At 40.4% G+C, this 1153433-nt stretch overlaps 5 protein-coding genes, 1 long non-coding RNA gene and 1 pseudogene across 31 annotated transcripts in view; 4 read left to right on the top strand and 3 right to left on the bottom strand.

Annotated features, from left to right (window-relative positions):
• The window catches only part of LOC310842413 (uncharacterized protein), a 32564-nt gene extending 13529 nt beyond the window's left edge, over positions 1 to 19035 (bottom strand). For 2 of the 8 annotated variants that reach the window (XM_083734352.1, XM_083734359.1), the window contains exons 1-3: positions 16259 to 19035; positions 2617 to 3339; positions 2162 to 2280 (exon numbers count right to left, since the gene is read on the bottom strand). In XM_083734352.1, coding sequence (XP_083590478.1) covers positions 2162 to 2280; positions 2617 to 3295 — 798 coding nt within the window. In that variant the 5' untranslated portion in view covers positions 3296 to 3339; positions 16259 to 19035. Of the gene's footprint in view, positions 1 to 2161; positions 2281 to 2616; positions 3340 to 6268; positions 6593 to 15770; positions 15928 to 16011; positions 16239 to 16258 lie in introns of those variants that run through there. The other 6 variants (XM_083734356.1, XM_083734353.1, XM_083734358.1 and 3 more) reach the window with 6 other exon arrangements.
• Positions 19036 to 21511: 2476 nt separating this feature from the next.
• Positions 21512 to 62167, bottom strand: GK (glycerol kinase). 13 transcript variants are annotated; one of them, XM_083734417.1, is made up of 21 exons: positions 61672 to 62163; positions 55402 to 55475; positions 54147 to 54253; positions 53440 to 53517; positions 52132 to 52211; positions 49823 to 49960; positions 48616 to 48725; positions 47235 to 47301; positions 45059 to 45076; positions 42824 to 42859; positions 40962 to 41029; positions 39809 to 39851; positions 39371 to 39451; positions 38415 to 38493; positions 37596 to 37692; positions 37249 to 37333; positions 35604 to 35724; positions 33753 to 33896; positions 33338 to 33418; positions 25852 to 25938; positions 21512 to 24239 (listed from the first exon to the last, which is right to left on the bottom strand). In XM_083734417.1, the coding sequence occupies exons 1-21, from the start codon at positions 61747 to 61749 to the stop codon at positions 24226 to 24228; spliced, it is 1686 nt and encodes a 561-aa protein (XP_083590543.1). In that variant the 5' UTR covers positions 61750 to 62163; the 3' UTR covers positions 21512 to 24225. The 13 variants fall into 13 exon arrangements, with proteins under 13 accessions (XP_083590543.1, XP_083590549.1, XP_083590540.1 ...); XM_083734423.1 differs by lacking the exon at positions 45059 to 45076 and having other exon boundaries at positions 60750 to 62167; XM_083734414.1 differs by lacking the exon at positions 25852 to 25938 and having other exon boundaries at positions 61672 to 62162.
• Positions 42867 to 47220, top strand: LOC310842544. The gene is made up of 3 exons (XR_014563187.1): positions 42867 to 45062; positions 45776 to 45858; positions 45965 to 47220. It is a non-coding gene; the product is annotated as an uncharacterized lncRNA (long non-coding RNA).
• A 9948-nt stretch (positions 62168 to 72115) lies between the features above and the next one.
• On the top strand, positions 72116 to 75063 carry TASL (TLR adaptor interacting with endolysosomal SLC15A4). The gene is made up of 2 exons (XM_083734863.1): positions 72116 to 72299; positions 74164 to 75063. The coding sequence occupies exon 2, from the start codon at positions 74173 to 74175 to the stop codon at positions 75043 to 75045; it is 873 nt and encodes a 290-aa protein (XP_083590989.1). The 5' UTR covers positions 72116 to 72299; positions 74164 to 74172; the 3' UTR covers positions 75046 to 75063.
• A 112635-nt stretch (positions 75064 to 187698) lies between these two features.
• On the top strand, positions 187699 to 192314 carry NR0B1 (nuclear receptor subfamily 0 group B member 1). The gene is made up of 2 exons (XM_083734540.1): positions 187699 to 189171; positions 191113 to 192314. The coding sequence occupies exons 1-2, from the start codon at positions 188421 to 188423 to the stop codon at positions 191355 to 191357; spliced, it is 996 nt and encodes a 331-aa protein (XP_083590666.1). The 5' UTR covers positions 187699 to 188420; the 3' UTR covers positions 191358 to 192314.
• Positions 192315 to 245368: 53054 nt separating this feature from the next.
• Positions 245369 to 488820, top strand: LOC310842422 (craniofacial development protein 2 pseudogene; annotated as a pseudogene). Its single transcript, XR_014568676.1, has 2 exons — positions 245369 to 245441; positions 485749 to 488820. The product of XR_014568676.1 is annotated as a craniofacial development protein 2 pseudogene (transcript).
• IL1RAPL1 (interleukin 1 receptor accessory protein like 1) lies at positions 283051 to 925837 on the bottom strand. 6 transcript variants are annotated; one of them, XM_083734322.1, is made up of 12 exons: positions 845946 to 845977; positions 830404 to 830479; positions 825043 to 825148; positions 606352 to 606631; positions 557356 to 557542; positions 553416 to 553569; positions 435148 to 435222; positions 316701 to 316833; positions 315296 to 315441; positions 301581 to 301724; positions 289894 to 290064; positions 283051 to 284923 (listed from the first exon to the last, which is right to left on the bottom strand). In XM_083734322.1, the coding sequence occupies exons 3-12, from the start codon at positions 825122 to 825124 to the stop codon at positions 284205 to 284207; spliced, it is 2091 nt and encodes a 696-aa protein (XP_083590448.1). In that variant the 5' UTR covers positions 825125 to 825148; positions 830404 to 830479; positions 845946 to 845977; the 3' UTR covers positions 283051 to 284204. The 6 variants fall into 6 exon arrangements, with proteins under 6 accessions (XP_083590448.1, XP_083590449.1, XP_083590445.1 ...); XM_083734323.1 differs by lacking the exon at positions 845946 to 845977 and adding an exon at positions 844707 to 844788; XM_083734319.1 differs by lacking the exons at positions 830404 to 830479; positions 845946 to 845977 and adding an exon at positions 924797 to 925834.
• Positions 925838 to 1153433: the final 227596 nt, after the last annotated feature.

Raw genomic sequence — 1153433 nt, 5'->3', positions numbered from 1 at the left:
ATGAATATTGAATATCTCAAATATATGAATGGTTAAAGCTTCTTATCGTATAAACAGCACAAAACTGAATAAGAATATACATTTAAACTTAGATGGTACCTTCACTGCTGAGAAAAAGTTTGTGATTTGACATGTTACTGTAAATGAAACACAAGTGGATTGTGGATTGTTAAAACCATAACAAAGGATACGCTTCTCACTTATATCCATATAAAGCTTGCTTTATACCCCTCAGTTTGCTGATATCCATATATATTAATCTTTTGAAGATAAAGAAACTGCAGTGGTTGTAGGGTTCAGTAAAAACTTAGTGAACATAATAAACAAATGCAACATAAAAGTATCATTGGGGAAAATTCAGAGTGCTACAATGTAAGTGTGCTCAAAATGAGAAAAAGAGCAGAGAAATGCAAAATCTTGAAAACACCAAACAGTTATATACATTCAGACAAAAATCCATGAAGTCTGCATTATACTAAGAGCTCCTAAATCTTGCATCGTTGAAACCAGCAAAAAATACTTTAGTTTCTTAAAAAAGAAAATGACGGTAGTGGCAGATAATCATGATTTGGAAGATTTGGATTCTTCACAAAAGCATGAGCATATATTTTGTGCTTCAGACATTGACTGAAATGTTTTATCACAGAGAAAGGGTTATTTTAAATATGGTGCTACCATGAAGCATTAGCTTTTGTTTAGTGCTTGATGACGGCTCTATTCATATTTTATAAAAAAAACCAAAACCTTAATTTAACAGCACTTTACCATTTTACCTTTGCAGTTTTGTCTGGTTGGCCGGCTTTCATGATTCCACATCCAGCATCCCCAACAATCCTTGTGTAATGTCACTGCCCTCTATTTACATCAGAAAAGAGCTTTTGTGTTGAGAATCTAACCATCATCAGGCCAGAAGGCAAGGCTATTGTCAAGAGGCACAGCTTGAGCAGCTGCTGCTGCAGCAGCCTAGTTTAGCGTGTCCAATGCAAAGAAAACAATGGAAAAAAGGAGGAAGAACTGGAGCTTGTAGAAAGATGTTCAAACACCTGGAATTTCTTCCTTCTCCCCGCTACCATCACCAGTGCTGCTTTTTGGAAGTTTTACATATACCATTCAGACTTCAAAAAAATCTTTTGTGACCCTTCCTGTCTGCATGTAATCAAAACTATCACATATAAACAATCATAGTAACATTTACAAATATTTTCCTCATTTTATGCCATATTTTATGGGTTTCCATGGATTTCTTTTTAAAGACTTGAACTATCTGCAGATACCTAGAAGGCGGGTATAAATCAACCATATCATGCAATAGCTGGGGCTGCTAATTACAGGCTGAATTGTCATTAACCAAAACATACTATCCTCACACATTGCTTATTGAACTGTGGTATATGAGATGTATTTGGGCCAGGCAAACTAGAAGCAAACCTATCATTTTCAAATAAAGTACTAGTTCACAATCGATCCTCCCAAACACACATCTTAAGAAAAGGAAGTATATTCTATTTTTTTAAATTTCACCTCTCTGGAGTTTTTTTTTTTTTTGGAGGGAGATATTTTTTGTTTTTTCATTTCATATGCCAGGAACTTTATGCCTTCTTTCCCGATTGCCGCTGTCGGTTTTTTTATTATGAATGTCTTGCACTACCAAGGTTACAAGGACGAGCCCTTTCCACGTATATATACGGTAGTTTGGATACTAATGATTAGTAAAGAAGCTGAACCACCATATCCAAACCTTCATGTTCCAAGTTTATCCCACGAAGGTGAATGTTGGAATATAACATAGTTAAACTGTCGAATTCACTCCCACAAGAGAGGTAATGATGGCCAACAACGTGAGTTGCTTTAAAAGGGAACAGATGAATGGGTGATAAGGCTGTCAAAGGCTACTTGCCATGATGGCTATGTTTCTTCCTCCACAATTGGAAGCAATCTGACTCTGAATACCAGTTGCTGGGAATCACCCATGGGGAGAGTGCTCTTGGGACATCTTTCCCATGGGCATCTGGTTCGCCATTATGAAAACTGGATGCTATGATGGATATTTGGCATGATTTGACAGGACTCTTACGTGCTTAGGAGTTAATACGCATAAAGTCCAGAAACATACGAAACATTTGAATTCATATGACACTAAAGAAAATATATTTTTTAATACCTTGTGATGATAAGAATTGCCTTCCCAACCATTTGACATGGCAATATTATGTAAGTTATTTGCTGATGCAGCAGCTGTCCAAAGCTGGTCAGTCAAACTTGAATCTTTTCTATCAGCTGCTGAAAAAGGACATGTGAAGAACATTACATGACTGACTGAATCATTCATTCATTCATTCATTCATTCATTCATTCAAAGAACCTAGTTAATTGTCCTAGTTACCTAAGTTATGAGCTGGCCTGCTTAAATGTTCTGGGAGCAGACCTGAGTGGAGACTATGGCAGCAAGGTCTGCTCCCTGTCCCCCCACCCAAGCCAATGCAGATTGGTTCAGAATTCAAATCTGGGTCTGGTGGGACCCCAGAATGCACCATGGCAGCTAGGTGGATGGGATGTGTGTGAAGGAGCCACCGTGCCAGGTCACAACCACCACACACCCATGATTGTCCTAGTTACCTGAGTTATGTGCTTGATTAACTTGCATTCCAACATCTGGAAACTTTTCTGTTCTTGGGTGCAGTATATGTTTGCACTGTGAGCTATCTGAAGTTTTCTTTGAGTAGTTTGCATCTTTAGGGCTGGGTGATCCATTGTGTATTATGGGAAAGGCTGTCCTGGAATCTGCAGTGTAAGCAGCACCTAAACTATGGTTGAGCATACGAGTACATACTTTGAAAGCAACTTCATCTCCAATTATATCATCCACAACATCTTGGTTATTGTCTGATGAATCTTTATGTCGTCCTCCTGTGTTTTCCAGAGTGGCATCAGAAAAATGTGCCAGTGTGCTCTCTGATTGACTAGATCTCAAAATTTTCCATTCAAGAGGTAGGAGAGAATGGGAAGAAGTTAAAGATAATATGCTATCAGCAGAGCCTCCTAACCTATACCGGGAGCGTCTCAATGATTCTTCCTCCTGGCTAGGTAAACCCCGTGGATCCCAATCTGTTATCAGCACAAGTGGCTCTTTCATTACTGGTTCTTTTTCAGTGTCAGTGTGAATGTTCTCCCTCGCAGTAGCTTCATCTTCAGCATCGCTGATAGTTCCCGGAGAAGCCAACCAATCATCTGTCTCTAGATGAGCTCCCTTCACAAGATCAGAGTTTTCTGTGGTTGCGTTTGATGTTGCCTCCATTGTAACCGTCAGATCCCATCAACTCTGATGGCTCTTTGCGAACCCTAACAAGAAAGAGTAAAAATGAACAAAACAAACCCACAGATATTAAAAGATACAAAACGTATTTCAGACATACTGCACATCTTGCAAAAGTGGGGTTATTGCTCTGCTTCTTGCTATTGCATTTTTATGCTTGTGTATTATTAAACAATATATGAAAAAATGTAAGGGAAATATATTTCACTCTTCCATTAACGTGCTGCTGTAGAGATTGTAAAACTCCTTCTCAAAATAGTTTTCTTCCTCTTTAGTCTTAGGAGGGTGCCTTTAATCTGTTAATCTCCCATTGGATATTTATGTCCTTCTCATGCTGATATATATATATATATATATATATATGCAGGTTTTGGTGTCCTCGGGTGTCTTCCCGTGTAAAAGTTGGGGTGTCTAGGTGACGTTTCGACGAGGTCTCACTCGTCATCTTCAGGCTGGTGCTTTCGGCTTCTTGTTACTGGAACAGAGCGGGATCTCAATGTTTGAGTTCCTATAAATACTGTAGAGGGGGTGTGGTGTCTAGCCTCCAATGTTCTGGGCAGAGAGGAAGTTCCCAGGCTAGTGAACTTCCTCTCTGCCCAGAACATTGGAGGCTAGACACCACACCCCCTCTACAGTATTTATAGGAACTCAAACATTGAGATCCCGCTCTGTTCCAGTAACAAGAAGCCGAAAGCACCAGCCTGAAGATGACGAGTGAGACCTCGTCGAAACGTCGCCTAGACACCCCAACTTTTACACGGGAAGACACCCGAGGACACCAAAACCTGCATTCCTGTACCCGTGAAAATCTACGAAAGCATATATATATATATATATATATATATATAATGTTGAATCCCAATTCTGCCTTCTGTGGCATTAGCTACTCCTCCCTGGTTGGAGTCATCTGTACATTTGATGAGCATCTCAATTCGTTTGTCCAAGTCATTTATAAAGATGTTGAACAATGATGGGCCCAGGAGAGAATCCCACAGCACCCCACTCATCACTTTCATTGGGTTTTCCCATTTCTATGCTTGATTATGTTTCATGTGAATAATTAAACCGTACATCATCACTGTAGCCATGGGACAGCATCTGCCCTGAAAGTATGGCAGAAGCTACTGAATCAGCTAGAAACTGCTATTTTTGCTATCTGCTGACAAAGGCTGGGGCATGAAGCCCCATGGAATGAATGCAGACACTAAGGACGCTGCTGCTGCTGCTGCCAGAGGTTAGCCCTTCCTTCAAAATGCAAGTAAATGTCACAAGCAGGGAACTGCTTACAAAGTGGCTTGGTGGGCAAGTGTTATTTTTAAGGTTATAATTAGGTACCAGTAGTATCTGAAAACACATTAGCTGTCATTAAATGTAGCTATCTCAACTTAATAAGACAGTGTAAATTAACTGAGAGTGGTAATATTAAAACATATTTAGTAAGACTTAACTGTTAATGATTTGTGTCTATGCAATTATTTCTTAATATACATTAAGAGCATTTTTTATGAACATGCAGTAACTGTTCATGCTCATTTTAAAGTGTGTTGGTGAATGTTACTGTAAATTAAAAGAGTTAATGAAGCTTAGTATTATGGACAGCAAAGACATATCCAGTTGGAGTGCATACTTTTCTGTGGTGAAATATTGAAGTTTAATATTTAATATCCCATAGAGTATTATTTCAGCATTAGAACACTTATTTCATGCTGTGTTTTCAACACAGAGGTTAACTGTGTGAAACAAAATAATAACTATTCATTTTTTAAATTGGAGGTTATAACTAGAACAAGGGCTATGCCAGAAAAGCTGTGACTTGCATGTTGTTGTTGTTGTTTAGCTGTTTAGTCGTGTCCGACTCTTCATGACCCCATGGACCAGAGCACGCCAGGCACTCCTGTCCTCCACTGCCTCCTGCAGTTTGGTCAAACTCATGTTAGTAGCTTCGAGAACACTGTCCAACCATCCAGTCCTCTTTTGTCCCCTTTTCCTTGCACCCTCAATCTTACCCAATCTTTCATAGGCAACTTTTAATGGCTGTTTAGGTTGGTTGTTATCACCCTACTACCTTACCCAATGTGGGATATTCACTTATGAATGGGAATAAATGTTGTTCATCTTGCATTTACCGCCTCAATTATTCAATCGGAATACTTATTATGGGTTCAGTACAGACCCATTGAAATTAATGAACATGACTAAGTTAGGTACATTAATTTCAAAGGGTCTGTTCTGTAACTGAACCCTACCCTATGAAATAAAAGCCCAACCTAAGAACTAGCTTCTAGTTTTATTTTGTGTAGAATAATATTTCTATATAGTGAATTAATTTAAGATGCAAAAGCATGAAAAATATTTCTTCTACATGTCATATATCTTTCGTACTGCGGATCTGCAGAATTGTGTTTTACAGCCCATTTCTAATTTTACACTGTCTCAATGCATTAAAATGCTTGCAGCAGTTATTGCCAATTTAAAAGTAGAGAGCACAGTGTTTCCCAATGGAATGAATGTTAGGGGAGAGGGGTTCTTACCCAGAGGATCAGGAAAGTTATACCAGTGTTCTAGCATCTGGGTTTCTAGTAGCAAAAATGACAGCTCAGAGATTTAATGGTGTATAGCAGCATGGGCTCTCCTCTCACAAGCAACAACCTATGTTATCAGATACAACAATGCTTGCGAGCTAGTTGACTTACCATTAATTATGGTGGGTTTGAGATTACAGGTACAAGAAGAGATATAGCCCAGGTGTGCAAGTATCAGTCCCCTCTCCCCACAACAATTTTGAGGACATACGTATACTAGTCATTCCCCTCTTTCCTGTGAACCATGGGACTTGTAGTTCTGTGAGGGCCTTTAAAAAGAATTATCAGCATCTCACCACAATTCCCTGTATGACTTGGCGGGGAAGTTGTGATTATTACATTTGTATTGACTGTCATAACAGTGGAGCCTTACACAGATCAGATAGCTTTGGAACTGAGTCAGGGCTGTATGGTCGCAGCAATAATCTTGGATGTGTTTCCCCCCCCCCCCTCAGCGCTCCTGATCTTTGCTTTTGACTCTTCCGCAGAGGAATGTACATATTGATGGCAAGCTGTTTATGAGAAATGAAACACTGCATATCTTTTTAAGACCGTTGCTCTCTGTGGATCACGTTGTGCTTGTAGGGTTTGTTTGTTTTTCTTGCATTTATATCCTGCCTTTCACAAGAACATAAGAAGAGGTCTTCTGGATTGGGCCGAAGGACCACCTAGCTCTGTATTCCCAGTGCATCCAACACATAGGAAGCCCACAAGTAGGACCTGACTGCAACGCCAGTCTCCCCACTTGTGATTTCTAGCAACTGATATTCAGAGGCTTAGTGCCTCCACAGTGGGAGGTGGAGATAGCTAGTAACCATTGATCAAAAAGAGGTAGAACACAGTCATCATAGCTAACAACCATTGCACATGAATGCCCATGATCCTCTTTCAAAGCCGACACTGTTAGTGGCCATGACTACATCTTGTGGAAGCAAATTCCATACTTTAACTATGTCCTGTGCGAAGAAGTCTCTCTCATGCACTGCTTGCCTTTTTCCTAAAGGAAAAAGCCCAAATTTTGTAACATTTTCTCAAAGGGTAGATGCTCCGATCCCTTGATCATTTCGGTTGCCCATTTCTGAAACCTTTCCATTTCTACATCTTTTTCTGTGACAAGGTGACCAGATGTGTACACAGTATTCCAAATGTAAGAGCAGTACAATATTGGCAGTTTTATTTTCAACCCCCTTCCTAAAGATCCCCAGCATGAAATTCACCTTTATCTGCAGTCCCGACCCAGCCCTGCTTAGCTCCAGCAAAGCAGTAACCTCAGGTGTCTTCAGATCATACCCTTCAAGCACACAAGCAAAACCTTGTGCAGACACCATTTGCATGTGAAAGTCATGGACTCCCTTGAGGTTCAAGAAAAGCCATAAACGGGAAGGTGTCGCAAAGCTTGTGGTAATCAAATTTATTACTTTCCTCAGCAGGGAAATTATACTGGATCCATGGTGATAGATGATTTTCCCTTTAAAGAGAGACTAAATACTTGTAGTGGGAAAACAGAAACCACTTGGGGCAGGCATCAAGCCTGTCTGGAATAATGTCAATCAGGACAAAGATGCTGATCTATCAGCCTTGTATTCCTAGTAATCTGTTATAGGGCAGTGGGGAAATGGATAATTTCCAGCTTTGGAGAAGTAGTAACTCAACAGTTTTTTTCTGTTTACAGTGCATTTCTTAGCAACATAAGGCTACCGATGCATTATCCTTGCCCCAACCAACTTCTGAAGCATTTTGACTCAAATAGGGACATCTATCTATATAGTTAGCTGTTTATATTCATATCCCAAGCCGGGGTAACAACAGGATTAAAACAACCAACAATAAAGGAAATATTTAAATCAGGCAGGCCTGAGAACAGGCATTCAAAATGAATGTGGTATACCAAAGAAAATGCACTCAAGACAGCCAATCCTACCTTAGAACAAATAAACAAAAACCCTGAGGTTGAGTATTTCATACAGTGGCCTCTTCATCAGCTACAGAAAATGTAGTCCAAATTACTCTCCAAAGGGAGATCATAATAAAGAAACAGGAGGCTGTCGTTAAAGACCAGTTTTGAAGTTTGCACGTACCAGTGGAAGAGGAATAGACTAAAATAGTTACATTTTAGAGGGCACCAAAGTTTATATTTGGGACTATGATTTGAAGTGGATATGAAGGGAAAGTTGAAGTATAATCTGAGTATGACTGGTAGAGGATTAACCCCACTGACTTGTCACTTGTAAGGCTCTTTGGGGTGTGTTGGTGTGGGTGGGTTTATATATACCGTATTGGCCTGAATATAAGCTGCACCTGAATATAAGCCACCTCCCTTCCTTGCTGCTTCTGGCTGCATACTGGGTGGGGGGCGCTGTGTTGCTGGGGGGCCTTTCCCCTTCCTCGCTCTCTCCCTTCCCTTGGGGGAGAGGACGGGGGACATGCTTATTTTCCTTCCTCAGTCTTTGAAACATAACATATGATTGCCACAGCTAGTGCACACAACATCAGTTGTACACACAGCAAATTAATCATGTAGAAAGATGTCATGGATAAATTGCGACACACAAAACCCTTTCACTATACTCTGAAGTATCACGTTTTCTGTATTTTCATAGAATTTACCAGAAATGCAGAGAGTCTTGAACCTCAGAGAATGGCCATTCAACACAGCTATTTAATCTTTATTGCAGTGAAATGTCTCAATTGCAGCAGATGTTGACGAGGCCATCTGGAAGTAGAAGTGACAGGACAAATAAGTAAAATGCAGTTCTTTTTTTTTTTTTACTGCTCCCCGAAGAGGCTTAACTAAAATGTTCTTTTAATTTAAAAGCATCTGGAGCTATTTATCACAAACAGTTTAACAATGCTACTGGCTGTTATGGGAAAATACAGAACAAAATTGACTACAGAAGGTTGCAGAGCCCACTGCGGGAAATGAAGAATGTATGTTAATTGTGGTTTCTGATTCTTTGTTATACTCATAAGCATGCTTTAAATTGAATGTCTAAGGAGCGGTTTCTCAAACAGGGCTACCAGTGCACTGTCCCACCAAACCCTGTCCCCCAAAATTCCCTATAAAGACCATAAATCTATACCTTGTAAGTGGCTATGCAGAGAGGTGATTGCCTAGCTCACTGCAAAGACAGAAACAATTCCAAGGGGAAATTGCCTTTCTGCGCAGCCAGTCACAAAGCACTGCTATGCAAGCAGGTCTCCACCTCTTGTCTCTGGGTTGGGGCACATTTTACCAGGGCTGCTAGATCCTCGGTTTGGCCAGATTTCTATCTTCCTCTTGGATGGCAGCACTACCCAATCAGGACACACAATTAGCATATCAAGACATGTCAGATTAACAAAGGTGTCAGGGTGGATCTACAGCAGCCCCCCAGAGCCAGTCACAAGAATTATGCTTTTGCTGTTCTGAGCCTGTGCACTGGTAATTGTTTCTTTGTAGGCTGCAGAAACATGTTTTGAGAGCCAACAAGGCAAGAATCTTTTCAGTGCTTACAATCTGTGAAATCTGTTATCCTGTGAACTGCCCTGAGACCTGTGGGTATAGGGCCGTATACAAATTAAATTTAATAATAATAATAATAACAACAACAACAACAACAACAACAATAACAATACAACCTGCAGTAGCAGCCCTATTATTATTTTTTTACTAATATGTGGTTACAATTTAGTTTGGCTGTTGAAAATGTAGTGCGCTTTTCATATTGACTTATAGAATGAAGCATTTTCATAGACTTTGAGGGCAGCAGACTCCAAAATTTCCATTCTTGGGTAAGGTATATGTTGAGTATCTGCTTCTCCCGCAGCTCTTAAAAGCGTAGGTGTATGTAGAAAAAGAGGGAGCAAGGTCTACTGTCTCTGATACTGTAAGCATAGATATCCATGTTATATAAATGTTGGATGATCATTAATATTATCATCAACCCAGAATTTACCAGATTCTTATTGTCAGAGGGAAACGAAATGCAGAAATGTAACTCTCCCCCCTCCCGCCTGCAACAAACAGGTACAGATAAATTTACTGAGCCTACTCAGAAGTAACCTCCATTGAGTTCAATAAGGCTTGCTACCCTCAGATAAGAGAGTAGAAGGCTGCAGTCTTTGTTCATTTTGTGAAATAGTGCATATGATTTCTGACTAATTTCTAAGGAAAGATATTACCATCTACTGTTGAGTAAAACTTCTACATGCTAGGATTATTCTTCAATAGAAATCACTAGGCCCAACAGAGACCAGCTGTCACTGATAAGTATAAACTACCACAGGAACTAATAAGCACCCACTGGGAAAAAACCTTCTGTACATATCAGGAAAGGGAAGTTTGCATGCTTGCACTTTGTGTACAAAAGTGACCACAATACCCACCCATGGTTTTCAACAGCTGTGGGAAAACTTTGGCCCATGGATCTAATTATACCCACCAGGGCTCAGTGTTTGTCCCACCAAGGCATTGTGGGCAAACTACACTCACTTTTCCTGGGCCCAGTGTCATATATAATGTCAGGTGAATGTAACTTCAAGCTGTGGCTAAAGGAAGAGAATCAGGAGGGCAGTCACAGTGTGCTTGCATTCTTCATTCTCAGCCAAAAGTCAGTGCTTTTTCCATTTTGTGCCTTTTTCTGCCCAAGAGAATGAAAAAGGCAATTTTCAACTTATACCTACTGCAAGGTTACTTATATTGCACATGTTTTAAATTCATTCCGGGCAGGTATCAAATCACACAATTCTAGATGAGCTAAAGGTTAACTATGGTTCTAGCCTACAGTTTGCAACTGTCATGCTAATTATTTTGTTAGTAGTTAGCTCTCTGTTAGCCAGCCACATTAGAAACTCTGCTTTCATACATTGGAGAGTATGATACTGGAGAGTCTGTTCCCTTTTTTGGATATTAAAGACTTATGTAAGGGTCTTCTCAGTTTTGGGGAATTAAAAATGTTCTGAATATTCAAGCTCATTGGTCCAAATTCTGCATAATTTAAAAAATAGTGTTTTTAAAAGCAATATTTAAATTTGAGGGCGGAGCTATGGTACACTGCAATTCTATATACAGTGGTACCTCTGGATGCGAACGGGATCTGTTCCGGAGCCCCATTCGCATCCTGAGCAGAACACAACCCACGTCTGCACGTGCGCGGGTCGCGATTCACCGCTTCTGCGCATGCGCGAGTGGTAAAACCCGGAAGCGACCCATTCCGTTACTTCTGGGTCGCCTTGGAACGCAACCTGAAAACACTCAACCTGAAGCGACTTTAACCCGAGGTATGACTGTATATGTAAGAAAGTCCCATTAAACTCCAAGGGACTTATCTGTGAGTAGAAGGCATCTATAGGATTCAACTGTATGCTTTCAGAACATGAATGAGAGAAGGAAAATTTAAAAGCTTCCTCAGATATAAATTAACACAGTGAAAGCCCTTAATGAGAGGTTTGTAAAGAAAGAACAATGATATAAAATGTGTTTTTTTTCTCCATGCAAAATGAAACTTTCTGGAGAATTGGGATCTTGTTATGACCAGGAGAAGGAATTTGGGTATATTTATTATTCACATCATCTAAAAGCAGCAGATATGCAATATACATATTGAGAATTAACCTTCTTACTGACAAAGACTTCTGTGTAATCTAAAAGGTTGCACCTGCAGAAGCTGGTTGTAACACAATGCTCATCTATCTGCAGTGATGTATGACACAAGAGAAGAATAAGGGAAAAAACCACATAAAATGAAGTCAGGAGGTGACAAAACTGTAACAGAACCAAAGGCCTGAGGGATAAATATGTTTTGAAGTGAAAAAAGGAAGTGAAGGTTAATTAAACAATATCTGACAGCTCAATTTCATATGCCGCACATATTGAACAATGCAATGGATCAGGTAATTCTCAGTATGCCCATAGGCTTGCCATATGTTCAGTAAATTATTCAAGTCATCAATTAATATTTACACACTGAAACCTTCTCCAACAAAGCAGCACACATATTGGAGAAGAATTCACCAAGAAAAAAGGTAAATCTGGATTTAGGGGCCTGGATTTTACTTTGGCATATATTTCAGAATTCTGAGGCAAACAAAGGCATTATCCCTAGTTACAGTACCTAAGGCAGCTGCCTACACATATTCATATTTCTTTTTATGCTTTATTCTGTGGAGATATGAATGCGAGTGGATTATAGATTTGCTTAATGAAAGTTTAAAAATAGAATTTATTTAACAGGATATGAAAAATGTACTGAGCTGGAAGATGTTCACTTTCCAGAAACCACTATATAGTGTACAGATATATCCACTCTGTACGTAAGAGGGAGAAATTACCGGTAGATGATTATTGCTAAGCAATTTGAAGCGCTTTTCCTTTAAACAGTGCACAGAATTTTCATTCCACTGGAATAGTTATACAGGAGGTTACCTGAATGTTTATTTTCTTCCTTTTGCTTTCATTTTCCCTAATATAAACATTTTTTAAAGCAATTTTTAGTTCTCCAATGAGCAGTTTGTGGTCCCTTTGCATAGAGCATTTGACCATCAACTGACAGCTATAGAATTATTTTGCTGTCTCTCCCATTATTGATTTAAAGCCTCCCAGCATTTAAAGCCTCTGAAACATTTATTACCTCTGAAACCTTTCTTAAAATCAAAATCTCATCTAGTTTTTCAAGTATATCCACATATTGCTTCAGATATTGAAGCAGATATTAGAATCTGAACATGCAATGCCTTAGATTGCAGGTGGGAGGCTGAAGCTTGCATGCAAGGATTTCCAAGCATTTTTGGTTGAACACACTTAGAAACCTCCCCGTGACTGGAATCCCTGATAAGGCAGAGCTCTGGCCATGAGTAGCTTTATAATAAAACAGACCTCTGCAGACATCTAAAAGAGAAGCATACCTAGGGAGGTTGGAGGTGCGGCTTGTGTGTGCAGCGCTGTCCAAAGTTTAAAAAGTCATATTGATTATTTAGTGACCTGGATTTCAGGCTGTTTATTTATATTATTGTAGCCGAAAAGGCTTCTAAATTAATGTGGTAGCAGTAATGTTTAATTATTCAAAACTGTGTAGGAGGTCTTTCTCAGACTTCTTAATAACAAGCAAACATCATCCCACAGAAATAAAATACTGGGGGACGGGGGGGCAGGTAAGCACCACCTTGCATAATCGACCACATGACACAGTGCATGCACACCATTTGAATGGCAATGCCTATCAAATTTGTGAGGCCCTGGCCTCCTCAAATATTTTTTTTGGGGGGGAGGGGCTGAAGGGACCTTGACCCCTGGGAGTTGGCACCTATGCACAGAAAGGAATGCTGAAAATCCCATTTACTGTAATATGCTTTGGCATCAACACCCATACAGAAGGTTTTACTGGAAGAGTTCAATTGGTGCTAGTGGATTATTACTGTGGGCTAATCAGGGCTAAGAATAGTAATAAGCTCATCAGAATTGTCTCTCACCAGTAGTTTGCCACATTATTTGGTACTGGCTTGGGACTGCTTTCCTTAATCACTTTTCGTAATTCCCATATTGAATTTTAAATTCACATCGCAATTTGACAGAAACTGATAAAGAAGCTTACTGTAAATCTAGTCAGAAGCCATACAAACTTGTTAAGACATCATAAATCATGGACAAATATGACATTCAATATATTTTGATATCCAGGGTGTGATGAAATCAGAATCAAGGCACATGTATTTTTGTGTTTTAATATTGTAAACCATCCTGTGATACTCAGATGGAGGGCAGTATAGAAATTAATTAATTAATTAACAAACAAAACTCACATTGATTATAATGGCACTGGATAGCAGAGGGCAATTAGGAAGGTATGGGTTATTTGTAGAATTCTTTAAGTATTTAAGAGAATAAAAATGGCTTTCTGAAATTTCCTTCCAAAATCTACTTTAGAGAATCAAAATAAGAGGGAAAAGACTATTTCTTAGCTTTATACACAAACACAAACACCCACACACCCAATAAATGTCAGCCAGCAATGTCATTCCCAAACTGTGAACAGATGTCTATATATACTTTTTTATGTTTCACTCTATTTTGTTCAGACAGAAGAAGAATCCAGTGGGATCAGACTAGATGCCCGTTCAGCCTAGCGTTGTCTTCCTAAAATGACCAACCAGACACCTATGAGAAGCCCACCAGCAGCACATACGTACAATAGCACTTGCCTGCTGGTGCTCCTCAGTAACTGGTATTTTAGAGGCATACTGCTTTTGATACCGGATGCAGTATATAGTCCACGAATTTGTCTAATCCCCTGTTAAAGTCATCCTAGTTGGTGGCATCGCTATGTCCATAGCTTAATTACGTGCTATGCAATGATGTACTTCCTTGGGTCTTGTCCTGAATCTTCCAGCATCTGGAACCATTGGATAATATCAGATTCTATAATTATGCGAATGGATTTCCAGATGGTGCCTGATTTTATGCATTGCTTTAATATTTTCTAATCTAAAAAGCCCAAACTTTGTAACCATTCTGCAAAGAGGAGCTGCTCTTTGCTCCATCCGGCCCCTTAATCATTTTAGTTACATGTTTGTGCAGAAGCATGGGGGAAAGGGTGTGCTGGCTCCATCAGCTGGTCAAAAAAGAAAAGAAAAAAAGAGCTGCCAACTCAAGCAATGATGCCTTCAAGGAAAGATCATCCTGGCCCCAATGGATATAAATGCCTGCTCATCTCTTTGTTTTGGCCTCAAAGAACTGATATATCTCCTCTACCTTTGCTTTTCACTTCTCTTGTGCTTCTTTGTAATGGCACTGCGCCTATCTGTTTTTTAATTGATGTGAGGTGTTTTAGGAGATAATTACATGAAAAACAGGGTAAAGGTAAAGTAAAACTGAGATTCCTCTCAATTTGCTTGACACCATATCCTTGAACTATAGAGTGACACCACTCCCTCCCCTATCCTTCTTGTAAAGCAGACATAGCAAATCTGCAACCCAGATCAGGCACACTAAGCCATTGCGATGGTTGGTCATCCTTGACCCCGTTTACTGGCAATCCTTGCAGCCACCCCCCCCCCACCGCTGGATAAAAGTCCCTCACCTCTCTAACCCAGTATACCCCCCCTTGCAAGAAGGGATAGTGCACACTGGGCAGGGAAGAAAGCCTTTTGAATGCCCCCCTCAGATCTCTCTGTCTGTGGTATCTGTGGTGAGTGCATATGCTGTTTGTGAGATGGGGGGGGTGGATGGGGTGGCAATGCCTGCTTTAACAACACCCACTTTTGCTTTGGCCATGCCCACCAGTGCCATGTGGCCCTCAGAGGGCTGGCATACAGTGAATGCGGCTTTCAAGCCGAAAAAAGTTAAGTCGCCACTGCTATATAGCATTTTTATCTAGAGATGACCATATCTCACCCTTCATTCTACCAGGTTTCCACAATGCCTGCTGTATTTATGTTCTCCTTTAACATCAAGCACTCCAATTACTTCATTTGGGCTCAGAACCATTCAGCAATAGCAGAGAAACATCCTTCTAAGCACCCTAAGTGCCACCCCAACAAGAGGGAAACCCAGCAGCCAAACCAAAATTTCAACATCCCTAAAAAAACATACACCCCCAACCCCACTTTATTTAAGAGCTACCATTTCTTTGCAGCACAAAGTTATTACGCTGGCAGGTGCATTTGAATACTGTGTTGTCAATCCTGCTGGCTACACGGTTTTTAACTTGCTAGGATGTTCGCACAACTTTTTTTTCTTTTTTTAAAGAGAGATACAAAATGCAAGGAGCCACCTTGTGGATAATGTGTTTAGGGGACCCGAAGAGGCTTTCATTATAATTACTGCATCAAATACAAAATACAATATAATTACTGCATCAAATACAACCTGGAATAGGAGTACTGTATAATAATACTAATACCCTCAATGCAACCAGGTATGAAGCTGTTAGACGCAGAGGAAATCACCGTGACCATTCTCGTTCGCTATTGCTGCCGCATTAAACCCTCCGCTCCGCTCCCACCCCATAACTCCCTGCGCCATCAATGCTTCGGCAAGGATCGCAGGGGAGTCGCCGATCCGCTTCGCCCCCTCCTCGCGGGAAGCTGCAGCTTTCGAGTGAGGGGAAGGGCTATTTCCTCTCGCTGGGCTGGTTTTCCTACCGCATCCAGTCCTGCCGCGTCTGAGAGCAACACGCGAATTAGCTAGCGAGGCAGAGCGCGGAATCCCGAGCCTGCAATCTCGTCTCCATTTACACGGGAGCAAAGCCCCTCCGAAAACGCCCCCTTCCTTCCTTCCCAGTAAACAAGCCGAGGATTGCTCTGTCGGTTTCCCCATTTCTCCGCCACCTTCTCCCTTCCCGCCTTTTTTTATTCTGGGAGGCTCCCGGCGGCGACCCTCTCTACTCACCCTCTGATTTTCCTCCAACTCTCCCCATTTTGATGCGCCTTTTGGCTGCGCACGCGGCCTGACGCCCGGGGAGGAGGAGGAAAGACTAGGGCCGGTGCCGAGCTGCTGCTATACCGAAGGACAAAAGCAGGTCGGCGCTTGCTTTTCTCGCCGCTCAGGCTGGCGGCTTTTTGAAAGCATCATGGCTTAGCCCCCAGTTCCCCTTGGCTGGAAGGAAAGGCCGAAGCGGCTTGTTCACCTGCTGTGGCGACGCAGCCTGCGCCTCCCTGCTCGCACGCGCTCCCTCGGGATGGCCGGCGGCCAAGCTAAAAATAATGCCCGCTTCGCCGGCTTTTCACAAAAGCTCCTCGCTGCTCTTCACAAAAACAGCTATTGCCCCAATGGCGGTGGTAGGCTTTTGTTTTTTTTGTTAGCTTTCTCTCACACGAGGAAACGCATCACCGGAGAGATGCTTCTGCAGAGGTTATTCGGAGGAAGAGTCTCTTTGCATAGTCTTAAGCGCCCTCATAAGGTTACCAAGCAAAAATTTAAAAAATACAACCCAACGTTAAGGAGAACCGTCACATCCTATGTGTAAAAATTGATTTCAGAAACCGTTTATTCAAATGCCTTCCTTCCACACATATGACCCAAGAATGGTTTAGTCCTGCAATTACTGAGATTATTTGTACATTAGGTGTTTTTATCCAGTCTTATTGTTTGAATTCTTGTCATGGCATCATTTCGTGATTGGCCAATATATTTGATTTGTTTTCTTCATTGACCAAGTTTCATTTTCCTTAGTAGCGTTATAGAAGCAGATTAGCAGATTTGGCTTGACTTTCCCCCTCCTCCAAAACACCACCTGAAATGAGGTCAGATGGGTAACTTTGAATGTATTTTTAGCAGTGAGGATATACAGTGCTGACTCATTTATTATTCTGCATCAGTAAGGACACACATAATCTGTAAATGAAAATGGAACCTGCCCAGGATGCCTGAACTGAAAGGCAGTCAATACACTTTGGCTCTGAAGCTTATTGGTCTCCATGATGTCTTCCTAAGAAAAGGCTCACTAGCACTGTCATTTATGCTCTGTCAAATGATTTGGTCCTGTTTTAAAGTCACAATCTTTTGTTCAGAGCTCATCAGTGACATAAATATGGTTTAGGACACCTTGAAATTTGCAGACGTTAATGTTGTATTAAATTGTGTTCCAAGTCCTTTGGAATTTGACAGACAATTTAACTGGCTTCTACGGCCACTCATGGTGGATAAACATCTTATGACTCAGCTGGCAGCATATGTGGTGACCTTCCATAAATGCAATAAAGCTAATAAATTTTCTAACGTGTAGACTGATTATATAGATCCATTTGCTTGAAAGTCAGAGCACTGGTTTACTATGGACCACCAGTTGTACCTTGCCTTCTTTCCTTCCTCTCCCTTGAATTTCACATCTCATACCCACATTTGTTTAATTCAGAAATGCAGAGGATTTGTCAAGTTTCAGTTCTCTACAATAATTCATTTCATCACATCTGTAAATAACTTGCAGTCAATGATATCACCATGTTCAAGTTTATTATTATTACAGTACAGCTGCTGCCTACTGCTGAGAGCACATTACCTTCATTTCTCTCAAAACAGGGGTAATATATTTTGTTAATCAGTTGCTCAGTATGAAGTGAATGAATAATAGCTATTCCTTCAGAAAGAAGCTTCAGTTGCAGCATTATTTTTCTTTATGCCACTCCTAAATAATGTTCCTTCTCCATCAACTAACTTTGCCAAGAAGGTGAGGCCAAGCTGTATTAAACAATTAATGCAAGTTAAACATTAGCATTTTCTATTACAATTACTCCATAGAGATTTAATTATAAGGTCCCACTTAATCCTTTATATTTTTATGCAGAGAAATGTATTTTAATTAAAACTCATGCAGCAGTACAATTACTTGGTAATTTGATAAATACATGCAATTAGAACTTTCTTCTGGTTTTGGGAGTCACATTTTTTGCAGTTCTGCAGTGTTTAAAATGATTCCTAAGAACAAATATAGAATCTGCTTAGAATAATAATGTTTTTTTCTGTTGAGATATAGAATCCAGCCATATCTGTGTCTCAAGAATAAACCTTTACATGTCCATATTTCTAAGAAACTATTTGTGAATGCACTTCAGCCAAAGTTAAGCATTCTTAATTAACTTGATCTCACTGTGAGATTCACCCCTTCCTGAGCTCTGTGTTAGTTAGCAGTGACAAAGGCCAGTAGTAATAGGTTTAGGATTATATTTCCGCCTGATGTGAGCTAGGGAAAAGAGGTTTCAGTCTGCAGCGACAATATGAGGTCAGGGCACAATGTGGGCTGAGAGTTTGAATCCTGGGCTACCACCTTAGGAGAAGCAAGAACCTATTGGAGTGTAATGCTTTGAACCCCTCAATCATAGGCTCAGATTGTATATATGTGTAAATAAACCATGTATCATAAAGACACCACTGTGCCTCATTTCCAAAGGAAACATGAACCATGGGTAAGCACCTGGATACCTGGAATTGTGCGCTGCTTGTGGTGGCATGTAACAATACCATTCCCAGAGAATTCAGGTGTGTGCAGAAGTTTTAGCAAGTAGAAAGCAGCATAGAATAAGGCATTATTACAAGCTTCCATCTAACCATGCTCCATTTTCTTTCTCCCTACTTCATTTTCATATTTCCTCTAGCTGCTTTTGAACGGATGCAGACCTGAATTTAATATGAGCAATTGTTTTTATGAAATAGCTTAGGGGTGGAGGGGGCGACAGGGGACAGGAAAGGGGGGGGGGAGAATAACCAGTTACTATTATGAATAGACGAAGGCTTGAGATCTAGGGTTCTCTAATACAGCAGAGTTGAAAAGATAAAAACTTGTTTTTAAAAGTACCAAACACTATTACTCCAACAGAAGCAGGTCTTCTTCTTTTTTTAAAAAAAGTAGAATCTTCCAGATGAAACACTGAAGAGCTATCTAACTCAGCTAAAGGTACTTGCTCCCATTATGCTGATTTTTGAGCATTTTTAAGAGTATATTTGTAATAAACTGGAACTGGCCACTAAGAGAAATTGAATCTTGGCATTTTATTCTTAATGTGTTTAAACAGTTGGCAATTGTATTTTATTCTTTTTGAGCCAAATGGTGATGTACCAATTTTTAATTATTTTATGAGACACCTGCCCCTTTTTAGCTAAAAACAAGCCTGGGTGTTGGAAGAGCAGTCAGGGGAATCACATTTCATACACTGCTTCTGAAGTATAGTGAGAGAGCTTCTGATGGCAAGGCATTTAATTAGGTTTTACATGGAAAATATAAATGTTTTTTTCATCTTAATTATAAACATCTGGTAATTTCCAGCTTACACAATGCTGCTTATAAAACTCAATTCTTTCATGCAGAAAATATAATGTGTTGGGTCTTTCAAAACAAAATTAAAAAAAGAACTTGCAGAGCAACCAAGGCTCATTATATTCTGGAATAGTTTGTGCACATGCTCATTTACATGAAAAGAGAAAGTTGCTTATGACATTTACTCAGGGCTAATTCAAGCAGTACTGGAAAATGCTATCAAGGAAGCAAAGCACAGTTGCAGCTACTAGAAATAAACATCTGTGCAAATGATTTTGTGCAAAACACAGTTTGTTCAAATAACAACATGTGCTATGTGAGCCTCAGAAGACTAATTCCACAGCTGATCAAATAGGAGTTTTAACAACAAAAGTATTTCCTTAATAGCTTGAAAGGTTTCGTGACAAATTTTCTAGTTCCCCACTCCCCACGCCACTCTGGAAAACTAAGTCATATATGCAGTTTTATTAAACCCTGTTTGGTACAGGCCAAGTAGGAAGAAAACTACCACCACCTCAACAAAGAGTCATAAATCAAAACAAAGAGAATCCATAGAGTCTTATCAGTAAATGCACCTGCTCACCACAGGCTTGTAGCACAAAAGCCAAAAAAACAAGCTAGCAGTCAAGACTGGGAATCTGTTTCCTATCTCCATAAAAGCTTGTGATGTTCAAGTTTTCTTATTATTTAAATACACTAGTCTTCAGGCAGGTTCTTACCCAGCTGTAAAACAGGAACAGTCAGACACTTTTGAAAAGACAAGGGGCATATAGCAGCTAAGTTATCCTTTGCCCATGAAACCATCTCCTACCATTTCACGAACCTTTCAGTTTTAACTGTTTTTTGCCGATTTCTTTGAAGTCTGTAATCCTCACTTTGAGGTGACGATACTATCCCTGTGGAGAATTTCAAGTGCAATTTCAAGAGAATTTCAAGAGTTGTGGTTTAGAAGCGAAACAAATAAAATATAGAGAAGAGCTTGCACACTTGCCAGTACTATAGTGGTTTACAGTTTAACAGCACAATCCCGCACATGTTTACTCAGAGGTGAGCTCCATGGGGTTTAACCAGACTTATAGGTTATATACTTGACCAACAAAAGACACTTAATATGGAGTAATTACCACTGGATACAATAAAACTTACACCCAAGAAAATAGACATTAAGATTGTACTTTAAATACCACCAGTCAGTAACTGACTGGAAGTGTTCCAATAACTTATTAAGATAGAAATGCAACAATTCAAGCAAATATATTTCTTATTTTAAAAATATGTTAATGGTGCTGCTATAATTCTTTGATTTATAACTTAAAAATATGTTAATGGTGCTGCTATAATTCTTTGATTTATAACTTATTGAACTAGATATGCAAGACATATCATATACCAGGGGGCGGGGAGTGAATGGCTACTACACTCTGATGTACATATCATATGCTGCCATCTTAGTTCTGGAAATGCTAGGTAAGAAAACAAACAAACAAAATTGATTTACAAGTTAACATGCCATGTTACTTTAAGGCAGGGGTCAGCAAACTTTTCTTAGCAGGGAGCCGGTCCACTGTTCCTCAGACCTTGTAGGGGGGGCCAGACTATATTTTGAAAAAAATAATGAACGAATTCCTATGCCCCACAAATAACCCAGAGATGCATTTTAAATAAAAGCACACATTCTACTCATGTAAAAACATGACATTCTGTGGGCCGGATTTAGAAGACGATTGGGCCAGATCCAGCCCATGGGCGTTAATTTGCTTACCCGTGCTTTAAGGCAAGAAAAACAGAATCCCAGGATGAGATTTTGTGAAGTAGAATTTGCTTGTTTCCCACCAACCAACCAACCAACCAACCAACAAACAAACAAACATTAAAGCATTTACACACTTGAATCAGATTTCATTTTAAATTTATTCGTGGCTTCCATTGCAAACATAATTGCAAACAAGATTTAGGTCATTTTAAGTCACATGTATTCTCAGCAGTGCAAAACCAGCCAGTGTTGCTGTTACATATTTCCATGTGCCCATTTAAATTTGAAGGTGTCACAATATATAGGGGGGAAAAAATCACAAGAATCCATTCACAAAAAGTGAAGTTAATTTAATTCTGTTTTGTAGAAAAAAAGAATTAAGTACATTTTATAAAATTGCTACTGTAATTATAATCTCACAAAAATAATTTAATGTCCTATATACCCCCCAGAAACTGTAGTTGAAACTGCCCATCACACATTGTCTAACAAAGCATCAGCCAAACACATATGAAGGCAGCTCAAGAAACAAGTGATTTCCAGGTTCTTTTATGGTTTGCTGTTTCATCATTTGTTTGGAAAAAGGGGTTAGTATTTGGCACTTAACTCTTTGAAACCCAATGTTATCACACACTTAACACCCTAGGTCTGTGTCCATTCCATTGGCTTCCTAGGAAAAATACAGTTTATTCAGCCTGCCAAACACCTGCCCCCTGCAAGCTCTCCCCTCCCACTTTCCTCTGAAAGCTAAGCTCATGGAAATAAGCAGAATACATTGTAAGAGAACAAGGCTGTCCCCTGTGCTAGCAGGGGAAAGCCTTGGTTTGCCAAATACGGTCCAAGCTACACTGTGCCTGTGCAAGTTATAAGGCTAAGACGTGGAGTTTTACATATCCTACTACCAAGTTCACATGTACAGAAGTTCTGACACAAACCAATATTCCAAATTGCTTTTGTCATTACATTTATCAACATGCTGAAACATTTAAAACCCAATCTACATTTAAGGGACAACGTTGTCAAGAGTATTCTAGAATTTACACCAAGTGCAGTATGTGCTGCAGCTTCAGAGACCATTGTTTTAGATTTTCATTGCACTTAATGAAAAGGCATTGATATTAAGTGTCCTATAAAGACCTAAAATCCTTTGAATTTCCAATGCTTAATGTTATTTCCCAAGTGATCAAACACAAATATTCTGTAAGAGTGAAGACAAAGTCACATGAGACACACATGGAAACCATTTGAGCATGCACATTCCCTTTGGCTCCTAAGTGCACATACTTAGAAATACACATCAAACTTTCAAATCAGGCAATTCCATGTTAAGATTACACCAAGCCCTCTTTATTTACCAAAAATAATCTTTTGCAGGAGATTTTATAGCAGGGAGTAAGCAATGTCATTTATCCACATAGGAGCTACTTTTTGCTGCCATTTTTGGGTACATTCCAGCAATCTGAGGCATCTCAAAGGACAAGGCAGACTGGATCCAACACGTTCTTATGTCCAATTCATTTCGGAGATGTGGAAATCAAAACTCCTTCCAGCTACAGGCAGCATTGGCAGCAGAAAAAAAAAGATAATGTGGGGGACATATCTGGGAGGACCAGAGTGACCTTTGATGAAACCCTGTTACATTCAAGATTTGAAGGGGTTATTTGTCCTTGCTTGCCTTTTCTAATATAGTTCCCACTCCATTATTCTGTTCCTTTACAGCATTCCAATTTCAGCAAAAGGGATACAGAGAAAAATCTGATGGTGGTGGCAATGATGGTAACGGCAGAAAAGGGAACCAGGTTGTGAGCTGACAGGTGTTTCTACTGATATATTTTTTTAAGAAAAGAAACAATTCCCTCCAAAGATTGTAGAATGGATCACTTGAAAATGTGTCAGTTTAGCTTTGACGTTTTTTGCTAGCACTAGTGCTTTTGCTTTCATGCCTAAAAACTTACACTTGCACCCAAGACGCAAAATTGCCACTGTCCAGAATGTGGCTATGCTAAGAGGTGACTTTTGGTCCTGAACTTTCCCATTCCTACACCACCAGCTCCAACACATCCAAACAATGGAAAGGTTCATTTGGACTGCACCTGCTGCCCAAAGAAAACATAACAAGTGCATCCAAAACTATTTAATCTGTATCTTTACACCTTAACGTAGTACTTTGCATGTGGAGCTTCTTTGCTGCTTAGGTCTCTGGCTTGCTAATGTGTAAGTGAAAGCACATACAGTATATTTAAATCTTAAATACACGTTTGGAAAAATAATCTTGTTAATTAACTTGTGGCACTTTCAGGATTTAGGGTCCTCATTACTGATGGACAATGCACATGAACAGAAGAGAATAAATCAGTTATTCAGGTTTTAGTGTAAGGAAAAAGCACCATTAACCACTTCAATATTGGAAGAGTCTAAACTGATGACGATACAGACAGGCGTTGCTCCATTGGTCACTAGAGAGATAGCACTGGCAGACACCATTATGGGCAATTTTCTAGGAAATGGAAAAAGCCATCATGACTTTACAGATGTGCATACTGTACCAAGTTTTTGAACCGTACAGTTGACAATAATACAACCCTTTTCTTTGTGGCAATTTCCCACGTCGAAATGTATAAAACAGGTGATTATGGTGGAGGAAGTTAACGAAAGGTTTGCATCCCAGTGTACATTTAAGTAGGGAACATGGGGCAGCAATGTTGTGTGTGTTCCTCATTCCACGTTCAAGTCCTCTCCTATATATTCATGTTATTTTGACAATTAAGCAAGTCAAAACAATCCCATGACATTGGAAGAGAGCACCAGATTCTCTTCGGATGCTGCAATCTCCTGGAAATCCATTAAGGAGCCTCATTTGCAATTACCTTAAATAGAAAACATATTGTCAGGTGTTTAATACTTCTTGCTGAAAAAAAATTGCAATGTTTATGATTACTTTTTGAGGAGAGGTTTAGCTAAAGGCAGTTCTCTCTTTCTCTTTTTTGGGGGTGTGTGTAGAGAAAGAAGAGGAAAGTCTTCATATGGGTATCACCTCTGTAGAGAGAGGCAAACACAATACAAAGAACAATTAGGGCTTAGTCCAGTCTCTGTCAAATCTTTTGGAACATAGCCTCAAGATTTGATTGTAGTAAAGAATACAAAAGATGGGTCTGATATTCAGAGGCAAAAATCCAGTGGCAACTTCTCCTGCACAAGTCTCATTGAAATGATTAAGTTAAGCTATAGTAGGTAAATTCTGGATAGGAAGCCCATTCATGCCCCACAAGTCAGCTAAAGGTGAACTGATAAAGGTATTAATATTCTGCAAATGTTTTTCTCTATATCATTGGAAGAACACTGCACATATCTACCACAAACCTACAAACCGCTGGTCGACTCTAAAGTGAATTACGGCTTCATAATATAAATTGCAATGGGCTCACTGTCTTGAAAAAATAAGACACCATCCATAGAATTTAGATTGTGCACTGAAACATACTGCACTAGTCCCATGCAGATGACACTCACCTGTCAGATCTACTGCAAGTACACAATCCATGAAATTCCCTCTGCTATTAGTAACATACTAAGGCATGTACACAAGCACAATTAACTTTATTCTCTACAGCATGGTACAGCCACTGTAGTGCCCTCCAGATTTTGTTGAACTTTAACTCCCATCAGCCCCAGCCATAAAGGTCAGACATCAGGGATTATGTGAATTGTAATCCATCAACATCTGGAAGGCACAATGTTGGCTATTCCTGCATGCTACATCACTCTAAAAAGGACTAGTACTTGGAGTGGTTTTGCTGCATGCGTATACTTTTTCCAGTAGTGATCTAGACTAATTAGCCCACCAAATATTCCCCACAAGCTGCAAATGAAATGGAAGTTTATATCAAAATATTGAACCACCATGATCTTTTCAAATGTGAGACCCTAATCTTATGACTAAGTTAGATCATCAATATAATTTGTTTGAGGGAAATTTAAAAATCAACTAGCCAACCAACCAACAAAATTGCACACTCTTTTAGGAGACAAAATCTTTAACAGTGTGCTTGAAATATCAGCAGGTCAGCTTTGTAGAGTTGAATTGGAACAACAGCCTGTTTGGCTCACCCTAAGCATTTATTTGCTGGCCCAGAAAGTTCTAAAGATTTGCTCGTAATATCTGCAAACGCTGATTTCTTAAAATAAATTATGTAGCTTTTGAGCTTTCAAAGGATAACTCGAATGCATAATTTTGTTGTAATAAGTAGAAAATCAGAACCTATAATCATGCTAAAAAAATAATCATGGCAGTGTGGCTGACAGCAGAAGTCCTACAGAAAATATTGGTTCCAGAGAATCTTAAATCAATGTCTTGAGAAGCTGTAGCTATTTGTGCCACTGTTTATTCAACACAGAACAAGAATACTGAAAACAAAAGGAAAACAAACTAGCAGTGATAACCTTGTAAAAATAAGCTAGTTCAAATAATAATAAACTAACCTGAGATGTACTTTGCTCCGATTAACATTAACAGGCTATTCATTATAAAAAAGCCCAAAGGCAGACTACAGAAGATACTAGTTTCACCTGATGTCATCCAGTAGGAGAGGTTCCAGTCAAGCAAATCAAAAGAGAGATACATGTAAATTGCAAGATTTAGGAATCACATAAATAAATAAAAATTACAAGAAAGCAGCAACATCTGCAAAATGCTACAGATAGTTTTAACACACTGTAATAATTAGGGCTGAGCCAAGCCTTTCTGCTAAGATATATTCCAACTTTGTATCCAGTGTCAATATTCAATATGATTTAGGCAAAGCCAATCAAATATTAATAAAGCAGACAATACAGAACTCCAAAACAAAGCTGATGTTAAGTATTTAAAAGATTCTTCTAGAGAGAATGCATGGGTGATGGAGGGGCACGTGCATGTGTGTCTCTGCCCACATATATATTCATAAACACACACATGCTAACGTGCAATTTAAGAGCTATAGACACAGGCCTGCATATGCAAGTCTCTCTTCAAAAGAGGAAGATTGCATGAACAAAGCCTAATGAATGTGCAGCGTCCCTTGGGTACCCCCTTCAAAGAATCTGTTCGCTCCATCATCATGCATACTACAACCTCAGTAAGCGGAATATGTATCTACCACTACCCAGACTGCAATCAAAAGCACAAAATAGCAGTATTTACCGGTATTTCACCCAATGATCCCTTACAGATGTGCTAAAACCACTGGCTTACAATATAGTGTTATCTAATCTAGACTGTTTTATACATGGATACTAGGCAACAATAAGGTCAAGAAGCAACTTGACTAGTTGAGCAGCATACATGCTGGGATAGCTCAGTCAGTAGAGCATTGGATTCCTAATCTCAAGGTCGTGGGTTCGAACCCCATGTTGGGTGAAAAAATTCTGCATGGCAGGGGGTTGGACTAGATGACCCTCATGCTCCATTCTAATGCTACAATTCTTTGTTTCTATGATTAAAGCTGCCTTCAGGAACAAAAACTTGCATCTAGTTCAATGGTTCTCAAGCATTTACATTCTAACCCACCTCACACCAATTTTGCTGATTAAGCAACAAGCTTTTCCTCTCTATATCAAAGATACCCTACTCAGCAGTGTGTCGCAACACACTCAAAATGCCACCCCTGACCTATTCAAACATTCTTGGACACAGCATGGAATACACAGCATGTATTCCATTATAGTCTTCTTGGTAAGTTATCAAAAGACTCAAGTAATAGCCTTCAAAACAATGAAGAGCTCGCCCAAAGTGCTCTGCAACCTCTTCCCTTGGTTTGTACACAAAGAAAGCACCTAAGGTTTAGATCAGGGGTAGTCAACCTTTTTATACCTACCACCCACTAATGCATCTTTCTTGATGGTAAAACTTCCTTACCGCCCACCAGTGCTGCAGTAGCTCAATTTTTTCAGCACAAGTAGAAAGGAGGGTTGTTGTTTTTTTAAAGTACTTAAATTTATCTTTTTATTTCTACTTTATGCATGTTTATAATGTTTTTAACTTTATGAAGTTCAATGTGAAAACAATAAAGTAAATTGAAATTACTTTTCTTTTATTTTATAAGATAACAAAACGTAACTTGCCAAAACATGAACCACTCTAAACACTATGCTTCTGCCTGTCCCAGTTTTCTCTCCTCCTCTATTTTTTCAATTTTTTTCTATTTTTCTCCCTTTTTTCTATTTTTTTCTTCCTTTCCCTTTTCATCTCCTTTTTTACTCTTTTCTTTTACCTTCCGTATGGCAATGCCCAGAAGTAAGGCTGAGTTAGTTAGCACACTTATTATTATTAGTCAACAACAATTATATCCTTCCCCTGCCTATAACTTTTCCTTTCCTTCTTTCTCCTATTTTACAAGTACTCTGCTCCGCTTCTGCCTGTCCCTGCCATCGTGCATCAGCTCCCACTCCTCCCCTTCTGTTGCAAACATATTATAACATCGCCCCACCAATCGCTCTCCTGCATTTAGATTATTCCCTTTTTTGGCGTATGTCACCACTTGGCAGAGCCAGTTACTTTCTTGATTACCTTATATCAAGCATGGCCAAACTTGGCTCTCCAGCTGTTTTGGGACTACAACTCCCATCATCCCTAGCTAACAGGACCAGCGGACAGGGATGATGGGAATTGTAGTCCCAAAACTGATGGAGGGCCGGAGTTTGGCCATGCCTGCCTTATACCAGGCCATACAAGATGGATACATTGACAGACCAAGCAAGGTGGATACATTCACAGGCAGAGCCACTGGATATTTTCTACTGCAGCCTATGCCTATGGATGTACCCACTTGGTGCCTCAGAAACATAAGCAAGACACAAATAGGGGGGGGGGGGGATTTCAAACTTGGCTACCACACTTCCTCTTCCCGCGTACTACACTCGCTTGCGCTTTCATGTGCGTTTGTGCACTTGTGCCCGCCCACACTTACTGCTAACCACCGAGTGCAAGAGAGATGAACAGAACGTTCATCTCTCTCAATGGAAGGATACAGCTTGTGCTGTAGAATCCCCTACCACCCACCTGGAATCCTGAAACGCCCACTAGTGAGCAGTAGGGACCAGTGGACAACCCATGGTTTAGATCAGGGGTCGGCAAGGCTTACCTTGCCTGGGCAGGTTCACTGCCATGGAGCCCCCTCCGTGGGTCAGATCGTGCCCCCACGTTTTCTGGCATCTGCGTAGACACGATTTCCGGCATCTGTGCCTGAGCAGACACAATTTCCAGTGCCACAGAAGCGAGTCCCCGCGCCGCGCTGGTTTAGCGCAGTGTGCAGGGACTTGCCGGACGCGGGTGGCGCTGTGGGTAAAAGCCTCAGCGCCTAGGGCTTGCCGATCGAAAGGTCGGCGGTTCGAATCCCCGCGGCGGGGTGCGCTCCCGTTGCTCGGTCCCAGCACCTGCCAACCTAGCAGTTCGAAAGCACCCCCGGGTGCAAGTAGATAAATAGGGACCGCTTACTAGCGGGAAGGTAAACGGCGTTTCTGTGTGCAGCTCTGGCTCGCCAGAGCAGCGATGTCACGCTGGCCACGTGACCCAGAAGTGTCTCCGGACAGCGCTGGCCCCTGGCCTCTTAAGTGAGATGGGCGCACAACCCCAGAGTCTGTCAAGACTGGCCCGTACGGGCAGGGGTACCTTTACCTTTACCTTGCAGCGACTTGCCAAGCAAACGGCTCGGGGGCCACTTGTGTCCCATGGGCCTTAGGTTGCCAACCCATGGTTTAGTTTATCAATGGTGCGTTTGATGCAGTTGCTCCAGGCCCTACAACACCCAGAGCTTCATACCTCTTTTAGACACACCTCTATCCACCTTGGTACCCACTCCACCTCTTACTTCACTGTAACCTTTGTGGCTGCATGACAGGTCACAGCAGCTCCACTGTGATCACAACGAATGCTTAGGGGGGCCATGTGTGAGAGTTAAAGAAACTACAGTATAAACAAAATAGTAGTAACCAGCAAGGCACTTTTTCTTGACCTTCATAAACTTCAGCTCTCACAGGAAAAAGAGAGGATATGGAAACAGATAGTTATGGGGAGGATTCCTGCTGGAGCTATGGGAGAAGGAAATTATTATCTTGAGGTGGGGGCACACCACAGAATGAGGAAGAGACTGGTCTTTTGTTGTTGCGAGGACTCACTCACCTAATACCATTCCAAAGTGTATGATGACTGCAGGGAGAGTTGTATAAATGTCTTCCCTAGATGAGGTGTGTGAGAGACACAGTATCTAAAGAGGGACTTTTATTTTTGTTTTTTTGGTGGGTATCTTTATTAAACTTCATAGTGTAGCCTTCACCACCTTGCCACATCAAATTACTTAAAAGTTTAAGCCTGCTTGGGACACAGACAACAAGAGAAACTAGGTGGCCTTTCCTTTGATTTTTATCTAGGAAAGGTTTATGTTTCCTATGATCGACCAAAACAGTGACAAGTCTCCCTATCCCCTCACAACAACCTTATGAGGTAGGCTGGGCTGATGGGCTGGGATACAGTGACTGGGCCCAAAGGTCACCAAGTGAGCTTTATGGCTGAGCAAGGATTTGAAACCAGACCTTCCCAATCAAACACTGCAATGACGATGCCTTTAGAATTACTTTGCAAAATAAGATAGCATGAGTTTGAAAGAAATGGGATCTCATAAAATGGCAGCCTTAGAGAAGACCTGAGTCGCTTGCTAGAACCTGAACAAAATACCAAAGCTCCATGAAGGACAAAAAGAGAAAAGTAAATATGTTCTTTGATAAAAATCAAGGTTTCATAATTCATTTTGACTAGGAAAAAAATAATATAATTACATAGCATTTTTTCTGAAACTTAAGCTATTAAAACAGATTAATTTTCAGACTTCTATCTAGATCTTTAAAGGTGACATTACTTCTGAGTACACATGTGCAGGATAGCACTATAAAACTAATTGACTATGATTTCACTGAAATACTAACTTTAGATATAGTTTCATGCTTTGCTTCTGGGCATTTCATTTGATTTAATTGTGAATAAAACACAACACCCTATAGAGCTGGTTTCTTCCTTGTTTTATTGTGCACATTCATGAGGAGAACCCTGATGCCCAAAACAGGAAACACAGATTTTGTTCTTCCTCAGTCTCAAATTCTTGTTCTATTGGTCTGGGTCTACGTTCATTGTGTGCTGCTATATTGATGGGATGAAAACATAAGACAGTGTCATTTTTCTAATCTCTGAATCAGCACAGAGGTTTCCATGTCTGCTAGCCATTGCTAAACTGCCTTTAAAGTGCACTGTCACTAAGGTGAGTTATAAATGCAGTATCTATGCAAGATAACTTAAGAGAATTAATATATACAGATACACACACACACACACACACACACACAAAATCAGAACACAGAAAGAGCCAGTGAAGATGAAAGCTTAAGAACAGTGTAAATGTCATTAGCATTGGATATCATTGGCTTGGTTCACACATACACACCATAGTTAATGTTCAAATACAGTAAAAACACCAAAGTCTCCGCTTTGTATTGGGGAGTCAAGAAACAAACTGGGCTACCACTCCAGGATTCTTTGGAGTGAAACAGACTATGAGCTTGTGTTCCTTCGTAATGAAAAACCAAGGGTTATGGTTTGTTGTGCTTTATGTAGAACAGCCAGGAGTGGGGATAGAAACAAAGCGGTGACCTTTAGCACCAGCATGCTGCCTATTCATGCTAAACTATAGTTAACTATTGCTAAATGCTTGATGTGAACCAAACCATTAAATACCAAGGCAAAAATAATAGTGTTCACCCTGGCACAGAACATCTAAGAAGGTGTGGTGGGCAAATATATACAGAGAGTGAATTCCATAGATAAGTGCAATCACAGAGAACACCGTCGCCAGAACACGGCCTCTGCCGCAGATCTAACCAGCACTGGCGATAGGTACCATTCCTTGTTCCATTTCTTCGGGGAGGGAACAACTAGAATAGAGACCTCACCTGTGTGCACAGTGAAGGAATAAATCTAGGCTCCTGCCCAGTTAAGAGTAGCACCAAATGATTATTTCCAACATTGGGGGAAAGGGTGTGTGTAAAAAGGTCAAGCTCACAGAGCTACTGCCCCCATATTATCTTGAATGCCACCACGTTTAGTAGAGCACACTTGAATGCAGCAGCTGTTTCTGTTGCAAGATGGAGCCACAGGCTGGATGTACAGGACAAATCAGAGGGAACATTGTCCAGTATTTCTCAAATCTTCTCTCTATTCTTGGGAATACTATACCCTCTCTCCTATTACTGTGTTGCCCTCAACTTTTACTGTTTAGTAAGAACATGGACCTTTAAAGTTGAGTTTCTTCTTTACATGCCTATTCTAATGAAGAAAGAACAACCAGAAAGTTTATTTACTTAACTAAAACTTCCCTCTGCAGCTGTTAAGGCTTTAAAGAAATAAAAAGCCATAGTATTCAGTAAGGGTCCAAGGACTCCTTCCACCCAGAAATCACGAAGTTTGAGAACCTTTGATCTAGTTTATGCAAATTCTTCCCGTTGGCTGAAGGAGCCAATATTTTATTATTTTCTTCAGATTTCATATTATAATGCATCTATAACAATCTAATGATAAAGAACAGAATTCTGTGCTTTATCATTGTATTTTGGGGGGAAAAGCTCAAATCAAATCATTACAGTTTAAGGCTATAATTCTAAGCATACCTACAAGGGGGAGGATCTAACTGAAAGAAATAGACTTGCATTCAAATTCGCATACTTAGGATCTCATTACAGGCCAGCTCTTTAGTGCTATTTTGTAAATGACAATGACCTGATTCTCACATCACATCACATTAAGCCATAGTTTAACAATTGGTTGTACCCAATGCTAGTCCAACTCAGAGAAGACCCATTGAAGTTAATAGGCATGGCTAACTTAGGCTCAATAATTTCACTAGGTCTACTCTTGAATTGAACTTAATTGGATACAAGCTTTGGTTTAATGTAAACAGAGTACTAACACATGCTGCTGAAAATTTCCTGTAGCACTCCTTCCCACCTACCCACTCCTTCAGCTGAGTCTGGACTCCAGAGTCTGGCTTGTTATATTGTCAGAATCTAGACTCATTGTTAGTTTCTCTTCAAGGATTGTTCTTGACTTACCACTGCCCATTCACCTTAAACCATAGTTTGTTTTGTTCTATGGATTAATGTAATGTGTGAATTGGGTCAATGAAATGCAGCCAAAGTTTAATATGTTCAACATGAGAGTTAGGATATATTATTCATGTGACTTCAATAGCAATCTATAAGTCTCAGAATCAGTAAATTTTGTTCAACACACACTTTTCTATTCTGGTTGTTATAAGCCAAATTATTTCAGTCAATGTGGGATTGCCAGTCCCTTCTTGCCTTTTGCTGACAAAAGGTAGATAGGACAGCTTCTCTTATTTAAAATCAATCCTACTGGATAGCATAGTATCCATAGATTGCTTGTACCCAATTTATTTACTATTCTCTACATGCGAGAATAAAGTCCCACAGAACCTCTATTTCACTGGTTTCAAATAATTTTTTTTAAAAAAGGATTGATGCAACTCTTATCTTTTTAGCATTTGTTCATATATAAACATGTTTCTGATTTGCTAAATGCATACATAATTATGCTTAGGAACCTTTAGACTGAGCTCCTGATGCTATATAAAATTATCATTAAAATGTTAACTCAGGCAGTCAAGAGGAAGCAGATAGCTATTATTTATATGTGCCATAGAGTTTTCTCTAGTTTCTATATACTTGGCTAAAACCTGTTACGGAAGTTACAACTGTTAAAAAAGCTGTGTACGTTCTTTGCTGCAGCCAGTTAAAAACTTTATCTTCAAACAAGATAGGTAAGAGCAGCCTCTGTTTACAAAAGCATTAATCACAAAAGGTGAATGACATTCTTCTAAAAAAAACGCAGCCTAACTTTCACAAGCTAGCAATAATTGTAATGGCTTACCGTCTACTTGTGGTTCTGTTGTTTCCCAGCCCATTGACTTCTGAACAGCTTTCTTCCACCTGGTATATCGATACTCGCTTTCTGAAACAGCAAGGAAATTTTTCATCCCAATTTCTAACCTCGCATACATATCCTGATGCAATGTTATCAAGTCATATGAGATCTGGACTGGTCTTATTAGTCACATCTAGATAAGAGTCTCCTGAACTCTTTATCAAGTGACAACAGCAGCCAAACAGAAGTGTAAAAAGAACCATACTTTTAGCCCAGAACACACCCACACTCACTCTACTGGTCTAATTATACCAATGGAACAAACTGCACTAGACCCTCTAAGTAATGTGAATTGGCCAAGGCCCAGCATGGGCTGATGAATGCCCAGATAATGGATAACGTATATTAGTTTCCTCCTTACCCTCAGGATTGATCTGTGGCTCAAAACGTTCACTGGTCACTGCCGTAAAGTCAGCAGGATTCAGACTCCAGACTCCCACTCCTTCTGCAGCTCCTGCTGCCATTGCTGCTCCCAGTGCAGTGGTTTCAGGCATGGATGGCTTTACTAACAAGCCAAAAATAATGAAGTAATCACATTTTAAGTGAAGTTAGAACACTAAGCAGCATGCTTGTTTTGTTTTCTCAGTTTTCATCTTTTGATCTACAAATGCCCATCCTTATTTCTAGTTCTTCTAACTGGCTTAATGCAGAAAAATAAATGAGAATCTGAGTTAAAACCATATATATATAGCTTATTAATTAAAAAAAATAGAGAGAGAACAGCACTGGTTCTTAAGAAACAAAGTAGAGGAAATTGGTAACAGCTGTAAAGATCTTAATATCCTGGATGTTATTGCAATTAATTAACCCCAGGGTTATTTTGCTTCCAGAGATTTTAATAAAAGATGAGTAAGGAGAAAGGGCAAGCTTGTGTCTTTTAAATATTATCTTCTTAAGTTTTAAATAGTGTGCGGGTCAAAGAATTCCCCCCCCAACACATGCCCAAATTTAGAGTAGTATTCAACCAAGTTTTACTCAAGAGTAAACCTGCTGAAAGTAACTGACCTCTCTTAGTGCTGTTCATTAATTTTAATGGGATTTTCTCTGACTAAAACTAAAGCTCATCCACACTTCCATTTGCCCTGCTGCTTCCCCCGTGAAAAATGCATGGTTTACAGATGAATCGGACCAAATAGCAATTGGGTTTTCTGTGGATTGCCGTTTGTTGTGATTCAGTGCTAAACACCATGTTTCCCCAGGGAAAGCTGTGGAGCAAACACAAAACTGTTCAGACCCATGCCTAGAAAGCATGAGACAAGCGAGAAACCTCTTGGACCAGTCAGTGCTTTCTAGGCAAAGGACAAGCAGAAAAGCATGGATGAGCCCTTAGTTGAAGGCCCCCTAGTGTCTGTTGCCTTGTATTACACACATCCAATTTAATGTTTACACCCAACTCATTAGAACTACCGGTATATAAAGGTCAACATATGCTGCTGGATTTTGAACTTTTACAGATGACCTCAAAAACAGAGTTGCATAGCGATATTTACTGAAACTGTCATGACACAAAGAGGACTTGGAAGACATACATAAAAAAGAACCCACATAAGCCAGCACACTATTGTGAATCTCTGTACATATATTGTTTGCAGGGGGAAACCCCATTCCATTAAAAAGCCCCTTTGCACGATTCATTTAACAGAGAGCTTGCTTCCTTTATCACAATTCTGTGTGTGTGGGAAGGCGGGTGAGGAGAGGAAATGGCCTTCCATAGCAACCGCTATAGCAGGAGGCAATGCTGTTACCATGAAAAACAAGGAGAGCAACCAGCCTCCTTCTCCTGAAGGAAATTTGACAGGATATGGCACACATATTTTAAAGGACATTCTTTCTGGGTAAGAACATTGTTCAAGTCATGGTTAAAGGACACATATGTGAAGGACTCGTTCTAACCGCATGGAGAGGAGCTGAAAGTAGTCATTCTCCACGGATCCAGAATAGCACAGGAAGATAAAATTAACTAGCAAAAACACGTATGCAGATGTAAGCTGCAGTTTTGTATTCAGAACGCCAACTTTCTATGACTCAGCCTACACAAGTAGTTCTGAGCATTCTGCTGCATCAGCTGCTCCAAGAAATACTTTCAATATAAATCTTTAATTGAAACCTTTCCAAGGGAGAGGAAGGCAAGTTATCTTGTCTATTCAAACCATCATACTTATTTGGCCTTGTAAGTAATAATACTAAAAGCACCAAGAGAATTATTGCTTACCTACTGGAATACAGAGAATGTCAGCTTGAAGCTGCATAAGGATCTTATTGTTGGTCATTCCTCCGTCGACTTGTAACTGTCTCAATGGTATCCCACAATCCTTATTCATTGCATCCAATATCTTAAAAGAGAACCATGTCAAACATTTCACACAAATCTCTTCAACAGGAAGAAAAACTCTTTGGGTTGTATCTAACGGCTCTGCAAGCAGAAGGCAGCTTGTGCAATGAATCTCTCTCTTTACTCTACCTGCCCCTGCACTCTGTGTCCTAAAAACCTTCTCCAGAGGGCCAGGGTCCCCCAATAGTGGAGGCTGTATCACAGAAGCCTGCAGTGGGTTGAAGGAATTGTTTGAAATCAGATTGTGTCCCAGATCCCTCAATTTCAAGTAACTCTCCCTCCAGCTGCAACATGTACCACACAGCCCCCACTATTCAAAGGGTTTGTGTGACTATCTGGAGAGGGTTTGGGAGGATACTGCAGGTAGAATAAATATAAGAAACAGCCCGGCTGCACAAACCTCTTTCTGCTTGGGCAATACTGTAGTGGGACACTTATCATTATGAAGGTGCTAGTATAACAGCAGGAATCTGACTGAAGTTCCTTTTAAATTTAAGAAGCACACACAAGGATGCCTTATTTCAGGCATGGCCAAACTCAGCCCTCCAGAAGTTTTGTGACTACAATTCCTATCATCCCTGACCTCTGGTCCTGTTAGCTAGGGATGATGGGAGTTGTAGCCCAAAACATCTGGAGGGCCAAGTTTGGCCATGCCTGCCTTATTTGAACATAGCTGTTTAAAGAAATAAAAGTTACAAGGCCAAACTAGGCATTCTAATTTATTTTGTAGAAACACCATGCCCTGAGGCATATGCTGAAATAAATCAAATCTTTAAGAAATTGCAGGGGGCGGGGATTGAAAGTGGAAAAAACTTGACAATTTCATCTGCATTTTGAGCATAAATCCCAGAAGATTAAATGTCCTACAACTCAAAGGCAGTCAGGTGTGGTGGCCCATGGAAATATATTCTGAAGTCAGAGACACCCGTGTGTGTGTGTGTGTGTGTGTGTGTGTGTGTGTGTGTAGTATTAGGGAAGAGAAAGATGTTCCACATGCTTTTAAAGTTAAAAAACAAAGCCCTTAAATTCATGCTCCAGCCTGTGACATTAATTCTTCTTAAGGTACACAAATTAGTCTCATGATACTAGCAGCTCCTGCTTAAGACATTATGCTGCCTGAGGCAGAACAGCAAATACTATGCTCTGCCCACAGCCAAGGTGAATAGTGTCCAAGGTTAGCCAAATTATTTTGGTACTCGAGGCAGACAATTCCATAACTGCCTCTCCCTGGAATTAAAAACACAGCAATAAATTAATAATTAAACTTCTAATGCTCTTTCATGGCACCCAAAATTAATTGCCTCACACTTTGCCTATTGAAAGAACCAGACCTGGTTACTAACATTAGTCTTTAAACCATACGGAACAACTTGAGACCTTTGGTTCTGCCAACCCTCCCCACAAACTTTTGAGGTTATACAATTTAAATCATCTGAATCATACAAAATAAAACTCATTATTATTTTTTAAAAAAGAAGTTTGTCACTGGCATCAAAGCAGCATTAATGGCACCCTTCATCCATACCTCTCGTGTTTGGAAGCAGACAGCCTCTAGTGCAGCAAAGGCAATGTGGTTTTTATTTGTAAACTGAGTAAGGCCACAGATAATTCTGTAGAAGGAAAAAGGAAAGCAAAATCTACCATCAAGACTAAAGAAACCTTCTTTTAAAGACTCACGTGGCTGCCACAGCACCCCCTATAACGCACGGTGGCTGCTGTGGCACATTGCCCTCTCAGCTGGCAAGAAGTGTATATTGGCAAGATGCACAACATCCCACTGTGTATCTGGCCTAATTACTTAAGAATGGATAACATTAAATATTGGCAGTTCCTGAAATTCTTGAAGATAAACAATAAGTCTGATATACCTACCCTCTTGCACTGGGTTCCCAGTATGGTGCATATAATCCTGAGAATGCTGGAACAAAGTAGCAGCCATACGAAGTGCCCACTTCAGCAGCAAGTTTCTCTAAAACCAATGCCAAAATTGAGTTTATCTTCACGCAGCAGGAGCAAATAACATTTATTGCTATTTATTACACTTGTCAGTTGCTTATTACTCAAATGTTACAATTAAAGGTCAGATGGCCTAGAAATGTTTTTTTTTAAATGAAATAAAAAATAAATTCCAAATTTATGAAATGTCGTCACCCAGATTACTCCAGTAAATAAATATTGGACAAAATAGGAGTCCCACTTCTAATTATTTACAATTGTGTATCAAAGAAGAATACCATTCCTGGGCATCTAGCAGCATGCCAAAAAGTGAAACTCTTGTCTTAAATAAAAGAGAAGTCTTGCACAGCAATCCTATATATGTCTACTCAGAGGCAAGTCCCACTGAGTTCAATGGGACATATGCCCAGGATAACAGCCTTAGTGAAAACTCTTGCTATTTATTTTCTTAAAAAAATCTGCTCCGACTAGCGGTATCCAAGTAAGATATTGTAACGTAGTGATTTCTATTTCCAAAAGCAATAAAAGGATGCAAGACTAGAAATCTACATGTATCCATTTAAACTCATACATCTCTTCCCAACATTTGGTTTTATAAATGTCACAGAATATTACCAGTTTTCTAATACCAAATGCATGCCACAGTTTGTGTCCTTAAAACTGACATATTCTAGGCAAGGGGACGATCAAGCAACTCTTCACCAAAATGAGCTACTCCAAGTTATTGATACTCACCAACTTCACTTGAAGACTTTGCAATGCCGAGGTTGTCTCTCAGCCAACGTACAACGGCACCAGCTATGGCAACAGAGCCCTACATGAAAAGGGCAAGTTAATGTGTTTTGTTATTTCACTCTCACTCTTAGAGCAAATCATGAAAGGCAACACACAAAACCATGGCAGGCCTTTTTCACAGTTTTGGAATTCTTAAAGGTGCTGGGCTCATAATTAAAGGAGTCCCAGACTTAAAAGAAGATGCTGAGGATGTAGTCCCAGAAACATACATCATTAGGGCATGCAGGCGACAAGAGTAGTCACAGATCTGCTTCACAGCCTGTAATTATTTAGTATCACCTCACCTTTAGTCCAAAACTTTTCAGTGCAGTAAATTCACACCATCAGCTGCCAGTCATCAAGCACAAAGCAACTCAGTTTAAATCAAGTAACAGATATGCATGTATGAACCAGCCTCTACCAAGTCAACTTTTTGTGGAGTCACAGAACATTGCCCTTTGAGATCAGAGACCCCCCCTACCCCTATGAGTAACTATATAACCTTTAGAAGACATCTCAAGGCAGCCCCATATAGGGAAGCTTTTTAATGTTTTATTATATCTTTATATAATATTTATTCATTTAATAATATAATATTATGGAATAATATAATATTAATATAATAATAATATATAATATAATAAAGATATTTATTATATATTTATAAGACACCTAGAGTAGCTGGTACAACCCAGTCAGATGGGCAGTGTACTACTACTACTAATAATAATATTGCCAAAAACTAAACTAAACAAACAAAAAACACCTAACTTGCATCAATTACTCAAGCACTTTGTAGTGGGTTTGCAGTCATCGATAGTATATATACACCATAGTACACCTCTTGGTATTACAAACCTAAGAAACAACTTGGCACCTTCAGAAGCCCATAGTATATGAAAAATAATTATACTTACTTCTAATGCATAATACACAGGTTTGTCTCTGCCCATTTTGTACGCCACTGTAGTCAGAAGGCCATGTTCAGAAATTGCAGGCTGGAAACAAAAATAAAAAATATGTAATTACTTGATCTAGAAAATATTAATTATTTCTATCATGTTAGTTTACCCTTTGCTGTTCTCTTGAACACTGCCCAACTGCCCATACCATTATAGCACAAGACATTTCTTCTTTGGGACCTTCATGTTAAACAAGGTATGCTTGTGAATATTTTAAGCTCAAGTGAGAATGTAAATTATACAGAACATAAGCACAGGGAAAAAAACACCTTTATTTTATTTGTAGGCCACAACAAAAAAAATTTTTAAGGGAGTTTTACACAACAAGAGCTATTTCTTTGGGGAAAGTAGCAATTTGCCGGGGTTTCAAGTTGTTTAATTCCCAGCACTAACCTTTTGACCTGTATTGCAGAGTAAGAAGCAGCCTGTTCCATACCTGAAGTGCAGACACCAAAAGTTATTATTTGCTACAAAATGAAGCATAAGAAATCAGACATATGCCATGCCATAAAATGACTAGGAATATCAAAACAGTAGTAACGTAACTGGAATGTTGGTATAATAGTACAACTCCTCTGCATAGAAATGGCTATAATCGGGTAACTAGTTTAGCAAAGACTGGCTGAATTGTGGCAAACCAGCTGACACTGGATTGGGGAAGCAATGGAGTCTTCCTTCTATCTCCACTTCCAGCCACCACCACTGCCCTTACTTCATTCAGGATTGGTGTATATATGTACCTATGTATATATGTCAAATTGGGAGGCCAAGCTTTCCTAATTCACACTGGAACATACTCCATAATCCTCTGTATGGAGCATTATGGGGCAAGCTTTAGTCTGCATATTTAGTTTGCTGTGTGTGCTAGCCAGGGAGAAATGTGGCCAGCCTGTTGGGTAGACTGTCACATGTGTACTTCCAATTTTAAAGTCCATTCAAAAAGCTACAGGAAATAAGGTTGGGGTTTGGGGATGGGTGGGGATATGGAGTGCTTTTCCAACCAAGGCACTGCAGAACTTCCTATTCCTGACTACGTTTAGCCCAGGACACTTATTTTATTAGAAACCCAGTTCTTCATCTGCTGGACCTGGCATGATCTGAAGTACAACTGACAGAAATAGACTGAAGGGGAAGGAGAATAGGTCATGTACTCTTACACAAGTGTGCAAGGTATTTCAAATGCATTTTAAATTATGTAGCAAGTTAATAAAAAAAACCATCAATCTGATTAATTATTATCAAGATTTGGAAACATGTAGCCCTCCAGATGTGGTTAGACTATAACTCCCATCAATCCTGACCCTTGTCTGTGGGCTGATAGCAGCTGGGGTCCAACATTTGGAAAGCCACAATGAAGGAGTTCTTGCAAGAGGTGAGATTCAAAGTAGGATCTTCCTGACTCACAGTTTCATCACATACCCATTGTGTTACACTGGCTATTCCACAGTGTGCATTCTTAAAAACGGCTGATCCTCTAACACTGCCCCCCTTTGTGTCAGCTCTATGGGTGCAATGATGTAGGTGTCAGTTCTCAGGTTAAACTTACGTATTTTTTGCTTGACCGTCGTTGAAGCACATTTGTCCCACTAAAGCAGCAGACTGATCACCTAAGCACTGGAAGTACATATAATTCATTAACTTCAGTCAAAGTATACCTGTATATTTAATTTTTAAAGTACGGTAGATCTATTTTGTTTACAATTTGGCTCAGCTAAAGTCCGGTTGTCTTGCTAATACTTTTTACAGAAAGAAACACACCAATGGCACTACAGATTGGAGAACTTTTATACTGTAAAGCACCTTATAATCCTTGGATGACGAGTCGTATATAAATTTAATATATAAATAAATGACAAACTTTTGTTCTGGATAGTTGAATATTTTTTTCCTGAAGGTTATCTTACCACAGGACCTCCTTCATTTTCAAATGAGCATGCTCAAAGCTCACATAACCAGTTTCAATAAACCTTTGGGGAAACTAGCTTTCTCTCAACTGGGGGAAAAAAATATTTGCCTCTTGCAGATCCAGAATGGTGGATAATCCTAGTTTTTCTGCACATCTAGAATAGTTTGGAAGCACCGATACAAATAAATACAAGCAAACAAAAATGCAGAGGAGGAAATGGACAGAATGCCCATTTCCAAAAGAATGAAATCAGATGTTTGCCTTTAAAATTCTGTTTACATCAAGGCCACAATGCTACACACGCTTACCTGGGAGCAAGTCCTATCAAACTCAGTGTGGCTTACTTCTAAGTTAACATGTATAGGAGTGTGCTGTAAATGCTGCTTTCAACAACAACCTAGTTTAAAAATGAAACTTGAATGTTATTATAAAACATTCTGCACTTATTTTTTAACTATACCCATCACTATAAAAATCCTGCCTCTCTCCTAAAAGGAAAAAAAGACTTGAAGACAAGCATTTGATACAATACATTTATTGTGTAAATAATAAATATTTATGATCCTCAAAGAAAACTTTGTTTTCATGGAAAAATACTGTTTTGCCAAGTAATCACTATCCTTACTTGTGGAAAATTCTGGGCAATTAGCCTTTTACATAAAAGCTAAAAGCTACAATTCCCTTCTGTGATTTTGTCAGATGCCTTTTGAATTAGTAGAGGGCCAAGCAAATCCATTTATTTCACAATTGCACCCCTTGTGTCTTAGCAGACATAACTCTGTAGTGCAAGAAATACGGGAACTTTATGACCAGACCTCTGTGCTCTTGTTTTTGCTTGTTTTAACTGTTGTTGCAACCAATTAAAATTTGTTGCTCTGGAAACTTGTGAATTATAGTATAGGAAACTTAAATCAGTCTTTTTTCTTGGTAATTTGGGCAATCTACACCAGGCAGCATAGCTCCTATGCAGATACGTTTCAGGCAGGATGGCAGGCAAGTACTTGCTCCCTTTCCTTCCTTCTTTCCTTCCTTCCTTCCTTCCTTCATCACAGAGGCTGGAGAGAGGTGAAAGGTTCAGTTTCTACATTGTATTCTGCTAACCTTTGTGTCCCATGATATTGGAACACCATTTAAAACCCCTAAAATGAAAGTTATTGGCACTTAGGTCTGGCTGGAAGCATCTATTTAATTCCACAGTAACTGGTTGTAGTTACACCATCTGCTCCAGGCTTGAGGCTGGGCACATTAAATGCTAGTTACTGCATAATCCTACATGAGTCTACTGAGAAACAAGTCCCACTGAGCTCAATAGGCTCCAAGGTAAGTGTATATAGGATCGCAGCTTAAACTTATTTTTACTAGCATATACAACTGATACTTTAGACATGTAGTTTCTACTGACTGCGCCCCCTTCATTTTTAAAAAGTATAACAAGGTCTATCAAATATTCCACTGTATTCAGAAATTGTACCAATAAATTACAACATGGTTAGGGAACTCACCCCAGAAATTGGTACACCAGTCAAAGCTCCAGAACTCTATAGCAAAACAAATACATTTTTAAACGGTTATTCAACATCACTATTATCATCTAGTAGGTTTTCCATTATTTAAAGAACAACCGAAGCAAAGTACAGCTAGAAAACATCAAAGCCGTAGTCAAGCAAGTCTATCAATGGTGTTAAAAACAGATCCTGAAGTATACTGAATACTGTTGAGCTGTATGCATATATTCTCACACACAGTCTTTCAAAAGTAAAATTAATCACCTACAGGCCATGAAAAACAGAAAGGCCACATAACATCTCTGTCAATTAATGGAGGGGGGACGGAATAGAAAAAGAAAATCTTTTGCCGTTTAATCTGTCCAGCAGAGTCCCTCTTGTACTAGAGCACCACAGAAACCCGCCTTTATTATATAGCTGGAATAATAATTTACTACTCAGTTATATATAATTTCCCACACAAGGCAAAGGGACAATTTTAATTTGTATTCAGTTTCTTCAAACTCCATAGCTTCTGAGAGGGGGAAAAAAACAGGTACCAAAGATAAAGGTTATGGAGAGTCTTTAAAAGCTACAGATCCTGAATATTATAAGAATTACAACATATTTTTCTTCCATAACAGAAACAGAAATAAGTATAACAGGGTACAAGTTAGCAATGGATCCACTGGGTATATGCAAACAGTACAATATGTCCAGATGACGGAAAACTACAATTAATGGCAGAATAGTGGATTTTAGTTACAAATGAAATATCAGACCATCTATATGTATATTTAGATTAAAAAACCACAAACATTCTAACATTGTTCATTATATGATTGAACTTTGGCTGAAACCAGGATGCGATAACTGGTTTTTAGCAGGAATTGCATTATATGACAGCCACAGCACGACTTTACTTCTATATGCCCATTGGTATCACTGTGAAATAGGCCACATGCAGAGCGAGCACATCTAAACTGGAAATGACTTGGGGAGAGGGGGAGAGAAGAAATAATCTAAGGGGCAGATAGTCCACAATCATAGTGTTACCATTAGGCACACTGAGGTGAGTACCTCAGATCTAGAGGTGGCAAATCCCACTTTAGTGCCTGCCTACTACTTACTCCACCCACTGCCGCCACTGCCAAAGAAGTGAGGAGAAGCGGTGGCGACGGTTCGGGTGAGCTCTCGCTACTGCCTCTCCTCACTTCTCTGGCGATGGGGGTGGGGTGGGAGGCACCTACGGTGGCACTGGGGCCTGCCACCAGAGAAGTGAGGAGAGGCAGCTCCTCTTTTCTCCTCAGGTGGCAAAATGGGATGGGCCGCCCCGAAACAGTGTACAATAACAACCAATTTATCAGGACTGCAAGGTACATGGGAGGCCTGTTCTTCATTCCCACATCCTTGCCCAGCCCTCCATTTTCTGCTCAGTCAAGGAATGCAAGTGTGGCAGTCTCTTTTCCACACCTAATGTTTGCTCTACCATTTATACACATATTAAAGCACAGCACAGAGTACGACTTGATTTTTGATAACACGTGGGGCTACAATAAGATGGTAAACAACATGCTTCAAAATGGGAGGTCAGTGCTTAACATACAGGTGTGACTGTGGCAGAGTATTAGCGGAAGAACACACAGGAGATCTCATTTTGTAAGATACCATCGAACAGTTTGTGATGTTTTCTTGAAAAGGAAAGAAGAAATACATGTTTGTGTGCTTGCAAACAGCCAGGCATGCCAACACCTAGTACCCACCAAGCCACCCACATCAAAACCAGCTTTTTTTTTTTGCAGGGTGCATTGTGTGTGTGTGTGTGTGTGTGTGTGTGTGTACGTACACTGAGCAGTAGCACTTCAGTGAAGCCATGCAGAGAGTACAGTCAGTGCATTTCCATTTGGGGATACCTTATTAAATAGCATTTTGAAGGTGAGATGAGATATATGCCATAAACTAGTATTCCTCCTCTTCAGTGTTTTTGCCCTCAATTCATACAATCTTTCACAAGGAAAGTTGGGAGTGAGAAATAGTAGTTTCCCATTTTAACTTTTTTTAAGCAGGTGGGGAGTGTAAACACCTCAACAGAACCACTAATAAAAGCTTCAGATTCAGTCGGTCTGATTTGAGGATGCCACCTGACACAATCCCTTTCAAAAAGCTACAGGATTCCCCCTAAAGAAATGCACTGCATCTAAGCAGAATGGATGGAGATGTGAGTAGGGGACATCCTAACAAAATCCTACTCACCAAGGTAAGGGAGATTTTCTATAGTCAGCGAGAAAAGTAGTGGGAAGGGAGGAGGGGAAGAGAGACAAACAAGTTCACAGTTTCAAAGCTTGGTAGTCTAGTAGTCAATTCTCCTCCTATAAATTGCTGTTTGGGGTAAAATGAGTATCAGACCTATACACTTTGAAGCAGACATTCAAAAGTTTTAGAACTCAAAGTAATGGACGTCACTCTTCTATTCTCAAATGACTCAAAGTATATAGCCCTAGTTACTTACTTAACAGTAATATCAGAGGCCAAACCTTTCAAAATTTGAGATCCTGTATTGTTTATAGTTGACAAGTAAGTGAAGGGAACAGGCAGCTTTTACTGTTCTTGTGATAAGCTGTACTGGCAACCATTTCTTCTCTTCTTCAATTATTAAAAAGGTACAAGACTCATAATATTGAAAGTTTAACCACCCTAATTTGGGTTAAAGTATTTTTGTACAGAAACACTTTCAGTTCAGTTGTAGTCTATTTGCCAAGCACTTTGTTTTTAAAAGTCTGCAACCTTCCCCTAAACATCCCACAATGAAATACAGGAATTCACAATGGCTTCTGTTGTATTCAAGACACTAACGTTATAGCTCTATTTTTTTTTTTATTATTGTAAACAATCCAAATGCTTTAAATTAATTTTAAAAGGCCACTACCGATACCAGTACTCTATTCACCAATAACACTCTTTCTCATACAGAGCAGAGAGGCTATTACTTGAGGGAAATGAAAGTACAAATTGTTTCATTTTAAGCAACAGATCAGCTGTATCAAGTAATTTTTGTGAGTATTTCTATTGCTTTCACAAACACTTTCCATTTAAAGGTAGTTCAGAAACTGTAGTCTAAAGCAAATGGCTTTTTTTCCTTTCTTTTTTTTTTAGCTGCAGAGGTCACAAAAGGAGATTTGGGCCACACTATTGAAAGCTGGAATACTTTTCTTGTGAAGAGCATTCATAAACTAATTTAAATTGGATAATTGCATATTATCATATAGTATTCGCTGATAAGATTTTATCTAATCTGGGAACGAGGGTCAAAGTTTCTTCTAGATAGTGACTCAATTGAGCTGCAGTACTTGTTTAAAAAGAGGGCTCCTGCCAAACTGTTCTACAAGCCAAGTCTGGGAATAGAGAATATTGTGTCTTGTCATTTTATACCCATTTTAACAATCACTTCTTTAATAAAGTTTAGACCATTTCCAGTTCATAATTGTACAGAACTTTAAAACCAACATTACGGTAGCTGATCTTCAGATGGAAAACATATCCAGAGTGTTTTATAGTGGACCAGACATGCTGAATCACTACTGAGCTATTTCCCACTGCCCAGACATGCATGGTGCTTCAGCCCCCATCAGTCTCCACCCCAAACTCTGCAAGGCCCAACATCAGCATACATAGCAGGAGTTCAGCCTGTGCACTGATTGCCAGTGGCTTCCTAGGGTGAGAAGGGGTGTGTCTTTGCAGGGAAAGGGTTCAAGACTCTTCCAATGCTCACAATGAGTCACTAACTAGGAACATAGTAAAGATATTTCAGACAGCAGCTTTCTACACTAACATTTAAGTTTGTAGAATATCAACTCCTTCGGTGCAACTGTAACATTAGAGAAGTTGACCTTAGATCCTAGTGGAAGTGTCTATAATAGCCTTCTACAACCTGCTGTCCTTCAGCTGTTTTAAATGTACACTCAGCCCTCAGAAACCTGACACACACCTCGTTTATAGCCGCCCACGTGCACAAATTCTGCAGGACTCTGCCCCAACTTACAGCCCAGCCCTAACCATGTCTTCTCAGAAGTAAGTCCTACTGAATTTAACGTAGGTTAGGATTGCAGCCTTAGTTAAGGAAGAGCACCGATACATATTTCTATGCCAGTTCAAAAATTCCATATGTAGTTTTCCGTAAAAAACAATAATTTCATAAGATATAAAATATTGGGAGATATAAACAAAATTGTACAGTAACATATCTTCTAAATGTAACTTTTCTCAAGAAGTATAGTTAACAGTCCAATTTAAAATCTATTCCTTCTCCTATTTTACAAAAATAACTTTTTCACAGAACTGAGTTATCCAGCTTATTCGATCAAGATTAAGCAGGCACAATTCACGCATATGTTGTTAACTAAAAGAATTTAAGGGAAAGTTGTATATATACCATCAATCCATAGATCTCTGAGGAACTCCGCACTTTGGGAAGTATTTCCATAGGAATTCCAAAAAATCTGGGGAGGAAACCCAACATTTTCCAAAAGTTAATACAAAATTATTTATGGTTGTTAATTAAAAAGTTGAACTGGGGGTGGATGGAGAATATATGGGGCCCATAATGTTTGCCTCAAAACAAGAAATGTCCACTTAAATGCTTCTTCTGATTGGTTAAAACTGGAATCTGGTTTACCACTGTTCCCAAAATAAACCTTTGTGTGGCCAACGGAGGTCCCACTAGAGTTTCTCCTTAGCTAATAAAGTTATCATATGTTTAAAAATTGTTGCAAAGGTTTGCAAGCCCTCATGATGTGTAGATGTAAATATTTCATGCATAACTCTCTTTTTTTACTTATTCTGGAGCTTGATTTGACCTGAGCTTATGTGTGCAAATGATCGGCTTCCCCATCGCTACAGGTGCCTCAAGAAGAGTTTACAAGCAGCCAGCAGTGACAATCTTATGTATCCTACTAATAAACGACAATACTACTTTCTCTTCTCAAAGGTTAAAACAGAATTATTTGCTAGCTGTGATGTAGAAAATGCCACCAAATATTTCACAATTAAATCCAAGTGTTCTCTCAGTTATGGAATGAACTGCTCCCATCAGGTTATCACAGAAAATCCATGAATGCATGTTTGGTTGTACCTAACCAATTGAAATTCCACTCTCTCAAATTAAATTTGATTAAAGTGTGTTAAACACAGTGAGAAATGAATTTTTAAAAGTGAGTTTTGTATAATTTGAGGAAGAAGTGAACATCAATTTTACTCAGTGGAGAGGAACCTGTGGCCCTGAAAATGTTGTTGGACTCCAACTTCCACCAGCCCCAACCAGTATGGTCAATGGCCAGGGATGATGGTAGATGTAATCCAATAACATTTTGAGGCCTACCAGTTTAGAGTCTAATGGTTAATTCAGACGAGATTTCATGCCCAATATTTTACAGCTATAGAATGATTTCTGCACAGAATTGTGATGCATCTTGTGACCACCCACCATTTGACAAGCTGGATTTGAACCTTTACCATACGCAATAATGGCTGCAAAATCTATTGTGTACTAATCTTTCAAACACATACAGCTGCACGTGGATCCCTATTACAAAGTCGGAATCAGATAAACTCATTGCTATTAAGCAACAACTTGTTCTTTAGTTTCAGAACACAGACCATTTAGAAATTTTTCACATTTGACCCTGGAAAAACAACTATTAGGACCAAGTGCCACTCAGCTAAACCTGCTTAGAAACCTGTACATCAGTATGGCTTTTTGAAGATGGTCAAAGCAAATCTAGGCACTGAAGAAGATGGACAGACAAGGTACTTACTTGCAGAGTTCAGTATCCCATTCTAACGAATGAATGTTGAACAGCATTGTTCTACTGGCATTGGTTACATCAGTGCAATGAACACCTCCATTTTTTCCACCTGTCAAACTCTTAAATTAAAAAAAAAGCAAAGACAGATCAGTAAAACTGCTTCCATAGAAATGGAAGTTGGAAATCTGGTAGATCACTGTTCACTATTACTATATTTAAAGAACTTGGTCAAGGATCCCCAATCTTTTCCTGCTCACAGGGCATTTTCAGAAATATAAGAAACAGTTATAATCACTATAGAACAAAAACTGGTGATGCTTACCCTCCCCCCCCAAAACCTCATTAAACTAAAATAAAATAGGGAGTGGCAGGTAGTACTGGTGGGCACCAAGGCTGTTTCTGAAGATGTCATGATCGTTTGAGGACCCCAGTATTTGGCTTTAATAGGAACAGTTATCTTAATGAATACTCCTGTTTCTAGGACATGTACTGGAATTTTACTCTTATGCAAGATCTTAGAGGTTTATGCACATGTTCACTATCCATGTGTTCAATGAATGCATGAGAGAGAAGCAGGATCACACCCACTGTCCATTCCTCATTCCCTGGCATGGCTACAAATTCAGCATTAATGTGAAAGAGTATGATTCATATGATCAAGAAGCCTAATTGACCAAAGTTCCCTTTTAAGCGCAGGAGCCTAAATACTTTAGTATCCTTTCATCCTTATGTCAGACATGCATCTGCTAGGTGTGTGTGGCTAGGCATGCACAATCCCACAATGCACAATGTGCATTGTATTCACATGCACAATGTATTCACTGAATGCATGGAGGGGTAGCAGCCATGATCCCTTGGATTATTCGTGTCTGACACACACTATTTATATTTATTTTTATTCAATTTATATACCGCCCTTCACCAAAAGATCTCAGGGCAGTTCACAAAATAAAACATTAGCGCCATGATACTTCATGAGACAAGCGAGGGGAAGGTGAGTACTTAAAACCTGTTGACCATAACTGATGTATGCCCATTTTATTCAAGTGTATTACATTCTGCTGCAAATAATGTTGGAGGCAGAATATATAGGCACATGTATGATTCTGATGAGGTGGCAGTGAAAACTGATTTCCTGTTTAGAAAACGTTCAATGTAAAATTGAGAAAGTGTAAAGCAAAAGAAGTTGATTGCTATATAGCCTATTGAGACATACCCATATTAGCCATGTGTCAATGGTACCAAACAGAGCTCGCCTCTCCTGAACTGCTTGCCTGACCTCCTTCACATTGTCCAAAAGCCAGCAAAGTTTCACAGCACTGAAATACGTGCTAAGTGGGAGGCCTGTCTTATTCTGCAAAAATGAAAGATTTTCAGAACATAAAGGAGAAACACCAGCAGTAAAAATGACAAAAGGTTCATCTGCAGCAGAAGCACAATAAAAGGGTCATTAGCATCAGTCACTCTCTAGTATTGTAAACCCTACGTGTACCAAAATCCAACATGATCAAAGATCAAAAGAACAGGTAGTTTGAAGACTTGCCACGTAGCAAAACAGACAGAAACATATTCTAAAGGTCATGTTTTATACAGGTTATCTGTCTGTGTTTGGAAAGCAAATAATGATGGAGGCAATCAGAAAGAAAGAACTCCTGCATTATACAGTGGAAGCTTTCAAAGCAAATAGGTTAAGAGGCTGTTTTACTCATGTTCCTAAATAATTTTATTCTGGCAATCTCTAGGAAATATGCTAACACTGAGGGGCAATTTCTGTGCAGCATGGAATAGATGAATTGACAGTGAAGTCGTTAAATAACCTCTTGCATCATAATCTATTTCTATGAAAATTTAGGTACTGTAGTTTCAAATTCTTAGTAAATAAGTCAAAACAAAAAAAATTCCTTCCAGTATCACCTTAAAGACCAACTAAGTTAGTTCTTGGTATGAGCTTTCATGTGCATGCACACTTCTTCAGATACACTGGATGGACTTCCATTTCATGCGGCTCAATGTGGTGCCTTCCATAGTTCCAGTTACAGATAGGTAGCCGTGTTGGTCTGCCATAGTCAAAACAAAAAAATTCCTTCCAGTAGCACCTTAAAGACCAACTTCTTCAGTGTATCTGAAGAAGTGTGCATGCACACGAAAGCTCATACCAAGAACTAACTTAGTTGGTCTTTAAGGTGCTACTGGAAGGAATTTTTTTTGTTTTGACTATGGCAGACCAACACGGCTACCTATCTGTAATTAGTAAATAAGGAATGCTTGCTACCCTACTTGTTCCCACCTTCACACATAGGAGGAATAATTTAACGCCTTGCAAGTGATAACACATATACTTCCTTCAACTTTTAAAAAAATGCTTTCTGCTCTCCTTTCTTAGTATTCTCAAGGAAAATTATTCTTACTCTTATTTACTGTATTACATTTGTATACTGCCCTTCATCTGTAGATCTCAGGGCAGTTCACAACATAAAAAACAAGACACTCCCCCCCGCCCCAGCACCATGTGCAAGCCAATAAACCTGCCTTGCACAAACACATTTAAAAGAGTATAGGATGTTAATCAGTCAAATGCCTGGTTGAAGAGGAGTGTTTTCATCTGGCAACTAAGGGTGTGTAATGAAGGTGTCAGCCGAACCTCCTTGGGAAGAGCATTCCACAAACAGGGAGCCACTGCAGAAAAGGCCCATTCTTGTGTTACCACCTTCTGGACCCATCCAGGAGGCATATGAAGAAGGGCCTCAGATGATGATCGCAGGATTGGAGTAGGTTCATATGGAGAGAGACAGTCCTTGACGTATTGTGGTCCTGAGTTGTTTAAGGCTTTGTAGGTCAAAACCAGCAATTTGAATGGGGCCCAGAAACTAATTGGCAGCCAGTACAGTTAGGCCAGGATTGGTGTAATATGCTCAAACCATCTTGGCCAGGTGAGCAACCCTGCTGCTGAATTCTGCACCTGCTGAAGTTTCTGAACCATCTTCAGAGCCAGATACAGTGGTGCCTCGCAAGACGAAATTAATCCGTTCCATGATTCTCTTCGTCTAGCGGTTTTTTCGTTTTGCGAAGCAAGCCCATTGACAGCTTAGCGGATTAGCGCTATTAGCGGTCTAGCGGCTTTTAGCAATCAGCTGAGAAGCGGCTTATCAGCGGAACAGCTGATAAGCGGCTTAGCGCTTAGGGAAAGGGCAGAAAAAAGTGAGAAAAAAATGTGGGAACTCGCAAGATTTTTTCGTCTTGCGAAGCAACCCCATAGAGAAATTCGTTTAGCGAAGCCCCTCCAAAAACGGAAAACCCTTTCGTCTAGCGGGTTTTTCGTCTTGCGAGGCGTTCGTCTTGCGGGGCACCACTGTAACACACTGCAGTAATCTAACCAAGAGGTTACCAGAGCATTGACAACAGTAGTTAGGTTATTCCTGTGCTACAATAACCTAAACTGTATTCACTACAAAGCAAGTACAATGTGTTAAAATCTCACATCAACACCTCACTTCCCTATATTGTTAAAAAAACAAGAGATCTTACCTTAAAAAAGGATTTATTGTGCCCTGGAATTTTTTTAAGCAGCCGCTCAACGGTAGACTGGGTTCTTAGGTCAAGCCACACTATAACACAAAGAGAAACATAAGTGATTGATTAGGGTTATGCTCCTGAAAATTTCAGTAATTCAGGCTTCCACCACAGAGAAGTTATTCTCCAAATAACTTCTACACACCGAGCAGAGCTTGTGTGTTCTGGCATTTCTCCCATGGAAGCAGAAATATGTTTTTAAAATTTTTTTGGGGGGTTGCTTCATTATGGACTGTGTTATCCTCTCCCTTTCATCAAGTAGTGTGGATGAGTAAGTACTGCTACATAAACAGAGTTTTGACCCCCTTGTCATAGCTTTTAAGGTTTTTAAAAATCTGCCTTTCATGAAAGGATTCATGAAAGTGCAATTATAATATAATTAGAATTAACCCAGGCTTGCAAATACGTGAGCAAAAGTCCTCACATATTAAGTGTTCAATGTTCTGGCACACACAGACCACTTGAACAATAAATAATAAAAGTATCCCTTCCTGGGGATAATTCTTGCTTGTTGCAGGCAACACGGTACTGTGAAGTGACTATTAACAAGCTGGAATCATCTTAAATCGAATAAGATATTTAAAATGTGTTTCCCTCTTATTATAGAGCTAATACAACTAAAAGCATGTGATATGCACCACAGTGATACAACATTCTACAAGAACCAAATACAGTTTAACAGGCTATTTGTTAGAAATATTTAGATCAATCAGATGAATGAATAACAGTTAACAAAAGGCTAATGCCATTCAGACTCCCTGGAAAAGACCCTGATGTTGGGAAAGATGGAGGGCACAAGGAGAAAGGGACGACAGAGGACAAGATGGCTGGATAGTGTTCTCGAAGCTACCAGCATGAGTTTGACCAAACTGTGGGAGGCAGTGGAAGACAGGGTTATGAGATGAAAAAGACATAGGGTTGTGTTCAGTGCTGCTGTTCTGCTGGAACAACAGACTTCCAGTTGCACAACAGAACCTCCAACCTCTCCCCTGAAGCCCCAATGTGGACTCTAAAAACCTGCTACAAAGGATTGGGGAACCCTCTGGAGCAAATTTTACGGGTGTACAGAGAGAGAAGAGGAAGGGGGAAGTCCTGTTGTGCAAGTAGATTACTGCTTGCGCCGTGTTGGATACAACTCACTCATAGGCTTGGATTCCAAGATAAATTAGCTTCAGGAAGTTCACTATACTCCATTATAAATAAATAAAATGATTAGCACATAGTCAAGTGGAAAACTACATCCCTATTAAAAAAAATACTTACCTAGAGCATTATAGAGAGGCTCTCCAGTTCGTTTGTCCCAAACCACAGTTGTCTCTCTCTGATTGCAGACCCCAACAGCTTAAAAACAGAACGTAATTTTAACATTTGATGGATTTGACATGGCATACTTCATACTTTAGAAATATTTCAATACTTTCCATAATTTCTATTGTATAAATGCTTTCCCTGTTAATTCCACCCCCCTTAATACAATTTACTCACATAATAAAGATACTGTTAGGATCCAGAGAAACCTATGTATTCACAAAGTGTTCCTGTTCACACATTTGGCAGAGGGGCAAGAGAATTTACCAGAACTTGCTTTCAGAAGCAGCCCTTTGCACCAAATAAAATGCTACACTGGGCAATCCCTTCATCTGGGGTGGGGGAGAAATAAAGAAGGCAGGCTGCTTTTTGGAAGGGATGGCTGAAATCCCTATGCAAGAGACCACACACTTCCCTTGGGTTTCCAGAACAGCATTGCACAAACTGCAACCTATTTATTGCCTCATTTCCAGCTTATCCTATCTTATGAAAGGAAACTCTGACAAAATAACAACACACCAATAAACTACACTCCAGAAACATCTTGCATTGGCTTTAATAGTTTAACATATCAGTTTTATTCTTAAATAAAAGTTCAGACATGTGCCCTTTCTGACCACTGCTTCAAAAAATGATTATTTTTATGAAAATGTGGGTGATACCTTTTATACTGGCAATGTCCACATTCAGTTGTTTCAGTTTCTCACATGTTTTTTCAACACATTCATAGACAGATTGTAGTATTTCCTTTGGATCTTGTTCTACCCACCTTGAACAGATAAGAGAAGCATAGAGAAAACCAAGGTTAGTATCAGAAATCTGTATTTTGCATCTGGCATTATGTACACAAATATCATGGAATCTCATCTGTTTCCACCAACACAGGGTTTTCCAAACGAGTCTCCAGCTGTTGTTGGATTACAACTCCCATCATCTCTAACCAGCAGGACCTGTGGTCAGAGATGGTGGGAACTGTAGTCCAAAAACAGCTGGAGACCCAAGTTTGGGAAACTCTTCTACCAATGCATTAGAAATGAATGACAATTTACTAACATCATTTCCAATTAGTATCAAGCAGTTTGTCACGAAGCAGAATCTAGTGGATTTTTAACATTACTGTAATTCCTCTTACCATAAAATTGTTAAGAAGCAGAAAAGAAGAGAGAGCTGAAGAGCCCTTTCGTCAAAGGCAAACGAGATTGGCTGCTACTTTTCCAACTTAAAAAAAATGTTGTGCAAGGCTAACAAACACCCAGTGCCACTTCTGTTCACCTGATCTCTGGTTGGTTATGGTGCTACTACTTACTGGGAGGTGTTGGGAGGGGGGAGTGAGATAGTAGAGCGGTTGGTGTGGTACAAATGCACCAGCGCCACCTACCCCATCCTCTTCTGCAGCAGCACAACCTCAGCCCAACACCCACTACTTGTTTTTATTGATTAAAAGCAAATACAGTAACAAAGACAAACAGAAAAGTATATTACATTATTGCAATTCCAAACATTGCCTCATATGCCTACAAACCATTTCACTGGCTTAAGTAGGAACATGTAGGCTTGGATCCATAGACTTGTGAATGAAACACCACCCAAGAATCAGGTCTTTCCCATCTCCTACTCCTCACTGCAGCCCCCTGTGGTCTCCAGCGTACTTCTGAAAGGCATGGAGTGGATGGCTGCAGTCACAGAGAACAATGGGCATAAATTCACAGGGGCAAAGCAAAGTGAAGAGTGGAAGTGACTTTCTGCTCATGTAGAGTTTAAAGTTTAACAATATCACACTATGGCTGCAGTCTTAACCCTAATTACCTGGGAGAAAGCTTTACTGAATTCAATAGCACTTACTTCCAAGTAGATATGGTTAGGATTGCAGCCTGAATGACAAGCGGTCAAGTATGCAAAGAAAAAAAAATACTCTACCCTTCTTTGGGGAATTTCTGTTGGATTTCTACTTGGTGGTAACTCAACAGCTCAGCTGTTTTTGCATTAAAGACCTGTAATGCATAAAAGAACACCAAACCAGTTTGTAAAAACATAATTACAGAGGGAGAGGCAGACAAAGAAGCTTGGCACCCGCCTCTCGAACAGTTACTTGGAAACATGTTTCAGGGATGACAGTAGCATTCAGAAGTTAACTCCCTTAACAATGAGTATATTATACATAACAGAAAATTGTCAAAGAGCAAAATGATGCAAGAAATACTTGCTTAACTCTAGAAGAGGCCACTAAACCACATGTTACAGGAACCTGAAGGGTTTTTTTATATATATATTTTTAAAAAAGCTAAGTTGGAAGCAGAGACTTCTGGACCATGAGTTATATTATGGCTTTTGCAACCATATGGCTCAATTTTGCAATGATAGGAAAGGTTAATCATCCATGGAGACAAAGGGAGCAGTAGTTTCTGGAGCCTCCCTTTGAAAGGATTACTGACAAAAAGATAGGTAGATTAAGGAAACCGCCCTAAAAGTCTGAGTCATCATTAAAAAGCAGGGTGAAGAGTCAAATTGCTTTTTTTAAAAAACCCGCTAAGGTACATATACAGGCAAATAATCTAATTATCTATTTACTATAGTGGTGCTGAACTTTATCACAATATAATAATCTCCATTTGTTCTAAGATTTTAGAGATCAGTCCAAATAATTTCTATATTTATACTGTTAAGTGACATTGAAGATAAAAATGTTGAAATCAACGGTTAGACATAATTTATTATTTCCCAAAGTACATATTTATTCATCTAAATAAACTACTAACCTATATAAATCACAAACTCACTCAAGTGTCCAAATAATTATGCTTTCTATGCAGTTTCTAACATGTTATGAAAATCCAAAAGACATCAAATCACTTCAAAACATCAAGAAGGTTGCATGTTCATGCCAATTCTGAAATTATGTTCCTTATCTTCTGCTTTTACGTAAGAAGAGGAGGAGTTTGGATTTGATATCCCGCTTTATCACTACCCGAAGGAGTCTCAAAGCGGCTAACATTCTCCTTTCCCTTCCTCCCCCACAACAAATACTTTATGAGGTGAGTGGGGCTGAGAGACTTCAGAGAAGTGTGACTAGCCCAAGGTCACCCAGCAGCTGCATGTGAAGGAGCGGAGACGCGAACCCGGTTCACCAGATTACGAATCTACCGTCTAACATCTGTGATGTTAATTTTATCCTGAAAAAAGCCTCTCTTTGAGATCTCTGCCTCCAACAGCAACTTTTGCTGAATTGTTAACTGAAACCCAGTTTACTGTAGCCCTAACCATTCAGGCTAACCTTACTTGCTTTACAGTATGAGGGCAAAAGTGCTTAATCCTTTTCAACTCACTCCAGATATCACCCCAGATAGCTGAGTAAAGAAGTTGATTAAGAGTAACATCAATCACAATAAAAATCCAAATCTGACAGAGGTATCTAGGACATACACATACATCTGTGAGCGCATACATCTCTTTGATTTCTAACTACAGGTATAAGAATTTTTTTCAATACAAATTAAATGGTAATCATAATTTGATTACAAATAATAAGAGAAAGGCGATGACAGCTATATAAAAATCACTGGCCATTACAGTAAGAGTAGAGGTACAGTAGAAATGTAATGCTGTCACTTAAAATGTTTGTCTAGACAAACATGTTGAAATCTTTCTTGTCTCAGAAACTACTGAGTAATTTCAAGTGAAAATTACACTGTGTTTCCCCCACATATTTACAAGCAGTATGACAAAATTTAAATGCTGATGAAAACAGTACAGCATGGAATATTGTTTGCCAATACTTCTAATGCTCTCTGTGATAAACATACAGTGGTACCTCTTGTTACGAACTTAATTCATTCCAGAGGTCCGTTCTTAACCTGAAACCGTTCTTAACCTGAGGTACCACTTTAGCTAATGGGGCCTCCCGCTGCTGCTGCCGCCGCCGCATGATTTCTGTTCTCATCCTGGGGCAAAGTTCTTATCCCGAGGTACTATTTTCGGGTTAGCGGAGTCTGTAACCCAAAGTGTTTGTAACCCGAAGTACCACTGTACTCCTGCAGCTACTTAAAATCCTCCAAACTTTATTGAGGAGGGTGAGACACCTAAAGGAAAAAGGGCACAATTGGAAACATTTGCAGCTAGAAACTATGCTTAATTCATCTGATCAAAACCAGTCCTTCTTTCATAAATGAAATTGGTAAACCGTTGCTGGTATGGTTGTTTCATATCAAATCAGGACACTATGGCTTGTGAAACACATATAGCTTCTGAATAGTTTAATAAGAATGGTGCTAGAAGTGGATCATTTAAAGCAGGCCATTATCTTTAGTGAACTCTGAATCACTGCAGGGCTAGGGCACCTAGGGCTGCAATTCTATACACCAGTGGTTTTCAACCAGTGTGCTATGGCACTCTGGTGTGCCTTGAATGATGGTCAGGGGTGCCGCAGACAACACTGTCACTCTTCCTTCCCTCCCTCCTCTGATGCCCTCCAAAGCCTTGCACCTGCCTTCCAAAGCCTTGCACAACTGCTTATTGCAGCAACCCTGGCTATAATCTCTGCAGGTGAATGCTGCCTCTGTGAGGCACCTCTCTTTTGGGGGGCAGCTCAGAGACCAGAGATGGTAGCAGCTGCTGACTGGAGGACTCCTAAGGAGAGGGGAGAGGAGACGAGGCCTCCACAAGGGAGGGTGAAAAAGGGGTGACATAACTGGGCTCCTGAACCCCACAGGGGTACCACAGAAAGAATGTTGTTGGTTAAGGCAGCCGTGGACTCAAAAAGGTTGAAAACTTCTGCTATACAGCAATGGTGGCTAATCTATAGTCCTCTATGTGTTGCTGGATTCCAGCCCCAACCATCCATGGCCATTGGCTGGACCAAGAACATCTGAAGAGTCACAGGTTAGCCACCTTTTCTACTCAGTGGACTGACCTCAATAATGCTTCCTTCTGAAATACAGAGAATAGCACAGGACGGCCTCAGGCAGCTCCTGCTATCAAAAGACTAAAGGAGTTCTTCTTGAAATTCAACTCCTGTTGGCCCATTAAAAGAAACATCCTGTACTTTTGTGTCATCTAGCAAATAGTCTCAAAGAAGTCGGGATGTATGGAGTATTTGTGTATGAACTATTTGTAAAAGATTTTCTGTTTCATTTAAATATTCTCTACCAAATCTTTTATTCTAAATTTTGATTTGCTTTTCAGTTAATGTAACTATGTAGTTCAAAGGTGAGGATCAACAGAGGCAAGTTTAGGAATGCTTCTAAGAGGGAGATGCTTCCAAAGTACTCAAACAGTTGTTAATCATTGCCTTGGGGTTTGCTGAACTTACTTTACTCTCATTCTAGACTATTAACTCTTTCATGTAAGAGAAGCGTGTGCTGCACCTGTTACTGTACCAAGACCATTACTTCTTTTTCAGGAAGATGTTTTATAACAATATACACACAGGAGTTGTATACATAAAAAACATAAAGATTCAATTCCAATATAAAACCAATGGATGAAGTTTAAAAACATATTTTTCTATACTTTATTTTGTTCAGAAGGATAGATAGATTAAGCCATGCTCCTTCTGGGGTAGTTTGTCTACCTTCCATCCCCATCCTGCACTCAGCTCTCACCTGTAGCTGCTAGAAACTGTCAGCATGTGACAGCAGTCACACCCTGGGCATGACTTCGACTTGCCAGCTAAACCAGGTGAAGGTAGGCAATGGGTCTCAAACCATTGGTGAGTTAGGGACTTTTCCTGCATGCAAATATAGACTTTGACAGATTGAGCAGACAAGACCAATAGTGGGTCTAATGGCCAAGAAGGCGACAAACATTCAGCTGCCTATCTCTTTCTGAGCCCAATTTAAACTACTGATTTTGGCCTTAAAACCCAAAATGGGTTGGGACTAGGTTATCTGGAGGACCACCTGCAGCTGTATGAGCTTGCTCAAGCTTTAAGATCAGCTTCTAAGAGCTGTCAGCTTGTGTACCAAGCACTTTTCTTTCCGCACTTGTGGAAATAACTATGGCCCTATCATTGTTTATTTTCAATAGAATTCTTCAAGTCATTTAATTTCAGTCTGTGTTCTATTAATAGCTGTGTTCTGATGAAGTATCACTGCTCACTGTAAATGGGGTATAATATGGATTTTAATTTGATGGTGCTGATTTTGTCTATCATGTTCTCTAGTTTTCTATACACTGCCTTAGAAGGGCACTAAATCCTGAAAGGCAGGTTGTAAATTTATTAATAAACAAACAAAGCATAAAACAGGTATCAAACCCATGGCTGGCTTGATGTTTCAGGACAAGCACATACTTGGTATAATCCCGATATGATATTGCAGGGTTGCATTTACCCCTCAGAATACAGCATATGCTTTCATAGTGTCTATGGAAACACATTCATGGAATTTTATATGCAATTCATAGAAATTTGCAGGTTCAGTGGTGTCTCAGAATGGGCTCTTAAAATGTGCTGTATATGTACCAAATCTGGCAGCCTGTTACTCTGATACAGGCAAGCAAAATGATGTTCAAAAGAACATAAAACAATGACAAATGCATTCTTGTACTTCATGCCAAACTGTAAGCAGAATGCATGAAAATCCTACCAAAGCAATTTAAAACTCTGGTGCAGAATTAGTACTGTACTTTTTTTTTGGTACATCTATGCACTGCAATTGTTTTAATGGTATGATACACATTCCCCTTATCTATGATGTGACTCCACTTCAGCAATAAACTCTTGACTTCAACTATGCCTGAAATCTATTTTAACCTTGTTTGTTTTCATAATATTTGTTAAAACAGATTCCTGGACTTTAGCCAGATCCTCTATGAATGTTTGCCCAGTTTAAAAAACAAAGAAAGAAAAGAAAAAAGTTGTAAAAGTTGGGTGAAGAGAATGCTTAAAGAACAAGAGAGGAAATTCAGACCAAGATTATTATTATTATTATTATTACTACTACTAAAAACAATGATTTAACCCTTAAATCTGGTGAAAACCTTATTATACAAAATTGCCTGAACTATACAAGTACAGTCTGCATGAAAAACACAAACAAGATTTTACCTTATATATAAAACAATATTTAGAATTGCTTGTGTTTCCAAATTCAGAGGGACATTCCCAAGTTTGCATAGCACTACAGTTGCAAAACTGGATTAAGCAGGAAACACACTGTGCATGAGTGAAGTATAAGATGACAGTTCTTGCCTGCCAGTCATTTTTTATTTCACTGTCCTCAGCTCTGAGGTTCACGGTAGGGTACCATAGTTCTGACAAATGCAACTACCTGTAGTGCATATTGATCTCTGGATGAAGCAGTGGCACCTGTTTTCCGAGGCTTCATTCACACTGGAATTGCCCAGAATCCAAGCTAAACTTTTTAGTACTGTACAACACTAATAATGCAAGAAACGGGAATAACAATGTTAGAAGTTGTTACCAGATTCTACTCATCTTTTTTCTTCCCTATATAAACTTTTCCATCCACCAACCTATGCGTTTACACACTACAGGTGATCTAGCGTAGACAGCAAATGGATGATGCACTGTGGCTTGTAGGATCAGAAACGCCAGCAGCGTAAAAGAAAACTCTCACGCCTGCTTCCATCCATCACACCCTAGATCAGAGGACTGAGTGGAAACTCCCTGTCTCTCATAGTGCCCAGCATGTCAAGGAAAAAGGCAGAACAGTTAAGGGGATAAAGTGAGAAAAGGGCTCTATGTCACACTGCTCTCTATTCCAGGAGAAGCCAATATCCCCTTCTCCACTTACCCCTGGGCACACACACAAACAAAAACCAAAGCCAACATCAACAGCCCTATATGTAAATACAGAGAGGTAGAAGAGGCATTGATCATTTGCTCTTAGATGTGTTTCATTAGTAACAAAATAATGGGTTTGTTTGCTTTTTAAGCCCTGGGGCTCGTACCGGTCTCGAAACGCAACCCTCTGACCCTGTAGCTTCCCCAGTGTGGGGGGCATCCTCTTTTAAGACGCTTTTAGCTGGCCAATGGCATTTCCCCGTATTCTCCCTCCGCGAGCCTGGGCAAGGGGAGACCTCGCTTGGCACCTGCCCAGCCCCTCTCAGCAGCCTCCGTCCTCCACGCTCCCACCAAGGGCAACCACGCTGCCGCCTCCTCCTCCTCCTCCTGTCACTCCATCATCCCCCTCCGTCCCCGGAGGCGGCCGCTCGCCGGCTTGCGCTTACCAGGAAGCGCGTGGAGCTGGTCCCTTGATCGATGGCCCCAACCAGCGGGCCCATCGCCCCACCCCGGGCCTCTGCCATGGGCAGGCTCCGTCCGCGCGCGCGACCCCGGCCCGTCTCCTAGGCGACCCTGTCACCCGCCACGGCGAGGGCGGGCGGGAGCGAGAGTGACAGAAGACTGACACTCCCGAGCCGGCGCCCTCCGCTCTTGAGAGCGGCGCGTGGCTTCCCGGATCAGAGGCTGGAGGCGGGGAAGGGGGCGCTGGCCCGACGCGCTGCCGCTCAGCCGCCAATCAGCGAGCCGGGAGGAGGAGGAGGGCAGGGCGGGCTTATTTCCCCCCCTCCCCACAGGAAGCGGCTCAATGCATCGGGAGTGGGGGCCGCTGAGCTAGCCGGTCACGTGCACCGGGCCTCTGACGTGAACTGGAGGCTCTTCGGCCTTGGGCTGCACTGGCTCGCTGCCTGCTGCTTGCTGTTGCGGCCGCCGCCGCTCCCTCCCCGGGCAGAGGCGGCGGTGGATTGTGACGGCGTCGGTGGTTCAAGAGCCTCTTGCCTTGCGCAAGCGCTTAGAACGCCGTGAACTGCCTGCTTCCGGCGCTCTCCTCCCCGCTTGTCGCCTGCCTCTGAAGTGCCAGGTGGCTGACGGAACCGGAGTCCCATCCGGGAAAGAGGAATCCCCCCCCCCCCCAGTCACCTGCGCGCAAGGTTTCCTCAGAAGTGCGCTAAGTCAGTGCGCACCTGCACAATCTCTCGCAGGAACAGGCCTGGGAAGTAGGCACCATCGACCTGGCACTTCATTTCAAGGCAGGCACACATAGAGTTCAGTGCCTGATTTACGTATAAGCTAAAGAAGCTATAGCTTAGGGCCCCACACCTCAAAATTTTTTAAACAACCACTGGATGTACATTTCCAAAATATAAGATAAAAAACAAATAAAATAAATCCTACATACAGCAACAGTGTTTTATTTGTTATATGCAAATGGCTTTAGATACTTATTAGGTCCATAAATTGCCATATAGCATATATTCAACACAAAAAACAGTGACAATTGGTTGTTGACAAAGGACAGCTGGACATATAAAGGGCCCCATTACTTTCAGTAGCTTCAAACCTAAATCTGGCCCTGGCTGCACTGTAATTGCAGGGGAGTCACTGTCACCCTGTTAGCAGGGCGGGGGGGGGGCGGGGGCGGGCAAAACCAGCTATATTGTGGCAGGGGGTGGTATGTCATGCCTTTGGCCTTGCGGGATAAAGCTATTTCTTCCTTACGAAGTGAAAAGCAGCAGCAAGACACATTAGGAGAAGATAATTTTTTTTTAACTTGCTGCCTAAAAGAGGAAATGGTGCTAAGTGCTATTTCTGAAGGGTGCTACTTACAGCCCGGGGCAGTCACAGAGAAGATCCTGTCCTCAGCCACACACACCACAGCTCATTTCTGAAGACGAGCACCCAAGCTTCCTAATCATATCACTATATCATGGACCCCCCAGCAACTTAGAAGCCATCACTGGCACATTAAAAGAGGGCAATCTACCAACTTTCTGTGGGGCTTGCTCCCAGCCCCAGAGAAGACGCCACTCAACTCAATGGGCTCGCTTCTGGATTTATTTCTGGATTTACTTGCTATAATTTATATTCAGCCTTTCTTCAATCATGGAACCCAAGGTGGTATGCATGTGGTCTAGGAGAACCTGATTAGTTGGGTAATCAAGTTGGTTGCATCATGTGCTTTCAAATCAAAACCCGCAACATGGATTGCACTAAAAGCAGTCTGGTAGGGTAGTTAAGAAATTAGTTCTGTTGCACCATTCCAGAGAGAATAAACGTCCCCATAGCAAGTCACTGCAGTTTACAGATTACTTTTAGTGCTAAGAAAATGAGTGTCAATGGCACATTCTTAATAGCCTGAAAGTTTTTCTTGAGGTTATTTTGCATAAGTACAGCAAAGCAGTCAAAACATTTAAGACACTGTGTTAATGAGACTCCACATTGCAAGAAGAGATTAACTAGAGTTAATTTTGGTTGGAATTAATATTGAAAACAAAGCTATCCATAGAAATAATAGGTGTGGCTTTCTACTCTGTTGCTTTGTTTAAAAAAGGGTTGTGATGAGGTCAGCTGTGTGGGTTAATGAACACAGACAATAGGCCTTTTTGTTCGTTTTCAAGGAACACAGAAGTGCAATCAAAAGCTGAGATGTTTAAACAAATAGTGTTCATGGCTGAACAGGTTTCCTCTACCTATTAATATTTTGGACTGCAGCAAAGAAGAATTTCTGGTAGTTAGACTGGGCAACACGCTGCTGGTGTTAGGATACTGCATGGTTTTCTGATGTCAATTTATTTTGTTTTCCTTCCAAAACAGGAAATATATGACTTAGAATTTAAGCTGCTGCTGCTGCTGCTTCTTCTTCTTCTTCTCCTCCTCCTCCTCCTCCTCCTCCTCCTCCAGCAGTGTGTTCACATCTCTGCACCTTTTATGATTTTTTAATTTAAAAAATGGCAATACTAGCAAAGGAATTTATTGTATTTTTATAGTTTATTTATTAATTAAATTTATATTCCCCCTTCCTCCCAAAGGAGCCCAGGGCTTTGCACTTGGACTTTAGAAAGAAAAAAGGTAGTCATTGTAAGAAAAGACTTATCTTTTATCTTAGTTTTCTATCTTCAGGGAACTCTTCTCTGTAATCCTGAAGAAGAATCTCAACACATATAGAAATGGAATGTCCTGGATACAGATGATTTCTGGAAAAATGGAGCTTTAACCCTCTCCTTTCCCTATACTTGGGCTTGAACTAATAAACTAATAAAGAAGCAACCAATAAACTAATAAAGAAGCAACATTTTATACATGTAAAAAATATTATGCAGGGCTAATGCTGGGTGTTGAGGATGCAGGCCTGTTACACAAATTTGCATTATGCTGGTTTATATGTACAGATATATCTGGGGAAATTAAGATGCAGGTGGTTTGGGTCTCATCAGCATTTTGCTTTGCAGTTTTATCATCTGTCCTGTGAGCAAAATAAAAAAGTAATAATGGGAGGACAAAAGTCATGAGATCCTGGACTCAACATGAAAGATCCAGGGCTTGGGCTCCCTGAACCAACCATAACAATGCCCCTGGTATCACAGTCCCCTCCAGTGAGAAGCATAAACCATTCTTTACATAACCATTTCTTCTGTGTAAAAAGCTCATGGAAAGACTTCCATCCAAAGTTAAGTTGCAGCCTCTCTCATTTATAAATTAAGTACACCAGAAAGAATTACACTGGCTACTAATTAAAGTTCCAGGCTATATTCAAGGTGCTGAGACAGGCATACAAAGCCCTATACAGGTTGAGATACATAAAAGATCATCTCATTCCTTATATGCCTAACTGATCACTCCGTAGGAGAGAGCCACCTGCAGATATCATCTTATCAAGAGGTCCATTCCGAATAATGTCACTGTTGGACCTTTAGTGTGGCCACATCGCTTCCTGAGGGGGGTGGCCCTGCCGCTGCTGCAGATGATTAGAAATGAACACAACAAAACTATGTACCTGCATAAACAACCAAACCAAATAGAATACTTAATTTCTCCTCAGAAATGTTTATATACTGTATATTCTTATTCTGCAGTAGAACACTGTTCGTTTGAAGCTACTACTCTTATGTACAAAGATTTGCAGAGCAATAAAAGGGAAAGCACTCTCTATTAAAATACTTTTCGACCAGGCATTTGGCCTGCCCACTTGTTAATTTTAATCTCTGTAATATGTTAAATAGGACATTAGGGTAAAGTGTGTACAATAAGTTGTAATAATAAATAAAATAATAAACAAACAATCAAAAGTGTTTTATTGCTGCCTCTCTCTTATTGTTGATTATTTTGTATTCTGTTGCTGTTGTAATACATTTATTAGACTGTAAAGACACCTTGTACAATTTGTAATGGAATGGCAAGATAACAATACTTTTTATAAACAAACCCACAAACTAGAAGTCAGTTAATGAACATTTGATTTTGACATTGAACCTCCAGTACAGTATTGGGTATGGGCACAGTGCATTGAGGTTTGGGAGAATTCACCAATACCTGGAACAGTTGCACTAAGTTTTCTTCTCTCTTTCATTAGTGCTGTGGATCTTTCACAAACTCAAGTGTATCTGAGCCCAATACAACGTTATGCAGGGCTCATGTGCTCTTGCATGTGTGCAATTTGTTATAATTGTGATGAATACAGGCAGTACAGTACAATTCCCAAGATCTAATGGAATTGTTCATACAGGAAGCCACCTAAGGTCTGTTCAGTTATGCTTGCATTTGTCTTAACTAAAGATAAGAGCTTGACAGCAGCTACAGATCGTCAGCAAAAAAATCCCATTTTTAGTCAATCACATCCTTGCATATTTCAACTCATTGTCAACCACATAAAATGTGGCAGTATGAAATAATTATTGGGGGAAACTGCATAGTTGTTATAACTAAAATGTGTCTTTTGGGGAGTATATGCAGAAACCTCATTAGTAAATGTGCTGTGATATATGAGAAGTCTTTACATTATGGAATGCTGAAAGAGACATATTTTCAAAATACTTTGGTTCATAACCAAGATGATGTTTCTTTGTAAATCTTTCTTGTCCTTTTGTTGGGTGAAATTACATAGCCTTTTACTGCTTTTAGCTGTGACTAAGATACCCCACTAAGAAAAATGGTTCTTATGTCCAGGAAGTGGGGAACTGGCTTGCCCTGGATGGAAGCTGCACTCCCCTGTAAGGAGCAGGTTCACAGCGGGGGTGCTCCTGGCTTCAGCACTCTCACTGGGCTCGGGTGGCCTCCTTCCCTACAGCCCCCCTCTGGTGCTGAGATTGGCAGAGCATGCCCCTTAAGTAGTTCCTCTATGGACTCAGGAGGTCACAGCATGGGAGAAGGCATTCTCTGTGGTGGCCCCTAAGTTGTGGAACTCCCTCCCCACTGATGTGCAGCTGGCACCTTCATTGTTTAGCTTCTGGTGAATACTAAACATGTACCTCTTTACCCTGGCTTTTGCTCCCTGAGGTGTATATTTTTAGGACCCACCTTTTTATGATAGTAAGTTGTTTTAAACAGTTTTTAATATTCTGTTTTAGTGTGGTAACCTGTCCAGAGACCTTAGGATGAAGAGCAGGTAAATAATAATAATAATAATAATAATAATAATAATAATAATAATAAATATAACAACAACAGTCATTAGCTCTGCTTAGAGAACCAAACAAGATTTCTTGTTTGTAGTGCAGAGGTTTGTGGAAAGGGATGAAATGCAATCCTCTTACCCAGTCAACCTTGCACTGGCCAATCACAGTGAGTCAGTTATGGATATGAATGAAATTATTGTGTATTAGAAGAGGGAAAACTTGGTTGAGTGCTCCATATTGGACATTTCGAACAAGTAACCCCCCTAGCCAGAAGTTCCCCAAATAGCAGCTTATAAATATGAATTATTGATCTTAAGACATATTCTTTTAGAGATATTTTTTAAATCTAACCTACTCACTAACCAACTATATTCCAGAATGCTAATTACTAGAAGCCTTTTTCTGTATCATAAACCAGCATTTGCATATAAAGTGGATGGCAGCTGGAGTTCCATTCTCATTTTTATGTTATTATTAAGCACAATTTCTCAATTTTATTGATACAGAATTTCTGGAAATCAACTCCATTCCCATGCCTGTTGTAAAAATTCTACAATTTGCAAATGTCATTTTTAAGAGAGTTCTTACTAATTCACTTCTGCTGCAATAAGCATTATGTTAAGGTCCATGTCTTAACTTGCATGCCCTGAAAATAGCAATAATGTTATTTTGTCTTACATGTTCTGCTCACTTATAACTTAGCACCCATGCACCCACACTTTTACTACTTCCATTCCCTTTCTTTGCATGCTGGGGACAACACTAAAATTACTGCATATACATGCTTTATAACAAATTAGTTACATTTTGAAAAGAATTGTGTAGAATACCCATGTGAAGGGATGGATGGAACAGAAATGCCATTTTGAAAATAAATTCTGTCTTTTGGGGTAGGGTGGGCAAGAGGGTGTGGAGTTATGAGGATAGTACTGGGAAGATTGACTGGAATTGTTGAAATAAGCAGAAGCTACATTTGCTTTTGAATGCTATTAAAATTGCAACAGAAAAAATGCAAGATATAAATCAAAATCATCTTGTGATAAGTTAATGAATGCAGTTCAGAACTTCAGTGCAACAAGCCCATCTATATGCACTTTCACCAAGCTGTTTGAACCTGATTTTTTTAAGGGTGTAGAGGGAGGTTGTGGCCCTCCATACACTGCTGAACCCTGCAACCCTTATCATTCCTGAGCATGGCCATGCTGGCAGGGACTGGTGGGAGTTGGAGCCCAACAACAACTGGAGGACCAGAGATTCCCTCTTCCTGCACCTTTTAAAAAAATGTTGCCTGGAATTATATCTTGAAATGCAAGAAACAGCAAGAGGATAGCCTGTGCCTGTATTTGGCTGTACTCAAACAAATTCTACCAAGCAAAGCAGGAATCTCAACTAAAGCATCCATGGCCACCCAAACTCCAGTGATAGCGTTAAAATGTTTATTCTTTCTTTCTTCAAAATATTTATATACTGAGTTTCAGCAAAGAGTTTTCTGTGTGGTTCACACACTACAAGATGGCTCACAAACAAGCTTCAATAAAGTTTATTACAGTATCGACAAAGGCAAGCTTTCACATGTTGTTCTTCCACCCTCAAGCAGAGGAACCGACTCCTTCACCTTCCACCTAATTGTGTGCAGAGGTTCTGACTGACTTGCAGAGCACCTGTCCCTGCTCCTCCAAAGGCCAAATTAAGGAGTAGATTAGATAATGCCCAGGACAGGTAGCCAGGGCTTCCCCTGTCACATTGTTCTTTTGCCAGACAGCTGACTTGGTGGCAACTGGAACCCTGACCGGATGGGACTTGAGAGAATTGCCCTCCTCCCTTGCCAATGCCACTCCCCCTGCTCCCATACACAAATCTATTGACTCTTCTAAAATATTAGGCTGCTCTGATCATGGGCAAGAAGTAAAACACTTGTACTAAAATTCCCTTTTCTATATTAATTCAAGTGACACTTTCTCTGCATTCAGTTTGTCGGACCTCTTCACATTTTAGACTGGTTGAACAAGATTCCTGAATTAGCAGTTTAACCGCTGCAATTTAGTTTTCACACACTGTGTTTGATGATGAATTACTTTGGTGGCAATAAATTTGATGACTAGCGGTTTAATCCTGTACATGTCTACACAAACTTGAATCGTATTGACTTCAGAGGGGCTTTGAAAAAGAAAGGAAGATTTAAGCTCCACCCTTCAATGGATTACTAGGTGGTCTAGGTCAATACATACACGATTGCAGCCTAAGGCAGTCGCTGCAGCAATCAGCTAAAGTAGCATATTATACTCAGGTGCAGGAGGAGTAATGCTTTAGAGTTACAAAATTGCTTCCATTGTTGCACATTAATCTTCTATCTAAGGTTTAATGAAATGCAGTTCTGCACAAGGTGAGGAAGCCTCTCTTCACATTACGTAAACATGAATCAGCTAGTATTAAAAAAATCAGCCAGCAATGTATGAATACATTACAGAAAGAATCTAGAATATGGGGTGTGTTTATTCCACCTGTTTGTGGGATGGTCTATTTCCATTGCTAGTAGCTGGAAAGTTCATGGATAGTTGTGATACAGTCACATTCACCTTTGGTCAGTGAGGTGAAAGTGTCCATGGATAGATCTGGCAGAAATGTGACCTTCCTACTTGTGGTTTCTGTTGGTTCAATTCTAATTGCTTCAGGGCCAGACCAAGACAAGGTCTGGACTCCAAGATGACAGACCCTCCAAGTGTCCCTGTTTTCCAAAGACAGTTCCAGATTTACAGAAGCCATCCCAGTTTCCAATGTGATCCCAGAATGTCTCGCTTTCCCTTAGGATGTCCCAATTTTCATTGGAGAAATGAAGCTATGTGACCCCTGAGCCAAGGAGATAAGTAACTATACAATTTTAAGAAGACATCTAAAGGTAGCCCTTTATAGAGAAGTTTTTAAATGTTTTAAAGTTTTACTGTGTTTTTATATACATTGGAAACTACCCAGAGTGGCTGGGGCAACCCAGTCAGATGGATGGGGTCTAAATGTTGTCACTGTTGAATAGGATGTCCCTATTTCCATCAGATAAACACTGTAGGGTATAAGATGAGGGACAACTGACTGGGGTGCCATGAAAGGGAAGCAAACTGTTGGCTATTTACCTTATTACCATTGCCATGTTGATGCTAGGGGGTGGGGGTGGGGGTAGAAGAGGCACTTGTGGTATTTTCAACCACAGATGTCTAAATAACTTGCCTTGCCATGACTACTGTTGCTGGAGAAGCTATTTCCTGTTGCACCTCAAGTAGTGAAATGTTGTAGTCTGATCCTGCTGATGGAGATCACTCACACAGGGGACTTTCCAGGGAATACTTTCCTGAGGTCCCCCAATCTCTCAGTCCTGGAGCTGGCCCTATGCCAAGGGCTGCTTGCTGGTGTGTGTCTGTTTTAGGCTGTTCAGAAGTGGGTCAAATGTTAAAAGTTTGTTTGGAAGATGAAAAGAAATGTGTTGCTTAAATGCTAAGGGACAAGCAACTTTAAATGATATAAATCCATATTAAGACTCCTATGCAAATGTACAGTAATCTGCAGTGGAAAGCACTGTTATTAATGTCTTGTTTTAATTATTTATCTGCTTTACCACATTTGCTGTTGCTATATTAAGCCAACTCCCATATATTATGTAAAAGACCCACTGCACTATTCTTTTAAAGCTGATATGCATTTATTTTCCAGGATTGTATCGGGTAAGAAGGGGCAGGGAATGGATGCTAGCAAAACTAAGCAGAACACAGCTGCACTTAAAGAGTAGTTCCACACATTTTATCCATCACTAGGGGGCTCCAGCTGCTTACGTCTTACAACATAGCTGATGTTATCAGGTATCAGAGTAGACCAATGTTCTTTTTTAAAAAGAGTATTCTTATACAAAACAACATAGCTCCAAACATACCAACCACAATGTTTTAGAAGATCAGATCACATTGCTGTAGTTTAGAGGCTAGACCAAGGTTGCTTCTACACTGTTTTAAATCTTATTTAATCACTCACTGTATGCCATTTTTAAACTAACTCTGAAGGCACTGGTCTGTGCATCATTATGCTTAGAGGATATCCTGGAGGAAATGCACTTTGCATTTTCAAATCTTAGGAGGGAAAGTAACCCTCTTTCTTGAGCCCATTTAGAAATTGGGGTTTGCCAACCTTTGAGGGCCTGTGAGCCAACTTTGCAATTCTAGAGTGTCATGCTGCTTCTTGCCCCCTCCCCTAGAACTGTCTCCCCCATCACCACTAGGCAGAATAAGAAAACGCACACATGCACACTTCATTTCCCCAAAGAATCTGAGTAAAAGTTAGATACGTACAGAATAATTAGAACAGCTCATATTGAATTCACATTGTGTTGCAAGGAGTCCTCACTCAAACCACCATCAGATTAAAGCTTTCAGTGGCAGACTGCACAGTAAAAATCACAGATCTCAGACACGTGTCCAAGAAAAAGATAGGAAGCCATTTTATACCAAATAAGACCAATGGCCTATCCAGCTGTGTATTGTCTACACTGACTGGCTGTGCCTCTCCAGGATCTCAGACAGAGTCTTTCCCAGCCCTAACCTGGAGATAGAGGGGGTTGAGCCCAGTACCTTTTGCATGTGCTTCACCACTGAGTGATGGTCTTTCCCCAAGACAAGCAAAGTTCCTACTTACAGATAAAAGACAGCAGTTGTACGTAAAAATGATCATCAGACAAAGATGGGAAATGATGGCTTATTAAGCATTCTACCACAAGTCTAAAAACAAAGGAGGAAATTTCAGTTTCTCCTGATCATAGCTCAGATTTCTGTTTGCTATTTCAAAAGTCTGAAATTATGGTTCTTATTGATAATTTTAGTGTGTGTGTGTGTGTGTGTGTGTGTGTGTGTGTGTAAACCACTTTGAGGGTTCTTAAATATATACTCAAGTGGTGCATACATTTTATGAAACAAATATAAATTATATATTAAAATATTTCTTTATGTCTGCATGCAATGCTACCCAACAGGCTTTACTTTATGATGAACAGCCTGTAAATAAAAATGTTTCTAGTTTCAGTGAAAGGAGTCTGGAAATATTGGCTGATAGGTGAACACAGATTAGGCAGCAACAAACTATTTTAACAACAGACAGTTTCACAAAAAGGCTTTGTGTGGGAACAAAAAGAGGAAGAAAGAATTAAAAGTTGTTTGACAGCAGAAGGTTATTTATAAAGCTCCTCCTATGCCCTGCACAGAGACTTCCGTTTAAGAACCTATTGTGACTTGAGACCCGTGGGGCGGTGTGTGTGGAAACCACTTGCCACCTACAAGGCTGTAAATGAAACTCTTTACCCATGAGCTACAGTAACGGAAAAGAAGTGTTACATAAGAAGCTTTTAAGGCAACCAAATGCCTGTGCAACATTTCTGCACCACATTGCAAGCTGCTGCACAGTCCTTGCCTTAAGGAGCAGCTTAGTTCTTCAAGGTAAGTGAGAACTAGACTATACCATATACAGACTATTTTTTCTTGTGTGTGCATTGGGTTATCTGCTGTGTGTCTCCGATGCACACACTTTATGATGCTGCCTGTATCATTTCAATGAGGTGCAATCTTGAATTGTAAGGATTTAGACCTACAGTCTAAACTGCAAATGAAACCAATTTAACTGAAGAACTTGGGTGGAAATTAAATGTGTCTTATCTTATTGAGTGAAACTTACCCAATGGCTTTCAATGGTTCTCAGAATGCTGATTATTTTACTGAAGTATGGCATCCATTTATAACCTCCTCAAATGAAAACAATGTCATCTTGCACCCACTGCATACACTTGGTTGGTTATGGAGCAATGCGCTTCATGGTTGAAGCCGTCTTGTCCTAACTGAGCGGGGAGGGGGTAATTTGTTATTGTTGAGTGCATTTAATTTTGTAGCATGCATTTATAAAACTGACAGATACTTTTGTAAGTGTCAAAAATATAACTGAAATTGAACTTAAACCATATACTAAGAGAAGGAAAGATCAAGGAACTATAATACGCTGCCTTCATAGATACTGTAATTGACCAAATCCACCCTTAATTTCATATAGATGTAATAGGTCACATACACAGCAATCGTTGACTAACTCTGTGCAGTAAGACATGCACCAAGATTTATGCTCTCCAATATTTTCCTGTTGTGCCTAAAAGCAGAGTAAAAGTAGATGGACAATACTATTGCATTTCTAGTCAGCTCCACACAAGCTATGCAGACAATGTTTTTGAATGTCCTCTCCTCTGTGCACTCTTCCTATGCAGAGATCCATTATCTCTAGGAAGAGTAGCTGTAGGCAATGGGTGTGAATAGCTGGGCAACATCCCTCTAACTGTAAAAAAGGGGGGATGTTATAAAGAAATAGTTTAAGAACCTGAAACCCCAAAATAAAAAGAGCAGAACTTCTCTGCTGTTATTCGGAAAGTTGCCAGGAACATTTTGTAATTCTCCTCCACCTCGCCTCTGCCACCAAAAAAACCCCCATTGCTGTTTGCTTCTGTGCCTTTCTTAAATAGAATAAATAACCTCTGTTCTGTTTCCCTGAAACCACTGCCTTTTCTCTCTTAACTAACAGCCTTCCAACTTATACTTGAAGCATAATGTTCAACTGTTTCCTAAGCCCTGTAAACATCTGTAGGATGAAAGAGACCAAACAATCCATTATGTATTCTCTGATGTCAAACTTTGCGGCACTTCTTGTTTCTTGCCATTTGTATGTTAACATAAGCTGTGATTAGAATGTGAAAGAAAAGTAAGTATGTGGCTAGGTCATCTCAGATGATATGCAGCCTACTCGCCTTCGACATTACTTTCTTCGGATTTTTCTACTTTCTGTTTTTTCTAGATCCATAGAACCTTTCAGGGCAAGGGCTGTAGTTCAGTGATAGAGCACATGCTTTGCCATGCTAAACTTCCATGATTTTCCTTTTTAAGGGGGCTGCAAATGCTCTCCCTCCCAGAATCAAATGAGCACTAAACTTGTGCTCCATTACATTCCATTAGTTTTCAAAAAGTGGCTTTTACATATTGTGAAAGCTCAAATTTAATGTGCAAAATAACAAGGAAATGTCAGGAAATCAGAATCAGCTGCAGTGTGAATGAAGGCAAAGCTTCACAAACCCCATCCCACTCTGGAATTAGCATGCATTTAATGACCTAGAATTTATCGCAATCTGGCTGATGTTTCTTATCTCCCTAGTAGCTGGTGATGGTTTCAGTTGTACTTTACACACTTATGTCACTTGCTGTTTGCTCCTGTTATACCATTCCCTTACCTGCCACATTGTGCTTCATGCTAGCTCTTTCTCTTTTCCAGTTCTAGAGGATGTTGTCAGAAGGGTACCTCTGTATAATTCCTTATCATGATCTTATGAATTACAACCTCGCTTGCAACCAAGGAGAAGAGACAGTACATGAGATGAGGTCTTTGAATGGCATCACCTATGAATCAACAGAGGAAACACAGGACAGAAATCTCTTTTGGAGATGTAAGTCTGTTGGCAAGTTCATCTTCTCTGTTTGTTCCAATGAAAACAGAAACAGTAGAAGGCAGATGGATACACAGACTCCAAATCCAGTATTGGAAAGGCAAATATCTCCAGCTGTGGAAATCTGTACAGGACCTGCTATCAACAGAGACACTTACCTAGTTCCACCTTCTTGTAAAAGCATTTGCAAGAATTACAATGACCTTCATATTGCTGGTGACCAGGTACTGCCTATGAGTTCAGTTAAAACAGATTTTACCTATGACAGTGGGATAGGTCCATTCCTGGAGTCATCAGAGATCCCACCGCCAATGGAATCCATATCAATGCCACCTGCTGAGGTCCCTCGCAAGCCAACCAATAGGTATTCTTCATGCTGGAGAGTGGCCAGCATCATGCAACACCAGCAACCCCTCTCAAATTCACTACTGAATAACTACTTGGAGGAGAAGGTGGTGGAGCTGTACAAGCAGTATATCATGGATGGCATGGGTAGTAGTGCATCCCCTACTCAGATCTTGGCATCAGAATTCATAATGACCAATGTAGATCAAATCAGCATGAAGCTATCACAAGAAAGGAACATGAAGACCACCCAAGCCAAGGATATGGTCATTAACTGCCTCTTGCGACTAGCCAGTGGGAAAATCTCCACTGAAATGAGCACTCCTAGTCTTCACATTTCCCAGTTTAGCACTGTGACTAAATAAATAGAGCCTGCCCCAAGACATTTCTGAGTCACCTTTGTTAAAAGTCAGTTTCGTTTCAGTAAGGTGAAGTCCCTGGGATATGGTCAGAGCACCAAATACTATTATATAGGCGAACTTCTGAAAGAAGGCTTGGTTTGTAAACCATACAGAACTTAGATGCCTTTTTTTTCAAATGTAAATGCTTCATGCTTCCTTCCAATAACCCTTCTTCCACATTTTATTAACCTAAATGTGGTTGTTGTCCCATTGCATTGCACTGTTTTGTATCCTAATGAGAAGGAACATTGGCCCTGTTGCCTTGGCAATGGGGACCATTTTGTGTCTACCTCCCTTCACCAAGCAGCAGCAAGTTGGAGGAATGGTGGCTTCAAACAGGCATGAAGAAGAGAGTTGTTTCCCCATTGGAAGATTTTGCAATTAAAAATTAAACCTCATGGGAATTCAGCACAGTACTAATTCTAAATATCCCTTTCAGTGTGTAATTATTTTCCTCCCTTCCCAATACCTTGAGCCTCTAAGTGCATTTCTACCCCCTTCTTGGTTTTAATGTATCTATGTGATGTTTTTTTCTGTCTGCTTGGGTGGCTTTGAGTCACTTTGGCTTGCCTTGGGCAATATAAAATGACTAACAAATTTAATAAACCAACAAACAAATAAATAAACCATTGTGTAGATGACTGTGTGTCTGCCCAGGTGGTATAGGACTGCATGACACCTTTATCCCAGTGCTTACTCTGTCCTTGCTTCTCGCATCACACTTTGGGAACTCCAGAAATCACCAGAGGGTCCTATAGAGCATCTGTGGACCCTGATTGCTTGAACTCCTGATTCTACCAGAGATAGCTTTTCCAAAAATGATGGCATTCCCTTGCCCACTCTTGTTTACATTCCTACTACTTGTATTCTCTCCCCCTGTTTCCCTGTGGAATTTCTGGTCCCTCGTGTTCCTTAGCCACTCTTCCTTACTGCAACTAAAGCCAACATATGTCTAATTGAAATGACCACATATTGTCCCCTTGCCTCCCTACTTCTACCGCCTTTTCTCTTCCATTTTAGACAATAAGCTCTCCCCACCTCATTGTGTCATATCTGATGATGAGGATTGGTGGTAACTGGTTTGACTTGACTTGAAACTTTGCATTGCACAAGGTATCAATTGTCATAGGTCTTTGCCACTTAAACAAAAAGAGAAACTTGATTAGTTTTCATTTTTTATTATGTCATCAACAAATAAATTCTTATCACTAGTGGTCCAGTGAATGGAATGAAAATGTGATTGCGGTGAAGATCAGTTAGTTATGACCAATAAAAATAAAGATGTTTCGTCTCAATATTTTTCTCAGTGAGTTCAGACAGTTGTTGGGCAGCCCTGCAACAATGGAAAACTATACGACAAGGAAATGATACTATGGCCAAGTATGTTAAAAGCAGACCTCCCCCCCACCCAATTTTGCAGTGATACTTTCAATTTCCTGTAATTTACTTTTTCTTCTCTACAGTTAGAAGTCTGTACCATAACACTCAACCCACACTTATTCCTACTCTCACAGATCTAATGCACAATTGCAGATTCTTTCTAAAGGGTTGCTATGGATCCAGCCATAATTCAGAAAGGGAGCCGAGGCTCTATTCTGAAGGTCTGGCAAACAGAACTGTCATATGTATGTATACACTAACTTGGCATTGTATCCTCAATTTTGTGCTTTGCATTTATAACGTAAAAATGAACACCTGCACACCCCACAGTTTCTGCCCCATTTGTGGCAGGGCTGAGGATGCCATTGTAGCCATTCAGCACCATGGAGCAGCAGGAGCCAGGGTTAGGATTGCCTCCTAAGCATATGAACATATTTGGTGGCAATTAATTTTGTCCTTAACCAGTTTTTGTTGTTTTCATTGAACTGAACAAATAACTGAAATGTAGCAGAATGTGAATTCCAAAGACAGCACTTCAAAGCTGGGGGAAACCCAGCACCTCTGCTTTATAAGCCATTTGCAGCAGTAACTAGTCAGGGTTACAAAGATCACAGCTTGCTCTCTGTTTCACTTTCACAACTTCAGAATTACCTTATTTCACTCTCTTTGCAAAGCTGCACTACAAGTATACAAATGTGTGAAGAGCTTCATTGCCTTGTATAGGGGAAGGAGTTATCCCCATGATATATATTTTAAAGTTCATATTTACTGGGTAATAGAACATTTTCTTTTTAACTTGTTACTTAGACTGAGCTGGCAAATTCCTGTGGGTAGAGAAGCTCTAATATACCCATTCGCTCCACTTTTTGTGGACTTTCTGCACGTGCCTGTTTTGCAGCTGTTGTTTCCTTATCTGTCAATGGGAGTGGGAAGAGAAAACTCTTTGCTGCTGAAAGCAACTGTGCAGTTGTTCCCCTCCATAGATATGCACACCCTTTGGAAGCAATGCAGATGAATAATGTTTGCATAGATCTCTCATATGCAAGGATAGTCCCCATTTAAGCGAAGAAAGTTGATCTGTGTGTGCACCCCTTTGTGAAGGTGGATTAAAGCAAATGAAGCAGCTCATATCATGGTTCCTTTATCGGATACTGCTCTTCTGTAAGACCAAACAATAGGTGGCAATGCTCTTTTCCCATTTATGCAAGGATTTACACTTGCACAGTGGAACTTTCCCCTCTCCATTTGGGTACCCAGATGAGAACCAGGATTTACAGATGTGGACACACAAATGTTTAAAGGTGAGTGTACATGCATTACCGTAATTACTTCACTATTTTGTACATTTGCTGTGGAAAACACTGGCAGGTAACAAATGTTCCCCATAGCAATCACCATGTGCAATAGCTAATGTTGCTCTGTGTTACTCTGGGTTGTAGGCAACTATTTTCTAAGAGTAGACCCACTGAAATCAATGATCCTAAGTTAGTCATGTTCTTTTATTTCTATGGGTCTACTCTGGGTAAAAATTAGTTGACTACTGAGGTTGTAGAAATTTAAGTGGCAGGCCATGTGTGCCTCTTTTGCACAAGTATGTAGCAAAAATGTGCACCCTTAGTGTTTTTTATATGTGGGGAGTCGTATTTCAAATATTTGTAAGTGGTGTACTTCAAAGCTTGTTGTCGGGTGTGGTATACTTTAAAGCTTAAAAAAAAGAATTCTGCGCGCAGGAATCTGGGAAGTTAAGTGTGGTTTCATCTCACAGAAATTGAAACTTGTCAAACACTTCAGTTTCCCAAGTATCTACATTCTTGGCTTAGGTATGTGAAGAGCAGGTGGTGTGTAGCTCATAGAAATAGCTTCATGCACACACTTTTGAAATAGCAAATAATGCTATATGCCCCCTATTCTGAAGTGAACACAGCTACCAGGGGAAAAAAATATTTCTACATTACAGATGTTCAGTGGTCTTAATTCAAGGAAATTCCAGATGGAACCCAGGACACACAGATTACTTATGAAGTGTTACTGAATCTTTGATAATCAATATATATTCTAGAAAACATGGTGAGATAAAAATGTGAAGTGATGTAATCATATTCATGAAAACCATTCAAGTTGAAACCATGAATATTTTGCATGTCTCTCTTTTTCAGTACATTATTTTTAAGGCAGGGCCAAATTATTTCCTAATGCTTTAATCTCTTGTCTCAAGTGTTTGTCTAACAGGCAATGAATTTGATGACAGCCTCTATTAAATACATTACAAGAGTCATTACACTACTGATACATGTAAAGGAACCCACAAGTGTTTAAAGACTAACAGAAATTGTTAGAAGATAAGACAGTTTTAGCTTCTGTTCCATTTACATTTCAATTGGCATGAGTTGTGGGGGGTTTTCATTGACCATGTGGCTGCATTCAAATGATAAAGATCAACTGCATACTAGAAAAGTCATTGATCTTTGTTCCATTTCAATGTATTCAGATAACCTCTGATCCTTGCCTTCTAGCTGTCTTTAAGATCAGGGACTACTGCAAAGCAGTTCTGCCAATTTTGGGTTTTAAAAAACAGAGTTGGCTCCAAGATTGAAGAAACCCTCAGTAAAGTGTCCTAAGTGCTCTTTCCTACACCAGTGGACCCACCTGGCCAAGGACTTACCTGGCTGTAGTGGCAGCTACCTGTTCCTATTTAAAATCTTCCACAATAGAACAGTGCTATGTCAGGTGCCCTGGAACATAATGGAAAATTTAAAATGGCATGCCCATATCCTGTTGAGGGGGTCTGACCCAGGGCAGGGATCAGCACTGATGGGTCCTTCCTGGGTGCAGGAGCCAAAGCAGCTTCTCCCAGGTGCCAGATGTTTAACCTGAGCCTCTTAAGAAACACACATTTGCAGTTCTATGCATGCTAAGTCCCACTGAATTCAATGGTGATTTGCAAGGGACAGAACAATCCAAACCAGGTCGGGTTTTTTGCATTGAGTGGAGGCATCCCTTTCTCCAGCTTTGCCAGCTATACAAGGCTTCTGCTGGCTGCTGAATGTGGGTAGCTCACTGATGAGATCAGCATCCATGGTAGCCAGTGAAAAGTCCCAAAACTGGGCAATGCAAGGTGGGGAGAGGATGAGTTGCCCCCAGGATCCATTGGGTCCTAGACTGGTTTCACTGCCATTGTGCAACAGCATTGGGCCCAATCTGGGCTGAATTCTTGCTCCAGATCTGATACCCCCCGCTCTTGTTTCACCCTGACCGCTGTGTGCTGCGGCGCTACAGATATAGCCCTGGTCCTGCTGCTCTGTAAAACCCTGCTGACAAGGGAAAGAGGAGATTTTGATTGTGCCCTTAGTGTACATAGTATTTCAGCCTAAAAATAAATCTCTCATTCATATAGATCCCAGTTCTGTTATCCCAGCACATCCCTTGCTCATGTTAAGTAGTGCTTTACTCTGCATGTTATATCTGGTTGTAACATTACATTCATGTACTCGTATCTCTATTCTCTGGCTCTGCAAATACCCCAAAAGGTACTTAGGAGATAATTATTCCTAGCTTGTTTGCTTCTATGGATAGGATAGCCAGTGAGAGTGAGAAAGTGTCACTTTTAAAGAGTAATTTAGCATAAGAACAGGAACAATCCTGGGCTAATAGAATTCCTGTGGTAAATAAATAACCTGTTGTTTACTCTGAGGGTGGATAAATGATACTTTTAAAAAGGGGAATTCTAACCTATTCAAATTATTTTCGGTTCAGTAGTTTAATTTGTTAGTGCCTGTTTTCTTCTAAAATAAAATGTGGAGTGATGAGGGGAATACCAACAAGGTCCAGTCTGTGGGTTTGGTACGTGCCAGCAGCCACCTGTGTATTTTGTCATAAACGATGAGGAGGTACTTCCTCAAGTGACCAGAAATGGAAGTGATAATTTTGACTGATAGGGAAGTAGAGCTTTAGCACAGAAACGATTCTCACTCAATCTGAAATTTCTCTAAGTGTCACTGTTAGGACCTATTTACTAATGACAATTGCACCTGGAACGAGGCACAGGTGCAGCTACTTTGATTATTCTGTCTCACTGCCCACAGACTTGAAGAAAGGAAGATAGAAGAGGCTTCTGACAAGCTAGTGAGTATTTCTGTTAGAGCAACTTGACTGCATTTATAGAGTTGTGGCTCTGTGGAATTTTATGCCCTCCAGATGTTGTTTCGCTCCACCTCCCCAACAGCCCCAATAGGCATGGCTTACAATGTACATTGGTACCTTGGGTTAAGTACTTAATTCATTCCGGAGGTCCATTCTTAACCTGAAACTGTGCTTAACCTGAAGCACCACTTTAGCTAATGGGGCCTCCTGCTGCCGCGATGCCGCCGAAGCATGATTTCTGTTCTTATCCTGAAACAAAGTTCTTAACCTGAAGCACTATTTCTGGGTTAGCGGACTCTGTAACCTGAAGCGTATGTAACCCGAGGTACCACTGTACATTTCTGGAGAAGGACAGGTCTTTCTACAGAACTTCCTTTCATTTAAAGCAGTATCATGCCACTTTAAATAGTCAAGGCTTCCACCAAAGGATCCTGGGAACTGAAGTTTGCTAAGGGTGCTGAGAGTTGTTAGAGAATCCCTATTCCCTTTACAGATATAGAATTACATGCCCATTTCTCTGGTAAAAATAGGGACATCCCATTCCATAATAATAATTTTACTATTTACACTGTGCAGTCAGAGTTGCTCCAGCCTCTCTGGGCAGCTTCCAACATATATAAAACATTAAACATTAAAAAAAAACTTCCCTATACAGGGCTGCCTTCAGATGGCTTGGGGGGTAGGATAACTCTATACCAGGGGTCTGCAACCTTTAAGACAAAAAGAGCCACTTGGACCCGTTTCCGAAGAAAAAACAACAACTGGGAGCCGCAAAACCATTGCGACATTTAAAACAAATATAACACTGCATACATTGTTTCTTAGCCCAATGTTATCCTCGTCGTTATAAAAATAACTTTTTTGACACTTTTTAATTATTTTTTGTTTGACCCCTCAGAATTACTCCTCCTCATAGAAATAAACGTTATATTAACAAGTTACCTTTTTTTGAGTGTGTGTTCTTCACTCCCCTTCAAAACAGTAGCTGCAAATTGCAAAGCAATAGCAGCAAATCAGCCAGCAACAAAGACATGCTATATACCGTATTTTTCGCTCCATAGGACGCACTTTTCCCCTCCAAAAATGAAGGGGAAATCTGTGTGCGTCCTATGGTGCGAATGCAGGCTTTCGCTGAAGCCTGGAGAGCGAGAGGCATAGGTGCGCACCGACCCCTCTCGCTCTCCAGGCTTCAGGAAGCTATCCGCAAGCCTTGCAAGCCCGGCGGGAGTTCCCACAGGCTCACAAGGCTTGCGGGCAGCAGCCTGCAGCCCCAGCGAGTGTCCGCAAGCCTTGCGTGCCTGGCGGGAGATCCCGCCAGGCGCGCGAGGCTTGGGGCGGCAGCCTGTTGCCCGAAGCACAGGGAGCCCTCCGGAGGGCTCCCCGTGCTTCGGGCGAGTGTCTGCAAGCCTTGCGCGCCCGGCAGGAGCTCCCGTCGGGCGCGCGAGGCTTGGGGCGGCAGCCTGTTGCCCGAAGCACAGGGAGCCCTCCGGAGGGCTCCCCGTGCTTCGGGCGAGTGTCTGCAAGCCTTGCGCACCCTGCAGGAGCTCCCGTCGGGCGCGCGAGGCTTGGGGCGGCAGCCTGCCGCCCGAAGCACGCGGAGCCCTCCGGAGGGCTCCCCGTACTTCGGGCGAGTGTCTGCAAGCCTTGCGTGCCTGGCAGGAGCTCCCGTCGGGCGCGCGAGGCTTGGGGCGGCAGCCTGCCGCCCGAAGCACAGGGAGCCCTCCGGAGGGCTCCCCGTGCTTCGGGCGAGTGTCTGCAAGCCTTGCACGCCCGGCAGGAGCTCCCGTCGGGCGCGCGAGGCTTGGGGCGGCAGCCTGCCGCCCGAAGCACAGGGAGCCCTCCGGAGGGCTCCCCGTGCTTCGGGCGAGTGTCTGCAAGCCTTGCGCGCCCGGCAGGAGCTCCCGTCGGGCGCGCGAGGCTTGGGGCGGCAGCCTGTTGCCCGAAGCACAGGGAGCCCTCCGGAGGGCTCCCTGTGCTTCGGGCGAGTGTCTGCAAGCCTTGCGCACCCTGCAGGAGCTCCCGCCGGGAGCTGCTGCTGCTGGGAGCCCCCACAACCCCCGAAAGAGGACTCGCTCCAGAGATCCTGGCGGCTCCCAACCCGGGGTCGCTTCACCGCGCGGGGCAACAATGAGTGAAAGGAGGCGCACTAAAAACAATGGCTCACGGGGAAGGCGGGCGCGTGCCGCTCGGCCCTTGGGGAGCCTTCCTGCTGCCGCTGCCCTGCGCCCAACTCACGAGGAGAGTGGCGCTGCCTTCTGCTCTCCGCCGCCGCCTCACAGATGACAGCGACTGCACGGGAACAAAGGAAAATGCGCCTCCTCCCCTCGCCTCCACCCCGGAGCCGCGGCAAAGGCGTTAAAGAGCCGCATGCGGCTCCGGAGCCGCAGGTTGCCGACCCCTGCTCTATACCCTCGCAACATTTCTCTGATGAAAATAGGGACATCCTACCATACCCTCCAACATTTCTCCAGTGAAAATAGGGACGTCCTAAGGGAAAGCAGGACATTCTGGGATCAAATTAGAAACTGGGACGGCTTCTGTAAATCTGGGACTGTCCCTGGAAAATAGGGACACTTGGAGGGTCTGGAATTACAGCTCAGAATTCCCTGGGAAGGCAAATTAAACCACTCTGGGAACCTTCTCAGATTAAACCACACTGAATAAAATTTTCATTTTGGCAGAAACTACTGGAACGTTTAACAGAAACAAAACAGCTGTTTTAGATGTTAATCATTTCCTTAGCTATTGTTTCCTCTGTCTCAGGAGTTAGATAAAATTCGTGCTGGTTGCATGAGCAGATCAATGAATATTCTAGTGAATGGAAAAGTACTGAAATTTCAGTCTCATGTGAGATTCCAAACTGAACGATCACAGAAGGAAAGTGATTATTTTTTGTCAAATCATTTGACTTTCTTGATGCCACAGTATGCTCGTCATGCACACACAGATGAGAAAGCTAAAAATAAAATAAAATAGGATTTTAAACACTGAGCTAATTCAAGCTGTTGGAGGAAGAGCTGAATCCGAAGGTGCTACCGAGATGCGTGTCTATTGTAGGATTCTTGCTCCTCATGCAGGCAGAGTTTTATATATAGGAGGGTCCACATGATGATCCCAAAGCCAGCCTGTATTCCCCCTCCCCCACAGCACTTACTATTTAATTCAGATTTACCCTTTCGGGAGAAAACCTTGCAAGTTTAAAAAAAACCAAACAAACCCCTGTTGGCAATGACCTGTTTGTGAGATCTGAATGACTCATTTACAGTATGAATCCCCTTGCCTGGAAGAAACCTGAAAGTCATATCACTGTACTGAGTTATGGACTATTATTCATTCATTCATTCATTCAGACTTTATTGGCATAATCTGTGGAGTAATATAACTTTGTAGAACTCTACCAATCTTTTCAATTCCTTTTGGAGAGGTGCGTGTATGAGTGCATAATCTTGCTTTCCTAAAACGAGGGCTGTCTTAAGCATACATGGTTCTGGGGTGCAAAGATCCACCCAGCGCACCCCCCAGATTCTTCAATCCCAAGCACACAGGAAGGCAGAGCTGGCTGGCTGCCTCAGCGTCTCGCTGACTTAGTCACCCCCGAACTCGTGGGTGTTATTGTGGGAGGAGAGAAAATGCAGTAAGTGGCCCCAGTCTCTGAGTAGCAACCAAGAGGGAGCGGAGTCTGACCTTCTTAGTTGCTATTAGAAACAGCCAAGGACACAGTTCAGAACATATTGTGCAGGCACATACCTGCCCATAAGGATATGAGCCTGTCCTTCATCTTGGTTGCTGCTTAGCTGTTCACTGTTTTGTGTCCTACCTCACAGGCAGACACTGTACTGTGTGACGTGACTGCTTCTGCTCCCTTGCCAGACACATTGGAAGGACAAGATTCACATGCAGAGGCTGATACTTTGTGGTTCCTTATCACGCAAGTGTCGCATGGGTGCCTTGTGGTGCTAGTGTGGGAAGTGATCGCTTTGCTGCCCTCTCATCCCGTGACCAGATTGCATCAAATGTTACTGGCAAACAGAATGTGAGCAGCCATGCTGCAGCTGCTGCTGTGCCAAGGAGAAGAAGATTTGGGCCTCAAATGTTCTTCAGGGCTGGCATGATAAAATGCTGCACTTCCACTGCTATGTAAATGCACTAGCAGTAGGGTGACAGACAGAACCGTCTAAGCTCATTTCCAGTATGCTGTTTTGTACAGTATATTAATCACATGTGGAAAACACAGCAAAATGTTGCAGTATGTGGAGAGCTACTCTTCAGCATTCTGCACACTCCATTGTGTTCCTCCATATACTCAGTTTCATTTCTCCCCAATGGCATAGGCGCCGACTCCATGGGGCCTGAGGGGGCCCGAGCCCCCTCAAAAATTCGTTTGGGGGGGCTCTGCCCCCCAATAATTTAAGAAAATTATTAGTTATATTATGCTTTGTAAAATCACAAAATTATGTTGGTATTTTTTATTTTCCTTGTTTGACGATAGTTACCTTTTAAAATACATTCAGTAATGAGTTAAAACAAAGCCACTCCCGATCTAGAGAGGGGGTGGGGTTGCGGGCTCTCGACCCATCAACAATCTCGCGGGGCTGGCGTCAGCCCCGCGAGAAGCGGGGATTCCCCCTAGCTCATTAATATTCACCGCCCACGGCGGCAGCCAATCGGCTGCCGCAAAGGGCGGGCCCTCACAGGTTCACTTAAGGTCGGGGCAGCCCGGGGCTCGCCCCTTTCGTTCCCCCAGCAGCAGCAGTTTGGAGGTCTTGCCCCCCCCCAATATTTTTTATAAGTCGGTATGGGCCCCTGCCCCCCCCAATATTTTTTATAAGTCGGCGCCCCTGCCAAATGGTCAATCAGCATTTCATGCCCACTGCTCAAGCTCAGCCTTGACTGGGCTTCTTTTGGGGTGTGTGTGTTCTCCTCAATATTTTTGTCTGGAGAATTTTTGTACTTCCACAAACCTTTGAATTTGACTGAGTCAGCTGACACCTTTCTTTGTGAGTGGGAGGTACCACTTTTTCTTCACCATACAGCTCTTGGATAATTGAGATCATTCATAGTATACCTCATTTCCCTAATTTCAACTCAAGTACTGCCGGTATTCTGTAAAAGAGCAGTATGGACTGAGGTGAAAAGGGATTTTGGGAGTTTTGAAATGATTTTGTAAATTCCCATTAAATAGCCCATTTCCCTTTTCTGTCCACCCAGCTTCTTGAACATTCTTCCTACTCTACCTGCCCTTGCTTCTTCTTTTGTAGATGGAGTAGAGCCAAAATCACCGTAAAGGGCTGGATAATCAAATATTTCATTATCTTGGAAGTACAAGGGAAAATATGGCCACAGTTCTTCAGATGTTGGTGGGAGGAGCTAAATAGGAATGACTGGATAGATAAATGGTAAGGAAATAGAATAAATATTTCAAATAATAATTTTGTTTCCTTCCATCCTGCTTTGGATGGCTTAAAAGGAAATGAGAAATTAGGGGCTACGTTAGTCAGGAGAGGCAACCGTTGGCTGCCTAAAGTGTAGTGTCAGCTGGAGTGCTTTACCAGAGATCCGGACTTCCGCTCTCACATATCTTTCTTTCTCCGAGGACATCTGAGCCATAATGGCTGAAATATTCTAGTTCAAATATTAGTACAAGACAGCCTATTGAGATGAAAGAACTCATCCTTTTCTTCCTTAGGACTCCACTTCTGGCAGCAGCTGTAGCAAATCAATTGTAAAGTATGAGCAAAGGGAGTCTGACATGCTGTTCATATATTTCATATGCTAAAATGCATTTAAAACCCACCATTACTTCTCAAAGGGATTTTTTCTTTACAAGGCTGATGGATTTGGAAGGCTTCCTGTATAGACACACAGCCAAACTGATGTGTGAAATGTTTAGAGCTTCCAGGGTGGGGAAGGGGGAGTGGGGAATTTAAATGACACCAACACACAATGCCCTAATTTAGGAGTACTTAATCTGATATACACCTGAATACAACAACTCAGACATTCAAGAGAAATTTAAACAGGACATCATTCAGGTGAATGTTTCATCTCATTGCCATAAAAGTCTGTTTATTTCAAAGATCATATTGTGCTTTACTGATTGAACCAGCTGAATCAGGAAGACCAACAACACACCCGGACCCAGATCTCAGTGCTGTCTCAGAGCTCTGCAACTGGGAATCCCAGAGACAACACTCCCTGATTCAGATTCCTCTGGGGAAGTTACCCTCTTTACACCAGGGGCCTAATACTCTACTGGACTTGCTCAGCCACTTAAAGCAAGAGTTGACTGAGAGATGAGAAAATGCTAGACCCATACCAAGGCAGAGGTGTCAAATTGAATAAAACATTGGGGGGGGGGGCAGGAAAGCCCTGTTCTGCATAAATGATCACATGATGTGGTGCAGCCCGCCCCCATCAACCTGAAGCAACCTGAACATGCTCTGGAGATTAAGATGAAGATCACAAGACTGGGTTGGGGAAAAGACTTCATCCCCAGCATTTGTGTTGGAATGAGGAAGAAAAGAGAGGAAAGGAGGTGAAATAATGAGAAGTGAAACAAAATGGAACGGGGAAAACCTATGAGGACATGTTCTACCCAGTTCTTGCTGCTGTGCTCTGAAGCCTTTAGCAATTTCATTCATACTCTCATCCATACAGTCTGTATGAGAATACTATCCCAGAGCCCTGAAGTCATGTTCATTCTTTTCAGCATTCATGTTATTGCATGCTCTGCAGAAGAGTACAGTCCTGCCATGTACCTATGTGCAGTCATAAACTATGGTCAGATCTATACACACAATATACATCATGGGTAGGCAAACTAAGACCGGGGCTGGATCTAGCCCAGTCGCCTTCTAAATCTGGCCCATGAGTGGTCCAGGAATCAGTGTGTTTTTACATGAGTAGAATGTGTGCTTTGCCCATCCTGGCTTATAAAAGCTAGCCGGGAAGGACTGGTTGATGGGCTTCGTGGGGTGGTGAATGCTTCCCTGCGTGAGGGAGCCTTCCCAGACCCGCTGAAAGAGGCGGTTATTAAACCGCTTCTTAAAAAACCATCTTTAGATGCGGCCACGATGGCCAGTTATCGCCCAGTCTCAAACCTTCCATTCTTGGGCAAGGTGATTGAGCGAGTGGTTGCTGAACAACTCCAGGCACGCCTGGAAGAAGCGGACCATTTGGATCCCTTCCAGTCGGGATTCAGGCCTCATCATGGGACTGAAACTGCCTTGGTCGCACTGGTTGATGATCTCCGGTGGGCTAGGGACAAAGGTGAGAGCTGTTTCCTAGTTCTGCTGGATCTCTCAGCGGCGTTTGATACCATCGACCACGACATCCTTCTGGACCGTCTTGAGGGGCTGGGAGCTGGGGGCACTGTCATACAGTGGTTCCGCTCCTTCCTCCTGGGCCGTGTCCAGAAAGTGGTGGTGGGGGATGAGTGTTCAGACCCCTGGGCTCTCACTTGTGGGGTGCCCCAGGGTTCTGTCCTCTCCCCCATGCTTTTCAACATTTACATGCAGCCTCTGGGAGAGATCATCAGGAGGTTTGGGCTGGGTGTTCATCAGTATGCAGATGATACCCAGCTCTACCTCTCTTTTAAATCAGAACCAGTGAAGGCGGTGAAGGTCCTGTGTGAGTGTCTGGAAGCAGTTGGAGGATGGATGGCGGCTAACAGATTGAGGTTGAATCCTGACAAGACAGAAGTACTGTTTTTGGGGGACAGGAGGCGGGCAGGTGTGGAGGATTCCCTGGTCCTGAATGGGGTAACTGTGCCCCTGAAGGACCAGGTGCGCAGCCTGGGAGTCATTTTGGACTCACAGCTGTCCATGGAGGCACAGGTCAAATCTGTATCCAGGGCAGCTGTTTACCAGCTCCATCTGGTACGTAGGCTAAGACCCTATCTGCCTGCAGACTGTCTCGCCAGAGTGGTACATGCTCTGGTTATCTCCCGCTTGGACTACTGCAATGCGCTCTACGTGGGGCTACCTTTGAAGGTGACCCGGAAACTACAACTAATCCAGAATGCGGCAGCTAGACTGGTGACTGGGAGCGGCCGCCGAGACCATATAACACCAGTCTTGAAAGACCTACATTGGCTCCCAGTACGTTTCCGAGCACAATTCAAAGTGTTGGTGCTGACCTTTAAAGCCCTAAATGGCCTTGGTCCAGTATATCTGAAGGAGCGTCTCCTCCCCCATCGTTCTGCCCGGACACTGAGGTCCAGCTCCGAGGGCCTTCTGGCGGTTCCCTCACTGCGAGAAGCCAAGTTACAGGGAACCAGGCAGAGGGCCTTCTCGGTAGTGGCGCCCGCCCTGTGGAATGCCCTCCCTTCAGATGTCAAAGCGATAATCAACTACCTGACATTCAGAAGACATCTGAAGGCAGCCCTGTTCAGGGAAGTTTTTAATATGTGACATTTTAGTGTATTTCTCATCTCTGTTGGAAGCCGCCCAGAGTGGCTGGGGAAACCCAGCCAGATGGGCGGGGTACAAATAAATTATTATTATTATTATTATTATTATTATTATTATTATTATTATTATTATTATTATTTAATATGCATCTCTGGGTTATTTGTGGGGCATAGGAATTCGTGGTTTTTTTTTTATAAAAAAAATAGTCCCCCCCCACAACGTCTGAGGGACAGTGGACTGGCCCCCTGCTGAAAAAGTTTGCTGACCCCTGGTATACATTGCTCTTGTGAATGGGTTTTGCTATCTGCAGGTTCTGTATGAGTCACTCAGCAGGTGGAAAGGTGTAATTTCCTGTGCCTAAATTTGATGCACACACTCTCCATATCCTGGTGGCTGTTAAGCAAGCTTCATGAATTTCTTCATGTGTGCTGCTTGCAGCAACCAATTTATGCATCATTAGATTTTGCAATAATTGGTTTGTATGGCTTTCTTTCCAACAAGAAAAGCAATTTTCCTAGCATCACATTTTATGTAAGTGTGCTATTAGTCATATGCCCCAGCCAGTATATTTGACTTGTTTGTTGTCTAATGTTTCAGGTGAAGACTATTTAAGATTTATTTTGTAATTTTCAGCATGCCAATGTAAAACATATAGGTTTTGCCTATCTTTTGCCATCAGGTTAGAATAAATTGCTTCTTGATGCAAAATGGATGTCAAGTGTTGAAACTTTCCCATGACTGATGAGCCAAGGGCCATATATACCACCTTCCTCCTCTTCTTTTTTGATGTCACTTTTCTGCCTAGGGTTTGCATTCCATATATTACTGTGGATTTTGCTTCCCAATTTGTCCTGCTTTCATGTCAGTATTGTGACATGGAGGAATGCACGAATAGTTATCAATTATATGAGAACATTATTTACTCTGTTTTCCCTCAAAACAAATAAATAAAAAAACAATAAATTCTTGTATTGCAGCAGGTTGGACTAGATGGCTCTCATGGTGCCCTCCATACATTATTGGACTACAGTTCTCATCATCCCTGACAGTTGATCATGCTGGTTGGAGCTGATGGGAAATGTAGTCCAGCACCACCACGAGGGCATCCCATTGGCTACCCCCAGGGCATTGGTTGTGGATGTACGTAGCTGCTATGGCCAACTGGCTGTTTCATAACTGGAAATTGACATGAGACACATGTCTTCCATAGTACTGACCAAAGGAAGAACAATATAGTGCTTGTATACCACATAAATCTGATACATGTATGTAATGCATTTATTTTGCTGGTCAATTTTGAAACATTCAGGGTTGTTGTTTTTTATCAGGAACCTAAAAACTGCCAACTCCACTGAGTGCAAAATACAGAATTAAAGGACCTTGAGCCAAGGATTATGTTTTGAGTGACAGAATAGAATGGTACCCACAGCCTTCCCACATAAAAAAATCTACTCCAAACTGGAACGTGTCCAGAGGAGGGCAACCAAAATGGTCAAAGGCCTGGAAACGATGCCTTATGAGGAACGGCTAAGGGAGCTGGGCATGTTTAGCCTGGAGAAGAGGAGGTTAAGGGGTGATATGATAGCCATGTTCAAATATATAAAAGGATGTCACATAGAGGAGGGAGAAAGGTTGTTTTCTGCTGCTCCAGAGAAGCGGACACAGAGCAATGGATCCAAACTACAAGAAAGAAGATTCCACCTAAACATTAGGAAGAACTTCCTGACAGTAAGAGCTGTTCGACAGTGGAATTTGCTGCCAAGGAGTGTGGTGGAGTCTCCTTCTTTGGAGGTCTTTAAGCAGAGGCTTGACAACCATATGTCAGGAGTGCTCTGATGGTGTTTCCTGCTTGGCAGGGGGTTGGACTCGATGGCCCTTGTGGTCTCTTCCAACTCTATGATTCTATACTCCAGATTAACTCGTGTTTTCACTTCAGCAGTGTAATTTTTTTGGCAAGGGAGTCATTTTGTTGTTTGAAAAACTGGAAATCAGTAATCCTAGTTCATCTACTGTCAATCACCCAGAGATCTACCAATAGTCTAATTCTACCTTCTATATCCTTTGGTCTAGGGCAGGCCGCAAGATGAAGCAAGGAGAATGTCATATCGGTCAATTGCCCTCAACTACCTTAACCTTACAGGGCTGTTGGGAGGATAAAAACAGGGCGAGGAAGAACCACACATGCTGCCCTGTGGTCTTCGAAGGAAGAGATTGGATAAAAATGAAATAAATAAATTGACAGCACAGTCCTATGTATGACTGCTCAGAGGTTCAATTGGACTTAATCCCGAGCAGATGTGTAAAGGATTGCAGACCAAGGTTCTATTGTCAGGTACTGGGAAGACTGATGAATATTATCTGTAGCAGAAAGGGCTACGGTTTCAGCAACAGTGAAATAAAATAGTTTATGCTTGCTTTTAAAACAAACCTCATTGTTTTATTTTCTTTTGTTCACCACGAGATGTCACTCTTCTACCAATATAGCATCACGCTGCAGGCCATTTTACAATCATTACCTTTTCTGGTATTTTTAATAGCTTTCTTTAGAGCATATGTATATGGATTATATAGGTTTAGTTGCAATAGAAATGGAGATGATGGCAAAACTGTCAAGGACCAAATCAAAAGGATGTCTTTGTGATATTCATAATAAGCCAGAGGAGACCGACAAGCTGTCTATTTTGATCTCTCTTTGTGTGAAGGCATACAGTACAATCATACCTAAGACATTTGGTTCTCTCACATTTCCATCCCTTTCGCTCTTTCTTCCTGGATTAAATATAGCACGAAGAAAGCCCTCTCTTTTCAGAAAAAAATGTCATTTGTGGGCACCATATTTATTGGCTTCTTCTCTTTCAGAAGACAATGGATATCTTGTCCTTTCTCCAACATCATGAATGACATTATGTTGTTATTATGGTGTACTTTCAAATGTGACAGTGCTGTGACCTTGAAGTTCCCATGTTGTTCACCTTGGCATTACCGAAATAGAGATATTGCAAAGAATGGATGGTGCACTTTTTATTAATCAGAGTTAAGGACAAGACAAAATGAACCACCATGCGAAGGCTTTGCATGACATAAACATCTACTAGTTGGATGCCATTCCTGTTTAGTTCAATGTCACTGAGTTCTTGTCCACAAACAGCCACAAATGATTATTTTCTATGGTGTGGGGTAAGTTTGAGCTGCTGTGCTCTCTTAACTGTAATTAGGGTGTGATGAATGTAAAGACCTGTGAGAGCATGCACCACTTACATGTTCAGTCTGCTGCTGAAAAAGTAAACCTATGTGCTGGGGCCATTGGTGAACTGGAATTTTCTTCAAATAAATAGTTTTATTATATTTACAGGGCTGGCCCTACCAAGAGGCAGAGTGAGGCAGTCACCTCAGATGGAAAATGCTGAGAAGTAGGGAATAGGCAGAGCTGTGTGTCACATGTCTGCTCTGTGCCTTTTAAAGTAGCCTGTTGTGCTCAGGTGCAGTGGAGGAAGTGGCAAAGAAAGATTCAGTTGCCCGCCTGATAAATCTTTGTATGTGATATGGGGTGTGGGGGCGTTACCATCTTATCCTTCATCTCAGGCAGGTAGAAAATGTCCTGGGTAAATAGGACCAGGTGTATAGGGACTTGGATCTCCTCATAAATACTGTTTTTTCTGTGTGTGCATCTCTAAGAGATTTTAGATTATTTTATCCCCTAGGAAAAAATAAGGAGGAAATGATCAGGAAGGAAATAACTCTGAGAGGATGGGAGGACAGGGTAACTTCAGGAGATGTTTGTTTGCTTATTTATTCCATTTAAACCAGGCTTTCCATAAATATTGCCTGAGGCATCTGCATAAAATGAGGTTGGTGACCATATCCAGATCCTGGACCACAGGTTGCTCTCATGTTCTCATTTTTATCTCTCAGAATTCTGGGGTTGAATCATAGTCAATGTTGGTTTTAAGCCCTGACTTAATCACCTGGACGCTTTGGAAATAGGCTGCCTAAAGGTCTGTTTTGAATCCCTCCAACAAGTATTCAGAGATACAAACAAAGAACATCATTCATAACCAACCTCAGAGACCCAGGGAGGCATAAGCCAAAAATAAAAACCAATCTCAGGTAACCAATCTGAACAGGTTCTACTATAAATGACGGAACTGTTTTTAACATGTGAAAATGAATCTTCATACCCTTGGAGGGGGGGACGACAGGAGAAATGAAGGAAGGAAAAAATTATTAATCAAGCCTGGAATTAGAACAAGTTATGGGGTACAGGATCAGAAGGACTAAGTGTGCATGCACTGATCTCCTATTTAAAGAAACCCATGATATCACTACAAATAACTGACAGTTGCTATGCGGAGTTGCTGCAGCACACAGCTATAGCAACCACCTTTGAAGAGGAAGAAAGTGCTTTTGAAGACAGAGATGCAGGCATACATCCACATCCATATTGCTCCTCTGTTCAAGAGAGTTTTGAAGAAGAACCACAAGGAAGGCAGACACTGATTGGAAGCATGCAGTGTCCTTCCACCATTAAGGCATTCCAGCGTGCTGTGTACTGAGGTGGCTGCTTCCTAAGGATCACCCCAGGAGTTACGTTGAGCAAAGCAGTTTTCATTGTGGCAGATTTTCAAAAGGGCAAATAAAAACTTCTCTGTTATCTGAAGTCTTTAAATACCATGTTTGTCCTTGAAAAGCTATTACTTAGCCCTCTAGCCATAACAGTGGCTTTTAGTGGTGAAGGATGGTGTGAAGCCGGGAAGAGTGTTGGGCAGATAAATTACATCAAAACTTCTGCAGTGCTGAAACATTGTAGTAATGGGCGGCGTTCATGAGAGATGGAGGATAGTGTGACTTGATGTCCATTATCACCTCAATACTGTACCACATTTGTCAGAGAAATATAGTATTCTTGTTTGACATTATGTGAAAGACAAATTCCTCACAAAGGGCAGAGAGTAAGCAGCAGAAACAAGATAGTTCCATGAGGCCTAGTGTCCTGCCTGAGCCACTAAATAATTCTTCACACACAATATTTTTGGGGTGGGACAGGGCAGGGAAAATGTTACAAATACTGACTAAGCAAGCCCGACCATCTTTTTTTTGTTAAAGAAATTACAGGTATATGGTCCAGGATGAGCAGCAGGTGTCATTTACCTGTCTGCCCTGTGGCCTTGAAAACCCTTCCTCATTAGGTTGACCCACTCTGGGCCAACCCAGGTACCACCCACTCCAAATTTGTTGGGGGTGGGACTACAGTTTAATAGGATGTGGGTTGTTGTTTTTTAGGAACCCTAATTAACCGTACAGGTGGTAGACGTGTGTGTGTGTGGAGAAGTTACATCTCTTTGGTTTCACTCCCTACCAAGAGCAGGGGCAGGTCAAGTGTGTACCACACAGGATCAATGACTCCGCTGAGTGAGCCATCAATCCTGCATGCTTTCAGGCATGGGCCTCAGGTAGGAATGAGAGTCAGGCAGCTCTTTCCTTATGGGAAGACACAGCTGGTGGTCAGGTGTTTTCCTACCTGATGTTTCTCTTTCCTCCCTGTTGCCTCTTCCCTGACAGCCACAGATAGCTCTTGGCAGTGCTATTTTTCTAGAAAAAAAAGATGCTACAACTCACCATGAATGGCTACCTTGTTCTCTTAGAATGCCAATAGTGCCCACCTGAGATGTGCTAGAATTGAGTTCTAGTGAGTTCTGGCTGAAAAAAAGCACGGGCTCTTGGTCATTCAACCCTGCCTTTAAGCAATGTGTGTGTATCTGTGACTAACACGTCCGATACCTGAATACTTTTGAATATGCCCAATTTGACTTGGGACTTGTCCAGATCTGGGGCACAGTCCTAGTATTTACCACTTCTCACTTCTGCAAAAAATATATTAATATTTTATCAACCAAACTGGTTCATTTAAATGATATATCCTTTCAGAAGCCCAGAGTGGTATTTTAGGCACACAGCAACTTCACTGAATTGACAAGGCCATTGTCATGGAAGCCTTAATGGGCAGTCTGTCCAGTAAGCAATGTATGGACATTTAGAGCTTTCCTCCCCCAAAACAGAACGGCCGTAGGCAACTCCTGTGCAGTTCCACTAATGATTAACCAATACACTGTAGTGACACTCTACACCATCATCCTGCACACTTCATAGCTGCATGTGGGAAACTGGGCATTATGGGATAGACAGAGAATGATGGTGGGGATTTGAAGCTGGCCATCCCACACTCAGACCCAATAACTTTGTCAGGGCATCACACTGGCTTTACTATTTGTAGCTACTATATTAGTTAACATTTTGATATCCTATGGAAGCTAGCCTATAGGGTAAGTCTACGCAGAATACAAGGATGGGAACAATTGTTTTACACGGTTTTCCCAAGGGAAAAAAGTCAAAGGGCTTCCCCATACATCAATCTATCTCATCTTTTTATTTGTATTGCTTCTAAAATGAAATTCTTCTGAAAGGATGAGTGCAATTGACATATTGACACTGTTAATATATGTGCTTCGAAGTAATGGGAGGCAATGTAATTAACTATGTTGAAGAGAAAATGTGAAATAACTGGAAAAAGAGCAAGCTTATTCTGTTTCTGAAAAGAAGGTGACATCCATACTCCTCTGGACAGGCTTTATAAAAACGGAGCAAACTTTTCTGTGCCGTACGTTTGATATCGGCTTCCTTCAGAGGCAGTTGTTTGTTTAATAAGTTACAAGTGGGGGCCCGGTAAAGACCAACTTAACTTTTGCCTTGGTCAGGGTCACAGCTACTTTTGAGTACATCTGATACTGGTTCTCTAAAGATGTGCATGAGTCACTTCAGCCCAAGTAGACTTTTGCACTATATTGTGTGGGTGGGTGTATACAAAGTACAAACACACACACACATATCCTGTATGACAGTTCATTCTTGTTGAAAGCAGAACTTGCAAGGAATATACTTTAGAATAATGAGGAAATTCTAAGTAACAAAATTCTTTGTACCACTAGTTCTTAAGAGAGATATTTGAAACTCTCTTTCTTAAAATCTGTATTTCATTCACTATATTATTCTGTATTATACACTGCCAACTGTGTTATTTCAGACTGATTAATATGTTTATTTTCTGCTTTCTAGAACAAATAAACAAATCTTAAGGTGATTTACAACACCAAAGCACAACACAATAAAATAATACTTTAAAACAAGTGTGGGGAACCTTTTTGGTCTTGTGGCCTAATCTTTATCTCACCCGTCCCAGTGGGCCAACTTTGACAGTTGGGTTTTCTTAACGTTTTAGTGTTTTTAATTGATTTTTGTTTGTATTTTATTCTGGAATACATTTTGGGGTCTAGTACAGATTGAAATGCAGGATAGAAGTAGAATAAAATAAAATAATTATTTAAACAATGTGCAAAATATTAGTAGACTATCTCTTAAGGAAATTCCCCTTGGGCCATTTCTATCTCACTTCATCTACAAAGGGAGCTTCCAAGATTTTGCTGAGCCATGACTGAGATGGTGTACCAACACAGTCACACACACACACACACACACACACACACAATGAATAATTGAGACTGAGTGAGAAAGCACCATGGTCACATAGTTCTCATTTGTATTCTTGGCACAGAAGTGGCCAACACCTCAAAACAACTTCTAACAAGTAACTAGGTGCTTCACGCCAGGAGTGAGTGGCAAGGTAGGCTGTTTTGCATTGGAAAATGATACATTTCCCACATCTTTCTGGCGTGCTCAAACCAACAAAGCCGGGAAGTATCTCTGAATGAGTGTGCAGTAAACTCTCATTTAGACTGCTTTGAACAGAAAATTATACAGATTTAAAAAATGAGAATCCCAGGAAAAACAACAATATAACCATACACAAAATCAAATTCTGCATCTTCCCAGAGTACTCAAACAGAAAAGCAAGAAGCACTTCAAGAGGCGTGAACAGTAGATGCTAGTAGGCACCTTCAGAGTGCTTTGAACAGAAAATGATATGGATGAAAAAAAGAGAAAAGGACAGGAGAAAGAAAAATGCACATACAAATTTGACAGTTTTTGAAAGCCAAATGAAAATTAGGCTTCTTCTGGACAAATACCGCCTTCCCTACCCCATCTCTTCCACAATCATACAAGGACCAAATGCCTCCACATATCTTGTCTCCAATTGTATTCCACACAAGGAGTATCTCGCTGGGCTAACACAGAGAATGATGAATAGCAACTTTTTTCAGGTTATGTATCTTGTCAGTTTGGGATTTCTAGGGTGTACCTAGGATATAAGTGGGGAGCAGTCGAGAGAGAATGATCTTAAGGCACATAATGCACTTCTAACAGTAAAACCTAAGCTGCTCAGGCAACATACACTGTCTATCTCAGAAGCCTTCTGCAATTTAGACAGGTTTTGTTTATTTTAAGGGAGCTTTCACACATTTCCTCATGACTTTGAGTATCAGTATAGTGTTGCCATATTTCAAGAAGTGAAAATCCAAACACAAACAAATTGTTGACATTTCTAAGAAAATTCCCAAGATTGTTGAGCTATTTGGGTGAAATAATCCAAGTTGTTGAGCTTTTTTTTGAGGGGGGGATGACGACACAAAAAGTCCCCATGGTTTTTTGGTTATGTTGCCGAAAATTCAGGATAAACAGCCACTTTGCAAAAATTCCCTCCCCCCTCCACATCAATTGAAATCCCAGTAATGGCAACCCTATATCAGTATTCACACGCAGGTGAAAAGAACTGGGCTGAAACAAACATCATATTGGCATACTTTTACTTTTGTTTATTTTTCTTCATTTTCTCCACCATTTTTCTTTCATCTTCAGCTGATGATACAAAATGGATCTGTTTATATGAATGTATGTTTATTATTATGGCTAAACAGCCAGAATAATTTGCTATATGATATTTATCCCTTCTACCATGATGCAATTCCCTCCCAAATCTTCTTGCCATGAGTACCACTATTATCTCTGTGTTCTGCCGTGTAATCAGACTCCCACTACATGCCTGCTTCCTTTCCCACAAATAGGCTTCCGTGTCCCTTATTCTCAAAAGCCAAACCCTGAACCAAACGTTTCCTTTCTATCCTTTATCCCTGAACTTCTTGTGTTCTGCTTCTTGCAGCTGCCTCAACTTTCCATCCATTAACTCCAGTCTTGACCCTCTCTAAGTTGGCTTTTGCCCTCAGCACTTAACCCAATATGCCTCTGCCAAAAGCACTGTTTGTCTTCAACTGTTAAGCTGAAAATTCTCAGCTCATCCTCATCCTCCTTGACCTCTCTGCTGCCTTTGATCCACCAGATCACCCTCTCTTACTTGACTCCTTTTATTCCCTAGGAGGTTTCATAATGCTGTCGTCAGCCAGTTCTTTCCCTACCTAATAGCTTTTTTGGTGTAGCAAGGTACTGGAACTCTCCTCACTCCGGGTTGTGGTAGGGACTGGGTTGGACTGGCTGCAAATACAGTGGTACCTCGGGTTACATATGCTTCAGGTTACATACGCTTCAGGTTACAGACTCCGCTAACCCAGAAATATTACCTCGGCTTAAGAACTTTGCTTCAGGATGAGAACAGAAATCGGGCTCTGGCGGTGCGGCGGCAGCAGGAGGCCCCATTAGCTAAAGTGGTGCTTCAGGTTAAGTTCAGTTTCAGGTTAAGAACAGACCTCCGGAACAAATTAAGTACTTAACCTGAGGTACCACTGTACTGGAATTCACTGGTGGTGTTATGCACAAGACTCTCCTTCCTTGGAGGTTTTTAAGCAGAGGTTGGATGGTCATCTGTCATGTGTGATCTACAATTATGATATGTACTGTGTACTCCCCAGTTGACCAGACAGCCAACTAGAGCATAGGTAGGCAAACTAAGGCCTGGGGGCCGGATCTGGCCCAATCACCTTCTACATCTGGCCTGCAGACGGTCTGGGAATCAGCTTGTTTTTACATGAGTGGAAAGTGTCCTTTTATTTAAAATGCATCTCTGGGTTATTTGTGGGGCATAGGAATTTGTTCACACACACCCCCGCCAAATATAGTCTGGCCCCCCACAAGTGGACTGGCCCCCTGCTGAAAAAGTTTGCTGACCCCTGATCTAGAGTAACAGTTGCAGCCAGCTGGGGATGGCCAGGCATAGCCCGGAAGTAACGCCCAAATGGTCCAAAGAGAAAGCCACAGGTGAGAGAGTGGAAAAAGCAGCCACAGAACGAAGATGAAAGAGAGAGGTGGATCCTGGAGAGGCAGGTGTGCAGCTTAAGACAAGCCTGGGGACTGGTCACTGCCAGGGAGTCCAAGGGACACTTGGGGCAGGGAATCCAAGACACTTGGGGCAGTGAAACAATAGCAGAAACCACCACCCCCATTGCAGCTTTCAGTGTAGGAGGCATTAGGTGACCTGAGGAGACCCTTCAGTCTGAGCAACTTATTACTCTGTACCAGCCTGCTGAATGAGGCCCATTCATCCCAGCACTCTGTTCTCACAGTGGCCAACCAGATGCCCATAGGAAGCCCACAAGCAGAACCTGAGCGCAGCATCACTCTCTCTTTCTCAGCCTCCTTCCTGCCTCCCTTTATCTGCTGCCTTGGAATCAAGGTAGCTGTTGGCCAATGGCTAGTGTGTTGTGCTAGTAGAACATGGAATCTTCAGTTTAATTAAATATGTTTTAATAGTGCAGCGACTGAATATACGATTACTGACTGCAGAAATATTATTTTTGCTGTTTTGATGTTTATCCTAAAGGAAGAAATAAAACAAAGTTCTAAATAACAATTCTAAATAAACTCTTCCTCACCTGCAAAAGTGTGGTGTAGTGGTTAAGTGCAGGAACCGGGTTCATGTCTCCGCTCCTCCACATGCAGCTGCTGGGTGACCTTGGGCCAGTCACACTTCTTTGAAGTCTCTCAGTCCCACTCACCTCACAAAGTGTTTGTTGTGGGGGATGAAGGGAAAGGAGAATGTTAGCCGCTTTGAGACTCCTTTGGGTAGTGATAAAGCGGGATATCAAATCCAAACTCTTCTTCTCTTCTTCAAAATGGATCTGCAGGAACAGAAATCACATAGCTACTGAGCTGATGAGAATGCTTCCATGAATCCCCCTTCACAAGGGGTGCCAGCTCCTGGAGGCCAAGCCCTTTTGGGCCCCCTGAATATATGGGCATGGGTGGGGACTGCCCGCCCAACGTCCAAAAAGTGTGGAGGCGAAGCACGGAGCTGAGCGGCGTGTGGCGCAGCCCCAGTGGCTGGCCCCTCCTCCTCCTGCCACAGAGGGGAAGGAGGGTTACAGCAGCCTTCCACAGGTGGCAGTGCCAGAAGGAGTTGGAGGAGGAGCTGCCGACCATTGAAAGTGCATGGCCACGTTGCTCCCCTCCCCCCCGCCATCGTCCTTGCAAGCTGGCACCTCAGCCTTTCACTATGGACTTTGTTCACACAGTTGGACCAGAAAGCATTCTTAGCAGACCTCTGTGATGATGACAGAGTGTAGGAAGAAAGAAATCTTTGGCACAAAACATTTTACAATTAGCAAATTGGTACTGCAATGGTATCCTGCTTTTATATTAGTTCAGAATTAATTCTGCATCTTCCTAGTGCCTGCAGACAATCACATTTGAGCTAAAAGAACTGTGTATTCATTTATCTTCACCTGACCTCACTTCTGTTTCTCATTCTCTGTGTGGGCCTTATATGGCAACATTTAATACCAAACCAAAAAAATTCCATTGTTTGGTGGTGGTGGTTGTTAAACATTACTTTCAGATAAAAATTGATCCTGGTACTCAGTAACATGATCTCTAATCAACAGTCAGTATTGCCCTCTCCTCATTCTCTCCCTTCCAATTCTACTGTGTGGAACCTATGTGAATTAGATCTAACTTTCACATTTTCTGGTCTAGTTGTAAGTGAGCAATGTGTTTCTCACCGATCTGTGCTTTTTAAATGGTTGTACCCCTACAGAGGGACGCAGGTGGTGCTGTGGGTTAAAGCCTCAGTGCCTAGGACTTGCCGATCGAAAGGTCGGCGGTTCGAATCCCTGCGGCAGGGTGCGCTCCCGCTGCTCGGTCCCAGCGCCTGCCAACCTAGCAGTTTGAAAGCACCTCCGGGTGCAAGTAGATAAATAGGGACCGCTTACCAGCGGGAAGGTAAACGGCGTTTCCGTGTGCGGCTCTGGCTCGCCAGAGCAGCGATGTCACGCTGGCCACGTGACCCGGAAGTGTCTCCGGACAGCGCTGGCCCCTGGCCTCTTGAGTGAGATCGGCGCACAACCCCAGAGTCTGTCAAGACTGGCCCGTACGGGCAGGGGTACCTTTACCTTTACCTTTTTACCCCTACAGAATCATAAAACCAGGGATTTGTATTTCTGTTTTCCTTAGCTTTAAACCACTAGTGACTAGTGTAATATTGTTAAATATTTAATTGCAAATCAGTGTTCACAAGACCAATGTTTTTGGTTGCACTTGTTAAAATCTACTACTGGCAGGCAGGCAATGCATGACTCATGCCTTTGAGACTTGAAGGTAATGTAATCTCCTTTTGAACTCTGCAAAAGCTTCCACGTAAAGATACTGAAGGTCACTATCACCTTTGCTAATGATTTCTCCAACTATCTCTCTGTTAATGAGTTCTTTTTAGTTCATTTAAAAGCCTACTGCTTTCCAGTTCCAAAATTGTGTTAACTCATTTGAAGACAGTGAGTGAGGTTTAGCAAGCTGTGGAGACTTCCCATGCATTATCAAGAGCAGATAATGGATTCACAGACAGCATTGTTTTTACTACACTGAGTATGTGTATGTGTGCATTCACACACATGCACATGAATGAGTGTGTATGACAGATAACTGCCTTATTTAGTAATAACCTTGTGTGTCTAGAGTCTAGACCATAGACAAGCCATCAGAGATCAAGGTCAAGGACCTGCTATTCTTGGATTCCAGGTGGAAAGTATATTTTTAAAAATGCTAACATCCTGTCAGTGTTGCATTAATGAGAAGCAAGGATTTGTCCTTACTTTTATCCTGTTACCCTTGTCTCTCCCTTTCCTTCATCCTCCACTCTCTATACCTATATTGTAACCCTGACTTGGTGTCTCTCTCTTTGGTCTCTCTCTCACAACTCATCATGGCAGTAGCCACTTCATTGAGCTACCCATTATCTATCTTCTGGTTGTTCTCCAGGGTCTATTAAACTTTGCCCATCATCTCAGTTGCCCATCATCTGAGTTCTTAAACTGCCTCAAAGGTTTTAACAACTAAAACAGAAACCCTTGCCCATCTTTAGCTAATTAAAGTCACCGTTAGCTCTGAAATTCGGTTTGAGGGCAAGCCTCTAAGATACATCTGTTGGCTGTACCCCTCCTTTCTGCATATTCATCAGAAGAGCTGAAATAAGTTTCCATATACATACAACTGCCTGTTTGTATGCACTTCCATGTGACTAGGAAATTTGATCATTTTATGCTCACATGGAACAGCCCAAGTGTAAATGCACAGAAGTCCCTCTCAGACCTTTTGGCAGGTTTCTTACCCGGGGGCAGCAACTTCATGCCTGCAGTTTTCAAACCAACTCTTCACAAAATGTTAGGGGAGATTATTAGGTGTTTATTTTTAATCCCTTCAAAACTGTAATTGCTATCCTTGCAGGAAAACCACTGCAGCTATTCTTCTGAAATGCAGCGGCATTCATGCTCTCAAAAGGGACATGATCTTACCTGCAAACATCACCCAATTCTGCCCTAACATAAAAAGGCATTTCATTTTTTAAAAAATAAATAAATTTAGAATACTCAGCAGTCAGTCAGCACAAAAGTCGCTGGACCTATTTTTCTGTAATAAAGTTTGCACTGTTGCTGTTATACTTCAGAATAACTTCATTATATGTTCTACTTTGAGTCATAAAAAATGAAACCTAGGTGTCACATTGTGATTTTTGAACAAGGGAAAAATTACAGTTTTAACTAAACTAATGAGTAATGAGTTGTAATCAGCTTAGGACCTTGTCCAATTTATTTCATTAGGGCCTATGTTCAACTAAGTCTGGATCTAGGCTTAAGTGAAAATGTTAGGTATGAATTGCTTTATATTTAAATCTTCCTCGAACTCTCTTCTCCTCTCCCCAGTCTGTTATAAATAGATACCAAATTCATTTTTTTACACATACAATTTCTGTTCCTATGTTTTGTGGTGAACTTCTCAAGGGAGTTTGTAAACTTCCCACTTTTGCTTGCTTCTAGATTCTCCTCCTGATGTGTGTCATAGCCATTTATGGTTCTTCCTCCATGACAGGTTTGTAAACGAGTTCTCTTTGGCCTTGGGGTATTGTGGATGGGATGTGAAGTGGCAGAGACTCTGGTCCCCATCACAATGATATTTTACAAGCCTTCATATGAAAGCCAGGATTTTATTTCTCTCCACCCCCACCCCCACCTTACAATAGCTGATACTCAGAGTTGTCCCTATTTCTTTCCAACTCTGAAATCCCTCTAATAAAATACTTACTTTGCCATCATTTTTTAAAAAATGTGTCCAGTCTTCTCAGTGCCCTGTGGCAAGCACGCTGCCTTGTCCTCCATCACACATCATAGATTAGAGATCAAGACCTTTGTTTATTTCCCTAGTCATAAATGGTGGGTTAGGATGTAATGAATGACAGGGTCTGAAACTGAAGGCTCTGCAGAAAAGTAACAATGCATTACTTTTTAAATCTGCCTCTATTATTACCTCTAGTTTACCTAAAAATGAAAACAGAACAAAATGTCTCATCCTTCTTTTATTTTGGACGTGATGAAAATTATAGACAGAATCCCAATAGTGACTTTTTCACAGTATCAATAGATCCTTAGTACTATGGAGAACTTCCAAATAAAACTAGCTGTACCAGTGTATTCGGGTTAGATAATAACTAAGCTTCTTTGTTGGTTTCTCTTTCCCCTTGCATCACCCCTGTTTCTCAAAAAAAATATATAGCTAATGACACATATTGGCAGCACATATTGGTGAAAAATATTACCCCACTTTCATGGTTCAGCTGGAGACCCTGCTGGACCTTAGTTCTCTCCACAAACAGAAGGAGCCTTCTGTTCACCAAGGGCTAGTCAAGATCCAAGTATTTGTGGCAGGCCAGCACCTATAAATCTTTCCTAATCTATTCCTGACATTTTAATATTTGCTTACTTAAAGACAGTGGTTTTCAAACATGTCCTAAAGGGAATGTTTCTCTTATCAGCTAGACTGCTGAGAAGCCCATGATTATATCTGCCACAGAGTTTGTGAATGTTGTAGCATATTCCAGAATCCAGTTCTGAAACAAATTAGTGTGAGGGTCAGAACAGGCAATACAGTGCATTCTGACACAGGGTAGGTCAAGTTGACCTTCAGAGAAGTTTAACTACCATTCTTTTTCTTTGCATTGAAGAAACCCTGGTAAGCTTCAAAGAAGCGTCCAGAACTCTCCAGAACACAGTTTGAGATCCATTGAGAGAAGAGTATAAATGGCTCCCCTGGTAAGATGTATTTCAGAACCTTGCTCTCTCTCTCTCTTTGCAAACAGCAGAATCATATTCGTTCTGTGAAAATAACACTTTTCACCCGTTTTATTTGTAATACTCATTTTTCCTGGGAGTATTTTATCTTGACACATTCTCTCAAGGAAATCTCACTTTGGGAGCTGAGTTTTCATATTAATTTTTAAGGGGGTATTCTCCCCCCACCCTTTTTAAAGTAGCCATGCTGTTATTCTGTTGTCGCATACATTTTGAATCATACTCCATTTCCCATACAGAAGTCCCCAAAAAGACACATTTGCCCACAGGAAACACAAAGTGCTGAAGTGATCAGCTTTAGTTTCTGCTGAACCCTTTCTTTCCTCTCCCCACATTCTTTAGTCCTAAGCTGACAAATACTGATTAGTGCCATTCCAGATGAGTACGGTACTCCCTTTCCAGAGCTTGGCAAAAGTCATTTCCCATTAAGGAAGGGAGCAGCCTTGACTGAACATTCCTTTTTTTCTGCTGATACTGAACAGCCAGTCTATTTCTGACATATGATGTAGATGATACTCCCTCACTCGCCTATCTGGAGCCTTCCAACACCCTTGTGAAATCAGTGGGAAAATTCCAGTGGGCTTTGGGATCACTGGGTCATGTCCCTCCCTGCTACCATTTATTTATGCCTTGCTATCACCATTTTTATACGGGTGAATAGACTAATGCTCTCCCTGTTAATCAGCAGGCTGGTGTGTTCTAGCATAGCAGCTACAGCAGTCTTATGTGTGCTTACTACTAGAGAATAAACTCCACTGAACTCTCTAGCATGCATTATGTATTGCATTTATATCCCACTTTTTTCTCAAAGGAGCCCAAGGGTTCTCACCCCTCCTCATTTAATCCCCAGTGAACAACCCTGTGAAATAGGTTAGGCTGAGAGGCAGTGACTCGGCCAAGGTCCACCAGTAAGCTTCCTAACTGAGTGGGGATTTGAACCTCGGCCTCCCAGGTCTTTGCCTGACACTCTAACCACTGCACCACATGGGCTCCCCAAACTACTTGTTGCATCCAATGAATGTTTGCCTGGACGCTGAAATAAACGTACAATAAGCATTTTTCAAAAACTGTGCATTGAATGTGACCATATTAGAAAAAATTAACTCATGAATCAAAGATGACAAGAAATGTGACTAGATACAATGACTTCTGTGTAATGTGACATCCTTTCACCTAATGTATGAATGGTGACTCCTGCATTCCTAAACAGAATAGGCAATACTGGGCCGGATGGGCAAATAATCTGCTAGAAGGAAGCTTTCTATGTTCTATGCTTCTCAATTATCTCACTGGCTTTGTAGCCATTGACCAGATCATTGGATGGCAGGAAAAATAAGCAACTGGAGATGCTATTGATTTCCTGCTTTCCTTTTATATATTACTTCGAGGGGGTGGGAATTAGGAAAGGAACACAGGCTGTTCTAACTTTAAATATGATGTCTGCTATAATGTTCCTATAATCAAATTGGGTTATCTGTTGGATTGTTGCAATATGTTTTGAAATGATTTAGTATTTGATCAAGTACTAAATGATTTCAAAACATTTTGTGACAATCTATTAATCAATTATTGTAATGATGTATTGATTTGCATTTTTGTTGCTCTGTTATAAACTACTTTGAGTATATTTAAAGAGAAAGTGGCATACAAATTTAACCAACCAACCAAACAAACAACATTCTTGAAGGGACTTGGCTTTGCTTTAATTACATGGTTTCCCTCTCATTTCTCAGTGTATAGTTTTGTTTTGTTTTAAAAATTATATCCCATCGTTGTTCCTAAAGGAGACCAGGGTGCCAAACAATGCGAATGCAAATAAAATAAGAACATATTTCAAACATTTAACTTTTTAAAAATCTAAAAACATGTAAAACAATCACATACATACACAGCCAATGACCTCAAGGTTGCCAGCAACAGTATCTTTCAGCAATAAAATGCACACATAAACAGAAATTCCTCCTGAAAGTTATTAATGAGGGAGACAGATGCACTTCATCAAAGAAGGCATTCCACAAATGGGAAACCACCTCCAAAAAGTCCTGTCATGGATCAATGCAAATTGGGCAGAGCCAATGGTGGAAACACCAGCATGCTTTGTCTGCTGAACATAGGGCCTGAGATGGTTGATACTAGTGAAGACACTCTTTGAGGTACTTGGATCCCAAGTCATTTAAGGCCTTGTACACTAATACAAACACCTGGAGTTGGGTCTGATGGCTCAACTTAACAAGTGATGAACAAAAATAGTAATCAGTATTACCTAAATTCAGTATCATCCAAAATTCAGGTAAATATCTTTTGGAATTAATATAATTCCTGTCAAAAAAAAAGCAGACTGATCATGTATCTACGCTCTGATTATGATTCTTCAACCAAACTGTGATCTCACATTAAAGATCTAACTGTTTCTTTACTGTGTTTATTTAATATATACAATGCAAATGTATCCATTGCTTTATTTCTACCAAAACTCACTTTCCTTACAAAATTCTTCCCCAACTTTCCCACATCCTGACATAATTCCCTATTCATTTGTTGGAAAACAATCAAATGCATAAAGTCATCTTAAAAGAGAATAAATCTCTTTCCTCCAGAATTCACTGCCATGTTTCTTCTTATCCTTTGGATAAGTGAGGAATTGTTTTTCTGCCCCACTGTCAGGAGTGTAATGTTAAGTGCTTCATTAATGAGGATTTGTGCTTTTAAAAAGTCTAGAACAATGAGATTTTGGCAAAGAGCAGAAGTTATTTATTTTCATTGTTTGCATTAAACTCCATAAAGGACATTTTAAGAGCAGTTTTGCTTCTATTTTGGGGTAATGCATGCAATAATTCACATGCGAGTGTCCCAGAGACACATTAATCTATGGAACAATAATAAGGGAAGCACTTTTTGACAATATATATTTGCATCTACAGAGAGCCAAGTGGACACATTTCACTGCCAAGAAATGATGATGTGATCGTGGTAGAGAAAAAGTTCTGGGTTCTTAAAAAAAACAATGAAAAAATTGCAAAGTAGAAAAGCTGTAATATTGTGAAATAAGCCAAGTAAGCAAGAAGGAGCCCTATACAGCTGAAGACTTTAGGGAGCACAGATGAACAGAGCACTTCTATATGCACATTACTCTGGGATCAGATGTAAATTGACTGGCTCCTGTATTTATGCATGTTCAGCTTGGGAGGGGAGAGGAAAACACTTAAGCTGAAAATACAAAAATGGGCTCTAAATGATAGGCATGCCCACAGCATCCCAGGAAGCATTGCAACAGCCCACCAATGAGGGACAGTCCTGGCAGTGGTGTCTATAAGATGCCCACACGTGGAGGTAGATAATGAGCTTGCAATGATGGAGACAGGCTCCAACACATTAACACTTTCACAAGATAGAAGGCAACAGCAGAGAACACCCACTCCATCAGTGGCCGTGATGCAGCCAGCAATTATCTTTCGACTGCCAGTTTCCAGGCATCCCTGATGGCAGGGCACCTGATCCACTTGTGCTCCTCACAAGCACTGTTTATGAGCACGGCACACAAAGGGGAGGGTGAAGACAACAAATAGCACAGCACTTCCATTCTTGGGCAAGGTGATTGAGCAAGTGGTTGCTGAACAATTTCAAGCACGCCTGGAGGATGCAGACCATTTGGATCCCTTCTAGTCGGGATTCAGGCCTCATCATGGGACTGAAACTGCCTTGGTTGCGCTGGTCGATGATCTCTAGCGGGCTAGGGACAAAGGTGAAAACTTTTTCCTAGTTCTGCTGGATCTCTCAGCGGCCTTTGTCACCATCAACCATAACATCCTTCTGGACCATCTAGAGGGGCTGAGAGCTGGGGGCACTGTTATGCAGTGGTTCTGCTCATTTCTCCTGGGCCCAGTCCAGAAAGTGGAGGTGGGGGATGAGTGTTCAGACCCCTGGGCCCTCACTTGTGGGGTGCCTCAGGGTTCCATTCTCTCCCCCATGCTTTTTAACATCTATATAAAGCCGCTGGGAGAGATCATCAGGAGGTTTGGGCTGGGTGTTCATCAGTATGCAGATGATACTCAGCTCTACCTCTCTTTCAAATCAGAACCAGTGAAGTTGATGAAGGTCCATGTGAGTGTCTGGAGGCGGCTGGAGGATGGATGGTGACTAACAGATTGAGGTTGAATCCCGACAAGACAGAAGTACTGTTTTGGGGGGCCAGGGGGCAGATGGGTGTGGGGGACTCCCTGGTCCTGAATGGGGCAACTGTATCCCTGAATGAGCAGGTCTGCAGCCTGGGAGTCATTTTGGACTCACAGCTGTCCATGGAGGCACAGGTCAAATCTGTGTCCAGGGCAGCTGTCTACCAGCTCCACCTGGTACACAGGCTAAGACCCTACCTGCCCGCGGACTGTCTCGCCAGAGTGGTGCATGCTCTAGTTATCTCCCGCTTGGACTACTGCAACGCGCTCTACGTAGGGCTACCTTTGAAGGTGACTCGGAAACTACAGTTAATCCAGAATGCAGCAGCTAGACTAGTGACTGGGAGCAGCTGCTGAGACCACATAACACTGGTCTTGAAAGACCTACATTGGCTCCCAGTATGTTTCCGAGCACAATTCAAAGTGTTGGTGTTGACCTTTAAAGTCCTAAACGGCCTCGGCCCAGTATACCTGAAGAAGCGTCTCCACCCCAAACGTTTGGCTTGGACACTGAGGTCCAGCACCGAGGGCCTTCTGGTGGTTCCCTCCCTGCGAGAAGTGAGGTTACAGGAACCAGGCAGAGGTACTTCTCAGTAGTGGCTCCTGCCCTGTGGAACGCCCTCCCATCAGATGTCAAAAGGGAAAAACAACTATCTGATGTTTAGAAGACATCTGAAGGGAGCCCTGTCTAGGGAAGTTTTTTTTTAATGACTGATGGTTTCATGTATTTTTAATCTCCTGTTGGAAGCCTCCCAGAGTGGCTGGGGAAATCCAGCCAGATGGGCGGGGCATAAGAAATAAATAAATAAATAAATAAATAAATAAATAAATAATTGTTAACACAGCTCCCTGGGGAGAGGGCCTGAAGAGCTCTTCTGGAACAAGGTTTCAAGACCCTTCCGTTTTGTTAAGTGGTAGAGTATGGTGTGGGAGTCAGAACACCCATCACAAAGAGCCATATGCCCCCATCAGCTTTTGCATGCATGCACTGGGGCAAAAGAGAGCAGTTCTGAGAGCTCAAACCCACACTGTGGACACCAGAAAGCACAGTTTCCTAACCACATGGCCACAGTAGCAAACATGTAGGCATCCCATTCAGGGGCAGACCCCAATGTTTACATTCTTCCACTGAAAGAACTGCCCATTTATTCCTACTTTCTGCTTCCTCTTTTTTAGGCTCCAATTGGTTATTGAGCCAAGACTTCCCTTTACAAAAGCTATGGTGATTATTTGTCTGCAAGACCTGTCCTGTTTTATCTTTAAAAGTGCTTTCCTCCAGTTTACCTGGAACAATTGTTAAGCCAACTGTAAATGCCTGAATTCTCCCCCATCTCTTTTTAAAGATTGGTGTTATATTGTCCACTATTGTCCACTATATTGAGCCCTCTGGTGTAGATGCCAAACTTAGGGACATACCTGCATTACATATTTCTGTTAGACGATCAGCAATTTTACATTTAAGAAACCTCAGATGAATCAGACTCAGTGATTTGTCTCGTCTCAATTTGTCTCTAGGTCTAGAACTTCCATAGGTTTTTAAAGCAGAGGTTGGATGGCCATCTGTCATGGATGTTTTAGCAGAGATTCCTGTGTTGTAGGGGGTTGAACTAGATGCCCCTCAGGGGTCCCTTCCAACTCCACAGTTCTATGATTCATAACTTGTACCTGTCCTACATCATCTATTAAAACAAACACAAGTTGGTTTTTCAGCAATCTCCTAATCCTCCTTTAGCACACCTTTCACTCCCTTGTCACCCAGTAGCTCAACCACCTCCCTACATGGAGGATGAAAAAGTATGTGCAGTGCCTGGAGAAATTTCAGGTGTGCATCAGGATTTCTACTGGAAATGGTATCTATGTGCAGACCTTTCCCTCTCTCTCCCATAACATATAAGACTTGATCAAGTAATGAATTTTGCTTCTCTCACCCTTTGGAGCTGATTGCCTTTTATACGAGGAGGGAGTTAACATGATGGTGTGATGTCACAGAGTCAACTTTGGTATACATTCTGCAGAGAAGATGAGAGAAAACTTGACCCAGGGGTGTTTGGGTAGTGCAGATGTAGCCAAAGAGGAATAGGAGAGGGAGAATAGTTATAAAGGAGGTAGAAGATACTGAAAAGTGTCTTTGGGTGAATAGGGTGTGTAACACCCTGGAAAGGGAATAAAGGGTAGGTCATAGGAATGGGCAAATATGCCAATTTCAGATACTCTCATTTTCCCTATCTTCAGTTTAGTTCTCCAAATTTCCATATCATTTTTGCTTTTATTATTATTAAAAAAAAGACTTTATGAAAATTTATCAGAATTTTAGTGCAGAATTCTTCTAATGTGCACATTTTGGTATGCAATTTGGTATACATTCTTGCAAAGCAATTTCCCCAATAATATAATTCATAATTATGTGTATTTTTATGCACACTTTATATCAGTAAATGCATTTTTGTACGTATTATTTGGCTGGAGAACTGCATTGCAAGATTTGCAGATGTCTGACTTTCAAAGGATGGATATGTTTCTATTCTCATATTGTTTTGGAAAAATCCAAATCAGATAAATTCAGCTTTAAAATGCGAATTGAATCAAATATCTCTCAGATCCCTAAGAGGCCATAACAGTAGGAACACTCTTTACAAGAAATAGAAATGCTTTTCTCTCATTCACTCATTCAATGGAAAAACCTTGAATCCTCACTACCATGGAATAATATTGAAACGAACAAAGTAAGGAATGTATTTGTGTTGCCACATAGAAGACAGGAAAAGCATTTTAAGGAAATACTCAAAAGAAAGCATTTCCACATTAGGACAGGCAGAAGAGGGAAAATATACATTCCTTAAAAAAACAACACCACACATTCCTGAAAAAAATCAAGTAAAAACAGTTGTCTTCAAGTGCATTACTATTTTGTCAAAAGGGCACATTGACCTCACATTCATCTGACTACACAGAACATGAGAAAACTGTTACTTAGTACATTCCAAGACAGTAAAAGCATCTTTAAGATTATGGGAGAGCTACTAGATACCATAGCAAGAAGGAAACAAAACAATGGTCCGATCCAGCTAATTTTATAGCATATATATTTGTTTGCTAGAGAAGCACCCTGTAATTTTTAATGAAGAGCCGTATAGAAGTGTTTTACATTTTTTTAAAAATCAATTAAAAATGACACAGGCTTTTCTTACTATTTCACACCCTATCATGCATGCAGCTATGACAACACAAGCACTTCTATAGAACAGATATGATTATGATTATGATTATTTAGTGCAGCTCATAGATGCAAGTGTTGTGCAGCACACACAATGTGGTCCTAATCAAAATGCTGTCTTACATTATTTTCCATTTAATCTGAATGCACAGTTACCAAGAAACATGCATGGAAACACTAAATCTGGATTAAATATGTGGTACTGGTGGAATGGGGACACGGGTGGCGCTGTGGGTTAAACCATAGAGCCTAGGACTTGCCGATCTGAAAGTTAGTGGTTCGAATCCCCGCAATGGGGTGAGCTCCCGTTGCTCGGCCCTGCTCCTGCCAACCTAGCAGTTTGAAAGCACTTCAAAGTGCAAGTAGATAAATAGGTACCGGTCCTGCGGGAAGGTAAACGGCGTTTCCATGCGCTGCTCTGGTTCGCCAGAAGCGGCTTAGTCATGCTGGCCACATGACCCGGAAGCTGTACACCAGCTCCCTTGGCCAATAAAGCGAGATGAGCACCGCAACCCCAGAGTCGGTCACAACTGGACCTAATGGTCAGGGGTCCCTTTACATTTCCTGGTGGAATGAAGATGATGTCATGTGAGCACTTGCAGACATGAGCATTGCAGAGTCCACAATAAAGTGATATGAACAATTCCTCCTATCTAAAAGTGTTGCTTTTTAAATACCTTTACATCCCAGGTCAGCATAATAGCTGACTGTGGGAATGGGTAACTATCCTATCATATAATAGCAAATGAAATAGAAAGCAGGGGTGGCCAGCTCCCAAGAGACTGCGATCTACACACAGAGTTAAAAACTGGCAGTGATCTACCCCCTTTTTGGGGGTTCAGGTCAATGCAGCTTTTTTTTAGGTGAGCCAAAGTTGTTGAGTTTCTTTGGGGGGAGCCAATGTTCTACTAGTGATCTACCACAGACGTCCAGTGATCTACCAGTAGATCGCAATCTACCTGTTGGACGTGCCTGCTTTATGGCATGACTGGGGAATCTGTAGCCCTCCAGATATAGCTGTACTTCCATTATCCCTTACCACTGGCTATGCTGTCTGAGGCTGATGGGACTTGAGAGTCCAGCAACATCTGTGGAGTCCCACATTGGCTACCCTGATGTAGCACACAGGGGCACTTGATCCTCTTTCTACAGTGCTGTAAGTCAGGTGCAGTGCCTATTCTGGGAAAGCAGTAGCCAGGGGCAGTCTGCTCTGCAACATCTGGGGAGCCATAGCCAGGGCCGGATTTAGATGAAGAAAGGCCCTAGGCTACTCCACTTGTGAGCCCCCCCCATCCCTCCCTGCACAACTAGAAGAAAATGGAAGAGTGTTATAAACAAAATTGAGTGAAGATAAGGATGATGGCAGGTTTTTAAAATTCTACAGTTCACAATTTCTCCTCTAAAGGACATAAGATATTATTGTTAAATACCATGGTGATTTTTAAAAATGCATAAAATTAACACTGATAAACTTTTGCAATAACTGAACTTTGTAAACCTTTTGTGGCCTGGGCAGGCCTGGAACTAATTCCCATGTCTTGCTCCCCTGTAAAGAATCAAGTTTAGCCTTCATGGCATCTAACCATGGCTCAGCATCCTCTGAGGTTAAACTTTGGACCTCTTGGAAGCTTGAAGGTTCCCAAACCTTCTCTGAGTTACTAACAACAGATGTATCTGCTATGATTGTTTTAGCAAAGACCTCAGCATACCTTTTGGGTGGTTTACCCTTTGTGGCCCTTTCAGATCTTTCATGCTAGGCTTCTCCTCTTTAGGAGAAGGGCAGGCGGGCAGGCCGGAGGCCTGGGCAGGCTGTGTTGTCCTCTTATATACGTGCTGAAATTGACAACGCATCTGACCCTCACCTTAATCTCATAGCTCTTCTGTAGCTGAACCAATTAATCAACTAGAAGGATTACTGTTAATAGAGACTCTATTAGAGAGCATCCCATGTCAAGAAGAAGGGCAAGTGGACACTCTTATCAAATGACAGGGCAGGAGTTACACGGAGTAGGGCCTTTGCACTGGTGGTGCCCATTTTATTTGCTGCTATTCTGTGCTTAATAGAGTTGGCCAAGATGCCAGAAGGGATACAATTTACAAGCTTTCTCCATCATCTGCACAGCAGGCGTTGTTTAACAGTGCAAAGGCTGAGCTGAAGCACTTCCTGCTGGTTACCTGTTTTCAGTAATAGGGGTCGCTGTTTGGTAGTACCCGATTGGTTAGCTGTCAGATTCTAGAGCTCCCTATTGGTGGTTCTTAGGTACAGTGGTACCTCAGGTTATATACGCTTCAGGTTACAGACTCCGCTAACCCAGAAATAGTGCTTCAGGTTAAGAACTTTGCTTCAGGATGAGAACAGAAATCGGGCTCCGGCAGCACAGCAACAGCAGCAGGAGGCCCCATTAGCTAAAGTGGTGCTTCAGGTTAAGAACAGTTTCAGGTTAAGTACAGACCTCCGGAACGAATTAAGTACTTAACCTGAGGTACCACTGTAATTCACAAAATACAGAGCCCATTCATAAAACACAGTGGCATAAATCTCCATTGCTACATATTGAGTGTATATTTCAGCAGTTGAACATACATGTTTATGGCCATGCTGTAGTATAGTGTAGACTGTGAATAAAAGGTGGCTGAGCTAATTGTCTCAGGGTTTTTGGGGGGGGGGGGAGAGGTGACAAAACTGATTTCCAATAAGTGCCTCCCCTTTATTTCCAAAACAGGTCCTTGAGTTTGTACTCTGAATGGTGACACCAGGGACCTAGAAGGTGCAGGGCTTGTCAGTCCTAACCCTGCACAGTCTCGTCAGGGCTGACCTTAAGGCAACTGGAGCAATTGGGCCAAATTGGGCCCCATGGGCTGCTCCTAAGGGGGCCCCTACACCAGGGCAATCTAGATGGATTTTATTTATATCTATAAGATTTTGTAGACTTTGGCTGTGAAGTGGGGCCCTACAAGAAAAAAAAAATCAAGTTGGTCCCCACTGCTTCCAATTAGGCCCCACTGACTAGCTCTGAGTCTAATAGTTGCTGGGCCTGAGTTGCCCTGCCGTTGCATGAAGTCTTGGATTTACAATTTTGTGAGAGGGGAGACTGCGGCACTGGGGAGTGGGCAGGCTGGTGAGGCCCCCCTAGATTAAGAGGCCCTAGGCTTCAGCCTACTTAGCCTATACATAAATCCAGGACTGGCCATAACCCTGTAATGCTTTGTTTGCAGTTTCAACCCCTAGTACTGCCGGCCCAAAGGATCAGGTAGCAGGTAATGTGAAAAACCTTTGCCTTAGACGCTGCAAAGCTGCTGTCATTTAAACAGTCTGCAATGATGAAAGGCAGCTTCCAGTGCTTAAAATAAGCCCTAGCCAAAGCAGCAGAATTCAACAGAAATGTTGTGAAGATGCTGGGAAACAAATATTTATCTTTGTTCACTGAACAAGACGGTATAAATAGGTGTGCCAGCTAACAATTAGATTCAGTCAAGGAAGCAAGCTCACCACCTACTCTCTGAAAAACATTATTTTGAGGAGCTCATTACCTGATTTGCATCACACTGATTTGTGTGGTTGTTGTTTTTTAAAGGGAAAATGAGTGCATGGGATTTTGCTATTTGCATTACAGCCTTTTAGAAGAGAGCAGGAGACTGAGTCTACAAGTCTTGGTTGACCATATATGGAGGTATTTCATTGGACAGATGAGTGTGGATGGAATTTTCCTTTAACTAGCCTCAAACTGCTGTGGGGGAAAAGTCAATGTATGTTCCTAGCTCTGTTGGTAAAAGATTGTTATGGTGACAGAAGCCTACAGATTCCTCTGCTATGAATAGGTGTATAGACACTAAACCTCCCCCCCCCAAAAAAAAACCCAAACTGAACTAGTATGCATTTTAACATGTTGCTGTTTCTTGAATGGTCTAAGTTGTTGATTGGTCCAAACCATCTGACTTCAGAAAACAAATTGGCAATGGCTTGGGGATCCCATTGTGGGTTTGAGGTACACCATGCTAAACTTTCAGACAGTTTGGAACAATGCCATTTTTGAAGACATATTTTGAGTCTTACAAAACATAAAGTTTGGAATTGATATCCCGCTTTATCACTACCCAAAGGAGTCTCAAAGCGGCTAACATTCTCATTTCCCTTCCTCCCCCACAACAAACACTCTGTGAGGTGAGTGGGGCTGAGAGACTTCAGAGAAGTGTGACTAGCCCAAGGTCACCCAGCAGCTGCATGTGGAGGAGCGGAGACGCGAACCCGGTTCCCCAGATTACGAGTCCACCGCTCTTAACCACTACACCACACTGGCTCTCTACACCACACTGACATAAATCATTCTGTTTTGTTTTGTTTGTTTTTGACCAGGAAATAGCAAAAATTTATTTGAGGTTGATGTGGGAGTGGGTTAAGCATTCACACATCTTCCATATATTTTATTCTATACACAGCTGCTGTATCTCAGATGCACATGTATTCAGAAGCAGAGAAACATGTACTTCCGTATGTACTCTTGCACGTATACAGGTACTCATGCCATTGGTCTGTTTAAATGCTTGTGCTCGGAGGTTTCAGGTATAGGAGGAAAAAGTATCTCTGGGCTCCCCTATATCCTTTCTATAAATGTTAAATAATTAGTGCTGTAGCTATAAAGCTTATATATTCCTTGTCAATGACACCTTCAAGGTCTCTGTGCTGCCTACTGCTTGACCTTGGTTTAAAAGCACACAGAATGGAAACCTTGAAACCAAGATGAACAAGATTCATTCTGACAGAAACCAGATGCAGCACAACAGAAACACACACACACACACACACACACACACACACACACTTTATTTCTCTCGCTCTTTTTCAATGCCCCCCCTCTTTTTTTACCAGTCTTTAGATTCCTGAGGTACAGGCTGACCTTTGCTGTACAATGCCAATTTCAATGCTCCAATTATAGTTTGCAAAGGAAGTAACCGTAGAAGCATTGTTCTATACCTTTCATATGGGAGGAAAACAAGATGTTCCCGTTTCAAACAGAAGCTGCTTAATGGAAAGAACCCATACTTTTTAAAACCCCAACAATGCCATGTGAAATTTGAACAAGCGATTGTTTACTGCTCCCACGATCAGTTCCCATGTGCACACCAAGGCAGACTCCCAGGGCTCCTCCAGGCAACCTGTTTATCATCATCGTCATCCTTTTTAATTTGTATACCATCTTTCTATCTTACGATACTCAAGGCGGTTTACAAGCTGAAGAAACAAAAAATGTACATCTTATAACAATCTAATGCAATACAAAAATGTGATAATAAAACATATCTTTAAAAGAGGCAACCTACATCAAAAAAGTAACATTCAACAACCATTAGAATAGTATTAAATAATAATAATAACATATAAAAGTTAAACAGAAATCCACCCAACAGTTACAATAAATAATTTCTAAACTATAATCAATAAAACAACGGCAAGCCACAGTACATAAAATAATACAATACAAATTGAGAAGCAGAGACTAGAGGGTGGGGCAAGGCAGGTGGAAGGGAGGCCTTGCCTGACAGAGTCTCTCCCCTCACAGTTCTTCCTCCAGGAACAGCTCCCTTATGAGGACTCCTAGGGCCAGAGGGTGAGGCAAGGCAGATGCCTGACGGAGTCTCTCCCCTTATTCGGCAGCCATCCTGAATTACTTGCACAAAGCCTATGTGGTGGTTAGATTACACCTGGTCTTTATTGTGATTTGTTTGGGTGGACGTTATACAACAATGAGCATTTGTTCCACATTCATCCTTCCATTTGCTTACAGGAGCTTCAATCCACTGCCAAATACCTGATCCACCAGCACTAGGATTTACATGTGCAACGGGATTTCCCCTGCTTTCCTCTTACCCCCCCACACAAGCTCACCTCAAAACTGCTCCAGAGGGTTAGGGGAGCCTCCAGAATAAATTTAGGAGAGGGTGTGGAGGATGTCCTGCTGCAATATATCCTTGTACCGACAGGACAGTTACTTAGCACTGCATTTGATGATGTCTTTCCATTAGCCATCAGTTCATCCCAGTTCATTCATTTCTTTTGCATTTCCCCTTCACTGTCCAACCTCAAAAAAACTAGTTTTGTTTAAGGTGGATTTGTTGAACTAGGGCAGGAGTGAGGCACCTCCAGCCCATGGGCCAAATGAGGCCCAGCGCAGGTCCCAATTTGGCCTGTGAGGTTTTTCCCCCCATACCCTAACCATGTGCCCCATGCCTGTCACTGTATGTGATGTCAGGTGTGTGGCAAGTAGAGATGAGGTTGGATCTTGAGGATCATGATCATGACATGGATTCCTGCAGAAAGCAGGGTTGAGGACGCCACCCACCAGCTGATGGGCAGTGACTTCAAGTTTGCTGGATCAACTGCATGGCTGAATTCCCAGTGGGGACCTTGACTATGCAGTCGAACCTTGCAGAAAGCAGCTTTTCAGCCCTGCATCGGGAAGCACTGAGCACAGGGCTTGTCAAGCTTCTAACGCTGCAGTTCCCAAGGACCTGATAACCAGCTGGCTGACAGACCCTTACGAACAACTGTGCAAGGGACTTTGACAGGTGGGCAGGATAACCCACCTGCCAATCAACTGTCATAATGATTTCAGGTGATTGACAGGTGGGGTGTCCCATCCACCTGTCAAAACTGGCCTGTGAGAGTGGGGACAGATAAGGATTTGGCCTACCAGGCTAAAAGATTCTCTATACCTGCACTAAGGCGATGGAACCCTTTCATCCACTTTAATCTTTCAAACTCCTGGGCCTAGCAGACAATTAGCTGGACAATGCTGATGGTATAAGAATATTTTAAAAACCTGCATTAAACAGAATTTCAACAGAAAATGGAACAGCTGTATGTCATCTTGGAGTGAATACTTTGAATAATTTCTTTTATGTAACTGACAGAAAATCTGAAGTCCTTTTCTCTCTTCTTTTTCTTTTCCCCTTCTATTGTTTCATTCTTTTTATATTATTTCTTCACATTCCCCTTTCTTTCGTTTTCTGTTGTGTCCTTGGCTCTGGGCTCTTATTGGGGTTCAAGGATTATCTTAACATGAAAGTGATGGATGCTTGATGAAGGACCCTGAGTGAGAGACAGTGAAGGGAAGATCTTGAGAGACTGGGAAAAGAAAGCAAAGCTCCCAGGTGAGATCTGGGAGGGTCCATCTCTGTATGAGACAAGGGTTAAGTTACCATTTGAGAGAGGACTCTGCATTCTCTTTTTCCTTTCTCTTTTTCCTTTTGTTTGGATTAGTTTCTTTTATTTTATTGCATTATGACAAAGTTTTAATAAAATTTTGTGGGGGTAAAATGGTAGCACAGTTGGTCCACTCATTTGGCATGGTAGCTGCACACCCTAAGCCACCTGTAGCTGCAGTGATGAAAACTGGTTATGGATTCATGTTGTGCTTATTGTTGTCAAAGGGGTTTTATAATTTATTTAGCATCCACAAGCAGCTGAGGGTACAAGATATTACAACAAGGTCAGTCGATTAGCTGCAGGACACTGGCAAACCTAGAGCAATGGGTGGCTTTTGCTGAGTGCCCGCTATGAAGTAAAAGCAGACAATTGCATCTAAGCTCTCAATTAGAGTAGCAATCAGTTTATTCTATATTTATACAATATCCACTCACTCCAGGCAGTGCCTTTTCAAATGACTGCATTGTTCTCTCTTCCTTCAACCTTGTGACTCATAATGCACCTTAGTCATGCTTAACCTTCAGAATTGCACTCCATCTCTTCTGATTGTTTAACACACAAAACTCAGGGAGACAACAGATAATCTTCTTCAGTAAAATGTTAAGGTAAAACATTATGGGGTTTTCTCTCTTTTTTTCCAAGCAAGGAAAGTTGTTGTTCAAAGATGGGCCAAGACATTTTGTTGCCTGAGGGAGAAAACTCCCATGATACTCTCTGTCAGTGGTAAAATATCAAAACATGACAATATTTGATCACAATAATTGTTTCTCTTTATTGGAGCCCCAAATCTGCTGTCTTAGGTGACCATTACCCTCTGCTTAAGACTAGGACTAGCTTTCTACTGCAAACTAGTTTGCTATACAATTTTTCACAAACATTGATCTTGATGCCCTAATTTTCAGTTTGTAGCTTATTCCATGCAAACAATGAACTTGTGGAGCTGCCCTCCCTTGCCGAAAACATGGTCAGTACATCCATTGTGGTTGAGTGCCAGAGAAGGGGGAATTGGACTCCTCCTCCAATAATGGGCACTGTTGAATCTGAGAGTGCTAGATCAGTTATGCAGGTACAAAGCAAGAGCACCACATGCAAGCCTTGAGGTCCTGATTACAGAGGATTTTTATACCCCCAGTAATCCATTGAGATGATCTACGTGCAGAAATCAATCTCTATGGACAGGCCCTTTTAACAGATTGGGACAAACATTTATAGTAAGAAAGGGCAATGATATTTGCCACTTGTTGTATGGATAAGATTGGATTAAGTTGATCTGGCTTCGAATATTGGCTTAGTATATTGTATACTAACAGTTCAATCCTATGAAAGTCTACTCAGAAGTAAGCTCCACTGAATTCAGTGGACTTACCACTGCCAGGTTGTGGTCTACTAAAACCCCTAGATCCTTTTCACATGTACTGCGGGCAAGCTATGTGTCCCCCATCTTATATTTGTGCAGCTGGTTCTTCCTGCCTAAGGGTAGAACCATACGTCTGCCCCCTATTGGAATTCTTTTTGTTAGTTTGGACCTATTTTTATGATTTGTTAAGGTCACATTGAATCCAGATTCTGTCTTCTGCAGCATTAGCTACCCCTTCCATTTTGGTGTCTTCTGAAAAATTTGATGAGCACCCCCTCAATTTCTTTGTCCAAGTCTTTTATAAAGACATTGAACAACAATGGGCCCAGGACAGAACCTTGTGGCACCCCACTTGTCACCTTTCTCCAGGATGATGAGGAACCATTGATGAGTCCTCTCTGGGTTTGGTCAGTGAACCAGCTACAAATCCACCTAACCGTTACCTCACCTAGCCCACATTTTATCGGCTTCTCCACAAGAATATCATGGGGGAGTTTGATCTTATTTGGAAAGAAAACATGCCATCACCTGTTGTTTGTGAGTTGATTTTACCAACGATATCACTAGAATTTCACTGTAAGATGAATTAGGAACACAGGAAGCTGCCTTATACCAAGTCAGATGAATCTAGCTCAGTACTGTCTGAACTGACTGGCAGCAGCTCTCCAGGGTTTCAGGCAGAAGCCCTACTTTGAGAAACCAGGGATTGAACCTGGGACATTGTGGATGGAAAGCAGATGCTCTACAACTGAGCAGCAGCCCTGGCCAACCAGGCACTGGGCAGTGAAATGGACACTTTTTAAATTGATTATTGCATATCATTCTGTTCCATTATATTCCTTTTTTATATTAAAAAAAGCACTACCAAATGCTTTTTAGAGTGTTGTGATTGCCTGCAAAAAGGCTGTTATAAATAAATAAATAAATAAATAAATTGCAACAAACAGAAAGTCAACCGTGCAATCCTATTCATGTTTACTTGGAAGGAAGTTTCACTGTGTTCGTTGTAGAGAATGGGAAACGACAGCTTTAAGCAAAGCACTCGCCTCAATTCCATTATATATATATATATTTTGAAGAGACATAATTGCAGCTTTGTGCTGTGGCATCTTTCAGATGTAGTCTTTTTCTAATGTTATCAGGGCTTCTATGAATGTCTGTAGGTGGAACCACATTGTGGTGGCAGGTGCTTCCCACCCACATTTATTAGAACTTGCAAATGAAGCAGCTGTGAGACATTTTGGCAGACACGATCGTTTCACTTCCAAGCAACTGCTGCATACCCCATCACATTTAAAGCTAATGTAGCACGCACAATCATTTTTGAAAACAATTGAGGAAATAGTGATTGGGAAAACATGCAAAACCCCAAAATACCAAAACCAAAAAACCCAAAGTTTCAAAGTTTCAAAACAATGCAACCACTCGGGGCCGTCTTACCCATATGCGCTAAGGGTGCGGGGCACCTGGGTGCTGGGTTCTCAGGCGCGCCAGGCCAAGAGTCCAGGGCCCGAGAGTTGAGTCTGGGGAAGAGGCCACCCATCAGTTGGAGCGCCATGGCGGGCTTTTCTGCTGCTCTGCGCCATGAGTTTGGGGGCGACCGAGCAAGCGAGACACTGAGGCAGCTGGCTGGCTCCGCCCTCCTGCATGCCTGGGACTGGGCAACCTGGGGGGGGGGGCAGGCGTATCTTTGCACCCTGGCGCCGCATATGCTTATGACAGCCCTGCAACCAATACTTCATAAGGGAGTTGCTCCATCCTCTTTATCATTATGTGGCCCTTTCTTGAACCTTTTTCCAACTCTAAAACATTCTTTTTGACTTCCGGAGGCGGCGCGAAACAGCAATGGCAGTCCTCTTCGCGCTGTGAAGAGGGGCTCCGCGAAAAAGGGTCGTCCGCTGCGGCAAAGCGGAGACCCATCAAGAAAAACCGCAGGCAGAGCGAGCCTGCGGCCGTGGGACTCGGCGGGCGCCTTGAGCCCCCCCAGAAGCGGAGAAGGAGCCTCGTAAGAGGCTCCGGAACGTGAAAGGGGGAGCGGCGCTGTGAGTTCATCGCTCTTTTCGTGGAAGCAAAGCCGCGCTGCTGCTGCTGATGAGCGCTGACCTTTCTTCTTGAAAATATCGGAATTGGAGCAACATACCCGTGAGTAAGGGGTTTAAATTCTTAATCTAAATTGAAGAAATTCGGCTGAAAACGGGAGGCGAGTAACAGGAAGTCCGCCTCCCGACTCTGCTAACTAGATCAAAGCAAGGGCTCTGAAGCGAGCTGAAGTATTTAAAAGGGACTGTAAAACTGGAAGAAAGAGTGCATTGATAGACTTTGCATTTTGAGGATAAAAGGGAAAGAATTGTGAAACTTATGGACTTTTACTTTTTGGAACTGTCCCCCTATCTTTGAGCTAAACGGAGTGGAAAGGGATAACCCCGTCATCAGGCTGCCAGTGTATAGAAGAGAACTGTCAAACTGCTGTCAAATTGATGACATTGTTGCAGAAATTTAAACTGTTGCATAGACTGAGACATTAATGTTTAACATTGTTGCTTGGACCTATCTTGACACCTTGTGGCTGGATTTTAAGAGACTGGAAGTTTTGGAAACCTTCCTTTTGTGTTTGGGAACTACAAAAATTTAACATGGGGAATATAGGAACTTCAATGGCGGAAAATAGTTCCTTTCTTCTTTGAAACTTTGAAATACTCCCCCTATAGGACTGTGGAAGTATAGTGGCCTGGGAATTGAACTTTATTGAAATTTTTTGTGGTTTAATTTGTTTATACTTTGGACTTGTCTTTCCCATGGGACAAAAGATCATTTGACCTTGAACAGAGGCAGGTGTGGAATGAGTGGCTCAGGGAGAACAAGAGCAGCTAAAGCTAAAGATAAAGAAAAAGAGAAAAAATCTGGGCAACTCTTGCAAACAACTTTAACTCATCACCGCAGATCATCCGTCCCAACTGTGCTGACAGCACAGGAGGTGGAACTTGCACAGCCTGCCGCAGAAGATATGGCAACTGGAGGATCTGAAACAGTTTTGAAACAAATTTTGGAACAACTGGCAGTTTTAAATAAAAAAGTGGACAATCAAACATCAAAAATTGACCAAGCTACATCCTCTATTGGCAAATTAACTGAACAGGTTTCGCAGCACACTCAGGCAATTGAGAAACTGCAAGGAGCTACGGCAGAAAACTACAAATTAGCTGTGGAAGCCAACCAAAAAGCAGAACAGGCGAATATAAAGGTTGATGAAATTAAAGGAGAAGTAAGGCCTCTGAAAAGACAGGTAGGGGGACAACAAGCCTACCTGTCATTGGTTGAACTGAAAAGTAAAGAAAGCAATCTCAGGATAAGGGCTATCCCGGAACTGGAGCAAGACAATTTAGAGGGATTTTTGACACTTTTGTTCTCCAAATTCTGGGGAATTGAGGAAGAAAAGGACTTTAAAATTGTGACAGCCTTTAGACTGGGAAAATCTGTAAAGAAAGACAAGTCCAGAGACTGCTTAGTTGTTCTGAGATCAAGAGAAGAGAGGGATAAGATATTAGGCCTACATTTCAAGAAATCTTTGGAGATAGAAGGCAAAAGGGCCGAAATTTACAGAGATATACCCAAATATCTCTTGGAACTTAGGACTACCTATATAGACCTGACTAAATTGTTGAGACACAACGGAATTCCTTATAGGTGGGAGTTTCCACAAGGACTTTCATTTACTTACAAAGGAAGGAAAATAAAAATTAAATCACCTGAAGACCAGCAGAAGTTCCTATACGACCACGAGGAGGACCTGCAAAAAGGAGCTGCAGCTTCTTGGCCTCCACCACCACCGGGACCACCTTCAAGAGTTATACCACCTGGATCTGGACCAGCATTACTTCCTCCGGGATCGGAGGGAAGCTTAGACACCCCATTGTAGAACCCGTCAATTGATTCAGGATGTCTCTGCAGCTTCTCAGTTGGAACATAAATGGCGGAAATTCCCCGGAAAAAAGAAGGAAAGTTTTTCACATTTTGAAAAAGGAACAATTGGACGTTATCTGCCTACAAGAAACACATGTGACAAGGCTCCATAGAAAAGTGTTAATTAATAAAAGACTAGGCCAAGAATTTATTTCTTCGGACAAAGTTAAGAAAAGAGGAGTGGTGATATATGCAAAGGAGAGCCTGTCACCGAAATTCTTATTTAAAGATGAACATGGCCGAATACTGGCGATTGAAATACAGACACAAGGAGAAAAATTTTTGATATTAGGAATATATGCTCCAAATGAGGGAAAGTCGGAATTTTTCAGGAAGCTGCATGAGACTATGCTGGATTACTTGGACTATAATAACATCATTATGTTGGGTGATATGAATGGGGTTGTGTCTGTAAATATGGATAAGTCACAAAGTGCCAACATATCGAAAGATGGCAGACTACCTAAAACTTTTTTTGAAATGACAGACAATATGGACTTAGTCGACATATGGAGGGTTAAGAACCTTCTAGGGAAAGAAGGGACTTTCTTTTCTGAAGCTCATCTGACATGGACACGAATCGACCAAATATGGACAACTAGAGGACTGGCACCTAAGACTAGAAAAGTGGAAATCTGCCCAAAAACCTGCTCCGACCATAATGCTTTGAAAGTGGAATTGAGACTTAATACAACCGGATCCTTTAGATGGAAAATGAATGACACTATATTAAGAGATCAGGAGATTGTGAAGAAGGCCCAAAAAACCTTAAAGGACTATTTTGAGATAAATTTGAATACCACCGTGGAAAAAAGAACAATCTGGGACGCAAGTAAGGCAGTTATGAGAGGGTTTCTAATACAACAAAACACGATTAAGAAAAGGCTCTGGAATGAAAAGAAGGAGAAGATATTGGAGAAAATAAGAGAAGGAGAGAAAAAATTAAGATCTAGGCCTAAGTCGAAGGATGTGCTAAGAGAAGTGAAATTTTTCCAGGCGCAATATTCAAAATTGATAAATCAAGAGGTGGAATGGAAAATTAAACAAATGAAACAAAGATCCTTCGAATCGGCGAATAAGTGTGGGAAACTGCTAGCCTGGCAGTTGAAAAAGAGACAAAAGCTTAATACAGTTACAAATCTAGAGATTGAAGGGAGAATGGTTCAGAAACCCGAGGAAATCAGAAAGTGTTTCCAGAGGTACTTCAAAGAACTCTACTCACAAGGGCCGCAAAAAGTTTCCGAGGTGGATCAATTTCTTAAAACTAATGGATTACAAAAAATACCCCTGGAAATGAGAACAAACCTGAACTGTAACATCACACAGCAAGAAATTGAAAGTGCCATTCAAAATCTTCAATTGGGCAAGTCTCCAGGCCCTGATGGCCTAACCTCCAAATATTATAAAGTTTTAAAGGACTATTTGATACAACCCTTGATGGAGGTTTGTAACCAGATTATGGAGGGAAGGAAGGCACCGGAAACGTGGAAAGAAGCTTTCATCACATTGATACCTAAACTAGAAACTGAAAAGACTCAACTTAAGAATTACCGCCCCATCTCACTCCTAAATGTGGATTACAAAATTTTTGCAGATATTTTGGCAAGTAGATTTAAAAAAGTATTAAATGAAGTGATCCATAAGGACCAGGCTGGCTTTCTCCCTGGTAGGCATTTGTTTGATAACACAAGAAACATTATTGACATTTTGGAACTTCTACAAACAAACCTTAATACTAGAGCGGCTTTAATTTTTATTGATGCAGAGAAGGCCTTTGATAATATTTCTTGGATGTTCATGAAGAAAAATTTGGAAGGGATGGGAGTGGGGCGGGGGTTTGAAAATGGTATAGAAGCAATCTACACAGAACAAAAAGCTAAACTGATAGTAAACAATGTGGTGACAGAGGAGTTTAAAATTGAAAAAGGGACACGTCAGGGGTGCCCCCTATCCCCCCTATTGTTCATTTCAGTTCTGGAGGTGTTGCTAAACATGATTAGAAAGGACCGGTTGGTTCAGGGAATTGAGGTCGGAGTGAAACAATATAAATTGAAAGCATTTGCAGATGACTTGGTATTAACACTTCAGGAACCAGTCTCTAGCACTAAAAGAGTGTTAGAATTAATTTCTGATTTTGGTCGGGTGGCGGGGTTTAAGTTAAATAAGCAAAAAACCAAGGTTTTGGCAAAAAACTTGACAGTTACAGAAACAGATGAGTTCTCTAAAGAAACGGAGTTGAATGTGGTTAAAAAAGTAAAATACCTAGGGGTGTATCTGACCTCCAAAAATTTGAATTTGTTTAAAGATAACTATGAGAATGTTGGTCAGAAATCAAAAGAGATTTGGAAACATGGTCAAGATTGAAACTTTCCTTGTTAGGCCGAATAGCTGCTGTAAAGATGAATGTATTGCCGAAAATGTTATTTTTGTTTCAGGCCCTACAGATCGTGGACAAGGTGGATTGTTTTGGAAAGTGGCAGAAGGATATTTCTAAGTTTGTTTGGCAGGGCAAAAAGCCCCGAATAAAGTTAAAAATATTAACTGATGCGAAAGAAAGAGGGGGATTTGCCCTGCCAGACTTGAGGTTATATTATGAATCTGCAGCCTTCTGCTGGTTGAAAGATTGGATTTTATTGGAGAACACTGACGTCCTAGATCTGGAAGGGTTTGACAATGCGTTTGGGTGGCACGCATATTTGTGGTATGACAAGGTCAAAGTGCACAAATTGTTTAAAAATCATATTGTCAGAAGAGCAATTCTGATGGTCTGGACAAAATATAAAGACTTATTGGAGAGTAAGACTCCGAGGTGGCTCTCACCGGTGGAGGCCAAGGCACGTAAGAGACTTAACATGGAGGCCCACTGGCCTAAATATTGGGAAATAATTGAAAAAATTGGAGACAATTGGAGGTTGCTGAGCTTGGAAAAACTGAAAACTAAGGTACGAGACTGGTTGCACTATGCGCAAATTCAGGAGGTCTTTAAAATAGATAAAAAGGTCGGATTCCAGGTGGAAAAATCGAAACTAGAGACTGAATTGTTAGAACCAAAAAGTAAACTACTTTCGAGAATGTATAACTTGCTGCTTAAGTGGAATACACAGGATGAGACAGTCAAATCCGCTATGATAAAATGGGCTCAGGACGTGGGGCATATGTTTGCAGACTGGGAAAGGTTATGGAACACCGGTTTGAAATTTACGGCATGCACTGCCTTGAAGGAAAATATTATGAAAATGGTATACCGGTGGTACATGACCCCAGTCAAGCTAGCTAAGATATACCATCTGTCTGACAATAAATGTTGGAAATGCGGAGAGGCGGAAGGGACATTCTTTCATCTCTGGTGGACCTGCCCGAAAGTGAAGGCCTTCTGGGAAATGATCCATAATGAACTAAAAAAGGTACTGAGGTTTACCTTACCTAAGAAACCAGAGGCCTTCCTCCTGGGCATGGTGGACCAGAGAGTGTTTAAGAAGGACAGAACTTTCTTCATGTACGCTACCACAGCAGCAAGGATCCTGATTGCAAAACACTGGAAGACACAAGATTTACCCACGCTGGAGGAATGGCACACGCAGTTGATGGACTATATGGAACTGGCTGAAATGACTGGCAGAATCCGAGACTTGGGAGAAGAAACAATTGAGGAGGACTGGAAAAAGTTTAAGGACTATTTGAAAAAACACTATAAGCTGTATGAATGTTAAAAAAAAAAAAATGCACCTTTCAGGAAACTCTAGCTTCAGCAAATGTAAGTTAACGAAATGAAAATTAAGACACAAGAATTTAGAGGTAAAATAATGAAATAACTTTATTGTGTTTAATACAAAGCATATAAGAATTGGGTTACAGTAAAATTGAAATTAGGGAACATGATAAAATGGAAGATACAATAAGTTTTGAAATAACTTAACAAATTGCTGATGTTTTATATGACAGGGAACGTAGGGTTTGGAGGATGTGGGGAAGTCCTTTAGATTGGATGAAAAAAGAACATGGAAATTTGTTATTCTTCTATTCTATTTTCTTATAACTATTCTTTATTCTTTTTTCTGTATTTCTTAAAATTAATAAAAAATATTTAAAAAAAATAAAATAAAACATTCTTTTTGAGGTGAGGAAACCAGAACTGTGCACAGTATTCCAAATATGGTTGCACCGTAGATTTGTATAATGGCATTATGATACTGGCAGTTTTATTTTCAATTCATTTCCTAATGATCTCTAGCATGGAGCTATCTATTATGATCCCAAGGTCTCACTCCTGGCCTGTCACCTTCAGTTCAGACCCTACAAGCGTGTACGTGAAATGATTATTTTTTGCTTCAACATGCATCACATTTCACTTGTTTGCATTGAATTGCATTTGTCATTTTATTGCCCATTCACTCAGTGTGAAGAAGTCCTTTTGGTGCTCTTTGTAATCTCATTTTACTTTAACAACCCTGAACAATTTAATGTTGGAAATTAAACTAACTGGTCTGTAATTTCCAGGATCCCCCTTTAAAAATGGACATTACATTAGCTACTTGCCAGTCCTCAGGTATGTAAATATTGTACAATTACTAGGCATCATGCACAACCATAACCTGTCCCTCTATCAAAACTAGGCAGCAAGGAAGGCATTTGTCATTACGCTTCACTTCAGAAATTAGTAGCATTTTTCTTTTCTATCCCAAGGAGTGATGTAGATTCACACACAGCCAGTATGACATTGTAACTGACATACTGGAGCAACTCTGGGCTCAAGGCTAAAAATAAAATTGTTGTTTCATCTGACATTCATTAAGATGTTAATTAACTAATTTAGCCCATTAAACAAAGAGCAGATCACATTTTACTCAAGGCTTCACCTTGAGCAAGGAACTCTCTCACATCAAAAAGGACTTGCTTGTATTGAAAAATGTATAATTATTAACGAGCAATTTTAAAGAACATTCACTCTTCTCTAGCTAGAAAGTGGGTTATTCGAAATAGGAAAGAAGGATCCTGTGGAAATTACTTTTGAAACCTAGGCAATTTAACAGAGAAGAGTATTTCCACAGAGTTTCAAAGCAAAGCTATTAATGCAAAACAATGTGTAGCAAAAAAGAACAAGGTTATACATACAAATTGACATGAAATTGTATAGCCCATGGACACTCGTTCAAGTAAGAAATGTTCAATACTTTCAAATATCTCTGTAATCCAAAGTTAGGTATCTAATTGCATAGCACACCACACCAGATTTAGAGGGGCACCATGAACCCCCAAACCATTGCATATTGGAATTTATGCTTGGTGGGAGGACACTTATTTGTTTAACAAAATTCATATTCCACTTGATTGTAAGAAAACCTGCAAGTGGTATATATATATGTGTGTGTGTGTGTATATATATATATATATATATATATATATATATGAAAACATTACTATTATTGATAAACCACATTTATCAATTCAAAAACATTCAGAAGAAGATTAAAATCAACAATAGATAAGAAGAGATAAAACACATGTAACATTCTACATGACCTGATAGGCTTCCCTAAAGAAAAATGTTTTAAGCAGGCACCAAAAACAATACAGCAAAGGTGCCTCCCTAATTTCAATAGGCAGGGAGTCCCAAAGTGTAGGTGTTGCCATACCAAAAGATGCATTTCTTACGAGTGCCGAAAAATGCTTCATGTGGTGCCTGTAACAGTGCCAGTATTGCAGGCTGAAGAAATTTAGTGGGCATATATGAAGGAAGGAAACTGGTCTCAAGCTGTTCATTTAGAAGCTATTAGTGAGTGATGAAGGGGTGAGTTATATTTTCAGGAAATGACCACTTGCCTGAAGATTGAGGTTTGAAATAGCCATGATAGGGATATAGGAAAAGGCATTTCTTAAGCTGCCCGTGGTAGAAAGGCTATTGTGGTTGCTGAAATGAGCATTTTCAATAGGCATTTTTGATGCTGCCTTTTCAAACCAGTTTTTGACTGATCATGTTTATGTACTGACTAAATTTTTAGCTAATTCAGTTCAGTTTAATCCAATAATGTTTGATCTACCATGTTAAACTTCTGCCAGCTGTCTGCAAGCGTGGATACTTTTATGGAAAGGTGGGGTAATGTTGGAAAATAAACAAGGAAATGTAAAATCAACTTTTAAAATGTTAATTCCTAATATACCTAGGACATAGCTACAGGAGGCAGGCCAGGCTCCTTCTGTGAACGTTTGAAGAACCTTCATTGAATTTTCATCGTTCATAAAATAAGGCATGCTTTTAGCACTTTCACTCACAAAAACATAAGAAAAAGTATGCCTGCAGTATTCTACCAAATAGCTCACTATGGTGTATTCTCAGCTCTCAGTTTTCTGGTCAGTGAATACAAAAGCACTGGAATGATTTACAAACATTTATTTTCAATGTTATTATAATCATTTTTTATTAACATTTTATTAAATTATTTTAAACGTATCAAGCTCTGTGTATGGGTTTGTGCTGTATTGTACCTCCCTGGTGTGCCACCTTAAATATCTGGCTACAAACCTGCACATGCCCCAAATAATAAGACCTCTAGTGCTGAAAGATTGAAAGGGCACTCTCTGGGATTTTTTAAAAATAAAGTTCTTAACTATTCCTTATGCTGAAACACCAGAAAATGCAGGCTGTTGTATTCTACTCCCTTCCCCCCTCAAAAAAACAGTACACATATACCCTATTAAAACATTCTTTGTTTCAGGTAACCAAAGAAGCCACAAACTTTAAAAAAAAATGCTCTCAGTGTGAATTCACCCTAGGATGGAAATTATTAAGGGAATTACTCTATGAACATGGAATAATATCAAAATTGCTACTTTTAAGACAATAACTGCAAACAATTCACACCACCTCATGCTGTGTTTAATAGCCCACCTGCAGCAACTCCATAGCTCATGCTACCAAAACATTTAAAGCTCTACCAAACAGTAAACATGTGAATACATTGGGAGTTAACATTAAAATGAATGGATTCCACACTTGATTCAAGAGCTATATATAATCTCGTGTTCTAACTCCAGATGTGCTAAAGCATGGGTAGGCATGGGTAGGATGCAGCCCAATCGCCTTCTCAATCCGGCCCGCGGACGATCCGGGAATCAGCGTGTTTTTACATGAGTAGAATGTGTCCTTTTATTTAAAACGCATCACTGGGTTATTTGTGGGGCATAGGAATTCGTTCATCCTCCCCACCAAAAAAATATAGTCCTGCCCCCCCCACAAGGTCTGAGGGACAGTGGACCGGCACCCTGCTGAAAAGTTTGCTGACCCCTGTGCTAAAGTGTGTTTTCAGGTTCCCCAGTGGGTCATTTCAGATGGTCATTTCTGACAAATAAGCAACCCTTAAGATTATGTAGTTCATTTATGTCACAAAGGACCAGATTGGACATACTTGTTCAGTTCAGAAATACTCCCAGACTATGAGTCTGTTCCTTCAGAGGGAGTGCACCCCCTTTCAAAAGGAGGTTGCCAACTAATTCCTGAATATGGAAACTGCCCACCCACAACACCTCAATCTTATCAGGATTCAGCCTCAGCCTATGGGGTCACACTGCCCCGTATCACTCCCCATAAAGGTAACCAGTCAGGGCGATAAAAAAGCTGTTTGGCACTAAAACTGGGCTTGAAGCCAAACTGAAATGGGTCTAGATAAACTGCTTACAACTGGCATATCTGCAACTGGATCACCTTGCCCAGGAACGGAATAATAGAGAATGATTGTGTTATAAAGCACTGAATCCCAATCCTTGAATTACTGATTTGTGAGAGGGCTATCCTCTTATCCCATGACTGCTAAGCTTATTCAGGATTCTTGGGTGAGGGGCTTTATTGAATGCTTTTTGAAAGTATAAATGCACAGTGTCAACTGGATCACCTTCATCTGTATTTCTGTTAACACTCTAATTTTTTTTTAAAACAAAGGTTAGTGAGGCAGGACTTGGCTTTCTAGAAATCATACAGGTTCTGCTTCAGCAAGGCCTATTTTTCTATATGCTTGGTAAATTGATCTTTAATCATGATTTCCATCCAATTCCCCAGATCAAACACCATTAAGCTAACTGTTTTGGTTGGTATTGGCTGTGACACAAACTTCCACTATCCTAGAAAGTTATGTCAGATGTCCCTGTAAAAGATTTTGCTACAACCATTTGTCATCTATAGCAACAGAAATCACCAAGAGGTGTGTAGAGTGTTTGTTCTCCTCCTGCCTTGGCCTTTTGATCAGGGCTTCTAACAAAGCTGCTATTTAAACATAAGCAGCTAACTTTCCACCTGGATCATTTTCAAACGAATTCTGGAAAAGTACCTCACGTCATCTGAAATGGTGTCCACTAAAGGAGTGCACATACCTGCTTGTTATCATTGTAAAAAGAAATTGGCTTATGTTACTGACCTTGTGCACATTGTTTTGCTTAAAGGTCCTTGAGTCTGGCTTTGGGCTTAACTAAAAAGCCCAAGAAATTAACCTGTTTCAAAGAACAAAGCTGAAAGTCCATTGACAAATATTGTAACTCTTTTATTCCCCCTCACTAAACTCTTCTGCTTCTTAGAATCTCTGATCTTACAGGGCCAGCGAGGTTATCAGACTTATATGCCTATTGTCTTGTTTTGACTTGCCAAATCAATGTTTTGCTCAGGGAGCAGAACAGAAAGGAGTAAAAGGGAAGGAAGAGAGAATGATGGGGAAGGGGGGAGGGGGAAATGAGAGTCATGAAACTGTCAAGGCCTCCACGGTGGTGATGGTGTGGCTGCAAACATTACCTGTGGTCAATATTAATCAGTGCCTTGAAACACAGGCTCTTGGTGGGTGACAAACATTGAATCAGAGCATAGGAGTTTAAGGCTCTTCAGAAAGAATCTAAGAGGAAGGCAATGAAAGAAATGAAAGACAAAGTGTCAGGTCAAGAAGGTAAAGAGGAAAGGGATGCAGCCACATGATTTATATTTGTGCATAACTGTGTCTTGAATTCAGACTAAAATACATTCACACTGGGTTTATCCACACTTACCTTTTGCCCCACGCTTTCTAAGAACAGGTCTGTGCTTTAAAGCTCCATGTCTGAGCTGAATTGGAACAAACGGCAACTTGGCTTTTTGTGGGGAAGGCGCCGGGACAGAAAACAGCACATTTGGACACAGTTTTAAAGCGCATACATGTGCCTAGAAACACAGCACAAAAGAAAGACTGTTGAGCTGATATATATATATATATATAAGCTTATGGGATTACTCAGGAGCAATTACGTGTGGAATGTAATTGTAAAACTTGTCTGTGAGCAGAACAACGAAAGAACACCAACAGTCAGTTCAAGGGACAGACAGTGGCACCCATGGATAAACCCTTTTGAACTGAGAGGTTCTGCTCAGTTTGTACAAGCTTGAAGTCTGGAAGCTTATCAGAATGAACTTTCTGAAACTTCTGCACTCGGAAAACGAGTCTCTGTTTGTTTGTGGCTCTCCACAAAGACAATTCTAAAGCTAGGGCTAGTGTATGGGAGAAATAAACATACCAGGAATTTACATAAACAAAGAAAAGGAATAAACTGGAGACTGTGAGGCAAAGAGCACAAAGGACAGATCAAGCGACCTTCCAAGTAAAAAATGCACTCCTGTTTTAATTATTATTCTTATTTCCATAGCTTAGGCAGCCTCCTCCCTATCTAAGTACAGTACTGCTAAACAGGAAGGGGAAAGACACAACCAAGGGAAAAAAGCATCAGCCAGTGTAAGGATTTCATACAGCAGCCAGGGCAACTCTTGGAGACTGTATGTGATGATTGTGCTAGAGTCCAATTTGCTGCAGTCCTCCTGTGGCATAATAACATTTTATCTCACCAACAACCTTGTGAGGTAGATAGGCAAAGGGGGTGCAGGGAGCTAGCTGTTCAAGCCCAATCAAAGAACTTCATGGCCGACCCATCTTAGCAGTTGGTCTAATGCTACTCCTTACACCAAATGGCTCACATGCAGCTCTACAAATATGTTTTCTCCATGATTTCAGCTACAACAGCCTGAAATATCATCTTTGATGGCAAGACTGCAATTTCATTTGTTTAGACTGCATATACCTGGGTTCTCAATTTGATAGGAATGTTCATCTACTGAGCTTTCGTATATCACTGGATCTCCGTGTCAGGAAAAGCTTTACCTGTTCTATTTCTGTCTTCCATGTAAAAGGTATAAAGCCACTGCAAGGAGGGTGGAGGCAACCTTCGATGGCAAAATCAGATATTGTTGGACCTCAACTCTCATAATCTTTGACCATTTGCTCTGCTGGCTGTGGCTGATAGGAGCAGGAGTCCAAAATATATATATTGGGGGGGGGCACAAGTCCTTTAGACATGTTCTAGCACACAATATTACCTCTTGAAGCTATTCTTTGAATGAAAAGGAGGAATTCAAGGTATAAAACAGACTCAGATAAATGCGTTTCACATAAATCCATAGTGTTTAGAATGTCAAAGACAAATGAAGGTTAGAAGAATGAATAAATCAACTATATTTCCTTTCAGCTTTTAGAACAGTTTCACTTCTTTTTGCCCTGTTTTCCGCCCTTCTTCTGTTTTCATTTTTGTTTAAAAAACAGCACCTTGACTTATTGGCTTTCTCCTCTCAATTTCCCTCCTGTATAAAAGCTTTGTAGTCTTTGAAGCACTCAGTTACGGTTTTTTGGGTCACCGTCAGTTCAGTATCTGGTAGAAAAGTAAGTGTGACCTTCATATTCTTTAAAGATAGAATATTTCTAGCATAACCAATATTGTTGCTTTCACATAAGATTCTGGGTTGACTGGAAACATGGACTTCAGTACATCTAATGGCAAATTGAACATTATTATTTGGAGAAAAGAATATGACACAAGTTATAACTACCTGTATTGCTATCTGTGGCATTGAACTGATTGTTTATTAAAACATGTAAGACGATACTTACTATGGAAAAAGGAGGATGAGTAAAACATTAGATTTGGTTTAATGGTTTGCTAATGTGGAGGCCACACTAAACCATTAATGGAAATAAACTAGGGAAATAATCACATCAATTCTGCTCAGCCCCTGATTTGATTTAAAGCCACATTATCTGTTTTTATGAATGTGAATTATGTTGATCTGCATCTTGATCTAAGAGGACTGGCTATATAAAGCTGAGTTGCATGGGTTTGTTGTTGTTTAGTCATTTAGTCGTGTCCGACTCTTCATGACCCCATGGACCAGAGCATGCCAGGCACTCCTGTCTTCCACTGCCTCCTGCAGTTTGGTCAAACTCATGTTGGTACCTTCGAGAACACTATCCAACCATTTCGTCCTCTGTCATCCCCTTCATCTTTCCCAACATCAGGGTCTTTTACAGGGAGTCTTCTCTTCTCATGAGGTGGCCAAAGTATTGGAGCCTCAGCTTCAGGATCTGTCCTTCCAGTGAGCACTCCGGGCTGATTTCCTTCAGAATGGATAGGTTTGATCTTCTTGCAGTCCATGGGACTCTCAAGAGTCTCCTCCAGCACCATAATTCAAAAGCATCAATTCTTCGACATGGGTAAGAGATGGTAAAAAGAAGAGATCCAGCAGGCTTAGGTATACAACTTGCCTCAGGGATTGGTAAGAACACTTGAAAACCAACTTTGTCATTTCAGGCTGATTCTTGGAGCACTATCATGGGTTGCCTAGATAACAATATATTAAGCTGGCCATGCAAACTGACCATTGGTGTCACAGTAGAGACAAAGGGAACTCTACACAACATTCTTAGTTGGAAATGCAAGAATGGGGAAGGGAAGACTGCATCAAGTCCATAGTCTTGGTCATACTTCTTAGCTGTAGGAAAAGTCCCAAAGGGCTGAAAATTCATATTTGCCACCTAGAAGGTGAACTTTGCTCACCCAAACCCTTCAGATAATATAAGTGTTCCTACGCGTAATTCATCTTCTTTTGGGCCTTCTTCCCATACAGCTCTTGTAACCTGATCTGGAAAGAAAGCGATTTAGAAATAGTTGTATGTACTTCTTCCAATCAATGCAGACACTTCCATTCACATTGTGGCAATAGCCCTTCATTAGTGTCTGTCCCCAATGCGAATGTTATTCAACGATATACTGTACTTCCTTTAACTTTCATAGCTAATAGCTGTTGATAGACCTGTGCTCTATGAATATGTAAGGCCCAGCAGATACAGTAGAAGTCTTCTCTAGCCTGATGTTAAAGGCCCTTATGTTTCAGCAATGACAAACAGGCAAGCACCTTCTCTCCAGTAATAAGGTGGCATGCTTTCATAATTTATTTGAGATATATTGCTCATAGATCACATTTGGCAAATCTTGCTGGCATGTCACAGTTTAAACCATTAACCTTCAGGTTTCTGCAGCAACAATTTGTGTCTTTTATTTGTAGCAAGCTTTTAATTTGAATTACAAATTCCTTTGTGCTTGACTTATTAGTAGTTTATTGTAGAGTGAGAGCTTGCAGGAGTGAATTACTTTCCAATTTGAACTCTTCAGTATCACCACATTATTGAAATTATATATATCATCTCCTATAGGCATATCAAGTACACTTTTAAACATTCTAGGAGACAAATTCACAGCCTCAGAGATTATTAAATTGTTGAGTTGTTTATTTGAAGTGTATGTGTATGCCAATGCTGCATAAAGGTGTTTGTAGTGTAATATTCTCATTTACTGTTTTTTGTGTAAGATATGAAATATTTTCATCAGCTTGACTTTGTTCAGACCATGAGTACTAGAAGTCTGTTGATCAAGGACACACAGTTGCTTTGAATTTTTGTTTCCAGATTTAAATATTTAAAAACCACATTTAATTCCCTTTGGATCACCTGCTGCTTGAAATTAAATCAAATTGTTTTAAAATACAAATGTACTTGTTCAGGTAGGAGAAAGAATTCATGCGAGAAATCCAGCCATTACTCTCTTTTCCCTCTCTTAGGACAGTGGCATATCATGGGTTGCTAGCACCTGAGGCAAGACAAGTATCACACCCCCTAACCTTCTCGCGAGCATCATGTAGGGCTGCGCCCTGGAGACAACAGGTGCACTCTGTGGCTGCTCCTCATGTAGGTTACCTGCCACCTGCTGGTTGCCTGATTTGCCTTCTTGTGAGATCCTGGCAGAGCAGCAGCTTCTGCTTCTTGGCAGGCTTGGCAGTGTCAATGAACCTTAGAACCCCAGATACAGCAGGCATAGGAGGAGGGTGGTGGGGAGCAGGCAAAGGCTGAGAAGCAAAGGGCACCTCAGAGCTGCTGCCTCCCGACTACAAGGTGAGGGATAGGAACCTTGCAAAAGGTCTTGGCGCCCACACTGTTACTCTGTGAGCTCCTTCGGGACAGCCTAAACAGCTTAGGCAGCCCATTGGTCCTCCTCTCGCTTGCAGGAGAGAGCATGGCTGGGCATGGGGCTTTATTTGAACAGTGGCGCAACAGGTAGAAGTTGGAAGGAAGGCAGGATGGTGGTAAACTTTACCTTTCCTTCAGCACTTTCCCTTGACACTGCATGGTCAGAACCGGCTTTCCTGTGTGGCCAAGTTTTGAATCAGGGTCTGTCGCGGCTCCCTCCAATTTTCTGGGTAGTTGCAGCTTGCATTTGATCAGAGTTTTTTAAAAATAATAATTTTTTGTCCTGGGCAACTGCCCCTGTGGCCCCCCCATGCTACGCCACTGTCTTAGCATTCCTATCTGTGATTTTCTCTAGTTCTGTGGTAGTTCTGTTCTGCATTAAGCACCTATTCTGTACTTTCTATAGCACTGCCCCTGGCAATTAGTTGGTGCATGCTGAGACCCCAATAGGATGGCCACGTACACATCAACCAAAAGAGGAAATTCACCACCCAAAAAGTGAACGAAAAGGATATACATAGTTTGCATATTATAATAGATATGTCTAGAGGCAAATTTTGAGGGAAATACTATAATGTAAACAGAAATGCAAGGCATCTCACCACAGTAGGAAGACTGTGACCGGGTAACCTGTATGTTTGCTCTGTCTGTTGACCAGATGCTAACTGTTGATGGACAACCTCAAAGTCCCTGCTCTCTCTTCTTATGGTTCATCTTTAAACTAGATTTGGATTGGCTAATCCTTTAAATGGAGGGCAACTTCAAACAGTTGAATTATCCACTGACAGTCTTCTAAAATTAGAACTGCTCTAAGTAGAGTAGGGTGCATGTTGACCCTAGGTCTCAAAGCCGTCAGGCACAGAATACAGTTTGGAGAACTTGGATTTGCTATACTTTGTATAAATGCCAGTCCTTCTAAATTTGTCTAGTGAACAGAGGAGTACTTTGCAGCTGACCTTCAGTCCCACATCCCTACAAATGAGCTCATGAACCTTGGTCTAAGCCTTAATTTGGCTCTGGTTGTCCTGGCCTCTATTGGACAACCTTCAGGCATATGTTCTGTTCCTTAATTTTTGGGAAGAAGAAAATCCTTAAGTGAATGGCTGAGCTAAAGGTAACCTGGCTATTAGAACTGATGTAAAGTGACAGAACGGGAGGCTGATGGATTGCCAATAGAGACGTGATGGTCAGACAGTGCAGCTACTGCTTGATTCTTCCTCTGCTTCCTGCTTTCCCTTTACAAGCTGTTGTTCCCCATTGCTTTGCTTCTAGTCAAGACCAGAAATAAGCCATGTCAAAAGAGGAAGGATTTCAAGCAAAAGGCACCTCCTCCTGTCTGCCCTTCTGTAATGGAAAACATACTCTCTCCCTGACACTGACTTTACATCTTTAATGTTTATTCATCCCCGAAACTTGGAAGTACATTTCATTTCCTCCCCCTTTTTTTGCCATTTAAGGGGGTTTCCTGCAGCTGTACAGCATTTTCCTTTTTGTATGACACTGGCCCACCCACCACCCCCGCTTCTTTGAAAAATAGGGTGTGATGTCAAAGCTTAACAATTTCTTTATCTGTACAAAATGAACCTGAGGCACTTCAACAAGTACTTTCGTGTGTAATCAGAAGGTCTGTTCTGCAACAAGTTAACAAGTCTGATGGATGTTCTGAATTGAGTTTTTGAACCAAACAAAAGGAAGCCTGGGAGTGAGGAAGATATAGACTTGCCTTTTAAATATATTTTATTTTCTGTTTTCTGAAATCTTCTTCGTTGAAGCACACTAAGTCAAAGGCCAGTGGATCTGTGTACATTCTGAAAGGTGTTGAAAACGCCTATGATGTCACTACATGAGGGAGATGCATTTTTCAGAGATAACATGCTGTGGGTCATGCCGCACTGTTATGGTCCCACAGACGTGTGTTCTTTTCTTTGTGATAGACAGTATATGTTTCTATCTCTTGTTCACTCTGATTAAAATGCAAGCAAGTAAAGGCAGGTGGGAGGCTAAGTGTACAGTTAAATAATAATGAAATGTATTTTCTGTTTTGCCTAATCCTCTATTGGTAATTAAGACTGTGCCCCACATTTTGAAAACAAATTTCTAATGCTTCTAAATACATGTCAGCAACAGATAGACACTGCCAAAATCTCAAAATGTTCAAAATTAAAAGCTTGATCATCATCAGCACCTGAATTTTTCTTTTGTTTACAGATAGCTTACTTGACAGTAAGTACTATAAAATAATTATAAAACCATCCACCCCAAAAAGAAAGCATAAACAAGAAAATAACAGTAATTTATATTGACCCACCTTTGTAACAGTATTGTATTCCTAATAGACTTACAAAGTAATATATAGATTGAACTATACTACAGTTAAATTAACTAAAATGGTTTTTAAAATATTGGATTTGGCTGGAGATGTAAGAAAGCTAAGAACACATTTACTGATGTATGATGGGATTGTTGTTTAATTACGGATTACTGGGAAGAAAATCCACAAAGTGTTAAAGATATAATTAGCTGCAAATCACAAGTGAACTTGACAATAATACTTTTAGGATATTTGCAACATTAGGTACAGAGAAACTCTTGTGTTCTTGTCATACATATGTCATATATACATTAGTGTAGATCAAACCTATCCATTCTTAACGAAATCAGCCTTGAGTGCTCACTGGAAGGACAGATCCTGAAGCTGAGGCTCCAATACTTCGGCCACCTCATGAGAAGAGAAGACTCCCTGGAAAAGACCCTGATGTTGGGAAAGATGGAGGGCACAAGGAGAAGGGGACGACAGAGGACGAGATGGTTGGACAGTGTTCTCGAAGCTACAAACATGAGTCTAACCAAACTGCGGGAGGCAGTGGAAGACAGGAGTGCCTGGCGTGCTCTGGTCCATCGAAGTCGGACACAACTAAATGACTAAACAACAACAATGGTTGTGGCCCTTCACTTTCTGCCTCTGTTCCTGATGGCCTGCCCGCACATGCTTGCCAGCCGTTGGAAAGGAATTCCCCTCGACCCGTGGGATCCTGGGGCAGTCTTCCCACCAATGGCAGCTCAAATCAGTGGTCCCCCCGGGAGGGCTCCAATAAAGTTCTGGCCATTTTTAATCCAGATCATTGTCTGCCTTCGTACTCTCTCACCTCACTATAGTATCAGGCCAAGGGGGTTGGGGAGGCACTGTGACTGGGACCACAATATCTGGAAGCTGTAAGTTAGCCACTTTTGTGCTCAGTGAGCCACTGGAGTTTGTTCAGTGCTCTGTCACTGGAGTGCACCTTCCGTCTAGCTCTATTTTAAAATGTAAGCAAAAATTGAAAGGCTGTGGCGTGGCTAATCCAATCCAATTCATATTGTGCACTTCTATTCTAATTAACCACAATTAACCACAGAACTATTAATATATGAGAGGAGAATAAATTAAGCATGAACCAAGAAAATAATTTCTAGGGAATTTCACAAACAGCTGGGTTAATTTCTTTGTTTATTGCTATTCTGTTTAGCATTTCATTATGGTGTGAGGTCAAATATGGAGGAAACATCGTTTCAAATAACATTTGAGACAATTTTGAAATAAATCTAAGGCTTTACAGTGGTACCTCGCAAGACGAATGCCTCGGAAGACGAAAAACTCACAAGACGAAAGAGTTTTTCGTTTTTTGAGTTGCTTCGCAAGACGATTTCCCCTATGGGCTTGCTTCGCAAGACGAAACGTATTGCGAGTTTGTTTCCTTTTTCTTAAAACCGATAATACCAGGGTGCATCCGTGCTTCACAAGACGAAATCCGCAAGACGAAGAAACTTGCAGAACGAATTAATTTTGTCTTGCGAGGTACCACTGTGCATTTGTATACATTTCCACCCTTAAAAATATCACAAAAACCATAATATGCATACAAACAAGATTTTCTGAAACACCTTAGGGTAAATGAGGTATAATTGGATGGGGGGGGGGGAGGGGAAACCATCTGCATTAAGATGGAATATGTTAGGCAGCAGTGCTTTAGGGTGAAAGAATCATATGTATTAAATGAAAATGAGCCAAGTCTTTCTCAAAGCAGAGGTTGGAGTCTCATAGGAAAATGATAAAGAAAGAGACATTATACAGAGCTGAAATCTGAAATGTAGAAGTAATCAAATAAATAACAACACCCTGGATAAATGTAATCTTTCTTGAAAGAAGACTTAGTTCTGAGGCTGTTAGTGTTTTCAATTGATTAAACACGGCCTTGACATATTTGGCAACATGCAAAACTAATGGGGCTGTTTTCCATAGTATCTAGGTGAGTAAGGTCAGACTTAAAGCCCGAAACAAGACAATTCCAAGTCTAGAGTAAATATAAATTGCGGGTTGCAGAGGGCAATCAGAATCATGTAGCAATTTCTCTATATTTTCGAATGTGTGACACAGTTCATTCAACCTAGCTTGCTTACATATTCAGCAACAAAGGAGAAGTTAGAGAGACTGAAGAGGCCTGGAAATTCAAAGCAACTTTTGCAGCTTGAAGTAATTTTAAATCTCTTCATTCAAAGGTGAATACCACTTGATGGAGAATTTACACATCCATGTTCATCATTCAAGGACTGTAACAACAAGGGATAACCTGCATTTATCCAACAGCCATCTGCAATCAACCACTGCACATCATTATTTGTGAGCTTTTCCATAACATTAAACACATCCCTAATGTAGGCAGTTTGCGATCCCCCCCAATTAAATAATAATAATAAAAATCATACCACATGCTTATTCTACATCTATAGATTTATGTTAACCTAAGGTTACCAGACGTCCCCGTTTCCTGGGGACAGTCCCCGGATTTACAAATCAGTCCCCATACAAAATCAATTACAGCTGAAAAGTGTTCCCGGATTCATTGAAAAATATCTGGTAACCGTATGTTAACCTGGACCTTGCAACCACCGTCTGAGGCCCTCCTTTGTGTGCCTCCTTCACGAGAAGTCCAGAGGGTAGCAACACAAGTACAGGCCTTTTCTGTGGTGGCTCCTCATTTATGGAATGCTCTCCCCAGGGAGGCTCACCTGGCACCTTCATTAAATATCTTTAGGCACCTGTCAAACATGTTTCTCTTTAACCAGGCTTTTGACTGATTAACACTCTATGTCATTAAAAAAGTGTATTGGGGGGATTATTTGGTTTGCTTATGTATTTTGTGCTATCATTTTGTATTTTTCTGTTGTGAACCACCCTGTGATCTTCCGATGAAGTGGGGTATAAAAGTGTAATACATAATAAACCATCATCATCAATAATAATAATAATAATAATAATAATAATAATAATAATAATAATAATAAATTATTTATACCCCACCCATCTGGCTAAACAGGGCTGCCTTCAGATGTCTTCTAAAAGTTTGGTAGTTATTTCTCTTTGACATCTGGTGGGAGGGCGTTCCACAGGGCGGGTGCCACTACCGAGAAGGCCATCTGCTTGGTTCCCTATAACTTGGCTTCTTGATGCGAGGGAACTGCCAGAAGGCCCTCGGCGCTGGACCTCAGTGTCCGGGCAGAACGATGGAGGTGGAGACACTCCTTTAGTTATACTGGACCAGGGCCGTTTAGGGCTTTAAAGGTCAACACCAACACTTTGAATTGTGCTTGGAAACGTACTGGGAGCCAGTGTAGTTCTTTCAAGACCGGTGTTATATGGTCTCTGCGGCCGCTCCCAGTCACCAGTCTAGCTGCCACATTCTGGATTAGTTGTAGTTTCCGGGTCACCTTCAAAGGTAGCCCCACATAGAGCACATTGCAGTAGTCTAAGTGGGAGATAAACAGAACATGCACCACTCTGGTGAGATAGTCTGCAGGCAGGTAGGGTCTCAGCCTGTGTACCAGATGGAGCTGATAAACAGCTGCCCTGGACACATCAAGTTATGCATATGTATATGTATATGTATATGTATATGTATATGTATATGTATATGCATATGCAGAAGCATAGGATTTCAGGATTAAACCATGTGCAGTGCATTCCCTCCCACTGAATTGCTAATCATCTTAAAGCTCTTCCATGGTCTGGAAGCTTTAAAACTTTAGGAACCCCTCCTACCTTATGCCCTTCCCCACTCTTTCAGACTGCTGGGACAGGTGGTATGCCATGTTCCATCCTTAATAAATATCAGAGCTGTAAGGGCTTGGAGCTACATCTTCTCCATGGTATTATCTGGTCTGTGGAATGCTCCAATGGCTGAAACATTTTGGCCCCAGCACTACTCACTTTGTACTGCTTTGTTAAGATACAGCCTAAAAAAGAGGGGAAAGATACAGCTGGGGTGGGGGGTGGGTAGGAGGCTTGCTGCAGATGCATCCACACGGTTCTGCCAACTCACTGACTTTTGTCCTAACATTTAGAAATATTTCTAAAGCATTTGTCACAAGTATTATCTTTTTTGTAGTCTAAATTTGTTACTTTGCATTTTCATCAAGAGTTCTCTTGTCCTTGATAGTGTGAGAGCTCACGTAGCCTTGGCTCCAGCTTTCATTATTTTATAACTTTTGTTATTTGGATGGGTTTCTCAGACAACAATCCAGTAGCCACTTACACGCGACTAAGTCATATTTAACTCAATGGAGCTTACCTCTGTGTAGATGTGCATTAGAATGTGCTGATAACATTGGATGCAATCCACATCTATTAGAATCAAAAGCAAATCTTCCTCTTAATTTCAGTGTCACTGTATTATATTCCTGGATTATGGGAAATGTGCAGGTCACTTAATTAGTATGGTACTGTTAGCTCCACAGCTATCACAGAAAAAAAAATATTGTATTTTATAACACAAAGCTATGATTTTGCAGATCTCTTGATTCACTTTAACAATGTTCCTCTTCATTCCTATGAGGAGAATTTCTGATGGGATGGCCAAATAACAAGACAGACACCAGGACTGGGTTGAACTAGAACCATTTCACTGTCAGGAGCAGGTGTCAGGAATAAATCACATGGCGTACGTGGCATTAATGCTTTATTAGAAGAAACATGGTCAGCTCAGGAGCATCAGGCCTAATGAGCACAGCAACTCTTATTGGTAGGTCTTACTCCTATGAGGAAGTTGTGGAGGTTGCAGGTCCCTGTCTTCCCAAAGTTTCCTAAATCTCCTCCTCCCCAGGCTCCTTCCCAAGCAATCTGAGACTACATCAATATATCTGTCTCTACTTCACCCTCTTCATACCTCTTCAGGTCCTGGGAGATCAGGGGGAGGGGAGCTTGTCACAGCAGAGGGGGAGACCCCCTGGCTTCTTCATCAGTCTGACTCATGTCTGCTTCTTGACCTCCCCCTGTCCTGCTTCCAATTCTGATTCTGATTCTGGACTTCTCTCTGCTGCAGATTCCCTGTGATGGCCTGGGATTCGGACTCGGATGCTGAACCTGAGGGATCCCAGCCAGCACAGGATTCCCCGCCTCCAGAACCAGCTGAGCCGGGGCTGGGGCATGAGCCTGAAGGGTCCTTACCTGTGCAGGATCCTCAGGTGCAGGCATCAGCTGAGTCTGCTCTGGCTCCTGAGGTGATGGAGGACCCATTGCCTGCAGGTGCTCCACTCTCAGCCCCGTCAGAGGAAGCTGAGGTTACCTCTGGGGCTCAGGGCAGAGAGACAAAGGGAACTAAGTTCCCGCAGGAGGAGTGCTCGCATCCAGGCCAGGAGAGGCAAGTCTCCAGAAGATTGGGGCCGCCCTATGCCTCAGGGGAGATAAAAGCCAGCCAGCCCCAGTCCCAAGTTGTGGGAGCAACATTGTTGGTTGCTAGTTCCTGCCTGAACCCTGTTCTGCTTTTCTGCCAGAGCTCCTGACCCGTCCTGGCTCTCGGCTTGCATGCCTGTTCCTGACTTCACCTGACTCCCTGCCCTGCACCCAGCTTCAGCTACTACGGACTGCCTCCACGTTGCACCTTTGACCACGGACTGGATTTGGACCTCGTTTCTTGGGTAATGCACGGGACCAGCACACTCCCCCTGCTCCCTCTCCCCTTCAGTTTCCAATACCGCCTTCTTCCAATCTTCTCCCTCTAATCACTCATCGTCATCCTATCACCAATCACTGAGCACTGAGCCTTCTTCCCTTGGGGGTTTCGCAGCTGGAGCTTCCCACCATTGCTCTGTGTCCAGCCAGTCCATGACATTTATTTAAGATTAAACTCATTAAACCCATGTAGAGGCGGAAGCCTATTGGTGTGGGAGCAAACCTCAGCCTGGATGAAACTTCAGACGTTAGGGCAACTAAACTGCTGCTACAAGCACTGGAAGAAAAGCCATCCAGCCTGCCTGCCACTCCCAGGGCACACAATTTAGAGCTCTTGCCAATCAGTGTAGACCAGAAGCAGCCAACTTGGTGCCTTCCAGATGCTGGTGGAATATAACCCCCATCACTGAACCCTGACCTTTTACCATATTGTCTTAGGATGGTGGGAGTTGTGGTCCAACAATGTCTGGAGGGCAACACACTGACCACCACTGTAGACAATACTTGTGCTTTACTGTTGCTACTCTCCCTGGGATCTTAGGGTGAAGGGGAAATAATAAATTGATGATGATGATGACGGTGATAATGATTATAATTGACAAACTTGTTATAAACTAGCTTTCTATGTTCTTCTTTGACACCCCAACAAGGCATCATCACAATGCTATATGTATATGAGATGTTGGTTATTCAAACTGATATGCCAATGCCTCAAAATGTTCCACATAACAACAGCATATTTTAAACATAACCAAGGATAGCAACAGCTGACTATCACTTGGAGAACCTAAACTGTTTTCAGCATTTCACTAGTACACACAAGGCCAGTTTCTATTAGTTACTAGGGTAACATGTATCGAAGTATTCAAATACCTTTCAAGGTTGAGAGTCTGCCTATTATCTCACTGTCATTGTCCTTCCAATCAAAAACTTGTCCCTGTACAAAAGGAAATAATTGCTTGGATAGCATTTGAAATATTTTTTCATCCCTTTTTAAATTTTATGTTTCTTTTTTATTAGATCAATCATTACTTCTACATAAAGATTCCCTTTGGTTCCAACAGGATCCATCACCCATCACTTAAGATTCTGCATATCATGTCTAATGTAGGTTCTGTAATGTGAATGGAAACAAAAATGTCAGATTTAGACCTCAGAGTCCATTTGCACAAATGGTAGATTCACAACAGACTATCTGTTTTTCGGCTCTTCATGATCACAGTTGACTAATGTGCCCATGATGAGAAAAAGCTACCCGTTTTCCAGCCATGTTGGTTGTTTCTGTCATGACCACACATTCACCGCAAGTAGGGAACTGGCATGAGCTGAATCAAAAAGTGTCAACCACAAACTGAACAACTGTAGGAAGGAGCCCTTACTATATTTTAACAAATGCCTTGCCTTACCTTGAGAAATGTCTACACCCACATCATAAGAAAATAAAAAGAGCCCTGCTGGATCTGGCCAGGACCCATCTAGTCCATCATCTCACAATGGCCAACCAGATGCCTGTGAGACACCCACAAGCAGGATATGTGATTTTCCAAGCAATTAGTCTGCAGAGGCATACTGCATCCAACAATTGAGAGAGAACACAGCCATTGTGGCTAGAGCCATTGAAAGCCTTCTCCTCCTTAAATATTCTAATCCTCTTATAAAAGTTCTTCACTGGGTATCTGTGTCATCAGAAATAAGTCGAGTGGTAACCAATGGTGATCAGCTATGGCAGCTCAGTTATGGAATGTCCTCTCCAAAGAATTATGCCTGCCTGGTACCTACTTCATTGTCCGTTTGGTGTCAGTTGAAAATCTTTCTATTCTCCCAGACTTTAACTGCTTTCCCCCCTTCATAATTTAAAGAAGGGCAGATTTGCTGTGTATTTTAACATACTGATTTAAAGCATTTTAGTGCCTTTTGTATTTGCATTTGTCTTACTGAATTTTGCTTTAATTTGAATTGTAAAACATTCTAGGATAGTATTATGAATGTTTGCATGAAATACTACTAAGGAATAGATGCCCCGGCCTGCCAAGTCTAGCAATACAATTCCTGGGGTGTGGGGGGTAGGTAGACTCTTTCTGATCCATAGCAGAGAAGTGCCCACTCACCTTACTTATTGAAGCAAGAATTCGCCTGCTATTTCCTGTGGAAACTTGCTGGGAATAACGTCCCTTACACAAATTCTGCCCATAGCTTCTAAGGAATGTTATTGGGGAATTGAGTATCTCTTTAATGTGGCATTCATTTCCCAGCAACAAAAACAAAGATGGAGCCCGAATCAGCTACTTCTGGGAGAAACAGTTGGTGCAGCGTAAACACCACTCTTAATATGAAAATAAACTGGCATTTACCACAATGCTAGGTCTCATTTTTCTAACAGTTAATCAAAATAAAATGAAAAATAAAATTATAGACTAGTATCTTATGCGTCTGCTGCCATGCGGGATATCTTCAGGGGGAGAAAAGTCTAAGGAGTAAACCCTACACAAATATAGGGTGGAGTCCCTAAGATGGTTGGATATACGTCTCCTTCCAGCAACTCCTGCAGCCAAGCTTGTGTCAAATGTATTGCTCTGCTTTCCTTTGGACCACATTGGCAAGGCCAAGAGGGATGGGTCTTATAATATGGGCAGCCCAGGACCTCCATATATACTGCCAGGCTTGCATCTCAGGAAGGTCACTTCAGTGCTGCTAACACAGTGGTTTGACTTCACCCCTGGAGGCACACTCCATTGCCCACAAATGCATTTGGAAATTTGCATCGGTATATATGAATATGTACATCAGTGGGTGAATAACTGTGTCTAGCCCCCCCCCCCCCCGATGAAGGCAGTGTTTAAGTGACCACTTACACTGAGGTGACACCAATGCAGTTAGTGACAAAATTGTTCCCTCTGGGGCTATGCATCATGTAGCAGAGAATGGTATTTAAATAGATATAAGATACAACTGAAAATCAGTGTAAAGGTGAATAGTGAGATGGCAGGAGGGAGAGGGCTTTTTGTTACCTTACTACTTTAACAAAAAGACACAATCAATAAGCAATTATTCCATAGTTCATAGATATCACTTATTGGCCACTCCTGATCATGAGAGGGAAAAGTACCCTTCAGTCTACACAAATTGCAATGACAATGACTGCTTTTGGGACATAGAGTGAAATTAACTTCTAGGTTATCCCCGTCAAGGGCCATTAAGTCTTGAACTATGAGGGACACTGTGAACAAGTCATATTTTAGCCTCCCCTGAGCACAAAGGAGGCAGGTTCTGCTCTGTCCCTCCAAACCCTGACCTTCACTGAAATTTATGTGGAAATGAAAAGGGGAAAAGAAGGCTGCAGCCCTGCCAAACTCTGATGATGTGACTCATTTTAATTATTGGTATTTGGAAATTAAATGGCCTAAGGCTTGTTTGGCAGTTTGTTTCAGGCAAAAGAATGATTTAAGCTGGCTCCAGCATTCTAGTACCTTTTTACAGCAGGTGTTGTGTGAGGCACTCATTTTTCTTTTTACAGAATGTCCTTGTAAGCATAATAACAATTAGGAAGGTAGGCCTTCGAATCAAGATCACCTCTTCTCTCTGACATTCCTCCTTGGGGCTACTTCATTACTTATAATTTTATCAACAAACTTCCCACCAGCCCATCTTTAAAAGTGGTTTTGAATAATAACACCATATGGCTCCTTTAAGAGCAGAGTGTCTAAGGGACTGCACCAATAATGCTGAATAATGAGCTAACTGAATTTCTTTTCCCATCAGCGCATTCTTCTCACCGCTCAGTATGCTCAGAATGTTCATTAGCAATGACAAAAAAGAGTGTTCACGTGATTAATCATAGAAGAAGAGTTGGCATTAAATGAGGTTAAATTAAATTATCTCATTGTATATCCATGTTGTTCTCCTGGCTAAAGGTCTGATCTAGATTTGGTTAAATTTCAGATTTTAATCCTACCCCTTTTCAAAGGCCCTGCTCCTCTCATTACTTTCTATCTTCATCAAACTATAGTGTACAGTTACATCCAAACTGTGGTTTAAGCAGTCCCTCCAAACTAGGACTGAAAAACGGTTTGATTCCTGGTTTGCAGTCTTCATTTTGAGGGAATCACCCTGCTGGTTCAGACGTAAGAACATACCATGGTTTTAGTATGGCAGAGGACTGTATTCAACCAGGGGGACTTCCGGGTTGGCACCATCGCCGAATGGCGGGCTCCCTCCGAGCTCCGGAGGGAGCCGGCTTGGCAGGGGCTGGGTCCTACCGCACCGGCGATGCGGGGACCCTTAAAAACCACGGCCAGATTGAGGCCGTGGACATGGAGACTCGGCTGGCACCGTTGGCGCTCTCCCGACTCGTGAAGGAGCCTTTTTAAAGGCTACGGATCGGGTGCCGGGGAGAAGCGTGGTGCTTTGAGTTCTCTGCTATCCCTGCCGAGCGCAGCCGCATGCCATCCGGCGGAGAGCGCTGACTTCTTCTATTGAAAATTCGGCTCTAAAGAAGAACCCGTGAGTAATTGGAATATGGACTAAAAAAAAAGGGGGGATAAATTTTTAAAAAATTCGGAGCGAACGGGGGAGGTGGAAAAAAGGAAGTCAGCCTACCCCTAAATTGTAGAAGAGCCAAAACAAAGGACTGGACAACTAAGATCGAGTGTAACCTTATCTTGCCGAATCAGCAACTTCGCGAGGGAAAATTATAAGATTGAGCTGGAGGAGAAAAGTGGAATTGTTTTTAAAAAAAGCAACCCCCCCGGAATCCCTGGAGCGATTCGTGAAACTGCCTGGAGAAAAGTGATGGAGGTTTTGACAGCTGTCAAAGAGCTGTCAAAAAGGAAGATTAAAATAGAGACTTTGTTATGAGGACTTTGCCGGTTATATTTGTTACAAATTGAATACAAACTGTTTTAAATATCGGTCAACAAGCTACTTGGTCTGGTGGATGTGATTCTGGAAGGGAACTTTGTTACTGCAATCCACCTAGAGGAGCCGAGGGACATTGCATGTGTTTTTCACAGGAAATGTGAACAGCTGAATGGAACTTTCAATCTCCTGGGAAACTGCAGGAATGGAACACTATTTTGTCTACAGAGGTCTACACACTACAGGAAACAATGGAACTATTTGTTGGAAAATGAAAGGAACATGATGTAATGCTTTGCTTCATGAATAACAAACCTCTGCAGAGACACTAGAAACTTTTGGAAAAAGAACATTTCTGTGGGAGAACAGAGAAATAAAAAGGAGGAGAATGATTGATAAGAACAAGGAAACAACAAGAACTGGACAGAACTGGGGGAACATTTGGGATATTCAGGTTTGACAAGCTTATGGACACAAAATTGGAGTTTTTACTCCTGGATATAAAAACCTGGATAGAAGAAATGGGCCCTTATTTGATAGACTCCTTCTATGATTGGACATCCGTAATTAAAGACTGGCAAAGAACCGGAGGGACATAGTGTAATGTGGGAACTCCAGGAAGATATTAGAAGTGGAGGGATAGGTGAAACGCAAAGGGGAAAGAGGGGAGGGAAAATTGGAATCCAAAGGCTGTAAAATTATTATTCATATTTATCTTATTTTCATCTGTACTATGTTTGAAAGGGGGAAACTCGTGGAAGGGTATAGATCGATCATAGGGGATGAGAATTTGGATAAATTGGGTTATTGACGAAGAGTGTAATTTGGGGATAAGAATTTGTTGAATTTAATTGCTTATTTGGAAGATTTGGAACACAAGAGGGGGTAGGGAGGGGAAGTCCTAGTTATTGGCAATAGATTGGATTTAATTTGTTTTGATTTGTTTTAATTTGGAAAACCTTAATAAAAATTATTATTAAAAAAAAAAAAAAGGACTGTATTCAACCAAACAGTTATGCTAGCGGAAGCCAACACGATTCCCACAAGTGCAATAGAAATCCCCTCTCTTTCCCCATGCCATCTCCAAATCTGCTCCAGAAGGTTGGCACAAGAGGCACTTTATCAGACTGATTGAATAAACTTTATATCAAATGGGTGGTTTACATTCACCACATTGTTTAAAAATGCTTCACTCATATATCAGACCCTACTATTTATTTGAGACTCGAACCCCTGACTGCAAGCTTTACAAATAATCTGGGGGTTTTGCTCTGCTCCCCCCCCCCATATGGATTCACTAAAGAATACTCTGTATTGCATTGCATTTCTTGCATTAAGATCTCTTATGTTGATTGGCTGAGCTTGTGTGATGACATGGAATGTTCATAAACGTTTCAGTTGTTTAGGACCATGTTGTCAGAATGTTTGCAGTCCAATATCTATGAGGGAGGGAAAACTTATCCATTTGACTGGGACTTAAGCTCTATACATGTCATAGATGAAGGAGGGTGTTTATGGGGAAGCCTGTGGACAAGGAAGCTATAATAGGGAGCAAGACCACTAGGAAGCCCATAGACACTTAAGAAAGGTACAGAATAGGCAATTGATTGAGAAATGGGAACCTGAGGGAAGGGTGGAATGATGGACTATTATTATTTAAAACATAGAAAATGTTAATTTATACTTTTATTTCTATTTATTTATAAGGAACTCTTCCAGAGTGGAATAGAGAGCAGTAGTGATGGGTGGAAAAGAGATGGATGAAGGGTATACCAGCCATCACTGAACAGAAACATCTTTGTGACACATTGCAAAACCCCTTTATTTGTACTATTTTTTGTGAGACTAGCAATTCAAATACCTTCTTGTCTGCCCCCTAGAAACTTGAGTGCCTAGAAATTAGAAATATTTAATAAACTCTGATATCTGGCACTTAAAATTCTGAAAGTACAGTAGCTTCTAAACAATTTATGCTGGTGATTAATAAATTCAAATATTTTCCCAGCTACCTCATAAGCTTTCAGAGCTTTTAGTAAACAGGTAATCTCTTAGAAATATATTGTTTTTTCTTATATTTACCTTAAATCTACTTCGTTTTCATGTTTGTTACTTACCACTAGTTAAATACACAAAATATTTTTTTTTCTCAGAAACTAACAGTGTAATCCAATACAGTGGTACCTCTGGTTACGAACTTAATTTGTTCCAGAGGTCCGTTCTTAAACTGAAACTGTTCTTATACTGAGGTGTGCTTTCGCTAATGTGGCCTCCGGTGTGTGATTTCTGTTTGCATCCTGGGGCAAAGTTCGCAACCAGGAGCAACTACTTCTGGGTTAGCAGAGTTCGTAACCTGAAGCGTTCGTAACCAGAGGTACCACTATACAGATATAATCAGAAATTATGTCCCATTGAGTTCAAGAGAAGTAAGTATACATGCAGCCTTGGATTAAACAAGGACTGTACATGAATCAGTCTCAGAATTTTTGAGCAGGAAGAAAATTGACCTGGCCTTGAAATGCTGAATTTATAATTTATAAACATATCTGAAGAGTTAGGTAATGTGGCCAAGTATTGTTGTGATCATTCTGAATTGCCACACTTTGGGTGAAAACAGATTTAACAAAGAAGGATAAATTCTGCAAAGTGGGAATTGTAAAAGCTAAGCTGCTATTGTTTGTCACAATTGAAAAGCAGTATAATAAGTCTTACATACCACAAGGAATTATCTGCAGATTCTTCAAGAGTTTTAACTCTCCTACAGAATACTAGAGTTCCGAAGAATTTTCTAGAGGCCTTTATGTTTCTCAAAATGCTACTTATACTCTGTCAGAAATGTTTGAGCATGGCAGAAGGCTAAATGTTCACTGCATTCATCAAATGGATCATGAATGCTATCAGCTCCAATGGTACTGATTGTTAGGTGAAGGAGAGATGTTGACTTATATTAAGCCAAGCACCAAGCACACATTGTTAGGGTATCCACTCATCTCTTGAACCTATAGCAGGTCAATTGGTCTCACACTGTTGAGGGTGGAGCAGGGTTCTCAGGCCACAGAGAAGAGCCCAGACACAAAGGTTGTAACCATTTTATCTCTCTCCTCTCGCTTTCCTTTTAAAAACAGCATATTGTGAAATTACTGAAGGCCGCATACAGCATACTATTAGAATGGGAGACGAAAGACGAAGAGGTAAAATCAGTTATGATTAAATGGGCACAAGATGTAGGTCACAATATTATGATGGAAGAATGGGAAACATTATGGAAAACTGATTTAAAATTTACAGATTGATCCCTATTGAAGGAGAATTACATGAAGATGATGTACAGATGGTACACGACACCAGTGCAGTTAGGGAAAATGTATAAAACTTGTTCAAATATATGTTGGAAGTGTAAGGGAAAGGAAGGGACATTTTATCATATGTGGTGGGATTGTAATGTAATTTTAAAAAATTGGGAAATGATATACAACGAATTGAAGAAAATATTCCATTTAACATTTGTTTAAAAACCTGAAGCATTTTTGTTAGGGATTGTAGGGAAAGATCTGCCAAAAAAGCTGAAAAACATCTTCATGTATGCGACAACGGTCACGAGAGTTCTAATAGCACAAGAATGGAAGACTGAAGAAAGCCCAACTAAAGAATCATGGCAAGAAAAATTGATGGACTATGCAGAACTGGCAAAACTGACATATAAGCTACGGGACAAGGATAACTGTGACTTTAAAGATGAATGGGAACCCTTTACAAAGTATTTGAAGACACAACAAAGTGAACTGGACTCCTTGGCTGGCTTTGAATAAACATTCACAAACTTTTTATTGATAATCAGCTAAATAGTTTGAGGATCTATACAACTTTGTAACAAACAGAAAACAGCATTCTCAGAGAAATCAAAGACTGGAACTGAGGGAAGCCAGGGGGTGGGGGTGGGTGGGTTTTGTGTGGGAGGGAGGAAAAATGGGGGGAAAATAAGGATGATATGTTTCTGGATAATATGTTTTGTTTTAATTTTGAATTAAAATAAAATAAAATAAAAACAGCATATCCAGCAAATCAAAGTAATATGCAAAGATTCTGTCATGATTCTATCAATGCTGATGGATAAGGTACAGGAAATGAAATTGGATTAATTAACGGAGTTGAGTTCAATTTCAACTGAAAAATTAAATGCACTTTCCAATGGCAAAAGCTCCATAAGCAAGGGGCAATATGACAGAATGGAAATTAGTCCTCCTTGCAATCATTTAGATACCAGCTTTCCTAGTCATTGCAGTTATAAAGCAATGAAGTGCTAGCTGGGACCTTTTCACTGCGAATACTGGATTCCTCACACTGGTGACACAATCTGAAGGAAAGATGTTTGCACACACACACTCCAACTATCCATGCTCAGGTCAAGGGAAGTAATAATACTGCTTTGTTTTATTTTGGTTCAATCACATCTGGAATACTGTGTCCAGTTTTTGGCACCACAATTTAAGAAGGATATTGATAAACTAGAACGGGTGCAGAGGAGGCTGGTCAAGATTATCAAGGGTCTGGAAGCCAAGTCTTATGAGGAATAGTTGAGGGAATTGGGTATGTTTAGCCTGGGAAAGTGGAGACTGAGAGGAGATATGATAGCCATCTTCAGATATCTAAAAAGCTGTCACATGAAATATGAAGCCAGCTTGTTTTCTCCTGCTCCAGAGGGTAGGGCATGTACTAATGGATTCAAGTTAAAAGAAATGAGATTCTGACTAAACATCAGGTAGAACTTTCTGACAGTAAGAGCTGTTCAACAGTGGAACAGACTTTCCTAGAAGGTGGTGGACTCTTTTCCTTGGAGGTTTTTAAGCAGAAGTTGGATGGCCATCGGCCCTGAATGCTTTACTTGAGATTTCTGCATTGCAGGGGGTTGGACTAGATGACCCTTGGAGTCCATTCCAATTCTACAATTCTGAATTTCTATGATTCTATCACACTGCTCCAAATAAAGACTCAGCTATACACTCCACACAACAGGATGTAACAAAAGTCAGATTGAGATTATTTTTTAGGAGAAACCAAAGGTGGAAACTACAGTGGAGAAGTGGGTGGGTGGAATCAGAAATGTTTAACCTTTTCTTAGCTGACTGCTTCTACATTCAACATTGCCCCTCCCTCCAAGCTGACTGCTTCTCACGTGTTTGGAAAAATATTGTGAAGCATGGCTGATGGGGAGGGTTATTTGTAACAGAGAAGCATGAAAAGGTTAAGCATCCCTCCTCATTCACTGCCTCTTCTCTGCTCCAAATCTTCCTCCTGAACTTGCTTTTTCCTAGGGCAAGCTGCAACTGGGTTTTTGTTACATGTTTTGGATCATGCTGCTGGTAGTATATACCCAGTGTACTTGCACAAAGTGCAGTTCTTGATAGCTGAATCCAAGGGGCACCTCCACAGTCTCGCATCCCCCATCTGTGCCACCAGGAAAAAGTGGAGAAGAGGTTGCAGTGGATTCTAGATTCCAGTAAGATCTCACAAGATCCCTTCAAAACCACCTGACAGCCTCCAGAGGCCCTGCACAATCTTGCCACAGCCTTACGACCCTAGTAAACAAAGTTTCAGTGGGGATGGCAAGGTGGGGTGGCGGCGGCGGCAATTGCGCAAGGTGGCACCTTCCAGTTTTACCTCAGGGGAGACACTGCTAGCTTTGACTCATTGTGCAGTGATTTGCAATAGGGTGGCATCTCAGCTATGGAATTCCCTTCCAGTTTTGGAGCTCGTCCCTATTTGCCTTGGACATTTTGACATTATGGTCAGTTGACACAAATTCAGAGGGGGAAAATGGGAGTGCATTCTAAGTGCGCTCCTAAATATTTCCTTTCCTCCTTTGTAGCCCAGATTGAACTCCATCTGGACTGCAAAGGTAGACTTCTGCCGAAAGCAGCAACCCCCACTCTGGGCAGGGATTGGCTGCATTACAATCATCTCAATGGGGAATTTAAACTGTTGATGCACTGGAACATTGTTCCTTTTCAGGTGCGGCTCAAGCTGTGCCTGCAAAGGGAGATCCTTTGTATCAAAGGAATTCTTTGATTGGAAGGAATAATCCAGAGTGCAATGTAAATGCATTCCTGGTTCTTCATTTGCACCAAAATACTAACGCCTTTTGAATTTGATGTATTCTTTTGATTGCTCTGCAGGAAAAGGTGGCTGTGATTTGCCCAAAGCAGCCTGGCAGGCCACCCTCTAAGGTCTACAGGGCAGAAGTTCCCTGAGAGGTACACCACGTGCCATTGTTTTCACCCGGAGTTTTGTTGGGTGGCTGATATGCTTTGAACAGTTGCTGCTGTATGTTCTGGTTTGATATTAATCTAGTTTTAATTGCTGTATTTTGTTTTTATCCGTTTTACTGTATAATCAGCTGTATTTGTTAGCTGCTGCCTAGTGGGACATCTTCAGGAGAATTAAAGGCCAAGGAACACACTCTACACAAATCTGGAGTGGAGTCCCTAAGGCAGTTGGATGGTGTCTTGTAGGTCTCATTCTGGCAACTCCCACAGCTAAGGTGGTGCCAAATGTATTCCTTTCCTTTGGACCACATTGGCAGGGCTGGGAGGGTGTGTATTGTCATCTGGGCAGCCCAGGACCTCCATGCACACTGCCGAGGCTTGTGCCCTGGAGAGGTCACTTAATGCAGCAAAAACAAAGCAGGAAGCAGCAGTTATGAGTTACTAGTCTCTACAACCATAACAGGCACAACGATTCTCGAGTGGGTTGACTTCTCCCCCCGAGGTGCACCCCATTGACTCTTGGGACAGATGGATGCCAGCAACAACAAAAGAGCTGTATTCGTAGTTCACCATGATATCACACATGACATGGTAGGAATCGTGTGTGTGTGTGTGTGTGTGTGTGTGTGTGTGTGTGTGTAGTGAGAATCCCCTCTGTAGCTCCTAAAATACCACCACCAGCTTTAGGGTGCAAGACGTTATTAAACAATTGTCAAGATCTCCCATTCATTTCATCACCCCACTTCTGGAACATATAACATACAAAGGAGGTTGCAAAGTGGTTGCTTGCCTCCTTCGCACTCCCTTGAGTCCTTCTGACACAACTGCTTCATCATTGTTGCTTATGCCCTTGCTCCGCCAGCAATTGGCGTTAATTTTGTTCTAAGTACAGTTCATCTTCTATCTCTACCTTCGAGCCTTATAGGCAATCTATTGTAATTGTAGCTTTTATATCATCTTGAGGATGCCCTTCACCTTGGTTTTACCCATATTTCTTTGTTCATCTTGTTTTCCCATGTGATACCAACTTAATATCTTTCCAGCATTGCTCTGCAGTTCAAAGCTTGTGCTCTTCCTTATCTTTCAAAAAGGAGAAGAAAAAAGGGAAAGGAAAAAGGACGCTTAATCTGTCTCCAGTACAAGATTGACACATTCAGGTCCAGAAGGCCTTCTTAAAACAAAGGACAGGAAATATATAACTATAGAAATATTGCCCCACTATGAACTACAGTATGAGTAGGCAACAGTTTACAGGCCACAAGCTGATTGCTTATTTAGAGTTTTCCTCGAAACTTCAGGTAACTTCCCAGGAAACTGTGGCCTTTGCTGCAGTTTACTTTCTAGCTGGCTATTTCAGTTTCTTACACTGGAAGGTAAAGGAAGGAAAACAGGGAGAAAATTGTGTGTGTGGCTGCTAGGAAACTGCAAGCATCTCCTGGTCTTCCCATCGTAGGCTGCAATTCAGTCAGTCAATGCGTGTTTCTTCAATGGTTCCATTTCAAAGGCATCCACTTCTGAAGGCAGAGAAAACTGCCTTATGCCAGGCCATACTATCTAGCACAGTACTGTCTACTTGGGCTGGTTACAGTTGAGGGCAGAGGAGGGAAATCAGGCAAATGTATTTCAAAGAATCTGCTACCTCATTCTTTTAACAAGAGGTACAGTATTTGGTACACCTTTGGTACACAAAACACACCTGTATCACTTACTTGTGGTCCTTCCTTCTCTTATGTGGTGCACATCAGTGGTGCAACTGGCTCTAGGAAAAAAGTTAAGGAACCCTTCCAATTTTTGCCTGCATTTTCTTTTTGCATGCATACAGCGTTTCACTAGAATATAGCCTGCAAGAAGACATAGAGACACACTTGTGCTATTGTGCAGAAGCAGCACACACAGTTCTCAGCATTTGCTCCAATCCAGTAAAAAGTTACTTATAGACAGTGCTTTTTTCTTAAAAAATGTTTACAGGTACTCTCATTTTCCTACTCATATTGAAATACTGCCTCTTAATGAGGCCAAGCTTAGATTCACAAAATGTTTAGGGGGTATGCGTGTGTCCCCCCCCCCCCCGAAAAAACAACAACACTGCTTATAGAAGCTGTGGCATCCAGGCCCTGCAATTCAAATTTGAACCCAGGACATCCATGTCCAAGTCCACTGTTCAACACACAGGACCAATTTAACTCCTTATCATTGCATTTAGTTCAAAGATTTACTCTTCCCATTGTTCACTTTGCCCCTCTCCCCCTCACTCCATATTACTTGTGAAGTCACAGTGTCAAGGAGGCCAGGGACAAAATCAAGGCCAGCTTATTTGCATTCACCAAATGTCACCACACAACCTTCCATTAAAAAGCAAGTGTTTTATATATAATAGTAGAACTTTGGTATAATATGAATACAGTCAACATCTTAACATGAGAAACAACAATTTATGTTTATGATAAAAGGAGCCTAAGATCAAAGAAATGCATAATAGTTACAAATGTAGGGAAAGTGTTATAGTTTTCACCTTTGGGAGAACCTATGGCTGGCTAAGCAAGTGCATTGTGTAGTTGAAATGCAGCTGAACACAGTTCACATTTTTATCATATTATAGATAAGACATAGGCTACAGCCTTGACCAGATTATTTACAAGGAATGTGACAGAGAAGATTGAAGGGCCTGTCATCCTTGCACTGTATACTGCACATTGTCCTTCCATCAAGCTGAGATCTCATGAATGAATTCGTATTATGCAGTCTAAAGAGAAAAATATATTTGATTAGAATCAGCCGGCTAAAATTAGCCACTGAATTAAACAAGTCTATATAACACATTTGCCTTCATGAATCGAAAAGCCAAGCAACACACTTATGGAGTATGTTGGTATCACTGACACATACAATGAGACTTCTTTAATATATTATTATATATTACATTTAACATATAACACACTATATGCATATATAATGTACATATATACCAATCCATGATATGGCATTAACAGGTCCCATTAGATCCCAGGGTTGGACTACCTGAATTGGTCCCCTGATCCATTGTATTCTGTTTCTTATATCATAGGTGGGAGAGACCTGGCAGCCTTTCGATGTTTCTAAAGTTCAGGATTGTATGTTAAACTTACGTAGATGTACCTGTCCATTCCAGGTACATAGTAAATGTGATAGACAGGCCATGTCAACACACACCTTTATTTCACAATTGCCAACACAGATGGAGAAGCTACATGCAATAATCAGCCTGTATCCAGAGATGAATAAGAATGTGAACTTTCATCTGAATACCTGCCCTGATTTTGTTATAGAAAGGCAGGGTATAAGTGCTAAAATTAATAATAAAGCACTGGGTGATCAGTCAATTCAGCATTGGATGATGGCACAGAATGATATGCATCTGGATGTGCTGCACACATTCGTGTCTGCAGGTTGGCCCAGCCATGCAGCTTGACATCTAGTACAAATTTATGAGCATGCAGGAATGTGGCTGCCCTTTTTTTCTTGGTAGCAACAGCAACATTCAAATGGTTTAAATATGTTCTTATTTTATACTTAATTGTATTGTTTTAGCACTTCCCTGTTTTCCGCTGCAATGGGAGGAAGGGCAGGATAGAAATGTGATACACACACACACACACACACAAATATGTGGCAAGCTTTTAAGTTACCCAGAATTCTTCATCCTGCAAGATGTTTCACAAGTTAGGGGTAATTTTTTAAAAAGAATGTATTTATACAAAAGCACTTTAAAAAAACCAACAGCAAAAGATTGGCAAATGTTAGCATGTGGAAGGAGAACAAATATTGGCAGTCACACCGACTGCTGCTGTTTCATGTAGGAAGGATATGCTGAGCCTCCCCGAAACTGATTACATGGTGAAACTGAACCAGCTTACTTAATTGCTTTGTTTCCTGTTCAGCTCAGTGATCTGCATGCTATGACAGAAGTTTAAAAGATACTCACCTCATTGCCTCACTAGATAGTTGGGCACAATGAATCAGATGCTTAATTACGTGGCCAGCCTGGACAAGGATAGTCTCAACACTATATTACCACACTACAGAAGTAATGTAATTTGGGCTTCATTAACATTTATTTAAAAGGATAAGCTATTCTATATATTAGTTCCATAGTCAGTTGGCACCTTTTTGAACCTTTTTCCTGTCTACTTCTTCAACAACAGAAAGGTTGCCCCCAAATAATAAAATTTGTACATTTAAACAATGACAGGAGATTTGCTTGAAGAGACATAGTCAGATTAATTTATGTGACTATCAGAGTTGATTAGGTTGCAGAAGCAATTAGAAGTGTATTAAGTGAAGGAGCTGTTTTTCTGGACTGAAGCCAAACAATGCTAGGGGTTTAGTTGCTTGATGATTATTTTATGAATATAAAGGTCAGAGCTCTGGGTGTATTAATAATCCATGTTATTGTTGATTTAGGGGAAAGTAATTTTCATAACAAATGTGCTCTGAATGCATTGCAACATTGCTATTGTAGAAAAGTAGACAGAAGTAGTGAACTTCAGCTGTTTACCATCTTGATTTTCAACACCACGCATACATTTGAAATTTACTCCCAACGTTATTGTATAAGACACAGTGTCAACGTCAGTAAATAAATGTTTGAGATAAGATGCTTGAGAGCAGCGTCAGTCTCCTTCTGCATTGCTGTGCTCCCTCCCAGCAGTGAAATGTTCCAGGGACAAAATGCTTACCCAGGTTGGGAGGATATCACTAGTGACTAATGGCATTTTGAAATATTTATTTACAAATATATAGGTTGAACATACGTAGAAATGAACCTTAAACACACAAAGACATAGTCAAAGACACAATCCCATGTCAGATCACCAAAGTAGTCAGCTCTCCTAGAAGACTTTTTTTTTGTCCTACTCAAAAAACTCCTAATTGCAGTCTCTCCCCCTTTGTTTCTTTTTAAAGACACACACTCAGAAGGATTGTGTGTCTGTTCCTTTGGTTCCTTCCCACAGATGCACACGTAGGGACTTAGACTGCATCATCCTTAACTGTGGACACCCTACAAAATTCTCTGTTCAGTTCTTACAATTCATTTCATTCCAGTGTGGTCATGTATAGGGGGGAAAAAATCCAACAATTAGCTGTCATGAAGACGCATCATCTCAGTGAATATCCTAGGCTGTTACCATTATTTGTGCAGTACAAGGCTCTGGCCATGTGTTGCCTTAAGGCTGGGATCTGCAATGTGGTGCCTAGGTGTCAAATCATCACCAGAGACACCTGCCATAGTGGCTACTAAGCTATCCCCCTGCCTCAGATGGTATATTTTTAAAATCCAACACAAACCCTCTCTGTGCTGTTCTTCTGGCCACTTGCTGTTAACTTGCTTGAGAGCAGGTGGGAAGAGGACACAAAAGAGGAGAGCCAGAGTCATGCAGGGAGGACAGGAAATGAGGTGGATGGTGCCTTAGAGAGGGACAGATGGGGCCATGGCCAGAGGGCAGAACTGGGGCAGGAAAAGCAAAAGCAAAAAAATAAAAATAAAAGTGCCATGAGGAGACTGAAATAAAAGAGGTTGAGGTGACGGGGGAGGAGAAGAGGTGGTGCTACATGAGGTGTGTGAGAGAGAGACGGGTGGGGTGGGGTGGGGGCAGGGACGTTGTTAAGGGAATCATCTTGAAATAAAGATGAGGGAGTTAATTTAGATGTGATTCATTGGAATTAACTGGCTTGCTTTCTCAGTATTCTGTTGGGGGAAAATTATGGTTTTGCACTGTTGGGTTCACACCCCAGCTGTGCCTTGCACTCAGTTTCTTGGGCACAATACTTGTCCTTTACGACTAGCCATGCCCCCTTGGAGGGATGCGGGTGGTGCTGTGGGTTAAATCACAGTCCTAGGACTTGCCGACCAGAAGGTCGGCGGTTCGAATCCCCGTGACGGGGTAAGCTCCGGTTGCTTGGTCCCTGCTCCTGCCAACCTAGCAGTTCGAAAGCATGTAAAAGTGCAAGTAGATAAATAGGTACCGCTCCGGCAGGAAGGTAAATGGCATTTCCGTGTGCTGCTCTGGTTTGCCAGAAGCGGCTTAGTCATGCTGGCCACATGACCCGGAAGCTGTACGCTGGCTCCCTCGGCCAATAAAGCGAGATGAGCGCCACAACCCCAGAGTCGGCCACGACTGGACCTAATGGTCAGGGGTCCCTTTACCTTTACCTTTATGCCCCCTTGGCAGCCATTTGGTGCCCACAAATTAAAATGTCTATACCAACCCAAAAAGGTCTGAGAGCCGCTGCTATGGGAGATGTTGTCATGGCATTAACAATAACATTCTGCATGTGGGAGGGCGGGAACTTTTATATACAGTGGTACCTCGCAAGACGAATGCCTCGCAAGACGAAAAACGTGCAAGACGAAAGAGTTTTCCGTTTTTTGAGTCGTTCCGCAAGACGAATTTCCCTATGGGCTTGCTTCGCAAGACGAAACGTATTGCGAGTTCTTGCGAGTTTGTTTCCTTTTTCTTAAAGCGCTAAGCCGTTAATAGCCGCTAAGCCGTTAATAGCCGCTAAGCCGCTAATAGCCGTGCTTCGCAAGACGAAAAAACCGCAAGACGAAGAGACTTGCGGAACGGATTAATTTCGTCTTGCGAGGCACCACTGTATTCCTAAAGCCACAGATTAGGTGTTCAAGACTCTCTAATTTAGACTTGCTGGAAAATATCCAGCAGCTACCTTCCTCATATTTATAATGTTCTGGTCTTTTTGTGGAACAGCCCATATGGCAAGGGGGCAAGGCAGGTTGGTTGCTGCAAACAAAAAGTTCCTGCAAGGTCTTTGAATGGAATTTTTTTAGCGGTTTGGAAAGAAACAACTAAGCTCTTGACAAATACGCACTTGCGCCAAAATAGTTTGGGCAGATTTAATAATAATAATCAATCCTTTCTAGCAACTTTGGAATACACTTCTTTTTGTTGTTTTTCACGTCATTGGATACTTCCTGTTTTTGGCGTGTTTCCCTCAGGGTTGGTTGCTGCAGCACCAAGGAGAGCTCCTAACAAGGATTGGTGAACCTTGTGCCTTTTGTGCGTTTGCTTCCTGTCACAGAACAACAGAGAGTTGGAAGGGACCCATAGGATGCCTGCAATGCATGAATATGCAGTTGGCCCATACAGGGATCAAACCCACAGCCTTGGCATTATCAGCACCACGCTCTAACCACCTCTCCTATTCTCCACCTGCCTTGTTGGAGAATTGAAGAAGTCTTCTCCAACCTGGTGCTCACCTCCAGACCTTTTGGACTGCAACTGTTACCATTCCTGATCATTGGCTATGCTTGCTGGGGGGAAACATGATTACTTTAATTCACCTTGTGCTCATTAAAGTTGCAAGAGATACATAAATATGGAAACAATTAAATGAATAATCTTATAAAACACAATACAGTGGTACCTCGGGCTACAAACTTAATTTGTTACGGAGGTCTGTTCTTAACCTGAAACCATTCTTAACCTGAGGTAGCACTTTAGCTAATGGGGCCCCCTGCTGCCACCGTGCGATTTCTCTTCTCATCCTGAGGTAAAATTCGTAACCTGGGGTACTACTTCCGGGTTAGCGGAGTCTATAACCCAAAGTGTTTGTAACCCAAGGTACAACTGTAGTTTGTGGGAATATCATTTCTGAGGACAGAATTTTGCAGACTTTCAGCTGCTGAATTAAATAGCACAGTTTCCTACAGTCTGATGATTCTGGATGCACTATTATTTCTCTGTTAGAGAAATTAAAATATATGAAATGAGAACATTAGAATACATAATGAAAGCCACATTCTCTGACCATTTTCCACATTTTCCACAGTGGTACTTCCAGTATCAAAATAAAAGATTGGGGAACTTTTATCATACAAACAACTGACTGCCTAAGACAAATGAATAGCAAAGTTACTGCACAGTTCTGAATATCACAACATTTTCTTGATTGTATTGTGGATAAAAATAATATAGCTCAGGTGAGGGATGGAATATCTGAATGTCTTCTTTCAAACCTATTTAACAGGGGAATTGCTAGCAGGTTTCCCGCAGGCATCTGGTTGGCCGCTATGAGAACAGGATACTGGAGTAGATGGGCTACTCGCCTGATCCAGCAGGATCTTCTTATGTAGGGTAAGGTCATCATGTGCATGGATGGCAGAATGATTATTTAATCTATCAAATTCTGGATTTTTGTGCAAGATCAGTTGGTGCCTGGAGGTGCTTAACAGTTTAAATAGGTTTATGCTATGACAGAAAAATACAAACCAAGGCAAGAAGAGATAAGAAAATTGTGGTAAGCTTTTTAATTAGTATTCCTTTAAAAAAACACACTACTATGCAGGGGTGTAGGAGTAGTTGAGAGACTACAGATTCAGCCACACAGACTGGATGACTCTGAACCCTCTGATAAAATTAGAAAAGATACTTTCATTTCCCAAGTCAACATCACATAGAAGTCAGAGAAAACCCAAAACCAATGGTGTAAACATATACGCTCAGTTTTCACTCCTAGCCAGAAAGGAAACTATAGAAAGCAATAAGTGCTTTGCATTCATTTTCCTTCGCAATCTGATTTTTGTTGTTGTTGTTTAGTCGTTTAGTCGTGTCCGACTCTTCGTGACCCCATGGACCAGAGAACGCCAGGCACCTCTGTCCTCCGCTGCCTCCCGCAGTTTGGTCAAACTCATGCTGGTAACCTCGAAAACACTATCCAACCATCTCGTCCTCTGCCGTCCCCTTCTCCTTGTGCCCTCCATCTTTCCCAACATCAGGGTCTTCTCCAGGGAGTCTTCTCTTCTCATGAGGTGGCCAAAGTACTGGAGCCTCAGCTTCACAATCTGTCCTTCCAGTGAGCACTCAGGGTTGATTTCCTTCAGTATGGAGAGGTTTGATCTTCTTGCAGTCCATGGGACTCTCAATAGTCTCCTCCAGCACCATAATTCAAAAGCATCAATTCTTCGGCGATCAGCCTTCTTTATGGTCCAGCTCTCACTTCCATACATCACTACTGGGAAAACCATAGCTTTAACTATACGAACCTTTGTTGGCAAGGTGATGTCTCTACTTCTCAAGATGCTGTCTAGGCCTGTCATTGCCCTTCTCCCAAGAAGCAGGCGTCTTTTAATTTCGTGGCTGCTGTCACCATCTGCAGTGATCATTGAGCCCAAGAAAGTAAAATCTCTCACTACCTCCATTTCTTCCCCTTCTATTTGCCAGGAGGTGATGGGACCAGTGGCCATGATCTTCGTTTTTTTGATGTTGAGCTTCAGACCATATTTTGCGCTCTCCTCTTTCACCCTCATTAAAAGGTTCTTTAATTCCTCCTCACTTTCTGCCATCAAGGTTGTGTCATCTGCATATCTGAGGTTGTTGATATTTCTTCCTGCAATCTTAATTCCGGCTAGGGATTCATCCAGCCCAGTCTTTCGCATGATGAATTCTGCATATAAGTTAAATAAGCAGGGAGACAAAATACAGCCTTGTCGTACTCCTTTCCCAATTTTGAACCAATCAGTTGTTCCATATCCAGTTCTAACTGTAGCTTCTTGTCCCACATAGAGATTTCTCAGGAGACAGATGAGGTGATCTGGCACTTCCATTTCTTTAAGAACTTGCCATAGTTTGCCGTGGTCGACACAGTCAAAGGCTTTTGCATAGTCAATGAAGCAGAAGTAGATGTCTTTCTGGAACTCTCTAGCTTTCTCCATAATCCAGCGCCTGTTTGCAATTTGGTCTCTGGTTCCTCTGCCTCTTCTAAATCCAGCTTGCACTTCTGGGAGTTCTCGGTCCACATACTGCTTGAGCCTTCCTTGTATTATATATATATTGTATTATATATATATATATTGTATAATATATATATATATATTGGAGATATGAAAGGAACATTGGAGATATGAAAGGAACATTGGAGATATGAAAGGAACATTTCGTACAAAGATTTCCATAATAAAGGACAAAAGTGGAAAGGACCTAACAGAAGCAGAAGACATCAAGAAGAGGTGGCAAGAATACACAGAGGAATTATACCAGAAAGAAATGGATGTCTCGTATACCCCAGGTAGTGTGGTTGCTGACCTTGAGCCAGACATCCTGGAGAGTGAAGTCAAATGGGACTTAGAAAGCACTGCAAATAACAAGGCCAGTGGAAGTGATGGTATTCCAGCTGAACTATTTAAAATTTTAAAAGATGATGCTGTTAAGGTGCTACACTCAATATGCCAGCAAGTTTGGAAAACTCAGCAGTGGCCAGAAGATTGGAGAAGATCAGTCTACATCCCAATCCCAAAGAAGGGCAGTGCCAAAGAATGCTCCAACTACCGCACAATTGCACTCATTTCACACGCTAGCAAGGTTATGCTTAAAATTCTACAAGGAAGGCTCGCAATCTGATTAGTAAACACAAAAATCTCATTTTTATCTTTTCCTTAATCCCACCGCAATGATAAGCAGGGCACTGCAATTAATTAAGAACTGTGGCAAAGCTTCAGTCAGGGAAAACGAGCCATGTATAATTTGTGTTGAAATCAAGGGAAGAAATTAATTGAAACAATTGTTGTGTAGCTTGTTGTAATCAGTGCTTTTTTCTGGGGATACTCAAGGGTATGCAGTACCGACATCTTTTTTTCTAGAAGAAAAGCACTGGTTAAAAGTATGACACTTATTGTAACAACTTCATGGTGAGTACTGGCACCTTTTTTCCACAAGAAAAACACTGGTTGTAATGAAAAGAAGATGCTGCAGGATTCTTAGAGTCTCCCTCCCCTCACAATAGATCCACTTTGATCTCTCAAATTATGTAATTACTTTTACTCTGATCCTATGCACTTTTACACTGGGCTTAAAGGTAAAGGACATCTGACAGTTAAGTCCAGTCATGAACGACTCTGGGGTTGCTCATTTTACTTTACTGGCCAAGGGAGCCGGCGTACAGCTTCTGGGTCATGTGGCCAGCATGACTAAGCCGCTTCTGGCGAAGCAGAGCAGTGCACAGAAACGCTGTTTACCTTCCCGCCGGAGCGGTACCTATTTATCTACTTGCATTTTGACGTGCTTTCGAACTGCTAGGTTGGCAGGAGCAGGGACCGAGCAACGGGAGCTCACCCCGTCGCAGGGATTCGAACCGCCGACCTTCTGATTGGCAAGTCCTAGGCTCAGGAGTTTAGACCACAGCGCCACCAGCTTAATGGGGTCTATTTCCTAGTAAGTAGGGCTGCAATATAAGAATGCTGAGCAACTCCTCTCCAGTGGTGATCACAAGGGAAACTGGTTCTACAGATTTATTAGAAAAACTGCTTGCATGCAGCACTGATGCAGCAACTGCCAGTTTGATCACACAGTCCTCTTTCCTTCATTGAACAGTTTTAATAACTTATTTTTTAAAAAAACTTTTTAAAAAATAAAATGGACCAAAGTATTTTTGATTGCTTAACTCTAAAAACAATGCTTAAAAAATGTAAAGGCAGATGAGCTGGCAAGCCAAAGAAGAAAACTGCTGCTTAACTCGTTTCAGAGGTGTGGTTGAAGGAAGACAGGCTCTGCCTGTGGTGCAGAATACTATTGCAACTCCTCTTTTGATCTGCTTTGTTCACTTGCACTCTTTGGGTCAAATTAGGTGTGATCCTCGTTGCACATTTATTTATTTATTTTTAATGTAAAGAGCTGCAGGTGTGCTAAAGCAGCAGTGGAACCGCAGGGGATGCGAGACTCTCATTCTCCCTGCTTCTGCTGAGGTGATGGCAAAAGATGTCCTCTGAAGCCACTATTCATAGCAGGAAGGAATCCCCCAGCTGATGCTTCAGGGAAGTGATTTTCATTAGAGCTACAGAGGAGGCAAAAGGGTGAAATTCTCCCTTTCCCATCTCCTACAGTCCTACTGCTACTTGGGCCGCTCTGTAGCTTTTTGGTTTTTTAAAACAGCATGTTCATAGCATTCCTGTCAACATGTGTTAAAATGCATTCATGCAATCAATGCCCCACCTAGTTTGGCCTTTAGTCTTTAGGTCCTTGAAGAGATGTTATTCACCATTTTTGCATGTCACGATAAACCATGGGTCTCAGGGTGGAATTCGACGTTGCAACATTACAAACTTGCCAGCTTGCCAGATAAATGGTCTCCCGTTCCGTCCCCCTGCATGGTGTTCTGGGGGTTCTCCCAACCTTCTGAGCCAATTTAGGGGGGCAGAGGAGGGAGGGGAGAAAACACCACTGCAAAAGCAAAAGGCCTAGTGCAGTGCTTCCGGAAACAGGGTATGTTATGTGAATCCCAGCCTCAATCTTGCATACTTCCTCTCGCCCACCCCTCATTTAATGCACCTCTTTGAGCACTTCAAGAGCTTTTATTTTCAGTTTCCCTTAAAGTTGGCTTGTGTTGTCCACCCCAGGAATCATAGCTCCTTTCTACTGTGCATGTCTTGTGAAACCACAGATTAGCATGATGTTCAAACAGAACTGCAGTGTTTCTCTTTCAATAGGCTTCTGAAAAGGCTGAATGGGGATTTCAACTCTGCTGTTTAAACCACGACTATGCTGCTAGTGCAGCTGTTACACGCACTCATCATTTTCCAATAGTGTTGAATGCTGTACTTGAAGAACTGAGCTACCGAGTGTATGAATCACAGTATCCTTAACCAACTTGCTATATGAAGCCAAGTAAGCTAAAGGAGTGCTGACTTTTCTCTACATCTTCACTGGTAAAACAAGTTTAACCCTTTCTCTCACCTGGGTCCTTATAGTAATTTGGATAAATAAATTATGGCACGCACTCTGACTCAATAGATAAGCCTTTCAAGTATGATACACTAGAAAAAGATAGTGAATCCATGTAACACTTATGTAGATGTGTAGTGATTAGACCAGCATTCCTCAACCTGGTGTTTTCCAGATGCTTTGGACTATAGCTCCCATCAGGCCAAGGGTGTCAGATAGGAATAGGGTTCAAATCCCTACACAATCATGAAGCTTATTTGTTGACTTAAGCCGCCCTCTCTCTCAGCCTAACCTATGATATTGACACAGATTTGTTTTGAGGATAAAAAGAAGAAACATGTACGGCTACCTAAGCTTTGTGGAGGAAGGGTATATAAAATGTAATAAATAACTAGAATAAATGAATCTATCTCAAGCTAATTTATGATATGTTGTCATCAAAGTTTTGTTCTTAGCATGCTAGGAAAACAGTTATATTATACATGTTCAAAGAAAATATTACACTGTTGCTGCCAGATAGTTTGCTTTAAAAAAAGAAAAGATTTTTTGTCATTTCCTTCTACACATGGGAAATAAAAAAAGAAATACTGAATTTAAGGTCACCAACAGCAGACACCACCTGATGTTACAGCCATACTAATTTACTATCAGACTGGAAGCATCAGCTTTGTATGACCTTCATCAAAAATACACCCTAGAGGGTTTATTGACATTATATATGTGAGTAACAGAATGGGGGACAGGTGACTCTTGAAGGAAATTTCTGCTGGCAGAGGTATTTTATCTAATAGTTTATGTGCAACTCATTGAACGATAAGAATATGCAGTTCACTGTGTGGCAGAATAAAACAGCTATTTTTGATTAGGAAGCAGACAAGCTAAAATTAGTTCATTATTTACTCATTGAAAGAAAATCAATTGCTAGAGCATAATCCTGTTAACAAAACCAGTCTGGCCTCAAGGCATATCAGCAGCATGAACTATTACAACACTAAATAAACAAGGGCACAGACCTTGAAATGATATAGGCACCAACCATTTCCTTGTTTCTGTGAAGGTTATAATCCGGCTGTGTAGAAAATGTATCTCAAGTTTAAACACCTTTGAGGATGCCTAGCATAAATGTGGACGTGTTCAAGAATGAGAATACAGAAGACAAAATGGCTGTTGGGACAGAACAGGGAATTTATCTGAACTTTTTGAAAACAGTATAGTTGGGTACTTCCCATTCACTTGTATGCATGTATATATGTGTGCACACGCACAAACACACACTTGAAACCCCTGGGTTTATTAATCTACATGTGTACAGATGTACCATTAGCAAGTGTGCCATTAGAAACCTCAAACCTTCACTTTCTGCTCTTCTTGAGCAGCAGAAGCACCCATACAAAACAACAACAACAACAGAGAGAGAAAATCCATTTTAATGAGGAGGAAGAGCAGACTAACAATCCCTACAAAGCACTGAAGAAAATAAAGGTCTCAAACATTTATTTAATAATTTAAACTGTTTTTATTCTACTCTTCCCTCAAAGAAATGCTTCTATAGCAGCTAATAAATGTCAGTGATAACACAACAAAAAAATTCCTTCCAGTAGCACCTTAAAGACCAACTAAGGTGCTACTGGAAGGAATTTTTTTGTTTTGACTATGGCAGACCAACACGGCTACCTATCTGTAAGTGATAACACAGTCCCTGTCCTCAGGTTTACAATCTAAAAGACACAACAAAAAAGGAAAAAGGATTGGGAAGGATGACAGGGCTGGAATGGCTGCTGTTCTAGCCCTACTTACCTGAGAGTAAGCCTCACTGAATTCAGTAAGACTTAGGTTTGAACAGAAATGGCACTGTTCCTTGTTTATGGGATTCTTGTAATAACCATCTGGAACTGAAAAAAGAGGAGGCAGCCCATCTTTCAGCAGATGTTTTTGTTGGTTTTGTTACCTATTGTGTAGTAGCAATACAGACATTAGATGTTAGAAAGCCCCAGTGAGCACAGTATGATCCTGAGTTTTCCCATAAGAAGAGTGATCTGTGTCTTTATAGACATACTGTTAAAACCCAATTACCTAAAATTGCATTTGTCCCAAATGAGGTCATGTCCCTCTTCAAATATATCAAGGATTTTAAATTCTCATTTCGCCTGCATTCCCATTACATTAGGATAATTGAAGTTTGTCTGTAATGCATTAAACTAATCAAAACCAATCTTTTTAAAACTACCGAAGACTTAAAGTCATGTACCAATGTTTACTTAGTGTATGCAGTCTCCAACTCCTCCGAAAATGCCAGCACCATCATGAAAACCCTTAAGCCATGATAGCTTCTTGCTTTCTCATGCAGAGTCCCAAATTCTTATCTTTGTTGAAGTACGCTAACCAGAAATGACTTCATGTTGGAAGAAGTGGGAGGAAGAGAGAACTGCCAGCTGAGAGTGACGTCTCATCCTCCTCTGCTTATTGTGCTGCTACTCCTAGGAATCAGAAAAGGCAGGGTGTGGGGAAAGAGAGAACAGTCTTGTGCTGGGTCCGAAGGAGGGAGCCAGGCCAGCTGGCTGGTAGAATAAAAGCAGCAGTAGCAGAAAGAGAAGAAGGAAGGAGGAGCCACCACAACCACCACTGTCCCCGCCATGGGTGGCTGTGACTCTCAAGCCTGGCAGGCTTCCACCCAGCCAGCCATGCCAAATAAAAACAAGTGGTGCTGTGCCAAAAAAAATTCTGCATTTTTTCAACTTCTGCCTATTAATTAATGAAAAAAAGAAATTGCATTCATAATGGCTCAAAGGTGAGAGGTAAAATTTAGAATAAATTGTGATGGGTGCTGTGCAGGTTTTTTTTGATGTGCATACCTTATTTCCAAGGCGCCTGAGGAGTGTTTGCAAGGATCCTTTCTTTTATTCTACTTGTCATCTCAATCAGCTCAAAGCCACACACAAATTGAAATTCTGAAGTAATTCTCAAGTGCCCTGAGAAGGAGCAGTAAAATGGAATCTTGTCTAAAAGAGGAATACAGGTTCAAGAACCTAGAGGGCAGATTTCGGCACAGCAATTATCAGCACAGTAACAATAACAGCATTAGTAAAGTGCAGCTCCAGAAGACAATAGGCTATCAGCGAGACAAAATCTAAAGCTCTCATAGGCCTTATTTCCACATGCATGTACAGTACTTGAATATCATATACTTGATGGCTTGCAGCTGAATTGGTATGACTCAGTTTTTGTGGACTGATGTCCAAAGGGGTGTAAGTCAAAATAGAAAACTTGCAGAATTATCTATCTCTTCAAGGTCTCAGAAAGAGGTCTTTCTCATCACATGCTACTTGATCTGAACTATCGTCCTTCCTTGTGGTTGGCTTGATCAAGCACACAAACACATCATTGCTTGATTTTGTAGGTAATGAACATGTATGTATGAAGTGTCACAGAAACCACAAAAAGAGTTTTACAACAGCTTTGAAGTAAAGGCATTGTGATACAAATTGGCCTTCATGGAGTTAAACAAGCAGAATGTTTGATTCATTTTAAAACCTAGCATTATTCTTCACCTTCTAAACAGCACAATGATTTTTTTAAAATAATTCAAGAACAAAATAGGTCAATGTCAAGAATTTTTCCTCGTATAACAGCAGAACAAATCATTTTTAATTCACTAGGAAAGGTAATCTTTGATTACCTAAATATTTCAGTAAAGCAAGCAAGTGCTGGGGACAACAGAGTAGGGTTTTGTTTTTTTGCTTTTTAAATGTATTCAGTTTTAACACTTTCTTAACATTTAACATTTTCTCACAGGTTTCTGAACTAAACAAACATCACCTATGGATCCAGAACAACAAGCTGCAAGAGATGATGTGCACATAAAATTACAAATAATCTTACATTAGTTTCTATATTATAGGATCCAAATCTCCTTTTGCAATGCTGTCAGGGAATCCTATTTGGATGTTTACAAGATGTGAGATATAAAGTCCCACCATGTTGCAAAAAATGTTCCAGGGTTTCCTTTCCTCCGGATATACAAGGTTTGCGGGGGTGGTGGTGGTGGTGGGTAAGTTCAGCAATTACTAACGTCCACATGTTTTTTATTCCACAGAGACAGCTGTAAGATTTTTAAAATGTTGTCCATTGTTGTGCTTTGGATATTCTGGCTGCTGCCAGCATCTTGGTCATCAGTTCTTCAGAGTGGAATTGAATCATAGCATCATCTCATACGTTCGACAACAGTATAGTTTTCTTGTTTGTCTCCTGAAGATTTTAAGCAGAGGCTGTTTATTATTTACTTTTTTTAACCAGATAAAGAGTACCAAAGTAATTAGTTCTTTCAGTCTGCCAAGTATAGTTCTGGGAACACTAGTTTTCCATGTCTAATAAAAAGAAAGACTGCCCCAAGAGAATTCACTGTAACATTATGTGGTTACTAATTTCTTACCTATTCTAAATGAGATCCAATGTAGTAAAAGTGGGTGTCCACTTAGGATATGGCACTTCTTGCTCTCTTTCCCCTCGCAACCTTCCGAGTGCCCTTCAAAATTTGCTCTGGGGGTTTGGGGGACCACCTGGAATAGATTTTGGGGCTGCATGGGGGCTAGACAGCAGAGCAGAGAAACTGTAATTTCTGTAATGTAGGCAGATTTCCTATGTGCAAGCAGGCAGATATCGCTGGATAACATCCTCTGCTATCAATCACACACACAAATATCAGTCCTGTTGAGAGAACCCCACAGGATTGCCCTTCTCTGAACTACTTCTGGGACCCTTTCTGCACTTTAATCTTCCTGCTCAATTCAAGTGAAGCCTGAGAGATGTGGGGTAGAAATTATTAGGGTGTGCTTTGGAGCCTCATGGCTGCACTGGATTGCTAAATTGATGTGAGAATGTATCCATTCTTAGAAATACATTTTTATGCTTTTTGCTTCTTTAATATCTCTGTGCCAGTTATGTATTAAAAACTATACTCCAGATAAATTGTTGGTTAATGTGCTGAAACAGTATCTTGTTCTCATAATTTAGAGCTATAAATGCACCTCTATTCACCTTTCCTGCCCCGATAGCTCACATGTGTGCCTCTCAGCATAAATACTTTATTGTCCAAGGACAATTATAAAAGCTGGCATGAGAGGGTGAACTCTTGGGAAAGGAGAGATTAAAAAGCTCCCTTACGGATCCTTATTAGAGCAACAATTGGAGCAGTGATGCAGAAGTTTACAAGCCTCAGCAAGGAGCAACACAAACTAATTAGAACAGAAATAAATGACATTATGCATGGCCCACTAAGTGTGTGTGGACATAAAACTAAACAGTGACCTAGGTGTAATAAGAGTTTATTTGCTACATTACATTCCTATTATTGCAGAGCTGATTCTTCCATGAGTGATCATTGTTTGGATGCTCTTGCTGCACATAAAGGTTAAAGAAGCAGCTATTATTTTCTAAAACTACAGGTAGTGCAATAACTTGGGCAGCTTAAGCATGCTCTTATGCAATCATATATAAATTTGATTTTTTTTAAAAAAAGAACTCTCTCAAAAAAAATACACACACAAATGGAAGTTCAACCTTTCATAATGCTGGTGTAACATTAAAGAGCAAATGTGTCTGAGCTATGTGTCTGAGCTGTAATCTTCTGTGTCCTTGGTTCAGTGATGAGTTCCAATCTGCTAGCCTCAGCTCCTGATCAGTATTCTGTGTATTATTATCTATACACGGTTAGGGCTCTTTTGTGAGACACTACTCACTGGTATAGAGTATTGATATAGAGTACTGGCACTGCTTGTTTTTGCTGCCCACGGCAGCCATTTTATGCTGGCACACACGGCACTTTATGCTGGCACACAGGAGAACTGGCACCTCATTTTTTTTACCTAGAAAGCACTGTTGCTCTGAGTGGTGTGAGATTCCAGGAGTTCCAGGCTCTTCCAGGGTTTGTGTTTCTTGTTAAATAACGCACAGCAGACACTGTGGTGTTTTTATGATACACGGTTTATTTACACATATATACAACCTGAGCGTATGATGGAGAGGTTCACAGCATTAACACCCCAAGAAGGTCCTGCTTCTCCCATAGACACAGCCTTGGATTCCAGTAGAAATCAGGCCCGGCTCTCTGCCTTTCCAGCCCAGCATATTATAGTATAGTATCAAAAAATAAATATATTTGCAAAGTATGGGTAGATATCTTTTCAAAATGCTGTGTTCTATGTTACAAATCAAGCACTGCTAGGAATTGTTTCTTTTTTGTTTTCCAGTGTATTTCTTATCAATAAAAAATTGGTGTGGCATAAGCCAATTTTTATTCAGAAAGTGTGGATCAGAGAAAAAAGTTTGAGAACCACAGTTGCTCATTCATTGTTGGTTCAAATCAAATAAAAAAGCAAGGACATGTTTTTAAATATTATCTGTTTTTAAATATATTAAAACTAGTATGGAAGAACCAATGACATAAGTTACAGTATATCTAGTGTAAATTAACAGTGCAATTCTGTATCTATTTACTCAGAATTAAACCTTATTCAGTTCAACTGGACTTACTCTCAGATGTATATAGAATTGCAGCCTAAATTTATTTCCTGGAATTATGATTTCAGTTCTGCGGGTGGCTTTGAACAGCATATAGCAAGGCTTTGAATGTTATGGGAAATAACCATTTACACTTGGCAATGACAAAACATTTAAGGAAAAACCAATAATCTCTCTCTTTCTCTTAACAGAGTTTTATGCAATTCTAAGCAGACAAAAGACAGGTCAAACCTTTTGTTCTACTAAAATACATGAAAAGTTGGGTTCCCTCAAATGCCAAAAAATAGACACCTGAGCACTACTTTATCATCATGGAACAACCTGGCCATGTTTGATCCAGTTTAGTATTTGAACTTCCCTATGTTGAAATTTACCTTTTGCTAGTTTCTTGAGACTACAAAAGCATGTTTTATAAGCAAAGGCAAGAAATCTGAAGTATTTTTAACCTAAATTAGATAAGAATGTCTAATCTACTGTAGACTTTGTAAATGGCCTTGGTGATTTTAATGAAGGTTCTCTTGGGAGAAGGAAAAGGAAATCCCTAATAAATTGTGCTGTGCATAATGAAGATAGCAGATAGTACTGAGACACTAGTCAGCTGTTACATGTCAAAATGTACTGCCCTTCTGTTTATTATAAAACTGCTGTCACTGACCACTTTAGTACTTTCTCACACATTTAATGGAAGCAGGGGCTGTTTAAGAAAGTTGCTAGATTGTTGGTCAGTTGCATTTGAGTGATGACAGAATTTCTTCCTATGAGGTGAAGGACAAAAGAAAGATTTGCTTATATCAAGAATGCTGCAGACTGATGAATATGCTGAAATGGCATGCAACGTGCTTGAAATCCAAAAGCCAAGTTCAGGAACAAACATCTTCAAAGAATAATGGTTCATGGGAATAAAATGGAACAAGAGTTCTCATGATGTGATATCTTCCTAAGGAGGTGGGATAATTGCTAGGGGAGCAGCTAACTCCCTCTGGTCCTTCTTTCTATTGGTAATAGCCCTGACCTGTAGCCCACTAATACCACAATAAGAAAAAGTAGGCTCTGTGTGTTTCCACAACTGATGCATAGATTAGCAGTGTCTGAACCAAATTTTATAATGTTGTGTAGAATGTTATTGTCCTAAGATTTAGGGAACGTAGTTTGTGTAACATTTAGTGGGGAAAAATGTTCTCTACTAAATCATGTTTGCTTTGTCTTAACTGGAAAGATAAAGCAAAACTATTTTGAGGTGGGGAGTTGACTAGGCTTGGCTTTCACTTGGTGGACACCTACCTAGTTGGGGAGCAGATAAGGGTAGCCAGGATGCTTAGGAACTTAAGAATCAATGGTCTCTGTTACGAAGTCCATTTCTGGTCTCACTGCAGTGGAGCAATACTAGAAAACAGCAATGGCAAGATACCTTTCCACCATCATACTGAGATTGCTTCTGGTGACCTCCCTCTCAGTCCCTATTCAAAGAAAGGGAGGCCTAAAGACCCTGATGTTGGGAAATATGGAGGGCACAAGGAGAAGGGGACGACAGAGGACGAGATGGTTGGATAGTGTTCTCGAAACTACCAGCATGAGTTTGACCAAGCTGCAGGAGGCAGTGGGAGACAGGAGTGCCTGGCGTGCTCTGGTCCAAGGGGTCACGAAGAGTTGGACACGACTAAACGACTAAACAACAACAACAACAGTATCCTATGGTCTCTCCGCTACAGCCCTTCTCATTAAGCATCAGATTGCCTCCTAAATATATAGAGTAAAATTAATGTTAAAAGCCCTTCCATAATTGCTATTTCTTATTTAGTTTATTCAATATAATGAGAATGTAGATAATAATTCCTTCCTACATGCTTACTCCATAGTTACCTATGGCTCATCATCGTAGCTTTAAATCATTCACTCAATTTCCTGAAGTTACACAAAGAACTGGAGGTTTGGATAATATTCAGATTTCCCTGTTGTCATCAGCTAGCTTTCAGCTGAAAACACCCTTTGCTTCAATGGTGATGCTGAAATATAACATCATAATGGACACTCGCTGTCTTCTTAGCCATCTTACTTCCATTTGTTTAACCGATGCTTTTTGAGAAAGGCATTATACTTGGTATTAAGGTAGATGTTTGGGAAGTGTTCAACTAAATTATGGAATGTGATACAATTTAAGATTTGTAAGTCAAAAGTAAAGCATTTGCTTTTTGGAAAAGGAATAAAATCTACCGGATGAAGTAACATATTTATTCCAAACTAAAAATCGATACTGCTAAGTACCCAAGGTGAAAAGAATACAATTAAAACAAGTGAGAAATTAGAAGGAGGTTATGTGATTCCATTATGTTAAATCAACTTTTCATTTAAAGAACAAAACAATACCACATTTAGAGATAAGAGATAAAGACGAACACAGTATAGTTAACATTTATCATGGTCCTTAGATAATAGTGCCAAAAGATGCAGATCAGCAGGGCCAGCCTAATAGGTTTTGGCGCCTGAGATGAACCATAAAATGGCACCCGCTCCCTGCCAGGAAAAGAAGGGGTAAGTGAAGATCTGCATCAGGAACAAGGGGGAAGTAATAAAGATCTGCATCAGGATCTGCTGCCCCTGTGGATCCTGCCACCCGAGGTGGTCGCTTCACTTTGCCTCATGGGTGGGCCAGTCCTGTAAATCTTTATCTGCTAATTTATTTATCAGTTGTTGCAATGAAAATGTTTCTTTACAGGACACACTGAAGATCTTGTATAGTATGACTCTAAAACTGCAATACAATATACACTAGACTGGCTTACTTCTGTGGAGGCCTATATAATCTGCACTGTAACTGTCTAAAGCCAAGCATAAGATCCTGCTCTAGCCTTGCTCAGGCATTATGCTCCCCTCCTTTGCATTCTTGTGAAGTCTGAAAGCCAACACCCTCAGAGTAATTTACATTCAGAAGTAGTGTTGCCAGCTGCATATTTTCAAAAATGTTAATGCTAAGGAACACAGCCAGAGTAGAATCTGGTGAATCAAAGTGACTCAGGACTAAACCAACTGCTGGTGATGGTTGGCAGAATGTGGCAGGTCCTCATTGCAGTTTGGTAAAATCCACATTTTACTAGAAGAAGAAGAGTTTGGATTTGATATCCCGCCTTTCACTCCCTTTAAGGAGTCTCAAAGCGGCTAACATTCTCCTTTCCCTTCCTCCCCCACAACAAACACTCTGTGAGGTGAGTGGGGCTGAGAGACTTCAAAGAAGTGTGACTGGCCCAAGGTCACCCAGCAGCTGCATGTGGAGGAGCGGAGACACGAAACTAGTTCCCCAGATTACGAGACTACTGCTCTTAACCACTACACCACGCTGGCTACTAGGATTTTAGCCTACAATACTGATTCATTGACTGGTCAGTTGTGACTGGACTAATAAAATACCGGCAGTTTGGCAATCTTATGAGCATCTAGAAAGTGTAACAGTGACTTTCTGCAGAATGTAGGAGCACATCATTTCATGAAGAATGTAATTATGAATAAATTTTCAGGAATAACATAGAACTAGCACAAAAATGTGCACTTCTATGGGCATTAACATCCTGGAATTGCATTCCAGCACTCTGCATACTTCTATGATGAACCCATGTTCTTTTCAGAAAAATACTAGAAAATATTTTTAGTACCAGTGCCAGGAGAGCAGCCACAGAAAATCAGGCTTGATAGTGTATTTGAATGTCATTTTAATTTGTTTTTATTATGAAGAATCAGGGCATATCCTGGGGGATTGAGATGGAGTCAATATAGACTCTTACACAGCAGAGGTGGGATCATGGTCTACCGGTGTGGGAAACCTCTGGCCCACACACCAAACTTGGCATGCAAGGGGGTGAAGCTGTTTTTCCTAAATCTTACCCAGATCCTGACTGCTCCTTTGCTGGAGCAAGCTGTGTTCTCAACCCCACCCCACATCACAGACCCTCCAAGTGTCCCTCTTTTCCAGGGATAGTTCCAGATTTAAGAAACCGTCCTGGTTTCTGATTTGATCGCAGGATGTCACAATTTTCCTTAGGATGTTCTTATTTTCATCAGAGAAATGTTGGAAGGTGTGGAAGGGTGTCCCTATTTGAAAAATGTTGGAGGGTTTAGAGTTATGTGACCCCCGAGCCAAAGAGATAAATGATAACTATACAGCCTTCAGAAGAAGGGATTTTTTTTTTTTAGTGTTTAATGTTTTATTATGTTTTTATATATGTTGGCAGTTGCCCAGAGTGGCTGAGGAAACCCAGTCAGAGGGGCTGGGTATAAATAATTTTTTTATTTATTTTTTATTTTCAATCAATCAATCAATCTTTATTACGGTCCAGAGACCCAACAAATTGTTACAAAGCAATACACAATTCATACAGCCTACTGCCAGGTTAAACAAGCATTTTGTTCAAAAGATAGGGATCATTGGTTCTTGCAACCACTGATAAAAACTTTGCCACTGCTAATGTTCTAGCGTTTGTCCGGTCTTCCAATAGGAACCTTACATAGTGAGCCTCTGATTTTCCTGGGAAAGGTACCAGCAAGGGTAATATCAGTTCAGCCCTGGCTTGCTCATATTGACCCACACTGGTCTTTGAACCTCTGGAACATGAACACATTTTCCACACATCCTTACAAAGACAGAAATAAACATGTTAACCCAGGTCTCCTAGGCCCAAAGAGCCACTGAATGAAGTAAACACCAGGACACCTATGACTGAATAAATTAACAGCAACTGGAAAGTCCAGTTCTGTACAAGCTGCTTATCACTTTTGTTGAAGTTTCAGGTACTAATTTTCCTTGTCACAGGGAATTGCACAGGAAAAACAAATATAAAGTGATTTGGTAAACTATCCTTAAGTAACAATTTGAGGATGTAGTTTGCTTACTTTAGGCACACACTTTGGTTACATTTTATAAGTATCTGCATGTACTTCATATTTTCATTTCTTATATTAATGTGTTGCTGAACTTATTTCAGGCATATATATAATTGTACTCTGAGATGTCAAGAGAACATCCACACTGATTTTAATGTTGCTTTGAATGTGCCTATGCTTCTGATGTGTTCACAGCAGTTGAGTATTCCTATTTTATCTATACAAAACATCACCTCAACTACAATGGAAAGGTTAAATGTGCACAATGGGGGCCATATGAAAATGAGAGGGAAACAGATTATTGCATACATTGTGAAGCACCCATACGGTGTGGATTTACTGCACAGTTGTTAATACAGAAACCAGCCCTCAGTTAAAAGTAATAATAATGAAACAAGGGAAGATATTTATTATATTCTAAAAAAATGTTGAGTTAACCTTTCTCAATTGCCTATTTAAATCAAAGAAATGACTTTCTCTCCTCATAACAGACAGTGTTAAAGCCTCCTAGTTCCCTGAGTTAAACCATTTAAAGCTGGAACAGCATCAGAAGTCTCCATTGCACTCGGTAATAACTCTTAATTCTCATCACCAGGAGAAAGAGAACAAGATGCTAAGGTCATCCAGCAACACAGGTAATAAATCTCATAAAATTGGAACTTGCCTCTACCAGTTTACTGAATAAGCCAACAAAACAGTTTATTATAGAAACTCCCATTTGGGGCTGAATTATGAGCACACAATTGATGACTATAAATGAAATATATTGCATGCAATTTATAAAAGGAAATTGAGAGTCCATAGTAACTTTTTCCATGTTTAGTCTAAAAAAGACTCCTGTAGAGTATAAAGAAGCAAAAACTCAAATAAAAAAGGAACAACATTTATTTCAGGCATATTTGTTAAGGAAATGAGACACACTTGCATCTTCATCTATAAATGTTTCAGTTCAAGTATTCAATTCTATCAAGAGCTGCCAGAGAAGGTTGCACAGCTTGGTGCTGGGAATCTAAGCTGCACATTACAATACTGGTGAAGTTAAGCCGAGTCTGGGAGATTGTGGAACAAACTGTAAGTTCTGCCTTGAGTTCCCTCTCAAGAAAAGCAGGATATACCAGTAAATGAAATAGGCAAAAGCTTGTGCATATACGTGTATAGATACTAAATTATTATACACCTTATGTTCTTTGCCCATCTTTTTACTTGACACTACCCTTCTGCCCCTGAGCAGATTCTGCTGGAAATGTGCCATGGCTCCTTTTATCCTGCACCAGGGTAAAGGACATTTTTATTATTATCATGGGTCCAATGAAGCCTAAGTAGCAAGCTGAGGGTGTGTGTGTCTATCATTGTCAGACATCACAGGAGAGGGAAAACTTTTTGACACAGTGCCTATCCAGGCTTTGGACAGTGAGATTTCCATGGTAGCCAAAGAGGTAGGCAGTGAATCAGTGGTGCCAGCTGCACTACAGTAAGAAGGGGACTTGGAAGGACTGACCCAGGTCTTTTTGCCAAGGATGCATTGCTGCCTGTCCTGGCACAAACAGATCCAGCCTACACACCAGAGTGTATGCCGGCTCCAAGGGGAGCCAGGGAGCTGGGACATTTTTCAACTTGTGAGTAAGCTTCCAGAGTCCACATGCCACTAGAGCCAGAACAAAAGGCAGGCCCAGTGGCAAAAATGTGAAGAGCAACAGATGTAACTCTTAGGACGGTATTCAACTAAAATTTACTCAGAAGAGACCCACTGAAATTAATACACCTAATGTAGTAATAGGGGATGTTGTTGGCACTGTGGGTTAAACCACAGAGCCTATGACTTGCCGATCAGAAGGTCGGCGGTTCAAATCCCCGTAACAGGGTGAGCTCCCGTTGCTCGGTCCCTGCTCCTGCCCACTTAGCAGTTCGAAAGCATGTCAAAGTGCAAGTAGATAAATAAGTACCGCTCCGGCGGGAAGGTAAACGGCGTTTCCATGCGCTGTTCTGCTTCGCCAGAAGTGGCTTAGTCATGCTGGCCACATGACCTGGAAGCTGTATGCCGGTTCCTCGGCCAATAAAGCGAGATGAGCGCCGCAACCCCAGAGTCGGCCACGACTGGACCTAATGGTCAGGGGTCCCTTTACCTTTAATGTAGTAATGTTCTATACACACACTCCTCTATCCAGGCAAGGAAGTAGATAGAGAGTATCATAGTTCAAGGGTAGATGCCAGTCTGGCATAAGCACTTGAGAAGGATGTAGAAGAAGGCAGGTGAGGAGTATGGTCTGGTTAGAAAGGCCTGGACTATATTTGTCTTCTGGGCCTGCAGTTCCTAACTTTTGTTCTGCACTAAGAATTGTTAGGCTTATTTTTTATCATAAACTTAGGTCTAGCTTTCAGACATCTAGGTATCTGTGCATATAACAAAAGCACAAAGTACAACCACCTTTACTAACCTGGCACCCTGTAGATGTCAGCTGGCTAGGTCTGATGGAAATTGTAGTCCAAAACATCTGGAGAGCACTAGGTTGGCAAAGGCTGATGTACACCAATAATACTTGTTGGACTACTTTGTGAGTTGAGTGCAGTATTGCTTGCAACTCTGTATCTCTTGTCCTTGTTACTGTCTTCTGTATTTGGTCAGTAACTAATTACAATGGTAATGGGACGCGGGTGGCGTTGTGGGTAAAACCTCAGTGCCTAGGACTTGCCGATCGTATGGTCGGCGGTTCAAATCCCCGCGGCGGGGTGAGCTCCCGTCTTTCGGTCCCAGCTCCTGCCCACCTAGCAGTTCGAAAGCCCCCCTAAGTGCAAGTAGATAAATAGGAACCACTTTATAGTGGGAAGGTAAACGGCGTTTCCATGTGCTCGCTGGTGCTGGCTCGCAAGCTGCAGCTTCATCACGCTGGCCACGTGACCCGGAAGTGTCTTTGGACAGCGCTGGCTCCCGGCCTCTTAAGTGAGATGAGCGCACAACCCTAGAGTCGGACACGACTGGCCTGTACGGGCAGGGGTACCTTTACTAATTACAGTGGTACCTCGGGTTACGAACTTAATTCGTTCCAGAGGTCCATTCTTAACCTGAAAATGTTCTTAACCTGAGGTAACACTTTAGCTAATGGGGCCTCCTGCTGCCACCGCGCTGCCACCGTGTAATTTGTGTTCTCATCCTGGGACAAATTTCTTAACCCGAGATACAACTTCCAGGTTAGCGGAGTCTGTAACCCGAAGTGTTTGTAACCTGAGGTACAACTGTATTTAACAGGGAGCTAAGGGAGCTGACAGGGTGAGCTACAGGGCCTCAAACCGCTTAACTCCCTCGAGAAATTAGCCACAGCCAAAGAGTTCTTTAGTCCTATCCTCTCCAATATTATTGTTATTTATTAATGATGATGATGATATGCACAGCAACAGAGGCATTATCAAAGTCCTCCCCTTATGGACTTCAACTATGAGCTTTTTCCGTTCTAAGTACATATGATGTACACTCATTTTCCTACACATGCTTTCATAGCTTAGCCTTAACAAGGTTTCCAGGGAAGTCTTGTGGCTTAATTGTCATGTTGAAAGTTTTACTGCTTGGTCTGCCCCCGGTTCAGTCAGGAGCTTATTTGAATTCTGACCAAGTAAGTATGCTTGGAATTGCAACCATAGTTTCATAGAGAGCAAAAAGTGGTAATGGTAGTGCATAAAACTTTTTTTAAAAAAATATATATTTTATTGAACAAGTTTAACAAATCAAATTATAAATCAATATAACCAATTACATTACCCCCTTTCCCCCTCTCCCACCGTCCAAAGACTTCCCTCACCTCTCCTCTCTGATTTGTTTATACATGTTATTCTCTGCATGTTGTAAAATTGTACATATCATTACCTTATTTATCATATATTCTGCTATTAAATTTGTGGATGTTTATTCAAAACCTGCCAAGGAGTCCAAATCCTTTTGTTGTCTCTTTAGATAGTTTGTAAAAAGTTCCCATTTTTCCTTGAAGTCACTGTTGTCCTTCTCACATAGTTTATATGTTAACTTTGCCAACTCCACATAGCTCATCAGTTTTTCTTGCCATTGTTCTTTCATTGGGATTTCCTCGTTCTTCCATCCTTGTGCTAACAAGACGCTGTTGTAGCATACATAAAGAAGCTCTTTATTTTTCTTGGCAGGTCTTGTCCTAAAATCCCTAACAAAAATGCTTCTGTTTTTTTACAAATGTCATTTTAAACATTTTTTTCAATTCGTTATATATCATCTCCCCAATATTTTTAACTTCTCTACATTCCCACCACATGATACAAAGTACCTTCTTTTTCTGTACATTTCTAACATTTACTTGAATCAGTTTTGTACATTTTTGCCATTTTTACTGGTGTGATATACCATCTATACATCATTTTCATTTAGTTTTCATTCAAAAGGGAATAGTCTGTAAATTTCAAATCTACCTTCCACAGCTTTTCCCAATCCTCAAATTCTATATTATGTCCTATATCTTGTGCCCATTTGATCATAACTGATTTGACCTACTCGTCTTTTGTTTCCCATTCTAGCAGAATACCATATGCTTTCTTCAGCAGCTTCACTTCTGCTATAGCCTCCTTTTGAAATCTAGAGATTGTATAGCTAAACCCCTTTTTGTTATCTTCCTTGTACATCTCATATAATTGCCTGTAATGCAGCCAACTCTGAAAATGGTCTTCGATTTCCTCATAATCTTTTAATTTCCATTTTCCTTCTTGATCTCTCAGTAAATCTCTACATGTAGGCCACTTCCCCCTTTTACCAAGTGGTTTGAGTAACGAAGCTTCAATTGGTGATAACCACCAAGGTGCTTTTTGTTCAATTAAATCTTTATACCTCTCCCAGATGATCTCCTGATTATATGATTGTAAAATCCTTTATGTACTTTCCCTTTCTCATACCATAAGTATGCATGCCATCCATATTTGTTATCATGACATTCCAAATCTAATGCTTCTTCCTTTTCCAGTTTTACCCAGTCCCTAATCCAGACCAAACATGCAGCCTCATAATACAATTTGAGATCTGGGAGGGCAAAGCCTCCTCTTTCTTTTGTATCTGTAAGTATCTTATGTTTAATCCTTGGCCTTTTGCCCCCCAGACAAACTTGTAAATATCCTTTTGCCATCTTTTGAGGCAATCATCCTTAACCATTACTGGGACTGTTGGAAAAGAAAAAGCATTTTCGGCAACACATTCATTTTTATTGCTGCAATTCTTCCTAGTAGGGAAAGGTTCATTCTACTCCATATTTCTAAATTCCTTTTTATCTCGGACCATACTTTTTCATAATTGTCTTTATACACATTTGTATTTCTTGCTGTTAACCATATCCCTAAATATTTTACTTTTTATGGATTTCTATCTCAATAAAAAGGTAAAGGTACCCCTGCCCATACGGGCCAGTCTTGCCAGACTCTGGGGTTGTGCGCCCATCTCACTCAAGAGGCCAGGGGCCAGCGCTGTCCGAAGACACTTCCGGGTCACGTGGCCAGTGTGACATCGCTGCTCTGGCAAGCCAGAGCTGCACACGGAAACGCCGTTTACCTTCCCGCTAGAAAGCGGTCCCTATTTATCTACTTGCACCCGAGGGTGCTTTCGAACTGCTAGGTTGGCAGGCGCTGGGACTGAGCAACGGGAGCGCACCCCTCCGCGGGGATTCGAACCGCCGACCTTTCGATCGGCTTTGCACCAAATCATTTTTCTCTTCTTCTTTTAAATTTTTAACTAATAACTTGGTTTTATTTCTATTTAATTTGAATCCTGCCATTTCCCCAAGTTCTTGGATTTTCTCTATTACTCTAGGGAGAGAGTTTTTTGGATCTTCTATGGTAATGACTAGATCATCAGCGAAGGCTTTCAACTTAAATTCATTTTTTCGTTTTTATCCCTTTAATCTCTTTATTCGCTCTTATATTTCTTGCAAGTACTTCCAGAACCAGGATAAATAACGGTGATAGCGGGTACCCTTGCCTAGTTTCTTTTTGTATTTTACATTCATTCGTTATTACCTGATTTACAATTAATTTAATTAAGAGAAAGTATAAAAAGAACTTCAAAGATGAGGAGGCATAAAGAAGAGTAATCAAGAAAAGATAAAAGATGAGAAAAGAAAGTGAAGTAATAGATGCCTGTGGAGAGAGATGTTATAACTGTAATGATCTAGAGTTGCCAAGACTTCTGCTCTGCAGGATTCTGAGCTGGATTTGGTATGTAGGTGTGTGTGTATGGTTTTTTGGGGGAGGGCTGCATCTATAAGTATATCTTGGTGGTGTTGGACAGGAAGAGGCCTCAGGAATTTCAGACACATTGTTCCTGTTTTTGATGAAGAACTGGCTTTGGTGTAAATACTTTGTGGCTTAGCTGGTTTGTGGAATGCACTGCTGTTTTAGATACACATATCCAGGAATGACCTCTAGCACCACCTTTAAAATTAAACTTATTATGGATTTTAAAGTTAGAATAGGTAGCATAAAATAAAAATACCAGCAATGCCAATTCATAGCTAATAACATAGATAACTAATAACACAGAGCTAATAACCCCGCAGATTTGTAATCTTGTGATTAAGAAAAAGGCAGCGCTACAGGCACATTCTTTTCCTTAATATTATAATATATATTCGCTTGCACTGCAGTATACGTTATTCATATATCCAGCAAGGAACTTACAAAATATACAGTAAGAAAGAAAACCAAATTACTAGCGTGTGCCTGCTTTTTAATCACCAACAATAACGTGGAAGCAAAAGTGGTTTGAAATTAAGCTTAAAAAAATAGTTTAGAGGATGTTCTCTAACACCTGGATTTCTTAGAAGGAAATATTCCTTTGATGAGTCTCCATAAAACCCAGGGCGCTTTATTAGGTCATTGCAGAGACTCTCTACTCGCAGGCAATTTAACTCCTTGAACTTTGCTCTGCAATTATTTGGCTGTTTGCAAAGAACCTCCTCGCTTTCCCCGAGCCCTCCATCGAAAGAGGGAATGGGGTGACGAAGGCATGGCAATATATAAATATGGGCATTACTTTTGCCCTGCCCTTGAAGCCGAGTCTAAAGAAAGAGGAGGAAGGAAACGAAAGCAAGGCAACGCAATGCCGCCCGTAAATATTGCGCCTCAGGAGACGGCGGGGCCACATTGACGAACGGAGCACAAAGGCGAGCGCCTCACAGCCTCGCGCTTCCGCTGTGTAGCCGCGAGGAGGAGAGCGGGAGAAGGTGGAGTTGGCGCCGGGACTTGGCTCCGCTCCCACCCAACCCTCGCCCTCGCCTCTTCCCTCCCTCAGCGACTCAGGAGCGTCTGCGCCGTTGAACTCTAGCTGCCCGCGCGCTATAAAGTTAAGGGCCGAGCCGAGGGCGAGCACTCCGCTCGGCTGAGGGGCGGAAGCGGCGAGCTTTTCCCGCTCTTTCCAGCCCTCTTTTTCCAGCCGCCTCCCTTTGGAGCCATGGCGTGCGTGGAAAGATGCCGCTGCTGCACGGGCAGCCGGCGGCAGAGCAGCATCCTCTACAATATCCTGAAAAGCGAGGAGCAGCGGCAGCAGCAGCAGCGGCGGCAGGCGGGAAGCGAGCAGCCGCCTCCTCCTCCACCACCGCCGCCGCTGCCGCCGCCTCCTCCACCGCTTAGTCCGGGCGGGCACGCGGCGTGTCCCGGCTGCTCGTGCGGCTTGCAGAAGCGCGTGGCTCTGCAGAGCCCGCAGGTGGCGTGCAAGGCGGCTTCGGCGGTGCTGGTGAAGACGCTGCGCTTCGTCAAGAACGTGCCCAGCTTCCAGGAGCTGCCCCTGGACGAGCAGCTGGTGCTGGTGCGCAGCTCCTGGGCTCCGCTGCTGGTGCTGGGGCTGGCCCAGGACCGCGTGCACTTCGAGACGGTGGAGACCACCGAGCCCAGCATGCTGCAAAGGATCTTGACCGAGAAGCGGGCCGAAGAGCAGAGGCAGCAGCAGCAGCAGCAGCTCCAGCACCGGCAACGGCGGCAGCCGCAGCACCATTTCCTGCTGCTGCACAAGACCCAGGAGAAGCTGGCGGCGGCGGCGGCGGCCTGTGGCAGCAGTAGCAGCAGCAACAGCAGCAGCAACAGCCCGAAGCTCCCGTCGGCAGAGGAGATCGAAGCCATCCAAAGCTTCCTGGGCAAGTGCTGGAGCCTGGACATTACCACCAAGGAGTACGCCTACCTCAAAGGGACGGTGCTCTTCAATCCGGGTAAGCGCGGGGAATTTGGCGGGAAAGAAGCGCGGGGAGTTGGGGGCGAGATATGGGTCACGGCTAGCTTCTCTTCCCACCATCCGCACTACCATGTTAGCACAGGCACCACCTGTTGGATTTCTTCAGCTGGTTTCCTCCTGCTGCCAAGTAGCTACGAATAGCGCAGAAGCTCTGTTTAAAAAGCCTGGGTTTTTTCTTTGGGGGGGGGGGGATAGGTGTCGTGGTAGTTGGTCCTGCCTTCTTGAGCCTTTACTTCTAAAGCTAAGAAAGTAAATGCCTTGCTTGAACATAACCTCAGAAGGTGAATTAGTGTGATGGCAACTCAAGTTTTGTTTTGCTGAGAATCTGGAAAGTCTGAGAGCAGTGGTCCACAACATTTTTTTTGGCCATACTCCACCTAAGAATCCCCCCCCCCCTCCGGGACATATAAGTCTTACTATTCAAAAAGAACTCCAATTCAAGTGGAGGAATTAACTGTTAATAACTTGTTCTTGAATTGGCTCCCATAAAAATCAAATTGCCCCCCTGCTCCGCGTTGGGAACCGTGGTCTTCAAGGGTTTTCATTGCGCTAGCGACAGGCAGACTTGACAAGAAAGGGGAAAGCGTCAGAACTCTCTTTACCTGTTCTGCTCAGGGAAATTTCCCCTCCCCTAAAATATGGGCTATGTAATATCCTCGGTGAGTAACAAAAGTGCAGTAAAGCATACTAGTAGGTTCGGCTTTTGGGGGAGAGAGAATAAAAACAGTTTCCATGTGCTCTTTTAGTTTCCTGTTGCTTAGCCTGGCAGAACAGCATCCAGTTTTATGTTCAGAAAAACAGACTGTACATGGAGCTCCCCCCCCCCCCCCATAAACCTGTTTAATCCTGGGCTGCAAAGCTAAGAATATCTTCAATTTGTCATCTCTCTCCTTCAGAATTTCTTATAAAACAGGGATTCTGAAAGACCCTTGTGAGCAAAGTTTTTTTTGTGCTCTAGAAACTCCCTGTGCTCTGATCAAGTACTGTGGTGTTTAAGGGTAGATGGTGTTTTATTGTGAATTAAATATATAGATTCACTTAGGGACTGAATGATTGTACTGAATTGTAAGGAAACATGTTCAAGTACCTCATTTTGAAACGTTCTAAAAAGTTATTTTCAGGGGAAATTGCTACTTTGACCATTAAACTAACACATCTAGTGGATACTAATAATTAACATGTAATAATTTATACTAAATAAATAGCAATGTAGAAGAAAGGAGAAATAAAGGAAATTATTGGTAATTATAAAAGGGTCAAATGAATTAAGCACATTTTAAAAATTGTTTAAGAAGTCAGAACCAGAGATGCTGCCTTAAGGCATTAGAAAATATTTACATTACATTCAGAGCTTTTTTATTTGCATTGTAGAACCTTGGAAGTACGGCTGTCTGCAATGCACATTTTAATATGAATGATACTGGCTGTCAACAGATTGTGGGCAAGCCTTCTTTTCTCTCTTGCTCTCTCCCTACCATGCTATCTTTGTCAATTTGCGAACATTTTTATTTCTAAAAGCAGATTGGTGAGTTTTATAACTGATAGGTTTAGACATATTTGTTAGAGAAGTTAATAAATTTTGTAGAAAGTGTCATTTGTTCTTAGTAATGGGTGGGCGTGTCCTCTGTTCCCTGAAATGAGCATGAAAAATTCCATTTTGTAAAAAGAAAAAGAGTTGCACACTTCAAAACACATGCTTCATGTATTGTGTTTATATTCTTATAGTGGTATGATGACTATCAGACTTGTCTTGCTACTAAAAGTTCAGTGAAGTACTTTTTTGTTCTCCGTTAATTCTGATTACTTTCCAGCCATTTTGCACAATGGAGTAAGTCACTTCCAATTGTGTATATTGCAAATAAAAAGGTATTATGAAGAGAGGACTTAATGTTCATGTGTTTTCTTTTTACCCTTCTAGATCTGCCTGGGCTGCAGTGTGTACAGTACATCCAGGGACTGCAGCAAGAAGCACAGCAAGCCCTAAATGAACATGTCAGAATGATTCACAGAGGGGACCAGACTAGATTTGCCAAACTGAATGCGGCTCTGTCTATGCTTGGATCTATTAATGCTAATGTTATTTCCGAACTTTTCTTTAGGCCTATCATTGGAACAGTGAATATGGATGACATGCTGTTGGAGATGCTTTGTGCAAAATTATGAAGCCATGTGTGAATTATAACTACATAATAGAGCAATCCAATATGAAATGTCCCACAACAGAGTAGTGTAAAGTATTGTAAAATAAACTAACTTATTGTTTTTACATAGATAGTATTTTTGTATTCAGTAATAAAATATTATTTGAGTGCTCTTAGCTTTTATTAAATACTCATACCTTGAAAAGTTCCAGCAACATATTTCAGCCCTTAAAAAAAGAAAGAACTGTGTAATCCAATGCATGTTACTTCTAAGTAAGCCCCATTGTGTTCAGTGGAGCCTGCTCTGGGCAAGTATGCATAGGATTTAAGCCACAAAGTGCAACTATACATGTTTACTTGAACTAAGTCCCACTATATAGTCAGTGGAACTTATTCCCAGGTAAGTGTGCATAGGATTTCAGTTTAGTTTCCAAAGCAGAGTGAATATTCTTTGGTATATCTTTAACTGAAACTTAGACAAATCTGTGTATTGTGTTCAAAATAGGAAGTCTCTCTTTTCCGTTATGTCATTCATTGTTATGATCCTATATTCTTGGAACGCATGCAAGACCAAATATGGTGTAATGTTCTATCTTTTCATATTTATCCTGACAAGTTATTTCATAATTTTTTTACTTAAGGGACTTTCGATAGACTTTATTATATCAGGAGAAGTTGGACTCCCAAGAGCAGTGTTTGGATCAGGTCAATGGGTGAAGAAGATTGTTTTCACTACACAAGTTATTTTAAAGACATACTGTTTGCATTTATGTAGACTGGAAAAAAGCCTGATATGTAAGTGTTGGCTGCAAGAGATTCAATACCATGTATGTTTCAAGCTGGAACCAACTCTATCCTGTAAACACAGTAAATTGTAACAAAGTTGTAAGAATTGTAAATTAATGCAAACAATTTATTTTTTTCTTGCATGTTGTCTACATAGGCTGAGTCATTTATCATAAACTTGTGGACAAAAGCATCCTTGAAATCAGTGGCGTTAATCTAAAAGTTGAATCATTGTTGCAAGGATTAGAATATTTATGCACTTCTCTTATTTTGTCTTAAAAACATCACATGCTGTTTCTGTTTGCAAACAAATTTCCTTAATTCTATGTCAGTTTACATGGTGCAGTCATCTTCCAACACAAAACTTGATCATATACCGGTGACTGATGAACCTTTTGCCAGGTTTCCAAACTACATTTGTACTTCCTATAAATACACCAGAGTAAAGTCACTATAAGCTAGATGCAGTAATTAATGGATAGGGAACAAATAATGCATTAAAATTACTGCTATAGTTATGTCACATGATTTATTGTTGTAAATAATGGGACAGTGAGAGCGCTGAGCATTGTGCATCTTCTTCACTCAGGGTGAAGAAAATTCACAACATTAAATTTAAAACCTTACATTAATGGACAAGTGTCATTTTCAATATTGTTAACACCACATAGATACATGCTGCATACGTATTGCTGTTCTGTGCTGCATCCAAATCTACTGAGTAGTTTTAGAAAAGGACTAAAGTTTCTGTTTGGAACAGAAAGGAAGAAAGAGAATGCAAAATGACTAAATTTTGTAACTAGATACATTTGTGTAGGTGTGATAATAGAAAACCACTAGAATATGTACTGCAGACCTGCAGAATATGTGACTCCTGAAACCAAATGCTCTCCATCAGCCATGGGTGTGTAACATGCAACTAGGGAAATAAAATATTTGCTGACAGCTTGAGATCGGGGTGATTGAGCACGAGGAAGACTGATAAATATCTCACAAGTTTGACAGGCATTGATGAAAGTTTTTTTAATTGCATACAAATGCACAAAGGTTAGGTAAATGTCCCTGTAATGAACATATGTTTTCTTATTAAATTTAGGGTTAGGGTCTAACTCTGGATTTGTGTAGGGTTTACTCCTTAGCCTTTTCTTTTCCCAAAGACATCTCTCAAGGCAGATGGGCTACTTTCCCAGGTTGATAAGACCCATCTCCCCCATATTATGTTGCTGTTAATTAGACATCCTGAAACCTGGACAAAGTTCCTACCAGCTAGCACATAGAACACTGTAATTAATATGCATATGTTGATAACTTGCTCTTATAATTTACCATTCCAGCAAGAAAGTGGCATGCAACATTTTATAATACAATAAATAGGAATTATAACCCTGGCATTGATGGGTTACAAAGGGGGAGATGGGGAGACACATTCACAGAATATATTCACATATTCACATATAACAGAAACTAATGAGTATAAGCTGACTTACACACTTATCTGGAAGTCTGAAATATATTGAGCTTACTCTGGAATAGACATATATGGGTTTGTACTGTCGGCTACTCTGTGAAACTGGAATCTGCACACAGTAGGGTAGTGCTCTATGCCTCTAGCAAACAGAGTTGTGTTCATGGTTCCTGATGCTAGGCTATGAACCATACATGCAGCATATGGTCCCTGCAAATTGACATGATATTCAATATACACTTTTCTCATTAGTGCTATAAACATCTTGCAGTGCAGATGCCACTGTACGGTTGGCTGCAATCCAAACAGGTATGCTCAAGGGCTTGGATATTACCTTTTCCCCCTTTGAATGGCAGAGCCCATATATCACAAACGGTATTGCAGTTGGGGTGCACGCGCATAGGCTGTTGTTAAAGAAACTCAAGCCCAAACTTGCCATGGATACAGGGCACTCGTCATGTGGTTCTTTTCATCTTGGCCCTAGATGAATTCAATTATCTCTGGGCTGAGTCCATTGTCTCATGAAGCTCTGGTATAAAAGATACAATGCACTACAGTAATACCATTATTAAATATAAAATACACTCTATACGCCCAAATCTAACAAATAGTAGAAATCCATGCAGCTTGTAACAAAAGTTCACTTTAAAATCTAATTCTTACTAAAGCAAGATTAATGCAATACAGCACATAGTTTGTCTTTTAAAATAGTAACACTTCCCTCCCTTGTTGCAGTCCTCATGAAAAGTCCCCTGACCCATGCTGCAATTAGCTATGGGTTGTGGGTGAGGGGAAAGCACCCATTGACTTATTTAATTTGTTTGGCTTGGAAGGGATATACAGTACAGTGGTACCTCGGGTTGCATACGCTTCAGATTACATACGCTTCAGGTTACAGACTCCGCTAACCCAGAAATATTACCTCAGGTTAAGAACTTTGCTTCAGGATGAGAACAGAAATCGTGCTCCGGCAGCAGGAGGCCCCATTAGCTAAAATGGTGCTTCAGGTTAAGAACAGTTTCAGGTTAAGAACGGACCTCCAGAATGAATTAAGTACTTAACCCGAGGTACCACTGTAACTCCATTCCCTGCACACTGGGAGCCTTATGAAAATTGGCTCCATCTTCATTAAATAAGCAAAAACCACCGATGTGATTGCTAACTATGCATTTAGCATCACATGTAGTTAGGCTGTTACTTATGAAAATTATGTGACAACTAGCTTGGGTGAACTCCAACACCCCCCTCCCCAAACCACTAAGCTACCTCATGCATGGAGACATGAAAAATGGGACAGATGCTATGCTAACAGAATCCCTATCCTGTTCTAAACACCTACTGTAATTTCAGAAAACCACACTCACAACATGGCACAAGGTGAATGGACTGGTTAGGGCAATAGAATCCTGGTAGACCACCATGCCATCCCTACATCCCTCAGACTGATCCTGCTTCTGCCCATAAAAGCCAAGTGGACATAACTTAGACCAATTTACCACACACAGACAGACTTCATTCTGTGACATGCACTAGGTAAGCACTTTCATAAATTGCTAGCAGTTTCAAATAAACTCCAGTTGATTTTTTAAAACATGACAATCAGACCAGATGATACTTGTAAATAATAATTAGAGAAAGTCCAGGGAACTTCCTCAAATGATGTGTTATTAAAAATGCCAGATTGTACAAACAGCTAACTCACCCAGAAATACTACCGGTGTAACCCAGTGCTAGGCATGTATACTCAGAAGCAAGTCCACTGAATTCAATGGAATTTATTTCTAGGTAAGTATGTTTAAGATTGCAGCCTTCATGTATAATTCCAAACTACATATAAAGCATCCCATAAAACTAATTGTGTCAAAGGATGACATAGATAGATTTGGAAAAATAACCCAGCCCAAGGACAAATTTGCATCAGTTCTGAAATGTCAAAACAGAAATGCCTGGGATATCTGATAAGTAAACCCTGCTTCCTTCTGATTCATTCTGGCTCCTTTTCAATTCTTTCTAGTTTCTGTCTCCCACACTGCCTTCTGACTCATGAACTCAAATTCTGAAAGCTATGGCCTCTAATTTCCCACCAAATAATGTGGGAAAGGTCCTATACATGAGAGATGGCTAACCCTTGGGCCAACCCTCTGGGGTTCACATGCTAGCAGCCTGTGAGAACAGAATGCGGCCCAGCATTTGACCTGATCCAGCAGCGCTCTTATGATGGCAGTGGCAGTAATTGCCCCACTTGGAACTTTTTTTCACAACACTGAGATACAGAATGGCTAGTGCTATGTTGCTTTCAGCACCCCCACCCATCCCTGCCATTGCTGCCAGCCTCTGCACAACATCTGGTAAGTAGGGGGCGGGGTCTACCAGGGTGGTACTGGATGATGGCATGAGGCGATACTTTGGCCACTGTGGTACTGTGTCTTCATACTCTTAGCATCTATACTTTGGCAGACACCTTTTATTAGGTGTATACTGAAAAATGTTGATTTCTCGGTCCCAGCGCCTGCCAACCTAGCAGTTCGAAAGCACCTCCGGGTGCAAGTAGATAAATAGGGACCGCTTACCAGCGGGAAGGTAAATGGCGTTTCCGTGTGCGGCTCTGGCTCACCAGATGCAGCTTTGTCACGCTGGCCACGTGACCCGGAAGTGTCTCCGGACAGCGCTGGCCCCTGGCCTCTTGAGTGAGATGGGCGCACAACCCCAGAGTCTGTCAAGACTGGCCCGTACGGGCAGGGGTACCTTTACCTTACCTTTACCTTTACATTCTTCCAAACAGTGGCTGTCAAGGTTGAAACTAACATAATACCAGTGTCCTCCTTTTCTAATCACAAAGTTATTCACAGTAGAAGCTTGACATTTTTTCCTGTAAATAAATTTGAGATAGTTAAAAAGGGGAGTAATTTTTATAGAAAAGGCTTTTTGTGTCTTGCCATCTGCTTAAAAATAAATAAAGAAAGTAGCTTATATGTTCAGGAAGCTTTTTCATTGGCTTTCAGATTTCTGTTAAACCTATGAGATGTAGATCGGTTAACATATCTTAAATGCAGAAGAATGTAGTTTCAAATATGATTCCCAAGGCATTGCTGTGATTTTACAATAGCTATATAACTAAGAAGCTCCACATAGTAACTAAAACATGAATACAACTGCACCAATTATTCTGTGCATCTGAGGATGGGAGTACTTCATCTAGTGGATTTTCTTGGTATTGCAGTTAATGTTTTAACATTTTTCAAGAAACCTCATGTGAAAAATGCTTACATTTAACATGCCACCCAAAGCATTAGGTGATAATTGGAGAAATATATTTGCTGCAGAAAAATTACACTGTAGATTACACATTACCCTATTATAAAAATTCATATGGAAGTAAAATATAAAATAGATTAGTTTTGAGAATAGCTACCAGGTACTGTCCTTACATAACATGACAAATCTTAAAAATAAACAGCAAGGTAAACAAACTCTTTCTTACATGGTTTTTTAACATTAATTCATCCAAGTGAGATTTTGAGTTCTGCCAAACTCCTGGAGAATAAATCTTCATGCCACAAAGTATATGTAGAGGCACATCCTGGTACACACATAATTTGGCTGTTGTTTGTGTGTCTGAGACAAAAGCACCATAAAGCTGAATGGAGCTCATAAACACCCCCCCCCGCTACCTTACAATACTGTGTCTTTATTATTTAAATAAGAAATAAGAACACAGAGGGCCCCCTGAACCTAAGCACTTTGGTAGCAGCTGTCAGAGCTGAGCGATGGGTAGCAGGTTTGAGATGAGATGGGAACTGGGAGTCCTAGGACAAGCCAGTAGTCAGGAATGAAGAGGAACTAAGAACCAAAGGACAAAGCAGGAGCAAGCCAGAAGTTAGGCCTGAAAAGCAACCAAGGAACACATCAGAGGACAACTTTGTTGCTCAAGGAAGGATTAACTGCAATCCTCTTGTACTACTTCCAGTCTAGGAGGAACCAGTGGCCAACTGGTGTGGACAGGGTCAGTCCAGGACTTGAGAAGCTCCCACCTGAAGTTGTTGTTGTTGCTATTATTATTACATTTATTATCTGTCCTTCACCAGGTCACAGAACTTAGTAGTTTATCACATGGGACAGCTGTCCACAGACCCCAGCAGCTCCTGACAAAAGCAATGCAGTGTTGACAGTGACAAGCAACATCTGCACTCACATGCAACACACAAGCAAGTTTATTATATAGTTAATAATAATAATGATTCTCCAGCATACTACAGGGTTTTTTCTTTCTGCTGCCCCATCCCATTCTGGTTCCTTCTTCCATTCTGGTGCCCAGTACACTTTACTAAATAGGAGGCATGATGATTAGGGCAAGGTAGAATTTTGTTTGTGTAATCAAACAACAGTGATATGGAAAGTATTTATGAGCAACTAGTACATCTAGTCACTAGTACGTATTAGCAACTGATCTTCCTTTGCATTGTTGCTCGTGTCTACAGCATTTTACTGTATTGTGTGCTTTCTCCAATAAGTATGCGTTCCTAGAGAATTTAAACAGAAAAAAAGATGTATAAATGCACCTCCTATTTAATTCATGCTGTTTTCTGACACAACATTCAATCCTCTTCTGCAATGTGTGTCAAGTGGACTTCAGGCTTCTGGATCACAAATGCTTTTCAAAAACCAAGGGACAAATAAAAAGAAAAGATATATTTAGAAGAAAAAACTGTAACTCCTGCAGTACAGCAAATAAATCCTAAGCAGACTGCAAAGAGCTCCACAGGTATTTCTTCAAACTGCTGGCCTAACTAGGTGTTAAAGGGGACCCACAGCTGCCACTAACTCAACATGTCCCTTCGTGTGCTTCAGTAATGTCTAGAAAAGTGTCACATGTAGCACATCCACATCCACACACACACATATACCGTATATATAGAACACCCAAAGAACTGTTAAAGCATATGACTTTTCTCAAAGAATCATGGGAACTGTAGTTTGTTGGGAACTGTAGCTTGGTGAGGGTGAAACTAGTCCCTAGGTTCTGGGATGGGGGAATAATGGGCGAACAGAAATTGCAGCAGGCTGCAACAGTCAAACACTTAATTGTGGCTGTGTTGTGTAGTTCAGACGCTACTAGCCCTTCATGTTGTTCTATTTCCACAATGAGTTACTTGGAGAGAATCACAAGATATGTAAGCAACTCCTATAAGCAGGCTGCTACAAACAAGTTCAGCACTCAGTAGCAAGAAGCCCACCCCCTTTTTTCATTGCTGGTATTCCTTTCAAAAACAGTTACTGAAGTGTCCAGAGTCAGCAAAATCTTTTATTTCTGCCAGATAAACAAGCTTTCTCTTGCCCTTCTGTGTCTTTCCTATTTGTGTGTCACGCAATTCCTCCTCCCGTCTGATTTCTCGACTCTCTCCCTTTAGTTCCACACGTTGATTCAGTGTCGGAGGTTGTGCTAAGCGGAGCAGAGCAGGTTCGGTTATGGGAAAAGTCCTTGGCAAAGCCTGAACAACTTGTTTGTTTTTGCCTCCCTGTTCTGCATTTTTGGTACAGACGTCTCTGAGGGAGCTGGGATTGTGAGTATTCACTTTTAACTATAATTGAATAGGGGGCATATAGCAGCTGAGTTTACTGTACTAAGAGCTTTTTGCAGCCGAGGGGAGTGTATAATCTACTTGTACCATCAAGTGAAAACTTAATATTATTATTTTATTTTTTATTATGTATTCAATTTGTCTACCACCCACACCTGTAGGTCTCAGGGTGGTTCACAACACAAATGTTGCAATATACGAAGCACTAAATACATAATAAAAATAAACAAAACAATAAACAATGCTTATGTGTATACACACTAATAAACCATATGTTCCTCAACGAAAGCCCCTAAACAATACTCCAGCCCACAAATCCAAAAATCCTGATGAGTATATGATATTTTACAACAATTTAGAACAACCCCACCTTCCAGATAAAAGAGCACCCACCCAAGTTAAAACCTCAGCTTGCTCAAAAAATAATTTTAACACAAGGGAAGAAGAGGCCCACTGGGTCAGACCAAAGGCCCAGCACTAGTCCAGCTTTTTGTTTCCCATAAGAGCCAACCAAAAGCCTATGGGAAGCCCTGTAGCAGGATGTGTTTCCATGGGCGTAGCCAAGGGTGGGTGGGGGCAGTTGCCCCCCAGATCAAGTAGTAAATCAATAGAAATAACTAACTGACCAATCACATAGGTTCTCCCCCCCCCCCAAAAAAAAATCCTGGCTACGCTCATTCCCACTATGGTTCCCCAGTCCTTGATATTTACAGGCATAGATTACCCTGGAATCAGTGCTTTTTTCTGGGCGACACAGGGGTACACATACACCTAAACATTTTGTGAATCTAAGTTCTGCCTCATTGAGGAGGGGTAGTATTTCAATATGAGTAGGAAAACAAGAGTACCCCTAAACATTTTTTTAGAAAAAAAGCAGTGTCTGAAACTATATGCATAATTGTAGAAGCTTCTGTGGCAATCCTTTAATTACAATTGAGAAAGTGAGAACAGTGTGTGTGTGTGCATTGCAAATTGCATGGGGCTGCCAAATCTTTGCCAATCTACTGCAAATTACTCAGAGAGCTACTGGTAGATCCCGATCACATTTCCTTCCACTTATAGAATATCATGGAGTGCCTGGCACTGAGTTTAATTATCATGGTGTAATATTTGTATTCATAGTTTCGTAGAATTGTGGAGTTGGAAGGGACCATAAGGGTCATCTAGTCCAACCCCTTGCAATGCAGGAACGTTTTGCTCAAACCCATGACCCCGAGATTAAGAGTCCCATGCTCTACCAACTGCGCTGTTTGGCACACTATGTTGGGCTGTTCTGAGACAAAGTATTTTAGTTGATTTAAACACAGAAAAATTATAAGAAAACAACTTTAGAATCAAACTATTATTTAGTCTTATCTGAAACATCTGGGATATGTAAAGAGCATAGCTCTTTAGATATATATATATATATATATAGATGCAGGTTTTGGTGTCCTCGGGTGTCTTCCCGTGTAAAAGTTGGGGTGTCTAGGCGACGTTTCGACGAGGTCTCACTCGTCATCTTCAGGCTGGTGCTTTCGGCTTCTTGTTACTGGAACAGAGCGGGATCTCAATGTTTGAGTTCCTATAAATACTGTAGAGGGGGTGTGGTGTCTAGCCTCCAATGTTCTGGGCAGAGAGGAAGTTCCCAGGCTAGTGTGCCTTTTCTTCTTTTGTTCCTTAATTACTTGAGAGATACCTTGAGTGATTTCTTGAGTGATATCCTGAGTACCACTTAGGTGGGTCATTAGGTGTGGATTAGTTGCTAAAGTCTTTGTGTCTTGACCTCTTGAACTTTGTGAAGAGTTTTCCTGAGAAGATGGCTGTATTGCACTTAGTTGTGCTTTGGCTTGGCTTCGTGTATAGGGGCGAGCTGTGGTTTTGTGGCTTGTGTCAGCCAGATCTGTGTAGGGATTGCAGGGGGGTGCAGCATCCGGAGGTGCCACCATGGATTGGCTACTGGATGGTGTCAGTAATTCATCTGTGGAGAGGGTCTGGGTTTGGGTCTGGTGTGGTTGATTGGTGTTGGCGTTCTGTGTGCCTCTGGATCTGGTGTCAGTTTTTGTGGGGAGGGCTAATTTCCAGATGTCTGGCAAGCGGGATGTGTCGTCACGCTTGTTCATGTTGTGAGGGTGTTTCTCTATCTCGATGGCTTCCATGATTATTCTCTTGTGGTGATGTTCCGTGTTAAAGAGCAATTTGGAATCTGCAAAATTAATTTCGTGTCCTGTTTCTTTCATGTGTTGGAAAAGAGAGGAAGTTTTTTCTTCTTTTTTGACGGCATTCTTGTGTTCTGCGATACGTGCATTTATTCGTCTGTTTGTTTGTCCAATGTACGTGGCTGGGCAGACTTTGCAGGGTATTTCATAGATCCCTTGGTTTCAAGCGTGACGACACATCCCGCTTGCCAGACATCTGGAAATTAGCCCTCCCCACAAAAACTGACACCAGATCCAGAGGCACACAGAACGCCAACACCAATCAACCACACCAGACCCAAACCCAGACCCTCTCCACAGATGAATTACTGACACCATCCAGTAGCCAATCCATGGTGGCACCTCCGGATGCTGCACCCCCCTGCAATCCCTACACAGATCTGGCTGACACAAGCCACAAAACCACAGCTCGCCCCTATACACGAAGCCAAGCCAAAGCACAACTAAGTGCAATACAGCCATCTTCTCAGGAAAACTCTTCACAAAGTTCAAGAGGTCAAGACACAAAGACTTTAGCAACTAATCCACACCTAATGACCCACCTAAGTGGTACTCAGGATATCACTCAAGAAATCACTCAAGGTATCTCTCAAGTAATTAAGGAACAAAAGAAGAAAAGGCACACTAGCCTGGGAACTTCCTCTCTGCCCAGAACATTGGAGGCTAGACACCACACCCCCTCTACAGTATTTATAGGAACTCAAACATTGAGATCCCGCTCTGTTCCAGTAACAAGAAGCCGAAAGCACCAGCCTGAAGATGACGAGTGAGACCTCGTCGAAACGTCGCCTAGACACCCCAACTTTTACACGGGAAGACACCCGAGGACACCAAAACCTGCATTCCTGTACCCGTGAAAATCTACGAAAGCAAATATATATAGATGACGAGTGAGACCTCGTCGAAACGTCGCCTAGACACCCCAACTTTTACACGGGAAGACACCCGAGGACACCAAAACCTGCATATATATATATATATATATATATATATATATATATATATATATTTGCCTTCTAATTGCTAGATTCTCTGCAAATGTTCACTATTAGGAAAACTTTAACTTGCTCTAGTTCAGCTAGGTGAATCCCATGACTTTCCTTTACTTATATTTGGTAGATTAAAAAGGTTTAAAAACTGCTATCTGAAAACACTAAACAGTAGACGGGGGGAGGGGAATCTAGTTATGGGCATATCTAATTAATCATTTATTCACAAAGCATTGAAATCCCAATGCATTGAGACAATGCTCTTCATCAGGAAAAACTACAAAAAACATGTAAAAAAAAGAAGATGCAATGATTCCTGAACTATCAGACAGAAAGGTGAAGTGATATGATGGGTAGTTAATTCTCTAATTGCTTTATCTTAATGACAGATCTGTTTTATCAGTCACTTACAATATATATGATTGTCTGATTGATAATCCTTAGGCATTCCTTCTTGATATATTTTCTTTTAATACAAGAAGTTGATATGAATGAGGCTTTTCAAGTTAATTCTTGTTATTTGTTTTTTTTAAAAACAGTCCAGCACCTTTATAGCATCAGTTCAAGTGGAAATTAGCATTCAGAGAAGAATCCTGAATGAGTACAGCTAATCTCTTTTGTTTGCTGCATTCTCAAAGTAGACACTTTATATCTGAAGTTAAATACTATAATTATTCCAGACCTTTTCCTTCACAAAGAGCTCAAGCTTTTATTTCAAGCATATTTGCAATGGAGAGGGAGAAAAGAGATAAAATTGCAGTCATTTGCCTACTGACAACTCATAGAACCATAGAGCTGTAGAGTTGGAAGCAACCCCGCAATGCAGGAATCTCAACCAAAGCATCCATGGCAGATGGCATCCAACCTCTGCTTAAAAGCCTCCAATGAAGGAGAGTCCATAATCCCCCGAGGGTGTCTGCTCCCTGTTTAGTTGGAATTTCCTTTCTTGTAACTTGAAGCCATTGGTTCAAGTCCTACCCTCCAGGGCAGGAGAAAAGAAGCTTGTCCATGTGACAGCCCTTATGATATGATTGTTGTTGTTTAGTCATTTAGTCGTGTCCGAATCTTCGTGACCCCATGGACCAGAGCATGCCAGGCACTCCTGTCTTCCACTGCCTCCTGGCGTTTGGTTAAACTCATGTTAGTAGCTTTGAGGACACCGTCCAACCATCTAATCTGTCTCCTCTTTCCCAGGCTAGATGTACTCAGCTCCCCCAACCATTCCTCATAAGGCTTGGCTTCTAGACCCTTGATCATCTGGGTTGTCCTCCTCTGCACACATCCAATCCAGCTTGTCCATATCCTTCTTAAATTGTGGCACCCAGAACTGGACACAGTATTCCAGGTGTGGTCTGAACCACCCCGTTCTGGGCTGGCATGGTGGGAGAGGAATCCAAGGCAGCAGGGCCAGAATGCTGAAGCAACCAGCTTAGGCATCATTCTCAGAAGCAGCAGTAGCCTCAGGTGTTCATCCTGAGCCTCTCAGCTATTCCCTTCTGTTGCTGAGTGGTTTCTCCTGGGCTGCTAATCTGGCCTGCTGTTTCAGGTGTGATGGAGGAAGCTATTGCAGCACCAGTGTTTTAGGAAGATAAAATTAGCATTCCAACTGGCTTCTAGCAGTGAAATTGGGAGGGGCTGCCATCTTGTCCTTCACCTCAGTCACCATGTCTGGGGCTGGTCCTGTAGTGCAAAGATAGTTCCTAAAGTGCTGCTAGAGATGTAAAGGTAAGGCTCACAAACTAGAATTGCCTAATAGGCGGCCATTGCAGTTGCTGCAGAGCTGGCTACATACGTTCTTTCTTCCTAGTATTCAGCTGAGAGGTAAGTCATGTTTCACACAGCATGGCTGGGACTTGGTTTTCCAGCCCAGATGCAGATGTCAAGTGTTTTCTCATCAATCTCTTTCCCAAGAACTAGCAAAGCACCTGGCTGAGTCTAAGGTACAGTAGCAGCTGGCAACTCCACCAGCTTCCCATCTTGATGCTGCCAACATGGGGCTCCATTACAGTGGGGGTGGGGTACTCAAATGGAGGTGCACAGCACCCAGATTGCAATGCAAGCTTCTATAATATGCTAAGCATATTTAATTGGAGAATACATGTTTGCTGTTATCAAAAGGCATGAAAGAAATTAGTTACGCCTTATTAAGCATATCGGCTCAAGCAGAAGCATTACCCTCTGGAGGGAGTCTCAATGGCACTTTGATGTCGAGTATCAAACCAGTAAGAATGTGGCACCTGCTCTAGGAGCAGAATCAGACGCAAGGGAGCTTAACTTTTTATTTTGTTTCTTGGTGTGGTATTTCATTAACACCTCATCAAAGCCTCACTTGAATACACAGTGTTTCTCTTCCATCCGAGATTTACAATTATTAAGCACTTTCACCTGAGGTTTAAGGGAAGAGGGATTAAAAAAAATTACACTATTTTAAAAAATGGCATGTAAGAAATACTTGTAATATTTTGAAGGCCAGGATTCTAGCTGGACAATTGAGGGGGAAAATATGAATATATTCCTCTTGCTCTACCACAAGACCAATGAGAACATTTTTTGTTCAATAGAAATCTAAACAGATTAGATTAAATAGATTGGTGTGCTTGTAACAGTTCCTTAGAAAAATTATTTCATGCTAATCACACGAACTGCAGACAGACATATTTATTTTATATAGTGCAATATTTATATACCTCCTTCATACGTCAAAATTAAACTAAAAATGCAATAAAATTCAGAGTAAAATAGCATCTACCTTGTCATTGGCAGGTAACTAGTAGAATTTAACTAGTATTAATGGCTAGCAAAGGCCTCCAAGAATAAAAGTGTTTCTCAGCAAGTGCTGAAATTACGTTACTTTATGTGCTTGCCTCAGTTTAGAGGAGTGGTGGTTTCTTGGGAAGGACACCACTACTGAAGAGGCCCTTCCTCTGGTCATTGCTAAGATACCTCTGCAGGTTGCAGGACTTATGTCTGCGTCATATGACAAAGCTAACATGTGGTGAATTACTGCTTTAAATTCATTCACACTGGAACTACTCTACATGATGAATTACCACCATACAGAACCTCCCATTTTCACATCTTGTCATTCATCTACTAGTTTCCTTTCTTATCCAACATGATAAGAAATCCAGCAGAATCTCACCCAAAATCACTGATGTAACTACAGGCTTGAGAATTATGGTGGCGCTGTGGGTAAAACCTCAGTGCCTAGGACTTGCTGATTGTAAGGTCGGCGGTTCGAATCCCCGCGGCGGGGTGAGCTCCCGTCGTTCGGTCCCAGCTCCTGCCCACTTAGCAGTTTGAAAGCACCCCTAAGTGCTAGTAGATAAATAGGTACCGCTTTCTAGCGGGAAGGTAACGGCGTTTCCGTGTGCGGTGCTGGTGCTGGCTCGCCAGCTGCAGCTTCGTCACGCTGGCCACGTGACCTGGAAGTGTCTTCGGACGGCGCTGGCTCCTGGCCTCTTAAGCGAGATGAGCACGCAACCCTAGAGTCGGACACGACTGGCCCGTACAGGCAGGGGTACCTTTACCTTTACCTTTACGCACTATACCTTTCAAAGTACATTGGAAGCACAATCTTTCCCACAGAGAATTCTGGGTTCTGTGGTGTTCCCTTAACAGAACTACAATTCCCCACAACCATTAACAAACCATTCTTTGAAAGTAAAACAGTGCTTTGAATGTGTTTTGAGCTCATGGTAGAGACAGTGGTCCATTTAGAACCCCCAACAGTGGTTAATCCTAGAGGTTTTGAAAGAACAGCCCAGGGTGTTTTGGGGGTGTGTTAACACCAGCAATATTCAATGTGATTCGCTGTCGGTATGAAGGGGATGAATTTCCTTTGGGTCTCTTTAAATCTTTGTCTTCTAATTGTGGTTCAAGCCTTTCACTTATGAGAAAGATGCAACACGTCCCCCTCTCCCCATTCATGCTTTTATAGCATATTCCCCACTAAGTGATAGATCTATGCTTATTTCTCAGTGTTTGAGAACTAGTAACACTCTGAAGCGATCATCCTCCCTGCACTGACTCTTCAGAGAAAGTGCCTCAGGCAGTTCAAGGCCTTCATTTTAGTCGAGACTTTGTAAACGGCATCTCCTCCACGTGAACTCATTAATGAAGGGCTCTTACCAAAGTGTCCCTTAGTGCTATCTTGAGACTCACCGCCTCTTCAATATGCTCCTAAAGCTACTACTTTGGAGCCACCTACAGGAAAGGGCATATGTAGTCAATAGCAAAGGGCACTTTCAATGGGTTTCTTACTGTGCTATTCAGTGAAGCCCCCGCTGTTGTTTGGTAGCCTTCTGCTGAATTAGCTGGGCAGTTTGCATTGTGAAAAACCAGCTACATAAAGATTCTTGCCTGGCTAAAGCTGGACAATTAAGCAGACAGGGCAGCAGTTTGATTCTTTAGCCATTGAGTGTTTGGCATGCTAGGAAGTCCAATTGGAGGGCACATTGACAAGGAAATAGTAGATTCTCAAATTCTACCATCTTAATAGGAACAATACTTACTTTATTCGCTTCTTTTGCTTTTGCTTTTGTGAAACTCAAGAGTACAATAAAAGGCTTTGTAAATAAAAGCCTTTGTGGTTTACAGATACAGTTCCCTATGGGCGGCTCCAACTATTTGGGGTTTGCAACACGCTTCTACAAAGGTAAATCCTGTCTAACCTTTCTGAGTTCTTTGAGAGTATGGTTTGAGGTGACACATTATGTACTGGGCTTTCAAATAGTTTTTGATAGAAGTTCCTCACTGAAGGCTACTGAGTAAATGTAGCAGTCATGGGATAAGAGGACAGGTCTTCATGTTGTTGTTGTTTAGTTGTTTAGTCGTGTCCGACTCTTCGTGACCCCATGGACCAGAGCACGCCAGGCACTCCTGTCTTCCACTGCCTCCCGCAGTTTGGTCAAACTCATGCTGGTAGCTTCGAGAACACTGTCCAACCATCTCGTCCTCTGTCGTCCCCTTCTCCTTGTGCCCTCCATCTTTCCCAACATCAGGGTCTTTTCCAGGGAGTCTTCTCTTCTCATGAGGTGGCCAAAGTATTGGAGTCTCAGCTTCACGATCTGTCCTTCTAGTGAGCACTCAGGGCTGATTTCCTTAAGAATGGATAGATTTGATCTTCTAGCAGTCCATGAGACTCTCAAGAGTCTCCTCCAGCACCATAATTCAAAAGTATCAATTTTTCGGTGATCAGCCTTCTTTATGGTCCAGCTCTCACTTGGTTAACAAGCTGGCAGCAGACAGTAGGAACAAATAAGCAATTCTCACAGTGTTCTAAGAAGTAGGGTCTGTATTAGGATCTGTGCCTTTTAACTAATTAAAAAATGATCTGTAATTAGGGGTGAACAGTGAAGTGGCCAAATTTGCTGATGACATCAAATTGTTGAGGGTGGTAGAAGCTCCAGAAGTATTACTCCGCATGTCACCCAATAAAGCTGAATGTTGGAAGAGTCAGGACAGACAAAAGGAAATAGTCACACAGCACACTGTTAAACAACAAGATATGGTAATGTCCATCAATTTGTATGGCCTTAAAAGGGATTTAAACAAATTTATGGAGGATAAGGCTATCAATGGTTATTAGCCATGCTGACTATGTATCAAAGGTGGCATGCCTCTGAACACCAGTAACTGGAACTGGAGGTTACTGACAAGGAAAGAAAAATTTGGGTCACAGTGGATAGCTTGAACAAAATGTTGACCCCAGTGTGTGGAAGCTGTAGTGGAATCCATGTTGGGAATCATAAAAAAGCCAATATTCTAACGCCTTTATACAAATTTATGGTGTGTCCACATTTGGAATACTATGTACAGTTCTGGTTGCTGCACCTGAAAAAGGATATTGTAGAGCTGAAAAAAGGTACAGAAAAAGCACAGCCAAAATGATCAAGGGGCCAGAGCAACTCCCCTATGTGGAAAGCTACAATGTTTTCAGTTTTCTTAGTTTATAAAAAAAACAGGAGGGCAGTGTCATGATAGAGATGTATAAAATAATGCACGGTGTGTTGAAAATGAATAGGGATAAAGAATTGTCTCACCATATTAGAACTTAGGGTCATCAAAATAAGCTGAATGTTGGAAGATTTTGGAATAGCAAATACTTTTCAACACAGTAAAAAGTATCTGCAAAGTATTGTTCAGCTGAGCTACCCCCGAAGTCTTCACCTTTGGTTCACTGGTATATTGCCTTGTCGATCACGATGTTATTTCAATACCGGTATTCATCAATATGGCAATTTATTGCACAGCCTTAGTGTACTATTGTGCTCATGTCCTGCTTGTGGATTTCCTGTAATCCAGTTGACCATTGTGAGAACAGATGGGTGGGCCAGAGAGGCCTTGGTCAGAACTAGCAGGGTTCTTCTTAAGTTCCTATGTCTTTTTAGTGGGTCATGTCATCCATGGAAATGCTTTTTCTTTACTCCACTGTGAGGAGTACTGTTTCAGCCATCTTCCTACTTCATCTCCCTAATATCACTCCAGCTATTTAAATCCTATATCTCTGACCAAATGAGTCATTTCCACAGTTTCTATTTTTGGGGAGCTTGTATTGATGCTTTTGAATTATGGTGCTGGAGGAGACTCTTGAGAGTCCCATGGACTGCAAGAAGATCAAATCTATCCATTCTTAAGGAAATCAGCCCTAAGTGCTCACTGGAAAGACAGATCCTGAAGCTGAGTCTCCAATACTTTGGCCACCTCATGAGAAGAGAAGACTCCCTGGAAAAGACCCTGAAAGGAGACCCTTGGGAAAGATTGAGGGCACAAGGAGAAGGGGACGACAGAGGACGAGATGGTTGGACAGTGTTCTCGAAGCTACCAGCATGAGTTTGACCAAACTGCGGGAGGCAGTGGAAGACAGAAGTGCCTGGCATGCTCTGGTCCATGGGGTCACGAAGAGTCAGAAACGACTAAACAATAGCAACGTATTTCACCCAGTCGTTCACTTATTATTCATGTTGTGCCACATCTAGTTTCTTTGGACTCGTGTGTTCCCCATGCCATCCTTGGATTGCCTCATATTCCCAAACAGAAATAGGGATTCCTTATGCTTCTACTTTCTTATCCCAGGGTTATTTTCTACCTCTATCTCTGCTGTGTCCATTCTTGACTCTTTATAACATCCCTTTTCTCTTTCATGCTCCCAGTATTTGCACAAGTTCATTTTTGTAACTGTAGGAGGAAAGAAATTGCCTTCAGCCAGCGATGCTGGAGCACAGTTGAAAAGGGACTTCCACTACTATTATGGCCAGCATTAACCATGCTGGAAACTTGCCCTCAAGTAACATTTCACTTCATCTGCCATGACCTAATATGTTTGGTTTGTTTTCTTTTGGAAATGAATACAAAAAAGTTATATTTAAGGTTAGATGCGATATGTTTCTTGCCTCCTATTTAAAATTACTAGGTTTTTTAATCTGTTATAATTTAATTAAGCTACAATTGACACTAGAAAGAGAAAAGGGTAAATTTCAATCAGAAGTGAAATGCAGAGGATTACAACCATAATATATACCAAGGTTGTGCTTTAAATTGCTCTCATGTGTCAGAATAATTCATCAGCACTATGGATGAATACACACTATGTGAACAGAATGTATATTATCTGCAAAAAAACCACCCTTGAAAAGTACTGTTGGTAAACATATTCGGATTAAAAATAGTAACTAATGGACCCCCCTACATATGATTTTGTATGTTTCTTTAATATTTCCTAATTTGCTGGTCTCTAGGGTGATTCAGACAACAATGTTGCAACCCAGCAATATTTATTTATTGTTTTATTCCTCCTTTCTTCCCAGAAGAGATCACAGGGCACCTAGCAACATGAAATGATACAACAATACAAAACAATTAACACATCAGCCAAACAGTTTCATTAAAATAAAAGCAGTTAAAATCTCTGGTATGGGTCCAAACACCCATGGGCGTAGCCCGGCTTCATGTTGGCGGGGGGGAACCTCAGTTAGTTAAGTATTTTTAATGATTTGCTTTTACTTTATTTCGGGGAGGGCAGCAAACACTGGGCAGGGAAACAAGTTGTTTAAGCTGCAGAGCTAAGCAAAATGTTATTGTGCCAGAATAAACACTGTTGGCTCCTTGTGTCACCTGACAGCAGCTTAGTGAGAATTGGCTGCTAACTCCTAGGGGCTGAGCCTTTTTGCTCACCCAATATTTTGGGAGGGGAGAGGGCTGGGGCTCCCTAATGTCTGAAATAATCAGAAAGTGGAGGAGGCCAAGGGCCCGGTCAGTGGTGGCAACAGCCGCATTGAAACCACCTGTTGCTGCATTTGACTCTGCCCCGGCTCCTCCCGACGTGTGCATTATATCATGATCGGCTCCATCCCAAACTCCTCTCGCAAGTTGGCACCTCTGATGATAATGCAGGCTTCTGGGGAGGGGATTGTGGCTGATTTGTTTCTCGCTGGTCGCTTTCCTGAGCGAAGCCATGGCTCAGCCTGCACTTGTGGCTTAGTTTCCCCAGACAAATTACGAGTTGTAAACCAAGAACAAGCCTTGTTTACAGTTGATGGTTAGTGAACCATGCAAGAGGTTTAACAGCCTACATTCCTAATGCTTCACTGTGCTGCTTGACTTTGTGAGTTTAAAGTCTACTACTGGGGGCTCTCTCCAGCTGGAGAGTTGAGTTAAGCCCTGTGTTTCTAATCTAGGCACCAAGGCTACAGGGATTAATATTTTTCCTCCCACATATATTTAACCCAGGCTGTTGTGGCTGCTTGGAGCCCAGTAAGACCAGCACCGGAAGCTAAACGCCTGATCCTCTGCAGCATTTCCCCTTTGCTTCTATCAGCCTTTGCTGGGGGAGAGGCAAGGGAGTCAACTGTGAATCATCTAGCCTGGTAAGAAGACCTTCCCCCCCAACTGCATTTATTTGTTGTCTTTCAACTTTCGTTTTGCTCTGTACTTGCACATTGCATTTAGATTATTTATTATTATTTATTTTCAATTTGTGTGCAGAAGGGCAGTTTTGTATGCGTATAGGTTCTGTGTGTGGAGAGGGGAGAGTGATTAAAAACGAGTGGAGGCCTGGAATAGGATCATTGACCCCATTTCCATTTCCCATTTCTGTGCATTTATTGCACATGGATTTCAGGAAGTATGAAGATGGCTACTTTGTGGGGCTTATTGAAACGAAAACAAAAACCGTGTTCTAAGTCATTTGCTTCCATATTGTGGTTGCCAGACATCATGAGGTGGGGAAATAGTGCTCAGTAGCTCAACTCTGTGAAGTAGTCTAGGATGCCCATTACTCACTGGTAGAATATTCAACCATGTTTTCAGTTCTTCAGGTATTACTTTAGTCTCTCACCTGTATATGCCCCCCTCTGTTTTACGTAATCCATCTAGAAATGAAATAATATCTGTTCTTTGAACTGAGCAAGAAATTCATCTTGGAGAATGGTACAATTACATTTTAGGTAATACAAAGGGCACATGCAAGATGACTAAAAGTGGGAAAGAGCCTGTTTTGCCCATCAAAGGCATTATCTACATTGTCACTGAGAGGGGAGGAGAGGTCAAATTGGCAGTTCCTTTTGAGGAAGAATGGCTAAGGTGGTACATAAGACAGTGGCACATAGAAAATTGTGGAGTTTTTTGCCTGATACTTATTGATTCAGAGAAGTGGCCTGCAGATGGCACTGTTCACTAACTGTACTCTTTCTTTAAACCCAAACATGACATCTGCATGTTGTTTTGCTAAAATTATTATTATTATTACTATTTCCCTTGGGATATATTTACTTTGTGCATCCTGAATGACAACTGGAAAGTAGAGAGTGCCTTCGATATGAAGGAGGGGAAAGGGAAAAAAAAATAAATCTTAATAATAATAACTACAACAACAAGTACCTAGATCTAGTGTTGATTTTAACAGCTATGTGTATTGCATTAGTCATGCTGTTGTGATGGTATACTTCTAAGGGGGCCAGTAGGAAAGTGAAACAGTGCTCCTACACCTTGCTATTATGCAGAAGACAGAAATGCTGGGAGGCACAACTTTTCCCTTTAAGACAAGCTATGCTTGTCAAAACTGCTTCTTCTGTACAGCTATCAAAGGTGCAGAAGCCCTGTGTGCTTCTTTGTTCAGTGGCAAGGATTTTGTGGTGCAGTCATGTAGGGTCCACTTCTTTTCCTTCTGAAAGGGGCAGGGGTTCGGCGAAAATAAATGAGAATCCTGTTTATGAACCATATGAGGTCTTAGAATATACAGTATTCTTTTCCCCCCAAAATGACTTCTGATATCTGGGAGAAACAAACCATAAACCAGAATTCAGACACAATGAATTCAAAGCATGGGGCTATTTCCAGTAGTGTGGGGGCATCTGAGGGTGGGGGCAGGTGGGGGTGTAAAGCAGCCACAGTTTTTTCACTGCGCACCAGCACTCTCGCTCATTCATGCTTAGCTGTGGTTTGGCTTAACATTATGTGTGAATGAGCCCAAAGTATTTCAAAATCCACCCAGGACAAAACTCTACAAAACAAACTATAAAAACACAACCATTAAGGTGTTTTGTTGTAACTCTTAAATTTAGTCCCATGTCTTTTGCGCTCAAAAGTATCTTGCATGGTTTCCACCACATGGTTTAGTTTTGAACATTTCTTGGTCCCCCATCTTTCTTGGCATCCTCTTTTTCAATCCAAAGTTGTTGCCGGCCTCTGTCTGTCTTGAGAGACAATGGAGTGCACCTCTGGGGTGAAGTCAAACTGCAATGTTAGAAACACCAAAGTGACCTCTTGGGGTATTTTCTTAGTACACTCACATCAAAGAATAAAAGGCTATTTCTAAAGAAAGAGTGGCCTCTGCTGACTTCCTCCAGAACAAACCAAAATGGCAGGAGAAAAGGAACTTGCATAATATTGACTATGCATAAGATTTCCCAAGAGTAATTTTCTGAAATGAAAATACAAATGCAATAAATCAGATGGGGAATCCTGTGTAATACAGCACAGGAAGAGTAAAGTGTTGCTTTTAAAAAAGAATACTGTGAGGTAACTGCAATGAAATGTCTCATCTGTTTATTTCTCTATCACCACTTTCCCTTTCTCACGCCTTTTGATTTCACTGCCCCAATGTTTTCTTAACCCTTCAGTAGCTCTGTACATAGCTAGTGCTTGGGGAGATGAGATGAGCACTGTTCTTTTTAATACTGACAGCTTCGTCTGCAGCAAACTCTGTAGCCTTTAAATAGCATTTACCCAGGGGCACACCATCTTATACTTGGCAGCTTCTTTAAAAGCCAAATGTAAAGGTGTATGTTGCTCCCAGATCTATAGCTGCTGCTGCTTCTCCTTTTTAAAAAATAAGCACAAATATGTTGGAACAACCAGATACAAATGTTATTGAGTAGAACAGCTGATCAAATTGGATTTTTAACCATGTAAAGTTAGGGACAGGGAATTGATAATGAACCTTTGATAATTCATGGTATATTTAACATGAACTATAGTTGATAGCCTTATAAAGTTGATAGCCTTTACTTGGACTTTGTTATTTTAACTCATGTGCAACTACTCATTCTACGTGCCTATTTTATAGTTTTGCTTTTCAGCTTTTATTTTTTTTGACTGTTGTCATAACTGTTCTCCGTTTTATATACATTATAAAATGAGATAATAAAACAAACTTTACTGAAAACACTGATGTAACGTGTAAAAGCAAAGAAAAAGTAATTAACTATATCTGAGCTCCATCTGGTATTGCTTTCCAGAGAACTAGGGGAAACAATAAGAACTACTTGTCACATTATATTTTTAAAGGCAAAACTGTTGGTTTGTTTTGTGTGTTTTTTTAGTATAGGTGCCATGTCTGGAGTTGTGTGGAAATGTATTTTGAGAAGCAAAAGGCATATTTAATAACGATATTGTGTTTTCCTTCGCAGTAAAATGCAATCACAATGCCACCTTGTACAGAGCAATCATGCAAAATGCTGTTTGGGCTTTAATAGTTACTGTACCTTTAATTAAATGCTTCCTGCTTAAAGTATGTGCACCATTTATTACTTACTACCTCCTCAGCTTGAAGGGGATTTATGATGAAGTGCCACAACAGGAGCTCGTCATGATTTTTATTTTGCTACCTATAGCACAATAGCAGTATAAAATAATGCCCCCTATTTCCTGACCTTATTGTTTCATTCTTCCATAAGAAGACAAACACTATTTATTTATTCATTTGGTTTAATCTTTATTTTAGAAAGATTAAACCATAGGACCTTTTTCAGTCCCTTTGCTGAAAGCTACCTGGGTCAAACTTGATTTTTGACATTTGTAAAATTGATATTATCCTGAGCTGTCCTGTATATATTGGGCAGTGCTTTCTACTGCCTCCTTCTATTGTACGTGTTCCCCTGCAGTGAGCCAGCTTCAGAGATTCACCTGACAAAGAGGGAAACAAGTAAAATAAAATTAATCCTCTTTCTGGATGATGCATTGTTTAATATCCAAGTTCAAAATACCTCAACACTCTCTACCTGCTAAATGATACAGTGCAGCAGTTTTGTCATCTGTAGATTTATTCCTGTTCATAAAGTAGCTTCCTTTCTCTCTCGTTTGCTGAAACAGGCTGTCTCTCTCAAATATATGCAGCATGATGTATTAGTAAGTGACAGAAACCACCTAGCTGACAACAGCCTCCATTGGCCCAAGTGACCTTTGCTGTCTCAGTGCTTGGCATCTGCTTGAGATAAGGGGATCTATAATTAACATAATTATTCATGTTCCCATGACTGTCCCTCTATTCTGGTCACAACGTCCTTCAGTATCTGGAGAAAGACTTAACACAAATTCAATGGATTTCTAGGCCTGAAGGTTGTACTTGCTGATGTTAGGAGGATGTGTATTTTCTCCCAGATGACCGAAGGTCTGAACTTCTGCACATGGTAACCATAGAGAGTGATAACTGTGCCACCAAAAACTAATATAGCAGTAGAGAAAGCCCTGATTGATTGTCTAATATGTGTTGAGTAAACAAGAACCCTTGGGGGATGGTTGGAAATGGCAAACAGCCCTGTTATGTCCAAACCCAGGCTCACGGTTCAGCTGCCTCAGAGAAACTATGAGCTGTTAACCATAGGGCCAATATTGGTTGCAGATCATTGTTTGTCTGGAGAGAGTTGAACCAATGAGCCTGAGTTCAAATGACACTGTAAGCCAAACCACGGTGTAGCTTGACACAGAGCAGCAGCAAAATGATCAGGAAGGATAAAAGCAGCTGCAATCTGCTCTTCAGTAGCTTGCTTGTTGATGTTAAGCCATGGTTTGGTTTAGCATTATGTGTGAACCGCCTCACTGTTTGTCAATGAATTATCGGGTGACTTACCTGTATATTTGCCTGTCTCTACTGCAAGCTCACCTTTGGAAATGCGGCAATAAAGTGTTTAATAGGTATTGTTTCTGTATGATAATCCACTGCCCCTGAGACGTTTACCTGTTTGATTTTTCAGATTTGTTTAACCTTCCTTGTACTAGGCAAGCAAATAATGTCAAGGTCAGCAGACTCGAAAGATGACAGCAAACTATAATTACAGTTCAGTAAACAGGGACCGCTAGCATGAAGCAAAATACCACAACTCTCTCCCACGCCATTCCAAGGGACACACAAATATAAATGTTGAGTAGGAGGATTGCACATCAACAAAATGCACGCTGCTGTTAAATTCCTTAACTACTTCCGCAAGTCTATAAATTAAACAACACAATTTTTATTTTTATTTTAAATTACCTGAGTCGCATTAATTCAGATTAATATTGGTGGCTGGCATTTCAGTTTGAGGGGTGGGGCATTTGAAAATGATCACAGAACAATTAAAATCAAAGTGCTTAACGTAGAAAGACGTGACTTATTACCTGCCTTCACACACAGTCTGGAAATGCTAACTTGACCCTTGAGAATTTGCTCTTCTCTGAATAGCTTTCCTATCTTTTCTCCTGCTGGCAATGACATATTGATTTCTGTGGTATTTAGCTAAAGGTACTAGAGCTCAGGTTACACTGGGGGCGTGGCATTTAAACTGATGTGGACTCATCAGTGATGTACAAACTTGCTTCACCTGAAATATCTACAGTGTGCAATATTTTTCTAGGTATTACTGAAATATTTACAGTATAATGCAGGCATCAACGTCTTCGATTCGAATATTTTCAAAAATCAATATTGTATTCTACTTTTGACAGGGCCAGTTTACTAGTTAGACAGGGACAGAATGTTTCAGTTGTTGTTTGCTTGTTTTTATGTATTTGTTTTTACATTAATATCCCACGTTTCCTCCAAGGAGCTCATTTTATCCTCACAACAATCCTGTGAGGTAGGTTAGGCCGAGAGATGATGACTGGCTGAACTGAGCTTCATGGCCAAGTAGTGATTTGATGTTCCAAGTCCTAGTCTAAGATTCATGGACTAAGTTGAGTGTGGACTGAGATAGCATGGATTTGAAGCAGGGCCTTGGATGATGAATTACAACATGGAATAGATCACACTGGTCAACAACAAATTTGTTGTCTGCGTTTTTTCAGTTGATTTAGGACGAATCTGATGCGCTGAATCCAAAAATCACATTGGTTTTGCTCAATCAGGTCATGTTTTTGAGCTATGGCCACATGTCGTTTTTTTACGTTTTTGTTCACATGTACGCTTGTGTGGAGCATTTTAGAAGAAGTTGGTGGGGGTAAAATGCCATGTCGAATAATTGTTTTGATTGGAAATGATTATTTTAATGACAAGAAGTATTCAGGTCCGATAGTTCTGGGTGATTATGTCGAAAAGGGATCAGTTGTTGAAGGACATGAAGACAAAGAAGTGGTTCTTGAAGATGATGCTCCACATTCATTTTCCCAAAAGGAGTTGAATGATCTAGTTTGCGACCTCAGCTTGTCAAAGGACTCTGCCGAACTGTTGACATCCAGATTGAAGGAAAAAAACCTCCTCTCTGACAGTGCTCGCACTAGCTTCTTCCGCAACAGGCATCAAGAGTACCTCCGTTTTTTCTCGGAAGAGAAGGACTTGGTGTACTGTGCAGATATTGCGCAGCTTCTGCTCAAGCTTGGAGTGCCACAGTACGAACCCAAAGATTGGAGACTATTCATTGACAGCAGCAAGCGATCACTGAAATGTGTTCTGCTACACAGCGGCAACCAGTTTGCCTCTATACCCCTGGCTCACTCGACTACACTGAAGGAGAACTATGAAGCGGTGAAGTATGTGCTGGAGAAAATTGGTTATGATCAGCATAAGTGGTTTATTTGTGTTGACCTGAAGATGGTGAACTTTTTGTTGGGACAACAGTCTGGCTTCACCAAGTACCCATGTTTTCTGTGCATGTGGGATAGTAGGGACCGTGCTTAGCATTACACGAAGAAGGACTGGCCTGTGCGGGAGGAATTGGTGCCTTGCAAAGAAAGGAACATCATCAACGACACTCTGGTGGACAGAGACAGAATACTCTTCCCACCGCTGCACATCAAGCTCGGCTTAATCAAGCAGTTCACCAAGGCTCTGGACAAGGATGGTGACTGCTTCACTTACTTGTGCCAGGCTTTTCCAGGATTGACCATGGAGAAGTTGAAAGCTGGCATCTTTGACGGTCCTCAGATCCGTCAGCTCATCAGAGATCCAGAGTTCGGAAACTCAATGAACGAAGTGGAACTGGAAGCATGGAAGGCATTTGTTCTGGTAGCGAATAGCTTTCTTGGCAACAATAAGGCCAGAAACTACGCAGAACTTGAGAACAACATGCTGACTGCTTTCAGAAACCTGGGCTGCAACATGAGCATCAAGATGCACTACCTATTTTCACATATGGACCGGTTTCCTGAGAACCTGGGTTCAATGAGTGACGAGCAGGGGGAGAGATTCCATCAGGGCATGAAAGAGATGGAGACCAGGTATCAGGGTCGCTGGGACGCAGTCATGATGGCTGACTACTGTTGGACTCTGAAGAGAGACCTCCCTGCCGCTGAGCATTCCAGGAGTTCCAAGAAACAGAAGTTCAAGCCCTGAAGTTTGAAAAATGGTGAAGCAACATGCAATTTACGTGTACTTACCTTTATCAATGCCCACCATTCAGTATGAAGTAATTGATGTTTCTATCAGGTAATCAATATATGTTGTTGGAAAAACATTTTCTTCTCTCAAAAACATATTTAGGATGATATGTGCTGTCAAAAATCAGCTGATAATGCCACAAAAATGTAATCGATTTTGTCACAAGATCTGATTTTTTTCAAATCAACACAGCACAAAAACCTGACCTGATGGAGAGAAACGGATGCCATTTCCTGATTCAGGAAATTTTTGCAGTGCAAAAATACCCTAAATCAGTTGTAGAAATCTAGACAACATTCAAAAAGTAAAAAAATGTTGCCCAGTGTCATGCTTTAAGATATCAAGTATGGAATCATAGAATCACCAAGATTACTTTGAATCTTCTGAGTAACTGATAAAATGGCCCCAGTTCTGCGTAGCTTATCTGGCAGGTGATCTGCTTAGTTTTAGATACACATGTCTGCTTTACCACTGATATTGCCTTCATAACCTTTCTTCTAACAACATCTAATTAGTCTTGCATATTAAAAATGGGTTAAGCATCAGATGAACCTTTTAATTTCCTAAAGTTCCAAGCTGTTACTCATATTATATCATCTTGGCCCACCTTTAATAATTCCTCCTGATCTTTTACATTATTACCCTGGTACTTAAATGTGGTCCTACTATCTACTCTTTGTGATCTGTTCTCTAAGCTGCACATATGCAGTTCTTTAATTTTACTTCCCAGGTCATAGCCACTAAGCCTTTTATCATTTTAAATTCCTCCCTTTGCATTTTTAAACAAACTTATCAATTTCCTTTTCTACATTCTGAACACTCAGAAGTGTACAACTCTTAATCAAACAGAGAAAAGGGGAGAAAATGACCTTAAAATTTGTAACTGCTATTTTGTGATGATTAGTCTCCCAATTACCATAACTACTCTTTGATTCACAACCTTCTCAGGCTACAAACAATACCTACTGAGATGTAAGTTGTATTGAATTCAGTGGGGCCTACTCCTAGGTAAGTGGAGGTAGGATTGCAGCCTTAAACAGCAGTACTTCAATTTAAGGCTGTTTTCATAAATAAGCTTTGCCCTCAAAATACTTTTCTTAATTGTGTTGTTCTTATGATGATCTGAGTATTCATTAAAGCAACCACAGCTATTAATGTAGAAGGCTCAGTTGGATCATGGGCAGATTGTGTGTGGTGTGTGTGCTACTTGTGGCACAGTCAATAACATTTTGTGATGTATCTGGATGGATGAAGGATGTTCTTAAGGCCTGGCTATAGCATTAAGAAAGATTGTGCTTTTACCTATCTCTCCCATGCTACATTCCTGTCTCCTCTCCAGCTCGATAGACTAGAATGTGTCCCATGTGCAGACTTATAAAGGTTTAGATCTCTGCATGATGTGGTGAGCCACAGAACGGTGGATTGAAGCAGCTGCAGTTTGGAGTAGTTAAGTACCCCCAGGCTCTGAATTAGCCCACCCAGCTAAGATGGCCATTTGAGGACCTTCCTGGACAGAAAGGACTATACTAGGGTTTCCCATATGAGTTAAAAACCTTGCCTAAGTGCCAAGGGAGTGGATATATATACAACCAACTTCTCACTAGATTAATGTGTGGAGCTTGCCCATGTCTTCTATGTTCACCAGTGCAGATCACCATGGGTGGGTTTGTCTTATGTGTTTTTCTGTAGATCTTCTCCCAGTTACAGATTTGTTCTGCTGTTATGGGATATATACCTATTCTTGCAATAATTCTGAACTGCTCATTGATGTTGGGTCTTCCCTTGTCCTTGGTTCTGACCCGATTTGCTCATTGACTTCCTGATTCCACATCTTATGTTGGACAGCCGCTTATGGCTCAGCCCTGACAAGGACAACACCACAGCAAGGCATAAAGGGCTGCATGCATACTACACATGTGAAGTATCTCAGGCCAACAATGTTAAATCTGCCTTAAAGCTTTGCCTAATGGTAGGTTGTGAGGAAGCATGACGTAAGTGCTGTCATACCTGAAACTTTGCAGTCACCAGCTCATTTCTGATGTTCTGGTACAGCTGGACAATCTATTCCTTATGCCGCCATGGCCGTTGCATAGCTCTTTGGTATCAATGTGTTTGCTCATGGCATACCTTAGGCAAGGCTGAACTCACACAGGAAGTCATATTGTGGTCCTTGCTGTCCAGAAATTTAATTTTGCCCTGTCAGAAACTGTTCCTTTGAGTGACATGAGTGTAGTATTTTTGGTCCACCTCTCTTTCCACCCCCCTCCATTTTCAGATAAACAAATGATGAAGGCATTAAGCTTTAACCTGGCAACTCTGCTCTGAATTTTATTAGGCAATATTAGACAGCTGAACAACAGATTCCATGCTCTCTGCACACAACCTATTAAGCTACCCTTAATTTTGCTGAGATTTCTGTAATAGTCTCCAAGATGCCTGCCAGTGAGAAAAGGACGCCATAAGGTCATTGAATGACATCTTTTCTTCATTGGCAGTCATTTTCACACTGACTAGAATTAAGGGAGCTATTTTGGTCAGTGACTATTAATATGGATTTAATGGCAAAGAAGCAAACGTTAAGTGTAGGGTTAAGACATTAGCAGTTTTAAATGCTCAACGAAATGCAAAATCAAGCAATATCTGCCCTTGGTGGCCAGCAAAGCAGTTTTCAATCTGGGCAGCACAGTTAGTAGTTTGGTCTACATAGAGTTAGGAATGTGGGCTTTTCAGAATAGAAAAAAAAATTATGGCCACTGAAAGCAACCTAGACCTGATGTTCTAGTTAAGCAACTGATTCTTTCACTGTGTAGAAAGTGGTTCTCAAAAGTACCAGGTGAGATACAGGCTCATTTCCTTCCCAGGGAAGTGGGGACAGGCACAAACTCTTTTACAGACACTTGGATGAGTCTCTTAATTGGGCCAGGAAACAAAATAACCACAAGTAACCATTGTTTTCTCAGGGTCTATTCACATGGCAAGTTGAGCCTGTGCCAGATGGTGAATTTTAACCTATGCTATTCTATAATCATATCAATTGTGATAAGGACAGCACTACATGTGGACTTTAGCCACACGGGGATTTTTACATAGATGCAGGATGACTTAAAGTTGGAGTAGGTTTCCATAAGTTATTTTATTTTATTACTTAACATGATTATGTCCTACCATTCTATGAAGGTTTCACTTATGCAAGTTAATTCATTTGTCCTCACAACAAACCTATGAGGTAGGTTAGGGTAAAAGAGGTTGAATGGCTCAAAGTCAAATGGGGATCCAATCCCATATTTTAAAGGTCTAAATCCAATGCTTTGTCTACTACACCAAACTGGTTGTACTTCAAAGAATTATGAGAACAATTGTGAGAATTGTGTGTTTAATTACATTTAGAAAAGGCCAAAATTTCCTATTTGTTCACAGAAATTATAGCAGTACACACACATTGCAACAAATGTTTTCATTTTCACTCAGAAGTTCAGGTTCTGTTGTCTTACTAGCTTTCTTTTTCTTTTTGTTGTGACAGTTATGACTAGAAGATACAAAAGAATGGCATTTGCCAATGTCCTTTTTCTTACTAAGGTAAAGGTAAAGGTACCCCTGCCCATACGGGCCAGTCTTGACAGACTCTGGGGTTGTGCGCCCATCTCACTTAAGAGGCCAGGGGCCAGCGCTGTCCGGAGACACTTCCGGGTCACGTGGCCAGCGTGACATCGCTGCTCTGGCGAGCCAGAGCCGCACACGGAAACGCCGTTTACCTTCCCGCTGGTAAGCGGTCCCTATTTATCTACTTGCACCCGGAGGTGCTTTCGAACTGCTAGGTTGGCAGGCGCTGGGACCGAGCAGCGGGAGCGCACCCCACCGCAGGGATTCGAACCGCCAACCTTTCGATCGGCAAGTCCTAGGCGCTGAGGCTTTAACCCACAGCGCCACCTGCGTCCCTCTTTTTCTTACTAGCTCCCTATAATTAAGTCATAATGTTTCCTTTGATGCACATTTATTTTCATGGCAACCAAACCATTTTAGATAAACATTACTTTTAACGATTTCTGTGTGGAATCTGGGGACTTATTCAATGATAAGTATGTTAACCTCAGGCAATTGTGTTACTGAAGAACCAGCTCTTATACAGCCATGAATACGGCATCTAAAATAATAGCAAAATAAATAAAATTAATAATAAGGTATTTTTGTGAGTGTAGGAAAAATGTGCCCCCCGCCTGAATACAAAGATTTCCATTTCAAATTCAAATGCAGTATATGCAATTCTATAAGGGAGGCGAGACTCCTGTAATACGAATTCGTTTTCCAAAAGTATTATGTTTTATGCTAAAGCATTTAAAATTCAGAACTTGAGTTATCCCATAAGCATAAGTTTCATCTTTCCCAGGAATAAATAATAATAATAATTGGAAAGGGAACTGCAGAGAAATGTTGGCAGACTAACTTGCTCCTGTTTTGCAAAACAAAGGCTCCTTTCATACTATGGTCTTTTAATGCTGCTGAGACGCTCATGTTCCACTATCAGCTGGAAACATGATTAAAGTGATGATTCCACCTGACGCCAAATAGAGCACTATTTTGCCCCTTGAAATCAGCAATGCTTCTTCATGCTGCAGGGAGCAGAAAGGCCTCCTTTTGAAAAAGCAGTGGGCTGGAGGGAACCTTCTGAGGTATATTCAGTGCGGTTTTTTTTTTTTAAGAAAAGATGTTGCCAGTATTCACCGTGAAGTTGTTACAATAAGTGCCACACTTTTAACATTCTTTTTAAAAGATGCTGGTACTACATACCCCTTAGTACCCAGAAAAAGCACTGTACACTCACTCACTCACTCACTCTTCTACACTAACTTCCAGACCAAGAAATGTGGCTGGAGAGTTAGTGCTTCTTCTCACCAGCCATGGAACTGCTTTTGCCTTTGGCTAGTGTGAGCTTCCTCTTCTCATAGTTGCCTTCTATGCAGGCTGCTTTTTCTGCATCTCTCCTGTTCCACCTTGCCTAGGGCTGCCTGTACACTACCTTCTGCCCTCAGCTTCTCTGAATAGCTGCTAGGCAAAATCTCCACACATGACTGTCACCAGGATTTTCAGCAGGAGTCACCAGGATTTTCCCATTTATAATAATAATTATTTGTTCTTGCCCAGCCTGAAGCTCTGAAAATGAATAGGGAAATCCTGATGGCTTCTACTAGCAGCTTAAGGGAGATGGGTAGGGTATGAATGATGGCATGTAAAACGAATGTGGATGTCATTTAAACAATGAGTGAAAAAAGAAGTTGATTTTTCTGGAGTAAATGCTTCATTGATTGTGTAACCCAGCCAGATGGTCGGGGTATAAATTATTGTTGTTGTTGAATATGGACCAGTTTCAGGTGATTCTCAAGAATATAGTGCAAATAACGAATAAAAATGCAAAACTTTCCCCCTCAAATAGATGGATAGCGTGTTTGTAAAGGGATGATTGAAGGGTGGGACTCTTACACCTGATGTGCATGTTCTATCTGTTCAGTTGAAAGAGTCTAAAAACTTTTTCTCCCAGGCTATATTTTTTTGCGCTATCGAAAATGGGAGTACTTGCAAGGAAGTGTTACCACAGGAATAAGTCATAAGCAAGAAAACTGCTCAAAGTAGCTGTTAACATGGCTTTATGTGTGTTTTTCTCCCCATGATGTCCCTAGGCCACAATATTAGGCTCCCCTCTCCTGCTATTCCAAAGAAATGGGGTATACGTAAGCAATGAAACTGTGCATATAGTTGGCACTTTTTTCTCTGGTTGCAAAGCCAAACTCCTGTTGTGCAGTTCTGGAAGCTGTTGCTGTACAAATTGAAGTGCAAGCCGTCAAGTACACAAACATAGATCCATCAATTTTGGATTGTAGCCTGTGCCTGACTCCGGAACAAGAACTTCATAGATCATTAATGTTTTTAAGATAAGAGTTTATATTCCCACATGGAAGAAGAGTGAGGTGGGTAAATGCAACCAGAGTCTCAGGCACCATGCCCCTCAACTTGGAGTGAGCTGCTTAAAATTATAGTCAAGAACTTATTAAATTCATTATTATTTTTAAAAATTGAACATTTATTTATTTTCTGAATTATAATGCCTTGGGGAAGTCTGTACAAATAAGTGGTCCAATTTAAAAAAGATAATGAATTTATTCAACAGCCTTTTGCTGTTGCCCAGAGAGTGAGATGTTTGCTTTGTGGGGTTGTTTTTTTTAAGCTTTTGCAATTTAATTAAGAAAATGCTTCTTTTGTGCCAGGTTGTTGAAGGTGTGGTCTTTGACTGGTATTTAACAATTCTTATTCTTCTCTCTTTTTTAAGGTTATTTTCATATGTAATATTAAACCTATTTGGGCCTCTCTCATGCTATTCATCTTCTGCATCTAAATGTTCATTTGAGATAGAATGTGAAACTGAGTCTGCATTCTTGTATCCACTTATTTGGGAATAAGGTACATCAAACTCAGTGAGGCTTTCACCTGAATATCTGCAGAATAGTGTTCAGTGAAAGAGCTATTATGTACTTTGCACTTTCCTGATAAGTTCAGAGGCAATATTACAGGGTTTTGTTTCCTTGTGGATGTGAGATCAATGTAAAGTGATGGTGTTTTTGGTAATACATTTGATTACAAGTATATACCTGGTCAGGAAGGAGCAGATAGGCAGCCATATGACTAGCCCTAGCATTAATTTCCTTAAAGCAATCCAGAGTTCTTTTGTATTTGTTATGTTTCTATAAACAGCCACAAAAATCAGATGGCTTGAATATTTGTTTTAAATATTGCTAGTGTCAAGTTTGTGATATATGAATGAGCCATTTACAACATTTGCTTCCATCTGGAGTGAATGCAAAATGGCAAGTAAGGTTTAATGTGGATAAACATTACAGCCCCCTCCCCCAACTTCACTTACCTGGTCTGAACAAAGACATTGGATTCTTATCTCATTATACATGACAAAGCCATTTTTCACCTTCTCACCCCTTGCTTTTTCCTGTAAGACCTATTGCAGTCGTTAAGAGTCGTCAACAGGCTCATCACAGCTATCTGCCAATCACCCATTCCCACCACCCTTCTGAGTAATAACCCTCCCCACCTCCTCACTATATAGAAGGGTCTGGTGACTTCTGTTTCAGTGTATCTGAAGAAGTGTGCATGCACACGAAAGCTCATACCAAGAACTAACTTAGTTGGTCTTTAAGGCGCTACTGGAAGAAATATTTGTCAGTTAGCAATGACTACAGATAATTCCTGCCAGTGGAGATTTTATGTTCACATTAGAAGCTGATGCAAAGGAAAGCCTTACAGGCTGATTTAAAGAAAAGTCAATTTAAGCTTTACATGTGAAAGTACTTGTATTACTAGCCATTTCTAAACAATACCCTTTCTACAAATTCATGCATTCATATGCTATGTAAGTGTGGTGTTGTGCTTGCAAACCCCTGACAATAGCTGCTCTGAAGAAGGGGTGGGAGGAGAAAAAATGAGAACAGGAGATAAGCTGCATGAATAAAATTATCTCAAAAGGTTTGAGTGTTCCAAAGAAGTAGTATTTCCTGTTGCAATGTATTCCCTCCTCATAAACTACAAAACAATGAAGCGCCTCAAGATTTTCATTCTTTCTGCTTATTAAACAGGGCTAGTGTATTACTTAAATTCATCCGGTTCTAACATCAGTAGACTTCCATGGCATACAAAGAACGACCACATGCAAGCTGCTGAAATGCTTTTAGGATTTAACTTGGATTTAGGCAGCTGCAGTGCTTGTGGTTGCTAGGGTTTAATCTGAGCCAAGGCTCAGTCCCAGAAGCAAGGGAAAGCCCTGGAACCTGCACGGTGAGACGTTAATGCATTTGCAATGGTATATTTGTACTAAAGAAAAACCTCCAAACCTCTTTTCTTGATACTTTTCTACCAGTTTTGCAGAGATGTGTTGGAACATAGAACTGCTATTTCATGCAAGGGCCCCCCACCAACTGTTGCTCAGGGGAACAGGAAGATAATGCCCTCCAGCTGGTGGCAGATCTGTTTTTCAGCTACAATAATTAGAAGGGCTAATACCCTGGACTTAAGTTTCAATATCTAGTACTGGGACCCAGAAACTTGGAAGTGTAAACAGGCCCTGTTTGTCCTATGATTTCACGTCACAGGTCATATATATATGACCCCTTTATGCCTTTGCCATTTTCCTTGAGAAAACTTGCATTTTACTGTTGAATCAGAACAAATATCAATCTGCAGAAAACCCACCAATACCATGTATTAGATACCATGTATTAGATTGAACTGTAAATAGGCTCACTACAGAGGAGCACATCTGATCATGGGCAGTGTGCTCCCCCCCTCTCCGAACTGAGCAATTCCCTCTCCCCTTAATATTAGAAGACAGAACTCCTAAGTTAATATTTATTGCTTTTTGGGTGGTGGGGAGCTTCAGTTGTGCCACAATATGGCTTTGCTTAATTAACTAGAATTGCTACCCCTTGCTTCAGTTCATAAGGAACTTACCTTAAAGCTACCTAGTCTGGTATCCACAAAAACTTTCTAGGAAGGCAATATCTAACTCAGGTGGATATTGGACATTCCTTGCTGAAGCAGATGACGTGAGCATGTCCAGTGATATGTCATTTTTCGGTCTGAAGTTATTGTCCCTATCAGTTTTGACAAAATCCTTCATGTACATTTAAATTATATTCTTGTTGTATGGAGATTAACAGCAGGACAACAAGAATGGCTGCTTGACAGGTCATGGGGAGGGGGCAGCTACTGCGATCCATTGTGGTGGGCTGCTACCTCCAGGGAGCAGTGCTGGGGCCAGTCAGTCAGCCGCCAGGAAATCCCCAGGCCGGCCACTTGGGATTGGCAAGCTTTCCCGCCATATGCTTATTTCAGGAGTTGGCAAACTAAGGCCCGTGGGACGGATCAGGCCCAATTGCCTTCAGGATCTGGCCCATGGACTGTTCGTGGATCGGTTTGAGGATTCTGTTCATTCGGGCCACGCCATTCCCCCCCTGTGCCATTCCATTTTCCCCTCCCTCACACACACCGCGCCTCCTCCTCCTCCCTTCCTCCTCCTGTATTATCTCTGCCCTGCCTAGAGGAAGGGGGCTGGGCTGAGCGCCATTTTAAGCAGCCCCTCTCTGGAGACAGCCCTTTTGCGCCACTCGTCTTCCCTCCGCCGCTACAGCCCTGGTGCTCCTGTAGGCCAGAGAGCGGAGCGGACAAGCTCGCTCCTCCTACCCATGAGAAGTGGCAGCAGTGGCAGCGGCGGCGGCAGCCCCTGGGAAGGGAAGCACAGCGGCTGGGGCTGGGGGGTGGGGAGGAGGACTCCTTGCCCCCCTCGCCTCTTCTTCCAGCTCCCCGCCCCCAGTGCCGTTTCTCTGGCCCGCCACAAGGTCTGAGGGACAGTGGACTGGCCCACGGCTAAAAAAAATTGCTGACCCCTGGCTTATTTGAATTCCAGCCAATCTGGCTAGGTAGAGTGGGTGGGGCTACACAGCCATCTATAATCCCAAATGTCTTTATAGATGATGACTTTTTGCATGGTGTGGTAAGCTTTAAGAAAGCATGTTAAGTATGTGCGCTGATGCAATTTCTCTGAGAATTTTTTGCCTCACTATAATGGGTGTTCCTTTTGTGCATTCCCTTCAGTCTTTCTCTCTCTCAACAGCAGTTCCTAAGGAATTAAAGGCAGTTATGTTAATAAAAATGTGTGAGTGAAAGTTAGAGGGAAATGAGATCAATTTTTATTGCACAGATAGGAGTAACGTTACATAATGATGAAAGTACACATTTTCTGCTGCTTGACAAAGCAGTCACAATTCATGCATAGGCACTTCTCTCATAGTTTTCCTAGGTTTTAAGAGCTGTCCTACAGAACCTGTTATCTCAGCCATACAGCCAAGAAACTTCGCACACCACTGAGCAGACATGCAGCAACTAATGTTTTTCTCCACATTCCCCCTCCCATTATTATTTACCAGTGTGTGGCAGTGATGCCACATAAAACTCATCCCATTTACTGTTCGTCGTCATATGTTGACACTGTTGGTTCCTGGGCTGGTACACATTTCCTCTGCCAGTGTTGTCTTAATTGTGAGTTAATGCTGATTGGGTGGAATGTTTTACAGTAATGGCTTTTGAAGTAAGGAGGGATTTGTGGCCCTGCAGATGTTGTTGGACTCTTTACTTCCATCAGCCCTAGCCAATATAGCCTTTAGTCACAAGTGATGGGAGTTGTAGTCAGCGGGCGCTGGTTCATTTGGTCAACCAGACCTACCAAATGAAATGTCAAGCAATTTTTTTTAGAAAAGCTTTCACCAAAATCTCAAAGCTGCACTTTCCTGTCCTGTACATCCTTCATTTTAAGTTAGACTGCATGGACCAATTTTAAACCAAGGTAGGACACTTAGGTTCTGAGTTTTAATAAAACATTGGTGTCCACAGTTATGAAAGAGGAAGATAGGGAAAGAATCAGAACGGGTGAAGAAACACAATGTTTCTCCCAGCACACAATCAACTGTGATAGCAAGGACCCCTTCTGAACCGAAAGTAAGGCACTTTTCAGTTTGGTGCTAAGTATTCCTAAAAACACAGATACTTTACTGTCTGCAGGGGACAAGAATGGGAGAAAAACACTTGGCCATGCCCCGTGACCTCATTGGCCACACCTCCTGTGACCACCTAGCAAGATCACAGGTCCAGCAGGCAGCAGTAACCACTGGTTGTAGTCTAACAGCATGTGAGAGGCCATTTTTGCAAACTGGGAAGCAAGTTGTATTCATATCCCCTCTTATTACTGAAATATGAACTCACAATTGCAGGTTTGTATTTGCTTTGCAGCTAGTCGTGTATAATTTTCTGGAAGACCTGGAAAACTGCTTGTTCTCCTCACCAGTCTATTCTGTTATTTCCAACTTAATGATTAAGAAAAAAATAAATGCCCTACTTGTATTCTTACTTCATGCAAAACCTTATTCTGACTTCCAGCCTTAATTTTGATTTTCCTCTCCCCCCCTTCTTCTATACTAAAATTTCTTCAGCCTTTTCATTATGGCATCTCCATTAGTTAACCGCCAATGCTGCGCAATTACCTTTGATAATCGGGCATCCTGTGGGAGACCAGTTCTCTCATGTGCAAAAGGAGTAACAATTTTAAAAGGGCATATTTAGAAACAATAAGGGAAGTGGTTAACATGAGGCTGAGGGGCAAAGTAATAAAACTTTAAAAGCACAGACTCGGCCTGGAGGCCATTTAAGAACACTGTAGAAGAGGCACAGATGGTATGCATACCTCTGAGCAAGGGACTCTAAAGAGAGAAGGTGGCATGATTATGTAGAGAATTGCACAATTTTATTAAGAAGGGAAGAGCATCATTCAACAAGAAGAAAAATGGAATGCCGATATATGCAAGAATAAAACTACTTGTAACAGGTAGATGAAGAATGCAAGAAATGGAAGTGTAACAGTGGAAACTAGCAGCATAAAACAGTAAAGTGACAATTGGTGATTCTTCCAACATAAACAGCCTACTGTAAAATGTGGATCCACATATAGAACTTTTGTGTGAGCAAAGGCATTTGTTTTAGTGTCAAGAGACCTCTACATGTACACTATGATTACAGACCTATCCCAGCCTGTGAAAGTGGTTGAGGAAGCACCATCAGACTGTTTCCCCTAGCCTAGTGCATACTTGGAAGTGAATAACTGCATAAGCCTTCAAAACTCTCATATGTATTACAAACTGCAGCAGTGACATGGCTCCAGATCAATGATTAGGAAACTGAGAACCTTCTCAGTAATGGTGTATGTCCCATTTGTAGAATTCCTTCCACAGAGACACAAACATAGTTATCCTTTTAGTACCAGACAAAAGCGTAATTTCCTCCACATTCGTAATGTATTTTCTCTTTTAACATTTTGAGTTTTTATTTATCTTGTTCTCTTAACTATATTGGAAGCTCTGATGAAGAGTGGTGTAGAAAGGATAAAGATATAAAATCTTATATGAAATGGTGCCTGCATTCACATAACAGTAACCCGGTTTTTCTAGCTTTATTGTGGATCACTGTGAATGGACAGCATGCTGATACCTGTTGTCTGCTCCTGGTTTGCTTCTCCCCTGGTGTGAGCATGATAACAAGCCAGCATGTCTTGGCTTCTCTTATGGCCAAACCAGGAATTGTTGCTCCCTAATAAGTTACGACCAGCTAGCTAACAAGAAACTATGACTTACAGTAGACTAGCTGTCTTGGCTTTTTATGGAGAAACAAACCACCGAGCCTGTTTTGGATGCAGCAGGAAGCACACTGCTCATTTGCAGTAAATCAAGATAAGGCTTATTACATGTGAATATGGCTAATGGATGGAGCATTGTCTTCATTCGAACTCCAACAGTGTCATACGTTGGCAAAAAAAGGCCATTCTTCCCTTCCTCCCTACCTCTCTTTTTAAAAATTCCTCTCATTACTCCTCAAGCAGTAGCCTGAACCCACCACAATATTAATTGTGTCCTGCTAACATTAGTTTCTATTATATAAGAATTGCTATCCTAGACAGAGCAGTTCTATGATCCTCCTGTGATATGAGCCCTGGTGTGCTACTTCAGTTCTGGATGTACAAAGCTAATCTGTTAATAGAGGCAACATTTTACCATTTTCTTAGGACACCAAGCAGTACAATCTGATACCGCCTTTATATTCTTCACAGATAATATTCTGTATGTAAGTTGTTGTCATTAGCAACTGTATTTATTTTTTTCTGACATCAATTGGACAAAAATATCATGAAGTGCTTAGATGATGTGCCAGTTGCCACAGGAGGCTCAAGAACTGAGTACTATGCCATGATCTCTTGTCTTTAAAGAGTATATATTTAGTAACCTATCATTACAGCTCTAAGCAGATAACATGTAATTTGTGGATAATGAACCACCTGGAGGAGAAAACAGGGTTTCACTTACTTTCCCATACTCCGCGTGTTTTTGGCTCTTCTGAACGGAGCCTATGTGTGAACATGCTGCACATATATAGGGTAGGTATACATGATCTGTACATTACAAAAATGTAAAGGAGAAGGTAAAGGTAAAGGGACCCCTGACCATTAGGTCCAGTCGTGGCCCACTCTGAGGTTGCGGTGCTCATCTCGCTTTATTGGACGAGGTAGCTGGCGTACAGCTTCTGGGTCATGTGGCCAGCATGACTAAGCCGCTTCTGGTGAACCAGAGCAGTGCACGGAAACGCCGTTTACCTTCCCGCTGGAGTGGTACCTATTTATCTACTTGCACTTTGACGTGCTTTCAAACTGCTAGGTTGGCAGGAGCAAGGACCGAGCAACGGGAGCTCACCCTGTCATGGGGATTCGAACTGTCGACCTTCTGATCGGCAATCCTAGGCTCTGTGGTTTAACCCACAGCACCACCCGTGTCCCTGTAAAGGAGAAGGTGTAGCAAATAGGGGATCTAATGTTCTGAAACATGTGTGGCTATGAGTTTAGCTAGGGCACACACTAAAGCTGTTATGTAAGAATTTAAGTGTATATATCATGCTTTATGGACACTCAAGTAACATTTTTCCTAATTTGCCAATTTGACATGGGCTGATGCTGATCTTCCACAGAGTTACTTCAAATATACACTTAGTTAAGAGCTGTCTGTCTTCTCCCTCCATCAGTCACAGGATGTATGTGAGACTTACCATTCTAGATTGTGTTGCATTGCAAGTGAGGCATTTCCTTGTGTTTCCTTCTCTGTATCCTGGATATAGAAGCCATGGTTTTGCTTGTTTACTGCAAGTTTTGTTCATCCACTTCCCAAGTACAGCAATGCTTTCCCCTGGAATCTCTGTGTACAAAAATGGTTTAGAAATAGCAGCAAGAAACATTTCCCTTTCTTCCATTCAGCTAGCCGATGCCTCATCTAAGGGCTGCTTTCAAAACCACTCCACACTGTAGCTGAACTCTGCTTGAAGGAGAACACATTGTAGTGGGAGAAACTAGGCTAGGGAGGTTCATTTAACCCTTGTGGTTCACAACCAGATTATTACCTCCTGAAAATGATGCCAGCCTAATACCTTACATATCAAGTGTATCATAAAAAGGAAACTCTGTGTTAAACATATGTGGCTGAGAGAATGCTGGTAGTGATGTAATTCAAGCAGAATCCTGTATGAGAGAACTGGAACAAGCAGTACTGTGCTACAGCTGCAACCACGTAATACATTGGTAGATCTGGTATTTCAATAATATATCTGTGCATTTGAAATGCTTATAAGCAACCTCTGGCCTGGAGGCCAACTGCAGCCTTCCAGGCCACTCAGCTTGGTTCACAGGACTCTCTCCAGAACACATACCCTCCTGAAACACACCCATCACCAGTTTTGCTTTGCATTGTCCTTTAGCATTTTTGTCTGGCTCTAATATGATTTTGAACTCTAGTACGTAATTGTTTGGATGGAGGATAGAGAGAAATGTCTTAGTGTGGAGAAACCCAGTGACTGCACAAAGCTAAAATTAACATTATTGCTCTGACCAGTTTTACCTCACCCTACTCACCACCGACAAGTGGCCCCCTGATGGATGCACAGAGTGGGGTGTACTTCCAAACGCGAATGATTTCCCATCTCTGGCCTATAAGACTGCTCTGGTGTTACCCAGGTACTTAATTTCCTGCTCTTCACCCACTTCACCTGTCCACCAGCTCTGCAGTTGAGGGTTTTGTTTTGTTCTTAAAGAAGGTTGTTCTTCAACTGATGAATGGTACGCTCCCACCAATGTATGTTTTGTAGTACAAAATTCTCTTACGAGCTCTCTGTTAACTTCCTTAAGGTTCCTGCGTGTCTCCTTTACGGGCAAAAATTGGACTAATCTCATCATAAATTTGTGCTCATGTTGTACTTGCCTATACCAAAGAAAAAAAGCTTAAAGAACAGCTGGAAATTTTATCCCATCCATCTTGGGTAAATATTGTTAGAACCACTGTATATGTTTATGGGATTAGTATGGAGGCTATACCTACTTTTTCTTCTACTAGAATTAAGCAGAGGCTTAAAGAAAGAATTCACCTCTATTCTAAGTGATGGGATTTGTATTCAGTTGCACATCTTATTCTTATTGGTACCCATTATACAAAGCGACACTTGGCTTAGAAAATTATTTAATAATCCTTACTGCTGCTCCATTTAGAATATCATTTATAGGCTTAAGTCTCCAGTGTATGCCCTCTGCTTTCTTGGATAAGAGGTTTAATAACATTCCAACTCATTAAAGAATCTCTGTATTTGTGTGTCTGGTGAGATTGGAGATGTCTCCCATTACCTGTTAAGTTGCCCCTAATATGAGTACCATGGGCACAAACCTTTTACTTGTATCCTCAGGTCTTTTTAAAACTGACTCATCCTAGACTAGATATGTACATTTATTTCAGACAAATATGTATTCATCCAAGTAGCAAAATCAGCTCTGGCAGCCCTGAGCGTACAAGCCAGGTATCCAAAAACTTAGCTAGTGGACGAGATGTGCTTCTGGTTCATTGTATTTTTAACAGCTTTATAGTTTATAGTAGAGTGGTAATTTGTTACAGGGCGAGAAGTATTATCTTTCTCTTTTTTGTATATATACCTGTCTTTATATCTTTTCTACCTGGGCTCCACCATAACTAGCAATCTCTCCATTGATGCTGAGCTGGACAAGTGTATTGGCAATGCAGCTACAGCAGTAACTGACCTCTCTAAAAGGGTATGGGATAATGTGGTGCTAATGACCAATACGAAGATGAAGGTCTGCCAGGCTTGCATGTTGAGCACACTGCTTTATGGTAGGGATATGTGGCAACGTACACCCAACAGGAGGGATGCCTCAGGAAGATTGTGGGCATTGTGTCAGGAAGATTTTGGGCATTGCATGACAGGTCAGTGTCTCAAAGAAAGACGTGTTTTCCCAAGCCCACATTCCCAGCATGTTTGCACTCCTGTCTCAGAGATGTCTATGCTGGCTTGGCTGTGTCCTTAGAATGGAAGACTAGGATTGCCAAGGACATGCTCTATGGGGAGCCGGCTTCAGCCACCAGGCCTGTTGACAGACCAACTCTGTGTTACAAAGATGTCTGCAAACATGACAAAAAGGCTGGCTGGCAACATTGATATTGCTGTGTGGGAGTCCCTTTAGACAATGGGAGCGTTTGGAGACAGTCTGTCAGGTTGTGTATCCAAAGCAGTAAATAGAGGAGGAATGACCGCTAGGAGGAGTGTAGAAAGAAGAAACACCATGGTGCATCTGTAGCAGCCAAACTGGATGCCTTCACTGCCATAGCTGCAACAAAACATGTCTCTCCCATCTTGGTCTCTACAACCACAGCAGGCACTGTAACTCTCCAACAGTTTTACTTGTAAAGTAAAGACTGCAGTTTGTGGCATGGCAGCATTGAAGGGATTGCTGCACTAGTGCAATATTGTGAGCAAAATCACAGTGCCTACTTGACAAGCTGAAATCATGACTTTGTACTTGTGGTTTTATAATGAGCGGGGAAAGCATGACTGACCTTGACTCTTCTGCATCACTGATGAGAGAAACCTGTATACCAGCAGTTATAACTATGATCAATTGATGGGAGTTAAGTGCAGCAGTACAATAAAAAGTGATGTAGTCAATGTAGTTAACTGCTTTTTGCCTGTGGAAATGCATCCCTGGTTTTGCTCACAGCACTGCTATCCCTAATTTGGACTGCAGTTAAACTCTGGTTTATACTCCCTGATATTTGTTTCTTTAGAATTAAGTTATCATTGAAAGGCAACAAAGGGCAGTGCATGTATTTTTGTCTCCAGTAAACATTTATCCAGCACTGTGCAGCCCCCGACTGTTTGGAACCAAGTAAGTGGCTCTTGTATCTGCTTCTGGGCTTTCATTGATGTGCAGGCACCCAAGAAGATTGCAGACTGCTGGTGTGATGATTTGTAGAATAAAAGGAGGGCACTCGTATACTCTACTCAGCCACCTCAAAAGTATGGTTAAGTGCATCAAAAACATGTAGCCCATTCATGAGGACTTCACTTAATCTCTCTCCCCATTTGAAAAGTTTCAAATGCAACTTATTTTTCTCATAAACTGATTGAGAGTGGTAGAAGAAAAATGGCGGATGAATTTTCAGCACAACACTAATATCTGCTGCCCCAATTTGCATATTCAAGCATTATTCCATCATTCATGTGATTTCTTCTATCAAAAACCAAGTTACAATTCATCTTTGACCTCTGTGTAGTTTGATAATATCTAGTCATGCCCAATTGTGTCCCAGAGGAGTAGCAAATGATCAGATAGGACACTAGGTGATGGGATGAAATCAGGCCAAATCTTTATTGACTGTGGTAGGCAGGATAAGGGTTGGCATGGCAGTAGGACCAGATCCATTTCATTCTACTCACCCTCTGTTGGTGGAATGGGATCTGCTGAGGTTGGACCGCACCAAGCCTGTTCCATGGGAGTTGGCCAGGTTGAACCCTGCCATGGTGCAAACCATGCTGGCAATGTCTCACTGGGCCACCGGCGTGAGGTATCTGGCCAGGCAGAGACCAACCCAAGCTTGGGGGATGCTGTGGCCAATCTCATGCCCCTTGTGTTCCCAACCTTTCATTATGTTGATCCTTCCCAATGCAAATTTCACCCTACATTAGGATGTAGCCTCTGCTTTTTGGAGCAGACATGCCTCCTGCCCCCATGCATGGACCGAAACATAGATATGTGAATGGTCTGCATATCTGCAAAGTCTGAGAAGAACAAAAAAACCCAAACAAACCCTAACTTACGTTGCTGTCCAAGGGCAGCTTTCCCCCGCTTCTATAAATATTCTGAAGCTGCTGGAAGCAGCTTTGTAGATGCTGCATGAGGCTGCATGAGTAAATTATCTTTTAAAATGTACCAGGAAGTGATTGTGCATCATAATGTGCAATCCCTTCCTGGCGAATTGTTCATAAATAAAGATGGCTACCCCCATAAATACATGAGGATTTTAATATCTGCTCTACAGAACCCGTTATCTCAGCCATATAGCCAAGTACTATAGTTGGAAGGGATGATGGGACTGTAGCCCAACAACATTTGAGGGTGTGGGGACTTGTTTTCCATCCCTGATCTAGAAAGTATGTATACTATATTTTTTAAGGGATTGATGTTCACACACAGGAATGGAAGAGTAGGAGAAGGGACTAGGAAGTTGTGGGCCAGGACAGATAACTGAACAGTTGGTTCAATAGGTATGTTCGTGCTTGATATAAATAGAGGAGTCTGACCACTCATTCACAAGCAACAGTAAATGCAACACTGCAATTTTTCTGATTACAAGCCTCATGCTTGTAATACACACACTGCCTTGAGTTTGTACCGAAGTTATTCTGGGGAATTGTCTGAGATTCCACCAGAGATAAATTTGTCTCATAACCAGATCTTGCAATATGAGAAAATGTTCAAGGGAAGTTATAGAGGGAAAATAACTGTGCAATGTACTGTTATCATTTTCATTGCTAGTTCTTAACCACTGCATTTGAAGGATCCCCCAGTTTTTGTCTGCTAAATTGCTGTTCCTTAAAAGCAAAAAACCCCTAATCCTTCCATTTTCAGCAAAAGACTCAGTCTTTTCTGCTTTTTTCTTAACACTCTATATGCAATAGAATATGATTAAAGTCACCCAGGAAACCAATCTTCGTAATAGTAAAGTGTTTATTCCATCTTTCTATTCTGAATGCACTTCTTTTCGTTTCAGAATCATAAAAATGAAACTATATAACAGGTACCTCACTCCTCCCAACTGAACTGTTAAATGTTATAACAGTTGTTGGACAAAGCAAGCTCCTTCTTCTAGGAGTGTGTGGAGGCGATATTACATACAGCAGGGACCCAACATTAACAGATCTATACCACTGCTGTATCTCTTATTGCTGTATCTCAGGAACCCAGAAGAATGTAAGGGAATGAAACCATTTATACCATGGGTAGGAATCAATGCAAACAGCAGCCACAAATGAAAAATGCTGGAAGCATGGAAAAATCAGTAAAGTGCATGACTGCAGAAGGGTTTCAGTGCAGGTGTCCATCTTCAAGCATTACTGAAAACCTAAGAAATACCTTTGCTAACAGCTTGAGAAGTTTGGGTTTTAGTTAATAAATCTAAAAATATATATCTACCCAAAAAATCACATGGCTGTAGGGAAAAAGTGTAAGTGTAAGTATTCCTGTGAAAACATTTTAATTAATTTAATTGTATCCCAACTTTTATTTCCCACAAAGTGAGACCCCTGGTACAGATAGATTAAATTCTAAAACATAAATAAGCAAGCATAAAACTATACACTAAAGTTATTTAAAGTATTGAATAAATTAAACCTTATGGGAAGTAGTATGTCAGGCATACATTGCAACAACAATTTATTGTTAGATTGCTGTCTTCCATGTCATTTGCACTGCAGGCAATGTAATCTCATATGTAGTGACGGTGCCAGTGTCTCTGCTGTGTCTGAGGTATTCCATGGAAGTTTATACCATAATGAATGTGTTAATCTTTGAGCTGCCACAAGACTCTCTGTAGCTGCCACAGATTAACATGACCACCCCTTGGAAGTTGTTCCCTGTTAACAAGATATCACTGGATTTTAGCAGGCTTGTGTACTCATACTTGTGAAACCAGCATGGTGGCATATTAAAGGTGCTCATTGCGACATATGGTCAAATGCCGCTATGTATTTACAGCTTATGTTGGGCTGGGGCTTGCATTAGAATTGGATAGCGTTAGAGCTTCAGAAGAGGATTCCTGTTGCCTTAACTACCAAGTAATTGCTCTGAGTGCTCACTTGAAGGACAGATCCTGAAGCTGAGGCTCCAATACTTTGGCCACCTCATGAGAAGAGAAGACTCTCTGGAAAAGACCCTGATGTTGGGAAAGATGGAGGGCACAAGGAGAAGGGGATGACAGAGGATGAGATGGTTGGACAGTGTTCTCGAAGCTACCAGCATGAGTTTGACCAAACTGCAGGAGGCAGTGGAAGATAGGAGTGCCTGGCGTGCTCTGGTCCATGGGGTCAGGAAGAGTTGGACTAAACAACAACTAAACGACTAAACAACAACAATTGCCCTCTTCGTTTGGGAGATAGAGCCCACTAGGAATGTGAAACATATGGATAAGCGAATGGATAAATGTGCCTTCTCTTATATTTATGTATGTAAGTTGTATAAGGGATGTGGGTGTAGGGACGTGTGGGTGGCACTGTGATGTAAACCACTGAGTGTGGGCTTGCCGATCGGAAGGTCGGCGGTTCGAATCCCCGCGATGGGGTGAGCTCCCGTTGTTCAGTCCCTGTTCCTGCCAACCTAGCAGTTCGAAAGCATGTCAAAGTGCAAGTGGATAAATAGGTACCGCTCTGGAGGGAAGGTAAACGGCATTTCCATGTGCTGCTCTGGTTTCGCCAGAAGTGGCTTTGTCATGCTGGCCACATGACCCGGTAAAACTCTGCAGACAAATGTCGGCTCCCTCTGCCAGTAAAGTGAGATGAGCACCTCAACTCCAGAGTCGTTCATGACTGGACTTAACTGTCAGGGGTCCTTTACCTTTACCTTTAAGCTGTGTAAACCTATATAGGTCTATTCAGAAGTGAGTCCCATTGACTTCAGTAGGAAATAATCTTAAGTGTGCACAGGATTGCCACCTTAACGTTATCTGTCAGATGCTATTACTACTAATGCTATTTACATGTAAGATGAAACCAAAATTCTTCATTTTCTAATCCTGGATATGCATGAGCAGTGTGCCCTTGCACACAACCCTTGTCACTTTTCTCCTCTTAGTGTGAGCAGCAACACGAGGATTGTGCACTTAATTACAGCCTGCCGTAAGAGCAAATACAGAAACTATAGTTAATGGCTTCAAAACAAACCAGAATTGAAGTCATGGTTGCTTTATTTTCCTTTCTTTGAAGCCATTAGCCAGAGTTTTGCTGTGGCTAGTACTGAATTACGGATTGTTTTGCCACTTGCACAATTAAGATTTATTAAGCCAAGAGTTTTTGTTTAGTGTTACATGTGAACAAATGCTGCATTTTTGTTCCTACTATGGAGGAAATGAATGCAACTTGAAGATTTCTTGTGTCCTCAATACTTGAATACTATTATGGCTCCTATAGTTGCCCAAAATAGCCCGGCATCTGGCCTGGGGAATGGATGTCTGTGATGCAGAGCTCCAATTTAAAACAATCTTCTGAGCTTCAGAGGAGCTAGGTGTGAGTCTCTAGCATAGACGATCTGCTTTTTTTGGTTGCCTTCCCTTCTCTTGCTTTCACCTCCCCTTATTAAATATGCAGACATAGCATTGTTAGAGTTGCTTGTTGTGCACAAATTGAAACAGAGGAGGAAAATATCTAAGTGGAGAAACTTCAAAATGTACTTAGCTCACGCAGAAGAAATTGCATCCCTTTGCAAATTTATAGCATAGTACATTAGCCAATTGCAAATAGGAAAATGAAAATATGTGAGCTGGGACTGAAGCATCCCATTGCACTCCCCGCCGCCAAACTGTACTTCTTTTAGGGAGGCATAAGATGTCATATGAGAAGTATTGATAAAAATAGCACATATGGCAATTTAGAGCTCAGGCAAGTGTTTTGGAACCGTACCAGAAAAGATGCTATAGCATAGCTTCTGAAAATGAATGAGGGTTGAGGTGGGGGTGGGAGAGAAAGATTTGATTCATAATAGAAAACATAATACTTAGAGGGAGTATTAGCAATAAGTTAACAGCTAAGAAAATTCTAGTGCATCCTTATTCAGATATAAGTCTGAGAAAGAATTGACACAGGTCAGAAAGAGTACAAAAATCACTCAAACTATTAAATACACTGATGTTCACATAGGTTACAAAGGCAGAAATATACACACAGTCTAAGTTGTGGCATTAGGAAAGCATATGGCAAATGAAATATGCAGGAGTAATGCAGACTACAAAATGCAATCTAAAGGAATGCCAGAAGATGTTATAAGGATTGAGGAGGAAGATTTTTAAGTAGAGCAGAAATTCAGACAGACACAATCCATCCTGAACAGGACTGGAGAGAGGGGAAAAATATCTCATAACTAAAAAATTTCTACTCCCTGCCTTTTGCTGCCTTATTTAAAAAATGTCTGAAGGGCAGACTGGACATAACAAAGTTCATCTCTCAAAGTTTGCTAAGTCGTTTGCCCATTATGAGGGAATTTTGATGAATAGCAATGACATTTGGACATACAGTGGTACCTTGGGTTACATACACTTCAGGTTACATACACTTCAGGTTACATACTCTGCTAAGCCAGAAATAGTGCTTCAGGTTAAGAACTTTGCTTCAGGATAAGAACAGAAATCGGTCTCCGGCGGTGCAACGGCAGCAGTGGGAGGTCCCATTAGCTAAAGTGGAGCTTCAGGTTAAGAACAGTTTCAGGTTAAGAGCGGACCTCTGGAATGAATTAAGTACTTAACCCGAGGTGCCACTGCTTAGAACAAGGGTGGGGAACCTTTTTTAGCCTGAAGGCCAGATTCCTTTCTGAAGGGCCACATAGCAGTGGTGGGTAAGGCCAGAGACAAAAGTGAGTAATGTAAATGTAACTTTTTACCTTTGTACAGTATGCTAGTTTCCCATCTAGAAAAGCAAGAGACATCAGACTTGGGGAGAGAAGCAGATTGGATGGGAAGGAATCAGTTTGATTGCACCCAGGCAGCGGTGCCAGTATTTAGATCCTCACTGCAGCTTTATGGGCTCCTGTTCAAGAGTGATAGATCATGAAATGATTTTTTTGGGTTCTCAGGCCTGGAGCCATAGTATGACTGCCAGTGTTGTGGTAGTTTCTCTCATTCAACGATGCAGAGATTGTGGTTCGTTTCCCACGCCCCTTAGAAACTATTGTTTGATTCATGTGCAAATGTATGCAGATAATTCAGATAATTAATTGTCTAAGATTCTTTTATTAGGGTGAGAGCCCTAAGTTTCACTTTCTTATTCCAGAGCTTATCACAGCTACAACTCTCTGATCCACCTGAGAAGTGAATTTCACTGGCAGACCCATAGTTTTGCATAATGCAGAATATATCATGCATAACACCAGCAGTTAAAGGGATCAAGAAAATATAGTGTAAATGTGTCAAAGTAGGTGTTCTACTTTGCAGTAATGCCTTCCTGTCATTTCAAGATAAACGGCACTAATTTCATACTGGCTTCAGCAGCCATCTGCTGTGCGGTGATCTGCTGCTCTTGCAACAGATGTGGGGAGAAAAGTAAGGATTCTAGGTCCTGGAAGTGCCTTTGGCTTGTATACATGATCAAGCTAAGAATTTAATATCACTCAACTGTCATAGAAATGACCTGCTAGATATGTTGCTTCTGTGGTTTTTTCCAATGTGCCACCTTACGTTGTTCAGGTATGCTGGAACAAAGGGGATGCGTAGGGTGTGTGTGAAAGCCCACAGCACTATGCTCAATCATCAATGCACTCAGTGGTTTTGGAAGCAGAAACAAGGGTACAAGGATGCATTTAAATAATATAGATACACGAGAAGGTAACCAGATACATAGATAGTCTGTGCCTCGGTGCAGTTATGTCCACAATATTTCTGATGGCCACTCAGTGACAGTGGTGTAGTTGTTGTTTTGTCCCATTGTTATCCCATCTGATCTTGCTTGCTCTTGCGAGGTTACAACATATTTAAAACCAAAACCTAACATTCTCAAAACAGAGATTAAGCAACACGAGAAAATCCAAACCAAACTAAAACACCTCTAAGCTTTGTTTTCTTCTTTCCCCACAGCCTCTCCATAAAAACTGAACTCCAGTTGTTAAAAAGCAAGGCTGAGGAGGGCAACCTTCCATTGTTTCCAGAGAACCCAAATCTTGTTTTACCCTTCATAATATTTATTTAATTTATTTTTTAGTTACTTCTTTGCCATGGCTATTCAAATCAACTTACAATAATTTCTTTTAAGTTTATGCATTCTCTTGATTAACACATGCATTTTCCCCCATGAACTGTTAGTTTCTCTTAATTCACAGTAATTCTCTAAGGCTGTTAGTTTCTCTGATTCACAGCAAGAGTAAAATGTTTTGTATAATTATGCTTCTAATGTCTGAAGCAAGTGCTCAAGTGAGTCTATCTGCTTTTTCATCCCAAACTATTCCTTCTAAGAGCTCACAATGCCTTTTACATGTGGTCAGCTATTAATTTCAGTTGCCCTCCAACTGGTAGCTAGGTATGAAAAATAAATACGGAGGACCAGAGTGTGGATGAAAACACATAATTTCTGGGGTTGCAAGTTCCCTCTCATGCATATGTTTTTATCAAAATTCTATACTGGTGGAGGAAAGTAATTGTAGGAGATATTGCCCCTTGCCCCATAATCCTACCTGTGAATAGAAACTACCAATATGTGGAAGTACTAATCTAACATGTGCCTGCATTTGCATGACAATCTCCTTTTGCTTGCGAATTATTATTCTGCAGGATTTTCCAGTGTGCAGCAAACAGAGTTTTCACTGTTCGGATAAGATTCATAATGAACGCTGACATTTCTGAACATATGGAGAAAAGAACATGGTGTTGCCAATGGTGACCAATAAAATGAAGGCTTACACAAAGATGAACATAGATGTATAGTTTAAAATAAGCTTTAACTGAGTTGTATTGCTGAATGTATATTGTAGCTTGCTTGGGGGTAGTATAAATATTTTGGTAATTTGCTTAAAGGGTGCTGGGGTTTTTAAAGACTCGCCTTAAAAAAACCCAAAACAGGCAATAAAACAAGGCTTATTTGCTTCCAGTAGTGTTCTTTGTGCTTTCTTTGGCAAATTAGTTGGAAAGTGGATAAACCAAAAATATAGAAAAAGTTTGTGAATATATTCAATCTAAGTTTGAAAGTACAGTGCAGTAAGAAAACAAATCAGCAGTACTGGCTACATTTTTATTTAACTATATTTAACTATAACTATATATTAAACTATAGTATTTTTTCTGTTCTCTGTAGCTGTTTGAGACATTCTGTTATGAGGCCCTGAATTTGCCTATCTTTGTGCTTGTGAGCTGCTGTTTTAGCTGAGGATTGAATAAGCAGGTGACATTCAAATCTACACAATTATGAAGGAAAAATGAATTGGCAGAAATATTCTCATCTGTATGCAAATGTTTCCAAAGCTCATCATGTTCAAATCAGTTTACTTTTATTCGTGTTTATTTTCTTCTTTAAAGCAATGAATATTCATATATCATTTACTGCATGAATTTTCAGTCTAGAACAGTACTTTTCACCCTATACTTGCCTGTTTTGACCCAGTTTGCATGTCATGATAAATCGTAATTAATGATTCATTGTAAACATGCTGAATTTGCTTGCTTTGCTGCTTCCTGCTAGTGGACAGAAACCAGCCATGATCTCTGGCTTAGTGTTACATCCAAATCAGGAATTGTGGTTTGTTTTGCCCCAAGCTGTTTGTTCTGGCTTACCAATCATTTTTAAATAGCAAAACAAACCATAATTCCTAGTTCAAATGTAACTATAAGCCAGAGATCATGGTTTGTTTCTCCCAAATGCTAGTGAGCAGAAGGAAAGAGGGCAAGATAACTGAGGTTTACTGTGACACGTGCACTAGGTCATTCTTCATTTATTTTGTTGAGTGTTTCAGATACTTTTAAAAATCAAAATACCACAGGTATCTCTGTGTCCGGGGTATGAAGGTGAAAAACGTAATTTCTAGCCCAATGCTTCAGCCAAAGTGTAGTTCCCCTGAAATCAGTACCAGAACAAAGTTAGCGTAACTGTAAATGAGATCATGAACTAGGATCAGAGATACTCATTATCCCAATTCCATTTCCAACCGGGGCTTGTCTTCTTTTCACAAATAACACTATCAAGTGTCATTCTTACAACTTTGTTATATAGGCCGAAGTTTCAAGGCTGAAGCACTGCCTTGTAATTGTCCTTATTATATCTACTATGTAAGCTTTAACCAGTTGAGGGGAGGAAAGGCGGGAAATTATTCTAATTACTCACTGCTTTTGATGGTTGTGAAGTAAAAGTTCCCCTTATATAATAGAGCTCTATCGGCAGAGTCAGTGGAATTTGAAAAATAAGGGTCTGCCACCACCAATCACGCAAATGATGTGCTTTCAGCTTCTTTAGGAAAAGCAATGAGTTTATCTTTTGTGTGTCACTGCTTGCCAATTCCATTTGTTCATCTAACCTCTGTGACTCGGTTTGAGTAATGGTTCTACTCGAGTCAGTATGTGGTTTGGAATAAGCTTCACAGATCACCATCTAGTCAGTGTATATTGAGTAGGCAAGCATTACTGGCAACTGTGGGGCTTATAAAATTAAATTGGAAATACTAGCTCCCTGTTCTTCATATTATATGAATGAAAGACAGCACTTCAGTGCTGGTGCAGATGAGAAGGTTAAGGCCTAAAGGTTTAATATAGACTTTATTTGGGATGTGTTGGAGACAACTGAATTATTATTACATGGCCTAGGTTTCTATATAACTTACAAAGGCGGTGTGGTGCTATTAGTGCATAAACAGAGACTGCATGCAGGAAGCTTTGTATGACAAGCTAATTTTATCCAGCTACTCTTCACATGACGTAGTAATACTTCACATTGCTAAGCACCCAAAAAAGGATGTTGAACTGGTTTGTTGAACGTTGCTGGCACCATGTGCCACACAATCAGTTATTCACATGTGACTGTAATTAAGATCATGTGGCTGTAAGGTAGATCAGTATTATTATCAGCTATAATACATATGGGGGGAGGGGCGGTGAATGAGGACACAGATCTTTGCTATGTTGTTGTTTAGTCGTTTAGTCATGTCCAACTCTTCGTGATCCCATGGACCAGAGCACGCCAGGCACTCCTGTCTTCCACTGCCTCCCGCAGCTTGGTCAAACTCATGTTCGTAGCTTCGAGAACAGTGTCCAACCATCTCGTCCTCTGTCGTCCCCTTCTCCTTGTGCCCTCCATCTTTCCCAACATCAGTGTCTTTTCCAGGGAGTCTTCTCTTCTCATGAAGTGGCCAAAGTATTGGAGCCTCAGCTTCACGATCTGTCCTTCCAGTGAGCACTCAGGGCTGATTTCCTTAAGAATGGATAGGGTTGATTTTCTTGCAGTCCATGGGACTCTCAAGAGTCTCCTCCATCACCTTAATTCAAAAGCATCAATTCTTCGGGGATCAGCCTTCTTTATGGTCCAGCTCTCACTTCTATACATTACTACTGGGAAAATCATAGCTTTAACTATATGGACCTTTGTCAGCAAGGTGATGTCTCTGCTTTTTAAGATGCTGTCTAGGTTTGTCATTGCTTTTCTCCCAAGAAGCAGGTGTCTTTTAATTTTGTGATTGCTGTTGCCATCTGCAGTCACCATGGAGCACAAGAAAGTAAAATCTCTCACTGCCTCCATTTCTTCCCCTTCTATTTGCCAGGAGGTGATGGGATCAGTGGCCATATTCTTAGTTTTTTTTTATATGTTGAGCTTCAGACGATATTTTGCGCTCTCCTCTTTCACCCTCATTAAAAGGTTCTTTAATTCCTCCTCACTTTCTGCCATCAAGGTTGTGTCATCTGCATATCTGAGGTAGTTGAAATTAAGATTTCTTCCAGCAATCTTAATTCCGCTTTGGGATTCATCCAGCCCCGCCTTTCGCATGATGAATTCTGCATATAAGTTAACTAAATTGGGAGACAATATACAGCCTTGTTGTACTCCTTTCCGAATTTTGAACCAATCAGTTGTTCCATATCCAGTTCTAACTGTAGCTTCTTGTCCCACATAGAGATTTCTCAGGAGACAGATGAGGTAATCAGGCACTCCCATTTCTTTAAGAACTTGCTATAGTTTGCTGTGGTTGACACAGTCAAAGGCTTTTGCATAGTCAATGAAGCAGTTTTCTCTACTTTTCTCCATAATCCAGCGCATGTTTGCACTTTGGTCTCTGGTTCCTCTGCCCCTTCGAAATCCAGCTTGCACTTCTGGGAGTTCTCGGTCCACATACTGCTTAAGCCTGCCTTGTAGAATTTTAAGCATAACCTTGCTAGCGTGTGAAATGAATGCAATTGTGTGGTAGTTGGAGCATTCTTTGGCACTGCCCTTCTTTGGGATTGGGATATAGACTGATCTTCTCCAATCCTCTGGTCACTGCTGAGTTTTCCAAACTTGCTGGCATATTGAGTGTAGCACATTAACAGCATCATCTTTTAAATTTTTTAAAAGTTCAGCTGGAATATCATCACTTCCACTGGCCTTGTTATTAGCAGTGCTTTCTAAGTCCCATTTGACTTCACTCTCCAGGATGTCTGGCTCAAGGTCAGCAACCACACTGCCTGGGGTGAATGAGACATCCATATCTTTCTGGTATAATTCCTCTGTGTATTCTTGCCACCTCTTCTTGATGTCTTCTGCTTCTGTTAGGCCCTTACCACTTTTGTCCTTTATTATGGTAATCTTTGTATGAAATGTTCCTTTCATATCTCCAATTTTCTTGAACAGGTCTCTGGTTTTTCCCATTCTGTTGTTTTCCTCTATTTCTTTGCATTGCTCATTTAAGAAGGCCCTCTTGTCTCTCCTTGCTATTTTTTGGAAATCTGCATTCAATTTCCTGTATCTTTCACTATCTCATATATAGTGAAATTGGGCGATTCTATAAGCTTTAATGTTTGGCATTGCTAAAAACTAGAAAAATCCAGACTGCACACCTTCATATTCTGGGAACACAAGATATCAGTGCAGTCATTTCCTAGGTGATAAGCAGTAATAGTTTGTTAAAATATATGTATTTGATGGGTGCCAGGAATGGCTGTTAAGGTCTACCATAGTGTTTCTCTTCTTTGAAAACAGGTGACTAGCAGAAGTCAGTATGTTCCCCTTCCCCACCACGAAAAACTAGAAATGCTCCAAAATTTATTTAAATTTGTGTTAGAGTCTACAGTTATGCAATTCTTGGTTACTCCAACAATATTAATAGTTTAAGACATTATTTAAATGTTGAGATTGCATCTATCAGAATAAATAAATAAAAGGCAGTATTTAAAAATAAATCCTAAATGCAGCTCTGAGTCTGGTGCTACCTGCTCATAGATCCAGTAAGAGAGAAATAGCAGTGATTAGCTATTTGGCAGGAAAGGAGGGACTGTCCTGCTGCCCCCCCCCCCCATAGCTCATGGTACTAACTGAGGCAACATGATTACATCTCTGTGTGGTGAATCAGGTTGGGCAATGTGCAGCTCATACACCTGAAATTTGCCTTATAAGAATAGAAACCTGCTCCTCTGCAGATAGGGTCCCTAGCTGGACCAGGATGATAGGGTTTTTGGATTCACAGAAGAAAGCAAACAGCCCAAATGTGTTTACCATATAATGCTGAACACAAATACAGAAGCTGCCAGCAGGTAATTTATTCCTATTCAGGCCTGGCCAATTATTCTGCTGCAGTGTGGAAAAGCCACCATTACTGGACATCAGATGTGATGAAAGTCTGAAAATGGTCTTGAGAAAGAAATCAAATTACAGTGGATGCAAAAGGCCACAATTGACCATAATTTAAAAAAACAAAAAGCCTCTGAGTTTGAAATGATGGTCCCTGGTCAAGATAAAAATGGAGCAGCAGGTCTCCTAATTCATACTGAGCACATAAAGTGAAATCATTTTATAAAGGTGGCATAACAAATCTGCCCTGTGTGCTGAAGAGCATGGGCCTAGAAAGAAAATAAGCATCTTGTGGAAAAGGCTGAGAAGAAAGCACAATCCCCAGCATATTGAAGCCTTTCATTATGGAAGGATTGAATTTTGTTCTATATGAAACAGAGCAAACAGATTGCCAACAAATATGTAAAATCCTGCCCTCTTTCTCCTGCTTGCCACCTTGGACTCCATTCTTCCTCAGATCCTGATATTTCAGGCACTGTTTCCACAGCCAGTGCTCTGTTCCTGATGCTATTCCAGGCACTGTTTTATTTTATTTAAATAATTCTGCTCTGCATTTCAAAGAACTCTCAGGATGGCATGTAATAGACTGAGGTTTGAAACATAGTCTAAAAGCAAAACAGAAAACAACATTTTTACACAATAAAAACATAGTAAAACAGCAGCAATAGAACTTTCTATAACAGCAACTCAGCTAGAGTTAAAGGCCTGAGCAAATAAATGTTCAAAACAAAACATCAGAAGTCTCTGTGCCAGACGACGCTCTCTGTCTCCAAAGATGGGATAGCAAAACTGGAGGGGGAAGGCCTTGGCCGCGGGTGCTGTACATCTAAGTCACTTCCAGGCCACCTCTTTATTGCGTATCCATCCTAATTTGTTTGTATACAATATGAACTGTTTTTTGAGTGTTCATTTTGATTTGTGGGGAACCTTTGGCTTTCAAGGTGTTGCTGAACTACACCTCCTGTCAGCCTTAGGAAAATGGGCAACGACCTGGAATGATGGGAGTTGTAGTTGAGCAGTGTCTGGAGGGCCAAAAGTTCCCTACACTTGTTTTTCAGGAAGGTTACATGATGTTCAGTCAGGCAAATTTTATCACACCTTTTCTAGCGTGTTTTAACTTTCTTACTGCAAAAAGTTCGACTTTTGGGGGGAAGTGGGTTTGTTGTGCAGGAACATTGAAACCACTTGAACTTCTCGAAACTGAAATGTGCTGGTATGTGATTGAATCTTACCTGCTGAACAGTGACAGTCTGGAAGACTTCATTGGTTCCATTATAGGCTGGCATTTCATTAATGTTTCCAAAGATATTCAAAAACTTCAGTGGTTTGCCAGTGATAGATATAGTTAGCATCAGTTTGATGAAGCCTGTGTTAGGTGCCTTGAAGGGACACGGGTGGCGCTGTGGTCTAAACCACTGAGCCTCTTGGGCTTGCCGATCAGAAGGTCGGTGGTTCGAATCCCTGTGACGGGGTGAGCTCCCTTTACTCTGTTCCAGCTCCTGCCATCCTAGCAGTTGGAAAACTTGCCAGTGCAAGTATATAAATAGGTACCACTGTGGCGGGAAGGTAAACGGTGTTTCTGTGTGCTCTGGTTTCTGTCATGGTGTTCCATTGCATCAGAAGTTGTTTAGTCATGCTGGCCACATGACCCAGAAAGTTGTCTGTGGGCAAACGCCGGCTCCTTCGGCCTGAAAGCAAGATGAGCGCCGCAACCCCATAATCGCCTTTGAATGGACTCAACCATTCAGGGGTCATTTATCTTTTTACCTTTATTAAGGTGTCTTCCAACTCCTTACCCACATTGCTGCTTTGGTGCCCCCTCTATTACGCTTACCAGGGGGTGGCAAACAGCAGCTCTTTTTCTTTTCTTGTAAAATCCTTTTTGCTGGGTTGGCAGAGCAGTGTTGAGGAGAAGCACTAGATGAACTGCTGCCATCTTCACTGTAGCCTAGAGTCATTCTGGGGGAAATGGTGGCTGAAGCTTCCTCTGGCCTTCTCTTCACAGTGGTAAGTTCAGCACAACTGCACGACTCCTTAGTATGGAGCCCATTGGCTCCAAGTTTTGTCCCACCATGCCAGATACTGAAACTGTGGCTGTGTTGGCTGGTGGATTATGCTGCAACTATACAAAAGAGTGAAGTGTCTTTTGTTTCTCCCAAAGAATTTTATTCAGCATTGCCAAGCAGTAGAGCATAAACGTCCTCCATTTCGCTATCCTTTCCCTGAACGCCTCCAGAAATACTGGCAGCAGGATCAGGGTCACCAAACAAAATGAATGCTCTTGACACTGGGGGGGCAGTGGCCATGGAAGTGTAAAAATTGTATTTGCATAGTTAATTATGTACATTATGTAACTGTGTCCTGTCTGTACAAAAGGCACTTGACTGTGCGATCACAGAGCAGAGGCAGATTGTTCTGTTCATTTTCTCCTAAGAGATGGGTTGCTGTTCCTTTTTTTCCTGTGTTACTTTTAGGGCCAAGGACTGGAACAAATAAACAAAACAGAATAAAAATAAACTATATAAGATAAGTCAGGTGAAGTGCCTAAAATGAAAACTGGCTTGAAAATGGGCCCTTCTTCCTTGTCCCATCCTTGTTCTTAGAGAAGTTCACCTGTGTTCAAAAAAGGAATGCAGGCCTGGAGAACCTGCAGCCTCTCAGGTTTCAGCGGATGTTCTTTCTGAATCTGATCAGTTCACATGGCCAAGGTCGAGACAGTAATCTCCACATGCCCAGAGACATTCAATTCTTTCTGGTTATTTCACATGTTATAATGCTAAAATGCCACTGCAAACATTGTAGATTTAAACTTTAATGAACTTTTGGATCACATTAAACCACTTACTTTAAGTTGCCAGAAAGTTGCAAAAGTCACCTCTGAAAATCAGTGGCTGCACCAAGTTTAGAAAAGAGGCTTCTGCTTCCTCAATTCATTCAGCTCCTCTGTGTGTCTTTGAGAAAAAGTCAGTTGGTATAAGTTTTCCTTCGTCATTTTTTGTTGCCTTCTAATTTAGTAGATCATCATTGTAGACTTAAAATGCAGGGCTAATGTTAACTCTACACTCGACTACTGTTTCACTATTAGACTTTGTTGCTTAGGCAAGGTTACTTATTGTCATGTGCTGAAATCTACCGTATTTTTCGCTCCATAAGACACACTTTTTTCCTCCTAAGAAGTAAGGGTAAATGTCTGTGCATCTTATGGAGTGAATGTGTGGTCCCTGGAGTCGAATTGCCCAGGGGCAAAAAGCACATCATGCTTTTTTTTTTTAAGAAAGAGGAAAGCGGGTGTTGAAACAAAGCCGCTGAGCAGCTGATCAGCAAGCAATCGGGAGGGGAGATAAGGGACTCTAGAGATAAAGGAGGCTTCCTGGGAGGAGGGAGCTAAAAGCACATGGAGCCTCAGGATTTTTGCATTGGGTCACCCCATATTCTCCATCAGATCACATAGCATGTCCATGGCTACAGCCTGCACACCCCCCCCCCGCATCCACTGTTTCGTGGGGCCACAATGGCGCAAAAACGTGGTTACAAAGTTCATCAGAACTATCCAGCAATATCAAGTTATAGGAAAACCAGTGCTATTAACAGTAACCCTAGTTGGTTAATTGATTTGGCAACTTCCATGCACATGACGTCTGAAGCTAATTCTCCCCCCCCCCCCAAAGAGTTAAATGAGATTCAGGTGAGAGTCATATGCCTTTGTCAATCCCAGCGGGTATATAACAGGAAGACCCGGCCTGCCCAAGCCGCAAATAATTCCAAGATCAGTCTGCTAAGACTAGGGAAATCCCATGTCCAACAAACCCTAAAGTCTGTGCCAGCGAGTGTAGAGCAGTCTTCCCATATCTGGTAGCTTCCAGATGTTTTGCACCACAGCCACCATCAGCCCCAGCCACACGGCCAGTGGACACACTGGATGTAGTAGTCCAGTGTGATAGTTCAAAACATCTGGAGGATCCCGCATCACATCAGATTCTTCTGTCTCACTGTCCTTTGGCCGTTTGCAGGTATGTGAATAGACACAGAAATCATTGATCACCTCATGAGACACATGTATTGCTATGGTGTATCACTTTCAGAAACTGAGGCCATGTAATACAGTTTCATACTGGTCAGGAAGAAGGAAAAAAGATTTTGCTACCCTCAGGTAATTTCTGTTCATCTGCATTTCTTTGCTATGTTGTTATGATGTCTTGTTTTGAGAGAAAAAAAAGCAATAGCAATATGATAAAAATGAAATGAAATACAAATACAACCAGAAAACGTTGCAACAAGCAAATGTTGCAAATGTACTACACAGGCACTCTCATGACTGACTGCAGGTTGCTGTTGAATGTACAGTTGTTGTGTTGATTTGATATGGCCCTTAATCTTCCCACTTTTTGTGGGGTTGAAGCTCAATGAAGGACACAAGTGTGTGGCAGGATTTCATGCTGCATTTCCCAGGTGATTATATTTGTAGTTTTAACAGGGTACCTTAACCCAGGAAATGATTTGACATGAATCATTTTCCTTGCTCCAGAATCATCATCCTTTAACAGCGTCCCCATTTTGGTATACAAAACAAGATCAAAGTTTACACTGATCTATTCTGCATTCCTTTGAAAAGCTAATCTGAACCATTATGCTCCAGACAGCTTGTCTCCTGGAAGGCTTTTCTTTAATGAACCATTATTTTACATAGTTAAACATCTATTCAACTAAAATCAAACATTTTGCAATTTTACAGCTGGTCTAGTTAAAGAGACATTGTCAGGTCAATTTAGGAACAAATGTATAATTTTGCTCTTTTAAAAAAATATTACATACATATTTCTGAACAGGGTGTTGAGAGAGGGGGAATGTTAGGGGCTGACTGCAGTATCTCTACAGAAATACTGCATCTACTATAACTTTCAAAATGTGACCTACATTTTAGTCAGTGAGCTCCTATTTCCTTCAAGATCATCAGATAAACTTTTTGCTGGAATCCTGCAGACAAGTTGTTTGTCATAATTACCTAATTATGCACACTCCTAATCCCATCGCCACTGCCCCTCCCCCCACATTCGCTTCTAGTCCCTTCTCTTTCCAAATCTCCCCAAAGCATCTACATAGGCTTCTAGTGATTCTCTTTTCTTCTCATGCCTCCCCCTTTTCACCCACCCACCCCCTTTCTTGTTCCTTTTCCCCATGTTCTTTCTCACCACACATCTCTGTTTCTATCATCATAAGATAGCGAAACAGGGGTAGGCACTCTGACAAGGTAAATCTTCTAACTGCACTCAGCTTGAAGCGGCAATGTCTTGCTACAAAGCTGAGTAAAAATGGACTGTTAGACTTTCCCACATTTTTCCGAGCTACTGCAGAAATGTACTATGTGTGAGCAGCCACCCCACCATAGATGTTCATAACTTGAAACAACTTGAGTACATTATGCAACAAGAGTTATTCCATCTTAATTAATGTGGAATACCGAAGTCATGTATGTGGCATTTATCTCCTAATTAATATTCCCTGTGGGTTCGCCTCCTTTTATGAGGACTTCTGATGCTCCCCAGACCATTAAAATAAATGAGTTTGTGCTGAATATAATTTAGTCAAGAGGCATGTAAAATTTAGAATAACAGTCAGTTCAGCTATGGAAATGGGTGATGCACAGATGCAGATTTATGCATACAGATCACTTGCTGGATTGGGAGCCACTGGTGTGAATGAGATGTGCAATCATTTGCAGATCGAAATCTGCTTCAGGTCAAGGATGCAGTTTATCTGTATTGTTCCGATGAGATAAGCATTTTAATATACCTTTCTTTGCATGTACAACCTCATTTACATTTTCACACAATTTGTCGCACATTGTCATCTATTTTTGAAAAGGCATATCTTTATCTCTAGACCAATATTGGGACAAAAATAAACTTGCAGAACTTGTTTCATATAAATACCTTGTTTAGTTATGACCAGAGGTGAAGTAAAAGATGGGTGATTCACAGTAGTAGGGATGCAATAGAAAGTCAGAACTTCATTCACTCTTTTCATCCAAATTTCACTATCCCTCCCTTCTTGATAGTGATTAGGTGGGAAGCTATGATGTAGTTATCCCTGCAAAGCACAACATGGTTTGGGGTTTTTATTGTATTCCCCTTATTGGTTTCTGAGTGTCATTTTGTCAGTACTATTTAGGGAAGGTGTTAGCAAACAATATAAATGAAGAGACAAATAAATAGAGCTGTTAGTCATGTGTAATCAGACAGCTGCTGGCAAATTTTCATCACATTCCTAACAGCATGAGATTTGTGTTTAGAAAGTCTGACTTCACATGGAATCGAATTCCAAGTAAAAACATTTAGGATTGCAACCTAAAGCTGCATTATTATTATTTTTTGCAGAATGTAATGGTGCACTAACAGGTAGGACTCTCGTTTCTATAATAGTTCTGAAAAAGAGTTAATTTTGGCAGATAGAGTTTGTGAAGCAGGGGTGAGAAGCTACATACCTGCCAGGATTTCTTCTTCCATGCTGTAGGAATCCTGTTATATTTTGCTACTGCACAGTTAAGCTTCTGATATAATGATGAATGGGTTCATTTAAAAACAGAGAGATTAAAGTGAACCTTTTACATTAAAAACTGCAGCACTCACAAGACATTGCAATCTTATGTTGTTAATTATTAACAGGAAATACTTAAGTGAATTAGCACTGTAGTTGTGATGACATCAATATAATAGCCACTGTAAAGCCAACTGTTCTATTTTCATATGTTTAGTTTTATATATTCTTTGGTTTTACCTTTTTTACACTTGAAATAAGATATACTTGCCATATCTTACCTTGTATGGTGTAGGGGTAACCAGAGAGTTACTTTATGTTTGTATCTTTATAGTTTGAAACTAAATAAAAACAATTTAAAAACCAATTACCTTACAGGTGAAACTAGGAAAATTAGTTTCTTGGAAAAGTTCATTTATTTCAGTAATTCAACTTAAAAGGTGAAACTAATATATGAGATAGACTCATGACATGCAAAGTGAGATATGTCAAGCCTTTATTTGTTATAATTGTGATGGTCATGGCGTACAGATAATGAAAACTCCAAATTAACAATCTCAGAAAATTAGAATATTAAATGAAATCAGCAAAACAAGGACTGCAAATAGAGCAATATTGGACCTCTGAGAAGTAGAAGCATGTATATGTACTCAGTACTTGGTTTGGGCCCCTTTTGCATCAGTTACTGCCTCAATGTGGTGTGGCATGGATACAGCCTTCAGCTCTTCTGCATTGCTCGGTCTCATGTCTCTCATCTTTCTCTTGGCAATGCCCCATAGATTCTCTATGGGGTTTAGGTCAGGTGAGTTTGCTGGCCAATCAAGCACAGTAATCCCATGGGCATTGAACCAGGTTTTGGTACTTTTCGCAGTGTGGGCAGGTGCCAAAGTCCTGCTGGAAAATGAAGTCAGCATCCCCATAAAGCTCGTCTGCGGAAGGAAGCATGAAGTGCTCCAAAATCTCCTGGTAGACGGCTGCGTTGACCCTGGACTTAATGAAGCACAGTGGACCAACACCAGCTAATGACATGGCTCCCCAAATCTCTTTTCTGATGAGAGCAGCTTTTGCATCTCACTTGGAAACCAAGGACTCAGGGTCTGGAGGAAGAATGGGGATGCACACAATGCCAGATGCTTGAAGTCCAGTGTGAAGTTTCCACAGTATGTGTTGTTTTGGGAAGCCATGTCAGAGCAGAGATGGGGACCCTCAGGCATGGGGGCCCAGTGCAGCCTCCTGGACTTCTCTGCCTGTCCCTTGGGACCTCATGGCTTTCCAAGAAATCTTATTTATCTGAAATATTTGCACTGTCTTGATCTTTGCAGGTAGAGTACAAAGGCATGCTGCTATTTCAATTGTAAAACACTTGTAGGTGATAGAAACACATGCAAACAGGCTTGCACAGACATTTTGGAATGCTTTGAATCTTAACCTTGACAAAACATAACAATGCTCTTCATCTCTTGATGCTGAAAACACACAATCATTTTGGTTATACAAATGAATAAATTGTTTTTAGGTTCTATTACATTATGGACAGCATCCCATAGTTACAGAGCTGTGTAGAGCACTTGTAATTTTTATAGGATTTTATATTCTAGTGGAGGTTGATCAGGGCGAATGGAGCATTGCCCCAACTTCAGCCAGCCCTTACCTGCTTGCCTTCATAGTTGCATCTGGTCCAGACGGTGGCACTGCCTGCTAGCTTTCTCTTCTTTAGTCTGAATGCTGCTCTTGTAGTACTCAGCAAGGAGGAGGATGGAGAGAGAGCCAGAATTAGTTGGCTTCACCTGTCTTTGTTTCTGGCTAGGCCTTCCCATTGTTTCTGACTTGCCTTCCACTTTGCCTATCCTAAAGGGCACCAGCTACTGTTGTGAAATACCACACAATTTTATAAGCTACTAATTTGTAAATTTCAGTGGTGTTACAATTTCCGAGAAACGTTTGTTAAACTTTTTTCATCGAAACCACATTTGTACCGAGCAGACAAAAGCAGAAAATTATATCCCTCCTCCAGTACAAAGCAGAAAATACCAAAATTTGATAAATGTAGCTTGCAAATGTTTCCTCGCAGAGCAGTGTTCTGTAGCCCAAGATGAGCCTTGGTGATACAGTGGTACCTCGGGTTAAGAACTTAATTTGTTCCGGAGGTCTGTTCTTAACCTGAAACTGTTCTTAATCTGAGGTACCACTTTAGCTAATGGGGCCTCCTGCTGCTGTCGCGCCACCGGAGCACGGTTTCTGTTCTCATCCTGAAGCAAAGTTCTTAATCCGAGGTACTATTTCTGGGATAGCAGAGTCTGTAACCTGAAGCGTCTGTAACCTGAAGTGTCTGTAACCCTAGGTACCACTGAAAGTTTTAAATTCTGCCTCTAGGTTACTTTTTACAGAAATCAAACCCACAGTTAAATTAATGCTTTATACACATCATAAATCAACCAACTAAGAAGAGTATGAAATTGACTAAAAACACATACTAATATTCACTTACTGCAAATTACTATACTCTTTAGCAAATTTTAATCATGGTTTTGTATAGACTGTGATTAAAGAATGGTAAACAGATGCTGTGAAGGTACACTTTCCCATGTTTCTGAAGGCTGCTTCTATGTATGCTTCGTTCAAGAGGAATCAGGTTGCACATTGAGGCCTTGTACCATTTACTTTCAAGCATTTCCTTTTTTAATTTTTTATTTTATTTTCTTGTTACAAAATTGTACACACATAAATAATAAAACATGACATTACTGACAAAAAAAAGGGTCACTAGGGGAATAAAATACAGTGGTGCCTCGCAAGACAAAATTAATCCGTTCCTCTTCGTCTTGCGGTTTTTTCGTCTTGCGAAGCACGGCTATTAGCGGCTTAGCGGCTATTAACGGCTTAGCGGCTTTAAGAAAAAGGAAAAAAACTCGCAAGAACTCACAAGACGTTTCGTCTTGCGAAGCAAGCCCATAGGGAAATTCGTCTAGCGAAGCGACGCAAAAACCGAAAAACCCTTTCGTCTTGCGCGTTTTTCGCTTTGCGAGGCATTCGTCTTGCGGGGCACCACTGTACCAAACATATTATTTTACAGCACATACTGTAAACCAGTAAGATGAATTCTTCAGTTGGAAAACAGAGTAATAGCCGTGAGCTAATGAGTGCCTGCTTATCTATGTTGTATTGCAATATATGTCGTAGGTATTTCTCATCCATGTGTTGTTTCATTCACTGTAAAAGTCTGTTGTTATATGGGGTGGAATATGAAAAGGTTAAAAGAATAAAATATTCTATAGCAATTTCCCCCCATTTGCTGTGATCGACACAATCACAACACATTCACATGTGGCACTCTTAGAATTTGCAATGCCAGTGCTCCCTGCTCTATGATATGCAATTATTTTTTTCCAAAAGCAAATGATTTCCACAAGCCAAATGAACCTAATTTGGGAAATGCAGTTTATAGAAGTGGTTAATGCCTACTGCCTTCAGCAGCAATATAATCTATGCAATCTACTACATTTTCAGGGGAAATAATATTATGTGGCTATCAACTACAACCTCAATCTTTTAATAAGTACCAGTTCTGTGCATCCCAGAACAATGCCCAATCACTCTAATTTCATGAGTATACATCTTTTTTAGTTCAGTGCAATCATGTTAGAATAGACAGACGATGATTGATGTTGATATTTGCCAGTGATTCAGTTGTCAAGACTATTGTCATGTCTATTTCATAGTTTCATGTCTGATTTGCTAAGAGAAAAGGATGGAAGTAGTGAAAACTGGGATGTACAGAGAAATGTTAATAAGGACAGGATGAATATTACTTCCAAGGTCTCCATGTAGACTGAGGGAAAAATTTATCACTGTGTGGTTTTTATGATTTGGCAGCTGTAAAAAAAAAAAAAGGAAAGCCAAACAATTACCTGTTTAAAGATCTTTCTTTCTCAAAGTGAGGCGCCAACACAGAAGCCACAATCTGTGATACAGAACTAAGCTTAATTCTGTGTTGGATTACTGCCATACCAAGTTTTTTTTAATAACAGTATATGTAGGGACTGATTGTCCATCCTACACTGCTTAAAGGACATTTCAAGCAGAACAAGTGATGTGATAAGTTGTACTGAAGTCAGAAGACAATGTAAAAAAGGTCTTTCATTAGAAATATTGTTACTAGGATTCAGGGTACAGAGATTCTTTTACTTGAAAATAGCCTAGCGTTTCCTCACCCATTGTGCACACCAGGGATAACCAGCATGAAGCCTGCCAGATGTTGTTGAAATACAATTTTCATCATTCCTGAGTAGGAATGGGTAGGAAAAAAATTCACACTGAAAACCAGATATATAACATTTGCACTTCCCAAAACAATATTAGAACTTAAATGCAGCCATCTTTTGAAATTTAAACTTACCTGAATTTTGCAAGGCATTTTTCTAACCAACCTATCTTTACAAAAATGCTTATTTAGGGGAAGTCTGCATAAGAATGAATGTATTTGTGAACATAACATACAAAAATGCGTATTTCAAGATTTTGTTTCCCAAAAAGTGCACATTAGTCATAGTGGCATGCACAAATGTGTTTATGAGGAGAAATTCACACTAAAATGCACGGGATTTTTTTTTTTTTTAAATCCACACATTGCTTCAGAAATGTGGAAAACTGAATAAAGGATTGGAGAGACAGAGAAAACTAGCTAAAAAATATTGGATACAAATACATACATACATAGATGCAGAAGAAGAAGAAGAAGAAGAAGAAGAAGAAGAAGGGGGGTTTGGATTTGATATCCCGCCTTTCACTCCCTTTAAGGAGTCTCAAAGCGGCTAACATTCTCCTTTCCCTTCCTCCCCCACAGAAAAACTCTGTGAGGTGAGTGGGGCTGAGAGACTTCAAAGAAGTGTGACTAGCCCAAGGTCACCCAGCAGCTGCAAGTGGAGGAGCGGAGACGCGAACCCGGTTCCCCAGATTACGAGACTACCGCTCTTAACCACTACACCACACTGGCTCTCATAAGATTTTAAGGTTTAACATTCAATTGAAGCCAGAACTTTTCCTCTTGGGAATAATGAATATTCAATTAGAAATTATAAATTAGAAAAATCCTTATGGATTTTTTGCATGAAAAATAAAATTAACTTATGATACCTGGGTGTGAGGATTTAAGAAAGTACTGGTTTATAGAACATGGAGTTGTTAGGTGTTATGTTGGTGCTGATGTTTTGAACAATTTTCTATATACTGTATAGCTGACAGATGAAGAATAAGAAGTTCTCTCTCCCCACACATTTTTATTTTTTGTTCTTTCTTCCCTTTTCTCTTTTATCTCTTTCTTCTTTACTTTCCTTCCTTTTGGTTTGTGTTTTTATTTAGAATAGGTTTTTTATCTTTCATAAAAACAGTATTTGATGCAAACCTTTTTAATTTCCCCTCACACTTCAATTATATATATATATATATATATGCAGGTTTTGGTGTCCTCGGGTGTCTTCCCGTGTAAAAGTTGGGGTGTCTAGGCGACGTTTCGACGAGGTCTCACTCGTCATCTTCAGGCTGGTGCTTTCGGCTTCTTGTTACTGGAACAGAGCGGGATCTCAATGTTTGAGTTCCTATAAATACTGTAGAGGGGGTGTGGTGTCTAGCCTCCAATGTTCTGGGCAGAGAGGAAGTTCCCAGGCTAGTGTGCCTTTTCTTCTTTTGTTCCTTAATTACTTGAGAGATACCTTGAGTGATTTCTTGAGTGATATCCTGAGTACCACTTAGGTGGGTCATTAGGTGTGGATTAGTTGCTAAAGTCTTTGTGTCTTGACCTCTTGAACTTTGTGAAGAGTTTTCCTGAGAAGATGGCTGTATTGCACTTAGTTGTGCTTTGGCTTGGCTTCGTGTATAGGGGCGAGCTGTGGTTTTGTGGCTTGTGTCAGCCAGATCTGTGTAGGGATTGCAGGGGGGTGCAGCATCCGGAGGTGCCACCATGGATTGGCTACTGGATGGTGTCAGTAATTCATCTGTGGAGAGGGTCTGGGTTTGGGTCTGGTGTGGTTGATTGGTGTTGGCGTTCTGTGTGCCTCTGGATCTGGTGTCAGTTTTTGTGGGGAGGGCTAATTTGTTTGGACAAACAAACAGACGAATAAATGCACGTATCGCAGAACACAAGAATGCCGTCAAAAAAGAAGAAAAAACTTCCTCTCTTTTCCAACACATGAAAGAAACAGGACACGAAATTAATTTTGCAGATTCCAAATTGCTCTTTAACACGGAACATCACCACAAGAGAATAATCATGGAAGCCATCGAGATAGAGAAACACCCTCACAACATGAACAAGCGTGACGACACATCCCGCTTGCCAGACATCTGGAAATTAGCCCTCCCCACAAAAACTGACACCAGATCCAGAGGCACACAGAACGCCAACACCAATCAACCACACCAGACCCAAACCCAGACCCTCTCCACAGATGAATTACTGACACCATCCAGTAGCCAATCCATGGTGGCACCTCCGGATGCTGCACCCCCCTGCAATCCCTACACAGATCTGGCTGACACAAGCCACAAAACCACAGCTCGCCCCTATACACGAAGCCAAGCCAAAGCACAACTAAGTGCAATACAGCCATCTTCTCAGGAAAACTCTTCACAAAGTTCAAGAGGTCAAGACACAAAGACTTTAGCAACTAATCCACACCTAATGACCCACCTAAGTGGTACTCAGGATATCACTCAAGAAATCACTCAAGGTATCTCTCAAGTAATTAAGGAACAAAAGAAGAAAAGGCACACTAGCCTGGGAACTTCCTCTCTGCCCAGAACATTGGAGGCTAGACACCACACCCCCTCTACAGTATTTATAGGAACTCAAACATTGAGATCCCGCTCTGTTCCAGTAACAAGAAGCCGAAAGCACCAGCCTGAAGATGACGAGTGAGACCTCGTCGAAACGTCGCCTAGACACCCCAACTTTTACACGGGAAGACACCCGAGGACACCAAAACCTGCATTCCTGTACCCGTGAAAATCTACGAAAGCAAATATATATATATATATATATATATATATATATATATGAGAGAAGTTGAGAGAACTGAAATGGATAGATCCTTCCATCCCTATTCCTAACTAATGACCATGCCAACTTGGGCTGATGGGAGCTGGAATCCAACAGCATCTGAAGGGCAACGCATTGGCTGCCTGCTGTATATATTATTAAACCCTGTCCATACGCTTAGCAGGCATAATTGCTTAATTGATGTATGCATATTTATATTGATTGCACACTTGCTTGTGTGTATTCAGATGTTCAGACAGTTCCTATTGAACTTATTGACTATGAGGTTAAAGCAGAACATTGCAACCTGGAGCCATTTGTCCCATGTAACAAAGCACAACAAGAAATGTATTGTGTTAAGTTTTAATTGTAGTAAGTTTTAATAAACTGGTATTGTGATATTATAAATATATTCCAGTTCTGAAGCCCTGAGGCACATGAAGGTCACCAAATGACACATTGTATCATTGTACAAATGATACTGGAGAACTAAAATAGAAACAATTTTTAAAATTACATTATTAGGATTATTTTTCTTAGAAAATCTAAAACTACAACATATTTTATAAAATACCAAAATATATACATTTGTTTTTTATTTGAATGTTAAATGTATATGAATATTGCCTTCATCTCTTGTATATCTATTCCAAGTAGTCCTTAATGCACTAAACAGTGAACAATAAGCAGCAAAACTAGTCCTGAAAGAAGCAATGTGTCTGTTTGACTTTATTGCTGAATCCTAATTATGGCTGATAACATAAACAGCAGACAGGACATAGCTTATTTTGCACGCATGACACCAGGCCAAGCTTGGCACTGCTTATACAGTATTTCTTTTTTTAAAATGCTGACCAAAATCTAAGAAACAGATAGCTCAGAAACAGACTAAAACATGTAGACCAAAATCTGTCACTTTGCAGAACCATATTTTTGACTGCAATACTATTCAATTCCAAATACTGCATAGCAGTTGGATGCCAAAGAAGACTTCAAGCTTTTTTATGACTTCTTGGATGCCCTAGAAATGATTGATGACAAGCATGCTATCATTTTGTCACCAAGAGACATATAAAGAAATGAAATAGAAAGCATTTTCACAGCATGAAAACTGCAGGAGTGAGCAGCAAGGAACTTAGTACAAATCATATCATTACATTTTTTTAATCAAGATGGCATCTACAATAAATAATTAAATCTGAACTTTTATAAAGATTTTTAAAATTGCCTTCACCTTTCAGGCTCACTAGCAATATCTATAGTTTTACATTTAAATACTTCTTTTAATTAATAGTGGCTTCACAGGATGCATTTTAATTCATAGTATTGTACTAGATGTTAGTGACTAATCTGAAGAATTATTGACTTGTGTAAAATGAAGAATCAAATACTTTGCTAATGAACCCCATAACTAGGTTTAGTTCTTTAACGTGAAATCCTGTTTAACTGCAGGCAAAGAAGCCTTCACTGGTATGGAAAAATGGATGAAATTATATCTTAAAAAGCAATTCAGCAATATTTTATTTTTTAAAAAACATAGAATAGAGAAGGCTTTAAACTAACATCATGCTGCGGTTGACTGTTTTCAAGGTTGGACATGGGAGCTTTTTGTCCAATGAGTTACTGATCCACCCTAGACGTTGTTTTGATTGATAGCATATCTCCAAGGAAAGCCCTGTGCCCTACTGAAGATGTTATGTTAGGCTGCCATTTTCTAGAAATTAGCCTCTTTGCACCCTTCTAAATGAAGAAACAACTAGCAACCCTATTTGTATTCAAGCTATGTGGTCTTATTGAATGCAAAAGGTTTTATTCCCATTACGGGCTCCTATTGTTTGCACATTCAATCATCATCCACAATGGCTGCATGCTTCGACATGTGGAAAGACACAGTCTATGGAGCAAGTGCATAAACCCTTTAAGTGAGGTCCCAAATTAAGCAAACACTTTAAAAAGCTGATTAACTTTAGGACTTGCTCTGCATTTCTTCTGAATATTGATGTTTTCCTGCCTCTAGGCTTGAAAAAATCTTTAGTGTGCCAGAATGGCATTTTGCTTCCAGGATGAAACTGATTTAGAAATAGAGCAGGCAGGGGGAACCTTAGGCCCAGGAGATGAATGTGGCTTTGCAGGCTTCTCCATCCAGCCCTTGGGACCCTCCCCAAGCTGTGCCGCCCCTTGCAGGTCACACCTCCCACTAGCCCTGCTATGTGCCCTCCTTGCCTGCTTTTGCTGACTGGAATGTGCTTTTGAACACATTTGGGGAGATGTTAAAGCAATTTTCACAGTAAAAAATAAAGCATATAATATCTTTTTAAAACCACTCTGTATCACCAGCAGCATTGCCTGCCTAACATTTGCTATGGTTTAATCCTATTCCAAAATGTAATAAAAAGTTGCCATATTTCCAATCAAGAAATGATTGTACAAGATTTACTTTCCTACAGCCATTTAAAATGAACTGCTTTGCAATCAATATCATTTGCCAAGCCCACCTTCTCTGTTCTTTCACAGTTTGAGTAATATTCCATTTTCCCCACTGTTGTCATCTTTGCAGCAGTCAATAGATTACACACCACTTCTCAGTGTTCAGGTTTAACACTGTATTTCAAAAGCCAAAGCAATGAAATTAAAGGAACAATATAAAATGTTATATATTTTTTCATGTATAGACTCACATCTCCCCAGTATTAACCTATCTTTACATACTGTCACCAAACATGCATGCTCTCTCTGACTTCTTTAACATCGTTTTGGTGTGGCTGAATACATTCTAGATGTGCAATACTGTTTATATGATATTTTGAAGAAATGCTCCCACACTGTTGAATTAACAGAGAATTAAGAATCACTTCTACCTACGTGGTTTGTTACACATATCTCTGGGGACTTGCATGTATCCGCACTTCACACTTCACACGTGACCCTTAAACATGCTCGCAAAAGGAAAGGAATCTTTATGTGGCCCAATCCGGCACCACCTTTGGCATGTGTCTGAGATTTCAGGATCCAGCAATTCACAACTACACCAAGAACTCAAATGTAGAAGCACCAGATTTATTAAACTGGGGTGGAAAGGAGATTCAATTGCACACTAAACAATGCAGCACAGTACATAAAGCATAAATCCACTAGTGACTCTCACCTTATACCCTACTGCATTCACAACCCTAAAGTGGAGAATAAATTATTGGAAGAGAAAGAAAGTGAGAGTGAGAGTGAACATGAACACTATGCTAAAAAGTGGAGAGGAAAAGAGATGGGAGCATGTCAGTTTGACACAGAACACTAGACGACGGGGAGAGGGTTAGTAGTTTACCCATCCAGTGCTCAAGTGTAACAGAGTGATGTTGCGGGCATGTGTGTGTTCATGCCAGCACTAGGTGTCCGGGCCAAGGATTCTGTGCCGCATGCTCTCGCATGGTTTCAGACCCACTAATGAGCCCCAGTGTTCAGTTCTGTGTAAGGTTGCAGCAAGAGGGAGAGCCAGTACCTTAGAGCTTCCAAGTCCTGTATCCTGCAAACCTTATCCCTGGTGCATGCAACCTGTCATATTCCTTTATATTTCAAACAGATCAATTACTGTGCCATAAAGCTTGGAAAGCTGGTTGGCAGTATCTATTTATTCCATTGATTCCCCGCCCCCAACAAAAAACCCCTAACTTTAATAGCTTGAGCGTTGCTATAGGAAACTTTTGCAGCACTTTTGCTCAGTGTATAAACAAGCATACTTTTGATAGGTGTTAGAAATGCTTGGGAAAAATAAGATTTTATTACAAGTATTGGGGTGCTCTATTTTGGAAACAGTTATTCTGGAAAGAAATTACTTACAGCATGCCCCTCTGTCAACCGATATTCTCCTATGTCTGCTTAATGTAGTGGATAGCTATGCACCATATGGTTCTTAAACAGAGCTTTTACGCTATCGCTTGATTGTGATTGTGTGTAACTGGAAAAATGAACCTCTGTTATTTAAAAAATGTGGGTAGATTAGGTATGGCCAATTTTCACTATGGGAAAAAATATGCCAATACTAGTAGAATTTTTTTGTGTCATTTGGATCTTCTTTCTCAACTTTATTGAATAACTTAACAAGATTTATTAAGCTAACATGCCCATAACATGGGACTGGTTCCTGCTTTTTGAATATACCTATTTGTTTGAAACTTTCCTCATATGGTGACTCACCACAAGGTGACCTTTTCATTTTTGTAGGTCACATAAAAGAAAATATATCATGGCATGACATTATCACCAATTAAATAGGTCAGTAATGAGTCATCTGAATCCCTATGATCTGTGTAGGAGTTATGAAGTGTTTACAGCCCAGAACAGCAAAATTTTACAGGACATGCTTATAGTTCATCACAGAAGTATTGAGCATTTTTTTAAAATCTCACGGAGAGTCTTCAGGACAGAAACTCATCCTATTTCTTTGTCTAGTCTGAATCTTTCATACAGATGACCTAAAAATCAAAATAATCATAAAATGAACAAAAGCAACCCAGTAGTAAATAATTTTAGTGGGGTTGGTCATACATACTGGAAGTTTAACACTTGCTCCTAGATTTGAGTATAGGCTAAGAAGTCAGGAAATGAAACACTCAGAATTCAGAGTCATTATAATGTTTACTCTTGCAATAGGGATGCAGGTGGTGCTGTGGTCTAAACCACTGAGCCTCTTGGACTTGCAGATCAGAAGGTTGACAATTTGAATCCGCACAACCAAGTAAGTTCCTGTTTCTTTGTCCCAGCTTCTGCCAACCTAGCAGTTCAAAAGCATACCAGTGCAAGTAGAAAAAATAGGTACTGCTATGGTAGGAAGGTAGCTGTGTTTCTGTGCTCTGTGGCACTCGTCACAGTCATTGCTGGCTACATGGCCGGGAAAGCTGTCCGTGGACAAACACCAGCTCCCTCAGCCTGAAAGTGAGATGAGCGCCATACCCCCTAGTTGCCTTTGACTGCACTTAACCGTCCAGGAGTCCTTTTCCTTTACCATTTTACTCCTGCAAAACTTTATACAGTTACCTGGAAGTAAATCCCATTGAACTCAGTAGAGTTCTGAGTAGAGGTGCTTAGGATTGTGCTGTAAAAATAACTAGAACTTTTTATTATGATTTCTATGGCACCACAGGTGTGTTTAGCATTTGATGGACATGGTAAGAACCACTGTAATTAAAATTGTCGGTGTTTTTCCTCTATAAATATAATTTACAGAGTATATAATTAAGCCAGTAACATGCACTTGACCTTGGAAAACTCAACACATAATCTTTGTATAATATTTCCTCCTCAAGGCTGTACCTAAGCAGCCATTTTTCAGACTCTTTTCCTGTTATGTTCAAACTATTGTCTGTGTAGACTACCTAAACACATGTAAAGGAAGAAATCACATGTTATCAAATGTTTTTCCCCTACCTCTGTTTCCTCCCTTTCATGTGTTTGTTTGCCATGTGTAGACCTGTCCTCTTTTTACTCTTGAGACCACCATGCACACTGATGGCACCATATATGGCATTAATACGATTGATTTGGAATATAATAAGGTAGCTATTGAAATGTGGCAGCTACCCAGAACTACCCCACTGAGTTGCCACGATGTCAGAGGAAGGAGGTGCAGGGTGAGAAACAACGCTTGACAGTGTGGATGTTAATTTGTTTAAATACCTGTCAGTAGCACTGAAACAGTTAGAACTGGATATTGAAGAACTGATTGGTTTAAAATTGGGAAAGGAGTACAACAAGGCTGTATATTGTCTCCCTGCTTATTTAACTTATATGCAGAATTCATCACATGAAAGGCTGGGCTGGATAAAACCCAAGCCGAAATTAAGATTGCCGGAAGAAATATTAACAACCTCAGATATGCAGATGATGGCAGAAAGTGAGGAGGAATTAAAGAACCTTTTAATGAGGGTGAAAGAGGAGAGCGCAAAATATGGTCTGAAGCTCAACATAAAAAAACAGAAGATCATGGCCACTGGTCCCATCACCTTCTGGCAAATAGAAGGGGAAGAAATGGAGGCAGTGAAAGATTTTTCTTTCTTGGGCTCCATGATCAATGCAGATGGCAACAGCAGTCATGAAATTAAAAGACACCTGCTTCTTGGGAGAAAAGCAATGACAAACCTAGACAGCATCTTAAAAAGCAGAGACATCACCTTGCCAACAAAGGTCCATATAGTTAAAGCTATGGTTTCCCAGTTGTGATGTATGGAAGTGAGAGCGGGACCATAAAGAAGGCTGATCACCGAAGAATTAATGCTTTTGAATTATGGTGCTGGAGGAGACTTTTGAGAGTCCCATGGACTGCAAGAAGATAGAACCTATCCATTCTGAAGGAAATCAGCTCTGAGTGCTCACTGGAAGGACAGATCGTGAAGCTGAGGCTCCAATACTTTGGCCACCTCATGAGAAGACTCCCTGGAAAAGACCCTGATGTTGGGAAAGATGGAGGGCACAAGGAGAAGGGGACGACAGAGGACGAGATGGTTGGACAGTGTTCTCGAAGCTATCAGCATGAGTTTGACCAAACTGCGGGAGGCAGTGGAAGACAGGAATGCCTGGCATGCTCTGGTCCATGGGGTCACAAAGAGTTGGACACCACTAAATGACTAAACAACAACAACAAAAGCATTGAAACTTGCTGTTCATTTTTTAAATGCATGAAGAAATGTAGGTAGGCCTTGTACATCTGGAGGGGGTGTGCACAAAGACTTCACACATTTGCATGGTGTTATTGTCCCAGTCCTCCAAAGATTCATGCTGAGCTTTTCTACAGAAATGGGGCTTTTCAGTTACACTGGTAGTAGTTATGAAAAAAAGCATTTGTTTTCTTTGTTGCATAGATTTAGAGTCATTCTGTCCTAAGGATGTAGGGTGGGGAATTTTAGAAATGTATTAGTCATAAACAAAAATAAAAATGGCTATTTAATGCTTATTTATTTGATTTTAATGTCTATTTAATGATGAGCTTTAATGAGTCTTTCTCCTTCAAGCATCTTAGATAAGATTTATATCAAACACATATGCACATGCAGAAAAAAACAGCTCCAGAGAGTAAGTGCCAAAATACTTGTTAAAAATGTAAAGGACCCCTGACAGTTAAGTCCTGTCACAAACAACTCTGGGGTTGTGGTGTTCATCTCGCTTTACAGGCCGAGGGAGCTGGTGTTTGTCCGCAGACAGTTTTTCCACACAAACAAGAGAGTGTAACTGTTGCTGATAGGCTTCTATGTGCTTGTAAAGCTGCTTAGGGAGAATGCACTTAGGAATGGAGAAGTGGCAAGGGGAAAGGACTTTCCCACCATTTCAGCACTCCAAATTGGCTCATGCAAGAGGATGCCATCCCCACCAGCACTCAGGGCTCCCAGGAAATCAGGCAGACCAGGCACCCTTTAGACTATAGTTCTAGCCTAAAGAGATTCAGCAGTCCTCCCAGCTAGGATAGTTTCACTGAGTCACCAACTTAACTGTAGCACACAACGTCCTTTAAAAACATAGCTGTCAACCTTTCCTTTTTTTGCGGGAAATTCCCTTATTCCAGTGCCGTTTCCCACTGCTTCCCACTACTATCCTGGATTGTTAGCTACCCCTTCGACTGTCACTGGGACACGTGAGGCTGCTGATCCCTTATTTTCAAATCTGAAAGTTGACAGCTATGTTTAAAAACCCTTCAGCCAAGCTAATGCATCTGACCAGATAGCTTGTCTTGAGCATGAAGACTCTGTCTGCTCTGCACCTTTTCCTGCCTTCTACCTTAGATCAGGGGTCAGCAACCTTTTCCAGCCGTGAGACGGTCCACTGTCCCTCAGACCATGTGGTGGGCTGGACTATATTTAAAAAATAATAATGAACGAATTCCTATGCCCCATAAATGACGCAGAGATGCATTTTAAACTAAAGCACGCATTCTCCTCATGTAAAAACACCAGGCAGGCCCCACAAATAACCCAGAGATGCATTTTAAATAAAAGGACACATGCTACTCATGTAAAAAACACGCTGATTCCCGGACCGTCTACAGGCAGAATTGAGAAGGCGATTGGGCCGTATCCGGCCCACTGGCCTTAGGTTGCCTACCCCTGCTTTAGATCATGACCTCTGCTCACTTGTCTGCCTTTGACCTTGCATCTGTTTCTGCAGTCAACTCTCTATTGCTGCTTTGTAATTTGATGTTCCACCTGGTGCTGGCTCTGTACTGGCCTTTAATCTGGTGTCTGATCTTCAGTTTATCTGGGAACCTGTCTATCACCCCAGCCCTTTGTGCCTCATCTGCTGAACCTTCAGCCTATCTGTGCACATATCCTTGTCCGCCCACACCTGGGCCTGGTCTATTCCAAGCATCAACAGCGGTAGAGCACATACAGTAGAGTTTGGGTTCAATCTCTGGCATCTTCAGTTAAATGAATCAGGCAGCAGGTGATAGGAAGGGCCTCTGCCTAAGACTCTGGACAGCTGCTGATGGTCAGAATTTACTGGGTCAGAATTGCATGGTATATGAAGCAGCTCCTGTGTTCATTCTTCATAGGCAGTATAAACACAATTCCTTGCACATGTTGAAAGATGATTGTGCAGAATGGCTAGATTTTATGTATATTCTTCATTCAACTCACACAGACCCCAACATATCTAAACACAAGCATGCTAAATAAGGAGCTGCCTTATTTTACTCAGTTACTTTCAGAAAAAATAATCTTGTTTTAATGCTTCTCTTAATCTGACAGAAGACAGGAAAATCTAAAATACTGCTTGGCACCTTATTCATCTTTTATATATTTATTCCTTTTCATTCTATTTTATTTTCTTAAGAAGAAAAGGGAAAGGAACATTAGCTCCCTTTAATGTTAATGTAATTGTTCCAAATTGTGGAAATCGCTAATTCTGGAAGAGCTGGACTGAATTTAATAGATCCCACTGGAATTATAGTCCAGTGATTTGCTGTTCTCAGATATATGCCTTAAAGAATGGGGCATCTGAACTTCCTTATACATAACTGGTAGTTGGTAGCAAAATAACCTTTGGTCATGTACACCTTATGCATATTTTTTATTTATGTAGTTAGTGGATTTCAGGTATTAGGAATGTTCTATTGTTCTGTTAGTTTTTATGCCATTGTTGTATTTTAAATCAACCCTTTGCAAACTTCGAGACTCTTGTAAAAAGTGATGAATAAACTTAGCAATAGTAAACAATTATTTAATAATAAAAAGAATAACAACGCAGATGTTGTAAAATTTGGACAGGCTTTTGTGTAGCTCTGCATTGAATTATACCACTGATGAAGTTTTAAATATCACAGGGAAAGCAAATGGGAATGGGGGTAGATAAAGCAGAGCAAAATATTGACTGCTCTGATCTCATACATACACGGGCTGCTTCTGTATTAGCCAGTTTCTCCAGAATTGACCTAATTTGTTCCCTGAATTTTTACCAAGGACTCAAGTGTTGCCAAACCATTGCATTCTCACATGGAACACAATTGCAACACCAACTAGATCAGTGTGGTCTGGTAAGACACTATTGGAATATTTGATGGAAGGCATGGCCTGTGAAGCTGGGTAATCTATGAGTCCAAATGAGATTCAGGGAAATTGATTGAATAATAAAGAAGCACAGCGCAAGCAGTAAGCAAAGGACTTGAGAATGTTAGGAGATGATAGATGATGGCAAGGACCAAGAAGAAAGTAGAGGTAGGGAAAGCCCTCACATGGATGGGGGAAAAGTAAGTGGGTTCCCCCACCCTTGTGAGTTACTGCTATGAAGGGAATGGAGTGTCAATGGAACAATTAGACTTGGGGGCTAAGGGGGGATTTTTTCATTTTTCATTGTTGCTATTACTGTATTTTGCATTTTCACTAGGAAAATAATTATTTTAACTCACAGTATTCAACTAATCTAACTAATTGAATATTACTTGAACTTGTTTTTAAATAGTTGCAAATTCTTCCAATTTTAATTAAGATGATAAAACACTGTATTTGCCAGGATATTAGATCAGCCACAGTGCAGCATATTTAAAGCCAAGGGAACCCATTCTAGGTCCTTGAAACCCCATCTAGTATGGTATATAAATATGTATTTAGTTAAAAGAAATGCCAATTATTTACCACAGTGACCAAAACAGTTCCTGCAGAGTTATTATAGTTTCTGAGTAAATGTATAATTATACTTTTAAAAAATAATACATTTGCATGTGCTCCCATTGGCTCAGATCTCCTTAGTATGTTTGTATTATCTTGGCTAGTTTTGCTTTTTTTTAAAAAAAACCATAGTTTTTCCATCATCTACTTTCTGATCCATTTTTACCTATTGATTTTCTATAGATTCAGTATTTAATTAGCTCATGGATTAGTTGAACAGACATTTTCTATCAGCAATATGTATAATACTGCAAGAACCAGTATTTCTAGTGGAACCAGGAAAAAATTACCTGCTTTTGTTGACACCAAGAAGTGAGATGGGCAGTAGAAAGAAATTCATGCAAATTTAGGTGTGTTTTTTAGCAAATTCTATCCCTAGTTGGGGATTAGAGGGAATGATTCAGCGCTTATACCGTACACATCACCAGACATGTTCACATGCAATTGCACATGCAATCAGGTACACGTTAAAGATGCCCCCATGTGCCCATTTGTCTGAAATTATGCAGACTTGATCCACTGAGGAGGGGCTACTATGCCTGAAAATTCCATTCAGTCCATTCCTGTCAAAATGAATTTGTTATTGTTTAATCATTTAGTCGTGTCCGACTCTTCGTGACCCCATGGACCAGAGCATGCCAGGCATTCCTGTCTTCCACTGCCTCCCGCAGTTTGGTCAAACTCATGCTGGTAGCTTCGAGAACACTGTCCAACCATCTCGTCCTCTGTCGTCCCCTTCTCCTTGTGCCCTCAATCTTTCTCAACATCAGGGTCTTTTCCAGGGAGTCTTCTCTTCTCATGAGGTGGCCAAAGTACTGGAGCCTCAGCTTCAGGATCTGTCCTTCCAGTGAGCACTCAGGGCTGATTTCCTTCAGAATGGATAGGTTTGATCTTCTTGCAATCCATGGGACTCTCAAAAGTCTCCTCAAGCACCATAAGGAGTTTAGCTGTTTTTAAATTTCTCTATAATAGTGAATAGGGAAACATGACACTTCAGGTTTCCTGAAGCAAAGTTCTGATCTGGAACTGAGATTAAGGCAGCACCCTCCAAAGAGTTCCAAGCCAAACTGGGCAGTTTTCTGAATATTGGTTCTGAGCTGAATGTTATTGCACACCCTGGATAAATAACACCTTGTATAAGCTTAGATCAAGCATACTGCAGCCATGAGTGCCCTTCTTACTTTGGTATTTATCAGCACAATAGCTTAGCAGTTCATTTTAGGCATTCTTCCAGTGCTGCAATCCTACAGTATCAATCTGGTTCTAGCAAAATCAGTGGGAGGTTCATTAAATTTTTAAATGCTGTTCTCCCCCCCCACACACTTTTTCCTTTTTGGTCAGCCTCTTTCTTTGTCTAGTTTTTTGTTTAAAAAATTCATCTGTAATCTGTCTCATTTAATCTTGCAAAATCCCTTCTGGTTTATTTGTCTTAAATTAATTGCTGCAACTTTATTGCTAGTTTATAAACTTTTTTATTTGGGGGAAAACTGAGGTCATTGTTTTTCAGGGAGGAAACTTGTATTCAGTCAGAGATATGTCAAAATTTGTTCCAGGTTTCCTGAAGCTGATGGGCATCTCTCTACAAATATGAATGGAAAATTACTTTTGAATTATGTGAGATGGTTTTAAGTGAAATAGGGACGAGGAGTTCATACTTGACATTCTTTTTTACAGCTTCTGCTGCTCTTTTTTTGGAAGGAGTAACTTACCGATAGTTTCCCCCCAGATATCTCTTGATGTTTCTTAAGTTTTGTGTATTTTCAGACACACAATACTATGTAGGGGCCAAATTGATATATATCATCTTGACTATTGATTAACACATTTTAATGCAGTGTTCACTGAGTATAGTGTACATTCCACTGGAGTCTGAAAGTAATGAAGCAACAGAGTACACCTTATGGTTTGTTTGTTTTGGATTTTATCAATGTTCACGTAAATGGCAATATTCTTTTAAAGAAATTTAACGTGCACAAATGGTCTTGTAAATTCACTGGTTATAAGGCCAGGTTATACTTCTACTCAGAAGGATGTCCCATCAGACTAAATTAGGCATATTCCCAGGTTAGAGGGTATATTATTGCAGTTATAAGCACTTGAAATTCTCTCAGTAGAATAATTATGACACATACACCATGTAATTTTTTGTTTATTGTCATGATGCTATAGCATTGGGCTGTTTGGTAGCCTATACTATTGAGGAAACCTTTTAAAAAAGTATTATTAATTATGTTTATGGCCCAATCCAATAAAAGATTTATGAGAATGTGTGCTGTTAACCCAAGACACAGCATAGTCTACAATGATAATAACGAATCTTTGGTCTTGAGCTAGTGAAATAGTGCTAGGTAAATTTCAGATCGATTACTTAGACATTACAAACAAACATAGAGCGGCAATCCCAGTGGCCACCCTGCACCAGGACTCAATATTTATATGATACCTACCTAACCAACGAGGTGAATAGGGCTGGATCTAGACACATCAAAGAAGTGTTTCAGTTAAATGTGTTGTATATTTAAACAGGGAAAACAGGTAGAGAAAAACAGGGCTCCACAGTGCCATCTGGTGGCACAATGTTATATCACATATACAATGTTTTTTCTTTACCAATCTAGCTGAGTCCTGGTTATTCTTTTCCCTCTGATAGTAACCTAGTGATGTGGGAATGACTAGCAGGTTCCTTGCCATTTGGCACAGGCAATTAGGAATATTCCATTCTGGATGGCACCAGACTCTGTGTGTGCATGTATATGTGCTTGGAAATGGATGTTACATTTTAAATTATTTCTCTCCCCACTTTTTTTAAAAAACCCCCACAACTCCACGCATATTAGCCCACTTATACATCGCCAAAAAGAAGGAAATGCATCATCCAATGGGATATGAGTGAGGAGGGATACAGTTTTGCATAAAATTTGCATATGCTCGTATATATGTATCATTGTGCATTTAGAACTGATCACTATGATTTACACAGAAACACAGTACATCTCACCAAGGTGGGGAAGACTGTGAGCAGGTCACCTGTGTGCCTGCTCCATCTGCTGTCCAGATGCTAATTCTTGATAGGCAATTTCACACCCTCTGCTTTCTCTTCTTCTAGTTTCTTACCTTTGAAGCAGACGGACAGTCCTGCAAACAGAGATCTGTCCTCTATAAAATGAGATACATGGTCAGCCTAATGCATGTAATAAGCTAGGAAGAGAAGATTGTTTGTTTGTTTGAGTGGCTTTTCTCTGTGAAATGGTCTGGACCTTTCATGCAAAACTGAGCTGGCCACATATTATACCAAAGGTAGATTTGTATGTTCCTGGCAAGCAAGGCTGAACATCTGTTCTGTTACACTTACTGGGCTCAGGTTTTGAATTTATCTTGTTGCCACTGAGATCTATAGGATCATAGGGTTGAGCTGGCGAACAATCTGCCACTAATGTAGCCAATTCAAACAGCTTTCAAAACAACTCTGTAAAATTAATACTGGCAGTCATTTGGCTTTTTAAAAAAAAGTTTTCACACACAGTTTACTTGCACTGTTTTATTTTTGTCTCAGTTTGCAAGAGGGGAAAGCTTAATGTCTCATGATAACTTTGCATTTTTGCCAGTAAAAGAGTAACATCAAAAAGAAAACTGCACATACACCTTGTTTATCTGCTCTGAAATTATGCACTCACCTTTTATTTATTTTATGGAAAGAAACCCTATATTTTACCTACTTTACGGTGTATGTTTCCTCAACCATTTTCCCTTCCTGGCTGTGGAAAAATTAAGGTTTTTTTTTTTTAAAATATTGCTAGCATGTGCAGCATTCTTAGGAATAAAAGTTGATAGAAATGCAAAAAATTAAGCCTGTTGCAATTGTTTCAGCAAGTCATGTGACTCCATGACTCCATCATGATCACAGGTGCCAAACCAAAAGATACTAGTTTTTACAGAATTAAGTGTAAACATGCACAGTGCTCTTTGCATGTTTCTGCTGTTGAATCTCAAGAGACTGGACAGCATTTACGTGAAGTTGAAAAAAACACACAAATATTCTTTGGATATAGGATTGTTCAGGTTTTTGAGAATGAAACTCTATTATAGATCTCTTTGTGGAAAGCAGGTAACTTTATTGCTATGACTATAAGCACCTTCTGTTTACACATCAGTGTTTCTATGGCAGAAGTCTGTCAAAGTTCTGCATTCCACTGAGGGCATTTCCAGGCTGTCACTATTTTGGGGTGGGATTTGGTCATATCCCATCTGTGTAATTAAATCTGACCTGAACCCCGGTGAGAAGCAAACCCACTTCTCCAAAAGAGTGGGCTTTTTGCAATAAGGAAAATGACAGGAAAATAGATTGGAAAGTGTGGCTTGACCCATGGTAATCTGATCTCCCCACAAACAGCTCTAGCTGAATACTCATTAAATAGCTGATGTCTCTGCAAACAGTTCAGGTTGAATGCTAATTAAACAGGTCATCTGGGAGTGACCATAGAGGTAGAATTGAACTGAGCTAACTCGACTTTAGTGGGATTGTTGCTTTAAAGTAGAGACCTGTGTGATTATCCTGCTTTGGTGCTGTGGGAATAATTGTTTTGTAGTACGTCCATAACTTTGTAGTATGTGTATAATTGTTCCCATTCGATGTTTTCTAGGTGTTAGGAAGATAAATGTGAAGCATTCTAATGTAATGCTTAAGTTACATGTATAATGCTAATTGTTTTAATTGTCTTTCTAAGTGTCCCCAAGTGCATAATTACAGCTACAGCAAACTGTTCAGAGAACAAAAGCTCTGGCAAACACTCCACCTGCCTTGTAAGTGCATTGCTGGTCACCTGTTAAGCTTGTTATGAAGGGTGTCCCTAAAATATCCCCCTGCAATTTACCTGTCAAACAATGAAAAGCATCCCCTCCAAAAACAGCATACATGACTGCTGAGAAAATAAACATCCCTTTGATTAGAAGCCAAATCATCTGAAACGGCTACCACGATAACTTCAGAATCGTGAGCTATTTTATTTAAAGTGTGGATGAGAAAGTACACCGCATGATCTTGCTCACGCAGATTATGCTTGTGGAAGGGTATATTAATTGTTACCTCCAGGGAGAAACACTATCTTTTTAGCATCATCATACTCTTTTTGAGGGCGAATCACTGGGAATATTTCAGGCTGAACCCCTCTTACTATTTATTCCATAGCCCAGGGGTGGGGAATCTGGGTCTTTCTTCAGGCTGATGTACTCTAACTCTCAAAAGGCCCAGCCAGCATGGCTAATGATCAGGGAGGATCAGAGGCGCAGCAGAGCAACAGTTGGAGGGCCACACCTACCCCTGTTGTAGCTTGTTTTCATATTTATACATAGAATAATTACAAACAGATTAACATACACACAAGCACGAAGCTTAAAAATGGAAGCTGATGATTTTGTAAACTTCCAGTCAATTTTATTAACCTATCTTCTTAACTTCAAGTGTCGTTAACATAGAGAACAAGAACAAAGTATTATATCTTAAGGTATGATGGGGTTAAACTGCTCCTAGAAAACAAAATACTTTGAAAAATATATTAAATTAATATTATTATACTAATAGTAGGTTCCTTTCAGGCACAGAACAGGGCTATCTATGAATCAGGAATGTTTTCAAAGAACCACCTCACATTCTGCATGTCACTCATAAGCACTATGCATTTCACAAGCATAAGGAAATGGGAGAAAGGTGGGGTAGCTTCCAGGTGAGGTTGCACACAAACAACATATGTGGTCACTTGTTGCTTTGTGCTGGAATCCCAGGGTGGGAGCCAGGAGTTGGAAGCAAGAGTTGGAGTAGGAAGCAAGATGATTGTAGAGGGAAGCATTGCTTCCCTGCCTTTTGCTTCTACACTGCATATCATGCCCTGTTGAGACTGCTTTGTGGAGAAACAGTGGCTATAAGGATTTTTGCACACAAAGTGATTCTAGCCTAAGATGTCATGGTAGTGCCAGAAAAAATATTGGGGCACAAGGGTTGAGGGACCTTTGTAGAGGCTTGCACCATATGCTAGATTTCTACAGGAGAAATGTGGCCTCAATGCAGATTGTAGACCAGGCATCCCTAACCTGTGGCCCTCCAGTTGTTTTGGCCTACAACTCCCATGATCCCTAGCTAACAGGACCAGTGGTCAGGGATGATGGGAACTGTAGTCCAAAACATCTGGAGGGCTGAAGCTTGGGGATGCTTGTTGCAGACTGTCCTGTACTTCACTAATGTTCAGTAGCTGAACGTTACAAGTCTTGAAAAAAGTATATTTTGTTCTATTGCTCGCAAGCAGATCCAAAGCAAGCAAAAGCCTTCTTTACTTGACTGCAAATGTCCACAACTCTTGCCTCTCCCTTGCCATTGCTCCAAGGGCTAGTTACTCATCTTGGGGATGTCCAGGAAGGAGCAATGTAGTGACAGATGCTCTGGAATACCTTCTTCCAGGCAGACAGCACCAAATAGTGTCATTTTGCCACCGAGGAACAGATTTTTAGTGGAAGGAAAGACAGGTGTGCTGCTTTGTTACTCCTTCAGTAGCAGAGTGGGTCTTTGTTTGTTTATTTAAAGTAAAACCAGTGACGGTGCCCATCGGCAGTTAGCTATGAACCAGGACAGGGTAAAGGAGGTGTTCAGGTGCAGCTTGATGCCCCCCTCCCAAAAAACCACCATACATAAGTGGATATTTTCTTCACAAGTCTCTCACAAAATTAGTTGACAATTTGGAAGAGTGGTTGGGACTTAGCTGAGACTTTTTTCCTCCTTCACACTTTAGTTTCCAGTTTAATCCATACTGTGAGAATGAGGCAACAGTGGTGTGTACCAATTCTTCCGCTTCTCTCTCAGTTCTGTGGATTGGTGCAGTGCCTTTTAGAAGCTAATAAATCTTTGAATGGGAAAAGTATTGTTTATTCTTTTTTAAGTTTCCAAAGCTACCCAAATTTTAGAGCAGCTGTGGTTAACCAATGGCCCTCCTATTTAGACTCCCAGTATCGTGGGAGCTCCAGGCAGCATGGCCAACAGTCAGGGTGAAATGTCATTTTGTCATTTGTTTCTTATGGGTTTAAAACCTGCAGTAGTTGTGGTATATGAATTGTTTAAAGTTCATTACTGTTGTTAAAACACAAATCTTACTTTATGACAACAGGTCTAAAACTGAAGGTTTAAATCTAAAAATTTATATTGTGCTTGATTTATGTGCCTTATATGTTTCAATCTCATCCTGGTTTATTGTAATTGAGAGAATGAGTATTTGCGTACCCCTTCTATAGTTGCCCTATCGCCTATTTAACATGCTCTACTTTTGTATATAGGTGCTTTTACCTTATGCTGGCCTGTGGCCATAATGAAGATTTGATTTTGACTTACTTCATGATAACTGTTTTCATGATAACTGTTTACACAGTTGCAGCTGATTAACAACAAAGGTTATTTTTAGTGATCTTGCCCATTAGCATGACCTTACCTTTATGGTTTTTCCAAGGTACATTTTGTCAACCTGAATGCTATGGGCAGCTGTCATCTCTTGCTTTATCCCCCCATATAAACTGTGAGGGAGACCAATTTAAGGATCACATTAAAACAATGAATGACAAAAAACCACAGTGGACCAAATGATTTATATTAGTCTTTCTCTCCAGAGTTTCTGGAATAGCAAGATGGGAGAGAATGGTGAAGCAGCTAAAATATCTACAGTGGCTATAGCCTGGCTCAGAACTTCAAAAGAATAACAACATTCTAATATTTGACAGATAAATCCCTTCATGCTACCAAAATGATATGTGATGCGTATTTTCCTTTGCTCTCCTTCGAAACAAGTGCTTTTTACAAGCAAACTGCTAAAGATATTGAAATGTGTTATGAAGGCAGAGACTGTGTGTTGCAAAACTGTCTATGTTCATTTAATTCCTGCTCTAAGAGTTCCAAAGTGAGTAGAAATGTGTTACAATAAGCAGTAAGTGAGATTTGGATGAGAGTTGAAGCAGTTGCTCTAAATGATGTACTGGAAAGGGTTGTATTTCATGGTGACTGACGGAATTAACAAATGTGGTTCATCCCACAGCATCTCTGGTCAGCAGCAGCAAGTATACAAAGAGGCAGCTCTGCTAAAATGCAGAGTAATATTTACAAACACTGCTGGTACACTTGTAGGCCACATCTCATACCAAGTTGATGTGCTCTTCCATTCCAGTAGAAGTCCGTGGCTTAACTTAGCTATATATTTCTAGGAGTCAGATGCTTCTTCCATTCCAAAATGCCTATATCATCACATATTTTCAATCATGCTTTTAAAACCTGGATACAGCTTCTCTTAAAATAAAAGAAAGAAAGAAGGAAAACGAAGACTTTGTCAGGTCCATTCTGCCAATACAGTGGTACCTAGGTTTACGAACTTAATCTGTTCTGGAAGTCCGTTCTTAAACCATTCTGCCAATACAGTGGTACCTAGGTTTACGAACTTAATCTGTTCTGGAAGTCCGTTCTTAAACCAAAACTGTTCTTAGACTGAGGTGCACTTTCCCTAATGAGGCCTCCTGCCTCATTCCACCCTTTGGATTCCGTTCTTAGACCAAGGTAAAGTTCTAAAACCAAGGCACTTTCTGGTTTTGTGGAGTTTGTAAACCAAATTGTTCTTAAACTGGACTGTTCTTAAACTGAGTACCACTGTATATCTTAGGTCTAAACATGATTGAATTTAATGCATAATATTAAAGAAAGAAGACGAGATTGTAACAGGAATAAGAGTGTATATGGTCCAGTTATCTATCTAGTATCCAGTGATCTCTGCTTGGTTCTGTCAGCTGGATACTAAGAATAGATGTATACATCTGCAAAAGTACTGTTAGAATTCTGTGGGTCTTCAGCATTAGTGGTACAATGGTTATTCACATAACTAAGGTGGAAGAATTTCCATGAGTTTAGTGATCTCCTTACTTTTCCGGACATTGGATTCAGGTTCACACTCAGCAGAATTCTCCTCTTGCTGGAGGAAGCTGAGAGCAGGCAATCTTAACTAGCTCTTCCCTCCCCTTGCAGTGCCCTGTGTCCCTTATCTGTTTTGAGGGATTGTGGGACCTAGAGTGACATGAAAAGTACTGCAGGGTATGGGAGGATGGGAGAATAAGTTTTTTTTTTTTAAAAAAAAGCTTTACTCTTCTGCAGAGCCTCCTCAAGATGTTAATGGCTTCCATGAATGGAAGGGCTATATTTTATTTATGGAAGTCACTGTAGATCCAACACATTGTGTGTAAGTGCTTCCATAATCATCTCCTTATGGTGACATTTTCCTTAAAATGGTGGTATGAAAAGGCCATTTAGCAGTATACCTACTACTTACCTTGGACCCTTTAGGATGAGAAAAATCAAAGCAGATGGTGAATGGCCACTTGTTTCAGAGAATAGTAGCTCCATGTTAAGGATGGTCAGGGACTAAGGAGGTTTAACACACAATTACTGACATAATCCATATGACCCCATATTAGCTATGGATTTTGAGCCAAAGTTTGCCCAGTGATTGTGCTGTTGAATTTGATCACAATCCAAAACAGATTTGTGGATACAGAAGTAAGCACACTTAGCTCTGCATTGGGTTGTGAACTTTTTTTCCAAACAAAGTGCTGTGCTTTTATGGATAAGCTTTTAACATGGCTTTGTATGCAAACTTTCACAGAATGCTTCTCTCCCACCACCTCCTTCCCCAGTAAAAAACAAAGGATAGAGCCCAGGAACTAGGGCAAATACTTTTTTTTCTTTTTATTTTGTGTTCTAACAGAATTTTAGTCAAACATTGAGTACGTGAACATATGACAGTTCCTTTACTGTTTCTCGCACAGCTGTTTATAGAAGAGGAATACTTGGGCGGAATGTTTCTAAAGCCAAATATGGCGGTCTCCAGCCATTTGGAGCCTTTATCTCACATACTCTTCCTTTTCTCATTTGTTTGATTTTATTTAATAATATGACAAAGCATTATAAGAAAATCTTTTCTTTAAGTAGTGTGAATATCAAATAGTACCCATTAATCCCTGAATCATGCTATTCAAAGTGCTTAAATCTACATTAAAAATAGAAGAAGAAAAGTATTCCTGGTGAGACTTAAACAAAACAAAAAAAAACCCCTTAAAAAAAAGAGAAACCAAACCTGCTAACACCTACAGCATAGCTGTGGTCATACTGCAATGCTTTACAGTTACTTCACAACTCAGATCTAAGCTTCAAAAATATAAAAGAAAAGGCCATTCCACTGATTTACCTTTTGTTGGGAATTTGGAGAGTGGAGGGGGAAAGGTCTGAGATTTGGAATCTAATTAAAGGCCATTAAATTCCATCAGTACTTGGCAGGTGTCTATAATAGCCATCTTACATTTTCAAAGAACAAAATGTGCAAAGCTGCTTTGTTGGTCCTGGCAGCTTTATTTGCTTGATGTGATTTATTTGGCACATGCCCAGGCTTTTATTTTGGTGGTGGTGGGGAGCACATACTAACAAAATAACATTATTAGAAAAGGACCTGAGTTAACTGTCACAGAAATGAATATTGTTAGGCAAATAAATGTCTATATACATCCTAAAGGCTCTTGAATATGACTTGCAGATGTTTCCTTTCTAGTTACAACACGAGACTGGATATTTCCAGTGTACAGGTTGAAGCCCACAGGCACCTCTAGAATGCAGGTTACAGATTGTTTCACCACATTGCATCTTATCCAAACCAAACTATAACTTGGCAGTCAAACAAAACACACAGTATCTATTATAGCAGCCGTTACTGGTCAGCTCTTTAGGAAACTCCCTCCATCTGCGGTGAATTCAATAGTTTCAAATAGTCATTTCCAGCAGTTAAATTGTTGCATTTTGAGTGCAAGACAAACAAAAAGGTCACATTCTGTTCTGGTGTAAGTTAATCAGCATTAGAAGTGTGCTCCCAAAAGGCTAGTGCCATATGAAAAGCAATCCTACTGTTCCTCCCTGTCATGGTTCTTATGTGTAATGTGACTATTGCATCAGTATGTGTAAATATGGAGATTAATGCTGACTGTGTTAACATTCAGTGAATGAGGAGTTAATTGGCTCCGTTAATGTCTATGACAAACTCTCCTTGAATTCTGTGTGGGCAAAAAAAACAGTCCTGAGGTTTATGCAGAGAATGTTTCCCAGAGCCACTTTCCATGATCCTTCTTTAACTTTTTAAAGATGAAATCATACATTTAAAATAAAACTAGTTTATTTTATTCAATAACATTAATTGTTTCCAACATTTCTGGGTCTGATTTAAATATTACTCTCTTATAAAATATTGATGTTTGTTGGTATTTACTTTTGCAACCTCCTGAGATCTTCTTTAAACAACCTTGGAATTAAAAAAAAAACCTTCTAAATTATTACTACAAGCTTCTTCTTCTTCTTTTAAAAAAAGATAAGAATGAATAATAAAGAATTCTAAATTCTGGATGTATCAGCAAAAAGAAAAGGCAATGACCAAACTTTAATATACACGGGGACTCCAAATCGGCTGCAAAAGAATTTTCTCATACTTCTTAAAAGACAACTTTTTCGTAATACAATGTGACAAACCATATTAGATATTGTCCTTCTGCTTTCCTTTGGTTTGGAAGCCATCACCGTAAATCTCTGCGGGGTTTAGTGCACTTCAGTGCCTATTGCCATACTTGCCTGATGAATGTAAATAATCTCATTTGAAGAATTTAAAGCAAGAAAGAGATCCACTGGTCCCAACCAAAAACGGAGTGGGGGAGGGAGTCACAAACACATCCAACACTTTCTCAGGAACTGAATGAATTAGAGTCGGCATGTTATTATCTTTATATAAAAGGAATACAACCAACTCATAAAATAAAGCATAACACCCTATTTTTCTTTCTACATACTCCATAGTGGTTATTGTGAACCAAGTGATACAGACTGGGTTGTGTATTTTTATTTTGTTTTGTTTTGTTCCACAACTATTAACTATGTGAAATGTTAAGACATTTAGACCACCTGTAATTTCACTCTGTGTGGTGCTGTAAAAAAGGCAAGGGTAAGGGGGTAAAGTGTAGCAGTGGGATAATGAATGAAGATAGGGCTATGAGTCGTTAGTGGGGTCCTCCTAAGAACAAATGTCCCCCTCCCCACACGCACACACACACACACACACACTGGTGAATTGCTGCAAGCATGGCCGCTGGGAATCAGGCTAGGCGGGCCAACAAATGGATAGTGCTTCTGGATTCAACATAACTTTGTCCAAGCATTCCCAATAAATGTTTTAAAAAATAACACTCAAACTATACTAATGAAGCAAAAAGGTTTTCCTATCTATACAGCAGTCTCTTCATTTTTTCTCTTTTTTAAAAAAATGCAAATATACAAATCCCAATGACATATAAAACAAAGTCAAAATGTGAATGGCAGGAGACATGGGTAAAACAGGAAGACTGATGCTACAAAGAAATTTGCAAAAAACATATGTACAAGACCCTGTTTTTCCTCATATTTCATAGATTGTAATGCATGTTTAACAGCAGCAGTCGAGGATGTAGTTCCAGGCACCAGACTGCAGACTTAGCTTCTACACAAGGGGGGCGAGTTCCCCCTTGCATGTATGTCACCAAATGACACTTGATATACTGGTTTCCCGTGGTAGGAGTGGCAGTATCGCACTGTTTGTGTGAGCCTCGTCAGGATTCTGCTCCCTGTTAGTTTTTGTCTGTGGCCTCTGCCCATTAATAAGTGTCATAGGGATGTTGCAGTAGGTATGCTGGTTACCTATTGAGGTAAGAGGCAGGGTGCCAGTAGGAGGTACGTCGTATTCATAGCTTCGATAATAGTGTTTCTGGCGCATCTGGGAATGATACGTGTTATGAAAGGTGGAGCGCAGATCAGGATGGGCCGTGGCAAGAGCCGTGGAGGTAGCAGCAGCCATGGAAATTGCTGAGACCGTCTGCAGTTCCCCAAAGGGGCCCTGCTCACTGACATCTAAAACCTGCTCGTGTGTGATGGGTTCTATCCTCTTAAAAGGCATTTCGTACTGTAAACGTTTCCAGAATTTGGAATTCAACTTGTTGCATTTTGGTCCGTGCCATTTAATAACAGTTAGGAGTTTGATGGTATGTTTCAGGGCCTCAACCTCCTGGTAGTTCATGATTCCCCGAAGTTCACTGCACTCAATCAGTATCACTTTAATTTCTCCCGTAACTAGCATGTTCCGAAGCCTTGTTTCCAGTTCAAAGATACTCCAGCCTCTTCTTACCACGTAGTTTGGAGTCATGACAATGATCAGTCGCTTGCTTTGGTCTACACATCTTGCCACGTCTTCTATGTATGCTGTAAAGCAAGAGAGGCTCAAGGTCAGGCAAAAATTATACCAGAGCTTCAAATTGCTTAAAAACAAAGTCCTTTTTATTTATGCATTATGCAAACATTCAGTGCAGATTTACAAATAACCATTTGGTCAGTCATGTGTGGTAAATAAGAATTCCTCCCAAGTAAGTTCCCATTTTTCATTCTAGGAACCAAGAAAGGAATACCCCTGTTGCAGAGTGCAACTTGGCTTGTACAGTAGGCTGGTGTATCTGCATGAGAAAGGGTGGAAAGAGAGAGGAACCTTCATACTTCCTAGAATGTTCTTCTAGTGTTGAGCTGTTGATCTTCCTTAAATGTTAGACTGATGATATTAGGGTTGCTGACCACACCTACTCACCTTCCTTTTCTCTTTGCCTCCCTCATAAGAGCAGACATACAGGGCGCTTCCTTCAGTTGAGATGCAAATGCAAGCATGGCTCAGTGCATCTCCACCTTAGCTAGATGAAACTATTATAATTATTATTATATTACCTTTAATAGGCATGGGGATGAGGGACCAACTCCCTTCTCTGGTGGGGGCCCAATTAGTGCCATTGCCTTCCGTTAAGAGTTTGGGTGTAATCCTTGACGCCTCCCTTTCCATGGAGGCGCAAGTTACAGCAACAGCCAAGGCGACATTTTTCCACCTTCGCCGCATCAAGCAGTTGGTCCCTTACCTTTCCCGCCCCGACCTGGCCACAGTGATCCATGCGACGATCATCTCCAGGCTTGACTACTGTAATTCGCTATATGCGGGGCTGCCCTTGAAGCTGACCCAGAAACTCCAGAGGGTGCAGAATGCTGCAGCGAGGCTCCTCACGGGGTCTCTGCCATGGGAGCATATTCACCCAGTTCTTTTCAAACTGCACTGGCTCCCGGTAGAGTACAAGGTCAGATTTAAGGTGCTGCTTTTGACCTTTAAAGCCCTTCACGGCCTAGGACCCTCGTACCTACAGGACCGCCTCTCCCGGTATGCCCCACGGAGAGCCTCAAGGTCCATAAATAGCAACACCCTAGTGGTCCCGGGCCTAAGGAAGTTAGATTGGCTTCAACCAGAGCCCAGGGCCTTTTCAACTCTGGCTCCAGGCTGGTGGAACGCTCTGCCCCATGAGACCGGGGCCCTGCAGGATCTGATTTCTTTCTGCAGAGTCTGTAGGACAGAGTTGTTCCGCCTGGCCTTTGGCTTAGAGCCAATTTGATTCCCTCCCTCTCTTTCTTTTTTCCTTTCCTTCTTCTCCTGCGATGAGGCTACATTTTAATATTTTAATGTTTCAATATTTTAATGTATTTTAATTTTGTTTTTAAGTTGTAATCATTCAACTTGTTTTTATTATTGCTTGTAAGCCGCTCTGAGCCCAGCCTTGGCTGGGGAGGGTGGGGTATAAATAAAAATAAAAATAAAAATTATTATTATTATTATTACATTTAATAAAACTTACAGGGGAAGAAAAGAATTAGATTATTTCCTTTCAAAAATGCATTTCCAATAATAAATGCTAGCTTTCTTACTTTCCTAAACCTAGAGTCTCAGTGTAATTGTGTCCAGGGTAAAGTGTGCTCCTCGAACTGGGTTTCTTTATTCAGTTCATTTTCTGCTGCGCATTCAACTCAAATACTAACATAGCTTTCATTTCTTTCACTTAGAACCAGACTCCTTTCTTTAAAAAGGGAATAAGTTCTAATAACAAGTTTGTGGCGATATATTGTTTCTAGTAAGGCTGAAAAGGATAAAGTCTGGTCTGTAACTGGGACGTCTAAGTTTGGATAGTTCTTATAAACGAGAAAGACAAAGACTTGGCCCCATCCTCCACAATGGAGGCTTTCTGCAAGGTAACAGTGTATTCCATTATGTTTAATAATGTGGCTCCTTTCCTGTTCCCTGGAGAAGGAATAGAGCTCATGGATTTTTGGTAGCAATCCAACAGAGCATTGGATGGTGGGAGACAAGGGGTGGTAATCTGCCAAATCAGCATGGAGGACATGGATAGGGTTGACCCCTCTCACTAGATGTGACAGGCAAGGTCCAACCAAATTTTCTGCCTCCTCTTCAGAGGTAGGAGCATGCCCAGGCCCATGCAGAGCTTGTCTGAGGGCTGGGACAGGAGCCTTGTTAGAATAAAGTTATGAACTCAAATAAAAAAGCAGCCAGTCCCTGGCAGGGCCCCCCAGCTAGCTTAGCATTCCAAAGCCCTGGGCAATTACCTGGCTGTCCCCTTCTCTGCACGGGCCTCAGTAGGAGCCATCCCACGCACCAGACTAACCCTATCTGTAGGATGTACAGGAGGTGGTCTGTATAAAGTCTTCTGACTATTTAGTGTGCATTTTCCAACTTTTTCTAAACCCTTTGCCTCTATTTGTGTTGGCTGAGTGTGTTTCCTCTGCTCCCTGTTCTCCTTTTGATTCCTGCTGTGAGGCAATAGTTTTCTTCTTCATCATTCATTGTTTTCCGTCCCCCTTCCTCTTCACATTTGTGACGATCCGTTGTGGAACAACCCCCTTGAAGAAGATAACAGTGGTTACCCAGATCTCGTGGCTGATTGTGAAGCCTATGCACCCATTCTGCTGCATGTCATTGTGGTTTTCCAATGGTTGACATTTTTAAGGTGGCCATATGGGCTTCTCACACCTTCACTAGACACTCAAAGGTAGATGTGTTCTGTTCTGCTGATGTGGCATTTGATAGGAAGGCCCTGCAGAAAGTGGTGATGTGTTACAGTGGTGCAGGGGAAGCCTTCCCTGAGTATGTTTATTGCTCTACTATATCCCTTTCCAAGAAATGTCCTCTATCCTGATCTGCCAAAACATGCTAACTTGAAATGCCATGAATTTCTATCTTCCTATTAGGATGGAGGGTATTCTGCCCACCTCTCCTTCTTCTGCACTGTTTGGTGGGTGTAGTAGGCTTAGGGCATCTGTGCTCACCCAGATATATTAGAGCTTTCTATTACCCTCTTTCCTTGGGACCAGGAACTTGTTACTTCAATGTGTTATCCTGTCTGAGGATGGTCAGTATGCCTGTTGAAGGTTTTGTTTCAGGTCTCTTGTGGGCATCAGTGTCTATCATAGGATGAGGGGTCATCTTTGCTCTCTCTCAGATGATCTGGTGAGTGGGATGACTCCTGCCCCTAAAGAGGAGGCAGGAGACCTGCCTGTCACATCCAGTGGGAGGTGCCATCCCTATCAGAGGAATGTCCTCCAGCCTAATCTGCAACTAGAAATCACAGTAAGACAAAATTCCTGTTTTCCCGCATAAACTATGTTTAAGGCTGATTCAAAAATTCAGCCCAATAGTGTCACGGCTAAAATGGCCGCTGTTTCTTTAATGTGAATAAAGCTGGGTCAGCATGACTCAGCGGCCTGCAGCAGGTTGTATATATAAAGTGAGAAATGTTAGTTTGTGCTGAGGCTGGTGTTTGGGTTGGTTGGTGCTGGTGCGTATAGTTATTCAGTTGTGTTTTGCACAAAGACTTTTAAGAATAAAACTCTGCAAGGATATTCTCGTGGACTCTTTTATGCAGACAAGGGTCCGAGGACCAGGCTGAAGAGACAAAGGGAGGTCAGAACCCTTTCCTTCTTCTTCTTCTTCTTCTTTTTTTTTTTTTGCTTTTTACAAACACTGACAAATAGAACATTTCTGCAGTAGTAGTTGTTGTAAAAGCTGAGTTCTTAAATTTCCTTGCAAACTGAACCTACTTTTTCACAGTTCAAAACAATTCAATGTCCCATATTAATTCAGAGGTTATTCTTGTACAGGCAGGGCATAATGAAGCCTTCTTTTGCCCCACTGTTTCTCTCCATGCAGGAACTGTGTCAAGTAGTTAAGGTACAATGGAAGGAGTATGTACACCTTATTACTCTTCCAAGGATTGCGATTCACCTTATTTGAATCAGGAGATGAATTAGACAAAGATATCAGAGGCATGCATAAATTCCCTATTCCCAGGTTTTTTTTCAGCCAGTACTCCCTGGCGACGGTGGGTGATCCGCCCTAAAAAAAGGTCAACAAGAAAAAAAGCCCTTCCTATTTCCAATAATGGACTAATGAGGCAAGTGTCATGTTAGCCTGCTATATTTGTGTGTGTGTGTGTGTGTGTGTACACAACTGGGCGCTGTTATACACCATGGGGATTCCTCTGTTCATGGTCACTGCATTCATGGCAGGATTGGACTGAGTGCCAGATGTTCTACAATTTTTGGTTGAGTTGAACCCGCTCCATTGTCCCATTTGCAGAAGGCAAAGTTGAAAGCATTTCAGTGGTATTTAGGGTAAAGGGTAAAAATCCACCAGAAATTACTAGCGATGTTCTGGTGGCTCATAGGCACCATTTTGTTTGACAAGAAGTCTCTTAGAGTCAGAACAGGAATGTTGTTCTTACTCTTGATTTTATTAGGAATAATACTATATCATCTGAAGCCAGGGTGAGGAAGATATTTCCAGCCCTCATTTTGGGGGACTTTGAGGTGGTGGTGATAATGGTGAAGATCACAGCTGTGAGGAGGAGAAGCACTGTGAAACAGGTGCATTGCAAAAAGGTGACCTGAGAGGCATTTTCAGGGCACTTCTGAACAGTTTACAGACAACTTTCATCCTGGTCTTATTGTTAAGTGATATTTTTCGCAATATGTTGTAACTTTGAATAATTTTATTTTGTATCCTCAATTTTTGGATACATTTTACATATCAAGTTCCTGGATCACAGATATTGGTTTTGCGTGATTTATCAGTGTGTAATGGACATTCATTTTCTTCTTTGTTTTAGCTAAAGAGAATACATTGAATCTAATATTTGCAACTGGTAGTATTACTGCTAAACTTTACTACAGTTTTTTATGAGACAGCATTGAAACAATACTGCATTAAATATATATCTTAAAAAATAAAGACACACACATATGTAAAGGTATACAAACAAACATGTATGCATGCACACACACAGAGAATTGAAACTTACTTCCAGTTGGAATCAAATCTCTATCAGGAATGAACAATTTGTACCCATAATGCTTTTCAAGCATATCTGGTAGGATCTCAAGAGCAAATCTTTCTTCTTCTCCTGTTTCCTGATTCCACTGGTCAGGATCCACTTTGGTGTATGACAGGTATGCATCATAATCTTTGTTATCTGCAGTTTTAAAGGGAAGGGGAATAGGGACAGAAGAAAGATAGAAGACAGACTTGATATTTCCCCTTTTTCCAAGAGACATAGTCTGATCTGAAATCTTCTGCCCTGTTACCAATTTCGGCTTGTTTACACACCATTGGTTTAAATCACATGGCTTCTGGAGCTGTAGTCTGTTAAGGGTGCTGGGAATTGTATCTGTGAGTTCCTTTGGAGGAAGTCATGTGCTTTCAATATTCCTAACACGTATGGTGTGTACACAGTTGTGTGACAAAAAGTACAGGCCCATCACTGGATCACGGCTCATGTTTTCAGTTACTGAAAACTTAGGACGACGGATGTGCACATAGTGAAAGTTCAAAAGTAATGTACAGTATTGATTTATTTACTAGCATGCAATAAGCAGAAAAAAGGCAGATATCTGGATTTCGAGAACCCATTTTGGAAAAAAATTGTTTCAGTATTATATGCTCTACTGTTCAAATCATTGTCGGATTCAAAATTAGTATCTTCATTAGGATTTCAGGATTCAAATATAAAGTTTCAAAATTTGCTTTCAGAAGGAGCTCTTTTTAGCCAGCATGGCCCTGATTTAACATCTCTCTTGCATGCAGCATAGGTGTATGCCTTTCTCCCACAAGAATACCTGCGTGTGGCACTACTGTCAATGGGAATAGGGATGGTGGCAGGGAACTCAAGTAATACAGCGAATAGGGGAAGGGGAAAGAGACTAGATCATCCCTTTGCTAATAAATTTAACTGAAATTCTATGGCTCAACTTGCCCATTTTAAGAAATATAATAAAACATGCATAATTGGGATTGTTGGAAAAACTGAAATTATAAATGCAAAGTTTTGCAAATAATGTGAGAAGAATTTGTTTGAGAAGTAACAGATCAGCCCTCCCCACCCCACTTCTAACATTCATTTGAAAACAAATCTGGTGGATGCAAGTATGTATATGTAAAAAGATAATGGAGACTGCAATGAAAGCCATCCTTTTTATTTCTGTTTCAATGAACCCAGTTCATTGCATTAAGGTGAGCTTTTGTTTTGAATATAATATTATTTCTTTTCCAATGGGAAATAAATGTACTCTTTTCAATATATGCATTCTGTTTGCTTACTTATAAGATTGAATGAAAGAAGCCACCATTAATTTTCATTAAGGAGTCAATAATGCCAAGTGCTCTGGAACTAATTCAGTGGAATAAGAGGTCACATTTTGATGTTTGTTGTGAAGAAAGTAGGGAGAAATCAATGGCAGGAGTAATGAAATGTTAACATCCATCTAACTCTCTAGACAGCATTATGCACAGGCTATAGAGAATATCAATTGCTTGTAAAAAGGTCTGATTGAATATCCTACTCTGTACCATACGTAATGCTAGTGATTCAATGCTGAATTCAGCTATTTGCTAACATTTTTTTCACTTTACTCCTTTTTACCTTTCAGACACAGCTGTAAAAACAACAGTATGCCAACTTATAAGGCAGTGTTGATGTCTGGCTATATGCAAGACAAAGCACAGACCCTCTGCAGATATGATCTCTGTATGTGGAGTAAAGCGAAAAGGTCTCCTGTCTCTGACATTACATGTCTTGCTGCCCTTCCCTGCCCCCACAATATTCACATCTTAACTGCAGAAAGCTGCAAAGGGGAAACCTACTCATTTGGGATGCACTTGCATAAGTTCCCAAACAATTAAAAATCCCACATCATGTGTTTAGTTCTAAGAAGATAAGAATCCTGCTGGATCAGGCCAGGGGCCCATCAAGTCTACCATTCTGTCCTCACAGTAGCAAACCACATGTCAATGGGATGTCAGTATGCAGAGCTTTGCGACTCGGATTCAGAGGCATACTGTCTTCTGTAGTGGAAGCAGCCATTAATAGTTTCCCTCCCTGTTTAATTACAGATATTGGTAAGAGAGCTCAACTGCCCATTCAACACTGGCAAGAACTTTGAGTACAGCTGAGAACATGGCAAGGCCCTAATCACAAACCTGTGCTCAATCAGGAGCTGCTATCTGGATAATATTCTGGCTGTGAAAGGTAATAGAAATAAAAATGTTCCTATTGAAACGGATGGAAAGCCCCCTATTACTGTCCCCTCCTCCTCTCTTTCTGTTCCTGAAATATGTCTGCTATCAACTAGTTCATCAAGATAGGGAGAATTCTGATACCATGAAAACACACTCACTGATGGGATCCTGAAAAGAAAGTCAGAAGATACAGAGACTGTTTCATACGTAATAATTTTATGTTACAACAGTTTTACTAGTGAATGATATTATCTAGTTTTCTTTAGATGGGATAAGGAAGAAAGATATATTTCAATGAAAATATGTGGTCATTAATGCAAGTTTAATTTGAGCAATGGTGCACTGTGTTGACATGGGGCATCTTCACTTGCATATTGAAATCTGCTTCTCTGTGATGCAATTCCATGCTACTAGGGAACATGGGTGAATTAAGTGGCTACATAAATGTTCCATTATTCTGGAACCATCTATTTCATATACAGGTTACTGAAAGTGAGAATGTAGGTGAAGCTGAGCACAAGGAAAACTGATTCATGAGTTGAATTCTGCAGTCACTATCATAGATACCGATCAGGCTTGAGGATTATCGAACTGTGACACTCATTTAGAATTGCCACTAAAGCTCTTGTTATCTAGCACTTAATCTAGCAAATATCTACTGATTGTTATTTCACTGCTATAAGAAGATGGAATATACACATTAGCTCCAGTGCAATGAACAATTCACAGAGAAAGGCAAGTGGATATGTTTAAGAAATACCTACAAAAATATAACAATGACATAACATCTATGGCAGCGTTTGAATGACCCTTATGTAAATTAAATACTACTCAGCAAGGCAAAACGGTACGATATGTTATAAGAAAGTACTAGAAACTATAGTAAGAGTAAGGTAAGAAGTATAAGTACATTCAATGTTGTAAATGTAACTTAGGTTGGGAAATGATGGGAAGTCTGTTTTCATATAATTTAGTTTATCTGATTTTTATTTTGGTTTATTTTTGTTTAGTTAGAAATTATAAGAAAAGAACATGTACAAATACAAGTTTAAATCAAAATTTAATGGTATAATTATTTAAGGCTGTACATGTACCTAAGATTGTGTATGGATGTCAATTAATAATAATAATAAATTAATTTAAAAAATGAGTAACAAAAAAAGTGAGAGAGAAAGGCAAGTGTTGCTATTGATATTGTCAAGGCTTACCTAGTCATTTGTCAATTTTACAATAGGTGAACCACCAACCTGAATCAGATACTATGGTTGCACCTACATCCTGCTAATGATAGCTGAATCCAAATCACAATGGATGACAAATAAAAGGAATTGTCTTTTGGATAATTTTCAATAGTACCAAAAAGCAGTAGAGCCACAAGAAAGTTTTGCACTTATTGACCTATGTCTGTTTCTGGAATTTTAGATTACTTACTGAAATGTGGACTCAATCCAAGTTCATAATGTGCTCTGCTGTACAATGAGCAACTCCATAAATATATTTCCAACCTGGACTTCTCGTAGGCCAAGCATATATTTTTTAAAAATGTAGTGGTGTGCTTTGCCTTACTCTGACTCTAGGTTTTTTGATGAGAGCACATGGCAGATTTCTGACTTTTTGCAGGCTAAAGATCAAACAGACAGAGAGTTAAGCTCTAGCAAAGTCTTAGATACATTGTCAGCTTATGCCTCCTTTTGAATAGAACTTCAATTAATTTTCAAAAGCATGTAAAGAAGCACAGCTAAAATCTTCTATCAATGTATCTTGCAAATGAAGATGTGATTGATTTGTTGCTTGCACTTTGGCTCTAAGTATAGATTATGCCATTTGAAAGATTTGCTTTTTGTCAGAGTAACACGCTTTAGTGATAAACATACTACCCTCTCTCCTTCTACGCGTAGGAAGAAAAACAGCACCTGCTATTGAGCATATAGAAGCTGGAATGCTGAAAACATTTACCAAGCCTCCTGAACTGGAGATTAAAGGCAAGAAACTTATTTCTGAAATCTCTGTCTTGCTTTTAATAGGTATTTATTCCAAATGCTGTCAGTATTGTAGTGTGCCATCCCAATCTCCAAGTGGCGCAAGATTCCAGGACTTCCAGGAGCTTAATACACTCTTAACTGGGAAGAGATCCCTTCAAGTCTTCCTGGCTTACTTTTTAGTAGACATGCATTCGATTGCACTGTTAGTTGCCTACTAAGGCTTCTCAGTACAATTCTAACAGCACAATCTATGCATGTTTACTCAGAAGTAATTAACCTCACTATATCTTATTCCCCAATAAGTGTGTATAAGATTGCAGGCTAAATGTACTTTTAATTGAAGATTTCCATTGGCTGCCATGTGGGAGTGGCAGAAACATATATTAAGTGCACTAGGGAACAGAGCAGACTTTATCGCTTGCTGTCTTCTTATGAATTCATTATGCCTTAATGTTTAGAAGTCTCAATCACATAAATTATTAAATTCCAGTATTTCTGTGATGTTTTTAATACACACTTATTAAAAATGAATTATACAAATAGTTTGATGTTACGTTAGACCCTGCAATATAATAGGGTGACATAAAATAAGCAACAAATTAAGCACAAGAAGCCCAGCACACCATCATTTTCAAGTACAATAACAAAAGACCTATATCGTTTATTCTTTTGCTGACTTTCAGTTGTCAGCTCAGCTCTGAAATTGATATAGACACCAAATGCAATGCTGTTTAATTAGTTGGACCCAAACTGAATGATCTATTATTAATGATAGACATTTGCTTAGTTTTATTCTAAAAACTTCAGAAATACTTATTAGTTAATCAGCTTATATGAAAAACAAATTACACTCTTCAACACTTAGAACAAAAATCTCTCTATGCATTGCCACAAATTCTTAGAAGTCAGCCTGAGTTTGAGAGACAAACTTTTTTTTTCTCTGTTATGTGTTGAAATTTTTAATAAAGTATAAATTAAGAAAGAATAAGTCAACTGGTTAGGAAAAAGTTAAACACTTCTGTAAGCTTTAGTGTTCTGCAACCATTTAAATAATGAGGTATTAAATGCATCTTCTGTTCTGATATTTATATGTCCAAGTCAAAATTTATCTACAGAATCTTTCTAAGGCATAGGAAATAAACAATGGCAAAATTGTTTATTTTCTGCCTTTCTATATCTGCACAGATAATCTATTACAAACTATCCCATTAAAAGAAAATCCTGCTTATTTATTTATTTATTTATTTATTTATTTATTTATTAGATTTAAACACTGCACCTTCCTCTAAGAAGCCCAGATGGGCAAAAATCTAGCAAAAGCACAGTGTCATAGACTGAGGAGTTTGTATAGATGAACATGGAACTATTATTTAAATCTAAGACAAGGAAAGACTAGGCAGAAGGTCCTAGGTTCAGTCCAAGAACCTTCAGTCAAAGCATTCCAGATAGCAGGGCGGGAAAGGACATAAGCTATAGATCAGGCATAGGCATACTCGGCCCTCCAGATGTTTTGGGACTGCAACTCCCATGATCCCTAGCTAACAGGACCAACGGTCAGGGATGATGGGAGCTGTAGTCCCAAAACATCTGGATTGCCAAGTTTGCCTATGCCTGCTATAGATCTTAGAGACTTGCTGCCGCTCAACAAACGGTATACAGGGATAGATGACCTAACAATCTGACTTGGCACATCCAGCGTGAAACAATATGCACCTATGAGGCTTACCAAAAAAATCAACATATGTTATGATTATTCAAGTTCAAGAAAGTTGAACGTGTTGCTTTTTTACTTGGTGGAGTAATAATCTGTGTTGATAATTCTCATAAGATTAACTACAGAGGGTAACTGTGGGGCACTCTGGTAAAGTTTCAGGACAGTCAGTTAATGGAAATACAGAATCAAGTCGTTTGTGATGTTTAAGAAATCAAAATAAATGAGGTGAAAATTCCGTGTTTACAAACTTATCTCTTTATACACAACAAAGGAGTTGTAAAATAATAAATCGTCTAATGGGAAATAAACATAGCTTAAAAGGAAAAGCTGAATAGGCAATACTGTGCTTTAATAAGACTTCTGACGAAATGTTAGTTTTCAGCTTCTTTGTTGGGTGTGTGTAAGTCATAAAAGGCAGGCATTAGGAATAAGTCAGAAGCTGAGGTTTTTCTATTCCTGAAAAACCTACAAAACAGAGACGTTGCAGCAACGGCACAAAAGGATGAAATGCATATATTAAATGAACTCGGTAACTTATATCAACAAAATAAATAAAGAGTGCAATAATTTTGGTGGCATAATACATTTTTGTTAATGATTATGTGATTTTTTTTAGCCCTCCCCTATTAGGTTTAACATGAAAAGTTAAAGTGTTAATGAGCAAATCCAATTTTTAAATGCATTTCAAATAATAAAAGCAGCAGAAAAGAAACCTATATATGTAATAGTGATAGTTATAGATCCAGCTGGCAGAGCATTTGCTAATGAGTTTTCATGTTGAGCAAGAAGAGTAGCACTTTGGTCCATATAAAATTCATTTTGAAGTGTTGAAAACAGCTGACGCAGGGAAAAGCTGTATTGCAGTGATTTTATGGATAGACCAGAAAATCCTATCTATAGCTAATGTTACTATTCCAAACATGCATTTTTTTTCCACAGACGTCAATAGATTCTTCTTCTTTAATTATTGGTGATGTTATAGTTTTGTATTAGAACCTTTTCATGACAGAAATGCTTCATTTAATACTGATATCATGTGGTCTCAAAACGAAGAGTGAGATCCAATGTCACGATAGCAGATGCAATGGATTAATAATAATAATAATAACAATAATAATAATTGTTTATACTCTGAGCTGCTTCCAGCAAAATATAAAATAATAATAAAATGTCAGACATTAAAAGCTTCCCTGAACAGGACTACCTTCAGAGAGGAATTCCTCATCCTTTCCTCTCCCTGCTGCGTCCATCTACTCCAACCCTCTGAAGCAGATTTTGGGGTGTGGGGGAGCTGTAGAGGGGAAGGAAGCATGTCCTATTTGTGTATGGAGATGCCTGCTGCACAAATAGGACACCACAGTTGGCTATCACCCTAAACGACACAGATCCCAATGGCTGTAAATTTGTTTGCTAGAGTTCTTAAACTGCACAGTTCTGTTAGGTGTCTGAAGAGAAGGCTATTGAGCTACTGGCATTCTGTTAAAAGCAATACAGAAACAGAAGCAATACAGAAACAGTCTAGTTAACAGGAACCATTGCCCAAAGAAGTTCCATGAAGAACTATGTAAGGAAGACAATTCCGCTTAGCCACTTGTCGAGGTGTCGTCGTGGGCCTGCAGGGCTCCTGGCCAGCAGGAGTCTTCTGGCAATGGGGGATCCAGTTGGTCCTCTGAGCTGTCCAGGAGGTCAGAGTCTAGGCCTGCCTAGTGAATTGGCCTATTGCAAGCAGGCTCGGGGTCAGCCTCTTCCTGGGAGGTGGGACCAACTGAGGCTAGTAGGCTTCACTTGGGTCCACTCTTTGGGTATTTAAAGCAGCCTGCCCCTGCTCCCTCATGCAGTTTCCTTGTTAGATCTAATCATAATAACCCTCAAGAGCTCTTTCAGGATATTAACATACCAGTTGCAAATGAGTATCAGATCGTGTGATTATCATATCATTATCATGACATCTTTTGTGTCATTCATTCAATGCTAATAGCAAAAGCCCCAGGACTAGATGGTTTCTGATAGAATGGTATACGAGAATATTTATTTCCCATGTTACAATATAAATATTTTTTATGTCTAACAATGTATGAAGCTAATCTCTAAAATTTATTTGATCCAGGAAGAAACGGACACAATATTGTTTTAATATCTACACAAAACCACCAGCAAAGACTATATAAAGATCTGAAGTTGTGCCACTAATATGTGGATGATACCTAACTCTTTTTCTTCTCGCCATCATATCTCAGGGAAGCTGTGGAGAGACTGAACCATTGCCTGAGGACTGCGATGGAGGCCAACCAAATTTAATCTTAATCTTGGTTGTAGGATTTTGTCCCAAGGCAAATTGGGCATATTCAGAGAGATATGGGCATTGGACAAGTCAGATACAGCAGCCATGGATTGTTACAGGTCAGGTTTGACGGCTCAGACTCTGGGCAGACCTTAGTAATACAGCACCCTGTGCGAAGCCAAAATTTGCTCCCCCCCACCCCCACCCAGCAGTCATGCCGCCTTCCCAAAGTCTGGTGAGTGAGGGACCAGGCTTTGGAAATGGGGCTGAGGGCTCTGCCAGTGTCTTAGAGTGTCTTCTGTCTCCTTCCCAAACCTGGGAAAGTGCTAACTAGGTTTTGGGGAGGTTGTGTGAGGTCTCTAGGACCTTCCCAGAGCCCTCACACCTCTTTCGTGAAGCAAGTATTTACTAGGCTTTGGGAAGGAGCACTCTGTACAAAGCAGGCAAACTTGGCCCTCCAGATGTTTTGGGACTACAACTCCCATCATCCCTAGCTAACAGGACCAGAGGTCAGGGAAGATGGGAACTGTAGTCTCAAAACATCTGGAGGGCTGAGTTTGCCTATGCCTGGTACAGAGGAAGTAGTCACGCTGCCCTAAATCCGCCTTTGTCAGAGTGATTCAGGGTTGGAGCGTCAGACAGGAAAGAGGCAGGCATTGGGTGGTAAAATTTGAGTGATGTATAGTGGTTCTGGAATTAAGGAAGAAATAGGCATAATTCCTTATCCCCTTCACTGCCAGTTGGAGCTTTCTGCTAGGAGCTCAAAGTGTTCTTTAGATGAAAGGAGCATTTCTACCCACAATTTGTTTGACAGAATTGTTACAACATTAACATTTTTTCTGCATACTTGATTAAGATTCAACTAAGCCCCCATGTTCAGGGTTAATCATGAATAGTAGAACTTACATATATCTTCAATTTAGCAAATGTCTGACATATTGTGTATTTTTGCTAGTGCTAGTACCTTCAAAACCAGTATAATTTAGACATTACTGGAGTGAAAATTATAGCAAAGAGATATAAAGTGTGATTAGATGCTGTTTGTACTTTATTGATTCCCCCCCCTAATCCATTTCCTTCAATTTATAAACTGTTAGATCTAATAAATGAACGTTCACCTCTATCAAGAGTCTTAATAAATTGGAACAAGCCAGTAATCAAGCCTAACAACCATAAGGAGAATGAACCTGTACTACAAGGTTGACTGTTCCAGGTGAATATTAATTTTTATTAAGTACCTAAGGTTAATCATAACTGTCAGTTTGTCAGGAATAATCACTGCTAAATTGAATTCTGTGCTAAAAGAAATTCAATCATATTTAAGCCAATGTCAAATAACAAAACCAAACAACAACAACGACAATAATTAGTAGCAATTGTAGTAGTTTTCACTTTGGATCCAAATAAAGATATTAACAATTGCCATTTTTATTTCACATATTTATATCTTATGATGTATATCTCTAATAAGCTGAAATACTACAGTTTTGAAATATACCACATATTTGTGGGGTATTTCAGGAAAATGGGAAATTGCATATCTGCAGAGTATATTTATATGATTAACCTTGAGTATAGCGCAGCTAATATCATTAACATCTCAACAGTAGTGGTCCATGAGCAGCATTGCAGAAGCAGTGGTAAGGGCAATGCAGTGGCAAGGTTGGGAAAGCTCTGGTCTGGTACCAATAGTGTCCCATAGATTTACATGCACCAGTGGGGCAGCAATACTGCCAACCTGCAGCTCCCTTAACCCTTGCATCCTCCTTCTCCCATCCCGTGTGCTCCCGTTTCTTCACATGCCGTTGTTAAATTTTAGCATCTTATGGGGAACAATGCACAAGTTTTTATAGGGTGGGGGAACTGTTTATTCTTACTGGCTAGTGAATAATTGTACAATGTTTTGTCCATTTACATGTGTTTTATCTCTTGCTGAATAAATCATTACTATGTACTTAATAATGTTGAAAGAATGGACTGGTCAGAGCGTATGTACTTTGAACGCACAATGAGAAATTTCTTCTGCAGACACCAGTAGCAGAAAATACATTTACACTATTTCCTAACTAATGTTTTAACACCAGGTGCTTCTATCAAGCCCTCTGGATACAGTGGTGCCCCGCAAGATGAACGCCTCGCAAGACGGAAAACCCGCTAGACGAAAGGGTTTTCCGTTTTGGAGGCGCTTCACAAAACGAATTTCCCTATGGGCTTGCTTTGCAAGATGAAAATGTCTTGTGAGTTCCTGCGGTTCCCCCCCCCCTTCCCCCTTTTTCTAAGCAGCTAAGCCGCTTATCAGCTGATCCGCTAAGCTGATAAGCCGCTAAACCGCTAATAGCGCTAATCCGCTAAGCTGTCAATGGGCTTGCTTCGCAAGACGAAAAAACGCTATACGAAGAGCCTCACGGAACGGATTAATTTCGTCTTGCGAGGCACCACTGTACTACAAATTTTAGATTCTGTTAACCAGGAAGTGTTGAAAAAATGACTTCTCTAGGTCACTGAAAATAAATAAAGATCTGTTACAATGTCATCCCCAGAAAGTAGAATTAAACTGATCTAGATTTAGACGGATCTGTTTAGGACACACTCCTATGAGACACTGACAGAAGTACACATGTGTGGTTTAAAGCGTTTCTTAAATTTCTTGACCTGATCTGCAATGGTATTGTTGTAGAATAGTAATATTTTAGTAACTCCCCCCCCCCCCGTATTTTAATATAGCACTTATATTGTAATTTGAAACATTCATAGTTTAGTGTAAGCCCCACTGAACAAGAGGACATATATAGAAATATTCCTGGTCAAACAACAGTGCTGAATTACATATGCATAGGCATATTTTCTTCTGACTATGGCCCCCTCTAGATATCCTTTTTATTGAGCATTCCTGATTAATTGTGTTCATGATTCTATCAAGGTGGTCATACGTGATCCTGCTTTCAAGACTACTTGCTCCTGCAAAAGTTTTGGAATCGTCTTACTGCTTCATTTCTAGTCAGTGTATATCCTGTAATTTTCTGCTGAAATTCTGTAACTGCAAATTTTCTGGGGGATTTCTTCTTTTCCCACCTTTGTTGCATCATAGCTATTCTGGACAGCAACAAGGTAGTAGTAGCATTGGGGAAACATTACAGAAGAACTAATAATAAATGCACCACCAATGCACTGTTAGTGTGCCAATAATATGTTGCAGAATACACCTGCAATAAAACATCAGTTTGGAGAGGCCCAATGACTTGTCTGCATCATTTACACATCCTGATCCCCTCAGTTGTTCCCTTTAGCATGTTTTACTCTAGCTGTTTTATAGGCTTACCTATTATATACGAAGGATTGGAATCAGCGAGTCTTCTTTTCGCTGTTCTTTGGTGATCTTGTGCTTTGACTGCGTTCTTCCTTTTTGTTGCCTTTATTTTAACTTTGTTTCAAATTAAAATTCCATGGATTTTTTTATATATATAAAAAAGGGTATATGGAGAGGCTTGCTTGCTTACCTCCATCTAGTTCTTCAGCACCAAAATGATTCCTGTAGAATAGCATAATCTCAATCTTGTAGCACTTGTAGATAGTCACTAAACAAACAAGTAGCAGCAGAATAGCACCAAGCCCGCCAGCAAGCTCAACTGTATACATCAGCTCTGCAAAGAATTATAAAACTTAATAACCACCACATTCTGAACTAAAAGCAGCCATTTATTATCATGTTGTGGGGGCAGAAAATGCTGTCAACAGTTAAAAAATACATATTTAGATATTCTGTCTGTAGAAAGAGCATGTGTTTTACTAGTTTGTCACAGGTATAACACCATTTTTTACAGGAAGCAACAACCATGGTTATCTTTTTGTTGTACACAACAGTCTTGTGATATGCACAACTGTTTACATATGCGGTTGCATTGTTCAAGGAGTTTTTGTCAGTCATGTAGGATGAAGCTAAATATATACTTTTTTCAAAATTTAAATATGTGAAGACAAATTATTTCATGTCTTCCAGTGTCTCATGGATCGGTTGTGTTTTAATATCTCTGACACCATTCCCTGTTGATATGCAATTCATCTTCCCTTCTCAACTCTCCATAAACAGGTTTGCCTTTTCTCTCTCTCTCTTAGATGTTGCAAATCACCCCAATTTGTCATTTCTGACATTCAGAACTGGAACGTGACCACTTTCTTGTGTTATGTTGTACCACTGGAGATTGCATGATGGATTGATATCACTGTCATGTAGGTTAGTTTTCAAGGATGAAAAAAAAATATCCACACAACTCAAGACAAATGTAATCATACTGTCTGTCAACAGTAATCTCCTTGGTAATATCACTTATCGGATAATAACTGCAAGTGTTAAAGTCATCATTGCCCATTGCCCTCACAATTACCAAGCAGTTGCATACGAGTGACCATACTATTATTCCTGCTGCTGTTAAGACAGGAAATGAGGGGTGGTAAAATGAAGAGAAGCATTGCTAAATGTCATAAGGCTGTTGTATTGTTTCACAAGCTGTATTGAAATTAGAGATGAAGAATAGTCTGTCATGCTAAAAAATAAAAAATTGAAATACATTATTGCTTGTAATATTGCTATCATTCAGCCTAGAAAAATGGCTGTGGCTCAACATAAAAAAAAGCTTTAAAATACTGTTTGGCAGATGAAAAGGGAAAAGAGAATGCAGAATTAAAGGACTTTGTTGTGCATGCACTAGAGATTAGTGATTTTTGCAAAAAACAACAACTATTATATTTATCTACACCCTGCCTCTCCCTCAAGGAGCTTAAGGTGCCCTGCATGGTATGCTCCATATTTCATCATCACAACAACCCTATGAGGAAGGCAACTGTGAAGCTAAGTACTTACCCACAATATGTTGGGCTGCAACATTCTGTTATACATATCTAGGGCCTGACCTGGAAGTTTATTGGCGTGACCATGAATAAGTGAAGTGAGCCTGAGTTCCATTATCAGAGGGTATGTGTACCTTCTATTATACCCAGTGATGGCATAATTACTATTCACTATTTATCAGTTAGGTTTAAAACAAAACTCAAGAGCCTGGATCATCAAGAGTACGCTAGTTCATGAAAACGTATTATATTATAAATGTGGTACTCTTTAAGGTGTCACAAGACTCCTTGTTTGTGATAGAGCCAACTGACACAACTGCCCCTTGGAAATTTTTGACAGGGAATTTTATCCCATTGTCATGTGTGCTATATTGTCGTGGTTTTTGTTTAGTATTTGCTGCTATAACAATTCAATATCATATATTTCAATTATAGAAATACAAAAGCTAGAGGGGGGGAAACATAAGCAATAATAGTTATTTCCACTGCCTAGGTATGTTTATGCTTTTATTACTGAGATGCATGCAACTGCTATAAAGGCCTCAGTGTTCTCTAGAAGACAATAAAATGTAATTAAATATTATTTTTGCTTTTTTGCTTTTTTAAAAAAAGGATTTATTTAACACACCGTTCTCTTAAGAATGGTAATGTAACCTCCTTTATATTCTACAGTTTTAAGATCAGGAGTGTTGGTTCCACATATTTGGAATATTTCTTATCTATAGGGAAAAGATGTTTGTTTTCCTCAAATAAATAAACCCACAACAGTTTCATTAGAATAGTAATAAAATGGCTTAGAAAATAAATGGAAATGGAAATTGTACAGCACTGGCTTACTACATTGCTGTTTATCTTTTTCTGCCACATGTGATGCAGCCGTTCAGTGGTAACCAGAAGATGGGGATTTAATGTGCCAGGTTGCTAGGTGCAAAATACACCATTTATATGCCTGCTGTAATGATGATGCATTAAGACAAGGGAAAAATACTAGTATAGAGAAACTAGATTATAATTATTACAAGATCAAAAAGAAAAAAAATCATGAAGTTTTTTTTTAAAAAAAAATAATTATTGTGTATGTTACTGAATGCTTATGCTACTAAACGCATCTCATTAGGGACCATAGGATGCCTCATTTGAAGAACACTTTCATGCACTTTTAACAGTTAAAACTATAAAAAAAACCTATCATATATTTGCTTCCGTTCTGATGAAAGTACACTTAGGTCCCACTGCAATCAACAGGATGTAAGTTTGCTTAATTTTACTCTAGATTGCACTCAAACCCTCCACTTCTCACACATTGCTTGCTAAACCAGAATCAATCTGGAGAAACTGAGAGTATTCTCTATTGACCTTACTAATTGCACCAAATGCTTTTCATTCCAGAAGCAATGTAACATCCCATGCTCCTACATTACTTCTAGCATGGCATGTGTCCAACACAAAATCCACTAGTTGGTACATGTATCCAATCCAAAGGAGTCCCATGACTCTCACCACCCAAAAATATATGGAACTTACCTGATTAAATCAGTACAGTTGGAAGGCTGTGGTCACATGACTTTACAAAATGTAAGCCAGCGTAGCTTGACATATCCAGTATTGTCAATGAACTCTTGCCTTATGCTTATGCAAAATGCCTTATGCCTTATGCAAAATGTTGCCTTGTTGTTACAGGGCTGCTACATTTTGCATTACAGCCGTTCCTTGGACGTCAAACAGAAGCCGTTCTGGAAGTCCGTTCGACTTCCAAAATGTTCGAAAACCAAACCACGGCTTCTGATTGGCTACAGGAAGCTCCTGCAGCCAATCGGAAGCCGTGGAAGCCCCGTTGGACATTTGGGTTCCAAAAGAATGTTTGTAAACCAGAACAATCACTTCTGGGATTGCGGCGTTCAGGAGCCAAAACATCTGAGTTCCAGGGCATTCAGGATCCAAGGTATGACTGTTTTGTTGCAGGGCTGCAGCAGCTGCAAGTATTATTACTTTATTTGAAAGTCCTGGAAGTGATAGATTATTATTTTTTAAAAAAATAATAATTTCCCACTACAAGGGGAAGGAGGGAAGAAAGAAACAAGAAGTGCACACCATTTCATATCTGTTTAGACTTTGTGTTATGACATTAAATCACAGGCCTTGCCCTGTTTAAGGACTGAGAGAGCTCTGAAAACTGCAGAGGAAAATTACCAGGCATTTCCTTGGGGAAATGGCATTCTGTTAAACACAACAAATGAATGAGTGCTGAAGAGTTACATTTGAGGGCAAAGCAATCATTAGTTACAGGCAATTAACAATAGTCTTGCGGTAGCACAAGCCTGGATCTACTCTAATGGAAAAGTCCATTGATTGCTTTTCAGTTGTAGATTTTTTAAAGAAATAAATTGCTTCAATTTGAAACAAGATTTGCTACAAGCTTTCTGACCAATTGCTACACTTGTTTTCTTATCAAGATAGTTTGACCACAGAACCCAGTGAAAGAAACAGCTAATTAAAATAAAGTACCGCTATTCTCTAGACATATTGAATGATATCATGGGTAATAAATGCATTCATTTTACACTAATCCTACCATAATTATCAGATGTACTTCTGGGATATCTTTGATCTGCACCTGGTTTTAATTTTTGATAAACTTCTCAGTAGTGTCACAGAGGTAATTTACTTATCATTAACTGCACTTGCACAGAGAAGTAAACAAATGGAAGAGTGCTCTCAGAAGCTTCCACCCACTACTGATTGAGTTTTTGAGAGTCTTTATATCCCCTACTTATCACATGCAAAGATGCTTTTGTATTAAACACTAGACTGCAAAAATATGACTAAAGTTCCCAAGTATGTAATTATCTCTTCCCTCACACACACCACTTAAAATTGTATCTATTTTACAGAGTTACCCTGGTCCCTAAACTACAGTTCCCTGCAGCCATTGGGACCATTTGCATAGCTCTATCTAAATAGTGATTGGATTAAAAACAGAGAAACACATTTTTAAAATTTTCATTCAGTTTGCTCAGCCTTTGCCTTCCTTCATTAAAGATGCAAATTTTGACATGACAGTGGAAACCCAGTTCTAGCAATCTAGAAACTCATCTCAGTTCTAGTCATGAGTATTTTGAACACAGTGATGGTGAGAAGAACAAGCATGGGAGTTGATCTCAAGAAAATAACAGTACTACAAAGCATGAGGGCCTTCAGCCAAGCACTACGTTATATTGCACTGCAGCCTCTCCATGATTGCCTCACTTTATGAGGAGCTGCAGTGCTGAATGGTGGTTGGCTGTCCTGATGAGCTGCTGTAGGGACAGTCTCAAATCCCAACCTCAAAATGGTCTGCTGAAAACACCAGTCACCAACCAAGCTTCAAATTACAAGAAAGGAGATTCTGACTAAACAGCAGGAAGAATTTTCTAAGTAGGAGCTGTTTGGTGGTGGAATGGATTCTCTCGGATGGTGGTGGACTCTCCTTCCATGGAGGTTTTGAAGCAGAGCAATGGCCGTCTGTTATGGATGCTTTAGTTGGGATTCCTGCATTGCAGGCTCCCAGTACTTTTTCAGGCACAGTTCAAAGTGTTGGTGCTGAACTTTAAAGCCCTAAACGGCCTCAGTCCAGTATACATGAAGGAGTGTCTCCACCCCCATTGTTCAGCCCGGACACTGAGATCCAGCACCGAGGGCTTTCTGGCGGTTCTCTCACTGCGAGAAGTCAAGTTACAGGGAACCAGGCAGAGGGCCTTCTCAGTAGTGGCACCCGCCCTGTGGAACGCCCTCCCACCAGATGTCAAAGAGAACAACAACTACCAGACTTTTAGAAGACATCTGAAGGCAGCCCTGTTTAGGGAGGCTTTTAATGTTTGACACACTATTGTATTTAATATTTTGTTGGAAGCCGCCCAGAGTGGCTGGGGAAACCCAGCCAGATGGGTGGGTTATAAATAAATTGTTGTTATGATTATGATTATGATTATGATTATGATTATGATTATTATGATTATTATTATTATTATTGCTGCTGCAGGGGGTTGGACTAGACAACACTTGGGGTCCCTTCCAACTCTACAATTCTATGATTCTATGAATGTGTTTTCTCTCAATTCTCATCTGGAAAATGGAGTAGAATTATCTTTCTTAACCAGCATTAACTATGAATAATTTGCAAAAAAGAATTTGTTTTTCTAAAAATACAACACATGGATGTATAAACCACTTTGAGGTCGTTTTCTACAATCAAGTAGTATATACATTTTGTAAAATAAATAAAGCTTTGTAGTCTGAAGTTTTAAGGCAGTAGACTATTGTTTCTATTACGATATTCTAATTGCTCATAACATTGGGAACAATTAATAGATGTTGACACATAAAGTACGTTACCACCACATCATGCATTTGTACCACCTTTAGAAAAATCAGCCATTTTGCAGAATTGTGCTCTATTATAGTGAAAAGATCTGGAATTTCTTAGATCTGCAGTTGCTGCTATAAAACAGCTGCTACAATAAAACAGTTGCTGCTTTTTGTCCACTCAAGTCCTATTCCTCACAATCACTTTGTGAAGTATAAGGTATAATTGATTCCTAATGACTGAAGAAGCTCATGAGATCAGCAGTTTAAGCTGGCTGTAGCTCTGCACTTGCAAAACAGTCTGGTATTTTCATTCTGGTTATAGTTTTGCCAGTGATTTTACCAGCAGCAAAAGCATTAAGGCCTACCCACTGGTTGAATTGCAAGTTCACAGGGCTGGCACCTGCTAGCCTTATCCCCAGCAAGCTTGCCAACCACCACTCACATGTTCACAGAGAAGATCTGAAGAACGAAGGTCCATCATCACCATATGAATTCAAACATCTGAACAGGGTATCAAGACCACAGTATTTTTTGCAGGTAAAAATTACTGTCCTCATAAAACAAGTATGCTGAATAATGCGAACCCCCCAGTTATTGGTCTGAAGTATAAACTGAAAAGACATAGGGGGGAATTGAACATCAAGCTAAGGTGATCATTCTATCAGGTCAAACATTTTGGCATGACAGAGTAATTCCCCACTGTGGGCTGTCCTGACCCCAGAAGCCAGTTTTGGGTGGTGCAGTGTTTGTGCATGGAAGAGGGAGGGCATCATTGCGCAAAGGGAAGTCCCTGTGCAGGGCTTCCACTGAAGGAAACTATTAGTTGAATCCTACCCACAGCCTTGGTTCATAGATTTAGTAGTTTCATGTGATTTTCCCCCTTCCCTCAAAGAAGTGGGATGTCACATGAATCACTTTTCTCTGTGTTTGGATGTTCAAATACAGCATTCAGTTCACACTCAAATTATCTCAAAATGGAGACAGGAATACACATGCACATGTCATCCACCATGATACTTCAGTATTGCCTGGGCTTCATGTATGAACCAAGGCTTAGTAAGTATGAGCAAAGCTATCTTCATGGTCCCGACAGTTGTTATTGCCCTTAACCATTGCCTTAAAAAAAATATGGGGAAATACCTTATCTGGAATCTAAGGAAGTATTACAGCCTAGTAATTTAAGCTGAAAAATAAAACAGGAGTTTAACAAGCCTAGGAAACTCTACCGTGATTAACATTTAAAGAAATTATTACTATTACTACTGTCTAATCACACAGTAAATGAGGGATCATTCTTTTTTTTTACCATGGTAAGGACAAATTTCCTTCTTGAGATATTGGTGTACCCTTTTATACTCTTGAAAGCAAGTTACAGCACAATCCTATACACAAGTGACTTGGGCGTAAACCCTTTTGAACACAGTGGGCCTTACTTTTGAGTAGACATGTATAAATTTGTGCTGTCGTGCAACAACAGAATTAAGAACACTTTCTTAGGAATGGAGTGAATGAGTGAAGCAAATTCCTACAAGTGCTAACTTAGGAAAAGAATACAGAAGATTAAGCCATCTATCCCTGATCTTTATAGTTCACAAGTTTTCAACCAATGTGTCAGGACCTTCAGGTGGATTGCTACAAAGCTGTCACTGCCATGCTGGACACTTGCTAAAGTTACCTAGGCCAAAGGGGCACTGCACATGGGGCCTCAACTAGAATGTGTTATTCTGATGAAAAATCCATTCTAACAATTTCCGGAAGGGCTGCAATAATGTGACAGGTGAAAGGTATAAGTCTCTTCCCAATAAGGTACATATTTCTTACATGTTCCAGATCCCATACAGTAGCTACACCTCTCTTGAGGGAGTTCTAAATAGAGCAGGAGCATTCTAGTCACTTTGAAGTCTATTTCTATGGTTTTCTAGACTTCTTCAGGAACAGAGCTATCCTAGAATGCTGAAATGTTAGTTCCTAATGCCTCAAGTGTCCCTGGTTCCATTTGCCTGCTCCTTGCAGAAGTAGATTTTAGTGCGTGATGGATGGAAGACAAGGAATTTTAGCTGTTTCTGGTCAGATCAGTTACGTGTGATGGAATGGCTGTGAATGTCTATAGGGAAGGCAATAATAGCAGGTAAAAGAAAGTAGGAAAGGGTGTGAGGAAAAAAGAACTTGAAATGTGTGAGAAGGTGGAAGGTGTCAGCAGAGAAGAAAAGGCAACAGGGAAGCAGTTTGTGATAAAAAGAATTGTGAAATAAAGTGAGATAAGCAAATGGCAACAGAGGAAGGATTCAGAAAGTGCAAGGAAGAGGCAAAAAAAAGGAAGAAAGCAAGTGCCCATTGCTTAGCAGGATTTGCTGCTTGGCTGATGTGAAGGGAAAGAAATCCTCCTTGCTCTGAATGCACCAGAGAGTTCCTTCAAGAGAGTTCTCTTGCACACCTGAACAGGGTGCTAAGCCACATCTGTCTGTCTGTCTCTCTCTCTTACACACACACACATATGCCAGCTGAGTGGTTGGCAGAGGAGAAACCAAGTTATCTTTTGCAAGCAAAAGCAGCAAAGAAAGAAAAAGAAAGAAAGATCTTTTATGTGACACAAACTGAATATAGCATCACTTAATAACTTTGCCATATTTACTAAGCTTAGCTTTTAGCTTGAAGATAAGAATAAGCCATTTTATTTTATTTAACAAAATGTATAGTCTGTTTGATTACAAAACCTCTGAGAGGTTTTGATAGATTCTGGAGTAAGAATCTTCATCTGTATCTGAATCACTGTTGGGACCAAAGCTGAGGAGGAGTGGAGGAACATTTATCCAGAAATTTCACACAAAAAATAATAAACTGAAACAGATCCACAGGGAGAAAATTTCTGGTGATCCATTAAAGTTTGGACATACGGGACCATTAAGACTAATTGACGCTAAGTCTAGTTTTACAAATGGCAGAGTGAGCTTTAGAACATCCATTACATATTTGTTATTGGTCTTCAACCTCATATCTGGATTTTTACCAAAGCGACATTTTTTTTTTAATATAGAGGTTTAGACAAAGAAACAGCTTTCAGGTACCGGATAACCCTGGGCAAAATATTACAGCTTCATTAGTGTCACAAGAGGGTTGCTTAATGGATTAGCTAAGATGTTCTTATAAGAGCATTTTATATAAAAATGAACCAGTGTACTATGAAAAGTAGAAGATACATGGGAGCCTACTGCTGGATCCTATGGGCATAAATTCAGAAGGTCCACTCAGTATAATGTGACTTATTCCATTGCCAATAAGTATACTATTTAACAGATGACTGTGGTGTTTTCCTCAAATTATATCTATATAAATAGATAAGTATGCCTAGATAGATAGATAAGCATAATTACTCCAGAAATAAGGGCAGTTAGTGGCTGCACTTCCAGGTGTCTAGAAAGAGCCCTGGGAGCATATAACTTGTTTTGACTAGACCTATACTTAAAAACTGAAACCTTATTATAAAAAAATATGGTCCTGTTGTTGAGCAACTTTGATGATGGGAAGAACAAAATGGTGGAAGGAGACGATGGAAGCCAAGAAACTGTCATTTGCTACAAAGAAACAGAAAGCAGCATATTTGTTCAGCTGGCATCATAATCATGGTAAAATATTGGGATAGTGTTAGAAGAAGCTTTTATCAAGGATCTGGATGGAAAAAGCAGGTTAAGAACATGAATTGAGGGAGAACATTTGAATTTTGTGCATGCACCACATTGCTAGTTTCAGTTGAAAAAGGAAGGCAAAGGTTGGGAATTGCCATGAAGTGTTTAACTCCATATATTGAAAGGAGAGGCACAGGGCATGCAAAACGTTAAGGGTGAGTAGTCCAAGTTGAGGAAGGCATTAATGAGTAGCAACAAACAGCCATGAGATAAACCTTGTACAAAACAACAAAATAAGATGCTAAACAACTTTGTGAAAGGCCCCCTACATCTTTGTCAGCTTGGAAGTTTTATATGCATAAAAAACCCAAGTTTTTTAAAAAATGGAAGACGTAATTAGACAATTAGAGGCTACTTTGTAATAATGTTGCAGTGTAATTAAATAAGACTGCAGGAGGTTGGCTCCATGATGAGTGAAAGCCTCATATTTCAGCAGTGTGCCACTGAATGAGTATGTCCCTTCTCCATTTATTATTATGTTAGATTGCATTATTAAGAGCTTTTATATTTAAACACTATGAGCCTTCCTACCGGCTTGCATTTAAATCTCATGAAAGTATAAAGCTGCAGGACAGCACAATCCCCTCCATATATACATTTATAGAGAGCTTGTTATTAGTTTCAACACCTGCTGGAGTTTGATGAGCATGTGCAATGCTCCAGTACAATTTGTGCTGGTTGTAACGGCAAAGAATTGTTCACAACAATGAAATTAGTGAATGGAATCAACATTTCCCCTGTCCAATCATTTCACAAAACATTTGCAGCCTTTGGTATGTGCAACACTGCTTTAACTCAACAACCCTTAACACTAGGAAAGAGACTGAAAAAAACCCTAGAATTGATAGACACATAAAACAAGTATGTTTGTAGAAGGATTATTGTGACTTCTTCAAATGAACATCTTACCTTGCTAACCTTTTAGATTTCTTTGCAAGTGTCAACAAATATTTACACACAGATAGTCTGATGGATAATGGCAATTTGGATTTTCACAAAGTGCTTCCAAAGGCCTTTTAAAAAGGCTTCTAAGAAATTGTTGTATACAACAGGTGGCCTTATTATGGATCAGCAGCTGGTTTAAAAATAGGAAGCAGGTGAAAGAAAGAAGGGGGCTGTGCTTACTGGCCTGTGTGCGGCTAGCTGGATGAGAAGTTGGGTGGACTTGGTTGGGAAAAGGGAGCAAAGCTCTCCAGTGAACCTGGCTGGCACTCGGTTCAGGACAAACATAAGGAAATTAGTTCTTCATTCAGTGTATGTCTACTATACAGGATTAATTGCTGTAAGATGTCCACTTGCTTAGACAGTTGAAAAGAGAGAGAGAAATACATAGAAGATAAAGCAGTATGTCTATGCCCTTGCAATAAATAGTAGGGATTAGCTATTTCCCTTGCTTGGGTGTCTAGCCCAGGGGTCGGTAAACTTTCCAGCCAGTGCACACGCCCACTGCTCTTCCCCCACTGGCTTTTGGAGCAATGGTGGGGGAAGAGGAGGCATCTATGGCTTCCTGTTGGAATCACTTGCCTGATAAAGCACATTCACAGCCACACCTTAGCCACTCTGAGCAAAATCCCTTCCGTAGATACAACTTCTGTCGTAGTGTGGCTTTCAAATATACTGTGCTGACTCCCCTGTTTTGGAAGGCTTATGTTCAGTTGTCTGTGAGGCAACTAAAAATATACGTACATCAAGAACAGGTTGTGGCCAGCAACTCTCACACAACACTCCCTGATCTCAAAGAAGTTCCAGCTTCTGAGTAGATGTTTTCCATTCTGAGTTGTTGTATCACCTCCATCTGCTAGGTTTCATTTTTGAACACTGGCAGACAGCCACAAGTTGTGCTATGCATAAACCATTCATTCATGCTGTGAAGATGGCTTTGTTGTGGATCTTGCTGCTATCAGAGGTCAAAGTGATGGGCAGCAGAAGCAGGCCTTTTTCAGGAGTGGTGTCCTCTACTTCGAAATCTATCCCCTAGGAGTTTTGTCCAGCTAAGGCACCTTTAGCATGCAAAAAGCTGATTAAAAAACTCTTTTTCTTTCATAGGGCTTTTGATCGTTCAACATTTTGTGATTTTAAGCCTTCACCATTTTATATCTTCACTGCATGTTATGATTAAAACTGTTGCTTAAAAAAATTGTTTGCATATTATATTAATGTTTTGTTATCATATTTGTGAGTTAGGTTAATGGCATGTTTTTGGCTGAAAGCTCGGCTAGAAATTTAAAATGGCAAACATACATGAATTAGAAATGGAGGCGCTGGGTTGCATCCAAATAACGGCACATGAAAGTTCCATCACACAAGGATTTCTGCTTGTGCAATGAAACACCCTTCTTTTCTCGTCTCCTGCACTCCCCCAATCTGTTCTAGGGGTTGCCCTGACCTTCTGGAGCAGATTTAGGGAATGCATAGGCCGTGCTGGGCAAGGGGGGAGAGAACGGAAAGTCCTATTGCTAAAATGGAAATATTGCACTCTTTCACTATTCCTTTCCTGAATATTAAATGAATAGAATTGTCCATATGAGATATACCTTTACAATGTTGTAATGTCAACAAATAAGAACAATTACTAAATTGGTAAAATGAGAACTGTAACTTATTTGGCCTGCTGCAGAACCAGATAACCCCCACATTAATTTGTAATACATTTTTTTTTTTAAATAGGCAAGATGTAGGTCTAAGGAAATCTTACTTAAAAGGTTGCCATGGTGAAAAAGAAGAGCCTGCTAACTATGCAGAGTTTTTCCAGCTAGGAACTCTGAGACACTGCTTGATTTTGGTTTTATCTGTCACGGCTAATTTCTCATTTTATTGAAAAAGTTGTCAAAATGCAAAGTATGTTGAATGCATGCATCAGGTACGTTTCAAATCTTACAGATGCAATCAAGTAACTTCTCAAACAATTCAAATCCTCTGCTATTTCTCCTTGCCAAACCCCTTCTCCTATTTCTAACTTTTTGTTATTTGCAAAATTTCTCAGCACTACTGATAAATCATGTCCTCAAAGACCATGCACAATAGTAATCTTAACTGATACTTTGCTAGGTAGCCATTGTTGCTATTACAATGTCATTGTTGTGAACTGCCCCGAGATCAATGGGTATAGGGCAGTACACACATTTAATAAATAATAAATAATTGAAATGCTGTCAAGTAATATTGAATTTTTGTGATATCTTCTTTATGAATTTGACACACCTATTGTATTTTATTATTTTGGCTGCAATATGAAGTAGCTGTTATTGTTGTGAATAACACAAGCTTGTTTTTAGAACAGCATCATGCAAATATTAAATACAGGGCCAGGTTAGTTGTTTTAATTTCTGACCTTGGAGTGACATGTGGCCACAGAAACCTCCAGCAAATGGCCTATATTCATGCTTTCATTGGCTACATTGTGAATGCTGGAAAAGTGTGCCTGACTGGGTGAAATTGGCTCTGTGGACTCTTGGTGCCCTAGGACAGCAATTTTGCAGAAATGCATGCCATGCTAAAAGACTAACATTTCTGAATGGTGGATAAGAAGGGGAGTTCTATGAACTCCACCGCCATTGGACATTGAACAATGACCAAAAGGACACAGAAAGCTCATTCCACATAGATGCTTCCAACAATTAGCTGGTACAGACTGGTAAACGTATCTGGGTAGAAGCACGACTGCATTAAATTAATGGCCCACTCTGTTTTTTTTAATGTGGTCAAAGATCCAACAACTGCTGCTCCAAAAGTTGTGGGGTTAGATGGAGATTGTCCTATGTGAGTGCCCAGCCCCCGTACCCCAATTTTAGTAGGTCATAATTGGAAGAGCCTTAATCCTGCCCCCCCATAAATGCAGCAAGTTTTAAATACAGCATTTAAGATGACCACCAAACAAACAGAAAACCCTCTGTGAGTTGGAATTCATCAGGAGCAAGTTTCCCAACTTTTGTTTGTTTATTCCCCACGATATATTTCAAACCTATTCCTTTTTGAATTATTTAGACTTATTTCTTACAGAAAATGATTAAACTTCTAGTGTCAATAGCTTCCTGCCAGGCTAGTTCTAGTAAATTTTTATTAGTTCCCATACTCACCGGTTGTTAAAAGGGTTTTCTATATAAACATTATTAAAAAGTGTATTTAACTGCATTCCTTCGACAGATAGCCATTTTTAATGACATTTCTTTAAAATGTCCTTTTCCAACTGAAGGGGGAAAATGACTAACATTTCCCTCCCTCAGTGAACAGAGGACTAAGGAGCGAAGGAATAAAAATTGGGAGATAGCTGTACAAAACATCAACTTCTTACAGTGTAAACCATCTCTGTTGTTTTTGAATAAAAAAAATAAAATATTCACCCCTTTTAAGTAGAATAACGGTAGCAAGTCTGCGGCCATATCCATTTTCAACATAACACGAGTAATTTCCGAGGTCTCCTTCTTCCACTGAGTCAAGAATTAATGAGATGGAAACTTCCTGTTCCCCGAGATGTTCCTTAAGAACTCTGTGAAAGAAAAATCAGTTTGGTTTTTCCCTTCATATATAATGTTGTTTACACTACATCGCATTGAAAGATGATCCTGATGTGATGTTTCTCAGAAATGAAAGCAGCCTGGTTTCAAATTTGGTTATGGTTTGATGCAATCTTAATTAAATTATATAATGCCTTTTTCTTCTTCGCTGTTAATGAGGACATTTGGTTCTGCAGATACTAATAAGAGCTGCAATTAATTTGACATCTTTAAGCATACCCTGATAAGCTATCAAGGGGTTGTGCACAAATTATTTGTAAAAGGTTTACATGCTCTTTAAATCATATATTAGAAAGATTTCTTGAAATTATGGTATATAAAGCAGGTGTTGGAAAAAAGGATTATCTGATTGATCTGACACCAGAACTGCAATCCTGCACATGTCTCTATGGAAATAAGTCCTATTGAATTCAGTGGCACTTACTCTCTTTTGCTTCCCATCTTAGTTAACTAAGGTACTGCTATGTTAAAAGAAATTTTATTTTTAGATGTTTCTCCATTGCTCTCACGCCACACATACAACCACAAATGTGCCCCCTCTTTCATTACAAATAAATTCAGCTATATCTACAGAGGATTAATGTTAGCACTTTGGGTTTAAAAAAATATGTAAAGATAACCTGCCATCCCTTGTTTTCCTTTACCATTTTAAGCAATAAAGCAAATAAAACATTTCATATTCCCTGCTCAACAAAGAAAAAGAATACAAACAGTTCAGGGTCCTTCTGAACATACTCAAAATCACCAAACCCAGAAACCAGTGAAAATCCACCACTCGGTTATATATTTTTTTAAGGCCTCAGAGTATGTAGGTGTACATATTTGGGAAAGCTTTAGATAAGAAATGCAACATGTCGGCTGTTCATGTAATATTCTATATGAGAGCTGAGCTTTTTATGCTTGTGTTGAAATATGGTAGACCTTAACATATTATTATTTAGCCTAACTGGAGATAATAGAAGCTTCTTCTAGATACTTTTGTACAGCCTCAAAATCTGCATTTTTTCATTTAAAAGAAAATTGTTGAACTTGAGCTTTCAGAGATAACTGTGTACATGTAAAAGAACACATCTTTTATGCCAGTCCCAGAGTGCACCATGTGGAAAAGCAGGCCTGCGATGCTTTAGTGCATTTTAAAAATAAATGTCTATAGCATCCTTCACCTAGCACTTAATTCACTAAAGAATTGCAGATTAGTCTTGACAAAATATATACAATTTCCTCACTTTACCTAATATCACTTTCCCAAACCCGACTTTCATCCAAATCTTCAATAAACTTTTCGCCTTTCATCCAGTACATTAAAGGGCTGACTTCTCCACTGTATCCAAAGAACGCTCGGCAGGTTAGATTAGCAGAATGGCCTGTTGAAAAGAATTAATAAAGAAAACATGTTATTCCAAAACTGGCGAAAATGATTTATTTTATTATCAGCGGCTAAGTAATGTTTCCCCATACAAACCTGAAAGAGCATAGCTTGAAAGCTGACCTTAGCATTCGTAACTTTTGAGAAGCAATTTTTACTCAAATATTGTCAAACTATTGACAGACACATTATCTAGTGTGGAATATAGATCTACTAGTTGCAAAAGAATAGAGGCTAATCTTAGTCCTCTATTCTTAGTTCAAGTCCTTAGTTCAAGATTATCCACAGACAGCTATCCACAGACAGATTAAGTATATGGTCTTCTTTCAAAGCATTGATTTTCCAAATATGGGATGGCCGCAGAATTCATACACTATGCCTCTACAATACACAGAACCCAAGGATCATACAATTAATGTTTTCCCCTAGAAAGTGATTTAATACTACAGATAAGAATCCTGCAGGCTGAATTAAATTAATGTGGCCCTCAGCCTACCTCTTTCTGTTCCCCCATACCTCTGTACAATCAACACTTGTTAGTATCATACAATCCAACCACAGAGCATGATACATAAAGTGTCATTATGGTTTTTGAAGTGCACATGCTCTTTGGTTGGCTTCAGTTATGTGGCTCCCAAACACTTTCCTCTTGGGCAGCGGCGGAGCTTCATGCTCCAGCACCGGAGGTGGAGAGGAGGCAGTGGCGGGGCTGGCATGCGTCCTGGGGGCATAGCATGTCACCTGTGGGGGCGTGGTGCCCAGCGCGGCTGGGGGAGCAGCCACGATGGCATCCCACTGGGATTGCACTGCTGAGGGCGGTGCGCTCTCCCCGCATTCCTTTTCCTCCACCAGTGCATAGCTGTAAACTTTCCCCTTTTCTTGTGAGGAATCCTATTCAGAATAAGGGAATTTCCCCTAAAAAAAGTTGACAGCTATGTGCCAGTGCTCTGGGGGAATGTGGCCCTTGGTGCTCAAAATGTTGTTGCACCCCATCGTCAAAGTATTACGGGCAGTCACTTAGACCTTATTTTCCATTTCTCATTCTGCAACACTGAAGCGATAATACTGTTTGAGGCAAGCACTATGAGCTCCCAAGGACTTGTATTTCTAAATCCATAAGTGTTAAATTTCAGCAGCATCACAATATACAACAGGAAAAGATTACTGGTATCAGAAAAGCGCTAGATCTAAAATGTCCCAAAGGTAAACGAAATGATACAAAGTACACACACACATAAAATTCAGACCAGCATAACCATGACTACCTAAAACGATAACGTGCTGGGGTATGGAATGCTGAAAAACTTGTTAAATAGGTTGCCCTGAATGCTGACTGACATCTTTTGGGAAAAGAAGCCATTTCCACTCTGCAAAACACTCACCCACCATTAGCTGTTATATTACAATGACTTCTTCACTTTAGATATTTTAGGTGAACATCTAAAAATATAGTGTGAACGTGATGAATGGGATAGACATGCATCATAAATGTGCATTTGTTACAGGATCATCAGTTGATGTCAAATCTTGACTTGCTGCTGTGCAATGGCTGCAATGACCATGAGCGTTACTTTTAGCGGATGGAGTTCACCTTGGAATCAAGTATACCTCAAAAGGAAGGAAGAAGACCTCCTTCTGTTGTCCCATGCCACCAGCCTCACAACTTTTCCTTTGAGTTCTTTCCACCCAGCATTGCTCACCTGTTGATATCTAATCAGTGTACAGACTGAGCTAGCTGGACTGCAGGCCAAGTTATCCCTTAATCACCAACCTCGTGCTCATGGGAGTACTGAACCATGAAAGCCTGCTGAGCTTTTCCAGCCAGAATGAAGCAACCTGCTGAGATGAACTTCATACTCAGAGGGTTCCGTCAACCATTTACAGGTGCATATTAATGTGTGCATGGTGATCTTTTAAAAGGATCTCCTGAATCAACAAGGAATGGGGAGGGAGGTAATGTCAAAAAGACAAACCTCAGAAAAAGAACTCTCTTCTCATTAAATTAATGGGGATTTCCCCTCCTGGATGAAATATTTAAGTGTATTTTTAAACGTGGAATTCGAAGTTTCTGTTAAATATGAAATATTTACGCCTGGGAAATAAATTAGGAAAGAAGCACCATCTCCCAGCAATATTGTACAGATTACTGCTGAGCAAGGGCCATTAATATGCCAGGTGTTCCACTATAAATTAATACCGAGGCTGCGGCTGCTGTATAATCTATACTTTCCAGGCTGGCTGAGCTTGACAATAAACTATCGAGAAGGTCAGTGGTGGGTCATGCAGGCAGGATCTTTGTGACTAGCTACTACTGCTGTTACTGATGTCCTTGTTTGTTACTTTGAGCTAATAGCACAAAGAATAAGGGGTGTTGGTTCTTGCTTTGGGAAGAGCAGTTTCTTATTTAACAAGGCTATATGTACTCCCAAAAGTGAATCTGTCGCTTTCACTGGAATTCACATACACACATGCATCATGCCACTTGTTGATGAGATACAAAAACACTGCAGTCATCAGAGGGTTTTTAATAAAAAAAAAAAAATCGGGATGTAATGTGTGCCAATCTTTCATCATATTATTTCCCCATATGTGTGTATTAGTAAGTGCAGATTGAGCTTACTGCCAGTTAAGTGTGCATTCCATACAAAAATGCACACTCAGGCATTGTTTCACACTCGTGTTTCTAGCTTTCTGCCCTGGGCTCATCTACCCTGGATTATAGGAAGCAACCATTAAGGATCAGCTATATTGTGGGGTGTGGGTGGGAATGGAATCAGTATTCTTCAGAACCAAGACCCACATTTTGGAACCCCTCCTTTTTAATCATATATTTGCATGGTGGTAGTGCTGCTGTTATGACCCATGATCCAGCTGTGGGTCCACACCCACCCATTTGAAGACCAATGGTCTGGAGATAAACTTCAAATCTAAGATTCACAAATCTAAGATTCACTTCTTCATGCTTTAGCCAATCTTTGAGGTACCTTCAGATTTTTAAATGGCAGATAATTCATAGAGAGCCTTAAACAATTATTGCTTTTGCAAATGCATTTTTGAGCTAAACTTTGAACATCTGGTCTAAAAATGATGCAATTTGGACAATGACTATGCACATTATGACTCCCGTGAACAACCTCATCTTTCACTTCTTGTAGCTGCAATATCATTGCACCTCAACGTTTACAGCCTTGTAAAGACTTTAACTTTACAGTTGCAACAAAGATATATTTTCTGCCTCTTCCCTCCTACCCTGTAATTTGCTGCATCATGGTCTGAAATCTCAACTTTCTCCATTAGCCCATAAATGGGTGCTTCCTAATTCATGCCCCAACAACATCTTAAAACAAGTTCAGCAATATATAAATGACCATGCGGTGCTGAAGCCAATATAAAATATTGAAGATGTAAGTGGGTAAGTGATGGATAATAAAAACCGGTTTCCTTATGTTGTAAAGTATAATCACACTTTACCTGAACAAACCAGCAGTACCAACAAACACATTTCAAAGATAAACATACTCTTTCCTTGCTCAGGTTTATTATTTAAACTGGGGGAAAATCAGGCTAATCTAGACAACATGATTATGCAGACTCCAGTGATAAAGATGCACTTTCTGTTCCAGCTAATTGGATTCAGGCAGAGGCTTTAATCAAAAAGCTTCTCTGTGATTTAAAATGGGAGTTTTTCTTGTTATGTAGCCTGGTTTCAAAGCGAACAGAATGTGAGGAGGACCTTAGAGCATCAGAGGGTGTTTGCTTGAAGACAGCCAATAGCATCAGCAATGACAACATTTGGTCTCACTGCTGTATTTCTCTAATTAGTAAAATGCTGGGCATTTCCAGGTTGCTGTTGTGGCACCTTTTCTCCACTAGAGGACAGTGCCTATCTTTCCAATGACCAAAACATTTATTTTTAATCCATAGAGATTGTCTGGTATATAAGCTCTTAATTAAAAACACCAGCATTCGAATAACCTGCTAGTTGTAATTAGCAAACAGAGAATGTTTTGTGCTTGAGTAAAATGTCATATTGTATGGACAGCTTATATTTCATTTGCAGCATTAGTCATACATGTTAGAATATCCTGCAATGACATCCATGTTCGCCTCTTATTTGTGAAGGCTCGTCACTGAAGGATGTCTATTTCTTTTGGAAGCAGCAGTAATTAGCAGAATAGCTAGGCAGTTTAAATAAAACCTCAAAGAAACTTTTCATGATTTGGAATCCTGGGCAGTTTTACCCAGGTCTAATAATATGCATAAACTTGGAATACAGAAAAAAAGCACACAAAATCTAAAAGAAAAATCATTTGGTAATGCTAATCAATGTATCGCAATGCACAGGTATGAAGGCAAACTCATATCCAATGGCAATACTAGATTGTATAAAGAGATTCTGCCAAGTCTGACAGGAATAAAACATTTCCCTCCCACACCTTTGCTCACATTCTTTTTCTTCAGTATGAGAATAAAAGAAATGAAGTGTAAAAGGAAGAGAATTATCTTTTAAATTATCAGTCTGCCAAAATAAGTGCTGCAGGACTGCTTAAGGTGTCAGGAGCTAAGCAAGGGGCAGTGTTACCTGTCCGTGTGCATGTACAAGCAAAGGTGTGTGTCTTCTAAACATGTCCTTGTCAGATAATGTGGGGAACACTTAACTTTCCCCCACCATCTTCTGTGAAGGAGGAGGGAGAGCTTAGGGAAGAAATCGTGTGGGAGAAGAGATAAGCCCTCCATCTCATTCATCATTTCTCTCCTGTGAATGCTGCTGTCCTCCACCATTACTGTTGTGAGGAAAACAAGGGGTTGGGAGCCTGGTGTTTGCCAGGTAACATGGAATTTGTGGGGGCAGATGTTACTTTCTGTGGATATGCGGGGCCATACCATTTCCTCTGTACTACCAGAGACATGAACATATTACAAAAACTGCCCAGTTACTTCATTACTTTGAGACCACACATTTTATGTAGTTATTGATGTATTTATTCCCCCTAAAATCCTTATGTACCACTTTTATATTTAAAAGAAAATAACCAAATCTGCTAGTGGTAAACACATAGACAATAAAAAAAGAATAATTACTCAACACTTTCAAACAGCTAGGGCAGGGTTTCCCAAATTTGGGTCTCCAGCTGTTTTTGGACTATAATTCCCACCATCTCTAACCACTGGTCCTGCTAGCTAGGAATGATGGGAGCTGTAGTCCAAAAGCAACAGGAGACTCAAGTGTGCGAAACCTTAAGCTAGAAAAACAAAATCCACTTCAAAATATAACAACACTGTTATTAAAATCCAGAGCCCACAGACATAAACTGGGTTCCTACTGTCTGTTGAAAAGCGGCTAGAGGTGGGACCAGGTGGCTCCCCCTTGGAAGGGCATAACATAACCACAGAAGCACAAGATTGTGCTCTGGTCTTATTTTTACCAGAGGCAGAGCTGGCCCAAGACATTTAATCGCCAGATCATCCTGCCCCCATGATGACAACTCCCACAGATCTGGGTCCTCACCCTGCTCCCTGTCCCTACACTGCTGCCAGCCCCTTCGCTGCAACGGTACCTTCGCTTTTAGCTGTGCCCGTGCTGCTGCCACAATGCAGCAGTGAGGGCACGGTGGCAGCGGTGAGGGCAATGGGGCAGAGTGGGAGAAGGCTTGGTGGGGCTGGCAGCGGCTCACTGGTGGAAGCGGGGAGGGAGAGGACGGGATGGATTCTCTGCCAGAAGCAAATGGCTAGATTTTGCGTAATGCACAGACTGCCCCTGACCAGAGGGCACACATCCAAATGTATGCTTTGGGGTTTCACAGGGTTCTATCTTATCCCCATACATAGAAACTCAGTGGTTTGTATGATCCGATCTGGGGATTTGGAGTGCAGTGTCAGCAGTACGGGGGCAACAATACTGAATCCAAATGAGGCATAGAAGTGCTAGATCAGTGCTTCGCTGTGATAAAAGACTGGATTGTGGGCAATAAGCTAAGGCAAGACAGAAGTACTGATGCTGAGATTTCATCAGCTGAGAAACTACTCCACAGGCTACTGTCAAATGGTGGGTGGCTACAAAATACAGGGCCTTTTCAGCAGTGGTCTCGCAACTATAGAGTCCCTGCCTGGTGCCTACTTTAATGTATTTTCAGCATTTTATTTTTTATTTTTGCAGGCCTTTTTACATTTTTATTATGCTGTGGTTTAGTATTTAGTATTAGTTTAGCTCTGTGATACATTTCCCTTAGTTGTTTCATATTATTTGTTTTATTCTGTGCTACAGTATCTTATTCTACTCTTGAGTGATTTGTTTGATCTGGTAATTTTGTCTTTGCTGTGTTGTAATTGTATTGTAGGTCACTGTGATTTTTAATGTTATTGTTTATTTCTTGCTATTATCATAGGCAGCTGCATTGCTCTCCCATCTTGTCAGTGCCATGTGTCACTGCCAGGACCAACACAAGGAGGGGAAAGGCAGCAAGGATTGGGCAGCAGCATGGCAGAAAGGAGTTTACGCTTTTGCTTTGTGCTGTTTTTCCACTGTAGATTTGCTTTCTCCAAGGCTCTTGTTTGCCCCTGGAGTTCCTGTTCGCATCATATAATAGCAGGCATAGGCAAACTTGGCCCCCCATATATTTTGGCACTACAACTCCCATCACCCCTAGCTAACAGGACCAGTGGTCAGGGATGATGGGAATTGTAGTCTCAAAACATCTGGAGGACCAAGTTTGCCTATGCCTATATAATACCTTTGTATCATGCTGGATAGGTTTTTAAGGAAGAACTCTACCGAGAAAACACAAGGAATCCCAAGCATGGGATTCAAAGATGCAATGGGTTATATCCAGTATTATTTCTACTCAAAGTCGAGACAGTGTGTCCCATTTCGTTGTTTGAGGCAAAATGGGGCGTACCGCTTTGCTCTGCTGCTACTGCTGCTGCCACCACTTACCAGCTCCTGCCGCTCTGCTGCAAGGGGAGAAGTGGCAACAACATTGTTACTGATCTTGGGAAAGGTCATTCCAATTTGGGGTGAGATCTCATCCCAAATCGCTCGAGATATTGTGTGCTCCACAATATTTTGCAAGATTTTAGGTATGCTCTTTCCCAAAATTAGTGCCAATGGCAGCAGGGCAAGTGGGGCAGCCACAGGTGTACTACCTGGGAGGCTTCTGCTACCTGAAGCAGTGACCTCACCTGCTTCATGGCTGGGATGGCTCTGAGTAGACCCATTAAAATAAATGAACTTGGCTAACCTAGGTTAGTTAGTTCAACTGGTCTACTCTAAAAAGAACTTAGTTGTGCACAACTCATTTAGAGTCACATCTTCTTTGGTCCTGAGGTGACTGCAGAATTGACAGTTCCAGTAGTACAGCTGAACTTACATTCTTGAGGAGAAAGCATCTATCTTCCGGGATAATTGGTCAATATGATTCATGAAAATTCCTTCTTGACTCCAGGTATCTAAGACCAAGCATAAAACAAAACCTACCCACTGATTCTCTGCCAAATAATACAGTGGTACCTTGGGTTAAGAACTTAATTCGTTCTGGAGGTCCGTTCTTAACCTGAAACTGTTCTTAACCTGAGGTACCACTTTAGCTAATGGGGTCTCTCGCTGCTGCTGCACCGCCACCTCATGATTTCTGTTCTTATCCTGAAGCAAAGTTCTTAACGCGATACACTATTTCTGGGTTAGCGGAGTCTGTAACCTGAAGCGTCTGTAACCTGAGGTACCACTGTAAGAAGAAGCACTATTGTGGCTCCTTGAAGACTAACATACTTATTATAGACTATACTTCCCTGCCTGAAGAATGTTTTGAATACACATCTGCATTATATGTTGACTCAACCGTAGTATGCCGCTTGGCACCAAAATATCAAATGAGGGGGAAGGAGTTTTTGTGACACAGTCTTGAAATAAATAATCATAAATAATCAAATCATTTTTCTGTGAAGACTATTTCAAAATTCTAGTTAGATAACTCCCAATTTTTAATTTGCTTTTATGAATGGCTAGTATTTTACACCCATAAGCTATAGCTCCTTCTATCTGGCCAAAACTCCCCTGCAACTTCAGCCAAATGATAAATCATAAAACAGGTACCAGGAAAGAGGAGGTTGTGGATAATCTGCTCAGAGTATTTCTTCTGGCTTTATATAAAGCAAAGGTTTGAACCAGTAGAGGTTAAAATTACCATCATCCGAGCAAAAATGAATCTAGACACATTCATTAGTCATCCTTAACAACATCTGCCAGTTCAGCAGAGAAGATGACACTAAAAAAAGGGAGAGGTGTGCTAACACATACCGCTGCTTTGTGCTATTAGCATACAAAACATACTTTATGTAACTTTCCATACAATTTTATATTTTATATACAATTAAAATATTCAAGAGTGATGTGCAAAATAATTAAAAATAGCAAAATGCAGAAAAATAATTCAGATACTTTTTAAAAAAATCTTAAAAGCTGAAGCAAAAGAAAGTTGAAAGAATATTATTAATATTTAAAAGTGAAGATAGCAGCAAAAAGATAAGGTTGTAAAAGTAAGAAGCATTGAAAATCTAGGTAACCAAAATTAATTTGCCTTCTGAGGTGTGTGTCTTCCTTGCTGCAGAAGAGCATTTCACAAATGGGATACCACCACTGAAAAGGCCCGCTCTGCATTGACCAGCAGCCTAATTTCCCCTGGTGGGGGCACCCATAGAAGGGCCTCTTAATCCTTGGGAAGGTCTCTAGAGGAGAAGACAGTCCTCCAAGTACACTGGTCCTCAACCATTAGGGTATTAAAGGTTAGAACCAGCTCCCTGGATGGAAAACAGAAAGAAACTGGAAGCCAGTATAGATATTATATGGCCAGAATTATGGCTCTCCACGTATGTTCACTATGGAAGGAATTCAGCATCACACTATTATGATCATTCTGACAGCACCTTTCTGTTTACAGATCTCCTTCTTCTGAAAAAACTATGGATTGGAGAAATGAAGGGATGAAGCAGGGGGTTAAAGATGAAATATAGACCATAAATTTGAATACTCTGCTGCACAAACTAAGTAATTTTATTTTAAATACTGCAAGGAACCTGCCAAAAATCCTACAACCTTTCTTCTTTTCCTGATGGTTGCCTCAGACAACAAGCAAATTTATTCACGGTAGGCACACATTCCACATCCTATTCAGTGGATATCATTAAAATGTCAACATTTACTAACAGCTTCCACCCAGACACTGAAGTTACTGCACTTTTCCTCCCAGTAAAAATAAGCGTGTCAAAAGCCATTGTGAGATAAATACTGAAAAATACTGTCTTCTTAAGTAGCGATTCTTCTTTGGTTCCCAAAACGGAAAGCCAGATTTACTTGACACTGTGCTAATCAGAAATATTCCATTTCTCACTGTGATTGTTTCATGTCGGTTAATGAGAGCTTGCATTAACCTGCTATTCTTATCCTGGCATGCAGCTTGTTGTGCCAATCTCTGCACGCATTAAAGTGCAAAATTAGTCAAAGCAATCAATGGACCATTAAAATACTGATACCAGTTTCCTAAATGATCCCTGACAGTGACCTAGATAAAGAGTTTTGCGATCAGTGCCCTACTTATCAGATAAAACACACAACCCTGAATGAAATCTCTCATTCATTCATTCATTCATTCATTCATCTCTCTCTCTCTCTCTCTCTCTCTCTCTCTCTCTCTCACACACACACACACACACACACACACACACCTTACCCCATAGATAAATTTAACATAATCTGAGGTGGATCCAAAGGTTCCTTTTCTCCAGTCGGAGACTTCCTCCAACAAAATCTCCTTCCACTGAACTAATGGATGCTTTAGACTCACCCCTCTGTATCTAAATCCATCTTAAGAGACACAGGTACCATACTTGAAGAGGCAAATGTGTGTGGTTCTATGCTAGGAACTCGCCTTTAAAAATTAGCTTCTGAATGTCAAAGTTTCATCAACTTGATTCTCATGTACAAATCTTGTCACCCAACAAGATAAATCAAGAGCCTTGTGGCACCTTAGAACGGCAAATTTATTATGACATAAACTTTTGTGGAGTCTGGGCCACAAATGTTTACGCTATACTACATTTCTTAGTCTTTAAGGTGCTACAAGGCTCCCTGTTGTTTTTGCTGCAGCAGTTTAACACTGGCTGCCCCTCTGAAAATTGCCCTCCAACAGTTCATTTTAAGTTGCAATGACAGCTCTGTGTTCCCACTAATGTCAGCTGATCCCTGGTTCATATGATTTTTATGAACCACACAGACATTCATTTTTAGCTTCAGTCTTCTTTATAATATAAAGTATGACATGTTTAAAAACCACTATCTCAATGTTAAGCTATACCCACAATGTCCAGCTACGTTTTTAATTTTTCTTTACTTTTTTCTTTAGTTAGTTACATGGCGAATACATTGCATAAGGAGTGGAAGTTCATCTGTTCTCTCACCAGCTGAAATCTGGACCACACCCAGCCTTTTGGTGCAACTATATTGGTACCAATAGGGATGGGTGGGGTTTATTCAGATTGGATCCCCCCCCACCCTTTATTCTTTCCCCCTACCCTAGGCCTCTTTGTCATCTATCACCAGTCCATATTGCCATGTCTTTAGCTGTACATACAAAGACAGACTCAGGTTTCGCCTTCTCTACACAAAACATTAGCTGCAGTACTTCTGGATTGACTCCCTGCCAGTTCCCTGTTGCTGGATTCCACCATTCAGTATCAGGGATCTTTGGTTGCTACAGTTCTGTCAATCAGTTTTCAAACTAAATTTATAGCCTAATTAAAAATCAGTCAGACTTGTGCAATGATATTTCCTCTCAGGTAAGTGTGCACAGGATTGCAGCCTGAAGACTGAAACTGTATGTGACAGGCACTGTAAGAAAAGAGTATTTATCGTCAGTCCTTTGTCTCCAGGAGTTATACACAGCATCTGTGCAAGTGTTTTCCCTATATCACCATTTGTCTTCTTTCTTGCTTCTCTAACAGCAGCTATGAATTGATTCAATAGCAAGGGAGATCTCTGTGAAAAGGTGGATAATTGGCTGCCTCATCTCCTCTTCCTCTTGCCTAGCATAACCTTCTTTTTTTTGTCTCTACAGAAGAGCTTTCTAAGCCTGCCCATGTACTTCAGACATCCATGCCCCTCTTATTACTGATCCAGTTCCACCCACCCTGGTAATCTTTTGGTCTTGACCACCCACTCAGTGTTTCTAGCAACAAAGCCACAGCTAGAGCATTAATTCACAGGCAAGGTGAGGAGCATGTTTTCATCATCCAATCCGGGGGTGACGATTAATTTTATTTATAACTTGAATCTATATTCTGTCCAGCATTACTTTTCATAAACCAGGGCAGGTTACAGAACACAGACTTAAATATTAAAAACAATAAAATAAAAAATACAACAATAATGTGGTAAAACAGCAGATTCACAAAAACTAGTTTGCAATTCACACTTCAGATCAGTCCCTAGTAGAAACCTGGGTGAACAGGTATGTTTTAAAGTAGTAGCAATCATATATCAGGAACCTACTTTAGTACAAAATTCTCAGGCGATGACCCATCGTCACTAAGAGACAGGCTAAAATTTTAAAGAGCATGGAATGGGAACATCTCAGGAACAATCACTGTGCTGTGCTAAAGAACTCTGCTGAAACAGATCTCCAGCATACCAGTAATTACTACAAAAGCCCTCTTCAGATGTTCAAATTCAGAGTTAAGTGGAAACATGGAGGTGCTCCAAAGTCAAGCATGCTCTTGCCTGTTGTCCTCTGATTTTACGGGGGTTCTAACATTTGTGGGAACCTTCTATGGGTGCTATCAAACTCAAACATTCTCAAAATACACCCACTGATTTCAGTGGACCTATTATGAATATGACTGACATCAGCTATCACCTGGCTTCGGACAGTCCCCCTCCAACTCCTGAAGGGCAATGAGAATAAGAGCTAAAACCTGTGCACACGTACCCTGAAGAAGACTAATGTCAGTTTTATAATACATCAAACTAATAGCATCTATGTTTACATAATGATTTCCCCTCTTGGTTGCAATAATAATTGGTTTCACTTTTTTTAAAAAAAAGCAAAAGCAGAAAATCAAATAAATAAATAAACCACTCAACTCTGAACACTCTGAGAGCTCTTCTGTAATCCTCAATCCCTCACGTTTCTCAGCCTTGAAAACTTATCTACTTTCACATCTCTGGTGCATGCTAAATCACAATAGAACTTCACTACAGGTACTGTAGTACTGCAACACTTGCACAGATTCACATTGTGATGCACCTAAGTACATGTCCAAAGACAAAGACAAATTCAAAGTTTATCTTGGATTCTAAAGGTTGAAAATAACACATTTTGAGCCCCAAAGTAATTCCCTCTCTGGGGGAAGAATCAACTGCCGATTTACTTGGACACAGCCAAATTAAACAAGGATGCCAAGTTTTTGTAAGAAGCAGCTCGACACATCAATTCACACAGAGGCTATCAGAGAGCATAAACTCCTGTGGTTAAACCCCAACCCAATTTGTACATATATATTACCGAAGAGAATGTGTCAAAGAAGTCAAGTTCATGCTCTCCAATGCTTGGCAGATAAGAATTGGTTCCTTATTGTTGCATTAAGAGAGCTATTCTCTTACAGCACAGAAAAAAGAAATTAGCTTCTAGACATTTTAGCAGGCCCTTCCTCCTCAGAATGATAGCATCAAATGAGAGCCAGGAGACATTTCCAAAACTGCCTTTTAATGCTACCTGCAAAGCGTAGCCTATGCTATGCTTTATATACATTTCTTCTTAGATCACATGAAGACTGGATTTACGCAACCATGATTTTCCACATAACCATCACGATGATCATGTAGGAGTCTGAAGTTTCCATCATGTGTCAGCAATCAGGATTGGAGTACTTCACAATGGAAGAAATACTCTTCTATGAAGAGGGGAACATATGTGCCATAAAATGATAATATGAAAATTACTACTTCATTATATGAACCCATCATGCGGTTTCAAATATGAGTTTCATATTATCATAGCATAATATGGTTTCATAGCATCACTCAGTTATGAAACAGGCTATGAACATATCATGGGATGTTGCCACCCTTAGCTTTTAGTCTTCTGAGGGCACAGATTCCATAACCACCCTATTCCATTGCTATATTGGCCTGATAGTGAAAGGTCCTTCTCTGCTCACAAGGTCTGATATGAACTCAACATCTCTGCAATTTAAGCAGCTTGTCCTATTCTCACCAGAGGCAAAGAACACCTTCTTACATGCTCCTTTTGCCTTAATTTCATGTGTTTTGAAGCTGTTCACAGGTTGTAATGTTGGAAATAGGAAAGCTGTATACAGTGGTACCTCGGGTTACATACACTTCAGGTTACATACGCTTCAGGTTACAGACTCCGCTAACCCAGAAATAGTGCTTCAGGTTAAGTACTTTGCTTCAGGATGAGAACAGAAATCGTGCTTCGGTGGTGCAGCGGCAGCAGGAGGTCCCATTAGCTAAAGTGGTGCTTCAGGTTAAGAACGGACCTCCAGAATGAATTAAGTACTTAACCTGAGGTACCACTGTATTGTTATATGGCAGGCTGATCGTAAAGAAAGGGCGTTATTCTCAACACATTATATGTAGGGCTGCCTCTGAAGATGGTTCAGAAACTTCAGCTGGTGCAGAATTCGGCAACCAGTTTGTTGACGATTTGAGTATATTAAACTGATCCCTGCCCAATTGCAGGGCATTTGAGTATATTAAACTGATCCCTGCCAATTGCAATGGCTGCCAATTAGCTTCCAGGCCCAATTTAAAGGGCTCAGGACCACAATACCTCAAGGACCGCCTCTCTCCATATAAACCGACCCGTACCCTTTAATCATTGTCTGAGGCCCTTCTCATGTGCCTCCTCCACTCTCCTTGAGAGTGGCAACACGAGAATGGGCTTTCTCTGTAGTGGCTCCCTATTTGTGTAATGCTTTCCCCAGGGAGGTTCGCCTGGCTCCTTCATTATATATTTTTAGGCACCTGGCAAAAACTTTCCTCTTCAACCAGCTTTTTGGCTAATTAGTAATCCTACAGCCTTATAATTGGGACTGTTATTATTTAGTTGTTTTTGTTTTAATTATTTACTTGTGTTTTTACCTTGTATTTTATTCTGTGAACTGCCCTGAGATCTTGAGATGAAGGACGGTATATAAATTTAATAAAATCTAATAAAATAAACTTTCAATGTTCTTCCTGTACAACTAAGACCTCTTTTTGCACTTGCATAACTCCCCCAAATTTGGTTACAGTTGTGACTTCAAGCTAAAGTTTAAATTCTATTCCCTGGAATTTGAAAGAGTCTGTTAATGCAATGTAGCATGTTTGCCCAAAGGTACATTGAGGGGAAAACAACAAAAAGTTGTGTCCAGTGCTGTCCATCAGCCGAGGAAGGTTCTTTGATCCAGTAGATGGACCCATCAGTGGAATAGGAAGGTAAGCTATTTCAGCTGATTTGCCTTTCCCCCTGCAGCTCCTGACAACTTCCTACAATGTTCTGAAGGGTCCCCCAACCCTCTGGGGGCTGTTTTGGGGAATACTGGGGGATTCAGGGAAGGTTGAAGGTTGAATATGCAAAAATCTCATTCCTTCCGTGCTATTCTGCACTAGGTCAAATAAACTTCTGTCATTGGGACAACACTGGAGATCAGCAAAACCTTATTCCCATGTCCTTCTATTTCCACAAAATATAATGAACTGAATTCTTTCTTTTGAAAATGGAGTACTAGTTGGTGTAAAATATTTACAGTTTTAATTATTTTTCTTTAAAGTCCATCACAAGAGTTAATTAATACTGTGTATATACTTTAGAGCTGAAATGCTGGTTAGGTGGAAAATGAATAGGTAACTAGGAATATGAATATATGTATCAATTTTCACCACAGTAATGAAAGTGGAAGGGCAGGCAACTATATATGGCAATATTGCTATCCCATACACAGATATATACTTTATTGAAGAATGCTTAAATTGACTCCTCGGATTTCCAGTTGCCTCAAAATATCACAGCATGAGCCATAACCTAAAGTAGCCATTTACAACTTCTCCAGAGTTATTAATACAGTTTTCCTGTCCTCATTTAATGTGCATTACAGCTAGCTGGACATCTTTATCTATTATTCCAACAGGTAGAGTTATTATTTTAACCTGCAGTATAGTTGTTATTATTAACCCTGCCTATAGTTCTAAATGGCATGAGAATTTGGAATGTGGTATAGTTTTCTAGATCCAATGTATGTTAAACTTGCCTGGAACCAAAGTGATTTACTGAAGAAGGGTTAAACCGTTGACCTTCGGGAACTGTTTTTACTTGGGAAACCCCCCCCCCCATCTATCAAAAGAAATTTAACATCCTTTAAATGGGATGAATGATGTTTAATATAGTCAACACATGTTATATATCTCAGATTCAGACTGTAGCTTATATTTGAAAAGAAGTGTCAAAAAAGGCAAGAGAAAAAGGTTGACACGGCATTTCATATATAATCAAGGATCTTGAGAAATAAAAAATCTATATAATAGATGAAGATGTAGCTTGCTGACATGAGGAAGAAATAACAGCAGAGAATGCAGATGAGATTTTTGTCATAGCATATGAAAAGAGCCAAGCAATTTCAACTCTCTATGGGGGAAATGGGGTATTTAGACCAATGAAATGCTTGAATTTTGCAGTAAAGCACCAAATATAAAGGATTATTAGTTGGTGTCAATTATGTAGGCATTCAGAGAGTTTGTCGTACAGTTGATCACAAGAAGTGATTACAAATAATTTGTATGCTTTTAGTGGCGAAACATTTCTTATGTTAGCAAAAACTGGCTACAGGGTCAGGAAACCAAGAATAAGAATAAATTGGCCAATTTTCACCATGGCAAAAGGTTAACCGTGGAATAACTCTCAGGGTTTATTAATAGACCCTGGTGGGGGAGAGAGTGGGAGGAGGGGAGTTTTGCCCTCAAAGCACATTTCTTCTATTTCAGGTCCTACTGAAATAAATCGGGCTTTTGGTGCTGAAATACTTTGATGATCTGGGAAAAGCTGTTGTCAGATATGACACACAATTTGCTTCAAGTTAGCTAAATCAAGAAAGGATTATGCTCACAGAGACCTAACCGACTGAAGTGAGTGAGCAACAGTATGTGATATGAATATTGACGGATGTGTAGTAGGAAGATATATGGACTTACATAGTGTAGGAGGAAGACATATGAACTCGTACTCAACAGGAGACCAAAATAACAATAGCATCTCGGGAGGGAAGTGATATGCAGCTGCAGGTTTTTTGTTTTTTTTTAATGTACTGGAAGACATGAAAAATTGTTGTAATGGAGGTATTTGTCATTCTGCCTAACATTTTGACCTTGTACAAGCCTCCTCCAAAGCATCAGATCCTACTTACATATAGAAATAGAACAAAAACCCATAACAGTTTTGGTTAACTAGTAAGAGCCACACTTTCCAGCCATCTCAACAGATGATCTCTTGCAAATGGCTATAAGAAGTATGAATGTTATCAAGCAACCAGTGGCTACTCTAGAAGAAAGGAGAACATCCTTGTCTGATGTTGGGGGATAACGTTGTTGCAGTGGTGTAGCATGGGGGGTGCAGGGGGGGCGGCCGCACCGGGCGCAACATCTGGGGGTTAGGGTTAGGGGGCGCAAATCCACGGGTTAGGGGGCGCAAATTACTTGCCTTGCCCCGGGTGCTGACAACCCACGCTACGCCACTGCGTTGTTGTTTTTTTGTTACTATAAACCAGCTTTCCTCAACTGGTTTCCTCTGTTGGACTACATCTCCCACCAGCTCCTTTTACATTGAAGCTAATCAGCACTTTCTGAGCTCTTCATTCCTCTCAATTAATGGAAATTGCTTCATCTTTGCTTTTCTTGAGAACAAGCCAATCCTATTGTAAATCTGTGTTGCTATCTATTTAACATAGGTAGCTAGAAGCTGGTTTTCTTTTTTCTGAAGAGAAAAGAGATGGCTCTTGTCAGACTGCACCATGGAGCAACAACCATCGAGCATGTGTAGTGCAGTGCTACAGTTAACTACCTGCAAGTGGAAATTCCTCAGTAAGGCCAGGCAACCAGTAGTAAAGGGTTCATGGAAGGAACTTTAAAACATACTAGAAAATTATTCTCTTTCTCCTTGCACAATGGGAAGGAAACAAAACAACTCAGTGCCTATGTATTAGTTTGGTTTAAGGATCATGGACAGAAAGAGCATGCTGTGTCTTGCTGAGTAGAAAATAGGTCCTTGGAGGACAAAGGGATATAAAGCTTTCAAATAAATAGATAAAAAGTTATGTAAAGAGACTACTGAGTCTTATACTGATAAGGTAAATAATCTAGTTTGGCAGCTCTTATAATTATGCAGTTGACCTTTTGCACAAAAGAATGTAAAAATTTGCAAGTCCCTCTATGACCAGATATACAAAATAGAGAGAAGACATTGGTGAACAGTGTCAAGGATGTCTAAGAAATATCATCATAAGATTAATTGAGAATATTTTAAGATTTGTATCCTAAGTAGGGAGAGTAATAGCAGGAATATAATTGTGTGTTAGAAAAATATTATGCAAAGGCATAGTAGGAGTAGATTCCCCCCCCCCTCGTTATGTCAGCTGCAGGAAAATGTTCAATGCATATTGAGAATTTTAATGTCTAAAGGCAATTATATTCTCACTTAGTGTGTAATTTGACTTTCAGAGGGATTGCTATTTATCCAGAGTTATAATTATTAATGTTAATGATGTATCCAGAACATTTAATAAACTTAATATTGTAGCACATTCTACAGTCTCTCATTGCAAGAAGTTATTCCTCAGGTGTTTTGGTAGTATATTACTCCATTTTTACTGGTATCTGCAAAGCTAGAGATAGAGAACAATTTAATATTCTTTGTAAAGGCCTAATTACATGTTACCTACAACTACATGTTCTTCCTAGGGAAAAACAGCTTTGGGGAATGCATGGAGGAACACATGAAGGAGAAATGTTGACCTTAACCTCACTAGCCCACTGCTCCTCCAATCCAGTTTTTATCCAAATACCTTTTTTTCTCTAGAGTTTCAGATGTGTTTTTATCTCAAAATATGTATATGGATTACTTAGGAAAAGTAGTGGGGGTGGGGAGGTTGAGGGAGCCACCCCACCTTCCATTGCTTCTACACTACACTACACCCAAACTGCTCTCATAAAACTTAAGTGTTATGCTTTTGTTACACATGAAACAAAAAACACACCTATTCACTAAGGACTTTGACACTTGAGATATGTATAATTATAGAACCCACCCTATTCTGGTTGTCAATTCTATGCAATTGCCTTCTGATTGTAACATTGGTTTTAATATTGTATTGCAACCTGTAACTTCCACTTACAGTTTTGCTTGCTGCTTCTGTTGCCTTGTCTGAATCCCTGTTGAATGCGAAATCTGATGTTACATTAATTCTGTTTTGGATTCTGTTAATGGGTTTGCTGTTTTTTCTTTACCTTTCCATTTTCCTATTTTATCCTTTTGTGGTATACAACATATAAAATATTAAATACAAACACACACACACACACACACAATGAGAACCCCCAATTTCAGAGGTTAACAGAGGTAACTTTAAATATTGTTACTGCCACTCCCGGCACTACAGCTGCTACTGATTACTCCAGAACTTCCTGAAGTTGTTGAGTTCTGTACAAAACTCATAATAGAGACTTCCATTGTACCTGAGCCATTCTAGTTCTTGTTGCTTTGATGAAATAGAAGAGGTCAATCCAACTTTTCCTTCTTGTTTGTAATAGGGATCACACGCTTCCTAGGGTCACTCATACTAGGCTAAGCAATTCTTGTACAATTGCAGAGGATGTGGATTGAATTGCTGAGTTAACTTGACTTTCTGTAGATGGAGTGTTCTTGCCATTTCCCCCCAATATGCTCAGTATGACTAACTCACAGACTCAAAGTGAACTTTCAACACAAGAGAATGCTGTCCAGTCCCAAGATGGCTCACCAGGACTTCTATGCAAGACAGCAGGAAGCATGTTTCTAAACTACAAACGAGCAAGCATTATATCTCCAACTCTGTATTTAAAGAGAAAAGCCACAGCTGAAAAGACAAACCGCTATTCCTGACACAGCCTTGTTGCAATATTTTATATGTTGTAATATCCGTGCTGCTGTATTTTAGATCCTTCATACAGCCACAATGGGGTGATTATTCCTGAAAATACCACAGCAATGAAAAAAGAAAAGCTTGCAACAATTGTTATGTTAAGGCAATGCAATGGCTTTAAAAATCCCCCAACTTCAGGGATTTCCAAATTGATTCATCTGTCAAGGGACCTGTCTGTGATGCAAAGGATTCTCAAGAGCATTTTAGATGCTTGCTAATTCTTTTAGGCTTTGCCACTGCTCCCACATGAATTGAAATTAGATACACTCAAGGCTGTCCCAGGACTTTAAGGTGGATAGTGGTCAAGTTGCTTTTTCAGGGAAACGTGTCAGTCCTTAGTGATTGTATCATCAAGGAATCCTTAATAAGCTTACAAATGCCAGATAGAGTTTCAAAACTACTAGCTTAGGCATTTTCCAGATAATAGGCTTCAATCCTAAATTGGCCTTCTCCATATAGAAGGCTCCTTGTAGGAGGGATTTAATCCAGCGGAAGCTCCCACAGTGGAAGGAGGTAGGTGGTTTTGGCAGACCCCAGACCCAACATGACCATTGTCTCAAAGGAATCCTCAACCCCTACAGTAGATTTTTTTGAGGACTAGGGAAACATTGGTAATCAGCAAAAGAATGTCGCCCTCTCTTCCACTGGGAGCAACTTAGGATCAAAGCCTTTATCCAGGGCCGTCTTGACCATAGGCACCAAGGGTGTAGGGCACTGGGCTCTCAGGGGTGCCAGGCCGAGAGTCCGGGGCCCGAGAGTTGAGTTCGGGGAAGAGCCCGCCCGTTGGTTGGAGTGCCGCAGTGGGCTGTTCTGCTGCGGGTGGCTCTGTGCCGCGAGTTCGAAGGCGACTGAGCCAGCAAAATGCTGAGGCGGCTGGCCAGCCCCGCCCTCCTGTGAATCTGGGACAGGGCAACCTGGGGGTGTATGTGTCCCAGGCAGATCTTTGCACCCCGGCTCTGCATATGCTTAAGACAGCCCTGCATTTATCTGTAATGCTTAAAATGTAGAACAGCTGCTCACTTGTTACGCGGGATTTGCTAAAGCAACTCTGTCTTGTGTTACTAGAAATGCGGATAAATGTGATACAGATAAATGTGACTTTTCTGATATTAAAAGGGCATAATATTGCCATTGGCAAAATCTGATATTCCTGCCTACTAGCACTTCCAATGCTCATGCATTCCTTTCCCTCCCTTTCCCAAGTGCTAACAGTTGTTATCTTGCACTTACTTCAATAATATTTAATGTAGGTATATTCTGAGTGTTGCTGTGGCCAGCTGTGTCTGTGTCATGGATGACTTCTGATGACAAGAGTAGGGATGAGTGAAAACTATTCCCATTTAGAGCCTGGTAGGAGCTGTTGCACCTAACAGCTGGAATGTTAGTCCAGCCAGGCAACTCTGTATAGACATCTGGCTAGCCACTGTGAGAACGGGGGGGGGGGGGGGGGAGAGCCACTGGCCCAATCTTATGTTCTTATGCCTTACCCACAAGCAAACAGTAGGCTGAATCTCACATTCATCTTGCATTTGCAGTGGTTCAGCCCAAGGAAAGGGAAGGAAAAACGCCCAACTTAACTTTAACATCTTGCCCTTTTTTTGTAGTGTTGCTGAGTTAATTTACAACCTCTGATTTCCATCTAGAACCTTTCCTGGAGATATCTGGCATGATAAAGAAAGAAAGCTGGAGAACTCTGCCTGTTTTACAATCTCAGTATTGAAAGAAAAGCTATCACATTAAAATTTTCCCACCTAAAACATGAAAAAACAACCTCATGGACAAAATGGTTTCTTTGTTGTCTGCAGCTAGAGTTTTATTTCCACTTGGAGATGGATGTTCTGTTTATCTGTTTGTTGTATTTTGTCAATGGTATTATTATTTCATATAGAATTATTTCAGCTGCCATTGCGCAAGAATCTTTTCTATTAAGCAGAGAAGAGATGCAGTCTAAATCACTCCTTAAATCATGAGGTGATGCCCAAGAAACTGAGGAATAGGTATAAGGAAGAAATTTAAGAACTGCAGAGCAGTCCATGGAGTGAAATGTTAAGGGTAGTTTTAAAGTGCCCAAGAATCTGAACTGTTTAACTGCAGTGCAGTCAGTTATAGGTAGTCATTATCTCTTACTGCACTACCTTCAATTCCAGAAAAACCTGAGCTGCCTCTGGATAAGAAGACTTACTATTATGGGAAGAAACTGATATTTTCATTCTTTGTTCATGGATGTAGACAGTGATAAATTAGTAAATGGAACAACATTGAATAAAGATACTTGTACTTTCATGGTCATAATTTAGAAAAGAATCATACAGATCACAACCATAGATTGTGCATTTTAAGAAGAATGGAACCCATGTTTAGATGATCCTATATTGTACATGTCTATGTACCTGCTTCACTGCGTCCTTCCTGTCTGTGGAGACTGCAATAGACTATGGGTTCTCAGTGTGTGACATCTCATATACACAAAATGAAATAATCTATGTGTATAAATGTGAGATACATAAAGGTTGCTAGTTTCCATCTACTTGGGAAATGTTTTCTAAGGAAAAAATTCATAAAGTGTGAGGAGACCCATGAGGTGGATTCATGGATCTATATGACTGTTCCTTGCTAACTTCCAGTTTTGAAAACTCACAAATAAACAAATTCTTTCCAAATTTCTAGATCTATAAACCCTCTCTAGCTTCTGTTACACCTCTGGTTATTATCACTTGTTAAAAATAAACACTTTTTTTACCATACAAAATATAAATCCCTACAAATACATATAATAGAACACCAAATAATTACATTTCAAAGTAGGACAACTCTCTAAAGAGACTCAAGAAACTTAAAAGTGAGACATTTAGGTGAACATAGCAACTGAACAAATCATAATGTTGTCCTAATTCTTACTTATATTCTTATTTATATAAAATACTGTTTATATAAAAAAGTAGAATCAAAAGGAGGAAATCTTACAACAACACTAATACAACACACATTCATAAGTGCTATAAATACAGCTGTCCTTTTTACAAACTGATCAAACCCTTTCTATCAATATGCACCCTCGGGTAAGCTGCATCTTTTATAGCCTCTTGTGATAAAAATAAAACACTAAGTACATTTCTTTTCTTAACCATTTCCTCCCCCCCCCCCATGATGGCAATGAATTTTTGACCATCTGTGATTATAAAATATTAATAAAATATTCTCATGCAAGATTCAATCAGATACTAATATTGTGGGTGTTAAATACTGTGCTGAGTTAGTGGAGAAAAAAGGACAAGCCCTGTCAAAACATAACTGAGGTAGTTAGCTTGCATAAATAATCCTGTGTTGACAGAAGTGCCCTTCACACATTAACAGAGCCCCATGAGAACCACTTCACTGTAAATTTATCCCATGGCTCTGCTGTAACATTTAAAAGCCCACAACTAGATGGGCGGGCCTGATCATGTGGATCTTTCCTATGTTACTGGCACCCACGGTGCTACTGCAGTAACATCTAAAAAAGCATCAGAGATAAACTGGAAAGTGTTTAAACTAAAATGGATTGGATATTTGAATAAGTTGCATAAAAGCTCCTTCTTCAAGAGGGGAAAGCCCTCAACCTAGGGTGCTGTTATAGTTTACAGCACAAAGCTGAAAATAAATGTGCTATTTTTCACCAAAATATTGTTTCCCATTACTGAAGAGAAGTGATGGGCCTGAGGGTCTCATGCATTACAAATCTCATGTGCTTTAAATTGCTAGTAAATCACTTGCGTTTTGCCTTTAGTCGTTTTTGCCGAGCTCAGCATTTATTGCTTACAGCTGAATACAGCCACCTAAATCATCCATCACATTTTTATAACCTACTGTAGCTTTCCATTTCATACACCAAGGAACTGGCACATTTTCAGATAGTGCAGGACTGAACACTTTATTCATTCACTGAATAACACAACACTTTCCCTCCCATATGCACAATAGGTTTCACGATTTTGTTTTACAGTAAACTGGGGGAAAGGATACATCCTTAATAATCAAGCTGCAGGAAGTTTGATATACAAATTCTGGATTATTATTATTTACAATCCATTGCTCTATCGGCTTTTAAACTCTTAAGTTAGCAAATACATGCCTCTTTATATATGCAAGCATATTTGAGAAGAATTCTACATTTACTAAAGGTTTCCACGCTCTTTTGTATGCTTACATGACCAGGACAGTTTAAGAAGCTGCTACCATCTCTGCTGCTTCCTAGCATTTCATTACTACTTAGTAAGTGATATACAGAAAGCGCTTGAGATCCCTGCCAGGTTCAACTATATCTAGTCATCAGTATATTTTCACAGGGTGTATTCATTCTGTCGCTGTATTCATCTCGCCCATTCTTGAGCTTTTGATCAGTGTTACTTTATTTTCTCTTGTGTTTCAAATGTTCTTTAAAAACACAAAGTGGGATTTCATTTATGTACAGATTTTTCTGTGACAGAATAGCAATGCAGATATCAACACCTACGGTGTGTACACAAACCCATTTATTCAATGATTATTTTGCCTTAATTAATGAGACAAAAAAGAGAGAGCTGTGAATCAATTGGTTTGTTTGTTTCCAAAACTTTCTGCCGCTCAGGATTTCAGAATGTGAATAAATCTTTATGAACATGCCTGGGTGCTAATATCCTTAGTTGAGCACCTTCTCTCGGTCCCATTAACATGAGAGGCACAGCCAGTGTTCGAAACTCCCATTGTTCCAGGCGCATTTTGCAACAGGGAATTTCATTAGTGTGAGCAGTTTATGAGCTCTGGGCGCAGTACTGCACCTAAGATTTCAGATTAAAACTGCAGAGTGGAAGGAAAGGAGGGCCTTTTTCTGCCTGCCACTTCCAGCTACTCTCTGAAGACTGGAGAAGAGACCCTCTTAAGAATATTAGGGGGTAGGCAGGGGAAGGACTATACCATGTGAAAAATGAAGATTTAATTTAGTTCATTCATTTTCAGCTTTGAATTCTTGTTATTAAAAAGTGCCTTAACATTCCATGGTTGCACCCATAATCTAGGATTAAGATGCCATTTAGCTCCTAGCTTTCATATCTGTTTCTAACATTGGGCACAGCTGGTCGTAACAAGAGAGCCCTTTTGGGACTACTGCCATATTGTGGAATTTCTACCCTAAAGAGATTATGTTTTAGGGTTAGGCCAGCAGGCTAAGACCTTCCTATTTAGACCAGCCTACAGAGTAAGACTCCTTACCCAAATGCCTTTGGCATTCCACACCATTGGTTCGACTTGGAACAGAACAGCTTCTTATTTTCCCACATAAAATGCATAAGGACCAAAAATAACAGAACTGTCTGCCTTGAATTCTATTTGGGGAAAGAATATCTATAATTAAAATAATTAGCTTTCATTTCATTAGCTTACATATACCACAACTCTATATGGTTTATTAGCATTACAGTGGTACCTCTGGTTATGAACTGAATCCGTTCTGGAGGTCCGTTCGTAACCGGAAACTGTTCTTATCCTGAGGCGTGCTTTCGCTAATGGCAGAGGTGTGCAATTTCCGCTTGTATCCTGGGGCAAAGTTCACAACCAGGAGCAGCTACTTCTGGGTTAGCGGAGCTTGTAACCTGGAGCTTGCGCAATCAGAAGCGTTCGCAACCAGAGGTACCACTGTACTATATAGGGTTCTGTATAATTTTGTTACACAGGCAAGATTGAATGATTATGTGAGACTTCTGTTGCATTCATGTAAACAATACATCTTAAGGGAGGAACATCCAAATTTCTTGTGTATTTATTTACTCACTAGCTAGATCCCATGAACAGGTTATGTAAGGAGCTGTGCAGATAAATGCCCTATCAGTTGTCTCATGGGCTTCCAGATAACAGATCCATTCTACATTACACTTTCACTCTTGTGGTGGTAAAGCCTCTCCTCTCCCCGGAGGGGAGGGGTTGTGAGCGGGAGACGATTCCTGCGTCATGCAGGCGGTGTTCCGCCCCCTGCTTCAACTCCATGGCTGGTGCGCCACGCCCCTCCCTGGTTGGGCACCCAATAGGGAAGCTCGGCGGGGGTGTGGCTTGCTGCTCAAATGCGGCCGCGCCAGCCATTCCCGCCATTGCAGACACATTTTGGATTGGCGACCAGACCCTATTCCGGGATGACGGTGTTCATCTTTCAGATCGGGGAAATGACATATGGCTGGCTAACATATCCAATAGTCTTAGGGATTGGTTGCAGCTGTGAGGGTATTGGTGGCGAGCCTTTTGGGCTCGGGTGGTGGTTAGGTATTGGAATGTGTTGTTGGTGTTTTGGGGGGCAAGGTGTGGCCATCGCCTACCCCTTCAATTTGGGGTATTCCGCTAAAGGAATCCAGCGGTCGTGGATCCTGTCTGATGCCCGTGTGGCGGGGGCCCATGGCACGACCCCCGGTGACATCAGGAGAGAGCCTATAGTTGTATTAGCATCAACAGGCTCCCCCTACTGGTGGTTAACCCTTCCTCAGACTCAACCCTCTCCGAGTGGGTGGAGTGTAATGTTCCGTGGTCCAATGCCTAAGCCAATACCTTATCACATGCTGTAATCAATAAAGCTGTGGCCTTTTCCTTGCCCATTAACCTTATATACTGTGTCCACGTGTCTTTATTCCCCAAGCGGGGATCGGGTCCTCGAATCACAACTTACATTGAAGTCTGACTGTTGGTAGGGGTGGAGGGAGGATGCAGGTCAGAGCAGAAGATTCCCAACACAAATAGGATGTCTGCTGAGGGTACGGAAACAAAAGGCTATGGTGCTGTGGTAGCGGTGGTGGTTTTTACAATGTCTTGTATTTGTTAATAAGTAAACAGCAAACGAACAAAGCTCAGAATAATTTAATATGTAGCTATATTTGTCCCCTGTTCTCATGCCCTTATTTCATGCAACCATAGCAGTTCTTCCTGTTCCATCTATGACATTATGCTATATACAACAGCCAAGAGGATCCCGTGCTAAGCTGCCTGTACTTGTGAAAGGGCACAACCTGGTTATGTTGTGTTCTTAGCCCAGCTACAGTCTGTTATGCGTCATACCAAAATAGACATAAATGTTCCCAAGCTAGAGTGGCCAGTTATGCATTGCCAATAAAGTGAATTTGCATACCAAAAACAGTACGAAACAGGACAGCAATTTGCATAAGATTTGCATTTGGTATCTTACATGTCTGGATGCAAGTTTAGATACTATATTTTAATTCCGTTTAAATATAAATACATCTCACCATATTGGGGAAGACACAGGATGGCTTGTGTGCCTTCTCAGTCTGCTCATCAAGACTCCTACCCTTTATTGTTATGGTTCCTTATGTTTCAATCAGATGTAGACTGGACATCCCTCAAACAGAAGACGCCAGAAGAGGGCTGTCCTCTGTTAGCCCTTCAGAAGAGAGGACTGAGCACATGGGTGCCATAATGATTACTCCAATCTTTGAAAGCAGAACAGCTGAACTCTTACCTCTCTCGCCCTGACCTAGCCACTGTGATCCACGCAACAGTCACCTCCAGACTGGATTATTGTAACTCGCTCTACGTGGGGCTGCCCTTGAGACTGACCCAGAAACTCCAGCGGGTGCAGAATGCTGCAGCAAGACTCCTTACAGGGTCCTCACTGTGAGATCACATTCACTCGGTGCTATACCAGCTGCACTGGCTCCCGGTGGAGTGCAGGATCAGGTTTAAGGGACTTGACATCTTTCCGCAGGGCCTGCAAGACAGAGCTGTTCCACCAGGCCTTTGATTTGAACTGCTTTTATAATGAAATGATTTTAGAATGTTGTATTATTTTACTGTTGTTAGCCGCTCTGAGCGCAGCTTCGGCTAGGGAGGGCAGAATATAAATAAATTTATTATTATTTATTTATGATGATGATGATGGTGATGATGATGATGGAGCAATCAGGCTCCTAACATGTCCATATGAATGACCGACTAGAGCAGGCATTCCCAGACTTGGCCCTCTAGCTGTTTTTGGACGACAACTCCCATCATCCCTAGTTAACAGGACCAGTGGTCAGGGATGATGGGAGCTATAGTCCCAAAACATCTGGAGGGCTGAGTTTCGGGATGCCAATACATCTGGAGGGTCGAGTTTCGGGATGCCTGTACTAGAGCTATAAAATTGGGCACAAATGTGTGCTAGTCAGATTTAAGTAGTAAAGACAAATAGGAAAGGGGACATTAACAAAAAAATCACAAATACAAGATATGCCTTTACCACTACAGATTAAGCCAGTGCGTATTATCAGGCTGAAACATTGCTTTATGTATTGGTTCTTGCATGCTTAGATCTTTAGTCACTATCTATTTTAATAACAAAGTATTGTACAAATTTGCTATTTCCCATGTTAGGAGTGCACCAATTTATTTTTGTTCAAGTAATATTGAGACCATTTCCCTTGGTCCGAATGAATCTGGTGGTGAGACAACTCCAAAGTAGCTTTGATTGTCAGCCTCATGTTCTAATAAAAAACTTGTTTTAGAAACCTATGATGCATGAATAGGTTTCAAGGTGAGCAACTACAAAAGAGGCATTATAGCCTACAAAACAGGATAAATGAAGGTTGTGAGTAGTACGGGGGGAAACCCCCTAGTTTAAAAATCATGCCACAGCATGAAACAAAATAGAAACCTCTCTCACACATGGCTGCAAGAATAATTACGGTTTCAAACTAAAAAGCATGAAGATTTGTTGATTTAAAAAACCCACCCCGTAGTATGTGACAAATTAAGTGATGTTACATTGGCAGGAAATATATTGTTAGATCTGAAATGACAGAATTTTGCATTAAGCAAATGTTTCAGGAAAAGCTTACTGCCAAATATTTCCTTCTTTTATTTTTGCTCTGAAGACTGCTTAGTAACATTTTAGCCATTGGTTATAAAACAGAACACTTTATTTCACATGCCACTGGCTCATCTGCATTTAATATTCTATTCTATTTCAATTTTTCACATTAAATTGTGTGTGTGTGTGTGTGTGTGTGTGTGTGCGCGCGCGCAAATACCGGGAAATGCTGGCAACTTTTGTACAATAATTTATGTACAACAGTTCTCCAAAGGGAAGCCAGGTATTTTCACAGGGAATTATGGATTCTGAAAAACAATATTAAATCCAGGGGTCGGATGGGGTGGCGATGGTGCAAGTACAGGGAAATGCTGGCAACTGTTGTACATTAATTTATGCCAAACAATTCTCCAGTGGGAAACCAGCTATTAACATCACAGGGACTTATGGACTCTAAAAAGCAATTAGCAGAGCTCTGGAAAATGGCTCTGGAAGGTTCAACTGCAAAGACAAAACAGAGTTCTTGAATGACATTTTACTCTTGCTTAGTCTTTTATCATCATCATCATCATCATCATCATCATCATCATCATCATCATAAAATTTTACTTATATCCCACCCTCCCCAGCCGAAGCCAAGCTCAGAGCGGCTAACAACAGTACAGTGGTACCTCAGGTTAAGTACTTAATTTGTTCTGGAGGTTTGGTCTTAACCTGAAACTGTTCTTAACCTGAAGCACCACTTTAGCCAATGGGGCCTCCCACTGCTGCTGTGCCGCCGGAGCATGATTTCTGTTCTCATTCTGAAGCCAAGTTCTTAACCTGAGGTATTATTTCTGGGTTAGTGGAGTCTGTAACCTGAAGCATCTGTAACCCGAGGTACCACTGTATATACATATTTTAAATATATATTAAAACCAAAGAATAAAATAAAAACAGTGCAGCAGCAGCCCTTTCGTTAACAGCAGTCAGTTCCCAAAGGCCTGTTGGAACACGAAAGTCTTCACCTGCCTGCTGAGGGACAACAATGAGGAAGCAAATCTAGCTTCTCTAGGAAGGAAATTCCAAAGTCTGGGACTAGTAACTAAGAAGGCCATTTCCTGCATCCCTCCAAAAGACAAACCTCTGGCAGATCTGTACAGTGAACAGCATTTTGGTTCTTGTTCTTATGGTAGCACAGAATGTGCTAGGATACAGAAAATGAACTATTTTAGGATCAGAAGGCCCACAAAGTCTCTGAATATTTTTTCAGGATCCATTTGCCTAATCTCTAGAGCTACACAAGGTCCTGAGCAAAGTTCTACAACCATCTCAAAATATTCAGTGATGACACCCTTGTAAATTGAGTAGAATTTATCTGCATTTGCACATCCATATAGAACATCTGCAAGGATAAGATTTCAAATCCTTCCATCACGTATTGCTCTTATCTTCCCAGTCAGACCTTATTTAATTGAGTGAGACTTTTTAACACAACAGATACAGTGTATATATTCTGCCATGTTTGCAGGCCAGCAGCCTCCACTGAAGGGAAAGAACAACTCCAGCTCTCTAGCAGCAGAAGCAAAAGAGTGTGGACCCCAAGCCACATTTCTTATGCCATCGGTTCCAGAATATGCTCTAACATTATTTGGAGCATCAGTATGGGCTTCAGCAAAATTTGCGGGTTCTACTAAATTTTTCCTTGGGCATATAGCATCATGTCCCAACAACTTGTTCAGCCCCAGATATAGGCTTTCCCATTTTTCCAGAGTTTTTACTTGTGGTAAAACACTATTTAATTGCTGAAGTTTCATCTTGTTGCTGTATTATTTCTGTTTTGTTAAGATTAATTCTATAAGCTGTCCTTGGAATATTTTTACATTGAAGGCTGGGATATGAATTGATGAAACACACAAACAAATAGGCTTGGCCAGTGGGCTGGAAATCCTTTTGTTACAAATATTCACAAAGCTGCACACTGCAATCCATTCTTTGTTTTCAATCTGAATCAAACCTCTATGTAGGTCAGAGTGTTTGCCTGCTTATACAGTAGAAAGAGAGACTATAATACAAGAACTTCATGGGAGTGGAACACTGCACAGGATGCCAGGCAATGGGAACAGGAACATGGGAGCTGCCTTAAACCGAACCAGACCATTGGTTCATCTTGCTTAGAATTGTCTATACTAACTGGCAGTGATTCTCTCCCAGGCAAGTTTCAGGCAGGCGTATCTCCCAGTCCTGTACTGAGATGCTGGGGATTGAACTTGGAACCTTCTGTATGCAAGACCCTTCCTTGGTGGCAATGAGATACTTTTTCTATCTTCAGTATATCTAAATGCAGTAGAAAGCTTTTTATAGGGGGACGGGGACAAGCTAAAGCTGAACATCTCAGCAACCAAGATCAGCAAGCATTAGAAATGTCAAGCTATTTGAGACAGCAAGACTCTGCATGTATAGTGAATTACCCAAGAGGAATTAGCTCAAGTTTAAGTGGAAAATGAATACCATGGAAACTATGACCATTTACAAGGGATTGGAGCTTAGAGATGAAATTTTATCTCCACATGTTTTGTTGTACTGCATACTTCCTGCATGCCGTCACAGAAGCATGAAACCCATTAGTGAAATGAGCCTATTCAGTCCAGGATCTTCTATGCTAATAATGTTTTCAGTAGGCATCACTGCAAGGCTTATTCTGCCTAAAAAATAAACCCTGGGTTGAATGGTTAGTTGTGGCATTGCCACATAGGCAGTTTCCTGCTGTTGCATCATTCCCCTTCAAAGGAAGATGGAAAAGGACCAAGACAACTTTGCTTTGCTGATGCTAGTCAAGGCACAAGAACTATCAATTTTAACTTTCCCAAACTGGTGGCACTAAGTTCCCATCACACCAGCCGTAAGAGCCATTGTTCAGGGACCATGGAAGTTATAGTTCAGCAACATCTAAAGGGCACCAGGTTTTCTGCAATTTATCCAGTGTGTCAGTGGAAAACTTCAGGGTAGAAAGAACTATAAAGGCAAAACATAAATTAAGTGCATTAGGTAGGCTGTGCATCTTCTTAAAAATTATTATGCAGAATACATTTTTTGTCTCTTTTGTTACAAACCTCCACAGAAATTATTAGCAACATTTCGCTTGCCCAGTATTTGATATTTGAATCTTATGAGTCCAATTACAAGTTAGTATAAGTGAATAGCTGAAATTCATTCTTCAGCAGAAAGATAAAGCATTGTGTGATACTGGGTGCAAAACCTGTTCACAGTCCTGATTAAGACCCCCATGTGGTTCATTGTACTATCCAAGTTATCCCACACACACAGAGAAAGAAGGATTTGCATCATAATCCAGTTCTTGCTTAAAACAATAAAAAGTGAAGCTTTCAAATGTATTAAATGATACTTTTGTCATTGAAAATTTTACAGACCTAGCTTCCTTTGATAAATAAGATAATTTGAAAACCGTCAGTTCCATGAAAAATAACAAAAGCTTCTAAAAAGTCACAGTTCATCATTGTTACTTAAAACGTGTATTATACCTTTTGTGACATCAGAACAAAGGGTAGGAACACTTAAAATAGTCTGATTGCTATGCAATTATTACCTTCTTACATATGAATGACAATCAAAACTTAAAAATCTGAGATAGTTGCCTGTCATGTTACTTTTTATCTTTCATTTTCTTCTGTGTTGGGAAAAAAACACCCCAGAACTCTTTGCCTGCTGCTACAAATGAATCTGTGATGGAAGATGAGAAGCAAAGCAATTCTCTGGCAGTCTGATTTCACAAAGTTTTAACTGTACATGATGGAAAATGTCACGAGCTGCTTGTTGAGAAAAACCAAGAGTTCTCTGTGGATAACACTGAGTAACTTCAAGATTCAAGGAACTTCAAGGAACTTCAGTATACCTGAAGGAGCGTCTCCGCTCCCATCGTTCTGCCCGGATACTGAGGTCCAGTGTCGAGGGCCTTCTGGCGGTTCCCTCACTGCAAGAAGTAAAGCTACAGGGAACCAGGCAGAGGGCCTTCTTGGTAGTGGCGCCCACCCTGTGGAATGTCCTCCCATCAGATGTCAAAGAGATAAACAACTACCTGACATTCAGAAGACATCTGAAGGCAGCCCTGTTCAGGGAAGTTTTTAATGTGTGACATCTTAGTGTATTTCTGATCTTTGTGGAAGCCGCCCAGAGTGGCTGGGGAAACCTAGCCAGATGGTCGGGGTACAAATAATAAATTATAGTTATTATTATTATTATTATTATTATTATTATTATTATTATTATTCTGCATTTGACCAGCAGGTGACCACTGTAGCACCTCTGCTGCAATTTGTACATCCCCAAAACAAATACCAGGTATGTGAAATATAGCATAGACCCAGCTACCTTACTTCAACTGTCCCAGTTAGCTAGAGTATGTCCCTGGTTGTCCCTTCTTTTGCCTTTGGGTGAAATTTATTAGTGTCAGTTTCTAGAATTGCCTTTAGGGCTCAACTCTCTTCCCAAGCTCTCTTAATGTTAAATGCTTCAGAAGAGTGAAGAGGTGGGTGCATTTTCTCTAAGGTGCACATCATTAATAAATGTCTGTGCATGAACACTAGGGCACAACACAGAGGACATTTCAGATGCCAGTGAGGCCCCATTTTGAACGGTTGGTAACAGATTGTAGGACATAGGTGTTTTTCCAATGCAGCATAAACTGAAATAACATCTTTTTAGTTGTGTTTTTTTTTTAAAAAAAAGAGGGAGCAGACTAGTTATAGATTAAATGAAGACAGTAGACAACAGACCAGTCTTCAGCAATGTCCAATGAGAGGCTGCACTTGGCCAGATAACCTTGGTATGAGAATCAAGGTGTGTAGGCCATATGAGAAAAGACTTGTATTAGCAAACACCAATCTTTCAGTGCTCTGAAACACCAATCTGCCAGAGCCTTGCCTCCTTCTCAAAGCCCAGCTTAAGCTTGAGCCATGAGGGCTGGGGGGAAGGCATCAAATGGCCTCACACATGGCAGCATATTACCAAGCATATTGCCCTGATCACAGCAATATTCACAACGCTTCTCACAGCATATTGTAAGCAGGACTGTGATTGACCAATGTCCCCCTTAGACCCCTGCAGAGTGTCTCCCATCTGGGGTTTTCTTTAGTAGGGGCTGCAAGTACACACAGAGCCCACAGGGAATCTATTCACATATAGCTCACTTCATATCATATGGTTTTTACCATTCCACCACAAACCACAGTGGCATAAAGAGATCCATATTAAGAGTGGCTATATGTGATGAGCGTCTTGCCACATGGACCAGTTTCCATTTCTCATGGCTTCAAAAGTAGTACCTTTGTACATCTAACCTGTGTATTAAGCCATTATTGACCAATACTGATGCCAAGAGTGAAATGTACCATAACAGCAACTTACTAAGCAGGTAACTGACTTAGAAATGAATTTTGCTATGTAGCACCAATGTAGAGGTTGACTTTGCATGGTGACAGAAATGGTGACACAAGAAGCCTGGGCGATCCACTCTTACTCCATTGCCTTCGGTTTGGGCAAACATAATCTTTCACACTCATTCCATCACCACCATTATTATATTTTCTTTCATTTATTCATTCATTCTCATAGACTACAAAATCAGCCTAAAAGCACCAGTTCTAAGCCAGTTTTTTTTTAATTAAGAAAATTGCAACAGAACTAATTGGATGATGTAACAAAGAAGAAAATTGATATGGAGCCTATAGAAAAAATAAAATAAAATTGTGATCTATTCATTGTAATAAAACACTAGAGGAAATCCTATCACTAAGCTAATTTAAAACTATTCTGGGAAAAGAATAATTGAATGTTCTCTGGGGACAAATCATGCATTGTAGTGGTGCCCCATTATTTCTTCAGGCCTTTTCTCATTTATTAACCTCTAAATTAACCTCAACATGAGTATTAAGAAAACACTACCACAAATCTCAATGGACCCTGATCTCCCTGTCTTTATGAGAGCCGCCAGTCACGTTAAATTATTTTTGGAGGTATTTTGTATCAAGTAATCTATATATTGAATTTGCAGCTTGTTACAAAACAAGAAACTGTGGCAGATTTAAAGCCTAAACTATGCTAAAGGATTCATGAATATGCGGATTAAATTATCTTTTCCCCCACAGCTTTTCTCTCTACTTCCGTCCACCCACATCTGTACACTACAATGTTTGTTGCTCAAGAGGTTGCCCAGAAACAAGATTTAGGAGCACTTTCTCCCTTGAGAAATGTAATTAATTACTATTGTTTTCCCTCAAGGATTTCACTTTCAGATCATTTATTTTCTAGTGTCACTGATGAGCTGACTGGGAAAATGAAACACTTGAGTTTAATTACCAGTTAAAATTGCAGCTTTGTGAGCAGGTACTTCATCTTCTACTCTTTCTATAATTGTCTCTTCTTATGATATAATATGCAGTTGTATCTACTACATTTCACAATGTTAACAATGACTTACTATCACTTTCCCGATTAAATGAATATATAATGATTATGGAATGAATTAAGAGTAGCCACAAGCCTTTGGTGAGCAGCAGGTTTGATTCTTTCATGTATGTTTTCCACAGTCTCAGAACTGGAGAACCATAAAGATTTTGGATTAGTGTTACAGCTTTTATGGGCATTTCTAAGAATGGATAGTCAATTTCAGATTGTCAAACAAATGAAATATGTCAGTGTTGTGTTATGTGGTACAGTGTGTCAGGGGCTTCTTTTAATGACCACGGATTATAGCAATTTAGTGTTAGGTCTCTAGTTGAAGACCTGACCCTTAGAAGTCTGGCTCTTTCTCTGTACCATAAAACCTATTTTAAAGTTTGTGTTAGTAGTTATAAAAGAACAGGAAGTCATTATTAGATTCAAATATGAAAAGAGAAATGGATGTTCCCCGAGTTGGTGAGGATCATTTGATGACAAAAAACCCCCAAAACTGAGCCTTTCACGTCTTTGGCCCAGTTTCATTGAACACTCTGCCAATAAAGATTCAGTGGGCACCTTCTGTGCCAACTTTTAAATGCTGAAAACTTCCTTATTCCTCTAAGCCTGTGCAAGAACTTAAGAGTTTATCCTTCCACAATGTTTTTTGTAAAAATTGTTTTAAACTTTTTTACACTTTTATTGTATGGTTTTTATCTTTTTTATGTTATAAATCACTTTAATATATTTTTTATGATTTAGTGGTATATAAATATTTTAAGATTGATAGAAAGAAATGTTTTACTTGGGAAAAGTGTTGCGTATTTCTTTTTTTTAAAAAATATGCCTGTCCAATCTCCATCTGTGGTGATGTTAGACAGTGTTTTGCAGTACTTGAGCAAGCATGAGGAAATAACTGTTTAATGCAAATAACAGGTGATTGCTTAGCATAAGCCAGTTCACCTGAACATGAACTGAAATGCAGACAACCTATCTTGAGTTATTACCATCAACGTTGTTTGCTGCTTATTCCTTCCCTAACAAGGGTTCCGTAGCATACTGACAGACAAGAAAAAGGCAAAGCACTTTTTAATTATATGATGAAAGTGGTAATATTTTTTATCTGAGTTCAGATAGGTAGAGTGGTTGCTTGAGGCCTAAATCTGATGATCAACACAAAGTAGGAGAACAGGACCCAAGTTTCTACCTACCAGCCAACATGGTCAACACTAGCAGATAGCAATTTCAGGTACTTGCAAAGGTCCAGAGGCGCATGAGAAGGTCAATGACCACAGAGGTCTCAACCAAGTGGCAAAATTGCCTGTTCAAAAAATGCCTGGGTAGGCTTGCAAAAACATTTTAAAAAGCTGGTGGAAAAAAGCAATACAGCCAATGTGTTTTGGCACTTGAGGTGAAACACCTGCTACTTTCATGATCTTTTCTGGATCTTCTCACTCCCACACAGCAGCAAAGCTGGGTGGCAGAATCTTTCCCCTTTCGCTGTCTTGGCAGGAGGGGAGGTGTTCTACAGAACTTTGCCACCTGTCCCTCTCTGCCCCTAGAGGCTGGGGAGAGCAGTGGGAAAACTGGGCAGTGGAATGGGGGTGCCATTGCCTGTGGGTTGCAGCAGTCTCATCCTGCCTGAGGGCCAGGCCGGCTCTGAATACTCTCAAGACAGACAGATGGCTCTGTTGTCTCTCGAGACAGACGGATGCCAACAGCAACACATGTATCATGAGTTCAGTAAGGCTTTTGACAAAGTCCCCCATGATATTCTTGTGAAGAAGTTGTTGAGATGTGGGCTAGGTGAGGTAACTATTAGGTGGATTTGTAGCTGGTTGACTGACTGAACCTAAAGAGTGCTCACTAATGGTCCCTCGTCATCCTGGGAAAAAGTGACAAGTGGAGTATCACAGGATTCTTTCCTGGGCTTTGGTCATGTAATTTATACATCTGCACTAACTGTCATGCAAGTCATACATTTGCACTTATATAATAGAACTATATTAATTAACTCTCTGTGGAATTTCAGTGACTTAAGGATCCGAAGCTTCTTGTGGCGATCAGGTCCTTCTAATGAGATCTCTCAATATTTTTGTCCGTTCTGCAGACTTAGATGTCACTTCATTCCCTTCCTTTAAGCATTTAAGGAAAAGGTGGACCACCCTTATGAGATTTCTAAAAGATAAAACAAGATGAACTTGGGAAATGCATGGATGAAGTAGACAAATGAAAAACTATTAAGGCAACGATAAACGTGTGCAAAATCAAAGAGTGGAAGTGAAAGCAAAGAGAAATGAGGATAGGATGAACTAAAGAAATCACAGAAAGAAAGGAGAAGAGCTATATATGGTGCAATATTATTTATCTCTGTGGTCCGAAGTAAACAGCTTTAAAATGATATGAATAAGACAGGTTGTCAATAAAGGGATTCCAAAGGATAGTGACATGATGGTAGCAGAGAGAAAGGAGCAGAACTCTAGCAGTGACATTTTAGACAGATTAGAGGAGAGAAAAGTGACAGGCGGTGAGGCCAAATGAATTATAGCAACAAAAGCCCAGAGAAGCATTACAAAGAAAAACAAGCATCTCAAGCACACCTTCTGGAGAACAGTAGCAAAACTACTGGATCATGAGAGTTAATCTGTGGAGGTCTTATGTGATGAGGATCCTATCCTGTCCTTGGGACAAAAAATGGAACTTGGTCACCTTATGGTGATCTATGGTTCTTATGTGCAGTCTATTACATATGGCCTAAGAATGGTATGCATAAACCCTATGCTCTTTACTTGAAATACGAGCCCTATCATCCACAGACCTGGACTATTTGTGGGTAAATGGTTTTATGATAAAATCTAGAGCTGGGAGAAATTGATAAATATATCTAATGATATATATTACCTCATATTTTTTTTTGCTTTAAACAGCTGCATTTTCGGACATCAAATCAACTCCTCTTGGTGCATGTATAAGGTGGTGATTTTCTTTACTTTACTTTCCCCCCTTTCTTTGCTTCCTTCCTATCACATGTTTCACACCTTTCCAACCCCAGCTGTTTAGCAAAAGCAACAGAGAAGTCACAACTCCTTTTATAGACTGATATGTCATTATTCAACTTAATAACCACAGTAATGAGTGGCATGGTAGTGCAGTGATGCTCACCAAAGTTCCCAACAGCTGAATTGCTGCTGCTTACTCAGAAGGAAGGGGCGGGGCATTGGAAAGGTTGTTGCAGTGTTCCTGCAGTGCTTTCATACCACACTGACCTCCCCACAATGACACCTTTCTCTCTTTCCCCCTCAGTAAGCTACAGTGTCAGGATGTGAGGTGAGCACTGCCGCGCCACCACGCTGCCCACTACGGAGTGATTAATAAAGGTCGAATAAGGAAGCCAGGACGAGAGTTGCGGCTTATCTGAGGAAATTACTAGCACTTCAAAAAGCCCTTATTTACTGACCAAGAGAGTGGAACTGATTGTTGAACTGACCTGGTTCACATGACAGTTTAAATGCTATTGTTATTACTGTGAGCCACTTTGAGCTCAATGTTATTGTTGGAAAAGTGGAGTGCGCATATTAAAGTAAGTAAACCCATGCCTTTGCAAGACTGCGCAAATGTGAGAGCTCCCAGAGAGGAGCTCACAATCACTTTGCTCCTTCCGGGTCCTTTTTACTGCTGTGCCACACAGAGTTAAGCCAAGGTTTGACTTAGTGTGTCATCCGAAACAGGATATGTGCTTATGCTTTCTCTACATTAACCATGAAGTGTAGCCAAGGTTTGTTCTTGCAAGTTCCCCCTTTGCCCTACCTGTGACCTTCTCTCATCCACCCTTTCCACGTTCTACCATGGACTCAGCTACATTCGTAAAGATAAAGCACTTTATGTGCGTTATAACACTGTGGCACCAGATAATGCTATGGAGCCCTGTCTTTTGCCACTGGGATTTCTCTGTATGAAGTTTACAATGCATTTAACTGAATCACTTTTTTTGATGTGTCTAGATCCAGCCCATGTTTGGGTCTTTTGATCTTTCAAAAGGAGCTACCCTTCCTCCCTTGCTGATACCCTATGCCTAGAAATGATACTCAGAAGCTTCCACATGACTACCAACATGCCTTGAAATCCCTCCTCTAAACCCATCTTTCCAATAAAGCCATTGGAATAACCCGTTAATTCCAGTGCCTTACTCTCAATAAGCCTTAGTACAACATATAGCAAACCTACTTACATATTTGTTTCCTGGTTACTCCATTCCCCTACCCATTCCCTTATTCTTTCCCGTGTCTATTTTTGCAGTCTAAGTCCCTTGGGTGGGGGACCTGTTCTCTATTTCTTTGTAATGTGACTTGTACATGGGTGGCACTTAGTAAACTGCTAGGTACATAGCTAGCGGGCTAGCTAAATAAATGAAAATGTTGACTGTTGAATCTTGAACAAAGAGAAGATAACAGATTACAGGATCTGCCAGGCCAGCAGCATATCTTTAGGTTGAGAACAGTCAAATAAGACAAAGGAATGGCTGTGGGGTAGAGTCAGAATGACTTCAGTAGAGCTAAGCAGAGCTACAAATATTAACAAATAGCCTATTTTCTCTACAGATATTTTGTGTCTGGCTATCACTGCCATATATTATTGACTGGTATGTTAAATCATTCTGCTAGGAAATGCTGCTGTATGTTTATCCCCCGATACAGTCTCTGTCTGAGGTGACAACACTTGAAATAGAGACAATTGGTTTTGGTGACTTTTGTTGGTCAAAAGTGCAATTATAGTGAAATCTGCTGAATGATGTCACTCTGTCGAGCTTGTATAATTTTCTCTAACACATTTCCTCACTTTCCAAATGCTAAACTACTGAGACACAGCAAACCTGCAATCACTAAGTCTGAATCACAAACATGACTGAGAAAGAACTGAATATACTGGAAAATAAAACCTTTGTATCTGGCTATGTAACATTTTAACAGAAGTGAAGAGCTAGTGTAATTCATAGGTTGGTGATATGCGGTTTGTGGAATCTAGCCAGACCCCTCGTCCAGGATCAGTGGTGTCCTGAGGAGGCTCCTGAGGGGTCAGATAGAGGGTTCCTGAGGGCCACATTTTCCCCTGGGCCTGAGGTTTACCACCTCTGTACTGGAGCATTGCCTTGTGCAAATGTATCCTTTGGTGCTAGAGGTTGTGGAGTGGACAACTTGTATATGTCTGTACAACTCATAAAACATAGGCAAAAAAGTTTGTTTTGCAACATTTGAACTAGTGCAAATTCTTTTGAATGGCTTCACCAGCAGACCTGTTGAGTTGGATTCTTCTGTTATACAACACTGGGAAATAAACTTCTGCTAGAACAAGGACCCTTGTGCGAGTGGATGGACAGTGTCGGATACAAACCACATGGTTTTTCCTGAACACTGGAAAAAAGGAAACTCATAAAATGACAGTTTCTATCTCATCCAAACTCTTGTCAGCTTTCAAGGTTAAAGCCATATTTGTGTTTTCAGTTTTTCCTTCTCATAATTGGTAAGGTTATATCTATGAATATTATAGTATCTAATCTGAAAAATTTCAAATAGGTTAAAAGGCAATCCATCATCTCCTTTAAAATGTGATATTAACAGCTTTATAGTTAAATTAGGCTTTGAAAAATGGGTAAAGGTTGTCTATGAAAAAGCTCTTTTTTATGACAAAGATAATTGAACCCATGGAGAGGAAAGTATAACCTGGAAACGATTTAGAAAATTCATCACGAAAGTGTGTCATTATATTAATTTAGAGAGAAAATCACTTTTTTATTTACCCATCTCTAATGAATTCATCTCACTGGGTTCAGAGAAGGGAAGGGAATGACAAAATTTTAATAATGAACATGTCAAACATTGGAATGTAACCTTGTCATACTCCACATAAGACCGAGTAGTTCCAATTTTTTTTTAATGCCCTTAACAATCAGTGAAGGGTTTCTTCATATGTATATATATAATAAACATTTTTTTATTTGAAAGATAACATAAAATGACTTGGGAAAAGTTATATCCAATAAAACATTAGGGATGCTCTCACTTCTTGCTCTATTATTCAACAAGAAGGCACATGACTGTGAAAGTTCAATTCTAGAGTGAATGTGAAATAAATCAATCTTGAAAAGTAACTATTTATCATCATGAGATGATTATAAAGTATAGAACAGAAGTTTGAAGATGGCTGTGTCAAGGACTATTATTTTTTCAGCTCTGAAATTTGGCCAAAGTCAGAGTATGGAGACAAAAAAGTTTGAGGCTGATTTATGGTCAGCCATATATTTCAGTGCTAAAGTCAATGAGATGATCATAACAGAAATAATAAATTAGGACATCTGAAGGATTATTACCCGTTTGTGCTGCATTTTAATGCATATTTTAAAATTACAAGTAGTAGTCTATACCCAAAGCGACCAAGGATATTAATTAATATACATGTTACATTCCTGCATTGCACGGGTTGGGCCAAAGGACTCTTGGGGTCTCTTCCAACCCTACAGCTCTGTGGTTCTCTGTTTTTGCTTTTGTAAAGTAAAGATACAAATAGCAACTTGCAGTAACTAATTCAAGCTAAATCATTTGCATAGGTAAAAGCTGCACAGATTACTAATCATTATTACTTTTCAGAGTTCTTTTTCAAACTGAAATAGAAGTCTTAAGACAGGTCTATTTCCTGATGACTCAGCCTGCTATTATTCAATGCTTCACATGCTCTCTGTTTATGCCACCATACAGGCTACCATATATACTGTTCTTCTTTGTCCTAAATTTGCTTCAATCTCATCCCAATGTCCTGTCCCCAGCTAAAAGCTGTCCAGTCTCAACATCCCCTTGCCTGGCAGTTCCCACCATAACATCTCCCTATCCAGAATCGTGGTTTTCTGAAAGATCTAGTATATACTAAAGTGCTTGTCCACTATACATGGAACCCTTGGAGATGCTCTTATCAAGGGCAGTGATAATGATAACCAGTGAGATGGCATCTCACTTAATAACCAGTGAGATGGCATCTTCTGCCTCTGCCTTCAGCAGGATAATCTGAAAAGAGTTGAATCTAAGGCTGCATGCACACCATACATCTAAATCACATTTAACATGCATGACGTCCCCCCAAGAACCTCGGGAACTGAAGTCTATCCCTCACAGAAACACAATTTTCAGCGCCCTTAACAAATCATGTTTTCGAGGATACTTTTGGGGGATATAATGTGTTTTCAATGTACGGTATACATGCAGCCTAAGATTAAATTAGTCACATCTTGGTCTCACTGAAATCAGCAGGCAATGTTTTATCATAAATGACTTAACTCCAACTGATTTCAATGAGAAAGAAATGTAAATAACTTAGTACAGATCCAACTCAAAATATTTTTTTTGCCCATCTGCTCCTGCAACTCCAGTTCTGTTGGTCTCCATGTGGCCTTAACAGTGACAGTACGATAATCTCTTAAGACAATATGTGATATATTGTTAATGTTTCATCACCTTATAATACAATTTGCAACAATGCAAAGAAGCAAAATATTAAAGTTGCATGCGGTTAAAAAAAAAAGAAACAATCATATTCTCATTCTCAAACACATACGTACAATTACCATTAGAACAAAAGCCAGCAAAAACCACCCAGGAACAGAATAGAAATTTAACAATCAAATGCTTGGGAACAGAGGAGAGTCTTGTCTGGTGCTGAAAATAGCATGATGTAAAAAGCTGTGAGTTAGTGTCTTTCCAATCTCATTACTGCATTAGCTACTCCCTAGAATACAGCCTTTAAAAGTAGCATCACATTTAGTTCCAGTGATGGGAGGTTTTCATGGTTTACTTTTTGCTATTTGCCTATTCCCCAGTACCTTCAAATTTGAAAATGATCATATGAGACATGACATTCTGTTATCATGTACTAAGTCTAATATCAATGATTGCTAAATATAAAGCTGCAAAATTGCTGTTTTTTAAACCATGTATTATTGTGATACCACACAGCTGAAATCACAGTTCATTTTCTCCTGCCTCCCCAAACTACCTCAGTATTATTTCTAAACCAAACACTTTGTCCAGCATAGGTCAACTATGGACTCTAGTTTAGTGGCGTAGTGTGGGTTGTCAGCACCCGGGGCAAGGCAAGTAATTTGCGCCCCCTAACCCATGGATTTTAGTAGGGGCAGAGAGCTGCGAGTGCGAGCGCCCCCCCCCAGATGTTGCGCCCGGTGCGGCCGGCCCCCCTGCACCCCCACGCTACGCCACTGGTATAGCTGACTAGATACAGGAAAAATAAATGCTATTTGATGATTTTGCAGTTGAAGTTGGACTTCAAATCTAATACAGATGCTAACACCGGAAGTGCATGCATTGGTTAGAGTCAGGATAGGGGCCGAACACTCTTGCTGTTGTCTCAGAGGCAACAGCAATTTTAATGCTCTTAGATAGACACTGAAATTCAGAAGATGTGAAGAGTGCTATGTCTAGCTAAATAAAAGCATTAAGGCATATTTGTATATGTGTATATTGTGCACGTTTGCACAATCCTACAAAATTCTATACCTCAGCCAGGGTGTCCTAGGGCCATGAAATAGATCAGATATCCTTCTCTGACACTGGTCTTCTGTCTCTGCTGTTGGGGAAGCAGATTTGAAATCAGATCCCTCCCTCCCGTCACAGAAACATCTAAGGCATTACCCCAGCTGATCCCCAGAGTTACAATGTTGGCTTTTGCTGTAAATTGGTTTGAACATGGTTGCTATTCCACCATCAATTCCACCCAGACACATTAATTGCTACCAGATCTACGAATAACAAGATGAGTCATATAAATTGGCTTGAACTGGGGCCACATTATATCAGTAACATCTGCAAGAGAAACGAGAAGTGTGGGAAGCTAACCTCAGACCTCTGGGTGAGCACAACTCTGTCCATGCCAAGTGGCATGGCAAAACATAGTCCCAGAGCTGGACGCCATCATTCATTGTGTAGGGATGCCTTTGTGTTCCCACCCCCTCCCAGAGCCCCACAACTCTGAGCAGATGTGGTAGGCTACCCTCAAAAACATTTCACAAAGGTCCCACATCCCTGAGTAGCTGGCCTCCAGAAACATCCTTCACCTTCCAAAGTGCCAAAGTCGCATTATCCTTTGCCACACTTGCCTGCTGAACAATGCTACTCATCCCCAAACTCTTACTACCACCCTCCCCCGCAAGCCTTCAGTACAGAGTAGCTGGAAAAACTGGCCAACTGGGCCAACGTGTGACCAGGCAAAAATTTCCTATTAAGCCTTGAAGCAACTGGAAATCTTGCACTGGAACCTAGGAGTGGGCTGGGCAGTTGAAAAGAAGAAGAAGACGACGACAACAACAACAACACAAAAACACACACACACAAACCTCCAAATAGCCCAGAGATTTATAATCCTTGTGGACATGCTACTGACATGCTACATGCCACCATGCGTGTACCTATCCTGGTGTTGCATGCCCCTCCCCCAGTTGCCACAAATTGTGCTCTTGGGCCAGAATAGATAAATATTTAAATGTTAGTTAGGCTCATGGGATACACATCTCATTTTCCAGGAAGTCTGAGAAGATCAGCATTCAAACTATACTGCAGGCTTCCTATGTGATAGAAATGCAGGGCCGGCAATATAAACTAGCAGATAATGCTTTCCCAGCACTCTCAACTAATTAGTATTTTTTTTTAACACCAGCATGACCATTTCAAGATAAAGTTTCAAATATTTGTTAAGAAGGCTTTATGAATGCCTTTTTTAAATATAAGAACCATTGATGCATATTAGAAGCATTTGGGTTGAGGCTAAAGATGTGATAGGGATTGAGGTGGTTTACCTTTATATATCAATACTTAATGGTTAAAACTCATTCCAAACTGAATATCAGTGCTTTGTAACATTTTAAAAAGCTGATAATTCTTAGCAGGATTTAGTCTGTGCAACCTCATACTGACATACTGTCATTTCTAAATGTCAAGGATTTTATGCCCACTTCATGAAAACAGATCTCATCCTCGGGGATAGTATTTGTACAGCATATCTTTAAAAGCCTTCTAAAATTCAGTTCAATAACCTAGAGTGACCTTTGTTCTTCTACGCAGTCCTTGAAACACAGTGAACTTACAAAGAGTTGCTCTTTTTGCCAGTCTGAAAATTGGTTCCCACACAATTTTACACACATGGAGACAGCATTCAGTGTATGAGGTAAGCTATGGATAATCCCTTATGTGTGGAAAAGGCACAAAGCATGGGATAAATCAGCCTCCTATAACCAGCATGCTCAACTCTAAATAATGAATAAAGATCGTAAACTGTCTTGCCAGGCTTAGCTATGTCACCCTCACCTTGGGAGAAGGCCTCCCAAACTCTTTCTTCTCGCTCTTCCACCATGTGAACCCTACCAGCAAGGAGTTCTAAAGCTGGATGCTCCAAGCTTAGACTGTGTGGTTTAAGCAAGCCATCTTTGTGTTTCTGTACAAATAATTCAGAAACTCTTACCATTTTGGAACCTAAGTTATACTGCCTGCCTTTTCTTGCTGCTGTATGGAAAAGCACATGAATATGACCTTTGACAAGTTTGTAAGTGAACTATTTTTAAGTTACCAAACGTATAGTCTCTTTCTCTGCTAAGGAAAGTGGAGAACTTTGGAAGCAACTAAGAAAGGATATTTTAAAGGTCTAATGGACTATATTTCCAGGCTTTACTTTGCAGCATGTTTTGTGATTTTAAATCTCTGTTAGGGTTTTCTCACCAAAGAGTACTTTCCCCAAACCTGGCATTCAGGGAATTCCCTTTTATATCCATACCATCTGTTTCTCCCTTTAACCAAATACAAATTTAAAACTAAGACCAGGGTCTGCATGTGTATAACTGCACCAACCTGGAAAGTATGACTCCGTACATCCCGAAAATATGATATTGAAAGAAAGCCTTATTATTTGCAAATCTAGAGCTCAGGTTTTTCAGGTTTGGAGACCCAGCCACTTGTATGGACAGCCACATTTTGGCAATTTATGGTGGCAGGATGAAAATCATTACTTCATATGAATAGCTTGCCCATATGGATTACTCCCTGAAAGGTTGCACCTCAAGCAACTACCACACCACTGTGGCATGTCTTAAAAAGATACATTTGAATGGGTATTGACATTGATTTGCACTCTTTTAACATATTCTTGTGACACTTTGGGGCATAGGACATAAGAGCTGACAATAGGAAAGGAATCACTATATATATTCCTTCCTTCAGAGCTGGGAAAGAGTCATGGCCCAACCCAACTGCCTTTTGGTCTCTTACCTATATCAGCTAGGAGTGCAAATAGGCTTTTCTCCATGCCCACTTGTAATGTCTAGTTTGGTACTGAGCCAATGAGGTTTCACCTCTGCCCTTGTTGTGTCACTGTGCCCAGAAGCACAGGCTCTAGCCAAATAGGACTTTGCTGCTGCTTATATAGAGATTCATTTTATTTTCTGATGTAAGGTGATGCTGTCACTCAAATGCCTGCTTAAACACAAACGCATTGTCCTTCTGAATATCAAATTGGTACTGGGTTAGATGTGTGCATATGTGTGCAATGACGTACACATCTTGCAACTTAAAATAATCAGGTATGAGTGCCAAATTTCAGGTTAAATAATGGGGGGGGGAGGCGTATACAGTGCAAGAATAATGGCAGTCTAGGGGGTTGCTGCAATTTCATTGAACAAGCAATGCCACAGAAAGTTAAATCTATTCTTAATTATTTTGTTTTTTTAATTAAGAAGTAAATAACCTTATTAAAAAGAATACTTTCTCTTCTTGTCATGTTAGTTTGCTCTGTAAGAGACAATTAGTGCAGTCTAAGGGTGAATTATAGAGCTCATTTCATCAGTGAGGAGACAAGCTTTCTTTTATGTGCAATATTTGGCATTCTTTGTCAGCAAAGAAATTTGTGCTTTTTTTACAGTTTAGTGTATCTTTGTTAGAGAGCAGCTTTCTGCATTTAATTAGGAGAGAGTATAACTGATGCCATGATAAAATCTGATAAAAGCAGTTTATATTGTGAAGTAAACTCTCACAGATGCACTGCTGGCTCTATGGATTTATTTTGACTGGATGGATGGATGCATGCATGGATGGATAGATAGATAGTATATGTGTATCCACATGAAAATAGTGTGATTAAATAAGTAAATATGGAGGTAAGTGAGTAAGTAAGTAAGTTAGTGTGATTAGAATCACAGTCTAAGGCAATGGGCCAGAGCACCATAGCTTTTATTTTATTCCCCATGTTTTGAAGAAGCAGACAGATTGCATTATAATAGACGTATGTTTTGATTACCTTTAAAGAAGCATGGGCAAAACAATTGCTTTAGCTGCTTTAACTGTTTTTAATTTGTGTGCTGCTTGTTTTTGGTGTTGTTGGTTTTTATTGTGGGAGGTGAGATGTGTCTGGGAAGAGAGGAGCTGGGAGAGCATGTGGGGGCCCAATCATAGTAGAGGGAGTAGAGGGAGGTATGGTGTGGGAGATGGGGCAGGCTGTGAAAGGAGCACACAGAGCAGGCAATTGGTGACTGTCATGTGCCGGCATATTAGTCCTGTCCAGTTCAGGCATTCTAAATCCCTCATGCAATGAGGAAGAGCCGGGATGTGCATGCTAGCTCTGCCCTTGTCTCCATCCCCATTGGCCTCTATGGGTTCTGAAGCTCTATTTGTGTGGGCGGCCTGCAGGGGTCAGCAACCTTTTTCAGCCGTGAGCCAGTCCACCGTCCCTCAGAACATGTGGTGGGCCGGACTATTTTTTTTTAAGGGGGGGGAATGAACGAATTCCTATGCCCCACAAATAACCCAGAGATGCATTTTAAATAAAAGCACACATTCTACTCATGTAAAAAAACACTGATTCCCGGACCGTCCACAGGCCGGATTGAGAAGGCGACTGGGCTGGATCTGGCCCCTGGGCCGTAGTTTGCCTACCCCTGATTTAGAACTTGATGAAATCAGGGTTCTAAAACAAATAGGGGGCCAGCATGAGTAGAGAAGGGCCCCAGCTGCAGCTGATAGTCTCTCTAGCTTTTAGAGGCTGACAGTAATGAAGGTGTAGCTAGAATATGTACCGATGGATGCACTCAATTAGAAAAATATGTAAGGAGAGTGCCCTACCTGGGTGGATGGAGCAGCCAAGTAATTTCGTTGTCCCCGAGAGGGGGCAATGACAATAAAGATATTATTATTATTATAAAGTATTAGCAATGAACTATAGCAGTTTAACCACTGGGTTTTCTTGTACATTTTAGCCTTCACTGCAATCAAGTACATTCATTGGCTCACAAACTGGACACAGAAGAAAATTTGATTCCCTGCTTGCATGGAGCTCCATAGGTACATTAGGAAAACCTGATCAGAGCCAGTGGTTTTAGTTTTCTGATAAATTTCAAAAACGGGTTGGGGAAGGTTTTATTTTTATTGTTTATAAAATACAAATAATTTTTGTCTTTCCATCTCTATACAGTGAATGAAAATGCAGACAGGTTCCACCCCCCCAGTTTGTTTTTCAGTTGCATCATAGGATATACTGATTGATCTGGTGATTTGAATTCTTATGAAACCTATTCTTTGTCATAGCATTTCTATTTAAGAGTTCAAAATCATACTGAAAGTGCCACTATTTAGTGACCTTTTACTCTGTTTCTTATGTATTGATTTTCTTCATCTGACATATGGCGTACCTGCCTACACCTCTTGTTATTTTGTCTACAGCAATTCTATTCTGTTTAGTGGCATGGACATCTTAGTTCTTTGTGCTTCTGTAATATAGTGTTTCCGATATTTTGATGAGCTTTTGATATAGCTGCAGATATCTGCAACACCGGGGCAACCTGTGGACAATTCTGAGCTGACCCTAAGCACTCTGAAGTGGGCGAAATCACTGCTTACTGTGGCCTACTTTCCCGTGACAGAGGATTTTACAGGCACATAAGAAGCAAGGGGAATAAAGGATTTCCTGCTTCAATAAGGGTAATAAACAAACCACAGAAATAATGCTATTAACAATCAATGAAATATGTTACTTGGTTTAGAAAGTTAGTTATTTCTGTTTCCTTAGTTTCCTAGTCTTATAAATTAAAAATGTAAACTGATACTATTAGATTTTTTAAATTCATCCTCCAGACAGCATTAAGTTTCTTTCCTTAGAAGAGTGATTCCCAACTAGGGGTCCAGGGACCCCTGAGGGTCTGCAGAATGTGCCCAGGGGGTCCGTGGCACCATCCCCTGCTTGGGGACCTATGGACAAGTTAAAGTGCACAGTGAAAGCCTTTCATGGATCATCCAGCCTCTGCTGGGAAAAACTTGTGAAAGAGTTGCTGGGTGGCAACTGGGATTGGGCAACAACCTCTGACGCAGTTTCTTAGGGCTCTTGCCATTAGAGGGGGGTGGGTTGGGGGGAGAAAGAGAGGGGAGGAAAGCTTGCTCCATTGAATGGGTTCACATGCTCGTCATTTTTTTAAAACGTAAGGGATCCCTTCCCTTTGGGCACCCCTAAAGGGAGAAGTTTAAAGGAGACCCCACCTCACCCTGCTGGCTGGGGCCAATGCAGCTTGTTTCAGCATTGCGATTTATCGCCAAACCATTATGTTCGGCTGGTGATAAATCACAATGTTGAAAACCCGGTATTGCCCTGCCCTAATGTAGACTGGATCAATTCTGAGTGAAGGTTTTTACTGATTATAAGTTAGGTGAAAAAGCTTTGGAACATCTAGTTCCCTTTTGCTCCACATATCTTTGTGAACAAACATAAAAAAATCTGCTTGATGTTGAACCAGATTTGAGAATCAAAGTAGGAAATATTGGTCTGCTCAGAATTGTCCAGGAAGCATTTTTAACCACTTGTGGAAATGTAGTGTGCGGGGATTTTGAACAGAGAGCTGGCAGAAAAGCCCCTCCCCCCTGCTGCTCTTTGCACTCTTGATCTCAGCCTTGGAGACTGCTGGGCTTTTCTTTACAACAACATAATGTCAGGGGAAAGAACATCACAACTCGGTGTCACGTGTAGTTTAAGCCTGACCTTGCTACCATGTGGCGTTCTAGATACCAAAAAATAAGTTTTGTTTCACTTCAAGTTTTTAATATGAACTTGGCACCAAAAAGTTTCTTTAGTGCAGCTCCAAAACATAGTCGTTAAAACTATCCTATTAATGAATGAATGTCCCTCATTCTATACCTACCTACCTCATCTTAGAGACTAACAAAGAAGAGAAAGTAGATTAAAATTAAATCTGCAAAGAAATCTCTCTTACTTGGCCATTGATTCTTCAGTCTTTCTCAGAACATTTCTAGACATCTTCCGATAATTCAGGTTTTTTTTATTTTCTTGTTATAGGAAATGACAGTCCTGCAGTTCTCACTATCGATTCAATTTAGGTTACATGCACATTTTTTAATGGCAGGGTAACATATATAGCAACTTACTCTTTTTAATTCTTATTTTACTTATTCTACAAACTGGGAGGCTGACGGGTGCTGAAATAACATACCTAATTTGTCGTACCGAAAACTCTCACACCTCATACTCACTACAGTTTTTGATAAAATAGTTGGCAAATGCTCCAAGCTTACACAGAAGTGCACTTGATTAAAGTAATAACGAGACCACAAGCCTGTGTTGACTGATGCCACATTTCACTTTCCATTATAAAACATATCAAAACTGCTGAACAACCAAATCTGGATAAGAAAACTTCAACACTACCTCAGAAAGTTCAGCCTTTCCCCTCAACAGACTCTGAATGCCTTACAATTGTCAGAAAATCAAAAGAATCTATGTTCAGCATTTCTGAAAAACTGAACTGACTTCTTATGTCAAAACATGGATGCATCTGTATTGAGCAACATAAAATCAGAAGTCACTTGCAGGTGTTTGAACTCTACTACTTACTAACTCTTTGGAGGAAGTCAAACTAGTATTCCTATAACTTTCTGGAATAATTATAAAACAAAGCTATCTTCATTACTATCTTCATATAAAACAAAGCTATCTCTTTCTTTCCATTTCTGTGTTGTGTTGAACTACACTCCATTACCTAGGCTCCTATAGGGTTTACTTGACAAGAATTTCAAGTAATCTACCGAAAGGAAGAGAACTTCACTTTTTGATCATGTTTGACGGAAAGCAGGTTTTGAGGGAAGACAACAGGTAGGAGAAGATTGAGATCTTAGTCCTGAGTTTTGTACTGAACAAGAGAAAAATAAGTCTTAGCTTCTGTCATCTTGCCACTCAGATTTCTTCTTTAGCCCCATAGAGACAATAATAAGCAGCATATAGATCAACAGGAGGGGGAAATGCAAGTAGGAATATTAGTTCTGGAACAAATTATACTATGCTGAGGAATCAACTAGAATCTTGCAACAAATTCCCTTCATTATTATTATTATTATTCCTATTAGCAGCAGGCACATCAACCGAATCTAGCTTCCAAAGTAGATTCAGTTGGAAAATCAACAGCAAAAAGGATTTGCCAAACTGCTGTGGCAGGGAGTCTTCTGGAATTAAATGAAGATAGTTAAAGAACGAAGTCACATCAATCCTTGACGGCTGAAATAAGTCTTGTAACTCAAATGATTTGCATCTCAAATAATTCTAATTTCTAAGTTATATTTGGATATTTCCCCCTCAAAACGCAAGATTAATAACATATACATTTAACCCAAGAACCCTTGGGAAATTATACTTTCTATGCTCTGAACTCACTGGTGTGTTTGTTTGCATTTTCTCCCATAGAATTAGTAAAGGATTCATGTGCTACTTGTGAACTTTAATTTGCCTTTCATTTCCTGCCCTTGTTTGAAGATGTGTAGATTGATATTTATATAGAAAGTGCAGATGGTGCCGTAAGCAACTCATCAGCCCCCAGTTTACTATTACACCAAACTAAATATGAAGCTATGTGACCCCCAAAGTTATGTATTTTAAGCTTATCTCCTCAAATCTAGTATTCCAAAAGAGAAAAGAAAATCTCAAGGCCTCAGAGCAACGACACTGGTTCTGGGCAGAGTCCACACTTCGATTCCTCAAAAGGATCTTGCTTGTATAGTAGGGCTTATGTGTGAAATTTTGAACCAAACTGAAATACAGGCAAATCCCCACTTGCACACATTTGCATTGCACACAACCACGTGCCAAAAGGGGGTACGGTGGGGGTGGAAGAAGTTGGAATGGACTTGCACACATCCCGCTGACGGGTGCAGTGACCTAGAATGGAATCCCCATGTAAGTGGGGGTACGCCTGTAATTAAATGATTTATAGAGCAGAAAACACATTGTGAAAGTGATCAGGATTTACTTTGTTTTTCATTATTTCCAGGCCAGTGAAGTATATATAATTACTACGTGCTACGTATGCCTCAATGCTAGATCTTCATGTCCATTATAGTTGTGTAAATTTTGGAGGCATAACAGGGATTCTGGTACTTAGAGCTATTGGAAGTTTTATTTGCTGAAGCCTTTTTAGACTGCTAAATCCACTCCACTTGCCAGGGGGAGAAGTTGCGGTGGACCACGTGGCCACCCACTCCCTTCCGGAGGTTCCTGGCCGTGTCATTTGCCAGCCAGCCAATCCGCTGGCTGGGGTGTGTGTGTGGCTGGGCCCCATTTAAACTGAGGCACGAGCCAGAGAGCTTCCTCTTGGCTCACTTCTTCGATCTCCCTCCCTCCCTATTTTTCAGGTTTCGACATTGGCCTTGCTATGGACCTCGGTTGGTCACGTTGAGGGGCCTGGCAGGAATTTTTCCACTTGGCAAATTGGCATGGGCCATTTGGTTTTCACCTACCTTGTAGCAATCGCCACAACTTTGTAAAGTCTGGTGGTTAGGCATTGGTTGATCTTACGATGGTGGAGGGGAGGTGTGGCCATCACCTGCCCCTCTAAGCTTAAGGGCATTCCGTTAAAGGAATCCAGGGGTGTGTGTGTGGATCTTGTCTGAAGCCCAGGGCAGGGCTAGGGCCATGCCATGACCCCGTCGGGAACCCAGGGGGAGAGCTCGAGTTGGTTTGCATCAACGGGGCTCCTCCTACAGGTGGTTGATCCTTTCTGGACTTCCTGTGTGACGGTCAGATATAGTCAGATCAATTCCAATGCCTAAGCCAATACTGCTCACATTCTGTGATGAATAAAGTTGTGGCCTAAATTTGCCCAATAACATTAACCTAATATCCGTGTCCTTGTGTCTTATTCATCAACGAGGGGGTGGTCTCGGGGTCTCGACACGCAATGTGGCTTTTTGTAAGCCTGTTTGGAAAATGCTGAAGAAGTATGGATTAAACTCATGCTGAATGTAGGACTATGTAAGAGTAGCATCTGAAACAGTAATGTGGCAAGATCTGACTACAAAGCAAGTTCAGAAATAGCAATCTGAGGAGTGTTAGGCAGGTGCTTAAACTGCTCACTACCTCCCAGCTTTAGAAAATATTCTTGTGCTGTTAGGCCAAATGGGGTCAGGTAACATTCCCTGACCCATAAACAGCCTCTGGAGCAGGCTTCCTCACCAGCCTGAGTGACAGATATGTAGATATGTAAGACAATGATACCAATGCTAAATACAGGTATTCCTGCTATACAAGTCAAAATCACCTGCCACTGTGTTTTGTTCATTGTTGTTAATTGTGAAATCAAAAGTAAGACATTGCATTTTGCATCTCATAAACAGTCATTTCTGTAAATAAACAGAGGCAAAAGAAGGTATATTATTTACTTTCTTTCCCATTGTAATTGGAATAAGATGGCATTGGCATGGATTTTATGTTCAAGTACTGGCTATTGGGTAGGCAATTCATTATTAAGCACTCATTATTTAACTAAAGGAATAAACCAAAAGACAAGTTCCATATTAAGCCTATGCATTTTACTATATTTATTATAGAACAAATGTCAGAACTACTCTAGTTGTAAGTAGCATGTAGCAGCAGCTTGTCTTCAGGATATTCTCGTGAGTTCCATTTCTTGCACCGAACAAATAACTCCTTGTTTTTAGCCTAATGTGAAATTGTAGAGAGCTCATCACATATAGCTCCGAAACTATACTGATCTGCTGATTTTAAGCATCAAGCTGATCTCAACTCATTTTGTAATACAGAAAAGGGAACCACAAAATGCACCTTTCATGATGTACCATTTTTTGATGCACGCTGCGGGTAGGATGGGAAAGAACACATTCCATGTGTCAATATTTATGCTGCGATTATAGAGATAACTTCATAGCGGGCACAGTTGTGTTTTTACTTGAAAGGCTGTGCTAAATCTCAGCTGTACACATTGGGACCTAATAACATTTGGAGACCACATTAGCTATAGGAACGGCAATTTGCCATGTGCTGACTCCAAGTGATAGCAAGCTTCCCAGCAATTGATTACTTGAATGTGCCTTTACTTAAGTCACTTCCAGGACCATTTTGTAAACTCCACAAGTTTTTGGTCATTAGCTACTTCATTAAAAGAAAAACAAAAGAGATAGAGAATAAATGCTGGCACCACACATTTGTATTTGCTGTTTTATCCTGAAGTGGTAACAGAAAAATCTGGCTCTCAAGCCTGTTTACTTCCCAATATTGGCCTATTTTCCAACTTTTTATTCTTTTAATTTTAATATATAATCAAGATTAGAAAATCATATTCCCACAGAGAAGAGCATAATCTAAAATTGGCACAGCTAGTGTTTGCTGGGAATGCAAGAAGAGAGAGATGCCTCATTTGCTTTTAAAATTGATACATTGAGTATAGCACATGTAGGGAAGAATTAACTAACTGTAGCAAAATGTTTTTCTCAACTGCTTCTCTCTGTTGGAAACCCCACTATCAGACTTAAAAAACAAAGATAATGAGAAAGGCCTGTAAGCTGCAAAAAGGCACTGTCTATCTTTAATCATTTCAATCCCAGTTTAATGTGGAATATTATGAAGTAGAACAGTCGTCCTTTTTCCAACATCATTCTCAAATATATCCTTTTACAATTCTAATCCGTTTCTTTTTGTTTTGTTGCCAGGGATCATTTTTCAAGGCTCCATCGCCCACAGTGGAATCTGAATTACAACAAACAAAACGCTGCAACACTTTGAAGATGAAAGTGAATATAAATGTTGCCAGCAGCACAATGCAAAAAAGCAGGAAGTAAGACATGGGCTACATGCTGGTGTCTGACAATAGCACACATATGATATTCAGGATGCTGACGAGAAAGCAGTGGTAGTAATATCAGCTGAGGTCACAATTTGGACGTAAAAGGATGATGCAGCAAACTTACCAGGAAGCCCCAGTAGATAATGTCTGTTGAATAAAATCCCTCCCATCAAAGATTTTAACATAATGTAGATCTTGATTAATGCTCATTTTGCTACAATAGTCTGCAGCATCTATAAGTATGCTATGAATTGGATTAGCTGCTGACCAGAACACACATAATATTTATATGTGCGTGTATATACATGTGTAAAAGTTGTCATTTCAGGGAAAGTAAGTCTGCTAACAAAATCTACCTTCCACCTATTCACACCCACCCACCCAACCTTTTTATAGCCACAGCTTTGGCCTCTGCACTCTGCTGCCGCCTCACCACTGCACTGTGTTCTGGAACTGGCATCTTCACTGCTAGATTTCAGCCCAGCATTCTGCTCTCACAGTAGCCAGCCAGCTGCGGATGAGGAGCAGGCAATTAGGACATGAATATAATAGTTCTCTTCCCACTTCTGTTACTCATCAGCCTCTGATATTGAAGGTAATAAAGCCATTGTGGCTAGTAGCCACTGATGATGACCTTTTAATTGTGCAAAGCAATACAGTGGTACCTCTGGATGCGAACGGGCATCTGTTTAGGAGCCCCGTTCGCATCCTGAAGCGAACACAACCCATGTCTTTGCGTTGCGATTCGCTGCTTCTGCGCATGTGCGTGACATCATTTTGAGCATCTGCGCATGTGCGAGTGGCAAAACCCAGAAGTAACGCATTCCTTTACTTCCAGGTCGCCACAGAGCACAACCCAAAAATGCTCAACCTGAAGCTACTTCAACCCGAGGTATGACTGTACTTCTTTCAACATTCAGCTTCAGTGGGAGACCCTGAGTTTATAGTATTATGATATAACAGAACAGGATGGAGGGAACTCAACTTTATTCACATCATGCATAATTTTATACACCTCTGCCATGTCCCCCTTATTTGCCTATTTTTTAAAAAACCAAAAAGCCGCAGATTAATTCAGTATTCTCAATTTCTAGTGTCACACAGTTATATAAAACTAGTCAGAGCAAATGATGGTTGGGGGACAAGCATTCAGTGTGTGTAAATGTGACAAGACGACATCTACATTAGGGTGTGTATCAGGATATCATCTTTCTATCAATACTCCATTATTTTTATGGCAGGTACGTTGATTTGCTAGCCACATCCACATACTGCTCTGAAAATACTTGTTTTTTTGGAGTGTGGGATATATTTAAATCTGTAAAATAAAATATAAAAATGTAAATATTCAACTACATGCAATGGATAGGAATGAAGGGTGCACTGGTTGCTTTTGGTAATGGAAATGCAATCTGTATTCCACATTATCTATATGCTTGTGAGCAATTTCACACTTTTGCAAATAGCTGCAAAATAATCACTAAGAGTGGGTGGCATTCTCAAGCTGCACACCCTATTATGGCTAAGCACAATTACACTTTTCAAACACTTAGGCATTTCACAGGAAAAAAGAAAGCAAGTAGAAACAACACCATGATTTTAATTAAAAACAAACCAACATTTCATTTTTATTCCTTCTTATTAACATTATTTATGTGCTATTTGTAAGGCTCTGTGCCTTAGATTTAGTAAAGGTATAATGTAGATTTTAAAAATATATGCAGACAAGTTAATAAAATTCGTACAAGAGAATCTTTTTAGAATGCACATGTGCAATTTCAGTCCATATGGCCTTTTCTAACATTAAAGATAACTATTGCTTCTGGAAATTGTCCCATAAATGTTAGAAAACTACCCTCTAAATTATAATGCAATTTTCTTTTTTGAATGGAATTTAAACATTTGGGTAACTATTGTTTTAATCACCAATGCATTATAGTTCATTTATTTGTTGCAATTATTTGAAGGGAGTGCCTCCGCCTAACTTTCATTTGAGGACAAATTAAATAGTATAAGCCAACCGGTGAAGAGCACATTTAGAGGTTTTATTACATAAGGTACTTTTATTGGCTCCTGAATGGTGGGGTTTGATTTGAAGAAAGAATCAGGAAGCACCAAAAACAATCCAAAAGCAGTGCAAGATTGTGTAGCAGCAGCAGCAGCAAATTGCATTCATTGGGTACAGTCTAGACGCCTATGCATGCAAAGGCTTCCTGTTCTCTCAGCCATGAACAGAAATTGCCCCCACACCCCAGAGTGAGGACTAACACATAAGAATACTGCAGTAAATGCTTGGTTTCCCTGATTGGGCCATACCACCCCAGCTCAAACCCTACACTGCCATTATACATGGGTGAGGTTCTCATTGCCTCTCATCATGACAAGATGAGCTGAGGGGGACCCTGTTTCTCTACTCTGTCCCTACTGCCCAGCATTCAGCAGGGCATGAGAAGCCCAAAACACTTCTTCCCAGCAAGAAAAAGCCCTGCCAGGTGTGGGTGAGTGAGTGGGGCAACTTTTCTCCACTGGCAAGAACTGGTGAATTCACAGCTGTGAATTCAATAGGGAATTCCAATGTATGTGCATAGAAGACTTCCCTTCACAGGTAAGAGTGTTTTGTCATCAGCCAAACTACACTTAGAAGTATATTACAGCATTATTTTCTTCCCATATCCAACTGCACATTTTTTGACTAGTTGGGGCAGAATCTTGATGAGGATGAATATTTGAACGCACATCCCATTGAACATACAGTCACTGATCTTTTGACTGACTAGGTAAAAGTAAACATTTCTTGTATGGATTCCTAACTATATAAATATAAGGCTTACCTTCACTAAGATTTGGACCATTGGAAATCCCTAGAATCTGCAATATTGGGATGAGTGACTATTGACAAGTGAATGCTTTGTTGTAGTAAATTTACCATTTTAACTAATTATTTCTGCCAAAATGACTCCGCACTGCCAGCTTTTTGGTGAAGTGGTAAAAGAGCCAAAACATCACTTTCCAAAATGCATTTGGCTGTAGAGAAGGGCAGATTTCATATCCTGGAACTGGCAACCAAGCATTCTGCTCTTCCAATCTCCCAGTCATTTAATTGATGGAGGCACTGTGAACAGCCTTAGGCAATATGAATAACACTAAAATTCTCTTATTTGCATGCCCTTCTGGGAGAAACTGAAAACAAATCCAACTTACAATTCTATGGGGAGGGGAGTTTGGCGGGGGGGGGGGAGACGCCTCTTCTTGACCATTATATTAGCAAGGGCTAAACAGAGGCCACTAACTGCTCAAATAAAAATTGGCCCTTATACATATTAGAAATCACCAATCTGGCTTAAACAAGGCAATTCCCTTTTATGACAAGCTTGTGTTTTGTATCTACTGAGGCAGTTTCAGTCTTGCAGTTACTATATTCATAAAATTGTTATTATCTTCCAGGGAACTACAAACAAAAGACAAATTGAAAGTCCTGCTCCAGAATGGTATGAATGACCGAGCCCTGTTTCCCTTTTATCTTCTTCTGCCTTGTTCCTCACTCTTCCTGTTTACCTTTATTTCAATTACTATTCACTGCCAGGAGGAATGACGCCACTGCTAAAGAGGCGGCAAAACAGATAGAAAAGTTTTATGAAAAACTGCTGCCGCTGTGCTGCCATCTTGAAAAAAGCACAAGAGCCCATTTATAGGCCATTTCCATCTGGCCCCACATTGTGAGCTGGAAGTTTTCCATTGGGTATCTGCATGTTTCCCTAACATAGTTTAAGTCTCTCCATTCTAATGATAGGATTATGGAGAATACCATTCGGAAGCTGTTATGCTTCGCAGAGCTTCATAATCTTTAATCCTTTTAATGCTGTCTTTTGCTGCATCACTGATGCCCATGCAGACGAACAGCCTGGGGTAGTTAGTGGGTTAAATAAAAACTGGCAGCCTTTATTTGACGTCTCTGTTGAAGTTCCCACAGCTCCTCTGGATGCTGAATCAGGTCAGTAAATAGGCCACTCAGTTGTTCTCAGAAATAACTACCCACATCTTTCTTCTTTCTCTTGGGAGGGCAGAACTCTCTCTTTGAAATAGTTTCAGAAGTAATCCACAGCTGGAAGCCCCATGACTACTTGATAGTAATAGGAGCTGCTCTATGAGAGCCAGCAAATCATGCAGCCTCATAGTAGATGGTCAGAAAAATGCTGTTTTGAGACTGCCCCCCCTTGGGACTTCTATTTTTTGAGGTAAGCTTATGTGCACTGTATATGACACAGACATCCAATGTTGGAAGTTTCAGGACAGATAAAGTACTTCTGCATGGAATGCATAGTTAAACTATAGAACTCACTCCCATAGGAGACCACAAAACTGCATGACTTTAAAGGAGAGATGAGCAAATTCATGGAGGACAAGGCCATGCTACACACACACACACACACACGAGAGAGAGAGAGAGAGAGAATATGACCAGGTTTTATTTTCTACACATTTTGGTCAGCTTTCACAGCTGGCCATTATTTATGGTTGCCCCCCCCCTCAAACCACCCCACTGTGAGACCTCTGCACATCTGTGCAGAGACAGATCCCTGGCCCTTTCCAAAATGCTGGGGCATTAACAGAAGACTCTGGGAAAGAAGGGCAAGGCTCTCCTATCATGCTGGGCTTTGCACACTCAGAAGTTGTAAGTGGGGTCCTACCTGCTTCCATGAAATTGGTGCCAAGCAGAAACGGGTGCAAAGTGAGAGGCTGCCCTCTCATTCTAGTCTTGCATTCTTGGCACGGTGCAAATAATTTGTGTACTTTTTCAAATTCATGCCATGCTGATGCAGAGCAGATGGTCAATGGAAAGAGTTTCATACTTGCTAACAGTGACTTGGGTTTTTGTGCGAAACCCTGCTTATGATTCAGCTTTTTTTTTAAAGCAACTAGGTATAGCAGTAGTGAGTGGAAAGCCCACAAACAGTGCATTTTGAGGTGGTAGTGGAACACCAAAGACGTTGGATTCATGTGATCACCCGAGGGGCTTAATTCTCAAACACCTCAGCTGTGCCATCCTGGAGGCTGAAGGGCAAGAAATGTGTGAAAAACCACCTCTTCATTTCCTTCCCTGGCCACTGGTAGGGCATCAGATGCACAGTGGATCTGCTGCCTATGGAGTCTGCTCATCTTCAACACATGTAAGAATAAGCTTTTAAACCTCACTGAGAACCTCCCATCTCCCCCCCCCCAAAAAAAACCCATCCATCTTCTTCCAGTACTGAAATCGGAAATGGCACCCCCGTTCTCTCTTCTAAGATACTGCTACAGATGTGAAGATAGGTAAACAAACAAACAAGCAAACAAAAAACCAATCCCTTTTGTAGCACAGGTATGCTTTTCTTCAGTTCAGCATAATAGTGGTCATAATGCTAATGTTTAATGTTAAATATTACTATCATTATATTCAACAGAACATACTATTTTAGCAGTATGCACTCGTATAGACTAGTATAGGACATGGTTAACGTGAAATTAAAATAAATTTGTGGGTCTACAGACACTTACTTCTAAATACGTGATGGTATGATTGTGTATAAATGTACATTTATATAAATATTTGTGCATGATTGACATTAAATATTCTCCTAATTGTTTTAATTGCACACATATACCACAGATTATTTAACATGTTCACAGCAAAAACTATCAGGATCTGCTGTTAGACCTGAAAGGAAATAACATATTATGAAACTGCCATAATTAACTACTTATAGAGTTACTATGGAAACAAAATGGACTCACACATGTATCACAGCTGTGTATGATTATGGAGCTGTTATTTTCATTGTTCCTATGGCTAATTAAAAAAATACATTCTTTCAAATTTGACTTCATTTTGTTGGATTTTCATCCAAATAACGTTTTTGTGTTTAACAACTATCTGAAGTTTATTGCCTTAATAAGAACATAAGAAACTTTCTGGGTAAGAAGGTTCTCACAGTGGAACAAAGGGAAGGAATTTTAATAAATTAATTATCTCCTACCAAGTCAGACCAAAAGTCCATTTAGCTCAGTATTACCGGTACCTACACTGACTGGCAGTGCCCCTCCAGGATTTCAGCCAAGGGTCTTTCTCAGCCCTAAACAGAGATGCCAAGGATTGAACCAGGGACCTTCTGCATACAAAGCATAGCAACATATTACTAATGTGTTTTTAAAAGTTTTAGGGGGTTTTATTTTTGGGGGGGAGTTTTACATGTGTTTGATTCTATTTTAAACTGCATTATTTTATTGATTTTTTGTTTTTGTTTGATGCCCTGGACCTCTTTGGGAGGAGGGGTAGGAGAGAAATGTAATAAAATAATGGCATAGCCTCATAAGGCCCCAGAATATCCCTTGTATGAGTAAGGGAATGAAGAGGCAAACACTGGACGTATCCCCCCCCCCATTCATTTATAGAATCTAAAATGTGAACCAGAGCTTGCATATGCCACACATGAGAAGGCTCTGTGATGCACCTTGAAAAGAAGGGTGGACAGAGCAGATTTCTGTAAGCATGAAATCAGTTCTGGTACGCAGTACAAGGTTCACAGCAGAAGTTCTGGTCACTGTGTGGGAGGAGCATATAAATTCAAGGCTCATTCCTTTGGCTTCCCATGTTTAAAACTGTACCGGCCATTATCTGTCATGCAGAATTTGGCGTCTCAACTCAACTGTCATTATAACAGCAGGTTTCTTGTTCTCATGCCTGCAGAGAAAATATCTGAAATAGTTGAACAGTGCTGTGAAATATCAAGTAAGAGAAAGGATTAAAAGTTGGCAGGAGATGTGACCTTCCAGCCTTACATTGGTCCTAGTCATTTCCCTAAACAAAACTTACATTTCCAGCTTTGTTGGTATGGCCCATCACACTGCAATATTGTGAAGCTTCGTTTTTCAGTAATCATTTGCTGATTCATATTTGGACAAATTCTGTTTGCTATAACGGTAGATTATAAGCAAAGCCTACCAAGACTGAAATACGACCATGAAAAAATGGCTATTCCCTAGTACAATAAGCAAAGTCTAGCCAAAATGGAAATTACCTAAGGCTGTAAATCTATACACCAGGAATAGGGAACCTGTGAACTTCCATATGTTGAACTATAACTCCCATCATCCCTGGGCATTGGCAGTGCTGACTGGGCTGATGGAAGTTGTAATCCAATAACATCTGGAAAGACAGAGGTTCCCCACCTCTACTAAATATTTATCTGTGAGTAAACCACACTGAACTCATTGGGACTCATTTCTGAGTATACGTGCATAGGAGTGTGCTGTAACTAAGTATTATTAAATGCAATATATCCTAATGCAGTGTTCTTCAGTCTTGGGTCCTCATGTATTGGACTACAACCACACTAAACTCTGAGCCAGGGATGCTGGGTGTTGTAGACTAGCAAAACCTGGGGACTAAGGTTGAAGAATGCTGTTGATCCCTAGCTAACAGGACCAGTGTTCAGGGATGATGGGAGTTGTAGTCCCAAAACATCTGGAGGGCTGAGTTTGCCTATGCCTGTATAAGTAGGTCTTCCATTGTATTTTAATGGTGGTTATATCTAGAGGTTGTTCAGTTGTTGGAAGCAGATGAGATGATCATCAATAGGGTAATACTTTTCCTTTTGTATTTTAGCTTCTATTATTATTGGATACTCAGGTGAATCTGTATTTACATAGCAGGTTGATATATCCAGTTCCTCTAACAATATAAAAGGCAAAAGCAAAACTGGTAGATTAATACACAAAGGAAACATCTGCATACTTGGGAACAATTCTGAAAGTAAAAGATGATTACCACCAATGGTACAATTTAGAAAGATATGATCTAATTATCTTTTGAGAATCTTCATTAACGAGCAATCTTTGCCTACACACAGAAGCTTGGCAAGTACAATTATCTAAAAGGTTTGTTATGTTAATTTATTTTTTTGCATTTTGCAATGTGCAGCAGGGCACTCAAAAAGCTGAGCAGAATGTAATAGATGTTTAAGGGAAGAGTCACCAACTCCCCCACAAGCTACTATATTAAATCTATTCATCACATACTTTTGTCTACCTCCAATTTACTCCACTCACTTCTTTCAGTCAGCCTTACAGTGAAATACCATTTTCAAGTTGCTCTCCCCACCTTCCGCATTGTACCTGTGGGTGAGCCAACCTCATATAACCAACATGCTCAAGTCTAATTAATGCATGAAGGGGTTAAAACCATAAAGTAAACTGCCCTGCCAGGCGTAGCTCACCTTGGGAGGGATTAGATAATCAAACCTTTCTTCCTCTGAGTCTATCTGAGGAGCTCAGCTTGTGAGGAGGTCTGAGCTCTTACATGCCTTTCTTGTATTCCTATATCAATAATTTAGGAACTTGCACCACCGTAACTAAGCTAAGTTTTACTGCCTGTGCAACATTTTCTGGACGTTGTATGGAAAAGCACATGGATCTGACCTTTGGAGAGTTTGTAAGCAAACCCTCTTTAACTTATCAAATGTGTGATCTTTTTCTATGCTTGGGTGTGATGGGATAATGAGCTGCTTGTGCGTAAAGCTTAGTCCCTCAGGGTTTGGCTGGTCAGCCAACCTCTGTCTCTAACGGAGCCCCTTAAGCATGGCTCCGTCAGTCGCTGGTAGAATCCGACAGTGGGCGTTTACGGAATTTATTCCAACATAAAAGCTCCTTGACGGAAACGCGTCGTCTGGATTCTCGGCGCGACAGTTTCCGACGAGGAGTGGGAGTGCCTATGGGAGGATCTGAAACCCCTCCACTGTTACTGCTGGAAGAGTCCCTGAGCCATGCCTCCGTCTCTCTCTCTTTATGATTTCCCGTTTCCCCCCTACTGGTGCCTTCCTCCACTGCTGAGTCTCTCCTGCCTTCTGAGAGCCTCTCCACCTCCTGTCTTTCCGATGGCAGTTCCCTGACATTGGGGAAAAGGGAAACTTTGGAAAGAACTCAGAAGGGCATATTTTAAAGGTCTAACAGCCTATATTTACACGCTTTACTTTGCTGCTCATTGCAAAGTAATCAACCCCCCTCACTTTCCAACTACTTGCAATACCAGAGGTTTCTGGGTGATTACAACAACAAAGCCATGTTTGGATTTATATAGTTGGCACAACAGCTACAAGTTCCTTTCTACATCTCAGACTTCGACTGTGATGAAGAGTGCTGTGTAACTTGACAGCATGAATGAAGCACCTTTGGGTAACTTGAAAACTTATCAACTTAACCTATCAATTGCCTCCAGTTCATTAGATTTCCAACAGACAAAATTCCGACCAGCTTCAGGGTTGAGAGAAGGAGCACTTTTCAGTGGGAACACAGTATGAATAGAACCTGCTCATTGCATATGGGGAATCAGATGGCTTACCCCCATCCCCTTTTTTAAATAAAACCAAGGCTTATTTGAATTATGGTGCTGGAGGAGACTCTTGAGAGTCCCATGGACTGCAAGAAGATAAAACCTATCCATTCTTAAGGAAATCAGCCCTGAGTGCTCACTGGAAGGGCAGATCGTGAAGCTGAGGCTCCAATACTTTGGCCACCTCATGAGAAGAGAAGACTCCCTGGAAAAGACCCTGATGTTGGGAAAGATGGAGGGCACAAGGAGAAGGGGATGACAGAGGACGAGATGGTTGGACAGTGTGCTCGAAGCTACGAACATGGATTTGACCCAACTGTGGGAGGCAGTGGAAGACAGGGGTGCCTGGCGTGCTCTGGTCCATGGGGTCACGAAGAGTCGGACACGACTAAACAACTAAACAACAACAAGGCTCATTTGGATACTTCCAGAGCTATGGCCACTGATCATCACAACCTAGTTGGTGTAAGGAACTATGAAGGCATGGTGTAGCAAACAGCTATTGGTCCACATGTTCTGTTTACCTTTAAGGCAATAGGAGTTTCAGCAGCAGTGTTTTGGAAATAGCATGAACCACTGGATAACTCATTGGTGTAGGTATCAATTTGTTGATCAATACTTCAGCCATTAAGTGTACTCCTCACTTGGCTTGTGTTTAGACCAAAACGAATCACAGCCTGACAGCAAGTATGCTATTTCATCAGGAAAGATATGTAACGACTATCGAGGAAGTATTGATACAGCTAGCATAACAGTACCTATATACTTTTATTCTCTACCCCAGATACTGAATCTGAAGAAGTTAGGTGTGACCTGAAAGTACTTTACCTATATATATAAGGTGAGTAATGCTAGCGCAACAAAAGCATTTTATTCATTTCTCACAAAAAATGAAGCAATTTCTATTGACAAATGAGACATTTGATTGTTTTCAAAGGCACAATTATTCAAAAAGACATTACAATTAAATACAGTTCAGCAGTTTAAACAACAGATGGCTGCCATCCTTTATGCTTTAATTTTTTCAAGTAATATTTTACTGCAGTCTGAAAAGGATAATCTGTAATATTTCTTGCTTTTTTGTTTGTTTGCACAAAAGAGCAATCTGGAAAGGAATAATGACTTGAATGTGAAGGGTGAACATTTTAAAACAGCATTTTATTTTATTTTATTTTATTTCTGTTACATTGACTCTGATCCTGACACAGACAAGAGGCGGTATGAGCAAAAGAGGTAAAATTTCAGACAGATTGGAATAAAGGGAATCACTAAGTCCACAATCTAAAAGATTGTGAAAGTTAATGGAAGTTATTGTATTGATTTTGACAGAGTAACATTATACTATAAGCCAGGAGATTGTGCCCTTATAAAGTTAAGTGCTTAAAAAAATACCTACAAAGTAATAACTACAGAGACTTCTCAGTAGCTGCACCACATCTATGGAACTCATTCCTTGGGAATTGCAACTGCCTCCCATACTGTTAAATTTCAGATGTCAAGTTTTCTTGCACTTCTGGGTCTTGATTTTTGCTCTGGGTCTTAACTGTGTTATTATTAATGCTGCTATATACTGCTACTATTTTAGTAGTATTGTTTTCAACTGAACATATTAAAAAAGGTAAAGGTACCCCTGCCCGTACGGGCCAGTCTGCCAGACTCTGGGGTTGTGCTGCTGTCCTGTTATTACTGCATTGGCCCAAATATAAGCTGCACCCAATATAAGCCGCTCCCCTAAAATTCCGCAGGCACTCATACCTGTTCCAATTTACCATATGTCTGTTTCAGCAGTGATATCGTAAAATCCAATTTTTTGTAAGGTCGCGAATTTAAGCCGCACTTTAACTTTTCACGGTCGGAATTTGGAAAAAAAAGTGAGGCTTATATTCAGGCCAATACGGTATATTGTTCATCAGCCTGGCTACATCAAGAATGAGGACAGTATATAAATGAAATAAAGATGACAACAACAAATAATACTTGATTAACAAGTCTGACTTGTCACAGATATGTGGCATGGCCCACATAGAGCTAGATCGATTCTGATCATTAAGAATTATTTCTTAGATCTGGAACAGGTTAATCTTTAACAAGAAGAAAGAAAAAGTCAAACAACTTTAGAGAAGTAACAAAAATAACAGAAGAGAATCATGACGTATTCCGCGGGTGGGTGGGAATCCATTTAAAAGATGTTGCTCAAGAGTGATCCATGACGGTGACCTTTTAATTGCAAACCTGGTAGTCCCAGAGTATGAGAAAGAGGGAGACAAATTAAGCCAGGAATTACTTTCTTTATTAAGCAATGTTTGACAGTGGATAAACCCTCCCAGCCTCAGAACTCCTAAAAGCTTTTCTCCAGTTCTGTCAAAGGTAAGCCAGGCTCTATACAGAAGTTGTTGCTTTTCAATCTCATTTTATTCCTTTATAAGATGGGCGAAGCTTTGCATCATTAGAGGTCAGGCTTCCTCAACCTCGGCCTCCAGATGTTTTGAGACTACAATTCCCATCATCCCAGACAACTGGTCCTGCTAGCTAGGGATCATGGGAGTTATAGGCCAAAAACATCTGGAGGGTCAAGGTTGAGGAAGCCTGGTCTAGGTTATGTTTTACAAACAAGCTAAGGAAGCATCTTTGTTTTATATTTGACTTGAAACTTAAGTCTCTCTTCTCAGACCCAGGAACAACTCAATGAAAGCTCATAAGCATACTCACATGACACTATAGAGGAAGACATGGCCTGATCCACCTTTTTCTCCATAAATATATTAGAAATATTCAATTATGATTATGTATCACATTCCTTCAATTAAAAAACCTGGATATGCACGAAAACCAGATTTTCTGCTTTCACCCATGCACACCAAAAACAGGAAGGTCACTTAAAAATGGCATTATTCCATATCAAATGTTACCATCCCAGTGATTTGTGGAACAACTTAGGAAAGGGGTTACACAGGTGGCAAGATCTCTTTGAATTATCATCTTTTGGGAAAGCATACAGAAACAGAATAAAATATGTAGGCTTATAAAGCCTCCATTTTCTTTCACTGTAAATGTGTTCTGGGAATGAGGTATGATACATGATTGAAATTTGCAGCATGAGTAGTTTTCTACACACTTCTGCCACTCGAGTTTGACAAAAGCCCTCTCAAATGGCATAGTACAATTTCTAATAAAAAAGCAAATGAATATTAAGGGAGTAAAGGGACAATGGGAAAACCTATATTGGAATGTAAGACGCAAATAAAATATGCATGGGTGGCTGAAGCCATACTCAGCTGCACTGAAGAATGAGGGAGGCCAAGTGCTTTTATTTTTAGTTTGAAGGCTAGAAGGTCCACTTGCTTATATGGAATTAGCCAGCGGGACCAAGCAAGACACACCATGAGCATTAGTAGTAGGAAAGTGAAAGTTTATGATCCGTGAAAAATTGCCTTTGGGCTTTAAGGTATTACAGATTAATCCTCTATTACTACAGAGTAGCATCTAATAGACCATTCAGTCTGACTGCACTAAAAGGCGGAGAAAACATTGCTATTAGAGAGAGAACTGGGAATTAGGGTGCTTTCACCCACCCATACAATCATGTTGACACCAGTAGTACCCCACATTGAAGCAATGTGAGTTGGGGAAAATGCTGTATCTGTTATTTACATATGAATTCCAAATACATTGCTCAGGACATACCAAGAAACATTGAGTGGGTTCAAAAGCTGAGTAAAAAAATACAATCTTTAAGTTGCAAACGTGCCTTTCATTACCAGATCTGGGGAAACACCATAGAAATTGGCTATCAAATAGTCACACAGGCTTGTGAGGTTTCAGACCCATCTGGCTGGCCTTAGTTTAAAATAGAATCATCACAGGACTGAGCTGAAATTTCTCAGAAAAGGATTCCCCCCACCCTTTATTCTTTTTGGAGAATTTTTCTTTTCTGAGCTTCTCCTGAACTGTTGAATTTCAATCCTCCTCTGGAGAGTATTAAGTGAAAAAAATTCCCCAGTTCTATTATTATTTGTACCCCACCTTCTTCCCAAAGGAGCTTGGGGTGGTTGGTACTGAAATGATAAAACAACAAAACTAAAACTAAAATAAAAACCATTAAAAGCATCTAAAATATCTGAAAACATTTACCATTAAACACTATATTTTACAAGTTTTATCAGTATGACTGCACATACATTCCTGTTATACTGAAGGATATGGATACAGCACAGAGGAGAGGAATAAGAGAGAATGCCAACTTTTTATCTTCAGGTGTAAGAAATTTAATAAAATCGTAGTGTGTTTTCTTGTATACTCCTGGGAGGTGTACAAACCCTGGTTTTTATTCAGACTGTATAAATCTTTTCCGCTTATAAACCAGAAATGCAGTGGGGCCAGGCAGAGATACCGCAAACACAAGGCACACGTCTTGGGATTAAACAGACCACAACTTTATTGATTACAGATGTCAGTAGGTTTTGGTGTAGGTATTGGGTGTGTATCCTGAATCATCTGGCCTTACTGCTGGTTGATAAATTGTCAGGGTCGACCCTGGATTAAGGATCTTTCCATGAAACACATAGAAGCATCCCCCAGAGGGTTGCCATCGAAGGATGTGCTATGGGCTATTTGCCCTGGTTTGGGCAGCTGGTCAGCAGCACCTTACCCTGGATTCCTTTAACAGGGTACCCCACTTCCTTTGAGACGTGTGTGGGGCTCCCAACCCCCTGCTCTGCCTTGACTAAGGATCCAACCCAATGCCTTATCTGCCCACAGGTTGTGACTATTGCTATGAGGTAGGCAAAAACCCCAGACAGCCCCAAATTGAAGGGAAAATTACGACCTAGCCCTAAATAATTGAGAATTGGCTGGCTCCAGGGCAGGCCCCAGCCCGGTGGTGAGCTGAACTGGGCCACAACCACTGCCCCCACTGAAAGGTGAGCATCAATTTTAAATCTTCCCAGTCCTGCCAAGAAAAACCAGATGCCGTTTCTCCTGATCATGTGTGCTGCATTGCAAATGCTGTGGCATCCTTGACAATATGGCATCAAGAGATGATTATGGCCAATGTTTTATATACACCTTAAGGCTTCAAGATGCAAAATTTTTATCACAGCTAAATATAAATAGAAAATCAATACCATCATTTCAAAGACTCATTTTGTCCTCGTTTCCCCCCCTTGCTTCCGTGTGACTTGATTAGAATCCACTTTCAATTGTAAATGCTTGGAAAAAATAGACAGTGTTCTATGCTGTTCACCCCCATTGAATCCTATTCAACTCAAATACCGTAGTATCAACATAAAACCACAATAATCAGAAACTGACTGATTCTTCAAGGAGAATATAAATGTCTTCTGTCAAACACATGTTAAAATATTGACAAATAAAGCATTTTTCTTCTATGAAAAAACCAGTTAGATGGATCCTGAATGGTTTTGTTTGTTTTAGCCACTGGAGTTTGCCTCCTGTCATAACCAGAACGGCTATTTTCTAATGTGCCTTTTGTATTTGCTAAATTTATATCCTGCACATTCAGTATGAGAGTCTTCCCAGGACAGCTCACAAGGAGACTAAAAGTACAACATGATACAATCTAATTAGAAAACAACAACACTACAATGCAACAGCAGCAAACCCAGCAATAAAAAATCAAAAGAGCACAGAAAAGACAAAACAATGATCCCTAATTTCTTAGAAGATTGAAATGCCCACGTAAATATAAAATGTCTCCTCCTGGTGCCAAAATGACACAGTGAGGAGCAAGGCTCTTTTCCCTGGGTAGGGCATAGGATACTCTCAACCAAGATGGCTGTCTTCCCAGTCACCACCCACCACAGAAGGTGAAGCAAAAAGCTCCAGAGGACTACCTACTAGGGATAGGACTGCTATGGGAGAAGAACCCAAAAATACTTGTGTCCCAATGCTAGATAGGGCTTCAAAGTTAATCACCAGTACTTTAAACTGAAAGTGCTTCCAGATGGTAGCTTAAAACTGCAAATGGGTCATTTACATACTGCAGACAGGTCCATAGCTTCCAAGTGCCCAAATTTAAGCAGGAGAGCCACACTTTCTTTGAAGGTGAAGGGTGCCCCGATTTCGTGCCACCTGCAGATGGGAGCAATGGAAGCAGCTCCTGCAGCGGCAGTGGCATTGTTAAGAAGCACTTCCCGGCCTTCGGGAAGGAAACATGAGGCTCTGACAGGATCCCAGAGGCCTCCTGCCTCCTTTCCAAAGCTGGCAAGCACTTCTGTGGCTTTGGGAAGGAGGCAGGAGTGTGGCAGGATCCTGTCAGAGGACCGATGCCTCCTTTCCTAAGCCGATCAGAAGCTTCCTCGGCTTTGGGAAGGAGGCATGAGGCCCGTGTCCCAATTTTTATCAGCAGAGTGTTGCAGCATATGCAGGCCACTGGCAATGGGTTAATCCTGAATTAAGGTAGGAAAAGGGCCATATTTAATGCTGATGTTTGGATGATGCTGATGGTGTGCACGCTGCAGAAAAAAATACAGCCCCGATCCCACAGTAAGCATCTGCCTGAAAGCACCTTGAGTCTGGTAATGAATTGGGTGCTAGTGGTCCATTGAGATCAAATCAAGTCAAATCACTATTTTGCATTTTTAAGGCTTAAACAACAAATGAAAGTATTTGTTTCTAGCCTGTTTAAAAATGCTGATGTGCAATTTTTGTGGTTGCTGTTATGGTGCATTTACTCCTTAGCTGGAGACGAACTCATGCTCTGCATTTTGTACTGGAGATTGGCCATAGTTTGACTTCACAGCTCAGCTCCTGCAAGTGCTATCTCAATTGCCAACAGATGATATTTTAAAGGAAATGTCTGACTTCCTTGTAACATTTGCAACACTCAAGATGAAGGTAGATGTGGAACAAAAGCAAAGCTCTGAGGCAGTGATGAAATCTGGAAGTAATAGGGACCCAGATCACTACAAAAGGCTTCTCAACCAGATATACAGCTCCATTGACTTAAATAAGATTAAATCACTTAAAACCAAATACTAAAAATTTCATTGGTTTGCAGACTAAGCTAATGCTTGACAGGACCGCTGAAGCAACCCACAAAAGACTCCTTCCCTTGTTTCTACAGTGTCTCTTCAGATGGAAGATTATTGCCTTCCCCCCATCTGAACAGGGTCCATGCCTGGGCTATGCGGATGAAGGATACAAGTCGAAAGCAAAGGATGAATGCCTTGGTGCCTCTGTCTCCTGAAAGATGGCATTTATTTTACATTTCTGAAGTGTCAAAAGAAAATCAGTAAGTTAAGCTTATTAATATGCAGAGCACAGAAGAGACTGCACACACAGTTTGCTGAAAAGCCTGTTGCTAGTACGTCTCCCTGGATGCCTTTCCTCAACGCTCTCTGGGAAAATACATTTTGTCTTTCTTTATGTAGCCCTGCAGACACAGCAGTGAGGTGCATTTCCCCTCAGAAATCTTGGGCCCCAATTGCTTTCTGGTGTGCTAAACAATGGTTTTTGAACCATTTATACTACTTGGGATTGAATGTATTGTGTATATGGGAGGGTAGAGGGGAAGAGAAGCTGGAGCTGTTTCCTCTCCCCCCCCCCCCTTGCTTTAATCTTCGTACCTTCCTTCCCTATTTAAAATGCACTCGGGGAATTCATGACTCAAACAATCCTCACATCACAATTAATAAATCATGAAGAGGGGCATATTCTTTAAAAAATGCACAATGCATAAGTAATTGCTCAGCTACCAAGTGCTATTCATAAATAGCCTACATTTTAAAACAATGATATGGCTGAAACTATTCAACTGGGGGGGGGGGGAAGTCTAATAAAAGTGAAGAAACGTAAGACAGAAAAAGAGAAGGGGGACTGCAGGGCTTGATGGCTATAATGGAAAAGAATATTTTGATTCAGGACTTTAAAATGTGCTAAATTTAGTATACAGAAGTTATTAAAATGATTAATAATGACATGCAACTGATATTATAATTGCCTTACTAATCATAGGGGCATTATGCAAAGTTCTTTAAAACGAACGGCATCATTTGCATCTGTGATGTTGCTAATTAGTTTGGTGCTTTGTACTACCAAAAATGATCACAGAGCAGCAGCGTATATTTAGAGGATTTGAAACAAGAGGCATTTATTAAAATGTAACCTTCTAGGCCTGGTAGTGGTGGTGACTTCTGTCAGCCACTCTGAACTTTCTGCCCCCTTCATTGACTGTGACAAAGGAGGGCGATGCATTTTCTGTGGTGATTCATATACCACACTGACAGAAATCATTATAGTAGCTTACCCAAAATAACCCACAGCTCTTCACGAAAAAGGCATTTAAAAATAATGTTGGAACACATGGTAAATGATGACAGCTACAAGGTCGTCTGAGCTGTGCAGCCGAAATTAATAACTTCCTTGTTACCATCTAGTAACCAAGGCAACAAGAGATACCAGTACAAAAGCATGAATATGGATTTAACATTATGCATAGAACCCTAGTGGGCAACTAATTTTTAACAGAGGCCACTTTTGGATTAAGAAAGAGTTGGAAGGGCTAACAGCTTGCCCACTGACTCACTCTTACTTTAGTTGACAGATAGGCAAAGGAATCTTTAGTCTCTCATCATCCTGAATGTGGAACAGCCTAGGCTGCAGAACTTTATTACATATCTAACCTATACTATGAAATGGGGGAGGAAGGCTTCTTAAATGCTTTCTCGGCACCTGAATAGGAAAAGGAGGTCGGTCACAGTTGTCCCTCCTGCTCCTTAGCTGCTCACTCCAGTTGTTAGTGCCTTGACTTGTGCACAGGAGTGAGGTGCATAATCAGGGAGGCTTTACCAAAGCCCATGATTATGCTGACAGGGTTAAAGAGCCCTTTCTCTCTATCCCAGTGTTCTTGTATGATAGAAAGTGGCTGAGGTGCACAATACGAACAGGGCCTGAATTGAGTACTCACCCCCTGCCTGGCAGTTGCTTATTTCTAGCATAGAATAAGCTGAACACAGCTCCATAATGTAAATACAAGTAAAGGTAAAGGGAGTTATGGTTCTGAATTTATCCTGAATGATTCATCTGAACCAGCCTCTACCTGAGACGTTTCCTTGGGTACTGTGGGGCACAGAAATTGGCATACCAATCTATTTTGATGTGATGGGAGAGTGCATAGGACTGCACTACTAGAAGAACATACTTAGTAGGTTACAAAGCAAAATGCCTATTGGTGCTGGACAACGTCCAAGTAACCCCACTTAAATTTTTATAAGTATTTTATTATTTTTCAGCTTCTAAGCATGAACAAGTGAGAGATTAAATAAAAGATCTCACACAGCCAAGTGTGCAATCATCTTTTTGTAATTGTTTTTTTTATATATATATAATTTTTTATTAATTTTCCAATTTTTAACACAAAACAACAACAACATACAAACATCAACAAATACAAACAAACACAAAAATATTATTTCTTAACCTCATTTTCATACGCCTCTTTTCTCGGACTTCCCCATACCTCACCCTTTTTGCATCCTTATTTTACAGTTTTTCAACAACCCTTTTTACGAATTAAATTTAAACTCATTATCATTCTCAGTTTCACCTTAAATCATCAAACAGTTTTAGCTGCAATTCTGCATCTTCCTTCCCCTTGACATTTTATCACTCCTCTATTTTACAACAGTTCTTAAGATATACTTTAAATTTCTTCCAATCTTCCTCCACTGTCTCTTTCTCTTGGTCGCGGATTCTGCCGGTCATTTCTGCCAGTCCCATGAAGTCAATACTTTCGTCTGCCATTCTTCCAGTGTGGGTAGTTCTTGTGTCTTCTAATACTTTGCTAGAAGAATCCTTGCTGCTGTAGTGGCGTACATAAAGAAAGTCTTATCCCTCCTTAAAACCAATTGGCCGACCATGCCCAGGAGAAATGCCTCCGGTTTCTTGAAAAGTACATTTAAGTACCTTCTTAATTTCATTATAAATCATTTCCCAGAAGGCCTTAATCCTTGGGCAGGTCCACCAAAGGTGAAAGAAGGTACCTTCAGCTTCATTACATTTCCAACATTTATTATTGGGCAGATGGTAAATCTTCACAAGCTTGACTGGGGTCATGTACCACCTGTAAATCATTTTCATAATATTTTCTTTTAAGGCATTGCATGCCGTAAATTTAATACCGGTAGTCCATAACTGTTCCCAGTCCGCAAACATAATGTCATGACCTATGTCCTGAGCCCATTTAATCATAGCTGGCTTTACAGTTTCATCTTTTTGTAATTGACTAAAGTTGTGAACAGGCATTTTTGCTCTTCTGCTTTTGCTATTGGCGTTGTAATGTTTTCCTCTGACACCAGGTGCTGCTGTAGGGATGTTTCCTTTCATATATAAAGAAAGAATAGTACTATAACAACATTTGGTGACAGAGCACAGCATTACAGCTTAACATTAACTGCAAAACGAAAAACACAGGGAATAAACCAAGCCACCACTTTTTCAATAATTGTCCATAATAAAACAGGATAAGCCTCTTTGGTTCCGTGGGACTAAATCAGCATGTGGGGAAGAAATCGAGATCTGGCAAGTGCTAACTCAATTTCCATAACCAAGAGCCCAAGGTGTTCATAAAATGTCATGGGTATCTTTTTTAATGTTTTATAACATGTGATACAAAGGAGCCAGGTATTGTGCTGATATTAAGCAGTTTTTAAAACTACTTCAACTTTGGCAGAGAGCAGATTAATACCTTATTAAATATGCACAGTTATTAATACTTTGCACAAGGAGTTTATTGTTGCTGCATTGAATATTTTAATAACCTTCATCCACAAATAGTGCTGAGGACATTATCACAAGCTCATTCATTTTAATTAGTTATCTTATAAATTATGCGAGTGGCATCGTCCCAGCTGCCTGGCAGCTAGTAAAGTGCTGTTTCTGTATTCACATGTAAATAACGGTGCGTGACAATTTTAAAAATGTTGATAAAGGATCGTGTAATTACTGCTATTAACACTACACCTTAAAACAATTGAGGAATGCGTTATACCTGCATAAAAGGAAAGCTGCTTTGAAGCTAAGGAACAAAAGCATCATTTCACACACTTGTTTTATTTCCTTACTTGGAAGCTGCAAATTTAAATGTACCATCAAAAACAATGTTAGCAACTAGCAGGCCACAGCAGAATATTGTGGTTTTAGAAATTATGCAGAATGAAGGCCAGAATACTAGAAAATGCATTTGTGCTTCATCCTAGGTTAAGTTCAAACACTTACTCCCATGTAGCCAGTGTGGTATTGTGGTGGGATTTGAACCTGGAAAGATCCAAGTTCAAATCCACACTGAAAAAGTGAAGCTTACTGGATTGCCTTGGACAAGTCAGTATCTCTCACCCAAACAATTAGAATATACTCCAACCTATACCACTAGGTTGCTGTAAGGACATAATGTAGATGGGAAAGAGCACTGAATTCTGCCTTGAGTTTCTTAGAAGAAAAGCATGATTGACATTTATAAAGGTAATGCTTGGCTCAAATTTATGGGCAGATGAGGCCCTGATAAATGTGGGTTGAGGGCAATTTTTGTGTGTGGGGTAGTGGTTGCCAATCATGGCTGGAGCTTCTCTCAGCAGCCATCAACCACTTTTTTTCCTTTCAAAATTCCCTGGGAGTGATGTGATTTGATGACAGGAGCTGTTTGTATTTTTTTTTTAAAAAAAAACAGTGTCTGTTTGGAGGAGCTTTATTGTCCAATATGAGTTTTACCACCCCAGATTTTGTCCTGTGAAAAACCAAGCAAAATTTCCTCCTCCTGTTTCATTTTGGCAGGGATTTGGCCATGTTACAAGGTTGTACCGAACCCAAGAAATGATCCTTGCAGCTTGAGCTGGAGTGGTTTTTAGCAGATAGCTATAGGTGGCAACAGGATGCGGGTAGCGCTGTGGGTTAAACCACAGAGACTAGGACTTGCCAATCAGAAGGTCGGCGGTTCAAATCCCCGCAACGGGGTGAGCTCCCGTTGCTCGGTCCCTCCTCCTGCCAACCAAGCAGTTCGAAAGCACGTCAAAGTGCAATTAGATAAATAGGTACCGCTCCGGTGGGAAGGTAAACGGCGTTTCCGTGCACTGCTCTGGTTTGCCAGAAGCGGCTTAGTCATGCTGGCCACATGGCCTGGAAGCTGTACGCTGGTTCCCTCGGCCAATAAAGAGAGATGAGCGCCGCAACCCCAGAGTCGGTCACGACTCGACCTAATGGTCAGGGGTCCCTTTACCTTTACTATAGGTGACGACAACAACAACAACAACAACAACACAGTTCTAGAGAACAAGATAGAACACCACTTGTCATACTACAGCTCCCAGCTAAAACCACTCTGAAGTATCATCAGATGCTTGTGATCTGCAGCCCATCCTGGACAATGATATTCACCTCTCACAGGTGTTAGGTGGTTAAAGCTGACCTGCTAGCCTAAAAGAGCTATCAGGCAGTAACATGCCACATAACAAGCACAGGAACAAGATCCTGCAGCAAACCTAGATGCCAATTCTGCCCTCTGCCATGACCCATGACTTGGAGACCTTGCAGTTCTCAATCGAGGACTCTGATGAGGAAGAAATTGAGGCTGCATTGTTGCAGTGAAAGCTGTCATATCTGATTTGGGGTCCTCTCAGCTGGAAGACAGCTGGAAGTCACCCTCCTCTGAATCAAAGGATGAGTCACCTGCAGTACCTTTGCCTCCCCAGCCTTGCCGAAATCATCAGCTATAAAATAAGGTGAGTGCTCTTCAATTAGCCAGCCAGTTCCTTCAGGCATGCAAATCCTGCCACAATCCAGGATCTTGTCACTCTGCATAAGCTTCAGTTGGCTCTAGCTCCCTGCAGAGGCAACATCTTCTGTAGCTGTCTTCTGTTGCCAGCAGGGTCCCCTTGGTATGGTCAAAATACCTGTTATTGCCTGCTCTCTGCTTGAACTTGTTGGACTTAACTTTGATAAAACAATGCCAACTTTTCCTGTGAGTCTGTCCACAGTGGAAACTCTCATATATACTCTGGGACAGCAGCAGACAGTAGAATGGAGCAGGGTGGGACAGCATCGCTTGCCTGGCTTCCTAATGCAGAGGGTCACTGCCAGTAACCTAGTGCTGAGTAAATTAACACCTATAGTGAGATGAGCGCCGCAACCCCAGAGTCGGCCACGACTGGACCTAATGGTCAGGGGTCCCTTTATCTTTTACCTATAGCGGGACAGGATACCATAATTTACTCAGCAACACTAAAAGGAATCTGTTATCACCAATTACTGTTACTTTGAAGGTCATTTTGCATGTATTTTGACCTCTGATTGACTGTACTTTTACATTCCATTGTCATTTCACTCCAACCTTTACATTTCCCCCCTTTGCACCAGGGGTCGGCAACCTGTGATCCTTCAGATGTTCTTGAATGATATACAGTACAGTGGTACCTCGGGTTAAGTACTTAATTCGTTCCAGAGGTCTGTTCCTAACATGAAACTGTTCTTAACCTGAAGGACCACTTTAGCTAATGGGGCCTCCTGCTGCCGCCGCACCGCCGGAACACGATTTCTGTTCTCATCCTGAAGCAAAGTTCTTAACCCAAGGTAATATTTCTGGGTTAGCGGAATCTGTAACCTGAAGCGTATGTAACCTGAAGTGTATGTAACCCGAGGTACCACTGTATTCTGTAACCCTTGACACTGGTGGTGGTTAGAGCTGACGGGGGCTGCAGTCTAACAATATCTGTATACAAGAAAACACCTGACAAATGAAGATCCAACACTCCATGCATCTGATGAAGGAGGCTCTGATTCACGCAATCCTAGGTAATAATAAAATTTGTTAGTTCTTCAAGTGTTGGCACCAGAGCTGAGAACTTGAAAGAGGCAGGAATGTGAACCAGTCACTGAATAAGAAATTCAAAGTACCTGAGGATTAGTAGTAATAGGATCCTTCCTGCTGAACAGGAAACTTCAAATGCTCTGCATTTAGTATTTATTTTAAGAGCCATTATCCTTAGTAGGATTTCTGCAAGCCAGCCAGGTTAAACATTATATGAGTTTTACCAGAGTCTACACCATGACATTAGGGTGTTTTTTTTTTGCCACCCCTGTCTCCTGAACAGCATTTTTCAACAGCTCTTCAGCTGTAGACACAGGTGCAAAACGTGTTATGGCCACAGTTTACCCTCTCATTCTGATAGAGCTACATCTTTTTTTATATACATATCAATAGAGCAAATCCTGCTCTATTGGTATTTTTGAATAAAAAGGAAGGGTACGGAGTAAGGAAAAATCAGTTACTGCCACCAAAAGAATACATAGCACACAAGAACTCCATTCCAGCTAAAATTAACTGCAACTAAGGTTATAGTCAGGAACAATGCATGCACTAATTTGTCATATTTTCAGCATCTAGTATTTGCACAGCTGTTGATACGCCTTATTCTAAACTTTTGGTATGTACAGGAAATATTGTGAGATTAGCTTACTATACTGCAATTAATGATATATGGAATTCTGTATATTAGGATTTATTGGTGGGGACACCATAAAGCCATAGAATGCCTACAGGAAAAAGCAGTGCTTTTTTCTAAAAAAAAAAAAAAATGTTTAGGGGTACCCTCATTTTCCTACTCATATTGAAACACTGCCCCTCAATGACACCAAACTTAGATACACAAAATGTTTAGGGGTATGCGTACCCCTGTGTCCCTCCAGAAAAAAAGCACTGGGAAAAAGTAATTCTGAGTACAACTGCACAGTCAAGCCAATAATAGGTCATCAAGCCTAAACCTGTGTTCGCTGAATGTTCTGAACAAGTGTGGCTTCACATTTTAAACTCACTTAACTTGTCGTTGTTTTTGCTCACTTCTTGCCTTGGGCCAGTCATCAACTTTCAGCCTAACCTTCTTTACCTGGCTCTGAGGTAGGTTAGGCTGAGATATATAGAAAGAAGTTTAAAATGACTGCAAAGGGGACTTAGTGCTAGTATTATAGGCATTAAATTTTGCTTCATTTGATGATGCACCTTTGTAATATAAGGCTAGAAGGTTAAAGAGTTCCTGCATGTTTTGCTTTGCAATTTGGAGTCAAACTGAATTACCATTCTTTTTTGAAAAATTAAAAGTAAAAGTACAGTCTCCTTACTGGCTCTGGGCCTGGTACATGTGTACATGCTATATTCCTCCACTTTGGTGGCACTACTCCCAAGCACGCACGACTGCAGGAACACTCTTTGTCCCTTATCCAACTCCAAGCTGGAGAGGCTCAGACCCTTATCAGAGTTCAATATTATATTTGTTGTGGAATGTCTGGAGTCGCAAGATTTGAAGCTCATAATTTTCTAGGCAAATTTGAAGGATAGTAGTACAGAAAGATAACAGAACTAGGGTTCGCACAACTGTGTTTCCCATATTGGAAAATAATTAAACAATGGATAAACTAATTAAGAATGACCCTTGCACATTAGGACTTACAAATTACTTCCTGCTCCTTAGCACAAAAACACACAGATAATCATTCTGATCCAAGGCAGCTTTTCATTTGACTTCTAAACACTAAAAGCCAAGGAATCTTAAACTATAAAGGATGCTAGTAATTTTCTCATCAGCATTCACTTCTCTACCGCTCTTTCTGGCACAGACATACTCCTTAGCAGTAATTTATGCAATTGTTTTTGCAGCTACAGGATACTGTTCGATATCAAGCTATACCTCAAATGGAACAGAAACAAGTCCAAACTGCAGGTCTAGATTCCATGTTACAGACAAATGCAATGTAGTTCTTAGAAGTAGTATTCATACACTTTCTTATTCACTTATGCAAAAAGACACTTGTGATTCTGCAGTACAATGAGATGGTTACAGAGTCCTAGAAGATCAGTACACAAAGCCTATTAAGAGTCAGTGGATGCTATTTTCTATTAGTTGTTATAGATCTATGACAGCCCGATCTAGGCAGAGCAAGGGAATAAAGGCTACTCGCAACAACAAACACTCCTCATTATTTTGGGAATTGGACTTTAAGACTGAAAGTAACAGCACAGAGATCTCTCCCTCCCCCCCCTCAAAAAAAGAGAAAGAAAAAAGGATGCTGTTTCCTGTGACAATTTCCTGACAAAGTATGCTAGGATAAGAAGGTACAGAGTACAGCCAGCCAGTGACAGTTCCACACTGAGGACAGCCTTTTGAGTAATTACCTGATCCCAATTAAACAGCCCTGGTCAGGAATGTCTAAAGAGGCCCATCAAAAAAACTGAGAGCCATTGTTCATCTTCTAGATGCTAAGTCTTGTCTCAAAATGCTACATAGGTATTTGGGCAACAAATAAATGTATGGTGTTTGTTCCAGGCAAGTGTACCCTCATGTTTTCTCTGTGACTCAGTCAAAGTAAAACTAAACCAGAACCTCAAACAAATTTGGATCAAATCTTTATTACGCTCTCCGCTCCTGCATACACACCAAGTTCAAACTGAAAATATTCTTACACTTTCATTGTAACATTAAAGCAACAGTTCCAGACCCTTCAAGTAGTCCAAGTACAGTTTAGAAGAGGAAATTGCGGAATGCATAAATGTCAGGGTACTACAGTGCCATACCCTCCAAAATTTCTCCGATTATTTCCCCTGGAAAATAGGGGAACTTGGAGGGTCTGCAGTGTACACCCCCTCCATCTCCCTAGTGTACAACTAATTATCACTGAGATGGCAAACTTAGGTCTAAAATGGACTGTTTTAGATGTAATCTTTCTGCATATGCCAAGCTCATGTCCTACAGCTCTTCTCTCAGCAATCTAGTTTTCTATATGTTGAGAGTATTTTTGGATGGAGAAGCGTTCAGTCACCCACTGAGGCATGTCTCCTCTTAACTGCTGGCTATTTTTGCTTTTTTAATGAAGAGAACTCTGGCACTTGGAAACTTAGGGGAGCTTCTTTTCAGCTATTTCAGTTCCTTAAACGTAATTGTATAGGTGTTACAGCTTAGGTCTTAATACTTCGGTTCCAAACCACGGTGGTACTTTCTGTCAGTTTCCCAACATTCTATAAATCACACCCCTGAGGCTCCTCTAGCAGTACAACAGACCCAAGGGATCATCACACCCCTCCAACTGATTTGGCATTCTTTCTCTAGAATATCTCTATACCCGCATAGAGTGTTCCCTAACAACTCTACTGCTCATGTCCCCAATTCAGCTTCCAAGTTTTTCTTTCATCTGTATACTCCTAAAAAGACACTAGTCTTCCAAACTAAGCTCAGAGATGTCCTTCCCTGGCTACAGATATTTTTCTCAGAATGGATCTTACACACACAGTTCAGGAGCTATATGCTTATGTAGCTGAACCCCAAGAATCCCAATTCCCAGCTACCTTTCTTTTTCCCTCCCAAAGTCCTGTGTCTGCAAAGCCCCCCCCCAGCAAGCTGTACCCACAGCTAATCAGAGAAAAGCTTCCGCCCAGGACTCTGTAAGCTGCACCACTCTGGAGGGATTGCACTCCACCACAAAACTCTGATCTAGATGAGTTTTCCATCACACCCATCTATAATCTGGGACAGCAAAGCCCAGACACATATTTACCTCTTGACCCTTGCCCATCATGGCTTAATAAAAGCTAGTCTAATTGGCCTGGATGTACGTGAAGCCCACAGGGCACAATGCATGTAATCTTAATGTTGAATTCTATCTTGGAAGAAAGATGGAATGTAAGTATGCAAAAGAGGTAAGGGCTTGTGAATATTTAATTTTCTTCTCATGAACTACAGCTGAATCAGCTGATTCAATTGTGCTGAACTCAATCACAGCTAAACCTGAATTGGAATTGAACTGGCTTAGTGGATTCAATACATATCTGACTGGCAACCCAACCAATGCACCAGCCTTATTCACTGTGATCATTATATTACAGTTTGTGCTAATGCACCTGAAGAATCACCTTATTACTGGCCAGCTAACAAGATCAAGGACTATTAAACAGCCTTCCTGTACTGTATGTGCCATTGTCTCTGCCCCAGTAGAACTGTGCAAGTACGTCGTGCAGCACTTTATGCTTCAACTGTAATACTCATCGTACCTCACTTACCATATATCACATTGCCCAGGTACAGTCCATGGAGCTAGACCAAGACACTTAAAGTTGTTAGTTTGACTTCCTTGAATGGCTGCAGGTCTATTGAATCCTTTGCCGTTCTTTGAGTAGAAGGCCTGCTAGTTCACTTAATAAATTTTCAATCTGGACTTGATGCAGTCAAATACCCCTTCTGATCATAATCAGGATGCAAGCAGCACTCCAAGGCCAGATATGCTTCAGTTAAAAAGAAACGCTTTGACCATTTTGTCTCAGAAGAGTTTCTGCACCCAGGATCCTAGACTAAATCTTTCAAAGAAACACATTTCATCATGCAGGCATTTTGATTACTTTTTCCTCCACAAAGTAGCTAGCTTATTTGTCCTAAAAGGACTGCAACTGACAGTAAAAAGACTGTTTCATTTACTTTAAAGAAGAGGATTAGCATTCAAAATATCATGGGATCTTGGGTTCTCTCTCGCTTTCTCTTTTAAAGTGAGACAGCAAAGGACTTGAATTTAAATATATGCAAAACTGTGCTGTAATTATTTTGATCAGTGAAAAATAACTAATTCAGATCTACAGAAAATGTAGGGCATGGATGGCCAGTTAATTTGGTTTTTGTGTAATTAACGGTACCTCCTAGGGTTCTATGTTTTTCTCCCTCTTGCAGAACAAAATATTCTGGCATTTAGTATTAGCTATACACTTCATCATTCAAGCAGAAGAAATAGGTCCTCCTAAGAGCAATGCATGTGCAGTACAAATGTCAGCAAGTGAGATGGCGCCCAGCTATTTAGTAGCAGATTGGACTCCGCTCCCAGCAGGCATGCAGTGTCAAAATGGTCAAGGCCCGCAATTATTACTTCATTTAAGTAATGCCTCGCTATAATTTGAATCTAAAATATCAAAGGCTCCTACAGTCAGCCTTTATGCATCTAAGTGAGCAATGTTTACTTCCTTTAAGAGAAACACCAAACCGAGAAGAAGGAAGGGGTGTGAAAATGATATTCATAAAAAAACAACAAGGGGTAAATGAAAAGCAATTACAAAAAAATCTGCATAAAATAATTTACTGTGAACTACAGTATCCAATCTCCTCCTATAAAGGAGAATATCTGCTTGCTCCAGAAATCATTTATACATCGTAACTACCTGTGGGAAAGTTGAGGGTTCACTACAAGAGGTAGTTATGTGTTGTGAGGGGATATTAACAAAGGGGGAATGAACAGTGTGAGAAGGTAAACATAGTTTACCTGCATTGAGTCAGCCCACCCTGTCCATGGCAAGGGGCATGACAAGACATTGAATGGGCCTTGCTTTCTCGTGAGCTGGGTTCCTGCCCCATCCCCTCTCTGTCTGAATCTCACAATTCTAGGCAGGTGAGAGAGGCTAACTTCAAGAGAATTTCATATCTAAGCTAAAGGCCCCACAACCCAGAGAAGCTAGCCTCTGGAGAGACTTATCACCTTAAGAGTTGCCTAAGAGTGTTCACCGGTTTACCTCTCTTCTCATTAACTTTCCACACACCTTCCTGCCACAGTAGCATACTTTTTGAAGCTTAGGCTCCAATACTTTGGCCACCTCATGAGAAGAAAAGACTCCCTGGAAAAGACTCTGATGTTGGGAAAGATTGAGGCCACAAGGAGAAGGGGACGATAGAGGACGAGATGGTTGGACAGTGTTCTCGAAGCTACCAGCATGAGTTTGACCAAACTGCGGGAGGCAGTGGCACAGGAGTGTCTGGCATGCTCTGGTCCATGGGGTCACGAAGAGTTGGACACGACAGTGCAGTGGTGCTATCGAGGCAGGACCTCCGGGCAGAAGTCCAGGATGCCCACTCAGCAGAATGGGGTCGCCAAACACAGCAGGCTTGAATTACTTCATTCTAAAGTAAGCATAGTAACACACATTACAAACTAAAGGGGAAGGGAGCAGGTGTATGATAATTAAGTCAAGAGTCTTAAATCACTCAATTGCCCCACTGGTATCATTACAAGTCATGTTTCGATAGGGAGAAGCATTTCACTAAAAATTTGAGCAGGGTACTGTTAAGAGAACACTAAAATAGTTCATTTTTTTAATCCTTGAAAAAGATTTTAAAACAACCAGATCACCTTGGAGCTGAATAATTTCAAGGTTGCCAAGAACAGTATATTTCTGCCACAAAATGCTTATTGTTGCTCTTCTTCTTCTTTGAACATATATAGGATGGGTACCTGTTTTAAGTCTCGCACTTCCATTTTCTAATTGAAGCAGCATTTCTGTTTTATTAAGAGCTTCAAGAGTTTTGAGTTGTTCTCAAAGTACCTCAAAGGTTTGACCTGATGCTGAAGACTGCAGTTTGCTGCCCTGTGTTCTTTTAGAAAGAAGAGTAGGATAGAAATTTAAGCAACAGTGAGGTGGACCTCAAGGATGCAAACACCCACATGTGCACATACTGCTTTAGGGTACAGTATTTCAAAACTAGGCCTAGAAACTTCAACACATCCAAACTCATTGAGAGTTCTTTATCAACATGCTTTGGATTCTCCTGTAGGAAAAATAATACTTATTATTCAGCTGTGCTCACTAGATTAATGACAGTTGTATGGTTAACTAAAAACAGTTGGATAGCTTTAGACATGGGAGTTTTCCCCTAAGTAAATGTACCATGATGGTACATACCAAATGCCACGTGTTAAAGAAACTCTCAAAAAGCAAATGCGGGAAAGAAAAGTAAGGATACAATTATAGACTTAAATAGGCTTCAGATTGATGTATTGATCCATACTGCTAGCCAATTTAAAATGCCATCCAGTGTAGGTACTTTAATGACAGGCAGATCCAGCTGCCAATTCACGAAGCTGCCTGGGCTGTGAACCACGGTACAGCTGAAAGGGAAAGCCTGAGCAGCACATTTGCAAGGAGTGCCTTAAGTGTCAGCTTTGTCAGTGCCTTAGCATGAATATGTGAATGTGCAGGCTCTGGGAGAAGAGATTGCAGCTGCTTTCTCCTCACTGGTCGGTCTGCTGTTGTGCGGCTTGGGCTAAGCTATGGTTTGTTTTAGCGTGTCTTCCAAATCCCGACTTGTGGTTTAGCTGTTTGCAGACTATGAGCTAGAATCAAGGTGTGTTCTATGGCTATTGCTCAGGGTTTGCCCCAGATCTGGATGCCTAATCAAATGCTGAGCCCAGATTTGGATGGCATGCTAAGCCAAGCTCTGCCAGGCTAATGTATAATTGCCTTGAAGGAACCACTCTCAGCAGTTAGCTGAGCCAGGAGATCCATCCTGCAAACAGATGCAAGCAACTGCTAATATAATTCCATCTCCTTGGTTTTCAAGAGTGCTGCCAATGTTACATTCTATTTTTCTGTGTCAAACCACGCTTTATTCTGCATTGTAACAGTATCAGACACATGTAAGGCATAAATTAAAGGAAGACCACACCTTTGACTAGATTCACACTCATGTTCTCTTGTGATGTGGAAGTTCTTCAGTGAACCATGTAACATAAATATTGACACACACTCCACACCTAAATCTTGTAGGGGAGGGATAAATCCTGACAAATCCCAAAATCTCTCTCTCTCTCTTGCTTTCTCAGTACATCCCCTAACTTCATATACAGTATATATAAATGTACCATGTAGGAAACTGACCTAAAGCAAAGTGTAAGACACTATGTTTCAGGAGGTTCCCATATGACGTTGCACATGAAACATGATCTCTATGGCCTTCATCAAGGACCTCTGTATCAGCATCACCCTGAAATATATTCATAATAGCATATCTGCTACAAAGTATGTGAAACATTGCAATGCTCTAAAGCACTATAAACATGCTAAGCATTAGAATATATTAAATTTTTTATTAAGAAAGAAATCCACCCTTATCTTACTCTTCTTCCCTCTATTTACCACCAAATGCCAATTAATCACATTAGCCTTCAGCATACAGACATGTTTTAAAGGGACAGGTGGGCAACTCTACTTGCCACAGAGGGTCTGAGGGAGAAAGGTTTATTATTATTATTATTATTATTATTATTATTATTATTATTATTATTATTGTTATTATTATTATTTATTTTTACATACATGCATATCTTTCTCATTGTGAAATAATTTCAACATCCCAAAGTTTATCTCTAGCATTTTCCTTCTTCCACAATCAAAACCCAACATTCACTTGTCTATGGATTCATATTCCACACTAATGAGAAAGGAAATGGTAGCAAACTATCAGAGAAAACTCAGAGTATCACGTGAGGGCATATGAGGCTACTACACAAGTTTGGGTCTGTTCATGGGTTCATGTATGCTACTGAGGGTTACATGATGGAAAATGTTGGGACATAAATGCAAGAAATATAGATAAATATATTTAAATCTAGTCAGTATATTCAGTGATGCTTATTGGTACCCAGATCAAGCCTTTTCATTCAAATATTCATTCAAATATAGCGTGATTTAGCGTTTCTGCGCATGCGCAAGTGGCGAAACCCGGAACTAACCCTTTCCGGTACTTCTGGGTCGCAACCTGAAAAAACGTATCATGAAGCAAACGTAACATGAGGTATGACTGTACTGTGAAAAGACTATCCATTTCCAGGAACAGTCACAGCTGGTGAACCAGTCAAAGCCATTCCTTGGTAAAAGGCCCTTCACATCACTGAGGTCACCTGGCCTCCCAGTGACACTGATGGATCTATGAGTAAGCCATTTCTCTTCCCCGGGGAAATGGAGTTGCAGGCTGGATACGAGCCCGCTCCATGCGTGGAGGTGTAGCTAGTCCCCAGTCATACAGAGTCCCCTCTGCGCCACGCCCTAGGCCAACCAATCTGGCCAGCCAGGGGGTGTGGTGTGCTCTATTTAAGCAGCCCACGGGCGGGAAGCTGCCCTATTTTCTGGTTCCTGCTCCCGCAGTTCTCTCTCCCTCTCTCCCATTAGGCTCTTAATCCTTTGACCTTGCTATGGGCCTTGGTTGGTTGCCTGTTGAAGGGGCCTGGTAGGAATTTTTTTGGCATCAGCCATTTGGTTTTTTGCCTACCTTGTAGCAAATCATCACAACTTTGTAAGGTTTGGCGGTTAGGCATTGGAGTATTCGGTTAAAGGTAAGGAGAGGTAGTGGCCATCACATACCTCTCCTATTTCAAGGGTATTCCGTTAAAGGAATCCGGGGGGGGGGGCATGTCCCCATCTGAAGCCCAGGCGGGGGCTAGGGCCATGGAACGGCCCCTATCGGTGACCCTGGGGGAGTTCCTAGTTGATGTGCATCAACAGGGCTCCCCCTACTGGTGGTTAACCGTTATGAAACTTCCTGCAGGCGGGCAAGAGTCAGATATGGTCGGTTCGGTTCCAGTGCCTAAGCCAATACCACTCACATTCTGTAACCAATAAAGTTGTGGCCTTTTTTAGCCCATTGACCTAAAATACTGGTGTCAAGTGTCATTCTTCCAACAAAGGGGAGGGTTCAGGGCCTTGCCACACAACTCCAAACTGCCAGTGCAGCCCATCTAGAACTGGCTGTAAACCTAACTTCGACACATGAGAAGCATTTAAATAGCAGCAAAAATAGGAGTCATCATTACTGATAAACTAAGTCAATAAATTCCTTTTGTACAACTTTTCGCACTTTTCATGTTTATTCTTCAATATGCTACAAAAATCCACATTAACTTGTTTCGAAGTAGGAACCCAGTTTCACAAAGGGTTTGTCATTATGAGTCCCTAAAGAGCTATTAAAGGTGCAGTATCATGTATGTTATGCTTGTATGTTATGACAGCATTCAAATCTTATTTCCTAGCTCTCTGTTGCTCATGTTAGGTACAAGAGATTCTATTCACTTTATGATACCGTTCATTCAGGGAATCTTGTTATGAAATTTAGCGCAAAGCAGCCCTGTATTAGGTGACCTTTCGTACTAAATTTTTTAAGGTATATGACAACAGCATTTTTTTCATTTACTTCTCCTGCTATGTACATTGTGGCACAGCTGTACACAACTATATCAGTCAGTCAAACTGTCTGGAAAAAGGCTTAGATTGATTTGCCCTCAGTAATTTGGTTATGCAGGTGTGTTGAAGTGAAGCAGATGTTGACTGATGGGAGTGGGAGGGTAAGAAGGAGAAGGAGCTCGTATTTGCTGCTATGCTTTCTTACAACAGCATGCCCCAAAGATGCAGATGTCAAAAGCATTCTTAGACAGCCTGAGATGGAAACCTCTCACCTGCTTGCTTGCCACATCTGCTTAGATTTTAGGAAATCCATCACTTTATTCATGGCATGTAATTAAAACCAAATTGCACTTTTGAAAGAGACACAACAGTTGAATATTCAGTGGAAAATATGTATTTGCTTATCATTGGTTAAAAACCTCACGTTCTACTCTGTGGAATTATTAGGTAATAATCATATAATTTGCAATCTGATTGTGCCTGGAGTCATTAATTGCAATAAAATATGTTTAGAGAGAAAGCTGGTTCTGTGCCTTTAGACAAAACTGAAGCAGAACATTCAGTAATTTAATAAAGAGAATTTGGCTGCTTTATCCCCCTCAAGAGTTTTCATTAATTTGAGAATGTTGTAGAAGCAGGCAAAACAATGACTGCATTAGGAGGCTCTTCAGTTCAACACCACTGTCTATCTATTATAATAATAATAATAGAGCAAATGGGAATCAAACATGTACACAGGAAAATAACTTTGCAGCATAAATGGAGTATCAGTATTCAAAAATGCCTCTACAGAAGTACTTCACTAGCCATCACATGCCAGCAAAAAACTGACATAATGATAAGTGAAAACCCATATTCAGATATATAACAGCCTTGTGCTACCATGTGATTTACAACATGGAAAATGTCCAACATTATTTTTAGAAAAGTCTTCTGAAGGTCATAATTTTTTTCCCAAGGCAGCCCTTTGCTTTGGATTTTGATACCTAATGCACACTATTGACAGAGTAGACATAGCCAATATTATAGAGAATAATGAAGCAATGGCTGCCAAACTCATTGTGCCTTTGTATCCATTCAGAGGTGATGTTCTAGCAGAGAAGGATTATGTGGCTATCATGCTTAGTCACTGGAAGATATCTCCCTAGCCTTGAGATACCATACACCAACAAAGGTCACCAATTCATTTTTAAGATAATGTTAGAAGAAAAACCAACATTTAGAACAAGAACAACAAAAGTATTTTGTGGAGTATGCTGCACCATCAGCAAGTTTTTGTAGGGGTGCCCTATGTACTCAACCCTTTTCAGTTGGCTCCTTGTGGTTAGGAAAATTTTGTGTGATCTGCATTTTTAAGCTGACAGCCTAAATTCATACCTTCTGGTCTAATAAAAGGAGCATAACTATCTACTAGGTTCTGTATTTAATTGAATTTTGTAATATAGTTCTTGGCTGAAGAAAATGAATTAAAAATGCACCTTTTAGGATATAATGTATTCAGAAATGCATACAATATGTATTTGTGATAAAACTCATAGCTAAATATTATTCTTTTTATTATTTTTGAAGGGGAAGTATTTTTACTGACCCAATGATACAGTGCACAATCTGAGACATACACCCCTAAATTCCTTAAAATATTATGAAGGATTCTGGGGCATACCTCTTGGATAGCTACTTCCTGCAGCAAAAATATCTTGAGCTGGCCACATCTACAAACCAATCTGTTGTTGTTGTTACTACAGAAATTCTGAATACTGCTCATGTTTCCCTTGATAAAGTTAGACAAAACAGAAAAGCAAGCAGGAATTGTGTAATGAATTCACCGGTAACACTTTTACTGAACTGGAACATAAGTTCAAACAGGCAGCAGTCCTGTCCATACTTACATAAAAATAAGTCCCAATGGAAAAAGTTGTATGCATAGAATTGGGCTGGGAGACTTTTTATTTTGGAAGAAAAAGTTTCATTAAAAGCAATTGCACTATATGAGTCTAGAAGTGGGTTGTAATGCTTGGAAAAGTGCCAGAAAACCATGGCTCCCCTTCTACACACACACACACACACACACACACACACACACACACACCCTACAAAATGTATAGCTGAAGATGAAAACTTCCACATGTACAGATGGACCAAAAATGCTTAAGATCCAGCTAGAAATGTTTCTAGGATGTTTTCTTCTAGTTCCGGAGAATAACATTAATCCTATCAGCATTAATGGTGGAGAACTAAAAAGAAAATGTTCTGACAGAATCTGATGGGATCATTCCAACAGCCATCTTTTTCATTAAATGTGATAGCTCACATATTTTCTTCCACTAAATCTGTTTTTGTGTAGATTATCAATGGTGGTTCTAGTTAAGTTTATTTTTTTAGAAGAATGCTACCTTACGAACAAAGACAATAACTCATCTATCCCCTCTGGTCAAACATGCAGAAGACATGACAGCTTGGTTAACAAGAGATGACTTGAGTCAGAGGATAGATAATGATTTCTGTTAAGAGAAGATCAACACACTAGGTATGGCAGCTCATCAGGCTCCCTGCGAAGATTCCAAGGACTCATTTGCATGGCATTTCAGATGAAGAAGGGGGAGGAGAAGCTTTTAGAAGCCATCCCCTCCCCATTGTCTGTAGCATGAGACGTGGTCCTAGCTTTTCAATTTATTACACACCACACTTTTAATTCCATTAAACCTATTTAGGTGTTTTGTTTACTCTAAACAACTAAAACATCCTGCATCAAGTGCCTAGGATGCAAGTCAACCATAAGCCTATTAAGCAGAATAAGCAGAATCTTCATTTTACTTCCCTTCTTTGTGCATTACATTGCACTTTAAAAACCTGTAAGGGAATGAATATTTTGATGGTTTTAACAGATCCCACAACGACTAACTGATACACTCATCGCTAATAATTAGTATGCTGGAATTCTGCCAAAGCAGCACAGTAATTAGCTGACAAAACAAACAAGTCTTCTAACTGGATTCATTGGCTATGATGATCGTATTGGCACTATATATTATGGGGAATTGCAAAGGAATTTATGAAGATGCACAGAAGTCTTCAGTTACTAGTATTAACATGCACCAAGTTTGACAGGGTTAAATTATGCATGCAAATATACAACTTCTGAAGAGGGTTCCTATTGATCCCCAGTTTCAGAATGTGCATCTTCAATGTTTTATTTAGTTCCAGTTCATATTTAATTTCACTACTGCCAAGTTTAATTTCAGACAACCAAGTGAAGGTCCTGTGTACCATTTCCAGCTGATATAAGGTATATTGTGGAAAGATGGTAAAGCTATGTGATTTAAATCTTGAAAGGCAGGTTTATTGATTACTCCTCTATTACACCTGTTGGCAGATGATAATAAAAAGAGCCCTACTGGATTGGACTAATGGTCCATCTGGTCCAGCCTTCTGTTTCCCACAGTACAATAAATAGATGCCCCTGGGAAATCCAAAAGCAGGGCTTAAGATACACACCCAATGCCTACGCCAAAACATGCTAAACATCTGTAATTCATAAAGTTGTGGCCTGTTTAAATACAGTGGAACCTTGGGTTACAAACACCTCGCGTTACAAACTCCGCTAACCCGGAAGTAGTACCTCGGGTTAAGAACTTTGGCCCAGGATAAGAACAGAAATTGTGCGCTGGCAGTGCGGCGGCAGGAGCAACAACAGGAGGCCCCATTAGCTGAAGTGGTACCTCAGGTTAAGAAAGGTTTCAGGTTAAGAACAGACCTCCGGAATGAATTAAGTTTGTAACCCGTGGTACCACTGTAACAGTTGGTTGTGCTTTGGTTACTGCAATTTTAGCATGCCTTGGCTGCAACGCTCATGGCTTGACTGTGCCTGATCCAAAACATGTCCTGTGATGTCTGATGTTGTGTCACACCATCAATAAAAAAAAGTCACAGTTCCATACAGCAACAGGAAATGCAGTGTAAAAGGAATATTAATAGACTTGGACATAAAGACTAGCATTATAAGCAGGAAAACTAACACAATAATCCCCACATCTCAATATTGTAAGAAATTAATTAATTTGCTTTTAGTTTATTTACTCAAGTCTCCTAAGATATTATGGCCTTGCTCCAATTGGAACACACCCCTAGTAGATCATTGACAGTGCCTTGATTTTTATTTAGGGAAATAGGGAATGCCCTCACCTAAGTCCCTGCTCCTTATACTACATCAACACTGATAGTGAGAAGGAGAAAGGAGGATGGAATGACATGAAATCAAATGCACTGTTATATTTAACATATCTATGATCATAACTTGTGTTTGTGTGAATGTTTAACCCCTTCCCTGCCATAGTTTCAATGAAAAGCATACCTCATGCTGCTATTTGCCCTGGGAAGGAAACACTGGGGGATATTTTCAATGAGGTACCTAGTTTGGCCTAGAATAAGGAGAAAAGTTGATCCCACATTGCAGATGGTATAATGGATATGGAAAGGTGGAAAAACACTGGCCTAAGTCAATAACCTCGCCCCAGAGGGAGCTTGGTCCCCTGATGTCTTGATTTCCCAGGAGTTGTTCTAAAGCATCTCATCAGTCAACTGTTTAAAAAGCAATGGGTGAAGCTGAGAATTAGAACAGATAGGATCAGGAAAGCTAATCCCAGGAATTTGACCCTAGTGAAGCCGGTGACAGACACAGTATATGAATTTATAAATGTAAATAGCATGATCTAAAGATGTACCTTGGGAATTCTTTTTGCAGTATATGGGAACAACATGAATGAATACAACTAAAAAAAGAAAATGTGAACCATAGCAGTGGCTCAAAGAACAGAAATGTAAAATAGAGCAAGAATGCAAAAAACACTGAAGCAATTGATAGGATGAGGTATTGATTTGCAAATCAATTGCTACAGTTCATTACTATGGTTTTTAATAAAGCTCGTTGATTTTGTGACTTGGATTTCTGGATTAAATCAATCAGTTAGCAACTGACTTGGTCTAATATTACAGGCTAATTGCCTAACAAATCAAGTACAGACTTTGAACCAATCAGAATTCCATATTGGTACTATTTCTTCTGCCCACATATACAAGAGAGCTGTTTCTGGGACTTCTTTAAGGGTTACACAAGTAACAACACTTCAGATGCTGGTATTTGTAAAGGAGACAAGTATATTCTCACAGTCCCAACCAGATGCCCAGAAGAAGCCTTAATGCAGAACCTAGGGGCATGGATTAAAACCCTTTTACAAGGCTCCAGTTTTGCCTTTCCTTTTCATCTTCTTTATTCCACGTAGTTTCCAAATAGCATACTCTCTTTTAAGGAGCTTCACATGTTAGAAATTAATAGGATTTTGATTATTTGATTTTGTTATGAAGGGAGAAATGCCAGCTGCAGAGCAAAGCTATTAACATGACTTAATGTGTTGATGGCCCATCTAAGAGAAATCCTTGGGCCTGGGCAGACAGGTTGCCAAGGTGATGTGTGTTGTGGTGAAGGAAAAAAGTGTTTTTAGCTGGGAACAAGAAGGGAGAACAGAAAAGACAGGCTGGCTAAAGGGAAGCTGGGAAAGATGCCTTGGACTCCAATGCTGTACTCCTGTGAGGAACAAGTCCCTCTTGAGGTGACCATGCTGGTGTAAATATGTGAATAAATCACATTTCTTAAAGCTGTGACAGCCTCCACCATTGTCTTGATTCTCAAAGGAGCACAGATCCTGGTGAGCACCTGAAACCCCTTGGAATCTTGCTCAGCAGACATTTTGCAACAACATGATTGCAAATTTGTTTGCCGTTGAACTGGCAGCAACCATTACTCAGTCTACATCCTTAATGTGAGTGCCGCTGTGAAACACTGGGATGAAAAGACATATGTTCACAATTTAGCGTTTTCCAAGTACATATTAAATGTTCTGTGTATATTCGTTTTTTTCTAAAAGAGCTAGGAATGACACAATCTTTATAAATCTCTTTATAAAGATCAGGATGCTGAACTAGGGAGGACTCTGTCTAGGCCAGTAGAAAGGCTCTTCTTATGTGGGCCATGTACAGTGAGGAGGCACACCTGAATGCCTCACGCATATTCTCAATAAGTGTAATGATCTTGGAAGACAGCAAGAAAGCTAATTTCCTGTGGCATTTAATGTTATCACTGCCTGATAATACAAAGTGATGCATGAAATTATGAGTATTAACGAATAATATATTTATAGCAAAAATGTCTGCATTATATGTAGGAATCATGTACAAAATTTAACACTTTCGCAGCCTGTTTATATTACCTAGAAGAAGGTTAGCTGTTTATTTCAAGTTATACAGTAAGGGTAGCAAAAATGCAGGGTCTTAGCCTAATAATTCCTCTTGGAAAGTGGGCAGTCATGCTATGAGTTGCCCTCTGAGGATGATCAAAGCAGAATATGCACATGACTCACATGGCAAAAAAAAAAACCCTTGAAGTGCATATGAAGTTAGAGTACATTGATTATTTTGTTATTTGATTACTGTGGAAATCAGTTCTGAGCAGTAGGCTAAGCATGTTTAACAGGCCAGCTGTGCATCAGCAGGCCTGGATTTTCACTGGGAATTAGTGGAATTTTAGAGGAGATTACTGATTTTTTGTTTGAAGCATTTGAAATTTCTTGACATCCCATCAAGCTGGTATAGCACATAGGGATGGTCTGTGTGATCATCAGTAGCTGAGAAGTGTGTTCGAAGGATGAAAGGCAAAGACAAAATCCAGGACAAGACAAGGTCAGTATTTGGGGTGCATCTAATGCCTGGAACCAAGTGGTACCAGGAACAAACTGTGTTCTTTAAGTGAAGAATGTGCCCTAAAAAGAAAGTAAAGAGGAACAGGTGTGGGGGACATTGGTGGGGAATGGACTATAGATGGTGAAGAAAGGTAAGGAGGAGATAGAATGAGACATATGTTTCAGTCAATGAATCAGCAGTAGGCCAAATTCAGAGTAGAAGTATTTGCATTTATTATCAGTAAGACAATAATAATATGGCAAAACACCTGAAGTCAGCCTAGCACTATACACATTTTTTAAAATCACAAAATGAAATCTAGTAAAGTAAAAATATGAACTAGTTGCAGGACCTTAGCCAGACCTAGCAGAATATATGCAGAGTTCACGAAAGCGATTGGCAACTGGTTGCAGACAGGATGGACGAAGCAGGAACCAGGAAGTTGTAGTTAAAGGTGTTTATTATATACAGTGGACTATTTACAGGAACAGAACAGAACACAGATCTTTGACTAGCTCTCTCTTACACGACTCACAACTCTCAACCTCCAACTCCTATACTCACTGAACCCTGAACTAACACATTCCAGTTAGTAGGCCATAAATCATTATTCCCGTGAGAGAGCTTGACCAATCATGGAGATGTCTCCATGCCTCTGTATCACCAGGCAGATTACACTCCTTCACATTGCTTTGGCTGCCGGCCAAACCTAATTGACTCTTGTATGTGAAGCTGCACGTATTCAGATTCCCAACACACCTCACGGGAGCATTTCAGAATGTATGATATAAGAAAACAGCATCATAGATGTCAGGGGAAAAAATACACATTTTTGTAAATCAGCATAACAATATCAGCAGCTGAAAAACCACAAGATTTTGGCACACCTTTCTAATCAATGAGGATGAAACTTGTGCACTTCAGATTCAAGATTGTTCTCAATGAAGGCATCGTTTTATTAGAGACAATTACCTAATTAGCCCTCTTTCAAGGTGGCAATGAATGAAGCGTTCATTTCAACCTCTAGACACGGGGAAGCAAGGCTGACAGCCAACAATATATTTCACTTCTTAAAATACTGAAAACCAAGGAGACCAACTCCAGCAAATGAGCAGAACTCCATGTGATCAACATTCTTGCTGCATATGAAGGCTTGATGGGAATGTCAATAATTACAAATTGAAATAATTTTTTAATTTCTTATTTAGTTGGCTTCTAAATAGTGTTTATTATGCTACACCCCCAAAAAGCATAGTGATTGATTAAAGATAGAGTACAAATTTCTTATATATTTGCAGGTTTTTACTATTTTAGAGAAAGATTAAAAACAATTGCTTATTTTCAGATAACAAAGACACTATCTGACTGATACCCAGATTTCAAAGGGTTTACTCAGAGTATTTCTAACGCTGGATATCACTAGCTTATGTCACAAACATAGCACAAGAATTGTATTTTTATTAAACAAATTGTAAAACAAGCTTAAGGCTGGCAAAATTTCCAGTTCCTCATCCACTCAATACAAGAAGGTTGGAGTGCAGGAAGAGTGCCCAGGGCACGTTCCTCTCTATTGTCCTCCCCTCACACATTCTTTTTGAAGGTCTAAAGGAGGCTAGAGTTTATCAATTATCTCAAATTTGATACTAGACTTAAAAAAGCATTCACTATGGTTCTATCATGAGAGGACATGAAGCTTGTTTGCATTTATGATTTGACATGGTATCTGAACTGGAGTCTAGACAAGCAAATACTTTCACCCCTTTCTTTTCTGTTTTCATTCACCACACACCACGTGACTTTATAATGAGTCATGAGTACTAGATGCACAAAAAGAAGCTGTCTTTCAAATAACTCTTCTTTCACCACTGAAGCTTGTCACAAAATAATCAAAACCTCTGACATGATCACAGCACTGAACTGTAGCATAAACACTCTGATTGGAAATACTGTAGAAAATACAGGAGAAATCCTACAAGGGTCATGCCTGCCACAGATTTACAACTTCAGTACTCTTAAGATAGTGTTGGATATTTTTTTTAATATATAAATGGCAATAAAAGAAAGAAAGAAAGAAAGAAAGAAAGAAAGAAAGAAAGAAAGAAAGAAAGAAAGACTGTTATGTGTACATAGAGTACACTTAATAATGGAACCAACCAGCCTAGGATGAAAAGCTTCAATGGCTATCTTTTAATTAGAGGACGGACCATGTGGGAAAAAAGGATAAAAAGTCATATGACTTGGCATCAAGAGGAAAAATCTTAGTGAATGTGAAGTCCAGAAAGCTTTTATTATTCATTCATTAAAACTATTCCTTAAAAGAAAATAGGAACATGGCAGATTTGTATAGCTGCTTTTTGCTATAACTAGCTCTCTTGACTCAGAAGGCAGAACATGCATACTAAAGCACAAGTGAAACAGAGATAAATGAGCTACAGCTACAAAGGTTATTCATTTCCTGAAGTTTAATTTATCAAGGCAACTTTGAGATTATTTTCTCTCTCTGCAAGGAAAATTGTTTGATCACTGGCATTAAACCATAATCTCAAAATAAATAAATAAATAAAAACAAAAAGGTAATTTGTTGCTCATGCAATCATCAGGTAAACAATATTTAATTATGGGTATGATTCTGGTTCCATAAGACACAACTTCTAATTGCTTTATCCAAAGCCTATAAAAGTAAGTGGGAGCTTTTCCAGTTTGGTATCATGATACAAAAGAGAAGCGTTATGCTTACATAGAATGGTTTGCATACTACACAGTTAAAAACTGCAGGGATCCAGCTTCTTTCACTGAAACATCTGGTTCTGGCCTTTATATTGTAGTCAGAATTCATTATTTGCTGAGCCAGAAACCTGATACTATAACTACTATGGCTTAGTTATAGGCTATTGGTCCTTCATTCCAGCTAATTGTCTGAACCAATTTGGAAGATTCATTTCAACTTAATGCATGCGCTGAAATATTTTCCAGTTGTGAAAATGCAAGTGTGGTCCATAACAGTTAGCAACTAGCTGTGTTTTAACATATTATGACAAAATACAGTAAAGTAGTACATATGGTGGTGCTGAAAAATTCTCTAAGGCTGCATATTACACAGATAGCATCCTCTCTCAATGATTATACAATATTTTTATTCAAAGCTCCAGCAATGCTCCTCAGTTTTCAGAATTCGAAGGATGAGAGGATTGTTCTCATTCAGCCTCTGTCTTAGCCAGCACACAGAATGATGAACAAACTTTACATGTCCCCCACCCCACCCCCAGTTTGAAAAATCTGAACAATTTGTCAACATGGAAACTTTCCTGACTGGGAAAGAGGATCAGGTCCATTATGTGCTAAACTGCCAATTCATTTACACCACATTGGGAGTGATCATTCGAAATCAGTGAATCATGTGTTATTCAGTTTCCAGAGTTATACTTTTCTCGACCTTGCAAGAAAGGTGGACAGTGGACCCTCCAGATATGAATTAAATTCATTCCAGAGATCCGTCCACAACAAAAAAGTCCGTAGGCGGATCTGCTGTGTTTGTAAGCCGAAAGGTACGCATCCAGAGCGGTATGTAACTAGAGGGTCCACTATGTTACAATTTGGTGTGAACTATTGCCATTCTTTGACAATTCTACTGGAACAACAACTGTGCTGCATGTAGGTCCAAATCATGGAAAAGCACAGAAACAGCTAGAGAGGATTGTATGTGTGAAACAGGTCAAGCCTAGTGAATTGTACTTACAAAAGGTAAACTTGACTGAAGTGTTTTTCCTCAAATGCAGTCAGTCAAGATCTGCAGAGCTTCCTGCAATGCCTTTTCTGTTATGACCAGAGATACTGCTATAAAGAGGCGAAATGGCAGGCTAGATAACATGAACACTGCGCTTAGGAGTCAACTGGGTACAGGTTTACATGCAAAATTATAAAGGAAGCAATCACATTAGCACATAAATATAACCCTGAGTTAATTAGCCCACCAAAATGTTTAATCAGTTATATTTTACCAATAAAACATGTTTCTAAAGAGGCATGACTTTTGAACTAACATCCATTTGCCAGCACAAAGAATCATATGGCAATTCATATATATATAATAGTCGCTCTCTAAAAGCTCCTTGGCCAAGAGATACAACTTTTGTTGTCAGTGTTGACCCTGAAGAAAAATGCTGATCATATAATTATTATGCTTACTGTGCCACAGAGTATTGGTCCAGACCTTCTCGTAACTTTTGGAAAGAGGGCTGAAAAGCCCCCGTCCCCTTAGAGACTGGGTTAGTCTTTGGAATGGGTGAAAGGTGAGAACTTTCATGTGATGTGTGGACTTACCTTAAAGACAGTCATAGTCCATGAAAGTTTATGCCATAGTAATAATAATAATAATTTTTTTATTTATTTGTGTTCTGCCCTCTCTGGCCAAAGCCAGGCTCAGAGCAGCTAACAACAAGTAAAAATAGCACAGTACATAAAATCACACAGTCATTTAATTAAAATACATTCTAAAATCAATTCAGAATCAAATTAATGGCAACCATTGGGTTAGAGTTCTATGAGGATTACAGGAGGAGAGAGGGGGTCAAACTGTGCCTTGGTCAAAGGCCTAGCAGAACAGCTCCATCTTGCAGGTCCTGCTGAAAGATGTCCTGCAGGGCCCAAGTCTCTTGTGACAGAGCGTTTCAGCAGATCGGGGCCACAGCTGAAAAAGCCCTGGCTCTGGCGAGGCCAGCCTAACCTCCCTGTGTCCTGGGATCTTCAAGATGTTTTTATTTGAAGACCGTAAGGTCCTCCGTGGGACATACCAGGAGAGGCGGTCCTATTGGTATGAGGGTCCTAGGCCGTATAGAGATTTAAAGGTTAAAACCAGCACCTTAAACCTGATCCTGTACTCCACCAGGAGCCAGTGCAGCTGGTGTAGCACCGGGTGAATGTGATCCCATGCCGAGGACTCTGTAAGGAATGTTGCCACAGCATTCTGCACCCGCTGGAATTTCAGGGTCAGTCCAAGGGCAGCCCCACGTAGAGTGAGTTGCAATAATCAAGCCTGGAAGTGACCGTCATGTGGATCACAGTGGCTAGGTCACGGCAAGAGAGGTAAGGAGCCAACTGCTTAGCTTGGCGGAGATGAAAAAATGCCGCCTTTGTTATAGTTGCAACCTGCACCTCCATAGAAAGGGAGATGTCAAAGATTATACCCAAACTCTTAACGGATGGTGCTGGCACTCATTGCGCCCCCGCAAGAGATGGGAGTTGGCTTCCCATCAACAGATAGAGTTGGGTGTCATCAGCATACTGATGGAAGCCCAAACCAAAACTCTGGACAAGCTGGGCAAGGGGGCACATAAAGACGTTGAAAAGCATCGGGGAGATTATCGGCAGGTGGAAAAATCAAAATTAGAAACAGAGCTGTTAGAACCTAAAACTAAGATTTTGTCAAAGATGTATAATTTGCTGCTGAAATGGAACACTCTGGATGAAACGGTCAAATCTGCTATGATTAAATGGGCACAAGACGTTGGACATAACATTATGTTTGCTGATTGGGAACAGTTATGGACCACAGGTATGAAGTTTACGGCATGTAATGTCTTAAGAGAGAATATTATGAAAATGATTTACAGGTGGTACATGACCCCAGTCAAGTTTGCAAAAATTTATCATTTGCCCGACAACAAATGTTGGAAATGTAAAGAAAATGAAGGTACATTCTTTCACCTTTGGTGGACGTGCCCAAGGATTAAGGCTTTCTGGGAAATGATATATAATGAAATGAAAAAGGTATTTAAATATACCTTCCTGAAGAAACCAGAGGCCTTTCTCCTGGGCATGGTTGGCCAATTGGTGCCAAAGAAGGATAGAACTTTCTTTATGTATGCTACAACAGCAGCAAGAATACTTATTGCAAAGTACTGGAAGACACAGGATCTACCCACTCTGGAAGAATGGCAGATGAAGGTGATGGACTATATGGGATTGGCAGAAATGACTGGCAGAATCCGAGACCAGGGAGAAGAGTCGGCGGAAGAAGATTGGAAGAAATTCAAAGACTATTTACAGAAATATTGTAAAATCAATGAATGTTAGAATGATGTCGGATAGAAATTAAGTGGTTTCCAGCTGTAATGTTTTAAGAGAATATGGAAAAAAAGGTTTAGAACTAGGTTAAAGTTTATTGATAAGGATTTGCTGAACTAATAATTTGAATTGGAATACAAAAAGGGGAGGTATGAGGAGGTCTGGGAAGCAAGTTAAAGGAAAAGAAGCTATGGAAAATTTGTGTGTTTTTAATTATTTTTATTTTTGTATTTTTGTTATATATTTTTTTCTTTTTTCTTTTTGATTTCTATTGTATTAATATTGAAAAGTCTAATAAATATCTTTAAAAAAAATAAATAAAGATGTTGAAAAGCATCGGGGAGATTATCGCACCCTTCGGCACTCCACACACCAAGGAGTAGCATGACGACAGTTCCCCCCCACAAGCTCTACCCTCTATCCTTGACCATAGAGAAATGAGCACAGCCATTGAAGGGTTGTGCCCTGGATCCCCACGTTGGTGAGGCGGTAAGAAGCTAGTCTTGTAGGGTGTGTGGAATAATCTATGTGGATGATCACTTTACGGGAATGAGACAAGATATGGGAGGATTTCCTAGACCTGAGGGTAGAGAAGGCCTTCAAACTACTCTGATAAAATATATATAAAGTATGTGGTTTTGGTTTTAAAGTATAATGAGATGCATTACTGCTTTTACCCACTGACGCCAGGTTGCTTTATTAAGTCTTAGTGTTAAAGCTCAGCCTCCTGCCTATCTTAGAAGACATTCTGAGAACCCTACTGCAGTGTTTCCCAACCTTGTGCCTCCAGATGTTTTTGGCCTACAACTCCCATCATCCCTGACCACTGGTCTTGCTAGCTAGGGATCATGGGAGTTGTAGGCCAAAAACATCTGGAGGCACAAGGTTGGGAAACACTGCCCTACTGTATGTATGCCTACTCAAATCCCATGTTGGAAGGAAGTTGAGACGTAACTGGAATGTGTATTTAGTACTACTGTTCTTCAAAGAGTTATTACCAAAATGTGTGCTTTTTTGCTTCTAGAGATACTAGTGCTTCAAATACAGTGGTACCTCTGGTTACTTACTTAATTCGTTCTGGAGGTCCGTTCTTAACTTGAAACTGTTCTTAACCTGAAGCACCACTTTAGCTAATGGGGCCTCCCGCTGCTGCTGCGCCGCCGCGCAATTTCTGTTCTCATCCTGAAGCAAAGTTCTTAACCCGAGGTACTATTTCTGGGTTAGCAGAGTCTGTAACCTGAAGCATATGTAACCCAAGGTACCATTGTACAACATACCATATTTTTCGCCCTATAAGGCGCACTGGCCCATAGGACGCACCTCATTTTTTGGGGGGGAAATGAATAAAAAAAAATTATTTCCCACCCCCCCAGCTGCGGGGCTGGGGCGGGGGAAGCCCGCCCCATGCTTTGGGCTGCTGGCTGCCACCCCAAGCCTGACACGCCCGGCGGGACCTCGCGCGCCTGGCGGGACCTCGCGCCCGGTGTGCAAGGCTTGCGGACAGCTTCCTGAAGCGTGGAGAGCGGGAGGGGTCGGTGCGCACCGCCGCCTCTTGCTCTCCAGGCTTCAGCGAAAGCCTGCATTCGCCCCATAGGACGCACACACATTTCCCCTTCATTTTTGGAGGGGAAAAAGTGCGTCCTATAGGACGAAAAATACGGTAAATGTTCAGCAACATTTACCTACTTGTATAGAATTTGCTTAAGCTGTTGTTTTTTAAAATTCTAATTACAGAATGCTAGGCTCTGAATAAAAATATCTCAAATGAATCCCTGTGTTCATATTTTTTGGGGAGTGTTATTGTTTGTCTCTCACCTAGAACTGTACTAGAAATTTTATAGACATGAATGGAAAAACAAAAACAAAAGCCTCCAACCCTTGCAATGTTTGATCCTCCTAACAGAGGGTGCATGTTGTGCTCAGCCCTGAAACTCTTCCCTAACTGGCTTGTGGGCGGGGCTTGCCCTGCTCCAAGCTGGTGGTGCCAGTTATGCCAATGGCCTTTAGCAAATCAGCAGCGTGGCAAGGTTGGGTGTTGGGAGTATCTATTTGGTAGCACGACGTAAGTACCTCCTTTGGCTTCGCGCTGCTGAACACCCGCCCACCCACCCACCCTTTAATTAGGTTGTGTTTGGCATTGCTTTGGACTTTGGTTGGTCACCTGTTTTGGAATGGGGGCTAGGTAGGATTTTTTTCCAATGTGGGAGATTGGCTGTGGCCACTTGGTTTTTACCTACCTATTAGCAATTGTCACAACGTTGTAAGGTTTGGCGGTTAGGCATTGGTTTAGGGGAATGTGGGGAGGTGAGGTGCGGCTATCACCTGCCCCTCCAATGAATAGGGTATTACGTTACAGGAAACTGGGGGTCTGGATCTTGTCCTAAGCCCGGAGTGGGGCTAGGGCAGTGCCAGGACCCCCAGGAACCCAAGGGGTGAGCACCAGTCAATATACACTGATGGAGCTCCCCGTGCTGGTTCTTTACCCTTCCAGGCTTCCTGCAATGCCTAAGCCAATACCAGTCATATTTGTGCTTTTTAACAAAGTTGTGGCCAAAATTTGCCCATTAACATTTAAACTAAATTCTGTCTCCACAGTGTCTTTATTTCTATTCGGGATGGGTTTGGGGGCTCAAAGCACAACCAGGATTGAAAGATGAAATTATGTATTATGTATTTCCTGTAAACAGATGCAGGTACTTCTGGAATTGTCTTTCTTTCTTTCTTTCTTTCTTTCTTTCTTTCTTTCTTTCTTTCTTTCAACGGATTGCTATCCTTTTATATGAAGTGTTAATGGGAACTAGCTATGCAAAAACACACGCCCTAGAATTGCAAATGGAGTTCTTTGAACTACTTGTGCAAAAGGGGGAAAGGGCATAGGATGCAGTCATACCTCATCTTGCATCCACTTCAGGTTATGTGTTTTCATGTTGCATCCCATGGCAACCCGTAAGTACCAGAATGGGTTACTTCCGGGTTTTGCTGCTCACGCATGCGCAGAAGCGCTAAATCATGCTGTGCATGTGCACAGATGCGGCACTTCAGCTTGGGTCAGTTCCCTATTACGGACAGGCCTCAGGAACGGATCCCGTCCGTAACACGAGGTTCCACTGTACAGAGTTTGCAACAACTTACAATGCAATGCAACGAGGCAGTTGGGCCCTAAGCAGGAAGGTCCTGATCATGGAAGGTGCTGTTGTTGCAAATCACTGCTACTGCTGCTCCACGTAGAATCAGGCTGCACAGTGCCAATCTACATTTTTCCTTGGCTTCTTCACCATGTCCACATTGCTGTCTTGCCAGGACAGGTGAGATGTACAGCAAATCTGTGCGGATCTGTGCACAAAAGTACTCAGTGGGTTTCTGTGGTACTGAATTTGAATGCTCATGGCTTCAGCATCAAGCACTTAGCGTTGTGTAACTTTATTAATACAGTGAGCTAACCTAGTTTTACATGAGTGTATTCAGTTTCACCAGAACTCTTTGCAAAGAAGAAACTGATTGGTGATCAACATTTTTCCAATCCAGTTTTCTTTTTCATAACAAGGAGAGGCTCATTAATATTGCATTCAGCCTCATGGATTCTAAATTAATTTTTCATTTATTTTCATGTACTGAACACAGCAGAAGGACCTAGAAAAATGAAGATGCTTCAGGACAATAACATTACATAATTGAGGAATGTCGTATACAGCTACATTGAGTTTGCTTTGATTTATAGTTGTACTGATATTGTTTATTTCTACTAAAATGGCATTTAAAATGTCTTCTATCCACTAGGAAATCTGTCATCTTGCCATAATGCGATAATGGCTAGCTTTTTTATTATCTAAACAAATGAACATTTAACAGATGTTAATAGCAACAGATAAAAATCAAACACTAACAGATATTGACAAGTTCCTAGTAAGCCCTAGGTAACTGAATAAATGGACAGACCAGTGTGGAACTTCTGTTTTAGTCTGTAAAAAGCATTTATTTATTTGGTTTTGCTTTATGTTGATACCAAGTATGGCCCTGCAATGATCTGACTCGGGACCACAGTGCACAGGGAAGCAAGGTGCAACCCACCCTTCCTAACAGACATGGAGCAATGTGGGGGCGATTTTTTACAGGCTTGGGAATATACCCTCTTCTCCTTATGTGCTGTCTTGTTTGTTAGGTTTGTAAGGTATATTATTATATAATGTTATTTTATTATTATTTCATAGGATGTTGTTCAACATAGATCTCTGCTGAGTCCCACCGAGAGAAATGGTGGGGTATAAATAAATATAATAATAATGTAACAAGGGAAATAATGCAGAAATATAAAAACAATGAGCTGTCGGTACATTCACATTTACATGTAGTGGAGCCACGTACAAATTGGATAAGGCAAAAAGGACCCCTGGATGGTTAAATCCAGTGAAATTTGACTATTGGGAGGGCGGTCCTCATGTCGCTTCAGGCTGAGGGAGCCGGTGTTTGTCCACTTTAGAGTAGCACTAAAAAACAGGCTTAGGAGCTAACAACTACATAAATAGAAGTATCGTATGCAATACTGGTGGTTTGCTATGGAGTTGCAGCTGCAGGCTGGAGCATTTTCGCACTGCCCCATTTGTATGAAAACATGAAAACTTAATATACCTTCACCCACACACAGAGAAAGCTACTATTTGCTGAGACAGGAGAACTTGCACTGGCTGTATTTGAAATTGGCTTGGTTTTTATGAACTCTTTCAGTGAGCATCTGGTGGGGGTGGAATTATTCGTTTTCCATGAATTTAGCCCTGGCTTGTAGTGCCTCTCCATGCATGCAGATGTTGTCCCACATATGCACCTTATCGTTTTGCTTACCTGGAATTTAAACTACCCAGCCGCAGCCATGACTGAGATTTGTCTGGAGAGACAACTGATCCCCCTTTACCAAAATAAACAAACTCAGGACCAACAGAGGTTTGCAGATCTGGATGAGGGGTACCACAACCACACAAAATTGCCCCCCTAAATATTCAAGTGAATGGCCCAAATTAAATATATCAATATAATAACAATTAGGAGGACTGCTCAAATAGAATAAATTCAACACGGAGAAGACTGATTGGTTGGGTGATACAGTCACTTACTTCAGAGCAATAAAAAAGAATTTCATTGAAGGTAAGGGATCCACATTAAATAACTTCTGTGCATGAAACAATAAAGCAGCCTAGCTAGCTTGAAAGAGAAAGACTTTGGGGCAAATTAGGATATACATATAATACAGTGAAGCATTGCAAACTTCACCTATTCATACTCTTAACCAGGTAATTACGAACTTTGGTATTGATTGTTGTTATTTGCTACCCTAAAATACTGTTTTAATAAAATATTACAAGTTCCCAACATATAAATTAAAGGATGATTTTACTTTTAAGCTTTCACCTTTAAAAACTTCCCTTGACAGAAACTATGATAAAAAATTACTATGTCACTTATTCTCTCCCTTGCATTCGACTAGAAATCATGGCTGACGATGAACGGCGAACAAAGAAGCCTTGGATTTCCCCCCTCTAGCTGCGAAAAATGCAGAGATTTCTAAAAGGAGTTTCCCAGGAGAGACACCTTACAGGAACTTTCTTGAGCTAAAAAGGCATGATTCTGCAGTGCTAATCAAAAGCAATATATTCAGCCAGCTCCCTGGGACTTAGCCTGTTTGGTTGTGAATTGTAAGGCGTCACTTGAGCAATTTGAAGAGCTGCAACTGGGGCATTGCAGAAGGGAGTTAGATGCACAGCTAGAAAAGAAGACTGGCCTCTGCTATGCCCTAGCTTCTGCACTTATTTTCCCCCCTCTGTTAAGAGGTTTGTAATCTATGCATGTGAATAGGACGACATGAAAAGCTAAGGGGCCAAAGATGGCAGTAATTATAAGCAGCCAATGATCACTATAATACAAGTTTTGGTTCTCACCTCTACCTCCCTCAGCTTTGACACACAGCCTTTCTTCCCTTATCCTGACAAACTAATTACCTTCCTTCCTCTGGAAACGTCACTGAAATTAAGGTTAATGGTTTATTTATACACCACTTCTAACATTATTTATTAGTATACAAGATTAAAGGGAGCTGTGTTGCATTCTTGAGTGACTGGGTGGTTCACTGTTTGTGTTTAGAGATTTTTAGGTAATGTAAAACTGTCTCACTTCACTCTCTGTTTTAATTTCATGACCATAAAAAAAAGACTTTAGCCCCTCCCACTAGAATTTAATTAGTGTATACAGATGGGTCCTGTTTTCCAACACCTCCCAAAGAATTGCCATGGTAAACAGAGAAACATTTGACAAAGTAGCACAAAAGTAACACCTTAGATTACTGCAATGCATCATATGTGGGGATGACTCTGAAGACAGTTCAGAAACTTCAGCTGGTGCAGAATTCAGCAGCCAAGTTGCTCACAGGGCTCACCGATCCTGGCCCAACTTCACAGGCTGCCAATTAGTATTTGGGTGCAATTCAAAGTGCTGGTTTTGACCTTAAACAGCTCAGGACCACAGTACCTCAAGGACCACCTCTTCCATATTAATTGGTCTGTGATCAAAATCTGAGGCCCATTTTCAAGAGTCGCCTCCACGAGAGCTCTAGAGGGTGGCAACATGAAAACAGGCCTTCTCCCCATCTATGGAATGCTCTTCTCAGGAAGAATTGCCAGGCAAAAACATTCCTCTTATCTCAGGGCTTTGGCTAGTTAAACAAGTACAGTGGTACCTCGGGTTACATACACTTCAAGTTACATATGTTTCAGGTTACAGACTCCCCTAACCCAGAAATAGTACCTCAAGTTAAGAACTTTGCTTCAGGATGAGAACAGAAATTGTGTGGCGGCGGCACGGCAGCAGCAGGAGGTCCCATTAGCTAAAGAGGTACCTCAGGTTACAAACAGTTTCAGGTTAAGAATGGACCTCCGGAATTAATTAAGTACATAACCAGAGGTACCACTGTAATAGTCTTTTAAACTGGGTGTAGGCATTGGTTTTGTTTGTTCCTATGCAAAATTATAAATTATCTAGGTCTTGACTCCAAACTCCTATTATTATTGTTGTTGTTGTTGTTGTTGCTGATGTTAGTTGCTTTATCTTCCACAGACAACCCAAAGCAGCTTAACAAACAAACAAAACAACCCCCTACATAGATACATTAAAAGCGGGGATGGGATGGTTGATAGTGCCATGCAAAACTTTCTACTACAGTACAGGCATTTGGCCTTTAACATGCCTGTTCCATTTCATGCACAATCCCAGGCTATAGATTGTGAAGCTGAACAAATTACAGCACAAAATGATAATGATAATTCTCTATATAACATACCGAAATAGCTGTATGGGGCAATATTTTGAAACAGCAAAGCAATTTGTCGCACCTTAAAGGCCATCAAATTTATTATGGCATAGGCATTTGCGGACTAGAGTAGTTGCTATGAATATTTTTATTGAACCCTTTTTCCTAGATGCCATTGAGGACATTCTCTGTTAACTGGATCTATGCTGCCCTGAAATAGCTGATTTCGTTCATTGTGTATCTGCACCCCACATCTCTGATGTTAAGTCATTTATCTCTGTAAGACCCTTTTCTTGGCAACACAGTGATTAATGGAAAAGAAGTGGATAGTTAAATATTTAGCTTTCATGTCACTACAACCTTGACAGAGACATGTAACAACCACACTGACGACAAAACCCTTTGAAATAGTGCCTTTATACAATGACTTTCTGCGCACTTCTCTAGTAATTAAAATATGTAAGAGCCCAGTTGGTCTGCATACTGCTGATGTGCTAGAAAGTGTGGGAAGCATTTTATCATCAATAATTCAAAACTATCCTGGAATATATGGTAAGGTTTTAAATTCTATACAAGAAATTCTATGTCTCTGACTGTTTGTGAGTTTACAATATTATTCAAAGATGGGAAACTAATCTTGATGTTTTCTTTTTCTTTTCCCCAAAACTATTCTTCTCCATGTAGTGAAAGTCTGGAATCTCTAATTTACAATCTTCTAGGAGAATTGCTCTTTCTCACACTTACACAGCTAACATACATGTGAACACTGGATCACAGAATCACGGAAGGATCATGAGGATTCCAACCCCCTGCAATACAGAAATCTTTTGCCCAATGTGGGGATTGAACCCAGACGACTGACCATTTCCAGTCTAGCCTGAAAGCACACCAGTGACCAAAAGCCTTATATCACACTCACAGTTTCCTCGACAGTCTGCTCTGCTCAATCAACCTATTCATAATAAAAAGAGCACCTGAGAATGTCAGGGTTTTATGCTCATAAAGCTATGGAGCAGTGAGGATTAGCATGAAGATTTCACTTTGCGATTTAACAGTATTGCTTTAGGTAGTCGGGAAACCAAATATCAGATGAGAAAATTATCTTGCACCCAAAGTTAATTTAAAAGTATTGCTCTTCATAATACAAAGTCTTAACCAACATTGAGTCAATTGCAGTTATACTTTATTGGGAAGCTAACATGTCCACACAGAAAGTCAGGGCGAGTAAAGCTTAGTTATTGTAATGTAGAGCAGCAAGGGATGTATAAAAGCCCCCTGAGAAATTTATTTCATCTCAGTGAAACTTCCTCGACTTCCCTTGGATGTTTTTACTTGAGCATGAACTGCTAAATTCAGCTCAGGCTTTACTTTAGTCAAAATCCTAGAGTGGGAGCTCAAGAAGTCTCTTTGGTCAGATACACATCTGCACCCATAGTTATAATAGCCTTAGGTCAGTGACTGAAAATGAAGTTGATTTGAATTGGGGTTATTACATTTGCTATGAACTGATGCAAGTCTGCAAAAGATTTGTTTTTTTATTGTGAATTGAGAAAATTACCAAAATGACAGTGTGCACTGATAAGGTAACACAACAGTATGACCTGAGAGGGAAGCTAAGTGCTATTACTTATCCATTTTAAAAGCCCATAAGTAAAGGTTTTCTTGTTTATTTAGGGTATTTGTTGCCTGATTTTTGAATTATATAAAACTTCTAAAGCACATACAATATCCTGGAGGAGATGCCTATCATGCTTGTGGGTTTCATGGAAGCCGCTTCATTTGGAAGTGGAATGCTAGACTAGAAGGACACTTGATCTGATCCATGTACAGAATCATACAATCTCAGAATTGTAGAGGGACCCCAAGTGTCATCTAGTCCACCCCTGCCATTATTAGCTTTGTTCCCTTTGATGGTTCTTCTCCCAGGTAGCTTCCTGGATAGGGAAAGCTGAGTCAGACTATTTAAACCAATTTTCAGTTTAACTCTCCAAGCATTGATTAATTCTAACTTTTATTAGACACAGGAATTGAGCGGTAGCTGGCTCCTCACAAACTCATAACAGTATATAGGAAGAAATGGCTTAAAACATCAATGCAAATCTTCTGAATAAACTCACTGGTTTTACTCTGTGCCACTTGAAGCCCCTGGCTGTATACTCTCTCTGTGTGTGGGAAATCCAATATAACTTGAAAGCTGGGAAGCATAGACGTCTGGTGGACAGACATTTAAACAGACACTAGCCTGACTACCTGTGGCAAGTAAAAATCTACCCACCTTGGGTAGTCAGGTAGGAAAGGCTTTGTTTTTCCCCTTGCTAACAATAGGTGTGAGCAGTTGGCTACTAATTTATATGAATCTATCTGGAAGGCTACCATAATTTGTTTATGATCACTGCCATACATCAGGACTTAGTAAAAATGACAATTTTGCCGTAGATATTGCTGAGTTACATGAAGAAAATATTCATCATGCTTTATAGTATGCTTTAGTCTTGAGATGCCATACTAACAAATCTTACATGACAGTAACATGCTTAAATCTGACAATGGATAGTTAAGATGACAGAATATAGAAATGCCAAAACTGGAATAAGGTCAAATGAAAGCCCTCCTATAAAAATACAAAACAGCTGTTGGCTATTGCTTTTCTCTGGAGTTAGGACTTGAGTTTATATTTACTAATTTACTTAGATTAGCTTTGCTGCACAAGAATCCATTAACACTCTTCTTTAGAATAACATTAATAAAACAAGATTGTCTTTATATTTTTTCAAAAACTGATATGTGATGTTCCTCAATAGAATGCACATAGTGCAATTGTTTAATTCTAAACACGCACCAAACAACAGAATTATTAGAAACTTGGCAGAAAGTCCTTGGTACTAGTAATATCAAAAAAAACAAGCAATAAAATAGTTTTAAAGTGCAATCCTTTATCTACTTTCCTGGGACTGAGTCTCATTGAACTCAATGAGGATTACTTCTGCGTAGAAGTATATATTTTTGTGCTGTTAGCTACTGAGATCTCTGAATTCTGAAAGCTGCCAGAATTTCTAGTTAGGTGACGCAGAGCACTTTCAGTAACTTAGGAAAATGTCCATATGTACAAGGCTCTGTTTTATACAGTGTCAGATCAATAGTCCATATTTCTGATGGATAGCCACTGCAAAATATTGAGTGTAGGTGTGTCTTATTGAGATACTTTAGCTGCCTGGGAATGATGGGTTGTAGTTCAAAACATCTGGAGGGGTGGCAGAGGTTGCTTTACGGACTGTATTCAGCATATATGATACCTACTGTTTTATTATCATCCTTGTGCAATTTCTAACGTGAATGCAGCTGTAAAATTGTGAGGCAAATGTCCACTAAAAACTCCCAAGTGATTCCTAATTGCCAGCAGAGTCGAGGATAGTATTACGGTATTTCACTGTTGCCTAACCAGATGGTATTATGCCATGGACTATTTTACTATTTGGCTTACAGAACATAGCCAAAGCCACAAAGCCAAATTTACTGAGAAAGTGTTGACTTCAACACACTGATTTACCACTCAAGAGCTGTATATAATGCTTTTTTTAAGGAGGAGAATAGTTTTCTATTAAGAATGGGCAAGGCAAGAGGCACTACAATATGCAAAGCACATTGTGGTTACATTTATTGTGTTAATGGTTTCCTTACCAGAGCTACCCTATAATTCACTAGATATGGGGATTTCCTTATGGCTGCCAAGTTTTGTTTTTGAGGTTAGGTCTTTGTAATTAATTGAGGATGAATAGAGCTGTTTCTTGGCAAAGAAATTCACTCAACTAATGATCAAATACTACTAATTGCATCATAGTTTCACCAAGGGTCACGTCTCACTAGAATTCCTGCTAATAGCTGTCCAAGATAGACAACAGCTACAGGAGTTTGCAAATCTTATTATATCTCATGACTTTCACACATTTGTGTGAACATGCATTTGTCAGCAGTCATCCCAAACAATTTCCCCTCCCTTTAACCCACTACCTCCATTCCATAATGGTCAGTTTAGTTGATTCCTAAGGGGCATGAATAGCTTTTATTTCTTGTTGTGACTGCTGGATTGTTACAGGACTAGACAGAGCGGAATATATCTGAATCACAGTTTCATATAACAGCCGCAAATCTTTCATTTGAGAGATAATACTCCAGAGTCAACTTTTTTTTGCGCCTTAGACAGGCCAATTAACACTTTAAAAAAATAGTAACAATAAGGAAAGAAAAACGCTGGATGGCTCCGGCTTCTCTAAGACCTCTGACAAAGATCTTCGTACACTTAATGAGAAGTGGTTTGCAGACAAAATTTTAAACATTTTACAAGTGCAAATATCATTCTAAGTGTTACAGCTTTAGAAGGGTCGTTGTTTCTCATACTTAATTAGAGCTAAAGATTTCATTGCCAAGTTTTTCTTATTTAAAAAAGGTACCAAAGGGACCAATATCAATACAATAAAACTTAATCAGCTCCCTTTGTAGGTCATATGACCAACATTGTACCAGAGGAACTGCTGACACTGTGTAGGAAGTCTCCTGATCATGAAGTGATCAGATTTAGTTATTCCACTTGTTCTGTAATTTTATCAGAACTTCCAATCAGGGATAACTTCATGAAAACTTCAGGGATTCAGAACAACTAGCTGCTATGCAGCACCCCAAAGGAACACAAGCTAGTTCAAAATACTTGCCATATGACTCTGGAATACATTTCATTATATTAATCGGCCACTTTGTAGTTGCAGCCACAGCTTTTGTAACTGCAATAATAGCAGAAAGGGCAGCTGCTGCATCCCAACAGATCTTGATTCAGATAATACATTCTCAGTGCAATGTGTTCCCGTGGACACTCAGAGGACATCACTAGGAGACAAAGCTGACCATGTGAACTAGGCCTGTGATTTATATTCATGACAAGGGCCAGCTACTAACATTATTTCCCAATATTAAAGGATACAAACCATAAATCATGAGCTTCTTGCATAAGGAAATCAGTGCTCTCCTAGGAAGCTGTGATTTATACGATGCACTTTAATCAATGTTTGACAAATATTTCATCTCTACCTACATTTGGACTTGGGGAAAGCAGATATTTGTGGCTATGTGTGAAGAGAAAACTTCCTGCAAAAATGGATGCATTTGGTAGCATGCAGACACTGGTGCACTTGGCAAGAGTTTATTACAGGCAAAGCAGTGTTTCAGTTGAAAAGTAAAGAAAGGAAATGAAGGGTTGTAAACTGACCAGGCTAGCAAAATCAGAAAGAAAGAAAGAAAGAAAGAAAGAAAGAAAGAAAGAAAGAAAGAAAGAAAGAAATCCTGATTTGAAAGTATTTCTTTTTTATTACATAAACTTAGATCAAAACTGAATATAGGAACATAAGCATCAGGAATACGTTTTTGTCAGTAAGAGCTGTTCAACAATGGAACAGACTTCCAAAAGAGGTGGTGGACTCTCCTTCCTTGGAGGTTTTTAAGCAGAGGTTGGATGACCATGTGCCATGTATGATCTAGCTGAGACTGCTGCATTGCAGGGGTTGGGCTAGATGACCCCTGGGGTCCCTTCCAACTCTACAATTTTTCGACTTTGTGATTCTATGATCCTGAAATCTCAAGGTTAGATGGTACCCTTTCAATCTGCTGTCCAAGTAAACTGGGACTGTGAGACTTCCCACAGGTGACTGAATCAAGGTCAGCATAGATTTCATACACAGCAGTTACTGAACAGAGAGAATCCATCCTTTTTTCTAAGACTCGTTTTCTTTCACACCACTCGAGAATGAAAGATTTGTATCTAATTTAAAGTAGTGTGTTTAGTGCTGAGTCTGCTTTTATTTACAATCTACCCTTCAGCTCCTCTGCTAAAAGTGAAATGGCATTTGCTTTTAAAACGACCCATTTTCATGGCGCTTCTATGTTAAAATTGTACTGCAAATATCACAAATAGAAAAAAAGGTTTATTGAGTCCAACTTGGTGAACTGAATGTCCCTACATTGTTAAGAGTATTTCTTTCTATTTATCTTCTTAGAATTTATTAATCTTCCTCAAAGGTTTCAGTTGCTAATTTACTAATCAACTGTAAATTTCCAATTAATGAAGTAATGATAATTTCTTGAAGGAACAAACTTATTAACAACGTGATTTTAAGCTCATACAAAAAGCTGAGATGCCATATGAACTTATAAATGTAAGCAATAGATTTATAATGAATTGCAATTATTTGTAGAACCTTAATTATCTGTAGAAAGATTGCTGAGTTAAACCGTTAAAAAAAATAAATTCAGAGCTCTGACTCATAGTAATGTTAAGTTGCGGTTCTTACTTTGAAGTGAGTATGATTCACATCACTGATACTGGGACTGCAAATACATAATGCTTTAAAACCACATTCAAAGCACGCATTTTCCCCTCCAAAGAATTCTGAGCACCGTAGTTTGTTAAGTGTGGCTGTGAACTACATTGCCCAGAATTCTTTGAGGGGTGGTGGTGGAATGTGTGCTTTGAATGTGCATAGCTTGGGTAAAGAAAGATTCTGCCCAAAGGACTTCCTAAACATATGCACCTATAGCTGAGCTGAGACTATGGTATTAAGTCTGCCAATAAATCCTCCCGCTGTAAGAAATTATAGTGGATGCCTCCTTCCCAGTAGCCCAGGTGCTCTGTGTCGGAACTCCGCTCGGCCAAGCCGATAAGGTCTCATCTTCCTCCGAGCTGAGCCTTTGAAATCGCTTCCGACGACTGATAAGGCCTCAAGCATATTCTATCCAGCAGGGTTCCCAACACAGGGAAGAGACAAGAGGTTTGGCTACATTGTAAAGAGTTTTATTTCTAAACTACGCAGAACAGAAAAGACATCCTCTCTCTATGAAAGCAGAGAGCAACTGAACAAAGGAACAAAGGAAACAGGAAACCACTAACGTCACATCCCGTCTCCCTTTCCCATGAGACTTGAAGGTTTCTGGAATGTAAACAGAGTCCTGTGACTCCACACAGCTGCACAGCGATCACAGAAACTAACACTCTGCAGGTGTCCACCAACTTCCTCCTTGTTCGAATTCCTTCTGTAAAGAAGGAACCACGCATTAGTTCTGTGCTGGGATTTTTCCTACTGGGCACCTCTTCTCTCAGTCAGGTTCCTTTGTTCCTCCTCATCCTGGCAGTGTCTACCTGCTTAGTTTGGACACTCTTCTCTGTTTAACTCTCCCTTTGTCTACACTCTGGTGCAGCTGAGCTACCTTTCAGCTATTTCACTAGGCTTACCAGAATGGCATCCTGGTAGATTGATGAAGGTTGCTGCCATTGTAGTTGGAATACCCTGGGGACCTTTCTATTACTGAACGAGGCAGTAGAGGTTCAAGTCCCCCTCCTCTTTTATCTGAAGATAAGTTTACTGATGTTTCATGATGTAGTGTCATCCCTGTTGCACCATCGTGTATGGAGCAGAACTCAGCTCATTGCACCATTGTTGCTTAAAGCAGATGTTTTCATTTAAGAGAAAGGGGAAAATCACAAACCCACAGGTACCTTGTGTACTGATGGTAAACCCCACTGAATGCCCATGCCCCAAATAATTAGATGTTGCGTTTCCACTATGAAGATTGTTGAAAATCCTTGCTTTTGTTTAGTTCAGCAAAATCTGGAGGGTCCACAGGTTTTCCAGCCTTTATCTAACACAATCCTTGGACTAGTGGGATGTTTTGAAAATATTGTTACCTATGCTCCAGCTTTAAGCAGGAGGTTCTAAGCAGCTAAAAAAGAAAAGAAAAGTGACAAAGAGCACAACTCCAACTCTTTTTTCATTTAGGCTGAGATGTGAAAGAATGCAGGCTGTGCTTTAGGTTGTCTGTTAAAATTTGTGGGAAAGTGAATCTAATTTTCTCTGTCTTCTTTGGTTTCAGAAAAGGTTTTTAGGCACCTCCTTTGGAAGCAAAACTGAGACTATTTCCTAAAAGATGATGACATCTTTGTGCTGTCTTGTCTAGTGAAGTGGAGCAAAACTCCTGCCAGGGGAAACTTATTTTGTTGTTTCTATAAACTGCATGGCCATTGGGGAGTTTTGTTTGGCCTGCCACAACTAACTGCTTTATAATTCTGCCTCAGTGAGGGAAGCGGTTGAAGAAAGATACAAGACAGATTTCTATGAAACCCCACTCCACAATTTTCTCTTACAATTTTCTCATATGTTTTCACAGACAGCTTGGTGTCTTAAGCATTCACCTATTCCTTGTAGCAGTAAAAACAAACAAACCAAATATTGAGAGGTTGATCCTCTTGAGTAGAAAATAACCATGTGTATTATTAAAAGCCCCTCTGCAACTCAAATCCTAAATGCATTATTTAAACACAGATATTGATTAATTCAAATGAACCACTTAGTAAAAGCGGAGAAGAGCTTATATTATCTTATTCTTGACCTCCATTAGCTTTCCTGTCAGAACTTGATTGAACCTGTTCAAGAGAGTTAGTACATATGGTTTATACATTCTGTTTACACATTTTGATAGATTTATTTTCAATCTGGCCTTAATTAATGTATTATTTACCATGTTGCTTTTCTAAATGATGTATGTGCTTCATTGGAAACAGAATTTCCAGAATTTTCCTTTTATCTGAAATTTTAATATTTGCAGTATGCATTTGATCAGACCCACAGTGAGCTACTACTTCAACAAATGCTTTCTGATCAAAAGGTTAGACATATTTCTACCTCTCATATGACTAGCCATTGCAAACCCAAAGCTTTCTTATGTTCTGTGGTAAGTTTATAAAAATGTGCCTTCCCATTGTAAATAGAATACTGCTTCTCAGGTCAGGTTCAGAACTTCCGGCGCTGTCCACACATATGAGAATATGACCGTAATAATTTATCTTTAACATACCTAGAACTGCAGAACTCAGAAGCCAAACAGGAACTTGCAGTATGCCAATTAACTGTTTGGAGTCAGAAATTAGTACCAGCTTAATTATAATTTGCCAATCTAGTAATGCTTCAAAGATACCTAAGAAGATGTCTAATATTTCACATTCCTTGATCATAATTAAGTAAGACAGATGGTATGCAGTTAAACACAAGAGTCATCATAGTAATACAACAAAACATCAATGGTAATATTTAGAAGCCAAACTTGTACTCCTCAAAGTCAGGCAGACGCATAAATTCCATTGATATGATCACATACAAGGCTAGAATAAATCATTGCTTGTTCTTTTAAAAAGACATAATATTATAGAAAGTGCAACTAACTACCAACAAATATTATTTTCTTCAAACAATCTAATGTATATTGAAGCCCTGTTCTGGCAATATTGAGATGGTAATATCATAAGGGTAGTGGTTTTTCTGAGGAAGTTAACTTTTCAGGTTGTTAAGCAGAGGGTGCTTTCAGAAATGGCTCTATATGTAAAAATAGATGCTTTAAAATGGTGCTAAGTCCACCATGTAAGGCCTTTACTATGAAAAAAAGTTGAGAATTAGTCTTAAGACAAGTAATAACCTGTAGTTTCCAAGTGAACATATGACAAAGACCCCAAAACCACATTCATTAAATGCCACTAACATAGCCTAGACCTGCCATGGCAGTGGAAGATAGCATTAAAAATTAGATAGCAGTGGTGACAACACTCTATTCTGTAGTTACCAAAGAGTCACAAACATAACGCAGGGAATTTCACAGTGAATTATAAACCATTGAAATTCAGTTATAATCTGACAATCTGACAAAATGAACAAAGTAAATGCTCTTTTGGAGATACGAAAGTATGACTTAATATAGCTTAAAAATCCATGTATGGGCAAAACAAAAATTCAGTACATTTGGTTCAAAGTCAACAAACCATGTAGCACTCAGAATCATCAGGGAAATTGGCTTCTGTACTTGCAATACTCACAGCCTTCCCAAATATTGTGGACTATAAATCTTCTCAGCACTGACCATTGGCAGTTATAGCCCCAAAACATCTAATTGAGCTCTTCAGTTTGACTTCTCCTCTACTTTTAGTTAACTTCCCTTAACTATTACTTGTAAACAGAATAACTGCAAACTACGGAAAGAAAATGACACCATGCTTTTTAACAAAGATCAGTTATAATATTAAATACAATAGAATCAATGCAAATGTGTCATTATTATAACCTAACCTCAAACATATCTGCGCAAAAGCACAGTGCAATGACATCTCTAGTTTTGATTTTAATTGTTAATGCCTTCATCAAACATTAAGACACAGCAGACATCAGCACTTCCTGAATGCAACTTACCCAGCTGTGTCTCCTGAATTGTCAGTTTACTCTCTGAAGGATATAAAAGCTTTGGTGGTTTTTCTGTTAGTGGTGCTGCAGGGAGAAAAAAAGAAGCATGGTCATTCTGAATATTCCTGAATAAGAATATTTTGACACCTGAAATCAGGGTATACTTTAAATAAACAGAACAGGAGTCCCCTAGCTCCCCCCCCCCCCGTGTTTTCTGAAACAGTATTAACAATTGCTTTGATTTTAACAACATTTTCATTGGCGCATGTCTTGTGCACTTGCACCGTTATTGTCCCACTTTGAACAAACAAGTTTGGTAGGGGTTTGCAGTGTTTCATACACTATGAATCTTACATGCAGAGAAGGAATGACAGAAAAAGCCAGGGGGGAAAAAACAGAAAGCAGGTCGGGACAAAAGCAAATGGATTTATACAGAGTGGAATTAAGAAGGAAGAAAATTGTGGTGAAGACTCAGAATTGATATAGAAGGTGGAAGGAAATTACTATATGGAATTAAAGTATGGGGGTATGCATTTGTGAGAAAGGGAAAAAATGAGTGATTTTAGTAAAGGCATTTCAAATAGATTAAGAGGAATAATAAACAGGAGTGAGGAAGAGCCGCAGTAGCTTGAGAAAGAAATGTATACGATGTTTTTTGCAGAAATGTGTCATTCTACAACCTTTTTTATCTCCTTGTTCAATTAATTTAATACTCAAAACCAAAATATCTGTGTACAAGGCAATTTGACACAAATGGGGGCACTTTAAAGTTACCTCTGATTATATTTTTTATTTATTTACAAAGGAAGATAAACTACCCTTCAATGTGAGATGAGCAGCTTCTCTAAAAACATATTTTTTAACAATAGCTTTACAATTAGCCATATAAATGTATTGAATTTATACCCCACACTTCCTCCCTGAAGAGCCTAGACCAGAATGTAGATGGGCCCAGTAGTGGACTTTGGGTCCTCAAATTCCCATGGTGCCCTGTGTGACGCTAAAATTTGGCACCCCCTGCCTCTCACGCTCCATTCTGCAGCATTGTTGTGGCGTCCCATGCAGCATGGCTCCCAGTGCCACTGCTGTGGTTGCACCACCCTAAAACTGCCTCTGCTGCGCCAGACATTGCAGAGAAGCTCTAAAAGAAATCCAAGCATGAAAGACTCATCATTTCCTTATCTTTTTCCAGCACTTAATTTCTAAGTTGGGAGCTGCTGAAGCTTAAGTCTTTCTGAAAGTCACACCTTCTATGCAAACTGACATTTATCAGGGATAAACTACATGAATCTTCACTGTGCATGCAATACTAAAGTGGGACCTGCCATAAAATATTGCAGTACAGAGTAGTATTAGGCCAAAGTATTCAGCCAGAGGGTTCCCCCGCCCCCAGGTTTTTGTTGGTGGGAAGAGTGGCTCCTAAAGATTGCTACAATCTTTAGCAATGGTGGCAAATTCTTATAATGCAGGCTTCCTCAAATTTGGCCTTCCAGATGTTTTTGGCCTACAACCCCCTGATCCCTAGCTAGAAGGACCAGTGGTCAGGGATGGTGGGAATTGTAGTCTCAAAACATCTGGAGGGCCGAGTTTGAGGAAGCCTGTTATAATGTGTGGTGGGGATGTGTCTCCATTCCCAAGGAGCTGCCTTATGTTTCTCTCCTTCCCCCTTAAGACACACTTTCAGCAGTGGTTGCCTATAAATGAAGGATGCTATATCATGATACGGTTTTGTTGCCAGGGGCTTAATTGCCGTCACTTTCAGCAGTGGTTGCCTATAAATGAAGGATGCTATATCATGATACGGTTTTGTTGCCAGGGGCTTAATTGGTGATGGTCCTGTTGAGAGATGGCTGCCACCAGTGGGTAGCTGGAATGGACAAAATAGAATGAAGGAAAAATATTCAGAGGACAGTAGACGAGCGTCTACAGATATGCAAAAATGTTTTATTTTATCTATGTGTAACAATACATATGAGAAATCATTTAATAGCGCTAGATAATGGGCTGTCTTTAATTTGAAATAGACATGCCTTGCTTTAATTACCTTTGTTCCGACTACTTTTCACAAAGCACCCACTTAAAATTAAAATCAAGGATGGTTGAGGATTTTAGTCTACTCCATAATCTGGCATGAAGTTTTTTTTTATTCAGCCAAACCAGCAGTTGAAACAGAACATAGATCTATGGTTTAGTCCTTTCCAAACACTGGATCAATCATTCTACTTTTGAGTTGCACCCAGGGCTGCTTCCCATTTCTTAAAAATCCTCTAAAAGCTGCTTGAAGCAGCTTCAGAGCAAAGCACCTCCACTGTGCTGCGTAAAAATGCTTTCAGAAAGAGTGCAGGAAGTGGCTGCATATCCCTGTTGGGGCATGTGCAGAGTGCCCATTCAACATGCCAACGGAGTGTGCCAATGGAACAGAAAAACACCAGACATTTCTAGTTAGACTCAGTCCCTTTACTGACAGTATAATGCAGTTCCATAACTTACAGGTTACACACAGTGGTAATATACAGCATACAGTCTTTCCATCAGCATACAGCCTCCTTGCAGTGTTCCAACACAGACTAGGCTCTGGCCAAGGGCAGGCACCAAGAACAAACTTGCTTCAAACACAAGAATCACTCTCACAGGCTTGCTGACTCACTCTCACATGATTAACTAGTCACAGGTGCAGGATAAACACACCCAATTAACCAGGATACCTAATTTAACCTGTTCTTGTCCTTTTTCTCTGCATGCAGAAGCCCTTATCCATTAACAATCCCATCCTGTGTAATTGTACACAGTGGTAAATTCAGATGCTCCCCTGTAGTCATGTGAGGACCCTATACATATAAAAAAACTCATAGAGAGGGGTTTGTCTTACTTACAAAGACATGTATCCTTCCATGTACACATTTCCTCATCTCCTGCTCCTTCACTATTTCCAACTCCGTTATTTGTTTGGAAGGGTTGGTTGATTGGAGAAAATATTAAATCACCTAGATATGATTCTTTTTCTTAAACACACACACACACACACACACACACACACTAATTTGACTGCTACCTTATCAGTAGTTTGTCATATCTATTTAAAGACTCTAAGTTATCAACACAGAGACATCTTTCAGAGAATGTCCACTATGCCATTTAAATGTAGATTTGCCTTTTTTTTTGTCAAGCTCAGCTCAATTATTCCTTATCAGATAGCATTTCTACAGCCACTGTTCTAAATCTCTTAAGTCGCTTCAAAGCAGACCTTCTGTCAAAGGTAAAGCAACTGCTGGAATAATCCTAGTACAAAGGACATGTAGGATAGGGAACAACAAATTCCATTTATTTAACAAACTGATACATTACTTACCTGAGGCCTTGGACCTCAGGTGGCAGCTTTCTGTGTGAAAAATAATAGACTTTTAAAACTGCACAGGGATTAGGGATGTTAGCCTCACAATACTCTTTTGGTGTGTGAGGTACAACATATCTGTAGCATCAGCCTGGCTTACAGCAGCCCTGTCATTGTAAGGGAAACCAGGCTATGAAGTAGTTGCTTGAGGTTCTGTTTCTATGGTCCCAGACCTTGACGCTCAAGATCTTACTGAGTTCTAGCATATATACAGCAGAATACTTGCCTTCTGGCTTGCTGTAGCTACTCCATTCCATAAAAGGCCTTGTGAAACTGACATACCGTAAGTATACAGATATTGATTGGCTTGATAAAAATGCCGCTATATTTTCTATTGGCCTTTTATTTACCTCATCGCTTCAAACAGACCAGTCCAGTCTATTACCTGCTTTCAGAGGAATCCATGTACAGTGGTGCCTTGGGTTACGGAAGCTTCAGGTTACAGACGCTTCAGGTTACAGACTCCCCTAACTCAGAAATAGTACCTTGGGTTAAGTTCTTAACCCGAGGTACCACTGTCTAAATAACTAATTATACACCTTCACTCAGCATTCATTTGTTAATATGATGCCTTTACATTATTTCACCTATTCAATATTTTTTAGAATCACAGACGCATCTCAGAAAGCCCTCAACTTAACTGAGCTCAGTGATACCTTTTCACAGACATTGCAACCAGTAGCGCAAAATATTTATCCCATAGATCAGGGCAGGCCAACTTGTGTCCTTCCAGAGGTTAGACTGCAACTCTCATCATCCCAACCATTGCCAATGCTGCCTGGGGCTCATGGGAACTGGAGTAAAACACTATTTGAGAGGCCACAGGTTGGCCAGCCCTGCCATAGATTAAAGATAGTTAGCCTCACTAAATGTTATATTCAGCCTCCCATCTACCTTTCTCCAAGTCTGGAAGGAAAAGGAATGGGTGGTGAGAACAGTTAGGATTTGTATAAATTATGGGTACTATTAATGTAAGAAGTCCTGTCAGGAAAACCCCTTGTGCAAGTGGGCTTCTCCCCTCTCCCTCCATGTACCTCCCAAAGTTGGATATGGGGGCTCAGGTGAACCCTATAACAGTGTGCAGTGGAGTGGGGGATTGCTCTATCTGGCAAGCCTAAATGCTTGCTGTGACAGAAATATCACCTATATATACAGTATATACATATTCATTTAAAATAAATGAATTCATTTGAATAGAGGGAGTCGTGCACAGTTGAAAGCACATAACTCTTAACAGTAGCAATCATGTGCATAATTAATGTGTCAAGAGAGCGCTGTAAAGTAGAGCACAATGCAATTTGCTCTTCTTTCAGTTTAGCACCCCTAAAAAAATTAACAGCAGTTCTAGAGCATGCATTTGAATAAGAATAGTGAACAGTGGGGAGTCAATTGCTAAACAAAGCATTTCTGAAACAGACCAACTCCCTTCAAGGTGATTTACCACCTATGTCCTACAGACTAAGAATGGCTAACAACACAATCCTAACCGTGTCTACTCATAAGTCCTGTTGAATTAAACAGGACTTACTCCCAGGTTAGTGGGTTTAGGATTGTAGCAAGTGTCTTACACCTGCCACAAAAATACCTTTAACAAATAATCTATTAAAAAGTTCCCATCTACTACCAGCTTGTTCAGATATCAGATAATCATTTTCTTTTTTGTTACAGTGAGAATTTGAATAAATACTAGATTTCTAACCCATATAGTCATAACATTCTCTTTACCTCATTTAGACAATAGGTACTGGGATGCTAAAAACTGAAGAGCTCATGTAGTGAATCCACCATGGAAACAGATGAACCAATAAGAAACAAGGGTCCTGTTGTTATGCAAATGTATTTGGCAGTAAAATTGGTGACAGAAATGCATAACAAAATGTAGGAACTGTGTAGGCAAAACTGTTTCCAAATGACTGTTCACAAAGTTTTAAAGTAATGTGGCCCCTAATGACCAGGGACAGGTTGGGAGTATTTGGGGTGGAGAACACATGTGCAAACAGATGTTGAGATTCCTCATTATCTGCTCATCTCTAATTGAAGCTGACATGACATTTGAGCTAGTCTAGTAACTAAGGGAGGCTGCACATATTGCTTCTTTTCTATATTAGTCTTCTTGAACATTCACAGCAATTCCCAGTGCTCGGCCAGGGAAAAGATAAATGCTCTCAAAATCTACAATAACCAAAATGGTGCCCTCGCAGATGGATATGCTGTCTTAAACAAAAAACAAAAAAACGCTACCCAGCAAAAACAACAAAGACTGATGGGGAGAAATATATTAGCTTCAAATCTTGCAGTGCAAGATTAACACTATATTATGGATTTTGCACAGTGCATCTATATAAGCTTCTGATCTGAATTATATCCATTCTCACTTTGGTGACTGTACATTACTACAATGATTTATAAGGCAGGGCATTGTATTATCCCATTTTTCAGAAGAGAATGTTGTCAACTAAGTGGCTGTCATAAGGGTCTCCAGTTAGGCTCTAGCTGACTTATAATTTAAACCCCTGTCTTCAACATGCAACCCACTTCTCTGAAATAAAATATGAAACTTTTGAACTGTACAGCAAAATATAAGGTATTGCAAGTCTTTCCTAAGATTCAAAAGGTCTTCTGATTTCTTAAAACGCTTAAACTGTTACAAATAAAGTAGTGCAACATCCTGAAAAGGGTTGTGATGTAAATCTACTAAAATGAAAAAAGGGAATGACATGATTCAGTTGTCTTATTTAATGCAATGTACTGCTTGTCGTGACAATGCCAGTTGAATATCTGTCTATTCAAGCCCTTTCTTCATTCTTAAAATGGTCGTTCCCACTGTAATACTGCTAATGTTGCACTACCTAATTGTTTTCTAAGTCCTTCCAATTCTCTTAAATATAATAGAGCAGATACTATTATACTGAACTAGCTCTGACACTCAGCATTACATCATTAAGCTGGTAACTTTCTGTAAATTATATCTGCTCAGCATTCCTTTCTCCCCTCTTTTTTTCTTGAGAGCAGGAAGTGAAGTCTCCACAAACTTGCTTGTATTTAGTAGTTTGCAACACAGAAAAGTTACTTTTCAAAGGTGGAATTGTAATCCTGGGCAAATGAGGTTGGGTGGCTTAGGCTGATTTAAATGCTTGCCCTTCCTGTAGCTCCACATGGTCATGGGATGTGAATCAGACAGGCAACGAAGCCAAAGGCAGGATGAATAGGTGCAATTCCAACTCATCCTGTAGGCAGATCACTATGCAGCTTAAAGAATTCTGAGAGTAAAGGAGAATCTGTCTGCTGAGCAAAAATTTCGGCCCATACACTGGCAACCTCTCCCCTAGACCACTGCAGTCCTTTTCTCTCTGGTCTTCTGTGGTGCCATCTTGGTCTGCTTACATGTATTCCATCCCTTCCTTGCTTTGATCAAGTAGTATTGCACCTTAAATCCCTACACTGGCATTCTGTCTGCTCCTGATCTGTCCAGTTCTGTGGGACATTGAGACATTAATGGAACAGGTGAATGCACATCAAAGCACAGAGCAGAAAAGAACAGGACCTTGGACAGTTCAAAGGGCAGCCTGCAGTCTGACCTGTTTTCCTCCTAAGAGGCAGATAAAGATGTTGCCTCTGCAGAAAGCGAGAGCCAAATGAAGTCTTATGTGGACTGTCAAGACCTGGAGTTTGATAGGTTCCCTGGTAGAGCCAGCTGATCACAGATGTCTGTGCAAGTTATCAATGTCATAAATTGACAAAAAGGGTGATGGGACCATATCCTTTTCAGTGTATAGACGTTTCACTGCCTTGTTAACAGGAGGTGATGCCCATGTCTACTAGAATATCAGAAATATTTAAAAGCCAGAGATACGAGAAACACCCCTCTTATGTTCCTTCACTTATCCTCTCCCCCCTCTCCTGAATTCTACTGCTCCTGATCTTTGCTTTCGCTGGAATTTCTAAACGTATTTGTGAAACCATACCATGTAACTCAGTACGTTCTTGGACTGGTTAGAATAGAACTAGTGTGCTAACAGGACTTAATTCTATTGAGTACTCACCCCCCTCATCTCCTTCCCTTGCTCCCTGTTCTGCCTTTTCCTTAGTTGTCCCCCCCCCCCTTATACAGTGATTTGTATGAAACATTGTTTGGAAAAAGAATGAATAAAAATCTTAATTTTAAATTCCAGAATTGTTGGCCATGCAGTTTGTTTCAGCTTTCAATTCCTTCAGTTCATTTGTATCCCACCCCACCCCACATTAATAAAACACTATGGAAATCCACATTGCTAGGTCCAAAGGAGATACTCAACTGTGCGACAATGTTCTTCATAAAGCTACCCAGTCACTCTTTTGCAAGTAATGTAGTTCTTTGCTGCCATACCTGTTGCAAGGAGGCCATACCAGGCTTTATTTCTCTATTGGAAATGTGTGCTAAGATTTTACCTCTCCACTGCCTTGAATTTGATGTAAAAAAGAAAAAAAGAAAAGTCTAAAGTGGTCACAAAATGCTCACATCAATCATTGCTGAAAGCAAAGGCATTTCCACACACCCCATTCTTAGCTGGAGCTTTGAGTTGCCTTTTTGCTTATCTTGCTGTTGTAACTTCTTATCCGTGAAATGTTTGGGAGTGAAACACTGGGCTATTTCTGTTTTCTCTGGATTTATTGTGTATCTTGTTTTCTATCACTGAGTAGGAACAACAGGATTAAATGGAAGTAGCAGAGCTGCATGTCAAATTGCTTCACTAAAGCATGACTCGTGCGCAGAGGGAAACAAATGGACACTTCTCTTGTGCTGTGTAATTCTGACAGCCCACTTAAAGGAGGGTTATAGGACTGTGTGGAACCCACAAGTGCCTAACTACGTATTTTTATACATACGTACCATTATCACAACTAAGGTGTTTCTTTCTTTCTTTCTTTCTTTCTTTCTTTCTTTCTTTCTTTCTTTCTTTCTTTCTTTCTTTCTTTCTTTCTGTAAGGCCCTTAAATATCCCTGTTCAAACAAGTTTATGTCCAATGAACATGTGGAAGCAGATAAGCAGCCTATGATCCTTCCCTGACTTCACACATAATTTCCCAACTTCCATCTAGTATTTTTTATCATTTCTGCCCCATCTTTCACAATCAAATTGTCTCAAGATGCTATCATCATTCTGATGAATCTGTAAACAGATGTTGTTCTGTTCATATCAAAAGCAGAAGGCTGAAGAATATAAGTAAGTAAAAATATTCCAGCCTTTTATAAGTGTTGATCCATATTCATTTATTTATCACCACTACTAATTGATTTGCCTATTTATACCCGACCTTATAAATGAAGTTTTAGGCAACTTAACAATTTATTTTAAATACAACATATTACCAGGAAGGATTGTATGTACATACATACAAATTTACCTCCCCTAAAGTTTTCAAACATCCCAGTTCCAACTACTGCTGCTTATGAAAGCCTGGGAGATGAGCTTGCCCTGAAATGCATGCTGGTGCAGCCAGAATTTAGTCTCTCATCGAGTAAGGTTTATGTACCAGTGCTACTGCTGCTGCCTCAAATAATTTTGGGTTCCTGATACAAGAGGCACTGGAGGAGTGAAGGTTTTCACAATGCTCACCCCATCCTTCAGGTGCTCCACTGCTTATCTTGTGAAGTAAATCCCCCTTCCTGGTGGCCTTCACAGCTTTTGGACTACAACTCCCATCATCACCATCCATTAGCTATGCTGGCTGAATCTGAGGGGACCAGATGTTCTAAGAGCTTTGACAGTGAGTGAAGGTTATGGAAATTAATACAGTAGCTGCTACCTATGAATCAGGACTGTTTTCTACCCCAGCTTCTTACTGCTCACTAAACTCTGTTGCCTTTTGAGCTTCTGACACTTCTTCCTCCTAGTCTGCCCCCTCTTTTCTCTATGACCACTCAATGTCATCCCACCACCAATTCCCTGGCTTCTTCAGCTGGTGTCTCAACCACACTTCTGCATCCAGCCAGTCCATGACATGGGAGCCAACAAGAAGTGCCTGATTGTGACAGCACTCTTACCACTTGTGACTACCCACAAATGGTTTTCAGAGGCACACTGACTCCAACTGGGGACGAAGAACATAGACCTCATGCTTAGAGTCCACTGATAGCCTCATCCTCCAACGTTTAAAAGAGTATGAAATCTGTTGAAAACTAGTTCTGATCCACACACTTGTTCAAGAGATGAGGATCAGGGCATTTGATGTACCAATTTGCAAAGATCAAAGCCCTCACATATACTTATTTAACTGTCAATGACTGTAAATCCATTTATGACACATAACTCTGCAAACCAACTGAGGAGTTGTGAAGCTTTGTAATATACAATCATTAGCATAGCTAGGGTGGTGGGCAGGGGGAAAACAACACCTGACTGTTGAAGCTTTCCTCTTATAGAATAGACAATGAGGGGAAAATTCACATTTTTGGCTTTTGGGGTGTTTTTTTAATTTGTTTTTGTTTTGCTTTAAGCAACCAAGCAAAAACAAGGCAGCTGTTTTTGTGTGCTCAGTCCTGGAAGGTTAGCATAAATCCCAGGAGAAACAGATCGGCTTCTCAAGTGCAGATGAGGCAGGCAAAGGTAAATGATAAATAGCATCACATGCCCCCACAATTTATCATAAGGTTCTCCTTCCTTATATGCTATGCTATACACACAAAAGTATATACACATGGCTTATCAAGGCAGTCATCCAGTCAAAGATGGCTTTAACCCTGCATAATCCTTATCTAAACACTTTTTGAAGTCTCAGCCCCTCAGGAATACTTGCTTTTTGGGTCTCTCGGCAGTTCTCTATTGTTACAGGGCAGTGGGAAGAAACATCTGTTATAGTGTCTGTGTGGTGTTTTTTTAAAAGAACTGTTACTACAAAATGGTAATTCTCCAAAGAGTGGGGAATGTCGCATATAGCAATATAGTTGGGCTCCTTTTAAAAACTACCTACTATAGAAATCAAATCAATATGGAGAGTGCTCTTATACTATTTTCAGTGTGCGTGCATCTCTTTCTGCAGTTACTTGGCAACAGACTGAGATTAGAAATCGTAAGCACTTGCTCTACAAAAATGCTACAGGAACTGGTGGTTACACAATCACCAATTTATTCCCAGTTGCACCGAAAGGACCTTGTGGTTCTGAAGAAAACAAGATTTATATGATAAAAGGAATTCACAGAAGGTCAAGCCCTACACAATGAAATTGATTTTTTTTTTGCTGTGGAAGAAACCAAACCAAAATTTCACAGTAGACAAAATGGTTTAGTGAAAAAGACACTAATACGCTAGCAAAAAAAACCCCAAACAAAACATAGTATATTAAATGAAGTTTTTGTTTCTGCATTCCAAAAACAACAGGACAGTTTTTCAAGCCTTGACAGCTTTCTTCTAGCGCTCCACACTTTCCTACAAGTAAACCCCTCTGAACAAAGCAGGATTGAAGTAAACATGTATAGGATTCAGAGCTATTTCTGAGTGCACATGATTAGGATTATGCTGAACAACTGATGTCACACACACATTGAATTTGGAGTACACTATTGCTCACAGTGGGAATAAGTAAACATGCAAAGGACAGACTGTAAAGTCACATTCAGAATGGACAGAAGGGTTTGTGTGTATTTATACGGGTATTTAATTCCATATAGAATTCTCTCTGAAATCACCATGCATGATAGGACTGTGATTGTGTTAGCACCGTGGAATGGGATGGGGGTCTGTGACCATGAACTATGCAAAAGATATTGGGGGGCCCAAAACAGCTTGTCCTCCATGAGCTGGACAGGTCTGAGGGTATAGGATGACCAAACAGCCAGGCCCACAAGAATGTAATCATGTGTGAGAAAAGAGGTGAAATATTATCACTTGCCACAGCACAGTGCCCCCTCTCAGTAAGTGAGAATTCAAGGGTTTACCCACACTATTACCCTTGAGAGCTTTGCCAGTGTGTACAATGGCATTCCTAATAATACCTTTCTGATTTCATTCTAAAAGTAGTATTTTAAGGAATATAGCAGCATCTATAATATGCATTAATGACACTGATACCTCACATTTTCTCTAAGAAGCTCAATATAGTATTACATAGTTCTCTCACTCCTCATTTTACCCTCACAACAATCCTGTGAGGTAGGCTAGGCTAAGAGGCAGTGACTAATCCAAGGTCACGCAATGAGCTTCATGGCTTGAGGGGATTCAAACTCTGATATTCCAGATCCTAGTCCAACACTCTAACAGCTATACCACACTGCCGTATTATGGCACCTTGAGTGTCAGTGGTGCTTTGGAGTTTGTGAAAGGTAAATACTTGAATACTAAATGTATAGAAGGCTAGAACTGTCTATGTGCTACTGCTGAACACATATCAGTGATCAGAAATTACTAAAAAAAATCCTTCCAGTAGCACCTTAGAGACCAACTAACTTTGTTATTGGTATGAGCTTTCGTGTGTATGCACACTTCTTCAGAAATTACTATTCTTGGTAATTTTGGTGCTGCTTACCATTATCATACAGTGAAATGCATCTTAATCTAATTAATCTATCAAAACCTGTAAACTAAGCTTCTTCTCCAAAACTCTCCACTTAAATGCTCCCCCAACAGCAAAAGTTCTATCACTGCAACTCTGCTGCATAATATATTACCACTATTTATCATTTCAATGACATTTTTCAGTGTACAAATTGCTTTGGAATTGCTTTAGCATTCATATCTTGTTTATCCTCACAATAAGCTTGAGAAGCAAGTGACTATGCTGAGAGACTGTGACTTGCCTAAGGGCAGCGATATGAGCTTTTTGGCTCTGCAGGGATTTGAACCTGGTTTCCCCATGTCCAAAAACATTTTGTAAACATCGCATGACAACTGGAAGCAGTCAGATACACTCATACCCTGAGATCTGGGTTTTTTTAAGAGACAGCCAACTTTCTTTGAATTCTTTCCACAAATCCCCACGACTATAGCACATTAACTGCAGAGTCTTGAATAATCCCATTATCAAAGCTGATTTGCACCACATCTTTCCAGTTATCCTTTTGCTCAATCAAAGTTGATACTATTCACTCTCCTGAAAGCCATTCTTGTACTTAGATGTATGCTTACAACCATTTGTGTGTGTGCATGTTTCGCACACCAAAACCGTTTCACAAAATTTAACAGGGAAATAAAACTGGCAATTGTGTGCTGCCACACATGCAAGTTTGGAAGAGTCAGATTGGATCAGTCTGCTATGAAAAGCAGACAAAACAAACTCCTTCTCCATTAGTGATGTTGGGGATTCAGCTAGCGCTGTGGTCTAAACCACTGAGTCTCATGGGCTTGCCGATCAGAAGGTTGGCGGTTTGAATCCCCGCAATGTGGTGAGCTCCCATTACTCTGTCGTAGCTCCTGCCAACCTGGCAATTCAAAAGCACACCAGTGCAAGTAAATAAATAGGTACTACTGTGGCGGGAAGGTAAACCTAGTTTCAGTGCGCTCTGGTTTCCGTCATGGTGTTCCGTTGAACCAAAAGCGGTTTAGTCACATGACCCAGAAAGCTTTCTGTGTCCTTTACCTTTACCTATTAGTGATGTTCCAAGAGTTTGTATTTACCATACTTTTTCTGTGTATTAGACGAGGTTTTTTTTACTCCAAAGTAGTGTTTAAAAACGGGGCTCGTCTAATACACGGGCAGTACAGTGGGGTACTGGGTGATTGGTTGCAGCCTCAAGCTGCAGCTTGTCAGCGGTGATTTGGTGAGTGATTGTTGCCTTGGATTGGCTGCTCCTGCATTAACTGGGCAGGTGTTTGGTTGCTGTGTCAAAGGCTGCCTTGGATTGGCTGCTCCTGCATTAATTGGGCAGGAGATTGGTTGCTGCATCAAGGGCTGCCTTGGATTGGCTGCCGCTGCGGCAATTGGGTGTTTGGTTTCTGGCTTGTGTTTGCCAATGGGCAGGTGCTTGTTGGCTTCTGTGACGCAAGCAATGCTGAGCTCTTGTCTTTAGGGTTAGTGATTTTCTGCACCCTCCAAAAGCTCAAGAACCTTGGGCAATCCCCCCAAAAGCCCAACAATTCTGTGCAATCTTTCCCCAAAGCATTCCCCCCCAAATCTCAGCAACTGTAGGCAATCCCCTCCCAAAGCTCAGCAACTCTGGTAATATAGCCATCTCCCTCCCCCATTTTCTTAAATTATAGCCCCCCCAAAACAGGGGACATCTTATACATGGGGGCATCTTATAGATAGAAAAGTACAGCATTACCTTGTTCAAAATGCACATTTGCTTGTAATGCATCAACATTATTATGTATTATGAAGCTGTGCCACTCATTTTCCCAAGAAGTTCTTCCTAAACTTTGAATGCAACACATGACTCTGCACATGCTTGTACCAGTGAGTTTTCAACTGTGTTTCAAAATAGCTTGCTTTCATCCAGGTTCTGGACAGTCTGATCCATAAGACTGTAGCTAGAAAGCCTGGATCAGGGCACAGGTGAAACTGTCTTTTTAAATTATTCTTTTGTGGGATTTATATTGCAACAAGGTTTTCTATAAAATCAATCCAACACATCCAGATACGTCAGAATCAAATGCAAAGCAACCCAACCTTCTTCCATCTGCCACAATAACTACCTAATTCTGAACTTAAGAAGGCCTAGCAAAAAAAAAGTTTCAAAACCTCATTGGCTGCATAATATTTGGCAGAAGATGGTTCCAAAATCAGGGTGGTACCACCAAGAAGGCCCTGTTCCAAGTTCTGATCATACAGAACTCACTAGGTAATAGTATGGCCAAAAATGTCTCCCCAGCAGATCTTAACTCAAAGGCAAACCAGTACAGGGAGAGGTACTCATTCAGAAAACTGGGTTCCAAACTATTTAGCGCTGTGTAAGTCAATACCAGTGACGCGGGTGGCGCTGTGGGTAAAACCTCAGTGCCTAGGACTTGCCAATCACATGGTCGGCGGTTCGAATCCCCACGGCAGGGTGAGCTCCCATCTTTCGGTCCCAGCTCCTGCCCACCTAGCAGTTTGAAAGCACCCCTAAGTGCAAGTAGAATAATAGGTACCGCTTTATAGCAGGAAGGTAAACGGCATTTCTGTGTGCTGCGCTGGTGCTGCCTCGCCAGAGCAGCTTCGTCACGCTGGCCACGTGACCCGGAAGTGTCTCCAGACAGCGCCGGCCCCCGGCCTCTTAAGTGAGATGGGTGCACAACCCTAGAGTCGGACATGACTGGCCCGTACGGGCAGGGGTACCTTGGGTGCAGTATTGAATGGGGGGTCAGTGAAGATCTCTCAAGAGTTGGTGCCAGGTAGCACAGATGCATTCTGTACTAGATGCAATCTCTAAGCTGTGTTAAAGGGCAACCCCTTGTAGAGTACATTAATTAGTTGCTTGGTTGGGCATGAATAGCTGTGATCAAGCTACCTCTATCCAGGAATGGCTGTAGTTGGTGAACTAGCCGTAGGTGGCAATAGGTACTCTGTGCCACTGTGTCCACAAGCATCCAGTGACAAAGTGAAATTAAGGAGTACTGTCAAACTACACATCTGGTCCCTCAAGGCAAGGGAAGTGTAATCCCATCCAGAAGAGGCTGATCACCCAATTCCCATACTGCTGATCCATAGTACCTTCTTCTTGCTGGGATTCATCTTGAGATTCTTAGTCCCCATCTGGTCCATCTGATTCTGATGGGAAAGAGTGATAGACCTGGGTGTCATCAGCATACTGATGGCACTTCACCCAAAATCCCCTGACAATTGTTCCAAATTGCGTCATATTGGAAAGGAAACAAGAAAAATCCCTCCAGGACCCTGATATATTCAGGCTGCTGAGCTGCTTTGAGGGTGTTCAGACATGTTTTGTTGGGGACCACACGTGGCAAGAGTGTTTTTGCATAGGCAACTGATTGGCCACTGTGGAAACAGAATTGTAGACTAGATGGACCATTGGCCTGATCCAGTAGTATTCTTCTTATTTTCATACATTCACAGAATTTTGAGTCCCTACATTCAGGAGCTCTCCATAGTTGTGACCTGAAGTAACAGGTGTTCTGCAGTTCCCTGATGACTTAACAGAATCATTTAATTAAAAATTTCCCACAGCGATTAATGGCCAGGACTTGCACACACAAAAAAGATGCAATTACTGAGGGGCAGTTAAAAATTACTGAAAAATTATGGTGCTGTTTAACAACAACAACAATTAAAGCAAAAGCATTGCGCCAACAAAGTAACTAGGAGATACCGTAACTCTTTGAAAATAGAGAGCATCCACTAATAATGTTGCTAAATTATGAGCTGATTTTAAATTGAGCTAAGGGGCCTATTACTAGTAAAAATTGGGTTGTGTGCACAGAAATTATTTATTTAGAAAAACAGGAGCAATATATCCTTTAGCATAACTGTAGGCTTAGTCCTAGTCCAGCATCAATATCTTGATAATTGTATGAATGAGGAGAGGAGCCTTGCTGCAACTGCAAATCCTGCACTCTGTTTTTCTAATTCCTATTTGCAGCAGCTTCCCCTGGTCCCATATAAATCAGCAAAGTAATGAAATTAACTACACTGGATCACCCAGAGTGTTGGGTGAATCAATTTCATTCCAAAGGCAATGGCGGGGGTGGGGCGGGGCAGGACCTATTGGAACATCTTTTTTAAAAGAGGGGGGAGATAAAATCTGAAGTGATGCTGAAGGAGGGTAAGGTACTGTTCAAAGAAAAATATATATAGAACTAAAATGTGTGGTGTGTGTTTTTAAAAAATTAAGGTTAACAGTACTGCTGTGGATAAGTACCGTACCTATTATCTCATATATTTTAAAACAATTTCAAAAATAGTACACCAGTAAGATAGTGGTAGGTGAATACAGGAAAGGTAGAATGAAATATAATGGAAATACAGATAAGATTAATTCCTCATTATTGAAGGAAGAATAACAGATTAGGTTATAAGTGCCACAAAATGTTGGAGGGAGGAACACTTCAGCTAATAGTTCCAGCTACTCCATTTCCTTTTCTTTCCAACCCAGATTTTCCTTCCTCAGCAAGTCAGTTTGCATTCAGTGTCTATTGAAGATGCATGTTGCTTATTTGCATGTTTTGGGAGCTTTTCTGAAAGGTGTGTGTGTTTGGGGGCATGGCTAAACTGGTGCCAATTCCAACTACAATGAAAAACTTTGATTTCTCCATTTCTCTGTGGGCAGTTTTCTGTGTTATGACTATGGACCCCCAGACTATGCGAAGGTATTTTTTATACTTTTCTGTTCTTTTTATCTATGTGCCTGTGTCACCGTGTTCCAACTACTACAGTTCACTGCCCTCCAAACTATCATTCCCACACCCCATTACAGCACATGCCACCGAGTTCTTATGGGGCTGCTTTTGGATGGGCATGTTTCCCCCTTAAGGATTTCCCAAAAGATTTCTTGAGCATTTGCAATCTTTGATAAGAAGAGCCACCTGGATCAGGCCAATGGCCCACCTAGTCCGGCACCCTCTTCTAACAGTGGCCAAACAGTTGCCTGTGGGAGATCAGCAAATGAGATTCAAGCAAAAGAACATTGTCCTCTCCTGTGGTTTTCAGCAACTGGTATTCAGAAGTGCAACCTCTCTCTTCTAGATGGTGTGGTTTTGGGGTATTGTTCATCCCATGTATTTTATTTTTAGTTTGACTTATAATTCTTACATAAAACTGTGAAATGATTTCCTTTGTCTTTGGTTTATTATTTGTTGCTCAGTAGTATTTATAGGGACGTGGGTGGCTCTGTGGGTTTAACCCACAGAGCCTAGGACTTGCCAATCAGAAGGTCGGCGGTTCGAATCCCCACGACGGGGTGAGCTCTCGTTGCTCTGTCCCTGCTCCTGCCAACCTAGCAGTTCGAAAGCATGTCAAAGTGCAAGTAGATAAACAGGTACCGCTTCAGCGGGAAGGTAAACGGCGTTTCTGTGTGCTGCTCTGGTTCGCCAGAAGCGGCTTAGTCATGCTGGCCACATGACCCGGAAGCTGTACATCTGCTCCCTCGGCTAATAAAACGAGATGAGCACCGCAACCTCAGAGTCGGTCACGACTGGACCTAATAGTTAGGGGTCCCTTTACCTCTTTAATAATATTTATATACCACTTAATATACAGAGGAAAGAATTCAACACAGTGCTAAGTTGAAGTGTCATAGCAGTGTAATAGGTGTACTAGCAGAATGGCCTGTGCAAGACAAGACACAGAAAATTAGTATGGTTCTCATAGCTGGTTGCACAACAGTCTTCTTTAGCCTCAATATCTCCTGTTGCACAACAAGCTTCTACTGACACAACTGTTGTGCTGGATTTCATATTGGACAACTATTATTATCATGCTTATACAAGGACAACAGCTCTAATTATTGGACCGATAAATTATGTAATGGTGGATGTTTGAAAGTTTATATAATGTTCACATTTTTGCTATAAAACTGTATATAATTGCAATGTATGTTGTTTACAGGACTTTATTAATAAGTGTTGCCATTGAGAATGTTGATAAACTGCTTATATAATTTACTAAAGTCGAGTGATATATATAAAAATATACATAAAAAAATATTATTTTAAGACAGTTCCAAATATTCACATTCATGGCGTTATTTCTCAAGTGCACTATCTAATACCATAAATATAAACATGCATCTGCTAAACATGACCAGTCATAGTTCTGGGAGATTGTGCTGGCTTTTCCATGACACTGCTTGAAGTTATTTAAAAAAAATACAGCAAATCAGTTTTGCCAAAGACCACAATGATTATTCATAAAATTCCAGCATGTGTTATACACACAATGGGAGCTCTAAATGTCTTGAGAAAAAATATTTTCTTAAGGAACTTAAGGAACAAAGACCCTTAAAAAGAAAACCAAATTAAACAGATACAATTGAACTGATTTAGATTTCTTTAAATTATGTCTCATTTTATCCATTCTTTTTTTCCGACTGCCAGTGCTGTTATCAAGGACTTGCTTATAGTGTGTGTTTTGTCCCTAAATGAACTCTTCTGTATGTGGGTGTAATGAAGTTAATTATTTGGAAACTTTGACAATCCTGTTGATAAGCCTGAAAATGTTCAGAGATCTCGATTAATTGGGATATTCATCCAAACTTCTAATAGAAAACCAACCATTCTGGCAGCCAGACATTTGCATATCTTGGGGAATTCTCGATAAAGTGGTTATTACTAAATTCTCTTCTCCACTGCTACTACAAGTTGAATCCAAATGTCTAATTTCCCACCAGTGTCAAATGTAGGCATGGTCAGTCATAGCATGCTAGCAGTCTTAGTTTAAAAAGATGAGTAATAATTGCAATTGTATTATTTAGATAAGTGAGGGAGGTTGCAGGAATGTAAGAATATATTCAGCCTGACAGCTACTGTTCCGATATCCTAGGATGAATCTGTAATTGTGAAGCACCTATATTTTGCAAACTATGAACACTATGTATTTTTAAGCGGAACCCCTGTGAATTGTGAACGATAAAAGTGTTTATTATATTGAATCTGTTTAGCTAATTAATGGAAGATATTGGCAGTGTTATGTAACGTCAAGGTAATTCATGCTTGGTTACAAATATAGTACAAATACAAATCAGTAACTATATATTGTGGCCCATAGGATAAAAGGCAACAGGGAAGTTCAAGTCTTTTTTTAGCTTTGGGGCCTGATTCTGAGCAGTGTCTAAAGTGCTCTCAGTCAGTAACTGCCAGCCATTTTACTCAAGACCCACAGGTTGCCCTTATTTGCAATGGAATGTTTTTTGTTTTTTTAAAAATCCCTTTATCAGTTGGCGTGTGTGAAATTTGCAAGCTGGCAATGTGGGACATGAACGTAATAAAGGCTGAAATAGCCACATTCAAGTACTGATTGCATTGTCTTTTATTACAAGTGGGACTTTCTAGGAAGAGCATTCCAGCTTCTAAACAGTCAATATTCCAGCTGTGGTCTCAATCCCTCCTTTTCCTCCCCACCCGGCTCAACAGACACTCAACACTGAAAAGCCACTTGCTGTGCTTAGTTCACACTGGGCTGGATTTTTAAAATTGCACCCTTACATTTTTTGTTTAAAATTGTTTTAAACCAAGAGCTTCTGCAAAGCGTGCTGCTTGTTCCTCAGTGGTTCCATTTCAAGACTATCCACACCCTTTATTTAGAACACACTGAAAGCACACAGCTTTCCCCAAAGTCTCCCAGAAACTGTAGTCTTCCTCTCACAGAGCACCGATTCTTGACAAACTACAGTTCCCAGGAATATTGGAGGGGGAGAATCATGTGCTTTAAATGTGCTTTAAAAGTACAGTGATACCTCGGGTTAAGTACTTCATTCGTTCTGGAGGTCCGTACTTAACCTGAAACTATTCTTAACCTGAAGCACCACTTTAGCTAATGGGGCCTCCTGCTGCTGCCGTGCCGCCGCCACACAATTTCTGTTCTCATCCTGAAGCAAAGTTCTTAACCTGAAGCACTATTTCTGGGTTAGCAGAGTCTGTAACCTGAAGCGTATGTAACCTGAAGCGTATGTAACCTGATGTAACACTGTATGGTGTGGTCACTGGCACTCATTGTCTGAGTTTGCTATTAGCGTGAGTCATGTCTGTAATAAAAAAAGATATGGTCTACAATTTTACCAGTATAGTATAGGGTTAGATTTGTCTAATAAAACAATATTATTGTTAATGCTTTAAAAAGGCTTTAGCCTTGAAGAAATAGATGCTCTACACTTGCTGCTGCATAACTACTGAAATCACCTTGTTGCTGTGAGAATTTGAAAGGTTCTGTTATCACAGAAACCTGTCATATCATGGCTGCTATAAAAGCTGTTCCCTGGAGATATTTGTTTGGTAGCTTCTAGGACCAGCATTGATAGAAACAGTAAACTGTGAGTCAGAAGGCAGCTTTCAGAACCATTAAGTCTGAAAACCCTTTTTGTAGGAGAATATAAATAAATATTCTGAATATGTGGGCATGTGCAGGTAGAAGATTTCTTCTTCTGGGTATCTGTCTAAAAGATCTTGGCACTTGAGACCCTTTTTTATTCAATTGCCTGAATTAAAATAAATCTCAGTTTTATCTAATGTTTTGCTAGAAATGTATTTTTCCGGGAATAATAGAGCTCAGTGGGTTTGAGCTCCCCCCCCCAATATGACAAAAGCAGCTTGGGTAGACTAGTACTAAATTAAGGGACAATTTTGTGTTTGAATTTTAGGGGTGGAGTTTTCTTTTAGGGGTGAGTGAAACATCTAAGCATTTCTGCTGGCTTACTCTTTTCATTGCTACTGCCAGTTTCACAGTGGCATTTCTGATGGACACTGGCTCCCTCCCAAAGGCCCACAGGAATTATACAAAATCATTGTGTATCATCTTTCCAAAGACGCATTCTATAAAAAGAAACAGCACCTAAAAACAATACATAACAACAGTGCAGGAGATCTGCCAGGAAGCCCACCTCTACTGTCACTGGTAAGCTTCCTCCTTTGCTCCCTTTCCTATGAACTGTCCATGTGAAGGAAATTGGGCTCTTAAAATACAGTAATAAAATACTGCATGGATGTGGCTTATTTGGTGATTATGAGGTTAACTTGTTAAAGCTTGCCAGTCCAGGGATCAAACTGGAAGGCAGTAAAATAACTGAGGAATGTGTGGATTGCAAATGGGCAAATGTATGCAGCTGAGATTAAGACCCTCCTGCTTCCTTGAGTTTTGTGAATTGGGAAGTAAAAGTAGGCACTTTGCCTCAAGGCATATTAGGGAATGAGATGGAGTGGGGTGTGTGGAAATGGTGGATCAGTTTGGATCTCAACAAAACATAATATTCCAGCCTGGAGAATTGGCTAACACATATTCTGTTGTTGTTGTTTAGTTGTTTAGTTGTGTCCGACTCTTCGTGACCCCATGGACCAGAGCACGCCAGGCACTCCTGTCTTCCACTGCCTCCTGCAGTTTGGTCAGACTCATGTTTGTAGCTTCGAGAACACAGTCCAACCATCTCGTCCTCTGTCGTCCCCTTCTTCTTGTGCCCTCAACCTTTCCCAACATCAGGGTCTTTTCCAGGGAGTCTTCTCTTCTCATGAGGTGGCCAAAGTATTGGAGCCTCAGCTTCACGATCTGTGCTTCCAGTGAGCACTCAGGGCTGATTTCCTTACAATGGATACGTTTGATATTCTTGCAGTCTATGGAACTCTCAAGAGTCTCCTCCAGCACCATAATTCAAAAGCATTAATTCTTCGGCAATCAGCCTTCTTTATGGTCCAGCTCTCACTTCCATACATCACTGCTGGGAAAACCATGGCTTTAACTATACTGACCTTTGTTGGCAAAGTGATGTCTCTGCTTTCTAAGATGCTGTATAGGTTTGCCATAGCCTTTCTCCCAATGAGCAGGCGTCTTTTAATTTCGTGACTGCTGTTACCATCTGCAGTGATCATGGAGCCCAAGAAAGTAAAATCTCTCACTGCCTCCATTTCTTCCCCTTCTATTTGCCAGCAGGTGATAGGACCAGTGGCCATGATCTTCGTTTTTTTATGTTGAGCTTCAGACCATATTTTGCGCTCTCCTCTTTCACCCTCATTAAAAGGTTCTTTAATTCCTCCTCACTTTCTGCCATCAAGGTTGTGTCATCTGCATATCTGAGGTTGTTGATATTTCTTCTGTAATGCTATCCACTTATAGTTTTCATTTTTTTCCTGCTATGCTCACCTGGACTAGATAATGGATTTCTTGTACTTGTCTCACAAGGAATAATATAGTGCTATGAATCAAACATATTTGCTTGGATGTTGTTGCCCTACAACTCCCATGATCCCTAGCTAGCAGGACCAGTGGTCAGGGATGATGGGAATTGAGTCTCAAAACATCTGGAGGGCTGAGTTTGAGGAAGCCTGGTATAAAGCAATAGAAATAAGAAGTAAAACAAAACAAGAGACAGAATAATGCCTAACAGAGAAATAAACTAGTAGGATATAAAATGCAGGGAGGTGTCACCAAAAAAGGCATTTCATAGGGATTCACCACAATGAACTTACAGGCAGTTGTAGAGTCCCTGAGTATTTTAGAAAGATGGGAAAAGCAATCCTTTCTTCATTTTACTGATTTTTCTGTTAGAAGAAACATGGTTGAAGGGGACACAAATCTATTGGGAATGGAAGGATACCTAGCAGCAATGATTTGAACAGCAAAAGGTAGAGGAAATATTAAAGGAAACCCAGCCAGATGTGCGGGGTATAAATAATAAATTGATGATGATGATGTATTGTGTTGCCATTGGAGAGGAGGTACTGTTGTGAGCCAAAAAAATGGCTTATCTTCTGAGTTTATGGCAATAAAACTCAGAGACGAGGAGTTAGGAGTCCAGTGTTGTTTATAGCTGGGCAATAGGTTACAGTCGAATTGTTTCACAAAACTGCAACCCCGCCCAAGGGTCTGGGCAGTGGTATTTATAACATTTCAAACAAAGGATTTCAATTTTCACCAATCATGTACATCACGACCTCATTTCATGTTTAATACACGTGCACAATAAGCATTAGTAATTTCTGCTGATTCAGCTCTGATTCCCAGCACTTTCTGTTAAAATACTAATTTCTGTTACATTGTGTTAGTGTGCATGTTGGGAACCTGTGTTACGCGTAGCCATTTGAACCATGCATCAACTTATGTTCTAGCATATGAGCTGTATCTTTGTGATTCACATATTAGCTGTACTTCTGCCCCAACGGGGGGTGGGGGTGGCAACTTGCAAAAATCATCAGTTTCATAAAGCAACAGGTTACCATAACTTCTCTATTAGAAGAACACTCAAGGATTTATAGGGGTTTACATTATCATATTTATTGTGGCCCTTTGAGCCACCACCACAGTAGGAACTACACCTGTATGCATCTCCCGCCTTCCTTCACCTCTGCTTTGACCTACACAGCAGGACAGACCACATGAGCATTAATTCAGCCATGCTTCCAGCACATTTCTGTGTGTTTTACTTAGAAACCTAATGCTAATATAAGTGTGCTGAATTACTGTCAAGTGACACAGAATAATCTGCAGCGTAACAAACAATAGCGCCTCATCTAGCACAGCAAGGAAGCTTAATACAGCATAGTACATTAAAGTAACTTTAAATAATAACTGAGCAGACCAGCCATTGTCTGACATACTTCCAGTAGTGGAAGCAGTAGTAGGAAGCAAACAAAATAAAGGAAGGAGAAGAAAAGAGCACTTCAGAAAATCAAGTTAGAGAATATTCCGGATGCTAATAATAGCACTATTTTCAAAGGCCTCATATGTCTGAGAAGCAAATAAAAGCCATGTTTTAGTTTACTTTGGAAAAGTAGAAGAAGAAAGAACATTTCAATAACTTGTTTTCACTGACTTATTATCCAAATTCATTGGATAAGGTGCATGTTTCAAATGCTAATAGCATATTTGAACTTTTCCCCATCATCATTCCTTTTGATATTTATGGTAGCAATACACAGGGAATTTATTAAATTCATGTGGGAGCCAGCAGTCCATGAGTATTTCTATATATATTCATCAACATGGTGCCATTTAACTATCCAGACTCTTCTGTTGCTAACTTTGAAAAGGATGTGGTTCATTTATGATAGCATCCAAGAAACAAAACAAAAACAACAACAACAACTGTGTTAGAAGGCAGCATAATTGTTCAGTTCACACTCTGGAGTCTTGTAGCAAAATTAATAAATATGTAATTAAAAATTGTGAATGGACAAAATTTTTAAGGTCAATGAATTAGAAAAGGAAATATATCTCAGAAAACAAGTTATTCTGCATTATTTAATTTTGATTTCTACTTTTTGCATGGATTACTCTTAGACATTCCAAAACATTATCAGAATTGAAGTACAGTAGAAGGATGCACTAATTATTTAAGCATTTTGTTAAATACATATATGTTTACTTAACGAAACAAAACGGCCAGGTTTTAACTTGCAAAACTTAATTATATGGCCCTGTAGACCTCTGACAATGTTTTACTATATTTTACTATCAATCAAGTCTGAAGGTCAAAGATATAGCAGGAGATATACAGTTGGCTATAAGATACAGATGAATTGAAATTGAGGTCATATCTGTATGGATCAAGATAAAAGTGCGTTATCAACAGCTGCTTTATTGTATTAAGAACCTGAAAAACTCTAAACACTGTATAATCAATACAGATAAAACTCAGATTGAGAGACAATATGAAAATGGGTAATGAGGGGGGAAATAAATAAACAATCCAGAAGTAGAAGAAAATACTCCAAACGTTCAATAAACTCTAGTACTTACTAAATCCAGGCACCCACAAACTCTCACACCCCCAAACCCATAAAGTTTAAAAGACTTGTTGTAGTTGGGGGTAGATACATGAGTGGCATGTCAAATGTGAACTATGCCTGCATGTTACTATCTTAGTAACATCTGTATTTCTTAAAACACAGTGTGTATGTTTCAGGAAGCAAAAATAATGATCATATAGCCATGATTCATATTTGATTTGCTCCTTGCATTGTCAGGGATGAAGGGAGTTAACATCCAACAATATCTGGAGCACCACTTGTCTCCTTTGGCTGGTTAAAACCCACATCATAGCAATTATTAAAGTTGTAGAGTTTTTAAAAAGTTTTTTCCCCCAGTAATGGCAATGTGCTGGCATGGAAAACACCAAACTGTGGAAGCTTGCATTTTAATGATAGGTTCTCAGCACTTTAAAAACAGCTGGTCAAAAACCAATTTCTGCAGAACTATACCTAGAAGGATACTCAATTGACAGGATAACGTATTTTATATCTGGCTAATGTGTGCAAGATCCATCTTTCAGAATATACTTATCTCCATAATAACCATTTTAATAATTTGAATTAGCTTGAGAAGCCTAACATTAAATTGAGATCAACTGCAGGCCATCATGGAAAAATGTGAGCATTTTAAAATGTATGTATGTATGTATGTATGTAAGATTTATTGGCGCATTTGCGATCAGTTTTGGAGTTATTTTTATAAAGTTACATTTTTCTAGTTTGAAGATGATGGTTTTTTAATATTAAAAAGTAGAGAACACTCTGAATAATAGACAGTAGAGAATCAGTCATAAAAATTGAAAAACTGTATATTTTTTAGATGTATATATTTTTGTTTTTCTGAACTGACAAACATATGTATGAACATCAGTTTTCAAAAATCTTTCACTCTCATGAAAATGGTGAAAAAAAATACAGATAACAAAACTTGAGAAAAATAAGGGTGGAAAGAAGATTTGTGCTAGATGGAAAAAGGATGAGAAGAACACCCATTGCAACATTTATGGTCTTCTCATTCTCTCTGGGTATTCCAAACTTTGTATTAAAAGAAAACTAAACCCAATACTTCTCTGCCTATCTCCACACTTTGACTTCTATACAAGTAGACATTCAGAATAACTTTTGAAAAGTATGTACATATAAACTACAAGAATGAAGGTTCGGTATATCAAGTCAGGGACATTACCTTTGTCAGGATTCCTGATCACATAGGCACCTAGTTTGGACCATCATATATTGGCTTAGTAAGATAAGATATGAATGAACTTTTTGTACCCACACACAATCATTCCACTACTTCTTTGTCGTGGCTTCATATCCCTGTGTTGTTCAGAAGCCATTAAACCATAGTTTTCTGGTTCAGACATAATGGGGAACTATAGTTAACTAAAGACTTCCTGGCTTGTTTGTATGTTTGTTTGCTCTTGCAGAGAGGAGCAAAGCAGGTGCGTTCAGGCTATTTCATATCTTGGGAACCAAGATAAGAAAGTCCAAATGTTGCAAAAGTCTATTTGCAAACAAAGAGAGGCAGGACTCGAGCCTGTTCTTCTCTCTACAAGTGTTAATCTTAATGTGTGCAGATACCTAAAATATGACCTATAAAATATGGTATAAGAATAAGAGTTCTGTATTCATGAGGCTATAAAATAATTTAACAGTCCTATGCAATGTTAGCAATGCCTAAGTCCACCAACATTAATAAGCCTAGGTCTGCAAAGAATTATGCTGCAACCTTGTATGTTAAGGAGATAAATACAACCAAATGATAAAGCTAAGTAATAACATTGGTAAAATTTGTTATTAGTACAGTACTGTGTATAAGGCGGAAAAAGTCTCTGGTGGTGGCTGGCACAGAATGTTCAGTTCCTCAGGGAATTAAACAGTTTGTAGTTCATCTTCTATGAGGGAAGGAAGTTTGTCAGTGTGATTAGGCTTAATATGCAGTACTGGGGCAGGCTAAGGACTCAGAAAAGTTCTCAGCAAGTACAAAATCTAGTGAAAATGGGGTTTGGAGGCAAGAAGGTTGAACACAGACCATAAAAATGAGGAAAGGCTGCAAAATTTGAGTCTGAAAGGAAGGTAGGTCAGTTCAGAAAAGGGGCTCAGAAGACAGGGAATTATTAGGGGCTAATGAGATAGGGGATACTGTGAATAAACATCACAATCCTTAGGGAGTTAGAAGTGTTGTATGCTATGAAGATTAAGGGAGTAAGACAAGAGGGCTAGGGAGGTTCAAGAGAGTGGTTAAAACAGTCTTCCCCAACTGGGTGCCCAAAACATCTGGAGGGAACTTGGCTGGAGAAGGATGGGCTAAAGCAGGCACCCCCTGCTTTAGCCATCCAGCTCTTTTGGGACTACAACTCCCATCATCCCTAGCTAACAGGACCAGTGGTCAGGGATGATGGGAATTGTAGTCCCAAAACAGCTGAAGGGCCGAGTTTGGAGATGCCTGGGCTAGGTCTAGAGACTACTCCTTTATATTGAACTTCCACCAGTTTTGGTTTCTAGTACTGTAACTATGACCTGATTTGTAAATTTCACATATAGGCTTGAATTAATGAGTCAGTTATTTGGCTGCAGAGTTATAGTCCTTTAAGATGTGCTGAGTGGAGTTTTAAAAACACTGGGTTGAATCCAGCTAAGTCATTATGTGAGCAGAATGACTTCCATGAATTCAGCTAAACTCCCCTTTATCTCCTCTGCCTATGTGTACCCCACACTGCCATCAAATTTGCTCCAAAAGGTTGAGGGAACCCCCAGACCAGATTTGGGGTCTGTTCAATGGAAGGAGAAAAGGGAAAGTTCTGTTGCACTCGCCGAGTCACCGCACATGTGCAGTGATTTAGCAGGATACAACTGTCTACTTCAATCTCTTCATGACCATGAATGTAAATGTATGTCTTACATTGCAATATGAACTTATGAACACACTTCCACACAAATGCACTCCTGGAGAACATAATATACTCCATAGCGTGTGTACATGATATGCTCCATATATGTGCTCTGAGGACATGTGAACGATTTGTGTGTTTTGTTTTGTAAAGAGTAATTAGGTAAAAAAATAGAATTTAGGTATACAATTTGCAAAAAGTTTAAATTAGAGCTATATTGAGAACTTATGGCTATCTAAATAGACTACAACTATACATTTCATGGGTTTTGTGGCTTGTATTTAAATGCCTAACATTATTTGAATGCACTTTTCCATGTGATTTAATTAGCTATAATCATACTGATCTATTTAAAGTGGATACCCATGATGCATGACATGTCCTTTCAAGGAGGTGTACAATTATTGTGGAAATGAATGTAATAGTAGAATCCACTAGCCCAAGGCAATTACAATTACAAGAAATGCTTGTTTAGTTAAAGGTCACAATCTGATGCCTTGCTTTTCCCTGTAATACTCTTGTCACTGTACAAGTTCAAACAATTAAGGCACAGTTTTTAACAACCATGATTTAACAGTATAACTTAAGAGCCAAGCTTAAAACAGATGGATAAATCCCATGTGCTTCCCCCTTTTCTTTGTACTTTTCAGGAGGCTCCACTAAGATAAATGAAAATGGTTATTTTAACACCCATTTTCAATCTAAGTATATTGTTATGATACCTTTTCCTTTGGGCATTTTTGTTACACTATGTAAATTTTATGTAACAGTAATAATAAACTAAAAACAAAGGTTTAAGATATAAGCATAGTGTTACACATGCATATCATTAACATTGTTCCCATGGCTATTTTTCTAATTGCAGAATATTTAAATATGCCTTGCATAGGAACATATGTCAATTATTTATTGCATAAAAGTGTTTATATCCTACCTATTATAAGCCATCTCAAGACAGAGTAAAAGCTAAAATAATAAACCAGAGTAATGTTTTTTTAAAAAAATTATTCAGTAATTCAAAGGATACCATTAATTTATTCCTGATCTTAAACCAATTGAATGCACCCAGATATTTTTAACAAGCAGTGGAACTTCAAGTGGAGGTGAAGCCATAGGAAGAGGACTGACAAAGAGAAAACCCATACCCTACAACATTTCTCCAATGAAAATAGGGACGTTCCATTCCACAATGATAATTTTACTATTTATACCCCACACATCTAATTGGGTTGCCCCATCACTCTGGGCAACTTCTAACATATATAAAAACATTATAAAACATTAAACATTAAAAAAAAGGAGGACTTCCGGAGGCGGCACGAACGGTAATGGCTGCCCTCTTCTAACTAGGAGAGGGAAGCTCCGCTGAAAACGGGTCATCCGCTACGGCGAAGCGGAGACCCACATCGGAAAACCGCAGGCGGCACAAGCCTGTGGTCTTGGGACCGGGCGGGCGCCAGGAGCTGCCCCCAAAACGTTGAGGGAACCCCGTAAGGGGCTCCGGATCGCGGAGGGGGTAGCGGCGCTGAGGGTCGTTCCGCAATCAACGGAGCGAAGCCGCGTAGCTGTTGCCGGTGAGCGCTGACCTTTCTTCCTGGAAATTCTGTTTCGGAAATGCAACAACCCGTGAGTAACAAGGACTTTTAAAAAATCTAAAGATTTTAAAGTTACTGAATTTGGCTGAAAGCGGAGTGACAAAAAAAAAGGAAGTCCGTCTTCCGCTGCTACTGAACTTCAAAGCAAAGAGCAGGAGGAGTGGAGGCAGAGAGTGAACTTTTAACCTAATGGATCTGAGCACCCACTGAACTTCTCTTGAAATAGAATAAGTGTGGGAGTCATCCAGCCAAGGCAGAGGCTTGTAAAAACTGCAGGGGCCCCCTGACATTCCTCTGGGCAATGATTACCTTATACGGAGAGGGGAGTGTCAAGCCTTGACCGGATGAGGTAACAGGAGACTTTGAAAAAACGGCCATGCGGCTGGGAGAACAAAAGAGATAATAAAAAGCTGCCGGAGGAGAAAGGCTGAAAGGACCAGCTCTCCAGCATTATGAAAATACTCGCTGCCTCATTGTGTCTTTTTTCTATGCTATGCTAAGCACCACCTGACTGGCTGGCTCCAACAAGTGGTGCCCTCTCTGAGGCTCAATTAAAAGAAGAGGAAAACTTAAAAGAAAGGAGGCTGACTGAAGAAAGCAGTTGAGACGGACTTCAAAGGCTAAAGAAAGGAAGCAGTGGGACGCTGACTTCAAACTTCAAAGGAAACCATAAGAGGCTTCTTGATCATCGACTCACCCCGCCCGGAAAGGGCTAATCAGCGCTGAATTCATCTACGGATCCCTGGTGAGTCGATCCCTATTATATTGATTTTAGAAATATGGGCAGTTCCCTGTCATTTCCGCAACAGAAATTTTTAAAGGACTTAAAATTTCTCCTCTCCTCCAACAAATTGGAAGTCCCTGATGGCGATTTGATACAGCTCATTCAAGCCATCGATGAGCATTGCCCCTGCTTTGCTGCAAATGGGACTTGGAAACTAAAGCAATGGGATAAGATTGGAACATATTTTCATGGACACCCCAATTTCAGTGTTCGAATTTTAAATGCTTGGTGTAAAATTCGTTATGCTATGGGCTCTCTATCACCAAAAAATATCTCCATGGCTACATTGCCAAAACAACCTTCAGCTTCATTAATTCAGCATGCTGCTATGCCATGTGTTCCAGCACTTGTTTTGCCAGCAGCCCCAGACCCCAAACCTCCAGATTACAGTGCCTCACCAGAGGACCCAATCCTGCAAAAATACAGTGGTCTGGCTGGAAATGACCCTGCTCTTTCAGCAGCAGAACAAGCTACCCCTTTTCAACGTGCAGTACTTGCTTGTTCCTTATCACAGGATACCATGGCATTCCCTGTTATTGTGCCCCCTACTGGTGCTCCAGCAGGAACTCAAGCCCAACACCAACCTTTTGACTTTAAAATCTTGAAAGAGCTTCAATTGTCTGTTAGGACAAATGGACTGCAAGCTCCATTTACACAAGCTCTTTTGGAAGCCACATTAGCCCAGCTATTGGTTCCAGATGACATCAAGCTTTTGGCACGTACGGTTTTACCCCCATCAGCAGGTGTATTGTTTGCCCATGAATGGGAAATCGCCTGTCGTGCTTATGCTCCTGCTTTACTGCAACAAGCAAGAGGGAATAATCCTAATCTTACCCTCGCAGATGTAATGGATGCTATGATGGGGCGTGGGCCCTTCACTCAGGCCTCAGTACAAGCCACACTGCTGCAGATCTTATTAAGGGATACTGCTCTTGCTGCTCAACAAGCAATGAGAAAAATCCCGGAACCCACCAGTGTTCAGTCTAGGTGGGGTTCAATCAGACAAGAACCTAGAGAATCATATTCTTCCTTTATGGACAGGCTGATTACAGCAGTGAGTAGACAAATTGAAAATCCTGAAGCCAAACAAATAATTATCAAACAATTGGCCTTTGAAAATGCAAATGAGGATTGTAAGGTTGCGTTGCGCCCGATAATACACAATTCTACCACAGACACAGCAGCTATGCTTTGCATTTGTCAGTCTGTAGGTACAGCCACCCACAAGGCCCATCTGCTGGCGGCAGCGAAAAATAAAAACCAGCCTGTAGCCATCGATACAACGTTTCCAGCATGGCAAACCAAGATCATTGATACCTCAGTGTGGGTAGAGTGGCCTCCACCAAAGGAAAAATCCGCAGCAATGGCACCATCTCGTTTCTGAACAGCTTATTTCTGAACAATTGACTTTTGACCACATTGAACCGTCTTCATCCCACTGGCTCCAGCAGACAGGAACGGTTTGCTTTTACATTGCCAGTATATAACAATTTGCAGCCCACCCAGCAATATCAGTGGGTTGTCCTGTCTCACAGCATGCGGAACTCCCCTACACTTTGTCAGCATTTTGTGGATGAAGCATCGAAACCTTTCCGCATGAGCCACCTAGAGGACAAGCCTTTGTGTGTTCCAGCTCGATGCGTGCAGCCATGGCGAGTCCCTTCAATTGCGGAAGTGCCTTCCCCACCATCTGCCTTGCCATCCTTTGCTGCACCATTATACAAGGAAGAGAAGCAGACGACCCAGTCCAGTTGAAACCACCATATTTCACCTTATCAGCTGGCAAGCTGCAGTCATCAGAATCCTACTCTGGCTGGCAGCATCCACGGCTCAGCTACTCTCGAACTATAAGAACTGTGTTGTTGAATAAGACTTTTAGGGGAGAAAATTATCATAAGATATGGAGGGATAATATTTTTGTGCAAGATATGATTATGTTAACCAGTTTATTGCATGTTTCTAGATGCTGGCCGTGTATGCATTTGGTATGCACATGCCCCCTTTTTCCAGCCATTCAGGCTTAATGTTTCATGGTGTGCCTGTCAATGGATCTTTTCAATTTACAAATATTATATCCCCTAAGCAAACTTTTTGGCCTCCAGTACAATTGACCCCCCATGAGCCTGCCCCCATTTGTTTTCAAATTAGAGAGGGGAAAGAATCATGGGGCATATATCCAAACTGTCAATATACATTGAAATTCATGTTTAATAGCTCTTGTTCTCTTACAGGAACATACAGTGACCAATCTCAGTGCTGTAGAAGCAACACCAGTGCATGGCTAAAAAACTAGCAAAGGAAGCCTACCATGCAGCTTGGAATCAGAATTCTTATATTCTTGGCTTCCGGATGGAAGTTGGCTTCGACATTTATTAATTTTAGTGATCATTATAGTAGTTATTTGCATTATTTTGTGTTGATGTATGCAATGTATTCCTTCCTTAATTTCTATGCGTACTGCATTGTTGTCCAGTCCACGGCCCGCTCCCGCCCTTACAAGAGTCGCTTATCGCACTCGATATAATAAAATAAAGAGGGCATGTGGGAGTCATCCAGCCAAGGCAGAGGCTTGTAAAAACTGCAGGGCCCCCCTGACATTCCTCTGGGCATACCTTATATGGAGAGGGGAGTGTCAAGCCTTGACCGGATGAGGTAACAGGAGACTTTGAAAAAACGGCCATGCGGCTGGGAGAACAAAGGAGATAATAAAAAGCTGCCGGAGGAGAAAGGCTGAAAGGACCAGCTCTCCAGCATTATGAAAATACTCGCTGCCTCATTGTGTCTTTTTTCTATGCTATGCTAAGCACCACCTGACTGGCTGGTTCCAACAAATAAGGACTGTAAGCATTGGATTTTATGTTTTTGACTTGGACTGTGATATCCTCTTCTATTGGAATTACAATTTAAGTAAGAAACCCAGGTGCTGGAACTGCCTGAGTAACTGTAGCAGTCAGTCTGCAGATCTGGATATTTTGAATATAAATTTGGAAACAATCTGAGGGGGTTTGGATTTCTGAACGTGTACGGAGAGGACCTTCAAAAAGGACTCGGATTACCCTCGGGGCCCGGAGCACCAGAGGCACCCGCACCCTTGGATTCTGAAGACCCAGTGAGTAAGGTACCACCCCCAGAAAAATAACCAGATTTATTCAGGATGTCTCTGCAACTTTTGAGCTGGAATATAAATGGCTGTAACATTCCGGAAAAAAGGAGGAAAATTTTTCATATATTAAAAAAGGAACAATTGGACATTATTTGCTTACAAGAAACACATGTGACTAGGCTCCATAGAAAAGTGTTAATAAACAAAAGACTTGGTCAGGAATTTATATCTTCAGATACAGTAAAGAGAGGCGTGGTGATATATGCAAAAGAGAGCCTGTCACCTAAATTTTTATTCAAAGATGAACATGGAAGAACTTTGGCAATCGAAATACAACATCAAGGAGAGAAGATTTTGTTATTAGGAATTTACGCACCAAATGAAGGGAAATCCGAATTTTATAAGAAGTTGCACGAGACTATGCTGGAATATCTGGACTATGACAGCATCATTATGATGGGAGATATGAATGGGGTCGTATCAACTAATATGGATAAGTCACAAAGTCAAAATGTCACGAAAGATGGCAGACTACCAAAGACCTTTTTTGAAATGACAGACAATATGGACTGGATTGACATCTGGAGAACGAAGAACCCCTTGGGAAAAGAAGGAACATTCTTCTCTGAAGCCCAGCTGACTTGGACAAGAATCGACCAAATTTGGATAACTAGAGGTCTGGCACCTAAGGTCAGGAAAGTGGAAATCTGCCCAAAGACCTGCTCCGACCATAATGCACTGAAAATGGACATGACATTATTACCAACCGGTTCCTTTAGATGGAAGATGAATGACAATTTGTTTAGAGATCAGGAGACCATTAAGAAGGCCCAAAAAGTTTTGAAGGACTACTTCGAGATAAACATGAACACTATGGTGGAAAAAAGAATTATCTGGGACGCAAGCAAAGCCGTGATGAGGGGTTTTTTGATACAACAGAATGCTGTAAAGAAAAGAATACAAAATGAGAGGAAAGATAAGATCTTGGAGAAAATCAAAGAGTTAGAGAAGAAGTTAAGATCAAACCCGAAGTCACAGCCGATTCTGAGAGAAATTAAACTCCACCAGGCACAATATTCTAAACTGATGAACCAGGAAATAGAGTGAAAGATTAAATTAATGAAACAAAAAACTTTTGAATCGGCAAACAAATGTGGGAAACTGCTGGCCTGGCAGTTGAAGAAGAGACAAAAGTTAAATATAGTCACAAACCTGGAAATTGAAGGAAGAAACATTCAGAACCCCGTGGAGATTAGAAAGTGTTTTCAGAAATATTTCAAAAAATTATACTTTCAAGGGCCACAGGATGAGGTTGAGATTAAACAATTTTTGGGAAAAAATGGACTTAAAAAACTGTCACAAGAAAATAGATCACTCCTGAACAGCAAAATAACACGACAAGAGATCGAACAAGCCATTCAGAACATGAAATTGGGCAAATCTCCAGGGCCAGACGGCCTGACCTCCAAGTATTATAAGACACTAAGAGACTATTTGATACAACCATTGATGGAGGTCAGTAATGAAATTATGGAGGGAAAGAAGGCGCCGGAATCGTGGAAGGAAGCTTTTATCACATTGATACCAAAATTAGAAACTGAAAAGACACAACTCAAGAACTATCGTCCCATCTCCCTTTTAAATGTGGATTACAAAATATTTGCTGATGTTTTGGCAAGCAGACTTAAAAGAGTTTTAAATGAAGTAATTCATAAAGATCAGGCAGGCTTTCTCCCAGGTAGACACATGTTTGCTAACACAAGGAACATTATTGATATTTTAGAACTTTTGCAAACAGACATAAATACAAAAGCAGTGTTAATTTTTATAGACGCGGAGAAGGCCTTTGATAATATCTCTTGGAAATTTATGAAGGGAAATTTAAAAGAAATGGGAGTGGGAAGGGGTTTTGAGAATGGGATTGATGCAATATACTCAGAACAGAAGGCAAAATTGATAGTTAACAATGTGGTTACAGAAGAGTTTAAAATTGAAAAAGGTACACGACAAGGCTGCCCGATTTCCCCTCTGTTATTTATTTCGGTTCTGGAGGTGCTCTTGAATATGATCAGAGGGGACCGGTTGGTGCAAGGGATTCAGGTCGGAGCGAAACAATATAAACTTAAAGCTTTTGCAGATGACCTAGTTTTGACTCTGCAGGAGCCAGAATCTAGTACAAAAAGAGTATTACAACTGATTCAAGACTTTGGTCGGGTGGCGGGATTTAAACTAAATAAACAGAAAACTAAGGTGTTGGGAAAAAACTTGACAGATACAGAGTCAGAACGGTTTCAGAGAGAAACAGAACTAACTGTGGTTAAAAAAGTAAAGTACCTAGGGGTAAATATAACAGCAAAAAATCTGAGTCTATTTAAGGATAACTATGAAAAATGTTGGTCTGAAATTAAGAGAGACTTGGACAGTTGGACAAAATTGAAGCTTTCTTTGTTAGGCCGAATTGCTGCTATTAAGATGAATGTATTGCCAAAGATGTTGTTTTTGTTTCAAACATTGCAAATTGTGGACAAGACGGAGTGCTTCCGGAAGTGGCAGAGAGATATTTCTAAATTTGTCTGGCAGGGCAAAAAGCCCAGAATTAAGTTTAAGATATTAACTGATGCGAAAGAAAGAGGGGGCTTTGCCCTGCCAGACTTGAAGCTGTACTATGAAGCCGCAGCTTTCTGCTGGCTAAAAGACTGGCTACTTCTCGAAGACACTGATGTATTGGATCTGGAAGGTTTTAACAATGCTTTTGGTTGGCATGCATACTTATGGTATGACAAAGTTAAGATCAATAAGGCCTTTAAGAACCATATTGTCAGGAAAGCAGTATTTAATGTCTGGACAAAATACAAAGACTTATTGGAAAATAAAACTCCGAGGTGGCTTTCCCCTCTGGAAGCTAAGGCCCGAAAAAGACCCAATATGGAGGCCAAATGGCCAAAATATTGGGAAATATTAGAAAAAGATGGAGACAATTGGAAATTGCAGAGTTTGGAGAAAATGAAGGATAAAGTGCGAGACTGGTTACATTACGCTCAGATTAAAGAAGTTTTTAAAAATGACAAAAAGTTAGGGTTCCAGGTGCAGAAATCAAAGTTGGAAACAGAATTGTTAGAACCAAAGACTAAGGTACTATCAAGAATGTATAACTTGCTGTTAAAATGGAACACACAAGACGAAATGGTTAAATCTGCTATGATAAAGTGGGCACAGGATATTGGGCATAACATTATGTTTGAGGACTGGGAAAGGTTGTGGACCACTGGGCTGAACTTCACTGCATGTAATGCGTTGAAGGAAAATGTAATGAAAATGATATACAGATGGTACATGACCCCAGTTAAACTTGCCAAAATATACCATTTGTCTGATAATAAATGTTGGAAATGTAAAGAAAATGAAGGAACATTCTTTCACCTCTGGTGGACTTGCCCTAAAGTGAAGGCCTTCTGGGAAATGATATATAATGAGTTGAAAAAGGTATTTAAGTATACCTTCACTAAGAAACCAGAGGCTTTCCTCCTGGGTATTGTCGACCAGAAGGTGTTAAAGAAGGACCGAACATTTTTTATGTATGCAACAACGGCAGCAAGGATACTCATCGCTAAGAATTGGAAAACACAAGATCTACCCACACTGGAAGAGTGGCAGATGCAGCTGATGGACTATACGCAATTGGCGGAGATGACTGGCAGAATCCGAGACCTGGGAGAAGAAAGGATTGAAGAAGATTGGAAGAAATTTAAGATTTATTTACAAAAATATTGTAATTTGGTTGAATGTTAAGAAGGATGCTTGATCATAAATAATTGGCCACCACTAAACTAGACTGGAACTTGATGATAAGTGAAATTAAGGAAAACATAAACCTTTTGAAGAATTGCTAGACTATACTTAAATGAGTGGATATAAGATTGTAAACAAGATGATAATTTGCTTGAAAAAAACTTTTTAACGATATAAGTGGGAGCAGGAGACGTGAGGAAGTCCAAACAAGTTATGAAATTTTGTTATGATATAAGTAATGTTGTTTATTATCTATGTATTTCTTTTATAAAAAAAAACTTAATAAATATTTATTAAAAAAAAACATTAAAAAAACCTTCCATATACAGGATTGCCTTCAGATGGCTCGAGGGTTGGATAACTCCATATCCCTCAACATTTCTCCAATGAAAATAGGGACATCCTAAAGAAAAGCGGGACATTCCAGCATCAAATCAGAAACCGGGATGGTTTCTCTAAATCAGTGATGTCCCTGGAAAATAGGGACACTTGGAGGGTCTGAAAGCCCTCCTCCTGGTTGCCGCTAACTGAGATTTTCAGCACAGTTAAGAGGCAATATTTCGACAGGGACGTTGGGAGACAGGCACTCCTGCAAGTATCCTGCTCTCAGGTTGTTCAAGGCTTTATCGGTTAAAAGCAAAACTTTGAACCTGGCTCAGTAGCTTATTGGTAAATAATCCAGCTCCTATGGAAGCAGTGCTATATAACTGTGAAGCCCTTCCCCAGAAACTTTGGGGAATTTTGCTGATTCATCAAAATGTCAGGGAAAACCTGGATGTATGGCCCAAAAAAGCTCAACAATTTGGGTGGTTTCCTAAAAAAAGCTCAATTTTTCCAGTCAGGAATTTCACTTTTTGAAATATGGCAACCCTAACTGTATATTCATAACATGTGTAAAGGAATATCACTCTATGCTGGATGGAGGCACCTTCTGTCGATGGAGCTCCCACTCATGGAAAGTGCTTCCATTCCATTTTTTGCAATCATGCCTTTCCTTTCTGTGGTCTTGCCACAGCCTGCCATACTCAGCAGAATCCGCAGCCCTCAAAGCTTTTTTTGAAGTCTGTCAGGGGAAAAGGAGGGAGTAGTAGTCACCTTCTGCCCACTCCCTTCTGCTAGCGTATCTATGATCCAGTGTATGATTTTCTTATTGTCTATAGCTATGGATGTATGGCCACAGAATTCATACGTAAGAACTTTTCTTTGCTTTAGTGCTTGAATATAAGGCTTAACAACAAAAAGAATGTGGGTAATGGTGCATGTATGAGAGTATATTGTATATATTTTTTTACTCTTTCCTTCAGCTTCTTTATTAACCAAGACAAATTTGCTGTAGACTACAACCTTGGAATCTTCCCACCAGATGAAAGGCTTAGGAAATATATTTCAATAAAGCTCAAGTTAAATCAATCAAATACTGTTGTCCTTCCTTCTCCATCTACCCACTGACTTCTAATGACCTGGCTCGGGAAGCCAAGACTCATTGCCAGAAACTAGTCCTCCAGTTTTCACTGTAACACATTTCAGCTGCACCAGATGTAACATTATTAGTCAGTTTTCCATTGACTGCCAGCAAGCTGAAGTTGTCAAAAAGCATTTGGTACTGACAAAAGACGGCACAGAATTCTAACAGCGCTACAATGCAGGGCAATGCTTATACAGATAATTATTTTAGTTAGGATAGATTCATCTTGATATGGCCTGAAACTGAAAGCAATGCTTTCTGTGCCAGGACAGATATCCCTTAAATTAATATACTTCATTGACCACGCACAGAAACACGGTTAACTTCTTTTCTGAGCTATTCTCTGGTATGTGCATGTATGTGTGTAGACATACATAAAGAGACCTCACTTACAATTTTTGTGGATCCCTGTTCATTAATGTAAAATGCAGCACATATTTGTTTACCAAGGACAGCTGGTAACTTTTTGCAATAAAATGTGTAGCGTTGATATTTGGAACTGAAAGTATTTGCACTGAAAATATTTCCTCTGTTGTATATGCAGGTAAACTAGAAACGAACTTAGAGCAGTTGGATTTGCTACTTGGAGCAGAATATGCTGACTTTTGTTGCTGGCTGTTTTGCAATTAGTAGAATATGAACTTCCTTTCAATTTTTCATGTGAATTTCAAGCTTGCATGTTAACCAAGCATGAGTGTCACTAATGTATTCCTATGTATGTGCATAGGGGAAGGCATTGTACACCTTTGAATATATAAATTCATCTGAAAATGCTATTCATACCTTGGTGGAATGTTGCCTGAAGAGCCATCTGAATAAAGAGGCCTAAGGCATCTTGTTGAATGTTTTATACTGTCAGATCGTGTCTTGGGTTAGAAGATTGATTTCTTATCACCAGTCACAGTATATTAAGCTTTTAAAAGGTTAAGCAGATGAGCTGAGTAGTTTTAACTAGATGAGACATACTTCAGATCATTATGCCCTCATCAGAAAGCAAGGGAGCATTATACTGCCATTCATTCATCAACAGGTTGGAAAGGAATACAACAGCACTTATTTTAAATACAATTTGCTTGATTGGATTTAGATTTTCTTTAACAGACTATGCACAGATCACATTTATTTTGCAGCATAATTAAATGTCAGGAACCCTATATGGTCTTTGTGAAAAGCAATAAATTATCAGAATACTATGTTGAAGCCAGCCCGTTTTACAAAATAAAGCACTCAGTTGAAATATGAGCTCAAAATCTTTATCACATTTCCCCCTAGAAGATCTGTCTCTTCAGGTACAATACTAACATATTATATAACAGTCAGGGGGTATTTGTTTCCATGGTAACTAAAGTTATTGCATTCATATTGGCATGCCCATCAAGTGTCTAAAAAACCCACAATAAAGATAAAATATTCCAAAATGCCAAGAAACATCATAGGCCAAAATAGATTATTTAGAAGTAAGCCTCAGCTTTTCTGTGGAATATATTTGCAGGTAAAGCAAGCAGTTTTGAAGGCATTGTTATAAAATATGTGCTTTAGCCAGCCTAGTTGGCAAACATTACATTTACAGGAGAGCATTCCTTACTTTTCGCTTGTAGGTTAATCAATTCCAATTAAGATAAGATCTTCCAGGGTTGGGGAGGCATAGTGTTGGGAAAATCTGAAGAGGACCATAGTCTGGTGATAAACAAAGAGGATGGCGTCTACGTCTGTCTGTATGATACAGCTCATACACCTTAGCCATTTAACATCTTTTCCCGAAAAAAAGAGAGAATTAAAGCATGTTCACAGTTTCTTAAACAGAACTGTTCAAGAGAATCAGGCAGAAATTAACCTGGCTCTTTGGGACTTAAGCAATTATTAAGGAAAAGTTGTTATGTTCCAGTGGGTTGATTTTACCTCCTGAGAAGATGGTTGCACTCAGCTGATGAATTGTGTTGAGTAATGTAGTAATATATGAGATTCTAACAAACAACAGATTTGTTTAGAAGCAATGAAATAAGTTAAGAACTTATAAAGTATTTTAACAAGAGTCTGGATTTAACGACATACTCAAAAACAACTTGAATTACTAGAAAGTGGAGAGTGGGGTGGCAGCACTGAGTCTCTTTAAATATGTATGCAAACAAGTTAATATCCAACCTACCTACTTGTAGGAAGCTTTTTTTGTAGTTTGAAAAGAGCACAGCTTCAATACTTACAGAAGTGATAATAATAGTGTGTATTTTTTTTTAATTCCACAAACCAGAATGCAAGAAAATGTCTACATATTCCACTTTTGCCATTTGTGTGTGATATTTTATCTGTTATATTAAGACGGGAATGCTATATGTGGCACAAAGAATGAGATTGTAACAGTCAGCTCCTAAGTACTTGACCACAGTTGACAGTTCTGATCATGCTACCCCAATGGTGAGTAATTCATGGACCTTATTAAATCAGAGGCTCTACTCTGCTCATAGGATGGGACATAGACTATTGGATCCTCAACGAATTTGATTCTCAAACCTTTATTGGCATATATACAAGATTCCAATAAAGAGCAGTATAATAAAATCACTCAGCAAAATCTGCATCTAACACTTAAGTTAATGTTATATAATATTTGTGAAGTCTCATTTCGTGTTGTAGAAACCTGGCTGCTATCTCCATCTTAGCCCCATCCTGAGTAAACCTAAGGTAAGTACATTTATCTGAATGCCACTCCTTGCTAACCACCAACTAATTAATGAACTTAGATCAAATTGCCTGATGTAAGGGGTTGTGCTGAAGAACATGCATGACTGATTATCTATGTCTCTGTACACATGGGCATAGTCTCGCAGTGAGTGGTATTTTCTGGTATCTCCCCTGTAGCATTGTTGAAGGTAGCACATTCAGTCTCACTAGCATGTACGTCCTGTGTTGATTCAGATTGGTCAAATAGGAGAGAGCATTGGCTGTTCACATTGCACAGTCTCAGACTTGCACAGACACTATTTCTAATTTGTTTGTTGACTATCAATCTGCGTTTAAATATATCAAACACAGAATTTTCTGAAAACTGAATTTTCCGCAAACAGGAAGTTTAGTGAGATTTCTGTTTCACTTTAATATTATTCTTAATCCCTTTTATTAGTATTCAGCTGTTGACCATAACAAGACTTGCATGTATGGTTAAACAAAACATACATACAAGCTCCAGAACTCACAGGAGGAGCTGAGAGTATAGCCCACAGAAACAGTCCTGTACCTCCAACATGTTCTCGACTTCATAATGTCTGAAAATGATATCGCTTACTACCAACCACTTTGTAGTATAGCTTGAAAGAGTTCCAACCCAGCACAAAGACATGTGTGCCCACCATCCTTTGCAAGCTGTAGTTCAAACCCACAACACCAGTCTTGTTATATTTTATTGATATGATATGCATATTACTTCAGCCATGTGATAGGCATTAAAAGGTACCCCTGACCAAACAGGTCCAGTCATGACCAACTCTGGTGTTGCACGCTCATCTTGCTCAAGAGGCCGGGAGCCGGCGCTTGTCCGAAGACAGCTTCCGGGTCACGTGGCCAGCATGACTAAGCCGCAGCTGGTGAGCCAGCACCAGCGCAGCACACGGAAACGGTGTTTACCTTCCCACTGGAGAGCGGTCCCTATTTATCTACTTGCACTTTGAGGTGCTTTCGAACTGCTATGTGGGCAGAAGCTGGGACCGAGCAACGGGAGCTCACCCCGTCGCGGGGATTCGAACCGCCGACCTTTCGATCAGCAAGTCCCAGGCTCTGTGGTTTAACCCACAGCGCCACCCGTGTCTCTAAGCATTATTTGATGAGAAATAGCGTCACAACTGCCGCGTATTATTCTTACTCAGAGGTTGTGTGCTGGCAACAATTGGATTACATTTGTCTAAATGTTTATGATTACTCATTGGTTGCTTAGAGAGCATCTTTCAAACAAGGCCTATTTGATGTGTCTTTTTTGTGAGCAAGCTGATGCCAAAAATCAAGTCTGCAATGCGAAATATGCCAATTTAGCTCATTGTTTTTCTTTCTGGTAGTAGATTCTTTGGGCTGCAAACCTCCCACAACAACCAATTACCATTTGTAGTTCCAGTTGCTTACAGAAATACCAGTTTGTGTTTTAATCATATTCCTCATTTGCAGAACAACTTCAATATGATTTGCCTTGAATCTTAAGACAGATACAGAATACTTCTAAGTGGGTTCCTCACTCCCCCAGTATCAAATATGGGAAGGGGCAATGTCACAATTTCTCAATTATATTTCTGTGCAAAAATCTACATACATATGTGATTTTGTATGTTGCCTTTCCACAGTACAAACCATGCTCAAGGTGGCTTACAGCATAACAAAAATAATCATAATAAATAAAACATTAAAAAATAACAACCAAACTGAAAAATTTCCAGATAAATCACAAGAAGATCTAAAATAAATATACAATAAAGCAACAACAACATTCCTCCCGAACCCCCCAGCTGAAGAGTCTGTTCAGCAGCCCCAGATTTTGCAGGTGGAATGAACTTAGATTGACGATAACTATGTATAAAATAAAGCTTTGAGACATATTACTGGGGCTTGGAGAATTCAGTATCCATGTAGACATTTTCAGACATTTCCAGATAAATCACAAGAAGATCTAAAATAAATATACAATAAAGCAACAACAACATTCCTCCCGAACCCCCCAGCTGAAGAGTCTGTTCAGCAGCCCCAGATTTTGCAGGTGGAATGAACTTAGATTGACGATAACTATGTATAAAATAAAGCTTTGAGACATATTACTGGGGCTTGGAGAATTCAGTATCCATGTAGACATTTTCATGAGTCCTTCTGACAACACTTTAGCAGTGACAAACCTTAATCAAATGGTCATTTGCAAGTACGCAAGTCTCTCCTCTTCATTCTGCAAACTATTCTTTGTTGCAAGAAAATATGTCTTACTCTGCTAATACCAACACAACAATGCATTATTTTTAGCCACTGAAAACATTTGTTATTTGGATCTATTTGCAACAGTGGGGTGTGTGTGTGTGTGTGTGTGTGTGTGTGAGAGAGAGAGAGAGAGAGAGAGAATTGTGTATGTTCAATTTCAATCAAACTGATTTTGAATCCAGACTAGACAGAAGTGATGATGCTAAGCAGTTCTTATGATTTTGAGAAAGTGGGCTTTACCTGCTAGGAATAGGGAAGAAATTCAATTCAGTTCACATTAAAATACGAACTTGCCTAACTGGCACAAAAACACTGTCAACCAAAATGCAACCATCCTTTGAAATTTGCACCTCTCTGAATTTTGCAGTGCAATTCTACAGCCAAATACTGCATACAAAAATGCATATGCTAAAGGAAAGTGTCCATACAAATACATTGGTGAAAATAGCATATAGAAACACAGGATACTAGGGAAATTTGCTTTGAAAAGTTGTATACATTAGGGAAACCTGCGTACAAAAATTAGGGAAAAGGGGCAATCCTGGTCAATAATGTGACTTGTAACAATAAACAAATTGCAAAGTGATGCAAAATCATGGAGATCTGAACATAAACATGAGAAAATGAGAGAAACTGAAACTGACATTACTCAGCCTATTTTTCAATTGGCAGTGGTGCTTATGAGTATTATTTTATTAGCTGTATCAGACTGGATGCAAACCCTCTTTGATTATAAGGGTGCAGTGATGATGATCCACATCCCAGTGACCATGAAATTGGATTGTTGCAATACATTAAAAATGGGCCTGAATTAAATAAAATTGTACTGCTTATTTGTTAGTATTGAGGCTGAAATTAGAAAGCTTCTTATTACTTTTAGAACTTTTAATTGGTGAGTTGATGGGTAACCCATGCCTTATCTTTCAGATGTTGTTGGACTATGACTTATATACTTCCTGACTCCTTTCCATGGTGGCTAAGTTCCACACCATCTATAGGGCACTATTTTGGCTACCCATGGCCTATCCCTAGAATGCCTTAGGAAAGGCCTTCTTTCAAGGAAACTTTCCAGTTGCTTCAAAGATTCTGATTTCTATTTGTGAAATGAACTTGTGCAAATTGAGGCCATATCTATTGCAGTCTTCCCCAATATGGTGCCCTTCAAATAATGTTCAACAAAACCCCCATAATCCCTCATCACCGATCCTTCTTACAAGGGTTGATGGCAGTTGTACAGTGGTACCTCGGGTTACATACACTTCAGGTTACATACGCTTCAGGTTACACACTCTGCTAACCCAGAAATAGTACCTTGGGTTAAGAACTTTGCTTCAGGATGAGAACAGAAATCGTGCTCCGGCGGCACAGCAGCAGCAGGAGGCCCCATTAGCTAAAGTGGTGCTTCAGATTAAGAACAGTTTCAGGTTAAGAACGGACCTCCGGAATGAATTAAGTACTTAACCCGAGGTACCACTGTAATTCTAAACATCTGGAAGGCACCAGATTGGGGAAGGGTGTTCTGTTGAACTGGTATGCATTTTACCTTAAATTGGTAAGTTTTTTATTTTCATTTTCAATGGCTTTTAAGAAATTTATGTTTGTCTTCCTTTTGCTGCTTTTCTGTTGGTACATATTTTAGTCAATTTAAACTTATTTTGATTTTTTTAAGAAACACAAGCGGTTATTCTTAACAGAAACCAATTAAACATACAACAAAAAGTATCCAAGCAACCATATCTTCGCTATTGCAATGTCTACTTTTGTATCTTTCTTTCCATCAAGCAATCAAAGGTATCCTGACATCACATGATGTAACCCCACCCACCTAACAATACAATGTGAGTCACCTCGAATGCATATCAGTGACATCATGAGAAGCATATCTCATTCCATCTCAGTTTCTTCCTTTGTAAGATAAGTCACAGATCAAGTGAATCTCCCTTTGAAGTCTTATAAGGTTGAATCACTGTGTTTGTATTTAAGTTCCAGGCCTCCCGCTCCAGCCCACTGCATAGTAAGGACTTTCTCCTTTGGCCACTAGGATTCATTCCTTCTCTTCACCACCTCCAAATGTGGTAAAGCAAAACATTTAGGGATGAGAAAAGTTCCAGAAAGGCATCAAGAGACACAGCTCTCAAATTAAGCATACACTAAATTCCAGCAACACCTCCGCCACCCCATGTTAGAAAACTGAAATCAAATTGTTTTTAATGTGATTGTTTTACTGATGTGTTATATTTTATCTCACTCTCTTTGTAAAGGTAAGGATATCAAACAAAGAAATAAAGAAAAGCAAGCAAGCAAGCAAGGTTTCAAGCATGCATGGTCCTGAACAAGCTGCGTGTTTCCGTGCTGGAATCGCAGTAGGCTAGGACAAATAGGAGAGGGGAAGGACTCTTCCCTTTTCTGGTGTTCGGTGTGCAATATGAGAGGCCATAAGTAGTCCCTGAAAACTATGGTTTCCCAAAGAGCAGTGTCACATGATTAGTCCCCAGGAGATAGTTACAGCACTGAGCCAATGTGGTGGTGTCCTCCAGATGTTGTTAGACTACAAATCCCATCATCCTTCAGCATAGAACATGCTGGCTAAGACTGATGGGTGTAAGTGTCAACAACACCTTGAAGACACCATGCCAACTACCCCTGTTGAAACAGATACTAGAGAGGAGAGGAGAAAGGGAAACCTCAGACCTCCCTTACTTCTGTTTGTGTGCCATGGCTTGCTGCTGCTGCCGCCACTTCACCGGCCTTGTAACTGGATATGAGGTGAGCAGGAGGGTTATTTTTATCCAGATAAATTAAAATGTGAGCCAGATAAGAGTTTACAGGTTGTAATACAATGTCTCATATTTAAAGTGCATGCTATAATTTTCTGAAACTCATATTGCTGAGCCCAGAAATGCCAGTCCTAGCAATATCCCTTCGCTATATGAATCTTTGGCTAGAACCAGCAAGACAACTGTGTTCCTAATTTATGTTCTGTGCATAGGATTTTGTTGTTGTTTAGTCGTTTAGTCGTATCCGACTCTTCGTGACCCCATGGACCAGAACACGCCAGGCACTCCTGTCTTCCACTGCCTCCCGCAGTTTGGTCAGACTCATGTTTGTAGCTTCGAGAACACCGTCCAACCATCTCGTCCATGGGATTAAGAGTTATTAAATATATACATCTTATTTCTGAGTAATCTGAGACAATGATAGGTAATATAAATGAAAAGAATAGAAGGAAAAGACTGTCCCGAGAGAGAAATTGACCTGAAAAGACTTTTATGATTTTTGGAAGAAAATGATGACACAGATGAATGTCCAACCAAAAGAAGCACTGTAGGGAATCGACATCTTTCTTGGAATTCTCAGAACCTGGAGTCCTACAACCACACTTAATATGTGTCCTTTTATAATGTTGAACTGCTTGCATGTATTCTTTGCAGTGTACGGTACTTATTAAAGACAAACAGAGAATTTCTATAATACGTCTGTAACAAACCTCCCTTTTTTACAGTTATGGCAATTTCAAAACAGAAGATGACACAATAAAACAAGTTAGTTTTATGAAACATACAATGTATGTTCCAAATCTGTAAGTGTTCAGTTTGTTTTGAATAATTATTTGAAAATATTTCCCATGAGTTCAAGGCCAAACCCAAAAATGACTTATAACTTGGGCAAAACATAACATCATGTCAAGCTTCCAATACAAAATTAAGATAATGGCACAAATGCCTTTCCAGTTAATTGGTGTGTGTGTGTGTGTGATTATGGGGGTAGGAATACAGGAATTTTATTATTAGCACAGCTCTGTGCTATCCCCTTCTAGTGCTCCTGTGAAGAATAGCTTTGCTATAGGGGAGACAGCTGTTCTGCAGCTGCATTTTATTTTTACTTGTTTCAATTATCAACAACCATTTTGGTTTGGTTTAACATGTTGTGTTACAGGATCGCAGTTTTCACACAAGCTACAAAATACTGGGGAATTACAGCCCTTAAGAGAGATCCCCATAACAGCAGCGTTATTTAGGCAATGTTGATACTGTATGGTATCCTATCCTTTTTCTACTTACAGCTTCACCAGTTCTTTGGAGATGGGTGGCTGTTGGTGGCAAAGTGCTGGACCAGGGTCCCAGATTTGCCTGTTCACTGGAATAGAAACATGGAGTCTACGCAACTGAAGCTAACTTTCCATGTTAACTTGAAGAGTTAATAATTATGGTGCTAATATTACCTAATAATATTTGGTGTATACACCAAATACAATTGAATATTGTTGTTGTGTGGAAGTTGAAAATCATGTTTCAAAGATAAGAATGTGGGGAAAGTCTGGGTTTAAGTTCTTGAAACTGCTGATCTGGAAAATGAAGAGATTTTACTTCAGTCTCCAGTTACAATATTGATTCCCCTCCCCCCATTTCCTAAAAGTCATGCAATCTTGTTGTTAGACCCTTTTGATACTTCAGTGCTTTGAAAACAACCTTACGGCCTTTGCTATTTAAAAACCTGCAAGAATAGTTTCATTGTTGATGTGAGACAATTCTATCAGTCAAGCTATTATTAAATAAGATACATCTTGCTCATTTAGCCGAGATGCTCCCATCATGCCATTTTATAAGCAATTAGCTGGCAAAGGCAGGGAGCCATCACCAGTGACAGACTAGCAGGCAAGATGTGTCACTATGGTAGCAGGTGTGCAAAAATTAATCAGAATTTGTGAGGCAAGAGGGACAGTGGAGCCAACAGCAAAATAACAAAAACCACAGTGAAGGCAGCTACTCTTTTACAGCAAAGGGATACTTCAAATGTCATGGCCATCACATGTAGATCCACCATGAAATGCTTCGAAATGGCAGCAGGTTTATATGCACACCTTTTAAGGTTGTTCACAACATGCACCTTACCCATCAGATTGGGGATTTTCACACCAGGGCCATGTAGGTGTGGTGCTGCCTTAGATACAAGCCTTTTCTTTGATAGAACAGCACACACAGTGGTAGTGCCTGCAGCCAGTAAGATTCTTTCTCTCAGATTGTGGAGCCAAAAGACTCAGGTCTCTGCATCTCAGTCAAAAAGTGCAGTTTGCCCCCTGTGTTTCCCTTTTCAGACACATGAAGACCAGGATTATACTACACTTAGCTTGAGTGATGGGAAGCATGCTCCCTAGCCACCTCTGTGATAATCTTTTCCTGTTCAGAACATCCCAAAGAAGTCCTGTACCGAGAAGCAATAATCCAACTATAAGCTTCCATGGAGGCACATCACCTGAATATCCGGGGCTGTTAATACTCCTCAGCTTCAAGATTCTGGTCAGGCATTGCCTTATCAAAGCAACCCACAATGATAGGCTTCCTATCGGATTTCTATAAATAGTACTATCACAATATTTATTCTGGGGAAGAGGAGCTTGATAGAAAAACCCTAGGGTTCCATCACACACTATATTGCTCAGTCAGCCTGACTTGCCTTGCACAACCTTCATCTCCCATCTCCAATTACATACACTCTATAGTAAATTAGGACTAATGCTTTAGAACCTGAAAAAACTAAGAGCCTTGTATGCTACTTCTGCTTTCCCCTAGTCCTCTCATCCTAGTCACTCTAAATACAGATTCTCTGTTTGTTTGTGTGGTTCAGTGAGAATGTGAATTCAAAAGAAGAAACAAGGATGGTCCTTGGGGTACATGGTTTTTATTTTTAAACCCATATTTCAAAACCCTCCTCATTTTGCCCACAGACTAAATCAGTCTGGGATTAGAACCAGTCTCTGTGTTAGTCAGCTTTGAGCCTGCTAATAATGGTATAATACTTTGTACAAGTGGAGCTTTAGCAAATAGCTGCCTGTCGCTTATAGAAGCAAGTGAAATGTGTCATGGGGTAAATACGACATCAACGCTGGGTCACAAGCAGCATAACAGATCAACAGAGCACTTGAATCCAAAGTAAGAATGGCTTCCCTTTGGAGAAAGCTGTCAAAAGTAGCCAGCCATAATCACAAATAGAATGGTGAATTATAGAATGAAAAATTCCCTAAACTGCCCTGAAAAATCAGAGCATTTATATACAGGTCACAAGATATCCCGTTCTTCCTATTTCAGCCTCTGAATCTTTTAACCTTGTTTTCCACTGGGGTTTTGTCATGACTCTGCATATTATTTTCGCCTCCAATCACAGATAATCACTTTATGCATTCTTCTTGCTCCCTTGTAGCTTGAAGTTCTCCATTGATCCCCCACCTCCTTTCCACTGTGCTTGTATCCATGCCAACAACAAAAATGAATGAGCCTGTCTAGGACTGTTGCTATAGTGGCAGCCAACAACTCCATCATTGCACACCGAAGCCATGGCAGGCAGCATTTCATGTCAACGGTGCTTGTGTATCTGTGTAATTTTGATTCTGCCCTGTAATTAAGAGCCATTTTGTTAACATAACAGAAATGAGGGGAAGTTCTGTTTTATGTTTGCTAGTGCACTGATCGCATAATAACTCAACAAAGGCACATAGTATAGCAGAAGCTTACTACAGAACCAGTCTCCAGGGACCTGCTTGTTTCATTCCTATCAAGGTTTACATGTCACTGCAGATGAACTTTCCATATGTTACCCAACTGCCAGGTGGCAACTGCTCAGTTTAGCTTTCTAAAAACCTCCATATTAAATTAAAACTAATATCATATATAATATGGTAGTTTAAACAAATGGTCAGGTTGGTTTCAGTACTCTGGCTTAAAAAAACAACAACCCCAATTTTTATTATTATAAATAAAATAATTATTTTGAAAGAAACTACTTGATTCTATCTCCTGAGCCACATAGAATAAGCTGAGGTGAAAAAGTAAACATGTGAAGGTTCAGATTTTCCACAGAAAGAAACACCCTCACCTTTTAACGGCAGCATATATTATATTTAAACAACCTCCTCTCCCCTCTCCCATGACAAAGCAAATGAAAACCTATGATTGCAGTGACACTTTCAGAGTTCCTCATAGTAATCAAGTAGACTATTTCCTTGAGGCATGTATGAATAAATCTGCTAACAGACACAATGATTGCCCTGGGATGTAAAGTAAGACTGCTTCTGAGATCTCACACTTCAATATATATATAAACTGCACCTTAGGAATTGGCGCTTTTAACAAACTTACGTGTTTTGCATTCTGTAACTTTTAACTCTGGGTCAGTAGGCTCTAAATAAAATACAGTCATTTGAAACTAATGCTTGTTTCAAAAGACCGATATCCATTTACACTAACTGAGAATAAGAATCCTACAAATCTTTTCTCATTTATAAGCCCCACTGTGTGCAATAGTGCTTACTCACAGGTATGCCTGCATAGGATTGCAGTGCAATAATACGATTCAGGCCCCTTCATGGATCACTGCCTTGCCATGGCGAAGGGGCTTGAATAACTCAGAGAAGCTATGAGCTATGCCGTGCAGGGCCACCCAAGATGGACAGGTCATAGTGGAGAGTTTTGACCAAACGCGATCCACCTGGAGCAGGATCCGGCAAGCCACTCCAGTATCCCTGCCAAGAAAGCTCCATGGACAAAGACAACAGGCATATGAAAGTTATGACGCTGGAAGATGAGCCCCTCAGGTCGGAAGGCGTCCAACGTGCTACTGAGGAAGAGCGGAGGACAAGTACAAGTAGATTCAGAGCTGATGAAGCGGGTGGGACAAAGCCGAAAGGACGCTCAGTTGCGGATATGCCTGGAAGCGAAAGGAAAGTCCAACGCTGTAAAGAAAAATATTGCATAGGAACCTGGAATGTAAGAACCATGAACCTGGGTAAGTTGGATGTGGTCAAAAATGAGATGGCAAGAATAAATATTGACATCCTGGGCATCAGTGAACTAAAATGGATGGGAATGGGCAAATTCAGTTCGGATGACCATCATATCTACTACTGTGGGCAGGAATCCCGTAAAAGAAATGGAGTGGCCCTCATAGTCAACAAAAGAGTGGCAAAAGCTGTACTGGGATGCAATCTCAAAAATGATAGAATGATCTCGATACGAATCCAAGGCAGACCTTTTAACATCACAGTAATCCAAGTTTATGCACCAACCACTGGTGCTGAAGAAACTGAAATTGACCAGTTCCATGAAGACTTACAACACCTTATAGAAATGACACCAAAGAAGGATGTTCTTCTCATTATAGGGGATTGGAATGCTACAGTAGGGAGTCAAGAGATAAAAGGAACAACTGGCAAGTTTGCCCTTGGAGTTCAAAACGAAGCAGGGCAAAGGCTAATAGAGTTCTGCCAAGAGAACAAGCTGGTCATCACAAACACTCTTTTCCAACAACACAAGAGACGACTCTACACATGGACATCACCAGATGGGCAGCATCGAAATCAGATTGATTATATTCTCTGCAGCCAAAGATGGAGAAGCTCTATACAGTCAGCAAAAACAAGACCTGGAGCTGACTGTGCGTCAGATCATCAGCTTCTTATAGCAAAATTCAAGCTTAAACTGAAGAAAGTAGAAAAAACCACTGGGCCGGTAAGATACAATCTAAGTCAAATCCCTTATGAATACACAGTGGAAGTGAGGAACAGGTTTAAGGATTTAGATTTGGTGGACAGAGTGCCTGAAGAACTATGGATGGAGGCTCGTAACATTATACAGGAGGCAGCAACTAAAACCATCCCAACGAAAAGGAAATGCAAGAAAGCAAAGTGGCTGTCCAACAAGGCCTTACAAATAGCGGGGGAGAGAAGGCAAGCAAAATGCGAGGGAGATAATGAAAGATACAGGAAATTGAATGCAGATTTCCAAAAAATAGCAAGGAGAGACAAGAAGGCCTTCTTAAACGAGCAATGCAAAGAAATAGAGGAAAACAATAGAATGGGGGAAAACAGAGATCTGTTCAAGAAAATTGGAGATATGAAAGGAACATTTCGTACAAAGATTACCATAATAAAAGACAAAAGTGGAAAGGACCTAACAGAAGCAGAAGACATCAAGAAGAGGTGGCAAGAATACACAGAGGAACTATACCAGAAAGAAATGGATGTCTTGTATACCCCAGGTAGTGTGGTTGCTGACCTTGAGCCAGACATCCTGGAGAGTGAAGTCAAATGGGCCTTAGAAAGAACTGCTAATAACAAGGCCAGTGGAAGTGATGATATTCCAGCTGAACTATTTAAAATATTAAAAGATGATGCTGTTAAGGTGCTACACTCAATATGCCAGCAAATTTGGAAAACTCAGCAGTGGCCAGAGAATTGGAGAAGATCAGTCTACACCCCAATCTCCAAGAAGGGCAGTGTCAAAGAATGCTCTAACTACCGCACAATTGCACTCATTTCACACGCTAGCAAGGTTATGCTTAAAATTCTACAAGGCAGGCTTAAGCAGTATGTGGACCGAGAACTCCCAGAAGTGCAAGCTGGATTTTGAAGGGGCAGAGGAACCAGAGAACAAATTGCAAACATGCGCTAGATTATGGAGAAAGCTAGAGAGTTCCAGAAAGACATCTACTTCTGCTTCATTGACTATGCAAAAGCCTTTGACTGTGTTGACCACAGCAAACTATGGCAAGTTCTTAAAGAAATGGGAGTGCCTGATCACCTCATCTGTCTCCTGAGAAATCTCTATGTGGGACAAGAAGCTACAGTTAGAACTGGATATGGAACAACTGATTGGTTCAAAATTGGGAAAGGAGTATGGCAAGGCTGTATATTGTCTCCCTGCTTATTTAACTTATATGCAGAATTCATCATGTGAAAGGCTGGGCTGGATGAATCCCAAGCCGGAATTAAGATCGCCGGAAGAAATATCAACAACCTCAGATATGCAGATGACACAACCTTGATGGCAGAAAGTGAAGAGGAATTAAAAACCCTTTTAATGAGGGTGAAAGAGGAGAGTGCAAAATATGGTCTGAAGCTCAACATCAAAAAAACGAAGATCATGGCCACTGGGCCCATCACTTCCTGGCAAATAGAAGGGGAAGAAATGGAGGCAGTGAGAGATTTTACTTTCTTGGGCTCCATGATCACTGCAGATGGTGACAGCAGTCACGAAATTAAAAGACGCCTGCTCCTTGGGAGAAAGGCTATGGCAAAGCTATACAGCATCTTGAGAAGTAGAGACGTCCCCTTGCCAACAAAGGTCCGTATAGTTAAAGCCATGGTTTTCCCAGTAGTGATGTATGGAAGTGAGAGCTGGACCATAAAGAAGGCTGATTGCCGAAGAATTGATGCTTTTGAATTATGGTGCTGGAGGAGACTCTTGAGAGTCCCATAGACTGCAAGAAGATCAAACGCATCCATTCTTAAGGAAATCAGCCCTGAGTGGTCACTGGAAGCACAGATCGTGAAGCTGAGGCTCCAATACTTTGGCCACCTCATGAGAAGAGAAGACTCCCTGGAAAAGACCCTGATGTTGGGAAAGATGGAGGGCACAAGGAGAAGGGGACGACAGAGGACGAGATGGTTGAACAATGTTCTCGAAGCCACAAACATGAGTCTGACCAAACTGAGGGAGGCAGTGGAAGACAGGAGTGCCTGGCGTGCTCTGGTCCATGGGGTCACGAAGAGTCGGACACGACTAAACAACTAAACAACAACAATACGATTCAGGGTCTGGGTTGTTTTTCATTCCTCAGCAATCATTTAGGTGAATAAAGCAATGAATGAACTTTTATAAGTATGGGTCGTTAGCAATATAATATTTTATCTATCTGCAGGGGCGGCACATCCCATTAGGCCACCTGAAGTGACACATGAAGTTGCCACCTTCCATGTCCCTGCTGAAGTCAGGGTCCCACTGCTGCTGCTGCCTGCTCCTCTCATGGCAGGGGGATGGGACATGCCCATGGAACTCCATTGCTGGTGTAGCTGCCTCCCACCCCCACCCCCAAAGTGAGGATGAGCAGCAAGAGCTTGCCGGAGCTCCTGCTCGCTCTTCCAGGGGCCGTAGCAGGGAGTGGACTCGGTGGCAGACAGGCACAGTGGCAAGATCTGCCATCTCTGAATCCCAGGAGGATCCCACCACTTGAGGCAATTGCCTCGGTGTGCCTAATGGTAATACTGGCTCCATCCATGCCCACATTGAGCTGTGATTTATTGAACTACAGTGGTACCTCGGGTTACATACGCTTCAGGTTACAGACTCCGCTAACCCAGAAATAGTGCCTCGGGTTAAGAACTTTGCTTCAGGATCAGAACAGAAATCGTGCTCCGGCGGTGCGGCGGCAGCAGGAGGCCCCATTAGCTAAAGTGGTGCTTCAGGTTAAGAACAGTTTCACTTTAAGAATGGATCTCTGGAATGAATTAAGTACATAACCAGAGGTACCACTGTATATATTTTGTACAGCTAGAATATCCAAACAGAAAAATTCATACCACTGCCTTATTGCTGCCACATCAGGCTCACAAATTATTAGCCTTATTTTCCTCCACATCCCGCATCTCATATCTTCTCTACTAAACCTCTAACCCCAGTTCTCTCCACTTTGAGCTCAGCTACATTATTTTATCCTCTCTACAATTCTGTCTGCCCCTTCCCAACGTGGAGCCTTGTCTTTAAATTTGTATCTTTCTGTATCTTCTTTTGGTCTTCAGAACCTAAACACTAATTTATGTATAAATCCCCACCCTCTTAATACTGCTTATTTCTTCACTTTCTCATTTTTTTATTTCTCCATTGTAGGGCCCGAAGATTACAGAAGGCAGCAAATGTAATTTGATACCTCCTGCCTGCAAAACGCAGCAGCTCTGCACATTATGTAGAAGCGCTGAAAAGGGATGTGCAAGTAATGATTGTATTGTCCAGGATAATGTCTGGTCACTTTGGGAATGATATGTCTGGCAGCACATGCATAAGAGGAAGAAAGACTGTTTAAAGTAATGTGCAAAACCATTTGAGATACATTTCTTGCATTGTTTAAACTCTTTTGACTTCTCTCTGAAATAATCAGATGGTTGGCTTGATGAGATGAATTCTGCTTTAGATTAAGATTCAGTATGGACCTGAGGATAAACCTTCTTCCACATTCCCCAAGTTGTTTTGCTATTGCTACTGTTTGGGCTTCTGTCACAATCATTCAGTACAACATTTCACCTACAGAAAGACCCACTCTCAAATTACCTTTAGAAATGTTTTGGTGGCAACTCTTACTATACACTGGGTCTTGAAATATTTCTATAGAACAAAGGTTGGGTAGCATTTTGCTGTTTTAAGGGCCACATTTCTTCAGGGATAATCTCTCAGGTGGCAGGTGAGTCCAGAGCAGCCACCATCTTCTGCAACTCAGGGAAACTTGGTTTTGTTTCCCAGCTGCACAGCTTTCATCTCCCGCCCCCTTTCAAGACAACTTTACTAACAGGCAGACATGGCTGTCATTCTCTAGAGTGCTGCTTGTATCTGTGCTTTTGCCTGCAAAAAAAGAACAAAACCATGGTATTTTCACATGTTTACAGGTGTGACACTAGTGGCAGGTCCTGCCAGTCTAGGATCCAACTTTTAGAAGAAAGAGAATTATAATAAATCCAAGTCACTAGAAAGGATGCTGGAAGTCTCTTGTATTTTGAAGACTGATGCACAATATGGAGCATGGGTTTGTCTACAAAAATATAGAATGCTTGTGATTCTGAGTGGGGAGAAGCTATCAAACATCAGGATAGCATCTTGTATTAATATCACTGGTGTGAACTCATTAAACTGCTTTGAAAAATCCATTGGGTTCCGAATTTCCCAATTCAACACTTCCCTATTTATATCAGCTTCCAACTCACTACAGTTCAGGCATATTGAAGTCAACATGCTCAGACATGCCTCTCAAGATTAATTGAAGTGTAAAACATGGAAATAAAAGACCTCACGAATGTATTCTAAAAACCAGCTAAAGAAGGTGAAACAATATAAGGAATCTAAATGAAATTCAAACTTAACGGAGAGTGGTGGCTGCAGAAGAAACAAAAATGGAAACTTTTCTTTCATCTCTGGTGGTTTATACATGGTGCACACTTGATAAGTCAAGTGAGGATATAGAATTTCATGTGTTCATTATGAACTGTTATTATGGCTATTTATTAAATTTCTATACAACACCCACAGATCATAGAGTGGTTTACAACATAAAAACACAAAAATGCAAAGCACATCTACACCCAGCTGCCTGTATCCTCCTCGTGTACATAATATCTAATTCATACATCACAGTCACTGCCATATACAGTGGTGCCTCGCTAGACGAAATTAATCCGTTCCGCGATTCTCTTCGTCTAGCGGTTTTTTCGTCTTGCGAAGCAAGCCCATTGACAGCTTAGCGGATTAGCGCTACAGCTGTCAAGCGGCTTCCAGCGATCAGCTGTTAAGCGGCTTATCAGCGGAACAGCTGATAAGCGGCTTAGCAGCTTAGGAAAAGGGCAAAAAAAGCAAAAAAAAAGCCGCCGGGGGACGCAAGATTTTTTCGTCTTGTGAAGCAACCCCATAGGGAAATTCGTTTTGCGAAGCGCCTCCAAAACGGAAAAACCCTTTCGTCTAGCGGGTTTTTCGTCTTGCGAGGCGTTCGTCTTGCGGGGCACCACTGTATACAAAGAAGCAACAGAGAAAGGCAAAGAATCTTTGAAAAACTGTAACAAGAAATTATGGGTGCTCCATATGTGGTCATAAAGAATAAGACCAGTGGCACACTTGAATAAAAATTACGTTCAATTTTCTTAGTATATTTATCACCACCATAGTCAACTAATTTTTCAAAGCAAAGTTGTCCTCTGATAAGCCTTATAATGTCAGCAAGAGAAAGTGATATTATCATGAATAATGATAACGTGCACATCCCACAATATATCATATGTTCAGACAGTGGCATTACATCATTAACATGTAGTGCTCAGGTATGATTGCACTTGATCCATTGTGTGGTCATAGGTTTGGATGAAATTTATTCAACTTAATTAAAAGTGTTTTTTAGCTTGCCTGATTTATGGACCACTCAGAAGACTATGTGCTTCTGAGAAAGGTGTTAATGCAAATTATTTTTTGATCAGTTGTAGATACTTGATAGTACACCTAAACATTTGTGTTTTTGAATCAAAATATGAGAAGACATGTTGCACATATCTGTTATGCGAGGGATGAACACCTCACTAAGATATGAAAGTCATCTCTATTATTCCACAAAATTTATACACTGCTTGATTGCCTCAGAATGATTTGCGAAAAGAATAATACAATAAAATTATCAGCAAAAACAGTGAAACACAGCTATTTTAAAACTATTTACTTTGTATTAATGCCACTGACATTAATAACATTGACCTGGTCCACAAGTTATCGTCACACTCATAGTCAAGAACAAGCTATATGGCTTGCAGTAAACAAGGAGTTGCCTTGATCTTTGCTTATTTCTCATGGTTTGTTCGGGAGAAACAAACTACAATTGCTGGTTCACACATAGTGCTAAGGCTTAGCACATATCACTGGGACTTGTTTCCTCCTGGCTGGGCAATGGGAAGAGCTGGGGAGGTGCTATTAGAGCAGTATGCACTTACACACTGCATGTTCATGATGATCCATAATTTGTTTCAGACAATGGTTTATCCATTTTATGTGAATGAGGCCACCCATGGAATGCTCATAGATTATGGGAATATTTAACTACACATATATGCAAAGGCAAAATATAGTCACTTTTGCTGTTTGTCCATGAAGAGATTCCTGTATCAGCTAAGCTGGAGGCAGTTAGAAGTAACCTAATTTTAAAGGCAAATTCTTTCCAAATCTATTAAACTAAGTTGACATTGTTTCTTCTAATCTGAAGTCTATTACTTAGATGTTCTCATTCGAAACAAAGGAATTAAAAAGAGCAATATTTTTTTAAGCAACAACAATCTGAATCAATAGAAAAGCTGTATCTAAAACAATTTATGAACAAAGAAGTGTGATTTGTGCATTTAAACAAACAATATTTTACTCCCTAGCACAACTCTTTCTGCCAAAAAATGTGGCTGAAAAATCAAGTATTCACACCGCATTTGTTTTCTCTTCTATCCATGAGGGCAGTGATTTGAAGCAATTACACACAACAGTTTATCTAAATGAAAAACCACAGTATGAGAGGGCAAGATTGTCTGCTGCCTTTAAATAAACATTAAACATTAAAGACATGATCTAGTCAAAAGCAAACACTTTTAAGGCACACAATCACAATATTGGAAATTTAAGCTTGTGTTTAATTTTCACATTAAAATCAGTAAGACTTAGAACATGCTGAACTTTGGCTTAATTGTGCCCTGAAGGTGCTTGGTACAATCAATACTGAACATTTTTAGTATAGTCTCTATGCTCCTGTGCATGAAATCCAGCTCACAAAGTATTTCTCTTCATTTCTGATGCTCAAATGTGGACAAGCCCTTTGCTGTATAAGGGTCAGAAAACCAATGGCCTTCCAAAACTGTAATTCTAATAAATTTGGATTAGTATAGGGGAAAAATATGTTAACATGAGGAGTAGATGATCAGGAACAGTGTCATTTAAATAAGCAGATGATCACCAATTTCATTTAAACTGTTACACAGTATCAATGGAATTTACCTATGTAAAAATTAAGGTAAATGTTGCTATCAAGTGCTGGAGGTATAAAAGCAAATCAAAGGAAGCAGGGATCATATATGTTTGATGCTAGTGTAAAAGGATTCAGTGCTTTTTGTTGACTGTTGAACAAATGTTTTGACACCTAAACATCTATTGAATGATGTTTGGGGGTTGCATGAAAAAAGAGGTAAGCTGTGTATTAATATGCTTTCAGCAACTAAAATGTTAATAACTAAATGAATAGTGCAAGGCAAGAAAACTTCCTTTTATAGGAGAACAGTACCATAAAGTTTGGTTTTGTTGTGGTGATGCATAGAATTATAGCTATGTTTTATTTGGGTATGGATAATTTATGTGCATTTTATTCATATATCAAAGAGTAGGATCTGTTTTCAAGATATTAGGAATCTAGATCCTCTCATTCCCCTATGCTGAAGTTTGTAAACAAGCCTTAATCTTATTATAAATTATTTTTTCCTCTCTGCTTTTGGTGTGTTTGTGATTAAAGTGATTAAAGACATTAATAAGCAGAATCAGAAAATTGCTAGTGGATAGAAGGCTAAGATAAAAGGTTTAGATCTGATTGGTACAAGTTGTTTTTCATGGGCATTGTGCATGGGCGTATCTATCGTATATGTGCAATTTTATCTTATTATTCTTTTCTTTATTATATATGTTGTTCTAAATAAAATAATTTCATTTGCATGACCAGGCGGCGACCATCCCAGCCCCCAGGGACCACCAGTAAGTAATAATGACACATGACCATGTGTTATGGATTAAAATTTGGCCACAACTTTATTAAACTTTCAAATGTAGAAGACCTTGGCTTAAGCATTGGGCGTATATCCATCCCAGTCCCTCCAGCCAGGGGAACTGGGGCACCTCAGGGTAAATGGGATATAGGGGTTCTCTGCAAGATGTATGTGTATGCAGGCAGCCCATCCCATATCCCCGCATGCAGGGTAGTTCACTGACGACCTTTCAGTGTATGTTCAGTGACACCCATATTACAACCCCTTTAAGAGGGGATCCTGGAATCCCTGCCATGGGGGGTGGGGTGAGTTACCACTTCATCCCCCCCATTTTAGGAAAGAAAAGACTACAGGATTCTGCCCAAGGCCTTAAACTACCAAAGCTGTGATGAATTGCTACAGGGAAGACAAAACCTGCTAATGCAGGAAAATTTCTTCCCGGCTCTTCAACAGCAACCAGTCAAAGACCATAGCAGTGCCCGCTAAACAGGAAGAAAAAGCTTAACCAGAGCTGACTGCTCCTGAGCTGACTGCCTGGCTATTGTAGGCTCCACCCCCTATTTATAAATGGGGCTGGCCCCACCTCCCAGCAGTGTAACTTGGCTACTGAGGCTAGGCATGAGCCTCCAAAGAATCACACTAAGACGCAGGCCAGCCCATACAAACTGGTACGTTCCCTGGGGTCTGATGCATCACACGTGATTCCGCAAAGTGCACCCACAGTGTAAAGTGTGAGTGCTCATTCTATTAAAAAAATCACTTGAAACTGGAGTTCTACACCCTCCCTCCCTCCCTCCACCTACCTTCACAATCCAATAATATTTGGATCAGATTTATGTAAAAAGAAGTCTCTGCCCCCACCAAAAAAACACCCTCTAACCAAGTTGAATTAGGAGAAGTTATCTGAGATAATTGGTTCCAGCTCTAGTCTACAGCAAGCATATGCTACAGATATTAATTCTTTCTTCCCATTTTAGCCATATGTTTTGTTGTTCTGACTAAAGCCATTGAATTAAAATATACCCTGGAGGCTAATTTTTCCCCTTTGTAGGCAACTGCAGAAATCACCACAATTATGCATGTTCTTCAGTACAATACATTTCTCAGCCTATCTTCTCTAGAGGGATGTAAGGCTGAAGAGGCATGCAAATACAATTGCCTCTCTGCAATGAGTGCAACATATGTGTGCCTTTTATCGGAGACACTGATCACAAGAGGAAAGCTCAAAGATGCAGGCCCTTAACCAAACTTAAGTAAACTATAAAACAGGACATTATTTTTGCCTATGGAATACCTAACCTTCTGCAACAAAAATAATGCAGCACAGAAATCTTGATGGCAGTGAAGCAACTGTAGTTACTTTGTTATTTTCCATTTCCATTCATGAAAATGAATGGTAAAGGTTCAGAATCCTGGAAGGATAACGTTGCTCATAGAGAAGATGTACCCCAAGCGCAGTAGCTTACACAGCAATCCCATGCTTGTGGTAAGTTTATGGGTGTGATAGGATCAGTGCTAGACTTGCCAGCTATGGAAAGGCCTAAGTTTCCACAGAAGGGTCTGACTGTAAGGGAGCACTGCCTGAAAGTTAGCTGTGTGCAAAGTTTGGCAAAAAGTCTTTGTCAGCAAGTCAGGTCTTAAATTGGGACGAACACCTGCTGAAGTAGATGGCAGAATGAGATAAATACATTTGCTGATGACATGACCATAGACATGAGCATGATGAGAGTGCCTGAAGAACACAACCCAGAAAAGAGAATGTGAAATAAGACATTAAGGTAAAGGTAAAGGGACCCCTGACCATTAGGTCCAGTCATGGCCGACTCTGGGGTTGCGGCACTCATCTCGCTTTATTGGCCGAGGGAGCCGGTGTACAGCTTCTGGGTCATGTGGCCAGCATGACCAAGCCACTTCTGGTGAACCAGAGCAGCGCATGGAAATGCTGTTTACCTTCCCGTCAGAGCGGTACCTATTTATCTACTTGCACTTTGACGTGCTTTCGAACTGCTAGGTTGGCAGGAGAAGGGACCGAGCAACGGGAGCTCACCCCGTCACAAGGATTCGAACCGCCGACCTTCTGATCAGCAAGTCCTAGGCTCTGTGGTTTAACCCACAGCGCCACCCATAGGCTAAAGGTGGCTTAAGATGTTGCATGAGACTTAAATACCATCATAGACACAAGACATGTTGCTGAACATTGCTCAGAATGATTTGGGCTTATGAGGAATTATGCGGAATTTACTGTAGAGTATGACTTTGCTACATGACCTTACTCTTGAAGGATACTGCTGGGAGTGGATTGCATCTATGTATCCTGGCTTTGTTGAAAATACTATAAGGGAGAAACAGCTAGTAGAAGGGGATGGGAACGGGGGGCTTTGAGCATAAACTATTCAGCACAATAAAACTGCTAATGTGTTGATGAAGAAAATCTGACATTAAGGTGACACTAATGCACCCAGCAGAGACCCCTTGTTCAAGGGTGCAATCGTTTAGTCTATCTGTTCCATCAATTGAGCCTTCCACTAGTCCTGACCTGAAAAGGTCTAGATTCTATGTGCATCTGAGAAGGAGGCAGGCATTCTACTGCCCATAAGAAGTGAACCCAAGAGGAAGGAGCTATTGTTGTTTGATATCTCTTCTCTTAACCCTTGTCTCAGTTGAGCTCCTGGCTTGTCTGTGTTGTGCAAGGTGCCTTTCATCTGCATTCTCTAATATGCATGGGGAACCTTTAGCTCAGAGCTTTCCAGTCGGTGTGACATGGCACATTAGTGTGTCTGCTGCAGTGTCCAGGTGTGTCACACAGATGTTCCTTGTGTTCCTCCTGGGACTGAAAAGAGGTTACTTTAACCTCCAGTTTGCTAGTAAAACTAAATTACTGTGCTGCGAAATGATGCATGTCCAAAAAAGAGTGTCATCAACATGAAAAGTTTGGAAAACTCTGTCTCCGTTTTTAATTAACTGCATTTTTAATTGTTGTAACCCACCCACCCTGGGACCTTAGGGTGAAGCACAGGTAATAAATTAAAATAATACTACTTTTATGTTCCTAAACAAACAAACAAACAAACAAACAAACAAACAAACAAACAAGAATGAGGTGCAACAGAAAGGAAAGATATGCATTCTCATATAATTCACAACAATCCATAAATCAAGGTTCATATAAGTAATCAAGGACATCATAGTCCCATTCCTTCACACTACTAGTGCTTATCAAAAAAATCATGACTCATTTTTCCTCGCAAGAATTAGCCATAGCACCAATCATTCAGCAAAACAGAAAGTGCAGACAGAATTCCATTGCAACTCCCTACAAAGAATTGTGTGAGCATTGTGTCAATTACTACGTTATCTTCCTTAACAGGTGAACCCCCAAATATAGATACCAGAGTTACCGTAGTTCCCTGATTTCAGAAGTTACAGTGAGTCTTGTAGTATGCAAAAGCACCTAGGTAATATAACACTTTTATTCATCCCGAAGTCCAGAATCCGTCCCTATTAGACTTATTTGTTGCAGGTCCAGCACCCATTATTCACTTTCATCCTGATGTTTTTCTTGTCTGTCCACAAGTAAGCAGGATGCCATTCAACGTACCCAGTAGGAAAGATGTTCTCCACTCCACTGTCCACAAGCAAGTTAGCTGTGACCAAATGGAATTATACTTCTGTGCTCCTGTGATGTTTCTATCTTTGGCCTGCTATGGTTTTTGATCCTTTGCAAAGTATGTAACAGATACCATGCAGTGATGAAAAAAAACCTTGTTGCTCTGCACATGTGTATTTGGTTTGGTGATGTTATAGAATCATTCACCTATTGCCATGTATTGATTGGAGCCTTCCATGCACACATAAGTTGGGGGTATTTGCAATGCACAGTGTTGTGACACAGATGATGTGGAAATATCTCTTGGTGCTGCTGCCCCTGGGACAATGTTGTGCTATTCATTCTGCAACTAGCTGAGCAGAGGGTTGCAAATATTTTACACCAGCATTAATCCTGCCATAGCAGCAACCATGCATGCATGGACTATAAGATTCTATGTTAAATTTGAGGCTTTCCCCATTTTACTATCTTCTACTGTTGATTTTTCCCTACAGTGAATAGTGTTACCCCTCTCATAAAACTGAATTATCTGAAAGCTTCTTGGCATAAGACAATATTAGGATGTAAGAAAAAGATACTAACAGTGAAATAGTTCAAATGTCACCCCTCTTCCCAGATTATTCAGGGGAACAGAAATGTCACCAAAGGATTTTCTTTTTATGTGTATGAAGAATGCCTTTCTAAGGCATAAATCTCATATATTGACATCAGCTGCAATTTTTCAAGTTTCTGTCTAATTTATCTTGTGCTAATTATACATCCCTCTGGTAGAGTAAATAACAACCATTAAATTGTTCTACAATATAGTGACATTGCTATGTCCTCAGTGCAAATCCGTAATACCTTCAAGCATGTAGATTTGATGGATCTTGCTGAGAAGTTAGTCCAGTGCCCATACATATCTATGGTAACAATGGTAACGATAATCAAGCAAGCAGGTTTAAAATTAGAATTGCGTGTTGAGACCCCAAAACCACCCCCTCGTTGATGAATAAGACACAAGGAGACATACATTAGGTTAATGTTATTGGGCAGAAGTGATTATCTTCTATTGAGGCAGTGTAACATAAAATAAAATGAGGGAAGGGGGGAGGAAATAGTGTGTTTCTTTCCTCAAGACCACTTGCATTTCCAAACAGCTCCTTATAAAACATGGTCATTGAAAGCATTTCAATTGCCCAGTGGTCTAACCATGGATGCCAAAGGCACACATCTCTTGCTGTTCAGCACAAATGTGTGACATGGAGGTGGAGGCATTCTCTTCATGCTGGACCTAAATCATTTCAGCTTTTACACAGCACTTTATTTGTGCGATACTGCAAGTAAGTAAATGAAAACTTGTATTCTCTCTGCCCAGTATCTTACAAAGACACAATTTTACATTGGACAGCAAATGCCCACCATGTAAAAATGAAGTTTTCTGTTACATCAGAACTATAGTCCAGCAACATCTGGAGGTCCAGAGGTTCCCCACACCTAGTATAGACCTTGAACCAGAGTTTTGTTCCTGACCCCCCCCAGCCGCTGTTTGCTCCTGCTGTTAGACAGATTTGTATAACAACCTGAATCCCTTATGTAGCATTAAACTAAAGACAACAGGGCTGCTTGATGCTGAATATTCCATGTATGCTGCTTACTCTTGGAACACAACACTGAGATTGAAGACAGCACAGTAGGACTGACAGAAGATTAAAGGAAGTACAAAGATGTTAAATCAGCTGAATATTCAGTCTGTTTAAACTATGCTTTTGTATCAATTTTGCAGAGGCCATATAGGCATTTCTGTTTCTCCTCCCTTCTCTCAAATGAATCAAGAAACCATTCATATACCCTTTTATTCATAGGCCTCAGTGAGCGAAATGTAGCACAAAGCACAGCCTTAAGTCTTTGCACTCTGTGTTTGCTATTGATCATTAAGAGAGAGAGAGAGATCTTACATACCCACCGCAGTGTGATTAGTTTGTACTTCTCTGACTTTATTGATCATGTGTCAGTTGAAATTTTTAGTAACAAAGTATGTTCTGACAACACATTTTAAATGAAATAGTTGACGGAAAATCTCTTTTAAAACTCAAATGTCAAAATACAATTCAAGCATCCAGAAGACACATGCGCTAAAGCAAAAAATGGGAAAAGATAAGCATCTAAATAAAAGGGAAAGGCTGCTAGAAACTAAGAGGAAAGTTTCAAAAGGCAAATTTAATCCCCCCCCCAAAGTAAAGTGCTGTTCTTTACATTCTTTTCCTCTGTCTCTCCCCACCCCAGAAGCTAGCTACAGTGAAAACAGTTCACCTTTCCTGTGCTACAAGGTCAGATCTGCTCATTACTTTATGCCTGAGCAGTGAGTGTATTGTAAAGAGAAGGTGAGGTAAGAATATGAAAAAGAAAGAGGAATCGGAACAAAATGATAGGGCAGGTGTCTTAATGTTAAATCCAATGTAAATTAAACAGCTACAGGGCAGAGCCAAAATTTCCTCAGAAAATACTGTATTTTTTGCTCTATAAGACGCACCAGACCACAAGACGCACCTAGTTTTTGGAGGAGGAAAACAAGAAAAAATATATTCTGAATCTCAGAAGCCAGAACAGCAAGAGGGATTGCTGCGCAGCGAAAGCAGCGATCCCTCTTCCTGTTCTGGCTTCTGGAATAGCTGTGCAGCCTGCAGCCACTCCATAAGATGCACACACATTTCCCCTTACTTTTTAGGAGGGAAAAAGTGAGTCTTATAGAGCAAAAAATACAGTAATTTCCTATCCTTGTTTTTCAAGATCCTCCTGAACTGCTGGACAGTAGAAGTTCTATCCTAGAGATTATGTGGTGAAATGGCCTCCCAAATCCATGAATTTTGGGTGCATCTGTGATATTTTTGATAGTATTCTAATACTGTTGAAGGAATCAATGAGCTCATCTGTTTCTGCTTGTCGCTCTCCTCTCTTAGCCACCAGTATTAACTAACAATAGGGATTAATTAAATATTGTGTGGCCCAACATTTATTGGAAGAGAGTATTCTCTTCCAACCCAGCCAGAAAATTCCACACACACCCAAATATTGATAAATTGCCCCTCTTAATTTTTGCTCTCCAAATAGCATGGACAGATTTGGACAGTCACATTCACTCAGCCCTGTGGGGCAAATGCTTGGGAAAAATAATAGCTATTTTGATATGAACATGATATCAAAGTATGCACAGCAAGGTAAGGAAAGTATTTGTGCAGGTGATCTAAAACGGTTGGGGGAAGTGACAACAGAGAGACAGTAAATATAAAACCAAGTTTCTTAGGGCACATGCAGCCTGAAATATATTATACATGTTGTGGTGCCAGAAGCATCTACAATCTAGTTTAGTGCCAAAGGGCACCATCAAAACCCCTGACCCATCACACTGAGAGGTTTGGATGGAGGTCTCCCTCTGCCCTGTCCAGAACAGCTCTGCTGCTCTCTGCTTTTGGACAGCTCTCTGCTTTTGGACAGCCTGTCCTCTGGTGGTAGCTCATGCAAAATCCTGAAACAAGATCTTTGGGGGCAGGGAGGGGCGGAGCCATTGTGAGATCTGCTGGATTCCAGGCCAGACCCACTGATGTCACTTAATGGCATTGGGTCAGTTTGGTTCGTATCACTAAGCACATTCTGGTTTTTGCCTGCCCCAGCCCCAATATGGATGAATACTGCTCCTTGCTATGGTACAAGTGCAAGAATCACACCATCCATTGATTCTAGTTTACACATGGGAGTAATATATGACTGGATATTTTGGAAGCATCTTCCATGGTTCAGTCTTTGAATCACACCTTTTTCTTTGTCAATGAAGTGTGTGATTGGGTATGATATTTGTATCCGGGTAAGGTGATAATAACATATATTCTGAAATGCTTCCCTTTCATAGATTACTTGCTAATGGCTTCTTCTTATAAACTGTCTGGGTCTGGTTACCATCCTTTGTATGTACATAACTGACCTAAGGCTGTGATCTTTCATATATGCACCTTCTTGGAAGTAAGCCCCAAGGGAATAACTTTTGATTGCACACTTATAAGATGGTGCAATAAGATTACAGCCCTGTGCACAAACTTCCCTTTGACTACAATGGCACTTCTATCTCAGAAAACACTAATAGGGTAAGGCTGTAAAACACTTTCACTTCTAAAGTACTGCTCTTTTTCTTTTCTTGTTCTTCTTTTAACCAGAAAAGGGATAATTCAGACATGTTTCTGTAGCCCTGAGTGCAAACACCATTTCAAATGCTTGATTCCCACACTACCATGGGTTATGATTTTTATTTTATTCGTAACAGCTTGGGGAAAAAACATGCTTTGAAAATGTGGAAATGTAAAGCAGAGGCTTTGAAAAGGCCCAACCAGTTATAACAAGAGAGAGAGAAAAATAAATACAATGGAATTTAATACTTTACACAGCCATCTCTTTCTAAGCAGCTCAGCCAAGTTTAACATACATACATATCTTAATTTATATTTATTGTTCAGAAAGCATGATAATTTGATTGCACATAGGAAGTTTAAAAGTGCAAACCACCATATTCAATTGATCTAGGAAGACAAACTTATTAGAAACCATAAGTTCTGAACAAAAAAGAGAACAATTCATTCTCTTTCTTTTGTTAGCCCATCCATGATAAAAGAATGGAATACTTCTACTTCCACATAGGGATTTTGAATACAGCGATCCTTTGATAAACAACTTAGCCCTCTGCATTTACCAACTCAGACTCCTTCCAAGATATCTTCCAAGACGCTCACACACTATTCATCCGAAAGCTGTTTTCTTCTATGAAGTGAATTAATAGAGATAAAAACTCTGAAATGACTTTAAAAAAGAGAAAACGCTTCAGGAGCTGCAGTGAGCCAATTATGTATTCAGAACATATAAAACATAATTCTCACAATTTCCAGGAGTCATATCTACATATTAATAATATTTTTGATCTTAATAAAAACAACATAAATTTAAGAAGGAACTATAGTGGGGGGGGGGGGGAGATGGTCTTTTCACATCACAATGAACACATTGTCTGGGATGTCTTTCCATAAGACATTCTACAATTCAGTTTCATTTCTATCCCCCACTGACCTCAGAAATTTAAATTACAATTGCCTACGCTTACCTGACAATCCTAGGCCATATCTATGTAGCAGAATCAAATTGCTACCCACCTGGGAGATAACATTAAAAGAAAAGAAAAAACTTGTCCCAAGCAAAACCTCCCTGCCACTGGAAAAATAGCAGGTGATTCCGTTTGGTTCTAGCCTAGCTTTTTTCCTGCTATTTTAGTTTTCTGATTTCAGGGCAGAAGGGCGCAGTGAAAAACAACAACAAAGCCTCCCAACTTAATAACTTTACTACTTCAATCTCCAAACACTATCATTCACATTCTTTGCTGGGTGCTTCTGTTTGTGCACAAGAGCTTTTTGCATGAAGGTGCTGCCCATATTCTCTTCTATGAGTTGGGTAGGACCTCACTTAAACCTGAAGGAAATGCACATAGAATCAACTGGATTTTTTCAGAGTCTCCTCCTGTCCGTTTAGAGCACTGCTTCATTCCTATGCCTCACAGTTTTTATGAAATAAGTTGGAAGACATTATTTGGTTAGTTCACACACTGGTGGATCTGGGTACTTCTTAGATGTGCTTCAGAGCACACATGACAAATTTGACATGATGTATGGTGCAGCTGCACATATAAATGATAAACCTGACTTCCAATGTCCTTCCTTCTCAAAAGTGGAGGGAGGAGAAAAATTAGGTGAATTGTGCATATATGCACATTCATATACCCATGTCACATGGCTGTATTGTATATGAAGGATACATGATTAGGTGAATTCCTGTTTTAATGCTAAGCTATTTCTTAGACCAATAGGAATGCTATATTTATTTTACCACCTCCCTTCTTTCCTTGTTATATTATGCATAAAAGCCCACAGAGTGCAATTAAAATGTTTTATTTAAATATGGAGTTTTTGAAAAGGTGCTGCCCTGAAGCCTAATATATAATAATCTGATGTCTCTATTATGGCACAAAATGCAAAAATGGGGGGAAAGGCAGGGTTGTAATGGAAATAAAATTTTTATTTTTAGACATTAGTCTCTGCAGACCTCCACCTCTTCTATACATGAATTCAGGCAATATTGGCTTCATATTTTGTATTAAACTGCAGCATAAGATAATTGGAATCAGTAGTGTATAGTATGAGGCTCACAAACCTTTAGTGTTCCTAACCATGTTGAGGACTGGTCCTACCATTAGGCAGACTGAGACAGCTGCTTCAGGCAGCAAGGGGGACAGCGGAAACAGCTGAGTGTACAACATTGCCTACCCTGCTCTCCCTAAGCTAGCCTGCTGCCCTCAGGAGGATGCACTGCTTGTTGTGTCCAAGTAAGATTTAACAACCAGTCTGGTTTGCTTTTCTACACGGAATGTGGCCAGGCAGACACAATTTTGTCCTTCACCTCAGGCAGCAAAATGCCTTGGAATGCCCTTGAACATGATTGCTTGAGGAATTCAGACTGAAATCCTGTCTACACTTCATTAGAGTTAAGTCTGCATTGATGCAGTTCCTACACCATGGAAGGTAAATATGATTGTTTGAAGCATTCAGGGAGAGTCCAGTGCATGCAGAAATGCCCATTCACTTGACAAAAAAATGCACACAGAGCTGCAATACATCCAATTTAGTAGGACCAACTGAAAGGGAGAGAGATTTTAATTTCTTAAAACTCTTCCTCAGCTTGGATATTGAATTTTAAAAATGTGGGAGAGAAGCAGAAAGAAAATTACTGCTGATAAAAGGGCATGGAATGTAACTTTAGTCCAGCATTATAAACCTGACACAATGGATCTTGGTGGAAGCTCTTTTCACCATGCCTGTGCTTTCACCAGAAACATTCCCCTTTCTTCTCTCCCCTCCTCCATTTTTTTGTTCAACATCTAACCTGAGAAGAAGTTATACAAAACTCAAAAGCTACTTTGTTAGATTGTGAATGCCCTAATAAATTGGATATTTTGCTACAGGCAGTCAAAAATTTGTGAAGCCCATCTCTTCTTTTTAGCATTTGAGGAAACCAATAATTTGGATAAATTGCTAGTATTTTCATAAGCATTCCAGAGCTATACCGGAATGATGGGGTTGCTTTAAAACACATTTAGTAAGTGAGCCATGATTGAGGAATGATTTACTGTTTAGCCACTATTCCCTTCTGTGTGTTGCATGTGGAGTAAAAAAAAGTAAGGTAAAAGGTAAATGACCCCTGCACATTTAAGTCCAGTCAAAGGCGACTATGGGGTTGCAGTGCTCATCTCACTTTCAGGCTGAGGGAGTGGCGTTTGTCCACAGACAGCTTTCTGGGTCATGTGACCAGCATGACTAAACTGCTTCTGGTGCAACAGAACATTGTAACAGAAACCAGAGTGCACGGAAATGCCATGTACCTTCCCACTGCAGTGGTACCTATTTATCTATTCACACTGGTATGTTTTTTAATTGCTAGGTTGGCAGGAGCTGGGACAGAGCAGTGGGAGCTCACCCCATCACATGGATTCAAACCACCAACCTTCTGATTGGCAAGCCCAGGAGGCTCAGTGGTTTAGACCACAGCACCACCTGCACATGTGGAGTACTCCAGCTTCACAATGCTGTACAGAGGCTGGAGTGATGCAGAGAGGTAAAGAAAAGCTTGTGGACTCAACTGCCCCTGTGCACCCCTACCTGAGAAGTCTGCACTCGCATCTGTGTGCCCAGGTCCCAGCAAAACAATCATGTATTGTGATTGCTGCAGTGAACAGCCTTTCATTTCACAGCCCTAAAATGTCACTGGGACTCTTGAAACCTAGAAACCAAGAGAGAAAACATACTCTGACTCTTGGATGCTTTGCTGGGTCAGAGAGCTTTGTGCCCTGGGCAGCAGTTGCTACGCTCTCTGACCCAGTAAAGTATCTCAGAGCTGCTGTTACTGCTGCATTTGTAGTGCCACCTTCTTTTGGCAACAGCAGTGGCTGGATGTGAAATAGGATGATGGTGCTGTGCTGCTTTGGCACCATTAACTACTGGTAATTGGAAGGCTATTGCTTAGCAGCACTGCTAGTGTAAACTCAGAGCAGCAGTTTGGGTTCACCTGGAGTTAAAAAGACCATCACAACTGCATATTCCCCCTTATCCCACGGTGTTGGCTAAAAGGGGACAACAAAAGAGGCACAAGCCTTCCTCGTCAGGTACAACAGGTGTGCAAAGCCAATAAAAGGTGGCATTGCTCTCAGTACTTGCTGCACTAGTGGCTCCCTACCTAGGCCATGGTAGCTCCCCTTCTCTTCTAACCTCTGCTGGCAGCCCTGGTTCTCTATCCTCCAATTCATCTTTGCATTCCTCCACTACAAATTTCAGAAGGAAGGCCTGGTGAAGTTTGGGCTGAATGTAGCTACTCCACTCTGCAAGGCTCACTGAGCTGGTCTGCCCTTGGAGACTAATGGAACTGGATGGATTCCTGAATGCTTTGGGGGATTTTCTGGTTGACATGGCTGGTGCTCCTGTTGAGATCCTTGTCTCACTGTGGAGTGATTGCTCCTGAGTGAGTGCACTTGCCATTGCAGTGGAGCATTTACGTCACTTTGGTATTCCAATGATCGTCATGTGATAAAGCAGGAGGGTCAGTAGCTAGAGTTCAGGTGGTGTAAAAGTCAGTCCAGCCTCACCAAACATGAGTGAGGCTGCACCACCATGCCTACCACAGAGTGGTACTGGCAGTGAAGAAAGCTTACATTCCCTCAAGTAGTCATCTGGCAGAGGTCTGCTGAGTGTAGAGGCTATCTTGACACACTGCATCTTGACTGTGGCCTAGAAAAATAGCTGATCTTCTCAGGAAAGGAAGTGTAGCTGGTGGCAGTGGGCAGAAAAGCAGACAGAGATATAGAAGATGCTGCAGGCTGGAAGCAATTATTGTGAGGGCTGTTGAAGCAGCAGAAGGCTCCAAGAGCTGGAATGAATGATCACTATTAGAACATTGAACACAAAGGTACTTCTGGGATTGTTAGATAAACTATATTAGGAAATCCCTGCAACAGAAAGGTCCAATATACTGCCAAACCTGTGTGAGTCTACTGCTAAATTGGCAGCCACAGAAGCCTAGTTAAAGATATGAATTATTACACTTTGAAACTACATATTATATTCTTTCCCCAAGGTTCCTTTAAATATCCCTCTTTATCTATGTGATTAAACGGCCCGTTGTTTGTTGCCTACGCGTCAGTATGATTGGCTGGAACTCACCAGGGCTTAGACAGAAGTTCCTAATACAGACATGCTTTTGGCACTTTTCTTTTAATTTTAGTTGCACAAGTGCACTGTTGATTTACATTGCAATTACAACTCCAAAGACAACATGATTTAAAAGAAGGGACAGGTCTTGGAGTATGCTTTATTTCTAAACTGAGTCGTATCTTTTGACCTGCAACCCCTCTAGCTATATTTGCAAATGTGTGCATGTGGGTGGCGCTTACTCAGCGGTAAGAAGATCTCATACTCATGCTTTTGTTTTCAGATTTTTCAGCAGTTCCCCTTCTCTAACCGATTCATGAGGGAGGGCGTGAAAAAGGAGCCACTGCCCATGTGAAAACAAAAGAAAAACAATAGCTTGCATTTGCAAGAAGCAAACAATTTTGCAAAATGGAGGAGAGGGGAAACAGCCCACATGTTCCAGGACTGAGAATGAATACCCCAGAAAAAAGCATTGCTGCTGCAAAAATAGTAATTCCTTGAACATTTTTATGAAGCCTGCCTCCCCAAAGTACCATTTCAGGTTGGGTAGAGATTCCTTCCTTTTCCAGCTGTGAATTCTTGAGAGCTTTCATTTCATTCCCATTGAAAATAGCTTTCATGGATATAGTTCTTTAGCTTTGCAAGTTTCAGATTTTATATTAGGCTGCACGGTGCTGGCAATTCCTTGCACAGAGACAGCCAAAGAGTGGAAATCAAACTCAAGTTACGTAAAACAAAGCTGGTTCTCCATACTATGACAGGTGGTATTATCATGGTGACTCGTTATAAATCAAAGTCCGCAAATTAGGGAATAAGTAAGTAAGTGCAATTCACGAAAATTTCATTCTATGTAAACAGCATGGTGGGTGTGGTCAGACTGCTAGCAGGCAAAGCATCATTCTAGAGGGATTTGTATTCTTGAAGGTGGCACTACAAAATCTTAGAAAGGCACCCTGAATAGTTGAATTTAGCACACCATTTGCAGTTATCCTGATGGTAATAATTAGTCATTGTACTCTAAAAAAAGGTAAAGGACCCCTGACAGTTAAGTCCAGTTGCAGACGACTCTGGGGTTGGGGTGCTCATCTCACTTTACAGGCCGAGGGAGCCGGCATTCGTCCACAGACAGTTTTTCCAGGTCATGTGCCAAGCATGACTAAGCCGCTTCTGGCGCAACGGAACACCAAAACCAGAACAGCGCACGAAAACGCCGTTTACCTTCCCGCCAGAGATACCTATTTGAACTGCTTTTGAACTGCTAGGTTGGCAGGAGCTGGGACCGAGCAACAGGAGCTCACCCCATTGCGGGGATTCGAACCGCAAACCTTCTAATCAGCAAGCCCAAGAGGCTCAGTGGTTTAGACCACTTACTGTTAAATGTGTTTACTATTATGACACAGAGAGATATGCATAAACATTTGTGGATGTGTCCAGCCTTAAAATGTGCTGTAACTATAGTGGTTTGAGAAGTAGTCAGCCTGCTAGGACAATACTTGTTTTCTGCAGCACAAAAGGTACCCCCCTTGCATCCCAGATGGAGAAGGACTGCCCTTCAGCTACATGGAAGTAGTCCCATACACCTAGCTCCAGCATAAACATGGGTAATGAAAGGAGAAGCAGAGGGGATTTGAATGGGAGGTGGAGAATTGCTATACAGCTTCCATAAGATGGTGTTGTTGCACAATCAGAAGCTTGTGCTGCAACAGCTACAGTTGAGGGAGGTTCATACTGTAAGGGAATTTGGCGAAATAGCTGCACTGACTGATAGAAAAGACTTTCTACTCCGCCAGGGTACAAAGAGCAGAGAAATAATGAGGCAAAATTAAAACCGTAGCATATGGGTTCGAGGCTTTATCTTAGTTTAGCATTCTACCCTGATCTCAGTTTGCCTTGGCTTCACAGTGTTATTGTTTGTGGGTAAAACAATACCAACTCAGGGAAGAAGATTATTGCTGTACAACAAGGCTTTTAATCATCAGGATTGCAGTGAATTGGAACTAAGTTGATTAAAGAGATATATGACATGAGAAATGTAGTAGGAACGTAATGCACATCTCCTTCCACTGTCCTTGTTTCTATGATTTCTTCTAACTGCTGCAAGGCAATTACAAGGAGCTGTATTTCCCCCCTATAATAACAATTCCTATTACTGTTCTGTTAAGCATTTAGAAAAGTCAAAATACCTTCAAACAGCAGAGCACTAAGATTACAAAAAATAATAAAAAATACAATTTGACCTTCAGCGATCTCAGGAGTAGAACTCTATAGAACATAACCTATATGAAGGTTCTTAGAAGAAATCCCTGTTAAATCTGAGCAGCAAGACACACACATCATTTCAAAAAGCAATCTCATTAGGAAAGCATAGGGAGGACAGAAGTTTGCTCAAAGGATGAAGGAAAAACCTTGTATCTTCAGAGATTTGGGTGAGAAAGGCATTTTACCTGCTATGTGTTCTTGGAGAAACATTGCTTTCCGCAATGAGATGAATCCCTTAAGGGGAGCCAAAGATGCTTATATTTTTCTGGTCACAAAGATGTCAAGTGCTGGGAGTTGAAAGAAACAGGAATTGACACGAAGAAAAGCTTTATTGGTTGTATAAACAATAATGAGTGCTCTCCAAAACATGGTGTGTGCAGCTCTACTTTATCCCTTAGAAAAGAAGAAGAGGAATAGTACTAGCTGCAGAGAAGACTACACTGGTGGGAAAGACAGGATACTCTGTGTCTTGGGTCAACCCCTTAGGGTCATCTAGGGCTTCAATGCTGTGCCCCACCTTGCTCTACCCAATTCTCTGGTGGTTTTTTTTCCTCAGAACCTAGATAACTACTGGATACTTAGTTCCTCATCCGTTGCTCAGCTTTTCTTGTTGAATATTCACAGTGATAATTCCAATACAGGTTCTGCTCACTCCCCCTAATACTGAACTCAGTAACACTGCTCAACAGGACAGAATCCCAAAAGGGATTTGCTGAGAATTAACATACTTGGATGAATCCCCAAGTAAGCAGAGATTCAGAAAACCTGGAAAACCCAAGAGGGGTGGGGTGGAATTCCCACATAAGGCTTAGAACACAATTGCATGTTCCTGTGATGCATGCAAGCTTCCCCCGTTCTCTGTAGCAATCTATTTGGACCAGGACTCACACAACTGACTTTCCAAAGGCCCCTGACTGTGTATAGGGGCATATGGAAGAATGGGGAAAGAGAGTACTAGGGCTCAGAACGAAAGATGAGGAATGGTAAGAGGTGAAAGAGAAATAGTGGAGAAGGCATAGGCAGAAGCAAGGAGGTGGGAGTGGCAGGAATAACAGAAAAAGAAGAGCCATGTAAAACAAGGGGCACAGCAGGAAGTGAGAAAGAGGGAGTCAAACAGAGTGATAGTGGATGGTAGGCAAGCAGGGGAGGAGTTGGTCACTAAACTCTTTAAATCAAGGATAACTTTGGTCACAGTCTCCCTTGGCCAATCTCCAGGGGCTGCATGTGTGTGGCCCAAAGTCCCAGACCCTATTCCCCAGTTGATCCATGCAGGTCAGCTGAGAAGAAGGAGTTATTCGCTCCTCTGTCCTCCCCAAATGATCAATGTGCAACTGGGAAGGGAGCGATCTGCATCTCCATCAGGGCACTGGGCTTCATCCATCCACAGCTGTGTCTGTTTTCTTTTTATGTCACTGGTTGGGTTAGGGGTGGGATAGAACAAAATTGCTTGGGGGACTGGATCAGATGCTCAGATTGGGCTTTAGCCATCCCTGCTTTAGTTAATCCAACCTGCAACATTTTGTTTGTTCTCTGCTTGTTCTGATCTGTGTTTTCAAAGGCCAAGCAATACTTTTTTGGCTCTTGGTATATCGCTAACAGCACAATATTTGTCAGTTGGTTAGTAGTATACTGCTAGGAAATACTGAATGAGTCAGGATCCTGATCAATACACTTCTGATTGGCACCACTAAAGTAGATGTAAGCTGTACTTTTTGGAATTTGCAAGAATTAGCTTGCAGACTTAAAAAGGATGTCCCTTGTTTTTATAATCCCTCCAATTTTTTTCATGCATAGGAACCATATTTTCAGAGGCCAACTACCAAATTTTGCTTACAAGTCTGCAAATAGTGTGATTTGCTTTTTAATATTTGGTTAACAATAATTGTGTGGTTTTCAGAATAAAATGGAATAAACTTCACAGAAATGCTAAGATCAAAAATAGCAACATTTTGTCTAGCCAGTTTCTTGCCTCTCAGACAACTGCCATGAGATGTTGGATAACTGCTTTTACCTACATGCCAATATTCTAGGTTCTAAATAAAATATCCTAGTTAAACTCTTGCTAATCAGTCTAGCAAGTCCACCACCTTCCATTATCTGTGTGCTTTGAGGTGCATATGTACATATGAAGTTTCCTGCACCTCAGCAGACAGTATCTCTGTCATGCAGATCCTAACCGACCTACATAAATCTGGGCCAAAAATACAGTTTAATTACTTACTGACATTTCACCATTGACAAGCCATATGTGATGGAGATTAGCTAGCGTAATGTTTTGAAAAGGTTCTAAAGAGTCCACTGGAACGTGTAATTCATCTGCTTTAATATGCACATTTTGCTGAACCAGCACAGTTAGTTATCTTCAGAGAAGGATACAATTTAAACAGCAGAATCTACTTTTGATCACCACTTTGAAAGCTTCATTAGCACATTGCTATTCAGCACTACAGCTGCTTCTCTTTAATGGCTTAAAGTAATCAAACTGTAAGACCATCCTTCAGGAGTCCTCAAAGCAGCAGAGTATTTATATAGATATATTACTGTGGCTATAAAGGCATATTCAGAATACAGCACTTCTTTTCCAGTGCACACTGCTGCTAAACACTGGAAAGGAAAACCAGCTCTCTCTAAGGGGTTTTTATTTTTATTTTTAATCCCCAAAGATCTATTACAAAAATGAAACAGAAACACATCCCAAGTCTTCCATGAAACTTTTAGCCAACTTTGTAGTAAGATGGCAGCAATTTATAATAGCATCGCCATAATTTAAATTATCTGCAGTGATCAAAAGTACTATATGCACATTTCAAATCACAAATTAGTTTGTAAAATATGAAATATAAGTAATATTACACGCATTGTAAGAGCTTATAATTGCCTGAGTGTTTCTAAATATGCTTCTATCACTATTGGGAATTATTTCAGTCTTTGGACAAATGGGTATTATGAACAGAAAAAAGCTATACATGTCTCAAGTCCTACAAAGTGCCTACCATAATGCTGCTCAGAAGCATGGTGGTTTTGACATCAATGAAACTAACATGCTTTGCCCTACTTGCCTCTAAAGATACGAGGAAACATGTGTGCTATGAGTCCAGGGTAGTGCAAGATTGTCCTGGTGTTAGTTTATGTCTGCTTGTTAACTCATAAAATCCGTTTGTGCTCATGTTTACCAAATGGAATTCTATTCAGATTCTCATTTGTATCAACTCCATTTGGGCTTCGCTTCAGCTAAGGCATGTTGAGACTACTCATAAGTGCAGCATGCTGTCACAAGTCTCCATTTTTGTCACCCAGGCACTGGTGGACAAAGGTGGGAGTAGGTGTGGGGTGGCTCGCCCTGGGTGCCATCCCAGGGGCGGGGATGACATCACAGCCACCCCTGCCTCCAGGATGCTCGTCGTTTGCCGCACCCCCCATGCGCGCCACGCCCCCAGGATGCATGCCACACCCCCTGGGGTGCGCGCCAGCCACACCCCCAGATCTTCGCCGCTTCCGGTGCCGGAGCAGATAGCTCCGCCACTGCACCCAGGTCGTACTTCATCTTCTTAAACATGCAGAAATGTGCACATTTAACACAAGTCCAGCTAAGGTCAGTGAATGTACAGTGGTGCCTTGGTTTACGAACTTAATCCGTTCCGGAAGTCCATTGTTAAACCAAAGCGTTCTTAAACTAAGGTGTACTTTCCCATAGCAGCAGGGGACTCAATTTACAAATGGAACACACTCAACAGGAAGTGGAATATCTTCTGCTTCCAAGGCAAAGTTCACAAACCAAAACACCTACTTCCGGGTTTGCAGTGTTCTTAATCCAAGTTGTTCATAAACTAAGCTGTTCTTAAACCAAGGTACCGCTGTACTAATTTAAATGAACAGCAAGACAATATAGCACACTTTGACCTCTTTACTGCTGTTCCTTTGAGAAAATAATAAGTAATGGATGGGAGCTATTTAATTAAAAAAAAACTCCTCGTGGTTATGCATGATTAAATTCACAGGCCAATAAAGATTAACATATAACACTTGCTTGTTTTTACAATGCTCCATGGGTGTATAGAGCTCTGAAAGGACAACAGTTATCCCTGTGACGAAGAGTTAATATTGTTAGAACAGTAGATTTGCTTTGAGTGCGGCATTTTTCTGGCAGATTAACACACAATCTGGGGGGGGGGTGTCAATTCATAAATGCAAGAAGTTCTGTATTATATGATATTATATTATATTCATAAAGCGATTTGACCTATTTTTAATGTTTTTCTTTGATGAAGTAACAAAAACTGTTGAATTTCAAAAATGCCTTTTTTATATAATTGATGCACAGGAACACAGTACCAGATTGAAAGGAACTATTCTGAGCCATAGTGAGTAGGCCTGCTGTGGATTGATTAACTGAGTTTTCCAATAGAAGAGCATGCATATTCTAACCATTGGATTCAACTTCTGAGGAATTGCTTGAAATTCAGAACTGAAAGCCCACTCGATTTTTCTGACCTATAAGACCTTTGCTAATTTAGCCACACATGACACATCATAAATATTGTGATCAATGAGAGAGATCAGCACTCTGTCCACACCTTTTTTTAAATTAAAGGCGCTGGAACTGTGATCAGCTTGAGTATTACATCTTCTGAACTAAAAGTTCTGCCTTTTAGCAGGTATGTATGAGAAATGGTGGGTCACGGGTGGCGCTGTCGGTTAAACCACGGAGCCTAGGATTTGCCGATCAGAAGGTCGGCGATTTGAATCCCCGCGGCGGGGTGAGCTCCTGCTGCTCGGTCCCTGCTCCTGCCAACCTAGCAGTTCAAAAGCACGTCAAAGTGCAAGTAGATAAATAGGTACTGCTCCTGCGGGAAGGTAAACGGCGTTTCCGTGCGCTGCTCTGGTTCGCCAGAAGCGGCTTAGTCATGCCGGCCACATGACCTGGAAGCTGAACACCGGCTCCCTCAGCCAATAAAGCGAGATAAGCGCCGCAACCCCAGCGTCGGCTGCAACTGGACCTAATGGTCAGGGGTCCCTTTACCTTTTATGAGGAATGGTGGGAGAGAGAGTGCCTTTCAGGGCCCTGGTGGTTACACCATGGGGCACTATATTATCTTCAATGATGTCAGTGAAGTTAACTCTTTATTCAAAGAAACTAAAACCACACAGGCCTAGTGATCACGGCAACTCATCCCAGTCTTGCCCCAGTGAAGCAGTTACAATGACTGAAGGTCCCTACCTTCTCACCACTCTCTAAGGCTCCTCCCCCAATTCCTAAGGCTCTGTTGCCTTGTATCTTGTTGCTTTTCCCTCTCCATTTCCCTGCATGTTCTAGGAGACATGGGGGTAGGGGAGCTGGTTGCATCAGGAGAGGGAGACTCCCTTGATTCTTCAGCGGCCAGCCTCATTGCTGCCTCTTTGCCTCCCCTCCTCTGCAGCCTCCTCTTCTTCCTCTGAGCCTGGACTGCTCTCTGTGTCAGACTCTTCCCAATCACTAAACCCTGTTGCCTCTTAGCTTCCAACACTTCCTCCTCCCAATCTGCTCCCTCTTCTCCCTACGACAACACATCATCATCCCACTACCAACCCCCTGGCTCTGAGCCTTCTTCACCTGGGGGGTTCCTTTGGGGGTTCCCTAGCTGGTTTGGGAGCAGTTTACTTAATCAGATCACCTTACACCATATATGCCAACACTAATCCAGACTTTTTGAATGTTGACATGCATTTTAATCTGTTCTACAAATTATTGTTTATTTTAATTATTTTTGTCTGTTTTAACCGTGTTGGGGGTTTACTGATAATTTCATTGTTATATTCTTTTTGTAAACTGCTTTGTTGTTTCATTACAATCAAGAGATATAACATTTTGTTTTTTGTTTTTGTAAAAAATAAGCCTAATGGCAAAGGAATATTGCTACTATATTCCTCCCTGCAACAAACCCAGGAAGTCTTATTATTCTAGAACCATTCAGACTTTCAATCAACAGCTAGAAAAGTAGTACTTCCCTTTGTCTGAGGTGCTATGTCAAGAAATGCCAACACTCATAAGCCATCCTGCTACTAGACAGACTTAGAAAGTTCATGAAATAGAAGTGAATTTTTGGAAGCCAGCAAAAAGCAGAGACTTCAGTTGTCAGTTAGAATTTAAACAAGAAAAAAAAATCAAGGTTACACATTTCCTTCACTCAACTGACACAGAATGTGGTCTCTGACTATCTTTGAATGATCCTACCCCCTAAGGTTAGAAGGAAATTCTGATTTTTTTTTAATCCAAAGCATGTGGCACTGGAAACCAAATCCTCATTGTAACATTGGCTTAATAATTAACTGGATTTCCTATGATACAACAGATGTTAACTTGGAAAAGTGTTCCATGCACAGCGGCATTGGTTTTTGGTATTTAATTTTGTATATTTTCCCTTCTTTGAATTTTAAATACTTCACCACTCCAAGAAAGGTGACTATTGCTTTCATTTTTAAAGTCACTTTTTACAGCTATAGGCAATATTGGCCAATTAAGTAAGACTGACAAAGTCTCTTATGATGGAAGGGAACTGGGCATCCCATTCATTCCTCTTGCCAAGTGGCAAGAATGATTTTATTATTATTTCTGATAGATGATGGCATGGTTTTAATGATACTGATTCTACAACTTTAGCCCCCCTTCAGCAAATCATTGTTGAACTTTACTCACTGGGTATAAATTTTAAAATATTTATGTCAACCTTGCACAGCTTTAAATCCAGTATTTATCCAGTACATATTGGTGCAATAACATGTATTGTTAACACTGCTTTAATTTTATACACTTTTATGTGATAGGGCCCTTCCAGACATCCTCACACTGTTGACGGTGAAACTGAGTTAACAGGAAGGTGATCCTGAGACCTGTTAAGTCAGTTTCACCCTTAACAGTGTCCAAGACAAACACAAAAAGAGAGGGAATTGTGTGTCATAGAATTTCCCCCCCTTCACAATCGTATCTATCCACAGAACTATTTCCATAAGAAATATTTCAAGGGGCGGGGATGCAGCTGTGTTTTACAACCTGCACCCTAGTACCAATGGGGCCATTTCACCAACCATTTTTTTGAGCAACAATGGTATTTTTTTGTGTGTAACAGCACCCATTTCTACTGCCTGGGAATTATGTTCAGGGCATTGAGGAGTGTACAAAATGGCAGCTGGTCTGCCAACACAGGAGCTCTTTTCTTTTAAGAAGGTGAGTAAAACAGAATAGACCACTTATAAAATATATTTACTGACAGAAGGATAACAATAAGCTGGCGAAGCTTCTTGAAACATTGAAGCTCTGTATCTGTTGTCATCTTTCTCTCCCCCCCACCAAGGCCTCAAACTGCTGTTATCTGAGACACTGAAATATGGAGTGTCTGCAATCTGTCCAAAAAATCGCATCTGACATTTGTACTCCTTCACTGTACTGCAGGAAATGTATAAACCTTTCCTTCTTGTGACATTTATTTAGGATGAGAGTGGATAGGAGAATGTGTGAAGGGATACCTACAATTATTCTCACAGGGGAAAACAGTGGCACAATGTTACTGAGGCACCACAAATACTAGCTTTGCCTACATTGTATTAAGCAGGGTTGAGTAAACTTTACTGCAGAAAGGCAATCTGAGCTGGGGCAGCTAACACTGAAATCCTCAGCAAACACTGACAGAAAACAGACTGAAAGGGGGGAAGTTTGCGGTGGGACGGGTTGGTACCTCCCCCAGGGCATCAGAACCCAAAGAAACCTGAACTCTTACCTTGATGTGGATGAGCTGACCAGATCTGTTGAACCAGTAGCTCTGGAGGGTGAGGTTCTGGAAATTAATTCAGGCTCCATCATCATGTCAATTGAACTCTGGATTCTTAAGAATGTAAGAACTTATGAAGAACCTTGCTGAATCAGGCCAAAGGCCCATCTAATCCAATACTTTGTGAACCAGGTGCCTGCAGGAAGCCCAAGCAGAAGCTGAATGCTACAGCTTTCTCTCCACTTGCAGTTCCCAGAAAGTGGCACTCAGAGGCATGCTGCCTCCAACAGTGGAAACAGGACATAGCCATTGTGGCAAGATGAAGAAGAAGAAGAAGAAGAAGAAGAAGAAGAAGAAGAAGAAGAAGAGGAGGAGGAGGAGGAGAAAGAGGAGTTTGGATTTGATATCCTGCTTTATCACTACCCTAAGTAGTCTCAAAGCGGCTAACATTCTCCTTTCCCTTCCTCCCCCAGAAGAAACATTCTGTGAGGTGAGTGAGGCTGACAGACTTCAGAGAAGTGTGACTAGCCCAAGGTCACTCAGCAGCTGCATGTGGAGGAGCGGGGAAGCAAACCCGGTTCCCCAGATTACGAGTCCACCGCTCTTAACCACTACACTACACTGACAGCCTTACCTTCCATGAATTTGTCTAGTTTCCCTTTAAAGTCATCCAACTTGGTGGTCATCGCTACCTCAGGAGACAGAAAATTTCACTTCCAGGACTTCACAATTACATTTCTGCATGTCTTTGGCACCAACATGCACCACAATTACTGACTCCTCCCCAGCACCATCTGCCAGACTGTCTAGATAATTTTTGTTTTGGAAATTTGGCTTTGAAGGATGCATTTAAACAAACGAAGCCTTTTTGATTAATTGTAACGCAACAATGTTATGCATTAGTTTGCCAAACTTAGAAGATTAAGCTTTACTTAATGGCCACCAGTTTATCCCTCCAATTTTCCCAGCTCTCCAGCAAAAAAATGGCCAACTGGGCATTTTATTGCCCACATTAACATGTAATGTTTAGTTTTATTTCAGATTCTTGTAGTATCCACACATGGGAATGCTGAAATGATTTGAATTAGGAGCAGATGGATTTGAGGCTTTTCAGGTGAAACTGAGATAAGACAACTTATTAGAAAATGGCTCCTAATATGTTTAAAAATACAGTCAAGTTGAGACAAGTTTGGAAAGTTAATGCATGTGTTAGTACAAGTATTGGCAAATCACAATTCTTGTATACGTGCTTAGCATTAACTTACAGATCTCTCTCTCTCTCTCTCTCTCTCTCTCTCTCTCTCTCTCACACACACACACACACACACACACACACACAGACACACACTGGCTTTGTAAAGAGATTCATGTTTTCTCAATGTAGGGGGAATCACCTAAATCTCAATTTGAAGGCAAAGTGCTCAAGATTCACACTTCTCATATTAGCGCATCACATTCACATGAAAATGCACTGAGATTTTCAGTATTGTAATCACCATCATGAATGAATTACAATTCAATGGAGAAGTCAAATGGCAATGTCAAAGTCAAAGAAAAAAACAGACCATACAAACCAATCTAGATTTCATCCATGTATGGAAATGGATATGGAATAATGCACTGGAGAAAAGTAAATCTGTTAATCCAACTTTGATTAATTCTAGCAGAGGCCTTAGAGATATATTAATGAGCAAAAATATTATGAAGATATTAATAAGTGCATTTCATTAAAGATTTCTACCACATACAGGAATTAGTATATGGCTGCTTTTTATTATTATCATCTTCAAGAATACATAGGGAAGAGTGTGTCCAAGAATGACTACAGCTTTTATCCATTCCTCAAAGAGCTGAAGCCTAGATACAGACCTCACAATATATTTAGTCAGTGGGTATTTACTTTAAAGTAAAATAGACTCCACTTCAGCTTACAGCCATTGAAAGCTTCCAAACCGCGGCCCTGCATGTAGCAGCCTACAGACATTGTCCATTTGAGATATGCATGGGTTATTTGTTGCATTCCCTGTATCTTTCTTTCACCAAGGAGGAGTTGCACTGCCTAATAATAATAATAATAATTTATTTATACCCCGCCCATTTTACAAGTGGCAGTAAAAAGGGTTTACTGCAATACAAGAACAGAAGTAAATACATATGTTAGAGCAGCATTCATTGATTGTCAATCTAGAATTCAGTGTTGGGAGTTAGGTCATAAAAAAAGAGCAGAGAGTGAACTACATTTAAATGCATGTAACTGCACATGGGACTAAAGTCTTGGTTAATTCCACTATATGAAAGTGTTCAAATATGTTTTGAATGCATCAACTGCAGAATTCATTTCCAAACAGAAATGAAAGGTCTAGTAGGTATCAAACAGAAGCTCACTTCCAGGAGCTGCTCTACATCCATTCAGGAGATGGACATCAATGAGTTGCTTTTTTCCAAAGATAAATCACACATCTTCCTATTTCAAGCTGCATTTTCCTCAGACTAATTTCTCTGCAAGCTATCAGTTTAGGCATCTGGCAAGAGTGACTGACCCTCATCCCCATGCAGCTGGACTGGGGAGGAAGATGAACTGCAAGGTGGGGGCAGAAGAAAGAAAGAAAGAAAGAAAGAGAGGGAGGGTAAAGAGAGAGAGAGAGAGAGAGAGAGAGAGAGAGAGAGAGAGAGAGAGAGAGATGGTCCCATCTGCTTTTGGGTCTTACCCCACATACCACCAGCATGTTCCCAAGAAATTAACCCAGAGGGAATACAGCACTTGAGAGTCAGGCGGCTGCCCTTCTCTGCATTAAACTATACAAACAGGGGACAATAGAATGTTACAAGAGCATTTATCTGAAAGTACATGCCATTAATGCTCAGTTTTATTACCATTTAGATCAAAGATCTTATCAATAAATGAACAATTAAATGCCAGATGTTTTTCTTGCCTATGAAATGTACAATTATTTACCCATGACAGTGGAGGGCATTGGCTAGGTAGTACATCCAATTAACTGACCCGAAGAGAATCTGCATTTCTTACGAACTAACTTATTTAGTTTTCAGGTACTAAGTACATTGCAGTAATTTAAAGGACACTGGCTTCTGTGTATTTTACTCCCATAAAGAAGAAAATTCTCTGCAAACACTGCTGTAGAACATTGTTAGCTTCTTCATCTGAGATAACATTAATTCCCATAACAGGGTTCAATGAACTAAATATTAGCCCATCCAATGTACAAGGCCCATTAATGTAAACCACCAGGACTAACACTCAAGCTGGATGTTGCTGATGCAATGCAATTATCACCAGCAATCAATTTCCATTTTCACTTGTTTTAAGATAAGCAATGGAATTGTTAATGATACGACAGGCAGAATGGATTTTACAGCAGAAAAATAGTCAAGAAAATATAGCACAAGAAATAGCATATATCACACCTAAAGCAAAGTAACGTAGAAATAAAACCAAGCACTATTAATTTATTCTCTATTCATCATTTATTTTGTATTTTTTTTACTTGTTTCATGAGATAATCCAGCTAATACCAAGCATTTTAAAATCCCTTTTATTGTAATTGTGGAATTATGCACTTGCTTAGGGCTGCAATCCTAAACATGCTTGCTATAGAGTAAGCTCCACTGGGAAGCTGTGGGGCTTGCTTCTAAGTCAACACGCATGGGATTGCAATGTAAGTCACTCCTATTGAAATGAACATAATTGAAAAGGGCTTCATTGGAGGGAGAACATGAGCATTGCTTTTATAGACAGTCACCTTGAATTGTTATAAAATACCATACCATGCCATATAATAACATGTAAATAAAATGAGCAATTAGCCATAAAATCAGCCTACAGTATTTCCCTTCCATTTGTTTGTCTTCATCCTGCACTTCAATGCCCTCAGAAACTGGGCGGCAGTCTTACTAGGATCTATTGGTAAGCAGAGGTGTCATCTGCATATTGATATCAAATCGCACGTGTCTGGACACCCAACCACCTGTCAATCACCTGGCATCATTATTACATCACGTTACAACTTCAAAAGAGGTTGTTGTCAGCATCAATCAGCTGACTGGCACTGAGAACAGGTGTGGTTTTGCTTCAACCCACACCTACAAATGGACATATTTCCTCTGCAGAGTGGCAAAGCTGCCTGTAAATGGGGGGAAATGTCTGTTTCCAGGTCCAGTTTGAAACCAAGCCATGCCAGCAAACAGGCTACTTTGAAGTAGCTTGGTGTCAGCACCAATCAGCTGTTGGTCCTGTCAGCAAGCCCCACTTGCCAATGAACAATTGAGAGTATACTTTAAGCTCCCAATTGCTCCTTTGCCACTGTACCTTTAACCACAACAGGTGGTTTTGATGAGGCAACAGCCCTGCATGCCAAATTAGGACTCCTGTGGGAACTACATAACTCTGCGGGGTGGAAGTTTTGCACCATGATGGTATTCAACTAAATAATTGCACAAGTGGAATGACGTCTGCTTGTGCAATGGGATTTCCCCCCTATCCTTCCCCTGCACATGCCTTAAACCACCCCCAGACCTGATTCAGAGATTTGGGGAATCCCCATAGAGCAAATGTAGACAGTGCACAGGGGGAGAACATTTGCCACTATGTTGAATATTACTCCATTGTTTTAGCAGCAGCTGAAGATCTATAGGAACTCACCCTGGAACCTTATGATGAAGAGGGGATAACGTATCCTATGAATAAATATTTAGATAAACAGGAACCATCATTCCAGAGGTCAACCTGGGCTTCTACAGGACTATCAAACAAGGCAACTGGGAACTCATACACAGGCATGGGTAAGTAAGTATCACTTGAGAAACAGCAATGCTTGCCAATGTAGCAACCAAAACATGACGTTCCAGAACAAGTAATCTGAAGGCCTCTAATTCCACCATCAAACCACTCCTGTCATCTCAGGTACACGGACTGTTGGGCAATGAGATAGGCAGCACTCCAATAGAATCCCTGTGCTTTCTCTCTCAGCACAAGATGCATATAGTCAGAGTCAGCAGACCTGAGTAGAGGGGGGAAAGAACCCCTTAGACCACAGCATCTAGTCTTAAATCAGAAAACAAAACAATTAACAGGAAGGAGTTACAGAGGTATGTTACTAAAATAAATCAGCAGTCTATTGAATGGGACTATTCTAGTACTTTGTGATTAATTCCAACAGTTAATATACCAATATTTATCTATGTAGTTAAACCTCCAGAAATATCTAGCTTTTGTTAAAGGAAAAAAAGGAATTACAGTATGCATTAATCATTTTATGTAGGGAATAATAAACCTTATTCAAACTGGTAAAACATAGTATAAAAAGCTGTTTGAATACCAAGTTTCTCTAAAATATTTATAATTAGCAGCTGCAAAAACGACAGCTGTATGCTAGCTGTAGTTCTGAAGAAGCATATGGATAAGTAGGCTCTCCAAATGTGGAGAAAAAATATGATGCTAAAAATTATTTGCAAATGCAATATTTAATTGCAATGAACACAATTAAGCAAAGTTAAGCATGCTAAATCCTATTGATTTGAACAGAAGTGCTTATGAACATCTAGAAATCATTCTCATTAGAATCTTTGAGACTTTAAATCCCCAGAAGTCCACCGTAATACAAATGCATTCATTTATATCAATCCCTTGTTATCTTTCATTCTCTGCCCACTGTCAGGCTTTCAGATGTTAAGTTCCTTGGGACAGGTGATGTGGCACCTACATTTTTGTTTATGCAGTAAAGTAGCAACCCATCTGATCAGCAGATGTATGTTCTGGCTGCCAAGTGAGGTTGCTTAAACTGCATTGAGCAGAGCCAGGCGCTCTGGATGCCCAGCCTTCGCAAGTGGAAAGCACTTTTGGTCTGAGAGGGCAATGAAGTTGACAGGTGTTCCTTTTAGGCATCTGACTGCTCTTGTATTTTTCCCTGAACACTGCAGGTTTAAAATAGGTCACTTATTAGGTTTTGTGTGTCCACTACTCTCAGCTGTTCCCCAGTCAGCAGAGCAGGCCAATGGGAACTGCAGGGAGAGGAAGGTTGAAACCTTCCCTAACCCTCAAGTGATTCTGATGAATATTACCTCTCCCCATGCTGCTATTAAGCTTGTTCCTAAATGGGAATTGCAGGGGAGGGGGATATTTAGCCAGCTGAGAAGGGTTACCTAGTAGGGAAAAGACAGCTGGGAGAGACAGTGCGTGAAATACCTCTGATCCTAACCCACTGCCATTTCCGGCGCACCCATTGCTGAAAGCTTATTCAAGAAAATCCTGCTCTTCATGGAAGAATAAATAAACATTTCTCTTATTGCTGCAGTCTTTTCAAGGCTTTAGGGCTGGGTACTGTCAGTTCAGAAACACAGCATACATGCACAGTCAAACACCAGCTAGGGAACATAATGTCTTAACAGAGCATTTGCTGCCCTGCTACTCACACCAACCTCTGCAGAAGGGGGGGGCAGTAAGACTTTCTCAACTGATTGAGAAGCTTCCAACAGCTCATCCGATTTTCCCTGATGAAAGAGAGCTAAGAAAAAATAGTGAACTATTAAGTGACTTTGAAAGATGACTTGATCCCACAGCTTGTATATTGTAAGCTCAAAGGTATATATTATAATTGACATTGCATTTTTATTGCTTGGTATATCAAGTGTGCTTTGCATTATATCCATAATGCTGACATAGGCCTTATGAATTCCTGGTATGAAAGCATTATTTATTAACTGCAGCTGAGTTTTGTTCACAGTCAACACAACAGCATTTGTCAATCAATGTTGGTTTTTAAAAGGAAAGCTCAGTCAGTGTGACTTCCCCTGCTGAAAACCTACTGCTAACCTATTACTTGGGGCTCAAACGCATGGCCCTGAGATTAAGAGTCTCATGCATTACCAACTGAGTGGTATACCTGAAGTTAGCAACCTCCCCTTTCGGAACTTACCCCACAGTAGCAGCACTGTAGTGGACTGAGAGCTGAGTGCCTGTGGGGCTTCCAGTCCAGTGGGTAAACCCATGGCCAAGTGGGAGGGAAGAGTGGGACAGCCATCAGTCTTTCTTACCCAGTTATAACGGACCAGAATTGCTGGTCTGTTTCTGTTCCATCACAGCCCTGCTACCACTAGAACCACCACCTGATAAGCCCACAAGCGAGTGAGCAAGCATGTGAGCCTTCATTGCAAAATAGAACCAAGTGAATAGCAATTCTCCATTGCCCAGCATCCCCCAGCCCAATTTCTGAGTTTAGAATACAGAATATTTGGTATACAGTGGCACCTCGGTTTAAGAACAGCCCTGTTTACGAACTATTCACTTTACAAACTCTGCAAAACTGGAGTGTGTCTCGGTTTGCAAACTTTACCTCAGTCTCTAAGAATGGGTTCCAAATGGTGGGAGGGCACCAGCGGCAGGAGGCCTCATTAGGGAAAGGGCCCCTCGGTTTAAGAACGGTTTTGGTTTAAGAACGGACTTCTGGAATGGATTAAGTTCGTAAACCAAAGTACCACTGTATAGTATATTAAGCACATGGTGTTGTCTGTCTTCAGATTTGTTGGTGCTGACCTTTAAAGTCCTAAACGGCCTCGGCCCTGTATACTTGAAGGGGTGTCTTCACCCCCATCATTCAGCCCGGACACTGAGGTCCAGCGCTGAGGGCCTTCTGGCGGTTCCCTCACTGTGAGGTTGCAGGGAACCAGGTAGAGGGCCTTCTTGGTAGTGGCACCCACACTGTGGAACACCCTCCCATCATATATCAAGGAAATAAACAACTATCTGACGTTTAGAAGACATCTGAAGGCAGCCCTGTTTAGGGAAGTTTTTAATGTTTCATGTTTTATCGTGTTTTTAATATTCTGATGGGAGCTGCCTAGAGTGGCTGGGGTATAAATAATAAATTATTATTAGGTTCAAAGAAAATGGCAAAATATTGCAGCTGACTCTTAACAAAAATGAGAATCCAAAGGACATACATGCAATCTCATCCACTATATAATACTGTTCAGACAGAATCTGGAATAACACCCACAGATACAATATTTGTCCTATTTTGATTATTAATGAACTACTAGATCCAGATTTTGCATATATATGTTTCTAAACTTTGCTTTGAGATAAGGAATAGATATGAGTTAACTACACCCATCAAATGTACCGTAGATTCTGGCATATTAGGTGACTGGGCGTATATGCCAATTTGTGGGCTCGTCTTATATGCTTCGGCAGCTTCGCTGGGCAACGGCAGTGGGTGGCAGGCTCCGCGCCAGGAGGAGCTGCCTGGCAAAGCTGCCCAGCGATGCTAAGCCGGCTTCACTGGTTGGCTTCCTCCCAGCGCGGAGCAGAGCCCGCCGCCCAATGCAGCCATACCCGGCGTATAAGACGACCCCCGACTTTTTAACCTCTTTTCCGGGGTTAAAAAGTCGTCCTATATGCCGGAATCTACGGTATGTAACATATAAGCTGGAGTTCTTTCTGAATGCCTATCCCAAATTATGCAGCATCAGCTACAGCAAGCTTCCACCCAGTAACCTGGACCGCAGGTGTGAAAGTGTTTTAAGGCTAAAATATTCTGCTGTTTAGCTATTTCCATCACTATACTTTGTCAATGTTGTTTGCCTATAATAAAAGAAACACTGAATCACCATTTTTAGTATAAAACTCACTTTAGCACCCCTGAATTTGTACTAGAAAGGAGGAATAGAACACAATCACTTGTGTTTATGAATGCATTCTAGAAAGCATATTACAGTGCTAACACCTACCAGAGAAAATGTAAGGAAAAAGCAGAAAACAGATAACAGGATGCATTCTTGTTAGCTAAAAAGGAAGGTGGTTTTGCTTTCTACCTGTTCTCAAAGCTGGAGGAAGCCAAACTGACAAAAGGGAAATCATGTTTTTTATTGAAAAGAGAAATGCCATTACTATTTGGATAGTAATTCCAGCCTGACTGCTCACACTGCTTTCCGGTCTTAGCAAGAGTTCCATTCTAAGTCAATAACCATTGCTTATTTCTCCCTTAAACAAGCAAATTCTCTCCTGTTCCTGTACTGCTTTTCTTTTATGTCTGTCCATAAACATCTCCAACATGGTGTGTGGCTAAAAATAAGCATTAAAAATATCACAGAAGGCGAGCAAATGTTCCTGTTTCTTCTACAACAGTTAATTTATTTTATTTTGCAGTATTTGTTGAATTATTAATAACAAATATTGTATTAAAACTAACATGCTAATTCATATATACTAGGACATATTAAGAAATAATAGAACATTTTAATTTGTGCTAGAAAGGGATTTTGGAAATGAAGGAAGGTTGAATATTGGAAGAAAATATTAGGTAGCTCAATCTTCCTGACTTTTGAAATCTGTTCCAAATGAATGAACTGTGACTGTATAGTCCACAATATTCTTTAAGAGATTTTTAAAGATGTCACCTTTAAACTATGGCATTCATCTTAATGTGGAGAACAGAACATGACCCATTCATCATTTACACAACCAATCCTTTTGTAAAGGAGTTCAAACAAAAATCTATTTGCTCAGTAGCTAGGATGTCAGCAGAGCAACTAGGATGTCAAGAAGAGGATTCCTTATAGATCCCAGTTGCAACCTTACGAACATCTCTTTGTTTTTGGACTTTGGTGCAAGATGCAGTTTTCAGTGGTGTATGACTGGCAAAGCCAGTTGCAATTATCAGGCAAGGGAATTTCTGTTTTGTGTATTAGGAAGGGGACAGACCTGTGGGAAACAATTAAATCTGATTACACACTCTTTTGTGTACCTTTATGTTGGGGCTGTAACACCCACGTGCCCAAATTGCCTTTTTAAACATTATTGGGATATAGTGGTAAGCTGGTCCCTCCCATTGGGGGCACATCCATGCACATCCAAACAGCTGTGCATCAGCAGGACTCCCCCTACTGGTGGTTAACCCTTCCCAGACTCCCTGCAGACGGGCAGGAGTCAGATATATTTGGTTAGGTCCTATGCCTAAGCCAAATACCGCTCACAATCTGTAACCAATAATGTTGTGGCCTTTTTTAGCCCATTAACCTAAAATACTGTTGTCAAGTGTCTTTATTCAACCTTGTGCGGGGGGGGGGGGTCGGGACCTTGCCACACAAGCTGGTCCCTCCCACTGGGGGCACAACCATGCACATCCAAACAGCTGTTGGGATACTCCCCACAAACTGGATGACTCTCCCCCCCCCCCGCTTTTTTATATACCACTTAAGCATCAAAGCTTTTAAGTGGTTTACACAAAATATACATTAAAAATACCAAACAGGCATTATAAAATAAAATTACATATTAAAGTGCACATCAAAGGTACATGTCTTGGTAGGATTTCCTAAACAAAAAGGGTTTTTAGCAAGTGCCAAAAACAATACAGCGAAGAGAGCTTCCTAAATCAATAGGCAGGGAGTTCCAGTGTATAGATGCTGCCACAGGGAAGGGTCAAATCCTTGCAAGTCCAGAATGAACATTATGTGGTACAGATTGCAAAAGGGCAGAAAGGGGTAAGGTAAACTGGTCCCAAGCTGTTATGTGCTTTATATTTGGCTTGGCAAACTACTGCAGATCTCTGAGCAGGGGTATAATATGTTGACAGGGATATGTGAGAGATTGTGCTGCAACATTCTGCAAGTGAGATTGCAGCTGGGTTTCTGAAACATGCACATCAGGCTAAAGGGTTCTAGGTTTGAGAATATGGGGCACGGAATGAAATAACATGCAACATGCAACCCCCTATCAATTTGAACAGGTGGTCTGTGATGGCCTGGGATTCGGACTCAGATGCTGAACCTGAGGGAACCCAGCCTGCACAGGATTCCCCACCTCCAGAACCAGCTGAGCTGGGGCTAGGGCATGAGCCTGAAGGGTCCTCACCTGTGCTGGATCCTCAGGTGCAGGCATCATCTGAGTCTGAGTGCAGGCATCATCTGAGTCTGCTCTGGCTCCTGAGGTGATGGAGGACCCATTGCCTGCAGGTGCTCCACTCTCAGCCCCGTCAGAGGAAGCTGAGGTTGCCTCTGGGTCCGGTAACCCTCCAGCCTCTCCTGAGCTACAGAGGCTCAGGGCAGCGAGGCGGAGGGAACTAAGTTCCCGCAGGAGGAGTGCTCGCCTCCAGGCCAGGAGAGGTGAGTCTCCAGAGGATTGGGGCCACCCTATGTCTTGGGGCAGATAAAAGCCGGCCAGTTGCTAGTTCCTGCCTGAACCCTGTCCTGCTTTTCTGCCAGAGCTCCTGGCCCGTCCTGGCTCCCTGCTTCCATGCCTGTTCCTGACTTCACCTGACTCCCTGCCCTGCACCCAGCTTCAGTTACTACAGACTGCATCCATGTTGCACCTTTGACCACAGACTGGACTTGGACCTCACCTTTTGGGTAGCCCACAGGACCAGCACATGGTCAAAGAAACCAATCAATAAAGTTCATGGATGAAGGATGAAGAACAGACATCTTTACTCTAGGGAATTCTATTAGGTATTTGTCTTTTAAAATACATGTTCATGCATTGTGAAAAAGCATCAACATTTGACTAAGACAGACATATGATACTTTTTGATATAAATGGTTCCAGTTCACAGAGAACATTAGTGGTATTAAATTCATTTGTGCTTTCCCTATCATCTTTAAGCAGAAGGATTATAGTGAAAGAAATATTTTTATGCCTTATCTACAGGCTCACAGGGAGATGACTATGGCAGACCTAATTACATTCACAATGAACTCTCAGAAAAGTGGTGCAGAGGTGAAATTTTCATTAAAACAATTACTCATATCTTCATACACTAATTCATAAACAGATCCTAAACTGCAGAGTGGGGAGTTTTAAAACTGTATCAACTACATTTCAGCAGCAATGAACATTCTCCACGCTTGGCATGAGAAGGTGTGTACTCAGAGCCTTTTCAGGGAGAAGATAAACAAATGGAAAGAAGAAGAATGGATTCAGCCTCCAAATTAAACTGAGGGTGTAACATTCATCTTAGCATGTGACTCTTAATATCAGGGTTGTGGATTCAAGCCCCACGTTGGACAAAATATTCCTGCATTGCAGGGGTTGCACTAGGGTTCCCTTGTGGTCCCTTCCAACTTCCAATTTTCCATGAATACATGAGTAAAATTTAAGAGCACACCGGGCTGAATATATGTCATAAGTCTATGTCATTACCTTGTTAGCGTTCAGCATTAATACTCCATGAGATAACAAACACATAAGTTCACAGTCAAAAGTTATATGTATCCTTGTTGAAGACTCTTAAGACAGACGTTTTCTATTTGCATGCACTGATGATTATACAGTCTCATAGGGAAACTACTCCTTCAAGGGTTCCAGTGAGCACAGTTGTGTTTTGGACAAACACTCCAGCACTTCAAGCAGCTTCACTTAGGGCTGCCATATTTCAAACAGTGAAAGGTTATAGAGCTTTTCTGACAAATTTGCAAAATGAATAAATTTTTGAGCTTTTTAAAAAGAAAAATTGCCAAAAGCGACACTACTGACCTGGGTTGCCATTTTCACAATTTCTGCCCAGACACTGCTTCCGACTGCAGTATTCCAGATGCGTCCAGGAAATTCCGGATGAATGGCAACCCTAGCTTCACTGCTGTTTTGCAGCACCATGATTCAGAAATATATTTATTTTTTGTTACATTTGTGTACTGCTCTTCATCTGAAGATCGCAGGGTGTTTCACAACATTAAAATATAAAATGAAAACACAAAATGCATGATAAAACAGAAACAAAACAAACAAATAATTCCTCTCCCACAAACATGTTAATCATTCAAATTCCGGGTTGAAGAGAAACATTTTCTTTTTATATATATAAATTTTTTATTAAATTTTCCATCTTTAAAAGACAAAACAACAACAAACAAACAAACAAACAAACACATAAAATCATATTTTCTTAACCTCATTTTCATAAGCCTCTTTTCTCAGACTTCCCCATACCTTCCCCTTTTTGCATCCTTATTTTACAATTATTCAGCAACCCTTTTAATCAATTAAATTTTAAATTTGTTCTCCTTTTCAATTTCACCTTAAATCATAAAAAATTTGCCGCTGCAATTATACCTCTTCCTTTCCCTTAACATTTTAGCACTCTTCAATTTTATAGCAGTTCTTAAGATATATTTTAAACTTCTTCCAATCTTCCTCCACAGTCTCTTTCTCTTGGTCGCGGATTCTGCCGGTCATTTCTGCCAGTCCCATGAAGTCTGAAGAGAAACATTTTCACCTGGCGTCTAAAGATATGTAATGAAGACACTGGACGAGCCTACTTGGCGAGAGCCCATTCCCATGTTGCCACCCTGTGGACCTCTCATGTGGAAGGCACCTGAAGATGGTCCTAGTTCAGCACCATATACGTGTGATTTACTTCTTTTTTATTTGCTCTGGGACTGGTACACAATGCCAAGGGATATATTTACATCATGCAACATACATTCCATGCCACTTCCTTGTGTCTGGCCACCTAACACCAACATCAGACATTCAGCTCTTCGCCTGGGCTGAAACTGCAACCTGCCAGAACTTCACTGCTAAGCATGATGCGCTCCCTCCAGTCAAACTTACAACAACAATGACACAGTAGACATAATATTTTGGTGTAGGATCATATTCTAAAGCAGTCTATCAATTTTTATCACATTTGAAGTTAAGCTCTAGTATTTATCTTTCCATTGACATGAATAGCACACAACACACTTCAGCTTCTCTCTTGAAATCTAATAATCTTCTTTTTAGGCTGGTTGATGTAAAAATCTGCTTCAGGCTTTTTTTTTTTTTAAAAAAAATAATTCTTAAACTATTCCAATAATTTACTGGATATTTTTCTTATAAATGACACTTGCTAAAGGAATATAAGAAATATAATGATTGTGTAAACTTTATTTATAGACATTAAAAAGTTTTGTTTCTTTCAGTTAAAAGGCAGTGACAGAAAATCTACACATTTGTGCTATAGCTCGCATCTGCATTGAAGTAGCCAAACTCCAGGGGAAAAGGAATTACTTGGGCACTTTTAAACAATAACCCATTGCATATGTTCAAAGTGATTACCATTAATAAGGAGCTGCATCAGAGCACCAGGCTCCACCCCAACCTATGCGCATAAGTCTAAAGAGAGCCTACCTCCATTCCCTGGCTATCTCCTGACATTCAGACTAATGCTGGTAGATCAGGAACAGAGTGCATTGTCTGATGGTCTACTTAACAATCTGCTTTCATTGTACCTGCTACAATCACTGGCAAGGGACTCAGTTTTATGTTTTGTCAAGAATAGAATTGTGACATAATAATAAGGCACTATCTTTTTATTTGGGCTTGGCTGAGTTGTTTGTTTGGTTAGAAAGCTTATATTGTGTCCCACTATATAGCCCTGAGGGGCCCTCAAAGCAGTTCTTCTGAGGCAAGGGATGGGGTGAGGGACCACAATGCACTCAGCCCATTAAAGAGAAAAAATGTCCTTAGCATTCTTAATGATGGCACTTCTCCTTCTTATATAGGGATTCTTCTACCTGAATATGACTTTCAGAGCCAGACTATATGGGACTTAGAAGGAAAAGGGATGCAGGTAGCGCTGTGGTCTAAACCACTCGTAAGGTCAGCAGTTTGAATCCACGCTATGGGGGGGGGAGCTCCCGTTGCTCTGTCCCAGCTGCTGCCAACCTAGCAGTTCAAAAGCATACCAGCAGAAGTAAATAGGTGCCACTGCGGTAGGAAGGCGAACAGTGTTTCCATGTGCTCTGGCTTCTGTCACGGTGTTCCGTTGCGCCAGAAGCAGTTTAGTCATGCTGGCCACATGACCCGGAAAGCTGTCTGTAGACAAACACTGGCTCCCTCAGCCTGAAAGAGGAGAGGAGTGCCCACCCTATACAGTGGTACCTTGGGTTACAAACCCTTTGGGCTAACCTGGAAGTAGTACGTTGGGTTAAGAACGTTACCTCAGGATGAGAACAGAAATTGTGTGCCGGTAGCGCGGCGGCGGCAGGAGGCCCCATTAGCTAAAGTGGTACCTCAGGTTAAGAACAGTTTCAGGTTAAGAACGGACCTCCGGAACAAATTAAGTTCATAACCAGAGGTAGCACTGTAGTCAAATTTGACTGGACTTAACTGAAGGAAAGAATTGGAGTGACTTGGTCTTCTTTCTCCACCTCTTCTGTAACTTATAATGGTCTGGGTGGCGTCACAGATTTTACCATTATGAGCTCCAGAGATCAGGTAGCCACATTTCATATACTACAACTACAAAATACGTAGAGAGATGAAGAGTGTTAACCACTTGCAATTGTTTCTACTCCCAGGCCTATGTAATGTTCAAAACATTTCATGAAAGAGACAACATGGAAACTGTTGTTGTGAATAGGTCCAGTTGCACATTTTGGTTCAAAATCCCAGAACTGCCATCTTTTGTTCGCACACTTTTTTTTACAGATGATCACACTATCAGCCCAGAGCAGAGGCACCCCTTGTACATCGCCTTCATAAACCTGACAAAGACCTTATCAGCTGAAAATTACTCTTCACACTATTCAACAAGATAGGATGTCCACCTAAGCTTCACAATATGATTGTGTCCTTCCACAAGAACATGCCAGGCACTATCCAAAATGATGGCTCATCCTTAGACGCTTTCCCTATAATGAGCTGTGTGAAGCAGAACTGTGTTCTTGCCCCAACTCTCTTTGGCATATAGACAGATAGAGAGATATATATAGTGAAAGGTTATATCTACAAAATATCTACGATGAAGTGGGTTTTTGTTACAATAAAAAGTATTAGCCTTCAAGGAGTTTTTACTGCCATTTCTGTTATAAACAAGGGCAGATTTTAAAAGAAAGCTCCCCCTTTACAAGTTATTAATTCTCTCAGTAACAAAAAACCCATTCAAGAGAATAAAAATATTTTTACGGTCACTTACAGGCTTACACATTTTCTTAGGGTTCTTACATATTTATATGGCATAAATTGTATTCTTTTATATACAGCAGTTAAAGGGCATTTATTCACCTTCTGATACCATAGATGGTTGATGGTTTTGGTTGAAATGGGTTTGTCTGTAACTCAGCAGAAAATAAATGAAGTAGCTTGGATCTTCTCGGTTGATAAATTTCAGAGCAGAAATGTTCTGGGGAGACTGCATGCATTTCATTTTGTACTTTAAACTTCCTTAACTTAGTAACAGGGCAAAGCACCTCTTTTAGCCATGAGTGTCTGATATAATTTAAATCTGGAGCTGATTCATGGATTTCACAATTGCACTGTAGTCTCCATGGACATATTCAGAGTAGCCCATTACCGGGTTGATCATAGGTCTGGTTTTAAGGTTTATTTGCTGCTGAATTTAGTTAAAAGGTGAATTAGGTTCGAAATTGGAATTTCCATTAAAATACTGTTCTGAAATAGCTGTCAATCTTCAATTTTAGTTGAATCTACAGCACAATAAATTATGTAAAAGATGCATCATTAAACATTCAGTATCCTTATGATACCTTTCAATGCAAGTAAAACACATAAAATTTGACTTATATTTCATATCTACTTAAAGTTTATTCATATCTTCCTCCTTTCCTCCCTCCCTTTCTCTCACCCACACACCCACACATGTGCATGGTATGGCTGAACACTCATTTGTTTGCCTTGAAAGCCACTAGGGAACCTGTAGGCATTCTTTATACAGTTGAGTTTATATTTGCTCCCTACCAGCAACTTTCAGGGCATGCAGCTGGCTGCATTCTGGCTGTTAAAATATACAGTGCAGATGAAACAGGTTTGGAATTATATGCTCTGATGATTTGGTCCCAGATAAAGTCTGACTGCTGCATTTTAGACCAATGGAAGTTTATAAAATCGTGTAGATAGAACTGCAGTAGTCCAGTCTTGCATAGATAATTTATACTGATTCGGGCTTCTCTAAGAAAAGCTATTTTATAAATTGGAGCGGATAAGCACTCCTAGCAACTGCTGCCACCTAGGCACCCATAAGCATTGAATACAGGAGATCTCCCAAGTTGCATACCTATGCTTTAGAGATAGTGCAACCTCTCCCATAACCTTTACATACTTATCCTTTATAGTGGAATAGTTTTATGTTTTGGGGGGGGGGGCATGTTGCCACATGACATCAGCATCATTCAGCTAATATTCCAGAATAATGCACTTAAAATCCTGCATTTTCTTATACCACGAAAAAACTGACTTTTGTGAACAATACAGAATGGATCCTAAATATTTTCAGTTGTGCGGCGTGTGTACAAGCATCATCCTGCTTTTGGTGTGGAGGGGGTGGGAGCTGGGGGGGTGTTTTGCTCTTCACAGGCATTGCCACTCTGTTGGAGCAGCTTTCCTTCATGTCCAGCAAGAACTTTGCCGTAACACCAATAGCTGTGTACTTTGTGTACTTTATTTGTGTGCAAATAATTACCATCTGCAGCTTAGTTTGTAGGTAATGTGAAAAAGTGAAAGGCTTGGTAGGCTGAGACAAAGAATACTTTGGAGAAAACATCTGGTGCTCTTTTTCAGTAAATCATGTCAGCCTGTCCTGCACACATGGAAACAAAAGATGCACTGGTGCAGAACAGGATCAGTGTGTGCATTTGTTCTTCCTTCTGCTTTGGCTATTTTCATCGAGGTCTGTGATAAGAGCAGACAGGTAGGCTAGGCCACAAAAAGATTTCAAATTCATCGTGTGGAACAGTTGTTTCAACAGGTAAAATGAAAAGGGCGGGGGGAAGAAACCCTACAGGAGATCTCTTGAGGTTTAGGAATCCCACAAGAAATCACTTGAGGCTGACAAGTAGAAAAGTGGACACGAAGCACAAACATGAAATCCATTTCCTAGACCTTAACACACACACACACACACACACACACACACACACACACACACTTGACAATGTCACCAATAGCATTTATATACACCTACCCATGTCAACAGAACTATGCCAATCTAGACACAGTAAAAAAAATAATAATATGGTGATATTTGTCATGATGGGTATTTGCTAAGACTTCTAGCAGATATTTCCTGACGGATTATTTATTGAGCATCAGGCACACTGACACAGTGTGCCTGAAACTCGCAAGCTACAGGAAGATTGTGCCAAGCCCTATGCTCATTCCTGCTTGTCCAACTGGCAGCATGGGGAGTTATTACAGTGCCAACATATTGAATAAAAAACTCTTCACTGTTTTTGTGTCCTGCACTTCAAGCTAAACAATAAACCATTGCTCTAGCAGGATGGTAAGCTGCCCCTTAGGTGCAGCCTAATCTAAAGCATGTGATAACAAGCAAATATTTTTTCCAGGTATGCAACATTTGAATTTTTATGAGGTAAATGTGAGAATATTATGATGTGAACAATATCTGGTATGAAAATAGTTAACTGTATGAAGGAAGCGGGGAACCAAAGAGTTGCATGTGGGTTCTGCTGGTAGTTAAACTGCTACTATTGCTAAAATGGTGACTATGAGCACATTCACACCATACATTTAAAGCTCTAGCAGGGGAAATAGGGGTCTCCTAACTATGCTCAGCACGCTTGATAAACAATAAATTGAATTATCTTTGATTTTCAGACACTAGCCTTTTTTATAAAAAAAAAAACAAGTGCAAAAGCATAACAGTAAAGAGTTTCTGAACTTACTAACTCAGTTCTGATTTAGCATGAGACTTTTCTTTTTTAAAAAATGCCCTGCTAAGGCAAATTTCAAAGCAAATGCAGTTCAATGTTCTCATATTGCAAGTTGTAAGGGGTTGCGGTGGGGAGAGTGAATTATGACAACCTTGCAGTGTTGTTCATAATGAATACTGCAAGTTAGGCTCTGAGTGATTTACACAAAGCCCTGCGTTGTTGTCACGACCCTTATTGGAGGTTGGGATCTGTGTACCAATAAGCAAATGAACTTAAATGACATCAGTGTTTATTAGAAGAACCATTTATACATGTGCTAAGTCCTGCAAATTTAACATCATTCATATGACAAGCACAACTTTAATGACTGGGAAATTTGTTTTTTTTAGCATTACAGATTTTGGAGTGTGGAGAAATACTCTCATTTTAAAATAAGAAGGAAGATAGGTAGGAAAGTAGGTAGATATGATATGGGGAAAATAGGCTGTATGTTGAGACCCTTCCAACCCCTGGATCGTGCAGGTGTTGAAATATAAGTTAGGCTGGCTTCTTGATGAGGTGATTGCCTGGGTGATGGGCCATGGGGGGGGTAGGAAAGGGGTCTGTGTGAGATGGCAAGTGGGTGGTGAAATGGCAAGTTGTGGTTAGATAGAAGAACAATACCAGAGGTGAGGACAGAGAGTTTTCAATGATGTGAGCTACAAACAAGAGCAGTAAGCTGGAGAGACAGTAAGTGCGATGTTTTGATTTCTATTTGAATGCAAGGCTGTGGCTATGGAAGAAGCAAGGTCCTTTGGGGATGTTAAGGTTGTGAACCCCTCCATTGTAGGCTCAGGTTGTATATATGTGTAAATAAACCATATGTCATAGACACTTCAGTCTCCACTATGCCTTATTAACACTGGGTAAGCAACCTGGAGCCCCTGGTATCTCACACCGCTCAGAGATTGGGGTGGCATGCAACAATATGTACATATATGGTCAAGTTTTCACTGAATTTGAACCACTCTCATGCAATGTGAAGTCTAGTGAAAAAAGTGAAAAATGAAATTATAAACCTTTTCCTGACTAGTAATAAAAATAACCGCAGACTGTGAACTCAAAGTTCTTTCAAAAATCAAGTTAGTTCAGTCTGATCTAGGCAAACTCCATATTTAGGGACTTTTCCCAAATGTCAACCGTTTGTTCTTTCTTGTGTCACAGGATCTTTTTTGAATTCTGTTTCTCATGCACACACCTTCAGTCATTTTCTATGTGGCTTCTATCTTTATATTGTTCTTAACAGCACAACAAAGTGTAGAATCATTTAATATCAACCATGCCAAAGAGAGTTGTCCAGTCTAACATATTGTACGTTTTTTGGCTGACGCAGGTGGGGAGACAACATGAACTGTACCACACACCAATCCTTTTCAGCTACGTGCTTTAAAAAGGAGCACAAAGATTGTGATAAAACAAACATTAGCAATATTGCTGAAACAGAAGGCAACAACTTGGCCAGGATGGTGGGTAGAAACCCTCCTTCTCTCCTGAAAATTCAGGAACAGATACAGCCACCCGCCTACTATCCAACTGTGCTGTTGTCATATTTGCTGCTTTAGCATTTCAGGCAAAATCAGTCTCAGGAGATCCTAAACTCAGCCAGTCTGTGGAATATAGAGGCATAGGAAGCTGCCATATAATGAATCAGGCTATTGCTACAAATAGCTTAGTACTGTCAACACTGACTAGTAGTGAATCGCCAGGTTTCTAGGCAGGGGATATTCCTTGCCCTACCTGGAGATGCCGGGGACTGAACCTGAGGCCTTCCATGTGAAACAAAACCACTGAGCTACAGCTGTTCTTACAGCTGTTCACATCAGTCTGTGCTGGTTATGTGATCATTGCACTACTTTTTGATATCTCAAAATCAGTTTTAACTTTTTACAGATTACTCCAATGTCCTTTATATATTATTTTAACAATTGACCATTGTGTCTTAATTTTAAATATGCCTACACTGATGGTAAAAGGAAGATCAATAATAAGAATCATAGTCAACTAAGTCTGCAATCTAGTACATATTCTTTCTTGCTTGAGAGTAAGTACAGTTGAACTCAGTGGGAATTATGAGTAGACAAGCATAGGATTGTGCTGCAAAGCAATTTCCTACTCGATAGTGGTAATACATTTCTGTCATTCTAAAACTGCTGACCAGAGTAATTAAATATGATATTTTGCATGTATCCTTCACGAAAACATAAGTATGTGTGTGTGCGTGCACCCACCCACCCGCATACCCACACACAGTTTAAATTAAAATTGGTGCCAATTACTCATGGAAAAGCCTGGCATAGCTGCCTACTTAGAAAGTAGTTCTTCAGTGTCAAGCTTTGTTTGATTGTTATGAACAGCGCTGTATAATTTTAAAAAGCCTTAATATCTTGCACATATATCTCCACCATCAAATCAATATTTATAAACATAATTCATTTTGGAAAGATTTAGACATATTCATTGACCAAATCATTTTCGGATGCCATGCAGAGGGAGGGTAAAGTTGCCTCAAACATAATTTGTTTTAACATGCTGATTAATATGAATTTTTCAATAATGTAGGCAGAACTAATTGGGTAAGAAAGACTCACATAAATGGCCTACCTCCATAGTTCCAGTATTAATATACACTATTCAACATGCTGCTGAGTGCATGCATGTGAATTGGAACTCAATATGGAGAGGATGCAGCAGCATTTCTGTTACCAAGAGCAAGTGCAGAAATTGTTAGCAGAGCCATTTGAATACAGTGGTACCTCAGGTTAAGTACTTAATTCGTTCCGGAGGTCCGTTCTTAACATGAAGCACCACTTTAGCTAATGGGGCCTCCTGCTGCCGCCGCGCCGCTGGAGCATGATTTCTGTTCTTATCCTGAAGGAAAGTTCTTAACCTGAAGCACTATTTCTGGGTTAGCGGAGTCTGTAACCTGAAGCATATGTAACCTGAAGCGTATGTAACCCAAGGTACCACTGTAATGCAAGTCCGATTTCAGAGGAAAAACAAAATGATAATATTTAAGAATAAATAAACCAGAGGGGTTCTGTCTTTTAGTTAGATCATGCTTTGCTCATAGCAGGGATATTCAACAACTAAACCTTCAGAGGAAAACTCAAAACTGCACAGCTAATCAGAACTTGAGTTATCTCAGGAAAGATAACTTCTGACTGGCTGGCAGTCAATACCTCTCCCACCCCCATCCTCTGCATTCAGGGGTGTAGGAAAGGGGGGCAGCGGGGGAGATCTGCCCCGGGTGTCATCCCTGAGGGGGAGTGACAAAATCCCCCCAGGCACCACGCCGGATGGCACCCTGGCATGATCGTGGACACGCCAGATTGCGCCCCTGGTGCGATCATGGGTACAATTGCTCCTGCTTCCGGGTGCACAGCATGTGCATCACCCTGGGTGTTGGAGCGGCTAGCTCCGCTGCTGTCTGCATTGGCTGATTGTCAACAGAATTAACCCTTAGGTTACTAACTAGTCCTTAGGTTACTAACCCTAAGGATTCCTCTGTTGCACCTCAAGCAGAAACAGAGAGCCTGCTGGTTCCCATTAAGGATCTGGAATGGCATGTGAGAATGTGTTGCCTCTCCCCAGCAAGAATTACCCTGTTTCCAATTAGAAACTAGGGTTTGAAAACCAGGTTCAACTCTTGGTTAACAGCAAACGCAGATCAATCATGGTTCTTTGCTTTACACTTCCACTGACCCGGAAAGAGAATGGAAAGATGAAATTCCGACTAAACAACAGGAAGAACTTTGTGGCCGTAGCAGCTGTGTGACAGTGGAACAGACTCCCACAAGAGGTGGTGGACTCTCCTTCCTTGGAGGTTCTGAAGCAGACGGTGAATTGCCTTCTCTCATGTATGATTTAATTGATTTAAAGGCTTCTTGCTTCTTTCATTTTGGGAATATCTTTTTAAAATTCATTTGTTTTTAAATACATATCTTAGTCTGAAAGAGATGGTTTCTAATGAAGGTAAGAAGGAAGCGACATTCAGATTCAAAGAGGGTTGACATTTTTTACATCAGCTCAATTTGAAAACATGTCCAAAATGAGTTACATAAAGAAGTCCTTAATCATATTGATAGAGCCTCCACAGCAAGGAGCATAGTTTATGTCAGGCAACAAGCCTGATAATATCTGGCTTTCAGTTTAAGCAAGATGTGGAGTCTTTATTGAAGTAAATTAAGCTCAAGAGTTGGCAGACACAACCTATCAAGGGTACTTCATACGATTGTTGATTTAAACTAATAATAACTGTTATAGAGCTGCACCTTAAGAACTGGCTAAGTTATTGTTACAGCACATCTCATTTTTTTCAGCTTATTACAGTATTATTTAAATTCAAAGGAAATAGTAAAGAAGACACAATCACTTGCTACTCCAAAAACATATTTAACTGCTTTCCCCAACTATGCAGAAATTACTTACTTTTTCACACCTATGTATAAGAAAATTAGTGTCTGATCATCAAGCATCATAAGCATCCTCATCAGGCCATCCGCTGGATGTTTAAATACATACAAGAAAGAATATGCAATCTTGCACAATGGAATACAATTGTATGAATCTTTCTATCATCTCAGTAAAGTGATTCAAGGTATGACTCTTGGAACTAACATAAATGTTGTTGCCTTCATCATTTGTATGTCAGTGACTTAACAGGGCCACCGTTTAACAAGCATCATTTCCCCACCTGACTCCTCCATCCTTCCACTCATCAACAGGTGTGAAGTAAGACAAGTTTTCACAAAGAACAGTACAGTCATACGTTGGATCTTAAATGCCTTGGCTCCCGAACAAATCGGCTCCCGAATGATCAAAACCCAGAAGTGAGTGTTCAGGTTTTCGAACGTTCTTTTGGAAGCCAAACGTCCAACGGGACTTATTTGGCTTCCGATTGGCTCTAGGAGCTTCCTGCAGCCAATCAGAAGCCATGCTTTGGTTTCTGAACATTTTGGAAGTCGAATGGACTTCCAGAACGGATTCCATTCAACTTCCAAGGTACGACTGTATTCAGTATATTTTTTATAAAGAAGTGATAGATTTATTTATCTATAGTGTACAGATAGCAATAAAGCAAAGTTCCTTGGATATTTCTACTGATGTATTTCAAGGATCATTTGTAAGCGCCAAACTGGTAGCTTGCCTTCTGTTACCTATTCCACATTCATTTTCCCTATGGAGATTACCAACCAGGTCACCAGGTAGTGCTAACTGTAACAGTGCTCTCTCTCTCTCTCTCTCTCTTTTTTAAACAGTCTGTACATTTGTCATCCTGGAATTAGAAAAGAGCAGCAAAGTGGATTTTTAAAGAGCAAACTGCCATTTGAGATTAGTATCGTTTGGTCACTATCAACCAGGATCAGTTTTGAACTGATGACATAATGTTGAAAAGCTATTTTTCCTATTAATCAAAGAGTTTTCTCTGATTCTGTTTCGGAGCTGGCTAGCCTGCAGGATGTACAACAATCTATGAAACTAAAGGTTAAAAACAAAATGGAGATTTGAGCAAATACCATTTATGAGAAGTATGTATAATCCTGTACACATTGCATTGTAATTGTATAATAATGAAAAATTCCCATAATTATCCACCTATTACTGCTCCCCATAGTTGTAGTACTACCCAGTCTCTGCCATACATTCCACTAATAAAAGAAAATAAGGTATTACTCTCCAATATTTTTATGCAATGACAATAAAACATTATAATCAATAATAATTGACAATCTTATATTTTTCTTGTACTGCACTGCAAATGGAGTAGAGTATTATTTTTATTGTTTTAGCATTTTTTTTCTTAAATAATATGATAGAGAAGATTACATTTTTGGAATCCTTCCCTTCCCTATCAATTATAAGTTAATGATAAGCTATACAGTGGTACCTCGGGTTGCATACATTTCAGGTTACATACGCTTCAGGTTACAGACTCCGCTAACCCTGAAATATTACCTCGGGTTAAGAACTTTGCTTCAGGATGAGAACAGAAATTGTGTGATGGCGGCGTGGCGGCAGCGGGAGGCCCCATTAGCTAAAGTGGTGCTTCAGGTTAAGAACAGTTTCAGGTTAAGAACAGACCTCCGGAACGAATTAAGTACTTAACCTGAGGTACCACTGTATATGACTTAAAGCGATACAACTTATTTTGCTTCACTAAGTTACCCCTGCCCGTACGGGCCAGTCTTGACAGACTCTAGGGTTGTGCACTCATCTCACTCTATAGGCCGGGAGCCAGCGCTGTCCGCAGACACTTCTGGGTCACGTGGCCAGCGTGACAAGCTGCATCTGGCGAGCCAGCGCAGCACACGGAACGCCGTTTACCTTCCCGCTGGTAAGCGGTCCCTATTTATCTACTTGCACCCGGTGGTGCTTTCGAACTGCTAGGTTGGCAGGCGCTGGGACCGAACGATGGGAGCGCACCCCGCCGCGGGGATTTGAACTGCCGACCATGCGATCGGCAGGTCCTAGGCGCCACCTGTGTCCCTATTTTGCTTCACTACAAGAACATATTTGGCTGTTATCCATTTTCATGCATAGTTGTTGTTAGAGATGAACAAACAAACATAATCTTGTACTTGTGCCTCACACACAAGTAGATCAGTGAGTCTATTCCTACAGTCTGCATATGCGGGCAGCCATCTTTCCCCCCATGAAATGTCCCTGGTGGTCATTAGTTATTTAACATCCAGTTTAATATAATTTTTGGAATGTAGATTCTTATTTCTATAAATAGAAATTAGCAAGTGGCATAAGGCTCTCTTTACATATGCCCATCAGCTATACTGTACATCTCAGTGAGACTCAATAAAGTAAGCAGTGACTCCTTTCATAATTTCAGATAAAGTTTCTACCCCCTCCCCAAGCAAGTAGCATATAATTGGGGGGAGGGGTGTAATTGTGGGAGTGGGGGTGGCCCAGCCTTAATTTACACTGCTTTTGGGTTGTTGTTTTTTTAGAAAAATCCAATTTAGCAAGCACATTAAAGCAAACAATAATCTTTCTTTCCCTCTTGTTTACACAGAATGAACAATTTCATTTTTTCTGCTCATGTTAGCAAGGCCAAGGTATTATTATGATCCTCTAGTAGCTGTATAATATCTCGTGTCTGAGCTAAAAGCATACACAGGATGTTTAGAATTCAACAAACATGTTATTTTTCTATCTCCACTGAATAATCCATAACTATATGTAAAAGGAAAACAAAGATCCATGAAAAGAAACCTTTATGCTACACTGCCATGGCTGCCACCAATTACTGCCATCATCCTTAGTATTTCAGGCCATCTTCACATGTCACAAATCTGTAACAATTCTGAGAGCTTGAGCATATGAGAATTCTGTGAAGGGTGTTGTACAGGGTGAGTCTTTTAAAAGAGGCCCTGTGGAACATGTGTACTCTGTATCCACGGGGCCTCTTTTAAAGGACTCACCCTGTATAATTCTATGCATATGAAATCTTAAATGTAAATTATTTGTTTCTTCTTGATTGGCAGATTATGCCAGAGAGGATAAATAGGTTTGGTATTTCTATCTTTTATTTCCTTTTAGAGAAATCCCTGATATAGTGTATACGTAATTACCATTTTGCATAGCGGTTACATTCCTGATCTCTGTGTGCGTCAGTGGAGCACACCGATGCCCACCCCATCCCACCCCCAATTCTGGCCACTTCTGGGTTGTGGCAATCTGCATGTGCACAGTCACACACATACTGAATGTACATACAATTCATCATCATCATCATCATCATCATCATCAATTTATACCCTGCCCATCTGGCTGGGTTTCCTCAGCCACTCTGGGCGGCTTCCAACCGAATATTAAAAACAATACAGCACCAGACATTTAAAACTTCCCTAAACAGGGCCGCCTTCAGTTGTCTTTTAAAAGTAAAATAGTTGTTTATTGCCTGGACATCTGCTGGGAGGGCATTCCGCAGGGCAAGCGCCACTACCGAGAAGGCCCTCTGCCTGTAACTTGGCTTCTCGCAGCAAGGGAACTGCCAGAAGCCCCTCGGGCACTGGACCTCATTATCTGGGCTGGATGATGAGGTTGGATGGTGTGGTATCCTTCAAGTATACAGGACGGAGGCCGTTTAGGGCCTTAAAGGTAAGCACCAACACTTTGAATTGTACTCAGAAACGTACTGGGAGCCAATGAAGATCTTTCAGGACCGATGTTATATGGTCTCGGTGGCCACTCCCAGTCACCAGTCTAGCTGCTGCATTCTGGATTAATTGCAGTTTCCGAGTCACCCTCAAAGGTAGCCCCACATAGAGCACTTTGCAGAAGTCCAATTGTTGTTTCCTGTATATGCATGTGTAATGCAGTCATGATAACTGAAGCATGAGCTGGAAGATTTTAACCAAATTCAGTGTGTACTGTGTAGGGCTTTTGCAGTACCAGTATTGGGCTAGAAATTATTATTTGTTTATTATTTTGGAATTTTGTCACATATGTCTTCAACAAACTGCCTGACTGAGGTGAAATTTCAAACACAAGAGCTTAACTTCTGTACTGGTGTTGTGACATAAAGATGCGTATATGAATATTATGTACCTGAAAACGCTCAATATGACCCGTGTACAGTGGGAGGCCTTGTGGTGTACAGTCTCTGCAGGACTGTGTTCTGTGCACAGCCAGACTTCCTGGTCCAAGCTGAATGTTCTATTGGCAGCATAGGATTGAATTACATTTACTGGTTGACTGATATAGTCAAAAGCCTGATAACTGTAAATGCAAAACATTGCAAAACTTGCACTACAATCTTTGTATTGCTATGCAGGAGCTTACTTTAAAAAGAAAAAAATATCACTGTTTCCGTGTCTTAAAACAGGTTTTGTGTGTGTTTTTTTGTATTCATTTTCCTCCAGAACCAATTTAGAAATTCCATACTTAAAAAAGGTAAGCAGTGAGCAGTATCAGGGAAGGAAGAAGGGAGGAAGGTGCTGACAAAAAGAAAATTGATAGACATTTTTATATTTCAGATTTCCATTTTCACTCATATAAAAAAGGCAGAATATGAAGGAAATCCATCGATTTCTATCAGTCCTCAGTCTTATTTTCATGAATTCATATCTCTCATTTTAAAATTAATCCAGTTCTTCATATGAATTAAATGCACCAAATAGAGAAAAACTATACAAAAGGAATGAAAAATGTCACTGCTGGTTCCAATCTCTTCTCTGTATTCAAACAATTACCATGTATTATCAACCTCCCAACAGAAGAGCAAACTAATATGTGATATTGTTTTGCTATCCTATACCCAGGAGAAGTAAAAGTGAATACTGGGAGAAACACATAAAAGATATTATTTTAAATATTATAATACATTTTAGATATCTTCTCTCTTTAATAAGAAAGCCTGTGGGGGAAATTTCCCAATGTTTTGGGGAATTAGAATTAAAGAAAGGGGATTAAAACATAAAGTTTGCAGAGAGTAAATCAATGATTTTTGTTTATTATGATTTTAAATGCTACTAAATGAAGGAATGTACAGGATATGCTTTATATTCCTCCTTTATTAGCACTGTAGATATAATTTAAAAGTTCACAGTATTCTACTGTTTCAGAAAATAAAAACTACCAAGCCATATCAGAGCAAAGGGCAGTGAAGTTTACACTATGTTCTATCTACAGACCAGGCGTTCCACCCTGTTTCTGCATTAATCTATCAAAATAAAATAAAAACGGCATATAAATAAAATTTAAAATTGCATATAAATACATATTTAAATAACTAGATTTAAATGCATTTTCTTTCAAACTAAGAATTTCTCAATGTATTTTTCTTTAAATGTATGTTATATTGTATTTTGGCACTTTTTAAAAAGCTGAGAAATATGGTGGCATATTCAGGCAGTGCAAAAGCAAGTGGATAACTAAGTGCTCTTGTGCATGTTAGTCTGGGACCTGTGGATAAGTTTATGGTGGAATTCACAAAGATGAAATTCCTCAAGTATCCCTAAGGTCAGTCAAGATAAGTTCACAAGCATAACACGAGAGAGAGAAAGCAGGAACCACACACACACACACACACACACACACAGAGAGAGAGAGAGAGAGAGAGAGAGAATCTCATAATCTTTCTCAGCTTTCAGAGAGCCGAAGCCAATGTCAGCAGACAGAACTTTCACAATATTTTTAAAAAAAATATCTTACGACTATCATCATGTTTTGTGCCAATTGATTTCACAGGTCAATTTTAGCATTCAGACTAACTTAATAAAATACTACTTTATTCACAATTAACTCCAATATTTATTAAAAAGAGGAACGTATAAATAAATCCTCTTCAGATGTTCTTGGTTCTGGGTTAAGTAAATTTGTGTGTTGTGGTATAGGGGCAGAAGGATGAGCATAATAGTTTCCCTCCATCACTGTTCTGATCACATTTAATGAGTTGGAATACAATCTTCTGAAATGGGAAGCCTTCAGCACTTTAAGAAAATGAAGTTTCTAAAATATGTGCAGTCGTCTATTACCTACTTCAGATGGTCATCGTCTAGTTTGTGTAGAGTAACAAGAACAACAATGAGGATTGGAAGTGGATCTAACACGTTCATCCATAAAGCTCTCCCTCACACATGATTACTTAACACAGAGATATTCTGGTTATAATCTAGTGAAAAAGCTCCATGTCTTCAGTGATGGTTTGTTACTCTAACTTTGCATTATAACTTTCTTCTTCTTTTTCAAAATCATTGTATTAATATTCATCAGTTCAGAGAAACCACTATTATCGTCTTACTACGGTTTTTTGCGTTAAGCATATTGTGTCTGTGTGTGTGTGTTGTGACAAAGTGTCATTAAAAACCTAAGTAATTCATTTAATCATGTTTTCACATTGGATAATTTTATCTCCTAAATTTTACAAGTGTTTGTGTAATCCCTATATTTGCATATTTATTGACATTTGCAAGATAGGAAAGAAGAAGTATGAACTGAGCAACCATGCTTACAAGTAAAATATCAGCTTTGGGTATGAGCATCCCAGATACCTTGTTTATTAGAACACCATCTCATATTACTCCCTTAGGAGTATTCTGCACTCTGTGTACACCAATTATCCGAAGTTTCAAGGGAAAGGAGGTAAATAATAAATGATACTGTAAGGACATTGCTGTTGAGTTTACCATACTCTAGGGGAACGTAATATAAAAATTAAATCTCCTAATTCTGCCACTATAATAGGAAACATTAACATCAAATGTCACTTAACTGCATTTATGAAGGTTAGTTAATAAGCATCGTGGGTACCTTAAGACTGAATTTATTTAATTTTTGTGGAATCTTATTCAACCAGAGGATTATTAGCACAAGATATATTTTTCTTTCTACATAGGATGCTTCTAAAATATCCTCATCCAAATTTCTTCCTGCCGTTTGGAGTTCTGAAGCACCTGCTCTTGTTTGAGAACTGGAACCGATTAATTAGAATTCCTCCATTCACCCACCCACCTTCACATTTTGTAGATTCAGACTGTACATACACAGCTTGCCTCAGCTTTGAGTTATACACTGGAAACAAACAAACAAAATTACATGTAATGCTTCCATGATATCCAAAATAGACACTTCTTCCAACTACAATGATATCTTACACCCATTTCAAGCCCATATAGATCTGGTCTCTTCTCTGAAACAATGAATCATGATAAAAAGATTTCTCCTTATCCATTCCTTTTCTGATCCTCTTGGTCACTCTGTGCTGCATTCCATTCTTCCTGAATGGCAATTAAACCAGGAGAATTAGTAAAATCAATTCTGCACAGAGTTCTGCAGCTTTCTTCCCTCTCCCAGAGACTTATGTGCACATTGATAAAGTACTGACAAAACACCTGGAGTATGGAAGATGCAATCTTGATGTAATCATAAACATAACTGCATTAAAATTAGTTTTGTTCGTCATTTACTGATAGGCAGATTGGTTAAACACTACCCAAAATGGCAACTTTGTATTCCATAACACCAGACTGGTCTTTGGGTAGCATTTTGTCAATGCACACATATGCTATTAGTAAAGCACTGAACAAAAGGAATCCATTTAATTGTGCACACAGTTCTATCAAGATCACTTTTTTTGCATGTTTTTTCAATACAAACATTGTTAATATAAAGGATAATGTGCAAAATTTGCACAATCAGTTTCCTTGGTTAATCAAAGGGGAAGGATATCTATATGTGTTGAAAGTATGTTAGCAGCTTGAATGTACTTATTAAAATTATTAGCTTATATTGACTTCATACTGTCGATACTACTAGGGGTGAATAAGATACTCACATTATGAAAGATAGAGTTTATTTAGCAGAAAATCAATTTAGAGGATGGATGGCTGTATGCTTTAATTGAGATTCCTGCGTGGCAGGGGGTTGGACTAGATGTTCCGTGGGTCTCCTTCCAACTCTACAATTCTATGATTCTATTACTGGACTTTTCTGTTTTGCCTAACTATCATATCACATATTTGTTTGATACATTGTCAGGGAGACTTTTATTACCACTTCTATTGCACCATGTTTCCCAGGTCCCAGGCAGATAAAGATGGTACAAATCTATTTTTGTAACTATTAAAAGCCCATTGGAATATCTAGAGCACAGAATGTCTTGATCAAAAGGAAGCTTTGGAAGCATTCACTGTGCTGCCGCCGCTCATGGGGGTGGAAGGGGGAAATTTAGCTGTTCCCCATCTTGCTAATCCAGGAATCTAGACACAAATAGGAAGATTTAAAGGCTAGGAAGCAGAATATAAAGGGCAATGCTAAATGGCTAGATTATGAAAGGTGCAAGGGACAAAAACGTAAGTTTTGATTTCTTATTTTAAGGTAAAAGATACAGATATGAATGTTATACGAGGTTTCCTGTATACCCATTTAGAAGCTAGACTTTGGTAGAAGAGTATAGAGTTCTATAACAAGCTCCAAAGAGGCATTGATTTCACTCTCACTGTCACCACTCTGATTATGAAGCAAAGTGTAGGGTAAAGCCATGACCAAAACTGGACAGATTTAAACTAGACTGGGATTGAAAATATTTGCATTTCAAATGGCAAATTTAAATGGCAGTGCCCTGGTGATTCTCTTGGTGTTTTAGAATTTTGATGGCTGCAGGGCTGCACTTACCTTAACACTCCAAGGTGACTGAGGCTACTGCATGCATTCCAGGTAACAAATTTCAGGTCAGTCACAAACACACAACTCTGATTCATCTTGTCGTTTATCTGTCAGACTTTGAAACTGTGGGTGAATGTTGTGTTTAATAGCCTCTGTGTAGTTCTGTGATACTTGTGATGCTTAACATGCTAACATTTATTAGCTGCCAACAACCTTTAATTATAATGGCCACTGAAATATCTCTCAATTAAGTCACATCATTTAATAGCAGTTCAGAAAATGCTCTTGCCATAGAAAAAGGGGAAAATTAATTCTTGATCTACAGCTTTTCTGTTTCCTTTACAAAAGTGTGTAAACTTCTGTGACATTTAATGCAGCACATTTAGGCAACATAATATGTAATAAATGGAAAGTGATCTTTTAAAGCTCTTACAAGTTAAATACAACTGTATCTAGCTGGAGTCATATTGTTACAAGTCATCACACTTTATCTTTCCCATTTACAGTTATGACTACTGTTTCTTTAGTGAGAAAGCAATATTCCTCTGCCCTAATAGTGTAATTTATTATCAGCCAAGAAGATTTCAAGGCAATCTGAATTTTATTACGCTTTCAATATATTTACATTAAAGATGCCTTGATAGTATATTGCTGCAGACAAGTAGCAACGTATTATCATCAGGGGGAGGGGGTATAATTTCCCTTCAGCAAAGATATGTTAGTGTTCCATACATAATACTGAATTTAGCTATATACCTAAGAACATTATGTCAAAACCATTCTATCTAAAGGTGTCTTAGAAGAAAGTGAAGGTGCACAAAATTCAACATTTCAGCTAGATAAATTGAAAATAAATGTAAATGCTGAAGGATCATTGCTGACCCATTAATATAAAAGGACATTTATAGCAATCCCTTCTTCTCCTTTTAATCTGGCTGTCATAGAGATGCATGAAAATGAATTTAATACAACTAGGACTTCCTTGATCATTTTACTCAGGCTGCATGCCCTGTAATTATATGAAACATTTCTCTCCTAAAGACTACCAGATGTGCACTTGATTTATTGTTGCACTCCTTCATAGAAATATAAGATGGCCATGCTGAATCACGCACCAGATCCTTCCAGCCAAGTAGCCTATTTTCTGACAGTAATCCTCCTCTAGAAACCTCAGAAGAATGGAATGTGGAAACCATTTCCCACAGCTTCTGACATTCAGAAGCATGCCAGCTCTAAATATGAAGAATTCCGATTGCTGTAGAGGTTATTGTTGCAGGTTGAGGCTGCTACAATGGTTAGAGAATCAGTGGTTCATATCTCTACTTGGCGAGAACCTGAAGGGGTGACCTTGAGGTAGTCACTATCTGGTAGTCTAGCAAACCTCACAAGGATAAGATGGGTGGGAGATCACTCATGTATGCCACCCAGAATTCCTTGGATAAAGGGTGAAATTAAAAATAAATAATTGATAGTTTAAAAAATGTTAATAGAAAAACAAATGCTTAAAGTTTATCTAAAGCGACTTTTATATCTTCTCCCAGCTGCTTGGGAAAGGACTGCAAGAATGTTTAAATAACTCAGGCACACAGGCAAGGTCCCATTCCCTCAGTTTTTCTCATGGAATCGGCACTTCCAATTCTATGAGAAAAGAACTATGTAATTAGTCCCTGCAGGAGCTGTTTGTGAATATATAGAATCCATGCAGCTGGAGAACATCTAAAGGGTACCTAAATTGTACATACATTTAGAAATCCAACAACAGTAGTAGGCTTAAGTACCAAAGTGAAGTAGCTTGTTGAACAAGTAGCATTTCAGTATTCACAAATGCTAACCAGCACAAATTGATAGAGGCCAATGAATGTTTCTCTTCCAGATTCGGCAATAAAGACTTCAAAGGAGTCAGATATACCTGTACTCTGATGTTGCAGGTGACTGCTTGCAAAGGCGTTATGACTATGTCTAAAAGACCAGTTCTTTGATCTTTCTGAAAATGTGTGTATTTGTATTTTGGAGGGAAGGGAGGAGTGATCATACTTGCATCTACCACCCAAATCAACATACCGTATTTTATCATCTATAAGACGCCTCCATGTATAAGACACCCCCTATTTTGGGGCACTCAGATTTAAGAAAATGGGGGAGATGACCCAGTGTATAAAATGCCCCCTAATTTTTGACATTATTTTTTAGGAAAAAAGCCTAGTCTTATACAGGGAAAAATACGGTATATAATGAATATCTACTTGAAGATATAGTTCAATGCATACAATCTGAGATTCAGAACAACAAAAACCACCATCACTGGGTGTTCTTCATCTCCATGATAAACAGGACAGGAGCAAGGACCAAGACCCTAAGGCTGTATGCTTCTCCTTCAACGTCTGCCCATACACCACAGCTGTCTGTAGCAAGGGGGCCTTTGCACATCTTGTTGCATGCACAAAGACTTCCTGTATACAGCTTCCTATATATGTGCAAAGGCTCCTTTGCTTCAGACAACCATGCCATGCACACATATGCCATACCAGGCACGCCCAGGGTCATGAGTGGGGCTGCTCGGCTATTCAAGATAGGAGTGAATAACAACAGAACTGGGCCAAATAGACTGAATAAGCAGAGAATCAAATTCCAACTCATGCAGGCCCTTGACAAAACACATTCTCCCCAGGCTTAAGTTGTGATGATAAAAAAAAAGCATGGATCTATATTTCTTAAGTTACATAAATGATTTAAACATAATCATAAATTTGATATGATATAACACCACAATAAACTTTTCACATACATCTCGACCAGGAATAAATCATAACTATTAATTCCTTTAAAAAGAAAGAAAGATTGAATATATTGGGAGACCTCATTTTCCACATTTTTTAAAAACAACAACACACAGATCACTTCACCGCTATATCAGTAGTTTATCTCATTGGATGTTACTGTTGTACAAACACCTGAGCAAACAAGATTTAGGACACCGAAGGAAAAGTGAAATTGGTGAAACTGCAGCAGCATAGTCAGCACAGGGTTTGAAGCAGTGCCAGAACAATTTGCCACAGCCCTTCCTCTCATTTTGCGCAGAACAATCCAAAATAACAGAGAACAGAAAGGTTCAGAGAAAGGAGTTTATGCATATTTATTTTATTTTACTTGCCTACTCCCTCCTTTTGTGTCTCCATTGTTCCAGTCTTTGTCAGATAGCAAATTTGCAGTACTTCGCCATTTCCTGCCATAAGCTCCTTATTTTGTTAATTGTTCAGTACCAAAATTAATAAACAGCAATCTTCTCAAATAATAAAATAATTCTAGAAATAAGATTGTAATTACTATTTTAATTGACTACTATCTTGAAAGAGAGAGCTGAAGAAGGAAAGGTTTAAATAGTATTAGAACATTTTTAAAGATGAAAATACTCCTATGATATACGTATGTCAGAACAAACAGCAGATCTTCATAGGATGAAAAACTTAACAGAAAGTTTTAAAATCCTCCTCCATAGTCCCACAATGGGTTTTCTTGATGGAAATCCAAGAAATCAAGTATTTAATATACAGAAAATTATTCCATCAAGCTGTATGCAACACCAACATTTGAATACTCATACTTAATAGAAATATGGCCAGTATAAAATGCACCTGAATTATTTCTTCCACCCCAACTATATTCCTGAATGTGAGTTGTTATGTTTGTGATTATGCACACGTTGGTTAATACCTTTACTTAGAATATTGTTTTTAGTCACCAGAGATACGCTTCTCCATTCTGCAATGTTTCCGATTATATTTCTACAACAGCTTTCATACCGCAACGGCATTAATTTCAGGGCACAAACTCAGAAAGACCTTCTAGAACTCCCTTTACCTCACTTTAAAGTGAGTGATCAACCTGCAACTCTTGTAAACAGATTCAAGCCCATTTCAGACTTTTAGAATGCTGCAAAACCACACTAAGAAACCTAACAACTGGAAAAAAGCAACCATATCAGCAAAAATGGAAAACTAGCAAGAGATCCAAAATAAGACCTTTCCTCATTGTCAAAAATGTGTACTGAGAATCTCTGATTACCTGTAACTGTTAATTCTGTAGTTCTTCTGACAAAAAACATTCCATATTTTAATTCGCACGTGTAATTTCCAATGTCATCTTCTCTGACCTCTTGGATAACAAGAACGTCCTTCTTGAATACAATACTTGGCCTCCAGGTTGTGACTTGGCATTCCTGTGCAAAGATAATTACAGTGCCTCAGTGACTACAGTCCTTGTACTTAAATCTGAAAGACTGATTCATTTCCAAACTAGCAAGCTTTTAAAAAGGTGGCGCAAAACCAAAAAAACTTCATTAGTTCTGTAAACTAGAAACTATTTTGTATCACGTTCAGAGCTTTTGAAAGCGCATTATTTCAGTTTTTCGCATAAAACTATGCACCTAATTCGGCCAAGAGGGGCTTATTGTGCATGCTTTGTATTTGCCCAATACCAAGCTGAGATGGCTAATGGGTCAAAGGTACTGGAGAAAATTGCAATGTGGACTGTTAAGGAGCAAGGCTTCACCTCTGTAGATGGACAGTCCTTTCCATTTCAGTTTTTGTGATTTATTTTTAAAACATGAAAAAGTTGGACTTAAGTTGAATGCCCAAAACAGTAGCAGCCGGTGAAGTGTAATAGGGTGGAGTGATGTTACCTGGCTTCCCAAAATGGCGGTCGGTGCTGGTAACCAAGAGGGAGAAGAGGAACTCAGAGCAATCCAACATTCCTGCTGTTGCACCTGCAGTGCTCCAGTCTCCTCAGTGCCTCTCCCTCCCAGCAACCTCCACATGGGTATGAGGTGCTCAAGCAGTGGGAGATCTTCATAATTATTTATTATACTTCTCTTTGTATTCTGAACTGAGGGTGACATTTATTCTTTATTTGTCAAGTAAGATACCCGATGGTGATAATTAAGCAAAAATCACATGTTTGCTATCTAATTATGACAAATATGTGACAGAGTTGTGAGATTTGAAGTAGCCAAAAAGCTGAAGAGAAATTTAATTGAGGTTAATATGGTGAACTGCAAGGATTTAATTTGATTTTTTAAAATGTATTAGTTCCTTTAGCCTTTTGTATTTTAACATTTTAAAACTTCTGTATACTATTATTTTGGGCATATTTTAACATAAAGATACCGGTATATTTTGCTTGATGTTGTTCTTTAACATTGTACTATTGTGGTTGATATGACCATGATAGTCAAACAACAACAATAAATTACACCCCATAAACTAAACCTTCACATTGGGAACCCAGGCAAACAATGCTGGCCTATACTGTGCTGCCCCAGCATCTGCTATTTCTCCAAAATATTTATTGTGTTCAAAATTTTTATTGTGTTCTAATCCATTTCCCCCTAAAATTCACATTTGTATTTATTTTCCCCATAAACTTGTATCTATTTTGTGAAACTGTGTTGAAGAATTCAGAAAAGTACGTAATCTGCCTGACATAAATCTGGGACAGATGAAGTAAATCAGCTTGCTTTAAAATGTGGGCAGAACTTTTTTGTGTCAATCTGTATTATCCACAAAGGTATCACGTAGCCTCATTTGGATTATATTAATGGGAGAAGACTAGTTTTAGATCAATATCATGCTGATTTGATGCAGGACCAAGTAATCTGATAACCATGGATTATACAATAATCCACCCACCCACCCATTCATTCATTCATTCATTCATCCAGGGATTTTACAATCTATGGGTCACTTGTTTTAAGAAACAAAAGTGTTTTTTTAAGCAACACAGAACTTATATCAGGCTTATATCAGCTTTCTCTTTGGTGAAGTGCTGCTAATTTGGGCTGATTATGTAATATCTGAAAGTGCCTTAGGAAACATCTTGAGGTACTTTATGATTTTTCAAACATGCTGAGCCACCATAATGCTAACTTATTTTCCATTAGATAGAAAAAGCTCAAAGAACTCATCACCATGACAACAGTTTGGATACCAGTCAGAGATTTTACATCCCTGAAAAGGTTAGAAAGTTCCTTGTACATTAACATTACAATTGGGACTTCTGTAATAAGAGCGAAAGGAATATGCTTTACAGTCAAGCAGACAGCAGTTAGCATTGACATCTTTTTTTCCAACAGGGCTCCTGGGCTGTGTGACATGCAGAAATACAAATGGTAAAGATTTTCTCATGACTGCTTCTCTATTCCAGGGAAGGCTTCACCTGATGAGTTACTGCTAGATAGGCAGCTGTTAAGTACACAATTATTAAAAGCAACAAAGGGAAAATATAGCTAATGTTGGGGAAGAGCAGAAAAATCTGGTGGAATAGTCTCTACTTTAAAAATTCTCTCATTTATTTGTTCTAATCCACTTTTTGAGCATGCAATATATGTAAAATGTAATATAAAACCATTCAACGTATTCACTAATAATACACTAGCCTAGAAGCCAGCGCAAAATATACAATCAAACACAAGAAATGCAAATTCAGGAGATGTTGGCACAGCATCCCCAGTTTATGATCCAGCTTATATTACACATCAGTGAAAAGGTAGGTCTTCAAGGCCCACTTAAATGCCATAAGGAAGGGGCATGCCTGACCATAAAAGGAAATGAATTCCATTATTGCAGGACCACTGCCAAGATGGCCCTGTTACAAGTGCCTGCCAGCCTAATTATCTTCACCTAATTGTCATTCATAAGTAGAATGATTAATGCCTTAATTATATCAGGAAAAGCCAAATATAAGGTGTCACTAATGTAATTCCATTTATGAAATTACACAACTATTCACACTGAAGTAAGGACCAGCATTTGTTTTGGAACTCTTATACATGAATATTAAATAAACTTCACTCTTTAAAGAGTGAAGGAGTTCACTCTTCACTCTCTACAGGGAAGGAGTTTCCAACTAAACATCAGGAATAATGTTCTGATGGTAAAAGCTGTTCGACGGTGGAACATTCTCCCTCAGGAGGTTGTGGACTCTGCTTCCTTGGAGGTTTTTAAGCAGAGGTTGGATGGTCATCTATCCTGGATGCTGTTGTTGAGATTCCTGCATTGCAGAGGGTTGGGCTAGATGATCCTTTGCTTCCCTTCCTACTCTACAATTCTATGATTCTATGATTCTCAAGTTTTACATATTCTGCAGTTGACCCAGGACTGCCAACACTAGCATGATGTACCATATTTATTTACCATGTTCAGCATAGGACTCAGGTTTAAGGCACTGGGAAGCAAGGAAAACTAAGCTCTAATGCTGCCACACGTTTTTACAGCAGTGCTCATGCTGTCCCTCCTACCACTTCTTAAATGCGTAAGAGTAAGCAGATGCAAAGAATGACATAACTAAGAGTGTGTAAGTCTACAAAACAGAGTGGCAGGAGGGTTGGCATAAACTGGGCAAAAAGTGAACCCATTTTGAATCTAACCCTGACCTAATTGCCTGGGATCAATCAAAAGGGCTTGGGTTGCATACATGTGAACTACTGGAGTACAATATTCACTATGCCTATCTAGGCTACTGTATATGTTGAGGCCAACCAAGCCCAGATCAGGTCTTCTTTTTTGAGCCCACTATCCTTAGATAATTCTGCAATGGCAGCTTAGCTATGTCTGATGTTTGTTGGATAAAACACACCTTTACTCAATGAGCTAGATTTAAAAATCTCACATTTCAGAACTAGAGAGTTAGCTATATTTATTACTACTTTACATATTGATATATGCATATATAGCCTCGAGGATGTATGTGGAGAGGCAAATAAAACAACCAGAACAGAAATATGAGAGAGAATTTCAAATTCAGTCATTGCTGAATACAGAAATGGGCATTTTACTTTCCCAGCAAGTATTCTGCAGCCGCTCTCTTTCTCTGTGTCCTTATTAGTTTTCTAAATCACACCAAGCTGTATTTACTGTTCAAGTAAATTCTTCAGATTACTGCATCAGAACATTGCATCAGAACATTTAATATTTTGTTGGAAGCAGCCAAAGCTTTTCATATTTCTTACCTTATACCACAGGATTTCAGGCTCTCTATATGGTATTAAGAAATCCTGTATGTCAGGGCATGAGATTTCCTTGCTTTTGCTAAGTTCAGCTTTTTCAAAGTATTTCATCTTTGAATTGTAGCAGAGGCCAGTGTCATTTTCACCCACTGTCAGCGAAATGGATACTTTCATACAGTAAGTAGAGTTTCTGCAATACAGCAAATAAAAATAATGGTCTTGTGAATAATAAAACAAAAAAGCACCAAACATTGTAATAATGTGCTTTTAAAAAAGTTACAAGAATCTTATGTACAATAATGAAAATGGTATATTAAAACTCGCATTAATTTGCTTGCAATTTTTATTTAGTCACTAAGAATATAAAGAATGTAAAGAATATTTTTAATTCCTTATTATACGCTACAGATATTCCTTCTTCAAATTCCTTTATTTCTGTATTTCCTGCAGGGGAAAAAATATTCCTTCAAAGACAGTGGCAGTGTTAAGACGCATTAACCAGCAAAACTGATAACTGCCCTGCTGGCAAACACTATTATAGCAGCTCCCAGGGCTGTACAAATCAGTTTACAGAAAATCATTTCGGATCCAGACAGGAACCTCAACCATCGCACCATGAGCTAGATTGTTAACCCAGCTATTCATCAGATCAGAAAAAAGTTTTTCAAGTGAATAAAATATATATTTCTATAGTATTTAATTAAAACAGGTCTCGAACCTTTCAGTTCTTAGAATATCAATTACTTGCAATTGCTTTTAAATAAAAAGAACTACAAGCTTGTTTTACCTTACAGCATAATTCTATGCACATTTACTTTGAATAAAATCAAGAGTTCAACAGGACTTACTCCTAAGTAAAGGTGCATAGGATTGCAGTCTTAGGCTCTGGATCCTTGCGTTACAAAATCAAAATCCTGTTCAACTATTATGATTAAGCATTCTCTCACAAGCTTTTCATTGCCACGTGTTCGTGGCAAATGTACTGCGAAGCTAGGGGACTTTATATTGCACTTCTCTCATTCCTATGGTGCTGAAGTCAAAAAGGGGGAAAATATTTTGGAAAGTATTTTGTTCTAATTTTGGTTTTCTCTGTGGGTGACATCACAGCATGTTAAGGTTGGTCACCCTCTTCAAAGTGTACTAGCATAGCCAAAGACTATTTCCCCTAAAGGTAAAGGTAAAGGGACCCCTGACCGTTAAGTCCAGTTGCGGACGACTCTGGGGTTGCGGTGCTCATCTTGCTTTACTGGCTGAGGGAGCTGACGTTTGCCCACAGACAGTTTTTCCGGGACATGTGGCCAGCATGACTGAGCCACTTCTGGCGAACCAGAGCAGTGCACGGAAACACCGTTTACCTTCCCGCCAGAGTGGTACCTATTTATCTACTTGCACTGTAGGCTTTCTAACTTTAAATGCCTTTTGACCTCTAATCCGATACATTTGTATCTGACAGTGAATACATATAAACTATTTTTCATTGCTTGCCCTTGCAGATACCATGTGTCTAAGTGGCCCTAAGACTTCTACAGAAAACACATTACTGTTCTATAGTTTCTCCATTTTTCAAATGGTAAATATGAAGGAAGCAGAGAAAGCCACAGAACTTCATTTACATAAATGGCAAATATCTAACTTGAAAATGAAAGCAGTAGCATACTGGTAAACATCTGCACCATTGTAATTTCCCTGGATATGTAGTGTCCCTCTACCTTTTCCTTGAGGGCAAGCAAGGACAGGCAATACAACAAATGCAGGCGTGTTTCCAGGCCCTTCTTCCTCTATGAACCTTCACAAATGCCTTGTTTGCCAGCTGGAGATGCTCTCTGGAATTCCTACTAAAATATGTGCATCTGATCTCTATGAATACATGATGGACCAAAGAGCTGTTGTAGACAATACTTGCCTAGAGCCCATCTCCCTTCTCCTGAAAGTTTAGCTACCTAATCCCAGATGCATGGCTGTCAGTTGTCCTGTTACTTAGTCAGAGACACTCTATTATTATGTCTGGTGAGAAGTGATTTAACAGCAGGGAATATGAAGGAACATTCATGTCTCTGTAATGTACAATCCATTTTGTTTGGAGCTATCAGTTGTTAAGTTCATTATGTGCTACTGAAGCAAAGGTTTGGGGAGGGATGTAACACAGTGGCAGAGCCTTGCATTGATCAGAGCTCTGGATTTATCCCCATCATATTCAGTTATAAGAATCTCTGAACAGAAACCAGGAAGGATGTCTCACCGTGACCTTGAAGAGCAGCAGCCTGTCATAGTAGACAAGTAGTGAGGTAGATGGATTTATCATCCAGAAATATGAATTATCAGTAAACTCGCTATATTCAGTTTCTAAGACTAGTTCATTTGAAATGTTTAACATGTCATTTTTGTGCAAATGAATCTTTTGCATTATTTCTCTCTTCCATCTTCTCTTTCTTAAGGCAGCCCTGTTCAGGGAAGTTTTTAATATGTAATGCTGTACGGTTTTTAACACTGATTGGGAGCCGCCCAGAGTGGCTGGGGAAAACTCAGCCAGATGGGCGGGGTATAAATAATAAATTATTATTATTATTATTATTATTATTATTATTATTATTATTATTATTATTTCTTATGATGCAAACAGAGCCCAGTATTTTATTTATTTATTGCCATGATGTATTTTAAAAACATAACTTTAAATCCAATATGAAACATTTAACATTCAGTTTTCATATAAATGAGAAGGAAACTGCATTCTTTCCCCCCGTTTTTAGTTTTGCAAATAACGGAAGAAAAGTACACAAAAGAATTCTGCCGAAGAGAATTATCTATGCTCAAATGTCTTAAAATGCTATTGTACATGCTTCACATGCTAATATATTAAGCTAGGTTGCCATATTTGAAAAAGTAAAAACCAGGACACCCCCAGATGTCAATTCTGCCTTTGAAATCCTGGAAACGTCTGGAAAAGTCCAGATGTATGGCAGCCCTAATTAAGCAAACTACAAAGCCAAATCTAGGAAATATTATTCAGGTCACAAAGTTCTTAATACATCTGAAACAGATGCTGAGGTACATATTTTAGTTTTCAGCATTTTGTTTACCATGAAACTACTGTGTAGAATTAAGGGACAGGCTATGGCATTTTCTGGACAATGTCATTTCTCCATATTTTGGTAACAGTTTCATAGCAGTCTTTCTGGCATAAGCAATTAGTACCTCTTCATATTAAAAGGAAATCAATGCTGAAGCCACATTCTAAAGTGGAGCATGAGCCATCACACAACGACAGAGACTACCTGAGGCAATTTCACTTCAGTAGGCATAACTTGAGGGCGCTGTGGTCTAAACCACATAGCCTCTTGGGATTGCTGATTGGAAGGTTGGCAGTTCGAATCCCTGCAACGGGGTGAGATCCTGTTGCTCGGTCCCTGCCCCTGCCAACCTAGCAGTTTGAAAGCAGGTCAAAGTGCAAGTAGATAAATAGGTACAGCTCCAGTGGGAAGGTAAATGGTGTTTCTGTGTGCTGCTCTGGTTCGCCACATGACCCGGAAGCTGTACACCTGTTACCTCGGCCAGTAAAGCGAGATGAGTGCCGCAACCCCAGAGTCGTCCGTGACTGGACTTAACGGTCAGGGGTCCCTTTACCTTTTAGGCATAACTTGGGGAGGGTGGGAGAGATAAATGCTATTTTCAACAACTAAATCAGCAGCAACAAACACACTTTTATCATATAATGTAACTTATGCTAGCAAAAGCATTTAATGCTTAATTTTATTCAATTGCTAAAATGATATCTAATGCTACTTCATCATATACCATAACTGACAAAAGTACAGTTACAGATAGTACAATAAATGGTATTGTACAATGACAAAAGTACAATAAATGGTACCCCACAATACAATAAATGGTACCCCACTTCTGATAAATGTATATATTCTTTGCTCCTCAGCACATACAGCCCTGTTTTATTGAATGATGACTGCCTCATGGGCTGGAGACAAGTCCTGGGTAGCACCAGATGCAGTCTGTTGCTCCTATGTTCACAGTAAAATAAGCATGTTAAAACCAAGCTTCCCCAATCATAACCATAAACAATCTATAGACAGTCCCCTATGTACTGAAAGAAAATACAAAAGAAGTTGTGAGGCAGATGGTATAGGAACACCACTGCAAAGGGAAGTCACCCCCCCCCCATCTACAGGTTCAGCTTATGTATGAACACACCTGAAGCATGTAACTAATGTATACATGTAGAGACGACACTTGATTGGAGCTTTATGCATACATGCTGGCATGTTTCTTTTTTTTCAAAGCTCTAGCCTTAGTTTCATTTTCAGATGACCAAGATTTAAAGCTATTATTTCTATATTACAGCACAAAGGTGAAACCAATGAATATATCCATAGAGTGCATGGCATTTGGCTGTATATGTGAATTATCAGGCAGACATAAATATTTACTAAATATTATTCCACCTCCCTGAAAACATCTACTTTTTCACATAAGGAACTTTGATATATGAATCCCTCTAGACCCACGTGTGTGGGTGAATAACAAAAAGAAACTGCTGGCTCCCTGGCTTCAGATCACAGGGCTTGCACACAAAGAGCCCCGATAGCAGAGTATTAAACTCACAAAAATAAGCAGTGCAGTAAAGTGTGAGGAATATAGGTTGCAATGAGCAGATCACAAAGTGTTAAATAAGCTTAAAATGCTTTACTTACTGATTCAAGGTCTCAACCGTGCATTGTTTTATGCAGCAGCAAGGATAATACAGGCAAAATACTATTGAGTAGAAAGTACAGAGTGTAGTTCCAAACATGTACTGTAAGTTTGGGAGAAGCTCACACATGTGCTCCTTGATGGATTACACGATGCACAGAAGAGCTTCACTTTCTCAGATATATAGGCCTGGATCAAAATATCCACCACACAACATTAATGCCCCCCTCAAGCAGGTGTAGGGAGTCCCCAGTGTTCTAGGACAACTATTGGGGATGGGAGGTGCTGGCAATTGTAGGTAGGCTACAAACTCTAATATGAAAGCAAGTTCCTTCCATTTGTACAGTGGTATCTCTGGACCAAGCATATTGATTTGGCACCGATCTAACCCCATCAGGATTTATAATGTCCACATGATGCCAAATGCAATGAATGATTTCTGGAGTGAAGAATAAAAGATACATGGATTCTTCTATTTTCTTCAGTTTTGTCAACAACGTGGTTACAACATGTAGTGTCTAATAAATTATGGATCATTATGAGCAATTTTCTTCGTGTTAATTGGAGGCTCTGATTCAAGTGGTTAAATCCAAATGGAATTTCCCTGTGGGGTTTTCATTGTGTATCATAAAATTGGTACAAACCTCACAGTCAGTGCCCTTTTCAATATTTTACCATTACTAATGTAGCAGAGGATCAACCAGCCTATTAGCTTCCCATGTTTATAAATTGAAGAGAGAACAATTAATCTGGATGAACTTTAGTTCATTAATGATACGGATGGGTAATAAAGACAAGTGTCTCAAAATGCTATCTATAATAGTAGGCAATGTTCCAAAGTATTCTGTTACTTAGAGGATGAAAAATGATGTGAAAAGACTCTTGATTGAAAAGTTAAATTTAATGCAGAAATACTACTGCTATTAAAGTGGGGTTTTGGGGGGCAGAGGATTGGAATTTATTGCTCTACCTCCTTGCTTCTCTCACTGTTTATATGCATAGGGAGAACAGGAGTGCAGGCAACAAACCTCTCGGACGGCTGGCACATACTGTAGCTTCTGGCTGGGAGCAACTGGTGGGGCACAGAAGTCCAGGTGTGGTGTGTGTGGCATGTGTCTGTACACTACTGTCAGCATAGGGGCATGAGCTGGCAGGTTTTCCTCCCTTCTTCCTCTGCTTGTGTTCTGGCAGCCACCTGGTCTACCATAGGCTGCAGTTAGGGATGGAAAATCTGACAGTTTTGGTTTTCCTCAGATGATGATGATGATGATTGGTTAAATTTATATACTAGTTGAAGCCCAAGTCTTGGTCTCAGTCATTGCTGTAGGAATCATTGACTTATTCACGAACTAATTTTTGTGGACCAGGTTTTTTGGCTGCTCTGTAATGCATGCTTTGGAGGGTAACAATGGAGATGAATGGTGTGGCTAAATAGGTAAATTTGATCATATTTTGGCATACATGTGCGGAAAATGGAAGGGTTGTAATTAACACTGAAAAACTTTTGCAATAACTGAACTTTGCAAACCTTTTGTGGAATAAGTATAATTGTTTAGGCAAATGAAGTTGTGGCTAAGGCCTGGCCAGGGCGAAGGCGGTCATCCTCTTATATACCTGCTGGGATTGACAAGACCCTCACCTGAATCTCATAACTCTCCTGATAGGTGATTTGGTCTGCATCCACAGTGTGGAAATAAAGGATGAGATTGCCCACCAGATACCAGGCACTCTACTATTCAAATTAGGCCCCAGTGTTTTTGTTAGAATCCCCTTCTCAATGAAGTAACCAATTTTAATCTAGAATTTAAATTCTCAAAACTTTATTATATGTTAATTTGAGCAAGTAAACTACTGCTCTCACTTCATTACAAACAGTATTTCTACCTGCAACACACTTGAGCAAACCTGCTCCTCTTCCTTTCACAGATATTGTGTTGCCATTTGCAACTGTAGCTGCTTCTGATTTGTTATCATTTAACTCTTTGGGGAAATAATTAGCATCACACGTCATGTGCATGGAAGTTGCCGAACCAATTAACCAGCTAGAAGGATTACTGTTAATAGCTCCAGTTTCCCTACTGTATAACTTGATATTGCTGGATAGTTTTGATGAACTGAAAAAGCATTTATAGTTTGCTTTCTGTTGCCACCCTGGAGCTTTTCTTTATTAGTGCCACTTTGTTTTGTACGATTCATTCCAAATTAAAGAAAACAACTTTTCTGCTTGTATATGTGGATAATATGATTTTGGTTACTGAGAACAAACAAGATTATACAAAAACAAGATTGGGCACAGGCCTGGCCAGGACATAGGCATCCTGACTGTGACAAAGGTGACCTGTGTGCTTGCTTGCTTGCTTGCTTAACAGCTGTTGGGAACTTCAAGGTCCCTGCTCTTCCTTCTTATGGTCTTTGTGCAGGACCCATAGACTCCAATAGAGAGCATTCCATGTCAAGAAGGAGGGCAAATGGACACCCTATCAAATGACAGGGCAGGAGCTACACGGAGCAGGGCCTTTTCACTGGTGGTGCCTATTGTATGCCTCGCTCTTCCCAGACCTGTTCTATTTTGGCCTGTATTTTGGAGCTTTATAATTTAGGAAGACTTTGGAAGAACTGGTTGACAAGTCTTATCAGTCGCTGACATATGAGCGGATTTTATTTGCTGATATTCTGGGCTTCTGGTGCACCAGGGTTTACAAAATGTAATAGAGTTGGCCAGAATGCCAGAAGGGATACAATTTATGAGCTTTCTCCATTATCTGCACAGCAGGGGGTGTTCAGTCAACAATGCAAAGGCTGAGCTGAAGCGTTCCCTGCTGGTTACCTGCTTTCAGCAATAGGGGTCGCTGTTTGGTAGTACCCGATTGGTTAGCTATCAGATTCTAGAGCTCCCTATTGGTGGCTTTTAGGTAATTCACAAAATACAGAGTCCATTCATAAAACACAGTGTTCATTCATAAAGCAGTAACATAAATCTCCATTGCTACATATTGGGTAAATATTTCAGCGGTTGTATGTACAGATTTATGGCCATGCTGTAGTGTAGTGCTTTTGTGGCTGTGAATAAAAAGTGGCTGGGCTCATTGTCACAGGGTTTGGGGGGGAGGAGCTGACAAAACAGATTTCCAATAAGTGCCGTGCCCCTGCCCTTTATTTCCATAACAAGTCCTTGAGTCTGTACTCTGAATAGTGACACCAGGGACCTAGAAGGTGAAGGGCTTGTCAGTCCAACCCCTACACAGTCTCATCAGGGCTGATCTTAAGGCAATTGGCACAATTGGGCCAAATTGGGCCCCACGTGCCGCTCCTAAGGGGGCCTCCGCTCCAGGGCAATCTAGATGGATTTTATTTATATCTCTAACATTTTGCAGACTTTGGCTGTGAACTGGGGCTCTACAAAACAAACAAGCAAAATCAAGTTGTGCCCCCACTGCCCCCCACTGGCTAGCCCTGAGTCTCATAGTTGCTGGGCTGCCTTTGCATGAAGTCTTGGGTTTGCAATTTTAGGAGAGTGGAGACTGCAGCACTGGGGAGTGGGCAGGCTGGCGAGGCCATCTAAATTTAGAGGCCTGAGTTGCCCTGCCCTTGCATGAAATCTTGGGTTTGCAATTTTGGGAGAGGTGAGGTTGCCTGCTGGGGAGCGGGCGGGCTGATGAGGCCCCCTAGATTTAGAGGCCCTAGGCTTCAGCCTACTTAGCCTATATATAAGTCCAGCACTGCCTATTAGAATAGCAAGTTACAAGCAGGGTGGCCACGAGTCTTACTTTACAGTAGGGCAGACAGTTCTCTGTTTGAAGGACTGACCTGCCCAAGTCAGGTTTAATGATAAAGGTGGGAGAGAAGGGTTTCATCAGTAGAAGCAATTTTGGGTTCCTTTGGGATGAAGAGCAGGATATAAATGTAATAAGGGAAGGCTATTGTTTTACTGTGTTTTTTTTTAAAATATTGTTTTTATCCTGTATTTTATTCTGTGAACTGCCCTATGATCTTATGGCAAAGGGTGGTATATAAATCTAATAAATAAAAATAATGAATTTCGAAACATTAAACAGCACGGCCCCTAAGTCCTAACAATCATTATGCATAAAATTAATCATAAAATGTCACCCTCCTAAATCAAAATGTTTTCATAGCACAATTACACGCTTAATGAGGGATGGTGCTCATTAATATTCAAACAGGCCTGATTAAATAGAAGAGTTGAGAGCAAGTGTGAACCTCAAGTTCTTAAAACAATGGACTAAAAACAGAGCAGTTCTGCTTCCAGAAGCCAGCTGTTTATGAACAAGAGATAATTTTTAAAATAATCCATCACATGATGGAATAAATTCAGACTTTATGATTCTGAAGCAGTCATTATCTACATGATCAAAGAATTCTGGGGGATTATAGTCATGCCCCATGCTTGTTGTCTGGTTGTGCAAAAATCAGCTCACACCGAGGACTAACTGGATACAGCAACAGTGGCGTAGCGTGGGTTGTCAGCACCCGGGGCAAGGCAAGTAATTTGCACCCCCTAACCCGTGGATTTGCGCCCCCTAACCCTAACCCCCAGATGTTGCGCCCGGTGCGGCCGGCCCCCCTGCACCCCCACGCTACGCCACTGTACAGCAATAAAGTCTGTTAATAATCTGATCACTTGTTTCGGGGCTAAAAAGAAAGATAGCTGCTCCTTACTACACCTTACTGCACTCTGTCTTCCAGTTTTTACTCCCTTTCTGATTTATTTCATGTAAATAAATCAAGGGTTAAGGTAAAGGTAAAGGTACCCCTGCCCGGACGGGCCAGTCTTGACAGACTCTAGGGTTGTGCGCCCATCTCACTTAAGAGGCCGGGAGCCATCGCTGTCCGCAGACACTTCCGGGTCACGTGGCCAGCGTGACGAAGCTGCTCCGGCGAACCGGCACCAGAGCAGCACACGGAAACGCCGTTTACCTTCCCGCTATAAAGCGGTACCTATTTATCTACTTGCACTTGAGGGTGCTTTTGAACTGCTAGGTGGGCAGGAGCTGGGACCAAACGACGGGAGCTCACCCTGCCGCGGGGTTTCGAACCGCCGACCATGTGATCGGCAAGTCCTAGGCACTGAGGTTTTACCTACAGCACCACCCGCGTCCCAATCAAGGGTTACTGTAGGTAAAATAGTTGCTAACCCTGGCTAACTATTGTATAAATAAGCTCTTTGGCTTATACTATGGTACAAATTAAATTTAACAGTATCATACAAGGGATTTATGTGGCTTCCTTCCTGTAAAGGTAAATCAACTTTCAAAGAAGTAGGCTGCCCAGCACAATGAAATAGCCTTCTATTAACACCATACTCACAACAGCGCATAAAAGTACCACAATGTATTTGTTTTAATTAGCTTAGCCAAATTAATCACACCAGGAAGTGGTGATCTAGTTTATTGCATACTTCAATTCTCAGAAGCAGTAAAAGCATATCCCATTCCAATAAAACAAGGCCACTTTATGATCCTGAATTGCTGCGGCTTTTCAGCATCATCTGGAGACAACGTAATGTTTAAATGTCCCTTGCTGTACAATTTGCTGGTTGCCAAGTTATGCCCATTAATTGATTTATAAGACTATTGATCTTTTGGCTTATTGATACATTTGAGGGTGGAAAAAATATCCTTTTAAAAAATGAACACATATCACATATCAAAGGAGAGGGAAAGAAGGAAAATCATACAGGGTTGCCTTCCCCAGGTTCACAATGACAACAAGGGTACATGGGCAATCAAGATTCCATCCCATTGCCCCATAAGGGTTTTGGAGGAGAAAGCCACAAGAGGGTACTGCCCTGAATCAGTTAGCTCATTATTGTTTCTCCTTACCCTCCAGAGTCAGGAGCCCAGCTTTCAAAGCAATTGGGTCAAAAGTCTTCCTCCCGTGAAGAAACTGGAGCAGGCTCTTGTTGCTCTTTAAAATATGCAGTGTCACCTGTGTCATTTATGTAGTGTAGTTTCTGGGAAACACTGGCCTGCAAGTGCTCCATTTGGAGAACAGCCTTTACCAAAGATGTCATGGGCTATGAAGACACTCAAACTCTGGACACAAGGAAGACACTCAAACTCTGGACACAAGGGAGAAACGTCCTAAGAGGAAGGCACGCTTGGCAAATCCACACCATGATCAACTCCCGCCCGGAAACCAATGTCTCTACTGTAGAAGGACATGTGGATCCAGAATTGGCCTCCACAGTCATCTACAGACTCATTGTTAAAACCGTATTTATGGAAGACAATCTTACTTGGCTAGGAGTGATCGCCAAAGAAGAAGAAGAGTGACAGTAGTTTCCCATGGGAATGATATCTTAGGTTATGATATTTTGGCACCTGAGGTGAATGACAGAACGGTGTCCTCCCCAATATGGAAGAAAGTAAGTGAAAATCAGGAACAAGGGTTTGGGGGTGGGTGGGTAATAAAGACCTACATTGAGAACAAGGCGGTGAATGAAGGTCTACATCAGGAAAAAGGGCAAGAGGATCAAATCAACATTACGGTTGGTGGTTGAAGTGAGGATCTGGTACCTGACGTCTGTTCCTTATACCTGCCCTTTAAATAAAGGTCTTATATTGAGCACATGCTTTAAGGAAGCCTCTGTGTGAAAGTAGCCATGAAGGGCCAGAGCAGACAAAGTGGCAACACTGGCCAGTATATCTGTCTTTTGGGCAGATGGCCCTCAACACTTGCTCATTTTAAGAGGGCTTATTATGTTCTCCAACATCACTTAAGAGAAGAATGTACAAGTTTAATGGACTCATATTATTATAGTTATAGCAAATGGCAAAACAACTGGCACTATTTACAGGCTTCTCACTTACCTACCCAGAAAGCTGTCTGTGGATAAATGCCGGCTCTCTCGGCCTGAACGAAGATGAGCACTGCACCCCATAGTCACCTTTAACTGGGCTTAAGCATCCAGGGGTCATTTACCTTTACTACATAGTGGGACATGATTACTACCACCAATGAGATTGTAGTTTGTGCTTGAAGAGCAAAATTTGCTTAGTTGGGTAGTGCTACAGAATTTCATTATTTTGAATGGAATCAGGCAATATTCAATTAAAGGACTAGATTAGCACTCATGTTCCTGGTACATAAAATCTAATTAAGTTTGAATCAGATAACTCGAGTAACTATATATTTTAGTCACATATAAAATTTTGTTACCTCACATTTATTTACAATAGCCCTTCCTCCCATACAGCTTCTGATCCCCCTCATCATAAATACTTGGTTATGGGCTTGCCAACTCCCCTAGTGAAGAAGCCAGTAAAGAGATTTTGCTTCAGCATTACACAACTCTGGCTCATTTTATCTCTCATTAAAAGTCAGAGTCAAATACATTATTTTGAAGGTATGAAAATCAATATTACACTGGCATGCTCCCACAGCTTAATCCAATTCAAACTTCTCAATAAAAGAAGTGCTAGGGCAATTTATGACAACATGCTGTGTGAAGAAGGAGTGAAGAAGATGGATCAGATGAATAAAATTAAGTGGAGTTCTATAATATCCTCACTGAACATTAAAATAGAAAGTAAAGTTTATTGCTGAAATTCTGAAGCAAATATTCCACTCCCGATGAAGAACATGGAATTTCTCTAACCTTTAATATAGGTGCTGTGTGGCAGCTCTGGACTGCACATAGATCTATTCATTTTAGTGAGGTGGAAAGCTCTGTGTACACATTCAGATGCACCCTTCAAGCTGTCTCCTATACTGATGTGTATAGGGAGACCCTTATCTTTGTGGAAAATGTGAGTACAGCTACCAGGGTGTCACTGGATTAGAGCTAAAATATCCTATAACAATCACTGTACATTCATCTAAATGGGTTTGGGGATGAGAGTCGTGCGGAGGCAAGTGTATACCCTGTACATATGCAAGTTCCACATACTATTCCCAAAAGCAGATTGCCATTAAAAATGTTTTAGTGGCAAGTAGCTTTGGGGAATTGTACTAACATCTGAGCAAAAACAAACATACAAAAAAGCCTCAAATAAAATGCCCACAGCTGGTTTTTACTGCACATAATATGGTATTAATCAAAGAATTTTCACATTAAGCACATTTCTGATGGTGGCACCCACTTACAGCTAAAGGGAATCTGACCCATGAGATTCACAAACTATTCAACCCATTGTAAATGTGTTTTTAAAAATTATTATCATTATTACATGCACATTGCATCAGAGGCTTTTGTTGTGATAAAATTAATTACTTTAGCACTTTGAATTTAAAATTTATTACACCCACAAACAAGTGCATTGGCAATCTCTGTCAAATAACCACTTGAATAATTGTGGCATTGTGAATAAACTGTATGACTAGACTAGGCAAGAAATGGGTTCAAATCCCTGCTTTCACATGAAACTCAGTAGATGACTTCATCATTCAGCTTTACTTAATTGCACAAGACTATTATGAAGATAAAATTGAATAACCCAGATATTGGAAGCATATTACTATCTATGTGAAAGAAAGATTAATTATGCAAGTAGATTTTATGTTGTGAACATACAGATGAGTGGGACAGGAATTGATCCTTGCCCTACTGCCTTGCCAACCTTGCTTTCATGCTCTTAAGTAAATAAAGCTGTGGCCTGATTTAACCCAACACTGGTGTGCAGTTTGAGTTGTTTCCACCGCACTCACAGGCCACATATGCACCTGCCTGGACAAATTAGCACCTTCTGTAAAGAAGCAGCCCTAATGTACTTGTGACTAAGTCAACATTCAGCTAGCATACAGCATTCAACTCTCATAACAAACAGCAACTTATTTTGCCTTGGAGCAGATGTGTTTATTATCTTTCAGGACCCAGTTCTCATTTGCACCAAGGTCCCCTTTCTCTGCTGGAGGAGTGAAAAGAAAACACATTGCAAATGACACACAGTTCCACAGTGTTCAGTTCTTGTTTTGTAAGCGAATTTGTTAAGATTTCAGCATGGAGGGCAGTGAAAGAAAACATGCACTGCATTTTAATAACAATCTGAAATTCTTTGTTTTTATACTTTTCTCAAGGGCACTTTTAAGGTAATAAAGATTAGCGGTAGTACCTAACAAACTAATTCCACCAGGGCAAGGATTTCTGCTTGTGGAACAGAAACCTCCCCCTTCCACACTGCATGTCCTGTCAATCTGTTCTGGAGGCTTCCCCTCCAGAGCATATCTAGAAAGGATACAGGATGTGCAAGGGGATAGGAGAGAAGGGAAATTCTGTAGCATAAAAATAAATCCTTGCATTGATAGAACAAGGTGGTCAAATACTCATAGTACAGTATAAACATTCAGCAGAGTATATATAACAGACCCTATATGTGTAAACATATGTAGCCATGTGTTCAGGAATCCTTCAGAATGGAAGCTTCCCACATGATGGTGCAGCTAAGACCTGTGTGGAAGGTTTTTCCTCACCGTATAAGTCAGGTGTGGTGTCTGCTGCCATGTTTCTTCTCCTCCTGCTCCATGAACGTTCACTTACCATATGGTGTACACTGATTGTCTGAAAAGGGCTTGTGCCAGTAGAGATATTAAATAAACACATATGCTCCTCAGAATGTGGTAAAAAGAAGAAGTGCTGATTCACTGCAATAGCTTTTCTCTCTATATAAGGGTGTTTTGTAGAGGTTGTTTTAAAACACTCTCATACTGATTCATGAAAAGGAGAACAGTCTTTGGAAATGATTCAACATCAGACAACCACCACCACATACTCAGTAAACCTCAAATACCTGCAACAAATGTGGCTTTTGCCTCAAAACTATTTTTATTTCTTGTGCATACAGCAACAGAATATTTTGTGACTAAGCTACATAACCATTTTGTTGCCTTACGTTCTCCATACATTGCCTAATTTCTGGGCAATGAAAGGCAGCAACACTTCTTTAAAAGGGTAGAAGCACAGTTCCCTTTTTCACTCCTGAATCAAAACAATATAATTTTACTATAATACGTCCAATATTTGCATGTGCACGAGTCCCACAGAAGTCAGGAGAACTTGCCAAGGCAAGATTGCAGCATACAGAGCTACTATTTTTTAATACAGAAGTAAATAAACCTGCAATGTTTGTACTGTGATGGTTATTAACACATACTAATGAATGCTCCTTTGAGACTGGATGGAGTTCCGTTCACTTCATTATTATAGGTGTGGAATGCTCAGATAATGAAGTAGTACTTTTCACAGTTATTCTAATCACATCACTCACCATAGGAAGCACCACGGAGTGCAAGTAATCTGCAGAATCCAGCCACGAGGAAAGGAAAACGTTGCAACATGTCATGTTTTTACCCATGGCTCTACCACACAATTAGATTCCACACATCACCAACTTCTAACATGGATACACATGAGCCAGGTAAGTTTACAGGTATATCCCATGTATGTTGTAGATTAACTTTTGTATCTTCCAGATATTGTGCAACAGCCAAACACCATTCCATATTGTCTTTCAAATAAGCTTGAATAAAACCAGTGGGTTTTATCCAACTAAGCTGTCCCTTTAACCCAAGGACTTCTGTCTCCTTAATGGGACTAATCTGCTCTGTGGGTTCCCTAACATTCCAGGATACCTTAACTGGGTACACCCCACAGTATGTAATTGAATACATAACATGCCTCTATTTTAAATAAATGTCTTATTTAAAATGTCCTGCATTCTATAATCATATGCGTATTTAACTAGTTCGTTATTGATAGCTTTAGGAGCAAGGAACAGAGGTCAGAAAGATTTCCATATATATTGTGAGCTATTTAAAAAACAAAAACAAAAATCTACTTGAATCATTTCATGCAGACATATCTGTAGGGACATATCTTGAGGGAAGAATCATATTATCTTGATGATGATTCAGCATGACAGGAATCAACCACAGAGATACACTGGCCTATCTATATTTAAAGAAAACAATTTTAAAATCAAAGAGCTCTTGTTTGTAATAAATTAATAATATTTCCTGCAAGGAGTGGGACAGTTGAAAAAGTAGAAGCAGCATGATATTTCATATTTTTCTGTGGTTGCAATTGCACAAATATCTGGAGAAGCAAACACTTTTGTTACTTCTCGTTGTCTGAAATTGCTCCTTGCTAGCGATATCTGAAGCAAGCATACAATGGTATATTATGTATACATTATGTATATATGAGCACCTTACCAGAGAACTTGAATTATATATCAAAGATTCCAACCTTGAAAGTATTTCCTTTTCCTGAGTGTTCATCTTCCTAGGAGGCAGGCAGGAAATATGCCATTATGGTACTTCCTCCCAATCCACCAAATGATTGCCAGCATGGGAATCTATGCAGAGTATTCCCCCACCAGCAGTAGCTTCCATTAATTTTAACTGAAGAAACATCATCTACTTTTGCATTCTTTGGCATAAGCACATATCCTTTTTCTAATAGAAGCCTGAATAAAACATTACAAATAAGCTAACCTAATTTAAAAGAAGGAGAATAATACCAACAGTAAAACAGAATAGTAGTACACAAATCATCACCATGTTCCAGACTGCTTCCAGGTGTTTGGGTATGGGACTCAATTTTAAAACGGCTAATGACCCTACTCTACCTCTTACCATGACTAGTGTAGACACTCCCACCCTGGCTCTCACTAGCAGAGGCCTTAAGCCCACTGATGAATGGGGAAAGGGGCACTGGGACTCTACTGCTGACCCTGCTCCCTGGTGTCATGCATGGTAAAAAAAAAGGTAAAGGTAAAGGACCCCTGAACAGTTAAATCCAGTCAAACTTGAAGTGGGTCTTACCTTGCTTCAGGCTGAGGGAGCTGGTGTTTGTCCGCAGACAGCTTACCAGGTCATGTGGCCAGGATCACTAAACCACTTCTAGTGCAATGGGACACTGTGACAAGTGCCAGAGCACATGGAAATGCCATTTACCTTCCCACCGTCGCGGTACCTATTTATCTACTGACACTGGCATGCTTTTAACTGCTAGGTTGGCAGGAGCTGGGAGAGAGCAACGGGAGCCCACACCATCATGCGGATTCGAACTGCCAAACCTTTTGATTCGCAAGTCAAAGAGGCTCAGTGATTTAGACCACACCACCACCTGCTACCGGGACGCAGGTGGCGCTGTGGGTTAAAGCCTCAGCGCCTAGGACTTGCCGATCGAAAGGTCGGCGGTTCGAATCCCTGCGGCGGGGTGCGCTCCCGCTGCTCGGTCCCAGCGCCTGCCAACCTAGCAGTTCGAAAGCACCTCCGGGTGCAAGTAGATAAATAGGGACCGCTTACCAGCGGGAAGGTAAACGGCGTTTCCGTGTGCGGCTCTGGCTCGCCAGAGCAGCGATGTCACGCTGGCCACGTGACCCGGAAGTGTCTCCGGACAGCGCTGGCCCCTGGCCTCTTGAGTGAGATGGGCGCACAACCCCAGAGTCTGTCAAGACTGGCCCGTACGGGCAGGGGTACCTTTACCTTTACCTTTACCACCTGCTACCACCAGGAGCTGGCACAGAGCAATGACACTGACCTGACTCCTGGAAATCCACGTGTTGCTGCAGAAATCTGGATAGTATTAAACCTACTACAGATATTTCCCTGTGCAGATATCTGCACCAAGGTATAGATGCTGCTCCAACATGCATGTTCCTTGTGTGCAGCAAGCCTTCTGTTGGTGTAAAATTGTGAACAGACAGTAGGCCTGTTTAATATGCCATGTTGAAACCATTCTGCAAAGCTGCCAGCATGGAGTATATTTGTGATTGGGATGTAATGGAGACAGTGTAATCATTGTGTTTTGTGCCTGCATGTAGGGACATCACGGGGTGGGGCTATCAGGGGCTATTTAAACCTGTGCCCTCCACCCACTTTTGCTTTCTAACACCCACTGAGCCCATCTTAGGCTGCAGACCATCCTAGGTCTTGGTGTTAATCAGTACAGGGCTGAGTAGGAATATTATCTGCTAATTGACTCCTGTGAAAAACCTCCCTCCCTCAATCTGTGTTGCATGCTGTTGTGGGTGAGGACATAGATAGTAGGTGTGGTTAAATGGGTAATCTGGTGGCATTTGGGCAGGTAGCTGTGTAAGATTGGAAGAGTGGGATGATCAGATGGTGAGCAGCCTCAGGCATCTTTGGTGGAGATATTTGGGGGCACATTTTGAGGCCAGTCCCTCTGGGATTTGTGACTTGCAACAGCAGAAAGTCTTTGGGGTTGCCCTGTCTCATCCAATAGGAATTGCATGCCCCTAGGCTGGGAAGTGGGTCAGAAATGCCCCAACTTACCTTAAGGGTAGGGTTCGGGTAAGAAGTTATTATTAGGTCAGGCACTTGTTTTGAGCAAGTTCTTTGGAGTTAAGCTGCTCCTGCATAGTATTAACCTTCTGATGATATCCATACTGATTAAAATGTAGCCCCACACATTTGTATCTTGCCTCTTCTTTACCTATTCTGATCACAAAACACTTTTGGCAGATCAGAGTAGGACATATACTGGAAATATCTTGTTGTCGCTATGGTTAGCATCTAGAGTGCTTGACAAGATTTAAACATTTAAAAGAGATTTAGTTATTTACAGTAGATCCCAAAACAGCCTCAACCTGAAGGATGGAGAACTGTAACAATAGAGGAAATACATATATGAATTACAGTACTGGAGTCAGAATAAAATTGTGTGAAACAAATATGGAGAAACAAAAGCACTAAAAGCATAAAAAACCCCAGACCAAATGTAAATATATTATAAAGCATCTTTAGTCTTTGTTTCATGCAACAATATGAAAACTATCAAGGGATACTATATGCCAACAAACAGTCTAGCAAACACTTCTACAACAATTATGTAACTGTGAAATAAGGAGTTTTGGTGGAAAGGATGACAGACCTTCGATTGTATCTGAATACAATATCATTCCTTTTATCACTTGCCCTCATTCCAGTTTTAATAAGCTCTCTTGACTCCCTTATCTTTTTATGTTCACTCCACAGCAATTAAACAAAAATGCAAATATCATCCTCAATTTTATAACAGTGACTTGTATAAAACTGCATTAAAGTGATATATTTGTTAAATGATCTATATACTTCTGTTACACTGTGAATAAATTTTATGCAACATCAGTGCATACACATTGAATATATGCATGTGTTTGCATGCTAAATGTGCATGGAATGATTATCCATTATAATTCCATCACAAGTGCTGAAGAAGCAATAACATTTGAAAGGCATAACTGGTTTAATAGGAGAAGAGTGAACACTGAATTCTGAATGACTGCTTCAAATGATTGTCCAATGTTAGAGGGAGAAAATAACCTTCCATATATTATTTTCAAATATTCAGACAAGATTATGTTAAATACAGTGATTGTGGTTATTTTTATTCTTGCTTCATGTGAGAGGTGACTTTGTCTATGCAGTTGGAAAATTCCTCAGGCACGCAAACAGCTTTATGGACTTGTGAATTCCCAGTGGAGCTTCTGACTTTCAAAAAGTAGCTTGTGAAGATCTCCCAAGTTTCCATAGAATTTCTATCATCATCATCATCATCATCATCATCATCCCAAAGCAACTTGCAACAAATATAATAAATATAATATAATAAATATTAAAACCAACTGCAACAAACAGAACCAATAAAAACACAAAAAGGAACAAGACTTACAGAACCAGGTAAAAATGAAAGTTTTTGTTTGGTGCCTAAACAGATAAAGGTGGTGTAAGGTGAGCCTCCCCAGAGCATTCCACAGTAAATGGTACTTCAGAATATTGTAATTATCAAGACATGATACCAGCACTTATAAAAGAGTGGTAGATTTAATGGCACAATTAAAAAGTATGCTATGTTATCAGGAAGAAAACTAAAAAGAAATCTCGAATAAAAAGCAATTTGTCCATACTGTCTTAATAATCTAGAACAAAATAAGAAAGCTGTTATATGTTTTCCAAAGATATGGATAATAATTCATCACAGAGTTAGATGTACTTAATCCCACTTTTATATGCCTGTTGTCTTTGTTCAGCATGTTAAAAAGTAGAGACATCACCTTGCCAACAAAGGTCCGTATAGTAAAAGCTATGGTTTTCCCAGTAGTGATGTATGGAAGTGAAAGCTAGACCATAAAGAAGGCTGATCGCCGAAGAAATGATGCTTTTGAACTATGGTGCTGGAGGAGACTCTTGAGAGTCCCATGGACTGCAAGAAGATCAAACCTATCCATTCTTAAGGAAATCAACCTTGAGTGCTTACTGGAAGGACAGATCGTGAAGCTGAGGCTCCAATACTTTGGCCACCTCATGAGAAGAGAAGACTCCCTGGAAAAGACCCTGATGTTGGGAAAGATGGAGGGCACAAGGAGAAGGGGACAACAGAGAACGAGATGGTTGGATGGTGTTCTTGAAGCTACCAGCATGAGTTTGACCAAACTGCGGGAGGCAGTGGAAAGCAGAAGTGCCTGGCGTGCTCTGGTCCATGGGGTCACGAAGAGTCGGACACGACTAAACGACTAAGAAGGAGAAACAGCTGGTAGTTAATTCATTATTGACAAAAGCATGCACTTAAAGTAGCTCTTAAGGTGCACTACCCACCCACTTCTGGCACCTATGTAGCTGGCATTAACTTTACCAGGTTCATACCTGGCGAAGCAGCTGAAGCAACAGTGGGACCATGTCCGTCCTGGGCTTATGTACCCTCTTGTCAGGAGCCAGCCAGCTGTACATCATGCCATGTGAGTTGGAGTTAACTCTTCATTAGCAAAAACATGATCAACACAGTAGTGGCAGGCAGTGGCATAGCATGGGTTGCCAGTACCCAGGCCCCTGCCCTTGGCCAGAGCATAGTCTGTATGCTGTAAGGAGACTGTATCTACAACTTTATGTAACTGAAACTGAATTATACTGTCAGTAAAGCAACTCTTGAGAGTCCCATGTACTGCAAAAAGATCAAACCTATCCATTCTGAAGGAAATCAACCCTGAGCGCTCACTGGAAGGACAGATTCTGAGGCTGAGGCTCAAATACTTTGGCTACCTCATGAGAAGAGAAGACTCCCTGGAAAAGACCCTGGAGTTGGGTAAGATTGATGGCACAAGGAGAAAAGGACGACAGACGACAAGATGGTTGGACAGTGTTCTCGAAGCGACCAACATGAATTTGACAAAACTCTGGGAGGCAGTGGAAGACAGGAGTGCCTGGCGTGCTCTGGTTCATGGGGTCACGAAGAGTCGGACACGACTAAACGACTAAACAACAACAACAACAATCCCACTTATTTCAATGACTTGAAGAATGCCTAACTTTATTTTGCATTGTAGCTATAACAACACTGGAGTAGATTCAAATGGAATGGATGGGCTTAGAAATAACTACTATGCAAGCAAAATCATTAAATGAAAGACACTGCTATGATATATTACACCATAATGTCTCTGAGAACAAAGTGTACATTTTTATAACAAGACCACATTTAAATGGTACATAGTACCACTGTGGTTTATGGAGCATATACCAAAATACTTAATTTTGTTATGTTTAAAAGTTCATGAAGACTTACAATCATTCTGAAAGTGATCTATGGTCCATTAAAACCAATATGAGCAAAGGAGTAGCTAGGGCTACAGTGTAAAATTTATACAAATGCTACACAGTATACACTGTGTGCAAAGTAGTAACTGGAAAATGTTTAGCAGCGTGAAGCACTTTAAAAAAAATAAGAGCACCCTTCTAAGCAAAATTCTATGTTTACTATTTAATACTTGACAAGGTTTTCATGTTCTGTTTCAACATTTTTGGAAACCGTAAGCAGTGTGAACTTCCTTTTCCACTCCCTTTTCTTCTCTATATACTATTTCCCCCTTATCTAGCTCAGTGCAGCAACTACTGTGTTCTTAGGAGTTGGAAAGCATATAAAAGGTGAAACAAATAATAAAATAAAATTGTTTTTCACTCAAGATAACCAGTTCCTAAGACTCCATTGGGGGCAAAGTCCAAGGAGCTATGCGGCAGAAACAGCGGGCTTGACTGAAAGTTTTTCTAAGAGTCAGACCCTGTCACATAACATGTTCAAGATGCTCTTGAAGTTCTGACCTAATCTTGCTGTTTCTTACTTTGAGCAAAAGCTCCGTGGTGACACAGAGGCTCCGTGTCACTACAGAGCCTGACATCCTGATTGAGAACTTCCTGTGGACCTGAGTCCTGAAAGTACTTAACGTATAGCACATGAAATATTGAAAAGTAAACACTATGGCCCTGATTCCAAGAACTGCACAGGCACCACCATCTACAGAATAAGTCCACAATGACACCCATAACTAAGTATGGGAGAACATATGGGCTCGTGGCACCTTGATGGTAAATTATGGCTTTACAAGCATGTGTTGTTGCTGTTATTGTTTTTAAAATATATTTTTATTGAAAGCAATCCAGTTTAAGCATTTGACTCATAGTTTAGTACCATGAAGTAGTGTTTTATGGAAAGCTTTGGAGCATATATAAAAATTATTTCAAGTGTCTTTGACATTACAGGTCTGTTGGTCTTCCCCGGAAATGTGATTTATATTAAGATGAACATGGATTTCAGTTTTGCGACATACTTGCTATGTCTTCTGAGTACCTTAATCACTTTTGCTTCACTCTTAAGGTCTGTTCCATAAGACTTTGTCTGCATACATGTAAATCACCACTGTAAGAATCCTGGGAACTGTAATTTACATCTCACAGAGCTATAATTCTCAGCACCCTTAACAATCTACAGTTTCCAGCTTTCTTTGATAAGGGTGTGTGTTTTAATTTACATAGCCCTAGATGCAGGACAGAAAGCCACTAAACCTAATAAATTAATAATCCAATATATTTAACACTGTGTTGTTGTTGTTTTTTAAAAAACCAATTCATTATTTAAGTTATAATAACATGTAATGACCCTCACCATAGTTCCACCAGAAACTGCTGGTGGTTGAAACAAAGTACAGATAACATTATTCTCAATCCATAGGAGTCCTGTAGCTTCTTGAGAAATACACGAGTTTAATATAGTTTCCCCTCAAACCAACCTCCATCCAATTTGAACATGGAAGCTCTAGTTAAGCTGAGGTGTGTGCATTTCAGGCTGAGCATGTGGAGACGACAGCTTCAGTGAATTGGAATGCTCCGGAGGGGTGTTACTAAGTAATGGGCATAAGGGTAAGCTATAGTCACCCGCTCTCTAGTCTAGTGTAAAAATGTGGCATGAAAGTATTTTGTTTTGTGCGACTCACCTCTTTTATTGAATTTATATTGTACTGTTTTCATCAGTTCCCATTTTCCTTTGCAGCTGCCCCAATCTGCTTTGGGGGCCTTTTCGTTCCTCTGGAAAACTTTAGGTGAGACTTAGAGAGGAATCACAAATGCTTCCTTCCTTGTTCTACTGATGGAAGCCTTAGCACTAGCTGAGTGACATCACTGGATACAACTCTAAGACTTTATATATTTTAAAAGTCAGAGCCACTGCTGCTCACAATATTTGCAAAATATAAGAGGGCATTCAGCTTAAATTGGTAAAAAAAGTAGTGCTGGAAATGCCTTAACGTTTTTATTAACCATATATTTGGGAAGTGCTTAACATATTTTGTACATTATATAATGTGAACAATGTAAGTTATGGATAAGGCTCACGTGGCCTTTGATCCATGCAAAGAACAGTTCAACACAGGGCAAGTTCAATCAATGTCAAAAACATTCTTGAGCCAGAAAGTACACTGACATAGATCAAGGACACTCAAGGAGGATGCAAATTGCATGTGTGCCTTGTCAACATTTAGCAACTGATCCAGAAAAAGTAAGTAACGGGCAAAGCCAGGAGAAGTTTAGTAGTGTCAAAATTATGGCTTTTTTCCAGAGGATTTAAACACAATCCCAAGAAAATATAATTTCTCAATACTCATGTTGGAAATTGGAGATTGTAGTGCCATCTATGTAATCCGAGATGTCAAGTGTTAGAAAAACTTTGATATCTCATGCAAGTGATACTGCCCTTAATGTTAAGCAGCCAGAGGACCATGCTGACACAATGCTAGCAAGATCACTTGCAATAATTGTTGGTTTAGACACATAATTAATTGCATTCTTATGAATACATACAGTTTCAAAACACTAAGTTTTTTTTCTATTGTCAGCTCTGCCAGTGTGCCCATGCAGTCCCAACCTTACTGCCTTCTTTTCTGGCATTGTCAGGGGGATGACTTCATGGTACTGCTCCAGTCTCCTGGTGATTTCTGAGTATGATACACCATGAAGTACATGTAGTACATACCAGCACATGCAGAAGTACATTCAAGTACATGCATAAAGACTCACAGCTCTGGAATAAATCAATTGCAGGCATGTCCTTCAGGCTTTATATGCACAGACCACACAGTTTTTTAAATCAGATACTGTGCATATCAGGAGACAAAATGGGAAGGAGACCTGATCCCAGTTACAACTATTCACAAGGAAGGGGACAAGTCTCTTAAAACTGAAAAGTCAGTTGTTTCTTTGGTTTGTCGATTTGCAAAAATAGTGAAGACACTAGCTGCCTGTATGGTTCTCTTTTACATTTGCATACAACTTCTTTGGCTCATGGCCTCTTCTTCTGAACAGTATTGGGATTCAGGTCAAAACTGGTGCCAAAATATACACAATACATTTTTTTCCAAGTGTACAATTTGAACACCAAACTGAAATGACAAAGCTGTAAACAAATGTAGCAAGGATGTGTAGTAATTACTTATGGGGCTGCCCTAAGTATCCTCATTATCTGTGGTAGGCAATTTCAGTGAAATCTGTGGAGACATCGTTATACTTTAAGCATTTAATAAAATTGTTTCCATGCAAGATTATGACAGCAAAACAATTAAAATTCTTGTCCTAGGAGAGCCAAAGGCATTGCAGCTAACAAAGTAATTTAGGATAGTTCAGTTCTGATGCAATAGTTGGTTTTCAATGAATACTTCTGTTTACCCAGCTGAGTTGCAGTCAAGAGACTGAAATCACCCCATTAGAATAAGATTCAAGGAAAATCTCTACAGAGTAACATTGTCACCAGTAACTGAAACAGACCAATTGGTATAAAGACAGAATTAGAATACTTGCAAATGAAATTATTAAGGCACATTACACACTTCATCAATTTAAAATTATAGTAGTTTGTCCAAGGGAGAATAGGAATTGCGTGGACAGGCGGAGTCACCAGATCCCGAGCGGTCCCCCCGTCATGTGGAATAACGACTCAAGACAATGTGCTATGGGATTAAATTGGCCACAACTTTATTAAATTTCAAATGTGGGTAGACATTGGCTCAGGCATTGGCCGTTCTCCCTCCCCAGTCCCCAGTCGGGGACCTAGGGAGCATCAGGTTTATCCAGTGTGTGTGTGGGGGGGGGGGATGGGCCGGCTCTGGAGAACATATGTTCAAGCAGAGATAGCCGCCCCCATTACGCCGCCACCGCAGGGGAGAGCAATGATGACCTTTCGGCGTACGGTCAAAGCCTCCCTTCAGAAACCCCTTTAATGGGGAACCCTGGTATCGCCGCCGCAAAGACGAAGATGGAGTAAAGGATTCTGCCCAAGGCCTGATACCGCCAAAGTTGTGATGTTTTGCTAGGGGAAAGGTGAAACCTGCCAATGCAGGGAAATTCCTTTCCGGCCCTTTAACAGCGACCTTAACGTAGCAGCGCCCGCATACCTGTGAAGAAAAGTTAACCTGCAAAACCTGTGAAGAAAAGTTAACCTGCAAAATAAGACATTAACTGAGGGTGGGTAGGGTGGGAGAAGCTCTGGAGCCAAGTGAGGATTCCCAGGTAAGATCCTCCCTCTATTGTGTGGGCAGGTAATCCCTCCTTTACGTGGCCTGGTCTCCTTGGCAACGCTTCCCCCAGGTGGGATTGGACAACTGACTGAGGTAGGCGGAGACCTCCAGGTATCCCACCTGAGGGAAGGCAAAGCCAAGCCTATGCTGATGGAGCCGCTCCAGATCTAGGGGCTGCGCGCGTCCACGCAAAGGGCGCCCCCCGTTTTAAGCAAGGAGCGGTCATTCCCATAATCACTGGAGTTCCGTGCCTCTTTGTCATACGGGTTTGCGGCCATGAGGAAAAGCTAAATCCAAACCTTGATGGTTTATTTATTTAACAGATTTATCAGCCATTTAGTTATTTCCCAAAGTGGTTTCCTTACAATATTAAAAACACAAAACCATCTCAAACTATTTACAAACATCATCATATAATATATAATTGTATGATGATGTAAAATTTGCCATAATAATGAATCCTATAACACTACCATGATCACGTTTTCTCAACATCTGGTGAAAAGGCTGAAACTCATTCTGTCACACTTAAACTGATAACACCATTACACCTTCAGAAATATGCGCCTTCTGGGGCGAACCTTGATGACAATTCAAAAATGTTATGCAGTGCAGCATATACATGCTGCTTTCTAGTACAGTGTGATAGATAAGACTACTATTTTGCCACTATCCTATCACCTTAACTGGCTACCTATTAGTTATTACAGGTGTATCCCCACTTACTGGGGGGTTACCTTCCTGGGTACTGTGCATATACATGGAATTGTGTACTGTGAGGAACACCATCTAAAAAGCCAAACTCTTCCAAAAATCCAAATAATTCTACCACAATTGCTCCCTCCATACCTGCTTTCTCAAACTCCAGCTCTCTGAGGGCCTCAAAGGCCCCTGGGATTGCTAGGTATTTTCCCACTCATTTTAGGCTGTCCCCTCCCCCGCCCACTTTCTGTAGTTTAAATAAATTTATTTAATTATTTCCCCTCATGTAAGTGGGGAGATTCCTGCATCACATTTAAATACCTGCAGGTGTTTTGTTTTTTTTTAATGTGTTTTGATAAACACCAGTATATGGAGTACTAGTACCTCTTTTTTTGCTGCCCATGTCAGCTATTTTGTGCTGGCACACCAGAACACTTTTATCAAGATATGAGCACTGGAACCTCATTAAAAAAATACAACAACCAACAATCCCACACCCTAATATAAATACCTATTATTTTAGGTTGAAAGCTGATTATGACATACAAAGCCTTCAAGATCCTGTGTCCAGCATATCTGAGATATCACATACTGTTCATTTTTCAATCGCGATCTGTAAAACTGTCTGAGAGCTTAATTTTAAGCTTATCTTCCGCAAGCCAAGGCTTGTCAACTGTGTGATTTCCTGCCTGGCCCAATGGAACAGACTTCAAATGAAACTTACGGAGCATCTTCACAAACTTATACAAATCTTGATTCCAGCTGGAACAGATTCCCAAATACAATACACATTGCATGCCCAGGCGCATTGGTATTGGGTTGAAATAGGCCACAACTTTTTATTGATTACAGAGGTAAGTAGGCAAGTAGGTTGGATGGGTGAATTCCATGACAAAATCCAAAGGGGGGGGACCCCAGGTGCTGCAACTCTGCCCCCTCTGAGGCCCCTAATTGGTCTGTTTAAGGGGGCTTGCTGCCAAGGTCAGCATAGTTGTGGTTCAATGACCCGACCCCCGCAATGTGGAAAGAATACACACGGACACGTGATATAAGGTTAATGGGCAAGGAAAGGCCACAACTTTATTGATTACAGCAGTGAAAAGGTATTGGCTTAGGCATTGGATTTCTTGAACAAGTGGGTTTATTCACCAGTAGGTGGAGCCTGTTGATGCCGATCCAACTATAGGCTCACCCCTAATGTCACCGAGGGTCGTGCCATGGCCTCCCGCCAAGCAGGCATCGGACAGAATACACGACCGCCAGATTCCTTTAACGGAATACCCCTAAAAATTGAAGGCATAGGCGATGGCCACACCTAGCTCTTCGACACAGCACAACACATTATTCCAATGCCTAACCTACCCACCAATACCACAAAAAGTTGTGACGATTGCTACGAGGTAGGCGAAAAAACCAAAAAGGCCTAATGCCAAATGGAAAAACTCCTACCAGCCCCCCTAGACAACCAGGGCGACCAACCTAAGGTCCATAGCAAGGCCAGTGACCTAAGCCCTAACTAAAAGGGAGTGGAGGGTGGGTGACTCGTGGCGAGAGGACGAAGAATGAGGCCGGGCAAAGGCTGTCGCCGCAGCAAAAGGCTGCTGAACACGCCCCCCCTCAGGCACCTGGTTGGATGCCTGCTGAGGGGCGTGGGCGCCAGCCAGGTGAGGTGAAGGCAGGGGGCAAACGCCCCCTGCTAGGGGCGGAGCTCGGGCTCCCGCCCACAACCACTCCCCTCTCTTGCAGGGAGGAGAGTCTCTATAGGAGGAGGCCCTGAGCATCTCATCCATGGTTGCGTCGTCCAAACAACGTTCTGCTTTTGCTTATATGTATTTTACTAGCAAATAGAACAATTAACTTTATAAAAAATCCACTAGATATCTATGACACTGGTCTAATATAAGCACCGAACTTACAAACTAATAAGGTCTTCAAACCATGGATTTGCTTCGTTTATTGGTGAAAATATGGCGTAATTTTGTCCCCTGCCACAGAATCTAATGTGTGCTAAATGGTAGAAGACCTATCTAGTAGGAAGGCTTTCCCACAATATTTGGTATGTTAGTCATGTGCATTAGCAATCCATGGCACTGCCAACAAATGGTAAAGACATTTTCCTGAATTATTTGGTTGGAGTTGTCACTATAGTCAGATGGCTACAGTGTTTGATTTATATATCTTTAGTATTAGTATTGAATCTCCTGGGAATCAATTTCACTCAATCACCCTATGTACTAAGCTTTAAGACATTTTAAGACTACTCATTTTTCTTTATTTTTAGATGTGCTTTGTTCTTTTATGTTCTGAAGCTAATTTGGAAAATAAACATGTAAACAGGAAGTTGATCCAATGTTACATTTATGTTTCAAAATCCCACCCTCCATGTGTAGACTGACTTTGTTTACACTTCTATTTTTTAATTCACTGCCTCTTGGTGATGTTGTACAATAATCGGCTGTCTGGAAAACACTTCCTTTTGGTAATTTTTTTAAAAATAGAAATTGGTCATAACTTCTTTTTTTAAAAACCCCCAAACTTTAGGTATCTCTTACTAAGCTTAAATACACTGCTTAGAATATACATATAAACTTTTTTTCAGACCTCAAGCTATTTCAGTAAACACTTTCTCTAAACCTTTTCAGAAGGTTGTGTTATAAAATTGTTCTATAGACACTGTTTTATAGCACAATTTTAAAATACTTACCTACTTAAAAAAAACCCGAGAGGCTATTCTGTTTGCTATTGCCATATTAAAGGGAATGCTACCCTATTTCTATATTATGTTTCTATTTTACTTGTAGAGATTACTTCAGCCATAGCTATAACAATGTACAGGAAGGTCATGTTTAATCGGTTATCTCCCATGACTTATGAATCCCTTTTAGAGTAATGGCTTTCCAGGATAGATAAAGCCTCCTATCTGGTAATTAATCTTTGTTTTTAGATGCATGATCTCACATTTGCCTTTATTAGAATGCATTGTGCTTGGTAAATGAACTTACCAAGAATGCAGATCCTTCTGCCCCTTTATTAGGGAGCCACTCATAGGCATGTTGATTTCTTTGTTAAGGTCATGAAATATCTACTCCTTAAGGTAGAGGCAGTTCTATCACAATCATGGTTGAGAAATGGAAGCCAGTCCAACATAAGAGAAATCAGATGAAAAATACCTGAACTGCAAGAGTTTCAAAGTTACAGGCAGAATATGTTTCTTCCTTCCTTTTAGGTGTTTCAAACTGTTTTATTGTTGATGGGGAAATCATAGTTTAAAATTATTTGATTGGAGATGTCTCTTCCAAATTACAAATTAAATTATTACAAATTAAATAAAATATCCTCCAAAGGATACTCATAATTACTACAGGTCACCCAAACAAATGCATTTGGATGCCACACACAGATAAAAAACTCCACCACCACCTTTAACTCCCGAAACAGTCATGAATTCTAGAGTCAAAAGTTAATTTTAAGCTAAGAATGGCATACTTCTACAATATTTTAACCACTAGATGAGCCAGTAAATACTAAAGTGGTCTAAAGTTTTCTGTACCTTTGCAAGTCGCTAAAAAACTCTACATAATTTATGGAATAAGGAAAAATTGAGTGTGGCAGAAAAAGGCACTTGATATAATTTAAAAGAAACCACAGAAATCTAAATGCAGGAGATTTCCTAACACTGACAAAACCCCCTAATATATCAACTTGAGGAGGACATGGTATTTGTAATTACCATGGATATGGTAATTTTGAATTTGGGGCTGGATCCTTGTTTTTTGTTATGGCAGAACAATTTCGGATTGGCTTGGGTCTAGAAATTGCATACAAGGCAAAGGACTTTTATTTGCTCATTATGAAATTTATGAGATCTTCATAATTGACTGCATAAACCTGACTTGAAACAGAAAATAGTTGGCACACAGAAATATCTCCTTTTTTCAGAAGCCAAGAAACATCTTCAAGAGACCAAAATATCATGTTCATGTCACAGGTTAGTTAGGCCTGTTAGTGGCCAGATTCCAGGGCTATCAGTTGGGGGGTCCAGAAGTGGCTAGCTAGCACAGGTGAAGATAGGCCTGCGTTAGCTTCCAGACATGGCAGCCAAGTGAGCCAGAACAGAAGCAGGTTTGTGTGTGAGAGAGAGAACTTGTGATTTGAAAGACGTGTGCTTGCATCTCTTTTTAATTTTACCTTTTAAAAGTGCAATCCTATACTCACTTACATGGGAGTAAGCTCCAATGAACTCAAAGTTGCTTAGTTCCAGAAAGCAGGGACAGGATTGCAGCTTATGAGTTGACATGAGTTGGCTTGTGCTATTAGCTAATTAGTTTATGCCGCAGTGAATGCTAGGAAACAATCACCAGTGATGTGCAGCCACCATACAAATTAGATATATGGTCTTGGAAGAAATTATAGGGCACACTATTATACTATGGGATGCAGCCATCTAAAGGCGGCAAAGTGTTTTCAGGCCAGGTAGGTCACTATTGTTTGTAAATGATAAGGGATCCTTCTGTTTGTTTCTTTTAAAAAAATATTTAACTAGTAAATGGAATGTCAATGGCAAATACATTTCCTCAGAAATGAAAAGCAAATCTTCAAAAATATTCTAGTGTTTTGCAGCAGCTTGTTCCTGCCTAGGGCTGTAGAGTCTACTCGCTCCCACATGGTGGCCTGGCAGAGTGAAAGAGGGAACAATTCAGAAAGCTCAAAAGCTTCTTGTGTGGTCATTCAATCACCTCAAGTCACAGAGGAGTCTTCAAAAAGGGTAGGATTAACTAGCTCTCTATATTACAAAATGCTAGTATTAAATATTAAGCATTCATTTCTAATGCTACTAATCCAGGAGCAAAGGAGAAACGTTAATGCCATAGTTCTCAGTCCCTGGACTACAAAAGCCAGGGGCAAAAGCTGTTAAAAGGAGGGAAAACAAGGTCAAAGACCTTGGAATAAATGACACAATGAGGGATCTGTACTGCTGGGAAATGAAATTCATAAGGTGATGTGGTCTGATTACAAAGTCTCCTATCATCAGCAACAGGATAAAGCAGGTACCTTTGTTTTGACATCTGGTGTCAGCCCTCCACTCTGTTGCATCAGAGGAGTGCTCTGCTAAAATCTTAGATTCCATTGAAAAAGAAAGAAAAAAGAACTCTAGACAGTTAAAAACGATCAAATATCAAGCAACTTATGAAACCAAGTGATAATAATACACAAATCAGCAATAATAGTTTTTGGCATGGCAAGTCAAAAATTAGCCAAGCATAAAACCACAATGATTTCATGATTCAATTAAAAAGAATAATACATAGAACCACATTAAAAAGTGAAACAGCATTTATATAGCACACAGAAAAGGTAAGTACTAGGACTTGGGAGACCAGGATTAAAATCCCCACTTGGCCATAAACCCCGCTAGGTGACCTTGGGCCAGTCACTGCCTCTCAGCCTAACCTACCTCACAGAAAGGAAGGGGAGAACTCTGTACACCACCTTGAGTTCCGTGGAGAGGAAAGTGGAATTTAAATACAATAAACAAACAAACATGAAGGATTCCCCCTTCTAGTAGGTTTTAAGGCTTTAATTCAATTATCCAATGCCTAGTTTTATTATAGATGTAGCACTTGGTTAATATTAGTTGAAAATATGATGCACATCATCATGTACCACCATTAAAACATCTATTGCAGTAATGAACAAGACAAGAAACTACTGTACAGGGTTGTGTGTGTGTGTGTGTGTGTGTGTGTGCATGCACACGTATTGTCGCATTCTAATCTTTGAAAGTTGACTCCTGTTCTCTGATAGGTACTATTGATTGCTCGAGCAGCTCCAAATTATTATCATTTTCACATTTTCTGTGAATTGCCAAGAGGTTATTTCAATACCATCACATCAGGAATCTTTCTCTTACTCTCCTGCTTCATCTTACAAAGATAACTGCTGTTAAAATCATCTTCTCCGTTTATGCAAAGCCACCTGTACTCCAATATCAATCTTTTCAGAACATTCCCATCTTCCTCATCATCTTTTACATCTCATTTCTAGCTTATCTATTGAATAAGTCAAACCCATTCAATGGGTTGGTGCCACCTGGCATTGCTGTTGTTGTTGTTGTTGCTGCTGCTGCTGCATCTTATTACACACCCTTCACTGGAAGGATTACAACTATTTCAAATACAATATTAAAAACAATTAAAAACAACTGCCAATCACAAAATAGGATGGGTCCTTAAAATACACATCTCAGGTCTCAAAGGCCAGGGCAAAGAGGTATATCTTCAGTACTTGGCAAAAGCTATATAGTGAAGATACCAGATACACCTCTGTGGGCTGAGAATTCCACAGTCACAGAGAATGTCCTTTCTCAGGCCAACACCACTCCAAGTTTCTGAGGTTGGCAGACCTACCAAGAGGGCATCTCTTCCAGTCCACCCAAGTGGGGGGGTCTTTAGGGAAGGAAGCAGACTTTCAGACAGTTGGGGCCTGAATTGTTTTGAGCTTTAAACACTAGCATGAGCACTTTAAATTGGGCCCAGAAATGAAGTGGCCACTAGTGCAGCTGTTTTAAAAGAAGAGTTATATGAGTTCTGAAGCCCAGCCAGTAATCTGGTCACTGAATTTTGGACCAGATGAAGTTTTCAAGTAATTTTTAAGAGCAGCCCATGATAATACAATCTGGAGGTTATCAGAGCACAGAGTTCTGTGGCCATGTCATCTCTGTACAAAAGGGGATACAACTAGGAAACCAGCTGGAGCTGGGGGGAAAACCACATCTAGTCACCAAGGCCACCTAAGCCTCCAGTGACAAGGTTGACATGAGAAGCACCCCTAAGCTATGGGACATATAACACCTCCGCTGTTTCATGAATCAGCTTCAAGTTATTGACCCAGATGGAACAAAGAAACAGCTAAGTGTCACCGACATATTGGTGATACCTCATTTCAAATCTCCTAATGACAGCTTCCAGTGGTTTCATATAGTCATTATATAGCATTTGGGGTGGAGGTGGAACCTTGCAGGTCACCAAAGGACAACTCCCATGGCTCCAAAGAGTAGCCTCCTGTACCTAGCTTCTGGAAACTGCCCTGAAGGTAGGAGCAGAACCACTGAAGTACAGTGCCAACCATTCACACTTATCTGAGATGCTGCAGAAGGTCCCTGTGGACAACAGTATCAAAAACCACCAAGAAAACAATGTGAATGAGCAGGGTCACACACCCATTATCTCCCTATCTTGGTCAAGGTGACCTAGGCAGTTTCAGTTCCATGACCAGGCCTAAAGCCAGACTGGAATGGATTCAAGTAATCAGTTTCCTCCAAGTATACCTAAAACTGAACTGCCACCACTTTCTCAAGCACCTTTCTCAATAAGGGGAAATTTGACATTGGACAATAGTTTTTAACATATCTGGGTGCAGAGAGGCCCCTATAGCAGGGTCACACACAGCAGCAGCACCTCCTCCTCTAAGGCAGATGGTACTTTCCGCTCGTCTAGTGAAGCATTAATCATTCCCTGGACCCACTTTGTCACACAAACACACACCATGGTTAGCTCTAAGAAGTCAATTTGGGCAAGCGCCAAGGAGCCAGGTGGTCAGCCACACTTCCTTAAAAAGCTTGTCAACTTCCTCAGGTAGCAATCATCAAAATTGATCTAGATAGAGAAGCCAGTACTCTAGACAACTCCATCACACTTATTCTAACTGTGGCATCCAACTCTGTATGAATCTGCATGATTTTGCCCTAAACTGCATTGCAAGTTGTTCCAGCAGGCTTCCAAGTGTGAGAGAGCAGTGCTTTCTTGGCCAGATGACAAAAGCCCATTTACCACTCAGGAAAATTCTGCCAGAAGCTGCTTGAGGAAACAATGTTGGCAAACAAGTAAGCTTTGTTTGCTGCCACCATGCCACCATTACGTGGTAGGCATAGCAGTGCAACCTCACCCATGTTTCGTCATGTTCGGAGAAACTTACACAAAATGGCTTTAGCCATTTATAAGGCATAGATTTTCTTGCTAGTAAAAATTCTGAGCTCTGCACAATACATAGATCTAAGGGTCTAAGACATAGAGTCATAATTATTCCTCCCTTTCTGATATGCACTTGATGCATAGGCCATTGATGATGGCATACAATTGGACTGTACCTGGGATACCCTCTTTTACTTTCTGGAATTCTGGTCTCTGCCAAAACTGAATATTCAAATACATAGAGAAGAAATTCACAACTTGAATCCCTTACCTTGAATCTTTGTTCAAAATTTACAAATACCCATATTATTGAATCATGGTTTATATTTATATTTGTGTGACTCACAATGAACACTGAAGTCCCAATTCCAAGTGAACCTAGCAGGGCTTTAATTCAAAAATATTTGTCACTGTTGTCATGGGAATTTTATAGACATTTTAACTTTTATTTGGGTCAGACACAATATTTCCTATTTAGCATGCAGCGGGAAAACATTTTAGTTTTTCAAAGCCTTTAATACATTGGTAGAAATAAACCAGGATGCCTTGAAATAATATGATTAAGACTGAACCTGTTTCCTCAATAATATTCTAAATTTATGAGTTGAGTCAACTGGAAACATCAAACGTACCAGTAAACATTGATCCCAATACATAAAAATGTAGTTTAGTGATTTGACAATGTTAGAACAAAGTTAAGTTCCACTTCAATAGGCGTATGACTCTGTACTGAGACCATTGTCTGCAGATGAAATGACAAAATAATATACTTTCCAAAGTCAGATCAACAGACAGACAAATCTCATTTGCTGCTTTCTTTGATAAGAAATTTAGCTTCAAAACGCTAATCCTAAAACGTGTTATGGGTAGATTGGAGTTTGTATGAACTAGTGCACATAATGAAATAAAATTATGTATTATAAAATGATAAATTCAATTGATAACTGGTTTTAACATTCTTCATGATGTTTAGTTAATGATTTCTAAGAGCTTATGAAAATCTAAGCCCATTGTTGCATGCATCGCTGGGGAATGAAAAGGAGAGTTATTGAGAGAAAAACTTGCTGAATCTCAGATGATTATATTATCTGCATGTAATTTACTTCAACTCATTTAAGCCTGGTTTCACTTTCCTCGTTTGCCTTAGAGGACTTTTTCCTGAGGACCAAGCCCTGTCTCTACATTCCCAAACATGTGCAAGTAGCTGTGTTTGGTGTTTGTTTGTGTGTGTGTTTGTGTAACCATAAACTGAGGCATTAATAGTTCCACCCATGTGCTTACCAGAGACCCTTGTCCCTGGTGGGAAGGACTCAAGGGAGCATATGAGAGGCTGCCACTTGTGCAGCACCTAAAAAAGAAACAGCAGGCATTTCTCCTGCTGCTTCTGCTCTCTCATTTGCATGAACCTTTGGAGAAGGGACAGAAAGAGTGGGAGAAACTCCAGCTGTTTCTTGCCTTCTCCAAAGCTTCCAGAGCGAGAAATGAACCCGCCTCTCTAGCCAACCCTCTAGGCAACATCTTTTCCTTACCTATAGAGGGCTTTGGAGCACAAAAGCTCCTTTTTCCTATCTTCTTCAAAGCTTCCTTCAGATCAGGGGAAAAAAGCTGTGTTCCCCCCTTGAAACATGGACAGCTGGAAGGAGAAGCATCTTGCAGCAAGCTTTGGTACAGGGGAAAAAAACAAAAACATTTGCTGTTTCTGTCCTTCTCCAAAGCTTCACACAAGTCAGAAAATATTTTTTGGTGACTGCATCTAGAGGGCTTGAAAAGAAGGTGAGTTCCCCCCTGCTCCGCCAAGAGAGATTTGTTTGAAGAACAAACGAAACAGCAGGCATTTCTCCCACCGTTCTTAACATATTCTAGCCCAAACTCCCCTCTTTCCGAAGCTCTGTGTGCTTGCCAGAGGGTTTGGGAAAGAGGCAGAGTCTTGTTACTTCCATAATAGTTTGGGGCAGGTTAAAACAGCAGCAGCAGAAGCTCCAGCTTTTACTTGTGTTTCCACTATACTACATCACAATCTAGAAAAAACCCAGAGCCCTTTCATGAAGTTCTCTAAATGTAGCAAGAGGGTGGGGAGCTGGTTGTGAGGACCAACAGAGGCTTGGGCTAGGAAGCCATATTGATATTTGTAGACTCCTGGATAAGCTGCCTTTCCCCTAAAAGAGGCTTCCTCAAACTCGGCCAGATGTTTTTGGCCTACAACTCCCATGATCCCTAGCTAGCAGGACCAGTGGTCAGGGATGATGGGAATTGTAGTCTCGAAACATCTGGAGGGCTGAGTTTGAGGAAGCCTGCCCTAAAATGTACATATTTTAAGAGATCCTTCAAAAGAGCTTCCTTATGACACCGTAACTACCATAACCTAAAAAGTGGAGGATGAGGGCAAATAGCCTCTAAAATGTTTTTTTTTTAAATTAAAGGTCAGTTGAAACAATCAGAATAAAAAGTGCTGTATTACAAGCTTTTTTCATTCCAGGGAAGTTTTAGAGAAGCTGTCAGTGCATGGTGGAAGAAAATAGATATTAGTAAATATGAGGGATTTATTTATCTTATTCATAAGATGCATAATAAAATAAATTCTCTACCTGGTATTCAGAAAAATAAAGCACAACAATAAAATATTCCAATAAAAATCTATAAAAAGTTTTTAAAATATGTTAGGAATTCAGTGTAGCAGTAAGGAGATCATTACATCAGTTCAAGCATTGTAGCTTGCCAGATGGAGTGATCACCCCTCTCCTTCCCCTGTGCATTGTTCTGGGATTTCCCCTGATACCCAGAGCCAACTGGGAGGCACACAGGGGGAGCAGAGGGGGTGAAAAGATCTATTGTTCTAGCAAAATATCTGGTGCTGGCTTCCGCTATGAGGACTCATTAGTTGAATTCAGCTTGAAACATTTAAAAATTTCGCGCTAGATATGAACAAGTATTTCTGGTCTGCATCCCTTTCACCTGTGTTCATTTTTGAGTCCACTCTGTTCCATGTCCACATTAAAGTCTTATACAGTGTGTTCTCCTTCATGTAGAGCACATGTTGCAGTGGGGTCTAACAGCACCCCCCCTCTTGGTTACTGGGTGGGGCCATTTGGATGGCCATGACTGTGATTGGGCCAATTTGGGTTGTTGGGGGAGATTTTGATGTTACCATTTAGAGGGTTGGCCCGAAGGTTATATATTCTTAGCACACAGCTTTTTTCAGTCTCTTTTGCTGTGTGCATCCAATCGCCCGTCCACCCTCCCTAATTTAGGGCTGTTGCGTTTGACATTGCTATGCCTGTCATGGGGTCGTATGCTTTTGGGGCAGGGGCCTGGTAGGAATTTTGTCCATTGGCAGATTGGCTGGTGCCATTTGGGTTTGCCTACTGCGTAGCAAATCGTCACAACTTGTAAGGTTGCGGTTAGGCATTGGTTAATTGTTGGTTGGTGGAGGGGATGTAGTTGGCAGTGCCTGCCCCTCCAATGCTGCTGCTGCAAGGGAATTCCATTAAAGGAATCCAGGGGCTTGCCATGCTTTTGTCCGAATCCCTGGTCTGGGGCTTGGGCCGCACAAGCTCTGGGAGCATGCGGGGAGAGGTGAGGGCCTGGGGCTCAGCTCCATTTTCTCCCCAATATTGTTTTCCCTTACTGGCTTTCGCTGGAATCCGGAAGTCAGTTCTGTCCCTGGACGGGGACAGATAGTCGGAACCAATGCCTAAGCAACCACTCACATTTATGTATTTTAATGAAGTTGTGGCCAAAATTATGCCAAAAACCTTAAACAAAAATTCTGCATGAATTGTGATTTATTTAGGGGGTGGCTTGGGGACCTTGTCACACATATAATAAACAGGAAATGCTGCCATCAGGCTGCAGTTTGCTTGGCTCATGAGGGGTGGCAATGCAAACTAGATATGATGGTAGACATTTGAGACCTGCTGGACCAGTGGAGGAGTGAGATGGAAGCCCAAAGGTAGGCAGGTGAATAGGGAGGGGGTGGTAAACAGGTGTACCTTCAACAGGTTACCTACACTGCCGATGGTTGGTGACTGCCTGATCTCAATAGGTAGGGGAGCATTCCATAAGGTAGGTGCTAACATTCTTATTATCAAAAAACTTTATTGACTAAAGCAGTCCAGCTGACCCAGATATTAAAATCTTCAGGGGAAGCCCTTCTTGCCTCTGGGTGAAGCCAGCACTGGCTATAAGAGATAAGGCCTTCTCTGTGATGGTCCCCTGTTTGTGAAATTCCCCTCAGAAGTATGGCTGAAGTATGGAAGAAGTGGCTCTCTCATGTTTCACCTATGTTGCCACTTGAAGACATGTGTTCACCCAGGCCTGAGGAGGTAACTTTTCTTTTGAACAAAAAAAGTACATGTTATTTAAAAACAAAACTTTCTAAAATCACAGCAGTTTCTGCAATGGCAATAAGTAATGCTGTTTTAAGATACCGTGTTTTTTTCTTACTTTTTTTTTCTACCTCTTGGAACAGATGGGTAGTTTTAAAAGGAAGCTGCTAATTGCCTATTTAAAATAGTTTCATATGACTCACTTAGAATCAATTCCTGCAATTAGCAAAGTAGAAGCTACAATAACCTTTTGTACTTCTAAATTGTAGGATTATTTTACTTTTCTCTTCTTTCAACAACAAAGGTATTAATCTCACTTTTCTAAATGCAGAGGTATTAAAAATGTAGTCAGACAGCAAGGGGGTTTAGAAATTTAAAAAATGCAGAGACAACTTCAGTTAATGGTCACAGTCACTTCACACTCTTGTATTTTTGCTTAAAAGAAATTGCCACCAAGAGTTTGATATCTAAATGGGTATTAGTCTTCTTGACGCATGCAAAGATGTTTGTGTTCTGATCACAGGAATTCCCTAGCTTATAATGCTATATTTTCTTTTAGTGAAGCTATTTTTCTACACCAATTCATAAATACATATTGAGTGATGGAGCAGCAGCTGCAAAACACTGTATAATGTAGTGTGACATGAAGGAAACCGAACATACTATCTGAGGGGCATAGTCCAGGTTCACATGATGATTTCCCCTCAAGAAAAAGGGTGCCTGCCCGCCTGCCCCCCCATGTTAATATGTATAGACTCACAACAACATATTTTATGGGGAAAGGTGGGGGGGGGGGCAAACATCATAAAAGAGGATAATGGGTGGGATTCAACTAATAAGTCCCAACAGCAGAAGCCTACACAAAGATGTCTGCTTGTGCAAATCAGCTTTCACCCACTCCTCATCCTGTTCCCCAAGCCCCCCAAATGGGCTCTGGGGGCTTGGAACAACTCCCAGAACAGTGTGCTGGGGAAGAAGAGGGGCACTGATCAGTCTGTCAAACTGAAATGCTTGCCATGATGGAATTATCGACATTGTGTGACACTGATTTCCTCCCTATATCCGAATGATCTAGGAACCAATGCTATATCCAAGTTGACTCATCCAAGTCCAGTAAAGTCCAGTAAGGTGGTCAGTGTTCCCAGCCTGCCATTTTACATCATTACCAAGCAGACTTCCTCTTGTGAGGTGGGGGGTGACGGGCAGCGGGGCAGAGCAGGGCAGGGCAGGGTGGGGAGGATAGTCCAGAGAAGAGAGGTATCTTGGAGGGCTTATCCATAAGACATGGGTGATCAGAAAGATTGTTTCCAGCTGGCCTACATCGGGCTTGTAGTTTTCACTCTGCCTCAGTTAGACAGCATTGGAAAGCCTCTCCTATTCCCCATGGGGAGGGGTTGTGAGCAGGTCTTGCTTCCCGTGCTTCACAGTGGGCATGGATGGCCCACTGCGTCACAAAGAGTCCCTGACCAGCCAATATGGCTGTCTGGGGGCATGCATGGTTTGCCACTTTTAAATGAGTGTGGGACTGTGGCTCAGTCTGTTTGTTTCCTGCATGCACAGATCTCGCTCAGATCTACTGTGCACGAGGCGCTTCTTGGTTCACAGCTTTTCTTTCAGCACCCTTGGAATCTTCCTTCCTGCTCCATCCTGTTTAGGCAGCCCTGTTTAGGGAAGCTTTTAATGTTTAATAGGTTATTGTATTTTAGTGTTTTGTTGGAAGCCGCCCAGAGTGGCTGGGGTGAACCCAGCCAGATGGGCAGGGTATAAATAATATATTATTATTATTATTATTATTATTATTATTATTATTATTATTATTAGTGGGTTGCGCTGTGGGTAAAACCTCAGTGACTAGGACTTGCTGATCGTAAGGTCGGCGGTTCGAATCCCCGCGGCGGGGTGAGCTCCCGTCGTTCGGTCCCAGCTCCTGCCCACCTAGCAGTTCGAAAGCACCCCTAAGTGCAAGTAGATAAATAGGGTCCGCTTTCTAGCAGGAAGGTAAACGGCATTTCCGTGTGCGGCGCTGGTGCTGCCTTGCCAGAGCAGCTTCGTCACGCTGGCCACGTGACCCGGAAGTGTCTGCGGACAGCGCTGGCTCCCGGCCTCTAGAGTGAGATGAGCGCGCAACCCTAGAGTTGGTCACGACTGGCCCGTACGGGCAGGGGTATCTTTTCCATTATTATTATTATTATTATTATTATTATTATTATTATTATTATTATTATTATCCTGTGGGTGCCAACTGGCAAACGCCTGAGCCTGTCTGCTCTCACCGTGCGCAGCCTCCCCACTCTTCAAACAGCTGATGTTTGGAGGGTTTCAAAGGGCTTTCTTTCTGTGGCTGCTGCAGCTTCCCTTCTGCAGGGACTTTGGTGGCTTGAAAACATCGTTGTGTGTTGGAGGGTAGGCTGTGGCCATCACCTACCCCTCCCCTTGAAGGGTATTCTGTTAAAGGAATCTGTCCGATGCCCAGGTGGTGGCTAGGGCAATGGCACAACCCTCCAGTGACTCTAGAGGAAAGCTTCCAGTTGATTTGCATTAACAAGCTCCCCCTATAGGTTGTTAACCCTTGTGTAACTCCCTGCAGAGTAGGAAGGAATCAAGTATAGACTGTTCGGATCCAATGCCCAAGCCAATACCACTCACATTCTGTAACCAATAAAGTTGTGGCCTTTTTTTAGCCCATTAACCTAAATTACTTGTGTCCATGTGTCTTATTTCATCACAAAGTGGGGAGCGGGGCCTCGACTCACAACTACAACCCGTGTTCACTTTAAGGAAAGGAAACTCCTAAGCATGGTCAGGAAGATCTGTGTGTATAGGCAGAGTAGTTCAAATACATTAATTGAGCGAAGAGGCTTAAGAAACTAGACCAACCTCTTGGTGGTGGTTCTCCCTCTGTGAAACACCTTCCCTGGTGAGGTGTGCCTGTTGTCCTCAATACTCAATACCACCAGGAGAAAGTTCAAAACATTCCTGTTTATCCAACAGGATGGCCAACAGACACCAGCCATTGCAACCTTGAAATTAATAACTGTGAGGATATGTGATCGCTTTAAAATGCTTTTAGGTGTTTTAAATATTTTGGATGGTTTTATATAGTTTTTAAATGATGAAAACATGTTTTATTTTTGTTGTTAGTCTATTGTTTTAACACATTGATGTTTGCTTCATGTTTACTCCTTTGGGAGGAAGGATACACACACAGACACATGCTCATGTCAAGCAATGAAGAATGAACACTGAGACCTTAAAGATGATGCCTACAAGGCAGGCAGCTCTTCCTGTCACTACCCCACCTCTTCACAAGGATAAATTCAGGTACAGGGTGGGAGGGCTATTGCTAGTTTCCTTGGGTTTTTTAAAGCTTTCTCAAGAAAACCTCCCAGAAAGACCCTGCATTTTTAAATAATTCTAAGGGGAAAAAACACCAAAGCTCAGAAACACTGACGAAAGCCAGTCACATAACCCATCACTCATTTTAAACCTTTCTACGCATGACCCACCTTCCCACTCCTTGCTACCAGTCTTCTTTCTGTTCCTGCCGGTTTGTCATGACAACAGTGCTTTTCTGCTCATTTGGGACTTACCTTGTTGATGGTCCTTAAATACCATTTTGATATAAATGAAAATGAAGGCAGTGGCTTGCCTTAAGACCCCGCCTTACAAATTCCTCTGCAGAAATAGCACAACTGTAAAGCAATATTCAATGAGACAAGGATGTTCATAAAACAAGTGTTGTTTAACTAGACAGCTACAGTCTTCTTCACCCTTTAAAGTTCTTCTCTACTCCAGAGGCATTCTTGCTCAGGAGCATGCATTCAGTTAAGTGATCCTTTAAAATTTCACATTCATGCTTGGTTAAGCATAAGGGGGGGGGGGGGAGATACAGACTCAAATATATCCAAGTCCTATGAGTTTGATAAAAATTGGCTGCGAAACGTATGACTTCCATCATATCTCTGCCACCCTGTTTATAGTTTGTTTTTTTAAAACAGCATACAAAATCTGAAGTTGAACATTTTTGAGATGCAGAACAGAAGGCCTAATTTTGAATCTAAGCAAGAAAGTGTTGATTATAATAGTCACAGTTCATTAGGCTGCATCTCTAAAGTTGCCTTGAAGATGCTTTCTTAGAAGCTTAATGTCTGTTGTATATTTGGCAGAATAATGTAAGACCTATGGGTTAACAAAAATATGGCATTTTGTTTGCTTGTAGATTTGTTATTTTATCTTGCTAAAGTGTGATAGCTCCACTGACCACTGAAATATCAAAATGAAATCTGATACGCCTATTCAAGTTTCAGTTTCAGATCAAAAGCTGAATCCATTTTAAAGAGGACCTGAAAGATGTGCAACAATGGTCGGTTACCCAGTCAGGGGTGGCAGCAGTTGCAGCCCATCACATCAGGCTCCAAGACCCCCTCAGAGCAATGTCTTCACTCTGGTCTCATCCCACCTCTTAAAAAGCTACCTAGAACTGACCTCTGCATTGTATCATCTCCTTGATATCTGAGATAGTAGAATGAACATTAGTCAGCATATTACTGACATCATTGTATGTTATATATTTAGACCTAAGTTTAAACACCACACAATTCTAAAAAATGACAGGGAAGATATAAAGCACAATGTCATATAATATGTCACTGGAGCATGAGACATAAGAACAAAAACTGATATTAAGTTTTGGACAACTTTTACATTTCCGGTTTGAACTTCACACTCATTTTCAAAGTGGGAAGAATGATTCACAATAAATTTTAATGAGACATCTGAAGGAAGAACTGTTGAACATTACGTTTTAGTAGTTATTAAGTTCAGACAAGTAAGTAACTCAATAACACATTTCTGTGATGTCTGACTCATAGCATCACAGAATCGTACAATTGGAACGGTCATCTCTTCCAACCACCTGCAGGAATCTCAACTAAAGCATCCATGACAGATGGACATCCAACCTCTGCTTAAAAAGCACCAAGGAAAGAAAAGTCCACCACCCTCTGAGGGAGTCTGCTCCACTGCTGAACAGCTATTACTACTAGCTTTTTAGTTTTGAAAAAAGAAGCAGCAGCTAAATGTTGGGAAATTTAGGACAGACCAAAAGGATGCACTTCTTCACACAGCAATTCACTCCCACAAGATGCAGCAATGGCCACCAACTTGGCTTTAAGAAGGAATTGGAAAAATTCAGGACAGCTAAGGGTACCAATGGCTTCTACTCATGATATGTACTACCACCTGGTATCAGAGTGGATATGCCTCAGTTGCTGGGGAATATGAGTGACAGAGTGCTACTGCGCTTATGTTCTGTTTGTGGGCTTCCTGTAAACAACTGATTAGTCACTGTGAAAGAAGGATGCTAGACTTGATGGGCTTTTGGTCTGTCCCAGCCAGGCTTATTTTATGTTCTCTTATGTTACCTTTGAACTAGCTCACTGTTGTGTGACCAAGAATATTACATACTGACCCAGAAAATCATATTGGTACAGGAGGAAGACAAGCTGATGCATCTGTATCAACAACTAAGGCTACAATATATGATTTAGAGAGGTTATGAATCAGCATAAAAATAAACAAGATTTGGCCATACCCATTACCCAAAGGCATTTTTTACATCCCTATATTGATATAATCCTAAATACTTGGTTTTTTTAGCCAGGTATAAGAGCGCTCCAGATGATTGTCAGCAAAGTGGTTGTCCAACCTGCTTGTTATAGAATGCTGTTATAATTAGCTTAGGTCCCATGGTTACATATTAAAAAACTGCAGGCTTGAATATAAACTGGATGATTTTTATAACACATTATAACACCTGTTATAATAAAACTCCTATATACTCCTATACATTGAAAGAAGCCTTACATCAAGCATGAGTATTCATTAAGCATAATCATTTTATAGGGAGTTGTAGCTGGCTACAGTAAACTATATTCTCCCTTAAATCGAGACTGAACAGGAAAAAGTTTGAATTTGAAACCTAATACCATGCTAGAGCCACTCTAAAAACATAAAAGTTGTCTAAGCAGAATTCCTATAAAAATACATTCATTATACAATACCTTAGTCAAACAATAGTTAAATGCATCAGTGTGTCTAATGCAAGTCTTTACATTCAGTAATGGTCTCCTTCAATTTTTTCATTGACCAATCTAGTGATGCAGACAAATTTCTGTAAATGAAAACCAGTTTATCCCACACAGTGAAAAGGCTCATAAAAGTAAATGGGCTTTATATTTAATGTGAACCCCTAGCAATCTCCTCAATGTCAATGCTCTTAGGGTTATAAGAAAAAGTTACAGCTGTGGTAATGCTGTTTCCTGGCTGCCGAATGTTAGTATTCATTCCCCATGGTAAATCCCAGATCCGTTGTCCGGTAGAATGCTTTTTACAGCATTTACAACAAAGAAGGTTGGGATTGTACCAATATTGTCTTCTTTTATTAGAATTCTGTCTTTTTATTACCCACCCGGCATGGCATTAATATCTCCACTCATATAAGAAAATGTGGGTCAATGCTACCACAAATACAACTTTATCTGAAGGCATTTTGACACAGATTGCCAGGTTACAACTTGGAGATTGATCCTGTATCTTTACATTTCTCACTTAAGTGGCAGGTTCATAAGCCAAATCTTTCCCTGCCTGTTTTGACTCTGGTCCTTTCATTTGTTTCCCTCAACAAGAGCCAAATGATTCCACAAGTATGCAGCATACCAGGTAAACAAGGATGGCTGAAAAGGTAGGAGAAAATAAATGGGACCTAAATTCTACTGTGTTATCTCATCCTGTGTTGGACATATAAGCATCATCTTATATGGGAAACCAAGAGAATGATGGGCATTGAGGTGGGCGCAGTGCAAACATATGATCAGCAGCACTGAATTGGCTGTGCCAGTGTGTTCACACTGTGCCAATCATGTTGCTGACTCGCCCCTCCCAGTACGCCAGAGTGATGACTATGACGAGAGATCAAGTAAGCAGCAGCGCCCCACCAACTGCTTCTGGACTGTACACATCCATAAATGTTTCGAGCTTCCAGCCAGAACACACCACAAAATCCATTGATACAATGGATCTATTCACAACTTAAGAATTCCAAACAGGTATTCTTCGAACTACAATATTCACCCAATGAAGTGGGAGTGGAAAAACAATTAAAAACAAACAAAGCCTGACTGTACTCAGGAATAATCTACTAGAACAACCCTAGAAGAATGATAGAACATGTCATTTATAGTTCTCAGCTGAAACCGCTCAAATGTATCATCAATTCTATAACCAATACTGGACTAAGACACTTTCCATGGGCCTTGCGTGGTAGGCCAGCACTTGCTTATAGACAGTTTCTCTCCTAACTAAAACAGCTACTCACCAGCAATAGCAGGCCACACAGCAGAGATACAGACATAGGGAAGAGCCAAAACAGAGTATCTATCTATCATCTATCTATCTATCTATCTATCTATCTATCTATCTATCTATCATCTATCTATCATCTATCTATCTATCTATCATCTATCTATCTATCTATCTATCTATCTATCTATCTATCTATCTATCTATCTCTATCTATCTATCTATATCATCTATCATCTATCTATCTATCTATCTATCTATCATCATCTATCTATCTATCTATCTATCTATCTATCTATCTATCATCATCTATCTATCTATCTATCTATCTATCTATCTATCTATCTATCTATCATCTATCTATCTATCATCTATTTAACTATCTATCATCATCTATCTATCTATCTATCTATCTATCTATCTATCTATCTATCTATCATCTATCATCTATCTATCTATATCTATCATCTATATCTATCGATCTATCATCTATCTGTCTATCTATCTATCTATCTATCTATCTATCTATCTATCTATCATCTATCTATCTATCATCTATCTATCATCTATCATCTATATCTATCGATCTATCATCTGTCTGTCTATCTATCTATCTATCTATCTATCTATCTATCTATCTATCTATCTACTATCATCTATCTATCATCTATCTATCTATCTATCTATCTATCTATCTATCTATCTATCATCTATCTATCATCTATCTATCTATCTATCTATCTATCTATCTCTATCTATCTATCTATCTATCTATCTATCATCTATCTATCATCTATCTATCTATCTATCTATCTATCTATCTATCTATCTATCTATCATCTATCTATCTATGTATCTATCTATCATCTATCTATCATCTATCTATCTATCATCTACCAATCTATGTGATATTGCCTTATCTATGCGAGGATGCATTTGTTATCAACAACTGTTTTATGGATTATCATGGAAAATTTTGAAATTATCAGTGTCCTGCATTTTTTCCTGCATTTTACGGTATTTCCTCTGACATCACTCCTTACAATCCCCCCACAACCATGATATATACCTGTAACTTAGGACAACACTTTAATGCTTTTGATAAATTGCAATCCACAATAGCTTAGGCAATAACCATTTGCTAACACTTAAAGAATCCAGACTCTTAGAAAATATAGACGGCTTAAGCTTTTCGAGAAGCCCACAGGTCAGTATATTCATCTCTATTACTAATAAATATAGGTCCCATATCATGCTAATATTCTTAATTATGTTTTGAAATCCAACAATCAATAACATGGCAGTTCACAACCAGGTGAAGAAGCATGATGCTTTTTATGGTTCACAATGGGGAATTAAAAAGCTCAGCATTTATCTATAATGACTATAGATTGTTTAAATAAATGGTCAAAATTGTCAGCACTTTCAGCAGAGGGAACAAATTGTGAATTGACAGATAAACTGTATAAATTCTCTGTAAATATGGTTCTTTTACTGTAGGACACCATTAAGAACATGTCCTTGAGTCTAAGCAATTATTGACCTTTACAGCCTCTTCATGTGTTGTACCTCCTTTCTGAAAGTGGATATAATAATAATAAGGAAAAATACTTATTGTTGAGAATGGAGTGCATAATGAGGTAAGACTAGATGGAAATCTGCAGAAAATAGGAAGCTATTGCAATCATTTCAATAAGAAGTATCAAGGACTAGAGATGACAAAGACTACACGGTCCACTTCTGGGTTTTCTCACTCCTGGTTATGAAGTCAGACAATCTTTATAACAGGCGTGCTTTCTTCCCAGTCACATTTTCAGGAGTGTAATTTATTATGGATTTTGCAGTATGCAGGTAACTGAGTCATATCTACAGATATGTGTCAATGAAGAGCTATCAGAGCTTTTACAGTCTTTCTGCAAAGGGCAATAAGCAAAATGTTACAACCCATTTAGCAATAAACTGTGCATTTTCTCTTCAAGGCTTTTCCTGCATTTTTTATGTGCATCATTTAACCTATCTCTAAATTTAATTCTATATTCTCTGGTAATTTTCAAAATCTGAGTTGGAGCCCAGATGGTTTCTGTTTTCTCCATGGGCAGGAAAATATATCTCAGTATGAATCACTTTAGCGATGCAGAAAGAAGTGGAAAAGCAGAATATGCATTTCAAAAGCAAGAACTGTGAGAAGTGATGCACTGTATGGGAGCTGCTTGTGTCCATGTATGCATCATTTAAGAAGGCGCTGAGATAATCTCAGTGCCATTGCAGAATGCAACTGAAAGATGGCTATAAAAAGGTGCAAGTTAAAGAAAGTGTTTTTGTTCAACCAGCTTTTCCTTCAGCAATCATTTCTATATATATTCTAGTAATTCATATTTCCATCATGTAGAAAACTCTGCAGATTTCAAACAACAACAAAAATCCAGGGGAGGAGGGCAGACTGGATTTCCTTGTCTTAGGGAATGCAAGGATCTGTCAATTTCAGTTCCCTCGGTCTTTCATTTTTCTAATTCTCCAGTTTTTCACATTTTATAGCAATTTGCTTTATAAAAAATCCACCAGCATTTTAGTGCGATTTCCCTCCCTAATAAACACATTGGTATATGCAGTTTTGACTAATGCACACATTTTTGAAATTTATCCAATGTAGTGCATTTTTGTATGTTCTTTTCATTAATATCTTAATGATTATGCACAGCTTTCACCTAATATATGGTTGCAGAAATGCATTGCAAAATATGGATAGGTGTGTTTATGCTTGCATATAGTTTCAGAAAGTGTGAATTTGATAGATTTGGCTTGGAACTCATACTGAATTGAATTTCTCTTCCATCCCTAGCTAATCTTAACACTTCCAATAAGCAATATTTTCTTTCTCAGGGAACAGCAAAGTCATAGATACGACTTTTATGTCTGTCCCAAATGATGACATGTCAAAGATGGTATATTTGAAGCAAACTCATCCAAGGTCTACATATATTAATAAAATTATTTTCTATTATAAAGCAAATGAATGTAAATATACTGAAGAGGTAAAGATCATGGTTCAATGATAATATAAGATTCATCAGGTGCTGTAAAGACAAAGAAATGTTTATATAGCTTTCCTTTGCGACTTGTTGAAAAATGTAAACCACATACCTTATGACACATGCATAAAGCCCACTGTCTTGGGGCACTGTTGGACGAAACCAAATGGCATCTTCCTCTTTGCTCATTCTAGTTCCATCAAAAGCTATAGGCTCCTCAAAATCTCCAGGTCCAGAGCTTTTGTACCACATTAAACTGAGTCCAGCACTTTGTGCTAGGGTGTAATTTGCTCTTATATATCCATAAAACAATGCACACTTTATACGAACAGGTTCTCCCACTAAGACTTGATACTTCTTGTAATCCACTGACCAGTCAGTACATCCATCCGCTAAAAGAGAAAAGAAGAAGAAAAGACAATTATGTGGTATACTGCTGAATATACAGCACAGTTCCTACTTAATTTGTAATCGTACTTCTTTGAAGTTGTCATGCCAGAGTTACTGATTCAAAGCAAAATACTTTAGATTGGTTTCACTGAATATGCAGCCAAGACTGACCACAAAAATTGCTTTCCCTATTGGTGCCATATTTTCCACAGTGTGGGACAATCAGCAAATCTCATCAACCAACTGGATAATTTAAGTGATAAGTAAGAAATTATCCTTTCTCTTCACTATATCCTTAGGCTGAATTATCACAAAATATTTGATTGAAATATGTGCAACAGAGTCCATCTAGCCCAGAGGGTGTCATAATCACTGAACAGCATTAATCAAATATCTTCAAGTTAATAACAGAAATGAAAGAAGGGAATTATCCCATCTTTTAAAAAATGTGGCAAGTTAATGGCTGCAAACTGGAAAGTTTAGGTTAGATCCTAAGTTAGGGGGAGGTGAGGTATTAATGTTAAGCCTAATTGCACAGCAGAACAAAATGTCAAGATAAATTATTCAGGTCATTATGACTGGGTATTCTACAGCAAATTTACTGGAAATATCTGACTTTTCTGTATTTAAAATTACTAGGAGTTAAACAAAATCATCCAAGTGGTTGTGTGTGTGTGTGTGTGTGTGTGTGCGCGCGCACACACACACACACTTATAAAGATTATAACTGCTAAAACTAATCTAATCTGATCCTGTGAGATAGAACAGGTTATTTACTCTGAGGAGCACCACTTTCCATTTAATCTACTTATTTATAATGATATGAAAGGGGAGGACAATATTCTAGAATCCTGTCTTGCTTACAGCCAGCCAGAGCTGAATATGCAATTCTGAGTTTCTCTCCTTGAAAGCTTGGGGCAAGCCTAACTCTAAATTTGGAGGCCTGATCTCTTCCGCATCCCCCACAAGCCCCCTGCAAGATCCTTCTGATTTTGGTAGTGGCAAAGAAGAGGAAAAAATAGATACAGTCCTGAAGTGAGTGGAAGCCAACATTTGACCATTTGATGACTGGAGAGAGGGTAATAATTTCCTCCTTAGCTGATCTGCATGGACTTCTAAAAAGAAGACCAACTAATCAGCAATGTTAAATAGCAGAGGGTGTGGGCCTGCAAATAACACTTTTTTTAATAAGACAGCTTCCCCACTCCTATTTGAGGCTCTTTTTTTATAAGACAGTTTCCCCACTCCTATTTGAGGCTCTGGAGGCTGACATGGGAGTGCAGGGGCTATATTAACAGCAAGAAGGCTTAGAAGCTGTTGCAGGTCCCCAAGAGTGTGACTGCCAGCTGGCTGTCCAGCGCATGGAAAGCCCCTTCACAAGGGATTTGGAGAAGTCAGTGGGGCTGCCCACCTGTCAATCATGCAGTATTATAATGGTGTCATGTGGCTGACAGGTGGGTGACCCTGCCAACCTCTAAAAATTGGCCCATGAGGCTACGCTTGTCTTCGGAACAGTGGTCATTAGATGGCTACAACAGCTGTGATAGCTCTGTTCTTAGGAAAGTGAAGCTTGTATACATAAAGAGCTATCTATATGTGCCTTTTGTTCATGAAGTGTATATGATGACGGGTTCAAAACACATATAACAGTTCGTGATTAACTCAATTTTGCACCCCATTCCCTATCCCACTTTGTAGCTACATACAAGTGTTTTGGATGAAACACTTGCATAAATTATACATAGACATGGGAGGAAAACATTTTCTGTCATAAGCACAAGGAGCATGAACATTGTCTGTCCCCTAGTTATACAGGTAGTCTCTAAGTCCTCAATTACAAAGTTCAGAAATATGGAAGAATTTATTATCCATTATCCATTTTCATTCATGGTTAACAGAAGTTTGGTTATGCAGAACTGTTATACTTCAGTTAGCTCAGCTGATAATATATCATGCTGTAACACTCAATGATTATCCATTTATTTGTGCCACTTAAAATCCACATCTGCATATTTATTATGTTGGAAACCACTTTGCTTTCAATCTGTTCGATGAGTTCACCATGCTTTTAAATTTCAAAAAATACATACTATAAAGGAGTATTCAAATGAGTCCTTGGAAATGCGAAATATTTTTAAATCTTATGATGGTTGGCTTATTGCAACTGCAACAAATTCAGAATATCAAAAGCTAAAATACAGAGAATATTATCATCACAATAGCAATACTGTATCAGGAATCCAAGTTTGGAGAAATAGCAAAAGTCTCATCAAAAGTACCTTACACTTAGTGTTAAACACTGAATCCATAATCGTAGGCACACAAACCGAAACTCATTCCTGCTGAGCTAGTGAGGGATAGAGGTGCGGCTTCTAGAGAAATGTAATTGCTAAGAAGGCTTCCCAGCTACCCCACATTTTCAAACCATGATTGGATCCTGCCAGTCCTTGATAATTCCAGGTCAGTCCTGAGACCTTGTCTGATCAAGAGGCACCACTGTCTTCTTCTACCACTATGAACCTGGCAATACATTACATACACCAAATGTAGTAGACATATGTAGCTAACCTTTACCTGTTCTAAATTCTGAATCTCTGCCAAGAAGATAAGATTGAAGGGGAAAAACACAGGATAGAGATTTTGCTGAACAATTTTTTTATCATTTCATTATTTGTCTATATTTAAGTTTCTCCTTAGAAGCCTCATTCCGTGCCCCAAAAGTGTGGGATGCCTTTCCCTGGTGGTTTTGCCCAGTATCTTGTCCGTGCAATGGGCTCGTGGGGAAAAAGCTGTCCCATGAGTCCTTGCAAAGAGGAGGGAAAAGCCTATATGAGACAGTTTCCCCTGGAACAGCTTCCCGTTCATCCTCAGGTTGGAGCCTTCACTGAACAATTTTGGGTTGCTGGTTAACAGGACCAGAAATGGTTTTTTTCTTTCAACCTGATTGACACTTGGTTGAGGGTATTTTGCCTTTCCATCAATGAAATTATGACCTTCCTTTGTTAGGCAAAGAAGTTGTTTCTTGAGGGTGGAAATGGCATTGGGCAGGATCAACATAGTATAGGAGGCCCCCATAAGGGGTCTGAGGGGAGGATTGACCACAGCACTCCTAAACTTAGGTTGGGGTATCTGCCTGGCTAGAATCTGCACCCGGGTCACTCAGTGAGAACTTGCTTGCCCTGCCTGCTGCTGTCAATAAAGAATTGGCCTGATTTTATCCCACCACCATTGTACAGTCTGGTACAGTCTGCTGCTCTCATGGGTCACATAAAGCGCTTGCCTGGGCAATGTAATTTTCATCTGGAGTTGCAAGCAGAGAGCAGGGAAAGTTATTCCTGCACAAAAATAAGGTGAAAAAGCAGCAGCCAGTTATATCTGTTCTCCTGTGTTTTTAATTGAAATCCCATTCTCTCTGCTTATCTCTGGGAGATCTTGCAGTATTCTCAATAGGGGTGTGCATCAGATTTGGGCAGATTCCATATCTGAAACAAAATCAGGCTCTTTCTGAAGGATTTTGGACTTCTGACGTAAAGTGAGATCCTTCCAAAGAACTAAAAACCAAATCAGGGGACACCTAACTAATTTGGGGCAATCCATAGATTCTGACATTAAAAAGCAATAACAGTACAGTATGTCTGCAAAAAGAAAGAAAGAAAGAAAGAAAGAAAGAAAGAAAGAAAGAAAGAAAGAAAGATGGCCTCCAAGCTTTCAGTATAAGATATATACTCTAGGATGGAGAGAAGGCAAAGGGATAACTCTTTTGCCTAGGGTAATTTTTAATACGAGAGGGCTCTCCAATCACAGCGCTTTAGGGGGAGGGATTTTGCAGTAATATATCACCTTATTCTTGCTTTTGATGCTAGTAAATTCTGCAAGTGGTACTTGCTGAAAAAAATGCTGAACATTCAAGTCTTTCTACTTCTGTGTCATATGCCTAGACATCCACTCTTGTCAAATCATTTTTGTCACCGCAGGAAAAACCCTGTTGTTATTTATCTAAAATTTTGCAGGATTTATCCCCTTAAAAGGAGCTGCCAACCTTGCAAATTTCACCCACTTCTGCTTTTAAAAATAAAATAAAATAAAAACTTGAAAGGTGAGGAGCACACAAATCCCAGGCTCTTCATGTGAAAATTGGCTGACCTTAACCGCTCTTGGAGGACTACTGTGCTTGTAAATCTATCCAATTATGTCAAAAGGGGGGTGGGGAGTTATAGCTGTGCTTAAATGTCCCCAATAATAGTAAAAGGAAAGGCACAAAGTTTAGGATATACAGTGGTACCTCAGGTTACATACGCTTCAGGTTACAGACTCTGCTAACCCAGAAATAGTGCTTCAGGTTAAGAACTTTGCTTCAGGATGAGAACAGAAATCGTGCTCCAGCGGCGCAGCGGCAGCAAGAGGCCCCATTAGCTAAAGTGGTGCTTCAGGTTAAGAACAGTTTCAGGTTAAGAACGGACCTCCAGAACGAATTAAGTACTTAACTAGAGGTACCACTGTACTGAATAATGATTTGGATTTGAACCTGAGCCAAATTGAAGCTTCTAGATTAATCTAAACCAAACTGCTCTGTTTTCTGAAGCACTGTATCAGGGTTGAAATGAAACCTTTTCAACAGCTAAAGCTTGTAGGCTAAAGCTTGGTTCCAAACGATAATCACTATTCAAGTGTAATGTTTTATCAGGTCTTCATTGCTTGCCTGCAATATGGATTATCAGCCAACTGCTCATGTTCCTGTATCCAGTCTTTCTAGTCCTTTTCTGTCATCCCCTAGACATACACCAAAGTACACACATTTTGTGTACTTTCTTATTTTTATTTTTTAAATTTAGGCTAGTGATCAAAGACAGGTGCTACCAGTAGTGGTGGTTATTTCAGCATTTTGCTACTCATTACCACATTCATTTATGTAAATTCACCATATTTATGTTTTAACTTATTACCCACCGAGAACTGAATGAATGAAAAACATCTGTAATTGCCTGCCAAACTTATTATAATCAAGGTCACTGTGGTACCTATGAAGACTATAAGCACCATATTTAACCATGAGAATTGTATATAGAAATGGGTGGCTAAAATGTATTATTAATATGAGTTACATGTAGCCATGCATATGCACTATACTTGAAAAAAAGTTTTCTAAAAGCCCATTCCAGATAAATGCAGATGCAGCAGTGGCTGGGGGAATAAACATTCAAAGGATAATAATGAATGGATTAGCAAAAAACTAAAAACAGGATCTATTTATATTTTGCTGTAGTGGTTGCTATGGTCAAGTTTGAAATCTTCATTAATGACTTAGATGAAAAAGCAAATAATACACATGAGCAGTAAACTTGCAAGTCAGGTGGCTAGAAATTGTAAAAAAAAACTATATTGTTCACTACACTTATCAGCTTATCTGACCATTTCCCCTCCTTCAGTCCCATCTGTGGAATAAATTGTTGCAGTGATGATGAACTGATAGATTCACTAGGCTCAAACTTCCCTCTGTCTAAATTTCCATTACCACACCTTCCTACTACCAATCATACTTCCTTCTTACTTTTATAATTGAGGAAACACTTTAATTATTCACAAAAAAAGAAACTTCAGAGATCCTTTCAATGAAGTGGCTGAAGTACCTAATCTCTGTTTTAAGCTGCAAACAGTTATTGCACCTGATCATAGCACAATGTAGGGAATAAGATGAATATCATTTACCCAGTTGTTTCCTTGAATAGCTTTTGCGGATGAAGTAAACCACAGTATATCACTGTCCTCATAATGAGATCGTTCTGCTGGATAAACAAGCTCCCTGCAGGCTATACCTGCTGATCAGACCCAGCGAACCAAATATTTAACCATTCTGAGGGGGCCCTCGCCGCCATCCTCAAAATTGCACACACTGATTCAAGGGAAAATTTGATTCAGAGAAGTAGAAAATTGAGCCACTAACTCCTGGGCCTGTTGCTACAACCTGGTTTAATAACAGAGCTTCAATTCAATTTCTACGTTCTGTGAGGTAATACAAGTCCCAGAGTTTCCAATACAGCTCAAGAAATCTAAATTCCTATTATATCTTACCAATTTAAGTAGAGAACTAAAACAAACCAAAAGTCCAGAAAGGGAAACTGTACAAACAACATGTAAAAAGGACTGTAATAAAAACCATAGAAGATATGAGAATTCTTACATGCCTGTATTTACAAATAATATAAAACACGAAGGTATTTAAGATAAAGATTTTTTTAATCCTTCATTCCTATCATAATTGCCAGCTAGCACTCCTACTGTACCATTGCCAGCTATCAACAAAACTAGTATGTTCAGAAGCATCTTTGTATATTTTACAAATTGTTTCTTTTTATAAGTTTAGCACAATGATTTGTAATCTAGCAAATGAGGTAAATAATATTTGTGAATTTGTTTCAGACGCGCAGAGAAATTTTGGGAGGGGCAAGGGAGATGATATGTGGAGATGCTGCATTACGAATGGATGAACCTGTCACTTCTGGCATCTCTCAATTTCTCATTTTTCCAGTCTTAAATTCATTTCACATCAGTGGTTTTATTCTGTTTTTAAATTAAAAGGTCCTTACGAAAATTGTAAATTTGTCCTAAAATGCTAAATTTTGCATGCAATTTTGCCAAATATAAACATTTTTGCAATCATCTCTAATATAATGCATTTTTGTATGTTATATTTTCTGACGTATACATTTTAGGTGTTCAGTGGTACCTCGGGTTACAGGTGCTTCAGGTTACAGAAGCTTCAGGTTACAGACTCTGCTAACCCAGAAATATTACCTCGGGTTAAGAACTTTGTTTCAGGATGAGAACAGAAATCACACGACGGCGGTGCAGTGGCAGCGGGAAGCCCCATTAGCTGACGTGGTGCTTCAGGTTAAGAACAGTTTCAGGTTAAGAACGGACCTCCAGAGCGAATTAAGTTCTTAACCCAAGTTACCACTGTACTCTTCCTTATATTAAAAGTATTTTTGAGCTCAAATTTTGCATAACAAAATTCAAAGAAGTGCAAATTGAATTTTGTTCCTGTCCCTAGTCTAGAATGCAGTGTTTGGTTTTAATTCAATTGGCTAGCTAGTGATCATTCCACTAAAACTAAGCTAGTTTACGTCATTTGCAGCTAACACCAAGCTGGGAGGGGTAGCTAATGCTGCAGAAGACAGAATTGGGATTCAGCATGAATTTAACAGATTGGATAACTGGGCCCCAACTAACTTAATTTCAAAAGCGACAAATGTAAGGTTCTACACTTTGGCTAGAAGAACCTGCTTCATAAGTATAAGGTGATGGACACCTTGCCTGCCAGTAGTACATATTAAAAGGATCTAGTGGTTGTAGTACTGTGTGCGCAGCTGTCTCCTGGTGGGCAAGCTTCAAGCTTTGCAAGAGAACAGCTTCAGTCTTCACCTAGTAAGCCGTGGTGCAAAGGTGTGGGAGGTCTGCAGAATGGAAAGAGGGGACTTTGGGGGAGGCAAGGAAGGGGGGGTGAGATGAGACCCTTCCACCACCGCAGAACCTTCTCTCATTCCAAAGACATGTTTCAAACAGTCAAAAACACCCAAGGAGGGTACAAATCAGGGCTGTATCTGATTCCCGAGCCCGATATTCCCTATTCACATTCTCACCTAATACCCTTAACAAACAACAGGGGGACACAATTTTCTAGTTTGCATTAGGTAGCAAAATATCTTGAGCTGGTCCTGGTATTGGAGCACTCTGGGGAGGAACCCACAGCACCACGGAGAGCTCCTAGAGAGTAACTTCTCCCAGAAAGAGTTGGGCATTAACTGAGATTTTTTGAGCCGCTATCTCCAGTCTGCCTCTGCTAGGCTCTGCTCCCTTTTGAAGAACTAAAATCTCTAAATGGCCAATCCTGCAGCCAGAAGAAAGGCAATTCTGCATTGGACTGGCAAGGTAGTGTGGGAAGCACAATTATCCAAGCACAGGAGAAGGTGCCTATGAGGTCCTGGTTCCAATTCTATGGCCCCTTGTGTCATGGGATCTGGTTCAGTGTGCTGCAACCTACTAGATCTAGGTCTAGTATAACCCTGTTCACTAGATTCCAACTTGGTGTCTTGGTTGCTGCTGGACTCCATGCTCATGTTCATCTTCTCCTCAAAGTCACCATTCATACACACCCTATCTTATTGTGGGGGGATAGAGAGCTTTAGTCTCCCCATCCTGGCTTATTGAGACTTCAGTGTGGCTTTCCCTATTGGCACTGGGAACAGCTAAGTAGTACACAGAGCTGTTATATGAGCAGCAAGGAGGGGAAAGGATGAATCAGCTAGGGAGAGACTGTGTGGTAAGCAGTTGTAGGTCACATGCATCTACAGGCCTAGGATTCCCCACAAGTGAGGGCTCTGAAATGCTCAACATTTCCTCTGCAAAAGTTGATGGAATAAATCAGAGAAATACATATACTTCAGCTTAATCAAGAGTCTCTGGGATGGTTCCAATAGACTTTGGTGTGAAATGTAGTTTCAGAATAAGCTGTCTGCAGACCTCATGGTTCAAAATATATGTGCAGCTTCTTCCCTTCCCTTTCAATTCACATTGCACTATGTATGCTCATGAAACAGTTTTGTGCTTATAGGTAATTTTGCATAGTTGACTCGGAAGCTATATGCCATGGGGGTAAATACAGTGAATTGGTAAAGTAACCTCAATAGGCAAAGCTAATGATAAATGCTGTATCTTTACTGGAAACACATTATAAGATTGGCTGTTTCAATCAAAACACACTTTAAGGCACAGGAAAAAAAATATACTTTGGCTATAGCCGAGCATGTGAAAACCAGACTTGGATTTTCAAAAGAGGTTAATGGAGTTCAGTACTCAAATCTCATCAAGATTTATAGAAATTAGATGCAAAACTCCCTTGGCTCCTATAAAATTCCCAGACCTGGTTTATTTGATAGCTGGCAATTCCAGGTAATTGATTCACTCTCTCTGTCTCCCCCACCCCTGAAAGAAAACAAACTGGTAGTATAAGAGATGGAAAAACTAACCCCTTAAACAACCCTTATACATGCCATAAAAATCAAACATACACAAAAAGGTGCTTTTTATGACACATTCACAGAATGTGTCAAATGTTACTGTCTCCACATTCCTCTCCCTCACCTCCTCTCTTCAGGTGTAATAATTTTCTTCTTCATACAAACCCACTATCCTACTGACATTAATATAGCTAAAGGAATAAATGTTGGTTCATACTCATCTAGGAAATGATATATTGTCTTTTCCTGCTTCTATCTAAATGCTCTAAATCTGGGAATCTCTCAGATTTCATCACAACTGTGACCTACCAATCCTATCTGCATATTGCAGTACAAGTTTTGGCTGCTTCAACATGGCATATAAATACAATTTCTATTCTATTAAAAATCCATAACCAAATTTTTGAACACAGTTCTTCAGGGCTGTACCACATCTCTGCCTGGACAGCTACTACACATTGGCTCTTTAGACTTCACGAGGAAGTGAATGTCAGCTGCATCATCAATGGCCATCATGCCAGAAGCTCCCCTCCTTTCCCTATTCTGACCTTCCCCTTCAGTTTGTTTGCTGCAACACATCGAACGATCAACTCTGGTTCCTCTCACTATTAATCTGCACCTAACCAGCCCATGACAATGACATTCTTATTAGATTTATAGTTAAATCTACTGTACATAGTAGCTAAAATCAAGTTGAATATGTGACAGCTTTCATTCAGGCAGCAATTCCTAAAAATTATTATGCAGCACATTAGTGTGTCCCGTATACACTGGCAGAAGTGTGCCTGTCTTTTCCCCATCCAGAATGACCTGTCTTTAGCTGTGATTCTTGCTCTGCAGGGGGGTTGGACTAGATGACCCTTGGGATCCCTTCCAACAATACAGTTCCTTGATTCTGTGAATTCTACAGAGATGGATAATCCAGCACTATGTTTTCTTAATGCACCTTTGAGATGTCTTATTTCACATACAAAATTGGCTAAGGCTTGCCAGTGCATGAACACCAATTGAATGGAAAGCCATTTAAACGTGTGTGTTAGTACTTATAGGATTCACAATCACAACACAAGTAGAGGATGTAGGTCTCGCATACCTGCCCTTCCTCTTCCACCTCCCCATGTTGAATAGAAGGCTTCTCATCATGTTCACCTGACCTTCAAACGGCCTGTAGAACTTCCCATTCAACAAGGGAAGGTTGGAGTAGAGCAGGTAGAAACAGAGTGCATGGGGGTATTGGGGACGCAGTAGTGAGAATAGCCTGAGAATATTCCACATGTGTTATTTCCAAATTAAAGACAGGATAACAGGAGGAACACATCTGATGGATGTTCCATTAAAAGGGGCTATCACTGAACTCAAATTTCTGTTCTCTTTTCTCATGTATACTTATTGCTCATCTGGCAATAGACACTCCATACTCTCCAATAGCTTTTGACTGCTTTCTTCACCAAAGGCTCCTGAGCAAATTTAGCAGTCATGGAATAAAAGGATGGGGACTAATATATCAATAACTAATAGTTTAATAGAGACCAATAATAAACTGAAGGATGTTAAAGATGGCGACTTTCAGATCTGTATCGCAACCAGTTGCTTTTAACTTTTACATAAATGATCTGGAGTTGAGGGTGAATAGTGAGGTGCAGTGGCGTAGCGTGGGGGGTGCAGGGGGGGCGGCTGCACTGGGCACAACATCTGGGGGTTAGGGTTATGGGGCGCAAATCCACGGGTTAGGAGGCGCAAATCCACGGGTTAGGGGGCGCAAATTACTTGCCTTGCCCCGGGTGCTGACAACCCACGCTCCGCCACTGGTGAGGTGGCAAAGTTTCCTGGTGGTACCAATTAAACACTTAAAAACTAAAAGGGTACTGAGGAGCTTCAAAAACATCTCCAAACTGTGTAAATGGGGGGGGGGGAATGGAAAATGTGGTTCAAGGTAGTAAAAAAATCCTAACTTTCTGGACGATAAGGCTCTCACTGGGTACTAATAAGGATGATTATATACATCAGGTGATATTCATCTAACTTCTACTAAGAATAGAATTAATGAGCATAACTAAATTAGGTCCATTAATTTAAATGGGTCTGCTCAGAGTAAATCTTAGTTGAACACTACCCTGTATCCAGAATCAGAGGTAGCAGGCCTCTCAATACCAGTTGCTTAGGAATGCAAGCAAACGAATACTGTTGTGCTCATGTCCTGCTTGTAGCATCTGGTTGGGAAACAGGAGGTTGAGTTAGATAGATATTTTGTGTCATCCAGCAGGGCTCTTTCTATGTTATCAGTGTTGCCAAAGCACTGGCAGACACACTTCCTTCTTCCCATCAAAATCAGATACAGTCATACCTCGGGTTACAGACACTTCAGGTTGCATTTTTTCAGGTTATGGATGCGCCGAAATCCGGAAGTACCGGAATGGGTTACTTCCAGGTTTGGAGGGTCGCGCATGCACAGAAGCACTAAATCGTGCTTTGCGCATAAGTGCCGCTGTGGGTTGCAAATGTGCATCCCACATGGATCACGTTCACAACCCGAGCATCCACTGTAGACAGAAGCTGGATACTAATAAATCTAACACTATATTAGGGGTTTTGTAAAAAAATAAAATAAAGCGATGGTGGTTGTCTGAGGTACAGTCATTTTATACAGGATGTCAATGAAGTTAAAACTGCGGTGGAACAACCTTATAACCTGGGTGTCCCTGTGAGAGGAAACATTACAGACTGATGCTTCACTCTGCTTGATCTCTGTGCACCTTTACAATCTTTACAATGCCTCAAAGGCACTGAGGTAAAGAAAGTGCAGTATATATTTTAATGTCAAGCCACAGGACTGAAACAGTTTTTGATCTGAGATTATTTAGAATTTCCTTTGGGGCTGAGATTTCTAATACATTCTCTTAGCCTCTCTTAACCCCACTGTTCTTATATCCTGGCAACATAGGTGCTATTGTTTTTCTATGCACGTTTTACAGGGTAACAATTTACCATTGGCAAGTTTTTGCCACCTCAAGATTCATAATCTTTAACATGGAAGGAAGCTACATGGAAACAAAGATCTGCTACAGACTTGCGGAAAACTATTTCTACCATGCATCCCAGGAATCTCAACACCTAGCAACATATTTGTATACTTATTTCTGATTATATTTCTCAGACACATTATTAAGAAATGTCTTGAGTACAAGAAAAAAGGAGTGGCTAAAAAATGACATGTAGATTTATTTTCTTATATATTAAAATAAATAAACCTAATTATGCTGTTGTTCTGCATCATGTTTTTTGTCTTTTATATGCTGTGAACCATCTAAAGAAGACTGTTTGAGAGGAGGTACAAAAGTATAACAGCAAACAACAGCAATCTGGGAATGAATGAATGAATGAATGATTTGTGGTTGAAAATACTGTAACAGTGGAGGAACACTGCTCTACCCTTCCTTTGTCCATCCCTCTCCCAGTTGGTTGCTCAGAGACAGAATGCTAATAACGATGATTAAATATTTAGTTTTACATTATGATAATAAACATAAGCTCCAGAGGTGCATTAATTCATTTAAAGATGATTGGAGAATCTAACTAAATGGGGCCCCTTCAGATGTACCTCTGCCCAAAACAAATGAAACTGCCTTAGAACAATTCCACATCAAGATATTCTGGGGAACAAAATGATCATCAATATGTGCTTTGCTACTCTGTTCCCATGGGGGTCAATAAAAACAGTTTTTTAATTTAAAAAAAACAGGTGGGAGAAAGGAGATACTCAAAATTGAACATGAAACACACAAATTAACATGAATAAAACATGAAACATGAGAAATAAATCCCAAAGCTATCTTTCTCCTTGGGCATTACAAGGAAGCCTTGTGCATCCTGACTTCAGGCCTAGCCGGTGATGCTGACCGGCTACAGAGCTTTATGCCTTATACCTCTGAGCAGAGAACTCTCTATGCTTCTGCTGCAGAAGTTCCAACATGCATTTAGACCATTCAAGATGCAATCATCAGTCACTGCTAGGATGATGAACTTGGTGTGGTTGGGAATTAATTTACGGAGCCGATTCAAATTGCCACTCTCAGTCTTACCCGCCTTGTTGCTACCCCATGTAACACAGAGATAATAATGTGTTCTTCAGAGTTATCTAATGAATAATTGGATAAAGTATGTGAAATAATTTGAGCACCCAGGAGTGGTGCTATATAAATGCTAAGATGAATGTTGAATCATCTTCCAGTTGCTTGGCAACCATAAGGGTTTATTTCCCTTTTCCTAGGATCTGGCTAAACTGGTACCACGAAAGGCAAAGAAAGGAAACAGAGAAGGACGCAAAGTGGGGTGAGAATGGCAGCAGGCAGGAGTGGCTTCTTTCCAAGCAAGAGAGACATTGCAATATCAGAGGAGAATCAAACATAGGCAGAAGAAACAGAGTTGAAGATAGATGCTAATCTAGACTGCCCAGAAGCTGCTATATACAAATAAAAAAAAAGTATACACAATTTTTAATGTTGTCATGCTTATATGTCTATGTTCATACTTCACAAGGAACAGAGAAGTAAGCAACTGATTTACTTGCAAAGCACATCAGGTACAGGTAGAAAGTAAGAAGAAGAAAATCCTATGCGCTACACTGCAGTAAAACTCTGATGGGATTAAACTTCACTGTATGGCGTATAGTATATTTTTCACGCATATAATAGACAACATAAATTGGATGAGGCCCATTAGTTTAATCACATGATCCTCACAGTCACCCCCTCCAAGAACTTTTTGGTTTTACAGAGTTAGGTTCATTAGTGACCATGTAGGAACTAAAATATGGGTTTTTCTTTTTTGTGAATGTGAGAATTTAAGGTTCAATATTCAATCGAGGCTTAATAATTCTTTTTTGCAGCGTTTCACATGATTATCTGTTTCCTGGATGACATGACATTTTATATTACAGAGACTTAGTTGGAAACTCTATAGCTAGGGTCGCATTGAGATTTGCACTTCAAACAGGATTAAAATCCTTCTATTTCACACTTCGTTGATTGAATCTATTTTCCCAATTTAACACAATAACTTTTCAGAGCACAACTGAATTTCCCATGTTATTTTTTGTAAAATATTTATTGCCTTCAACAGAGAAAATGCATTTATGTTTGACACCTTTATGACACTTGCCCCCCTTCATCAGTCTCACAGATTTTTATTCTTCTTCAATCCAGATGACCCACAAACTCTAAACAGCAGGGAAACGTGCACAGCTACGATTCAGACAAGATAACCTTTATGCATGTGAATTATTTAGCTTACCTATCATATGCCAATTTGCCATAGTATGCAAGAAAAATGCCGAAGGGACCATAGGATTGCTAGAGGCTCTTCAGATTTCTTTTCTGAATTGTGTTTATCAGCATTTGCCTTTATTGTGGTTAATTAAGGACACACTAAACAATTACCAGGTTATTTTCTTCTGTGCATAAATAGTTACCGTCTCTAAATATGATCATTATTTATTTTCACTGCATTTCGGTTCCAATATTTGTCCACTAACCACAGCATACATGACCACCTCACAACAACCCTGCAAGGTAGTCAGGCTAAGAGTTAAAGACTATCATTACCCTAGAGTGTGACTGAAAGTGAGAGAAGGAATTACTCATAGGGCCAGCCCCAGAGGTCCATACTAATCCTAGAGCACTTGCAAGAGGAGTCCATTGTCCCAGTAACAGCCTGGTGAGGTAACATTGCCCGTCTCTAACATCCAGCACTCCAGCTCAGAAACCCTAGTAGAAACACAGTCTCTCCCACTCAATCAGGTGAAGAGGGAGACACATACAAGAGTCAGAGTTTATGAAAACCAATCACTAAAGCATATTCTAAAATTATGTTTCAGTTATTCATACTAATAAAGACTGACTCATAGAATCATAGAATCATAGAGTTGGAAGAGACCACAAGGGCCATCGAGTCCAACCCCCTGCCAAGCAGGAAACACCATCAGAGCACTCCTGACATATGGTTGTCAAGCCTCTGCTTAAAGACCTCCAAAGAAGAAGACTGCACCACACTCCTTGGCAGCAAATTCCACTGTCGAACAGCTCTTACTGTCAGGAAGTTCTTCCTAATGTTTAGGTGGAATCTTCTTTCTTGTAGTTTGTTTTTTATTTTTAAATAATATTTATTAAAAGTTTCCAATTACAACAAAATAAAACAAAACAAAACATCCAAATTTAAAATCTTGTTTTCCATAACATCTTTCCAGGACTTCCCCTCCCCTCCCCCTCTTGTATTCCAATTCTTACTTATAAATTCAGCAATTTCTTATCCCAAATTTTGAACTTATTGTCATTGACCCAATTTTAAAATATTTTCCCATCTCCTAAAATCGACCTGTTCCCTTCCACGCGTTCCCCCCTTTAACATACATTACAAATTAAAATATAATGAAATAAAATGTAGTTTAACACCCTTTGGATTCCAAATTTCCCTCCCCCTTTTCCCGGTTGCGTTCCCAATATTTATCAACATCTGATGTCTTCCTGGAGCTCCCACAATTATTTAAGCCATAGTCCTTTACCAGTCATCTTTAATTTCGAATGTCCAATCTTGGAAGGAGTCTGTCTCAAAAAGGCCCATTTTTTCCATCCAGATTTTTATACATTAGGAGTAAAAACTCCAATTTTATTTCTTTAAACCTTTCAAATCTGGATGTCCCAAATGTTCCCTCTTCCAACTTTATCCAATTCTTGTTATTCTTGTTATTCTTGTTGTTCTTGTTGATCTCTCTCCTTTTCTTTTTTTTTCCCTTTCCTGTTTTCCTGCACAAATGTTCTAATTCCAAAAGCTTCAAATTCAGCTGCAGAGGCTCTGTTATTCAGGAACGAAACATAATGCCAAGTCCCTTCCATTTTTGTAGTTTGGATCCATTGCTCCATGTCCGCTTCTCTGGAGCAGCAGAAAACAACCTTTCTCCCTCCTCTATGTGACATCCTTTTATATATTTGAACAAGGCTATCATATCATCCATAAACATTCTATATATTAATCCAGTAAGTGAGGGAATTCTTCTAGAGCATTTTAGGGTACATTCAAGATAAGACTTAGGTTTTATGTAACTCAAACAAATATGGGAGTGCAAGTATTGTTCTACATTGTGTATTCAAAGTGAACTGATTTCTAAATAATAATTTTATTTTTATTTATTGCATTTATAATTTGCCTCTAGCTTTGAAGCCTGGGCACCGTTCTATGCACTTACAACACTGTTTTGGAACACTATTGGAAACACTATTGGAAAATGAATATTTTGGGTTTATATGCAAAACTGTAGCATCTCTGAATGCTTACAAGGCATAACTACAATAATTATTTTTAAAATACCACAGGTTCATTTTGTAGTAGTTTGTGTTATTCTAACAAGATGATGCCTGTGCAATGCTTGTAGTCCATTAACCTGGTGGGGGCAGGAACCAGGAAAGCACAACCTCCTCCTTTTTGCAGTGGGAAACAGGATTGATGCATTTGCAGAACATGTTGTAAACAGATCTCCTAGTACTCAGAACAGTGGATTATGTACTCAATCAGTTTGAACCAAATATTATAAGTGGATGAATACTTCGTGATGAACTTAGAATGATTGTTGGCTTAGCTCTTTTGCTGCTTGAGAATCATTTGAAAGTGGATGGATTTCATTAATCTCTCCAGTTAATGCAAACATGTTCTAGCTATATTGTTAGGCATGTTCAGTTCCCTTTGATTAGTGAAAACATATGGTATCTTCTGGTAGTTTAAGTAATACTCTGGATAAGCAATACATTTCAAATTCAATTACTATATTAGCAGCATCACAAAATGGTACTTTCAAATCAGGCAAAAGTACCTGTGTTTAAACATGATTAGGCATATTTATATGAACAAATGTTATTCCTCCAACACTGTGGATATGAAAAATCTGCTTGTTCAAACATTTGCCAGTGGTACTTCTCATATGACACAAATATGGTTGAATAAAGCAGCTGTTCAGAATTTTAATTCTCTAGCCACATTTCAAAGCTTTCAGCTCCTTATGTTTATAATCTCTCTCTCTCTCTCTCTCTCTCTCTCTCTCTCTCTCTCTCTCACACACACACACACACACACACACACACACACACCACCACCACACCACCCGTGACTGTTTATTTTCTGATGCTGAATTATCACTGCCACCACCATTATTAAATAAGTGTTATACAGAGTAACAAGAAGAAAACAGGTCCCTCCTCTGAGAATTTTATAATCTAAATTCTGGATAGAGATTAGAATACCAGAATGTGACAACAGATTCCTAGGAAAGAGAAAGTTGAAGTAGTTGGGATAGAGTGAGCAGAGTACAAATTTGAGTTTTTGCAGAAGGAGCAGAGAGGAAAGGATGCACACAAAATTCTCTACTTTGTTTATGGATATGGAAATTGAGAGGAGAACTGTAAAATTATCCTGACAGTTTGAGGTGAGTAAAAAAAGAAGAAGAAAAACCCTCAGAAGATGTATCAGAAAATTATTTCTAAGAAATTTTGGCCTAGCTCCACATAGCAGAACATTTTAAAAGTTACATGTTTCCTATTAAAGCTTGACATCATATATAGGTCATCTAGGCTGACATTCATGTGCATATATACTTCACCTTCCTTGAGGGAAAACATCTGGATTCTCAGTAAACTAACAGTTACCCATGAATTATGCTACACATAATCATTTAGAATTGTTGACAGTCAAGTACACATGGCATATATCCACAGATGCATAACTGATGGGGAAGAGAATAATTTCATAAAACTGTATTGTTTTGATGATTCCTTTTTTTTTTTAGCCTATGATCTAGCTAACTGAGAAGGTTTGTGCCTGTCTACCTTTTACTGTACAGAATTAGTTGCTTTTAGGTACTGTATGTAGTGAACAGTCATACAATTTGGGACCCCACCCTAATTATTCTTATTCTTCCCAGTAGGTACCTGTATAAATATAAATGTATGTATGATGATTATTATTTGGCGCCCCTTGGCTCAGCACCCTGTGCAGGGGAACTGCCCACACTGCCCTAAATCCAGCTTTGCTCTCACCATAGCGCGTCTGATCTTACTTTCCTCCTACTAACATGAGCCACCATATGAACCAGGTGGTTTCACCCATCAGTAGTAGGGTTTTCAGATGCCTAGATCTTTCTCAGTGGTAGAATCTGGTCTTTCAAATTGTAGCAGTGCGCTATGCAATGCCAAAATTCAATATGCACGCCTCTCACCTTCTGTTCTAAGTCATTGTTGTGGCGCACGCAATGCTTACAAATTGGTCACTGCTTTGCCCTGTGCCACAGCAAACTGTATAAGCTGTAACAATTATGGCTGAGACCATTTGTAACCCTTTTTCTCTCTTAGTGTGATTCTTGCTCTTCCAATCCATTCCTTCTCTGCGCTACAAGTGCAACTCTATTTACCTTACAAATAAGTGGCTTGATCATTGTGCTCCAGATAGGAGCACTTGACTTAAGTCTACATATTTATCATGCTTGTTCAAACAAAATATGGACATTTCAAATTCTAGCATGCAAACATATGGCATATCAAATACATTTTGAGAAATAAACTGACATCTGTCCAGAAAAGTAGTATTGTGCCATTCCCTCTGTGTGTTTTCTTATTTAACTCCCACATAAATTGCACCCCTTTCTACATTCCTATCCCAAACATGGGATCTGTGTTTTGTATTAAATGAAGGCAATGTATGCTGCAGAGAAGTTCTTTCAGTGTCAGAGCCAGCAGACCAAACACTAGAGTAGGTGATTCTCTTTTTGACATATGCTTTGTTTTAAACGGTATTTTAAAGTCAGCAAATGCAGTCGTAATATTATCTGTTATAAAAGATTAGGCATATAAGTGATCATTAAACTGCCGAGCAGCTGCCAAACCATCAGTGCTGACACATACAGCCACTGAAACATTGAGGTGTTATTGAAAGACAACGGCAATAGTATTTTTAACACCTTCATCTATTCTGTTATGTTGACAAAATGCCTCGATTATACTACATGGTTTGAGGACACCATAACACAGTCTACTTGCTGCTGCTGAGCAAAACAAAGAGAGCCAAGGATCTCCCCACCCACAGCACTTCCATCTCACTCTGCTTTAACCTTGGTTTATTTGCTCTCCCCAGGATGGCCTCATGGCATTTGGTTAAGGGTTTCAGCAACATCCCTGCAACCCAGGAGTGGTACAAGGGCAGGATGGGGCTGCACAGCTTCCCTGGCTTTAGAGTGCCAAGAGGGGAAGAGGTGAGGTGGTGGCAGTGGCAGTGGTGGGTTGGTGCAGTGGAGGCACAGTGGCAGAGCCAATTCAGCTCATTTCCCAATGCCCTTTCCTCCTTCTTGGTAACATATGGTACTGCTTTGATCAGAAGATGTAAAAGGAAGGCATTTTATCAGCATACTAGTTACACTGCAGCCCAAAGTTAAGTGATAATTTAATTATAACAATTTAAACTCTGCAACCTGACTTTTCAACATTTGATTAACAGCCCGAAGACAAAAAATTCAGACTCAGAGGATTGGCTACAGTTTCTTTTACATATTTATGCTAACTTTTCCATAAGTTTTCATTCCATGCTGTGTAAAAGTAAGAGCCAAGAGCAAATTACAATCCTCCTTTCACTTTTTATACATTGCTCCTTTTATCCCTTGCCTTGTCTGCTGCACCTTATAATTGTCGTGAGGAAATAAATGGTTTAATCTTAACTGAAGGTGAAAAAGCTTCATAAAATTCTTAATAATTAGAAAATTGCACCATAACTGGTGTTTTGCTGTAAGGAAGAGAAAAGGGTAAAAATAAAATAATATGTAGAGCTGTCAGCAGTAATGAGATAAAAATGAGATAAAGTAATACATTATTATGCTGCTAGGTAGTAATGCCTTCTCTACGTATCCTGGAGTATAATAATGGCAAGGCAATGGGTGAGATGTGTGAATTAAAATTAAAATAGAAAGTAAGAAAAAGTTCATCAGTGCTTTTGAACCTTTCCACAGAAAAAGTAAAATACCTGTAAGGTTACCATATATTTTGAAAATTATTTGACCCTATAAAATCTATTTTGTTTTGCTACAGGGACATAATGGAAATGTTAGCTGTTACTATTTCATAGTTTGTGTTCATAGCAGATGTTATCACCATGCATAAAGAACTTACAATAAACTGGTGGGACACACACACACACACACACATTAGTATTTTTGTTTTTGTTGCCTCTCTTCTCATAGGACCTTCAAAGCAGCTAATAAAGTAGAACAGATAAAAGTACAAAATTTGACAATAAAAGAGAAGAAATAATAAGCATGATAGCAGAAACCATTTATACTCTGTCATAAGGATCAAATAATCTCTTGTAGGCATCAAATCTGGCCCCTTGAGGAATGCTTACACTTGACACACCAAAAGAGAAGAGAATGCAGGGCAAGAAGGCCTGTTAATTGGCCAATTATGAAACAGAAAGTAGAGACTTGGAATATCAATTTTCAACATTTTATCAAAACACCCGGCTAGCAAAATTACTTATTTTAGGTATTTTTGCCTAATAATAATAATAATAATAATAATAATAATAATAATAATTATTATTATTATTATTTATTATTTATACCCCGCCCATCTGGCTGAGTTTCCTCAGCGACTCATGTGCTGAGAGGCTAGTTGTTTGCTTTGACATCACATCATTTCAACAGAATCTTTCAGATGTTCAGTGAAGAGTGCTGTGGGGATTGGGAAGAAAGCACTGTCACCATGCCAAATGAATGTCTTCATTCAGTGGCCTGGATTCTATAAGGCTATGTCTGAGACCACACCATACAAACATGAAGCCTGCTTTTTTTCAGGGTTCCGAACTGAGTGGACTTGACAGAGCCCTAAATAGCTCTGTGTACATAAGCTCTGTGTATACATTTAAATTATTTTTGGGTACAAGGTCTGTCACCATAACCCTAGCTCCTCCCAGATGTAGTTAGATTTTTATGGTCCTTGTAGCACTCATGTCTTGTGCTTTGTTGACACTGTTGCATTGATAAATATTTGGATCAAGGTAACCAAAATGATTCTGGGCACAATGTTTAGTGGGAAAACAAATATATATAATGAATATATGAAGATTTGTTGTACTGACTGAATTCAGAACTGGATTACTACAATGTCCTCTTCGTGGGCTTTCCCTTGCTCTTAGTCTAGACACTATAGTTAGTACATGGTGCTACAACATGATTGCTGACAGGACTGAGGACTTCCAACATATTATAATGCCGCTCAGAGTTACTGTATGCACTGACTGCTAATGTTATTGGGCCAAGTTCAATGTTTTACTTGTAGTATTCAAAGCTCTTAAAAGCTTTGAACCAGTTTACTTGAAGGATCGCCTTAAATGGAGATTCCAGGGACTGAATCTAGACCTTTTTGCATGCCATTGATGAGCTTTAATACCTTCCAATAAATTTAGATCAGAATTATGGTGCAGCATAGATGACAAGTGAAATTTCATAGGGACTTTCAAATATGTTTATTTGCATATAGCTTTAAAATGTTTTAAGTATAGAATGTTAATGGCAAAAGGCACCAAAATATAACATGATAGATTCAGTGTCATCTTCAGGCAACTAAAACTCATTCTAAAACAACACATTTGATTGCTTTTAAGAATCTCTGGGCAGAGGACAACACTGATAATCTTTATGAGACTATATACATTTACAGCATTTTTTTAAAAATACCACTACCGTAGTTTAATTGTTCTTGAGCATCATTTCTTTTTCTGAAACTAGGTATGTTGATACACAGAGAAATCGGCTTTGTGTTTGTATCTTAATGTAATCTTTCAGTTTAAAAGCCTTGGCTGAGAATCCATTACACTTTTATTCAAAAGGGTATTAAAATTTAAAAGTGGAAATATTTGCAATGTTTTCAAATGAGAAACAAGTTAATTAACAATGCAGTTACACAAGCTTTTATATGTGTTCAAGCCCACATTCTACCCAGAAATGATTAGCTCAATTTTCATAATGTCCTCAGACAAGCTGTCAAACCTGCTTCTTTCCTTTGATTTATCTGCAAAAACCACTACCTTACTAGTATTAAATTATTCAACATCACTAAACAGAATATTTAGGGGAATCTCTTAAAAGCAAATCATTATTCATGTCAAAGCTTTGTGTTATTTGAATTTATACACTGCAATTATTAATAGGTCATTCAGAAGGTTTCACCGCAATACATATATAGGTATGTCTATTGATATAGACATACAGATATATCCATCCATCACTATGTTGCTCTGTTGCCTAATAATTTTAGAAAACATTATATTTGCCCATTTTAGGAGGACATTAGGAGGTCACTGATACATTAAAAGGTGAGCTGTTGTTTTTCTTTTCAATCAACATAAATTAAGTCCCTGAAGCAGATGAAATTATTTCTTTCCACCTATTAACTTCTCCCAACTGATTCTTTTCTAGCAGAAGTATGCACATACATCTGCCCATGTGCATTTATTCTCTCTCTCTCTCTCTCTCTCTCTCTCTCTCTCTCTCTCTCTTAACCAATGAGACTTAGGCCTGACTATAGTTTGAACTTCATTTTGACCCTGAGTGTGTTCACATTACCATCTCATAGTGCAGTGAATTCCCAGACAAATTAGGAATGGCTAAAGGACTCAACTGGTGTGCAGCGATTTGGAGGGCAACTCAACAAACAGCAGTATTTTATAATAAAGCACAGGATACATAGGCATTTTAGATAGCATCATGTGAACTTAGATTTAAAACCTAGCACTGGAAATGCAGTGAGTGTATAGAGACTTTAGAGACTATAATATATAATTTCAGGTCAAGACTGATGTATTCACCGCTACTTTTAATAAATAGTGATATCTATTGCTTTACAGCTACTTTAAAGTTATGCTACCGTATTACTATTTTACCATTGTATTATGATTTCCCATTGCATTTTTTGTTCCTCAAGTATTTTGTGATAACTGGTGATCACATTATACCAGATCACATCACCATAATCATCATCCTATTGTTGTCATATATGAATGGAAGATGCCTTATGAAATTAAAAGACAGCATGGATATATATTTGTTGAATAAATAAATAACAGTCCTGAACATTTGTGAAGAAGCAGGGCTATTATTTCCAAACCCTGCCTGGACCGCCTTCCTCAGCTCCAGGTCTCATTTCTCTTGTTTGCTCCTCATTTTACTTCCCACCAATGATTTCTTCCTGCAAAAACATTCTCCCAAAATAATCTGACCATGTATGAGTCTGCACAGATAGCAGCAAAAGGTTGTACCAGTGGAAAGCTAATAATACGGTCTATTCAGTTCTGTGTTTCCCCACCCCCATTGCACATATAGGTCATGATCTGCAAATAACAAAACAACTAATTTCTTGTGACAGGAGTTCTTGATTTCTGGAAATAAATGCATGCAGAGCTAATGGATCTTATATTGACACACTTAGGGTTGCCATGCTTTTTACTCAAAAATGTTGAGGTTTTTTTAGTTGTTGAGCCAAACCACAATTTTTCAATTGACTTGCCTAAGATCCAGAAAACGGAAATTTTTCCCATACAGAGACACGCTGTGGCCTGCTCTGTAAATGTGAGCACCGGATACACACAGGTTGTTCAACATAAAAATGCACTGAGTTATATTTTTATAGTGTGCATATCCAAATGGGTTACTTTTTTGTCATGTTTGCTCAGTGATGGCTTTCTATTTGAACCATTAATGGTGACTGGATGACAGAGAATTATTATCGTGTTTTGGAGATCTTGATATAAACAAGGTCACTGCATATTTCAGAATATATCAGTGTCTGTTTTCATGGGGAAAGGAAAGCCTAGTGCCATACTATGATGTTAATTGGGCCACTGGGAAAAGATATCGGGTAAGTGACTACCCTAGATATTTCTTGACTGTGAATGGATCTTTGTTGCTCTTGAATGTATTGACTTTGGTTACATTTCCTACAGAAAACTCCTATTTAAATAATGCATAAAGGTCTCTCAAACCTGCTCCATATCAATGCAAGTTACAATGTATAGCAAGGTGTATCCTGGGACATGAATCACTGGCACACTAAACAACCGTATTTGTAATTCCCTATTCCTCTCTCTCTCACACTATTAACTAACAGATTATTTATCAGTGCAGGAGAAAAACTATACGATACAGGACAGCTATTATTGCTTTAAAAAAAAACATTACTGCTGCTAAACATGCATCTGAATGCTAAACAATATAATATTAAAATTATGAAAATAACATTCAAATTATGACCTTAAATTTACCATATTAAGCTTTTTTATTTTTATTTTATTGAAGTTGAAAATTACTTTCCTCCAGCTGATTTGTTGCAAAGGGGAGGGAGGGAGGGAGGGAGCGAGCAAGCAGAGCTGGTCATATGGAAATACAAGAAAGTCAAAACAACCATTACATACTGTGTTATGGTTCTATCTCAGTGACCTTCATTCAATCACACTACCACTAATTTTGGAGTTCTAAGGAGAAATCTGATTAAATCGCTGATGTGCCAATCTGAGTGAGAGGTGAAAAGAGGCTAGGAATCACCATCCATTAAATGCACTTGCTTTAATTTTTGTTACAATTACATCAGCATTACCAAGTTCATAACATTACTTTTTTTAGAGGGACAACACTGGGAGAGCCAGTGTGGTGTAGTGGTTAAGAGCGGCAGTCACATAATCTGGGGAACCGGGTTCGTGTCTCCGCTCCTCCACATGCAGCTGCGGGGTGACCTTGGGCCAGTCACACTTCTCTGAAGTCTCTCAGCCCCACTCACCTCACAGAGTGTTTGTTGTGGGGGAGGAAGGGAAAGGAGGTTGTTAGCTGCTTTGAGACTCCTGAAGGGGAGTGAAAGGCGGGATATCAAATCCTCTTCTTCTTCTATTCACTGTAGCCTTTTGTACTGATGCACACCACCCCAATCTCTGAGCAGTGAGAGATTCCAGGTTCCAGGTGCTTACCCAGGGTTTTGTGATTCCTTTTGGAAATGAGGCATAGTGGATATTGTAGTGTCTTTAGGATATATGGTTTGTATACACATATATACAACCTGAGCCTACAATGGAAGGGTTCACAACATTAACACCTCAAGAGCATCTTGTTTCTCCCATAGCTGCAGCCTTAGTTTCCAACAGAAATCAACCATTGCTCTGCCTCTCTGGCTTTCCAGCTTGCTGTTTGCTTCTCCGCCACATCACTAACCTCTCTACTCTAAACTCCTACTTTATCTGTTGAGAAGGAGCTCCATCCATTAGCCATCTCACACCAAGTCCACTTGATCCTTTGTTCTCTTACGGCCCATTATCACCTCAAAACAAGAAACTGGCTTAATTAGCTGTGATTAGATTTTGACACTTGCTGGATCCTGGAATTAGGGGTGTCTGGCACTCTCAAACTCATAGCAATATTACCGGTGCCCTTCAGTTGTTTGCCACAGGATAGTGGGAATTGTAGGTCCTCAGGTTTCATATTCCTGGTCTAGGGACAGGAACTATTGAGATTTGTACGTGTGCAACGTGCAATTCAGATCCGTGAGATTTATCTCCAAGTTGCCGATCTGCCAAATGCCCATGCAGACTTCTGTTTGGGGCCTTTCTTGTTCTTCTGTGCATAACATATGAGCTACATTCAGGTATCTGAAGGCTGCACTGCTCATGACCCTTCCATTACAAAATATCTCATTTTTGCCTTGTCCGTATTACTAAGATCTCAGGGTGGTGCAAAATATACTAGCCTAAAATACCCACTTCACTGATGGCTGAAACTCCTTTCGTGTTCACTGCATTTCTAGGGAAATCCTAAATCATGAAGGCAGTAAGGTTTTTGACCAACACACCTCAGTAAATAGCTGAGTTGCAATCGCCTGATAGAATGCAATTCCCTGCATTTCCTCTATTTCTTGCAACCCAAGGATAAAGCCTAATGTTGTAATAAATTTTGTGTGCACCCTGTAATGGGCTCACCAGTTTCTTTGATCATTTTTCTCCCTATGTAAGAATAATATAGTACTTGCAAAGCCCTTTGACGGGGAAGTATTTGGCATGTAGCCTAGTCATAAACTATTATTTACTTTTAAAGGTTAGTTTTTAAATAAATAGGAACATGCAAGTCAGTGGCTTAATCATTTATTCTACTTTGCCTCAGCTCACCTCCAGCACCTCATTTCTCATAGCCAGTAAGCCGTTTGCTTACATTTAAATGTAGATGTTTAATGCAGGATCTTTTCTGTTGATATGCACTAGATTTTTACAGAAAGACAGTGATGGAGTGGTGGAGCTTTGTCTCCACCCACTAAAGCACTAGAGATAGCAAACTATCTAACAATGACATGCCTCACATTGCCCAGGTATTTGGTACTGCAAGAATATTACAACATGTTTATTTCAGTGAGTGTCATCTGAGAACATAAAGAAACAGAAGGAGGAAAATCAAAGCACACATGAACAAGCAAATGAATTCTTGCTTATGTCTACTCTATGTCCAGAAACACAGCAAACTCTCACAGGGTGAAGCACAATGTAATTATGTCCAGTGCACATGATCTCCCAAGACATGTCCACTGTACACTATGCATTGAATTTGCATGACCAGTTGGTGACAAATGAAACCAAAATTAGTGTGAATTTTGCTTTCCATGCAATTCAACTGTCTTCACGTTTGAGTCTTAATGCTACCAAAGAACACTATTCTGATCCATTTAGTAGTTTTCCTCATTTAACAAGCTAGGACAAAATTAACCTGAAACCTTCACATCAAAACCATCTATTGCCATTGACATGGGAGTGCCTCCACCCTCTACACACTGTTGCAGGGCTTCCTTAAATAATAAATGTTCAAATCTCCTACATTCCTAATCTATTCAAAGCACTGTAATACTTATTGATTGGTTATGGAGAGCTCTGAAATTTCAAGTGCCCTTTAGAAGAAGTTCTTTTAATTCCATTTCAAGGGATTCCAGAAATGTTTGTGCATTAACACAGGGTGGGGTCTTTGGGGTCATGGTACCCTGGTTGTGCAACAACCTCCCTTTGGAGATATGGTTGGTGTCAACTCTGCTTTCAGCACAAATTTAAAACCTTTTCCTATGTACTTATGTGATATCAGCCTATGGAGTTTTTGCAGTGTCCTCTGATTTTTAATATGAATTTTAACGGTTTTCTTGTATTGCTATGCTATATTTTATTAGGATCAGTAACAATGAAGTGTTGGGTAGAAATATTTAAAAATAATAACAATACCTAGACAGTAGTGCACCAGACATACCTGACACTGTACACTGTAAGGTGGCTATATGTATTCCTCTTCCCCCATCTCTGCATACAGGTGGGAACCAGGCCAATTACAGCTCTCTACTACATATACATACAGTCTGTCACAGTCAAGAAAGAAAAACGAAAAACAGACATGTTGCCACCTTGGTGTAATGGTGTGGGGGGCATAAGCTATGCATGTTCTACTCATTATATTTTTAATATATGAAACTTCTCTAACTTTAGGCAATAAAATCACTTGGTGATGTATTGGGAGAAAGAGGGTTTTTGTTTGGTTGGTTAGTTCAAGGCTGCAGCTTCCCTCAGTTCCCCTTTTTAGGCAATTATCACAATGTCTCAGACAAGCAAACGTGGTGACAAGAATTCATATAAGCCAGGTTCAATGTAATTCATTTTAAACTTCTTTGCAATGTGGAACAAAAGTTTAAAATAGACACTGTCAAATAAAGTAACTGTTGACAGACTTTTTTCTTCAAGGTTAAAGTGACATGTTGACAGGTGATTCTACTTTTAAATTTTATTCCTTCCCAATTTAACCTTTTTCTTTTTTTAAAAAAAGCCTTTTTTGACTGCTATACAGCTTCCATTTAGCAAGATGAAACACACACACACTGCAGCATCACATTGTCCTTGTTAATTGAATTCCCGGATGTGAAGCACTACAGAACAATACTGGAAGAACTTGAGGAGATATGTTGCATTGGGGGATGCAGTTATTAGAGCGCTCCCCATTCACATCAGGCCCAAATGTGAAACATTTAGGTCATGTATGCTGCTTGCCAAATATTTAAGGGCACAGAGGGCATGTAAGAAGTCAGTCACAAGGGACAAACAATAAATCACTGTAGAGCTACTATGTGTGAGATAGCTTATTTAAACTCCTGTTTCCAAAGTGCATAGAATTAAACTGGGAACACTGAATGTCAGGCAGACCACTTTTGGCACAGCAGAACATGAGAACTCCCTTAAACACTATAGAAATTAGAGCTTCATTTACACACAAACACACTCTCTCTCTGAATCAATCGATGTTATGCTATATGTATAAATGTAAATGTATTCAGTGAGAATATGAATATTCATATTTGCCTTCTGAGGTTCCACTTTGTAACACATCTCCTTCCAGAAATCAGGACCAGCAATAGAATACTCTGTCAATAAGAGACATTGTTGCTCTTAAAGCAATACTACTAGGATTCTTGCAAACCACCTCCCCCCATCCTGCGCGTTCAAAAAAATCCCAAGGATCTTTCATCCACAAGGGGCAAAATATGCATCTTATTAGCAACTATAGATGCCTGGTGTCTAACGCAGAGGGATCTGGGAATTCACTGAGGAAACACGAATATTCTAAATGTCAGATCTTGGTTTAATTGTAGATGAAATATGCAGTAGCTTGCTCAGAGTATTATACAGCTGTACAAATATTTTGAGACTGGAAATTCTAACCTGCTAATGTTTCATGCAGGCAGGATGCCTTGATTTATATTCTGGATGAGAAGAAATGAATTCAAGATCCCTATCCAGCCCATGAATATTTGTAAATGATTTGGGGCCTGAAATTATTATTTTCTAAGCCTGTCTTGAGGTATATCCAATATAAAAATCCTAATTGTATTATTTGTATTGTATCACATTACACAACAGTGAGCCTTGCCACTTATGCCATTTTCTCTACATTTTTTTTTTTTTGGGGGGGGGTGTAATTAAACATAAACTAATTCTATATTTAGTTATCTACATGCACATGTTTGCAAATTGCTGATTCCAGGAACATAAATACAGGGGAAGCTAGATACCAATGTTTACACACAACGTGTGTTGTAGCAACAAAAATTGCAACCTCACATTTGTAGTACTGCAAATAATGCCCATTTTGATTTGTGAATCAAAGGCTAGAAGGAGACTTTTATACTGTAAGTGTGTGGAGGAAAAAGTAGGCTGTGGCCATAAAAAGAATACTGAAGCAGGGAAAATCAAGGGAGTGTGGGATTGACATTTTATTCAGCCTCTTGATCATTCATATTCATCTTGAAATATCTACTGATACCAAATAAAACTAATCTTCCTGACAGTGCATTTCACCTAGTTCAATGAAGGTGCCATAAATAAAAAAGTAAGTGAAAATTATATTTGAAAACAGTCATCCTGAAAACTTTAAAATAACTTTCAACTTTGTTTTATTTAAAGATATAAATGTGCTGCTGTTACATTAAAGTTGGTAGCTTTATAGACCCTTCCTCCTTATTTTTATGACAATACATTTTGTTCCATAAGTTGTCTCTACTCTTGACTAGTGTTCCAAAAGAAATACTTTTTTTGTGATAGCCAGATTTATTTGCTGCTCTTTTGGTTCTCCTATACATACAGGGACATGAATTAGATTACTTCTCACAGCAGTTTTGGGGAGTTGCTTTATAAACTTTATTTTCTTGCTCATAGACTCTCCCAGGATCAGCATCTGCGTATGGTATCCTTGATCAGTTCCAGGCTCCCCAGACATGCCAGTGCTGACACCTGCCAGATTCTCCATTCTGAGAATGATGGCTCTGACCAGTGCTGAGTAGTTGGGTCTAGCTGCCATATTAATGCCCTCATGCACTTGACCCTTTTTGGATCAAATGAAAGGAATTTTAATACAGCTAAAGCATTTTTGGGGGACACAGGTGGCACTGTGGTGTAAACCACAGGGCCTAGGGCTTGCCAATCGGAAGGTCGGGCAGTTTGAATCCCCGCAACGGGGTGAGCTCCTATTGTTCGGTCCCAGCTCCTGCCCACCTAGCATTTTGAACGCACATCAAGTGCAAGTAGATAAATAGGTACCACTCCGGCGGGAAGGTAAACAGCGTTTATGTGCGCTGCTCTGGTTCGCCAGAAGTGACTTCGCCACATGACCCGGAAGCTGTCTGCAGAAAACCGCAGGCTCCCTTGGTCAATAAAAGCGAGATGAGTGCCGCAACCCCAGAGTCATCCATGACTGGACTTAACGTCAGGGGTCCCTTTACCTTTACCTAAAGCATTTTTACAACTGTGCAATTAATACTCTATAAAGTGACACTTCAAGAAAAGCCTCAATAAACAAAAACATATTTAACAACTGCCTAAATACTAAGACACTAGGCATTTGTCTAATTTCAGTTGGTAACACATTCCAGAGGACTGGAGCGCCAACACTAAAAGCCCAGTTCCTAGTTATTCTTTTTTTGCCGAATTTCGATTGATAGTGAGACATGGCAGTCTGGCATCATTCCTACTAAGGCTGAACTTATTTCCTAAGTGCTAATATTTATGAAGCTAAAACACATTTAGCTCTATTCATCTTTATGTAAAACAGTTCAGTTCTATGATCTCCAGGAGAGTTTCCCATACAATGTTTTGGATCTTGATCTCTCTCTGCGGAAAGAGAAATAAATTTGTGTTGTGTGTTTTCAGACTCAATTCATGCCTTGAAACATTTCAAAAAGTCATTCTTTGAAACATGATGCTTTAAAATTATATTTAAAAAGTAACATTTTAACTAAATGAATCTATTATTCCTAAAATTATATTTTTTTTCACAAGTTGTCATAGTAGATACTTAGGCACACACAAAATGTTTCTCTCATTTTATCTCCCTAACATAAACAGGTATTTATAACTGTCAGATTAATAAACTGTTTATTCTTAATAAATTAAAATTAAATAAATTAAAAATCACTGTAAGGGAATGGGCACTATTTGGGTACAGTTTTCTATGAGCTGAATTTTGCTAAGGGCTAGCTGGCTATCCATGTCAGCATATCTAGCCTGGTCATGTCAATAAATGGGGTTGTCACCACATATAACAAACTGATTATTAGCCTATATAGATATGTGGTTTGTTCAGTCCAAGCTATAGGTGTTTGTCTGTTTATGTTGTTTCCCTGAAACCTGGATTACAGAATTACCATATTTTTACGTGATTGGACAAGGTTTTTTGACACAAAAATCATGTAAAAAAACTGGAGTCGTCCAATACACGGATAGTGACCGGGGGGGGGGAGCGCCACTCATTGGCTTCCCCCGATGCTGCAACAAGTGATCTGGGGGGTGTTTCCTGCCTGCAGCTGTGGGGGGGGGGGAGAAGTTGTGTGCCGCCAGCCAGCTTGTTGACAGGAGCTGCGCGCTCCCGGGGTCGTTTCTGTTGAGTTGTGGGCGAACATATCAGACGACACAGCGATTCTTCAAACAACTCTTCTTTATTCTGAGGCCAGAACTGAACTAAGCTGAAGGGTTCAGTCAGCCTGCTTATATAGAGCTCCAGTACCTTGTTACTGTAACAACTTTCTAAAACTATCCAATCACTGAACGTCACTTTCGATCCTTCATTTGCATACAAACTATCCAATCACTGAACGTCACTTTCGATCCTTCATTTGCATAACTATCTACAGGATCCCCCTGCTGGCCCAGGGTGAGAACTTCAGTACATAACAGTTTCCCGCGCATGGCTGCATCGGGGGAGGTTGCGCTCCCACCATCCGGATGGCTGGCGGGAGCGCAAATTCCCACAATGCTGCTGCATGTGGGAAATGATCTAGGGAGTGCTTCGTGCCTGCAGCTGCATGGGGGGAGAGGCTCAACAACTTTGGACCATCTCCCCTCATTTTCCTAAAATTGAGTCTCCAAAAATGGGTTCTTATACATGGGGGCGCCTTATAGACCGAAAAGTACTGTGGTTTTTTGTGGGTTTTTGAAAGTCTTCAATAACCTCTAATTCCAATACGTATTCATTTATGAATACTGGTGATTATGCAGTCAAAATGACACAGTCTACTCATGTAAAAGCACCAGGAAGGCCCCACAAAGAATCCAGAGATACATTTTAAATAAAAGGACACATTCTACTTATGTAAAAACATGCTGATTCCTGGACTGTTGGCTGGATTTAAGAAGGTGATTGGGTCGGATCTGGCCTCCTGGCCTTAGTTTGCCTACCCATGGTCTAGATTTAAAAAGCGGGAATAGAAACAATTCTATATAGAAACACAGAAGCATTTGTACCAGGACAGTGTTCTCAGAAAGAACAGTGCATTCCTGTTCCTTAGTCCCCTAGAGCACAGGGCCCTGAGGACTTGATAATGAAGATAGCTACAAGCATTAGTGATGTCTTTGTTTGTGCATTGCTTAGCTCACGTCTTATAGACCTTGAAGTTTCCAAGCAGCAGAGAAACTTGCAGTCATCTCCAGGAAAACAAGCAGCTCAAGAGATATCCTTGCAGTATTAGGCCACTATCAGATCAACAAAACCCATTTTGACAACATTGTTAATGGAGAATTATGAATAGAGCCACATTTATGCAACCTCAGTATCTGAACAACAAAATACATTTCACAGCATGGCGGCATGTGAAGGCTCTTTTTCAGCTCAAGAAAATAGGAGTTACAGTATTTAAAGGTAAAGGGACCCCTGACCATTAAGTCCAGTCGTGGCCGACTCTGGGGTTGCGGCGCTCATCTCGCTTTATTGGCCGAGGGAGCTGGCGTACAGTCATGTGGCCAGCATGACTAAGCCGCTTCTGGTGAACCAGAGCAGCGCATGGAAACACTGTTTACCTTCCTGCCGGAGTGGTACCTATTTATCTACTTGCACTCTGATGTGCTTTCAAACTGCTAGGTTGGCAGGAGCTAGGATCAAACAATGGGAGCTCACTCCATCGCAAGGATTCGAACCGCCGACCTTCTGATCGGCAATGTACAGGACATTATACAAACAATGTCTTTTTATAAAATTGCCACTAGCGTCCATACCTGTACTATGCTTTTGAGATTTGCTGGCATGGCAAAGGCTTCACTCTGGTTTGTGAGTTTTATCAGATTATAGTTTGGACACAGCAGCTTGTTTGAATGTTAATTTGAACCAGGAAACAATGGTTACCAGTTTCACAACAAATGAGGATCCTTAAATCCATGTGAACCATTGTTTAAGTTCCTTTCTTTTTCTAAAGCAGGTAGTCATAGTTTCACAATAAATTGCAGACAAAGCTGGAATTTATGGTTAATTGAAGGCTTCCACATTTCACTCAGGGATACCACAAAATGAGAACAGAAGAGGATGTGTAGGTAGGCAAAAGCCTCATTCTTATCTTGGCTTATTACACCTATATAGGATTACCAAATGCATTCAACGACAAACTATGGAAGTAATTTGTAATGGGTATAAGGAGGTCAGAGAAAGGGGAGGAAGGAGGAGAGAGGGTTCATTCATTACCAATGCTCCAAACCATGAAAATGAAGCCTGTGAATTAACCATAACACAGGCAAATGTGTTCACTTTTATAAATTATCTAGTGACTCATAACAGATCTCATAAAACAGTTTTGCTATATCATGCAAACGAATACAAAATAAAAATCCAACAGTGCATATTCTTCAACAACATTTAATCAATTTTATTCACTTCTGAACATAAGTTGTCCCATGGTATACCTTTTCGAAGATGGCAAGATAGTTTCTATCCTAAACAGCCTTAAAAAGGCAATTTTGAAAACTACTAAGACAAAGTTGTGTTAATTTCCTAAGACTGCCAATCCTGTGCATACTTAAAGGCAGGCAAGTCTCATTAAGCTCAATGGCACTTTCAGATACATAGGATAATGCTGTAAGGCTTTATTGCTGTAGTACTTGCAGAACCATCCCTAACTGATAGTTTCTCTAAGACTAGTATCCTGATTTCCACAAGTTCCTGTTGTCTAACACTATGAAGCAAAAGGACAGGTTTACAAAAGCAGCATAAAAATTATGATTATAAATTTAGGATTTATTTCCTATATATATTATGAAGGTAAATTAAACATTGATCTTCCACTTGCCAAATGGGCTAGCAGGAAAAGCCAAGGTAAACGTTACTGCAAGTTTCTCTTTGGAGGAACATATATCAATATCCACAGTGGGGTTTTTTTCTTGGAGGTTAACAGAAGTGTTCCACACTTCTGCTGAACTCTCCCTCTTGGATACAAACTGTTCATACAAATGGCCAACTCATGCAAGTAATGTAATGATTGACAGAAGATGACAGATCAGTTCCTTGAAGAAACATTTTCAACATCAGATGTCACTTCACCATTCATAAAATCTGAACTACTATAACTCAGTGAGTCACCTCTTCTTATGTTAACTGCTCACAACAATAGATCAAGGGTAGATATACAAGTGAGACAATTAAACTAATATAAATCACATTTTTGGGCCAGGTCCTGGACACTCATCTCAAGTATTGATGGGAACCAGGAAATGTGAACCACTAAAACTTCCTGTTCCTCCATCTCATAAAATATGCTCTAGGAAAGCGGATGGATTCTTGTAGAAATGAGTACGTTTAGTAGTGAAATAATGTATTAATTTTATGTGACCAAATGCTTTTAAGTCACAGGCTCCCAGAATGTCCTCAGATTATTGTTATTATTATTAATGTTCACTGAAATGATATTTGGCTTGCCGTATATACATCATGGTCTTATAAGAATAATTGTTCCCAACTCTTTATGGTAGAGGGAATCTAAATTACCATTCTTACTACTAAAACATCATGGAAGCATAATCTATAATAGAATCTAACTACAGTCAAAGTCAGCAGATTAAAATACTTTAATGCAAATTGAACTGACAATAAATCTTACTGATAAAGGATGAGAATTAAAAGTGCAATCTTGGCAATTGCATGTAATTTGCATATACATTACTCATTATAAGACTTAATGACTACAGAATATCTTCAACATTTAACATACATTTGTGTCTGAATATATAATGAACATATATGTTGCATAAGGCCAAACCATAAAAAGCAGCATTTCAAAATCAACTTCCATCTCTTTTAAAGCTTCTAATGAGATCACAACAGAATTGAATTCCTTCATAATATACATAGACATCATTTCTCATAAAGTATACATAGTCTTCCATAAGAAATAAAGTTTCCCTTTATGTTTTATTAAATCTTTACACAAAAAGATATTTAATAATATGACATTGCCAGATACAGATCTCTACCCAGAGCACAAGTTGCTCTGTATTCCTACTCTCTTCCTATAAAACTTTCTGCCCAAGCAGAAACCATAAGCCAGATCAGAATGTCACCTGTATAAACTAATTTCAAAGTATAAAAAGAGAAAAACCACCATGCAACTTAAGTCATAAACAAATATAAATGATATAATTCCAAATTTCAAGAGATTTCAGAAGCTAAAAGAATACATCATAAGTTGAAAAGTTATAACGTGTTCAGCACATTCTTTAAAACTTATCTAGTAGGACAAAATCAATTGTTGAAGAAGTTGTTTATAATAAATTCAACATTTTGATTAAAATATGAATTGAAAGCATGTATTAGTTGTGCTTACTTATCCCAATTCTGCATTTTTTAAAATAAGGATTTCCCAATTGCCCCAAAAATCTGCCCCTTGTGAACAGTTTCCTACTCTTTCTTCAAGTTGTTTTGTAGTGCATGAAGAAGTTTTCTAAATATAGCCTTTCCTTATAGGGCAGTTGCTCTCTGCCTCTGATAATCTAGGCTGTTCTTTTCTGCAACTTTTACAGGTCTGTCATTTTTGTGATGCAGCAATGAGAACTGTACACAATATTCCAAAATTTCTGTATCTGATCATACTTCAAACACAGTTCTGAACTACTAGAACAGCAGTTGTGAACAGATGCAGAAAGCAAGAAAAAAGAAAAGAAGATAGAGTTATTTTGGGAACGTTTTCATATCATTGAGAAATGCCAAGTTTCAGAATGACAACTGAATGTCAGAAAAGACTGACCCAGCACTAACTAACTAACTATTTATTTATTTATTTACAACATGGAATGGAACATGTTTTACTTGCTGTTTATTTCATCTTATTGTTAGAATTACTATAAATACTTTTTGTGATTTAGGATGTGTTTGATTTTTTAGAAAGATGGGATACAAATGTACAAACGAGCATAAATATCTGATAAAAACCTTAACCGTATGAAAATACATTTGAGGTATTTCATGAAGCCCTGTCTTTTCCGTTTAGACAAACCTGCAAGATTGATTTTGGCAGTTTTCCATAATTCATACCTTTACCTCAATCTGTGACCTCGATTTAAACACGGCATTTCCAAAGTCACCTGAGTCAAATGCTTTATCCCTCTCAACTTATCATCAATCATTCAGTTTTCTTAGCTACTATGTAAACTTTAAAAAACTCCTTGGACACTTAGCAGAACTCACAAGCTTAACTGTGACTAATAGAACCTGCATTTGCAGTATAAATCCAATCCAGGCATTTTGCATCCAAGCTGAGAAGAATTAGTTCAAGTGGTCAATATGACTCCAGAGCTTCCCTTAACATAATGATTACTTAAGACATCTTAGAGCTTTGTAAAAACCAAGAATGCCTGTCACGAAAATGTGTTTCAAAGGGATGTCCTTCTACTTTGGCAACATATTGAGCAGTATTCCTAAGCTCCATGATGGAGTACACCTAGAGTGCTACAAACACCTGGATCTGGTCTTCGACCACCCAGTCAACATTCTGAGAATCTGCACTATTAATTTACATCTTTCTTTTCCAAAAAAGATTCTCTCTCTCGTTTCCATATCTGCCCCCATCCCCAACTGCCACAAGAAGTTAATCAGGACTGGGAGTGAAGCGAGGAAGAGAGAGTATTTAACATATTCCCCACACTAGGCGGCATTGGTTTCTGTTCTGTCCTTTGTTTGCCACAATAAGCATTGCTTTCATTCCACTATTATTCAGCTTCTGCTAAAACTTAAGTTACTTAAGTCACTATCCACTATGGCCAAAACTAACATAATTAATTACCAAATTAATTTCAATTTCTTTCAGGGAAATGGAAATGTCCGAAACAAAGTAGAAAATAATTATTTAGGTAGCATTTGTGGTAGAAAAAACCCCAAATACAGTTCATATATGTTTGTGTGATTTCCATTCCTGAATTGCAGCAATTACTGCTTCTGTTCCCATTTCTGATGGAATTCTGCAACATCCATATCCTCCTCAATAGGGTCCCAAAGAAAATCACTCCAAGATGGCAGCTGTATATGTTATGCAGAAGCAGTAACTATGGGTGAAAAAGTCCCAGGGGGGGCTTATGAGGAGCTGTTTCCATTCATATAGGAAGCAGGTTTGTAGCCTCTTACTGTTCAGGTGGTAATCAAACACCAAGTTACATAAAAACTCTTTTTTTTTTTTTGCAAGGCAGCCTTCTTTTACAGAATCCAATTGATTCATCACTTTAAAGTATGTATTAGTGGAAATGTACAGACCATCATTTTAAAAAAGGCTTCTGAGATTTCAGAATATCAATAACGAAGGGCAGGTTTAATAGAAACAAAAATATGAAGTGATTCTGCTTATATATGTAGTGTATATAGATTGGTTCATGTAGAGTGCAAATTGTAGGATAAGACTGTTCCATACTCTCTTGTAGATTGTAATATGAATGCAGACACATCAAGTTTACTCAGAGTCGATTTGGGTTCTTTTAGATAGAAAACTTAATAAAACAGACAATACACATGAAGAAATTTAAAGTCAAACTTCAGCCTAATCCATTAAACTCTTAGAATGAAAGTTAGCCATTTTAAACAGCGATGCAGCCTTTAGCCTAATTTCATGCAGGTGGGGGAGAGGATGGAGGAAAAGCAAGAGCATATGCTGAAATGGATGTAGCATCAGGAAGAAATGGGAAAAGCCATCTGTAAGAGAGCAGTCCAGACCTCTGTCCTCCTTGAAAGTTGCTGGAAAGAGAAAGAAAGTGTGTGAGAGAAAAAGGGTGTCAGTGAGGGGAGGGGGAAAAGGCTGGGGGTGGCTGAAAGACAGGGGTGGTTCTGGCCACTTTTGGCTCCAGTCCCAAGCACTGCTGATTTTGGCCCTATCAACCACTGGTTCCTTCATAGTGGCAATATTCCAAGCAATATTCCAAGTATTTCTAGGCCTGGCCAGGGCGAAGGCTTCTTATATACCTGCTGGGTTTGACAAGGCATCTGACCTTCACCTGGATCTTCTAACTCTCCTGACAGGTGATTTGGTCTGCAGCCACAGTGTGGAAATAAAGGATGAGATTGCCCACCAGATACCAGGCACTCTACTATTCAAATTAGACCCCAGTGTTTTTGTTACAATCCCCTTCTCAATTAAGTAATCAATCTTAATCTAGAATTAAAATTCTCAAAACTTTCTGTCAGATTCTAGAGCTCCCTATTGGTGGCTCTTAGGTAATTCACAAAATACAGAGTCCATTCATAAAACACAATGTTCATTCATAAAGCAGTAACATAAATCTGCATTGCTACATATTGGGTGTATATTTCAGCGGTTGAATGTATAGATTTATGGCCATGCTGTAGTGTAGTGCTTATGTGGCTGTGAATAAAAAGTGGCTGGGCTCATTGCCTCGGGGTTTGGGGGGGGGAGTGACAAAACTGATTTCCAATAAGTGCCTCCCCTTTATTTCCATAACATGTCCTTGAGTCTGTACTCTGAATAGTAACACCAGGGGCCTAGAAGGTACAGGGCTTGTCAGTCCAACCCCTGCACAGTCTCATCAGGGCTGACCTTAAAGTAATTGGGCCCCGCATGCCGCTCCTAAGGGGGCCTCTGCACCGGGGCAATTGAGATGGATTTTATTTATATCTCTAACATTTTGCAGACTTTGGCTGTGAACTGGATCTCTACCAAATATTAGTTGCACCCCACTACTTCAAATTGGGCCCCACTGGCTAGCCGTGAGTCTCATAGTTGCTGGGCCTGAGTTGCCCTGCCCTTGCATGAAGTCGTGGGTTTGCAATTTTGGGAGAGTGGAGACTGCAGCACTGGGGAGTGGGCAGGCTGGTGAGGCCCCCTAGATTTAGAGGCCCGAGTTGCTCTGCCCTCGCATGAAGACTTGGGTTTGCAATTTTAGGAGATAGGAGACTGCCCGCTGGGGATTGGGTGGGCTGGCGAGGCCCCCTAGATTTAGAGGCCCTAGGCTTTAGCCTACTTAGCCTATACACAAATCTGGCACTGAGCAGAACCTATGCCTACTGTGTTTCTATGCTAACTAATTGTATGTTGGCTAAGAAGATGCCCCAGTTATATTAGGGTATTTATATGTTGGGGGTTTTTTTGGGGGGGGATATATTTTGATGTTCAGTCTTACTAATTATTGGTTGTAGCAATATTAGTCACACTCAGCATAGAGAAACAAAATTAATGAACATTACTAACATAGGGTAGAATTTAATTGGATGAAACTCATTGTTTTTATTCCACTTTTATAGCCAAGCCAATACAATGCAATTTAAAAAGTAATAAATTAATATATAAAATGAAATACAATAAATCTCAAAACAATCTATGAAAGTATTGTAGGATTCTGTGGAAGTTATTTTCCATTTGATGTGTTGACGATTGTGATGTCTATTTAGCCTTTCCTTTTGATGAAAGTTTTCTTACTTTCATCTTTGCCTGCTAGGTAATTTGATAAACACATGCAATTCTTATATAAAGCAGTATGTGAAATTTAAACAGTTCTCTCCCTCATTTGGCAAGCATATTGTCCATCAGCTTTACTGCTTTTAATGAATTTAATCCTTTTTAATTACAAAGGTGAAAAATAAAGTTTATTTAGGGCATTGAATGCCTCTTGAAATGGAATGACTCTGGCTAGCAGACAAATATAATTGCAGTTCTTCATTACCCTTCTGGACCTAATTGACAGGGTTTTTTTTTTCTTCACTTCATTTTCAACAGTTTTACTTCCTCTAGAATTTTAACTGGACTGTACAGTCCAAAGGAAGAAATGAGGAGGGAGAATGGTGAGGAGTAAGACATGAAACTTGTTACCACACTTTCTTAATGTATGTATTTTGGTATACAGGTAAACCTATTTTCTGTGTTGAGAGTAAGATCCTCAGGAACAATAGGTAATTGGGGGAATTTAATCAGACACTCAGGAAAACACTATCCTCTGAGGTCTCAGGCTCATTGTTGTCAGTCTGGCTAAGCTGGCCCAGAAATAAATGCAATTTTCAATTTAACAGGAGTGTGGCTAACTTTGCAGGATTTGGTTGGGTAGAAAAGCATCCTTGAAATGTTTCTGGGAGACAGATTGAGCTGAAGCTTTGAGAATAGACCCGGGAATGAGTTTACATTAAAATACAGTAATAGACAAGATCACAGTCAAATTTCTACAAATTCTGCCATAAGGAGCAGGCAGAAAGGGAAAATTGCATCAAGCTAAAGGCAATAGAGCAGGTGTGCTCAGTGGGAAGGACTGGTGTTGCAAGAGCCTTTCTTAGGCAAATACAGTGGTACCTCGCAAGACGAATGCCTCGGAAGACGAAAAACTCGCAAGACGAAAGAGTTTTTCGTTTTTTGAGTTGCTTCGCAAGACGAATTTCCCTATGGGCTTGCTTCGCAAGATAAAAACGTCTTGCGAGTTTGTTTCCTTTTTCTTAAAACTGCTTGAAGAGGTGCAGTTGCGACTTGACCGTGCTTCGCAAGACGAAAAGACTCGCAAGATGAAAAGACTCGCGGAACGAATTAATTTCGTCTTGCGAGGTACCACTGGACACATATATTAGGTGCGGGGTTTCAAGAATGGGCACCATGCTGGATAGGGTTGATGGGTATTTTACTCTGATGCATTTGGAAGGCATGAGGTTGGGAAAGGCTCCTGCAGAAACGTTTATGTTTTATTTTAAGAGCATATATGGAGCAGGGAAAGTTATTTCACATATGGTACAGTGGACGCTCGGGTTGCGAACATGACCCATGCGGGCGGCACATTCGCAACCCACAGCGCCATGTCTGCACACACGCGGGTTGCAATTCGGTGCTTTTGTGCATGCGCGAGCACCGAAACCCGGAAGTAACCCCTTCCGGTACTTCCGGGTTCAGCGCGGTGCGCAACCCGAAAATGCACAACCTGAAGCGTCTGTAACCCAAGTTATTACTGTACTTCTGACTGTGCTCTCCAAACAAGAAACTATTGTGCTATTTGCATAACTCATACTTAGTGTGTTTTTTTTGTCATGTTTGCTCTCAATTTGAGTTTTCTTGCTCAAATAAATGGAAATAAATGGTGCCTAAGTGGTTTAGAAAAACCACACATTTCTTCAAAGAATTTTCTTTTTATGGAAATGATTAAATTTCTCAAACTAAAAAGGTAGCGGTGACTGATGTTGTTTTAAGAAAACATAAATACAAAAGATTTGAGATAGGTTCCTTGAGTGCCTGAATTCTTGGTACACATGATGTGGTTATTTCGTAAATTCTAAGAAAGAGACACTGTTCTGCTTTTGTCCTATTTTATAAGTGCTTGTTTAATGTAAGCCAAAATGAGATTTAGAATGGTTGCAAAACAAGAAGAAAAAAACAAACTCAAGAGCAGGGAATAGCCTCTTTTTAAATATGCCACAGCCAATTCTCAGCACAAGACCTGCAGCGACGCTGCTTGTTGAAATATAGCCTAGACCAAGTCAACTCTTGGAAAACAAAAACAATTATTTGCTTGCCATGACAGATATCTGTGTGCTTTTATTACTTAAATCTAAGGAGCAAAACATGATGCACAATGGTTGATAATAAAAACCACAGTGTGGTTTCAATGAGAAAAGAAACTAAGACTACCCATGTCTGCATTTGAATTTTTTGCATTAATTGTTTCTAACTTGCTTGTTTCTTCCCAGATGAGAGCACAACAGTAGCCCTATTTAGGTGTTACTGAACAGAGTTAACAAGAGAGTGAGGGCAGCAGGGAAGAGCACAGTAGCTCTGATTTGGGGAATTAGCTGTTCTTGGGATTTCTGCTAAAGACAATTGTACATTTCAGGCAGGATTGCACTGAATATCAATACCTTGCTTTTTTGTGGGATTTAACACCAACCAATAAAGAACCAATATGAACGTGCTTTTTCCAGAGAACTAGCAAGAGTCACACTAGGAATACAACAATTTTTTTCATATGTGAAAGAATAATGCTTTAAAGTTAAGAACATACCACTATAAATGATTTATAAGTAACATGCAGTTACAGAAGCATACAGAATAAAAAATATATATTAATAGGATATTACACAGGCTAACTCACCCACACTCTTCCTGGACCATATGCTTAGTTACTATTGTAGATATAGAGGGGAGAGATTAGAGACACAGAGTTTGCCTAATGGGACAGGAAATGAACAGGAACCTTAGAGATTCAACTTCACAATGCAAAAAGAGAAAGAACCAAGAAGAAGAAAATATTACATGCACAGCAGTTTTTCAGTGAGATTAGGAAAATTAGAAAGATTAGATAAAAAATTAGAAACAGAAAAAGAAAATGGAGAGTTGAAACACTATAGTTACTTGTCTTAACATAAAAGGGGCATGATTAACCCTTTGGATTGGGACATTTGGTTTAGCAGTATCACTAGAGTGTAGGGATTCACAGCTAGTCTTGCTAGGTTTTGTTTGTTTGTTTGTTTGTTTGTTTGTTTGCTTGTTTGTTAATCCAGTGACAAAATAGTGATAGGTTCCTGGCTTTAACCAGGGTAGCTCCCTCTCATTGTTCACCACAGGTTCCTAGGGTTCCCAATAACCTATAGAATCTTTCCCTTTAAGAAAGACACTAACAAGTACTTCTCTCCAGAGGATTCCTGAGTAATTCTGAAAAAAAAGAATAGAATGGGGAGAAGTGGTAGTAACTGCCATCTGCTAGTTTGACTGAGAAACATGTTGCTCCAAACCAGCATTGATTCAAAACATTTGAAGGCAAGATGTAGTAATTTAATTTTAATTTTACACTGGGATCTGAAGGCCTGTGTACATATAGATGAATAGGTGTATATCCTCCTCCATGGGAATGTGAACTAACCCTGTCTGGTCAGGGTCCTCATGGAGGGAGACAAATGTGCACCCATCCATATGCCTATAGGACTTCATACTGATGCCTATTGTACTTTGCTTGGGAGTGTGGCTAATGCTGTATGTTGGCATCTAAGAATGGGACTTCCTCACTTACACACATGAGCTACATCACATACTCATACTGATTGCCTGAAAAGGCCTATTGTCTCCTGGTTGTTACATTCTCCCATCTGTAAATATTCAGCATTCAACAGCTACAGCAAATGACTAAAGACAAAAGAGGAGTGGGGAGAGAGAGAGAGTTTAGAGGAGGGAAAGAACTGGTTTCCCACAAGTGTATGTCAAAAGTGAATGCACCTTTCTTTATATACTAGACAGGATATACATTTACACAGCCCCATGAATTCAAAAGAAAAAGACACCTGGAAACATTAAGAATAAATTAGGCCTGTCAACATCTACAAAAGAAGAAAAGGAAAGGGAGTTTTGGCATATAGGCCAATGATGAATTGTTAATATCTCAATATATCCCCCTCTGAACTGAAAAGAAAGACTTGGATCCATGATATGATTAAAAACAAGTGCATTTAAATACATTATTGCTCAGATAAAGCAAAACCATCATTCATGAAGAAAGACTGTTTTCCAGTGAATGAATAACTGGATCTGCTGGTCAGAATCTGCCACTCTCATCTCTCTTAGGATCAATTGAAGCAGAATAATGCCTGACTGTGAAGTCTTCCTATTCTAGGCAAGGCAAATCTATGGCACCTGACAGAGCATTAGTTTTGTGTGTGTGCCAGCTTTCAATTTAATTATAAAAAGAAGAAAGGATGCTGAGAAGACTAACATGTCAGTAACTATCAAGATCATTAAAGCCAACCCCTAAGAACAAAATGCCGAGTCATCCTCAGAAACCTGAAATGGAAAGGCTCCTGGCCTTTCATCAAACTCATTTTGAATCACTGCCCAGAACCACTCTGCTTATCAATTACACCAATCTGCTCACATAAAAATTACAGCTGCAGAAAGTGTTTGCACCTCTGGTGAAGGGAAAATAAGAGGACTTCCAAAATTGTATTATGTGATCCAACAGCTATTTGTCAAAACAGGCCCCATTTTTATCACAGGCTTGAATCAGTTCATTAGGTTGTACAGCTGCCAAGGAACAATACTGCTGACCTTCAGATTGGTCCACATGGGCCTACTGAAAGTGAAAAATTTAACATTGTCCTTGGCTTTCAGTCTTGTGTGTTCCTCAAATAACTAAAATTGATGTGCTTATTATTGGGAACTAGAACACCTCCGGATGTTGATCCATACTGCATCACTTTGACAATATCCATTAACAAAAATTGTGGTTACACTTGGTTTATGTTGGTATAAAGAGAAAACAGCACATGATAAGATTCTACCCCCAGTGGTTCAATTGTCAAAAATCTCTATTAACTACAGTATATCCAAGAATTACCACATAGGATCTCCCCTCCGACTTTTAAGAATTCCACCCCCCAAAGAAGAAAGAGAAAGTAATAAGGTATGAAGAGTGTGGGGATCCATTAAAATTTGTTCCTTTTAATATAGTTTCAAACTGTTTCTCAAAGAGGATCAACATTTCTATATAGAATTCTTTAGCTCTTTATTCAAATGGATCCAGACAGGGTCCAAAACAGGATGAGATACCAGGTTGGAGACAAATAGCATATTTTGTAGTCACATTTAACTGCAGGGAAAGCTAATTTTACTGATTTAGACAACTAGCACCTGCAAGTAAGGAAAATGAGTGCAATCATGTTCACTTTTCAAATATGCAAGTTTGAATGATAACAATATATTCCAAATTGCAAATGGTGAGATTACACAAAATGTACTTTATAAGACAGCACCTATTACAGCAGAGAGATATACTTACCCCAAGAGAGATATAATATCTCATTTAATCATTAAAGAGCACATAAAAGACTCAAAATCATCTGTACATTTTAAAGAGTTTGCAAAATGGATTCAGAACACTGACTCATAGATAGGTCTTTTAAAAGATACAAAGTTGGTATAGCATATATTTACAATAGTATGCTTAAAAGTACTACTCTGGGTTCTTCTAGAATGTAAGCACATTTGAGAAGTTATTTTGTACTAAAGGCATGCAACATTTTTATTTAGAAGTCCACTAAATTAAAAGGGACTTACTCCCTAGTAAATTGTGGTAAGACTTTAATCTTGGCTCTCACACTTCACCAGTATTCAAGGTGCTACATATAAATGATGCTATTTGATGCTACAGAGATTCAGCATTTTGCACAAATATATGAGCTCCATTTCCAAAACTCACTGAATGTTGCCAAGTGTACAATTTTAGCTATGCCCTTTCAATCAGAACCAAACTGTCTAGGCAATGTATACTTCTCAATGCGTACGTCTCAAATTCTTTGACCTGTTGGCCGCTTTTCTTCAATAATTTGTACATTATTTGCTTTTAGTCACTTCTTGGAGCAGAGATGAATGCAAGTGAAGGCAGACAGAGGTTGTACTATGCCACTGTAGGATCATATAGTAGTTGGATTAATTTTGCACGTAGCAAATCAGTGCCATAGAGGCCTGAAGTATTGAATGCCATTGTGACCACAATATGTTTAGTTGCGATAAACATTTTGTTAATATTTTTAATCCAGAAATTTATTTTGGGCTAATGAATTTTTTATCAGTGCTTTCATTGTTTTTCAATGTACACTCTGACCTTCTCTTGCGCTCTGCACTTCATCTGACAGTTCACATGTAAAAGAGTCTCTTTCCCCCCTCAAAATCTGGACTTTGTACCCTGATGTCAAAGTGTACTATTTATGCCCAAATGTACTGAACAAAAGTGGCATTATTTAAGGAGCCAAAGATCAAAATGTTCATGGTTTAATATGCTGGGGGTCATCACTTCTTGAACTGTCTGCATATTTCTGAAGTGATGTGTAGCTCTAAAATCTGTGTCCTTGGTTCAGCAACCACATACAACGGTTGGGGAGGGGTAGTTAGGAGAATGATGTAGTTGCTGACTTATGAAGAATGTATCTGCTGTTCAATGCCTTATGTAAAACTGTAGTGAGAGATGGATTCTAGATGCCATATCAGTATTCAGATGTTTCTCTTATTTAATAATTCATTTCCATGAGGATTCCTGCTGTAATGCCTCTGGGCTGAAGTATCTTCTATTTACATTGCCTCTCCTTGTAGCACTTTAATGACTTTTTGATAGGCCCCATAATTAGATGAAATTTTATGAGAAGCAGTGTTTCTTTTTTCCCTTATATTGCCAATGCTGTTGAAGAACTGCTGAATTTTTCTAAAAACAGACTATGTTGTGTAACAGATATATTGTAATGAATATATATGCAACATCACCAACCATTAGCTGGCGCTGTACCATATCCTTAGTACTTAGTTCAGGTTTTATGTCTTGCCTTCTTCTCCTGTCCTGTCTGTTGTGTGCTATCTTAGAAATATTCCAATACAATATGGTTTTGTATTGGAGGTTTGTGCTGCCAGTTTCACTGGGAAATCTCTCATACAGTATTTTATTGTAAGTCTGCATTGTAATGTTGTAGACGTGTGGAACCATAAAGGTTCTATGAAATGCTCTGTCACTGTGGCAATTCGACAAGAAAAATTGAGCCATTTGTTTAGAACTGGATTTGCCTCTTTACATTTTTTAAGGTTATGGCTTACTTTATTGTGGAATGATTTACTTAGCATTCTTTGACTTGGGCATTTCAGGATGGTTTGTGGGATTCCTGTCCTGTAACCTTCAACCTTGCATTCAATAAAAATAAAGTCAGTGGGTTGATTCTAGAAAGAAAAAAATATCTTATTTTCCTAAAACCACACAGGTTTTTCATGTTTCAAGATACAGCATGCCTAGTGTATGACTAGTGTTGGCTTAAAAGGTACACATTATATCTGATAAGTTGTGTTTTGTCCTATGTTCATCTTTTATAACTAAGTTTTATAATTTTGTGTTATCCAAATATTTCATGTGCATGGTTTGAGAAAATAAAGGAAACAATGGAGTGCACTATTAAAAATAAAATTTCCCCTATGTTCTCTGCAATTTTAAAGCACCTTGCCTTTTCATCCCTATGTCAAACGTGAGAAGTGTGTTTTATGGAAGCACAATTGCTTTCTAGGAAAGCTGAACCTGAGAAAAGGATTGATGAGAAGCCAATGCCATTATCAAAACTGTCAAATAAGGTACTGTGATGCAGGATTTAAAGGTATTTCCTTAAATATTAACATGTTTAGATCTGCTGTTGATATGTTTTGGCTACAACTCCACGTCCACAAATGCACTCCTGAGCTTATAAAATGTAACTGTGTATATAAAGCTGATTGCAATATAAATTATTTCTCTTTTATTAGTCCTAAAACACTCTAGTATTAAAATAATAACAATCTCCTAAAATGTACATGTTTCATTATCATCTTTTTGCAATTTACAACAGATCATCAAGCAACCTAATCTTGCTATGGTGAGGTAATTTGTCTACACCTAGATTTAATGGTTCCAACCCAACACAGAGTAAAGCATGTTTCTAGCCATTTGTTTCCACAGGCCTAAGTGCGCTTAGCTCTGTGCTGAATTATGGCCAGTAAGTGTTTTCAAATATGAAAAGATTTGTCCTATTTTTAAATAACAAGTCAGTTATTTCATAATATGCAAATTGTACATTGTCACCCAGATATGTGGGAGGGATTTTTAACCAGCTATAATGGTCCATTAATACAACTAATATATCAAATTACAAGATGGATAAAATAATAGAATCTCTTGGAACAACCAGCCAAGTCCTGTGTCATATGTACAAGCATCCTGCTGCCCGTCAAATGGTAAGACAAGTCTTTGCAAGTGTTCCAACCAAACATTTGCAAAAGCTCAAACCTTTGGCAGCATTCTAAGTGACCTCACAAAAAAAAGCTCAATGGCACTTCTACCACTGCCTCTCCTTTCCCCTGCAGCAAGTCCCAGAAGTTTACTTTATAGAACTGTGGTTAGTCTATGCCTTGGAAGAAGTGAATTACTACTGCTGTCTATTCCTGGCCAAGTGTGGGGAAGCTCCCTGACCTGTGCTGAAACTTTGGCAAAACTGCAAGCTATGTTGTTAGATTCAGGTAGGTAACCATGTTGGTCTGACACAGTCAAAATAAATTAAAAAATAAAAAAAATGTCCAGAAGCACGTTAGAGACCAACTAAGTTTGTTCTGGGTATAAGCTTTCGTGTGCATGCTCACTTCTTCAGATACCATGTTGTTGTTTCTTTCTTTTACTATGAGTCATCAGGGGAGATTACAGTGATTTTAAAAATACAAATATGACTGTTAAAGCCCTGTCTAAGCAACTCCCTGCCTGCCCCGCCCCCCAAAAATCTGGGATTTGAAGAGATACCTTTCGCTAGGCAAAAAAACTCAAGTGATTTCAGTTTCAATAGCCTTTTGGTATTCAGTGTGTAAGTTACGGTAACTACCATTCAATAAACTTAAGCCTAAACCAGCCTCCCTTAACTTGATACCCTCCAAATATTTTGGGCATTGGGCCAGGCTAGGGTATTAGGTTTAGTTTATTTGTTTATTAGATTTGTACACTGCCCTTCATCTGTAGATCTCAGAGCAGTTCACAACATAAAAATACCAGCTATAAAGGTTAGTCTAAAGCATTATTGAACATGTATAAATAGTTCGCTGGATTCTGGTCTCTATTCCTGACTATAATTACTGAACTACAAGACCTGTAGTCATGTGTTATTCACATGTAGGGCATATCTGTGTTGACAGCAGATCAGAGTTTCACATTTAGCCCTGTCCCCAAGAGCATGAGTTGTTTCTGCAACAAAGCTGTGTCTGGTACACAGTTGTCTGCAGAGAAATTCCAATGCACAAGCATTTTCTCATGTGCAAGGGCTCCACATGACACCAATCCTCTATGTGCAAGCAGGTGCTTGAGCGTTGCATTTTCTTTGCAGACATTTGCATGCAACACATGGCTGTTGCAGGAAGAAGTGGTGGTGTTGGCTGCAGTGCTAATACCACAGTCCCACTTTGCTGTCAACATGGTTATACTCCACTTGAGAGTAACACATGAAAAGGGCCCAAACATCAGACTTATCTCAGAAGGATGGCAACAAGGTTAAGCTGAAACCATGAATAGTTAACCTTTAAATCATGAAGTCCAACTCTAGCACAATCACTCTGAAGAGTGCAATTAAACTGATGACAGAGTGGTGGTGGTGATCATAACATCAGTCATTCCTATGTCACTGCAAGGTGAAGGCCTTTTCTGTCTATCACAGTGAAGGTTGTTTTGTTGTAAACTTGTCATGCTTGAACAGAGCAGATTGGCAAGGTACAATATAAGGGGAGGGGGTGGTTTGCACATAAAGTACACTGAAGAATCAAAAGGAGTTCAGCCTTAACCAACCTGTATCTTTAGATCACAGTGTTCAGTTCAACCACACTGCGTCCCTTTCCCAAAGTGAGCTAGAGGCAACTATAGAACACTAAAGAAAGATTGCCATGGATAAAGCCTTTAACAATGTCAAAGATGATTAATGAGACAGATAAGAGAACATCCTCTTTTTGACATCATGGAGCAAACAGGGGAAAGTGAAAGAAAGTATAATGTGTCGATATATAACAAAAGGAAGTTATAAGGTGATGACATTTCTTTCCCAATCATGTTGTCCCATTTATCATTGAAATCTGAATGCTCCCACACATTTCTGAACACTGAAAAATATTGTCCTCTTCCAGAATAAAGAAAGCTGCTATATATAGGTGAAATTTGCTATAAAAGGACTAACTAAACTTTACTTTAAAAGTTCACATCCTGTATGTCTCCTTCAAACTCTAAAAGAAGCCATATAAGAGTGAAGCGTATTATATTTAAGATCATTTTTGTTTGTGAGAAGTATAAACTCTTAATATTTCCAAGAGCACAGGTGAAGGACCCAGCTTAATAAAATTTGGTTTGTCTGACACAGCCTGGGAGCAATAAACACAAGGAGCCTTCATGACGCAGCATAGATATCCTCAGTCATTAAGAGTTTTATAGTAGCAACTTTGGAGTTCTCTGAAATGAAGAAACCCAGTGATGAACAAGTATTGCAAGGAATCCAGTGAATGATACTACACTGGGTTTATCATGTTTCCTGTGTTGAAACCTGGATGCTCATGAAATGAGTAATTTGGGAATGAAATGCATACAAATGTGATTTGTAAAATAGATAAAACTGATAGTTCAGTAAAATGCTTTCTTTTTGGGTGCAATTGCAGCTTTTGGAAGCTTTCAGAAGCTGACAGTTTCCAGTGATTTGCTCTTTCTGTGGGATGCAGATAAGTCCCAGTACATATGACTCAATCTGATTCTGTGTACTTGCTTGAATCATCTTCATTCATAAGATTGCTTCCTGCAATACAGTTTTAATTCATGGGAGAAGGTGCCACTCATGAGTCACTACAGACATATTAAATGAGGGAAAATATATCCTCAGTGCTGGGTTCCAAACTGTGTGGAAAATCCTAGCCTTCTGAAAATTACTTATCTGCTTTTGCAGATGAATTCCTTGAACATGCAATGTCTTTCCTGGGTAAGATGGAAACACTTGCAAAAATTACAAGAAGGTTTTGCATGTCCATATTTTTGTTTATTAATTTTCTCTCTTCATCACTTATTTTGAAATGTACTAGCAGGTATGTAATACTGGTGAAGCCAGGCTTTTTCTATGGAGACATAGTACGGTACTTTTGAATGACTTCAGACTTTCCTTTATCATCATGTGAATGATTCCTGTGGAGATAGGGACTTAGGAGGTGGGTCTTGAGACCATGCCCTACTCGTATGTTCATTCTGGATGTCTGGGCTCTGTACAGCAGAAAAGGCTAAATATCAACTGTCAAAGATGCACCTTTCTGGCTGCCTGCAACCAATGGATTGCAGCTATCTTCAGAGTACTGAAATGCTGATACTAAATAAGGCAGCAGTAAAAGGAATTATTTCAAGCATAGACAAAATGCCAGGATTTGTCTAATCAGGTGAGGACTAGGTCCAAATTCCCACCCAGCCATGTAGCATTGATAGTTGTAGGAAAGTCTTCTTTGGCTGAAATCAGGCTTATCTCACTAGTCAAATTATTCTCTGAGCTTTACAGAAAAGGGGTGAAATACAAATGAATCATAACATTGCTGAGGCTATCTTAAGTGTTAGGAGTCAGAACACTGTGTTAAAACCTATTTTTTTCATTACATACTTGTTAGTGTTTGAGAAGGGCTCATTATATGACATTCATCACACTGCCTTATATGTTGCCACAGTTCAGCAGCTTCACAGAAAATTAAGAAAACTTTTTTAAAAAAAAACATAAAAATCTGCTATTGTTCTTTATCACATTAAAGAGGAGTGAGGTGCAACCTAGGAAACCCCTGCTGGCATAAACCATTCCAGGGTTTACTCAATACCCATTGGAGCTGGTGGTTTAACATAACCTGTCACCATCCACTAAGAGAGTGCCAAAGAGGCTTCTCTAACATGGTACTAGTAAGATTACATGCCATGGTAATAGGACACTGAGGTCCAGTTCTGAGGGCCTTCTGGCAATTCCATCAATGAGAGTAATGAAGTTACAGGGAACCAGGCAGGTCCTTGTGTTTATACACCACAGCGAAGTGGCAACTATGATGATTGGGTAATGTATCCATTGGGCTTTAAACCAGTTCAGAAATGTCTACCTCAAAAGAGAAATACAATAATATATATAAATACAATAATCCAATCTGTTGCTTAGAAGCCATTGTAGTTCTTCGGTTTTGCTAAATCAAGCCATATACTGACTGCTTTAAAAAGACCTGCTGACATTCTAAAACAAAAACAAAAACACCTCAGTCACTCCATCCTAATTCCATTCCTTGTCTTGTGTGATCAGTGATTCATCCAGATGCATTGTATCACCTCTATCATTGGGCAGCTCTGCATATCCTGTGGCTGTTCTCTTTCCTTTTGGCCTCATTTCCCTTATCTTTTGCTACTAGCAAGGCTTCCTCGCCTCTGAAAACTGAACTCTCTTTTCATTTTTCAACTGATACATAATTCCATCTGTCACCAGCGTACAATAAAGTTTGATGTGGGTGGGTGTGTATGAAATGCAACTGCAATTCTTGAAATATTAGTTTATCCCAGCCAACTTCATTGAGGGCAGGGGATCAAAGGACATGTTATTTCATTTAAAACAAACAAACAAACAAACAAAAACAAACCACTTGGCATATCTTATGTCATTGTCTGTAATGTATCCTGAACATTCTATTTCTATGTCTAATTAAGAGACTCTTGTAGATATCTACAATTGTACGTGTATTCTAAGATTGATTTTTGAATGTGTCAATAGTTGATTGCCACAAAATTTTAAAACAATAACTTACCTTATGATTTATTGTATGAACAAGACTGAATAATTTCTATATGAAACAGAAGAATAAACTATGGCAAATATTGCTGAGAGTGAAGCATCAGTCAAAACAGTTTCTCTGGTAGGCAAAGTACAACCATTTTTCTTGTCAATGGAATTTCATCATATCTCTGGTCAACCTGGTGATATCATCCTAACCTTGGCAAAAAAAAACTTATAATCTATCCCTGAGGAATAAACAGAGCACACTAAATCAAGTTTTCTTAGTGGGTACAGGCATGTGCTATAAAGCTGTGAATTATTACTAGAGCAGTATTTCCTTGCCTACTTTTATATCCCTAGTTACCTGGGAGGGAATAATCTACAGCATGTGCTGCTTGAAATACAATGGACGATAGGACAGTGGAACCAAGACTCAAATGAGGTAACAACTGGAAATATAATTCAGCTTGTGATGCACAGGACAGGCTACAGTGTGCAAGTACTGAGGAGGTGGAAGTGGGAGGCATGCTATTCATCCCATCAGGAACTGATCAAACAATACATTCTCTAAATATTGCCAAGGTAGATTTTGGGTTACCGGCACAATAGAACCTTATATTTCCATTATTAGAGGCGATCCATATAGGTGCATGGTCCATCAAGCACAAGGGGGACAGCAACAAAAATTCTGTTGCTATAGTAACAGAGATATCACCATCACTCCCTTGCTTTCTGCCTGCATGCTGCTGTGCAACGCCTACATCCTGCAACTATGTAAACTGAGTGGGTCACATATGCTATTATCTCTAATAATTCTATTGAGAGCATCACAGTCCTGACATACTGTAGTCTCTCTGTTCCCATTGTGCTGAGAACCAAGTAGCAAGCATTAGAGTAAATATCATAGTAATGAGTTTCCAAACAAATGTTCTGGTTATTTATTTATTTAGCTGATTCAGTGTGTGTGTGTGTGGGGGGGGGATCCACAATTGAACTAACTACACATTATAGTTTGCTCACATTTTTTGCTTGATTAAGGAACAAAGTGAAAGACTTGCAAATTATTCCTACACTGTCATGTTGTACACAACTACAAGGGAATGAACAGGCTTTTTGTTGATATTCATTTATCAATAAAGGTTACAGATTCTTTATGCAGGGGTGTGCTTCCTGATCCTTTTTGTTAGTTTGGAGACAGAACAAGGTGACCTGCAAAGAGCATTTATCTCAAAGCTGTTCAGCCATCCCAATAAAAAAATCAATCATTTAACCTGTGCCATGTTACCTGAGGTTATCTGGAAGCTTTAAACCAAAAGAAAACAAACTGAGCAGTTATTTAAACACGAAAACAAATATCAAAATATTTTGTAAAATAATAACAATTGACACATGTTCATCTTCTTTTTATTTCTCTCTCCACTTTCCATCTCTGCTTTCCTCACTTCACCTACCTCACAAGTTGCTCTATTTATTTGGGAACTGCAAGGCATGAGGAAATGGGACTTGCTGTTTATTATTTGAATTATAGAAGCATATCAAAATAATTTTAATTTATAGGCATAGCAAATATATTTCCTGGGGTTCGTGTGTGTAAAACAACAACAACACAAGGCAATTTTCAAAAGAAAACCTGATGAAGGCACTTAGCATAAAGAGGCTTAACATTTTAAAAATAGTACACTCTTGCTTGCATGGAAAAAATAACAATAATGCTTTTTTTTCTTTTCAAAGTATGTGCTTGGTATATATAAGTGAGCTACCTATACACATGGGGAGCAGACAGATTGCCATGGACTGAGATGATGATGGAGTGAGCAACACTCAGGGTCAATTACAGGGAAGTACCAACTCAGTCTGAACACCATTCCAGAGCCTGTCCCACTGACAAACTCCCCACACGCCCTGCCCCAGCAAGAGCTGGAGTCCAGATAGATCAGTGAACAGTATTATAGAGGCCAGCCCTTATAATACTTTTAAGTATAATGAGTTTAATGACTAAGACAGACTTACTAATCACAGCATCTCTTCTTACTGTTTAACATGTATAAATGGTAACATATAACAGACACATGGGTTGGCCAAGCCTACTTTCATGAATTCCCAAGTGCCATTGGATTTCAAGCCAGTTTTTATTTCTCTGAATTTCTCTGACAGCTCTTTAAAGCTGTTTTCTATGAAACAAACACAATTCTAAACACAAAAGTCCTTGATCTTTACCCAGACTTCTGAACCCCCTCTAAAGATTATGTGATACTAAAGATGCTATGCTACTGTATGCTGATCTTAAAGTATATGAACAGATTGACACCTATGGTTGCCTTGCTTTGTTGAAGCTCTTTCCTCTAAACCGCTTCCTAGCCCTCCAGACAGACGGGAAGTGTCCAGGGAGGAGGAAAGAGACAAAGACAGATGAGATACAACCTTTCTCTCTCCTCCTCCCATTCAGCAGCTTAGAAAAGTGTAAGAAAAAAGTACTTTGCCTTGAATCAAGTCAGAGTGTGCCACAGAATAACTGCAGAGTTCTGCCACTCATGACACAGTGTATCAATGCTTGTAGACAGGCCACACAGCATCAATGTGGGATGACAATGAGTTATGAAGCTGCAGTGTCACAGCATAAACATGACAACTTAATAGCATCCCTCTGTGATTATTTACTGGCATTCAGCGACTCCACTCACAAGCAAAATGGCTTTCGAGCACTTACAGGGCGAGTGTCACCACTTCTTATTGCAAACATCCAAGAACCAATGATAGAGAAGCATATACAAATTTATCAGTTTGATTCTTTTGTCACTTGTGACCAATGTCACATTAAAAGCAGATAAAGATAAAGGATGTTTATGTATCTAGTCTATACGGACTTGGGTTGAATCTCCAAGTGCATTTTGTCAATGGCAATTCAGAGCTCACTGTGCCCTTGCTGAATCTACATTTGCATGCATGTAAAAATACTAATGCTGTAGCATTTCACAATGATGTGAGCATACTGCTAGCAATGTCCTCTGACACTCTTACAACTCAGGTTGGAGAAGAAATCTGACTTCTGTGACTATGGTAGCCATAGTTACAAGATCCTGCTTAAAGATTGCAAGTCCCTCTCAGACTGTGCCTTAGGTTCCTGATAAATTAGAGCTATAGTGTTCTCTGTCTCTGGTTGAGTGTTTAGTTACAGGAAGTTGAAAAATGTGATGATCAAATATGCACAGCCAGGGTACCATTTGTTTTTGTTTTGATTTTTGCAAAATGTATGTGAGAGCAAGAAGAATATAAGAGTTGGATCAGATCAAAGGCCCATCTAGTCTAGTATCCTGTTCTCACAGTGGCTTATGGGATATTTATGGGAACACTTATGAAAAGCTCACAAGCCAACCATGAGTTTAACATGTCAGCCTGATCAAGGACTTGGGACAGAACTGTGTGGCAGTGCAGCAAATTAGATTAGTCAATCTTATGTGGACACACTTTGAGATGTCATTATGGTGAAGGGGGATACCCTAGACTCCCTCTAAAGAACTGTGGGTGCTGAAATACCAACAATATCCCCTTTCAATATAATACAGAACAAATAATCAAAGTTTTGGGTGGGATATTTCAACCCAACACTGAATAATAAGGACCTCCCTCAACCAAGAAGTGCCTGGCTAGGTGGAAGCAAAGCCATACCTACAATTCATAGATAAAGATTTGGTAGCAAGGCTTATTCTACCTCAAATGATTCACACACGTCTAGTTTTGCAGCAGATCTCTTTATTAAGTTAAATAAAGTTGGAGCCCTAGTTTAGCCCATGTCTTGTATGATGCCTCTATATCCTGGTCCGTGGCTTCAATAAAGCCATGCCACATGATTTAGCGAAACAGTTGAGGAAGATTTTTTCCCCAAAAAAATCCCCCAATCCAGCCCCCTAGTTTCCTGTAAGTCACTTAATAATGTCAACAAATATATTTATTTAGGAAGAGAGATAGCCCAAACAAATGTCATCTTGAGATACAGAAAACAATCACTGTGGACAAAGCTGCTTTGGGCAATCAAAGAGTCATCCAAACACAGGCATTTTTTAAGAGAACACAGAACACAAGCATGTAGGAAAATCTTGCTAAATTTATGCACTGTGGCTCAGTAAGATACATTCATGGTTATGGAGAAACAACTGCTGCCAGGATTTTAAATGGCTTGCTAAATGTTATGTGCCTATTTTTTTGGAGTGAGGGGGGTAGAATCCTGTGCAGTGAAGTTTCCATCTCACAGGGGAAGCTATGCAGAAAGCAGGCTTCCATCTACAAGTGTTTCTCCAATGCATGGGCTGGGCTAGGGGGAGGGATGTTCCTGATGCAGTTGTGGGGGCATGGCCAGTAGCTGCACCAATTCCCTACTAGCCATCACATGGACTGAATGCCCAAATGGGGCATATGTGTAAAATGTATGGCTTGTCAAAACCCTGAATTTTGCAGGCCCATTTACGGGGCGGGGGGCGGGGGGGGGTTGAGGATTTATAAAAACCAGTGAAAATACCATAAGAAGCTCAAGGTGTTTACCACTAGGTTATGACATGGATGGGGCACTTTTTTTCTGCCTAGCTATCTGAACCTCAGTTGTTTTTGCTGCCATTCCCATGCCATTCCCCTTCACTAGTTGCACATTCCTCATCCCCCCATCCCTGAAATCAAAAGTTTATTATCTGGGAAGTTTCACCTCAGGCATAGTAAAATATGACACTTGGAACTCCTCCAGACAAAACGTTTACTGAGCAATCATCCTGATTCCCTTGCACAAAGCTTGTACATTTCCCCTATTTATTAAGCATTCATCCTGATTTGTTTGCAGGAAAGTCATATGCCTTTCCATCCATCAATCAAAATGCACACTTTTTAGTGCATTTCACTATCACTGGCCTGGTGCATGAAATCAACCTTTTTAAAAAATAAATAAATTGGATTTACCAGAGTCAGAGCACTTTAATGTGCTTTAGCTGTGTAAATTTACGGTATGTGACTGAATCCCACTCACAAGATAGTGACAGTCTGGAGGTAACCTTGGCATGATTTCCTAAAATAAATATGTTAGAGTTTGTTTATCTGTATAAGCAGCAAGAAATGCATAAGAAGTCCCTATTGGACACATGCTGTTGTGACTCTAATCAAGTGAATGCATGTTAGCAGGCTCTAAATATAATCAGATGGAACTATGATTTGCATTTCTCATTCCTCCGTGAGAATGTAACACAATAAACCCTTGTTCTTATCAACATTTTACCAGTTGGAACTTCTATTATAACTTGCCATAGGAGTGGCAACATGAAAGCCATGGATACCAGGTCATGATGGCTATGACTGACACAGCTCAGGAAAACTCATGTTCACTGTGAATATGTATGCCAAAAATGTTTTGAAGCTAGCTTAAACAGAATATATTAATTTATTGCTAGGGATACTTATGAAGTTCTCCCAGAACAAGCTTCTCACTAGATTACACACGACATCTTATGGTAGCCAATTCATAGTTACAGTATGTACTGTGTGAGGACGGACTTCTGTCTGTCCTAAATCCTCAGCTTCATTGGATGACCTTGGACTCTGATGTTATGAAGGTTTTCTTTCTCTCAGATGCTTTCCCCAAGCAAGAATCCCAACATTCACCTCAAAATTTTGGTTTAGCTTAAAGTTCTATCAAAACTTCAAACAGAAATTTCAAAATTTGATTCAAAAGTTTACTTTAAGCAAATGTCATGGGCTGGCTTGATGCAGAAGAGTGGTGGGAGACACCCACTCCCGATACCTGCCGTGACAGCGAAATATGGCAACTAATACATTTAAGGCATATTCTTGGGACTATACATAGGAGAGAATAGCCAGTCAGACAAAACGAGTACAAATAGACAATACCAAGTGGTAAGAAGAGGACTGAGTTTATCTCACTGCATCCAGTGTGTCTGGGTGTATGTTTTACAATGCTACCAGCTGATAAACTGAATTGTTTTCCTATTGTTTGCTTCAAGAGCCTGGCCCATTTAGTAGTTCTAACAAGAAAGGGAAAAGCCTCTGGAGGCTGATAGATGTTGTTCAAAGGAATGAACAGCTACATGTTTGTTCTGATCACAAAGTTGTAGAGTGACAAAACAAGCAAATAAAAATAAAGGTTCTTAAGTAGACAATTCGTCTATGAATCTATAGGAAGAATGAGTGAAATATTTGGATTGAGTGATTTGTAATAGCTTGTAGAAATATATCTGGACTTGCTGAATTCTGCTATAGCTGCATAAGTAATAAAAATTATTTTTGTATACACAGAATGACAAAGACCGCTTACCATAATTCCCATGGTGGCGGCTGCTGAGGCCCAGTGAGGAGCTGAGGGGGAGAGGCAGTTAGCCTGCACAGTTGGCTGATGTCAGGATTGGTCTTGGCCAACTGTGGGGGCTTGCTCACTGAATAATTTTACATTTAAATGGGCCAATCAGAGACCCAGAGGAGTGGGTGATGCCCTTCTGGCAGACCTGCCTGAACCAATCTTCGGTGAGGTCTGCTTGTGGCCATAAAAGCCAGCTGCATTGGCACCTGGCAGCACAGTCAGAATTGGTCATGCTACCCACCCACCCTGTATATTGTGCCTCTGCACAGTGATAAGCGGGCAGTGCACATACATGACCTTGCTATGGAACTATTCAGTTGCCGTATTTGGGGCCCAGATGGAATTTGCGTGCAGATATATTGGGCTGGTCTGAGGGTTTTCCTTCCTCATAGCAATTGTCACAACTTTTGGCAGAAAAAGGCATTGGGTTGGACCTTTAGTCTAAAGCTAGGGGTGAGTGTCCCACTCCCAAAAGTGGAATAAAGCTCATGGTATCCAGATAAAGGTGTAGAAGGGTAGGGTTCTTTCTGAAAGCCCACACGGGAGTTGACTGGCCACAGAGCATCTCTGAGTGCTGTGCTGGTGGGATTTCCCCATTAGATTTGTGTCGGTGGATAGTATCCCTTCACCAGGATTGACCGTGATGGAGATATCAGCCAACAATCAGGTTGGCTGATTCATGATACATACCCAATGCCTATGCCAAAATCTGACTTACAACTGTAATCATTCATGTTGTGGCCACCTCAATCCCAAGCTGATATCATGTCTTTCTTACTGAATACACATTGTCAAGCCCCTCCCTCAGTACCCACCAGCGCTCTGCGCTCGCAATGCAAAATCCAAATTTAAGAGTGTGCTGAAACCATTTTTGGCTGAAGGCAGAATACAAGTCTGAGAAATGTAATATAGAGATTCAAGATCATTCTTTTCTCCTCGGGAACATTTTTGTGTGATGGCCATTTCATACTTGGTTGGGGAAAGTAAGAAGATCATCAAGATTGATTACAAATCTAGGACTTTCCAAAACATGTTGACATATGACTAATCAATTTAAAGCTTGTTGATATTAGATAATAGAAATTAAGACGATTTTGCCTGTGGCAGGGATCACAGTGGGATGGAAAAGAAGGGATGTGGGGAAGGTTTCCTCATGGGGATGATACCCCAGTTTGCATCTAACAGGATAGCAAACTTCAAGAGAAGCATTCTAGACTTACCGGCACTCAGTCTACATCTGTAGATTTTTAGACCCATGACAAAATGTGTTGCAATTGGTCAAAAGTCTTGAAAGGTTAGGAAATTAGCCTTTGTAATATGAGATATAACATAAAATATGCTGTTTTCCATTATGTGTTTTATTGATCTTGGCAATTTCTGATTGTCTATAATTATTTGAAGATGGACTTATTATATTTAGTTTCCCATTTGGATATCAAGACACACTAATATATTACTAATCAAATGTACATGAACAAAAATTTCCCAGGTGTTACCAATTTATATTAGTGTTATTTGTATAAAAATTTAAATGCCAATTACTTCATTAATTTGCTAATGATCATACTCTTCAATAATTTATGGGTGCAATATACATCCTGCTGTGCAAAGCAAACAATGTCCTAACAGCTCCTAATACAATTCAGGTAGAACATGTCTTGCACATAGACAGTTTCAAATTGTTGTATCTCTGAAATAGGGATCTCAGGTAAAAGATGATACCTTTGAAGAGAGTCTGAAAGCTTCATGGGGTCCAAAATACTGTAGCCATGTTTTGTCTGGTGCTTGCAGCTCAAAGAATATAATGCTGATTCTGTGTCAGAGCTTTCGGCTTTTCCCCTTTTGGCTTCCTGACTCAATTCAAAGTACTAGTAAAACCCCAAATAGCTTAGCACTAGATCACCTTAGATAATGCTTGTTCTCATAATAAGGCAAAGGTAAAGGTAAATGACCCCTGGACAGTTAAGTCCAGTCAAAGGTAACTATGGGGTGTGGAGTTCATCTCGCTTCAGGCTGAGGGAGCCAGTGTTAGTCCACAGACAGCTTTTTGGTCATGTGGCCAGCATGACTAAACCTGGATTGGCAAAGCTTTACTATAGTTCCCCATGCGTCAGTAATCTCAAGGCTTGATTACTGCAATGCGGTCTATGTGGAGTTACTGCTGAGGTTGCTCTGGAAGCTATTCCTAGTGCAACACATAATGGCTAGGCTGCTTCTGGGGGCAAATTACTGCCAGCATATAACACAATGCTTGCAAGACTTGTGCTGGCTGCCAATCTGCTACTAACCAAGTTCAAGGTTTTTGGTACTAATGTATCTTAGGACCTAGACAGATCAGAGATGGTCTTAGCCCTTATATACCCAATAGATCACTGTGATCTGTGACAGAATGTCTCCTGCAAATTCCAAAAATATCAGTAGCATGTGGGTGCTCCTATTCTGTGGAATACCATCCTTGTCAAGATGTGATAGGGTCCCAATTCATTTTTGTTTCAAGTTTTTCCAGCTGGATGAAAAGGTTCTGGCTTAGGGATTCATTTTGTATTGTTTTAAAATCTACATTTAATAGTTGTTGCTTTTGGTACTGCCTCAAAAACTACATTTCAATGTTTTTAAGGTATGTTTGTAAATTGCCTTGAAACTAATGTATAAGGCAATCATTTATTGCCGTTTTCATGCCCACGGTCAAAGTTAATAAGGAAGGTAATCTGTGGATGTGGAAGCGGTAAACAGGACTAATCTATATTTTAAGTATGGCTTGAGGATAGTTTTCCCAGGGTAAAGATATGCTCATGCCTTGACTTAGTTTAGATGAGTATTGCTGCAATACTGCAAATTCATGGAGAATCTAATACAGAATAAAGCTCATTCGTATTTCAGATGATGTGTAAGTTACTCCTGTGCTAAATAAAGATTTGGCCTTTCATAGGAAGGTAAACATAAGAATATCACAGGGAGCTTCAGCACTGTTGCAGTTTCTGATGCTTGCAAATCCGCTTGAAATGTCAAAAGAAAAAGTGTAATACTGCTATTTAAACTGCATGTTAAGAATTGAGATTCCAGCAAGCTAAGCATTACAATCATACTGATGCTAATACCCACCCTCCAAAGCTGGCCCAAGACCTTTACAAAATATAATGACAATATTAAGATGTATCCTGACAATGCATAAACCTAATCCAGGCCTTTATGGCATTTAGGCACAATGGTCTCAGAGGGCCTACCACAGAAATAACATATTATCAATGTTTAACAGACCTCAGCACAATGCTGGATATAGACTTATAGGCCAACAGAATTACACATCATAGATCAGGATCGTTAGTCATCAACAGCAAAATGTGCCTGATTTCTGTACCAGAGACCTTCCCTCTTCATTAGATTATTATTATTGTTTCTTCTCTTTATTAAAAAAAGTATTTAAAGCATTTAGAAAATAATTAAGTGACAATTCTATACAGAAGATCATCCAGCTGAAGGTCTCTAGGAGTCCGAAAAACCCTTCTATGACAGATATGCTGGAGGAGTAACTTACATATTTTGAAAAGATCATTGCTTACAGAATGACTAAAAGAGGACATGAGTAGGACATAGGAAGCACACTTGTACCTTCACTTTACAGCTATGCCCCCAATTATAGGGAAGCCTTATATCTGCACCAACTGCATGCAATTTTCACTCAATTCACTTCATTGGAAAAACATATAGCTTTCCTTGTCCTTTCTTTCAGCATGGAGATTCTTGCTTTAGTTTTGCTGGTTGCTAGCACTTCTATCCTAAGGGACATGGGTGGCGCTGTGGGTTAAACCACAGAGCCTAGGACTTGCCGATCAGAAGGTCGGCGGTGCAAATCACTGCGATGGGGTGAGCTCCCGTTGCTTGGTCCCTGCTCCTGCCAACCTAGCAGTTCAAAAGCACGTCAAAGTGCAAGTAGATAAATAGGAACTGCTCCGGCGGGAAGGTAAACGGCATTTCCGTGCGCTGCTCTGGTTTGCCAGAAGCAGCTTAGTCATGCTGGCCACATGACCCAGAAGCTGTACGCTGGCTCCCTCGGCCTATAAAGCGAGATAAGCACCGCAGCCCCAGAGTCGGTCACGACTGGACCTAATGGTCAGCGGTCCCTTTTACCTTTAGCACTTCTATCCTGAGTTCTAGTGTTCCTTTTACTCTGCAGTACCTTTCACTTCTACACTGAATAGAAGAACAGATTATTTGCTTGCGTATCTCATGAAATAGATCTTCATGAATAATTTATTTAATAACCTCAAAGAAAAAATTGCTTATCTAGCTTCCAAATTCACCTGGCCACATAAACCACAGCAGCTGATAACCTATGTTTACCTGCTGCTGATCTATAGGAAAATTCATTCTGTTCTTTACTCCTGTGTGTCCCAGTAGAATGAGTGTAAAGAACATGCTAACAGGCATTCTTTGTAAGCAGGACAAGCCTATGCAAACACATTAATATTCCCCTTCAACATTACATTTGTCTTGGATGGAACAAGGCAGAGAAAACAGATAAATGAGATAGGACACAGTTCTAATGAATCAGCTCATAAATGCAAGCAAAACTCAAATTCAGGAAGCTAATATGAAAATTGTTCGGGAAATCGTACCTCAGTACTGCCACATTCTTTTCTATGGCATTTCCTGTTTATTTAGGTCAAGCAAAACAGCACAATACCTGTGCACAATCCAGCCTTCCAAAGCTTTCTTCCAGCACCATGCCAATAACCTGCATCAACACACCTGGGAGAAAAGGGCCAGGAATGCTCAAGGAATTGGAAATTTGCCCCACCTGGTCTAGTGTGTGGACTTCAATTTCATTTGTCCACTGACATTTGCAGTTTCTGAATATTCCAACACTGTTCACATCAAAGTATGTTTTTTTTTTCAAATGAATATTTTCAGGAGAAATGCTTAAATACAAATTTCAGTGCTCAATTTTGTGCTTTTAAAATGCAAATTAATGTGGAAAAGGAGCAGACTGATGAATGTAAGTGAAAATGATCAGAAACAGTTGGATTTGCTTAGAAAGTGCTGCATTTTTGAATGGAAGGGGTTTTGTAGGTGAGACGGTCAGCTGAGCTAGACCACACTTTGGTGATGTAGTGCCTCAGAATTCTGCCACATTGCTGGGACATCTCTCTGATTGGCTACCAAGACGGCTAGCCAGAGTGGGGTGGAGACAGCACTTTGGGAACAAAAATAAAAGGAGTAATTTCTGGGAGAGTGTTCTGATAGCTGGGAGATTGTTTGGTCAGTTGGACTAGACTTGTCGAACTCTGAAATTATTTGATTCTAAGAGACTTGCTTTCCACATCTTCTGCTGAGTGGCAGGTCTCTTAAAGAAACCAGGATGGGTAGGCAATTAAGCACATGATTCCTGAATTTCTGCACCTTGAGTAATAAATAATAACAGCCAGTGCTTTTTTCTGGGGGGACGCAAGGGTATGCATACCCCTAAACATTTTGTGAATCTTTGAACTTTTGTCCATTTACTGTATTTATTTCCCCCGATTTGAACTATAAAATTGTGATTTTCTTGGGTCAAAATGAGAGTAATCCTAAACATTTTTAAAGAAAAAAAGCGCTGATAATAGCTTTTCTTAATATAGATGTCCAAAGTCTTAGTTTGTGATTAGCTGAAGCCTTCACAAATCTTAACCTATACATATATTTCAGAATGTAAGAACAATACAATGCTCCTGACAAGGATCTCTCAGTTTGCTGCAACAAGACTGCCTTGCAGTCACACTCTGAAATATATTTATATAAATGGCTGCAAAATGGATTGTGATTGATTAATTTTACTAGTTCATCTAGAAGTAGAAAACATTCACTGGAATATTCTTAAGGTATTTCCTTGTTTTCACATTTGTCATAGCCATGACACTGAATAGTTCAAGAGTGCCTGTCATTATTTTGATGTTATTCATGCTACAGTGTATTGATGTCTTTTGAAAGTAAGACCATGACTCTAGGGTGAGAGCTTAAAAGGGGCTTTGGGCATTTTCATTTTGAACTCTTTTATATCCACTTCCATTTCACAGTGTTATATTGTAAAAGTATTTAATGCAAGATTAATATGGCTAGTCCCAAAAGCACAACATAAAACACTGGTTTAGTTAAAAATCAATGCCTTCATTCCAATAGATTTTATCTTTTGTGAAACATGCAAGACTGACAGTGCTTGAAAGTCTAGGTTTCCACAAACCAGTTATATTGTTAACCAGACCAGACCAGCAGTAATTAACCCCAGAATTACATACACACCAAGACTTATGTTAGATACACCTGAGGACACTTATCCTGTTCAGAGACTATGACTGTGCCTGGCCTGCTTTGACACTTTTTCTGACATTAACAAAGGTTTTGATCAAATATAAACTGAATGTATATTTCACAATCAAGGTTTTCCCTACATTTGGTGTTCCACAACATCCATACATCCACATCTGAATTTTTCATTTCCAGTAACATGAAATTACCCTATTTGCACCGATGGGCTAATAATAATTTTAAATAAAAATTTAACAAAACCAAGTGGCTGGAATATCAGCCTGCAAATTGTGTCACATTATAATGACATGTGACTAACAGGTGGACTGACAGGAGCAGAAAATCTTCTTCACCTCTGCTCTGCCAATAGAGTGTTCCACAGGACAGGAGCTGCAAAATTAAAGGCTTGGTTCCTAGTGAAGGCTGACCATGGGAGCATGGGAAACGACCAGAAGTACCCATCACAGGATCTCAGTGATCAGTGTGGAACATAAAGAATCAGATGGCCTTTAGGGATCCAAAGCAAGTTGGACTTAAAAAAAGAGAGTTTAAAACCTATTGAAGCCACATTACACACAAAGAAAACAAGTTCAATCAGTGTGACACTTCTTAAAGTGTAAATAACAAAAAATCAACACTTAATTCCAATAGGCTGTATCAAGGGGTCTTAATGTACTACAAGAGGCAAATCCAACACAAGTTGTGCTAATGGAAACTTTTTGTGCGAGAGATTTCACAATCTATTGTGCAACAAAGTTACAAGCAACCTGCCTGTGCATTCTGCTGGTGCAAAACATTTCACCAATGTACCAAGTGTACAGCTAAGTGATGGTAACTTAGCACTGCATTGGGTACCACATTAAATTAATGGTTAAATTTGTCTGAAAATCTGTGTCATATTGTGATCATGTGGAAAAACTGCAAGATGGGGATTTAGAAAGGCCAGGCTAGGTAGAGTTGATTTTTGCTAGTATGCACAAAAGAATACCAGAGGTAAAATGGTTCAATAACAGAAGTCAACTGAATATGTAACAGCAGCCATTACACGGAAGCAAAAAATAATCGACACAGACCACCTGCTGACAGAACATCAGTAGAAATGTAATGAGCTTCACTTTACAGAGGAAAATCTGTAGAACAGATACTGCAAGGCATGTAACTTTTAGAAAATGAATAAAGAACAACCAAGGTTAAGAGAAGCATGCTCAATCTAAGTCATATAGCACATAGGCGACAATTATTCACACAATTAATATTCTTGTTCAAAAACAATTTTTCACCATTTATCAGATTCGTGAGAATAAGACAACTACTTACAAACTGCCATGCAAACTTATAAGCTATCTAAAATAAAGTGAACTTGCAGTGCCAGATTTTACTAAGTTCTTACAACTTCTTGACTCAATTTTTGTTTTTTCTTGTTTTTTAGGTAAGTTCAAGAAGAAGGTAAGTAAGTTCTATGATGTTCCCGGTAGCTGTGAAGTGCAGATTGAAGACAGAGTGTGAGTGTTCTATCCCCATTTTGCCCTAGCAGTCCATAAAGTTGAAGAGCTGCTGACAGGGCCAATTTATTGGGGTTGGCTGATAGCCCACTCCCTGGGGAGTGCTATTATTATATTTCAATATAATAATATTGAAGTAGTATCCAAATGTAGAACATAGGGCAGGTTTAGCAGATGATCACCAAAACAGAATTGAGACTGGATGATTGCAACATAATTGCAATTGTGTTGTAATTTAGCTTGCGGGGTGTCTCATGGATAAATCAATTAATCTTACAGTACTTTGAATATTTCTCTAGGGTCACAAAAGGATGAACTAAGAAGACATATGTGCATTTCTGTTCAACCTTAAGAATAAAATACAAACTACAACACAAAAATCTAAATTAACAAAATATGTAACAGCTGCTAAAGCCAAATTATTACCAACCTTTTCCATACAGTTGTTTTCTTTTAAATAGATTTGATCACTGGCAGTAGCACACGCATCAAGCACTGCAAATTAGTAATAATGGGACTAAACATGCCTCAAGTGCCCTGATTATGATTAATGTAATACACCTGAATAAAATAAGCATTCAGTGTTGATACATTTTGTGGGCGAGATTTTCTTGCCAATGATATAAACTAAACTACCTCCTAATTTAGCTAAAAGTAATGTAAGAACTATTCTATTGAAAACAAAATCGATGCAGTAAAAATAACTAAACATAGCAGAAAAAATAACTACATTGTTCAAAAGTCAAGACTTAAAATGAAAAATATCTGATTAACTTAGGTAAACATAAATGTCCCAGTGGCACAATGGGTGTTAACCAGAAGGTTGGTGGTTCAAGCCCACCCAGGGACAGCTGTGGGCAGGATTCCTGTATCGCAGGGTGTTGGACTAGATGACCCTTGGGTTCCTTCCAACTCCACAAGTCTATGATTTTATGGAAAAAGTGAGGTTAAAAATAATAAAAAGAAGAAGACCCCCAGGTAACTACCTCTGTGAGCACTTAGAAAAGGATGCTGTGATTACCAAGACCCTTAATGAATTTCTCAAAAACAAATCATGCCAGATGAATCTCCTCTTTCTTTCTTTCTTTCTTTCTTTCTTTCTTTCTTTCTTTCTTTCTTTCTTTCTTGAATTACAAGCTTAGTGGATCAGGGGAATGTTGTGGACATGTGTATCTTGATTTCAGTAAGTCTTTTGACAAAGTCGCCCATGGTATTCTTGCAGAGAAGCTGCTAAAATGTGGATTAGTAGCTGGTTGACTGACTGAACCCAAAGAGTGCTCACTAATGGTTCCTCATCATCCTGTAAAAAAGTGACAAATGGGATGCTGCATGGCTCTCTCCTCAACATATTTATAAATGACTTGAATGGAAGTATTGAAGATATGCTCTTCCAGTTTGCAGATGACACGATCTGGAGGGGTAGCCAATGCCACTGAAGACAGAATCAGGATTCAAGATAACCTTAACAGATTGGAGAACTGGGCCAAAACAGACAAAATGGATTTCAATTGTGAAAAATGTAAGGTTCTCCACTTAGGCAGGAAGCATGAGCTGCACAAATATAAGATGGGGACACTTGGCTTGCCAGTAGTACATGTGAAAAGGATCTAAGGGTCCTAGTAGACCACAAGCTTAACAGGAGTCAACAGTGTGATGCAGTAGCAAAAAAACGGCTAATGCTATTCTAGGCTGCATTAACAGAAGTTTAGTGTCTCATACCACGTTGTTATGCCTTGGTCAGGCAACACCTATTGTACTGTGTCCTGTTCTGGGCACCACAAGGATATTGACAAGCTGAAATGTGTGCAGAAGAGGGTGACCAAGAGGATAAAGGATCTGGAAACCAAGCCTTATGAGGAATTGTTAAAGGAATTGGGTTTGATTAACTTGGATAAGAGGAAGCTGAGAGGAGGCATGATAGCCGTCTTTAAATATCTAAAGGGCTGTCACACGAAGGATGGAGCAAGCTTGTTTTCTCCTGCTCCAGAGACTAGGGCCTGAACCAATGGCTTCAAGTTATAAGAAAGGAGTTTCTGACTAAACATCAGAAAAAACTTTTTGACAGTAAGAGCTGTTCAAGAGTGGAACAGACCCCATGAGAGATGGTGGACTTTCCTCCCTTGGAATTTTTAAAGCAAAGTTTGGATGGTCATGTCTCATGGATGCTTTAGTTGGGATTTCTGCATTGCAGGGCTAGGACTGGATGGCCCTCTGGACCCTTTCCAACTCTATAATTCTATGATTTTGGAATTCTTTTAGTAAGAAACAAATCTCCCTGTAAGAAAACAATTCCTCTGCCACTGAATGGAGACTCAAATAATTTTATTGGGGTAGTTTACCAAGTTCCTTCTTTATCCTGCAGTAACGTTGCTTGTGTGAAATAACAGTACAGAAAGTAAAAATGCTGTACCACACCCAGGGCTTTGATGGCTCTTTGCACTGAGGGCAGGATATTGGGGGTGGCTCTTTATTATTTTCCCCTCTCCTTTTCCCTGCAATGAGAGAAAGTTTGACTTTATCAGTTCCAGGGCTGGGTCTGATCTGTGGATGTCAGAGGATCTGCGGATGTGGATCCAAGGCTCACCGATCCCACTCTCAGCCCACTTTAAACATACACTGACAGTACACCTACTGCAGCAGAGCTTTTCACTGCCGTATTGGGGAATTTTCTGGAGGCATGATTTCCATTTCATAAGTGGAGCTCCTCTCCAACATTTATTCTAGCTTTTAGCTGGCTTTTGCATTCCTCTAATTCATCAGAATGGGTAGTAGGCCATATCCATATGCCTGAATAAAGTCATACAGTTTAAGTCTGCTATAATCGTTGATATAAAACCAAGCATTCCACCACCCTAAACCTCTAAGGGTGAATAACATAATCTAAAAGAAACTTGTTTTCTTTCATTTTCATTTTCCAATTGTTTGATTAACAACCAATGACATGGGCTGCACTCCTAAACACTTACCAGGGAATAAGTCCAATTAAACTCAATAGGATTTACTGCCAAGTACATACGCACAGAATTGCACTGTTAGAAAATAACTTTTACTTTGTATTTTTGGATGCATGGGTCTGGAATTCTTTCTAATAGATTATGTAAGTGACAACATTTGTATTTCCAGCATGAATATGTGTCAGAAACATAACCTGATAGTATACAACTAACATTTTATATCAAACCATGCTTTATATTCCCTTCACTTTCCAATTTGCTCATATTTCCATTTTCCAGATGTTCAGCTTTGGCTATGATTGGCTACTTTTGGTGCCATTCTTTACAGTCCAATAGATGGCGCTCTTTACCCTTGGATTTGTTTTCTTTCAAATGTTTTGTTTGTTCTCTAATATACAGTTAGCTTCTGTGCATCTTTAGATTGGAACACCTGAAAGGGGTATATTTTAATATTTTTCTCAATTATTTAATAATAGAATACTACATTTTTAGTGTTGTTGGAGATTCCAATGATCAAATGAGGATGTGTTCTGCCCATTAAATACTGGCCCTGCCATACATAACTTTAACACACCAGCTTTCTTCAAAGAAATGGGAAGGGTATTAAATTGTGTCCTCCCTAAAAGAGGGCTCGTGTTGCGGTGAGACTTGGAGACTGACCTCCTGGTTGTGGGTGGGGATATTGGACAGCCACAACACCCAATTGGTAGATCCTTTGTTGCTGGGTTTAATCTGGCCAATGAGGTGCAGTCTAAACGGACCGATACCTATATAAATATACCTATATAATATATATAAATATACCTATATACCTATGCACATGACCCAGAGCTTCCTCTTTCGGCTTGTGCATCAGAACACCCGCCCACCTCTCCCTACTTTTAGGGCATTTTGCGACTGACCTTGCTATGCCGTTGTGTGTCGTATGTCATCGGGACAGGGACACGGCAGGAATTTTCCCCACTTGACTGATTGGATGTTGCCATTGGGTTTTGCTTGCCGTGTAGCAATTCGTCACAACTTGTAAGGTTGCAGATAGGCACTAGTTCATGTGACAGGGAGAATGGTCTCGCCATCCCTGTGTGAAGGGTATTCCGTTAAAGGAATCCAGGGACTCAGCTTGGTTTGGTCAACCCCCAAGAGGGGGTTGTGCCCATGCCTGAGTCCAGGGGAACACCTGGGGAGTGAACATAGTCTGCTCCTGGGCTTTTCACCTTCCCAGGTGTTCACCCTTGGCTGACCTATGCTCATGCCCTGGTCAGCACTGCCTGCAAGGGTGGAGGGAGCTAGTCGAACCAGAGCCTATGCAACCACTCACTTTTCTGTGATCAATAAAGTTGTGGCCTAAATTCTACCAATAACCAAAACTAAAGTTTGAGTCAATTGTGTGTTTATTTAGGGGGGAGGTCTCTGGGTCTCAACATGCAAAAGATGCACACCACATCCTGGCATTGGGTGCTATTCACACAAAAGATATTCAATCAGTGGTCATGGGGATTTCATGACACATTTACAGTGTTATAGTTCCTTATCAGGAACAGACTGGTATGGTTAATATTAGGGATAAACGGCTTGAGAAGAACCTTTGCAAGGGAATTAAATGCATGCAAATTAAAAATCCAAAACAAAACAATGTCCAAAGCCAATTTGGAGCCAGAGCAAGCAATTCCTCCCCATTGCTCCTATGAAGAAAGTCAATTGCCCTTCCAACAAGGTAAGGGCACTGGCTAATCATGCAGTGCCCTGCAGAAATCCCAAAGGCATACGATACAAGGGCAAATTGTCACAGAAACCAGCAACCATTGCAACTCCTGTCACAAAGCAGTCTGCGGATTACAGCTATCATTCTTTTCTTTTCTTTTAAATTTAAACACTATTTTCCTGAAACCTTTTTCCAGTTAGTTATTGATCACAGGTCAGACACTTGCTGAGAACCAATCTTGGAATGATTTTACTATTATTTTGTACCTGCTTCTTTTATACAACCTGGGCTTAGAGGTAAATGATAAAGAGCCAGCCTTTTAGATAATGATGATTTCATCTAATGGTGGTCCTCCCCCACCCCCACTCCATTCTAGGACACAAGGCCCTTCTGCTAAAAATGTGGCTCCAACGTAACTGCTTTTGAAATAACTGCAGTTATAATAAAATGACACTGGGCAAAAACAAACAAATAAGTGCAACGTTATTTGGTGCAACATGCCCATGCATGCTTAGGACAACTTTCAGAACTAACATTATAAAAGAAACAATAAAAGTATAAAAAGCTATATCAAATTAAATATCACTAGCTTTATCTCAGCTGCTAAATGTTAAACTAACCAAGGCAATCTTACTGTGTTTCCTCTAAATGCTCAGTTGGGAGTTTGATGCATTTCCATAGAAAAGAGTCATGCACATAGCGACTACCAAGCAAACCCTTATTCTCATTATTTTGCCTTCTCACACATAGCCCAGTAGCAATCTGCTATTGTGGGAATATTCCTCAACTCATTCATAACATCTAGTACACTGGGTAAAAAGCTTCCATACTGGCAGCAGATGACAAGGGAATCTGCCTCATGCAAAGGACCTGACTATAAGAAGAGCTCTGCTGAATCTGACCAAAGGCACAGCCTGTTTTCACAGTGACCAGCACAGGTGTGCGCTTCCTGGGGCCCAGGGTGCCCTAGAACCCACAAAACTCCCCATGGAGGGACTGGGCATGCACAAGTTTCAGTGCCAGGGCCAAGCAAACTGCATGACACCCATGGTTGCGGGGCTAAGCTGACACTTCTGGTGACCAAGCAGATGCCTGCGAAAGCAGGATATACAGTGGTACCTCAGGTTACAGACGCTTCAGGTTACAGATGCTTCAGGTTACAGACTCCGCTAACCCAGAAATAGTACCTCGGGTTAAGAACTTTACTTCAGGATAAGAACAGAAATCGTGTGGCGGCAGCGGGAGGCCCCATTAGCTAAAGTGGTACCTCAGGTTAAGAACAGTTTCAAGTTAAGAACAGATCTCCAGAAAGAATTAAGTTCTTAACCTGAGGTACCACTGTAAATGCAACAGCACTCTTCCCACTGGTGAGTCCCAGCAACTAGTAATCAGAGACACAATGCCTCTAAACTAGGGACAGAGGAAGAATCTTTTAAAAATGGATTTGTATATGGAATTTGGCAGTTCAACTTGATAAGAGTTTTGCCTGCATCAGACCATTTCTTGCCTTAAGCGCTGACTTATGTCTGAGCAGCTCATGCATAATCATCAAGAAAAGAAGCCTGACTAATTATATGCAAACTCATAACCACAAAATATGCAAAGTGTAAAATGTATAGAGGAATCCAAACTCCATGTGGTACTATATTTCTGCAGCATAAAAGTATTAACATATAAGTATTTTGTTACAGTTACATGCATTGTTGTATATTTCTGTTTATATTCTGGTTACTTCAGGAAACCCAAAGTGTATATGGACATAATATGAGCATACTGTAATAATATGAATAATAATGTCCATACTAAGAAAAAATTATTTGTATTTTTGGTAGAATTGGTAAAAAAAGAGAGACCTGCTTGTTTCACATCGACAGCAAGAAGTGTTGGGAATTGAAAGAATCCAGGTAGATAAGTACAATATTATTATTATTTTTTTAAAGAAAATTCCATCTACACTCAGAACAGTATGGATATTCATGGCTGGCCATTATGACAGATGAGCAGTGTTACCACATGCAAACAATTTATTATCAGGATAAATTAATGCATTTACTAACCATAATTTAGGGTCAGTTTATTTTTGCAGTGGTAAATAGAATCCTTAATATGGTAATCTTACCACTGCATTTTAATTTGAAATGAATTCTGTGTGCTTTGTAAGATGACAATGATGATAGCAGCCTTCTTTTCATGAGGCATCTGTTTCACACATGTGTTTTTTTCTGTGATACTGAGTCACTAAAGCACTGTGAGTAGGCTTTGACACCTATAATGTTTGAATTACAGCTTACCTGAAATGCCTCTCTCATTTTGGCCACTTTCTTTGCATGATGCAAAGTTATGGGTGACATTTAATGCTTTGGTGCGGGTGAAAGGAGGTGAAGTCAGTGGTGAATTTAATGTTAGTGATGTCAGTGCTCACCTGAGTCTTGATGGCTGCCTCTTTCACTTGGATACCACATGCTATGAACTCATTTGAGGGAAACACTAGTATGAAACACTAGTAAGAAATGCTCAACAGACTCTGGCCTGGTTTGTACAACAAGCTAAGCCAAACCTTGAGTGTATGAACATGGGGTCCCAGAGAGGTGCTCATGAGCTGCTTTGCTCTTCCCCAGTCCTTTTCACTGCCACACTGAGCTGAGGCTTGCTTAGCATGTTGTTTGAACGGAGACTCTGATTAGACTCTCACCTTGTTCACCATGAACTGCGCAGTGGGAAAGCAAAAGGACCAGGAAGGAGCGAAGTATCTGTGAGCTCCTCTCCAGAAGCCCCCATGTTCACACACCCTTGCTAAGCCAATGTTTGGCACAACATGCCATGCAACCTAGCTATCTCTATAACGCAGCATAAGGAACCATGCCTGAATCATTCACTGCCTAATTTTAGGAAGGCAAATACTAGAGGAAGCTGTTATATTGCTGCTCCTATGCAGTCTTATTTCCCTTTCAATTGTTTGATTCTTTAAAATAAAACCTTAGCCACAATGATTTACAATAGATTATTGAGAGCTACACAGAGGAATAAATGGGACAAAAATATTTATATAATAATAATAATAAAGCCCTGGAGGGCGATGTTGAAGAATGGGGATTCCCATAATTCCCTTATTACACTAAGGGATGTACAATTCCAGTTAGGTAGTTCCTCCTATGCAAAATGTCTTCAAATTACCCACATCTGTAAGCATTCAGTGTAGCTTTGTGCAGTTTCACCATAATGCACATTGCATATTGATTGTTTTTGTTGAAGTATCACCATATAGGATTTATTTTACTGCTGTTCCTCTGGGACTTTCAGTGAAACAAGACATAGATCTCATCATCACAAGGCAACATCACAGCAAGAGGGGAAAGGAATAAAAGCTTGTATATAAAATAACTGTACAGATGAAATGTCAACTTGAGCCTTGAAGGTTTGAAATCTCCTTACTGTCGCTATCATAGCACAGTGTAAAACAAGAATTTCTGGTGCTTAATATTTATACCACACAAAAATAGCTGCTGCTACCAGTTTGAACTGCCTCAGAAAAGCCACTGATAAATGCATCATTCAGGAGAAGATTAAACACCTCTTCTCCAATTCCTCTCTCCCGACATGACATCAACATTTAGATTACAATGGTTGCCTTTAAAGTTAAACCTACAATTCTGAATGAGGGCTGTGGTAAATACATTTGTATTTGCTATCTGTTTGAAAGAAATTGCTAGCCTGCCATGTTATAACACAGCCTTTCAAGCCTCAATACTTGCTAAACTTTTTATTGTTAATAATGTTAGCTGCAGGGATCTGTGCAAAGAGGTAAATGGTTTAGGGCTAACAAGGAGGAAACTGCAGGTGATGGCACATTTTTTAAACAGCTGGAATGCTTACTTATTCAAAGATGCTCCAAAATGCAATAAATAAGAGATAATCACTTTAACTATGCACTTATGGAAAATGACTTGAGGGAAACCAAAGATTTATAACCCTAATTTAGATCCAAATGTAATTCAGGAACCTTTAATATATAGAAAACATAATCCTAACTAGAGACCTATCCCTGGATTAGGAAGGTGATTGATTTTACAATACACTTGAAGATCAGTGATCTTCTGTTACAAATATCAACACATAACTGTATTTGTAGTCTATATTGTAGTAACACTGGTCTGAAAATACATGTTTTGGACCCTATTCAGCAAACAATACATTAAATAATGCCTGCCAAGGGTCTCAAAACTGATCCAGATGTGTTGCAATAAAGCAGATTATCAAGTAACTGAAGGACCTTAATACATGGCTATTGTACATAATGCATGTTATAGGAACTTGCAGGGGGGAGGAAGAGGAAACATTTGTATCAAATGCATCAATTAATTTAATATATTTAATAAATATATCATTGTTGGGTTTTTTTTTAATAGCTGACTATACATTAGAGATAGGGAACCCGTAGTCCTCCATATATTGTTGGACTGCAATCTCCATCAGCTAGTTAGTTTGGCCAGCTGTCAGAGATGTTGGGAGTTATACTCCAGCAATATTTGGAAGGTCACTGGTTTCCCTTTACATATATGTATATGGAGGAGGAAAAAAAAACCCTCCAAAATTTCAGGTAAAATAAAGGTAATAAGAAACGTCCTGACCTCTTAAAAGGAGAGACTGGAACAAGCCAAGTAATCCTAGATGTCTTCCTCCCTGTGCTTCAGTTGCACAAAATAATTTCCCCAACCTCCGTTTATTAAACGCTACAATGCCAACCTGATCATGCAAAATGTATCATCTTCTATATTATGTTGCCTTTTGTGGCATCAAGATTTAGGAAAGAAAGAATGAGAATGAAAGGGAGAGACAGAAATCATACTTAGAGTTATTGTTCTTAGAGCCTGAAAATGACACTGTTGCAATATGTAGTCATGCCCCAATTTCCACTGCTCCTATGCTGAAGTCAGCAAATAAAAGCTCCTACAGTGGAGAATGCTGAGATGCCAACCTGTCAAAACCTAAATCAGGGATTATCTTTGTGATGCTTCTATTCCTTTGAACAAGATTCCCTTTGGTGGCTTGCCAAGTTGCTGCTTTGCTGCATATTGTCATGTCTGTCAGTCTCGCTAAAGACATCAGGAACTGCCAAATGTTTGTATAATAAGTGAGGATTGTGGTTTCTCTGTCTTTGCTTGGCTTAAAAAATAAATAAATCTCAGTTATTCCTAACATGACAACTGCAATGCATGTTACGCACGCACGCACGCACGCACACACACACACAATTACTGTCTGAAATGATCCTAATAAAAAGTAATAGTTATCTCTCTAGATTGAGAGATTTAGCTGTAATTATGGAATACTTAAGTCCTTGGTATGGATCCTCTGTCAGATTTGTTGCCAGGACACTTCACACATTACAATGAAATAATGCTACATACATAATAAAAGATGGTTTGTTCTTTTGCTCATACAGAAAACTGTATATATACCATGCAAACAGGAGTGCCAACTTGAACAAAATATTGCGGAGGCCTAGATCAGCCCTGCCCCACATAACAGATCACAAGACGCAGTGCACACACACAATTTGAATGGCAGTGCCCATCAACTTGGGGGGCAGCTCCCTCAAATATTTTATTGGGAAGGCTAAAGTGACCTCAGCCCCTAGGAGTTGGCTCCTATGCAAAGTAAAATATGGCCATTTCCAACCAAAGTCATCTGTCGTTTTGTATTCACACTTCTTAATGCAATGAATACTGCCCTTTCTCCCCTCTGAGAATGGGTGAATACAACCTTTTATTTATAATCATTTATATCATAATGTATTTATTCTATGGATGAATGAATGTAAAAAAAAAATGGCTGTGAAAAATGTCACATTAGAAAACAAAACTGACATGGATTTTGCATTCTGATCAATCTTCTTCATCTTTATGAATTCATGTTTATGTAGTGAAACCCCTCTTTTCTTTCAAATCTTTCTCTAAAGCTCTCTTCCTTTGGCTTATCCCCAGTAGCCTACCTAGATGAAACGAATCCTAAGTACCGGTATGCATAACAACGTTTGTATATATTCCTCCCCTTTATGCTTTCCTTTTTTCCTCCATTGATGGCTATCTACCTGCTGACAACATTCAGATTGCAGGGGTGTGCGGGTAGCCGAGGAGCTAAGTGATAGCGTAGTTCAGTGTCTCTAATCACCACAAGATTACTTTGATACATAGTAGACTCTAAGCACGTAAGGTTTTAAAGCTCTAGCTGTGCTCTGGCATGGACATCAGGGTGCAAAAAACAAGCTAGCCAAATTTGATATATTCAAGAAGAAATTGATGGAGCCTTCGTTTAGGACTCAGAGAAGGCCTCAGATTAAGAAATGGCCAAGGGAGGAACAAGAGCAGAAAAAGATGCCAAAATGTTATTGAAATGGAGGAAGACAGATAATCAAACGGCTAAGTAACAAGATAAGGAAAGCTCTAGTTTGTGACTGGGCAGCAGCCCTGGACCCTTTTCTATCTGAGCGAATTGCAGATTTGACTAATAAAAGCAATGAAGGGAAAAAACCCCTCAGCCCTAAACAACCAGGCAGACATTCAAATGCTACAAATGGAGACTGAAGACCTGGCCCTATAAAATTGGAGGAACAATCTGATCAAGAAAGGAGGAGGGGGAAATCACATTTGATCCCTTCTAGAAAATCAGGAAAGAGCATAGAAAGAACAAAAATAATTTACAACCCAACTGGCCCAGACAAAGTAGAAAGCCCCTCCAAAGCTGTAACATTTTATCATGGATACTTTCTCATGAAATATGTGGATTTTTCTGACTTACACAGGTCTAGCCAAGGCATTTGTATCAAAATGTCATCACAGGAATCATGACATTTATTTTAAATGAACCACAATGAATTGTCAGTGAAGCCCAGAATCTGAGTGCCTTTAATAGCTGAAGACTTCACTCAAGTGCATTAGGGACTGAGTGGTGCATATCTTATCCCTCAAAAACATGCAGCAGATGGGAAAAGAGTCAATTTTACAAACACCCCAACTAAAATGTCTGGTGAAAAATGACTATTATAAGACATCATTTATCCTGAATATTCCCTGAGCACTTCTGCTCTCAGACTTCTATGCATGAATCTTGTAAGGACTCAAACCACAGAGTCCTCAAACATTTCTCTTAAGGTGTCCGCAGGCCTCTTCATGATGTTTTTGTTGGTGCAGCAGACTAATGTGACTAGTGCTACGGCAAAAGGAAGGACTTAGTAGAATGTCATAACACTAAGATCAATGACTATTTCATGTTGATCATCTTACTATACTTGTCCTTGAACAAATAGTTTGCATACAAATGATTCTAAAGACAGGTACAATAGTTCCTGAAACCTTCACTAGTAAATATTAAGAGCATCTTATGTGAGGATGTGCTTGCATCACTAACAAGCAACTGCCTTGATTTCTGACAGTCCACGCAGCAGACTTGGGACAGAGGAAATCATGTTTGCACATGTGCTACAGTTTACAACATGCAAAATGAGCAAAACACAACTTCTTTTAGGTTCATTGGCTCCCAGTACATTTCTGAGCACAATTCAAAGTGCTGGTGTTGACCTTTAAAGCCCTAAACGGCCTTGGCCCAGTATACCTGAAGGAGCGTCTCCACCCCCATCGTTCTGCCCGGAAACTGAGGTCCAGCGCCGAGGGCCTTCTGGTGGTTCCCTCATTGCGAGAAGCAAAGCTACAGGGAACCAGGCAGAGGGCCTTCTCGGTAGTGGCACCTGCCCTGTGGAATGCCCTCCCATCAGATGTCAAAGCGATAAACAACTACCTGACATTCAGAAGACATCTTAAGGTAGCCCTGTTCAGGGAAGTTTTTAATGTGTGATATTTTAGTGTCTTTTTGGTTTCTATGGAAGCCGCCCAGAGTGGCTGGGGAAACCCAGCCAGATGGGCAGGGTACAAATAATAAATTATTATTATTATTATTATTATTATTATTATTATTATTATACTAATAGGGCTGACCGTGAGGTGTGGAAAAGGTTTATTGGTAGGGCCTGATAGCAGGGAGTTGAAATGAAATTTTAAGCTGTTTTCGTCTATTGCAGTTGAACCCCTTTAGGGAAGTTTTTAATGTTTGATGTTTTATCATGTTTTTGATATTCTGTTGGGAGCCACCCACAGTGGGAAACCCAGCCAGGCGGGGTACAAATAATAAATTGTGTTGTTGTTGTTAATGATGCACCCTAGTGGGGTAGGCCGGGTAAGGTACACACAGTACAGGCAGTTAGCGACTGTAACATATGCCAACACTTCATCCAACCTGGTGATCTGTGGTTGTCCAGCTTTTGGGCCTACAGCTGCTGCTGCTGAATACCAAGTCAGCTCTGAGTAAGACTGTCTCTCATCTATGATCTGATAGTGGATGAGGAGGCTGATCAGGTCTGTTTACACAGGGACTTGGGTGGATGAGCAGCTGGACAGAGTTGGTCTTAGGTCCAGCTCACCTGGCACCTATCTTTAGGTACCAAACAAAAACATTCCTCTTATCCCAGGCCTTTGGCTAATTAGACCATCTGCAGGGGGTTATTGTTTTCGTTTGTTACTATGTAGTGCATTTTTATATTGTAAACCTCCCTGTGATCCATGTATAGAAATGTAATAAATAATAATAAATATGCCCATTACAATGTATTTTTATCTCAATACCCATAGGATTACTGAAACCAGAGAAAAGATAGGCTTAAACTATGTACTAATAATATTCTGTTCATATATTTTGTCAGAAGGAAACACTTTTACAATTTAAGAGCTCTTTTGCAGGGTCCTGGCTCATGACACAATCATTAGAGACTGGAATGAATAATGTATTTTTTAAATCCTCTAATTATAGACTGACACACACCACAATAGCTCCAAGGAGCTGTTATAGTTAATTGTGTCAATTCCCAAACTATTCTTTTTCCAGTATCCTTTTCCAGTATCTCTTGCTAATAAGCAGCCCCTATCAATAAGTGCTTCACTAGTGGATCATAAATCAAGATTCATTATCCTCCCACAAAGAAATTATAGTGAATGGAACTGTGGATTTCTCATAGTCTTCAGTTCTCTTGTAATGAATGAAGAAAAACACAGCAGTCTGTTCTATATGACTCTTCAAAACATCTTCATAGTTTCTGTAAAATTAAATACTATGATATACAACTGGATTTTTCTTTGTGTATGTGCACTATGCTAACAACAAAAGTCCAGTTTATTTCTTTATAAAACTAAGGGATTTGAATTTTAATATTAATCTTGCTGTACACAAAAACTACTTCTTTCAGTAATGTTTTTGGCATTAAGGGACAAGAGCAATATTTTACCAAGATAATGTACTAAAATAATAATCTCTAGTTTCCTGTTTATTTGTTTGCAGATTTATAAACCACTTCACAACTAAAAGATACTAAAGCAGTGTGCTATAAGGTAAAATATAAAAAGATTACACAGTAAACTAAAATGAATTAAAAAATTTCTATGACTGTGCAAATGATGATGATGATGATGATGATGCCCATATGGTCTGGGTTGCCCCAGCAACTCTGAGTGGCTCCCAACAAAAAACAGTAAAAGCACAATACGGCATCACACACTAAAAACTTCCCTAAACCGGGCTGCCTTCAGGTATCTTTTAAAAGTCACATAGCTGTTTATCTGTTTGACATCTGCTGGGAGGGCATTCCACAGGGCGGGCACGATTACTGAATAGTTCAGAAAATGACTGGAACTGTGGGGAAGTCTGTGATGAAGACCAATATTTCCATAAAATAGGTAGCAATGCAAATGCTTAACTTACTTGCACAATAGCATACTTATTTTGGAAGCCAGACGAGAAGCTCACATCATGTACAGTACCATTGCAAATCCAATTATTACAACAGGAAAAAAAGGAGGAAATATACAGAAAAAGAAATCAGTTGTCTTTCTGTATCTACTACATATTTTTAAAATACTTTGTTTCTTCTCAATAGGTTGGGCTGCCTCCTGAGATACTGTCATCCTTGGCATGAGGATTTCCAAGATAGGCAGTGGTATTAGTCAATGATGGGCAATCAGCTGCCATTTTGAATAGAGAAGGAAGTCCAAAATGTGATTTTGGTATGATGTGACTTTATCTTATTTTTTGTGTGAAAGGCCAAGTCAAACTATGTAGACTTTGAAGTCAGCATGAGGTTCCCAAAGGGAGGGTAGCAGTTTTAATCAATACTGGGATGGCTGCCATTTTTGAATCAAGATGGCAGTCTGAAACATTATTTTGACACTTCACCCAAACTTTAGCATGAAAGGTCCAAACTGTTCTGATTTCAAACTCAGTATGAGGGTTTCCAAAGTGGGAACAGGATTCTGGGCGGGTCTGATCTAACAAAACTGTTTCTCTTATGATCTCACAACAACAAAGTGGAAGAAAACTGCACCAAATTGTATAACTGCATGTATTATCCAGTATAACAGATAATCTACAAGAAAGCAACAGGAAAAGCAAGCAAGTTTTGCAGATAAAACTTTAAGAATTCCAGCCGGATCTGCATGCCTTCTTATGAGTGGAATCCATGACATATTGAAATGTATTACAACAATTTTGTTCCTAACTTTTCACAAGTGTATCATTATTAGAGCTGAGTGAGGAGACAAAGCCTAACTCCTTTCTGAAGCCTTTTCTGCCAAAGTACAAGTCTCTGCTGATCAGTTTGCTGACAAGAGAAGAGCAATACTTTGAAATTAATGATGGTAGACTGGCCTTTTGTGCCCTTGTGGCCGCTGGAGCTCAGCATTGCTGCTGCAGTTTCAACAGCACATGGTATTTACGGTATAATGCCAACAACAACTGTATAATATAATCTTTAGTTATAGTCATGTTTAATTATTGCTTTGGACTTTTGCGGTGTGCCCTTTCTCTCCCTCACTTAGAATGTTGAACTTCTTGTTAATTAAGTATAAACTTTCATTAAATTATTCAGTGACATGTGCCCAAACTAATAAAGCCACTGCAAACAAAGGAAAGAATTGTCATTGTTTTGAAAATAAATGGTTCCATACTTTTGATCTTAATCAACCTGGAAAGGAAAATCTGTTTAGACATTTACATCAAAAACAGGTAGCAAAATTCCACATTTTTTAAAAATAAGTGTTTTATGTATCACTAGGAGCATCTGCTGAAAGAAATTTATTGGACTTCTGCATCATGTCATGACAGAAACAAGACAAAAAGAAATAAACTGAGAAGAGAATTGTGACCAAGATCATACTGGTTTTAATAAATATTACTATTTACCACCAAAGATCATCAAATTGCTGTAGGACAATCCCCAGGTATGCAGTAAATTCTACTGGCAATTTCATCACTGAAAATACCTATAAATGTTGCATGTTAATGGATCCCTTAACAATCCTATAAACTAAAAATGAACCTTGGAGAACTGACATTATTGGTAAGCAAACTATCTGTGCTAACCACTCAGACAGACCACTTGGGCATTCTGTTTGGGTAATAGAAATAACCCACACAGTAACCATTTCTTCCCCTTCGCTAGTAAATCAGACACGTAACAGTATACAAATAACTGTTTGGATGTGTAGCTTTCCCCTTGATAAACAGAAAGAAGTTATTCCACCCCATTCAAGCAAGCAAAGTTCCTTCACAGTATCCCATGTATTATGATCAGTGCTGCATTACAATGGCCACTTACCCTATTTCAGGTGGGCAGTGGTTGCAGCTCCTTGCAAACTGACCACCATTCCCAGCAGCCAGGTTTTGCAGGCATGTCTGGGATTGTCTGCTAAATCCTCTATTTCAAACTGCCCAATCCTGGGCATCTGAAAAGGCAGAGCCTCACCGGTAGACCAGGAAGTGGATGCTTAAAAACCTATTGTGCCTGACACCTTCAGTGCAGTCAGCAGAAGAACAAACCCTCCCTCCCCTCGTGTCATGCTACTGTAATGTGTCTTGTTTAACCTTATTTTGCATTCTAGCTCGCTTGTTTAATCATGTCTTGTTTAACCATAATTTCATTTTAGGTTGCTTGTTTTAACAATGTTTGCCTCCCTGTACTACCTGACCTTGCTATGGTTACCAATGTTGCCATATTCAGAGCTGGGAAGGAATTTGCCTGCAAACAGATTGGGCCTGTTTGGAGGTTTTGCCTTCCCTATAGCAAAATGTTGCAACTTTCAGCAGGTAGGGCATTGGGTGGAATCAAATACATACTCGGTACCCCATTAGAGGGGTCTAGGTGGAAGTCTCTGTCCAGAAACCAAGCACAGGGTAGATGGCCATTAGAGTTTTCAGCAGCAGTCTGGGGAGACCATAAACCTTGGCACGATCCTATCAAAATTTCAGCCCTCCAGAAGGAGGCTAGAATCAATATACACTCAATGCCTGAACCAAAGTCTACCTACATCTGAAATCAGTAACATTGTGGCCATTTCTAACCTGCACACTAAAAGTGATCTATCTAGATAAATTATATTTACTTATTGTGAGCATAGAAGGAATCCGTGCACATAAAAGCCTTCAGTTCTCATGAATTTTCTTACTAGCATTTTTTGTGTGTCTCGTGCTCTCACACAAAAACAGCATAGGGAACAAATCATGGAGGTCACCAAAACAAAGATAAGAATACCCCCAACATGATTTCAACATTATTTCAATTAACAAGATTTTAAACCATCTCAAAAAATGCATAAATGATAAGAAATTGAGCATTAAAATATAAAAATGGTGCCATTTAAATGCATAAATGAATTTGAGAGATAATGTAGCAGAGGTTAACTAGTTCTCCTGGTTTGAATAGTACTGAAGTTTTTAAATATATATATAGCATTAGAAATGGATTTGACAGGCAACTTGTCGGAAAGCAGCTCTTCATCTAGCAAGTTTTTCTTCTTATAAGCCATTAAAAGTTGGCTCTGTATGGCCTATTCTACTTATAGCTCAGGGATGGTATAGATGGAAAATGGATCCTGGTCATTAGTCTACTGGTTTAGAAATTGGTCCAAAAAAAGTAGAAAAGGGGTAATTTTCTGTATGTTCTTGGATGACAGTCCACATCACTTTTTATCCAAGACTTAATATAGTTCACTAGAACATAGTTTAAGAATCTTTGATGTACTGACTATACATTTTGTAGATACCAGAATAATGGGAATGATATAGGAAGCTGCATTACTGTATAGCAGGGATAATAGGAACATAGGAAACTGCCTTAGATTAGACTGTCCATCTAGCCCAGTATTTTCTACTCTGACTGGTGACTACAGAGTCTCAGGCAGAGGGCTTTTCTTGTCACCTGATACCCCATTCTTTTAATAGGAGATACCAGGGATTGAGCTCCTGCCAATCTAGCAGTTCAAAAGTACGTCAAGTGCAAGTAGATAAATAGGTACCATTCCGGCGGGAAGGTAAACAGCGTTTCCGTGCGCTGTTCTGGTTTGCCAGAAGCGGCTTAGTCATGCTGGCCACATGACCTGGAAGCTGTACGCCGGCTCCCTCGGCCAGTAAAGCGAGATGAGCACCGCAACCCCAGAGTCGGTCATGACTGGACCTAATGGGCAGGGGTCCCTTTACCTTTTACCAGGGATTGAACTTGGGATCTTCTGCATCTAAAGCATGTGTTCCATCATTGTGGTAGAAAGATGGCAAAAAACTGGAAAGTTATATATACATCACGGGAAAGGATCAGCCAAGGAGAGGAAAATCTGTCTGGCACTTTCACTTATGAACCAAACAACAACATAATCCATATTATTGGACTAAGATTACTCTGTGTCTCTGCTGCTACTGAGATTCCAGCTGTGGTGCAATGAATTCAAGTACCAGGAAAACCATGCCATTATTATTGCTTATCAGACAACTGATCCAAAATGTGGCTGCTTAGACTAGTATCTGGGAGTGGCTGCCGGGACCATATAACACCAGTCCTAAAAGATCTACAATGGTACCTCGGGTTAAGAACTTAATTTGTTCTGGAGGTCCATTCTTGACCTGAAACTGTTCTTAACCTGAGGTACCACTTTAGCTAATGGGGCCTCCCGCTGCCGTTGTGCCGCCGCCACACGATTTCTGTTCTCGTCCTGAAGCAAAGTTCTTAACCCGAGGTACTATTTCTGGGTTAGTGGAGTCTGTAACCTGAAGTGTCTGTAACCTGAAGCATCTGTAACCCGAGGTACCACTATACTTTGGTTCACAGTATGATTCTGAGCACAATTCAAACTGTTGATGCTGACCTTTAAAGCTGTAAACACCCTCAGCCCTGTATACCTGAAGGAGGACCTGCACCCACATTGTTTAGTCCAGACACTGAGGGCCAGTTCCAAGGACATTCTGGTGGTTCCCTCACAGTAGTGGCACCTGCCCTGTGGAACACCCTCCCATCAGAAGCCTAACAGATAAACAACTACACAACTCTCCAAAGACATCTGAAGGCAGCCCTGTATTGGGAAGTTTGATGTTTGCTGTGCTTTTATTATTTTGGAAGTCACCCAGAGTGGCTGGGGCAGAATGAAATAAAATGCTAAAAATGAAATAAAATAAACCACTTGGTTGGAAAGGACAGCTCCTGCTGTATGGTTATAACTGCAGCTGGACTGATGTGTCTAGAAATGATGCTTATGTAACTATTTAGCACTCTTTCTAGTGTGTTTGGATGGGGGGGCAGGGGAGATGGATTTCCCAATAGGTCCATGTGTGACCAGTGTAAATTGGTCTTCATTGCTGCTTATAGCATACAAAAATGTACCTTTTGAATGTCTGCTTCCATTAGTCTTAAATTCTTCTCTTTTCCCAATTGACTTTTTCATCATGGTTCCAAGAGGCATGTAAATTAAGCAGTATGATTGAGATCAATAGGGGAGCAGTGTCTTACAACTGAGTGGAGAATTGGTCACAGACAGATTAGCAAAATGATAACAGTTAATAATGCCACTTTTACACCATTTATTTATAGGCAATGAAAAGCTCAGTAATTAAAACTCTAACCTTTTCTAGTTTTCACACTTCTGACTACAAGACCTCTCACATTATCACAGGGTTTTTAAAGCTGTTATTTGCATTTCTGAAGTTGCCTTCTTTAAAGAGATTTTGCAAAGGAGGGTAGGCAATGCTTTTAGTTTTAAAATTGTGCCTCTCTATATGTTCATTTTTGGGGATTGAGGGAATCAGTAAAAACATATACGGTAAGAAAATGTGCCTCCTAATTTAATAGTTATTTGAAGTATTTTGTTGTTTTTAAATCCTACCCAGAAATCTACCTGATTATTGTCATTACTCTTTAGCTTGGCTTTTGACACATGAGTCCATCCCCATGCAATGCAGAAATATCAAATAAAATTATAGATGGCCATCTAATGTTTGCTTAAAAACCTCCACCACCTTCTGAGGGAGCCTGTTCCCCTGTCAAACAGCTCTTACTGTCAGAAAGTTCTTTCTGATGTTTAGTCAGAATTTCCTTTCTTGCAACTTGAGTGCAGAACCTTGCATTTGCCCCTACTGAAATTCATTTTGTTAGTTTGGACCCAGTTCTCCAATCAGTTAAGCTCATTTTGAATTCTGATTCTGTCTTTTGCCGGATTAGCTACATCTCTCAGCTTAGTGTTACCTGCAAGTTGGATGAGCACACCCTCAATTCCTTCATCCAAACGTCATAAAGATGTTGAACAGCAACAGGTCCAGGACAGAACCCTGCAGCACCCCACTTGTCACTTTTTTTCAGGAAGGCAAGGAACCATTAGTGAGCACTCTTTGGCTCAACCAACCACTCAACCAACCAACCAACCAACCAACCAACCATGAATCCACCTAAAAGAAATGTCATCTAACCCACATTTTACCAGCTTGTCTGCAATAACAGCATGGGGGACTTTATCAAGAGCCTTACTGGAATCAATGTACACTATGTCTGCAACATTCCCCTGATCCACCAAGCTTGTAACTCTATAAAAAAATGAATGAGATTCAGCTGGTATGACTTGTTTTTGAGAAACCTATTATGGGTCTTAGTAATCACAGTACAGTGGAACCTCAGGTTGCGAACGTGATCTGTGCGGGAGGCACGTTCGCAACCCGCAGCATTCACAACCCGCAGTGCCGCATCTGCATACGCGCAGGTTGCGATTCAGTGCTTCTGCGCATGCGCAAGAGCTGAAACCTGGAAGTAACCTGTTGGTGCACAACCTGAAAACGTGCAACCCAAAGCGTCTGTAACCTGAGGTATGACTGTATCCTTTTCTAGGTGCTCACAAACCAACTTTTTATCTATACTACAGGCATAGGCAAACTCGGCCCTCCAGATGTTTTGGGACTACAACTCCCATCATCCCTAGCTAAGAGGACCAGTGGTCAGGGATGATGGGAATTGTAGTTCCAAAACATCTGGAGGGCCGAGTTTGCCTATGCCTGCTATACTAGGACCTTCTCTTGTACTGATGACCGGTTGGAAGTTACCTGGAATTTCTTTATTTCCCCTCTTTGAAGATGGGACAGTTACCTGCCTACAATGCACAGGGACCTCAACCTGTTTTCCAAGAATTCTCAAAGATTAGAGTATTTGTAAGTTGTTTTATACAGTTTTTAGGATTGTATTTTAATGCTGTAGCCTGCCCTGGGACCTTAGGGTGAAGGGAAGCTATGATGATCTATTATATGGGAAATATAACGTTCCTGCACATAACAAATATAAATATTCCTGATATACATGTAGCCCTTGCGTACAGTGGTGTAGCCCATGAACTGCTTTCCCACACAATGACCTATTTGCCTAGAAACCTCCTTAATTTGGTCTTTTTTTCCTTTCCTTTTTATTTTTTTATTAGCAATCAACAATAACAATAACAATCAAAACTAACACAACCATTCACTACAATCAACCATCCTTAGCAATACATAACATTACAAAACATCGCAACAACTAAATTAGCATTCCATAGTACTTTATCCATATCTGCTTTACACCACAAAAAAGACAAAAAAGGAAAAGAGAAAGGGGGGAGGGGAGAAAGAAAAGAAAATGAAAAGAAACAAAAAAGAGAAGAAAAAATCGAATGAGAAATAAATTTGACCTCTGATTAGACTCATTGTACTGTTGTTCCTAATTTGGTCTTAAGGCAATAATTTTGTTTCAGTGTCTGACACCCATCTGTAAAATGGGAATAAAAATGATTCTCATTGTGGAAGGTGGACACCATATAGACTGCTTTGGAAGTTTTGCAGAAAGCTTCTGCAGGTGTCATTAGGTCCAGTATGGATGGCCCTCATCTTAATGCCTAGAGATTAAGGATGTTGTCTTTAAGTTTAATTTAGGAATTAGCCTGAATTCAGAAGAGCACACATGCTCTGAGCTGAGCAAGACAGACAGCTGGAACTTTGATGGTGCTGCACCACCAAAATCAGTGGCTTTAAAGAGGAGTCAACAGGATGGAGGAAAGGGAGAAATTCAAATAAAACTAAGGGTTACCATCTGCTGCAATTCTAACCCTTAAAGTTTTCTCAGTGTCAAACTACAGCCAGAATAGTAACCCGCAATGTGCCAGCTGCAAATGTGGATTAACAATGTAAGAATGGAGAGAAACAATTTACTTTTTAAATACATGACAGGCTTGTACAGAATATTTACTTTAGCCCTATCAGAACGTGTTAAGGTGCCTGTGGGAACATTTGAGACCGCATCTGGATGTCATGTGCACCAGCAACACTTCTGAACTGATGCATATTTGACTGAGTGTAAAGGGGGATGGTTAATATTTCAAAGGGTTTCAACATGAGGATGTGAGGATGGGAACTCTGATTAGTTGGGTTTCCACTCCATGTTAGAAATACCTTGCGTGATGAACGCAACCCCTTTTAGACTCAGTCAATCCCATGTTAACTTGCACATCACCCAAGGAGTGAAGTTAACTCCATGCATTCCTGAGAGCAGCTTTGTTCCAGGAAAACACCTGAAGACAGTTTTGATCATTCCAAACAGAACGGTGGTGGCAGGTCATTTGTTAGCATTTCACCTCATACAAATCAATATAGCACCTTACAACATTTGGTGAAATAAATGAAAAGGAATGTTTTCACATTTTGCAGTGGTAGCTTTTAACAGAATGAAAACAATCTCAAGATGATCCACTCTCTAAACTTTAAGATTGTAATTAGAGCAAACTCTCCAGTTATATTGATACCGGGAAATGGTATATTGGCACTAAACTTATCATTTGCAAAGCAACTGCACATGAATGTTGTTAGAAGTCTCTGTCTCTCAACAGGCTTAAAAACTAATCCTTTTTCCATAAAGGCATGGATGTGTCACAGCACAGTAGTTCCATTGCTAGGAAACTGATCTCTGCCTGATGCACTAATGAAAGAAATGCTGTACATTCCTGATAACTCTTTGTAGGTTAGCTTTGGTCACAAATCTTTTCATGGTTAACACACAGCACTGTTGCATTTAAGTACTTCTCACTGCCTATATGTTGTCCTGAACAGTTATTCAGTAAATTCAGTAAGATGGAGAGTTTTAGAAGATGGAGGGAACCCGTGCCTCTTTGCTGTGTTGAAAAGTTGCATTCATAAGGATCCTTTACTGCTGTTCTATTATCATCAGACCAGACAATTTCTATCCTCATCCTCTACAGATCCACTAAGGAATTTGCAACACTGCACTAGAAGAACATGTTGAATGTGTACAATGTGCAACATACTAGAGATAAGTGGCTTTTGTCAGAATCTAATTCTGAGAGGCTGAACCAGCACTATCTCAACAGCCCCAGCATTTGTGCTGGTTGCTGCTGGACCACTGGGGAGTAGCAAGCTGCGTATTGGCCTTTATAGCAACATCACTGCACCCTGGCAGACTGCTGGGATTGGAAACGAAGGGAATCATAGTTTGCCGCATGAGGATGCTGTCCTTCTGGAGATCACTGCTTTAAGTGGCCGCTTGCCTAAATCTGCCTAGATTTAAATCAAATAAGAACACAGCTGTTTTGAGAACTGTGAGACCAAAGTAGCATTAAATTGTGAGGACAAAGTAGCATTAAAGGGGCATGTTACTACTGCTTTACCTTCAACAATTAAATGTCTTTATTTTTTTCCATTTATATCCTGCCTTTCATTAGTTCATGACCACAGGGTTGGAGGCAGCATAAAATATACGTAAACATTAACAGCACAACTATGAATTAAGCAGCAATAAATTTCTCCCAACAGTTTTGACTATTTTCTCAAAAATAATCTGAGAGACATACTTTGTTGTGTAGTAGTAAGGTAAAGGTAAAGGGACCCCTGACCATTAGGTCCAGTCGTGACCGACTCTGGGGTTGCGCGCTCATCTCGCTCTATAGGCTGAGGGAGCCAGCATTTGTCTGCAGACAGCTTCCGGGTCATGTGGCCAGCATGACTAAGCCGCTTCTGGCGAACCAGAGCAGCACACAGAAACTCCGTTTACCTTCCTGCCGGAGCAGTACCTATTTATCTACTTGCACTTTGATGTGCTTTTGAACTGCTAGGTTGGCAGGACCAGGGACCGAAAAACGGGAGCTCACCCGGTTGCGGGGATTCAAACCGCCTACCTTCTGATCGGCAAGTCCTAGGCTCTGTGGTTTAACCCACAGCACCACCCGCGTCCCTTTGTGTAGTAGTATCTCTGCACAAAACTGTCAAGTTAGCATTCATAAGCTTTAAAGAAACAGCTGAATATAGTTCCACACTCCACTGTATTGGGCAGTTATTTGCAACATGTATAATGACTGTGTGATTCCAATGTCTGATTTGAGTTAACTGCTTTATATACCTGCATAGAGTTTGATCTTTTCCTTCCTCAACAGAAAACAAAGGGTGGATTGCTCAGTTTTGGTCCATTACGTTAAAGCTGTCATGCTTTCACTAATTAATTTTGCAAAGTACCACCTGTTGGCCAAGTGTTTCAGAGCTGTTAGATTTGCCCTCATTTTTTGGGTCACTGTCTGTTTAGATTCTGAAGGGCTGAGAAGCATGACAACACATACAAGGCCACAGGCAATGTTCTCATACTGAAAATGCTAGATTAAAAATGCACACACACAAACAATTCCCCCTCCCCCAGCACATGCAATGAACCACACACAAGCTACAAAGTATAGCTCCAAGGAAATAAACTTCAGGATTTGGATATTTCTACAGAAACTGGAATCAAGATATATTGTAGCTAAAAACAGCATTCACACAAACAAAGTTATCACTACTCTTTGCTATTTCTAATTTGCAGCAATGACATTAATAATTGTCATAGATGAGGGAAAATGTTTAGGGCCAATGATCTAAAAATATTTCCAGAGATCTAAAAAACAATAATAATAAGAAAATAAGTTCCTACCATATTTAATAAATATTTAGAAGTCTGGCAGTTATAAAAACAGCAGTTGTCTGTCAATGTTTTTAAAAGGAATGCTTTCCCACACCATTGCTTTTCAGAAAAAAAACATCAGCATTGGTATTATCCACTATCAATACCACCAATATCAGTGAATTTCTTGTTACTATTGTTTAAAATCGATGGACAGTGTCACAAGAGAAATTCAAGAAAACCTGCTCTGAGCAAGACAGCTAGACATATCCTAGAACACAGGCAATTTAATGAGCATTATTTATTTTTTACAAAATCAATATTTGTTAACAATTTGCTGCAAAATCTGGGTCAACGAATTTACCTTATTTTGTTTTGTGCCCCCCCCCCCTGAATTAACCACACTAAGAATGTATCAAATAAATGCAATCTTAGGAGTTCAGATTAAATGAACTCCTTTAAAATGTTTATTCACTGGGGCTAATTGTAATAAAATATTGTTTGACAAATCAGTAGCATGTTTAATACGGCTGTTACCTAGAATGACTACATTGAAAGCACATCAGTTGCTGCACAAAATATATATGTGAGACAGCTGGTAGCCAGAAAAAGTTATATTAAGCAAACAACACAAGGAACAGAAAGGGAGAGGAGGATTTCAGTATAATGAGCAATGTGTTTGCACTTCAGGATACTCAGGTGGCAGTGAAAGAGAATGTTAGGGGAGACAAACATAATTCTGACCACAGAATATGATAGTAAACCCCTGTAAACCCAGACCATTCAATGGGTCCATGAATTACGGAAGGAAGCAGTATGGAATGCATCAGCTTGATGTATTTTATTATTATTCACTACCCACCCTTAATCTTAAGGTCCCAAGGCAAGTTACAACATAAAATGAAAATAATAAAAACAGTTTAAACTTACAGTCACAGAAATAATGTAGGCCCCCAAAGTAATATGTATTAAGGCAATTTCTTGCTATACAAGAAAGACTGATATTGCATATTGTTGGATAGACCAGCGACACTGACATTTCAGTATGCTAAGTACTTGACAGCACAGATGCAAGCTAGTTCTACAATAGCTAAAGAAAACTGGAATGGGGATTTACCTTGAAGATAAGGATGCATTAAGGGAAAGTCACATCTCTATTTAGGATGCTACTGCAGTTGCTTGGGGGGGGGGGGGGGCGGGGAGCCACACTGATCCATCTATAGTATACAGTGGTACCTCAGGTTAATAACTTAATTCGTTCTGGAGGTCCATTCTTAACCTGAAACTGTTCTTAACCTGAGATATCACTTTAGCTAATGGGGCCTCCTGCTGCCACCGTGCCGCCGGCACACAATTTCTGTTCTCATCCTGAAGCAAAGTTCTTAACCCAAGGTACTATTTCTGGATTAGCGGAGTCTGTAACCTGAAGCGTCTGTAACCTGAAGTGTCTGTAACTCGAGGTACCACTGTAGTACAGATGAGAAGATATTAGAGAAACTATTGTGGGCACGGCCACATGCCCCACAACCACTCTTCTCCTGGTAGTAATTAGGCTTGAAAAAAGTGTTTTTCCTTTCCTTTCCTTTCCTTTCCTTTCCTTTCCACTTAAAGCTGGGTTCTCTTCTTGGAGCATGAGCTGGGGAGGCACTCCTAACCTCCCTACTGTCTATTTCCAGGAGGTTCAGCCTCCCACAATTTATTTATTTATTTTTATTTATTCATTTATTTTTTACATTTGTATAATGCTGTTTGCAACATAAAAATACAATATAGTAGAACAAAATGCAGGATAAAAATAAGAACAACAACAAAAAACCCCAACAATGCCCCCCCCAATTAGATTTGAGAGTAAAACATGTCTTTTCTTGGCTTCTTTGAAGCCTAACTTTAGCACAGGGTTACTATCAAGGACAGGTGGTTCATAGCTGGGCAGGGGAGGGTAAAAGAAGCCTTTTTATTATAACTTGTAGAAGGTTTATATTTGAAGCTTAACTGCAGTGCAGTGGGAGGTGTTTTTGGCAGGGAGGGTCATAGCTGTATGTGCCCAGGAAAACCTTTGCAGGCTCATGTGTGCCCATGGTCACTGTGCTGGTGACTCATTGAATACACAGCCAATAGAGGTGCAGTGGGCATGGACACACTCCCTTTCAGTGCAGTTCAGTATACCAATGAAATGTGATGCATGCAACCAGATTCCGGGAAACAGGGGGAATTTGCTACTTATTGGAACTATTAATGTTTTCTGAATATTTTATCAGACATTGTTGTTCTCTGTAAGCTTTTACATGTCAAGCTTAAATAAAAAGCTCTAATGAAATATCAAACCCCATAATAATAGTAATGGATGGAAACCCTGAAACAAATTAAAATATAATCATTAAGGCAAGGTACATGGTGGTGGTGGTGGGGATTAAGGAAGCTGCATTTTCATCATTGTCAAAACTTTCTGGCCTTTTCATTCATATAGATCGACCATTCCCCCGCAAATACAATTTCGCTACTACCTGCCCTCTTAGCATAGGGCAATTTTTTCCCATTAACTATATTTCCTGTCTTTTTGCAAGGTACTCTACAACCTAAAGAATTGATTTTTATATTCAAGATCAATCATATTTTTTTCTCCCTTGAAATAAGATTCATTACAGCATTATAACAGGCAGCACTGGTGTATTTGAACTCAGAAAGTCACTTTAGTAGTCTGAATATTGAGCCTAAACTTCAGGCTAGTTCCGCCACGCAGCGGGGTAAAACAATCTACGTCAGGCAGCACAATGAAAGGATACAGATGAAGGCAGAAATTGGTGCAACAAGACTTTTAAAATGCATTGACTGGCAGAATTGGAGGGGGGAGAGGTTTGTCTTTTGGGTTCCGTTTCAGACAGCAAAATGTATCCAGAGAACAATGCCTGTAAGTTTATGGTTCTGGTTGTAGATATACTAAGAAATCAATTTATTAGGTGAGGGCTAGCCAACCCTTTTCTGCCTGAGGGTTGCCATAGCTTGAAGAACGAAAAAGAGGACACCTATGCTAGCTTCTACTTTTTAACTATGGATTGTGGTTCGAGGACCCGACCCCCGCAATGTGAAATGAATACACAAGGACACAGGATATAAGGTTAATGGGCAAGGAAAGGCCACAACTTTATTGATTACAGCAGTGAAAAGGTATTGGCTTAGGCATTGGATCTCTAAAACAAGTGGGTTTATTCGCCAGTAGGTGGAGCCTGTTGATGCTAATCCAACTATAGGCTCACCCCTGATGTCACTGAGGGTTGTGCCATGGCCTCCCGCCAAGCAGGCATCGGACAGAATACATGACCGTCAGATTCCTTTTACGGAATACCCTAAAATTGAAGGCATAGGCGATGGCCACACCTAGCCCTTCGACACACCACAACACATTATTCCAATGCCTAACCTACCCACCAATACCACAAAAGTTGTGGCGATTGCTACGAGGTAGGCGAAAAAACCAAAAGGCCTAATGCCAAATGGAAAAACTCCTACCACGCCCCCTGGACAACCAGGGCGACCAACCTAAGGTCCATAGCAAGGCCAATGACCTAAGCCCTAACTCAAAGGGAGTGGAGGGTGGGTGACTCGCGACGAGACGACGGCGAAGAATGAGGCCGGGGAGAGGCTGGCGCTGCAGCAAAAGGCTGTTGAACACGCCCCCTCGGAGGCACCTGGTTGGGTGCCTGCCGAGGGGCGTGGGCGCCAGCTAGGAGAGGTGGAGGCAGGGGGCTAACGCCCCCTGCTAGGGGTGGTGCTCGGGCTCCCGCCCACAACCACTCCCCTCTCTTCCAGGGAGGAGAGTCTTTGCCGTGACAACTCTCATTTTACATACCCATGGAAAAGAGGACAAATGGGAACCCTACGTGTTGGTCAATCCTCTGATAGCCACTTTTGTGGAGCGTATGGCCAAATTAAAAGTCGACATCGTCAAAGTTGTCATGGCTGCACCACTGGCTCTTTCCTGTGTGCACATACACATGCACTCATACATACCACACAAACAGTGCACACATGCAGTGACCATGAAGGCTGCATACACACTCACATTCCCATCACAGCATTGGACTTGTCGGATAGGTTTAAATCTACAAAGCCTAATGCTACAATGTGATGTGGTTTAAACTTCTCATCCTAGCCGAGCATTGCAACAGGGAAATTTCACTTGACTCTATAAGGAGCATATCCATCTAATCCTATATTCATGATTTCATACTGCTGCTGCTTCAAAGTAACGGGCAGAACAATATGTATAAATTAGAATTACAGTGAAACAGAGCAATACAAATGTACCTAAATATAAAAAAGAATGACAACCTACACATAGGCCATGACAAACATGCTTCCATATTTATTTATTTGCTTTCAATATTTTGGGCAAATGATTGGCTCTGCAATAATGTAATATTGAGTTAGCACCTGAAGTTCATATGCATATGTTGAACCTTGAAATGTGATCTTCTGGTGGCACTTGGGTTCCAGTTACATCATGAAGCGCATTTCAGCTACAGTGGAATTTGGATGCTGGCACTGGAACACTGAACAGGCCTATAGATAAACATTTCTCCAAGCGTTTATCTTCCTCTGGGATCCGAAAATTATATTAGCTCTTCACATTATGTCCAACAGATGGCTAAGCTGTAGTGAATGGAAAAGGCTCTGCCTAAAATTCAAGCCATTTGGAGCTTGAGGACGATATCATATCCCATCAGTATTCACTATTCTTCTTCACTTTTTGTTCTGAGCTGCTTGATTTACTTTTAGCCTTACTATATTGTGACATACCTGTCCAGATACCAGTCTCCCTGGATAAATAAACACATATTCTATCTTAAAATATGGTGATGAGATGGATATATACTAGTGCAGGGCAGGTAGCTTGTAATTTCGACTTGTATGAAAATTCTGGTGCATATACTGATTTTGGCAGCAATCCTATGACTTTGGGAGTAACTTGCATTTATTATTTCTGAGTAAACATGCATAGAATTGCTCTGTAAATCTATTTACAGTTTGCTTTAATTTAAGCACAGGTTTTCCATTAGGGTGTTTTATTATGCTCTGGTCCAATAGTCTAGTGAAGCAGGAAAAATCAGAAAGGTTACTGACAGAAAGGAAAGCAAAGAAAGTATTTCTGTCAAACCAGCACAGTGCGCGCGCACACACACATATATAATATTTGTATATACTTTCTTAGGTCTCCTTTCAGTCAGTAACCTTTCTGATTTTATATAGGCTGCTTAATACTATAAATAAATAAAGGCCAAAGTCCACCCAGCTCAGCGTTCAGTCTCCAGTACCAGCTAGTCAGATTCCTCTAAAAATAGTAAATTCCTGTGACTTTCAGTTATAAAAGAAATAGTCTTTATGACTGAAAAAGATTAAAAATTAATGTTCAATATAATAAAGTTATGTGAACTCAAACACTAATCCAAAAATGTCATTTAAACAAAAATTATTCGGTATTAATATAGCTAATGCTGGAGAATTCTCTACAAAAACCTAAATTTTTACCATACATCGTTTTGAATACTATTAAATATGCGCAATGCCAATATTTGCGTGTTCAGACCCAGAGATTCCCCCCCCCCTAAATAAAGACACATTTGACTCAAATTTTAGTTTTGGTTTTGGGCAGAATTTAGGCCACAACTTTATTGATTACTGAAAAGTGAGTGGTTCACTCCCCAGATGCTCCCCTGGACTCAGGCACGGGTTGAGGGTTGACCAAACCAAGCTGAGTCCCTGGGTTCCTTTTAACAGAATACCTTTCACATAGGGGTGGCAAGACTATTCTCCCATCCCTATCGCATGAACCAGTGCCTATCTGCAACCTTACACGTTGTGATGAATTGCTGAAACCAAAATGGCTACAGCCAAGTGGGAAAAATTCCTGCTGTGCCCCTGTCCCAACGACAGGTGACACACGACGGCATAGCAAGGTCATTCGCAAAATGCCCTAAAATTAGGGAGAGGCGGGCAGGTGTTCCGATGCATGAGCCAAAAGAGGAAGCTCTGGGACATGTGATTAGGTTTATATAGTCCCTTGATCTGTTTAGACTGCACCCCATCGGCCAGATTAAACCCAGCAACGAGGGGCCTACCAACTGGGTATTGTGGCTATCCTATATCCCCACCCACAACCAGGAGGTCAGTCTCCAGGTCTCACCGCAACACGTGCCCTCTTTTTTGGAGGACATGATTTAACAGAAAGCTATATATATTTATCAGAAAGCTATATATATAATATACTTAGCATAGAGATATGTATATGCAACCTATATGTTCATTTGAACTTGGCTGCCATTAGCAAAAAAAGTGACCAATTGATAAACTTTTCATTTTGTGTTTGGGATACTGACATTTTCCTGAAGTAATCTTTTACATCAACTCTCTTGCAGACCTTACAGTCTTCAACCCCTGCTTCCCCCTTTTCTTTTGCAGTGATAATGTTTGCTTCCTAATCTCTTAGCTATCAAAAGTTACAGAGACACCACTTCCTGTAGGCTACTTTACAGCTAGAATGAAGCAGTATTTCAGGCCATTCGCTTCCTAGGCAAATCTAAGCATAAAGGACTAATCTGCTGGATTCTGACAGGGACACAAACTATGAGCAGACTGCAATCACTTTCCATCTAAAAATGGGAACAGCTGTACTAAACATATGGAGCTGCCACGGAAGAAAAGCGCCTGGGTTTGTCGAGTGAGACCCTAATCAAAGTGATTGATGCTGGATATGATGCACCAATTCAGCAGAAATCCCTTTTGAATGAAGACACTCTGGAGATAAATACAAAATGCTCAAATAAATGGGACAGCCTGCAACACCTGCAATACCTCAAGGATAAATGTTAATAGTCTTCTGAGTTATGTTTGCTATGAATCATTTTCCTCCAACACTAAATATTTAAACATAGAAAGTGCAATGGTAAAGTGGCCATTGGCTCGGCGATTATACCAAGAATGTCCTGTTGGCAGAGCTGGTACATAATCGTTAAGCAAAACTTAACATGGATCCAGCTGTTCACCTGCTATTCAGTCAAGATTTTATAGTTTCCCAATAAAAAGAATGTTTATATTTGGTACTTGCCTTGAAGAAGAGTTCACAAAAATTACTTTCAGGTATGATGCAATCTGAATCCCAGGCAAATTCAGCTCTCCTGCTAAATTTGCTTTTGCTGAAAGATCAGGTGCATCTTGAACTAGCCTTGGCCTAATGTCAACACACCTGCAGAAAGGGAAGATCAAAATGGAGATTGGTGGCAAACACCAATGCACCTGGTGGTTTTGCAGGCAAGGGCAATGCTAGGGCCTACAGTAACACAAAATAATGGCTCTTTTCTACTTTGAGACAGAATCAAAGCTTTGGAGTATTACTCCTTATTTTGTGTATGCTGGACCAGCCTTGCTTCCAGGGTTTATAAGAGGGAGGTCAAAGAAGGAGATTTTGCCTTCGCTCCTTAATAAGGAGCCTCACGCCCACTCCTCATATTAATATGTTTGCTCACGAAAAAGACATTCCCATGATGAACATTGTAACTTGTGGCTGCTTATGAAAAGATAGGGGAGAAATTCAAAACAGTTTGAATCAAAAGGGGCATCTACCTAATTTGCACTTTCTGAAGCAATATGCAAATTGGATGCAAGCATGTCTATATTAGGAGAAATATTATATTATAGACTCATGTAGAATGTGGAGAACTGAATTTAAGACTAGAAAAATGAAAAACTGAGAGAACTAAAATCGACAAATTCAGCCAAGATAAATTAGATGCTGGTATTTTGAGACAATATTTATTTTTGCTTTTATATCCCATCTTTCCTTGAAGGAGGTCAAAGTGATATTCATTGTTCCTCTTCTCCATATTACCCTCATAAAAACCCATCAAGGTAGGTTACGCCAAGAGATGGTGATTGGACCAAGGTTACCCAGTGAGCTTCATGGCTGAGTGAGTATTTGAACCCTGTTCTCCCAGGTCATAGTTCAACACTTTAACCACTAAACCACACTAACTCTATATACTATTATTTTTAAAAATCTGTATACCTTTCTTATACTAGTGCTTGCTACATTTAGAAATGTGTAGGTAATGTTTATGTTTGTAAACATCATCATAATAAAATGTTAATTATTTGTATGCCATCCATCTGACTGGATTGTCCTAGCCACCTGTCTCCTTGATCCTTACCCATCCTGGCTAATAAAAGCAAGCCGGGAAGGGCTGGGCAATGGGCTCTGCGGGGTGGTGAATGCTTCCCTCTGTGAGGGAACATTCCCAGATCCGCTGAAAGAGGTGGTCATTAAACCGCTTCTTAAAAAAACATCTTTAGACCCAGCCAGTATGGCCAACTATCGCCCAGTCTCAAATCTTCCATTCTTGGGCAAGGTGATTGAGCGAGTGGTTGCTGAACAACTCCAGGCACACCTGGAGGATGCGGACCATTTGGATCCCTTCCAATCGGGATTCAAGCCTCATCATGGGACTGAAACTGCCTTGGTCGCGCTGGTTGATGATCTCCGGCAAGCTAGGGACAAAGGTGAGAGCTGTTTCCTAGTTCTGCTGGATCTCTCAGCAGCCTTTGATACAATTGACCATAACATCCTTCTGGACCGTCTAGAGGGGCTGGGAGCTGGGGGCACTGTTATACAGTGGTTTCGCTCCTTCCTCCTGGGCCGTGTTCAGAAAGTGGTGGTGGGGGATGAGTGTTCAGACCCCTGGGCCCTCACTTGTGGGGTACCTCAGGGTTCTGTCCTCTCCCCCATGCTTTTAAACATCTATATGAAGCCACTGGGAGAGATCATCAGGGGGTTTGGACTGGGTGTCCATCAATATGCAGATGATACCCAGCTCTACCTCTCTTTCAAATCAGAACCAGTGAAGGCAGTGAAGGTCCTGTGTGTGTGTGTGGAGGTGGTTGGAGGATGGATGGCGGCTAATGGATTGAGGTTGAATCCTGACAAGACAGAAGTACTGGGGGGCAGGGGGCGAGCTGGTGTGGAGGACTACCTGGCCCTGAATGGGGTAACTGTGCCCCTGAAGGACCAGGTGCGCAGCCTGGGGGTCATTTTGGACTCACAGCTGTCCATGGAGGCACAGGTCAATTCTGTATCCAGGGCAGCTGTCTACCAACTCCACCTGGTACACAGGCTGAGACCCTACTAGCCCGCGGACTGTCTTGCCAGAGTGGTGCATGCTCTAGTTATCTCCTGCTTGGACTACTGCAATGGGCTTTACGTGGGGCTACCTTTGAAGGTGACCCGGAAACTACAACTAATCCAGAATGCGGCAGCTAGACCGGTGACTGCGGGCGGCCGCCGAGACCACATAACACCGGTCTTGAAAGACCTACATTGACTCCCAGTACGTTTCCGAGCACAATTCAAAGTGCTGGTGTTGACCTTTAAAGCCCTAAATGGCCTCGGCTCAGTATACCTGAAGGAGTGTCTCCACCCCCATCGTTCTGCCCGGACGCAGAGGTCCAGCGCCAAGGGCCCTCTGGCGGTTCCCTCATTGCGAGAAGCAAAGCTACAGGGAACCAGGCAGAGGGCCTTCTCGGTAGTGGCACCCTCCCATCAGATGTCAAAGCGATAAACAACTACCTGACATTCAGAAGACATCTTAAGGCAGCCCTGTTCAGGAAAGTTTTAAATGTGTGATATTTTAGTGTATTTTTGGTTTCTGTGGAAGCCACCCAGAGTGGCTGGGGAAACCCAGCCAGATGGGCGGGGTACACATAATAAATTGTTGTTGTTGTTATAGCCACTCAGGGCAGCTCCCAACAGTTTTTTAAAAACATGATAAAACATCAAACATTAAAAACTTCCCTAAAAAGGGCTGTCTTTACATGTCTTCTAAAAGTCAAATAGTTATTTATTTCCTTGACATTTGATGGGCGGGCATTCCACAGGGCGGGCACCACTACTGAGAAGCTCCTCTGCCTAGTATATGCAGTGCATATAAAGAACAGTGGTACCTCGGGATGTGAACGGGATCCGTTCCAGAGCCCCGTTTGCATCCTGAACGCAACGTAAGCTGTGACGGTGCGTCTGCGCGTGTTGTGTTTTGCCGCTTCCGTGCATGCGCGTGATGTCATTTTGAGCATCTGCTCATGCACGAGCGGCAAAACCCGGAAGTAATGAGCTCCGTTATTTCCAGGTTGCCGCAGAGCGCAACTTGAACGCGCTCAAACCGAAGCACATTCAACCCGAGGTATGACTGTACACCTGAAAGCTGAGACAATGAATCTCTCTGGTACCTTCCCACCAAATTTCCTTATGTATATGGACAGATCTCCTTCTCATGCAAAAAAATCCAGAATGTATTAATCCTAAAAATACAGAGGAAAGAAAGCATGTATAAACCTATGGTGCTTAGTTACTGGGGTAAATTGAGGACACACTTGCAGCTTCCAACTGAACAAAAGTTCCTGTGTAACTATCCAGTGGGTATCCCTTGGTTTCTTGTCATTCAAAGTGTGGCCTAGAAATATTTAATAAATTACAATATAAAGAAAAAATTGTACAGACATATGTACTGAATAGTATGTGCCTGGTAGAATGATGACTGACATCCTTCAACATTCCATATAAAATTTAACATTTTATAACATATAACATTTAACATTTAACATTCAGCTTAATTGAGAAAATATATTGAAGACCGATAATAAAAAACAAACAAAAAACTAGTCACTGCAACACAATATGCCTTTAAATTCACTAAGTGTTCTGTTATCTTTCTTCACATTCCTGCTCTCTTGTACTTGAAGTGCAGTGTAATTCTATCTCAAAAATATTTTAATGATATTCATTACTTCATGCAAATGAAGTGAGCTGTAAAATGTAACAAGCATATAAATATGAATTCATAATGCTAATTAGAAAACCGTTAGTGATCTCCTTTTCAATAAAAACACACCACATTAATGCATTATGCAAAGTAAATACATTGCTATAGGTCCCAATAATAAAATTTTAAGCAGACCTACGTAATTTGTGGTCCAACAAGATGAACATAACTTAGGAAATATATATGGTTATGGGCCAGAGCTCACCTGCTTCTGAAGATCCAGGTCTCCTGAGTGACTCAAGTTGTGTCACAATGGACTGGTAAATGTGTTTTATGATTTGCATTCAACTTGGTAGGTCACAAGTTATACCACTCAGGTCTAGAGTAGCTGGTATATATATGTGATGTATGTGATGCTGAACTTAGTGCAGACACCCAATCAGCATAGCCCACAGCAGTCCCAAACTTCTGAGCTCAAGCAATCTGCCAGCTTCATCCTCCAAGAGTGGCTGGATTACAGGCAAGCACCACCGTGGCACACTGAATATAACTACAAATTAGTGTTCTGAGAAAGCTATTGCTACTGATCATGTTCTTCTGTCCCCTTCACCTAATGATATGTATCAAAGCTGGAAAACACACACACACACACACACACACACACACACACACACGTGTGTGTGTATAGGGTTGTACTCTCTCATAGGCAACCTACCATGGGCCAGTGGTGGGTTGACCCAGAGGCACAGTGAATGTGACTCTTATTATTGTACAGTAAGCTTAATTCCAACACACACTGACCTCATACTGTATAGCTTGATCACAGATTTATGCTAGTACTAAAAGTGTAAGGGGGAAATGGGAATCTTATTTTCAGAGTAAGTCACAGTAGGGCAGGAGTTCTTCATTTGTGTTCAGAAGGAGATAGGATCTTCCATACAATGATCCAGGAGCTGGATGAGTTTAATGCACTCTGGCAGAAGGCCCCTCAAATTAGATTTGTGGGGATAACTGAAGTGATGCCAGCCCACTTCATTTTTGTCTTCATACCTCCATTTTGTCTGCTTCCAACAGGGGCAGGCTTCCATTGAAATTAAGTGGAAAGAGCCCCAACATCTGAATGCCATGTGTGGTACAGCAGTGTTCAAGCATTTGCCTAAACGTACAAAGTGTAGAACCCAACATGGGAATGTTGGCCCAAACATTCCAAGACAAGATGGCTGCTTTTTAGATCTTTGTGCAGTTGACATCAAGGTCTGAAGTTCTTGTTGTTGTTGTTGTTTTTATAGTATGTTCAACTGAAACCCTAATAAGTCAAAGGTTCCCACTCATGTGAACAGTTTAAGAACCCTTTCAGACATTTGTGTGACTAAAAAAACCTAAAGAGCAGCTGGTGTACCTGAGGATGTTTGGGAAGCAGTTGTGTGCATGCCTCTGCCCCTATTCCCCAGTTTAACTCCTGCATGCCTAAAGTTAAAGGGACTCTTGAATGTGCTAAGCCAATCTGCTGCATCTTCACACAGAGAAACATTCTGCAATAATGAGAACCTCAACTGCTTTTCTGACCGACCTGGCACACAAAGCGCACACCACATGACTATTACCCACTTTGCAAAGCGTAGCCTTGGTATCTGCAGTCCTGTTGTTTTCCCCACCCCCCAAAAAACAAAATCCATTAGTAGGCACCCTTGTTGTTTGTGGCTTATCTAAAAGAGGTATATCTCATTTTCTAAAAGTGACTTTTGGACCACTAGGCTGCATGGCCTTACCAGCATCCACACTGCACACTCTCTCTTCAAGCTCCCAGCTAGATGCCCATATTTCATCACAAAGTCCAAAGATTTTAAAAAAATCTTTCTGATTTCAAAAGACTGGAAAAATAATGAATTTGGTGTTCAGGAATCATGCTGAAGATATTAATAATCAAAATTCAAATATATACTAAGTTAATATTTTTAAAAGGTAAAACCTAAACTTGAAGATTTGTCCTGTAGTGTTGTGGCAATAAATAAGATAATCTACAGATGACCACACTTTTATTTAGAAATCCTCACTGAAATATTCATCTCAAGTTTATCTACTGTACATTAAAAAGTAAACTACTTCTACTCCATTTAATAATGTATCATAATTAGTTAAGGGTAATTTTGAATATGCAGTACCTCAAGCAATATCTACTATAGATTCAAGTCAGTAAAATCCAACCAAATTTGAGTAGTTTTAAGTGACACTGATTTCACTGAGAAAGTTAAGAACATACTTAATTGTTTCTTACTGAAATCTATGAATTATCTCTGACTGAAAACAGTTGAAATTTGGCAGGAATGTGCCTATAATCAATCATATTCCAATGTCAGATTCATTCTTAAAGCACCCATATGCTTCACTTTGGGGATGGTCTAGGCACATAAGAAGTGGACTGAAATACACAACCTAGCAATGAAATTGAATTTGGTGCCCACATAATAACCTGCCATCACCACTTCTAATAGTTGCATGCAAGCTAATCCTTTGAATAGGTCTAAGAAAAGATTTCTATAAATTGACTATTTCAGACAACCTCTAAAGATGCTGACACACATGACTAATGTTGTCTGGTGACTTGGTAAACTGATGACTAAAGCAGATGCCCAGTACAACTGTATGGAAGATTTATTTCTCATTTACCCAAGCTGTAGATCTAAATCTAACAGAGTGAGATTTAATGCTTCTAGCTGATAGAAGCACCTGCTTATTAATATATTTCTTAGACATCAATAAGCTTATTTATCCACCTGGTTCCCAGAGAAGTAGTAGCAATTATTTTCAATGTAGAGTGCCAGTATTGTTTTCATGCAAAGTAAAATGTTGATGCTATACTAAACACTCAATAAATTATCACTTGCTGTGATACAGTATATCTCCACAGATCTGTTACTCAGATTCACAAAGTCATCTAAGCCAGAATTCATGTTCTATTGGAATCCAGGGACTCAATTTGCTCTGTCCGATCCCCTCTCAGGGGTAGGGCCATGCCAGAGTTCCTGGGAGCATCTGGGGTGAAATAAGAGGCAGAAATCCGCCTCTGTGGTCCCTCAGTATGTTTTCCCTTACTGACCTCTGGAGGTTCCAGTTGTCAGTCCTGTTCCTGCCGGTGAAGGTTCAGGTAGTCCGAACCAATGACTAAGGAACCACTCACATGCTGCAATCAATAAAGTTGTGGCCAAATTAATACCAAAAATCTTAAACAAATGTTCTGTGTCCTTTGTGATATATTTTGGAGGGGGTTTGGGGGTCTCCAGATGCAAATACTCCATCCTGTTCCTGCTAAAATAACATTAAACCTATTGCTTTTAAATCTATTGTTTTCAAATTTCCTGTTTCTGTAGCGTGTAATGTGTTTTTACTCTTTGGCATTTTAAGCCTGCTAACATTCACACTACACAATTGCACCACCCATGCTGTTTTAAGCAGCTACCACACAGTAAATGGCTGTGTGATTCCATCTCTGTGTAGCTCCTGAAGGTGCTCAAAACAGTTAACTGATATTTTATTAAATTTAAGAAATGCAGTCTGGTAGTTGCCATGTTATGTATCAGAAGCTCTCCTGCATATGTTCAAGACATACTGAAATGAGTTAGCTTCACTGAACAGGTTCAGACTATTTCATTTCCCCCTCCCTCCACATTCTTCCCCTGGCTGCTCAACATAATGTAATCTTAGATGGCATTCTACTCTCTTAAATTTGGTGTTTCTTCCAACAACTACAACTAAGAAATGTACCTGGGGAGAAATGAGACAATAGTGGGAAGGCCAATTGTGTTTAAAACCCTTCCTGGTCTTCTTGGAAGCATTTGGTTATCTACTGTGGAAAGCAGGATGCATAATTTGGTGGATATCCCCACCCGTTCTAAATCAGCAGAGCTCAGATATTTTTTTTTTCAGCTAACAAGATTTCCCCTTTTGAACAGTTCTTGACAGTGTGTGATCTTTACTCTAGTGCTACAAGGATAATTAACAATAACTTTTGCCTCAGGTGCAAGTCATACTGGGGCTTATCTCAAAACCTATCAATTGCATTAATTAGTGACACTGGCAGTTGTGTGAAAGCTAACCATGATGCAATAAAACACATAATTCTAACTTTAAAATGTTATCCTGTGGTACCTCGGGTTACATACGCTTCAGGTTACATATGCTTCAGGTTACAAACTCCACTAACCCATAAATAATGCTTCAGGTTAAGAACTTTGCTTCAGGATAAGAACAGAAATCGGGCTCTGGCGGTGCGGCGGCAGCAGGAGGCCCCATTAGCTAAAGTGGTGCTTCAGGTTAAGAACAGTTTCAGGTTAAGAACGGACCTCCGGAATGAATTAAGTACTTAACCCAAGGTACCACTGTAACTGAAAATGCAAGGCTCCTCACCCCCAGTAGAGCGCCAACTCAGATAAGTGCCACTTTGATCCATTGGACCAGAGGCAGGGGTGCTGCGTCATAACTGGGTCTGCACGAGGGACCCTGATGCACCAACTTCAGATTATGTACTCTTGGAACCTGCACCCTGAGGAACCAACCCCCTCCATGTTAGGGGTAACATCCCCACAGCAGTCTGACAAGATAGGCAATGAACCTTGGAGGTCTGATCCAAGGGGAGAGGGACTAAGGTTGAAGCCAGAGGCTTCTCCTTCTAAGGCCTTCCACTCTTCCTAGGAAAGGATGAGCATAAGGAGGGTGATATGGCCCTGGAGGCATTAAAAAGCTTCATTTTATCTCAGTATTAAAATGTGTGGTTTTGTGTTCTGGGACTTAAGATTCGAGTGATGTTTTATATTCAGATTGTTTGGCAGGTTTTGCCTTTTTTGAAGTGGTATTTAGTTTGCAAGAGAAAACTATAAACTCAAAGGTGTGGTTTTGTGTTCAAGGCCTCAGACCCCAAACTGTGCCTTCTACTCCAAGCCCCAATAGCAGCCATTTTGTTGTGGTGGCCAAAAGGGTTTTTCACATCTCCAGATTTGCCTGTGAACTCAGAAAGGTTGGTGACCTCAATGTTTATCCCTAGCCACAGCCAATAATATGCAATTTACTCTGTGTGCCAAATAACCTAATTAGAGAATGGCAGGCCTGACGCAGTTCACAGCCAGTTACAACTGACCTGAAAATATCTGCTTCACCCAGCAACATCCTGCTATATGCCCTCAGGCCATTGTGTCATACCCTTTAGCAAGATGGATGCAGCCTAAATTTAGAATATTTATTCCATTTTTCTTTTTTCAAATGACATCTGTATAGTGTCCCACAGGCCCTCAAAATTCTAACTATAGGATTATTTTAAACTTATCTATGTTCTCACGAAAACCCTGTCACTTTCTCTTCTCCATCCCTTTTCAAAGGTGTTCTTTCCTCTCTATTCCTGTCTGCAAAAATAGGTCTATTAGCATTTCCATGGATTACTATATCCCTTGATCCCTGCCTATTTAATGAGCTGTATCGGAAGCTATCTTCCTTACCTGTGCCACTCTGATCACTCCTTGTCTTGACTCAACCCAGAAGCTTCCTGTCTAATTCCTTACAGTGTTTAAAGTCTTTTTGTCATTTCAGGGCCTTTCACAGTGTTTCTTATAACTAAATCTCAGTTATAATTTCTTACTGTTCATATTATGCTTTGTGAATTTTGCCTACCACTAGAGTCAACTCCCACCCCTAGGTGTATAGAACCACATACTATTCCAGTAAGGCTTCATTTTCCCGGAATGCTAATACCCCACCTCTTTAACTACTTGGTGACAATGAAATATTAAAAAGATTACTATGTTGTCTGCCCAGCTCAGTTTCTTAGCACTACCCAACAGATTTTAACTTCATCCATATTCAGATAAATATCTACCATAAAAAGGTAAGAAATTGAGGTTGAGGGCGGAGCTGTTGACTTGAAAAGACTAACAGACTATTGCTTTTCAGTTTTTTCCTTCCTTCCCCTTTTAGCAATTACTCTGTGTGTGCTTAGGGCCTGAATTTACACATGTGTAAAAGTGAAGAATATTTTTTAAAAAAAATCCCTCTGGCATCCCTCTCAAATGCACCACAGGTTCTTTTCTCTGCTTTTTCCAGGTTTTTACTTTAATTACCACTGAAGAAGCTCAAATGATTGCTGCCATACTAGCAAGGTATATCAATGCCATTGGCAGGGCCAGCTCAATACATTTTGCTGCCTGAGAGGAAGGACCAAATGATGCCCTCCCACCAAGGCACACACAGAAGCCAATTGGATTTGCAGTTGTATCTTACTGCAATACTAATGAAAGGTAAGCATCATCCACTGCACTTGAAAGCAGTCAACTGGCATCGGAGGTACAGGGCCGACCACACAGTACTCATAGCTCTGTCCTTTCCCTGTCCCTCAGCACCTACCGCCTGAGCCAGCTGCCTCACTCTGCCTCATGACAGGCCAACCGTGGCTATTGGCAATCTACTTCTGGATACATACTTTCATTAGGATTTCCATGGATTTCCTACAGAGGTAGCATCATAACTCCTAAACCAATCTATGTCTCTGGTGAATATATTCCTCGTAAATTGTCCTAAGCTGTTTTTTCTTGCTTCCATTATGAAAATGTATGTAGAGAAGCAGAAAGATGCGCATCCTTGAAGTACGAAAAGGCCCAACTAAAGTTTCAGAATCTGTGCAAAAGCTTCCTGAATCTTTGTAGTTTGACAATCTATTTGCATATGACTGGATTAAAAATGGTGTACCAACTGTCCCCAGGGACATATTTGTACAGAGAACTATAGTGGTTCTGACAGTAACACCAACTACCAATGTAACTCATCCCCCCCCCCCCCGGAAACAGTGGACTGGATTCCACTTTGTTCTACTAGTGGAAGCCAGCACAATAACTCCTGCTAGGACAACAGCACCCCCCTTCTCCTCTCCCTGCACACCTCCTGTGCCCTCCAAGTCAGCTCCGGAGTGTCAGAAGGACCCCCAGAACACTGTACAGGAGAAGGAGAGGAGATGTCTTTCTGCTAGGCAAGCAGAAATGCTTGTACTGATGGAATGCTTGTTTTAGTAAAGTGTTGAATTCCTCCCACAATAATAAACATGTCAATGATTCAGCTATTTCAAAGGGATTGGCTATAACTGTGCAATTTGCATATGTATGACAGCTGGCTGTATCATGTCACAGTTCTGTGTAATGTAAGAATTTACTTACTGAGATATTCTGTTACCACTGCTGCTAAATACTGTCATGGCATTTACGTAAAGTCTTCCTTTTGATTATGGCCTTTCAATGAATTTAAATTAATTAACTGGTCAACACTTACATCATCTCTGTGACTAGCTTGCAATCTTGAAATATTTTGAATAGCTTTATACTTCTTTCGTGGCCCTAGATCTTGATTACTGATTGTTCATTTTCATAATAAATTCATGAGTGTTTTCTGCTTGAATCACCTTAAACTTTGACGATCTTAACCAAGCTCCTAAAATGTTTTTGTGTATTTTGCCTCTGATCACATGATCTAGATAAGAGAAGTGAGAGGTTCCTGAATAATATACAGTATAGGAAGAAAGCAAGTGGCTTAAAAAATAATAATTTCCAGTGGAATGATGTGGAAATTAATGAGGAATAGGGGAGAATGGAATAGAAGCTATTAAATGCATTAATGGGGGAAATGAGCACAAATCAATACTGAAATAGGAGAAGGGATGGGAAATAATAAAGGGAAAACACAATGGGACTAAAAGATGGGAATATTTATGCTAATTTGCCTTCTTTTGTATGTGCAGCTGAGGGTCTAATCCATATACAGTCATATCTCTTGTTACGTTCGGTTCAGGTTACGTCTTTTCAGGTTGCGTCCCACGGAAACCCGGAAATACTGGAAAGGGTTACTTCTGGGTTTCACTGCATGCGCAGATGTGCAAAATGGTGACATGCGCATGCGCAGAAGCGGCGAATCGCAACCCACGTGTGTGCAGACACACAGACGCGGGTTGCATTCCTCTCAGGTTGTGAACGGGGCTCCAGAACAGATCCACATTTGCAACCAGAGGTACCATTGTACCACCTGGGCACAGAAAATATTGTTGCCACCTCTGCTCCTAATACTCTCTGGAAATGACCCTGCTGGTAGAAAAAGAAGCAGTAGAGTGCTTCCAGCTTCCAACCCCCTTTAGAACTGCTCCAGGAAAATACCATGGTTCACAATATTACAGCTAGCTTTTAATTAATGACATGATGTTTTGACGTTTTTCCTGAAATTTGAGAACTTCTGCTTTTTGATGTCTTACTTGTTTATTTTATTAGAAATGTTGTTTTATTGTTCTATTTTACTAGGTTAAATTTACTTTATGTTGCTTTTGTTATTGTTATAATAGAAAAGTAGAATATAAATAATACATTAGTTAAATAAACAAATAAATACCAGGACCCCAGCCAGTGCCTAACACCACCAAGAATCAGTGATAGATTTATTCATGCAAAGCACATATATAGGAATTAACTCATTTGAAGAAAGTTGAGTATGAATTAAGATCTACACAGAAAGCACCTGTGATGCTGGAGGCCTGCCAGCTTACTGCCTTCACAAGTCTGCTTCACAAATACATTATTATTATTATTATTATTCATTTCATTTCCATACCACTTTGTATTTTTAAGATAAAAATCTCAAAGTGGTTTACAACCTACATTAAAACGTCAGACGAAACAACCCAGAGTCAAACATTACAGAAGAAAGCCAAATATACATTCAAAGCAACGTAATTAACAGAAAACTAAATATTATCTTAAAGATTTACAAATAAAACATTACTAAGGTGATCAAGTACAGAATGCACTTTTAACACAGCAAAGTTAACAAAAAAATATCTTAACATTAAAAAAAACATTTCTAAAGGAAGTCAAATATAAAATGCACATTTAAAACAGCACAATTAGCAAGAAAATAAAATATCCCCAGTTATGGAAAAACTGCATGTTGCTACAGAAGTGGAGTGGAGAAACTCTCGATGTGATGACATTGCATTACTCATTGATATTTACTAGATGTTACTAAGACAGGAAGAAGAAAGAAATGCAGATGAGCTGTTAGAAGCCATGTGTTCTCTATATCATGTAGAAGAAGCTAGTAAAATTTCTTATTTTTTAAAAAAGTGAAGTTAAAATACAAAAGCTAAAAAGCAGTGTTGTGCAAATTATCCTCTATGCATTCATGGTTCATAGCAATGCATGGTTATTATGGTACACAGATATACTGTACTAGGGAAGGAGAATAAAGATGTTTTTTAGAATCTTTTTGCTCGAAATTCAGTATAAATTGCATGACCTGGAAACAACTCGTGGACACAATTAGAGTGTTAAAACATACAAAATCTCCTGCTGTACTAAAATTTAATGTTATTGTGAGCATCCTTAAATCATTAGTGTAGAAATGCATGATAGGGCAATAAAACCACTTTCAAATTTGGGCCTTTAAAAAATTAACAGATATTTGTACTTAAAGTGCTATATTCCTAAATAAACCTCTACCCATTTTTGCATAATGTATTTGGGCTAAGAGCTCCTATTAGACTAAGAGCTCAAAGGCACTAAATGAAGCCTTTCACCACTAAAGTTTTTATTTGTGTAGGTTGCGGGGTGGGGAGTTAGATGCTGTTTCCTTCTATTTGCAGCTGCATAAAGCAGTCACTTTAGAAAATGAACACTTTGTTAAATTTATAGCTCTTGTGTTCTCATTTAGTCTAATCTGTGCTGGCTCAGCATAACTATGCTGTGAATGCTGCACCTACTTCTCAGCAAATTCTGCATTGGCTGACAAAAGGGAGAGAACACAAAGCCCCCCTTGGAACATATTTCATTCTTGGGACCATTATGTTATTATAATTGCACATTTCACAAACAACCATAAAAAAATAAAGAAAGGAAGGAAATATCATTTCAATTAAGCACAGGGTACTTGAATGCACCCTTCTTTGATCAGTCACAACTTTGAGATAATGTTTACCTCTTAATATTGGCAGGGTCGTAATGTATGTTGACAAAATGATTAAGGAGTCAGACAGTGCTGTCAATTCCTTCCTAGCATAAGACATGCTTTTAAAAAGCATGTTACTTTTCATAGAATTGTTGCTATAACATTTATGAAATTACCTTGATAAATTCATGAAGCTAATTAAACACTTTACATTGTTTGTTATTTATTAAAAATAAACCTAATTCAGACTCCCAATATTTATTGCTCCAATAATTAGGTTATGCTGTATTCCAGAGTAATAACATGGTTTATAAGTCACATATATCGATCAGTTATGCTGTCAGCTATATTATGTCAGGACCCCAGAGTCCACCATTGACCAAGGCACCAATTTGCAAGCTAATGAGCTTGACTGAGCTCTTAACTCTGAGACTTACATTGGTGATCAGTGGACCACTGAAGATACAGCTGGCAGACAGGAGCCTGTTAAACCAGCTCCCAAGCCCAAAGGCCTGCAGAACCAGAGCCAGGACTTTTATTACTTCCATTCCCTGGGCCCAAGGAACCAAGTACCTCCCAGACTGCCTTGGCAGTCAAACAGCACAGGGAACACAGTAAGTGAGAGGCTGTGCAGCAAAGAAGTGCCCTTCTAAAGGCCTTCTAGTTCTCCAAAAGGGGACAAAGCATAGAAATAGGCTAGAGCAGGCATAGACAAACTCGGCCCTCCAGATGTTTTGGGACTACAACACCCATCATCCCTGATCACTGGTCCTGTTAGCTAGGGATGATGGGAGTTGTAGTCCCCAAAACATCTGGAGGGCCACGTTTGCCTATGCCTGGGCTAGAACATGAGGCTCAAAAGTCCTCTTGTCAGAGCAAGGTGCTCATTAGGACCTCTTCTTGATGCTGAAACAACCAACCTGCCTTACCCCATGGACTACTATGCTGAATCAAAGCAAGACATGATATACCCTGCAAATCTTTCAGATTATACCACATTACAGTGGTACCTCGGGTTACATACGCTTCAGGTTACATACTCCGCTAACTCAGAAATAGTACCTCGGGTTAAGAACTTTGCTTCAGGATGAGAACAGAAATTGTGCTCCGGCGGTGCGGCGGCAGCAGGAGGCCCCATTAGCTAAAGTGGTGTTTCAGGTTAAGAACAGACCTCCGGAACGAATTAAGTACTTAGCCCAAGGTACCACTGTATAATGTTTTTTCTTATGAAAACTCATGCTGGGGGGCGGGGGGGGGAAGTGTTAGTTTAAGATGCCTTGTTGTATGCTAGATATCATAAACAGGCCAAAATTACAAAACCAAGACATCATCTGAGTTCAGTCCATGGTTTAGCATTATGTAGTTTAGTGCTACCCAAATGGGCTTCCCCCGCTTTATTCTCCTCCTCTAGTAAGACAACAAGGATGAGATCAGCAGCTTTTGCTTGCATTTTGAACTAAATGCGGTTTAGTGTTATGGTTGAAACCAGGTAAATTGTGGTTAGTATTAACTATCATTTATTGAACAAGCTAACAAAATCCATGGTTTATGGTCCAATAAATATTAGTTAAGATTTACCACAGTTTAGTGCTCAGGTGCAACTCTAACCTGTGATTAACTGATGGATAGCTCAGTGTGCTGATAACACCAAGGTTGCAGGTTCGATCCCTGTATGGACCAGCTGCATATTCCTGCATTGCAGGGGGTTGGACTAGATGATCCTCAGGGTCCCTTCCAACTCTACAGTTCTATGATTCTATGAAAACAAAAGCTTCTGATTTTTTATTTATGGCCATACCCAAGAAAAAGGGGGAAGAAATGCATAAACCTGGTTATCATTTAATGCCGAACCATACTTTAGAATTACATCCAAACCAGGCCATTATTTCAACACAAAGTTGTAGAAGTGGGACAAAGGAGAGGGATCCTGAACTCAAAACATCAATGAACTGAATACAGAGCCCTGTTTACAGAAAACCTTCAGAAATTAAATCTGTTCCAACCCATGTTGTATTACACTTGGGAAACTGTGCAAGGTGTATCAGCTCATCAACATCATTAACCCAATAAATTTGCTGTGCTTTACCAGTGCCACTGTCTTTCTACAATAACAATTAAAGCTTCTTTTCAGTGTCAAGGCCATGTGAATTTGCAATGCAGTGATTGGGGAAGCTATTGGAAATGAGGGTGGGAGATGAGAGAAGTCCAGTACAGCAGGGGACACACAAACACTTCAGTGTGTCTAAAAGGGTTGGATGAAATGTGTCCATTATATATTCAAATTGTCTATGCTATAAATATTACCATGAGCACTATTTCTGTTCATATTTAATCAAACATTAAAAGATGGAATGGCTTAAAAAAAAAGCTATGTGATTCTTTATTAAAAAGAAGAACTAGCCATTATATTCTTTCCTATTATCTGGCAGACTTCGAAAGGTAAGAATAATACATTTGTATTTCAAGTTATTTTTTTCCCTTATAAGAAAGCAGCTTTTATTTCTTTTCCCAACAATGAAAGACTAAAATGAGTGCTGTGGCTTTCTAAACACGAAAGAAATTCTCTCAGAGGTAACAGTAGCCATCGAATAATCTTGGCTGTACTTTCAAAGGGTGAATGAATATCTATTTGAAGATAAAGTTTCTTTTCTTTTGTGTAAACTTGATAGGTTTTTGCCCCATTCAGTGATAAGCTCTATCTCCAAATCTGTTTCTTTTTTTGGGGGGGGGGTGCTTGCATTACAGACATCCCATCCTGAAAGTATAGCATTATTAGTTTTGTTTAAATTCATAGGATTTTATCCCCTACACTTTTCATTCTTAGTAATAATTGAAATGTTAGGCTTCTACCCTTTGGCTGTAGTATAAAAATAATGATTATTATCCATTTCAACCACCATTTCTACTGTGACCAACTATCTGTCCCCATTTCTTTCTTTTTTTAAAAGAAATATTATTAGCTGTGTTATTGTTCTCTTCCAAACCAGTGATGGACAATACATTTCAGTGTGTGCCCTGTTTCATATAGCTGGTTGTGTTTTCTTTTCTTCACATGCACCATGTTACAGTAGGTATGGTATGCCAATTCTAGAAGGTGGTGGTGAGGGACTTCTGTGGAAACCATGCCTTAGTCCAGGTGTCAGCAACCTTTTTCAGCCACGGGCCAGTCCACCGTCCCTCAGACCATGTGGTAGGCTGGACTTTTAAAAAATAAAAATAAAAATGAACGAATTCCTATGCCCCACAAATAACCCAGAGATGCATTTTAAATAAAAGCACACATTCTACTCATGTAAAAACACCAGGCAGGCCCCACAAATAACCCAGATGCATTTTAAATAAAAGGACACATTCTACCGATGTAAAAACACGCTGATTCCCGGACAGTCTGTGGGCTGGATTGTGAAGGTGATGAGGCCGCATCCAGCCCCTGGGCCTTAGGTTGCCTACCCCTGCCTTAGTCTCATAAATGGCATGGACTTGGAGATAGACTAGTGTGGATTGGAGGTGGCAATCTGTTTTTCTCTCTCATATATATATATACACCGTATTTTTTGGCCCATAGGGTGCACCTATTTTTTGGGGGGGGGGAATAAAGGAAAAAAAATATTCCCCCCCCCCAGGCGTGGGGCTGGGGCGGGGGAAGCCCAAGCTTCCCCCGACCCCAGCCCCCAGAACAGGCAGCTCTCCACAAGCCGTAGGAGAGCTGTGCGACTTCGCGCAGCCCTTCCATGGCTTGCAGAGAGCTGCGCAAAGCCCAAGCCTGGGGGCGCTGAGCTCAGCGCATCCCCAGGCCTCGGGGTGCAGGCAGCTCTCCACAAGCCATGGGAGAGCTGCACGAAGTCGCGCAGCTCTCCCACGGCTTGCGGATAGCTTCCTGAAGCCTGCATTTGCCCCATAGGACGCACATACATTTCCCCTTCATTTTTGGAGGGGGAAAAGTGCGTCCTATAGGGCGAAAAATACGGTATATAATTGTCTTTCAGCACCATTCACCATGATATCCTCCCACGTGCCTGAATTGAGAATTGGGTCACAGTCCAAAAGATGGCTTCTGGGGAATTTCTGCTCAACCCCATGACGCCTATGCTATCTGAATGGATAGGGTTCCATTTTACCCAGTGGTCACTGGTAACATTTGGACCTGATGAAGCTGCAGATTTTGACCTTGCTGCTTTCATTGCAATAGGACTTGTACTTCTTTAGGAAAATGTTCCATTACGCCTGCGTGGAGTGCTATGGTCTCCTCTATTCTAAATCATCGCCACCATCATAATCTCCACATCTATCAACATATAAATAGTATGATTTTTAGGCAAGTTTTATTCTATACCACTTATTCTGAAAGGAAGCCATACCACACAAGATAAGTCAGACCTGCTGGGAGCCTGAGGGCCCCATTCCTGCCTCTCTCAACCTGGCCAAGGGTAGGGCCTGACAGGCTTCATGAAAACTGCTGCTGCCCAGCAAGGATGGGGGTACTTTGGGGAAAGTTTTGTTGGGAGTCTTTGCTGTTATTGATATTAATCTTTGTATCTTTATTTTTATGTGGAAATCGTTCAGTTTGGTTATGTCATTTTTGATGTGTTTTATTTATTTTTATTTATTTTTGCTATGTTTGTAACTATGTAAATATTTTCATATTGTAAGTCGCCCTGAGCATTGTTTTGACTGTGGAAAGGAAGCATACAAATAAAATGATGATAAGTTTTTGAATTCATGTATTGTTTACACCTCCAAATCCATTGCCAAAAAGTTAAACATACAAAAACTTTTTAAATGTGAAGAAAACTTGCTACTAGTTGTATGCAGTTTTCTTCTTCCAGAAAATTTATTTAACTATTCATTCTCCAAAACACTTTCCCCCTCTAAATTAGAATAACAAGTTATTCCAGCCAATAGAGGAAAACTGATTGTTTCATTTGAGCCAGGGCACATTACAGAACAGCAGAACATATTAGCAATGCATGCCTTAGTACCGAAAAATTAAGGTAAGTACAACAAAAAACCTGCATCCCACCCAAAAGAATTTCAGCAACATTTTGATCATTTCCAAATGCAGTTTCTTTTCTCATTAATTGATAGAGGATGATAAAAACATTTGCACAGCCCTAGCAAGAGGATTTAAAAAGAGGAATATTATCACAATTAAATTTATCCATATATAGTTTGATACAATTATATAACTGAAAAGAAAATTGTCTGGTTGCCATATTTCAAAAAGTAAAAACCAGGACACTCTGAAAGTTGTTTTTTATGAGCTTTTTAAAGGAAAATGCCAAGAAAATGCAATTTTTTTATTAACTTGCTAAAGATCCAGGACAAAGCACCGCCTTTTGGAAATCCCCCCGGACATCAATTCACCCTTGAAATCCCAGTAACGTCTGGCAGCCCTAGATGTGACCCTAGTGCTATGAACTTTAGAGGAAGGTGATATAAAGTGTGGTGCCAACATGGTAATTTTTCTGTGGTGGTTTCATTGCATGAATTTGCTAAGAAATCTGAATTTAACAAGTAGTAGCCATGAAAAAGCCATTTTTGGGGATGTAGTATTGCTTGTGAACATAATACAGATTTTGGACAAAGGGCATTAGAATGAACATTGGATGTCTTGTAGTTCTTCAGTCCTAGTTGTTAGCTATTTACCCCCCAAAAATTCACATTCTGGTGAACAAGGCTTCCTTAGTTAGATGCACTTTCAAAATCTCACACTGCTTAGCTCCATTTATCATCAGCTTTAGAAAAGTCAAAGCAACCAAAATGCTGCCAGTATTTCTTTTTATAGTAGGGGGACACAGATTTGTGTTTGTGTTGCTTGGTGTTAACCTGAGAGCAAAATCAAAATAAGGAGCTTTGTTATTACCTCACAAAAAGAGCAGCCTTTTATAGTCCTTAATTTGTTTTCTCAGAGATTTTTCTATTGATTTTAATTAAACTTTCCCTTAGCTTGCAAGGCTACAGATCTTAAAAAGGAAAAGGGAGGACAATAATGACCCCCCTTCCTTTTGGAGAGCTCTGCTTAGAATTCACTGGAGGGGTGTTTAAATACCTTCCTAGCTATTAAGTATATGGCCTATATGAGCTTCTTCTATAAAGTTCCCAGTATAATAAAAATGGTAATTCAATAGGAATTAGATGACATTAGTCTGAAATGATAAAACTTTTTCAATATTTGTGGGAAACATGATGCTGGACCAAGTAACTTAACTGCATGGTAGCAGCTTTAAGAGCCAATTCAAGCATTAAAGCGGATTCATAGTACATTATACATAAGACTTTATGTACCATTTCTAGAATGCACATGAAAGAACCTGTTTGAAAGCACCACGTACATCTATATCTCCCTACACATGTCAAGGCAGCACACAGAAAACAACTAACATGTCTAGCAAAAGAGAAAAACTTTAGATGTGAGTTTGATGTTCTTTCAGACAAGTAATCCTCCCCCCCCAACTACATATCCTAGAGGTCGTACAACCACATGGAGACAACAACTATGAAAAAGAAGTGATGTAAGAAATTGTCCTTCCTAAAAAGATACTTGCACATCTTATCCCACAAGACTAGAATAAGATAAAAGAAAGACTACATTTCACCACTGACATAGCAACTGGTTTTTTTATTATTTGCTATTGATGGAGTTATACTCCCTCTGAAGGAGCAGGTATGTAGCTTGGGGTCCTTCTGCATCCTTTGCTATCGCTTGAGGCTGAAGTGGCCTCAGTGGTGCAGAGTGCCTTCCATCAGCTGATGACCCAGCTGCAGCCCTGTCTAGATGGGGATATCTCAGTCTCTGTTGTCTGTGCTCTGGTAACCTCTAGGTTAGACTACTGCAATGCGATATATGTAGGACTGCCTCTGAAGATGATGCAGAAGCTTCAGCTGCTGCAGAATTCAGCAGCCAATTTGCTCACTGGAGCAAGACAGTTTGAGCATATTTCACTGATACTGCACGAGCTGACAGTTAGTTTCAGGGCCCAGTTCAAAGTGCTGGTTTTGGCTTATAAAACCTTATACAGCTCAGGATTGCAATACCTCAAGGACTGCCTATCTTCATATGAAGCTACCCAGACCCTGCAATCATCATCTGATGCTTTTCTTCATGTGCCTCCTCCACGAGAGGTCCAGAGGGTAGCAACACGAGAATGGGCCTTTTCTGCAGTGGCTCCCTGTTTGTGAAATGCTCTCATCGGGGAGGTTTGCCTGGCGCCTTCACAAAAACATTTCTCCTCTCCCAGGCCTTTGACTAATTAAACAATCTATGGCCTTTTAAACTATGGGTTTTTGTTGTTGTTTTGTTACGCATTATTGTGTTTTTAAATTGTAAACTGCCCTGTGATCCTCAGAAAAGGGTGGTAAAGAAATTTAATAAATAATAAATATAAAAATAATGAGCATGCTAAAGGAAGAAGAGGATAGATTTCTGTGCACCTTACTAATATAGCATATATCTAGTAAACTGAAGTTCTTCCTTAAACTTAAAGTCCATTGTTAAAGAAATGCCTGGAATAACATATGTTTTGCTTCTCCCATAGTAAATCTTAACAGTGCAGAACACTCCATGTTTCACAGCAGCATAAAAGATACATCATAGCCATTAACCTTCCCCCTTCGTTGCAGATAAAGTAAAATAGGACCATTCTTTACAGTAATAGTAATGCACCTGTTCAGATAAATATTTCTCTTGTTGCAATAAATCTGGGCATTTTACAACTGCACAGCTTACAAACTATAAAGACAGTAATTAAAATAGGGAAAGATCAGAATACCAAACAACCTGAACAAAATTTCTCTCTCTCTCTCTCTCGTGCATGTGGGGGATCACTTTGAAATGTTGAAGTGGATCACATTTAATCCATTTCTACATTTTACTCAGTGTTTTACCTGCCTATTTATTTATTTCATTTATGAAATGCTTCTTAGGAAAAATCTCAAAGTGATTTCAAAATGCCATAAACACACATGTACAACAACTGGATATATAAACAGAATTTAAAGATATTACATGTATGAAAAAAGCTAAAGCAATTGCCCGACTGGCATGTTCTCTCCCTCTTGGTCAATCGTTCCGGAGCTTCAAAAGCTTTCGCCAGCCCGAACATCACAGCGACTGATACCAAGAGGCGTCAGCGCTTAGGAACAGCAGAGTGCTGGCTGTTTGCATAACAAACTCAGTAGCACAGCATTTTGGCTAAAGTACTTTATTTACATATAGTACACTCAGAGCATCCTGCCTCAGCTCCTTCCTCTTTCTCATCAGGCAGCAAAGAGAAAGAGCAAAGGACAATAGTCACACGCAACAGAACACAGTAATACAAAACATCCTGTCTCTGTCATTTCCCACAATGTGGAATGAAAACATACACCATCATGTGATAGAAAACAATCCCATGACTGCAAGCACGGAGCAAGAATCTTAACAATATAAACTATTCCAAATCCAATATAACCAACTGGGATAAACAGCATCACTTGGAAGGGTTGTTGAAAGAGAAAAATCTTCAACAGTTGCCAATAATGCAATAGCAAAATTTAGGGTTGCCATGTGTCCTCTTTTTCCAGGGCAGGGCCTCCTTTCAAGGGTTAAAATTTGGGACAAATTGCATTTATTTGCTTTGAATGGCTGTTATATTTTTTGCTCTTCAAAATATGGCAACCCTACAATAGCTCCTGTCTGTTAGGCAACAGGAAAGGGTTCCTAAGATTAGGTGTTGCCAAACTTAAGGCCCAATTCCAACATTGTGCTTGTATTGCTTTCGTACATTAACAGATATACAGATGTGTAGGGTGATTGCAGACAGGGAATCCTTATTTTATTTATTTAATATATCTAATCAGACCCAGGTAGACCTGCTTACTTTCAATAAGGTGGCTAATACAAGTGCCTTCAGACCATGTTCTGGGACCTTCAATACATACCCTTTCAAAGCAGAAGAATATATTCTGAAGTCCTGTCTTTGGTTAAGCATGATATCAACTTATATTAGGATTTGGATTAACATTACTAGAAGACCAAGCTTCCAAAAGACTTAAACAGTACTTTTCTATTTATAAACATAAGAAATGATTATATTAGTTTATGCCTGCTGTGTTTATTCTTGCGGCTTTCATATTTATTTATTTAGAACATTTGCACTCCATTCTTCATCTCAAGGGCTGTCAGAATAGCCCAAACAATACAGCAACATATGAAACATCTCACAACAAAATAACACAGCGCTACACAATCTTCTTCTTTTTTTAAGTCGGTCTCTTAACAGATTAAAAACACTTGCTAGGAAGACTAAAAGGTATGGATGATAAAAGTGTTTTCATCTGATTCTGGAAAAAACATCAGAATCAGCACCAGCTGTGCATCCCAGGGGAGGGCATTCCAAAGTTGGGCTCCACTCCCTAAGGGGTGCCATCCTAGTTTCCCAGGGTACCAAACACTTATCCTCTGAAAGATGGGAGATCAGAAGTGGAGCTACCAAACCAAGGAAATAATAATATCCAAGTCAGTTCTGGATAGAGAAGGCTGTCCTTAAGGCACACAGGTTTCAAGCTGCACATGTCTTTAGAGGTTAAACACATTTTCAGCCTTGTCTAGAAGTGATTTGGGAGCCACTGTAGCAATGTTCCATGTTTGTGAATTCCAGGTACTCAGCTATGATACTTTAACAGGTTAAGCAACAATACATATTTGCACACTTCAAGCTATAGTGAGGGAGGCCCTACATTTTCACATAGCAAATAAGTCTCACTTGAGAAGCTTGTACAATTGATTTTTAAATTGCTTATGTACATTCATGGAGTGACATTTATTTTGATAAGCTGACTCCAATGTTAATGCAGCATACACTTGGATCAATATGACACTGAATGAAGACAACCTGCATTGCTGAATATAAGCAACATCTAAAGGCAAGATAAAAAGTCTATTGAAATCCATCAATGGAAACTCTTCATGGATTTCAATGGACTTTGGATAAAGGCCTATTAAAAATGAATCCTGAATTTATTCTTATCCACAGGTCTTGTTACTATTTAGAAGAAGCCAGGTTGATTTTATTCTATTTGAAAAATTAATTGCACATTTGTCTGTACAGCTGAAGTCTCAAGAATTGCTGTGTATTTTCATAGGCACAATCTGTAGTGTCTTTGTAAACTTCCTGGTAAAAATGTATTAGATTCTATAAGTGTATGATGTGTCCAATTCAATTTTTGCTATTACAATTTAATATTACAAGTTGAAGAATTAAATGTATCATTTACTGTGCAGATTGATAACGCTAAGGGCCGTTCAAGTAACTATATCAACTTGTATAGGGCATTTTGGCTTTGAACGGGTCTTTAGCAAGTGAAAGAAAGCGCACAATTCTTCTTCCTACCAGTTTTATAAGCCAGGACCCTGTAAACTTGTACAAAAGCTTCCGTGAATAATAAAGCCTGCATCTGGCTCCAGAAACAGCACTAGTCATATTTAAGAAGGAATTTCACAACTGAGGCACCTGTTATGAGAATGCCCCCCCCCCCTTTCATTCAACCAATGTAAGTGTCAGCTGCAGTAATTCATAAACCAATTGAGCATCCAAAATATCAATCTAAAAAGAGGAGAAGTTGCATTTGGTCAGCTTCCCATGTTTTGACTCCTATCTTCAAAATTTTCAGTAACCTCTAGTTGGTTGGTTCCAAGCTGGAAGTTACAAACACAAAGTGCCTTGGCATGAGCACATATTACTACAGTTAGGAGCTGGTGTGGATGTTTTGACTAATCTCAGCAGCTCTAGTGGTAGGTGCATATAACACTGGGCAAGTTATAAGGAATTTGTGAGGCTGGTATCTTGCCAAGGCTTGGTTGCCTGTGTGGGTGCTGAAAAACAGTGATGTCTGATCAAGCATGCATTGATCAAGCATGCATAGCCCTTTGTGTACAACTTCATTCAGTAATTACTCCAAATGCTTTTAAGAGTGGAGTGGGATCCAAACATAACTAGCCCAACATCTTTTCCAGCAAAAAGGATGTTGGCAATCTTGCTGAATATGAGTCTCTTCACTTCAGATCACTTTACACTACTTGTCTGGTAATGAAACAGGATCAGGTCACAAGAAAGAATATAATATCACACCCTGGCTGCAGAAGGAGTCTGGGCAGGAGTAAATTTACAAAGGCAGCAGAAGTGAGGCAAGGAGCCATGTCCCATGGTGGATTTCTGTCATTTGTCAGCAGTGGGGAGGAGGAGGAAGGTGGAAGATAAAAGGGATAATGCACCCTCTCCCCCTACTTCCTCTGAAGTCTTTGAGGCACCCAACTTGACCACCCTGCTTACAATACGAGATTAGCTGATCACAATATTTGGGGCCTATGAATTATTTTGCTCCAACAGTGTTTGATTTGTTGCTGGGGTAGGGTTTTGTTGTTTGTTTTTGCATATTCCATACTGTATGACAGTTAGTGGTGTAATTAGGTTGACAGGTTTAATTGGGGACAGAAAATTGGTGAGTACCCTGAGGAACTTTTCAAGTGACCAGTGGGCAGGTTAATCTGTGTCACTTCAGAGTCTAGTGGCTGGAAGGAGCATGAATCAGCAGTACCTGCCTCCTCAAATTAAAGGTATGGCAGTGGGGAATAAGGGTTGGGAGTAGTACTAGCTTGAATCCCTGCAGGGTGGACTCACCAGTTCCAACAGGCTTAGTAGCCTAATGGAACATTGGGGTAGTTCCCAGCATGTGGTCTTGTTTTCCTTATGCAGCTTAGAAATTTTTAAGTTACTGGGTTGTACAGTTATACCTTGGAAGTCGAACGGAATCTGTTCCGGAAGTCTCTTTGGCTTCCAAAACATTCAAAAAACAAATCACGGCTTCTGATTGGCTGCAGGAAGCTCCTGCAATCAATCAGAAGCCGCGGAAGCCCCGTTGGATGTTCGGGTTCCAAAAGAACGTTCGCAAAACTCGGGAGCCAAAATGTCCGAGTTCCAGGGCATTCGGGATCCAAGGTACGACTGTATTGTTCTTAGATATTTAAACTTAGTTAATAAAGTTTCCCTAGTTTGCCCCACACTTGTGTCTTGCCTATTTTTTTCTGCTCTCCTAAACAATTTAATATTGGGCATTACTTAACTATACCCAATGCTCAGCCCCTGCTTAAGTTGTGAAGGATCACTTACTGAAGGCATGTCTTAATTTGAGCTGCAGCAGAAATGCCTGAACCCATTTGCAAATATTAATACTCAGCCCTTGAATTTCCGGAATTGGTTGCAGGGTTTTGGGGTAGGCTTGAGCAAAACAACAACAACAACAAAACAACTCTGATAGATGGAAGTAGCCCAGAGGAGATGACTTAACAATATACATTTTACAAATGTGTCTGCATCTGAACACAGAATTTTAAAGAAAATAATTTTTAAAATGCTTATTACATATGATCTGCCCAGTAGTATTGATTGTAAGTGACAACATACCAGTTTTGTTTTCTTTCATTTTTGTTATTGTTATTCCATCCTCTTTTTGTCTCTTTTGAAAAATGTGTTTGCTGAAGTTTGGTTTCTTAGAAGTAATGTAAAGAGCTGTTGCTGTGTTTGTCAAATTACTCTGTCTTATAATATAAGGAATGGCATGGCGGTTCCAACAGCTTCAATTTCAAAGAGGAAAAATCTTTAGGTTAGATTGATTGTCACTATAGAGTTTGCTAAGAAAGCAAACAGAATACCAGGAGACAAGTGCTACATATTGCAGTACAAAGCTAATGAGAATTCCTAATGAGAATACCATGCACAATGCAGCACTGGAGTGGAGATTTCCCTTCCCTTTCTGTTCCATTACAGTGTCAGTTTTTTAGATGACAAGAACAAATCTTTCTTTAGAATTTGAAATATGTTATATTGTGGATATTTTTCATCAAGGACAGCAATTTGATGGGTGACACTCTTCCAAGATACAGAGACAAGCAGATCACAGGAAAAAAGGAGTGGGTTGTTCTATACTAGTCCACAAAGCAAAATCTTGCATTAGTTTTCCTGGAGGGAAAGCAGAATTGTTTGCTTTTTAATTGCCCCCCTCCATGTCCTGTGCAGTCCCACAAAAAACAAACTAGGCTTTCTAATTACTTGGGCATGCTTACTGCTTACCTATTGAACAGTAGACAAAGGAGGATCAAAAGAAGCTGCAGAAATAGCCCAAATACAAAAAGGCAGGGCACAAGTCGTTGTTTTCTTGACACTTTTAAGTATCCAAGGGCTTCTTTCCGCATTTCTTTGAAAACTGCTTGGGCACCTTCTCACCACAGGGAGGTCTGCTAGGTGAGTGGTAGGTCTGAGAGGAAACCTGAACTAGGTGAACTGCCTCAAGAAATAACTTTCTTCTTGATTCCTGAGTAATGGGAGCATTGTGTCCTTTATCACCCTTATTGTTGTGCTGCATTATAGTTCTTTTGAAGGTCTGCCAAACCACTGCAGATTGCTCAAATACATTGATCAAGTTCAAGGAAACTTTTTAGAACAGTTGGCTTCCTCTAAAAAAAGGGGGAGTACATCACCTATTTAATAACTAAGACAACATACATTTTATGCAAGTTTAGAAACCACCATCATATAACTACATTACCAAGTAAATATATATCATTTTCTTTTGTTCCTGAACATCTAAAACCACACTGTTTGTACAAAAGACTCATGCCTCAATGCTAGCAAGAAAACTGTTTGAATAAATACTTAATTTGCTTTGGTATTCATTGCAAACTCAGTGTGGGCCCAATACATATTTACAACTGTATAACTGCATACTTTTCTCATGATCTTCATGTTTTGTGTATAGAAAGATCTAGATGCACTGCACTGCAAAGTTAATAACACTGAATGGTAACTCATTTCAGGCTAAACAATCAGCACATAACAATCGCTTCAGGAAGGCTTGCATCAGTTTAATGCATATCACCCCCTTGAGAAGACTCATGTTAATTCCTTTTTAATAGCTTTTAAAAAAGGAACCGAACACCTACCATGACCACTGAGGGACTGTTGTTTACCTTACAGTATATTATTCACTTGGTGTTTGACTTCTAAAAACAAGTCAGAACCTAATTTCATAGAGGGAAATCAAAAATATTAACTCATCAGTCAAACAAAGCTTCAACATCTGCCTCATCAATGGTGCTACCTCTATTGTCCAGCAAGCCTGTTTGTGAATAGCTCAAATTCTGAAACTCACACAAAAAGGTAAAGGGACCCCTGACAATTAAGTCCAGCTGTGAACAATTCTGGGGTTGTGGCGCTCATCTCGCTTTACAGGCTGATGGAGCTGGCGTTTGTCCGCTTCTGCAGTGTTTCCAGGTCATGTGGCCAGCATGACTAAGCTGCTTCTGGCAAAGCCAGAGCAGCACACGGAAATGCTGTTCACCTTCCCGCCAAAATGGTACCTATTTATCTACTCACACTTTGACATGCATTTGAACTGCTAGGTTGGGAGGAGCTGGGACCGAGCAACGGGAGCTCACCCGGCCGCGGGGATTCGAACCGCCAACCTTTCGATCGGCAAGCCCAAGCAGCACAGTGGTTTAACCCACAAAGCCACCTGCATCCCAAAACACACACAAAGGACTTATAAAAAAACAATATTCAGAACAAGTGAATGAAACAGATAGATATGACCTCACCTGGTATTTTAACTCAAATCATTAACCCAAAAATATAAAATGAAAGAACTTGAATGGTGTCATAGGGCTTGGGGAAATACTTACTCATCTTTACCAACCCTGAAGTCTCACAAACCCCTCCCAATCAACCAGTTACCTCTAGAATCATATTCCCCTTTCCCTATGTTACAAACAGCAAAGGTAGCAGGATCAGTAGCAGAAGAAGCATGCAAGAAGACTGAAAGGAAGTTCTTCTACCCTCCTTCCCTCTCTACTGGCAAACAGTGTAAAAATGAAAAGCCACGGTGATTACAGGAACTGAAATTACAGCAGTGGGGAACTATACCTCCCATGTTCCCATGGACTGAGATGTCTTATATTGCTACTGTCATGTTTTTGTGTTATGGTTATGATTGCCTTTTTATAATTCAAGTTTTGATTTTAAGCTGCCTTTAGAATACTTGTCACAGGAAAGTTATGTAAAAATACATACTTGAGAGATACATGAACATGTGTTATTTTAAGTAGCAAGGGGGAAGAGTAGTGAGTGAAAGAGCCTGCCATGATGGCATTGGAGGGTAGCTGGATGCCGTCTGGCCAGGTGTCCATTATTATATAGATTTTTAGTTCCAGACCTGATCACATGGGCCCTAGGTATGTGCTCCTCCTTAGCTGGCTATTAGAAAATAGTGGGTTTTTTGCTTTGCCATCTTAGAAACCAGAAGCTGGCCAGGTATAAACTCTGTGCATGGTAAACTATTGAGGAATGACAGGCCCAGTTTAGCATGACTAGTGCTGCCTTTCCACTGGAGGTACACCAAAAGGAGAGGTGTCTCCAACTCTAAAGGTAAGCTGTCAAGATTGGAAGGAAAGATGAAAGGTGAGTGAAAGACAGACAGACATACAGTGATGCTTCCTGCCCGTCTAGCTGCCAAGGAACCTGAAACAGCTAGTGGATTAACAGCAAGATGAACTGTGCAGCTAGGACAGTACCCAAAAGACTCAAAATACCCAAACAGATTGGATTTCCAGCAGTGGTAGGGATCCCAAATAACCAACTAGACTTCATTTCTGATTAGAATACAGTTTGGCTGGTGAGAACAATACTTAGAGTAGACTTTAATTAATATGTCACCTTTTCACAAGGGATGAATTAGTATTATCTTGACCAAGTGCCACATTTATAATATTTACACGAATATGAGGGAATGTACAGAATCTGAGTGGTCAAAATGTGGTAAGAGTGAAATGCAGTACCCACCTTTTCCACCTTCAGTAAAAGCATATTGATAATGGAGGGGGGGGGGAAGCAGCTGCCTATGGAGTCCGGTTTGTGAATCAGTTTTGTGAAGAAGGCTCAGTAAGAACTTAATATTCCATACTGAGGCTTATTTAAGGTTTAGGATCTCCTCCCAAAATGTTGTAGTGCTCATAAGAGCTTTTCAAAATCCATTATATTCACTCTATCTCATACAAGATCAAAAGCCTGAATAATTGGAGAATGTGGTTTTAAACAAGCTTCTTCATCAAGTGGGCTGATCCAAGTTCCTCTGCAGCTATTATTAGCAGAGCTAAAAAGGCAAAAAACGTAGGCCAAAGTCTTAGGAAGACATTCACGAACAAATCCTTAAAATCCCTTTACTTGGAATTTCTTTTTTTCTTAAAAGAAAAAAGAAAAAAAACTGATAGCAGGAAAATGGTTTACCAGCAACTACTAGAGCATTTCATTCAGAAAGTTATGACATGATAACAATGTGGCAAAACCCTGCTACTGCTTAACAATGCACTGTTACTTTCTGTTAAAAGGGAACAGAAGTACTACAATATGCAAAAGAGAACACAAACAATATATTTAAATATATCCATGTGATACGATCCTGCTAACGTAACCACTGTTAAATCCCATTTAGTTTAAAACATGCTGAAATCTCTTCTGCTGAAATTAATGAGACTTAAAAATTCTGAATTGTGACAATTTGGTGATATCCACAACCTAACATCCATTGACATTTCAGGTTAAGAGTTCCTTTTACCAGAAAACTGTTAATCCCAATATGCACCCAATACATATGCAGTGTGCATTGCACTGTTAATATGCAGCAGTGCTTTTTTTTCTTAAAAAAATGTTTAGGGGTACTCTCATTTTCCTACTCATATTGAAATTCTGCCCCTCAATGAGGCCAAACTTAGATTCACAAATTGTTTAGGGCAGGCATGGCCAAACTTGGCCCTCCAGCTGTTTTGGGATTACAACTCATCATGCCTAGCTAACAGGACCAGAGGTCAGGGATGATGGAAGTTGTAGTTCCCAAACAGCTGGAGGCCAAGTTTGGCCATGCCTGGTTTAGGGGTATGCATACCCCTGCATCCCCCCAGAAAAAAAGCACTGACCTGCAGAATGGTGTAGTTATGGTTTCAATGTAGTACTGTATATCTCAATGCAGGGGTGATATTAGCATGCATGACTTACTCCTGTTCCAAAGCCTCAACCTGGGCAGCTAATGCCTGGACCATGTCCTCTCCCTTATTAGATGATCTATTATTTCCTGCTTAACTGTTTTGGCACATAAACTTCGCCCCACATTTGTGTGTTGCCTTCTTACGACCTATCTCAGAGTCACAATGAAAACAGGAAGGTAGGACAAAAAAAAAGAAAAAGAAATCAACACCAAAATCAGAGCAATACTCAAAAACCACCAGAGAGGCTGCCCGGGCAACAGAGAAAGCAATAAATGACAGGTAGCAGTAGTGCCGCTGCCCAAAGAAAGGATGATTCCTGATTCTATTCCTATAGACCCATCCCCCATGCAAGCCAGGGGGAGGGGGAGTAGAGGGGTTGATGCTGCAGTAGAAATTGTGAAAAGCTCTACTCCTAGTACAACATTTTTAAAGGGTTGGAGTTTACCTAGCCAAGCAGTAAGTCCACCAGAGGTCCTCCAGAGATACTTGGGATGGAACTATCTAACCCAAGCAAGCTTGCATAGCACCTGGTCCAAGCCCTTTTGATCAGGTAGGTTGGACAATGAAGCCTTCATCCCCTGAAATGGGCCTTGTGAGCCAAGGATCAGGTCTGGAAACTGCCTACTCAGGGCCAGCCCTACTATGAAGCAGACTGAGGCAGCTGCCTTGGGTGGCAAATTCTGAGAAGTGGAAAGAGGCTAGAAAGGTGCACCATGTGGTCTGCCCTGCAGTTCTAGGTTAGCTTCCTGCCCTAGCATGTCTGGCACACCAGTGAAGTGAACAGAAGCAACCTGCCTCGGACTGCATGTTCTTCTTACCCAATTGGGGCATGGGTCTAGACCTGGGGAGAGTAGCACTGGTAGCATATTATGCCTCAGGTGTCCAAAGTGTTTAAACCACGGGATCTAAATAGGCAGATAAAAGAGAACAAGGCCTAAGAGTTGGGTAAGATTAAAAGTCTACTAGCTATGAGTTTAAGCCCACGGTTCTTAATAGGCAAAGATCATGCTGCCAGAAAAGCCATGCCTTTGATGGCCCCTTTGGAATGGCCTTCCCCGATAACCCCCAATCCCATCTCCCACTGAAGGCAGGGAATGCAATCCACAATTGTATTTGCCGCCGCCACCACCACTCTGGTGGGATCATGGGCCTCGGAGTTGCTGTTCCAAGGTGCCCCCACTCCAAAGAGCTCAAATGGCTGTCTCTCAATCTGCCCACCGTGTCTTGGAAGCTGGCTGAATATCAGGCCAACAATCATGGATCTCTGCAGTATGGCTTTCAATCTCTGCTGCCACATGAAAGGATTCCACCCGCTTCCTGTCAATCAACCTGCTGCACCTTGAGAAGTTTGCAAAGTGGGTCACTGCAGCACAGACAGTGCAAATTTCACTCTCCAGTGCTGTGATGCAATAGGAGGGAGAGAAGGATGGAGAGCTGTTCCTCATTGGTCCCTCATCACCTCATGAACAAGGTCATCCCTCCCTCTACTAGAGACCAACTTTAGTAGGGGTGGGAACTGCAACAAATGTTTCCCCCACTAGTGGTGGGAATTTTATTATCCAAGCACAAGAAGTCTAAAAAGACCATCTTATTCCATGGCAGATTATTAACTCTTGTGTGTTATCTTCACGACTGAAGAGTCTAAGCAAAAGTCTACTAATGCAACAAGGGAAATGATAGGACATTTGTTGAAGCAATAAAGTCAAATCACACAACCTCAAGGGCAGATAGAATGGAGATGAGTACGACCTCTTGTTGAAGATAAAGTGGCATAAGACAAGATGTGAAGGAATACCCATCTGCTTAATCTGCCATATTCAGATAGCTATTAACATTAGTTTAGGGGAAGAATAAGTTGATCCTCTTTCTAAAATTCATATGCCACCAACAGAGACGCAGCACCCCATTGTCATCACTATACATAATTAAAGATTGATACTATCACTGAAGGGCTTAAATCACAGTTGGGCATTAGGGACAAAAGAAGGAAAAGGTCACAATGTGCATAAATATTTACATAAATAGTTTATAATGCTAAGCTGAAATATCTTAGTCAATACATTTCCATGTTGTATGTATAAAAGAAAAGAACTCAGAACATAGATTCTAGGATCTGCTTATAAATGTAATTCATCTATCCCTCTCTCCCCCCTATCAGTTTGGTACAGAAGCAGCAGCTAGCACAGCTCATCAACATACAGACAGATCACATGTTGTAACTGGAATCAAGAGACATCATTTAATGAAGCAGAAGCAGCACATGATACAGAGTTACAGGTAATTTCTCTTCCAATATTTTATTTGTTTGTACGAATCAACAAAAGTAGCAGCAAACCACCACCTCAGGAAAATGCATACAACTCTGCATCATGTGTAACTAAATCCAGTAGCCAATGAGGTAAATAAAAGAGTGAGTCTATTCTAAGTGAAGTGAGCAGAGAAGGGGGAAGGTGGGTGTTAGAGGTGCAGAGATGATACTGAAACCGGAGCCTTCAGAGTAACCAGCAAGAGGGCAGATGTTGATGAAATGGGCATATAGATTTAATCTCACTTCCTCTTTACCCTTCAGTATTGCCACAATACTGCTTGGCTCAGATTTTTGAGGCAGGTTACTGAAGGGCTAGAGGATGTCCAGAACAACCTCATGAACAGGGGGAAAGAGGAATGTCCACCAACTCACCTTTCATGTTCTAAGAAGAAGAAGAAGAAGAGTTTAGATTTGATATCCCGCCTTTCACTCCCTTTAAGGAGTCTCAAAGCAGCTAACATTCTCCTTTCCCTTCCTCCCCCACAACAAACACTCTGTGAGGTGAGTGGGGCTGAGAGACTTCAAAGAAGTGTGACTGGCCCAAGGTCACCCAGCAGCTGCATGTGGAGGAGCGGAGACGCGAACCCGGTTCCCCAGATTACGAGACTACCGCTCTTAACCACTACACCACACTGGCGTGTCAGAGTCAAGACAGAAAACTCATAGTCTTTGAACCATGTTGCGGTTAACTAGCCACTCAGACACAGCAGCAGAGAGCAAGAATCATAGGCTATTTGTCTCCTGACTAATCTGTCCATGCACATATCTGAGCACAGGATCTGCTCCTAGTCCTAGGGCTCATCCACACTTCCACTTGTGGGTCCGAGAAGTTTTCCTTTTGTCCTGCTGCTTTCCTCAGGAAAACCCACAGTTTACTGCTGAACCATAATAAACATCAGTCCACAGAAAACCCAACTGACATTTTCTGATTCAGCAATAAACAGTGCCGCCGCACCGCCGGAGCACAATTTCTGTTCTCATCCTGAAGCAAAGTTCTTAATCCAAGGTACTATTTCTGGGTTAGCGGAGTCTGTAACCTGAAGCGTATGTAACCCGAGGTACCACTGTATATTGTTGTGAGTTTGGGGGTCAGTCTGCATTTTGTTCTGAGCCCTTCTAATTCTTGGAGTCCTGGGGTCAGTAAGGGCTTAAAGCTGATGGAAGATTCTGTTGCTAACTGAGTAATTGCAAGATAATGGCCATAATTGACACCTAAGTACCGTCATTAGTACAGTGGTACTTTGGGTTACAGATGCTTCAGGTTACAGACGCTTCATATTACAGACTCCACTAACCCAGAAATAGTACCTCGGGTTAAGAACTTTGCTTCAGGATGAGAACAGAAATCGCACCGCCGCAATGAGGCGGCAGAGAAACACCCCATTAGCTAAAGTGGTACCTCAGGTTAAGAACAGTTTCAGGTTAAGAATGGACCTCCAGAATGAATTAAGTTCTTAACCTGAGGTACCACTGTATAACAAAATAACTTACTCTGTGCCTGAGGGCAAATGGGTGGCCTTTCCGCCCTCACTGGGCTGGTAGTTAGATTGAAAGTTAACCAGGACTGGTGTGCAAGATGGTTTATTGCTGAATCAGACTGTTGTGCAAGATGGAAGCAGGTTGCAGGCAGAAACCGTTAGATAGGCCCATGCATGATTTCTGCTTGATGTCAAGGCTGCCACTATTGGTGAAGCAAGAAGTACTGGTGTGTTAATGCTATGAGTCCCTCCATCTTAGGATCAGGTTGTATCTGCAAATAAACTATATATCATAAAGACACCACAGTCCTTCACTCCAAAGAAACCAAACCCTGAGTAAGTGCCTACTTAGAGATTGGGGTGGTGTGTAGCGACAAGTTAAATCTGCCGTATTTCCAGTTGCTCTGTGTTGTCATTGCTTTTAGTCATGAAATATCTGTTTGTAATTGTCTGTGGGAGAAGTTGCAGTTCCTTAATTAAATATGATAATGAAAAATGCCTAAGCAGATTTTTTTTTAAAAAAACCATTTTGCAAAATATACATGCAAGCAGACATTACCTAGCATAATAATACCACCTGTGTACTTTCCATCTCAAGTTCAAAGAAAGGGTGTTTACCAGCAGGTATCGGCTGCTAGAGCTAGAAATAATATTCTCATTACCAACAGGACAGGGAGCATCTTCAACCCAGCAGTTTATTTTTTAAAAAAATGCTTTTATTTAAATACCTTATTATTTCTTCTTCTCAAAGGTGGCAAGGGTATTTCATTTTAATGTTCACTATCAAGAACTTATTTATTTTTGTCAGCTAAAATATTCAGTAGTGTCTCTAGATATCCACTGTATACATTTTCATCCACCCAATCAGTCTTTGGTCTCCAAACAGGGGCATAACACCGTATGTTAAACATAAACCACATCTATAGGAAAAATCTGCTTCAAACAATAACAGAATGTCCATCATTATGCTGGGCTCTGTGTTCTGTCTCAGACAAGTGGTCCCAGCTACGGGACAAGATTCAAGCCCAAATAGGTGTGTTAGGCACAGATTCTAGAGACCCCCCATATCACATTCTGCTGTTTCCATTTCAGGATCCTGTAAACAAAGTTAGGGTGAAAAGGCAGGTAGCACCCTGGAAAAGGTCTGGATACAGCCTATGCTGAAAAGGCAGGCCATACAGAGATTTAAACAGGGCTGCAGCTTCTTCTGAGCAGATAGCTCCAAGCCTATATAAGTCATGTAAAATGACCTTTGCTTTAATTTGGATGTTTGGCTTATTTTCAAATTGCTGCTTTGTTAAAAGTGTTTTATAGATTGCAATTGTTTCACTGATAATTTGTTAATTATTTTATATGATTTATTCTATATTTATGATGCTCTGTTATGTTTTATCATTTTATTGCTATTTATTGTTTGTAAGCCACCTGGGGATTCATTCGAATGAAAAGTGGCATAGAAATATAATCAATCAAATCAATCAAGAACCCTGATGTATAGAGCCTCTACTCTTAAAGGGGCACATCCTGTTTTAGGAGTCATCAGACTCAACTATACAACTGCAAATAAAACATTTTAAGTGTGTTTTAAGTGCAATATACAATGTGACACTAGATGGTGGTGGTGAGCCTTAAGGAAAATTCAATGTAATTTCTGAAACGCTTTTTAAAAAAGCGTTTTCAGGACTTTTAAAAGATGTGTGTAGATTCCACCATTGACTTCACTAGCACTGGGAAGATTCTATTATACAATCTCTTCAGGTTGGAAAGGCATCACAGCCTCCTCCAGTGCTGGAACATCCAATAAGGCATGGATGCTGAAGGCTTGTTCTGAGGGCAAATACGCTTCCCAGTCAAAAACATCCTCTGTGTCTATGGTCTCTTCTATGATGTGGAGTTGGAGACATGGGTCAAGACACCCAGTGAGGCTGATACATGGCAGGTATCCCTAGTGGGTGGCCTTTGCTCTCAGAGAACCATTGTACTACACTTTAGGCCACTGGTATGAACACTAAAACACCAGTGTTTGAGAATTCAACTACAGGGAGATATATGCCTTTAATAAGATAGAAAGCATTTCACAATCAAGGCCACCTTGTAAAAATTATTAATAAATTTGTACTAAGGATCTTCCTGAAGTTTTGTTTTCCTTTGCTGTGAAGTCCTTTCATTCTTACATTTTAAGAGAGAATAGCAAATCCAGTTAAATGAGCTTTGAGATTAAAGGACAAAATCCTACTCTTCATTGTTTTTCCCTTTGCTAAATATATGCTTTCTTTGTTCTTATTGCTAGACTTCCCCATAATTTACTGTTTCTCATTTTACTTTTATGAAAACTGTTCCTTGAGAGCCACATAAAATGAATGTTCTTACTGCTTTCATTTTTTTTCCTGAAGAAAAGGGTTTAATAAGAGGTTTATCTGAATGTAATTTTCTTTGCATTTGGTGAAGATATTTATCTTTTTCTTCACTTTAATGGAGAAACACATCGTCAGAATCAAAGGAATGATTTGCATCCTATTGTTGGGGGGAGCACTGTTTCTGGGAACTGCACATCTAAATTTAAAACTCTACTTCTAATCCTTTAGGAAAAATTCTTTTCCAACATTCAGTAGTGCCAAACTAACTTTAAATGCTATTTAATACCTGCTATAGTACATAACGAATTGAATCTGGAAAAACTTTTAATTAACATTTGGATTGGTAGTGTTAGAATCAGAGTGGCTTGTCTTTCCCATCTTAAACCCCACATCTACTTGCACATATATTGTAGAAATGTGCACATGAAAAGCACATGTATTATATTGGTCTTCCTGGAGGAATTAATCCAGGAGCAGAATTTTCCTGCTCAGTGTGCAGTCGGTGACAAACTACATTTAAATTAATGTGAAACCATGATTTCTTGCCATGTGACTGAGCCACAGAAAGCCTCAGGCTTGCAAACTTTCGCTCCCTTCTCTTCTTCTGTTGCATGCCAGATTTGGAAATCAGAAATGCCAATTTCTAGCTTTAAACTAGTAACAGCTTCCTATGATATTTGAACTCAAAGAACTGCTTGTTTCAGCCATGGTTAAGTGATATCACACTATGGCTTCAGATTTGGTTTGTTCCGAAACCTTAAACCAGGAGTGGGGAACTAGTGGCTAGCAGGTCAGACGTTACCTCCTCCACCCAAACATGCCAACTTCAATAGGTGGGACAATTTCACCTGATTGACATGGAGAGCACAGCTTTAAAGGGACCCACTATAACTACTGAACAACTGATAGGTGATTCCAGTGAGCCCCTTTGAAGTCCATATGCAGGCAATTTGGATTTTCTTGGCAAAGGGAAAATGTCGGTTTGCAGGTGAGGTTGCAAGTGAGACATAAAGAACACACACAATTTGGGCATCACAGCAAACTGGTTTGCTTCAAACTGGAGATAGATAGTTCCAATCTTCTCCTCTGGAGGGAGTGCACATGCTTCAGAGGTTTGTGTAAGTTAGTGTGCATAGGAGAAAACTATGGTATACCCTTATGTCTGAACTGGGCCAATGTATAAACTCAAGAGTTAAATACTTTCCCATAGAGTCCTTTAAAAACACACACAAAAACCATTCTGCTTATGCTACAGCATAGTTATTTCTAAACATGACAGCATAGTAACCCAGAATAAATTTCAGCTCCTCATTGTTTAACTGAAGCTTTATTGTTTTGCAATCACTGCGTAATTTTCATCTTAATATAACACATTTTGCTCTCTGGCACAATTAAAGCAAGTGAGGTTTTCCCTTTGGGGAATTCACTAAAGCAATTTCATTATTGCATTCAATCCAGCTGCCATGCATATGACACACAAAAAATGAACTCACTGTCATTTGAAACCCACACAAGTTTCTAAGTTCATCAGAAAGTCATTTTTAAGGATTTGGAAACCTACTAACCATAGCAAGTTTTATGCCCGGCAAATACATAAATTCTATAATAGGTATCAGGGATGGCTGTGAGAAAAACTGCACAGTATGTCATCAAAGAAAGATGCAAAGCAATTGTTTTTGGCCATTGTTTACACATGGATTTGTATTACATTATGTAGCTGGCAATACATTTATTCACACACAAAAAGAAATCATAGGAAACAATTTGCTGGTGCTTAGATTAAGAATGCAAGGAAAGTTTGCTGGAACAGGCCCATGGCCCACCTAGTCCAGCATCTTGTTCTCACAGTGGTCAATCAGATGCTGTAGGAAACCCATGAACAGGATTTGTGCAAAATAAATGCCCCTTTCTGTGGCTTCCAGTAACTGGTGTTCAGAAGCATTACTGCCTCCAGCTGTGCAGCAGACCAAAGTCATCATGGCTAGTAATCTTTGATAGCCCTCTCTTCCATGAATCACCATCCATATATTTCTGTTTTAATTATATGGGTGGGTGGGTGTGTTCCTATTGCTGTATTTTGGTTACATCTTTTTGTTATATAACATTATAACCTTAACAAGAACTACAAATCTGCGGGTGATCCCCAAGTATACAACCAACCAACCAACCAACCAACCAACCGTCATAGCCAATTCTGGATTTTTGCTGAGTGTATCTATATGATACATGTGTTTTAAAACGTATTTGTCACATTCATATTTGATGCTTTTATGTGTATGATTTGAGTTGTAGCTATTGTAACAAAGCTTTATCCTGGCTTTACCCAAAATGCCTGAATAGATCCCAAAAGAACCCAACACTGGATTATATTTAGCTACCATTTACACAGAGTGAATCCACTGAAATTAATGGATATGACTAACATAGATCCATTAATTTCAATGGGTCTACTCTGAGCCAAAAGTTACCCATTGGCCACATACTGAATTAAGGTTACTGGGGAGAACTCTCTTTTGGACTTTTTAGCACATTCACCAGGTCAAGATGGCTTTGGCTAGTACAAAGAACAGTAACATGGGCTTTCTGCTAGAGAGTATGTTCTTTATACCTTTTGTTTTACTATCAATTACTGTTATAATGGACAATGAAACACAGCTTACAAAGTGACATCTTAATGAGTTTTTAGACTTTTGGATTAGATTTTTTATTATGCAAGTAATATAGTTAAGTTGCGTTTGATATAAATTTATAGATCATTAGCTAACTAATTCTATCTAATGTGAAACATCGTAATTTAGCTCTCATTAATGGCAGTTAATTTTGTGTTATTTAAAAGGTGATCACTCCATTCTACTTAATTTTAGCACAGGGATGAAGAGCACTATAGCTTCAATTATGGTAATGTAAACAATTTAAATAATCACAAGAAATGTTGAGTTAATGACATACTTTCCCCACTGAATGACAGGAGTACAACAGCAGAGTACAACAGATTATTACCTAGCACATTAAAACTGCCTAGCAAGGGAATAAATCAGAACCATATTAGCTTTTCTAAAAAAAATTATCATATGGATTATGTAATATTTATTTTGAAAAATAATCCTACAAAATGATAATGTTGACGTGTTTATCTCTGTGAAGCATTTACTGAACACATACATTTCCTTACTGAGAGATCACTGGAGACACATAAAGTGAATTACACTGGTAATAAATGGATATGGTTATAATGTACGGCCTTTACTCATCTCCATAGACTAGTAAATACAAACAAGAAAAGACATATAGCAACACTATTACACTTTTTCTTTTTTGGTAAGCATGAAATATTAACAAAATAGTCCATCTGAAGACAAAAACTGGTAGAGTAAAAATGTAATAAAGATGAATAACTTGCAAAATGCCCATCCCTAAATATGTTGCCATGTATTATTTTAGTTGCTCTATTAAGTGGAGGGAAATTTATTTATTTATTTATTTTCTTACCTATTTATTATTTTAAAGAAGGGCTAAGGGTACCTTTGGCTCTCTAGATGTTGCTGAAATACATCTATGATCATCAGGCTATGTTGGCTCTGGCTCATAGGCTTTGGGCTCTAAAATATCCAGAGGGTTTTAGGTCTCCTATCCCTTTCCTACAGTGATTCGCAGCATATTAATTCTCTTACATGTTTAACAGTGCAAACTTAATCACTTTTATAGTTAAAAGTATATCCCAGCATGTCTTAATTCCAAGCTTGGTGGTTAAAAATGGAGTAAAAACATGCCTCACTTCATGTGCATATACAGGTCTCCGGCAAACAGAGGTTTGAAGAACTGATTGTACACCACAGATGAATGAAATTTTATACAAATGAAACCTTATACAAATTTCATTTGTGCAAGAATTTCAACCCAGCAAAATGAGAATACTTTTAGAAATATTTTCTGCACATAGGATTCCTGCATCAGTTATTCACACATAAGGTTGCTGCTGTCAAGAGGAAACTGAGTCATATGCATCAAGATCGTTGCACATATAAATGCATTTCTTCCAACAAAATGATTCCTCTACTGTTTATGCATTTCAACTGTATGGTGAAATCCAACATTACATGAGCGGAGTTATGCTCAAACAGTAGGGCTTCACTTTCCTCTGCTCTATCATTAGTCCCTATGCACACACACTCCCAATAAAAATATTCTGTAGAGAGTAGTGATGGACACATCTGTCACTTTCAGTTTTTCTCGGTTTCTCATCTCTCCAACTTTAGGTTTACTTTTCCACATTTCCACATCAGTTTGTACATTTAGAAAAAAATATCCTCATGGAAATTCATCACTCTGTCAATAAAAAGTCTACTAATTCTAGTAATAAAATCAGTAAGCAATTTAAATTCACAGAGGAGGATTTAAAAGATTTTTTTTCCAGTTAACAGCTTGTTTAACAATCCATAATGAATAAGATGTCAGCATATTATGAACTATAATATCAGATTTAGTACATGTCTCACATTACTAAGTATTTACCTTTAAACAATCCTAAGGAATATGTGAACTTTAATTATACAGCACTTAAAATCTAGATTCATCACTTTTTTCCTACAGCAGGTCTCAAGTGTGTAATTAATTATTGTTTAGTAATCACGGTTGAATGCCCACTAATTAGATTAAAACAAACTCCTCATACAATGATATATCATTGGATTCTACTGAGTTTCCTCACCCCCACTATTCCTCACATATATGTCTCTTAGATTTCCTGACTACAACTGTGTGTTTACAGTTTATCAGAAGAAGAAGAAAAACTGTCCTTTCTTCTTCTTCTTCATTGGTGCAGGGAAGCTAAAACATTTTTTTTGGGGGGGGGGTGTTGTTTTCTTTTAAAAAAACAGGAAACTGGGCCAGAGTGAAGCCTGCAACTGCACAGTCTGCTCCTCAGCCAGCTATAGATTGGCTGATTCAAAAATGGGGATTTGGCAGGAACCCAGAGGCCTCCACAGCAACCCTAGGGGCTGAGCAATGGCCATTGGAGCAACATGGCTTTGGGAGGATGGCGGGGCTGTGCGCCAGAACGCAAACATCGCCCACCCCTGGAGACTTGGTGAATGGCCATTATGTGATCATGTACCAGCAATAAGCCTTTTCATTGTACGTAAGACAGAAAGGTATCTAAATCAGTCTTTATGCAAACGAACAAATAGATACAAACCTGACACCAGAAATGTCATTATCCATAAACCAGTGGCACCACATTTCAACCTCCCAGTATATTCTGTAACTAACTTTAAAGTCATCATTCTGGAACTTCAAATGAACAATATGAAGTGAAACAGCTGAATTAGAATTCTAAAATAAATTCAATGTCATCACATGTGGGTTAAATCAAGAGAATGGATTTTTTTATCACACTATATGTGTTAATTAGTTTACCAGTCTCTAAATATCTGTGCTATCTATAACTGTTTCCTATAAATGGTTCTTTCCCCCATTACAGGTGGTAATATATCAGCAATTGCCATCAATCTGCTACTGTTTTAAAAGGTTAAAGGTGTGCTTAATTAGCATATGCTTAAGCTCTAATTATCACAGACTTTAAAATTTGCATCTCATTATCTTTCAACAAATTTCTCCTTATGCCAACTAGGATTTCATTCCACTCATCTGACAGAGTGGGCTTGAGCCCATGAAAGCTTCTGCCGTAAGAAACGTGTTAGTCTTTAAGGTGCCACAATACTATTTGATTGTTTAAAAACATTGAGATGACATTAGATGACACCAAATCAGTAACATGACTGCTGATATAGAAGTTTAAAAATTCACTTATTAAAGCCCAGATCATTAAGCTCAGTACCGGCTGCCAAGGTGGCATGTGTGGGACATCATTGTTCTCCCAGCTTCCCGGCATAGCAAGTTGCTAGAGTTTATAAATAGGGATAGGGTGTGTGTGAAGCACGGGGAGCTTGACACTGTGTAGCACCTCACAGAAGTAGCAGTGGATTGGGTCCACTGCCATGTGCCACACAGCACCAAGCTTCCTGTGCCCTCCCTTCCCTGTAAGCACCAGCCACCGGGTGTGGTGGGAACCTAGCAGAGCAACTGTTTTCCACCTGCATTGCCCCACTGGCCACTACTGATTAAGCTGATATATGGTAAAGCGTGTTCTCCATCACGGTGAGCACGTGTTGCGGTTGGGGATTCCAAGACACCTTGCTGTTTCTGGGCAGATGGTTTGGCCAACTCATAAGCAGGGGCGGGCTGTTACTGGGGAAAATTACATGTTGCCATTTAGTGATTGACAGCCCTATTTGTTAAATACAAGGCACGTCCTCTTTCACTGCGTGCTTCATTATTTTGAGTTGGTAAAAGAAGAGGTTCTAGCCAAGCTGCAACATTTTCATTTTAACAGAATATAGTGGCTCTGCTGTTTACTAAACTGCATCCGTCTAGGCCAGGGGTCTGCAACCTTTAAGACAAAAAGAGCCACTTGGACCCATTTCCGAAGAAGAAAAAAAACTGGGAGCCGCAAAACCATTGCGACATTTAAAACAAATATATCTCCAGAGCCGCGATCTGACAGCGGGTGGGAAGGTGACGTCGGGACAGTGCGTGACTAACGCACGCACCGCCCCCATGCGACATCACAGCCAGTACAGCGCCCGTCACAGTGGGGAGTGTCAGGGTGCACAATGCGCCTCCTCCCCTCGCTAGTATCCGCCCCGGAGCCGCGGCAAAGGTGTAAAAGAGCCACATGCGGCTCCGGAGCCGCGGGTTGCAGACCCCTGGTCTAGGCAGGTCACAGCTCTCTGTATCTACAAACTGCAATGGGGTGTGACTAGATCAAGTTGTTAAAGGAGAGGAAGTGAACAAACCCAATTCCCATGTTAGCTAGGCAGGGACAAATTACTTGAGTTACAGACCAGAACATGTATTCACCCATAAGTCTGTTCTATCCCATTTCCACATTAATGTATTTTTACAAATGCATTGAAAATTTCCATTTAGAATTTAAATATTGATTTTTAAATGACTTTTCTCTCAAAATATTTATTTATTTTAATTTATAAAATTTATATACACTTGATTGTGGGGGGGCACTCAAAGCAGTTTACAAATCATGCAATGCTAAACATACTTTCTCTTAAAGTAAGGTAAAGGTACCCCTGCCCGTACGGGCCAGTCGTGTCCGACTCTAGGGTTGTGTGCCCATCTCACTTAAGAGGCCAGGGGCCAGCGCTGTACGGAGACACTTCTGGGTCACGTGGCCAGCGTGATGAAGCTGCTCTGGCGAGCCAGCACCAGCGCAGCACACGGAAACGCCGTTTACCTTCCCGCTATAAAGCGGTACCTATTTATCTACTTGCATTTAAGGGTGCTTTCGAACTGCTAGGTGGGCAGGAGCTGGGACCGAAAGACTGGAGCTCATGCCACCGCGGGGATTCGAACCGCCGACCATAAGATTGGCAAGTCCTAGGCACTGAGGTTTTACCCACAGTGCCACCCGCATCCCCCTTTACACATTTCTAAATGTCGCTTCTCTCAAAGCATACATTTTAAAAGGTATTTGGTATGTTTTAGTTTTGTTTAGCCAGGAACTGTGCCTCAGCATTAGAAGATCATGGAAAATCCAGTGAGTAGTTCCATTCCATTCAACCCATTAATCTGGGAGATGTGGATCAAGTCTGTTCCTAACAGAATTCACAAAAATGCTGTTTCTCAAACAACCTAATACCGACATTTGTTTACCGTTGACTTGGACTTTGTGACATCATCAAAATGTAAATCATTTGTGAAGAATGCCAAAAACACTGAAACAATTGTGTAAAGTAGTTTTGCTTATTTTGGGCCCATAAACTAATAGATTGCCTTCCATTCAAGCCAAATTCTCTTTGCTTTTCTTTTTTCTTTTTGGCAGTTGCAAGATAATTCTGATATATAGAGTTAGTCTGCACATAGGATCTATAAAAATGGAATGTAGAAGGATTTATGTGTATGATTTACACATTCATCCTTTTAGTCATCACTTATTTAGGTAGGCTTTGCTGTATCTGTACAATTCTATCAAAATGATTTACTCAGAAATTCCCAGTACCAATTTACTAAGTTTTTCTGACAATGGAACATCTTGAACTTAAACTATAAACAATAACTCATAAAATCTCTGTGTTCCTAAATCATTCAGCAGTTCTTTTTTTAAATAGTTCATATACTTTGATTCTAATACTCCAATTTTTTCCATTCTGCAGTTCTCAACTTTTCTTATTCTTTTACTGGGCTTCATTTAGCAACAAAATGGACTCTAAAACAATTCTTGGTTAGAACATGGCAACTTTAACCTTTTTGAGCTATTGTTCATTCACAAGCTATGTATCACTGAAGACTAATGGTAGAGCAGCAACCCACAAGACTAAGAATAAACTCTGGGCTAGGGATAAAAGGACAATTCACCCCATGCACTGGTACTATCATCTAACACAGACAGTGTCACAGTTCTTCTTGAATTCCTGCATAAGATCGTGTTTAAGTAAGCTAAGCTATGCAAATGACTTTTGGAGCAGTGGGGGACAAAAAAGCTGCTTTATACTGAAAAAGCCTGTTGGGTCTACATGGTTTGGCATTTTTAACTTTCTGAATTATCACCAGCTCTCAAGGGTTTCATGGAGGAGTCTTTCCCCATCTGGATATCAACTTGGAATCTTTTGCACAGAAAGTATCATCAAGGGGGAAATTGCTCAAGTCTTACTTCAAAAGCCATACCATAATGAGCCAAACAGACAATGAAGGTTTCTGAAATTCCCCTATGATAATTGAAGTTCCATATATTTCAGAAGTGGAACCAAACCATTAAGAATTCTCAATTGATCCATTTTTAATTTCTGAATTTTATATAGAGTGCAGAGTGAAGATGAAGGGGCAAAAGGCTGCACACTGAAAAACTAACTGCAGTTAGGGGCCATTTTTGGGTTGGTACTAGCAAGGAAACAACTAATAAAATAAAATAAAACAAAGTAGACATGGGACTGGGCTGAATGGAGAGGTTTGAACATCTCTGTCCAGTCTAGAAAGTGCTGGAGGTTCAGATTTTTCCCCTTCACCTTACTGATCAACTAATGGGTAGGGGAGCAATTTTAATCTCCATTCTAGGCACTGTCATGGGCTGGATGGATAGATTTAAGGCTCTGCCCAGCCTAGCACTACGTCTACTTATATTTTTTCCTGTGTTAGCATCAAAATTAATGGGGTTTTGGGAGGCCAGAATAATTGTTAGCTGGGGAAGATCAGGCCCACAGGCTGAGGTTTTCTCACCCAAGCTTAGGAGTTACCTAAGATCTCTAAGGTGGAGAAATTCCTGGCACTATCAACAACTATGTTCTTCCAGAACTCCTGCATTCCCATTAAATGTGTATTAAATAAACTATTAACACATCGTCTAACAAACTATAGTTTAGATGTATTACAGTGATAACTTACTGAGAGCTGTGTACCGTGGTTTCCAAAATAAGTGATTTTTATCCCTATGAAATCATATTCACTTTTCATCTTTAAGAAGAAATGGATGTGTCAGCTACTTAAGAACTTGAGAACCTTTCACTGAAAAATATCTCAGTATTCTAATTTGTTGGACTACTATTATTAGTATTTTCTGGATTTATAAATTTCTATAATTTCATTATCTAGGGCATGCTTTATAAAACTATTTCCAAAGTAAGTACTCTCTCAATCAAGAAGCATTGCTCAAGCAATTACACTGATTTAGAGCATTATCTTCTGAAAAATGAACAAAGTTCAAGAAACAATTCCAAGGGAAAAAAGGATAAGAAAATTAGAGTTAAATGATGCATTTTCCATTACACTATGTAGGGCAGAGCTCATTTTTTAATATATGCAATTTTCAATGTGCTTTAATTTAGTTTATACAGTTACAACCATTCTCATTAAAGCCCAATTTTGCCACCTTTCTTCACACTGAACAATGACTGACTCCATGTAAAGGCCCATTGGCTTCTAAATGTTCCATATTCATATTCAACCTGTGTAACTACCTAATAATTTTGTTCATTTTGCTATTGAACATGATAACAGCAATCTTGTCCATAATACCAGGGTAAACCAGGGCAAATTAAAAGTACTTTCATATGGACTTGCTTGAAGCCCTATTTGAACTGATGTGTATTACCTCTTATCATGTTTCAAAAGAAGAGAGGGATGAAGTCAAGCTACACTGTGTGTGAGGCAGAAGCTCATTTTCTAACACAGCAAGGGAGGAGTCAAACATCTACAAAAACAGAATCCCCATGTACAGTAATTTACAGGGCACTGTTCTGGAAATTCCTGGAGGAAGAGGAGAAGACCTCAGAGTAGGGAAGGGAAATAATGGCCACCATGTAGAAGATCACCAAAGAGGTATATCTGCTTTACATAGGTCAGCTACAGGTATTACATGTCCAGCAAAGAATAAACTCTAAATAAAAGAATCCCCTGTCTTAAGTCAATATACAGTCTACATTAAGCCTAGTGATTAAGAAAATAGAAAACACAAAGTATTGTGTGAAATTAGATCCCTTGTTATGAAAGTCTTATAAACCTTATTTTCAAGTTGTTGGCTTATTATATTTTCTAAATGTATGTGAAAAATAGAGAGATGCACTGATGCATTACAATTTTGATTCTCATTGTAAATTTGAACTATTATTGCAATGAAGAGACGAGAGATGGGGAGTGTTATCATGGATATGGAAAGTTAATTGTGGTTCCAAAAATATACAAGCAGACGTCTTAATTGCCCTAAGCTATCTGAAATAAAATGGCATTTTAATCAAAGGGAACAAAATTATTATGATGCTCCTTCTGCACAATTATTTCACCAAGCATGCTTCTTAAGTACTGCTGTCAGCATTGAAGTTCCTCATATATCTCTAGCATTTATGGAAAGGCTGATGTTAGCAATGCAGAATGAACAGCACAGCTATGAATGGTAACACAAGTTTATTCCCTCTCAAAAATGAAATTACTTTAGCTTTGCACACTTTACTGGATATCAATTATTAGCTGGCAGTAACCTAAGAGAATAGCAAATCTTATATAAAGGAGAAGTATAGAGTTCCTCAAATTCCTTATAGGATGGAGAATGATAGGAACTACTGAATGATGCATATGTGAGTGTGCTACAGGGACAGAGAAGACTGTTTCAGGTATTCACAGGTTGAACCATGTGTGGATGTGTCACTCTTAGCAGAGTCCTCTGTACTGATCATATGGGAGCATCTTTTGCTGCTCCATTTTTTTTATGTACTTTCTGTAAATTTGTTTTAAATTTGTTTTAATTTTAATACAACCCTCCCTCTTTGTTTTAGAAAATAGCATACACATTTTTTTAATAATGTAAAATAATGTAAAAATCATGAATGGACTTATTTTTGATGTGCCTGTACTCATTCTCATATCACATGCTACAATAGGATTCAGTATTTTAATTTTTGGGATATCTGGTTTTCAGCATCAATTGTGCGCACAGATCTTTTTTCTGTTGAACATATCCTACTGGACCCATTGCAGTATAATATCAAATATATGGGAAAACCTATAATAAAAGGATTGAAACATAAAAAGAAAGCAAAGGAATGACGTACAGAAATTGATCTAAGACACAACTGGGAAAGTATTGTTACACATCACCCCATTCTCTACCGAGCAATGCAAGATTCCAGGCATCTTGGCACTTAACCAGGGTATGTGTTCCTTTGGAATAAGGCATGTCAGAGACTAGTTGTTATGTACTGAAGTTCTCACCCTGGGCCAGCAGGGGGGATATTGTAGATACTTTTCACTCAGGTCCACATATGCAAGTAAGGGATTGAAAGTGACGTTCAGTGACTGGATAGTTACAGAAAGTGTTACAGTTGTGTTGTAGTGGAGCTCTATATAAGCAGGCTGGCTGAACCCTTCAGTTCAGTTCTGTTCTGGCCTGTGAATAAACAAGAGCTGTTTGAAGAATCGCTGTGTCGTCTGATATGTTCACCCACAACTTAACACTAGTATTTTTATGAAATATGGTTTATTCACACATATTTACACCTGAGTATTTATGGAGAGTTCTCAGCATTTGCAACTCAAGAGAGGCTTGTTCTTCCCAGCAGCACAGAGCCATCCTAAGTGCCTGTGTCTCTCTGTAATACGTTGTGCTGCAGCCCTTAAGTCCCCACATCGAGTCTTCCCACTTCATCCCTTTCCTTCCCAGCAGAGTTCGCAGAAAACAGCTCCGCCCCTTCCGCTTCCAGTCTCCGCCCCCCCACCTGAGACGTCCTACCAACCTCTGTTTCTCAAGCCCATTGCAAAAGACTTCCCCCCCCCACTTGCTTACATCACGTCAATGGTAATCCTACCCCAAAAGCTACTGGTCAGAGAGTCTTATGTTCTGCCAATGGCTTACCACTATCATGAGGAAGCTAGATGGTATTATTTCCAGCCCTTGCTAAATTAATGAATTTATGAGTTTGCTGAAAGTCTAACCCTTCACTGACTCTAGAGATTATTTGGGGTGATTCCCCACCTCCACACTGCAAATTCATAACACAAGAACTTTCAAAATGTTCACTCTAAGAAAACAGGAAGAAAGAATAAAGTATCATGAAGAACTGAGATGAAAAATGAATAGCATAATGTGGTTTTTAAAATCCACATTTCTGAAAGATGAGGAGAGAGTTAGTGGATATCTTCAAGGAATTTATTAATGTAGAATGGTCATAATATGTTTTAGCTGATATAGGAACATGTCCAGATTTTTATGACTTTGCTTATTAATATGATTAGCTTTTCATCAGAGAAGTGATTTATATCACTTCTGCATACCTACATTCCCTCAAGCTCCAAGCCCCAGAAATGGCAACTAATTATTTCACAATGTTGAAAGAAAATGGATAAAACCTTTGCTGTCTCACTGTATTGAAAGAAACACAGAGAGAGACTAGTGGGAGTGTATCATGAAATCTCAGGTAAGGACATGGTAGAGACAAAGCAGATACAGTTATACCTCGGGTTACAGATGCTTCGGGTTGCACGATTTCGGGTTGCGCACCGCACCAAACCCAGAAGTACCAGGACGGGTTACTTCCGGGTTTCATTGCTTGTGCATGCGCAGAAGCGCTAAATCGCAATTTGCGCATGTGCAGAAGCACCAAATCACAACCCATGCGTGCGCAGACACGGCCCTGCGGTTTGCAAACACTGCGGTTTGCAAACGTGCTTCCCGCACAGATTACGTTCACAACCTGAGCGTCCACTGTATTCAGACTTAGCAGGCTGAGAATGAACAAAGGGACTTCCGGTGGAGCGCGGAACCGACTGCAGGCGTGGGTTCTTTCTGCGGAGGAAACCCCAGCTTTTTCGCCAGAATTCGGAGGTTTTTAGGGCGCCAAAACCCCCCGTCAAGCCTCTGGAGGGTGTCCAGAGGTCCAGGTACCCGGCGGTGCCAGGCAGCCGCTCGTTTGGTCGTCAGGTAGTCTTTGGAAAAAGGCGAAGAGTACGACGGAACGGGCGGTAGGCAGTCGGGCTGCCATTACAGCGGCGTTTTACGGTGAATTAGCAAAGCCCCGAGCCTGCAAGGGATAGCGCTCCGCTCTCAAAATGATGAAACTCGGATTCGTAAATGAATTGGACATAGTAAACAACAAGGAAGTCTCCGAGTAACAAGGGAGAAAGTTCGAGTTCAGCGCTGGTTTTTGACTTCATTGAAAAAAAAGACGCAGTGTTACGAGCAGAGCCTAAAGAGAAAGTAAGTTACCGCTAGCGGATACTGTATCCGTCTCCCTCGGGTAGATAAAGTTAAAAAGTTAAAAAGAAACCCCCTTTATTTCAAAGGGAGGAAACTAAGAGGGAGCAGAAAAGAGGCGTGATAGAAAGAAAGCCCAGTCAGGAGGGCACCTATTCAACTGGAATTATAGACAGGTCTGTCGCTAAAAATTTTCTTTTCGGGAAGAGGCAAAGCAGCGAGAAGACGCTCTGACGCCATTTTCAGTGGGAGAAGCAAGGAGAAGCGCCCCAGACGACATTTTAAAGGACTTCAAAAAACCAAACGCTTAATGTGGGGATTAAGGTATTAAAAAGTGCTGTGGTCTGATGCTGGAGGGGTCACGTACCTACTCCCCTACCCACTATATCCCCGTTGTGCTTTCTTCCCCGCTACCCCCGATTGAGAAGTTGGAAATAGACTGAATAGATAGGTCGCTACTGAGGCGCGTGCATAGCAGCACACTGGGACACTTAAAACTTCAGTATTAACGCTAGAAACCCCAGCTGTTCCTCTCTCGTGGTTTCGGACTTAGTGAAAGATATCAGCTCGGGAAAGATATCAGCTCAGGAAAGAATTTATCCACCCACCTTTCAGGACTAAACTCTTGGATCATTTTAACGTGAACGTTTTTCGTTGGGGGTGCATGGTCTGGTACCCGGGCTCAACTTAGACTGGAGGTTCCGGGAGCGGCTTCTCACAATTGTATTCGATCTTTACTTGGACTGTATGGTCTTACAAGTTCATAAATCAGGTCCACGAACATTAAGCCACCGATTGGATTAGCCCGAATAGGGGCAGGAAGATCTCAAACTGACCACTCTGACAACCAACGGGTAACCTACCCCCCTCGAGATTTGGGGGGGAAGGGACATTAGCCAAGTCAACTAAGTGGAGAGAAACTGCGAACGAAGTCGGCTACTACCGTATTTATCTATATTTTGGGTTTGTTATCTGACAATTGTAGTTCCGCTTCGGTTACCGCTATTTGCTGCTCACTTATCTGAACCTGTATATATTTTTTGTGGCGAATAATTCTGGTACTGGTTTAGGGGATTTGGTCTACCCCAAGAGTTGGTTTTTGAGTAAGAATAAGAGCTCTAAAATATAGAAAGAAGGGATAGACCAGTAAAAACTAGTGGAATATTTAATACATAAAGATTAGTGATAATGTCATATAACCAGAAAAAAGGGGCGGAGGGGGGTACACCAACAGAGAGGAAAGCCTCAAAACAAGAAACGGAATTTAGAACAGAAATATTGAGGATGTGTGCAGAAATAAAGCAAAGTGAGAAAAACTTGGAGACAAAATTAGAGCAGGTAGATAATAAAATTGGAAAAATGGACAAAAGGATTGAAGAGACAGTGAGCGAACTTAAAGGACAGATTAAGGAGGTATCAAAAAGAGTGGATGAGGGGCTAAAAAAGACCAAACAGGAAATGAAAGAAATGAGACGGGAAGAAGAAAAAATGAAAGATGAGATAGCAGACTTACATAAAATACAGGAAGAATTAAAAGACTCCATCGCGATGAACGAACTCAAACAAAGGGAAGTGAATTTAAGAATGAGACAGGTCCCGGAATTACAAAACGAAAATATAAAAGAAAGATTAACAAAGGAAATAGCACAGTGGATGGAGTTAGCAGAGGAGGAAGTGGCAGGAACAATTCTAAATGCATACAGAATGAAAACTAAAGCAAGTAAAGTAAGGAAACTTCCAGGCGACTGTTTAGTTACATTTAAAGATAAAGAGATGAGGAACCTGATTTTACAAAGGAATAGAGAGAAGAGATTGTACATCGATGGGAACTATATAATTGTATTTAAAGATATTCCTATAAGACTGCTGAAACGTAGAGAATCATATAAACCACTGGTGCAATTACTAAAAAAAAATAGAATAGACTTTCGTTGGGAATTCCCGGAGGGTGTTTCCTTCTTTTATAAAGGAGTTAAAAGAAGGCTGACAAGCCCCGAAGAAGTAGGAAAGTTTACAAGAAGATACAAAGAACTTCAACAAGGAGAGGAGGAGTCGAAAGGAGCTGAAGGCGGAAGAAGTCCGAGGGTGGAATCAGAGCTGGGAGAAGAGGAAGATCGGAGCGAAAGGAAAACAGAGGAAGAGGAAGAAGACGAAGAAGGAGAAGAACCAGAGAGACTTTAGGTAAAACAAAAAAACAAAAAACTAAATTCAATAAAAATGACATTAAAATTATGTAGTTGGAATGTTAATGGGATGAACGATAAGAAAAAACGGAATGGAATTGAGCGTTTCTTAAAAAAGAAGAACCTGGATGTCACATGTTTACAAGAAACGCATGTGGCAAAGAAACACAGAAAAATCCTGATTAATAAGAGGTTAGGGAACGAATTCATCTCCTCAGACAAAGAGAAAAAAAGGGGAGTTGTATTTTATATTAAAAGCAAAATTGAGGCACACGAATTATTTAAGGATGAGGAAGGAAGAATAATTGCGGTGCGTATAAATTGGCAAGGCGAAGCATTGATAATAGTGGGGATTTATGCCCCTAATGGGAATAAAACAGAATTTTTTAGCTCATTGGAAGAAAAGTTATTTGAATACATGGACCAAAAAATCATACTAATGGGAGACCTGAATGATGTGGTTTCAAATGAAATGGACCGACTAAGAAACTCAAAAAATAGAGATGGTAAATTACCTAAGACATTTTTCACATTGACTAAGAATTGCAACCTTATCGACATATGGAGACTGAAACACCCTTTAGAGAAACAATTCACATATCATTCAGAGCCGAACCAGTCATTCTCAAGATTAGACCAAATATGGATATCGAATGAACTGTCACCAAGAGTTAAAAAAGTCGAAATCCAGGCTAAAGTTATATCAGATCATAATCCAATCGAAATGGAGATGAAGGGAGTGGAAGAACGAACCTTTAGATGGAGATTAAATGATAACCTATGGGATGACCAAAAATTTGTTGAAAGAATTCGGAAAAAACTAGGGGAATACTTCCTAGATAATCTCGACAAAGGGGTGAAAACAAGTACGGTATGGGACACAAGTAAGGCTGTAATGAGGGGCCTCTTTATTCAACAAAATGTCTTGGAAAAAAAGAACAAGGAAAAGAGGTTAAAAGAGATTTTGAGACAGATTATGGATAATGAGCAGAAACTGATCAAAAAGCCGAATAATGAAAGAATAATGCAGGAAATAAAGTCCCTCCAAACACAGGTTGCAATTATAATAAATAAGGAGGTTGAGTGGAATATTAAATGGTTAAGACAAAAAAACTTTGAATTCGCCAATAAGTCAGGCAAATGGCTTGCGTGGCAAGTCAAAAAGAGGAAGGAGCAAAATACAATCAACAAAATAGTAATAAACGGAGAAGAAACAACTGACCCGAAAGAAATTAGAAAAGGGTTCTTGGATTTTTATGAGCATCTTTACAGAAATAAAGAAAGGAATAACAAGAAAAAGATAGAAAGATATTTAAAAGAAAAGATGGTGAAGAAGATGTCATCAGAGGAAAAAGATCAGCTAAATGCCCCAATTTGCAGAATAGAGATAGAACAGGTGATAAAAGAACTGAAAAGAGGAAAGGCACCGGGTCCAGACGGGTTCACACCGAGCTACTATAAGGAAATGAAAGATACATTGATAACACCACTAATGGAAGTAATGAATAACATTTTAAAAGAAAGAGACATGCCCGGTTCGTGGAAAGAGGCCTTTATAACAATTATCCCCAAACAAGACTCGGATCTAACTCAAGTTAGGAATTACAGACCCATCTCCTTATTAAACACGGACTACAAGATCTTTGCCGGTATTCTAGCCAAAAGACTAAAAAAGATATTAACAAGGATGATACATGAAGATCAGACGGGCTTTCTCCCGGGTAGGTTAATAAGAAACAATACAAGATTCATAATTAACCTTATCGAATACCTATCAGATAGTCGCGATAAACCAGCTAGTCTAATCTTCATAGACGCGGAGAAAGCCTTCGATAATATAATTTGGGACTTTATGTTTAAAAATTTGGAGGTAATGGAAGTGGGACAGGAGTTCTTAAATGGTATAGGGGCAATTTACACTGAGCAGAAGGCGAGACTGATAGTCAATGGAGTTATTACTGAGGAAATAAAAATTTCTAAGGGAACGAGGCAGGGCTGCCCGCTCTCACCGTTGCTCTTTATAGTAGTCCTAGAAGTGCTACTGAATGCAATAAGACAAAACAAGCAAATTAAAGGGATAACATTAGGTTCAAATGAGTACAAAGTTAAAGCTTATGCAGACGATGTGGTTTTAACGGTGGAAGAACCTATAGAAAGTATAAGGGTGATTCTGGACGAGATGGAGGAATTTGGGAAACTTGCAGGATTCAAATTGAATAAGAGTAAGACAAAAATGATCGTTAAAAACTTGGATCAGGATAAGGCTGCAATAGTACAACAACAAACTGGAATTGAGGTTGTTAAAAAGATAAAATACTTAGGAATCTGGATTACCAACAAAAATATTGACCTATATCAAAACAATTACATTCCGATCTGGAATAAAATTAAAAAAGATTTAGAGGTTTGGGCCAGAATGAAACTATCATTCTGGGGAAGAATATCTATGGTGAAAATGATGTTGTTACCCAAGCTGTTATTTCTGTTCCAAACATTACCCATACTAAAAGGAACAAAAAATTTTAAAGAATGGCAAAAAGCCATCTCTAGATATGTTTGGGAAGGGAAGAAACCCAGAATTAAATTTAAGTTGTTGACGGATGTTACAGAAAGAGGGGGCTTCGCCCTACCAGACATGAGACTTTACTACGAAGCGACATGTTTGTGTTGGATGAAAGAATGGGTTAAGCTGGAGAACAGAGAGTTATTAGACCTTGAAGGGTACAACAACAAATTTGGGTGGCACGCATACCTATGGAAGGATAAAAAAAGGGCGCACAAGGGGTTCACCAGTCACATCTTTAAGGGCCCACTAATAGAGGTCTGGGATAGATATAAGAACATATTAGAGCCGAGAACACCACACTGGCTTTCTCCCCAGGATTTAACAAGCGTTAAGAAAGTTAATATGGAAGAAAAGAGGGGGAAGTATGGAGAAATGGTCATAAATGAAGGAGGGAAGTGGAAAGTTAAACCATACGACCAGGTTAAAACGCTCACACAGGGGTGGCTCCACTACTTCCAGATAAATGAGATGTTTAAAGCAGAGGTGAAGGAAAGGGGCTATGAGGAAAAAGAATCAATATTTCAAAAAGAGATAATAAACAGTGAACATAAAAACTTCTCTAAAATGTATAAAATACTTTTGGAGTGGCACACGAAGGATGAGGAGGTGAAGTCAGTGATGGTACAGTGGGCGAGGGATTTCGGGTATAATATTCAAATGGAAGACTGGGAAAAGCTTTGGAGAGTGAATATAAAATTCACGGCCTGTATGTCACTCAGGGAAAATGTGATGAAAATGCAATACAGGTGGTATATGACACCCGTGAAATTGGCCAAGATGTACAAGGTAGACAACAAATGTTGGAAATGCAAACAAAAGGAAGGGACATTTTACCATCTATGGTGGGAATGCAAGAAAGTTAAAAGCTTCTGGGAGGAAGTATACAATGAACTGAAAAAGATGTTAGGCTATACTTTTGTCAAAAAACCAGAAGCTTTCTTACTTTGCATTATGGGAAAGGATATTAGGAGAAAGGATTACAAACTCTTCCAGTACGCGGTCACGGCAGCCAGAATTGTGTTAGCTCAGAGATGGAAGCAGGAAGAAATCCCAATGGTGGCAGAGTGGAGAGCAAAATTAACAGAATACGCCGAGCTGGACAAACTGACAGGGAAAATAAGATACTTAAAAGATCAAAACTTTATTGAAGACTGGGGGAAATTCGTGGGTTATCTGGAGAACAAATGTTTTGTAAATACAACGTTAGTGGCATTTAAAGAGGCTTTGTAAAGAGCTAACAAGTATTGTTTAATTGAAACAATGTAAAAAAGGAGGTACGAATGGCAATATGAAAGGATGGGATGTGATTCTAAGACTCAAATACGAATGAATGTCAACATCGCTGAAGGAAGCCCAAAATGATAAGAAATGCTGAAATTCGAATATAATGTATATAATGTATATTTAATCGAACTTAATAAAATTTTAAAATGCAAAAAAAAAAAGAGAATGAACAAAGTTTTTGCCCATACATGCAGCATCTTCACTCATTCAATCACAGTTTGAGCAAACCAGCAAACCTCTAATTAAGCATGGTTTCCAGTCTGTTTGAAACAAGGCTTTGAAATAATTGAAGATATTAAACAACTTGAAAACTGATGCAGTTCCAGGGGAGGCATCCAGAGCACCTGCTTCGTCAGATTTTGCAGATTTTTCAGTTCTGATGACCCAAGAAAGTGAATGAGACACTTGAATCAGTCTCTCTGAGCACATGTAGCCTCACTCATTGCTCATCATGGCTGATTGGAAGAGATTGACAAGAGAGGTCCAGGAATGCCTCCTTGTGTCAAGGTGGTGCCAGATGTGCTGAAAAAGTTGAGAGTGAAGCCCCTCCTAAACAAGATTTCTCTAGACCTGGACGTATATGAAAACGCATGTCCTTTTCTGTATCTAGTAAACATAGTGTCCTGGCTTGAATGAAACTATGTCTAGTTGTAGTATTCCTGGTTTCATTTCCTGTTGTGTGAATACAGTTGCTACATGTAGACAAAAAAGTATAGTTACTATATTGGTTTATGAACCTGAGATATGATCATCTGAAGCAGAATCACATCCGAAGTACCCTGTCTGTTGTTTTCACCAGTCTAAACAGTAACACTATGTTCAATTAAACATACTTCCTATTAGGTGTGTTTCAGAATGCAGGCTTCATGAGTATCTGAAATGCTTTGGATGGTTGTTGCACTGACATGCTGTAAAATATTGTGTTTTTTTAGTTTAGCAGGAAACAACTATTCAAATTGCTCAATCTTGAGAAGTGCCATTGAAATAAATAGAGCTTTCTGGAAAAAAATGGATTAATGACCACAACTCTAAAATTATCTAAATACCATGTGTTAGATTTAGAGCTAAGCATGTCAAAGGGGGCTGGCTTCCATTGGCAGCCTTTTAGTACTAAATGTATCTTGAGGCAATGCTGAATGGGGTCAACTGTGGCGCAGGATGGCAGAGGAAAGTGAGGATCCCATAAAACCAGGCTGATAGACATGTCTAGATCCAACCCCATAAAAGTTTGAAGAAATCTAGGCTGACTTAAGTAGATTTTAGATATTGACTTGCATTTTAAAAAGCTTTTTTGGAAACTTGTACTCTGTACCCCCTTCATGGATCACTGCCTTGCCGTGGCAAAGGGGCTTGAATAGCTCAGAGAAGATATGAGCTATGCCGTGCAGGGCCACCCAATATGGACAGGTCATAGTGGAGAGTTTTGACCAAACGTGATCCAGCTGGAGCAGGAACCAGCAAGCCGCTCCAGTATCCCTGCCAAGAAAACTCCATGGACAAAGACAACAGGCATAGAAAAGTTATGACACTGGAAGATGAGCCCCTCAGGTCGGAAGGCGTCCAACATGCTATTGAGGAAGAGCGGAGGACAAGTACAAGTAGATTCAGAGCTGATGAATCTATCTGATCAATCCCATGGACTGCAAGAAGATCAAACCTATCCATTCTTAAGGAAATCAGCCCTGAGTGCTCATTGGAAGGACAGATAGTGAAGCTGAGGCTCCAGTACTTTGGCCACCTCATGAGAAGAGAAGACTCCCTGGAAAAGACCCTGATGTTGGGAAAGATGGAGGGCACAAGGAGAAGGGGACGAGATGGTTGGACAGAATTCTCAAAGCTACCAGCATAAGTTTGACCAAACTGCGGGAGGCAGTGGAAGACAGGAGTGCCTGGCATGCTCTGGTCCATGGGGTCACGAAGAGTCGGACACGACTAAATGACTAAATAACAACAACAACAACTCTGATTTTAAAATAACCTACAGTGGGGACAACTATTCCAAGGGTAGAAATTGCCACCCACTGTGGTAACCACAATGTCAGTTACTATACACATGCTACAATTTTAGCCTCTGATTCATCTGCAAAAACAATTTAGAACACATTGCTTGTGTCATTTCCCCCAGAAAAAAAAAGATATCTGGCTTTCAAAGTAATTAGCTTCTGCCACTGTAGTCCAGGAAACTTTCAATTGCGCTATTTCAATCAAATAATGGTGAAATGAACTGAAACATAATTAGCACTTTTGTCCTCAAGTCCTAAAAATAAAGTGAACTGAAACATAAATGTAGCCATGGAACTAGAAAAATAAACCATACTTTGTTCACTGTTATCATGAAAGAAAAATAAACAATTCAGTGTCACAAAATAAAAGCTTGACTTGCATGAATTTGTTTTATATATAGTGGAACACTGACTAATTCAGCCAGATGGAATCATATTACACTGCTCTAGTTTGCATGTAATGCTAAGCTAAACCAAACCATGGCCAAGCATGAATTAGTAGCACGTGTCCACATACACAAAATGAAAATCACTCTCCTGGTCCTGCTCATATGTAAGCAAGCAATGAGTACAGATATTTCCACATCAGTGGCATGATTTCACATAATGCTAAGCTAAACTATGACTCAGTGTGAGGAGTGGGAGATGAAACAACAGTAGCAGCGTTTGGACGTGGCTAGGAGCAAGGCACACCACAAGGTGGGAGGAGGCAGGAAACAGCAATGCCAGAGAAATTCCTGAATCAAGAGCAGAAAAAAAGGACTGCAGAAGAAGAAAATGTTGGTCCTGTTACACACTGAGAAAGAGGCAGATAGGGAGCTGAGAGTGAAGATAGCTGTGACTTTGAAAGTAAGGGAAGGAAAGCTAGCTGGAAGGAGGTAGAATTGAAAGTCTGACTGAGGGTAGTGAGATCAGGCTACATGAGAAGAAGGCAGAGCAAAGACTGAGACTGATAAATATCTCAGGGGAAGGGAAAGAGACAAGAGGGCATTAGAGGAACAAGGAGCCCCTGAAAGAGGGTAAATGGGAAATATTGGCCTGTGGATAATTTAACCTTGCTAGGGGTTAACTGGCCAGTTCTCCCTCAGCATAAGAAAAAGAAGTGGGTCAGGAAGGTTTTCTGAGAATTTATGAGTTTAGACATCTCAGTAGTGGGCCAGAGGAAGGACTGAATGAATTAGGCAGTGTGTGTTCTGTGATGATAAGAGCTAGGGGCATACAAGCATGAAGCACTTCCCCAGCTGCTCTTTGCATGCTGGATATCTGAGGACACTTGGGACACCATGCAGTCCTTCCTCAACGTCACGCTTTGCATGGACAAGCAAGCACGGCACACTGAGCAAAATCTTGGTACGTGTGCAGGTACAGAGTGAAATATACTTCTCCTCTCCTCCTGTTGCTGCCGCTCTACATAAAGCTGAAGCATGGTTTGGTTTAGCATTATGTGTGAACTTGGACTTGTGGTCTATCTCACCCTACCAGACCACATACAGTAAACCAAGACCAAATCTTGGTTACAGGTCATGGTTTATTTGGTTAAAAAATAAAAACAAAAAACAAACCCTATGAGCTCAGGTTCACACATAATGCTCAGCAATGCCATGGCTTAGCTGAAAAAGCTCCAATGCTTAATTCCTAATGGTATGAGTTACTGAAATGTCAACTACAGCTTAAGCAACATGACCATAAGACATTCAAATTAGCAATAATTGACATCTTTCTAAATCTCTTACCTGAATAACTTCCCAGGATCTATAGCTTTAATGTTCCCAAAGCCTGAAGATTAACTTCCATGGCATTACTTTGCTCCTCTTCCTGAGAAATATAGTTTTGTACTTAGTATTGCCCACACACCTTTAAAAATTGCTTGTGATTAGAGCTTCCATTATCTAATCAAAATGCCTATACCACTGAGATATAAAGGACAGATGAATTTGAATTATGCACAGTATTGAGCAATAATAAATTTATGGCTATGGGAAGATTCCACGCTCTGTAAGCCTACTGCATCTGCCTACTTTCACTGAAAAACAATGATTTGACCTAGTTTTTCAGTATAAAGTTAAAGGAGAGGAGCCTTCAATGCTGAGCTATTTATACATTCTCCATACTTCTCTTTTTCAGAGTTTACATGACTTTTTTATAAACGTAAGGCAGTTCTCTATATTACACTTGAAGTATTGTTTGAAATGAACTACAGCAGATATATTCTGATCATATTAATTTTCTTATTAAAATTGCATTGCATTTTGCAACAGAAAAGACATTTTGTTAAGAACATATAAAGAACTAATCTTTTCCTATTTTCTCTCAATTTGAGACACAGCAAGCATGCCTTGGGGTACATATCCTGCTGTTCTCAGAGTTCTATATATATTTGACGTGTTGTGCTTATGTCCAAAAGAATGACTTGTTTGATCCAGCCGAATTACCTGTCTACATGTTGTTAAAGTGATTATTTATAGGCTGTTTAAATGAAAATAATGCCATTGTATTGGCTTCCAGTGATGTAAAGGCATCTACGGTTACCATTCATGGTGCACCATGAAAAAGACCACAAAAATGAAGTTAAAAGCAGACTGTGACATGAGCTCATTTCCATAGGCCCCTTCTCCTGCTTCAAGGAAAGGGCATGACTTACATTTCTGCTTGTGAATATTTCCCACACAAAGCAGACTGAAGCAGTTAAAATGATGGCTAGACAACAGCAGTGTAGGGCTTGTGCTGTCTCCTGAAATGTCTTTCTATGATAATAGATTTTTACCTTTGGTAGCAAAATGGTAGTACACTCAATGGGAAGGGAGAGGGAAGAGATACCAAAGAAGGTGTATTGAGGAACCAACCCCAACTAATGTCCTCTAAAAACTTAGGCAGAAGACATATCATCAACCACAACAGGTAACCACCAGCAATGGATTGAAAAGGTACCATTCTCTATGTTTTATGCCATGGATCCCAAAAATTGTCAACTTATTTATAGAACAAGTCTTAAGATTTGGGGTTATTAAGTGAAAAAGTATATCTTAACAGAAAGATAAATGCATTCTCTCTCTCTCTCTCTCTCTCTCTATATATATATATATATATAGAAATAGGAAAACAAACAGAATGTCAAGTTATATTACAGTTCCCTTTTTATTCCAAGATGATGGCTGCATTTTTATAGACTGTGAATATGCTTAAGTGGAATGCTCATTTGCATATAGATGCATCTCACAGAGAGAAGAATATTAGTGAATTGTAATAACTCTGATGCAAGTGCAAACCTCTTTTAAAGTTGCTGCAGGCAAATCAGTAAAACAATTAAATTCTAATATAAAATTGCTGCATCACATATTTTAACATATACCATGTGAAGCCATAGGCTATTAGAACAGTAAATGTCATATACATCTATATCAGTTGTAATAAAATTGATCAACATTAGTAGTGCCTTGATGCAGCTGCTTCTGCTTTGCATACAATTTATATTGAAAACCAAAACATACAAATGTCTACATTTTAAAGGGGAAATGTAACTATGCTGGACTATTTTTAGTTAAACAAAATCAGAGCAATATTGCCATGGACAATTCTAACCTGCTGTTTAGGGGGAAATGATGCAAAATCTGAGCTAGTAATGGTGCAGTATGTATTTCATTATGTATTGATTAAAGCTCTCTTGTATTATTGAGTGTTTGATGAAACATGGAAATAGAAATTTTAGAGTCTTCTGTAATGATAGATCTGTTGGCTGGTGCCAAATTTATATCTACAGAAGAAAGATCAAAAAATTACTCAATTCACACTTCTCAATTTCATAAAATGGGTGATGTCCCCTCCTAAAATAGGTCCAGCTTTACTATTAATTAACTTTACCTCAATGCCTAAGACTAGGTCAACAGAGCTAAAAGTGAAAATTGACTAATGTAAAAATAAAAATTAGGGAAAACATTCATGGTCATTTATATTCGTAAGTACTGAGTGTAAAGGTCACTTGGAGCAATTGCTTTTTCTTGGTTTTAGGATTATATTCCCTATTATTGTTCTCTTTTTACAATAGGGGCACACAAATTAAGATGCTATGTCACATTTTTCACTCTTGAATAGCCACAGACTCAAACATTTCATTACAGATGACAGAAGCCTCACTCTCAATCAGAAATGCATTGTTTGAGTCTGAAAGCGTCTGCCAAAAATAAATAAATAAATAATCAATAATGATGCCTTCAGTTCATTTGAGTAACCCATGAATAATCAACAGCATAAGCAAATCAACTCTGACTGGATGATGTGTTAATCTCTGATGCAGCCAGGAAAATGATAACACATGATTAGAATGAATAATTTACAAGCACCATTACAGTATAATGAAATGAAGAATTGGGAATGATAGAAACTGAAATACATCCTTGCTCCTACCCCTTTGTGTCTCCTTGGATTTGTTTAATGTTGTTGATATAAAAAATATTGGGGGGGGGCGGGGGCCCATACCGACTTATAAAAACTATTGGGGGGGGGCCCAAGACCTCCAAACCGCTGCTGCTGGGGGAACGAAAGGGGCGAGCCCCGGGCTGCCCCGACCTTAAGTGAACCTGTGAGGGCCCACCCTTTGCGGCAGCCGATTGGCTGCCGCCATGGACGGTGAATATTAATGAGGTAGGGGGAATCCCCGCTTCTCGCGGGGCTGACGCCAGCCCCGCGAGATTGTTGATGGGTCGAGAGCCCGCAACCCCACCCCCTCTCTAGATCGGGAGTGGCTTTGTTTTAACTCATTACTGAATGTATTTTAAAAGGTAACTATCGTCAAACAAGGAAAATAAAAAATACCAACATAATTTTGTGATTTTACAAAGCATAATATAACTAATAATTTTCTTAAATTATTGGGGGGGCGGAGCCCCCCAAACAAATTTTTGAGGGGGCTCGGGCCCCCTCAGGCCCCATGGAGTCGGCGCCTATGTGAATATCATCAAGATTTTGGCGACACTGAGATGGACAAATATATTTAGCAGTGACAGAAGTACTGCAAATGTCTATTCAAATTTCATACCCACCAACAATTCGGGGGGGGGGGAGAGAAAGAACATCCCATTTCTTCATACGAGATCCTGGTGGCCATTTGGGGCGCTGTGCAAGATCGCACTCCGCAAAACTGCTTTAGATTACAATTTGCTTTAGATAATTTATATGGATGCTCAATCCTAAATATTAGCATTTTGTGGTCTCAGAAAACATATTTCTCATGAATTTCTGTAGTCATGACAGGCTAGATGTTGCATTCCTGACCATCTCTGTTCAACTCAATTCAATGGGGCTTACTCCCAGGAAAGTGAGTTTAGAATTGCAACCTTAATATGTTACTTACAAATAGGTCAATGGGAGGGGAAGAAAGAACAGAAGGATTGAAGTTTCTCTTTTCATGCATGCTCTAATATATGAAATGAGACCTGCAATTTGCAGGAGGGAGCGAAAAAGCATGAGTCACTATTGCTTCCTTCCCTGCATCATATATAAACTGGTCCAGAGGCCCAGATGAAAATAGAAATGCTGCCTCTAAGACTTTTACAGTTTACACTTAATTTTAGCTTTGGACTGTGACAGCCAAATGGGACAAACTGAAGGGTTATAGAAACCAAGTGCACAATCATCCTGCCAAGATAAGAAGGGAAAGGAGACAGATGGAGGTAAGAGGAAGTTGATTATTCCTCCACGTGTGCCCCTTTGTTTCACTTCCGTCTTGTCTTTCTCACTATAGGAGTGTTTCCATTCCATCAAGCTGGAATTCTTTAACTTGAAATTCAGTATGTGATGATGTATGGCAGGGCATTCTTGGTACTAGTGCTCCACCTGTGGAATTCTACCCCTTCCCAAATAAGCTTGGCACCAATTATGATGAGTTTTTGGCACCAGCCATGCCTATCCATTAGTTCAGGCATTGGGGTGAATTGTTGGCTCCTGACAGGATTTCCAAAGGCATCTGGTTGGACACTCTAAGAACAGAATCATGGACTAGGTGGGCACATAGCCTGTTCCAGCAGGGCTCTTCTTATGTTCTTAAGAGTCTATTGTCATTAGGCTTTATTGTTACTGTTGGTGTTATTTGATGGTTTTACTAAGTAGTAGGCTTTGGGGTAGTCTGATTGCTTCTAGCAGTGAAAAGTGGATTAGAAATATTTTACATAGAATGAAATGAGTAAATAAAACAACTGGAGATGCCAGGGATTCAATAGGCAAACACGGCATGCTCTGCATGCAAAGCATGTGTTTGTCACATGCACAAAGTATGTGTTTCTCCAGTAGGAAACAGCTAGATATTGGTAGCATGTATGAATAACCAAGAAGAAGGTCCCTCCTTCTGTTCACTGGTGGACACTTTCACTGGCTCAGCCATTTCACACACCGCAAAAGGGAGGAAATGGTAAGCAGAGTTACTGCTAGGCCACTTGGGAATGTAGGTGGTGCTGTACTCTAAACCACCAAGTCCCTTGGACTTGCTGATCAACAGGTCAGCAGTTTGAATCAGTGTGATGGGGTGAGTTCCTGTTGCTTTGTCCCTGCTCCTGCCAATCTAGCAGTACACCAGCGTGAGTAGATAAATAGGTACCACTGCGGTGGGAAGGTGAACGGTGTTTCCATGCACTCTGGCTTCTGCCATCATTTCTCGTTGCACTAGAAGCGGTTTAATCATGCTGGCCACATGACCCAGAAAAGATGTCTGCAGACAAATGCTAGTTCCCTTGGCCTGAAAGCAGAGATGAGTGCCACACCATGGTCAAATTTGACTGGTCTTAACCATCCAGGGGTCCTTTACCTTTCACCTAGGATACTTGGCATGAGAAGCTTGTTCGCTACCTTCCTTGATTCCCATACAAACTAATTCACTGGTCAACCTAGTCTCCAGGGAAAAGCATGTTTTGAGCTATGGTGAATGATGTGTGGAACCTATGGCTCAATACTCCAATCAGCCCTAGTCAGCATGGACAATAGTCAGGGGTGATGGGTGTTGTAGTCCAATAGTGTCTGGGGAGGCTGAGGTTTCATGTTTTAGTCAATTAATTTTGAAAACCCTCACCACAGAATGAAATGATACACAGATCAGAATTAGTATGAACACCATTTCACTGGATAATAAAAATTATTCCTTTAAGAAGCCGTAAGGCTAGAGTAGGAAAAAGAGAGAGTAGAAAACTGATACTGTCTCCAATCTAACAAATGATATTGTCTGAAGTATTTTTGAATACAGAAAATGTCATTTGCCTAACAGTACAGAATAGCGTGTGCTGCACAAAGATAAATGGGTCTCCTAACTCTCAGTGTGACTAAAAACTCTCACTGTGGATGATCTTATCTGATATTTTAGCAGGCAAAACTATTGGGATTTTGTTTTTAACTGTTATCTAAAGCTGATACTCCTTTTCTTCCATGCTGCTTGTACTGCTACTGAGTGGTTCACTTGTTTCACTGACAATATAATTCAAATTCTAGTGACTGCAGTGGCCCCGGAAGGCATGGTGAGTCTGCAGGGGGTGCCCAGAGGAAGCACAATTAAGAGATTAACTTCTCTCCCCAGTCTCCCTGTGTCATCTTTTTAATTGTTTTTAAATCCACCTCTGCTCTCCAGTGCTTTTACATACTAATGAGGTTTGAGGATTGTTCAGTTGGCTAAAACTAGTAATAGTGTTATTTTAGCACTGGGCCAGTTGTGAATATAACTGCACTTTGGCGATAAAAGGCATGCCAGGATCTGACGGCTGTAGACAGGAGGAAGATTTCTGTTGAGATATATTACTTGAGTCTGCTTTTGTGGTAAAAAGGTGTGAAGGGTTGAGGACATAAGTGGGCTCAAGGATGCAACTACTGAGTGACAGAGCCCCAATAAATGCTTCACTCTCTAGGAGAAACCTATTGTAGTCTCTCAGCTATCAAAAACAACATTGGTGTGGCTATACCAACCAAGGCAAAGGCACAGCACGTTAGCTCCAGAAGCTGATTACTGATAATAAGCTAAAGGAGCAGAGCAGAGCAGAGCAAAAAAAGGAGACTAAAAACCACCATATCCATAAAGTAAAGAAAAACAGGAGCTGGAGGATAGTCTGGGCCAGCATAAGAGGGCAGGAAACAACTGTGCTGCAAGCTTGTCAAAATGTGAGAAGCTACCTATGTTTTGGGGGTCATGCAAAAGAAAGCAGATGATGCAAAAGCCAAAACAATTATTACATAAACATAAAGAATATAGATTAGATAGCAACACATGATATATAAAAATGTGTGTGTGAGTAGAATATTATTCTACTGGTCTGGATAGCTGGTTTTAGAGAGGGCTTGATAAAAGTCCTTTGTTTTTGCTGCTGTGCTATGCTACTATGCTAGTACATACTGCTACTACTTTATTTATCATATTTGTTAAGTATTTTTAAATTTTTGCATGCTTTAACATCAAAATCAGAGACAAAGGTAAGAGTTTGTCACAAATCCTGTCACAAATCCTGATCTTTGCTCTCTTTTTAAACTTTGTTTATAATTTTGTATTTTGAAAAGGATGCTTGTTCTAAATTCGTTTTAAACACATTTTAGAAATCAATTTTGTTGTGCTTTCATGCCTGATAGAGCACAGTTCTCTCATATTCCCTGCTTAAGCTTTGCCCTTTTTATATTCCTCTGCCACTTCCAACTTATTATTCCAGTAATACTTTTGTTTAAGCCAACTAACACAGCTACCCCAATGGAAGTTTTTGAACTTTAGTATCTCTCCCTCAGAAATGTAGATCCTATTAATTTTTAAAATATATGTTACTTAGTACTTGGACTGTACTCAGACTTTGCATTCTTATTATAACAGAACTAGATGGCATATGATTCTGTCTGCCTGTTAATACCACCCCTGCACGCTACAGATCACTCTTCACACAAGCCTGCACAAAAGAATCTGCTTTTACCACATGAGTCAGTGGAATGGAATGGAATGGAGCATGACATAAAACTAAAGTAAAGAAAAAGGCAGAAGTTATTTATACAGTCCCTCTTCTATTAGTCATTGTTTCTTCAAATGTCCCAGCCTTGAGGTAAAAACAAAAGTTGACACAAGAGTATATGGTATATTTTAAAATCTGTTCAACATTTTTCAGTCTTGCTTTGTTTAATTGTAAAACCCACCACAATAATTCAATATACAACTGCTTTGCTGCTTCCATGTATGCATCATATCTATTAATTTACAAAACAACAGAATATGCACATAAAAGAATGAAAGTCCCTTCCACACCATACATTTAAAGGATTCTTAAAAAGGTAAAGGGACCCCTGACCATTAGGTCCAGTTGTGGCTGACTCTGGGGTTGTGGCACTCATCTTGCTTTATTGGCTGAGGGAGCTGGCGTACAGCTTCCGGGTCATGTGGTTTCTGGCAAACCAGAGCAGCACACGGAAATGCCGTTTACCTTCCTGCCGGAGGGGTACCTATTTATCTACTTGCAGTTTGACATGCTTTCAAATTGCTAGGTTGGCAGGAGCAGGGACCGAGCAACAGGAGCTCACCCTGTCGCGGGGATTCGAACCGCCGACCTTCTGATCGGCAAGTCCTAGGCTCTGTGGTTTAACCCACAGTGCCACCCACGTTCCTAAAAGGATTCTTATCCCACTGTAATACTAATTTCTTCCCCGCAATAATCCTGGGAATTGTGGTTTGTTAAGGGTGCTGACCTCATAGGTCAACCACCCTTAACAAACTACAGTTTTGATCCCAGGATTCTCCATGACTATTAACAATGGTACAATAGTGCTTTGAATGTATGATGTTGCTGAATGATGGAGGACATGGAAGAAGTGCCATAAGAAGTTTGTGTGGGGCATACAATTTCTTTTAGAAAACCAAACTACTTTAAGGTAGCATCCCATCCCCATAAAAGAACAATAGTAGCCGAACAATGACGCAGTATTCATGGAACAAAAACTATTATCTGGGTAAGAGAAATGGAAATCCTGGTTTTCCTAAAAGTTCAAATTTGTTAAAACATACAATAAAATTATTTGACAAAGAGCAAAACACCGTTGGGGAACAAAACAACTAAGAACAGCATATATAAACAGTATCCAAAGAAATTAATTCAGTTTCCTCATTCACAACTAACCATTCAGACAACCCTCTGGAGCAGAGATCAGCAAACTTTTTCAGCAGGCGGCTGGTCCACTGTTGCTCAGACCTTGTGGGGGGCCAGACTATATTGGGGGGGGGGATGAACGAATTCCTATGCCCCACAAATAACCCAGAGGTGCATTTTAAATAAAAGGACACATTCCACTCATGTAAAAACACCAGACAGCCCCCACAAATAACCCAGAGATGCATTTTAAATAAAATAACACATTCTACTCATGTAAAAACACGCTGATTCCTGGACTGTCCGCGGGGCAGATTTAGAAGGCGATTGGGCCGGATCCAGCATCCGGGCCTTAGGTTGCCTATCCATGCTCTGGAGTGTCAAACAGAGAAAGGGATGTAAGCTTCAGGAAAGAGAAACAGGAAGAACTTCATGCCATCAAGGAGGGTGCAAGGCTGGGAATTCCAGAATTTGGGTGCAGCTGCCAAATGCAAGTTTGGGACATACAAGAGGAACTCTGTTAATTATCTTTATCTGTGATCATGTTCATAGCGGAGCATGATCATATTCAATTCGTATTCAGAAGCAGAAATTCCAATGTGTTGTGCAGCTGTAAATGCCTAAAATCATCTCAAAATTCACACAAGAATAAAAAAAGTAACCTTTAAAGGAAAGAACAACACTCCCCGTGCTCATTCTTAAATGCTGTTTAGGACATTAATGCCTTCAGAACTCCATGAGGCAGTGTGCCACATCAGAATACAATGGATAACTAAACTATTAGACCAAATGAAAGCACCGTATTCTCAAAAATTGCATTATAGAGCTTTTATGTTTGACAAAGAGTTGAGTCCAAACTCAAAATGCTGCACAATTTCAACAACAGGAGGAGCCTAATAAAATGGACTTCCTTAGGGATATTCCATCTCATTGTCTGGGACCAAGGCAGCAATTCTCTATATTAAAGTTATAATGACCACTGTTGGATTGCTCAGCTGCCAGAACAGTACTCAATTCAATCATCATAGCAGCAGGCTGCCATGCTTTTCATCATGGTCCAAGATTTTACCTCTTTTGACTATGCAGGTAGAGATATGTTGCCGGGGGGAGGGGTGCCAATCCAGTGTAATATCTCAGACAGAAGCATGATTGCCTCCAAACTGTTGGTGAAAAAACGTAGGAGACTTATAGATTTAAGGCATGCAGAGGGCTCTGCTGTATAATGCCTGAAGGTATGGTGCTGGGAGATGGAATAAATTGCCAAATGAAAGTTAACAGATACATTGTCTTTAAGGATGCTGGAGTGACAAAAATGCTTCTGTTGTTTCTTGTAACTCAGTGTTCCTAAGGATTTTTATTTTAGAAACCTTCATAGAATAGCATTTTGTGCATAACTGCTCCTTTTTAAAAAAAAATTTTTTTTTTTATTAATTTTCCAATACAATTGTACATTTTTATCCAAATTTTAACAAATTATCTCTTTTTGGACTTCCTTCAGCTTCTCTGACAATCATCTGTATTTATCTCTTCAGTACGCATTCCCTTCATTTGCATAACTGCTCCTTTTGTATATCTGTGTCTAATACATACCTCCTAGGTTTAACTCGGCATATATAGAGACAGTCAATAATGAACAGTGGCGTAGCGTGGGGGTGCAGGGGGGGCCGGCCGCACCGGGCGCAACATCTGGGGGTTAGGGTTAGGGGGCGCAAATCCACGGGTTAGGGGGCGCAAATTACTTGCCTTGCCTCGGGTGCTGACAACCCACGCTACGCCACTGATAATGAAAGGAAACTTAGGGGGTTGTTAAGAGAGGAAGAGCTCTGCAGTTGATCCAACAATCCCTAAACCAAAGGCCCACATGTGCTTTGCCCAGTGCTGGCTTGCTGTCCTCTCCATCAAGGCAAACAGGTCTCCCTTGGACTAGTTAGAGAGACTGCACCTGAATTCCTTCCCTACAGTCCAGCCCTGATGCCAAAGGGTACAGGAGAGCAGAGAACTCTCAGCTGATCTCCAGCTCCGACACATGTACTATGCATATTAAATGGAAGCATATTAAATTCATGACTAATCAATGCCCCATTCTTGGCTACCACTCCTTGCTGTGAAAGGAGAGAAGCAGAATAATACCAGGAATGTGGAGGGATCTCTCATCCGTATCAGTTTCTGTGTGCATGAGAGAACGACATATTAAAGGAGAGGGGAAAAGGAATTATTATCCCTGATCCCTCTGGGGAAGGAATTCAATCTAGTTCTCATTAAAAAGTGAAACTATTTAATTCACACTCTCCAAAACAACACAAGAAACAAAACTCAGTTGGTAAAGCATTAAGACTCTTAACCTTAGGGCCATGGGGTTGAGCCCCATGTTGGGCACAAAATTCTTGCACTGCAGGGGGGTGGACTAGGTGACTCTTGTCATCCCTTCAAACTCTGCAATTCTGTGATTCTATGAAAACACAGCTATCCTTCAAAATCCATGCTTCTTTGAATTTTGTGGTGCAGTTCTCCAAGCAACGTTTACAAAAATATTTTTATTAGGAGGAAATGTTTTCATTAATATATTTACTTTTAAGGACAACATACAAAATGCATTATATCAGAGAAAATAATTTGCAAAAAAAATGTACATATGTCAAAACAGCATACAAAAATGAATTTATTAAGAAAATTTCAGACTTGAATGCTAACCAGCTTTAACTGCTGCAGAAACGTGGAGAACTAAATTTCTGATTGGAAGAAAACAGTAACAGAACTGAAACAGACACATTGTTCTATAGATACTGTGCTGCCTTTTTCTTTGCCTCTGCCAATGTCATTTCTGCCACTTGCTGCTTCTTATTTCCTTAGCCAGTCATTTTGCCTAATGTCTTTCAAAAAATTCCAAAAAGGTAATCTTGAAGTTTCTACAGACTTGAAATAATTTTTCAGTAGAGACTTCATAGTGACTTGTTTTTTAATTGGCCCAAGCACCCGATCCACTCCTTTCAGTTTTGACTTCTAGGGACATAGGGAGCTGCATTATAAAAGGACAGTGTTTTTCTTTAATTTTGTGTTGTCTATTCTGAGTGATTGTGGGTCACCAGGATCTTAGGCAGAGGTTTTTCACATAATAAATTCTTAAATAATAATCCCTATTAATCCCTGGAGTGCCCCACAACTAGCAGAGGCAGATTTTGGGTAGCACAACCAGTATGCCCACATTGGGTGCCAAGAGTCACCACAGGGCCCCCTACAACAATGACTTAGAATGGAAGGCGAGGCTGGGGGTGGAGACCAAGTTTGGCCTTGCACAGAAATTTGAAAGGCCAAAGCCAGTCACTGCTACTGGGGTCTGATCCCTCTCTACATCAGAAATGACTGTGAAAATTTAAAATTGTCATATGACTTCCTCCCAATAGCCACAGTTCGTAGAACCGTATGTACATAAATGGGTGTGCATAGTCTCAGTGACAGAGCTTCTTGCTCCAGGACTGGGGGGCAGAGAGCAGGCGGGGGCAGGGATGATGCGCGCCCCATGCCCAGGGGTGGGGCACATGTCCCAGGGGTGGGGCAGGGTGGGGCATAGGAATTCGCACCGTCCAGCGTGGGCGGGGGAGCAGCCGCGATGGCACCCTGGGGATCAAGCTGCCGGGGGCGGTGCTCTCCCCCCCACTCCTCTTCCTCCGCCAGTGCATAGTCTTTGCGTGTTGCATTACAAGCTGTGCTTTAAACGCAGGAAGAGTTTAAAATGCAACACCCTCCCTGTTCTACAAGCAAGAGTATAAATTTATGCAGCATGCATGAGTGTTGCATTGATTTCCATTGTCGTAGAAGTCATCTTTAATTTCTTAACTGCTCAGAAACCTCAACCTGGAATTACATTTTCTGTGGATATTAGTTGATCATTTATTTACTCCGGCTGTATCCCTGAGCAGTGCATGACAATGATTTTTCAATAACTTTGACTGCCATCATGATATCTGTATTTTGGACTAAAGGAGGTTGAGTGCAATAGAGGAGAGAAAAGAGGCCTGCATTTTGCCTTGCATCTATTGATGGATGTAGTTTCTAGGAATCTGATCTCACTGCCACCTTTCAAACACTTTTCAAAACATCCCCAGTAAAACATGCCTTTGATTTTGTTGTAATTGGTATTTAACAGCTATAAAGTGCTAGCTTAGTTCATAGTGGTCAGCAGAACTCAGAAGGGCTCAATCTATTTACAGTCAAATGCTATGTTGAACTATCAACAACTAGTTTGGAGTGAAATCAGTTGGGTGGAGCATGAAAAACATTTAATTCATTTCTGCTAGGGCTTTGCGGCGTTCAAAGAGAGAGAATATCACCAGATTGTGTTGGCAGCAAGGGGAAGCAGTCATTTTGCTCTTCCATTTTCAATGATATCCCCAAAACATGGATAAAATATATTTATATAGCCCCAAAACAAGGACAGTGTTTTGAACACTGAATCAGCCGTATAAATTGAATCAGCCGTATAAATTGCAACAGATACAAAACGAGGATGAAGGAGAAATTAAGGATTTACCATTCAGGTGGGAAGATATGGGACTTGATCCAGGGAAAATTAGTCATGCTTAAATCCCATTGAAATTAATGAGGCTTAAAATTAGCAGAAACTGATTGCTTATTGCTCATTGCTTTCAATGGGACTTAAGTGCAACCAACCTTACCAAGATTGGTCCAACGTGTGTGGTATAAGCAGGCAATTCTGCAAAGTATGACATTAAACACATGTCTCCTCCTTCACTTCATTTCCCCAAGTGACTCATGCTTCCTTTCTCTCTCAGAATGGCAACATCCAAAGATGTACCAATTAGTCTGTCCATAAGAATATTATTAGGGTTTCTTATAATATTTTCAGCTAATATCCAAAGGAAAAGTTGAAGTTTAATGTTCATTTCTACATTAAGTGTTAAATAGATGTCACTGGCTATATTCAATGTCAGACACGTATAAAAAGTTTACAAGCCGCTAATTTGTAAACTTAATTGTACAGAGTCAAGCCAGTGTGGTTGTGTCACCTCATCAAATTATTTTACCAGTTTATTTTTTATTTATTTTGACATTTTTAGTATCAAAGCTAAATAAAACATTTATTTATTTATTTAAAAACTGAGTTTTCTAATATGAAATTATAACATTATTAAAAACACAGCATGCTTTATGGCAATAAGATAATTTAGAAATAGTCAGAAGTAAAAAAAACTTACATTCTGCTTGGATTTGTCTAATTTTCCTCAGAGTCAACTAGTCACTAATTTAGATAATTTACTTTGAGCAAAGGTCCCACATCACAGCATGCCATGACCTATATGGAAGAAGACAGCATGCAGAATAGTCATCAGACCCTTTCACCCTCCTCTATTTCCAACTACAGAACTACAGGGGTTGTCACAAAATGGCTGGAAGGAGCAACAAAGGTTTGAATGCTCTAATTATGCTATGGTTCCCAACTCCTTGAACTCACATATATGGGAATGGAAGTTCCCAGAGCAGGAAATAGAGAATGTTATATCAGCAATTTCACTACAGAAATCTAGTGTTTTGTTAAATTGTATGACATTTTGTTAAATTGTATTAAATAGTATGACAATGTTGTGGAATATTTTGCAGAGAAGTGCGTGTTGAAATCTGATGCTTCCACTGATGTTAATTAAGAAGTATTCTACTTTTTAACGATCCGTCCCTCCACCTTAAGTACTTCTGGCATTACTGTACTATAATCTACAAGCTATTTTCACAAGTGGGACATAAGATAAAGTGTTGATGACCATGTTGTACATACTCTGCAATATTTTGAACTTGTGCTAAAATAAATATATAAATTAAAAGATGATGATAGATAGATAGATAGATAGATAGATAGATAGACAAACATACATACAGATAAATACAGCTAGTCTCCAAAACATATTCTTACAAATCAGTAAAGTTGAAAAGTGTAATAATTACTTGCCTTCCTTTGTTTTCTTATGTCTGGTGCTTCAGAAAACTTTCCTATCATATTCTCAAGAACCTCTCTGCCATTGTAAGCGCTTTTTCCTCTTGAGAACTGGAATTCTTGAGTGTTTAGAAGACCTCCCTGCAAGGTTCTTCATACCATTCTCCCCCTGTTAGTAAAGTGAATGTTTCATGTGTGGACATGCTGAGATACCAAGCAGGTAACACGTGAGTTTATATAATGGAATTAAACATCTAGAAAACATGTGCCCATTGAAAGATGGATAGCATTGAAGCTGACTAGTCTTCAAAAGCTGACCAAAGGAGTAAGTGAATTTATTGCAGAGAACTCAGTGCACACAGAGACAGAGAGAGTGGAGCCAAGCAACCACCCCCTGGTCCCCTGTCTGTTAGGAGCTGGTCAATAAGTGTGGTACAGTCATCTACCAGCTTACAAACTGTATGCATAAGTAATGTGACTAGAAGGTATAGGTTCTCATGCAAGGGCAGTGTGGGCATACCGATGAGGGAGACTCTAAATAGAGGAGTCCTAGGTGCTAAATGTACCGGGACACACGTGGGGCTGTGGTCTAAACCACAGAGCCTAGGGCTTGCTGATCAGTGTTACCATAAAGCACCAATGCGGCAGCAAGCAAAGGCTCTAGCAGCTTCGTCAGCTGCAGGTGGCTGGAAAGCCAGACAGGATGTTTGTGACTGTTGCCATGGGAACAAAGGGGCAGTCCATTCTCTGTACTGAGCACCGGATGTTAGCTCAGTGAGTGTGTCATATGACCCGTACTGGAAGTACATGGGTGGAGTTTTATTCTTACTGCTGTTGAGTGCAGACATGTTTTCTCTGTACTGATGTAAGAGACAGAAATAAAGGATGTAAATAGATTTCTGTCTGCTTCTTTCCCCTCCCTGGGGATACCAAAGGGGAGAGAGAAGGAAAGGTGTGTTGTTCTCACACATCTGGGAAGAATCGCCGAGACCTCGCCTGCTTATCTGCCGGGAGTAGCAGCGGGGAGGTCGACAAGGAATATCTGCCGGTGCCTACATTGTGGCACATTCCTCTGACCCAGGCAGAATTCCAAGGTTGGCGATTTGAATCCCCGTGATGGGGTGAGCTCCTGTTGTTCGGTCCCAGCTCCTGCCCACCTAGCAGTTCGAAAGCATGTCAAAGTGCAAGTAGATATATAGGTACCACTCCAGTGGGAATGTAAATGGTGTTTCCATCTGTTGCTCTGGTTTGCCAGAAGTGGCTTAGTCATGCTGACCACATGACCCGGAAGCTGTCTGTGGACAAACGCCGGCTCCCTCAGAGCTAGATGAGCGTGCAACCCCAGAGTTGTCCACAACTGGACCTACCAGTCAGGGGTACCTTTACCTTTACCTTTACCTAGGCTCTAAATAGAGGACCAAGCTAGCTGACCAACCAGCAGGACTCTTATCACCTCATGTTATCTTTTCTTTCACCTGTGCTGGTGCCGGAGCCCCTGATCCAATGACTGAAGCTGCCAAAGAAGCTAACTTCTTTGTGGTGCTGCTCCAGTGGGGAAACCAGGTACATAAAGTCCAGTGTCATACATTCTAGATGATTTCAGCTGCCCCTGTCTAGCACTTGCAAAATAAAACAAAGCCAAAAAATGAGGGTGGGCAAACCAGGATTTCTGCTTCTTGAATGGGGTGAATGGGTGAGGAAGGTGGTTGTTTTCTTCTGCTCAGTTTACCGACTTATTCTAGATTGATTCTTGTCACAGCCTTAGCTGGTTACCAGTTCATTTATATCTTGGAAGCAGTCTAAATAACTACGTTATTAACTTCCTCCCAACCACATACCTGCTTTATGCTGTGGTCTGATTTTTTTTTTGGGGGGGGGGGAGTATTTTGTATAAGATGATCAAGGATAGAATCTAGATAAAATATACTTTAGTGATTCCATTTTATTCACACAACCAAACCTTTCAATCGTCTTATGTGGCCTACAAGAGAAAGGTGACTTTGAAGGGCATGTTCACTAAGATTCTGATTTTAAGCAAGTCTCCTTCATGCTGCATTTAGGGCCTTGAGTCAAGCTGTGAACTCAATAATGTCATCACAGTTTCTGTACAAACTGGAATCTATAATCTCTCTACCCTCTCACACTTGTGAAGATGGCTTTGGATATTTTTAACACCCCAAGGCAATCATAGCAGAAGATAGCAGAAGGAATCAAGAACACAGTGAAGCCACCTCTAGTTAAACCAACATTCCAGCTACATTTTTTGTTGCTGACACTGAAGTGTTATGGCTGTTTCTTCAGGCTGAGTTACTTGAATATTTTATTATTATTTTTTTTAAAAAAATCATATTCTTCCTCAAGAAAAAAAAGAGAGAAACAAAAATAACACCTGCAAGGAACCATGCATCCCAACAACCAAAGATGCAAGCTTCAGATTATGTACAGCCTTTTCTATACCTAACAAGGAAAATCTAACACCTGAATTTATTTATATTTTTATGTTTTTTACCAGCACTAGCATCCTATATGATGGCAGAAAGTGAGGAGGAATTAAAGAACCTTTTAATGAGGGTGAAAGAGGAGAGCGCAAAATATGGTCTGAAGCTCAACATCAAAAAAACGAAGATCATGGCCACTGGTCCCATCACCTCCTGGCAAATAGAAGGGGAAGAAATGGAGGTAGTGAGAGATTTTACTTTCTTGGGCTCAATGATCACTGCAGATGGTGACAGCAGCCACGAAATTAAAAGACGCCTGCTTCTTGGGAGAAGGGCAATGACAGGCCTAGACAGCATCTTGAGAAGTAGAGACATCACCTTGCCAACAAAGGTTCGTATAGTTAAAGCTATGGTTTTCCCAGTAGTGATGTATGGAAGTGAGAGCTGGACCATAAAGAAGGCTGATCGCCGAAGAATTGATGCTTTTGAATTATGGTGCTGGAGGAGACTCTTGAGAGTCCCATGGACTGCAAGAAGATCAAACCTCTCCATACTGAAGGAAATCAACCCTGAGTGCTCACTGGAAGGACAGATTGTGAAGCTGAGGCTCCAGTACTTTGGCCACCTCATGAGAAGAGAAGACTCCCTGGAGAAGACCCTGATGTTGGGAAAGATGGAGGGCACAAGGAGAAGGGGACGGCAGAGGACGAGATGGTTGGATAGTGTTTTCGAGGTTACCAGCATGAGTTTGACCAAACTGCGGGAGGCAGTGGAGGACAGAGGTGCCTGGCGTTCTCTGGTCCATGGGGTCACGAAGAGTCGGACACGACTAAACGACTAAACAACAAGCATCCTATAAGCAATGCTTACTTTGGAAACAACAACAACAACAGCACCCTTATTGAGTTACAATATATCTGGTTGCCAGCTTTAAAAGAAGTCAAAAGTGAGGTGGGGAGAGAGAGAAGAGACACCTACACAGGAACTTAAAGGCGTTTGTAGGAGGGATGATGGCTTAGGGAGAACTATTCTAGGACATAGTGTTGCTAGAAGGATCCCTTGGTACCTTCCACTGACAGTTCTAATAGTTTTAAACTGTCAGCTTGAATCAAAATATAGGAAAGGTTTTCTACCAATATCTCAGTAAATGTGTATGCTAGTGTCTTTTTAGCAGTGGTGACACCATACTTATGCTTTCAGGTCTCAGTTTTGCACTGTGGAAATTAGGAATGCCTGATTTAATTTGATCTGCGTGAATCCCTGTATGAAACTACCTGACCCACAACTCTCAGAACTAATATGGATTGGACCATAACAACCCACCATATTTTGCACTTTTTTTGAATGTTGTGAACCAGTTTTCTGCAGCTTAACCAATATCAAAATGCCCAATTCAGTTTGTAAATTGACATATAATAGTATACATGTAAATATACTGTATTTTTCGCTCCATGGGGCACACCGAACCATAGGGCGCACCCAGTTTTTAGGGGGGGAATCAAGAAAAATAATCTTATTTTTTCCCCAGCCCCAAAGAGCAGCGTACAGGATGCGCGCAACCTCTCCTTGCCGGAGGGGTTGCACATGGCTATGGTACAAGCCAAGGCAGCCAGCGGGATGGTACAAGCCAAGGCAGCCAGCGGAGGGGCTGCACACGGCTATCCCTGAAGCCTGGAGAGCGAGAGGGGTCGGTGCGCACTGACGCCTCTCGCTCTCCAGGCTTCAGCGAAAGCAATGCGAAGCCTTTGGAGCACAGAGGGAGTGCTCCCTCAGCACTTCGGAGGCTTAGCATTGCTATCGCTGAAGCCAAGGAGCCTGCATTCGCTCCATAGGACGCACACACATTTCCCCTCAATTTTTGGAGGGGGAAAAGTGCGTCCTATAGAGCGAAAAATACAGTATATGTATTTTGGCAGATCCCCAGCAAATGTAAAATTTTAACGTGGAATTTGTGATACTAATGTGGAAATAGAAATATAGCTAAAAATACACAAAAATGAGTTGGGCCTCAAAGAGGCACCTTTCCCAATTCTTAGTGGCAAAAGAATGAAGCTAAATCACAGTGATGAAAGCTGTGCTCTTATTGCTAACTGCAGTGTGTGTGTGTGTGTGTGTGTGTGTGTGTGTGTGTGTTTAGAATTGTAATGGAGATCCTAGCTAGGGAGGGAAGGGCAGATATGTACACAGTGGTGGGCTGGATGAAGACCAATACACTGAATAATGCTATGATATTCACTTTAGGTGAGTGGCTCCAGGTCTGGGAAATTGGGGGGTTTGCCTGTTCTACACATATGGAGTTGTACTCCCCAAACAGGTACACAGTGTAGAGGTGCTTTTATAACTATATTTTTCCATGGAGGCCCAGAGTCAGTGAGCTTCATGGACAAGACCACCTACCATCAGCTTCAGCTGGTACATTCCTGAGCTTGGGCCCTATGACTTGTGCACTGGTAAGGTGACATTTAGACCACTCTATTGAGCTTTATTTGGGGCTTCCCTTATGGCTGGTACAGAAGCTGTAGCTGGTATAGAATGCCACATCCCATGTGAGGAGTAGTGGCCTTTACCAAGCACTTATCACACCGGTGTCAAGGAATTGGCACAGTCTACCTATTAGCTACCTAGTCTGCTTGAAGGTCTTGTTACATACAAAGCCCTAAACAACTCTGGAGCAGGTTACTTGAAAGATTGACTTCCCCTCCACTGCCTGTGGACGGTATAGAGATAAAGAAATGGAAACTAATAAATCATGCTATGGCCTGATGATTATGGGCTTTTGGTAATGGAGGCAGACTGTTTCACTGGTGTGCCAGTGTCATGGAAAGCTCTCCCTGTTGAAATATAAGACAGCCCATCTGTTCTGGTATTCTGTCAACTTATATATAGGTATAAACACAACCTCTTTATACAGGCATTCTTTTTATTGCTTTGGTCTTTTGACTTACATCGTTTTAATGACACTGTTTTATTGTGTATTTTAACTATGGATATTTACATTTAAGTTGGATTGTACACCTTGATTTTGAAGTTTTTATAAGCTACTTAGCAGTATACTCTAGCCTTCATTGATATATTAATTAATTCAAAGCTTTCACCCTTCCACACACTGTAGTTCTTATAAAGATCACCTCCATGCTTAATTTACAGATAGGTAGCCGTGTTGGTCTGCCATAGTCAAAACAAAAAAAATTCCTTCCAGTAGCACCTTAAAGACCAACTAAGTCAGTTCTTGGTATGAGCTTTCGTGTGCATGCACACTTCTTCAGATACACTCAGGTGTATCTGAAGAAGTGTGCATGCACACGAAAGCTCATACCAAGAACTGACTTAGTTGGTCTTTAAGGTGCTACTGGAAGGAATTTTTTTTGTTTTGTCCATGCTTAATATTAGGTAAAGGTAAAGGTACCCCTGCCCGTACGGGCCAGTCTTGACAGACTCTGGGGTTGTGCGCCCATCTCACTCAAGAGGCCAGGGGCCAGCGCTGTCCGGAGACACTTCCGGGTCACGTGGCCAGCGTGACATCGCTGCTCTGGCGAGCCAGAGCCGCACACGGAAACGCCATTTACCTTCCCGCTGGTAAGCGGTCCCTATTTATCTACTTGCACCCGGAGGTGCTTTCGAACTGCTAGGTTGGCAGGCGCTGGGACCGAGCAGCGGGAGCGCACCCCGTCGCAGGGATTCGAACCGCCGACCTTTCGATCGGCAAGTCCTAGGCGCTGAGGCTTTAACCCACAGCGCCACCTGCGTCCCTATGCTTAATATTACACAGTAACAAAAAAACAAGTGATTGGCAATACAGTTAGCCTCTTGTTTAGTTAGATCCCAGCCCTACTTTCTAGCAAAATATGTCCATCAGTACTGACCTTGATAATGCTGTAAAGCTTCCTAGGAATGTTGGGGTTACCTAGAACACACTTTAAATATCACACTGTTCCAGTTATAGTGCAGTCCTCTATTTGAAGGGGTGCTCAGTCCACAAGGAATTTAAAGATAAAGAACACTATGGTAGGTCAAGTGTCTTGAATTTGCCTATCAACACTAAGTTCCTGCACAGTGGACTGAACTGGAATAGTGTTCACTTATTTATTCTTCCTCATTATGGTGAGATGCAATGTATTTCAATTTAAAATATATGATTTTTTTTCTAAATTGCTCTTACACCTACAAATTAGCATATACACATTTTATGCAAATTGATGTCTTATTTTGTCCCCTTTTGGGGTTTTGAATTTCCATTTTTGGCAATGCACAAGTAACTGCCCTATTCAGCTATGAGCTGGGAGATATGGTTACATGGTGTGGCGCTGGCAATGAAATATTATCCATAATAAATTGAACTGTGTAATGTCAGGACATCATGGCAGAGTGTTTGGGCAGTCATTACATGGGGACAAGTCTGATTCATATAGTTCTCATTTAAAACAAGCTAACAATGAATAAATGAGTAGTAAGATGGTGATACCAAAAAAGGGGTAAAACTTTAAGATAGCTGACTCTTTAAAATTCTTCTTCTGGTTTGCAAGCATAATAAAAGATGAATCAACACTGGTGGGCAAATCATAGGCTGTAAATCTGTATGGAAAAACTCTTAGAAGCATTCCTGAATCAGAGATATTTCAAGGCCACAGAAATCTATATTTTGCATTAATCAATTTGGTTTACATTGCCAATGCAGCTTATCACTATGTGCAGCAAAGATAATTTACTTGATCTTTGCACTTCATTCATTTTAAAATTATTTTAGTCAGCACATTTATGGAAGAATTCATATACTAAAATAAAATATAGTCAACATTAAAGGTACCAAGGGGCTGAATATATCACCATGCATATTCAGTCTGGTGTTACATTACTAACAGAGTATTGAAAATGTATGTATTTGAAATTCATAAAATTTCATCTTTTATTTGAAATATACACGGAATAAAATATCACTATTTTCCTACTGTATTTCTTGTAGATATATGAAAGGTACTAAATACATTTTTTATGATAGAAATTAACCAGATTGGGCTATAATTTAGGTATATTTATCTACCTGATTTTGAAGCCTACTTACTCACTATGTATTTTATTCTGAATTTGGTGAATTAATGCTTCCTTGTCGAGATACTACCATATTTACTCGAATGCAACGCACAACTTTTTTGGTCAAATTATGTCACGAAATTAGAGCGTGCATTAGATTTGATGGTGCATAAGATTCGATTGCAAGCTTGAAAAACACCGCTGACATAGCAAATACTTTTTGGTTTCAAGGTGTGCATTAGATTCAACGGCGCATTATATTTGCGTAAATATGGAATTCCTGCTCTGGGGATCTACACTCTGGGGATGTTATTGTCCCAACAATCCCTACTGTCTTCCAGATGTAAGGGCCCATTTCCCCATGATGGAAACTGCATGTTGCTCCACAAATGTGAGTATGAAGTAGGCACCTGTGCAAAGCCATCAGTTTCTTCCCATGAGAAACTCAGCTAGCAAGCCATTGGTTGACAATGAAATTTAGCACATCCATATTAATATGCATATAGAAGTTTGAATCCTTAGTTGCATATGCATGCACAGCAATAACTCTTAAACAATCATAGAACAAAAGTCACAATGATTTCATCATTGTAGCATGTTATTAAAAACAGGCGAAGCTGAATATTACTTCAAAATTTAAAGTTTCTTAAAGAGACCATAAGCCAGTACAAGTAACAGATCCCTTGCAGAAGCACACAATGGAATTATGACAAGGCAAAGAAATGGCAAGCGAATAGATGGAAGCTATCAAGAGGAGGCTTCCACAGTATCTCACGTGTACACAGGAGTCAAAATGGCAACCTATCACTTTGCCAATGACCTAGCCCAGTGGTGGCCAAACTTGACCCCTCCCACTGTTTTGGGACTACAATTCCCACCATCCCTGACCACTGGTCCTGTTAGCTAGGGGTGATGGGAGTTGTAGTCCCAAAACAGCTGGAGGGCCAAGTTTGGCCACCACTGGCTTAGCCATTTTCCCTCCCACACTACAGGAAGCAATGTTCTCTGTTACATAGACATCGCTTAAAACAAAGCAATTTGACAGCATCCCGACAAGTGGTATGTATTTGCTTTAAAGGTAAAATATACTTAGTTTTTAAGTCCTACAGTATAATAAAGTAGTTATATAATCTTTCATGATCTCCAACTTCATAAAATGCTCTAGGGCGAATACAATAATTGTAAATGTGTCTGCTGTGTAGACTAGTAGAATATTAAATAACTCAGCTGACTGATACAATAGATATCAGGAAAGACATTTTGAAAAAGATTTATAGTGCATCTGCTCAGAAGCTTAAGGCATTAAAGATATTCAGATAGACACAATGACTAAAACTGCAACTGCACCATTCCATCATATTTAGAATATGTTCCTCCTCTATATACCTCTGGTAATTTTCTGGTATCCCATATGCAGTGTATGACTTATCACACAAGGAGAAAATAAATTAACATGTGATCGTGGGAGGGGATCTGTCAAGGCAAGAGATTTAAAATATACCAGCATCTCATATAAACTGTATTAATATAATGTGTGATCAAAAATAAAAGGGAAAGAAAATCACATTTGTTTGCATATGCACTCAAAGTTTTATCTAGCTCATCAATATTCCTTTTAATAATAGCATTTTCACCTAGATAAGTGCTTGATGTGAATGTACCATTTATGAAGTGCTCCTTTAGCATCCTAGTATGCATTTCACTTCAGAAATATATTCATATATAAAGGACAGCCACTTTCCACTTTGAGTTTTCTGTTTATGAAATGACCTTCAGCCTTCTTCATTTTAAATTAGTCTGTTCATTTCTTTCACAACAGACTTTTTCAACAGCTGCAATGCTAAGTGGTGCACTAGCCAGATTTAAGGTAAAAAAAAGAAGCTATAAATGCACACTTACCTAGGATAAATCCCACTGCACACAACCCCATAGGTGAGTTATTGGACTTACTTTTCCCATTTTGTATCATTTGACTTCCAGATAAACATGTTAAAGATTCCGGTTGACCACTGTGGAAAACCGGATTCTGGACTAGATGAATCATTAGCCTGATCCAGCAGGCCTTTTCTTATACTTGCTCTTTTCAATTTTTCTGAGCATGCCTGAATATGCTTATATCTCTCCATGCATAAAGCACATCCATGAAAGGTATAAAAAACTACTTTATGCTAAACTAGAGCCCTGATAAGGATTTGGTAACATGAGGCTGCAAAAAAGAGGGCATTGAGGTGTCCCAAATTGTTGACATTCCCAGTGATTAATCATGTAAAGGTAAAGGTAAAGGGACCCCTGACCATTAGGTCCAGTCGTGACTGACTCTGGGGTTGCGACGCTCATCTCGCTTTACTGGCCGACGGAGCTGACGTATAGCTTCTAGGTCATGTGGCCAGCATGACTAAGCCACTTCTGGCGAACCACAGCAGCGCACAGAAACGCCGTTTACCTTCCCGCCGGAGCAGTACCTATTTATCTACTTGCACTTTGACGTGCTTTCAAATTGCTAGGTTGGCAGGAGCAGGGACCGAGCAACGGGAGCTCACCCCATCACGGGGATTTGAACCGCTGACCTTCTGATCGGCAAGTCCTAGGCCCTGTGGTTGATAAGTTACTTGAATAATTGCACCAATTAATGTATAGTCATTCCACACATAAATATGATTCAGTTGTTAGTGGTGTTTTGCATATGAAGAAGGTGAAAACCTCAAGCAGTTAGTCCAGATTAGGCTCAAAGATAAAATATTGTTATGCAGGTCTCAAGATGTCAAGGGCTGAATCATAGAATTGGAATCAATCCCAAGGGAAATCCAGACCAACCCCCTGCAATGCAGGAATCTCGTCTAAAGTATCCAAGACAGAAGGCCATCCAACTGAATATGCAACAAGTATCACCACAGAATTAATATACGTATTGTGAGATCATGCCTGTTCCACTATTCTGCTTGTTTTACCAACACATTATATAAATCTGAATGCCTGGGTGCCAGCTCCATTGAAAATATGTGCTGCAAGCACCATCCCCATAGCTGTATGATTCAGATGTAGCCCTACCCATGTGGGATTGACTTTTGAATAAGGGGCTCTCATATGATCATGAGGTGCCTAATAAGATCCAGAAAATCAGATAGATTTATGTCAAAGATGAAAGTCAGTTCTTAAGTACTACTGAAATCTATTGCAGATTTTAATATATTTAAATGAATTCCATCATTATTATGGAAGAATTAGAAACACTTGATTAAGAAATAAAGTGTGAACTTCCCCTGCTGAACATAATATAAATAAAGCAAAGAAAGAATTTTAAACTACATACATGCTTTGAAAAAATCTGACGACAATGTTTCAAGTTTAATAAAATGGGACCAGACTGGAGAAAACGCTTTTTTTAAAAAAAAGTGATTACATCTTAAGGGATTACTTTAGTACAGTGGCACACTCAGATATTTTAAGCAATGCAGTTCTTCACCTTAGCTGTTAAAACTTCCCTATTGTCATTCAGCTGAGTACAGAGATTACGCCCACACAAAAAATATCATGCCAAAGTAATGGTTCTAAGCAGACTGCACAAAGGACCATTTGTCGCTTGTTGATGCTCTGAGGTCTCATCTACATCTGTGCTTCTCATGTCAAGAAGGTGGTAGGACACAACGGTTTTGGAGCAACTGAGGACAGTTTGTCACTTGGCCACTGCCAAATCATGCAGTGATTTGTGTGTATGGGTGACATATATGACCACTTAAGTTTGTTTAATTAAGCCTGTCTGTTTCCAGGAGTTTCTTCCTGGCAAAGGCAGCTCCAACCATTATCATACACGGCATAGTAATATTTTAAAAATCCATCCCATATAGGGATGCCTTTGAAAGGTGTTCAGAAATGATTTGAAATTGGAAACCCTAAAACAGCAGGGAATTTGATGTAGAGGCTCAATACTGGTCCACCAACCATCAGAGTTGCCATCAGAGAACCTCACCTGCCTTCCTTCTTACATTCAGTTCAGGTGTGGCATTTCCTGTCAGCTTCCTCCCCGTTAGACTTGGTGTTGATCTTTTAAAATTCAGCCAGGGAGAAGAATGGGGACAGAATTAGTTGGCTCTGCCTGTCACTGACTCTAGCTCCACTTTTTGTTGGCTTCTCTGCCTTCCACCCTACCAATCCCAATGGTGTGCTGATGCAATGCTCCCCCTTCCCATATTCACTGAACATGCAATGGAGAGTCTGAACACCTGTAAAGAGCTACAGAAAAGCATCAAGTCTGAGGGAGTGCCAGGCTAGAAGTCATCAAACCCAAGCAGGTTAAGTCTATCAGTATCTACAAGTCATGGTTGCTATATGTACAAAGTGTGGGAGTAGGTGGGAAAGTGTTGTTCAGCTTGCGAGTTTCCCAGAGGCATCTAGATGATTCTGGAATACATAGGTCTTTGGTGAACCATAAGGATACTTCTCATGTGCTCCTTGACATGTAGTTTTGTATGTGGCCTTTCTCCTATTGCTTGAAATGATATAGGCCAGACAATTTTAGTTCCTCAGTGATATCTAGACCTCAGTAAGGATAAGAACCAAGGTAATTTGCAGGGGTACATCTAACTACACTCCCTCTTGATTGCTGCCCATCGTGGCTGGTGAAATCAATCCAGGGAGAATCGAGGTGGGTCCAGGGAGTGAATGCTTCCTTTTGTGAGAGTGGTACCTACTGCCTTAAATGAGATGATAGTGTAGACACTATTGAAAAGGCCAGCCCTGGACCCAGTGGAATGTAACAACTATCACCTGGTCACAAATATTTTCTGAGGAAGATGATCAAGAGGGTCATCACAAAACAACAGTAGACATTCCTGAGAGAGACTGATTATTGGGATCAGGCTTCAGTTTGGGACCAAATCAGCCTTGGCTGCCCTGATGGATGACCTATAATGGGGCACTTCTAGTGGTACCTGAGGTTCAGTTGGCCTTCACTAGGACCAAGCTATTGGTGTGGCAGGATCTGCCCTGTGGAACTCCCTACCTGTAGAGGTTCAGCAGAAACCATCCCCGTCTTCTTTTAGATGTCCTCTGAAAACTGTCTTGTTTAGACAAGCCTTCACAATATGCATTTCTTTTGTTCACCAACCAATATATATATATATACAGTGGTATCTCTGGATGCAAACAGGATCCGTTCCGGAGTCCAGTTCGCATCCTGAGCAGAACGCAACCCGCGTCTGCTTCTGTGCATGCGCGTGACGTCATCGCGTGACGTCATTTTGAGTGTCTGCACATGTACAAGTGGTGAAACCCGGAAGTAACCCGTTCTGTTACTTCCGTGTCACCGCGGAATGCAACCTGAAAACGCTCAACCTGAAGCGACTTTAACCCGAGGTATGACTGTATTCATATTATATTGATGTTTTAAGTTTTGTTTTATGGATACATTTCCTGATTTTATTAAGTATGTTGTGTATCATCTTGCTATATCTTACTGTAGTTTAAAACTATTTTAATGAAACAAACTAACAAACAAAATTTCTGTTTCTTCCCTGTTCTTGTGTTCTTAAAATGTGTGTAAGGACACGGGGCTGGGGGGGGGCAGTCAGAATAACTTCTGTGTAGCAAGTCCAAGATAATGGCAGATTATTAGTTGGTGGTGGTGGGGAGTTTAAAAAAAAAATGCAGTTTGGACTCTTTCCTCCTTGCCAAATGTCTTAGTGTACTGAAATAAAATACAGGCTGATACTCTTCCTGTGTCATCTTTTCAATAAGTTTTTGCAAGGAGCTTTAATAGGTTTCACTATTGAAAAGAAAAAGAACAAGCAAGACTTTTCATTTAAGGATTTGAAGAGCTTCCCTATTCAGACCAGTGCTCTAGACTGGTATTGTGAGCTTTAGCAACGTGTCTCAACCAGGCTCTCTAGTGGCTTGGTAAGAAGCACTTCCCTTCCATACTTACCACCAATGCCTCAAAATGAAGAAGGATACTAATATAGGCAAAGAATACCCCTTAGCTGGAGAGCTGGAGAGCTGTCAACAGTAAGATTACCAGGTGTCCCCATTTCCCGGGGACAGTCCTCGGATGTACAAATCACTTCCCTGACAAAATCCATTCATTCCTACTGAAGTTGAAAAGTGACCCCAGATTCATTGGAAAAAATCTGGTAACCTTAGTCAACAGTAACCACAGGATAAAAAGATCCTTCAAAGAGGAGACAGTTCCTATTTTCCCATTCTTCTCTTCATTCTAAATCCTCGTTTGTGCCATGTTTTGAGAATTTGAACTCTGCATGTTCCTGATCACAATTATGGATATATTGTTCTAACTAGAGAATCAGCAGAGAGTTTTATAACTTTCCAGCCCTTTGGCACACTTCCTGGCATTCTCAGTAATGACTATACTTACTCTTAATTGCCTTCAACACACTTACACAAGAGTTACATTTAGTTGAATTATTTCCTGGATTCTCTCTAATTAATCTGAAAGCAGATGCTTTAGGACCTGAGCTGATTAATAGTTGCAAGACAGCTAAATGCCTTGTGGAAGGGAAATCTCTCTGAAACATATGTACATACAGCCCCACTGTTGTCATCCTGGCACTTGTGATTCTGATGCAAGCTATTTTCAGTTAAGCATGTTACCATCTCCTCAAATAGTCAGTTCTAGTTCAGCTTCAGAACTGTATGAAGCTAATTAATCTTTTGAATGAACATGGTTTTGTAACATATGTTGTGCAATGTTTTTAGAGGACTATTATAAATACACACATTAAGCTCTATTTATCAGCTATGGCATGCATGGAGTAGAGAATCACAAATAGTAAAAGTGTGACAGGACTGTCATCCACTCAAGTGATGGGTCAGATGAGGAGTCTTCCTTGGCACTGAAATGGATGGAAAGTTTTGCTTTTTGTGTCTGGATCAGGGGTGTTACATGCAAGAGATGATTACTATTATGGATGAGTTGTTTTTTGCCTTCTTGCACATGGGAAATAAAAGACACTTACTGCTATACATTAAATACGTATATGGCAACAACATATCATGCTCCCATTTCAAAAGCACAGACAACAGTACAGATCTGAATCATTGTGATCCACCATGGGTATGTGCAGTTGGCTTAATTGTACATCTTATTCACTATTCAGAATGAAAGATGGCAGTATAAATACACACAGAACTGAATATTTTTTGTGAATGACATATGCAAGAGCTTGTAAAATTAAGGTCTCTCTCTCTCTCTCTCTCTCTCTCTCTCTCTCTCTCTGTGTGTGTGTGTGTGTGTGTGTGTGTCTGTGTGGATATCCAATAATAATACTCATAAACCTGCTGCCTGTTCAGGACACTTATGTATTTCCAGCTATGAATATGCAATTTTCACTTTGGAACCAGGAAATTATGGATAATTTCAGCATCCCTGTATCCAAATGTATGCTTTAATTATGTACACAAATTTTTACTCTGTTCTAAAAGAATTCCAGGGTTGAGGGACAAGACTGAAGCAAGGAAGTAGAAAATGTAATGTATATGGGGATCTTAGGGCCCCAGGACGTTTTGTGATCTGATGGCCAGATAAAGAGATGGACAGAGAGGCTGGATTGAACTAAGGTCATGTTATTTAAGAGTAAAACCCCTGTGGAGGGAAAGCACCATTGGTGTGGGAGCAAACCTGAACCAATGCAGTTTCTAAGGAGACTAAAACCTCTGCCTACAGGAACTGGAGACATGACTTTCCAGCCTGCCTCCCATTCCCATGAATGTGAGTAGGAAGGCTTGTGCTGCTGCACTTCCCTGCCTAAGGCTTTTATCGCTTCTGCTGATGAAGCAGTTTAGCCTCAAGGGTGACCCCTATCCAAGGGTGACCCAGGGCCCAGAGAGTAAGCCTCAGAGTAAACCCTTCACCCAGAAACTCTGCTCTAAAACCATCAAAAATTCCAGTGCTGAGCAACAACAAGAAGATCAACAGAAAGAGGTAAGAAATGTAATACATAAGATAAATTCAGGGCTCTGGGATCTTTAATGGTTGTTTAGATACTTGGGAAATTGCCTTATGCCGGGTCAAGCCAAAGTACTTATCTGTAATGACTGGCAGGCAACATAATGTCCTCATTTCAGAAAAGATTCATTCCAGCCATACCTGACAATGCCTGACTGAATTTGGAATTTTTGCATGCAGACTTTGGAGTTTTCCTTGAGCCAACAGTCCTTCCCCCCTTTAGAAGAGGGGATTTCAGTGGTGTAGGTTTTTGGCTTTTGTTCTCATTTCTGCATGTCAAACTGTACTTGGCAAAATTGCCACTTCTGTCAGACTGGATTCTGGGGTCAGTTTTGGGATGTTCAGAAGAACACAGCTCATAAAGTGACAGATAATAGTTTGTGTCTGGTGGCCCCCTACAATTGATGTCAGCCTACCTCAGCTGACTACACATTCAGCACAAATCAGAAGAGCCCTGTTCAAGCCAATCAGGTCCGCTCTTGTGTGGACAAGCTTTATGCATGTGCATCAATAGGCATGTAAACCCCTTCTAATGGGAATCAAATGTGTGGATACTGGTATTCATCTAGGACCCTTTCTCACATGCAAGTGTGTGGAAAGCAATGTGCACAGTGATGCAACCCCACATTCATTTAACTCAGAAAGGGGCTGGTCTATGCTCCCTGTTGTCATCATTAAAATAGAACCCACATGTGCTGAAGAGGCTATTGGCACTTTTCACAGATCCCCAAATGAAAGGGGTTTATGTGTGCTGCTACAGTATGAAAATATAACAGCAAAGAAACATTTATCTTCACCTTAAATACCATATAGCAGAATGAAAACTGGCAAATTAAAAATAAATAAATATATTTGGCAGCAAGCTCAACCATAGCAGTGTTTCATAATTGGTGCTCAAACATGTTTCCTTGCAAATCTAAGGCTACATGGCAGTATGTCAGAGTGCATGCTTGGGTGTATGTAGAATTTATTTTTAATTGTACAGAATTTGTCATATTCTTCATTAGGTGGACACTTTGCTAATTTTTCTACAGACATAATTCAACTGATAAGGATTAGAATTGAAAGCCATTATAATGGCTTTAATATTTTATTTATAGGCAGAGCTGAAAGGGAGCAGGAACTTCTTTCAAGAAAATTGTTCTCCGATTTGGAAAACATCCCTGGCATTTTTTTGGGAAGATCCTCGTGATGGAACTATAGAAGTGTTCATTTAATCTTCTCTTATTGGCTAGTATTAACAATTTGATCTGTATAAAATGTGCTGCCGTGCTCTAAATGGATTTTATTTGTTCTTCACATCACTGACATCTATCAAAAACCAATTGGGTACATAGTATTGTGGTGCACAAAGTTCTTTTGAGCTCCATTGCTATTACCACCACTTACAATACTTGCACAGCTTACTCTAAGCCACTGGTCTTCAACTGGTGAGTGAAGAACCAGTAGAGGGTCACGGCCTGATTCAAGGTTGGTTGCAACAGGAGCACTACCACCATGAAAATATACAGTAAAAGATTAAGAAATGGTTTCCCAAATACATGTTTGGGATAAAAGTGGGTTCTGGGTCCGAAAAAGGTAAGGACTGAGTCAAGGCCTGCTACTCCCTTTTCCTGTCCTCCTTCCCTTCAGGCAGGGCATTTGTAACTAGGCTGTAGTTAGCTCTATTTTAGGACAATGTTTTTATGTTGAAAAATCAAGTCATGGTATCTACACACTTTTGCATATAAGTCTTATCTATGGAAATCCAAGGTGAGAGGCCAAGAAAAAGGCTAATAATGTGGAATATATATTGTATATATTGTAAGGAAGCAACCTTAATATTATTAGTATTTTAGTATTATGAGAAAGCAGAATCAGGGATGGAATGGGCCCAATGGATAACTTTATACCTATCTTAAATAGCAAGTACAAAGAGCCAGTTCAGAACTAGAAGCACCACTCCTGTTTCCTTAAAGAAACAATTAAATTAGACTTAGCAGTAATCATACGTTTAGCTAAAGAAGCATTTATGTTTTCAGTGATTAAATTCTATTTCTCAGGAAATTGATTGATTGTTCTAAAGAGCTCGGTTTAAAAAGCTGACAAGCTGATCACTAGTTATAAATGATTTAACAATAAAAGGTTTTGGCAGAAGATGGGGATGTGTCAGTGTAAGTTCTATGCAGAAGTACATTGATACAAAAAATAAATAAATGAGAAATTAATCAATACACAACTCTTAACTAGGATACTAGCATTAGATCAAGCTTTTTCAAACAACAACGTCCCCCCTGATTAATCTGTTAATGATCAGCCAGGGCTTTTCATATATGATAAACAAAAAATAAATAGATTAAAAATGCATAACATAGCAAGAAAAGCAAAATTCTGCAATCAGTGGACAGTATGTGAATGTAGCAGTTATTTGTATGATAAATCCTGCTTTTACTTGTCACAAGCTGGGGCAATGGCACATGAAGGTCACTCAGTGTCCATACTATGACCTGTCTATTCAAAATATGTTCAGCCCACCCCCACCACATCACTTCTGATGCTTCACCAGGCAATGCTCACATACCTTTCAAGATTATATTCACAATATTTAGCACCAGAAGTTTGCTTTAAAGTGAATACTTCAGTTTTTCAGACTGCTGAATTCTGCACCCAATACATTTTTTGTGCCGATTAGTAATGTACAAAGCAGTGGTGCTCACCTCATCTCTTTATGGTCATATCACTGCTGCTTACCAGAATTTTGCCTGGGGTGGCGTAAGTTGGCAATGGGGCTGGTGTGGTGCACGCACACTGGCAGGGCCATTCTGAAGTTCTTGCCAGTGAATATGCACTGTGCCAAACTTGTGTCTTCCTCCATCTCTCGGCACGTAGCAGCCATACAACTGACCAGAGGTCAAGTGTGTACTACTGCCCACACATACTGCCCACTACTGGAAAAGCCAATCCCTCTTGCCTACTGGGAAAAAAAAATCATCTGGGCTTTGTAAGCATTTCTGCCAAATATCAAAGAACCAAAGGTGAATTTTTCAAGAAATCATGGTTTGCAAATATTCCAGTGATCCTCCCGTGCTGAGTACCATTATTTCAAGGCCAAAGCAGAGCCAGGCAGGCCCAGGTTGTGTCCTACCTGCTGATGGTTACTGTTCTTGGAGATGATGGCTAGTAACATCAGGGGTAGTAGATTAACCTCGTTTACAGTAGGTTCAAATTTTGAATGGTCTGGGTTTCCTCCTTTTTCTGAATGAAAGGTTTGTTTTTCAAGCCCTCTCCCTCTAAAATTTTGTTGCATTACTAATGTTTATATTCCGTTAACTGCAGCATATGGATAGCCTTGAGTAAGGCTAGTAAAAAGGTGAGTAATGATAGTAAATAGGTATGTAACAAAGGTGCACACCAGCTCTGTGCAGCCAGAAGTATGAGGAAAACAAGGGTAATTCAGGTGAAGTGAATTCACCTGCCAGAGTTGGATTATGTCATAGAGAAGGCATCTTGTTTTAAATCAGTCCAAAGTCACTCAGAGGATACTGGTGCCCACAAACAATGAAAAATTACCACTCCATTTTTTAAAACAGTAGCTAAGCTGACTATGGTAATATTCTGAACTCGTTGGGAGAGAGAAAGGGAGAGATGGGAGAGGTCCAGGTGGACAGGTCCAGGTTTAAATTGCAGTGAATTATTTTCCCAGGACACTCTAATCATAGTGATTTGTGGGAAGGGATGTTTGCAGGCTTTTAGGAGAGCTCACAAGGCAACTCCACCCCCCACAACTGGTTTGGTAACCAAAAAGATACCAGTTCTCAGATATTAATCTCTGCTTGAAGTAGGAAGATGACAACAACACTATTAATGCATAAACAAGGGGGAAAGCAGTCAAATGCAATTGTTGATTCAAGTCTTTCTCTGAAAGGCAAGAGGAAAAAGCTCAGTGTTTGCAGTATGTGAAAGGATAATATTGTGAAAGAGATAAATGATCTCCACAAGCTTTCCAAGAAGGCAATATAAATAACAAATGGCAAATATAATTAACAGCCTAAGCTGAGGAAAATAGGAAGTCATTTCACTTGGGCTGCATGAGCAATAATCAACATACTCCTTTTTACCAACTAAGCAGAATAATTTAAAGACAGAATGGGACAAAGTAGGTTAGTGGGAAATGGACAGTATTAATCCCATGGCTATTGTTATAGAAATGAAAGAAATAACATGGTGCATTTGCATTGAAAATTCCTATTGGCAACAGATTATATATTTTTCTAAGATACCCTGATGATGGCACCAAACCAATGAACACGGTCTGGTGCCAAAGTTGAATATGTGAAGAATTGGTTCTTAATCTGGTGTGATTTGGAAAGCTAGATGCAAAAAAGAATATATCCAAATGGCACATGGAGATTCTCCAGTAGTAATGAAAATCTAAATGAACTGCCAGTTATCTTGCCAGTTTTAGGTTAATCCATTTGAGTTTACAGTTTTCACTTCACTGCCTCTCTGTTTAGAAAAGGTTTGAGGACAGAGCAAGACACAGAGAAAGTTACTGAAGTCTATTTCAAGAGAGGATCTGTAACATCCCTGAAACTGCTACATCTTCAAACAACTGTAGCAGAGTAGAAAAGAGTAGCAGAATAGAAAATATATGAATCCATTTCCCTCTTAATTTGAGCAAAGTCACAGAAGAAAAACTGCATACAAAAAGTGAAACAATGGAGAAAATGAGAAATGTGGCAATTTCTAAAACAAACAAATAAATGAGCATACAAAGTTTATTATATACTGATATTATATGCATCCACAAAATATCACGGAGCTGCAGAGCAATATAAAATCATTAAAAAAATGATTAAAAGCAGCACAGAGGGTGGTATTCAACTAGGTTTTACTCGGAGTAGACCCACTGAAATTATTGAACACGACTTAGGTCCATTAATTTCATCAGGTTTACTGTGAGTAAAACTTAGAATGCCACCGAGAACAATCATCAAGAAAACTTTAAACAACTGCAAAAGCCTGTTGCCATAAAAAAGTATTCAAGAAACACCTGGAAGTGAGGATGGCTGCTGAATAAGAACAAAAGAAGAGCCTGTTGGATCAGAACAATTACCTATTTAACCCAACATCTTGTTCTCACTGTGGCCAAACAGTTGCCAGTGGAAAACCAGCAAACAGAACCATGAGCACAAGAGCACTATCCCCTCCTGTGTTTTCTAGCAACTGGTATTTGAAAACTTTGCTGCCTCCAACTCTGCAGGTAGAACATAGCAGTCATGGCTATTAGCCTCTGATAGCCCTCTACTCAATGAAGCGGTCTAATCTTTTTAAAGATCCCCATTCAAGTTGAGGGTCATCACTGCCTTCTGTGGTAGTGAGTTCCATAGTTAAATTATGCATGAAGAAGTACTTCCTTTTACCTGTCCTAAATCTTTCAATATTCAGGTTCATTGGATAGCCATAAATCTCTGCTGGAAAAGTGTTCCACAACATGAGACTGGAAACACTAAATGCTTGACTTCCAGTTGAGGCACCATGGACAGTGACTTAAAAGTCCTTCTCCAGTTGATCTCAGTGATATATGGGGTCAAGCAGCAGTATTCCTGTTATTTTTGTGTGTGTGTAATTGCCACTTGCTAAATACAATACACCAAACTGACTGTTAACTGACTGTAATAGCTGCCAGTCTTTTGCCCTACTGCATTCTGTTGCCATACATCCAGATTTTCCTAATTTCCCCCCAAAAAAAACAACTTTTTCTGGACAATTTCCCCCCAAAAGCCCAATTTTTTTTTTGTCCGGAGTTTTACTTCTTGAAATATGGCAACCCTAAGATAGATCCAAGGGCAGCCCTACATAGAATTTATTTGATGGAGCTATTTCAAGCCAGGTTGATGGTTTTAAATGACATACAGGGATAATTTTCCCCTGTACAGTTAGCAGGACAACTGATTTGTCAGCAGTATAATGACTGCGTTCTACCAAATATATAGCATAAGATTTATCAATAACATTGTGACTAGTTTGCACCTAGCTGTCGCTGTGTGTGGCCTATCCTTTCATTTGCCTGGTTTTCCAGTTGCAGGCAGAAATAGTAATAAATCTTTTTTGATCGCATGGAGACTACTTCACAATTCTAACAGATGCTTTTCTCATAGATTAATATGAAATTATTTGGATTATATTTGGATTATGTTAATGTGTCCCTTAAATGAACGAATATATGCATTACTATTTTCTTCAATTACTATAATAATCATACTATAATGATTACCATTGTTAAAGGAGGAATAACTTAAATTACCTTTAAGTGATGTTGCACTGCACAATATATTAAATCATTCAGATTAAAACAAATGCATAGCTGTAGACCTAGCCAGACCAATTATAGAAACCAATGAAAGGAAACAGTGATCATAACTACACCTTACTTGACTTCCTTCAAAGTGAAGGCTATCTTCTGCTTTTAGAAACACAGCATGTCATGTACCCTGTGGATTACAGAGAAGCTAACAACAGTGAGAACTCTCACTGTGAACACTGGCTGCCTGAGAACCTCGGAGAAAGATGTATCATAGGTTAGTGGAAAATCACAGCATGCAAGGATGGGATAAAAGTATATTGAAAAAGGAAGAGTCCGATAAAAAGGAAAGGGTCAGCATCTGGTTCATTTTCAACATCTTAGTTTTGTACAAATCACACCGTGTTATAAAATTCATAGCTACTTTCATATAATCAAACATGCATTCAGATAAAACTGTTGTCTTTCAATGCCTGTTTTCACAGTTAGGCATAAGCAAAGAGCCACAATTCTCATAACACTTGTCTGTTGAAATGTCAAACCCTAGGGTTTGAACAGCATAAATGAACACGGAATATAGTGAAATATGAGTGTTTCTAATTTGGAAGGGATCACTCACTTGATAGGATGATTCTTGTCACCTATTTCAGGAGCAGCATTAAATAAATGCCTTTGAAGTCACAAAAATTAGAATTTGACAGTGTGAGCTTTCCTGGGATTCAATGTTATGCTGCATCAACTGTGCTCTGGCCTGACTGCTCTATCAATTCAAAAAAGTGATTCCTAGGACATATGAGGACTTCACAGCTGCTGCTTTCACATTCTATTCTTTCTCAAACCACCTGGGAATATAATTGATGTGTAATATACAAATCCTTATATCAAACCATCTAGTGCTTCTGCAGACGTGTTTCTGCCACACTGACTTTACCCTTTCTCTCCCCCTCTCCTAGAAAGCAGCAGAAATTCAGCCACTGAGAGGTCAGGTGATCCATGCCACACTGCACCACCATCCTCTGGAAGGAGAAGGGGCAGGGTGGGGCAATGAATTTGAGTAGGACTGCAAACATAACAAATGCTGCTCTTATGACTTCTGCCATTTCATTTACAAATAATCAAGAAATCAAGTAAGGAAGAGTGTTAGAGTAAATTCAGCAGTATAGGGGGGAAATGGAGTAATGGGGGGGGGATATGCAGTAGTAATGGATAACTAAAATGAAAATGAATATATAAAAGAAATCAAGTAAGAGTGCTCACATATGTCGTGCTCCCCACCTTGCCCTAAACATATTCCCTTCTTGATCCTGAACAAGTCCAATCTCCAGATACCAATTGTTTGGCATATCCATATGTCCCTCTGTCTCCCTTTTATGAGTGTTAAGTTAATGGTACCATAAGATATACACACATTGCCAAATTTCAAGTAAAAACAAGATCCCTAGAGTCAGGGCTGGCCTTAGACATTTTGGCTTCTGAGGTGAACCACAAAATGATGGCTTTCCACCCCCAGAGAAGAAGGGGTAACTGAAAAAAAAAAAATGAAAGATCCACATCAGGGTTTCACAAACCTGTATCTCCAGCTGTTTTTGGACTACAGCTCCCATCATTCCTAGCTAGCAGGACCAGTGTTCAGGGATGGTGGGAATTGTGCTGGTACTCATAGAACAATAGAAGTACCATGGGAGCAGCACAAAACGACTGTCATGGGCGGTGGTGTGGGGAGGCAGGAAGGTGTGGTGAGTCTGTACCACTGACTATTGTCACAAGAAATCACTAAGAATGTGTCATCAAATCCATAAGGTGCTCAGATCCCAGATTCACGTAGACTATGTTTCCTTTTAATTGGTGTGATAGGGATAAAATTTCTGAGTTTTGTTATTCAGTGGTTTCCATGACAATTTATTATAGAATCAGATACTGGATATATAATAAAACAATCAGATGCTAAATATGTAGTGTAGAATACACACCAATTTGGGTTTGCATGCTGAATATTGGAAGCCTACCATTGTGCACGAATATAAAATACTATTAAATACTGCTGGGTATTTGACAGAGAGTGAAGGAGGTAGATTCTGACACAGAATGAGCAGCCAAATTAATAATGCTTTAAGGCAGACTGTGTGGTATTATATTACTGAACAGAGTGGGGAACATCTTGAGTGCTATTATACTGAGTTAGCAATCACCACACACTAAGGAAAAAGCAATTCTCTCCATTGCCCTATTGAAAGCCGAAGTTGTTTCTTTGGTTTGTTCTGTGGAAACATGGATTTTATTAAAATGAAAAGGATTGTTCATTGACAGGGTTGCTAAGTTTCTCCTAAAGCAAAATGTTGAAGCAAACTTGCCGTACAGTCTAAAATTTCTATTCACCAGCTGGTTTGCTTTTCATCCATATGTTTTGAACTGTTCTTTTTTGAAAAAAGGGATTACAAAAATCAGCACTGCATGTGTGAAAAGGTAGAGGGTAATGAATATGACAAAGTTATCACATAATCAATGAAAAGAGATATGTAAAAGAGTAGCAAAAACAAGCTGAGATGCAATTATTATTTTTAAGCCATGTTAAAATCACAATCCAGTAGTATAATTCTTCTAAATGCAAATGAATAGAAGCATAATGTTTAGTGAACATGCCCTGGTATATTGCACCTTTGGCAGCAAATATGTAGATGGAATAGTAAACTGGCAAGTATTTTCCCAATGGTAATTCCATTGTGTACTAAATCAAATTGAAAAAGAAAATAGGGCTATCATGTTCTTTTTATTAGCAACAGAAAAATACATTCAATTGCTAAATATTGGGAAGCAAGCTCAGACATTTCTAGTGCCTCTTTGGCTTTTGAAGATAAGAGACAAATAAATGAATCTGGCCACATGATTAGGTTTTGAGATGATTCTGTGTATAACTCAAACATAATAACTAATTACACACTGGAATAAATGTTTGTTCTTGTATCTGATCGTTTGAGTCAATGTATATTATGTAAGAGGTGATGACCTGGAGATCATCTAGGAGTTTGGGGTGAGGTGTTATCAGCATGAAGATTATTTAAATATAGTTTTACATGCATTTCTGTTGGCTGCATTGATGCTACTCTTTGAAATTATGTTGTTTTGATATATTTGCATTTACAAAGAATTAAAATTACAGTGAAAACAAATTAACACAAACTGGAAACTTACTTGCCTTAAAACTGTCCAAGGAGAGAACACTTTTTTTGAGAATTCCATTGAAGGACTATCGCCAGGGAATTTTTAGGTTATATTCAAATAAGTTCTACTGAAGTGGACACATTGAAATTGATAGACCTTAGTTAGTCTAATGTGGGGACGCAGGTGGCGCTGTGGGTTAAAGCCTCAGCGCCTAGGACTTGCCGATCGAAAGGTCCTTGCCGATCGAAAGGTCGGAGGTTCGAATCCCTGCGGCGGGGTGCGCTCCCGCTGCTCGGTCCCAGCGTCTGCCAACCTAGCAGTTCGAAAGCACCTCCGGGTGCAAGTAGATAAATAGGGACCGCTTACCAGCGGGAAGGTAAACGGCGTTTCCGTGTGCGGCTCTGGCCCGCCAGAGCAGCGATGTCACGCTGGCCACGTGACCCGGAAGTGTCTCCGGACAGCGCTGGCCCCTGGCCTCTTGAGTGAGATGGGCGCACAACCCCAGAGTCTGTCAAGACTGGCCCGTACGGGCAGGGGTACCTTTACCTTTACCTTAGTTAGTCTAACATTGGATACAACTCCCTTCTTTTTACAACACTGAAGATGAATCTGATAAAACTAAAGACTTTTCTAATCAATGGGAAGACTCCAACTCTTTGGATCTGGTTCTGAAAGCCATTACTATCTGATCATACCATTTAGCATATTATCGAAACATGTATGAGCTGTTCTCAGTTACTTACATAGAACGTTCAGTGCTTATAATTTGGCAGTATTAGTTATGTATTCAGGCACACTCAGAACTGAAATAAAAGTCAAGTACAAGTATACTCACTTTATCTAGACAGTAGGATATAGACTTAACTGAGTGCATATCTTAAGCAAGATTATTGTTATTATTATCATTAACAACAATAACAACAACAATATGAAGCAGAAGTTATAAGGTTTGTTCATTGTTTATAGGCAGAACTCAATCCTTTAAAATACTCTAAAATATTTGTTTTCTTGTTCCAAATGTGCTTAGCTATTATGTAAATATGATAGAAGGAAGTTGTTATTGGTTGTGTTTGAGGCTCTGCAGGACAGAATTGAATATCATTTCCCCTTTAAAACAGTGGTGTTCCCTGTTTTAGCCAGGGGCTGAAATGTGTATTTATGTAGCAGGGGAAAAACCTCCAACAACTTCATAGATCCATCTATAATATCAGAAGACAGTGGGGGAAAGGGGGAAAGTGTGAAGATGAGGCCCTAATGAAATGATAGCAGGTTCAGCAGCTGCAACATTTAGAAACAAATAAAAAATTGACACACACAGGACTTTGAGCAGTACTGCATGAACATGTTATCACCAGTTCCTTTTAAATTATGTAAGGAACTCTGCTTCTTTTGGATGGTGCCAGCATTTATACTTGCTCTGGCTAATGGGATCTCTTAAGATTAATGCTAGTCACACAGCAGTATAGGGTTCTTGCTATATAGTGTTTACAGTTATGGAGATTAAGTGACTCCTGCTTCCCAAATTAAACAGAATTGCCTACAGCAGATACAATTTAATACCACTAGCCCATACCAGTGAGATGGTCAGGGAAGTATATTGATTACATGGTTGCTACCAAATCAGAAACAACCACAGACACATACAACAAATGTCAAAAAGCAGTTATATATTACAAACATTTCCACAGCAAACAGCAGTCTCTTTATAATCAGGTATATAAACCACCATAAATGTCTTACAGAGTGATTTAAATGTGTATTAAACATAATCTATCTGACCAGGTCATATATTAATAGGCTCAAAGTATCAGCAATTCAGATGCGTATAAGAACATACATATGCACAGGCATGTAACAATGTTATACTCAGTGTTGGCAAAAACTGCCTGCATTCTTTTACCAATGTTCAGGGTAAGTGGTGTGTCCTACCACTCTCCTCTAAGTGACATCTGAAACATCTGGTCCTAAAAGCCCCATAAGAATGGGAGGCATAGCTTCCCCAGGCCTAATGCCCTATTAATAGACATTTCCTTGGGAAAATCTACTTTTTGTATTCCACCATTGTGACAACTGCCCATTTATTCTCACTATCTGCTTTTTTCTCTTTCTTTACCAGTTACTGATCCACAAGACGACCTGTTTACTTCCCCTTATCTGCTAAATTTACTCAGGAGTCTTGGGTGGAAACTGTATCAAATGCTTTTTGAATGTTTAACTACACAATGGTTAATGGATTGCCCCTGACTATATGCCTGTCACTCGCTAATCAGTTTTCCTATTTACTTACAAATTTTGGGAACTTTGAAGTGCCTTCAACAAATATCCGATGTCTTGTCTACTGGCAGTTATTTACTCACCTAATTTCTATGAGACATTCACTCAGAATTCACACATACAAAATATTGATGCATTTTTAACAATGTACATGATTCTGATCAGGCATGCCAACTTGAATAAAATAATGGGGGGGGGCACATAAACTCTGCTCCTCATAATCGATCACAAGATGTCTGTCTGTCTGTCTGTCTGTCTGTCTGTCTGTCTGTCTGTCTCTCTCTCTCTCTCTCTCTCTCTCTCTCTCTCTCACACACACACACACACACACCATATGAATGGCAATGCCCATCAACTTTGGGAGGGCCTGGGGGGGACCAAAAGAGTTCGACCCCTAGGAGTTGGGTCCTATGATTCCAAACAATATGGATGACAATATTTTTTCCTACCCAAAGTTCCTGGATTAATAGACACCACTATTTTCTATTCTTCTATGGAATAAATATGAGCTTGTGGTTCGAGGATCCGACCCCCGCAATGTGGAAAGAATACACACGGACACGTGATATAAGGTTAATGGGCAAGGAAAGGCCACAACTTTATTGATTACAGCAGTGAAAAGGTATTGGCTTAGGCATTGGATTTCTTGAACAAGTGGGTTTATTCACCAGTAGGTGGAGCCTGTTGATGCCGATCCAACTATAGGCTCACCCCTAATGTCACCGAGGGTCGTGCCATGGCCTCCCGCCAAGCAGGCATCGGACAGAATACACGACTGCCAGATTCCTTTAATGGAATACCCCTAAAAATTGAAGGCATAGGCGATGGCCACACCTAGCTCTTCGACACAGCACAACACATTATTCCAATGCCTAACCTACCCACCAATACCACAAAAGTTGTGACGATTGTTACAAGGTAGGCGAAAAAACCAAAAAGGCCTAATGCCAAATGGAAAAACTCCTACCAGGCCCCCTAGACAACCAGGGCGACCAACCTAAGGTCCATAGCAAGGCCAGTGACCTAAGCCCTAACTAAAAGGGAGTGGAGGGTGGGTGACTCGCGGCGAGAGGACGAAGAATGAGGCCGGGCGAAGGCAGGCGCCACAGCAAAAGGCTGCTGAACATGCCCCCCCCTCAGGCACCTGGTTGGATGCCTGCTGAGGGGCGTGGGCGCCAGCCAGGTGAGGTGAAGGCAGGGGGCTAACACCCCCTGCTAGGGGCAGAGCTCGGGCTCCCGCCCACAACCACTCCCCTCTCTTTCAGGGAGGAGAGTCTTTATAATATAAATAAAATATAGAAACTAATCATTACCATTTTATCGTCCAGACATTCTTGTTTTCTACCTCATTCCCTTTCATATGTGTAGGAGGAAGGGCAAAGAAAATGCACTCATTTAAATAGTTATTTATTACAACGCTCCTGATCTGTAAGGACAGCCTTAAAGGAAGGCAGAATAGAGCTCTTTTTCTTTAGTAGAATAGCACCAATTCTGCTAAATATCAAATATAGGTATTACTTTGCCTAGTAGAAACTTGCAAAAACTAAGAAACAGCTTCTGCATAATGGATGTGAGTTAAATGCTGAAATCCTATATCAAGAGCCTCTATTTTTTCTTGAAAACAAAGTTCCATGAAAATAGTCTCTTCAGACTTCCATGAATGTACCAACAAAATAAAAACATGAAGGAAAACAAATTAAATGATAAAACGCTCAGAGCATTCTTATGCCTTAAGTGTTGTGTTCCTACCTGTTACATTGTAAATTTTAATTAGCCATGGACAAAAATGAACATCATGTAAAGGTGTTTTTACAAATCCGTTCTATATTCACAGAGGTATAGGCCACTTACAAAAATAAATACACTCAAAAAAAAACAGAAGAAAAAAAATATTTTTTATTTGTTCGTTTACCAGATTTACTAGAACAGTAACTTGTCCACATCATCCTGAAAGGCGCTATGTGCTTTGGATGTCTTAATCCTGCTAACAGTAATTATATGCTGCATTTCAGCCCTTTTAGATTTTTGTAAGTGTATTACAGCATAAATATAAATACAAAATTTAAACTAATTTGAGAAAGAATAAAGAAAACAACATAACAACTGACAGGTCAAATGAGAAATCAAATAAAATACACATGCATTCACAATCACCAGATGCTTAGCAGAATTAAAACAGGTTTTGCCTCCGTTTTTGCCACATAAGAAAAGGATATTGGGGAAAGGGTATACCACCCTGCCTTGCAGAGCTGTGATTTGAATCCAAACTCCCCATCACTAAGCTGCTACCTGTTTCTCTCTCTCTCTCTCTCTCTCTCTCTCTCTCTCTCTCTCTCTCACACACACACACACACACACACACACACAGCGCACACGTGAGGGTTCCTGTTCACAAATATAATGTATAGGGATGGGCTGAGAAGCTAATTCCATCCTATTTCAGTCTCGATGACACTAAATCATCAATCTGTCCTTTCTTATTTTGCACAGATTTTTTGAAAGACCACCAAAAGTTTGAATTCTTGTACACGTTTTGTACACACTTAAAAAAAATTAAGCACAGACTTTTGAGTGTAGTCATCCATAAAATACATATTTGATATGCATCTTCTAACATATTCCACTCACCACTTCCAATTCACCAACACTGCCTACCTGCTAACTACCTTGCCAGCCCCCTTCCTCCAAACTTGACCAATCCCTCCTCCTTTTACACTTGACTAAACTCCCCTACATTTATACCTCAGACAACCATTTGCCTATCCCCTCATGCCTCACCCCATTCCTGCCCCTCACAACCCTCTCCTTCCATCACATCTTGCCCCATCTGCACCCCCTTTTATAAGAGGGTGGTAGGTGCTTCAGAAAGCAGATTGCAGAACTGTTCTCTGAATGTCACCCACTGTAAAACACCACTGAAGTTGTGTGCCACATAGAGGAAGAGGAGCTTCAGAGAGTGGTTTGTTTCCCCATTCAGTGTGGCTCCAATGAGGTTTGACCAGGAGGGTGGAGGAGTTTTACAGAGAGTGATTTGCCAAACCCTTCCCCCCATAGTGATTTGCCAAACCCTTCCCCCCATAATGATGTCCACGAGAGCAGGGAAGCCTCTTTGCTACCGCTCTCCAGGATATACACCCTTAAAGGCTATTATTATGAATAATAGTAGTAGTAGTAGTAGTAGTAGTAGTAGGCAGGAGGAGTAGGAGGGAGGAAAAAACCAGTGGCTGGATACAGAAATTCTTGTGCTAGTTAGGAATCATTTTGTAATGTGAAATGGTGTAGCTATGAAGAACTGCTTTAAGGATATGCATTCCAATCTACATTCTGGAAGTTATTCTAACTTATTCCAGTAATTACTAAAAAGCAAGGATATCAGGATATTTCCACTGGTGTTTGAAACCACAGAACAGAAAACTTTGCAAAAATAGACATTTAACACAACCAATTTCTGCTTAAAATATCTAACAGAATGGTAACGGAAAACAGATTTCAATTACATGAATATGCACTGTTGAAAAAGATGGAGATGAGTTCAAGTGGCTGATGGTAGAAGTTTATAGCTTTGCATCTCTCTGTACCTTTTCACTGAAGTGGAAATGGAGGGGGAAACGCAGCACAGAAAAAGAGAAAGAAGAGGTGAGATTGTATATCCCACTCCATAAGATCGACAGGGCACAAGTGCCATTTGGATTCTCTTATCCCACAACTGTCATATATTATTAGTAATTTTATCTTGCTGCAGCAGAGGGAGAGGTGAAACAAGACAGACTTCTCTATCACTTTGGATGGAAATAATTGCCGCTTGTCTTTCTCCTCTAGCATTTCTTAATTGTGGACACAGTCCTCTTCCAGATAAGTAATGTGGCCTAAGCACAGTAAACTGTGGAAACCTATGCACAGTTCCATAAGATGGGTTGGCATTTGTAATATGAAATCAACACTCTCACAAAATTTCAGTTCCCATTCTGCATAGGGCAATAAGAGAAGCAGAATTATTCCCATTACAGTACTGAAATTCTGGAAAATGAGAGTAGTGGGTTTTGTTATGACTTTTACCACATCTTATTGTACCAAAAATAACATTTTGTATAAACTGGTGTTGCATTACAGAGCAGTGCAAAGATCAAAGACATTGATGGCACAACCCTAACCACGTCTTCTCAGAAATAAGTCCTATCTTATCTATCAGCTCAGATTACCGCACCACAAGACTGACGACTCTGACTTTCTTTGGTATACACACACAGCAACTTTACTTTTCACCCTATAGCATCTAAATATAAAATATAAAACTGAATATGATGGACATCATTTCAAAAAGGATAAGTTGAACTGTATTACAAACAATGAATTGTCACTGACAGCACAAGTACCAATGTCAACAACAGTTAGCAAAAGTCAACTTTGGTAAGATGCTGTGTCTCCAAGACAATAGATGCAATAATATTCTATGCACAATCTAAAGTAACAAGATGCCAATCATACAGGATTGTTCAGATTAACAGTACATATCCAATCGAATTTTGATTGAAAATTTGGCTATCTTCATTATAAGCCATTTAATACATTCCATTTAAATCTTTACCAAGGATTTTAAAACCACATAGCAGTTCTGTGTCACTTCCCACAATTCTTTCCACTTCTTCACCGACTGAACAATTGCTTTTTATGGTGCTTTTCTGAATGATTTAGCACATGTTCTTACTTTAAGTAAAACTGTGTCCCAGGCTTTGTGGAATAATAGCAAAAGCAAATGTGATTTTGTGACTCTTTCCTCACACTAATTATTTTATGCTATGAAGGTTATTAGACTGAACTATAATTAGATAGAAAAGTAACAATAAACCTGATTCATTTATTACTATGGAATTTTCAGAAATATTTCTTCATATAAGGATTCTCACCTGTGGATTAGTACTAAAACTGTTATCTCATCTCAGTGATTCATTGCTTGTGAAAGTCTGCTAGGAGAGATTGAGATGGGGCAAACAGTCTACAAGGTTACAATGCAATCAATATGCAGATTACATCACACTCTAAATCATAATGAACAGACAAACAACCCTAGCTGTCCTTGTATCTGAGGGAAGCTGCATAACAGAAGTAGTTAATCTTAATTAAGATGAATAAGATATTAAGGAAGATCACATCTCCTATCTAAAATTTCAACCGGCCATAAAGAAATTGGGGTTTTCTGGGTATCTCATTCCTTTGAGCCAATACATTAACAATTCATTTATTTTCTACTATACTAAACCCATGGCTTCCCTCATTGGGGGCTACAACTGCCCTCCCCAGTCTACAATGCATTCTATGACCTGTGTATGTCTGTATTTTTTTGAGAATTTGTGTTGCCCGGTCGGTCCAAGGGGTCTGCATACAGTAAAGTCAACTTTGAACATAAGATCAGTCCTGCTGGATCATGCCAGTGGCCCATCTAGTCCAGCATCTAGTTCTCACAGTGGCCAAACAGGTATCTGTTGGGGAAACTGGGAAGCAGGGAAAACTGCAAGCAGGACCAGAGCACAAGAATATTCTCCCTTCCTATAATTTTCAGCAACTGGTATTCAGAAATAAACTGTCTCCAACCAGGCTGAAAATCATAGGCACCATGGCTAATAGCCATAGCTTTATCCTCTATGAATTTGCTTAATCGTATTTTAAAGCCACCCAAGTGAGTGGCCATCACTGCTTCCTGTGGAAATGAGTTGCATAGTTTAACTACGGTATGAGCTGTGTGAAGAAGTGCTTTATTTGATCTATCCTGATTCTTCGAAGTTCTAGTGTTATGGGAAAGGGAGGAAAAAAACTTTTCTCCAGCTACTCCATGTCATGCATAATTTTGCACAGTTCTGTCATATGATCACTTGCCTTTTTTCAAAACCACCAAGTCCCAAGTGCTCCAACTTTTCCTCATAGAAGAGTTGCTCCATTTCCATGATCATTTTGGTTGCCCTTTTCTGAACCTGTTCAAGCTTATCTGAACCTGTTCAAGCCCTTTAGAGGCAAGAAGACCACAGCAGTACGCAATGTTCATAGTAAGTTCAGGAACCTCTTTTTCTAGAAAAAATAGCACTACTTTCAGTTCCAACCTATCACGGAACTGTCCATTTATTCTTACTCTCTACTACCTGCTACTTAACCAATTCCAAATCTACAAGAGGACCTCTCTTCTTCCTGAGGAGTCTCTGGTGAGGTAATTCTTGGTGCAATCACTGTGATGCCAATACAATTGGGGAAAGTCTGGATCAACCCTCCCCAACTTGATGTCTCCTAGTTGTTGCTAGACTACAACTGCAACCATTGCTGACCACTGGCCATGCTGGCTATGTTGACTGGGCTGATGGGAGTTGTCATCTAAAAGATCTGGTATAGATTCACAAGCTTGTTTATGTGCTGAATCTATGTCACTAGACAGTATGTTGCTTTTTGAAGTGAATGAGCAATGTCTAGAACTACTGAGCATCTTCACATATGAATATTTATCAGAATCCGTTTTCCCTTGTCAAAAATTATGGAGAATTACCCTTCATCTTACTGCTAGTGATATCTTTCTGGGAAGGACCATCTTCACATAGCTCAGACCAGTGGTTCTCAAAGGGTGTGATGTACCACACTGGTGTGGCAGGAGCGCATGGCAAGGTAGGAAGATTCAAGGACAATCAAAGAAACATGTAAACATTTCAGTATAGTACAGTACAGTACAGTACAGTGGACACTTGGTCTGTGAACGTGAGCTGTGCGGGAGGCACATTTGCAACCCGCAGCGTCCACAACCTGCAGCACCACGTCTGCACACACGTGGGTTGTGATTTGGCGCTTCTGTGCATGCTCAAAGTGCGATTTAGCGTGAGTGCTGAAACCTGGAAGTAACCCGTTCTGGTACTTCCAGGTTTCGGCGCATCCATAACCCGAAAATGTGCAACCTGAAGCATCTGTAACCCGAGGTATGATTGTATAGTATAGTATATTTTTAATTTGCAGACTATGGATATTTTGGAGGTGATTCATATTCTGATGTAGCTGTGTTGTTTTATAATTTCTGGATGCCGCATGATCATATTATACAGTAGTTGTATTCTGTGTTATGAATCAAGCAGTGCTAGAGTTGTTTATTTTTGTTTTCCACTGTATTTCTTATCAATAAAAAAGCCATGTGGCGCAAGCAAATTTTTATTATGAAAGTGTGGCCCAGAGAAAAAAGTTTGAGAACCACTGATTTAGACTAATCCAGTTGTGTGGATGCTGTGGCGGTTGTCTGCTACAACACTATACCTGGAAGCTCTAGAAAAACATCAAACATTCATACCATTGTATTAAAAACTATAGAACTGACCAGAGGGTCTGACATTTGTCTTAAAAAATATTATTGAGACACCATTTACTATCAAATTCTTCCAATAATTGTCTTAGTAGCTATAGGTAAAAGTGGGCCTTTCAACAAGGAGATAAAAATACTTTTGCAAAACAACTACAGAAGATGTGCATTTTACATAAAGGCGATAGCAGCAAAAAGAACCCTAAGCAGAAGTGTCAGCAATTCCAGTATTGCAATTTAAAGCATGACCTTTTCCTTATATGCTAAGCTGCTTCTTACATGGCTTTGTGAACACAATGCTGCTCTTTTTCCTCCATTATATTTGAGAGCGGGAGAGCCCTCAAGTGTTTCATATTTAATCTGGGAAAGATTTTTAAAAGTTGCAATCATGGCAGAAAACTCTACGTGGCAGAGGTATATCTGCTGCTTTCAGTTTGCTTCTTTTCTTGTTGGCAAAACTTATCAAAGTATATATGAAACCAGAACAGTAAGATATAGATCATACTACTCTTGGACTGTGAGAAAATGGAATCACTTGAAACAGTGACTCTGTGTGCATGTAGATGTGCCCTTCTTAATTCATATGCCTCTTTGTCTCCAGTTACCTGTCATGGAACTATTGTCTATGAATTGCCTAAAAGAAGGTAGTGGAGGACATAGTGAAGAAGAATGAACAAGAGGAACTGGTTATTTTTTTTAAAAGAAAACAAGTCAGAATAAAGTTAGGGAAATGAGTAGGGCTAAGGTAAGGCTAAGGCTAAGGTAAGGATGTGGGAGAAGCAACAATGCTACAAAAATAGTTAAAGAAAGGTACAGTATATTACATGAATTAGCATGGCAGAAAAAGAAATAGGAAAGGATATAACAGGCAGGATATTTTGTTTTTGTTGACAAAACAGCCTTATAGCAGTAAACCATGTGAAAATGGGATTGTATCTGCCTAAATCAGATTAAAAGTAAAGGTAAAGGTACCCCTGACTGTTAGGTCCAGTCGCAGACGACTGGGGTTGCACGCTAATCTCGCTTTATTGGCCAAGGGAGCCGGCGTACAGTTTCTGGGTCATGCGGCCAGCATGACTAAGCTGTTTCTGGCAAACCAGAGCAGCTCACGGAGACACCATTTACCTTCCCACCAGAGCGGTATCTATTTATCTACTTGAACTTTGACGTGCTTTCAAACTGCTAGGTTGGCAGGAGCTGGGACCGAAAAACAGGAGCTCACTCTGTCGTGGGGATTTGAACCGCCAACCTTCTGATCGGTGTCCATGTGCTTACTCGTCTACTTATTTCAGTGGATCTCTTCTGAATATGCCTTAGTTGGCTAGAACCCAGAGAGTTTTATTCAAATTTGTCTTACCTTGCCCATTTGATAAATGTTGGCAATATGATAAGAACACGTTTGACAACATCATCCTTCCACCACACAAAAAGAAAGCAGCACATAAACTGTGCACACCAATAAGTAGCAGCTTGAATAAATAAAATAAAATAAAATAAAATAGATGTATTCCAAAGCTTGAGAGAAGGAAAACCCATTATGCAAAGAACCAGTGCAAGTGTGCTTCCCAATTGCTATGGAAACGTTTACCTTGAGTTTAACAAAACAGTAGACATGAGGAGCAATGCTCTGTGATAGAGACTCTCCTCCCTGAAAGAGAGGGGAGTGGTTGTGGGCGGGAGCCCGAGCACCGCCCAGCAGGGGGCATTGCCCCCTGCCTCCAGCTCACCTGGCTGGCACTCACGCCCCCCCGGTGGCCACCCAACCAAGTGCCGCGGTGGGGGCGTGTTCAGCAGCCTTTTGCTGCAGTGCCAGCCTTTCCCTGGCCTCATTCCTCATCGTCGTCCCGTCACGAGTCACCCACCCTCCACTCCCTTTTAGTTAGGGCTTAGGTCATTGGCCTTGCTATGGACCTTAGGTTGGTCACCCTGGTTGCCCGGGGGGCCTGGTAGGAGTTTTTCCATTTGGCAATAGGCTTTTTGGTTTTTTCGCCTACCTCGTAGCAATCGTCACAACTTTTGTGGTATTGGTGGGTAGGTTAGGCATTGGAATAATGTGTTGTGGTGTGTCGAAGTGCTAGGTGTGGCCATCGCCTATGCCTTCAATTTTTAGGGGTATTCCGTTAAAGGAATCTGGCGGTCGTGTATTCTGTCCGATGCCTGCTTGGCGGGAGGCCATGGCACGACCCGCGGTGACAGCAGGGGTGAGCCTATAGTTGGATTAGCATCAACAGGTGATGAACCCCTGGTGAATAAACCCACTTGTTTCGATCCAATGCCTAAGCCAATACCTTTTCATTGCTGTAATCAATAAAGTTGTGGCCTTTTCTAGCCCATTAACCTTATATCACGTGTCCTTGTGTCTTCATTTCACTTCGCGGGGGTCTGGCCCTCGAACCACAACACAGCAATAAGAAAAACTTTCCCAAAGTTTCTGCTTCCTACTTGCAACTCACATAGAGTAGTCAGGTATGCATTATCAAAAATAAGGAATTGCGTCACCAAAAAGAGCACCAATGTGCATAAAATGTGCATGTGGAATACACATTTGGGAATGACTACTATAATTTAAATAGAAATACATTTCATCATAGCTGGGAAGAAGCCATGTGACCTGTATCCCTGCCCAATCTGCTAACCAGGTGCTGCTAACACTTGGTGGGGATTTTCAAGGCTCCTGGTCTCCAATTTTATGGTTCCTTATCTTTAAACTAGACTGGACTAGACAGCCCTCAAACACAGTATATATTCAAATGACTGTGCAGTTTCCTATATAGAAATTGTCATCAGATACAATGGGAGGAGGGAGGAGTGTAAAGCAGTCCTTATTTAGCTAGAGTTAAGACTACTAGGCTAGTGCCAATTTATGAATTGTCCATAGCAGACTGTCCATAACACCATTGCCAATTAAGTGATGGGAAACACAGAAGACTAAGAATTATTCACAAGACAAGCAGCGTGTATACTTTAAATTCATTTGAAAGCATGGAGCTCCAGTTGTGTCTTAAAAGAGCTTCTGAGGAGTGCATATCAGCTTAAACCATATCTAAGATTTGTTTTATTAATTCCCCCACATTGTTTTATTTCCTCATCTGTATGACATCCCTTGTTTTTAGTTTTGTTTATTTAATATCTTTGCAAAACCACCAGATGGCATTGCAGTGCTCAATTATTTTATTAGGCATTCCTTATACAAAGAATTGATAGAAACCATTTGAATCTTCCTTTTCTGGTCTACTTCCCATTTGATTAGTATTTCAACTCTCCATTAGCAACAAATCTCAATTCTCTTTAATAGGTGCCTAGTGGCTCAATCAGGAGGAGGAATATAATAAAATTTAATAAACATCACTTCTTTCTGGAATGTATGCAGAGGAAATTATAGCAACCATGCTGGAGTTAAACAAAATTCTTGCAAATTACCAGGGATGTAAAACATGTGCCTACCAAGAAGCACATTTGTTTTTATTTTGGCTTAGACTTTAATTTGAGTTGCACAATAAGATACCTTCAGAGAAACCATGGGAGCCAAGCTATTTAGAACACACTTCAATAAAGTTGGCTAAACATAAATAAGAGGCATAGCTAGTTGCTAATGGAACCACCACAGGTTTCTTTTCTGTTTTAGAAATGGGTTCTTTCACTTCCAAGCTCTCTTTAAAAACCACCCAACAAACTGGCAAAGTTGTCTGTGGGGCAGGGTACATACTTTGAACTCAAAAGACCTTTTTCAGCTTCAAAACAGGAACACACATCAGTATGCTGTCTTTTTATGTTGTTATTTAGGAAATTTGGTATATATATATTTGGCATATCGCAATATGTATCTGATATGGAGTTCCAGCATCACCCAAAATGTACAAAACACAAAACAAAACATTTACATATGTCACACTGGGAAACACATTTAAATGAATTCATTTCACACTTTTTGTGTCACATACACTGTATATTAAGGAAACTATCAAATATGCTATCACTATAATATCACTAGGATGCCTTGTCAAAGCTAAAAAAATAATGTGCAGATAAAATTCAGAATTAGGCATGACCTCTGAAGACAGCTATGAAATATCATCTATTCACAAATTAGAAAATAATCACATCCTCCATTGTGACTGACAGGGGAAAAACAACAACACATTTCTATCCCTGCAAAAAGAAAAGGAAAGAAAAGAGCAGGAACTAGCTAAAGCCCACCAGGTCATGTCTGAGGGAAGGAGTCATGGGGAGCACAAAAAATAATCATGCCGCACTGAAGCAGTACATTGCACTATATATCTCCTAACTCTACCTGCCCAACGAAACCCTTGGACAGCTAGCGTGCCTGGCAAATCACAGCCAGAGCCAATCATGTGTCAATATGATGTTCCACAAAAATACCCAATTGGTCCTTTCCTTTCAGTCCCCTCAGAGAGAGCAATTTAGCAATATGTGCCTAATAACAGTGGTGCAAAGCACAAAAAGGTCACTAAGAATGGACATGACACCAGGCCTTGAACTGGGAACTCATGGACAGAATTTGGGACCTGGAACCATGCCCACAAGAATGGGCTTCAGAGCTTCTTCACAGAGAGAAGAGGAGTGTGCAATATCAGTCTCAGTACTTAGTGGATAATGTGAAATGTCTGGATTGACTAGACCTATAATGGATACTAGAAATCTAGCATTCACCCCTTGCTTTGAGAACAAGAGAAGTACTTTATGAGTACTGCACAAAAGAATCAAAGCTTTAGTATCTGTTCTGAGGTATATTTCAGGTACAATTTCAGTAACAATCACCCACAGCCTCAGTATCAACCAGATGTTGTTGTACTGCCAACTGCCATCAGCCCCAGCAAGCATGTCCAGTGATCAGTGATTATGGGAGTTGGACTCCAACAATCTCTTGAGGGTCACAGGTACATCATCCTTGATCTACAAGGACCATTACACATCTGGTTCTACAGGCATTGAACAGCATGATGCTCAAAGCAGACCCATTGACCACATCGGCTGGAAACCAAAGAACAGGAGACAATGGGCTTGAGTAGAGTGTTGGTCAAGAAAATACTTGGCTCTGACCTAGAAGCTTATACTCCTACATTGTCTCCAGTGACCAACCTGGAAGCAACAAACAAACAAAAACAAGCACCGCTAATGGTGACTACAAATGTACTGGTTCAACTAGAGTTTTTTTGTTTTTGCTTTATTATGATTTTCTATCCCTATATCCTAATACAAGCATAACCACAGATAAGGAAGGCAATGTACTAATGCCCTCAACAATGTTTCATGAACCACAATTCATTGCTGCCCAATGATAAGAAAGCTTCCAAGTCCTATAAGCAGCCAATCAACCACAACCTGAAATGAAACTCCAAAAAGTATTCCATCAATCCCACAAATAGTAAAGGCAGAAGAACTGAGAACGAAAGAAAAATGTAGGAGATGCAGGTCACGGACATGGAAAATTCCAGGAGCACCAATCTATCTTGATATGCCTATTCATTGAGGTCCTCAAAGAATGCTTGCTTAAAAGGATTCAGTCTTTACCTGACTACCTGTTTCTAAGCATCTTCAACCTGAAATATCTGTCCTCTGGAATGATGGCTCCCTGTGCTTCAAGACTCCCCAGTGCTAATATCTTTTTGCTGACCAGTGCTGTTTCTTTCAAAAAATGTGAAACATTTTGAGTAGTTTGGGATGCACCTGTGTTATATAGATAACAGGAGGAAGTTACATTTTATTTTGAAAAAGTACTTTTAGGCGGAGGTTTAGCAGACACTGCTTCATACCTAACAGAAGGTGATGTTTACAATCCTATACACACTTAGTAGGCAGCATGCTGCACTTAGTATCAGAGGTTTTACATTTCAATAGTCATGTACAGAATCCCACTGTTTATGCTTAAGAGTACGTTCTACTGGGCATGATTCTGAGTAAATATGCATAGGGTTTGTATGTAAGACAGTGATGGCCAAACTTGGCCCTCCAGCTGTTTTGGGACTACAATTCCAATCATCCCTGATTACTGGTCCTGTTAGCTAGGGATGATGGGAGTTGTAGTCCCAAAACAGCTGGAGGGCCAAGTTTGGCCATCACTGATGTAAGAGATTCAAATACAGGTTGTTTCTTTCCAGAATACTGTAATATAGAGAGTTCAATCCCAAACAGTGTTTCTTCCCAACCTATAACTTTGATATGCATTGACTCAGAAGGCTGTGGATTAGAACAGAGTCCTCACAAACTTTAGCAATTAAAATAACCATGCAGAAGTTTCTGTGCTGAGGTTAGAGCTCTTCCTTGAAGATATTCATGATGTTACTATTACATTGGATCCTTCTTTTGCAGTTTATTTTTTTTGGGAAAAAACTTCTGAGAAAGAACTGAAATGTCCTGGGGGTGAGGAAATCTGCTCAATTCTGGTATCAAGAAATATTTTTCAAACGATACATCTTCATATGACTTTAAAGGTTTGCCTTAAAAAAAAATGAAATAGATACTCCCAACACAAGTTTCATGCTTTCAATTTCAGTGCTAAGAACCATTCTTCATAAAGACAAATTTACTCAGCACAGCTGTAAAACTTTGCCTTTGAAAGAGAATGTTGAATTTCTCATGAACAAAGTCACAACTGGGCTTTCTATTTTAAGCTGTTTCTTCAATTAAGCAATGGGGAAGAACCTAATATGAAAAGTTACACGACCTTTGTTACCTTAATCTGGTGGATTTTATTAAACTTGGAGTGTCTGAGACACATAAATAACAGCAGAACATGGAGGCTGCAACACTTATCTGAAAGGAGGCAAAAGCTCAAAGGCACAGTATTTCTTTCAGTGTGTTGAATAGTTTTTTCCATTAAAATGAATGGGGTAGCCTTGAGAGCAGGAGTTGTGTGTGTACCTCAAAGGGAATCCAAGTTGTTTTCTCAGGAAACACATTCAATTTTAATTTTTAAAAGCCTCAAATCTATTACTGGGTTTATGACTGAACTATGTAAAATGTTAAAAATATATTTTAAAAAAGAAGAAGTTACGATGAAGCCATGTATATGTTGCACACATACCCTTATCTATTTTGCTTAACGATTTCACAGAATAGGGGAGAAAGCAGGCTCAAGAATCTGTTTTGTAAATATGCCATCAAGCTGAGTACAAAAATTTGTCTATCTCTTTGTTTATCTTGTTTTTAGAAAGAGTTCCTTATGCCAACGGAGAAGCAAAAAACAAAGCTTGTGTCTTTGCATAAACAAAGTGTGTTCTTTGAATTGCTTAAAAGACCATCACTTTTTATTAAAGAGGTGAAAAACACACATCGAAACATCTCATCGCCCTACATTTTTCACAACTTGTTGTCTGATCTTCTGAAGAAATCAGCATTAATCACTAGGTGCAGGAATCAAGAACTGAGTAAACAACTTTTGTTTTGTCTTATGAGTTCACCACAGATATAGATTTCAGGAAACTATTGGAAACTATTTTAATATCAAACCGGTATTTTATTAACAAAATAAAAGCAGAATTCTAAGCATTATAGCAATTAACATGTATATAAGAAATGGTTTGTTAGAACTTCTTTTCCTCTTCAAGAGTTTGTGGGAAGTGAGTTTCAAAATCACACTCATTAATGCAGATAAAATATAATTTATAACATAGTAATAATCATCTTTCCAGAAAGGTTGGGAACATAGTCTGGGAGGCATAAGGCAGGCATCTAATTGCAGATGCAGATGGACTGTTGTTTAGGCAAAGAACTGAGCATCAACACTGGTGAACTACTGGGAGAAACAGGGGTGTGCCTGACAAGACAGGTCTGTTGAACCATCTCCCATAAATTGGGTAGCAAAAAGCAAATAAAAAAATTAAGAAACCATGGAGAATGTGAATAACTGAATTAAAATATCAGTCGTGTTTGTAGCAAACCAGTACCACCATCTTAACCAGCTGTTTAGAGAGATCTTTGTTTAAAAGATACACTATTTTATCCAAAGTTTATTTTATTTGATTCAGGGGCATAGCTTCTGGAGATTTTTATTAGATGCATTCCAGTGTTTCAAAGATACTGAGGCATGGTATGAAATGGCATTCAACATCATAAACTTATTCTCATATGAAACAAGGAAAATATATCATTTTATTGTATAAAGTTCAACACCTGTAAGTTCAATCAAAGACAATGCTGAAAACTGTTATACCTTCAGAAATAAGTTTGAATTCATGCCAAGCCATCATTAAAAGGATGTGGTTAAGACACAACATTCAATATAGCTTACAAAAAAAAAAAATGTCACATATATGGTATCCTTAAATAAAATGATCAATACGTAGTGTCCAATGGACCACAAAGCTGTCCTAGGGGAGCTCAAGGAAGATTCAAGCACACAGATTCAAAAATATAGTCAATCATATTGAATTGACCACAAAGAGATACCCACATAATATCCTTTTAAGCATTCTAACTTCAGGTTTGTTTTTGCTTTTTTTAACAGTCAGCAGATTGATTATAAATGGCAACAACTTTGTAGGAATCCCTTTTACCTGTGAAAAGAACTCTCCTCTTGAGATCATTTTGCCCCACAACCCTTTGGGAAAGTAGCAAACACATTAATAAAGGATGGGTGTACAGAGAAGGGCAAGGCATTCCCATGGCCAACATAACTTTTCTAATGCTTCTGAGCATGTAGTTGTGTGTAGCTTACTAGGTAAAACAGAAATGCATAGAAACTAGCTTTTGCGCCATAACTAGCCATGTACAACAACACACAATCAGCACCAGATAGGAATGAAACTCCTGCTAAGCAATGCTGGTAGCCATGGAACTTCTACTGCAGTACAGCAACAGAGGGAATGACCTCAGTTACAAACCCTTTTGACTGCAAACCATTTAAAGGCTATGCCTTCAGCAATGTCTTCAGGTAGTCGAATTTGACACCAAGAAATCACATTTACAACTCCCCTTCATCTGTTATAAATATGAAGGACATCAGTGGCACTAACCCTGCTCCTTCACATCTTCCATCTTTTCAGCATGAATGCCTGAAGAGGATCCCTCTGCACATGAGCAGCTGCTTATGTGTAAGGGCTCTGCTATTCAGACACTTGTGCCTGATGTGCAGAAATGAGTGGTGGATTTAGCTCAATGGATGATGCTGGAAGGAGGGTGGTAGCACAGTTGGTATAATGAACTTAAGATGCAGCCCTAAAAATGGCACCAAGGCAACTTCAGATCAAGCCTGGAAAAAGAGGAAGATGGAAAAACCAACATGAAAGACTGGATACAATTTTTAAGGGCTTTCTGACACCTAGAAGCCACCTTGAAATAGTTCAAATGCAACAATTCAGTGCAGCACTGATTGACCACAAACCTGTTCCTTTCAGATCATTCCCAACTCCAAATCAATTTCATTAATTTGCCAAAGTAGCAGAGTGCTAACTATGAAGTTGTTTTAGAAACTGCCTCAAAAACATTAATGTAGAAGCTATACATAACCATAGAAAGGGGAACAATGGTTGCAAGTGCCTATATAAACTACACAGCTCGATATAGTCTGTGTATAGATATAGCATATTGTCAGAGTTGCCTCCAGGTCCCAGCTCACAGAGGACCAACGCTAGTCAGTAATAACGTATAAAAGTCTTTATTGAAGATTAGTTTCCATTTCCAAACCGCAGCGTGCAACTCTACATCTTAGAGCTTAGATCGGCGAAGCTCCATCTGAGTCTCCGCCTCTTAGACACCAGTTTAAGACTCTAGCCTTACTCCACCTCTTCCGTTGTTCTTTCCTCCTCTGGGTCCTTCTGCCCCCTGGGGTTTCCTCCTTTCTGGACTCTTCTGACGCTGACCCCCCTGAGTCTTGCCCCTCCTTCCGGCGGGCTTTAGGACCTGGCTCCCTATCCGGGCTACCTGCTGTGCCGCTCGCCTGTACATTTGAACTTGGCGCGCGCGCCCAGCCGGTAACTTTCCTCTTGACCGTTTCCCCGCTCTCCAGTGGAGGCGTGGCGAATCCTGACTCATCTCCTCTCGCTGGTGGTGAAAACACTGGTCCCGATGCCTGGGACTCCTCCCCCCCACTGCGCTCTGGTGGGGAAGCCGGTCCTGATTTCCAACTGCTGCTCTGGGAGTCCCCGCTGGCCCCTTCCTTCTGGGGTTTCCCCCTTGGCACCCCCCTTCCCCTGGCCATCGGCGCTCCCTTCTGTGAATCTTCCGATTCGCTGGAGAGGCTCATGGAATCCCTCTGATCACTGTCACCGCCTACGCTCCCTTCGGATTCCTCCCCCTCACTCTCCATTTCCTCCCTCTCCTGTGCCTCTGCTCCTGAGCCCCTGACACATATGTTTCTAGATGCTGTCATATGGCCTATATATGGCACAGAACATTATGTGACCAATTCATACATTTCCAAATCCAAACAGCACTTTACAAATGTCTTTACAAATGCATTGCCCTAAGTAATGGAAAATAGAATGTCTTCTTACCTGAGCCCCTTTTGGTCACAACCTTCAAACTCTGAACAAGAGTAGCATACAAGAGAATTAAGTGAGGAATAGGAGCTTTCATCTTCCAGCTCTCCAAGGCTGTTCCCTGAAGCAGAAGGAAAAGATACATTTTGTTATGTTTGCTTGGCTTTCGCTGAAATATAATTTTTGACATTAAACAAAGGAGACTTCAATAGACTATCAGTTCATCTCATGCAGTAATTTTCTACCTACTATTAAGGAAAGTTCCAGAAATCAGAATGAAATTTATTATTATGCAGAAATTGGAAATACAAAATTCCCATTTCAGTGATAACTGCTCTTGTTAAAAGGAAGAAAAATTGCAGCCACATTTCAATATACAGTCACATGTGCTTTAGCACATTGAAATCAATGGGCTTTAGCGCCTTTAGCTCTGTGCTGGATTACGGCTTACAACTTTATACTTAGCATGAATATTTTATTGAACAATCTTCTGCAATGTGGAAATTAAACTCTATTCCAAAATCAGTCTGCAAATCTGATTCCTTAAGCTTTCAATACATCATCCATCTGTAGCCTCCTAGAGGCAAAATATTGGTTTATTTTTTAGATAGTTTCCTATATTGGAAGAAAAATATGCTCCTATGCAATTAGCTATTAGAATTATAGAGCTATTGAGAGCCTGAAGGCTAATATTGCCCTCCTGAAGCCAAGGCTGCTCTCTTGCACTGAGACTGGAACATACTTAGACAGCGTATGGAGCATTCATAAACTGCAGAAATTAACACCTGCAAACAAATAAGGGGGAGTGGGATCACACCTGTGGGCTTCACTTGATAACTAGGTATTCAAGGTCCCAAGCCTATGTCTATAGGCTCCCTACTTGCAATCAGAAATTGTATAGGTCCCTGTACAAGTGAGACCTTGAACACTTAGAAGTGGGGTATGGGCCAGTGGGCATGATGCCAGTTTCTACACCTGCATAGGGCTTTAAATTAATTCATGTAACAAATCTTACATTATTCAGATTGAAGTGTAACAAACACAGTGAGAAAGAATTGGAGAGTCATGCTACAGAGAAAGATGAAAAGTCCACATACACTATTATGCCTATTTTGAAAGAAAAAGATAACAAACAGAGGGACGGGGGAGAACTGTCAGTTTTTCTAATGCAGCTTTCATTTATTTTATTTTTTTAAGAACTAAGAACATCAAACTTCCAAAAAGCATTATTATAACCTTAAAGAAGATGAGAAAGCTGGAAAATGTGGCTTGACAGTCACTTTTTCTACCAGTTTAGAAACATAATACTTATATCTTTCATGTCTACAAGATTAGTAGTTTGGGCATTGCCCTCGAGAACCTCGAAGTATGTAAAAGTAACACATTCCAATTAATCAAGCAGCGGCTCTATGACCACGAAAGACAGCGCTTGTTACCTCATACTCCGAGATCTTGTTAGGTATCACAACATCCTACGGAACCTGTGCCAAATATCTAAAAGATCTACTCCTCCCTTCCCATCAAAGAGTCTTTATGATTGCAAGACTAAATGCTTCCCCCTCCTCAGTGACCCAAGGAAGATGCTCACACTTTCCATTTCAAGCCCGTTTGGGTGCCTGCCATCAAGAAGCACCTGATTCAATGGACGACATTCTCTTAGATTGTCCTTTACACAGCAGACCTCGCCAACTGATGCTGAGCAAAGTGTTGGACATCCGGCCCACAATTCCGAGAAGAAGCCAAATAAGGTTTCTCCTGGCAGATCGGGAGAAAGGTATTACTGCTTTAGTAGCTTCCTTTTTAGCCGCAATTTTACCCGGAAGGGTTCTCAATGAACTATTATTTCAGGAAATAGACAGGAATATCCAAATGCACATGACCATAGTGTGACCTTATAACCCTTGATAGCTTCACCCTTGATAGCTTCACCCTTCTCTTTTTAATTATTCCAGTTACTTGAAGTGTTTTATACTGTGATGCCAATAAAGGTATTTGATTGATTGATTGATTGATTGATTGATTGATTCAAGATTAGAGGCAATCCCACTAGACCCCCCTGTAGGGGGCAAAAGGAAACAGAATCCTTGGGGTAATAAAATTCTACTTCCCCCTTCTAAACCAAAAATGTCAGTGTTACAGACCTAGATGCTAGGGGGGAAATGAAAGGTGATTAAAGAAATAAAAAAATCTGTTCCATGTCAATACTCAGCCCCAGATATTGGTATTACAGGGAACCAGGCAGAGGACCTTCTCAGTAGTGGCACCTGCCCTGTGGAACGCCCTCCCACCAGATGTCAAAGAGAACAACAATTACCAGACTTTTAGAAGACATCTGAAGGCAGCCCTGTTTAGGGAAGCTTTTAATGTTTGATGCATTGCTGTATTTTAATATTTTGTTGGAAGCTGCCCAGAGTGGCTGGGGAAGCCCAGGCAGATGGGCAGGGTATAAATAATATATTATTATTATTATTATTATTATTATTATTATTATTATTATTATTCAGAATTTGTATACAATTTTAAGAGTATAAATAAAAGCTACTTATGTGGAGGTGAAGCAGAACAGATGCAACTTAAGCTATGTCACACTATATTGCTGTGTGATACTGCAGGCCTGAATTGTACGCTTCTGTAACCAAAATTCCATTTTTCAGTCAGTGCACTAAGTGATGCTGCAGGAAATCCTGATGCTGATATCTTCAGTCTTCATGATACTAGAGAGAGTCAGCTCCTTGCTCAGCATGAGCCTAACAAATACCGTCCAAAAGAATGAGTGACTTTTACATAACACTTTAAGATCAACGGATATAGTGCGATTGCAAAACAGAGCCAAGCATGCTCATTACGGTCGGCCTGCTGAAGAGAACATCTCCTATTGAAAAAGGAAATATAAAACTATAAAGCCTTGCCATAATAAAAACTGAAGACAAAGCCTGGGGTCAGAAAAGGCAACAAAGAGCACACAAGAAAGGCCTTTGGCAGATAAAATTCCTATTCATCATCTCTGTAGCCACTAACATTTATGAGGGCCACTTACGCATGTGAGAAGAAAAAAAGAACTTCACAAAACTAGGAGGAGGGCACCAATTTGTATAAACTCTGTAAGTGTTGATGTTTATACATAGATGCAAATTTAGAGCTGATTTCTATTCTTTAAATATAAATTCATACATTTACATAGTAAGGGAGGCTGTGAATAGGTGTTCTGTGTCTCCTAGTCCAGGAACAGCTGGCAGGCATTTTCAAGGCCTCTGCTTTCCCTTCTTTGTCTTTAAACTTGGACAGAAACAGCCCTTTTATACCTTCCAACTTTTCCCAGTGCAAAACCAGGGCACACATATTCTGGGATGTGCTTCCAGATGAATCACATGATCCATGCCTGGCTCTTGCCCCCCAAATGCACTTTTTTTTGGGGGGGTGAGAGCATTTGAGAGCAGGGCACCCAAAATGGCTGTCAAGATCTTGTAGAAAAAACAAGATGTCTCTTTTTTTCTGGGGAACCCGGAAGGTATACCCTTCAAAAGGAGGATTCCTTCAAATGGAAGTGTAAAGTGGTACACGTGGCCACCCTGTGAACACTTTGAATATTAAAAAGTAGTACAATATCATGAGCACTTTACAGATCATAATAGGGTGAGATGAGAAGCAGGAGCAGAGGAGACTCCTACTTCAAACCTTCATCTTCAAACTCTACAAAAGATAAGGATGACATACCAAAGGGAGGAGGGCTTGGCTGTGTACCCCTGCCCTACTATCTTGTGACTGTTTACACACTAGGTGATGAACATCCAGACCAGACTTCTGCCTCATGTTGGATACCTTTCAAGAGGACAGTTCCTTTGAAACGGAAAATGTAAGGCACACTGAAGTTAATGATAAACTGTCTAATGCAATAACTTAATTCTGACACGCAGTGGACCCCCAGTGGTCTCCAAGCTTCATTCAGTTGGTGTATGGTGTGCCAGTGGATTTGTGGTTGAAGACGGGAGATGGCACATCCATTGCATTATATATATATATATATATATATATAATGCAATGGATGTGCCATCTATATATATATATATGTGTGTGTGTGTGTGTGTGTGTGTGTGTGTGTGTGTGTATTTATTACCGGTATATAGAATTGCAATTTTTACAACAGGCAGGTAATTCATATTAAGTGGTCTGCCATGGCTCACAGCAATTTTTAATTACAGTGGTACCTCAGGTTAAGTACTTAATTCGTTCTGGAGGTCCGTTCTTAACCTGAAACTGTTCTTAACCTAAAACACCACTTTAGCTAATGGGGCCTCCCCCTGCTGCCGCGCCGCCAGAGCATGGTTTCTGTTCTCATCCTGAAGCAAGGTTCTTAACCTGAGGTAATATTTCTGGGTTAGCGGCGTCTGTAACCTGAAGCGTATGTAACCTGAAGCGTATGTAACCTGAGGTACCACTGTAGTCTGTGGCAGAGGTGGGGAGGCTTGGAAACCAATGGGTTAGTCAATTTTGATGGACATGGGAACTAAGTCACTAAGTCACATCATTCTAGTTTAGAAATATATATATTTTTTAAATCCTTTTGAAATTTAGTCAGACTGAACTTAGACTGAAACATAGTAACACAGCAACCAAACTGCAGTTCATACTTAGTTCTGAAAGTCAGCGCTGAGGCTTAGTTTGGTCTTTCCTGAGGGAGGAATAATGCTGCTCTCACAGTGGCCTGTGGGAAAGAAATGAAGCCAGTTCCACGACTGGGGCCCATTTTCTTTCTGCATGTTTCCATGAGAGAAGCATCACTAATTTCTGCTATTCCCATGACTCGGCTTGTAAAAAAAACATTCTCCCTGTTCTCTTAGGGTTTCTAGGTCAAGAACCTCTGCACCTCTAGTTACTGGAGAGAATATAAAATTCAACCATGTGTAGATTTTCCCATCATAGGGCTGTCAGGCCAGGGAGGCAAGGCTCTTTCATAAAACTCTTAAAGGTGCAGGAACCTTTTGGATGGGGGTTCTTTGTTTCTCTGCTTCCTAACCACCAACACTGCATCTTGGGCTTTCATATTGCTCTCCTCCCTCAGTCACTCACTTTTTTTCAACTCTGAGGTAGCACTACATCGTGTTTCCTTATGTCCCAGCAGTTCAAGAGTACAGTGTCCTTCTCCTATCTCATCTCCTTTAGCTGGGTGTACTCTCAGGCAACCGCCCTTCAGGGTCAGCTTTCCCATTTCATCACACACTTTCCTGACACCAGCATATACACACTTCCCCTCACATGGGTTTTTTTTCCTGTGCATGCTTTCAACAGCTTCCCCTTTGCATCCCCTTCTCCATCCTGTTCTTAAATCCTCATCACCAATGCCCCTCTTCTTTTCTGTTCTTTATCTCTTGCACTCACCCTTTTCACTTAAGATCTTGGTTTGTCTTTCATTCCCGCCAGCCACTTTTTTTTTTTATTGGCCCTGCTCAGCAATCTGAAATTTTCAAGAGAAAATGAAGCTTTTCCTGACATATGCTTTTCTATTAAACCTGGGTGGCTGAATTGAGCCTCCACACATGTATTAGTAACTGGCTTACATAACAAGTCTCTATATCATTCCTTGGCAGGATCCCTAACGCACACCTACAACAGGATTCCTCCTGGGCTAAGGGAGGAGACGAAATGGGGAATGTTGAGGCTGTGCTGTGAATTTGATTCACAGTACCTGAATACAAAGCAATATGGAAATGGTAGAGGGGAAAAAAGCATCTCAAGTAATCAATTTCAGTATGTCAGGTTACTTTTATAGGCAGTGAAGCAGATCCAGTTCTCTAATTTTGCTGTCTCTTGGCTATCTGCCCAACGGCTTCCATTTTAATTCATCTTGCAGTGTTAAAGGGCCCAAATAGAACAATCCAGTCTACTTTTGCCTTCCCTCTCCATTCGTCTTCTGCCATGGTTGATTACATAGCTTCATTTATGGAATTCAGTTTGACCCCAACTCTCTGGCTCCTTGAGATTTCTAGAGCTGGGCCCTGAGAGAACCTCTGTATTCTTAAAAGCTGCACAGAGGGGATAAATGGGTTTTGCTTTAACTTTATTTGCTCCTGGGAGCTCTTCCCACCGAGCTTTCCAGTCTCACACAGTCCCCAATTAGTATAGCCAATAGGAGCCAGAAACCATAGAAACAGATATGCCAAAAATGCCCTCGTTTGAGAGCATTACAAACACACAATATAGATTACTTAGAGACTTCTGGCCATTTGTAAACCTAAGACTAAACCCAAATTATGTCAAATCATTTCATAGCAGATGAGCTTCAGGCTAGTTTCTGTTTCTGGACTACAACTCCCATTATTCTAGGCCACTGGCCATTCTGGCTGGGGCTGATGGGAGTTGGACATCCAGCAACTTTATACTGTAAACTGCCCTGTGATCTTCAGGTGAAGGGTAGTATATAAATATTATTATTATTATTATTATTATTATTATTATTATTATTATTACAGTGGTACCTCGGTTTAAGAACTATTTGGTTTACAAACTCCACAAAACTGGAAATAGTGTCCCGGTTTGAGAACTTTACCTCAGTCTAAGAATGGAACCTAAATGTTGAAAGGACACCAGCAGTGGTAGGCCTCATTAGGGAAAGCGCGCCTTGGTTTAAGAACAGTTTTGGTTTAAAAATGGACATCCGGAACAGATTAAGTTTGTAAACCAAGGTACCACTGCAGCATTATTATTATTATTATTATTATTATTATTATTATTATTATTAAGTTCCTATATAGAAATCATTAAATTCTAAACACACAATAAACAGACAGACATACAAACAAAGCAACTAGCAACTTATTTCATTTGGGCAATCAAATATTTGTATGAATTGAGTTTATGTTTACATATTGAATTAAGGTTACAAAGGAGACACAGACTACAATAACAGAGTATAAATTCCATTGGACTTTATTATAATGCAACATGGTTTAGAGAAGCAGAGATGAGGAAAATCCTAAAAGTTCAATTTTCTGCCCTTGGGAAGCATGGGCTAATGGCAGCTATATACAGTATATATATTTTTTCTGACTGCTGATAGCTTGCGGATTTCATACTCGAATTTGCTTTGGTGAATTTACTACAGCATAATGCAATCATAAAAGGGCCAGTACATTCAGTAGTCTGAAAAGTGACAGTGCTGTTTCGGCAGAGACAGTTTGGATATGACAGCTCTTTGGTAGTCCCATAGAAGACTACCATCTGTGGAAAAGATAGCAAAAATGCCTTTTCCAGTAAGTTTGATCTGCATTAAATCTGTCTGCTTGAAAATTTCAATTTCCATATTTTTAAATCCTAAGGACCCAGATGCAAATCTTCGTGTCTATTGACATCAGGCAAGCACCTTTTTTGTACAGCTTTTGATGCCTGCTAAAAATGTTCTTCCCCAAACAGCCTATAAATAAATGAAAATCTATTAGTAACCTTGTTTTTAAAATTTGGTTCATTTTATCTCTCTCTTTTTCAAATTTTATGAGGTTTTTGTTTTTATTTTGTTGATTTTATCAGATGCTTCCCCAAAGAATACATCAGAATCTCAGATCTTAAATGTAGCCTGTAATGAACTATCTATCTATCTATGAAAAAACTATAGCAAAATAAAAACATCCAATAAGAATAAGCAAAATACAAGAAATTTCCATTAAACTATCACTAGTTTTAAAATTACACATCTATAAATGTCCATTGATAATATCACAATAATTAATTCATTTACTTTTATTTGTAAACATTTTTATCATGCTTTTCTATCTGAAGATAGTAAAAGCAACAAAGATTAAACATCCATTGTTCCTTTGCCAACTTGTATTCGGTGATGTGTGCATTTTGCAAACAACTGCTAGCCAATTTGCTTTCAGCAGACACTGGACCCCACCCACATTTGGTGCAAAATTTAAACAGTGTTGTGCACAAGCCACACACGCTGTGAAGCAACCAGCACTGCACTTTAAGATTCCAGATTTTATCTCTCTTACACTTGATATCACATGAGACCAGGTGAGTGGCAGATGGGCATGGTCTGGACAAGTTAGAATTCCTGGCCAAATTAGGAGGTCTATTGAGATGAATTGGGGGACCAAAGGTTACCCACTCATGATTTAAAGCAAGCTTGGGGAACCCATGACCTTCTAAGTGTTGTTGACTTCATGTATTCCATTCCTATTTAATCAAAGGTCAGTCAGATAGAATAAAATGGGTCTTACTTCCGAGTAAGTGCATATGATTATTCCCTTAAGCACAGGCCCATACCAAAGCAAGGTTCATCTCGCATGTGTAGAGTAAAAGGAGAGATTTTGGGACTCACAATAAAATGGCAAAAGTGGTAGAAACCTTCAGTGTGAATTAGTCATTTCAAATTACATCTTCACAACTGCAAAAGGAGAACAGTTCAGTATGTATTTAACTGTGCTCCAGTTGAGGTATTGCATGTTCTCCTTGCCACACACATATGTGACAGCAAGACCTGTTTCTATTATGTGGAACAAATGATTTGTCTACAGCGGGGTGTCACCTTCCATTCTAAACTGCTGCATTGAAAGAAAACGTTCAGCATTTTTATAATTTCAAATAGCTCATCATCATACAATTTCAGACAGCCCATTGAGTCAGAAGATTATGGTGCTTCCTCAGCACTTCTTTTCTCAGTTTACATTCAATATACTAGACAATTATGTCAATTTCACTTCTGCATTAAAACAGTGATATGTTGTGCACACGGCAAGTTTAGATCACCACTGCTTACTCTGCTCTTTGATAAACACTTAGTTGCTGGAAAATGTTGAATGCTGGATTTAACAGTGCTATCTGAAACCTAGACTATTCTGCTAGCAAATCGGATCCTCCTAATTGAGGGTCCATGTTGTGCGTGGGCCCAAGGCCCCCCCCCCACTATCCTTCGGAGGGTGGGAGATTGAGCCTGGTCCATGTGATGGTCCCACGATCACACCATGGCCTATTGGCCAATCAGAGATCGGTGGTGTGATTGTGGGGGCATATAAAAGGAGGTGATGCGTTTCTGGGAATTCACCTGGCTTCGCAGCACCGAACACCCACCCGCCTGCCCTGTATTTTAGGTGTCTGCTTTGGCCTTGCTCTGGACTTTGGTTTGTTGCCTGTTTTGGAACAGGGGCTGGAGAGGAATTTTTTCCATTCGGCAAATTGGCACAGGCCATTTGGTTTTTGCCTACCTCTTAGCAATCATCACAACTTTTGTAAGGTTTGGTGGTTAGGCATTGGCTTATTGTGATGTGGGGGAGGAGAGGTGTGGCCATCATCTGCCCCTCCCGGTACAAGGGTATTCCAGTAAATGAATCTGCGAATCTGGATCTTGTCCAAAGTCCGCTTGAGGGGCTAGGACCCAGCAGGAACCCCGGGGTGAGCTTCAGTTGGTTTCCATGGACAGAGCTCCCTCGTTTGGTGTTTACCCTTCCAGACTTCCTGAAAGGCGGGCAGGAGTCAGATATAGTTACTGCCAATGCCTAAGCCAATACCACTCACATTGCTGTAATCAATAAAGTTGTGGCCTAAATTTTTGTCCATTAACCTTAAACTAAAAATTCTGTGTCTATGTGGATTTATTTATCCTTAGGGGTGCACCAGGGTCTTGATGTGCAATTATCTGCCCTATGACATGGAAAACAAGTGAACTTGAGATACAGTGGTTCATATCCAGAGTTGCCATGAAAGTGAAGTGAAATCAGAATTCTCTTAACATTCCCCAGATTGGAATGCCATGTACAGCTCTGCTCTTCACATCTCAAAAGTGATATTGTAGAGCTGGAAATGGTGCATGAAGAAGCAACCGAAATGATCAAAGGTTATAACATTTGAGACTTTTAAGTTTCGGCTGGAGAAGGCGGGGGTGCAGAGAAAGGGGTGACATGACAGACATGCATAAAAGTATTTCATGGTTTAGCGACAGTGGTTAGACAGATTTTTTCTTCCTCTCTAATAACAATAAAATCAGGAGTCATCCAATTAAGCTGGATGTTGAAGAGATTCAGGACAGACAAAAGGAACCATGTCTTCAAATAGTGCATAGGTAAAATATGGAATTTGCCACCACAAGATATAGTGATCGCTACCAGCTTGGATAACATTTAAAAGGAATTAAACAAATTAATGGAAGGAAACCAGCGCTGAGTGCTCACTGGAATGACAGATCCTGAAGCTGAGGCTCCAATACTTTGGCCACCTCATGAGAAGAGAAGACTCCCTGGAAAAGACCCTGATGCTGGGAAAGATGGAGGGCACAAGGAGAAGGGGACGACAGAGGACGATATGGTTGGACAGTGTTCTCAAAGCTACCAACATGAGTTTGACCAAACTGCGGGAGTCAGTGGAAGACAGGAGTGCCTGGCGTGCTCTGGTCCATGGGGTCACAAAGAGTCGGACAAGACTAAATGACTAAACAACAACAAAGGCTATCAATGACTACTACTGAAGATGACTGTATTACCTCAAGAACTGGAGGAACGATGCCTCTGAATAACAGTTGCTCGGGATCAGAAACAAGAGAGTGCTATTATTTTCATGTGCTGCTGGCATCTGGCTGGCCACTGTGAGAGCAAAGCTGGACTAGATAGGCCTTTGGTCTGTTCCAGCAGGGCTCTTAAATCCCCTTAAGTACTTTATTATTAGTACTATTTATTAAATTTGTATACCGCCATTCATCTATAGATCTCAGGGTGGTTCACGACATAAAAATACAAGATAAAAACACAAAATGCATATTAAAAGAAGAACATCCCCTCACACACACAGACCAATAACCCCATCCCCTCCCACAAACACATTTAAAAGGATATAGGATATTAATGAGCCAAAGGCCTGGTTGAAGAGGAGCTTTTTCGCCCGACACCTAAAAGTGTATAATGAAGGCTTTCATTGACTTCCAAAGGGAAAATAGTCATAACCAGTGCTGACCAAGCAAGTACTTTTTAATATTTGCTGGGTTTCAGGCCCACTTCAGAAATATATGAGGGGATATTTGACAGAGTACTTTCACGAGAAAAGTTCTTCAAGTGATTTTCTATATGAGTAATGTTATAATTCATTTAGCTGGGCATGTAGTTTTTCTCACTGTTAAGTATGCTAAATATTTGATTAAATTCTATACATTGTTAGAAAAAAATATTTCATAATACAAAATTACTGATGCTGGTGATTTCTGAATTGTTAGTCTAGATTTGCCAGGTCTTCTCCTCACAAATCCCGCCATTTTTCAATGGATCAGTTTTTAATGCTTTTTTTTTTAACAGAGTGTCATGGGAATGACTGAGAAAAATATACTGTCATTAGTCTTAGTCAGCTGTCGTTCACAACAGCTAAACTAATTAGTGTCAATGTGCTCTTCAAACCAAACCACTCTGCCGTTCTCTGTCATGGTGAAGTAATTTAGACATGCCCTGGTTAATTTGTGTTTCAGTGGTGACAGTTTATGCTGGATCTTAGTGAAAACTGTAATGCTCTCAGTGGACTTGACACTTATCGCTGTGTTAATGCATTTCATCCATCTTTTGCCTTTCCTTAGTGCTTTGATCCTAAACACTTTCGCTCTTATTCAGCAAGTCCTTTGCAAACTTGGCAGTGAGGAAACTGAGGAAACTGAAGAAGGCCTAATGTAGATCATCATAGTTTATGGCTGATGCTAAGGAAAAAGAGTCCAATGCTTCAAGAGTAATTTATAAAGAAATGCCCACCTCTAATTAGTGCTAAATTAACAACAAAGTGTGCTTTAATAAAACACCTCAAACAGAATACTGCAAATCACAGTATAAAGCTTCCAGCTTTTCATAACTTACCATTCCACTTAAAAATGAATTTTACACAATACTCTTAACAGTACACTTTCAGCATTTATTGATCTTCTCAAGATAGGGCTTTTTGGTGGCAGCATCTTGGTTATGACCACATCTCTAAAGAGAGAATAACCTAGCCCCTTTTATGTTTTTCAGGTGGGCAGTCAAGATCTTTCTAATTTGCCTTACTTTTAATGTTTTCTATCTGTTTCTTATTTTGGCATTTTGAAGTGCTCCTGTTTTTTACCGTACTAATATATTTAATGACTTAAACTGTTTTGGGGCCTCTAAAGTGTGCCAAAGATATGTTGTAGAAATGTACTATAGAGTTGTAGTTCAACAACATCTGGGGAACCCTTTGTTGGCTACCTATGTTTTAGAAGACTAACAGTCTGTGGGAGATATTGATTGCAGAATTCATTTTCAGAAAGACATCATACAAGAGCAATAGCTAAGCATCTATAGACCCCCCAAAGAATTGGTTGGTAGAAGGGCAAATCAACCATACCATTTACACATAGGAGCTTCTGTGTAATAATTCAGAGCAGAACAATTTCTACACGGATTGCCATCATTTAATTAATTTGTAAATGTTTCAAGCATCAGTGATTTACAATGCCTAATAATCATCCTGTGAAGTTCACTGAAATTGTGTAGAGAAATGGCTGGAAAATTAGATGTGATTTTGAAAATCAATATTGCTAAGTGCTGAGAGGTCACTTTTTGGTGCTGTGGAATAGTGTTTTGAAGGTGGGAGTTTCTCCCCTATTTATTACATGTCTTTAAGCTTCAACCTCTTCAACTTATAGTAGAAGATTCCACCTGCCTCAAAATATGTGAAGGCAACAAGTGGAAAAGAAGCTAGATAGGTTCTAACCCTTCACTTAAATGGCATCTGATTTTTGCATTGACAGATGAGGAAAAAAACCAGACACAAACATTTGATGCAGGTCAAGGAATGTCTCAAATTCCATAATTTTGCTTTTTGGCATTTATTATTTCTCTAATTCTTTATCATTTCAAAGAAGTACACCAAAGAATCAAGCAGAACTCAGGGAAGTTGCTATCAACTTCAAGTCACTTTCTCTTTCTATAAAAACGTTATAACCGAGATAATTTTTATGTGCACAGAAACTATATATGAAGCTTTGGCAGATATGTTTATCTACTTGAATGGGGAATCTAGAAACAAATGTTAATTTCACATATAAGTTCTACAGTATACTAACTAGTTAGGTATCCATTTTTGCTTGGTATTGTTGTATAGTGGTGCCTCAGGTTAAGAACTTAACCTGAAACTGTTCTTAACCAGAGGTACCACTTTAGCTAATGGGGCTTCCTGCTGCCGCTGCACCACCACCGCCCGATTTCTGTTCTCATCCTGAAGCAAAGTTCTTAACCCGAGGTACTATTTCTGGGTTAGTGGAGTGTGTAACCTGAATCGTCTGTAACCCGAGATACCACTGTTTACCAGGCCTGCACAGCTTCAACTCACCAAGCATCACACTAAGAGATTTGCTAACCCTCCTGTTCCTACTTCTTATTTGGAGCTCCAAGAGCAGGATGGGGGCTGTTGAGAACCTGACAAAATCACAATGCATGCCTGATGATGAGTCATGGTCTGTTTGATGAGTCAGGCAAATTGCACAGCTGCAGTGATGCAATGGACAAAGCATCATGTTTGACAATGTAAAAAATAATAATGTTGGACATTCATTAGCTGGCTTTGAATAAGTCACTATTTCTCTAACTGTCTATCTAATAGGCAGTTGTGAGCTCAATGGAACAATATTCAAGTCTTTGCACTGAAAATTCACACCATAATGAATACTAAGAATACAACCCCAAATTTAGCCTTGACTCCTTTTGGTGGAAGGTTAGGATATAAACTTAATAAATAACAATAAATAAATAAATAAATAAATAAATAAATAAAGTCATTAAACCAAGGGGAGACTCCTGTTCAGAAGCCACACCTAAAACTAGGGATGTGTGGACTCATTAAAGTCTGGACTGTCCTAGTTTTGCATGGAGAGGGGACTAAGACCATCTTGCATTATTTCTGGGCAGAGTCCACACAAAAGTCCGCCGAAAAGGTCAACACTGGCATTTTTCTTCTAGAATCTCACTAGCCCCTCCCCAGCTCCATAAGATACCAGGCAGTTTGGGTGTGATCTCTCAGTTGTCTTCTAATTAAACAGGTTAATTCCAAATTAAATTATATAAAAACACACACCAAAGAATCTTGTGACACTTTAAGACTATCAAATCATAAGATCCAAGCCTCTTTGGCTTAACCTTTATGAATCATTTACATATAATTACTGTTTGGTTCCGCTACAAACAACGTCCTGCAGAATTCTAGAATAAGTAACATGAATAGACCTCAATGCACATTTTAGATTTAGAAGGGGGTGGGGACAGGAGCTGTATATCCCTAAAGGTAGATAATTTCAAAAATATACTTCTCAGCAGACTTAATGCAGGATGCTTTTGCCCACTGCCGCATGAAGAACATGATCTACTAGTCTCTGGGCAATCTTATACTCTCTACTTTGCCTTGCCTTAATAGCTGCAATCATTAAACACAATGGAATTGAGTTAAGGAGCTGCAGGGCTCCCCTTTTCACTTGCTTTGTAAGTTTATTTTATGTGTAATGTGCATATTTTGTAAGCATTTTCAGAGAAACTATATTAACTGTAATAAGAGAATCCTTAAGCAGACCTGTTAGTGAGTGCAGATACAATGAGTCAAGTAATGCATAGATACAAGTAACCCTCAGGTGCCATATATATTAAATTCATAAACAATTACTACTGAAGATTTTGTTTCTCTTTTATACATCAGTTGGTAAACTGAAATTCAATCACCACATATGTAATACAATTATGCATTGCTATTTTGTTAACAATCTACTACTTTTGGAGGCAAAAAATGCAAACACAAGGGAAGGCCCTTGCTACTCTATGAAATTGCACTGCAAAGGTTTTTGAGCCCAAGGCAAGTTGTTCTTAGCAAATACAACATTTGATATAAAAATGTCTGATTTTATCTATGAATCTATTGAAAAAGCTAGTGTTGGACAATTCAAATGAGATGTTTATTTTTCAGACTTCAGTTTGTAATCAGTCTTAAAGGTAGCATTTTTGAGCACTCACAACTGATTACACTTGTTTCTGGCCTAAAATGTATATTATAGAGGCTACCCAGGTTGGGGGCCAGGCAGTTCACTACTACCACTGTCTGAAAGTGTTAAGTCAGGAATGCATCATTACAATCAGGGACTGACTTAGGAAGCCAGGGACAAGTCCTCTCCCTCCGCCCACTTCAGACTATTATACCCCAGGAGCACCTTTATCATTTGAGTTAGAAAAGTAATCACAACACATTCAATACAATCTTTAATAAATGCAAGACAGACCATTTTCAACTTTGCTGTAAATCATGTTCCCCCCAATACAACCAAAACGTAAACAGCACATTGATTACAATCAAGTCTACCAAAAGTCAATGAAAGACCTCCTAGGATAAGCTGAAAATTATTGTGCAGCAATCTGCAGGAAAGGGTTAATCAAGGTCACAAGAGCAACCCATACTGAAATCAAATTCTTGAGGTCATAAGAGACTAAAAATGTCCACATTTACCTGGAAGTACATTTAACAATTTCATAATGCTGAAGCCAGGGAAGTAACTGGCAGAAGCATATGTCTCTCTAAATGAAAACTGAAGATTTTAAATGATACTACTTCCTGTGAAATATTAGCCTTTTAATTATGATGATGAAACTTAAACAACATGAGTTCACAGGTACCTGTTACACATTTACAGACTTGTCACATACTTTAGGACCATTCTACTACTGCTATAGTAATCATCCCAGAAATTATGGAAAATATACATAACACTTCAAGTCAGACAAATTTGTGACTATGATTCTTTTACTGTATATAATCACACAATGAACTTTGGCTAATAGTAACCAGAATTGTCATCAGTAACTACAAAGCATCACTTAAACCGATGTAATTAAACTTCTTTCTATGGTTTCAGAAACATAACATGCAAAAGGCAGTGGAAAAAGATGGGAAAGGAGCTTTCTATGGAAGAGACAAGGCCTTGTTCATCAAACACAGTCCATTCCACGTTTCACAACTGAGTGCTGGTTAATATAACAAGCATTCACCATCTAATTGCCTCATGACCCAAAACATTCAGAACCATCAGCTCCACGACATAGTTACAGGGGTCACTGCTGATCATCCATTTGTGGTAAAAAAGAAAAGAAAGAAAAGCTGCCATGATTATGTAAATGATGAGACTTAGTGTTCATACATCATTACAATGTTCAGTGTGTTTCTCTCTGCTCTGCAACAGAAATTCTTACATCAGGGATGGGGAACCTTTGGGCATTCAGATGTTATTGAACTCCAGCTCCTAGCATGGCCAAGTATCAGGGTTCATGGGTGTAGCACAGCACCCCCAATCCCTGCGTTACATCAACCTTGTAAAGCAGATTATTATTGCCACAGTGTGTGGGGATGCAGCTGAGCTTCAAAGATTGTGGCTTACTTATGATATCCCAGAAAGTCCATGGCTGAAACAGAATTTTAAGCACTTCAGCCACTTAGGCATTATACCAACTAGATCACATGTCCCCACTTAGAGGTGCTAGTCTGCATAATCAGTACTCATTTTAATATGGTCCAAATGTAAGCAGAGCAATGCATTTGGTGCTAGCTTGGCTTCAGGAGTTGCCTGAAGGAGGAGTACACCCCATGACCCCTTCCTGTATATATATTCCTGTAGATATAGTAACCCCCATCCTCGTCATATCCATCTCACTTCCATTAGGGTTTCTTATGGGTTACTTTATGGAAAAGATACAATCTAAAGAACAAAAAATCATGGCCAAAGTGAAAGTGGTAAGAAATTTTGTAAAATCTGTCCTCAGACCACTAGATCTAGTTTTCTATCCAACACCTTCATTTTTTTTGCAGCATTATTTATTCCTTTTAATCTTCCTCTTGACTTGTTCTGCTGTGTTTTCCCCGCCAAAAAATATTTGCTTAGCACCTGAACTTTACAGAGAAAATTCATTAAACATTTACACTCTGCTTACATCTTCTCCTGACATGTAAAAACAAAGTAGGCTTGTATTACTAAAGTAGACAAAGCACTGGAGAATACACTGTGAAGAATAATCCTTAGCAAGCAGGACTTTGTGAAAAGGAGCTTGCTGTTCCACGGTTTCTACAATTCTATATCCAGATGAAGCTGTCTTTGATTCAACATATTCCAATGATGGACAGAATCTACAGTGTCGTAATTGCACTGCATTGAAATTAGTGGTTTATCCCCTGTTCGGGACCTGATGCAGCTGCCCAAGGAAAACTTTTTGCCCCCTAAGATTCCACTTATTTTGATGGTGGAAGCCAAAAAACCCAAAGCAAAGCAAAGCAACAACAAGAAAAGAAAAGAAAACCCCAATAACCTGACCTGGAGAGGCAAGTTCCATGTTAGAAGCTGCCCAGAACGGCTGGGGCAACCCAGTCAAATTGGCAAAGTACAACAAATAAATTATTATTAGTCACAAACCTTTCAATATAGATGCACATACATCTCAGAAGCCCTTAATCCTCTGACCAATTGATGGGTAAAACTGAACTTTAATATGGGCATTCCAGGGTGTATGCACCATTGACACCACACATTTAGTGGTTCAAGAGCTGGAAGTGTTACTCTAGTATACTAAATTGTTATTTTCTTTCAAACGCTCAGGATCAGTGTCACCAAACTCTACTGAGATCCAGTTTCAGATTCTGTCGCCAAACCTTCAAGAATTGCTTTATCTCACAGATTGCTAAAGCAATAAATGGGGAGATCATTAAAGTGCTTTGCGTAAAGAAAATGTACTGGCATGATGCAATGAGTATTAGTATTGATTTCTTTCTTTTTACAAAGCTAGGTATTCCTAAAATTCATGAACGCTAATCGGATGGATTTAGTAAGGAATAGCATTTTGAATTATATTACTGTCCTTGATCCCCATCAGATCATATACTAATTCTTCTGTGCTTGTCTGGCTGACATTTTATACTTCTCCAGATGACAGATCACAGAGAGCAATGTCTTCTTAAAATAATCAGCACATATGGGTGATGGGAATAGAGCAATACTGCCTAACAACTGTTCTGAGGTATTTTAGAATCAAGAGGAAAAGGGTCATAGTATTTGTCCAAATCTATCTGCTTCCTCTTCCAGTCCTTTCCCCCCCTTCTCCTTCTCCCCCACTATCTTAGTGACACTTGACAATGAACCAGGTAGCATTATCTGAAGTAATGATGCACAGTCAATACAAATTCCATCAATCGAAATGGATAACTTTCAGGAATATCAAGAGTAAGGTGACTTTGCTACTGGGAAGAAATGATTTGCTATTCAAAAATTATGATATCAACTTTGAAAGTTGTTATAAAAAAATACATCAATTACACAATTGTTTTTCAATCTTTTTTTCAAGCTACATTGAAAGCTAACATATCTTACATCCAGTGTGATATTCCCCATTCCCTGATTCACCAGGATTGGCCTTTGCAACCCAATGTGGTGGCAAGAAGAGGAGCAACTGGTGTTTCCAGCACTCTATATTGTGTGGGGGGCAGGGGGAGTAGAGGTTCTGGGAAATCCCATGATAGCCTCAGAGCTAGTCACTGGATGTACTGGGCTCCAGAGTGTACCTGCTTAAAGACTTCACCTTCCAGGTCTACTCTGGAAGCACATATGGACTCCCAGAGCTTGCAAGCAGCACAACCCTCAGGAGATCTCAGAGAGGTAGCACTGGCAAGCTTGAGGAATAAGCTGAAGATACGACAGAGTGAGGCAAAACAACCAATGGAAGAAGAATTGGGGAGTGAGGAGCTGGTCGCCTGGCCACCTGAATGGCAAGTAGGCTGTGTGAAGAGCAGCAAAAAAGTTGAAAGAGGGGGGAAGCAGCATGGTGAAGGGATATTAGCAGCTGGTCACTCTTTATACAGAGCAGAAAGCAGCTCCAGAGGGCACTCATTCACTCCAGTTTGAGTGGTGCTAACCAGGAATCGCTCCACCTACTCAACAGTAGGATGGATGAAGCCGTGCACCAGCAACACTCTGTGCAATGCGTACATTATACCTGGCCTAACAACCCATTGGTGGCCTGGCTGAAGGCAGTGAGGCTTGACTGCCTCAGGAAACTGCAGCAAGGCCTAACTTTGTGTGCCTTCCTTCACAGTTGGCACCAATGTTGCTGGTACAACACATTGGCTCTTTACTACTACTTAAAGGTAAAGGGACCCCTGACAGTTAAGTCCAGTCGCAAATGACTCTGGGGTTGCGGCACTCATCTTGCTTTACAGGCCGAGAGAGCAGGCGTTTGTCCACAGATAGTTTTTCTGGGTCATGTGGCCAGCATGACTAAGCCACTTTTGGCGAAACCAGAGCAGCACACAAAAATGTCGTTTACCTTCCCTCTGGAGCGGTACCTATTAATCTACTTGCACTTTTTGACATGCTTTCAAACTGCTAGGTTGGCAGGAGCAGGGCCTGAGCAACAGGAGCTCACCCCGTCGCGGGGATTCGAACTGCCGACCTTTTGATTGGCAAGCCCAAGGCTCAGTGGTTTAGACCACAGCACCACCCATGTCCCTTTTACTACTACTTATATAACTATAAATATGATTAGCTTCTGAAAAGGGAGGTCAGCAAGGAGTGGGATCCTATAAGCTGAGCACTCTGCTTACAATTTACATTGGTAAGTTCCAATTAGGAAATTCAAGAGTTTCTGCTTAAAAAAAAAAAAAAGCGAACAAGGGTGCTCATGCCATCTCACCTCCTTTCTCCTCTCAACACCAATAGAAAGACTCAGAGCTCCTGTCAGCAGCAAGGCAAAGTCATGAAGCAGCCAGCACTGCCTGGAAAGAAGGCATCCAGAGGACACACCACTCCAGCCTCAGGAAAAGACCATCGAACAACCAGTCAAGTCCAGCCAGACACACCCTACAGAGGTTTTCAATGGCCCTAGAGGTGGTTATCAAGTGCCATGATCAAATGGGGGTTCCAAGTCAGGCAACAGAAACTTTGTCTCCCTTGAGCAAGCCACCAAAGCAGGGCAAACACCATGCTGCCTCATCTAGGGACTTCTCAACTGAACTAAAGGAGAGTTTTGGGAAACTAGCAATCATGGATAGGCATTCAAATGATATGGAAAAGGGGAAGTTTGGGGAAAGATTTCACTCTATACCCAAAGTGCCCCCTTTCATTAAAAAATATCCCTGCACAAGATCATTTCACAGAACACTAAGAATGATGGCAAACTGTTGATTCACCACCAAAAACATCTGACTGAAGGAATGTCTCCAGATTTGTGCAGGGGCTTTCTAGTCCAGGAGTACTGAGGGTGTTGTCCTCAAACAAAGGTGGCTCAGAATATAAATTCCTTTGGATCCTCTTTGCTCAACAAATCCATGCCTGTAAAAACTTATCATCTCCTCTTCCTTACCTTCTATTACTATATTTTCAAACAGATAATATTATGAACACTAAGGCATAATCATATCTTAAATGGAGGTTTGAAGGAAAGGTATCAGAGGTTTCTTAAAGGGTTTAGTGACTCCTTGTTTTTCAAAATTAGTTAAATAAGGATGAAAAATGGAATGTTACTTTAATCAAGGAGTATGAAAGAAATTTTGACTTGATGTTATGATTATGAACACAGGAGGAACTTAATTGCTAGGTTAATTTTCTTGTTACCTCAGATGTGTTTTAATGAAACACTGTGTGAACTCATTGGATTTGTTGATTCTTTTAATATGTCTATTTACTTTCCTGTTCCTTGCATCTTCAATCATGTCTCGGTGCATAAGCAGGTACTCTTTCTAAGCATATCTATGTTCACAGAATTAAAATGAGGGGGAAAGAGAGTACTCACACTTATGTTGATCATAACAAAAGCCTTATGTCATGTATAAAGCAATGCTGCCTACTCATATGTTTTAAATACCACTATAAAATAAACCAGAGGTGAAGAATTTCCAGCTGATGGGCAGAATCTCTAGTTATAGCAACTTACCCTAGGCCATGCCCTTCATCAAGCCACACCCCTCTCTGGACCTGCTGCACATCCTCATCTGCTTTGGCTTGGCAGAAATGTGTCATTGCACTGTCATAATGCCTCTTGCTTAGACAGTTGGCTGGGTGGAGAGATTGTGGGTGTAGATAGCTTTCTGATGGGTCATTAGCTACTTCATTAACTTTGTCTTTAAGGTGTCACAACATTCTTTGTTGTTTTTGCTTCAGAAGACTAACAGGGCAACACCTGTGGAAAGTCATTAACTCTGAAACGGAACATGCAAGGAAGTTAACTGATTTGTAAATATCTGTTGATGGCTGATGTATGCATGTCTATTGTGTGCTATGGGGGTTAATAAAATGTACATTTCTTCATCAGCAACTGACGAAACAGAACATTGACTTCTGCAAAATAAACTAACTGTGATGTTGGGAAAGACTGAGGGCACAAAAAGGGACTACAGAGGAAGAGATGGTTGGACAGTGTTCTCGAAGCTACCAGCATGAGTTTGACCAAACTGCGGGAGGCAGTGGAAGACGGGAGTGCCTGGCGTGCTCTGGTCCATGGGGTCACGAAGAGTCGAACACGACTAAACGACTAAACAACAAGAAGTGGCATAGAAAATACCAGTTGGAAGTGCCAATCAATATCAGAATAGGCTGAGGTACATATGTTTGTACATCCCTTACAGTAGGCTATGTTCAAACCATGCCAAAATCACAATTTTTCACACATACTTCTTGCTATTAAGGCAACCATGTTCAAGCATATAATGTAGCCAGGCAAATGACTCGAGGAGGGCATGGAGCAGGCCTATTAATGGCTATGGCCTATGGAGAAGTGGTGTGGCCTGAGGAAACAGCAGTTCCAGGGGAGAATCCTGAGGTTCAGGTTTACCACCTCTGCTATACGGGGTTTGTGCACACGCATTCCCTCAATTATCTCCTCACCTCCAATTTTCGCATTTTCTAGCTGGCATCTCAACATTCTGTACTTTTGGGAATTTCATTGTCAGTCTATTTGGGAGTTCTAGAGGATTACAAAAACAAGGAAGCCTATATATACTTTTGTGTATGTACGCAATTCTCTGGATCTTATTTTTAGGTGGCCCTGTTACACCTGCAAAGTAAGAGGCATCTGGGCACCCAAGCTCACTCTTAGGTAGAACATATTCACCACAGTTACAACTTCACCATTATATGTGCATCTTTAAAATTAATGGCATTTTTCAATAATCATACCATTAGTAGTAAAATGCAACGCATTCCACCCTTTAAAATTCCAGGTGTGAGGGGAGGCATCCTTAACTGCAGTGAGTCATAATAAATATGTTCAGGTTAAGAGAACATGTGAACTACAAGAACTAATTGAGCAACAGTACTGAATTGAATATGCTGTACCACTAACTATTCTACGTGAAGTAGTATTCTTTCTATTCTGCAAAAAATAGCATGCCAATCTTTCCTATACTATCCATTCAAGCCAAGTCATATTCAATTGTGTCTGTGTCCAGGAAGAAAGTAAGATGTCTTTCAGGAATGCAGATGTATCTCCTCAGTGAAGATCCCTGATAAGCTTTCAAGGAATCCCAGTTATAGGGATGGAAAGGATAGTAGTTTTTAATCATTATGTACTCTCTGCCTTGAGCGCCTCATATATTTTTTCTTTGTAAGAAGCAGCCATGGGTCAAGATAAAAATCCTCTCTATTCCTAAAATGATATTAGTTAAGAAGGGGGGGGGGTAAGAGTACAAATTATGCCCATAAGTCTTCTCCTTAGCAATTTTGGAGGCGATCTGGATGAAGACTATAGAACAGGAGCAAAAAGGTTATAACCTGCTTCTCTCCAACTGAAATTGTAACTCAGTGGCAGTGCGTGTGTTTCCTATTCAGAAGCCCCAATTTTAATCCCTAGCATTTTGAGTTGAAAAGGATCAGCTAGGTGGCGATAGGAAAGATCCTAAGGATATTGCCTTAGATCCTGGAAAGCCACTGTCAGTTAGGTAGATGATACCAAGCTAGACTGGCGAATTCTCTAGCCTGGAAGTTTCTTATGTTCTTCCAAAGCAGTCCAAACATTTAGATTTGCCCCTTTAAAAGCCCTTAAAAGCCATTGCTTTGTTTTTTAACATACAGATAGCTTGGGTCCCTCCCTCCCCTCTTTTGCACTTTGTTGAATGCTTTATATTATTATGGAACCACTCGACTGCCAACCTCTGACATGTGTTTGGCAAGGATGCAGAGTAGTTTGATGGTGTTTGAAAAAAATTTTTTTCCTTTTCACATAAAAGAAAGGATAAGCAAAAGCAAAGATTCATCAGCTTATGTATACAGGCTTCTCTGTTGTGAAGGCTCTAGCAGTGGGATATGGGAATTGAGAAATCCAATCTAATAGGCTGAACAAGGGAGAGTGGTCTGAATAGGGGGGGAAATCCATGGACATTCAGAATGTTCAGGCTTGCACAGGCTTATAGCAACATACAATACTCTGGGGAAAATTTGAGCTTTCAAATTATAATTTCCATGGCAGCACCAACAATGGGTGCTCATTTCAAACAATACAGCTTCTAAAGCAACCTTGTTGTGCTCATTCCCCTTTGTTCCAAAAAGAGGCTTAGATGTCTGTAACTATTGGTACACACACACACACGCTGGTCTGAGGAAAGTGGAGTAAGATTTCTTGGTTATGGAACTAGAGAAACGTAGAATGAATCTTCTATCAGCAAGCAGTGGCACAGTGTCAGACACAATGACAACTGTGAGTCGACAAGTGGCGGTAATCCACACACATAGCAGGGGATCCCCCTTGCCAGTAATGTCAGTGGAAAGTTTTCCATAATATACCAGCTCTGGTTTCAGTGAGTGCCTGGCAGGGTGCGAGTTCTTGAAAGATGTGTTTAGCAGGGTGACATTGTGAGAATCATCTACAGATATCAGCCAGTCTGGTGGTTGGTGGGGGGAAGTAGGCATGGCTGGAGGGGTGGGTCAGAGAGGGGTTTCCAAATGCTTGCCATCTGTTAACTGCTATAATATCCCTCCCCTCAGACGTATCACTGGAGATTAATCCATCATGCTTGATAGTCTGGTGGTGCTGTTATTAATAAGGGAAGGGCTGTCATAGTCCATAGGACTCCTTCACCAGGAAACCTCCATTTAGGAGCTTGATTTGAGGGCTTGCATAGGGCCTTCTAGCATACGGTCATGAATGCCTGAATAGTTGAGTCAGTAGAGCATGAGATGCTTACTCTCTCACGGTTGTGGGTTTGAGTCACACGTTGGGCAAAAGTTTCCTGAATTGCAGGGGGCTGAACTAGATGACCCTTGTGGACCTTCCAGCTCTTTGATTCTTTCTTGATTAGGGATACTGTTGAGTTGAAGCCCACCCCTACTGCCTGACACCATCTCTGTCTGAGGTTGTTTCCTGTGTGATCTTAGAGGGAGACTGCAGTATTTTTCAAGAAAATGCCTTAGGGGTGGCCAAGGATTTCCTATTTACCTGACTCACATCTGAGCCAGAAGAAGAAGAAGAAGAAGAAGAAGAAGAAGAAGAAGAAGAAGAAGAAGAAGAAGGGATTGGATTTGATATCCCGCCTTTCACTCCCCTTAAGGAGTCTCAAAGCTGCTAACGATCGCCTTTCCCTTCCTCCCCCACAACAAACACTCTGTGGGGTGAGTGAGGCTGAGAGACTTCAGAGAAGCGTGACTAGCCCAAGGTCACCCATTAGGTGTATGCGGAACAGTGGGGAAGTGAACCCAGTTCACCAGATTACAAGTTCCACCACTCTTAACCACTACACCACGCTGGCACTTTCAGTCCCCAGAAAACAAGAGGCGAAGGAATTGAGACCCCTTAAAACACGGTCCCTGAATAAGCACAAACCATTCACTATTTCATAAATTCTTGTGATTTATGATATATTTTCAACGAAGAAAGCAAGTTCCTGGAAACATGTCTCTTACGAACCACATGGTTAATGGTAGAACCAAGTTTTAAATTGTTCTGAACTGAAACAGTGGCATAATTTTCATGAACACTCATCACAGATCTAAATAGATGTGCCCTCTCACTTTTCAATGCTAGGTTGCATTTATTTTTGAAAGAGCATGGAACTCTTCACAAGAGGATGGGCACCAGGTGGAAGAAATGAGCATCCTGGTTGCTATGGCAACCATGTTTCCACCTCCTCACTCAGATCCTGTTGCATGTATTTGTATATCTACCATGTGGGTATACATTCAGATGTACATCCAAATAAATTTCCTCCTGGAAACAATTAGTGTATTGTACCGACATACACATTTGTATGCAAAACCATCCATATTCTGTAACTAGTCTCACATTACATGCCAAGCAGAATCCCAGCCATGCAGCTTGCTTTTTTTGGAGCAGTAATTAAAGCATAAAAGCACAGTTATGCAGCTTTACACTATAAAGCTGGATTTACTGAAACAGGGTACAGAAAAACTAACCAATTTAAACAATCATATTTAGTAGAAAGGGTTTATCAACTCTCTACCTTTTGGGGGATGAGTTGTAAACAAGAAGTTTCTAGAATTTTCTGGTAACAGTTTTCCTCTGATACCTTGACCTGGATTTTCTTAATTTTATGCAATTGGTTATTTCATCTCATTATTTTATGCAATTGACACCCAATAAAGGCCGCTCTACCTTGGAGGGAGAAAAATGACTTTCTTTCATGAAACTCCTTTTTTGTTTCCTTCTCTTGATCTTGGCTAAGACCCGAGGTTCAGGTTTCTGCTGGCAGACTGAAACTGGCTGATGAACAGAGCACTTGCAGACAATGAAATCACTAGTGCTGTGTTGTAAGACAGAGAACATCAGTCTGGCTTTCTGAACAATAGCATCATACTTTCTCTCATTCAGAACAAGGCAAATACGAAGACTCTGATTGGCCTTGATGATGTTGTCCTGTGGGCAAACCTGATCGGTGTTGTGGTTTCCCCTTTGCTCAATGGTACAGCAGATGCTTAGCATACAAAACTATCTCAAGTAAAGACAAGCATTTTCAAGCATGGCTGGGACTGCAGAGCCTCTACTGGTGAATGTAGACAGCACTGAGCTAGAAGGACCAGCAGTATGACTGTGTAAGGCAATGATTTATGTTCCTATGTACTGTGAAGTAAACATATTCAGGATGTGATTCCCGCAATCCTATGGTGAAAAATGACATCAAAGAATTGCTAGGATAGTAGAGCACACAATCATTAAAAAAAGAGAAGGCAGTAGTAGATGGAAATTGATTGATTAAAGGTAAGCTCCCCACGGGGGGGGGGGACCTCACTTTCACTCCCTGAAACAGCTATTTAGCAATAAAAAAGCAAAAATTGCAAAAATTTGGCACAGCATTATTTCAGAACTACGGCTCCAAAACATTAGTCATTTTAATATAAATTACAAAACTGCAATTTTGGTTCCTTTGGAGATGTCAGTTCTCATGCACTTAGCATGCATGTGAATTTTTACAGTACTTAAAGCACAGGGTTGTTGTTTTTTACAGCATGATTATGGCACATACATTATCTAGAGCCCTGTTTTACCGAAGTAAATATAAACCCTGAGTCACAATCACCATATGTTAAAGCACTGTAATGTGAAGCATTTATGAAAGAGAGAATGAAAGCTTACTGGTGGTGATTTAACAGAACAAAACACTACAGCATACACCCTTAAACAAAACAGGCTAGCAAAGAATGAATAAATAGGGAATGAGAAAAAAATGAACCACAGCAATATAAAAAAGGTTCCCTTGTTTCCTGGGTAACACAAGTCAAAGATGACAATGATCACACAGCTGAGGTAGGCCTTTCAAATGAAAAACAAGCAAAATGCCACACTGGCAGACCAAAAATACCACATCCTACTTCGACAATCACTCTGTTAAATTTTTATTTTTTTTTTTTTATAATAATTTTTATTAAGGTTTTCCAAATTAGAACAAATCAAAGCAAATTAAATCCAATCTATTGCCAATAACTAGGACTTCCCCTCCCTACCCCCTCTTGTGTTCCAAATCTTCCAAATAAGCAATTAAATTCAACAAATTCTTATCCCCAAATTACACTCTTCGTCAATAACCCAATTTATCCAAATTCTCGTCCCCTAAGATCGATCTTTACCCTTCCACGGGTTTCCCCCTTTCAAACATAGTACAGATGAAAATAAGATAAATGTAAATAATAATTTTACAGCCTTTGGATTCCAATTTTCCCTCCCCTCTTTCCCCTTTGCGTTTCACCTATCCCTCCACTTCTAATATCTTCCTGGAGTTCCCACATTATACTATATCCCTCCGATTCTTTGCCAGTCTTTAATTACGGATGTCCAATCGTAGAAGGAGTCTATCAAATAAGGGCCCATTTCTTCTATCCAGGTTTTTATATCCAGGAGTAAAAACTCCAATTTTATATCCATAAGCTTGTCAAACCTGAATATCCCAAATGTTCCCCCAGTTCTGTCCAGTTCTTGTTGTTTCCTTGTTCTTATCAATCATTCTCCTCCTTTTTATTTCTCTGTTCTCCCACAGAAATGTTCTTTTTCCAAAAGTTTCTAGTGTCTCTGCAGAGGTTTGTTATTCTTGAAGCAAAGCATTACATCATGTTCCTTTCATTTTCCAACAAATAGTTCCATTGTTTCCTGTAGTATGTAGACCTCTGTAGACAAAATAGTGTTCCATTCCTGCAGTTTCCCAGGAGATTGAAAGTTCCATTCAACTGTTCACATTTCCTGTGAAAAACACATGCAATGTCCCTCGGCTCCTCTAGGTGGATTGCAGTAACAAAGTTCCCTTCCAGAATCACATCCACCAGACCAAGTAGCTTGTTGACCGATATTTAAAACAGTTTGTATTCAATTTGTAACAAATATAACTGGCAAAGTCCTCATAACAAAGTCTCTATTTTAATCTTCCTTTTTGACAGCTCTTTGACAGCTGTCAAAACCTCCATCACTTTTCTCCAGGCAGTTTCACGAATCGCTCCAGGGATTCCGGGGGGGTTGCTTTTTTTTAAAAACAATTCCACTTTTCTCCTCCAGCTCAATCTTATAATTTTCCCTCGCGAAGTTGCTGATTCGGCAAGATAAGGTTACACTCGATCTTAGTTGTCCAGTCCTTTGTTTTGGCTCTTCTACAATTTAGGGGTAGGCTGACTTCCTTTTTTTCCACCTCCCCCGTTCGCTCCGAATTTTAAAAATTTATCCCCTTTTTTTTTTTTAGTCCATATTCCAATTACTCACGGGTTCTTCTTTAGAGCCGAATTTTCAATAGAAGAAGTCAGCGCTCTCCGCCGGATGGCATGCGGCTGCGCTCGGCAGGGATAGCAGAGAACTCAAAGCACCACGCTTCTCCCCGGCACCCGATCCGTAGCCTTTAAAAAGGCTCCTTCACGAGTCGGGAGGGCGCTAACGGTGCCAGCCGAGTCTCCATGTCCACGGCCTCAATCTGGCCGTGGTTTTTAAGGGTCCCCACATCGCCGGTGCGGTAGGACCCAGCCCCTGCCAAGCCGGCTCCCTCCGGAGCTCGGAGGGAGCCCGCCATTCGGCGATGGCGCCGACCCGGAAGTTGTTAAATTTTTAAACATAATAATAAAAATAAAAAGATTGACTGCTGTCAGGTAGTTGGAATGCAACATATCTAGCTAAAGGCAATAAATAGTAGCTTAATCAAAAGTTTGGAAACTTATCTCAATTGAGGGAAAGTGGCACTGCTTCATCAACTTCAGTAGAGCTAGACTTTGTCTACACATGATGAAATCTGGTCTTTCCTACTAGCATGAACTGCACCTAAAGGCGAAGACTGACGAAAAGGCTATTAAAGTGCAGTGAGCAGCGTGGGGAAGTTCAGCAAGCAGCTTCTGGAGCTGGCCAGAGAGAAGAGAACTTCCTGCAAGCCTGGTGCATAGCAAACCAGCAGAAATACCTGGTAGTGGTGAGATTGACTAGCTGAGGCAGAAGGACAAGAGTAACTAACATGTAAAGGGTTAGGAGCTATGCTTTTACAAGTCAGTCCTGTATACGCTTCTGTATTACGCACAACTGCCATTTAAAGAAACAGTAACCAATTTAAGTATTTACCTTTGAGCACTGAGGCTGAATCCCTACAAGACAGAAGTACTGTTTCTGAGGGATAGGGGGCGGGCAGGTGTGGGGGACCCTCTGGTCCTGTATGAAGTAATGGTGCCCCTGAAGGACCAGGTGTGCAGGACCAGATGTCATGGACGTGCAGGTTAATTCTGTGTTCAGGGTGGTGGCAGCTAGACTGGTAATTGGGAGCAGCTGCTGGGAACATATAACACCAGTTCTGAAATACCTACATTGGCTACTAATACATTTCCAAGCACAATTCAAAGTGTTGGTGCTAGCATTTGAAGTCCTAAATAGCTTCAGCCCAGTATACCTGAAGGACCATCCTCCCCGTCATTTAGCTCAGACACTAAGATCTAGCTCCATGGCTCTTCTGGCAGTTCCCTCACTGTGAGAAGTGTTTCAGGGAATCAGGCAGAGGGCCTTCTCAGTGGTGGTGCCCACCCTGTGGAATGCTCTCCCATCAGATGTCAAAGAGATAAGTAACTATACAACCTTTAGAAGACATCTGAAGGCAGCCCTATACAGGGAAGTTTTTTAATGTTATTTTCTTTATTTATAAAGTGTGCCTGGCTGGTTTTACACCATGTCTAAAGTACCACAGCTACTGGACTATAGATTAAAGTTTTCTTTAAAGAGCATAATATAACTGTGTGGTGACAGTAGAAGATTTTGAAAAAAATAAGAACAATGGTATCAGTGGGAATAAAACAAGAGCTTGGTGAATCTGCAGTGATCAATAGAAGCTGGTTGTCCATATTTAAATTGGAGTGAAAGTCCACACAGGGGCTGAAAATGCTAGTGTAGGAAAGTTGAATATGACACAAATACTTATTTGTTACTAAAGTCAAGGAGTTGATTCTTGTAGAGACAAGCATATTACAAAGCTGAAGTCAGGTCCTTAGTAAAGAGTTGTTACAGCCATAAGTGCCAACTCCCTGTGGCCCTGGGTGCTCGAGCACCCACAAAATTCCACATGAAGGGGCTGGGCACCCACAAATTTCAGTGCCAGTGTCATGCACACTGCATGGTACCCGTGGTCATGGGGCCAAATTGGCACTCTTGGTGACAGCCATAGAATCAACTCAGACATCTCAGAATACAGCTGGGTAGAGTTGCCCAAGTTGTTGATTTGTTTGCTACATTAGTGGCCATGCAAGCATATGCATATTGATTGTGCACCAATTCCTGCTAGCCCCCAGCTCATGTTTTGCTACAAAAATACCGTGTGTGACTTATGTTACTTAAGGTTAGATGTTAGACAAGAGGACTGCAGTTGATTTAAGCCAATACATTTATCAAAGCTAGGTGGGTTTGCCTTGAGTTCTTCTTGGTGACTTTTAGTGATTATTCCATTATCTTTGCTTAAAAAGTGAAAAGCACAAGCCGTGTCTTGATATTAATTCTTTGTGAAGAGAGGAAAAATGGTCCTGACTCTGAAGCTTTCCAGAAAGATTTTGGAAAGGAAATTCCTGCAAAGCATGTCCAAAATATCGTTGTGTTACTTGCAGTACAATCTTGGTTGGCTGCCAAACATGACATCAATTCCATCCTCAACAAAGACAGACATTGTCAGGACTACTGGTAACGATGCTCAGATTTTCTCGCTTCTTTCTTCTCATACCAGCAAGAAATCGTATAATTTCAGTTAATTAGCCAGCTCTTTCATGAGAACAGAAACTGTAAACAGAAGTTAACAGAGAAGTTCCAAACCATAACACAAAAAGTAAATGCAGTATAAAAAAATGAAAACAAACCCCCAAAGTATCGTTAGCTGACAATCCTTTACAAATAATTTACCAATTTCAAATGGACTCTCTTTGTCATATGCTTAAATTTGTTGGCTAATATATTCACAAAGCTGAAACTTCTAAAGTGAATTTTCATAGTACAAAGTACAGACAGCGAGTTTCCTTCCAATAATGCAATTGGATAAAGTCCCATAAATCTGAAAGTATTAAAATAGTTTCACTGTCTCTTAGAAACTCCCATTAAAATGGAAGGGTGAACTCTTTCATAAATAGTTTGAACAGTGGTTTTACATTTATATGCAATCTTTATATGAGGAAAACATTTTAATACAGTAGTGTCTCATTAAACCTACAAGTTGTGCTTTAATGTAGACCAGTTATATGGCTTTGATATTACTCGTTTAAGCATAAATATGTGCAAATGCATATGCCGGTTTCCAGACCAGTTCTATTTGTTACATACCAACATCTGAATTTATTTCACAGATTCAGAAACTGCATGATTCTACTGCATTTCCTGTCCAGAGAGAAGCAGGTATAAACAGTGTGTGTACAGGCCCTAACGTCCATGAGGGTGCCATAGGCAAATATGAAGATGAACAGGCCATTGTTCAATGTTTGCTATTCACCTTAACTGGGATTGACCACTCAAGATACTGAAAATGAAACAAACAAAAACAAAAACCCCTGTCCTGTGTCCTTAATTAAAGTAGCAAGCTCACACCTTTGGAATCCCCTTGAAATTAAAGTGGCTGTCTGGTATATTTGCTTAGGTCACAGTGCAGGAGTAATAATGCTTAGGACACTGGAAACAAATGTGCTGAAAATCAGGTGCAAGATGAAACATTTTATTTCAATAGTGCTAAGTGACAGTTCTATCTTATGGATTCTGAACACAGTTCTGAGGTATCTGTCAGTTTATTATACAGATATTGTTTGTTTGTCTGCATTTTCTGCTTATTTCTCTCTCCCTCACCCACCACACACACACACACACAAGCCCTCTAGAGGCTTGGCAGGAAACATGTGTAACCATTCTCCAACTCTTGCTTATGACAGTCAGCAGAACATTAGAAGTTACATGTAACAAATACAGTAAACTGGAGACATACAAGAGAGTCTGGACAATGAGGGGTGTGTGCCCTGCTGTATATCATTTAACATTTTTGATATACTAATCCAATAACACATTTACAATGCAATCTTATACCCAGAAGTAAGTCACAGTCTAATAGGGTTCACTCCCAGGAAAGTATGCATAACACTGCAGCTCTAGTTTTACAGGCAACGTCCTTATATGAAAACAGTCCCAATTCATGTGTTTCTCCTATGTACAGGGCAAGTAAGTTGAAAGGGGCTTGAAGCCTCATTCCTAAATCATGCTGATGCTCCTGCCTCCACCATTCACATTGATGAGTCGAGGGTGATATTGGCAGTAGGTACTATCTTTAAGCATGGAGACCCACTCCACGTTTTAAAACTCTAGTGGCCCAGAGTTCTAAATTGCAATGTGAACCTCTACACATACAGAAGGTTCCCTGCTGCTGATATTATCCACAACACGGTGACAGGAACTGGGAGGTCAGGAGGAGCAGGGAAAATCTGGAGACATCTCTGAGCCCCCTTTCATCATGCTTGCTCTCTACACTTGAGTAATGTGAGGAGAGGCTTTGTGCCTCTCAGATTCTGGAATGACACTTCAACAAAATTGTCACAGATACATGCATCAGGTGACAGTATACAGTGGTACCTCAGGTTACAGACGCTTCAGGTTACAGACTCCGCTAACCCAGAAATATTACCTCGGGTTAAGAACTTTGCTTCAGGATGAGAACAGAAATTGTGCTCCGGCGCAGCAGGCCCCATTAGCTAAAGTGGTACCTCAGGTTAAGAACAGTTTCAGGTTAATAATAATAATAATAATAATAATAATAATAATAATAATTTATTATTTGTACCCCGCCCATCTGGCTGGGTTTCCCCAGCCACTCTGGGCGGCTTCCATAGAAACCAAAAATACACAAAAATATCACAGATTAAAAACTTCCCTGAACAGGGCTGCCTTAAGATGTCTTCTGAATGTCAGGTAGTTATTTATCGCTTTGACATCTGATGGGAGGGCGTTCCACAGGGCAGGCGCCACTACCGAGCAGGCCCTCTGCCTGGTTCCCTGTAGCTTTGCTTCCCGCAATGAGGAAACCGCCAGAAGGCCCTCGGCGCTGGATCTCAGCGTCCGGGGAGAACGATGGGGGTGGAGACGCTCCTTCAGGTATACTGGACCGAGGCCATTTAGGGCTTTAAAGGTCAACACCAGCACTTTGAATTGTGCTCAGAAACGTTCTGGGAGCCAATGTAGGTCTTTCAAGACCAGTGTTATGTGGTCTCGGCGGCCGCCCCCAGTCACCAGTCTAGCTGCTGCATTCTGGATTAGTTGTAGTTTCCGAGTCACCTTCAAAGGTAGCCCCACGTAGAGCGCATTGTAGTAGTCCAAGCGGGAGATAGCTAGAGCATGCACCACTCTGGCGAGACAGTCCGCGGGCAGGTAGGGTCTCAGCCTGTGTACCAGGTGGAGTTGGTAGACAGCTGGCCTGGATACAGAATTGACCTGCGCCTCCATGGACAGCTGTGAGTCCAAAATGACTCCCAGGCTGCGCACCTGGTCCTTCAGGGGCACAGTTACCCCATTCAGGACCAGGGAGTCCTCCACACCAGCCCGCCCCCTGTCCCCCCAAAACAGTACTTCTGTCTTGTCAGGATTCAACTTCAATCCATTAGCCGCCATCCATCCTCCAACCGCCTCCAGGCACTCACACAGGACCTTCACCGCCTTCACTGGTTCTGATTTGAAAGAGAGGTAGAGCTGGGTATCATCTGCATATTGATGGACACCCAGTCCAAACCCCCTCATGATCTCTCCCAGCGGCTTCATATAGATGTTAAAAAGCATGGGGGAGAGGACGGAACCCTGAGGCACCCCACAAGTGAGAGCCCAGGCGTCTGAACACTCATCCCCCCCCACTTTCTGAACACGGCCCAGGAGGAAGGAGCGAAACCACTGTATAAGAGTGCCCCCAGCTCCCAGCCCCTCTAGACGGTCCAGAAGAATGTTATGGTTGATTGTATCAAAGGCCGCTGAGAGATCCAGCAGAACTAGGAAACAACTCTCACCTTTGTCCCTAGCTCGCCGGAGATCATCAACCAGCACGACCAAGGCACTTTCAGTCCCATGATGAGGCCTGAATCCCGATTGGAAGGGATCCAAATGGTCCGCATCCTCCAGGCATGCCTTGAGTTGTTCAGCAACCACGCGCTCAATCACCTTGCCCAAGAATGGAAGATTTGAAACTGGGCGATAGTTGGCCATGCTGGCCGGGTCTAAAGATGTTTTTTTAAGAAGCGGTTTAATGACTGCCTCTTTTAGCGGATCTGGGAATGTTCCCTCACAGAGGGAAGCATTCACCACCCCGCAGAGCCCATCGCCCAGCCCTTCCCGGCTTGCTTTTATTAGCCAGGATGGGCAAGTATCAAGGAGACAGGTGGTTTGTTTCATGCATCCAAGCAGCCTGTCCACATCCTCAGAGGTAACAGATTGAAATTGATTCCATGCAACTTGACTAGACAGAGCTCTAGCACTCTCACGCCCCAGCCCTGCTCCCACAGTGGTGTCTAGCTCCTTCCGAATATGAGTGATTTTATCTGCAAAAGACTTTGCAAAATTGTTGCAGGAGATCTGGGGGTCTTTACAAGGCCCCGGTGGTAAAGGTGGCTCCGTTAAATTGCGAACCACCTGAAAGAGTCTCCTGCTACTATTTTCTGCAGATGCAATAGAGGCGGTGAAGAAAGTCTTCGCCGTCGCTATTGCCACTTGGTAGGCTCGACGTTGAGCTCTAACCTGTGTCCAGTCAGATTCGGAGTGAGTTTTCTGCCACCGATGCTCTAGCCGTCTCAGCGATTAAGAGCTCTTGAATGAATTAAGTACGTAACAAGAGGTACCACTGTAGTTTCTTGTCCATTTGTGACAGGTAAACTTCAGACTATTTGTCCCCACAATAACTTGCCTGGAAAGTGAGATTTACATGTGAGCAGGGACTCTTTTTGGTGTGCCTGGCACCACTGGCAGAGGAAGAGGAGTGGGGGGGAGCACACCGCCCCTGGCAGCGTGATCCCCAGGATGCCATCGCGGCTGCCCCCCACCTGCGCTGGGCACCCCGCCCCCACAGGTGGCACGCCCCATGCCCAGGATGCGCGCCTGGTGCTGGAGCATGAAGCTCCACAACTGCCTACCACAAGAGTGTCATGAGACAAAGTTTCTTGAGAGCAGAAGCAGAGCAGAAGAAGGAAGGCAAAGGCCTACAAGGCCTATGCAATCATTCAAGTCGGCTGGCTGTAACTGTGTACAGCAAACTGCAAAGTCACTGTGACTCATGACTCATCTTGGGTGATGACTCATTCTCCCCTATAAGAGCAGCCAGCCTCTCTATGGGCCTCAGTCAGTGTCTTGTCAGTGCCTCTGTGTTTCAGTTAGTGTATGCCTATGTGAATGTATTGTTGTTGCAGACAGAGGGGCTCCAGGACTCTAGTTAATCACTAACTAAGACTGTGCCTCTGTGAAGAGTCAGATAGCTGCTATGAGCACTCTGCGTATGCTCTTTAACTATGCTGTTTATGAACAACTTTATTTTCTCAAAAGAAAAGGTTTATTCTGTTTATGAAGAAGACTCTGCATTGATTAATTTACTGCTGCGTGACAAGGAAGTGGGTGAAACAGGTGCAGGTCAAAGCAATGACCTTTTCAGTGCTGGTGCTTCATAAGTGTCTCTGGTTTCTCAGAGCAAAAAAGACAATTAAAAACACACACACACTTTAAAAGACAAAAATTGGCAATGCTCGTGTGCTAGAAACCTATTTTTCTCTAGGTGACTAGAACCTGAGAGTATATATATATATATATATATATATATATATATATATATATACACATACATACATACATACATACATACACATATATATATATATTTTTCTTGGACTATTTTATAAACTTCTATATATCTCTATTTCCAAAGTAGCCCAGGGAAAATCTTGCAATTGGCATACAGAACTTAAAAGACCCATAGTACTTGCCACCACCATCTAGTGTTTCATGGTTCTTTTTCTTTTTTGCAATAATAGCAGCGATTAATTTTAGCAATCCAACCAATTAATTATAATTGGGTAATTATATGCTACCTATCTAAATTCTTTGCAATTTAAGCTGAAAGAGGAACTCGGTGCTGGAGTAATCTCCAAAGTTTATAGAAAAATGATAGGTGCCAAATGTAATGATAAATGGCTTTCAGAGACTGATAGCCCTGTTTTATAGAGCTGACCCTGAATTTCTCCTAAAGCAAATTTTGATGTGAATTTTTATGCTTCTGATCAGGGGGTGGGGAGCAACTGCAAAGGTATCTGCATGCCAACTAGATCCATATTGCCCATAGATCCCCTGGATTACCGTAAATGGTTATTTTCCACTTTTTACAAATATGGTCATCTTCTGATCTCAACAGTGCATCACATTGAGAGACATATGACAAATGTATATATCCTCCATTGACCAGAAAGAGACTCTGAGGTGTAACGTGACAGAAAAAAGAAGTTAAGTGTCAATCACTGAAAAACTATACCTCTATATGGAGGGCTTATGAACAAGTAAGGCTGCTACAGTCCATCAACAAAACAGATAGTCAAGATCTTCAGTCTGAATAACTCTTATTTCAATGTATTTTATTTTATAGGAATACACTGATGCAAGCCATTTCTAGAATCTTTTTACTCCATATATTTGTGCAACCTATTTCCAACATGAAGAAACCAAATATACAAAAGTGGAAATTCAGCCATATTCTTCAGTAGCTCAAGCAGAGCTTCCTACTTGCTGGTTTCTCGAATATATATACAAGCTATCCAAGGTCACGGCAAACAGTAACTAATTCAGTCATACTCTTTGATTTATCTTGTCAAGTGCTTTGCCCACAGTCACAAGTTCCCCTTTTATCCCCAGGTATGCAGCACAAATCAACAGCTCTACACAATTTCGCCATTCCCAACCAGTAGGTAGTAAGGGCATATATTCAATTTATTCAAGCAGCGCTACAATGCGGCATAATAACTATTCCAGGAAGACATGCTTGAAAATATTGCTTGCAGACAGGAATCTCTCAAAAAATGTTGTGAACCAAGAAATGAGATAACTGAAAATGGTCAGGGCATGATCTTAAGTTACATTTTGATTCAAATCTTGAAATCGATTAAGAATAAATATGCATACTAGCCTTCCCCAACCTAGTGTCCTCGAGCTGTTCTTGGATCCCAACTCTCATCAGCCCCAACCAGCTTGGCCAATGGTCAGGAAAGATGAGAATTGTAGTCCAAAGACGTGGAGGGCAGCAGGCTAGGAAAGACTGTTGTATGGCATTATACAACAAAGGAAATCCCATCTTGCAAAGCAGAAAACTCTGAACAACCACAAGCAGCACGCAGGTAATAATGTGCTAACAAAGTATTTACACACAATTCATAAACAGAAAATATGCAAGAGTCACAAATAATAGGCATCAAATAAATGTTCCATGGACAAAAATAGAAGGCGTAGTCAGTCAGTATCAAAGACTACTGAGATGGAGGCAACAGGCCTTTCAACAGGATAACGAACTGTTTCAATAACTACACTATCAAGTGATTGCTGATCCATTGCTACTTGATGTACCCCTAGGGACAATTTATTTGCTGATGAAGATTCATTATTGAAACAGTTTGTTATCCGGAAAAACTGTTCTATGTTCGGAGCACCTATCACCACATATTTGCAGCATTTTGAATGTTCAAAGGCATTTTGCCTCCATCTCAGTGGTCTTTGATACTGACTGACTATGCCTTCTATATTTGTTCATGGAACATTTCTTTGAACTCCTATTATTTGTGACTCTTACATATTTTCTGTTTATGAATTGTGTGTACTTTGTTGGCACATTATTAGCCACGTGTTGCTTGTGGTTGCTGAGTGTTGTATGACATTGGCAGGTGGGGAAGACAGAACTGCCACCTCTAGTCTTTATAAGCTGCATGATGTATCAAAATTCCACGAGAAAAGTTTTGCCCAGCATGAGCATGGTTTGATAAAGTTTCATTGAACTGCTGCCTGTTGCACAGCTGCTAAAACCAGATGAAGCTTGACAGGATCAAAGCAGGCCTAGGAGCAAATAACGTATTTCCTCTCCTTCCGCTTGTTGTCTCACACTATTTCTTTGCACAACCAAGAGGATGGGACTTTACTCTTTTGGATATTGCTTGTAATTCACATTGTAGACACAGTTATGCTCATTATGGAAAACCAGCTGTGCCAGGTTTCCATTAGATATGTGAGAACAACCCAGACTAGCATAGTCTGAAGCACCTGTGCATGTCCACTTCACTCGTTTGAAGTATTGGAACAGAAACATCACACAGATACCCATAGGAAAGAGTCATGTGAAGATGACAGATCTTGAGCTTGATGTTTGTAGATCACTGCTAGATGAGCAAAACCTTTTCCAGCTTTGAGATGTGGGAAGGACATAGTGTGAACACCATAAAATGACACCAAAAAAGTTTCCTAATAGTTGGCTATCCTGATTTTAATCAAAATGTTACTTTAAAACTGTGAAAAGATAAAGCTTTAAGATTAACGGCTTCAAGAGACTGGTTCAGTATATAAATCCAGTAAATAAATCCAGTGAGAAATTGCAGGGTTGTCCACATCTGAGCATTATTTTGCTGGCAATCTACCCTCCACCTTTCAAATGAGACGAGTGTACTCTACAACGACACATATTTGAATTTGTCTATGAGGAGCAACTTTGGTCTTTCCCATCCATGACAACAGACATTCCCTTTGGTGCCTGTCCTAACGTATAATTTGTTGATTCTATTACTTTGATTAGGGTAGGGCATGCATGAAGACAGCTGTGCACACACACTTCGTTTGTTTTTGTTTTAAATTCCCCGCCCGCGAATTGCTTTTTTTTAATCTTGTGTTTTTTATCTTGTATTTTTATCTTGTGAACTGCCCTGAGACCTATGGATGAAGGGCAATATAGAAATTTAATAAATGATGATGATGATGGTGACGATGATGAATCTCTCCCCCCCTTCCATCCCATCCACTTTTTTCTACCCTCCACAGTGCACATTTAAAAGCTTTTGAAACATCTGCCCAGCTGTATTACTTAATTTGTGAGTTTGGGAAATGAAACTGGAAAGCAAGCTCACTGTAAGATTCCCCAACTGATTTATAGAGGGAATGTGTTACACTAATTGAAAGACTCCAGATGATTATAACACATTAGTGAGTGATCTGTTAGACATCTATTTGGAGACTTGTACATGTCCACACAATAGATGTCTGCATTTCTATAGATTCCCCAAGGCATATTATATAGTCATGGTTCAAAAATGGAAGAAATGGCTAAATATGCTACCCTACTTTAAGTTTTATTTTTGAAAGGATTTTATTTTTTAAAGGGCTATTGGAATTATATGATTGTTAGCTGTCAATATCATCTAAATTCAGAAGTAGGACTACACTGCAGCTTACTTAAGAGGCCCGAAACTGTAGGGTGCAATACAGCATGTTATTCAGAATTCCTTTGGCTCAAAACACACCAGTTGTACTCAAATAACTGAATTTGTTAATAAAGTTTAAAGGATTTGGAATTGCAGTCAGTTAAAACAAAACAAAATAATAACATTTGTTCCGACTTTTGAACTTGCTTTCACTGTTAGGATAGGTTGATGGGAGACTGACTGTTCTTGAGGGGATTATAGTACCTCAAAAGGAGCAGATACATAGCTTGGGGTTACTCCTGGTTCCTTTGTTGCCGCTTGAAGCCCAGCTGGCCTCGGTAGCACAGAGTGCCTTCTGTCAGCTTCAGCTAGTGGTCCTGGTATGCCCAGGCCAGTATTTCTCTTAACCTGACCTTTATAGGCTTCTGGGCACCTGGAACAGAGCTTCATTCATCACTAGGCTACTGGGCTAAAGTGAGAGAGCCTAGGGTCCTCTGTTCATGTCATTTAGAGGGCCAAAGGAGGAGTTTATGGAAGCGTTATTAGATTTGACCTACGTTTAACCTACCAAGAACTGCATCACAACATTTGGAGAATAGCAGCGGCATTGTGGTGTTTGCCGGCGGCTGGGGTGTGCACCAGGCAGGGCATGTAGGGTGAACTGAACCTGCTGCACCAGCCCAGACCGCAAGAGCCAAGCAGCAGGCAGGGTGGGACAGGTATCCCTGCAGGGGGGCACCTGGTTACCGCTCCCTCAAAATTATGCACCAGGGGCTACAGCCCCCTCCCCATTCCACATGCCACACTCCTGGAGAACAGCATTAAAATAACTAAGTTCTGATCCACACATTCATTCCAGTGGTATGAATTGGGAGATTTTGTACAGATATTTACAAAGATGAAGCATTCCTAACATGGTCCACAAAGCACCAAAGGACTGTGCACCACAAAAGTCTTGCTGCAGCCATGTATGACCTAGCCAAGGAGCAAAGCATGTGTGCCAGACTAATCTCCTGGAATTCTTTTTCAAATGGATTTCTGCAGTTTAGAACTGCACATCTACTTTGTTCAACCAAAAAAAATGGTGAAGGAGGCTAAATTAATTCATAATTAATTCACAAATGATCAGGTACTTAATATACTAGAAAATGTTTCCCAGGAAAGTGTAATACCTGTTGGAATATGTGGGGAGAGGGAGAGCAGAGTTTTTTTCATGATCTTATACATTAGTATTTTTAACCATTATGCAGTTTAATTCTCAGGTTCGTTAATCATTTTTGCAGTTGTTGTGTTAAAGTGTTCCTGTTAACACAGAGAAAGTGAAAATGAAGTAATTAAGAGACTAATAGTCACAGCCTTTTTGAGAGGAAAAAATAATGAACCTGTTAATATGTTGCCTAAATGGAATGGCTTGCTAATTGGTTGAGCTGTTCCAGCTGCAATGCATGTTCAGATTTCCTTGCAAACTTTTTTTTTTTAAATTAACACAGACATTTATAAATTTGACAGTGCTAAATCAGGAGTGATTTAAGCAAACCTGGTCCTTAAAGTGATTCAGTCTGGCTCCTGATCCTTCCAAATTCTTATCGTGAATGATAAAATGTTGGCTGACAAATGCAATGGGGCAAACAATATTTTCAAGGTATAACATATAGCTCAAAATCTAGTATTGTATTTTTTTGGATTTTGCCTATGCTCCAAAACATTACTGCTCATTGACAGTACATTTATTGTAGGCTCTTGAGGATGATCCCTCCATTGCTTTTGATGATCCCTCCCAGATTGCAACCTGGAATAATTCTGAGAAATGCAAGAGTTCAGGAAGCTTCTTGAGAAAATTAATTGAGGGATATTTGATATAATTATGGAATATGCATTCAGATATCCTTTTCATTGAAAGCAAAGGAGCATCTGGACATTCTCAGTATATGCATGGGCAGTTACTTTTTTTCTTCCTAAAAGAAAAGATATACGGAATACTAAAAGTCAAGTGACCAAGAAAAAAGGTCCAAAACTGGATGAAAATAAATAAATATCCTTTGTGCAACCCTAGTTATAAGTATCTGTTATGCATTTTCTTGTTACAGAAGTTACAGCTGATCTTCCTGCCCTGAATAACAAAAATTCTTAGAATACGAATATTGTGCTTGCCTCCATGACAGCACTAATGCTGTTTCATAATGATTTAACTAGAGCAGCCAGGTATTCCATATATTGGTTCATATCCTCTTTACAGTGCCATGAATTCTTCTACTGATTTATATTTAGCAACTACTTATGCTTCTTAGGATTTTGTTTCTGTGTCATTCTGCTATGAAGACATTCGCATAAAAAACCCCACTAACTTAAACACTATTATAGTTCTCCCTAGATGGCGAAGTGCTTTTTGGGACATAGATACTTAGGGTGAAATTCAATGTCACACTATTAGAAATATTCCATCTACACAAGCATATCAGCTTGTCAACAGGAATGATTCTACTCCCCTATGTGTTGTTCTGGGGTTGTCCCAGGGTCTATGGAGGGGGAGGTCTCATTTGCACATTTTCAGGGGCACTGGCGGAGGAACAAGGGTGCAGGGGGAGCACACCGCCCCCGATGGCACGATCGCCGTGGGGTGCCATCACAGCTCTCTCCCCCCCCCACTGGGTGCCACACCCCCAGGATGCACATCACACTCCTGTGGATGATGCACCACACTCCTGTGGGCAGCGTGTCATGCCCCCAGCACATGCACTATGCCCCAGGGATGCAAGCCAGCCACACCTATGCCTGCTCCCCCCAGCGCAGAGCTTGAAGCTCCGCCACTGCTCAGGGGAACCACAATTCAGGACTTTCCAACACGATTACTGCAAAATGTAATAGGGGCTTTAAAAGGGATGTGGAGCCTATTGCTACCAATGGCTAGTAGTCAGGATGTGTATTCCAGTATCAGAGACGACATGCCTCAGTTCAAATTCTTGGAGAATGCAAGTACAGTGTTGCCCTTCTAGATGAAAACTTGCTTTGAATCTCCCTGTAATACTTTGCCTTGAAATCTATCAGCAGATTCCTCTAGAAGTGTGTGTGTGTGTGTGTGTGTGTGTGTGTGTGTGTGTGTGTGAGAGAGAGAGAGAGAGAGAGAGAGAGAGAGAGAAGTTTCTAATGATTCACTTTCATTATATCCTAGCATCTTTTATTTGCTTCTTATTTTCTGTCCTTGACCTGACATTAACCTAAAGCAGGCTTCCTCAACCTCGGCCCTCTAGATGTTTTGAGACTACAGTTCCCATCATCCCTTACCACTGGTCCTGCTAGCTAGGGATCATGGGAGTTGTAGGCCAAAAACATCTGGAGGGCCAAGGATGAGGAAGCCTGACCTAAAGTCACCCTGTCAAATCCCTGTAACTATTCTAGAAGCACAAATTTCTTTTCCTTAGATTAACTTTAGAATTCTAAATAATATCCTATCTGTCTTTGTCAGTCATAAGACACATTCCTGATCACCTGTTTTTTTTCCTGCAAGCACTATTATCATAATTATTTCTTCATATTCTCTTTGAGTCATAGATTTCAGTTTTTAGCAGCTGTCACTTGTCACCCAGCTTTCTGAACACTGAAGCAAGTGATTTAGTACTTTATCAATGGGATAAACCTTGATTTGAAACTCTTGTTCATTATAATGCTCTGCTTACCTGGTTTGACTCAGTACCGCCAAGTGGCCAGGGCAGGGTGCAGTGATGTACTGGGCTCACAGCCATCAGAGGCCTGGGACTTTGAGCTTTCATTTTTAAAATAATGTTTTAAAATAATGTTTTATAGCCCTTCTAGAAGGAACATTATGAAGCTAAACATGCAGGTATCTTCTAAGTGATTTATGTGAGATTAGCCTACCCTGCCCACCTTTCAGGAGTTTTAGTCCATGGTCTAAACCACTGAGCCTAGGGTTTGCCAATCAGAAGGTCGGCGGTTCGAATCCCTGCGATGGGTGAGCTCCCATTGCTCGGTCCCAGCTCCTGCCAACCTAGCAGTTCAAAAGCGCGTCAAAGTGCAAGTAGATAAATAGGTACTGCTCCGGTGGGAAGGTAAACGGCATTTCCGTGTGCTGCTCTGGTTCACCAGAAGCAGCTTAGTCATGCTGGCCACATGACCCAGAAGCTGTACGCCGGCTCCCTCGGCCAATAAAGTGAGATGAGCGCCGTAACCCCAGAGTCGGTCACGACTGGACCTAATGGTCAGGGGTCCCTTTACCTTTACCTTAGCCTACCCTGCCCACTTTTCAGGAGTTTTAGTCAATGAATGAGAGCTGTGATTGACAAATTAACTGTTTGGAAGCCAGGCTTTATGAATCCCTGGGATCCTAAAGACCGGTGGTTTTCCTCTCTGTTTTAGTGCTCTTTTCCTGCTTCTGTTTCATTTTCTAGTTCTTTGAATTTCCATAGTTTGTCTCTCTCTCTCTCTCTCTCTCTCTCTCTCTCTCTCTCTCTCTCCCCCCCCCCCACCCCGCCCCCAGCAACTAGAATGCATCTTTCTCATGAGGGGTTCATCTATGATCAGGTATTTTGCAGAAGTTATTTTATGTGAATACTACTACACAATAGGTGTGGGAGGGTTTGTTTAACATCGACCTATGGCAAACAGAAAATGTAAAAACTTTGCAAAGAGGCTTAGGCATGTCTCCTGCTATACAGGAGCTGAAGTACATGCAAATCACATTTAAAATGCATGGCAACCAATTACAAAAATCATGGGAACTGTAGTTTAAAGGTGCTGGGAATCATAGCTTTTTGAGGGATGCCCTACAGTTCCCAGCATTCTCTGGGGCAAGCCATATGCTTTAAATGTATCATGTGGAAGTGACCCCACAGTACCATGTTATACATGCCAATTAAGAAGCAAGTCTTTTTCTGTTCAATGGGTCTTTCTCCCAGGTAAGTGGGTATAGGATTGCAGCCTAGGCTTTAGTTTAGGGTTAGCATGCAGGGGCAGGGTTCTTCTGCTTTTAAGAGGTGTGACAGGTAGAAATTCAACAGGTTAAGCTTTTTCTAGCATGAAAATACCAGGGAAGCTCCACTTTTCACACCCTGTCTCACATTTTATTACATATTACATATTTATCCACATATTTATACTCTACTGCACCTATAAAAAGAGGACACAAATTTGCATACGACACAAAGCAAATCTGAATTTTATGCAAATCTGTGTCATCTTTTAAAGTCAGTCGGGTGGCGTGGCCCAGAATTCCTGTTAGCATTGGTTTGACTTCAACCTTTCCTTGTCTTTCTGAAATATTTTTTAGCCTTTCATAAACAAAACTGAAGCAATTATTGACGAAAATATCAGTAATAAGATGACAGTCAAACCCTCTCCCCCCCCCCCGCTTTCTTTTCTCATACCCTGGATTAAGAATGACTATTTTGGCATGAAGCAATTTTTTGAGCAATTTTTAAAAGCAAGGACTTTTAAAAATGCATGGTGTTTTTTTTAAACCACCAATGCTACATTTGCATATCTGAATATTCAACCTATACTGGAAATGATTAGTTGGATCTCTTATCCCATATGCATGGTGTGGGAGGTTTTGAGAGCAATACTTTCTGCTATATACAGTGGCGTAGCGTGGGTTGTCAGCACCCGGGGCAAGTAATTTGCACCCCCTAACCCATGGATTTGCGCCCCCTAACCCTAACCCCCAGATGTTGCGCCCGGTGCAGCCGCCCCCCCCTGCACCCCCCATGCTACGCCACTGGCTATATAGCAAAAGAACCACAAAGCAACTTCTGACAGTCACTGTATGAAACAGTCTTCTTTCTAACTATACTACCACACGATATACAATGAGGACACCCCCACTTGTGTGCTTTCATTGCTCTATAACTGCATCATTCATTACCTTTTGTTCTCACAAATACAGCTGGGAGACTGGTTTGTTATTAAGAATGCCCATCCTTTTCTTGCAAAAACTCATTAAAAGGCTGTAGTTGACTCTCAAGAGCAATTCCCAACACTGTACCCTTTAAAACATGGGTAGGCAAACTAAGGACTGTGGGCCGGATGTGGCCCAATCACCTTCTAAATCCGGCCCAGTCTGGGAATCAGTGTGTTTTTACATGAGTAGAATGTGTGGTTTTATTTAAAATGAATCACTGAGTTTTTTGTGGGGCATAGGAATTCATTCATTTCCCCCCCTTCAAAATATAGTCCGGTCCCCCACAAGGTCTGAGGGACAGTGGACCATCCCCTTGCTGAAAAGGTTTGCTAACCCCTTCTTTACAAGGTACAGTAGCATTTTTTCAATGATGTTATTGAAAACAATGGGGATTCTTGGAAGTTTGTGAGGATCAAGCATGGTGCTGAGAGGATCAAGCATGGTGGATAAATTAACAAAAAAGAGAGCTTGTCTGTCATTTTTTCATGGGAATTTACTGACCTGAGCAATACTCAAACATCTATCATCTATCTAGATCTATATCCATCATCTATCATCTACCTACCTACTGTACCTACTTACAACATATCTTTGGCACCCAAACTCTAGCTCACAGAGTACATGGAAACAGAACGTCAGTTAAATTTATTTGCTTGCAATATGCTCCAGATGGAAGAACCAGCTGGATGGATGGATGGGACAAGCCCTACTTAAAATGGCTTGTTACACAATGACAATCTTTGCACACAGCAACGTTAGCTCTAACATTCTACACACGGAAAATATCTTTTCTGGTTCACGGAGACCCTAGCTTGTCCACCAATAGTCCTTTAAATTGTCTTTTAACTAGCACAATAAAATCACTAGACCTAGCTGGTTACATTCGATATTTATGACATTCTCATACTACTTTTCAGAGGATATTCATGGAAGGACCTTTAGATTTATAGAAATAGTTAAAGTAAGGGGAAAAAACAGAAAAACAGAAAAAGCAAACCCTGACGTATATTCCACACATAAGTTCTAGTGTTTGCAGGGAGACTTTGATAAACAATATGGTATTTGTATCCATTCTCTTAAAAATAATAATGTCTCAAGCCTTTATTAATCAAACCCACAAAACTTGCTCATATTACAATGAGGCGCACAAAGCACTGGGATATGATCACAAAACAAGATGTCACAAAGGCCCTTCAGGGAACTGATAGCAGCATCATAAGCAGATATTGCTGTCATTTATTGTGTACACAGTACTTTTATGTGCAAAGTGCACATAACATTCATTTTGTATGCCTTCACAACAACCATCTGTTGCAGTATTATCCCCATTTTGGAACACAGATTTTGACTTCTGTTCCCACACAGTAGAAGGCAAATGGGCACGGTCACATCAAATCAGTTATCCTAAATTATTAACTAGTTATCTATCCATCCAACCAAGAGTCTTTGTATTGCGATTTCAACTATTCACTCATGTCACTGATAAAATTGTTTAACACTTCTCAAGTGCTACACACAAACATTTTTTAACAAATTGTAACTAATCAGGCAATCCAATATTATGCTTCTGTGAGAAGAACAACAGAATGTTTCTCAAACTGTCTGAAAACACACATTTACAATATCAGTCAAGGTACATTTTATCTAGTTTATAAGTGCACAAAGGGAGACATTGATCACATACACTATGGCATTTTTGCTGAGCTCCATAAATGACCTTTCATAATTGATATTTGTCTAGACTAGAAGACTGAAGTTTGCATGATGCATTTCTCTGTGACTGGCAAATGAACAGTACTGCAGAAGTAAATTCTGAGACACAGGCGCTCAACTTGATGGTCTCTATAGTCGTACCTCATTCCCCCAAGAATGTCTGTAGGCAAGATGAGACCAAAAAAGCTCTGTTAATCTATTATATATCCCAAACAGCAGCAGTATATACTATAATATCATTTGTATTAGCTGTCACCGAATAGTTAGCTGGCAAAGGATAGTGTAGTGGTCACTATGTTAGACTCTGGTTTGTATCACTGATCAGCCATGAAGCAAATGTGGAAGTGAAGACTTGTCCTCCAACCTCCCAAGCTTAGTCCACTGGCAAGCACGACTCTATCATATGATCCCATTGTTCCTGATGTGAAAAAAGTACCAGAATTGTGCTCCCCCCCACCGTGCTGCCCCAGTTTGTTGTTGTTGTTTAGTCGTTTAGTCGTGTCCGACTCTTCGTGACTCCATGGACCAGAGAACGCCAGGCACCTCTGTCCTCCACTGCCTCCCGCAGTTTGGTCAAACTCATGCTGGTAACCTCGAAAACACTATCCAACCATCTCATCCTCTGCCGTCCCCTTCTCCTTGTGCCCTCCATCTTTCCCAACATCAGGGTCTTCTCCAGGGAGTCTTCTCTTCTCATGAGGTGGCCAAAGTACTGGAGCCTCAGCTTCACAATCTGTCCTTCCAGTGAGCACTCAGGGTTGATTTCCTTCAGTATGGAGAGGTTTGATCTTCTTGCAGTCCATGGGACTCTCAAGAGTCTCCTCCAGCACCATAATTCAAAAGCATCAATTCTTCGGCGATCAGCCTTCTTTATGGTCCAGCTCTCACTTCCATACATCACTACTGGGAAAACCATAGCTTTAACTATACGAACCTTTGTTGGCAAGGTGATGTCTCTACTTCTCAAGATGCTGTCTAGGCCTGTCATTGCCCTTCTCCCAAGAAGCAGGCGTCTTTTAATTTCGTGGCTGCTGTCACCATCTGCAGTGATCATTGAGCCCAAGAAAGTAAAATCTCTCACTACCTCCATTTCTTCCCCTTCTATTTGCCAGGAGGTGATGGGACCAGTGGCCATGATCTTCGGTTTTTTTGATGTTGAGCTTCAGACCATATTTTGCGCTCTCCTCTTTCACCCTCATTAAAAGGTTCTTTAATTCCTCCTCACTTTCTGCCATCAAGGTTGTGTCATCTGCATATCTGAGGTTGTTGATATTTCTTCCGGCAATCTTAATTCCGGCTAGGGATTCATCCAGCCCAGCCTTTCGCATGATGAATTCTGCATATAAGTTAAATAAGCAGGGAGACAAAATACAGCCTTGTCGTACTCCTTTCCCAATTTTGAACCAATCAGTTGTTCCATATCCAGTTCTAACTGTAGCTTCTTGTCCCACATAGAGATTTCTCAGGAGACAGATGAGGTGATCTGGCACTCCCATTTCTTTAAGAACTTGCCATAGTTTGCCGTGGTCGACACCCCTTCATGGATCACTGCCTTGCCGTGGCGAAGGGGCTTGAATAACTCAGAGAAGCTATGAGCTATGCCGTGCAGGGCCACCCAAGATGGACAGGTCATAGTGGAGAGTTTTGACCAAACGTGATCCACCTGGAGGAGGAACCGGCAAGCCACTCCAGTATCCCTGCCAAGAAAACTCCATGGACAAAGACAACAGACCCCAGTTTACCATTTGCAAAATGTTGACAAAGATCAGGACAAACTAATGAGCAAATAAATAAATAAATAAATAAATAAATAAATAAATAAATAAATCTGGCAACCTACTTTTCCCAACTGAGCACATCCCCCCCCCCCCCATACACAAAATGTGCAGCAACAAGGCCTTCAATCTTCCTCAATTTTGGAAAGGTGGTTTAGTCTACAAGTTTCCTAGAGTCTGTGAATGCACACAGAACATTGCAGACATCACAACAGGATGCTTGGCACACCTTCATTTGAATCAAATGTATGCTTAAGCTCTGCTTATAACAACTACTCAGCAGTGAGATTATCTGAACATAGAAACCCAACAAAATTTAGGGTTGTCTAACTTCGAAATTTAGAGCCCAGCTTATACAAGAAGAGTAGAGCTTGGATTTGATAACCCGCTTTATCAATACCTGAAGGAGTCTCAAAGCGGCTAACATTCTCCTTTCCCTTCCTCCCCCACAACAAACACTCTGTGAGGTGAGTGGGGCAGAGAGACTTCAAAGAAGTGTGAGTAGCCCAAGGTCACCCAGTAGGTGTATGCTGCTGGATGAAAATTTGGGTCCCAAACTTTGGCTGTTAAGGATGAAAAAAAATATTGCTCTACTATCCTGTATTGCTCCCATCTACATCATTAATAACGTGGTAACAGCCAACTTTTGAGTTTCCGATATCCCCCCCCCCCCCAGTAGAGTGCCTTGTGAGAAGATGGAAATACCAGCAGGCTAACTTTATGACTACATGAACTATTACCCTCCCTCCTCCTAACATAATGGATGTCTCATATTAAACTTATTTGCTTTCAGTTTTCCATGCTGTCTTCCACTTTGATTATATGTTTTGCATTTCAGAACAGTTTATTTTCATTCAGTCTAATTGCTGTACATGATCTCTGTGCTTTTATACTGCAATTATTTGGCTGTTCTTTAGGGCACAAGCTACACTGAAGTAGCCTGCATTCACTAGTTTCTTTTGTTGTAATGTATTTATCCATTAATTGACAACAGCAAATATATTAGAATTTTCTCATTGGGGTGCTCTGGTGGCAACAGAAGGACATTGTGTTCCAGTCTCTAACTCTATCAATGTCCATAATTAACACACCATCTTAAACACATTGACAGACAAGCTTGTAATTGTTTCAAAGCAGAAATATCAGTGCTACCCAAACACAAATTTATTGATTGCATGCTGTATGTTAGAGCAAATGTTAGGTTAGAAAGAAGCTTGGGGAGCATTTAGAAGTTGCTTTAAATAAGCTCTTGACTGAAAGAGGCAATGAGGCCTCCAAAAGAAACAAATGCACAGAGCTCCACAGTTAACTTGATTGATCAGCCTGGAAGTAATAATAATAATAATAATAATAATAATAATAATAATAATAATTTATTATTTATACCCCGCCCATCTGGCTGAGTTTCCCCAGCCACTCTGGGCGGCTCCCAATCAGTGTTAAAAACAGTACAGCATTACATATTAAAAACTTCCCTGAACAGGGCTGCCTTAAGATGTCTTCTGAATGTCAGGTAATTCTTTATCTCTTTGACATCTGATGGGAGGGCATTCCACAGGGCGGGCGCCACTACCGAGAAGGCCCTCTGTCTGGTTCCCTGTAGCTTTGCTTCTCGCAATGAGGGAACCGCCAGAAGGCCCTCGGCGCTGGATCTCAGTGTCCGGGCTGAACGATGGGGGTGGAGACGCTCCTTCAGGTATACAGGACCGAGGCCGTTTAGGGCTTTAAAGGTCAGCACCAACACTTTGAATCGTGCTCGGAAACGTACTGGGAGCCAATGCAGATCTCTCAGAACCGGTGTTATGTGGTCCCGGCGGCCACTCCCAGTCACCAGTCTAGCTGCCGCATTCTGGATTAATTGCAGTTTCCGGGTCACCTTCAAAGGTAGCCCCACGTAGGGCGCGTTACAGTAGTCCAAGTGTGAGATAACTAGAGCATGTACCACTCTGGCGAGACAGTCCGTGGGGAGGTAGGGTCTTAGCCTGCGTACCAGGTGGAGCTGGTAGACAGCTGCCCTGGACACAGAGTTAATCTGCGCCTCCATGGACAGCTGTGAGTCCAAAATGACTCCCAGGCTGTGCACCTGGTCCTTCAGGGGCACAGTTACCCCATTCAGGACCAGGGAATCCTCCACACCTGCCTGCCTTCTGTCCCCCAAAAACAGTACTTCTGTCTTGTCAGGATACAACCTCAATCTGTTAGCCGCCATCCAACCTCCAACCGCCTCCAGGCACTCACACAGGACCTTCACCGCCTTCACTGGTTCTGATTTAAAGGAGAGGTAGAGCTGGGTGTCATCTGCATACTGATGAACACCCAGTCCAAACCCCCTGATGATCTCTCCCAGCGGCTTCATATAGATATTAAAAAGCATGGGGGAGAGGACAGAACCCTGAGGCACCCCACAAGTGAGAGCCCAGGGTTCTGACCACTCACCCCCCCCACCACTTTCTGGACACGGCCCAGGAGGAAGGAGCGGAACCACTGTATGACAGTGCCCCCAGCTCCCAGCCCCTCTAGACGGTCCAGAAGGATGTTATGGTCGATGGTGTCAAAGGCCGCTGAGAGATCCAGCAGAACTAGGAAACAGCTCTCACCTTTGTCCCTAGCCCGCCGGAGATCATCAACCAGCGCGACCAAGGCAGTTTCAGTCCCATGGTGAGGCCTGAATCCCGATTGGAAGGGATCCAAATGGTCCGTTTCCTCCAGGCGTGCTTGGAGTTGTTCAGCAACCACTCGCTCAATCACCTTGCCCAAGAATGGCAGATTTGAGACTGGGCGATAGTTGGCCAAATTGGCCAGGTCTAAAGATGTTTTTTTAAGAAGCGGTTTAATGACCGCCTCTTTCAGCGGGTCTGGGAAGGCTCCCTCACAGAGGGAAGCATTCACCACCCCGCAGAGAAGTGCAGTAGAATTGTAATATTTTGCTGTTTGATGTATATGCAGATGATTTTAATTTTAGGAATGAAAAGTGCTTGTTCAGCCATTTTCATTCCCACAGTCCAGATGTGAGGTGTATTTTCAACCAGTATTACCTATGCGCCTTCATTCTAACTGATGAGCAAATTGCCAGGCCAGACCCAGACATGTTATTTAAAAATATGCCTATCATTCATGGTATTAGAAATCATCATCATTATTGATTTTGCTAGTCACTTTATCTTTACCCAAGGCAACCCAATGTGACTTACAACCAATGAAAACTTCTTCTCCTCAAATCCACACAGTATTCAAAACATACTGGGTATAATTCAAATTTGTGCTCTTTTGAGCGTTCCATCTGTGGAAGTATTGTAGCTTGCCAGATGGAACAATCCTCCCTCTGCTCCCTCATGGGCTGTTTTGGGGTTCTCTCAACCCTCCTCAAGCCAATTTCAGGAGCACAAGGGATACATGGAGGAAGGAGAGGAGGAAAAGTCCAATTGTGCGAGTGCCAAGTGAATATGGCTTTGTGGGTCAAATCCAACTCTCTGGCAGGCCAAAACTGGCCCACAGACATCCCCATCCCTGTTTTAAACTATGGCAAAATAAAAAAATAAAATAAAAAATTGTCCAATAGCACTTTAGAAACCAACTAAGTTTGTTCCCTGTATAAGCTTTTGTTTGCATGCACACTTCTTCAGATACCATGCACACGTAAGCTTATACTTAGTTGGTCTTTAAGGTGCTACTGGATAATTTTTTTATTTTTTCCCCGACTGCATCAGACCAACACAGCTACCTACCTGAATCTTAATGTATGGCATTTGTTAATGAGAAGCTGAACATCATAGTTTTAAAAAAGGACAGTGTTTATAATGTGATGAAATGTTTACTCATTTCAGGAAACACAAATCTGTTATTCAGTATAGTATATAGTTTAGTTTATGCAGGGGCCACTTTATTTGGTAAGGTTACATGAACTTAAGTGCAGTTGTATATACACAGATGTAAACTTTCTACCTGCTGTTATAGTCTCACTGGAGTATAATCTGTAAATGCCCAAATCAAAGAGTCACATTCCCAACATATATTCTTTGGACATTATGATATTAGTTGTGTTTGTTTTATACCCCTTCCCAAAATATAACATCTCGTTGGTTTACAACCAGTGGAGATCATGCTTTTGTGCTTTTCTCTGTAACCATGGCAACTTCATAAATAATGACAATGATCAACCGGATAATTGAATGTTGAAATTGTAATAGTACTGTGCACATAGTCTTCAGTCTGTCTTATCTGAACCTGCTTTAAGAAGGTTTTTAGATGCAGCCCAATCTCTACACGTTTACTATTGCCATCAATCGCTTGCTTCCCCTAAGACTTCTCTTCATATGCTTTGTAGTTTTGTTGTCACCAATGCTTCTAAATCAATGGCATTCCAAGTGATCACTAAGTGGAAAAGAAATAAGTTGCCCACTGAAGTGGACTGGGCATACACAAGTATACATAATGCTTTCCTCAAAAACTGGTTGTTCAATTAAAGAGCCAGAGTAGGTATTTGCTTGAGAGATTCTCCCCCCTCCCCCCTTTTGTAAATCTCAGTGCAGCTGACCTGATCCATGCATCCTAGACCAATGAGAGAATTGGAACATAGCTGTACATTGGATTTCACACTTTTTCAAATATTGTGGTGCAGTTCTCTGCTCAAGACACATAACAAAATGTGTTCAAACACATATTTAAATAAAACTTTTTATAATAGATTAAATAATAGATTAATGTGTATATGGGACAGAATTGTCTTGTAAGTGAACATACACAAATGTGGCACAGACCCGAAATACACTGATCCATCCATCCCTAGGCAAGAAGTAATCTGTGGCTATAGCCATCAAGCAGTGAGCCCCCAAACCCAAACTCTACTCCCTGTGCACCACATAGAATCAGGGAATTGTAGTCCAACCCCATGTAATGCATGGATCCCTGCAATACAGGAACATCATTAAACCATCTCAGGCCTGCTTTGGGAAGCCTAAAGCTATCTTATCTAGAACTTGAACAAGTGCAGTAACTGTAGACATATTTAAGTTCTAGACAGACAGTTCCTTTGAATGTAGACCAGTTTTACTGGTTATTTTCTGGTAATTGCTATTTCGATGCCGGCTTCTGCTGTATTTTTACTATATATATATATTTAAGTTATAGATGGCTTTCAACATGTTGAGGACCATAGTGAGCAGGCAACCCTGAAAGGAAGCTTGTAAATACTGAAAAGAAATAATAAATAAAATGACACAGCTTTCTCCCATTAGAGTGGTAACAGGAAATGTGTATACATTTAACACCCAGCCCCCCTCCTCGTATTTTGTGTTCACTGACCACATTCCCATGTATGCATTTAACATGAGTTTAAAAGGAACTGGGCACTTGCAACACTGTTTGGGTTCTTCCAGATGGGGGCCTTGCATTGAAAATGGGTCAAAAATATCAGATTTATCTGGAGGCATCAGCTTCTCACTTTCACCCTCATGGCTTTTAGTTACTACTTGTCGTCCACACCAGCGAGTAGAATAATCCAAATGTCTCTGGGCTACCAGTCATTCCTCTCTCACCTTCCACCACCTTTCCCCATTCTGGACAATTATACTAATTGGGTAGCAAAATGTCCCCTCTTCCCCATAAAATAATAGAAGCAAAGCCAGAAGAAATTCATGTTTTTCAAACTCAGGGATATGAAAGTGGGGGAGAAATGATTTAGAACATGTTTAATTTTCCTAATGCCAGTAAAAGCATTCTGCAATACAAAGAAATAAACAAAATGTTCCATCCTGAGGATAGAGAAAGGGTGAGGCTAAAGCACATTCTTATAATGCTGGGGCTTGAAGGCTGATGATGAAAGAGAAATGGATGCAGTTTTTGCTGTCAATTCTGCTGGCACCCTTAAAGTGCCCCCATTGCCTCCAGCTCTTCTTTCTCTTTCCACCCAGCAAAAAGCACACACAACCCCCATCCCCTTTGTTCAGGTACTAGAGATGTTGAGATTTTTTATCCCTATTTGTAACTACCCTATAGTATAAAGGTAAAGGAACCCCTGACCATTAGGTCCAGTCGTGACTGACTCTGGGGTTGCAGCGCTCATCTCACTTTATTGGCCGAGGGAGCCAGCGTACAGCTTCCGGGTCATGTGGCCAGCATGACTAAGCCACTTCTAGCAAACCAGAGTAGCGCACGGAAACACCGTTTACGTTCCCGCCGGAGCAGTACCTGTTTATCTACTTGCACTTTGACATGCTTTCGAACTGCTAGGTTGGCAGGAGCAGGGACCAAGCAATTGGAGCTCACCCCGTCATGGGGATTCAAACTGCTGACCTTCTGATCGGCAAGTTCTAGGCTCTGTGGTTTAACCCACAGCACCACCCACGTCCCTACCCTATAGTATAATCCTGATGTAATTACCTCATGTTGCATGCTGGGAAAGCAGGAGCTGAGAGACTTGTGACAACCCTATGACAGAATACTCTCCAATATTAATATCCAAATATTTTAAACTAGGATAAGAGATATAACACCACCCACCCCCTGTATTACACTTTTCATATTTTAGACAAGGGCTGAGTTTGATAGATTGTGGTTAACAACAACTCTTTAATGAAAGCTTTAAGAACTGTCACCTACTCAGTCTTTATTTGTGTCTCAGATACAGACTTCCCCTGCAATTCTTCACAGAACACCTATTACCAAGATGGACGTAGAATGTAGAACAATTACTTAGAATATATGGATACTTGAAGTAAACCCATTTTGCTGACTACATCAAAACTGCCTTGGGGGGGTCACAAGCTATAAAATGGTTCTGCATAAATAAAAACAGCATGAATGTCTAATCACACAGTGATATTGAAAACAGAATGAGAGTTGTAGTTCAGGAACATCTCAAAAGCCGAAAGTTGCAGGAGTGTGTGCAACACATACACAGAGAGCTCTTGAGCAGGACATTCTCTGATGGTTTCGATAGTTTGCAATAGCATCACATTTATGGTTTATATTTTGAATGTGTGAGACTTATTTTTAAAAACCCCTTCTTGCCTTTAAGGCTAGAAAGTGAGAATTTTGATGAGATCAAGTAAAAGAAAAATCCCTGAAAATTGTTAGGTTGGGTTTGGCTGCATAAAATCCTATCAGAGTTAGTGCATTTTAAAGTGTCTGAGATTGAAAATGTCTCATCAAAACCCGTTGCACATTCTTTCAGAGCCTGAGGGAGCATCTTAAAAAGTTCTAACTCATTATGCTTTTACTGTGAAGATATTTCCTCTACAGAAGTTTGATTCGATTGAGGGGTGGGGGGAGAGATGCATATGCAGATTTTTGTAGGCAATATAATGTCAGTTGTGCTTCGGTTAGTCAGGGTAAATACAACTTGGTATTTGTATTTCACATGTTTCTCCATTTCTTTCATTGTAGGAAAACATGTCGAATGCTGTAAAAATGCTTTGGCTATTGGACTTCAATAACTTGATTTTTAAAGCAGGGGTGAAACATGAAGGACACACAGAGCACCCAGCTCATATACACTATTCAACGTGCATCTTTTCAAACAATTTAAATTAGAGTTAGAATCCGAAGAGGCTGCTATTTAGGGTTGCCATATTTTGAAGAGAAAAAAAGAGGACACATTTGCTGACTTCTTCTTTTAACTATGGATTGCTATGGCGACTCTCATTTTACATACACATGAAAAAGAAGACATGTTCTGGAAAAAGAGGTCATATGGCAGCCCTTTATCACATATCTCTGAAAAATTGGCAGTTTGATGTGTAAGCACTTTTAGCGTATTTTGCTCAGTGATTAAAGTTTTTCTCGCTATCTGATTATAATAATGTTTTGTGTTAGAATTGTATGGATATTTTGCTCTTATGTGCTTTAAGTGGTAGCTATGAAGTAACTCTTAAACAGATACGTTACATTTTTCATTTTTGCTTGCATGTTCAGAATTATTATTTCTTTCCCTAACTTATACCTGATCCTCAATATTTGTCCAAGCGTATCTTGCCTGTCACACTGGTTTAAAATTATGGTGTGTAATGCTACTGCAGCACTACAGTTGACTTTCCCATACTAAGCACTTATTTTAATGAAATACCAGGTCTCCAGAGCACTTCAAATGCTACTGCTGATAAAGGGGGAAATGAGGAGATGCAGTCGAGAAGTGGCAGCTTTATAATATGCAAAAGATTAAAACCCATGATTCCTCAAACTTCCAAGAGCCAATTCACACATTATTCTTTGTATATGCTTTCCAAATGTTGGGATCACATTTACATTTGCTGACCCAGCAAAATGTAATATGCAGACTGATGTCACAGACATGCAAACTGATGTACTAATACAATATCCAGAACACACTGATGTAAAAGAGCAAGGCAAGGTTTGTTGACTGCCTCCATATAACATGCAAAGTGCTCAGTGGGTCAAATTACATGCCCTGCCTCCAATGCGTGCATTTAAACAGGGATGGGGGGGTGTCTTATGGTCCTCCAGATGTTGTTGGACTCTTAACTCCCATCAGCCCCAGACAGCATAGTCCTCAGCATATAACAAAGCAATAAAAATACAGATTTTTTAAAAAATAAAAAATAGAATAATACTGTAATTGAAATACAAACCATAAGATTCTCACAGCTACTAGTTTCACAATTGCCAAATCACAGTATCCTTCAACCAGCAAGGACCTGAGTAAACAAGGTTTTAAAATGGTGTCTAGCCACCTAGTACATGTAATTTAAAACCTGCCTTAGTAAGTGGGCTAAAACTGGGCTACCCAATGGAAAGCTGCAATGAAGTCTTTCTGCATTTGGTTGGAGAACTGGTTTAAAGATTTAGGAATTAGACTAGTACTGCAAAGCAATAAACTTATTTACACATCACCATGGTACCTGCTCAACCAGTACATTTGTAAATAAATAGTATTCTCTCCTCCTAATGTAAATCATGGTAAAGCTAGTCTGAATCTCACACTGCTTGTGAAATGGGGAACATGAAAAATTATTCTGGGGGGGGGGGGAGTACCTCCCATTTCTTTTACAAATCATAGTGTGAAAATTGGATCTCATATGACTCAGTGATGAGCTTCTTCAACCATCTTCTAGCAATCTATCTACCAGCATTTAAGGAATGGAATGGAAAATATGCATTGGAGGCAGCCCTTATGACTGTGCTTTCTTCCATTGTTAGCATGAGCTTAATGAAACGAATATGCTTTGTAGCCATTATCTTTTACAGATATCTTAGTAACTTATCTTGGGACATCTCATTTTCAGTGTTTAATTTTATCTGCTCATTTTATGGGAACACAAAGTGTTCCCATTTTACATTCCTCAACATCATCACATAAAAAGATATGCAAAGGGAACACTGAATGATACTAGGATGCATACATTTCAAATAAGGCCTGCAATAAAGAAAGATAGCACCACTGAATTGTTAGCCAGTTTGAGCAGGCAGCTTATAAAACTCTCACAACCATTTAGGGCACCCTTCCATATGACTAAAATTATAGCCATTTAACAAAATTGGTGAGTACCATGTAAATATTAGGGGTTGCATTGATTTGACAATGGTGTACAATTAAGGATACTACGTATTACTCCAGACAAACTATATTCTTCAAAGACAAACTGAGCAATGCATTCAGCATTTTCTTACTGAAGTCATACATTCTACTTAATAAATTCTGCTTCAAACATCCAGCCCTTACACAAAGGCAAGAATTCCCTATGTGAATTACCTTCTGAAATAAACAGATGGAAATTAGGAGCAATCCATTAATGGTGCTATAGGCCAAACCAAATACCTTCTGCCATCTCAGTCCCTGAATGCTCCTGTAGAATGTCTCATGAGTTGGCAAAACTATGTTCTTGCATAGCAAGAAGGAAAGGGGGTTGTCCAGTTTAGGACAGAAAGTCAAAATGAATGTCTTGCTTGTCCTATTTTTTCTTCTTCTTAAAAAAAGAAACCCACTATGAATAAATGGTAGCATCTAACTTTTTCAGAGGTGGAATCTACCTTAGGAGGGAGTGTATAGGATTTACTGGTCAAGCCAGGGATCTATGTCAGGAGCCAGGCATTTTGCCTGGGCTTGATCAGGGAGGCTGTACAGTGGTACCTCGGGTTACATATGCTTCAGGTTACATACGCCTTAGGTTACAGACTCCGCTAACCCAGAAATAGTGCTTCAGATTAAGAACTTTGCTTCAGGATAAGAACAGAAATCGTGCTCCGGCGGCACGGCAGCAGCGGGAGGCCCCATGAACTAAAGTGGTGCGTCAGGTTAAGCACAGTTTCAGGTTAAGAACGGACCTCCGGAATGAATTAAGTACTTAACCCAAGGTACCACTGTACTCCTAACACTGTTGCCATTCCCATTTTCAGCACTGACTTGAGGCTAGCTCCTTTATACAAACTTGCATTGTCTTCTTATAGTCTCTCTTTTAGTTTCTTCTCAACCTAAGTGATGTTAACTCCTTCCCTCTCCTGAAACTCCCTCCCAGTTCTGGATTGTATTCTTGGCTTCGGCACTGAGGTTTTTCTTTCCCAACTTTCCCTCTGCTCTTTCCTCATTGGCACAGTGATTCCTCAACAATTTCATCAACATGCTACTACACCTGAAATGATATCTACAATTGAACTAGGGCCTACTTCAAACCCAGTTTGATTTCAGTCTTGGCCACCAAAATTGGGAGAAAGCTTTCAGGAGATGGAATTTGTGAATAATAAGGGGGCATGTAGGTGGGTTGGAAACCATGCTGCTTATTTCCTCCCTGAGAGGGAGTGCAAGAGCTGCTTGCCATCCACAGTTTCCCAAAAAGGCACTGGTAGTGGTGTATAGTACTACTCCCATTGCCTTCTGCATCTATCCCTCTCTTTAGTGCTTACTTCTGGGGGGGCGCAGGGGTACACATACCCCTAAACATTTTGTGAATCTAAGTTTGGCCTCATTGAGGGGCAGTATTTCAATATGAATAGGAAAATGAGAGTACCCCTAAACATTTTTTTAGGAAAAAAAGGACTGCCTCTCCCCCAAAATATTCTTGGATTTCTCATCAAGCTAAAATGCCTCATAATTTCACGACTCTAAATAGGATGGTGAAACAGGAAGGGCCAGGATAAATTGAACACAGTTGCTTGCAGCCATGGTTCTGATGAAAGTTCCCTGTTTCCATGTTACATATTCTATTCTCTGGCTAAAATTGTGAAAATCACACATGCAATGTTACCGCAGCCATTAAAAGAATGGACTGTAGTTCTGGATCCACTGTAATCCAAGCCGGAAACAAAGCTTTCTCAGACAGGACCTACTGATTTCTATGAAGAAAAGAAGTATTCTGATCTGACATGGCAAATATTTGTTTTCTCAGTGCCTCAGATAGTTGCAACTGATTTTGGCTCTTGGCTTCATATCCCAAAAGTCATTGAAGTGGAGATAGACATTTCATAATCATCCCCTCCCCTAGGTTGGATTTGAACCATCCTATTCTACAATGGGGGACGCAGGTGGCGCTGTGGGTTAAAGCCTCAGCGCCTAGGACTTGCCGATCGAAAGGTCGGCGGTTCGAATCCCTGCGGCGGGGTGCGCTCCCGCTGCTCGGTCCCAGCGCCTGCCAACCTAGCAGTTCGAAAGCACCTCCGGGTGCAAGTAGATAAATAGGGACCGCTTACCAGCGGGAAGGTAAACGGCGTTTCCGTGTGCGGCTCTGGCTCGCCAGAGCAGCGATGTCACGCTGGCCACGTGACCCGGAAGTGTCTCCGGACAGCGCTGGCCCCTGGCCTCTTGAGTGAGATGGGCGCACAACCCCAGAGTCTGTCAAGACTGGCCCGTATGGGCAGGGGTACCTTTACCTTTTTTTATTCTACAATGGCAGAGCATTTCAGGCTATCAATGCCTATTTGCTATGATATACCACCTCCAGTGTCAAGCACGTATGAGTGCCAATTGGTAGGAATCACAAGTGCAGAGAGTGTTGTATATGGGAAGCTTGTAGGCTTCCCCATGGCATTTGGTTGGCCATCGTGAGGACAGAATTGTGGACTAGGTGGGTTTTTATTCCAATTCAGCAGGACTCTTCCTTTGCTCTTATTAAAACAAAATAATTTCTACCTCCACCAGCATTTAGCAGAGTGAAAACCAATAGTTACTCCCATTTCTAAACCAATCCCATCTGCTATTTAGTTTCATTAGAACTGAACAATCTGAAAAGGGAACTTCAGAGCAGCTCCATGGATCCTGGTCACCACTATTGATTTTGCTCTTATTACAGCTATTCCAGATCCAATGGATCACACTGTATAAAGAAATAAGATGAGAGCAAAAACGATCCAGTAGGCAGAGAGTAAGAATTGGTTATCATGGTATGGCCTTGGGCAAATCATTACCTCCCACCATCATTTCCCTATATGTATGATTAGAATAATAACCTACATCTTACAGGGCTGTAGTGTCGGCAAACCAATGAGGATGGTAAAAGCACCCTGCAAATTAAAAGTTGGGAGTAGAAATTAAAACTTTCACTTGAAACACAGTAACCTTAATGTTCATTATGCACAAGAAGCTGGTTCACACTCATTTCATTGTGTTGGCTCGGCAGGATTTGAGGGAGCTAAATGCAAAAATAATGCTGACTCCAATGTCTGAGAAGATAAGACTGAAAATAAATGCTTGGAATAGTTTTGGACAAACCTTTACAGACCATGAATGCATTTTAATAGGCTAATTCTGTTAGGCTAACCCTATAGTGGGAGAATGGGGAGAGGGAATAATGAGGCCCTTCTCCCTCGGGCAGTAGTCACAGTCAAAACATAGCTGCTAGCAAGAAATTGAGCAGCCTAGGTAATTGGCATAGGAAGGTCTTCCAGTGCTCATCATTCTCAATAGAGACATTGAGGTGTGTTAAGGACAGGCTAGAGGCTGACAGGGTTACGCTGGGAAGCATGCAATAGCTACCGCTCAGTGGCTGCCTCCTCCAGCAACCCTGGAGGCATGATTATATTCTTTCCAGGCATAATGCTTCTCTCTACTTCCTGGATTCTGCAGGTGCAGCAGCCTGCAGCTCCCCATGGTTTCACAGAGCCTTAATTTAGCTCAATATACATCTGTCCAGATATTTTATAAAAGGCTCTCTTTTTTCCTCCCTTGGTCACTTAAGGCTCTGTAGATATTGTATTTCAGAAAATCTAATTCTCATGGAAATGTGAAAAACCACAGAAGCTGCATCACCCACAGGTATCTTCGTAGAGATATATAAATGATGCCAAATAAAAACGAAAATAATATCCTTGTTGTTAAACTTTGAAAGGGACATCTAGCAGCCAGACGCCAAATCTGCCTTTTAAAGGAAGTTCAGATCATAAAGAGGAACGCAAGAACAGAACGGTGTCTTTGAAAAGACAATCTTATATGTCAAAATGCTGGTGATTAAAAAGAAAGGTAGAAAAAACAGCCCTCTCCCAAATTTTTCCTGGTGCAAATTCATGCAATGGAGATTTCTTCTCCAAGTGAAAACACCTGTAGGAACTTGGATTGAAGGTAAAAAGAACTTAATTAACATTTGATTGATTTCAGTGTGGATTCATAAGACAAACAATGGAAAACCCTGAAGCAAAGTATATGCCATGTTCAACTGATACATTGGAGAAAGCCCCCTTAGATCCTGACAGGGAGAACCAAACACAATTTGAATCAAAGCATTCTTCTATGCCTTTAAAGCTGACAGTGTTGCCCATTACATTCTATTATTTGGTAGGCATTTTTAAAGGAAAAACTAAATTGGAGTGTTTTAATAAAGACATTCTTGTTTTATGTATTTTGAAGTACTTAAAAAACTGGCTTCAACAGTAGGTGTATTAACTATGCACCTTAAGTACAACCCAGTCTCCGGAGCTCTCCTTCCTATTCCTTGGTCTAGGGTGGCAAACACTGTGGTAAATCAGAGCTCAGAGCCCTACAAGAGTGTTATATAAGACCCTGTTTAAAATAATACATTATCTATTCTGCTGAACCTTAATTATTGAATTCAGACAGCTTTGCACAATGTAGGTAATTTCTTACACTTAATTTCTATGAAAGCTTTCTGTGTATGAGACATTTCTCTTTGACTACAGGAGGCCTAATTTAATATAAACTTTATATTATAATAATTTTCTTGTCTGATCCAGCAATCTTTCTACCAAGATAGGTTTAAAGATATCCCTATCATTTGGATTAATGGATATTACAAAATGATCAGCCTTTGGGGTGCCCTGCAGATCTCCTTTTCAGGTCTGATCCAGCCCAAAGCAGATGGATCCATTTCTACTCCCATCTAGTCCGATTCTCTATGATATTTCTAGTTTCAAAAATCCACAGGAAACACATTTATTGCACACTGACACCATATGTCTCTGCTGAACCTTTATTATTGAATTCATGCTTCATGCAACACATGATTTTTAGAGACGTTCTTGGTTCAGAGGGCAAGCAGGAATAGCATCAAGCACTATAGTTAATAAAGTAATGCGCCTTGATTAAGCTGTGAAATATCTTGACAATGGTGTCAGAACAGGATGGCCTCCATACAGACCGGTATATTTCCTATGGGCTTTTGAAACCCCAATATTGCAGACAACTAGACTAGATGGTATTTACTCATATAATTCAGAGTTCCATGGTCTTCTAAGGATTCAGTGTATTCTCTCTTGTGGCATAGTGTGTGTTGTTCATGCTTCTGTGTCCATATGCTGAGTTTAAATCATTATTATCATTCATTGCTTGTTTCTCAAGAATTGAGAGTATACCCTGTAAATTGAGCACACATACAAATATCAAGTGATTTATCTTTTTTTTTTAAGCCCCCTTTCTCTATGATTCCTGGACCACTTTCATTCAATAATAATGTCAAAGAACAAATATTGGCTATGTTATAGGCAAGTGAATTGTTATTAAAGTTGACTGAGATTTTCAGTGATGCAGTGTCTTTAAATTTTTGTATTTAATTTTTTTCATATCCTTTCCCTATAGTTTGTAATAAAATAAAATTAAAATTAACTACTTTTATCGAGGCCTTTTATCAAGAAGTAGTTTGAAACTGTAAGAGCATTTATTTTCCAAATTATAGTGAAATTGGTATCCACTTCTGGGAAGAAAGCATAAAAGCCTATAAAACTCCTATTGTAGCTTGCAAATAGCTATTTGCCTGGTCACCTGCAGTAAGAATCATCACCAAATGAATGAGCAGAAAGGCTTAATTAAACTTAATTAAGGCTGCTGATGTGCCACAAATGACTAACATAGGGATTTAAAGTGTTTGTCTTGATTTTATGGTTATGTTTTCTTGCTCTGTATGTTATGTAGTTGTGATTTTTTTAAAAAAAAATTCACTATTTTACTTTGTATGCTGACTATTGTTATAGGGTTGCTTATAAATTGAATAAATAAATAAATAGGGATAGGGGGAGCTACTAATTTGTTTGGGAGACTGACCTGCTGACAAGTGAAAATAAAATCTCCTACTGAGTGCTGTATTGACTTAAATTTTAAAACATGTGATCAGTTTGTTCTCTGTCATACTTCTACATGCAAAGTCAGTGGCAATACTATTTTTTAGAAGAGTTAAATTATTTGTCTACAAGAAACACTTCTATGAATTGTAGTGTGCATAAATGATTTGATAAAAGTTGGTTTGTATGTTACCAACTCAACCTGTCAAAATCACAGACCAGAATGATATATCACATTATAAGTAATCTGGGCATGGATTGTTACTGCACGGTGCCAAGAACATGCTTGCTGCTAAATTAATGTCCTAGGAGTGATGATACTCTACTGTCAATATCCAATAATCATAGCTATTTTCACCTTTTCTGTTTCACCAGAGTTCTCAAGTTGTTACTCATTACAGCAAAGCCAAAGAGAGTGATCCTGCTGAATGACAATAAAGATCCAAATAGCAGGTATCAAAAAATTTAACCAAAGACTACAAATCTTGATGCATTATTAGCAAAACCACTTTTCATCCAAGGATGTTCATAATACTGTTTTACCAGCCATGCCTTTCATGAATGTCTGTTTACTCAATTGTCTTAAAAACAACAACACTTGAATCCCAACTGCTGGTGAGTTTTAAGGCACAGGAACACATTGGTTGTTATTTTGCTTGAACATAAGTTTCTCTACAGATTTTACTTTTTTCCATTAGTGCGATAAGGGATACAGCTGAATGACTTTTCATTGGATATTGACATTTTTAAATTGATAGATACAAGTGGAACCTACAACAAAATGGAATTCAACATAATGTATTTCCAATAACTTTAGCTTGCTCAATGGAATGATCTCGTCCCCTTCCACAGTGCTCTGGGGATTCTCCAGACTGCCCAGAGCAGATTTGTGGGCATAAGGGACATTCAGGGGCACAGAGATTGGGGGAAGTCCCATTGTGCTAGAAGGAACCCCCACACTGGCTCCTGCTAGCACACCTACTACGTTAAATTTGGGCTAATATTAACATAGCAGAATGCTACTGTTTAGGATTTCAGCTAGCCAGCCAGCCAGCCCAAGATGCCTTCCTCCAGGACAGTCATTTCCTTTCCATACACACCCATTTTTATGGTTTTCTCCACAACAGGCACTCAGTGTTTAGCCCTTTTCTTGTGGGGTTGTGGTTCACTTGTTCTCAGCTCCCCATTTTGGCTGCAATCTTGTCAGCTGTCAGTTCTTGTATTTGTTATTATTAGAGTCAAGATCCATTTACTTCTCCGTTCTAAACAAATTAGCATGAATAGAGCAGAGAAGAGATGTGCATGCGAGATTTGCATGGTATTTCTGTGAATACAGTGTGCACAATAGAACAATTATTTCACCCTTGAAAACCAAATAGCATCCAAATAAAACACAGTGGATTGGAAAGAGAATTCCCATGATCAGATTTTTGCTTCTCAGATGGTCCGATTGGTGGAAGGATATGATGTTTCACAGTTCCTCCTTAACCACACAACTGCCTATGCTTACTCAAAAAGATGTATCAGAGGGTTGGGGAACCACAGCAGGGCAGTATAGGAGGTGGGCATGGGTGGCTCCCTCTTCTTCCATGAGCAGCCTTTGCTAAATCAGAGTCACCTCTGCAATCGATCCAACCAAATAGTCTATATTCAAAGGACTAGATGGCTAGAGATTTTAGACTTGGTTGTTTGTATGAGCAAATCACCCATTATCCATGGAAAGCTATTTCTGAAGGTGATTAACAGCAATTTCAAAAGCATTCTGTCAAACAACTGGGGGAGTGGGAGGGTTGTCAACTATGAAACTACAAAACATCTACTGGATATGCCTTAGCTCTTGGCAGGCCTAAAACAGTCCACTGGATTCGCTACTGCATTTACAACAGCAGATATGATTGAAAGAAATGATGTTGCTGAAGTTTGTAATCGCCTGGTCCAGATTCAAAATAGAAAATTCCCCAGCCCATGATGCTTTAGTGCCTTGCAAAATTGATCACCATTTCCCTGAGAAGTTATTTTATAGCCTGGAATGTAAAGTGTAGACTGTGCTTTCAGCTTAAGTATTTTCTGTCTAAATGCTGGACACTAATCACAGTAAATCACAGCTGAAGCTAAGCAGGCCTCTTCAAACAGTGATTTTGAGGACACCAGGGAATCATGGGTGAAAACTGTTTTTTGTTCTGTCTCAACCAGCCCAAGCTTTCCAAACGTAAAAAATAAAGTGGGCAAAATTTGATTGAGAAGAAAAAAAGCACTTCCACTAAATCTGTGGTGTGGAAACAAGGAAGGTAAACACTGCATGGGGTGTGGGGCTTTTGTTCCCGGAAGCTAGATGAAAATTGCATTTTCATTCAATGCCTTTGAAATCTTGTTTATCTCTGAGGAAATCACACTAAATCAAATGAGGTGAGGCTATCACATAAGAGAAGAGAATGGGCCAAGTCGGGCAGTAATTAAAACATGCCCTGGAAATTTCAGCTGCCAGCTTTCCTAGTAGAGTTGTCTCTCCCAAACACGATAGGTAGCTTTACGTCTCATAAGTGCACTGAAATGCCAAATCTTACCTCAATTTTCATATGTGGTGCTATACAGATAAGGAAAGGTGAATCCACAGTAGATAAATAGCTGGTAGATGATATTGCGAGTTACTTTTTTACCAAAGTAAGTCATCAATAAATTTAACTTATTATTATTACTATAGATCATGTACTGGAAGAACCCTTCTTTCTGGAACATGCTGCTTCTCCAAAGAGTTGATGACTCCTAACACCTACATTTTTTGTCCCCATAATGTGTCCTGTCTGTAAACCTTAGAGGAAAAAACCTTTTAGAAAATGATGTAAAAATATGTAAAATATTTGCCCACAAAGCACCCATAGACAAATAATGCAAAAATCAACAAATATTTTAATAAGAAATTACAGTGGTACCTCGGGTTACAAACACCTTTGGGTTACAGACTAACCCGGAAGTAGTACCTCGGGTTAAGAACTTTAACTCAGGATGAGAACAGAAATCGCTTGGCGGCGGCACAGCAGCAGCAGGAGGCCCCATTAGCTAAAGTGGTACCTCAGGTTAAGAACAGTTTCAGGTTAAGAACGGACCTCTGGAACGAATTAAGTTCTTAACCCAAGGTACCACTGTATATGATAGCTAAGAATGTGCAGATAGCTAAGAAAATAGAGCAGAAACTTTAATGACCTGAACAGAGCCAGGATTTCTCTTTTATTCCTGGAAAGGAAATACTTCACTAAGCAGAATAATAATAAAGATGAAGCCAATAGAGTATCATGATTCATCACTATAGCAGTACACCTCACACTGCTATAATTCATGAGCTATAACATAGCTCCCTTGACCCTTTCAGCAGTTCAGCTGTAAATCCCTATTGATAACAATTGTAAACCTGTGCTGTAGGCAAAAAACTGTTGTATGAAAATTCAGTACCAGTTCCTTGCACGTCTTTTGGTTGTCGAATAAATTATTCCATAGGCGAGTGCTGTTACTGTTACAGTCTGTAAACACACAATTTGTTTCTTAAATGTCTGTTCTTATGGCTCATTGTGACAAGAATGAAATAACTGGTCAGGATAAGCCACAGAGACCACCATACTTAGATAATATCAGTGTCTGAATTTCTGTGACAAGATCATTTTAGCACAAACTAGATGAATGGAAATTGCCATTATCACCAGATTTGTCTTTTTAAGGATTATACAAAGCCCTGAGAAGACACAGAATTAAACAAAGATGGGGCAAAAAAATAAATCATAAACTACTCACTACTATAAAGACTTATCTCAGGTGGCAAATTGGGAACATAAAATGAGCCTGCTGGATGAGACCAATGACCCAGCCTATTCTTACAGTGGCCAGTGGTAAGCAGAAATGGGAAGGGCAGCAGAATGCCTGCATGTGCCCTGAGATTTGGCATCAAGTTACACCTCAAAAACTGTGGCATCCCCAGTACTACACATCTCCATCACACTGTACAATGAGTAGCCACAGACTGGCCTGGAACCTCTTCTGCCTATCCGCCCCCAACCCACACAATGGCACACCTCCTGAATCTATGGTTGTGCTGAAAACGTCTCCTGCACTTTTCAAGCATTCTTCAATCAGTCTTAGATAAGAAATTGCATTTGAAAAATTATGGAGTGTGTGTGTGTGTGTGTGTGTGTGTGTGTGTGTGTGTGTGCTGGCCCTGCTTATAAGGTGCCGAAGGGTATTCATGAGGACCTTCCCTTTCATACTTCAAATCATTTCTCCAGTGGTCTGCAGTCTTCCTGGCTGACCACAATTTCTGAAAAAGTCCATGTCATCTTGAGCTGGGCTGCGCTATGAACACGGGAAGGAAAAGAGGTTGCTTAACATGTGCTTCACAGCTCTTCGTGGTTTGTTTGATTTTTATTCATGGTTTTTTATTTTTAAAGTGAAAGTTTTTCTTTTTTTCACTTTTAAAGATTTGTTTCTTAAAGGCAAAAAGTGTAAAATGGTAAGAGGTAAGACTTCCTTTAAACAAAATATGAAGTGCTGACTAGCTGGCTTTCCATGCCTCAATTAAAGCTCAGGGGAAGGTGTCATGACATGAGGTAAATTATTGCATTTCCCCCCACAGATCAGTAGCTGCAAGCAGCTGGAGAGGCTGTTCAATATAAAGGGGGGGGGGATCACAGACACCACCCTTAGACAATTTGCAACAATAAATTAAGCTCAATCTGACATCCACTGAAGATGAAGAAACATGGAAGCTTCTTTTTCAATAAAGGACAACCTTCAACAAATTAGGGAACAAATTTCAGCACAGCACTACCACAGTGCCTAGATCCTATCATCAGTACCTGTCTGGCCAGTGCTCTGCCAGGCCACAGAGCACCACTTCCTCTTTTTGGCTGAACATTTCCAAAGCAACAACAGCAGCAGTAGCGGCAGTATCTGCTCCTTGGATCACCTCCAGCCTGAGCACAAGACTGGCCAGAGGTCACACAAGACAGAGGACAGAAGGTAGTTAATGTCCTAACACAGGATATCAGTTCTAGATTTAAACTTATTTCTAAAGGAGAAGTGAAGCTGGAACATACAGCAATTGATCCTATGTCTACTGAGGTCAATTGAAGGATGCTCTATGACTTCAATGGCCCTTAAAAGTGGACCAGAATGTACAATTCATAGCAATTACTCTTCAAAAGGGATCTCTTGCCAGTTCAGTCTTCTTCTCTGTCAGTCTTAGCCACTGAAGGTGTCCTTTGTGTATACAGAAAGCTATCATTTCTACCTTATTGCCTAATGGTGAAAGGATATAAAAAACATTTACAGAACCACTGTGGCATGAAGAAAACCTTTTGTTCTTATGTATTTCTTTGCAATTCTGCACACATCTATTCCCAGTCTATAAATATGCCACCCCTTCAACTATTTCATCTCACCAGCTGTGCGTAGACTTTTTAAAATTTTATTTTGCCCTTCACACAAATACATATTACATTCATTATTTGAAAGGATATACCAGCACACCACCAAGGCTGTTGTCTGCCTGGGTTCTATGTGGTGAAAGAGCAGTGGATTTTTTTTCACCAAGTACAGTTAAAAGTGACTGAATCCACTGAACGTATATATTAAGGGTGGTTGAGTGGTTAATGTGCATAACACTGGCCATTGTGCACATTCACCAGGCCTTGAAGAGGAAACTCTGCACATTTCCTGGTCAATATACATAACCTTTAAGAGGACTTGGGAAATGTGTGTATAATGACTTAATATCAATCAGGATTGTGCTAATGGGAGGGAATAAAACTCTCATCTCCCTGAAATCTCTCTTGCGCAGATCAGTTGACTGGGGAACATATGAAAAGGGTGAAAAGGAACCTAGATTGCAGTGAAAAGTTCATCTTTATCTGGAGCTCCTCCTTCTTCCCCCTGCTTGGCTGACTGGTGGGAGGATATGCTGTGAGCCATGTAAGATTAGGCAGCAGATCAGAAGTAGCCCAGAGGGTCCAGACTGGAGACTTCTGAACAACAAACAGAAAAAGGCATCTTTATTGGAATCTACACACACTGACCTCAGAATGTACATATGACCTGGAGCATGTACAAAATGCAGTTGAGATATGTATATGCCCAGATGCCTCTTGGGGATTTCCCACATTGGCAAGAAAATGGACAAAATTCAGCCAAGAAATATCCCCCAAAGTCATAATCCTTCTTCAGGATGATGTGTATATTATACATGAGACTTAGTGAATGTGCACTGTGGTTGGTTGTTATACACATTAGCCACTTGACTTACATTTCTCTTAATGTATACAAGGGCTTGTGTTTAGATCAGGGGTTGTCAACCTGGTCCCTACTGCTCACTAATGGGCGTTTCAGGATTCTAGGTGGGCGGTAGGGGGTTCTATGGCACAAGCTGAATCCTCCTTCCATCGAGCATTGGTGGGCGGTAAGGACATCTTACCATCAAGAAAGATGCATTAGTGGGTGGTAGGTATAAGAAGGTTGACTACCCCTGGTTTAGACCCTGTTGTATATGACACTATCTTTATAGAAGACCCAGCTTCAGCATCAAATAAGGTACTTGCCCTGTCATTGCAGACAATGGGAGAGTTGTGCTTTCTGTATTGCTGAATCATGTCCAGAGTGCTCATGCATTAGCTAAACATTCTTCTCTCTATCTGGAAATCCATCTTACTCTTTGTCATTTGGCAACAGTCCCAACAGAGTCATACTTATTCAAGCAACAACTCAGGTCAGGTACAAGCTTTTCTGGTCAAGAAATGTTTGAAACAACAACAACGTGGCTTTATTGTTACAAATCTATCCCTTAATTGTGAACTTTCATAGTGACCTCAAAATAGGTGAGCTTTTGTCGGTTCTCTCGGGTTGAAATTTCCCTTGTGATCTATCTTGAGCGAGAACTTGCATTCTGAATTGATCTCTCTTCCACCTCAGTTCATTCTCAAGCTCTAAAATTAGCTGCTGCTTCTTTTTTATAATGTCCCTTTTCATCACAGATACCTCATTCAGTTTTAAAGCATGGAGAAAAAAATCAATATCTAGAAGTCTAGAAAGTCAAACTTATCACCTTCCATGCTGGAAACAAAAGTTTAAAATAGACTGCCATAGTGCTGCACAATGTAAGCTACCACTAATCCGCCAACAGATTTTCAAGGGCAATAAATTTCATTGTCTATTACCTACACAAAAGAAGAGCAAAACTTCTGAGATAATATGCATTGCAACATTTCTGCCAAGATACATTTTCTGTTCTAGCACAAATATCCAACAACAGCAGATGGATCTAAATGAAAAGGCAACAGCTAATTAAGTAAGTTGCTTTTCTTATCAGGTGAGTATTGTAGATCTGGACAATTTTATGTTCTCCATTACCATTTTTTAAAAAACAGTATAAATTATGAATCAGGAAATCTTCCAAAGCAACAAGCAAATAAGCCTACTGCTGGAAAACAGCAAACAAGCTGGCCTATTCACTAGTTCAGGTTGAAATGCACATACTTCAACCAGGTCTAGGGAAAAAGAGATTATTCACTTTTCTTCGCTGACACAATGCAGACTAATTCTGGTATTACATTATTTATGCATGCATCCTTAAGACTTTGATAAATGCAAGGAAATCTATCTTAAGAATGGCTACAAGCATCTGTTTTACTGCAAAGACATGTGCTTGACGGACCAGCTTTTGGTCTTTTGCCAGTTAATATTTCTTTGCTGCAAAGCAGCAGTCCTTGCAACTTTTCAAATACAATTTTTAATTTTCCGATAATCATGTTACTGCTGAGAGATAAAGCAGACAATAAGACCGAAATTATAACACACACAGGCATTACAGTGAATTAACAAACACACATTTGTTATAATTCCAGGGTAATTTAATAGTTTCGCCCAGGGTTAATACTTCAAGATTTGCTATTAGCCTGTCTCTGAATTTTAATCCATAGCCTACCTCTATTACATTTGAAACTTTCCAGATGCTGATTGGTAAGGATTGCATTTTTAAAGCTGACTTTTATATATTCTTTTGACACCTGAAGACACATGTATTTACATGCTTATAGGCTTCAAGTTACTCACATGCCTATTTTCCGACAAAGGTATGGTCTTGGCCTCCTGGCTTTCAAGGAGAGATAAAGCTAAAACAGAATAGATTAGTCTGCCAGCATAAGCTGCAGAACACTATGAAATCAGTGATAAAAATGAGAACAAATCCAAGCCTTTCTGGCTGTCTTAGATCAAAACCTTTGGACTCTGGTCAGCAGCTGCTTCACCTGCCAGGAAAACAGCAGCTATGTTCACACATATGATGGATTGTAAAATGTATTTAAGAAGGACAACATAAATAGTAAGAGAGAGAGAGGGGGGGGGGAGGGAGAGAGAGAGAAGCAGCAGAAGCAAAAAGTCTATAGGAGTCTGTCCATCTGTGAAAATATTTTCAGGGAAAGGGTACTTCTGAGTTGAGAAAGACCAGAATACAATTTTATAACGGTAAAGAGCTCCTATGACCATTATTCCAGTGGTACCGAAAGATGCCTTTTTGGTCCCTTATAGACTCTTGTAGTGTCCTGGTGCTGTTTTCTGTTACTTAAGGGAATTAGCAATTTTGTTGAATATGCAATGATCAGAAAGTCCCGGCAACAAAAACAAGAAACAAGAAAAATGGGCCAGTGATTTGGCAAGTGTAGCCAAACAGATCTTTCAAAGAGGAAATCGGATGTTCCATGCACACAGTCTGAGGCTCCAGGCAAATACTATGTCCTCAGGACTCAATAGCCTTTATTAAGGCAATAATAAAGTAAGCCTTGTTTTGACACTGCAGCTGGTGAAATCTCTTCAAGTTGCCATGCTCCAAAATTCTCTCTCCACCACTTCCCTTTAGTATTAGAGATGACCTGGAAATAACCCTGCTATGAGCAACAGGACTGCATATTAAAGGTCAAACTGAATATGAAATCCAATTGGTTGCAGCTATTTATAAATTACCATGATAAGAAATATTTTTCATTATGCTGTAATTTGCAATCTTGCATGTGGATAGGAAAGAAGGGGATTTATTATAGCCCATATTCCAAACCTTAAAAGATAATAATTTTGGTGTGTGCATATATGAGTATTTGTTTTTACAGAGTTAGATCCAGATTTAGTTAAGCTTAGAGCAAACCCATCAAAATCAGTTGAACTTAAGTTAGTAATGTCTAACCAAATCTCACTGATTTCAGTGGCTTTTTCTAAACATTTTGAACTCTCTGTCCAATGTATAAATTACAGTTCATATGACTGGAATCTGCACAGGCAAATATGCCACTTACTTTCTGACTCATTTTAGTTATTTAAAATATTTATATCTGCCTTTCTGCCTGGCAGGAGGCCTCCAAAGCAGTTGAAACTATGGAAGAATGAATATATAACAGCACAGCACATAATAAGATTCTTTTTTAGAGGCAGTGGAAAATTGCACACACTTTTAGGGGATGATAATGGACATTATCCATCACCAAGCGGTAGATATCACTGCTGATATTGCTGTTTCAAAAGAAATGGGAAGGGTTGCTATTTTCCCCATAATGTCTCTTAAGAACATAAAAACAGCCCATCTAGTTCAGCATCCTGTTTTCAAAGTGGTCGACCAGCTGCCCATGGGATGCCAACAAGCAGGACCCGACTGAAAGAGCACTCTCCCCTTCTGCCGTTTCCAGCAGCTGGTATTCAGAGTCATAAAGCCTCCAGTTGTGGAGCCCAGCCATCATGGTTAGTAGCCACTGACAGCCTTCCATAAGTAGCAACACCCTAGTGGTCCCGGGCCCTAAGGAAGTTAGATTAGCCTCAACCAGAGCCAGGGCCTTTTCAACTCTGGCTCCAGCCTGGTGGAACGCTCTGCCTCATGAGACCAGGGCCCTGCAGGATCTGATTTCTTTCCGCAGGGCCTGTAAGACAGAGTTGTTCTGCCTGGCCTTTGGCTTGGAGCCAATTTGATTCCCTCCCCCTCTTTCTTTTTCCTTTTTCCTCTATGCTCCTGTGATGAGGCTGCATTTTAATATTTTAATGTTTCAATATTTTAATGTTGTATTTTAATATTGTTTTTAAGTTGTATTCATTCAACTTGTTTTTATTATTGCTTGTTAGCCACCCTGAGCCACGCCTTGGCTGGGGAAGGCGGGGTATAAATAAAAATTATTATTATTATTATCCTCCATGCATTTGTCTAACCCTCGTTTAAAGCCAATCAGGTGGCCATCGCTGCCTCTTGTGAGAGCTAATTCCATAGTTTAACTATGCACTGCATTCATTTGTCTGTCCCAAATCTTCCAACATTCAGCTTCAGTGGATCTCTACAAGTTCTAATGTTATGAGAGAGGGATAACAAACAACAACTTTTCTCTATCCACTTTCTCCATGCCATGCATAATTTTATATACTCATTGCTTGCCTTTTCTCTAAACTAAACGCCCCAAATGCTATAACCTTTCCTCGTAGAAGTGTTTTTCTGCATTGCCTAGAATTGATGCTATGTCATGAAAAAATTAGGTGATTTCAGTGGGGTTGCTATCACCATGAGGGAGCTAGGTATGTATGTGAGAATGAGGTTTGTCCCCTGCCCTTGAAATTCACACCACCACGGAAATGCAAAAGATGTAAGGAAATTTCATTCCCTTTTGTTTTGACAAAATTTGGAGCAACACCAGAAGATCAGCCCATTCCTGGTCTGTTAACATGCATGTTTTGGATCTTGTCACCTGGGAGTAACCATTATTACATCAGGCTGCAGCAGAAAAGGGAAGAGAAGGGAATGAGGCCCACTCCACTGGTATAGCAACTTTGGGTGCTTCCCCTCCGGTTCCTTTCCCACCATAGCTGGTCATTAAAAGAACTTGTATCTAAGATACTGTATTGTTCATGGGTTTGCTTATTTTATTCTCCCTCCCAATCCATTTTCCTTTTGTGTTGTGTCCTTTTAGGTTCCTGACCCAGCTACAGCTAGGCCATATTGTTCCACACACTAGTCTTGTTGCAAATACAGACTACAGTGTGAAATGTCTATTAATCCAAGAACCAACTGAGCTAGCAGCAGAAGGGGTGGCTGAAATGCCCTGTCGTCATTGCCATCTTCAGCTGCTGCTATTTTATCAGCTGAGGCATGGGCCCTCCTCCACTGTTAGAACCAAGTGCTCTGTGAGCATGGTACCAGTAAGACAAGCTGGGACCATGCTTGCTACCTTCTCTGGACTCTGGCTATATCAAGACCACATATTTCAAAATGCATGGTAGAAAATTCAGAGACTGGTTGTTGTTGTTATTAATAATAGTTACTTTATTTCCTCTTAGTTGTTTGTTTGTTTGTGGGTGGGAGGAAGGGAGACGTAAGACAGCTTTTGCTGTAAGAGCTGTATTTTGGCATAGGGTAGTCACAGAGATAAGAAAATGGAGGAAAAGAACCATTGTGCACAACCTAGAGTTAGTTAAAAGAATTTGCTATTTCTTATTTATCTGCCTTAATTCCCCTATCCAAACAATAGTTAGATTGTAAACCCTTTGGAGAAAGAAATGGGCAGTGATGAAGTTTCTCTAATATTCCATGAACAGTATTTAATAAAAAATGTATATAACAAAGTATTATTTACAATATGAGCTCATTTCTCCCATCTGAGCACTTTGTGGGCAAATCTTTTTACCATACCTCTGTAGGGCTGCCATGGAACAGATAAAGGTGCTTCATAGGTACCTCCAATTGGCCACCATCACCTAAACTACTGCTCAGTTTTGCATATTTACATCCCATTAAATGCAATGTAATTCAAGTTTCTTTAATTAGTTACAGAGGGGGGAAATCCTGCATTAATGGAATTACCACTTAATAATATTCCCTGTTGCTTATATTTATATAAAAGATGAAGTTGACTTTGTTCATTTGACTTTGCTTATGCTATCCTGCAGGATAAGCAGTGTCAACATTTTCTTTCTTTTTATATAGAAAACCTTATTTTTTTAGTTATTTGCCACCTTTCCCACCTTTCTTGAAGCATTTATAGATTATACTAAGTTGCACTAGTGGAGAGATAATGGGAAATGAAAACAAGCAGATGCAATTTTCCTACCTACATAATTAATTGCAAACATCATAGTTCAGCTGTACATAGTCTAAAGCTGCCAAAATCTGTAGTCTTTGTGCTGCTGTTATTCTAATGTTGCAGGTCAGAAAACAGAAAACAGCTGTTCAATATCTGAGGATTTTGCTAAATAATGCAAGACTGAACAAACAATGGGTTATTCTGAAGCAGTGTCAGAAAAACAAGAACTAGATGGGGAAATCATTATTTTCAAAATCCTGTTTTTATGGATTAATGGTGCATGCTATGTCATGAGTCACTTGGGGGTGGGAGTTGCTTAGTTAATAGTATAAGACACGCACTGCTATTTTTCCTGTAGAATCCCTTCACACATTTTTCTACAAGGGATATACAAAAGGTTGACCATTAATCATCTTAATATATTATTGAGAGTATAACAAATTTTATAAGATTCAGGTAGGTAGCCGTGTTGGTCTGACACAGTAGAAATATATATATATAAAATAAAAAAAGTCCAGTAGCACCTTAGAGACCAACTAAGTTTGTTCCAGGTATGAGCTTTCATATCTGAAGAAGTGTGCATGAAGAAGAAGAAGAAGAAGAAGAAGAAGAAGAAGAAGAAGAAGAAGAAGAGTAGTTTGGACTTGATATCCCGCCTTTCACTCCCCTTAAGGAGTCTCAAAGCGGGTAACAATCTCCTTTCCCTTCTTCCCCCCACCACAAACACTCTGTGGGGTGAGTGAGGCTGAGAGACTTAAAAGAAGTGTGACTAGCCCAAGGTCACCCAGCAGCTGCATGTGGAGGAGCAGGGAAGCGAACACGGTTCACCAGATTACGAGTCCACCACTCTTAACCACTACACTATGCTGGCTCTCATAAGAACAACAAACTTAGTTGGTCTCTAAGGTGCTACTGGACAATTTTTTATATATATATTTATATATTTCTAAATTTTATAAGGTTGTACACATTTCCCAAGTAATATCACAAACAGTTGTTAGTAACATATACCAAAAATTACATTCAAAAAAAATATTTTGCTTAGATAATGCTTGGCATCTTCCACAATAGTGTCTTGCATTTAGAATTCCACCACATACCCAAAATATGATTTACGTACTCTTCACTGATCATTTTACTAATGCATTTAGCATGCTTCTAATGCTACTGCTTGGTTATCCATGATATGGGAAATACTTCAAGCAGATTTATATATTTATCATATTTATATATTGCCTTTCTTCCCAAAGGAGCTCAGGGTGATGTTATAACAAAACAGCTGACTGCTAAATGTTAACACCAAGTTAGACAAGCATATCTCCGAAGGAAAGGATTTCCACAATGAAGGTGTCACAATGGAGAATCCCTTGTGCTGCATTATTGCACAACAGAACCTAGCCAATGGCATTTTTAAGGCATTCGCCTAATTTGCAGTTTCCAATGTTAAATGCAGATCACATGATAGTTGTCAAGTGGATTGTGCACTTTCCCCAAATGTTGCAATGCACATTTGGTTCAACACGATGCAGCCACAATACAAAAAAGTGCATTTTATGGGGAAATGTATAGAGCAATGTGTGTCTGGAGGGAGGTAATGCATTGAAATCATGAATAAATGCATATTTTAGGTACAGAACTTGTATCTTAGGTGAAAGTGCATGCAAAAATGCATACAATCTTTATGTGTATGTTTTAAAGTCTGAAGCAAATGGGACATAAGACATCAAGATTTAATACATCTGAAACTGACATGGAACTGAAAAATGCTGATCCATCCATCTTTACATGCAAGTACTTGTGCAAAAGTCTCAAGACTTAGACTGAAATCCTTCTCATGTTTCCAAATTAGCATTGAGAGAGTTGGAAATTTCATTGTTTTTTCCCAACGGCTTGCAAAAAAAAATTACACAGAAACTAGGAAGTTCAATACCACAGCTTGCTAGTTCTACACAGTAGACATAATTTAATAAACAAACAATGGGATAACTTAATCCTTCACAGTTGTTTTAGCACTTTAAGTGTCATTTTCCATCCCCTCTCCCCAGCTGACAGAACACTTTGGAAAAACTCTCACTGCCTTACTAACCAAATCATTCCACTTCTTTGGAAGTAGGTTGATATCCAACATTAGTCATACATTGTAAGCCACTGGGGGTTATCGAAGGCTCCGACTCCACACGAAGACAGAGGAATACCATTGGGCGATAGAGAAAAGGCAGAAGTGTTCAACGCCTACATTTCTAAAAGGAAAACAGTGCCCAAACTGGTTTATAATGAATAAATGATGCAAGAAGAGAGTTACAGCCCAAGATAGGAAAGGAGGTGATAAGGCAACATCTAGCTACTTTAAATTAAATCTCCAGGGCCTGGTGTGCTGCACTCAGGGCTACTAAATAGCTTCCAGATGTCATCTCAGAGCTTTTGTCTATAATCTTTGAGAATTCTTGGAGAACAGGTGAGGTCCCTGCAGACTGGAGGTGAGCAAATGTTGTCCTCATCTTCAAAAGGCGGTGGGGGGGAGAGAATACCCTGGTAACTATTGACCAGTAAGCTTGATGTTGATACCAGAAAAGGTCCCACAACAGATAAACAGTTGGTCTGTGAACACTCAGAAAAGGATGCTGTGTTTACTAAGACCCAGCATGGGTTTTTTTTCCAAAACATGTCATTGCCAGACAAATCTAATTTCAGTTTTGTACCCACTTAGCTGGGAGTAAGCCCCACTGAATTAAATGTGGTTCTGAATTAACATGTGTACCATTAGTGTTACGACAGCTAAGTTCCAATCTTGCTGAAACCTCACAAGACTGGAGGTCAGTCCTCACTTTCTCACCCCTTATTTACTTGAAATTATTTATATCCTGCTGTTCTTTCCCAAGGAGGTCAGAGTGGTATACAGTAAGAACAGTAAAAAGCAATACAATATAGCAGTCAATATGAAACAATAGGAGATAACACAACAGCCAAATGTATGAACAATGAGATGGCTGGCTGAGAGTTTGGATATTGCCATAGGAGCAGGAAGATCAAATCACACACTTTGGAAGGATCTGTATTTAGTTTTAAATGACTTACAATCTTAAACCACCAACTCAATGATTCAGCTAATGCTGTGTACTCTTTGTGGGGATACTCTCAAAGAGCCAGAGGATTGTGCAAGTGCAAAATTTACCTCCTCATCGGCACTTTCAGATAAGAACATATTTAGCAAATGATGCACTGGCTTTCTCTTAGTTTCCAGAGGCAATTACGCAGTAAGCTGCCTTATGCTGACTCAGGCCAGCGGTCGATCTACCTCAGTATTATCTATGACTGGTTGTGAATTGTCAGGGTGTCAGACAACAAGTCTTTCCTAGCCCTACCTGGAAATGCCATCAGGGAGTGAAGTGTAGGCAAAGCAGGTGCTCTCACACTGAGTCATGGCCCTGTCTCCTGTTTATTGTAGAATTTGTTGTTTCCAGCTTATAAAACACCAACAATACACTACGGGTGGACAGAGGCAAGGGAGCTTCTGTCCTCCCCATCCCTCCTCCCTTTCGGGAAGTTCTTTTCCAGAGCATACAAGATTTATGCTCATAGTGGCTTAAACACTGAGTACTTGGTATCTAAACAATATGATAGCAGTACTGGATGACAACCCCAACAACACATTTCTTAAACTGTTACTTAAAAAAATAATAATCTCAGTATTATTCTAATAGTTTTCTTGAACTGGCTAGCCCAGGCATAAGGGCGCATTTATAACACAGCAGTAGCTAAAGTGATATCTTAGCCAACTTGATGCCCTCCAGCTGCTGTTGAACTACAACTCCCATCAGCCCCAGCCAGCATGTCCAATGATCAAAAGTTGCTTTGATTTGATATTTGTATTCCACTTTTCCGACAACAAATGTTGAGCTCAAACTGGCTCACAATAGCATTAGAATGGGGGACCAATGTAAACAACCATAATATCTAACACACTAAAGCAAATAACAACAATAATTTCATCAAAGCAATTATTGCAATTCAGTAAAATCACAATAACTCAAAATATCAGAAAGAGCTGCTGAGCACCAGCCCTCTCTCTGGGAAGGGGCTTATTTGCTCCATACAGCAGGTAGCACACCCCCAGGCAATAACATCTTTCATAGTTTTTAAATGTGACTTCTTTTTCACCCTGCTGCCAATCTTTTTGATCTGAGCCGAAGGCTGGGCCCAGTCTATCTCTGCTTTCAGGCTCTGCTCCAGCTCACACCTGATGGGAGTTGTAGTAGACAACCCGCTGGATGGCAACAGGTTGGCTACCTTGGCCCTAAACATAGCAAAAGGTGGTGGTGGGAAACTGCACAGCTCTGTCCAATGCTCCCCACCCCCTAGAAAAACAGGTGCTAGTACTCCCCATAAAGTTGTGCCACACTTTTTAACAACAAAAAGGAGGTGCCAGTACTACATGCTATTGAGTACTGCCTGAAAAAAAGCACTGGCTCTATCCAACTCACTTGTTCTGACAGTAAAAAACTTCTGTTGGTACAACACTATATGAACTTCCTAGGAGTGAGCCCCATTGAACTGAGCAAGACTTACGGGTGAGTAGACATGTTTAACATTTCACCATAAGTCTTGAAAGAAACTACAGATCTACACTTGAAATAGAAATACGGATCTATGAAACAAATCTAGGACTATGAAAAGCATTTCAGGATCCTGCAAATTCCCATCTCCCCACCCACCTCTCACCTGTTGCCATAGTCAGATTAGACTACGATGTTCCAATAAGGTGCCCTCCAGATAATTTGGTCTACAACTTGTTCATTGCTGATCGTGGGTCAGGGAGGAGAGTATTACATTAGTACAGTGGTACCTCGGGTTACATACGCTTCAGGTTACAGACTCCGCTAACCCAGAAATAGTGCTTCAGGTGAAGAACTTTGCTTCAGGATGAGAACAGAAATCGGGCTCCGACGGCGCGGCGGCGGCAGGAGGCCCCATTAGCTAAAGTGGTGCTTCAGGTTAAGAACAGTTTCAGGTTAAGAATGAACCTCCGGAAGGAATTAAGTACTTAACCCGAGGTACCACTATAACTCCTAGGGTAGAGCCACTTATCCAATGGTAACAACTTCTGAACTTCTTTGTAATTATCTCTGTAGAGATACAACTGTACCATTTGTAGCTGCAAATGTTACTCTCTTCACTCCATTTCCTAGCAGTTGTGGGAGTGTAGCAAAGATTCATGCACATATGTCAGAAAGCTACAAATGAACAGCCTCCCACACAAGTAGAGATGCTACTAAAAATAGCCACTATGCGGAAAGAGGTCATGCAATTCTGCCATGAGCCTAATAAGTCTCGTGCTGTGCCACACAAAGGCAAGAAATAATGCAAGTGTGTCAGTGCTTAATAGCTAGTAGTTCTGCACCAGTGCTGTGGATGGATGGGATCTCTACTTTTGTTTGACACCCCCCCCCCCCAGTTTAGTTAACACACAACTCAAATTGTTTGTGTTAGAATTAATAGCAAGGGTAGGGATCCTTTTTCAGCTCAAGGACTGCAGCCTCTTGTGGGTAACCTGTGAGAAGTTACATGCCAATGGTTGGTGCAGCCAAAGGTAAAATGTGTGGCGCAAAGGGCATGACTCTTGCCTTTGTACCATGGGCTACATTCCAGCTATGCAAGTCTGCATACACACCCAAATAAATCTCTCTCCATCCAAGCAACCAAGAGGCATCATCACAGTTCAAAGACACATTCCAGCCAAGCAACAGAATGTGGAACAAGGCCAGTGATATGTCTGAGGAAGAGGCCTGCAGATTCACATTCAGCCCCTGGGGTAGAGGACTTCTACCCTGGCTCACAGGATGGCCCTGCAAAATTATAATGTTGCAGTTTGAAACATAGGCACCAACTCACGGAGCTGAGGACACCTCAGCCCCCTCCCAAGTAAGTTGGGACAGGGCTGAGCGCCTCATTCTTGAGGGGCTGGGTCTCTCCAAGCCTCCCTGCAACAGTGGTGGACCACACTGGACCTCCCTGCTGTGGCAGGGGGTGTTGCTGGGCCTTGCTGCAGCACTGGGAGGCATCGTTGGGCCTCCCTGTGGCAGTTGTGAGCTTCACCATGCCTCCCTGGGCCTTGTCGGGCCTCACCACAATGGCAGCAGGTCTCGGTGGGCCTTGCAGCCTCATCACGCATGCATGGCAGTCTCCCTCCCCCCAGTGTTGGGTGGGAGTTAGCATGCCTTGTTTGAGGATAAATATAACATCTATACCTAACAAATGACTTCAGCTTTTTCAGTCACCAGGAGTAATTTGAAATCTATCACATAAACAGAAATTAAACATGTTTGATCTTCTGGCTACTCTCCCTTGATGGCCATTGCTCTGCCTCCAGTGTCAGAGGCAGTTGCCTTCTGAATACCATTTGCTGGTGGGGAGAGTGCTATTTCTGGCTACTGTGAGGACATGATGCTGGACTAGATGACCCAGTGGGACTCTTCTAACGTCCAAATATCTAGTCACATAGATATTCTAAAAGCTTACCACCCTGCAGAGAGGCTGAGGGCCTGCTTCTGCCTCTCTCCAACTGGTCCAGAGTGAGGCCTGACAGGCTGATAAGGGCTGCTGCTGCTGCCCAGCAAAGAGTATGGCTTCTTCTGTTAAATTGCTTTTAAAAAATATTTTTAAAATTGCTTTTTAGTGTTTTAACTGTTTTCAACCTACCTCCTATGCCCTTTTAAAATGTGTTGGGGGGGCTATTGGATTGTTCTTGTTTTTATTTTGATTATGTTCTTTGTGGTTTTATGTTCCAATTTTATCCTGTGAACCGACATGAGACCTGCAGGTATAGGGCGGTATATAAATTCAACAAATAATAAATAATAATAATAATACAAATGCTGCAAAACAAAACCTTAAAATGTCTACTGTATAATGGAATGACTTTGTGGGAGTGGTGGGTATAATATGTTTTTAGGAGCTTAGTCATTTTCCACACATACAATATGTTGTATTTTCTACATTAAACACTCTATAGTACATCTTAAACCATAACAATTTTAAAAATAGCATCAAGCAAAATACTAACTAGATTTAATAGCATTGGTAAGCTATTAAATGGTAAGCTATTAAATTAAATTAATGTAAGTCAAACTATTTGGGCACTATATCTTATCTGTCATCCAAATTGTTCCCAGAATAATATGGGGTTGAACTGCATCATAAAGTTTACTATTCCAACAATGAATAAATAAACTTTATTTCTCAAAAAATAAACCACTTTCCTGCATCACTTCTTGCTCTTTTGGTTAAGACTTGGGCCATTTTATAATAGTTCAGAGAGTACTCTAGAAATTGCAGTTTTGGGGGAGAGAAGTATAGAAATGTTTTCAATTAAAAATCCCTTTTGAGCAAAACAGGAGATCTCACATTGCACTTTAACATTGCTTCAGAGGAAATTTGTCAAGGGTTACCATTCAAAACAGCTTTAACATTTCCCTATTTTAATAAGGTATGGTTGCAGCCTTAAGTATAAAACTCACTGAGGCTGTAATCCTATACAAATTTATTTGGGAGGAGATCCCACTGGACCAAGTGAGGCTTACATCTGTATTAACTGCTATAGGTTTGGCTTTAAAGAGTTTAAAACTATTTACATTTTTATGGGCCATTGAATAAATGTACCCCATTTTGTTTGAACAACTTACTTCATCACTAGATGCCAGGGTATTTCATATTAACTAAAGGTTGTTTTGCTGTTTCCCTGGTGTAACAATAAACATAGACAGGCATTGAGCTCAAAACAAGGAGCAGCAATGTTGAATGAGCCACTGAGTACTTTTCACTTCTAATACCATGATGCTTTGTGTATTTGCATCTGCCTGTAGTTTAAAGGCCACTGAGATCTCAAAGTGCTAGGTTATCACCTGGTCAATATTTTACGGGCATGCATCATTTCAGAGCTCCTAGACTGACAATGGATTTCCTGGAACCCCTAAATTATATAGGCACCCCCTGCTTCTTCCCGCCCTGTCCCCTTATCCTTTTGTGTCTTGGCTTTTAGAGAGTAAGGTTGAGAGCAGAGACCATCTCATTTGTTACTGACCTTTGGGAGCCTTCGTTACAGAAAAAAATAGAATTAGAAATCAATTAAAATGACTATGCCAATCCAGTATCAAATGTACCCCAAACAAAGTTATACAGATAAAATATCCTTTAGAATTCCCCATGCACAACATCATGTACAAGTAAAATAAAAAATGCCATTACTGAGGCCTTTTCCAGGAAAGCAATATGGTTGCACCTAAGACATTGCTTCATACTGAGTCAGACCATTGATCCATTTTGTTTTGTACTGTCTACACTGACTGGGTCTGTCCATGCCACCTTAATTTTTATTATGTTAAAGATTATTTCTGGTTTGGAATTAAGGTCAGAGATTGTTGGCTCATTATCCATGGAAGAATGGAGAATGACTTTTCTTCCTTTCTGTGAAACATAACTTACAACTGTCAGATCTGCTTGAAAATCAGAAATACTGTTGACACTTCGACATTTGTGGACAAGGAACTGGAGGGGGCAGGTTTCCTGCTTTGTTTGTTATTTAAATGTTCCAACCGGAACCAAACTTTTTTAAAAAACAACATTACACTGCCAAGTGCCACAATGGTGAATAAATTATCAGTCATTATATTCTGTCCAGAACCTTGTAAATGTGTTTTTAGTTTCTCAACCCCTGTGGCCTTGCTCCTTTCATGCTTCCCATACAACGTTTCTGCACCATAAATAAATGGTACTTTGGAATTACATCACAGCCAGAATTTTATGCCATATTTAGCTGGCTTGAATGGCATCCTGCCTCATTGAACAACTTCCTTTGAATGGCACTAATTGTTTGTCAATTATTATGTTCTCATATGGCAGGAAGCATCATGCAAGAGTGTTGGTAAACATACACCACAGGTTTCTCACAGGGCAAGCCTCTAATGTAGGTAGTCAGCACTGAAGCCCCTCATCAAATCTGAGGACTTTATTGCTTCCTTTAAAGGAGGCTAGAAGCACTGTGCCCTCAACTGGGCTGAGGGCATCCCTCAGCAAAACATTCTGCAAAGATCTTTCCAAGAAAAGAGAAACTGTGTCCTCTAAAGGTCGCTTGGTCAGAGTTGCTGTTAAGTCTCACCACCACCTGAAGTGAGATTGTTAGTTGCTTTAACATTTGCAGATCCAGTTGAGATCAGATTTTTGTGTCTGTGTTTTGTGCAAAATGATAACTAAGAAGAGAAAATTATAGTGGGTTGCAAGGATGGTTCTGTTTTTATGAAAATACCCAAGTTTTTAAAAAGTCCTTTACAAACCTGAATTTTTAAAACTGTCAGATACAATTAACTCTTGATGCTATTTATGGTGATGTTGAGGGAAGCGAGTAATTCGTCTTTTATGAAAATGGGCAAAATATTGGGTTTTTCACCCTATATACCAGGAAGCCATTTTCCCTAAACCACACCCACTTGCCCATCAGCTAGCATCACTGATGATGAGCAGGAATTAAATCACTTCTCAGAAGTGTTATTTGAAGGATCCAACTCCCTTCATTTAAAAAGAAGAGGGGGCAAGATGCTTCAAAGAGTGCTTTTGCAAAATGCTCCCATTATAGGCTGAAATGGGAGAACAGGGGCAGTCTTACATTTTGCAAGCCTTCCTAAAAATTAAATTTAATGCTTTTATTTATTAAATTGTATTGTAAATTACTCTAGAATATTGTTCATGAAGGACAATATGCAAATAAATTAAATAAAAACCAGTAAATACCGCTAGGCATGAGAATCAAAAACCTTCCTATTGCACTATGCCATGTCTGTGCCACTGTCTTTCCCCATTTGCTGTCAATGATATTTGGTGCATTAATTCAATCAGATATGTCTGTGATCTTTATTCATTAAACCTAATGTAGTAACATCTCACCAGAAACAGCACTGAGGACTCTGCGCCTCTGCTTGGTAGGCAAAATGAACAAAATTCATTATGGCTCAGTCACTAGACTCATCCCTGCTGGAGCTAAGAACTTTATCAGGAAGTTCTAGATGAAAATTGGTTAGCATTGGGTCAGCTGATACCATTTCTCTTCCAATATGCTTAATAAATCTGAAGCAAGGGTCCAGTACTACAGGCAGCTGCAGAGCTTTTTTTTTTTTTTAGAATTTCACAAAATCTCTGGTAAATGAGCCCCTCCAAGCCTGCTAGCTGCTTTGATTTATCTTCCAGGGATACGTCTATCCATGGGTGCGCATTTGCACACATACACCGACATGGATGCAGTGTCTGAATTTATCAGACTTCTGCATTTCTGTCCAACAGAAAGGACTGCTTCTGGCATTGTCACAAAGCTTTTTGACTGCCCTTGCACTGAAGCAGTCTTCTGAAATTAGCCCAACTGTGTGGCAGTCAGCCTGGCAGAAACCCTCAAGAGAAATTGTCAGCATTACTATTATTTTTTTCTTTGGAGGCGTTGAGTGTGCGTGAAAGATATCAAACAGTTTCCATATGTGAAATACAAGACCAGTAGCCTAAGGAGGTTGTTGCTGAATGAATGTGGTTACCGCAGTAGTGTGTTTATAATCCTAGCTATGTATGTCAGTATTGTAAAGGTCAAGACAAATGTGACCAAAGCCTCAGTTTAACTCATATATTGTGGTGCATTTAGCATTCATATACCTAAGTATATGAAATAATATATGAAAATAGGAACTTTCTTATCTGAGAAAAGAAAGCACTATAGAACAATATCACAGCCTGCTACCGCACATTGGGTTTGGGATTGCATAAGGGAAGCATTTTCCATTTGGCTTGGGGAGTGAGAGGGGGGAAGGGATGGCTTTTTGATCTCTTCCAATTTGATAGATCTCTTATCAGACATGCAGAGCCTTGTTAAAAAAGGCAAAACATGAACATCACCACAGAGTCTGTGACCCTAAAGTTGGGATGGGAATGATAATTACAAGTAGTTAAGGATGTAGAAACAGAACAGAAATGAGACTTGTGCAACACTACAGATAGTCTCTGGGAGTAAAGGGGAGCAAACTAGCCTGCCTTGTGGCTTACTTCAATACAAGTGCTCTTTATAGTCAGTAACTCTATTGTTGAAATTCTGCTCCATCCCAAAGATTCTCAAAAGCATGGAGAGCTCCCACAGATATAGAAGGATCCCCCCAGTAAAAACTGTCACCTTCTATGAGTTGGAAGCAGTGCCGGATTCACGTATAAGCTATAGCTTAGGGCCCCACTCTCTTGCTCCCCCATATACTTATTCTTAATTGTATTTCACTATTAATATACTTCCTCTTAATTGTATTTCAGTTCAACAATTACTTTGATAAAATACATATTTTGTTATGTGCAAATGGTTTTAGAAACCTACTATTAGGTCCATAAATTACCATATAACATATATTCAACACAAAAAAACTAGCAACAATTTGTTGTTGACAAAGGACAGCTGGACATATAAAGGGCCCCATTGCCTTCAGTAGCTTAGGGCCTTATCAAACCTAAATCTGGCCCTGGCTGGAAGGCAATAGAAATGGCAACACAGGGTTGTGCTAATGCACTTGTACCCAATGCCTCCCTGTACATTAAGGCCTGAAGAAGGCCCAAGCAGATTCAGTAACACAGGAGGGAAGGTCTTGGCTTATAACACTATGTTGGTACATTAACTACCAGTCTATGTTTTTTGTTGAAGCAACAATTTTTTAAAATCAATTCAACATGTAATTCAATATGCTACCATGCATATTCAAGCAACTTATTTTATCCTGCCAAATGCCCATTGCTCGTCTTAACTATAACAAGATTAGTGTGCCATAGAGTTTAGACTGAATGCTAAGTACAATCAAAGTGCTCGTGTATATCCCCCAGTGTCATGTACACCATCTTCTATCAACAGTGCCTTTCGGCTATTTACATTAGCCACACAGGGTATTCCCTATGAACAAGAATGAATGGACTGGAAGAAAAAGAAAAAAGGAAGATACAGAAACTGCTGAGCTGACATTTCATTCCCTATAGACATTTTACCTGACCTTGAGGTCATTATCCTTAAGTAAAAGAAAGGAAATGATCAAGTCTGTAGGATACTTGAATGTATATGAGACCATTATACTGTATTGGAAAAAGACATTACGGTCATAATTCATTGCCGTTAAGTCCCACTGAAATCAATGTTGCTTAAACATGCTTAACTGTGCTGGTTTGTGAAAGATGAAAATGAGAGTCTAGGAGCAGGGTGTTTGCATGTTTCACTAGCATATATGACCTCATTTTGAGTGAATTAACATTAAGTTTAAAAATGCCAAGGACTATTGTAACAATATGTTGCACAACTGGAAGTCATGAACAACATTTTCCCATGATTTTGCTTGGCACACCACACCCCGAAAATAATTGCCAGACCTCCCTTTGGTATTATGAATATTGTTTGACAGGCATCATTTGGCGTTCCGCAAAAGTTGACAATTTTGCATTCATGTCTCGCATCACAACTATCAAGAATCCATTCTTTGCATTTCTGTTATGCTTCCTGCTCTTAACCATGCTCAGGTATTGGACTTAACATGAGAGTGATAAAACTGGGAAGAGGGCATAGAGAGTGCACACAAACCCTGACCGTAACATTCCTGGGCATACTGGATGCTTTTTAAACCTTTGTGAAATTAGCATGACAATTTGAAGAAGGTAGGAGCAAATCAGAAGAAGGTAGAAGACATACAATTTTGTGTGCTTAGAACTCTGCAACTGGTTTCCAATTTGATCCCAGAATGCTCCTATTGTCATTGGAAAAGTGTTGGAGGGTGTGGAATAGGAAGTCCCTATTTTCATTGGACAAATGTTGGAGGGTATGGAAATTTAAGTTCATTCAGCTGAACATGCCAAGAACCCCACTTCAGTCCCTTCCTGAACTGGAGCCCGCAGGGACACTGCCAGGTAGGGTCTACTTTGTGGGTTCCCGTCCCCATTGCTTTCTCTCTGTGTTATAAGACTGTATGAGGACAAATACCTGAAGACTATTCAAGCCTCAACAGCATTCTTAAAGGTTTGGCTTAAAAAAATTCATACAAGATGATGTGTTCCTTTCTAATCAGATATTATCATATTAAAAACCTAAGCAACATTAATATGAAAGGAAATTACAAAGCCCAGTGCAAACCTTGTTAAATAAACTTTGATTACAATTAAAATGGAAGCCTAAAGCTACAATTTCACCTCTGGTGCCAGCAACACTTCACCTACCACCTGCTGTGGGAGTCTGACTGATACAGTATACAATGCTCTCTGTCTCCTTTCCTCAAAGGTAGAGTTGTATGATGAGCATCACACACCACAACTTTTGAGCATCACACCTTTTTAGACACATAGCTCCTCCCTTCAGTATTCCTTTCCTCCACCCAGCAGTCAGCATTCCATGCCCACTGAGCATGCTCAGCCCTCATTTGGCTATTTTTCAATTATTATTTTTCCTTCTGGAAGGTGGAAATGTACACACTTGTTGTCCTGTGCACACCCACCAAGAAGGAGAAACAGCTGGTAGTTAATTCATTATTGAGAAAAGCATGCACTTAAAGTAGCTCTTAAGGTGCACTACCCACCCACTTCTGGCACCTATGTAGCTGGCATTAACTTTACCAGGTTCATACCTGGCGAAGCAGCTGAAGCAACAGTGGGACCATGTCCTTCCTGGGCTTATGTACCCTCCTGTCAGGAGCCAGCCAGCTGTACATCATGCCATGTGAGTTGGAGTTAACTCTTCATTAGCAAAAACATGATCAACACATTGGTGGCAGGCAGTGGCATAGCATGGGTTGCCAGTACCCAGGCCCCTGCCCTTGGCCAGAGCGTAGTCTGTATGCTGTAAGGAGACTGTATCTACAACTTTATGTAACTGAAACTGAATTATACTGTCAGTAAAGCAACTCTTGAGAGTCCCATGTACTGCAAAAAGATCAAACCTATCCATTCTGAAGGAAATCAACCCTGAGCGCTCACTGGAAGGACAGATTCTGAGGCTGAGGCTCAAATACTTTGGCTACCTCATGAGAAGAGAAGACTCCCTGGAAAAGACCCTGATGTTGGGTAAGATTGAGGGCACAAGGAGAAAAGGACGACAGACGACAAGATGGTTGGGCAGTGTTCTCGAAGCGACCAACATTAATTTGACAAAACTCTGGGAGGCAGTGGAAGACAGGAGTGCCTGGAGTGCTCTGGTTCATGGGGTCACAAAGAGTCGGACACAACTAACTGACTGAACAACAACAACAAAAGCAACTGACTTTTCCTAGAACTGTTTGGTGTTTCACTGATCTTTTTGCACACTCCACTGGTCTTAGGATGGGCACTCTGCACATGCCCCAACAGAGTTTGCCATATCACTGGGTGATGCCAATGAGCTTCTAGGCTCATAGACAATAAAGCAGCTTTCACAAACTAACTAAAAACACAAAAGCATAAATAATATAATCTTTAGACTTGTTTGCACATTACAACTATATATGTTATATTTTCAAGCTGATATTTTTGAAGCTCATCTTATTTTTGACCTTTTCCAAAATGGCATCATTAGCTGATAACTCTCTTTACTTACTCTGGACCATCAATTATCCAAAGAAGAATGGTTAAGAAACTGAAAAAAGCAGGGGAAACATTGCTGGCATAGATATGTGGCCAATAGCCTGTTGTTGCCAAGCCCTATCCTAACTCATTTGAAATATATGCATGGAAAGCTTTTACTGTCTTCAAAAATTCAAGCAAATGCTTTTGAATTTAAGAAAATGAATATGTGCCACTGAAATGCACTGCAAAACTGCACAGTTAATAACTATTCAGAATCACACAGCTAGCCCTGTCACACATAGAAATAAGAAATAGTAACTAGGTTTTTCTTACAGACTTGCATAGTCAACAATTAAAGCTGTGGATGGTAAATTGATCAAATTTGCAGAAGACATCAAGCTGGGTAGTGTTGCATATTCCATACAACGTAGTAACATTCAAAGTTCCTGCTGCAATTTTAAATTATGTAAGAACCAGGACATTCAGGTTATACAAGATAAGAAGAAAAGAATAATAATGTTGTGCCCAAAATTTCACCTAGCTCAGTCGGTAGAGCATGAGACTCTTAATCTCAGGGTTGTGGGTTTGAGCCCCATGTTGTGTGAAACATTTCTGCATTTCAGAGAGTTGGACTAGAAGACCTTTGTGGTCCCTTCCAACTCTATAACTCTACTGAACTGTTCCCCATCAATTTATGAAAAAAGAACATGCATTCAAAAACTATCAATGGGGAGAGAAAATTTCAGTGAAATTCTCATGGTTTCCGTTGTACTGCTACTTTTAGTTTGCGATTGTCCTCTCATTCTACAAACCAGTGGTCTGCCTTCTGCAGCTTTCCATTATGCCCATCTTTCCTGAAATCCCTATAATGTCCTCAGCTGGATTTTCCTATAACCATGGGAAGGCTACCTACAGTATACCTAACAGCTGCCCTTAAAACAAACAAACAAACAAACAAACAAACAAACAAACACTTGATGACTTATACTTTTAAAGAAATCAGTACAAAGCTCATTTTGGTTTTGGTTTGTTTCAGTAAACAAAAGGACTTTCCTTAAAAACAAACCAGCAACCTCACTAATCCTCGTTGCCCAGTATCAAACCTTCATTTGCAACTCAGGGGGTGTAACCTATCATATGTGGCTTTTTCAGATTCTGAAGCACAGGCAGCTGGGGAGGCTGCAAAGTGAGAGAGTCATGTTTAATAGAAAGGAAAAAAAATGCCCATGCCATCCACAGCCACCTAGCAATGATAGCATAAACTCAACCCCACACCCACCAAAACTTTAAAGTGCTTCCCAAAAGAGACAGAAAAATGGAAACCTCTTTTACAGTGTGACCTACCCTGGGGTTGCAGTGTTCATCTCGCTTTATTGGCCGAGGGAGCCGGCATACAGCTTCTGGGTCATGTGGCCAGCATGACTAAGCCGCTTCTGGTGAACCAGAAGCTAGGTGGGCAGGAGCAGGGATCGAGCAACAGGTGCGCACCCCGTTGTGGGGATTCGAACCACCAACCTTCTGATCAACAAGTCCTAGGCTCTGTAGTTTAACCCACAGCGCCACCCACGTCCAAGGTAGATGAGTCTAAAAAGTGATGGTGGCTCCTTTACCAAAAGTAATGTTCACCCATGGGCTATCTGACACTCAAGTGTCACATTGGTTTCCAGATGTGAACTATATTGGCATTATTTTCAGCTCTCCTACCCCACTACTACTCCAACTGTGAACTACAATGCAATGCTACAGTGTGTGTGTAAAATAAGCCATTTTCAGTTTAACTCGCAGATGATTCTCTGCCAAGAAATGCAAAAGAGTACTGGACTTTATAACAGTAAAACAGTACTGGCATTATCTAGTCTTCTGCATTCACACTTTTGGCTCTACAGACTGAGTAAGGTTCAAATAAGAGCAATGAAAATAGCAATTTACTTGAAATTCCACATAGTAATTTTTACAATATAAAGAATATATAAAGGAACTGAACTGGGTCTCTGGGAAAAAGAAGACAGAAGGAAAATGTACATGAATAAACCAGATGGAAGGAAAATGTACATGAATAAACCAGGCTTTTCCCCAACTTAGTAATGAGAGTAGAAAATGAAAGTAATAGGAAGACATATTAAAAACTAGGAAGTACAAACAGAAAGTGTCCAAACAACTCACAGTGTAATCCTAAATGGGGTCATGGAACAGCTAAGTGGGGAATCTAGTCTTGCTGACTTGTGACAATCAGACTTGAAGATGTGAGCTGGTTCTTTCTTCATTTTCACAATGCCCGCTGCAGGCTGATGTAGCTGACTGGAAGTAAGATTGGACCCCTTAATGATCTGCAGGGTTTGGGATGCAGTGTCCCACCCCAGAAATGCCCTGTTTCTGCTTTCTACCACAAGCAGAAGAATGGCCAGTGGTAGTTTTCCACATTCCTGGGGACATCTGGGGCCTCAGCTACTGCACAGCCTCCCACCACCAGGGTTCCCCTACCATGGTGGAGAACCAGTGTACACCATGTTAATCTTTATAGCCATCAGCATTGCATGGGGCAGAGTTAGAATTGCACTCTCAATAACCCAAATGGCATTGAATAGTTTTGTTTTTCCCCCATGCAGACTAACATTACCACAAGTAACTGTTTTGGGCCTTGATTTATACAAATGTATTGCAGTGTCATCATCTATATTTTTAAGGCTCATTTTAAATATGCCACATTTACAATAAATCAATCATTATATCTTCATCTACAACCCCTGTTCTCTTGTGTGTTAACTTTTGCAATACTCCCATTTACTGACTCATTTATTACTATTTTTCTATCTAGAAAAAAAAAGTTGGTTAGTTTGTTACTGATTCCCTCCCCCACATCTTCTTTGGAAACAGCTTTTATCTTAGGGACCTATTACAATCCGTCTCAATACATTACCAGAGTGGATGAGTCATTCCTAGAAGTTTCTGTAGTCTGTAGGCTGAAAACTTTGAAATTTCTAATTACATATTTCCCCATAGCAAATTAGACTGAGCTACACACATTAGATTTTAATAGACCAAGTACTTATTGGTTCAAATGATAGGAGGTGTCAGCTATCCAAAGTAAGGACGATTTTCTATTTTTTAAGAAGCCATAAAAACATGGAAAACAAGTTGTGTCCTCGTGAGAGATTGTGATCCAAGTTGTCATGGGAGATGGTTGCTTCCTAGAGCTCACTGAGGGTACAGTATGTCCTTATAGTAACCTTGAGCAAATATTTCAGTCCGTACCTGTCCCTCAGAGATTGGGCAGTTGCACTGTCTCAACCTACCTGCCTCAACCATTATACAGACTTCGGCAGGTAACAAAGGAAGCTGAGCCATACCAGGTCAGACCATAGGAGACTGTACTAAGTAAGCAGCAAGTCTTCTGGTCTTAAGCAAAGATCTTCCACAGAAACTGGTTCTTGATGATGATGATGATGATAATAATAATAATTTATTATTTGTACCCCGTCCATCTAGCTGGGTTTCCCCAGCCACTCTGGGCGGCTTCCACAGAGACAAAAATACACTAAAATGTCACACATTAAAAACTTCCCTGAACAGGGCTGCCTTAAGATGTCTTCTGAATGTCAGGTAGTTGTTTATTGCTTTGACATCTGATGGGAGGGCGTTCCACAGGGCAGGCGCCACTACCGAGAAGGCCCTCTGCCTGGTTCCCTGTAGCTTTGCTTCTCGCAATGAGGGAACCACCAGAAGGCCCTCGGCGCTGGACTTCAGTGTCCGGGCAGAATGATGGGGGTGGAGATGCTCCTTCAGATATACTGGACCAAGGCTGTTTAGGGCTTTAAAGGTCAACACCAACACTTTGATCTTTCTTTCTTTGTTAAACTAGCTATACCAGGGTTTGAACCCTGGATATTTTGCATGTGGTATTTCACTCAACTATCGTTGCTCCCCAAAGCTCAGAAGCTTTGCAAGTATGTTTGGCCTATACAATACTATAATAGTTCAAAATGAATGAATAAAAGGAAAGCTTTTTTTTTTTTTGCAGGTTTTGCCATGCTTCCAATTTAACACAGTCGTGCCACACTAAGAACTGTGAAGCTACCATTTAATTGAATGAATAGTAGGGGATATTTTAAGTCTTAACTATTCAAACAGCTGGCACATGTATGGACTGTACAAATGCATGTGTGCGTGCGCGCACACATATATAACTCAATGGAAACAATGTTTTTTACAATACGACAGTCACAGTATTGCTAGCTTCCCATTGATAAGGAATGTCTGAGTACACGAAATGGTCTAAGGAATACATATGCCTTTTGGATCACTCCCTTTTATTTCAGTGGAAGGAGATAGTCAGTAAACACAAAAGAAGGCATCTGCAGATCACCCCTGCCTAGTCAACTGGGTAGTAAAACTGTTATGGGTGGGGTACTAGACCTTTCCCACCAGCTGTAGATCATAGGCTAATAGTGTGTGTGTTCAGCTCATGCAACAATATGCACGTGCTACAAATGGCAGCATGTGCCACAACACTGACCAGCCTTGTTTTGTAGTTGCATTGTAGTCAAATGGCAATAGGACAATGAAGCAGAACAAAAGCATCCAGTGTCTAAAACTGTATGCAACAGTATGAGTAGATATCTTTCATGGAAGAGAAAAAGTTGCATTCCTTGACTGTCCAGGCACAAAGACTATTCATTTATTAGCTGCTACGACTGAAATGTCATATGTGGAAGCAATATTCATCTTTTCCCTAAACACTGTTTATAAAAAAGCATATCAAATCAATAAAAGCATTCATTATAACTTCATACCTCCTGTGGCCTCTCTCTAATCTATATTTATTTACACTGCAGAAGTCAAATGCACACATAATTGAATTGGTGAATTAGAGTGCCTCCTCCTTCCTCCTCCTCTCTCCCTTGCTTCAGACTCCCATTGAAAGACATACAGAGAGAGAGAGAGAGAGAGAGAGAGAGAGAGAGAGAGAGAGTATACCCATACAATATAACTAACCCAACAAACTGCAATTTTTGTTTCAGGGTCTTCAGTGTAAATGTTTCATTCCATATCCCCTATGCATGATGGATGGTCACAAGATAGAGGCTTACAAATGAAAATGCTGACACAATCTTATCTAGAGCTGTGCAAATGGTGCTGCTGCTATAATTACACTTTATAACTTAAGCAACACTTGATAAGTTGCTACTTTTTAATCATATTAATCAGGACTAGGATGTTTCAATTGCCATAAATTATAAAAGAGAGGAGTCTACTCTGTAGAAATGGGAGGTTGGCCAAGCACTAAAAATTATATCGGTTATAAAATATAAAAATAGATGAATACACTTTACTGCAAACAAAGCAGATCAAAATACAGAAAAGTACTTTGGTAATTAGCTATGTTTTATTTCAACAGCAGAACACAGAGTTAAGTAATTTCACGTTATACTCAAGATGCACATTACCCCAGTATCTACCAACAGATTATTCCATGCAAGTTTAATCAGAAATTTGCCTGAGGAATTTTATTCAAATCAATTGGCTGTGATTTACTATCACCCATAGATCAAGTCTGCTAAACAACAGGGAAACAAATTCTTAATCTTTCTTATCAAAAAGGAGTCACTGCAATTTTCTTTATGCCCTTGTTTTTAGAATCAGAGTTTCTATCTATCACTGCAGAAACCTGAAGGCCTAATTCTTTTTCAGGCTGACATTGATGACAAAATTAGTATTGACTTTACCGGCCCTTGAATTGTATCCTGGGAAGGCAAGGTTAAATAATATTTCTTTTTGTAAAGTTGAGAAGCAGTTTCCTGCATATCAGAAGAATATCCTATACACATCTTACATCAGCTATTTGTACAACATTGTACATTATGCAAAATATGCATTAAAGATCATGAAAGCAAGGGTCAAATTGAATGTCAGTACAATTCAGTGCACAGCTGGTGCACCTAAATTATGGAAATCAATGAGTTAATAGGCCAATGGAAATCAATGAGTTAATATCCTTGCAAATATTCTTATGATTTATGAATATATTCTTAATTATAAAGCCTTCCTTGTCTCACACCCTCCAATACTGCTTCCTTGAATAATTGCTCTCACAAAATACTTGGTTTGTTACAGGTCCTCTAGAGAATTGTTGCTCTGATGTAAGCAGCACAGGAAACCCTATAAGTAATTAAAGAATGAGAGTGTACACAGTGAATCGGAAGGGGGAAAGAGAGAAGTGTCAGAGAGAATTTCCAGCGTTAGGAACATTTCTGAAAATTACAAGAGAGATCCTAATGCAAGGGAGTTGCCATAGTGCTATTCTGACCCCTGAAGGATGGAAACAGGAGTTAATTTCCTATCTGTATTTTCCCATCACTTAATATATTCCATGAATGCCAAGCCCTACCCTGCATTAGTGCAATCTATTAGTGTCTGCCTCTCACTGCCCCCCCCCCCCGAGAGAGAGAAGACACAAAATGATGAACCAGTTTAAAATAGAGATGTGTAAAGTGGGTTGCTGGAAGACCAAGGTCTGTTAATCTGTTAATAAGCTGTGTGTACCTTTTGCAAAGTTCTTGAGAACTGGCTATGCCTTCTGCTTGACTAAGAAGAGGTGGTTGATGCATCTCAAACACTGCAGATCCCGTTTTCTCACTTCTCTCTAACCTATCTATTCTACACTGTTCCCCCCACTTTTTTTGACACATTGAACCTACATGGTGCAAGAACATGGCTTATGACTTGGTTAGATAATTTATTTCACAGATTCCTAAATGGAGGAAGAAGGTTCTATACAGTTCTGTGTGTGCTTTCCATGGTTCTCTTCTGGGGAGAAATTCTTTTTGGCCAACGTCAGTTCTATTTGGATGACAGTAGTAGTTGTGCTGGTAACTTTTCCTCATTGAAAGATAGTCCCTTTTGTAAAGGATATATCAGAACAATGCCATGCTGCCCTCATTTAAACACATGGAATCATCCACCTTTGATCTTGCCTTGAGTTTTATGTAATCACACTTCTCTGTGCTCACAATTACCTCGCCACCATCCTGCCTTTCAAAGGTGACAGCTGTCAGTCATGCCGAGGCAGAACTCTTGGTTCTATTTTGAAACTGAAAAGGGAGGCTAGGAGGATGCTGGACCAGCTGATACCTTCCCTTAATTTGCCAAGCTGCTGCTTACAGTTTTCAAAGTTAATAACCAGCTAAAGCTTCATGGCACATTTCCTGCCACCAAGACAAGTGATGACCTAACACCTTCAACAATCAGAGGGAGTCTAACATTAGACACGTTCTGGAAATCGAAAGAGAAGCTTCTGTTGCTGTGTTCCCATTCTCTAAAGGAGCTTTCACCTGGGTGTGGCTGCCCTTCCATTCAACTCCCCCCCCCCATTTAATTTACAACTCATTCCTCTTTAACCTTTTCAAGGAGAACTTCTGCAACAGTGAAGGGATTTTAAAAAATAAATAAAAATAATGCGTCCCTCGGAACAGGTGTGGCTGAGTTAATCACGGTGATTCTCTGATGCTACTGTCCCGGAGAGAACTGTGCTGAGGAAGGCTGGAGGGGGGGTGGGGTCTCAGCTCTTCCACAATAGCAAAAAATGACTCTCTTTCTCCATTCCGTCGGCGGTAGCCATCCAAAGTTAACTCAAGTGATTGATACACTGTATGATTATGTTATTAGATGCAATCAAGTTACATAATCATCGATTATGCACAGCTACATCTATCTTCCTCCATATCCAGCTGCAACCTCCCCTCCCATCCATAATGCATGAACCACCATCAGCTGCACATGGGAGTCTATATTCCAGCACACACTATAGAACTTTAGCATTGCAGTGCATTGCATTGTACCACGTCATCACTATTGATTCCCACAGTCACTCCCCCCTCCCCCTGATCCAAATGCATTTTGCAGAGAAAGGTTTAACAGTGGGCATCGCTCGGTGTGGAGGGAATTCCAGTTTATTTCATCTCCACTCCACAGTTAAGTGCCCTGTGCCCATCTTGCCCCCAGCCAGCTGCAGGTAAGGCTGTGGCGAGATCCGATCTCTCCTTTCCCAGATCGCCAGCGCCTTTGCACGTGGCTGGGTCTTAAGGTGTCAAGAAGACATCAAGTTACCGGGCGAAAAAGGAAAACGCCTCTCCCAAAAGCAGGTGGGGGGGGGACAAATGCCACCGAGGACAACCTGAAACAATTTGAGCATCCTGGTTAGCTCCTGCTACCCTTCAGGTTAGCTCCCGACGCCCCCGATGCCATATCCACGAGCAAACACATGAACCCTCCAGAACTAAAGCCTCGCCGTGCCAAAATAAACCCAGATTGGCGCTTTGAAGTTCAGCAACTTGAACCAAAATAATAAAAATATAAAATAAATGAAGGCTCTCTGTCTCCGTTGCAGCTCCAAGCGAATGCTGCACAGAGTTGGGGGAAAATATATAAATAAATAAATGGCCTCATCTTTGAACCGAGAGATGGGAGCCCATTTCATGTTAAATAGGTTCCATCACCGGGGGCTCCTGTGACTGCTGTAGATCCCTTTGAGCCAGAAAAGGGAGAAACCCGGGTGGTGATGGAGTGGGAGCAAGGAGGAAGCCTGTTTGCTCAGACTGCATTCAGGCCGATCTCCCACATCAAGGAGGCATGGTTGGGGGGGGGGGGAGAGACCTTGCTCGGGCTTTGATTTATCGCAAAATGCACTCTCAGAAATACCTACTGCAGTTGTTCCTCTGAACTGCCAATAACGACGAGATCTTTCCCCCCTCCCCCTATAGATATATATAAAAATCCCCCCACCCCCCTCATCAGTGTAATGCAGCAATCGGGAAAAGTAGTCTTTTCAGTTGCAAGCTACCAAGTTTAGCAACGCCTCCGAGGGGCTTTTATTTTTATATAGCTTTCTATGCATATATACGAAGAGGAAGAAAAATGAGCTTACCCACCACAGTCTTGCAAAATAGTCGTCTCCTTGTATCAGTCAGTAAGGTAATTGCTGGTCATCACAATGCGTAGTCAAGGAATCCACGATTAAAAAAAAACAACAACAGGAAAAAACCCAGAAAAACCCAAAACTCCTCCGGGTTCTTTTCCCTTTTCGCTGCTAGCAATTAAGACGAGGGAGAAGATGCCCATTCACGAGTGCCAAGTTCACCATCCAAGCAGATAATTCCATATAGAGCTCAAGATCCGTGGCCAGATTCGCCTCCTGCGAGTTCTCAAAGTGGCCAGGTTGCTCGCGCGGATGGTACAATCCAGGTGGGAAGCAGAAATTAAAATTAGAAGACGGGAAGAAGAGCGAGAGGGAGAAGGAGAAGGAGCTGGCTCAGAAGGGGGGAAAGCCAGAGGGAGAGATGGATAACCCCAGAAGTCCGCGAGCTCTTGGACAAGCAAAGGAGTCCTGGCTTGTGAGCATGGAGCCTTCTCAAAGCCCCTCGATGCACCTGGAGAAATCCCAACGCCACCATGCAGTCCCCGGGAAGCAGGAATCCGAGGGAGATTTCACAAGTATCCTACAATCACCGATCCGACGGGGTTTTCCTGGTACTGTACCGCTATGTGGAAAGCACACACGGCTCCTGCTGTTGGAGAGGAAGTCTCCTGGGTCCTAAAACTCTCAAATCGGCACAGAGGGGATTTTTCCCCCCTTAAAAAATATATTGGAAGGAAAGGAGGAAGAGGGTGGGGGGAGGGAAATCCCACAGTTGTCGGTTTGCCCTGAATGATGCTAATCTTCTGTGCAAATGACAAGTGCACCAACCCCAAGGAGCAAGTCGTGATGAATTAAAGGCAATCCAGCCCAAATATCCTAAGGAAGAGAAAGGGAGGGAGGGAAGGACGAAGGCAGAAAGGGAGCGTGTGTGTGTGTGTGAGCGAGAGAGAGAGAGAAAGAGAGAGAGAAACTGCAATGCATAAACGATTCCAGTGTTTCTACAAGATCGGCTCATTTGATTGAATGCATTCTCTGCTTTGCTGCAAGTCATAAAGAAGGTACTGTTACTGCCACCCAATGGATACTTTAGTACTAGCCAATCCAGTCAACTGCCTCTCTGCAAAGCATTAGAGAGGAGACTGATTTGAAGGGGGAGGGGGCAGGCGGCGGGCGGGTGAGGGACAGGAGAGAAAGAAGTCATTTCTGCCTACTACCGGTGCCAAGGACACACATTATCACCCACAGCTCCTCTGCCCACTTTTCCATGGGGCTTGGGAGGCTGGAGATCCAGCACAAGCTAAGCCAAAAAGCTTGTATACCAAGTCCTACACTGATCGGTGGTTGTGTTCTCTTCTCTCCCTCCCTCCATGAAATTTCCCAAGTGAAGGGTTGTTTTAAAAGCGATGATGCATTATCTATTCTTGGTTGGATTTGTGTGTGTGTGTCTATAAAGCAAACTGTGGGCCTTGCTGTTGCCATGGGATCTTCTTTGTACAAACTCTCCGAACTGTGTGGGAACAGTGCTGGTTGTGGGGTTTTTTGATGTATTTTTTTTAAAAAAAACCTCTTTTTATAAACTCTCTTTCTCTCTACCACCCCTTTAAAAATTCTGAAAATAGGTAAGAAGAATCTTGCTGCATTGTTGCCAATTAAGACTAACAGGAGCTGCAAGGTGTATCTAATTAGAAATTTTAATTACTTCACCAAAAACAGAAAGGTTCAGTTGCAGATGTCTGGAGCATCAAACAACTGCTCTGCGAAATTTTACACTTAGTTTTTTTCATCCGCCTCCTTTATTCCTCACCCCCCTAAATCTAGATATAGATAGAGAAGGCAGTGAGGCCTTCTACATGAGTAAATGTGTGTGGGAGGTGGGGAAGAGAGGGAAGCCGGAAGGCAAACTCTTGCAAGCCTGGGGGTGGGAGGGATCATAAAAATCAATGGGACTTCTGAGTAAACATAGGCTCAAGCTATAAGAATGCCTAGGTGATTCATATTACGCTACATTGGTAATATTCTGTAAAAGGACTAGGCTTGCCTCCATTTTGGTAACAGGGCTCCTGTATCTAACAGGCAGAAATTCAACAGGTGAAGCTCTTCTTGATATATGGAGGCTCCAATGGAGAAAGCACCTGTGAAATGGCTGCCATGGTACAGTATGTAGCAGCTGCAATAAGGCAAGCTTTTTTCATCATTGCAATGGTAAGAAAAGCTCTACCAATTGACTGTTCAGCTGGCGTGCAGCATTTGATGTACTAGCCCTGCCTTATGCGAGCGTGTAAATACGCAACAGACCAATGAGGATACACAGATTGCACTACTGCTACTACACTATGAGCTCCCAGGGCAGAGCAAAATTTTATTGACGGGCTGTAACTTAGTGACATAACATATATGCTTTGCAAAAAGAAGCAGAGCTATAGTTAGGAACTTTTAGACTCTGAACATTATGATCTTATGGCCCCTTCCTTTAGATGTTAGTGTGTACTGTGGCATAGTGGTTAGAATGTCGGACCAGGGTTCAAATCCCTAGCCAACCATTAAGCTCAATGGCGACCTCGGGCCTGTAACTACTTCAAAGTTGTTGTGGGGGATTAGCATCAACCAATGGAGGAGGAGGAGAACCCACTTATGCCATCTTAAAGCTGCTTGAAGAAAAAGTGGGGTATAACTGCAATAATAATATTGCTTCACTTATTTCAAAGAGCAGCTCCACTTATTTCAAAGAGCAGCCAGCGCTATTCTTTGTGGAGCCCTTCATAACTGGAAGCCCCAAATAGAAATGTAAGAGAACAGAGTAGGAGATAAAAGAATTGCCAGTATCTGTAACAGAACCACCTTCTTCCTGGATATTAGTTATAGAATTAGAACCATGGTGAAACCATGAAATCAATGGGCTTCAGTTAACTGGCTCTAATGGGTCTACTCTGAGGAAGAATAATGATGGCTATTATCCCATAATTATTAATTATCATGCTTAACTTTCTAATAAACTTGGTTCCCCATCTACTGCAACATCTGAGAGGAATTTTCATTTAAGCAACTATGGGAGTGGTTGGGCAGGGAGGCCAACAGTAGGTGGAGCCACAACCAATAACATGTGGGGCCAACTATTTCTAGTTTTGCTCCCATCCTTTTCTATGATGAGTTTCACAAAGACAACACTGGTGCTGACAAGGGGTAAGCTGGCAGGCAGTGCCTTTCCCTGGATTGGTTGTAAATGAGAAGGCAGGCATTTGGGGGCTGGATGAGGGCAAACTGAACATGGTGGGACAGTGTCCATTTCATTCCAACAGACTCTGCCACTGTATGGGACCAAAATGCATGTATAACAGTTCTATCTATCTATCATCTATCATCTATCATCTATCATCTATCTATCTATCATCTATCTATCTATCTATCTATCTATCTATCTATCTAATCTATCTATCATCTATCTATATCTATCTATCTATCTATCTATCTATCTATCTATCTATCATCTATCATCTATCTATCTATCTATCATCTATCTATACAATTGGCCACCACAGATAGAATAACTCAAAACTTAAATACTATGCACTTTGACTTAGGGGGCAGGAGAGGAGGGGGAGGCGCTTCAGGCAGCAAAATTTCCTGTTACTACCATCTATTTCAGGATGTGGGTGGCGTTGTGGGTTAAACCACAAAGCCTAGGGCTTGTCGATCAGAAGGTTGGTGGTTTGAATCCCCACAACGGGGTGAGCTCCTGTTGCTCGGTCCGAGCTCCTGCCAACCTAGCAGTTTGAAAGCACGTCAAAGTGCAAGTAGATAAATAGGTACCGCTCCGGCGGAAAGGTAAATGGCGTTTCTGTGTGCTGCTCTGGTTTGCCAGAAGCGGCTTAGTCATGCTGGCCACATGACCCAGAAGCTGTACGCCGGCTCCCTCAGCCAATAAAGTGAGATGAGTGCCACAACCCCAGAGTCGTCCATGACTGGACCTAATGGGCAGGGGTCCCTTTACTTTTACCATCTATTCCGTACTGCAGCTGATGAATGTCAATCAAATCACCCCAAAATTATGGTTCTACATTTCAGCCCCCTTTCCTATATTTCTGCCCCCTTTGAAGATTCAGTGCTCTGAAGCTTTGACAGAATCAGTTTTATTCTGTCCCCTTTAAAAACGTTGCTGTGTTTGATACTAAAATAATATGTAATGTAATGTCATTTTCTTTGATGTGTGTGTAAGTTATATGGCAACAAAACACTTGATCTTGGGCCTTCTGTTCAAGACTGTTCTATCTTTTTTGATTCAGCTTTCAATTAAGGATGAGTGGGATCCTCCCAGATCCACTTAGTTATCGTTCCACCATTCCGTTATGCTTTGGGTTGTGCTCTGATTATCTTCTGGCGAAATAGAATAAAATGTTGATGAAATGTGTGTCTGTGTCACCCTACTTTTCCAGAAGAAGTAGAAAAATCCTGTACAAAGATCAGTGTCCCATCAAGTATTTGTTGTTGTTAACATATTAGAAAGGATATTAGGTATTTACAGAAAAACAAATGCAAAATGTCCTCCAGTATTCTTCCCCTTTCTCCATTTTACCCTAAAGTAAGGACATTTTCTTTACATAATATTATATGTCAAAAACCCACTCCTTCCCATAAACTCCCTACATCCTACAAACTGACCAACTCCCCCCCCCCACACCAGGGTTTTCCCAGGAAAGAAAAAAAAAACGCTATTCCTTTGAAAGCACACAAATGACTAAAGGGAAATCCCAATCGAACTACAGAGTCCAGCATTGTCAGTGTTGCTCTGGTAAAAAAAAAAAAAAATCAAATAATTTGGAATAAAAATTGCATTTGGCAGTAGACAATTTAGTAAGAACTTGTTTTTCATAAATCTACATTTAAAAAAAACAACCAAAAATGATAATGATCGTATAATAAAAAAGAAATTTAAGTGATACATGATGTACGCACTCTACTGGATTCCCTGGATTCCCCATTTTGTAATATGTTGGATCTTGGATATCAACATTTGAGGCTTTTTAGTTTAGAGAAAAGGCATGATAAAGGAGCATAAAACTGTAAATGGCATAGAGGAAATGCAAAGCAATATGTTTTCCTCTGTCTTTCATAATACTAGAACTCAAGGCCACCTAATGAAGTGCTGTGTTGAAAGATTCAGCACAGAAACAAAAAAACACACTGCATGATGAAACTATGGCATTTGCTCCCACAAGAGGCAGGGATAGCCACCAACGTGGTTGCCTTTAAAAGATGATTAGACAAATTCATGGAGGTGTGACAAATTTGTTTTGTTCATAGGGGAGATCTAAGCCTGATTTCTATGTAGCAAACACTGAGTCTCAGTTAGGCTTTTCACCTCAGTTCCCTCTGCAACAGCTGCCATGCTAAGGGGGCATTAGTCCTCCTCCATATCAGCACACAGGAAATTTAGGATTTAAAGACGGGTCTTAAGCACATAAGTTGAGCAAATATATTTATTTCACTTAGTAGCACTTAATTAAGCATTGCAGAAAAAGATATAAGCAAGGTTGGAAACATTATTAAAGGCAAGCTAGCATTGCAAATCTAACATGTTGATGCATTGTTGAGAAACCCTAATTAAATAATAATTATCTGAATCAGCAAGGCTATCTAAAACACAAGCAAAAGGTGATATGGGAGTCTACGGGAGTGCAAAATGGCCCATCTCCGAGTTAGAGGATTTGCCCTTTAGCAGGTTCCCCAAAGAAAGCAAAAGTATAGGATGTGAACTGGAGGCAGAGGGTCAAAAGGCTCCATTTCAGTTCCAGAGCTGTCCTTGGTGCTGAGGCAGCTGTACTGCCTTGCCTCTTGGGCTCCTTTGTGGAAGCAGCACAGGAAATGCAACCCAATGCCATAAGAGAGCCAAATGGACAATATGGAGTCCTGGTGCTGCAAATAACATCAGGAACAAAATCTTATCCTGCGACTACTGCAGAACAAGTAGATCAACACAATGGAAGGAACCTTTGACTATTACATTGTCACCCGACATTTTAATCTACAGGTCAACACCACAGATAGGTTTTGGATGTGGTCCAGCAGAACTGCTATTAGGAAAGCAAGTTGAAACACCTAATTTCAAACCCTGGTAAAGAATCTCACTCCAAAGTGGCCATGCCTCTTTGGAGTGCCAGGCTAAAAGAAATTATGAGTGTTTGTATAACCAGAACAGTTTAGTATAAAAACTACCAAGCTAAGAGCCAGGAGGCAGAGTTTATGTCCCCCTCAATGAAGAAAAGATATGGTAGACTCTAACACCTACATGGCTAGTTGTGAAACAACAACGACAATTTATTACTTGTACCCTGCCCATCTGACTGGGTTGCCCCAGCCACTGTGGGCAGCTTCCAACAAGTACAAAAAAAGGGTGATACATCAGACATTAAAAACTTCAAGATAGAGAGCTGCCTCCAGATGTCTACTGAAGGTTATATAATTGTTTATGTCTTTGATAGGAAGGCATTCCACAGGGCAGGCACCACTACTGAGAAGGCCCTCTCTAGTTCATCCACTTCATTTTCTGTTGAGACTGAACAAGAAATATTTAAGAGATACAAGAGGTACCTTTTTCCTGTTCTTGATCTTAAAGTATGTTGTGGGCTAGCCATTAAATAAATAAATAAGCAAACAAATAGTTTAGCATTGTAAGAGTGCCTTTTCCACCTCCTGTTCTTATTGAGTCCTGCTTTTTTCCTCACAAAGTGCAATCCTATACATATCTAATCAAAATAAAATTTCCACTCAATCCAATGGGACTTGCTCCCCTGTAAGGGAGCATAGGATTGCAGCCTCATACTCTGCCCCTCACTCGAGTCAAATGGTTTTGGAAGGGTGAGCAAGGAGGTTATGTTCTTACTGGAGCTCTGCAGTTTAACAGAGGTAGAGCAGAAATGATATGTTTGTTTCAAAAGGACTAGAGGACAGAATTTATATCCACCAAATCTCTTTTCAAATGCAGTTCGCTACCATTCCCTTGCCCATAGCTGGGTTTCTGGCCTTGAAGTCTGGCCTGGTGAAAATCATTTATATCCAGAAGTTTATGTGTGAGGTGTGGAAAATGTTAAGAACCTGAGTGGGAAACTCCACTTCTCCCTCACAAGTTAGACTTCTGCCCACAGACACATTAGCTTCAAAGCAGATTCTTTTAATAGAAGATGCTTGCTGACATTTTAAAGCAGTAACCCCCAAACTATTTCACCCAGTGAATCCTAATTTCCTTCATTTGGTATCTGTCAGACTCGTTTTACTTTAGTTTTCGATTCCCATTTCAGAATCTATTTGGATGCTTGATTACATCAAGAACATAATGGTAAGCTAGTAAGAATAATTCCCCTTTGGTCAATATCAGCAATTAAAGACTAATTCTACATGAGTTTTCACAGTTTGAACTTAAGTTGCCCAGTTGAGTGTTATAACAAGCCCACATTGTCTTTTCAACAAGCATGTCTTGATTCTTCACTTTGCCTTTGCTCTACATTTCTAGATTTTGTCTGAGTGCCAGCACATAAAGGAAAGACAATTGAATTTGTATATTTGCTGTGCTTTTAATAAACTGATCATTTGACCTGATTTTTGGTGGGAGAGGTGTGTGCTTGAGGTCACAGTACTATACATTCTTACTTGGGAATAATGTCTAGGAATCATTTTGAGCAAACATGCACATGTCATGCTATAAATTACCACCAAATCTCTCCTAAAATGGATAACCAGGGAAATTCAATGGAGTGTGAATAATGGCATGAATAATTTTTTCTGATGGAAATAAATGTATATATGAAAAAAATAAAATTGTTATTAATGAAAGTTTGTTTATTTACAAAAGCATTTCTATCCCACACAATTTATCCTGAAATGGGATCTTCAGGGCAGATGACAACTAACAATATCATGAAAAAGAGTAAATACAACAAAAGTCATGGTTGTTCAAGTGGTATGAAAGCATTTTAAATGTACAGTGTGGACACGACCGTAGTCTCACTGCTTTTTTCAGCAGCCAAGTAGAAATGGCAGAGTCCTGATAAACATAATCAACCAGTACCTCAACAATTTCATCCCTAGAGACAAGTTAAAGGACAGGGGGTTTCATGTGGCCTCTTTGACTGTTGTGTGAAGAAACATATGTACATATTATTATTATTTATTTATTATTTATTCAACTTATACACCACCCTATACCCTGAGGTCTCAGGGTAGTTCACAACAAGACCAGAACATATAATATAAAATCAAACCAAAAGCAATACCGCCCCCCCCCAGCCACATTCTAAAAGGGTGTTGGATGTCAATAAGATCAACCAAAGGCCTGGTTAAAAAGGAATGTTTTTGCCTGGTGCCTAAAGGTGTATAATGAAGGCGCCACATGAACTTCCCTGGGGAGAGCATTCCATAGACAGGGAGCTACTGCAGAGAAGGTCTGTTCTCGCATTGCCACCCTCTGGAGCTCTCAAGGAGGAGGCACACGAAGGAGGGCCTTGAAGATGATCTCAGGATCCGTGTAGGTTCATATAGAAAGAGGCAATCCTTGAGGTATTGCGGTCCTGAGTCGTTTAAGGCTTTATAGCCTTGCTTTCTTCTGCAGTAGCCCCTGTTCTAAGCATTTGGCTCCCAATATGACCACATAAATTTCTGATACAAGAGTAACCCTGTCTACCTTGCTCCCAAGATTTCAGGGCATTTGGTTATTCTGTTGCAGAGCAGGTTTAAGCCCTATTGAAATGTCCAGCTTAAACGAGGTTAATCATGTGGAGATTTATTACTGACACTGGGAGAGGAAGAGGAGTGTGGGGGGCTGTTTCCCCACCTGCGCTGGGTGCCACGCCCTGTAAGCAGTGCGCCATGCCCTCAGGACGTGCACCACACCCCCAGGACACACACCACACCCCTGTGGGTGGCGCACCATGCCCCCAGAACACGTGACAGCCCCACCCCATCTGCTCTCAGCCCCCCAGTGCTGGAACAGGAAGCTCCGCCACTGATTACTGACCCATCATGTCTGCACTGTGTCCCTGCCAATACACAGAGTTTCCAGAAACTCTGAAGAGGAGAGTCTCTGTAGGCCGTACCCATAATATGAAATAATATTCTGCCACTAAAGATATAATGGAAGGAATGAGAAACTCAGTGAGCACCTTTCCCCTTCCGCTTAACAGGAGCTGCCCAGTCAGGGGTGAACCTGATACTGGTGCAAAATGAAGGAAGGACTGGGACAAAGCCCACACTTTCAATCTCTCCAGCTATGCCTTCCTGTAGTAACAGCTTCTAAATGAGAGAAGCTGGCTTTTCTTTGCTGGGTCATATCAGTCAGTTGGTGGTGGATGGCATCATAGACAAAAGTGGGTGGGGCAAGAGACAAAATTGGGCAGAGTTTGTAGGATTGCCCCCCCACAGAATAAGAAGAGGGGTGATCCATAGTATCTGAGGGGGCTGCATGAAATTGGGCCACATATTCCCCACCATTGTTCTAAAAGGAGCCTATCCGTTTACTTCAAAAGCAATGACTATCTTGTACAACTTAATGTGGGTAGCATAGTGCTTTTGCGAAAAGCGGCATCTTTCTGTGGAATTTGTTGCACACAACAGTTGCAGTTAAAGCATTAAACATACTTGTAGGAATCAGCTCTTAACTTCCAACTGCAAGCAGATGTACATTTCTCCCATGGGTGTATGCTTCTTCCACCCCCACACCTACCTGCCATGATATTTAAACCACCTCTAACACAACTGCCAAGTGAACTGGGCACATTAAACATTCTGTGGCAGTACCAGGTAGACCGATTATTCCCTCATTTACGATGAAATGTGCCCAGATGCCTGTGGAACAAAAGAACTGGTCCGACATAGACATCAATAGGGTTTGCACAAAAACAGTTCTTAAGTACTGTTGTGTGGGGTTCTGAATGTTTCCCCAGGCCTTTAAAGAAACATGAGAGACTTAGTGGGAGGGTATTGTCCTACAGCCACATAGCTTTTGAGCAACATACAGTTTAACAGAATAAACCAATTATGAGGCCTCATGCAGCTTAATAAGGATTCCAGCCATTCCCTGTCAGGAATCTATAAACATTTTGAAACAAACTTTTGTCAGTTTCATGTAGAAATTCAAATTATCCCAAATACATTTCCTGCCCCCCACCTTGTATGCTTCACGTTAATTATTCTCTTAGAAGAAATGTCTCTATGAAGAAACACTGCCGTTTTAGCATATCCAGTAGCAGCAAACATAATCCACACACCACACAGAGAGAACAAGCTTCAAACAATGAAGAATGAAGGTCAGCGGCTCTGGAGAGCTGACAGAACACTCCTGTAACTTTGGTCTACAGACCTGGAAGAAAAGTAGCTCCAATTTGGAGTGTAGAGCTTTTGCCTCACTTGATCCTAAAATGTTGTTTTCCCCCAAATGTCAGATTTCTTTCTTCCAGCAAGGGCGGGGGGAGGGGAGACAACTGTGAAAGCACAAGCGCTTCTTGAACGAAGAGAGCTGGTTGGCAATGCAAAGGAGAAGGTTTTGTTTTGAGAGCGGTAGAGATAGATGAATCGGGACAAGGGGAGGAAGGGAAAAGGGATAATAAAAGCAGAGAAGAATGGAAGAGTCTGAAATGAAGGTAATGTGATCAGAATTTTGATGAAGAGGCACAGACAAGATGAAAGATCTCTCTCTCTCTTTCTCCCCCTCCCTCCCTCTCATTTTCAGTGGGTAAAATCTGCCCTGTTGAGACACACTTGTTCTTCTTTTACAACACAACACTGGACAAATGGGACTCATGATCAGCATTGACAGCATGGCGCTACTGACAGATCCAGGCCTGAGAGAAAGGCTAAGCAGCTGCTCCCTGATTCTACTACTATTTTCTCTTCACAGGGACATAAGATTTGCAGGCATCTGCATGCTATTTTTCACCCACACTCTGTGATGGGGGCAGTGCATACATTTCATCAACGTAAAATCAAATATTAAATAACTTCAAGGCCTAGTTCAGGGATGGGTAAACTAACAACATCCCCTCTCCCCCTCCCCCTCCAACTTTGATCAGTGTCAATCAGAATGGCCAATGTTGGATTACAACCCACATCAGCCTTGAACATCTCCTGAGGGCCTTAGGTTCCCTGATTTTAGCCTAGTTGGAGTCACATTGTCGTGACCATAAAGCATAATAAAGTCCAAAAAGGGGGCATGGGGAGTGCTGACTGTTTTTGAAGAGTTCTGCTTTGGTTTGGATTTTTTTTCTCAAGTTTTCTTCCATGCTGTTGTGAACCCTAGCCTCACCATATTGCATACTTTGAAGTAACAAGTTTTTAGCTAATGGTGACTGGGTTCAAGCAGTGAATAGATTCAGAGGCGGAGGTAGCTGCACTGACACTTGGAGTGGCGCACATACTGTGCACCCAGGGGCAGGGCTAGCTGCTCACGGCAAGCATCCCAGGGGGTGCTATTGGTAAAACCTATTGGTGTTTCGCAACTTTCTTACTAGTCGCAGGACCTTAGCCAGACCTAGCAGAGTATACGCAGAATCCATGGAAGCAATTAGCAACTTGGCTGCAGACAGGATAGACGAAGCAGGAACCAAGAACTTGTAGTTAGGTGTTTATTATATACAGTGGACTATTTACAGGAACAGAACACGGATCTTTAGTTAGCTCTCTCTGACACGACTCACAACTCCTACACTGACACAGAACTACTGAACACTGAACTCTGAACTAACAAATTCCAGTTAGAAGGCCATTAATTATCACTCCCTTGAGAGAGCTTGACCAATCAGGGAGCAGCCTCCATGTCTGTGTTATCACCAGGCAGACTTACTCCTTCAGATTGCCTTCTGGCTGTCTGCCAAACCTTAATTGACTCTGTGTGAGTAGCTGCATGTACACAGTTTCCCAACAGGTACCGCCCGCAGCAAGCGTCCCAGGGAGGGGGGTGCCGCCTGAAGTGAGCAGTGAGCATCCTGGGGGTGCCACCTGCGGGGAGCGCAAGTGGCCCAGGGGGGAGGCACAGCAATGTCACCCACTGCACCTCCTTTCTCCACCAATGAATAGATTGTATATAAAACCCAAGGGATGTCATCCTTCTGCTACCAAAGTAAAGGCTTCTTACTCTAGTGACATTACCTGGACCACTGGGTGTGCAGAAACATCCTTATAATGCAGTGGAAATAAGGCACTTGGTTCAAGGTGATCTTAAGGCATTTGTGATGGGAATAGACTTAACATGACCAGCTCCATATTTCTAAGACCAACCTTGCCTCTTTTCCCTACTAAGCTGTCTGCCAGTTAAAAACAAAAACTAACGGAAGAACAAATTATGGTTATCACAGAACTCTAAAATAGAGAATGAACACTGAACAAACAGTCAGGAAGGCCACATCTTATGGATTCTAACAGAAATCTATTTCAAGTATACCAAATGCTTTGCCCTGTCCAGTTGAATTAAAGGAAACTGCCTGGATATCAGGTCTCCATGCCATTTTATATACTGCACTTGGGCACATGCAGCTAGAATCAGAACCTCTGATATTATAGCACATGCATATTAATACCTATTAGAAATGCACCAAAGTTACTTAAGAATGGATATATATATATATATATATATATATATATATATATATATGAGCTGATTTATCATCTGTATTTTAATCTATTTATCAATTAATTGAATATTTTAAAATAAACTTGCATGTTTTACAAGAACTTCAATGTAGGGGTGTTTGTGAAAAGTGCAAGATAATTTATATTCATTATTATAGAAAGCTTTTCATATTTTATTTTTCATCCTGTATAGTTGATAGATAGATGATGATAGATAGATAGATAGATAGATAGATAGATAGATAGATAGATAGATACAGACAGACAGACAGACAGACAGACAGCCTAAAACAATTAAAGCAGGTGTCTTTAACCTAAATATCATTACTACAAATTTAAATTTCCTGCCACCATTGGTCATGCCAATGCAAATTGCAAACCATTTAAAGGAGGAATGTGGGTGGCGCTGTGGGTTAAACCACAGAGCCTAGGACTTGCCAATCAGAAGGTCAGCGGTTCAAATCCCCGCAACGGGGTGAGCTCCCGTTGCTCGGTCCCTGCTCCTGCCAACCTAGCAGTTCGAAAGCACTTCAAAGGGCAAGTAGATACATAGGTACTGCTCCGGCAGGAAGGTAAACGGCATTTCCATGCACTGCTCTGGTTCGTCAGAAGCGGCTTTGTGATGCTGGCCACATGACCCGGAAGCTGTACTCCGGCTCCCTCGGCCAATAAAGCAAGATGAGCGTCGCAACCCCAGAGTCGGTCATGACTGGACCTAATGGTCAGGGGTCCCTTTACTTTTACCTTAATAAAGAGAGTTCCCCACCCCCATCCCCTGGTCATCCCCTTGAATTTGAAGTCCAGTGAAATGGAGTGGTAATAAGCAAAAATAAGCAGACTAAATTAAATATTGTTATACTGTCACGACTGCATGCCTGGTCATATCCTTTGTCAGGCAATATAATATAATATAATATAATATAATATAATATAATATAATATAATATAATATAATATAATATAATATAATATAATATAATAATATAAATGATTGGGCAAAAGAATACAATATTAATAGGGGCATAAAACAGTTGGTGATTTCTCTGGAATGTTCCAAATGGGGAGAAAGGGCACCAGCAGTTTAGGGAACGTGACATGCATTCTTTGACCCCCACTAACTGAGAGGAGGAGCTGATGAAGCTCTGTGAGTATGAGAGAAAATTATAACATTAACAAGTTTTGGGTCAATGAGAAAGAACTGCAGTACTGAGAGATAGAGGGATTGGCAGAGAGCTAGCTGAAATCTGGAAGGCATCTTGAGCTGATATAGTGCCCCTCTGAGGATCTGATGAGGAACACTAGATTTGCAGTTTATAGCAGTGGTTGGCAAACTAAAGCCTGGGGGCCAGATCCAGCCCAATCGGCTTCTAAATCTGGCCCGTGGATGTCCTGGAATCAGCGTGTTTTTACATGAGTAGAATGTGTCCTTTTATTTAAAATGCACCTCTGAGTTATTTTTGGGGCATAGGAATTTGTTCATTTCCCCCCTCAAAATATAGTCCGGTCCCCCACAAGGTCTGAGGGACAATGGATTGACCCACAGGTGAAAAAGGTTACTGACCCCTGGTTTATAGGAATGCTAATAGTCACCCAGAGTGGCTGGGGAAACCTAAATAACCTAAATATTATTATTATTATTAAGCTGTGTTCATATCAACCAATATTCTGATTCAAGGGTGAGTAAACTCTGACTCTCTAGATACTGGACTTCATCAAATGTATTCAGCACAGCCCATGTTTAGGGGTGATGATAGTTGTACTCCAGTAACATCTAGATGGGCAGGATTTCCCCTTCCTGCTCTATTTATATATTTGCAGATACATCTAGTATTACAGAAAAGGCTACTGGATAGCTCAGTTGGTTAGAGTGTGGTGCTAATAATGCCAAGGTTGCAGGTTCGATCCCCATATGGGACAGCTGCAAATTCCTGCATTGCAGGGGATTGGACTAGATGATCCTCAGGATCCCTTCCAACTCTACAATTCTGTGATTCTATATCCTTCCAAAGGTAGCTGAAGTGCTGTCCTTGAATCTCTTTGACACTGTGGAAAGTGCCAAGTGCACAGTTCTCTACGCACCCTATGATAAACTTTCATGACCACATTTTGATGGATTTTAAAAACAAAGGATCACACAACTCACAGGGGATAGATCTCTCAAGGCTGATTAGTCACGGAAATTAAATTAGATTCCCATGTTCAGAGACAGCATACTTCTAAGTATCTGGTGAACTTCATGCCCTGATAGTGAGCTTCCAGAGGTACCTAGCTGGAGATGGCATGCTGGGCTATATGAACAGTTCCTGTGCACTTATGGTATGAATCATTCAATGTTCATCAGGTCGGAAGCAATGAACTGGTTTTCTTCAGTGTGAGAAAGTTTATTTCAGGAATGTATTTAGGGCTGCACTCTTCTACATACTTAACTGACCCTAAGCCTCGTTAATGGGACTTATTTTTGAGCAGAAATGTATAGGGTCACATTGCAGGTTCCTTAACACATCTTCTGTTTTGTGTCAAATAAAAGGAGGGCAAATAAACAGTGACAAAGGGACCTCTGAAAAGCAGTTGCACTGACTTTTGTTTGACCTCAGCTTCATGAAGTTTTAAAGTGCAGACTCACCTCTGAAGTGCCTCGAGGTAAGAAACCTTTCAGATTTAGCAGGAATGAAAGAAAGTGTTCCAGGCCAAACACAACATTAGAAATTAGAACTGATAAGTCAGATACTTATAAAAAGAAGTGAGTCTTCAAGATGAATAGCTTTAAAAACCCCACACAGCATCTGATCCTCCTCCTTTCACAAAGGCGAGACTTTTTTTTGAAGACAATGGGAATCTCACCTTGATGAGGAACAGAAAGTCCAAGGTCATGGCCTTAAGTACCGCAGATGGATTTTACTTCCCGCTCCAGGTTGAGAAATATATTCAAGGATGGTGCATAAAAATGTTTAAGATGCATTTCATGGGATGATTGATTGATCTTGCAAGACGCTGTCCTTACAACTTTGAGAACTCAACGCCCTTGCTGCAACAACAGAGCCCCCTGCTGGCCGATTTTGACACCTTTAGCCAACAGTTCCAGGCCATGTACATGGACCCTGACCCAGGCCGCTTAGAGACTGATCCGGGAGATGAAACAGAGAAATCGGTCGATGGGGAAATATGCTAGTGAATTTCAGCTGCTGACACAGGACTTAGTAAACCAGCTTCAAGAAGGGCTTTCAGACCCAATTCTAGATGAACTGGCCCACACAGAGTGCCCAGTGGACCTTTAAAGCCTGATTCACCTGTGCTTCAGAATTGAGGGATACCTACAACAATGCAAAGCCCAGGGCAGGACTTGTCTGGTGGCACCTTCTCCATGGGGTTCCATGTCCCAATCTGAGGAGGAGCCAAAACAGATAGGGGGAATCCACCCTTATTTGACAGCGGCTGAGAAGGAACGGAGATGTAGAGAGGGACTGTGTCTCTGCTGTGGAGGCTGGGGACTTATGGCAGCCACATGCATGTCAAAGAGGGGGCCCGCTCCCCACCCAGGAAATGGAAACCCCCTGGTTTAGATGGGCTACTAAGCCAGGGTCTGGCATGTACTGCTAGTGCCAAGATGCCTTGCCCCACACCCTCCAAGCGACTGGTGGTGTCTGTCGTCCTGACACTTCCAGGGAGACTAGCCTTGCAGACCTGGGCCATGATAGCTTCAGGGGCTACAGCCAACTTCATGGACATGGCAGAGAATCCCCAGACATCCCATCCAACCACCTCTTGTGGTGGAAACCACTGATGACAGGCTTTTGGCCTCAGGACCAGTGACTTGGGCTATGGACAAGCTGTAGTTGCAGGTGGGGACGTATTGAAGAGGCAGAGTTCTATTTGGCTTCTACACCCCATATCCCCATTGTGTTGGGCCTGGAGTGGTTGGAGGCCCCTGATCCTCACAGCAGTTGATCCCAGAGCACAATCAGCTTCAGTGCCCTGGACTGCATGGGCCATGTCTGTCTGGCACCAGCAGTCCTGGCAGCAGGAACGGAGAACGGACTGACTTGCCAACCTGCCTGCCAAGTTTGCTGATGTGTTCAGTGAAACAGAAGCAGACCTCTTGCCACCTCATCATATGACTGCCCTAATGACCTGTTTCCCAGGACTCAAATTTGGAAACTGAATTGACCATGTTATGCGAGTTCATCACCAAGAACCTGCAGAGGGGTTTTATATGACCCTCTTCCTCCCCAGCCACTACTACTGTACTATTTGTGAAAAAGAAGTCAGAAAAGTTGTAGCTTTGCAATGATTACCAGTGGTTAAACCAGGTCACCATCTGGAATCGGTACCCGCTACCCCTCATTGCAAAGACTTGCGGAGGCCTATAACCTGGTGTTCATTCGTGAGGGTGATGAATGGAAGACAGTGTTTCAGACACAATACGGGCACTGTGAGTACATCATAACGCCCTTTGGCTTGACCAATGTGCCCACTGTCTTCCAGCATTTCATGAATGATGTGTTCCGTGACCTCCTCAACTGCTTTGTCATTTTTTACCTTGCCAACATCCTGATCTACTCCTCGGCCACTGACCATGAGCAGCATGTATGCACTGGGCTGCAGAGGTTATGACAGCATTGTCTGTTCACCAAACTCTCAAAGTGTGAGCTTCACAAGTCTAGCATTGACTTCCTATACCATCGCATCTCAGCCAATGACATTGCCATGGACCCTAGCAAGGTAGAGGCTATTTTATCCTGGCAGCCTCCTTGTAACACCAAGGAGGTGCAGCACCTCCTGGGCTTTGCAAACTATTGTTTGTTCATCCCACACTTTGCTCAGGTGACAGAACCTCTGACCACCCTCCTTCAGAAGAAGGCTGTGCTTGTTTGGGATGGTGCAACTCAGGGGCAATAGATGCCTTGAAGGTGTCCATTTGCATTTCTTGGTACAGAAAGTATTGATCTGATGTATAGATATATTTTCTATTCTAATTAATTCAAGAGGGTTCTGGAAGCTTCTCTGTGTGAAATAAGCAAGCAGTCATGATGTTTGGCTTAAACTGGTTCTATTATCTTTTTCTGTCAAGGTCATGCTGACCATAAAAGTAAGGCCAGAAGGAGCCATGGTTTCACTTTCTTTTTTTCCTCTCTTCCTTCTGGTGTGGTGTTCTGTACATAGTATGCTTAGTGTTAAGGTTTAGACTCATTATAAGTTATTTTAAGTTTAAGTTAAGTCTGCTGCAACTGGATTTCTTATGGACAGTGTCAATCCTGAATGTATTGGATTTGTGACCATTATGCTTATTTGCCTTCAGCTCTGCTGGATGAAATATTAATTGCCTCTGGTCTATTTTTGGGGAATCCTGCAATGTGTTTAAGTTTTTTACTCTGCTAACTATATGTTGGAATTCTGCTCTGGATCAATATGAGTTGTTGCATCGAGTTTTGCCCTGCCTTCTTCCAAACTCAGGGTTGAGTGCAATTTCTCTAGCCCAGGTTTTGTAGGGCTAGACTGTCACTCACAGGCCCAAGGGCCTATAGCTCCTGGAGGGCCCCCAAATGATGTCACAACAGCAGTTCCCATGGCGCTTTTCTTCTCATACCAGACATGCTCATTAATTCTGTAGGAACTACACTCCAGAGGTAACCCACTGTGTGTGTGTGTGTGTGTGTGTGTGTGTGTGTGTATATATATATATATATATATATATATATATATATATATACAAAGAAAGAAACTCAAAATGAAAATATATTGCTGCTGCTGTCAATTGGCTGGTAAGCTGGCAAGGACAACAAGTGTTCCAGGCATGCTGGTAGACACTTCCTAATCTTTATTCAAAACTTCTTTTAGAGCTTGCTGGGTGATCTTGGGGCAGCACATCCAACAATCCTTATTAGATGTATTGAACAAGTTGGAAATGGGAAGTCTCTCTTTCCCATGCCTGCCAAGGAGGAGTGTGTGAGAACAAATATCATTTTCTTTTTTGAGGGGGGAGTGTCTGACTATGAACCTCAGTAGTCCTGGTTCAAGAACTGCTGTGGACTTGGGCTTTTGTCAAGTGTAATGAGATAATCAGAAAATGATATTTTCAAAAAGTGTGTCCTCCTCAAATGATATTCTAAATACCAGATTCCACACCCTGCCTACTGTACTGCAGACAACCAGAATGCAGACACCCTGCTACTGTTAGGCCTATTTAAAATTATTGAATTATAGAGGCCATCCATTCAGGGACAGTTTGCAAATGAAGTTTTGTGCATATGATTAACAACTCTTGTTAATTAAAATTTCTCTCTAGATCCCTAGCATAGGGACGTGGAGCATGTGAGCTGCAGACAGATAAATATGATTGATGGTAATCAAATCCATTGTAGTCTTCTGAATAAATACAACATTAAGCTGAAAGAATTTGAAGCGCCAAGCCTGCTGTGTGACCTTGTTCTACCCATTTTGGATTCATTCTGCCATAGGAAAGGTTATTATCTTGTTACTATTACTATGAGTTGTTATTCATGTAACCTTCCCTTCTTGTAGGAGCCCGGGGTGGCTAGCAATAACTGTCAAAATAAAGCCAGCAGAAAACATTTAGGACCAATATTAACAATGAAATATAAATAGTGATGGATATATTTGTTCCTTTCAGTTTCTCCAAGTTTTTCATTTTTTCTAATCAACTTTTCCACATTAGTTTATCTAATTCATTTTATTTATTTCTACTATTTTGAAGTTGTCACTGGAAATCATCAGCATGTTAGGTGCTCATTCCTCTTAATATATTCATGCTTGTGTGCAATTCTACCTAATACAGACATTTTTGCAAGCCATTTCCTACCATATAATGCAGTTTCTCTGTGTTATTTCAACGGCTATATGCATTTTTATGCACACTTTCTGCTACTATGGACATTTTTGAGCACATCATTTGGTTGAAGAACTGCATCGCAGGATTTGGAAAAGCATGAACTCCAAAGGCTTCTGCATTTTGTTTCATGTATAGTTTTGGGAAGTAAGAATAGGTGGCTTCCCATGAAACTGTAAACTGAACCAAAGTTATCCCCATCCTTAAATACATTACAGGAGAGAGTGGTGCTTGGAGTTTTGAACTTCACTCTAGCAATCTACCAAAAGCTTTGAACAATCAAGTCTCTTTTAAGTTGTTGTTTGATAGATAATAGCATGGTGGACAGCCATATTTCCACCAGAAGGGAACTCCACAACATCAGAAAATGCCACACAGGGCTATGAAGCAAGGTGACGTAACCATTTCAGGCTGCAGGATCCACAGAGGCAGTAGATCTCAATGCCAATCTCCATCCACGCCCCTTGTTCCTGATGTAGATCTTCACTCACTTCTTTTTCCCTGACGGGCGGGGGGCGGGGGCTTTAGGGGTTTGCCTGAAGCACAAAAGTATCTTGTGCAAGCCCTGCTGCCACACCATCTATTTTTGGACTGGAACTTTAATCAGTTTATACTGGAAATCAATGGCTGATAAACTGATTTTATGTATTTATTTTAAAGTAAGCTCCTATGCAGTCATAGGTAGAGTATCATACAACTGGGGAAGACGAATGTTTTCCTGATCAAAACCCCCCACCTAGCTGCTTGGGACTGATTGTGATTTAGGAAATGACATAGGAGAAATATTTAAACAGCCTTTAAGATACGATATGATATGATACGAAACTATACGATATGATATGATACGATAATCTTTGTTGTCATTGTCCCATACAGAACAACTGTTCCGTACAATTTCTACATTTTTTAGTGGCTGCATTTTCTTTCATTTGTTGTTGTTGTTTTTTTAACCACACAAAATCACAGATATTTTGCATAACATGTCATTTGACACTAGGCTGATTAATTTGTTGGGCAAATTTTAATTAGTAAAGCTGATCATTGAAGTTATTATTTAAGACTATAGTATACTACTATAATTAAAAAAGAAATGCTATAGATAACCTTTAGTTATAGGATGGACTGGCAGCTTTGTCCATCCATAGCTCCTCACCCTTTCTTCAAACTGTCAGCCATCTTCTTCTTTGGCAATCACTTGTAGCCACGTAAGATTGTCTTCCATAAACACGGTTTTAGCAATGAGTCCGTAAGTGACTGTGGAGGCCAATTCTGGATCCACACATCCTTCCACAGTGGGGACATTGGTTTCCGGGTGGCAATTGATCACGGTGTGGATTTGCCAAGCATGCCTTCCTCCTAGCACGTTTCTCCCTTGCATCCTGAGTTCGAGTGTCTTCAAAGCCCATGACACCTTTGGTAAAGGCTGTTCTCAAACTGGAGTGCTCACAGGCCAGTGTTTCCCAGTTGTCAGTGTTCATACTACATTTTTTTTTTTTTAGATTTGCCTTGAGACAGTCTTTAAACCTCTTTTGTTGACCACCAGCATTACGCTTTCCATTTTTAAGTTCGGAATAGAGTAGTTGCTTTGGAGGACAATCATCAGGCCTACGCACAACAATATTCAGATTTTGGTAATATGTAAATCTACTTAAGTAATTAATAGATCAAAACGCTGATTAATTTTCAGCAAAAAAAATATCAGCAGGTGGCCCACCTTGCTTTTTCACTTTTAGGTTTCTTGTGTATGTCACGCAGAGCCAAACTGGTGATGCTGAGTTTGTTCACTATATCAGGCTTCTACAGTACACTGGGTAAGTTCTGCTGTCCTTGAAACTTGGAAAATGCCAGTGGGCAGATAAACAGTTTGGGGAATAGCTGTGTCTAATGGAGCTATCACAAAACAACTTTTCAAAAGCACTTAGTACTGTTAGGACAGCATTAGCTTTTACATGTCCCCAACCTGAAACCTACCAGAAAGGCTTTAGCAGAACCAACTTTTTCAGCAAGAAGTCTGGTCAAAAATGTATCACCTAGGAAATCAAAACAGTCCATTCAAAACAACAAATTATAAGCAGAATCTATTTCACCTTCCTCATTAGGTATAGTTAATTAAATGTGTGTCTTATTCCCTATTATATGTTTGTGAGCTTAAGCATATTTTGTGTGTGGCGTTTTCTGATGGCACTTATTTCTGGTGACGAAGGTAGTTTTTGTCACTGTATTTACTGTGCTTTTTACATGGGACTTTCCCCCTTCTCTTAAATCTGCTGTAGCTAAGAGTAGGCAGACATGTTCAACATTTCAGTTAGATATGTTGATGTATCACGGATTGTATAAATTAGTCAAATCCAGATGAGATAATGAACTTCATAAAAAAACCCAAAAGGGAACTTATTATTTGACCACCTTGAGTAGGAGATACTGTCACTACGCTTTAGTGATGAACAAAGAGCAGGGTGATTTCCTCCGAGAGGTTATTTTCCATCAAAATAATTGGACTAGGCCAACAAAATCTATTTGCCCTGCAGATCTTCATTTGGCTCTGACACAGGAAACACTCTAGTGCCAGGATTAGACTTGAAGATTCTTTAATGATTTGGCTATGGAAGTGCTGTGTTTTACAGGCTGAATAAGAAGATTCTTTGGTCAGTGAGGAAGATAAAAATCAAATTTACTTTCAAACACCCGAAGCAGTATTAAGACACTCAAGATCATTTGAATCAGATACAGACTAGCATATCTTTAAGCATGGAACCACTGTTAAAATAAATTCTCTGAGCTCATATTTTAAGCAAAGCAGATATCCATTAAATAATCTTTCTTCTCTTGCGGGAAATTCCCAGTGCTGTGATAGTGGGGAAATAAAGCACCTGTTCCTTTTATTTTCCAATGTGCTTTTTCAACTCACTCTTTAAAATGAATTCTTTGCAACTCCCACCACTACTTCAGTTAGTTCTTTGACTATCCCTCTCTTGCTGTCCATAAATTTAGTAAAGCAAACAAGGTTCTTTTCGAATTGCCATTTCCCCCTTGATACATGTCTGGCTGCTGCAGCCCTTCAAAGGCAGCCAGAGCCTCTTTCAAGCTTGTTTGTAGTTAAAAGTCTAAATTGGAAGCTGGTCTCAAGTCTTCATTTTGCTTTTCAAATGCAGGCATTTTGCACATGGTAAACTGTAAATATAAGTAACTGTGAAATCACCCAACCATCTTAGAATCCTTCTTAAGTCTTGGACCTGTGGGAAGAAGGAAGACTCAGGCGAAATGTGACAACCTCGAATATTGATCTGCCATTGGATCAGTAGGTGGCACTCTTCACTCTGAATTAGTTTCTCACCATAATGGAAGGTGGCATTGAACTGCAAGGATGGACATCTGGGGAACAATATATAAGACTGAACTTTTCAGGATCTGTAATTTTCAAGTTGGCTGTGCTCTAAAAGTGTGGGGTGACAAATAAAGAGATTTCCTATTTTTCTGCAGCTCCCAGTATTCCACTGTGTTCCCCAGCATCATTGGGAATGGAAAAACAGAAACTGTTTTGAAGAAGAATTGTGCCACTCATGTCCCATGCAGCTTTTACCACCTAATCCCGACTCATGTGTATGCTAGGAGTAATGCAGTGTCGAACAACGATTTTGAAAATTATTTTTAAATCATCCCCCCCTCTCTTTTTAAATAGAAAAGCAGACTTTTGTTTCCCGACATAACTAAAGAATAATGTTAAGGGTGATTCATTGCAAATCAGATATCCAGTTAAACATTGATATCAGGTATGGAGAATTCCCGGCCAGAGGTCAGGTTAGGTCCACTAGGAGCCCAAATTTGGACAGTAAGGCTAGCTTGGGCAATCCATGGCACCTGCTTCACCCTGGTGACACACCTGACATTACCGTGTGGGGCAGGTTAAGCCATGGCTGCAAAGGAACAACTGGGAGCATAAGAGTGTGCTCCTGACTGTCCAACAAGCATTGGGTTTCAGGGTTCCATTCAGGAGTTTGCAGATGGGAGCTCCTGAATAGAGCTAATGCCTGTTGCAAGTGGTGCTCAGTTTATATTCTGTGCTGAATGCCTGCCCATTGGTAAAGCTTCCTTTGCAGGCATGGCCCAGATTCAAGCCACTCCTGAAATAGAACATTTTCCCTTCACAGTCCAGCTTGAAAATCGGGGAAAGATAGGAAAGAATTGCAAGCACCTTTCTCTTTGTTTTCCTTTGACATTCAGCTACCTATTGTTGTGATGATATCAGGTGACTGACAGGTGACACGCAGGCAATCCTGCCTACCTACTAAAGTGGTCCATGGAAGGTTGGAGGTTGCCAGAATCCAGCCTGCTTTCTGGATCTTATTCCCCATCCTAGTATATATATATACTGATTTCTAGAAGGTTTTGCCCTTAGATAAGGTTTCCAATAATTAATCAAGGAGGATAAATAAGGGTCAGAAATATCCTACAGCACACCTATAGCAAAATATTAGTAGGGGAAATAGGAGATCAAAAACTTACTTTACTTATTCTAGATCATTGCACAAATAAATGATTTTATCATTATTTTTAGCATAGATGTCAATATTTTCTATAGATTTTTATTGTGTTTTCTATTAGGGATATTTCAGATAGGTAATTTTTTTCATTTCCATTTGCAGAGGAAACACTAGGGAGATAGGGGGGCCTAAGGCTCACCCAATGGGTTTATGCATATGGAAGTATTTGTACATAGGGTTTCCATATCTTAGGCCAACTCTTCATTCTCCAGACCACTTTTACATGATGAATCTGAAGGCTGTCTGGTTACTGTTTTGCAAATGCTGTTTTGCAAGTGTCCATGCCATGAAATCCCTTAAACCTGTTTTTGTTTGTTTTTAGGTTCTGTCTTTACTTAATCACTGTGCTGCTTTTCTACTCACTTTTTATGCTATCTAGCGACAAGATGATGTAGTGAGTAGCAACCTTGTTTCCTCTTAATTGGTTTAGGTGAATGCATGTCTCTATTTAAATATGTAATTGGCATTTCAGATCGTATCTGAATGTGCTGAGGGAATCAGAGTGGCTCAGCCTTTTTAGTAAGGCCAGATCTGATGGCACCAGTTCTGAAACAGCTTCTGTGTGGGGAAATCCCCGAGCACATGTTGAGCTCCTAGGATGGCACCATAAAATGATCAGTTCCTGTGGAATGTGGGCCTATAGTTGAACTAGTGGAGGCAGTAATTCCTGTTGGGGGGAAAATGCTCATTATCGTGTGCCATATGTTGCAAATAAAATAGTTATTATATGGTATAAAACATGATGGGATACCATAAGGTTTTTTTTAACCTAAAGTGAATTTATAGAAGGAAATCAAATTTCCTTATGTATCCTACATGTTAACAGCTTCATTTTATATATATATATATATATATGCTTTCGTAGATTTTCACGGGTACAGGAATGCAGGTTTTGGTGTCCTCGGGTGTCTTCCCGTGTAAAAGTTGGGGTGTCTAGGCGACGTTTCGACGAGGTCTCACTCGTCATCTTCAGGCTGGTGCTTTCGGCTTCTTGTTACTGGAACAGAGCGGGATCTCAATGTTTGAGTTCCTATAAATACTGTAGAGGGGGTGTGGTGTCTAGCCTCCAATGTTCTGGGCAGAGAGGAAGTTCCCAGGCTAGTGTGCCTTTTCTTCTTTTGTTCCTTAATTACTTGAGAGATACCTTGAGTGATTTCTTGAGTGATATCCTGAGTACCACTTAGGTGGGTCATTAGGTGTGGATTAGTTGCTAAAGTCTTTGTGTCTTGACCTCTTGAACTTTGTGAAGAGTTTTCCTGAGAAGATGGCTGTATTGCACTTAGTTGTGCTTTGGCTTGGCTTCGTGTATAGGGGCGAGCTGTGGTTTTGTGGCTTGTGTCAGCCAGATCTGTGTAGGGATTGCAGGGGGGTGCAGCATCCGGAGGTGCCACCATGGATTGGCTACTGGATGGTGTCAGTAATTCATCTGTGGAGAGGGTCTGGGTTTGGGTCTGGTGTGGTTGATTGGTGTTGGCGTTCTGTGTGCTTCTGGATCTGGTGTCAGTTTTTGTGGGGAGGGCTAATTTCCAGATGTCTGGCAAGCGGGATGTGTCGTCACGCTTGTTCATGTTGTGAGGGTGTTTCTCTATCTCGATGGCTTCCATGATTATTCTCTTGTGGTGATGTTCCGTGTTAAAGAGCAATTTGGAATCTGCAAAATTAATTTCGTGTCCTGTTTCTTTCATGTGTTGGAAAAGAGAGGAAGTTTTTTCTTCTTTTTTGACGGCATTCTTGTGTTCTGCGATACGTGCATTTATTCGTCTGTTTGTTTGTCCAATGTACGTGGCTGGGCAGACTTTGCAGGGTATTTCATAGATCCCTTGGTTTTCCAACTGGATTTTATCCTTGGGGTTTCTGAGGATATTGGCTATTTTTTGGTTGGTGCAAAAGGCTGTTTTGATATTGTGTTTATGGAGGATTTTGCTAATTTTATCTGTAGTGCCCTTGATATAAGGAAGGAGGGCCATGCCATTGTTTTCTTCTGTGTCTTGGTTTTTGGGGGGTGTTTCCTTTTGGATTAGCTTCGTAATCCTGTTTTGCTGGTATCCATTGGCAATTAACACATTTGAGAGATTCTGTAACTCAGTTGTCAAGTGGTCTTTGTCAGCCAGGCGTTTGGTTCTGGAGATGAGAGTCCTCCATAAACACAATATCAAAACAGCCTTTTGCACCAACCAAAAAATAGCCAATATCCTCAGAAACCCCAAGGATAAAATCCAGTTGGAAAACCAAGGGATCTATGAAATACCCTGCAAAGTCTGCCCAGCCACGTACATTGGACAAACAAACAGACGAATAAATGCACGTATCGCAGAACACAAGAATGCCGTCAAAAAAGAAGAAAAAACTTCCTCTCTTTTCCAACACATGAAAGAAACAGGACACGAAATTAATTTTGCAGATTCCAAATTGCTCTTTAACACGGAACATCACCACAAGAGAATAATCATGGAAGCCATCGAGATAGAGAAACACCCTCACAACATGAACAAGCGTGACGACACATCCCGCTTGCCAGACATCTGGAAATTAGCCCTCCCCACAAAAACTGACACCAGATCCAGAAGCACACAGAACGCCAACACCAATCAACCACACCAGACCCAAACCCAGACCCTCTCCACAGATGAATTACTGACACCATCCAGTAGCCAATCCATGGTGGCACCTCCGGATGCTGCACCCCCCTGCAATCCCTACACAGATCTGGCTGACACAAGCCACAAAACCACAGCTCGCCCCTATACACGAAGCCAAGCCAAAGCACAACTAAGTGCAATACAGCCATCTTCTCAGGAAAACTCTTCACAAAGTTCAAGAGGTCAAGACACAAAGACTTTAGCAACTAATCCACACCTAATGACCCACCTAAGTGGTACTCAGGATATCACTCAAGAAATCACTCAAGGTATCTCTCAAGTAATTAAGGAACAAAAGAAGAAAAGGCACACTAGCCTGGGAACTTCCTCTCTGCCCAGAACATTGGAGGCTAGACACCACACCCCCTCTACAGTATTTATAGGAACTCAAACATTGAGATCCCGCTCTGTTCCAGTAACAAGAAGCCGAAAGCACCAGCCTGAAGATGACGAGTGAGACCTCGTCGAAACGTCGCCTAGACGTTTCGTCATCTTCAGGTGAGTGAGACCTCGTCGAAACGTCGCCTAGACACCCCAACTTTTACACGGGAAGACACCCGAGGACACCAAAACCTGCATTCCTGTACCCGTGAAAATCTACGAAAGCAAATATATATATATATATATATATATATTACACACTAAAAAATCCCATTGATGTGTTTTGAGTGTACGACTTTGCATGCTTCCAAGTCAAAGCTGAATTTTACAAGAAGTCCTCACCCAGGGCAACTCTAGAAATCTAAAATTAATAAGCAGCAAAATAAATAAATAAAATAAAATAATTTCAAAGGCAAAGAAAGAAACAGCATGGTACTCCCTTTCAGTGATAGTTTGTACTCCTTTTAAAGAAGCATTGGAGCAATTGATTAAATACTGCTTATAAAGGCATCTGCACAATAAATGGCAGAATTGAAGATTCTACAGTCTATGGTTAAATTGTTAAACAAGGTCTGGGGCTGAAATATAGTTCTCCAAGTCTCCATCTGCGCCCACATCACACTGTCTCCCTAGCCACTTTCTTTACCAGCCCTGCTTTGCACCCTCCTTGAGTGTTTTTGCCTAGCTGGAATATGTTCCTGAACTGTGATGGTGCTTCTTGCATAGAGAGGTAGGTGTGTGTGTGTAGAAACTAGCCTCCTGTTTTATATTTGTTGTTCTGTCCACTTTTGCTTCTGCCACAGTCAGTCACTGGAATGAGACTCCAGGAAGGTTGTCCAGAAGGAAGGCAGCCTCAGGCTGAAATGTTTTTGTCATCCCTGTTATCATAACAACTAACCCAACTGAAATGACAACCACCACCACCTGGATTTCAGTATTCTTTTGGCCAGCACTATAACCCGATTCACTAGCAGCATGTCTCTACTGATTCCAGTGAAGAGGCATGTAGATGATTTCCTTGTCAGGAATTCAGTGGCAGGATGGGCTGTAGGTTAGTAACGGAACAAAAACTTTATATCCAGAATGGTATCTCTAGGTAGTGTGGAGGAAATGGCTGTCTGAAATCTCGGAGAGCTGCTGATAAGCATTGAGTCCAGCAATCACAGTGTTGGAAGGGACCTCAAAGCTCAGTCAGCCTTCCGTTGGTTCAGGAAATCTATGACTACATTTTCCCTGATAAGTAACCATCAATTCTAGGCTTATAAATCTCTAACAAAGGGAGAGACTGATATCTTCTTTGGCAAACAGCTCCACTGTCAGGAAATTTTTCCTAATGTTTAACAAACCCCCAACCCAAAAAACCCAAAAGCAAGCAAACAAAAACCCCTTCTAAAAAAATTCACCTATTCTGTTTCCCATTGTGAGTGGCATCTCCTCAGGTGGCTGAAATGGCTCCTCAGACCTGCAGAAAGTGCTTTTCTTCTACCTCACTGATTAAAGCACTGAGAGAGACAATCTCATCATAAAAAATTGTGCCGGGCTCCTTCTGATGATTAACAATCTTCCTCTCCAGTTCTTTCAGCTGAGCCAGCAGGAGCTTTCCTCTTTCCTCTGGAAAGTCATCCACTTGCTTAAATTCAGCAACAGACTTCCATTTCTCAGCTTCTGTTTAGTAAGATCCCAAGATATCTTTGACTACTTTGGCTTAATGTGCTTTTTAAGGCACATGAAATCTGAATACAGATAGCTCACCAACTATGCATTTGTTCATATTACTAGCTGCCAGTTACGTCTATACAATGATACTCTTGGGAAGTGGGTGGGTGGGTTACAGGACCCAGTAGGCTCTGTAAAGGCAGGTGGGAACACAATTCCTATAATATTTCAAGGATACGTGAGGGTTCCATTAGTGATGATTGCAGTAGGTTTCTTTTCTGCATGTTCAAAGCATATTCCACAGAAGTACATCACAGAGGTTTGATGAATTCCCCATACAAAAATCCATAAGACATCTATCTACTGTGGATTTCCACAGAATAGCGGCTGCATTTTCTACTGATTTTGAAACAGATGTACATTGCTTCAAATAAACTTGGATTAAATGGGACATCCTTTGGCTTGCTGTGTTAGTGCTTCTCACTGGTTGTGCACAGCTTCTATTATTAATGATGAATAAACAGCTGGATCAGGCGGAATCAATTTTGTGGGGAATGGAGGTATAAATTACAAGGCCTCCCAAACCATGCCTCCAAAATGTATCAGCTTGACTTCTGTAAATGGGTCTGATCATTATACATTGAGCATTGTGTGGTCCTTGAGATGTCAGCGTATTCACAACCCCTACCTACTCTCTGTAGCAGATGACTACAGATGAACAGATGAACCGCAATTCCTATAGTCTCTAAATGACTAGGTATTCAGCTTTGTTTCCATGAACTGGAATGAATTATTCCACAGAGGAAGATTTGGTATTTGTGAGAAATCTTGAGAGAAATTATTGTTAGCCACCTTGAGTGTACAAATAAATAAAGCCTGAGGATTCAAAAAGCAACATAGATCACCTAAAGTGCTTTTCATATATGCATTATATATAGAAGGAATAAGCAGTTCAGCTGGTGATGAGGCAAGATATCAAATGACCATCTGCCTTGTGTCTTTTTTGTCATTTTAATTTCCCAGGAGGAAAAACCCTAAAGAAATGAAGTATTTTATCTGAGTTTCATTCACTTAACAAACAGCTTAGCTCTCTGACTGTCTATTCACATGTCAAATATTATTGTGGTGTATATGTTAGGAAACTCTTGTGTATCCCCATAGACACAGAGTTGAATGTCTTCAGTAGCATCCATGGTAAAGGAAATTGTTCACAACAGAAAGCTAATGAAGGCTTGCCCTTTCTGATCTATTTTCTTAATTAGTGTTTCTTAACTACTATTAGTACAAAGCTGCAGTATAAAGTGTAGACTTAAAGTAAATCATGAAAGCATCTCAAGTGCTTTTATCTACCATAACAATGTACAATAAAGAAGAAAATGCAGAGATGTGTTTATTTGTATGATTCATTGGGTCTGAATTAAAGAGAAAATGAAAACAGCCCCTTGAAAAACAATCACATTTTCAAATCCCATGTCCTGTTATGGTTTGCTATCTGCTTATTGATTTTTAATACAACATCATTATTAGTATTAGTATTAGTAGTAAAAATTCAATCTTGCCTTTCCATTGCATTACAAAAGACACTTAAGTGACCATACATCAAAAATTTAAAAGCAATCAACCTAAAAAACTATAAACAGAACAGTAACACTAGATACATACACACACAGTCAAAGATTCCAAAGGAGAAAGGGAAAAATCACTTAATATGAAATCTGGAGGCAAATCTGGAGCCATGTACTAGGCAATGACTCAGTAGGAATTCTGAGGGAAGATAAAGGAATTAATGGAAGACTGCAACATTCTTCAAGGGAAATTTGTAAAATCGCTAGAGTTGCCACTGATTCGATTTGGGGCTGCAGATGTTGCTTTTTAGGTTAGATCCAATCAGTTAGTTTGGACTTAGCATGCTAAGAGAGTACCCAGATTTGGTATTTGCACATATCTTTGTCAGTGGGGAGTTAGATCTATGAGTCCATCTGCTAGGAGCAGGAAACTGGAAGTATGTGCTACTCTTTTCTATCATGTGAAACACCCTTATTCTTACCAGTAGTGCTCCTGAAAACCAAACAAAATTCACATACCTCCATATGGACATTTATAGAAAACCTGATATCCTCTGTCTGGGAGCTAATGAATTCAGGGCTCATCCATACTTCCTTTTGCCCTGCTGCTTCCCCCTGGGAAAACCTGAGGTTTAGTGCTGAATTGGAACAAACAGCAGTCGGGTTTTCTGCAGATTGCCACTTGTTCCAATTTAGCACTAAAGAGTAGGTTTTCCTGGGGGAAAGCAGTGGGTCAAAGGCAAAACTGTTCAGACTCATGCTAAGAAAGCACTGGAAAACTGGAAATATGGATGAGCCCTCAGAGTCCAATGTGAGATGTATGGGTAACAAATATTTTATCATCCAGTTATTGGTTGTTTAAAAGAAAAGGCAGGGAAAATTACTTGCTTCAGAACTGGAAAATACTGTGGGTGAATGGCGTGACTGCCTTATTCCCCTCCGTAGCTGATTTGTTAAAAGAATCCGTCCATCCGAAGTCATTCACACACAGACACATGCATAAACACATACATACATATACCACAGGAACATTCATATAAAATAGAGCACAAAATGATTGATGTGGGAGATGCAAGAGCATAATTTCCCATAGATGCTGCTTATAGTTGCTGTGTCCTCTGTGTCCTTGCACAGAAATAACACAGATATGACATAGTGCTTAATAGATCATGGCTTCTCTACCGTGTAAATTAAACGTATCCATAACTGCCTAGTATGCAAGTCTAGTAAGCCTCAGATTAACAATCCCCCAATCACTAGCATCAGGCTCAAAAACATTAACCTAGTCTGGCTCCTTAGCTGGTAATGCTATAGTCAGTGAATCAGTATCCTGGTCACTGCTGGACTCTGGAGTCATAACAGCTGCCAAACAACAAATGTTGCAAAATTTAGTGAGGGACATGTAAATCGAAGAGCTATTTAAACTTATTTTAAAAATTCACAATGCACTCTTTTTCCATACAGAGAAACATGTTTTTAATGTTCTTCATTGCTGGCTTTCTGACTGAATATATCACTCCCTCCCAAGAATATAGCTGTATGTGAATAACAAATAGGCAACTGATTGTATGCTGAATATATCATTGCTGAGCCACAATGTGCAGAGCTCAGTGGAGTGGGAGACCAGCCAATCAGAAGTCTCTGAGGTGGATTTGCCTGGAGGCAGAGTCAGTGTCCAAAGTCAGGTCCAGTCCTAGAGTCGGACAAACAGCAGTCCACCTGGTCAGATGGTCCAGGGATCAGGGAATCTGATGAGTAAGATTCAAGATGAGCCAGAAGCAGCAAGGTAGGACCAGGAACCACAAGTGTTGTTTCTAGCACCTGACTGCTGCTGGAAGCTCTGCTTAAGTAGGCTGCACCCAGCTGGTTCTCAACAGTGCCTTCTCCTTTGTGTCCTTGAAGGCAGATCAGCTGTGGGTGGAGTCACTTCGCCTTCTCCCCCTTCAAGCTGCTGTTCAACAGGCAAAGCTGATTCCTGGCCCATGGCAGAATATATGGAATTCACAAAGAAGGCCTACTTCAAGTACTTTGAAAACATACTCCGAAGGTCATAGACAAAAGGGCTAATGATATTCTGTGTTGCTTTGGTGGCTCCTATTGAACATCCTTCTCTTATTTAGATGCACCTCCGTAATGTAACAGAAAGTCATTAAACAAATTAGGATTCTTTGGCAGCTTGAGGAAGGGCCAAAGAGTTATAGTGTCATTAAGTGACAAAGAGAAAGGAGAACTGTCACTCACTTCACTGACCCTCAGTCTTTTTACCATACTGGAACATGTGATGATCTGTGTCCATACACTTTAAATGTTAAAATCCTGTCTAATGCTTTATTCATTTCTTTATTTATACACATTTGTAGCCCTCTCGCCTTCACTATGCAGTCTCAAGATAGGAAACGTGCAGGTTGTATAGCACATAAACCATCAATTATACCATATCGAACACCAATAAGTCTTAAATATATTTCTGGCAGTCTCATTCTGGTGTCCTGCTGGTGTGCTGGCCCCAGTCCGACCTCCCCTCTGTTGGTGGCAGGGGGGAAATAGGTATAAAAGAAGAATTTCCTGGATGCCAAGATCCAGGTTTGGGACAAGTACTTTTTGGTGAGAGAACGCCAGCAGAGATTTAAAATCACAAAATGTGCAGCAAAGTGAAGCATGGAAATATATTGTGTTAGATCTTTAAAATAGGATCCTGTGAGTTCTAAAACTTCCCTCTCTAAGAAAACAAATTTAAGAATAATTAAACAAAGAATTCATATGAGACAGACAGATGCCAACTATCAATAACTATGTGCCCTAATTGGCTGTCTTGTTTGCTCAGTTGAGCCTCATTCTAACCAAGCACTCATTAATAATAATAATAATAATTGACTCAGGCTCCAATCCTAATCCCACTTACCTGGGATAAGACGCACTGAATTCAGTGCAATTTATGGCAGAGTAGGCATGGTAAGGATTACAGCCTGAGTTGGAAGTCAGTGATATTATCTATCATCTGTTTCTTCAATAAGTTTGGGCATGTGGGCTTTCCTCCTACCATTGACCTCCACCCATTCTTCAGCAGCACTCTGCCTGTGCTAGAAACACAGGCTTAACGGGTCTCCTTTTCCTCTTTCCAGACTACTTTGTCTCTGCTTTTCATGCTTGGAATCATCCCTGATCCAAAATGAACTCAAAAGCTTCAAAGACATCAGCAGCTCTCTGTATAATAGTTAAATTTAATCATTTTACATTAGATGCAGTTGCCAAGTTCACTCTTAAGAGTTAATGCATCTCCCAAAATAAAAAGCTGCTGAAAGGAGGTTTTACTGTCTGCTGCTTCACTCTGCTGAGAATCTTAAATGAACCAACAGAAATCAGAGAAGATTACCTCAGTCAAAGTTAGCACATTGGGCCTAGTGCCCTTGAAAGGCAGTAGATTAATTCTCAGCATTATCAGTCCAGTCAAGAGTCATAACCAGTTTCAGTGATCTTTTGAGTTTGAATGTGTGCGGCAAGAAGGTGCTCTTTCAAGCAATTGCCTGGAGGACGAAGGATTTCAGGCCTCAAACATTACAGAGCTGATGAGAGCAACAGGAATAATAGTTGACAAGAGTGGAGCACTGTTACAGCAAGCCTGGAACAGAGACGCTGCGCTGCCAGTGCTGTTAAATGTTACTGTGCGTACCAGGCAAAGGGGTGAATGATATAAGCAGAAAGGAACGAGAAACTTGAGGGAGAGAGATGTGATTCAAAAGATGCAATGTGTCTGAGCATGATTTGAAGGTCCTGTTCATTTCAAGAGGATGCATGTGGCTTTCTTGTGGATGGAAAAGCTTAGATCTCCTTTGGAAGACATAGAATATTTTTGGTGATTCTTTTTGGGAGGCATGTTTGGTAAAACCTATTTACAGAAACAGATATAGACAAGGAATAATACATAGAAACACAGGAAGCAGCCTTGTATTGAGTCACACCATTAATCCATCTGGCTCAGAATTGTTTACACTGATTGCCAGTGGCTCTCCATGGTTTCCGACAGCAATCTCTTCCAAACCTTGCTGGAGATGCCAGCGACTGAACCTGGGACCTTTTGTATGCAGAGCAGATGCTCGATCGCTGAGTCACGGTCTTTCTTCAATAGTGGTGCATTTACAGAAGCACAGATTGAGAAATAATAATACATGGAATCTGTTTTATGCTGAGCCAGGCCATGGGTCCATCGTGTAACTCAGTCTTGTCTGACTGGCAATGACTGTCTAGGGCAGGGGTCTGCAACCTGCGGCTCCGGAGCCGCATGTGGCTCTTTTACACCTTTGCCGCGGCTCCGGGGCGGACACTAGCGAGGGGAGGAGGCGCATTGTGTGCCCCAACACTCCCCACTGTGGCGGGCGCTGTACTGGCTGTGACGTTGCATGGGGGTGGTGCGTGCGTTAGTCCCGCACCGTTCCGACGTCACCTTCCCGCCCGCCCACCCGCTACATTGTAAGGGGCATGTACGCTGGTCACTGCATTGAAAGGGGGCATGTACGCTGGTCACTGTTTTGAAGGGGAGTGAGGAACACACACACACAAAAAAGGTAACTTGTTAATTTAACATTTATTTCTATGAGGAGGAGTCATTCTGAGGGGTCAAACAAAGAAATAATTTTAAAAAGTGACAAAAAAGTTATTTTTATAATGACGAGTTTTGCGGCTCCCAGTTTTTTTTCCTTCGGAAACGGGTCCAAGTGGCTCTTTTTGTCTTAAAGGTTGCAGACCCCTGGTCTAGGGTTTCAGCCAAAGATCTCTCTCAGTCTGACCTCGTACCTTTTGCATGCAAAAACATGTGCTGTCTTATGGAACCATGGCTTTCCCTCAGTTGTGATACATATGAACACAAATATTACAAAGTAGCTCAAATTCTGTGTAGAATTCCAAACACAGAAAGCCAGGCTCTTAAGCATCAGCAACCAGCTTTTAACACAAAGCACATCCCAACATGGGGATTACTGCATAATAATACCAGTTCTTCTTTCCTAGTTTCTAGCGTTCGTTTTACACGGTACAGTGGTACTTCGGTTCTCGAACTTAATACATTCTGGGAGTCCGTTCGACTCCCAAAACCGTTTGAAAACCAAGGCGCGGCTTCTGTTTGGCTTCAGGAGCTTCCTACACTCAAGCGGAAGCCACGGTGCACATTCGGCTTCTGAAAAACATTCACAAACTGGAACACTTACTTCTGGGTTTGCATCATTTGGGAGCCAAGCTGTTTGGGAGCCAAGCCTTTCGAGAACCAAGGTACCACTGTATTACCTGTTGCGTTATGGAACTGTGGTTTTCAAATGATATACTGCCACGTCATGCTAAATTTCATTCACGCAGGGGGCATGGTGCAACAGCAGACATTATCAGACATGTGGCCACATGTGCACTTCTGCTCCCCCATGGAAATGGTGGGAAATAACTGTGTGTAGGGAAACCACCCCACATTTCATCCTGCGACTTTCAAGGTCAACAGGGTTGCAAATGGATTTTTTCTGGAAGCAATTAACCCCAAAATGAATGCTAAACTTCCACTACTTTCTGCTGGATTACCCAAAATGGTTTTATATCGTGTGAAAGATCAAATAAAACGTGAAAATTATCTGGTAAGGAAACGTTGGGGCAATGGAATGCAGTGTTGTGTGAATGCAGCCACAGCCAGCACAAAATTAACACTTTTAACTCCAACCATGAGTGTATGTGAAGTTTTCCAAGAAAACTATGTGTTTCATAAATTAAATGAGGTTGTAAAGGTGTCTGCTACATTAAATGACCTTTAAGTCAAATCAGTGAATCTTGCTGTACATAGCTAGTGCTTGTATGGGTTGGCTGTTGCTGAACATCATTACCATAGCAGATAGGCTGGGATCTAAAGATCAAGATAGATCTTTTCAAGTCCCAGCACTCATACTATAAAGCTCTTTTGCTAACTCTCAAAATGTTTTTCTGAGATAATATGAAGTATGTAAGGTAAACTTTATGCACTTCTTCTGACCAATACAAATAAAACTTTGTATCACAGCTTTCCCCCATTGTGAGGAATATTCAACCTTGGCTTTCTGCTGTTAAAGGTGTCATACCTTTCCCTGTTAGCCTGATAAATTTCTGCTCACTCATTTTCTCCAACTCCTTCAAGTCTCTTAACACTTGAGGTAATTAACACCTCTGCTAATTAAATTTACCATGCTTGGGACCTGTTCATGTAAAGCACTCCTGATGCTTTATATTGTTTTTATATTGCTTGTGATGCTCATATCTCCTGTGTCATAGCAGAGATGTTCTGCCCGGTGAAAGGAATATAGCAATAGGGTTGCCATTTTTTCATATCACGCCACTGTTTAACCATATTATATCCCCATCCTGCAAGCAAATTGCCATACGCATATGACCCTTGGCTTAATTTCATGTTGGTGGCAAGGACAGGAAACTGGGATGGCAGAAGGACAAAGAAAGGGAGTAGCCCTGTCACTTTTGACACTGACCTCACTAGCCACCAGTATGTGCCCCCAATAATTTTTTTCAAAGGAAATGTGGCCAGAAGCAGCAGCAGCAACAGCAACAACAACAGATTGGTCATCCCTGCTGCAGAGACAGAAAATTTAATTTGGTAACAAGTGACTAATAAAGCTAATGAATAAATGAATGAATTAATAAATGATGCACACAAGTTTTACGTAACTTAATTCTGAATATACTTACAAAGGATTGTTCTTTAAGTTAATGAATTCATTCCAATATACTTACTCATTGAATTGGTGTTTTAATTTGTTAAAATTAATTTAGTTGATACAGCTTAGTTACATTGATGCACCAATATGGATTTAATGTACACACACGAGAGAGAGAGAGAGAGAGAGAGAGAGAGAGAGAGAGAGAGATTGAGATTTTATTCATACCTTTCGGCACGAAATCAATGTATCAAGGGCAACTTCAGACACACCTATTATCCCAAAGTCTGGAATTTTGAGTATGGTTGGATCCTGCTCCCAATCATTCGCAGAGTGGCTGTTATTTGGTCTCTATGATTTATTATTTTGTCTACCACTCAAAGAATGTCTGCTTTTCACTCAAATCTTACTTCAGGAGTATGAATAGGCTCTTCAAACGTGTGTTTGTCTGCACCTAAAAGGGAGAAGATGCAAAACATAACTTACGTGTGTTATAAGTGCAGCGCCAGCTGTGCTGTAATTCTGTTGCATATCAAATGCTTATGTTAGGAAACATAGTCTTGCTAGTTGTTCATTCTAATAGGAAGATGATAAACCACTGCTGGCTCTGACATATTTAATCTGTAATGTAGCCTGGTGTCTGCCACCTTCTGTGAATTTATGGAAGTAACTTAAGAGAAGTGGGAAACTTGCAGCCTTTCAGATGTTGCTGGACTGCAACTCCCATCATTCCTAACCATTGCCATTAGGTTAGACCTGATGGAAACTTGAGTCCAGCAACACCAGGAAGGCCACAGGTCCCTCATCTGTGCTCCACCTAATGTTTAGAAGTCCCTATTAGTAGAAGTAGCCAATATGGTAGTCTCTAGTTGTTGTTGGACTATAAATCCCATCATCCCTGACAATTAGCCATGCTGGCTGTGGTTGATGGGAGTTGGCAGTCCAACAACAGAGTTGTAGTCCAATAGCATCTGGAAGATGCAACCTTGGCTACCTTGATTTTACCATAATAGGGCTGTGTAGATGCATCCGGGTTTGAGGTATAGGACCCATGGATTTGGGTGAACAGGAGACCCAATGTACTGCTATCTGTGCCTTTGTGTGTATCACCTCAGGTGGAAAAACCTCAGGCCTGGGGGCCAAATATTGGCCTCCATCCCTTTCTATCTGGCCCTTGTGACTCTGACCAGGTCGTGCCCCAGGTCACACTCTCCACTGCACCTCCCTCAAGTGATTTTCCCCATTTGGAATGTGCCCTTGGACTGCAATAGTGCCTGCTGCTTCCCTCAATGCCACACTCACCTTTGCCACACCCACCATTGCTATGTGGCCCTTGGTTGTCCATGGAAAGATGTGGTCCTCCAAAGGCTTAAAAGGTTTCCTCAACCAAGGTGCATAGCCTTTGTTGCATTCTCTAGGGACTTTTTTTAGCCCTATATAAAAGGAAATAATATAACAGCTTCTGTAATGTTTAAATAAGAACTGACATAACTTTCTAGGATAATCATGTTATGATGCTTAAATCACACGGTAATCCCTCTCCCACCAACAAACAGGAACATAATATGCCCTGATAGGTAAGCCAGCAGCCAGAGATAGCTCTACTACGCATCTCAGGGACACTTAAACATCACAAATGGAAAACCAACTGTTTGTGTGCTCAAGGCAAAGAGGGCAGAGGAATGAAACCTCCATTCAGCAAAGACAGTTTGTGATTCATAATAATGTGATGCCACTAGTCCATATGGTATACTAAGGACTGGTTCACACATGCAGACTTGACACTTTTCTCTCTCCAAGTAATCCCATGGCAACAGATGGTGTGCCTAGTGCTATAGGCCAGGATCCAAACAACCATGTCAAGAATTGCCTGGTCCGAAGGTGCTTTTGGACTTTCTCAAATAGCAGTTTCCTATGCCACATGGCAAGCTGTTTTTGAAGCTGAAAGGATTTTGTTGAAAGCTGTTTGTGGCCTGCTGGTTCAAAGGAAAAAAAACATTACCAGAAGTTTCAGTGTAGATGAGTCAAGTAGGTGCTTTAATATCGACTTGGTATCCAATATTTGGATCCTATAGTTGCTTCAGTGAACAGAAGTTAGGTAACAGAATGTTGAATCTGAACTGCTTTGAAATTCATGATCAAAGAGGGATGTCCTTAATAATCAGGGACACTTGAAAGAAGATGGCATTTACTGAGTCATTAACATGCATGGTAAAAAGTAAACATTTAAAGAAAGGAATCAGTCCCATATGAGATAATTGCAAATGACAACAGTTTGAGCAGATCTATGTCAGTGCAGTTTATTATGCAGTAGGTTTTACCCTTCCTTCTGTAAGATCTTCTAAATACTTCACATAAAAATTAATGCTTTACAAGCTGGAACAGCTTGAAACTCATCTTAATATAGGGATACATACTGAATACTAAAAAAAAGGAAAGAAAGTCATTTGAAGGTGAGAAACCTAAACAACAAAAAAAGATTTATAACATAAAGCATTTAGAGGGCATAATTTTCAATTAATTTATTCAAATGATTGGAAGCAGCAGGGGTATTTGTCCAATGCCAAGAGTTCAGCATCTTAAAGTTAGGTATAATTACCTTGTTCTTTAGCAGATTTCTTCTGGAAGACACTCATTTGCACTATTTCTTTATTTCCAAATATTTCTGTACCACCAAACATTAGAAGAAATAGAGTGTAATGACAAAATGGCAGGGAAGGGCTATAGCTCAGTGGTAGCGTGTCTGCTTTGAACATAGGTCCTAGGCTGAGTCCCTAGCATTTCCAGGTAGATCTCTCACCAGTAAGTGCAGACAATATTGAACAAGACCAGACTTGGTACAAAAGGGATTCCTTGTCAACATAAAACTAGATGATGCTAGTGGCCATTAGGAAATCAGTTTCCCCAGTCAATATATGTTCAATATATCAGATACCTAGGTTTCCTGGGTAAATGTTGGCCTGAGTTCTGAATTTTTAGCAAAGCCTAGATTCTTGGAGATGTGGGAGATTAAGGTGTGGACTTAAAGTTGCTTGGGCAGAAACCATTCCCCAGTAATTCGTAATATTCAGGCCATCTGGTGGGGAGATTATCTTTCCACTAGTCTCTTTTTAAAATATAAAACCATTCTTAAGTTTACACTCATGTCTAGAAGATGTGAAATGGATTTTGATGACTGGTGGCTACAGGTTTGTGTGCTTGTTTAAGCTAGTATTGATGGGTTTTATTTTTAAAAACATAACTGGTGGCTACTAGCTGCTGAACATGCATATGTATGAGCAGGAAAATACTGTTTGGCAGTGAGAATGTAGCCAGCTAAGAAGACATAAGTTATTGAGAATGAGTAGAAAGAAGGTTCTGGGAAGGAAGGGTAGATCTTGGGGATATCAGGCACAGGCAATAAACTCTGGACAATGTAAACAATTACAACCATAGTAGAGCTTCGGGCATCATTTGAATGTGTTGCGGCCAACACAGATCATATGGAATCCTCCAACATCTTATAGATTAGGAGGCTGCTTTTCTGATGTCAGCACTAATATGCTGTGGGACATAGGTGAGTAGTTTCCTGCTGTTTTGGACTTCTGCCACAGGCACATGTTGTCCGTGGCCAGTGCAGGGAAGACCAAGAGAATGAACACAGGAGACTGGTATTGGGTTGAATTAAGCCACAACTTTTATTGATTACAAGTAAGAGTAGGTTTGGCTAAGGCACTGGGCCATCCTGCTTAGGAACCTAGTGGGGTCAACCCTGGGCTGAGAAGTCACTCCTAACATGGATTGGGTGTCATGACCCCACACAAGGTGGAGAAAAGAAACACAGAATGAGACACAATGTGTGGTTTGGCCATGGGCAACATAGCTCTCTTTCTCCTAAGTTTTGGCAGAATTTTGAATAACCCTGTTCTTCATCAGGGCTCTGCCCTCTTGTACCTTTTCTACCACATCTTTCAGCACGGCTTCTGCTTGTGCCTTGTGAAAATTTTAGATGTTCATACACAGGCTTCCTTTTCCTCTTCTTTGTGACAGAAGAAATGTGACCAGCCTTGAGTGTTTTTGAATGCTCTACAATGCAAAACTTACATTCTGTGCAAGTGTGATCATGCTAGCACCACTTCCATCATCATCATCATCATCATTATTATTATTATTAATTGAATTTATATACCGCCCTATACCCGAAGGTCTCATACCAGAGCGCATGGCACACTCTTCTGCAGCATGAGTTCTCTTCTGTCCTTATTTGATATTCTGTTGGGTGGTGTATAAATTATTATTATTATTATTATTATTATTATTATTATTATTATTATTATTAACATATCTGCTCTCACATTGCATCCCAGAAGATCAGCCACACAAAATAGGCTAGTTAATACCTCCTTGTGGCTTTAAAGAAGATATTGCTTTTAATATGATAATATGTATGTCGCCAACAGTTGAAATTTGTTGGTTTCGTAAGAGAACAAGCACTCTGTTCAAATGAGCCTATGCATTCTTTTGTGCTAATTTACGTCAGTTGCCTGCCCTCCAGCTCCAGCTGACTCCAATCAGCAGCTTTTTCTCTAGCCTATACTTAGGGAGATATATACTTCCCAGACCATTTATACTTAATTCCCAAGATTAATGATTCACCTACAGCTGGGATGGTAGTTGTCCAGGACTGAGAGGTCTGAGCTCATTAACCAGTGCAGAGCCAACTCAGTAAAAGCAAGCAAACAAAACCTCCAGACCGAACATTTAAAAGCTGCCTTTAAGATCTCAAAGCCATTGATACTGGGCTTCCCAAAGTCTTGGATTTATTTTCCCCCTTTCAGGCTCAAACTACATGTGATGGCAAATTCAGATCTGTGAACAAGATGGAAAGTGATGGATGTGAAAGTGAGGTCCAATTATGACATCAAAAGAGGCACACTGGTGGGGAAAAATAAGCTTCATTTTTTTTATTTAATTAAAACATTTGATACCTGCTCTTCCTTACCCTAGAGTACAAGAATTAAAATTTTCTTCTCTCTACTATATAATTTGTCTGTTCACTTATGCACTTGTACACTTCCTAAGATATTGTAACCATGGGTTCCTGAGCTCAAGGAGCTGTTTCAACAGAATTGAAACAATCTCTCTCACTGTTATGTGATGGGGCAGAGCCAGGCACTACTCTCACATGGGTAAATGTGTAAAACACATGCTCGTACAACAAGATAATCACAAAAATAGGCTGCCAGAAAAATAAAAACAACTTGAACATAACCCTCTGTTATGTTCTTGATGTTTGCGCATCAAGACCCCGGCGCATCCCCAAGAATAAATAAATACACACGGACACAGAATTTTAGTTTAAGGTTAAGGGGCAAAAATTTAGGCCATAACTTTATTAATTACAGCGATGTGAGTGGTATTGGTTTGGCGTCCTGAAGCCAGGTGAATCCCCAGGAACACATCACCGCCTTTTATATGCCCCCATGATCACACCACCGATCTCTGATTGGCCAATAGGCCATGGTGTGATTTTGGGGCCACCTTGTGGGCCAGGCTCAACCTCCCACCCACCCCAGGATAGTGGGGGGGGCCCCTTCAATTAGGAGGATCCGATTTATATTATTAACACGTAAGCTAAGGAAGAACATAATTTCTATACTGAAACTCTTTCTCTGATTGACACATTGTTAGCATACTTCATTTTATATATATATATATCTCAAATTGAAGAATTCAGCACCACAAATGGCATGTACAGTGGTGTAGACAGCATGATGAATGTGTGTGAAGAAAGATTTGGTTAGTGAAATACTTGCAACCAACAGTCATCTCAAATATATTGATTTAAAATATAAAAAACACACAACACACTAGAGCAGAAGAGAAATGAAAAATTGGATTAGATAATATTTGCAGGGGCAGAGGAAGGCAGGGTGTGGGAAAGTGAGTCGACTTCCCTCACTTTTTTTCCTGTTTCATTTTCTTTTCTGTCCCACCAGCCTCATGTGCTCAGCTTTTTATCTGAGTCATAGCTACAAATCTAAAGTAAGGCAATAATTTATAGGGTCTGTCATCAGTACCTCCTCTGCATTCCAAAAGGGAAGTTTACTTGGGAAGTGGGGAAGAAATGAGCATGAATCTCATGGCAAGCTATGACTGAATTTGGAAAAATCTGGGCTTCCAAACTGGATTCCAACCCCCCACCCCAAACTTTGGACCCTGCTCTATCATTACATGGAAACACACTTATAGTCGTCCTTAGACTGAGTGATGCTTCTGAGTCTTTGAATGTGATTAACGTTTTCTTCTGTTCCAGGAACTGGCTTTCTTTGGTTTCTTTTGCTTTATTCTCATCTACCCATCTATCTATCTTAACAGAAGATCCTCATTAACTTGTCGCTTCATAATAATAATAATCATGCACAAATGTCTTGGGAAACCTTTTATACATAACATGACCTTTCTTTTTATTTTAGCAAAGTAGGCATTTCACTGCTTTGGAACACCTGTGATACATGAAAACCTTGATATTGTAATAATTAGCTTGCCACCCTTAATGTGTCAGAGGTTGAAATCCTCTATTTTGTGGGAATTGTTTCTATAAAAATTTTTTAAAAGGGTTTAAGGAAGCAAAAAATATTTATAATTATTGGTGGAGTAGTGGTTTTCTTATACCAAGTCCATCTACACACCTTTCGTGCCCCAACCCCACACAACTGTGTACAACTGCTTGCTTACCTATCCACATGCAATATGAACTATATTGCTTTTCTGGGAGAAAGGCAGTGGGTGGGGAGGGGGTAGTAGCATTGTATGTGTGGTGCAATAACTGCATAGACATAGCTGCACTCAAGACTTATGGACTCCAAAAAGCTCTTGATGGAGGTTTGTGATGCATACAAGACAGTGTTAATATACCTATGCAAATGTGTCAAATTCAAAGCCATTTTGAAAGTGTCATTTGTCACAGGAATGAACATTTGAATAACCAGCAGCTCTCCAAATTTGCTGCCTCTTCAATGCATCATTTTACACATTTCATGCCTAAAACAGGAGGCTGCCCTTACTTGTATCACTAAAAAAAAGTGTTGTGCATGTAAAGTGCCATGCACTTAACCTGAGCTGTGCCAAATGATGAGTTTGGATTTGAAATCCCACCTTTCACTCCCCTTGAGGAGTCTCAAAGCGGCTAACAATCTCTTTCCCTTCCTCCCCCACAAAAAACACTCTGTGAGGTGAGTGGGGCTGAGAGACTTCAGAGAAGTGTGACTACCCCAAGTTCACCCAGCAGCTGCATGTGGAGGAACGGGGAAGTGAACCTGGTTCACCAGATTACGAGTCCACCACTCTTAACCACTACACCACGCTGGAAGGGGCTGCAATAATAATAATAATCTGTGTCTTCCTTGTTTTACTGAAATCATTCTCAACCCATTGGTTGTCCCAGAAGGATGTGGCTCATGTCACATACTCAGTAGCAAAGCCTGCAGTTGGTTAGAACTTTAGCCCTCTAGTGCTAACTCCACTGCTCTCAAGGCATTGAAAGCAAACTATGTGAAGGAGGAAGCCTCCACAGAGCTTCCTCCTGTAATGGTTTCCTGCACATTTTGGAGGGAAGGCCATGGACCTCCACACAGGCCCCTTATTTTTTTGATAACTTTGGATTGTGTTAAGAGGGCTTTTCTTACTTCTGGTTCAAAGAATGAGACCAGGCATTGAAAGCACATTCAAAGATTGAAAATAGTTTCAAGACTGTTATGTCTGCAAAATATTTCTTGATTACTTTTCAAAATTATGCTAGGGTTGCCATATTTTGAAGAGCAAAAAAGAGAACATGGGCAGCCACTGCAGAAAATACCCATTCTCATGTGGCCACCCTCCAGACCTCTCATGGTGGAGGCACACAAAGAAGGTTGTTTGTTGTCTGTTGATGTCTCTGACCCTTGCAGATGTGTCTATAACAAATTGCTTATTCTGAGACTCAGTAAGGAACAGTAGACTTTATGTTACACAATATGTCTTATGCTCATTAGGGTTAGCAAAGTTGCTGATTAAAATACATACATTAATTATTTAGGGACCTCAACTAATAGCATTGCAGTTCATGCAATGTGACCCAAAAGCTCTTGTGATGAAGAAGACAGCTGTCTTCTTCAAAATTAGCAAATCCAAATAATGTTGAGGTAGCATGTAATCTGCAGGTGAAGTTTGCAGAGCCCTTCAAAATATAATTGCATGTTGACTTTGGATATTATTAGGATTAAAAGGCATGAGCATGGTGTAAAGAGAGGAATTGATCCTGATAAAACCCTGATAAAACTTCTGTTAAATAGGAAAGTGGTAGAAGAAGCTGGAAAAGTGCATGAGAGAAGAAACCAGAGGAATGGGGGGGGGGGGAGATTGCAATGTTATACTTAGCCTTCCTTTATGATCTGCCTGAAACACATCAGAGGGACAGGAGCAGGGATCCTTAGCATGAGGGTAAATTCAAAGTGATCTGGCATTTCATGAATTGTTTTTGGTTTTTTTTAAAAAAAAATATTAAGTTTAACAAGTAAAATTCCCATCAAATCACATCATTCAGCTTTACATATAGGATTCTCTGAATCCTTTGACTTCCCACCACCCCTCTCTGGTTTCCATTACACTCCCTTTTTCTATACAGCTTATCCAATTTTCTCTAAATTATTGTTAATATTGTCATATTTTCCTTTGTACTATTTTATATTACAAGTATTAATCTAATCCTGCCAAAGTTTTTAATTGTTTGCAATGCTCTTTTAAATACATTATAAATTTATTCTATTCTTTCTTAAACTTCTTCTCCTCTTGGTTTCTGAGTCTTCCAGTTAACATTGCCATTTCGGCATAGTCCATCATTTTCATCTACCACTCATCTCGTGTTGGAACCTTATCTTCTTTCCATTTCTGGGCCAGTAATACTCTCGCAGCTGTTGTCACATACGTGAAAAGTCTTTTCTGCTACCTCAGAATTTCTGTACCTAAAATGCCTAACAAAAAAGCCTCTGTTTTTTTTAAACAAATGTTATTTTAAACATCTTTTTCAACTAATTATATATCATTTCCCAGAATGCTTTAACTTCCTAGCACATCCACCACATATGGTAGAATGTGCCCTTTCCCCCCTTATATTTCCAGCAAAACTTGGAAGCGGTTCTGTACATTTTTGCCAACTTCACTGGTGTTAAATACCACCTATACATAATTTTCATATAATTTTCTTTTAGCGAACAGCAAGCTGTAAATTTTAGGTCTTCCTTCCATAATTTTCCCCATGCCTCTAATTGAATGGCATTTCATGATTTGGCAAGGCCATTTGTTGCAAGGATGCAGGTAGTAAGTACCTAAACCAGGGCGCCTAGGATTAGATTGGGTGGGAGGCGCTCTTCAAAAATGTGCAAAAGTTTGAAAGGCAGGGGATGGCTTGGCTGAGCAGGAAGTCATGGGAATATGAGGGCCAGCAGGAGCTCTTCCAAACAAAGATGATCAAAGAGCTCAGAAGTCTAAGTCTTGGTAAAACAAAAGTCAGGGTGGTCCCTAAAAGTGGGGTTTCCAGGAATACAAAAGGGTAGGCAGACAAGATGGAAACAATGAATCAAGATAATAGAATGGGGCATCTTTTAGACTGTGAGAGGAGATACTTAAATTGTGAAATATTTAGCTGAATGCTGAGGATTCTTTTGAAGTGTCTGAATTCTTCAGTTATGTGAACCAAGAAAACAAACCATTTTATTTTATTTACAACCTCCCAAAACTTTATGTCTGTTTATCAATCCAAGTACTAGACCTCTTGTGTGAGCTTTCCAGAGTGTTGTTGAGGGCTCATTGGTAATGGGTCAACAATGCAATCAATTAGCAATCAAAATGGAAGGATAACTGATATTGTTCACTGGAAATCAACTGGTAGCGTGAATGGAGATCCCTCTTGAGGAAACACCACAGATCTATAAACTTTTATTTTATGGCTTCATCCAAATCCATTTTTAAATCAATGGGAATGTTCCCAACAATTTCGAGTGAGCTATGGATCATAATGGCTAAGACAAATCAAATCAAATCAAATTTTATTTATGGCCATAGGCCCATACAGGTAAAAACGACACATAAATAACAATTTGTGCACGTGGGAAAAACAGCCGCTAAAACACCACTATAACAATAAAATACTATAAGATAGAATGGCATACTACGCCTTAGTTAGCTTGTAGTGCTCCTTGGCGTCGCTTTTGGGTAAGGACAGCGACCAGGAACCTTGCCACTTTCAGGGTCGTATGAGTATCCTTATCCTGCAAGATTTGGGCAAGGTGGAATTTTGGTGGGGTACCCTCTAGTTTCTGTATGATTGATCCCAACAAATTTGCCCGTGGCACATTGAACAGGGGGCAAGTGAACATAATGTGCTGAAGCGACTCCGGTGTCTCCTTATCGCATTCGCACATGGCGGGGGCTTGGCCCTTTGAGAATCTATGTCTCAGGACGTTGGAGGGAAAAACGTTGAACCTCACTTTGGTGAAGGCCAGTCTATGGGCAACAGTCGAAAGGGAGGAGAGGTATGATGGAACGCAGTAAGTTAAAGAATGGCTAAGACATGATGTGCTCTGGCTAAATAACTTGAAAATCACAAGCAGGGAAGTACAAAAAGAGAAGTTACTATAAAGATTATAGTTAAAGAAATAGTGGCCAAATTTTCTCCAGAACAAAGTCTAGGACAAGTCTCTGTCTGTCTGTCAGTCCATCTGTCTCTCCTTCTTTTGTCTTGTTTGTTTTGCAAAATGCTGAACACGTAAATAATATATCACTTCACATCTATTTACATGGTAATCGGTATTGTATGATGTATTAAATTATCAATTCACTGGTTGAACATTTAGTTTGCTGTATGGTTTTCTCATATATTTCATTGTTGCAATTTAAACATTCCCTTTATGCATTTATGTTAAAGTTTCAGAGAACACAGCACCAGGCATTTGCCTGATAGGTTAAATGATGGTTTTTCACATAATATTTGTTTATTCCACCTGAATATATCAGTGCTGTACTGAAATCTGTCCTCCAGTTTCTCAAGCTGTCATCCCCTGCAGAAGAGATTCCAACTTCCTTTCCTCATTCTCAGGGCATTTTATAATTTCTGTGGATTTTGAGCTGACATTACTGTTGTGAAGTGGCCAGATCAGGAGTATGTTTCCCTTTCCAGTAAACATTTCTACAGCACTCAAAAAATTTCCCTGGCTGCCTAAGCTCCCTGAGCTGAAAAACATTTACCTCTGTCACAAGCGCTCTCTGATCACACCCACTCTAGGAGGTAGTACAACTCTTCTCACCAGGCTACCCACTTAGTGGTAATGCCTCCTTCCTGACTATGGGCCTCTTAGCTGGCACCAGGGACCCTTTTAGCCTTCAGGCTTTGGTCCTGGGAAAGGAAAAAATGCCAGTGAACTCATCCAGTTGACATCTATACTCATTCCCACCATATTCCTATATTGGAGCAACTTTCCAGAGCAGCCTGACTCATGGGAGTCTCACTGTGTAGCCATCTAGAGCAATTTTATACTTGGGCCACGCCCAAAGTGGTCCTTGGATGTTTGACTGGGTCAAAGTAGTGGTCACCCCCCCCCCAAGTTAGCCACCACTGTCTTAAAGCAGTCAATACCAACGAAAAGACTAAACATTATTGGAAACTAGCTGAAAGAGAGAGAGAAAGCTCCAAGGATTGGCTGGCTGGCCATCACTTGCCTGGCTGCCAAGTGTCACCACTATCAAGTGTGTCCCACATTTGCCATGTTGTTTTGCATGCCTTCCTCCACGCCACTCAATCTCTTCTAGTAGCTATGAAATCACAGCAAAAAAGCAAGCAAATAGCTGAACTAACCATCAAGACTTCTTGTCACTGCAGGTCACAAGATCTGGGCAGGCTAAGGTGGCTGTATGCACAATACCTTCATGCAAAATATATATTGAATGAAGAAAGAACCTGACGCTGTTTGATTTCTCCTTCTCCTGACAGCTAGATAGTTGTCCTGAAGCCTGTTGGGATAGTCAGAATGGATGTTTGGCAAACCCTACATGCTAGTCAAAGATCTAGGCCATGATTCAGAGAACCACCTTAGGTTGTGCAAAGAAGCATTTGACTTCATGTTGCATCCCAAAGTACAGCTGGATTTCCCTCCGTTGTCAAAAGGAATGCCTTAGATGTACTCAACCCTGTGGTTCAGTGGGAGAGCACATGCCTTATAATAATGGAGATACCGCAGATTGAACATGGGAACTTTTGTAGACACAGGTTATAAAGAAAATGGTTGCTCTGTAGTGTGGTCATTAAAAAGTATCTCATGAGACCTTGGACAGCTCCAGATCACTGGAGTAATACTGAACTGGACTGAAAAATATTCACTCTGGAGCTCAATATAAGGCAGTGAGTTTCATGTGAAAAATTAGAAGTCCCTGTGTATTCATTGACCTTCTAGCATGGTGTGGGTCCTGGAGTGTTAGTATCAGCCACAGTTTGTTTTGTAGTGTTCTGTGAAAAGTGGTCTGATGAATCCATAGCAATTTAAGATTCCTTCCCTTCTTCTCTGGGTTGTTGCTGAAGACATTCTCTTCAATCATGATTAGCAACATCCAAGACATTGCAGCTTATACTGATGTTAGCTAAATATTCATCCTGCATGACTCATCACAACTGTGGATGCATATTCCCAACTGCATATAGAAATATGTGTCTAAATTGAATAAACAATTACAGGTTGAAAAGTGCAACGATTACAAAGTACACTGCAATCAGTATAATTCCATGAATTACATTGCAAACAGGTTCGGTCTGATTCATCCCTCCCCCTTCCATCTTACTCAGGTGAATAAACTGGGATACAAGAATATTTCTCAACAAATTAGATTGGCCTTCTCTTCACAATTTAAATGTTTGCAACAAGAAATGCTTGCCTCTCTCTTTGCATCTGAACTCTCCTGATCAATGTTTCATGCTTGATAAGCAGACATGCGTGTATTTCATTAATCCTCATCAAGCAAGCAGTAACTGGAGAAATATGTTGGATTTCCTGCCACTGGTACTAGTTTGATGGTAGAATGTGGTAGGTTAAGAACGTAAGTTAGGAAAGGAAATTTACAAATGGATCTTGCCTGTGTTTCAGGACTGATAATAATGGCCTCCCCAAATTATCCATGTTTTTGTTGGTGGTGAGGAGGCATTTTTCCATTTGTGGATGAATGAGATGAATTTCGCCAGCAGCTTTCCCCAGAAAATTCTCTTCTGAGAAATTTTGGGTTCCTTGACATGGAATGAAACCCTCTTGTTCATATTCAAGCATAAAGGAAACAAAACATTAAGAGCAGAGCATTGGAAAGAATAAGGGTCAAGATCATTGCTTTAAAAAATGATATTCAAATAACATTAAACAGTACTAAAGTTGCATCCATAGTTGCTCCTAAATTCATGGATAATGGAACCAGGAATAACATAAATTAGAAAGGCTGCTGGATATTCTCTAGGGGGGGACTGAAATGGTCCAACAAGGCAGGAGCAGCTTCAAAGAAAAATCTCAAAAAAATGTCAGAAAATTCTTTTTAAAAATGTTTTATTTCATAACATTTATATTAGCACATGCTGATTTCTTCACATATTTTTGCAGCATGATGTCTGCAGTATGTTTTTCTTGTTTTCTTTGCATTTGATTTTACCTTCTAAATATGCCAAGTAATCAAGATTATTATCACATGCGCTCTCGCTCTCTCTCTCTCTCTCTCTCTCTCACACACACACACACACACAAATACAGTGTGCTTTGAATTTCAAAGGGCTTCTGGCAATTATTTTGAGTGCCCTGACCCTGCTTATTGAGGAAGTGAGCTAAGAGAAATACAGAGCACTTTCACAAGACCTCAGGTGTTGAACAAAGCATGCAGAAAAGAATATAAGGAAGAAGGTGTCCCAAGTCCCAGGTTATTTAGGAGTTTAAAGGTTAAAACCAACAGCTTTAACTGAACCCAGAAACAAGCTGATAACCAATGTAAATCAAATAGAATTGATGAAATATGTTCTCAATACCCAGGCCTGGTAGGAATGTTTTTTGTTGTTGTTAATCTGTTTTCCTAGCAATTCAGCTTTTGAATGCTTTTCTGTGTAGAGCACATTACACTAATCTGGTAGCCATTACGCACCAATGACTGTGACAAGATTTTTGTTAGGAAAGTATATCAGCCAAAGCTGAAAAAGTCACCTCATGCTACTGGTGCTACCTTTGCATCTAAGAATAGTATCAGGTCAAGGAGCACTCCTAATTTACAAACTTGAAGGTTTATGAGAACTACTATCTCATCCAAGATAGGCCGGACACCCAATCCAATATACAGATTGCCCACCTATCAACAGTGCTTCCATCCACTCTAGATTAAGCTTCAACTTGTTCTCTCCCATTCAGTCCTTCACAGCTAACAGCCATCTAGGATATCCACACTCCTTGGGATCAAATGTGAGCAGGTTGTTATCAGCATATTGATTGCTCCACAGACCAAATCAAAAAGATATACCATAATTCAAACATTGTTTGCTATAATGACTGCAGTGGCTATCCAGTTGATAATTAAGATTGTCATACTCTAGGTTCCTTATCTCTATCTGTATGCTATCTTTCCCTGCTATTCTAGCATGTTATTTTCCACCTTATTTTGGCCAATTTCTGCCTTAGGTGAGTCATTTATCACTTTTCTAATATTTCACATCACTTCCAATCTTGCCTTTCAAATTATGCCCTGCCATATTTTATCAAAATTGATGATTTTAAATATTTGTCACTTCCCTTGGTCCAGAACCTGGGTGATCTATCCTCTGATAAGGCAGGCTCTTTGAATAAATATTTTGCAGTGTCCCGAACTAGGAGGCCTCTGATCTTATTTTAAGTCTTCTCATTGCACTTTTGCTATTTCAATTGTAACACTTTAATTTCAAGACTGAAACCCAAACTTGCTGCATTTGCACGTAACTGCTGAAGAGGAAATATACCAAGAGAGACACCAGGATAATAGAATTACAGTAGCGGGTCTTTTAGAGCAAAAAGTCTTGTAGCGCTTTAAGGACTAGCAGATTTATCACAGCATAAACTTTTTGTGGACATGAAGTTGTCATTTGGAGTAAGGCAACACTGCAGAGTGGTATGAAGCCAATCCCAAGTAACCCATCGTAGACAATGTAGTCAAAGCTAGAGGTTTATTACCAAACCCCATGGAACTCAACAGGACCAACTTCCAATTAGGCAAGTATAGTAGTGCACCATTTGTTACTGTTTAGAGATTCTTCAGAGCCTTATTAAGGCATCCTTCTTCTCATACAATGAATATAAGAGATGGGACATGCTAGCTAGCTCTTCCCCTCTGTTGTATCTTCTTTGTTGGCCTCATTGCCTTCTATGTGTTGGAGGACAACTATAGGCAGTGGGAAGCATCCATGAGAACATGTTTCCCACTACACCTATTCACCCTCAACTACATGGAGGGCAGTGGAACTGGGAAAAGGGATCCTGTGAAGGAGACAGCATGTCCTTGAACTCCCTCATGCAATTCTAATCACATAGGAGACCTGAACACTCAAGAGAGCCTCAGAACTGTATTTCTGTGTGGTGCTTGTAAGTCTAGATTTTCAACAAAGAATTTATATCTTCTCTCTTAAAAAGAAGCCCCACCCCCCAAACCCCCACTCCTCCTCCAATGGGAAAGACAATATCTTTACCCACCCTATAACTTTTGCTTTTTCAAAAATGTTTTGCTTAAGATACAGTTCAAACTTTTTGCAAAACAAGTTTTCCTTTTTGAAAAAGAAATATTCTCAATTGAGGACCCCACGCCTGAAGAAATAAATACTCCCACCCACACCCCTTCACAGAAGTTTTAAATAAGTATTAACTGTTGTCAGATGAAGGGTTGACATTATTGTCTCAGAGAAGTGAAGCCATTGATTTAGCTTGACCGTTTGCTGTGTTTGTTTCTCAGTTTCTTTGCCATGTGGTAACTAGATTGAACACTGAAATATCAGATGAAGTTTTATTCAAACATTCCAAGGCAATTCTACAGTTTGTGTCAATCCCAATCCTGTTTTCAAAGGAAGGGAGAAAATGCAAAATATAACCATTTAGCTACTGGATTAAGTTAAAGGTGCTGGTTTAGGTGTAAAAAGCTCTATGCAGCTCTATTCTGACAACAACCAACTGACATGTTACCACAGACATGTGCATTGTGCCGAGCCCACAAGTGACTTTTAAAAGGGTAAAAAATGGCCCTAAAAGAGCACAAAAAGGGCAAAAGACATGAAAACAGCACCTAGCAATCCCACAACCATTTGCAAGTGTAGCCCAGAAGCCCTTGCACAGATCATTGAGGCCTGCAGACAATTGGAGCTTGAAGAAGAAGGTTTGGAGGGTGTGATAGTGGTGGAGTTTAGCAGAGTTTGGTGTCTGGTAAGTGCTTCTGGTTTTTTAAAGGATTTTTTTCCAAGGGTTTCCAGAGGTTTATATGGTGTTTGCAGGCTTTGCAAATTGTGTTTCAAATGTAAAAAAAAATATTACGTAAATTTGTGGTGCCTTGGAATGTAATTTCCACATAAATTGGAGTCGCCTGTACACCAAGGTGAGTTCAGGAAGTTCTGAAATAGGGAAGATTATCCCTCACCTAAAACTTTTACAGTACCTTGTGCACATTAGGACAACATTATGTATTCTGCAGGGAAACCCAGGCTGAGATCCCACACCTGTTTTTAGTGTAATTCAAAGCAACAAGTCATTGAAGACTATCATAAACAGGGTGTGTATTATACATAGGTGTGTACTATTATACATTTCAAGCTCAAGAACTGCTCCTGTACCCATTTTTAAGAGGGCTAGGAAAGAAGAAGCCCTCTTCAACACTGTGTTTAAGTAGTTAATGTTTGTTAATGTTTATATGAGCTTATTTCCATTGAGGAATAACTACTGTTTCATATGCAGAATATATTGGGTTGGATCCAGACTTTGCTCCCACCAGCAGGAGCATCCTCTAAGTTCCATTCAGGGGGCACTCCCACTAGTGGTGGTGGTAGTTGGAGTGATATTTTCCAATTCTCCCTCCCTCTGCAGCCCCTAGGACCACCTCCCCACTGTTCCAGACAGTTGCAACCTTCTAGAATGCTTAAGGAAGAGCAACAATTGAGTCACTTCTCATTTCTCCAGTAGGAACTGTTGTCTGGATCAAAATCATTCCATAGATGGAAGAAACAAGCTATGAAAGGCAAGCTCTAGATGAATTTTTCTCAGTTCACCCTGAAGTATGAAACCAACACGGCACTCTTCATTTGTATTGGTTTTCTCAGTTCTTCTAGAGGGACAATTTGCCCTTCTCTGAAGTATTTTCTTGATGCAATCATTTTCTCTTCAGTAAAGGCTTCTGTCAGCTCGCTGTACACTGCATGGTACATAATTCAAGGGGAAAAGGAACAGCTGGCAACAGCTATTAAATCATCTTGTTCGTCTTCAAAATGTGAGAAATGGCCTGGACACACCTAATGCTGACCACCACCATGGAATAAAAATGCATTAAATCCACATTCATGAGGAAAAAAATGTCACCCATGATAAAACAACTTCCACTGTGCAGCTGGCTGTAAATATATTGGGCATTGATATTAATTTGCAAGGGTGGGTTGCTAGATTGCTTGGAAAACAGCTTAATTAACTAAGTGAGGTGTAAAGGTTATGTTGAAAGTGGAAAAAACAGAGCTCTGTGAGATGGGGAAATGGGGGGGGGGGAATCAACCAGTGAAAACTGATTTATTTTTTAAAAAATGAATGGAAAGGAAACTAAAGCATGCTTAGGGGGGCTCTGATAAAGATATTCAATATGCAAATTGAAAACGATATGCAACCACAAATCTCTCAGATCTGCAACTTGGAGGCTAAGAACTTTGTTGCTGCACTAGAAACAGTATTGGTTTTGTCATAGCTAGCTGTTCTGAATACCTGCAATACAATAAAAAATAGTAATATTTTAATATTCTAGTAGCAACATAATTTCTCTGTTGCATGGGTCAGCCCCTCCCACTGTGAATTTCTTCCTCAATTCCTTAAACTTAAATGTAGGTAATATTGCTCAAAATCTCAAAAACGATATATCATTGTGATGGTTGCTGTTAAAGGCCAAGGTCTTCCTGCATCTGAAAGTTTAATAAAGTTGTGGCCAATTTTAATCCCATAACACATTGTCACGAGTCATTATTCCACCCGGGTGTTGCTTGGGGTCGGGGGTCTCTGCCTGGGCATGCAATGGGTATGTACTGTGATGTGAAGTTCTATGATTTTAGTTCTGCTGTTTAGCTAATAAGAAACAAACATGTTTTGCTACAAACAGAGAAGAATCTGAAGCCAGATGCCAACAGTCCTTAATTTTCCTTCTGATTGCTTTCATTGGGCATTTTGATGAGCTTTGCCTCAAACTTTGTTCTGGGAAAATACCATATTTTGTAGCAGAAAGTTTTCGTCTGACAGCTCAGGTTGCAAGATCTAAACTGCAAGCTTTTAAGTTTGATTCCAAGTTGTTCTTATAACACTTGAACTGCCTTCCCCTTGAGCAGTGACCTGCTTTTAACTCCCCATAAAGGATGGCCATGGGGATTCTGTCAAATGACATTCTGGCCAGGTGCCCAAGTGACTGTAGAGTCAAGCTTGGTTGAGGAAGGATTCAGAGATGCTACCTCCCTCAGCATGTGGAGTTATTTTGAGGGCAACAAATAAAGGAAAGCATTTTAATGCTTCCTCAACTTGATACAAAGTACTGCAGCATCCTGAATTTTAATTAAAATGCCTTACAAAGTCTTTTTTAATGAAACACATAAGTAGTATAACCTAAGCCAGCCTTCTTCAGCCTGATGGTTCCAAATGTTCCAGGTTGTGTTTTTCCGAGTAGTGATATATGGAAGTGAGAGCTGGACCATAAAGAAGGTTGATTGCCGAAGAATTGATGCTTTTGAATTATGGTGCTGGAGGAGACTCTTGAGAGTCCCATGGACTGCAAGAAGATCAAACCGATCCATTCTGAAGGAAATCAGCCCTGAGTGCTCACTGAAAGGACAGATCCTGAAGATGAGGCTCCAATACTTTGGCCACCTCATGAGAAGAAAAGACTCCCTGGAAAAGACCCTGATGTTGGGAAAGATAGAGGGCACAAGGAGAAGGGGACGACAGAGGACAAGATGGTTGTTCTCGAAGCTACCAACATGAGTTTGACCAAACGGCGGGGGGCAGTGGAAGACAGGAGTGCCTGGCGTGCCCTGGTCCATGGGGACACGAAGACTCAGACACGACTAGATGACTAAACAACAAAAACAAAAACAAGTCCCATCAACTTGCAAAAGCAGGGCCATGTTGACTGAGGCTGATGGGAGTTGTAGTCCAAAATATCTGAAGGGTATAATGTGGGGTAGGTAGGTGGCTGACCTAAGCTAAGCTCCTGCTTCAGTGTGTTCATTACACACCCTGCTAGGCAGGTATTATACAGGTCAAGAAACCTCTAAAATCAATGTATGGAATTTTTATGGAAAATAAAATTATAAAACTATATTGAAGTGTGCAGATATATGGCTATGTGACAAAATGTAAGTACTCTTGGGTGGGGAGGAGACTTCCATTGTCAGCTTCCTAGACCAGCATTTGTACAGCATATTTCTCCACACACTTGCATAGATAAACAGTTGCACTGAGGAATTTGGCAGTTGCAACTCATCTTGAATTTGTGCTATATATGATTGGTGAACTGGTCCTGTTTTTCTCTGGCTTGTGTTTTATAAGAGATTTCCAAGCAGAGGTCCAAAGTACTCTGCTGATGTCAGTAAAGCTCTATCAAAATTAATGGTGATGAATGTATTTACAGTGCCTAGCAATCTGTATGGTGTAAACTCTAGAATAAATTACAGATCTGATTAGGAAAAACCAGGCAGTGCTATGCCACACATTAAATGTAAATGCATTTTTCAAACACTGTATAATTCAGTTCAACTAGAGATTCTTACACCCGAGAATAAATGTTATTAAACTCGCCATGGATGTTTAATTATTGGAAGTGATTGTATGATATAAGTTTGTAAGATAATATAATATTAAATCCAGTTTCTTGTTTAGTTGTATTAACACATACCAATATCCAGTTGTGTATCTCAATGCAATCTTACAAGTGTTGATTTATGCTTTGTTCTAGCAGTGAATAAGATATCATATGATTGACGCTTTTGCAGATGCAATATACAGAAACAATTTTTCTGTACTGAATTTCTGATATGATTCATTTTGCTGATTTTCTCTTATTTACTTTGCTCAGTAAATGGTAGTTTACTAGATTCATGAAGTGCATGACTTCTGCATCAAGCAAAGACTGTAAAAATTGTGTGTACGTGTTTGTCACAGAAACAGGTTCTTTTAAGCTTTTGTAGAAACTTTGAGCTAAGCAGAGATGGCTCAGGCTGACCTTTATTTAGCCCTGCAACACTACATTGCCCCAGAATAGTAAATCTGCAAGGTGAAAACCTTTTTTAATTAGCTGAGTACAATGCCTGTGTTGGGGTTTAGGGTACATAGTAAGGAAATGTTTAAAACCAATGTTTAAAACAAAATCTATGCAATATATAACCCTGATCAATCAACAGATGCAAAAGGAGTTGGGTAAAATATATAATTAAGTTCAAGCTGCTATTAATTGCAGATCCTTTAATATTATTTTGGTTTAATTCAAGAACTGTGGTCACACTTCCTCATTCCTCTGCACACAAAAGAAGATTCTCAAGGGTCTTCTTTGAGAAGTCAAAGAAACTGGCCTTGAGGTCTGAATCAAAAATAATTCCCCCTGCTGCCATCCCTCTCTCAAGACAGCCTTCTGATTATTCTTTCAATTGATCCTCAAGCAGGCTTGAGGAAAGTGGAAACTTTGAGGCAAACACTTCATTGCTGCATATACAGGTATTTCTCTCTGTTATCTAGGACTGAGCCATAACAGTATAGCTGGCTGACAGGGACCAATAATGAGTGCTGGCCTATCTGGGTGCTTCTTAAAAAATTTCCTAGGATTGAACCAAACATTTTCAACTTCTGAGAGTTTTGTCCTGTACAACTGTGATCTCAGCTGTCCATAGTTGACAACATTGGTCTGATGTCCAAATAATGAATCAACACTATCGAAATATATGCAGATTTAGATGACACCATATTCCAGTTCATCTCTAATTACCGAGCAACATTGTACTGCTTTGTTCTCTCGGGCTTGATGCGTTTGTGTGTTTACCAAACATCATCATAAAATAGCTTCTATGGAGGAAGCATTCCGATTATCCAGTGAGCCTTCTAAAGGGCTAGAGGAACCAATTTGCATTACAAAGCACAGTTGTTATTGTGTTCAGTGTTCATAAATATGCTGTTAATAATACACGTCTTCTGCAAGTGTGTGCTTCTTTTTTAATGTAGAGGAGGGGGATTTAGATTTAAATAATGACATGAGTGTCATAAATATAAGCTATGCTATGTTGCCACTGGGCCTGCCGCTCACTCTTGCTCCAACACAAGCGGGGGGGGGGGAGCAAGCAAAGTGTTCTTATTTAAATAGTAACAATGAGGAGCATAACAGTGTTGTGCTGATAAAGTTCCTAATTGTGCTGACACCATGCTGACCTCAAAAAGCCATTCCGGAATTGCTGACAGATGCTGAGTGGGTGCATGGCACAATGCAAAGCCTACTTGTGGATTAATGAATCCACTGCAGAGCACACTGGAAGCAGCCCTAGTCTGCTGAAAAGGTAGCACAGATGCAGCTTGAGTTTAACAAAGCTTGATCCTAACCATGTTTACTTGGAAATGTGTCCCACTGCAGGTAAGTGAGCATGGGATGAAATGGCAATGGTCTTAGTTTAGAGCAAAGTGAGGAATGGCAAAATACTATTTGGCTGTGTTGGTTATCTTACCACTACTTTCTTTTTTATTAAAAAGAAAAGAAAAAATGCTACCTTAAATTAATTTTCAAATACATTTTGAAGAATTGGCTAAAGGAAATTGGAAAAGGTTAGGCATGCATCTCTCATATCTACCTACCTACACGTTTGAAGTCAATTTTAAAACTCCCACTGAACTTATGTAGATTGCATCTATCCATGGAATTTAGTTGGGGTGCAGTGCAATCATGCCCCATTGTTGAAAATTAAATATTGGACTATTTGAAATGAGATAAACAAATATATTTACATCGTATATACATTCGGTGGTGGGTGTTTACACAGGCTGTGGAATTTGGGCTTCAGATTTCAATTAAGTTCTTAAGTTTAAAAAGTGCAATATGTTCAGTTCTTGTTGGTCACATGTGTTAGACTATTGCAAAGACTCACGATAATGATTTCTGCTCTTGCAGCTTGGGCTCACTCATTTTGGAGGCACCGCCTGGCAATTCCTCCTAGAATGTACTCAAGGCGCTTCTGCCTTAGTTGCTACTCAGCAGAGGCAAATGAGTTGTTAAGTCTTTGGGGTCCCTCCTTGTAATGTTCTAGAGGCATTGAATATTCCCCCATCTGTGTTGAACTGTAGAACTTAGAGTATGAGCATTGTGGAAAGGTCACACTTTACACTTGAGTCACTACTCATATTAGTAGGTGGCACTTAGCAGTGCCTGGTTACAAAGTAAAGGTTTCAACCATATATGTTTGTTGCTTTTTTCTTACATTAATTAAAGCTTCAGATGACAGGCAAATTATTGGCCTTGGAATCTTCTCTGACAAGTCCTGAAAAGACTGTTTAAAACATGTGTTGTGTACTACTGTTAGCCAAGTTACTGGGTTAAGCACTATTATCATACAGCACATGACAGTGGGTTTGGTGTTTCATTAATTATATAGAATTCAGAGTTCAGTGTGGAATGCACTAAACTGTGTATAAAAGCTACATATTTTAATGCAGTATAGGAAAACCTTACCAACAATATATAAATGTAAGCCTGTGTATAATTTATGCCATTCAGATGACTTGTTGCAGGTTCTCTGCTTTTCTTTTCATAGCACTATACAGAATAATCCTTCAGTGTTTTCCCTCCTCCTCCTTCCTTATGTTGCCTCCACGCTTTTCTGAAATTTAATATTCAAAGCAAACTGCTATCATTTCAGGGGGGAAAGAGGAGAGAGAGATAATCCTCTAACTTCTCATTTAAAATGTGGTGTACACAGCATTGATATTCCATATCTGCTGTAAGGAGAATTGAGTTTTATTTTTCTGATATTAAAAGCTACCAAATAAATAACCCATCCCTTTAAAAAAAATAAAAATAAGGAAACCATCTTTCATTCACTTTCTTGTGGTTTTTTATCCCTTTGTTTCTGCCATTGTTTCCATGATCCACTGTTTCTTCAGTGCCACTTTCTGCTGACTTTGCAAAACCTTTTCACTCCATGATCTCAGGGTAGATGCAGTGAACATGATTACGCTATGGTGCCACCTTTCTGATATGGCCGAATGATGATATCATTGAGGCCAACAGAAATCCTTCCAAGTAAGAGAAGTAATGCACAACCATTGTCAAAGCAACTGGGCTCACCTCTGCTGTGGTGGCTATTTCATTGCCTGCTGTATTTATGATGACCAAGATGGGCAGGAGAGATGAAGGAAAAGGACCAGCCACAAGTTTCTGGTGCCCTGTAATTTAACAATATTGCTAGTTGTCTCCTCACAGTTATGTATTTAGTGCATTTTTTCCCTAAACTGTATGGCTAGGAATGTACCAGTTATGTTTTAGTCATTATACTTTTTATTATTTATTTATTACTCACCCAAAGTTCCAGAGATGGGTCAACACATTAAAACACAATATTAAAAGCAACTTACCAATTCTTATCAATTCATATTTCCACATGCTGATTAGATTTGCAGGTAAAGTCAGTAATAAAGGCCCCATCTGCACTATACATTTAAAAGCAGCATCATACCATTTTAAAACCTTTTTAAATGGCTCCCCTCAAAGAATCCTGGACATTGCAGTTTGTAAAGGTGCTGAGAGTTGTTGGGAGACCCCTATTCTCTTTGCAGAGCTACAATCCCCAGAGTTCCCTAGGATGTGGAATTGATTGCTTAAAAACTCTGGGAACTCTGCTACTGTAAGGGGAAGGCATTAAATGTATAGTGCACATGAGCCCAAGGAGGTGAGACACAGAAACAGGAATTGAACAAGGACTCTATTGTTACTGATCTCAGCAGAGGGCAATACTAGTGTGGGGCGTATCTAAATGATAACTGCCTTGGGCAACCAACTTGTCCAGCATAGGAGACCTGTCATCATGCACTCTACCTGAGCTGCACCCTTAAGGTGTATAAGGAGACTTTCCCACACAGTTTTTAATGGGTGAGACTAAGCTGCCTCCAATATGCTCTTTGTATTCAGTCCATGTGTCACACAGTCTGGAAGAGCTGGCCTCTCAAAATTCCCATCACCCTGAAAGGTGCTTGTGCATTCTCACTTAATCATCTCACCTTCATTCCATCCCAGCACCTACATGCCAATGTGACCAGATAAACTTTTAGACCATACCCATTTCCTAACTCCAGTCTTTTTGATAGCTCAGTTGGTAGAACGTGAGACTCTAAATCCCAAGGTTGTGGGTTCAAGTCCTACATTGGGCAAAAGATTCCTGCACTGCAGAGGTGTGGACTGGAAGACCCTCATGGCCCTTAGCAACTCTACAATTCTATGATTCTATGAACATCCTCCAAAGCATACAGGGCAGAGTAGGCAAAACACAAACAAACCCAAAACCAAACCCTGTCCATCAGGTCAATTTTTTTTTGGAGAAGCAAAAAATTCCCTAAAGTGACTAACTGAAGCCTATGTTGCAGCCTAGGGTGGAGCAAGTGGATGCCATGTTGGAAAAGGGGCCCAAGATGCAGTGTGTGTGATCATGTTGCCTGTATTCCCACTATCGACTGATGTGCAGTTCATACTGTGACTTGTATCCAATGTAATGCTAAGTAGCTATGCTGTCAGCACAAGGATCTCTGCTTGCACAACAGGACTTTCCCCAAAAATCTGTTTTGGGGTTTATCTACTGTCTGTTAAGCAATATTTTCCATTTCTTCTGACCCAAAGAAATTATGTAATTCATTTTCCTTTTTACACAAAAAATCCAAAAGGGGTTCTCTAATTATTCTTGTTTTTGACTGTTTTCTAAGCATGGGTCCAAAAGCTTTCCCCACCCCACCCTACTGCTTGTTCCAAAGTTAAAGGGCTGTTACCACTGAAATGAACCTTTCATAAGTCTCACCTTGCTCTGTTCACCTCCTTGTCCCTTTACACCAGGTCAAACTGTTGTGTTGCCTGAAGCATCCTCACCTACTTCTGGCATTAGCACACAGTTACAGTGTATGGCTTTCTCTTGTCTTTCTTTCTTGTTTGTCTTTCCTTTCATCAGGTCTCTTTTTCTGCTTCTCTTTTCCTTAAATCCTTCGCTTCCCTCCCACCCTTCCTTTACATCTTTGATGCTGCTTCATGCAGCTTTCCTTTGCCAGTTTGCCTCTCTGGACTGTCTTTGAAACAAATCTTCTTAACCTCACAATCTGCCACACCACTCCCCTATCTCTGGACCAGGGGTAGGCAACCTAAGGCCCGTGGGTCGGATGTGGCCTTCTCAATCCGGCCCACAGATGGTCTGGGAATCAGCATGTTTTTACATGAGTAGAATGTGTCCTCTTATTTAAAATGCATCTCTGGGTTATTTGTGGGGCATAGGAATTCATTCATCCCACCCCCCCAAAAAATAGTCTGGCCCACCACATGGTCTGAGGGGCAGTGGACCGGCCCATGGCTGAAAAAGGTTGCTGACCCCTGCTCTGCACCATCCGACAACAGCACATCTCCATTTTCCCTGCTTGTCTATGGACTTGAGCAAATTGATAGTTTGCACTGTTTATTGACAGCTTTCATTTCAGCAGTTAAATGGGGCTGAACATTCCATGACATCATGGTGGTTCTCACTTGACAGCCTATTTTTAGCTTATTATATGTATATGAGATATAGCTTCACCTATAGATGCCAATTTAGGAATCCAGCTTAAAGTGTCCATTAGGTATGTAAAAATCATTGATCAGTGTTATGTCAGTCTCTTAGGTATTGAATATTTTATTGTGCTAATGCTTCTTACAGTAACAGTTTTATTAAATCAGATACTTAATATTATGATTCATAAATAGCATGAAACCTGGATACATTAATCAGAAAACTAAATTGGAAGTTTAACAAAGATTTATAAACTAACACACTAAATCTGAACTTTAAAAATGTTAGGTTCATTAATAAGAACTTTTCTATGCAGCATATATAAATCAGGGCAATGTACCTGAATCTGAAAGTTACCGTATATAAATCAGAACTCTGAAAGCTACGGTGAATAAATCATGTCATATATATTGCAGTTAGGGGGTTTTAAAAATGGAAAAATTATCTTATTTATCACATCAGTGGTATAAACTCCAGAGACAGAATCTTTAATATGTTGTTTTATTTTTAATGGAAGGATATTATTGCAGTCACATGACATCTTACTTGTGACACCATATGAATGCAATCTCTAGGGAGCATTGTGATCTCTTGCTCATCAATAAACGTGCTGTTGAATGTGAAAACAAAATTTACTACAAACAAGATTGAACAATGCTCCAGAATACAGAATGCTGCTGTAGTCTTCACTTCTAAAAATGTATCAGCTGCATATGTGCTGCAATGTAGATGCAAATAACTTTGATAACTAAGTATTGATGCTCCCATTAACAAAGCACGTAGCTTGTTTCTAGAGAGCTGCCCCTAACAAAGCTGTTCACTAGAACATCTATACCTATCAGGCAAGGATGGGGAATCTATAGCCCTCTAGTTAGGACTATAACTCTCATCATCCAGTTTAGCTGGGATTGATGATAGTTGGATTCCTACAACACCTGATGTTTTTCCCCAATTCCTGCTGTAAGGGTTCACTGGATGCAGACAAGTGTCTCCAATTTTGTTATTTTTCACCCCCATAGAAGACAAGGTATGTAAAAAGAAGACTAAAATCAAGCCCTAAAATCAAGGTATTTTGCTTTTAAAAAACAAAACAGAATTGTGCTCCTCTTTTCTGGCACGTGGACTTAAATGAATTCCACATGCCAGAAACAGACCCTATTGATTTCTAGTGGACCAGAGTTTGAGGATTAACCCAGTCTTTTTCCTGCTAGAGTGCTGCTTCCCTAATAGTCTGAGGAACATCAGTGGTGCCAGAAGTTAAGTGAACACTGAAAGAATTAGCCCTTAGCATGAGGCAGCTGTCATGTGGCATGCTTGGCAAATGTATCTGCAGCAACACACAAAGTATACAGCTGTGCTTATGTGCCACAAAGGTATTGTAGCTCTTTCCCAAACAGTAGAGAGATTTTTGAAGAAATCACCCACAGATGTTTCCGAGAGAAGACAAAACGGAACAATGGAGATCAGTCAATTCTCTCTTAATGAAAATATGTAGGCAGTTGAATCCTTTAGTGTATCGGTGAGAGAGATAGGCAGATGTATAACTGGGGATGTGTTCCAGGCTCACTTTTACAAAATGTGACAAGCTCGTTATTGTTTCCAGACTCCCACATCGTTTTGGCCCATAGCAATGCGGTTGCCTGGACCAAATACACATGAAAGGGAGATGGCAAGTTGTCAGCTTTTCAAACAATTCAGAACGTATCTCCCATTATGAAATTGAAATGATTTCATAGAGTCACATCCTGGTAATACTTCAAAGAAAATGAACCTAAAATCAGTGTGAAGAGAGACATTAGCTAAGGATAGTGTTCTGATGCTTATCACTTTCTTCTTAAGAAAAGGAAAATGACTGGGGGTGGGTGGGATTTGAATCCATAAGAATGTTCATGAAGTCATCATGTACTTCTTAGAATAGCCTCTTCATGAAAATCATTGGTGGGTATGATTTCCCACATCTACCTGCATGCCTTTGTGGACTTAAAAAGGGGGCTATAGAATACTTTTGAGTGCAAAATGCAAGTCAATAAATATATCTAATGTATATAAGTATATTTTTGTGGATGTGCATAGGGCTACATATGTGCGGAGAAACTACTTGCTTATTCTTTTCAATAGCAGCCCCATTTTTAAAAAACTGCAGTGATAATAGAATCAAAGGAAAGAAGGAAAGCATTGCTACAGGGGTCACATACAAACCTGCAAAGGATGAAGGGTCAAATCAGTTCATTCAGTGTAATTCACTGTAAACAAAATAAATGCTTCTCCATCATGAACACTTTTAAGAAGAAATGGAAGCCCGTCTTGCTTGTAGCCTGGCAAGAATGCAACAGCAAAATGCCCTCCTTTAATAGGTGTGCATTTCACTATAGAGAGCAGGGGTGAGGATTCCTCAAGTCTGGGGTGCAAATATGACCCTCTAAGTCCCTTAAGATTCTACCCTGACCATACAACTTCCTGTGCTGCACCCCTCACCAGCTCTGCATTGCACCCTCTTGAGTGTTTTTGCCTGAACTCTGGTTGCCCTTGAACTCTGATACACTTCTTTCTTGCCTGGATGGAAGATGGAGACACATGGGTGAGTGTGTAGAAATCAGTCTACTGTATTTGCCGCTCTGCCTGTTTGGCCTCTGGGCCTGTCCTCCACTGGCAAGTGGCTTCCAGAAGATTGTCCAGAAGAGAATATGGCCCTTGGGCTGAAAACCCTTTCCCATCTCTCATATGCTAGGGTTACCAGATGTCCCTGGTTCCCGGGAACAGTCCCTGGATTAGCAAATCTGTCCCTTGACAAATTCCATCCCCGGAATGTCCCCAGATTTGCAAATCTGTCCCTGGGAAACGTGGCAGCGGCAGCCTCAGCAGCCCAGAGCCAGCCTGCTAGTGCAGTTGGCTCTGGCTGACATTTTTCCTCGATGGAAGTCCCCATATGATATGTCTTGTGCACAACACATCATATGGGGACTTCAAGTGAGGAAAAATGGCGGGCGCCACAGCAGCGAGCAGCTCCTGAAGCCAGCCAGAGCCAACTGCGCTACCAGACAGGCTCCAGGCTGCTGACCGTCGCTGCCGCCACCACTGCCAAAGGGGAAGCGGGGACGTCCGGTAGTACAGATCTCCTTCCCCCTTCCCCCTTTGTTTTGACTGATAAGGGGAGGCTCTGGAGTTGCGGGTGGGGGGCCGTTGCCCAGTTTTTTAAAAACTCTGCACATTTACGTTTCACAGGGTGTGAAAAAAGGGCTTTGCACCTTTATACAATATGCATGTGTGCTCAGGCCTAGGGTCTTTTGCGTCACCATCCCCACTACTGACTCCCCGTTGCTAATCAGCTTAAAAAAAAAAAAGTGAAGTGTCCCCAGATTCATTGAAAAAAATCTCGTAACCATATCATATGCGTCTATCACATAGATGGCAGGGAGATAGGGGTGAAGGATTTCCAAACTATTCCAAAATGTGATAGTGAGTAGCCAGGGGCATTATAGAGAATTCCTATATTCTATAGTAACAAAAAGGCTATCCGTTGAATTGGCTGAGGAGGATCCAGCTAAAGTTGTGGCTTCCAGCTCTGACTGGGCAGAATGAATAGATTTTCAGCCCTTGGAAATAATTCACTTTCATTTGGCTGTTGTCTTTTTGCGGGGGAGAACCCAACTGTACTCAAATTCAAATTCAACTGTACTCAAATTCCAGACAAGAAAGGAGGAGGAGTGGCGTTATATGTCAGGGATGTGTATACCTGTGAAGAGATCCAAGATTTAGAACCTCAAAGCCAAAGTGAGAGCATTTGGGTCAAAATTAAGGGAGAGAAGAATAACAGTGACCTCATTGTGGGAGTTTACTATAGATCCCCAAGCCAAACGGAGGACATAGATGATGCCTTCGTGGAACAGATGGCCAAGCATGCAAAAGGAAGGGAGATAGTAGTAATGGGGGACTTCAATTACCCGGATATTTGTTGGATGTCAAACTCAGCCAAGAGTATAAGGTCAAACAGATTCCTTACTGGCCTTGCAGACAAATTCATTGTCCAGAAAGTGGGAGAAGCAACAAGAGGAACAGCCATTTTAGATCTGGTCCTAACCAATGTTGATGACCTGGTTAGTGGGGTAGAAGTGGAAGGATCATTAGGCGTGAGTGATCATGCTCTTCTGAAGTTTACTATACAGTGGAAAGGAGCAGCCAAGCATACTAGGACTCAATTTCTTGATTTAAGAAAGCCGACTTCATAAAACTTAGGGAAGTGCTGGGTGAGATCCCATGGACAGTAATACTAAAATGAAAGGGAGTTCATGATGGCTGGGAGTTTGTTAAGAGGGAGATAGTAAAAGCACAACTTCAGGCAATACCAATGAGACGGAAACATGGAAGGTGCCTAAAGAAGCCAGGGTGGCTATCTAAAGAACTTTTAACTGAGTTTAGATTAAAAAAGGATGTGTACAAAAAATGGAAAAGGGGGGAAACCACCAAAGAGGAATTCAAACAAATAGCCAGCACGTGTAGATACAAAGTCAGAAAAGCTAAAGCACAGAATGAACTCAGGCTTGCTAGAGAGGTTAAAAGCAACAAAAAAGGCTTTTATGGGTATGTTCGTAGCAAAAGGAAGAACAAAGAAACAGTGGGGTCACTCAGAGAAGAAGATGTTTGAAATGTAAACAGGGGACACAGAAAGGGCTGAACTCCTCAATGCCTTCTTTGCCTCAGTCTTCTCCAATAAAGAAAACAATGCCCGACCTGAAGAATTTGGAGCAAATGATTCAGCAGAGGAAACACAGCCCAGAATAACTAAGGAGATAGTACAAGAATACTTGGCTAGTTTAGATGTATTCAAGTCTCCAGGGCCAGATGAACTGCATCCAAGAGTATTAAAAGAACTGGCAGATGTGATCTCAGAACCACTGGCAGTCATCTTTGAGAATTCCTGGAGAACAGGCGAAGTCCCGGCAGACTGGAGGAGGGCAAATGTTGTCCCTATTTTCAAAAAGGGGAAAAGAGAGGACCCAAATAATTACCGCCCAGTCAGTCTGACATCAATACCAGGGAAGATTCTGGAGTAGATCATTAAGCAAACAGTCTGTGAGCACCTAGAAAGGAATGCTGTGATCACTAATAGTCAGCATGGATTTCTGAAAAATAAGTCATGTCAGACTAACCTGATCTCATTTTTTGACATAATTACAAGCCTGGTAGATGAAGGGAACGCAGTGGGTGTAGCCTACCTTGATTTCAGCAAAGCATTTGACAAGGTGCCCAATGATATTCTTGTAAAGAAGCTGGTAAAATGCGGTCTTGACTATGCTACCACTCAGTGCATTTGTATATAGCATCTAGATCAAGGGAAGTAATAGTGCCACTGTATTCTGCTCTGGTCAGACCTCACCTGGAGTACTGGGTCCAGTTCTGGGCACCACAGTTCAAGAAGGACACTGACAAATTGGAACATGTCCAGAGGAGGGCAACCAAAATGGTCAAAGGCCTGGAAAAGATGCCTTATGAGGAACGGCTAAGGGAGCTGGGCATGTTTAGCCTGGAGAAGAGGAGGTTAAGGGGTGATAAGATGGCCATGTTCAAATATATAAAAGGATGCCACATAGAGGAGGGAGAAAGGTTGTTTGCTGCTCCAGAGAAGTGGACACGGAGCAATGGATCCAAACTACAAGAAAGAAGATTCCACCTAAACATTAGGAAGAACTTCCTGACATTAAGAGCTGTTCGACAGTGGAATTTGCCGCCAAGGAGTGTGGTGGAGTCTCCTTCTTTGGAGGTCTTTAAGCAGAGGCTTGACAACCATATGTCAGGAGTGCTCTGATGGTGTTTCCTGCTTGGCAGGGGGTTGGACTCGATGGCCCTTGTGGTCTCTTCCAACTCTATGATTCTATGATTCAATAGCTGTGAAGAATAGGCCAGGATTCATAGGAATGTGTATTTATTTATTTGTTAACATTTTAATCTCATTTTTCCTCTGAGGAACTCAAAGTGCTGTACATGGTTCTCCTCCTCCCCATTTTAAATTCCCTACAACTCTGTGAAGTAGGTGAGGTTGAGAGAGTGTGACCAGCCTAAGGTTACCCAGTGAATTTCATGGCTGAGAGGGACTAGAGCCCTGGACTAGAGCTCTAACTGCTACACCACACTGGCCCCAATGCTGCTGTTCTCATGCAGCAAACATCCACTGGTTCAATTGAACTTCTCCTATTCCCCCATAGCCCGCCACATGGGGTGAGGGGGGTGGAATGGAGAGGGAATTTCCCTGTGCTTTTCTGGGATCACAAATTAAGAAGAGGAAATGAAATCTGATGTAGGCATGGAAATTGGCCAATAGAGGTGTTTAATGTAGGGAGTAGTTCTATTTATTTACTTAAAAAAAAAAAACCTATCAAGTGAATGGGACTAAACAAAGAAAAGGGGTTCGATACAAGCAAAGGCAGAAATATCGCAAAATAAAAGGAAAGGAAATGGGTACGGTTGTATGTTCTAAAGAGAAAGATGCAGAAACCATGGGGAAACATAATGAAATTGTAGTTTGTAATAAAATAATATTGATGGGAAGTAAAGCTGTGATCAAGGAAGAAATTGACTTTGACGTACAGCGGGTAAATAATAGTACACTGAAAGATACAGTAGTAACATCAAAGATTAGTTTTTAAAGTGTCAATATTGAAAGAGGAAAAACATGTTAACAAGAGAAGTAAAAACAGCCTACAGAGAAATGGTTGAAATATAGCAGAACATGCAGGAACCAAGGAATTGCAGGAAAGAAAATACAGTAAAGAGCTTGCAGCCCCCGTCGCAGTGCCTCCCCTCCCTGGCCTAATACTATGTGAGGTGTGATGGTACAAATGTGTGCTCTGGGGCCACAACTGTTGCCCCCCATGGAAGCAGTGAGTGACCATTCTTTTACATAAAGAATGAACACTTAAGTGTACTCAACAAGGGTCTATTATAGCATGATCAAATCAAAGTTAACCTTTTAAAATACCATTCACTACAGTAGAGTTGTTGTCCTTCGGATGTCCCTAACTCACAAAGGGTTTGAGACATTTGCTAACCTCACCTGTTTTAGCCAGTCAGTTGAAGCCATTCCTGGGGTGTGGCTGCTGTCACATGACGACAGCTTCCGGGAGCTACAGGTGAGAGCTGAGTGCAGGGTAGGGACCAAAGGTGAAAAAACTGCCACAAAAGGAGCATGGCGTGTCCCCCACCAGCGGTACTACCCCTCCCAAAACCCCATACATCCCGCTTCAGTGCAAGGATACTAATAAAATATATTTATTTGTTTATACCAAACTCACCCATTTTAAGCAATGGAATTTAAAAGTCCTTGCCTGAGGTTCAACATGGACAACAACTTCTTCTATATGGCACTTCTGAAATAAGGCAAGCACTGACTTTGGTGTGCTTTTCGCAATTGCTAAAGACTCACCCATTCATCCAGGCATTTTTGTGTTGTCAATACTAAACCTGGGCATGTTATTGTATTTCAGTGTTTATTGTTGATGTTATTGGAATTGTATTGTACTGTTTGACCACCTAGGTATCACTAATAATGGATGGATCTCATGTATTTTCTTTCAACTGTATAATTTTATCATGTTCACAAATGGGATGGTGAAGAAGTAGGTTTGCATAAGGGCATTTCTGGAACTAACACATGAATGTTGAGTTTGTCTATTAGGATAAAGTTAGCAAACAGTGTCATATTTTTCATGGCCAATATACTTTGGTATCTCTAATCTGCAAAAGGCAGATATGCAGTTTTTCATTATATATTTTCCAAATTTGTTTCATTTTACACTATTACATATTGTTTCCTATTTAGTGGTATAAAGACAGAACTGGCTTCCAGCTGGAACACAAAGACTCTGGTCTTAATTGTCTATTAATTCAATTGGAGATAGTAGTGAATAGCCTTGTGTTATTATTTTTTTTAAAAAAAACATTTTGTTTACAGAGGGTCATGTATGCACCTTCTGCTTAATAACTTTTTTTATTGACTTGTACAGATGCAGGGCCATTTCTCATCATCTTCTTCCATTTAAGTTGCAGACCAGCTTGTTATCATGCATTGTAAATGATTTCTTAAAGAAGCTAGCTAACAGTGTAGGCTTCACCATTCATACAACAGCATTAACTATGAAATGTCTTGACCAAGGATTCACCATTTCTCCGTCCCTTTTTCATGGATCTACAACATACAGAAGCCCCGAGTCAATATTCAGGGCACTTAACCACTTCTGCAAACATGCAATTTTCACTTTGGGAAAATGAAAACAAAACTATGGTTGCTTGTTGCTTTCCTCTTTCGCATATATTATCTCTGTAATTGTTGCCATAGTCATGCAGAGAGAACACCAAGCCTGAAAGATAACAGCTTGCCTAGTCATCATCAGTCATTGCACCCACACCCCTGAAATAAAGAGATCAGATTCATATATTTATGAAGTTTACAAAAGGATTGACGACAGGTTGATGTATCAACCTAATAAATACTCTTCATCCATTAAAGGTGTCCTATCAACCTATGTTAGAAGACTTTTCCTTAACAACAGATGAAAAGCCCTGTTGGATCTGGCTAGTTGTTCATCTAGTCTAGCATCCTGTTCTCACAGTGGCCAACAGCCCTCTCTTCCTCAACATTTTATAGGCAAGTATCTCTATCTTGAGGCCTGTGGCTAAACTTCCTCTGACACTATGGCTCTTCACACTGCTGTAATGAGAAGTGTCTGCAAGTATTGCTGTCCTCCAGTCTTCACAGCTTTGTGTGGGTGAGACAGGTAACTTCTCATGTCCCTATCCCCTCTAGCCTCATGCTGTTGGAAAAGAATCATTAAAAGATTCCTCCCCCAACTTGCTATAGCTTTGTTCCCCTTTGAACTTGCACATATGGTAGTACACTTTTCCCACATATAAGTGTACCCTAGGCAGCTGCCACCAGCCATTAGGCAGTTGCTGCCACCACCGAGCTAAGGCTGAACCTAGACTTTTCAACTCCATTCATATTTGCACATTAGACCGGCAAAAAACTTTAGGCTTGTTTTAGGTTTGACTATTATAATACACACCATACTTCATAAGAATATTAGAAAAGTCCTGTTGGATCTCACTAAAGGCCCATCTAGTCCAGCATTCTGTTCCCATTTATGATTCCAGGAAACTGCTCCCAGCCATGGAGGTAAAACACAGCCATCCTGGCTAGTAGCCATTGATAGTCCTATCCTCCATGAATTTGTCTAATCCTCTCTGAAGCGATCCTAAATTGGTGGCAATTACTTAATCTTGTGGAAGCAAATCCCATTGTTGTAATAACATGTGTGGAGAAGTACTTGTTTTTGCCTGAATCTTCCAACATTCAGCTTCATAGAAGCTGTCGGGTTGTCTTATGAGAGGAAAACTTATCCCCATGCATGTATTTAAACCATGCATGATCTATTACACCTTATCATGTTCCCCATTTACAGTGGTACCTCGGGTTACATATGCTTCAGGTTACATACGCTTCAGGTTACAGCCTCCGCTAACCCAGAAATAGTGCTTCAGGTTAAGAACTTTGATTCAGGATGAGAACAGAAACCATGCTTCGGCGACGCGGCAGCAGCAGGAGGCCCCATTAGCTAAAGTGGTACCTCAGGCTAAGAACAGTTTCAGGTTAAGAACAGACCTCCAGAACGAATTAAGCTCTTAACACGAGGTACCACTGTATTTGTCTTTTCTTGTAAAATAAAAGCCACAAATGTTGCAACCTTTTCTCATTGGGGAATGGCTCCAATCTTTGATCATTTTGGTACTTGCTTTCTGACCTTTTTTGAGCTTTACAATAACCTCTTGGAGGTGCAGCTATTGCTTAAGCTATTTGCCACTTTATTCTTTGTCTATCTCGTTCAAACGAAGCAAGGAAGGCAGGGTGGCAGGTGCTAGATTCTTATATGTGACAGAGGTGATAGATTTTATATTACAGTACGGTAATTAGCTCTGCGTCTCTTTATAACCTCTGAAAAATCCAAGAAATGTGCTACAGAATATCTCAACAATATTTCATAATAGACTGGGCGAGGAGAGCTATATAAAAGACACAATTTCTCAGACATTTGCAAGTTCTCTGGTGCTTCTCCTGTTTCTCTCTGTTGTTCTGATGCAATGCAGACATGCTGTCTCCTTGCATCAAGTGACATGTTAGGACTATGAGAAGAGCCTACTGCATCAGGCAAAAGGTCAGTCTAGACCAGCATTCTGCTCTCACAGTGGCCAACCAGATGTCTCTGGTAAAGCCCACAAGCAGGAGCTGAGCACAATAACATTCTCCCCTCCTGCGGTTTCCAACGGAAAAATTGCAGCAGGAAAACCATGACTGATCTCCAGTTTCCAAAACCACAAAAAAACTAAATTCAGCTTATTTTTATCAGGTATGGTATGTGGGGTGGGATTGTTTAATTTATTATTTACTCCTGAGCTATTATAAACCACATTCCTCAAAGTTGTACCACATGGAAGAATTGTTGTTGTTGTTGTTGATGATGATGATGATGATGATGATGTTGACTTGAAGGTCTCTTTGGAGACTTTCCCAGCCAATTCTGGGATACTGAGAATGAGCAAAAGTGGAGAAGAAAAGTGAGATGTTTTAAGCATAGGGATCCTATTACAGTGGTACTTCAGGTTAAGTACTTAATTTGTTCCGGAGGTCCGTTCTTAACTTGAAACTGTTCTTAACCTGAAGCACCACTTTAGCTAATGGGGCCTCCTGCTGCTGCTGTGCCGCCGGAGCATGATTTCTGTTCTCATCCTGAAGCAAAGTTCTTAACCTGAAACACTATTTTTGGGTTAGCAGAGTCTGAAGCGTATGTAACCTGAAGCGTATATAACCTGAGGTACCACTGTATTAAGTGGGCCCATCCATACTTCAGTGACCAGATATTTTTCAACAACAGCTGGGATAGTGCCTAGTGCAGTTTGAGAGGCATCTTTGGGGGAAGGGGGAAACTAGCCCCTAGGCACAGTTGAGTCACTGAACAGCAGAATCTGTTCTGTTGAGCCACACAAAGTGGCCCACCAGCCTCCACATCTGTCTGAGAACTAAAGCACTCTGCCAGCTCCCTAGACATCCTCTCTAGAGAGCAGGGCAGAAGAATATTTTATTTCCATCCATAACACTAAGCAGCAGCACAGCTCTTTTGGAGCAAAATGCAGCATTTTAAGCCACCTCAGCACCCAAGGGGGGTGGGGCTGAAGCAGTCTCCTTTATTTTGCACAGATTCTTCTATACATAATAAAAGATGGTGGTTTCAGCCCTCTCCAGCCTGGTGCTGGAGTTGGGAGCACTGGAAATGCTGCAGTTTATTTTCACAGAATAATCTGCGCAAAGGCTTCTTCATGGTATGTGAACACTTATTACACACAACACAATCTCAGGTGCAGGAAAGTTTCCAAGCTACCAACATAGCTACCAAATATGTATTGTGGTCAAATTGGAACGAATGATGCTGGTTTCACATTCCATGGCTGTGTTTAGATTCTCATGTTGGCACAGGGACTCCTTAGTTATCTTGTGGCATCATTATACAGTGCAATCAATATTAGGCAAAAATGAAAAGTTCAAAAAGCCTGTAGAGTTTTATTTGACAAAGGCATATTATTTCATATTGTCAGAAATATATTTTTTAAGTACAGGCACAGCATTTTAAATTGGGATATCATCTGGAAAGACAAAATAACATGCTATTGATTGAACTGCGACTGCTGTAATCTCTATTGACTACAAATTGCAGGAGGTTGCTTTACAAAAACATTTTTTTAAGTATTCTTGGTATTCAGATAGAAAGCAGAATTCCAGAACACACCTTTATTGATTTCTCATCTTTATATCCTCTTCCCACCACATTATAGTTAGCATACCTTCACAATAATCCTGTGAAATACAATTGGCTGACTGAGCCTTTCCCAACTTGGTGCCTCTAGGTGCTTTGAACTACAACTCCCATCAGGCAAAGTCGGCATGGCAAATCCAGTGTATTGCCAGCTATGTATTGCAACTTGAATTAATCAGGCTGCCCTGTGAGTAGATTCCTACAATACTGAAGAGTTAAACATACACTGGACAGATTTCCAATTGGGTAGGGAATGTTTCCAAGTTGTCCTTATCTGAATGTATCATCAGATTTTTTTAAATGACCTTGCCTTGTTTTTAAAGTGGAACTGATATACAGTATTAGGAATCACACATTGGTCAAGCGTCTCCTTCTCCACCACCAGCACGGAATTTTGCATGCACTGTCAGCTTTCAGTTTCTTTACTTCATTCATCTTACTTACACATGTATTATGAATATGTACGTGCACACGCATGGCACCATGAAAAAACTGTGGCCCTATGCTATGATTTGTTAGCAGAAAAGTACAGGGTAAATATTGTCCAATAAATAAACCAGTGTTGTGCCAATCCCAGTCCTCCTCTACCCCCTGCACCATTAAAATATGTGCTTCTTGAATAAATAATAATCACAGGATGGGAAGTAGTGCATTTCCCTTATCATGTTAATGAGGTGGACAGGGGGTCTGGTCCACCTTTTAACAATGAAGAAAAGAAAAAGAAAAAAAGGGGGAAATCTCCACATTTGCTTGCAGTGGTGCAGGGCTCTTCCTGGTACAATCATTTGACTATCTGTGTTCTCATGATTATACCAGGAAGGGTTTCTGGGCCGAATGACCATCTGCAATGGCTGCTTACCTAGAAATCTCGGGGAGTGGTAGTTTGTGGTCACAGTGGGACAGTGGCCTGTCTGGGCCTACTTTACCCTGCATGTGTCAGGGAATGGCAGGACACTAAAGAGTGTGCACCTGGGGAGTGGAGCAGGGGGCTGGAGTCTGACTTGGGAGAGGGGGGCAAGGATTTGTGGATACATGTACAAGCCAGGAGGCAAGAATCAGGGAGAGATCCAGAGCTGGAGGGTGGAGCAGAGGAGGGATCAGAAGACGAGGAGGAAGAGGCAGTTCAGGCAAGTGAAGGGCCAGGTGCTTCCCCACCCTCTCCTGCACCACTGTCTTCCAGGGCCAGGATAAGCAAAAAAGAAATTCCACACAGGTGCAGTCTCTGGCTATGGGCATGCAGCCTGTTGGGAAAAGGTGGATAAGCTGGTGGAGAGGGAGTTGTTCCCTGTTGCTGCAACTGCTCTATAGAGCGTGGACCTGGGAATAGCTGCCTAGCCATTAGACTGGTGTGCACAGGTATCCAGAGCTGCAGAAGTGGATGCTTAACTATCTGCCATGTGCATTACTTTGGCTGGGAAGCCTCCCCACCATGCCTTATGGTCAGCTGTGAGGTGCCTGATAAAGGGCTGGAGTGGAAGAAAGGTGCATCTTCTTTGTTATTAGCTTTATCTTAATGAAAAAAGAATCTTTCCTTCGGTACTTCACTTTTATAGACAGCTGAATTTTAAAACAGGTGGGGCAGGTGGAGTGATCCTAATTTGGTGCATGTGTGAAGAACCAAAGGTTCTCCTGCAGTCAAACACAGCTACAAGTAGCTGGGAGGACTGCAGGACTAAAGGTCAAGCATCTAAGGTCTTAGTTGCTCCGAGGGCATCCTTCACATTAATAATGAGCAGAAGGGAAAAGAAGGGGAAGGATAATCAGTGGCAGAGAACCTTCTGATAGCCTAAAACCAAAAAAGGCACTCAGTGGGAGAGAAAGTGAACTTCACCAATAAAAGCAGCAGTGGCAAAGAGGAGAGGAGAGGGGTAGCATATCATCAAAGCCACTGCTGAGCTGGATATCATACAGTAGCCTTTATCGAAATATCACCAGTGGTGAAAAGCAAAAGATGCAAGCGGTGCCTGTCTCTCCATGGCGCCAGGCAGGGCACAAGGGCAGCCAAGGAAAGGTAAGGAGAGCATATAGCCTGCTGACTGGACTGGAGGCACAATATGCAAAACAAACACAAGATGAGCAGGGCACTGAGGTGCCTGCCTTGGAATGCTTATTGGAAAAGAAATGTGAATGAAAATGCACCTTAAATATGCATTCAGTGGAAGGCAAATATGCTGTACAGTGTGTTTATAACAACAACAACAACAACAACAATTTTATTATTTGTACCCAGCCCATCTGGCTGGATTTCCCCAGCCACTCTGGGCGGCTTCCAACAGAACACCAAAAACAGCATAAAACTTCAAACATATTGAAAATATGGTTACATTGTCTTTGGATAAGCAATCAATACTCAAGTACTAGCATCTTATAAATAAGTGACGTTTTAAGATTTCTGGAATTGTGCAGTGAAATATGAGACAAGGTGTTTTGTAGTTGTTGTTTTTTGGGTTTTTTTTGAGAGAGAGCTAGAATGCGAGAAAATCTCGTATGTGTGTGTGTGTTACAGTATTCAAGAGCGGCTTACAGACAGTTCCAACCAATAAAAGGAAAATAAAGGCATAAGGCTGACAGACATAAAAGCAGGGGGAAATAGGGACAAGATCTGAGAAGAAAATAAGAAATAAAAGCTCTGCCATACATTACAATTTTCCTTCATGGAGATAACCTTCATGTGGAAGTTATTGTTAGTATTTATTAAGGGCTGGAAATTGTACTAATGCTTTACAAAGAATAAAATAGGCAAGTCCCTGACTCAGTAGCTGATCTGAAAGGACAGGATACAAAAGGGAGAATGGAAGAGGTAGAACAAGAAAACAAAGCAAATCTGCAAAGTTCCAGGGCACACTTTGATTAGCCTGGCTCCCTTTCCTTATGGAGACCAATTACCACTGTAACAAGAATGATGGCAGCTGAATCACTGCGTACAACTGTTGACTGGGCTGTGTAAGTGTGATTGAATGAATCACACTTGCACAGTACTTCACACATTGCACATCCACTTTCCTATACAGGTTCATCTGTTCTTTTGAAACCTGTAGTGGGTGAGGGAGCCCTGAGAAGGGGGGGGGGGCAGCAGCAGGTGAAAGCTAAGGAGGAATGTCTTTGGAAACAATCCTTGTAGGGCGTTTTCTTCTGTATGTTTTATATGTTCTATTTGTTAAAATAATAATTTAAAAAATGGAAAAAGGAAACAATTACATAACATTTAAAAACATGATTTTGAAGGTCTGGCTTGATAGGATCACAATTCTCACCCAATCTAAGTTTTGAAAAAATAAATAATAATAATAATAATAATAATAATAATAATAATAATAATTATAATTTATTATTTATACCCCGCCTATCTGGCTGGGTTTCCCCAGCCACTCTGGGTGGCTTCCAACAAAATATTAAAATACAGTAGTCTGTTAAACATTAAAAGCTTCCCTAAACAGGGCTGCCTTCAGATGTCTTCTAAAAGTTTGGTGGCTGTTTTTCTCTTTAACATCTGGTGGGAGGGCGCTCCACAGGGTGGGTGCCACTACTGAGAAGGCCCTCTGCCTGGTTCCCTTTAACCTTTAACCTCAGTGTCCGGGCAGAACGATGGGGGTGGAGATGCTCCTTCAGGTATACTGGACCGAGGCCGTTTAGGGCTTTAAAGGTCATCACCAGCATTTTGAATTGTGCTCGGAAACATACTGGGAGCCAATGTAGGTCCTTCAAGACCGGTGTTATGTGGTCTCGGCGGCTACTCCCAGTCACCAGTCTAACTGCCACATTCTGGATTAGTTGTAGTTTCCGGGTCACCTTCAAAGGTAGCCCCACATAGAGCGCATTGCAGTAGTCCAAGCGAGAGATAACTAGAGCATGCACCACTCTGACAAGACAGTCCAAGGGCAGATAGGGTCTCAGCTTGTGTACCAGCTGGAGCTGGTAAACAGCTGCCCTGAACATAGAATTGACCTGCGCCTCCATGGACAGCTGTGAGTCCAAAATAACTCCCAGGCTGTGCACCTGGTCATTCAGGGGCACAGTTACCCCATTCAGGACCAGGGAGTCCTCCACACTTGCCCACCCCCTGTCTCCCAGAAACAGTACTTCTGTCTTGTCAGGATACAGCCTCAATCTGTTAGCTGCCATCCATCCTCCAACTGCCTCCAGACACACAGGACCTTCACCACCTTCACTGGTTCTGATTTGAAAGAGAGGTAGAGCTGGGTATCATCCGCATACTGGTGAATACTCAGCCAAAACCCCCTGATGATATCTCCCAACAGCTGCATGTAGATGTTGAAAAGCATGGGGGAGAAGACGGAACCCTGAGGCACCCCACAAGTGAGCGAACACTCATCCCCCCCCCACTTTCTGAACATGGCCAGTAGGAAGGAGCGGAACCACTGTATGACAGTGCCCCCAGCTCCTAGCCCCTCTAGACAGTCCAGAAGGATCCAGAAGGATCCAGCAGAACTAGGAAACAGCTCTCACCTTTGTGAGATCATCGCCGGAGATCATCAACCAGTGCGACCAAGGCAGTTTCAGTCCCATGATGAGGCCTGAATCCCGACTGGAAGGGATCCAAATACAGTGGTGCCTCGCAAGACGAAATTAATCCATTCCGCGATTTTCTTCGTCTAGCGGTTTTTTCGTCTTGCGAAGCAAGCCCATTGACAGCTTAGCGGATTAGCGCTATTAGCGGTCTAGCGGCTTTTAGCGATCAGCTGAGAAGCGGCTTATCAGCGGAACAGCTGATAAGCGGCTTAGCGCTTAGGGAAAGGGCGGGAAAAAGCAGAAAAAAACGCGGGAACTCGCAAGATTTTTTCGTCTTGCGAAGCAACCCCATAGAGAAATTCGTTTAGCGAAGCGCCTCCAAAAACGGAAAACCCTTTCGTCTAGCGGGTTTTTCGTCTTGCGAGGCGTTCGTCTTGCGGCGCACCACTGTAGTCCACTTCTTTCAGGCGTGCCTGGAGTTGTTCAGCAACCAGTTGCCCAGTCACCTTGCCCAAGAATGGAAGATTTGAGACTGGGAGATAGTTGGCCATATTGACAGCATCTAAAGGTGTTTTTTTAAGAAGCGGTTTAATAACCGCCTCTTTCAGCGGGTCTGGGAAGACTCCCTCACAGAGAGAAGCATTCACCACCCCATGAAGCCCCTCGCCCAGCCCTTCCCAGCTAGCTTTTATAAGCCAGGATGGGCAAGGATCAAGGAGACAGGTGGTTGGTTTCACTCGTCCAAGCAGCCTGTCCACATCCTCGGAGGTAACAGATTGAAATTGATACCATGCAACTTGACTACACAGGACTCTAGCATTCTCCCGCCCCAGCCCTGCTCCCACTGTGGAGTCTACCTCTTCCAGAATCTGAGCGACTTTATCTGCATTTTTTTTTGCAAAAGTCCTTTGAGCACAAGATGGGAGCTACCTTGAGAAAGAATGCCCCTGACTCATTGATGAGGAAGGAGCACATTTTGTCCCTCCCCGCCCTACTGTGAAATGAAGGCAAGATCATCCCCAAGTCATGAATATCCAGCATGTGTCTACAAAGGGGGAGGGGCAGAGCGTGCTTATTTAAGGTGACACCACCCCCAAATCCAGTCTTTTCAGGAGCAGTGTGCCCATATTATGGGTTTCACCAGTAACTTGCTTGGGAGCTGTGTGTGCTCTTTGTTTGGGGGAGATTCCACAAATGGCAAGAAGAGCTGCCTTTTCTTAACCTACTCCATATTGTTCAGGAGCTTTCCTTGATCACACCTGGCAGCTGATGTGGGCACAAAAGATAGTAAGATGGGCTACCTTGAGGTATGTTGCAGGTGAAAGGGTGATAGCCAGCCTACCTCTCATTACTACCCACGTTAAGAAGACAGAGGAAGGGATGTTCCTCAGGCCCTGGGATGGAGGCTTTAGACTACTGAGTGCTGACCTGCAAGGGTGGTGTACAGCAGACAGGGATGCCTCAACTGGACTTCCAGGGATGCCTGGAAGTTGAACAGGCATTGAAAGGATCTGATCTGCAAGCTGACTGATTCTGCGCCTTGGGCCAGGGTGGAGTCACTCATGGGCAAGTCAGCTGAGGAGACTTTCTCATAGGTTGTCTCTATTTATAGTGTGCCCAGCAGCTGAGTGGAGCCCTCTCTGTGTGGCCCTCAGGAATCTTTCAAAGCCATTGCTGCACCCATACCCTCTCTGCTCTGCACCTTCCTTGAGTACTGTTGCCTTAAATTCTGATTATGCCTCTTTCTTGTCCGAAGGATAGAAATGTGTGTTTGTGTAAATTTCTGACTTTTTATGGCTTGATATTGCCTCCTGCACAAAGTTAAGTGCCACTTCCATAGCTCTAGTTATCCTCTGGTCTCCCACCACTGGAATGTGGCCCCCATAATTGCCTCTGATGCCCACCCCTGCTGTACACTATCAATTTTTTACATTATATATCTAAAGCAAGACTATTTCATTCAGTTTGTTTTATGAGACATGTTAAAGCACAATACATATTCTACTCTTTTAATAAGGAACAGATACATTCTGCCTCTTTGAAACAAACTAGACAGCTGTAACAAAGAATATGTATCAGTGTTACAAATATGACTGTCCAAAACCCTTTTTGTCTTTGTCTGCAATGTGTTTCTGTGTCTGAACAATCAACAATCTTGAATTCCATTTTGCCACTTTTGTTTGAAAAATGAACATCTTCATATGTTCCAAAGGGTTGTGATTAAAAGCAATTGTCAGATGTGTTTTATAAGTTGCTGCATACTTTGATATTATATTAACATGACCAAGTGTGTCTAAAAGTGAGCTTAAATATATTTTTTTAGTAATGGGTAAAATAAATGACAAACACCATGAAACTAGATTACAGCATATGCACACAGTGCTTATCTATAAAAGGGTGTGTTTTCTCCATCTCTCTCTGTTCTGTAATCCCTTCTTAACCAAGTAAAGGACTACATAAATATGTCAGCGTTCTTACAAATATACCTTTCTTGGCATTTCACAAAATGTTTATGATTTATATAGACATACACATGTTTATCTCTTTCGTTTCCATGCCACACTCAGAGAAATACCCTCTTTTAAGACATAATCAACCAGGTATGCTACATGTGAGAGAGACCACTCTAAACATTGTTTTCTGGTGTTATTTGAAGAATAATGATTTAAACTAAGACATATAGCAATGTCAGGGACTCAAGAGCGGGAGCACAGGGAAGGGAGGAGATGGAGAGCGAGGGGGAGCAATCCGAGGGCAGCGTAGGAGAAGATGACAGTAGCCCGAGAGATTCCATGAGCCTCTCCAGCGAATCGGAAGATTCACAGAAGGGGGCGCCGGTGGCCAGGGCAAGGGGGGGCCCAAGGAGGACACTCCAGAAACAAGGGGCCAGCGGGGACTCCCAGAGCAGCAGTTGGAGATCAGGACCGGCTTCCCCACCAGAGCGTAGTGGGGGGGAGGAGTCCCAGGTATCGGGGCCAGCGTATTCACCACCAGGGAGAGAAGATGAGTCAGGGTTGACCACGCCTACATCGGAGAGTCAGGCAACGGAGGGGAGGTCACGTCCAGCCAGCTTCCAGGAGGAAGGAAGCAGTGATAGAAGCAGTGTAACGGTCAGGAGGAGGATCATGGGGTTGGCGCGAGAGCCAAGTTCAAATGTACAGGAGCGCGGGACAGCAGAGAACGAGGATTGGGAACCGAGTCCTAAAGCCCGCAGGAGGCAGGGGGAGGAGTCAGGCGACTCAGCGTCAGAAGAGTCCAGAATGGTGAATGCCCCAGCGGGCAGGAGGACCCAGAGGAGGAGAGAGGAGAGGAAGAGGTGGAGCAGGGCTAGGATCTTAAACTGGTGTCAGAGGGGAGGAGATTCAGACGGAGCTTCGCCGGTCTAGGGTTTAAGACGTAGAGCTGCGCGCTGCGGCTTTGAAATAGAAACTGAACTTCAATAAAGACTTTTATACATAACGACAGCCTGGCGTTGGTCCTCTGTGAGCTGGGACCTAGGGGCGGCTCTGACAAGCAATATAATTAATTTCTTATAGAGGCAATTTTCGACTTACACTGGGGATAGCACATAAAACTAAAATTGTGTATAGTCAAGACACGTTGGGTTCAATGGTGGGTGGGATTGTCAAAGCCTTTTCCCCCCTGGACAGTTGCTCCTTGTTTGTTTGTTTGTTTGTTTGTTTGTTTGTTTGTTTGTCCAAGTGCGTAAAGCTGAAGTGAAATATGTAAGTTGCAAGTTACCTGCATCTCAATTAAGCACAAGCAATCATTCCATTATCTGAAATGTATTTGCCCCCAGACTCCAGAATAAAACTATAACCAGCAGGAACTTTGTTTAACACAACTATCAGCTCCAGTATGGGTATGCCATTTTCCAAGTTGAAGATCAGGAACAATCATTTTCACGCCTCTTCGCTTGAATTGGTGATCCCAACCCTTACAATTATTGTGTTGAGTATCAAATGGTCTTGACTCTTTTTCACTGCCAATACATCTCTTTTTGTGTCCAGGGAGCCTTTTAAGCATTGACAGTCTGAAGCCATTAAGCCTTGGGGAGAAGCCAGGTTTTCGGGCCTCAGCACTGCATCCGGCCATTCCCTAAAACCACCTGCCAATCAGGTGACATCACTGGATGCTGCTTGGCAGAGGATTCCCTGTGGTGAACACACTGGTAAAACAGATCCCTGCAGCGAGCAGGATCAAAACCTCACCACCCATAGGCAGAAAGTTCAAGTCTTTTTCAGCTGCTTCACCAGCATGTTTCCTGAACCAACTTTGGGGGCAGCCCCATGAATAAGGAATAACATTATTCCAGTCTGGAAATTGCCAGAACTTGGACTCCTGTGGCTCAGTTTCCCTATTCAGAAAAGGCCACAGCTGAGAATTCAACTGAAATTGGGGGGAAGTTATTGGTTCAAGGCTGGACTATGTAGCTGCACACCTTCTCCCTCAGAAGTGGCAAAAAGACAAAATCTCAAATACAGGGACAACCCCACAGTGCCTCCATTCTGTCAGGATTTAGCTTCAGTTTATTTACCCTCATCCAGGCCATTATTTAAGACTAGCATATCGAGGACTGTGGAAATTTTGCTTAGATACTGATTATCAATATTCTTTTTGTCATAATTTCAGCATTGTTATGGGGTACAAATATTGTTGCTTCATTTGTGGAGCAATGCTCTGAAATCCACACTTTAGTGATGACGCAGATTTTTGGCTGGATGTTACTGAAAGTCAGATACTATTGTATGAATCACATTGTGGGAATTATATCATTGATAAATACTGTTTGCATCCGGTATTTCATAGTCATTTATTCAAGCATAACAATTTTTGATGAAACAATGCATCTGACGTATTTTATTCTAAATTAAGATGCAGTCCAGCGTTTTGTTTCAGTTCATCCTGTTAAACCTTTTGTATCTTGTGTATGATACTAGTCGTGATCCCTTACCGTATACTACATTGTGCATTAGTAATCACTTTCCCTCCTTCTTGTTTATAGAACCATCACCATCTCATTAATTAACATGACTCATTCAGAAAAATCTGTCCCTTCCTTCCCAGAGCTCCCTGTTCATATCTAGCAATCAAAGCCTGGAGTTCTTAATATGAAATGTTATCTTTTAGGTGCAGAAAGGAAACAACAAACATGGCTGTGATGGAAAAGCTCCTTTCATATGCTGATACCAAGCTGTGCACAGAGGGAATGCGAGGAGCTGGTTTGTTTGCATTCACAGCCAATAAGTTATCAATAACATTTGAGCAAAAAGAAGCCATTGCCCAAAGTAGGGATGAAGTAAATGCACTCTCAATAATTCTCCTTAAAATTCTGTTTTACAGATAGTGTTGGTGCCTTCCTGATGCCTTCCTGATGTCAAAGATTCTTTGAATGTTCTCTCAAGGAGTGTTTGCCGTATCATAACATAACAACCATAGGTACAATTTGTGAGCGGCCTTATAATAAACGAGAAAACAGGCCCTAGCCAAATAGGGTTATAATCCAATGAAGATAAGAAAAGCAAAATACAAAATTGCCTTCGAAGCAGCGGAAAGAAAACACAAGTCAGTGACTGGAGAAAGAGCTTGCCACATCTCCTGGCACTGGTACCACTGTGGCTTACCTGAAGGAAGAGGCATGAGACTGTGAAGATAGCAGCACTGTGGATTTTGCATATGCTTTGTGTCTCCTGTGCATATTGGAGGTTTCCTGGTTTTAAACAGGATAAATGGGGACTCAGGTGTGGGAGAAGGGACAGAGGCCAAAGGTTTGGGGGCATTTCTCCTGCACGCTTCCCACCTACCTCCCCTTGGTACTGAGCTTAGACCACTGGTTGTCAGGTCAGAAAGCAATACTTTCCTGCCAACCTCAATTGGACATTGATTGGGTTTCCCCCCTCAGTGAAATAAGGCTTGGATTTGTTAGAAGTTGAGAGAATTGTAGGCAGAAATGGCATAGCAGAAGGAGGCCCCGTAAAGGGCCTGAGGGGCAGATTGTCTGAGGCAATCTCCAGGCTCAGGTTAGGGCCTCTGCCGGGCCGGAATCTTTCACCTCAGTTTCCCAGTGAGACCCTGGACGTCTGACTTGCACCACACCAGAATTCAGTGCTAGATGACTGCCATATAGTGGGTTTGGGGCACTTCCGGACTCCAGTGAAATGGCATTCCATCAGCATGGGCTGAGTGGAATTACCTGCTGTAGTCGATAAAGATGTGGCCTGATTTCACTGACCACCAATGCCCTGCCACAATTATCTCAGTCTTGTGGAGCCACAGAACTGCCTGGGCAATGTTGTCTTGCTGAATGGCAATTAATGAAGCACAATAAAAGAAATGGAAAACAGATGAGCAAGGAATAGAATCCAAAGTCAGAAATCATGTCCATGTTCAAATGGAGACATTACTCACTAACAACTGGGTTGGGTAGGCTATGTATTCGGTGTTTCTCATTATGCACTGAGACTATGACCTGGAAAACACCCCATGTTTTTCAGTTGTGCATTGTAGAGGTAAATCAGTAATGGGAACTAAGCTATATTTCAGCTGTTATTCTCATTAAGAGTCCCCTGGTGAGCTTCTGAAAAACCCAGGGATCCTCAGAATATAGGCTGAAAGCCCCTGGCATACTATATCTGATTGTTGGCATGCAATAATAATACAATTTATTTGAGACTTGGCATTAAATAGTGTTTTATCTTATCACATTTTGAAAACTTATAAAGGTACGAGTATCTGAAAGCAGTTGGAAGACAGCATACAATGGTAATTTGACAATTGACAGCATATGGCATTTTATATTTCATATTTGAAGCTTGCCAAAATCAAAACTATCATGAGAATCCAACAAGTTTAAAGCATTTGGATTTCAAATTATGCTGTCTAAAAAAGTTATTATTTTTAAAATATCTATTTGCAAATACACATTTTAGCTTTCCTCAAAACTATCAGAAATTATTTGATCATAGACATCTGTACAATTGGACATAAGGTATATTTTTCTTTCATATTTTACTCATCATATAGTACATCATCATTAAGCACATGATCATCCATATTTTATTTATTTCAAAAACTTGTATAACTTGCATAACTTGGATAGTATACAACAATTAAAAACTGCAGGTGACTTTATTCAATAATTCTCATAGGATAAAATATTGGTTAACTAGGCTTTTTAAAAAAAAATCAGCTCAAAATAATATTACTTATGGTGTGAATCTATAAGTGTCAATGCAGAAGGGAGTTCCATTGAATTGTATGGGGACTGTTCATAGGAAAATGGGTATTGGATTGCAGGAAAAAGCTGTAGGCCTTAGTCTGAGCATTCACTGAGCCATGAATTGCTTTCCATCATTTTCTTGAACATTATTGGCCACTGAAGTGCTCAATCCAGATTATGTTATGCTGCTGGTACAGCATCAGGCTCTACCATCACTGAAGCAGGCAAGGAATTTATGTACATCCATCATTCTATCCCTTCACACAACCCACAAGGCATCCAGCATCTCTCAAACACCACCATTATTATTTTTTCAAGTGCCCAATGGGATTTTTAAAAACTATCAAATTTTGATTGTTTTTAATCACTCCTCACCTGTAGTACTGAAATACTAAGGGAAATACTCAAAGCACACAGTGGAACAGAGCAGTTAACATACTACCTGAGGCTTCAAGTATCAGCTGTCAGATTTAATATCAACACCCATAAGCCTAGTTTACAGCTAACAACCCATACAGGTTTTTAATAAGAAATATCAGAAATAAGAAAGATAAGATAAGGAGTTTTATGAGACTGAATTTTAGAGTTGGAAAGCATCTTGAAGCTCATCTAGTCCAACCCTCTGCAATGCAGGAACCTCGTCATTTGTCATGTGCCCAAAGATATACATCAGCATACACAGCAGCTCATACAAGTTCAATTTGGGGTATGTAAAAGATTCAGCCACTGGTCCCATCACCTTCTGGCAAATAGAAGGGTAAGAAATGGAGGCAGTGAGAGATTTCACTTTCTTGGGCTCCATGATCACTGCAGATGGTGACAGCAGTCACGAAATTAAAAGACGCCTGCTTCTTGGGAGAAAAGCAATGACAAACCTAGACAGCATCTTAAAAAGCAGAGACATCACCTTGCCGACAAAGGTCCGTATAGTTAAAGCTATGGTTTTCCCAGTAGTGATGGATGCAAGTAAGAGCTGGACCATAAAGAAGGCTGATCGCCGAAGAATTGATGCTTTTGAATCAATTGAAATGGAGGAAACTCTTGAGAGTCCCATGGACTGCAAGAAGATCAAACCTATCCATTCTTAAGGAAATCAGCCCTGAGTGCTCACTGGAAGGACAGATCCTGAAGCTGAGACTCCAATACTTTGGCCACCTCATGAGAAGAGAAGACTCCCTGGAAAAGACCCTGATGTTGGGAAAGATTAAGGGCACAAGGAGAAGGGGACGACAGAGGACGAGATGGTTGGGCAGTGTTCTTGAAGCTACCAACATGAGTTTGACCAAACTCCGGGAGGCAGTGGAATAGCCTGGCATGCTCTGGTCCATGGGGTCATGAAGAGTCAGACATGACTAAACGACTAAACAACAAAAGATTCAGATAAATTCCAAATGAGGAACTGAAGTTGGGCTACTTTGGGTAGATTCTAAATTTCCCCAAAACAAAACAAACACACTGAATGAGGACCTCTGAAGTGGTTTAGGGCTCTTTAGTGATTTGCATGCTTTTTTAAAAAAAATTAATTCTGCAGATAGTGAGTCTGCAAAAATGGAAACATTTATCCACAAGCTTGCCATATAAGGAAAATGCCAGGGTGGTGAGGAGAGGCAGGGAAAGATCTTTTGTGACAGGCAGGTGTAACAGGTGCAAGAAGAAGTTATTTTACCAGGAGTTTCAATCGCAGTGCTTTGGGAAAGGGATGTTGAAGTAATGCTGTCACCCTGTTATTGCCTCTTCTGTACTCATTGCTAGTTCTGCTAGCAGGGCTTGCTTGGAAAATGCTGGGCATTCAAGTCCTTGTGCTTCTGTGCCAATTTTCCACACATCCACTCCTGTCAAATCAGCTAGGACATCGGGTTGTATTCTACATTAGTCATGCTCATAGTAGACCCAGTGAAATTAATGGGCATGACTAAGTTAGGCCCATTAATTTTAGAGTCTATTCTGAGTAGAATTTAGTTTCTGTGACTTTTGGTGCCAATTGAGCAGTATACAAGCCTGAAGCTTTTTTTTTTGCCCCATTTATCATAACTCTCTAGCCTCCATACCTGACTTTCTGAAATTATGCAGGTTGCTTTCCTTGGGGCACATCCACAGTGTGTGACATTTTCATAATAAAATAACCGCCCACAAAACCACAGGGACAGAAGGAAATCATTTTTAGTCCCCTACAAACCAAAATCAATCTTAAAGGTAACTAAACTAAAAGCTCTGGTTCTGGGAAGACACAAGACCTACCCACCCTGGAAGAATGGCAGATGCAAGTTATAGACTATATGGAACTAGCAGAAATGACCGGCAGAATCCAAGATCAAGGAGAAGAGCAGGTGGAAGAGGACTGGAAGAAGTTCAAAGTTTATCTACAAAAACATTGTAAAATTTATGAATGTTAAGGGCACTGTAAATGAAACGAAGGGGTTCTAGTGATTAAGATAAATAAGAGTATAAAGGGAAGGATAAAGGATGAACTTGAATAATATGATAATTGCTGAACTAATTTTAAAGTGGAATACATGAAAGGAAGGCGGGTGGAAGCAAGGAAAATAAGATTTGGAAGGGTATTGATTTGAAACAGAGTTTTCTTTTTTATGTTTTTATTTTCTTTTTCTTTTGTTTTTGGTGATTTTGTTAATTGCTATTGTTAATTTTTTGTGAAACTTAATAAAATATCATTTTTTTTTTTTAAAAAAAGCTCTGGTTCTGTTCAACTAATTTGGCAGGATTCTTACCTATAGTACCTCTCTCATATATATTCTTTCCATACAAATTGCCCATAAAACATTATGGGTTATTAATATGGAAGATTTGGGGGGGCTAGAACACTAGCCCCCCTCCCGCATAGGCAATGGAACTTAGGGTGCCACTCAGTTTGCCCTTGCTTTAATCCGGCTTTGAGTGTAGATACAGCACTGTACCCAAATGGGGTTTCATTTAAGGCTGACTTTCTCCCGGTTCCTCCCATTACACACCTAGGGGTTCATGCAGTGCTTTTTTCTAAGACAAAAAAAATTGTTTAGGGGTACTCTCATTTCCCTACTCATATTGAAATACTGCCCCTCAATGAGGTCAAATTTAGATTCACAAAATGTTTAGGAGTATTGCCCCTCCCCACTTCCCACTTCCCCTTCCCTGTGGAACGCCCTCCCGTCAGATGTCAAGGAAATAAACAACTACCAGACTTTTAGAAGACATCGGAAGGCAGCCCTGTTTAGGGAAGTTTTTAATGTTTAAAGTTTTATTCTGTTTTTAGTGTTTTGTTGGGAGCCGCCCAGAGTGACTGGGGAAACCTAGCCAGATGGGCGGGGTATAAATAATAAAATTATTATTATTATTATTATTATTATTATTATTATTATTATTATTATTATTATTATGCCAGGTTATGGAAGCTCTGTAGTAGAGGCAGCTGTGCTCACTGCAGGTATTCCTTCACCTGTGAAACCCCTCTTTAAATTATCAAGGTCTTTGGACCTAGGGAAGGATCAGGTCCTTGATGTATTTTTATATCTGATTTTACACATGCAGTAATTTTCAACAATATCATTTTGAAAATAAATTGATCCTGATATGATTAGGCCATTGCTATTTATCAGTTCACTATAGATTTCTCAGTGATTCAAAGCCAACTGGTGATCAAGCAATTGGGTTAATCGTGTCCTGAAAATCTGGAAGTGCTTGTTTCCTTCTGCCTCTTAGACAACCTCATTTCTAATTTTAATATATTTTTTATGTAATTTTAAAATCCTGCTTCTTTTAATCTAAGATGTTTTCAGGCAAATTGAGTTCTAATTGCTTATAAACAGGTTCCAGCACAACTATTAAAGGAAATTTTGATTGCCCAAGGTAACTAGATATAATTATCTGACTTCATACAAATTAGTTATCATTGATCATGCTGACATTTTGTGGCTGGGTGTTTTTTTTTAACTGTAAGGCTGTAGCCTGAAACACATTTAATGGAGAGCAAAGTCCATTGAACTCAGGCATTTATTTCCATGTAAACATGTATTGGACTGCATTTTAAATCCTTTCTTTGTTAGTCAAAGGATATTCGTATACTTTTGTGATCATGATGATTTGTGATACCGATAGATTATTTGCTTGTGGCTTATTAATGACATTGGTTAACAAATATCCTAACAAGAGCAGTATTATTACCACTGTCTTCTTGTTCTTCTTTGGTGATCACTCATAGCTGAGTAAGATTGTCTTCCATAAACACGGTTTTAACCATGAGTCCGTAAGTGACTGTGGAGAGCAATTCTGGATCCACACGTCCTACCACACTGTAGCAGGGATGGAAAAATATTCTTCAAAGCAGGACCAGTCAGTGGTGACTGATGGGGCAACAGAGGTGAGCCTGTGTTACTCTCCTGGTTTCCCAACACTGCATTTTTCTGCCAGCTACTGAGAGGGAAAGGGGAAGGGATGAGGCATCAGGGAACTCAGCATGTTGTGGCCAGGGTGTCAGGATCATTGCCAACTGCTACTGACTCCAATGAATACATAACTGTATATTTCTAACCTGTGGCGAAGCTGCATGCTCTGCTACTGGGGGCGGAGAGCAGGCAGGGGTGTGACTGGCGCCTCAGGGGCGTGGCGTGCATCCTGGGGGTGTGACACATTGCCTGTGGAGGCATGACGTGCATTCAGGGGGCGTGACGCGCCGCCTATGGGGACATGGCACCCGGCGCGTGGGGGTGTGTGCAGTGCATGTCCAGGGGGGCCGCCTCAATGGCACCCTAACGGAATAGTGGTGCCGGGGGTGGTCCGCCCTCTCCACACTCCCATTCCTCCGCCAGTGTTTCCAACTCATATCTGGTTCTTAAACATTACCTGAACCACTTCTTTGATAATTAGTTCATGCATCCGTCCTTTGACAAGATAAAGGCCCACAGAAAAGTGCCGTATATGGAGTCAGATGCTTGGGTCCATCAAGGTAAGCATTGTCTATGCTAACTAGCAGTAACTCTACAGGGTTTCAGACAGGAATCTTTGCCAGCAATAGCTGCTGATATCAGGGATAGAACACGATACCTTCTGCATGCAAAGAAGGTTCTCTACCACTGCAGTATAGCCCATTAAATCATTTAATCTGGCATAATTCAATTAATTTAAGCATCTGAGACTGGGGAAAGGCCTCCAGTCTGAAATAATGTGTCTCTCCAGGGCATCATGCCTTCCTAAACCTCCATTCATGTTATCACGTTGTGTACTTTCGAACCTGTTGCATTTGAATGCAATATGCGGACTCTTTTCTGATCCAGTACACTCTGTAGGGGAATCATATGCTATAATTATATTTTTCCTTAATCTCCTTCATTATTTATGATTATAACCTTAATGTTTCCTAACTCTTCTATCTCCTAAACTACTTTATTATCTAGTGGGGCTTAGTTTATCTCACCTTTGCTTCTGCTTCACAACTATTTCGGAATATTAAAGCTCAAATTCAGCTCAGTTCTACTAAGCAACCCCAGGCTATATCGCTATTTGGTCTTTTCTCATTTGGATTTTTGCTTTTTGTAATACATCTTCAAACTTTGTTCATGGCTTTCATAAATTATCTCTTCCCTCTTTCTGGGAAACAATACCAAAAGAAGAAAAACTAAATATTTGGCGGAGAAATCTTGTGCTTGGCTGGCAGAAGAATCCAATTTCAGGTGATTCCTCTTCCTGCTTTAGCTCTGGACTTCACAGCCCATGATGTTTGTTAGACAGATGTCGCAGGTCATTTGATACTATGAGAGAGACTATTTGGTTTCCATCTCTATGGTAAGACACTTTATTTTGTCAGTTTCCTTTGGTCTTGTTTTGGTCTTCCTTTAAAAATAGAGAGACAGGTTTACTTATAGAACTCAAGCACAGAAATTGTATTTTCTATTGAGTATCTGCTTCTATTAAGCTACCTATTTCCATGATAAAGGCAGATTATTAATTTAGGGGTTTTTGTTTTTTTTAAAAAAGAACATTTCCCACTTAGATATTTACACTGCAGAATGAAAATACGTCATAAACTGTGAATCTTTCATTTACAAAACAGACCACTTACCAAATTGGAAAGCAAAGCAGGTATATAGTTTAGAGGTGAGCTTCAGAAAGGAAATGTTGGCAGCAACACATCCTATTATTTTTACACGCACACAAATACATAAAAGACTGCAATTAAATGTTTTTGAGGAAATATTAGAACAAATACCACAAAGACCTTGGCGGAAGAATCAATCATGTATATAATTTCATCAAATTTGTAATGTTTAGAAATGCTTCTCATGCTTCTTTTCATATTTCATATTTTACTTCAGCAGGAACTAATCTACAGCCTCCATAAAAATTGAACAAAGAAACTAACAAAGCAGTCCTTCAGAATGCAGTGGTGAGATGCATATATCATCTCAGATTGCCTAATGCCACCAGAATAATAAAATTAAATAATATCTACAGAAAGATCAGCTTGATGCTAGGGGGAAATTGCCTCTTGCATATACTTTGATCTGCTGGTACACAGAGGACTCCACATTCACTTCAATGGATAAACAAAGCAATGCTCAGCTTTGAGGTTTTTAATTTAAGCACAATCAGTGGGTTGGATCCAGAGATCACATAAGTAGTGTTTGGCTCATGGAAAGGGCCTCACAAGAAGGGGAGGAATTTTTTTTTTGCACATTTTCTCTCTTACCTGTAAACTTCTCTATGCCTAAAAATGAGAAGGTCCTTCCAGAACAGTATGGGGAGGACTTAGTGGTCATGATTTTGAAAGCACTTGAAGGTTAATGGTGAACAGAAGGACATCTCTGGATCAATACCATGAGAAGTGCGTTCATTTCAACTCAGCAGGAGCTGAAACTAATTTTCCCATGTGGGATGGGCAGTTCCCCTCAAAACCATTTCCCTCAGGTTCTCTAAAAGTCATCTCCAAATTTTGATTTGAGGTATTTTCCGTCTGAATATCCTCTAGGTGCACACACAATCACTGAATTTTCACTGATTATATGATGGCATTTCTAGGATCTGTTGGTATTCTGACAGATGACATGCAATGACAATTCCATTTTGATAACTGATGGCTCATGAAATTTCATATTTGAAGCTTACCAAGATCAAAACTCATGAAAGATGTCAACAACTTTTTTAGTGGAATAGTTTATTTTTAAGCCATCTTTCCTCCTTAAGGCCATTTAAAGCTTTTATATACAAAGCTCTAACGTAAACCTTTCACAATCCAATTTTGAATCTGACATTTCTCATTCAACATTTGCATTGGATGTCTACAGTCACACAGTAGAACAATGTAATTGTCCTGGCCCAAATGATATTTTCCCCACTAGTGCCAGTGGTGCCACTAGGGTTGGGCTATGGGGCCCAGGCCTGAAACCCCACACCCCAGGAGGCCCCTAAGTGATAATAGTATGTGGACAGCATTTCATTTTGTCCATTTTCCTTTTTTAAGTCTTGTTTTAACAGAGTGTGTATGTTGCTGTGTGAAACTCTGGACAGTTGCATACACATATTCATTTCCAGGAGTGCCTCTGCGCTCACATGGGATGACTTTATTCTCTTTCTATCTGGTAACCAGGAAGGAAGAGGAAGAAACAAACGGGGCTTTCTTTCTTTCTTTCTTTCTTTCTTTCTTTCTTTCTTTCTTTCTTTCTTTTTTTCTTTCAGTGGGGTTGGGGAAAGGAAGGGAAGAGGTAACCAATGCCTAGTAAGTAGAGGAAGGCAACCAGGGGTGTGTGGCAGAAGTTGGGAATAAAGTCAGGGGATACAGACCTGGTAGAGCTGCTAGCCAGCAGAGACAATTTTAGACATCTACCTGAATCATGCAGTCCTGGCAGGGCCTCTTAGAATTCCTGCTCCATGATTGCAGTCATGGAATTTTTGTCTATCACATGACAGTTTATGTTTTGACTCCACAGAGTGGGAAGTGATGGAGACAGGATGTTTGTGTTACTGTGTTCCATGAAATGGGACTATTGTCCTTTGGGTTTTTCCGCTTTGCTGTCTAATGCTAGAAAGAGAGGGAGCCATGTTGCAGTGCTCCATGTGTGTTTATATGTAAATAAAGTAGATTAGCCAAAATGCTGAGTTGCTGAGGTCTGTTACACAAACTGCGAAGACTCTGCGGATCCCTAAGTGTGCCGATGTCTGTTGGCACTGGTTGCTGTGATGTTCGGACTGCAGAACTCTGCAGCTAGTTCGGCGGCCATCTTCTCCTCCTCCTCCCTAAAAAGTATCATCCTCTTTTTTTCGACTGAATAAAGCTTTTGAAGCTCCCGAATGATCGACCAGGAGGGAGAGAACATGCCAATCGGGCATGTGTCTCTGCCAGGGTCCTACTCGAGTGTAGGATGAGCTCCTCACAGGGCCCACCTCTGAGCCACCACCATTTAAACAACATTGTCCTGTGATCAGGCTCCGAGTCTGGAACATGCCATGTTAATTCACCAAAATGCATCCAATATAGCCTCACTCCGGGACACATAAGGGGTCTGGGTGCTACTATTTTGATGTCCCAGAATACCCTGGAATAATGCTATAGGGCAGTGGCGTAGCGTGGGTTGTCAGCACCCGGGGCAAGGCAAGTAATTTGCGCCCCCTAACCCATGGATTTGCACCCCCTAACCCGTGGATTTGTGCCTTCTAACCCTCAGATGTTGCGCCCGGTGTGGCCGCCCCCCCTGCACCCCCCACGCTACGCCACTGCTATAGGGGCATTTTGAGGAATTAAAACAGCGACTCCTAGGCCCAGCCACTGAAGAACTGTTGCTGTCCTTCATTGGCACTGGTGCCTGCCAAGCCTGCCACAGGACCCACCAATACACTAAAGGGCAGCTTACCAAAGGTGGAAACAACCCTGTGTGTCGCTGCAACACTGTGGAGTTCCACATAAGAGGTGGAAATATTTAGGTCCTCCAGATGCTGCTGAACTACAACTCCCACCATATCTGACTATTGGCCATACTGGCTGGGACTGTTGGGACTTGGATCCTGGAACATCTGGAGAGCTTCAGGTTTCCCATCCCTGACCTACATAAAAATAATTTTGTTAGGACAAAGGGTTATTTTTTGTTTTTTCCCTCCATGGTAACATAAAAACTGATGTTAAAAAAAATAGTTCTAGATTGCATCTTAAAAAAATATGTATTGCAATACAGATCACCTGACAAAAATGCTTAGCAGTGGGAGAACTCTCATAATCTTAGCAGTCATTTATTGTTTATTAAAATACATTAAAGTTCAATTAGACAGCAGAGTAGGATATAAAATAAGACCCAAAATGGTCACGCAACCATGAAATAAGTAAAAATAATTACCGTCAAAATAACTTAAAGAGGGAGTAAATAATGATAGAAATGACTACACTACACAATTAACAATTCTCATGCAAGCAGTTTTGACACAGTGACAAAAAGATAACTTTGTACCTACACATACTGTACAGAAAAAAATAAAAGCATTATTGGCAGGTTGGTGATTACTTAACAGTCAAATGTAGCCAAATTAATCTCGAACCAGTTCTCAACTTATTATTAATCCTTTTATATTAAATGGATTAGTTTCTGTGTTACAGGAAATTCTTTGTGAGAAAGCATTTTGTCATTAATCTACATATACCCAGGAAAAGGAACTCATTTCTGCATTAACAGCCTCATTTCCAAGGAGGATTACTCACATATGCAAAGATCAATGATGGCATTATTAAATCTCCTAGCTCTTTTGCTTTCCACTAAAAAGCTGATCTTGCCAATTATTTTAGAGATATATAGAACTCTAATTTTAGTGGAATATTTTTGGCGAATTGGAAGGATGTTGAATATTTTATACCACACTGGACCTTGAAACACTTTAAAAATGTTTAATGCTCTATAGCACCATTGCGCTCAGAAGAATTGTTAAAATAATCTATCTCACGAGCAATTTTGTCAACTATGGGGATATTTTTCTCTTCATCAATTCCATTCTTTCTTCATATAAAACAATGAACCAATTGACTCCAGCTGTAAATATTATAATTCTATATTCGTTCTGACTCCGACATGCTTTGTTTCACTGCCTGTAACAAGAGCGTCTAAGGGCCTTTGCTCATAGGACATGTAACCAAATTGCCTCATATTCCAAGAACATTTGCTTTCCATTATAATAAAGCAATAACAAAAACCAAACTCTTCGTGGTTTCTTTTACAGAATTTCCATCTGAATGGTGGTATACAGTATCTAAAGCATTTCTCCCTTAAATATTATTTCATTACTGTTCATTTTGTTCATATCAACCCTTTCTATACCACTTAGTGTTGTACAATGAGGTTGCAAAAGAGATACAGAAGATAAAATCAGTTAAAATTAACTATAAAATCAGTAAAGCTTACTTAAACTGCCTGCTGAATTAAAGACTTCACCAACTACCTGAAGTTCAACATGCCTGTTTGCCTTAGCATAGAAATTGTATTGCTGATGGAAAGACAACCTCCTATAGCTAATTAGCCTTTTCCTATCCAAAAGATGTCACCCATCAGCCAACATAACCATATATAAATTTAGTTGTGATGTCTGGCAACTCATGATGAATGTATGTGTTCAGAAAGGCAGCTAAATATATGGGGGGGGGACCCTTTGGTGTGACCCTCCAGGTTCATACATTTCTGAACATAATTTAATCTCCCCCCGGCTCAGTGCACATTTATGTACTTTTGTGTGCTGGATAAAAATAAAAGCAGCTTCCCACATTGCTTCCTACATTTGTCCTTGGAACGCCTTCTTCCACTCCCCCTTCTTCCTTCTTTCTTTTTCCCACATCCATCTGGAGAAGCAGACGTATTTCAATTTGACAAGAATCTGTCTCACTTGTCAATCAAAAGAAAACCGACATGTGTGTGTGTATTTCATATTTCTTGTTTGCTCCGAAAAAGCAGGCCCTTTCAAATTTCCAGTTATAGAAGGTTGTGGAAGATTACAGATTATGCTGACTGTGTGGGTTTATTTTGGGGCTATTTTTTTTGACTGGACATTCCCAATTTTATTTGTATTTATTTTCAGACGTTTGTAACCTGTCTTTATATCTCAAGATACCCAATATGGCTAACAACTGAAAATAGCCAATAGGGCCTTTGCTGCTTTACTGTGCTTTTAAATAAAACTTATGCTTTTTCTCTTTTAACATGCTTTTAATCTAGCTGCTAATTGTTTTGTTCTGACTGTGTTAGAAGAAATGTTTTGTGTTGTTATTCTTGTTGCTTTTTGTTGCTTTAATTATATATGATGCTCTTCAGCTCAGGTTTCTTGTAGGATGCATAGAGCTCTCCTCAGAGTACCAATGTATGTGGTGGTCAGCTGTCCTCTAGGTGCCTTGATATGGCCTGGCACAAACCCTTCCATGCACTATTCACACAAAGAGGTTACGGAACCATGCATTTAGCCAATGTCATATGGATCCTCCCAGAACCTCACACGCCAAAGGATAACTTTGGAATCTGAGTCTTGTCTATCTATGTAAGTTTCCCATATCATTTAGAACTTTGGCAGGTGGAAGGGAAACAATGTTGGTACAAAGTTGGAGAGGCATCTATTTGATGTAGTCACAAAGATGTCCAATCAGAATAAGGAAGGTACAGGAAACAGTTCGGCTGGCATAGCTATTTGGGCACAGGCATAAGGCAGGTTGTAGCAAAGACTTGGTGGGTGAGCGAAAATGCTTACTGCCTTGCTTACAGAACGTTTCAGACTTAATCTTCCTATATTCACTTTACTTGTTTATTTTGTGACAGATGCTGTGGTTTAAAAAACAAATAAAAATTATAGATAAGGAGATGCATATAGACCATGGGTAGGCAAACTAAGGCCCGGGGCTCAGATCCGGCCCAATCGCCTTCTAAATCCAGCCCGCAGACGGTCCGGGAATCATCGTGTTTTTACATGAGTAGAATGTGTTATTTAAAATGCATCTCTGGGTTATTTGTCGGCCATAGGAATTCGTTAATCCCCCCCCCCCCCAAAAAAAAAATAGTCCGGCCCTCTACAAGGTCTGAGGGACAGTGGACCGGCCCCCTGCTGAAAAAGTTTGCTGACCCCTGATATAGCGATGGACCAATAATGTATGCATAATATGATCAGCTATGATGGAGGTTCTGGAACTAATAGTACTTGCATGCTTACAAAATAGAATATGAATTACCTAAAGACTAAAATGTTCCCAAGTGTTTACAATTTTGCTACTCACAGCCCACCTCTTTCATCAGAAGAACATGGGTTCCATATTGATGAATGTCAAACTGTTCACTCTCATTTGAAGTAAGACAAAGAGTTCTTTTGTAATTAAATTTTATTGGTTTTACAATTTCAACTTCAACAATTATTTTCCATCAAAAAAGAAGAATGAGAAATACATAATATCCAACATGAAGTATAAGAACTGAAATAAAAAAATTAAAACATCTTTTCGGAGGTTCTCTTTAACCTCCTGACTTCCCTCCATTTCCTTTCCTGGTTCATTAAATATATATATTTTCTGCATAATTATACTTGAACCTCTTTTTTCTTATCCTTATTATTTTATCCTAATTACATACTATCAGTTTTTATTGTTTCAGTTCAAATTTCCTTCCATAAACTTTATCATATTTTAACTACTTGCAAGTGTTTAGGCAAAGCCTGCCAATGTTTCTACTTGTTTACAATATTTTTGTGCATATACAATAAATGAGGACAAAGAGTTCTTCTTTATTGGCAGAATGCAAAGAAGAATTAAGACAAAGTTTTTGTGTATTTGTTCAATGCATAGTTCATAGCTCTGCTTGTCTCCCCAGCCCTCCAGATATGCCACTGTTAATATGAAATGAATCTGAGTACCTGAATGATACAAACTGAGAGTTTATAACCTTAAAAGTATCTGCACACCAAGGGCAAAGAAATGTCAGTCAAGTCAGAGCCAAATTAGTTCACACAAGTTAATTAAATTTTATCAGTAACGCCCCCCTCCTCCAATCCTTTTAAGGAAATAATCTTTCCAAATTCAGGTTAATTGACTTGACAATTTGATTCCAAGTACCAAGAACGGAGGCTCTTGCTCCACAGGTCTACCTCATGCATAACTCTGATTGGAAAGGGTGTGTTTCTACAGATTGCCAAGATAATTTGTTACTCTGAGGCAGTCTATAAAGCTTTTCAAAAGGGCTTTTACAACAATTGAGATTTGATCCATTCATTTCAACATCAGGGCTACTTTCAGATGAATTATCCTGATAGGGACCTCTCCCATCTTTTGCTAATAATGTCATCTGTTGGAAAGCAGATTTCTTTGAGTTATACCATTTCGCCTGTAGCATTGCTGTCCCTGAGAGTGCTTTTGCAGCGTATATTTGATCAATTTGTACTATCCAGATGAGGCTTCAGTATATGGTAATAATTTCCTTTGTGGTTGCCATCTGTCTTGTGGGTCACCGAGTTCCATTGCACCACTTCTTCCTTTAGCTGACTAACAGTACAATCCTTTCCACATCTTATCAGAAGCAAGCCCCTTTGAGATTAATAGGGTTTACTCTCACATAGTTTTTGCAACCTTAGATAGTCAAAACCTGGAATTTTGCTTTAAAAGGAAAACACCAACACCATTTTCCCCATACAGTCAATGTGACAAACCTCAATTCTTGAAAACAGCTGCAGTATTGTTTTCCACTGACCTTTCCTTTGCTTCTGAGACCATTTTAGTTTTCTAATTACAGTGTCTGAAAGAACATCCTTGTGTGGTTTAAGATAAAAAATTAACATTTTAGGTGTAAAATATATACGGCTCTGCTCATGTGGACAAAGTCTATTGAGTAATATTGGACAGGATATTTAAGTCAAGCCAGTTATTAATGATACATTACTCATAAGTAAGTCCCATTGAGTTCAATGAACCTTATCCCCAGACAAGTGTGCATAAAATTGCAGATTCCTGGAATTTTCTTGTATTTCCAGTTCATAGGAGGATATGGAAGTTTCCCTGCCCCATTTTTCTTACATTAAGATAGCCTTCTTTTATTTTCTTATGTATTTGAGAGAAAAAGAGTACTTGAAATGTTACAAATTAGCAGAAGATAGAAAGGCACTCTGGATTTTGTTTAAACATCTGTTGTTTGCTGGTGTTTTTTTTAGTATTATGAATGTTTTTTACCTACTTCTCTTCCTTGCTGTTAAACAAAATGAAACAGAAAATATTCATAATAGTGGGAGCATTAAGTTTATCAGGAGGACTTGTGAATAGACTTATCTTACTTGTTAACCCAAATATCCCCTATTTGCCTTGGTATTTGACTGATGCACATCCCAGGAGAAGGAGAGATGACAGATTCAATGGTTATCACGGAGATTATTGTGTTGTGTTACTCCCTTAGTTTCAAAGGCAATTAATAGACTCATAGACTTGTAGAGTTGGAAGGGACCACAAGGGTCATCTAGACCAACCCCTGCAATGCAGGAATCTTTTGCCCAACGTGGAGCTCAAACCCACAACCCTGAGATCAAGAGTCTCATGCTCTAGTCTCATGCCCTACCTACTGAGCTATCTAGATATAAACTAATTACTCAAAACTTTTCTCAGAGGAACCAAATATCCACCAATTCACAAAGCCTCTGGAAAACTGAAAGCCATAGTGGAAATGTTGCTGTTTAGTCTTTAGTCATGTCCAACTCTTCGTGACCCCATGGACCAGAGCACACCAGGCACTCCTGTCTTCCACTGCCTCCCGCAGTTTGGTCAAACTCACGTTCATAGCTTTGAGAACACTGTCCAACCATCTCGTCCTCTGTCGTCTCTTTCTCCTTGTGCCCTCAATCTTTCCCAACATAAGGGTCTTTTCCAGGGAGTCTTTTCTTCTCATGAGATGGCCAAAGTATTAGAGCCTGAGCTTCAGGATCTGTCCTTCCAGTGAGCACTCAGGGCTGTTTTCCTTAAGAATTGATAGGTTTGATCTTCTTGCAGTCCATGGGACTCTCAAGAGTCTTCTTCAGCACCATAATCCAAAAGCATCAATTCTTCAGCGATCAGCCTTCTTCATGGTCTAGCTCTCACTTCCATACATCACTACTGGGAAAACCATAGCTTTAACTATACGGATGTTTGTTGGCAAGGTGATATCTCTGCTTTTTAAGATGCTGTCTAGGTTTGTCATTGCTTTTCTCCCAAGAAGCAGGTGTCTTTTAATTTCGTGACTGCTGTCACCATCTGCAGTGATCATGGAGCCCAAGAAAGTAAAATGCAGACAGTGGTAATGGGTAAGGTGCTGTGGATAATTATGTCTTCCAGTTACGTTGTGCATGTGCATCAGTGGTGGAAAAACCTGTGGCCCTTGGATTCTAACTTCCATGAATCCCAGCCAACATGCCCAATGGTCAGGGATGAAGGGATTTATACCCCAACATCTGGAGAGCCACAGGTTTCCAGCCACTGATGCAAAATTAGTTGGGTGTTGCCTTGTGATTTAGGCATTAGAAAGTAGGTACTGATTCCTATACTAGAAATAATGTATGGATCTCCACGCTGTACATTCACATACATGAATTTCCCCTTGTCAACTCACCTTCCCACACTTCCCAACAATATATCTGATCTCAGCCTTTCCAGACTGGAAATGTTCTGTCTCTCAGTTCTACAAATCTTGCACTATGCTGCCAGTCACTTTTTGAGGCAGCCAGGACAGGTTAGATAAGTGAAAGGTGAAGAGGTGGCCAGGAATACACTAGGGGTCGCAGAAAGTCCGGATTTAGGTTTGATGAGGCCCTAAGCTACTGAAGGTAATGGGGCCCTTTATATATCCAGCTGTCCTTTGTCAACAACAAATTGTTGCTGTTTTTTGTGTTGAATATGATTGTTGAACTGAAATACAATTAAGAAGTATATTAATAGTAAAATACAATTAAGAAGAAGTATATTAACTGTGAAATAATTATTAAGCTCTAACGTAAAATGATTGGGGGGCATTACTTACATCATAGGAGCCTACACAACACAAAACACTATTGCTGTATGTAGGTTTTATTTTATTTGTTTTTTATCGTTTATTTGTTTTTTATCGTATATTTTGGAAATGTATGTGCAGTTTCCCCCTTTAATTATTTGGGGGGGCAAGAGAGTGGGGCCCTAAGCTACAGTTTGTTTAGCTTATATGTAAATCCAGCACTGGCCATCATTATGATGGGATTCTAAATCCAGGACTGGTCTTGGAAAAAGCAAATCTCACCCACGACAGACATCAAAGAGAAAAGGGGGGGGGGGGTTTACTAAATCAAGCTTTGCAAGGCATCATAGTCCAGTGACAGGACACACACACTTTGCATGTAGAAAGTAGCAAGTTCAGTCGTGGTGTCTGCAGTTAAAAAGATCAGAAAGCAGTTGACAAGAAAGCTCACTGCTGCAGACTCTGCTGCTCAGCAAGGAAGAAAAATAGTCTGCCCTGATTGATGTGAGGTAACTTCCCACATTCCTATGTACTAGCTGCTAGTCATACACATTTCCACAACGAGACTTCTGGAGTCTTATGAGAACGTGGTAGATGCAGCCGCCACAAAGTAATTGACAGTGATGGGTCAAATATCCACCCCCCGAATATAAATCACATGTCCTCTTCCGGAGATAATTGTCACTGATATGCTGAAATGTTTGAAAGTATCCTTTGCCAAAAAAAAAAAAAGAAGAAAAATACAAGCAAGACAGCAAGTGGAAATGCATCAGCGTGGGTAATTTGGAGACACATTGGGGAAAATATCCAAGCCAGTTTCTCAAGGTGCTACCCTCTGCAAGCCTACTCATTAGTAAGTTGAATTTCATCCAATGGGACCTTCTCTCTGGCAAGAAATATATCCTCTTTGAATCTCAGTTACATTTTCAGAAATTCTTTGAGATTCTCCCATTCACCGAGAAGCTAAATGTGAAAAACAACAGCTCCCATTCTAACTAGCAAATTCAGATAATAACAGACCAGGTTCAAGTAGTTATTTCCTCAAAGAATTCTGGGCACTATAATTTGCGGGGGGTTGCTGGGAATTTTAACTCTGTGAAGGGTAAACTGCAGGACCCAGAATTCTATGAGGGAGGAAAAAGTTATTTGGATGGGTTTTTAAGATTTCATATATATACAGCCTTAGAGATGGCATGATTTTTTTTAAAAAAATCTTATTTTCTTTGTAAATTGAAAATTCTGAAGTAAACGTCTGTGACAGCAATGGAATTTGCTACCAGGTTGGTATGTATGTACAGGATTACAACCAAAATTAAGATCCCTTGTATTTTATTCTTTTTACTGTAAGATATATGCACGTATACTTGTACACCTAGTCACTGATGTTTCTCTTACTGCTTAATTTTTGTGCTAGCTATTCCTTAGGACGGTGGTGCTAACCTGTGCCCCTCCCCCATGTTGTTGGGACTACAACTCCTGACATCCCTGTTCATTGGTCATGCAGCCTGGGGTTGGGTGGGAGTTGGAATCTAACATCTGGAAGAACAACTCTTAGAAGGGTGAATGGGCTTTCAATGAGCAAAGCAGTATGAGGATCACAAATCTGAGGCAAATTAAAAACAACAACAACACACAAGACAGCCAACGCAGTTTCCCTGGGCATATGCTTATTGACTGCTATGACAATCCTTTAACCCAAATAATCTGAATATTTCATCCTTAGATATTGTACTGCAGGGTATCAAGGGCAGCAGAGAGAGTGACCAAGGGCAATGGAGATAGGCAATAGGATAGGAGCACATTGTGCATTGCATCCTAAACAGACTGAAACCTGTGGCTAAAACCCTAAACCAGTGATGGCCAAACTCGGCCCTCCAGCTGTTTTTGGACTACAACTCCCATCATCCCTAGCTAACAGGACCAGTGGTCAGGGATGATGGGACTTGTAGTCCCAAAACAGCTGGAGGGCCAACTTTGGCCGTCACTGCCCTAAACCAATTCAGGAGGCAATCACTCCCATTGAACTTCTGAATGAACATGCTTAGGAGTGCGATATGAAATGTAATAAGTAATAAAGAGTACAGTGCAAGTGCACACATTATTACCTGCCTCAAATATGAACATCAACCTCATGGCTTGCAAAGTTCTGTTGCAATGAGTTACACAAATGCTTTCCAGCTTGGCAGTGTTTGGATTGGCCATTAATCATATATGCTCATGTGGTGATTTTGCAAAGTCTCAGCTATTCCCCATACTTCTGCTGAACACATGAGCAGTCAAAAGATAGGAAGAGGAAATCAAAGAGAAGCAAATAAAGGAAGAGGGGGGGAAATCCTGATGAGAAACAGTTGAAATGCATTTAAAATGTATACTCCTCCACATCTACCCAAAAAAACAAAGAGAAGGTGTAATTTGGAAAAATGCACTGTAAACTGTTGTTCAGTAGATTTGGAGTATGTTGCTGCATTAAATAAGCATTTAAATGCTTTCTAGAGAGAGAAAAGGTCACTTCCCACACCCTCATATCAGAGAAGACAATGCTTTAAGAAAATGATCTTCTTTAGAAAACTGCTCGGCAGCACTGCCTCTTAAATGGAATATCATTTAGAACAAAAAGAAGAAGAGACATCTTTCAATCAGCTCTCTTGTGTTATCCTTTAATTAGTCTACATTATCAACCCACCTGAATTCTGAAAGGAATTAATACATATGCAACAAATGCTCACATTAATCAGATGAAATGGTAGGTTTGGGGCATGGAAGCAGTGTAGTTAGCCTACTATTTATTCCTCATGCTACTCAAAATAAGTCAGCATGTGATCGCTCCTTTATTTATCCATCCACCTGCCCCATAAGAAAAGGAGAGAAGGGAAATACATCAAGAAGAGGTTTACATTCATACATCTGGCTACCTTGTGCAAACTCCTTGTAGTAAAGTTAGAATTATTTAGAAAATTATTCTTTGGTCAAGCAAAAGGGAGTGAGGCCTTGTGGGAGTTTCACCAGCCACAAGGGCCCTGGGAAAGAAGTTGTGTATCTTTAAAACCCTAGACTAGCTGACTCCTCAGCTGAAAGGTTTATTAGAACCAAGGAAGTCTTGATTTAATGAAAAGAACTAACACCTGAGTTCGATGGTGTAAACATCCCCCCCCCCCCAATGATGCTATCTGTCCTTGAATTGCTTGGGAATGTGGTTCTGGCTAATTTCCACGGAAGGGAGGAAGCCCTTTGATTTAAAGTTTGAATTCCAAATTGGCCCAGCTGTCAAGAGGTAAATTGATTGACTAGCAAGCTGGTCATTGGCGCATTTGAAAATAATTTGAGTCTTATGATTGGCTTGAAAGTTACGACGCCAAGTGCGAATTGGGAATAAAAGATCAAGGAATTGTCTTGCTCTTTGCTCTCTGCCTTGCTATGCAAATCGCCGAGATGCCCGGCTCTATTGTTCCAACTTAATAGCCGTCGTTCGTCCTTTTGAAATGGAGATCTTCGAAAGTCTTCAACTTGCAGATTCCTAAAGAACTTCAGCTATCCTATCTTGTGTTAGAGTTGTGAGTATGTAGAGTTAGTTACACTATGTATCTTTGTTATTTTTTTATCTGTAACGTCCAAAAGAGTGCCTGCTATTCTAGCATGTTTCTTATGTTATTTTAAAATAAACTTTTTTAGAATGAAACTGTTTTAGTTTGTGTGCCTTTCCGGAGGGAATAGCTAAGTCCTAGCCTTACGCTTGGTTACGCTCTACCGTAGAACTTCTGCCTGCAAGTCTGTGGATGCAGCTTGTGGAGTGGGGGACGGCCAGGATAACGGGTCACAGCCTTCTCCCTGGGTTGTGATTCTGGGTCCCCTGGACAAGAGGGAGTGGTGGCAGCCCTACCGGGTCGTGTTTGTTCTGTTTTGCAAAAAGTAATACGTCTGCCAACCTTGCCCTGGGCGTCCTAGCCTGGCCGGAGAGCAGAGGCAGGAGAAGGGAGGGGCAAGAGGTTGGGGACGACATTACTACACTCCTTCAGTAGCATGTGGAGCTACCATCAAAGTTGCGGGTACGTCATACAAATGAAAAAAACTTTTGCATGAGCAGCTCTTGGTTGCAGAGGTGGCTTCATATAGGTGAGTGTGGAAGGTGTGGGGTGTGCTTCTCTTTAAAGAGAAGTACACTACAAATTTCAAGAGTTCCTCAGAAAGTAAGATATGTGGCTATACGATATAGGCAAGTATCCCTGGGTACTCAGTCCTAATCCTCCCAGTGTTATACAAGAAGTAAGAAGTATGACCATAAAATGTAGGCGAATATTCCAAAGTATTCAGTTAAATGCCACTGTCACCATAATATTGGCTTGAGTGCTGTTTCTTCCATGTCCAGAACTCTTGGTTCTGAATATGGAATTCAGGCACATCAGCTGAAAGGTCTCTCAAGTTGAAACCTGTCCTCAAATGTCTCAAAAGTTTCCTTTGCTGTTAAAAGGCATTAGTTTTTCTGCCACCTTTGCAGGAAACTTTACTTCTACTTCTTCTTTTAGAATTTCAGAGGTCTTGAAACTGAGCTTACCTTATTGTTGCTAGAAGGCTGAAATAATTTGTATGTTTCTTCTTCCCAATGCTTTGCAGCCTCCCTGGCTGCCCACACTTTCTGAGCCAAAAAAGCCCCATGGGAGAAGTTGGCTCAGTACATATTTAATTGAAGCAAAGGAAACTGGTTCACTGGTGTGTGTGTGTGTGTGTGTGTCCAGAGTGATTTTTTAAAAGCAAAAAGACTTCACTTGGGGAGGTGGACTGTCATGAGCACAGCAGACAGCCTTCCCAGTTTCTTGCATTGACAGGAAAGCCTAGGCAAAGGCACAATGGGGTTCAGGAAGTGCCAGAACCCAGGAATCAGAGAACTGTTGAGTAGGAAGGGATCCTACCCCTGCAATGCAAGAATCTCAGTTATATCATACATTACAGGTGACCATTCAGCCTTTGATTAAAACCTCCACAGAAGGAATGAGAGTCCACCACCTCTCATGGGAGTCTGTTCCACTGTCAAACAGCTCTTGCTTTCAGACAGGTCTTCAGAATCTCCTTTCATGTAACTTGAAGCCATTGGTTCAGGACCTAGCCTCCAGAGCAGAAGAAAACAAGCTTGCTCCATCTTCCCTTAGATATTTGAAGACGACTATCATCTTAGTCTCCTCTTTACCAGGCTAAACATACCAAATTCCCTCAACTGTTCCTTATAAAGCTTGGTTTCCAGACTGTTTATCGTTTTGGTTACCCTCCTCTGAACACATTTCAGCTTGTCAACTGAACACAGTACTCTAAGTGTGGTCTGACCAAGGCAGAACAGAGAGGACCTATTCTTTCCCTCAATCAACACACTATTAAAGCTTTTTCATAACACAATAAGATAAAGGAAACTAATCTAAATAAAAACAAAAACAGGGAGAAAAAGAGAGAAGAAAATGCAGAATCCTCTCTCAAATGATTGTCTCACCCAGAAAGTGGTGTACTCTCTGGGATTTCACCGGTGACATCTGCACCAGCTGCAGTTTCCTAGGCATCTACAGAAGCAGCCCCATGTATAATATGTTGCAAAAATGGAAGCTATAGGCCATCAGAAATATGCATAGTGAGAGAAAAAACAAAACCTCCCAATTATTGAAAAAGAAAAATCATGAGAATGTCAATTCAATTTTCTCATCCCTTTGATAATTTTGAATGCCATGTTTTCCATTAATTGATCAAGAATGGTAAAAGAAGTGGAAGAAATGTTTGTCACAGAACTACTCTCAACTTCTAAAATAAACCTTTACCTTTACTGAACTTCAGTACACTGAACTTAAGCACGCAAATGGATAAAACCCAAGACTGTACTGACATCCATCATTTCCATTTAATCGAAACAGAATGTCTCTTTATTGCTTCTCCTTAAAGACTGCTTTGTTTGTATTCTTGAGATTTGCCAAATGTCCTCACTATCAGTTTTCCATGATTGAAGCCATTACTATTCAAAAGCTTTCCCTGTTTCTCTAGAAGCAATCTGCCACTTCATCAAAACAAGAGAACACCACATACAAGGCAACTTCTCTCGGATTATCTAATAACATTTCCTCACTAGCATACATTCTGAAGCAGATGGGCTAAAGTCAAAATCCCCCCACAAAGCAAATTCTATTGAGATTTATCTTGGCATTCCACTCACCACATCTAATACACAAGTTATCTGACTGAATGGCACAACTGATGCCAACTTGTTCTTTTGTCATAACCTCTTTTTAGGCAGTAATGTCAAGGTGACTACACACACAACCCAGGAGCACCAAGATGATGAGATTCGAATGCTTATAAATAATGCATCTGGCCATAATGCCTGGTACCCAACCAGTATTGATTTAACTGATTGCATTGTCTTTATCTCAGAACTGTTGTGGGAATTTGTTAGCGACATGCATTATGGCAACCTAAAAGTGGATGTGATGACTACATTTGCAAATATTTTCCTCTTGGTTGTTCAGTGCATGTCTAAAATATCCAACGTGAACTATCAGGTAAAACCTTTTCGTGATGCCATTTCTTTCTTTATTTATCTACCTGTCTTACCTTGAAGCAACAGACATAACGACAATGACCATGCCCTCAACAGATAGGAAGAAGGGTAGCCTTTGAGCCAGGTGGAACTGGTGAGAGACAGCCCTGCAAATGTTAGACGCAAGCAGTAATTCTGTAGGTGTGTGTGGCTGTATGGCATCTGTAATGGAAGCTCCAGTGTAATACTTCTTTTCCAACTTTTTGTAAAGTAACAGTGCAAATAAAAACATTTTTTTATTTTTTGAAGAAATGATACAAGCTGGAATTGTCGACGTTAAATGAACTGCATAGGAAGAATTCAGCCTTGTGCTCTTCTGAGCTTGCCAGATGAAATACCCACCCGCCCCCCTTTCCTGCATATCCTGGTACTTCTCCTGACTCTCCAGAGTGGATTTGGGAGAGCTATGGGAAGAGGAGGGTGGGGAAATCCCCATTTTCATGCTAACAGGAACCCTTGCACTGGCTTCTGCTGGCTTGCCAAGTTAGTTGAATCTGGGTCTGAATTCATTTCAACTAAGTAATGCTCTGAGTAGACCCCTTGGAATCAATGGGTTATGTCCAATGGGTTATGCTCAATGGAATGGTGACTTAGGGAGTTAAGCAATTCTCAGAAATACCTCAAAATCCTCCAGAGCAGACTTAGGGGACAAGTACAAGGAGTTATGGTGCTGGAGAAGACTCTTGAGAGTCTCATGGACTGCAAGAAGATCAAACCTATCCATTCTTAAGGAAATCAGCCCTGAGTGCTCACGGGAAGGGCAGATCGTGAAGCTGAGGCTCCAATACTTTGGCCACCTCATGAGAAGAGAAGACTCCCTGGAAAAGACCCTGATGTTGGGAAAGATGGAGGGCACAAGGAGAAGGAGACGACAGAGGATGAGATGGCTGGACAGTGTTCTCGAAGCTACCAGCATGAGTTTGACCAAGCTGCAGGAGGCAGTGGGAGACAGGAGTGCCTGGCCTGCTCTGGTCCATGGGGTCACGAAGAGTCGGACACGACTAAAAAACAACAAGGAGGAATCACTGAACATAGCACCTCCCCAATTTGTTGACATAAGCCGTTAGTCAGTTGGGCAACACCATAGACCTGCATGAATCTGTGTACCTACTCTGTATATTACTTACTGGGATACAAGCTTGTAAGCAGAACAGGAGCTTTTGGGGACACATACCTTAAACCCAAAGCAGGCATGCAATCTAACATTATTAATTAAAAGTCATACCTAAATGGGAGCACAGGCACTGATGGATTCTCAATTTATTCACTCATTAAAAAGAAAACAGAAATTCCAATTTTCTGAATTCTTGACATTATGTTTGCATTAAGACTTTGCTTTGCTTTTGTTGTAATGAACATTTTAATTAATGCGCATTTTCTGGCTGATGGCTTATAGATTCTTTCTGTGAGGGTTTTCTGGACAGCTGAAAACAATTTTGGCCTGTATTTCAATTGTTGTGCCATGCTGTTCCTATTGTTAGTAAGGAACATACTACACCTTCCAGGATAGATGGTTCATTAGCACATTCATATGCAAAACGGACAGCTTCCATTTTTAAAGAACTTAATTAACATGTAAATGAGAGTAGCTCACTTGCTCACAGAATAGCTAAACTATGTAATGCACTTGTAAGGTGCAGAGGAGACATATAACAGAAATAGGCATATAAAAAGAGACCAGAATGTTTCAAAATTGAACAATGAGAGCACAAAACACATATAATGCATTTTTTTATTGGTGAACAACATGTCCTTTATTATATGAATCCATACTTTTTTTTTTGGGGGGGGGGGAGGACAGGGCTTTAAGGACCTGAACATTCCTCAAGGAAATTCCAATTCTAACTGAAACTGTACAAGAATAATATGACAAATGGAAAAGTCAAATTAAACTGTGCCACTAGGAATATATTTATATAGCCTGGCACAGGAATAGGGCACATTTGAAGTACCTAAAGCAACACTGCTGAAGAAAATAGGTGAAGAGTTGTCTGAAGTCAATCCCTTGGGGTACAAGTTTATGCTAAATGATAGACTGCAAGACTGTAGTCAGTTGCGTGTCGAGGTCCCCAGGGCCACCCCAATAACTCACACATCACACAGAATTTTTTGTTTAAGATTTTTGGCATAATTTTGGCCACAACTTTATTGAAATACAAATTTGTGAGTGTTTGCTTAGGCATTGGTTGCAACTATCTGCCCCCACCATGGGAGACAGACTGACATTCTGCACGATGCGAAAGTCAGAATAGGGGAATACACTTGGGGGTTACGCGGAGCAGGGAACCTGCCCTCACTCCAAATGCAACCAGGAGCTCATTGCTATGGCCCAAGCCCCCTTGACAGAGTGGACAAGCAATAGTTAGCCCCCAATTCCTTTAACGGAATCCCTTGCAGCAGCAGCATTAGAGGGGCAGGCACTCAACCTACCAAGGGCAGGCACTCAACCACTTCCCCTCAACCAACCAAACCAAAAACCAATGCCTAACCGCAACCTTACAAGTTGTGACAATTTGCTACGCAGTAGGCAAAAACCAAATGGCCCCAGCCAATCAGCCAGATGGACAAAATTCCTACCAGGCCCCTGCCCCAAGAGCAGACGACCCCATGACAGGCATAGCAAGGTCAAAGCGAACAACCCTAATTCTAGGGAGGGGGGGACGGGCAATCCGATGCACGGTCGAAAAGAGAAAGCCCTAGCCTCGTGCAAGGAGTTTTAGTATTTCTGGCTGCCAATCAACAAATGGCAACATTAACTTCTTCCCAATAACAAGGGAAGCCCCAATCGCATCAGTGGCCAACGAACAATTAGCCCGCCCCCACCTTTGGAGTGTCCTGGCGGCCCCCACCGCAACACGTGCTCTCCATGAAGGAGAACACGCTTTACTGGGAAGTAAGTATCATTGAATTCAATGGGACTTGCTTCTGTGTAGAGGCTTGCACTGCAAAGTGTTTATGCAATGCCTGCAAAGAACTTCCTCGTAAATTCGCAGCAAAAATAAAATCCCCATGCAGAAGATAACAGCAACTGACCCTAACAAAGCAAACACATTCAAATAGGTAAATATGGACATGGTTCTTGAAAAATATCCAGTGAAACAAGGTAATCCAGCCTGGGGAGATCCTGAGTCAAGAGGTCTAGCAGGGGCAAACACTTTGCTAGCAATTTCCATGGAGAATGATCTTGGATCTGCTGCTCCCTTTCTGTTTTACATTCCACTTCAATTTATAATAGGTCTCCTTCTGTGTCATAATAAAATCTGCCAAAGTCTGGATGAGATTTTAAATCAGGTTCCATGATTGCACAGATTATTGCCCCCCTACCTGTGGCTTGTGGATGGGGGACGATCTGCCCCACCCAGTGTGGGAAGGAAGTAGCAGGAGGCCAGCAGGAAGCCATCGTAACCAGACAAGCGCAGAAGAGAAGGGTGGTGTATTTTACTGTTTTGAGCCAACGTTCTGGCTCAGTTTCCCACTCTGAATCAGCTCTGCCATGCAGGAGGGATGGGTGAAAGCAGACATTGTGGGGTTTTTTAATGGTGCAGCAGAACTTTCTAAAGTACAGTGGTACCTCAGGTTACAGATGCTTCAGGTTACAGACGCTTCAGGTTACAGACTCCGCTAACCCAGAAATAGTACCTCGATTTAAGAACTTTACTTCAGGATGAGAACAGCAGCGGGAGGCCCCATTAGCTAAAGTGGTACCTCAGGTTAAGAACAGTTTCAGATTAAGAATGGACATCCAGAACGAATTAAGTTCTTAACCCAAAGTACCACTGTACTGTCTCAAAGTGGTGGAGCAGAGGGAAGCATTCAGGCTCCGTTTTAGATGGCGAAATGTCTTGAAGTGACTCCCACCTCTGCAATTTCATTTAAGTTACTTATTTGCACATGCCTAATTTAAAAGTCAGCTTTCATATGAGCTTAAGGAAAGCTCCCAACCAAGGACTGCAGCTCCCCAGTACACGGAAATGTTTACAGTGCCACCGCAGCTAAAATCAATACTGGTGAAACTTAACTACTGTACATATATTGCTTAATTAAAGACATCATTTACTGCACCACATTTCAGTTGTTCAGACTATTTGTGGTATTTCTATAATTAAGGCAGGAAGCACTGTAAATTCCTATGCATAGTCACATAACACAGCATGAGAAAGGTTGGTTTTATAACGATGCTGATGGTACACTGTGACCTATTCACTTGAATGTATAAATAACTTGGCATATTTCTTCTTCCCAACTCTTAGAAACAGAAATGGGGCTTAGTGTTGCTGTAAAACGAGTTCTTTTTAAAAATTATAGCATTATTGGAAAAGAATCAGCTAAATCTTGGGAAACTGTTATTACAGTTTTCTAATTCCACGTCTCCAAAGAGCTTAACAGATACTAGACATTATCTTAGTTTTTTAAGTGGATGTAGTACATCAAGGTTCAGAGCAATATGATTACAAGTAGCCAAGCTGTAAGACCTTACAAAATGGGTTTATTTCTATCTGAAATGGCAGGTGAATCTTAGCTAGAGAAGCACAGCCATTAAAAGGAGGAGCTAGAGGGCACTCAGAGAACTAGAGGTAGAGAACTGTCAGAGATCTGATCTATGTGATTAGAGAGGTGCTTTACAATGACAATAGACAGGCATTTGACATTTGAGGCATGCTACATAATCTCTATGTTTCACTAAGTACAACAAGAGAGAGAGTTTTACTGAAAGAAAGAAAAGTATTATGAGAAGACAAATCTTCCTAGAAGCACCTTATGGATTTTATTAAAATAGCTTGCTGTCGCTAGACTGATTTTGGGATCTCAAGTACATATGACTCCCTGCCACCCTCATTTAGGACAAATCTGCTGTAAAAAGGATTGCCCATGATTCTAATCTTTTGCCACTGAAAGTGAAATCCTTTCACTTATCTAAATAAATCTAATTGCAATAGGTTTTCTGGGTGAGGGGTAACAGACATTGCAAACTATGATTGCTAACCACAAATTTTTTTCAGCAAATGTCACAATTCATCTTGGTATATACCGTAGATTGGTTTGTGTTACTGCCTGTTTAGATGGTAGGGATCTGACTTTTGTACAGGAGTATGCAATGTCATGTTTGAACAACTTGAGACCCATGCACTTAAAGGAGTTCTTACCCCAGTACCATCCAATCTGTGCATTATGACACCCTGCTCACAGTCACATCTGCTGGGACAGTTAGCAGAGTAGTGATGTGGGACAGGGCATTCTCAGTGATAGCACCCACTTATGTAGCGTTCAGTTTGTCCCATATTATAAGTGCAGGTTAAAGAGGAGGTTGAATCCTGCAGGTTAAAGAGGCAGGGGACTGCCCCTCCTCCACAAAAATAGCTGTTTACTTGACTGTTTTCCTATGTCGTGAAGGCTGAAATTTCAATTCAGTGGAGCAGGGTCAAGATATTAACTGATATGCATGAAATTTCAGATATAGCTATATAACCCCTAATGTAGTAAGGTAAGATCTTTGGAGTGGGCATTTTTTAAAAACGTTTTTTTTTTTTTATAAACCACCCCAATAGATATGCACCATCAGTGTTTATTGATCTCATTGTAGCTTTATGTTTTTTATCTTGTATATTGCCTTCGGCTATGAAAGTGCAGTCTATAAATATATAAATAAATAAATAAACAGAAAATCTCCCCAAAACAAAACAAAATATGGGCAGTTGGAGAATGCTGTAGTAGCAATGAAGGAGGATGTTTTGATACATACTTTAATGCTTGTAGGCGATTGTCATGCACCCAACAGGATGGCTCATTGCAATTTTAAATTGCATTGGCATGATGTCACATAGCCCATCTGTATAATAATGACTCCTGATTCTATTTTATGAATTGTTTTGCAGCAATAGAGCTATGAGGCCGTTTTATTATTAGTTGATTCATCACATATTTTAATAATAAAGCAAAACCTATTGCACAAAGTTCACAGAAGGGGGTTTTTATTTGGGTTTAAACGGCGGAAGCTGCAGCCTAGATATTTTAACCAGCTATTCATCTTGCAGAGTGCAGGAACCTGATGCTATTAAAGAGAGTTACACAGTGCTGCAACTATAACCTCTACTTCATGATTATAGTAAGTACAATGCAGGGATCCTAGATTAGTAAGTACAATACCGGACAGGGACCTTGTGGCCCACCAGATGGTGTTAGACTTTGGTGCCTATCATTCCTAATTGTGGGTCATACGAGCTTGGGACTGATGGGAGTTCAACAATATCTGAAGGTCCACAGATTCCTTATCCCCACCCTACACCTTTAAAAATGTTGTCGGTAAGTATCCAGCCTATACTTTGTTACTTCTCAATGACCCTCCCATACAAATGCCTAAAATTTCTAAAAGCTCATTGCTTTCACAGTTCTTTCTTCCCACCCCTTGCAGTGTTTCAGGGGCCCTTGGGCAAGATGTTCTCATTGGGTCTTCTTTTCTGGTTGACCCACTACTGCCATTTTGCTTGCCTCCCCTCCTATCCCAATCCTCAGAAACACTTTATCCTAACTCTGGTAACTCTCTGTGTGCTTGAAGATGACTGGTGAACTGTCAGCAACAGCAAGGAGAAGGATCAAGAGGACACAGACCCTTTGGGAATTGGCTTTTGACCTTGTTTAAAAATACATTTGGAAATAGTTTCATTTTATAGGTTAATTTGGCTTTCAAAATCACTGCAGTATATTTTTATTTACACTGGTTTTTGGCATCTGAGGTTAATTCAACAGTGGAATTTGATTTGAGGCTTTAATATATCAGCTATATTGTGATTATACGCAGTATAAGCATTTATTTATTTTTGTATATAGAACTTCCACCTTAGATTTCTAGGGGGTTGGGCTAGGAATATGTTTGTGTGTACATAGATTAAGGATTTACAGAACAGAGTTAAACTGAGAGAAATATTAAATAATGCTATTGGCAACTTGGGGACTAGATTACCTTCAGGAATGCCTTACCTTGCCTAACCGCTTAGATCTTCTGGAGAGAAACTCTTGGTTGTGCTGTATACTTCTGTGTTTTATGGTCAATAACATGGCATCGTGAAATGAGTATGGGGCATTCTGTAATTGTTCTCCCATATTTCATGCGACACCCAGGGCAGTTGTATTCGATAGCATATTTTGCATTGATAGACAGGTGACATTCTATTTCAAGTAATAGGTCTCACCAGTCATTGTGCGTTTAAAGGCAACAGTTTCCCTAAGATAAGTACAGGTGATTCAGCAATTGAATTCACAACAATGTGTTCCAGGAACCATGATAGGTGGTTTTCAGGTAGCTTTTACAGGTAATTTGTGTAGCTTTGGAGCCTGGCACAAAGGAATGAATAGATGGTGATGGTTTTCTCAAATCATTGTGAATTGGCTACCAAAAGGACAACTTTCCTAATAGAAAGGTGATGGTGAATAAAAGACTACCACAAAAGGGATACAACGTTCCTTCTGTAATATATACATAATGGCTTCTTTATTAAGCATTTTTGAGCAAACGGTGGGAGCCAAAAATATAAATTCTTTTATTTCCTCATTCGATTTAGGCATTTGCTTTCTGCTCACTACTTCAATAACACAGAGCTTTCAGTAAACTGGCATCATCTTTATTAAATTGCACTGATTATATCTAATGGATAACAATACAAGGGGAGGGAGAGAAATATAGTTTTAATGTTATGAAAAGTCCCTGCTCTTCTGGAAAATTTGTCCGTGATGTCGGTGCTTGGACACATAATTGGAAACTGAATTGGCTAGTTGAGAACCAGAGACATATTTTGCAATTTAGCAAATTTATTTTTAATATACCACAAGAGGGATACTGTCTACTGGCATTATTAAGATATTATTTATGAACAATGATTTTCACCCAAGAAACTTTTACATGAAATGCAAAAGGATTGTCCAAATGTCAAATCAAAGAAGCTTGGTAATAAGATTTTTTATTCTATTTCAAATCATTATATGCACCTGTTACGTTATTAAGCAAAAAAATAGCTGTTTCACAGGAAGTAGATGGGTATAAAATGCAGGCACAGGTATCAATATACATCTTTTCAGGCCCAAAACAAGCATATGGCATGGGCAGACAAGTGTTAGAGTTTGAGATGGCCCACCATGACTAATACCAGTGCAACTCTATTTAAATAAGTAAGTAAGTAAGTTAGTTAGTAAGTAAGTAAAGGCCAAGAGCTAAGAGGAGAAGCTGGTGGCATCAGTACCACTGTTCTCATTTCTCACCCTGCTACTGCCAGTTGGCACTATTCAATAAACTTGTTTGGGGTGATGGCTGCCAGGATATCACATTGTAACTCCATCCCTACATCTTTTGGAGGCACTAGGAGCACCACCTGATACTGGCCAACCTGCCTGCCTGCCAGCCTACCCTGACAGGATCAAGCAGTGGTAATAGAATAAGCTACCAACTTTGCCTTCTCTCTCTCTGCATTTAGTGGATGGAGCCAAGGAAGAGAAACTGGAGAGGTGACAGGAAGCCCCATTACCCCGTAGGACTTACTTGGGACATGGGTGGCGCTGTGGTCTAAACCACTGAGCCTCTTGGGCTTGCCGATCAGAAGGTCAGCAGTTCGAATCTGCATGATGGGATGAGCTCCTGTTGCTCTGTCCCAGCTTCTGCCAACCAAGCAGTTCAAAAGCACACCAGTGCAAGTAGATAAATAGGTACCGCTGTGGTGGGAAGGTAAACGGTGTTTCCGTGCGCTCTGGTTTCCGTCACAGTGTTCCATTGCACCAGAAGCGGTTTAGTCATGCTGGCCACATGACCCAGAAAGCTGCCTGTAGACAAACTGGCTCCCTCAGTCTGAAAGCAAGATGAGCACCGCAACCCCATAGTTGCCTTTGACTGGACTTAACCGTCCAGGGGTCTTTTACCTACTTGGGAGTAAATGCAAGTAGGATTGTGTTGTCATTTACTTTATTTTTTACATCACCTCTGTTTGAAAATAGGAATTCTGAATGGGTTACAAATGCATGTGAACAGCTATGAGGGAAGACTCACCTTTGAAACAGCCATTTAAAGTTAAATGGTGGTTGTATGTATGCATGCATGTATTGCATGGAAGAGGGTGGGGTAGGATGAGAGTATGTTGTTGTTGTTCTTCATTTGCATCTATTAATTATTAGTCTCGTTCTCTAGGTGATATACAACCATTTATTGGTTTCACTTGATGATCTTGATTCTATGGCCACTGTCCAATAGATGCTTTCATCTAAATATGATTGTTTCAAGAATCATCATATGCCAGCAATTACATTTCTGGTAGCCAATTTGTTGAACACATTGCATAAGGACAGTGTCTATCCTATGCAATAGATAAATTTAGCATTCTTTTGAGAAGTCCAACAAACAAATGGAAGGGCAGGAGGTTGTGGAATCAGCACCCAGAAGGCTGTCAGATCCCATGAAGAGCAGTGAATGATAAACATCTTCACTTAATTTCATTTCTATAATTTATTGATTATGAAGCCATTAATTGGTTATTAAATGAATTGTAGAACACTCTGGCGGGACGCAGGTGGCGCTGTGGGTTAAAGCCTCAGCGCCTAGGACTTGCCGATCGAAAGGTCGGCGGTTCGAATCCCTGCGGCGGGGTGCGCTCCCACTGCTCGGTCCCAGCGCCTGCCAACCTAGCAGTTCGAAAGCACCTCCGGGTGCAAGTAGATAAATAGGGACCGCTTACCAGCGGGAAGGTAAACGGCATTTCCGTGTGCAGCTCTGGCTCACCAGAGCAGCGATGTCATGCTGGCCACGTGACCCGGAAGTGTCTCCGGACAGCGCTGGCCCCTGGCCTCTTAAGTGAGATGGGCACACAACCCCAGAGTCTGTCAAGACTGGCCCGTACGGGCAGGGGTACCTTTACCTTTACCTTTAGAACACTCTGGCACGACAATATAATTAATCTGTTCAAGTAATATTTTCATATCATTGATTCACAATGTGCCTCAAAGCCTGCTTTTGAAACCTTTTTCATAAGAATATCTTTTTAGAATGAATCTTTTATGACAACGTAAGCATCAACCATCATAGTAGTGTACAGCTCTTGCCCCCAGGGGGAATCAACCACCATTAAGGCATACTCTTCACTTACTGAGGTTTTGTTTCAGGTGGAGGATAATTATTATTTTTCAATGCTTCCTTCCTTGCCAAAGAATGCTTCTGCATCAAAAATGCAGTTTCATTCTGCAGATGGTGATAGCTTTACAAACACATCTATTGTTAGTTTGAAAGTCAAGTGATCATCTGTGTAGGTGTATGTGTGGGAGCTGTGCAAAGAATTACAACGGTTTGCTTCCACTTTGGCAATTCATATGGAAGAAGAAAAGTCCATATGAACCAATGTTCTGCTCTTCTGGCATTTTAAATCCTTTTGCTATAACAAAGGCATTTCACCACACAACCTACTCAGAAAGTTAGTTTTTAGATACCAGAAGGCATTTTCTTTCTCACATTCAGTGCTCTCCAAAAATACTGTGTACACACTTATTTTGGACATCAGATTCATGCCAGATAAAGAAGCCATTCTACATAAAAGTACCGCTTTATAATGCTCCTTAAATTTTACATGCTATATGAAGCAAAACCAGTTCGCAAGAAACATTACATATTATATACTTATACACTATTGAGGGAGATTTACAACAACTTCAAATCAAATTGTCATCAAATACATTAAAATACAACAGTAAACAAAAAAGTAGAACAGGGGTAGGCAACCTAAGGCCTGGGGGCCAGATGAGGCCCAATTACCTTCTCAACCCTTCCAGTGGAATGTGTTCTTTTATTTAAAATGCATCTCTGGGTTATTTGCTGGGCCTGCCTGGTGTTTTTACACAGGCAGAATGTGTGTCTTTATTTAAAATGCATCTCTGGGTTATTTGTGGAGCATAGGAATTTGTTCATCCCCCCCCCCCCAAAAAAAAAAATATAGTTGGTCCACCTCATGGTCTGAGGGACAGTGGAGTGGCCCATGGCTGAAAAGGGTTGCTGACCCCTGAAGTATAATATATTCAGGGCTTTTTTTCAGCTGGAACTCACTGGAGCACCTCTCAGGTGGTGTCAGGTGTGGGTGCAGGAGCCAGGCCCTGTGACCAATAGGACTTTGCAGGACTGGGGCATTCTTAAGTTTGTTCTGAAGAGGCAAGGCTCAGCTTCACTGGTGAGGCCGATTGGTAACTCACAGCACCTGGGAAGGGATGGTCAGCATTTCCCTTTGGCTCTTTGCCACAGCAACATGCTCCCTGCCTTGCTGTGTTTGGCTTCTTGCTTCCTGATCCTTGGCTTTTTGACTCCCTGCTTCTTAATCCTCGGACCCTTGACTTCTTGACTCCTTGCTTCTTGATCCTCGGACCTCTGGCTTCTTGACTCCTGGCTTCTGGACCCCTGTTCCTGCTCCCACCCCGCCATCTTGCCCCTGGTCCTGACGTCCCCTCCCGGGACTTCGATCGCCTGTGAACCGGACCGTGACAGGTGGGCACCATTGTCATTATAAGACAACAAGGGAGGTGTTCATGGTGAGTTCCAGCACCTCTTTTTCTAACAAAAAATAGCACTGAATATATTTAATAGTGTAATAAGATTCTACACTGCTGTTGTATGTATGTGTGTTTATGTGTGTTTAAGCTTTTTAAAAATCAGTAACCACAACAACTAAAGAATATTGCAGGAGAGGAGAACATGTTGCCCTCCAGATGCTGGACTACAAGTCCCATCATCGTGGCCATTTTTCATATTGGCCAGGGCTGATGGGAAATGGTGTCCAGCAGCATCTCTGACTGGTCACTAGTTCCCCACTGCTTCAGTAAAGAAAACCAATAATGTGATCACAGTTTAATTACCTTGCAGGGACTCTTATTGTAAAATTATATTCAATTCAAGAGTGTACAGATAATGTGTTTGTACTTAGTTTTCTGGATTTTTCAATTAATTTAACAGGACATAGGTATCCAGTCACCAGACATGCTCCTTTGCAAACAGAGAACGTAACCCTCAGTTGTATTGAGGGGATGTGGGTGGCGCTGAGGTGACCACTGAGCCTCTTGGGCTTGCTGATCAGAAGGTCAGCAGTTTGAATCCCTGTGACAGGGTGAGCTCTCATTGCTCTATCCCAGCTCCTGCCAACCTAGCAGTGCGAAAGCACGCCAGTGCAAGTAGATAAATAAGTACCACTGTAGCAGGAAGGTAAACAGTGTTTGTGCGTGCTCTGGTTTCTGTCATGGTGTTCCATTGTGCTAGATGCAGTTTAGTCATGCTGGCCACATGACCCTGAAAGCTGTCTGTGGACAAAGGCCAGCTCCCTCAGTCTGAAAGCAAGATGAGCGCCCCAATCCCATAGTTGCCTTTGACTGGACTTAACCATCCCTGGGTCCTTTACCTTTACCTTTTTTACTTGTACTGAATTGTCAAACATTTCTGGCTAGAGTTATAGCAATAACATAGCCAAAGAAGAGACATGTCTTAAAAAGAGCCTATAACAGGCATAGGCAAACTCAGCCCTCCAGATGTTTTGGACTACAACTCCCACCATCCCTAGCTGACAGGACCAGTGGTCAGGGATGATGGGAGTTGTAGTCCAGAAACATCTGGAGGGCTGAGTTTGCCTATGCCTGGCCTAGAACCATCAGAGCACTAAAACACCATGATGCCATGTCTCTTGATACTTTGTAGAAACCAGGATGACCATTGCCAGTAGAGCAGTATAATAGGTTAACTTGATCCACATCTATTCCAGTGTGTTCTAGCTTTGCATATTAGATACACAAAGTACTACAGCGCAATACAGCAGCATATAATGAATGATATTCTGAGGGTAGAAAAAACTCTGGAAGGAGAATAAACCCTGAGTAATACATATGGTGCAATCTTCAATGGAGCAAGGAACTGACAGATGAATCCATTGCCATCTGTCTCTAGCTTGCTAATACAAAAGAATGCAAACACAGATGCTGAACGCAACATTGCTGCATATTTATTCTCAATTTCGGTAAGAGGGCACAGTCATATTTCCCCCTTTAATGCTCTAAAATATAGATTTACGTACAACCTCTACCCCTCTGCCCCAATAATTTATAACAACATTTTCTATTTAGTTACAATGCTGCAGCACAAAGCACAAAATCATTACATTTAATTTATTTTGTGTTTCAGCTGAAAGGAAATGAAGTGATTTCCCTATGAGACCACATGGAAAAATAATTAATTATCAGAGACACATTTACCTGTGGGAAAATTTGAAAGAACTGGGAATGAAATACTTGTTTTTATGAAACAGATTTCAAGTGACATCCAGGATTTAAATTTCAGAATGTTATAACTGAATCATCAGACGCTTGATGCATTATAATGAGGCTAAGAATGTATATGGACCCAAAACAGTGCAGATGGGACCCTAATATTAAGGGTGGGGAGGGGAGAGAGACATACCTCTGAAAAGGCAGTGAATTTATTTATTTGGTTTGGGGTTTCTGCCCTTCAGAACCAGCCCCATCTTAAGCTCTCCATAGTGTACAACACAACTTCCCTCTTTCTCTAACAATGGATGTTTTGTCAAAAGCAGCCTGTCATGTGGAAACGATGGCTTGTGGGGGATGCATAGCATAAGGACATTAGGGAGAAGCCTGATATGGGCTGCTTTTTACATTGCATAGACTGCATTCCATATTACATACATTTCACCATTTATTTATTAAATTTCTATCCCACCCTTCCTCACAAAGGGATCCAGGGCAGCAACACAGGAATGCTTCATAAAACATTCAGTTTGGCCCTAAATGATTAGATTCAAAAGGTTTCTGTCTCAAGCGAGCAGCTCACGTCTCCAGCAGTTGGTACAGGGCTGTTTCAGCTGCCTGTTTGTTAATATGTTAATTGTATGCACTGCTCATTTGTAATATTTGCGCAGTTGCCATTCTTTTCATAATCGTGTGCTGAAACTGAAAAAAGGTGGGAATGAGAAAATGGCTTTCCTTTAATTGTATAAATTAGAATACAGCTAACATAATCACAGATATCTGCTGCTAAGAGGTTGCTAGGTAAATGCCATTAAACCTTTAATAGCAAAGATGCCACTTCATCATCACTGAATACCATTTCAGATTACCTCGGAGGAATTCAACTTACTTGGAATGCTGACAGTATAACTGAAGACCATTGGTATCCAGATAAAATTATAAATATAGGTAAACATGCATGTCCACAATAAATATCAATTGCCGATTCATATTCCTCTAAATGGTGCAGCAGAAATTGTGTCTCTCTGACTGAGAGCGGGGGCGGGTTGATCTTGCTTGGTGGTCCTTTGAAATCAGCCTCTCTTCAGGGAAGTCAATTGCAAATGAGAACCCTGACTACACAGGATCAGTGCCTGCCCAGCTGTTCCATGCAGGTGCCAATCCAGCACAGTGCTCCTTTGCAGAGAAGCCACTTGCAAAGCATCACCCTGTACCATGCAGAATAGATGCCTCTGCTAAAAGAGCCATTGATCCTGTGTGGTGCTTCTTGAAGGATGGGTCTCAGGAAGAAAGGAGGGTAAGGCAGTGGGTTCCTGCCTTCTCCATTGTGTATGATCTAAAAACAAAGAAAACTTCCTCCTTGCCCTATGTAAATGTATTAAAATTTAACCGAATTGACTAATTGTATATGCAAATGTATTAAAATTTAATTCAACAGACTAATTGAATAATACTCATATGATTAACCAATTATAATGTCTTATCTGAGTTAAAGTCCTAGTCTGTCTTTATGTGTGTGTGTGTATAATAATGTCTAACATGCAGCTACCAAAGCAGCTATGAAATGGAAAACACCATTATAACCTTTTCACTTTGGGAAAGGATTCTACTATTTACATATTTGATTTTGGGATGTGTCCTGTTTCTGCAATGAATCTGGACACATTTCTGTACAAGCAGTTTTCTAACTCACTAATGTTTACAAACTAAGAAGGTAAAGTATTAGGCAAACCTTTGTGTGAAGAAACTTCAAAACTTTGAGGTCAGAGTAGGGAGGAAACGTACAGATGTGAGAGTTATCTGGTTCCACTCTTACAGCACAGAACTAATTTGCATTGTGTGTCCCATGAGGGTTATTTCTATGTATGTGTGAAAACAGTAGCATGCTCAGATTGCAACCCTATATGGTATTATCTAGGAGTATGTCCCACATAACTCAATATAATTTACTTCTGAGGAAAGGTAAAAGGTAAAGGACCCCTGGATGCTTAAGTCCAACCAAAGGTGACTATGGGGTGCGGCGCTCATCTCACTTCAGGTCGAGGGAGCTGCCGTTTGACCACAGACAGCTTTTCCGGTCATGTGGCCAGCAGAACTAAACTGCTACTGGAACAATGGAACACCATGATGGAAGCCAGAGCACCCGGAAATGCTGTTTACCTTTCCACCGCGGCGGTACCTATTAATCTACCTATACTGGAATTCTTTCAAACTGCTAGGTTGGCAGAAGCTGAGACAGAGCAATGAGAGCTCACCCCACCCTGTGGATTAGAACCTCCAACCTTCTGATTGGTAAGCCCAAGAGGCTCAGTGGTTTAGACCACAGTGCCACCTGCGTCCCTTCTGAATAGACACAGATGGGCTCTGAAGTGTCAGGGTGTAATTCAGTTTGTACTGTGGGCTGATGTATCTGCATGAGAAGGGGTAGAGAAAGAGAGAAACCTCCAAACTTCCTAAACTGTCCTTGCAGTGACCTGTGTTGATCTTCCTTCAGTGTTGAGACTGATACTTTGAAGTTTGCTAATCTCACTTCCTACTTCCCTTTGTTCTCCTATTCTTCGTGCCTCCCATTTAAGAGCAGACATATTTAGTATGGCTCTTCACTTGAGGTGCAAGAGCAAGCAAGGCTCATTGCATCTGCACCTTAGCCAGATTGAACTAGGGCTCCTTCATATCAACCTACATCTGGATGGTTAAGTCCAGTCAAAGGTGACTTGGGGTTGCGACGCTCATCTCGCTTTCAGGCCAAGGGAGTGGTGTTTGTCCACAGACAGCTTTCCGGGTCATGTGGCCAGCATGACTAAACCGCTTTTGGCACAACGCAACACTGACGGAAACCAGAGTGCACGGATATGCCATTTACCTTCCTACCACAGTGGTGGTGGGATCTACTTGCAATGATCTACTTGCAATGGTGTGCTTTCGAACTGCTAGGTTGGCAGGAGCTGGGACAGAGCAACGGGAGCTCACCCTGTCACGGGGATTCAAACCGCCGACCTTCTGATTGGCAAGCCCAAGAGGCCACTGACAGAGGAAGAGGTGTGCAGGGGGAGCGCACCACCCCCAGCAGTGCGATCCCAGTAGGGTGCCATCGGGGCTGCCCCCCACCCACGCTGGGTGCCACGCCCTGCCCCTAGGACACGTGCCAGCCCCGCCCCACATGCTCTCCGCCCCTCAGTGCCAGAGCATGAAGCTCCGCCACTGCAAGAGGCTCAGTGGTTTAGACCGTTTTGGTCTGTGTACATATATCTCTAGCACTGTATTATTTGCCTGTAACATTACTAAATGGACATAATTCTTGGCATATCACCTATTTTATTTTTCCTCTGGTTTTCATGCTTACAACTAAACAAAACACTGTATGAAGTACAAATCCTCATAAATATTAACATTGTTTTGGCAAAAGGAATTTGTGCAATCTTTTATAGATATGCAGTTAAATTGGAAGCCTTCTGAGGTAAAGCTGTTTTCAGCATTAGTAAGGTCTTGAAGCAAGGTAAGAGGCTATTTTAAAATTCAATTAACCACTTCAATACAAATTCTCAATGTCCAAGTGTTCTTCATATATCTGCAATTGAAAATATTTACGTATTTGTTTTACATTCTAAATCACCCTGTGATCTTCTGATGAAGGGCAGTATAGAAATTCAATAAATAATAAAACTAAATAACAAGGGAGGAGGTTACTTCCAGGAACAGATACAGGCAGAATCTGCAGATCCATTGCAGCCTTTTTCTTCTGCCTCTGTCTGTCTCTGTTCCATGGCTCTGTGAACTTTGCTCACTACCTTTTGTGGAGAGAGATCTGTGGGAAATCTGTTTTGTGCCCTCAGCCCTCCATATCTGCCCTGCCTCTTTGGTCAGTTTGGCTTGGGTCTTTTTCTCTGCAGGAAAAATCTCCTCTTTTGGCTTCTTGACCTCTCTTGTTGTGGTCTTTCTTTGTCTTGTCCTTCTCCCAACTCTCCCTCCTTCCTTTATTTATATTTTTAAATCCATAGGTGCACACCCTAATGCAACGTGTAGTTCATGCCTCTGAACAGGTTATAAATGTGTTAGGTAAATAATTACCGTATTGGCCCAAATATAAGCTGCACCCTTAAAATTCCGCAGGCATTCACACCCGTAAATTCGAAATGTAGAAGAAAATCATATGGTTACTAGAGAGGACCCACAAGTGAAAGCAATGAATGACATTAGAATTAAATGCACAACAGTCTTAAGCTCACAAATTGGCAAAAAAAACTTTGTTCTGTTCTACTGTGTGTCTGTTTCAGCAATGATATCACAAAAGCCAATTTTTGTAAGGTTGCGAATTTAAGCAGCACTAACTTTTCACGGTCGGAAATGGGGGGGGGGGAGTGCAGTTTATATTCAGACCAATATGGTAAATTACCGTACTTAGTCCCAGGTGTATAGAGGATTGCAGCCTAAATGGCTTTGATTTTTGTGTGCAACATGTTGTTGAGAAGGCAACCTAAGAACGTTCAGCCAAAAGGCTTAGATGGTGCCTAGAAGGCTGGGTGCATTTGCAGGAGAGGCAGAGCGGGAAAATCCTTTGCACTGATTGGTGCAGTCCTAAGGTGGTCTGAGGAGTGGGGCAGGGCTTGATCCCCATTTAAGGGACAAGCTGACTTCTCCCCAGCCTCTCCGTTTGCAGCAGCGCCTGCCCTCCCTGTCTCCCAGTGTGCTTCGGCGTCGCCACTAGGGAGCCATGTAGGAATTTTTCCAATCCCCATTTTGGATCTGCAGATTGGTTTTTTGCCTACTTCATACTGAATAGCGGGGCAGAGTGCTAGATGGGCTGCTGTGTTGTTTAAATAGGTTAATCGTCTGGATTTGGTCACTTTTGGCAGTTAGGTGCGGGAAACGAAATAGTTTGGCTTTGTCTGGTGATGCCCTTCAGGCACCTTTCGAGTGATGGGTCAGCCCTGAGACTCCACAGTTCAGAGAGTGAGATAAGGGCCTCCTTTGAGACCAAACTTCCTCATCCACCTGGGGTTCCAGTGGCCTCCCTACTCACCTTCCAGGTGTGGCCCGGGAATCAGGGCAGGCTAAGAAGCCATGCCCTAATTCTTTAAGCAAGGGCAGCACGCCCTATGGCTATAGTTATACAGTGAAGTTAGCTCCCAGCCCATAGTCATTCCTCTGCTGATTATAATATGTGGTTTATATAAAAGTGACCCAGTTCAACCCCAGCTTATGTGTCTGCCTCTTAATTTGCTTATTGGGATGCAAACCAGTTATCCAATTCTCATTTTAAAATAAGCAGCAAACCTTTACCCGCCCCCACCCCCACCCCCGGTACTCTTTTTTTGCTCAACTTGCTTCTCTGCTTAAGACCACTTTAAAAGCATCAAGGCAATTATACATACAAAGAAGTTATTATCTGCTGTAAATAATTAACCTTATAGCAGTGTTCTCCACGACAGTGTCCTGTTAAGAGTGCCAATATTAAAGTACTATTAAAGAGAAAACTGATTACTGACATTTATGATTTGCATCTATTCATGTAGATGCAGCAGAAGTGTTAATATATTATTGGATGACTACTTTGCAGTTCTATACTTGACTAAATTAGCATTGGTGATTGTGATAAGCACCTTATAACATGGAAAGAAACAATTGCAGAGCTATTAAATTCATGCAGTTGAACACTGGAATTATCAATACCTTGACAATGCAAGTAACAGTAACTCATTTGAGGAAAATCTTTCTACAGCCCACATGAGATGTAGTCATATAGCATTTTTGTGTTTACAACATCAGCTTAAACCAGGCATGGCCAAACTTGGCTCTTCAGCTCTTTTTGGGACTACAATTCCCATCATCCCTGACCACTGGTCCTGTTAGTTAGGGATGATGGGAGTTGTTGTCCCAAAACAGCTGGAGGGCCAAGTTTGGCCATGCCTGCCTTAAATAAACACAATGTATGGGGAGGGTGTTGATATGTTGTCCAAAATGGCCAGTTTGTCTCCTTGATCTTTGCCTCATTATTAAAAATGTATACTTTCAACCGTCTAACTCTCTCACTAATTTGAAGACCTTTGGAACTGCTTTCAACATCTGAACTAAAAATGAACTCAGGCTGCTGCATTAAGAAGAAGAATAAACCATCCCCAAACTACTGCTTATGCTGATTTTTTATTTTTTTAAAAAACTTTTAAAACATCTTTTTAGTGCACACGTAACTAAAATATTTAGTTAACTAAAACCTGGTGCCCTTCATACATTTGTTTCTCTAGCCCCAGGAACCGCTGCTACTCTAGACAATGGTTGGAGATAATGAGATTTGTAGTTGGGACAGCGTATTTTCTCCTGTCATAAGCCAAAATCAATATCCCATCCACCATCAAACACAAGGAAGACAGAGAAAGAAAACATGTATTTTCCCCTCACACTTCAGAAACCACAAATGGGATGAGATTGAATTATGTAAATAAAACCATATTAGGTAAGAATTTGTAGTGGTGATGTTACAAATTTACATGTGGGTGGTACTAATAATTATTTACTAAAAATCATAAATTGGAGTTCAGGAATCATATGGGAAAGTTACCAGACCTTAGCACAGTAAAGGTCTGGCAAAGGTGAATTCAAACTACCTATATCTACTGTTGCTTGGAAACAAAAATGCTTCTTTCAAATAGAAAAGCTTTGTGATCATATTGGGATGCTGTTACACATGTGATTCCTGTAACAGTCAGGGGAGTGTCAAAATAAACTGCTTCATCTCATTTCTCTCAGTCAAGGGTACGGCTGCTTCCTTTCCCTAGATGATCACAGCCTGGGCTGATCTTCTACATATGCTATAAGACGATATGGAAATAGGAAGATGCTATCTGGTTCAGTGACAACAGTGCTTTGGCAATACTCAGCTATACATCTTGTTCTCACCAAACAGAGGCAGGCACTGTGATTATTCTTATGTCCCAAAACCTGGATGAGATAATTATGTGGATGAAAAGCAGCTGAACAAACCCAGCTTGACTGAGACAGATGTGATGCTCTTTGAAATGAGAAATGCTCCGGGGCCTGGCAAAACTTCTGACCTCACACAATGCTGAAGTGGGAGGAGGAATAAGGGGAGGAGAGGGAAGTCTGTTCTCTAGTTATCCAAGTGATAGATAGTCACCACAGTGCTCTGTTCGAAAGTTGTATTTTTAGAAATCATGTTTGTTTGTTCCTTTCGTCTCTGGGGTAGCCTTCTGAAATAGATTCGACCAGATACAGACTAGGGAAAAAATGCAAAGAAAATTAACTTCAGAGAACAACTAGAATAGCCTCTATTTGTTTACAACTTCCTGGTACCTGAAAAGAAATACATTCAGTTTCTCATAAGCCAAGAATCAGGTTGCCTGATTCAAGGCCATAAGTTTTCCTCTACTACTGTGCTAAAATCTGACCCCTATTTTCTTGAACATTTTCTTCCTCTGTGAAAGAAGCTTCCATTTTTCTGCTTCATTGTCAGGGCATTTGAGATCTTTTTCTTTTTTAGATCTTTGTGTGGGTGTAGGGTTTTGAGATTATTCTGTGTTTTCAACGTGGGCTAGAATGACATGTTTCCCCCCTTTCAATTTGACGCTTGTTCACCACTCTGCAGTCCCTCTGGCTGCCTATGGTTCCTGATCTGAAAAAAGCCTCATGGGTGGAATTACCTCACAATGTCTTCCCATGAGCTTTAACTAACCTGCAGGCACCCAGGAAGGCTGCAGAATGCAGACCACTGCTGAGATGATTTGTTGAGTTAAATAAAGGGCATTCTCAAACATGCCTCAGCCATATCAAAAGAAATGTAAGCAAAACGTAACCCCTGCACTCACGCATGAAGATTTCACCAACATTCTCTATCCCCTTTGATAATTTTTGAATCCAGTTTTTTTCTTTATTTGATGCATAGTGGTTGGAAAAGATGGAGAACTTTTTGACACAACACAGTTCTTTTTTTTAGTAGTGTGTATGTGTGTGTGTGATTGAATGAAAACCATAGAGGAGAAATATGAAGCTATTGGGCTGTTTTGAAACCATGTTTATTTGTGAAGAAATGAACAGCACACTGTGGATGCTATATATTCAGAGAAATATAAATCATAGTTATAGAATGGTACAGCCGGAAGGGCCATCTAATCCAACCGCCTGCAATGGAGGAATCACTTTATGCTAAACTAAGATTCCATTTGGATATTCCTGAGTATAATTGTCAACCACAATCAGATTCTAACTCACTCCAATAAGAACTGGAGGCGCAATAACATTCTGAATCAGAGTTCTGTGTTTAGCTGTATAATCTACATATCACCTAAGCTCTCTAGAAGAGGTGGCTTGTATAATGCATTGGCAGGCATTTGTCATCAACAAGAGTTTGTTTAGTTCAGGCATGCCTTTTTTCAGATTTGATGAAGTGAACATGCGTGAGGGCCGACCAAAGTTCTTGAGCTTTTTTGGGAGCGGGGGGTTGAAGTTGTTTAGCTTTTTTAAGGATTTTGCCCCAGGACATATACTGCCATGGGGGCCAAATTAAATCGACCGGCAGGCTGGAGCTGGATTAGGCCCCTGAAACGGACTTTGGACATGCCTGGTCCACCTCAATTATCTTTTGTGAAGGTGGATGTTAGACAAGGTTTAACAGACGCACTGCATACACCTGGTAGTTCATTTCCAAGTCATGCCTTTTATGACCGGAAGTAATCTATGTGTATACAGTATTACTTTATTTTCCCCTACTTAATTTTCTAGCAGATTGATGACGTTTTGATAAACAGATCTGATAGTGAACTGTGCAGTACATGTGGTGCCACAGGAAGACCTTTAACACTTCTTAACAGCTTTTTGGTGTTCCCCTATTTCACTGCACTTTGAAATACTTTTTGACAAGCCTCCATAAATCTAGAAATCGCATCTGTTCCAGTGTGGTTATTCTTGACGGTTGAAGGAAATCTTCTATAAAGAAACACATTAGTTGATCAATACCGTTGTCTGTTTACTTTGGAAATAGACCAATTGCACTTAACAACTAATGCTCTTACTAGCAATCCATTTCTGAAAAATCAAGTCATAGCCTCATCTTAGAGGTGTGTGTGTATGGCAAGGTTATATAAATAGAGGCACCATATGTCAAGAGGGAAAACATCTGAGCAATTTCCCCTGCCCAGTTGTGGAAATGCTTATTCACATGTCCAGAAACTGATGGTGCTTCCTGAAAGGACTTAATTTGCAAACAGCTGATAAGAGGAGCAGCCCTACAGCTGGTTCAGGCCAAAGGCCCGTCTCCCATCGTCTTGTTCTCATAATGGTCAACCATACCTGTAGGAAGCCCACAAGTGGGACATGAGCTCTGCAGCCCACTGTCCCGATTTGTGATTCCCAGCAACTGGTATTCAGAAGCATACCAGCCTCTGACTCAGTGACAGCCATAGTTGGGCAGCTCAGCTCTTAAGAACCGATCTGAATCTCCCCTTCTTGCTCTAAAAGTGGCACGATTAGAGACCAGAGGTTCCAATAAAAGTGAATCTAAGGGGATGGATGGGATGTTCTGTTTTTCATTTTGCTCTCCTTTACTGGCCACTTATCCACCGCATGGTCTCCTCTAGTTCTTTTAAAACTGCTAGCTGGGGATGATGGGAGTTGTAGTAAAAAAAACCAGCTAGAGACCCAAGTTTGGGAAACACTGACCTAAGTGCTCAGTGATAATTATGATAACAAGTTGAGAGTGTCCTGTGAGAACAAGTGTACTAAGGGACCAATTAAACAACAGGAATGGCCTTTATAATAATGCACAGACAAATGAATCTTCTTTGCTACAGTTACCTGACCAATGACGCTATAAGAGCCATGTGGGAGATCTGTCTTGCTCCTTGAATCAATGTCTAAGATCACCATAATTGTGTTGAACTTTGTTTTCTCCTCTGCCAAAGGGACTTCAAATTTATTGGCTCTCTTTCAAGGCCTGCCTAAGCCCCGACATGTAGAGATGTTTATTAGACTTGCAAGCAGTAAATCATGTACTTATAGAATACCTTAGATATCTTTGTGTCCCTGCACTGTGAATCACTACTATATTTAAAGTGACATTAAAAAATTAAACTTATAAACAAGGAAACTACATCAAACAACTACCAAGCCTTCAGGGTTTGTTTAACCTAAAAACACAAATCTTCTGAAACTACTAGAAAGGGTTTGGAATTAATATAGGACAGCAATAAGAAAGTGTTTTATTTTGGAGAATATTCTCAACTGAATACTGTGACAGACAAGTGTGTGTATGTATAAAAGCAGCTGAAGTCCCATTAATCACATGATGATAAAGACTACCTGATACACAGCTAAATGGGCATATCTGTAAATACCCCCCCCATACTCATTTATGACAGCAATTTCAACCCACAGGAGAATTTTCAATCTTGTAAGCTTTGGCTGAAATTCATACAAGCTAAATACATGAAACTGTTGAACAACCATCCTGAATTCACGTGCAATGAATTTAGTGTTAGAATGGCCACTTAATTCCTCCATATATTAATTACAGCAAATACATAATTGAATTATCCGAAACTTACACACAATCCAAACCATGTCTGTTTAGAAGGAAGGACTATTGATTTCAGTGGTGGAGTTAGGATTGCAGCCTTAAACAATTTTAACTGCAGTCGTTTTTGCAAAAATTCAAAAAGAGGATTGCTTGCTAGAGGAAAAAAAGACATATGATTTTATATATGCCTTGTGCTCATTTTTTATTTAGAATTCAAGTTGTTTAGTGTCACATTCAAATAACAAAATCCTGTACATTTAGGATAAAATCCTGTACCAATGATGCACAGCTGAGGGGCAATAGGATTTGGTGGGAGCCCTGCTATGCTTATGCTGGCTAAAATAACACCACAAAAAATAGGCCAGCACCACCACCACCAGAAGTTATGACAACAATTAGTGAACAAGGGGTGGAGTTGTGCACAGGACAAGGACAGGACAGAGAGAAGCACACTTACAGTAGCTTCAGGCCTGCACCCTCATGCCACCTATTTCAGTAGGAGGGAAAATGGAAAAACAAAGCTTACTAGGGTACAAGAGTATGATTGGTACAAATGGGCTGTCAACTCCACAGGGAACAACTGGCTGAATGCTGCTCAGTACTGGTGGAGTCAGAGTGGGCCTTCCTCAGAGTCTGCGTAGGCCAAGGTGACTCCTTGGTCCCCGTTGAATGGGGCTGATGGAGACCAAAGAGAGAGGGGGAATGAGCAGTGGAGGCTGCTCTGTTAGGGTGAATGGGGCATTGGCCCACCAACTGCAGCCTGCCCTTAGCCAGCTGCCTGCCTTCTTACTTACATCCAGTCCAGGGGGTGGCACTGGCTGCCAGATTGCTGCTCTTCCTCTATTTCGGTGTTCTACTATAGAAGGAGGAGAATGGGAGCAAATCCTGAATTAGTTGGATCTGCCTCTCTTTGGGCTCTGGCACCACCTACTGCTGGCCTCCTCCCTACCTTCTGCCCTATCAATCTTAATGGCCATCGATAGCCTTCGTCTTCATGAATGCCATATTTTAGCTAATAGTCATTCTTTTTGCTTGTCCTGAATCTCTCACCATTCAGCTTCATTGGATGACCCCATTTTCTAGGGTTTTTAAAAGAGAAAAACTTTCTTTTTCTACTTCCTCCAGACTATGTATAACTCTATATATTTCTATTATGTCTTCACACTCAACTTTTTTTTCTAAGCTAAAAAGCCTCAAATGCTATAACCTTTCATCATAGGGGAGTCACTCCATCAGTTGAATGTGATTCTGAATAGGTTAAATTCTACATGATATAATGGGCACAAGATATTGGAGAAGTAATTACTTTTGGCACTTGGGAATACATTTTGAAACATGCTAATAATTTTCTCTCTTTATGTAAAATCTGATAGAGAAACTGATGATGACTAGATGGTATGTGACACCCAACAAATTATATTAGATGAATAACAATTATGGCCCAAAGTGTTTGAAATGTTAGAAAGGAACAGGTACATTGTTCAATTTATGGTGAATCTATCACAAAGGAAAAGAACATTGGATACAGATGAATATTATTATTGAGAAATTCACTGGTTAATAGCTACTTTTAAATTATCTGATTTATTTACACTTTTACACCCAGATCCTAGGATGTCAAATGATAGCTTTCTAGTGCCAGCCACAATGCCTCCCAATTGTGGAAATATAATAATAATAATAATAATAATAATAATAATAATAATAATAATAATTTTTATTTATATCCTGCCCTCCCCAGCCAAAGCCGGGCTCAGGGCGGCTAACAACAATAAAACAGTACTACAGTACAACAGAACACAACACTCTAAAATCATTCATTATAAAATTAATTCAAATCAAACCAATGGCAACCATTGGGCCAGAGCTCCGTGAAGATTGCCGTGAAGGAGGTAGTCAGGCTGTGCCCTGGCCAAAGGCCTAGTGGAACAACTCTGTCTTGCAGGCCCTGAGGAAAGATGTCAAGTCCCGCAGGGCCCTATTCTCTTGTGACAGAGTGTTCCACCAGATCGGAGCCACAGCCGAAAAAGCCCTGGCTCTAGTTGAGGCCAGCCTAACCTCTCTGTGGCCTGGGACCTTCAAGATGTTTTTATTTGAAGACCGAAAGTTTCTCTGTGGGACATACCAGGAGAGGCGGTCCCGTAGGTACGAGGGTCCTAGGTCGTATAGGGCTTTAAAGGTTAAAACCAGCACCTTAAACCTGATCCTGTACTCCACCGGGAGCCAGTGCAGCTGGTATAGCACCGGGTGAATGTGATCTCGCAGGGAGGACCCCGTAAGGCGTCTCACTGCAGCATTCTGCACCTGCTGGAGTTTCTGGGTGAGTCTCAAGGGCAGCCCCATGTAGAGCGAGTTACAATAATCCAGTCTGGAGGTAACCATCGCGTGGATCACAGTAGCTAGGTCAGGGCGAGAGAGGTAAGGAGCCAACTGCTTAGCCTGGCGGAGATGGAAAAATGCTGCCTTTGTTATAGCTGCAATCTGCACCTCCATGGAGAGGGAGGTGTCGAAGATTACACCCAAACTCTTAATGGACAGTGCTGGCACTAATTGCACCCCCACAAGAGATGGGAGTTGCCCCCCCCAATCCCATATCGTCCCGTCCCAGCCACAGGACCTCTGTCTTCAAAGGATTTAACTTCAACCGGCTCCCACGTAACCATCCAGCCACAGCTTCCAAACATCTGGTCAGTGTGTCTGGGGCCGAGTCAGGATGGCCATCCTTCAACAGATAGAGTTGGGTGTCATCAGCATACTGATGGCAGCCCAGCCCCAAACTCCGGACAAGCTGGGTGAGGGGGCGCATAAAGATGTTGAAAAGCATCGGGGAGAGTATCACACCCTGAGGTACTCCACACACCAAGGAGAGGCGCCATGACAATTCCCCCCCAAGCGTCGCCCTCTGTCCCCGACCAGAGAGAAACGAGCGCAGCCATTGAAGGACTGTGCCCTGGATCCCCACGTCGGCAAGGCGGTGGTCCAGGAGTTCGTGATCGACCATGTCGAAAGCTGCTGACAGATCTAGAAGAATCAGCAGCCTTGATCCGCCTTGATCCAGCTGTCTACAAAGATCATCTGTTAGGGCAACCAGAGCTGTCTCGGTCCGATGACCAGCGCGGAAGGTAAAGTTGCATAGGGGAGAACTGGTAGCAAATGATGTTTTTGTAAGATGATCCTTTGTGGCAGGTCTGCTTGAGCAATTTAAAGAGCAAAGCACATCTTATGCTGGGCAGAGAGTGGGGCTGGAATGACTGCAGTTGTCCCTGTGCTGGCCTAAGCTGGTTTCCCATCATCATTAACCTTTCCCCTCTCCTCACCAACTGTGCCAGCAGGCAGGAGGCCCACCAACTGCAGAAAGCCTGGAAACAAGGAATTCCTGAATCAGGGAAGGGGTAAGGCTGAACTGCCCCAAGATCTGTTAGATCTTGAGCTTGTTTCATTGCATCAAGCCTGATTGCTGTGCGAGGTTGAGGCAGGCATAGCCATCAACCTGCCTAACCACTTTCAGACCTGGTGAACCTGCCACTCCATACAGCCCAACTGGGGGGAAGGTTAGGATTGTAGCCTAACTCTTTGTTCATTCCTGTTCAGAATGGCATGGTTTTTATCTTTCAAATTAATGTGTAGTTAGAATTTAGCTATCCACCAGATCTCAGACTTCTCCAAATGTTGCAAGCTCTTTGCAGTTTAAATATAGCAAAAGATGTACTTATGTATTTGAGCGGAAACACAAATATGTGTGTGTGTGTGTGTATATACTTTAAATATGTTTTATAAATGTGTCTTTTGTAATGATTGTTTTAAGAACAAAAAGGAAAAAGTCACAAATCAATGCAGGAACAGAACAGAGTCAGGGGTGGGCAGTGGGAAGAGATGGGAGTCAGACATGCCCATGCCTATATTGTGGAGATTTTGCTCCTCCCCAGTGATTTTAACTGAGTCAGCCTGCATTAGTAGCAATGTGAAGCATTTGTAGGCAGTCAGAGTTCAGGAGAACCTTGCAAGACAACTGCTGATACCTTGACAGCTTCATAAGGGCACATTCACACTATACATGTAAAGCACTATGATAGGGCTGCCATATTTCAAAAAGTGGAAATCCAGACACCAAAGTTGTTGAGCATCTTCCATTGCATCTGTAAGCAGCAGGCTGGCTTATAAGGCTCCAGGGCTCCAGCCCACTGCTTGAGGTGTCTACTATCCTCTGCTTTATGGCAAGCCTAGCTATCACTGCAGTCAGATCAAACAGCTGACCAATATAATGAACTGTGAAACTTCCCTGCATGAGGAAATGAGTCAGGTGGCATATAGAATCATAAAATGCTGACGTGGGGATCCAATGTGGGGATCCAACCCCCTGGAATGCAGGAATCCCCCCCCCCCCCATGTGAGGCTCAAACTCATGACCTGAGATTAAAAATCCCAGGCTCTGACAACTGAGGTATCCCAGCTATAATATGCCTACTCCAAAGCATGAATTTCCATGAAATTGCAAAACCTTGTTTTTGTTGTTTCTTACAATGCATGGCCTGGATAGATGATTGTTTGCACCTAAATAATTAGACAGTGTATACAAACTAAAAGTAAAACAGATGGTTCCCGAAGGCTTATACCTGAAATATTGTCAATACAAATCTAACCACAATATTTAATTATGAACATAGACCACTTTATTATTATTTTAAAGCCCTGTCATCTTGCTGAGTAAGCCCAAATAATCACCAATTTCTCTAGGTAAACTTTGGAAGCCCACGGGCAAAAATAAATGGTAGATATGACCCTGCAGGTAACAGAATGAATTTGTTTATCTCTTCACTCGAAAAACCATAGAAACATCAATATAACAAATGAAAAATACAACACTGGTTTCAAACAATTTAATACTATTTGCTTCTTCTTTCAGCTTACTTGTGTATCTAAAAAAACTGAGGAAATGCTGCAGAAAACCTGAAGGTCTAATTAAACTCAAATTTGTGAGGTAGTTCAAGGTCAAACAAAAAATTGTTTGTGTTTCTTTGCAGTTATGGTGCAGTTTTTTTTTTTAAAAAAGCAGATATCATCAGCAAGTGAGTTGATAATTATGGGAATTGCAGCAGGTGTTTAACAAATCCATGTCTTCCCATCCCTGCGGAAAAACCCTCCTTTAAAGCCTATTTTTGATTTGGGGGGAAATCCATTGGTACCTTATTTGAGAGAAATCCACCTGATGGAATATTATCTTCACTGTAACAAATGGAGTGAAACTAACAGCTAACTGTTGTTGTTGTTTTTTTTTAAAAAATCATGTATGAGGATTACCTCAGTTATTGGTTTCATATTGTGTTTGATGTGGATGGAGGCCATCTTAAGGCCAGTTGTTCAAAATTGCAGGAGAGGTGAGTGCTCTTGTACTAGGATCCTGTTTGTAGGACACAACCTGAAAAAATGTAACATGAAGCAAACGTAACATGAGGTATGGCTTTATTCTACTACGGTGGGTTTTGGAGATTGCACAAAAAATAATCTGGAGCCTATATGATATAATACTAAGAAAGTATCTTGAACCGGCAAGACCTAACTACCTAGCTAACATTTTATTTTTTGTCCATGACTCGGTCCCCTACCCTGCCGCTTTAATGGTGATCTGCCACAAATACTGAAGTTACCAGAACAGGCTGGCTTGAAGAGACTTCTTTGCAGTTGCTGTAGATTCCTTACTCCTTAAGTTGAGTTCTTAGTTGCAAACTAATTCAACTCCTCTGGTGGCAAGACTTTTTTTGTTTTATGTGTGTGTCATGAAAGATGAAGGAAGAAAAACTTTCTAGTTTGTAGGAAATTCAGATGGTGTTGGGGGAACAAACAGTGTGACATTTGGACAAATGTATCTGGCACATGACAGTTTAACAGGCAGTTAGCTCTGACCTCATATAATTGATTTCTCTGTATAATCACAGAGAATAGCTCTGTATCGTCACATTTCTGTCTGCACTTCCCCATTAAAGCAGTGCCAGCATTTTATGCTATGTTGGCCTGTTAATCATCTGACAGCTATTTTCAGAACTACCTACCACAGCTGTTTGTGACTCTTCTTATTAACATTAACTATTCAGACATTTAACAATGAGAAAGCACTTCCCTGCATGAGAGCAGATCCTGCACAGGTGTAGAAAAGAACAGCTTTATTGATTTCAGTAAAACTATGTTGATGTATACCAGCTGTGGAATTGGCTTATAATGTTTGGCTAGCAAGTGAAATAACCACAGTGATTAACTCGCTATTCATTTCATAAGTCTCTTTTGAACAGATGCAGTCATTCAGGATAATGAATGTGAAATTGTGTGAGCCTTTTTGTGTATCCCATAGTATTTGGTGCACAGGAGATCACCCAAGTCATCCATTCATTTTTGATGGAAGCTCTGATTAAAATGAGGCATACAATGAATAAAGGCTAATATATTGGCCCAGATGACACATTGCATGCCCTGCGTACTTTATTAAAAGGAAAAGGTTAGGCCTGTGTTCACCTTGCCTTTTCTCTAAAATCTGATATCCAGAAGTATCCAGATGAGTAGTGAAATGCAATGGGCATTTTATACATGGATGATAAAGGTAGAAGAGCATTGTTTTGTCAATAATCATCATATTGAACCAAAGATATTCAGTGTACTAGTCACTAGGCTGCAAGAGATGGCTATTATGTTGTTGTTGGCATCTATCTTGACAGACAATGGACTGTGCCTCTGGGTGAAGTCAAACTGCTGGAGAATCACAGCACCTGCTATGGCTGAAGCAGCACCAAAGTGACCTCTCCAGGGTGCAGGCCTGGGCAGTGTGTATGGTGGTCCTGGGCTGCCCAGATGGCAAGACCACCCTCTCAGCCTTGCTGATAAGGTCCAAAGGAAAGCGGAACAATAAATTTGGCACCATCTTAGCTGCAGGAGTTGCTGGACGGAGGCGTACAAGATGCCATCCAACTGTCTTAGGGACTCCACTTCAGATTTGTGTAGGGTTGACTCCTTAGCCTTTTCTTCTGAAGATGTCCTGCAAGACAGTGAGTACGGATTTCCCCCTCCACAGCACTTTCAGTAATTGCCTTCTTGATCACTGGACCCACTATTGGTCTGGTTCGCTCAATTTGCTGGTGCCTAACTTTACATGCAGGGGAAGTCCCTAACTCACCAAGGATTTGAGACCCACTGGCTACCTTACCTGTTTTTGTTGGCTAGTCATAGCAGTTTCCTGGAGTGTGGCCGCTGTTGCATGTTGATAGCTTCTAGGAGCCACAGGTGGGAACTGGTTGCAAGGTGGGGACCAAAGGTAAACAAACAACCTCAGAAGTAGCACAACATGTCCTCCACCAGAGATATTGCCCCTCCCCTAACATCCCATACACTTCTATTTTTATGTGCATGGCTAACGTGCATATAAAGCATAGGACTGAGTTGAAGATTATGACTGGGACTATGATCTGGCAAAGGCTGCAGCCTATGCTGGAGTGTGAACAGGTCATCAGGGAGAGGACAGCTAAGGAGAAAGAAAAGGAAGCTCAGGCCTAAATGTTTGCAAGGTTGCATTTCTGGCAGCGGCAGGTTCTCCAACATCCTATGGCTTACAGGGGATGGGACAAGCAGGAGGTCTGAGATAAGGGCACCTTCCTGACCTGTTTGTTATAAGGAGGCACAATGAAGCAGAGATGCTTGGCTGATAAAGGAAAACATGATAAAATGGACTCTGTGGGAAATTACCACTTTACTTGGTGGTCAGTTTCATCTTGCAAAGTTCCTTTTAAATTAAAACTCACTCTAACTCCCACTTGAAGTATAATTCCTAAATAAGTTCTAATTACTCTCGCTCCCAGTTAAAATGATATCTAAAAGTGTACAAATTATAGTGCAAGGCATATAGTTGATCAAATTCTTCTTCCCAAGTGAACTGAGGAAGAATCTTATCAAATGTAAAATATTTTAAAAACAGCATTTTATTAGCTTGTCACTCTAATTTAATAATTTGAAACTGCAGTATTACATCTGAGATAACAATCCCAGGGGTCTTTAATTCTACCTGCTATGTGCTACCTTTGAACAGACATGAGAAAAGAACACTGTGTATGCATATTTGACCTTTTATTCTGTACATTTTGAATTTACATCTATAGTGCATCTCACTTCTAATACTCAGATCACTTAACATGTTAAATAAATCTACATTTTAAAAATGACCACATTCTTTTTTAAATAAGCTCTACTCTGTATGGTGGTGTGTATGTGAGAGAGATGCATTTTACATCCTGGAAAGATTTGGGTTATGGCATTGGCAGACCTCCAGCTTAAATACATTACGCAGCGATGGAATAGAGGAATTAGCACAGCCTCTTCATAAGCTCTCACACTCTGACCCTTAGGGCATCAGAGGGCCTAACTACACATTATGCTAATAGGGTAATTGTGATCAGCAAAACAGCACATGGGGAGGGCATGTTCAAACTTTCCCTCTCCAGCTGCAATCTCTAAAATTTCCCCCATGTGGCAATTAGCATTAGTTGAGCGGGGGGAACCTCTCATTGATGGCAGTGAAATGTCCCCTCTGCCCTTACTCTCCTTGCTGTGTAGGGTTTTGTTTTGTTTTTTACTGAGAGCACAGCTGGAAATGGAAGGCTTAAATATCGCCATCCCACAATGATTTCTAGTCCTGATGAAAATTCTCTCGTGCCTAGGATTACAGTGTTTAAAAATCCTAATGTGGTTTCTAGTCTTACCATTAACGTAACTGGCAGTTTGACCATGAGACTCATAATTTGTCTGACTGAATAGGGTCAGTAAAGCAGTTAGATGATGGCTTTACAATTTCCCCAAAGCAATGTGGATCAGGAGAACACTTGGACATAGGACGGATTAATTCTCTCACATATGCTCATTCTATATAGGTACCAGCTACATTCACCTCTATATAGATCTGCACTGGTAGTAGCTACATTTGTTTCCCCAAAATAATACCACCTTTAAAATAATTGGTGTAATGCATACTTGGTCTGCAAAAGGTGCATTTACATTTTTTTTATATACTCTGTAGCTTATTTCCCCCCATTTATGAATTGTTTCCCATAAAATATATCAAAGTAATTTCATAATAAATACATCAGCAATAAAAATAATGGCACAAATGCATCTATAAAAACAATTAAAAACAATTTCACATATAAAAACAATTAGAACACTTTTCTATATAAAGGCAATTTCAAATTAAATGTAAATCTGCCCTTCAAAACATAACCTGCACTTTTTCAAAGTACTTGAAGTTAAACACAGCCATGCGTGGAAATTTATGCTTCTCTGAATTTTTCAGTGCTATTATCTAGCAAAGTAACATGTGCAAAAATGCATTTACTGTGGTAATATTAGTGGCAATAATGTGTATACCATTAGAGAAAATTTATTTCCATATATATGTGTGTGTGTGTGTGTGTGTATGGCAAAACTGCATACAAAGATTTGCATATTAGGAGAAGTTTAAACTAAACTAAACTGCTGGTGAATTTTCATGAGTACCTTTTAAAAAATCACACAGTGTTGTGGAAATATGAAGGACAGAAATTAGGATTTGGGGGTGGGAAGAAACTGAGAGAAACTGACAGAATCTGCTTCATGGGTAAAGACTTCAGTCGCAACATTGCAAGAGACTCTTTTTATGTGAGAAGCGCATTTGAAAAGATGGTAAATATGGTACTAATTCAAAAAAGCAGCTGAGAAGAATGGGGAAGGATTGTTATGGATAGAAGTGCTTTCTCTTCCCATGGTAAGGGTGGGGAAAACTAAATGTCCAGTGATGTACCAGATTTTTTCTTAGTGTAAGAACTCATAATAATTACATTCTGTTAAGAGAGAACTACTGTTTGTGGATAGTTCTCATGCCCAGGATGGGAATTGGGTAGACAGTTCTAGATGGAACTGCATTTACCTGAAGGGTGTGTGGGTAAGCTATATGACAATTTCCTTCCAACTCCTGGATCCAGAAAATGTTTAAATCTAAGCCAGGATTCAGATTCCTGGAAAAGCCAGACTAGCCTCCTGAGGATGTAATGCCCTTAATATGGTCATTCGGGTAAGGATGTTGTTCTGTGCCAGAGGGCAGATGGGTGGCCCCCTCCCTCAACTCATTGGTAGTCAAAGTCCAGAGTTGGGAGTTGAGTTATGTGAGTGAGAAAGTAAAAGCAAAGCTACAGCAGTAGCCAGAGAGAGCTATTCGTGATTTCTGCTTCATTCCAAGACTGGCTTTAAGAGAAGCATGAGCCTTTTTGGGTGCTAATGCTGGGAACCCCTCCCTCGTAGGTTCAGGTTGTATATATGTACAAATAAACCATGTATTATAAAGACACCAGAGTCTCTACTGTGCCTCATTCCAAATGAAACATAAACCCTGGGTAAGTACCTGAAATCACTGAAATATTGCACCTCTCAGAAATTGGGGTGATGTGCATAAGTATGTAATTTTTTGATGAAGGGCACCTTGATCCAAGATTGTTACCAGAGGCTTTGGTGGCTCCAGTGACTAGGAGTGTTTATGCCCAGTTCCAGCTGGTTTACCAGTTAGTCTTTTCTGAACAGTGATACTCGACGTGGGTGGCACTGTGGTCTAAACCACTGAGCCTCTTGGGCTTGCTGATCAGAAGGTCGGCGTTCGAATCCCCATGAAGGGGTGAGGTCCCATTGCCCTGTCCCATCTCCTGCCAACCTAGCAGTTCAAAGGCATGCCAGTGTGAGATAGGTACCACTGTGGTGGAAAGGTAAACAGTGTTTCTGTGCGCTCTGGTTTCCATTACAGTGTTCTTTTGTGCCAGAAGCAGTTTAATCATGCTGGCCACATGACCCGGAAAGCTGTCTGGAGAACAAACACAGGGTCCCTCAGCCTGAAAGCAAGATGAGCGCCACAACCCTATAGTCACCTTTGACTGGGGTCCTTTACCTTTTTTATTATTTTTTTTAACTTGACAGTGATAATTCATGTCTGGTAAAGTTCTATTTAGACGATTGAAATGTGTTCTATTTGGGGCTACAACTGGTGCAGAATGTAACTGTAAGCATTCTGGGCTATATTGCAAGAATGAGGGTTATAGCACTAGTTCTGTGGAGTCTGTGCTGACTGTTGGTTTGTTATTGGGCCCAATATAAGGTGTAAGCTTCGGTTTATGAAACCGTAAACAACTTAGAACCCAAATACCCGAATAAGTGTCTCTCTTGAGATCTACTGAGCCAAACCTGGAGATCAGTAGCCCATTCCAGGGCGCTGCTAACGGGTGTGGCTCATTGTGTGGGGATATGTGCTGGGCCTTCTCTGCGATGGTGCCCCATTTTGTAAGTCTCCTCCTGAGGACACATAGTTGTTTCCCACGTTCTGCAATGCACTCTATACAGTGCTGCCCCTGAAGTTGGCTCAGAAGCTGCAGCTACTGCCCAATGCAGCACCTTGACTGCTCACTCGGGCAAAATATCAGCACCATGTTACGTCTGTGCTGAAATAACAGCATTGGCTACCACTTAGCTACCAGGCTAAGTTTAAGGCACTGGTACTGGCATGGGAATCTCAGGACTGAAGACTGAATGGGGTCTTCCAGTCTTCTCTATCTGGCCTTTGAGACTCTCCCCTAGACCATGTTTTTGCCTAATTTCTAAATGTAGCCACATGTATCAAGTGAAATACATAGTGACCTTGTCTCACAACAAAATACTTGAATGGAACTTCATGTCATTCAAAGAATGGTACATTTACTGTGGAACATTAAATTACAGGATTGTGTCAGAACCTGAATATTCAACAGCAGATTTGAAAATATGAATGCAACACATAAAATGGGAAACAATTAAGGCATCCTGAAAAGACACTATAGAGTTCATTTTTTACTCTAATAAAACATCACTTTCTAAAGAATGGACAGATTCCATATGTTATTGGTACTTAACATTTATTCCTTCAATATGCATGGTGGAAGTTTTCTATACAAAACCATTTTTTCCCTATGCTTCTTCCCACACTGGGGGAAAAAATGACACTGGTAGTCTGTGCATTGTAGTATGGAAAGACACAATATCCTGATATTTCAGGAAGGAATTGTGTGTTTGTATGTGTCCGAAAATACTGACTGCCCTGAGCATTAACCTTCATATGTAAGTAGAAAATTCATATCAGTCACTCATGCAACATGCATCTTTGGGGTAATGTAAACCCCCTATGACAGTCTGACAAATTATTTTGCACATGAATTACATACTAATCCTCCTGCTTATAAGAATAGATCAAACTGTCACATTTGGTCAGGCCATTAATCCATCTAGTGCAGTATCCTGACTTTGATAGTGGTCAGTATTGGCTGCTTCAGATAAAGTTATAGAAAGAAACAGTCAGCCAAATCATGTTTTTCTACTCCTGTTGAGTAGAAAGGGTCGCTCATTGTTAAAACAGAATTGTACTTACAGAGCGGAATGAAACCCCAAAGGTTCCATTACTTGACTTTAGATTCCTTGGCTTCCTTTTATATGCTGTAGGAGATTGTTCTATTTTTATACAGAGTAGTAAGGGATATTTTCAGGATTTCTGGTATCATTTAGGAAAGATTTACTGCACATTACCTTTTTCTTTTAAAGATAAGGAAAATGAATCTTTGACATAGTCTTTTGAACACAATATGTGCTGCACATTGCTGTGGCAAAACACTCATCTATACAAGAGCCTCTGGGAAGAAGCTTTTTGGCTCATTCTTGTTCATAGATACATCTTCCAGTTCCTGGAGGCATGCATAAACTGTGCTTTAAACCTCAACACAGCAGCTAGTCCGGGCATTCTTTTCCATTCCATTGCATTCCTGGAGAAGGAATGGTGTTGGAAAAGCCAGGAAAACAGGTTCCTTCCTTCCAAGTCCTAACACCATAGAGATATTGTCTACATGTGAGTAGGTTCTGCAATAAAGAGCATCTATGATGTTACTTTGGGGGAATAATAAACAGGAGCTTCAGAACAAGCAAAGAATCCATTTTGTTTCAATTGCGCTTTTTCATCATAAACGGAAGACGACATAAGATTCCTATTGTATAATGATGTGTGTGTTCTGCTTCATCTCATATGTGCTACACAACCAAGTCATTATTATTTTTTAGTGGGAAAACCTCTGTGTGTGTGTGTGTGTAAACACAAGATCTAATAGAAAAGCTCATTTGCCAAGGAAGACATCTGTGTTGGGTGGTTTAAAAGCTCACAAGGAGTAAAGTGACTTGTGTTAGCCCATATCAGCTACAAGCTGCCAATAGCTGAGGCCTCCGTTGACTTCGTTGTGCTCAGTAATACACAAGTAGGTATTCAATAATAAATAAAAAATGCAATGTATCATATCTGTAATTAACACCACCATTCTTTTGGCTTGCCAAATGTCCTACTTTACAGAGGACAGTGTGCAGTTTAACTGGTTTTAAAAGAATGAACCATAAGAAGGGAGATCAGAGGTCTTGAAGATGCCCATTGTCATCATTGGACATCAGGCTGAATTGTCTGACAGGTCATTTAGTCACAGTCTACCCCTCTAGGGTGAGATGTATTTCTGTTCAAACTATGATAATTTTAAAATTTGCATCTATACACATAAATTAACATGTGAACATTTTATGCAAATTGATGTCCTGCTTTATTCCCCTTTTTGGTACCATGTTTCCTCTTTTTGTGTGATGTGTAAGAGACCACCCTATTCCCCTCACAAAGCTATGTGCCCGAGAAATAAGTGTGGATTTGATCATTTAGAAGAGTGGTTCCCAATTAGCTACTGGCAATCACTGAGGATCCCCTATTTTTTACATAAGCAGCATGAACGGCTGAGATCATTATGCGATACCTGTGGTGCCTTAAAATTGGCTGCCCTGCTTTCCCCTGCGTGAGGAGTGCTATATTCTTGCGTATTGCCAGGTCAAAATCTCTATCACAATATGATTTCCAAAAAGATTTTGTCAAATATATTGCAAAATCACACAGCACTAAAACAGACCATAAAATTTGTGATATCACGATGGAAAAATTACAAAAGAAATAGTTGGGGGGAGGCAAGGGATGGGGCCGCAGATCCCCTGGGTGTGTTCCCCGGACCCCTAATTGGGAACCACTAATTTAGAATATTGCCCTGAGAAAGTCAACTTGCCAGTGATGGCTAATCTGTGGCCCTCCAGATTGTTCAACTCCCAACACCCCCAACCATTGGCCATGCTAACTGGAACTGATAGGAGCTGGAATCTGACAACATCTGGAAAGCTATAGGTTAGCCTGCTTAGCTTATGATAACATATAAAACCGTGAATAATTTAGGGCACATGGATTAAGGTTAGCAAGACCTGCATGTGGTCCTGCCATGGAGTGAAGTCCATGGGATGGGAATCTATGAGAGGGTCTTTTCTGTGGTGGCCCTGTGCCTGTGGAATTGCCTTCCTTCTGAGCTGAATAATGCAGCAACCCTGTTGGCATTTTGCCAACAGGCAGTGGCGTAGCGTGGGGGGTGCACGGGGGCCGGCCGCACCGGGCGCAACATCTGGGGGTTAGGGTTAGGGGGCGCAAATCCACGGGTTAGGGGGTGCAAATTACTTGCCTTGCCCCGGGTGCTGACAACCCACGCTACGCCACTGCCAACAGGTGAATGAATATCTTTTCACTTAGGCCTTTTGATGTCCTGAAATGTCACCTTCTTCTTTTTTAAGCTGTTTCAATACATATTCTGTGGATGATTTAGCCTTATTGATACTGTTCATAAATAGTTCTAATGTTCCCACCCCAGATACTGTTTGGTGAAAGGCTCGTTATAAATAAATCCCAACAAATAAATCTTTGTTCGCTGGGCCTCTCAGGCTCCTGTTAACAAAAAGCTTGTGAGCTGTTATTGCTCAAGGTTACAACAAATAAAAACATATGTAGCTGTGTGCTTATGGGACTGGGATTTTAAAAATCTTTTTTTTTAAAAAAAAAATGTATTTCCAGATGATTGCGACTGGCTACTGTTACTAGGATTATCAGGAAAAGAACTGAGGAAAGTAAAATACTGTCCTTGAAGATTCAGTAACTGTGCCATTACAAAAACGGATCTTTGCATCAGGCATTTTACAATGGATTTAGTTGTTCAGTGCATTTATTTCAACTTTAATTGAATAATAATAAAATAAACGATTTACATAATAATATGCTGTGACATTATCATTTTTTAAAAAACAGTAAAGCCCCATTTATCTGAGTTTGTTGGTACAAGCATTGAGTTCCTTGGATATTTCAATTCATAAAACTATATACTGTGCTATTTTATTTTATTTTTACAACGGTGTGATGGAAATTCTGACTAATACCTATCTAATTTCAGGGGGGATGCTCACATGTCCAACTGCAGATTTTTATATTATTTATTGATGGAGATGAAGGCAAAAAATAGAAGACATCTGAAAATGATGGCAATAGTTCATGATATAGGAAATCCAAAAACATTTGTGACAAGAAAACCCATAGCCACACATTTTATTGTGAGTGTTGGGGGGCGATCAAAATTCAATCAGAAGCAACACAATCTAAGCACTAGTAGTCCAAAATGTCTAAATTGCAGTATGCGTTCATTAATTTCTTAAAAGGCTATTTTCCTTTGGGATAGGAGAGAAATTTGCTTGTTGTTATTTTTATATTTTAATGAACAATTTCCAAATGCAATTCTTGAACCAATGTGTTAACTGAATAGTTATCATTCAAAATTCACACTTCTATGAATTTTGTGAGGCAGTTCTCCAAGCAACAAATGCATAGCAAAATGCATACATTACTGAAAATAATATGTACAAATACATTATCTTATGGGAAATGGCTTACAAAACTCCAAAAAGGGAGAAATTCACACTGCTGTTGAATTATTATGAGGATGTTGTTTTTTATTTAAAAATCACAGATTTCTTTGGAAATGTGCACTGAATTTAAGAATGGAAAAATGATTAACTAAGAGAAACTAAAATTGACAGATTCCTCTAGAGGATTTCAGTTTTCTGTTTTATTCTCAGGGCACTTCAGTATTCCTTTAAAAGTTCTATAGGTGTGGGAGCTTGTTACTTTGAGGTGGCCTAGGGTGAAGAGTTTGTTTGTTTTGTTTCCAGAAAATATTCATCTAATGTTCTGCAATCGTCCCTGGAGCTCTTGGATCTGAAAATGCCCCAAGGCAGAAGTCAACTCATGATATTTTCTCCTGTTTTTAATTGAAATACTGGTGCCCAGGAGTACTGCAAAGTGTAGATCACAGGTGAGATGTTTTGTGGAAGGAAAGAAAGTACCTCAAAACTAAGGTATGCATGACAAAACCCTGCACTACTCTTCGTACATTTTGAATGCCATTTCTTTTCTCATTAATGACTGGAGTTTGTTCTTTAAAAAAGGAAAAGGAAAAAGAAAAGAGCACATTTTTTCACCTTTACATAGAAGTAGATACCATTTAAAAAAAGAAAAAAGCTAAACAGTAAAACAAGGACCCTGGAATATTCCTGAGAGAACTGGACCCCATTTGGATGAGAGTTGTGCTCTCATAAAGGGCTTGATCCTTGAATCTTCAAAAAGCACTCACTTGAATTAAGTGGGAGCTGTATATGATTTTGTGCTGCTTTCTAATCAAGCATTGAGCAATCTGGCCTGCAATAGACACATATGAATGAAAAGAGCTCAAAATGTGGGAAATAATTTAAAATGCGTGATCGTTGTTATTTTTAAAATAAGCAGAGGATATGTCTCCCAGACAGCATCAAACTCTTAATAAAGCAGATTCTTCCATATTTCTTTGTAGTCCCCCCAGTTTCTTATGATTTCAAAGAATATAAGGCCTGTTGAAATGAATAGAATTGATTGATGGGCTGAGAAAAGCGTAATGATATACAGCATACTTTAAGTAATTGGGAGGTGTGCATCAGGCTGTCACTGTACAGACCTTTGTTTAGAAACGTCAAGTTTAACATTCTTAACAATAAAGAAAATGAAGGACAAACATATTAATTACACTTCCTGCAAATATCAGAATAGATGGTGTTGCAGTATCAGGACAGCTAAAGAGATAATGCAACAGAGACCCAGGAATGGTAGGTTATTTAGAAAAAAAAAGAAGCATCTATTATGACTATTATAAGAATTAAAATTAGTTTCTTAGGGAGTCCATTCTAATATGTGAGGTTAAGGCGGGAAACTAATTTATAAACTAATCAAAGTTCATCACCATTATTGTGTTAGATTTGATTATAGCACACGAGTGCATATAAAACAGTCTGAATGATTGTTAATTTATCATTAAGAGGGAAAGGTTGATAGTTGAAAGCTTGCTCAAATCAGACAACCACAGAAGCGAGCAGGTGAACCTCAGCTGCTGCTCTAGTAATTCAGCACATTGTTTGAGCCTGTCATCTTTCTACTAATGTAAAGGTCAATTAGGGTAACCAGGAATGTAGGTTTGCTCTCTTAGCTATTCTTTTGTACGTAATGAAATATGCAGGCACAAGATAAGTCCCACCTGAATTAATCTGTGCAATTCAGTTTGGTCTAGAAAAAAGGAGATGCTCATTTACAGCTCATTAAGATCTCCAGTGACCTCTTTAGATTTACTGGAGATTTTTTAGTTGGGATTTGTGTTGAGGCTTACTACAAGAGTTATCCTTTTTATAGATTTATATTTCTTACATTACTATAAGCCTTACCCTTTTTATATTTTTATCCATATGATATATATAGATCCGCATATTTATATCCACATAGTAATCTGGAGACAACTATCAGTATTAGTTCTCATGTTATTCTTGCAGTTAAATATTCATTAAAACATTTTCCCCCATTACTTATTAATCCCAGCAGAATAAAAGAAAGAGGGGGCAAAACTTTTTCTTAGCATTGATGTAATGGAAAATATTCCTTCCTAAACCCATTCTTTGGAGAGATTCATATAGGCATGAAGCACATAGAAGCCAATTAAAATGCAGGATGCTCTATAGCCCAGCTATGCAAAGAAGTCAATAGAACACAATTGTATGTATGTATGTATGTATGTATGTCGTGGGGGGGTTCTATACTTTCATTTACATAGGAAAAACTGAGCAGTTCACATGATAAAAACTCAAGAAGAAAAACTTGCAGGCATCAGTAAAAACATCCTGCTAAGTAAGTTTGCACATGAGTTTGACCAAACTGCGGGAGGCAGTGGAAGACAGGAGTGCCTGGCATGCTCTGGTCCATGGGGTCATGAAGAGTCGGACAAGACTAAACGACTAAACAACAACAAAGTAAGTTTGCAAGGAGGAACGTTTTGGAAAGCCAGGATAAATATTTGTGGCTTCTAATGATGAGAAAAACATTTCATAGCTGGTGTTTACCTGATTGCAATAGGCCTGTCTTCCCGTACATACCTATAACAGTCATTTGCAGCAAATAAAAATAAACCAGGATTTTGAAAACATAACTATTCACCTGGAGACAATGTATGTTCACCACAGCTAGTCAGTTAGCTGTCTACCTAGACTTTAATAGCCAAATGGAGAATAGTTGTCTGCGTCCATAAAGTTAAGCAGACATTTACCAAGTAACTTCTTCTATTTTCTGATCAAGTGGTGAAAATCATCAGAACTATGTGGAAAGATGCTCACATTAATTATGGTGCTGGTGTTTGCAGTGACCTGGTTCAGCTTACAAATGAGTGCAAACTGAGTATTCATTAGTTAAACTGTATAGACTATGGCACTAGTTCAGAAATTGAAAAAGCAGCTTAGGGAATTTTAGAAATATAATGTTTGGTGATGAAAATCATTAGCTATTTGTGAGGAATGTTTCACAAATAGGATAATACACTTGAGCAAGTGGGAAAGCTGACTATTGAAGCTCCTCCAAACCTAATACATGCATGCAGCTTTTCAATAGGTTCAAAGCAGTTCACATAATAAAATATTCAATGTTGTTGCAATTGTTGCAATATTTGAATTCTAAATTCTCAATGTAGTTTCGTCTGTACCCTTCCTTGGTTTTACTGGATTATTGTGTTATTTACTGAGATTATTTATATAAAGCTCTAACAATACTCTGAAGTTACTGCTATCTTAGCAAGCTATAAACAGGTGCATTAAGGTCTGAAATGATCCCAAGGACTTCAGGAGAATCTACGCATCTGTTTATAGGCTTGATAAATGTTCTTTTTCACATATACTACATAGGAAAGCACTATTTTTTCTGGCCATACTATTTTGATCCTGACTTGAGAAAATCTAAAAATGTAATCTAAGAGGGGGGAAATCATTGTAAGTAGAGAAACATAATACACCTGTACTGATTTCTGATGTACTGTCTCAGCTAAGCAAGTTAGGGGATTTATGGAGTAGTGCAATGATCTCAGAAATCCTTAACAGTGATCCCTACAATGAAGGTTATTTATTGGGCAAATGTTAAAAGCACTTTCATTGATGGATATAGACAGTTTTCTTTTATTTGGAGGCTATATTTATGAAAAATAAAAACTCAATAGCTGCCCTCTCTTTTCATTTTGCAATATGAAACAGTTGCACTTTGTCATTTCGTAGATTTTGGCTTTTTCCTTTCTTCCGAACTGCAACAGAATGATTTGAACACTTTTTCTGGCTGGGAGACTTTTCACTGCTAGACAGCTCAAGGTATACTGAAATATAATTTTAGATAACTGACAAAAGAAAGGCCTTGTAATGGTTGGTCTTGGGTCTCATTTTGCTCACCTTTAGGACAAAAGAGGCATTATTATTGCTCAAGAAACCATTCACTTACTCTAAAGAGGAGAAATAAATCATTTATTTTAGGCCATAAAGTGTAGGAATGAAACTTCCCTTTAATAAAGAAAGTTGAGATGCACATGGAATCAAATCAGGGCATTTGGTCAAGGTCCAGCTTTTAGGTACATTGATACTGCTGCATCAGGGGGCAGCCGATAGACTAACCTTTGGGGCAAAATAAGGGGGAGCCTTATTTCCTATCCTTTCCCCCATCCTTCTTTCAAAAGTAGTGAGGCATATCCTCTTTCAACACCCACCTTCCAATAATTAAAGAGCTTAAAAGGGATGAATAAGGAAGTTTTAGAATAGTAGGATCAGGTCCACAATGGAGACTTATGCTTTCCTGAAGAAGTAACCATTTCTTTGCAATGGACCATTGATCCTCCATAGACTGTTTCCTTTCTACTAGATCTGGAAAAATCACTTTATTTTTCCGAACTCAATTGTTTTAAATATATATTCAGTTAAAGGATGTAAACATAAATGTGTTATATATTAGTATAGGTTTGCCATATTTCAAAAAGTGAAAATCCAGACACAAATGTGTTGACACTGCTGACATGGGAATTTCCCAGACGTTTTGCCAATTTCCAGCTGCCGCATTCCAGATATGTCCAGGAAATTCCAGACGTATGGCAACCCTGTATCAGTATTACTGCTGTGAAATAACAAATATAGGTTAAATACTTAACTATAGATCTATAACTCCATATCTTAAATACCAGTACAGATATTTAAAATAATACCTTTCAGTTTCAACAGATATAAGACTAAATTTCTGATTTAGAAAGCCTGGATGGACAGTGTTGTCCAAAACTACTTATAATTTGGGACCAGGTTTTGTTTTTATTTCTGTGAATCATACTGAGCTTAAACTATGCTCAGTGATATACTCTGATTAGTTCTCCCTGGAATTCATTGAGTGAATATCATATTTTCAACTTAATTGTGATGATATCTCAAACTGTGTTCACTGATACATTATGTCTGCAGATATTATTACACTCTGAGTCTTGTTGGTCTTGCAAAAGTCATGTAACTGCTCCTATAAATGAGATTGTGTTCATTATTCATCTCTTGCTGATGCTTGAAATTTAGCCTCATGCTTCAGACAGAAATAGAATCAATCCATTAAAAAAATGGTTTTTTTATATTTTTCCAATATAACAACACAACTCCCCCATGCAATAAAAACAACCCCCTTTCCTTCAATGCTCTTAACTGTTTAGTCGTTTTTTCCATGAGAGCCAAAGTCCAAACCTTTTGTTTCCAAGCGACAACTGCAAATTATCCAATTCTGAGCAACTGGTAGATGACCACAACCAACCACAGATAATGTGATCAGTTCTTCGTGTGGAAGGTCCTTCTGTCTACCATTAATTTTTTAAAATAAAGCCAATTGTGGCATACATTGAACAGAGTGTTTTGTGATCAAGCTTGTTTCCTGTAAGACTGCAGTCCAAAATGTATTAACAGTGGTACATATCCACCATATATGGCACATCGTCCCAATACATTCATAACCCCTCCAGCACAGTGAAGATGCTTGAGCAATGATCTGAATACATTATTGGGGGGGGTGTCAAATACCACCTGCACACCATTTTCAATTTGTTTCCCCCCTAACTCAATCAGATACAGATTGAAGTGGCTTTTTAGTCCACATTGCTCCAAGTCCAAGAATCAGAAAGTATTCTGCACATTATTGAAAATGTATTTGTAGAGGTGGCTGTCAAAAGATGTCAGATTATGTGTTGCTTGGTCCCAGTGAGCTATTTCTAAAAAGTTCCACTTGATGGAGTTGAAGCCAGTTCATACACCTATTGTCCAGTTTGACTGCCAATTTTTTACCTGGTAATGGTTGTTGGCTATCACACAGATCCCACAGCTTATATAAACCCATTTCACTCCAACTAATAAAAAATTATTAACTGTTTCTATTATAGAAGAGGGAGTGAAACTGGAATAGAATCAGTGATGGAATCAATGGTGATCCAAGTTGCGTGGGTAGTGCTGTGGTCTAAACCACTGAGCCTCTTGGGCTTGTCAATCAGAAGGTCAGTGGTTTGAATCCGCAAGATGGGGTGAGCTCCTATTGTTTTGTCCCAATTTCTGCCAGCCTAGCAGTTTGAAAGCATGCCAGTGTGAGTAGTTAAATAGTTACCGCTGTGGCAGGATGGTAAACAGCATTTCCGTACACTCTGGCTTCTGTCACGGTGTCCCGTTGTGCCAGAAGCGGTTTAGTCATGCTAGCTGCATGACCCGAAAAGTTGTCTGTGGACAAACGCTGGCTCCCTCGGCCTGAAAGGAAGATGAGCACTGCACTCCATAGTCACCTTTGACTGGACTTTAATCCTCCAGGGGTCCTTTACTTTTACCTTTTTAGGTGGAGATAATATTTTGCTCCAATGACCCAATTAGCAAGGTCAGTTGGTGCAAATGGATTGATGATAATTGCTTACGGATTAATAGTGTTCATACGGTTTTCAAGTTATAGAACTTTCTGGTGTCTAACAATTTTTTTGGTATAGATGTATATAATTGTTATATACATACAAACATATATACATATTTGTATGATTTTTTCTTTTCTATAGATGTATACAAGCATTACACACACACAAACACACACACACACACAAAATATACATATTTTTCTGTGTTTTTTGTTTTTAGTTGATCAAATTTAATTTCAAAGATTAGCTGTTCTGCATGCAATAAATGCCTTTTAGCAGCACCTTCTCATTACGTAGACTGACTGCATGGTTAAGACTTTTGGACTGGCACATGATGTAATGAATTATAATAAGACCTCAATGAGTCAATATTCAATTAAACAAGATAAATGTGGTGTGTTCCAAGTAGATAGACTGTTCAGGTCCCTGAACAGCTATTAAGTTATTCACTATAGTTCCTAAAGGGAATTAAGTATGTTGAGAACCTTTCAAAGTTTTCAGAAATCCAAGTTGCCCTGCTATTTAAGCTTTTGACAATTTCACAAAACCAAAGAGATTACATAAGAATAACCTGCTAGATGAGGCCAATTGCCCATCTAGTCCAGAATCCTGTTCTCACAATTGATGAGTTTGTCCATTTTTAACACTTCCAATTGCCTAATTATCTGCTTTACTGCAAATACTGAAACATCTTGGTACTTTTAACTAATTTTGCACTCTCTAAACACTCTAAAAGCTGTGTACAGTGGTATCTCCAGGTGTGGACGGGATCTGCTCTAGAGCTCCGGTCGGATTCTGAGGTTTCTGCAACTGTAGGGACTGCTTCTGCGCATGTGTGTGGCGCAGTAGAGTGCTTGTGCACATGGCAAAACCTGGGAAAATACTTCTGGGTTTGCCACGTACGTTATCCCGAAGAGTATGTAAACAGAGGTGAACGTAAGTAGAGGCACCACTGTACTTCTCCAAGTTCTGTGATGCAATTGGACTACAGGGCCACCATACCACAGTTTGTACACCTGTGCAAATAGATCTGCCAGCCCTACTCCTCCAGTCTCAACTTCAGCATACTGATCTATGCTCATACCTATATAACTAATTGTCCATACCAATGCACATGGACAACTGTACATATGTACCAGAGTAAACAATTAGGACTCTACCATGTGTGTGGAGGGGTTCTCCTGGTTGGTCCAGGATTCCCGCTCAATGTACAGATGTTTGCATGTATGCTTCTTGTAGCTAAATGGGTGGCTGGCAGGGAATGTGGTTGGTAGTCTGTCAGCAATGGGTGTGGGCTCTGCAGCATGACAGTATGACTGCCCCCATGCATTCATTTAATGCAGGAGGTGTTCTCCGTGAACACACCTGTAATTTAATATGGCATGAATTCATTTTCACTGGTTTATTTCAGAAGCTGGCATTAATCCATTTCCCCATCAATGGCAAGGAACAGAACATATTTCATTCTGTGGGCTTATAGTCATAATAGATTTTAAGATCATAAAATGTCTTCACATTAATCTCTCAAATGCAAACACTTGCACTATTTAGGATGAAATGCTAAGCAATTTTTGTAGCCTCTTCCATACCATCTTAGTTGTTGATCAATTTTCCTTTACGGCATCCTAATTGTTGAGCCGTCTGCACCTATTCCCTAAAGAGCACATGCCATCAAATTAAGTTTGTAAATCCAACTTTAAGCCCAGAATTTCTGGCTGGAGCCCCATTCACTTCAATGGAACTTGCCACAGTGGAGTACTTCAACATCAGTTTCCTTTCCAGACTGTATGATGAAATGACTCTCTTGTGGTGTCTCAGTGCCACACATGTACAATGATGCTTGTCTGTCTTGGCTTGATTTGAGCTCCCTGAGGCAATAGTCTGTGTATTTGTAATCTGTATGCATAATGCTAGCAAGAAAACGTAATTAAATATGAATTTATCTGAATATAGAAAAATAGGAAGCCTGATGGGAAAGACAACTACATATTGGAAGAGGGAATTGTAGGGAAAGGAAAACTGTCATAATTTTGTAAAAACACAATTATTGGAGGGGGTGGCTGATGCCCAATTTGACAGTTAAGGCAAATTGGCATATCACAGACAATATAGTACCCCCTAGATGTTGTAGGGCTACAACTGACATCAGCTCCAACCAGTCTGTGCTACAGTTAGGGATGTTGAGAGTTGTGGTCCACAACATTTTGAGGACACTATGTTGGTCTACTCCTGGGGTATCATGTTAAATTGAGAATAAAAGGTAAAGGGACCCCTGACCATTATGTCCAGTCATGGCCGACTCTGGGGTTGCAGCGCTCATCTTGCTTTACTGGCCGAGAGAGCCGGCGTACATGTCCTGTGGCCAGCATGACTAAGCCGCTTCTGGCAAACCAGAGCAGCGCATGGAAACGCCGTTTACCTTCCATGTAGTGTAAAATTGGCTTCTCATATTGCCCCTTAGGAACTGCAGTTCTGACTAGAACCATGGATGAAAAGTTCATAGGAATTTGAGCCCCTTCCTTCTGAAACTAAAAACATACAGAAAAAGTCTGGATGAGGAACAGCAAGCAAACAAGATGTTTGCAAGAAATAATTAAGTGAATGTACCTAAGTAGAGAAGATACTTGTTAGACTAAAGGCTTCTGTGTCAGATAATTTACAGCAATCAGCAAAGGTGCCATCTAAGAGTTAAAATTAAAGGACTCTTGCATCTGTGATTACAGAACAACTAGCTTTGTAGCACACGTAGTGCTACAGACTTCAACAAAAGCTCTAATGCAAGTTTTAAAGAGAAAAAGGCTAGCTTAAAAAAAAGATTCTCTTCTGTACCTACAAAGAAAAGCAGCTGGCTTTGTGCAACATACAGTTTCACAACTTTAACTCAACTTTTGTTAAGATAAAGCACTAACATTTTGTGCATATAGCTACAAACCAGTCTGGCCCACCTAGATAGTGATTGTGTGTGTGTAAAAGTAAGCAGAATTGTGAATTGCAAAAGAGTGTCTGAAGGAAATGACTCTTGGTTTCTAATATGTCAGACCAGTATGTGCTACACTACTGTGTGTTTTGAATCAGGTAACCACAAATTTTGCTGACATCTCTTTACCTGTTACAGGCAAAGGATTCAGCTTAACTACTTTGGCATTTCATTCTGTTTGGATAAAATTATAAGAATTCTTTCCATAGTTCATAGCTAGACTATGGAACTAACATCTTTGTCAGTGTAGATTATCACAGTTGTAGATTTGCGAGGGGACAGATGAAAATAATGTCTAGTCTTCTGATCATCAACCCACTGGCTCTAAGGAGATCAACTCATGATTCTATATAATTATGTGCCATAAGAAGAGAACTGGCGTACATCTGAAGGATGCCCATAGAAAACAAATTATGTTTCATCACTGTACCCCAAAGTTTTTATAGACACAATGATCTATATCTATTGGGTGAAACCATTTTAGTAAGCCACCTGGTAGTTTTAAGAAAATCCATGCTCACAGCATATAGTTTATCAATAGCATAAAAGATCCTGTGGGATAAGAAATACCATTTATGTGTTAAAGGTTGTTTATAGAAAATGCAAACAAAAACTTGCTGCTACAGAGTTAGAATCAAATACTGCAAAAAATGACAATCCTGAAGGTAAGTTTATTGTGTAGTATAATAAAGCACAAGAACATACTAAGTGCAAAATGCTTGGAGTTGTGTCCTGATTTGTAAACCTGACAAATTTACTAAGTATACCAAACATTTGGTATTCAGAACAAATGCAGGAACTCTCCTTTTTTTCCTTTAAAAAGCCATTAATAACAATACAGTTATGGAATGTAAGAAGGAAATTGAGGTATTTTATGCAACTTTCCTGCATTTTATAGGAGTTCATAAATATTTGTTAGTGCTTTCTGAAAATGCATTCTTTGTACTGCATTTATTAGAGGGAACAATAGACATTACTGGTTATGGCTGAGAACTTATGTCTTCCTCCTCACACATTTCAGGAAAAGGCAAGTCTCTGTATTTGCATGCTGTTTGAATGGGCGGGGTATAAATAATAAATTGTTGTTGTTGTTGTTGTTATAGAATGGGAGATATATGTACAGTGGTACCTTGGGTTAAGAACTTAATTTGTTCTGGAGGTCCAATCTTAACCTGAAACTGTTCTTGGCGTGAGGTACCACTTTAGCTAACGGGTCCTCCTGCTGCTGCTGTGCCGCCACCGCGCAATTTATTTCCTCATCCTGAAGCAAAGTTCTTAACCTGAGGTACTATTTCTGGGTTAGCGGAGTCTGTAACCTGAAGCGTCTGTAACCCAAAGTACCACTGTACACACATAGAAAGCACATGTATAAGCTCTTCAGCCAACTTTTCCCTGCTGACATTTCCATACATATGACTCCTCTTTCTATATTACTGAAGAGGATTGGTTGATAGCATACAGTATGGAGGAAACTTGTAGAGCTAAGCTTTGAAAAGAAATAAATAAATTTCAGTAGATGCTACTGGAAAATGATTTGAAAAGTTGATTCTTGGCTTTTTTAGGTCATGCTTTTATAACTCAGCCTAAAAGTAATGAAATCCACTAACATGCAATCCTGTACCCTACATAATAGGGTATAGGACTGATAGCCCGCCACCCTGGCTTCCCACCTTTCATTTATATTTGCAATGATGTGAATATGTTTTAACAACTGTAGCCAGTCTAGGATAACATATCTATCCTTGCCGAATTGCTATTGCGCCTTTGTCTGATGGTCAACAATTCACATGAATCTGCTCTGGCAATTCATTCAGACAATGGAACAATACCCAAAGGAACAGGAACCCTCTGTAGTTTCGCATGTGTGGTGTTGTGGGGTTGCCCTTGTTCCTATGACTTGTGGGAAACTGGGAGGATGGTGAGCACAAACAATTTTTCTGCCTGCCCAGTGCCTCTCCTTCAATAGGGCAACCAGGGCATTACTGTCATTACTGTTATAATTATGGAGTGACCATTTTCCGTTTTTCTCCAGATCCACTCTGATATCTCAAAATGTCGACATCAACATGTATATTTATATTTCTACAACCAAGTAATGCCTCCTCCTTTCTTTCTCTCCCATTTTTTGTTTTTTGTAATTTAGTTGCATATTTGGACATTGAGTATTGCATGATTACACAAAAACTAATATCAAACAAGTTGGCTCAAAATATAGCCAGATTCCAAGGTGCCAAGCTTTGTATAGTATCATAAAATTAAAAATCATTTAAATGCACCACAAAAGTTCAAGCTGTTTCTTGCTCAAGTAAATTTTGATGGCTTAGCTGTAAACTCATGAAATAGGTGCATATAATGGAAGCACTGACAGAGCCTTAACTACAGCAGTACTAGTAGAGCTGCTTTAATTATAATTCCAATAGGCTGATTACAGTGGAAGCAAGAAGAATTGATTTCAGCCATGAAAGACATTAAGTCCCTGTTTGTTATTGATGTAGCTTACTGGATCTGTTCTGAAGATGGAAATCTGCCCCCCCCCCCCGAACCACATATCATTTTACAGTATTCGGAAGGAACTATCTTTTGCATTAATTTTTATTTATTGGTCAAGGACAGTTTTGCAATTAAGTTGCCAGACCTGGCCACACTTTCATTTAAACTGATCTCCTTTAAGACGTTAACCTTATTTCCAAGATATGCAAGTTTCTGCAACTGCCCATTACATTACACTGCAAAACCTGGTCAAGAGTAAACACCTACAGTATGAGTTGTCAATCCTAAAGGCAATTGGATGCATCATTACAATAGATTATCCCCTAGCTGTCATAGAAAAGATTGGAAGTAACTGTATGTTGACATCTTCTCTCTCTTATTCCACAAACCTGTAGTGCTAAGTGAGGTTTGTTTTCTGCTGTGGCAGAAAGATTGTGGGTCCATTACTAGCTAGAAACAATATGATGAAGTCAGGCATTGGTGACCTCCAGGCTAGACTATTCAGGTAGTGCAGAATGATGCACATGTATCATTTGTTTTGAATCATCTTTGCTGGCTGCCAGTTTGTGCCTGACTCCAACTCAAATCACTGGCTTTTGCCTTTAATTCTCTGAATAGCTTAGAATGTGATTGTCTCAAGCAACATTCTCTCCTCTATGAGAAGGCTCTGCTTCATATTCCAGCTTGTGGAAAGGCTAGAATAGCACTAGGAGCAAGACGTTCGCTGTAGCAGCTCCAATACTATGGAATTCTCTTGCAAGGCATGTACATACAGCCTATTACTTGTTTTTGTTTTGTTTGTTTTTAAAAGATTTTATTGGATTTTTACAGTTTTACATTCAATGAAACAACACAATATAACATTTGTCATATAAAAGAAAAAGGAACCCCCCCCCCTCCTGTTACTTCCCTCAACTTCCCCTTCTGGTTCTTTAACTATTTACTACTACTCCTTAATTATTATATTATTTTTATAATCTTATACCTTAATACTTTTATTTTCTTATCAGTTTTATACCAAAATTTCCTTCATGATTACATCTTACAGTTAATTTCATTCCATGTTGTCCTTACTTAACCTTTGATCTTATTTTCTTACTTGTGTTTAATCAAACCCTGCTAGTGAGTTCATATCTTTACAATATTTCTGTAAACACAACATAAAAGGTTCCCAGTCTTTTTAAATTTCTTCTTTATCATTGTCTCTGGTTTTTTCCATCAGTTTCACCATTTCTGCATATTCCATAAGCTTGACTTGTCATTCTTCTTTCGTTGGTATTTTGTCATCCTTCCATTTTTGGGCTAGTAGAATCCGAGCCGCCATTGTAGCATACGTAAACTTCTTCTGCTCTTTTGGTAGTTCCTGCCCTATTATACCCAACAGAACAGCTTCTGGCTTTTAACAAATGTTATTTTAAACATCTTCTTCTTTCATTATATATCATTTCCCAATAACTTTTACTTACTTTACAATTCCACCACGTGGTAAAGCATGTTCTCCTTCATGGAGAGCATGTGTTGCGGTGGGGGCTGGCAAGACATCCCATACTTGTGGGGCGGGCTAATTAATTGTTGGCCACTGTTGTGATTGGGCTTCCCTTGTTGTTGGGGAGACGTTAATGCTGCCATTTTGTGATTAAAACTCCCTGCACGCAGCGTAGAGCTTCCTCTTTTCACTGCATGCATCGGATTGCCCTCCCTCCCTATATTTAGGGCTGTTCGTGTTGACCTTGCTATGCCTGTCATGGGGTCGTCTACTCTTGGGGCAGGGGCCAGGTAGGAATTTTGTCCATTTGGCTGATTGGCTGGTGCCATTTGGTTTTTGCCTACTGCGTAGCAAATCGTCACAACTTGTAAGGTTGCGGTTAGGCATTGGTTTTTGGTTTGGTTGGTCGAGGGGCATGGATTGGCTGTGCCTGCCCCTCTAATGCTGCTGCTGCAAGGGTATTCCGTTAAAGGAATACAGGGGCTCACCATTGTTTTTGTCCAAACCCTGTCAAGGGGCTAGGGCCATGCAAGAGCCCCTGGGCGCATTTGGGGAGGGCTGAGGGCAGGTTCCCTGCTTCGTCACTATCCCCAAAATGTAATCTCCTTTCTGACTTTCACGGGCATGCGAATTGTCACTGTCCCCACCGGGGTCATATAGTCACAACGAATGTCTAAGCAACCACTCACATTTTTTGTATTTTAATAAAGTTGTGGCTAAAATTATGCCAAAAACCATAAACAAAATTTCTTTGTGAAGTGTGTGTTATTTGGGGTGGCTTGGGGACCTCGACACGCAAAACGTACCTTCTTTCTCCTTACACTTCCAGCACTTATTAGCACTTGTTCTATACATTTTTGCCAGTTTGACAGGAGTTAAATACCATTGGTACATCATTTTCATATAATTCTCTTTCAAAGTTTTGAATCAACTTTCCATAATTTTTCCCAGTCTTTCACAGCCTATTCCTTGTTGTCCTTTCACAGGGAAGGAAAACTCTGCTGCTATCACTCTGCCAGCAGTGGCGTAGCGTGGGGGGTGCAGGGGGGGCCGGCCGCACCGGGCGCAACATCTGGGGGTTAGGGAAATCCACGGGTTAGGGGGCGCAAATCCATGGGTTAGGGGGCGCAAATCCATGGGTTAGGGGGCGCAAATTACTTGCCTTGCCCCGGGTGCTGATAACCCACGCTACGCCACTGTCTGCCAGTGGTAGGAACTGAACACAATTGTGTTTTTTGAGACCTTTGGAGCCATTTTCTCAGCACCAGCAAAGGAGACAAAATATGCCAGCCTAGCAGCTTACATAGATATGTTAAATCTGATTGAAATCAATGAGAGGTGATTAAAAATAAAATGAAGCCCAACAAAGAGACGGAGAAAGAATCACACCCACCTTCTGGCCTGATTTATATGTGAGTTCTGGAATGCTTAAAAGGTAAAGGTAAAGGACCCCTGACAGTTAAGTCCAGTCGTGAACGACTCTGGGGTTGCGGCGCCCATCTTGCTTTACTGGCCAAGGGAGCCGACGTTTGTCCGTAGACAGTTTTTCCTGGTCATGTGGCCAGCATGACTAAGCCGCTTCTGGCAAAACCAGAGCAGCACACGGAAACACCGTTTACCTTCCCGCCAGAGTGGTACCTATTTATCTACTTCCACTTTGATGGGCTTTGAACTACTAAGTTGGCAGGAGCTAGGACTGAGCAATGGGAGCTCACCCCGTTGTGGGGATTCGAACCACTGACTTTCCGATCGGCAAGCCCTAGGCTCAGTGGTTTAGACTACAGCGCGACCCGTGTTCCTGTCCTGGAATGCTTAGGAAGTAATAATTTCTCCATCATAACTTTACACACATACACACACACCAATCTCCATTGTATTGGGACAGCTGCTTCTTCTTCTTCTTGTTTTATGTCTGCAAATCTACCATCACATGCTGAATATTATGTGTGGATCATCTTATGTACACACAGGAAGTTCCCTTTTATCATGTCAGATCATTGGTCTCTTTGGTTCAGTACTATCAATACTGATTGGAAGCAGTTCTGCAGAATTTCCAGTCCTATCTGAAAACTCTAGGGTTTGATCTTGTGGCTTTCTGCAGGCAGAACATGTGCTCTGACACTGACCTATTTATATTTGCCTATATTTCCATACCTTGAAATTACGGTAAACCATCACCAATAGAGATTAGATTACTAGGTATTTAAAGTTTATTCTATTTACCAAGCAGGATCATGAAAAGGTAGATTACTTATTTGGTGTTCAGCTAGGCATTTCCCTTCTTATTTTTCTCCAAAGATTGCTTGTACATTTCTGAGCATTTCAACTTTGATCTGCTAATGCTCACCTGCTATGCTGTGATTACATGGATGAACTGCAAAGAGGCCTGCTCAGCTGAATTGTCAAGTTAAGGGCATAATGCTCTATTGAGGAACAAATACTTCAATTTAAAATTCACCAGAGTGCTGACTTCTTGTGCAATGGTGATTTTGTTTTTGTAAATGGCCAAAAAGGATCATTTGGCAATCTCAGTTGTGTGGGAGAGGGGAGAGAGGGGAGGTTTTTTTTTAATCCACTTCTTTACAAACCAGTGTCCCATATCACAGCTGGGAAGTATAAAGGGAATTATTACTGCAGAATGAAGAGGGGCAAGTTTCAAAGAGGGAAAGAGATAAAGACCAGCAATATTCTTGTAAACAGCTGGTGAAATTGTTTGCAAAGGCAACACAATCACCCTGATCTAGTAAGGGACAGGTTTTCCCAGCATAGAAAACTTCCTTATATCCAGTCCGATCAGTGAGTCTCCAGGATTTTAGGCTGGAATGTATATATAACATATTAAAGTGGTTTACCACAGTAACAATACAATAAAAAATCATACAATGAAAGCATCCCCCACCAAAAAAACTTAAGAATAAAGATCAGTAACCAATTGTGTTTGTGTGTGTGGGGGGGGTACTCTTAGTTGCCTGCATAGGCCTAGAAGAATAGAATAGAAAAGTTTTCAACAGGCATTTATAAATTGACACAGATGGCGCCCACTGAATGTCTATTGGCAGAATATTCCACAGGATTGGGCTGATGGCACCAAATGTTCGTTTTTTCATTGTTGTCAAATGAGCTTGGCAATGACCAGAGAGACTCCTGAAGTTGACATCTGTGATCAAGCTGGGATAGAAGGGTTCAGGTGATCCCTGAGGTACCCTGGACCTAAGTTGTTCATGGCTTTGTAAATAAATACAAGGAAACCCCCCCTCGCCCAAGGAGCACACAGTGAGGGGGAGGGGGAATTTCCTTGGGCCTTGCTGCATGGTCACAGCATGCAGCTGGCAGCTGGCTCAGGAGAAGGAAGAGTTGAGATCCTCCCATCAGTCCACCTCAGTGTGGTGCTCTCCAGATGTTTTGGAATACAACTCCCATTGTTCCTAACCATTGGACAGGTGGGCAGGTGCTAATGGGAGTCATAGTTGAAACTTCTGGATGGTAGCATTTTGGCTAGCCCTGCTCTATACGGTGGCTCCAACATATGCAGCATGCCAGTGTGGTCTGAACTCACCACTACTGCTCTAAGTTGTAACTACTGCATGTAGCAATTAACATATGGAGAGAGATTCCAGTGGGCATTTGTGCAAGAGGTATAATGTGTAGCAACCAGTGCTTTTTCTCTGGGGTACGCATAACATAAATATTATGTGAATCTAAGTTTGGCCTCATTGGGGGGCAATATTTCAATATGTGTAGGAAAATGAGAGTAGCCCTAAACATTTTTTTAAAGAAAAAAAAGCACTAGTAGTAACTACCAGAGTGTAGCAAAACGATCTACAGGAGAGAGGTCCCACTGAAATAATAGGCAGTGGGACCTTTCTTGAGACTAGAACAGGAAATACCTTTAACTATGTAGTGGTTTTCATACTGTTGAAGGAATGCAGCCAAATCAAATGTCTGTTGGCCATTTCTAATATACTGGATAGTTAAGCATTGCATGTTTCATCTGTAATGTCACAAATAACCATTTTTTGGCATTGTGGTTTAAATGGATCCATAGGGTCAGGGATCGATATGATCACCAGACATATAGATCATTCATATGCAACACAGATTGCTTTGTAGGATGACTAAAGTTGGTTGTGTGTATATAAACGCCATTATTCAACTTGCTTATTGTTCCAGAAACAATGGGTGACAGGTGAAGTGTTTATTGACTGACAGCCTGTGTTCATGAACTATGCATCACTACATAAATTACACCCTGAATACATAAATTTAAAAAATGGTATCATTAACATTCTAGATGGCAAACTTCTTCTTTTTAAAGTTGAAATTGTGCTCTTTTTTGCACATGCTTTGTGCTCAAGTCAGTCCTATCTGTAAACTCCAGAATGCCTAATCTGCACATGGCATCACATGAATCAACGCTAGAAAGCAACTTAGTCAATGGATCCTTGGAGAATATTGCCAGGGACAAGGAAAGATGGATCATTTCTGCATGCTCCCTTTTTCATATTATAATTACAAGAATTGTTTAAGTCTTTACCGCCCACTGTAATTATAGGCACTAAACTTCATTCCCCATTCAGCAAGAGAAAGACAATGCAAAATCATTTATAGGTTTGCTCCTGAAGTATTGTTTCAAATGCCATCAAGCAGTAACTCTCCCTCTTTATAAACTGCTCGTGGACATTTTTCAGCCTGACTCATATATACAGCAAATTACTCTCTCCTTTTGGGCATCCCTCCCACCTACATTTTCTAATCCATCTTTGGTTTCTTTCCTGTCACTTCATGTAATCTTATATTGCAGGCATCTCTTCTGCATATTGTGTAGTTCGAAGCAATCTTCCCCAACCACCCATGGCAACCCTAACTCAACCTTAAGTTGATTCCCCAATCTTGCAGTATATTTTCATTGCTTACTCCCATAATTGTTTTCTTCGATATATTTTGGGATTACAAAATGGCTGGAAAATCCTCTTCTAAACAGCCTTTAAATAATAAAGACCCGCAACGGGAACAATCTAAAGAAAACCAGTGTACCTAAAATTTGCTTCCTATTGAAACCAGTCAGCTCAGTGCTCAGCCACCCACTTAAATCTCATACATTTCAGTTTGGTTTATGTGGCATAAATTAGGCACCGTGGACAATAAAGATAAAAGGAAAGCATCTATTTCAGGAGAACTGTAGGACTTTTTTGCATGTCTTTTTTCAAACAACGGTGTTGGGAAGATACCTGCAGAAACTGACTGCCTTCTAAATTCTATAGTCTTTCATAAAGACCCAAGTATGCAATCTCTTGAACTTTGGCTTCTGTAGTAAAGGAGTCTAGGGGACTGTGGAATTACCCTAGGTTCCAAAATTTATTATGGCAATTTCAGGCTAGAAACTTGAAAAGGCTTCTTTCATTTGTAAACTATACGTTTCTGGCAAATAATTTTTGGTACACTGAATATAATGGAAGAAATGTAATTTTATCCTCCAATGCATTGTGTTTATTTATGTACCATATTTAGATCATGCCTTTCATATTATTTGTCCAAGGTGTCCTACATTAAAAAGTACTTACCTTCAAAAAATGTTAAGGCAACCTCAGACACCATAAAGCAAAATAGAAAGACTATCAACTGCAGAGAAACCAAGCCAAAGTAAGCAGCAGCAATTGGAAAAATGAGGGAAAATAAAATACATTTTACCTGGGATCTAGGTGATCAGAGCAGTCAAAGGCACATGCCTTTGGGGCGGGTGTTCAAGAACCAAAGGAACCGTAACCAAGAATCTCGATTGGACTTGCTGACCCAGACAGGTTCAAGTGAGGAAGCACTGTCCTAGTTAGCCTTACTCGGAGACAGGACATATACATGTGCTTGCATCTGGACCCAACATCTACTAATGCTGAATAGGGGCAGAGAAAGGAGCCTTAAAAAGCCAATGTCACCTGCGTCTGATCCTCTTTGTCCAGTTGTTTCAGTAGCCACCCAATTTGGATAGCAGGCAGTGGGTCACACATCTATTGAGATTGACTGGTTTTATCCAAATGGCAACAAGAGAAAAGCTTTTCTTTCACCAACACTAACACGACTTAGATTGGGTGGTGCTGGGTCAAACCAAGCAAAAAATCCAAAAAGAATGGGTAAAATACCAAGAATATCTTAAAAAGCAGTGCCGTCAAATTAATGCTTGGACTTGTTTTGATTAACTTCTGCAAAATAATTTATGGTACTTACCGGTAAGTTAAAAACAGAAAGAAAAAGGGGGAATAATTAAAAAGGAGACAGTTTACCAAAAACGATAAAAGAACCGTGTTGAGGATGAAGGAAGTCATTTGGAAGAGAAGAACTGAAATAAATATATATTATTGACTATTTGTTTTGTAGAAGTTTTTGTACGTTATCATGTTTTATTTGTATTTTTTTGTTTTATGTCTTGTTGTTTGTTTCTCTTTTTTATAATATTTTTTATTAGTTTTATGAAATACAGAAAAAAGAATAAAGAGCATATTATAAAAGTAGAAAAAGAAAGTTACAAATTTTCTTATTCTTTTTTCCAAATCTACTGGACTTCCCCGCGTCCTCCCAACCCTGCATTCTCTGTGATACATAACGTCTGCAATTTGTTAACTTGTTTCAATACTTATTGTATCTTCCATTTTATCATGTTACCCAATTTCAAATATATTATGACCCAAATCATGTACGTTTTCATTTTAACACAATAAAGTTGTTTCATTATTCTATCTCTGACTTCTTGTACCTTAATTTCCATTTCTTTAATTTAACATTACTGAAGCTAGAATTTCCTGAAAGGTGCGTTTTTTAACATTCATACAACTTATAATGTTTTTCCAAATAGTCTTTAAATTTTTTCCAGTCCTCCTCGATTGTTTCTTCTCCCAAGTCTCGGATTCTGCCAGTCATTTCGGCCAGTTCCATGTAGTCCATCAACTGCGTGTGCCATTCCTCCAGTGTGGGTAAATCTTGTGTCTTCCAATGCTTTGCAATCAGGATCCTTGCTGCTGTAGTAGCGTACATAAAAAAGGTTCTGTCCTTCTTAAGCACTCTCTGGTCCACCATGCCCAGGAGGAAGGCCTCTGGTTTCTTAGGTAAGGTAAATCTAAGTACCTTTTTTAGTTCATTATGAATCATTTCCCAAAAGGCCTTCACTTTCGGGCAGGTCCACCAGAGGTGAAAGAATGTCCCTTCCGCCTCTTTACATTTCCAGCATTTATTATCAGACAGGTGATATATCTTAGCAAGCTTGACTGGGGTCATGTACCACCGGTATATCATTTTCATAATGTTTTCCTTCAAGGCACTACATGCCGTAAATTTCATTCCGGTGTTCCATAACCTTTCCCAGTCTTCAAACATAATGTTATGCCCCAAATCCTGCGCCCATTTTATCATGGCGGATTTGACTGTCTCATCCTGAGTATTCCATTTAAGCAGCAGGTTATACATTCTCGAAAGTAGTTTACTTTTTGGTTCTAACAGTTTTGTCTCTAGTTTCGATTTTTCCACCTGGAATCCAACCTTCTTGTCTACTTTAAAGACCTCTTGAATTTGTGCATAATGCAACCAATCTCGCACCTTGTTTTTTAGTTTTTCCAAGCTCTGCAACCTCCAATTGTCTCCAATCTTTTCAATAATTTCCTCATATTTAGGCCAATTGGCTTCCATATTAGGTCTCTTACGTGCCTTGGCCTCCACCGGTGAGAGCCACCTCGGAGTCTTACTCTCCAATAAGTCTTTATATTTTGTCCAGACCATTAAAATTGCTCTCCTGACAATGTGGTTTTTAAACAATTTGTGCACTTTAACCTTGTCATACCACAAATATGCATGCCACCCAAAAGCGTTGTCAAACCCTTCCAGATCTAGGACATCAGTGTTTTCCAGTAAAATCCAATCTTTCAACCAGCAGAAGGCTGCAGATTCATAATATAACCTCAAGTCTGGCAGGGCAAATCCCCCTCTTTCTTTCGCATCAGTTAATATTTTAAACTTTATTCGGGGCTTTTTGCCCTGCCAAACAAACTTAGAAATATCCTTCTGCCACTTTCCAAAACATTCCACCTTGTCCACGATCTGTAGGGTCTGAAACAAAAATAACATTTTTGGCAATACATTCATCTTTATAGCTGCTATTCGGCCCAACAAGGAAAGTTTCAATCTTGACCACGTTTCCAAATCTCTTTTGATTTCTGACCAACATTTCTCGTAGTTGTCTTTAAACAAATTCAAATTTTTAGAGGTCAGATACACCCCTAGGTATTTTACTTTTTTAACCACATTTAATTCTGTTTCTTTCAGGAACTCATCTGTTTCTGCAGTTGTCAAATTTTTTGCTAAAACCTTAGTTTTTTGCTTGTTCAACTTGAATCCCGCCACCCGACCAAAGTCAGAAATTAATTCTAGCACTCTTTTAGTACTAGAGACTGGCTCCTGTAATGTTAATACCAGGTCATCTGCAAATGCTTTCATGTTGTTTGTTTCTCTTTTGATTCTGAATTTCTGTTTCCATGTTCAGTTTGACAAGTGTGTGTGTATGTGCTATAAATAAACTCAATAAAAAAAAGATTTTTAAAAAATAGATTGGGTGGTGTGTTACAATTAGTGCCATGAGGCATATAATAATGCTGTGGGACAGAGAGGCCAGTATCAAAGAGAAACTAAGTATTGACCATGATTGTTAGTTTATTATATTGAAATGCCTATTTGAATTTATAAAGTGGGTAATGCACCTTTGAAATTTAGCTTTCAAAACAGTTTGTAAAACCCAGATTTGTGCTGACAAATAAAACACTCGAATTTAATCCCCTATAGCAACTTTGGTTGAGATTTGAGTATCTTTCACATACAAGGCATATGTTGAAAGTAAAACAAAACACAAACTGAAAGGAAGGAAATGCACACTTTGTTAGCCTATCTAACTAAAAAAAAAAACCCAAATGTATTGATTAGGCTTAAAGAGGAATCAAAATAATTGAATATGATGTTCTTTTAGGAAAGACATGCTATAGCTACTTTTTCTCATTTTAATATGAGTTTCTTGATTGTTTTGTTTTGCTTTAGAAGAACCACCAGCCTTGCAGATAACAAATGCATAAGCTTACAATTGTTTTTGAAAGAAATGTCATCTTATGCCATGATATGCATTCACCGATTAGTTGTTTCAAGTGCTCCCTTTTTAAATACATGCTTCCCTGTAATAGGACAAGGTTTTATTTCTTAAAACCATATTGACTTCTCATTTCTAACACTGTGGAATGAGCATATATTTGAGTTGTTATGCGTAAGAATGGGGGCTCAAGAACCAATTTTCTGCAAGTAAAACTGCAACTCGGTACTAGCTCTGGGTGTTTGAATTGTCTGGAATTCTGGCATACTAGTTACATGGCACACCGTGATCTGGGTTTGTTATACTATGAAGCAGAAAAGGGTCCCACCTTTTTATAGTTGGCCAGATCTGCTGGTCTTCTGCCAAGATCCATCTCCAAGAATTGTACCGAGCTAAAATGAAAATAACCTGTCTTAAGAGGTTGTTACTCAACATTCTCAGTGACTTTCCGATCCTAATTAAATATATTTACATGAGTCCTACTGTAATTAATGGGACTTCCTGGTAAGTGTGCTTAAGATCACAACTTAAAGAGAGATTTTCCTTCATGGTTCTGAAATTAAAAGGGAGCAAGATACTATTTGACAATTATTGTGTCAGTCTCTCCCTGGTAGGCTGTTGAGATGCTAAATATTTGGCACAACACACATTAATCCATTTTCTGAATAAGTATGCATGCAGGCTAATTTAAGTTTCATTAAAACAACAGCAACCAAGAATGGTCTTGTGTCAGTGAGTAAGAGGAAAATACCAAAAGTAAACTTTCACAAATAATTATTTCTGTACCTATCACTGCTCAGAACTGAAGGGCTTATTTAAGCACGTCTGTTCTATAATTCACATAGCTGTTCTTTTTATTTCTTCCTCATGTTTTTATTTGAGTAAGCTCTTATCCACCATACAGTCATATAAATTTTCCTTCAACATGGCAACACTTGAAGGGCACAGAACATCAAAAGAGCTATTAGAATAGCTGGAGATAGCAGCTGCCCCCAGGTGTGGTATTTGTCATTCTGGAAATATAGTGGCTGCTAAACTTCCATGTTGATCCTATGCCATCTTTATTTCATCTAAATTTTATCCATCAATATATACAACTTTGAGTCCTTTCTTAGGCAGCTAATCAGGAGCAGAGGTGGGGACTGCATATGCAAACGGAGCAATGCAAGATCCAGTTAGTAATGCCATAGCAAGCTGATAACTAGTGAAGATGCTGAATATCAGAAGGGGACCTTGAAATATGAGTTTACATATTTTGCCCCCATTTTTTTGCAGCAGCTCCCACTTTTGAAGTCACAAGCCGCTTTAAAAAAAGACTTAGCTCTTCTGCAGTAGGAGCTGCTGATAAACTTCAAAGAAAATACCATGTTTTTGTTCCACCTCTTCATCATTGCCTGCTTAAAGAGCTTCACTGGATATTCCAGCTGTATGCTGAATAGCATGAGATTATGTTCCAACTGAATTAATGATGGCCTAACAGGTAGAAAAAATAATTTGGTGAATATTAGGAATATTAGGATTTCTTCATGTTGCTCTCCCGTGTGGCTTAGGTGTGTGTGTGAATAGTAGGAAGGTATCCCAAGTCAGACCATTGATTCACCTGGCTCAGACTATGCCAACTGACATTGCCAAACGTTTCCCAGCCCTACTTAGAGATGTCAGAAATGGAATTTGGACCTTTTGAATACAAAGTATATGCACCACTTAGATACAACGGGCCACCAAGTGGGTAGAGACAATCACATGAGTCTTTCCCACCCAGCCAGGAGGAAGACCAACAATCTTGTGGAAAAGACCCAAGAAATCAGCTTGTGACTATTTTGCAGTATCAGTCATACTATGCAGTTAGTAACAGCATAACCAGTTTATAAATGGTGCTGAATTTCTGGAGGAGGCTTTGAAATGGAGTCTACTTATTTCATCCCTGTTCAAGCTCTTTCTGAATCAATCCAAATGCCACCATATTTGGAATGAGCTTACCCTGTCCACAGCAATGGTTTCCATCTTCATGGGCTTATGGTATCTGGTAGATTCTGTTGTGGAGCTGAGGGGTGATTAACAAAATCAATCTTCCTGGCAAACTGGGAATATCCCATCACTCACACAGTTTAGGACATTTCACACCTTTCCTCAGCAGAGTCTCTTTTTCTTTGAGAAAAATAAGTGGCTCACATAAATGTAAACTAAACTTTAATAATAAAGAAAACTAACAAAATAACAATGAGGCCCAGCGTTTTTCTTACAGATTCCTTATAGTCCTTGGGAGAGTTTCTGTTGGCATAGCTACTTCCTATTGAAGCCCACATGGCAACATGGAAAAACGATGATTGCCAATATGGAAAGGTTGGGAGAAATGTGACCTTAATTAATCAATGTGCCATGGATCCTATGATGTAACCACTTTTTTGCTTTTCACAGATAACTATAGGAATGGGATACTGTCATCTCAAACTCTACTGGAGGAAGAGGAGCAGGAGAGGACAGGGAGTGAAGAAAGAGCTGTGAGTGAAGCAGCCATTTCCCCATTCTCCGGACTCCCTGGGGAACTCGGCACACCTGCTGCCTCTGGAACCAGGTATGGAGAGTGCAGCTGAATGCGACAAAGCTGTGGGCAACCTGAGGAAGTACCATCTAACTTGAGCCTGCCCATAAAAAGCAAGTTTAGAGTGAGAAAATAGGGTGATGTCTGCTGTTTCCAGGAAATCTAGTTGTGGTTGAGCTGAGAGTTTGTTTGGACCCTGGGTGAAAACCTGGAGGATGAGAGGGAGAGTGTGTCAGAAGGTAAATAAACTGACGTGTGTGTGTGTGTGTAACTTTGTATTGATGTAATATTTTTATATGTAACTATTTTTGTAGTATTCTGTTTAAGTTGTCTGCTGTTGCTTCAGTTTTTTGTACACTGCTTAGAGATATTTTTAATATATTACCGTAAGTGGTATAGAAATTAAATAATCAATCTAACTAACTAACTAAAATACCTGCTGCTTCAGCAAGCATTGTGGCTATTGGCTGCCATGTTGGAGGGTTCACCTGTACACATTTAAAGGGGTGAGAGAGAGAGAGAGAGTTTAGAAGGATGCTTTTTTTCTTTTGCAAAAAGGCAAAGCAGAAATGATCTGGAAGCTCTGAAATTGTATATTTGCATTTCCTTACAATATTGATATGAGACGCATGACAGCATCCAGAGCTGCATCAATCCTTCCTAACTGTCTGAGAAAATATGTGCTGTGTTACAATGAAAACAGTTCACCAGCTGTTTATGTGAAAATTATTTGAAGAAAAACAAGCATGGCCATATGGTGTTCCAGCAATACAGTGGGAGCATGAGGAATAAATTGTGTAGGCTGTGGTAGATAATGGTCATGCTAAGTAGGGTGTCAAATGTTGGAGGCACATTACATTAATAGTTAATCTCTCCTTTTATCCTCTAAATGCTTACATTTCTTAACAGCTTGTAGTTGGGAAAATGAGTTAATAAGTCATTCTGATGAAGAATTAATTTTTGTGGAGTGACAAAATATTTAATATACTGCACAAATCCAAAACAGTGCCTAATTAAATGATTTTTAAGAAAGGGGGAAAAACTGCATTAATTATGTGATTTCAGAGTAATAGAACATCTGCTAGCCTCTTTGTGGGGATACCACACACACACACACACACACACACACACACACGCCTTCTGTAGATGCAACAACAGCTAATGATTGTGGGCTAAATCAAGGATTTGTCATGAATTGTAAGCAAAGAACAGAACTCAGAAAGGGGGGTAGCAGAAGCAAAGGAAGAGGCTTGTCTACGTCAGTTTTGGCAGAGACTTTATTTCTCATTCTTTCTGCCCTTGGATATAGCACAAATTGACCCTCCTGAAATTCCTTATGTATACAGCTATTAAAGGAGATTCATGGCTCCCATTGCCTACTTCATCTGTTCACCCCAGGCAGAACATTTCTGGTTTCTATCTTACTATTTATTTGAAGAGTAGATGTAACTTAGGCCTCTACTTGGCATAAGTTGAGTTGGCTGGTGAATTGAATCACTAGGGCCAAATTGTGGTGAGGATTAGCATCTCTGCTAAATGGTACTAACATTTCCATCTTATATATGCTGGCACAGAAGCAAATATTTCAGTATAACCAATTTACAGCTGAGAATTCTTAGGACAGGGTTGTAAGTTTTAAACAACTATTGAATGCTCATCATTGGAAGTAGTCTGAAAAACAATTGAAAATGTTAATATATATAACAATGGGGAAAGGTGAATGCATATTTGGGGATTTTTCACATTAATGTCTGCCATGGAACTTCAGTCTGTCAAAAAAATTCCTAAACAAATCATGGGATGCTGAGGTAAGTTCTAGACTCAATATTCAGTTGATGCACTGTTGGGCTTCATTTCAATTTTTTTGAAAGTTTGTTTTTGTTTTTTTTTGAAAAATTGACGCTATACTTTAAGAAGATGAGTTTTGATGAGGAAGTTGCCTTCCAGCTGTTAATTTTGTTGAGAAACACGATGAATCAAAGATTCCCTGGAAAGAGATTGAGAGCTACTGGTGTATTATATTTGGCACTATTTGACAACAGTATTAGGCAGTTATTTGATAGTTCATATGTAATGTTTTTATTATTTAATTGCTTTTGTTTGATAACATTCATAGTTATTATTATCTAACACTATTTTGGCTAACAACCAGGATTGAAAATTGAAATAAGATATTTCAAGCATGCCAAAATTAAAACAATGCCAACCTAATCCAAGGCATTTGATATTTCCTCCCCACCCCCACCCCCTAAAAAACGTATTGCACTACAATTTTGTGTAGACATTCATTATCTTGATTAGATATTCCTAATTTTAAAATGTGAAGAATAACTTTGGGGGAAATGATTAAATTTAAACCATGTGAAATATTTCTTTCAGCACCAAATGCCACATAGTTTAGCATGGTTAGAATGATCAAAATGGTGGCTTAAAATGACATGGCAGATGTCATTACTTATATTGAAAATGTTTGCAAGATCAAAGTTTCTTCCCTGGATGAAATAATTTAGATTTCACACACTTAATTTAGAATAGGAAAGCTGTGGATTCTCATGTAAACTGACTGGACCCACACCTTCGGGAATAATCTATGGGGCATAATTATCCTTCAGGTTTCTCACCTTTCTGAATTATGCAACATAATTCTCAACTTCTTTAAAATGTATCAATATGTGAATTTTAAGGATTAAAAATATTTAGAAATGTATGCTTTTTTAAATATATATTGTGTGTGCAAAAATACGATACAACACAAAATCAAGATTCAAATTGGGATGCATATTTGAATACACTTTTTCATGTGTGCAAATAAATGTAGAAATAGAGTGAATTTATGAAGGTACAGGACCCTATGGTGAAGCAGAGTGAGGCAGCTGCCTCAGGTGGCAGGTGCTGAGGGGCAGGGAGGAGACAGAGCTGTGAGTGCCATGTGGCCTGTCCTGTATCCCCTATGCTAGCTGGCTGCCTTCAAGTGCACTGGAAGATACTTTCCTTTCACCAGCATTGGAGTAAGATTCAACTGCCAATCTAACCAGCTTCTGTATGAGCCTTGGAGGAAGGTGCCATATTGTCCTTCGCCTCGGGCAGCAAAAAGTCTTGAACCAGCTCTGTGACGGTATATATTCAAAACTGATATATATTGGAAATAAATAGATCTACCCACCTCTACTTTGGACTAAGTGCCATTGAATTCAGTGAGATTTACTTCTGAGAGGACATACATAAGTTTGCACTGTTAAGAAAGAGGGTGAACTGTCAAGTTGTAGAGAAAATCACAGCAGGAAAATCAAGAAAAGCAAATAAAAGAAACTCATTTTTTAAAAAAACAAAAACAAAAGCTATTTTGTGGCATGTATCATGTTGTGGTTCATTTTCATCTGTTTCTAAACATTGCTTCAAACAGAGCTATTTCCACTGAGCACTGCGCTCTGGGGAAAGACACTGACTCGGATTTCATTGTAAACTTGCCAGTACATGGTAACACGCTGATAAAGATCTTCACTGTCAAATAGAAATTTCCCTGTAAGAATGCTGATCTTTTTTTTTTTTGCAATCATGCAGTAAGGTATTTGGAAGGTCCCGTAAAAACAAACAAACCAGGAATTATCTCAAACTTTAACTGGTGTGCGGAAAGAGTTCCAGCTGAGACCACAGTGGGGAGGAAATGGTTGAAGAAGATAAAGGTAGTTTGTGTGACTTGGATATTCCAGAATTTAATACAAGCCAAATGGAGATTTCTGGCTGATGGCTTCCCAGAGGTGCTGTTGTGTTTATTACATAGTAATGCTGTGTTTTTATGATTAATTTTAATTGATTTTATCCACTGTGTGCTATCTGTAGTTTTTAAACATCAGTAAATAAGTGGTATATAAATTACTGGCTGGAGGGACTAGTCTGTCTCTGTGTCACTGATTTTACATTAACAAAATGGCTGGTGCAAGGGACCTTGGAACTGGGGTGCAGGGTTTAACCCTTTGCCCCCTCTACCTGCTATTCACAATTAATGGGAAAGGTCCGCTTGAGACCATGGTGGGAGCAAAGGGTTGAGGCTTGCTCACCCCATTGTCACAACCCTGATCAGCTCAATTCCTCTCTCTCACAGGCTGTTTGTTAAAGAAAAATCAACTACATAATGACACACTAGGGCAAGTATATCAGATCTAGATTGGCCCATAAACACTTGTATTTGTGTGCAGTATCCTATAATGTCAAACAATGAAGCTTAGTGTTGTTTGACGATGCTGATATGCTTTCCCCCTCATATCAATGTTTATATGTCCAAGGGTAATTACAGTCATTTCCCCTTCCTTAAAAGGAACCAGACGTGGAGCCTTTTTCTGCCTGCCCTATTGCAGCGCAACAGATTCTGTCGTACCTTAGGTTAAGTACTTAATTCGTTCCGGAGGTCCGTTCTTAACCTGAAACTGTTCTTAACCTGAAGCACCACTTTAGCTAATGGGGCCTCCTGCTGCTGCCGTGCTGCCAGACCCTGATTTCTGTTATCATCCTGAAGCAAAGTTCTTAACCTAAGCACTATTTCTGGGTTAGCGGAGTCTGTAACCTGAAGCGTATGTAACCTGAGGTACCACTATATAGGTATTTTAGAAGTTTGGCAGCACAGGCTCATGTAATCCCCCCTTTGTTCTTACCCCAAGTTAGTATGCATAAGCCTGCAGCTTCAGTATCACATAACTTGTCAAATATAAAGACTACTTTACATCACTATTTGTGCTTCTGCATTCAAACAAAAACTGCAACAATGCCCATCCAGAAATACTTCAGTGGAGCAATGGGCAGTGCACTGCACTTTAGGATATGGTCTGCAAATGAATGGTTAACATCTTCAGTGTTCCCTATTCCAAATATTTGTTGGGAGCAAAGATGAGGCATATAATCTGTTGTGTGGTATGCACAAGGTATAGGAGACAGGGGCAGAGAAAGGAGGGTGTGGTGTGTGCGGTTCGCCCTGGGTGTCACTACTGGGGGGGGTTTGACAAAATGCTGGGCGGCACTCACTACAGGGCCTGCAGCGCGCCCAAGCCATGCATCTCTCCTGGGAGAGACGCGGTGGCTTGGGCACACAGGCTCCATGCTGCCCAAATGGTCCGCCCGCTGCCTCCCCCCCCCCAGCTATAGAGTGGCTGAGTGGGAGGAGGCAGGCAGACTCTGGAGGCCCCGCAGTGCGCCCCGCCCCACCCCATGGGCGGCTTGCCCTGCCCCTGGGTGCTGCGCCCCAGGCACTTGAGTGGCTTCCTCCGCTGCTGTCAGGAGCACCAGTATTGATGCTGGAAGAGAGATACAGCCATGGCTCAGTGATAGAAGGTATGCTTTGCATGCAGAAGGTGCCATGTTCAATTCCTAGCATCTCCAGGCAGAGTGGGGAAGGTGAAACCCTGGCGATCCACTGACAGTCAGTCTATTTTGATAAGAGGCAACTCCCTATGTCGCTTACAATGTGTCATTTTTTACATGCATACATGTGCATGCTTCCATATCTTAAAATTCCATACTAATAGACTTACTCTTTAGTTTCCCAGAACATGGAAGAGGACCATTTATTTTTCTATTAAATTTCTAAAATCACCTCTCTCCCCTAACATATTTGAATATCTTTGCTCTACAACATGATCATGTTGTCTTTGGGCTCATTATAATAGGATTATTGGAAGCTCTCTTTTTTTACGCATAAGAAACTATGGATCAGTTCCCTGTACATCTGATTATTGTCATGCCTTTGTCAACTCTAATTGAAAATAAATTCCTTAGTTACCAAAAACAAAACAAATAAACCCAGGTAAGGGAGTTACCCTACTGTAGACAATTCTCATTTGGGTGGAGGATCATGCATGGGTCTATTGGCAGGTGATGTTAAAATAACTGAATCTTATTAACAGGGCTTTCTTAGCCAGTAAATTTATTTCTGTCTCTCATGGCTACTGCTAATATGGGACGTTGGAGTCTATTAATACAGTACAAAGTGCTAGGAAGTCGAACCATCTTAGAGATTTAGTTTGGAAAAATAAATTGCATTGTCCAATTGGGAATTGTATATCCTCCAGTACTTATAATCTCTATATCCGCTTAGTTAAAAAATTAAAATAAAGCAGAAATTAAACAGTTCTCAGAAACAAAAACAATTATGCTTCATTGGATGAATAAGAGCAGCTTTAGAAGGGGCATAATACACAAAATAGAAAGTGGCAGTTAAAGCTAATTACATCTTAAGATAAGTATGCAATTGACAATGATACAATTTTCTTTCACTTATTTGTGTTTAGCAATTTTGAGCAACTCACCATTATGCTGAGCTTTCCTCAAAGTCAAATTCAGTTTCATGAACAAGAACATTTGCACATATGGCCTGTAACCTATCAGCAGATGGTTTGAACATGGCACAAAGAAAGGTTTCATGCTATTAGGAGGTGTTTGTGCAAACCACGCTTAAATGATTGTCAGCTGTATGCGGAGATCAGCCATTATTCTGTATGGAACTTCAGCATACTCGGGCGGCAACACTAGCCCAGTTTACTTGGAAGTTAGCCTCACTGAATTAAATAGGACTTCTGAGTAGACCTGATTAAGACTGCATGATTCTAGGCAGTGACATGATATTAGTCAGTATTTTATACTGTTGGATTTTGTACTGTGCTTATTTATCTTATATGTGAATGACCTATGGCCCAAGCATTAATAAACTACAGTGTAACCTCAGTTTACAAACTTAATCCGTTCCGGAAGTCCATCCTTAAACCGAAACCATTCTTAAACCGAGGCGCTCTTTCCCTAATGAGGCCTCCCGCCACCAGTGCCCGTCCACCGTTCGGATTCTGTTCTTAGACCGAGGTAAAGTTCGCAAACTGGGACACTACTTCCAGTTTTGTGGCGTTCATAAACCAAATCGTTCGTAAACAGGGCTGTTCTTAAACCAAGGTACCACTGTACTGGAACAACAACAACAACAACAACAACAACTAGTTATAGGAAGATAAAATAAAGATTTTCATAATTCAAGCAGAAAAAATATTTATTTTCAAGGTGCTGCCTGAGGAGATATAGGATTAAAAGCAGAAGAGCCACTATGCTATTGGAAAGTCAGAAACTCTGCCACCATGAATAATATGCTGATGGGACACCTTGGATACACAGTCAGAATATACTTGATGAAACTGGGTGATTTGCTTTTCAACATGTTCTGAGTCAAAATAATCAAACTGACTTACTTTCAGATTTTCCACATTAAAAAAAAAAGCACGCACATTTTCTGACTCTTAGGGTGGGTTTCACGTAATTAGGAAGCACTGTGCCAGGACTCCTACTTTTGGAACAGGGTCTCCTCCCACACACAGCCCAGGAGAATTCCCAAAATTTGGGTGGGGAGCAAGAGAGGGTTTGCCTTTTGTCTGGCAAGCTGAAATGCTTATGCAGTCAGAAAATTCATCATAGTGCAGCCAAGGGTTAAAGTCCATCCCTGGGGTGTTGTTGTTTTAAAGAAATGTATTTAATTTATTTTAAATTCGGTCCTTGTTAACCAGAACTAATTTAAAACTGCAACAAATGAAAAGTTGCATGCAATATTTGGAATTGATGAGACACCTTTTCAGCACAACAACAAATCCTAGCTTCTAAAAATATACCTCATCAACAAACCCAGTTAACCATCCTTCCATGTCTTGCTTTCCAAATTCCTTTCACCCAGCTGACAACTTCCCACTTTTCCACATTTCACTGCCAAAGCCTCTCACATGCCCAAACAGCTCTTTGCTGTCCTCCCAATGCAAGCTTCTTTTATTATTCAGCTGTCCTTCTCCAGTGACCAAAGGCCTTCTTTGCCCAGTCTACCAACTTTCCTCTTGGCTCCAAATACGACATTCTCCCCAAACTTTGACACCTGTGCAACTAATTAAAATGGAATTGAGAAGTAGATGAGGCGTACAATCAAATCAATCAATCAAATTTTATCATGCGGTTACAGGCCTGTTAAGATGAGGCATGCAATAGTAGCAATTGGTAGGTTAGTTCCTTTGTTTTACTGAAGCTGTTGCTGTTGTATGAATAGCATGAATAATTTGTGTGGACTATGGTGGTGGAATAGTGCTGCGGAATGCAGAGGGATCACAGAGCACTAAATAAGGTCACCAAGACTTGTAATAAGGCAGAAACTACATCTACAATAGCTGGGTGTCTAGGAGTATTCTTTAACATTTTAGTTAATATTCAATGTACTTTCTTCAGCCAGTAACAGTTTTGCATCTCAAATTGGCACAACAACTTCAGAGTGCCCTTGCTGGATCAGACCGCAGGCCCATCGAGTCCAGCATTCTGTTCTCAACTGCTTAATGAATACAACCTATATTTTTGAAACAAACATTTGATATGACAGATGTTTCTTTCCCACTGTCTAAGACAAAAATAACATTAGAGCTTTTCTTTGGAAAGTACATTCATGCTCAGTCGCCTGAGCATAACATCTGTGTTGGCTTGGCACTTTGGTAGATGAAATGAGAAATAATTTTGCATCGCGAGTCCTAGTAAGTTTCATAAATTCACAGAGTGTGATAAGGTTGTCAGCTGCAGTTCTTGTTTTTCTAAATCTGTGCCTGAGATATTTTGCTGAGAGCATTTGCCTGCGCCCACCCAGCCAAGGAAGGCAACTGGCTGATAGTTAATTCATTATTGACAAACACGCACACTTAGATAAACTCCTAAGGTGCACCGGATACACACACGGAGTGGGAAGTGGTGTGTGTGTGTGTGTGTGTGTGTGTGTGTGTGTGAGAGAGAGAGAGAGAGAGAGAGAGAGAGAGAGAGTTGTAGCACCCATGTGGCTGACCTGACCTGAACTCTCCTTCCTTGGAGTTTTTTTAGGCAGAGTTTGGGTGACCATCTTTTATGCTAGATCTAGTTGAGATTTCTGCATTACAGATGGTTGGACTAGATGACCCTTGGGGTCCCTTCCAACTCTACAGTTATATGATTCTATTGTTCTATTCTCTCATGAAATAGAAAGTGGGGGAGCCATTCTCCCAGGTGGGAGGTGAGAGGATTTAACTCTCTGTATGTGTGAAGATTAGGATAAAATGGTGCTTGAGGACTTCATAGGTATATTTATAATTTTGTGTTTTGAGGATCATATGAGGATTATTATTAATGCATCTTCCTACCTTTTTATCTTTATTTTTTTCTGTTTGATATATTGTTTTTTATTATTCACTTTAGTTTAGTTTGAGTTTTATGGTATATTAGATTGAAAACCTTTAAAAAAATGATTAAAAAGAAAGAAAGTGGGAGAGCCCTTAATTTATATTTCCCTCTCTTTTCCCTTTCTTTATTTTACAGCGAAGTTGGCTTTATTTTACTACAAAATAAAATGCAGAAAACCATCTCAGAAAGATCAGCAATTATGGTAGAAAATAGAAACTGACTTATTAATAAGGTGACTAGTGATGTATTAATTACTTTCCCAGCCACTGTGAACTGTGAATGGGGCAGAGTTTTCACAGAAAGAGCTTATACTTAAAATCTCAGAGGATAATTTATGCATAAACATCATAAGGATTGTGGCCATGGGAAAAGGAATTGCTGGATATATATTAATTGCCTGCAGAACCATCATTTCAATTCAGCTTCTAGCTGACTGCGGAATAGAAATACCATAGCAGTACTAACAGGACCTGATATGAAAGCAGCACATAATCAGTACTTGTGGGTGTATAGAGATGTCTGGGATTCAGAATTTAGTATGATCACACAGGGATCTGGCAGTGACCCAGAGCAATGAGCTAGAGCCTAGTCTGTGTAAATGGAACACCTTGGCATTCCTCTGCATATGTAAGCGAGGTTGCAATTCTGAACAACTTCTGCAATGGCATCAGGTAAGCAAGATGTGAGGCTTATTCTTAGAAACTTCAAAAGGCATTACAGTATTGCTGTACATTGTAATGGTTCTATGAAATGACTGTGACCTAACAGCTGAGTATGAAGCTTATTGAGTGAAAGAGACTGGCCTGTGCCCTGGTTGTCTTAAGAGATAAAGCGAAAGAAAAAGTGCCTAATGCAGGGACGTGTGTAAAACTCTTTGGAATAAGTCCTATCAAGCTCAATTGACTCAGCCCCCCACAAATAAGCTGCATACAATCAGCCTGCAAAACTCTTAAATTGAGAGTTCCTTAGAGCAATTTATATGGATAGTACACCATTTCCTAGAATATATATGGCTGTTCATTTGAATCACCCTTCCACCCAAAGGAGCTCAGGATGATATACAACAAGTATACAGTGGTACCTCGGGTTAAGAACTTAATTTGTTCTGGAGGTCCCTTCTTAACCTGAAACTGTTCTTAACCTGAGGTACCACTTTAGCTAATGGGGCCTCCCGCTACCACCCTACTGCCGCCGCGTGATTTCTCTTCTCATCCTGAAGCAAAGTTCTTAACCCAAGGTACTATTTCTGGGTTAGTGGAGTCTGTAACCTGAAGCTTCTGTAACCTGAGGTACCACTGTAAACTGTTCAACACAGATATCAGTATAGAAACAGTTGTCACTGAAACAATAAAAAAGCAGATCATTCGAAACAGTAATTCATATGTTTCTGCTGAGGATGGAAAACACCACAATTAAATTTATAAATCCATAATTAAACTTCAACATAGTTCTAGTAGTTGATACCCATGTACTACTTTCCCACATCCTTCCACTGTCACCTGGCAGCATCCATTACCCTAAACTACAGTGGTACCTCAGGTTACGAACTTAATTCATTCCGGAGGTCCCTTCTTAACCTGAAACTGTTCTTAACCTGAGGTACCACTTTAGCTAATGGGGCCTCCTGCTGCCACCACGCCACCGGAGCATGATTTCTCTTCTTATCCTGAAGCAAAGTTCTTAACCTGAGGTACTATTTCTGGGTTAGCAGAGTCTGTAACCTGAAGAGTCTGTAACCTGAAGCATCTGTAACCCGAGGTACCACTGTACAGCAGAAAAAGCATAGAAGGGTCACTCAGCTGAGAGATCAGCACTTGCTCTTCCTTTCCTTTAATGATTTTCTGTTCCACCTGGCCATTACACAGAGCTTTTAACCAATTACTATGGCCTGAGTTTGCTTTTTCCTTCTTCTCCCCCACCATTTTCCTTTTGTGCCATGTCTTTTGGATCGTAAGCCTGGGGGGTATGAAATGTCTTATAGATCTTAGTAAGGTGCCTTGGAAGTCTTTATTGGCTGAAATGGGGAGAAGGCGGTGAGATAAATAAATTACGCTTTTCCAAAATAGCAACATATTCATGATGTTACACTTCCCAGTCCCAAAGCTATAGGAGCATCACATCCCAAGTACTTTTGTGCTGGCACACCAAGCCCAAGGCACTGAAATTATATATAAAACAAAGCAATTTATTTTAGTGGTGTGATGCCAGTGCTTGAAATGTTAAAACATTATGAGAGTCTCTCTAAAAATATGTTGCAGTTCAACAACAGAATACTAGGCTTCAAGTGTGAATGAATGATGGTGAAATTAGATAGTTCACATCCCACAACACTTCAAACCATATGGCTCAAAATGGGTTCTTCTTGTAAAAACAGTTTTATAACAATGACAAATGATGCCAGTGATGGAATTAACACCTTCTTCTGAAAAGTGAGGTGTTAAAACCCCAGCATGCTTGTGGACCTTTAACTCAGACTTCCCCCAACCTGAAGCCCCTCAGAAGTTTTGAACTACAAATTTTATCCAGTGGGAGGAGGTTACATGAATTTAATTGAAGTGTAAGATGTAATGGCAAGTGTGTTATCATTTATTTTCTAAAACAGCTTATCCTCTTCCATTGCCTACACTGCCAAGCTCCTGGGATCAGTGAAAGTACATAAATATCATTTTAAAATACCATTTCAGCATTTGTTTAGGAGTTGCTCAGGATTATTTTCTGTTCAATTCTGCACATTTGCTGGTTTCAACACAGGTTGGTATAACAGGTAGATAGATGTGGGAACCTGCCCACCCACCATCACAGGTAGAAATGAATGTTTATTTTCCTAGAGTTGCTTGCCAGAGACCTTCAGACAAATATTACCCTTGGGCTACATTCAAATGGCACTTAATTTAATCTTCATTCCATTTCCTTACCTGCTCGTGGTTGCATTTTGTGTGATCTTTCATACAACATAAAAGCCACTCCTGGAAATCTTGTGGAATCTAGAACACATCCAGCACACATTTCCATGTTAATTGTTTCCAGGGAGAGGAGAACTTGAAAGCCCATTAACTGAGAAAATTGCAGGAGTTGATGAAATTTGGGGAGGTATACCAGCATACAGTTCCTTCCTGCCATTTAAAATTTAGCGTGGCATGTTGGTATATTGATTATTATTTTCAAGCTACAGTTCCTTAACACAAGTGTAAAAAGAGTTTTAGAAATTATTACAGAAGTATTAGCATTTTAACCAGTAAAATCAACACAATAGACTCCACAATAAGCCTGGTCTATTCAAACTCGGCTTGACCCACAGAATCACTACCATTTATCCCTGACTGATTTCTTGTACGTTTTGCTAGCAGTATTATAGGTATAAGTTCAACAGACACAATACGCCTACCACCCTGCAGATATAGTTAAATTAAAATGTGGCCCTAGCCTAGCACATCACTTGTGTCTCACAACTTAATTCCTGGGTCCAGTCACAACTAATACCACTGATTTCCTGCTATGGCATTATCAAACCACCCCATGGCCAGCTTCATCAGGCAATCCCAGAAACAATCCAGTCAACATGTTTGCTCTGAATTGGGACCTTCCATACCCTAACCTATTTCTCCATATATTGGACACTAAAACATAAGAGAGCCTCAGGGACTTGGCTTTTTCTTAAATAGATTTTTTTTTAAGTTTTAAAACAATATTGTTTCAAAATTGTTTTTATACTATCATCCCACTAGTGGGATGTGAATGCCTAAATAAACAAGAGTATATGATTATAAGCAATGGTAGGAATGCACACAATTCCCACAAATGCAATGTACCATACTTTTCCATGTATAAGATGGTGTATTTTTACTCTAAAATAATCTCCAAAATTGGGGGTCGTCTTATACATGGATAGTGCGGAGTGGGGCTGGGCAACTGGTTGCACCCGCGAGCAGGAGCTTGTCAGCGATGATTGGCTGGGTGATTGTTGGCTGCGGCAAGGGCTGCAATGGATTGGCTGCAGCTGTGGCAATTGGGTGTGTGATGGCCAGCTGCTGGTTGCAAGCTGGCAGGCACTTGGAGGTTTCGGTGTTGTGTGCTATTGGCAGCGTTTGTCAGTTGGGTGAGTGATTTTTTGCACCCCCCTCCCAAAAAAAGCTCAACAGCTCTGGGCCATCTACCCCTTATTCTGAAATTGGAGTCCCCCAAAATAGGGGGGGTTATACATGGAATAATACGGTAATTTGTTTTTCCTAACTAAATTTTTCAGTCCCTTTGACTTCCCAGTAATTTTTACTCAATGAATGGACTCCAAACTTCAATATTAGCAGTAGCCACAAGAGATGAAAATAAGTTCAAACATAAAGTGAAAAGGTATGGTATTTTTATTTTAGTTTCCTTGGCTTAACTCTTTATTGAGGCAGCAGTCAAATAGGAAGGACCATTTGGTGGATTTCATATCACCTGATGCCATCTTCTTTTACAATGAGTCCATGCAAAGAAGCCTTGCATCTCAGTCCTTGGGAGTGAAGCCTGTAGATCTCAATGGCACTCCCTGCCAGGAAACTGCAGTTTCATTACCTCTTTCAAGAGCAGAAGAAGCAAGTGCATTAATAGCTCTCCAAAAGCCGAATACTGTTTCCGAAGTGTGCTTTCATGCTAAGGAAACATCTGTCCACACAGCTCTGTGATGCTTTCAGATGCTCCAAAACATGGAAAATATGAAAGACACAGAAGTTTTACTCAAACAAATTTATTGTTTTTTGACTCTTAGAAATGTGTGTTCAGTTTGCTAGGAAGGTCTCAGGTGTTCCTCTGAGCTCTTCTATAATGTTTTCATCTCTCTCACTTCTTTTGAATGGTATATCATACAATTGCTCTATATGTAAATTGTAGATAATCTGTAGTAAAAATAATATTAGGTTTTGTACCTTGTTTAACAGTCCCTGCAACTACTGTCTATTTTAGCTAGGAAAAGCATGTTTTTCATCATTCTATGCTGGGCAGGTAGAACACTCTCTAAATTACAGCAGGGATGGGTAGACATCAGGCATATGGGATCTGGTTTGTTCTCTTGGAGCACCCTGAAGTCTGGAGCTGGTGCAAAATGGTGGTTTGGCAGAAAGGGCACAAATAGGGAACAGCCCATTAATATGTTCTTAGGACCAGGACTGAGCAACCAATCTTGTCATACAAAAGTACACTTCTAACCACCACCATCTGAGCACCCTAATTTAGAAGGGAGCAAACCATTTTGACAATTTGGGATTCAGAAGCCCCTTGATATCTACCACAAATCACCCAGAAATCTGCCAGTATATCCCAGCCTCCTGCTGCCCACCTTCTGAATGGCACGATCCTGATATGAGTATTTGATGCTGCCTTATCTTGTGGCCTCATATAACATCTTTATGCTGCGGAGTATCGTTTCTCCCTCTATGCATTCATTCTGAACTGTGTGTTGATAATGTCTAGAATACATCAAGAACAACATCAGTTATTTTGCTTCTGCCCGTCGCTGCTCTCTGCTCTTGCAGCAATGTTTCCTTTTACTTTGTGCTTCCATTAAAACAACAGCGAGCCTTAACTATGCATGCCAGGAGCAGCCAAAGCCCATGAAAGCATCACAAACAATGCTGTTTTATTTATTTATTTATTTATTTATTTATTTATTTATTTAAAACACCATGTTATGCTGATGCCATAGCTGTAACTGAGACAACTGAGGCAGTCAAATAAATTCACATAAAATGTGTTGTTGCAAATGCACATGGTATTCCACCCCCTCTTGTCTGAACTTTACTCCTAAAAGTCTGAAGTGGTCATTCGTGCTTTTCTTATTTGCTAGTTCACACCACTTCTCCTAGAGCTGCAGTAGAAGGTTGAAGCTGTAGAGAAGGCAGGAGTGGTTTGGCAAGGGAAGTGATAACTGAAAAGACAGTGCTTCAGCCTTTTGCCACACACAATTTGTCAAAACATTGAAAGAACAGACTTGGGAGTTGTTCTGTTTTCTTTTTCTTTTTTTAAAGAACTGAAGAAAAGGAAGCTGCCTCCCTATGTGGCACTGCTGAAAATCCTGCTCACAAACAACCTTCATGTTAAGTGTGTGGGGAGGTGGGCTCATTTTTGCTGCTATTCATACAAGCGATGGTATTTTCAATGCTGTTGAATATTGGAGGGCATGTGATCATCACCTTTTTGAAGAATAAGCTGAATACATTAGAATATATTTTGAAAGTACAGGAATAAGAACCATACCCTTTTAGAAAACTAGAAAAAGAACACTGAGTAAGAAATTCCAGAAGAAATAGAGCAGTGAAGACTGTTGGGACACTGCCAGGGAGACGGAGGCATCCGGACGTCTCCGGACGATCACCAGTCTCCCGTGGAACAGCATCAGTCAATTAGCGACACAAGCCTCAGAGACATTCCAAGACCCGTGCACACCCTTTCAACAGAGTCTCCACAACGAAAGATTCCGACAGGAGAGCATATTTACAGCTTTATTCAAAGTAGTTCAGAACAAAGGAAAAACATGACTGCTTGCCTCCGTGTCCAGGAAAACAGCCGGAACAAAAGCTATATACAAAACGGAAGTTCCCAGTGAGAACAGTGCTGGGAGTAAACAGGCATGTGATACACAACAATCATGCCTGACCCTTTTAAGGTGGAACGGAACTATCCTAACATCCTTCTCCTTTCCATGTGTGCTGGTCCCGGGGGGAAGGTGCTGCTACCGTAGTCCGAGTTCACAAGATGTGAGGCGAGGTCCGAAACAGGGAGCTGGGCGGGGACAGGAACACCGGAGGAACAGGACTGGATGCTGGCCGAAACAGCTCTTCAATGACGACGTTGCTCCCGCAACCTGGGACCGGGCTGACTGACCTTTATCTTCTCTAAGGCCAGGGGCGGTCCCGGCCCCCAGGAGCCCCGCCTCTCCTGGCCTTAAGGCGAGCACTCCTCCTGGGAGAAACCAGTTCCCTTCGCCTCTCTGCCCTAAGCCTCTGCAGTTCAGGAGAGGCTGAAGGGTTACTGGGCCCCGGGGGAGGCTCACCTGTAGGCACTGAGTCCTCAAGCACCTCTGGGGCCAGAATGGTTTCACCTGGTACCTGCTCCTGAGGATCTGACACAGGTGCAGGCTCCTCAGAATCTAGGCCTTGTCCCAGTTCAGCCGGCCCTGGAGGTGGGGACTCCTGTGCAGGCTGGGATTCCTCTGGTTCAGCCTCTGAATCGGAATCCCAGGCCATCACACCATGTAACCTGTAGTACCTGTGGTTCAACCCAATTGCAACCTCTGTACATAAACCTTAAGTTGTTCTCTGTTAACAACCTTAGACAACAGATCAGAAGGAATTTCATTTCCTAACAAAGACAAGCATGTTTCTCTGTTTCTAGACAGAGATGGACAAATCTGTTGCTTATTGTCAGGAATGAGCCAGTTCCAAGCGAATGTTTACAGTCAACTGCAGAAAGCAGCCAGGAACAGGGAGACTTAGATGTTAGTCAGGCAGGGGAGAGCCAGCAGCTGTGGGCTCCGGCTCTTCCTGACCTTGACAGGTGAGCTGATAAGGCAGTAGCTGAGAGCAGGCTAGAACACAGCCAAAGCTCACGGGAAGCACAAAATGCCCCAAACAGTCTCAGAGGCAGCCTCTCAGACCAGGGAGAGGGTGAGGCTGATCCACTCTCTCCAAAGAGTCGGTGAATGGGAGGGCTGTTAGACCGGAAGCAAAACAAAAGACGTAAGAGTCGTAAGTTCATTATCTTCTGTAGATCCTGGAAGGAGAGTTCAGAAGGGTTATCTTGAGTAATAATGCTGGAGGCTTTGTTAGAGACGTCCGGAGTTACCTGTTTGTTTTTGCAATAAATCCTCCTTTTTAATCATCTACACTTACTGTATGATCAAGCTGGGGACCTGGACTCCTGACCCTTATATTGGCATGTATTCACTCTCTAGTCTCTCTCCCACATTTAGGGGAAATGCACAAAAGTTCACATTTAACCACATTTTAAAAAATAATTACACATTTTTAACTTATTGTCTCTGACACATCTTTAAAAAATGTCTTCAAGATATATTTTTGAGCAGAGAACTGCAGCTGCATAAACTGGAGAAACGTGAAATCTGATGGACAGCTACATTTCAATCTGCACATACTAGTCTGGGACGCAGAAGCTGCTGATCAGAACAATTCATGCCCAAATATGCAAAGTCTGAATTCCTCAATCATCCCTGTTTCTTTGAAAGTTATATTTGGCCCCTGAGATCATTATATTCTCTTATTTTTAACCAGAGATCCTGTCAGTAACCAGACAGTAGAGAAACAAGTAGATTAAGCAGAGAAATACTGACACATTTTCGTTCGAAAAACCTTTCCTAAACATTACCTGCTGATAACATTAACTAATAAACACTAGATGCAATCATAATTAGTTCATATTACTTCAGGCCTGAAATAATAATTTCAACACTACTGCGTATAGACAAATTCAAAAATCAATATAAGGTGAGAAACATGCTAATATTCATTTGAGTGAGTAAATCAAATTAAGAAGTGAACAAAATGTTATGGAATAGGATGGAATAGCATTAGGCTAATAATGCACATTATAATTGAGTCATTACAATAATGGTACATCATCTCCTTGCAGTATTTGCTTTCCCTTTCAAATAGAGCAGGAAAGCAGATGGAGCTAAGGAAAGGTGATGGGGGATGAAAGGTGACTCTCTGAACTATGGTTGCCTGATGGGCAACTTGGGATACTGTATTTGCTTGGAAGCCACTGGTGCTGTTCATCAGTCTGAGATGTGAGAAGCTCCAACACATTTATAGAAGCAACAAACAATTTCTGAAGGAACTGTTTTTGAGAAGTATGGAAGAACTGCCCCCCCCCCTATCCCTGCTCACAGAATTCTGGTTCTGCTGATGACTCTCATTTTCAACTATCATTCAATATAACCTTAAGTCATTATATATATTAAAAGGGCAGCTGAAATGAGCAGAAGTGGAATTATTTAACAACCTGGTTGTGGCTCCTCAGGGTTTGAGACTGGATTAGAGGGGTAAAATGCCTTGAATTAATAGGTTCAAAAGAAGGCAATGAAAGTAATAGGTGACAAGTTTAAATTCTCATAACTTATTTATCCCATCAACATATTCTATAAAAGGTCTGCAATCATACAACTATGTGTGAATGAATTTTGACAAGAAATAGAAGCTGCCAGGCAGCTGAAATTGTGGAAGACTGGTCAATATTTTTTTCATTTGATGAAGATATCAGCAGGCTACAGAAAAAGATATGCAAGTATCTGATCTTTTTCTCTTTCAGTTAAGTTACATTCTAATATTTGTCCCTGCTTTTAATGAGAAATTATCAAGTAATGATGATTTGTACACAGATAGCCTTACTGGTTTTGAACCTCTGTTCACAGGGGAATCCACTTGCCCAGCAAATTCAGTTGTGCAAATAGTTGCTCTTTCCCAGTTTAGAACATGTAGGAAGATTGGTGGTGAACAAAGCAACTATCACTTCACTTGCCAAGCAAGATGAAATACAAAACCCACCTACCCAAAGCTTCAAATCTTAGCAATGTCAATAATAATACCTGCCAATTGCTGGTTTCACTATGCAAATATCTTTGTCCATTTTTTCAGGAGCCATTTGATAAAACTGCTTCTGCAGTGCCTTACTGCTTTCCCGTTTTAGACAGCCAAAGATACTGTTCAGAGCTCACTGGCCTTCTTAATGACCTTCCACTGAACATGTTATTAAATGACAGATTTGCTGGCCCGATAACAGACCAAAACACCCTCTGCAGGTATCTTTGCGTGGCACCAGGTGCAGATGTTAATCCCTGCAGGGCAAATCTCAGCAAGCAACATGTATGGGGATATGAAAGAGGAGATGCCATGAGAGTGATATGCTTCTGAGTACTCTACAGCACAAGGAAAAATAATTGAAAACGCCTTTAAATACGAAAAGAGGAGATACGAGGAGGAAGTGTGCACTTGATCTATCTAACAGATTACTTGCAGCTGGTGGAGGGGGGAACCCCAGGATATCATTAGCAAATGTGAATGATGATCTTCTCCCACCATTGTGTCCAAGGATATTTGCTGTATTTTCAGGGTTTCCCTCTGCCTATTTTATTTTTTGAAAAAGAGATTTTTAATGGCAGTCTTCCACACTCTCTTTGTGCATTTGCAGTCAGGAGCTATCTATGAGGCTACTTGCTAAGGAAAAATAAGATAATAAGAAGCCACTCCAACTCTCCATACTTTATAAGTCAGAGCAGGGGGAGAGGACATTCCTCTTAAGAGAAAGGTAGTTGTTCTCATTACAAATATTTTATTTACAGTCTGCATTTTCTGTCAAACCGTCACTCAGAGGAGCATACAATAAAAATACAATGCAAAGTTCATAAAATATTTAAACCTATGAAGAATCCTAAAAATCCCAAGTAACTAACTAAACTAGGCTGAACGTACCACACATTGATTTAACATGTGACAAATTCATCATAATTATGTGATCATAGACATTTAAGCAATCCAGCTGACAGGTGATAGTTGAAGTTATCTGTGGTAAATGCGACCATGTGACTAGGCTACAAAACTTTTTGTTGTTAAAAGTGTGGCACTTACTGTAACAACTTCATGGTGACTACCAGAACCTATTTTTCCTAGGAAAAAAGTACTGGTCATCATTATCACCATAATAATCAAAAACTTGCATATATACTGAGAAAGCAACACCAATCTGCTAACTTTTCTACATGCTATTATAGGGAAGTTTTGTTGGCCATTGTCATCTGCTGCCCTCAAGGCAAGCTCAAACCTGTGGCAATACCCTCTGCTTTGTTTACTGATGCAGTCTCTTGTGGGCCTGTCGGCATTTTGAATATTGCTGCCTCTTCCTCTTCCTTGTCCATTAAAACGCACTCCATAGTTTGGACTCATTGTGTCCCCTTCATCCTAGGTTACATAGAGGGTGTTCTGGAGGGACTAGTAAAGGTTCCACAAAGAGACCTCCCCATCACACTGAAGACTGTGATCATGCTTAGGAAGAAAAGGGAAGGAGGAAGCTAAAATGGAAATGGGAAGATTGCCACTAAAGGAAGATTATTCCAAACAGAGTGTGACCTCCGGTGGAGGGTTCTGAGCAATGTAGAAAGGAAAGTCCAATGCTGTAAAGAAAAATATTGCATAGGAACCTGGAATGTAAGAACCATGAACCTGGGTAAGTTGGAGGTGGTCAAAAATGAGATGGCAAGCTGAGGCTCCAGTACTTTGGCCACCTCATGAGAAGAGAAGACTCCCTGGAGAAGACCCTGATGTTGGGAAAGATGGAGGGCACAAGGAGAAGGGGACGGCAGAGGACGAGATGGTTGGATAGTGTTTTCGAGGTTACCAGCATGAGTTTGACCACACTGCGGGAGGCAGTGGAGGACAGAGGTGCCTGGCGTTCTCTGGTCCATGGGGTCACGAAGAGTCGGACACGACTAAACGACTAAACAACAACAACAACAAAAGTGCAGTTACTGCAGTTTGAAGGCTATAACAACTTTTATGTCCTCTGTTGCAATAACAGGTTGAAGATCTAGTCCATTTGCAAAGGACTAGAAAGGAGGAGGGTATCCTTGCACTTGCTATTCATTTCTCCACTATCACTAATTTATCCTATTTTGAATTCAGTACAGTTGAACCAGGAAGAACATGTCTAAAATTTAATTGCCAGCCTCTATGGGTTACACTTCCATGCTTTAGTGCAAAAGAAGTCATATTTTCAGACTGCTGCAACTAGGTCTTTTCCCCCAGTGCCACAGTACCCGGTAGATAAACATCTTCAACCTGTTATTGCAACAGAGGACATAAAAGTTGTTATAGCTTTCAAATTGCAGTAACTGCACTACATTGCTCAGAGCCAGAATTATGATCATACAATTAATTACACAACACCTGCTTTAATGCCACTTTAACACTGCCAGAATGGGGAAATGTGACTTGAGTGTAAATGAGAATCTGTGGATGCAATCACAATGTATTGAAGAACACAAGAAGTGCCTACTGGATCAGGCCAATGGCCCATCTAGTCCATCATCCTAGTCTCACAGTTGCTAACCAGATGCCTGTGGGGAACCAGCAAGCAGGATTTAAGAACAAGAACACTCTCCTCTATTGTGACTTCTAGCAAATGGTATACAGAAGCATTGTTGCCACCAGCTGTGCATAGCCATCGTGGCTAGAAGCTCTTGATGGCCATTTCCTCCATGAATTTGCCTCTTTAAAAGTCATCCAAGTACATTGGATGGAGTATGTTGCTGTGGATTTTGGTTTTGTTTGCACCACTACATATTAACTGTATACATTTTCTTGGATTCTGCAAAGTAATTAGGCTGAATTTATGTATTTATGTAGGCCAAGGGCTAACAAAAGATGATGATTAAGTTACTTTTCTTTGACGTTTTCTATTCTGATCACCCCACTTTTCAGGATCTTACATAGTTGTGTAATAGTGAATACTAGGTCATGTTTGGAACTTCCAAAATGTGAGGTTTTTCTATTATAATATTCTCAGGTTCAGCAAAATGTTAACAATAAAAAATTATTAGAGGGAAGAAATCAGTTGTTGAGCTTCTTTTAGGGATGAGGAAAGCCTCGTTTTTTAGGGGTGCAGGGCAAATACGTTGAGCTTTTTTTTTAGGGGAGCCAGACTTGTTGAACTTCTCTGAGGGGAGCCAGTGATCTACCACAGACATCCAGTGATCTATCGGTAGGACATGCCTGGAGTATGTGATGGGAATGTAAATCAGGGCCTCCTTAGCAGTAGTGCCAGACTGAAGAATTAATTCCTTGGGAGGCCAGTCTGGCTCCTTATTGACATTTTGATATATATGGTGAATAGCATTCTTTACATGTTAGTTAAGTTACCGGTATATTGCCCATTTGTTACCTAATATGTTTAATAGCACCTTATATTTTTATGTTCTTCGTATGGTAGTTAGAGGGCCTTTTCAGGGTCAAAACCACTTTCAATATAAAACACACATTCTCTCTCTCTCTCTCTCTCTCTCTCTCTCTCTCTCACACACACACACACACACACACACACACACACATTTGGAGGACAATAGGAGCATTTAGCTCAACAATAGTAGAAACAAGTTGAGAGCCTGTAATAAAATGTTATGGTATACCCTAGCCTCAAAGAGCAGTACTTCTGTTAAGGGTTCTACCAGCCTGAAAAAAGACCATTATATTACTGGCGCTTAAAGAAGGTAGAAGTTTCAGGAGAGGATAAGGGAAAGAAACACATATTTTTCTTTTCCATGCTCTTGAAATCTTTTTCCTCTTGTGCTATATTGTACTAAAAAGCTCAGGTTTGGTGCTAAAAACCAGACCCAATTTCTTCTTCCTTTAATTCATATAGGAATGTACTCCTACATATCTTGAAAGGCCTTCAAGCTTGCATAATCCCCTACCTTATTTGGGGGTCCTTCAGGTTTGCATTCAAATTGACCAACTTGGGACTGATTGTATTAGATGACAAAAGTGAGAACATGCACACGACCACCTGAATTTGGAATTAGAATGATGACACTTCCCTTTAGAAAGAAAGTGAGGAAGAGGAACATTTAAAATATTCCTTCCAATGAAAACCAGACCATATTGTTGTGTGGCGCTACTGGACAGGCTAGATAGAATATGTTAATGGAGGTATTAAGAAAAACAGGTGGGTGGGCCTAATGAAGTCAATTTAAAAAATGAAAAGCAGATGATGGAATTTTCACCCTCTTCTATTTTCTTTACACAGATGCTTCCACTTCCCACTTCAGAGCATGTCACATTCTTCTCAATAGATTAATGATGAAGAAATAGAATAATGATGATGAAGTAGCTATTGTTTACTCTCCCTGCAGATTTCCAACTTCCACTTTAAAGCTGCTTTTGGGATAGGACAGCAATTAAGAGTTTGCTGGGCAGAATGTAAATTTTATTTTAAAAGGTAATGACAGGGTACTGAAAGATGCAGTAAAATATTAGACAGCCAGATGGATTTTTATTTAAGGGGGAAACAGAAGGACTGAATCCCTTCAGATTTTTGTTACAATAGCTTGAGTCTAAAAAAGCCGGTCTGTTCAGCTATCCTTGAACCTAAAAACAGTGCCAGTAATTTCCAAAAGCAATTGTTATGTAAATTTCCATTTCTCAACAATATGTCAGCTTCCATATGAAATGGAGATCATATTCGGAAAATAGAAACAGACGTCATTTGCAACCTATGACTCCGTATAGCACTGTAGCCTCAGCATAATTTCAAATGTGTGAATTTTAGTTTAAAAATATGCAGAATTTTGCAATTTTACTCCAAGATCACAACAACATTGGTAGAAATCCACAGCACATAGTGACATTTACAGAAAACTGGGGCACAACCCAGCAAAAATAAGCCCAGTTTAGACCAGCCAGCTTGCAATAGCCTTTGAATGAGGGTGAACTAATTGCTGCACCACCACCCCCAGTGTAAATGCCTAATGTGGAGGTCCATAAACATGTTTACTTTTACCTTTGTAAAGATGAAAAATGCTCAGGCAAATCAGACTTTTGTGCATTTTGTTCATGAAGTGCTGATAGAACAAATTTGTTTCAGTATGTAGTGGAGAAGACATCCACCATGTGAAGCCTGTCAATGTCTGGTTATATTCTGACTGAAGCATTATGGTTATAACTAATTCCCATTCTAAGGCATGAAATGGAATTTAATCATAATTGATATAAGTCCTGTTGATATTAGGATGATGAATCTTTGATAGAGTCTGTTCTGTGTGCCAGGCATACACATATAAGCTTGCCCGGTTTTGTCCTCTTGAGAATGACATAGGAAAAAGACTATAAAGAACCCCCCCCCAAAAAAAAAACTTTTATCATATTACTGGATTTGATCACTTTAACCACAGCAAGTAGCTATGACTAATCTCACCTTCACTAAACCACTGGCCTTTTCTGAGTGTTCACATAAGCTTATTCTAAATGACTTAGAGCATCAGATATTTGAGATGGCCTGATTCAGTTGATTAGCCTATAAGGAGATTGCAGAGAAGCTGAATAAATTCTTTGCATCTGCCTTCACATTGGAAGATTTGGGACAGATAAAATAAAAGTACTTCTTCACACAGTACATAAACCATGAAACTCACTCCCAAAGAAGGCAATGATGCTCACCAACTAGGATGGCTTTCAAAGAGGATTAGAGAAATTCATGGAGTTTAAGGCTATGTTCTACCTCCACAGTTGGAGGCAATAAAGCTTCTGACTACCAGTTGCTGGAAATCACAGGAGGGGGAGAGTGCTCTTGTGCTTGGGTCCTGTTTCCAGTTTTCCCACAGACATTATGATGGTCACTGAGAGCCTAGGATGTTGAACTAGATGGGCCACTGGCTTGATCCAGCAGGATTTAATGTGTACTTAGCATCATCTGTCGCTAATTCAAATTGTATCATGCAGAAGCAAAAGCCATGTTAGGCAGATGGTACAGTAAAGGTAAAGGGACCCCTGACCGTTAGGTCCAGTTGTGGCTGACTCTGGGGTTGTGGCGCTCATCTCGCTTTACTGGCCGAGGGAGCCGGCGTACAGCTTCCGGGTCATGTGGCCAGCATGACTAAGCCGCTTCTGGCGAACCAGAGCAGCGCACAGAAAGGCCATTTACCTTCCCGCCGGAGCAGTACCTATTTATCTACTTGCACTTTGACGTGCTTTCGAACTGCTAGGTTGGCAGGAGCAGGGACCGAGCAACGGGAGCCCACCCCGTCGCGGGGATTCGAACTGCCAACCTTCTGATCGGCAAGCCCTAGGCTCTGTGGTTTAACCCACAGCGCCAGCTGCGTCCCTTCAAGATGGTACTAAACAGACTGAGAACAAACTGCCACAATCCAAAAAGCTTCCAGAGTACAAATGCAGAGAAACGTATGGGATCTAGCCCTTAAGCAAGACTATCAGAACCTGAGTTTTCAGCACCCTGGACAGATCACTGGGATTTGGTCAGTTGTTCTAATGGAGGTTCAGTACAAACTGCATCTGATACTTCCTGAGTTGACAAGTGGGAGAGACAGAGACAAAGAAGTGGATTGCCTTACACAGATAACTTTTCCATCTGCTCCCATTTGGTGAGCAGAAACTGTGGAACATGAGCTTCTGGCAGGGAAGCTTCTGGTTCTCTGTGGAGTTCAGCTATTCCTGGAAATCCTGAGTCAGAGGTATTGTGTTCTAAGAGAGTCTGACTGCCAGGTTACTGCACACTATCAGGGCTGGAGTCCAGTGCCACTATTACTAGCACTGCCTCTTTCTGTCAGCATCCTGAGTCCTGCTTGATTGAGTCATGACATCAATCCATACCTTTGGGTTGATACAAAACATTCTTTACATTTTCACATTTTCATTCAAAACTATACATCTTTGAGAAATATTTTTAAATGTGTGCATTTAAAGGAATACATATGTAAAATACCCTATACTTTGTCTCAAGGTGTCTTTTGTAGGAAACTACTTTAATCTTTATCTAGCCAGAAGTTTGGCAAAGATAGAGTTTGAGTTTTTGTCAAGCATAGCATGTTAAAAACCCTTTCACAGAATCAGAAGTGACATTATATGTAATGCACTATAATGATCACGCACCAGCAGCTTTGCAAGTAGACTCTTCTCTGTCATTCTTGATTTCTAAGCCTCTCTCTCTCTCTCATATTCCCAATTTCATGCACAAAGATTTATCCTTTTGGTGTGTTCCATATATCATTTATTTCTACTTTGTATTTTTAAGAGAGAAAGAAAAGACAAGCATTGACCATTCATTTATGCCTGATCATGTGGCCATATTACATACTAAACAGATAAGTACCCATAGCGCCTTCCTATGTCTTTCTTGTTGTTATATATTTTTAAATGACATTTAAAAATAGTAAGTGGAGGGGATATATGTGCAGAGAGGATATTCCACAATATCAGTGCTATCACTGAAAAAGGCTCTGTCTCAGGTAGTAGCACTACTAGTCTCACACAAGGGCAGGAGTTTATTTATTAATTTATTTTCTTACATTTACATCCCACATTTCTTCCTTCATGCAATCTATATCCAGGTACTCACCAGACCCAGACCTCCTTAGCTTCAGCCAGACAATGGCCTCGTGTGCTTTCAAAGTATACATTGGGACTCGGTCTCAAAGTAGAGCTTCAAATCCCTATCCTAGCTTGAAAGTGCAGGCATTTCTTGAGCTATTTGTATCAGCTGGTTCTATATATCCCTTAGAAGTTCAGTAACATCTGTTTTAATTTGGATTTTTTAAAAAAGAAAGAAACCAAAGCATTGTAAAAATATTTCTTGCTTTCATAGTAAATGGTTTGTCAAGGTCAATAACAGAATGCCCTTCCTTCCATAGAAGCCAGCTTCTAGGGGTTGAGGTCCCTTCACCGCCTCTAATAAAATATTAGAGGGGGTCATCCCCACCCCCAAAGATGGTGGGAATTGCCATTCAAATACTCTGTGCATACCACATCCTGTAATCAATTATGTGGGGTGGGGCTTGTCTGCCCCCCTCCAATATTTTATTCAAATAGGCACCCCTGCTACCTTCTCAGGTGTGATCAGCACCAACATGAATGGAGTTTCAATGCCAGGTAAAAACGTGGTCCAAGCATTTGGCTAAAGTGGTGCCTCTTGCTTGACTGATGTAGTATTGTTGTTGAAATATTTGATTTTATATTAAGTTGTATTTAAATGAAATGTTGCTTTATTGAACTGCCGTATTGTTCCTAGCTCCGGGAGTGTGCGAACAATGAAGAGTAGGTTATAAATAATTCAAATAAATAAATAACACCAATGGCAGCCTTCTATTTTATGACATTTCCTCTTTACAAAAATTGACATCAGTTTGATTTCTTTCTGGATCAAAAACAAATAGCTGACTAAATCCCATTTCCTCTCTGAGTCACTGTTGTGAGAGAGTTTCTTTCAACGTCATAACTTGGTTTACAAGCTCAGTGTCTCTGTCATTTTCACAGTCTGGAATGTTCCTTTCCTTTTGAAAACTGGGACTGTGAGATTACTTTCTGCCTTTCTCACTACCTCACAATTAAATTCCTGAGTGGCATTACAGATAACATGACCTTTCTACCCTGTACCTTCAGCATAGTACCTTCACAGGAATCCATTTCGATCTCAATTGTTTGCCTTGTTTGAATGATGAATGAGCTCCCTTTGACATGCTTCCGAATCAGCTTGGTATTTACGAGCACTCTCAGCAATCATTCAAAGAAAGCTTTCTGCTCTCAGAGAGCTGTCTCCTGGCTTGTAATGGTGGCACATGTAAGCTGGTAGTGCCATATGCATAATCACTTTAGCCCCTGGCAATTGTAGTCTGATTAGATTAAAGTTCCAGCAGACATGGAAGCCACCCTTTCATGACTGGCTGCTAGCAGCTCTCTTCCTAGCACAATGAGGCATGCTAAGTGCCACCATTTTTATTTTTATTTTCAGCACAGCAGAAGCTGGGCAGAATGCACAGATTGGACAGAGATGGAGTAGACAGAATGTTCATTGAAGACATGACCGAACAACTGAAACAAGTTTGCTGAACTCTGATTCTTCATGCACATGAATCTCACTTAAGATCCAAGCCAGGGAAGAACTTCTGGGGAAAGCAGAAGTCAATTCGTAACATAGCCAAGTGAACATTAAAGGCCGGGAAAAGATTTGTGTAGTAAACCAGGTAATTAAATACCAGTGCTACTTACACACACACACACAGAGAGAGAGAGAGAGAGAGAGAGAGAGAGAGAGAGAGAGAGAGACTGAGGGAGGGGCAAAAAAATCCTCTGAGTTTTGGGGAAAGGGGCTTTGGAACTTCCTATTGGTATGAAGTGACTGGGATCTGTGTGTTTTCTTGTTAACAACTTATGTGCCTTTCTCCAGCACTCTGGACGAAGGGGAAGGAGAATGGTAGCCGCTTTGAGACTCCTTCAGGTAGTGATAAAGCGGGATATCAAATCCAAACTCTTCTTCTTCTTTGATGCCTTTCCATCTGTCAATAAAAGCCCAATAAAAGAATTGAAAATAAAAGCCCAATAAAAGAATTGCTGCCACCAAAGTTCATGATGCAACATAGCTGGGATAAATAGCTGCAAAATCAAGTACATTAATTCACAAATATGTTGAACATGAATATGGTGCTTATCTCTCAAAACATTTTTATTGCCTGTCAATGCAAAACATACTTTCAAGATTGTTTGCAAATTAAAATCATAAAGAATTCAAAAGATAAAAAATATGAATCACAACAATAAAAACATTTCAATCCGCACCAGCAATAAAACTGCAGCAAGTTAAAATTATCATTGAGAAGAGTCTAGTGTAGACCCAACACCATTATTTAGTTTGGAGCTGGTTTAAAAATGCATTATGTACTTCTAAACTATTGTAGTTTGACAGTTTGTAAATATCAAGGAGATTGGATTCATATGTACTTTTTGAACCCCACTGCTAATGACAAATGTATGCACACTGTGTTTAAGAATGCCTTCAGTATGAATGAAACCAATTTCAAATTGTCACCCTGCATTGGGAACCTATGACCAATGAAGCAGAAATGCTTGGACTGGTGGAGCAAGAGTCTGACATTGAATTATTCCCTTTTTATTTAAATCAATATTATAATTCTTTATTGTATGAACTGCTTTTGGAGAGGCTTCTGGGCAATAGGTAACCTAGGTGTTTGTCTGCTATTCACTGTAGGAGTGTTGACCTAGTGAGATGCATTCTTATTACTTTCCTTTTTTGTTTGCTGATGAGTCTGAAATATTTTTAAAGCTCTTGCAGACAAGTTCCCCAGTGCATTTATACTGTGATTACTGCTGAAGCAAACAGAAGTGTCTTTTCCTGATCTTCCTAGCAGAAAATTAAACAATGTCACAATTCAGAATCGTTATGCAGCGACATTTTCCCAGCAGACTTTTGCCAGAATATAATAATTTGGGAAATAATGAGTACATTTTCCAAAAATTTCCCCTCCACTCTCCAAATCAAAAGGTGTGGTTGTGTTAGAGAATCACACACACAAACTTGAGTTTTTGCCTAAATGCCTCTCAGATCTAGCCTTAAATCTGCCCCTTATCTAAAATGACACACTTTTCCATCCATACAATGCATAACTAACTCATGGAAGTGAATGAAATGGTCCTTTGACACAGGCCCTTCTCTAAGAAGGCAGCAGTTAAAAGGCATGCTGTGCAATTATTTTGAAAATGTACTGATAGAACAAGCTGAGATTAGGCAAGTTTCTGTATCCTTGGTGTAGAATTTAAGATTGGTGGCTGTACTATTAGGCTGAGTGACCTCTCATGGGGAAGGGGGGAAGGCAAGGACCAGTTTGCCTGAGTTCTACCCAGCCATTCCCATTGCCTTGAGCCGCTGCCACTCTGCCATTCATCCCAAGCCCTTCCCACCTGCCATATCTTTCTGTTCTCTTGACTGGTTCCCCAGAAGAAGCAATAGTTAATGATTATTATTAACCTGAGCTGTCTGTTTGTCTCACCTAGTTGACTTCTCCCAACACATCATACAGAGTGCCATTGCGAAAGACCTCTAACCAAGCAAAGCAAGAGTAAGGTTGATTGCCCAGACCATGCACTCCAGCAGGTATTGCGTAGCAACATTTATCTTATTATTTACTATTTAATAAATGAGTGTGAGCCAAAAATCTTCATCTGAAGATCACAGAACTGTTTACAATATAACACACACACACACACACACACACACACACACAGCATTTGGAGTTATTTGTGGATATAAGCTTAGTACTATATCTTTAAGTAAGTGATAAAAGTTAACTTCCCTAAGATGAAAACTAGGCTGCATAATAAGGCACTGAATGAATATTCAAATGTTTAGTCATTGTATTGCATAGGAGTGGGTAGTAGCAGAATAAGCCAAGAAGCCCATGAACCCAATCAACTGTTCATATCTATCCAGGATCCAGCTGGCGGTCAACGTTAAAAAATGCCAAAGCCAGGTTTTTCTAGCTACATGATGCAAACTGTTTTTTCCTGATCCTTAGCCACTGATAATTTGGAACACTGGAACATATTTGTCTTAAAATGGAGTTATTTATTGCCATATCTGTCATATCATACTGCACTAATGGACTCAAAACAAAATGTAACAGAATATAGCTCAATCATGCGACATGATGAGCCCTTCAGTAGGTTGTGCTTGCATTTTTATTTTACTTTTTTGGGTGAGAAGTACAACCTCAAAAATCTTTTGGAGGAGTCCACACAGTAATGGATTGTGTTGTTTTAAAAATTACAAAACATGGAAATCAACAGATATGCAAAAATCAGGATGCCTGCCAAACACCTGCTCTTTGGAGCTGATGATAAAACAAAACAAAAAGAATCTGTGGCTCTTTACTTCTTTTTCTTTTCTTCAAATCCCTAGTTCCAAGATAGATCGACACAGTGAGAAGAGGAGGAAGAAATAGAGCAGGATGGATATAGCTACACGGGATATTCCTCATTAAGCATCACTCATGGAATATTGTTTTTTAAGTGGTGCCACCCTTTTAACTGCCAGCATTCCAAAGTATCATGTGAATAACTGGGCACATTTCTAAGAAATTACTGAACAAAAGAAAGTTTAATTTGACTAATATATTTATACATTATAAAATTGGATTCAGCCATTTGAAAGCCAGTTGTGCCTAAATGTAACTAGAACCAAACAAACAAAAAAGAATGAGTGTGAAGCAGAAAACACAATATTAATCTGCACTGATAATTTTAAAAGCAGGTGTTTAGTGTACTACACACACCCTTTTCTGTTTTATACCTCAGGCGGTATTACCACAGTGGTCGGGATGTGAAAGATGTTGGGTAATATAACTAGGAGCAATAGTTTTGCAAAATCAAATACATGTCTTAATAATGACAATGAGCATCAGTATATCTACACTTTCTATTTATGCAACTGCCTTCATATAGGCAAAGCTCCACAGTGATTCACAAATAAAATAAACATTCAAAAATAAAGCAATTCAAAATGTAAAAGTACAAATTACAATAATAGCGTAACATTTCACTCCACGCTAGCAATAAAAAAGCATCAGCGGCTACAATTGTGTGGCAGCACAAAAAAAGCCAATTCAGAAAGCCAATTCAGTGCTAGGGATCACTAGGAACAAATTTAAAATAAAACTGCCAAAATCATAATGGCATTAGGCAAATCTATGGCATGACCACACTTGAAAAACTGTACACAGTTCTGGTCCCCTCACTTCAAACAGGAGATTGTAGAGCTGGAAAAAGTTCAGAAAAGGGAAACCAAAATGATCAAGGCATTGCAGTGACGCCCCTATGAAGAAAAATTGGAAATTAAAAAGATCGGGCCTCCAATATACTACAACCCATCCACACCAGCTAATGTGTCCATAATTGACCAACGCCTGGTGATTTATGTTTCAGATGTATATACAAATCTGCAGGGAGGAGTGGGTGGCACTGTGGTCTAAACCACTCAGCCTCTTGGGCTTGCTGATTGAAAGGTCAGCAGCTCAAATCCCTGAATGGGGTGAGCTCCTGTTGCTCTGTCTTGGCTTCTGCCAACCTAGCAGTTTGAAAGCTCACCAGTGTCAGTAGATAAATAGGTACCGCTGCGGTGGGAAGGTAAACAGTGTTTCTGTGCGCTCTGACACTCGTCATGGTGTCCCATTGTACCAGAAGCAGCTTCGTCGTGCTGGCCACATGACCTGGAAAGCTGTTTGCGGACAAACACCGGCTCCATCAGCCTGAAGCAAGATGGGCGCCGCACCCCATAATCGCCTTTGACTGAACTTAACCGTCCAGAAGTACTTTACCTTTACCTTTTTTAACATATCTGCATTGCCTACATAGTTGGTTCCATGGGAACAATCCTCATTTACTGGTAATTTACAGCTGAGGGACTGTTGTATGATTTAGATTTTCTCCTCTGCCAGCAGAAAGGGAGGTTCATGGTGGAGAGGAAGGCCCAGTACTGAGGATCTTCTTTATTATTAGTGGGGAATTCTTTTGCCTTCACTGTACAGCTGAAGGTAGACCTTGCAGTGCTGGCCCGCCCATTAGGCAAACGAGACATTTGCTTTGAGCAGCAGGGGGAAGTGTTGCAATATTATTGCCTCAGACTCCCACTCACTTCCGTTCTTTACTGCCACTGCTCTTCCCCCTTGTTCTTTTAATGTTTTGAAACCACTAACTTTGTGGCAGCACATCTCCCCCTCTGCCCCCTCCTCTGTCTCCCTCTGAGGAAGGGAACAGGGTCCTTACATTCTGAGGAAGGGAACAGGGTCCTTACATTCTGAGGCAAGTGGCCCAGAAGAATGCCTAAGTTGCCACCACTTTTCCAGGGTAGCTGGGTATTCTTTTTAGAACAGTTTAAAGTAATGGTGGTGTAGGCATTATTTTGGGTCGCCTCTTCCAGACTATAACACTCTTAGGAAGGATTCACATTCCTTCCTCAGTGCAAGGCATGTAGGAGGAGGCATTAGCACTGGCAGAACCTGAAAAGTAAGAGGGGGGGAGGGGAGAGAGAAAGACCAGCAGTGGCACACCTTGCCTTGGGTGACACCATGTCTTGGTGAGACTGAGTGTGCCATAGGATGTTGGGTAGGCTTTGAAAATACCATGTCCAATTCCCCCTCATCGCTGCAACATGCCTTCGTAAAGGCAAAGAGGGTGGGGATACCAACTGTATTTCCCCCACTTATTAGTTCCAGTGGGACGGATGCTTAAAAATAAAGGTGAAAAATAGGAAATCTACTCCCCACACCCTTTAACCATGGACATTGTTTACTGCCAGGACAGAGCAAGTTCAAGTTGTCTGCCACAGTATCTTCCATCAACCTCACCTTAGAATTGCTCTGTGTGACAGGAAGATTGGTTTAGTTCAATGACGTGTGGATAGGGAGATTCAAAGTTACAAGTAAACCCTATTCTGAAAGCATTTGTCACTCAATTATTTCTAAAGAGTAAGCTTCACTTATTCCACCTAAAGACTTTAAAATATATCTATTGTTGCTGATAGATTTGATGTGTTAAAGAGTACCAAGGGACTGTTTGGGGTTTTTTTTGTATAAGAACACAGTTATACACACACTCTGCATCAGAGTTCTATTTGAATTCTAGATCGGTCTACCTCAAGGTCTTATTTCTGTTAGAATGAGAGTCACCTTTCTTCATGAACTGGGAATGGATCCAAAAGTCAAGTCCCTTGTGTTCTCAGTTGTAGGAGATGTTTGTGCCAAGTAAAGTATTTTTATGTCTGTCATTTCTCCTCAGAGACATACACCTCCACTTTCTCTGTTGAGATCTTTCACTGATTAAATTAGGGGAGAAAACTAGATTCTTTTCAATAGTGGTGGTTTTTTTTTAACCCACCTCTACTCATGGCTGATTTAGAAACACAATGACCCATACAAAATCGCAATTAAACAGCTTAAAGGAGTATTTCAGTGAAGCTTGTTTATGACCTGCTCTAAAAAATAATAAAATGAAGTGTAAGCAAGAAAATGAAGGTTAGAGAGTGATAGTGTTTGGGCTGAAAGTTTCAAATATAATTCAGTCAAAGAAAAGAGAAAATCCACCTGCAATACAATACCAAAACGAGACTCTTTGGTTATAGTACTGTTGCACACACTCTGAATGGTTTAACCTTCCAGGGGTTCCAGGTGCTTATTCAGGGATCGTGTTTCCTTTTGGAATGAAGTAAAGTGCAGACTGTAGTGTCTTTCTGATATATGGATAATTTACACATATATGCAGCCTGAGCCTATGATGGACGGGTTCACAGCATTAACACCCCAAGAGAGTCTTGCTTCTCCCATAGCCACGGCCTTGAATAAGCATCACTTTGTCTCTGGCTTCCCAGCCTGCTGCTTCAATTTTCTAGCTTTTAGCTCACATAACTCCACTCCCAACTCTGGCCTTTGTCTTTCTAACTACCAGTGAGTTGTGGGAGGGGGACCCACCTACCTGCTGTCTGGAATAGATTTCACACCCTTTCTTTCCTTACTGGCCCCATTACCTTTCCTATCTCAATGCAGAGCGGATGACAAACTGGTTGGGGTACCACCAAAAGGACTTTCCCTCAACGATTTCAGCATCAACAGCTTGGTATGTGGTATACCCGTTTCCCAAGAGCATTATAGTTTAATTTTAATTGTGGGAATATAAAACATTTTTCTCTTGTCACTGCATCTTCTAGCTGTGATAAGACTCTGTGAAACTGTGGTGGAAAAGTGAGCTATGAATCTGTTTACTTCAGCTGTTATAAGTGCATATTCTACCTTATGTCTTGTTTATCTAGTATCATCACCAATGTCAAAGAGGTATTCAGATACATCCAAGCTCCCTAATAGCTCAGTAAGTGGAAGGTTGCTTTGCAATAATTTTCTTTAATATAATTATAGCCTGTGGTCTTACATTATCATTACAGATTTCCATCTTGATGTCCTTCAGGTTTCGTTGACCAGACCTTCAACCTTCCTCATGATTTCAATAGAAAGTGGCTGCATTTTACTTTCTGCTGAAGTCAGTATACCTTATTGCACACTGTCCATTTCTTCATTAATCAATGTTATCAATTTAAGGATGCTTAATCTACTCAAATGTTGGGGTTTCAGCCAGAAAAGAAATTTCTTTCTTAATGTCAGATAGAAAGGGGTTATAGTGAGCTAAACACTTTTCTGGAATAAAGTCACGGCTCTGTTTTCATTCTGCTAAATTTGGTAATCCTGTGTATATACTTGCTTTTGAATTAAAAAAACACTGTATAAGATTTGGCTCCAATTACTTTTAGCCAATGATCTTTCTCAGATTTGATTCAAACTCAGATAGAAAATGTTAAAATAAACGAAGGAATGTATAGCTTTCAAAGAGATTTAACTGGTCATCAGAACCTTGCCATGAGGAATAATGTTCTATATCTGCCAAAACTCCCAGTTATAAAAATACATTAGGCCTTTTCGTGTAAGTTTTATTCATAAGAAGATTTGTCAAAAGCGCAGTACATTTTTGAGCAAGTGTGAAGAATGTTTGTTTTTTCAGACCTTGCTGTACTACAACTCCCCACATCCCTAGGCATTGGCTTTGCTGCCTGAAGCTGATCAACAACATCTGGAGGGACAAAGGTTCCCCATATCTGTTTTCCAATGCGCCTCAGAAATCTCAGTTTTATTCAGAGTGACAGTGCCACAAAATGCAGTGTGAATGCCCTCCTTCTTAAAGAGAGATTTCTGTGACAATCCTATATTATTAAAATACTGATGTTGCGTGTTATTACTATTAGGAAATAACCAAAGAATTTGGTTGGGTGGCTATTTCTGTTTATTCAAGCACAAGGAATATTTTCTTTAATCACCATCCTTTTTTAAAATTATGAAATTATCATTAGGAAGCCATAGATTAGTCAATGCGTGCAGGGCTATTGTAAGAGATAGTGTCATCTGAAACAAGTGATGCCTGTCATTAATGTCTTACACTTTTTTTAAGTGTAAGGTGTTAGCACCTCTGCTTCCCTGCCTCATTCAGAGGAAATTAGAAACGGGATCTTTCCTCAGAGCAAAGCATTCTGGGTGATATGCCAATTGTCTCAGCTGGCCTCATGAAAGTGTCCGCCTTTCAAACAATCCATCCGGACGTCAATTCCACTTTTGAAATCATGGTAATGTTTCAGTCATGAGCATTGAACCATTTGGTTCAGCATAGCCTGATTCACCATAGGAGGTCTACTCCATAGAAGGTCTACTCTGTGAAAACCACAGCTGTGCGTCTCGTATTCCATATGAAAAGAAAAACACACAACTTCATTTCATGAAAAATCTGTCTGTGAAGCTGAGAAACAGTGAAGTCAATATTGAAACTTGCATCTTAAGACTATTATTCTCACCTGCTGATTGAAAACTAGCTCATAATCACTTTCCCAGGTCTGTTTGCTACTCACTCTGAACTGAGCTACTGCAGTTTAACAGGAAAATATTATTTTTTAAAAAATCTATGTGATTTGCAACATCTCAGTATCTAGCTATGTGGAGCAATAAATTAACAAGCATAGCTGACTAATTGCAGAAGCCGATCTAATACATTATTTTATTGGCTTGTGCTTATTTTTCCAAATATGTAGATGATTCCCCCCCCCCCCTTAGTACTATGGGAAACTAACCAAAACACTACACTTATTTAGAAGAACATGACAATGAAGCTGTGTCTAGAATCTTGCTATTTTATCAGACCTGTGTTTCACTTCACTTGTATGATGTATAACCACTTGTCTTCATTAAATGTCAGTGTGGGATATTTCATGTTCATATTTCACACTTCCATCCTCTGCCTTTTCTTCTTCCTTACTCTTCTTCTTCCTTACTTCTTACTTCCTTACTTTACTAATCCTGGTAGCCAACAGCCTTTTAATTTTCATCTATTTTGTCCTTGAGTGGACTAGTTTAGTAGCTGGAAGATTATGTGTGCCATCTGTATTCTGCTATTATCCTTTCTATGTCTTAATAGGACCAGAGATACAAACAGATAGGATATCTAATGTATTCTAGGTGGGTCAGTAGAGGGATAGGTTCTGTTATTCAAAATGGCAGTTATGCGACTATTACTTTTGGTAGTTTCAGTGATAGTTGTAGGTTAAGGTTACCAGATTTTTTTCAATGAATCCAGGGACACTTTTCAACTTCAATAGATTTTGTATGGGGACTGATGTGTAAATCCGGGGACTGTCCCTAGGAAACAGGGACATCTGGTAACCTTATTATAGGTCATTGCAAGCAGAGATGGGAAGGAGGAGGAGGAGAAGTCCTGGGATGTGGGTCTCAGCAGAAACATAACCCTGTAAACCGGCATTTAGCTTTGGTGGAAGTGATGGGAGAATGTTCTCTATCGTGCAGTCAAAAAGAAAAACGATCCCCTCTACAATCCTCAAATTTCTGATTCTTTGAAAAGGTAGAAGCAGATTTCTTTCCAGTCTGCAATATCTTGGCCAACTGTATGGGGACAGACAATGGAAAGTTCATGACTCAGAGGCAAAACTAATTGCCAGGGGCAGTGACCTTTCTGCTGCAATACCTCCAAGTTGAATATCCTGCCAGTCACCGTGGTCAATCACATATACTTGCTGATACAGCATTTAAGACTTGTCAAATTCAATAAAGTAAACTGTAGATTAATGTGATTAACCTTTTGCTGATCAGCTCCCAAATGTGAAATTTTCATCTTCCCAGGAAACGTTTTTTCAGCATAAAAAGGTTAACAATCTGATTAAAAATACATCTTCCTGCAGAGATTGGTTATTTACCCCTCTAATATTATTGTTATCATTAGCGGTGGTGGTAGAGGCAGCATTTTTCAGTCACTACATATGTTCTATAAGGGACATACAGTGGTGCCCCGCAAGACGAATGCCTCGCAAGACGAAAAACCCGCAAGACGAAAGGGTTTTCCGTTTGCGAGTTGCTTCGCAAGACGAATTTCCCTATGGGCTTGCTTTGCAAGAAGAAAGCCCATAGGGAAATCTCCGGGGACCTCTTTTAAATGCTGGCGGTGGGGAGCAAAGCCTTTTCCCCCCCTCCGGCCTTCAGAAGAGGTTCAGGAAGGCCGGCGGGGGCCGAAAGGCTTTGCTCCCCACCGCCAGCATTTTAAAAGCGGTCCGGGATAGCAGGGAAGCGCTTCCCGCTATCCCGGACGGCTTTTGAAGGCAGGCGGGGGGGAGCAAAGACTTTCGCCCCCCGCCGGCCTTCAGAAGAGGTCCTGATTGATTTTCAATTCATTCCTATGGGAAACCGTGCTTCGCAAGACGAAAAACTCGCAAGACGAAAAAACTTGCAGAACGAATTAATTTCGTCTTGTGAGGCACCACTGTACAACAATTATAAGTAAAATGTAACATAGAGTATAAAGAGATCCAGTATAAAAACTCCAAATGGCACCACAAGAATAAAATAGAACAATCATAGTAAAATAAAAAGAAAGCTAAACAACCTTATAAGGGCTTTGGGGGGAGGAAACTATCACCAACCATTACAAGTAGTGTTAAAACAGACTTTCAAGATAATATTCTGCCATCAAAATCATGCTAAAAGATCTTGGTTTGTATCCAAACAAGTCAGACTCAAAGCTTTGAAATCAATGGACCAACTTCAATCTATTGATTTCAGTGGATCTGTTCTGCATATAATTTAGTGCAATACAACCCATTAAATAATGTCATTATGGGTTGCCATCCCATAAATATTTTCCTGTGAGTAAGCCCCACTGAACTCAATGGGACTTACTTTTCTACAGATGTGGAGGTTTTTGGTTTTTTTGATGTTATCATAATTTAGAATGTTTATGCTTAGAAATTAGATTATGTTTAGCTATTAGATTTACATAGAAAACTAGCATTTAAACTGATGCTCTGGTTAGTGTATAACACTAAACCATAGTTAAAGTTGATCACTTGAAACTGTCACTGTAGCTGGTTTATAATCTCAAGTTAAAACACACTAATTAACCAAGGTTTGCTGATGGCTTATAAAACCTAGTTAAGCATTTGTTGTTGTTGTTTAGTCGTTTAGTCGTGTCCGACTCTTCGTGACCCCATGGACCAGAGAACGCCAGGCACCTCTGTCCTCCACTGCCTCCCGCAGTTTGGTCAAACTCATGCTGGTAACCTCGAAAACACTATCCAACCATCTCGTCCTCTGCCGTCCCCTTCTCCTTGTGCCCTCCATCTTTCCCAACATCAGGGTCTTCTCCAGGGAGTCTTCTCTTCTCATGGGGTGGCCAAAGTACTGGAGCCTCAGCTTCACAATCTGTCCTTCCAGTGAGCACTCAGGGTTGATTTCCTTCAGTATGGAGAGGTTTGATCTTCTTGCAGTCCATGGGACTCTCAAGAGTCTCCTCCAGCACCATAATTCAAAAGCATCAATTCTTCGGCGATCAGCCTTCTTTATGGTCCAGCTCTCACTTCCATACATCACTACTGGGAAAACCATAGCTTTAACTATACGAACCTTTGTTGGCAAGGTGATGTCTCTACTTCTCAAGATGCTGTCTAGGCCTGTCATTGCCCTTCTCCCAAGAAGCAGGCGTCTTTTATTTTATTTTTTTAAAATAAATATTTATTAAAGTTTTTTGATACAAATGCACAAATAATAAACAACATTACTTATATCAAAACGTGGTTTCATCACTTCTTTGGACTCCCTCACGTCTCCCGCTCCCACTTACATCGTTAAAAAGTTTTTCCAAGCAAATTATCAACTTGTTTACAATCTTATATCCACTCATTTAAATACAATCTAGCAATTCTCCAAAAGGTTTGTTTTCTTTAATCTCACTTATCATCAAATTCAAATCTAATTTAGTGGTGGCCAATTATTTATAATCTAGCATCCTTCTTAACATTCAACCAAATTACAATGTTTTTGTAAATACGTCTTAAATTTCTTCCAGTCTTCCTCGGTCCTCTCTTCTCCCAGGTCTCGGATTCTGCCAGTCATCTCGGCCAGTTGCATATAGTCCATCAGCTGCATCTGCCACTCTTCCAGTGTGGGTAGATCTTGCGTTTTCCAGTTCTTAGCGATGAGTATCCTTGCTGCCGTTGTTGCAGAAGCAGGCGTCTTTTAATTTCGTGGCTGCTGTCACCATCTGCAGTGATCATTGAGTTAAGCATAGCTTAGCTTTAAATCCAAATCTGGACATGCAGCTTAGATCTGGTTAAGGACTAAGCAAGGCTGATGGGTTTGATATGTGGTCATGATTCAGTTTTAAGATAGCATATTCAGTTTTCATTTTAAACAAGGATATATAGGAAGGTATCTGACTTCCCGTCATACTTAATAAATCATTACTTAAGTCTGTTATTTCCATGTTTCTACTCTGCATCTAACATTGGATAGCACCCAGAGATACTTACAGTAATAAAAACATTAAAATTCAAAAGTGCCCATTGCAAAATTTAAAATACCAGAGTTTTGAATTTTAAGAAATAAGTTATTTTTATCTAAACTGTTAAGATGCTTTCATGAGTGTTTAGACAGAGATAAAAGGTTATGTGGTCTATAATTGACCACAAAGAAAGCAAGCATGTTTTCAAGGTTCACATTTATCAGTTAAGTATATTGTGCTTTCCTCGTAACAAATTCCTCTGAGTATATGTTTGCTTTATATTATGATTAAACTGAATGTTTTTGCTGAAGAGAATTAAGAGCAGGCTATTTCTATTGCAGAGAAGTGATTGATTTAAGGAGTAGCTGCCTGGTGGGAATGCTTTGTCCAGCAAATAATTCTGACAAGGAGAAATGCCAGGAAATGCAGGGAAATTTCTATAGTGCTGTCTGGGAGACCTAAGAGATTTCCAATTGGAAACATGTCACGCTGTTGTTCGGTTTGAAAAGAGAATGCTCTGTCATGCTGTTCTATGTATTTGCCAACATTTATCACACTTCTCTCTTGGTTGTGATGTATCCTATCCTTGCCTTTGCAAAGAAATCCCCAAATATCACTCTGACCTTGAGATCACACCTAAGGCAAAAACAATTTTGCACAACTTTCCTTTTGCCACCTTGCCCAAAGCGATTGTGGTGGCAAACAGCCTGCACCAACGTCGGTATAACAGGGCTCACTCTGGGCTATTTATGCCTCTCCTCTCCTTCATCCATTTCCATTTTCTGGCACCTACACTCCTATCCTTCATTCAGTACAGGCACGGCTGGTTGCCATTGAATGTTGAGTAGGATTGGCCTTGCAGGCTGTTCATATACAAACACCCCTACTGCATATTGATTTCATGGTGGGTATACTTAGTGAGTAAAAGGGTAAAGGTAAAGGGACCCCTGACCATTAGGTCCAGTCATGACCGACTCTGGAGTTGCGGCGCTCATCTCGCTTTATTGGCCGAGGAAGCCAGCGTCCAGCTTCCGGGTCATGTGGCCAATATGACTAAGCCGCCGAACCAGAGCAGCACACGGAAATGCCATTTACCTTCCCACCGGAGTGCTACCTATTTATCTACTTGCACTTTGATGTGCTTTCGAACTGCTAGGTTGGCAGGAGCAGGGACCAAGCAACGGGAGCTCACCCCATCGGGATTCGTGAGTAGGAGCTGTTAAATAGGTTGTTTGTCTATGTTTGCAGGTAGTTGTGGGAAATTATCTGGTAGGAAACATATGGTGAGTACCTCAGGTATCTTTAAGGGTGAAGAGTCTCCTTCAGGGCTGTGAGACTCACTGTCATGCTAAAGGGGACTTCAGAGACCAACCTTAACACCCACTCAGAGTTGTGGGGCCCAGGAGGAAGTGAAGAAGAATGGCCTGTCAGAGTTATGTGAGTGGAATTCCCTGATACCTGATACCTTGTGCAGAGTATGAATCAATAAGCTTTCCACACCAAGAAGAGAATTCCAATGTTTTACTGCAAACTGTCTTCAAACTTCTTACAAAACATTGCAAATACAAATCAACACATTGCTCTTAAACAGCTAGCAATGCAGCCCCAGTCTTTGTTATTACTTGTTAACATAGTATAGTCTCTCTTTGGTCCCAGAGAGATTCAGATATGCAAGTTGCATCCTTAATATACTGACAGCTTTTGAGAGAAACCCAAACTCCCAAGGATGAGTCATCAATCAACATAACAGCAAAACATATGCAGATGAAATGCTAGCCATTACCATTAGCAGGGATAGCTCACCCACAGTTTGCTGTGAGCAGTTTGTATTCCACTCCATTGTTTCAAACTGCAGATCTGTTGTTGTTAAATTAATAATTGTGGCTGAGTTGATCCAAGCTTTTGTCTCACCCATGTGGCCACAATAGCCTATGTTCCCAAATATCCTGTTTATTACCTTTTAAAGCCCTGAGCAGCCTAGGGCCAAGCTACTTGAAGGACTGTTTCCTTCAAGATCAGCTGATAAATGTGACCATTGCCTTCTGATGTGCCCATGGACTCAACACAGAAGGGCCTTCTAGGTGGCAGCAGCTTGTTTGTGCAACTCTGCACAAAGAGGTTAATGTGATATGCCCAGAAGGTTTGTCATTGGAGGAATCCCATATATGTTGCCCAGAATAACTTGAAGGTATGTTATGAAACCCTCCGTAGCATATATTAACAAGCCTCTTTTAGATTTACATGCTTGAATACATGATTAACCATATTGACGTCTCACATTCTCAGAGTGATTCCGACATTAATAGCTCCTTTCCTCAGATGCACTTGCCTACACACACACACACACACACACACCACCTCTCTCCAGGAAGTCCACCTCATTCTCACGAGTCTCTCATGCCTTTACTGTTTAACACCATCTAAACCATATGGAATATGGTCTCCTATGCTTCTGTCACTTTCTGATCATCTAAGGCAGAAGTAGCCAACGTGGTAACCTCTTGTTATTACTGGGCTCCAACTTCCATCAGTTCCAGGCAGGTCATGGATGATGGGAGTCACAGTCCAACATATGGAGATTACCAAGTTGACCACCCTTGATCTAAAGGGCTCCAAGACCACCAAAATGACTGCGGCTCTCTATGTAAGTCTGCTTACTAAGCTGAACTGTTCAAGAAGATAACGAAGCTGTTGTCTTTACTTATCATGCATACTCACTGCTTTTCTCCAATTTTCCCTTTATAAAACCTGATTGATTCAGAATTTGGGCTTGATGAGATTCCTATACCACCCATGGACAGACTGCACAGTGTCTAAACAAGTTGAGTTATGCTTCAGAGTTTACATTGATGAGACATAAAGAGAGGAAATTGGGCTGATTGCTTGACTAGCAAAAGACAGAGAGCTGAACTGGTTGTCCCCAATTCCTGTTTAAGTAGACCATAAACTGTGGGAAGCTCACGTGCCCTGCCTTAGGCTGGCTAAGTGGGGGCAGAAGTAACAACATATTTCTGGCGGTTTGCCCACAGGAGCGTCACCAGAATAGGTCCCCCTCCCCATCTCCATGGTTAGATCCTGTCTCTCTTTGCTTGGGTTCTGCTGATGTTTCAAGATTTTTCATTTTCAACAAATCTTCGTTTTAACTGCTGTATGTAATTTGATATAGTAGTTTTCTGTCTGTCTGTCTTTAGTGTTGTTTGAGTTTTATTGTTTGTTGTTGTTTATATTTATTTGTTTGTTTGACTTTGCATCATGAAATTTTAGTCTGAAATAGAGAAAAACATATGAGCAAGACCAAATACCACACACAAACATGTTGTTGTTGTTGTTATTTAGTTGTTTAGTCGTGTCCGACTCTTCGTGACCCCATGGACCAGAGCATGCCAGGCATTCCTGTCTTCCACTGCCTCCCTCAGTTTGGTCAAACTCATGCTGGTAGCTTCAAGAACACTATCTAACCATCTTGTCCTCTGTCATCCCCTTCTCCTTGTGCCCTCCATCTTTCCCAACATCAGTTCTTTCCCAACATAAACATACATTTATATAAAGATTAACCCGACCACACACATTATTGTATCAGTGCTATTTTATTAGCTGCTTTGAGGGTCTCTGTTAGCAGGTGAAAGTGGGTAGCACATTTACTATTAATTATAAAAATAAGCTGACCTTCATATACTGTACATAAGTCTCTGCAATAGATCTACCATTGAGAGATGTGTATTAGACTTTTTTATATAAAAAAGCACACAAAACAATCTAGGTATCACAATGACCTTTGATACCATAGGTATGACATCCTTTTGGACCATCTAGAGGAGCTGTTATACAGTGGTTCCACTCCTTCCTTCTGGGCCATGTCCAGAAAGTGGTGTTGGGGGATGAGTCTTGCTCTCTCTTGTGGGGTGCCTCAGGGCTCCATCCTCTCCCCCATGCTTTTTAACATCTACATGAAGCCGCTGGGAGAGATCATCCCGGGTTTGGGCTGGGCATTCATCAGTATGCGTATGATACCCAACTTTACTTCTCTTTTAAATAAGAACTAGTGAAGGCAGTGAGTGTACTATGTGAGTGTCTGGAGGCAGTTGGATGGCGGTTAACGGATTGAGGTTGAATCCTGACAAGACAGAAGTACTGTTTGGGGAGGGGGGACAGGCTGGTGTGGAGGACTCCCTGGTCCTGAATGGGGTAACTGTGCCCCTGAAGAACCAGGTGCACAGCCTGGGAGTCATTTTGGACTCACAGCTGTCCATGGAGGTGCAGGTCAATTCTGTGTCCACGACAGCTGTCTACCAGCTCCATCTGGTATGCAGGCTGAGACCCTACCTGTCTGCGGACTGTCTCGTCAGAGTGGTGCATGCTCTAGTTATCTCCCGATTGGACTACAGCAATGCGCTCTATGTGGAACTACCTTTGAAGGTGACTCAGAAACTACAACTTATCTATAATGTGGCAGCTAGACTGGTGACTGGGAGTGGCCACCAAGGAAACAAACAACTATCTCTGACTTTTAGAAGACATCTAAAGGCAGCCCTGTATTGGGAAGTTTTCAATGTTTGATGTTTTACAATATTTTTATACGTGCTATAAGCTGCCCAGTGTGGCTGGGGAAACCCAGCCAGATGGGCAGGGTATATGTAATCAAATTGTTGTTGTTGTTGTTGTTGTTGTTGTTGTTGTTGTTGTTGTCTTCAAAAGAGGAAACAAATGGAAAGGCAGTAGTATAAAATCTATTTGTTTGTGACAGAAAAGTTCACAATTAAGCTAAGTGATGAAGTCTGGTGGGAAAATATAGCTTATTTTTAGTATAGGTTTGCCCTTCAGCTTGGCTGCGTGATCTACATTAAAATTCAGGCAGCAGTACTGCCATTCTTAGTAAATCAGAGATATTATGAATATGCAAAATAGAAGAAGCTTTTTTATGTCTGCGGTTTGTCTTGCATGTTTGGAGGAATAGGTAAACAAGCACAGATTAATCTGCTTTATAGGGGCTTTTTAAAGTGACAAATTAATAATTTTCATAACAGAGTAAAATATGTATTATTTCCTTGGATTTTATTTGTATTTGGCTAGATCACTATGTCACAGTACTGATGTTTCTCATCTTCTTTTGCTAGGGTGTTTTAAAGAACCACCTACTCACCAACTTCTACTGGGGTACATGTGCTCATTGCAGCAGAAACAACAAAAGGTCTTGAGGCAACTTTAAGACTAACAAATTTACAGCATATACAATGCAAGATGGCTTACCTCCACATAAATGTGTACAGATTGAAAAGTTTTACCTTATTATGGTGCAACTTTTCATGGACCAAAATCTGCTTAATCAAATCAATGAAGTGTCATCCCAAGTTTGCAGATGTATATACACACGACTGGGTAATGGAATAGAGAATAGCAAGTTAAGAGGGGAAGGGGCTGCAAAAAAATAATTAAAAAAGACAGTTAATTACATGAAAGCAAAATGGCTACAAATTTGCCAATTGACAAGGCAGTGCTGTTGATAAAACAGATATCCTGGCATTGGTAACTTTAAGGAACCCCTCCCTCAAGTAAACTGATCCCATCCTGCTAGGGGCTTTCTATATCAATAGTAACACCTTGAACATGGCCCGGTAACAAAATTGGCAGCCATTTCAGATCTCTAAGCAGGAGTGTAATATGCCAGCAGGGTCTCACTGCTATCAGCAGTTTTGCTGCAGCATTCAACACTAGCAGCAGTAAACCAACTTTGAAGGCCCCCCTGCCTGGATGACTGAGCTCAAGCTCCCCCAGCCCAGGAACAGCCACAGCTGTTGTACCAACCAAGGCTGGGAAAGGATGCTGCTAGTTACTAGCCTACCTGGTCTTCCAATGACAAAGCTGGATCCAGAAGCATCCCCAGACCACTTATGTGAAGGATCAAGAGGGTGTATCTCCATCCAGGGCAGGGAATTTGCCAATTTATTGGACATGGGAGCCACTTATCCACAGTGTCTCCATTTTGCCAGAATTCATCCATTCCATTACAGTTGTACCTTGTGTTTCATAACCTCCAGGTTATGGAATCTTCGGGTTACGGCCACGGCAAACCCAGAAGTGTATACTTCCGGGTTTTGCCACTTGCGCATGCGCACAAGCGCTCTATCATGCCATGCTCAGAAGAGGCGCCTCTAGTTATGAATTTGTCAGGGTTCGCACAGCACCCCAAAATGAATTAAATCCATAACCAGAGGTACCACTGTACTGTATTCCAACGCTGTATCCAGGGTCCACATAGAAATACAGTGGTACCTCGGGTTACATACGCTTCAGGTTACAGACTCTGCTAACCCAGAAATAGTACCTCAGGTTAAGAACTTTGCTTCAGGATGAGAACAGAGATCGTGCTCCGGCGGCACAGCAGCAGCAGGAGGCCCCATTAGCTAAAGTGGTGCTTTAGGTTAAAAACAGCTTCAGATTAAGAACGGACCTCCGGAACAAATTAAGTATTTAACCCGAGGTACCACTGTAGATCTGAGTCTTCAGTATTCTGTTGAGACTTTCCCCCAAATCTCCTAAAGACTACTTCCGATGGCTTTGTGTAGATATTAAATAGCATTGGGAATAAAAGAATGCCCTGCAGCACCTCACAGCCAAGAGGCCAAGACACACTCTCCTTATGCTCTGTCTCTGAACTTGGCCAAACAGATAGGAATGGAACCACTGTAACATAGTGCCCTCCATTCCCATCTTATAGCGTAATCCACGCTGATACTATGCCCCATGGTATCAAAAGCCAAAGAGATATCACGAAGCAGGAGTAAGGTACACAGACAAAGCCCATGGTCACCTTATTCAGACATGAATAACCTAACAAAACTTCCCGTGATATGACTGAAATTTGGTTCATGATCAACCTGTCCTCCTTTTTTTATTAGGGCCATAATAAGTGCTGTCAAATTATCTGCCAGAAAAATACGGCAACTTCAAAAAAAAATTGCTAGTTTCTAAAACCTTTTCTTTAGAATACGTTTAGTGTTGTCAGATAAAGTGTGTTTATTAAGAGGCCAGAGGCCATTGATAAAGAATTATGCCTTGACAAGTGGAGTTCTGGGCTATTTTATATGCCTATACTAGAGTCAAGTAATTATAATGAATGGCATAGTTATAATAATGAATGGTATAATTTATAATATGGCTGAGACAGTTTAAAACTGGCACCTACTAATTCTGGGACATTACATCTTGATTTTGGATGCATTGGTTTAATTTAATTATTTTAATTTAGATCTCAGGCTATGCATTAATAAAAAAAAAAAGTCTGCTGGCAGCAGCCATGGAAAAACATGACATATCACTACCAGTATGTCACGAGACTGACTCAACAATGTTAGCCCTACTCAGGAATGGCAGATGCAACTCCATGCTCCAAAGAGGAGGCGCTCTCGTTAGCTCTTATAAATAAGATATGCAGGCAGAATTTTGGTCAATAGTATAGTGAGAATCAAGGCCTCCCCTTTTTCTAGCCAGGGAGCTAAGTCGCTTTTCAATCTGACATGTGAAATTTTTGCAAATGCCGATCAGTGTAGAGTAAAAAAAACAGAATTCTTTACTCCCCTACTTGTTAACGTCTCTCTTTTTCTAATTGGCCAGAACCTTAGATGGAGGGGAAATCAGGATTCAGCAACTAACATTTGACATATGATTGGCATTAAATATAACTCTCCAAAAGGCTAAATTATAATCCACTAGAGGAGCTTTTCAGATTGGCTCATACTACTTTGCCTATTATTTTATTGTACTGTACATTCCTTCTTTCAAAATTCTAATCCCTTTTTCTCAGAACCTTTCACTTCTCACATGACGATAAACATTCTGTATGTATTCAGGAAATGTAGCATCTTTGTCACAACTTCAGCTCTTCTTGGTCTTTGTTTTTAGATACCTAGTGAATGGGGGGAAATAGTCCTTTCAATTCATTTAGATTGACCATTTGCTTTTGTTTCATTGTTGTTTTTAAAGCAATGACAGAAGAGTTTGCATCTTGACATGCTGTTATACTCTGGAGCTAAGTGGTGGTGGATGGGGGGAGATCCAGGTTTGAGTGGGCCTTGAGTAGTGGCGAATCGATTATGAAATTAATAAAGCTTAAACTTCAATCCCCTAATCCTGGAGGGGTTCCAAAAGTGACTTTAGTCCACATTGCTTTGAAATTTTGGGTTTAGTAGACCCACATGACTCAAATAGTAATTGATTAATTATTTGTTGTACGTATTTCAGCATGCCTGCCGTGCTCTGGTCCATGGGGTCATGAAGAGCCAGACACGGCTAATCATCATCAACAACAACAACATTTCAGCAGTCCCAAAGTTTGAGAGTCAGTAGCACAAATGCTGTAAAGGTGTGGTGATCTGTTGTGGAACAAACCCATTGAAGAAGATAACAGTGGTTACCCTGAGCTTATTGCTGGTTGAGAAGGGGCCTCTATAACAGCTCCAGTTTCAGGGGCCCCCAAATGTAGGTCCACCAATGGCTTTCTGGAAGGTGCCTTCTGTGGGGTTCATTCCTTTCCTGCCCTGGTTGTGTAACCTCAAAGCAGTGGAGCAGAACAGCAATAGCAGTGTCCCAAGCAGCACCACACTTTTAGGTCTAGCTGCCATTTTAAGTCCCCACAATTCCCTTAAATGGTCTCTCTCTGGGCCACTGTGGAACATTTCAATGGCAACTAGACCCAGCTGCTTGCAATGTCAAGCCGGATATTTTACAAAAAAAAAAAAGGATTACCTCAGGACATCAGCATGAGTCCTGCCAAAATGCTGGAGTCCCAACAGCTGCTCAAATACTGACAAATATGCCTTGTGGGTGAATATCACACTGTTGCTGATGGATTTGCACTAGTAACAATACAGAGCTACAGAGAAGTTTATTGTCTGGAGATTTTTATAATTACTGTAATGTGTAGCTGTGTTTGTCTGAAATGGCCACAAAACTTGGTCCTAGTGTGGGTAAACCTCGGTTATCAATACCTACTACTTGTTGGTAAATCAAATTGCCTCTCTCATGACTGGAGTTATTCACACTAATTAAGATTTGTAAGTTTTTCCCAGATGTATTCATATTCAATCCCTTTCCATAGCCACTGAATAAGTTTCTGCTAAATGGACAAAAGTGCCCTTTGAGTTCTCCATAAATAGCTCCTTGACAAAATGAACATCTTCTGAACTCACCTTTTCTATGCCCAAATCAGACAGACAGACAGAGAGGTGCCCATTCCCATCATTATTGACTTTCAGTGGAATTTGAATACATTCCTGTTTACTCGGGCATTTGATAGCTGAAGGATACTTACTGTTCTTGCCAGCTCTTAGATCGCTGGCTGGGAGAATGTTTTTAATCATTTTTAGAATGCTTATTTTTAAAAAAAATTGTTGTGGATCTGTTTGCAATGCTGGGCTTATTTAATAAAATCATCATCACCATCTACTGTTCCATCCTCTCTGTTATCTTTTAAGCCAGAATTAGGGAGTCTCATGGTGCACCATGCTTAAGGAGGCCGATATTAATAATCCTCAGTGTCCAAGTCTTGCTATTCTTTGAGCGGTGGGTGGGGTGGGGAGAAATAAAAAAAATCCTCTCAAGATACTTCAAACACACCAACCACAGTACTCTGATCCCGGCAATTGGTTTGGAGAACAGAAGCTGTTGTAAGCAACATTTTTATTTTTAGTTCCAAAGGAAAAAATGGCAGAGACTATTATCATAAAATAATTTCCTCATTGGGGTAATTAAATGACTAATATAATCCCCTTGGGGTGCAGTTTGCTTTATGGGAAGGAAAACTTATTTTGTCACATTAAGGTTTCTTTTCCTTCCCCCTCGCAGAGATTGCTTGAAAACACAAGCACCGCAGCTCCAGCTCTGCAAAGAGCAATGAATCTCTTTTTAGAGCTGTTCAGACACTGTAATTTTCTTATTGATGCTGGGAAGCAGAATTCTTCATAGGTTTATTGTATCCCTAATCTGTGAGTTGGTGATATAGGAATGCATTCTGCTCCTTTTTAATGCAAGTGCTGTTCATTTAACATCCAGTGATTTGTCCCAATGTAAGGCAGCAAAGGATTTGACTCGGAAGTAAGTGCCGGTGTGCTTCAGTATAATGGAACCCCCATTTAGCAACGTTATTGAAATGAAATTATGACACAATTAAATGTATAGACTTAGAGGAAAACTCCCAGCTCTCCAAATTACCTGTGTTGTCACAAAAAGCAATTTGAAAAGAGAGAGTGCATGTAGCCAGCTGCCAGTAGAGGTTTATTTTCCTGACCTATTTCAAATGGGAAGAGAGAAGTTCATGTACCAGGAAATTGTCTCAGTAAGTTAATAGTTATTTTATCCAAGCCTATCCCCATGATTCATAAAAAAGGGGGTGGGCAAATAAATAAGGGGCAATCAAATGTTAGAACAAAATACTAGTCTCAAGCGTTTACAGTGGGAATCCACTGAAAATTTTCAACCTTGTTAGTATCCTGCTATACAATAAAACACCATTGCCTCCCCTTTCATTTTTCAGCAGCCCAACATATTTTGCTTGTTTTATAAAGTGAAGGAGAAATATTTTTGCTATGGGGAACTTTATTGCATTTTTGTATTTGATTTTCATTTTGAATGTTCTATTCTGATATTTTGGAATGTTGTATTTCACAATGTAAGATGTCCTATAAGCCACTTAGATATAGATAAATATATATTTGAAAAATGTAAAGCAGTAAACACATGAGCTAAATAAAATGAAGCGTGTGTGTGTGTGCATGTGTGTGTGTTACCACTTATCTGTCATAATAAAGTTTACATCTGATGTAACAAAGCAATCAACAAAAAGCAAATAAAATCAGGGTTCTTTCTGTTCTATACAAATTACCCTGACTATCCTATCCAAACATTGCTCAAGAAGATAACTTATTATTAGTTATAAATGTGATATCAATTAGCCCAGCTTTATACATAATTTCTATCAAAACATTGTGAACTCATAGCTTGCATTTGAGAATAACCTGTATACTTTGCTATATTCAATAAAAGTAATCCATCATCATAAAATTGTCATATTTTTGTTGCCTGGATCTAATAAAGCATACTAGCTTAACCATCAGAGTCAACTCCTATGATTTGTCAACCCATTGTCAAATAGATGGTACAACAGGCAATCTCCACTTCTTCACATAGAGTATTCTGGCTTCTGCCAACATATGTTGATAAAATAAAATAGAAAAATAGCTGCTTGGTTGTGATACAAATGTTTCTAAATAGACCACCCAAAGTAGTAGTGTGTGTTACACAAACACACGTACCAACTAATTTCTTATCAGGATCATATTCATTGGGAGAAAGACTGAAGAATTTGGAAAAATACTTGTTCTCTTGGCAGAACTCTATTAGCCTTTGCCCTGCTTCGTTTTGAACTCCAAGGCCAAAGTTGCCAGTTGTTCCTTTTATCTCTTGACTCCCTACTTTAGCATTCTAATCCCCTATAATGAGAAGAACATCCTTCTTTGGTGTCATTTCTAGAAGGTGTTGTAAGTCTTCATAGAATTGATCAATTTCAGTTTCTTCAGCACTGGTAGTTGGTGCATAAACTTGGATTACTGTGATGTTAAAAGGTCTGCCTTGGATTCGTATCAAGATCATTCTATCATTTTTGAGATTGCATCCCAGTACAGCTTTTGCCACTCTTTTGTTGACAATGAGGGCCACTCCATTTCTTCTATGGCTGAATTCACCTATTCCCGTCCATTTTAGTTCACTGATGCCCAGGATGTCAATACTTATTCTTGCCATCTCATTTTTGACCACATCCAGCTACCCAAGGTTCATGGTTCTTACATTCCAGGTTCCTATGCAATATTTTTCTTTACAGCATTGGACTTTCCTTTCGCTTCCAGGCATATCCGCAACTGAGTGTCCTTTCGGCTTTGGCCCAGCCGCTTCATCAGCTCTGAATCTACTTGTACTTGTCCTCCGCTCTTCCTCAGTAGCATGTTGGACGCTTTCCGACCTTTGGGGCTCCTCTTCCAGCGTCATCACTTTTATATGCCTGTTGTCTTTGTCCATGGAGTTTTCTTGGCAGGGATACTGGAGTGGCTTTCCGGATCCTGCTCCAGGTGGATCACGTTTAGTCAAAACTCTCCACTATGACCTGTCCATCTTGGGTGGCCTTGCATGGCATAGCTCATAGCTTCTCTGAGTTATTCAAGCCCCTTTGCCATGACAAGGCAGTGATCTATGAGGGAGGATAGTTCTCTTATAAAAGTTAAAATGAACATGCAGTGCTTTTTGTGAAAAGTGAGGTACTGGTACTCATATCTTGATAAAATAAGACCTCTGAGTGGCCATCCCTTTGTTGGAAGAGGACAGGACAAGGGGAAGTAGATTCATGTGCAAATGTATTGCTTTAGGTGAAATTATATGTGGATGAGTCTCACCCACCTTTAGTCCAAAGCATGACAGCCCACTCTCTCATTTACACTTGTTCTGCATGTATAAACGTGGGCAAAGTGCCAGCTTGTCAGGAGTGGAGTTGTCTGCTGAGATTTGGTTCACTATGCTTTAGAAAGCAGTACGTACAGAATGGAGCTACGTGTTAACATAATCTTTTAAATAGCACAACTACATGTGACAGCACAGAGCATCTGTATCTAAGAATAAAATGTTTTTTTTTCTCTGCCATTTCCTCTGCTGCCTCCCACCCTTCCAAACAGCTCCCACCCTTCCAAATAGCTCCTCTTTGTCGTGAAATAGATACTACAGGTAAACAGCAGTGGAGAGGGCTTAGTAGACAAATGAGGAGACCTTAAAGAGCCTCTCATTCACTGGAAATTGTACTTACTTCCTGCTAGTAATCATGCAGCTTTTAATGCTCAGAATCCAGATAGGAAGAAAACTACAATTCTGTGCTGCCAGAGCATGCTCATGAACATGCTGAGATTGGTCATGCTAGCCAGGCCTTTCCTCTGTCTAGTGAACCACTCCTGCCCATTAGGGTTTCCTTCTTCATAAAGATAATGTTTATTTGCTGAGGAGGAAGTGGGACTGGTAGTCAGTGTCTGGCTAGGTACTAAAATAAAACTCAAAACTGGTGTAAATTCAAAATGTGAAAAGGCTTTCTGAACACTTGAGCACACATGTGAAGGCAAATTTGAAGGCTGTCTCGACCCCATCCCTGTTTATTTTATTTTCAAAGTTTACAGCCATTGATATTATCAAAAAGGGTCTTTCATCAAGATGGTTATAGCAAAGTTCTCTCTGCTTTAAAGAGGGGCAGGGGGTAGCCAGCTAATAGAATTTTATACAATGCCACCAGTTTTGTGTCCCAAAATTGCCAATATGCTAAAATCCAGATTATTGGAGGGTAGCTAACTGATCCCTGTATGCTCTCTTTAACTATATATCATTTAGGGAAATGGAAATCATACTCCAATTAAGGATTAAGGAGTACCCTTCCCTTTTCACTGGCAGGGTACAACAATTCTAACCCAGGAGGAAAAAACAGATGTGTAGATGAGGAATAAAATGACACATTCTGCGGATCTTATCCAGAGCTGAATCATTCCCCGTAGACCTGCACTGCATCATTTCCATTTTCATACACCACAGGGAAACTGCTCAGGAGTTAGCACAGCAGAGGCACTTATTCCTGCAGCAATAACTGCCAACCCTCTGGGTGTTTTTTGTTTTTTTAAAAGGCCACATAGGAATTGTGGTTTTCTATTATATGTGCCACAACCTATTCCATGCTACCTTTCCTTTATGTAGTTTGTAAAAAAAAAAAAAATGGTTGTTTTTAATTTTTGTAGAGTCACAATTTATTAAGCTATTTCTGGCTCATTTCTGTGCATCATATTCTCTTTACAGTTCAACTACTTGTTAGGAGTAGATGTGGAAACTATTGCTCTTAAGTAGGAACTGATTAGAGAGATATTCTGCTGAGTCACTGCTTCATGAAACTTCAAAGATACATTTACCTTGGGAGTCTGATCTTAAATGGACCATAGGAATGAACGTATCTTAAATTCTGGGTTCAAACCCCCAAACCTATGCCCAGTTTGAAGCTCAGCACAGCTCTGAACAGCTTATCAGTGACTAACAACATAATGCAAATCCTATTGAATTCAAAAGGACTTTCTCTCAGATAAATGGGTTTAGGATTGCATCCTAAATCTGTGATGCAATCGATAGTAAATTCCATTGAATTTTCATACACATTTACCCAGGGTTGCCAAAAGTTGGAAGCAGTGTCTGAGCATAAATCAGGCAAATATCCAGGAAAATGCGGATGCATGGTAGTCTATATATTGCCCCCCCCCCCAAAAAAAAGAACCTCAACAACCTTGGGTAAAACTAAAAAAAGTTCAACAACTTTGGCCAAAAAACCCAAAAAAACTTTTCTGTCTGGATTTTCACTGTTTGAAATATGGCAACCCTACATTTACCTGTTGAACTAAACTCAATTTCCCACTGAAAACAACTTCTGATTAGACATAGAGGATCACACTGTTAAATCTCATTGGCTTCTCAGGCTAAAATTACAGATTCTATTTATCATGCCATCATTCAGCCCACTCCCATCACGTAACTGTTTTCATGACAAATGCTGGTTGAGCAAGTCAAACTGCAAATAATCTATGACTACTGTGCCACATTAAATTTCTGCACAGATATTTCCAACACATCAGTGCCAGAGTTTTCTACTTTTATGTCTCCGTTGCATTTATGTAGAGTCACAGCCACAGTAAGCCTAGGGCAGACATGGCCAAACTTGGTCCTCCAGATGTTTGGGGAGTACAACTCCCATCATCCCTAGCTAACAGAACCAGTGGTCAGGGATGATGGGAATTGTAGTTCCAAAACATCTGGAGGGCCACGTTTGGCCATCCCTGGCCTAAGGTCACT

Source organism: Podarcis gaigeae, assembly GCF_964106915.1.
Source record: "Podarcis gaigeae genome assembly, chromosome: 4".
NCBI lineage: Eukaryota > Metazoa > Chordata > Lepidosauria > Squamata > Lacertidae > Podarcis > Podarcis gaigeae.
Note: the sequence above shows the minus strand (reverse complement) of the source record. Positions and strands in the feature narration are given on the sequence as shown.

Excerpts from the sequence above, each read along its gene's own strand:
- GK (XM_083734412.1), bottom strand. The coding sequence starts at position 61,749 with ATGGCAGAGGCCCGGGGTGGGGCGATGGGCCCGCTGGTTGGGGCCATC. Across the intron at positions 39,852-40,961 it reads GACGGTCAAGCAAAAAATAC|GTATGGAACAGGCTGCTTCT; the intron begins GTAAGTTTAACC and ends TCTGCACTTCAG. Across the intron at positions 37,693-38,414 it reads AAAGTCTTCAAGTGAAGTTG|AGAAACTTGCTGCTGAAGTG; the intron begins GTGAGTATCAAT and ends CATTGGTTTTAG.
- TASL (XM_083734863.1), top strand. The coding sequence starts at position 74,173 with ATGTTGTCAGAAGGGTACCTCTGTATAATTCCTTATCATGATCTTATG.
- NR0B1 (XM_083734540.1), top strand. The coding sequence starts at position 188,421 with ATGGCGTGCGTGGAAAGATGCCGCTGCTGCACGGGCAGCCGGCGGCAG. Across the intron at positions 189,172-191,112 it reads GACGGTGCTCTTCAATCCGG|ATCTGCCTGGGCTGCAGTGT; the intron begins GTAAGCGCGGGG and ends TTACCCTTCTAG.
- IL1RAPL1 (XM_083734319.1), bottom strand. The coding sequence starts at position 825,124 with ATGAAAGCTCCTATTCCTCACTTAATTCTCTTGTATGCTACTCTTGTT. Across the intron at positions 606,632-825,042 it reads TGTGACCAAAAGGGGCTCAG|CGGATGGATGTACTGACTGG; the intron begins GTAAGAAGACAT and ends TTTCTCTTTTAG. Across the intron at positions 557,543-606,351 it reads CTTTATGCATGTGTCATAAG|AAACTCTACTTACTGTATGA; the intron begins GTATGTGGTTTA and ends GCTGTATTGCAG.